We start from the raw sequence: 1,153,433 nt of genomic DNA on the forward strand, positions 1-1,153,433 counted from the left end.
CAAAACAAGTAGGCGGGCTAAATTTAGTGACTAAAGGTTGGCTGATTTATTACAATTAAGTGTTAGGTTACGACGATCAATATGCACTCAGTCTATGATGGCCTGGTCGCGTAATCGATGTGCTTTTAAACGTCTTGTGTGCAGGGTTCATAGTGTTTAAAAAGTGCTGAAAGCATAATCTCGAACACAGCGTATATTGTTTTTCTTCCCATATTTCTTATACGCAGGTGAAGTGCTGGAAAGCGGCATATGGTTGCCAGACTGTGGTGACTACAAAGGAGATAATCCGCCATTTCGATGAGGAAAGTAGACACCACAAAGTTTTCTGCCCCATGTGCTCGGCTTCTGTCCTCTGCACCGACGTGTGCGCCCATCTGCAGTCGGACTGCGCCTTGTCGCCTTCTCCTTCAGAATGCGGCAGCCAGACCAGCTTCAGACACGACTCTATGTCCGTGCGATCGTCTAGCCGAGTCTTTGAAGAACAGGCTTGTGTGGAGCAGCTGGCCAGGAACCTTGCGACACAGAGCGACGCACTCGAGAAGCTCTCTGACACTGTGGACACCTTCAGTCAGGTTCTCGAACGACTACTCGAAGTAACAATCAAGCAAGACCATAACAGAATGGCAGAGAAGGACACAAGAGCTACCACGCCTTATGAGGAAAACACGTAAAATCGTACCGCACAGAGCGACGCAGTTGGCAACCTCTCGAGCAATGCAGAGACATCCGACATTGCACCCAAATATGAACGAGCGAGCGTCGAGAAAGGAAGAAATGGGTCTTTATCCGCTGCCGTCGAGAGACCAGAATCCGGAACGCAAGCAAATAGCCACACTTCGAAGCCCATCTTCCCAGTGGTCCGAGCCGAACAACCACGAATAGCTGTCGTTGAGTCGTCTGTAACGGGGGTCGAATCACTGATAGATAAATACCTGGATAACGGTTATGCTGAGGTTAGGTGCGAGGAGGTACGGCTCCTAGGCTGCTCCGTGTCACCTGTAGCTGTGCTCGCAAGTATCAACCAAACCTGTCTGCTTCAAGTGACTGTGCGGATGCGGTGGAATGATAACCATTGCCTGCCTCCAGCCGTAGGAGCACTTGGGCTGAGTCTCATACATCCATCGGGATTGGAAAAAAGATATGACGGGAGCAAAATATTTATGTCAGTTTCAAGAAGGGATGACGAATTGCGGACCATAGGAGTCTTTTTTCGTTTTCCATCGCTGAGGCTAAGGCAACTCAGAAATGAAGGCTATGTGTGCGAGGACATAATTCGGATGAAACTAAGGTGGCTAATCTGAGTCTAATCCGCTCCAAGCGAGAATTCGGGACTAATCATTTCTCCCAGAAAGCCTCTGGAAGTCCCTGCAGTTTGTTCATGCTTCTAAGCATGGATCGAGAATTGTTCAAAGCGTCTCGACGGTTTCATGCATAAACTTAAACCTCTACTAATGCTTCTGTTTTGTGGATAGCAGTGATGTTCCATTTCATAACCAAAACTTTCCCAAATTAGGCCCGAAAATCGACATTTTTAGCCCTTTCTCCTTTCAGCAGTGTAGCAACGTGACCCAGTCGGTTGGAACGAGAAAATTTCCCGAGAACATGTGAATATTCCTTTTTAGGCATATTTTACTCCCGCAGTTCCCTGAATAACAGGAAATTCTTCATGTGGAACATCACCGCTGTGTGTGTGACTTTTTTTCTGCTTTATGCGTATCATTTAATTGATATGCATACGCATTGAATTGATGTTATGGTTATAAAAGAAGAAAAAAATTGCAACAGCACATTGTTTTTTCATCACTCTTTGCTCAAAGATGGAAGCTACATTGCATTTATAATTTTTTATCAGTGTTTAAATAAATCACTGTTAAACATTAAGTTATTCGTATCGCCCTCCCGCTCCCCCACGATGCAAACGCGGGATGTTGCCAAATTCGCAGTTATAGTCTCCTGGGTCGCATCCTCCGAAAAGCAGACAACCTTCGCTCCCAGAATTGACAAGAGGCTCCCGTGGTATCGCTTGTGCTTATTTAAATATTTATTTGAAATCCTTAGAGGCCCATTGGGCATTGTGTAAATAGTGCGTAAAAATATTATACTCAGCATTCGTAACCAAAGGAAACAGAAGGGAAACACACAGTCATGATAAACAACATATCAACAAATTAGTAGAGAAGAACAAGAGACGCGGAAATAAAAGCAGAAAAAATACCCGACACAAAATAAATACCAATGAGGAGTATTTACTCGTTGACATCCACCCGAGCGCAGCCATACGGCTACGAAGGAAAGCAATTCCCCTAAAACATCCGACCAAAATAAATACCAGCAATAATTAAAGGATATTGTGCTTGCGGAACGTGGTAACAGTGAGTAGCGTAGCGCCACTAACGCAAGCATATAAGAGTGAAAACAGGAAGCATACGTAAGAAAGCATCAAAATGGCACGTCAGTTGCAGGAAAGTAAACAACAAAAAATAAGAGATTAAAAATGATTTGAGTGAAGGCGTGCTAAATGACGTTTTCAGTGAAATGTGTGATGTTTTAGGTATGGAAAGAATCTAGATTAGATGTGGAAGCGATGTTGTCTGTTATGTCATTCCGTAATCTGATGGCTCGTAATAGTGCGGATGAATTGAAACCGAATGTATCAGCATATATCCTTGCGAAACTGGGCTCATTACATAATCTTTTCAACGTGCGGGATGAGACATCGAGGTGAAATGAACTTGCTCTATTCAAGCGTACATATTTGTGAAATAGCGCGTGAGGAGAGTGATGCGGCGTGTCCTTTGTGATTCTGGAGAAAGATCGGGTTTAATCGGAGTGACGCTTGAACGGTCGTTATATTTTCGTGAAATGAATCGCGCTTCCCTCTTTTGGATAGATTCTAACGTGGTGATCATGTCGTTGTGACAGGGAGACCAAATGAAAGAAGCAAATTCAAGTTCTGGACGAACAAAAGAGAGGTATGCTAGTTTTCCAATATGAGATGGTGGATTTCGGAGATTAATGACTTGGAGGCGACGGCGCATATGGATGAGATATGGAATGACCATGAAAGATCTGAAGAGACGCCAAGGTATTTGTAATGTGTTACGTGAGAGAGTAGTTCATTTTGAATACGGTAGAAGTATAGCTAGACTTGTTACTTTTACGGGTGAAGGAGATGACTTTGCACTTTGATACATTAAGAGTCACTAACCATGTGTTGCACCAGTCGTTCATATTAAGAAGGTCTGCTTAGAGTGCCAGGTGGTCATCAATAGATCTAATAAGGTGGTATATAATGCAATCATCCGCGAATATTCGCATACTGGAACTTTTATTGTTAGGTATACTTTATATAAATAAGAAATAATAAGAGAAAAAGCACAATGTCCTGCGGTACACCGCAGCTACCGGGGAAAGGTCAGAGGACGGATTATTAACAAATATCAACTTTTGGCGATGCAAGAGGAAATTGTGAAGCCGTGTTAAAGTTAGCGAGTCTAGACGGAGTGATGGTAATTTCGAAATCATGCGGCAGTAAACTATGCGGTCAAACGCTTTGGCAAAGTCAAGGAACATACGATCAGTTTGAATGTTTTCGTTCATATTAAAACGCAAATCAGCAGTTAGTACGAATAATTGTGTTTCACAGGAGTGACCCTTCCTAAACACGTGTTGATTAGCGTAAAAAATTTATTGTGCTCAAGATGACTGAAAACATGAGACGCAATTATATGTTCCAGCATTTTGCAGCAGATGCACGTGAGAGATATTGGAGGGTATATTTCAGCGGAGTTTCTGTTTCCAGATTTAAATATTGGCACTACTTTAGCTATCTCCCCGTACGGTGGGCGCAGTCGACCAACGCGTGGAGTGCCTTTCACCCAGTCCCGTGGCGGCTTGTCGCTCTGCCATCGGCGGAGTAATACGTAGTAATCCGTAGTAGCAAATAGTCCGTGCGTATTTTTATTTCTGCAGGCTCATTTTGCGGCTATATTATCTTCGAATGAAACTTTATTCATGGAAACCTATTTATTCAGCCTCCACGGAGGTGGCTGTAAGGCACTCCACTCGTTGGTCGACTCCGCCCACCGTACGGGGAGAATTCAAAAAATAAAGGCGGGAGCCGAACGTTAATTCGATTTAATTAGAGAAATCGGCCACACAGGGCAATAAGTCGAAGTTTCTAAGAATGCTCGGAACGTATAGATAGAGTTCCCGCGGCAAAAAGACGAGTTCAGATTCCTCTTCACTGCACCTTTAACTTTTTTATATGGATTGACTGTTCAGCATCCTAATGACCCTTCTGGAATTCAAGGAACGCATAATTCTGTGGTATTCGACATAACGGTGGAAACATTCATGAAATAAATGTACCGCTTTAAATTTGCCAATGTGTACCTGAGCTGAACATTTAACGAACGGACGGTTTCAAGAATGGATGAAGCTAGAGTATCCGCAACGTTCGGCGGGCAGCGCTGTGATTAACCTGATTCCTTTTATCGAATTTCAATCTGTGCGGTTTCTGACAAGTGAGGACCGAGTGAAAATTTTAATTTATTGCGGCAACAAGCAGTAATATTTCTTGTACCTAAGAAGGGCACAGGCAGAGACCCCGAAATTGCACGAGGTAAAAGTTGATTTGGAAAATAAAAGGTAGCAAGGTAACTAAGATTTAAAAATCGTTAGTAAATTTTGAAGGAAAACCCCAGGAGCATGGACAGTAAAACTTGGTAAGATGACATACATTGCCACGAGATGCAAATCAGCCGGGTAAAGATACCACTGCAGAAGTACAACTGTATAAATGAAGTAACAAATAAATAACGGCAGCAATAAAAATGAAATGTGTAATGATAAAAATTGAAAACCATTGCCGTAAACTATTGTCTCTGAACATCCATGCCGAAATTTTCTGCACAGAGTTACAATGATTATAAAGGACCTAAAAAGCGCGGGAATAAGCCACATAAAACTTGGCTGACAAGAGTTCAGGATCTGGATATCGAAGTATAAATGTGCAACAGTGTTGCAGTAGTCCCAAGCAGCACATGACATCGGTCCAATGTAGGATCTGAGTTGGCAAACGACAGCCCTGTGAAGGCCCCGCGTTGCCTCTGTTCTCCCAGCCTTGGCTAAGCCATTTTTAGAAGTTGGCAGTATTGGACCAGTTTCTCGGACGTTCTCCCAGCCTTGGCTCAGCCATTTTTAGAAGTTGGTAGTATTGGACCAATTTCTCGGACGTTTTCCCCGCCTTGGCTCAGCCATTTTTAGAAGTTGGTAGTATTGGACCAATTTCTCGGACGTTTTCCCCGCCTTGGCTCAGCCATTTTTAGAAGTTGGTAGTATTGGACCAATTTCTCGGACGTTTCACCCGCCTTGGCTCAGCCATTTTTAGAAGTTGGCAGTATTGGACCAATTTCTCGAATGTTTCCCCTGCTTTGACTTTGCCATATTTAGAAGCTGGCCAATTCCTGCAATAGGCAACGCAACTTTGAAGTGCCGACTGCTATGGAGCATCATGCAGTTGCTATTGTGACTTCTTAGTTTTCTCAATTGCGGCGTTAGGCGCGATATATATATATATATATATATATAGCTCGCACATTGTTAATTATTTATAAGCATATATAGTTCGGGGCGCAGATAATGATATCTTCGTAAAAACCCGCATAACCTCCTGTGAGATTTTTTAAATCTCAGTTTTTTAAACTAAAATATGCAAAGTTGCATGCATGCATGCGATTATTTCTCCCTTCAAGGTGTGGTCTTCGTTATGTGTAAATGTAAAAAGTCCAGTCGTGCAATGAAAGAATGCGAGTCGGAGAAACATATATATGCAGCACCGATTTATCAGGCCTGAATTTCAAAAACTATAAATAGCATTTTATAAAAATAACTTCTCGATTCTAACGTTAAATCCGCTGTACCTTGATGTGCTTGGGCGTCGCAGTTAATGCGGTATACCTGCAGAACAGCACCAAAACATATATGCATGGCGCAACGTGTCGAGCACTCCATTAAAGCAGGAATGGGTAAACAGTAACGTGCGTTTGCTCCATGATAGGACAGCGCTGACCATGCGCTTATATAAGAGATACATATAGCTTAAGAAAAAAAAAACGTTACATCGTCTGCGGGAACTCGAATTGGAAGAATGCGAAGGCACTGCGCCTCCACGGTACTCGTTCTCTCCCTTTGCCTCGTATGCAGCCCATATGAGTTATATGTGTCAGTATATGTGCCTCATATGAACACATATAGGCTTCATACGAGTTCATATGTGCCTCGTTTGACTCATATGGGCACCATATGAGCCATATGTGTCGACAAATGCGCCTCGTATCAGCACATATACTTCATACGAGTTCATGTGTGTCACAAATTAATGTGTCTCGTATGAACGCGTATAGGCTGCGTACGAGCTCATACGCGTCACAAATGTCACAGATGAACACATCTGCTGCCTATATAGTAGTTCACGCGCTACGGAAAGGTGACTTGTATGGACTTATTACATATGTGGCATACCTTAACTGACACGCGACACTCGTGCGTACACAAGAGCTCCGATATGCACCGTATCAGCTTACATCAATCTCGTGCGAAACACATAGCCGCTGATGAGTGCCTCTTATAGAGTGGGCCTTGCTGTTTGAAACACGCGGAAAAGAAGGGATGAACAAGTGATTAACAAGTGCCCAACCAACGCATAAAAAAAACTCTTGGCCTGTTTCAAATATTTTTCTCCTTGATTCTCTGCTTGTGCCCTCCTGTTGTAAACCGCGCCTATCCAAACAGTATGACGTTAGGCGTTTCCAATGTGATTGGACAAACGTTCAGCCAGAAGGCAAATGTTGCCTTCTGGGCTTAGTTGAGCTAATAACGCCAGGTATTTTCATGCAAGAGCTCCGACTGTAGTTAACAATATGTGCGCAATGAGAGTACTACGATCAATGGTGCAGGCGCTGTGAAAATTAAAATACATACAAATATCAGACCTTTCAGTGCTTATCACAGAGCACATCAAGATCCACAATATCAGTGGAAGTGCAATCGGCTGTAGTTCAGCTCCTTATACCTTAAAAATAAACATTTGTCCTCGCACCTAACCGTCGAATTCTATAGTAGTGGGAAGCATAGCATAAGTCTTGTCATCGAAATGTAAAGCAATTTTTGCCATGCCAGCAGTGGTGTAGTGGGTAGTATAGTGAGCTGAAGATCTCTAGGTCAGTGGTTCGAATCCGGAACGGCGCGTAGTTTTTTTTTTCGCGTCCGAATTTTTTTTTTACTTTCTTTAGTTTACTAACTTCAATGGAAGCTATTTTATTGTTAATTGCCTTATAATTCCACCCCAGCCCTTCCCGTTCCTTTCCCAATAATTGTAAACGTGTCATATGACACATATGTGTCATATGTGTCATATGACACATACGAGATATTCCATAATCTCGTATGAATCAGACACATATGACACATATATACGAGATTTTTCGATAGGGACGTATTAATCGCTATCGGTTAATCGTCTTCATATTGATTACGGTTATAGATTTCAATCACGCGTCTTCAGCGCGCACTTCGCTTCTGCGTCGCGTGGTTGCTTCGGACGGTAGCAAGAGTTGGGGGGTGCGTACGTCGACTGATGTTTCAGAGTGCGATCGTTTCCTGCCGCCTTGATCCAAGCTTGAAGACGTAGATGCGACCGGCCGTTGTGAAATACCGAGATCTTGCAAGATCTCACGGTATTCTTTTTCAACGATACGGTACTTGCGTTGCTTTGCATTCATGGCGAAATGCAGAAGCTTTGCGGTGAAAGACGAGGACCGCAACAGCCGCACAAAGGGACAGCAGACAGGCAGTACGACCAACACCTCCACACCACAAAAGAAAAACAAGCGCGAGCACTCGCGGTACAGCGAATTCCAGCCACTGTACTCGCGGCATGACTCGAGGGCAGGGTTGCCGTTGGGAACATTTTAAAAGGAGCCAAAACTTGAGCTGAAAGTAGTCAAAAGTAGCCATGCCATTCCATCTTTGTTTTGCTCATTAATAAATTGAAGTGTAAAAAAATTGATAAAAATTATTCTTGGCGGTGTTGTCAACACTAAGCTTCAAAGAAATTTTTCGAAACTAAACGTGTATTTATCCACCGCTTTACGCATAAACGTAGGCATCCGCTCTCGTTCCCACGTGCGTTCCAAGCCAATCCCAATCCATAGCTGGTGGTCATTTCGTTTGGATGTTTGGCAGTGGCAGCGCGCGCTTGTGAATTTTTATTTCTTCAAGCTTTTTCAAGTTTGGTGGCGGCACGCGTGAGTCACCGAGGGGAACCAGAAGGCACTGCTTGCGTAAGTATACATTCTGTCCTTTTTTCCCTTTCATGTTAGTTGTCAGCTAATATTTACTTGTGAACTTGTCAAGAGTGAGGACAATGAGCACGCCTCGTGTGTCGCCCCTTTAGCTAACTTGTCTGTAGGCCTCTGTCAGCAGTTGTCTTTTGATTAACTCAGCGGCGCATTGCAAGGTGTAACTGCGTGTAAGGGTTGGGGTAATATGAAGTAACACACACGTACACGAAGGGAAGCGCTTCTAAATGTCGCGTGTGTTTGTGTGTTCCTTCATCAGGGTGAACGCACTATCCCGGCAAATCTTGTTGGCGCATTGCTTCTGAGAGGGTTTGTTTCTCACGGCACATCGTACATTTATGTACGTGTATAGATATTATGATCATGATCGCAATGACAGTCGTCACGTGGTTACGGCGCTCGGCTGCTGACTCGAAATACGCGGGTTCGATCCCGTCTGCGGCGGTCGAATTTCGATGGAAACGAAATTCTGGAGGCCCGTGTACTGTGCGCGATATCGGTGCACTCTAAAGAACCCCAGGTGGTCGAAATTTCCGGAGCCGTTCTCTGCGGCGCCCCCCCATGACCAACCAGTTGCCACGTGCGATGCAGTTGAGTGTTTTTCATCGCCAATTTTTGCTTTTGTGAGGCTAATCGCTTGGTTCAGGCATGCATGTCAGACGTCATAGAGTCGCAGCCTGCATGCCTTGTGCTTGATTGACAAATGCTTCCATGGCAGTGTTGACATTGTTGCGTTGCGAGTCTCCGTGCGATGAGAGAAATGTGACAAGAACAGGATGAATGAACACAGTTCTTCTGTACTGCCAGAAGTAATGCTGCTCCTGCCAGTGATCGGTTACAGAAAAAAAATTGAGAGTACTTTTTATTTATGTGTGTCCCTTCCCGCTACTCAGAGCCTTGTATTACAAAGTCTAGATCAGTGTGACTCTACATATAGCGAGTGCTAGTTTCGAGCTCGCTAATTGAACGCGCTTGTTTTCTCTCTTCCTCATTTGGTCAATCTTGCGTTTTACTGGTTTCTTTTTTCATCACTATGCTCCTGGTAGACTGCACTCAGTTTGATGGTCAATGCAGTGAAGTTGCACGCCACTATTGCTGGATGTTATTTGGTTCACATGACAGCAGGCAAAGAAATATTGTTTAAATAAGTCCCAAATTGCAGGCGCTCGTGACACTTGTAACTCTCAACTCATGAAAGTTCAGAAGTGCGTTGCGAAGTAGAACGAGATGGTTGTAAGAGTACCTGTCAGTTGTCATGGTAGTGTGAAGTTTTCGGCACCCAAACAGGCAAGTGCCAGTAGAGTATGGCACAGACAGTGTCTGGTAAAAATCCTTGTTTCCCCATTAATCTTTTGTCGTGTTTCCTCTGTGCAGCATGTCAAAACCATTCGCTGTGGTGAAGTTTCCTCTTGAGGATGACTGCCTTGCAGTCATTCCTGTCGGATGGCTCACAGAGACAAAATTAAGAGTGCTACTGGCCTGTGGCCAGGAGCTCGGAGGTGACGCGGCTCGCAAAAGCTGAGGCCGAGCCAGCTCTCGGAGGGGAGTGGATGAGTTGCCCAGTGGTCGTCGTTACCACTTGCCGTAAGTAGTCTTATTGCAGACATAATGATGGTAGCTTCATCAGCGATTGTAAAGGCCTCTTTGCTAGATTCTCTGAGTCTGCACCTCTGCATGGCTAAATTACGACTAAGAAGTCATGTTGATAGCCACCGCTTAGCCAGCTGTCAAAAAGAGGAGCAGAATGAACTGTTAGCTATTGCACTTGTAAGCTGATGAACTACTTCTGAAACTCATTAGTGCTTTGTTTTTGAAGACCTGTAGTTCCCAGAATTAGTGCTGAACTCAGTATGCTTAATAATATTTAGTACAGAAAGGTTTAGTATGGTAATTTTTTTTTTGCATTATGAAACATTGTTTTGGCACACAAAAAGCACAGACGAGGAAAGAGCACACAATACAAGTGCCAGACATCAATTGATGCTTTGCGTTGTGTGCTCTTTCCTCATCCATGTTTGTTGTGCACTGAGACAGTGTTTCATAATGCAAATTCAGAACCAACTCATCCAGCTGTTTACATTTAGTTCAGTTTGAATTGTAAGCCTGCCGCAGTGGCTGAGTGGTCCATGCTGCTGAGCCGAGGGCCCAGGTTACATTCTGTCTGTGGTGAAATGGAGCAGTGCAGAATGCGCTTGTGCTCTGTAATATCAGTGCATGTTAAACAACCCCATGTGGTCTAAATTAATCTGGAGTCTTCCGCTACGTCATTCTTCATAGCTTAAAGCTGTTAAATCCTAGAAATCAGAATCACACTTTTAATTGTAAATAAAACAATGCCTCTGCCACATGAGTGTTTCACAGGCTTTCAAACTGATGGTCTGTTGGCCTGAGTGCTGCTATACAGGCAGCTGAACGGGGATCAAGTCAGCAAAGCAGCCCAGAACAGCGTTTACATGCAGTAGTGCTGTGCACTCTCAAATGACAGTGTTGTGGTTAGGTGCTGAGGAATGAAGCCACAGCAGTATTATTAGTGAAATTGGAAAAAAAATCCCGGTGCACTTGAAGGGGCTATGACAGGGTCATTCGACATATTGGTAAATTGGTTTTTGAGGAAAGGCAGTTTTGCGCTTCTGGGAATAATATGAAAGTCTGATTCCACTCCTGGAAGTATTAGTACGTGGGGCGCTTTATTTTTAAAAAAAATGCGATAGAAATCGTGATCGGGAAGCTGTTCCCACTGCGAGTGGCCACCATATTGAACTGCTCATGTGATGTCACAATAGATGGCAGAGCGTTATCTGCAATGCAGGCTACACTGTCAAAGGACATGTCTCCTTCCTTTTGTGCATAAATGAAGTAGTGGTCCTACCTCATGCGGGAGTGTCATGAACGTGTTACTCTGCTAAAATGATAAACTTAATGTATGTTTCTATTGGCATAGTTAAGGCATGGTTGCACTCGGTGGGCTGGGCGGTATAGGCCTTAGCTGATTGATGCACCAATCTTTCACATTATACCGGTGACGATACCAGCGCAACCAGTGATCGCCTAAAGCCTGTGACCGATGAAAGCAACCGGCGGATGGTCACTCGATCTGTCTTCGGCAGACCAGAGGCTGAGTCGGCGCTGCTTGTGGGCAACAAATTTGGAGCCTTTATTTAATGCAAATGGTCACCAAGCATGCTTCTGGATTAAACAATTTAAAATTAAGTACTAGTCATATCGAATAAAGCATGTACATGTAATTAGCGGGAAGCGGAGATCCTCTAATATCCCAATGTTGGAAGTCACATCCTTGACGCTTCTTGCAGCACTGTTACAGTGTGTGAACAAATAAAGCTACGACTGGTGAGAAACAGAAGAGAACATTTTTGGTAATGTGAACTTACCTTGCGTCTCATCCTGTACAAATGAGCAATATACAGCCACTTGTACACTAGCTTTGTAAACAAACACGCTGGGGTGTACATACTTGCAATTTACGAATCGGTGCATTCCTGCAGGAATCTTGAAGCACTCATTAATTGTATACACGAGTGAGTTGCTTAACAAGCACTGAGAAAAGCGAGTGGAACCTCGGGATCCTGTCACTGCCGCACAATCGGCTGTGGGTGAAGTGAAATGGAGACAGCAGTGGCTGTTGGTCAGTGTGGGCAGTGAAGCTTTTGGATCACTTCGGGATCTACCGTGGCAGGACTGGGGTGGCAGCGCCGCGTGCTTTCGTGTGCCGGCCATCATTTCCCATGCTCTGGTAATGGTCACACTGACCATGGTTTTACAAAAGGGCTTTACCAGCCGAAAAAAATTAGTGTGTTTGACTAACATGTGCGCACTCGCATGCAGCTTCTCGAGCATCGGCACAGAAACAGCCTTATTTGGGATCGTAGGAGGTTTTGAGTTATTATTGCAGGTCAGTTGCCTTGTCTTGAAAGGCACTGCCGTTTTAGGTGATTTGCTGTCGCAGTTTGTAGTGCTCTGGGAATACTAATACCGCTGGTGTTTCAGTCTTCTGCAATGCCGAGTATGAAAGTAATGCACTTTAAACCAGACTGACACAATCTTTAAATCATTGTAGAAGCTAAAGTTTGGTACTTGCATTAAAATTTGGGAGGGTAATCTTTGTTCACGTTTTTCTACTGTGAACATATCATGCATGAGAGCATGCTTTGGTGCCGCTCGAAACAATGCTAACAACCTTGTACAATGCTCGAGGGCCCTTGAAATCTCGCTAAAGAGTTCCACACTGCTTTGACTCGATAGACTATATACTCAATGGCCATTAAAACTTCCTTTGTAGCAGCGCTCAGCGTGAGGTGATAGACTATCAGTTTGAGAGCCTTCGAAATGCCCGTCTGACAGGGATGTGAGATGCCTGCGTCATTGCCACACTGCACCTTGGCCTTATATATGCTGTTTGCTACCTGGAAATTACAAATGCCAGAAAGCAAGCATATTTAAACTACGTGCATAATGGCGTGACTTGCAGTGTGACCTGGTTGTCCTGAAATGTGCCAAATAATTGGTTGGAATATAAAACACAGTAAACTGCGATATAAAATGAGCTGGAGCATTTCCTTGTCTATTCTAACAATCAGGCTGCTCTAAGATGTTCATCCTGAAATACCAGCATGATACACTCACATTATTTTTTTGTGTGTGTGTAGTGTGGTGTCAATGGATCCCAGCAATGTGAGAAATGTTGCTTTATTTCATATGAAGTAGAATTTTCATGTAGATTGCTCAAGAGTTTGGTTTTTGATTTGTAATTTTTCATTTTCATTTATTGGTTTTGTTTGGCCAGTACAGAGACTGCAAACAAGGGAGAGCAAGCTAAAGGCGCCTAGTAGCGCCTGACAGAGGCCTGCCCTCCCCATGTAAAAAACAAAAAAACAAAGTGGCACTTGGCAATGATACAAAGTTTCCATAAGTAACAGAAACAAGAAAAACAGTGGATATATTGACAACGAAACAGAGATCAGGCATGCATAGAGCTAAGCACAACAAAACTAAGATCAAAACATAACAGACAAAAACTGATTAGGTAAAAACACACCACAACTAGCTATAACAAAAATATTCATGAACAGTTTTCCTAAATCTGACCTCGGACATATTTTGTAGTGACAATTCTGTTAAATATGGGTAGGCGTTTAATGTATGAGGAATTATGTGAGTTAGTTTTTGGAACCCATAGTTTGTACGGGATTTTGATGCATGGTATTGAGGGTGCCTAAGACTGTATGCTGTTTGGGCAATTAAATATGTGCTCTCGAAAGTCTGCCAGTTTCCTTTCATAAGGTTTCTGATATAAACAGCAAGCTTCTTGTGGTAAGTGGCCGTGATGGTTAGCAGTCTATGGTTGAGGAAGGAAGGACCTGTGCTCTCACTGTAATGTAAGTTATCAATCGCTCGTACAGCTCTTTTTTGTAAAGTACTTTCACAAGATTGGTTGAGGTAGTCGTTCCCCAGATCAACAAACAATATTGTACATGCGAAAAGACTAGAGAGAAATAAATTTGTAGTTTGAATTTTCGAGGCAGTATTGTGCGAAATTTATTTAGGATACCAACAGAGCGAGCCATTTTAGTGCTAACGTAGTTTACATGATCTGTCCAGAGTAAATGTTCTTCAAAAATGACTCCAAGGAACATTGTAGAGCTGACACGAGTTATAGGAGCTTGCTCGAAGTGAATTTGGAAGTTGTTCGGAACTTCCTTATTTTTGGCTCTAAACAGTATGTACTTTGTTTTCCTGACATTAAGTTCTAACCTATTTGATTTTAACCAACTATTGGAGGCTGCTTGCAAAATATTACTATCTTGCCCTGAAAAAAATACGTTAGTATCGTCTGCATAGATTATAATGTTGTCTGCTGGACGAAGGTTGACGATATCATTAATATATAATAAGAACAACGTTGGTCCTAGAACGGAGCCCTGTGGCACACCAGACACAATCTGACCGATCCCAGATGAAATACCGTTAATGATAGTTGTTTGAGATCGGTTGTCAAGGTAGCTAGCAAATAAGGTTAAAGGAACGCCGCGTATTCCATAACACCGCATTTTTTCAAGCAATATCTTATGGTTAACCGAGTCAAACGCTTTCCTCATATCAAGGAATATCCTCCTGAGACCCGTGTATGGCAATTTGTCCAATATATTGGACATTAGCTTTTAAGCCAGTACTCCCGCGCCGAAAGATTCATCTTCATAAAACCCGCTTGTCCAATACATTGGACAACTGGTGGCGCCATCTGTGCACCTTTTTTGAAATTAAACTGCTCACTTTCCCGCCAAAACACTTTGAAAACGGCGGCGTTCAGCGGCGCGGCGTTCTATGGCACCTGCCGCAGAAGTAAGTGTTGTTTCTGCAATTTTACCTACTTTGAACGCGTAAATTTTGTTGGATATCAACAAAAATAGAACAGAAAACATGTAGATATCATAATTGTAACTCTACATGACCTAACTTTTCTGTGCTTTCAATCTGATTTCACGTGTCCAATACGTTGGACGCTGGGACTCAGCCCGGTTATTTTGACCGCGCTTTTGAGATGGCTTTCGCAATAACTGTAAACGAATACTGCTGGTATTTAACGGCTGGGGACGAAATAACGTCTTTATTGTTGTAGGAGACAGGCCTCGCGTTCCTGATGAGACGGCCGAAGCAGTTTTACAAAGAATTGCACAAGCCAACACATCAGTTGGTTGGTTTAGTTGGTTTATGGGGTTTAACGTCCCAAAGCAACTATGGCTATGAGAGACGCCGTAGTGAAGGGCTCCGGAAATTTCGACCACCTGGGGTTCTTTAACGTGCACTGACATCGCACAGTACACGGGCCTCTAGAATTTCTCCTCCAAAGAAATTCCAGCCGCCGCGGCCGGGATCGAACCCGCGTCTTTTGGTTCAGCAGCCGAGCACCTTAACCACTGAGCCACCGCGGCGGCCTCCAACACGTCAGACATTGACCTATCGGACAGCGACGACGACACTATTGTCGATCCAAAAACAGCAAGAAACCCAAGAAACGTCAAGAAGCAAGAAACGTCAAGGAAAAAAAACAGCAAGAAACAGAGTGTGACAGTGAAGTTGAGTGGAGCCCACCATCAAAGCAAGCTCGACGAGGAGAGACCAACAAAAGTGCCTACCACTTCCAAAGGCTGCCTGACGCAGCTAACGCTGCGCGCTGCAGGTTTGAGGGGTGCACCATCAAAAACAAAGTTCTTTTGCACAAAATGTCAGCAGTTCTGCATAACAAAAGACAGAAGATGCTTCGAAAAGGCACACAGCAAGTGAGCACAGCGAAACTTTTTTATTCAGTTGACGTATATTTTGCTACTTTGACTTTTGTGATAATAAAGTATTTTTTTCGCACAACTTTTACAGCTTTATCTGAAGTATTTTATGGCACGCCCACTTGGCGGGAAAATACCGCTAGAGTCCTAGTGTCCAATATATTGGACATCGTGCTGAGCTGAAACTATTAGTTCTGTTGAGAAAATATCTCTCACTTTTCACCTTTGCACTCCTACCAGCTTATTCTGAAACCCTACAAAGTTTTTGTGCACTCAAATTCACTTCGGGTCTCAGGAGGATATGCCAACTGTTAGCAGTTTATTTTCTATGTTTTCAATTAGCTTTTCTTTGATTAAGGCGGCCTCAGTTGTTTTGTTTTTTTGAAATCCGTACTGTTGCTTGGAGATGACATGGTTTTTGTCGAGATATTGAGAATGTTTGCAGGATCCTACAAGAGAAAAGGTGCGGCGCTACGAGTTCACTTCAGCCCTAGAAAGCTCGGCAGTTTCTGGTAATTGAAATTCTCATATTTCTTTATTGATGAGAAATTATTTTGCATACTCAACAAGACGTTCATGTGCAATTATTTTTTAGGAAATAAGGGCCACAACGATGTTGTACAGCTGCCGTCACCACGTACGACATGAATTCTCATTTGTTAAGCCGCCGCGGTGGCTCAGTGGTTACGGCGCTCGGCTGCTGACCCGAAAGACGCGGGTTCGATCCCGGCCAAGGCGGTCGAATTTTGATGGAAGCGAAATTCTAGAGGCCCGTGTACTGTGCGATGTCAGTGCACGTTGAAGAACCCCAGGTGGTCGAAATTTCCGGAGCCCTTCACTATGGCGTCCCTCATAGCCTGAGTCGTCTTTGGATGTTAACCGCCTTAAAACTAAAACACCATTTCTCATTTCTATTTAATGTAAGGTCGACATTGTGTTAGTTTTTATTGGGGATTTATGGTAGTATGCTTGCAAAATCTGGGAAAAAAAACTCCACCGTAGCTAATTGCACTTGCAGAGAAATAGAACGTGTACAGACTTGGCATCAGCTTTTTACATTTGCCATGCTCTCAGATCAGCAGTGAATCTGCCAGTAACCATTTCGTGGCAAACTCTCTTACCCACGTTAACAGTACTGCGAACAGGTTTCTATTCACATGACATATATTCCGCTCTCTGTTTTTGGTTTCGCCATGACAGTTTCTTTTATGTCCTTAAATGTACCGTATTTTCCGGTGTATAAGACGCGCCCGCCATATATGCAGGCTGTAATTGAAAAAGTTGCTATATAAGACGCACCCTTATATAAGACGCACCCCAGTTTACCCAGTTGGGCTAGTGAGGATCAATTAAACACGCTTGCGCGACCATCATGAAATTCACCGTACTTGTGAGAAATTCTTAAGCAACGCTAAGTGGTCGAAAAAGGCAACACTCACACCATTCCTGCCCACGTTTTAGAAAAAAGAAAGAAAAACGAAAAACTCTCCCATATGTCCATAAGAACATTTTATTTCTACTTAAAACCTTGGAAGTCTTCACCTTCGGATGCGCTATCAAAAAGTTCGCCCATTTCTGGTGGCAACGCGACTGAAATATTCTGTTCGCACTACGTACATGGAGCAAACAAAATGGGAAAGGGTGGCTAAAATAAGAACGCCGGCTTGTCCTGGCTTGTCTTGACAATGGTGAGAAGCGTGATTGTTGTCATCTTTTGGCATTTCACATTACTTTTGCTTGGGGCCTCCGAAACGGTGGTGTGTTTGTGATCCCGGAAGTCGTCATCCCCGTCGTTTCATGATAAAGTTCACCTAAAAAAAGTTGCGCACGGTGGTCCCTGTATTGAAGTATTAACCGTGTTACAACCGCATCATTGGTAGTGATATTTTTTCGGTAAAAAAAGCTTGAAAATGAACCTGAGTAATTTCTGAACTCTCTAAAAAAAAACGAAAAATTCGCATATAAGACGCACCCTTGTATAGGACGCACCAGCAAGATTTTGAAAAAAAGCCGCGTTTTATACACCGGAAAATACGGTACCAATGCACCATGCTGGTGCATGAGAAATGTAATTATTGAAGTACTATAGACACATATTTAAAAAATTGAAAACTGATTTTTCAGGAAAGAAAGTGGTGCAGTAATTCTCTCGCATTTCGGTGGACATTCATAAGGGAAGGGATAAAGGAGGGAGTGTGAGAAGAAAGGAAGAAAGAGGTGCCGCAGCGCCCTGGGGTAATTTCAGCCGACTGGGGATCTTTAACATGCACTGACATCGCACAGCACACGGGCGCCTTTTGCATTTCGCCTCCATCGAAACGCGCCGCCGCAGTCGGATCACAACGTTCTTTTGTGTGTCATAGGTATCTGCATGATGTGACATTGTTTGTCACGTCAACTACTTGTCATGGAGGTGTCGGTTTTGGTGGGTTTTGAATTATGAAGTCTTTGTACAGCCTGTGATTGAAACCAAATTAAAATATCTTTTCGGCCAAAGGAAGTGTTACTATTGCCTGGGGGGCATCTCTATATAACCAGGAATTTGTTTCTGAACTTCGTAATTTTGTGTCTATTGTGTTTTAAGATCACCTGTATGCAAAACAGCCTGGCCATGCAACTGTTCTGTCCCTTCTCCAAAAATATCCTGAAGTAGCATTTCTGCATTCAATTAGGATAGAAATGTGACATTGTAGTTGTACACAGTAGTGTGTTCTGTACTTCCTGGATTGCCATCAATGACACATGTTCATCTTCAGCCCCACTGAATCACGCTGGGGAGAGCGTGAGCGAAAACAGTGCGCCACCCAGCGAGCTGGAGGAGTCGACAGCTGGGACTGTTGATGGTGAGATTTTCACTTTGTTTACTTTTGTGCAAAAAGAGAAATGCAAGCCAAACATGGGGACACAGTGAGAGGAGAGGACAAATGCTGCTTGTCCCGTCTTTTCACTGTGTTCCTTTCTTTTAATTACACTCCTATTTTGTCTAGTATCAAGTGACACGACAAGATGTAGAAGCTAGATCTGCTTTGTCTTATAGAAAAACAGAGCAAATTTTAAATTTCTCATTGTACCTGCTGCTGCCGAGCAGCAGTCAACAGGCCCAGAAAGATCTAGAGAATATACTTATTCAGGAAGATATTTGCATGGAGTTCTCGTCAGTGGCTCTTGCAATGGTGCTAGGAGCACATTTCTAGTTTCAAACTATGTGCTTTGAAAGGGGTCACTCTGAAAATCATCACATGTATTTCTCAAAAACGATTGTATTGAACTGAAGTGGTACTGGAATTTACAACCTAGTACTTCCATTGCTTTCTCTTGTGATTCATAGTGGACTGGTTGTTGTGTGCCCTTCCCAAGAGCTGTATGTTGTGCTTTTGTTGGGTTCTTTTGGATCCTGGCATTTCTGTTGCCTCTCTCTGCCTACATCACCACCAGGAAGCCACTCCTACAAATTGCACTCTACACAGTAGTCCCATGTTCTGTGCATTTGTTTCCTTACCAGCATAATTTGGTCGCTTCCAGAGGCACACAGGTCAGCAAGGCCCATATTGTAATTTTTCATTGTCTTTCAAAGTATTTTAAAAGTTTATTGGTTGGAAGTGAGTGCAGTGCCTTGGATGCAGCGAAATGTGCTGAAAAAAATTAATTGCAATATCACAAAGCTCCCATAAAGGGTGCTGAAGGAGATAAGCAGCCAATAATAGTGGCATGCTCTGAAGGAGGACCTCTTGCTTAGGAAAGAACTGAACAGCCTAACTGCCTTGTGGAGCACATCAGCTGGCTCCTAGTCTTGTCTTGCCTGCAGCAAAATGGATGCGTGGTAAGAGATAAATGTGACCTTGTTTTATTTCTCAACGGTTTGGCACCTCCTGTGCCTAGCAAGAAACGTTTGGTCCACCTCTTTGTTGCATTTCGCTTGTCAGCTAAGGGCTATAATTCCATAAGGGCTATCTTTGTTGCAGTTTTAATGCATTGATCCCTGCCAGCACTTGCAGTTAGAACAGATGTCTACCTCCAGCATTTTGGCCAATGTGGGTGTTGCCGTAAGCAATACTTTCCAAATGGTGCAATGCTATATTAAGGGCACAGGCCTGCTCTCCTTTCTGGCTTCTATTAGCACATGCTTCTCATGACACTGGAAGAATCCATTTGCGACTAACTGCTGCCATCTCTGCCATGGTGCAATAGCAGTGGAAATGCCCATGAACCAATGTAAAAATTGGCGAAGCTCATAGACTGAGAAGTCCTTTACACAACAAGGCTGCAGGTTCTGTGCTAGCTATCACACATAGAGCAGCTCCATTTCACCTAGGTGTTTGTCAGTGCATGGTGACATTTATGGCATTTAAATTAGGCTAGCAAGGAATAGAACATGAATTAGAAGTGTCTTGGAGGATAAAATTGGTGGAAGTTTAGGAGCATAGTACAGAGTGTGTTGCTGCCTACTGTTAGCCTCATATTGTTCTTTATTGTACCTCAGTGCGCAAATGATATTATTGCGCCCAGGTTAACCCTGCTCTCACTGAAATTGTTGATTGCTTCAGTTTCAGCTACCCTGCTGAAGCTGATGCGCCTGGTGCTGGAGGTCCGACAGCAGCAGTGCGACTTAATGCAGCGGTTACAAAGGCTGGAGGATCACGTGCTGCTGCGGTCAGACCGGCAGCTGGAGCAGAGGACTCGGCCAGTGTCCCCCTCGCCACCGCCTCCCACCCTTGCACTGCCCGCATTCTCCCCCGAGCAGTTGGACACTGCGGAAGCTGCCGTCCAGGACGACAGCGTGGCTGCTGGACTGGTGATTTAATGTTTCTGATAATTTGTGTCTGGAAAAAATTAATGCCTACTAACGAATTGCATGCATAATGTAATTCCGAGGTTTGTGAAGAAATCTTGAGCTCCAAGAGTATTTGCATGCCGTGCTCTGTGAATAACATGCTCTTCATAGATATAATTCCTACTGTTGTGCTGGAGTGTGCTGTCACAGTGTGTTTTGTTAATGTAAATGTCTTGTTCATGAAAGTTGCTTGCTGATATACACACTGGCTGTTTCAGTGAACATTTTCAGGAATTCCTAAGAATAGGGAGTTCAAAATAGAAGAAATATTTGCAGGTACACACGCACAGTTATGCAGTAAATTATGTCCACCACTGCTGAGAGATCGTTCCTCCAAAAAAAAAAAATTGTTTTCCCATATCGAACTTGCGCTTCTTTAGGAATTTTTGAGAGTGTTCACTGGAACGCCCTGTCGATTCCTTGTGTGGTGAGATTTACTGTTGGAAGCAAAAGTGGTACGCAATGCCCAGCCGGTAGCAGAGCTTGCAAAAACTGCATCACGTGTCGGGACAGCTGTTAGGGGACTCTCTTTATCTGCTCTTTGGCTCCTATCAATTTGTTGGGCTCAGTAGCAGTGCTGAACATGTGGTGCTCGCAATATTGCTTACGGCAAGTGCCAGTTGTCACATCATGTTTCAGCCACGCAATGCAAAGAAAATGCCACCTGCGAGACTGCTGTCGCATCAGAGCGTTTAGGCGAGAAGGAGCGCTAAACAGCAAACAAAGCTACTGATGCTGGTTCTGTGCGAAGCATTGCACCTGTCACATCTTGTAGTAGCTTGGTATTTGGCGGTGCAGTCACAGGCTTTTTTGGGGCAGTTGCTCTCAGATGGTGTCACTCAATGTCATTCGATGTAGTTTTCCAGAGCTCTGCCGGTGGCCGGTCGTTGCATAACAGACTTGGTTCCAACAAATTTTTTTTCTCAGTCAAATATTTCTGTGATTACATTATTGTTTTACATCGATCAACAGCAAAAAAAAATCCCCTATGCTTTTGTTGCCTGTGGCTGCCTTTCTTCGTATGTGTCTCATAACGAGCCCCTCATTTTCCTTACATTTGTCATTTATTGTTGTGCTGTTTTAATTTAGTTCAGCAGTGGACTTTGTAGCTAACATTAAGGATGTTGTAAGGTCTGTTTTACAGGAAGCTGAGCTTTCGGTTAATATACTGTTGCATGAACTGCTGTGAACACAGCTGGAAGTTGGTCCTCTCTCAGCGCGTCTTTAATTTCGGCTAGGTTTCCCAAATAATGGGGCAGCTTTAACCCACCTCTTCCCTGTCTTTTGCTCACATTATGCACATTTCATTACTTAATCTGCTGCCAAAAACAAGCAACATCGTTTAATTAAATGTGGTTGCTAAGCACGCAGCTTTACTCAGGTGCTTGGGGATTTAAATAAGCGCCCTTTGTATAGCATTAATTAGACTGCTCAATTTCAGGGTAGTGAGCCCCGCCATGGTGGCTCAGTGGTTAGGGCACTCGACTGCTGAACCCAAAGACTCAGGTTCAAACCCAGCCGTGATGGCCAGTTTTCCACGGAGGCGAAAAGCAAGGCGCCCGTGTGCAGTGTGATGTCAGTGGCGCATGTTAAAGACCCCAGGTGGTCGAAACTTCCGGAGCCCTCCACTATGGTGTCCCTCATCATAGCCTGAGTCACTTTGGAACTTTAAGTTCTACAAACCAAATCAATTTTAGCGTAACGGCTGTGCAGAGAAAACACATCCAGCACATAGATATCTGCAAAAAGCATTATAGTTATAATATAATAATGTCCAAGATGCAAAGCATAATGGGTAGGTGTTGGCCACCTTTGCTTAATCGCTAAAGTTTCCCTGCTCTTAGTAAACTGGGAAAAAAAAGAATGTCCATATTGGTGGTGGTGCTTTCTGCTGGTAGCAACTAGTCAAGCTATTGTATCATACAGAAATTATGCATTATGATTGTAGGTACTCGCATGGGCTGTTGACAGGTAGTCACACAATTGTCTTAGCTATTCGATTCTGCTAAACTAAATGAAATTATAATTGATGTTTGTGCCTAATAGCTTGTGCACCTGTGGTGTTTCTTTTCAGCGAAAGCAGCTGGTCCGCCTGGGGGGCAAGGGCCTGAGGGAGGTGGGCTCCAACATAATGACCGCCATCATGGGGGTGGCTGTACAGAGGATGTACAGCCTCCATGGCCGCAAGGGCAAGTGGTCATTTATTGCCCTGAAGTTATGCAAGGTGGCAACAGGTATGTTGTTGCAGTAGCTTTTAACTGAATTTTAAAAGATGAGTGGAAGAACATGCACCAGGTTCTGCTGCGCTTTGTTTCCTTTTCTTCTTTTCAGTTGATACTTTACCAGTTTTCTTTTTCATTACAGGTGAATATTTTGTTACTGTTTTTATGGGGGTAGTCATCTGCAGTTTTCTTCCATGTGCATCTGAAGATATATGAGTCAGCAGATGCCTTTCAAAGAAAGCCCTCCCATCAGTCACATCCATCTCTTGTCATGGATCGTAGTCGTGCCTTGTATCTGCCAGCCATTTGTGCTCCCATATGTTAGTAGTGCAAAGTGGTCGACCGTGATGTCGCAGCAGCTTTATACAGTTGGTTAGAAGAGCTTTCAGGTGGATTTTCTCCTCAAGTTGTATTTGGATACTGTAGTCCTTTCATTCTGGCACGCACTTTGAGTTAACATGTACTTGTGGCCTTTTCTGTTTCCTCTGTTGCTGAAATAATCTTGATTTCTGTGAACGAGCAAACTTTTTCTGCTGGCCTAAAATGAACGCTTATCTTATGCAGATGCCATCTGTGAGAAGACGGGGGCGGATGTGGTGGAAGCGCAGGGGTTTATTAGGAAGTGGTTGCCAGGTTCGGTGGACCGTGGCGGCGGACGCAAAAGGCGTTTTGCCGAAGCGTTTCTGCCAAGTACCGCTGCCGGCCTGGCAACCACTGCGAGCCCCTGTGCTTCAGCCCCCAGCACAGTGCCCTCCCTTCCCCAAGCGGCCCCCACCTCCCAGAAATCCTCCTCCTGCGCGGCCCTGGCTCCTTCCCAAGGTCCCGCCTCCTGCGCGGCCCTCGCTGCCTCGCGCAACCGCGCGTCCCCAGCCACGGTGCCTAATTATTTAATAAATTGTTTCTCAGTTGGATTCTTTCGTTGCCTCATTTTGTTGTGCATGTGTATAGAAGAGATGATTGCAGCTTTGCAATGCCAAAACCCATGGCTTTCCCAATGCGAACATTAACTGGCATGTGAATATTCGCTGAACTGGAAATGCAATGGTGGCATAAACTTCGGGCAAGCGTTAGCAGAAAGGCTGAACAGTGGCCTAATTGTGGTATGTCAAGCCGGTGTTGGTAGAGCGGCTGAAAGTGGGTACAATAGCGGCATGAATGTCGGTTCAGTGTTGGTAGAGCGGCTGAACAGTGGTCTGATAGTGGCATGAATGTCGGTTCAGTGTTGGTAGAGCGGCTGAACAGTGGTCTGAGAGTGGCATGAATGTCGGTTCAGTGTTGGTAGAGCGGCTGAACAGTGGTCTGAGAGTGGCATGAATGTCGGTTCAGTGTTGGTAGAGCGGCTGAACAGTGGCATGAATGTCGGTTCAGTGTTGGTCCGAACATCAGGCCAAGGTTGGAAAAAGTAACTTTTTGCCCCAATGCCGACGTCGGTACGACTTTCGAGCCGGTTTTGACCAGCATTATGCCAGCGTCGGTCCATTGTTGGTGTGCTGCTTGGGGTATTCATCAATTCCGACAGTTCTAAACGTGGCTTTTTTCTTGAAACATTTAGAACATCCAGTTTTGTGCGTCTGACTCAGTACACCAAGCAACCCCGAGGGGACAGGGCGGAAGGTACCCCTTTTCTTTGGCGGCAGGTGGGCGTCACACCTGTCGAGTCCCGACACGACTGCCTCCGGGGCAGCGCCGTTTCGGCCCCCTGGATAGTGAGGTATTTTTCCCTCTCAGATGAAGGGGAAAGAGAAGCTAAGATGACAGGGGCGCTGGCGGATCTCTTGTGCACGTGCATCAGCGTCAGCAGAACCCATGGAATGCTTCGCTCTCAAGAATGGTGCCGGCTTCGACGACAAGGACCTTCCAGGAACTAAATGGACCACGAGCAGAGGAATCCCCGAGACGTAGCAACGTAGCAACGAGCGAGTACAGCCCACGGCAAAAAAAAAAAAAGAAAAAAGAAGAGGGTCTCGGAAGACGGTCGCGAGCGGCTCGGAAGGAAGAGGGTTGTTGGAAGCGCACCTGAAGTTTGCTGCCACTGCACCAGCGCCACTTCTCCCCTGCCGGTCATTTTGGCGTTCCTGTCCGGGCACGTCGCGGGCGGAGCGCATTGAGCCAGCAGCCTGTCGACTGGTACGCGCGTGCTGCTCGCGCAGCTGGCACTCTCTCTTTCATTGTGAGCACGTGCCGTCCTGCTCGCGGGCGCACAAAAGTGTTGTTGCCGCTCGCTGTGAATTCCGCGACGTTCTAAGAGTGGAGAAACTTGTTGTGTCTGGGGCTGTCACAATAGTTCTCTGAACATCGGCGGCCAAGGACTGCCGTGGAATTCTACAGATTTCCTGGAGATGTCCTACATTCTTGGGGAAAAAAAATTAATATTGGAAAATTGTAACGTACAGTAACGGAAATATTGAAGGTAATGGTCCACCCTTTCTATATGCAGCAAAATCTTAAATATTTTTCATCGCTCGTATCGAGTAGTTGACGATAGGAAAAACGTTAATACTGAAAAAAATGCAAGCCTATGGATGGGAGATTGCTATAGTGAAATCTTCCAGTATATGAAAAAAAAATGCGTTCATACACTTTTTCCTATTAAAAAATGTTTTTGTCCGGAATTGTTGGGTATGAAATGGATGAGAACGAGAAACGGCAGGTCTCGATAACTGCTATGGGCAGGGTGAAGTAAGCTTTTCCTGTTGCTAAACCCGTTTGGCATGTTGCACGCGTAATATTATTTCTGAGCACTTTTTGCTGTAATTCACTAAGCATGCAGTGTTTAGTAAAGCTCGCGTTAACGAAACTCATTTCTTTTGCCATTTTTTCTTTTGGAGACTGACAACAGCTAGCGGCGTTATGCAGACGCGTGTGAGGCAAGGTCAGTGATCGCCTCAATGTTCCGACTTGTGACGCCTGGCTCAATTTTCGAAGCTGCTTTAAATGTAAAAATTTCTAAAAACAAAAATAATCAAAATGTTTGCTTGCACATGAATGAGCGTTTGCATATGAGCGATGGCTCTGCAAATAAATTGTTTTGGGGATGCGAGTGCGCTGTAATCGGCATTAAAATAAATATACCAACCGCTTATCTCCGTTGTAGCGATTGACCAAACTAGAGCATTTTTTCTCTTTGCCGTACATAGCAAGAAACTGGTAGGCGCATTTCGTGAGTGTTTTCGTTTTTCTCCTCAGCCTCGCGTGTCGCCTTAAGGCCACTTTATTTTAAGTTAAAATAAAAATTATTTCCATTATTATTCAGCGAAACACGTAACAAAATCCTTATTATTTGGCCAACAAACCTGCATGCACCTAACTGCTCAGCCACCCAACGAAATTAAGCATTTTGCGAAGATTCCCGCGCCAAAAAAAATGGTATTTACATCGAATTCCACGTCTTAAATGACCTCGTCATTTGCTTGCGATACACATTTCGCCGTTACGGTACCGGCTTTTTCATCAACAATCTGCTTCACGTAGTGGGCCTGATCCACTAGCAGTTCATTTTTCAAGTTTGCGCAGCGAAAAAAAAATTCATTGTCCACTATTTCTTTTAACCTACATCTCAGAGCGTACTGCCGCGACAAAAAGAAATGCGAACAGCGCAGTGCCTAGGCGCTCCGCTGTGGGAATTTATTTTCGTCACGCTTATACTTGGCTCGCAACACAAATACGCTAGAAACATCCGTGATACAATAATGTACCACTCTAGCGTCTTTTTGTTACTACCGAGATAAAAACGCGTTTAAGATAAATTCCGACTGCGCAGGGCGTGGGCGCCGTGCTGTCCGCATTTTTTCCTAGCGCCCCTGTACATTTTGCTAATCCTCTGAAGCTCGTCAGCGTTCAAGCAGGAGGGAAAAAGCTCGCGACTGCAAAAAGAGATTTGCAGGCTGGTCAACACGTGCTAGTACGTGCAGAACTGGCTTTTTTTCAGGAGAAAGCGCGCTGCTCGCGTAGCTACTGAATGGGAGGGAGACCGGTTTGCCCGGACAGAAGTGGGGAGTCGGTCGGAGAGGGCGCTTTTCAGTGGCGTCCGCAGCGCCCCCCTGCGAAGCTGCGGTCCCTGGCGGCGCGCGCGTCCCTGTCAGGAAGGCGGGGGCAGTCCGAGAAGCGCACCTGAAGTTTGCTGCCACTGCACCAGCGCCACTTCTCCCCTGCCGGTCATTTTGGCGTTTCCGTCCGGGCACGTCGCGGGCGTAGCGCATTGAGCCAGCAGCCTGCCGACTGGTATGAGCGTGCTGCTCGCGCAGCTGTCACTCTCTCTTTCATTGTGAGCACGCGCCGTCCTGCTCGCGGGCGCACAAAAGTGTTGTTGCCGCTCGCTGTGAATTCCGCGACGTTCTAAGAGTGGAGAAACTTGTTGTGTCTGGGGCTGTCACAATAGTTCTCTGAACATCGACGGCCAAGGACTGCCGTGGAATTCTACAGATTTCCTGGAGATGTCCTACATTCTTGGGGGAAAAAATTTAATATTGGAAAATTGTAACGTACAGTAACGGAGATATTGAAGGTAATGGTCCACCCTTTCTATATGCAGCAAAATCTTAAATATTTTTCATCGCTCGTATCGAGCAGTTGACGATAGCAAAAACGTTAAAACGAAAAAAAAATGCAAGCCTATCGATGGGAGATTGCTATAGTGAAATCTTCCAGTATATGAAAAAAAAAAATGCGTTCATACACTTTTTCCTATTAAAAAGTGTTTTTGTCCGGTGTATGAAATGGATGAGAACGAGAAACGGCAGGCCTCGATAACTGCTATGGGCAGGGTGAAGTAAGCTTTTGCCTGTTGCTAAACACGTTTGGCATGTTGCACGCGTAATATTATTTCTGAGCAGTTTTTGTTGTAATTCACTAAGCATGCAGTGTTTAGTAAAGCTCGCGCTAACGAAACTCATTTCTTTTGCCATTTTTTATTTTGGAGACTGACAACAGCTAGCGGCATTATGCAGACGCGTGTGAGGCAAGGTCAGTGATCGCCTCAATGTTCCGACTTGTGACGCCTGGCTCAATTTTCGAAGTTGCTTTACATGTAAAAAATTTCTAAAAACAAAAATAATCAAAATGTTTGCTTGCACATGAATGAGCGTTTGCATATGAGCGATGGCTCTGCAAATAAATTGGGGATGCGCGTGCGCTGTAATCGGCATTAAAATGAATATACCAACCGCTTATCTCCGTTGTAGCGATTGACCAAACTAGAGCATTTTTTCTCTTTGCCGTATATAGCAAGAAGCTGGTAGGCGCATTTCGTGAGTGTTTTCGTTTTTCTCCTCAGTGTCGCCTTAAGGCCTCTTTATTTTAAGTTAAAATAAAAATTATTTCCATTATTTTTCAGCGAAACACGTAACAAATTCCTTATTATTTCGCCAACAAACCTGCATGCATCTAACTGCTCAGCCACCCAACGAAATTAAGCATCTTGCGAAGATGTCTGCGCCAAAAAAAAAAAAGGTATTTACCTCGAATTCCACGTCTTAAATGACCTCGTCATTTACTTGCGATACACATTTCGCCGTTACGGTACCGGCTTTTTCGTCAACAATCTGCTTCACGTAGTGGGCCTGATCCACTAGCAGTTCTATTTTCAAGTTTGCGCAGCGAAAACAAAAATTCACTGTCCACTATCTGAGAGCGTACTGCCGCGACAGAAACAAATGCGAACAGCGCAGTGCCTAGGCGCTCCGCTGTTGGAGTTTATTTTCGTCACGCTTATACTTGGCTCGCAACACAAATACGCTGGAGACATCCGTGATACAATAATGTACCACTCTAGCGTCTTTTTGTTACTACCGAGATAAAAACGCATTGAAGATAAATTCCCACTGCGCAGCGCGTGGGCGCCGTGCAGTCCGCATTTTTTTCTAGCGCCCCTGTACATTTTGCTAATCCTCTGAAGCTCGTCAGCGTTCAAGCACGAGGGAAAAAGCTCGCGACTGCACAAAGAGATTTGCAGGCTGGCCAACACGTGCAAAGTACGTGCAGAACTGGCTTTTTTTCAGGAGAAAGCGCGCTGCTCGCGCAGCTACTCAATGGGAGGGAGACCGGTTTGCCCGGACAATAGTGCGGAGTCGGCCGGAGAGGGCGCTTTTCAGTGGCGTCCGCAGCGCCCCCCTGCGAAGCTGCGGTCCCCTGTCGCGAAGCAGTTGTGCGCCTCCTTTCCGAGCACAAAATGGCACATAACAACAGCAGGACACACTGCTGTGTTGTAGGATGCGATAATACATATATAAGTTCGCCTCGGACAAGGTTTTATGGGTTTCCAACGCGACATTGGAAGACGGCCCACCCTTCGCGACGGGCAACAGGCGCGCACGATTTCTGGTCAAACAATGTCAAACCCGTGTGGAAGACGCTTACTTGCCTCATGCATTACCTCCTAGACAGGTTTTTGACTCATTTCAAATTCAGCAGACTCGGAGGAATGCTAATGCTCTCTTGAAACCCTTTGCTCTTCTTGCAGCCACGATTTCCGGTCATTGACCTGGCTGTCAACAATATGTGCGCTTAAAAAGCCAAGCCGAAACTCGCCCGCAGTCACACCTTTATTAAGGAGCCTAAATTTTGCCCTGTAAAGAATCGTTTACCTTAGTTCCAGCTATGCGAAGAATGCTTGCTCGCTTCCACTGCACCTTGTCGTCCAGCGTCTTTTCGACAGTAAAGGCACGTTTATAGGGGCGACGGCTACGTGCTTCTGATAAATATTTGCCTCCACGTCTGAACGACTGGGTGATAATTTAGTACAATAATCATATATCCTAATGTCGAAGAGTCAGGGCACCTGTACTAAATGCATAGAAATTAAACAAACTTTGCACTGAAATTCCGCTTTTTGAGCACAAAGCTTTCTGCAAGAATTCTGCATGAAATAGCCGGGGTACTCGTTTTTTGCAGAATCCTAGTAAAAAAGTTTTATGTTTTGCGCAGGAGTTTCTGTGCGCACAGGCGCATCGCCGCAGCTTGCATTCTCTTCTGCTTACAAAAGCTCGTTCATTGCATGGGTATCTCACATGACCAAATATACTGTCTGACGCACGTGTTGTAGCGATAATGGACTGGCAGTTGCTGATAAAAAGAGAAAATATGAGTGTCAGATTACGCAATGGGCACATCATTTCATGGCGTAGTTTGAACAGGGTATTCCACATCGAACACCGAAGGTGCGGCAAACGAGAATGTTATGAAGTCAGGTTGGCGCAGTTCGCTCAGAAACTGGAGTTTTCTAATTACCTTCAATGTTATGCCGCCTGGCCGTCTTTGAAAGTTCAGGGTAAGCCTTTCTAAATGCAGGAACACCTCAGGCTTGCGGGTGCCTCGTTTTGGAGAGCGTTTCACACCGCTCCAAAAACACGGTAACGGCAGCAGCGTGTTTACATTTGCCTACCTTGCAACTGCAGCTCGCGGCTTACTGGAAGATAGCTACATAAAAAAAAAAATTGAGTGAGAGTGCAGCGCTGACAGGCATTACATAGAAATATTTCTTAGCGTTAACTTGATCGTTTTCGGTGGCAGACAAGTGATGCTTGTCTGCGCAATGCACCGAGCTGCTACTTCGCTCCCGTCGCACGACACCACCTCTTTCACATTGGCCTGCTTCAAAAAGCTTCGTTCCTTTCCTGACGTTCGCTCCTCGAAAGAATTTTTCAGTCTCATGAATGCATAGGTCGAAATACCCCCTCTACGAACAGCGGCAGCCGCTAGCAGACGCCACCCCTTCGAAGTCGCGGGGCGAGCCTTCCTGACAGGGACAAGGAACTGGCCGCACGGGGGAGCTGAACGCAGCCTCGACGGTGGCGGTGCCTGGCGGGTGCAGGATGTGCAGCTCTTGTGCTGCATGTATCAAGCAGCTTGTTGCGATGGAAACGTAATGCGTGTTTTAAACACGTGACAGCAAGATCGAAAGATAAAACATCACGACTGTCCCAAGTACTTTCTTTGAATTCGGGGCTGAATTCTTGCAGTACAATCATAAGGATATAAACTTCTCTGGTAACCTTTGACTGTCGGCGAACTCTTCGCAGTTCTGCATAATATGCATATTGTGACGCATTTTCATGCGTCTCTTGGCACCTCAATTTTGAACTGACAAAGGGCAAACATTAAGTGCTATGGTATTGGGCTTATACTTTTAGAGCTATAGTGCAGGCATGCATCTAAGAGTTGGGGAAGGGGGGGTGGGGGTGCAGCGGCGTCTTAGCCTAAAATCCTAATCCCCCGTCCCTCACCTTCGATACGAAACGTTAACTTGGGCCCCTCTCGAAAAATACTGCTGGCTACGTGCCTGCCCTAGTCTGCGGAAAACCATCACTTACTCTTGCGGGCAGTAATAGATTCGGATTTTACTTAGCGGTTTCCCTCTTCATTGGATTGCCTTTTCTTTTGGACAACCTTCGCTTTGCTCCTGACTTGTTACTTGGTAACATTAGAGTGCGTCACTTCGCTCATGGAACACCACCGAGTATGGCAAAATACATTTTGGGATGCCTAGCAAGGATTTAAGGTTGTCGATTGTATAAGACCTTAATAGGGCGCTAAAGACGAAGGCACAAAGACGAACACACAAGGCGCTGGTGCGTCCGTCTTTGTGCGTCTCCATCTCCTGAGAGCTTGCACTATCCTATGATACGCAGTCAACTATAGACCAGATTCTTTTACCCTCACATGCAGGCTGCTGGCGCGCCCCTACTCTCGACACCAGTCGCCATCTATCGGCGCGCGCGGACCGATGCACCGCGGGTCGCGCCGGCGCCGCACGTAGAATGCATGTTTACGTGTTCGCTTCTGTCGCTGTTGTGCTCCATCATAACGTATGAGGGTGTGTGCTGTGCGTCACTACTCACATTTTCCCTCTACAGACAGTACTGCGGTTATCTTGCGCGCAGTTAGTCGTTAACGTGACATCTCCGAGTTTTTTTCAGTTCATTTGGATGTGAGTAAGTGCGGCGAGGCAGTGCGCGTCTGTCTCGTTGTTTGTGCCCATCATGATGATATTGATGATTAGCACTCGTGTCCTGTCTTCACCTTTTCTGTATCTCGTTTTTCGCGCTACATTTTTCAATGATATTCTGCTGGCTCAGGATTCTAAACGCTGGCACCGCAGTGGCGACGCTGCTCCACCGAGCCGCTGGTGCGGCGGCGCTGCTCAGGGAAATTCTGGAATAGTATTGCAAACAGCAAGGATTTTTCCCGCGGAGTAGTCGGCCAGGTAGCGTGCGGACTGAAAACCGGCACTTCTAAGCAGATTTCTGCGCTGGCGTGTCGTTTGTTGCCGTCTTTTACGTGCTCTATCATCTATGATAATTTTAGGCGCAGGAATGTGGATTGATTTGAATCAGTGGTATAGTAACTGGATAGGCGAGCTGCAGACTGAAGGTTGTCCCGATGAAGCGCGTGTTTTCGCTCACCTCCTTGCGCTGAGCTTGCTCTAGTTCCCATTAAACACATTTCATGCACAGGATTGTAAGCACGACCGATACCAATTTCAGTTCCTCTTTCCGCACGCAAGTCATAGGGATCAAAGGGGGGGTAAAGGGTTTACCGTAGTGTCTTTCTACTTTTGCTATCTACCTTAATCATGGGAAAATGCGCGATTTTAATACATTCATTCACACTTAGCCAAACGCCTACGCAACGCTGTCACACGCGGCGAGAGCTACCGTATAAAGTGAACGCGACTTCGGACTTCAGAATTCGTGAAAGCTGGATTCGCTGCTAATATCTATTCAAAATTTGATAATTTGAGGAAAAGTACGTTTTTATGCGCCAGGTTGGAGAAACCATGACAAATTTTGTTTTTTGTTGGCGCTGCGACTCAGTTAAGCTCACAGCGGTAATTTGTTTTGATAAAATGGCGCACCACGCATGCGACAGGAAAGCCCTGTTTGTGCGTGGTACTTTATGGCCGAAGGATTAAGAGTGCATGGGAATTGGAACTGCAAGCTAGCCGCACACCAAATACTTGATATTGAACAAATTTTATTTATTTTTTTTTTTTTTGCAGTGGAGCACCAAGACGGTAGCTATATGCAGGAGCGCGTTCTAAGCGTCAGCACAATTCAAGTGAATGTCACACTAAATGTCATTAAAACGCATCAATGTGCTCCCTTTGATAATATGAATACTTCCTGCAACACAGCCACGCTGCGGAAGTATGCTCGGCAATGTTTCTTTAGCGCCCGAAGCGCGGCTATATGCAGGCGCGGCCGCGGAGCTGCCGCAGCCCCTCAGTCCCCAAAGAAACGCCCGCACCGCGGCGCACAAGTCGGCGGAAAATGGCCGCGCCCAGGAGCGACTCTGGATTCTGGTCTATAGGCCTAGCACTGCCGCTGTTGACGATTCGAAGGCTGGAGATGGAGACGCCTCTCGTTCTTTGTGCGAAGGAGAAAGGTAGGTTTAAAAAGCGAGCTTCACTGGCCCAGGCTACACGCATATGCCACAAAATAAGTTGGAAATTAGCACGCAAGCTAAGCTGCTGCAGCCTCTGTTCTTGGTGGTTGAGTCTGCAGTCAACGCAAGCTGCAAATGATTTGATGCGAGGTTTGCTACTTCAGAGCGGCATAGATTCGCCAGGAACTTCACAAATGCACCGTCCTAAATGAAATCATACCTGGGAGCTTAAAAGAAGCTACACTCTTTCTTCCCTTCGCTGTGTCTACCTTCATGATGATAAGTTGTCGCGGCACCTGCTTGCCGTATTCATGCCAGAACCATCGTGCAACATCATGAGGCTAAAAACAATGTTATAGTGACAAGTTAACCGCTAATAAAAGTTGTTCTTGCAAAAAACAACAAGCTACGCAAATAGCAGTCGCATCTGGGAAGCAGAAAAAGAAGCTCCACTGAAAAAGCAGCGTTTGCCACATGCAGGGAATTTGTTTTGACTCTGCCAATTAGGTAACAAAGCTGAAAAGCTGAGGAAGGCTTACAAGGTACCTGAGTCAGCTATTGCCATAAGGCAACTTGAACAGGGTGCCTTACTAACAAAGGATAGTAGGACACGTGTTTATGATAATGACAGGTTGGTTGTTCACTATTCATGTGAATATGGTTTCAGATACCTGCTATGCATACATGCTATTAAAACCTATGTACAGTCGAGGACAAAAGTCTGTGGACCACGTGTTTCTCAAACGAAAGCGGCGGCTGGTTTGAGGAACAGGTGAGATTTAGCCGGCGGTGTGGTCTACAGCTGCCGGCTAATAATAAAGCTATCGGCTTCGTTTGAAGAACCCATGGTTCACAGACTATTGTCCGTGACAGTACTCCCAGTAGGTTTTCCTATATAATGTACACCTCCCCCCTTCCCCTGATCAAAAGTCCCCGGGCGACGGAGTTAGTTTTTAAGCTGGGTACTGGGACGTCTACAACCCCATCCCTGAACCTCGAAATAGGTGTATGTGTTACGAGAGGCATCACTCTCACGTCTGGAAGCCTTGGTAGCTTTACACACATAATAAGTGTCACAATAAACTGCAGGAGACCTGACCATGCGACCTAGAAACTATTGACTCACTCTGTAGACATTCTGCAAAGCGTGATACTATGTTTAGTTTCCTGTTTATTTTCTCCTTAATTATTCAACGCCTTGGATAGGATTTTACCACAGTGTTAACATTAATTACTCAGAAGCTGCGCCCCGTGTTCCGTCTAAGCCTCGCACCTAGCTCTTGGGCGGCGCTCCGACTACCTTCCTCAATGCTTCCTCCTCCGCGCCATGTTTTCAGTGCGCTAGCTCGGCGCTTGACGCATTTTTACCACGTTTTTGCTCTTTTGTGCATTTAGCGCTAAGACGACGAACTCGAGATCCAGTGAGAACCATTGCCGGTCCTCCTCGGATGCGACAACTACAGTTAACTTCCGACGTAGGGTGGCCTGTTTGGGCTGGTCGCAGGCTCGTCGCGATCGACGAACGATGATGGCACGTTGGCCGGTGGTCGCATACACGGCGGTTAGTAGTACAATGAACATTTCCGGTCTTCGTCCGGCCGTCCGGCGACACGTTGCCGGTTGGGGCAGTAATTCCAACTTAACAAACAGAACTGGTTTATTAAGGACTGGAATGAAATAGAAGGCAGTTTAAGAAAAATGTGGTTTAAAAGAAAGGCTAAGATTGAGACTCGGCGCGCTCTTTCAACTTCTTTGTTTTCGGCTGGTTTCAAAACCTTCGGCAGTTGGTCGGAAAATTACTATTCCTGCTCGCGCGTAATTCCAACCAATAAGAGTGCATTGGCAATACACAAACAAGTAGGCGGAGCTCAGGGCTCGCCAGTGCCTTACTCAGTGGACCCCGTACTCCAAAGAAGGTGTAGGGCGAGCAGTTTCGCGTATGCAGCTCGCTACATGTGCAACCGATCGAGGCTCCCCCGCAGTGTTGCCGGTAACGCTTTAATTTTTCGGAAACTTAGTAACGTACTCGTTACCATTTCGGAACTGTAACGGGTAACGTACTTACGTTAACATTTTCCGGCAACGTGAGGTGTCACGTTACTAGCTACTTTTTATTCCAAATGCCCGCCTCCGCCTCTTTTTGAAAAAGAGGCGGAAAGAAAAACGCCGAAAATGATTTTTCAAATAAACAAAATCTACAGGTGTTTTCGACGACCCGTGTTGCGGCTCGCGTGCATGCCAAAAAACACCTGTCCTTGTCGACGCACTCAACAAAAAAAAAAAAAAAAACCACGAACACGCAGTCACACACTTGCCTCCGTCCCAAAACCACTCACGAACTCAGGAATGTCGCCAGTTCACTTCAAGATGGCCCCAAGAGAGTCGTGGAAAGAGTACAATGGTACAGCACAGAAAAGGGGATTGCAGTCAACCGGCTGTTTCTATCTGCAACTGCGGCTACGTTTCTGGTTATTGCGAGCAAAGCTTACCTTGAACACCTTGACATAAACACTCGCATTTTGCGATAATTATGCAGGTTCAAGTAAAAAAAAATTGTTTTCGTGCGCAAATTTATTTTTTCTGGAACTGACATTTAAGCATTTCTTTATTGCTACACGATTTCCGCGTAATTTCGTAAGCAGAAGCACACCAGAATTCCTGTAAATTTGTTGAGTTCAGCTGTTTTCTTTGTGAACATATTTAACAAGGTTTTAGGCGTAAAAAACAGACGAGACACATAGGAAGGTAACAGGACGAAGCGCCATCGTCCTGTTTCGGCGATGGCCCTGCGTCCTATTACCTAATTCCTATGTGTCTCGTCTGTTTTTTGCGCCTAAAACCTATTCAAATATGAACCAAAACCAAATAGCCCAGAAGCAAGTGTTCTTTCTTTGTGAAGTTGGAATTCTATGAAGTATGAGATTTATAAAATTGTTATCTTGAGTTCTTACAGCGAGGACACACTGAATAAAATTTATGGTCATAGAGTAACGGCAAAGTAACGTGCGATACTTTTTTCGGTAACGGTAACGGTAACGCGTTACCTTTTTGGTAGGTAACGTAGGGCGGTAACGCGTTTTTTTTTTTTAGTGTAACGAGTAACGTATTTAGTTACTTTTTTTCCCGTTTTTTTCATGAAAAATTGGAAATTTTTCAAAGCGTGACGAAAACAGATTTCTTTGCAACAGCACAACGATAAATAATAATGCCTCGAAGTTCAGCGGAATATGCAGTCGTAGATGTCATATTGTGAAACGAACTTCTTGTTCTACTGCACCGAGAAGATAAAGAATGATTTGTCATCAGGCGTATATGGAGATATAAATATCAAATTTATGGAACGAACTTCTTGTTTTACTGCACCGAGAAAGGGAAAGACTCAGAGTCAGTGTCGCTACAGTACTACGCGCAGCAGCATGGATTGAAGCTTTGTCCGCAGCTTGGTTCGACTGCACATACACAAGCTTTCGAACGCGTTCCCCTGAAAGCCTGTTGCGAATCCTTGTATGGATGTTTCCGAAACATGACCAGTTTCGTTTGTAGCTGGCGGATGATGGTGGCCGGCAAGCAGTCGGCAAGCCAGACGAGTTAGCGGCTGGTTGGTGCAAAGGCCTTGCCACCAGGTAGATGGGGCCACGTGCTTCGCTGAAGACCTCTCTGTCTTTGACAAAATTCCTGCGGTTGTCCCGTACTCTGCTGCGTTGGAAATCAAGAAGCTAGGCTTGTATTTGCCTAAAACCGCTTACGTTCACAGCAGCCTATGTAATTTATGCCATGTGTGTAGCACAGTAGAATTTGCAGCCATTTTGTTCTACTTAAGGCGTGAGTTCAAGCGGTTGAATTTCTTTGGAGGAGAAATTTCAAAGGCCCGTGTACTGTGCGATGTCAGTGCATGTTAAAGAACCCCACGTGGTCGATATTTTCGGAGCCCTCCACTACGGCGTCTCTCATAGCCTTATACCCGTGCCACACGCTCACAAGAAATGGCAGTAAATGCTTAAGGCCTTAAGTTTGTTAATGCCATTATTTTCGGAGTTGGTGCTACACGTCCACATTTAATGCCATTATCGAAAGTGACGATGACGATAACGCTTGCAAGATAGTTAAAAGTTTCATCTGAATATGAACATTGCTAATGAGCACAATATATGGGAAATGTTATTCAAATGTAATATAAAGCCGCCGCGGTGGCTCAGCGGTTATGGTGCTCGGCTGCTGACCCAAAAGACGCGGGTTCGATCCCGGCCGCGGCGGCTAGAATTTCTTTGGAGGAGAAATTCTAGAGGCCCGTGTACTGTGCGATGTCAGTGCACGTTAAAGAACCCCAGGTGGTCGAAATTTCCGGAGCCCTCCACTACGGCGTCTCTCATAGCCTTAGTCGCTTTGGGACGTTATACCCCATAAACTAAACCAAATGTAATATAAAATCGATTTTTCAGAAAATACGGCGTTTCCTGCTTTACAAGTCGAAAAAGTAGCCATAGACTCGCGTGTCAGCACCGAAGTCGAGAGTACCTGTCAATAAGGCTGATAAAAATGGCGCTCTTCGCATCGAAAATGCAGTATAGTTGCCTCATCTGACTGAAAGTTAAGAATTAACTATTTCCTACTGGTTAGGAAGTTGCTACTAACAGCTGCATACTGTTCTGCGTGTGGAATGGGAACGAGAGTAGGCATTGCACGGGCGAATGACTTGTGGCGAACTCAGTAGGTCGCGAATGGCAGTAAGGCTAATGCCATTAAATTTCTGCGTGTGGCACCGCACGAATGCCATTAAAACTTAAGGCAGTAAGCACTTCATGGCATTAAATCTGTCCGTGTGGCACGGGTATTAGTCGCTTTGGGACGTTAAACCCCATAAACCAAACCAAACCAAACCTGTTTTTAAGTCAAGCCTGGATCTTATATCTGACCTGGCCTCCAACCCGCGTACTCACAGCACGAACGTTTTAAAAGCACTACATCGCACCGGCGATGACGACTGCTCTCCAATCGTTCAACGATGCACGCTGTAATGGTTTTCAAAGCAAAAACAAAAACCTAAACTGAAAGCAAGCAATCATGAAACATTGAAATTCCACTGTAAATTTTTCCATGTCTCTTTCCATTTTTTCTCGTCTGAAAAAAAAACCGCAAAAAACGTTTTTTTTTTTCCAATATTGCACTGTTTTTTTTTGTCAGGCCTTCACACCTGCAGTCCTGATGTCCCCCTACCGTTGTCTTGCCTTGGCGCCGTCGGGGCGACGTCGGCGGTGGCGGCGGTGCCATTCCCCTGCGGTCACGGTGGCCAACAACCTCGTCGGGGCGGCACAGAGCCACCTCTTCATGTCTTTATCCCACCATGGGACACAGCGACACCAACCAGGGGATTATCCCTTTTTTGCCTTGACAAGGAGCGGCGACCCGTCACCTTGTCCGAGGGGTCCGAGGGCGGAACAAAGCCCCTTCCCCGAACTGAGTAATGAACACCACTAACCCCGCTCGTGAAATGCCCGGCCAGGTGCTTTGACCTTCCTGGACACGCCGCAGCGGGATATCTCAGCCGACGACCCTGGTACCGAAATCAGTATCCCTCCCACAACACTCTCTTTCATTTCACTCCTACTCACTGCCTGCTGTCCTTTATTTTTCAGCCGCAAAGCGCACAAACTTTTTTGTACAAATAAAATGTAAATAAAGGGTCCTTATTTCCATTTTTATTCTTGGTTCCTAGAATCCTGGAAATGAAGCCGCCAACCTCATAACCCGAGGTTCCTTAAACAGAGGAGTTTAGAGCACCAAGCGTGCTCTAAACCCCTCTCGTTGTTAAAAAGTTTTTGACCATGATGACGATGATTTCGTTTTGAGCGAAAAATTGTACCTTCAAATCCACTTTTGCTGAGGTGAAAGTCGGATGGCGACCCATGCGCGCGCATGAATTCGATCACAAACGGAAGACCCTAAGCAGAGCGAATGTCCATCTCTAACGACACCGCTGGCCTGTCATGCTTTTTTTGCGCTGTGCACAATGGAATATAACGATCTAGGAAGCCATTCAACGCATATGCCTTTACAAAGAGTCATCAATAACCTCCAATGCTAACATCAGGCACAACCAGCACACTGTTGAGAGTCGACAAGCTATCGCAGCTTCGTTGCTAGCTGAAGCTCCAAACATGTCTCAGCGAGCTTGACTCAACAACCTCATGCAATCATTTTTCGCGTCATGTGCACTGCAGCACCGACATTAAAGCACGCTAGAAAGAGAACAGCTGCAGTTGACCCACATGCGAATGCACAGCTGCACGTAATCCCACATTCCAACACGGCAACGATATCGCCCAGATCATAGACGGTGCTGCATATGCAAGATGGCAGCGCCCCAGTCGGAGTCTCATTCCATGCTAAAATCGAAAGTAACGGCAAAATTAAAACGGAATGAGAAATAGCCTGCACCTGCGTAGCATCAACAGACTTAAACCAATAAAAAATAAAAGAACAGGGCCCATGTGGCCAAAACTCGAATTTGGTGCAGAAACCCAATGAGAAAACTAAAGTAGGGCACGGTGACTTTGTAACCGAAGGGCTCAACGAGCACAGAGGGATGATGAATCCTCGGTGAGCTTCTTTTATTGACGAATATCAATCAGGGTGCCAAGCACGAAAAAAAAGAAAAAAAAAGATGACATGATAATTTACATAAATACAAAAAAAGTGGCTTGATTATTCACAAACTAAAGGAACAGAAAAAGAAAGTAGACCAGAGAAAGATTTTTTTTCTTTATTGCATTTTCACAAAAGGTACAAAGAAGTAAAACTTGTCAGCAACACTTTAACTGACACGGCAGGTTAAAATTTTTTCAGTACAACCAAGTCATCCAACACATTTAACCAAATATGCTGATCAGGTAGTGCCTGATACACTTCCCTCAGACGTATGACACCTTCAATGAAATGCTCGAGTGGAGATCTCACAACTACTTCTGCATTGTTGAATTGCGTCCTTGTTTTCCATGAACTATGGAGGCCAAGGAGCATAATAGTGTCATAAGGGATGTACTGTTTTCCTACCTGTAAGAACCCTGATGCCATGCGGGTGTAGCGGTAAATCTTTCTTTAATGTTCTTTGAAGCACATCCCAGAAAAAAACCGCATCCCAACAATCTAAAAACACGTGATCTACTATTTCAGGTTTTTTACATAGAAAACGATCTGTTGACCGAGGGAACTATGTCGGTCAGAACATGGATGCATGGTAGAGCAGAGAAAGATGCAAGATGGCAGCGCCCGCAGCTTCGCAGGGGGGGCGCTGCGGACGCCAGTGAAATGCGCCCTCTCCGGCCGACTCCGCATTTTTGACCGGGCAAACCGATCACCCCTCCCATTGAGTAGCTGCGCGAGCAGCGTGCTTTCTCCTGAAAAAAAGCCAGTTCTGCGCGTACTTTGCGCGTGTTGGCCAGCCTGCAAATTTCTTTGTGCAGTGGAGAGTTTTGTTGGCTTTTTCCCCTCGTGCTTGAACGCTGACGAGTTTCAGAGGATTAGTAAAATGTACAGGGGCGCGAGAAAGAAACGCGAACAGCACGGCGCCCACGCGCTGCGTAGTGGGAATTTACCTTTAATGCGTTTTTATCTCTGTAGTAACAAAAAGACGCTAGAGTGGTACATTATTGTTTCACGGATGTCTCTGGCGTATTTGTGTTGCGAGCCAAGTATAAGCGTGACGAAAATAAACTCCAACAGCGGAGCGCCTAGGCACCGCGCTATTCGCATTTCTTTCTGTCGCAGCAGTACGCTCTGAGATGTAGGTTAAAAGAAATAGTGGACAGTTAATTATTTTTTTCGCTGCGCAAACTTGAAAAAAAGAACTGCTAGTGGATCAGGCCCACTCCGTGAAGCAGATTGTTGACGAAAAAGCCGGTACCGTAACGCCGAAATGTGTATCGCAAGTAAATGACGAGATCATTTAAGACATGTAATTCGAGGTAAATACCTTTTTTTTTTTTGGCGCAGCCTTCTTCGTAAGATACTTTCACTTCTGTGTTTGTTCCATAAATATGTTCACACCCGTCCTTCGTTGTTACCTCTGGCATCACCTTTCCGCTCTTCACAACGCTTACACAATCAACTCAGCTTCAACCGGATATATGGGAAGACCCTGTCGTTTAATTCCTCTGCATTACCTAGAGCAATAAAACTCTGGAATGATCTTCTTGACAGCATAATCTCTTTCATTGATCCTGGTGAGTTTAAAAAACATCTATGTATACATTTATTGCCATAGTGATGTTCGAAATGTACAACAGTTTCATTTGTTCTTAACGTTGTTTTCCCATTTACCACTTCTGTTACCCCTGGTTGCTTTTTTTTTCTTATGTTCGTGTTTCGCTTTTTTTCCCCCTCTATTTTCGTGTCTGATGTTATTTTCTCCGTTTTGTATAAATTTCGTGTTCCTGTCTTGTATTTGACTTGTACCGCGTTCTTGTACCGATATTACGGTTTTTTCCATCTGTATATACCTTTATTTCGATTTGCCCCCCTCACCCAATGCTCTTCGGGGCCTGTGAGGTACTAATAAATAAATAAATAAATACCTAATTTCGTTGAGTGGCTGAGCAGTTCGCTGCATGCAGGTTTGTTGGCCAAATAATAAGGATTTTGTTACGTGTTTCGCTGAATAATAATGGAAATAATTTTTATTTTAACTTAATATAAAGTGGCCATAAGGCGACACGCGAGGCTGGAGTGAAAAATGAAAACACGCACGAAATGCGCCTACCAGCTGCTTGCTATATACGGCTAAGAGAAAAAAATGCTCTAGTTTGGTCAATCGCTGCAACGGAGATAAGCGGTTGGCATATTTATTTTAATGCCAATTACAGTGCACGCTCATCCCCAAAACAATTAATTTGCATATCCATTGCTCATATGCAAACGCTCATTCATATGCAAGCAAACATTTTGAATATTTTTATTTTTAGAAATTTTTTACATGAAAAGCAACTTCGAAAATTGAGCCAGGCGTTACAAGTCGAAACATTGAGGCGATCACTGACCTTGCCTCACACGCGTCTCCATAACGCAGCTAGCTGTTGTTGTCAGCCTCCAAAATAAGAAATGGCCAAAAAAATTTAGTTTCCTTAGAGCGAGCTTTACTAAACACTGCATACTTAGTGAATTACAGCAAAAACTGCTCAGAAATAATATTACGCGTGCAACATACAAAACATCTTTAGCAACCGAAAAAGCTTACTGCACCCTGCCCACAGCAGTTATCCAGGCCCGCCGTTTCTCGTTCTCATCCATTTCATACCCTACAATTCCGGTCAAAAACATTTTTGGATAGAAAACAATACGACCGCATTTTTTTTTTCATATACTGGAAGATTTCATTGCAGCAATCTCCCATCGATAGGCTTGCATTTTTTTCCCCGTATTAACGTTTTTCCTATCGTCAACTGCTCGATACGAGCGATGAAAAATTTTTAAGATTTAGCTACAAGCTACATATAGAAAGGGTGGACCATTACCTTCAATATTTCCATTACTGTATGTTACAATTTTAAAATAATAATTTTTTTGTCCCCAAGAATGCAGGACATGTCAAGGAAATCTGTAGAATTCCATGGGCATTCCTTGGCCGTTGATGTTCAGAGAACTATTGTGACAGCCCCTGAGACAAGTTTCTCCACTCTTTGAACGTCGCGGAATTCCAGCCATGACTCACAGCGAGCGGCAACAATACTTTTGTGCGCCCGCGAGCATATGGAAGATAAAAGAATGTTTGCTGCCCCCGCATCTGCCATCGCGGCTGGAAGCACCTGAGCTGGGGCAGCCGAGATAAAGGATAGCAGGCAGTGTGTAGAAGTAAAAGGAAAGATGTGAGGGGATAGTAGAAGGGACAGGGGAAAGAGGGGGGAGAGGGTCCAGCTGTCTTCCTTGCAAGCCTCAGTCGGCCTTCAACAGACGAGCATAGGCAAAGGTGGTGCCCTCCAGAAACTGCTGCGAACAACCCCACTTCCCTCAAATCCCTGCGAGCGCCAAACTGACCAAGGACGCACCGTAACTAATCTCTTCCTCCCCCTCACTCTTGACGAGGCCGTGCTTGGAGACTTTCTTTGACATCCACGCGCTTCGTACCCGCCCAGCATTTGTCCCTGTTTCTATGCCACCCCTGCTCAAGCCCCGCTCGGGCTCCTGCTCCTCAGGCACCTTTTTTTTTGCCCTCTTTTGCTACCTCTACCCCATCCCTTTGCTGTTCTTCTGCTTGAGAGGGTGTTTTTTGTGTTCATGCCTTGCGCCCAGCTCTTTCTCCTTTTCAGCATATTCACTCTTTCCCTCGTTCCTTCCTCCTTTTCTTCCGGAATACTGCTGTCACCATAAAAAAAGGTGACGTAGAGGGTGAAGGAGAGCGAGAGTGAAGGGAGGAAGAGTGAACACTTAAGAAGGCATGTCCTGGCCGCCTCGGGTACGGCAGACTCGTTGAGCGCTCGGCACTGAGCGGACGCAGAAAGCATCGCTATGAAAAGTTACGTCCACACGCTGGTCGGATTCTGCGGCCCACGAGATCGAAAACCCTTGAAGTTCGTCGCCCCGATACCCTTAGATCAAGTATGCAGTGCCTGTGGGCTGATTCCCAAGACGCTGTCAATGCTACCCTGCATGCACGTGTTGTGCGGGTCGTGCTACGACCAGTGCGCAGACGTTGCCCGTAGTATCATGTGCCCTCTGGACGGACGCTGGATCCTGGAAATCGACGTCGACTGGCAGGAATCCTCCTTCGATGATATCGCCGAAAGAGAGGTAAGCGAAGATGGCACTGACCCTTGGTTTTAGTGTAGTGAACTAGATTTTAGAGCGCAGCTTTTCGCCGCCCGTTTCTGCGTGTCGCGGCGTCGCCGTCACCGTTGTCCGCTGTGATCAACAGTGGCCACCTTAGGCGCACTTTAAGCTGCGAAACCAATGGAGCGGGAGCTTAGAAAGCAGAGGGATAATAATTGGTAAATTGGTTTTTGAACAAAGCAAACGGCGCAGTATCTGTCTCGCATATCTCGGTGGACACCTGAACAACGCCGTAGGGGAAGGGAGGAAGGTGGGAGTGAAAGAAGAAAGGACGGCGCATAAGTGCCCTCTTGGAACAACGGACACCTCAATCGTGCTTTAAGCTACGTGGCGGTAGTGATATAAAGGAATCGTTAGTAGAGTTTTTCTTGACGAAAGATTATGTGTGAGAAATGACGTTTTTATTTTATATACATGTCTTGCTCCAATTCTTGGCCTCATTCTATCGAAAAGCTGAAATAGCTGATGAGCTGCGCTCAAATTTCGCATAAGGAAGTAACGTAATCGACGGCAATTTTCTTGTAAGAGTTTTTCATTCGATGATTAATACAATTTACCGCCAGGTAAAGAGCAATGCTGTGGGCCCCAATAAGTCATCCAGGAAAACAGGAAAAGGCTGCGAGTATGATGATGATAATAACGATGATTCTATTATAGTCGCCTTGTAGTGGGCAGGCAACGTTTTGGCGTCCCCAAGTGGTAAGAGAAGAAAAAGTGAAAAGCGAGAAAAGAAGACGCACAGAAATAAAAGCAATTGAGAAAGTGGCCCATCCGTGTACGCACGCACATAAACGCACGCACACACACGAACCGTGCCGACCACTCGGTCAGTGTTCTGTAAGGATGAAACCTCCTTGGTCTACTGATGATAATGATAATGTGTGTGTGGCTTTTCTCTTTGTATGGGGTGGGTGCAGGACTGCGCCCGAGCCTGGGAAAATTAAAAAATAAAGGAGGTAAAAAAATTGGCTGGGGCTTAGCTCGGTTAAGCCCGGATATCAGAAGCGAAAAGCCTCGGTGATGGCATGGCTAAACCGGCAGAACCGCGGCGGCATGCGCCTCCTGTGACGTCACGCGGTTGTTGCAGAGTCACGGCAGCGGCGGCTCCGACCACCTGCGCCTCTCCTGTGACGTCACGCAGTTGGCGCAAGCGCACCTGTGGCTTTTTCTGACGACGGGGCCACGCTCGCCTCGGTATTGACTGGCCCAGTGAAGCTTTTCGCTTCAAATCGGTGTATTCCGAAAAGGATATGCGAGCTCCTGTTATCGTCGGAGGAGTGTCCAGCGCATGAAGAGACGAGATTTCGCTGTGTAGACATAGCTTGCACGTGTCGACACCGCCCCCATCAAGCGCTTGCGGCCATGCTGCCGAGCCATTCGGCTTTCTCCGCCCTGCGGTGCCCGACTACTCCTCGGACGCTTTGGATTACTTTCTTATCTTTCGGGCGCGATGCCTACCCCACAGAGGAAAGAACCATTCAGCGCAGGCTACTTCTCTGTACTTATTCCATCGGCGCGCGTACGCTACGCACACAAAGTGAAAATTAGCGACGATATAGGGCCGTACCCGCCGCGACCGGGAGTCGACGCGACGATGGGCGTTGGTGTGTTCCCTGAAGTGGCCCAGGGGGATATTATGTTCTCTTTCCAGCTTTGTGAAATTGGGAGGGATGAAAGCCTTCTAATCAATGGAGGCACTCAACGAGTTCTACAGAAGCCTGTCTGCGATGCGCCTACGAGACGAAAAGCTCGGCCTCGGCACGCCGCTTTCTCTGCCGCCATTGCTCGCTGCGGTCGTGGCGATCCGAACCGGCTTGCCTTGAGCTGTAGTTAGGATGTAGCGACGCGGGTCTCAGTCTAGGTTTGTGTTGTCAGACAAATCGGATGGGGTCAATGAAAACAGCACCGTTCAATTCAGGGTGCAACCGTTGCTTCCCATGGTTTCGCTGACATTTAGTTGACGACACAAGCCTCTTACCTGCACAAAGTGTGCTCCGCAGACAAGGAGATTACAGTTATCGAGGTCCAAATTATCGCGCTTAATGCGAGCCAGCCACAGCTCGCGCAGATTCGTACTGAGTCGATCATGGAGAGCTCGCACTTGCATGCCTACGATTATCTGATGAATGCAGACGAAGTTCGTGTTAATCGGACTCTTGTTTCACCTGGAGATGTCGTTACGGTTGGAGCAGCAAAGGGTTGCGCACAAAACCATACTGAATCTACAGATGGACGAGAACCAAACTATGCGAGTTACCATAGGCAGCGGTAAGCTAGAGGCAGGGCTGACGGTGGTTCGGCAGCATGGCGTAGAAAGAGAATTTTTTTTAATGTCAACAAAAAATACAAAGCAAAACTGCTGAACTCAATGCTCTGATTAGTTAAGTACATGCGCAGTGACAACCTTTGCAGAGCGCCGCCTCTCCCTCTCCTGCGCCCGTCGCCTCTTCCCATTGGTCGAGGGTTTCGCGCGCAAAAGTCCTTTAAACCCGCGCTTTTCGCGGCCGCACACGCCATATCGTCCGCTCCAACCGCGCAGCGTAGGTTCGGCAGGCGTCGTTGCGGACACTGAGCTATTGCTTGCTGTGAAGAACATCGGCTTTTGTTTTGCTCGGAACGTGTGTCAGTCACCTAACTTCAAGCCGTCTATCTGTGCGGCGTGACGGGCTGCTGCGCCTTCGGGTGCAGGAACCGTCACGACGGTGGAAAGCGGTTCTTCGCGATCCCATCATCGAAAACCGACGCGGGCCGGAGGAAGGTTTGGCTACACAGAATTGGCCGGGCGAATTTTAACGCAACGCCATCGAACAGACTTTGCGAAGTAAGGGACGTGCTTTCAATAGGTGCTGAGTTTTCCTTTTTTTTTCAAGCTACTCAGTCCAGTGGTTTGTTCGCGATCGAGCGTATGGCCGCAATAAGCTCGACATAAGGGCGCTTGAGTTGAGCGCATCATGATTGCACGCACGCAAGCGTGTAAGTGACGCGAGGCACACGTCTAACTGTAGAGTGAAGTTCCTTAAATTTGAGCGCATGCCGCAGTTAGACATACATGAGTACTATGAGCGCAGATCAAACTGCGCTCTGAAATCGTAAAGCGCACGCGTTGCATTCTGCAGTCGCGCGCGTGCGCACGTGCGTGCGTGTATATTATATATATATATATATATATTACAGAAAAAGACAAAGAATTATCGCGCCGATATGCATCGTCAAGGCACCGTAGCACCGTTGGTGGAAACACCAGCTAGCGCGCGCTGGCTTGCGTTTACTCTCAAAATATGACCAGTAGCTGTGGGTATGCGTGATAGTGCCCATCGTAAGTGGGTAGCGCGTTTCCTGTCTCATACTTTGTAACAGCACTTCCGCGTTCTCGCTTCCCCTTGACGCCGAACTAATTCGGAGGAGGCTACGAATGCGAGCAAATCTGTGATAACCTCTTTTATTAATGCTAAAACATTTGTTTTTTTTTGTTAACGTTGCCCACAGTGACGCCTCCATTATCTCCATTTTTAAAAGCTTTGTAGCCGCTTCTTTTGTTTTAATGAGATCAGTATAACAAAAGGCTTTGGCTTTGCCGATGTGCATTTAGTACTCGGGCTGTTTCCGAGCCTGAGCCGGGCAAGTCTACCTCGCGGGCCGGGCCGGGTTCGGGCCTATATCGAAAAAATCGGGCCGGGCTGGGGCGCGTAACGAAAAAGGTTCGCGGGCTCGGGGCGCGTGAATAATTAAGGGCCGTGCAGTGCTCTAATACATAGCTTGCACCGACGTCACATCCGGTGGCCGTTGGTTGCGAGTCGGCCATAAAGCCGCATAAAGCCCGGCGCACCCGGACGCGGTGCGCGTGCCGCTCTACCAAAACAATCCATCTATGCGTGCTCATTTTGGCCTTTAGACGATTCAGTGAAGCATGCAAATGTTTCTCCTAAGTCACCGATGTATTTATGCAGCGGAGCGCACGGTTAATGCGGAGACATAGAGAATAACTCGGCAAATACGGGAATTCAGCGCAACCAATTGAAAAGGGGCGTTAGTTCCTTCGGAGCGGGCTAGAGGTCGCCACCGCAGTCACATGAAATCACAAAGAAAACAAAAGTCGTTCGGCCGGCGCGCGGGAGAGGAAGAGACAAGAGGGAGGGTGTCTTGTCGCTACTTTAGTTTCTTTAGGGAATTTAATGCTGCCTGGTACCTGGCACCATCTGGCGCCGTCAAAGCGACATGCGGAAGCGCATTGGCTGCGTGCGGGCTCCCACTACACGCCATGCTAAAGCTGTCTAATATTTAGCACTCAGTCGGCTGAACCCGACTTTCAGTAGAGCAGTAGCTCCATGGTTGTTCAATATGCCAAATTTGAAGGCTCGTCGATCGGACTCCTTGCCAATGCAAAGCATAAAACCTGAACACAAGCCTGGAAAATGCAGTCTCTAAAGCGTTCGCACTTGAGAACTGCCGTATTCAGCGGAGAATCGGCAATGGCATGTCGAGAAAATCGGGATTGGTCGATAGGGTCTTGACGTCAAAAGCAAGCACAACCTCATGCGGGTAATTCAAACCACAGACAACAATGACGCAGTGAAACAGTGATGACGTTGCTAACATTTCCTCATGGGTGTACTGTGTGGTGATGCAATCCCACCACCATTACTTAGTGCCTGGAAGAACGAAAAGCAATTGCGCTGAAAATAAAAAAAAAATGATCGAGATGCGAGTCTGTGACTCGAACTGCTACTCCTCAACCACTGGGACCGGTGAGGAAGGTGTGTTCGACTTGGCTGAAAGGACGCCTTGTGTGTTAAAAAAAAAATAAGATGACATAGACGACAAAATAATGCAATAAAGAAGTTTTCAGATCTGTGGAGTGATCTGGAAAGAGGACCTCAGGCTGCTGAAGAGATTAATGGTACTGCGTCGTGGCCTTACGGTAACTCTTTAGGATGAAAATTAGGGGCGATCAATTTGAGCGTTGCAGAGGAAATGGGGTAAAATTCAACTTATGATTCCTTCTCTTCCAGTCAAGCTTCTGATTGTGAGCACATCTTTTATTAATTTTTTTGCGCCTGTCTTGAGTCATTTTTATATAACTTGAGTCATTTTCAGTTCGGCATCTTCCTGCTGCCGTATACAAGCGTGGAGACGTTTTTGTTTATATTTTAATTTGAATAATCGAAGTCATATACCGGGGCTGACAAGGCCGTCCCATCTTGATGTTTCATGATTCTTCTCGCTTGCACTTTTAGTAATTTCAATAACTAACATTTACCGCTTTAAATGCAGGTCCGCTGCTGGAATGAAGAGAACGGTTGCACTGCTGTAATGGCTGCTTCAGACATCGCCGAACACTTCCAGCACGACTGTGGACACCACTCTGTTCACTGCCCAAAGTGTTCGGCGTCTGTTCTTTGCCGCAAGGTGTGCGAGCACCTCAGATCTGGCTGTTCAGGTCACACAATTCGTCCTCCTTCAGAACACGGTGGGCAGACTGGGCAACATGACGAATCACTTTTGACAGCTCTGAGAAGAGCCCTAGATCAGCACACAGCCGAAATGAGGGCACTTCTGGAGCAATTGCTTAGCGATGGCAATGCACGAGCCGACCAACTGAACAAGACCTCGCAAGATGTAAACGCTGTCAGTAAAGCTATAAAGCAGGAACCCTCTGAGGGAGCCCGAGAAGGCCACGGCACTTTAAACGGAAGCGTTCTCCAAATAACCGCTTCTGAGCAAATAGAAGGATCCTTGATCGCTAGAAGTGAGGCAGCCGACATTCTCTCGAGCAGAATAAGATCATTAGAAGAAGAAATAAAAGGTGAATTTGAAAAAGCGACGGCACAGAGGCACGACTGCTATTCACGGCTTGCTGCAGCCATCAATGAATCTAAGGATAGCGAAAAATGCGAACAGAAGGGCATTGGGCCTATTGAACAGACTCATTCGTCAGACTGAAAACAGAGCTGTAATTTTTTAATCAGAAACATTTAACTGCTCCACAATACAGCTGTGGCGCTAGGATCCGCCGCTTATGACACCAACCAAGTGTACCTGTGTGGCTACCGCGTGTCTCCTGCGGTTGTGTTCAAGAAAAATGACCAGGCTCTGTTGCTTTTTTGGGGGTTGCAGCTACACAAGGGCAGCATGGACGACATAGTTAAATGGCCATTCCAACACAGATTTAGGCTTAGTGTGGTGCACCCGAAAGAACGGACAAAACGGCTGCTCGAATTTAAACCCTCTCCTTTATGCACATATATGCGAAGGCCCACAGGATCATCGAACGAGCCTTGTTATCATACTGAAGGGTCGTTTAATCTGTTCTACCTTGCACGTGACGGCTATGTGCATCAAGACGAGCTTCGGATGACACTGGAGTTGATTTTGTGAGTCGTACTTGCATGTTGGAGTGAGGAGGACATTGTGCAAATGGCCGAAGGCCAGTGGTGTTTGTGGAAGAAATTTCACCTCAGGAAATTTTAAGTGGATCATTTTTTGTATCAACTGACCTCTGCGCATAACTTTTCAGCAGATTTACTGTGAAATAAAATTGTTTTTATGTGTCTCTTGCACTCAGATCTCATCAAGAGCTGTAGGTTTATTAGAACCTGTGTACACAGACATAATGAAGGAAACATTGTGACCGAAAAGTTATGTGCCCTGAGGAGATCTCTTGAAATATTTTTGCATGCTTCCCATGTGGTTTTAGATTTAGAATTAGATTAGAATATTTAGATTCAGGGAGAAGAAAGAGCTACAGCTCTCTGCGGCACTGGGCATAGTAAACCCGTGCTTTGCCTCGTCTTTCTTGCTTATTCTGGTTAGCTTCTTTTACATTACCTTTCAATAAAGCACTCCTATGTAAAACAAAAAGCTCGATACAAATCCGGAAGTAGCACTGAAAACGTCCCTAAACATGATTCTCAAGACGTCCCAAGTATGCGCAACGGACGGACAAATGGACCTCAGTTGGAGTGCTTCAAGACCAGTTTATACAGCCTCAAGATGTCTGAACATACCGACTTGGTCATCCTGAGGTCATACGCAGGATTTCCTTGCGTTGTCTGGCCAAATGGCCTACTTCTACAATTCCAGCTCCTCAAAAGTCGCGAATGTGGCGTTAAACTACCAAAAGCTTCGCAGAGACGAGCGAACTGCTTGTGCTGCTACGCGCACGACAATTAAACACGGCTTCGATTGTTCGATTGCAGCGCAAATACGCAAAATATTACTCCTGCCTATTTCCATGCAAACATGACGCATATGTTGGATTTTCTGCCATGTGCCAAAGCCCGCTCCACGAAAGGTGACTTTCCTTGCTGTGAGCCGTTTTCTCATTAAAGTTGTGAGTGCGCTCCACTGGGCCATCGTCTCCATGGTTCGGCTCACGCTAACCTCGAACCCGCAGTGGTTTAAACTCCATCTACGCGAACTTTAGCGAGAACACAAAGCTGCGGGCTCGGCTCTTGCTTAGTCACCGTGTCTTCCATAAATAGTGTTGGCCCGGAACCAGATCGTTCATGCTTCCAGTTGCTCTCTCATGCATTGCGGTGGAGCATATCTTAATGACCAGGCATGCCGGCCTGGTCGTCGCAGCTCTAGCAGCATATAGGCCTGAAATAGGTTCGACATGTATTTTGCTGCGGTATTGAGGTAGAATAAAATAAAATTAATAACGAAATTTCTATTTGCTTTTTGCGAGCGTTGAATAACCAGCATAACATTTCTTATGGGTTACACACGGAAGGGTGTCTGTGAGACACGTTCTGTGATGGCTGCTAAGAAAGTAACTGCTGCAAGTACGTTACGAGATGTAGTATAGTGTCACCTTTCGGTCGTCTCCAACCTTCAACTCCTAGCACCGTCCAACTCATGCTACCTGCAGGAGTTAGGAGCTATTGATCACGCTACTAGCCAAAAGTATGTAACAGTTTAGCTGTTTGCTCTGCAAACGATGTAAACAGTTGAACGAAACACGTGTAGGTTCCATCACGGCGTAGAAAGCCAATTTGAAATGCTTCTTTATGCGAGTCAAAACAATTCCATTGCATTTGTACCACCATTTTCGATCTCCATCAATGCCTTTCAAGTTCTTCAGGGTAAACTACATCTGCAGGAACAGCCACTCGCCATTTTCACCAGTTGCGTTCACTCTGAGTCTTCCAGATACTGAAGGGCACTGTGGTAACATCTCTCCCTAATGACCAGTGTAGGAAGTGGCCCCGTGAATTCATTTGTCTATGAAGCGCAACGCAGCGGAGGGCTGTGGATTAATTTTAACCACCTCGGGTTTTTTAATCACCAATGCTGCGTGATGTCAGTGCGCATCAAAGACCTCGTTCATCGAAATTAACCTACACTCATCCACTACGATGCTTGTCACAGCCTACGTGTAATTTCTTGGCATTAAATCCCAAACATATAATACAGCATAAATTATCCTGGCATTTACAAGCAATCAATGTTGCTTTCAGATGGGTTGGCTTACTGTACTGCTATCCCCTGCTCGCTTATTTTGGCAAAGATTGCGAATATTAGACAGATTTCTTTTTTAATGACATTTCAGTGCGCTCAGAAAAAGCCTAAGTTGCAATTCTTTTTGGCCTAGGGTTCAAAAAAGGGCTGAGGAATATGCAGTTCCTCGAAGTGTAATGAGAAATAAATTGTGCTATTTATGTAAGGCTAACCGCGTAAAGTATGATAGGTGTACCGTTAAGAGATCAGAAGCGGCGGAGTTGGTGAGAGAACAAACGCGGGTTAATGACATCTTAGTTGAAATCAAGAGGAAGAAGTGGGCTCGGGCAGGGCATGTAACGCGAAGGCAGGATAACCGCTGGTCCTAAAGGGTAACGGAGTGGATTCCAGGAGCAGGCAAGCGAAGCAGCTAGGGAACGGCAGAAAGCTAGGTGGGCGGATGAGATTAAGAAATTTGCGGAAATACGGTGGCCGCAACTGGCGAAGGACAGGGTTAATTGGAGAGACATGGGAGAGGCATTTATTTGCTCAACAGTGGTCGTAGTCAGGCTGATGATGATGATGAACCACGTTATAGCATGAGATGGGCTTCTGCATGGTCAGCTCATCACCTTCTGTGCGCACGGTTTCCAGCCCTAGCAAAATTGCTGCATATGCCATTCTCGGTATGTACAAACCTAGGGTTTATTGGCGAAGGTCATAACATTACATCAGCCGTTGCTGTAAGAAACACGCTTTTAGGGCCCCCTACGTTAATGCAAGCAGTCCTGGGGGTCTCACGCGCACACGTAAGTTACACAAAGGAAGTGTTCCAAAAGTCACACAAAGTATGCGGCCAACTGCGCCATCTTATGCTTGGGCTTGCCCCTGCGTCGACCACAGCCTCGGCCCACGCAATATGCTGTCATTGCCTCCCGATTACTGCTCGGGGTGGCAGTCGTTCGCTCTCCCCTCAGCAGTGTTTCATCCTTTCGCCTTACGTGAGCGGCCAGGGCGCCCACGCGGTGGCCTCCAGGAACGGGAGCACAAGCAGGTGTGCCGTTCCCGGGTGTTTCGCGCGGTTCGCCATGTGGCGTTCGCACGCTCGCCGCTGGCTGGCGGAGGAAATGGGGTACGCGGTTATCCCACAACATGACGGTGTCACGGAACTGCAGTGACGTCTTATTTCTCGCTCCCGTCACCACGCAATCTTTGTTGAAGAAACACGTACCTGCAAAAGAAAAATGAAACAAGGACAAAGACCTTAACAAAGCCCCGGGAATCCCGTCTCTCTTTCCCATTATGGTAAAAATTTCGGCGCTCAACGAACTATCATTTCTGCTCAGCGGCAGATATGCGCATGCCTGCGGGTAGCATTCCGAAGAGTGACTTGAAAGTGTTGACGATTCACCGCGTGGCAAGGAACTGGGACAGGTGTATAGGCGGTGGCTATTCACAGCGATCGGAGCCTTGACGACGGGCAAAAAACAAAATCGAAGGAGAGAGACGGAGAGACAGAGATAGCGGGACAAGCATTCTCGGATGGGCACAGCATTTCCATCGTATTCACCACTAGGACGACAGCAGGACGGGATGCCTCCTGGAAAAGTGCCCTACATGGTGGTCGGGTTCACAGCCGAGCTCGACTGGAGGCCTCTGCGCTTCGTGAAGCCGCCTCTACGAGTCAGAGTGTGCAGTACTTGCGGACTGGTGCGCACAAAGGCGGCAGTCCTTGCCTGCCAGCACGTCCTTTGAAGGTTCTGTTACGAGCAGTGCACGGAGGGCGTCGAGCCCGTGTGTCCCCTGGATGGCCTGCTGTGCCCGGAAAAAGGCGTGAACTGGACGGACTTTCCCGTCGAAGAGCTGCTGAGTAAAGCGGTAAGTGACGAGGGCGAACTGTTCAGGTTTTACGCGTCTGATGCTTGGTGTTTTTAGATACCATAAGGGCTGCAAGTTTCGCGTAAGCGGACGACAGCACGACGCCTTCGCATAACGAAAGGTGAATGTCTCGCCATTCAGGGACGCGATTAAACGGCGAGCGGTGACGCAGTGGCCGTTCGAGTACAGTCGTCTGCATGCTTAACACGAATGACGGAAACCGTGGCCGGGATCGTCTTGGACTGACGCCAGTGCCGCGAAGTGTTGCGCGCTGTTGCCCAGATAATATCTCGGTAAGTTTGCGGTGGCTGACGATAGCTGGAGCGCAGCTCGATTTGACTACTCTCCTTGTTCTTTAGGTTTAGGTTTTACGGGGTTTAACGTCCCAAAGCGACAAAGGCTATGAGAGACGCCGTAGTGGATGCTCCGGAAATTTCGACCACCTGGGGTTCTTTAACATGCACTGACATCACACAGTGCACGGGCCTCTGGAATTTCTCCTCCAAAGAAATTCGACCGCCTGTTCTTTCGCTTCTATCTAGCCGGCGGGGTGCGTGCGCTCACTTGGCTGTCTGGTGACCTTTCTGTACTGGCCACGGCTCACGCGGGCGCAGAAAAATACGTTGTGGTTTGCTTATCTCCAAAAAGCGTTGAAGAGGCGTGGCTTCAGATAGCTCGAACGCTTTTTTGGGTTCTTTTTACTGCCAACAAGCGCTCCATTCTTTATTTTTCGTTGAAACCAGGACTGGTTTGTTCCAATTCTGTGCTTGTGCTCACACTCGGCTCGTTTCGGTTTTCTTGGCGCTTCTCGCTAATAACCAGGCATTAAAATCTTAGTTTGAATGGCATCCACGTGTCTTTCTTGCTCATGACACGAGCAGCTCTTCCGCACCTGCACTGGATCTCCAGTGCAGCGTGGGCGAAACAGGAAGCCAGACACTAACCTGCGAGAGCACAGCGACACCACGCTGTCCTACAATATGAGAAATGAAGAACCTGCGCAACCATGCCACCGTATTTGAAAATTTATTGTCCAATCTTTACAAACGCCACAAACCAACGATTGCTCTGCTTTAACGAATTTTCATTTCTTTCCATCACCGGCTTGGTAAACCTAGAAAAGCGCTCGAGCTGTCTGAAGCCACGCCACTTCAACGCATTTTGGAGATAAGCAAACCGCAACGTTTCTGCGCCCGCGTGAGCCGCGGCCAGTAGAGAAAAGTCGCTAAACTGTCAAGTGAGCTCACTCAACCCGCCGGCTAGATACAAGCGAAAGAACAAGGTGAGTAGTCAAATCGAGCTGCGCTCCAGCTATCGTTGCCACCGCAAACATACCGAGATATTATCTGGGCAACAGCGCGCAACACTTCGCGCCGCTGACGTCAGTCCAAGCCACTCCTGGCCACTCTTTCCCTCATTCGTGTTAAGCGTGCTGACGGCTGTACGTTTCTTGTACTATCGGACTTTAAGCAAGCTTCCTGCCACTCAGAAGGAACTTAATTCTATTTTTAATGGTGGGGGGTGTTCGGCGCTCCTTATCCTCAGTTCAACCGCGAGTCTTGACCGGAATCTGCGAAAGTTTAGCCTATGGATTGCTACGACTACAGCCGGGTAGTCATGGAAAATTGGAAAATAAAAACTTGGCCGGCATCACAGGAAGTTTAATCCGCGGTGCGCCGCGACAGCTGCGAAGACGTAATTGGGCGGCAAACTGAAGGCCATGCATTCGTCCATCATTGCTCTCAGATTTATTTCGCGCGCTCTGCAGAGGAAAACAAATCCCTAGAGGCCGGAACCATTATTCGCTAAATTATTTATTCAGGTAAGCATATACACTCTCAAGCGCCGGAGTGAAGCCTTTAATATCCGCACGGGCAGAATCCGCGTGCCGTAAATACAAATAGCGACGTTAGCTACCGCTGGAAATGAAAAGCGTTTCTTTATCGTAAAATTCCAACACGTCATCGAATCTGCTTTTAGACGTCGATTCCCACGTGATCCATGCACATATTTGTCGGTCTTCAGTGGAATATGAACACTGAGTGATCTAACGGTCGGGTACGAAAATTTATTAGGGCAAGTCGTCTCGTTCAGGATTCGTTCTCAATCGTTTTTGCTATTACATGTCACCTAATTTAGACGTTAAAAATTTCACTGCCACTCTAGCATTCGTCACGCTTTTCTGCAAAGCCAGCACTCTCCGGAACCGAGTACCTGCTAAAAATTGCATTGTTTTTGCTACATCGCGGCGTTCGGTTGCTAAAGAGAATTGCCCTGACCACTGCACGAGATTTCGCTAATCATAACGTGTTTCTACGGATATCAAATATTGTTTTAAAAAACAAGACAAAAAAACTGTGAATAAAGTGTGCTTTCCTGCACAGCAGTGTAAAGTCAAGTGGAAATTGTGTAATGTTTTGGCAGTTCGAAGTGAATTGTCTCGACTGATAATTTTAAAAACCCCCCAGTCCAAATAAAGAGCGCCTAGCACTCGGTGAGACGCCTGACGCCGTCTCATGGCATGCTTCCTACCATTGTACGCATCGCGTGGACCGCTAGTAGTTAGACACCTTTGGCATACCTTGTGCAGTGCACTGGCTCGTGCCGGCCCGAAAGCCCGGGCCCGGCTTTGTTTTGCTGGGTCTGGGCCGGGCCCGGGCCTGAAGTTGCGGGCCCGGGCCGGGCTCGGGCTTAAAGCTGCGGTCCCGAGTTGGGCTTGGCTTTGTACAGAAACGGCTGGTGTCCGACTATTCATTTACTTTTGCAGAGTGAAGTACACAACTGCGGCATTGGAGCAGCGACACGGAAGAGCTATGTGTTTATAGTACGCGCTGAGGAAAAAAACTAAGCTTTACTCATTGACTTATTTATTTCCTTATTTCCACGCCGCGGTGTCTTAGTGGTGAAGGCGCTTGATTACTGAACCGGGGAACCAGGGTTTGCTCCTAGCCTCGGCAGCCGCATTTCTCTTCAGGCGGCAAGCATGACAGCCATAAAATTTGCAGTATAATTGCTCGTTGAAGAAACCCAGCTGGTCCAAATGATCCGGAGCCCTCTGCTTCGGTGTCTCTCACAGCCTGACTCCCCTTGGGCCCTTAAGCCCCAAAAACATAGCTTTTATTTTATAGCTATATTTTTCTCATGTGAGAAAATTCACAAACTAAAGCGCGTTTGGTTTTCTTTTTGATCAGCCGACCGGAACGTCTCGTAAATGAAATAGTCACAAATGTAAATCTCATCTCACAAACATAAACAGCCGCCGCGGTGGCTCAGTGGCTATGGTGCTCGGCTGCTGACCCGAAAGACGCGGGTTCGATCCCGGCTGCGGCGGCTGGAATTTCTTTGGAGGAGAAATTCTAGAGGCCCGTGTACTGTGCGATGTCAGTGCACGTTAAAGAACCCCAGGTGGTCGAAATTTCCGGAGCCCTTCACTACGGCGTCTCTCATAGCCTCAGTCGCTTTGGGACGTTAAACCCCATAAACCAAAACCAAACCAACCATCATCTCATAAACACATCTATCCCTCCTCGCTTCTTCAGCCTGGTTTTCATGACAAGTGTTTTGCCCTGTAAGTTATCACGTGGTTCGCACGTTATCTTCTGCTCCACCAGTACGAGTAAAATTCAAACGGTTTTAATTGGCCATTGGTCGTTCGTCATCCAAAAACACAAACACACACTGTTAGAAATGCATTCGGGAAGAACATATGAGTTTAGGACGCTTATAGTCTTCACTTGGGAGTAGCGGCGACGACCTGGGTGCATCACTTGACGTTGTCCTGCCGTTTTTACGCAGATTGATTCTGCGAAACTACAACGAGTGGCTACGGAAGGATCGGCTGACTACACGTGCGCCTACGCCAATCGGAACGACGCTCAAGCGGATGATAGCGTTGCCGCCAGCAGCGCCTCCTATCGACATCAGAGGCCGTGATTTCACCTGCCTCATGCTGTAAAAAGAAGCGTTCGATGCTGCCGCCCTTCACTTGGCAGTAGCGGCGACGACCTGGGTGCATCATTTGACACTGTTCTGCCGTTTTTACGCAGGTTAGTGCAGTGTATGTTGTACGGTGAATTCTTTTTTCATACTCTACCGTCGCTGCTGCCCAGTGTCTAGGGCCGTTTTTCCTGTATAAAGATATCAAAAGAAATTGCCAAAATCAAAGACGAAATCTACGCGAAGCTCAAAGATGATCTCAGGCAGGAATTTCAAACGGCCCGAGAGGCCTATGAAAGGGACTTGCGTAATGAAATGCGCGATCTGAAGTCTGAGCAGAAAAGCATGACAACGAGTCTCGAGTTTGCTTATGAAGAAATTGAATCACTGAAGAAAAAACTCGATGCGCAATTAGCAAATAATGCTAAACTTGCCGCTGAAAAGCAGGCAACTTTTTAGAGATGTGTGGCTCTTGAAAAAAAAAAATGCTGACCTTGAAAAGCAGCTCGTTCACATTGAACAATACTCCAGGAATGCAAACATTGAGATCCAGGGTGTTTCAAAAACAGAAGATGAAGACATCACTGGATAATGACAAACCGATATATGGAAATGAGCACTTATGCCCCAGTCTGAAGAAGCTTCTAAGTATGGCAATAAAGCTTAAAAAGGAACACAAATGGAATTCAGTGTGGACACAAAACGGAAAAATCCTTGCAAGGCAGTCCGATGGTTCTGAGATTCTACCCATTACCCAAGAAGACGACCTTGCTAAGATATTTTCGGTACCACCTCATAGCCAATCACCCTAAGAAAACAAACAACTCAAAATTAAATATCACAATTCCGTTTTTCCTCAAGCAGTTCCCTCTCCCTCTGCATACATTTCGATTCGAACCATCCCATCCCGCACAAAACGTCTGTCGTTACATCATTACAGAAGAGAGCTGACTCCATATGTTCCTCAAGTGAAGAAAAAAGGAAGGAGAAGAACCGAGTCATTTCTGACCTCCAAAAGAACGGCTACCCAAGCTCATTCATCCGGCGCATTATCATGAAACAAGAAAGGCAAAACAAAATCCGATCTATTATTTCCTCAGGCGGGTGCCAGAAGCGAAAACGTGTTTGCATCCCATACGTGAGAGGCGTGAGCGAGACGCTGGCTCGCATTCTCGGAAAAGAAGGGGTGCTGGCTACGCACAAACCGACCAGCACTATCGGTCACCTTCTCCCCCGCCCAAAAAACCTGTACCCCAGAGAAAAGGCCCAGGGCGTCGTGTACAAAATTCCGTGTTCCGTCTGCGCGGCGTCGTACATAGGGGAAACGAAGAACTTCGCGGAAAGGATGAGCCAACACAAAGCGGACGTCCGTCACATGAATCGTGAACGCAGTGCCGTGGCCGAACACTGCGAAGGGTGTGACCATCCAATTGACTTCGACAGCACCATTGTATTGGAAACGGATGGCACATTCAGCAAACACGAGAGAATGTTATGCCCCTGCTACACGGCAAATTTAATGTCATTCCCATCTAATGACGTTCGTTCAAAATGACATTATTTTGCTGCCACACGAGAAAATGTAATGTCATTCGATGAAAACGACATTAGGTATCGAATGAGTTTACAGAACTCATTCTGCAGCGATCTCCGAGCTAATATGTTATCTCGACACCAGAGACCTGGTCAGAATATACACCGAAAAACACGATTTCAAAAGCGTCACAAGCACTTTAATATTTCCATGTCCGTATAATTGTGCAGGCGTTCATTTATGTACATAAAAATAAATGATAAATAGAATTGGAAAAAATAAAACTCACTCTCGCTACCAGCCTTGCGTGGTTAGTATTCACAACATGGCGACGCCCAGCCCGACCGCTTCGGACCGAATACTGCATCGCCGCTGCATTTTTCGATGCGATAGCTTGCTCTAAACGGTTGTATTTGCTTTTATTTTGTGCATTCTTATCGCTCCGTAACAATATAAATGTGAAATATTAATCGTTTTTGAGGTAAATTTAAGAATTTCTTGATGTTAGGCTTAACTATGTGCGGCATACACTGTCGTCAAAACAACGACCCCGGGCGAAGTATTTCTCCAACTTTGGACTAGAATCTACACTTTCATTTTCTCCAATTGATTTTCGTTTTAAAAAAAAATAAAGCCTTCGAATGCATATATTGCTGCCGTTAATAAAAGGGAAAAACGTTTCTTCGGCACACAGTTCTGGAGGTTTGACTTGCTGTCATCTAGATGGTGCCACAGTATGTTATGCTTCTCGCGCGCTACGCTCACTAGCAACCACCGTGCTCCCAACTAAAACTGTTGTCAGGACGGGCGGCAGTGCGCGCAAGGTGCGCCCGTAGCATGCGCAAAGCTTTTGCGGACGCATAGCTAATACTAATTTCACCATAGAGAGCATTTCACAAAATGACGTCCGCCATTTGCCTGCCGCCGCTGGCTGAGCTTCGGCTTGGCTTGGACTCATGGTGGATAGCAGGGATCAACACGTTATTGAAATTAAGATTAATATTTTCAAATCGGTTTCCATTAGCAAAGCAATACTTTTGGCAACGCATTGAAGCATACATCGCAACTTTTGTATGCTGTACTCCCTTTCCATCGCAATCGCCATCATTTGCGAATGACATTAGTTTTTGCCGTGTAGCAGCGCGCAGAAAAAATGACATTAAGTCGAACAAATGTCATTCGATGAGAATGACATTAAATTTGCCGTGTGGCAGGGGTATTAATCGTTCCCTGGGGACTCCCCCCTCATCCTACGTTCATGGGCTGCGGCCATTGACCCGAAGGTCCTCCACGCAGGGGCTTAAAAGGCCAAGCTGCGCTCGCCCGTAGTCACACCGTGAAGAAGGGGCCGAGCCGGTCCCGAAACGTCGTGTTTTTTCTGTATTTTACTTGTTTGGCGTCACTTACCTTCTCCTAACATTAAATTCCCCCACCAGGCAGACTTCTGTCGAATGTTTTTTTTTTTTGAGTCTGCACATTAATGCACGCTCCGCACCCGGAGAGCATGATAACATATTTTATCTCCTAAGTCAGTTTTCTTTTTCACATTACAGAATAATGTTGAGCGAGACATGGTATTATGATGTGGGCGACATACTTCATTTTGAAAATTATAAGAATTTTGTAATGAATCGTAGTAACCGCAAAGGGGGTGGTGTTGCAATATATGTTGAATCTACTCAGGATTACGCCTGTCATTTAGTATGCAAACCTTGCTCTTGCATAGCATGGCCTGTCATTTTGTATGCATACTGGCTTGAATTTAATTACAAATTTTGGAGCGATAAACTTTTAACACCGGTGTGCTACAACTCTGTCAAATGGCACAGTTTTTTAATGTGGCCACCGCTAAGCCTTCAAAACAAGTAGGCGGGCTAAATTTAGTGACTAAAGGTTGGCTGATTTATTACAATTAAGTGTTAGGTTACGACGATCAATATGCACTCAGTCTATGATGGCCTGGTCGCGTAATCGATGTGCTTTTAAACGTCTTGTGTGCAGGGTTCATAGTGTTTAAAAAGTGCTGAAAGCATAATCTCGAACACAGCGTATATTGTTTTTCTTCCCATATTTCTTATACGCAGGTGAAGTGCTGGAAAGCGGCATATGGTTGCCAGACTGTGGTGACTACAAAGGAGATAATCCGCCATTTCGATGAGGAAAGTAGACACCACAAAGTTTTCTGCCCCATGTGCTCGGCTTCTGTCCTCTGCACCGAAGTGTGCGCCCATCTGCAGTCGGACTGCGCCTTGTCGCCTTCTCCTTCAGAATGCGGCAGCCAGACCAGCTTCAGACACGACTCTATGTCCGTGCGATCGTCTAGCCGAGTCTTTGAAGAACAGGCTTGTGTGGAGCAGCTGGCCAGGAACCTTGCGACACAGAGCGACGCACTCGAGAAGCTCTCTGACACTGTGGACACCTTCAGTCAGGTTCTCGAACGACTACTCGAAGTAACAATCAAGCAAGACCATAACAGAATGGCAGAGAAGGACACAAGAGCTACCACGCCTTATGAGGAAAACACGTAAAATCGTACCGCACAGAGCGACGCAGTTGGCAACCTCTCGAGCAATGCAGAGACATCCGACATTGCACCCAAATATGAACGAGCGAGCGTCGAGAAAGGAAGAAATGGGTCTTTATCCGCTGCCGTCGAGAGACCAGAATCCGGAACGCAAGCAAATAGCCACACTTCGAAGCCCATCTTCCCAGTGGTCCGAGCCGAACAACCACGAATAGCTGTCGTTGAGTCGTCTGTAACGGGGGTCGAATCACTGATAGATAAATACCTGGATAACGGTTATGCTGAGGTTAGGTGCGAGGAGGTACGGCTCCTAGGCTGCTCCGTGTCACCTGTAGCTGTGCTCGCAAGTATCAACCAAACCTGTCTGCTTCAAGTGACTGTGCGGATGCGGTGGAATGATAACCATTGCCTGCCTCCAGCCGTAGGAGCACTTGGGCTGAGTCTCATACATCCATCGGGATTGGAAAAAAGATATGACGGGAGCAAAATATTTATGTCAGTTTCAAGAAGGGATGACGAATTGCGGACCATAGGAGTCTTTTTTCGTTTTCCATCGCTGAGGCTAAGGCAACTCAGAAATGAAGGCTATGTGTGCGAGGACATAATTCGGATGAAACTAAGGTGGCTAATCTGAGTCTAATCCGCTCCAAGCGAGAATTCGGGACTAATCATTTCTCCCAGAAAGCCTCTGGAAGTCCCTGCAGTTTGTTCATGCTTCTAAGCATGGATCGAGAATTGTTCAAAGCGTCTCGACGGTTTCATGCATAAACTTAAACCTCTACTAATGCTTCTGTTTTGCGGATAGCAGTGATGTTCCATTTCATAACCAAAACTTTCCCAAATTAGGCCCGAAAATCGACATTTTTAGCCCTTTCTCCTTTCAGCAGTGTAGCAACGTGACCCAGTCGGTTGGAACGAGAAAATTTCCCGAGAACATGTGAATATTCCTTTTTAGGCATATTTTACTCCCGCAGTTCCCTGAATAACAGGAAATTCTTCATGTGGAACATCACCGCTGTGTGTGTGACTTTTTTTCTGCTTTATGCGTATCATTTAATTGATATGCATACGCATTGAATTGATGTTATGGTTATAAAAGAAGAAAAAAATTGCAACAGCACATTGTTTTTTCATCACTCTTTGCTCAAAGATGGAAGCTACATTGCATTTATAATTTTTTATCAGTGTTTAAATAAATCACTGTTAAACATTAAGTTATTCGTATCGCCCTCCCGCTCCCCCACGATGCAAACGCGGGATGTTGCCAAATTCGCAGTTATAGTCTCCTGGGTCGCATCCTCCGAAAAGCAGACAACCTTCGCTCCCAGAATTGACAAGAGGCTCCCGTGGTATCGCTTGTGCTTATTTAATTATTTATTTGAAATCCTTAGAGGCCCATTGGGCATTGTGTAAATAGTGCGTAAAAATATTATACTCAGCATTCGTAACCAAAGGAAACAGAAGGGAAACACACAGTCATGATAAACAACATATCAACAAATTAGTAGAGAAGAACAAGAGACGCGGAAATAAAAGCAGAAAAAATACCCGACACAAAATAAATACCAATGAGGAGTATTTACTCGTTGACATCCACCCGAGCGCAGCCATACGGCTACGAAGGAAAGCAATTCCCCTAAAACATCCGACCAAAATAAATACCAGCAATAATTAAAGGATATTGTGCTTGCGGAACGTGGTAACAGTGAGTAGCGTAGCGCCACTAACGCAAGCATATAAGAGTGAAAACAGGAAGCATACGTAAGAAAGCATCAAAATGGCACGTCAGTTGCAGGAAAGTAAAGAACAAAAAATAAGAGATTAAAAATGATTTGAGTGAAGGCGTGCTAAATGACGTTTTCAGTGAAATGTGTGATGTTTTAGGTATGGAAAGAATCTAGATTAGATGTGGAAGCGATGTTGTCTGTTATGTCATTCCGTAATCTGATGGCTCGTAATAGTGCGGATGAATTGAAACCGAATGTATCAGCATATATCCTTGCGAAACTGGGCTCATTACATAATCTTTTCAACGTGCGGGATGAGACATCGAGGTGAAATGAACTTGCTCTATTCAAGCGTACATATTTGTGAAATAGTGTGAGGAGAGTGATGCGGCGTGTGCTTTGTGATTGTGGAGAAAGATCGGGTTTAATCGGAGTGACGCTTGAACAGTAGTTGTAGTTTCGTGAAATGAATCGCGCTTCCCTCTTTTGGATAGATTCTAACCTGGTGATCATGTCGTTGTGACAGGGCGACCAAATGAAAGAAGCAAATTCAAGTTCTGGACGAACAAAAGAGAGGTATGCTAGTTTTCCAATATGAGATGGTGGATTTCGGAGATTAATGACTTGGAGGCGACGGCGCATATGGATGAGATATGGAATGACCATGAAAGATCTGAAGAGACGCCAAGGTATTTGTAATGTGTTACGTGAGAGAGTAGTTCATTTTGAATACGGTAGAAGTATAGCTAGACTTGTTACTTTTACGGGTGAAGGAGATGACTTTGCACTTTGATACATTAAGAGTCACTAACCATGTGTTGCACCAGTCGTTCATATTAAGAAGGTCTGCTTAGAGTGCCAGGTGGTCATCAATAGATCTAATAAGGTGGTATATAATGCAATCATCCGCGAATATTCGCATACTGGAACTTTTATTGTTAGGTATAAATAAGAAATAATAAGAGAAAAAGCACAATGTCCTGCGGTACACCGCAGCTACCGGGGAAAGGTCAGAGGACGGATTATTAACAAATATCAACTTTTGGCGATGCAAGAGGAAATTGTGAAGCCGTGTTAAAGTTAGCGAGTCTAGACGGAGTGATGGTAATTTCGAAATCATGCGGCAGTAAACTATGCGGTCAAACGCTTTGGCAAAGTCAAGGAACATACGATCAGTTTGAATGTTTTCGTTCATATTAAAACGCAAATCAGCAGTTAGTACGAATAATTGTGTTTCACAGGAGTGACCCTTCCTAAACACGTGTTGATTAGCGTAAAAAATTTATTGTGCTCAAGATGACTGAAAACATGAGACGCAATTATATGTTCCAGCATTTTGCAGCAGATGCACGTGAGAGATATTGGAGGGTATATTTCAGCGGAGTTTCTGTTTCCAGATTTAAATATTGGCACTACTTTAGCTATCTCCCCGTACGGTGGGCGCAGTCGACCAACGCGTGGAGTGCCTTTCACCCAGTCCCGTGGCGGCTTGTCGCTCTGCCATCGGCGGAGTAATACGTAGTAATCCGTAGTAGCAAATAGTCCGTGCGTATTTTTATTTCTGCAGGCTCATTTTGCGGCTATATTATCTTCGAATGAAACTTTATTCATGGAAACCTATTTATTCAGCCTCCACGGAGGTGGCTGTAAGGCACTCCACTCGTTGGTCGACTCCGCCCACCGTACGGGGAGAATTCAAAAAATAAAGGCGGGAGCCGAACGTTAATTCGATTTAATTAGAGAAATCGGCCACACAGGGCAATAAGTCGAAGTTTCTAAGAATGCTCGGAACGTATAGATAGAGTTCCCGCGGCAAAAAGACGAGTTCAGATTCCTCTTCACTGCACCTTTAACTTTTTTATATGGATTGACTGTTCAGCATCCTAATGACCCTTCTGGAATTCAAGGAACGCATAATTCTGTGGTATTCGACATAACGGTGGAAACATTCATGAAATAAATGTACCGCTTTAAATTTGCCAATGTGTACCTGAGCTGAACATTTAACGAACGGACGGTTTCAAGAATGGATGAAGCTAGAGTATCCGCAACGTTCGGCGGGCAGCGCTGTGATTAACCTGATTCCTTTTATCGAATTTCAATCTGTGCGGTTTCTGACAAGTGAGGACCGAGTGAAAATTTTAATTTATTGCGGCAACAAGCAGTAATATTTCTTGTACCTAAGAAGGGCACAGGCAGAGACCCCGAAATTGCACGAGGTAAAAGTTGATTTGGAAAATAAAAGGTAGCAAGGTAACTAAGATTTAAAAATCGTTAGTAAATTTTGAAGGAAAACCCCAGGAGCATGGACAGTAAAACTTGGTAAGATGACATACATTGCCACGAGATGCAAATCAGCCGGGTAAAGATACCACTGCAGAAGTACAACTGTATAAATGAAGTAACAAATAAATAACGGCAGCAATAAAAATGAAATGTGTAATGATAAAAATTGAAAACCATTGCCGTAAACTATTGTCTCTGAACATCCATGCCGAAATTTTCTGCACAGAGTTACAATGATTATAAAGGACCTAAAAAGCGCGGGAATAAGCCACATAAAACTTGGCTGACAAGAGTTCAGGATCTGGATATCGAAGTATAAATGTGCAACAGTGTTGCAGTAGTATTCATCAATTCCGACAGTTCTAAACGTGGCTTTTTTCTTGAAACATTTAGAACATCCAGTTTTGTGCGTCTGACTCAGTACACCAAGCAACCCCGAGGGGACAGGGCGAAAGGTACCCCTTTTCTTTGGCGGCAGGTGGGCGTCACACCTGTCGAGTCCCGACACGACTGCCTCCGGGGCAGCGCCGTTTCGGCCCCCTGGTTAGTGAGGTATTTTTCCCTCTCAGATGAAGGGGAAAGAGAAGCTAAGATGACAGGGGCACTGGCGGATCTCTTGTGCACGTGCATCAGCGTCAGCAGAACCCATGGAATGCTTCGCTCTCAAGAATGGTGCCGGCTTCGACGACAAGGACCTTCCAGGAACTCAATGGACCACGAGCAGAGGAATCCCCGAGACCTAGCAACGTAGCAACGAGCGAGTACAGCCCACGGCAAAAAAAAAAAAAAAGAAAAAAGAAGAGGGTCTCGGAAGACGGTCGCGAGCGGCTCGGAAGGAAGAGGGTTGTTGGAAGCGCACCTGAAGTTTGCTGCCACTGCACCAGCGCCACTTCTCCCCTGCCGGTCATTTTGGCGTTCCTGTCCGGGCACGTCGCGGGCGGAGCGCATTGAGCCAGCAGCCTGTCGACTGGTACGCGCGTGCTGCTCGCGCAGCTGGCACTCTCTCTTTCATTGTGAGCACGTGCCGTCCTGCTCGCGGGCGCACAAAAGTGTTGTTGCCGCTCGCTGTGAATTCCGCGACGTTCTAAGAGTGGAGAAACTTGTTGTGTCTGGGGCTGTCACAATAGTTCTCTGAACATCGGCGGCCAAGGACTGCCGTGGAATTCTACAGATTTCCTGGAGATGTCCTACATTCTTGGGGAAAAAAAATTAATATTGGAAAATTGTAACGTACAGTAACGGAAATATTGAAGGTAATGGTCCACCCTTTCTATATGCAGCAAAATCTTAAATATTTTTCATCGCTCGTATCGAGTAGTTGACGATAGGAAAAACGTTAATACTGAAAAAAATGCAAGCCTATGGATGGGAGATTGCTATAGTGAAATCTTCCAGTATATGAAAAAAAATGCGTTCATACACTTTTTCCTATTAAAAAATGTTTTTGTCCGGAATTGTTGGGTATGAAATGGATGAGAACGAGAAACGGCAGGTCTCGATAACTGCTATGGGCAGGGTGAAGTAAGCTTTTCCTGTTGCTAAACCCGTTTGGCATGTTGCACGCGTAATATTATTTCTGAGCACTTTTTGCTGTAATTCACTAAGCATGCAGTGTTTAGTAAAGCTCGCGTTAACGAAACTCATTTCTTTTGCCATTTTTTCTTTTGGAGACTGACAACAGCTAGCGGCGTTATGCAGACGCGTGTGAGGCAAGGTCAGTGATCGCCTCAATGTTCCGACTTGTGACGCCTGGCTCAATTTTCGAAGCTGCTTTAAATGTAAAAATTTCTAAAAACAAAAATAATCAAAATGTTTGCTTGCACATGAATGAGCGTTTGCATATGAGCGATGGCTCTGCAAATAAATTGTTTTGGGGATGCGAGTGCGCTGTAATCGGCATTAAAATAAATATACCAACCGCTTATCTCCGTTGTAGCGATTGACCAAACTAGAGCATTTTTTCTCTTTGCCGTACATAGCAAGAAGCTGGCAGGCGCATTTCGTGAGTGTTTTCGTTTTTCTCCTCAGCCTCGCGTGTCGCCTTAAGGCCACTTTATTTTAAGTTAAAATAAAAATTATTTCCATTATTATTCAGCGAAATATGTAACAAAATCCTTATTATTTGGCCAACAAACCTGCATGCACCTAACTGCTCAGCCACCCAACGAAATTAAGCATTTTGCGAAGATTCCCGCGCCAAAAAAAAATGGTATTTACATCGAATTCCACGTCTTAAATGACCTCGTCATTTGCTTGCGATACACATTTCGCCGTTACGGTACCGGCTTTTTCATCAACAATCTGCTTCACGTAGTGGGCCTGATCCACTAGCAGTTCATTTTTCAAGTTTGCGCAGCGAAAAAAAAATTCATTGTCCACTATTTCTTTTAACCTACATCTCAGAGCGTACTGCCGCGACAAAAAGAAATGCGAACAGCGCAGTGCCTAGGCGCTCCGCTGTGGGAATTTATTTTCGTCACGCTTATACTTGGCTCGCAACACAAATACGCTAGAAACATCCGTGATACAATAATGTACCACTCTAGCGTCTTTTTGTTACTACCGAGATAAAAACGCGTTTAAGATAAATTCCGACTGCGCAGGGCGTGGGCGCCGTGCTGTCCGCATTTTTTCCTAGCGCCCCTGTACATTTTGCTAATCCTCTGAAGCTCGTCAGCGTTCAAGCAGGAGGGAAAAAGCTCGCGACTGCAAAAAGAGATTTGCAGGCTGGTCAACACGTGCTAGTACGTGCAGAACTGGCTTTTTTTCAGGAGAAAGCGCGCTGCTCGCGTAGCTACTGAATGGGAGGGAGACCGGTTTGCCCGGACAGAAGTGGGGAGTCGGTCGGAGAGGGCGCTTTTCAGTGGCGTCCGCAGCGCCCCCCTGCGAAGCTGCGGTCCCTGGCGGCGCGCGCGTCCCTGTCAGGAAGGCGGGGGCAGTCCGAGAAGCGCACCTGAAGTTTGCTGCCACTGCACCAGCGCCACTTCTCCCCTGCCGGTCATTTTGGCGTTTCCGTCCGGGCACGTCGCGGGCGTAGCGCATTGAGCCAGCAGCCTGCCGACTGGTATGAGCGTGCTGCTCGCGCAGCTGTCACTCTCTCTTTCATTGTGAGCACGCGCCGTCCTGCTCGCGGGCGCACAAAAGTGTTGTTGCCGCTCGCTGTGAATTCCGCGACGTTCTAAGAGTGGAGAAACTTGTTGTGTCTGGGGCTGTCACAATAGTTCTCTGAACATCGACGGCCAAGGACTGCCCGTGGAATTCTACAGATTTCCTGGAGATGTCCTACATTCTTGGGGGAAAAAATTTAATATTGGAAAATTGTAACGTACAGTAACGGAGATATTGAAGGTAATGGTCCACCCTTTCTATATGCAGCAAAATCTTAAATATTTTTCATCGCTCGTATCGAGCAGTTGACGATAGCAAAAACGTTAAAACGAAAAAAAAATGCAAGCCTATCGATGGGAGATTGCTATAGTGAAATCTTCCAGTATATGAAAAAAAAAATGCGTTCATACACTTTTTCCTATTAAAAAGTGTTTTTGTCCGGTGTATGAAATGGATGAGAACGAGAAACGGCAGGCCTCGATAACTGCTATGGGCAGGGTGAAGTAAGCTTTTGCCTGTTGCTAAACACGTTTGGCATGTTGCACGCGTAATATTATTTCTGAGCAGTTTTTGTTGTAATTCACTAAGCATGCAGTGTTTAGTAAAGCTCGCGCTAACGAAACTCATTTCTTTTGCCATTTTTTATTTTGGAGACTGACAACAGCTAGCGGCATTATGCAGACGCGTGTGAGGCAAGGTCAGTGATCGCCTCAATGTTCCGACTTGTGACGCCTGGCTCAATTTTCGAAGTTGCTTTACATGTAAAAAATTTCTAAAAACAAAAATAATCAAAATGTTTGCTTGCACATGAATGAGCGTTTGCATATGAGCGCTGGCTCTGCAAATAAATTGGGGATGCGCGTGCGCTGTAATCGGCATTAAAATGAATATACCAACCGCTTATCTCCGTTGTAGCGATTGACCAAACTAGAGCATTTTTTCTCTTTGCCGTATATAGCAAGAAGCTGGTAGGCGCATTTCGTGAGTGTTTTCGTTTTTCTCCTCAGTGTCGCCTTAAGGCCTCTTTATTTTAAGTTAAAATAAAAATTATTTCCATTATTTTTCAGCGAGACACGTAACAAATTCCTTATTATTTCGCCAACAAACCTGCATGCATCTAACTGCTCAGCCACCCAACGAAATTAAGCATCTTGCGAAGATGTCTGCGCCAAAAAAAAAAAAGGTATTTACCTCGAATTCCACGTCTTAAATGACCTCGTCATTTACTTGCGATACACATTTCGCCGTTACGGTACCGGCTTTTTCGTCAACAATCTGCTTCACGTAGTGGGCCTGATCCACTAGCAGTTCTATTTTCAAGTTTGCGCAGCGAAAACAAAAATTCACTGTCCACTATCTGAGAGCGTACTGCCGCGACAGAAACAAATGCGAACAGCGCAGTGCCTAGGCGCTCCGCTGTTGGAGTTTATTTTCGTCACGCTTATACTTGGCTCGCAACACAAATACGCTGGAGACATCCGTGATACAATAATGTACCACTCTAGCGTCTTTTTGTTACTACCGAGATAAAAACGCATTGAAGATAAATTCCGACTGCGCAGCGCGTGGGCGCCGTGCAGTCCGCATTTTTTTCTAGCGCCCCTGTACATTTTGCTAATCCTCTGAAGCTCGTCAGCGTTCAAGCACGAGGGAAAAAGCTCGCGACTGCACAAAGAGATTTGCAGGCTGGCCAACACGTGCAAAGTACGTGCAGAACTGGCTTTTTTTCAGGAGAAAGCGCGTTGCTCGCGCAGCTACTCAATGGGAGGGAGACCGGTTTGCCCGGACAATAGTGCGGAGTCGGCCGGAGAGGGCGCTTTTCAGTGGCGTCCGCAGCGCCCCCCTGCGAAGCTGCGGTCCCCTGTCGCGAAGCAGTTGTGCGCCTCCTTTCCGAGCACAAAATGGCACATGACAACAGCAGGACACACTGCTGTGTTGTAGGATGCGATAATACATATATAAGTTCGCCTCGGACAAGGTTTTATGGGTTTCCAACGCGACATTGGAAGACGGCCCACCCTTCGCGACGGGCAACAGGCGCGCACGATTTCTGGTCAAACAATGTCAAACCCGTGTGGAAGACGCTTACTTGCCTCATGCATTACCTCCTAGACAGGTTTTTGACTCATTTCAAATTCAGCAGACTCGGAGGAATGCTAATGGCTCTCTTGAAACCCTTTGCTCTTCTTGCAGCCACGATTTCCGGTCATTGACCTGGCTGTCAACAATATGTGCGCTTAAAAAGCCAAGCCGAAACTCGCCCGCAGTCACACCTTTATTAAGGAGCCTAAATTTTGCCCTGTAAAGAATCGTTTACCTTAGTTCCAGCTATGCGAAGAATGCTTGCTCGCTTCCACTGCACCTTGTCGTCCAGCGTCTTTTCGACAGTAAAGGCACGTTTATAGGGGCGACGCCTACGTGCTTCTGATAAATATTTGCCTCCACGTCTGAACGACTGGGTGATAATTTAGTACAATAATCATATATCCTAATGTCGAAGAGTCAGGGCACCTGTACTAAATGCATAGAAATTAAACAAACTTTGCACTGAAATTCCGCTTTTTGAGCACAAAGCTTTCTGCAAGAATTCTGCATGAAATAGCCGGGGTACTCGTTTTTTGCAGAATCCTAGTAAAAAAGTTTTATGTTTTGCGCAGGAGTTTCTGTGCGCACAGGCGCATCGCCGCAGCTTGCATTCTCTTCTGCTTACAAAAGCTCGTTCATTGCATGGGTATCTCACATGACCAAATATACTGTCTGACGCACGTGTTGTAGCGATAATGGACTGGCAGTTGCTGAAAAAAAGAGAAAATATGAGTGTCAGATTACGCAATGGGCACATCATTTCATGGCGCAGTTTGAACAGGGTATTCCACATCGAACACCGAAGGTGCGGCGAACGAGAATGTTATGAAGTCAGGTTTGCGCAGTTCGCTCAGAAACTGGAGTTTTCTAATTACCTTCAATGTTATGCCGCCTGGCCGTCTTTGAAAGTTCAGGGTAAGCCTTTCTAAATGCAGGAACACCTCAGGCTTGCGGGTGCCTCGTTTTGGAGAGCGTTTCACACCGCTCCAAAAACACGGTAACGGCAGCAGCGTGTTTACATTTGCCTACCTTGCAACTGCAGCTCGCGGCTTACTGGAAGATAGCTACATAAAAAAAAAAATTGAGTGAGAGTGCAGCGCTGACAGGCATTACATAGAAATATTTCTTAGCGTTAACTTGATCGTTTTCGGTGGCAGACAAGTGATGCTTGTCTGCGCAATGCACCGAGCTGCTACTTCGCTCCCGTCGCACGACACCACCTCTTTCACATTGGCCTGCTTCAAAAAGCTTCGTTCCTTTCCTGACGTTCGCTCCTCGAAAGAATTTTTCAGTCTCATGAATGCATAGGTCGAAATACCCCCTCTACGAACAGCGGCAGCCGCTAGCAGACGCCACCCCTTCGAAGTCGCGGGGCGAGCCTTCCTGACAGGGACAAGGAACTGGCCGCACGGGGGAGCTGAACGCAGCCTCGACGGTGGCGGTGCCTGGCGGGTGCAGGATGTGCAGCTCTTGTGCTGCATGTATCAAGCAGCTTGTTGCGATGGAAACGTAATGCGTGTTTTAAACACGTGACAGCAAGATCGAAAGATAAAACATCACGACTGTCCCAAGTACTTTCTTTGAATTCGGGGCTGAATTCTTGCAGTACAATCATAAGGATATAAACTTCTCTGGTAACCTTTGACTGTCGGCGAACTCTTCGCAGTTCTGCATAATATGCATATTGTGACGCATTTTCATGCGTCTCTTGGCACCTCAATTTTGAACTGACAAAGGGCAAACATTAAGTGCTATGGTATTGGGCTTATACTTTTAGAGCTATAGTGCAGGCATGCATCTAAGAGTTGGGGAAGGGGGGGTGGGGGTGCAGCGGCGTCTTAGCCTAAAATCCTAATCCCCCGTCCCTCACCTTCGATACGAAACGTTAACTTGGGCCCCTCTCGAAAAATACTGCTGGCTACGTGCCTGCCCTAGTCTGCGGAAAACCATCACTTACTCTTGCGGGCAGTAATAGATTCGGATTTTACTTAGCGGTTTCCCTCTTCATTGGATTGCCTTTTCTTTTGGACAACCTTCGCTTTGCTCCTGACTTGTTACTTGGTAACATTAGAGTGCGTCACTTCGCTCATGGAACACCACCGAGTATGGCAAAATACATTTTGGGATGCCTAGCAAGGATTTAAGGTTGTCGATTGTATAAGACCTTAATAGGGCGCTAAAGACGAAGGCACAAAGACGAACACACAAGGCGCTGGTGCGTCCGTCTTTGTGCGTCTCCATCTCCTGAGAGCTTGCACTATCCTATGATACGCAGTCAACTATAGACCAGATTCTTTTACCCTCACATGCAGGCTGCTGGCGCGCCCCTACTCTCGACACCAGTCGCCATCTATCGGCGCGCGCGGACCGATGCACCGCGGGTCGCGCCGGCGCCGCGCGTAGAATGCATGTTTACGTGTTCGCTTCTGTCGCTGTTGTGCTCCATCATAACGTATGAGGGTGTGTGCTGTGCGTCACTACTCACATTTTCCCTCTACAGACAGTACTGCGGTTATCTTGCGCGCAGTTAGTCGTTAACGTGACATCTCCGAGTTTTTTTCAGTTCATTTGGATGTGAGTAAGTGCGGCGAGGCAGTGCGCGTCTGTCTCGTTGTTTGTGCCCATCATGATGATATTGATGATTAGCACTCGTGTCCTGTCTTCACCTTTTCTGTATCTCGTTTTTCGCGCTACATTTTTCAATGATATTCTGCTGGCTCAGGATTCTAAACGCTGGCACCGCAGTGGCGACGCTGCTCCACCGAGCCGCTGGTGCGGCGGCGCTGCTCAGGGAAATTCTGGAATAGTATTGCAAACAGCAAGGATTTTTCCCGCGGAGTAGTCGGCCAGGTAGCGTGCGGACTGAAAACCGGCACTTCTAAGCAGATTTCTGCGCTGGCGTGTCGTTTGTTGCCGTCTTTTACGTGCTCTATCATCTATGATAATTTTAGGCGCAGGAATGTGGATTGATTTGAATCAGTGGTATAGTAACTGGATAGGCGAGCTGCAGACTGAAGGTTGTCCCGATGAAGCGCGTGTTTTCGCTCACCTCCTTGCGCTGAGCTTGCTCTAGTTCCCATTAAACACATTTCATGCACAGGATTGTAAGCACGACCGATACCAATTTCAGTTCCTCTTTCCGCACACAAGTCATAGGGATCAAAGGGGGGGTAAAGGGTTTACCGTAGTGTCTTTCTACTTTTGCTATCTACCTTAATCATGGGAAAATGCGCGATTTTAATACATTCATTCACACTTAGCCAAACGCCTACGCAACGCTGTCACACGCGGCGAGAGCTACCGTATAAAGTGAACGCGACTTCGGACTTCAGAATTCGTGAAAGCTGGATTCGCTGCTAATATCTATTCAAAATTTGATAATTTGAGGAAAAGTACGTTTTTATGCGCCAGGTTGAAGAAACCATGACAAATTTTGTTTTTTGTTGGCGCTGCGACTCAGTTAAGCTCACAGCGGTAATTTGTTTTGATAAAATGGCGCACCACGCATGCGACAGGAAAGCCCTGTTTGTGGGTGGTACTTTATGGCCGAAGGATTAAGAGTGCATGGGAATTGGAACTGCAAGCTAGCCGCACACCAAATACTTGATATTGAACAAATTTTATTCATTTTTTTTTTTTGCAGTGGAGCACCAAGACGGTAGCTATATGCAGGAGCGCGTTCTAAGCGTCAGCACAATTCAAGTGAATGTCACACTAAATGTCATTAAAACGCATCAATGTGCTCCCTTTGATAATATGAATACTTCCTGCAACACAGCCACGCTGCGGAAGTATGCTCGGCAATGTTTCTTTAGCGCCCGAAGCGCGGCTATATGCAGGCGCGGCCGCGGAGCTGCCGCAGCCCCTCAGTCCCCAAAGAAACGCCCGCACCGCGGCGCACAAGTCGGCGGAAAATGGCCGCGCCCAGGAGCGACTCTGGATTCTGGTCTATAGGCCTAGCACTGCCGCTGTTGACGATTCGAAGGCTGGAGATGGAGACGCCTCTCGTTCTTTGTGCGAAGGAGAAAGGTAGGTTTAAAAAGCGAGCTTCACTGGCCCAGGCTACACGCATATGCCACAAAATAAGTTGTAAATTAGCACGCAAGCTAAGCTGCTGCAGCCTCTGTTCTTGGTGGTTGAGTCTGCAGTCAACGCAAGCTGCAAATGATTTGATGCGAGGTTTGCTACTTCAGAGCGGCATAGATTCGCCAGGAACTTCACAAATGCACCGTCCTAAATGAAATCATACCTCGGAGCTTAAAAGAAGCTACACTCTTTCTTCCCTTCGCTGTGTCTACCTTCATGATGATAAGTTGTCGCGGCACCTGCTTGCCGTATTCATGCCAGAACCATCGTGCAACATCATGAGGCTAAAAACAATGTTATAGTGACAAGATAACCGCTAATAAAAGTTGTTCTTGCAAAAAACAACAAGCTACGCAAATAGCAGTCGCATCTGGGAAGCAGAAAAAGAAGCTCCACTGAAAAAGCAGCGTTTGCCACATGCAGGGAATTTGTTTTGACTCTGCCAATTAGGTAACAAAGCTGAAAAGCTGAGGAAGGCTTACAAGGTACCTGAGTCAGCTATTGCCATAAGGCAACTTGAACAGGGTGCCTTACTAACAAAGGATAGTAGGACACGTGTTTATGATAATGACAGGTTGGTTGTTCACTATTCATGTGAATATGGTTTCAGATACCTGCTATGCATACATGCTATTAAAACCTATGTACAGTCGAGGACAAAAGTCTGTGGACCACGTGTTTCTCAAACGAAAGCGGCGGCTGGTTTGAGGAACAGGTGAGATTTAGCCGGCGGTGTGGTCTACAGCTGCCGGCTAATAATAAAGCTATCGGCTTCGTTTGAAGAACCCATGGTTCACTGACTATTGTCCGTGACAGTACTCCCAGTAGGTTTTCCTATATAATGTACACCTCCCCCCTTCCCCTGATCAAAAGTCCCCGGGCGACGGAGTTAGTTTTTAAGCTGGGTACTGGGACGTCTACAACCCCATCCCTGAACCTCGAAATAGGTGTATGTGTTACGAGAGGCATCACTCTCACGTCTGGAAGCCTTGGTAGCTTTACACACATAATAAGTGTCACAATAAACTGCAGGAGACCTGACCATGCGACCTAGAAACTATTGACTCACTCTGTAGACATTCTGCAAAGCGTGATACTATGTTTAGTTTCCTGTTTATTTTCTCCTTAATTATTCAACGCCTTGGATAGGATTTTACCACAGTGTTAACATTAATTACTCAGAAGCTGCGCCCCGTGTTCCGTCTAAGCCTCGCACCTAGCTCTTGGGCGGCGCTCCGACTACCTTCCTCAATGCTTCCTCCTCCGCGCCATGTTTTCAGTGCGCTAGCTCGGCGCTTGACGCATTTTTACCACGTTTTTGCTCTTTTGTGCATTTAGCGCTAAGACGACGAACTCGAGATCCAGTGAGAACCATTGCCGGTCCTCCTCGGATGCGACAACTACAGTTAACTTCCGACGTAGGGTGGCCTGTTTGGGCTGGTCGCAGGCTCGTCGCGATCGACGAACGATGATGGCACGTTGGCCGGTGGTCGCATACACGGCGGTTAGTAGTACAATGAACATTTCCGGTCTTCGTCCGGCCGTCCGGCGACACGTTGCCGGTTGGGGCAGTAATTCCAACTTAACAAACAGAACTGGTTTATTAAGGACTGGAATGAAATAGAAGGCAGTTTAAGAAAAATGTGGTTTAAAAGAAAGGCTAAGATTGAGACTCGGCGCGCTCTTTCAACTTCTTTGTTTTCGGCTGGTTTCAAAACCTTCGGCAGTTGGTCGGAAAATTACTATTCCTGCTCGCGCGTAATTCCAACCAATAAGAGTGCATTGGCAATACACAAACAAGTAGGCGGAGCTCAGGGCTCGCCAGTGCCTTACTCAGTGGACCCCGTACTCCAAAGAAGGTGTAGGGCGAGCAGTTTCGCGTATGCAGCTCGCTACATGTGCAACCGATCGAGGCTCCCCCGCAGTGTTGCCGGTAACGCTTTACTTTTTTCGGAAACTTAGTAACGTACTCGTTACCATTTCGGAACTGTAACGGGTAACGTACTTACGTTAACATTTTCCGGCAACGTGAGGTGTCACGTTACTAGCTACTTTTTATTCCAAATGCCCGCCTCCGCCTCTTTTTGAAAAAGAGGCGGAAAGAAAAACGCCGAAAATGATTTTTCAAATAAACAAAATCTACAGGTGTTTTCGACGACCCGTGTTGCGGCTCGCGTGCATGCCAAAAAACACCTGTCCTTGACGACGCACTCAACAAAAAAAAAAAAAAAAAAACCACGAACACGCAGTCACACACTTGCCTCCGTCCCAAAACCACTCACGAACTCAGGAATGTCGCCAGTTCACTTCAAGATGGCCCCAAGAGAGTCGTGGAAAGAGTACAATGGTACAGCACAGAAAAGGGGATTGCAGTCAACCGGCTGTTTCTATCTGCAACTGCGGCTACGTTTCTGGTTATTGCGAGCAAAGCTTACCTTGAACACCTTGACATAAACACTCGCATTTTGCGATAATTATGCAGGTTCAAGTAAAAAAAAATTGTTTTCGTGCGCAAATTTATTTTTTCTGGAACTGACATTTAAGCATTTCTTTATTGCTACACGATTTCCGCGTAATTTCGTAAGCAGAAGCACACCAGAATTCCTGTAAATTTGTTGAGTTCAGCTGTTTTCTTTGTGAACATATTTAACAAGGTTTTAGGCGTAAAAAACAGACGAGACACATAGGAAGGTAACAGGACGAAGCGCCATCGTCCTGTTTCGGCGATGGCCCTGCGTCCTATTACCTAATTCCTATGTGTCTCGTCTGTTTTTTGCGCCTAAAACCTATTCAAATATGAACCAAAACCAAATAGCCCAGAAGCAAGTGTTCTTTCTTTGTGAAGTTGGAATTCTATGAAGTATGAGATTTATAAAATTGTTATCTTGAGTTCTTACAGCGAGGACACACTGAATAAAATTTATGGTCATAGAGTAACGGCAAAGTAACGTGCGATACTTTTTTCGGTAACGGTAACGGTAACGCGTTACCTTTTTGGTAGGTAACGTAGGGCGGTAACGCGTTTTTTTTTTTTTAGTGTAACGAGTAACGTATTTAGTTACTTTTTTTCCCGTTTTTTTCATGAAAAATTGGAAATTTTTCAAAGCGTGACGAAAACAGATTTGTTTGCAACAGCACAACGATAAATAATAATGCTCCGAAGTTCAGCGGAATATGCAGTTGTAGATGTCATATTGTGAAACGAACTTCTTGTTCTACTGCACCGAGAAGATAAAGAATGATTTGTCATCAGGCGTATATGGAGATATAAATATCATATTTATGGAACGAACTTCTTGTTTTACTGCACCGAGAAAGGGAAAGACTCAGAGTCAGTGTCGCTACAGTACTACGCGCAGCAGCATGGATTGAAGCTTTGTCCGCAGCTTGGTTCGACTGCACATACACAAGCTTTTGAACGCGTTCCCCTGAAAGCCTGTTGCGAATCCTTGTATGGATGTTTCCGAAACATGACCAGTTTCGTTTGTAGCTGGCGGATGATGGTGGCCGGCAAGCAGTCGGCAAGCCAGACGAGTTAGCGGCTGGTTGGTGCAAAGGCCTTGCCACCAGGTAGATGGGGCCACGTGCTTCGCTGAAGACCTCTCTGTCTTTGACAAAATTCCTGCGGTTGTCCCGTACTCTGCTGCGTTGGAAATCAAGAAGCTAGGCTTGTATTTGCCTAAAACCGCTTACGTTCACAGCAGCCTATGTAATTTATGCCATGTGTGTAGCACAGTAGAATTTGCAGCCATTTTGTTCTACTTAAGGCGTGAGTTCAAGCGGTTGAATTTCTTTGGAGGAGAAATTTCAAAGGCCCGTGTACTGTGCGATGTCAGTGCATGTTAAAGAACCCCACGTGGTCGATATTTTCGGAGCCCTCCACTACGGCGTCTCTCATAGCCTTATACCCGTGCCACACGCTCACAAGAAATGGCAGTAAATGCTTAAGGCCTTAAGTTTGTTAATGCCATTATTTTCGGAGTTGGTGCTACACGTCCACATTTAATGCCATTATCGAAAGTGACGATGACGATAACGCTTGCAAGGTAGTTAAAAGTTTCATCTGAATATGAACATTGGTAATGAGCACAATATATGGGAAATGTTATTCAAATGTAATATAAAGCCGCCGCGGTGGCTCAGCGGTTATGGTGCTCGGCTGCTGACCCAAAAGACGCGGGTTCGATCCCGGCCGCGGCGGCTAGAATTTCTTTGGAGGAGAAATTCTAGAGGCCCGTGTACTGTGCGATGTCAGTGCACGTTAAAGAACCCCAGGTGGTCGAAATTTCCGGAGCCCTCCACTACGGCGTCTCTCATAGCCTTAGTCGCTTTGGGACGTTATACCCCATAAACTAAACCAAATGTAATATAAAATCGATTTTTCAGAAAATACGGCGTTTCCTGCTTTGCAAGTCGAAAAAGTAGCCATAGACTCGCGTGTCAGCACCGAAGTCGAGAGTACCTGTCAATAAGGCTGATAAAAATGGCGCTCTTCGCATCGAAAATGCAGTATAGTTGCCTCATCTGACTGAAAGTTAAGAATTAACTATTTCCTTCTGGTTAGGAAGTTGCTACTAACAGCTGCATACTGTTCTGCGTGTGGAATGGGAACGAGAGTAGGCATTGCACGGGCGAATGACTTGTGGCGAACTCAGTAGGTCGCGAATGGCAGTAAGGCTAATGCCATTAAATTTCTGCGTGTGGCAACGCACGAATGCCATTAAAACTTAAGGCAGTAAGCACTTCATGGCATTAAATCTGTCCGTGTGGCACGGGTATTAGTCGCTTTGGGACGTTAAACCCCATAAACCAAACCAAACCAAACCTGTTTTTAAGTCAAGCCTGGATCTTATATATGACCTGGCCTCCAACCCGCGTACTCACAGCACGAACGTTTTAAAAGCACTACATCGCACCGGCGATGACGACTGCTCTCCAATCGTTCAACGATGCACGCTGTAATGGTTTTCAAAGCAAAAACAAAAACCTAAACTGAAAGCAAGCAATCATGAAACTTCGAAATTCCACTGTAAATTTTTCCATGTCTCTTTCCATTTTTTCTCGTCTGAAAAAAAAACCGCAAAAAACGTTTTTTTTTCCAATATTGCACTGTTTTTTTTTTGTCAGGCCTTCACACCTGCAGTCCTGATGTCCCCCCACCGTTGTCTTGCCTTGGCGCCGTCGGGGCGACGTCGGCGGTGGCGGCGGTGCCATTCCCCTGCGGTCACGGTGGCCAACAACCTCGTCGGGGCGGCACAGAGCCACCTCTTCATGTCTTTATCCCACTATGGGACACAGCGACGCCAACCAGGGGATTATCCCTTTTTTGCCTTGACAAGGAGCGGCGACCCGTCACCTTGTCCGAGGGGTCCGAGGGCGGAACAAAGCCCCTTCCCCGAACTGAGTAATGAACACCACTAACCCCGCTCGTGAAATGCCCGGCCAGGTGCTTTGACCTTCCTGGACACGCCGCAGCGGGATATCTCAGCCGACGACCCTGGTACCGAAATCAGTATCCCTCCCACAACACTCTCTTTCATTTCACTCCTACTCACTGCCTGCTGTCCTTTATTTTTCAGCCACAAAGCGCACAAACTTTTTTGTACAAATAAAATGTAAATAAAGGGTCCTTATTTCCATTTTTATTCTTGGTTCCTAGAATCCTGGAAATGAAGCCGCCAACCTCATAGCCCGAGGTTCCTTAAACAGAGGAGTTTAGAGCACCAAGCGTGCTCTAAACCCCTCTCGTTGTTAAAAAGTTTTTGACCATGATGACGATGATTTCGTTTTGAGCGAAAATTTGTACCTTCAAATCCACTTTTGCTGAGGTGAAAGTCGGATGGCGACCCATGCGCGCGCATGAATTCGATCACAAACGGAAGACCCTAAGCAGAGCGAATGTCCATCTCTAACGACACCGCTGGCCTGTCATGCTTTTTTTGCGCTGTGCACAATGGAATATAACGATCTAGGAAGCCATTCAACGCATATGCCTTTACAAAGAGTCATCAATAACCTCCAATGCTAACATCACGCACAACCAGCACACTGTTGAGAGTCGACAAGCTATCGCAGCTTCGTTGCTAGCTGAAGCTCCAAACATGTCTCAGCGAGCTTGACTCAACAACCTCATGCAATCATTTTTCGCGTCATGTGCACTGCAGCACCGACATTAAAGCACGCTAGAAAGAGAACAGCTGCAGTTGACCCACATGCGAATGCACAGCTGCACGTAATCCCACATTCCAACACCGCAACGATATCGCCCAGATCATAGACGGTGCTGCATATGCAAGATGGCAGCGCCCCAGTCGGAGTCTCATTCCATGCTAAAATCGAAAGTAACGGCAAAATTAAAACGGAATGAGAAATAGCCTGCACCTGCGTAGCATCAACAGACTTAAACCAATAAAAAATAAAAGAACAGGGCCCATGTGGCCAAAACTCGAATTTGGTGCAGAAACCCAATGAGAAAAATAAAGTAGGGCACGGTAGCTTTGTAACCGAAGGGCTCAACGAGCACAGAGGGATGATGAATCCTCGGTGAGCTTCTTTTATTGACGAATATCAATCAGGGTGCCAAGCACGAAAAAAAAGAAAAAAAAGATGACATGATAATTTACATAAATACAAAAAAAGTGGCTTGAATATTCACAAACTAAAGGAACAGAAAAAGAAAGTAGACCAGAGAAAGATTTTTTTTCTTTATTGCATTTTCACAAAAGGTACAAAGAAGTAAAACTTGTCAGCAACACTTTAACTGACACGGCAGGTTAAAATTTTTTCAGTACAACCAAGTCATCCAACACATTTAACCAAATATGCTGATCAGGTAGTGCCTGATACACTTCCCTGAGACGTATGACACCTTCAATGAAATGCTCGAGTGGAGATCTCACAACTACTTCTGCATTGTTGAATTGCGTCCTTGTTTTCCATGAACTATGGAGGCCAAGGAGCATAATAGTGTCATAAGGGATGTACTGTTTTCCTACCTGTAAGAACCCTGATGCCATGCGGGTGTAGCGGTAAATCTTTCTTTAATGTTCTTTGAAGCACATCCCAGAAAAAAACCGCATCCCAACAATCTAAAAACACGTGATCTACTATTTCAGGTTTTTTACATAGAAAACAATCTGTTGACCGAGGGAACTATGTCGGTCAAAACATGGATGCATGGTAGAGCAGAGAAAGATGCAAGATGGCAGCGCCCGCAGCTTCGCAGGGGGGGCGCTGCGGACGCCAGTGAAATGCGCCCTCTCCGGCCGACTCCGCATTTTTGACCGGGCAAACCGATCACCCCTCCCATTGAGTAGCTGCGCGAGCAGCGTGCTTTCTCCTGAAAAAAAGCCAGTTCTGCGCGTACTTTGCGCGTGTTGGCCAGCCTGCAAATTTCTTTGTGCAGTGGAGAGTTTTGTTGGCTTTTTCCCCTCGTGCTTGAACGCTGACGAGTTTCAGAGGATTAGTAAAATGTACAGGGGCGCGAGAAAGAAACGCGAACAGCACGGCGCCCACGCGCTGCGTAGTGGGAATTTACCTTTAATGCGTTTTTATCTCTGTAGTAACAAAAAGACGCTAGAGTGGTACATTATTGTTTCACGGATGTCTCTGGCGTATTTGTGTTGCGAGCCAAGTATAAGCGTGACGAAAATAAACTCCAACAGCGGAGCGCCTAGGCACCGCGCTATTCGCATTTCTTTCTGTCGCAGCAGTACGCTCTGAGATGTAGGTTAAAAGAAATAGTGGACAGTTAATTATTTTTTTCGCTGCGCAAACTTGAAAAAAAGAACTGCTAGTGGATCAGGCCCACTCCGTGAAGCAGATTGTTGACGAAAAAGCCGGTACCGTAACGCCGAAATGTGTATCGCAAGTAAATGACGAGATCATTTAAGACATGTAATTCGAGGTAAATACCTTTTTTTTTTGGCGCAGCCTTCTTCGTAAGATACTTTCACTTCTGTGTTTGTTCCATAAATATGTTCACACCCGTCCTTCGTTGTTACCTCTGGCATCACCTTTCCGCTCTTCACAACGCTTACACAATCAACTCAGCTTCAACCGGATATATGGGAAGACCCTGTCGTTTAATTCCTCTGCATTACCTAGAGCAATAAAACTCTGGAATGATCTTCTTGACAGCATAATCTCTTTCATTGATCCTGGTGAGTTTAAAAAACATCTATGTATACATTTATTGCCATAGTGATGTTCGAAATGTACAACAGTTTCATTTGTTCTTAACGTTGTTTTCCCATTTACCACTTCTGTTACCCCTGGTTGCTTTTTTTTTCTTATGTTCGTGTTTCGCTTTTTTTCCCCCTCTATTTTCGTGTCTGATGTTATTTTCTCCGTTTTGTATAAATTTCGTGTTCCTGTCTTGTATTTGACTTGTACCGCGTTCTTGTACCGATATTACGGTTTTTTCCATCTGTATATACCTTTATTTCGATTTGCCCCCCTCACCCAATGCTCTTCGGGGCCTGTGAGGTACTAATAAATAAATAAATAAATACCTAATTTCGTTGAGTGGCTGAGCAGTTCGCTGCATGCAGGTTTGTTGGCCAAATAATAAGGATTTTGTTACGTGTTTCGCTGAATAATAATGGAAATAATTTTTATTTTAACTTAATATAAAGTGGCCATAAGGCGACACGCGAGGCTGGAGAGAAAAATGAAAACACGCACGAAATGCGCCTGCCAGCTGCTTGCTATATACGGCTAAGAGAAAAAAATGCTCTAGTTTGGTCAATCGCTGCAACGGAGATAAGCGGTTGGCATATTTATTTTAATGCCAATTACAGTGCACGCTCATCCCCAAAACAATTAATTTGCATATCCATTGCTCATATGCAAACGCTCATTCATATGCAAGCAAACATTTTGAATATTTTTATTTTTAGAAATTTTTTACATGAAAAGCAACTTCGAAAATTGAGCCAGGCGTTACAAGTCGAAACATTGAGGCGATCACTGACCTTGCCTCACACGCGTCTCCATAACGCAGCTAGCTGTTGTTGTCAGCCTCCAAAATAAGAAATGGCCAAAAAAATTTAGTTTCCTTAGAGCGAGCTTTACTAAACACTGTATACTTAGTGAATTACAGCAAAAACTGCTCAGAAATAATATTACGCGTGCAACATACAAAACATCTTTAGCAACCGAAAAAGCTTACTGCACCCTGCCCACAGCAGTTATCCAGGCCTGCCGTTTCTCGTTCTCATCCATTTCATACCCTACAATTCCGGTCAAAAACATTTTTGGATAGAAAACAATACGACCGCATTTTTTTTTCATATACTGGAAGATTTCATTGCAGCAATCTCCCATCGATAGGCTTGCATTTTTTTCCCCGTATTAACGTTTTTCCTATCGTCAACTGCTCGATACGAGCGATGAAAAATTCTTAAGATTTAGCTACAAGCTACATATAGAAAGGGTGGACCATTACCTTCAATATTTCCATTACTGTATGTTACAATTTTAAAATAATAATTTTTTTGTCCCCAAGAATGCAGGACATGTCAAGGAAATCTGTAGAATTCCATGGGCATTCCTTGGCCGTTGATGTTCAGAGAACTATTGTGACAGCCCCTGAGACAAGTTTCTCCACTCTTTGAACGTCGCGGAATTCCAGCCATGACTCACAGCGAGCGGCAACAATACTTTTGTGCGCCCGCGAGCATATGGAAGATAAAAGAATGTTTGCTGCCCCCCATCTGCTATCGCGGCTGGAAGCACCTGAGCTGGGGCAGCCGAGATAAAGGATAGCAGGCAGTGTGTAGAAGTAAAAGGAAAGATGTGAGGGGATAGTAGAAGGGACAGGGGAAAGAGGGGGGAGAGGGTCCAGCTGTCTTCCTTGCAAGCCTCAGTCGGCCTTCAACAGACGAGCATAGGCAAAGGTGGTGCCCTCCAGAAACTGCTGCGAACAACCCCACTTCCCTCAAATCCCTGCGAGCGCCAAACTGACCAAGGACGCACCGTAACTAATCTCTTCCTCCCCCTCACTCTTGACGAGGCCGTGCTTGGAGACTTTCTTTGACATCCACGCGCTTCGTACCCGCCCAGCATTTGTCCCTGTTTCTATGCCACCCCTGCTCAAGCCCCGCTCGGGCTCCTGCTCCTCAGGCACCTTTTTTTTTGCCCTCTTTTGCTACCTCTACCCCATCCCTTTGCTGTTCTTCTGCTTGAGAGGGTGTTTTTTTTTTGTTCATGCCTTGCGCCCAGCTCTTTCTCCTTTTCAGCATATTCACTCTTTCCCTCGTTCCTTCCTCCTTTTCTTCCGGAATACTGCTGTCACCATAAAAAAAGGTGACGTAGAGGGTGAAGGAGAGCGAGAGTGAAGGGAGGAAGAGTGAACACTTAAGAAGGCATGTCCTGGCCGCCTCGGGTAGGGCAGACTCGTTGAGCGCTCGGCACTGAGCGGACGCAGAAAGCATCGCTATGAAAAGTTACGTCCACACGCTGGTCGGATTCTGCGGCCCACGAGATCGAAAACCCTTGAAGTTCGTCGCCCCGATACCCTTAGATCAAGTATGCAGTGCCTGTGGGCTGATTCCCAAGACGCTGTCAATGCTACCCTGCATGCACGTGTTGTGCGGGTCGTGCTACGACCAGTGCGCAGACGTTGCCCGTAGTATCATGTGCCCTCTGGACGGACGCTGGATCCTGGAAATCGACGTCGACTGGCAGGAATCCTCCTTCGATGATATCGCCGAAAGAGAGGTAAGCGAAGATGGCACTGACCCTTGGTTTTAGTGTAGTGAACTAGATTTTAGAGCGCAGCTTTTCGCCGCCCGTTTCTGCGTGTCGCGGCGTCGCCGTCACCGTTGTTTGCTGTGATCAACAGTGGCCACCTTAGGCGCACTTTAAGCTGCGAAACCAATGGAGCGGGAGCTTAGAAAGCAGAGGGATAATAATTGGTAAATTGGTTTTTGAACAAAGCAAACGGCGCAGTATCTGTCTCGCATATCTCGGTGGACACCTGAACAACGCCGTAGGGGAAGGGAGGAAGGTGGGAGTGAAAGAAGAAAGGACGGCGCATAAGTGCCCTCTTGGAACAACGGACACCTCAATCGTGCTTTAAGCTACGTGGCGGTAGTGATATAAAGGAATCGTTAGTAGAGTTTTTCTTGACGAAAGATTATGTGTGAGAAATGACGTTTTTATTTTATATACATGTCTTGCTCCAATTCTTGGCCTCATTCTATCGAAAAGCTGAAATAGCTGATGAGCTGCGCTCAAATTTCGCATAAGGAAGTAACGTAATCGACGGCAATTTTCTTGTAAGAGTTTTTCATTCGATGATTAATACAATTTACCGCCAGGTAAAGAGCAATGCTGTGGGCCCCAATAAGTCATCCAGGAAAACAGGAAAAGGCTGCGAGTATGATGATGATAATAACGATGATTCTATTATAGTCGCCTTGTAGTGGGCAGGCAACGTTTTGGCGTCCCCAAGTGGTAAGAGAAGAAAAAGTGAAAAGCGAGAAAAGAAGACGCACAGAAATAAAAGCAATTGAGAAAGTGGCCCATCCGTGTACGCACGCGCATAAACGCACGCACACACACGAACCGTGCCGACCACTCGGTCAGTGTTCTGTAAGGATGAAACCTCCTTGGTCTACTGATGATAATGATAATGTGTGTGTGGCTTTTCTCTTTGTATGGGGTGGGTGCAGGACTGCGCCCGAGCCTGGGAAAATTAAAAAATAAAGGAGGTAAAAAAATTGGCTGGGGCTTAGCTCGGTTAAGCCCGGATATCAGAAGCGAAAAGCCTCGGTGATGGCATGGCTAAACCGGCAGAACCGCGGCGGCATGCGCCTCCTGTGACGTCACGCGGTTGTTGCAGAGTCACGGCAGCGGCGGCTCCGACCACCTGCGCCTCTCCTGTGACGTCACGCAGTTGGCGCAAGCGCACCTGTGGCTTTTTCTGACGACGGGGCCACGCTCGCCTCGGTATTGACTGGCCCAGTGAAGCTTTTCGCTTCAAATCGGTGTATTCCGAAAAGGATATGCGAGCTCCTGTTATCGTCGGAGGAGTGTCCAGCGCATGAAGAGACGAGATTTCGCTGTGTAGACATAGCTTGCACGTGTCGACACCGCCCCCATCAAGCGCTTGCGGCCATGCTGCCGAGCCATTCGGCTTTCTCCGCCCTGCGGTGCCCGACTACTCCTCGGACGCTTTGGATTACTTTCTTATCTTTCGGGCGCGATGCCTACCCCACAGAGGAAAGAACCATTCAGCGCAGGCTACTTCTCTGTACTTATTCCATCGGCGCGCGTACGCTACGCACACAAAGTGAAAATTAGCGACGATATAGGGCCGTACCCGCCGCGACCGGGAGTCGACGCGACGATGGGCGTTGGTGTGTTCCCTGAAGTGGCCCAGGGGGATATTATGTTCTCTTTCCAGCTTTGTGAAATTGGGAGGGATGAAAGCCTTCTAATCAATGGAGGCACTCAACGAGTTCTACAGAAGCCTGTCTGCGATGCGCCTACGAGACGAAAAGCTCGGCCTCGGCACGCCGCTTTCTCTGCCGCCATTGCTCGCTGCGGTCGTGGCGATCCGAACCGGCTTGCCTTGAGCTGTAGTTAGGATGTAGCGACGCGGGTCTCAGTCTAGGTTTGTGTTGTCAGACAAATCGGATGGGGTCAATGAAAACAGCACCGTTCAATTCAGGGTGCAACCGTTGCTTCCCATGGTTTCGCTGACATTTAGTTGACGACACAAGCCTCTTACCTGCACAAAGTGTGCTCCGCAGACAAGGAGATTACAGTTATCGAGGTCCAAATTATCGCGCTTAATGCGAGCCAGCCACAGCTCGCGCAGATTCGTACTGAGTCGATCATGGAGAGCTCGCACTTGCATGCCTACGATTATCTGATGAATGCAGACGAAGTTCGTGTTAATCGGACTCTTGTTTCACCTGGAGATGTCGTTACGGTTGGAGCAGCAAAGGGTTGCGCACAAAACCATACTGAATCTACAGATGGACGAGAACCAAACTATGCGAGTTACCATAGGCAGCGGTAAGCTAGAGGCAGGGCTGACGGTGGTTCGGCAGCATGGCGTAGAAAGAGAATTTTTTTTAATGTCAACAAAAAATACAAAGCAAAACTGCTGAACTCAATGCTCTGATTAGTTAAGTACATGCGCAGTGACAACCTTTGCAGAGCGCCGCCTCTCCCTCTCCTGCGCCCGTCGCCTCTTCCCATTGGTCGAGGGTTTCGCGCGCAAAAGTCCTTTAAACCCGCGCTTTTCGCGGCCGCACACGCCATATCGTCCGCTCCAACCGCGCAGCGTAGGTTCGGCAGGCGTCGTTGCGGACACTGAGCTATTGCTTGCTGTGAAGAACATCGGCTTTTGTTTTGCTCGGAACGTGTGTCAGTCACCTAACTTCAAGCCGTCTATCTGTGCGGCGTGACGGGCTGCTGCGCCTTCGGGTGCAGGAACCGTCACGACGGTGGAAAGCGGTTCTTCGCGATCCCATCATCGAAAACCGACGCGGGCCGGAGGAAGGTTTGGCTACACAGAATTGGCCGGGCGAATTTTAACGCAACGCCATCGAACAGACTTTGCGAAGTAAGGGACGTGCTTTCAATAGCTGCTGAGTTTTCCTTTTTTTTTCAAGCTACTCAGTCCAGTGGTTTGTTCGCGATCGAGCGTATGGCCGCAATAAGCTCGACATAAGGGCGCTTGAGTTGAGCGCATCATGATTGCACGCACGCAAGCGTGTAAGTGACGCGAGGCACACGTCTAACTGTAGAGTGAAGTTCCTTAAATTTGAGCGCATGCCGCAGTTAGACATACATGAGTACTATGAGCGCAGATCAAACTGCGCTCTGAAATCGTAAAGCGCACGCGTTGCATTCTGCAGTCGCGCGCGTGCGCACGTGCGTGCGTGTATATTATATATATATATATATATATTACAGAAAAAGACAAAGAATTATCGCGCCGATATGCATCGTCAAGGCACCGTAGCACCGTTGGTGGAAACACCAGCTAGCGCGCGCTGGCTTGCGTTTACTCTCAAAATATGACCAGTAGCTGTGGGTATGCGTGATAGTGCCCATCGTAAGTGGGTAGCGCGTTTCCTGTCTCATACTTTGTAACAGCACTTCCGCGTTCTCGCTTCCCCTTGACGCCGAACTAATTCGGAGGAGGCTACGAATGCGAGCAAATCTGTGATAACCTCTTTTATTAATGCTAAAACATTTGTTTTTTTTTGTTAACGTTGCCCACAGTGACGCCTCCATTATCTCCATTTTTAAGCTTTGTAGCCGCTTCTTTTGTTTTAATGAGATCAGTATAACAAAAGGCTTTGGCTTTGCCGATGTGCATTTAGTACTCGGGCTGTTTCCGAGCCTGAGCCGGGCAAGTCTACCTCGCGGGCCGGGCCGGGTTCGGGCCTATATCGAAAAAATCGGGCCGGGCTGGGGCGCGTAACGAAAAAGGTTCACGGGCTCGGGACGCGTGAATAATTAAGGCCCGTGCAGTGCTCTAATACATAGCTTGCACCGACGTCACATCCGGTGGCCGTTGGTTGCGAGTCGGCCATGCTGCCGAACCACCGCCAGACCGCGTCTAGCTTTCCGCTGCCTATGTTAGCTCGCAACGTGTCGATTCTCGTCCATCATTAGTTTCGGTATGGTTTTGTGTGCCACCCTTGGCTGCTACGATCGTAGCGACTGCTCCAGGTGAAAGAAGAAGCCATTTAACACGAACTTCATCGTAAGATAATCGTAGGCATGCAAGTGCGAGCGCTCCATGACTGAGTACGAATCTGCGCGAGCTGCGGCTGGCTCGCATTAAGCGCGACGATTTGGAACCCGTCAACCCAAATTTACTTGTGCGCGGACTGCACTTTGTGACAGGTAAGAGGCTTGTGTCGTCGACTAAATGTTTACGAAAACGTGGGAAGCAATGACTACACTCTTGAATGTTGCTGTTTTGATTGACGCCATGGAATTTGTCTCAACACAAACCGAGACTGGGTCCCGTGTCGCTGCATCTTAGCTACAGCACTAGGCAAGCCGGCTCAGATCGCCACGACCGTAGCGAGCAATGACGGCAGAGAAAGCGGCGTGCCGAGGCCAAGCTTCTCGTCTCGTTGCTTGCGCATCGCAGACAGGCTTCTCACCCACCTGCTGTAGAAATCATTGTGTGCCTCCATTGATTCGAAGGCTTTCATTTCTTCCAACTTCCCAAAGCTGGCAAGAGTACACGACATCCCCCGTGGGCCACTTCAAGGAACACATCAACGCCCGTCTTCGCGTCGACTCCCGGTTGCGGCGTGTGCGGATCTGTATCATCGCAAATTTTCACTTTGTCTGCGTAGCGTACGCGCGCCGATCGAATAAATTCAGACTAGTAGCCTGCACTGAATGGTTCATTCCTCTGTGGAGTAGGCATCGCGCCTGAAAGATAAGAAAATAATCCAAAATGTCCGAGGAGTGGCCAGGCATCGCAGGGCGGACGGGCGGGGACGGCCGAATGGTTCGGCAGCATGGCCGCAAGCGCTTGATGGGGGCGGAAGTGACGACACGTGCAACCTATGTATAGCGACTATACGAATGTGGAAGATTATCGGACAGATGTAAAAGCGAGGTAGGTTTTGCTTCTCACTAAATGACTGATGGCGATGGAACATTTACGTAGAAATTTATTAACCCATTGCTGGCAGGCCAAGGATATTTGCGAGGCAGGTTTTCTCCTTACTAAGTAACTATTCCAAAGAAAATTTTGATGCGGGAGTCTATATCGTTACAGTTCATGCACGCGGGAGAACAGAGGAGGCACAGATAAGTGCACACGTAGCGTGGCCTTCATACCGTATTTCGAGCACTCCCTCAAGCGTCTTACCTGGTCCGCGATACACTGCAGCAGACCAAAACCAAAAGCCACTAGAAGATCGGATGAACTACGGGCATTTAGAATGCCTTTACTTGCAGGTGTCTTTTCGGATGTCGAACCTGTGCATCCGTTGTAGCACGTCCAGCGTTCCGGCGGGGACGGTCGTTCTGTTTGCATACTCCTCTTCACCAAAACAGATCGCAAATTCCTTCTACGGCCTCGTGATTCACGGTCACATTCAATGCACGCCCCACCCTCGATATCAAACTTGGCAAGCCGCATAAAGCCCGGCGCACCCGGACGCGGTGCGCGTGCCGCTCTACCAAAACAATCCATCTATGCGTGCTCATTTTGGCCTTTAGACGATTCAGTGAAGCATGCAAGTGTTTCTCCTAAGTCACCGATGTATTTATGCAGCGGAGCGCACGGTTAATGCGGAGACATAGAGAATAACTCGGCAAATACGGGAATTCAGCGCAACCAATTGAAAAGGGGCGTTAGTTCCTTCGGAGCGGGCTAGAGGTCGCCACCACAGTCACATGAAATCACAAAGAAAACAAAAGTCGAACGGCCGGCGCGCGGGAGAGGAAGAGACAAGAGGGAGGGTGTCTTGTCGCTACTTTAGTTTCTTTAGGGAATTTAATGCTGCCTGGTACCTGGCACCATCTGGCGCCGTCAAAGCGACATGCGGAAGCGCATTGGCTGCGTGCGGGCTCCCACTACACGCCATGCTAAAGCTGTCTAATATTTAGCACTCAGTCGGCTGAACCCGACTTTCAGTAGAGCAGTAGCTCCATGGTTGTTCAATATGCCAAATTTGAATGCTCGTCGATCGGACTCCTTGCCAATGCAAAGCATAAAACCTGAACACAAGCCTGGAAAATGCAGTCTCTAAAGCGTTCGCACTTGAGAACTGCCGTATTCAGCGGAGAACCGGCCATCGGCAATGGCATGTCGAGAAAATCGGGATTGGTCGATAGGGTTTTGACGTCAAAAGCAAGCACAACCTCATGCGGGTAATTCAAACCACAGACAACAATGACGCAGTGAAACAGTGATGACGTTGCTAACATTTCCTCATGGGTGTACTGTGTGGTGATGCAATCCCACCACCATTACTTAGTGCCTGGAAGAACGAAAAGCAATTGCGCTGAAAATAAAAAAAAAATGATCGAGATGCGAGTCTGTGACTCGAACTGCTACTCCTCAACCACTGGGACCGGTGAGGAAGGTGTGTTCGACTTGGCTGAAAGGACGCCTTGTGTGTTAAAAAAAAAATAAGATGACATAGACGACAAAATAATGCAATAAAGAAGTTTTCAGATCTGTGGAGTGATCTGGAAAGAGGACCTCAGGCTGCTGAAGAGATTAATGGTACTGCGTCGTGCCCTTACGGTAACTCTTTAGGATGAAAATTAGGGGCGATCAATTTGAGCGTTGCAGAGGAAATGGGGTAAAATTCAACTTATGATTCCTTCTCTTCCAGTCAAGCTTCTGATTGTGAGCACATCTTTTATTAATTTTTTTGCGCCTGTCTTGAGTCATTTTTATATAACTTGAGTCATTTTCAGTTCGGCATCTTCCTCCTGCCGTATACAAGCGTGGAGACGTTTTTGTTTATATTTTAATTTGAATAATCGAAGTCATGTACCGGGGCTGACAAGGCCGTCCCATCTTGATGTTTCATGATTCTTCTCGCTTGCACTTTTAGTAATTTCAATAACTAACATTTACCGCTTTAAATGCAGGTCCGCTGCTGGAATGAAGAGAACGGTTGCACTGCTGTAATGGCTGCTTCAGACATCGCCGAACACTTCCAGCACGACTGTGGACACCACTCTGTTCACTGCCCAAAGTGCTCGGCGTCTGTTCTTTGCCGCAAGGTGTGCGAGCACCTCAGATCTGGCTGTTCAGGTCACACAATTCGTCCTCCTTCAGAACACGGAGGGCAGACTGGGCAACATGACGAATCACTTTTGACAGCTCTGAGAAGAGCCCTAGATCAGCACACAGCCGAAATGAGGGCACTTCTGGAGCAATTGCTTAGCGATGGCAATGCACGAGCCGACCAACTGAACAAGACCTCGCAAGATGTAAACGCTGTCAGTAAAGCTATAAAGCAGGAACCCTCTGAGGGAGCCCGAGAAGGCCACGGCACTTTAAACGGAAGCGTTCTCCAAATAACCGCTTCTGAGCAAATAGAAGGATCCTTGATCGCTAGAAGTGAGGGAGCCGACACTCTCTCGAGCAGAATAAGATCATTAGAAGAAGAAATAAAAGGTGAATTTGAAAAAGCGACGGCACAGAGGCACGACTGCTATTCACGGCTTGCTGCAGCCATCAATGAAGCTAAGGATAGCGAAAAATGCGAACAGAAGGGCATTGGGCCTATTGAACAGACTCATTCGTCAGACTGAAAACAGAGCTGCAATTTTTTAATCAGAAACATTTAACTGCTCCACAATACAGCTGTGGCGCTAGGATCCGCCGCTTATGACACCAACCAAGTGTACCTGTGTGGCTACCGCGTGTCTCCTGCGGTTGTGTTCAAGAAAAATGACCAGGCTCTGTTGCTTTTTTGGGGGTTGCAGCTACACAAGGGCAGCATGGACGACATAGTTAAATGGCCATTCCAACACAGATTTAGGCTTAGTGTGGTGCACCCGAAAGAACGGACAAAACGGCTGCTCGAATTTAAACCCTCTCCTTTATGCACATATATGCAAAGGCCCACAGGATCATCGAACGAGCCTTGTTATCATACTGAAGGGTCGTTTAATCTGTTCTACCTTGCACGTGACGGCTATGTGCATCAAGACGAGCTTCGGATGACACTGGAGTTGATTTTGTGAGTCGTACTTGCATGTTGGAGTGAGGAGGACATTGTGCAAATGGCCGAAGGCCAGTGGTGTTTGTGGAAGAAATTTCACCTCAGGAAATTTTAAGTGGATCATTGTTTGTATCAACTGACCTCTGCGCATAACTTTTCAGCAGATTTACTGTGAAATAAAATTGTTTTTATGTGTCTCTTGCACTCAGATCTCATCAAGAGCTGTAGGTTTATTAGAACCTGTGTACACAGACATAATGAAGGAAACATTGTGACCGAAAAGTTATGTGCCCTGAGGAGATCTCTTGAAATATTTTTGCATGCTTCCCATGTGGTTTTAGATTTAGAATTAGATTAGAATATTTAGATTCAGGGAGAAGAAAGAGCTACAGCTCTCTGCGGCACTGGGCATAGTAAACCCGTGCTTTGCCTCGTCTTTCTTGCTTATTCTGGTTAGCTTCTTTTACATTAGCTTTCAATAAAGCACTCCTATGTAAAACAAAAAGCTCGATACAAATCCGGAAGTAGCACTGAAAACGTCCCTAAACATGATTCTCAAGACGTCCCAAGTATGCGCAACGGACGGACAAATGGACCTCAGTTGGAGTGCTTCAAGACCAGTTTATACAGCCTCAAGATGTCTGAACATACCGACTTGGACATCCTGAGGTCATACGCAGGATTTCCTTGCGTTGTCTGGCCAAATGGCCTACTTCTACAATTCCAGCTCCTCAAAAGTCGCGAATGTGGCGTTAAACTACCAAAAGCTTCGCAGAGACGAGCGAACTGCTTGTGCTGCTACGCGCACGACAATTAAACACGGCTTCGATTGTTCGATTGCAGCGCAAATACGCAAAATATTACTCCTGCCTATTTCCATGCAAACATGACGCATATGTGGGATTTTCTGCCATGTGCCAAAGCCCGCTCCACGAAAGGTGAGACTTTCCTTGCTGTGAGCCGTTTTCTCATTAAAGTTGTGAGTGCGCTCCACTGGGCCATCGTCTCCATGGTTCGGCTCACGCTAACCTCGAACCCGCAGTGGTTTAAACTCCATCTACGCGAACTTTAGCGAGAACACAAAGCTGCGGGCTCGGCTCTTGCTTAGTCACCGTGTCTTCCATAAATAGTGTTGGCCCGGAACCAGATCGTTCATGCTTCCAGTTGCTCTCTCATGCATTGCGGTGGAGCATATCTTAATGACCAGGCATGCCGGCCTGGTCGTCGCAGCTGTAGCAGCATATAGGCCTGAAATCGGTTCGACATGTATTTTGCTGCGGTATTGAGGTAGAATAAAATAAAATTAATAACGAAATTTCTATTTGCTTTTTGCGAGCGTTGAATAACCAGCATAACATTTCTTATGGGTTACACACGGAAGGGTGTCTGTGAGACACGTTCTGTGATGGCTGCTAAGAAAGTAACTGCTGCAAGTACGTTACGAGATGTAGTATAGTGTCACCTTTCGGTCGTCTCCAACCTTCAACTCCTAGCACCGTCCAACTCATGCTACCTGCAGGAGTTAGGAGCTATTGATCACGCTACTAGCCAAAAGTATGTAACAGTTTAGCTGTTTGCTCTGCAAACGATGTAAACAGTTGAACGAAACACGTGTAGGTTCCATCACGGCGTAGAAAGCCAATTTGAAATGCTTCTTTATGCGAGTCAAAACAATTCCATTCCATTTGTACCACCATTTTCGATCTCCATCAATGCCTTTCAAGTTCTTCAGGGTAAACTACATCTGCAGGAACAGCCACTCGCCATTTTCACCAGTTCCGTTCACTCTGAGTCTTCCAGATACTGAAGGGCACTGTGGTAACATCTCTCCCTAATGACCAGTGTAGGAAGTGGCCCCGTGAATTCATTTGTCTATGAAGCGCAACGCAGCGGAGGGCTGTGGATTAATTTTGACCACCTCGGGTTTTTTTAATCACCAGTGCTGTGTGATGTCAGTGCGCATCAAAGAGCTCGTTCATCGAAATTAACCTACAGTCATCAACTACGATGCTTGTCACAGCCTACGTGTAATTTCTTGTCATTAAATCCCAAACATATAATACAGCATAAATTATCCTGGCATTTACAAGCAATCAATGTTGCTTTCAGATGGGTTGGCTTACTGTACTGCTATCCCCTGCTCGCTTATTTTGGCAAAGATTGCGAATATTAGACAGATTTCTTTTTTAATGACATTTCAGTGCGCTCAGAAAAGGCCTAAGTTGCAATTCTTTTTGGCCTAGGGTTCAAAAAAGGGCTGAGGAATATGCAGTTCCTCGAAGTGTAATGAGAAATAAATTGTGCTATTTATGTAAGGCTAACCGCGTAAAGTATAGCCGCGTTTACATGAATACGACAAAAGTCGACTCAATACCACTTTTTGAGAGAAAGGGCCGGTTTTGAGAAGGAAAGGCGCGACTCGCCCTCTACTCTCTTCATCCAAGTTTTTGCACTTGCCCTCGAAAAGCGGACTGGAGTCGACTTCTGTCGCATTCATGTAAACGCGGCTTATGATAGGTGTAACGTTAAGAGATCAGAAGCGGCGGAGTTGGTGAGAAAACAAACGCGGGTTAATGACATCTTAGTTGAAATCAAGAGGAAGAAGTGGGCTCGGGCAGGGCATGTAATGCGAAGGCAGGATAACCGCTGGTCCTAAAGGGTAACGGAGTGGATTCCAGGAGCAGGCAAGCGAAGCAGCTAGGGAACGGCAGAAAGCTAGGTGGGCGGATGAGATTAAGAAATTTGCGGGAATACGGTGGCCGCAACTGGCGAAGGACAGGGTTAATTGGAGAGACATGGGAGAGGCATTTATTTGCTCAACAGCGGTCGTAGTCAGGCTGATGATGATGATGAACCACGTTATAGCATGGGATGGGCTTCTGCATGGTCAGCTCATCACCTTCTGTGCGCACGGTTTCCAGCCCTAGCAAAATTGCAGCATATGCCATTCTCGGTATGTACAAACCTTGGGTTTATTGGCGAAGGTCATAACATTACATCAGCCGTTGCTCTAAGAAACACGCTTTTAGGGCCCCCTACGTTAATGCAAGCAGTCCTGGGGGTATCACGCGCACACGTAAGTTACACAAAGGAAGTGTTCCAAAAGTCACACAAAGTATGCGGCCAACTGCGCTATCTTATTGCTTGGGCTTGCCCCTCCGTCGACCACGGCCTCGGCCCACGCAATATGCTGTCATTGCCTCCCGATTACTGCTCGGGGTGGCAGTCGTTCGCTCTCCCCTCAGCAGTGTTTCATCCTTTCGCCTTACGTGAGCGGCCAGGGCGCCCACGCGGTGGCCTCCAGGAACGGGAGCACAAGCAGGTGTGCCGTTCCCGGGTGGCTCGCGCGGTTCGCCATGTGGCGTTCGCACGCTCGCCGCTGGCTGGCGGAGGAAATGGGGTACGCGGTTATCCCACAACATGACGGTGTCACGGAACTGCAGTGACGTCTTATTTCTCGCTCCCGTCACCACGCAATCTTTGTTGAAGAAACACGTACCTGCAAAACAAAAATGAAACAAGGAGAAAGACCTTAACAAAGCCCCGGGAATCCCGTCTCTCTTTCCCATTATGGTAAAAATTTCGGCGCTCAACGAACTATCATTTCTGCTCAGCGGCAGATATGCGCATGCCTGCGGGTAGCATTCCGAAGAGTGACTTGAAAGTGTTGACGATTCACCGCGTGGCAAGGAACTGGGACAGGTGTATAGGCGGTGGCTATTGACAGCGATCGGAGGCTTGACGACGGGCAAAAAACAAAATCGAAGGACGGAGAGGGAGAGACAGAGATAGCGGGACAAGCATTCTCGGATGGGCACAGCATTTCCATCGTCTTCAGCACTAGGACGACAGCAGGACGGGATGCCTCCTGGAAAAGTGCCCTACATGGTGATCGGGTTCACAGCAGAGCTCGACTGGAGGCCTCTGCGCTTCGTGAAACCGCCTCTACGAGTCAGAGTGTGCAGTACTTGCGGTCTGGTGCGCACAAAGGCGGCAGTCCTTGCCTGCCAGCACGTCCTTTGAAGGTTCTGTTACGAGCAGTGCACGGAGGGCGTCGAGCCCGTCTGTCCCCTGGATGGCCTGCTGTGCCCGGAAAAAGGCGTGAATTGGACGGACTTTCCCGTCGAAGAGCTGCTGAGTAAAGTGGTAAGTGACGAGGGCGAACTGTTCAGGTTTTACGCGTCTGATGCTTGGTGTTTTTAGATATTATAAGGGCTGCACCTGCACTCGATCTCCAGTGCAGCGTGGGCGAAACAGGAAGCCAGACACTAACCTGCGAGAGCACAGCGACACCACGCTGTCCTAGAATGAGAAATGGTGGAGAACCTGCGCAACCATGCCACCGGATTTGAAAATTTATTGTCCAATCTTTACAAACGCCACAAACCAACGATTGCTCTGCTTTTCCGAATTTTCATTTCTTTCGATAACCGGCTTGGTCAATCTAGAAAAGCTCTCGAGCGGTCTGCAGCCACGCCACTTCAACGCTTTTTGGAGATAAGCAAACCGCAAGTTACTGCGCCCGCGTGAGCCGCGGCCAGCAGAGAAAAGTCGCTAAACAGTCAAAAGAGCGCACTCAACCCGCCGGCTAGATACAAGCGAAAGAACAAGGTGAGTAGTCAAATCGAGCTGCGCTCTAGCTATCGTTGCCACCGCAAACATATCGAGATATTATCTGGGCAACAGCGCGCAACACTTCGCGCCGCTGACGTCAGTCCAAGCCACTCCTGGCCACTCTTTCCCTCATTCGTGTTAAGCGTGCTGACGGCTGTACGTTTCTTGTACTATCGGACTTTAAGCAAGCTTCCTGCCACTCAGAAGTGCTCACGTGAGGAACTTATTTCTATTTCTACTGGTGGGGGGTGTTCGGCGCTCCTTATCCTCAGTCCAACCGCGAGACTTGACCGAAATCTGCGAAAGTTTAGCCTATGGATTGCTACGACTACAGCCGGGTAGTCATGGAAAATTGGAAAATAAAAACTTGGCCGGCATCACAGGAAGTTTAATCCGCGGTGCGCCGCGACAGCTGCGAAGACGTAATTGGGCGGCAAACTGAAGGCCATGCATTCGTCCATCATTGCTCTCAGATTTATTTCGCGCGCTCTGCAGAGGAAAACAAACTCCTAGAGTCCGGAAGCATTATTCGCTAAATTATTTATTCAGGTAAGCATATACACTCTCAAGCGCCGGAGTGAACCCTTTAATATCCGCACGGGCAGAATCCGCGTGCGGTAAATACAAATAGCGACGTTAGCTATCGCTGGAAATGAAAAGCGTTTGTTTATCGTAAAATTACAACACGTCATCGAATCTGCTTTTAGACGTCGATTCCCACGTGATCCATGCACATATTTGTCGGTCTTCAGTGGAATATGAACACTGAGTGATCTGACGGTCGGGTACGAAAATTTATTAGGGCAAGTCGTCTCGTTCAGGATTCGTTCTCAATCGTTTTTGCTATTACATGTCACCTAATTTAGACGTTAAAAATTTCACTGCCACTCTAGCATTCGTCACGCTTTTCTGCAAAGCCAGCACTCTCCGGAACCGAGTACCTGCTAAAAATTGCATTGTTTTTGCTACATCGCGGCGTTCGGTTGCTAAAGAGAATTGCCCTGACCACTGCACGAGATTTCGCTAATCATAACGTGTTTCTACGGATATCAAATAATGTTTTAAAAAACAAGACAAAAAAACTGTGAATAAAGTGTGCTTCCCTGCACAGCAGTGTAAAGTCAAGTGGAAATTGTGTAATGTTTTGGCAGTTCGAAGTGAATTGTCTCGACTGATAATTTTAAAAAACCCCCCAGTCCAAATAAAGAGCGCCTAGCACTCGGTGAGACGCCTGACGCCGTCTCATGGCATGCTTCCTACCATTGTACGCATCGCGTGGACCGCTAGTAGTTAGACACCTTTGGCATACCTTGTGCAGTGCACTGGCTCGTGCCGGCCCGAAAGCCCGGGCCCGGCTTTGTTTTGCTGGGCCTGTTTTGCTGGGCCTGTTTTGCTGGGCCTGTTTTGCTGGGTCTGGGCCGGGCCCGGGCCTGAAGTTGCGGGCCCGGGCCGGGCTCGGGCTTAAAGCTGCGGACCCGAGTCGGGCTTGGCTTCGTACAGAAACGGCTGGTGTCCGACTATTCATTTACTTTTGCAGAGTGAAGTACATAACTGCGGCATTGGAGCAGCGACACGGATGAGCTATGTGTTTATAGTACGCGCTGAGGAAAAAAACTAAGCTTTACTCATTGACTTATTTATTTCCTTATTTCCACGCCGCGGTGTCTTAGTGGTCAAGGCGCTTGATTACTGAGCCGGGGAACCAGGGTTTGCTCCTAGCCTCGGCAGCCGCATTTCTCTTCAGCCGGCAAGCATGACAGCCATGTAATTTGCAGTATAATTGCTCGTTGAAGAAACCCAGCTGGTCCAAATGATCCGGAGCCCTCTGCTTCGGTGTCTCTCACAGCCTGACTCCCCTTGGGCCCTTAAGCCCCAAAAACATAGCTCTTATTTTATAGCTATATTTTTCTCATGTGAGAAAATTCACAAACTAAAGCGCGTTTGGTTTTCTTTTTGATCAGCCGACCGGAACGTCTCGTAAATGAAATAGTCACAAATGTAAATCTCATCTCATAAACATAAACAGCCGCCGCGGTGGCTCAGTGGCTATGGTGCTCGGCTGCTGACCCGAAAGACGCGGGTTCGATACCGGCTGCGGCGGCTGGAATTTCTTTGGAGGAGAAATTCTAGAGGCCCGTGTACTGTGCGATGTCAGTGCACGTCAAAGAACCCCAGGTGGTCGAAATTTCCGGAGCCCTTCACTACGGCGTCTCTCATAGCCTAAGTCGCTTTGGGACGTTAAACCCCATAAACCAAAACCAAACCAACCATCATCTCATAAACACATCTATCCCTCCTCGCTTCTTCAGCCTGGTTTTCATGACAGTGTTTTGCCCTGTAAGTTATCACGTGGTTCGCACGTTATCTTCTGCTCCACCAGTGCGAGTAAAATTCAAACGGTTTTAATTGGCCATTGGTCGTTCGCCATCCCAAAACATACCTACACACTGTTAGAAATGCATTCGGGAAGAACATATGAGTTTAGGACGCTTATAGTCTTCACTTGGGAGTAGCGGCGACGACCTGGGTGCATCACCTGACGTTGTTCTGCCGTTTTTACGCAGATTGACTCTGCGAAACTACAACGAGTGGCTACGGAAGGATCGGCTGACTACACGTGCGCCTACGCCAATCGGAACGACGCTCAAGCGGACGATAGCGTTGCCGCCAGCAGCGCTTCCTATCGACATCAGAGGCCGTGACGTCACCTGCCTCATGCTGTAAAAAAGCGTTCGATGCTGCCGCCCTTCACTTGGCAGTAGCGGCGACGACCTGGGTGCATCATTTGACACTGTTCTGCCGTTTTTACGCAGGTTAGTGCAGTGTATGTTGTACGGTGAATTCTTTTTTCATACTCTACCGTCGCTGCTGCCAAGTGTCTAGGGCCATTTTTCCTGTATAAAAATATGAAAAGAAATTGCCAAAATCAAAGACGAAATCTACGCGAAGCTCAAAGATGATCTCAGGCAGGAATTTAAAACGGCCCGAGAGGCCTATGAAAGGGACTTGCGTAATGAAATGCGCGATCTGAAGTCTGAGCAGAAAAGCATGACAACGAGTCTCGAGTTTGCTTATGAAGAAATTGAATCACTGAAGAAAAAACTCGATGCGCAATTAGGAAATAATGCTAAACTTGCCGCTGAAAAGCAGGCAACTTTTTCGAGATGTGTGGCTCTTGAAAAAAAAAATGCTGACCTTGAAAAGCAGCTCGTTCACATTGAACAATACTCCAGGAATGCAAACATTGAGATCCAGGGTGTTTCAAAAACAGAAGATGAAAACATCACTGGATAATGACAATCCGATATATGGAAATGAGCACTTATGCCCCAGTCTGAAGAAGCTTCTAAGTATGGCAATAAAGCTTAAAAAGGAACACAAATGGAATTCAGTGTGGACACAAAACGGAAAAATCCTTGCAAGGCAGTCCGATGGTTCTGAGATTCTACCCATTACCCAAGAAGACGACCTTGCTAAGATATTTTCGGTACCACCTCATAGCCAATCACCCTAAGAAAACAAACAACTCAAAATTAAATATCACAATTCCGTTTTTCCTCAAGCAGTTCCCTCTCCCTCTGCATACATTTCGATTCGAACCATCCCATCCCGCACAAAACATCTGTCGTTACATCATTACAGAAGAGAGCTGACTCCATATGTTCCTCACGTGAAGAAAAAAGGAAGGAGAAGAACCGAGTCATTTCTGACCTCCAAAAGAACGGCTACCCAAGCTCATTCATCCGGCGCATTATCAGGAAACAAGAAAGGCAAAACAAAATCCGATCTATTATTTCCTCAGACGCGTGCCAGAAGCGAAAACGTGTTTGCATCCCATACGTGAGAGGCATGAGCGAGACGCTGGCTCGCATTCTCGGAAAAGAAGGGGTGCTGGCTACGCACAAACCGACCAGCACTATCGGTCACCTTCTCCCCCGCCCAAAAAACCTGTACCCCAGAGAAAAGGCCCAGGGCGTCGTGTACAAAATTCCGTGTTCCGTCTGCGCGGCGTCGTACATAGGGGAAACGAAGAACTTCGCGGAAAGGATGAGCCAACACAAAGCGGACGTCCGTCACATGAATCGTGAACGCAGCGCCGTGGCCGAACACTGCGAAGGGTGTGACCATCCAATTGACTTCGACAGCACCATTGTATTGGAAACGGATGGCACATTCAGCAAACACGAGAGAATGTTATGCCCCTGCTACACGGCAAATTTAATGTCATTCCCATCTAATGACGTTCGTTCAAAATGACATTATTTTGCTGCCACACGAGAAAATGTAATGTCATTCGATGAAAACGACATTAGGTATCGAATGAGTTTACAGAACTCATTCTGCAGCGATCTCCGAGCTAATATGTTATCTCGACACCAGAGACCTGGTCAGAATATACACCGAAAAACACGATTTCAAAAGCGTCACAAGCACTTTAATATTTCCATGTCCGTATAATTGTGCAGGCGTTCATTTATGTACATAAAAATGATAAATAGAATTGGAAAAAATAAAACTCACTCTCGCTACCAGCCTTGCGTGGTTAGTATTCACAACATGGCGACGCCCAGCCCGACCGCTTCGGACCGAATACTGCATCGCCGCTGCATTTTTCGATGCGATAGCTTGCTCTAAACGGTTGTATTTGCTTTTATTTTGTGCATTCTTATCGCTCCGTAACAATATAAATGTGAAATATTAATCGTTTTTGAGGTAAATTTAAGAATTTCTTGATGTTAGGCTTAACTATGTGCGGCATACACTGTCGTCAAAGCAACGACCCCGGGCGAAGTATTTCTCCAACTTCGCACTAGAATCTACACTTTCATTTCCTCCAATTGATTTTAATTTTAAAAAAAAATAAAGCCTTCGAATGCATTCATTGCTGCCGTTAATAAAAGGGAAAAACGTTTCTTCGGCACACAGTTCTGGAGGTTTGACTTGCTGTCATCTAGATGGTGCCACAGTATGTTATGCTTCTCGCGCGCTACGCTCACTCCCAACCACCGTGCTCCCAACTAAAACTGTTGTGAGGACGGGCGGCAGTGCGCGCAAGGTGCGCCCGTAGCATGCGCAAAGCTTTTGCGGACGCATAGCTAATACTAATTTCACCATAGAGAGCATTTCACAAAATGACGTCCGCCATTTGCCTGCCGCCGCTGGCTGAGCTTTGGCTTGGCTTGTACTCGTGGTGGATAGCAGGGATCAACACGTTATTGAAATGAAGATTAATATTTTCAAATCGGTTTCCATTAGCAAAGCAATACTTTTGGCAACGCATTGAAGCATACATCGCAACTTTTGTATGCTGTACTCTCTTTCCATCGCAATCGCCATCATTTGCGAATGACATTAGTTTTTGCCGTGTAGCAGCGCGCAGAAAAAATGACATTAAGTCGAACAAATGTCATTCGATGAGAATGACATTAAATTTGCCGTGTGGCAGGGGTATTAATCGTTCCCTGGGGACTCCCCCCTCATCCTACGTTCATGGGCTGCGGCCATTGACCCGAAGGTCCTCCACGCAGGGGCTTAAAGGGTCCCTGAAACGGTGTCCATGTAGGCAAAGAGAAGTCTAAGTATTGATAGACACTGAACGATCCATCATCCTACCGCAAAAATTTTTGATCTACCTTGTGTGGAACCAGAGATAATGGCTATTAAAAATGACCACCAGCCTTTTCCCTCTCAACTCGTACACCGGAGCGAACCATAAAAAAATAAAGATTACAGACCGGGACCATGCTCCGCCCACAAATACGTCATCGACGAGATCGGTTTGTTTACTTCCGGTTGACGCGCTCGCTCGCTTTCCCGCTGTCTGCTCACCTGTGTCTCGCAACCGTCGCTGCGGCTTCTGTCGTACTGTGGACCCCGAGCTGAAGGAACGACTTTTGCGGATGAGTGCCGAAATGGGATTTCAGCCTTAAGGCGGGGACATATGTGCGAAAAGTGTGTGCGATTCGCTGCGGCGCGCCGTTGTGAACGGCGTCGTAACGACCGATCGCAGCTCGTCGCCTGCGTCCAACCTGCTGGATGTCAACGACGAGCCGCGCGTGGAAAACGCAACGACGGGAAGCGGGAGCCAATGCGAGCGCGGAGAGCGGCAGCGTCGTGGTGCCGTACAGCACGCTCATCATGGCGCTCGGGGCCGAGCTAGCCGAGCCACGCCAGGCCGGCCTGCCAGCCTTGATGCCGGCCGCCGGCGACTGAAAAACGCGCTAGTATTGTTCGTTCTCGTCCATAGCAAACCCTTGGATAGATGCATGTCAAAAATGCATAATTTCTGACTATCGTTGGCCAATATCGAGTTGCTGGTAAAAGTGATGACTGCGATACAAGCAAATTTCTTCCCACAGCCGCTTTGGTGCTGCTGCTACTAGGTGCGGTTCGCCTGCCATCTTCTAGTTCCATTGCTGAAGGCGTCGTGGAAATCGAACGTATCTTTTTATAATGGGACGAGTTCGCAGTAAAGCGATGTGGAGAGTAGGCCTTTTATTATAGCGTAGGCGACTTCCGAAGCGCCGTCAGCTGTGGCTTCGATCCGAAACCAGCTAGTCCTAGCGACGACTAGGGCAGCCTGGGACCAGCGCGCAGTTCGTCGCGCGGCGTTGCCGCAGGCGGTGTTGTTGCCGAAAGATCCACTTTTGCTCAGGTATATTGTCGTTGCTCGAATCTAGGAAGCATCCCGTCTGGTATCATGGCTGTTTTGTATTTTCTTGTGCGAACGTGAGGTACGCCGAGCATGCCGGCCGGCCAGCTTGGATCCCGTCTGCCGGCGTCATAAAAACGAGCTAAAGTGTGTTCTTGACCTAAAAAATAAACCCTGGGATAAGAAATGTGAAAAATGTGTCATTTTTGAGGATCGCTTACCAATACTGAGCAGCTGGTAAAGGTAACGACTGTGATACGAGCAAATTTCTTGCCACAACCGTCTCGCAGCTGCCGCTGGCCCGACGTGGGGACCGGCTCGCCTGGCGCCCGCTCGCTGCTGAAGGAGTCGCGGAAAGTGACCATACTATTATTTTATTGTGAGATGATGCTTTTGACTGCAAAGCGATGTTTAGAGTAAGCCTTTTATTATAGCTCATGCGACTTCCGAAGCGCCGGCCGCTGCGGCTTCGATGCCAAAGAGGCAATAGGCCTAGCGACGACCACGGCAGCCAGGCAGCAGCAGAGCTCGTCGCCCGGAGCGCCCGCGAGCGGTGCCGTTGCCGAAAGCTCGCAACATAAGCAGGCATGCTTTGTCGCTGCTCAAGCAGTATTTCTGATAACAAGGCGATCTTGCCTTGTGATATTTGTACACCATCCCAAGCAGCGCTCAGGCATTGCTGCACGGCGGCGAAGTGCGACACCGGTTGTGAGCGGAGCTTGGGTAGAGCGGCGCAGCGATGCTCACCGCTCCGTGTGTCCCTGCTTGTAGTGGGGCGGCAGTTCACAAGCGACGATCGATGCGGCGCGTCGGCCAGGTTTTTAAGGACACGCCGTTCAGAAATCCGGCGCTGAATCCTGACGACGACGACAGCTCGCTCACTTCCATCTTTCGGCAGACAGTGCCGAAGGGCAACATCTTGGCTTTGCAACCAACGACACAGCACGGCCGGTCCATTTTGATTGCGCATGCGACGGAGGTCGCGACAGAAATCAGTAGTGCGGTGACTCCAAATCGCACCTCGATTCTCGATTCGGTTCGACGGCGGCGCCGGCGGAGTGACACAAGCGGTACGAGCAGACGAAAACATTGCAAACCGGAAGTGCAGTACTAATTTCTGACACCCAACACGCAATAACCGCGTAAACATGCATAAAAACGACAACTCTCCTTGTTGAAATGCGAAATGGTTCCGCAAAGAGTAAGAATGTGAAGTATCTAGAGCTTTTAGTTTGTTAAATGTGCGATTTCACGTTGCCACCGCGAACCAATGATAGCCCTTCGCTGGTGACGTAAAGAGTACTAAAGTGACGTAATGAGTAGAGATTCGGGCGGAAGTTCCCTTACAAAAATGAACATTGAGATGCAATTAACTGTTTATAGAGTATTTATTGAGTCAATAAAAAGTCTATTAATACTCAAATCCTAATGACTTTGGTCTATAAAAAGTCAATATGTTCTTGACTGGTATGACCCAATATAAATTTAATTGACTACAAGTGAATTAAAACTCAAGCAACAAAAAATCAATTTACATCGATTTCTCACTATGTCATTAAAAAGTCAATAAGTTCTTGACTTATATGACCCAATATAAATTTAATTAACCACAAGTGAATTAAAACTCAAGCAACAAAAAATCAATTTACATCGATTTCTCACTATGTCATTAAAAAGTCAATAAGTTCTTGACTGATATGACCCAATATAAATTTAATTGACTTCAAGTGAATTAAAACTCAAGCAACAAAAATTCCATTTACAGCCCATTTCTCACGACTCATTAAAAAGTCAATATGTTATTGACTGATATGACCCAATATAAATTTAATTGACTACAAGTGAATTAAAACTTTAGCAACAAAAATTAAATTTACACCAGATTTCTCACAAATTTTAGAACCAACCGCAACAACAGCTCAAACGATTCTCATTTCAGCTGAACAGCCTTTATTCATATTATATCTGCTATGGGAGAGGTCATGATGTTGAAGTTGGTTGTAGGTTGTGACTCGGAAAAACACTGCTCATGAGGTCGCTTCGCAGTGTAAAATTTAACGTACAACTGAACACAGTATTCTTTTTTGGTACCAAGTGAGAAATGTGGTATGAAACTATCCTTAGGTTGGAATTAAATTGCACAATGTAAGGGAGAGCTCACTTGAGTTACTGATTCATAAATGTGACAGCATAATGGTGCGGAGGCAGCATTACCTGAATACCGGGCGTTTCAGCAATCACCTTCAAAAATTTTCAAAAATAGGCTTTTTGGGGTAAAAATATGGTTTGTGCTATCACCAGTGTTGGCGGACAACAGAAAGCCGGTAAATTGTCTTCAGTAAGCTGGTTTACTAATTTTTAATAAATAACTTTTTAATCAGTAGAGTTAGGCGCCTAGTTGCAATCAGAGATTTGTAGCTGGTCGTAATAGCCATATCAGATTTTAGAATTTGGAAAATGCGATTACCCTTGGGGCTGCGGCTCGACAAAATTTGGCTTTTTCGACTAGTTACATGCACTGGAGGGCTTGCTTTGCCTGCATGCTTTCGAAACCGAATGTATTTTCGCACGATGCAGCCAAATTTTGTCGAGCCACAGCAGCGAGTGTAATCGCGTTTTAGAAATTCTAAAAACTGATATGGCTACTACTAACGACCGGCTGCAAATCTCTAATTGCAACGAATTGCCTATCTCTGATAGTTAAAAAGTTAGAAATTAGTTTACCAGCTTACTACCTAAGACAATTAACCGGCTTCCCGGTGTCCAGCGATACTGGTAATAATGTGCCGCAAAAGCCATATTTTTACCCCAAAAAGCCTATTTTTAAAAATTTTCGAGTCTTCCCTGAAAAACCTGATATTTATTACGATTGAAGATGTCAATCCAATTGGGGATTTTTACAGGTGTGGGTTATAAGGGGCCGTACACATTTGCTCACAAAGGGAGCATTCACACGTATGTACACGAGGGTAACTAAAGACTATTACAACAAAAAGGAGGCAAACGCATGAAATAAAATGGCATCATCTTGATTGGACCATAGAGTATAAGCATACAGGCTGTTGAAATGCCTCGTGAGACCAGTATTCAACACACCTATTGAGAAACCAATATACAGCATATGTACCTTGCGCCCGCGCCGCGGACTTGCTAACGCCGTTCAAATCGAGCGCGCAGGCTGGCAGGTCACGTGACAAGACGAACACATCCGGGCACCACGCGACCACGTGCGTCGTTCCGGCGTGCTGCCGTTTGTGCTCGCCGCTCGCTCGTTGGGGCATGTTTTGTGTTGTATTTATTTCAAAATCGCTGCTTCAAACTCGTGTTTGGTTTGACTTGTGATCGTAGCTTTTGGCACCGCTGGCAGTACAATTTCCAGCCCTTCGTGTGCTTCGTGAAAAAGCGACCGCGCCGGGAACCCTGCTGGCTTTTCGTCATGACAGCACGTTGGACTTCACAGATGGAAGCTGCTGCGTCTTTTATCTACCGGAACCGCCTTACAAAAGAAGAAAGCGGTTACTGGAAGGCGTCGAGTCTTCGTTTTCAGGTAAGACCTGTAATAATGCGCAGGAATGCGCGCAATTTGCCACCACGCAAATTAACCACCTAGCACTAAGGCGAGAAGAAACGGAAGAGATGAGGCGCTGCCGCCATTGTGCACGGTTATTTCTGCGGTGGCAAAATGCACTCTACATTGAGTCACTATAACTAGCTGGCCTGTCTGTGTTCACAGTGTATCCGTTGCGACGCGAACGCCGTGAAAATAAGCTAAAATCATTGTTCGACGTGGTTGTGCACTGCTGCCTGCACGCATGTTTTTCGTCGCTATACGCTCGCAGCGGTTTGACGATAGTGCACGCAACTTGACCTGTTTAGCGTTGCATTATGTGCTGCGCGTACACGCGTCGATACAATTTCTTGAAGTGGCTTCGTAAGCTTTGAACACACCTATGCGAGACGATTAAACCTGCTGTCGAGCTCTAGGGGTATGCTGTGTTCGCTCTGCATTCGACGCAGCTAACCCATAGCTGCCCGCCTCGGTGGCCCATAGTGCGCGTCATTCGGTCTCTGGCGCTGCATACTGCGCTACGCGAGTACGCGTCAGGGCTCGGCATTTGATATACTCTGCTCGATACGACATCGAGTCGTGTTCGCTGCAGCGGACTGTGCGGCACCAGACCCGCCGCGGTGGCTCAGTGGTTGCGGCGCTCGGCTGCCGGACCCGATAGACGCGGGTTCGATACCGGCCGCGGCGGCCGAATTTTGATGGAGGCGAATTCTAGAGGCCTGTGTACTGTGCGATGTCAGGGCACGTTAAAGACCCCAGGTGGTCGAAATTTCCGGAGCCCTTCACTACGGCGTCCCTTATAGTTCGGGACGTTAAACCCCAATAAACCAAACCAAACGATACGCGCTACTGGCCACTGTGGCGGGCGGTTAATCGCGTTGGAGTCAAAGGCAGACTGAATACGTCGTCCTCCAAGGCTGAACTGTCGGTGCAATCGCCTTGCAGTGGTGTCTTACAAGCTCAAAAAGCCACATCCAGTAACAGGCTGTATGAACGCGTATTCGCGTAAATAGAGGAGTGATGCGGCTTCCCCAATGAGAAAACTGCCTGTTCGATCATTAGTGTAGCCGTAAAGTGCTTTTAGTGGCAGGCGACCGTGAAGAAAAATCATTGTTAGATGTTGAAGAATAACCAGTCCAAAAATAGGCTCGAGCACTTTGCAGCCTTTTCTAACAGCCCTTTCAGATTAATTATTTCTGAAGAACCCTAAACAGTGCAGAGCTTATTGTGGATTCAAGTGTGAGCAAGGTAACTTTTGTCTGTTTAAACTTTGCTTTGTGTTTGTGTGAAACTGGCAGTACGAATTCTTACCCATTAACACAGTCATTGTGGGTACGTCATCTTCCATAGATTGCACAGGTGAAATTCAAATTATGATGTTATGCAGGTGAAGTGCCTGCTGTCCAATGGTGAAGAGGTCTGAAAAGAGCTGTCACTGAAAAGGATGTCTCCGCTGTCCAACTGTGGGGCTGTCTTCCTTGTCTGTGCCCGTTCAACGTGTATTGCAGAACACATGTAAGTACTGAGTTTTCTAAAGTGCGTTTTTCTAGAACTCTGTGTTGAGATCAGTGTGTTGCACCAGTGTGCTTTGAACCAGTGTTGACGGCATATGTTGGCATTTGCCTTTGAAATAGTATATGTGTGTTTCTTCTCAATAAGGCGTCATCCAATACAGCAACTTTGATTCTGGATTTGAAGTGTCGGGCTACAGAGCAGCATTTTAAGGCGATATTACAGCAGGAGGACAGCCTTGTTATCCTTCTACTGTAATACCTGTGTCACATAGCACTCCTCCTAAACAGTTGTAGCCGTAGGATAACTTTCATTCTTCTACTGTAACGCCAGTGTCACATGACACTCCTCAGAGACCCATTGTAAGAGGCTGCGCAAAAGAAACCAGGATGAAAGGGAAGACACGTATACCAAAGGACGAGCGCTGAAGTACCAACTGGTAGTTCAGCACTCGTCCAACTACCAGTTGGTAGTTCAGCGCTCGTCCTGTGGTATATGTGTCTTCCCTTTCATCCTGGTTTCTTTTGCGCTGCCTCTTACAATGATGCTTAACCGACTAGCCCACACAAAGTTATTGATCCTCAGAGACCTTTCCAGCGAAGGCATCTGATTTCACTTGAGGAGCAAAATATGAAAGGCATTAATAGTAATTTAACTGTAAACCTTAAGATTTTTGCCATTTCGGTGAGTATACTTGCTCTAATTCACATATATTTGTCTAGGAGATTGTAGCGACCTGGTTGACTCAGATTTTTGGCTTGCTACCTGATGGCATGGCTAAACAACTCGAAAAGAATAGGATATAAGACATGAATGCATGCTGCACTAACAACTGTTTACATTATCAGTTTTCCACATTATATGGGTTGCACTGTATATACTCAGAAATAGAAAGGAGCCAAGTACAAAGAAAAGCAAACCAAACAACAAAGAGGTAAAATGCGAAATGTTACCCTCTTTTTCTCATGCACTTAGCAGCAATGGTCATAGTGAAAAATAGCATAGCAATAAAGAAGCACTTGGCTTGTAACATGCGCACCTTTTTGGAAATACTAGAGTGTAGTGGTGCTTTTGCCATTCTAAGAAACTGGCTTGTCTGGCATGGCTCTGCATCTTGATGTGACTAATTGCATCATGTTTTGTTATGAAGGCTAGTGCGTTTTAGTGCTGGTTATTGCATTACTATTTCTACTTCCTCTGTCTACTAGTGAGTCGTCAGTGTGTGTTACACTTCCTTCTTTATCACATTTAAATTTTTTAGGTATTGCACATTTCAGTGTTGTGTCAAGGGCATGTGGAAAAGCTGGAATTACAGAATTGCTCTTAGCAAGCCCAGCCTCTTGTGTGATATACAGGCAGTGCTCCTACTGTTGCATACTATTTTTATTTTTGAATATTTGCTATTACACACACTAATCTGTGATTTTCATCAGCATGAAATCATTTTCCTAAATGATTTGTGCAGTTAACGTTATAAAAAGGCAAAGTACACAATTGCCGTTTTCACTTCTTTCTTACATCGGAACCTACTACTATTGCATGACACCATCATTGTGAGGGTGTAAGTTTTGTGTTTATTTTAAACAACTACATGATTTCTGACTTGCATGCTTCAACAGGCATGAAAGCATATTACCATATGACACTATGCAATCAACAAATGCAATTCGATCTTGGCCGCGCCGGTGTAATGTCGATGGAGGCAAAATCTAGAGGCCCGTGTACTCTGCGATGTATGTGCACATTAAAAAACCCGAGGTGGCCAAAATTTCTGGAGCCCTTCACTGCGGTGTTCCTCAAAGCCTGAGTCGCTTTGACGTTAAACCCGCAATTAACGCCTCATTCCTGGCTGTGACTATAGCATAGAAATTTTATTCCTGTGTTCTGTTTCCTGCAGGTGCATTCATTTATTGCTTCGAGATTGAAAAGGCTGTGTACAAACTCTGGACGGAATCCAGAAGGATGCAGTATTTCTGAAGCGGGCCACCACAACTGTGTGGTGAAGAGAAGCAGTGGTACAGTGCAGCTTCATTGGCAGCTGCTCAGGAGAAGGATATTGGAAGGCAAGGAAAAGGCTCTACAGAAGACACTCATGCAAGTGAAAATGGATGCACTCACAGGTGATTACTGGTTTTAGCTGGATTTAGCACAGAAGTATATATTCACTCCGTCAGTGTATTCGAGAATTGCAACTCAGGATTTGTTAGTGGTTTATTAGGAAGCACAAAACAAAGGGTAATAACAAATGTATGGGATGGAAGCTAGTGACCAATTCACTGTAGGTATGTCATGATGTGAAGGTTTGTGTAGAAGAGGTTAATTGATGGGCATAGTTTGTAGCTCATGTGAGGGACAGTATAAATAGCTTAAATGGCGAGGTTCTGAGACCAATGGGGCAGTGCATGAGCAGAAAAACTAGCCAGGAGTTAACAAATTTTCATGAATGCTCAGCTGTCATGCTTTAGAAATAAGGCTGTTGGTATTTGGCAGCCATGTGCTGTGAAGCTCGGTATTTTAAAAGTGTTGAGGCCTAGGAGATCTGATTCAGTGTTGGCATTCATGGGTGCTGTCACATTAGCCATCCTCCTTTAATGCAAATAGCAGCATTTGCTAGTTGTCTTTGCAATGGGATCATTGTAGCAGTGTATATCATAATAAATATATAATTTTTCTCCCTTAATCTTCAGGCACTGTCGCTACACACAAATGGATTCAAGCTGCCATCAAGGCAATGAAAGATATTCGACTTTCTCCGAAAAGATGCACGCTATGACGCGAGGGGCCTCCAGTGCGACTCATTCGCTGCTTTTGTCTACTAATAAAGCTAAGGTTGCTCTTAGGCAAATGTGAGCATTTTTTTTGTTCTTTCAATACATACTTGCTCTTCGTGCTTCTCAAGAACATGAATCATGTAATACTTATTTGCATGCTGCTACGTACATACTACCGTGCTCAAATTTGAGAGACCCCTGTGAGTTCTTGCCGAATTTTACCAAACTGCATGTGGGCGCCGCCTGACGAAGCAATCCTGTTGTCGAGACCGATGCCCATATGCAATATGGCACGTTTCAGCATGCACTTGCATTGGTTTCTTAATTTTGCTCACGATAGTATGTCCAAACATTGAGCATCACTATGAAGACATGTTAGGTAACAAATTTGTTTCTGGATGGTTCACCCTTCCTTTGACATCATCATCCCGGAATGCTACACCAACCGCACCAGGAAACAGTAAACCAAAGCACACCAGAGCTGGTATCAGCCGGCTGAGTCACACCAGATGAGAACACACTATGCCATGTCACAGAACTCATTTCTGAAAATCTGGTCTCGAAACACCAGGAAGGGTAATTCGCCAATTTTCTTTTGTGCGAGTGTATCGCAGTGTTGTGATTTTGAGATCACCACACGCACATAGCAGATGCACTATGTAGCTCGGAACACTGTGGCAAGGTAATAAACAACCAGTAAACTTTCGACTGGATGTATTTAGATCTTTTAATAAACAGTCAGTTAAATGTGAACTGCAGGTCAATTAAATAAAAATGCCAAGTAATAAACTGGCAATTAAATGTGAACTGCAGGTTTATAAACAGTCAGTTAAATATGTATTGCCAGTCAATAAAATCTCTATTTAGATCTATTGAGTTAAATTAATAAACTGCCAATTGGAATACGGTGGCCAATTTTAAATTGAAACTCAACACAAAAAAGTCTATAAACTGTCAATTAAACCACAAAAGAGTTCATAATAAACTGGCAATTAAATGTTAACTTAATATGAATTCAGTGTTAATTGACATGCAATTAAATGTGAACTGCAGGTATATAAACAGTCAGTTAAATATGTATTGCTAGTCAATAAAATCTCAATTTGGATCTATCGAGTTAAGTTAATAAACAGTCAATTGGAATACGGTGGCCAATTTTAAATTGAAACTCGACAAAAAAAGTCTATAAGCTCTCAATTAAACCACAATACAATTTATTGCCGAGAGTCAATAAGTATTTAATTAAAACTGGGTAGAAATTTTTGTAAGGGTTCACCGCCGCTGGTCGCCGCGAGGCTCGGGAGCAGCAGTTTTTGAAAATGTATTATAAATTATCTACTCGCTTTTGATGTATTGTACGCGGCATGAATGTTCAGTGGCCTATGCTCTACGTAATGCAAGTATTTTTTTGCCAACCTCAGACACCCCTTTCTGGGACCCTTTAAGGCGGCGGTACCACGCTAGCGGCGGTCAGCAGCCGTTTTTCGTCATGTTTGTGTGAGCGGTGTGGCTCATCCGTTTGCGCTAGAAAAATGATATTGAGCGCATTGTAAAGATAATTGTATCTTCTTTGCGATGGTATGTGTCGCTAAAAGCTATTCACGTTAGTGTAATAGCAGTGAGCAAAAGAGCGAGGGGCATAAAACGATATTTTTGCTCGACTTGCCTGCGTTTGCTTTGCTGGTTACGAAAACTACTGCTCCGAAAAGAAAACTGCTTCTGCAGCTTTTAGATGAAGTGTGACTCGAGAACCTCACAGGCAAGTTATTGAGTTATATTGGGTAGTTATGTAGAACTGGTGCCATAAATAAGTGTGAAATTTAAAAGAATGACGCATTAATAACTCCTAGTCCAATTCATAAATCACAAACATATTTAGCAGGATTGTAGATAGTACCCATGTTGTTAATTCTTGAAAATTTCATTGAGCTACATGTCATAATTTTTTAGTTTTCATTGTTCAAAGTTGGTCGTAACCTAGAAACTGCGCTTTTTTTATCTGAGTTGTAGAAGCGAGTAAACGTCGTATAGGGAACAAATTCGGCACACGAAATATTCATGAAATATTCCAAATCCTCTCAAGTCGGCATTTCGCTATGACAAACAGAACGGTAGTACTGCGCCATTCAATTGCGCCATTTTTTGTGCGCCGTAACCTCCGCAAAATACATCCAGCGAGAAAGATCGCTGCTATATTCCAGGCTTTTTTGACAGGAACTGAAGTCGCTGGTCTTAATACTACCAGTGATGTAAATTTGGGTATGATAAACGACTCATGTTAGCTCGCACTCGCCCGCTTTGTTGGTCGACGGGGCTGCTGCATTTGAATCTCGCGGGTGTTTTGACTCAACAATGAGTTCCGCCGGTCAACGACAGTGGCGCTGTCAAACATTTTGAAGCAAGGCGGTCGTTTCTTCGGCTGCTCAGCAGGCTGTCATCGGCGTATCGTGCTGTTTTGCTTGTTGGTGTTTTTTTTACTGTGCTTTTGTATTTATGTGCAGCGCCGTTTTTTATCACGTTATCTTGCCAGCTTTTTTGTGTGTAAAAGTGTCAAATGGGGAATCGGCGGCGATACCTTCAGCGCAAAAGGTCGACGATGACAAAGCTTCGTACGCGCATGGCTGATGTCAGGGCCAAACGCAGGTGAGTCATTCGGACCGCAATTTTGTTATTAGTATGTGCATTGAAGTCCCAACTGTACCTGTGTCGCGTGCGTGAGCTACCTCGTAGTGTGTGTTATCGAGTGCGGTTTTTCATGAACGCGTGTGCAAGATTACGAGTGTCACGGCACTGTGACATTTCGTAAGGCGAGAGCAGAAATCTGCTGCATAATTCTTTGTTCCTTAGCTGGGGTCCTGTAGAAGTGGCTCTAAATTGGAGAGTTGAGGGGCTTGTGTTTAGAAATAGGCGATGAGTTTTAAAAGTCACAGAGGGCATTGAGGGATATTTTATGTACCTATATGACGACTCTCGTCCTGAGCATGCGCACGTCGCGGGTTGGATCCCAGATGTGGCAGATGGAATTTTTTTCTTCACTCCGCTCTGAAGTAAGTCTATAAACTGTTGACATTTCTAAAAAATATACTACAGCTTATACAGGGCGATAAAATCACCTGCTGATTCTGTATTGCGCAAAACATTTCGCGTTTGCGTTTTGCATTCCTCCTGAGCTCGTTAGGAGCTCGCTGTGCGTGGAAGCGGCAGTTTACGTTGTGGGGGGATGGACACCTTTCTATGCGAGTGGCATTTGGCAGCACGGGGAGCCTAATTTGACAGGGAGCCTAATTTTTATACGCACCACATCTAGCGCTGGAAAAAATGCTGGTACTGTATTTTCAAAATGGCATGCAATATGTCTGCACTCCCTAAAGACTTGCCGCTGCAGACCATCAGACCTCGCCTAGTCGTTTGCTCTTTTGCAACAATATAGTTTTTCTTTACGCCCTCCTGTTATGGCCTCGTAGGTGAGTATATGTTAGGTAAAATCATTATAGAGGGTATTTTTGCTATAAACTTATCACTTGTTTCATACAAATGCTTGAAAGCTACACAACCGTCTTTGAGTTGGGTGTTTTCCTTAGCTGAAAAGGCGCTGAAGCACATTTGTGGATGAATGCACTCTAAATATGTTTCTAATTGACTTTCAAATATAACCGTTGAGATCGCTGCTATATGAAACATGAAACAGTGTGTTTTCATTTTTTTCCGCTTTATATTTTCAAAAATGTGGGGCTTTTATATGTGCGTTGCAACGGCACTGTTGAGTTGTTTCTTTTTCCCAAGTATAGCTTAGTTGGACATGTTGTACTTCTTATGCCTGCCCATTACTTTCCTTTCTTCTGTTCTATAGCTGCGTCTTTTCTTTTGCTATTAGCCCGCTTGTGGCGTTCACTTTCCTTGGAAGCACAGTATCAATATAAACTTTCAAGGGATATTCAACCTCACAGCTCACATTTTTCTGCTTGTGTGTAATGGATACAGCCTTCTGCTGGTAAGCTTTTTCTTCGTGAACTGCTGGTGACATCAAAACAAGCAGTGTATCATTGTTCCAGCAGCTTTGTATCACCCTGTATGGCGTAAGCAGAATATGTTTCTATCGTGCTCAGCAGGCTTTTATCCTAACATATCTGCTCTCATTGTTACAGTGGCAGCAAATTACTTAGATGTATGTAAGGACTTTTCAGTCCACTTGCTATGTTTAGGCACATATTTTCTTTCCTTTTGCATTACTGCCCTCACATTTTTGTATGACGGGAGGTAAGCATATGTCTTTGTGTGTTACTGAAACACTAAGTCAATGGAAAGTAACTGCAATGGTTGAGCAGTAAAGAACAAGCTAATACCCACTTTTGAGCACTGACATTTCCTGTCACTTCCTGGAAATAGACTCACATATGACATTGGTATGGACTTGTTTGCTTGCAGGCAGCCACCATGATGTGTGGGGGAGTTGTGCAAGGCATCTGAACGTGCTTAGCAGATGTTGCAATAAAATGCTCCTGTTTTTATAAGGGACATGCGTTTGTCTTTTGAAAATGCACATCAATGGAAGTGAATGAAGCCTTCTGCTTCTGCCTCTACCACTGGCGAAGTGCATGTGTGGACAGTGCGATTTCACTAGCATTGTAGTGAATGCAAAGCATGCCCCCAAAATTATATGTCAATCACACAGTGCAAGAAAAAAGAATGCACGGATAACATTCTTGAAAGGTATATGGGAGCGTAGCTGGTGATATGCATGCGCACAATGCAGCAAAAACAATGCCAGCATCTCTTGCCATTGTTTGCACTGCATAAAATACCAGTACTTTTCCTCAGCGGTGTGCAAACCACGGATACCGAAATCGCTAGAAATGCAATCACTTGTCAGTCTCGGCTACAGGGTATTATGATTCAAAACTAGCTCTTGTAAATGGCGCGGTTTCCGGAAGAGCTGCTCCGCAATAGTACAGCGACATTTGCTGCGCATGGCGCTGCACGAATGCGCGTGTAGTGTCTAGATAGGAGTAGGTGAGTTGCATAAATATGGAAGTCTGCTATGGTGGGCTTGCTGCTCGCACCGCTGGCACTTCCTCTATGTGCACGTGCCAATCTGCTCGCGGGTGCTCAAAAGGGGTGGTGTCCCTCATTGTTAGTCATGGCTGGAATTTTCAAGAATGGAGAAAATTGTGCTGCGGGCGTGCGGGGCAGCTTGGTGCATGCGAGTGAGAGGGGGAGCTTGCGGAGCGGGCGAGCATAGTGTCTGTGGTGTGTGTGTGTGTGAGAGAGAGAGAGAGAGAGCGTGCTCGCCCTCTCCCGAAGTGCGCGCCTCACGTGTCAGGTCACCTGCAACGCGAGGCTGCTGAAACCTTTCACGGTCCTCCCCACTGGCTGTATCGCCTCGCGTAATGGAAATACAAGAAGGTGGGAAGGTATTCCCTCTTTCCCTCTCTCTCTACCCTTTGTTTTCCCCTTCACTGTCATCTCGCTTTCCATTTCCATCCCCCAGCCCCAGCTCAGGTGCTTCTAGACATGATAGCAGATGCCGGGGCTGGCAAGAATCCTTTTACCTTCTTTTGCATTTGCAATAAAAGCCATTTACTACTACTACTCAGGATAGTTCCGTGAACACGAGGGGCTGAGAGCTTCCGGTGAAATTTCTTGGAAACCGGTATGAAGTCCTTTGGCTGCGTGGTCTGTGGATGACATTGGTGAAAACATTTCGTCTAAGAGCTATTTTTCGGCAGATTTCGAAGCCCTCTCACCAACACCATCAAGGACTTCAGGATAATTCAGCAAGGTTATGTGGGAAGCAGGTTTTACATCGCAAATTGTTTTTCGACCTGGTTTACAAAGCGGGGAACATAAAATGACGTTAGTGTCGATCCGTATTCACAAATTAGAAGAAAGACCATAAATATTTTCAAAATTGTGCTCGTCTAGCTGATAAACATTTACGACCAGATTTTCATTAGCGTGGTTATGAAAACCTAATTGGAAGGGGCCGGAACTCTACATTTTACCAGATCTGACGAACGCTTCAGCCTCTTGCTCAGGACGGTTCCTCATGCTTGTTTACAAAAAAGCATACAGCAGCAGCATGCTTGCATTGTCTTCGCATTCCGGCCTTGAAATAGCATTTGCCACAGCGGTTGCTTTTGCGTGCATGGTCATGAAACGTGAAAAAAATCTGCCATCATTTACACACACATCTATTTTCCTCAATATTTCATGAAATTCTAAGATATTACGGGAGTAGGCATTGCTCTGGCTGAATGTAACTTCTAAGTCAAAATGTTTGCTTTCACATGAATGAGCACATATAGCTATGGCTCTGCAAATAAAGTGTTTCCGCATGCGTGGTGCCGCCGCGGTGGTTCAGTGGCTATGGTGCTCGGCTACTGACCCGAAAGACGTGGGTTCGATCCCGGCCGCGGCGGCTGGAATTTCTTTGGAGGAGAAATTCTAGAGGCCCGTGTACTGTGCGATGTCAGTGCACGTTAAAGAACCCCAGGTGGTCGAAATTTCCGGAGCCCTCCACTACGGCGTCTCTCATAGCCTTAGTCGCTTTGGGACATTAAACCCCATAAACCAAACCAAACCAGCATGCGTGGTAATCTCTTCAGCTTCGCATATCTGTTTAGAGGCACTTCATTTTATGCTCGCATAAAGATTGTGTTTATTATTATTAGCGCAAAACGTAACAAAACCCCATTGTATTGGCCTCGAATTTCAAGTTGATTCACTTAGGACACACACTTCCCCATTGAGGTAACAGCGTTTCATTGACAATCTGCTCCACTGAGTGCACGTGATCAATTAGCAATTTTCGCTCCTTCAAGTTGGCAGAAAAAAAAATGTTTTCACTATTTTCTGGGATACACATCTTAGGCTCTGCATTTTTCTCACCTGAAAAAGAAAAAAAAACGCGACTGCGCATACAGATTTGCAGGCAGGCCAACACGTGCAAAGAAAACTGACTTCCTTCAAGACACACGTCATCAACGCACGTGTTTCTGGTCCGATGGGCAAAACATGCGCCGTACCGAGAAGGCTCACACTGGGAGAAGAAAGGCTGCCAGGCGTTTCGAATCAGGGAACAAAGCTGGTGGGGGAATGCTCGGCACCTGAAAAACCGGTTCAGAACCGAAAGTCGCCGATTTTGCCCATCGGGACACACCTTTTTGACGTCACACTGTTTACATCAGGGAGAGGTCTATTATGAGGCACCGGCCGGATTCACTGGCGCCTGGAGCGCGCTCCTGCCACCCGCCCTAAGTCATTCAGCGCAAGCGTTTCCCCTTCTATCCTGTGAGGGCAGGCGAGGCGTCTCGAATCGGGGTAGAAAGGCGGCGAAGGAGCCCTCGGGACCAACAACACCTGCTCAGAACCAAAAGTTGTCAGTTCTGCCAACCGGGCCACAACTTTTTGACGTCACGCTGCTTACAATAGGGAGGGGGTTTCACAGTTCTGCGAAGCTGATGTTTTGCAAAGGCGATTGACATGCGGCCGTTCCAATCCAAGGTTCTTCTGCAGCCAAGGCCAGGCTAGAAAGAGGACAGACCTGTGTGCCTCTGCTGAGGGGAGTGGGTACAAGTTGTCAGGGCGCACCCGCCCTGGGCGCAGTGGGGTTTGTAATAAAAATCTTTAGCGCGGCACCCAACCCTTGCTCTCACCGTCCTGGTGAAGCGTTGCGTTGCGCGTTTCTTTCCAGGAACGACGCTTGCTCCGTCAACAACTGCGGGGGGTTGACGCGGAGCACGGTACAGTGGAGCACGGCTGCTGAGACTACACACTCGCTTTGCCGGACCAAGTGTAGTGTCACGGCCGCTCAATGGAAGCCTCCATTGAGCGGCCGTGGTAGTGTGTTCGCCAAACTCACTGCTGGGCAAATGCGTTTTGGTACGAGGCTTTTGTCGCAAGCTTTCTGGCACGGGGTTTTTGACACACGAGGTTTATGTAGTACGGGACATACACTGCAAGGGCGTTTGTCACGCAGGGCTAACAAGGCAGAGCTTTGGAAACGGGTGTTCTCCACTCGAATCAATCATGCTGTATCGTGCACATCGTACAAAAAATGAGGGTGCCAACAGGGGTGCCCTAACAGTGCTCATTTCTTCAGAAGGCATTATCTGGAGGGTACTGACAAACTATGCCCCTCGTGTGCCTCTGGAGTGGATGCCATTATCAAATTTTCTGGGCAAGTGGCTTATCACGCTTTTGTCACCTGAATAACCTTTATAACAACTATACAGTCAGGTGTGGCTGAAGAAGCAGGTTCGACATCCGTGCGCGTGGTTGGTAGATGATATTTTTTCAAAATGTTGATATGATCTGTTTAGACTTATGCCTTCGTTCCACTGTTGTTTCTTTTGGAACAGACATGTTTCTTCAGAAAAATAGTTGTCGCTACGGATATCGAGTATGCTGTTGTGCCGGGCCAAGATGGCTCGCACTTGACATCAGAGACTCCGGCGTACCGCGTGTCGCTGCCAAGGCGCGCGGGTTAGCGCATCAGGTGACTGCAACACTTCGCGAAAAAGCCAAAAAAGAAAACCGTACTGCCAGTTGGCGTATTTATTTCTCGCTTCCTGGGTATTTTTTCGCGCAGTTTTTTGAACACGACCGACGAAATAAGTGTTACTGCAAAATTTGCAGTTGGACCCTTGAGGCCTCTTACTCAAGCGCTTTTTTGAACGTACTATCACGATCAAAAGAAATGCGGTCAGGGTGCAGGTCGAGCTCAGTATTCGAAAGAGCAACTTTTGAGAAGGAAAACCGAGACTCCTCTACTCTCTTCCTCGATTTTTTTTTCACATTCCCTCAAAATGCGGACTGAACTCGACTTCTGTCGGGCTTATGTATCCACGGGACGAATGCCCTGTGTTGGCTGACGCTCTGACAACCGGTGCCGTTGCGCAGTTTCCACAGCTATTCTAAAAGATTTTTTTTTTTTTCAGCGAGAGAGCTACCGGGCGCTCCGTGTTAGAAGGAGCACAGGGAACGCTGTGAGTAGCGAGACAGGAGGCGGCCAGAGATGATTATCCTAGGGCGAAGACACGATCTTGCACCCCTGCCTCGCGCTATGGCTCATCGGTTGAGAAGCGCTGTCTTGAAACGCCGCCATATATTTCGCATCGGCTCCTGGACAATGCAGACCACTGGGAGGCCAGATCTGCGAATTTCCGCTACCTATCGCCGAAATTCACTAATTGTGCAAGGATCGATTCGCCCTAGACCTCAGGGTGAGCACAAAATGTTTTCTTATGCTAGAGCAAACACGAAACAGAGCAAACGAAACAGAGCAGCAGAAGCGATTTCAGTTGAAAAGTGACGTGAAAGCAAAAGTCCACTGATTTTGCGGACATCAGCTAGAGGACTACCACGGTGCGTATAGTTTTGACTTCCCGCATTCCCCGGAATGGAGAAAAAATGAGCCTTTTACTATACAAATTTACTGCACAAACAGTGCCAGTACAAAAAGATGGGAGGGGGGGGGGGGTAGTGCAATATCCACATTCGATCGCTTATTTTCTAGACAGATGCTGCCGCACGCTGACATCCGTGTTCACAAGACAGCAGGGAATTAGAACTGTTGGAATATCACAATTTCGTGCTGATCACTAACGATATCACAAAAGCAGGAACGTTGCCTCGTGTGGCTACAAAATGCAGTTAATGAATGGATGGAAATGCTATGCTAAGGCCACAGTAGGGAGAAACTCGACGCGATTGTAATGAGTACTTATTAGCTCTTTCCAGCTATGTCCCGCAGTGTCCAGTCGAAGTTTCACAGCCAGTGTTTCCTTTTCGTTTTTCGAACCTTGGTGGTGGTAGCAGTTTATTTGACAATAAAAAGTGAACGAAAAGAATGTTGCCGGCTGCGGCCGTAAGCGCTTTCGGGATTTTTGTTATCATGCATGGATGCGCGGACGGAAAAAAAGAAAATCAGCATTACTTGCAACGTATCTTTACGTCACAGACTACCTCTCCCAAGCTATTATCGGGAACGGGTGGGAGATGAAGGGGGCTAACACACTGTGATATTGCTTTCTTTTCCTCTCCGCAGCTACTAACCCAACAACATTAGTACTTGAACGCAATATGTTTGTACCATTCTGATATGCCTTATTCTGCCCAATTTCTCTTATTTACTGTTACCATATCGGCTTTCTCTTAGAATTCTACATAGCACTGGCAGTGTGTGAGTAAACAATAAAAACACTCGCCATGCATCGAAATCTCGGGTTGATGTTTCACTGCAGGTGTTTTTCCTGGAATTGCGAAATAAACGTCTGCATGGCGAACGGTAATCAATAGCACACAAGCTACGCACCACACGCCTTTGACAGCAGAAAAGGCTGTGACAACACACATGGAAACCGCCCTTTGAAACCAAGAGGTCATCTACTATTCCGCTGCATCCATTTCGACATCATCCATATTGTTTTACGAAGGCCATAGCCCATAGATGTCTTGTGGCCCTTTGTTATGGATTCCAGTGGAACCTACGAAGCTTTATTTTGTAATATTGCTTGCCGTGGCTGCCGCTGCTAGTCATCAAATTATTGTTCAGGGTCGTGAGAAAAGAATAACTATAAAACAATGTGTACATCTCTGGAAAAAAGGGAAACAAAATATAATTTCTGTAAATGTCAAAGATATGGAGACTTTCCACATTCGAAATAGTGCCTCCTAAAAAAGAATCGCCAGGCACCATGGCAGGGCCGCCAAGGGGTGCGTAGGGGCGAAAGAAGCAGTACGGGTGTGCCAAACACGTTCGAGCGCGGTCGTCATTGTTGTGGCGTTTATCCCCCCTCCGTGACTAACCGCCTCCTTCTGCCACAACGCGAGGGAGAGGAGGTCAAGGTAGCGCAGAGAGGACCAGACCGTCTCGGAGGAGCGCTTTTTCGCTTTCACGGACAAGTGGAGCCGCCCTGGTGGTTGAACTAACGTCTTGTCCAAGATGGCCGCCGTGGTACCCCCACCTTAAAAGGCCAAGCTGCGCTCGCCCGTAGTCACACCGTGAAGAAGGGGCCGAGCCGGTCCCGAAACCTCGTGTTTTTTTCTGTATTTTACTTGGTTGGCGTCACTTACCTTCTCCTCACATTAAATTCCCCCACCAGGCAGACTTCTGTCCAATGTTTTTTTTTTTTTTGAGTCTGCACATTAATGCACGCTCCGCACCCGGAGAGCATGATAACATATTTTATCTCCTAAGTCAGTTTTCTTTTTCACATAACAGAATAATGTTGAGCGAGACATGGTATTATGATGTGGGCGACATACTTCATTTTGACAATTATAAGAATTTTGTAATGAATCGTAGTAACCGCAAAGGGGGTGGTGTTGCAATATATGTTGAATCTACTCGGGATTACGCCTGTCATTTAGTATGCAAACCTTGCTCTTGCATAGCATGGCCTGTCATTTTGTATGCATACTGGCTTGAATTTAATTACAAATTTTCGAGCGATAAACTTTTAACACCGGTGTGCTACAACTCTGTCAAATGGCACAGTTTTTTAATGTGGCCACCGCTAAGCCTTCAAAACAAGTAGGCGGGCTAAATTTAGTGACTAAAGGTTGGCTGATTTATTACAATTAAGTGTTAGGTTACGACGATCAATATGCACTCAGTCTATGATGGCCTGGTCGCGTAATCGATGTGCTTTTAAACGTCTTGTGTGCAGGGTTCATAGTGTTTAAAAAGTGCTGAAAGCATAATCTCGAACACAGCGTATATTGTTTTTCTTCGCATATTTCTTATACGCAGGTGAAGTGCTGGAATGCGGCATATGGTTGCCAGACTGTGGTGACTACAAAGGAGATAATCCGCCATTTCGATGAGGAAAGTAGACACCACAAAGTTTTCTGCCCCATGTGCTCGGCTTCTGTCCTCTGCACCGACGTGTGCGCCCATCTGCAGTCGGACTGCGCCTTGTCGCCTTCTCCTTCAGAATGCGGCAGCCAGACCAGCTTCAGACACGACTCTATGCCCGTGCGATCGTCTAGCCGAGTCTTTGAAGAACAGGCTTGTGTGGAGCAGCTGGCCAGGAACCTTGCGACACAGAGCGACGCACTCGAGAAGCTCTCTGACACTGTGGACACCTTCAGTCAGGTTCTCGAACGACTACTCGAAGTAACAATCAAGCAAGACCATAACAGAATGGCAGAGAAGGACACAAGAGCTACCACGCCTTATGAGGAAAACACGTAAAATCGTACCGCACAGAGCGACGCAGTTGGCAACCTCTCGAGCAATGCAGAGACATCCGACATTGCACCCAAATATGAACGAGCGAGCGTCGAGAAAGGAAGAAATGGGTCTTTATCCGCTGCCGTCGAGAGACCAGAATCCGGAACGCAAGCAAATAGCCACACTTCGAAGCCCATCTTCCCAGTGGTCCGAGCCGAACAACCACGAATAGCTTCGTTGAGTCGTCTGTAACGGGGGTCGAATCACTGATAGATAAATACCTGGATAACGGTTATGCTGAGGTTAGGTGCGAGGAGGTACGGCTCCTAGGCTGCTCCGTGTCACCTGTAGCTGTGCTCGCAAGTATCAACCAAACCTGTCTGCTTGAAGTGACTGTGCGGATGCGGTGGAATGATAACCATTGCCTGCCTCCAGCCGTAGGAGCACTTGGGCTGAGTCTCATACATCCATCGGGATTGGAAAAAAGATATGACGGGAGCAAAATATTTATGTCAGTTTCAAGAAGGGATGACGAATTGCGGACCATAGGAGTCTTTTTTCGTTTTCCATCGCTGAGGCTAAGGCAACTCAGAAATGAAGGCTATGTGTGCGAGGACATAATTCGGATGAAACTAAGGTGGCTAATCTGAGTCTAATCCGCTCCAAGCGAGAATTCGGGACTAATCATTTCTCCCAGAAAGCCTCTGGAAGTCCCTGCAGTTTGTTCATGCTTCTAAGCATGGATCGAGAATTGTTCAAAGCGTCTCGACGGTTTCATGCATAAACTTAAATCTCTACTAATGCTTCTGTTTTGCGGATAGCAGTGATGTTCCATTTCATAACCAAAACTTTCCCAAATTAGGCCCGAAAATCGACATTTTTAGCCCTTTCTCCTTTCAGCAGTGTAGCAACGTGACCCAGTCGGTTGGAACGAGAAAATTTCCCGAGAACATGTGAAGATTCCTTTTTAGGCATATTTTACTCCCGCAGTTCCCTGAAAAACAGGAAATTCTTCATGTGGAACATCACCGCTGTGTGTGTGACTTTTTTTCTGCTTTATGCGTATCATTTAATTGATATGCATACGCATTGAATTGATGTTATGGTAATAAAAGAAGAAAAAAATTGCAACAGCACATTGTTTTTCATCACTCTTTCCTCAAAGATGGAAGCTACATTGCATTTATAATTTTTTATCAGTGTTTATATAAATCACTGTTAAACATTAAGTTATTCGTATCGCCCTCCCGCTTCTCCACGATGCAAACGCGGGATGTTGCCAAATTCGCAGTTATAGTCTCCTGGGTCGCATCCTCCGAAAAGCAGACAACCTTCGCTCCCAGAATTGGCAAGAGGCTCCCGTGGTATCGCTTGTGCTTATTTAATTATTTATTTGAAATCCTTAGAGGCCCATTGGGCATTGCGTAAATAGTGCGTAAAAATATTATACTCAGCATTCGTAACCAAAGGAAACAGAAGGGAAACACACAGTCATGATAAACAACATATTGCCACGCGCCTAACGCGCCGCGCGGCCTCCGCGCTGAATCGAAGACGACGACGAAGCGGCGGTGGACTCTCGCGGCGCGCTTGTTCTGTTTGGTGTCGTGGAAGCTGGCTCTAGAATTAAAAGAAGGCTCCCGCTCCCAGTCTTGGGTTCTTGCCGACGCCTACCTTCGCGGCTCCTCTGGTCGTGACACTGGTGGAGGTCGCGGAGTTTCTGGCCGACGCCGTGCACATGGAGAAATTGCTGCAGCAGAGATCCCATCAGTACGACCGGCAACTGCGTCAAACTTCGACTCTATCAACGTTGGACCGGTTCGACCATGAACCCAGGCCGAATCCGGACTCCCTTCGCGAACTAATCCGTTCCGTGGTCCGCGAGGAGCTGCAGCACCTTCAAGCCACCTTTGCCCCTCGCGTCGATTCCGTCGCCAGCGTCATCCGCGAGGAAGTCCGGCAGGCACTCAGGGCACAAGACGCTGCAGCTGTGCCGGCGCCGCAACCTACCCCATACGATCCCGCGCCGTACCCGACTCCTTTCCAGCCAGTCACGTACGCGGACGTCGTGCGCCGCGCGGCCCCACCTCCTGGGCCTTCGCCTTACACCGCACCATTGGTCGCGGTGCACTCTGCCCAGCCGACTCCTTACTGGGCGGATCGGCGCCAGGCACCGCGGAAGACTGACCTCTGGCGGACTCCGGATCAGCGCCCGCTCTGCTACCACTGTGGTGAGGCCGGCCATCTCTACCGGCGGTGCCCCTATCGCGAAATGGGACTACGCGGTTTTTCCATCGACAGCCCCCGTCCACGCCCTGGCGAGCGCCCTCAAGACATCGCTGAGTATGTCACCCGCCAGCGTAGTTCACCGTCTCCTCCGCGCCGCGAGTCGCGATCGCCCTCTCCACGCCGGTCTTCGCCCTCTGGGTCCCATTTCGCCCCAGGACAACGTGGTTCCTCGAGCCCTCGTCGGGAAAACTAGCTCCGGCGGCCTTTGGAGGCGAGGCCGCCGAACGCCGTTCCGACGCAAAGCTTCCACCGCCGCAGCAACTGAATCGCCCCGACGTCGCACGCCGCATCGCTGCACAGTTTTCCCCGACGCGCCTTTCGTATCGCCGCGATGCCGCAACCCCGATCGCCGACCCGCTTCCGCCGCCGCACCGACCCAATCGCCCCGACGCCGAACGCCGCATCACCGAAGAGTTTCCCCCAACGCACCGCTTGAATCGCCCCGACAGCGCAACCCCAGTCGCCGACCAGGTTCCGCCGCCGCACCGACTGAGTCCTCCACAACAGCCATCGACGGGCCGTGCTGAAGGCAGGGTCTCCTTGGATATCCCTGTTCTCGTCGACACAAAGGAGGTCAGTGCGTTGGTCGATACGGGCGCAGATTACTCTATCCTTAGCGGACGGCTTGCGACGGCCCTGAAAAAAGTGACGACACCCTGGGACGGCCCCGACATACGCACGGCAGGCGGACATCTTGTCGCACCACTCGGCATGTGTGCGGCCCGGGTTACGGTTCGAGGCTGCAGATTCGTTGCCACTTTTCTCGTTCTCCGCGAATGTTCTCGCGATGTCATCCTTGGCATCGACTTTCTTCGCGAGCACGGTGCTATCATAGACCTGCCGAACCGCTTGGTGACGTTTTCTACCGCAATGGCCACAGAAGAACCTGCGCACCAGGGTTCTCGGTCCGCCCTGCGAGTCGCCGACGATAACGTTACGGTGCCACCACGTGCCAGCATTCTCGCTAGAGTTACCTGCGACGAGCCACATAGGGGACTCCGGGTTGTCGAGCCTAATGTCTCCCTCGTGCTCACTAAGGGGGTTGCGGTGGCACGGGGCCTTGGATCCCTTCATGACGGTTGTACAGAGGTCCTTGTCACCAACTTCTGCAATGAGCATCGACATCTGTTCCGTGGCGCAGCCATCGCTTACGTCGACCATGTTCAGGAAGTGGCCGAATGCTTTGCTTGTGCGGAGGACACACCTGGAGCTGACGCCGAAGCGGTCACCAGCGTAGACATAAATCCTGGCCTTCCACCCACTGAAAAGAGGCAACTCCAGGACCTCTTGCGGGAGTTTGGTGCGTGATTCACGTCGTCGTCTAAAGTGCGCCAAACGTCGATAGTTAAACACCGCATTATCACGCATGAAGGAGCCCGCCCCATCCATCAGCAGCCCTATCGTGTGTCCCCTCGTGAGCGAGATGCTATTCAAACACAGGTCGAAGAGATGCTCACAGACGGCGTCATCCAACCGTCAAGCAGTCCGTGGTCGTCTCCTGTCGTCCTCGTGAAAAAGAAAGACGGGACACTATACGGTTCTGCGTCGACTACAGGAAGCTGAACAGTGTGACCAAGAAAGACGTGTACCCGCTCCCGCGCATCGACGACTCCCTCGACCGACTTCGTCAAGCCAAGTACTTCTCTTCGGTCGACCTCAGAAGTGGTTATTGGCAGATAGAAGTTGATGAGAGGGACCGTGAGAAAACCGCCTTCATTACACCGGACGGGCTGTATGAATTTCGCGTCCTCCCTTTCGGGCTCTGCTGTGCTCCTGCCACGTTCCAAAGAATGATGGACACCGTTCTCACCGGTTTGAAGTGGCAGACCTGTCTTGTTTATCTTGACGATGTCATCATTTTTTCCGCAACGTTCACGGAACATCTGCACCGCCTCAGGACTGTCCTCAAAGCCGTTCGATCCGCCAACCTCTCCCTCAAACCAGAAAAATGCCACTTTGGGTTCACCGAATTGAAGTTCCTCGGGCACGTCATTAGTGCTGACGGAATCCGCGCTGACCCAGAGAAGCTTGCTGCCGTTGCTGCCTTTCCGGTCCCCTGCCACAAAAAAGCAGTCCGACGTTTTCTGGGCCTGTGCTCCTATTATCGCCGCTTCATTAGAAACTTCGCCCAGCTCGCCAGCCCTCTGACGCTCCTAACCCGTGATGACACGTCATTTTCCTGGGGCAACGAACAACAGACTGCCTTCGACGAGTTACGACGCCTACTCCAATCACCGCCCATCCTGGCACATTTCGACGAAGATGCCGACACGGAGGTGCACACGGATGCGAGCAACGTCGGTCTTGGCGCCGTTCTAGTTCAGCGGCAAAACGGTGTCGACAAAGTAATTGCCTACGCCAGCCGCGCACTGTCGCGTGCTGAGTTGAACTACTCTACCACGGAAAAAGAATGTTTAGCGGTAGTCTGGGCCGCCAAGTTCCGCCCATACCTCTATGGCAGACCGTTTTGTATCGTCACCGACCACCACTCGCTGTGCTGGCTGAAAAATTTAAAGGACCCTTGCGGCCGCCTAGCACGTTGGGCATTACGCCTGCAGGAATTCGATTTCACCGTCACCTACAAGTCAGGCCGGAAACACACCGACGCTGATACCTTGTCACGCGCTCCCGTCGAACCTCCTCCGCAAGACACCACCGACGATGATAGCTTCCTTGGAGCGGTCAGCACATCTGAGCTCGTTTCCAGACAGCGTGCCGACACTGAGCTCCGTCTGCTCATCGAACATCTCGAAGGTGGTTGCCCTGAAATACCACGATACCAAGCTCGTGGACTATCGTCGTTTTGCCTGCGGAGAGGGGTGCTTTATAAAAAGAACTCTGCTTCAAGTCCGACAACTTACCTGCTCGTCATACCGTCTGATCTGCGGGATGAAGTCCTCCTTGCCTGCCATGATGAACCGACTTCCGGCCACCTTGGAGTTACCCGCACCCATGGGCGTCCGGAGGGGGGGGGGCAAGGGGGGCGGCTGCACCCCCCTGGAAAATCACTCACTCGAACCGTGAGTGATGGCCGCACGCCAGGGGCGGTGGTGCGCTGAGCCAAAAGGGTAAAAGCAGCCCCGCTTCGACGCTTGGTCACATCTGCGAAATGCCGCGTCCGGGCGCGCGTCGTTCCGCCGTTTTCAAACCACGCCACCGCCAGCTCTGCTGAAGGACGACCTGTTGCAGACATGCAGCGGCACCGGCGAGCATGTGTTTCGAGATGGGTGTCTGTTTCTTTGATCTCTAGAGAGATAGCGACACGGAGGCAGACAGTGCACAGGGCACAGGTCGCTCGCTATAATCATGATACGTTCGTACGCCGGCCACCGATGAATTCTTGAGGGGGGAAGGACAAATCAGCCGTGTCCACCCCCGCTTTGTCGGGCTGCTCAGGGGCAAGCGGGCGACGAGTTGGCGCCGCCGCCGCTAGCTGTCTCCTCCGATCCACGGGAGAGCTCAGTGCGGTAGAAGCGCCGCTTTCAGAACCTTCGGCAAAGGGGATTAGCTGCTTTTCACGGCGACGCAGTCTCCAGAGACGCCCCCACACCAGCGCTCCTTGCGTCTTCTCCGAAAACCAGCGCCTTTGGTCAACGCAGCCCGATGGCGCTTGCCTGGCTCGCCTGTCACCTCTGGCTGGGCCTCAAATCACAACAGCGCCCATGTACTGTGCGTGTCAGTGCATGGTAAAGAGACCCAGGTGGTCGACATTATCCGAAACTCTGTACTGAACCCCATAAAAGCACAAAAACAAATTTTCCGACCGAATTAGTTGCGGGTGTCCCTTCCCCTCGGAAGTCGCGCGGCGTTCCTTACACCCCAAAAGTGCGCATTCGTGGATATTGTGGCAAGTAAGCCCTTGCACGTGTGCGCGCCTCTGTGTCTGTGCTTCGGTGTTTTTAGTGGCGGGTTGTCAACGAAGGTGAGAACAACCAAGACAGCGGACGAGAAAACGACGAGCGGCGAGCAGTGTGTGTGCGGTTGCTCGACTGTGCGGATGCGCGAGCAAGATGGAGCGAGGTGTATGAAGCTGCGAGCGTGCATTTATCTTGTAAACAAGTTTTCGTTGTATATATAGTCATCTTTTGTTTTCAACGTACTCGTTCAACCATTTTTCCAATCAATATATATGATGACTGTGCACTGAGAGCGTGTAATGAAGCACAGAAATGAATTTATCACCCGTGTAACTACGCAATTCGCCCAGAAAAATCCGAGGCGCCTACAGTTGCTGTTCAAGGAACACTGACTCAGTGACTGTAGTTGCGTGTTTGTGAACATATTGCGCTGTGTGCTGGTCATCAATTCGGGTGAGTCGAGAACCCGTATGCAGTAAGACTGAGCACTTCGAGTATTGATAGTATCTTTTTGCATTTTTATTAATTTTAATTGTTTCTTTGTTGATAAACTCCAATGTATCTCTACAATCCGCGCTTTAATTTGCTGCTTGTAATTTTCTTTCATGTGTGTATTTTACTTATTTTTTATTTATATATAAATAAATAAATTTACTCCGCAAATAGAGCCTTTTCGCTACGAATATACCCCCCCCCCCCCTCCGGCGCCAACAACCAATGGGGCCCCCCCCTGCAAAAAATTCTGCGGACGCCCTTGCGCCGCACCTTATCCCGAATCCGGCAGAACTATTACTGGCCCAACCTAACTTCAAGTGTCAAGCATTATGTCCGGACATGCCGGCAATGCCAGCGGCGAAAAAAAACCCGCGCTCAAGCCTCCTGGACTGCTTCAGTGCATCGAGCCGCCACAAATACCATTCGACAAAGTCGGCATGGACCTTCTGGGGCCATTTCCTCTCTCGTCTACCGGCCACAAGTGGATCGTAGTCGCCACAGACTACTTGACCCGCTACGCTGAAACGAAGGCCCTTGCGCGAGGTACTGCCGCCGAAGCTGCCCCCTTCTTTATGCACGACATCGTGCTTAGACACGGCGCCCCATCGGCCATCATTACTGACCGAGGCAAGGCGTTTACAGCCCGACTACTACGTGACATCTTAGCGCTTAGCCATACTGCTCATCGACCAACAACAGCGTATCATCGCCAAACCAATGGTCTAACGGAACGGCTCAACAAAACATTGGCGGACATGATCTCGATGTACGTCGACGTTGAACACAAAACCTGGGATGAGGTCTTGCCGTACGTCACCTTCGCATATAATACCGCGACGCAGGAAACCACCCAGTTCACCCCGTTTCGTCTCGTGTATGGCAGAGAGGTCCGCATGATGCTAGACGCCATGCTGCCGTACGGCGACACAGAGCTTCCCCCTGAAGCTGGCCACTTCGTGGAGCAAGCAGAGCAGGCCCGTCAGCTGGCCCGCTTGCACATCAAGGACCAGCAATCCGCCGATGCCCGACACTATAACCTTCGGCACAGGGACGTGCACTACGAGCCCGGCGACCACGTGTGGGTGTGGACACCCTGCGCCGCAAGGGATTGTGCGAAAAGTTTATAAATAGGTACTTTGGCCCGTACAGAGTCCTGCGCCGTTTGAACAGCGTCAACTACGAAGTTGTACCCCATGGAACTGTGATCGTCGGCCCTCAGCGTCAACGGCCTGAAATTGTGCATGTAGTGCGCTTAAAGCCGTACTTTTCGCGTGACTGAGCGCTGCGTTCACGCTGTGTTTCTTACCTTTTTCCCCTTACCCCACGTGTGACCTTGACTCTCGCCGCATTTCATTTAGCGCAAGTTGTATAGTTCACCTCACCCCTATTCTTCTTGTTTTTGCTCCTCCTCCTCTCACTGTACATACCCCATTCCACATCGAGACGATGTTTCCTTTCGCGGGGGGGGGGGGGGGGGGGGGGGGGAATAATGCCACGCGCCTAACGCGCCCCTCCGCGCTGAATCGAAGACGACGACGAAGCGGCGGTGGACTCTCGCGGCGCGCTTGTTCTGTTTGGTGTCGTGGAAGCTGGCTCTAGAATTAAAAGAAGGCTCCCGCTCCCAGTCTTGGGTTCTTGCCGACGCCTACCTTCGCGGCTCCTCTGGTCGTGACAATATCAACAAATTAGTAGAGAAGAACAAGAGACGCGGAAATAAAAGCAGAAAAAATACCCGACACAAAATAAATACCAATGAGGAGTATTTACTCGTTGACATCCACCTGAGCGCAGCCATACGGCTACGAAGGAAAGCAATTCCCCTAAAACATCCGACCAAAATAAATACCAGCAATAATTAAAGGATATTGTGCTTGCGGAACGTGGTAACAGTGAGTAGCGTAGCGCCACTAACGCAAGCATATAAGAGTGAAAACAGGAAGCATACGTAAGAAAACATCAAAATGGCACGTCAGTTGCAGGAAAGTAAAGAACAAAAAATAAGAGATTAAAAATGATTTGAGTGAAGGCGTGCTAAATGACGTTTTCAGTGAAATGTGTGATGTTTTAGGTATGGAAAGAATCTAGATTAGATGTGGAAGCGATGTTGTCTGTTATGTCATTCCGTAATCTGATGGCTCGTAATAGTGCGGATGAATTGAAACCGAATGTATCAGCATATATCCTTGCGAAACTGGGCTCATTACATAATCTTTTCAACGTGCGGGATGAGACATCGAGGTGAAATGAACTTGCTCTATTCAAGCGTACATATTTGTGAAATAGTGTGAGGAGAGTGATGCGGCGTGTCCTTTGTGATTGTGGAGAAATATCGGGTTTAATCGGAGTGACGCTTGAACAGTAGTTGTTTCGTGAAATGAATCGCGCTTCCCTCTTTTGGATAGATTCTAACGTGGTGATCATGTCGTTGTGACAGGGCGACCTAATGAAAGAAGCAAATTCAAGTTCTGGACGAGCAAAAGAGAGGTATGCTAGTTTTCCAATATGAGATGGTGGATTTCGGAGATTAATGACTTGGACGACGGCGCATATGGATGAGATATGGAATGACCATGAAAGATCTGAAGAAACGCCAAGGTATTTGTAATGTGTTACGTGAGAGAGTAGTTCATTTTGAATACGGTAGAAGTATAGCTAGACTTGTTACTTTTACGGGTGAAGGAGATGACTTTGCACTTTGATATATTAAGAGTCACTAACCATGTGTTGCACCAGTCGTTAATATTAAGAAGGTCTGCTTAGAGTGCCAGGTGGTCATTAGTAGATCTAATAAGGCGGTATATAATGCAATCATCCGCGAATGTTCGCATACTGGAAGTTTTTATTAGGTATACTTTATATAAATAAGAAATAATAAGAGAAAAAGCACAATGTACTGCGGTACACCGCAGCTACCGGGGAAAGGTCAGAGGACAGATTATTAACAAATATCAACTTTTGGTGATGCAAGAGGAAATTGCGAAGCCGTGTTAAGGTTAGTGAGTCTTGACGGAGTGATGGTAATTTCGAAATCATGCGGCAGTAAACTATGCGGTCAAACGCTTTGGCAAAGTCAAGGAACATACGATCAGTTTGAATGTTTTCGTTCATATTAAAACGCAAATCAGCAGTTAGTACTAATAATTGTGTTTCACAGGAGTGACCCTTCCTAAACACGCGTTGATTAGCGTAAAAAAATTTATTCTGCTCAAGATGACTGAAAACATGAGACGCAATTATATGTTCCAGCGTTTTGCAGCAGATGCACGTGAGAGATATTGGAGGGTATATTTCAGCGGAGTTTCTGTTTCCAGATTTAAATATTGGCACTACTTTAGCTATCTCCCCGTACGGTGGGCGGAGTCGACCAACGCGTGGAGTGCCTTTCACCCAGTCCCGTGGCGGCTTGCCGCTCTGCCATCGGCGGAGTAATACGTAGTAATCCGTAGTAGCAAATAGACCGTGCGTATTTTTATTTCTGCGGGCTCATTTTGCGGCTATATTATCTTCGAATGAAACTATTTATTCATGGAAACCTATTTATTCAGCCTCCACGGAGGTGGCTGTAAGGCACTCCACTCGTTGGTCGACTTCGCCCACCGTAAGGGGAGAATTCAAAAAATAAAGGCGGGCGCCGGATGTTAATTCTATTTAATTAGAGAAATCCGCCACACAGGGCAATAAGTCGAAGTTTCTAAAAAGCTCGGAACGTATAGATCGAGTTTCCACGGCAAAATGACGAGTTCAGATTCCTCTTCACTGCACCTTTAACTTTTTTTATATGGATTGACTGTTCAGCATCCTAATGACCCTTCTGGAATTCAAGGAACGCAAAATTCTGTGGTGTTTGACTGAACGGTGGAAACATTCATGAAATAAATGTTCCGCTTTAAGTTTGCCAATGTGAACCTGAGCTGAATATTTAACGAAAGGACGGTTATCAAGAATGGATGAAGCTAGAGTATCCGTGACGTTCGGGGCGCAGCGCTGTGATTAACCTTCCTTTTATCGAATTTCAATCTGTGCGATTTCTGACAAGTGAGGACCGAGTGAAAAATTTAATTTATTGCGGCAACAAGCAGTAATATTTCTTGTACCTAAGAAGGGCACAGGCAGAGACCCCGAAACTGCAAGAGGTAAAAGTTGATGTTGGAAAATAAAAGGTAGCAAGGTAACTAAGACTTAAAAATCGTTAGTAAATTTTGAACGGAAACCACAGGAGCATGGATAGTAACACATGCTAAGCTGACATACATTGCCACGAGATGCAAATCAGCCGGGTAAATATACCACTGCAGAAGTACAACTGTTTAAATGAAGAAACAAATAAATAACGGCAGCGATAAAAATGAAATGTGTCAAATGATAAAAATTGAAAGCCGTTGCCGTAAACTCTTGTCTCTCAACATCCATGCCACAATTTTCTGCATAGAGGTACAGTCATTATGAAGGACCGAAAAAGCGCGGGAATAAGCCACATAAAAATTGGCTGACTAGAGTTCAGGATCAGGATATCGAAATAAAAATATGTAATAGTGTTGCTGCAGTATTCATCGATTCCGACAGCTCCACATGTGGCTTTTTTCTTGAAACATTTAGAACATCCAGTTTTGTGGGTTTGACTGAGCACGCCGAGCGACCCCGAGAGGACAGGGCAGAAGGTACCCCTTTTCTTTAGCACCAGGTGGCCGCCACACCTGTGGAGTCCCGCCACGACTGCCTCCGGGGCAGCGCCGTTTCGGCCCCTCGTTAGTGGGGTATTTTTCCCTCTCAGATGAAGGGGAAGAGAAGCTAAGATGACAGGGGCACTGGCCGATCTCTTGTGCACGTGCATCAGCATCAGCACAACCCAAGGAATGCTTCGCGCTCAAGAATGGTGCCGGCTTCGACGACAAGGACCTTCCAGGAACTCAATGGACCAAGAGCAGACGAATCCCCGAGACGCGGTTTTGAAAAGAAGGGAGGTGGGGGAGGGGGGGGGGGGGGGGGGAGTCCAAGAGAACGTAGCAACGAGCGAGTACAGCACACGACAAAATAAAAAAAAGGAGAGGGTCTCTGAAGACGGTCGCGAGCGGCTCGGAAGGAAGAGCGTTGATTTCCTGTGTAAGAAATGTGCAGCTCTTGTGCTGCATGTATCAAGGAGCTTGTTGCGTTGGAAACGTAATGCGTGTTTTAAACACGTGACAGCAAGATCGAAAGATAAAACATCACGACTGTTCCAAGTAGTTTCTTTGAATTCGGGGCTGAATTCTTGCAGTAAAATCATGAGGATATAGACTTCTCTGGTAACCATTAACTGTCGACGAACTCTTCGCCGTTCTGGATAATATCCATATTGTGACGGATTTTCATGCGTCTCTTGGCACATCAATTTTGAAGTGACAAAGGGCAAACATTAAGTGCTATGGTATTGGGCTTATACCTTTAGAGCCATAGTGCAGGCATGCATCTAAGAGTTGAGGAAGGGGGGGTGGGGGTGGAGCGGCGTCTTAGCCTAAAATCCCCCTCCCCCGTCCCTCACCGTCGATACGAAACGTTAACTTGGGCCCCTCTCGAAAAATACTGCTGGCTACGTGCCTGCCGCTAGTGCAGTGTGTCGCGCGCGCGATTAGTCCGAGACAGGACGCTACGTGCGCGCGGCTATGTACATAGAGTTTACATCTTTTGTGATTGTGCGCAGTGGTCGCTCGCGCGCACTTATTTTCGGACAATGCTTGGACATTAGCGCGCGAGCGGCGCGAACTTGATTACTTTTGTATTTTGTAAATAGTGTACAAAGCTCTCCCCTGTCCTTTCTTGCTGTCGCTTCCGTCTATACTTCTGTCACTATCCTCTCCCTTTCCCTTTCATTTCCGCCGGCTGCAGCTCGGGTTCTTAAAGGGGTGGAGACACCAAATTTTGAAGCTGTAAAAAGCCTGCTACGGGATTCCTATGTATGCAAGGGCACTCACAGCCACGTGTTGGACGCAACAAACGTTTAAAAACTATTTTAATTCGGTTCCAAAGATTACCTAAATGTTCACTCTCACGATATAGACCCATCGCTAGCGCCATCAACGCTGACGTCACAAGGGGGTAAACAAATTAAAGTTTTAGTGACGTCATACCAAAATACAGTGACGTATGATGAGCGGGGCACAGCCGCGTGAGCGCAGTCGACGCACCAGCGAGCCGCATTTGCTGCTAACCGCCACTCGCTCGGTTTGCGGCGCGCCGTTGCGAACAGCGTCGCAGCGTCCGATTGCAGCTCGTCGCTTGCGTCCGGCCTGCTAGATGTCAACGGCGAGCCGCTCGCGACAAACGCAACGACGGGAAGCGGCAGCCAATGCGAGCCCGGAGAGCGGCAGCGTCATGATGAAATAGGGCGCACTCCTTGGAGCCGGGCGGCCTGCGCCAGTCTTCGTGCCGACCACCGGCATCCGAAGAACGCGACAGTATTGTTTGTTCACGTTCATAGGAAACCCTAGGATATATGAATATCAAAAATGCATCGTTTCTGACGATCGTTGGCAAATACCGAGTTCCTGATAGAAGTGATGACTGCGATGCAAGCAAATTACATCCCATAGCCGGTTTTGTGCTGCTGCTACCTGGTGCGGTTCGCCTGCCGTCTGCTAGCTCTGTTGCTGAAGACGTCGTGGAAATCGAACATATCTTTTATTGTGGGACGAGTTCACAGTAAAGGGGTGCCGAGCGGAGCACGTTTCTGAGCGCTGGCCAGTCCCGAAGCGCCCTCAGCTGCGGAGTCGGATGTGAAACCAGCTTAGGCCTAGCGACGCCTAGGGCAGTCTGGGACCAGCGCGCAGGTCGTTGCCGCAGGCAGTGTCGTTGCCGAAAGATCCACTTTTAGTACAGTCATGCTGTCGTATCTCGAATCTAGGAAGCATCCTTACTGGTAGCATGGCTGTTTTGTGCGGACGTGAAGTACGTGCCTGCCAGCCGGTCGGCCAGCCTGGATACCGTCTGCCGACGTCAAGCGAGCTAAGGAGTGTTCTTGACGTAAATAATAAACCATGGTACAAGAAATGTGAAAAAAGTGTCATTTTTGAGGATCGCTGACCAATACTGAGCTGCTGGTAGAGGTAACAACGGTGATATGAGCAATTTTCTTGCCAGAACCGCCTCGCAGCTGCCGCTGGCCCGACGTTGGGGTCCGGCTCGCCTGACGCCCGCAGCTCCGCTGCCGAAGGCGTCGAGGAGATTGACCATACTATTATTTTATTGTGAGATGATGCTGTTGACACTAAAGCTATTTGTGAAAAGTATTCCTTTTATTATAGCGCAGGCGACTTCCGAAGCGCCGGCCGCTTGCGAAACGACCACGGCAGCCAGGCAGCAGCAGAGCTCGTCGCCCGGAGCGCCCGCGAGCGGTGCCGTTGCCGAAAGCTCCCAACATAAGCAGGCATGCTTTGTCGCTGCTCGAGTATAGCTGGCAGTTCTGATAACAAGACGATTTTGTCTTTTCTTGTGATATTTGTACACCATCCCAAGCAGCGCTCAGGTACTGCTGCACGGCGGCGAAGTGTGACACCGGTTGTGGGCGCAGCTTGGGTAGAGCGGCGCAACGATGCTTACTGTCATTTTGCAAAGTGCTTCGCATCCTCACGCGAACTCGCGAAGGCGATATCAGCGTGCGATAAAAAAAAAGTCGATGTCCACACTCATTGGATTCAGATCCGTCAGAATCCGTGCTGCTGGCACTAGACATGCTGTTGTTTTTTTCATGCGCTGGCCAGCACGTGTGTGAGAAAGCAGACGATGCAGCAGTAGGTGCGTCACAACTTTTGTGGACCCACGTGACCAAGCGAAGTAGTTGATCTTCCCCCTCTGTGACGTCACTGTCCAACTCGGCGTTCCGAAACCGAAACCAAAAATCGTTCACCTAAAAATGCGATAATCAATTATTCACTGCGAATATATGAATCTCTGAGTGTGTATCATGCTTCCTGGAGCCATAAGAAACGTTTGAAACTAAGAACGCGCGAACCACAAATTTGGTGTCTCCACCCCTTTAAGATATTAGAAAGCAATTGCCGCGGCCGGCAACACTCTTTTGCTTCACTTTTTTATTTTTTAAATAAACCACTACTACTACTACTGCGTTGCTTCCCTAGTCTGCTGAAAACCATCACTTACTCTTGCGGGCAGTAATAGATTCGGATTTTTCTTAGCGGTTTCCCTCTTCAATGGATTGCCTTTTCTTTTGGACAACCTTCGCTTTGTTCCTGACTTGTTACTTGGTGACATTAGAGTGCATCACTTCGCTCATGGAACACCACCGAGCATGGCAAAATACATTTTGGGATGCCTAGCAAGGATTTAAGGTTGACGATTGTATAAGACCGTAAAAGGGCGCTAAAGACGAAGGCACAAAGACGAACACACAAGGCGCTGGTGCGTCCGTCTTTGTGCGTCTCCATCTTCTGAGAGCTTGCACTATCCTATGATACGCAATCAACTATGGGCCTAGCACTGTCGCTGTTGACGATTCGAAGGCTGGAGATGGAGACGCCTCTCGTTCCTTGTGCGAGGGAGAAAGGTGGGTTTAAAAAGCGAGCTTCACTGCCCAAGGCTACACGCATATGCCACAAAATAAGTTGTAAATTAGCACGCGAGCTAAGCTACTGCAGACTTTGTTTTTGGTGGTTGAGTCTGCAGTCACCGCAAGCTGCAAATGATTTGATGCGAGGTTTGCTACTTCAGAGCGGCATAGATTCGCCAGGAACTTCAAAAATGCACCGTCCTAAATTAAATCATACCTGGGAGCCTAAAAGACGCTACACTCTTTCTCCGCTGTGTCTACCTTCATAATGATAAATTGTCGTTGCACCTGCTTGCCGTATTTATGCCAGAACCGTCGTGCAACATCATGAGGCTAAAAACAATGTTATAGTGACAAGATAACTTGCAAAAAACAACAAGCTACATAAATAGCAATCGCATCTGGGAAGCAGCAAAAGAAGTGCCACTGAAAAAGCAGTGTTTGGAACATGCAGGGAATTTGTTTTCGCTCTGCCAATTAGGTAAAAAAGCAGAAATGCTCAAGAAGGCTTACAAGGTACCTGAGTCAGCTATTGCCATAAGGCAACTTGAACAGGGTGCCTTACTAACAAAGGATAGTAGGACACGTGTTTATGATAATGATAGGTCGGTTGTTCACTATTCATGTGAATATGGTTTCAGATATCTGCTATGCATACGTGCTATTAAAACCTATGTACAGTCGGGGACAAAAGTCTGTGAACCACGTGTTTCTCAAACGATAGCTACGGCTGGTTTGAGGAACAGGTTACATTTAGCCGGCGGCTAAAGAGCCCGCTTGTGGAGGTGAAAGTCAAAGCTGTGTACTTTCATCTCCAGCTGCCGGCTAATAATATAGCTATCGGCTTCGTTTGAGGAACCCATGGTTGACAGACTTTTGTCCCCTACAGTACTCCCAGTAGGTTTTCCTATATAATGTACACCTCCACCCCTCCCCTGATCTAAAGTCCGCGGGCCACGGAGTTTGTTTTTAAGCTGCGTACTGGGACGTCTACAACACCATCCCTGAACCTCGAAATAGGTGTATGTGTTACGAGAGGCATCACTCTCACGTCTGGAAGCCTTGGTAGCTTTACACACGTAATACGTGTCACAATAAACTGCAGAAGACCTGACCATGCGACCTAGAAACTATTGACTCACTCTGTAGATATTCTGCAAAGCGTGATACTTTGTTTAGTTTCCTGTTTACTTTCTCCTTAATTATTCAACGCCTTGGATAGGATTTTACCAGAGTGTTAACATTGATTACTCAGAAGCTGCGCTCCCTGTTCCGTCTAAGCCTCGCACCTAGCTCTTCGGCGGCGCTCCGACTGCCTTCCTCCATGCTTCCTCCTCCGCGCCATGTTTTCAGTGCGCTAGCTCGGCGCTTGACGCATTTTTACCACGTTTTTGCTCTTTTCTGGATTTAGCGCTAAGACGACGAACTCGAGATCCAGTGCGAACCATTGCCGGTCGTCCTCGGATGCGACAACTACAGTTAACTTCCGATGTCGGGTGGCCTGTTTGGGCTGGCCGCAGGCTTGTCGCGATCGACGAACGATGATGGCACGTTGGCCGGTGGTCGCATACACGGCGGTTAGTAGTACAAAGAACATTTCCGGTCTTCGTCCGCCCTGTTATGTATACCCACAACAACATCTCGGCTTACCATCCTGTGGCGCCATCTCTACGTGGCGAACAAGGCTCCACAGCCAGCGCCACCTACGTAACAGCAAACCAAGCTCAAATCCAGAATAAACCTTAGTTCCTGTTCTGTTCACAACTGGGCTGGTCCGTGTCGTCAGTCTCTCCGACAATAACCAAACATAACATGGTGTCAGAATAACCTAGAACCCCGTAAACATGGCCAGTGTGTTTCTGCAACCACCTCCTCACTTCGAGCGCGGCGACAACCCGCACCAGACATGGGAGGATTGCAAAGACGCCTACAACATCTACGAACTCGCATGTGAGTACGCCAGCAAGCCTCCCGCTACTCGCAAGGCCCTACTCCTCCATGTTCTCGGGCCCCGCGGCCGCCGCGTCGCCCAGACATTCCCCCCTCAACCTCCGAGCGCCGACGGCGCGCAGACGCCGGATCAAGTTACGTACCCCCTCGAGCAGTTCGACGCTATGTACAAGCCATACAAAAACGTAATACAGGCGTCGGCTGTCTTCAACAGCATGCAACAAAAAGAAAACCAGCCGTTCGACGACTTTGTAACTGACCTCCGGAGGCAAGCAGAAAAATGCGACTTTGGAGAAAAGGCAGAGAGGCTCATAGGGGACCGCATCGTTGTCGGAATTAGAGACACAGCAATGAGGGAGCAACTTTTCCGTGAACGGGACCTCACGCTTGACAAGATAATTACAACATGCAAAGCAGCGGAGATTTCTAAGAAGCACGTAAAAGACCTGCAAGAGCCCAAGCTTGAAGTGCAAGCCATAAACAATCAGAAAAGATGGAACTCGTCAAAACAAACAGCTTTGAGGACCCCGCATTCGATCCCGAAGCAGAAGCAGCAACGCCAATGCTCGCGCTGTGGAACAGCGCACAAGCCGCGAGCCTGCCCCGCTTACGGTCCCAACTGTTACACCTGCGGCAAATTCGGTCATTTTTCGAGCATGTGTAAACAACGCCAACGAGGCAGCAACTCCTCAGGTCAGCGAATTGGGCTCCTTGAAGGTCCTCAGCAGCAGGATCAGCAACAAGAATTCTTCCTGGAGAGCCTCGACCTCCTCAACGTAAACAGTGCCTCAGAATGGTTCGAAACAGTCTGCGTGAATGGTCGCAGAATCGGGTTCAAGTTAGACACCGGCTCCGACGTGAACATCATGCCCATGCATCAAATCAGAAACTGGCGTATGCAACCAGACATAAAGCCGACGCAGGCACGAGTGACGACGTACAGCGGGCAGGAACTTCCTATATATGCTGAATGCCAACTGCAATGCTCAGCGGGCGAAAACTCCTGCATCTTGAATTTCCTCGTCGTCAACCAGCCGCTAAAGCCAATCTTAGGCGCCGACGCATGCAAGGTATTGCAGCTCATCAAAAGAGTACAGCCGCAGCGAACAACTGTAGCTGCATGCACAGCAACCCACACCATAAGGAAAGTGTTCGACGACTTTTCTGATGTATTTGAAGGCATTGGGAAATTGCCTGGAGTGTACTCCATACAACTGAAAGAAGGAGTGATTCCTACGGTGTCAGCTCCACGCCGAGTACCCTGCGCAATAGAGCACGAAGTGAAGGCCGAGCTGCAACGGATGGAAGAAAACGGCATCATAATGAAGGTGACAGAGCCATCCGAGTGGGTTCACCCAGTTGTCATTATTCACAAAAAAGATGGCAACGTAAGGCTGTGTTTGGACCCTCGCAACCTGAACGCAGCTGTGAAAAGACAGCACTATCAGGTTCCAGTCCCGGAAGAGTTGTTCGCAACGCTGAACGGTGCAAAGATTTTTTCTGTTCTCGATGCTAAAAGTGCATTCTACCAGCTGGTCCTAGACGAGCCAAGCTCGCGCTTGTGCACTTTCACGACGCCCTGGGGACGCTATCGTTTCCTTCGGGTTCCATTCGGCCTTGCAACAGCTCCTGAACTTTTCCAACAAGCCATAGACAGGGTGTTTGAGCAGCAACTAACTGTCAAGCCCTATTTTGACATCCTTGTGGCATCAAGAAACCTTGAAGAACATGCGGCCGACCTGAGACAGGTGCTGACCATCGCCAGAGCCAACAACCTAAAACTTAACAAGGAAAAGCTCCAGCTGGCTTTGACGTCCATTACATACCTTGGACACCAACTGTCATCCCATGGGATTGCTCCAGATCCAGAAAAAGTGGCAGCCGTCGAATTTATGCCACTGCCAACAAACAAGCAAGAACTACAGAGATTTCTTGGAATGGTTACCTACTTGACGAAATTTATTGCCAACTTTTCGGAACTCACAAGCCCTCTTCGTGAACTACTGAAGACGGATGTTCACTGGCACTGGACGCAACAACATACCGACATCGTCAAGCTCGTGAAGTCAAGGTTGATTACAGCACCCGTACTTCGCTATTTTGATCCATCAAAGCCCGTGAGAATTTCTACGGACGCCAGCTCCTACGGAATGGGATCAGTCTTACTGCAAGAAGGCAGACCCGTGGCCTACGCTTCAGCAGCTCTCACAGCCACCCAGCAGCAGTATGCGCAAACCGAGAAAGAACTGCTAGCCGTCGTGTTTGCGTGTGAAAGATTTCATTACTACACGTTCGCACGAGAAGTGACCATACAGTCGGATCACAAACCTCTGATTGGCCTGCAGAATAAGGACCTGAACAAAATGTCACCCCGACTTCAAAGGTTACTACTGCGCCTCCAGCGGTACACCGTGACTCTGACTTACGTTCCCGGAAAACAACTAGCAGTTGCAGATGCCTTGTCAAGAGCTCCCGATGGGTCAACAAGAATGGAAACAGTAGATCACGACCCCGGACTTGACGTTTCAAGTTTGGTTCAAGCAACTCCTGGCAGACTTCGCGAGATCGCTGAGGAGACATCACGAGATTCGACTCTTCAAACAGTAACCAAATACCTCAAAGAAGGGTGGCCTCAAAAACTCGCACAGGTAGACAACAAAGTCAAACCATTCTACCATGTGAGAAGCGAGCTCTACACAACGGAAGGCTTCGTGTGCTACGGCCAACGCTTGGTTATACCAGCCGCATGCCAGGCAAATGTGCTTCGCACGCTCCACCAAGCACACCGCGGAATCGTTGCGTGCAAGGGTTTGGCAAGCCAGAGTGTGTATTGGCCAACTCTAAACCAAGACATCGAGACTTTGGTCAAGAGCTGCTACATATGTCAATCACATCAAATTGGCAATCCACACCAGCCTCTATGGGACCGAGCCCTTCCAGATCAACCTTGGCAACAACTCGCCATGGACTTCTTCCATCTGCAGGGAAATACATACCTGCTGATTGTCGATTATTTTTCCAAGTATGCAGAGGTCCGGCAGATGAGGTCAACCACAGCAAGTTCGCTGATACAGATACTGAAGGAAACATTTGCCAGGTTTGGCATTCCAACGACAATCGTATCTGATCAGGGACCGCCCTTCGACAGCGACGAGCTCAGAAAGTTCTTCCGTGATTGGGATGTGACACACCAGCCGTCTTCTCCCTTGTACCCTCGTAGCAATGGCCAAGCGGAAAGAACAATACAGACCATCAAGGCAATGATGACTAAAGCAGACGAGGAAGGCGAAGACCTAGCAGTAGGGCTCCTCAACTACCGCTCCACACCAATACCAGGGGCAAAATCACCGGCTGAGCTCCTGATGGGTAGAAAGCTTCGCACATTCCTACCAACCCTACCAAGTGCCTTGAAACCAAGCTTTCCAACTGAGGCTCACCAGAATCTTCTGCAGGGAAGGCAGAAACAACAACACAAGCATGCTGACCAGCACACAAGAAACATTCCCCCGCTTGTTCCTGGCCAACCCGTATGGCTCCGAAATAGCCGCAACTGGCAAAAAGCCACCGTGGTAAACGTGGGCCCAGAGCCTAGAAGGTACACTGTGAAAACAGACACCAGAGGCATCTTTGTAAGAAATCGAATCCACCTGCGACCTCGAACGGCGGAACGTCCTACTGCCCAAACTTCGCCAGAAGACTACGAGGTAATCGATTCAAGCACTCCTCAACAGAACCCAGAATATCCGGTCCTTCCTCCCCAACCACTTCAAGTACCTCCTCGCCCACCTCACACTACTCGATCAGGAAGAAGGATCAAGCCTTCTTCACGTTATCCAAGTACAATCAGTGACTTCAGATAACCAGGATATTCCGTGTGCAACCTTCTCAATTTTCATTAAAGGGCGTGTTATATATACCCACAACAACAACTCGGCTTCCCATCCTGTTGCGCCATCTCTACGTGGCGAACAAGGCTCCACAGTCAGCGCCACCTACGTAAGAGCAAACCAAGCTCAAATCCTGAATAAACCTTAGTTCCTTTTCTGTTCACAACTGGGCTGGTCCGTGTCGTCAGTCTCTCCGACAATAACCAAACATAACACGCCCGTCCGGCGACACGTTGCCGGTTGGGGCAGTAATTCCAACTTAACAAACAGAACTGGTTTATTAAGGACTGGAATGAAATAGAAGACAGTTTAAGAATAAGGTGGTTTAAAAGAAAGGCTAAGATTGAGACTCGGCGCGCTCTTTCAACTTCTTTGTTTTCGGCTGGTTTCAAAACCTTCGGTAGTTGGTTGGAACTTTACTATTCCTGCTCGCGCGTAATTCCAACCAATGAGAGTGCATTGGCAATACACAAACAAGTAGGCGGAGCTCAGGGCTCGCCAGTGCCTTACTCAGTGGACCCCGTACTCCAAAGAAGGTGTAGGGCGAGCAGTTTCGCGTATGCAGCTCGCTACATGTGCAACCGATCGAGGCTCCCCCGCAGTGTTGCCGGTAACGCTTTACTTTTTTCGGAAACTTAGTAACCTACTCGTTACCATTTCGGAACTGTAACGGGTAACGTACTTACGCTAACATTTTTCGGTAATGTGAGGTGTCACGTTACTAGTAACTTTTTATTCCAATTGTCCGCCTCCGCCTCTTTTTCAAAAAAAAAACGCCGAAAATGATTTTGCAAATAAACAAAAATCTACAGGTGTTCTCGACGACCCGTGTTGCAGCTCGCATGCATGCCAAAAAACACCTGCCCTTGACGACGCACTCAACTAAAAAAAAAAAACACGAACACGCAGTCACTCACTTGTCTCCGTCCCCAAACCACTCACGCACTCAGGAATGTCGCCAGTTCACTTCAAGATGGCCCCAAGAGAGTCATGGAAAGAGTACAATGGTACAGCACAGAAAAGGGGATTGCAGTCAACCGGCTGTTTCTATCTGCAACTCTACGTTTCTGGTTATTGCGAGCGAAGCTGACCTTGAACACCTTGACGTAAACATTCGCATTTTTGCGACAATTATGCAGGTTCAAGTAAAAAAAAATTGTTTTGGTGCGCAAATTTATATGACATTTAAGCATTTCTTTACTGCTACACGATTTGCGCGTAATTTCGTAAGCAGAAGCACACCAGAATTCCTGTAAATTTGTTGAGTTCAGCTGTTTTCTTTGTGAACATAGTTGACAAGATTTTAGGTGCAAAAAACAGACGAGACACATAGGAAGGTAACAGGACGAAGCGCCATCGTCCTGTTTCGGCGATGGCGCTTCGTCCTGTTACCTTCCTATGTGTCTCGTCTGTTTTTTGCGCCTAAAACCTATTCGAATATGAACCAAAACCAAATAGCCCAGAAGCAAGTGTTCTTTCTTTGTGAAGTTGGAATTATATGAAGTGTGAGATTTATAAAATTGTTATCATGAGTTACAGCGAGGACACACTGAATAAAATTTATGGTCATAGAGTAACGGCAAAGTAACGTGCGATACTTTTTTTCGGTAACGGTAACGGTAACGCGTTACCTTTTTTGTAGGTAACATAGGGCAGTAACGCGTTCTTTTTTTTTTTAGTGTAACGAGTAACGTATTTAGTTACTTTTTTTCCGTTTTCTTCATGAAAAATTGGAAATTTTTCAAAGCGTGACGAAGACAGATTTGTTTGCAACAGCACAACGATCAATAATAATGCTCCGAAGTTCAGTGGAATATGCAGTTGTAGATGTCATATTTTGAAACGAACTTCTTGTTCTACTGCACCGAGAAGATAAACAATGATTTGTCATCAGGCGTATATGGAGATAGATATAAATATCATATTTATGGAACGAACTTGTTTTATTGCACCGAGAAAGGGAAAGACTCAGAGTCACTGTCGCTACAGTTCTACGCGCAGCAGCATGGACTGAAGCTTTGTCCGCAGCTTGGTTCGACTGCACATACACAAGCTTTCGAACGCGTTCCCCTGAAAGCCTGTTGCGAATCCTCGCATGGATGTTTCCGAAACGTGACCAGTTTCGTTTGCAGCTCGCGGATGATGGTGGTATCTGCAGCATTCGGCAAGCCAGACGAGTTAGCGGCTGGCTGGTGCAAAGGACTTGCCACCAGGTAGGTGGGGCCACGTGCTTCGCTGAAGACCTGTCTTGGACCAAATTCCTGCGGTTGTCCTGTACTCTGCTGCGTTGCAAATCAAGAAGCTGGGCTTGTATTTGGCTAAAACCGCTTACGTTCACGGCAGCCTATGTTATTTATGCCATGTCTGTAGCACTGTAGAATATGCAGCCATTTGTTCTACTTCAGGCGTGAGTTCAATTATTAGTGTGTTTTTAAGTCAAGCCTGGATCTTATATGTGACCTGGCCTTCAAGCCGCGTACTCGCAGAACGAACGTTTTAAAAGCACTACCTCGCACCGGCGATGACGAATGCTCTCCAATCGTTCAACGATGCACGCCGTAATGGTTTTCAAAGCAAAAACAAATACCTAAACTGAAAGCAAGCAATCATAAAGCCTTGGAATTCCACTGTGAATGTTTCGATGTTTCTTTCCAATTTTTTCTCGTCTGAAAAAAACGAAAAAAAAAGTTTTCTTTTTTTCCAAAATTGCAGTGTTCTTTTCAGGCCTTCACACCTGCAGTCCTGATGTCCCCCCACCGTTGTCTTGCCTTGGCGCCGTCGGGGCGACGACGGCGGTGGCGGTGCCATTCCCCTGCGGTTAGGGTGCGCAGCAACCTCGTCGGGGCGGCACAGAGCCATCCCTTCATGTCTTCAGAGAGTTTTAGAATAGCGTCGTGGCGAATAGGGTGACCCTATCCGCATGCGCTTAGCGTTAGGAGAACGGGTTCACGTCTTCTGTCTATAGAATAGTAGAGAGTTTTTGTATAGCGTCACCCTATCGCTTTGGGTCATAGGGAATAGCGGGATGCTACTGCGCATGCGCAGAACGCTATCGGCCCTTGGGTGTTTGGGTGAGCGGGCGACGATAACGCTAAATCGGCGAAATAGCGTGCGCCCCCTAAGCCGCTTTACGTTGGGACAACATGGCGGCGCCCGCCGAAGCGGGCCCTCTCGCTTCATCACCGATTCGCCATTGCCGCTACTCTGTGGCTGACGCTCACATCAAACTAAAGGCGCACGAGGCTTTCGCTTTGGCTGAAGTTGCCCGAACAAAATTTTAACGATAAAACACTCCGAATTTTCAGATTGCTCCCGTGTTTACAGAGCTGCTAGGCTTAGCGAGGTCTCGTCGACTGACGTCAGAGAGCGCGGGAGGTTTGAACTACTGATCTCCACAAACAGGTTTGCAATTTTTTACAAGACCTTCACGCGCGTGCGACCTGTATATATTTATATTTATCATGTATATATGTAAATATATTTATTTTCAGTGTACTCCTCTCCCTGTTCTTTCTACTATCCCCTCCCCTCTTTCTTTTCACTTCTACACACTGCCTGCTATCCTTTTTTTTTAAACGTCTTTATTTCTGCATTTAGTAGGCCGATACCTTGCGGCAGAACTAAGGTGCTTCATGGAGGTTGGGGTGGGGGAGTGGTTAAGGGTGGGGGTGAGGATGGGGGTGGGGGTGAAGGTCGGAGTGCGGGTTGGGGACCGGTGTCCGCTTCTTCCTCGAGGTAGTGTCGTCCCGAGGTCGGCTCCGCGAAGTGATGGCCTGGCCCTTCATCTTCCTTGAAGTAGGAAAGAAAAGTTCGCCAGAGCCGGAGTGCGTCTGATGGCCCGATGTGCGATGGCGGATCGACCCATTCCTGCAGGGTTCCAGGTCGAAGCCCGCCCAGGGACTTGAGTGCTCTTTCCCATACTGCGTCAAAGGTAGGGCAGCTCCACAGGAGATGTTCGGCCGTGCCTCTGGCAGGGCACGTCGGGCACTGAGGAGTCGGGCATGAGCGCGGGTTTATGAGGTGTAACTTCGCTGGTGATAGAAGCTGGCCGGTCTGGGCTCGGCGAAGGAGCACTGCCTCCACTCTCCTTAATGCGCTATGTGGACGGCGATATAGTTGCTCAGGGTTGGCCAAGTGCTGGAGTATGCTGCGACGATAGCGTTGTGCGCGATGCCATGTCTCCGCCCTATCCATATGGGGCGACGACGGGTGCGCAACGTCATCAGGGGCCAAGAAGCGGAAACGAATGTGGATCCAGGCAAAGGTGCGGAAAGAGCTGCTGCGCGCGCTGCCTGGTGTGCCTTTTCGTTTCCAGTGATTCCTTCGTGTGCAGGAATCCATTTGATGATGACAGTGTAGCCCTCCTCTCGCAGGCGACGGGCTTCTGTTCGAATAGTGTTGAGAACGGCATAGTCAGCTCCCCCTGCGCGGCAGACGGTGTACGCTGCTTGTGAATCTGTGTAAACATGGAAGGTGCAAGGAGCCGGATCTTGTCTTTCTACTATTCGAGTAATGGCAAGTCGTATGGCCATGAGTTCGAGATTGGTGACGGTGTGTTCCTCGGAAAGCCGTTGAACTACAGAGGTATCTGACACAGAATCGTGGCAAGCTATAGCGGCGCAATGTTGAAGCTGAGCGGCGTCTGTGTATAGTTGGATGGCTCCTTCCTGGGCTAACTTGTATGATGTCTTCTCGTGCCGTTTGGCGGCAGCTTTGCGCCTTTGAGGATTAGCCGAACTCATATTCTTTGGTAATGGCATACCATCTACTAAGTCGATCAATTCCCATGGCAGGGCAGCGGACGAAAGTGGCTCTAAGTTGTCAACGTTGTAGCCTAATGCCCGCAGGATCTGTCGGCCAGCCGCCGTTGTGGAGAGACGGACTCGCTGGGCTAGCGATTGCTGCTCTGCCAGATCCTGTAGGGCAATGATTTTGCTGCATGCGTGTAGGCTCACTACTGGGCAGTACTGCGGCAGACCAGTGGCGCATCGCCTTGCGATTGATTCGTTCAAGCTGAAGGCGCTGGGTTGCGTTAAGCCGCATGTACGAATATGCGTACAGGATTTTTGATGTTATGAGTGCCAGGGTAATCTGACGGAGCCCCACCTCCTTTATTCCCCATACACGCGCAGAGACGCGGCGCATAAGGTGTAAAACCTGATGACAGCTATGCATCGTGTTATGAAGCCAGCTTTTGGCTCCTCCATCCTCGTCAATAAGCATGCCGAGTATACGGATTGTTTGTTTCCGGCAGATTACTGAGTGCCCTAAATGAAGAGAGATAAGTTTGCGTTCGGCCTCGGCTCGTACCCGCGAACCATTTAAGACAACCACATACTCGGTTTTTTCGGGAGAGGTTTCCATTCCACACTTCTTGATGTATTCATGGACGGCATTAAGGCCTGTTTGTAGGGCTAGTTCTTGCTCTGCAGGGGACCCTGAATTAGTCCACAACGTTATATCGTCCGCATACACGGCAAAATTAAGACCGGGTATCGAGGACAGCATTGGCGGGAGACCTGACATAGCAATGTTAAAAAGAGCCGGTGATATGACAGTGCCTTGGGGGACACCTGTTTGGTTATGTTGCCATTCACCCTGAGTATCTCCAACCATTACTGAGAAAGTTCTTTCTGCAAGAAAGGCTTTCACGAAGCGGTAGAGGTTGCCGCCTATCCCCACTGCCTGTAGCCGGCGAAGTATGGTCGAGTGGGGCACGGAATCAAACGCCTTTTTGACGTCTACCCCAACAACCACTCGGAGCTGTGCGCTGCTAGGGTATGCGAGAACGTCGTTATAAAGCCTTCTGAGAATGTCTTGGGCACAGAGCCCTCGACGAAAACCTACTTGCATAGGAGACAGGACGTTGTACTTGTCTAAGTACCATTGAAGTCTTCTTAGAGCCATACGTTCCATGACCTTACAAAGGTTGGACGTCAGCGATATTGGCCTGAGGTCTTGTAATGTTCGACTTGGCGTGCCAGGTTTTGGAATTGGTATTACCGACTTCTTCCAGGCAAGAGGAAGATCACCGTTGGCCCAGTACTTGTTCATCTCTTTCAAGAGGGCAACTTTATGTGACTTGGAAAGGTTCAGAAGTGTTGAGTAGCGTATATCATCCGGCCCTGGGGCGCTATTGTGATTGGAGTCATACAGAGCTGCCTCCAGTTCGTCTAATGTGAAGGGAACGTCGTAATCGTTTGATGTACCTGATACGGGGTCCGCAGGCAAGACATCTGCATTTTCAGGTTGGGGAAAAAATACCTTCCCTGCTTGTATAGCTAACTTCGCCGGGGAGACATTCAATTTCAAGGCCATGCACTGGGCAGGGGAAATTGGCTTCTTGCGTCCAAGGATAGCTCGAAATATGTGCCAGGCCTTCGATAAGTTAGCTGCTCCATTGAGTGAGTGGCACAGCAGCTGCCAGTCTTGGAGAGCGAGCTGCAGAGTATACTTCTCAACTTCTTGACTGATGCGAGTGAGAGCACGCCTCCGATGGGGTGTCCGGCCTGATCGGCGATACGCCTTGAGAGCCCGAAGCCTACGATTCCACAGATTCAAAAGGTGGGAATCTGGCTTTGGGGCATCAACCTTGACTGAAAGCTTCGTTGTAGCTTTCTTCTTGGCATCGCTGATCTGACTAATGAGCTGGTCTAACCCTGTTGGAGCGTTCACCGTACCGAGCATTCTACGAAAATCGTCCCATGAGACGTGCTCCTCTATTCGACGGCGTTGTTGCCGCTGTAATGAATTTCGCCCTCGAGGAGCCCATGAGACCACCACGGGATAATGATCACTGCCAATGACATCATCAGCCCTCGACCATAGGATCTCACTGGGATGAAACACTAGTCTCAAGTCTGGGGAAGTGTCTTGTTGACCTTTGTGCTGGCCAAGGCGAGTAGGTAGCGCGAGGTCGTTGGCTATGGTCAGTTTCGCTCTGACAATTTGCTGCCAAAGGTCCCTTCCCCTAGCATCTCAGTGATGATATCCCCAGCTGCTGTGCATGGCGTTAAAATCACCCCCAACTACAACGCGATCCTGGGGATATATCCTTAAGAAGTGTTCTACAAAAGACATATCTACTCGATATGTCGTAGTACCGAATGATCGCGCATAGATTGAAAAAACTAAGGCTTGTTGGTCGCCATCTAAGCTAAGGCGTACTCCCGCTACCTCCTGCGCCTGCGTGCACCACGCGGAAGTATCTAGTTCAGTGTGGGCCGTGCGCGACAGAACAAGAACGCATGCCTGCCCATTGGCTATTGGAGGCGCAGATCGCGATCCTGGCCCGGGACGCCGGTGCTCTATGGAAGGGGTGCAGTAAGGTTTGTACCCTATTAGATTGGGCTTATTAATGCCAGTCCTGAAGCAGGACAGCTAGAGGAGGCGTTGGCGTGATGGACAGTCTCCTCTGAAGTTCCGCTTGTTTGCGACGGATTCCCCGGCAGTTCCATTGCAAGAACCATATAGGAGAGTCCGAAGCAAAAATGTCATGTGGTTTCGCGCTAATTCCTGCCATTATTAAACTGAAAGGTACGCGGAAGTGAAGATGATGTGTGCCCAATTTCGGGCTCTTGATTCGGAGAAACCTGTGACATTCCCAAGAGTGGGAGCATACGCTTGATCACCTCGGCAGTGACCAGTTCGATAATGCGCGTGAGCTGGTTTTCATCTAAGTGTAGCGTACGCGAACTATATTTTGCAAGATTCGTTTGCGCGCCGCGTTGCGTATCACGGAGTGTTTCAGCGTAAACCCGATGAATGCGCGCTTGCTTTGGTGCCGTCGCGGTATGCTAAAAAACTGCGGCTAGAGATGAGGTGGCATTCCTTTCACTATTGCTCTCAGGTTGTGTGGAGGGCTTGTGCGCGCCGTGCCGTTTAGATTTATGTTCGCTGTCTCGTGTCTTCTGCTTCGGCTGACTTTGTAGTGGAGGGAAGTCCTGATTAACAAGCACAATTGACTCCGAGGCTGATTGCTGTGTACTGACAGGGCTCTTGTGCGCCGTCGTCGACACCGTTTGGTTACCACGTAGAATCTTGGCTTGTTGTTTGCGTTCTTTTCGTCGCGATACTCGGATACGACGGAAAACGCCATTCCTCAAGGTTTTTGTGGCCTGCCGCCGAGCAGGGCACTTTGGGTCCGTGGCTACGTGGGGACCTCTGCAATTGCGGCATAGTGGTTCCGTCGGACAAACCTCGAGGTTTCCATGTGCAAGGCGACCGCAGTACGAGCATCGACGTTGGTCGACTAGTGGACACGAAATTTCCCTGTGTCCGATTTTGTGACAGGTCTCACATATGATAGACTTCGGGTGATAAGGTGTCACCGGAAGGAGTATGCTGTACAGATGAATTTTTCGGGGAAGTCTGGAGCCCTCAAACGTGATTAGAGCTGCTCCGTTCTTGCCCATAGGCCTGGCGGTTATTATCCTGCACGAGTAGCACGTGAGGTTTGCCATGAGCTGTTCGCTTGTTAACCCGTTGGCACGATAAATGACCCCGCGGATCTGGCCGGGGCGTATGGTTTCATAAGCTTGGATAGGTGTCTCCTTTCCAGAAATTAGGAGACTGCAGTCCAATCAGATGGTCTCTGGCATGCATATGCGATATGTCGACAGCAAACTGATTGCTTCGTTCAAGAGGCCGTACTTGAAAGCCAGAGTGAAAATGAATTTTCCGAAGCTCATTAGCAACAGCTTCGTGCAGCCAGTGTGCGGGAGTGTCCCTAGTTGTCCAGGTGAGGTTAGCTTAATTATCACAGTGTATTTAACACTGATTGGATCGGCGGCTGCGGCCTTGTTCTTTCGCCTAACAGGCTGCCAATCATCTTCTTCAGTATGTTCATCAGCCAAGTGATCGATTCTGCCCATAGGGGTGACTACGGACGCTGAGGCACAGCCTAGCGGTCGATAATGCGCATCCGTGAAGCGAGCATTTATAGCTATCCGCGAGTGGGCATGTTTCGCGCCGTGTCGTTTGTTCTCAAAGCGAGTGCTTTCTTGAGCCATCCGCGAGGTGCCTGACCACATCCTAGGTTGCTTGGCAAATTTCGAAAACGGAAAATTGCAAGATCTTACCTCGGAAGGGGCGCTTCCCGGCTTGTTTTCCGTGGAAAGAACAGAGAATGGGTTGGAGACAGGTATCGTCGCAACCACTTGAATGGCTTCGTCATCTGTCATGCTTTCGTCGGTGCCGAGCACGGCGTCAGGTTGGGCCGCGTTATCTGTGCCGCTGCAAAACGATGTTACCGCGGCGTCTTGCCGAGGCTGCTGCGAAGCCATGCTGGCGGCTTCGGCGGTAGGCGTATCCGATGCATCCGGATGGTTTCCTGGGGTAGTCGTTGACGCGGAAGCGTTGAAACCGTCGTCCACAGGTGGCGAGGAACACGATGGGAGTGGCCCATTCTTTTTTGGGAGCCTAGCCCGAAAACGTCCGGGCCAAAAAGCTTCAAAAAGTCGGAGCGATGCGAACGTGCGTCTGTTCGAGACGGCTGCTTGCAGCGCCACCCTGCTATCCTTTATTTCCGCTGCCCCAGCTCAGGTGCTTCCAGCAGCGATAGCAGATGCAGGGGTAGAAAAAAATCTACCTTCCATATTCAATGCAAAATATTAAAAAAAAAACCATTACTTCTACTACTCTTCCTGTGTGAATAGCCTTGGGTCGGATTGAACATGTCCGCATTATAAAAAATATTTGCATAATTTTTCGCTTTTCCTAATTAGTAATTGGCAACTGAAACAGTTTGCGCGTCATTTTATTTACACAGTAAAAGAAGTGCAGCATATATATCAACATATTTGTTCTGAAAGCTTCTCTTTCCCGCCGTCATGGCGCTGCCTTCAAGCAACGCAAAGCGACCATCCGCGACCCTATTCTATAGACAGAAAACGTGAACCCGTTCCCCTAACGCTAAGCGCATGCGGACAAGGTCACCCTATTCGCCACGACGCTATTCTAAAACTCTCTAGGGTCGAATGGTCGCTTTGCGTTGCTTGAAGGCACCGCCATGACGGCGGGAAAGAGAAGCTCTCAGAACAAATAAATTAAAATATATGCTGTACTTTTTTCACTGTGTAAATAAAACGACGCGCAAACTGTTTCAGTTACAAATCACTAATTAGGAAAAGCGAAAAATGATGCAAATATTTTTTATAATGCGGACATGTTCAATCCGAGCCAAGAGTATTCACACAGGAAGAGTAGAAGTATTAATAGTTTTTTTTTAAATATTTTGCATTGAATATGGAAGGTAAAAGAATTTTTTCTACCCCGACATTCTATCGCTGCTGGAAGCACCTGAGCTGGGGCAGCGGAAATAAAGGATAGCAGGCAGTGTGTAGAAGTGAAAAGAAAGAGGGGAGGGGATAGTAGAAAGGACAGGGGGTGGAGTACACTGAAAATAAATCTATTTACATATATACATGATAAATATAAATATATATAGGTCGCACGCGCGTGAAGGTCTGGTACAAAATTGCAAACCTGTTTGTGGAGATCAGTAGTTCGAACCTCCCGCGCTTTCTGCCGTCAGTCGACGCGTACTCGCTAAGCCTAGCACCTCAGTAAACACGGAAGCAATCTGAAAATTCGGCGTGTTTTATCGTTAAAATTTTGTTCGGGCAACTTCAGCCAAAGCGAAAGCCTCGTGCAGCCTTTAGTTTGATGTTAGCGTCAGCCACAGAGTAGCGGCAATGACGAATCGGTGATGAAGCGAGAGGGCCCGCTTCGGCGGGCGCCGCCATGTTGTCCCAACGTAAAGCGGCTTAGGGGGGCGCACGCTATTTCGCCGATTTAGCGTTAGCGTCGCCCGCTCACCCAAACACCCAAGGGCCGATAGCGTTCTGCGCATGCGCAGTAGCATCCCGCTATTCCCTATTACCCAAAGCGATAGGGTGACGCTATACAAAAACTCGCTTTTATCCCACCATGGGACACAGCGATGCCAGGGAAGGGATTATCTTTAAAGGGGCCCAGAAACACAACCTTAGTTGACTGTTTTGCCTGTTGATCACATACAGTGAGTTACAATGGTGCTTTTAGCGTCGGTAATACAGCGTATATACCGTTTTTTAATATTTTAATGTCCTCCCAAAAACAAATTCATGGCTCTGATGGTGTCCCCACACAGTGGCGGGTTTTAGCAGCGGATATGACATCACCTGGCGCGAGCTTGATGATTGGATAAACAGTAAATATACTGCAAATTGTGTGAATAAATAGAGACACATTTTGTCACCTGTCGGTGTTATATTAGATCAACAAAAACAACTTGTTCATCTTAGATAAAAGCTCTGCAAAGCAAGTGAAATAAAAATACACCGCCAGTGGCTCTGACATGGAAACGACGCTGCCAGTCTCAGCAAGAACGAGTTACAGAGAGCAGGCAGCCATGGAGTGCAAACTTCCGCGACGTGCTATGGCAGGCTGTTTTGATTGGTTGCGCCAGGTGCCGTCATTGGGAGAGCGAAAAAGGAGTGGGAAGCCCCGCCGAAATCGAGTTGAGAGCAGCGTTTTGTTTGCTTGTATTTTGAAATTTCTTCATTGAATAACTCCCGTTCTTGTGCATCGATTCCTGTAATTCTTTTTAAGTCAGCCGCCGCGGTGGCTCAGTGGCTATGGTGCTCGGCTGCTGACCCAAAAGACGCGGGTTCGATCCCGGCCGCGGCGGCTGGAATTTCTTTGGAGGAGAAATTCTAGCGGCCCGTGTACTGTGCGATGTCAGTGCACGTTAAAGAACCCCAGGTGGTCGAAATTTCCGGAGCCCTCCACTACGGCGTCTCTCGTAGCCTTAGTCGCTTTGGGACGTTAAACCCCATAAACCAAACCTTTTTAAGTCAGCATCTGTGTGACATTAAGAATCCGCCTGAAGTATAGCCGGTATCCCCCCAAGCAGTGTTTCGCAGCCCCTTTAAGGAACGAAACAGCGCAACTAATACAAAGGACCAAGAAAAGAGACACGAACACGCGTTGACTTACAATCGACTGTTTTAATCGTAAAACCACATATAAAAAATCTCTAATCGCTGCGTCACAGCCTCACGTCGTCATCGCAAACTACTAACATAAGAAGAAAGGAAAAACCCTTGGCGAAAAGTAAGCATCTATAGGCTCCCACGCTTTTCCAACGGATATATCTCACGCTTAGACAAGACCATCGAAGTGCTGCTCACACATGAGTCAATGAGTCAACTTCTGTGCAGATATGATACGCCTCTACTACTTCCCGTACAAGTTGGTCTGTATGGCGATACAGCACAACACTGTTGTCAAAGACCATACAGACCAATTATCAATTATCATATCTGCACAGAAGTTGACTCATGTGTGAGCAGCACTTCGATGGCCTTGTCTAAGCGCGAGATATATCTGTTGGAAAAGCGTGGGAGCCTATAGATGCTTACTTTTCGCCAAGGGTTTTTTCTTTCTTTTTTTGTTAGTAGTTTGCGATGACGACGTGAGGCTGTGACGCAGCGATTAGAGATTATTTATATGTGTTTTTTTTCGATTAAAACAGTCAGTTGTAAGTCAGCGCGTGTTCGTGTCTCTTTTCTTGGTCCTTCGTATTAGTTGCGCGGTTTCGTTCCCTAAAGATGCAATACCAACTCGTCCACTATGCTATGTTGCTACAAGCGATTATCCCTTTTGGTGCCTTGACAAGCAGCGCCCACCAGCTGCCTTGTCGGAGGTGTCGGAGGGCGGAACAAAGCCCCTTCCTCGAACTGAGTAATGAAGGCCAATAACCCCGCTCGTGAAATGCCCGGCCAGGTGCTTTGACCTTCCTGGACACGCCGCAGCGGGATATCTCAGCCGACGACCCTCGTACCGAAATCAGTATCGCTCCCACAACACTCTCTTTCATTTCACTCCTACACACTGCCGGCTGTCCTTTATTTGTGCTGCCCTAGCTCAGGTGCTTCCAGCAGCGGTGGCAGATGCTGGGGCTAGCAACAATCTTTTTCCTTAAATTTATCATCTAGAATTAAAACCACTTACTACTCCCATAACACTCAACATTCACATTATAACATCTATATCGTTCGCCATTTATTTTTCAGCCACAAAGCGCACAAAACTTGTTGTAAAAATAAAATGTAAATAAAAAAAGTCCTTATTTCTATTTTCATTCTTGGTTCCTGGAATCCTGGAAATGAAGCCGCCAACCTCATAGCCCGAGGTTCTTTAAACAGAAGAGTTTAGAGCACCAAGCATTGCTCTAAACCCCTCTCCTTGTTAAAACGTTTTGATGATGATGATGATTTAGTTTCGAGCGAAAAATTGTACCTTGAAATCCACTTTTGCTGAGGTGAAAGTCGGATGGCGACGCATGCGCGCGCACGAACTCGATCACAAACGGAAGACCCCAAGCAGTGGGAACGTCCATCTCTAGAGGCACCGCTGGCCTGTCACGCTTTTTTGCGCTGTGCACAATGGAAAATAACGATCTAGGAAGCCATTGACACTTGCTCAGCGGCGGTGGCGGAAGCAACAGCGGCACAGAGTAACTGCAAATCCTTCACTTTGCAGTTCTTGGCCAGGCTTGCAGCGATACACGTGGTGAACTAAAGTGGCAAGAGCGACGACGATCGGCCCCGCAAGATAACGACACAAGCAGCACCAGCCAGGAGCATATAAAAGGACAAGGCTCACCTGTGCCCCCCACACTTGCTCAGCGGCGGTGGCGGAAGCAACAGCGGCACAGAGTAACTGCAAATCCTTCACTTTGCAGGTTGGTGTGCTTTCACTTATTGAAGTCATAAGAAACCTTCTGCCAAACGCCGCCGCCGCCGCTTGAGTCTGTGCTGTTGCTGTAGTTGTTTTCTACTGTGCCGCATGCTTTTCCATCGCGAGTGCTATGGGTGATCCTGTTTGTGATATATGCCTGGTTTGTAATCAGCCACTTCCAGCAGAGGGCTCGTCCCTTACCTGCTCAGAATGCCGATACGGTTACCACTTAGGCGCTTGTTCTAATACGACGAAAGCTGCCTACAAAGCAATGACAGATATCGATAAAAAAAGTTGGAAGTGTCAAACATGTGTAGTTTCAGCTGCTCGAGGCTCAAACATTGTAACAAAGGTACAGAAGGAGCAGTCTCTGACAGAAAGGATGCTAATGGAAATCAACAGAAAGCTCTGTGAACTACCGGAAATCAAACAGAAGTTAGATATCCTTTTCCAGGTAAAAGAGACAGTGGAAAGTATGGAAAAGTCTGTTCAGCATCTTTCAGATCAGTATGATGAAGTGCTGGCCAAAATGCAGCTTCAGTCCACTGAGATTGTCACTTTATCGAAAAGGGTTGAAAAGATTGAGGCACAGATTCAGTCAGAGAACACTAACACCGAAGTCTGCGAACTACGACAGCAAATAAACAGTCTGGAACAGTACAGCAGGCGGAATAACTTGGAAGTACATGGACTTGCGCAAACCAAAAATGAAAACTTGTTCCAAAAAATCAATGCTATAGCCCAGGACCTAGAGCTTCCTCAGTTGACTGAGCACGACGTTGAAGGCCTTCATAGACTGCCCGCTAAACGTGGCAGAACCCCGGCAGTTCTGGTTCGCTTTTCCTCACGTGTAATGAAGGACCAATGGATGGCAAAGAAGCAAAGTATGCGGGAAGCTGAATCCACAGTGTACTTTCTTGACAATTTAACAGCGCAGAACAAAAAGCTCATGTGGATGATGAGGACAAGGGCCACAGAAAAGCAGTACGAATATGCTTGGCACAGTAATGGAAAGCTTTTTGTACGCAAGTGTCAGGGTGAAACGGCAATACGGATCGCGTGTGTTGCTGACCTGGAAAATATCATCTGAGCAGGCACCGGCTCTACTTCGCCTTACTGATCAGTTTTTTTCATTATTTTTCTTTGATGGCATCACAAACAAAGCCTCTTTACTACAATGCTTTATCTTTTAACTCTGCGGTGCGCAGTTGTCTTGTTCACGAAAATGACAGGATGTCAGTCTTTCATGTGAATATTAGAAGTCTAAAAAATAAGCACTTTGAAATGCAATCAGCTTTGGATTCCCTGAATCACAGATTTGATATAGTAGCGTACACCGAAACATGGTTCACAAATCAAAATGATGTTATCTTCTTTCGTGGCTACAAGTTTGAAGGCGTGTTCAGAGAAAACCGTAGAGGAGGTGGCGTCGCATTGTATGTTAAAGAAAACCTTGACTATGAAGTTTTATCAGATTTTTCTCTTGTCGATACCCACTACGAATCGGTTGCTATAAAATGTCATGGAACACTGATCGCTTGCATTTATCGGCCCCCATCTAGTGAAAGTACCGAATTTATCAAGTTTGTGCGTGATCTTCTTGAATATGCTTGTATCGTAAATATCCCTGTTGTTTTGGTTGGAGACTTTAACATTGATCTTTTGACAAACAGCTCCCCGCGACGTCTTTTTTGTGAAACCATTGATGCATTTCTCTGCACCAATGTTATTCAGTCACCAACAAGAATAACCTTAGAGAGGGACTCATTATTAGATTTATGTGTTACAAATCATGAGTTATCAAGAGTGCTATCAGGTGTGCTTACATTTGATTTGAGCGACCATCTGCCTATATTCTGTTTTTTTCCTCGGGCGATAAAAAAAAGGAAGCAAGTACCAACTCCCCAGATAGTATATCGCAGTTTCAATCAAGAAAACTTAGCTAGGTTTAGATCCATGATGGAAAGCACTGCCTGGAGCGAAGTTTACAATGAGTTAAATCCTAGTATAGCGTACAATATCTTTCTTCAGTTAGTAAAAAGCAAATATGATACCGCATTTCCTTTGACAGTGGGAAAAACTCACAAAAAGTCTCGAAAGCCGTGGGTTACGAGAGAGTTGTATCGACGAATTCAAACCCGTGACAGGCTTTTTGACAAATTCATCCAATCAAAAGACCCAGTCATACTTAAGGAATACAAAAAACTTAGAAATAAGTTAGGCTCTGATATTAAAAAAGCTAAGAAACAGTATTATCAGAATAAATTTTCAGCAGTCTCCAATTGCCCTAAGAAAATATGGCATTGTTTGAGCGACCTCATGGGAAGGGCGACAACCCATATTCCCAGCACATTAACATTCAATGGTGTTGAATACAGTGGCGCTGCTTTGGCAGACAAGTTTAATGCTCATTTCCTATCCTCTGGCGAATCATCTCAGAAGCAGGATAGAAATCATGAAATTGCTCAGTATATTGCCTCTCCAATTGGTAGTTCCATATTCTTGAATCCTTGCAGCGAACATGAAGTATTCACATTTCTTAGAAGCCTAGACAAATCCACTGCGGCAGGCGCAGATGAAATTAAGGCCGAGCCTATTATTGCTGTTGCCGATCTAATTAGCTTGCCCTTGCAGCATATATGTAACAACGCGTTAGTTCAAGGTATTTTTCCAGATGGTATGAAAATTGCCAGAGTGGTTGTTTTACACAAAGGTGGCCCTTATGACAATATAAACAACTACAGACCTATATCTGTACTCCCTTTGTTTTCTAAACTGCTGGAATATTTGATCAAAATCAGACTGTGTAAGTTCTTTGACGACAGACAAATTTTTGTTAACGAACAGTTCGGATTTCGTGAGAAGAAGTCAACAGAAATGGCATTGCTTAGTATAAAGGAAAGAATATTTTCTAATATGGATGACAAACAATTTACAGTTGGACTTTTTTTAGATTTCAGGAAGGCATTTGATTCAGTTAAACATGATATTTTATTTTATAAGCTACCTTTTTACGGCATTCGAGGAGTTGCCTTAAATCTGATCCGTACTTATCTTTCCGGTCGCGTTCAGTACACATGTTTGAATGGTCATCAATCACAACCTGGTCAATTAATATACGGTGTCCCACAAGGGTCTATTTTGGGTCCAGAATTTTTCATTCTTTATATCAACGATATAATAGCCATCCCTCGAACTCCCACAATAATTTTATATGCAGATGATACCAGTGTATTTTTTTCTGGCATGCATCTTAGTAATATTCAGGCTGAGGCAAATGCATGGTTACAAGAATTGTCTTTATGGTTGAATATAAATAAACTAGAGTTAAATGTTAATAAAACAAAGCTTATTGTATTTAAGGCACGTAACAAGCCTGATAACAGTGAAATTAATCTTACATTCAAAAATAGCGTAATTGAGCGTGTTTCTTCCTACAAATTTTTAGGCATAATCTTTGAAGAACACTTGAGTTGGACCCTGCATATTAATAAGATTCATGCCAGCATATCAAGGTCATTATGTGTATTATATAAACTTCGAGACCTTGTTCCGAAATGGCTGAAATGGCAGTTATATTATACCCTAATTCAATCACATCTTCATTATTGTTTACTTGTTTGGGGATCTACAACGAAAACTAACCTCACGAGGCTGATAACATTACAGAAAAAAGCAATACGATATGTCGAAAACCTTGCATACAATGATCATACAGGTTTGTACTTCACTAAGCATTCTATTCTAAAAGTCAATGAATTATTTGAGTTGAAACTGCTTTCTTATGTGTTTAACGATTTCAAACATCATCCCACTAAATATGTTCTATTAAACTCTAGTAGTGACGCGCCTTATAAATTAAGGCACGTCAGTTACAGAGTACCATTTGTAAGGACTAACTATGGAACCGAAATGCTTTCATATTTAATTCCCAGTCTTCTAAATAAACATACACAGGCCATAGAAATTATTCAGAAATCTGTTTCCCAAAAGTCATTCAATAGAAATGCTAAAGCTTACCTCCTTTCTCGCCCGAATGATTAAAATTCTTGATGTCCCTGTTTTTCCGTCAACTCTTTGAATTATCGTGTTTTTCTTGTTGTGATGTTTCTTGTAAATATTTACTTTAATTATGTCATTGCAAAAGTATGCACCTTCCTCCTACTTTTACCTTGTATAATTATGTGTTGTTTTTTCTAATGAGAGTGTATGAAGCTCTTGCTTCTTTTGCCACTTGTCGTGAGCATTGTGTCGGGTGCTTGGGCCCCGTCAGGCAGAGTGCATCTGCCTTTTGCCCCTGCATCCGAGACCTTGTTGTCTAAATAAAGATCTATCTACGACAAAAAAAAAAAAAATACGTTTATAACCAGTCATCACTAACCTCCAATGCTAACCTCAGGCACAACCAGCACACTGTTGAGAGTCGACGTGCTATCGCCGCTTCGTTGCTAGCTGAAGCTCCGGACATGTCTCAGCGAGCTTGATTCAACAACCTCAAGCAATAATTTTTTGCACCATGCGCACTGCAGCACTGATATTAAAGCACGCTAGAAAGCACACTGTTGAGAGTCGACGTGCTATCGCCGCTTCGTTGCTAGCTGAAGCTCCGGACATGTCTCAGCGAGCTTGATTCAACAACCTCAAGCAATAATTTTTTGCACCATGCGCACTGCAGCACTGATATTAAAGCACGCTAGAAAGAAAACAGCTGCAGTTGACCCACATGCGAATGCACAGCTGCACGTAATCCCACATTCCAACACGGCAACGATATCGCCCAGATCATAGACGGTGCTGCATATGCAAGATGGCAGCGCCCCAGTCGGAGTCTCATTCCATGCTAAAATCGAAAGTAACGGGAAAATTAAAACGGAATGAGAAATAGCCTGCACCTGCGTAGCATCAACAGACTTAAACCAATAAAAAATAAAAGAACAGGGCCCATGTGGCCAAAAGTCGAATTTGGTGGAAAAAGCCCTTGAGAAAAATAAAATAGAGCACGGTAGCCTTGTATCCTAAGGGCTTAACGAGCACAGAGGGATGATGAATACTCGCTAAGCTTCTTTTATTGACGGATATTAATGGGGGTGCCAAGCAGGAAAAAAAAAGAAAAAAATAATACTAATAATAATAAATAGAAAAAAATGATACATGCAAAAAAGAAAAAAAGATGACATGACAATTTACTAAAAACAAAAAAGTGACTTGATTATTTACAAACGAAAAGGAAAAGAAAAAAGAAAGTAGAGAAGAGAAAGATGCAAGATGGCAGCGCCCCAGTAATTCATTCCCTTAAATAGGCATCGGCTCACCCCCTGTTTCAACCTGTCCCCTGAAGGTATCATGAGCGTTGCGAGCTCGTACAGAGGTTGAAAGAACGCGAATAGAGAGGCACGTGTGCAGGATGAACCGGCGCATGCCTCTGCACGCAGCTCAGTAGTACGGGTCAATGACCGAAAAAAGATTGGTGGGGAGAGGGTCCATGCAGCCGTCTTGCTTGCAAGTGTCATTTGGCCTTCAGAGGACTGGCATCAGCGAAGGAGGCCTCTTCTGCAAACTACTGCGACAAACCCCTCCTCCCTCTAACTCCCTGCGAGAGCCAAACTGACCAAGGACGCACTGTAACTAATCTCTTCCTCCCCCTCACTCTCGCTGAAGCAATGTTTGAAGACTTTATTTGCCATCTACGCGCCTCGTACCCACCCAGCATTTGTCCCTGTTTCTACGCCACCCCCGCTCAATCCCCGCTCGGGCTCCTGCCGCTCAAGTACTTTTTTTTTGCCCTCTTTTGCTATCTCTACTTCATCCCTTTGCTCTTCTTCTGCTTGAGAGGGGATATTTTTGTGTTCATACTTTGACCCCACCTCTTTCTCCTTTTCAGCATATTCACTCTTTCCCTCCTTCCTTCCTCCTTTTCTTCGGGAATACTGCTGTCACCATAAAAAAAGGTGACGTAGAGGGTGAAGGAGAGCGAGAGTGAAGGGAGGAAGAGGGAACACTTAAGAAGGCATGTCCTGGCCGCCTCGGGTACGGCAGACTCGTTGAGCGCTCGGCACTGAGCGGACGCAGAAAGCATCGCTATGGAAAGTTACGTTTACACGCTGGTCGGATTCTGCGGCCGACGAGAGCGGAAACCCTTGAAGTTCGTCGCCCCGATACCCTTAGATCAAGTATGCAGTGCCTGTGGGCTGATTCCCAAGACGCTGTCAGTGCTTCCCTGCATGCACGAGTTGTGCTGGTCGTGCTACGACCAGTGCGCAGACGTTGCCGGTAGTATCATCTGCCCTCTGGACGGATGCTGGCACCTGGAAATCGACGTCGACTGGGAGGAATCCTCCTTCGATATCGCCGAAAGAGAGGTAAGCGAAGATGGCACTGACCCTTGGTTTTAGTATAGTGAACTAGATTTTAGAGCGCAGCTCTTCGGCGCCCGTTTCTGCGTGTCGCGGCGTCGCCGTCACCGTTGTCCGCTGTGATCAACAGTGGCCACCTTAGTCGCACTTTAAGCTGCGAAACCAATGGAGCGGGAGCTTAGAAAGCAGAGGGATAATAATTGCTAAATTGGTTTTTGAACAAAGCAAACGGCGCAGTATCTGTCTCGCATATCTCGATGGACACCTGAACAACGCCGTAGGGGAAGGGAGAAAGGTGGGAGTGAAAGAAGAAAGGACGGTGCATAAGTGCCCTCTTGGAACAACGGACACCTCAATCGTGCTTTAAGCTACGTGGCGGTAGTGATATAAAGGAATCGTTAGTAGAGTTTTTCTTGAAGAAAGATTATGTGTGAGAAATAACGTTTTTATTTTATATACATGTCTTGCTCCAATTCTTGGCCTCATTCTATCGAAAAGCTGAAATAGCTGATGAGCTGCGCTCAAATTTCGCATAAGGAAGTAACGTAATCGACGGCAATTTTCTTGTAAGAGTTTTTCATTCGATGATTAATACAATTTACCGCCATGTAAAGAGCAATGCTGTGGGCCCCAATAAGTCATCCAGGAAAACAGGAAAAGGCTGCGAGTATGATGATGATAATAACGATGATTCTATTATAGTCGCCTTGTAGTGGGCAGGCAACGTTTTGGCGTCCCCAAGTGGTAAGAGAAGAAAAAGTGAAAAGGGAGAAAAGAAGACGCACAGAAATAAAAGCAATTGAGAAAGTGGCCCATCCGTGTACGCACGCACATAAACGCACGCACACACACGAACCGAGCCGACCACTCGGTCAGTGTTCTGTAAGGATGAAACCTCCTTGGTCTACTGATGATGATGATAATGTGTGTGTGGCTTTTCTCTTTGTATGGGGTGGGTGCAGGACTGCGCCCGAGCCTGGGAAAATTAAAAAATAAAGGAGGTAAAAAAATTGGCTGGGGCTTAGCTCGTTTAAGCCCGGATATCAGAAGCGAAAAGCCTCGGTGAGGCATGGCTAAACCGGCAGAACCGCGGCGGCATGCGCCTCCTGTGACGTCACGCGGTTGTTGCAGAGTCACGGCAGCGGCGGCTCCGACCACCTGCGCCTCTCCTGTGACGTCACGCAGTTGGCGCAAGCGCACCTGTGGCTTTTTCTGACGACGGGGCCACGCTCGCCTCGGTATTGACTGGCCCAGTGAAGCTTTTCGCTTCAAATCGGTGTATTCCGAAAAGGATATGCGAGCTCCTGTTATCGTCGGAGGAGTGTCCACCGCATGAAGAGACGAGATTTCGCTGTGTAGATATAGCTTGCACGTGTCGACAGCGCCCCCATCAAGCGCTTGCGGCCATGCTGCCGAGCCATTCGGCTTTCTCCGCCCTGCGGTGCCCGACCACTCCTCGGACGCTTTGGATTACTTTCTTATCTTTCGGGCGCGATGCCTACCCCACAGAGGAAAGAACCATTCAGCGCAGGCTACTTCTCTGTACTTATTCAATCGGCGCGCGTACGCTACGCACACAAAGTGAAAATTAGCGACGATGGGCGTTGGTGTGTTCCCTGAAGTGGCCCAGGGGGATATCATGTTCTCTTTCCAGCTTTGTGATATTGGGAGGGATGAAAGCCTTCTAATCAATGGAGGCACTCAACGAGTTCTACAGAAGCCTGTCTGCGATGCGCCTACGAGACGAAAAGCTCGGCCTCGGCACGCCGCTTTCTCTGCCGCCATTGCTCGCTGCGGTCGTGGCGATCCGAACCGGCTTGCCTTGAGCTGTAGTTAGGATGTAGCGACGCGGGTCTCAGTCTAGGTTTGTGTTGTCAGACAAATCGGATGGGGTCAATGAAAACAGCAACGTTCAATTCAGGGTGCAACCGTTGCTTCCCATGTTTTCGCTGACATTTAGTTGACGACACAAGCCTCTTACCTGCTCAGTGTGCTCCGCAGACAAGGAGATTACAGTTATCGAGGTCCAAATTATCGCGCTTAATGCGAGCCAGCCACAGCTCGCGCAGATTCGTACTGAGTCGATCATGGAGAGCTCGCACTTGCATGCCTACGATTATCTGATGAATGCAGACGAAGTTCGTGTTAATCGGCCTCTTGTTTCACCTGGAGATGTCGTTACGGTTGGAACAGCAAAGGGTGGCGCACAAAACCATACTGAATCTACAGATGGACGAGAACCAAACTATGCGAGCTACCATAGCCAGCGGTAAGCTAGAGGCAGGGCTGACGGTGGTTCGGCAGCATGGCGTAGAAGGAGACATTTTTTTCTAATGTCAACAAAAAATACAAAGCAAAACTGCTGAACTCAATGCTCTGATTAGTTAAGTACATGCGCAGTGACAACCTTTGCAGAGCGCCGCCTCTCCCTCTCCTGCGCCCGTCGCCTCTTCCCATTGGTCGAGGGTTTCGCGCGCAAAAGTCCTTTAAACCCGCGCTTTTCGCGGCCGCACACGCCATATCGTCCGCTCCAACCGCGCAGCGTAGGTTCGGCAGGCGTCGTTGCGGACACTGAGCTATTGCTTGCTGTGAAGAACATCGGCTTTTGCTTTGCTCGGAACGTGTGTCAGTCACCTAACTTCAAGCCGTCTATCTGTGCGGCGTGACGGGCTGCTGCGCCTTCGGGTGCAGGAACCGTCACGACGGTGGAAAGCGGTTCTTCGCGATCCCATCATCGAAAACCGACGCGGGCCGGAGGAAGGTTTGGTTACACAGAATTGGCCGTCCGAATTTTAACGCAACGCCATCGACCAGACTTTGCGAGTTAAGTGAGGGGCTTTCAATAGCTGCTGAGTTTTCCTTTCTTTTTCAAGCTACGCTGTGCAGTGTTTTGTTCGCGATCGAGCGTATGGCCGCAGTAAGCTCGACATAAGGGCGCTTGAGTTGAGCGCATCGTGATTGCACGCACGCAAGCGTGTAAGTGACGCGAGGCACACGTCTAACTGTAGAGTGAAGTTCCTTAAATTTGAGCGCATGCCGCAGTTAGACATACATGAGTACTATGAGCGCAGATCAAACTGCGCTCTGAAATCGTAAAGCGCACGCGTTGCATTCTGCAGTCGCGCGCGTGCGCACGTGCGTGCGTGTATATTATATATATATATATATATATATATTACAGAAAAAGACAAAGAATTATCGCGCCGATATGCATCGTCAAGGCACCGTAGCACCGTTGGTGGAAACACCAGCTAGCGCGCGCTGGCTTGCGTTTACTCCCGAAGTATGACCAGTAGCTGTGGGTATGCGTGATAGTGCCCATCGTAAGTGGGTAGCGCGTTTCCTGTCACATACTTTGTAACAGCACTTCCGCGTTCTCGCTTCCCCTTGACGCCGAACTAATTCGGAGGAGGCTACGAATGCGAGCAAATCTGTGATAACCTCTTTTATTAATGCTAAAACATTTGTTTTGTTTTTTTGTTAACGTTGCCCACAGTGACGCCTCCATTATCTCCATTTTTAAAAGCTTTGTAGCCGCTTCTTTTGTTTTAATGAGATCAGTATAACAAAAGGCTTTGGCTTTGCCGATGTGCATTTAGTACTCGGGCTGTTTCCGAGCCTGAGCCGGGCAAGTCTACCTCGCGGGCCGGGCCGGGTTCGGGCCTATATCGAAAAAATCGGGCCGGGCTGGGGCGCGTAACGAAAAAGGTTCACGGGCTCGGGACGCGTGAATAATTAAGGCCCGTGCAGTGCTGTAATATACAGCTTGCACCGACGTCACATCCGGTGGCCGTTGGTTGCGAGTCGGCCATGCTGCCGAACCACCGCCAGACCGCCTCTAGCTTTCCGCTGCCTATGTTAGCTCGCAACGTGTCGATTCTCGTCCATCATTAGATTCGGTATGGTTTTGTGTGCCACCCTTGGCTGCTACGATCGTAGCGACTGCTCCAGGTGAAAGAAGCCATTTAACACGAACTTCATCTGCATTCGTAAGATAATCGTAGGCATGCAAGTGCGAGCGCTCCATGACTGAGTACGAATCTGCGCGAGCTGCGGCTGGCTCGCATTATGCGCGACGATTTGGAACCCGTCAACCCAAATTTACTTGTGCGCGGACTGCACTTTGTCGACTAAATGTTTACGAAAACGTGGGAAGCAATGACTACACTCTTGAAAGTTGCTGTTTTGATTGACGCCATCGGATTTGTCTGAACACAAACCGAGACTGGGTCCCGTGTCGCTGCATCTTAGCTAGAGCACTAGGCAAGCCGGCTCAGATCGCCACGACCGTAGCGAGCAATGACGGCAGAGAAAGCGGCGTGCCGAGGCCAAGCTTCTCGTCTCGTTGCTTGCGCATCGCAGACAGGCTTCTCACCCACCTGCTGTAGAAATCATTGTGTGCCTCCATTGATTCGAAGGCTTTCATTTCTTCCAACTTCCCAAAGCTGGCAAGAGTACACGACATCCCCCGTGGGCCACTTCAAGGAACACATCAACGCCCGTCTTCGCGTCGACTCCCGGTTGCAGCGTGTGCGGATCTGTATCATCGCAAATTTTCACTTTGTCTGCGTAGCGTACGCGCGCCGATCGAATAAATTCAGACTAGTAGCCTGCACTGAATGGTTCATTCCTCTGTGGAGTAGGCATCGCGCCTGAAAGATAAGAAAATAATCCAAAATGTCCGAGGAGTGGCCAGGCATCGCAGGGCGGACGGGCGGGGACGGCCGAATGGTTCGGCAGCATGGCCGCAAGCGCTTGATGGGGGCGGAAGTGACGACACGTGCAACCTATGTATAGCGACTATACGAATGTGGAAGATTATCGGACAGATGTAAAAGCGAGGTAGGTTTTGCTTCTCACTAAATGACTGATGGCGATGGAACATTTACGTAGAAATTTATTAACCCATTGCTGGCAGGCCAAGGATATTTGCGAGGTAGGTTTTCTCCTTACTAAGTAACTATTCCAAAGAAAATTTTGATGCGGGAGTCTATATCGTTACAGTTCATGCACGCGGGAGAACAGGGGAGGCACAGATAAGTGCACACGTAGCGTGGCCTTCATACCGTATTTCGAGCACTCCCTCAAGCGTCTTACCTGGTCCGCGATACACTGCAGCAGACTAAAACCAAAAGCCACTAGAAGATCGGATGAACTACGGGCATTTAGAATGCCTTTACTTGCAGGTGTCTTTTCGGATGTCAAACCTGTGCATCCGTTGTAGCACGTCCAGCGTTCCGGCGGGGACGGTCGTTCTGTTTGCATACTCCTCTTCACCAAAACAGATCACCGCAAATTCCTTCTACGGCCTCGTGATTCACGGTCACGTTCAATGCACGCCCCACCCTCGATATCAAACTTGGCACGCCGCATAAAGCCCGGCGCACCCGGACGCGGTGCGCGTGAGGCTCTACCAAAACAATTCATCTATGCGTGCTCATTTTTGCCTTTAGACGATTCAGTGAAGCATGCAAATGTTTCTCCTAAGTCACCGATGTATTTATGCAGCGGAACGCATGGTTAATGCGGAGACATAGAGAAGAACTCGGCAAGTACGGGAATTCAGCGCAACCAATTGAGAAGGGGCTTTAGTTCCTTCGGAGCGGGCTAGAGGTCGCCACCGCAGTCACATGAAATCACAAAGAAAACAAAAGTCGTTCGGCCGGCGCGCGCGGGAGGAAGAGAGAAAAGGGAGGGCGTCCTGTCGCTACTTGAGTTTTTTTAGGGGCTTTAATGCTGCCCGGTACCTGGCGCCGTCAAAGCGACTTGCGGAAGCGCATTGGCTGCGTGCAGGCTCCCACTACACGCCATGCTAAAGCTGTCTAATATTTAGCACTCAGTCGGCTGAACCCGACTATCACTAGAGCAGTAGCTCCATGGTTGCGCAATATGCCAAATTTGAAGGCTCGTCGATCGGACTCCTTGCCAATGCAAAGCATAAAACCTGAACACAAGCCTGAAAAATGCAGTCTCTAAAGCGTTCGCACTTGAGAACTGCCGTATTCAGCGGAGAACCGGCCATCGGCAATGGCATGTCGAGAAAATCGGGATTGGTCGATAGGGTCTTGACGTCAAAAGCAAGCACAACCTCATGCGGGTAATTCAAACCACAGACAACAATGACGCAGTGAAACAGTGATGACGTTGCTAACATTTCCTCATGGGTCTACTTTGTGGTGATGCAATCCCACCACCATTACGTAGTGCCTGGAAGAACGAAAAAATGATCGAGATGCGAGTCCGTGACTCGAACTGCTACTCCTCAACCACTGGGACCGGTGAGGAAGGTTTGTTCCACTTGGCTGAAAGGACGCCTTGTGTGTTAAAAAAAAAAATAAGATGAGATAGACGACAAAATAATGTAATAAAGAAGTTTTCATATCTGTGGAGTGATCTGCAAAGAGGACCTCAGGCTGCTGAAGAGATTAATGGAACCGCGTCGTGCCCCTACGGTAACTCTTTAGGATGAAAATTAGGGGCGATCAATTTTAGCGTTGCAGAGGAAATGTGCTAAAATTCCACTTATGATTCCTTCTCTTCCAGTCAAGATTCTGATTGTGAGCACACATTTTATTAATTTTTTGCGGCTGTCTTGAGTCATTTTTATATAACTTGAGTCATTTTCAGTTCGGCATCTTCCTCCTGCCCTATACAAGCGTGGAGGAGACGTTTTTGTTTATATTTTAATTTGAATAATCGAAGCCATATACCGGGGGTGACAAGGCCATCCCATCTTGATGTTTCATTATTCTTCTCGCTTGCACCTTTAGTAATTTCAATAACTAACATTTACCGCTTTGAATGCAGGTCAGATGCTGGAATGAAGAGAACGGTTGCACTGCTGTAATGGCTGCTTCAGACATCGCCGAACACTTCCAGCACGACTGTGGACACCACTCTGTTCACTGCCCAAAGTGTTCGGCGTCTGTTCTTTGCCGCAAGGTGTGCGCGCACCTCAGATCTGGCTGTTCAGATCACACAATTCGTCCACCTTCAGAACACGGTGGGCAGACTGGGCATCATGACGAATCACTTTTGACAGCTCTGAGCAGAGCCCTAGATCAGCACACAGCCGAAATGAGGGCACTTCTGGAGCAATTGCTTAGCGATGGCAATGCACGAGCCGACCAACTGAACAAGATCTCGCAAAATGTAAACGCTGTCAGTAAAGCTATAAAGCAGGAACCCTCTGAAGGAGCCCGAGAAGGCCACGGCACTATAAACGGAAGCTTTCTCCAAATAACCGCACCAGAGCAAATAGAAGGATCCTTGATCGCTAGAAGTGAGGTAGCCGACACTCTCTCGAGGAGAATAAGATCATTAGGAGAAGAAATAAAAGGTGAATTTGAAAAAGCAACGGCACAGAGGCACGACTGCTATTCAGGGCTTGCTGCAGCCATCAATGAAGCTAAGGATAGCGAAAAATGCGAACAGAAGGGCATTGGGCCAATTGAACAGAGTCATTCGTCAGACTGAAAACAGAGCATCACAGTGCAATTTTTTTATCAGAAACATTCAACTGCTCCACGATACAGCTGTGGCGCTAGGATCCGCCGCCTATTATACCTGTGTGGCTACCGCGTGTCTCCTGCGGTTGTGCTCAGTAAAACAACCAGGATCTGTTGCTTTATTTGGGGCTGCAGCTACACAAGGGCAGCATGGACGACGTAGTTCAATGGCCATTTCAACACAGATTTAGGGTTAGTGTGGTGCACCCGAAGGAATGGACAAAACGGCAGCCCGAATTTAAACCCTCTCCTTTATGCGCATATATACGAAGGCCCATAGGTTCATCGAACGAGCCTTTTTATCATACCGAAGGGTCGTTTAATCTGTGTGACCTTGCACGTGACGGCTATGTGCATCAAGACGAGCTTAGGATAACACTGGAGTTGATTTCGTGCAAATGCCTGAAGGCCAGTGGTGTTTGTGGAAGAAACTTCACCTCAAGAAATTTAAAGTGGATCTTGACTGTTGTTTATATCGACTGACCTGTGCGCATCACTTTTGTTGTGAGCAGATTGAGTGTGAAATAAAACTGTTTTTGTGTTTTGCAGTGAATCATAAAACTCGGACTCTGAGTGATCAAGTAGCATTTTTTGTAAGGCAGAATTTTCTTTGGTTATAAAAGGCGCAGTTATTTTGATGCACTTGCATATTGCAGCAAAGGCTGTTATAGCCTTGTTTTGCCGCACATATATCCCTGCCTTCTACCATGGAATGTACTCATTAGCTATGAAACCTTAATTGCTTCATGAGTTTTTGATCTTAACATAAATAACGTAAGCGAGTTTAAATTATCAACCACCTTCAAACACATTGAATTTTACACCTGCAAACCTAAGCGTGGCAGGTTTCAAAGGGGTCATTCCATGCCAAGCGAACCATAGTTTGCACTCGACGGGCCTCCTCCGATCTTTTCCATAAAATCTGTGGCTCTTAATTGAACCGTCTAAAGTTCCAGTTGACTGATACTTTTTTTTTCGTGAGGCTGGCAACCATGGGTTGCCAATAGGCATAAAACAGCACTTCATGCCCCAACAAGCAAAGTATTGGTGCACGGAGTTTTACACTGATGCCTCCAAGACTTCTTCAGTTGCAAGTGCAGTTTACAGCTGTCAATCTTCCGAAACGAGAACAATGAATAGACACACAAGAATATTTAATCCAGAATGTCATGGTATCCTGTTGGCTGTCAGATCCATCCTACAAAAGAACATCCCAACGTCTGTTATTTATTCAGATCCTTTAAGTGCGGTTATGGCCCTGTCCTCCGGGAGACCCTGTAAAAACCCTGTTATGAATTCCCTCTTGAAATGCCTTATGGCTGCATGCCCACTGAACCTCAATATTACATTATGCTGGGTACTAGGTCACTTTGGCATAGAAGGAAATGAGGAAGCAGATAGCCTTGCTGCGTCAGCTGCCAAACTGAGTCTTATTCATGTAAACCAACTTCCACACCATACTCAGGCCTCATATTAGGAGTGCACTCCGCAAAGAATGCCTGCAGGATTGGGACAAATAGAAAACAAACCACACACGATAAAACCAAGCATTGGAAGATATGCCAGAGATGAACAAAATTGATTCAAAGAAGGTGCTATCTGCAGACTGAGGATAGGATATACATACATCACACATTCACATCTTTTAAACGCTACACCGGCACAACAGTGGGCGAGATGTGGACCTCACATCTCAGTTGTGCACATATCAATCATGTGCCCGAGATCGGAGACAGAAAGACGACACTTCCCAGAACTGTCCACATTCAAAAAACCATTGCACCCTTCTTTATTTTCAGGTGATGACCGCACGTTTTATTGGATAGGGCTTTCGAACGCTTTAGACAAATAGACTTTTGGCAAGATATCTCATTTAAAGTAACCTCAGCCCCTCCTCAATGCTGAGAAGGCTGAGCTGCTAGATGCGTCGCTCTTCTTGCCCAAGCAAGGACCGATGTTTAGGCTACCGTCTTTTATGTATAACTGCTCTTACCACAACTTTAAGTTCTGTACACCACTTTAGGCAATTCCACCTGAATTGTACATCCTCATGGACATGCTAACTGCTCGTAGGCCCTATACACCTGGAGTTGATTTTAGCGTGTCATACTTTAGCCTGAGCTGGCCAACAACCTCGAGTCTGGCGCTCTTTGGCCTTCGATGCCCTTGCGCCAATAAAAATCTAGCATCATCATAAACCGTTTAAAGAAACTAGCTTTAAAGGTGCACTGAAAAGGAATCTGAACTCGCATGTTTAGCGCTGCAACTCGGTCTACATGTTCCAAGCGTTCTTGGAAGCCTCGAATTATTGCCCTGTGCGGCCAGTTCCCTAATTTAAAGCAGATTAACATGGAGCTCAACCCTTCTTTTATTTTTAATTCCCCGCAAATGGTGGGAGGAGTCGACCAACCTTTCATCCAGTCCCGTGGCGGCTTGTTGCCCTGCCATCGGCGGAGTGATACGTAGTGATCGGCGAAAGCAAAGAGTGCACGCGTATTTTCACTTCGGTGGGCCTAATATTCAACTAGGTAGTCTCTGACTAGACCTATTTATTCACGGAAACCTAAAAGAAACAAAATAATTGCGAAAGCAAAGTTGCCACGCGACTGCCTGAAAGGCACCCCATGCGTTGGTAAACTCCTTAAAAAAAAGGTGGGAGATGGGGCATTTAATCGGATTTAAATGAGGGAAATCGGCCGCACAGGGCCATAATTCAAAGTTTCCAAGAACACTCGGAACGTGTAGATGGAGTTCCAGCGGTAAAAAAGAACGAGTTCAGATTCCTCTTCAGTGCACCTTGAAGGCCCTTGGGGAAAAAAAATTCCAGGTCATGTGGCAGCCCTTTGATATTCTCAGATGAGCACAAGATTTGGTCTCGCTATCGAGTGCACGACATAACTTCGTCGTCGCCACATCTATTGAGCGAGAGCCAGAGATATAATCCAGGCAGCACTAATTGTCCTGAGGATGTCCTCAAATGCTCAGAACGTCCTTATTCTGAAGAGGCAATTCTGAGCACCTTTGAAGGGCATCGATGCCTTATCGTCTTGAGCGTGTCCCAGATTGTACTTTGCTGGACAACTGGAGGATGAAAATTCCTCGAATGTCCTACAATCGTCCTATCGCAGGAGAATATTGTGGGACTGAACTGAGATCAAACTAGCTTCATCTCTCGCTCTATGGATCTCTTTAATTAAAATCTCTAGGTTCATTAAAACGTCTGTACAATCACGATGCAAATAAGCGCAAACAGCACGGTGCCTATGTGCACCGCTGTTCGAATTTCTTTTGACGGTGTGTTTACTTGGCTGGTAAGAAAAAGACGTTAGAGTCGTCCTAGAATGCATCACAAACAAATCTGGCATCTTTTTGTTACCACTGAAGTATAAGCGTGTTTAAAAGAAACGCGAACAGCAGAGCGCCTAGGCTCCGCTCTTCTCGTGTTTCTTTCCATCGCGCTTGTACATGCATATAATCAAGTAGACCATTGCGACCCCAAAATTATGTGCCTTGAGGAGATATCCTGCAATAATTTTGCATGCTTTCCATAAGGTTCCGCGGTTTAGATTATCGTCATGAGGATGTCCTCAGATTGTACTTTGCTGGGCTTCTGGAGGATGAAAATTCCTTGAATATCCTACAATCGTCCTATCGCAGAACAACATCGTGGGACTGAGATCAAACCAACTTTACCTCATGCACTCAGGATCTCATTATTAAGAACTGTAGGTTCATTAAAAAGTGTGTACACAGACATATTATGTGCCTGTGAAAATAAGGCGCCTTGAGGAGTTATCTTGAAATATTTTTCGATGCTTGCATGAGGTTACACTGTTTACATTTTTGGACCATTCAACTTTAGATTTAGGGAAAAGAGAGCTATAACTCTCTGTAGCACTGGGCACAGTAAACCCGTGCTGCGCCTTTTTTGCTTATTCTGGTTACCTTCTTTCATATTAGCTTTGACTACAGCACTCCTACGAAAAAAAAAAGCTCTTGGTACAAATTCAGAAGTAGCACTGAAAATGTCCCCAACCTAAATCCTCAAAACGATCTGAGCATGCGACACGGATGGAAAAATGGATCCCAGCTGGACTGCTTCAGGACCAGTTTAGAAAGCCTGAAGATGTCTGAACATTCCGACGTGGAAATCCTGAGTTTATACTCAGGAGGTCATACTCAGGCCATACATTCTGAGGTCATACTCAGGATGTTCTTGCGTTGTCTTGCCAAATGGCCACCTTCTACAATTCCATTTCCTCAAAAGTCGCGAATGTGGCTTTAAACTACAAAAAGCTTCGCAGAGCCGAGCGAACTGCTTGTGCTGCTACGCGCACGACAAACACCACGTCTTCGGTCGTTCGATTGCAGCGCAAAAACGCGAAATATTACTCCAGCGTAATTACATGCTAACATGACACATATGTGGGATTTTCTGCCATGTGCCAAAGCCGGCTCCACGAACGTTGATATTTTCCTTGCTGTGAGCCGTTTTCTCATTAAAGTTGAGAGTGCGCTCCACTCGGCCATCGTCTCCATGGTTCGGCTCACGCTAACCACGAACCCGCAGTGGTTTAAACTCCATGTACGCGAACTTTCGCGAGAAGACAAAGCTGCGGCCTCGGCTCTTGCTTAGAGTCACCGTGTCTTCCATAAATAGTGTTCGCCCGGAACCAGATCGTTCATGCTTCCAGTTGCTCTCTCATGCATTGCGGTGGAGCATATCTTAATGACCAGGCATGCCGGCCTGGTCGTCGCAGCTGAACCAGCATATAGGCCTGACATAGGTTCGACATGTATTTTGCTGCGGCATTGAGGTAGAATAAAATAAAATTAATAACAAAATTCCTATTTGCTTTTTGCGAGCGTTGAATAACCAGCCTAACATTTCTTATGGGTTACACACGGAAGGGTGTCGCTGAGACACGTTCTGTGATGGCTGCTAAGAAAGTTACTGCTGCAAGTACGTTACAAGATTCAGTATAGTGTCACCTTTCAGTCTTCTCCAACTTTCAGCACCTAGCACCTTCCAAGTCCTGCTACCTGCAGGAGTTAGGAGCTATTGCTCACGCTACTAGCCAAAAGTATGTAACAGTTTAGCTGCTTGCTCGGCAAGCGATGTAAACAGTTGAACGAAAAATACATAGGCTCCATCACGACCTAGAAAGCCAATTTGAAATGCTTCTCTATGCGAGTCAAAACGATTCAATTGCATTTGTAGCACCATTTTCGATCTCCATTAGTGCCAAGTTCTTCAGGGTAAACAGTTGAACGAAAAATACATAGGCTCCATCACGACCTAGAAAGCCAATTTGAAATGCTTCTCTATGCGAGTCAAAACGATTCAATTGCATTTGTAGCACCATTTTCGATCTCCATCAGTGCCAAGTTCTTCAGGGTAAACTAACATCTGCAGGAACTCCCACTCGCCAATTACACCAATCGCGTTCACTCTCACTCTTCCAGATACTGAAGGGCACTGTGGTAACATCTCTCCCTAATGACCAGTGTAGGAAGTGGCCCCGTGAATTCATTTGTCTATGAAGCACAACGTAGCGGAGGCCTGTGGATTAATTGTGACCACCTCGGGTTTTTTAATCACCAATGCTGCGTGATATCAGTGCGCATCAAAGACCTCGTTCATCGAAATTAACCAACAGTCATCCACTACGATTCTTGTCATAGCCCACGTGTAACTTCTTGGCATTAAATACCAAAAATAATGCAACATAAAATATCCTGGCATTTAAAAGCAATCCATGCTGCTTTCAGATGAGTTCGCTTAGTGTACTGCTGTCCTCTGCTTGCTTACTTTGGAAAAGATTGCAAATATTAGACAGATTTCTTTACTAATTACATTTCAGTGCGCTGAGAAAAAGCCTAAGTAGCAATTCTTTTTGACCTAGGGTTCAAGAAAGGGCTGAGGAATACGCAGTTCCTAGAAGTGTAATGAGAAATAAATTGTGCTATTTTTGTAAGGCTAACCACGTAACATATGATAGGTGTTACGTTAAGAGATCGGAAGCGGCGGAGTGGATGAGAGAACAAACGCGGGTTAATGACATCCTAGTTGAAATCAAGAGGAAGAAATGGGCTTGGGCAGGGCATGTAATGCGAAGGCAAGATAACCGCTGGTCCTTAAGGGTAACGGAGTCGATTGCTGGAGAAGGCAAGCGAAGCAGGGGGCGGCAGAAAGTTAGGTGCGCGGATGAGATTAAGAAATTTGCGGGAATACGGTGGCCGCAGCTGGCGAAGGACAGGGTTAATTGGAGAGACATGGGAGAGGCTTTTGCCCTGCAGTGGGCGTAGTCAGGCTGATGATGATGATGATGAACCACGTTATAGCATGGAATGGGATTGTGCATGGTCAGCTCATCACCTTCTGTGCATACAGTTTCCAGCCCTAGCAAAATTGTTGCACATGCCGTTCTCGGTATGTACAAACCTTGGGTTTATTGGCGAAGGTCCGAACATTACATCAGCCGTTGCTCTAAGAAACACGCTTCTAGGGCCCCCTACGTTAGTGCAAGCAGTTCCGGGGGTCTCATGCGCACACATAAGTTACACGAAGGAAGTGTTCCAAAAGTCACACAAAGTATGCGGCCAACTGCGCCATCTTATGCTTGGGCTTGCCCCTGCGTCGACCACGGCCCCGGCCCGGGCAATTTGCTGTCATTGCCTGCCGATTACAGCGCGGGGTGGCTGTCGTTCGCTCTCCACTGCGCAGTGTTTCACGCTTTCCCCTTACGTGAGCGGCCACCCCGCGGTGGCCTCCAAGAACGGGAGGACAAGCAGCTGCGGCGTCCTCCGTTCCCGGGTGGCTCGCGCGGTTCGCCATGTGGCGTTCGCACGCTCGCCGCTGGCTGGCGGAGGAAATGGGGTACGCGGTTATCCCACAACATGACGGCGTCACGGAACTGCAGTGACGTCTTATTTCTCGCTCCCGTCACCACGCAATCTTTGTTGAAGAAACACGTACCTGCAAAACAAAAATGAAACAAGGACGAAGACCTTAACAAAGCCCCGGGAATCCTCTCCCTCTTTCCCGTTATGGTCAAAATGTCGGTGATCAACGAATTATCATTTCTGCTCAGCGGCAGATATGCGCATGCCTGCGGGGTAGCAGTCTGAACAGTGACTTGAAAGTGTTGACGATTCACAACGTGGCAAGGAACTGGGACAGGTGTATACGCGGTGGCAATTCACATCGATCGGAGCCTGACGACGGGCAAAAAACAAAATCGATGGAGAGAGACGGAGAGACAGAGATAGCGGGACAAGCATTCTCGGATGGGCACAGCATTTCCATCGTCTTCAGCACTAGGACGACAGCAGGACGGGATGCCTCATGGAAAAGTGTCCTACACGCTGGTCGGTTTCACCTCCGAGCTCGACTGGAGGCCTCTGCGCTTCGTGAAGTCGCCTCTACGAGTCAGAGTGTGCAGTGCTTGCGGACTGGTGCGGTCAAAGGCGGCAGTCCTTGCCTGCGAGCACATCCTTTGCATGTCCTGTTACGAGCAGTGCACGGAGGGCGTCGAGCCCGTGTGTCCCCTGGATGGCCTCCTGTGCCCGGAAAAAGGAGTGAACTGGACGTATTTTCCCGTTGAAGAGCTGGTGAGTAAAGAGGTGAGTGACCAGGGCGAACTGTTCAGGTTTTACGCGTCGGATTCTTGGTGTTTTTAGATGCAATAAGGGCTGCAAGTTTAATGTAAGCAGACGACATGACGACGCCTTCTCATAACGAAAGTTGAATGTCTCCGAATGCGATTAAATGGCGAGCGGTGACGCAGTGGCCGTTTGAGTACGTTTCTTTTACTATCGGACTTTAAGCAAGCTTCCTGTAGCTCAGAAGTGCTCACGTGAGGAACTTAATTCTATTTCTACTGGTGGGGGGTGTTCGGTGCTCCTTATCCTCAGTCCAACCGCGAGATTTGACCGGAATCTCTGAAAGTTCAGCCTACGGATTGCTACGACTACAGCTGGGTAGTCATGGAAAATTGGAAAATAAAAACTTGCCCGGCCTCACAGGAAGTTTTATCCGCGGTACGCCACGACAGCTGCGAAGACGCAATTGGGCGGCAAGTTGAACGCCATGCATTCGTTGATCGTTGCCCTGAGATTTATTTCGCGCGCTCTGCAGAGGAAAACAAATCCCTAGAGGCCGGAACCATTATTCGCTAACTTATTTATTCAGATAAATATATAACCTGTCTAGCGCCGGAGTGGACCATTTAATATCCGCACGGGCAGCATCCGCGTGCGGTAAATACAAATAGCGGCGTTAGCTATCTCTGGAGATTAAAAGCGCTTCGTTATCGTAGAATTACAACACATAATCTAGTCTCCTTTGTGACTTAGATTCCCATGTTGTCCATGCACAAACGTCGGTATACCCTTTGGGATGTAAGCACTGCGAGTAATCTAACGGCTGGGCACGAAAATTTATTAGAGCAAGTCGTCTCGTTGAGTATTCGTTTTCAATCGTTTTTGCTGTTACATGTCACCTAATTTAGTCGTTAAAAATTTCATTGCCACTCTAGCGGTTGTCACGCTTTTCTGCCTGGCTTGTATCAGGCGGCAGAGATCTCCGTGGCACAACGCGACTCTCAAGGCAACTTGGTCTATGCGCCTTCACTCCAGAGCCATCACTCTCCGGAACCGAGTACCTGCTAAAAATTTCACATTGTTTTTGCTACATCGCGGCGTTCGGTTGCTCTAGAGAATTGCTCTGACCACAGTACGAGATTTCGCTCATCATACGTGTTTCTACGGAAATGAAATAATGTATTTAAAAAATAAGAAAAATAAGAGTGAATAGACTGTGCTTTTCTGCACATCAGTGTAAAATCAGGTGGAAATTATGTAAAATTTTGGCAGTTCGAAGTGAATTGTCCGGACTGATAGTTTTAAAAACCCCCAGTCCAAAGCGCCTAGCACTCGGTGAGACGCCTGACGCCGTCTCATGGCATGCTTCCTACCATTGCACGCGTCGCGTGGACCGCTAGTAGTTAGACGCCTTTAGCATGCAATTAGCAGAATATTGGCAGCTCGCCCACCGCCACTGCGCATGCGCAGATCCCCTCGATAACGCTAGAGGGCGCCAGGTGCCTTGCAGCTGCGTGCACGCCTTCAGCATCAGGACCAATCAGCGCGTGCTCACTGGCAGTGGGCGGGATCCCGGTGCTCCGGCAATGGCGACGGTAACACACTACACGGTATGCTAAAGGCGTCTATTAACAGATACCTACGTACCGTGTACCATGTTACCGTTACTGGAGTGCGCGCCCACCGCCGCTGGGCATGCTGCCTAAAGCCCCTGGAAATTTTTAAGGTAAGGACAACCTTTGCAGAGCGCCGCTTTTCCCTCTCCTGCGCCCATCGCCTCTTCCCATTGGTCGGTGGTTTCACGCGCAAAATTCCTTTAAAGCCGCGCTTTTCGCGGCCGCAGACGCCATATTGTCCGCTCCAACCGCGCACCGTAGGTTGTCCAGGCGTCGTTGCTGTTACTGCGTTTTTGCTTGCTGTGATGAACAGCGGCTTTTATTTTGCTCGGAACGTGTGTCAGTCACCCAACTTCAAGCCGTCTATCTGTGCGGCTTGACGGGCTGCCGCGCCTTCGGGTGGAGGAACCGTCACGACGGTGGAAAGCGGTTCTTCGCGATCCATCATCGAAAACCGACGCGGGCCGGAGGAAGGTTTGGTTACACAGAATTGGCCGTCCGAATTTTAACGCAACGCCATCGACCAGACTTTGCGAGTTAAGTGAGGGGCTTTCAATAGCTGCTGAGTTTTCCTTTTTTTTTTTAAGCTACGCTGGGCAGTGGTTTGTTCGCGATCGAGCGTATGGCCGCAGTAAGCTCGATATGACGGCGCTTGCGTTGAGCGCATCGTGATTGCATGCACGCAAACGTGTAAGTGACGCGAGGCACACGTCTAACTGCAGAGTGACGTTCCTTAAATTTGAGCGCATGCCGCAGTTAGACATACATGCGTAGATAAAACTGCGCTCTGACATGGTGAAGCGCACGCGTTAGATTCTTCCAGAAAAAGACAAAAACAGAATTATCGCGCCGATATGCATCGTTACGGCACTGTAGGCATCGCTGATGGAAACACCAGCTAGCGCGCGCTGGCTTGCGTTTACTCTCGAAATATGACCAGTAGCTGTGGGTATGCGAGATAGTGCCCATCGCAAGTGGGTCGCGCGTTTCCTGTCACATCACTTCCGCGTTTTCGCTTCCCCTTGACGCCTAACTAGTTAGGAGGAGGCTACGAATGCGAGCAAATCTCTGATAACCTCTTTTATTAATGCTAAAACGTTTTTTTTTGTTAACGTTGCCATCAGTGATGCCGCCATTATCTCCATTTTTAAAAGTTTTGTAGCCGCTTTTTTCTTTCTAAATGAGATCAGTATAACAAAAGGCTTTGGCTTTGCCGATGTGCATTTAGTACTCGGCCGGTTTCCGAGCCTGAGCCGGGCATGTCTACCTCGCGGGCCGGGCCGGGTTCGGGCCTATATTGAAAAAATCGGGCCGGGCTGGGGCGGGTAACGAAAAAGGTTGACGGGCTCGGGACGCGTGACTAATTAAGGCCCGTGCAATGCTCTTATAGCGACTATACGAATGCGGAAGATTATCGGACAGAAGTGTTAAAAGCCTGGTAGGTTTCGCTCCTCACTAAATGACTGATTCCGATGAAACATTTACGTACAACTTTATTATCCCATTGCTGGCAGGCGAAGGATATTTGCGAGGTAGGTTTTTTTCTTACTAAGTACCTATTCCAAAGAAAATTTTTATGCGGGAGTGTATATCGTTACAGTAAATGCACGCGAGACAACAGGGGAGGCACAGGTAAGTGTACACGTAGCGTGGCCTTCATACCGTATTTCGAGCACTCACTCAAGCGTCTTACCTGGTCCGCGATACACTGCAGCAGACCAAAACCAAAAACCACTAGAAGAGCGGATGAACTACGGGCATTTAAAATGGAGGGCATTTAAAATGGAGGGCTAGTGGAGGGCTCCGGAAATTTCGACCCCCTGGGGTTCTTTAACGTGCACTCACATCGCACAGTACACGGGCCTCAAGAATTTCGCCTCCATCGAAATTCAGCCGCCGCTAGAGTTACTGCATAAGTACCTAGAGTTGCGCATAGATCTGCTTTGTTGCCGCAAAGCATCCAAACTATGAGGGAAATCCGCAACTGTTGAATGCAGGAGGTGGAATACGTGCAGGAGTTGGAGCAAGTGCAGGCTCAATCCGCTTATTTCTGGCAGCCGAACTTGCTTTATTTTTGGTAAATTTCTGTCGCATTGAATCATACAGCTTACTAGCAATGCGCCGGCTGCAACGAGGCCTACCTCAATGATCTGCGAACAAAATACTCGTCTTCTGAATGGGTGACGCCATCTTGTGTAAAAGTCACAAATCACAAACGTTTTTCTGGTGGCCTCCGCGATTATTCTTTTGAACAATTAGAGAGCACTTGTGATAAAATTGCGTGTTAGTGATCAGAAAACATCGTTTTCAGAGAGCACGTGCTCTACGGCTAAAAAAAAAACTGCCACAAAGCACGAGGAAAGATGTTGTACATAATATTTGCCGGTGTACAATGCAAATGAGTTAGCGTCTCCGAAATACATCAATGCTTTTCAACCATGTGATCGCATATAGCTAATAGAGGCGCGTGCGGCCCAGGGAAAAAAACGCGCAACTCTATAAGCCAGTAACTCCAGTGCCAGCGGCAGCATGGGCGCCCTCTCTCGGTGGAGGCGACAGTTGTGAGCAGTATAGTAGGATGTGCCTGCGACAGGCCCTTTACATTGCCGCCTGTACATCGTGCCTCGAACAGCAGTGTGCTGCCGACGCTGCTGTTGTAGAGGGACTCAGTAGAGATCACCCCCTTGTGTGCGTGGCATATCCCAACGGTAGTCTCTCAACGCGCTAGTCGGTGTTGACCAGCGTCATGACCGAAAACTTAGGGCTAACTGACCGGTTCGCGACGTCACAACACCCGTGCTATCACACCCTTGCTTCCCGTATTTTATATTCTGCTCCGTCACAGCGCAGAAAGAGAAAAAAACTTTCATTTAGAATAGATTAATTCCCAGAAGTCAGGTGGTTGGGGCGCCTAGTCCAGGGCCCCAAGCAAAACGGCAGTGGCAGTGGTTCAGGTGAAGTTAAGAGTGAATAAAAGGTGTTTGCAATGGCCAACAAAAGGTGTTTGCAGTGGTTTGAAAAGTAGCTAAGCACTCGTTAGTCTGATCAATTGCTTGCTAGAGCATGCAAACCTTGCTCTTGCAGAGCATGGCCTGTCAATTTATATGCATATCACAAGCGTTTTCTGGTGGCCTCCCCGATCATTCTTTCAACAATTAGCGAACACTTGGGACAAAATTGCGTGTTATTGGCAATAAAACACCATTTTCAGCAGACGTGTGCTCTGCGACAAAAAAAAAAAAAACTGCCGCAAAGCACGAGTACAGTCGGTGTACAAATTTACTGCCAGCAACGGCCGAGTGCAACGGAGTTTCCTTCTCCAAAATTATTTGATACCTTTCAACGATGTGATCGTGTATGGCTAATAGAGGCGCTAGCGGCCCAGGGAAAACAATGCGCAATTCTCGGCACTTATTCAGTAACTCTCGTGCCAGCGGCAGCGATGCGCGCTCTCTCGGCGGAGGCGACAGTTGTGCGCAGTGTAGTAGGATGTGCAGCGCTGCATGTATCCTCTTTGCTCCGGCAAGCCGTGCACATTGCCGCCGGTACCTAAAGTGACTCTGACAGCAGCGTACTGCCGACGCAGTTGTACAACGACGCAGCAGAGGCAGCTACATTGTGTGCGTGGAACAGCGCAACGGCAGTCTCTTAACGCGCGAGCTTTAAAGGCCCCGTGTCGCAGAAAAACCGCGGTTGGCGTTGACTGGCGGTAAGGCCGAAATCTTAGGGCGAACTGACCGGTTCGCGACGTCACAACACCCGTGCTATCGCAACCTTGCTTCCCGTATATTATATTCTGCTCCGTCACGTCGCAGAGAGAGAGACAAAACTTTCATTTAGAATAGATTAATTCCCAGAAGTCGGGTGGCCTGGCCCCTAGTCCAGGGCTCGGAGCAAGGCGGTGGTGGCAGTGGTTCAATCGAAGTTAAGAGTGAATAAAAGATGTTTGCAATGGCCAACAACAGGTTTTTGCAGTGGTTTGAAAAATAGCCAAGCACTCGCTAGTCCCGCTAGTGCATGCAAGAACTCGCTAGCGCATGCAGACCTTGCTCTTGCAGAGCATGGCCTGTCATTTTGTATGCATATTGGCTTGAATTTAATTGCAAATTTTGAAGCGTTAAACTTTTAACACCGGTGTGCTACAATTCTGCCAAATGGCACAGTTTTTTAATGTGGCCACCGCTAAGTCTTGAAAAGAAGTAGACATGCTAAATGTCGTGCTAAAGGTTGGCTGACTTACTTATTACAGTCAAGTGTTAGGTTACGACGACCAATATGCACTCAGTTTATGTCGGCCTGGTCGTCTCGTGTGGTCCTGTGTGGTCCTCTCTTGTGTACGTCTTGATTGCGTTACAGTTCTTTTCTTACAGTATGCAGGGTTCTTAGTGTTTAAAAAGTCCTGAAAGTATAATCTCGAACAAAGCGTATATTGTTCTTTTTCTTCGCACATTTCTTATACGCAGGTGAAGTGCCGGAACGCAGAAAATGGCTGCGAGGCAGTGGTGACTACAAAAGATATCATCCGCCATTTCAATGAGGAGTGCAAGCACCGCTCAGTTTTCTGCCCCAGGTGCACGGCTCGGGTTCGCTGCGCCGAAGTGTGCACGCATCTGAGAACGGACTGCGCCATGTCACATTTTTGTGCAGAATGTGAAGACGAGTCCAGATGCATAGACGAGTCTATGCCTTTGCGGTCTGCCGGCCAAGTCTCAGAAGAGCAGGCGAGTGTGGAGCAGCTGGCCAGGAACCTCGTAACACAGAGCGACGCACTCGAGAAGCTCTCTGACACTATGCATACCTTCAGTCAGGCTCTCGGACTACTTGAAGCAGCAATGAAGCAAGACCATAGCAGAATGACAGAGAACGACACCAGAGCTACCACACCTAATGAGGAAAACACGTCAAATCTGACAGCACAGAGCAACGCAGTTGGCAACCTCTCGAGCACCACAGAGACATCCGACGCAGCACCCAAATATGAACCAGCGAGGGTTGAAAAAGGGAGAAATGGGTCCTTATCCGCTGCCGCCGACGGACCAGAATCCGGAACGCAAGAAAATAACCAGACGTCATCGAAGCGCATCTACCCCGGCCTCCCAGCCGAAGAACGACGAATAGCTGTCAGCGAGTCGTCAATAACGGGGTTCGAATCACTGATAGATAAATACCTGGATAACGGTTATGCTGAGCGTAGGTGCGAGGAGGTACGGCTCCTAGGCTGCTCCGTGTCACCTGTAGCTGTGCTCGAAAATATCGACCAAGCCTGTCTGCTTCAAGTGACTGTGCGGATGCTGTGGAACGATAACCTTTGCCTGCCTCCAGCCGTAGGAGCACTTGGGCTGAGTTTCATACATCCATCGGGATTAGAAAAATATTCGGACGGAAGCAGAATACCTTTGTCAGTTCCAAGAAGGGATGACGAATTGCGGACCATAGGAGTCTTTTTTCCTTTTCCATCGCTTAGGCTGAGGCAAATCTGGAATGAAGGCTTTGTGTGCGAGGACATAATTCGGTTGAAACTAAGGTGGATCTTCTGAGTCTAATCCACTCGAGGCGAGAATCCGGGACTAATTTCTACCAGAGAGCCTCTAGGAATCCCTGCAGTTTGTTCATGCTTCTGTGCATGTATCGAAAATTATTCAAAGTGCTTCGATGGTTCCATACATAAGCTTAGCTCTCTTCTAATGCTTCTGTTTTGCGGTTAGCAGTGGTGTTCCATTTCGTAACCAAAAATTTCCGAAATTAGGCCCGAAAATCGACATTTTTAGCCCTTTCTCCTTTCAGCAGTGTAGCAATGTGACCCAGTCGGTTGGAACGAGAAAATTTCCCGAGAACAAGTGAAGATTCCTTTTTAGGCGTATTTTATTCCCGAAATTCCCTGAAAAACAGGAAATTCCTTATGTGGAACATCACCGCTGTGTGTGTGACTTTTTTTGTGCTTTATGCGTATGATTTAATTGATACGCATACGCATTTAATTCATGTTATGGTAATAAAGAAAGAAAAAAATTCCAACAGCAGATTGTTTTTCCTCACTCTTCGCTCAAGGATGGAAGCTACATTGCATTTATAATTTTTTACCAGTGTTTGAGAAAGTCACTGTTCAACATTACAGATTTAGCTGTGCGTCCGCAAAAGCTGTGCGTACGCTGCGGGCGCACCTTACGCGCAGTGCCACCCGTCCTGGCAACGACAGTTTTAGTTGGGAGTGGCTAGCGTAGCGCCCAAGGTAGATATACCATGGTAGCGAAGGCTCCATAGACGCCCATTGGTCCAAAAAATGGCGACTCATGGGGCACCCCCGCGCCCCCATTTCGGGGGGCAACCTACGTATGAGTGACGTTGAATGAAGTCACGCATACGTATGCCTTTGGCGCGAATTATAAAGTGGTCTTTTTATAGGACCGGCATTTTCGAACCGGTATCTCTAGAAGGTTGCCTTTCAGCGCGCACGAACCTTTGCCAGTCAAATGTGCTCGCGTTCCTGCTAGTTATGGCCTTGTTAATGTGCAATTGGGAACCAAATGAAAGTCACTGGCAAAGAAGGCAGCATAGAAAGGCAGCAACAATTCCAGACGCTGGCTAAGGATGCATGATTCGTAGTGGAAACCTTGGTGAATATACTGGTGCCAGTACTTTTGAGTACATCAAGGTATGATGCACAAAGCACAGGCTCAAGTGCACAGTTTGCAATACAGACTTCTGTCGAATGTTTTCTTTTGAGTGTACGGCAAGTATGGTTTTGATATTTATGGTTTATTACAGCAACCAAACAAATACAGTGATAAAGCACGCCAACAAAAAATGCGCGTCACAGGCAGCTCAAGCAGTAGTTTTTTTAAGCTGGCTATTCATCTCAATGGTCACAGTGCGGATAGGAAAAAGCCCTGAAGTTCCACGAATGTTGCCAAGTAGGAAATTGAAAAGTATAGAACACAATGCTACGACAGCTTCCATTGAGGCAAACATGACATGACATAAGTAGGCGCATCAACACATAGACCATGCAGCACACAAGGATTACTCTTCACACATTTCGTTTCTTCAACTGAAAGAATATAGCATCTATGTTTACACCTGCATGACAATATTGAAAACAAGTTTTAGCATCAACAAATCTGCTCAACGCGACAGCATTACACCATACGTAGGGCCTGCGCACAACCTCGAGACCTGATTCTTGTCGCTAACCGAAGTAATTTGAAGCAATTCTAAACAAACTAAAACATACATGAAGTGCAGTTTAAAGTGAAGTGCAAGGACATTCAATACAGCCACTTTTTCCTCGAGTAGGCACAGCATGGAGACGCAGCCGTCCTGACCGCAGATACACAAACAGTTCGAAGTGCTTGGAAGAAGTCCTCAGGTCTTGCAGCTGGCACGGCGTCTTCTCCAGGCTGAGGTTGCGGCAGAACTGCACCCACGTTTTGCACCTGGACATGATGCAGCGTCCGCGTTATACAACTGCACCCAAATGAATACCATATACTCCAAACGTCAATACGCCAAGACTCCTTTCACCTAAATACAGTACGTTATAACTATGGCAGAAAATGCTCGCGCCAAGCCTCCAAGCCTCAGAGTGCGGTTACGCTCGCCTGATACCACGCGGCAAGCTGCTTTTCTATGCTCAAAGAGTGACGAGAGCGATGCAGCGAAATGAGTTTAAAACTACATTGACGGTCATGTATACGTAAAACGGCAATAACTACTGCTGGCCGAATTGAGTTAAGGCACAGTCAATGCGGCGCACATACACATGGTTGAGTTTCGATACTGTCAGTTGCGAGGAGATCCTCAAATTGGCTTCACGGTGCTGCAAAACCCATTAATGTCATGCTCAGAGCTGTTATGCAGCGCAGTTGGTTTTAAATTGGCCATGCGGCAAGTAGAGGGCACGAGGTTGCTCATGAGAGCCCGGTATCAATTTCATGTTGATGACAGTCGGCTGCACGAAACTAGCTACAAATAAGACAAATGATTTGTGTCTTTTGCACATCTTATGATTGCACGTGCGTGCCCTGCAATTTACTAAAATATCCCGATAACATGAAGCCAAGTGCGCATGAAACGGTTACAGCTACGATAGGCGCGGAAAGCCCGACAAAAGCATATATAGAGCAGACGACAACGGCAAGAGCTCACCTGCGAAAGTCCAGAGGGAAGCGGTGTAGTCTTGGTAAGACACTCACGGTACAACCCATGCTGTCACAATGTGCCACGGAGCAAGGTTTTTTCACATACCGCAAGCTCATCTTGAAATGCAGAGCTAAGCGCTCGAAGCGATGAGCGCGAAGCCTCGGGAAAAGGTTTCGCACTGGCCGTACACCGAAGGAAACGCTGCAGCGGTGCAGCGGGGTGCAGATCTTGCCAAACGGTGACAGAGAGGCGACGGGCAAGGACGACAAAAACTTCTTAAAGGGGCCATTTCGAGACCGGCGAGCTTAATTTGCACGCTTTCCAAGGCGCGCCATAGCAGGCAGCTGGAGATAACAAATCGCTTCGCAAGCTGCCGCAGCCACTGTGGCCGGGTACCGAAACTAGGCCTGCAAAGTCGCGCTGCAAATGCACCGCACACTGATCAACAGAGAGCGCAACAAGAGCGTTGAAAAATATTACAGAATTCGTCGTAACGTTTAGCTGAAATAGTTTACGTAACTTATAAAACGTGGCATTAAAATATTCATTTCTTTTTGTTGTTTTATAGCATTTTTGTTTGTGCTTTTGAATTATATTATATGAGTGTTTCTGCCGCCCAAAGTGGCTGTGCTGCAGTCGCGCTAAACCGTTTTTGGGGCCCAGCCTTCGCCAACATTCTACATCCACCTTGTAGCGCCCGGGGGCCCGATTCTCGATATTCACATTCGCCTGTCGGCGCCATATTGCCTCTCTGATTGGCTGTCAGAAGTGTCAATCGCCGTCAATGGGCGTGTCAGTCAGGGTCGGTTACACGAGCACTTTTCGCGGTGACGTCGATTTGACGTGGCATTGAAAATGCATTTTCGTAGCGCTATTCTTGGTGCGCGGCTGGTACATATATGTGATTGTGAAAGGAAAAGAAGCTACAAGTGGTTCGCTCGAGAGCACTTGCGCTCGACTTGCCAATTTCGAGAAAATAGCTGCACACCGGAAATGGCAACTTCCTAAAATCTGATTGGTTGGAACAATATCACGTAAATCACGTGATAGACACACATGTTGGAGTGATGTCAGAATGACGTTTCATCACGTTTACGTTGTGCCGCCATTGCAAAAAATGGCTGAAATTCGCCGCCATCATTTCGCCCGGCGAAAGGTACCCGAATCATGCAAATGAGTTAGTGAAATGTTGATTTATACGGCGTTAGGTAGCCGCACTTTAACGGGTATTTATTTCAAGACAAAACTAAGCTTACAAAAGTCTTGTTTTGATTGCACAATGTAATGTTCTGGGTTTATAAGAGCACATCTGAAATAAGCAACCCTTGAGAGCGTTAATAACGAAGGCTTAAGCGTACAGCCGCATAGGGGCGTTAGTTGCTCTCCCGTTGCAAATCCTTCGCTCGCAGTGAGAAATCATCCACCGTGCGGTTAGTGAAGCGCAAAAATTGCTCGAATGGCGGTGCCGGCGCTGCGATTTGCTGCTCCTTGCATTCATTCGTCGTTTGTTAAACCCCAGAAGTGGGAAAGGTGAGCGACTTTCGAGGTCACCGCGATGCTTTCGAGTTGTCTCGGACTAGACAGCTCGTCTGTGCAACCATCTGACGAGGCATATGGTGTGGTGGCTATGCAAGGATGCATTGCGGCGAGAAGCAGTGCCGAACTGTCGAGCTCTGAGGGGCGATCGCCAGCTGTGAAACGTCGCAGAATGGATGGGCTTTGCGCGCGTGATGAGCGGATGACACGATAGGTGTTCGCGCGGCCGAGCAACAAACTCCAGGAATCTGTCGGGCTTCTCGACGAGACATCCGTGTGTGTGTAGCATCATTCTCATTCCTTTTGCATGCATGCTGCGAATCCGAAATTTTTATTCGGCATTTCGCGTTGCTTTTTTCATCATACTGTTTTCAGTTTTGCACACGGCTCAAGTTGAGAAAACAAAGTCTAGCATGCTAGACGTTGGTCGATTTCTTTGTTTTTGGTGTTGATGAATGTGAAAGGCAGCATAGGTGAAATCAGCTGGAAGGCGTCGTTTCCTTAAGTGTGGAAAAAAAAAATTGTGTGAAACTCTAAAAGAATACTATACCCTGGCTTAAGCATTATTAGTGAAGCACACAAAAGTGATTTTGCTATTCAAGGTAAAATTTTCATAACAGTGTTACATCATCAGTTACACAGCAGTCACGTGGAAATGACCGTAGGAGGGTGAAAAAAATTATTTCTCTTAGGGCGCGCGAAAAACAAACATGTATGACTCTTGTACATTTTATTTACAGGTGTGTTGTTCCTGCCGGTGAAGGTTCCAGCTCACACGAAGTCTGTGCGGGATCCATCCATGACCTGTTTGTGTGCAATCTCTCTTGATGTGCTGCCCGCATGGAAATCATCAAACTGGTGAGTACGTGCTTAGTGTGTTGGGGCAAGCAGTAAGGGATAACATGTTTGCCTTTAGTAAGATTGCGTATGGCTAATGATATCTGATTGCATTTATATATAGTTTATTCAGCATGCAAGAACAGTGTAAATAGAACCAGATATGAAAATAATGTAAATTAATCATGTCTGCACTTTTCAGGTGACAACAGAGATAGGTGTGCGTGACACGCAGTGTTGTTCTGTGGTTTTGAATTTCTCTCAGTGACCGCAGTGTCCAGGTAGCCCCATTTCGATTGGTGCAAAATGCGAAAGCATGCATATACTGAAAAACTCAAGGTAGTCATAAACAGTTAAACTTGTGCCCTTCCTTGCAGTGCATTCTGTAGCGGTTTTCTTGAGTATAGAAAGACTGTAGTAATTATTTGTGTGCATCAGTTTGGGAAGTCTGCCATCAAGTACCTCTAGCTATATAGAAACAGTTTGTTTTGATACTAATGATTGGTTTTGCAGTGAGTGTATTTTACATTTTTACGTAAAACTAGACTATTTTTGAACACAATGTCTAGTTCGTTGGGAGATTTCAGTGCACAGCATTGATTAGTGTGCAGGTGATGGTCTTATGCAGACGTGGCAGACCACCCTCACCATGGGGTCTCGTGCTCTGGAGCCAGGATACCAGATTCATGTTTGGTCACCTCCCAGCTGGTCTGGTTACCCAGCTGGGTGGCCATACCAGGCTCCTGAGGTGTCTGCAAAGGCCATGGTACAGCATGATCAAGAGTTCTCTACGAAGGTCACCACAGCTTGCATTGTGCAACCCAACATATTCATCCACACTCAGCTGCAGGACCATGACACCTCCGGCAAGTGGTGATAATAGCAGGAGCACCAACATCTACAACAAGGAGGAGGACACAGCACCATTTGGATTCTACCTGACAGACAGGAAGTGCACGATCAGCAGCTGCGTGCAGGAATTGCACTCACTGCTGTGGTTGTCACGTGTAGCTATGCCACAAGTAATCAGCGTACATTTGCTCTGCTTCAAGTTTGATAGCATACTGCTAGGAAGCTGGTGAAGTCTTCATCATTTTGGTGCTGTTCTTTGAATAGGACCATATTGTTGGTATCCATGACAGTAGAAATCATTTTTGTCTGGTGCTGCAGTTTTGTGTGAGTCAGGAAGTGCCCCAAGTGTTTTCAGCCTACCGTCTGCCAACTTGCTGAGTGCGTGCTTCAAAACATGCTTTGATGATTGTGAAGAAGTGCCATCCCTTCGTGTGGTGCCTCCCTATGTGTCCTGCTTGTACACAATGCACATTTTATTTGGTGCTTAAGTTCAGTGAAGCACAGGAAGGCACCAAAATGTTTTCCTTCCAGCACCATTGTGTTGACTGGACATGCTTTCACCAATGCATTTCTGTTTTCTTTGGTGTTTGTTGAGAGCCAGCAGTCCAGAACATGCTCAATATACAGCATGGTCGCTGTGTCTCTAGTTATGTACAACATCTCTTCTTCAGGGTGCAACACGTCTTGTGTGGCACTGTTTGTGTGATAAGATCACAACATGCTTTGCCTCATGGCATTTGGTTTCCTTTGTCTGCTTTCTTTCGACTGCGTCTTTCACATGCTGCACGTAGTTATACAGCAGTGAACTATTTTTCCTGAACGAAAAGTCACGCAGTTGTTTCACGCTCAATTTCCCGGATGAAAATGCAAGGCCTGGCCAGCGTTCTGACACGTGTACCCATTCCCATCTTCTAGCTGAAATTTGTACCCATGACGAAAACCTACAAATTGTACATTAGTTCAGTTGAAGGTAACTGGAAGTATAAATTATGCAGCTGGACATAATTTGTGTTTCAATAATAAAGCTCCAAGCGCTGGTGTTTGTCCTTCTCTTGTGTTGTCTTTCACTGCGCTGTTTTTCCAATTCGTAAAACATGTACCAACCAGCCCGTATTTGCCCTCTTCTGGAACTCCAAATGGCATTTTGTAGCTGGAAGGGCATGATCCGGTTCAATAAGTTAGCTGGAAATGGATCATAATAGTAGTAGTAGTAGTAAACGCTCTTGATCTTTCTGGGTTACGCAGGCGGTTTTTCCAGGTCCGGGATCTTTTTCTGTGCTGGGCTATCAACCTTGAATGCAACCTTGAATGGAAGGTCACTGCCCACCTGTCCTCCCAGTGAAACTGTGTTAGATCCCATTTTCATTGACTCGTCCCCTTGCACTTTGATTCATATAAGTTGGGGTTGCTGTTTGGTCATTTTAAGACAAATCCTAGACAACCTGTTTACCCTCTGCACCCTTAGTGTGATTTGCCCGTATCAGTGTCCGTGCTGCCATTTTTCCGTTTAGAAAGGTGGCTACTTCAGCTGGCTACCTCAGTTTGCAAACTAGGCAACACTAATGTGCATGTACACCACTGTCAAACGTTTATGAAAGACTACTCTGTCCCGAAAAAATTCTTATCTTTGTAGATGAGATATATTCGTCAATATGTATTGTTGCACTAGGTAATGATTCGCAGTTAGGCTGCATAATGAATTCTAGGATGCATGAAGTTCAGTGATGAAAATAAATTATTTTGCCAATAATGGCTTCCACAAACTTTTCACTGCGCATGTAAAAGACACCTCACCTTTTTTAGGCAAATTGCAACACCTAAGAGGCATTGCAACTTGTCTCGCTCCCCAAAAATTTAGAGGCACAATTAAGCTCAGCATTCATGGGTGTGACACAACAGTGTTTATGGCTCCCTGCAGCGGTTTCTCTTCACACACACAGTCACTGTTCTTCATTCGTGTTCACATATTTATCACAGTTGCCTCAACGCAGGTTTCCAATTCTTGCCTTTGAACTCTTCCACACTGCAGTTCACCTACGTAATGGTACTGTAGTTAGTTTCTCACTAATTGGCACATCTCTAGTTCACTGCAGTAATTACATTGCTAGGCTTCAAATTAAGCCAACAGCACCCACACATCACTCCCCCCCCCCCCTTTGTACCTCAGCAAAGTCAATGTGCCTACATGGCCTATAGTTGGTAGTGTGCCTGGCTGGCGATCCAGGGGTCATGGGTTTCAAGGCAGACAGAAATTTAGTAATTTTCTGTACGTAAAGTCTATTATTTTATAACGTGAAGTAGCTTCAGACATGTGCTGACGTTTGATTCAGATTACAAATCCTCTTTTCAGTGACTTTCACTGCGGACATCCACGCCTGAAGCTTGTTTTTTGACGCAATGCCGGCTGGATAACACTGGTTTTTCTGCTGAATCGCAGCCTCTCTCCTTGACAGTGGTGTGTGCAGGCTTTCCGTACCTTTCTTTTCTGGTTGCACATGGCACCCAATATAATTTTTCAGGGGGCTTAAATTTTGTGCACAGGCACTTGCAATGACTCCAATTTCATCAACATTTTACAACCTGTTCTATCATTATATTGGTGATGAATAACTTCTGTTCTGTTCTCCTCTTGGAAACTCTGAGTCAGACTTGCTTAACATTTTTCAAGCTGCCTTAATCATGCTCAAAAAAACAATTTACCCTCCATGTGCACACACCACTAGGCATTTTAAATGTTCTATTTTTTTTCATGCAGTGGAGTGTAATACATACATAGAGGGGAGAAATCTCCAACCTGTCACTTATGCTCGCGCACCAGAGGGGATTTTAAACGCACATATCAGGCTTGCCCAAACAAACTGAAACCTCCTTTCCAAGGGATGGAATCACAGGAGCGATGGGAGGCTGCTCTGCGCTGCTCACAGGCAGAGCTACAGCTTTGCATCATGGCCTGGGCCTTGAAGGTCACCGCAGCCAAACAGTGCCTCGTCACCTAGAGTGGCCTGAGGGCCGTCACCGACCTGTTCAACACCCCTTCACCCACCCTCACCTAGCTGATCCGCTGAAGTGGGACTAATAAAGTTATTACCAACCAAGGGCTGTAATAGCCTTCCTGCCAACGCACTTCACCACGGTAATTTTGAACTGCTTCTTTGAACAAATAATCTCTGAGCTGTATGCAAGTTTTGTTCTCAGTACAGGTCGGCCCTTTGTTATTGGAATGTGGTAATCTACTGTTGCAGAGCAACTTCGATTAGTCCTCAGTGTCCTTTCAGACATTTGCCGACATTTCAGCACCTACATCTGGTATGGTGCCCTTCACTGAACTGTAGATGTCATATTTTGAGTGTACATAGAGGGTTGTCTATTTTAGTTCACAGTAAAGGAAAGTACTTTGAGAGCGAACGCATTTCATTGAGCATTACTCTCCTGTAGTGCACGATAGTGGCATCACAGGGTCTTTATTGCATCAGTGTATAGTGTAAATGTTGCCTAACGGCATTGTGATCCACTGCTTAAAGAGAACCAACAATGGCCCTGATATGTATGTGGTCAGGCGTGTGCACAGAGGGAAAGTCATGCACTTGCACATCAGGCTAGAAACATGACTGAGGCCTCTTGTAGATTGCTCGTGAAGTGCACAGGGCTTGCCAAAACCAATCCACATCACCCAGTGTTATGCTGCATTAATGGACCTTTTGCCAGAACACCACTGCTTGTCTGTGATGCTGCCTCCCTCAAATACTGTGGGCCTTGTTAGCCTTGCATTTCTTGCCCCCTTTGTGTGTTATCTTGCTGCTGTGCATGCTTGTGCTTTTCTTGTTGTGTTGGTGTTCTTCCTTCTTAACTCACCATTGTTTTTATTCTCCTTCAGCTCCTTGACCTCACCCTGAGACATGTTCAGGCTTGATATGACATGTGCACTAGATAATACACGTGTATGTGCATGCTATGATAATAACTTGCATGCCCGTTAAAGGACCCCAGGTGGTCAAAATTTCTGGAGCCCTTCACTACGGCGTCCCTCGTAGCCTGAGTCGCTTTGGGACGTTAAACCCAAATAAACCAAACCAATAACTTCATGAAGCAAATAAAGCAAGTGTCTTACACACTGGATTAGCTGTTTGTAATGTGGCTTCACCCTCCACCTTCACTATACCCCTCTATATTCGTCCCATTCCCCAATGTTGAGAGCATATGTGAAGATATCTTTTTCTTGCCGACTTCACCTCTCTTGACATCACACATTGCCGTCTTACAAGGAATCTTGCTGCATTGAAAGGAGCTGCCTGGTGCTGCTGTGGATGCATTACTGTTGTCCTGCAGCAAAGGAATTATAGGCATGGGTTTGACAAATTTTGTTTCACCTCTCACATTTTGGTGCGTACTTGCATCACACGAGTGGTGTACCTGCCTATAGGCCCTTGGTAAGTGCTGTGTGCTCATTGTTAGACAAAATTAACGATATTGAGGGCCTTTTCAAACATTGAAACATCATTTCAATGTTTGAAAGCCTTTTTTTATTTGAGTGAAATAATGTCCTGTCACTCTACGCCATGCATTCGTGAGGTGCTTTATATAAAGTCCGTGAAGTCTGCTTCCAGGCAGGCTTAGTTAATGTTCACAAAGCAAAAGATGAGATTCAGATTAAGTGAAACGCCAACACTGTGAAATACATGCTTCTGTTAGCTGTGTCTGTTTTTCTTTAAGTACTGGCGGGAAACAATATCTCCCTATTTTGCTTTCGCATTTGACGCTTTTGATAATAAGACGTACGCGCTCATAGCGTTGCGCTTGACGCGATTCGCAGTCGCGTTTCGTGCGCGGCCGCTTGCAAACGCAACCAAGGGTAGCGTTAAGTTCTATGCACCTGAAGAAGTGACACGATGAGGTAAAGCTTTCCAACGCCACTGACGCGTTGAGGTTACGATCGAGAGCCAGCCGTTTCTCCGCCAATTCCTCTCCCCGTGACGCTGATCGCATCTCACAAGTACGGAGACGCGACACGCTGCGCGATGGCTTCGGGCAATAAGCGGTCGCTTCATGCAGTACAATTACCACTAAACTCTTATTTCCGTGACGACCAGCCACAGGGTCTTGTCGCATTCAGCACCATCACTCAGCTAATGTGTGCGGCGAGTACGCCGAGACCGCCGCCGCAACGCATTTCACCGTCCATCTCTACGGCGCTACTGTGCTAACTCACCTTCGCGCCGCAACTCGGCGATAGCCGCCGTGGTGGCTCAGTGGCTATGGTGCTCGGCTGCTGTCCCGAAAGACGCGGGTTCGATCCCGGCCGCGGTGGTTGAATTTCTTTGGAGGAGAAATTCGAGGCCCGTGTACTGTGCGATGACAGTGCACGTTAAAGAACCCCAGGTGGTCGAAATTTCCGGAGCCCTCCACTACGGCGTCTCTCATAGCCTTAGTCGCTTTGGGACGTTAAACCCCATAAACCAACCAACCAGCAACTCGGCGGTGTTTTTTGTACTTGGCGCCAAGTAGCAGACGACACTGTTTATTTTTTGTCATAGTTTTTTCTTTATTCTTCAATGTCGTCATTCTATTCTGCTGTTACGCATTTTCGCACCGCCCCGATTCAAACGTCACGGGTACGCTCCGCTCATGGCGGATTGGCGAATATCGAGAATCGGGCCCCGGGATGATGATGATGATGATGACGATGATGTAGCTTTCCCTTTGTAACGGGTGGGCGCCTACCAAAGGTGCCCTGGCTGGATATACACACACATAAAAACACTACTATCAAACGCGAAGCGGCAAACACACACGCAAATACCGACGAAACAGTACTGGGCCCGTATTACGGAACTGTCAAATCAAAAACTTGTCAAAAACGCGTCAAGAACTCGTCAAAAAGCCACGCCGTAGCCGCGCTCCTATTGGTCGGCCGTGTCCGGCAGCCATGTTCCTTTCTTGCGTCATGGTTGGCTGGCGTTTACGTCACGGACATGACAGAAGTGGTGACGTTGCACGCCTAATTATGCAGGCGCATTTTGACGATTTTTTTTTTGACGGCTTCGAGGCGGTCAAAATTGGACCGTTCCGTTTTTGACAGAAAATGGCGGCGGCGGCAGCGGCGTCGTATGTGGCTGCGGCGGCTGCGGCGACGCGAGCAACGGCGAAGGAGGGCGCACGAAGACGCGTTTGACTTGCCGGACGAGCTGTTCCGACGCCTTTTTCGACTGGAGAGGCAGACTGCGGTGAGGCTATGCGACGAACTCGCCGATGAATTTGGAGGTTTGCGTGCGAATGCGCTGTCGGTGCAGCGGCGGGTGGCAGCGGTGATTTGCGACCGGCGGCTTTCATGCAAGCTTCGGCAGCCGACGACACCTCTGTGCCACAGCTACATACAAATAAAACATGCTTATACTGGCAAAGAACTTTATTTTCCCCTGCAAATCGCACTTCGTGGTCGTCTTCTGTTTACCGATCGAGGAAAAAGAAACAGACGACCACACATCACATACAACGCTTCACGCTTTGACACTTTTTTCATCGATCGTAAGAGCCGAACAACACAGACCTTAACAAGTTGGCTTCGTCGATTTTTTCGCACTTAGAACAACCGCACAGTACCTTGATTTTCGTCGCCACGTAAGAAAACAGTATCAAGGCGTGGAACAGCTGTTCACGTGCAAAGCGGCTTGTTGATGTTTTACCGCCGTCTGCGCATCCCCGCGGCATCAAAAGTTACCCACCAGGAAATTTAATAGCCTAAATTCTTGCGCTTCTTGTTTTTCTTAATATTTTTTAGCTTTAAACATCATTTTTTGGCAAAATAAAATAATAATTATTTTTATCGCTGTGCATTTCTTTACTCTTTTAGCAAAAATTTAGCAGACGGTCCCTCGTCGTGCAGGCAAATGCTTCGGGGCGCCGTTCTGCTGTAATTGGCTGATTCCTCGTTGCGTCAATTTTGCGTCAGGCGTCGACGTCACATCGTTTCGTCATTTTGACGTCACTGTCAATAACTTTTGACAGATTTTTGACAAAGTTCCGTAATACGGGCCCTGTTCTAGTGTCGCACCAGCGTCCACCACTCTGTCAATCGGCGCTTCGTCGCTGCAACCACCGCCTGGTTTGCCGCATCCGCCGTGCAGCCCTCGTTCGCATGGATGGATGGATGGATGGATAGGAGCGCCCCCCGTTGAAACGGGGTGGTGGCAATTGCCACCATGCTCAGCTTTTCTTTCTTTATTATTTTTTTGTTTGTTTACGGTGTTGGCAATTCTCATTAAGATTCTTCATCACCTTTGCCTACGGTTTCCTACAATTCTAACCTTATGCCACATCTCTGCTTTTCAGCCACCAATCCTCCAATCGCTTTTTGCTGACTTCCACTGCAGATTTATTTACATGACCATTGTTATCTTTAAACCCTAGGGCCTCAGAAAGAGTGACTGTGCCTGCATCGACATCCGGATGGATACCATCACATTTGATTATGAGGTGTTCAATTGTTTCCACAGATCTACCACACACTGCACAGCTGCGCGTTCTAAGACACCCTGATCTAGCTTCAAAAAGTAGGGCACTGCCTCTTCAGTTATCATAGAAAAATTTTTTCCTGATCTGCCTTTTCCAGAATCGATATAGTTCTACACTATGTTTCTTTTCCATTGAATTCATCCAATTTTTAACTTCCGCGTTTTTAACCTGTCGTTTAATGCTCTTTCTTTCTCCGTCCTCATGACCGGCATACTTATTGGTTAGTTTTCTAGTTCTCTTCCGCCACTGTGAGTCAACGTTCTTTCTGTATAAATATTTAAATACCTTAGCTGCCCATCTGTTATCGTCCAATAACCTCAGGCGTTCTTCATATAGTATTTTACTCTTAGCTTCCCGTGCCTCGAACGATGCCCAGCCCATATCCCCTTGTACTGCCTCGTTTGTGGTTTTGCCGTGGGCACCTAGTGCTAATCTTCCAACAGCCCTCTGATTTACGTATAATCTCGACTGAACTTCTTCGCAGAACGGGCACAGTGGCGCCATCTAACGACAGGAAGTCAAAGCTTGTGAACTGTGTGCTGAGGAAACTTTTTCCGCTTTTATTAATGGCAGTGGTGGTTGTATTCGAAGGCTTTGTTTCTTTTTTAATGTAAATCAATTGAATCAAATGAAAATATAAATTCTCGCGCAAAGTTGGAGAAGTACTTTACCGCAGGTCGTTGCTATGACGACAGCGTACGCCGTAGATAGTTAGGCTTAACATCAAGAAATTCTTGGATTTATCTAAAAAACGATTACTATTTGTCACATATATCGTTACGGAGGGATGAGAATGCACAAAATAAAAGTGAATACAACCGTTTAGAGCTAGCTATCGCGTCGAAAAATGCACCGGCGATGCAGTATTTGGTCCGAAGCGGGCGTGCAGGGCGCCACCATGTTGCCACGTTAACCACGCAAGCCACGCAAGCAACGCAACGCAAAGTCCGCTGGCTTGCGTACGTACGCAAGACGCACGGATCGCGCTTGCGTTCTGCGCATGCGCACTACGGTCCCCGCAATCTCCTTGCGTACGCTAAGCCCTTGCGGACGCACAGCTAAAACTGTCTATTAAGTTATTCGTATCGCCCTCCCGCTCCCCCACGATGCAAATGCGGGATGTTGCCAAATTCGTAGCTACAGTCTCCTGGGTCGCACCCTCCAAAAAGCAGACAACCTTCGTTCCCAGAATTGACAAGAGGCTCCAGTGGCGTCGCTTGTGCTTATTTGATTATTTATTTGAAATCCTTAGAGGCCCATTGCGCATTGCGCAAGTAGTGCGTGAAAATACTATACTCTGCATTCATAACCAAAGGAAACAAAAGGGAAACATACAGTCATGATAAACATCATATCAACAAATTAGTAGAGAAGAAGAAGAGACGCGGAAATAAAAGAAAAAATGCGCGACCCAAAATAAATACCAAATAGGAGTACTTACTCGTTGACATCCACCCGAGCGCAGCCATACGGCTACAAAGGAAAGCTATTCCCCTAAAACATCCGACCAAAATAAATACCAGCAATAAAGGATATTGTGCTGGCGGAACGTGGTAACAGTGAATAGCGTAGCGCCACTAAGGCAAGCATATAGGAGGGAAAAGAAAAGGAAACATAAGTAAGAAAACATCAAAATGGCACGACAGTGCAGCAAAGTAAAGAACAAAAAATAAGAGATAACAATGATTTGAACGAAGGCGTGCTAAATGACGGTTTCAGTGAAATGTGTGATGAGTTAGGTATGGAAAGAATCTAGATTATATGTGGAAGCGATGTTGTCTGTTATGTCAATCCGTAATCTCATGGCTCGTGGTAGTGCGGATGAATTGACACCGAATGTATCACCTATATCCTTGCGAAACTGAGCTGATTACATAATCTTTTCAACGTGCGGGCTGAGACATCGAGGTGAAATGAACTTGTTCTATTCAAGTGTATGTACATATTTGTGAAATAGCGTTAGGAGAGTGAGGTGGCGGCGTGTGCTTTGTGATTGTGGCCAAAGATCGGTTTTAATCTGAGTGACGCTTGAACAGTAGTTGTAGTATCGTGAAATGAATCGCGCTTCCATGTTTTTGATAGATTCTAACGTGGTGATCATGTTATTGTGACAGGGAGACCAAATGAAAGAAGCAATTTCAAGTTGTGGACGAACAAAAGTGAGCTATGCTAGTTTTCGAATATCAGATGGTGGATTTCGGAGATTAATGACTTGGAGGCGACGGCACATATGGATGAGATATCGAATGACATGAAAGATATGAAGAAACGCCAAGGTATTTGTAATGTGATACGTGAGAGAGTAGATCATTTTGAATACGGTATAAGTATAGCTAGACTTGATACTTTTACGGGTGAAGGAGATGACTGTGGTGTTCGCAGGGTCCCGGCAAGTAAGAAGCGATAAGAACGCTGCGTAGCACTTTATTGGGCAACAGCTGAGATGCGTTCTGCCGCGGCGCTCATGCAGGCGCTCGCTTTTGTAGAGCCACTGCTGACGTCATTTGGCGCGTCATCACGCGTCTCACTCGGTAGACACGAAACGCCGGCACACGTCTCTCTCGGCTCGCACAGAACGCCGGCACGCGTCACTTCCTCCACCGCAATTTGGAGAGTCACGATGGCTGGTATCGGTCAGGCGGCTTCCTGACTCGCTGAGGGTACCGCCTCGTAGGGCTGTTTCCGCTGACCACGGGTGCAGGGCTAGTTGCGGAGAAAGCGGTTGATGAGGGTGGCGGACAATCTGAAATTTCTGGATGACAGATGTCGTTCTCCTCCCCCACCGCAAATGGTGACGGCGTGTTCGCAGCCGAGGCTCGTAGCAAATGGTCCTTGTATCGCCTCCACATGCAGGATCCCTGGGGTGTCTGCACCTTGACCTCGTACGACATTGGCCCGGTGCGCTGCACGATAGTTGCTTTGAGCCACCTTGGTCCGCTCCTGAAATTGCGCACCAAAACCTGTTCATTCATTTGAAACACAGTATGATCAGCACTTCGCAGCATCGTTTGCTGAAACTGGCTTGCTCGGACTGTACGCGACAGGGCAGGCTTTAAAGCGTCCAAACAAGTGCGCAGCTCACGACCAAGGAAAAGATAAGATGGTGTCTGAAGTGTCGTCGCATGCGGTGTGTTCTGATATGCCATCAGGAACTTGGATGATGTTTCTTCAAGGCTTTCTGTGGCTGTGCCTTTGCGTAAGGCGTTTTTATGCGAAGCATACTACTTTAGCTACCACTTCAGCCCTTCACAGTGGTTATGCGCCTCCAAATCACGTGATACATGCGTCACACCACGTCACACGATGACGTCACGGCAGTAGAGAAACGGGGGCCCACCTCGCGCCGTCGCTGTGGTTGTGCGCCTCCAAATTACGTGATACATGACGTCACACCACGTGATACGATGACGTCACGACAGTGGAGAAACGGGGGCCCACCTCGCGCCGTCGCTGTGCGCCTCCAAATCACTAGATAGATGACGTCACACCACGTGACACGATGACGTCACGACAGTGGAGAAACGGGGGCCCACCTCGCGCCGTCGCTGTGGTTGTGCGCCTCCAAATTACGCGACACGATGATGCTTCGCATTCTCCAGGCTTAACCAAGTTAAGCCTCAGCCATTTTTTACCGTCTGCACAAACCTTTCAGCCAGCCCATTGCTTCTCGGGTGATAGGCAGAAGTGAAAACTTGTCGAACGGCGTGCTCTTTCATGCACGCTTGGAGCTCGGATGAGGTGAACTGTGTGCCGTTATCACTTACAACAGTCTCCGGCGCGCCGTATCGAGCGAAGAAATCACGTAATCTTGCTATGGTGGCTTGCGCGGACGCACATGTCATGACGTACACCTCAGTCCGTTTTGAATGCGCGTCCAATTTAATGGATACATACGTGTATTTAAATACTTTGTTGCGAGGTTCTGTGAATACATGCTGTGACTTTGTTTCCAGGGGCACTCTTTTGTCCTTTATAAAGTTGTATCTTCGCATTTATAATACTCGATTTTATCTTCGCATTTCTAATGTATATCTTTCACAACTCGTTTCTTCATTTGCTCGCAGTTGCGACTAAAATTTCGCTGCAATTACTCGCAATACATGACAGGTGACAGCTGCTGCTGCTGCTGCTGCAGTACACTGGAACGAAGGACTGCGACCCTGAGATTTTCCCCTGGCCGTTGCATATGTACAAAAATGTAAAGGTTCTTGAACGACAAAGATTCATTAAAATATTCGTCCTGTACTTGCTGATTTCATGGCCTTTTCGTTTCCCATATCAGCGGCATGCACTGCTTTGCTGCTTTCGGACTGATATAGTTCTAGACATCGTGTGCTATTTTATTTCCTTCGTGAATACGCAAAAACTTGCAAGCATTGGTATTAGTTAAATCTGCCACGAATTTTAAGACATACGGTTATTCTTTTATTTAAAAAAAATGCATATTTCACTCGTCTAGACATTGCGTAGCGTTATCTAATGCACAATGACAATGCAGTTATTGTTCTTGAGTTTGATCCGCCCACAAATTCTCTGTGGTCACGCTGCAACATGAGCCCGCCACCCCCGAACAATAATTCTGGCTATGCCACTGGTGCGGATGGCTTGTCACTCCCTCCAAACGCTGCTGCTACTTCGCTCGCACGAGCGCGTCTCGCCGCCTTGTCCTCTGCTGACCCGCCGTACCTGAGGGGGAGCGTTCTTGCATTGTACCAAGGCTGCCCCGAGGTGGTAGTGGTTTATTTAAAAAAAAAATAAAAAGTGAAGCAAAAGAGTGTTGCCGGCCGCGGCAATTGCTATCTAATATCTTAAGCACCCGAGCTGCAGCCGGCGGAAACAAAAGGGAAAGGGAGAAGATAGTGAGGAGAAGTATAGAGGGGAGCGACAGCGAGAAAGGACAGGGTAGAGCTTTGTACACTATTTACAAAATACAAAAGTAATCAAGTTCGCGCCGCTCGCGCGCTAATGTCCAAGCATTGTCCGAAAATAAGTGCGCGCGAGCGGCCACTGCGCACAATCACTTACACAAGAAGTAAAACTTTATGTACATAGCCGCGCGCACGTAGCGTCCTGTCTCGGATTAATCGCGCGCGCGGCACACTGCACTAGCGGCCGGGGTGGGGCGCCCGGCCGCGTCCCAGGCAGCACAACAACATTGGTCAAACGTCGGGCAACTGTTGGCAAAAATTGGCACGAACATCGGTCCTACACTGGCATTTGGGCCGAGCGCTACCACATCACACATTGGCCCTACTTTCATGCCAGTTTTGGGCCAACGTTCAGCCAATCAAGCGGCCAACGCAAGACCAATGTTCGTTCTGCAGCATGGGCCAGCAAAGGTCTCATACTGGTATCCAACTTTCAAACATTGGTAGCCAGCTTTCAAACATTGGTAGCCAGCTTTCGAATAATGGTTTCCAGCTTTCGAATAATGGCATCCAGCTTTCGAACGATGGCTTCCAGCTTTCGAATAATGGCTTCCAGCTTTCGAATAATGGCATCCAGCTTTCGAATAATGGCTTCCAGCTTTCGAATAATGGCATCCAGCTTTTGAACGCTGGCGCATGCAAACCCAGCCGCTGGCTACTGACCAGCATTTTCGATCGTCTTCGAAAGTAACCAGGCTGCGTGGCTGGCTTCTTGCATGGATTAACAAACATATGTAGGGTAAGAACCCTAGGATCTCCTCACCGTCCAGAACTCATCGTTAGGGAATTAAGGATTCCCTTATACAACTACAATTAAGGATTCCCTTATACGAAAATATGGTACAATTCCACCTACCAACCCACAGGAAGGTAAGCAAGAAATGAGGCAACCAAAAGTATTCACAAAATAAGATCTTTATTTTTTCAACACGAAAGCTAGGCGGGCGAGTTGGTGATACATTTCATAAATAGCAGCGCGAGAAACGGGGACGAGGGGTAGAAAAACAGGACAAGCACTGATCAGGACAGTGCTTGTCCTGTGTTTTTCTACCCTTCATCCCCGTTTTTCGCGCTGTTATTTTTGAAAATCTTTTTGAAACGTGAGGTGCGCTAGGCAGGGAGGGCTAGGGGTTCGGAAGGGGACAGGACTTTGGATGGAGTGCCGGGCTCGTGGTGAAGTGGGGTGCCAGGCTTGCGGTAGGGTGCTGTGCAGGGTTCATGGTGGGGTGCTGGGCAGGGCTAGTGGTGGGGTACTGTGCTTGGGTGCGAGGCAGGGGTGGGGTACGTGGCAGGGCAAGGGTGCGGGGCAGGACTGGTGTGCGGGGCAGGACTGGTGTGCGGGGCAGGGCTTGGGTGGGGGCAAGGACTGGGTGGGAGGCAGGACTTTGGGTGGGATGCTGGATTTGGGGTAGGGTGCCAGGCAGGGCCTGGGGTGGGGTGCAGGGCAGGGCGAGCGAGCAGGGGGAAGAGCCAGCGCTGGGCTGGGTGGCTGCCGAGACGGCAGGTTGGAGGGGTTGCCTAAACTCCTCGGCATACCTCCTCTTCCTGCCGCCTCCTCGGTCAACTGACCCCGGCAGCCACCTTCGAATAAATCCCAGTGCTTCAGCCTGGTCAACCCCCTGCTTCTCAGTAATCGCACCTGTGTAAAACAAGTTTACATTAAATACAACATTTAGGGGCATGCGACAGTATTTTCTCAACATCAAATACAAATAGTTTAGCTAAAAACCAAACTGAAGAGGAATCAAACTAATATTCACTACTTGTTCTAATATTCGTACAAAATGAGAGTCGTGCCAAATATAGCATCAGTGACGGTGCTGTGTTACAATACTAAAGGCTAACCTCCCAGCAGATAAAAGATGCAACCCTAATCTCCTCTAAGTGGCTGTAACATGAAGTCAGCATATTACATCTATAAGCATAACGTTATATGTACGGGCTATTTTTGACTAATGAGAATAAAATAGAGGCTGCACCTGTGAACAAAACATGGGTGCCTGCTACATATGAGCCATAGCCTCAGAGATCTGCCATCAAAGCATGGTTTTCCGAGCTTGCTTGAGCCCCTATGTGCCGTCCAGATTTCAAGGCCATGTACGAGTCCTGTGTATACTGCTACACAAATGGACCATGCTGTGGCACTGAACTCTTCGTCCCATGCATATGAATTGCGTCAGAATGGCTCATGGCATTGGTGTAGGCGCCGTTTTTGAAACAGCTGAAGAAAAATGCAGCAGGTCTTATTTGAACATTGTGCCAATTATTTGAAAGCATTCCAGCAGTTGACAACATTATGAACAATTTTGAACAAACAGATTTGATTCATTTGAATAATCCCACACATAGGAGGGTGCTCATTTCACTATTCAAACTGCTGGAATATTTGCATACTCTTGAAATATGTGGCAGCACGTAGTACTGTCTACAGGCAGCAGAAGAATAGAAAATAAAAATGAAATATACCTGTCGCCACCTTGCACAGCGTCATGTTGATGAATGCCTTCTTTCCCTTCCGTCCGTGAAGGCTAAACTGCTCCTGCACCCTCACACCCATGATGTTTGTCATAATATTCGACCCCACCTCCCGCAAGGACCGTCCACCCAAGCGGACCAGGTTCCTCTGCTACAAAAATATAAGAAATGCGACACGACCTCTTTTTGGTCATAACACTGTATCTTCAACCGTAGTAGCTACCTGTCAGCACCAAACAGAAAACAAAACAGAAAGGAGACGCAGTTCCGCTGAAGCCCCAGCGAAGCTGAAAAAAAAAAAATGCTTCATAACCAAGTAAGTGTTTATAACCAAATCATGACATGCCACTCCCTTTCTTTGCGAGAGGCTAAAGACCTAAACGAACACTGACTCGTGAAGCAGTCAGTGGGGAAAGAACAGTATTGCACACCTTTATTGCGAAGACTTTAAAAAATTTTCTCGCCCCAACCGCTGGCTCGTTTATACTGAAAATGTGCACTGAACTTGGGTATTGCAGGTAACTTTTGACTCGTAGTAAGTTTGTCAACAGTACTTGCCTGGTTCAGCCGCACATGATGCAAACCCGTAATCGTTTGGTTCGAAACTGATGAACTGAAAGCCGGCAACCCTAGGTTTTTGACAAAATGGTGTTCGTGGCGCCATCTGTTGTTTACGGAGGAATGCGCCACGACACAAAGTGTGTCGAGATCAACATCACAAGCTGCGCAGGTCCCTCGACGGCACCACTGCCGCCCTTCGTGGCAATCTGGCGTTGGCGGCGGCTTTCAGTTCGTGGATCTCGGTGCAAACGATTACAGAGTTGCATTATTTGCGGCTGATTCAAGTAAGTATCATTGCAAAGCATGCTATGGGACAAAAGTTACCACAGCACACAAGCTCTGTGCCCAGTTTTACCCCAAACGAGCCAGCGGTTGAGGCGAAAAAATGTTTTGAAGCCTTCACGATAAACATGAACAATACCGTATACCTGACCAGAAAAGGTTAATATGTATATGCACATGCCACATTAAGTAGGGATTATGGGTAAGAAAAGCATCATTACTAACCACTGCATCCAACTAATCTTGGCGGGTGACTTATTTGTTAATAGAACTAGGAAAAACAAGCACAAAACCGACATACATTTGTTACTGGTCACTGCAATCACTGCAAAAAACTAAACAAACAGGAGATTACCACAGCAGCGGCCACGCCCGAATCCCGAACTGCTGCTTCCGCTACCTCCAATTCTTCCAGGGTATAGGCAGGTAGGGTGGGCAGCTCCACACTTGGGGCTGAAGGGGCTGAAGCGGGAGCCTGAGCCCCGTTCGCTGCCTCCAGCGCCGCCAGCTTCTCCAAAATCTTCTCATTCTGCTGAGAATTGTGACGCAGCTGCTGGCGCACCTCCAGGAGAAGGTGCAACACCCGCAGAGTGATCGCTGAAACAAACATTTAAGACAGAGGAGGCTTCTGCACATCAGACAGTGACACATCCACATACAGGATAACCTCAATAATTCGAACTCTGTTGGTTCGAAATCACGGATAATTTGAAGAATTTCTGCAATCCCATTATTTATACTGCAAATTTGATCATATAATTCAAAGCAGCGGCATGCACTAGCCTGGTTATTTGATGATCTGAGATGCCATGCGAGGATGTCCGATCCTGATTTTGCCACAAACTGATGAAGTGACAGCCACTTCCAGCCGCGAGGCAGCGCTGCAAAGCATTGCCGATTAGTAATGCCGATGCTCAATATGCAAAGCACCCCAGTCCCAGTACTCTCAGCAAAAAACGAATCAGCTACGACTTGTGGACCGCTGAAGCATGCGCCTTCAGAGGAAAAGACATGTTATACTGCAACGCAGGCGAGAATACCAGCTTCCACGTGACAGGCTCCCCAACGCTTCGTCAAGACATGGCCAAACTAGAGGCAGTGGTGCACATGCTTGTTGCTCATCTCCAGCCTGGTCGTGGTCAAGACAGCACCTAGAAGAGGTGCTGGCATCAAAGCACCTCCTGCACCTAACATCGTCAGTGTGTGCTTCACAATGCGACCATTCTGATGTGCCCGCGACAGGTTGACTCGCACGCAATGCCACCCTGCGCCGTTTCTTTGAGTAGTGTGCCATGATAGGAGGGTTAGGTCAACCTTCAGATTAGGATCATTCTGAAATTCGGGATCGACCTGCACACAGAGTTAATCTATCTAATGGTGTCTAAGGTTGTTTGGACGAGCAGCAGGTAGTACTCACCCCGTGCTGGTGCCTGTTCACCGGCAGGATGCATGGGGCTCCTTACATAAAAAAAGCTGCTAATTCGCATGCTAATCAGTTCCTCTGACGAAAATTCAAATTGTGCGCTGTTTACCCAGCTCATGTGCGCTGGCGATCACTTCCTTGGACAAGGGGTAGGTAGTACAGGGACACATTTACAACCGTTAATATCCAGGGTGTGCATCGCACCGCAGTATGAAACTACAGAATCGTAGTTTAGTTTGTTGCTTGTCATAGAGGCCACATGAGAGTGTGGAACACCGCTTTTCTGCTTGTTATTTCCAGTGGCTTCAGACTGCTGTCCTTATAATTGCGTAGTTACACATTTGTCGCTTTCAGTTTCGCGTGCGCCGCGATGCCATCCAGTGGGAAACTACAAAACAAAATGCAGCGGTGGGACAAAGCATGCAGGGCTAGGATGTGCAATGACCTTTTTCGGGGGGAGGGCCAGCAAGGGCTACGAGCTGGAGAGTCAACCTTTCGTAGGTAATTATAATGTAATCACAAAGGTAGCATATTCTTGCAACAAAATTTTTGTCTGCGTCCATTTTTTTTTTGCTGCGGTCTGTTAATTCGAAAACCCGGTTAATTAGAATATTTTTTGCAGTCCTGATGACTTCCAATTAAATTAGGTTTCACTGTTTATGCCAGTGATGCTGCGATCATTGTATATGTTGTGCCCTCAAAGTGCTGATATCTAACGCTAATGCTAAGTGCTAATAATTGCCACGTGTATATATGCACGCCTCAACCAGTGCGACCCTCTGATTGCTTAGCTTGCCTCGCATTCGACCAGCGTCAGTGTTGCGCTAATGATGATTATGATGGGATTGTCACGCCCTTTGTAGCGAGCAGGCATTTCACAATGCGCTGATCACTGCCTTGACATGGCAGAACCAGCAAGGACAACGCTGCCACTAAGAAGCTTTGTCTGAGCCAGCTGTAGGCATATTTGTGCCGGAAACAACCTGCGTGTTTCGAATTTTTGTTGTTTGGGCACTCAATTGCGCCAAACACACTTGAAGCACTCTATTTACCGCCACAGTTTCGAATTCATTTACTATAGTCACACTGATGATTTGCCTTGCTCCTGCGGGGTGCCGAAGCAGCAATAATGCATACGTCCTGTCTCTCCTGCACTGAAACCTGCTCTTATCGCCTTACCTTAACGCCACCGAGACAGTGGGCTGCATATCATGCTCTCATGTGCGGAGCAAAGCTCGGGTGCGTCACTGGTGTGTGCCACCCGAGCACGATTTGGCCCACGTACCCATGTGCACCCACTAATCATGAAATGAACCACGAGAGATTCCAGCCAGCAGTTGTAGCTGCTCTGTCCGAGCTAGAGAGCTTAACTGCGATGGGTTATATACAGACATCAGTCTGTTTTACAGTATACATATTGCAACCAAGCACTATCCTGGCGACGCTGGAATGCACTACAACCGGCGCCAGGAGCAGGAGTTTCACCTTATTTTAAGCTCAGCAACTACAGCACGCTCCAGTGCAGGAGCAATGTGCTGCAGGAGGGATGTACAGGGAGCATGCATTGCTGGCTGCATTGGCGCCACGCAAAAACAAGGCAGAAAATAAATGGTAACTATATCAAACCAACCGAAAACTATGGTGACATGTTGAGTGTTTCGAGCATATTTGGTCGACAGAGACACGTGGTCGAGTTCCAGCGGCAACAAAACTTCGAAACACACTGGATATTTGCTGCAGAAACATGCCTACAGCTGTCCCAGATAAAGCAAGGCAGCAGTCTGCACATTCCAAAATGCTCACTCACTACAAAGGGCCCAACCATCAGATCATACTATCAATAGTGCAACACTGACACCGGCCGAAAGCAAGGCAAGCAAAGCAATGGGAGGGTCGCACCGGTTAGGGATGTGCACATGCACCTGGCGATTTTAAGCTTTCGTCTGGCTCAGTGAGGCAGTGCTAATACAGTTTTTTCTTGTGCAGCACGCTCCGTTTACTTCTGTCTGCACCAGTACCGAAGTGGAGAGACCACGCAAACAGACAGAACTACGTGCCAGCACTTTCTCACTGTGCAGCACCTGTTTTCAAGATATGGATATGGTACCCGACCAAATATGTTTGTCTGCCCACACACTCCCTCCAGGCACGCTCTTATACGTAGAAAAATCACAGTCATCGTCACTGGCGTGGTCTCTCCTCTTTTGCCCACAACTGTGAATGCTGTAGGAAAGCCAAGCATGCCAGTGCTGTCAGTTCCCCTCCCAGCTCCCGCCCTCGTTGCAGTACAGAACTGTGTGTGATCGGCTCTATGTGTTCCAAACTCTAAGTCCAAAAAAAAGGGAAAAAAATGCTGCAGCGAGTGTTTGCACCAGCAGCAACTATTCATAATGCACAAATTTTGAAACCTGGCAAATCAAGCTTTAGTACTCCAAAAGGTGACACAGATATATGAGTAATGAAAGTTAAGAGCCTCACGATCAGCGGCGGCCTGGTGGCTGGCGGCCTCAGCTTCTGCAATGTCCCCATGCTCCTCTCCCTCCTTATCCCTTTGGGCATTGCAGAATGAGGCTGAAGGCAAACAAGAAATGCAGCATTAGTGGCAATGCAAACAATGTGAAAAACTGCAATTAACAACAGTGCTACTGGTAAATGGCAGGTGAACTTTCCAAGCTTCCTTTGGCAGAACTGAGCAGGAATAAGTGCAAACTTAAACGGGAGGAAAGCGTCAGCACACTGACCACTGTTTTTGAGATGGAAAACTTGTCCTCATCTGCAATTTGATGAAGGCGCTTAACTACCTCTTGCTAAAGCAGTCAGCACATGGAGTCCTTCCTCCCTCCCTTAGTTCAAATTCACATTTCTCTCCAACACTTGCCAACATAATACATGAGCACACTTCTGACAAGAAAGTGAGTGCCAAAAGGCTGTGTGAAAAGAATTGAACTCTACAATTGAACACAAAAATTAGTGATGGCTTACGGGGCGATGGCAGTTGAACCGGAGGCTCCAAACGGGCAGCCAATTCATCCCCTAAAGAAGACAGAAGGCGGGTAAGCATACACGTTGCACATTACAAGAAAGAGGATCTCGACCAAAATTTGTGAATGAATTCACTTATGAAATCTTAAGGAATACATATGTTTATTGCAGATTCCAAAAATGCCATTTGATTACATGCAAAAATAAGCCTGCCTCCTTATGTAATACAGTAAAAGCTCGTTGTTTCGACCCCCCTGAACTCAGAAACCCGGAAAATTGAAACTGCCAACTTAGACTACCCGCCGCGGTGGCTCAGTGGTAAGGTCTACCGAGCCGGAGTACCCAGGTTCGAATCCGACTGCAGCGGCCACGTTTTGATGGAGCTGAAATGCAAGAGGCGCCCGTGTGCTGTGCGATGTCGGTGCATGTCGAAAATCCCCAGATGGTCGAAGTTATTCCAGAGACCTCCACTACGGCATCTCTTTCTCTCTCTGTTCTTTCACTCCTACCTTCCTCCCTATCCTTACCACACGGTTCAGGTGTGAGATATATAAGGCAGATACTACGCCATTTCCTTTCCTCAAAAACCTATTTACTACTTAGTCCTGGCCAAAGGTGCTTTACCGTATTTACTGAAATGTATCGAGTTTTTTAACCAGAAGTGAAAATACAAAGTCCGCCCTTGCATTATAATCGAGTATAATTAAAAGAAAAATTTACACTATGCCTAATTTATGCAAATGTTTGTTGAAGGTGCAGGACAAGTTAGTCCCAAAGTTCAGGAAACGAAAAAAAAAAAGAACAAGAATGAAGTTAGAATACCGCATTGGCTTACCAACAAAAAGTCTGAGCCACAAGTACTTAGCTGAGGCGGCGGCACGGCACCTCACATATCAGAGTAGCAGCAAAGCAGCGAGAACCTATTCACCAGAGATGGCTCCCTAGCACACTGAGCGCAAATTCCATGCACCTTCCACAGGAAACACAGTACAACACACAAGGTTGTAAAGGCCATTGTTTTGCTCTCTTAAAGTTCAGTGAACACTATAACACCTGCAGCACCACTGATGTCACAAGCTAACGCTAGTGATCAGATTCCGGAGCACGGAAAGCTTAATGCTGCTGTTGCGTCCGAAAAGGTGCCCTCGCTGCTCTTCTCCGTTCCTGACAGACTTTTCGCTAGCATCAAATTCACGAAATTTTACAGCGGCTCGAAGCGTTGGATGATAGCTCTTTTAAATGCTGCCAAGGACGACCACTGGCATTCGGAAGGCTCACCCTCGTGGTTGAGACTGCGAGAAGTTTCAGTTTTGAAAAGAAGTTGACATAGCGACAGCATGGCGGGAATCCTTGATTATCATATTGGTCTTATCTGATCTTTTTCACTACTCTCATGACAAAAGGGGCACGCAAAACTTTCCCGTGGTAACGCTGGTAGTAACTCCTGTACAGGCACGTCCTTAATTTTCTATGAAAATGAGCCACAGGAAAGCCATTTCTTTTTTTTATACTTGCTAGTAAATCTCTGTCGAACTTCAGCCTCGTTTCTCACATCACTATCACACACTCTTTTTTTCCTGTTTTGTGTACACAAAGTCGACCACTGTGTTACTATCGTGGTCGCGTTACATTTGAGTAAATACAGTATGTCTATGGCGCCATACCGATGATTAATTCAGATGCTATGGGTATTGCCCCGGTTTATTTGAACGGGCCCCTGACTGAAGGCAACATACAGGGGTGGTATAATATAATGATTCCCAAACCAATCCCAATCCATTTTTGAATTTCCCCATTTGCTCATTGGTTGTAGAGACGCCACGCCCCTCATTCACTCTTGGTTATTTGTTGAAGTCTAGGGCATGGTGGAATGGCAAAGGATGGGAAAGTCAAAAGTGGAACCAATTCAGGAAGGAATTGTTATATTATATCAAACCGGTATGACTGGCATGGCAAGATGAATTCCATGCTGCAGAGTAGCTTTCGAGAGTAGCTGAAACTGTGCGCTTGTCATGTGCCATTTGCTGTTTGTGCAGTGAAGTCTTCTCACCGCTGACGGTGCCACTTGTGAGGGGTTTGACACAGCAGCAGTGCAGCGCACCGTGTTGAACCGCACAGTATGCCAGGAAGGCCCTTGTGATCTTGAGCAATTCTACTTAAACACTCTCAACAGTTTGCCCAAAATAAATCATTAATGGAAACATGAAAAACTAGTCAGTGCCAAGCTGTTATCTGAAAAGCTGGGAACCCATCACCCAGTCTTACAAAATAAGTTTATTGTCATGGAAGAACTTCTGAAGTTTTTTCAAGGTCATTAGACATTTAAACTATTTATGTTCTTGGTCCATTGAGGTTCAAATTAACAAGCTTTTACAGTATATGCAATGCAATGTTGTTCTCATTGGCTTTAAAGAAATCTTCACTGCAGGCAACTTACAAAATGCATACCACTGCCTTGTAAACAATGCAATACGAGTAATACGTCACGCTGGCTGTCATAAAATTTCTGTCAAGGTTTTCAAGTGGTCAGTTTAGAAATGAGAAAGGAAGTTCTTGGTTCCATTTCCACAAGTTATGCGATTAGCAAGGTGATAAATTTGCCCTTATTACATTCCTTGCTGTCACGACAAATTAATGACATCCATTTAAGCAAGTTTGGAGCAGTAAAATAATCTTAAAAGCTTCAGACAAAAAACTTGCAACATAGTAATCATATGCACAAGGGCTTCTTTTACATAGCATTAAATAGCATAACTGGAATCGGCACACAGAACCACATGTTCCATGAAGATCTCGTAACTGAGACTTCATAAATACCGTATTTACTCGCATAATAGGCGCACCCAGAACTTTGCACTTGATCAATACTGTATTTACACGACTGCAAGCCGACGCCCTCCCGCCTCCCCCATCTCAGGTGAAGAAAAAAGAAGACACTCGTGCACATTCCACAACCCGAGCTTATTTTAACAGCCGGACTGACTACTAGTCCTCACTGGAGCTACTGCCGTCGCAGCTGCTGCGGACCCACAGCACGTACAACGACATCGCATGGAACAGCCACACGCAGTTTACAGGGATGCTCACTTTAAATGTCTGTTTGGAAAGCTTCATCTCCAGCTGGAAACCTTCCCGACTTCAGCCCACGAAAACCACGGCACTTGGAGTCACATACGAAAATTTAGGCACGCCCAGTCGCAACTGATTTCTCAGCCACGTCGATTTCAGGACCGCTGCACACTTCCTGTGTTTGAGAGCAAACTCCCAGCCGTGTACCTATTAAGGTGCTTGCCCATTGTGGAAAAATTGCACCGCTCTGCAGTGGCACACGAAAGCTACAATTACAATAAACTAACACGCTACCACAGATCCCGTGCTACAGTGCCTAGAATTCTAGTTGCTGTACCCGTGCCTTCGACAGCCACAAAAAGCTTTTTTTTTTAATTTAATCTTTCCTTCGGGAGACCATGGTAAGGCCCTTACACGTGTGCGTTTATATGGTACGTTCAGTTTTAAAGTGCGAGAATGCGAGACGAAAAATTTTCTGAAATTTTACCCCGAGTTAGGCGCACCCTGAACTTTGAGCCAGACCTTCTGAAAAAAAAAAAAAGTGCGCCTATTATGCGAGTAAATATGGTCATTCTTTTTCTCTGAGATACTCTTCCTCCATTAATTTATTTATAAATTTAGATCTTTTCAATTACCAGAAACTGCAGAGCTCTCTACTGCAGAGTTGTATTGGTATCGCTTGACTTTTCTCTCTGCGTTCAAGTAGGTGCCTGAAAAAAAGGGAAAATCTCAGGTATGCTGAAAGCGGCATTTTCCACAAAATCAAAGGACATGGCAGTGACACACCGACAGACATGAGGCAGTACTCACATGAGGCAGTACTCGTACAGAACACAAAAGCAAAAGCCTGGGCTCTTGCTAGGTCAACCCCTGATTAAGACACATCTGAGTGCAAGCAAAAGTCAGACTACACTTGGACGTCAAAAAGCATCCAAACGCCTCACAAACACTGATAAAACAAGAAATTACAATGTTAGGAGAAGGTAAGTGACGCCAACCAAGTAAAATACAGGAAAAACACGACGTTTCGGGACCGGCTCGGCCCCTTCTTCACGGTGTGACTACGGGCGAGCGCAGCTTGGCTTTTTAAGCCCCTGTGTGGAGGACCTGCGGGTCAATGGCCGCAGGTCCTCCACACAGGGGCTTAAAAAGCCAAGCTGCGCTCGCCCGTAGTCACACCGTGAAGAAGGGGCCGAGCCGGTCCCGAAACGTCGTGTTTTTCCTGTATTTTACTTGGTTGGCGTCACTTACCTTCTCCTAACATTAAATTTCCCAACCAGACAGACTTCTGTCGAATGTTTTCTTTTAAGAAATTACAACATTTTATAAAATTCTAGACATTAATGCACTGGCACAGATGGTATGCTCTTTCAGGTATCCAGTGCAAAGCCTGAGAGGAATGCATGTTTGTGATTTAAAAGAACAGTACAGCCCTGGGGAGAGTACACACACACACACACGCACGCACACACATGGGCAATGAAGTGCCACATACAAAACAAAAATGAAAATTGTATTTGAGGAAAGGAAACTGCACAGTAACTGTCTCACATATCTCAGTGGACACCCGACGTGCGTAAGGGAAGGGATAAAGGGGGTGAAAGAAGCGAAGAAAGATAATTGCCGTATTCCAAACCACTCCCTAAGCTTAGAGTATTTCTTGTAATCATTGTTTCACAGAGATTTGAGCTGGTTGGGTCATATTTAAAACTTTTACCAGCGCTGCAACTGGGGACAGGCAGCAAGGAGAGACGGAAGGAGAAGCGCTGCTAACTGCTAGTAGCGCCAGTTGTTAGTAGCGCTCGTCCTTCCGTCTCTCCTTGTTCCCTGTCCCCAGTTGCAGCGCTGGTAAAAGTTTCGAAAACAATCATTGCTTGCTCCAGCTACAATACACAAACCAGGAGCTACCAGGAACAGTTATGTGTGGCTTTATTGTCGTTCCCAAAGCTGCACATAAGATGTGAAAGACAGCGTAGTGGAAGGCTCTGAAATAATTTCCACCACCTTTAATGTGCACTGAAATCACATGGTACACACACGGCTTTTGAGTTTGCCCTAAACCAAAGCGTGAAAGAGAAACTTATTGCTGCATGATGCCTGTGACTAACCTCAAGTTCAAAAAAAAGAAAAAGTGCACTACATATTGATGAGTTAAACTATCCACAGGAATCCGGCACATCTATGATCAACTTTTCTAACATTGCTTTTCTAAAAGGGATCCATGATTGGGCTGGTGAACAATAACATCGCTGCAGATTATATGTAGTCCGCATGCTTTCCCCATTTTGCATTCAAGTATCACACAAATACTCCTCAAAGCGACAACTCTACCCAGTTTGTTTCATATTTTAGAACTGATTTTTATTCGGGAGCAAAGAACTTCACTTATTTACAAGGACACCGGATTGAAAAATTTAACTTTTTTCCTCAACAGACCTCATTGGAACTCTTAACATGAAATGCCAAAAAAGGACTGATCACTGTTTGAAAACGAAACACAGTGCAGCCCAGCCCAAAGCATCTGCCACACACTGTTTTGGAATTCAGCTCATCTATTACGCTCAACTCCAACCACTTTTTGAAGAATAAAAACCCAAGAAGGAACTGGCAATGGCCTATACATCACTCGCACATGTTGACAGTTCAGGCTCGCAAAGCAAGCACTTGCTATATTTGAGAACGCCCTAGTCTGGATGCATAGCTGTTTACCACTGTGATGCAGCTTGATGTCTTAATTCAGTTTACTTTAAGCAGTATGACAAAATAAAAGGTGCATGTGCTTGGTCCTTTGTAGCTTGAAAAGCTCACGAGACCAAGTCTACTATGTTTCCAACTGCAAATTGAAATGTGTGATGGCACCGATCCTTACAAACTGCATCTGCCAGAATGCTGCGCTGAATGTGATGCACTCGCATCGCTAAATTGCTTTGTCTTCTCGAGAAATCACTTCACTTTGCAGATGACAAGTCCTTGTACAGCTATGTATAATTACTTTACCAGCAGATGGGTGAATGGCATAGCAACAAAGCAGCTTGCATCAAAGCGTGTCATCATTCTTAGTGAGTTAATTTACAGCCTTTTCATATCTTGCTACTGAAGTAAAACTTTGTATTCGTTCAAACTCACTGCATTCATGCTCATTTTGTTCCTGTAAGACAATGATTGCTTTGTTTTCTTTTGTGCTATGGTTTCACTGCTTACGACAGCTGTACGGGGCTTGCAAAAAGTGAGGTAGTGTTCAGAAAAAGAACTGCATAAATGAGGATATGATCAGCAAAATTTTGGCAACTTTCAAAACTATACAAATGAAAGCTCAAGCTGAATGTTTCCTGGGGCTGCTCTGAACTGCGTTGGAACCTATAGTGCAGCTCAAGCAATGTTCCAGGCTCTGTGGATGGAGCGTGCTCGCTGCAACAGCATCCCACTTGCTATACTGTCAGTAATAAGGGAGTAATTACTCACTGGCATCCACCCACACGCAGCCATACAGCTACAAAGGAAAGCTGTACAGCTTTCTCAGAAACTTCGTATTTAAAGTAGTTTTTCTTTAACTACGAAGTTTCTGAGAAAACTGTATAGCTTTCCTTTGTGGCCGTATGGCTGTGCTTTGGTGGATGCCAATGAGTAATTACTCCCTTATTACAAATTTACTCCACCTTGGGGTATTCCCCTAAACATTTGACCTATACTGTCAGTGTTTACAGCAATGGAAATATGAAGATGTCGAGGCAGTAGCCTACATAGTTGTCCATGACCCGGCATCAAACAGGGTACCCAGTCGAGGTTTGAGTTTATAATCTGCATGTCCCTCCTTGAGAGTGGACATGTGAACATTCACTGCACTGTTGAGCACACAGCTATCGAGAAAAGCTTGCCTGTACATTGCTGTGCAAAACAATCTCGACAGCAGAAGGAAGAAGAGGCTTAAGTGCCTCAGTAAATGTTGTAAACATAGGTATAACTAGAAAATATCCTTTCCTCCGATTATTCATTTTTCAAAGCATTTTTGTTGACGACCTGTATGCACAACAGCCTTATTCCTGTGCACTGGTTCATGATAACTGCAGGCAAACTAGCCTTTTTGCCGTATGGCTATTCCTTCTCTTTAGCAGCAGACCTTTGGATTCTTGCTCTGCAGCCCAAAACACCTCAAACAGCCATGGTAAAGCCAGAGACACATCCACAGACCAGATCTCGCCGTCTTAAACCCTTAAACTATGATCCTTGGGAGCAGCAAGTGTTCTCAAAAAGTGGCGGCTTCCCATCCCCTGGTTCGAGATGCAACATTCATACTGCCCATGTAGAGTTAATGCAAATTAAGTAAAGACAACACTTTATACATGTAGTGGGTGAGAATGCATCCACCCTCTTGCTTTCGCAGATATGTGACAAAGCAGCAGCTGGGAATGAAACTTCTCGGCAGGCAGTGAGCTTTCCACAACAGCAGACTCATCATTTATGCCCTCATTGCATAATGTCTATAATGCAATTACTCACGGCTCCTGGCGACAACAGACACAGGAAACTGTTGCCACTCGCCGTCAGCAGAGGCTGGGTCAGCCTCCTCCTCTGCCAGGCGGAGGACGTCAACTCCTCTTGTGACAGGCCACTGGCATGAACAGTGGTCTTCTGATAGCCACGTCAGGGGGACAGCTGCCACACTGTTTTCCTCTGGAAACCTCACCACAGCAAAGCGCTTAGGCATGCTGCACAGAGAAGACAGGGTTCAAAAAGGACGGCTGGGAAGCATAAATTTCACACACACTCGCAATTCGACATGCCGTTCCATACATTGCGCATGCAACGCTTCAATGTCAGTAGCTGAACACATCCAACTACTCGCCTATCAATGGCGGCGCACGAGGTTCCCAAAGCGACATCGGCGCGGGACGCCGTAATGGAGGGCGCCGGTAATTTCCGATATCTGGGGGCCTTACACGTGCACTGGCATCGGACAACACACGGGAGCATTGCGTTCGCCTCCATCAAAGCGCGGCCGCCACGGCCGGGATCGAATCCGCGTTCTCCGGCTCAGCAGTCGAGCGCCCTAACCACAGAGCCACCGCGGCAAGGCTCGCCTATCAATTAGCAAAGGAAACGTGAACTGCCGCGGAATTATGCCTTAATGCAGCACTGAACATAGGAACTCGGCGACACATCAAGAAAATACTAGAGAGAGAAGCTACGCTACATCTTACGCAATTACTGTCGCGTATAGGAAATCGTGTTAAGAGGTAGGGGAAAAAAACATGCCTAATCGCATTTTAGATCGCTAAATCACACAGATGAAGCAAGAATTCAGCGCCAATGAGAGCAAATACGACCGTGACAAGCTACGCCATTGCACGTGGCAACCAAGTCGCGTGCAAAAATTCGCGTTTGGTGCTAGTGGAGAAAAATAAGCACAAATCGCATTTTTCGGCCGTCTCTAGAAAACGCTCACAGCAGTTCAGTAGAAAGGGCTTGGCATGCATTCACTGTTATCGCTCCAGCGCGCACGGCTGCGCTGAGCGCGTAGCACCTTCTCTTTTTCTTATTAATTCGCCTCTCATTAATTGATCTGCACGGGGAAGCGATAGGGACCCTGTCAGGACCTATTCAACAATCCCGCGCAATTTTCTTCCGAATTTTCTCAGTGAAACTTTGAGCAACTAACCACAGGTATTCGACAGAACACAATCACGGCATTAACCTAACCAAAGCAGGCGACGTAACAGAACAGCAGGTATACTTACGCGAATCGACTTTACGGCTCGCACGATGATTTCAAATGGGGATCTTCCGCTTGAAAAACACGTGCGGGACAATCGAACTCGCACGTGTGGAGCGCGGACAGCACGTTGAGATCGAGGAAGAACACGCGTCATGGAGGTCTTTTTTGAAAAAAAAAAAACACATTGAAGCGTACCGTTGACTAGCGCCACTACCCTCAATTTTTGGCGTATTGAAACTGATGCGTAGGTAAAAAGCCTTACAATTTTTTCCCTCCCAACGAAGCGGCCACAGGCGACAAACAGAAAAATTTTTAATTTTTTGTTTTGCAAGTTCTTTATGAGAAGTTTTAGCGCCACGGTGGTTCAGGTACACTGTGGGCTCAGGTGTATGGTCACAAGTAAAACTCGTTGGAGGGTACACTTCTGAAAAAGATCGTCATGATAGGACAAAAAGGTCACTGGAAGTAAGGTAGCAGATGCATATTTAGTTTCCGCATTTCCCCCGTACCGAGGAGTATGCACCCGGAGTATACTGAATGTTACGAGACACCAAATGAAATGCGAATAAATGTATAACGTACGGCGGAATACGGTGACAGGGACGCGATGACAGCAGTAATCGTGGACAATAAGCTAGGAGTAAGAGCGTGCGCGTCAATTCGAACGAGGCTTCCAAAGGAAGCTGAAGAAACAGCAATGACTCAGCAACTACACGCAGTCAAATATCGAAAGTCGTTGTTCGAATCTTGCAGCAGATTCCCCGAGCCCATAAGGCATATGTAGTAGCTCACGATAAAAACGGTGGGCACGGCACTGCCCGAGGACTTACAGCGCTTTCATCCAAAGTCCCGCAGGAGGGACAGCGAGAAAAGCTAAAAAGTAAATAAGAGGCACCTACCACACTGTTTCTTCCACCGTGACCTACCATAAGAAAATTGATTAAATCTTTTTATTGCTATCACGATTCCTTGATCTGTGACCTATTGGGAGGGGGAGTAGAGCAGAAAAGTTCACATGTGGTGGTCCACGCTGGTGGCGCGCGCAAATGAAGCCCAGAAGGACTGAACACTGAACAGAACAGACGTGTCCTTGGAGCGAGCGGAGTTTCGGAGAATCTTGCACAAGATACACCGCAGTAGATATCAGAATAAATGTCCATTATGTGTTGCATGCATGGGCGTCTCAAGAAATAAACCTACCACTACTACACAAAAGGTTTGGTTCATGGTTTATGGGGGTTTAAAATCCCAAAGCGACTCAGGCTATGAGGGCCGCCGTAGTCAAGGGCCCCGGAAATTTCGTCCACCTGGGGTTCTTTAACATCGCAAGTACACTATACAAAAGGACGCGAAAACATGCAGGCCTGCACGATGACGCGCCTTTGCCAGTGCCATGACTGTTGCCCTAATTCATGACAGCAGCCTTTGACGGTTATTGCAACATTCGTCCCCACGTTCACACTTGGCTATTCGGTGCACAGGAAGCGCGGAACGACAGGACGTACCAACGGCGCATGCAACGGGATTATGTCCAGCGTCACCATATACCGGCGTATATGAGCTGCTAAAACATATTTTCGCCGTAACAACCGAGCACTTGAACATTGGGAGAAAGTGCTGTCCAGCAGACCGAGAGAGCAAGAGATAACTGGCCTGAAGAGCAATTAAAGGAGGTGGCAGAATCAAATGGGGTCTTTTTTAAGCACTCCACCCACGGTCAAAAAACCTCTACAGAGTTTTGATCATGAATTCATTTATTAATCATTTATTGATGAATTCCACCTTCCTCTACGCTGCTAACGTCGCTGACGCTGCTGGCTTTGGCTACTGCTGGCTGCCTCGCTGCTTTGGCTATTGCTGGCGCTCTCCTCTTTTCCTCTTTTGTCGTTTGTTCGTGCACGCGGTCGGTCCTCGTTCGTGGTCATCGTTTGTTCGACATTTGGGACTGCTTGGAACTGCGCAGCTTTATTTCAGCTTCGCGATGCCATCGAAGTGGCAAAAGTACCGCACCGTGAGGAAGCAGTATCAACAAATCTTGGAGGAACTCGGCATCCCTGAAGTCGCAGCCAAGCCTTCCCCTGCACTCCCTCCGATGCGACGAGGTTGCGAAGAAGCCCCCTCGGAAGACTTGTGCGGCATTCCAGGCCCGTCACCCTCAGGATCAGGGGCAAGCAAGCGGCTGAAAATGCAAGTCGGCGCCGACGGTGCTTGCGCCAGCGGCAGCGGACTAGCCGACGAAGTAGACTCTCAAGGAGGACGCTTGCCCACATCACGTTTAGAAGGCGGCGCAGATGAGGGTGATCGTTCAGCGCAGAACAGCCAGTGCAGCGACTCTAGCGAGAGTGACTCAAATGACAGTGAGTCAGATGACAGCGATAGCAGTGAAGTAATGCCTGCTGATGCTGCATCCCCAGTCAACCCAGCGGGCAGCCAGCAAAGTGAAGCTTTCTTTCAAATGCCTGTGGAAGCAGAGCTTTCTCCAGCACAAGAATTAGCCCTAATTGCAAGCAAGCATAATATGACTCACACATGCCTTAATGACGTCCTCAAGTTTTGCCGCCGGCAAGGGATCGCAGGCCTTCCCAAAGACGCAAGGACCTTGATGAAAACCGAAAGAAAAGCCAACCTGGAGCACGATGGGTCTTTTGTGCATTTTGGCCTTGCGGACGGAATTGCACAGGCAGTTGGGCATGGACCTGTGCCACAAAATGTCCAGCTTCATGTGAACATTGATGGATTGCCATTGCATAAAAGCACCCAGACTGCGCTGTGGCCTATTTTGTGCCGTGTTACCAACATTACCGCTTCTGCACCTTTCATGGTCAGCGCATACTGTGGTGCAGGGAAACCGCCGTGCCTTGCAGACTACCTGGCCCCATTCCTCAAGGAAGTTGACCACCTGACCTGTCATGGACTGGTCATCAAAGGAAGTCATGCGAATGTTACTCTCGCTGCTGTAATCTGCGATGCCCCTGCTAGGAGCTTCGTGAAAGCCATTACTGGCCATAGTGGCTATCACGCATGTGAACGCTGCAGTCAGAAAGGGTGCTACCTTGAAGGCAGGCTCACGTTTCCTGAGCTGCATGCACCGCAGCGCACAAATGAATCATTTCGTTCCCAGGCAGACGAGCGGCACCACACTGGCGTTTCGCCATTTACATCTCTAAATATCGACATGGTGGCATGTTTCCCAACGGAATACATGCACCTCGTCTGCCTGGGCGTGATGCGGCGCCTTCTCAGAAACTGGGTCTGCAAAGGACACGCAGCAAGGCTGGGCAGAGTTCAAAGGGCTGAGCTCAATAACAGGTTACGAGAAGCAGCCACAGACTTCCCCAGCTTCTTTCAGCGGAAGCCGAGGGGAACTGAAGAACTGGACAGATGGAAGGCAACGGAATTTCGTTCATTTCTGCTTTACCTGGGGCCAGTTGTGCTGAATTCTATTTTAACAAAAGAGCAGTACGAGCACTTTGTGATTTTTCATGTGGCTGTACGCATACTCGTGTCGCCAGAACATCATGCAGCACTGAACGAGTTTGCTCGGGACTTGCTCATGTATTTTGTGCAGGAGTTCGGCAAGCTGTATGGACCCAAGCAACTTGTCTACAACGTTCATTCGCTTATTCATCTGCCACAGCAATGCCTGGACCATGGGCCTCTGGACAGCTTCAGTGCTTTCCCATTCGAAAGCCATCTTGGGAGAATGAAGAAGCTGCTACGGACGTCCAGCAAGCCTCTAGTGCAGCTAAGCAGAAGAATATCAGAGAAAAGACTGCTGCCACACCATAGCACGCAGCAAATGGAGAGGAGTGTGAAGGTAGGGGAGTGCTACCTTGTAGAAGATCGCCCTGTTGTCATCATCGATGTGTATGAAAATACTGTCAAGGCTGGCATTTTGCCCAATGCCAAGGATTTTTACAAGACCCCACTCCCCTCATCAAGGCTGAACATTTGGCGCTGCCGTGCTCTTGGCGATGAGATAATGACCTGGCCCCTGTCAGACATCAAAGAGAAGGTCCAATGCCTGAAGTTGAGATATAAGCGAGGGCATGTCATTTTGCCACTGCTTCACCTGCACTGAAAGCCAGAATTGGTATTGGCAGAACCTTTGTCATAAGTTCGGTTTGGTTTATTGGGGTTTAACGTCCCAAAGCAACTCAGGCTATGAGGGACGCCGTAGTGAATGGCTCTGGAAATTTCCACCACCTGGGGTTCTTTAACGTGCACTGACATCGCACAGCACACGGGCCTCTAGAATTTTGCCTCCAAAGAAATTCAACCGCCGCGGCCAGGATCGAACCCGTGTCTTTCGGGTCAGCAGCCAAGCGCCGTAACCACTGAGCCACCGCGGCAAGCCTTTGCCATAAGTAATATGTTCCGTATGAAGGGAACAGCTCAAAGTATGCATCATTCATCTTGACTACCTGGGTTTGGTTTATGTGCACTGACATCGCACGGCACACAAGCATTTTTGCATTTCACCTCCATCGAACTATGGCTGCTGCTGTTAGGATCAAACTTGTGTCATTGAGATCAGCACAGGGATGCCAAAGCCACACTGCTTCTGTATTTTGCATCTATCGAAATGCAGCACAGCTTGCATGTGACTTGTAGCTTTGTGCTTAGTAGCAGGATGCCACTGTAGCGCCCGGCGACGCTATAAAGCGCAGGCGCTGAGATCGGCGTTCCCGCGACAAAAGAAAATAAAGAACGACAGCGCGTGCTCGGAGCGCACGCCCGGCACGCGCAGTCCGGAACTAGAAGCCTGCCACGCTGGTCGTCTCTGTCTGGTGCTCCGCTGCGACCCCGCTAATACCTCAACAGTGGTGACCCGGCGAACCGTGCCTTCTATCTCAGCGGCGTTCCAGCATGGCGTACTGGCAGCACCCAAGTTTCGACCCGCCGCTCCCGGCGTTCCGGCCTGCAGGCGTCGGCGGGTGGTTCGCCCAACTGGAGGCTGCGATGTACCTGAACGGCATCACCATCCAGCCGTTCAAACACGAAGTCCTTTGTGACATCCTCCCGGCCGACCTCCTGCGTCGGCTCACCTACTCTGCTTTCGGCGGCCGGCCATACGATGAGCTGCGTGCGGCCGTCTTGGCGTACTTCGGCGCCTACTACGTTCCGCCGCCGCTCTACGACGCAGCGGACCCGTTTTCGCCGCCGCCAGCCTCTGGCCCTGCACCGGCCGCGCTCGCGCCCACGCAGCCTTCATCAGAACCCGGCCTGCCTCAGCAGCCCCTCGCCGCATCGCCGCCACTCCCGTCCAGCGTCTCCAGCCCGGCTGTCTCTTTCGACGCCACACCAGGTGGGATCCGCACGAGCTCCGCCTCGCGTCCTGCTCCCACTACTATCCGACCCGCGTCTCTGGCTCTGCCTCTTTGCGCTTCAGTGGCGTTGTCGCCAGAGCCTCCTGCAGCCAAAGACGACTCTGCGGCAGCAGCCGTGCCGAGGTTTCCGGCATCCCCATCTACCTCGGCACTACCGCCAACAGCTCTGCAGACCTCTGCTGTGAGGGTGCCGCCGCCACCGCAGCATATGCCACATACCAGCCCCACTACCCTGGCGACCACACCGCCTGCCCAAGAGGCCCCACCCCAAGCCCTCAGTACGATCAACTGCTTCTCGGATTCTGACCCTGGCAGCTCGACACCGCTGCAGCAAGCGTCTGCTTTGGTGCCTGACTTGAGCCACCCTCGGCACCGAATGGTCGAGCTACCCACACCGAGTAGTGCAGCAACTGTCCAACCACCAGCTGTGCCTGTTGCTGTCAGCCAGCCGTCTGATGTAGCAGTCTCAGCTCCACGGCATGTCACTGCCACAACCTCCTGGCAGCCACCTACAGCCAACCGTGCCCACACGTGCATCAGCACTGGCCAGTCGCTCCGGACTGTCACTCCCGCTTCGCCCAAGCACCTGGCATTGAGCCCAGCAACTTGCTCCGGCATCGTCACAGCTGTCGCCGCTATGTCGATGGTCAAAACACAGCTGCTGTCAGGCCACGGAGCCGTTTCGCCCACTCCAGCGCTTGTGCCGACGTACTCGGCGCGCCGGATTCCCACCGACACCAGCTCCAACGTCCCCACACCGACGACACTTGTGTCCGCGGGCAGCACTACAGTCGGTGACGGCCCGACCATGGCCTCCCCTGCTCCCATGTCCGTTGTCAGCTCGGCACCCTGCATCATTCGCCCCTTGCGCAGCAGCCAGGCTCGTCCACCTGAGCCGGCGCACTCCACCCGACTGCTCTTCCCGGCCTCTGACCTGAACTTACCGGACCTTGTAGCGACCCCGTGGGGACACTGTTACTCTAGCTGCCTGCTTGCCTGCCGTGGCTACTACATCTCTGCCCCGTCGGCACGTACATTCCGACGTTCCGTCTAGGCGGGGGGCCCTGTAGCGCCCGGCGACGCTATAAAGCGCAGGCGCTGAGATCGGCGTTCCCGCGACAAAAGAAAATAAAGAACGACAGCGCGTGCTCGGAGCGCACGCCCGGCACGCGCAGTCCGGAACTAGAAGCCTGCCACGCTGGTCGTCTCTGTCTGGTGCTCTGCTGCGACTCCGCCAATTCCTCAACACCACTACCATTCAGACAGCTAGCAGTTGTGCTGGCATAAGCCACTGAAGATATATGACACAGCTTTGGAGTCATCCTTTCTGAGGTGCATGCACCAAAATGTGTGTGTATGTACCTTTCTACATCGACATCTCCAGCCCTGAAGCCTTTGAAGAAACCTTGCCTGGCGCTGCTTTCATCTCTGAAGATAACGGCCCTTTTCGGGGCCACCCAAAATCTGCTGGCAGGGCTGCAGCTGCGCCTCTGAAAACCACGTGCTCCTCTCGAAAATCATCTCAACTCAGTAGTGTACTACAGAAAGCAGACTAGTATGGGGTATAACTGCTTGAAAGCAATGTGTAAATGAACTTTATTGCAAAAAGTCACAACTGACTAATGTAGAGCTTGAACATGAGATAGAAGTAGTGTGCTATAAGTAAAGCCTCGGGATGTAATTTTCTAATGTCCTTTTACGTGAGGAACCCATCACTGTTCCCTGCACTCCCCACATGCAAAAATATATTTCTGCCAGCAGTGTGCAGGTCACTGCTGATGTAGAGCAAGGGCAGTTGTTTGTATGCCATGCAGCCCTGCCCTCATGTCGTTAGGCTATGGCTATTTCTTAAGAAGAGGCAACATCCAAAGTGTGCGCTTTTCTCACTGCACCTCTTTCAACAATTCTGTGCGCTGTTGGTCTCGTATAAGGTCACTCCCATTCTTCTATGGTGACATGCTGACATTAATGCACTGGTAGCAAAGTGCGTCAAAGCTTGAGGAGGGACTATTTGAGCGAGTATAATTTTGGAAAAAGTGTTTGCTCCAGGCTCTCGTTATAATATGACATCTTTAAAATCATTCACCTAATCAAGCAAGATATAAAAGTCGGAACTCACTGCATACCTCTCATACTTCACAGCTTCAGGACTGATTGCCTCATAATCATAATCATTTAATGCTTCTGAAAGAAAATCATACCTTCAGGGCTGGTTGCCTCCTTGCCATAATCATTGAATGCTGTTGAGAGAAATTGAGGCCTGTAAATAGTGCGGTTTATTGAAGTCCCTGCTTATGACATAAAACAGACTATTTACCTGATTAAAACTGTTTGACTGCAACGTACAACGACAGCTTTCAGTCGAAAAATATGAAAGTGCTGGTACTTTGTGAACACTATGCTTCAAAGCAGAGGTGCTTGTGCCATCCCATTTTCTAGAAAGAAAATATTACATGATTTTGAATGAATAGAGGAACCCGCTTGATATGCCTGTAAGGGCTAGCGAGTGGTTCGATTCTAGCTTGTAAACTGAATTTTCTGTAGCAGCTGTCAGACTACATGGTGACTGGCCAGCAATGGTTGGTCAGTCTAGCATGGCACATGGCCAGAGCCTCATGACTTAAGACCCCTACTGAAAGAGTGATAACTTGAAAACTTCTTGATAACTCGGCTGTTGTTATGCCCCGTAGTCACCATGCCCCGTACCATGCCCCGTAGTCACGTATTTTGCATGCCCCCTGACAAAGCATATGACAAAATGTGTCTTGGAGCTGGCGTAGTGATGTATATTGCTTCAGTCTTGAACAGCAGGCTGGAGACCAGGCGGTAGGTGACTATGGCATAGGTTCTAGGAATAGCAGGGGAGAGCTATTAGTAGAGTTCGCAGATAGAAACATTTTACGGATCATGAATACCTTCTTCCGCACGAGAGAACAGGAAGCGGACGTGGAAGAGCCCCGATGGTGAGACTAAAAATGAAATAGACTTCATACTGTGCACTCACTCTGGCATCGTAGAGGATGTGGAGGTCCTTGGAAAGGTCCGTTGTAGCGACCACAGAATGGTGAGGTCTCATATTAGCTTTGATTGGAAGAGGGAACGGAGGAAACTAGTGAATCAGAAGGCTATTAACGAGTTAGCATTAAGAGGGAAGGTAGAGGAATTCAGAATATCACTGCAGAACAGACTTTCAGCTTTAAATGAAGAAGACAACCGTAATGTTGAAACAATGAACGGTAGTCTCACAGCTATCGTTACGGAGTGCGCCGCAGAAGTAGGTGGTAGGATGCTTCGACAGGATACCAGAAAGCTACCTTGGGAGACTAAAGATCTGATTAAGAAACGGCAAAGTATGAGGACATCTAACTCCACAGACAACTAGCAGAGCTATCGAAGTTAATAAATAAGCAAGGTAGTCGACATAAGGAAGTTCAACGTGGAGAAAATCGAGCATGCTCTAAAGAATGGAGGTAGCCTAAAAGCAGAGAAGACAAAACTAGGTATAGGTAAAAACCAGATGTATGCGCTAAAAGACTAAGAGGGCAATGTCATTAGCAATATGGATAAGACAGTTAAAGTAGCTGAACAGTTTTACACAAATCTATACAGTAGCGAATGCAATCGGAACATTACTGAGAGAGGCAGTTGAGCACAGCAATGGGACATCCCGCCAGTAATGAAGGAGGAAGTAAAGAAAGCCTTAGGAGCAATGCAAAGGGGGAAATTTAAGCAGCTGTTGAGGATCAGGTAACAGCAGATTTGTTGAAGGACGGAGGAGAGATTGTGCTAGAAAAACTAGCCACCCCGTATACGCAATGCCTTGTGACCTCGAGCGTACCGGAAGCTTGGAAGAACGCTAACATTATCTTAATTCATAAGAAAGGAGACGTCAAGGACTTGAAGAATTACAGACCGATCAGCTTACTGTCCGTTGCCTACAAGGTATTTACTAAGGTAATCACTAATAGAGTCGGGACAACCTTAGACTTCAGTCAACCAAATGATCAGGCAGGCTTTCGTAAAGAATACTCGACAATAGATCACATTCACACTATCAGTCAGGTGATAGAGAAATGCACAGAATTTAACCAAACCCTATATATAGTCTTCATTGATTACGAGCGCAGAATATAACCAAACCCTATATATAGCCTTCATTGATTACGAGAAAGCATTCGACTCAGTGGAAACCTCTGCTGTCATGCAGGCATTGCGGAATCAGGGTGTAGAAGAGTGTTATGTGAAAATGTTGGAAGATATAGCAATTGCACAGCCACCATAGTCCTTCATAAAGTCAGCAATAAAATTGCAATAAGAAAAGGTCTCGGGCAAGGAGACACAATCTCACCAATGCTATTCACCGCCTGTTTACAGGAGGTATTTTGGGGCCTTAAATGGAGAGAGTTGGGGATAAGAGTAATCCACGATTTGCTGATGACATTGCCTTGCTAAGTAACTCAGGACACGAGTTGCAAATCATGATCAGAGTTAGACAAGCAGAGCAGAATGGTGGGGCTAAAAATCAAAATATAGAAAACCAAAGTCATATTCAAATGTCTCACAAGGGAACAACAGTTCACAATTGGCAGTGAGATGCTGAAAATGGTAATTAAGGCAGGTAGGGGCCAATGATCCGGATCATGAGAGAAAAATAACTAGGAAAATAAGAATGGGATGGAGCATATATGACAGGCTCTCTCAGATCATGAATGGCAATTTAAGAATATCTCTCAAGAGAAAACTATATAACAGACAAACGTAATAGGGGACGGCAGTAGGTTAGGTGGGCGGATGAGATTAAGAAGTTTGCGGGGATACAGTGGCGGCAACTGACAAAGGACAGGGTTAATTGGAGAGACACGGGAGAGGCTTTTTCCCTGCAGCGGGTGTAGTCAGGCTGATGATGATGATTGTTAGTGCATGGCAATAGTTGATGTTTTATTTGTGTTTACTATATTTAGGCACACAATTCATGCACTTGTTCTTCAGAAGTTAATGAACATTTAAGCACTATGATTTCTTGCATGGTCTATTAGCAGAAATGTATATTTTGACGAACACAGTAATGGGTTCGTTTATGATGTGAATAAATACAGTATTTTATAGTAAGACTAAAGGTAACCAAGAAAGTTTAGTTCAGTCAGCCTGTTCATCGATACATTGTCCTGCTACAATATAGCTGACCAGGCAAGATTCAATTCTCGGAGCTCAAATGAGTGAATGCATTTCCATCAAATCTTCTTTCATCCTCCTGCAGTGGTTGCAGAGAAATCAGTTACTGTTCTGTGTATGTAACATTGTGTGCTATTTTCATTATTGCTGTGATATCACACTTAAACTAGGTAGATCTGTAAGAGTATTTGCCCTTGGCCATTGATGAGGCAGTAAATTCAACACAAATTAAATCAAAGGTTCGTGGCTATTCAGTCAATAAATTTAGGTGCTGCATAATGGATACTGAAGTGCGAAAAGACTAGTGCACGGAAGAAACGCCATATACTCCAAATTTAGGCCCCTCTACAAGATAGCACCACAGCACCAAGGTCTCTATGGCACAATTTCATGATGATATATTACTGAGCAGTAAATTAGACTGTAGGAAGAGGTGCCTTATAACAGCACTGTTCGTGAATGTCAGTGGTTGTTAAACATGTCACATTTTTCACATGCAGGCTTTGGTTATTGCTGACACTTAAAATGATGTATTGCAGAGTGAAAAAAGGGGTTAAAAATTAAAAATGCTGCTGAATAGGTTGTTTTGTTACCCTTCACACTTCGCTATGCTTCACTCCAGCAGCAACAGCTGTTCTGATCTGGATAATCACATATGCAAGCAAGCCTGGCTGTGTCAGTTAGGTATGAACATATAGGGTGTTTCACTTAAGACTTTACACAATTTTTAAAATAGGCTTTTTGAGTTAGAAGAGTGCTATTTTGGCATACCATTGTCAGCGGTGTAGGGCATCAGAATGCAGGTAAGACGTGCTAACTAGCAGGCTGGTTAACTAATATAGTTATCTTTTTAACTATTAATGTTAGGCTCCTTAATTAACAAATTCTGTCTACATTATGCCAAAATATACGTGCTTTCGAGAAGCTTGCAGGCAAAGCAACCTCTCCATTGTATGCAATTGGTTGAAATGGCCAAAATTTGTTGGGCCACAGTGACGAGAGTAACCGCGTTTTCAAAATTCTAAAAACTTATATGGATATTAATTATGGTGGGCTACACGCCTCTTAAGTATTAAGGTGCCTAAGAATTAAGAAGCCTCTCTTCTGATTAGTTGTGAATTGTTGGTATAGGTGTGGTTGTGAATTTTGAACCACGGAGGTTGGTGGTTCGCGTAAACTGGAACAAAATGCCACAGTTTGTGGCAAGGTACGCTTTGATCTGAATATATGTTGCAACTGTGCACCATTATCCCACTACCTCACTGAGGAACTCACTAGGAATGCATGTGCAAAATGTATTTTAGTGATTTTGTACGCATCTCAGTTAAGCATGCAGTCTTAAAGTTCACCATTTCGTGCCGAGTTTACAGGTTGCTATTCTGCACAGTGAGCCATAGTGCACCTGTAATACAGAATGCTGTGCAATGGGTCAAGTACGTGCTGTAAAAGACCATACACGATAAATTTTGTGGTGCTGCACAAGGCGACTCGTATGCTACCTATACTTGGATGCCTTCTGAATCCCGTCAGAAGTGTGCTGTTGAAATCTTAAAGGTGCTCTGAAATACCTTCTGAGGAAAGCACATCAACTCTCTCAATTGCTGCACTTTGTTGTCATGAACACTGGAGCCAAATAATACACTTCTGCACACAGTCGAGAACCCATAAACACGCTCGAAAGTTGGCGAGCCCTTCCCAGCTACTTTTTCATACTCGCAGCCTCCTCCGTCACTCGCACCTGTGTATACATGTTGACAGGTGGCTATTGGTTAGATTCTTTCGGACAACAGGCAGCCACCATGAGTGCAGCCAATAAGCGGCGTAGCTTCAGCAGGTCTGGAAGCTCTGGCCCCGGAGGTGAGGCCGGAGGAGGTGCATCGACCTTCCAGCACGCATATAGTGATGAGAGAACAAGGAAAGGCACGAAGACACTGAAATTAAAATTTTGACTGTAGATAACTCGGCTTCTACAAAGTGCGTTGAGAAAAATTCTTGCTGGACAATATTCACGAAGTGGCATGCTTTAACAGCCTAGGCATACTGCAACTTTATCAGAGCCCCTTTCAGAGCTCCCTTATGGCACACTGGTGATACATCACACTATATTTTTCATATTCAAATGCGACATGTCTCATGCAATTAGGCAAGGAGAGAAGGTACATTTGCTTACGTCTAACAAAACCTCAAGATCACAAAGGTACAATAGAAATGAAGCACTTGTTTCTTAACAGTGGTTGGATGGACAAATATAGTAATGAGGTATCAGTTTCAATATAGTTTCAAACGACCATCAATATCCATTATCAATATAACTCAAACATCTATGCCTGGATTACCTAGGTGATGTTACAAAAACTGTGCCACCCTCCAAGACAGGTTGCAGATACAAAATGTGCTTTCTATCAAAATACTGAATTACAGGTTAGCAAACAGGCCACAAGGGCAGCTGATAGTGCATTAATGATGTATCCGAGGAAGCTGCAAGAGAACAACAATTACGTGCATCATCTTGAAGAGTGTTGGGATGCGAAGACCAAAAAAAGCGCACTCTATTCCTCCTATGGTACACCTCAGCCTTTGGCACAGTATGTGTGGTCCGCTGTCTGAGATGATCCTATTCCGTGGAATCGCATATATCTGGCGTGTACTCCCGCTGACTTGGCGTAGCACTGTATATATATGCGCTCAACATTAGAGGTGAGTGTAGAGTCACCCCAACTGCCCTCAGCGACATTTAATGCTTTGTAGATACTGCAAATTTTTCCATGACGGCGCATACTGTTGGTGGCTGAGTGAATTAAGGAAGCCAGGCGTGTCTGTGCAGCGATGTGCAAGTGTATAAGCAGTAAACTTGAGGCATACGTAGAAATTTTAAGCACAATTTTATTAGCAGCATGTTTGTATAATACGTGTCGTGTGGCACGCCCACTGCCACGTTCAACGCACCTGTACCTTATATCGCGGCTTATTGCAGCATGCAAGGCGATGGTTTCCACTCTACCAGTGAATGTGTCATTCTCATGCGCTCGCAAGGTCACTTGGGCCTGGAAGCCATCACATCACGTTCATAACACCCAACTGCAAGCTGTGAGATGGAGTAAGTGCAAGCTATCTGATGCACTGAAGGGCTGCAGGCATGTGTTTGAAACTTGTCATTCCAAATTAAAACATTCATATATGCTTATTCTCTTCTGGCTATTTATTACAGATATGCAACATGCATGCTTAGTGAAACAGTTGTCTTTTCCAAATTACATTAAATTCAAATGGATCAATGAAATGAATGGTACCTGCTTTCAGTAACAGCCAGAAATAGCCTAAGCAAGGAGTCATGCATGGCAGACATTGTCAGTGATGAACAAGAGTGAATGACACCAGCTTAGGAGATGGGTAGTCATTATGGCCTTTTACGCTAAATGGTATTTCGTGTGCTTGCCGTGTTCTCCTAGAAACGCGTCCCATGTGTGGAATTAGATGTTTTCATATAGCGCTGCTCGGTCGGCAGGTTGTTAAAGTTTCCCGCCAGCACTGATGATCAGAGCTCTATATATCCTTCAAGTTACTTTGCACAAGAAATGAAGGCTTGTTAATGCAAAACATCGCTGCGCGCAGCGACCGGCAGCGAAATTTCTGCAGCCTTTCACTACGGCGTCCCTCATAGCCTGAGCCGATTCGGGACGTTAAACCCCACAAACCAAACCAAATCGAACACCTTGAGTGAGGCTGAACTCCACGTAGCCGTACATGCACAATATTTCGCGGGAATGCGCGAGAATGGCGAGCGACGGCGCCTTCGTGGGAGTGTTTTGCCGTGTCGCTTGCCTCGTCGCTCGGTTATATGTATTCCTTTTCTCGTGGCTCGGACGGAAGTAAAATTTTAAAGAAGAGAACGATATGTCTTTTGGTATCGGAGGGCTAATAACATTTTGAGCGGGCTACGGGCGGGCTGCGTGCGGGCGCACTGCAAGGCGAGATGCCTGTATACATACAGCTGCAGGTAAGGGCGAGCTGGTGTGCTTCAGCGGTCGATGCAGGATACTCGCGGCGCAGCTGTTTTACAGGCACATATACACACAGATTATGGGAATGTTTACCAAGCCGGAGATGCTCAGGAACCGAATGAAAGCCCATGGCAGTCGGATGCCGCAGCTAGCATGATCGAGGCTTGCGCGTTTGCAAACACAGCCGCGGAGGCCACGGCTTTCCTGAATATGCTGCCACGGCTAAAGCAGCCGCTTCACGCCTCGACGTCCTCGACATGTAATTACGTTCCTCGTGCACAAGAACTTCCTCTGGGCGACGCGATCTGCTGACTTCGGTTTGATAGAGCTTTTTTTTTTTCGTAACTATATTCCTCTATCTCCGACTGTGCAATCGAAAAATACTGGTTGTTTAACCAACTCGTTGTGTGAACGATTGGCGTCAGAAGTGAGTTTTTGATTACGCGAAGGTACAGTGCCGGGCTTTAATTATTAAAAAAAAAAGGCGCACTGGGAATCGAACCTCCTATACCTGTCCTTCGATTAAGGTTCAAATGTCAACAGCAGCGCACAGCGCGTTGCATACACGTAAACAACCACACCTGTATTTCCAGAAGTCACATTTCAACAGCTTAATTCTGATCAAATGCATATATATACGGGTAGCTATAGTGAAATACAGGACTTCGATCGCAATTCTCCTAAACGTATTATTGCTGCTCACAATGCGCAACCTGAGTGCAGCTTTTCCAACGGAATCATGGGTAGCAAATTTGCTCACAAACTGCAAAAGTGTTCGGTTAAAATATAATAATAGATAAAACCAAATCTTTGAACTAGAATGTTTCAGCGCGTTCGAAAATTATGAACTGCCGATATGGTACTCGACAATAAAATTAATTTTGAACCCATTTTAATGGATGACACAATGTTTACCAACGTTTGCCAGTATACTTTGAACACTGGATAAGTGGTGGCAATCCTAGGCCAATATAGCCAGCTCCCGGAAATGGCATAGCCAATTCTGGCAAAGAGTGGAACAACACTGGCTAACATGGCCAATGATAGCCAGGATTCGATGATGGCACAGCCAGCAATGGCAAACAGTGGGAAAATCCTGGCTAACCTGGCCCATGATAGCCAGGATCTAATGATGGCTCAGCCAATACTGGTAAAGCGACGGACAACCAGGGCCATTGTTGGATGTGCTAAGGAGTGGCACAACCAATATTGGAAACTCATTGGGAACTCTGGGCCTACTTAGGGCCATGCTTTGCCAACAGTATTCCAATATTGGCCCTCTGTCATGTGCTACCTGGGGTATACCGTCCGAGGTAGCACCCACGGAGCGTTCGTGTCACGCGTGCACTACCTGGCGTAGAGCAAGCGGGGAGTCAAGTCCGCCTGCTCAATGAACGCACAGAGGCTCACCATTGTTCTGTCACGGGTGCGCGCACTGCCGCGCGGCCACAGGAGCGCTTCGAGACTGTCCGGGATGATTCCCAGCGCCCTGTAGGCCGCGAGCATCTCGCGACGCGGCACTGCAGAAGCGGTACAGCGAAGGAGCATGTGCTCCAATGTCTCCACTGCGCCGCATTCAGCGCACGCGTCGCTCGACGAAAGTCCGTGGCGCACCCGTCTTTCCCCGGGCCACACGCAGCCGACGCGCACTCGGATGATCATCGCCCGCTGGAGGCGCGACAGTGAGCGCGCGCCGACGACAGAAATGCGCTCTCCTCGCGCGATGCGAGGGTCCGGGTGTTGCTGACGGAGGTGGTCGTAGATCACCGCACGCACGTCTTCCAGGGCGAGCGGTTCGTCGCTGGGAGGAAGCTGATGTGCGGCGGTGGCGAGCTCGTCGGCTTGCTCGTTGCCGCGGATGCCGCAGTGACCGGGCACCCACTGCACGCGAATACTGCATCTGCGCTCCGCGAGGCGCTCAATGCGCTCGCGTAACGCGCACAGCAACGGGGTGCCACGGGCGGGAGTCTGCAGGCGGCTGAGGGCGGCACGAGAATCACACAGCAGAGCACACTTGGGTGGCGGCGGAGTAAGGGTGAGCACCAGGTCCAAGCCCAGGCGAAGACCCAGTAGCTCCGCCGTGGTCGAAGAGCCCAGGTAAGCCACTCTTTGCTGGCGGTGCAGCTGCAGGGCGGGGATGGTGGCCGCTGCGGCGAGCGAGCAGTTTTCGCTCACCACGGAGCCGTCAGTGAACACAAGCAGATGGTCGCGCAGTTGCTCGTAGATGACGGCTCCGGCTAGCTGCTGCACTGCACATAGTGGTGTGCTGCGTTGTCCCGCGATGCCGACGATCTCTCGCTGTACCTCCGTCGTGAGGGGCCAGGGGGAGCAGAGGCCGTAGGGGGGCGTAGCGCGCGTCAGCTGGTCATATTCCTGCAGTGCCGCGCCTATTCTTGAGCGCGGGTAGTGACGAAGGCGCTGCAGGAGTTCCGCGCCGTCTGGTGCGCGGTGAAGGCGGTCAATGTGGTGCAGCGAGCGCTGCGTGGCCTGTAGCTGCAGCGGCCACGCGCCCGCCTCGGCCAGTGTCGCCTCGCATTGCGAGTTTCCGGGTAGACCGAGGCAGGTCCGCAGCGCTTTGCGATGCTGCACCTCCAGTGCCTTCCATGATGGTTTGCGCACCGTGACGAGGGGCAGCGCGTAGAGTATCGCCCCTAAGGCTGCGGCGTTGTAGAGGCGCAGCGCAGCCTGCTGAGAAATCCCCTGGCCCCGGGCGGTGAGCTTGTGCACAGAGGCTGTAGTCCTCTTCATCTGCTGGCAGGCCCTGGTCGCCGCGGGGCGGAAGGAGAGGCGCTGGTCGATTTCCAGGCCGAGGTACCGCACGGAGCTCTTCCACGGCAGCGGCGTCCCAGCCAACGTCAGCGGCGCCAGGCGGGCGCATCTGCGAGCTGCGCAGGCCATGGCTGCAGTCTTCTCCGCGCAAAGCGCCAGGCCGAGGCCCCGCAACCGGTCGCCGATAGCGTCAAGGGACCCCTGGAGACAGTCTCTCACGCGGGAAGCCTCGCCCGGAGGTCCCAAGCACCACAGTGCGATGTCGTCCGCGTATATGGAGATGTACACGCGGTGCCGGTTGCCTGTGGGCAGACAGCCCGGCACCGCCGACATCGCCACATTGAAGAGGAACGGGGACAACACCGACCCCTGCGGCACGCCTAGATCCACCGGGCGGGGCTGAGAGAGAGCCGCTCCCACGCGCACGCGAATAGTGCGCGCGTTGAGGAACCCCTGCACATAACGCAACAGACGACCGGCCACGCCCGCCTCTTCCAGCCTCGCGAGAATTACCGCACGGTGGACGTTGTCAAACGCACTCGACACGTCGAGCAGCAAGAGCAGTGCTACCTGCCGCGCCGCCACGGCGTGCTCGAGTGCGGAGACAACGTCCGCGATTGAATCTGCCGCGCAGCGCATCCCGCGAAACCCTGTCTGACGCTCGTCGAACAAGTCTGCCTCCGCGGCCCGCGCATGCAGGCGTTGGAGCGCCATATGCTCCATCAGCTTGCATGCCGCCGACGTTAGCGCCACTGGCCGGTATCCGCTGAGCTCCGTGGGTGGGCGGCCTGGCTTCGGTATCGGGCAGACGACCGCTGTGCGCCACTCCTCAGGTAGCACCCCGCGTTCCCACACCAGGTTGAGCTGCCGCAGGAGGACTTGACGTTGTTCCGCGTCCAGGTTGCGCAGCATCTGGTACGTAACCCCGTCTGGCCCGGGCGATGAGCGGCGGGTGCAGTGGTGCAGCGCGTCGTTCAGTTCCGCCGCTGTGAAGAGCGCGTTGCACGGGCCGTCATCCGGGGCGGGGGAAGAGAACCTGGCGTCAAAACTGGGGCCCGATGTCGTCACTGCACTGCTCGCGGGACGCTGTGGCGCAAATCGGTCAGCGAACTGCTCAGCCAGCTGTTGGTTTGTTTGGCCGCTCGAGATAGCGAGAGCGGCCAGGGGCTGAGGGTTCGCCTGAGGTGTAGTGATGCGCCGCAGGGTGGTGAAGAGCCGCCGCGAGCTGCGATCCTTCTCCATCGTGTTGCAGAGAGAAGCCCACTGCCGTCGATAAAGCTTGTTGGAGTGACGCCTTGCCGCTGCGTCCAGCCGATTGTAGACCGTCCAGTCTTCTGGCTTGTCCGTCAGTCGCGCCCTGCGCTCCGCCTTGTCCCTTTTGTCGCGCAGATCGAGCAGCTTATTGTCGGGTGTTGGCTGACCTGCCCGCACCTCTGCGCGACGCGTGGCTGCGAGGGCGCTCCGGACAAGACTGGTGAAGTAATCGGCGCCGGACGCAGCGGCGGCGTCCACCTCTTGGCGGAAGCGGCCCCAATTCACGATTGCGTACGTACGCATGGGGCGCGCCTCTTTAGCAGTGGGCTCTATGGTGATGGAGAAGTGATCCGAGCCCCAGAGTGATGGTGCACGACGCCAGGTCGCCTCGATGCCGCTGGACGCGAACGCAACGTCGATGCAGGAGCCTGACGATCCACGCCGTCGGAAGGTGGGCTGGCCAGTGTTGAGAGGAGTGAGTCCCAGCTGCGTTGCTGTGTCATGCAGATCGTCGCCGCGCCGGTCGTTGCGCGCACTGCCCCACGCACAATGATGGGCGTTGAAGTCACCAACTATGAGCTGGCGCGGGGCACAACACGACGACACTGCACGAAAACACAGCGCGTTCCACGCCACAGCTGGGCGCACATAAACACTGGCCACTGATGTGTCAACACCCCCGACGCGCACTGTCACTGCCACGCACTCCTGAACGTCACTCGTCGCCGCCGCCGTGCCGACGAGCGCGTGCTGGACGTCGCGTCGCACATAAATGGAGGCCCGCGATTTCCCGGGTCGATGGGCTGGGTCGCCGCAGGGGATCGATGCACATGACTCCTCCTCACACTTCGTTGGTGAATGGTAACCGATGTAGCCGGGCAGCCGCCTTTGGGGCTCCCCATCCCGCAGCCGGACGTAAGTTTCCTGCAGCGCGATCACCTCTGGTTGTTCGGGTGTTATGCGTGAGCGGAGCTCAGCGTATCGCGCTGCAAGGGAGCGGACGTTTCATTGCAGGACTGTGGGAATGCGGGGTACTGCCCGGCGACTAGCCATGTTGTTGGCTGTTTAGTGCAGGAGGGCCTGTCGCTCCCTCACAGATGCGGCGACCCTCGGAGCCCTCTGGCAGGAGCACGCTTAGTGCTCGCAGCGCGGCCTGCAGGCGCTCGATTAAGGCGTCGCGTGCGTCCAGAGGGGAGCCACCGGAGGTAGTCGGTGCGGGCCTCACTGGTGCGGTGCGGGAACCGGCCTGCTGCGTGGGATGCTGCCCCCGCTGCTTCTGAGGCCGGAGCTGCTGAGAAGGCTGCTGCTGCTGCTTGCTGTGGCCCGCAACCTGCGCATAGCTGCGCTTGCTTGGTTGCTGCTGTGCAGCCTGCGAGGCCGTTTCTTCGCGTACAACCGCGCGCACGGCCCGTCGTGAGAGAGGCACCTCTGACGAAGCCAAAATCGTGGCGACATGCCTCTCTCGTTGCCAGTGGGGGCATGAAGGGTCCGTGGCAGGGTGTCGACCGCCGCAATTTGAGCAGCGCAATTTTCCGCTGGTGCACGCTCCAGTGTCGTGTGGCGCACCGCAGCGGGCACAGCGGGCAGCAGCTCTGCAGGCCTCGGTGGCATGGCCCAGGCTGGAACAGCGGGAACACTGCAGTGGGCGCGGGCGGCAGGGCCGGACAGCGAGGCGCCGCCTGTAAATGAACACATGCGGCGGCGGGATCGGCGCCGCAAATCGGAGATGCAGCGTGCTTCCCGACAGCGACGCCGACGTCACTGCCACCGCCGACTCCACTGCGGCAAGCAGCTGGTCCGCTGAGCGGCGCGCGTCCACGCCGAACACGAGCCCACTGGACTGGTTGCGAGGAGCTGGCTCCCTGGCGCACACAGCCAGGCCACGGATGACAGTCGTGGCCAGAAGCGAGCCGAAGGTAGCTGCGCAGCTGGTGTCCACCGCCACGACGTTCCGCCGCGTGTTAACGCGAACCGCCAGCACGCCTGGGCGCGGGCCCAGCTCCTCAGCAATCTCCCAGCCCTGTTCCCTGCTTATGGCCACGCCGCGTTCGGCTGGCCGGAACAGGACTGTCCAGTGGAGCTCCTCATGGACCGCCACAGCAGCAGCAGCTCTCTGCAGGGCAGCCTTACGCCTTCGCTGTGCTCGGGTTGAAGCCTGGCGCCAGGGGATCAGGCTGGCGGTCTCCAGTGAGCATGAGGATGCCAGGGGGGCGTGGCGTTCGTTGCTGTCAGGCACGCTGGCAGCGTGCGCCGCGCTCCGTCTGAGAGCCGCAGCTGCGGCCTCTGGGTCACGTGCTGGGTTTGCTGGCTTCTGCGCCGCGTCAGCCGATGTCGTCACCGGCAGCTGGTCCCTCAGGGTGGGGGCTTGCGTTCCGGCGAGAGCAGGGGGAAAGCAGCCAGCACTGGCAGACACGCCATTGTCGGCTGTCACCTCCCTGGCTCTTTGTCCTGTGGCAGCTTTCTCAGGACGCGGAGGGGGAGGTGAGACAGGTGCAGTTAGCTGCAGTGCTTCGCGCTTAGCAGCAGATTCCTCGCCCCCGCGGCCTTTGTTCCCCTCCCCCTCTTCAGAGTGGGTGGAACGGCGCCGCTTGCGATGGATGCTTTGATCTATGGCGTCGTCCCCCTCTGGCTCTTCTACAGCTGCTTCCACCGCTGCTGGAATGTAGCCGCCGCCCAGTGGTGGCTGCAGGACCGGGCTGGCAATGGCGGCTCCCACGTGTTGGTCCGCGCGCGCCGCCATCGCAGCAGCACGTGGCGGAAGGGCCAAGGTGCGTAGCGTTGCCTTCGCCGTCTCCGGAGTCAGGGCAGCGCGCTGTGTTGCGCGTTGCACGCACTCTATCCATCTCTCTAGCAGCGGAGATGAATCGATAGACCGGTCGCGGCGTGCGCTCTGCGAACGAGGTCCGTCCGGCACAGTCCTAGGCTTGCGCATTCCGCGGCCGCGGGCCTCCTGGTGGGGCTCCATGGCCGGGGGGCCACGGGAGGTGGCTATCCTAGGTCCAGGTCCGTTGCCTGCGGGTCGTACGTGCAGGCGATGCGGGCCCAACCCGGTTGCTGCACGGCGTAGCTAGGCCCGGCCGAAGTCGAAGGAGCGTCAAAAAACACGTCCGACTCGGTCAAAGGTCAGAACCGGTCTCCGGCTGCCCCGAGGAAACCGCCATTTCCGTTCCTCAGGCGACCTAGCTGTAGGCGTTACACATAACAAGAATGCTTTAGTTCACGAGTGGCCCGCCATCTATTCGCTTCGTTATTTTTTGCCTGCACTTTTCCTTGGTAGGACGTCATACAATCAGAAAAAAAAGAATGCGATGTACACAAGCTACTGCAGGTAGCAGTCGATCATGGCCAAATGAACTGATCCAAACGTGTGCGGAAGTTGTAAAAGGAGCTTCAATAAATGAGAAAACTGATGATTCCACTCCAAGGGCGATGTTAAGAGTCCCCGTAGCTTTTTTATATCGATTGACTATTCAGCATCCTAATGAGCCTTCTGGAATTCAAGGAACGCATGATTCTGTGGTATTTGCCTGAACGGTGGAAACATTCATGAAATAAATGTTCCGCTTTAAATTTCTCGATGTGAACCTGAGCTGAACATTTAACGAAAGGACGGTTATCAAGAATGGATGAAGCTAGAGTATCCTCAACGCTCGGTGCGCAGCGCTGTGATTAAACTGATTCCTTTTATTGAATTTTAATCTGTGCGGTTTCTGACAAGCGAGGACCGATTGAAAAATTTAATTTATTGCGGCAACAAACAGTAATATTTCTTGTACATAAGAAAGGCACAGGCAGAGACCCCGCAACTGCACGAGGTAAAAGTTGATGTTGGAAAATAAAAGGTACCAAGGTAACTAAGATTTAAAAATCGTTAGTAAATTTTGAACGAAAACCACAGGAGCACGAACAGTACCACATGCTGAGTTGCCACGAGATGCAAATCAACCGGGTAAAGATACCACTGCAGAAATACAAATGTATAAATGAAGAAACAAATAAATAACGGCAGCAATAAAAATGAAATGTCTCAAATGATAAAAATTGAAAGCCATTGCCGTAAAATATTGTCTCTGAACATCCATGCCACAATTTTCTGCATACCGTTACATATAAATAACGGCAGCAATAAAAATGAAATGTGTCAAATGATAAAAATTGAAAACCATTGCCGTAAACTATTGTCTTGAAACATCCATGCCGGAATTTTCTTCACAGAGTTACAATGATTATGAAGGACCTAAAAAGCGCGGGAATAAGCCACATAAAACTTGGCTGTCCCTTGGTTTCTGTGGCTGTTGGCTTCTCTCATATTTATAACGAGCCCCTCACTCCCCTCCCCTTGTTTGCTTAATTGCTTAGCGAGGGCCTCTGTTCAAGCAGCCTTGACGCCATAGGAAGCATAAGAGGGTTCTCACACAGCTTCCACCCTCGCCGTTCGATGGCTTGACAGCCGTCGCCGAAACTCAACGGTAGAGCACCGGGCGCGTAATTCGGAGGTCGGGGGTTCGGATCCCACCGGCGGCACGTGGTTGTTTTTTCTTCTGCTTTTCTAATCAATTAGCTTTGAGTGATAACATATTCGGTAATATTCTAAATCGAACAACAGCACGAAATAAATAAATTAAAAATCCTCTACGTCCCTTGGTTTCTGTGGCTGTTGGCTTCTCTCATAATTATTTATAACGAGCCTCTCATTCCCCTCCCCTCGTTTGCTTAATTGGCTGACTAGAGTTCAGGATCAGGATATCGAAATATAAATGTGTAATAGTGTTGCAACAGTATTAATCGATTCCGACAGCTCCAAATGTGGCTTTTGTCTTGAAACATTCAGAACATCCAGTTTTGTGCGTCTGACTCTGTACGCCAAGCAACCACGAGAGGACAGGGCGGAAGGTACCCCTTTTCTTTGGCGGCAGGTGGGCGCCACACCTGTCGAGTCACGACACGACTGCCTCCGGGGCAACGTCGTTTCGGCCCCTCTTTAGTGAGGTCCTGTTCCCTTTCAGGTGAAGGGGAGAAAGAGAGGCTAAGATGACAGGGGCACATGGCCGATCTCTTGTGCGCGTGCATCAGGGTCACCAGAGCCAAAGCCCCCTGGTAGAACCCATGGAATGCATCGCACTCAAGAATGTTGCCGGCTTTGACGACAAGGACCTTCCAGGAACTCAATGGACCACGAGCAGAGTAATCCCGGAGACGCGGTTTAGAAAAAAAAGGGAAGTGGGGGAGGGGGGGGGGGAGTCCAAGGGAACGTCACAACGAGCGAGTGCAGCACACGACAAAAAAAAAAAAACGGTCTCGGAAGACGGTCGCGGGCGGCTGGGAAGGAAGAAACGTACAGCTCTTGTGCATACTTGTGCTGCATGTATTAAGCAGCTTGTTGCGTTGGAAACGTAATGCGTGTTTTAAACACGTGACAGCAAGAACGAGAGATAAAACATCACGACTGTCCCAAGTAGTTTCTTTTAATTCGGGGCTGAATTCTTACAGTACAATCATGAGGATACAGACTTCTCTGGTAACATTTGACAGTCGACGAACTCTTCGCCGTTCTGTGTAATATGCATATTGTGACGCATATTCATGCGTCTCATGGGACCTCAATTTTGAAGCGACAAAGGGCAAACATTAAGTGCTATGGTATTGGGCTTATACTTTTAGAGCCATAGTGCAGGCATGCATCTAAGGGTTGAGGGGGGGGGGGGGGGAGCGGCGTCTTAGCCTAAACTCCCCCTCCCCCGTCCCTGACCTTCGATACGAAACGTTAACTTGGGCCCCTCTCGAAAAATACTGCTGGCTACGTGCCTGCCCTAGTCTGCGGAAAACCATCACTTACTCTTGCGGGCAGTAATAGATTCGGATTTTACTTAGCGCTTTCCCTCTTTAAGGGATTGCCTTTTCTTTTGGACAACCTTCGCAGGGGCACTTGGGATAAATGATTATCATCGGATAAGAAATTGATGCACTCATAGCAGCAGATGCGACCTCGAGCTTGTCATTATAGCGTCGTCCAAAGTCGGTGATTCAGTACAGTCGTACGCGATGACGCCAAACCTTTCGATCATGTCTTCGAGGCAGAGTTCCTGCACAAAGACTCGGTCTTTGCTCCTGACTACTTACTTGGTAACATCAGCGCACATGACTTCGCTCATGGAACACCACCGAGTATGGCAAAAGACATTTTGGGATGCCTAGCAAGGGTTTAAGGTTGACGATTTTATAAGGCCGTAAAAGGGCGCTCAAGACGAAGACACAAAGATGAACACACTAGGCGCTGGTGCGTCCATCTTTGCGCGTCTCCATCTTCTGAGAGCCTGCACTATCCTATGATACGCAATCAACTATAGGCCTAGCGCTGCCGCTGTTGACGATTCGAAGGCTGGAGATGGAGACGGCTCTCGTTCTATGTGCGAAGGAGAAAGGTGGGTTTAAAAAGCGAGCTTCCCTGCCCAAGGCTACACGCATATGCCACAAAATAAATTGTAAATTAGCACGCAAGCTAAGCTACTGCAGACTTTGTTTTTGGTGGTTGAGTCTGCAGTCACCGCAAGCTCCAAATGATTTGATGCGAGGTTTGCTACTTCAGAGCGGCATAGATTCGCCAGGAACTTCACAAATGCACCGTCCTAAGTTAAATCATACCTGGGAGCTTAAAAGACGCTACACTCTTTCTCCGTTGTGTCTACCTTCACAATGAAAAATTGTCGCGGCACCTGCTTGCCGCATTTATGCCAGAACCATCGTGCAACATCTTGAGGCTAAAAACAATGTTATAGTGACAAGATAACCGCTAATAAAAGTTGTTCTTGCAAAAAACAACAAGCTACATAAATAGCTATCGCATCTGGGAAGCAGCAAAAGTGCCACTAAAAAAGCAGCGCTTGCCACATGCGGGGAATTTGTTTTCGCTCTGCCAATTAGGAAAAAAAAGCAGAAATGCTCAAGAAGGCTTACAAGGTACCTGAGTCAGCTATTGCCATAAGACAAATTGAACAGCGTGCCTTACTAACAAAGGAGAGTTGGACACGTGTCTATGATAATGACAGGTTGGTTGTTGACTATTCACGTGAATATATCTTCAGATATCTGCTATGCATACATGCTATGAAAGCATATGTACAGTCGGGGAAAAAAGTCTGTGAACCACGTGTTCCTCAAACGAAAGCGGCGGCTGGTTTGAGGAACACGTGACATTTAGCCGGGAGCTAAAGAGCCCGCCTGGGGAGGTGAAAGTCAAAGCTTTGTTCCTTCATCTCCACAAGTGTGGTCTCCAGCTGCTGGCTAACAATAAAGATATAGGCTTCGTTTGAGGGACCCATGGTTCACAGACTTTTGACCCCGATAGTACTCCCAGTAGGCTTTCCTATATAATGTACACCTCCCCCCCTCCCCTGGTCAAAAGTCCCCGGGCTACGGAGTTAGTTTTTAAGCTGCGTACTGGAACGTCTGCAACACCATCCCTGAACCTCGAAATAAGTGTATATGTTAGGAGAGGCATCATTCTCACGTCTGGAAGCCTTGGTAGCTTTACACACGTATTAAGTGTCATAATAAACTGCAGAAAACCTGACAGTGCGACCTAGAAACTATTGACTCACTCTGTACAGATTCTGTAAAGCGTTATACTCTGTTTACTTTCCTGTTTACATTCTCCTTAATTATTCAACGACTTGGATATGATTTTACCAGAGCGTTGACATTAATTACTCAGAATATGCGCACCGTGTTCCGTCTAAGCCTCGCACCTAGCTCTTCGGCGGCGCTCCGACTGCCTTCCTTCATGCTTCCTCCTCTGCGCCATGTTTTCAGTGCGCTAGCTGGGCGCTTGACGCATTTTTACCACGTTTTTGCTCTTTTTTGGATTTAGCGCTAAGACAACGAACTCGAGATCCAGTGGGAACCATTGCGTCCTCCTCGGATGCGACAACTACACTTAACTTCCGACGTCGGGTGGCCTGTTTGGGCTGGTCGCAGGCTCGTCGCGATCGACGAACGATGATGGCACGTTGGCCGGTGGTCGCATACACGGCGTTTAGTAGTACAATGAACATTTCCGGTCTTCGTCCGCCCGTCCGGCGACACGTTGCCGGTTGGGGCAGTAATTCCAACTTAACAAACAGAACTGGTTTATTAAGGACTGGAATGAAATAGAAGGCAGTTTAAGAAAAATGTGGTTTAAAAGAAAGGCTAAGATTGAGACTCGGCGCGCTCTTTCAACTTCTTTGTTTTCGGCTGGTTTCAAAACCTTCGGCAGTTGGTCGGCAGTTTACTATTCCTGCTCGCGCGTAATTCCAACCAATAAGAGTGCATTGGCAATACACAAACAAGTAGGCGGAGCTCAGGGCTCGCCAGTGCCTTACTCAGTGGACCCCGTACTCCACAGAAGGTGTAGGGCGAGCAGTTTCGCGTATGCAGCTCGCTACATGTGCAACCGATCGAGGCTCCCCCGCAGTGTTGCCGGTAACGCTTTACTTTTTTCGGAAAGTGAGTAACGTACTCGTTACCATTTCGGAACTGTAACGGGTAACGTACTTACGTTAACATTTTCCGGCAACGTGAGGTGTCACGTTACTAGCTACTTTTTATTCCAAATGCCCGCCTCCGCCTCTTTTTGAAAAAGAGGCGGAAAGAAAAAAGAAAAACGCCGAAAATGATTTTTCAAATAAACAAAATCTACAGGTGTTTTCGACGACCCGTGTTGCGGCTCGCGTGCATGCCAAAAAACACCTGTCCTTGACGACGCACTCAACTAAAAAAAAAAAAAAAAACCACGAACACGCAGTCACACACTTGTCTCCGTCCCCAAACCACTCACGAACTCAGGAATGTCGCCAGTTCACTTCAAGATGGCCCCAAGAGAGTCGTGGAAAGAGTACAATGGTACAGCACAGAAAAGGGGATTGCAGTCAACCGGCTGTTTCTATCTGCAACTGCGGCTACGTTTCTGGTTATTGCGAGCAAAGCTGATCTTGAACACCTTGACATAAACACTCGCATTTTGCGATAATTATGCAGGTTCAAGTAAAAAAAAATTGTTTTCGTGCGCAAATATATGTTTTCTGGAACTGACATTTAAGCATTTCTTTATTGCTACACGATTTCCGCGTAATTTCGTAAGCAGAAGCACACCAGAATTCCTGTAAATTTGTTGAGTTCAGCTGTTTTCGTTGTGAACATATTTGACAAGGTTTTAGGCGTAAAAAACAGACGAGACACATAGGAAGGTAACAGGACGAAGCGCCATCGTCCTGTTTCGGCGATGGCCCTGCGTCCTATTACCTAATTCCTATGTGTCACGTCTGTTTTTTGCGCCTAAAACCTATTCAAATATGAACCAAAACCAAATAGCCCAGAAGCAAGTGTTCTTTCTTTGTGAAGTTGGAATTCTATGAAGTATGAGATTTATAAAATTGTTATCTTGAGTTCTTACAGCGAGGACACACTGAATAAAATTTATGGTCATAGAGTAACGGCAAAGTAACGTGCGATACTTTTTTCGGTAACGGTAACGGTAACGCGTTACCTTTTTGGTAGGTAACGTAGGGCGGTAACGCGTTTTTTTTTAGTGTAACGAGTAACGTATTTAGTTACTTTTTTTCCCGTTTTTTTTCATGAAAAACTTGAAATTTTTCAAAGCGTGACGAAAACAGATTTGTTTGCAAGAGCACAACGATAAATAATAATGCTCCGAAGTTCAGCGGAATATGCAGTTGTAGATGTCATATTGTGAAACGAACTTCTTGTTCTACTGCACCGAGAAGATAAAGAATGATTTGTCATCAGGCGTATATGGAGATATAAATATCATATTTATGGAACGAACTTCTTGTTTTACTGCACCGAGAAAGGGAAAGACTCAGAGTCAGTGTCGCTAAAGTACTATGCGCAGCAGCACGGATTGAAGCTTTGTCCGCAGCTTGGTTCGACTGCACATACACAAGCTTTCGAACGCGTTCCCCTGAAAGCCTGTTGCGAATCCTTGTATGGATGTTTCCGAAACGTGACCAGTTTCGTTTGCAGCTGGCGGATGATGGTGGGCGGCAAGCAGTCGGCAAGCCAGACGAGTTAGCGGCTGGTTGGTGCAAAGGCCTTGCCACCAGGTAGATGGGGCCACGTGCTTCGCTGAAGACCTCTGTCTTTGACAAAATTCCTGCGGTTGTCCCGTACTCTGCTGCGTTGGAAATCAAGAAGCTAGGCTTGTATTTGCCTAAAACCGCTTACGTTCACAGCAGCCTATGTAATTTATGTCATGTGTGTAGCACAGTACAATTTGCAGCCATTTTGTTCTACTTAAGGCGTGAGTTCAAGCGGTTGAATTTCTTTGGAGGAGAAATTTCAAAGGCCCGTGTACTGTGCGATGTCAGTGCATGTTAAAGAACCCCACGTGGTCGATATTTCCGGAGCCCTCCACTACGGCGTCTCTCATAGCCTTATACCCGTGCCACACGCTCACAAGAAATGGCAGTAAATGCTTAAGGCCTTAAGTTTGTTGATGCCCTTATTTTCGGAGTTGGTGCTACACGTCCACATTTAATGCCATTATCGAAAGTGACGATGACGATAACGCTTGCAAGGTAGTTAAAAGTTTCATCTGAATATGAACATTGCTAATGAGCACAATATATGGGAAATGTTATTGAAATGTAATATAAAATCGATTTTTCAGAAAATACGGCTGTTCCTGCTTTACAAGTCGAAAAAGTAGCCATAGACTCGCATGTCAGCACCGAAGTCGAGAGTACCTGTCAATAAGGCTGATAAAAATGGCGCTCTTCGCATCGAAAATGCAGTATAGTTGCCTCATCTGACTGAAAGTTAAGAATTAACTATTTCCTACTGGTTAGGAAGTTGCTACTAACAGCTGCATACTGTTCTGCGTGTGGAATGGGAACGAGAGTAGGCATTGCACGGGCGAATGAGTTGTGGCGAACTCAGTAGGTCGCGAATGGCAGTAAGGCTAATGCCATTAAATTTGTGCGTGTGGCACTGCACGAATGCCATTAAAACTTAAGGCAGTAAGCACTTAATGGCATTAAATCCGTCCGTGTGGCACGGGTATTAGTCGCTTTGGGACGTTAAACCCCATAAACCAAACCAAACCAAACCTGTTTTTAAGACAAGCCTGGATCTTATATGTGACCTGGCCTCCAACCCGCGTACTCACAGCACGAACGTTTTAAAAGCACTACATCGCACCGGCGATGACGACTGCTCTCCAATCGTTCAACGATGCACGCTGTAATGGTTTTCAAAGCAAAAACAAAAACCTAAACTGAAAGCAAGCAATCATGAAACTTTGAAATTCCACTGTAAATTTTTCCATGTCTCTTTCCATTTTTTCTCGTCTGAAAAGAAAACCGCAAAAAACGTTTTTTTTTCCAATATTGCACTGTTTTTTTCTTCAGGCCTTCACACCTGCAGTCCTGATGTCCCCCCACCGTTGTCTTGCCTTGGCGCCGTCGGGGCGACGTCGGCGGTGGCGGCGGTGCCATTCCCCTGCGGTCACGGTGGCCAACAACCTCGTCGGGGCGGCACAGAGCCAGCTCTTCATGTCTTTATCCCACTATGGGACACAGCGACGCCAACCAGGGGACTATACCTTTTTTGCCTTGAGAAGGAGCACCGACCCGCCACCTTGTGGGAGGTGTCCGAGGGCGGAACAAAGCCCCTTCCCCGAACTGAGTAATGAACACCACTAACGCCGCTCGTGAAATGCCCGGCCAGGTGCTTTGACCTTCCTGGACACGCCGCAGCGGGATATCTCAGCCGACGACCCTGGTACCGAAATCAGTATCCCTCCCACAACACTCTCTTTCATTTCACTCCTACACACTGCCTGCTGTCCTTTATTTTTCAGCCACAAAGCGCACAAAATTTTTTGTACAAATAAAATGTAAATAAAGGGTCCTTATTTCCATTTTTATTCTTGGTTCCTGGAATCCTGGAAATGAAGCCGCCAACCTCATAGCCCGAGGTTCCTTAAACAGAGGAGTTTAGAGCACCAAGCGTGCTCTAAACCCCTCTCGTTGTTAAAAAGTTTTTGACCATGATGACGATGATTTCGTTTTGAGCGAAAAATTGTACCTTCAAATCCACTTTTGCTGAGGTGAAAGTCGGATGGCGACCCATGCGCGCGCATGAATTCGATCACAAACGGAAGACCCTAAGCAGAGCGAATGTCCATCTCTAACGACACCGCTGGCCTGTCATGCTTTTTTTGCGCTGTGCGCAATGGAATATAACGATCTAGGAAGCCATTCAACGCAAATGCCTTTACAAAGAGTCATCAATAACCTCCAATGCTAACATCACGCACAACCAGCACACTGTTGAGAGTCGACGAGCTATCGCAGCTTCGTTGCTAGCTGAAGCTCCAAACATGTCTCAGCGAGCTTGACTCAACAACCTTATGCAATCATTTTTCGCCTCATGTGCACTGCAGCACCGACATTAAAGCACGCTAGAAAGAGAACAGCTGCAGTTGACCCACATGCGAATGCACAGCTGCACGTAATCCCACATTCCAACACGGCAACGATATCGCCCAGATCATAGACGGTGCTGCATATGCAAGATGGCAGCGCCCCAGTCGGAGTCTCATTCCATGCTAAAATCGAAAGTAACGGGAAAATTAAAACGGAATGAGAAATAGCTTGCACCTGCGTAGCATCAACAGACTTAAACCAATAAAAAATAAAAGAACAGGGCCCATGTGGCCAAAACTCGAATTTGGTGCAGAAACCCAATGAGAAAAATAAAGTAGGGCACGGTAGCATTGTAACCGAAGGGCTCAACGAGCACAGAGGGATGATGAATCCTCGGTGAGCTTCTTTTATTGACGAATATCAATCAGGGTGCCAAGCACGAAAAAAAAGAAAAAAAAGATGACATGATAATTTACATAAATACAAAAAAAGTGGCTTGATTATTCACAAACTAAAGGAAAAGAAAAAGAAAGTAGAGCAGAGAAAGATTTTTTTTCTTTATTGCATTTTCACAAAAGGTACAAAGAAGTAAAACTTGTCAGCAACACTTTCACTGACACGGCAGGTTAAAATTTTTTCAGTACAACCAAGTCATCCAACACATTTAACCAAATTGGCTGATCAGGTAGTGCCTGATACACTTCCCTCAGACGTATGACACCTTCAATGAAATGCTCGAGTGGAGATCTCACAACTACTTCTGCATTGTTGAATTGCGTCCTTGTTTTCCATGAACTATGGAGGCCAAGGAGCATAATAGTGTCATAAGGGATGTACTGTTTTCCTACCTGTAAGAACCCTGATGCCATGCGGGTGTAGCGGTAAATCTTTCTTTAATATTCTTTGAAGCACATCCCAGAAAAAAACCGCATCCCAACAATCTAAAAACACGTGATCTACTATTTCAGGTTTTTTACATAGAAAACAATCTGTTGACCGAGGGAACTATGTCGGTCAAAACATGGATGCATGGTAGAGCAGAGAAAGATGCAAGATGGCAGCGCCCGCAGCTTCGCAGGGGGGGGCGCTGCGGACGCCAGTGAAATGCGCCCTCTCCGGCCGACTCCGCATTTTTGACCGGGCAAACCGATCACCCCTCCCATTGAGTAGCTGCGCGAGCAGCGTGCTTTCTCCTGAAAAAAAGCCAGTTCTGCGCGTACTTTGCACGTGTTGGCCAGCCTCCAAATTTCTTTGTGCAGTGGAGAGTTTTGTTGGCTTTTTCCCCTCGTGCTTGAACGCTGACGAGCTTCAGAGGATTAGTAAAATGTACAGGGGCGCGAGAAAGAAACGCGAACAGCACGGCGCCCACGCGCTGCGTAGTGGGAATTTACCTTTAATGCGTTTTTATCTCTGTAGTAACAAAAAGACGCTAGAGTGGTACATTATTGTATCACGGATGTCTCTGGCGTATTTGTGTTGCGAGCCAAGTATAAGCGTGACGAAAATAAACTCCAACAGCGGAGCGCCTAGGCACCGCGCTATTCGCATTTCTTTCTGTCGCAGCAGTACGCTCTGAGATGTAGGTTAAAAGAAATAGTGGACAGTTAATTATTTTTTTCGCTGCGCAAACTTGAAAAAAAGAACTGCTAGTGGATCAGGCCCACTCCGTGAAGCAGATTGTTGACGAAAAAGCCGGTACCGTAACGCCGAAATGTGTATCGCAAGTAAATGACGAGATCATTTAAGACATGTAATTCGAGGTAAATACCTTTTTTTTTGGCGCAGCCTTCTTCGTAAGATACTTTCACTGCTGTGTTTGTTCCATAAATATGTTCACACCCGTCCTTCGTTGTTACCTCTGGCATCACCTTTCCGCTCTTCACAACGCTTACACAATCAACTCAGCTTCAACCGGATATATGGGAAGACCCTGTCGTTTAATTCCTCTGCATTACCTAGAGCAATAAAACTCTGGAATGATCTTCCTGACAACATAATCTCTTTCATTGACCCTGGTGAGTTTAAAAAACATCTATGTATACATTTATTGCCATAGTGATGTTCGAAATGTACAACAGTTTCATTTGTTCTTAACGTTGTTTTCCCATTTACCATTTTGTTACCCCTGGTTGCTTTTTTTTTTTTCTCATGTTCGTGTTTCGCTTTTTTTCCCCCCTCTATTTTCGTGTCTGATGTTATTTTCTCCGTTTTGTATAAATTTCGTGTTCCTGTCTTGTATTTGACTTGTACCGCGTTCTTGTACCGATATTACGGTTTTTTCCATCTGTATATACCTTTTTTTCGATTTGCCCCCCTCACCCAATGCTCTTCGGGGCCTGTGAGGTACTAATAAATAAATAAATAAATAAATACCTAATTTCGTTGAGTGGCTGAGCAGTTCGCTGCATGCAGGTTTGTTGGCCAAATAATAAGGATTTTGTTACGTGTTTCGCTGAATAATAATGGAAATAATTTTTATTTTAACTTAATATAAAGTGGCCTCAAGGCGACACGCGAGGCTGAAGAGAAAAATGAAAACACGCACGAAATGCGCCTACCAGCTGCTTGCTATATACGGCTAAGAGAAAAAAATGCTCTAGTTTGGTCAATCGCTGCAACGGAGATAAGCGGTTGGCATATTTATTTTAATGCCGATTACAGTGCACGCTCATCCCCAAAACAATTAATTTGCATATCCATTGCTCATATGCAAACGCTCATTCATATGCAAGCAAACATTTTGATTATTTTTATTTTTAGAAATTTTTTACATGAAAAGCAACTTCGAAAATTGAGCCAGGCGTTACAAGTCGAAACATTGACGCGATCACTGACCTTGCCTCACACGCGTCTCCATAACGCCGCTAGCTGTTGTTGTCAGCCTCCAAAATAAGAAATGGCAAAAAAAAATTAGTTTCCTTAGAGCGAGCTTTACTAAACACTGCATACTTAGTGAATTACAGCAAAAACTGCTCAGAAATAATATTACGCGTGCAACATACAAAACATCTTTAGCAACAGAAAAAGCTCACTGCACCCTCCCCACAGCAGTTATCCAGGCCTGCCGTTTCTCGTTCTCATCCATTTCATACCCTACAATTCCGGTCAAAAACATTTTTGGATAGAAAACAATACGACCGCATTTTTTTTTCATATACTGGAAGATTTCATTGCAGCAATCTCCCATCGATAGGCTTGCATTTTTTTCCCCGTATTAACGTTTTTCCTTTCGTCAACTGCTCGATACGAGCGATGACAAATTTTTAAGATTTAGCTACATATAGAAAGGGTGGACCATTACCTTCAATATTTCCATTACTGTACCTTACAATTTTAAAATATTAATTTTTTTGTCCCCAAGAATGCAGGACATGTCCAGGAAATCTGTAGAATTCCATGGGCATTCCTTGGCCGTTGATGTTCAGAGAACTATTGTGACAGCCCCTGAGACAAGTTTATCCACTCTTTGAACGTCGCGGAATTCCAGCCATGACTCACAGCGAGCGGCAAAAATACTTTTGTGCGCCCGCGAGCATATGGAAGATAAAAGAATGTTTGCTGCCCCCGCATCTGCTATCGCGGCTTGAAGCACCTGAGCTGGGGCAGCCGAGATAAAGGATAGCAGGCAGTGTGTAGAAGTAAAAGGAAAGATGTGAGAGGATAGAAGAAGGGACAGGGGAAAGAGGGGGGAGAGGGTCCAGCTGTCTTCCTTGCAAGCCTCGGTCGGCCTTCAACAGACGAGCATAGGCGAAGGTGGTGCCCTCCAGAAACTGCTGCGAACAACCCCACTTCCCTCAAATCCCTGCGAGCGCTAAACTGACCAAGGACGCACCGTAACTAATCTCTTCCTCCCCCTCACTCTTGACGAGGCCGTGCTAGAGACTTTCTTTGACATCCACGCGCCCCGTACCCGCCCAGCATTTGTCCCTGTTTCTATGCCACACCTGCTCAATCCCCGCTCGGGCTCCTGCTCCTCAGGCACCTTTTTTTTGCCCTCTTTTGCTACCTCTACCCCATCCCTTTGCTGTTCTTCTGCTTGAGAGGGTGTTTTTTGTGTTCATGCCTTGCGCCCAGCTCTTTCTCCTTTTCAGCATATTCACTCTTTCCCTCGTTCCTTCCTCCTTTTCTTCCGGAATACTGCTGTCACCATAAAAAAAGGTGACGTAGAGGGTGAAGGAGAGCGAGAGTGAAGGGAGGAAGAGTGAACACTTAAGAAGGCATGTCCTGGCCGCCTCGGGTACAGCAGACTCGTTGAGCGCTCGGCACTGAGCGGACGCAGAAAGCATCGCTATGAAAAGTTACGTCCACACGCTGGTCGGATTCTGCGGCCGACGAGATCGGAAACCCTTGAAGTTCGTCGCCCCGATACCCTTAGATCAAGTGTGCAGTGCCTGTGGGCTGATTCCCAAGACGCTGTCAGTGCTTCCCTGCATGCACGTGTTGTGCGGGTCGTGCTACGACCAGTGCGCAGACGTTGCCGGTAGTATCATATGCCCTCTGGACGGACGCTGGATCCTGGAAATCGACGTCGACTGGGAGGAATCCTCCTTCGATGATATCGCCGAAAGAGAGGTAAGCGAGGATGGCACCGACCCTTGGTTTTAGTGTAGTGAACTAGATTTTAGAGCGCAGCTTTTCGCCGCCCGTTTCTGCGTGTCGCGGCGTCGCCGTCACCGTTGTCCGCTGTGATCAACAGTGGCCACCTTAGGCGCACTTTAAGCTGCGAAACCAATGGAGCGGGAGCTTAGAAAGCAGAGGGATAATAATTGGTAAATTGGTTTGAACAAAGCAAACGGCGCAGTATCTGTCTCGCATATCTCGGTGGACACCTGAACAACGCCGTAGGGGAAGGGAGGAAGGTGGGAGTGAAAGAAGAAAGGACGGCGCATAAGTGCCCTCTTGGAACAACGGACACCTCAATCGTGCTTTAAGCTACGTGGCGGTAGTGATATAAAGGAATCGTTAGTAGAGTTTTTCTTGAAGAAAGATTATGTGTGAGAAATAACGTTTTTATTTTATATACATGTCTTGCTCCAATTCTTGGCCTCATTCTATCGAAAAGCTGGAATAGCTGATGAGCTGCGCTCAAATTTCGCATAAGGAAGTAACGTAATCGACGGCAATTTTCTTGTAAGAGTTTTTCATTCGATGATTAATACAATTTACCGCCATGTAAAGAGCAATGCTGTGGGCCCCAATAAGTCATCCAGGAAAACAGGAAAAGGCTGCGAGTATGATGATGATAATAACGATGATTCTATTATAGTCGCCTTGTAGTGGGCAGGCAATGTTTTGGCGTCCCCAAGTGGTAAGAGAAGAAAAAGTGAAAAGGGAGAAAAGAAGACGCACAGAAATAAAAGCAATTGAGAAAGTGGCCCATCCGTGTACGCACGCACATAAACGCACGCACACACACGAACCGAGCCGACCACTCGGTCAGTGTTCTGTAAGGATGAAACCTCCTTGGTCTACTGATGATGATGATAATGTGTGTGTGGCTTTTCTCTTTGTATGGGGTGGGTGCAGGACTGCGCCCGAGCCTGGGAAAATTAAAAAATAAAGGAGGTAAAAAAATTGGCTGGGGCTTAGCTCGTTTAAGCCCGGATATCAGAAGCGAAAAGCCTCGGTGAGGCATGGCTAAACCGGCAGAACCGCGGCGGCATGCGCCTCCTGTGACGTCACGCGGTTGTTGCAGAGTCACGGCAGCGGCGGCTCCGACCACCTGCGCCTCTCCTGTGACGTCACGCAGTTGGCGCAAGCGCACCTGTGGCTTTTTCTGACGACGGGGCCACGCTCGCCTCGGTATTGACTGGCCCAGTGAAGCTTTTCGCTTCAAATCGGTGTATTCCGAAAAGGATATGCGAGCTCCTGTTATCGTCGGAGGAGTGTCCACCGCATGAAGAGACGAGATTTCGCTGTGTAGATATAGCTTGCACGTGTCGACAGCGCCCCCATCAAGCGCTTGCGGCCATGCTGCCGAGCCATTCGGCTTTCTCCGCCCTGCGGTGCCCGACCACTCCTCGGACGCTTTGGATTACTTTCTTATCTTTCGGGCGCGATGCCTACCCCACAGAGGAAAGAACCATTCAGCGCAGGCTACTTCTTTGTACTTATTCCATCGGCGCGCGTACGCTACGCACACAAAGTGAAAATTAGCGACGATGGGCGTTGGTGTGTTCCCTGAAGTGGCCCAGGGGGATATCATGTTCTCTTTCCAGCTTTGTGATATTGGGAGGGATGAAAGCCTTCTAATCAATGGAGGCACTCAACGAGTTCTACAGAAGCCTGTCTGCGATGCGCCTACGAGACGAAAAGCTCGGCCTCGGCACGCCGCTTTCTCTGCCGCCATTGCTCGCTGCGGTCGTGGCGATCCGAACCGGCTTGCCTTGAGCTGTAGTTAGGATGTAGCGACGCGGGTCTCAGTCTAGGTTTGTGTTGTCAGACAAATCGGATGGGGTCAATGAAAACAGCAACGTTCAATTCAGGGTGCAACCGTTGCTTCCCATGTTTTCGCTGACATTTAGTTGACGACACAAGCCTCTTACCTGCTCAGTGTGCTCCGCAGACAAGGAGATTACAGTTATCGAGGTCCAAATTATCGCGCTTAATGCGAGCCAGCCACAGCTCGCGCAGATTCGTACTGAGTCGATCATGGAGAGCTCGCACTTGCATGCCTACGATTATCTGATGAATGCAGACGAAGTTCGTGTTAATCGGCCTCTTGTTTCACCTGGAGATGTCGTTACGGTTGGAGCAGCAAAGGGTGGCGCACAAAACCATACTGAATCTACAGATAGACGAGAACCAAACTATGCGAGCTACCATAGCCAGCGGTAAGCTAGAGGCAGGGCTGACGGTGGTTCGGCAGCATGGCGTAGAAAGAGACATTTTTTTCTAATGTCAACAAAAAATACAAAGCAAAACTGCTGAACTCAATGCTCTGATTAGTTAAGTACATGCGCAGTGACAACCTTTGCAGAGCGCCGCCTCTCCCTCTCCTGCGCCCGTCGCCTCTTCCCATTGGTCGAGGGTTTCGCGCGCAAAAGTCCTTTAAACCCGCGCTTTTCGCGGCCGCACACGCCATATCGTCCGCTCCAACCGCGCAGCGTAGGTTCGGCAGGCGTCGTTGCGGACACTGAGCTATTGCTTGCTGTGAAGAACATCGGCTTTTGTTTTGCTCGGAACGTGTGTCAGTCACCTAACTTCAAGCCGTCTATCTGTGCGGCGTGACGGGCTGCTGCGCCTTCGGGTGCAGGAACCGTCACGACGGTGGAAAGCGGTTCTTCGCGATCCCATCATCGAAAACCGACGCGGGCCGGAGGAAGGTTTGGCTACACAGAATTGGCCGGGCAAATTTTAACGCAACGCCATCGAACAGACTTTGCGAAGTAAGGGACGTGCTTTCAATAGCTGCTGAGTTTTCCTTTCTTTTTCAAGCTACGCTGTGCAGTGTTTTGTTCGCGATCGAGCGTATGGCCGCAGTAAGCTCGACATAAGGGCGCTTGAGTTGAGCGCATCGTGATTGCACGCACGCAAGCGTGTAAGTGACGCGAGGCACACGCCTAACTGTAGAGTGAAGTTCCTTAAATTTGAGCGCATGCCGCAGTTAGACATACATGAGTACTATGAGCGCAGATCAAACTGCGCTCTGAAATCGTAAAGCGCACGCGTTGCATTCTGCAGTCGCGCGCGTGCGCACGTGCGTGCGTGTATATTATATATATATATATATTACAGAAAAAGACAAAGAATTATCGCGCCGATATGCATCGTCAAGGCACCGTAGCACCGTTGGTGGAAACACCAGCTAGCGCGCGCTGGCTTGCGTTTACTCTCGAAATATGACCAGTAGCTGTGGGTATGCGTGATAGTGGCCATCGTAAGTGGGTAGCGCGTTTCCTGTCACATACTTTGTAACAGCACTTCCGCGTTCTCGCTTCCCCTTGACGCCGAACTAATTCGGAGGAGGCTACGAATGCGAGCAAATCTGTGATAACCTCTTTTATTAATGCTAAAACATTTGTTTTTGTTTTTTTGTTAACGTTGCCCACAGTGACGCCTCCATTATCTCCATTTTTAAAAGCTTTGTAGCCGCTTCTTTTGTTTTAATGAGATCAGTATAACAAAAGGCTTTGGCTTTGCCGATGTGCATTTAGTACTCGGGCTGTTTCCGAGCCTGAGCCGGGCAAGTCTACCTCGCGGGCCGGGCCGGGTTCGGGCCTATATCGAAAAAATCGGGCCGGGCTGGGGCGCGTAACGAAAAAGGTTCACGGGCTCGGGACGCGTGAATAATTAAGGCCCGTGCAGTGCTGTAATATACAGCTTGCACCGACGTCACATCCGGTGGCCGTTGGTTGCGAGTCGGCCATGCTGCCGAACCACCGCCAGACCGCCTCTAGCTTTCCGCTGCCTATGTTAGCTCGCAACGTGTCGATTCTCGTCCATCATTAGATTCCGTATGGTTTTGTGTGCCACCCTTGGCTGCTACGATCGTAGCGACTGCTCCAGGTGAAAGAAGCCATTTAACACGAACTTCATCTGCATTCGTAAGATAATCGTAGGCATGCAAGTGCGAGCGCTCCATGACTGAGTACGAATCTGCGCGAGCTGCGGCTGGCTCGCATTATGCGCGACGATTTGGAACCCGTCAACCCAAATTTACTTGTGCGCGGACTGCACTTTGTGACAAGTAAGAGGCTTGTGTCGTCGACTAAATGTTTACGAAAACGTGGGAAGCAATGACTACACTCTTGAAAGTTGCTGTTTTGATTGACGCCATCGGATTTGTCTGAACACAAACCGAGACTGGGTCCCGTGTCGCTGCATCTTAGCTAGAGCACTAGGCAAGCCGGCTCAGATCGCCACGACCGTAGCGAGCAATGACGGCAGAGAAAGCGGCGTGCCGAGGCCAAGCTTCTCGTCTCGTTGCTTGCGCATCGCAGACAGGCTTCTCACCCACCTGCTGTAGAAATCATTGTGTGCCTCCATTGATTCGAAGGCTTTCATTTCTTCCAACTTCCCAAAGCTGGCAAGAGTACACGACATCCCCCGTGGGCCACTTCAAGGAACACATCAACGGCCGTCTTCGCGTCGACTCCCGGTTGCAGCGTGTGCGGATCTGTATCATCGCAAATTTTCACTTTGTCTGCGTAGCGTACGCGCGCCGATCGAATAAATTCAGACTAGTAGCCTGCACTGAATGGTTCATTCCTCTGTGGAGTAGGCATCGCGCCTGAAAGATAAGAAAATAATCCAAAATGTCCGAGGAGTGGCCAGGCATCGCAGGGCGGACGGGCGGGGACGGCCGAATGGTTCGGCAGCATGGCCGCAAGCGCTTGATGGGGGCGGAAGTGACGACACGTGCAACCTATTTATAGCGACTATACGAATGTGGAAGATTATCGGACAGATGTAAAAGCCAGGCAGGTTTTGCTTCTCACTAAATGACTGATGGCGATGGAACATTTACGTAGAAATTTATTAACCCATTGCTGGCAGGCCAAGGATATTTGCGAGGTAGGTTTTCTCCTTACTAAGTAACTATTCCAAAGAAAATTTTGATGCGGGAGTCTATATCGTTACAGTTCATGCACGCGGGAGAACAGGGGAGGCACAGATAAGTGCACACGTAGCGTGGCCTTCATACCGTATTTCGAGCACTCCCTCAAGCGTCTTACCTGGTCCGCGATACACTGCAGCAGACTAAAACCAAAAGCCACTAGAAGATCGGATGAACTACGGGCATTTAGAATGCCTTTGCTTGCAGGTGTCTTTTCGGATGTCAAACCTGTGCATCCGTTGTAGCACGTCCAGCGTTCCGGCGGGGACGGTCGTTCTGTTTGCATACTCCTCTTCACCAAAACAGATCACCGGAAATTCCTTCTACGGCCTCGTGATTCACGGTCACGTTCAATGCACGCCCCACCCTCGATATCAAACTTGGCACGCCGCATAAAGCCCGGCGCACCCGGACGCGGTGCGCGTGAGGCTCTACCAAAACAATTCATCTATGCGTGCTCATTTTTGCCTTTAGACGATTCAGTGAAGCATGCAAATGTTTCTCCTAAGTCACCGATGTATTTATGCAGCGGAACGCATGGTTAATGCGGAGACATAGAGAAGGACTCGGCAAGTACGGGAATTCAGCGCAACCAATTGAAAAGGGGCTTTAGTTCCTTCGGAGCGGGCTAGAGGTCGCCACCGCAGTCACATGAAATCACAAAGAAAACAAAAGTCGTTCGTTCGGCGCGCGCGCGAGGAAGAGAGAAAAGGGAGGGCGTCCTCTCGCTACTTTAGTTTTTTTAGGGGCTTTAATGCTGCCCGGTACCTGGCGCCATCTGGCGCCGTCAAAGCGACTTGCGGAAGCGCATTGGCTGCGTGCGGGCTCCCACTACACGCCATGCTAAAGCTGTCTAATATTTAGCACTCAGTCGGCTGAACCCGACTATCAGTAGAGCAGTAGCTCCATGGTTGCGCAATATGCCAAATTTGAAGGCTCGTCGATCGGACTCCTTGCCAATGCAAAGCATAAAACCTGAACACAAGCCTGAAAAATGCAGTCTCTGAAGCGTTCGCACTTGAGAACTGCCGTATTCAGCGGAGAACCGGCCATCGGCAATGGCATGTCGAGAAAATCGGGATTGGTCGATAGGGTCTTGACGTCAAAAGCAAGCACAACCTCATGCGGGTAATTCAAACCACAGACAACAATGACGCAGTGAAACAGTGATGACGTTGCTAACATTTCCTCATGGGTCTACTTTGTGGTGATGCAATCCCACCACCATTACGTAGTGCCTGGAAGAACGAAAAAATGATCGAGATGCGAGTCCGTGACTCGAACTGCTACTCCTCAACCACTGGGACCGGTGAGGAAGGTTTGTTCCACTTGGCTGAAAGGACGCCTTGTGTGTTAAAAAAAAAATAAGATGAGATAGACGACAAAATAATGTAATAAAGAAGTTTTCATATCTGTGGAGTGATCTGCAAAGAGGACCTCAGGCTGCTGAAGAGATTAATGGAACCGCGTCGTGCCCCTACGGTAACTCTTTAGGATGAAAATTAGGGGCGATCAATTTTAGCGTTGCAGAGGAAATGTGCTAAAATTCCACTTATGATTCCTTCTCTTCCAGTCAAGATTCTGATTGTGAGCACACATTTTATTAATTTTTCGCGGCTGTCTTGAGTCATTTTTATATAACTTGAGTCATTTTCAGTTCGGCATCTTCCTCCTGCCCTATACAAGCGTGGAGGAGACGTTTTTGTTTATATTTTAATTTGAATAATCGAAGCCATATACCGGGGGTGACAAGGCCATCCCATCTTGATGTTTCATTATTCTTCTCGCTTGCACCTTTAGTAATTTCAATAACTAACATTTACCGCTTTGAATGCAGGTCAGATGCTGGAATGAAGAGAACGGTTGCACTGCTGTAATGGCTGCTTCAGACATCGCCGAACACTTCCAGCACGACTGTGGACACCACTCTGTTCACTGCCCAAAGTGTTCGGCGTCTGTTCTTTGCCGCAAGGTGTGCGCGCACCTCAGATCTGGCTGTTCAGATCACACAATTCGTCCACCTTCAGAACACGGTGGGCAGACTGGGCAACATGACGAATCACTTTTGACAGCTCTGAGCAGAGCCCTAGATCAGCACACAGCCGAAATGAGGGCACTTCTGGAGCAATTGCTTAGCGATGGCAATGCACGAGCCGACCAACTGAACAAGATCTCGCAAAATGTAAACGCTGTCAGTAAAGCTATAAAGCAGGAACCCTCTGAAGGAGCCCGAGGAGGCCACGGCACTATAAACGGAAGCTTTCTCCAAATAACCGCACCAGAGCAAATAGAAGGATCCTTGATCGCTAGAAGTGAGGTAGCCGACACTCTCTCGAGGAGAATAAGATCATTAGGAGAAGAAATAAAAGGTGAATTTAAAAAAGCAACGGCACAGAGGCACGACTGCTATTCACGGCTTGCTGCAGCCATCAATGAAGCTAAGGATAGCGAAAAATGCGAACAGAAGGGCATTGGGCCAATTGAACAGACTCATTCGTCAGACTGAAAACAGAGCATCACAGTGCAATTTTTTTTATCAGAAACATTCAACTGCTCCACGATACAGCTGTGGCGCTAGGATCCGCCGCCTATTATACCTGTGTGGCTACCGCGTGTCTCCTGCGGTTGTGCTCAGTAAAACAACCAGGATCTGTTGCTTTATTTGGGGCTGCAGCTACACAAGGGCAGCATGGACGACGTAGTTCAATGGCCATTTCAACACAGATTTAGGGTTAGTGTGGTGCACCCGAAGGAATGGACAAAACGGCAGCCCGAATTTAAACCCTCTCCTTTATGCGCATATATACGAAGGCCCATAGGTTCATCGAACGAGCCTTTTTATCATACCGAAGGGTCGTTTAATCTGTGTGACCTTGCACGTGACGGCTATGTGCATCAAGACGAGCTTAGGATAACACTGGAGTTGGTTTCGTGCAAATGCCTGAAGGCCAGTGGTGTTTGTGGAAGAAACTTCACCTCAAGAAATTTAAAGTGGATCTTGACTGTTGTTTATATCGACTGACCTGTGCGCATCACTTTTGTTGTGAGCAGATTGAGTGTGAAATAAAACTGTTTTTGTGTTTTGCAGTGAATCATAAAACTCGGACTCTGAGTGATCAAGTAGCATTTTTTGTAAGGCAGAATTTTCTTTCGTTATAAAAGGCGCAGTTATTTTGATGCACTTGCATATTGCAGCAAAGGCTGTTAAAGCCTTGTTTTGCCGCACATATATCCCTGCCTTCTACCATGGAATGTACCCATTAACTATGAAACCTTAATTGCTTCATGAGTTTTTGATCTTAACATAGATAACGTAATCGAGTTTAAATTATCAACCACCTTCAAACACATTGAATTTTACACCTGCAAACCTAAGCGTGGCAGGTTTCAAAGGGGTCATTCCATGCCAAGCGAACCATAGTTTGCACTCGACGGGCCTCCTCCGATCTTTTCCATAAAATCTGTGGCTCTTAATTGAACCGTCTAAAGTTCCAGTTGACTGATACTTTTTTTTTCGTGAGGCTGGCAACCATGGGTTGCCAATAGGCATAAAACAGCACTTCATGCCCCAACAAGCAAAGTATTGGTGCACGGAGTTTTACACTGATGCCTCCAAGACTTCTTCAGTTGCAAGTGCAGTTTCCAGCTGTCAATCTTCCGAAACGAGAACAATGAATAGACACACAAGAATATTTAATCCAGAATGTCATGGTATCCTGTTGGCTGTCAGATCCATCCTACAAAAGAACATCCCAACGTCTGTTATTTATTCAGATCCTTTAAGTGCGGTTATGGCCCTGTCCTCCGGGAGACCCATTAAAAACCCTGTTATGAATTCCCTCTTGAAATGCCTTATGGCTGCATGCCCACTGAACCTCAATATTACATTATGCTGGGTACTAGGTCACTTTGGCATAGAAGGAAATGAGGAAGCAGATAGCCTTGCTGCGTCAGCTGCCAAACTGAGTCTTATTCATGTAAACCAACTTCCACACCATACTCAGGCCTCATATTAGGAGTGCACTCCGCAAAGAATGCCTGCAGGATTGGGACAATTAGAAAACAAACCACACACGATAAAACCAAGCATTGGAAGATATGCCAGAGATGAAGAAAATTGATTCAAAGAAGTTGGTATCTGCAGACTGAGGATAGGATATACATACATCACACATTCACATCTTTTAAACGCTACACCGGCACAACAGTGGGCGAGATGTGGACCCCACATCTCAGTTGTGCACATATCAATCATGTGCCCGAGATCGGAGACAGAAAGACGACACTTCCCAGAACTGTCCACATTCAAAAAACCATTGCACCCTTCTTTATTTTCAGGTGATGACCGCACGTTTTATTGGATAGGGCTTTCAAACGCTTTAGACAAATAGACTTTTGGCAAGATATCTCTTATTTAAAGTAACCTCAGCCCCTCCTCAATGCTGAGAAGGCTGAGCTGCTAGATGCGTCGCTCTTCTTGCCCAAGCAAGGACCGATGTTTAGGCTACCGTCTTTTATGTATAACTGCTCTTACCACAACGTTTAGGTGCTATACACCACTTTAGGCCATTCCACCTCAATTATACATCCTCATGACACACCATAATCATGAACATGCTAACTGTTCGTAGGCCCTATACACCTGGAGTTGATTTTAACATGTGCCGTATTTTAGCCTGAGCTGGCCAAAAAACCTCGAGTCTGGCGCTCTTTCGCCTTAGATGCACTGGCACCAATAAAAATCTAGCATCATCATGTACCGTTTAAAGAAACTAGCTTTAAAGGTGCACTGAAAAGGAATCTGAACTCGTATGTTTAGCGCTGCATCTCGGTCTACATGTTCCAAGCGTTCTTGGAAGCCTCGAATTATTGCCCTGTGCGGCCAAGTTCCCTAATTTAAAGCAGATTAACATGGAGCTCAACCCTTCTTTTATTTTTAATTCCCCGCAAATGGTGGGAGGAGTCGACCAACCTTTCATCCAGTCCCGTGGCGGCTTGTTGCCCTGCCATCGGCGGAGTGATACGTAGTGATCGGCGAAAGCAAAGAGTGCACGCGTATTTTCACTTCGGTGGGCCTAATATTCAACTAGGTAGTCTCTGACTAGACCTATTTATTCACGGAAACCTAAAAGAAACAAAATAATTGCGAAAGCAAAGTTGCCACGCGACTGCCTGAAAGGCACCCCATGCGTTGGTAAACTCCTTAAAAAAAAGGTGGGAGATGGGACATTTAATCGGATTTAAATGAGGGAAATCGGCCGCACAGGGCCATAATTCAAAGTTTCCAAGAACACTCGGAACGTGTAGATGGAGTTCCAGCGGTAAAAAAGAACGAGTTCAGATTCCTCTTCAGTGCACCTTGAAGGCCCTTGGGGAAAAAAAATTCCAGGTCATGTGGCAGCCCTTTGATATTCTCAGATGAGCACAAGATTTGGTCTCGCTATCGAGTGCACGACATAACTTCGTCGTCGCCACATCTATTGAGCGAGTGCCAGAGATATAACCCAGGCAGCACTAATTGTTCTGAGGATGTCTTCAAATGCTCAGAACGTCCTTATTCTGAAGAGGCAATTCTGAGCACCTTTGAAGGGCATCGATGCCTTATCGTCTTGAGCGTGTCCCAGATTGTACTTTGCTGGACAACTGGAGGATGAAAATTCCTCGAATGTCCTACAATCGTCCTATCGCAGGAGAATATTGTGGGACTGAACTGAGATCAAACTAGCTTCATCTCTCGCTCCATGGATCTCTTTAATTAAAATCTCTAGGTTCATTAAAACGTCTGTACAATCACGATGCAAATAAGCGCAAACAGCACGGTGCCTATGTGCACCGCTGTTCGAATTTCTTTTGACGGTGTGTTTACTTGGCTGGTAAGAAAAAGACGTTAGAGTCGTCCTAGAATGCATCACAAACAAATCTGGCATCTATTTGTTACCACTGAAGTATAAGCGTGTTTAAAAGAAACGCGAACAGCAGAGCGCCTAGGCTCCGCTCTTCTCGTGTTTCTTTCCATCGCGCTTGTACATGCATATAATCAAGTAGACCATTGCGACCCCAAAATTATGTGCCTTGAGGAGATATCCTGCAATAATTTTGCATGCTTTCCATAAGGTTCCGCGGTTTAGATTATCGTCATGAGGATGTCCTCAGATTGTACTTTGTTGGGCTTCTGGAGGATGAAAATTCCTTGAATATCCTACAATCGTCCTATCGCAGAACAACATCGTGGGACTGAGATCAAACCAACTTTACCTCATGCACTCAGGATCTCATTATTAAGAACTGTAGGTTCATTGAAAAGTGTGTACACAGACATATTATGTGCCTGTGAAAATTAGGCGTCTTGAGGAGTTATCTTGAAATATTTTTCGATGCTTGCATGAGGTTACACTGTTTACATTTTTGGACCATTCAACTTTAGATTTAGGGAAAAGACAGCTATAACTCTCTGTAGCACTGGGCACAGTAAACCCGTGCTGCGCCTTTTTTGCTTATTCTGGTTAGCTTCTTTCATATTAGCTTTGACTACAGCACTCCTACAAAAAAAAAAGCTCTTGGTACAAATTCAGAAGTAGCACTGAAAATGTCCCCAACCTAAATCCTCAAAACGATCTGAGCATGCGACACGGATGGAAAAATGGATCCCAGCTGGACTGCTTCAGGACCAGTTTAGAAAGCCTGAAGATGTCTGTACATTCCGACGTGGAAATCCTGAGTTTATACTCAGGAGGTCATACTCAGGCCATACATTCTGAGGTCATACTCAGGATGTCCTGGCGTTGTCTTGCCAAATGGCCACCTTCTACAATTCCATTTCCTCAAAAGTCGCGAATGTGGCTTTAAACTACCAAAAGCTTCGCAGAGCCGAGCGAACTGCTTGTGCTGCTACGCGCACGACAAACACCACGTCTTCGGTCGTTCGATTGCAGCGCAAAAACGCGAAATATTACTCCAGCGTAATTCCATGCTAACATGACGCATATGTGGGATTTTCTGCCATGTGCCAAAGCCGGCTCCACGGACGTTGATATTTTCCTTGCTGTGAGCCGTTTTCTCATTAAAGTTGAGAGTGCGCTCCACTCGGCCATCGTCTCCATGGTTCGGCTCACGCTAACCACGAACCCGCAGTGGTTTAAACTCCATGTACGCGAACTTTCGCGAGAAGACAAAGCTGCGGCCTCGGCTCTTGCTTAGAGTCACCGTGTCTTCCATAAATAGTGTTCGCCCGGAACCAGATCGTTCATGCTTCCAGTTGCTCTCTCATGCATTGCGGTGGAGCATATCTTAATGACCAGGCATGCCGGCCTGGTCGTCGCAGCTGAACCAGCATATAGGCCTGACATAGGTTCGACATGTATTTTGCTGCGGCATTGAGGTAGAATAAAATAAAATTAATAACAAAATTCCTATTTGCTTTTTGCGAGCGTTGAATAACCAGCCTAACATTTCTTATGGGTTACACACGGAAGGGTGTCGCTGAGACATGTTCTGTGATGGCTGCTAAGAAAGTTACTGCTGCAAGTACGTTACAAGATTCAGTATAGTGTCACCTTTCAGTCTTCTCCAACTTTCAGCACCTAGCACCTTCCAAGTCCTGCTACCTGCAGGAGTTAGGAGCTATTGCTCACGCTACTAGCCAAAAGTATGTAACAGTTTAGCTGCTTGCTCTGCAAGCGATGTAAACAGTTGAACGAAAAATACATAGGCTCCATCACGACCTAGAAAGCCAATTTGAAATGCTTCTCTATGCGAGTCAAAACGATTCAATTGCATTTGTAGCACCATTTTCGATCTCCATTAGTGCCAAGTTCTTCAGGGTAAACAGTTGAACGAAAAATACATAGGCTCCATCACGACCTATAAAGCCAATTTGAAATGCTTCTCTATGCGAGTCAAAACGATTCAATTGCATTTGTAGCACCATTTTCGATCTCCATCAGTGCCAAGTTCTTCAGGGTAAACTAACATCTGCAGGAACTCCCACTCGCCAATTACACCAATCGCGTTCACTCTCACTCTTCCAGATACTGAAGGGCACTGTGACAACATCTCTCCCTAATGACCAGTGTAGGAAGTGGCCCCGTGAATTCATTTGTCTATGAAGCACAACGTAGCGGAGGCCTGTGGATTAATTGTGACCACCTCGGGTTTTTTAATCACCAATGCTGCGTGATATCAGTGCGCATCAAAGACCTCGTTCATCGAAATTAACCAACAGTCATCCACTACGATTCTTGTCATAGCCCACGTGTAACTTCTTGGCATTAAATACCAAAAATAATGCAACATAAAATATCCTGGCATTTAAAAGCAATCCATGCTGCTTTCAGATGAGTTCGCTTAGTGTACTGCTGTCCTCTGCTTGCTTACTTTGGAAAAGATTGCAAATATTAGACAGATTTCTTTACTAATTACATTTCAGTGCGCTGAGAAAAAGCCTAAGTAGCAATTCTTTTTGACCTAGGGTTCAAGAAAGGGCTGAGGAATACGCAGTTCCTAGAAGTGTAATGAGAAATAAATTGTGCTATTTTTGTAAGGCTAACCACGTAACATATGATAGGTGTTACGTTAAGAGATCGGAAGCGGCGGAGTGGATGAGAGAACAAACGCGGGTTGATGACATCCTAGTTGAAATCAAGAGGAAGAAATGGGCTTGGGCAGGGCATGTAATGCGAAGGCAAGATAACCGCTGGTCCTTAAGGGTAACGGAGTCGATTGCTGGAGAAGGCAAGCGAAGCAGGGGGCGGCAGAAAGTTAGGTGGGCGGATGAGATTAAGAAATTTGCGGGAATACGGTGGCCGCAACTGGCGAAGGACAGGGTTAATTGGAGAGACATGGGAGAGGCTTTTGCCCTGCAGTGGGCGTAGTCCGGCTGATGATGATGATGATGAACCACGTTATAGCATGGAATGGGATTGTGCATGGTCAGCTCATCACCTTCTGTGCATACAGTTTCCAGCCCTAGCAAAATTGTTGCACATGCCGTTCTCGGTATGTACAAACCTTGGGTTTATTGGCGAAGGTCCGAACATTACATCAGCCGTTGCTCTAAGAAACACGCTTCTAGGGCCCCCTACGTTAGTGCAAGCAGTTCCGGGGGTCTCATGCGTACACATAAGTTACACGAAGGAAGTGTTCCAAAAGTCACACAAAGCATGCGGCCAACTGCGCCATCTTATCCTTGGGCTTGCCCCTGCGTCGACCACGGCCCCGGCCCGGGCAATTTGCTGTCATTGCCTGCCGATTACAGCTCGGGGTGGCTGTCGTTCGCTCTCCACTGCGCAGTGTTTCACGCTTTCCCCTTACGTGAGCGGCCACCCCGCGGTGGCCTCCAAGAACGGGAGCACAAGCAGCTGCGGCGTCCTCCGTTCCCGGGTGGCTCGCGCGATTCGCCATGTGGCGTTCGCACGCTCGCCGCTGGCTGGCGGAGGAAATGGGGTACGCGGTTATCCCACAACATGACGGTGTCACGGAACTGCAGTGACGTCTTATTTCTCGCTCCCGTCACCACGCAATCTTTGTTGAAGAAACACGTACCTGCAAAACAAAAATGAAACAAGGACGAAGACCTTAACAAAGCCCCGGGAATCCTCTCCCTCTTTCCCGTTATGGTCAAAATTTCGGTGATCAACGAATTATCATTTCTGCTCAGCGGCAGATATGCGCATGCCTGCGGGGTAGCATTCTGAAGAGTGACTTGAAAGTGTTGATGATTCACAACGTGGCAAGGAACTGGGACAGGTGTATACGCGGTGGCTATTCACATCGATCGGAGCCTGACGACGGGCAAAAAACAAAATCGATGGAGAGAGAGGGAGAGACAGAGATAGCGGGACAAGCATTCTCGGATGGGCACAGCATTTCCATCGTCTTCAGCACTAGGACGACAGCAGGACGGGATGCCTCATGGAAAAGTGTCCTACACGCTGGTCGGTTTCACCTCCGAGCTCGACTGGAGGCCTCTGCGCTTCGTGAAGTCGCCTCTACGAGTCAGAGTGTGCAGTGCTTGCGGACTGGTGCGGTCAAAGGCGGCAGTCCTTGCCTACGAGCACATCCTTTGCATGTCCTGTTACGAGCAGTGCACGGAGGGCGTCGAGCCCGTGTGTCCCCTGGATGGCCTCCTGTGCCCGGAAAAAGGAGTGAACTGGAAGTATTTTCCCGTTGAAGAGCTGGTGAGTAAAGAGGTGAGTGACCAGGGCGAACTCTTCAGGTTTTACGCGTCGGATTCTTGGTGTTTTTAGATGCAATAAGGGCTGCAAGTTTGATGTAAGCAGACGACATGACGACGCCTTCTCATAACGAAAGTTGAATGTCTCGGAATGCGATTAAATGGCGAGCGGTGACGCAGTGGCCGTTTGAGTACGTTTCTTTTACTATCGGACTTTAAGCAAGCTTCCTGTAGCTCAGAAGTGCTCACGTGAGGAACTTAATTCTATTTCTACTGGTGGGGGGTGTTCGGTGCTCCTTATCCTCAGTCCAACCGCGAGATTTGACCGGAATCTCTGAAAGTTCAGCCTACGGATTGCTACGACTACAGCTGGGTAGTCATGGAAAATTGGAAAATAAAAACTTGCCCGGCCTCACAGGAAGTTTTATCCGCGGTACGCCACGACAGCTGCGAAGACGCAATTGGGCGGCAAGTTGAACGCCATGCATTCGTTGATCGTTGCCCTGAGATTTATTTCGCGCGCTCTGCAGAGGAAAACAAATCCCTAGAGGCCGGAACCATTATTCGCTAACTTATTTATTCAGATAAGTATATAACCTGTCTAGCGCCGGAGTGGACCATTTAATATCCGCACGGGCAGCATCCGCGTGCGGTAAATACAAATAGCGGCGTTAGCTATCTCTGGAGATTAAAAGCGCTTCGTTATCGTAGAATTACAACACATAATCTAGTCTCCTTTGTGACTTAGATTCCCATGTTGTCCATGCACAAACGTCGGTATACCCTTTGGGATGTAAACACTGCGAGTAATCTAACAGCTTGGCACGAAAATTTATTAGAGCAAGTCGTGTCGTTCAGGATTCGTTTTCAATCGTTTTTGCTATTACATGTCACCTAATTTAGTCGTTAAAAATTTCATTGCCACTCTAGCGGTTGTCACGCTTTTCTGCCTGGCTTGTATCAGGCGGCAGAGATCTCCGTGGCACAACGCGACTCTCAAGGCAACTTGGTCTATGCGCCTTCACTCCAGAGCCATCACTCTCCGGAACCGAGTACCTGCTAAAAATTTCACATTGTTTTTGCTACATCGCGGCGTTCGGTTGCTCTAGAGAATTGCTCTGACCACAGTACGAGATTTCGCTCATCATACCGTGTTTCTACGGAAATGAAATAATGTATTTAAAAAATAAGAAAAATAAGAGTGAATAGACTGTGCTTTTCTGCACATCAGTGTAAAATCAGGTGGAAATTATGTAAAATTTGGCAGTTCGAAGTGAATTGTCCGGACTGATAGTTTTAAAAACCCCCAGTCCAAAGCGCCTAGCACTCGGTGAGACGCCTGACGCCGTCTCATGGCATGCTTCCTACCATTGCACGCGTCGCGTGGACCGCTAGTAGTTAGACGCCTTTAGCATGCAATTAGCAGAATATTGGCAGCTCGCCCACCGCCACTGCGCATGCGCAGATCCCCTCGATAACGCTAGAGGGCGCCAGGTGCCTTGCAGCTGCGTGCACGCCTTCAGCATCAGGACCAATCAGCGCGTGCTCACTGGCAGTGGGCGGGATCCCGGTGCTCCGGCAATGGCGACGGTAACACACTACACGGTATGCTAAAGGCGTCTATACTAACCTAATCACCACGCTCGAAGCAGTCCAAAACCGCGCCGCCAGATTCATTTGCTCAGACTACTCTCATTATACTAGCGTTACAGCACTAAAATCTCAGCTTAATCTCCCAACACTGGCCTGTCGGCGTAAAATCGCCCGTCTTTCGCTGTATCATAAATTTTATCACACTTCCGATCATGAAACTGCCCCGATAACACGCGCTCATCGCTTTTCTCGTCATAGTCACCCTAACGCCGTCTACCCTGAACGGGCCCGCACCGAAACATATAAAATGTCATTTTTTCTTCGAACAGCCAAGGACTGGAATGACTTTCCATCCGAAGTGGCGACCATCATCAATCGTGTTCTATTCAAAACCGCCATTGAAGACCATCTGTGTTCGTATTAACTTTTTTGTTTGCCCACCCCTCATGTAATGTCCCCTGTGGACCCTTGAGGAAACAATAAATAAATAAATAAATAAAATAAATATTAACAGATACCTACGTACCGTGTACTATGTTACCGTTACTGGAGTGCCCGCCCACCGCCGCTGGGCATGCTGCCTAAAGCCCCTGGAAATTTTTAAGGTAAGGACAACCTTTGCAGAGCGCCGCCTTTCCCTCTCCTGCGCCCATCGCCTCTTCCCATTGGTCGGTGGTTTCACGCGCAAAATTCCTTTAAACCCGCGCTTTTCGCGGCCGCAGACGCCATATTGTCCGCTCCAACCGCGCACCGTAGGTTGTCCAGGCGTCGTTGCTGTTACTGCGCTTTTGCTTGCTGTGATGAACAGCGGCTTTTGTTTTGCTCGGAACGTGTGTCAGTCACCCAACTTCAAGCCGTCTATCTGTGCGGCTTGACGGGCTGCCGCGCCTTCGGGTGGAGGAACCGTCACGACGGTGGAAAGCGGTTCTTCGCGATCCATCATCGAAAACCGACGCGGGCCGGAGGAAGGTTTGGTTACACAGAATTGGCCGTCCGAATTTTAACGCAACGCCATCGACCAGACTTTGCGAGTTAAGTGAGGGGCTTTCAATAGCTGCTGAGTTTTCCTTTTTTTTTTAAGCTACGCTGGGCAGTGGTTTGTTCGCGATCGAGCGTATGGCCGCAGTAAGCTCGATATGACGGCGCTTGCGTTGAGCGCATCGTGATTGCATGCACGCAAACGTGTAAGTGACGCAAGGCACACGTCTAACTGCAGAGTGACGTTCCTTAAGTTTGAGCGCATGCCGCCGTTAGACATACATGCGTAGATAAAACTGCGCTCTGACATGGTGAAGCGCACGCGTTAGATTCTTCCAGAAAAAGACAAAAACAGAATTATCGCGCCGATATGCATCGTTACGGCACTGTAGGCATCGCTGATGGAAACACCAGCTAGCGCGCGCTGGCTTGCGTTTACTCTCGAAATATGACCAGTAGCTGTGGGTATGCGAGATAGTGCCCATCGCAAGTGGGTCGCGCGTTTCCTGTCACATCACTTCCGCGTTCTCGCTTCCCCTTGACGCCTAACTAGTTAGGAGGAGGCTACGAATGCGAGCAAATCTCTGATAACCTCTTTTATTAATGCTAAAACGTTTTTTTTTTGTTAACGTTGCCATCAGTGATGCCGCCATTATCTCCATTTTTAAAAGTTTTGTAGCCGCTTTTTTCTTTCTAAATGAGATCAGTATAACAAAAGGCTTTGGCTTTGCCGATGTGCATTTAGTACTCGGGCGGTTTCCGAGCCTGAGCCGGGCATGTCTACCTCGCGGGCCGGGCCGGGTTCGGGCCTATATTGAAAAAATCGGGCCGGGCTGGGGCGGGTAACGAAAAAGGTTGACGGGCTCGGGACGCGTGACTAATTAAGGCCCGTGCAATGCTCTTATAGCGACTATACGAATGCGGAAGATTATCGGACAGAAGTGTTAAAAGCCTGGTAGGTTTCGCTCCTCACTAAATGACTGATTCCGATGAAACATTTACGTACAACTTTATTATCCCATTGCTGGCAGGCGAAGGATATTTGCGAGGTAGGTTTTTTTCTTACTAAGTACCTATTCCAAAGAAAATTTTTATGCGGGAGAGTATATCGTTACAGTAAATGCACGCGAGACAACAGGGGAGGCACAGGTAAGTGTACACGTAGCGTGGCCTTCATACCGTATTTCGAGCACTCACTCAAGCGTCTTACCTGGTCCGCGATACACTGCAGCAGACCAAAACCAAAAACCACTACAAGAGCGGATGAACTACGGGCATTTAAAATGGAGGGCATTTAAAATGGAGGGCTAGTGGAGGGCTCCGGAAATTTCGACCCCCTGGGGTTCTTTAACGTGCACTCACATCGCACAGTACACGGGCCTCAAGAATTTCGCCTCCATCGAAATTCAGCCGCCGCTAGAGTTACTGCATAAGTACCTAGAGTTGCGCATAGATCTGCTTTGTTGCCGCAAAGCATCCAAACTATGAGGGAAATCCGCAACTCTTGAATGCAGGAGGTGGAATACGTGCAGGAGTTGGAGCAAGTGCAGGCTCAATCCGCTTATTTCTGGCAGCCGAACTTGCTTTATTTTAGGTAAATTTCTGTCGCATTGAATCATACAGCTTACTAGCAATGCGCCGGCTGCAACGAGGCCTACCTCAATGATCTGCGAACAAAATACTCGTCTTCTGAATGGGTGACGCCATCTTGTGTAAACGTCACAAATCACAAACGTTTTTCTGGTGGCCTCCGCGATTATTCTTTTGAACAATTAGAGAGCACTTGTGATAAAATTGCGTGTTAGTGATCAGAAAACATCGTTTTCAGAGAGCACGTGCTCTACGGCTAAAAAAAAAACTGCCACAAAGCACGAGGAAAGATGTACATAATATTTGCCGGTGTACAATGCAAAACCATGTGATCGCATATAGCTAATAGAGGCGCGTGCGGCCCAGGGAAAAAAACGCGCAACTCTATAAGCCAGTAACTCCAGTGCCAGCGGCAGCATGGGCGCCCTCTCTCGGTGGAGGCGACAGTTGTGAGCAGTATAGTAGGATGTGCCTGCGACAGGCCCTTTACATTGCCGCCTGTACATCGTGCCTCGAACAGCAGTGTGCTGCCGACGCTGCTGTTGTAGAGGGACTCAGTAGAGATCACCCCCTTGTGTGCGTGGCATATCCCAACGGTAGTCTCTCAACGCGCTAGTCGGTGTTGACCAGCGTCATGACCGAAAACTTAGGGCTAACTGACCGGTTCGCGACGTCACAACACCCGTGCTATCACACCCTTGCTTCCCGTATTTTATATTCTGCTCCGTCACAGCGCAGAGAGAGAAAAAAACTTTCATTTAGAATAATTCCCAGAAGTCAGGTGGTTGGGGCGCCTAGTCCAGGGCTCCAAGCAAAACGGCAGTGGCAGTGGTTCAGGTGAAGTTAAGGGTGAATAAAAGGTGTTTGCAATTGCCAACAAAAGGTGTTTGCAGTGGTTTGAAAAGTAGCTAAGCACTCGTTAGTCTGATCAATTGCTTGCTAGAGCATGCAAACCTTGCTCTTGCAGAGCATGGCCTGTCAATTTATATGCATATCACAAGCGTTTTCTGGTGGCCTCCCCGATCATTCTTTCAACAATTAGCGAACACTTGGGACAAAATTGCGTGTTATTGGCAATAAAACACCATTTTCAGCAGACGTGTGCTCTGCGACAAAAAAAAAAAAACTGCCGCAAAGCACGAGTACAGTCGGTGTACAAATTTACTGCCAGCAACGGCCGAGTGCAACGGAGTTTCCTTCTCCAAAATTATTTGATACCTTTCAACGATGTGATCGTGTATGGCTAATAGAGGCGCTAGCGGCCCAGGGAAAACAATGCGCAATTCTCGGCACTTATTCAGTAACTCTCGTGCCAGCGGCAGCGATGCGCGCTCTCTCGGCGGAGGCGACAGTTGTGCGCAGTGTAGTAGGATGTGCAGCGCTGCATGTATCCTCTTTGCTCCGGCAAGCCGTGCACATTGCCGCCGGTACCTAAAGTGTCTCTGACAGCAGCGTACTGCCGACGCAGTTGTACAACGACGCAGCAGAGGCAGCTACATTGTGTGCGTGGAACAGCGCAACGGCAGTCTCTTAACGCGCGAGCTTTAAAGGCCCCGTGTCGCAGAAAAACCGCGGTTGGCGTTGACTGGCGGTAAGGCCGAAATCTTAGGGCGAACTGACCGGTTCGCGACGTCACAACACCCGTGCTATCGCAACCTTGCTTCCCGTATATTATATTCTGCTCCGTCACGTCGCAGAGAGAGAGACAAAACTTTCATTTAGAATAGATTAATTCCCAGAAGTCGGGTGGCCTGGCCCCTAGTCCAGGGCTCGGAGCAAGGCGGTGGTGGCAGTGGTTCAATCGAAGTTAAGAGTGAATAAAAGATGTTTGCAATGGCCAACAACAGGTTTTTGCAGTGGTTTGAAAAATAGCCAAGCACTCGCTAGTCTCGCTAGTGCATGCAAGAACTCGCTAGCGCATGCAGACCTTGCTCTTGCAGAGCATGGCCTGTCATTTTGTATGCATATTGGCTTGAATTTAATTGCAAATTTTGAAGCGTTAAACTTTTAACACCGGTGTGCTACAATTCTGCCAAATGGCACAGTTTTTTAATGTGGCCACCGCTAAGTCTTGAAAAGAAGTAGACATGCTAAATGTCGTGCTAAAGGTTGGCTGACTTACTTATTACAGTCAAGTGTTAGGTTACGACGACCAATATGCACTCAGTTTATGTCGGCCTGGTCGTCTCGTGTGGTCCTCTGTGGTCCTCTCTTGTGTACGTCTTGATTGCGTTACAGTTCTTTTCTTACAGTATGCAGGGTTCTTAGTGTTTAAAAAGTCCTGAAAGTATAATCTCGAACAAAGCGTATATTGTTCATTTTCTTCGCACATTTCTTATACGCAGGTGAAGTGCCGGAACGCAGAAAATGGCTGCGAGGCAGTGGTGACTACAAAAGATATCATCCGCCATTTCAATGAGGAGTGCAAGCACCGCTCAGTTTTCTGCCCCAGGTGCACGGCTCGGGTTCGCTGCGCCGAAGTGTGCACGCATCTGAGAACGGACTGCGCCATGTCACATTTTTGTGCAGTATGTGAAGACGAGTCCAGATGCATAGACGAGTCTATGCCTTTGCGGTCTGCCGGCCAAGTCTCAGAAGAGCAGGCGTGTGTGGAGCAGCTGGCCAGGAACCTCGTAACACAGAGCGACGCACTCGAGAAGCTCTCTGACACTATGCATACCTTCAGTCAGGCTCTCGGACTACTTGAAGCAGCAATGAAGCAAGACCATAGCAGAATGACAGAGAACGACACCAGAGCTACCACACCTAATGAGGAAAACACGTCAAATCTGACAGCACTGAGCAACGCAGTTGGCAATCTCTCGAGCACCACAGAGACATCCGACGCAACACCCAAATATGAACCAGCGAGGGTTGAAAAAGGGAGAAATGGGTCCTTATCCGCTGCCGCCGACGGACCAGAATCCGGAACGCAAGAAAATAACCAGACGTCATCGAAGCGCATCTACCCCGGGCTCCCAGCCGAAGAACGACGAATAGCTGTCAGCGAGTCGTCAATAACGGGGTTCGAATCACTGATAGATAAATACCTGGATAACGTTTATGCTGAGTTTAGGTGCGAGGAGGTACGGCAACTAGGCTGCTCCGTGTCACCTGTAGCTGTGCTCACAAATATCGACCAAACCTGTCTGCTTCAAGTGACTGTGCGGATGCTGTGGAACGATGACCTTTGGCTGCCTCCAGCCGTAGGAGCACTTGGGCTGAGTTTCATACATCCATCGGGATTAGAAAAATATTCGGACGGAAGCAGAATACATTTGTCAGTTCCAAGAAGGGATGACGAATTGCGGACCATAGGAGTCTTTTTTTTCCTTTTCCATCGCTTAGGCTGAGGCAACTCTGGAATGAAGGCTTTGTGTGCGAGGACATAATTCGGTTGAAACTAAGGTGGATCTTCTGAGTCTAATCCACTCGAGGCGAGAATCCGGGACTAATTTCTACCAGAGAGCCTCTAGGAATCCCTGCAGTTTGTTCATGCTTCTGTGCATGTATCGAAAATTATTCAAAGTGCTTCGATGGTTCCATACATAAGCTTAGCTCTGTTCTAATGCTTCTGTTTTGCGGTTAGCAGTGGTGTTCCATTTCGTAACCAAAAATTTCCGAAATTAGGCCCGAAAATCGACATTTTTAGCCCTTTCTCCTTCCAGCAGTGTACCAATGTGACCCAGTCGGTTGGAACGAGAAACTTTCCCGAGAACAAGTGAAGATTCCTTTTTAGGCGTATTTTATTCCCGAAATTCCCTGAAAAACAGGAAATTCCTCATGTGGAACATCACCGCTGTGTGTGTGACTTTTTTTGTGCTTTATGCGTATGATTTAATTGATACGCATACGCATTTAATTCATGTTATGGTAATAAAGAAAGAAAAAAATTCCAACAGCAGATTGTTTTTCCTCACTCTTCGCTCAAGGATGGAAGCTACATTGCATTTATAATTTTTTATCAGTGTTTGAGAAAGTCACTGTTCAACATTAGACAGTTTTAGCTGTGCGTCCGCAAAAGCTGTGCGTACGCTACGGGCGCACCTTACGCGCAGTGCCACCCGTCCTGGCAACGACAGTTTTAGTTGGGAGTGGCTAGCGTAGCGCCCAAGGTAGATATACCATGGTAGCGAAGGCTCCATAGACGCCCATTGGTCCAAAAAATGGCGACTCATGGGGCACCCCCGCGCCCCCATTTCGGGGGGCAACCTACGTATGAGTGACGTTGAATGACGTCACGCTTACGTATGCCTTTGGCGCGAATTATAAAGTGGTCTTTTTATAGGACCGGCATTTTCGAACCGGTATCTCTAGAAGGTTGCCTTTCAGCGCGCACGAACCTTTGCCAGTCAAATGTGCTCGCGTTCCTGCTAGTTAAGGCCTTGTTAATGTGCAATTGGGAACCAAATGAAAGTCACTGGCAAAGAAGGCAGCATAGAAAGGCAGCAACACTTCCAGACGCTGGCTAAGGCTGCATGATTCGTAGTGGAAACCTTGGTGAATATACTGGTGCCAGTACTTTTGAGTACATCAAGGTATGATGCACAAAGCACAGGCTCAAATGCACAGTTTGGAATACAGTGTACGGCAAGTATGGTTTTGATATTTATGGTTTATTACAGCAACCAAACAAATACAGTGATAAAGCACGCCAACAAAAAATGCGCGTCACAGGCAGCTCAAGCAGCAGCTTTTTTAAGCTGGCTATTCATCTCAATGGTCACAGTGCGGATAGGAAAATGCCCTGAAGTTCCACGAATGTTGCCAAGTAGGAAATTGAAAAGTATAGAAAACAATGCTACGACAGCTTCCATTGAGGCAAACATGACATGACATAAGTAGGCGCATCAACACATAGACCATGCAGCACACAAGGATTACTCTTCACACATTTCGTTTCTTCAACTGAAAGAATATAGCAGCTATGTTTACACCTGCATGACAATATTGAAAACAAGTTTTAGCATCAACAAATCTGCTCAACGCTAGAGCATTACACCATACGTAGGGCCTGCGCACAACCTCGAGACCTGATTCTTGTCGCTAACCGAAGTAATTTGAAGCAATTCTAATCAAACTAAAACATACATGAAGTGCAGTTTAAAATGAAGTGCAAGGACATTCAATACAGCCACTTTTTCCTCGAGTAGGCACAGCATGGAGACGCAGCCGTCCTGACCGCAGATACACAAACAGTTCGAAGTGCTTGGAAGAAGTCCTCAGGTCTCGCAGCTGGCACGGCGTCTTCTCCAGGCTGAGGTTGCGGCAGAACTGCACCCACGTTTTGCACCTGGACATGATGCAGCGTCCACGTTATACAACTGCACCCAAATGAACACCATATACTCCAAACGTCAATACGCCAAGACTCCTTTCACCTAAATACAGTACGTTATAACTATGGCAGAAAATGCTCGCGCCAAGCCTCCAAGCCTCAGAGTGCGGTTACGCTCGCCTGATACCACGCGGCAAGCTCCTTTTCTATGCTCAAAGAGTGACGAGAGCGATGCAGCGCAATGAGTTTAAAACTACATTGACGGTCATGTATACGTAAAACGGCAATAACTACTGCTGGCTGAATTCAGTTAAGGCACAGTCAATGCGGCGCACATGCACATGGTTGAGTTTCGATACTGTCAGTTGCGAGGAGATCCTCAAATTGGCTTCACGGTGCTGCAAAACCATTAATGTCATGCTCAGAGCTGTTATGCAGCGCAGTTGGTTTTAAATTGACCATGCGGCAAGTAGAAGGCACGAGGTTGCTCATGAGAGCCCGGTATCAATTTCATGTTGATGACAGTCGGCTGCACGAAACTAGCTACAAATAAGACAAATGATTTGTGTCTTTTGCACATCTTATGATTGCACGTGCGTGCCCTGCAATTTACTAAAATATCCCGATAACATGAAGCCAAGTGCGCAAGAAACGGTTACAGCTACGATAGGCGCGGAAAGCCCGACAAAAGCATATATAGAGCAGACGACAACGGCAAGAGCTCACCTGCGAAAGTCCAGAGGGAAGCGGTGTAGTAACTTGGTAAGACACTCACGGTACAACCCATGCTGTCACAATGTGCCACGGAGCAAGGTTTTTTCACATGCCGCAAGCTCATCTTGAAATGCAGAGCTAAGCGCTCGAAGCGATGAGCGCGAAGCCTCGGGAATAGGTTTCGCACTGGCCGTACACCGAAGCAAACGCTGCAGCGGTGCAGCGGGGTGCAGATCTTGCCAAACGGTGACAGAGAGGCGACGGGCAAGGACGACAAAAACTTCTTAAAGGGGCCATTTCGAAACCGGCGAGCTTAATTTGCACGCTTTCCAAGGCGTGCCATAGCAGGCAGCTGGAGATAACAAATCGCTTCGCAAGCTGCCGCAGCCACTGTGGCCGGGTACCGAAACTAGGCCTGCAAAGTCGCGCTGCAAATGCACCGCACACTGATCAACAGAGAGCGCAACAAGAGCGTTGAAAAAAATTACAGAATTCGGCGTAACGTTTAGCTGAAATAGTTTACGTAACTTATAAAACGTGGCATTAAAATATTCATTTATTTTTGTTGTTTTATAGCATTTTAATTTGTGCTTTTGAATTTTATTATGTGAGTGTTTCGGCCGCCCAAAGTGGCTGTGCTGCAGTCGCGCTAAACCGATTTTGGGGCCCAGCCTTCGCCACCATTCTACATCCACCTTGGAGCGCCCGGGATGATGATGATGATGATGATGATGATGATTATGATGATGATGATGATGATGATGATGATGATGATGATGATGATGATGATGTAGCCTTCCCTTTGTAACGGGTGGGCGCCTACCAAAGGTGGCTGGATATACACACACATAAAAACACTACTATCAAACGCGAAGCGGCAAACACACACGCAAATACCGACGAAACAGTACTGTTCTAGTGTCGCACCAGCGTCCACCACTCTGTCAATCGGCGCTTCGTCGCTGCAACCGCCGCCTGGTTTGCCGCATCCGCCGTGCAGCCCTCGTTCGCATGGATGGATGGATGGATGGATAGGAGCGCCTTCTTTGAAACGGGGTGGCGGCAATGGCCACCACGCTCAGCTTTTCTTCATTTATTATTATTTTTTTGTTTGTTTACGGTGTTGGCAATTCTCACTAAGATTTTTCATCACCTTTGCCTACGGTTTCCTACAATTCTAACCTTATGCCACATCTCTGCTTTTCAGCCACCAATCCTCCAATCGCTTTTTGCTGACTTCCACTGCAGATTTATTTACATGACCATTGTTATCTTTAAACCCTAGGGCCTCAGAAAGAGTGACTGTGCCTGCATCGACATCCGGATGGATACCATCACATTTGATTATGAGGTGTTCAATTGTTTCCACAGATCTACCACACACTGCACAGCTGCGCGTTCTAAGACACCCTGATCTAGCTTCAAAAAGTAGGGCACTGCCTCTTGAGTTATCATAGAAAAATTCTTTCCTGATCTGCCTTTTCCAGAATCGATATAGTTCTGCACTATGTTTCTTTTCCATTGAATTCATCCCATTTTTAACTTCCGCGTTTTTAACCTGTCGTTTAATGCTCTTTCTTTCTCCGTCCTCATGACCGGCATACTTATTGGTTAGTTTTCTAGTTCTTTTCCGCCACTGTGAGTCAACGTTCTTTCTGCATAAATATTTAAATACCTTAGCTGCCCATCTGTTATCGTCCAATTTCCTCAGGCGTTCTTCATATAGTATTTTACTCTTAGCTTCCCGTGCCTCGAACGATGCCCAGCCCATATCCCCTTGTACTGCCTCGTTTGTGGTTTTGCCGTGGGCACCTAGTGCTAATCTTCCAACAGCTCTCTGATTTACGTCTAATCTCGACTGAAATTCTTCGCAGAACGGGCACAGTGGCGCCATCTAGCGACAGGAAGTCAAAGCTTGTGAACTGTGTGCTGAGGAAACTTTTTCCGCTTTTATTAATGGCAGTGGTGGTTGTATTCGAAGGCTTTGTTTCTTTTTTAATGTAAATCAATTGAATCAAATGAAAATATAAATTCTCGCGCAAAGTTGGAGAAGTACTTTACCGCAGGTCGTGTCTATGACGACAGCGTACGCCGTAGATAGTTAGGCTTAACATCAAGAAATTCTTGGATTTATCTAAAAAACGATTACTATTTGTCACATATATCGTTACGGAGGAATGAGAATGCACAAAATAAAAGTGAATACAACCGTTTAGAGCTAGCTATCGCGTCGAAAAATGCACCGGCGATGCAGTATTTGGTCCGAAGCGGGCGTGCAGGGCGCCACCATGTTGCCACGTTAACCATGCAAGCCACGCAAGCAACGCAACGCAAAGTCCGCTGGCTTGCGTACGTACGCAAGACGCACGGATCGCGCTTGCGTTCTGCGCATGCGCACTACGGTCCCCGCAATCTCCTTGCGTACGCTAAGCCCTTGCGGACGCACAGCTAAAACTGTCTATTAAGTTATTCGCATCGCCCTCCCGCTCCCCCACGATGCAAATGCGGGATGTTGCCAAATTCGCAGTTACAGTCTCCTGGGTCGCACCCTCCAAAAAGCAGACAACCTTCGTTCCCAGAATTGACAAGAGGCTCCAGTGGCGTCGCTTGTGCTTATTTAATTATTTATTTGAAATCCTTAGAGGCCCATTGGGCATTGCGTAAGTAGTGCGTAAAAATAATATACTCTGCATTCATAACCAAAGGAAACAAAAGGGAAACATACAGTCATGATAAACATCATATCAACAAATTAGTAGAGAAGAAGAAGAGACGCGGAAATAAAAGAAAAAATGCGCGACCCAAAATAAATACCAAATAGGAGTACTTAGTCGTTGACATCCACCCGAGCGCAGCCATACGGCTACAAAGGAAAGCTATTCCCCTAAAACATCCGATCAAAATAAATTCCAGCAATAAAGGATATTGTGCTGGCGGAACGTGGTAACAGTGAGTAGCGTAGCGCCACTAAGGCAAGCATATAGGAGTGAAAAGAAAAGGAAACGTTAGTAAGAAAACATCGAAATGGCACGACAGTTGCAGCAAAGTAAAGAACAAAAAATAAGAGATAACAATGATTTGAACGAAGGCGTGCTAAATGACGGTTTCAGTGAAATGTGTGATGAGTTAGGTATGGAAAGAATCTAGATTAGATGTGGAAGCGATGTTGTCTGTTATGTCAATCCGTAATCTCATGGCTCGTGGTAGTACGGATGAATTGACACCGAATGTATCACCTATATCCTTGCGAAACTGAGCTGATTACATAATCTTTTCAACGTGCGGGCTGAGACATCGAGGTGAAACTTGTTCTATTCAAGTGTATGTACATATTTGTGAAATAGCGTTAGGAGAGTGAGGTGGCGGCGTGTGCTTTGTGATTGTGGCCAAAGATCATTTTTAATCTGAGTGACGCTTGAACAGTAGTTGTAGTATCGTGAAATGAATCGCGCTTCCATGTTTTTGATAGATTCTAACGTGGTGATCATGTTATTGTGACAGGGAGACCAAATGAAAGAAGCAAATTCAAGTTGTGGACGAACAAAAGTGAGCTATGCTAGTTTTCGAATATCAGATGGTGGATTTCGGAGATTAATGACTTGGAGGTGACGGCGCATATGGATGAGATATCGAATGACATGAAAGATATGAAGAAACGCCAAGGTATTTGTAATGTGATACGTGAGAGAGTAGATCATTTTGAATACGGTATAAGTATAGCTAGACTTGATACTTTTACGGGTGAAGGAGATGACTGCGGTGTTCGCGGGTCCCGGCAAGTAAGAAGCGATAAGAACGCTGCGTAGCACTTTATTGGGCAACAGCTGAGATGCGTTCTGCCGCGGCGCTCATGCAGGCGCTCGCTTTTGTAGAGCCACTGCTGACGTCATTTGGCGCGTCATCACGCGTCTCACTCGGTAGACACGAAACGCCGGCACACGTCTCTCTCGGCTCGCACAAAACGCCGGCACGCGTCACTTCCTCCACCGCAATTTGGAGAGTCACGATGGCTGGTATCGGTCAGGCGGCTTCCTGACTCGCTGAGGGTACCGCCTCGTAGGGCTGTTTCCGCTGACCACGGGTGCAGGGCTAGTTGCGGAGACAGCGGTTGATGAGGGTGGCGGACAATCTGAAATTTCTGGATGACAGATGTCGGTCTCCTCCCCCACCGCAAATGGTGACGGCGTGTTCGCAGCCGAGGCTCGTAGCAAATGGTCCTTGTGTCGCCTCCACATGCAGGATCCGTGGGGTGTCTGCACCTTGACCTCGTACGACACTGGCCCGGTGCGCTGCACGATAGTTGCTTTGAGCCACCTTGGTCCGCTCCTGAAATTGCGCACCAAAACCTGTTCATTCACTTGAAACACAGTATGATCAGCACTTCGCAGCATCGTTTGCTGAAACTGGCTTCCTCCGACTGTACGCGACAGGGCGGGCTTTAAAGCGTCCAAACAAGTGCGCAGCTCACGACCAAGGAAAAGATAAGATGGTGTCTGAAGTGTCGTCGCATGCGGTGTGTTCCGATATGCCATCAGGAACTTGGATAATGTTTCTTCAAGGCTTTCTGTGGCTGGGCCTTTGCGTAAGGCGTTTTTATGCGAAGCATACTACTTTAGCTACCACTTCAGCCCTTCACCGTGGTTATGCGCCTCCAAATCACGTGATACATGCGTCACACCACGTGACACGATGACGTCACGGCAGTGGAGAAACGGGGGCCCACCTCGCGCCGTCGCTGTGGTTGAGCGCCTCCAAATCACGTGATACATGACGTCACACCACGTGACACGATGACGTCACGACAGTGGTGAAACGGGGGCCCACCTCGCGCCGTCGCTGTGGTTGTGCGCCTCCAAATTACGCGACACGATGATGCTTCGCATTCTCCAGGCTTAACCAAGTTAATCCTCAGCCATTTTTTACCGTCTGCACAAACCTTTCAGCCAGCCCATTGCTGCTCGGGTGATAGGCAGAAGTGAAAACTTGTCGAACGGCGTGCTCTTTCATGCACGCTTGGAGCTCGGATGAGGTGAACTGTGTGCCGTTATCACTTACAACAGTCTCCGGCGCGCCGTATCGAGCGAACAAATCACGTAATCTTGCTATGGTGGCTTGCGCGGACGCACATGTCATGACGTACACCTCAGTCCATTTTGAATGCGCGTCCAATTTAATGGATACATACGTGTATTTAAATACTTTGTTGCGAGGTTCTGTGTATACATGCTGTGACTTTGTTTCCAGGGGCACTTTTTTTTCCTTTACAAAGTTGTATCTTCGCATTTATAATACTCGATTTTATCTTCGCAATTCTAATGTATATCTTTCACAACTCGTTTCTTCATTTGCTCGCAGTTGCGACTAAAATTTCGCTGCAATTACTCGCAATACATGACCGGTGACAGCTGCTGCTGCTGCTGCAGTACACTGGAACGAAGGACTGCGACACAGATTTTCCCCTGGCCGTTGCATATGTACAAAAATGTAAAGGTTTTTGAACGACAAAGATTCATTAAAACATTCGTCCTGTACTTGCTGATTTCATGGCCTTTTCGTTTCCCATATCAGCGGCATGCACTGCTTTGCTGCTTTCGGACTGATATAGTTATAGACATCGTGTGCTATTTTATTTCCTTAGTGAATACGCAAAAACTTGCAAGCATTGGTATTAGTTATATCTGCCACGAATTTTAAGATATACGATTACATTCTTTTATTTAAAATACATATTTCACTTGTCTAGACATTGCGTAGCGTTATCTAATGCACAATGACAATGCAGTTATTGTTCTTGAGTTTGATCCGTCCATAAATTCTATGTGGTCACGCTGCAACATGAGCCCGCCACCCCCGAACAATAATTCTGGCTATGCCACTGGTGCGGATGGCTTGTCACTCCCTCCAAACGCTGCTGCTACTTCGCTCGCACGAGCGCGTCTCGCCGCCTTGTCCTCTGCTGACCCGCCGTACCTGAGGGGGAGCGTTCTTGCATTGTACCAAGGCTGCCCCGAGGAAACCGCCATTTCCGTTCCTCAGGCGACCTAGCTGTAGGCGTTACACATAACAAGAATGCTTTAGTTCACGAGTGGCCCGCCATCTATTCGCTTCGTTATTTTTTGCCTGCACTTTTCCTTGGTAGGACGTCATACAATCCGAAAAAAAAGAATGCGATGTACAAGATACTGCAGCTAGCAGTCGATCATGGCCAAATGAACTGATGCAAACGTGTGCGGAAGTTGCAAAAGGAGCTTCAACAAATGAGAAAACTGATGATTGCACTCCTAGGGCGATGTTAAGAGTCCCCGTAGCTTTTTTATATCGATTGACTATTCAGCATCCTAATGAGCCTTCTGGAATTCAAGGAGCGCATAATTCTGTGGTATTTGCCTGAACGGTGGAAACATTCATGAAATAAATGTTCCGCTTTAAATTTGTCGATGTGAACCTGAGCTGAACATTTAACGAAAGGACGGTTATCAAGAATGGATGAAGCTAGAGTATCCTCAACGCTCGGTGCGCAGCGCTGTGATTAACCTGATTCCTTTTATCGAATTTTAGTCTGTGCGCTTTCTGACAAGTGAGGACCGAGTGAAAAATTTAATTTATTGCGGCAACAAACAGTAATATTTCTTGTACCTGAGAAGGGCACAGACAGAGACCCCGCAACTGCACGAGGTAAAAGTTGATGTTGGAAAATAAAAGGTACCAAGGTAACTAAGATTTAAAAATCGTTAGTAAATTTTGAACGAAAACCACAGGAGCACGAACAGTAACACATGCTGAGTTGCCACGAGATGCAAATCAGCCGGGTAAAGATACCACTGCAGAAATACAAATGTATAAATGAAGAAACAAATAAATAACGGCAGCAATAAAAATGAAATGTCTCAAATGATAATAATTGAAAGCCATTGCCGTAAAATATTGTCTCTGAACATCCATGCCACAATTTTCTGCATACCGTTACATATAAATAACGGCAGCAATAAAAATGAAATGTGTCAAATGATAAAAACTGAAAACCATTGTCGTAAACTATTGTCTCTGAACATCCATGCCGGAATTTTCAGCACAGAGTTACAATGATTATGAAGGACCTAAAAAGCGCGGGAATAAGCCACATAAAACTTGGCTGCCCCTTGGTTTCTGTGGCTGTTGGCTTCTCTCATATTTATAACGAGCCCCTCATCCCCCTCCCCTTGTTTGCTTAATTGCTTAGCGAGGGCCTCTGTTCAAGCAGCCTTGACGCCATAGGAAGCATAAGAGGGTTCTCACACAGCTTCCACCCTCGCCGTTCGATGGCGTTCTACGTCACATCAGCGGTAACTTAGGACGTGCTACGTCCGCCGCTTAAGAACGCCGTTATTTGTAAACATAAATACCCCCGAAAGCAGAAGGTTTGACAGCCGTCGCCGAAGCTCAGCGGTAGAGCACCGGGCGCGTAATTCGGAGGTCGTGGGTTCGGATCCCACCGGCGGCACGTGGTTGTTTTTTCTTCTGTTTTTCTAATCAATTAGCTTTGAGTGATAACATATTCAGTAATATTCTAAATCGAACAACAGCACGAAATAAATAAATTAAAAATCCTCTACGTCCCTTGGTTTCTGTGGCTGTTGGCTTCTCTCATAATTATTTATAACGAGCCTCTCATTCCCCTCCCCTCGTTTGCTTAATTGGCTGATTAGAGTTCAGGATTAGGATATCGAAATATAAATGTGTAATAGTGTTGCAACAGTATTAATCGATTCCGACAGCTCCAAATGTGGCTTTTGTCTTGAAACATTCAGAACATCCAGTTTTGTGCGTCTGACTCAGTACGCCAAGCAACCACGAGAGGACAGGGCGGAAGGTACCCCTTTTCTTTGGCGGCAGGTGGGCGCCACACCTGTCGAGTCACGACACGACTGCCTCCGGGGCAACGTCGTTTCGGCCCCTCTTTAGTGAGGTCCTTTTCCCTTTCAGGTGAAGGGGAGAAAGAGAGGCTAAGATGACAGGGGCACTGGCCGATCTCTTGTGCACGTGCATCAGGGTCACCAGAACCAAAGCCACCTGGCAGAACCCATGGAATGCATCGCGCTCAAGAATGTTGCCGGCTTTGACGACAAGGACCTTCCAGGAACTCAATGGACCACGAGCAGAGTAATCCCGGAGACGTGGTTTAGAAAAAAAAGGGAAGTGGGGGAAGGGGGGGGGGGAGTCCAAGGCAACGTCACAACGAGCGAGTGCAGCACACGACAAAAAAAAAACGGTCTCGGAAGACGGTCGCGGGCGGCTGGGAAGGAAGAAACGTACAGTTCTTGTGCATACTTGTGCTGCATGTATTAAGCAGCTTGTTGCGTTGGAAACGTAATGCGTGTTTTAAACACGTGACAGCAAGAACGAGAGATAAAACATCACGACTGTCCCAAGTAGTTTCTTTTAATTCGGGGCTGAATTCTTACAGTACAATCATGAGGATACAGACTTCTCTGGTAACATTTGACAGTCGACGAACTCTTCGCCGTTCTGTGTAATATGCATATTGTGACGCATATTCATGCGTCTCATGGCACCTCAATTTTGAAGCGACAAAGGGCAAACATTAAGTGCTATGGTATTGGGATTATACTTTTAGAGCCATAGTGTAGGCATGCATCTAAGGGTTGAGGGGGGGGGGGGGGGGGGTGGAGCGGCGTCTTAGCCTAAACTCCCCCGTCCCTGACCTTCGATACGAAACGTTGACTTGGGCCCCTCTCGACAAATACTGCTGGCTACGTGCCTGCCCTAGTCTGCGGAAAACCATCACTTACTCTTGCGGGCAGTAATAGATTCGGATTTTACTTAGCGGTTTCCCTCGTTAAGGGATTGCCTTTTCTTTTGGACAACCTTCGCCGGGGCACTTGGGATAAATGATTATCATCGGATAAGAAATTGATGCACTCATAGCAGCAGATGCGACCTCGAGCTTGTCATTATAGCGTCGTCCAAAGTCGGTGATTCAGTACAGTCGTACGCGATGACGCCAAACCTTTCGATCATGTCTTCGAGGCAGAGTTCCTGCACAAAGACTCGGTCTTTGCTCCTGACTACTTACTTGGTAACATCAGAGCGCATGACTTCGCTCATGGAACACCACCGAGTATGGCAAAAGGCATTTTGGGATGCCTAGCAAGGGTTTAAGGTTGACGATTTTATAAGGCCGTAAAAGGGCGCTCAAGACGAAGACACAAAGATGAACACACTAGGCGCTGGTGCGTCCATCTTTGCGCGTCTCCATCTTCTGAGAGCTTGCACTATCCTATGATACGCAATCAACTATAGGCCTAGCGCTGCCGCGGTTGACGATTCGAAGGCTGGAGATGGAGACGGCTCTCGTTCTATGTGCGAAGGAGAAAGGTGGGTTTAAAAAGCGAGCTTCACTGCCCAAGGCTACACGCATATGCCACAAAATAAGTTGTAAATTAGCACGCAAGCTAAGCTACTGCAGACTTTGTTTTTGGTAGTTGAGTCTGCAGTCACCGCAAGCTCCAAATGATTTGATGCGAGGTTTGCTACTTCAGAGCGGCATAGATTCGCCAGGAACTTCACAAATGCACCGTCCTAAATTAAATCATACCTGGGAGCTTAAAAGACGCTACACTCTTTCTCCGTTGTGTCTGCCTTCACAATGAAAAATTGTCGCGGCACCTGCTTGCCGCATTTATGCCAGAACCATCGTGCAACATCTTGAGGCTAAAAACAATGTTATAGTGACAAGATAACCGCTAATAAAAGTTGTTCTTGCAAAAAATAACAAGCTACATAAATAGCTATCGCATCTGGGAAGCAGCAAAAGAAGTGCCACTGAAAAAGCAGCGCTTGCCACATGCGGGGAATTTGTTTTCGCTCTGCTACTTAGGAAAAAAAAGCAGAAATGCTCAAGAAGGCTTACAAGGTACCTGAGTCAGCTATTGCCATAAGACAACTTGAACAGCGTGCATTACTAACAAAGGAGAGTTGGACACGTGTCTATGATAATGACAGGTTGGTTGTTCACTATTCACGTGAATATATTTTCAGATATCTGCTATGCATACATGCTATTAAAGCATATGTACAGTCGGGGAAAAAAGTCTGTGAACCACGTGTTCCTCAAACGAAAGCGGCGGCTGGTTTGAGGAACAAGTGACATTTAGCCGGGGGCTAAAGAGCCCGCTTGGGGAAGTGAAAGTCAAAGCTTTGTTCCTTCATTTCCACAAGTGTGGTCTCCAGCTGCTGGCTAACAATAAAGCTATATGCTTCGTTTGAGGGACCCATGGTTCACAGACTTTTGACCCCGATAGTACTCCCAGTAGGCTTCCTTATATAATGTACACCTCCCCCCCTCCCCTGGTCAAAGGTCCCCGGGCTACGGAGTTAGTTTTTAAGCTGCGTACTGGAACGTCTACAACACCATCCCTGAACCTCGAAATAAGTGTATGTGTTAGGAGAGGCATCATTCTCACGTCTGGAAGCCTTGGTAGCTTTACACACGTATTAAGTGTCATAATAAACTGCAGAAAACCTGACAGTGCGACCTAGAAACTATTGACTCACTCTGTAGATATTCTGCAAAGCGTTATACTCTGTTTACTTTCCTGTTTACATTCTCCTTAATTATTCAACGACTTGGATATGATTTTACCAGAGCGTTGACATTAATTACTCAGAATATGCGCACCGTGTTCCGTCTAAGCCTCGCACCTAGCTCTTCGGCGGCGCTCCGACTGCCTTCCTTCATGCTTCCTCCTCTGCGCCATGTTTTCAGTGCGCTAGCTGGGCGCTTGACGCATTTTTACCACGTTTTTGCTCTTTTTTGGATTTAGCGCTAAGACAACGAACTCGAGATCCAGTGGGAACCATTGCGTCCTCCTCGGATGCGACAACTACACTTAACTTCCGACGTAGGGTGGCCTGTTTGGCCTGGTCGCAGGCTCGTCGCGATCGACGAACGATGATGGCACGTTGGCCGGTGGTCGCATACACGGCGGTTAGTAGTACAATGAACATTTCCGGTCTTCGTCCGCCCGTCCGGCGACACGTTGCCGGTTGGGGCAGTAATTCCAACTTAACAAACAGAACTGGTTTATTAAGGACTGGAATGAAATAGAAGGCAGTTTAAGAAAAATGTGGTTTAAAAGAAAGGCTAAGATTGAGACTCGGCGCGCTCTTTCAACTTCTTTGTTTTCGGCTGGTTTCAAAACCATCGGCAGTTGGTCGGAAGTTTACTATTCCTGCTCGCGCGTAATTGCAACCAATAAGAGTGCATTGGCAATACACAAACAAGTAGGCGGAGCTCAGGGCTCGCCAGTGCCTTACTCAGTGGACCCCGTACTCCAAAGAAGGTGTAGGGCGAGCAGTTTCGCGTATGCAGCTCGCTACATGTGCAACCGATCGAGGCTCCCCCGCAGTGTTGCCGGTAACGCTTTACTTTTTTCGGAAACTTAGTAACCTACTCGTTACCATTTCGGAACTGTAACGGGTAGCGTACTTACGTTAACATTTTCCGGCAAAGTGAGGTGTCACGTTACTAGCTACTTTTTATTCCCAATGCCCGCCTCCGCCTCTTTTTGAAAAAGAGGCGGAAAGAAAAAAGAAAAACGCCGAAAATGATTTTTCAAATAAACAAAATATACAGGTGTTTTCGACGACCCGTGTTGCGGCTCGCGTGCATGCCAAAAAACACCTGTCCTTGACGACGCACTCAACTAAAAAAAAAAAAAAACCACGAACACGCAGTCACACACTTGCCTCCGTCCCCAAACCACTCACGAACTCAGGAATGTCGCCAGTTCACTTCAAGATGGCCCCAAGAGAGTCGTGGAAAGAGTACAATGGTACAGCACAGAAAAGGGGATTGCAGTCAACCGGCTGTTTCTATCTGCAACTGCGGCTACGTTTCTGGTTATTGCGAGCAAAGCTGACCTTGAACACCTTGACATAAACACTCGCATTTTGCGATAATTATGCAGGTTCAAGTAAAAAAAAATTGTTTTCGTGCGCAAATTTATTTTTTCTGGAACTGACATTTAAGCATTTCTTTATTGCTACACGTTTTCCGCGTAATTTCGTAAGCAGAAGCACACCAGAATTCCTGTAAATTTGTTGAGTTCAGCTGTTTTCTTTGTGAACATATTTGACAAGGTTTTAGGCGTAAAAAACAGACGAGACACATAGGAAGGTAACAGGACGAAGCGCCATCGTCCTGTTTCGGCGATGGCCCTGCGTCCTATTACCTAATTCCTATGTGTCTCGTCTGTTTTTTGCGCCTAAAACCTATTCAAATATGAACCAAAACCAAATAGCCCAGAAGCAAGTGTTCTTTCTTTGTGAAGTTGGAATTCTATGAAGTATGAGATTTATAAAATTGTTATCTTGAGTTCTTACAGCGAGGATACACTGAATAAAATTTATGGTCATAGAGTAACGGCAAAGTAACGTGCGATACTTTTTTCGGTAACGGTAACGGTAACGCGTTACCTTTTTGGTAGGTAACGTAGGGCAGTAACGCGTTTTTTTTTTTTTAGTGTAACGAGTAACGTATTTAGTTACTTTTTTTCCCGTTTTTTTCATGAAAAATTGGAAATTTTTCAAAGCGTGACGAAAACAGATTTGTTTGCAACAGCACAACGATAAATAATAATGCTCCGAAGTTCAGCGGAATATGCAGTTGTTGATGTCATATTGTGAAACGAACTTCTTGTTCTACTGCACCGAGAAGATAAAGAATGATTTGTCATCAGGCGTATATGGAGATATAAATATCATATTTATGGAACGAACTTCTTGTTTTACTGCACCGAGAAAGGGAAAGACTCAGAGTCAGTGTCGCTACAGTACTATGCGCAGCAGCATGGATTGAAGCTTTGTCCGCAGCTTGGTTCGACTGCACATACACAAGCTTTCGAACGCGTTCCCCTGAAAGCCTGTTGCGAATCCTTGTATGGATGTTTCCGAAACGTGACCAGTTTCGTTTGCAGCTGGCGGATGATGGTGGCCGGCAAGCAGTCGGCAAGCCAGACGAGTTAGCGGCTGGTTGGTGCAAAGGCCTTGCCACCAGGTAGATGGGGCCACGTGCTTCGCTGAAGACCTCTGTCTTTGACAAAATTCCTGCGGTTGTCCCGTACTCTGCTGCGTTGGAAATCAAGAAGCTAGGCTTGTATTTGCCTAAAACCGCTTACGTTCACAGCAGCCTATGTAATTTATGTCATGTGTGTAACACAGTAGAATTTGCAGCCATTTTGTTCTACTTAAGGCGTGAGTTCAAGCGGTTGAATTTCTTTGGAGGAGAAATTTCAAAGGCCCGTGTACTGTGCGATGTCAGTGCATATTAAAGAACCCCACGTGGTCGATATTTCCGGAGCCCTCCACTACGGCGTCTCTCATAGCCTTATACCCGTGCCACACGCTCACAAGAAATGGCAGTAAATGCTTAAGGCCTTAAGTTTGTTAATGCCATTATTTTCGGAGTTGGTGCTACACGTCCACATTTAATGCCATTATCGAAAGTGACGATGACGATAACGCTTGCAAGGTAGTTAAAAGTTTCATCTGAATATGAACATTGCTAATGAGCACAATATATGGGAAATGTTATTCAAATGTAATATAAAATCGATTTTTCAGAAAATACGGCTGTTCCTGCTTTACAAGTCGAAAAAGTAGCCATAGACTCGCATGTCAGCACCGAAGTCGAGAGTACCTGTCAATAAGGCTGATAAAAATGGCGCTCTTCGCATCGAAAATGCAGTATAGTTGCCTCATCTGACTGAAAGTTAAGAATTAACTATTTCCTACGGGTTAGGAAGTTGCTACTAACAGCTGCATACTGTTCTGCGTGTGGAATGGGCACGAGAGTAGGCATTGCACGGGCGAATGAGTTGTGGCGAACTCAGTAGGTCGCGAATGGCAGTAAGGCTAATGCCATTAAATTTGTGCGTGTGGCACCGCACGAATGCCATTAAAACTTAAGGCAGTAAGCACTTAATGGCATTAAATCTGTCCGTGTCGCACGGGTATTAGTCGCTTTGGGACGTTAAACCCCATAAACCAAACCAAACCAAACCTGTTTTTAAGTCAAGCCTGGATCTTATATGTGACCTGGCCTCCAACCCGCGTACTCACAGCACGAACGTTTTAAAAGCACTACATCGCACCGGCGATGACGACTGCTCTCCAATCGTTCAACGATGCACGCTGTAATGGTTTTCAAAGCAAAAACAAAAACCTAAACTGAAAGCAAGCAATCATGAAACTTTGAAATTCCACTGTAAATTTTTCCATGTCTCTTTCCATTTTTTCTCGTCTGAAAAAAAAAACGCAAAAAACGTTTTTTTTTTTTGCAATATTGCACTGTTTTTTTTTTCAGGCCTTCACACCTGCAGTCCTGATGTCCCCCCACCGTTGTCTTGCCTTGGCGCCGTCGGGGCGACGTCGGCGGTGGCGGCGGTGCCATTCCCCTGCGGTCACGGTGGCCAACAACCTCGTCGGGGCGGCACAGAGCCACCTCTTCATGTCTTTATCCCACTATGGGACACAGCGACGCCAACCAGGGGATTATCCCTTTTTTGCCTTGACAAGGAGCGCCGACCCGCCACCTTGTGGGAGGTGTCCGAGGGCGGAACAAAGCCCCTTCCCCGAACTGAGTAATGAACACCACTAACCCCGCTCGTGAAATGCCCGGCCAGCTGCTTTGACCTTCCTGGACACGCCGCAGCGGGATATCTCAGCCGACGACCCTGGTACCGAAATCAGTATCCCTCCCACAACACTCTCTTTCATTTCACTCCTACACACTGCCTGCTGTCCTTTATTTTTCAGCCACAAAGCGCACAAAATTTTTTGTACAAATAAAATGTAAATAAAGGGTCCTTATTTCCATTTTTATTCTTGGTTCCTGGAATCCTGGAAATGAAGCCGCCAACCTCATAGCCCGAGGTTCCTTAAACAGAGGAGTTTAGAGCACCAAGCGTGCTCTAAACCCCTCTCGTTGTTAAAAAGTTTTTGACCATGATGACGATCATTTCGTTTCGAGCGAAAAATTGTACCTTCAAATCCACTTTTGCTGAGGTGAAAGTCGGATGGCGACCCATGCGCGCGCATGAATTCGATCACAAACGGAAGACCCTAAGCAGAGCGAATGTCCATCTCTAACGACACCGCTGGCCTGTCATGCTTTTTTTCCCTTATAAAAATTTCTATAGACAGTCCATAGACTGTCTATAGACTTTAGTCTATGAAGTCTATAGACTGTCTATAGACAAATCCTTTAGACTGGTCTATAGACAGTCTATAGATTTATGGCCATACACTTTTAGTAGACTTTTGTCTATAGACAGTCTATAGACAAATGTCTACTGAAAGTCTATGGGTCTATAGGAAGTCTATAGAAATAGGTCTATAGACAGTCTATAGACGATCTATAGACTTATGGTCATACATTTCCTGTAGAGGTGTCTATAGACCGTCTATAGACACTTGTCTATAGACGGACTATAGACGACCTATAGACTTATGGCCATATACTTCCTGTAGATTACCGTCTATAGACAGTCTACAGACAAAAGTCTACTGGTCCAGTAGACATATGTCTATAGACTGTCTATAGACATTCCATAGGTGTGTGGCCTGGCAGTGCTATAGACCTTTGTCTATAGACAGTCTATAGACCTCTGTCTACTAAACTGTTAGTAGACCATTATCTATAGACTGCATATAGACTGTCTACAATCATTGAAAAAGGTCACCAGACAGAGTTCACACATGAAACAATCAACGTACTTACAAATTTAGTTTATTTCCAAGCTATCCAGGCTGGGAATATGCAATACATGCACCATAAGAATGCACCACAGTTACATAAAAGTTGTAAGTAACAGTCCGGCTAGTTTCCTCAGAAGCATTCTTGTGGCGTGTTGTCTGCAGTAAATCGTCCGGGCACGTTTACCTGTACAGCACAAAGGAAAAAATAATATAAGAGGAACTGAAAAAAAAAATTCCCATTCCATCTCTACACATGTGCTTTACAATGCAAGGCATATCCTGGCTATGCCATTCTAGAAAGGCAATCTTGGATCTTTTGGTTTGGTTTTATGGGGTTCAAAAACCCAAGGCGACACAGGCTACGAGACGCTGAAGTGAAAGGCTGGGGAATAATTTCGGCCACCTGTGCAGAGTACACAGGCCTTTAGCATTTTGCCTCTATTAAAATGCGACCGCCTAGGCCGGAATCGAACCTGCATCTTTCAGGTCGCCATACGAACATGATAGCCACTGAGCTATCACGCCGGCTCAGTCACATCAGTAAATACACGAAAGATTATATGCGTCCTCGTAAAACATTGTAACAAAGAACCCTAATCCCTGGAGCACTCTACTCTGAACCCAGTACTGATACTGATTTCTGTATGGCAATACTGTTACAGCCAATACTGACCTCTTTATGGCAATCCTTTTACTTTATTTGTAACAGAAGACTTCGAACAATTGTGCCACATATCTGCATTGACTCGCAAGGAGCTGTAAAGAATGCCACCTCCATAAAATACAGATTCAGTGCACCTCACACAGGGATCCGAAAAGGAGAATATTGCAGCATTTATTCTTATAACCGCTATAGAAGAAGCGCTTCAAAATACCCTGCGTGAAGCCTGGTACACCCGGCCAAATTTTTAACTGGCTCGGGTGTTGCATCGCTAAATGCACCTGGTAAAAAAGGTGTCTTTCGGCTACACTGCTGGCATATTCATGTTGTAATTTAACGAGTGAAATGTCATTTCGTGCTTCCTTTTTGTTCATATAATGTTTGAGTGCAGTACTTGCTTGTTTAGATCAACGTTATCAGAAACATTCGTCTGCCACTACGAACAGCTGAAACAAGCGGCATACGCAGAAATGGATCTGGTCCATATGGCCTCATTCTCTGGGTAAAGTACCACTCCTTTCATGGCGGACAAGTCGTTTAGCCAGAGTAGTGCAAATGCGCCACCAGAACCATTGCTTCGTATTCCGCTTGTTTCAGCTCTTCGTATAGCGGCAGACGATGAATATTTCTGATAACTTTGATCTAAACATGCACGTACTCCACTCAAACATTATATTAACAAAAAGAAACTATGAAATGCCATCTCACGCGTCAAATTACAACATGAATATGCCAGCAGTGTAGCCAAAAGGCACCTTTTTACAAGGTGCATTTAGCGATGCAACACCTGAGCCAGTTAAAGATTTGGCCGAGTGTACGTAAGCTGATACTCAAACGGGCACAAGCTATACAAAACTAGCAGGCAGAAGCAACCAGTTCACCACAGATTTTCGCCTATAACTTGAAGCACTAAGACGGAACAGCATAAGCGGGTTGCAGCGCAGAAACAAGCGGGTTGCAGCGCTTCCATGCCGCGCTCATTATTCAGAATACCAATACAGCACACAGAGGCTGCAGCTGCGCCGTTTCAAAAGCAGTCGCGAGGTTGAGACAGCAAATTACTGTCACGATAAATTACCGTCTGAAATTCACTTAGTTTTTCCTTCAAGTGCGGCTTCAACAGCGCAGTAAAGAGGTGTGTTTATTGCATGGCGGTAGCCTAACTCAACGCTGGTAGAAAAATCAGCGAAAGCATTGAACGTGCTCAAAGTAGGAAGTATTTCAATGAAATAATTACAGGCGCAGCTATAACACGAGAGCTTAATTTAATTTTAGGCGCAAATAAGCGGCGAGTCACATCGGCACTTTCGTAACGTAGAAGTCTTAAATCAGAAACACATACTTTGCCTCTAGCGCAAATGGTATTCGAGAAATCTGTGCACGTGTGAGCGGGAGTCATGAACGAACCACTCGGAGCGAAATGTAAGCCACCTCTTGTCGAGCCGACCTTTACCCAGCTTTCAAAATGAAGTGCCCGCAAGCCAGCGGCGGCGGCCAACGGCTCTGATGACAGACACGGACGAATCCATACGTGTGCAACGAAGGGGAGATGGGATGGAGCTCGTGGGTTCTTCGCGGTGTTTGAGCACGCCGTCCATTCGCGCCGGTAACGAATTTTATTCACCCATCACACTACAAGCATTCCTCCAGCGCCGCTTGACTACAACTTTGACAAACGTCTCGCGCTCCAGTCTATAGCGTTACAAGACAACTTTGCTGAAACGTCGGCGTCCACGACGCGCACCGAGCGAGCGTCCATACGTAGCAAGCAATGCACACCTCCAAAAGAACAGCACTCCATGGTCCAGACAGGCGATAACACAAAGATAAGAAAATAAATGTAATCCACCACTGAACGAGACTGTATGTAAGTACGTTTTCGGAGGTGCAAAGTAAATAGAGCTCACACGGCGCTAACTAACACACAATTCCATTTCGGCCGTCATTCACAGGCTAAACGACATTTCTGGCCGCGCATCTACCTTGAAACACGAAAAATCTAGTAGACAGCTCGCGAGGAGCGGCTTATCATCAAGGACATCGCACAGACTGCCTTTCCGCGCGTTAGTAAAGACAGCGGCACAGAGATAAGCGGCATTAGTCGAGAGCCCGATGGCTTCCGCCTTAGAAACGAAGATAGGACGTTTGTAACTGCGCACGTAATCTGTTCTGCACACACAGCTCTGCTTAGAGTGGTTTAGGAGACCAAATGAATAAAATATAAACGTGTAGACTTACCGTAAGGGGACGATGAAGCTGGATTTTGAAGAAAACGTAAGCCGCGAAAAACACGCCACCGCCATTCATAGAGTTTCTTACTATTACCTAGAGGGAAAGCTGGCAAGCCGTCTATGGGAGTTTGCATGGAGACCCCACGTGACCACCTCAGCCACCATGGGCGCTCAAAGCATCATGGGGCGGTGAGCTACTTGTTGCGGAACTGTAACTTTTGGCCAAAAATTAATAAAAAAATAAAGCTGTTTGATAGCTACAAACGTCCTAACATTCAATATCTTGTCTAATGATTGCAACAAACGAGCAGAAAAGCATTTAAGTGCAAAGTTTGCCTAAAATAAGACATGACTAGCTTTCCTATTGGCCAAGTGATGTACACTAAAAAAACTAATATTTCGTAATTAACAGGCGCACTTTTAAAAGGAAATATGTTTTCAAAAAAAATGTTGTTGTTTAGATACTTTAAGAGGTTTTTTAATGGCATTTCGGAAGAGTAAAACCTTTTATTGGCGTCGTGTGTCGTCGCGTCTTCACTACTATGGCTTTTGCACACTGCGTTCGCGCGAAAGTCGTCTGCGCACACACGAACTACGTTTTCGGAATGAAACGCCTTAGTACTGCCACTCTGTGTTCCCGAAAAACTACGACTGTGCCGCAACAAGTAGCTCACCGCCCCATGATGCTTTGAGCGTCCATGTTGGCTGAAGTGCAGCGCCGCCAGCTTTCCCTCTAGGTAGTAGTAAGAAACTCTATGCCGCCATTGATGCAGCCACGCACAGGGTTGTTTGCAGCCCGAATGATTTTCCGCCGTCTCGCGGTAAAATGGGTAAAACGTGAAACAGAAACCCATTTCACGGTCGTATCTTTATCGCTCGCACTCTTGCCGTGTGCAGCTTGATCTGATATCCAAAACCACAGAAGGCAATCGGTTTATAAGCTTAAATTCTTCGCTTACCCCCTAAAAATTTTATTGTTTTCGTGAAAACACAACCGAAATCTAACTTCTTGTCGGTATACGCGCCGCATCTCCCACCGAATAGTATGTGGTACAATTCTCAAATAATAATTATAAGGTTACATAGCATAACGTCTTTTTTGCGTGTGTTCGTGTTTAGAAAACTGATATGCGCCACATCAGCGTGTCATCGGCTCCGAAGCAACAGGTGCAAGGGTAGGAACGAAAAAATACTGGCTTTGTGATTGTTGCGTCGCAGCACTTATTCACGTGAATACAAACTGCAAAGGTAGAAATGGCAGATGTTAATCGCAGAAAGGACCAGGCTCTTTGAGATTAATCTAAGATGTTTCTAAGGCATGGGCGCTTCCTTGAATTCTCACACCCGTATTTCCCCCTTTATTTTCAGGACGTTCTAAAGAGAAATCTAGATCCGTTGATAAAATGTTTCTGATTTCAGCACGTTGGAAAGTAACGATTGAAAGATGGAATGGAATTTTGTCGAGCGATTCCTTTAAGGGACAGCGTATTCGTTCGATGTAGTACAGTTTGCGGGTGCCCTTACTTCAAGAACGGCTGCTTTTCCTCGGCTTACTTGTTAGCATTAAATATTTAATTGTATTGACAATATACGTCACGGTATAACGAAAAGGAGCTTGTCAAGGCTCCTGAAAACAATATACAGGAGGGTGTTGTAATGCCTTACGCAATACATTTTAATTTCCGTAATAGCGAAGGAGGTGGGGGAATCCCGACATAGTTGCGGTCACTAGATGCAGGTCCCCTCAACATACAGTGCAAAAAGAAATTGACATTGTTCTGGACTTAGTCGAAGGTCAGTGTATCGAACATTGTTAGATAAAATTACGATTGTTATAGACTGGTCTATAGGCAGTAGACTATCTATAGTGTACAGTCTATAGACGAAAGCAAATTGAGGTAGTTGTAGACTGTAGTCTGTAGAGAGTCTATAGACCGTCTATAGACGAAAGGAAATTGAAGCAGCTATAGACCGTAGTCTATAGAGAGTCTATAGACCGTCTATAGACAAAAGGAAATTGAACCAGCTATAGACCGTAGTCTATAGAGAGTCTATAGACCGTCTATAGACGAAAGTAAATTGTGACAGCTATAGACCTTAGTCTATAGACCGTCTATAGACGAAAGAAATTGAAGCAGTTATAGACTTAAGTCTATAGACAGTCTATAGACAAAAGGAAATTGAGGCAGCTATAGACCTTAGTCTATAGCGAGTCTATAGACCGTCTATAGACGAAAGGAAATTGAAGCAGTTATAGACATTAGTCTATAGACAGTCTATAGACAAAAGGAAATTGAGGCAGCTATAGACCCTAGGCTATAGCGAGTCTATAGACCGTCTATAGACAAAAGGAAATAGAGGTAGTTATAGACTTCAGTCTATAGAGAGTCTATAGACCGTCTATAGACGAAAGGAAATTGAGCCAGCTATAGACTTTAGTCTATAAAGTGTCTATAGACAGTCTATAGACGAAAGGAAATTGAGGCAGCTATAGACCTTAGTCTATAGAGAGTCTATAGAGAGTCTATAGACGAAATGAAATTCAGGCAGCTATAGACCTTAGTCTATAGAGGGTCTATAGACAGTCTATAGACTAAAGGAAATTGAGGCGGCTATAGACCTTAGTCTATAGAGGGTCTATAGACAGTCTATAGACGAAAGGAAATTGAGGCGGCTATAGACCTTAGTCTACAGAGAGTCTATAGACCGTCTATAGACAAAAGGAAATTGAAGCAGCTATAGACTTTAGTCCATAGATTTTCTATAGACTGTCTATAGACAAAAGGAAAAGTCTATAGGATGGCTATAGAGTCTATAAAAAGTCTATAGAAAGTCTATAGACCATTTTTATAAGGGTTGCGCTGTGCACAATGGAATATAACGATCTAGGAAGCCATTCAACGCAAATGCCTTTACAAAGAGTCATCAATAACCTCCAATGCTAACATCAGGCACAACCAGCACACTGTTGAGAGTCGACAAGCTATCGCAGCTTCGTTGCTAGCTGAAGCTCCAAACATGTCTCAGCGAGCTTGACTCAACAACCTCATGCAATCATTTTTCGCGTCATGTGCACTGCAGCACCGACATTAAAGCACGCTAGAAAGAGAACAGCTGCAGTTGACCCACATGCGAATGCACAGCTGCACGTAATCCCACATTCCAACACGGCAACGATATCGCCCAGATCATAGACGGTGCTGCGTATGCGAGATGGCAGCGCCCCAGTCGGAGTCTCATTCCATGCTAAAATCGAAAGTAACGGCAAAATTAAAACGGAATGAGAAATAGCCTGCACCTGCGTAGCATCAACAGACTTAAACCAATAAAAGATAAAAGAACAGGGCCCATGTGGCCAAAACTCGAATTTGGTGCAGAAACCCAGTGAGAAAAATAAAGTAGGGCACGGTAGCATTGTAACCGAAGGGCTCAACGAGCACAGAGGGATGATGAATCCTCGGTGAGCTTCTTTTATTGACGAATATCAATCAGGGTGCCAAGCACGAGAAAAAAGAAAAAAAGATGACATGATAATTTACATAAATACAAAAAAAGTGGCTTGATTATTCACAAACTAAAGGAAAAGAAAAAGAAAGTAGAGCAGAGAAAGATTTTTTTTCTTTATTGCATTTTCACAAAAGGTACAAAGAAGTAAAACTTGTCAGCAACACTTTCACTGACACGGCAGGTTAAAATTTTTGCAGTACAACCAAGTCATCCCACACATTTATTCAAGTTGGCTGATCAGGTAGTGCCTGATACACTTCCCTCAGACGTATGACACCTTCAATGAAATGCTCGCGTGGAGATCTCACAACTACTTCTGCATTGTTGAATTGCGTCCTTGTTTTCTATGAACTATGGAGGCCAAGGAGCATAATAGTGTCATAAGGGATGTCCTGTTTTCCTACCTGTAAGAACCCTGATGCCATGCGGGTGTAGCGGTAAATCTTTCTTTAATGTTCTTTGAAGCACATCCCAGAAAAAAACCGCATCCCAACAATCTAAAAACACGTGATCTACTATTTCAGGTTTTTTACATAGAAAACAATCTGTTGACCGAGGGAACTATGTCGGTCAAAACATGGATGCATGGTAGAGCAGAGAAAGATGCAAGATGGCAGCGCCCGCAGCTTCGCAGGGGGGGGGCGCTGCGGACGCCAGTGAAATGCGCCCTCTCCGGCCGACTCCGCATTTTTGACCGGGCAAACCGATCACCCCTCCCATTGAGTAGCTGCGCGAGCAGCGTGCTTTCTCCTGAAAAAAAAGCTAGTTCTGCGCGTACATTGCACGTGTTGGCCAGCCTGCAAATCTCTTTGTGCAGTGGAGAGTTTTGTTGGCTTTTTCCCCTCGTGCTTGAACGCTGACGAGCTTCAGAGGATTAGTAAAATGTACAGGGGCGCGAGAAAGAAACGCGAACAGCACGGCGCCCACGCGCTGCGTAGTGGGAATTTACCTTTAATGCGTTTTTATCTCTGTAGTAACAAAAAGACGCTAGAGTGGTACATTATTGTATCACGGATGTCTCTGGCGTATTTGTGTTGCGAGCCAAGTATAAGCGTGACGAAAATAAACTCCAACAGCGGAGCGCCTAGGCACCGCGCTATTCGCATTTCTTTCTGTCGCAGCAGTACGCTCTGAGATGTAGGTTGAAAGAAATAGTGGACAGTTAATTATTTTTTTCGCTGCGCAAACTTGAAAAAAAGAACTGCTAGTGGATCAGGCCCACTCCGTGAAGCAGATTGTTGAAGAAAAAGCCGGTACCGTAACGCCGAAATGTGTATCGCAAGTAAATGACGAGATCATTTAAGACATGCAATTCGAGGTAAATACCTTTTTTTTTTTTGGCGCAGCCTTCTTCGTAAGATACTTTCACTTCTGTGTTTGTTCCATAAATATGTTCCCACCCGTCCTTCGTTGTTACCTCTGGCATCACCTTTCCGCTCTTCACAACGCTTACACAATCAACTCAGCTTCAACCGGCTTTATGGGAAGACCCTGTCGTTTAATTCCTCTGCATTACCTAGAGCAATAAAACTCTGGAATGATCTTCCTGACAACATAATCTCTTTCATTGATCCTGGTGAGTTTAAAAAACATCTATGTATACATTTATTGCCATAGTGATGTTCGAAATGTACAACAGTTTCATTTGTTCTTAACGTTGTTTTCCCATTTACCACGTCTGTTACCCCTGGTTGCTTTTTTTTTTTCTCATGTTCGTGTTTCGCTTTTTTCCCCCCCTCTATTTTCGTGTCTGATGTTATTTTCTCCGTTTTGTATAAATTTCGTGTTCCTGTCTTGTATTTGACTTGTACCGCGTTCTTGTACCGATATTACGGTTTTTTCCATCTGTATATACCTTTTTTTCGATTTGCCCCCCTCACCCAATGCTCTTCGGGGCCTGTGAGGTACTAATAAATAAATAAATAAATACCTAATTTCGTTGAGTGGCTGAGCAGCTCGCTGCATGCAGGTTTGTTGGCCAAATAATAAGGATTTTGTTACGTGTATCGCTGAATAATAATGGAAATAATTTTTATTTTAACTTAATATAAAGTGGCCTTAAGGCGACACGCGAGGCTGAAGAGAAAAACGAAAACACGCACGAAATGCGCCTACCAGCTGCTTGCTATATACGTCTAAGAGAAAAAAAAATGCTCTAGTTTGGTCAATCGCTGCAACGGAGATAAGCAGTTGGCATATTTATTTTAATGCCGATTACAGTGCACTCTCATCCCCAAAACAATTAATTTGCATACCCATTGCTCATATGCAAACGCTCATTCGTATGCAAGCAAACATTTTGATTATTTTTATTTTTAGAAATTTTTTACATGAAAAGCAACTTCGAAAATTGAGCCAGGCGTTACAAGTCGAAACATTGAGGCGATCACTGACCTTGCCTCACACGCGTCTGCATAACGCCGCTAGCTGTTGTTGTCAGCCTCCAAAATAAGAAATGGCAAAAAAAAATTAGTTTCCTTAGAGCGAGCTTTACTAAACACTGCATACTTAGTGAATTACAGCAAAAACTGCGCAGAAATAATATTACGCGTGCAACATACAAAACATCTTTAGCAACAGAAAAAGCTTACTGCACCCTGCCCACAGCAGTTATCCAGGCCTGCCGTTTCTCGTTCTCATCCATTTCATACCCTACAATTCCGGTCAAAAACATTTTTGGATAGAAAAATATACGACCGCATTTTGTTTTTCCTATACTGGAAGATTTCATTGTAGCAATCTCCCATCGATAGGCTTGCATTTTTTTTCCCCGTATTAACGTTTTTCCTATCGTCAACTGCTCGATACGAGCGATGACAAATTTTTAAGATTTAGCTACATATAGAAACGGTGGACCATTACCTTCAATATTTCCATTACTGTACCTTACAATTTTAAAATATTAATTTTTTTGTCCCCAAGAATGCAGGACATGTCCAGGAAATCTGTAGAATTCCATGGGCATTCCTTGGCCGTTGATGTTCAGAGAACTATTGTGACAGCCCCTGAGACAAGTTTCTCCACTCTTTGAACGTCGCGGAATTCCAGCCATGACTCACAGGGAGCGGCAACAATACTTTTGTGCGCCCGCGAGCATATGCAAGATAAAAGAATGTTTGCTGCCCCCGCATCTGCTATCGGGGCTGGAAGCACCTGAGCTGGGGCAGCCGAGATAAAGGATAGCAGGCAGTGTGTAGAAGTAAAAGGAAAGATGTGAGGGGATAGTAGAAGGGACAGGGGAAAGAGGGGGAGAGGGTCCAGCTGTCTTCCTTGCAAGCCTCGGTCGGCCTTCAACAGACGAGCATAGGCGAAGGTGGTGCCCTCCAGAAACTGCTGCGAACAACCCCACTTCCCTCAAATCCCTGCAAGCGCCAAACTGACCAAGGACGCACCGTAACTAATCTCTTCGTCCCCCTCACTCTTGACGAGGCCGTGCTTGGAGCCTTTCTTTGACATCCACGCGCCCCGTACCCGCCCAGCATATGTCCCTGTTTCTATGCCACCCCTGCTCAAGCCCCGCTCGGGCTCCTGCTCCTCAGGCACCTTTTTTTTTTGCCCTCTTTTGCTACCTCTACCCCATCCCTTTGCTGTTCTTCTGCTTGAGAGGGTGTTTTTTGTGTTCATGCCTTGCGCCCAGCTCTTTCTCCTTTTCAGCATATTCACTCTTTCCCTCCTTCCTTCCTCCTTTTCTTCCTGAATACTGCTGTCACCATAAAAAAAGGTGACGTAGAGGGTGAAGGAGAGCGAGAGTGAAGGGAGGAAGAGGGAACACTTAAGAAGGCATGTCCTGCCCGCCTCGGGTACGGCAGACTCGTTGAGCGCTCGGCACTGAGCGGACGCAGAAAGCATCGCTATGAAAAGTTACGTCCACACGCTGGTCGGATTCTCCGGCCGACTAGATCGGAAACCCTTGAAGTTCGTCGCCCCGATACCCTTAGATCAAGTATGCAGTGCCTGTGGGCTGATTCCCAAGACGCTGTCAATGCTACCCTGCATGCACGTGTTGTGCGGGTCGTGCTACGACCAGTGCGCAGACGTTGCCCGTAGTATCATGTGCCCTCTGGACGGACGCTGGATCCTGGAAATCGACGTCGACTGGGAGGAATCCTCCTTCGATGATATCGCCGAAAGAGAGGTAAGCGAGGATGGCACCGACCCTTGGTTTTAGTGTAGTGAACTAGATTTTAGAGCGCAGCTTTTCGCCGCCCGTTTCTGCGTGTCGCGGCGTCGCCGTCACCGTTGTCCGCTGTGATCAACAGTGGCCACCTTAGGCGCACTTTAAGCTGCGAAACCAATGGAGCGGGAGCTTAGAAAGCAGAGGGATAATAATTGCTAAATTGGTTTTTGAACAAAGCAAACGGCGCAGTATCTGTCTCGCATATCTCGGTGGACACCTGAACAACGCCGTAGGGGAAGGGAGGAAGGTGGGAGTGAAAGAAGAAAGGACGGCGCATAAGTGCCCTCTTGGAACAACGGACACCTCAATCGTGCTTTAAGCTAGGTGGCGGTAGTGATATAAAGGAATCGTTAGTAGAGTTTTTCTTGAAGAAAGATTATGTGTGAGAAATAACGTTTTTATTTTATATACATGTCTTGCTCCAATTCTTGGCCTCATTCTATCGAAAAGCTGAAATAGCTGATGAGCTGCGCTCAAATTTCGCATAAGGAAGTAACGTAATCGACGGCAATTTTCTTGTGAGAGTTTTTCATTCGACGATTAATACAATTTACCGCCAGGTAAAGAGCAATGCTGGGGGCCCCAATAAGTCATCCAGGAAAACAGGAAAAGGCTGCGAGTATGATGATGATAATAACGATGATTCTATTATAGTCGCCTTGTAGTGGGCAGGCAACGTTTTGGCGTCCCGAAGTGGTAAGAGAAGGAAAAGTGAAAAGGGAGAAAAGAAGACGCACAGAAATAAAAGCAATTGAGAAAGTGGCCCATCCGTGTACGCACGCACATAAACGCACGCACACACACGAACCGAGCCGACCACTCGGTCAGTGTTCTGTAAGGGTGAAACCTCCTTGGTCTACTGATGATGATGATAATGTGTGTGTGGCTTTTCTCTTTGTATGGGGTGGGTGCAGGACTGCGCCCGAGCCTGGGAAAATTAAAAAAATAAAGGAGGCAAAAAAATTGGCTGGGGCTTAGCTCGGTTAATCCCGGATATCAGAAGCGAAAAGCCTCGGCGATGGCATGGCTAAACCGGCAGAACCGCGGCGGCATGCGCCTCTCCTGTGACGTCACGCGGTTGTTGCAGAGTCACGGCAGCGGCGGCTCCGACCACCTGCGCCTCTCCTGTGACGTCACGCAGTTCGCGCAAGCGCACCTGTGGCTTTTTCTCACGACGGGGCCCATGCTCGCCTCGGTGTTGACTGGCCTAGTGAAGCTTTTCGCTTCAAAACGGTGTATTCCGAGAAAGAGTGATTGTATACACACGACGTCGTGTTCGCCGACCGGAGGTTTGTACACGCACGTCGTGGGTCGCTTGCACCGTCTAGCGACGAAAATTGGCGTTCGCTCTCGCCGCACGTAGTAGCGTGCTGCGTTTCTTTTTTTTTCTCTCCCCCATCCATGCTCGACGGCCTCGACCAGTTCGCCCATGGCTTAGCCTGGATGATAGGCATTTCGTCGTTGCCGTGATGGAGATCTGCTTAGGGGAGAAGTATGACAGCTTTGCGAACTTCGCGAAACAAGCGTTCAGGATTTTCCGAGTCAGAACGAATACACTGTTCGCGACTAAATACAGCGTTGAGAACGAGCACTTTTTTAAGTCCGGAAATTTCTAACTTGAGTGGTTTTCACGAGTGCAAGACGTCAGAGTTAAAGTTATAACGTTGTTTGAGCCATTCCCCTTCCCTCACCGCCACCTCCCGTCTTTAGGTTCCTTCGAGGAGCGCCTTAGCCGTCGTACACCGCTAGATACCGCGCGGCATTCGGCAGCGCTTTTTGGCAAGCGACCTAGCTATATGTGCCGGTTGGCCGGCCCCCGTGCTGCAGACCTTCGTGCACCTTCTGCTTTTCTAAGCAAGTGGTTTTCCCCCTCGCCACCTTCGTTATAGTGCGCCTGTCCCGCAGCGGAGCTTCGAACCCCTTGCCAACGGCTGCAGCCGCCCTCGGCGTCCCTTTCCGTAGTCCAGCCTGCCATCGACGCGCATCGCCTTTGGGAGCTGCCGCTACACATCTGTAGCGGCAGCATAAGTGCGCGCTTGCTTTCTTTCTGTTTCGTATTTCGCCCATCATTGAAACTTCTAAAACGAAGCAGCGCTCGCGCGCGGGGTGCGGGCGCTCGCGGTCGCGCCCGAGGCGCCTGCGTCTAGGCGGCCAAGAACGATTATTAGCGGCTTTGTTATTCTGGAACGCGCGTGTGTACAGGCGCGCGCGCACGCACGCACACAGACACATTTTGCTCCGGAAGCAGCAAGGCTGTAGCAGCATTGGAAACATTGGACTGACAATTTTGTAAAAGAGACTGACGTAAACAAACAAGTTCAAACGAGCTGTGTAGAAGCGGACGAGTTTTCACCACTCCCTCCGCCTTTCCTCTCGGGGCCGCAGTTAGGAAAAAGAAAAGTAAAAAAAAAACACAAATGCGAGCTAAAGGACTTTACGTAATTGCAGTGTGTGGAGTGTCATTTACAGGCTGGCACGGAGCGGTGGGACCGTGGCCCCCGCGATAGAGCAAAGAGCAGCGGCGCGCCGCCGGAGCCGATCACGGAGAATCCACGGCCGGACTCGAGGGGGGCGCGCGCGCCCCTCGAGACCGGCCGTGGGAAAAACAAAGTTGATATTGGTTTTTCTCGTCAGATGGCGCAAGCGTATCACGTCGTGCGTGTACGAACTTCCGGTCGGCGAACACGACGTCGTGCGTATACAATCACTCGGCTGCTGACCCAAAAGACGCGGGTTCGATCCCGGCCGCGGCGGCTGAATTTCTTTCGAGGAGAAATTCTAGAGGCCCGTGTGCTGTGCGATGTCAGTGCACGTAAAAGAACCCCAGGTGGTCGAAATTTCCGGAGCCCTCCACTACGGCGTCTCTCATAGCCTTAGTTGCTTTGGGACGTTAAACTCCATAAATCCAATCCAATCCAATCACTCATTCCGAAAAGGATATGCGAGCTCCTGTTATCGTCGGACGAGTGTCCACCGCATGAGGAGACGAGTTTTCGCTGTGTAGACATAGCTTGCACGTGTCGTCACTTCCGCCCCCATTAAGCGCTTGCGGCCATGCTGCGGGGCCATTCGGCTTTCTCCGCCCTGCGGTGCCCGACCACTCCTCGGACGCTTTGGATTACTTTCTTATCTTTCGGGCGCGATGCCTGCCCCACAGAGGAGAGAACCATTCAGCGCAGGCTACTTCTCTGTATTTCTTCCATCGGCACGCGTGCGCTACGTACACAAAGTGAAAATTAGCGACGATATAGGGCCGTACCCGCCGCGACCGGGAGTCGACGCGACGATGGGCGTTGGTGTGTTCCCTGAAGTGACCCAGGGGGATATTATGTACTCTTTGCAGCTTTGTGAAATTGGAAGGGACGAAAGCCTTCTAATCAATGGAGGCACTCAACGAGTTCTACAGAAGCCTGTCTGCGATGCGCCTACGAGACGAAAAGCTCGGCCTCGGCACGCCGCTTTCTCTGCCGCCATTGCTCGCTGCGGTCGTGGCGATCCGAACCGGCTTGCCTTGAGCTGTAGTTAGGATGCAGCGACGCGGGTCTCAGTCTAGGTTTGTGTTGCCAGACAAATCGGATGGGGTCAATGAAAACAGCAACGTTCACTTCAGGGTGCAACCGTTGCTTCCCATGGTTTCGCTGACATTTAGTTGACGACACAAGCCTCTTACCTGCACAAAGTGTGCTCCGCAGACAAGGAGATTACAGTTATCGAGGTCCAAATTATCGCGCTTAATGCGAGCCAGCCACAGCTCGCGCAGATTCGTACTGAGTCGAAGATGGAGAGCTCGCACTTGCATGCCTACGATTATCTGATGAATGCAGACGAAGTTCGTGTTAATCGGCCTCTTGTTTCACCTGGAGATGTCGTTACGGTTAGAGCAGCAAAGGGTGGCGCAAAAAACCATACTGAATCTACAGATTTACGAGAACCAACACGATGCGCGCTACCATAGGCAGCGGTAAGCTAGAGGCGGGCTGACGGTGGTTCGGCAGCATGGCCGACTAGAAACCGACGTCCACCGGATGTGATGACGGTGCAAGCTATGTAGACGGCACCGTTGCGTTGATAGTTTTAAAGCCCCTGGAAATTTTTAAAGTAATGACAACCTTTGCAGAGCGCCGCCTCTCCCTCTCCTGCGCCCGTCGCCTCTTCCGATTGGTCGAGGGTTTCGCGCCCAAAAGTCGTTTTAACCCGCGCTTTTCGCGGCCGCAGACGCCATATCGTCCGCTCCAACCGCGCACCGTAGGTTCGGCAGGCGTCGTTGCGGACACTGCGCTATTGCTTGCTGTGAAGAACATCGGCTTTTGTTTTGCTCGGAACGTGTGTCAGTCACCTAACTTCAAGCCGTCTACCTGTGCGGCGTGACGGGCTGCTGCGCCTTCGGGTGCAGGAACCGTCACGACGGTGAAAAGCGGTTCTTCGCGATCCCATCATCGAAAACCGACGAGGGCCGGAGGAAGGTTTGGCTACACAGAATTGGCCGGGCGAATTTTAACGCAACGCCATCGACCAGACTTTGCGAAGTAAGGGACGTGCTTTCAATAGCTGCTGAGTTTTACTTTTTTCAAGCTACGCTGTGCAGTGGTTTGTTCGCGATCGAGCGTATGGCCGCAGTAAGCTCGACATAAGGGCGCTTGCGTTGAGCGCATCGTGATTGCACGCACGCAAGCGTGTAAGTGACGCGAGGCACACGTCTAACTGTAGAGTGAAGTTCCTTAAAGGGGCCCTGCACCATAATCTGAGTGCATTGTTTTGCTTCCTTGTTGTAATTGTTGAGTTATGGCGACGCTATTACCACCGGTTATAACACGCATATTTCTGTATTTAATATTTTAAGTTGCTCGAAAATCAAAATCATGGCACTGACGGCGTCGGCACACAGCGGTGGTCTTTTGCATTTTTGCAGCGGATATGACTTCAGCTGGCGTGCGATTATGATTGGATGAACAACTAATAACAAGCTAATTGTGTTCGTGAGCAAAAATATGTTATGTTTTGTTGTGTCCTTTTATATTAAATTGAAAAATCTAGCATTTCAAAGCTTGTTAGAAAAAAAAGCCCCACCAGAGGCGCTGGCTATCACTTTGCATCAAAGAACTTCGTGGCCTCCTGCTGCGCTGCTCTGCCCAAGCTCCGCCCACAACCGCACTTCGCCGCCGTGCAGCAGTGCCTGAGCGCTGCTTGGCTTGGTATAAAAATATCGCAAGGAAAGACAGGATGGCCTTGTTATCAGAAAGACTGCCAGCTATACTCGAGCAGCGACAAAGCATGCCTGCTTATGTTGCGAGCTTACGGCAACGGCACCGCTGGCGGGCGCTCCGGGCGACGAGCTCTGCTGCTGCCTGGCTGCCGTGGTCGTCGCTAGGCCTATAGCTTGCGTCGAAGCCGCTGCGGCCGGCGCTTCGGAAGGCGCCTGCGCTATAATAAAAGGCCTACTCTTCACACCGCTTTTCTGTCAACAGCATTATCTCGCAATAAAATAATAGCGTGGTCAATTTGCGCTACGCCCTCAGCAGCGGAGCTAGCGGGCGCCAGTCGAGCCGGACCCCGTCGGGTCAGAAGCAGCTGCGAGGCGGTTCTCGCAACAAATTCGCTCGTGCCACAGTTGTCCCTTTTACCAGCAACTCGGTATTGGCCAGTGACCCAGAAAAATGATATATTTCTCATTTTCCTATCCCAGGCTCTATTACTTACTACAAGAACACTCTTTAGCTCGTTTTTATGACGCCGGCAGACGGGATCCCGTCTGCCGGCGTCCAGGCTGGCCGGCCGGCAGGCTCGGCTTACTTCACGTTCGCACAAGAAAATACAAAAACAGCCATGCTACCTGAAAGGATGCTGTCTAGATTCGAGCAACGACCGCATGCCTGTACTAGAGTGGAGCTTTCGGCTCCTTCGCTCCGTCTCAGTCTAGCGCCCACGTGCTTGTAACCATGGAAACGACGCCGTCAGCGTCAGCGGAAACGTGTTACAGCGACCAGGAAACTTGAGAAGCTATCTTCCGGGACGTTGTGGTGACGTGCTCGTGCACGCTGTTTTGATTGGTCTCGCCGCGTGTCGTCATTGGGTGAGTGAAACGGCAAAGAGAAGACCGGGTAAATTTGAGTCGAGGGCAATTTTTTTTGCTTGTATTTTGAAAGTTCATTCCTTAATAACTCCCGTTCTAGTGCAGCGATTCCAGTAATTCTTTTTGATTCGGTATCTGCGTGTCATGAAGAAATCATCTAAAGCATGTGAAAAAAGCGTTGCTGGGCCCCTTTAAACTTGAGCGCATGCCGCAGTTAGACATAGATGAGTACTATAAGCGCAGATCAAACTGCGCTCTGAAATCGTAAAGCGCACGCGTTAGCAGTCGCGCGCGTGCGCACGTGCGTGCATGTATAATATAGATATAGATATATTTATATTACAGAAAAAGACAAAGAATTATCGCGCCGATATGCATCGTCAAGGCACCGTAGCACCGTTGGTGGAAACACCAGCTAGCGCGCGCTGGCTTGCGTTTACTCTCAAAATATGACCAGTAGCTGTGCGATAGTGCCCATCGTAAGTGGGTAGCGCGTTTCCTGTCGCATACTTTGTAACAGCACTTCCACGTTCTCGCTTCCCCTTGACGCCGAACTAATTCGGAGGAGGCTACGAATGCGACCAAATCTGTGATAACCTCTTTTATTAATGCTAAAACATTTGTTTTTTTTGTTAACGTTGCCCACAGTGACGCCTCCATTATCTCCATCTTTAAAAGCTTTGTATCCGCTTCTTTTTTTTTAATGAGATCAGTATAACAAAGGGCTTTGGCTTTGCCGATGTGCATTTAGTACTCGGGTTGTTTCCGCGCCTGAGCCGGGCAAGTCTACCTCGCGGGCCGGGCCGGGTTTGGGCCTATATCGAAAAAATCGGGCCGGGCTAGGGCGGGTAACGAAAAAGGTTCACGGGCTGGGGCGGGTAACGAAAACGGTTCACGGGCTCGGGACGCGTGAATAATTAAGGCCCGTGCAGTGCTCTAATAGCGACTATACGAATGTGGAAGATTATCGGACAGATGTGTTAAAAGCCAGGTAGGTTTTGCTTCTCACTAAATGACTGATGCCGATGAAACATTTACGTATACTTTATTATCCCATTGCTGGCAGGCGAAGGATATTTGCGATGTAGGTTTTCTCCTTACTAAGTAACTATTCCAAAGAAAATTTTGATGCGGGAGTCTATATCGTTACAGTTCATGCACGCGGGAGAACAGGGGAGGTACAGATAAGTGCACACGTAGCGTGGCCTTCATACCGTATTTCGAGCACTCCCTCAAGCGTCTTACCTGGTCTGCGATACACTGCAGCAGACCAAAACCAAAAGCCACTAGAAGATCGGATGAACTACGGGCATTTAGAATGCCTTTACTTGCAGGTTACAAAAGCCAACAGCCACAGAAACCAAGGGGCACAGGGGATATTTTTTTAAAATTTATTTATTGAATTTGTGGTGTTGATCAATTTAGAATATTACTGAATATGTTATCGCTTATTGCTAATTGATTAGAAAAGCAGAAGAAAAAACAACCACATGCCGCCGGTGGGATCCGAACCCACGACCTCCGAATTACGCGTCCGGTGCTCTACCTCTGAGCTATTTCGACGGCTGTCAAATCTTCTGCTTTCGGGGGTATTTATGTTTACAAGTAACCTAACCTTGAGAGTGTTCATCAGCGCCACCCACGTTCATAAGCGGCGGACGTGGAACGTCTTGAGTTACCGCAGGTGTGACGTAGAACGTCATCGAACGAAGAGGGTGGAAGCTGCGTGAGAACCCTCTTATGCTTCCTATGGCGTCAAGGCTGCCAGAACCGAGGCCCTCGCTAAGCAATTAAGCAAACAAGGGAAGGGGAATGAGGGGCTCGTCAAACCTGTGCATCCGTTGTAGTACGTCCAGCGTTCCGGCGGGGACGGTCGTTCTGTTTGCATACTCCTCTTCACCAAAACAGATCGCAAATTCCTTCTACGGCCTCGTGATTCACGGTCACGTTCAATGCACGCCCCACCCTCGATATCAGACTTGGCACACCGCATAAAGCCCGGCGCACCCGGACGCGGTGCGCGTGCCGCTCTACCAAAACAATCCATCTATGCGTGCTCATTTTTGCCTTTAGACGATTCAGTGAAGCATGCAAATGTTTCTCCTAAGTCACCGATGTATTTATGCAGCGGAGCGCACGGTTAATGCGGAGACATAGAGAATAACTCGGCAAATACGGGAATTCAGCGCAACCAATTGAAAAGGGGCGTTAGTTCCTTCGGAGCGGGCTAGAGGTCGCCACCGCAGTCACATGAAATCACAAAGAAAACAAAAGTCGTTCGGCCGGCGCGCGGGAGAGGAAGAGAGAAAAGGGAGGGCGTCTTGTCGCTACTTTACTTTTTTTAGGGTCTTTAATGCTGCCCGGTACCTGGCGCCATCTGGCGCCGTCAAAGCGACTTGCGGAAGCGCATTGGCTGCGTGCGGGCTCCCACTACACGCCATGCTAAAGCTGTCTAATATTTAGCACTCAGTCGGCTGAACCCGACTATCAGTAGAGCAGTAGCTCCATGGTTGCGCAATATGCCAAATTTGAAGGCTCGTCGATCGGACTCCTTGCCAATGCAAAGCAATAAACCTGAACACAAGCCTGAAAAGTGCAGTCTCTGAAGCGTTCGCACTTGAGAACTGCCTTTTTAGGGCAAATTTAACTTGAAAGCATTAAGGTCCCTATTCAGCGGAGAACCGGTCATCGGCAACGGCGTGTCGAGAAAATCGGGATTGGTCGAGAGGGTCATGACGTCAAAACCACGCACAACCTCATGCGGGTAATTCAAACCACAGACAACAATGACGCAATGAAACAGTGATGACGTTGCTAACATTTCCTCATGGGTCTACTGTGTGGTGATGCAATCCCACCACCATTACGTAGTGGCTGGAAGAACGAAAAGCAATTGCGCTGAAAATAAAAAAATGATCGAGATGCGAGTCTGTGACTCGAACTGCTACTCCTCAACCACTGGGACCGGTGAGGAAGGTTTGTTCCACTTGGCTGAAATGACGCCTTGTGTGTTAAAAAAAAAATAAGATGACATAGACGACAAAATAATGCAATAAAGAAGTTTTCATATCTGTGGAGTGATCTGGAAAGAGGACCTCAGGCTGCTGAAGAGATTAATGGTACTGCGTCGTGCCCTTACGGTAACTCTTTAGGATGAAAATTAGGGGCGATCAATTTGAGCGTTGCAGAGGAAATGGGGTAAAATTCCACTTATGATTCCTTCTCTTCCAGTCAAGATTCTGATTGGGAGCACATCTTTTATTAATTCTTTTTCGCCTGTCTTGAGTCATTTTTATATAACTTGAGTCATTTTCAGTTCCGCATCTTCCTCCTGAGCCCTATACAAGCGTGGAGGAGACGTTTTTGTTTATATTTTAATTTGAATAATCGAAGTCATATACCGGGGCTGACAAGGCCGTCCCATCTTGATGTTTCATGATTCTTCTCGCTTGCACCTTTAGTAATTTCAATAACTAACATTTACCGCTTTGAATGCAGGTCCGCTGCTGGAATGAAGAGAACGGTTGCACTGCTGTAATGGCTGCTTCAGACATCGCCGAACACTTCCAGCACGACTGTGGACACCACTCTGTTCACTGCCCAAAGTGTTCGGCGTCTGTTCTTTGCCGCAAGGTGTGCGAGCACCTCAGATCTGGCTGTTCAGGTCACACAACTCTTCCTCCTTCAGAACGCGGAGGGCAGACTGGGCAACATGACGAATCACTTTTGACAGCTCTGAGAAGAGCCCTAGATCAGCACACAGCCGAAATGAGGGCACTTCTGGAGCAGTTGCTTAGCGATGGCAATGCACGAGCCGACCAACTGAACAAGATCTCGCAAGATGTAAACGCTGTCAGTAAAGCTATAAAGCAGGAACCCTCTCAGGGAGCCCGAGAAGGCCACGCCACTTTAAACGGAAGCGTTCTCCAAATAACCGCTTCTGAGCAAATAGAAGGATCCTTGATCGCTAGAAGTGAGGTAGCCGACACTCTCTCAAGCAGGATAAGATCATTAGAAGAAGAAATAAAAGGTGAATTTGAAAAGGCGACGGCACTGAGGCACGACTGCTATTCACGGCTTGCTGCAGCCATCAATGAAGCTAAGGATAGCGAAAAATGCGAACAGAAGGGCATTGGGCCTATTGAACAGACTCATTCGTCAGACTGAAAACTGAGCATCACAGTGCAATTTTTTAATCAGAAACATTTAACTGCTCCACAATACAGCTGTGGCGCTAGGATCCGCCGCTTATGACACCAACCTAGTGTACCTGTGTGGCTACCGCGTGTCTCCTGCGGTTGTGTTCAAGAAAAATGACCAGGCTCTGTTGCTTTTTTGGGGGTTGCAGCTACACAAGGGCAGCATGGACGACGTAGTTAAATGGCCATTCCAACACAGATTTAGGCTTAGTGTGGTGCACCCGAAGGAACGGACAAAACGGCTGATCGAATTTAAACCCTCTCCTTTATGCACATATATGCGAAGGCCCACAGGATCATCGAACGAGCCTTGTTATCGTACTGAAGGGTCGTTTAATCTGTTTGACCTTGCACGTGACGGCTATGTGCATCAAGACGAGCTTCGGATGACACTGGAGTTGATTTCGTGAGGCTCACTTGCATGTTGGGGCGAGGAGGATATCGTGCAAATGCCCGAAGGCCAGTCGTGTTTGTGGAAGAAATTTCACCTCAGGAAATTTTAAGTGGATCATTGTTTGTATCAACTGACCTCTGCGCATAACTTTTCAGCAGATTTACTGTGAAATAAAATTGTTTTTATGTGTCTCTTGCACTCAGATCTCATCAAGAGCTGTAGGTTTATTAGGAACTGTGTACACAGATATAATGAAGGAAACATTGTGACCGAAAAGTTATGTGCCCTGACGAGATCTCTTGAAATATTTTTGCATGCTTCCCATGTGGTTGGAGTGTTTGGATTTTTGGACCACTCAATATTTAGATTCAGGGAGAAGAAAGAGCTACAGCTCTCTGCGGCACTGGGCATAGTAAACCAGTGCTTTGCCTCGTCTTTCTTGCTTATTCTGGTTAGCTTCTTTTACATTAGCTTTCAATAAAGCACTCCTATGTAAAACAAAAAGCTCGATACAAATCCGGAAGTAGCACTGAAAACGTCCCTAAACATGATTCTCAAGACGTCCCAAGTATGCGCAACGGACGGACAAAGTGCTTCAAAGTTGGAGTGCTTCAAGACCAGTTTATACAGCCTCAAGATATCTGAACATACCGACTTGGACATCCTGAGGTGATACGCAGGATTTCCTTGCGTTGTCTGGCCAAATGGCCTACTTCTACAATTCCAGCTCCTCAAAAGTCGCGAATGTGGCGTTAAACTACCAAAAGCTTCGCAGAGACGAGCGAACTGCTTGTGCTGGTACGCGCACGACAATTAAACACGGCTTCGATTGTTCGATTGCAGCGCAAATACGCAAAATATTACTCCTGCCTATTTCCATGCAAACATGACGCATATGTGGGATTTTCTGCCATGTGCCAAAGCCCGCTCCACGAAAGGTGAGACTTTCCTTGCTGTGAGCCGTTTTCTCATTAAAGTTGTGAGTGCGCTCCACTGGGCCATCGTCTCCATGGTTCGGCTCACGCTAACCTCGAACCCGCAGTGGTTTAAACTCAATCTACGCGAACTTTAGCGAGAACACAAAGCTGCGGGCTCGGCTCTTGCTTAGAGTCACCGTGTCTTCCATTAATAGCCTTGGCCCGGAACCAGATCGTTCATGCTTCCAGTTGCTCTCTCGTGCATTGCGGTGGAGCACATCTTAATGACCAGGCTTGCCGGCCTGGTCGTCGCAGCTGTAGCAGCATATAGGCCTGAAATAGGTTCGACATGTATTTTGCTGCGGTATTGAGGTAGAATAAAATAAAATTAATAACGAAATTTCTATTTGCTTTTTGCGAGCGTTGAATAACCAGCATAACATTTCTTATGGGTTACACACGGATGGTTGTCGGTGAGAAACGTTCTGTGATGGCTGCTAAGAAAGTAACTGCTGCAAGTACGTTACGAGATGTAGTATAGTGTCACCTTTCGGTCGTCTCCAACCTTCAACTCCTAGCACCGTCCAACTCATGCTACCTGCAGGAGTTAGGAGCTATTGCTCACGCTACTAGCCAAAAGTATGTAACAGTTTAGCTGTTTGCTCTGCAAACGATGTAAACAGTTGAACGAAACACGTGTAGGTTCCATCACGGCGTAGAAAGCCAATTTGAAATGCTTCTTTATGCGAGTCAAAACAATTCCATTGCATTTGTACCACCATTTTCGATCTCCATCAATGCCTTTCAAGTTCTTCAGGGTAAACTACATCTTTAGGAACAGCCACTCGCCATTTTCACCAGTTCCGTTCACTCTGAGTCTTCCAGATACTGAAGGGCACTGTGGTAACATCTCTCCCTAATGACCAGTGTAGGAAGTGGCCCCGTGAATTCATTTGTCTATGAAGCGCAACGCAGCGGAGGGCTGTGGATTAATTTTAACCACCTCGGGTTTTTTAATCACCAATGCTGCGTGATGTCAGTGCGCATCAAAGACCTCGTTCATCGAAATTAACCTACACTCATCGACTACGATGCTTGTCACAGCCTACGTGTAATTTCTTGTCATTAAATCCCAAACATATAATACAGCATAAATTATCCTGGCATTTACAAGCAATCAATGTTGCTTTCAGATGGGTTGGCTTACTTTACTGCTATCCCCTGCTCGCTTATTTTGGCAAAGATTGCGAATATTAGACAGATTTCTTTTTTAATGACATTTCAGTGCGCTCAGAAAAGGCCTAAGTTGCAATTCTTTTTGGCCTAGGGTTCAAAAAAGGGCTGAGGAATATGCAGTTCCTCGAAGTGTATTGAGAAATAAATTGTGCTATTTATGTAAGGCTAACCGCGTAAAGTATGATAGGTGTAACGTTAAGAGATCAGAAGCGGCGGAGTTGGTGAGAGAACAAACGCGGGTTAATGACATCTTAGTTGAAATCAAGAGGAAGAAGTGGGCTCGGGCAGGGCATGTAATGCGAAGGCAGGATAACCGCTGGTCCTAAAGGGTAACGGAGTGGATTCCAGGAGCAGGCAAGCGAAGCAGCTAGGGAACGGCAGAAAGCTAGGTGGGCGGATGAGATTAAGAAATTTGCGGGAATACGGTGGCCGCAACTGGCGAAGCACAGGGTTAATTGGAGAGACATGGGAGAGGCATTTATTTGCTCAACAGTGGTCGTAGTCAGGCTGATGATGATGATGAACCACGTTATAGCATGGGATGGGCTTCTGCATGGTCAGCTCATCACCTTCTGTGCGCACGGTTTCCAGCCCTAGCAAAATTGCAGCATATGCCATTCTCGGTATGTACAAACCTTGGGTTTATTGGCGAAGGTCATAACATTACATCAGCCGTTGCTCTAAGAAACACGCTTTTAGGGCCCCCTACGTTAATGCAAGCAGTCCTGGGGGTCTCACGCGCACACGTAAGTTACACAAAGGAAGTGTTCCAAAAGTCACACAAAGTATGCGGCCAACTGCGCTATCTTATTGCTTGGGCTTGCCCCTCCGTCGACCACGGCCTCGGCCCACGCAATATGCTGTCATTGCCTCCCGATTACTGCTCGGGGTGGCAGTCGTTCGCTCTCCCCTCAGCAGTGTTTCATCCTTTCGCCTTACGTGAGCGGCCAGGGCGCCCACGCGGTATCCTCCAGGAACGGGAGCACAAGCAGCTGTGCCGTCCTCCGTTCCCGGGTGGCTCGCGCGGTTCGCCATGTGGCGTTCGCACGCTCGCCGCTGGCTGGCGGAGGAAATGGGGTACGCGGTTATCCCACAACATGACGGCGTCACGGAACTGCAGTGACGTCTTATTTCTCGCTCCCGTCACCGCGCAATCTTTGTTGAAGAAACACGTACCTGCAAAACAAAAATGGAACAAGGACGAAGACCTTAACAAAGCCCCGGGAATCCCGTCTCTCTTTCCCATTATGGTAAAAATTTCGGCGCTCAACGAACTATCATTTCTGCTCAGCGGCAGATATGCGCATGCCTGCGGGTAGCATTCCGAAGAGTGACTTGAAAGTGTTGACGATTCACCGCGTGGCAAGGAACTGGGACAGGTGTATAGGCGGTGGCTATTCACAGCGATCGGAGCCTTGACGACGGGCAAAAAACAAAATCGAAGGACGGAGAGGGAGAGACAGAGATAGCGGGACAAGCATTCTCGGATGGGCACAGCATTTCCATTGTCTTCAGCACTAGGACGACAGCAGGACGGGATGCCTCCTGGAAAAGTGCCCTACATGGTGGTCGGGTTCACAGCAGAGCTCGACTGGAGGCCTCTGCGCTTCGTGAAGACGCCTCTACGAGTCAGAGTGTGCAGTACTTGCGGACTGGTGCGCACAAAGGCGGCAGTCCTTGCCTGCCAGCACGTCCTTTGAAGGTTCTGTTACGAGCAGTGCACGGAGGGCGTCGAGCCCGTCTGTCCCCTGGATGGCCTGCTGTGCCCGGAAAAAGGCGTGAACTGGACGGACTTTCCCGTCGAAGAGCTGCTGAGTAAAGCGGTAAGTGACGAGGGCGAACTGTTCAGGTTTTACGCGTCTGATGCTTGGTGTTTTTAGATACCATAAGGGCTGCAAGTTTCGCGTAAGCGGACGACAGCACGACGCCTTCGCATAACGAAAGGTGAATGTCTCGCCATTCAGGGATGCGATTAAACGGCGAGCGGTGACGCAGTGGCCGTTCGAGTACAGTCGTCTGCATGCTTAACACGAATGACGGAAACCGTGGCCGGGATCGTCTTGAACTGACGCCAGCGCAGCGAAGTGTTGCGCGCTGTTGCCCAGATAATATCTCGGTATGTTTGCGGTGGCTGACGATAGCTGGAGCGCAGCTCGATTTGACTACTCTCCTTGTTCTTTAGGTTTAGGTTTTACGGGGTTTAACGTCCCAAAGCGACAAAGGCTATGAGAGACGCCGTAGTGGAGGCTCCGGAAATTTCGACCACCTGGGGTTCTTTAACATGCACTGACATCACACAGTACACGGGCCTCTGGTATTTCTCCTCCAAAGAAATTCGACCGCCTGTTCTTTCGCTTGTATCTAGCCGGCGGGGTGCGTGCGCTCACTTGGCTGTCTGGTGACCTTTCTGTACTGGCCACGGCTCACGCGGGCGCAGAAAAATACGTTGTGGTTTGCTTATCTCCAAAAAGCGTTGAAGTGGCGTGGCTTCAGATAGCTCGAACGCTTTTTTGGGTTCTTTTTACTGCCAACAAGCGCTCCATTCTTTATTTTTCGTTGAAACCATGACTGGTTTGTTCCAATTCTGTGCTTGTGCTCACACTCTGCTCGTTTCGGTTTTCTTGGCGCTTCTCGCGATAAACCAGGCATTAAAATCTTAGTTTGAATGGCATCCACGTGTCTTTCTTGCTCATGACACGAGCAGCTCTTCCGCACCTGCACTGGATCTCCAGTGCAGCGTGGGCGAAACAGGAAGCCAGACTAACCTGCGAGAGCACAGCGACACCACGCTGTCCTACAATATGAGAAATGAAGAACCTGCGCAACCATGCCACCGGATTTGAAAATTTATTGTCCAATCTTTACAAACGCCACAAACCAACGATTGCTCTGCTTTTCCGAATTTTCATTTCTTTCGATCACCGGCTTGGTCAATCTAGAAAAGCGCTCGAGCGGTCTGAAGCCACGCCACTTCAACGCTTTTTGGAGATAACCAAACCGCAACGTTTCTGCGCCCGCGTGAGCCGCGGCCAGTAGAGAAAAGTCGCTAAACTGTCGAGTGAGCTCACTCAACCCGCCGGCTAGATACAAGCGAAAGAACAAGGTGAGTAGTCAAATCGAGGTGCGCTCTAGCTATCGTTGCCACCGCAAACATATCGAGATATTATCTGGGCAACAGCGCGCCACACTTCGCGCCGCTGACGTCAGTCCAAGCCACTCCTCGCCACTCTTTCCCTCATTCGTGTTAAGCGTGCTGACGGCTGTACGTTTCTTGTACTATCGGACTTTAAGCAAGCTTCCTGCCACTCAGAAGTGTTCACATGAGGAACTTATTTCTATTTATACTGGTGGGGGGTGTTCGGCGCTCCTTATCCTCAGTCCAACCGCGAGACTTGACCGGAATCTGCGAAAGTTTAGCCTACGGATTGATACGACTACAGCCGGGTAGTCATGGAAAATTGGAAAATAAAAGCTTGGCCGGCATCACAGGAAGTTTAATCCGCGGTGCGCCACGACAGCTGCGAAGACGTAATTGGGCGGCAAATTGGAGGCCATGCACTCGTTCATCGCTCTCAGAGATTTATTTTGCGCACTCTGCAGAGGAAAACAAACTCCTAGAGTCCGGAAGAATTATTCGCTAAATTATTTATTCAGGTAAGCATATACACTCTCAAGCGCCGGAGTGAACCCTTTAATATCCGCACGGGCAGACTCCGCGTGCGGTAAATACATAAAGCGACGTTAGCTATCTCTGGAAATGAAAAGCGTTTCTTTATCGTAAAATTCCAACACGTCATCGAATCTGCTTTTAGACGTTGATTCCCACGTGATCCATGCACATATTTGTCGGTCTTCAGTGGAATATGAACACTGAGTGATCTAACGGTCGGGAACGAAAATTTATTAGAGGAAGTCGACTCGTTCAGTCTTCATTTTCAATCGTTTTTGCTATTACATGTCACCTAATTTAGACGTTAAAAATTTCACTGGCACTCTAGCATTCGTCACGCTTTTCTGCAAAGCCAGCACTCTCCGGAACTGAGTACCTGCTAAAAATTTCATTGTTTTTGCTACATCGCGGCGTTCGGTTGCTAAAGAGAATTGCCCTGACCACTGCACGAGATTTCGCTAATCATAGCGTGTTTCTACGGATATCAAATAATGTTTTAAAAAACAAGACAAAAAAATTACCGACGATTACGTTACTTCCTAATGCGAAATTTGAGCGCAGCAAATAAGCTGTTTCACCTTTTCGATAGATTGAGGCAAAGAAATCGAGCAACACATGTATGCGCTATCACAGAATTTTTTTTTTATTTTTCGCAGGAAGAGGGGGGAGGGGGGCGGCGTGTACACCCAGCGGCAAACGATGGGGGCAGAAGCGCGCGCAGCAAGCGGACAACACGATAAAGGGAGGAGGGAAGAGATAGCAGCGACTGACTGATGCCGCTGACGCCGATAGTGAGTCAACCCCAGCTGCGGAGTTGGTTTCAGGGACAACGCCGCCGATGCCGACACAAACAAAATGATACCCTCGCTTCCGCAGCGCTAAGAACCAGGTCTAGCCGTGGGAAGGTGGTCACGTATTCGTCGACGTGTCGGGGCCTACGTGAAATAACCGGCGCGTCGGCAACTGAAGAGCACCCTATCCGCCACACAAGAACAGGGGGGGGACCCTTTCCTCCTCTTTCTGCATGGCGGCGACGGTGTTCTATGCAGTCACGTTATCTTGACTCTCTAGCGGCGTCAGCGGCATCCAGCGGTATCAGTCGGTCGCTGCTAGCGCTGGGGGGATGAAAGGGGGGCGGAGCTGGTTACGAGGCCGACGACAACGCCGACGACGACGCGAAACCCAGGAACGGACGCCAAAGAGCTGCGCTCTAAAAAACTGTGAATAAAGTGTGCTTTCCTGCACAGCAGTGTAAAGTCAAGTGGAAATTGTGTAATGTTTTGGCAGTTCGAAGTGAATTGTCTCGACTGATAATTTAAAAAACCCCCCAGTCCAAATAAAGAGCGCCTAGCACTCGGTGAGACGCCTGACGCCGTCTCATGGCATGCTTCCTACCATTGTACGCATCGCGTGGACCGCTAGTGGACCTTTGGCATACCTTGCGCAGTGCACTGGCTCGTGCCGGCCCGAAAGCCCGGACCCGGCTTTGTTCTGCTGGGCCTGTTTTGCTGGGCCTGTTTTGCTGGGTCTGGGCCGGGCCCGGGCCTGAAGTTGCGGGCCCGGGCCGGGCTCGGGCTTAAAGCTGCGGACCCGAGTCGGGCTTGGCTTCGTACAGAAACGGCTGATGTCCGACTATTCATTTACTTTTGCAGAGTGAAGTACACAACTGCGGCATTGGAGCAGCGACACGGATGACCTATGTGTTTATAGTACGCGCTGAGGAAAAAAACTAAGCTTTGCTCATTGACTTATTTATTTCCTTATTTCCACGCCGCGGTGTCTTAGTGGTCAAGGCGCTTGATTACTGAGCCGGGGAACCAGGGTTTGCTCCTAGCCTCGGCAGCCGCATTTCTCTTCAGGCGGCAAGCATGACAGCCATGTAATTTGCAGTATAATTGCTCGTTGAAGAAACCCAGCTGGTCCAAATGATCCGGAGCCCTCTGCTTCGGTGTCTCTCACAGCCTGACTCCCCTTGGGCCCTTAAGCCCCAAAAACATAGCTTTTATTTTATAGCTATATTTTTTTCATGTGAGAAAATTCACAAACTAAAGCGCGTTTGGTTTTCTTTTTGATCAGCCGACCGGAACGTCTCGTAAATGAAATAGTCACAAATGTAAATCTCATCTCATAAACACATCTATCCCTCCTCGCTTCTTCAGCCTGATTTTCATGACAAGTGTTTTGCCCTGTAAGTTATCACGTGGTTCGCACGTCATCTTCTGCTCCACCAGTGCGAGTAAAATTCAAACGGTTTTAATTGGCCATTGGTCGTTCGTCATCCCAAAACATACTTACACACTGTTAGAAATGCATTCGGGAAGAACATATGAGCTTAGGACGCTTATAATCTTCACTTGGGAGTAGCGGCGACGACCTGGGTGCATCACCTGACGTTGTTCTGCCGTTTTTACGCAGATTGACTCTGCGAAACTACAACGAATGGCTACGGAAGGATCGGCTGACTACACGTGCGCCTACGCCCATCGGAACGACGCTCAAGCGGACGATAGCGTTGCCGCCAGCAGCGCTTCCTATCGACATCAGAGGCCGTGACGTCACCTGCCTCATGCTGTAAAAAGAAGCGTTCGATGCTGCCGCCCTTCACTTGGCAGTAGCGGCGACGACCTGGGTGCATCATTTGACACTGTTCTGCCGTTTTTACGCAGGTTAGTGCAGTGTATGTTGTACGGTGAATTCTTTTTTCATACTCTACCGTCGCTGCTGCCAAATGTCTAGGGCCGTTTTTCCTGTATAAAGATATCAAAAGAAATTGCCAAAATCAAAGACGAAATCTACGCGAAGCTCGAAGATGATCTCAGGCAGGAATTTAAAACGGCCCGAGAGGCCTATGAAAGGGACTTGCGTAATGAAATGTGCGATCTGAAGTCTGAGCAGAAAAGCATGACAACGAGTCTCGAGTTTGCTTATGAAGAAATTGAATCACTGAAGAAAAAATTCGATGCGCAATTAGCAAATAATGCTAAACTTGCCGCTGAAAAGCAGGCAACTTTTTAGAGATGTGTGGCTCTTGAAAAAAAAAATGCTGACCTTGAAAAGCAGCTCGTTCACATTGAACAATACTCCAGGAATGCAAAGATTGAGATCAAGGGTGTTTCAAAACCAGAAGATGAAAACATCACTGGATAATGACAATCCGATATATGCAAAATGAGCACTTATGCCCCAGTCTGAACAAGCTTCTAAGTATGGCAATAAGGCTTAAAAAGGAACACAAATGGAATTCAGTGTGGACACAAAACGGAAAAATCCTTGCAAGGCAGTCCGATGGTTCTGAGATTCTACCCATTACCCAAGAAGCCGACCTTGCTAAGATATTTTCGGTACCACCTCATAGCCAATCACCCTAAGAAAACAAACAACTCAAAATTAAATATCACAATTCCGTTTTTCCTCAAGCAGTTCCCTCTCCCTCTGCATACATTTCGATTCGAACCATCCCATCCCGCACAAAACATCTGTCGTTACATCATTACAGATGAGAGCTGACTCCATATGTTCCTCAAGTGAAGAAAAAAGGAAGGAGAAGAACCGAGTCATTTCTGACCTCCAAAAGAACGGCTACCCAAGCTCATTCATCCGGCGCATTATCAGGAAACAAGAAAGGCAAAACAAAATCCGATCTATTATTTCCTCAGACGCTTCCCAGAAGCGAAAACGTGTTTGCATCCCATACGTGAGAGGCGTGAGCGAGACGCTGGCTCGCATTCTCGGAAAAGAAGGGGTGCTGGCTACGCACAAACCGACCAGCACTATCGGTCACCTTCTCCCCCGCCCAAAAAACCTGTACCCCAGAGAAAAGGCCCAGGGCGTCGTGTACAAAATTCTGTGTTCCGTCTGCGCGGCGTCCTACATAGGGGAAACGAAGAACTTCGCGGAAAGGATGAGCCAACACAAAGCGGACGTCCGTCACATGAATCGTGAACGCAGCGCCGTGGCCGAACACTGCGAAGGGTGTGACCATCCAATTGACTTCGACAGCACCATTGTATTGGAAACGGATGGCACATTCAGCAAACACGAGAGAATGTTATACCCCTGCTACACGGCAAATTTAATGTCATTCCCATCTAATGACGTTCGTTCAAAATGACATTATTTTGCTGCCACACGAGAAAATGTAATGTCATTCGATGAAAACGACATTAGGTATCGAATGAGTTTACAGAACTCATTCGCCAGCGATCTCCGAGCTAATATGTTATCTCGACACCAGAGACCTGGTCAGAATATACACCGAAAAACACGATTTCAAAAGCGTCACAAGCACTTTAATATTTCCACGTCCGTATAATTGTGCAGGCGTTCATTTATGTACATAAAAATGATAAATAGAATTGGAAAAAAATAAAACTCACTCTCGCTACCAGCCTTGCGTGGTTAGTATTCACAACATGGCGACGCCCAGCCCGACCGCTTCGGACCGAATACTGCATCGCCGCTGCATTTTTCGATGCGATAGCTTGCTCTAAACGGTTGTATTTGCTTTTATTTTGTGCATTCTTATCGCTCCGTAACAATATAAATGTGAAATATTAATCGTTTTTGAGGTAAATTTAAGAATTTCTTGATGTTAGGCTTAACTATGTGTGGCATACACTGTCGTCAAAGCAACGACCCCGGGCGAAGTATTTCTCCAACTTTGCACTAGAATCTACACTTTCATTTCCTCCAATTGATTTTCATTTAAAAAAAAATAAAGCCTTCGAATGCATTCATTGCTGCCGTTAATAAAAGGGAAAAACGTTTCTTCGGCACACAGTTCTGGAGGTTTGACTTGCTGTCATCTAGATGGTGCCACAGTATGTTATGCTTCTCGCGCGCTACGCTCACTCCCAACCACCGTGCTCCCAACTAAAACTGTTGTGAGGACGGGCGGCAGTGCGCGCAAGGTGCGCCCGTAGCATGCGCAAAGCTTTTGCGGACGCATAGCTAATACTAATTTCACCATAGAGAGCATTTCACAAAATGACGTCCGCCATTTGCCTGCCGCCGCTGGCTGAGCTTTGGCTTGGCTTGGACTCATGGTTGATAGCAGGGATCAACACGTTATTGAAATGAAGATTAATATTTTCAAATCGGTTTCCATTAGCAAAGCAATACTTTTGGCAACGCATTGAAGCATACATCGCAACTTTTGTATGCTGTACTCTCTTTCCATCGCAATCGCCATCATTTGCGAATGACATTAGTTTTTGCCGTGTAGCAGCGCGCAGAAAAAATGACATTAAGTAGAACAAATGTCATTCGATGAGAATGACATTAAATTTGCCGTGTGGCAGGGGTATTAATCGTTTCCTGGGGACTCTCCCCTCATCCTACGTTCATGGGCTGCGGCCATTAACCCGAAGGTTCTCCACGCAGGGGCTTAAAAGGCCAAGCTGCGCTCGCCCGTAGTCACACCGTGAAGAAGGGGCCGAGCCGGTCCCGAAACGTCGTGTTTTTTTCTGTATTTTACTTGGTTGGCGTCACTTACCTTCTCCTAACATTAAATTTCCCCACCAGGCAGACTTCTGTCGAATGTTTTTTTTTTTTTTTTTGAGTCTGCACATTAAGGTGGCGGTCCCACTCTGACGGTGAGCGGGAACCATTTTTGGTAAAGTTTGTACGCCGACTGTACCTCGCTCGTTCGCTTCATAAATATGGTTCAGATATCTCCGCAAAGCTAGTTTTCTCTGCTTTCAAAAGATGCATTTGGTTTAACGATAGCTGCAAATTTGTTTCAACTGTAAAAGAAAACGCAAAGGTGAAAACTGGCAGTTGAGCTCAACTTGTCTCAGGAAATGCAAAATTGTGAAAAACCTCTTGCACCTAGAGAAATATCTTTCGAGATACTTTGAGATGTAATGCTAGTGCGCATATTTAAGCATGTAGAAGTACGTGTATAGATTAGTTTATTAGCCACGCTTGTTTGAAAAGCATAGAAACAGAACAATGTAATCTGCAATAACTTTTGGGATATGCATTGCACTGCGGCGACTTTTTGTACAGTTTGAGATTGTTCAATCGCTCATCCATTCTGAAAATTTCATTTATCTGCCTTGTTTAGTTTAAAAGTTATTCCTGATCAAAGTTAGCGTTTTTTCGAAATAGTTAAAAACGGAATGCAAAACTGTTCAGTTAACCAGCACTTTACAATTCTGAGATTTTGCGTGAAGAAACTTAGTACTGCGCTCTACGCGGCTAAGCATCGCCTTTACTCTACGACTTTTAGGGAACGTGCACTGTCTAGTTGAAAAAATGTTGATTTTAGCTACCTTTTTCGTTGTGCTTATGAAGGGCACAAGCTCTCGGAACGTTCCGCAGCTTCGTTTTTTCAGGTAAATATACTCTTAAAATATCGGGCTCTTATTCTTTTATTCAACTCGTAAAAATTATCGACTACAAAGTCCACAAATTACAAACAATAATAGCAATAACGCAACCACATGCGATAAATGTAGTAACTAGCGCCATCTACATTAGCGCACATGTACTAAATGGTCACAGTTCCGAAAAATGACAAGTGTGGCGCTGCCAAACACCTAAAATCAGGGGGTGTTCACGAGAGGGAATCATTTCTCTACGATATTTGCACGTTCCCTTCCATTTTGCCCTCTGTAGCTTCCGAGCAGATTTACACCATATTGCTTTGCTGGATTGCTTTTTGCGAAAGCAACACTACGCGAGTCGCCTAGCCATTTCGCAGAGCTGAGGAAAGGAGGTACTGCGCATGCGCGAGGAGCAGTGACGTCACAGGCGCACAGCTGGCGCGCCGCCGTCGTCGCTGCGGCGATGACTCAGAGGTGCCACCGCCGCGCTCGCCAGTTGCGCATGCGCAGTAGCGGCGCATAGCTAGCGTGCCGGGGCCGCCGCCGCTGCCGCGCGCTCTCCATCGCCTCTCCCGCCTCTCCCTGACGCTACGAAAAGCATTCTAGGCGTCGTTTTATTTTTCGAGGACAGCTTTGTTCGTTGTTGCGGCTAGCGCTGTGGAGGGGAAGTTGGAGAGCGCTCTATTCGCCTGCACTCGCTGTACCATTTCGGCAAAGCTGTGCGGCGGTGCCCCTGAGTGTGTAGCGCTAGTTCCGGCAGTTTGAGCCACGGTGTAAGAGTATGCTATGTCTTTCACCGTGGTTTGAGCGCAGTTTGGCACTGTCTGCTTCCAAAACAGATGGTCGAGTGCAGGCTTAGTCGTTTGCTAGCCCTGGTGACGCCAGTGAATAGCAGCCAGCTGTTTCTGTTTACACCCCACATCAGCGGCTGCCAACATCTCGTATCTCGTGAAGAAATGTTCAAAGAACACATCACAATAAAATGTTGCCATGAACAAGCCTGGATGCGTGCATGTGCACCTCGTGACAGCTGGCGCGAAACGCCGCGGATGAACTGTGTCGACGTGCATCATGCTGCATGCACGTCTTTGTATTTTACAGTGGTGTCAGTTACGTGTAGCCGTTTTTTTGGAGAACTCGAGCAGTGTTCTAGCTTGTCGACGAGTGGAATTACTTGAGCCTCCGCCGTTTATCACTACGCGCAAACCATCATCTGCCTTCATGGCGGCTGCAGCTGCACTATTTCGGCACTAACCACCGAGAAGGGTTGCAGTTTTCCTGAACTACACTCGCACTACTTTCAAACGAATGCCGTGGTTCAGAGCGCACCGTGTTTCACCGCTGAAATGAAGCCATGTGAGCTGGAGTGCCACGGGAACCAGTTCATGTGGTGCAGGCGAATCGAACGGATCTATAAGTCGGGTACAACCAGTATTGTAGGCGTTATCGAAAAAAAGTAACTAAATACGTTACTCGTTACGCTAAAAAAAAGCGCGTTACCGCCTACGTTCCCTACAAAAAAAGATGACGCGTTACCGTTACCATTGCCGAAAGAAAGGACCGCACGTTACTTTGCCGCTACTCCATGGCCATAATTACACTGCGGCTTCGCTGTAAGAACTGAAAATAACAATTTTATCAAGCTCATTTTTCACATAATTCCGACCTCACAAAGAAAACATAGCTGAACTCAACAAATTTACAGTAATTCTGGTGTGCTCCTGCTTGCGAAATTACGCGGAAATTGTGTAGCAATAAAGGAGTGCTTAGTTCCGGAAAAAAAATGTATTTGCGCACATGAACATTTTTGTCACTTGAACTTGCATAATTATCACAAAAATGTGAGTGTTTATGTCAAGGTGTTCAAGGTCAGCCTCGCTCGCTTAGGAACTCAATAAACAGAAACGTAGCCGCAGTTGCAGATAGAAATAAGCAAATTTTATTTTGAAAACAATGTTGATAAATAACGACAACTTTCTAATAGTTACAACTAGCTGTTACTGCAGCTGCACTGCAAAGCTGTCATCGGACAGCTTGCCTCGCTTCCTAGTGGGGTTGTTAGTGGGGGAGTGGGTTGTTCCTTGTTCTGGATAGGGGAGAAAGGGGGGGGGGGGGGTTGTATGACTATGAAGGGAGAAAGTTGGAGTGATAGTGTTGTTGAGCAGAAAGTTTTTAGAAAGTTTAGTATGAGGTAGCTCACTACTGCCGGCACAGGAACAAAAGCCCATTTCCTTATTTTTTTCTGATACTTCAGTGCTAAAGCCGGTTGACTGCAGTCCCCTTTTCTGTGCTGTACCATTGTACTCTTTCGACGGCTCTCTTGGGGCCATCTTGAAGTAAACTGGCGACATTCCTGAGTTTACTCAGAAGGGGGAACTGCTTCCACCAAGAATGCGAGAGTGTCGCCTGGGAACAAGACCTTTTGGTTGGAAAACAAGCTTACGGAGAAACTGACTTACCGATTCCTGCAAATGGTCTATTGGTGGCTCGTCATGCGTCCACTCTTTAGAGAGTTCCGTGCGTGAGTGGTTTGGGGGCAAGTGTGTGAATGCGTGTTCGTGCTTTTTTTTTCTTGAGTGCGTCGTCAAGGGCAGGTGTTTTCTGGCATGCATGCGAGCCCCAACAAGGGTCGTCGAGAGCACCTGTAGATGTTGTTTATTTGCAACATATATTTTCGGCGTTTTTTTTTTCTGAAAAATAGGCGGAACTGGGCAATTGAAATAAGAAATAGCTAGTAACGTGACACCTCAAGTTACCGAAAAATGTTAACGTAAGTACGTTACCCGTTACAGTTCCGAAATGGTAACCAGTAGGTTACAAAGTTACCGAAACAAAGTAACGCGTTACTGACAACACTGAGTACAACTCAACAGTGTTGTCGGCAACGCGTTACAAGTAACGACGTTACCGGCAACGCGTTACTTTTTTTCGGTAACTTTGTAACGTACTCGTTACCATTTCGGAACTGCAACGGGTAACGTACTTACCAGGGGCGCAGCAAGGGGGGGGGGGGGGGGTGCTTATGGGGCTTCAGAACGCCCCCCCCCCCCCCCCCCCCCCGAAGTTTTTTCGAACTGCCAGCACCGCTGAACAAAACAACCACCGGCGCCGGAAGCCATTCTGGATTTTGTCACATACAATGTCTTTTTCAGACTAGAAAAGACATTTTGGAGCGAACATTGCGAACATTCCGACACGCTGCGGTGGTAACCCTCTCGGTAGCAATTTCACGTCTCTTGTGCAATATCGCTCAGCGGTAAACAGAAATTGACATTTGCCCACTTCTCCAAACCTTGTTCTTCACCAACCCTAGATTCTATGGTTGGACAGGCATCCGTCGAGCGTTGTCTGAAGTTGTCTAGCTGTCTTTGTTACAGTTGTGTTATGATAGATGTAACATTATTTGATAAAAAATATTTTTTTTCAGCGCTCGAGTTGGCAGGTTACACTCTAGACAAGGAGTGTTCCGACTACTACTAATATTACTACGCATCAACAGGGACGAAGTGATTGTACGCGCAAAAGACGAGGGCAGAAAGAAGAACACAAGAAAGGCACCGACTTCAACTACAAGGTTCATTGCAAAAAAAAAAAACGCCAGAAGTATATACCTGGGACATAAAAAAGCATATATAATTTGCATGATGTCACACCTTTCTATTTTTGTCGTCCGCTTTGCCTTTTCGCTTACTGCGTGCTGGGCAGCATTATTTTTCTTTCTTTCTTTTCCTTTGCCAACACTAATATATGTATCGACATTGAAAATAGAAAAGTCTATAGTCGGGTACAACGCAAGAACGAAGCGGCACATACCCTCAAATGAGGCCCTCCAGACAGTAACGTCGACCGCACAGCTCTCTGTGGCTATGCAGCCAAGCCTAAACAAGAGAGGGAGGGAAGCGGTCCTTTGTTCCCGTACCCCGCATCCTTATCCCGAACAAAGATAATCCTCCCTCCGATGCCGTTTGGGCAAAGACGGTACCCTCTTTGTCCCAGCTCTCCAACTTTTCCTTTCACCCTTCCACAACCATAACCCGAACAAAGGAAGCGCCACTCGCGACGGCAAGGCCCTTCTTCCCTCTATGCTTAGCCTTGGCTACATAGCCGCAGAAGGCTACCGCGTGTGGTTGTGGAAAAACCAGCAAGGGGCAGGCAGAGAAAGAAGCATGCCGAATCCCCCCAGCCAACACCTCCCCCCACGCACGACGGGGACAAGCAGCCGAGTTTGCCATGGTTCATCTGTAACCCTCTGAAGGCAGGCGCAGCAACAAAAGAAAAGTCTTCACGCAGCGCGCGGGTCAAGAAAGGACCGGAAACACATCTCAACATCTCAACCAGAACCAGTCTCGGGTCGCTCAGGGGCAAAACGGGTAGACACTTTCCCAGTCATGGATCAGTGTCGTAGCCTGGTGGCAGAATCTGAACTACTCGCAAGATGGCGGCAGTGGAACCGCCACCTTAATGCACGCTCAGCACCCGGAGAGCACGATAACATATTTTATCTCCTAAGTCAGTTTTCTTTTTCACATAACAGAATAATGTTGAGCGAGACATGGTATTATGATGTGGGCGACATACTTCATTTTGACAAGTATAAGAATTTTGTACTGAATCGTACTAACCGCAAAGGGGGTGGTGTTGCAATATATGTTGAATCTACTCGGGATTACGCCTGTCATTTAGTATGCAAACCTTGCTCTTGCATAGCATGGTCTGTCATTTTGTATGCATACTGGCTTGAATTTAATTGCAAATTTTGGAGCGATAAACTTTTAACACCGGTGTGCTACAACTCTGTCAAATGGCACAGTTTTTTAATGTGGCCACAGCTAAGCAATCAAAACAAGTAGACGGGCTAAATTTAGTGACTAAAGGTTGGCTGATTTATTACAATTAAGTGTTAGGTTACGACGATCAATACCACTCAGTCTATTATGGCCTGGTCGCGTAATCGATGTGCTTTTAAACGTCTTGTGTGCACGGTTCATAGTGTTTAAAAAGTGCTGAAAGCATAATCTCGAACACAGGGTATATTGTTTTTCTTCGCATATTTCTTATACGCAGGTGAAGTGCTGGAACGCGGCATATGCTTGCCAGACTGTGGTGACTACAAAGGAGATAGTCCGCCATTTCGATGAGGAAAGTAGACACCACAAAGTTTTCTGCCCCATGTGCTCGGCTTCTGTCCTCTGCACCGACGTGTGCGCCCATCTGCAGTCGGACTGCGCCTTGTCGCCTTCTCCTTCAGAATGCGGCAGCCAGACCAGCTTCAGACACGACTCTATGTCCGTGCGATCGTCTAGCCGAGTCTTTGAAGAACAGGCTTGTGTGGAGCAGCTGGCCAGGAACCTTGCGACACAGAGCGACGCACTCGAGAAGCTCTCTCACACTATGGACACCTTCAGTCAGGTTCTGGAACGACTACTCGAAGTAACAATCAAGCAAGACCATAACAAAATGGCAGAGAAGGACACAAGAGCTACCACGCCTTATGAGGAAAACACGTAAAATCGGACCGCACAGAGCGACGCAGTTGGCAACCTCTCGAGCAATGCAGAGACATCCGACATTGCACCCAAATATGAACGAGCGAGCGTCGAAAAATCGAAAAAGGAAGAAATGGGCCTTTATCCGCTGCCGTCGAGAGACCAGAATCCGGAACGCAAGAAAATAGCCAAACATCGAAGCCCATCTTCCCAGTGGTCCGAGCCGAACAACCACGAATAGCTGTCGTTGAGTCGTCTGTAACGGGGGTCGAATCACTGATAGATAAATACCTGGATAACGGTTATGCTGAGGTTAGGTGCGAGGAGGTACGGCTCCTAGGCTGCTCCGTGTCACCTGTAGCTGTGCTCGCAAGTATCAACCAAACCTGTCTGCTTCAAGTGACTGTGCGGATGCTGTGTAACGATAGCCATTGCCTGCCTCCATCCGTAGCACTTGGGCTGAGTTTCATACATCCGTCGGGATTAGAAAAATATTCGGACGGAAGCAGAATACCTGGGTCAGTTCCAAAAAGGGATGACGAATTGCGGACCATATGAGTCCTTTTTCGTTTTCCATCGCTTAGGCACCTCAGGAATGAAGGCTATGTCAGCGAGGACATAATTCGGATCAAACTAAGGTGGATCTTTGGAGTCTAATCCACTCGAGCCGAGAATCCAGGACGCATCATTTCTACCAGAGAGCCTCTGGAAGTCCCTGCAGTTTGTTCATGCTTCTGAGCATGTTACCAAAATTATTCAAAGTGCTTCGACGGTTCCATACATAAGCTTAGCTCTCTTCTAATGCTTCTGTTTTGCGGTTAGCAGTGGTGTTTCATTTCGTAGCCAAAAGTTTCCGAAATTAGGCCTGAAAATCGACATTTTTAGCCCTTTCTCCTTTCAGCAGTGTAGCAACGTGACCCAGTCGGTTGGAACGAGAAAATTTCCCGAGAACATGTGAAGATTCCTTTTTAGGCATATTTTACTCCCGCAGTTCCCTGAAAAACAGGAAATTCCTCATGTGGAACATCACCGCTGTGTGTGTGACTTTTTTTCTGCTTTATGCGTATCATTTAATTGATATGCATACGCATTTAATTGATGTTATGGTAATAAAAGAAGAAAAAAATTGCAACAGCACATTGTTTTTCATCACTCTTCCCTCAAAGATGGAAGCTACATTGCATTTATAATTTTTTATCAGTGTTTAAATAAATCACTGTTAATGTTGTTATTCGTATCGCCCTCCCGCTCCCCCACGATGCAAACGCGGGATGTTGCCAAATTCGTAGTTATAGTCTCCTGGGTCGAATCCTCCGAAAAGCAGACAACCTTCGCTCCCAGAATTGACAAGAGGCTCCCGTGGTATCGCTTGTGCTTATTTATTTATTTGAAATCCTTATAGGCCCATTGGGCATTGCGTAAATAGTGCGTAAAAATATTATGCTCAGCATTCGTAACTAAACGAAACAGAAGGGAAACACACAGTCATGATAAACAACATATCAACAAATTAGTAGAGAAGAACAAGAGACGCGGAAATAAAAGCAGAAAAAATACCCGACCCAAAATAAATACCAAATAGGAGTACTTAGTCGTTGACATCCACCCGAGTGCAGCCATACTGCTACGAAGGAAAGCAATTCCCCTAAAACATCCGACCAAAATAAATACCAGAAATAATTAAAGGATATTGTGCTGGCGGAACGTGGTAACAGTGAGTAGCGTAGCGCCACTAACGCAAGCATATAAGAGTGAAAACAGGAAGCATACGTAAGAAAACATCAAAATGGCACGTCAGTTGCAGGAAAGTAAAGAACAAAAAATAAGAGATTAAAAATTATTAGAGTGAAGGCGTGCTAAATGACGTTTTCAGTGAAATGTGTGATGAGTTAGGTATGGAAAGAATCTAGATTAGATGTGGAAGCGATGTTGTCTGTTATGTCATTCGTAATCTGATGGCTCGTAATAGTGCGGATGAATTGAAACCGAATGTATCAGCATATATCCTTGCGAAGCTGGGCTCATTACATAATCTTTTCAACGTGCGGGATGAGACATCGAGGTGAAATGAACTTGTTCTATTCAAGTGTATGTACATATTTGTGAAATAGCGTTAGGAGAGTGAGGTGGCGGCGTGTGCTTTGTGATTGTGGCCAAAGATCGGTTTTAATCTGAGTGACGCTTGAACAGTAGTTGTAGTTTCGTGAAATGAATCGCGCTTCCATGTTTTTGATAGATTCTAACGTGGTGATCATGTTATTGTGACAGGGAGACCAAATGAAAGAAGCAAATTCAAGTTGTGGACGAACAAAAGTGAGCTATGCTAGTTTTCGAATATCAGATGGTGGATTTCGGAGATTAATGACTTGGAGGCGACGGCGCATATGGATGAGATATCGAATGACGTGAAAGATCTGAAGAAACGCCAAGGTATTTTTAATGTGATACGTGAGAGAGTAGATCATTTTGAATACGGTATGAGTATAGCTAGACTTGATACTTTTACGGGTGAAGGAGATGACTTTGCACTTTGATACATTAAGAGTCACTAACCATAAGTTGCACCAGTCGTTAATATTAAGAAGGTCTGATTAGAGTGCCAGGTAGTCATTAGTAGATCTAATAAGGCGGTATATAATGCAATCATCCTCGAATATTTGCATGTCGGAAGTTTAACTATTAGGTATCTTTTATATAAATAAGAAATAATAAGAGAAAAAGCACAATGGCCTCCGGTACACTGCAGCTACCGGGGAAAGGTCAGAGGACAGATTATTGAGAAATATCAACTTTTAGCGATGCAAGAGGAAATTGCGAAGCAATGTTAAAGTTAGCGAGTCTTGACGGAGTGATGGTAATTTCGAAATCATGCGGCAGTAAACTATGGGGTCAAACGCTTTGGCAAAGTCAGGGAACATACGATCAGTTTGAATGTTTTCGTTCCTATTAAAATGCAAATCAGCAGTTAGTACGAATAATTGTGTTTCACAGGAGTGCCCCTTCCTAAACACGTGTTGATTAGCGTAAAAAAATTTATTCTGCTCAAGATGACTGAAAACATGAGATGCAATTATATGTTCCAGCATTTTGCAGCAGATGCACGTGAGAGATATTGGATGGTATATTTCAGCGGAGTTTCTGTTTCCAGATTTAAATATTGGCACTATTTTAGCTATCTCCGCGTCCGGTGGGCGGAGTTGAGCAACGCGTGGAGTGCGTTTCACCCAGTCCCGTGGCGGCTTGCCACGCTGCCATCGGCGGAGTAATACGTAGTAATCCGTAGTAGCAAATAGTATGCACGTATTTTTATTTGTGCGTGCTCATTTTGCAGCTATATTATCTGCGAATGAAACTATTTATTCACGGAAACCTGAAAAACAAAATAAAGAGAAAACAAAGCCTCCACGGAGGTGGCTGTAAGGCACTCCACTCGTTGGTCGACTCCGCCCACCGTACAGGGAGAATTCAAACAATAATGCGGGCACCGGACGTTAATTCGATTTAATTAGAGAAATCGGCCACACAGGGCAATAAGTCGACGTTTCTAAGAATGCTCGGAACGTACAGATCGAGTTTCCACGGCAAAAAGACCAGTTCAGATTCCTCTTCACTGCACCTTTAACTTTTTTATATGCATTGACTGTTCAGCATTCTAATGACCCTTCTGGAATTCAAGGAACGCATAATTCTGTGGTATTTGACTGAACGGTGGAAACATTCATGAAATAAGTGTTCCGCTTTAAATTTGCCGATCTCAACCTGAGCTGAACATTTAACTAAAGAACGGTTTCAAGAATGGATGAACCTAAAGTATCCGCAACGCTCGGTGCTCACCGCTGTGATTAACCGGATTCCTTTTATCGAATTTCAATCTGTGCGGTTTCTGACAAGTGAGCACCGAGTGAAAAATTTAATTTATTGCGGCTACAAGCAGTAATAGTTCTTGTACCTAAGAAGGGCACAAGCAGAGACCCCGAAACTCCACGAGGTAAAAGTTGATGTTGGAAAAAAAAGGTAGCAAGGTAACTAAGACTTAAAAATCGTTAGTAAATTTTGAACGGAAACCGCAGGAGCATGGATAGTAACACATGCTAAGCTGACATACATTGCCACGAGATGCAAATCAGCCGGGTAAAGATACCACTGCAGAATTACAACTGTATAAATGAAGAAACAAATAAATAACGGCAGCAATAAGAATGAAATGTGTCAAATTATAAATATTGAAGCCATTGCCGTAAACTATTGTCTCTGAACGTCCATGCCAAAATTTTCTGTTAGAGTTACAGTCGTTATGAAGGACCTAGAAAGCGCGAGAATAAGCCACATAAAACTTGGCTGACTAGACTCGAGTTCAGGATCAGGATATCGAAATATAAATGTATAAAAGTGTTGAAGCAGTATTCATTGATTCCGACAGCTCCAAATGTGTCTTTTGTCTTGAAACATTTAAAACATCCAGTTTTGTGGGTTTGACTGAGTACGCCAAGCGACCCCCGAGAGGACAGGGCGGAAGGTACCCCTTTTTTTGGCAGCAGGTGGCCATCAGACCTCTCGAGTCCCGCCACGAATGCCTCCGGGATAGCGCCGTTTCGGCCCCCTGGTTTAGTGGGGTCCTTTTCACTCTCAGATGAAGGGGAGGGCACTGTCTGATCTCTTGTGCACGTGCGTCAGCGCCAGCAGAACTTATGGCATGCTTCGCGCTCAAGAATGGTTCCGGCTTCGACAACAAGGACCTTCCAGGAACTCACAGGACCACGAGCAGAGGAATCCCCGAGACGTGACTTGGAAAAGAAGGGAGGTGGAGGACGGGGGGGGGGGGGGGGTACGTCTCAACGAGCGAGTACAGGTGGTGTTGGCCTTACACAGTGGACCCCGTCCTCCACAGAAGGTGTAGGGCGAGCAGTTTCGCGTATGCAGCTCGCTACACGTGCAACGGATCGAGGCTCCCCCGCATCGGCTTTACCGTCTCTGCTGACAGTAAGAAAAAGAAAACGAACCATCACTTAGCTGGACAGCCGCGTAGCTCGTCCCCCCACAGCGGAAAAGGTCGTCGGCCCATTGCGACTGAGGCGACGCCGTTTGCCGTCAGCCTCCCCGTTTGGCCCCAAGTCACTGGACAGCTTCCCTCGAAGAGGGAAGCTCTCTACGGAAGAGGGAAACGAGCCACCGGTGCCGTAGGCTTGACTAGTGAAAGCGAAAAAAATTGCAAAATAGAAACATGTGAAGCTTATGACCAGTAGCGATGGACTCTGGTTGCAAGCAAGCTTTTTCAGCTGCATCGATTTACTGCGGACGAAGAGCAGCTACGGATTTAACTTGCAAGCATTAAGAGGAACGACTTCTCGCCTTCGTTGTCATCTCGCGTCTGCTCGGAGCACTTTGTCATCGGTAAACGAACAGGCTTAAAGGTGGTAGTGGTTTATTTCTAAAAATAAAAAAGGTGAAGCAAAAGAGTGTTCCCGGCCGCGGCAATTGCTATCTAATATCTTAAGCACCCGAGCTGCAGCCGGCGGAAATAAAAGGGTAAGGGAGTGGACAGTGAGGAGAGTATAGAGGGGAGCGATAGTAAGAAAGGACAGGGCACAGCTTTGTACACTATTTACAAAATACAAAGTATTCAAGTTCGCGCCGCTCGCGCGCTAATGTCCAAACATTGTCTGAAAATAAGTGCGCGCGAGCGGCCACTGGGCACAATCACTTAGAAAAAGAAGTAAGCTCTATGTACAGTCTGTGTACAGGGCGTTCACTTCCAAGCTTTATATTGGGACTCCAGGAGCATTCATGGAAGTCCTACCTATTGCAGGAGGCGCTACCAGAAATCTCATCGTGTCCAGGAAATTTGGAGCGCTAGAGATCCATTAAGAACGACACATTGTGGCTCAGAAGAAATCCCCCTGGGCTCCAAACTTTTGACAAAGGCTGTACATAGCCGCGCGCACGTAACGTCCTGTCTAGGACTAATCGCCGGCCGGGGTGGGACGCCCGGCTTCGTATACCGTCCGAGGTAGCGCGCACGGAGCGTTCATGTCACGCGTGCACTACCTGGCGAAGAGCAAGCGGGAACTCAAGCCCGCCTGCTCGATGAACGCACAGATGCTCACCATTGTTCTGTCACGGCTTAAACGAAACGACAGTTTTTCATTTGAGTAGGAACGAAAGGGGAGTGACTGTTTCAGTTATGTTAGAGCTCAGTCCCACGTCACCACGTCACCCGGCTTATACAAGCACAGATTATCAATCCCGCCGCTGTTTTGGATGCTCTCCACGGCACCTACACTTCGCCCGGCATACCAACATTCTCTTCTCTCATACACAGGTCAGCCGAACCCCGAACTCAACACTGGCATGACGGAGGCCGAGGACGACGCAGCCCTCTTGACTCTCCGAACTAATTCCGCACCAGCCGCCGGCCAGGTCACGAACACAACGCTGCGTAATCTAGATAATCGATGGATCTCCTGCATTGCGGAGTATCTCAATCAGTGCTGGAATGAGGGCACCCTACCCCAGTCCCGATTCCACGCCAAAATAATCCTGATCCCAAAGCAAAACAAACAACTTACACACCAAAACCTTCACCAAATATCGCTATCTTCATGTCTCGGAAGACTTTTAGAGCATGTGGTATTAGTGAGAATCACACAAAACATGACGTACCATGACTTGCAGCCTCACAGCACGGTGGGATTCCGCCCCCATTGTCCACACAAGACGCAATGCTGCGAGTCACCTATGGCATCTTCGACCCGCTCTTTCTAAGCCATACCTATGACAGTCTTAGCTTTGGATTAATCCAAAGGCTTCGATCGCGTTGAACATCATGCTATCATGACTGCACTCTTCCCACTGAATATGGGCTCACGTACGTGCACTTACATTCGGGCCTTTCTCACAGCACTCACCTACCCCACATACTATCGAAAGAGCGTCGGCAACCCGCAAGGGTCCGTCTTCTCGCCTTTCTTATTCACATTACTCTAATCCCCCTAGACCGACAATTGTCGACCTTTCCTCACCTGAAACATACCCTGTGTGCGGACGACATCACGCCAGCAGTGATGGCACCATAGAGGACACCCTCCATGGAGCCGCCAATCTGGCCGAAAATTGTGCAGTTAGCGTCGGACTTTCTTGTTTCCCGGAGAAGTACGAACTGATCTGCATCTGACCCAAGAACCGCAACTCCCCACCCCGGTCTCCCATCAGTGGCAGTCCTAAGAAGGGAGGGGGGGGGGGGGGAGGGTGTTCTACCCCCCCCCCACCCCCCTAAAAAAAAAACTCCGCTGCACATCTTCCCCGAACGTACATTTTCTGGCTATCATAGGGCGAGATGTGATTTTTGACGTAGAACGTCGAATAGACGTAGAACGGTTTTTCGTCTGTGATGCGACAAGTAGTCCCCTAATTCGTACGCTCACCGTGTTAGCGGCTTATTTCCCACAATTCTACGTTCTACAGATTGGTAGATATAAGAGTACAATTCGTAGTAGTTTTGAATCGCATGAAAAAAGCTGTTTTTTTTCATGAAATGGGAAATTTTGCAAAACGTGATGAAAACAGATTTGTTTGCAACAGCACAACGATCAATAATAATGCTCCGAAATTCAGTCGAATATGCAGTTGTACATGTCATATTGTGAAATGAGCTTCTTGTTCTACTGCACCGAGAAGATAAACAATGATTTGTATATCAGGCGTATATGGAGATATAAATGTCATATTTATGGAACGAACTTCTTGCTTTATTGCACCGAGAAAGGGAAAGACTCAGAGTCACTGTCACTGCAGTAGTACGCGCAGCAGCATGGATTGAAGCTGTGTCCGCAGCTAGGTTCGACTGCACATACACAAGCTTTCGAACGAGTTCCTCTGAAAGCCTGGTCCGAATCCTCGTATGGATGTTTCCGAAACGTGTGTAGTGTTTCGCAGGACTACACATGGATGAAGACTAGTGCGTGGCACTAAAGCAGCAACTTGCAAAACAAAATGCAACAACTATTCAATGTAAGCGGCTCCACGAGTGGCATTCACAAATACCGTACCGTTCCGGCTTTCTTACTTTTCGACCAAAGCGTCTGACATGTTCACCCTGTACCGCAGGCGAAGATGTTTCCGGCGGCGGTTGCAACGGATCACTTGGGAGAGCTTCCGTTCCGTTCTCCTCGGGACCGTCTGGGACAGTTTGTGCAGTAGAAAGAGTTTCCGTTCTCCTCTGTACCATCTAGGCTGGACAGAAATTCATACTCCCCGTCCCTGGAATCCGAGCCTGTGTTTGGCGCCTGCTTGATTAGCGCTCGCCGGTTTCGTTCAATCTGGCCCCCGCTCTCCAAAACCACAATATACGAGCGTGGCCGCTTTGCGCGCTGAAGCACCACACCTTTTCGCCTGTAGTCCTTGACCCAAACAGAATCACCTGGCACCAACGGGAACATATGTCGGGCAGCATGCCGGCGATCATAATGTTGCCGCTGAGTCTCCCTGAAAGCTGCATCTTTTTCCCTTGCTTCTTTGAGATTGGGGGTCTTTGGTGCCAGCTTCTTTGGGTGGAGAGGCAAGGTAGTGCGAAGGCGCCGCCCCATGAGTAGCTCTGCTGGCGTTTTTCCTGGGGGTCCCGGCGTGTCCCTGTATGCTAACAAAGCCAGATGTAGGTCACCAGATTTTAGCAACAGCTCTTTCACCGTTTTTACCATTCTTTCTACTTCCCCATTTGCCTGCGGGTACCTAGGGCTGCACGTCACACGTTTGAATCCATAACAGTTCGCGAACTGGCTGAACTCCTGGCTGACAAATTGAGCCCCGTTATCGGTTACCAGCGTTTCCAGTATACCGTGAGTAGAAAACACCTTCTTGAGATGATAAATAACTTCTGTGCTGCTAAGAGAGGTCAGCGGACACAATTCTGGAAATCGAGATAAGTAATCAACTATGAGCAAGTAGTTACAGCCTTTCACATGGCAGATATCCGCGGCAACCCTTTGCCATGGCCGAAAAGGTGTCTCGGTCGGGATCATTGGCTCGCACGTCTGGAAGCGAAATTGGGAACACGTGCGGCAGTCGGCAATGAATACCGCAAGCTGAGCGCTTAAACCTGGCCACCACACAGACTCCCTTGCCCTTGCTCTACACCTTACAACACCCTGGTGCCCCTCATGAAGCAGTTTTAACATTCTGGTTCTAAGGCAGTGCGGCACAACAATCCGAGTGCCGTGCATGAGGACACCTTTACAAACGCTCAAAACGGCGCGATCTTGCCAATAGGGCCTCAAAACGGCCTCAAAACGGCCGGTAACGAAGGTAGACTAGGCCACCCCTCACGGACGTAGCGACACAACGTACGACAAGTCTCGTCCTTCGCCTGTTCTTCGGCTACTAGCCCGAAGTGTTGCGACTCACTCAACTCAGATAACACGCCGGCAACGTAACAGTTGACTTCATCGACCGAAAGAAAGTTCTTCGTCTTTTGGCCTGCCACTGGTGCTCTGTAGAGTGCATCAGCTATTTCGAGATTTTTGCCCGGGACATACTGCACCTCAAAGCTGAACCGGATTAGCCGCATTCTGAACCTTTGAATGCGAGGCGGAACCAGATCAAGTGGCGTCTTTCCTAGCAAAGTAACCAACGGTTTGTGGTCTGTTTCTACAGTAATCTGCAGTCCACGCACATAGCTTTCGAGACTTTCCGCGGCCCATGTTATAGCTAAAGTCTCCTTTTCAATTTGCGCATAGCGCATCTCAGTTGGTGTAAATGACCTTGAGACGAAAACAACTAGCCGCTTTTCTTTATTCGGTTGTACTTGCAGTAAAACTGCTCCTAGGCCGTACGACGAAGAATCTGCAGAAATAATCGTTGGACGTTGTGCATCAAACTTAGCCATACACTTATCTGAGCAGATAGCACTCTTCACGCTATCGAAAGCTATCTGCTGAGGCGCTGCCCAGACCCACTCAGTGTTCTTTTGCAGCAGTTGACGCAAAGGCGTCGTTTGCTCAGCCAAATCTGGAATGAATCGTCTAAAAATCTGCGCATTTCTGCAACTTTCGATGGCGGCTTTAGATCTGCAATTGCACGAACCTTCGCTGGATCCGGGCGTATGCCATCTTGGCTCACGCGGCACCCAAGAAAACAAAGCTCTTTTACACTGAACTGGCACTTTTCTTTGTTTAGGGTCACACCATTTTCGGCCAAGCGTTCCAAGGTGCGAAACAACCGTTCGTCGTGTTCCTTCTGAGTAGAGCCAAAGACAAGGACGTCGTCCATTAGGTTCACTACGCCCGGAATTCCCTCAAGAATCTTGCACATTTGGTTTTGGAAATACTCCGGAGCCGAAGTTATGCCAAAGGGCAGCCGCTCCAAACAATAACGGCCAAACGGAGCAATGAAGGTTGTCAGCGGCCGACATTCCTTTGCTAACCTCACTTGATGGAAACCAGAGTTTGCGTCGAGTTTGGAAAATTTGACAGCACCGCTGAGCAACCCGAGTGTCTCATCAACAGTGGGGAGCAGAAACCTTTCGCGTTGCACCGATTTGTTTAGTTGAGTCAGGTCAACGCATATTCGCACTTGTCCTGACGGCTTCAAGACGGGCACTATGCCAGCACACCAGTCCGTAGGCCCTTGAACTTTACGAATGACCCCATTCTTTTCCATCTCTTTCAGCTCTTGTTTCACGCCATCTCGCAGCGGGATTGGTATGCGACGAGCAGTGTGAATGGCATAGGGCACGGCATCTGGTTTATGACGAATACAGTATTCGCCTTTCATGGTCCCCAGACCGCGGAACAAGGAACCAAATCGCGTCTGCACTACCTGATGAACTGATGCTTCGTCCACAAATTTAACTATTCCCAGGGCTTCTATTGCGGGTAAGCCAAGAATCGCATTGCTCACTGAATCGACAACGAACACATCCTGTCTAACCGAAGCACGCTTCCACAGAATGTCGGCAGTAAACTTTCCTTTCAAGTTCAGCCTGTCACCGCCTGGTCCCATCAGAATAACATCCGTAGGCTGTAGTACCTTCGGCAGCGCTGGAAACGACCCTGGGACAACATTTACCTCGGCTCCCGTGTCAACTTTCGCCGAAACAATAAACATTAATGCCGAAACATTAATAGCAATCTGAACAAAGCGAGCCTTTGCAGATGACACAGCCAAATCTCCCACGGAAAATGTCACACAGTTCACGTTCGGTTGCACACCTCGAGGACTGCGGATGCCTACCTCTGAAGGCCATGTTTCGGGTTCCGTGGTCCTTTGTGTCCGTGAGCAGACAGCTGCGAAATGTCCCCGGCGCTGGCACACGTAGCACAGTGCTCCTCTGGCAGGGCACGACGACCTCGAATGAGGGCCCCTGCCACAAGCGGCACACGTCTGCTGATCCGGACGTCTCTGGTTCGATGTCCGCCTATAAACAGTGTCGACATCAGCCCTCGTCAGGGATTCATGCACTTCGCGGTCCACAACGCTCCGAAGATCCTGCTGCTGTCGCTGCACCGCTTCTTTCAGGCGTGCCTTGGTGAGAGCACTTTTTAGAGTCAGCGCCGCATCCATTTGAAGAGCTTCCGACAAGTTTGCGTCCCGTAGTCCAACTACAAACCGGTCTAGAATCATCCGCTCTTTCATCTCTCCGTAGTCGCATCTATCACCCAGCGTATGTAACTCAGTAACATACTGATCTACAGACTCGCCTGGTTCTTGGTGGCGGCGATGGAAGCACGCACTTTCGTAGGCTAAGTTCCTTGTGGCGACAAAATGGGTGTCGAACTGTGTCTTCACCACGTCGTATTTCTTCGAGTCTTCCTCGGACAGGTTGAAAGTCTTGAAAATGTTGCGTGCCTGTCGTCCCATCGTGTACAGCAACGTACGCATCTGAGCCTCTTGAGTTCGCTCATTAAGTCCTGAGGCGAATCGGTAGTCATCGAATTCTTGTATCCACCCAGTCCACTCGGACGTCTTGTCGAAGTTGAAGCTTGCTGGCGGCTGTACCAAAAAAGGCTGAGACGAAACCTTCGTTTCTTCCGACATTTTCTGGCTGTTATCCGGCTGGTATACGATGCTCCTGGCGGCCGGCCACAGGCGGTAACCTTACGTCTGCCGTGGGTCCCGTATAACCTGGGCAACCACTTCTGACACCATGTAAGGTTTCGCAAGACGACACAGGGATGAAGACTAGTGCGTGGCCCCCAGGCCCACGCCCAAAGGAAAAAGCCCCGTTTATTGCAACCTGACAAGTATATATACAGACACTGAGTACGTCACGCATGCGCCGAGCATCACAAGAATACACGTGCACTTGCTACGATAGATACTATCACACGAAGATCGATAACGCCACAACGTGACCAGTTTCGTTTGCAGCTGGCGGATGATGGCGGTATCTGCCGCAGTCGGCAAGCCAGACGAGTTAGCGGCTGGCTGGTGCAAAGGCCTTGCCACCAGGTAGATGGGGCCACGCGCTTCGCTGAAGACCTCTGTCTTGGACCAAATTCCTGCGGCTGTCCTGTACTCTGCTGCGTTGGAAATCAAGAAGCTAGGCTTGTATTTGGCTAAAACCGCGTACGTTCACGGCAGCCTGTGTTATTTATGCCATGTCTGTAGAACTTAGAATTTGCAGCCATTTGTTCTACTTCAGGCGTGAGTTCAATTATTAGTGGGTTTTTAAGTCAAGCCTGGATCTGACCTGGCCTTCAAGCCGCGTACTCGCAGAACGAACGTTTTAAAATCACTACCTCGCACCGGCGATGACGACTGCTCTCCAATCGTTCAACGATGCACGCTGTGGTTTTCAAAGCAAAAACAAATACCTAAACTGAAAGCAAGCAATCATAAAACCTTGAAATTGCAGTGTGAATGTTCCGATGTTTCTTTCCATTTTTTCTCGTCGTTTTTATCAGGCCTTCACACCTGCAGACCTGACGTTCCCCCACCGTTGTCTTGCCTTGGCGCCGTCGTGGCGACGGCGGCGGTGGCGGTGCCATTCCCCTGCGGTTAGGGTGGGCAGGAACCGCGTCGGGGCGGCACAGAGCCACCCCTGCATGTCTGTATCCCACTATGGGACACAGCGATGCCAGCGAAGGGATTATCTTTAAAGGGGCCCAGAAACACAACCTTAGTTGACTGTTTTGCCTGTTGATCGCATACAGTGAGTTACAATGGTGCTATTAGCGTCGGTAATACCACGTATATACCATTTTTTTAATATTTTAATGTCCTCCCAAAAACAAATTCATGGCTCTGATGGTGTCCCCACACAGTGGCGGGTTTTAGCAGCGGATATGACATCACCTAGCGCGAGCTTGATGATTGGATAAACAGTAAATATACTGCAAATTGTGTGAATAAATAGAGACACATTTTGTCACCTGTTGGTGTTATATTAGATCAACAAAAACAACTTGTTCGTCTTAGATAAAAGCTCTGCAAAGCAAGTGAAATAAAAATACACCGCCAGGGGCTCTGGCATGGAAACGACGCTGCCAGTCTCAGCAAGAACGAGTTACAGAGAGCAGGCAGCCATGGAGTGCAAACATCCGCAACGCGCTCTGGCAGGATGTTTTGATTGGTTGCGCCAGGTGCCGTCATTGGGAGAGCGAAAAAGGAGTGGGAAGCCCCGCCAAAATCGAGTTGAGAGCAGCGTTTTGTTTGCTTGTATTTTGAAATTTCTTCATTGAATGACTCCCGTTCTTGTGCATCGATTCCTGTCATTCTTTTTAAGTCAGCATCTGTGTGACATTAAGAATCCATGTGAAGTATAGCCGGTATCCCCCCAAGCAGTGTTTCGCAGCCCCTTTAAGGAACGAAACAGCGCAACTAATACGAAGGACCAAGAAGAGAGACACGAACACGCGCTGACTTATAACTGACTGTTTTAATCGGAAAACCACATATAAAAAATCTCTAATCGCTGCGTCACAGCCTCACGTCGTCATCGCAAACTACTAACATAAAAAGAACGAAAAAATGGCTGAGGCTTAACTTGGTTAAGCCTGGAGAATGCGAAGCATCATGACATCGTGTCGCGTAATTGGGAGGCGCACAACCACAGCGACGGCGCGAGATGGGCCCCCGTTTCTCCACTGTCGTGACGTCATCGTGTCACGTGGTGTGACGTCATGTATCACGTGATTTGGAGGCGCGCAACCACAGCGACGGCGCGAGGTGGGCCCCCGTTTCTCCACAGTCGTGACGTCATCGTGTCACGTGGTGTGACGTCATGTATCGCGTGATTTGGAGGCGCGCAACCACAGCGACGGCGCGAGGTGGGCCCTCGTTTCTCCACTGTCGTGACGTCATCGTGTCACGTGGTGTGACGTCATGTATCACGTGATTTGGAGGCGCACAACCACAGCGACGGCGCGAGGTGGCCCCCGTTTCTCTACTGTCGTGACGTCATCGTGTCACGTGGTGTGACGTCATGTATCACGTGATTTCGAGGCGCATATCCACGGTGAAGGGCTGAAGTGGTAGCTAAAGTAGTATGCTTCGCATAAAAACCGTTGGTGAAAAGTAAGCATCTATAGACCAGAATTTTGAGCCTCTCCTGGGCGCGGCCATTTTGCACCGACTGGCGCGCCGCGGTGCGGGCGTTTCTTTGGGGACTGCGGGGCTGCGGCAGTTCCGCGGCCGCGCCTGGATATAGCCGCGCTTCGGGCGCTAAAAAAACATTGTCGAGCATACTTTCGCTGCGTTGCTGTGTTGCAGGAAGTATTTACGTTATCAAAGCGATAACATTGACGCGTTTTAATGACATTTAGTTTGACATTCAAGTTAATTGTGCCGGCGCTTAGAACGCGCTCGTGCTTATATCGAATTCCGTCTTAGTGCTCCACCGCAAAGAAACTTTTTGTTCAATATCAAGCATTAGGTGTGCGGCTAGCATGCAGTTTCAATTCCCATGCACTCTTATTCCTTCCTGCCGGCCGGCCATAAAGCCCCCCCTCCACAAACAGGGCTTTCTTGTCGCCGCGCCAGTTTATCAACAAATTACCGCTGTGAGCTCAACTGAGTCGCAGCGCCAACAGAAAACAATTTTTTTCATGGTTTATGCAACCTGGTGCATAAGAACGTACTTTCGCTTAATTTATCAAAGCTTGAATAGATATGAGCAGCTAATCCAACTTTCACTAATTCTGACGTCCGAAGTCGCGTTATTTTATTCAGGAGCTCTCGCCGCGTGTGAGAGCATTGCGTAGCCGTTTGGCTAAGTGTGGAAAATGTAATGAAATCGCGCATAGTATTTTCCTGTGAATAAGGTAGATGCCGCACCGCTGCGGTGGCTCAGTGGTTACGGCTCTCGGCTCTGGCCCAAAAGACACGGGTTGGATCCCGACCGCGGCGGCCGAATTTCGATGGAGGCGAAATTCTAGAGGCCCGTGTACTGTGCGATGTCAGTGCACGTTAAAGAACCCCAGGTGGCCGAAATTTCCGGAGCCCTTCACTACGGCGTCCCTCATAGCCTGAGTCGCTTTGGGACGTAAAACATTAATAAACCAAACCAAACTAGTGTAGGTATACCAACAGCAGAAAGATACTATAGATAAACCTTTACCCCCCAGATCCCTCTGACATGTGTGCGGAAAAGGCAGCTGAAATCGGTAGCGGTCGTGCTTACAATCTTGTGCATGAAATGTGTTTAATGGGAACAAGAGCAAGCTCAGCGCAAGGATGCCGAACACGTACTGGTGATCGAAAACACGCGCTCCGTCGGGACAACCTTCAGTCTGCAGCTCGCCTATCCAGTTACTACTCCACTGAGTCAAATCAACAGATCTACAATCTTATGCATAAAAGTATCATAGAAGACAAAACGTAAAAGGCGACAACAAACGACATGACAGCGCTGAAATCTGCTTAGAAGTGCCGGTTTCCAGTCCGTACACTACCTGGTCGACTACCCTCGAATGTCACGTTAACGAGTAACTGCGCACAAGATAACGGCAGTACTGTCTGGAAGAGGGAAAATGTGAGTAGTGACGCACATCACACACCCTCATACGTTAGCTGATGGAGCACAACAACGGCAGAAGCGAACATGCAAACATGCGTTCTACGCGCGGCGCCGGCGCGACCCGCAGTCCCTCGGGCTGCGCGCTCCGACAGATGGCGACTGGTGTCGAGAGTAGGAGCGCGCCCGCAGCCTGCGTGCGAGGGTAAAAAAATCTGGTCTATAGGCTCCCACGCTTTTCCAACGGATACATCTCGCGCTTAGACAAGGCCATCGAAGTGCTGCTCACACATGAGTCAACTTCTGTGCAGATATGATACGCCTCTACTACTTCCCGTACTAGTTGGTCTGTATGGCGATACAGCACAACAGTGTTGTCAAAGACCATACAGACCAATTATCAATTATCATATCTGCAGAAAAGTTGACTCATGTGTGAGCAGCACTTCGATGGCCTTGTCTAATCGCGAGATATATCTGTTGGAAAAGCGTGGGAGCCTATAGATGCTTACTTTTCGCCAAGGGTTTTTTCTTTATTTTTATGTTAGTAGTTTGCGATGATGACGTGAGGCTGTGACGCAGAGATTAGAGATTATTTATATGTGGTTTTACGATTAAAACAGTCAATTGTAAGTCAGCGCGTGTTCGTGTCTCTTTTCTTGGTCCTTCGGATTAGTTGCGCTGTTTCGTTCCCTAAAGATGCAATACCAACTCGCCCACTATGCTATGTTGCTACAAGGGATTATCCCAGCGTAAGTCAGCGCCGGTCCTGTTGTACTCTTTTTCGTTGTCCTTTCGTTTAGCGCTGTTTTTTCCAAGAAACATGTACCAACTAGCTCAACTCTCCGTTTTATTGAAGGGATTATCCCTTTTGTTGCCTTGACAAGCAGCGCCCGCCAGCCGCCTTGTCGGAGGTGTCCGAGGGCGGAACAAAGCCCCTTCCCCGAGCTGAGTAATGAAGGCCAATAACCCCGCTCGTGAAATGCCCGGCCAGGTGCTTTGACTTTCCTGGACACGCCGCAGCGGGATATCTCAGCCTGCGACCCTGGTACCGAAATCAGTATCACTCCCACAACACTCTCTTTCATTTCACACCTACACACTGCCTGCTGTCCTTTATTTCTGCTGCCGCAGCTCAGGTGCTTCCAGCAGCGGTGGCAGATGCTGGGGCTAGCAACAATCTTTTTCCTTAAATTTACCATCTATAATTAAAACCACTTACTACTCCCATAACACTCAACATTCACTGCAGAACATCTGTATCGTTCGCCATTTATTTCTCAGCCACAAAGCGCACAAAATTTGTTGTAAAAGTAAAATGTAAATAAAAAAGTCCTTATTTCTATTTTCATTCTTGGTTGCTGGAATCCTGGAAATGAAGCCGCCAACCTCATAGCCCGTGGTTCTTTAAACAGAAGAGTTTAGAGCACCAAACATTGCTCTAAACCCCTCTCCTTGTTAAAAAGTTTTGATGATGATGATTTCATTTCGAGCGAAAAATTGTACCTTGAAATCCACTTTTGCTGAGGTGAAAGTCGGGTGGCGATGCATACGCGCGCACGAACTCGATCACAAACGGAAGACCCCAAGCAGAGCGAATGTCCATCTCTAGAGGCACCGCTGGCCTGTCACGCTTTTTTGCGCTGTGCACAATGGAAAATAAGGATCTAGGAAGCCATTCAAAGCAAATACGTTTATAACGAGTCATCACTAACCTCCAATGCTAACCTCAGGCACAACCAGCACACTGTTCAGAGTCGACGAGCTATCGCCGCTTCGTTGCTAGCTGAAGCTCCGGACATGTCTCAGCGAGCTTGACTCAACAACCTCAAGCAATAATTTTTTGCACCATGCGCACTGCAGCACTGAAATTAAAGCACGCTAGAAAGAAAACAGCAGCAGTTGACCCACATGCGAATGCAAAGCTGTACGTAATCCCACATTGCAACACGGCAACGGTATCGCACAGATCATAGACGGCGCTGCGTATGCAAGATGGCAGCGCCCCAGTCGGAGTCTTATTCCATGCTAAAATCGAAAGTAAGAGCAAAAATAGAGCGGAATGAGAAATAGCCTGCACCTGCGGAGCATCAACAGACTTAAACCAATAAAAAATAAAAGAACAGGGATCATGTGGCCAAAAGTCGAATTTGGTGGAAAAAGCCCATGAGAAAAATGAAATAGGGCACGGTAGCCTTGTATCCTAAGGGCTCAACGAGCACAGAGGGATGATGAATAGTCGGCAAGCTTCTTTTATTGACGGATATTAATGGGGGTGCCAAGCAGGAAAAAAAAGAAAAAAATAATACTAATAATAATAAATAGAAAAAAAATGATACATGCAAAAAAGAAAAAAGATGACATGATAATTTACTAAAAACAAAAAAAGTGACTTGATTATTTACAAACGAAAGGAAAAGAAAAAAGAAAGTAGAGAAGAGAAAGATGCAAGATGGCAGCGCCCCAGTAATTCATTCCCTTAAATAGGCATCGGCTCACCCGATGTTTCAACCTGTCTCCTGAAGGTACCATGAGCGTTGCGAACTCGTACAGAGGTTGAAAGAACGCGAATAGAGAGGCACGTGTGCAGGATGAACCGGCGCATGCCTCTGCACGCAGCTCAGTAGTAGGGGTCAATGACCGAAAAAAGATGGTGGGGAGAGGGTCCATGCAGCCGTCTTGCTTGCAAGTGTCATTTGGCCGTCAGTGGACTGGCATCAGTGAAGGAGGCCTCTTCTGCAAACTACTGCGACAAACCCCTCCTCCCTCTAACTCCCTGCGAGAGCCAAACTGACCAAGGACGCACTGTAACTAATCTCTTCCTCCCCCTCACTCTCGCTGAAGCAATGTTTGAAGACTTTATTTGCCATCTACGCGCCTCGTACCCACCCAGCATTTGTCCCTGTTTCTACGCCACCCCCGCTCAATCCCCGCTCGGGCTCCTGCCGCTCAAGTACTTTTTTTTTGCCCTCCTTGCTCAATCTCTACCCTTTCCCTTTGGTGTTCTTCTGCTTGAGAGGGGATATTTTTGTGTTCATACTTTGCGCCCACCTCTTTCTCCTTTTCAGCATATTCACTCTTTCCCTCCTTCCTTCCTCCTTTTCTTCCGGAATACTGCTGTCACCATAAAAAAAGGTGACGTAGAGGGTGAAGGAGAGCGAGAGTGAAGGGAGGAAGAGTGAACACTTAAGAAGGCATGTGCTGGCCGCCTCGGGTACGGCAGACTCGTTGAGCGCTCGGCACTGAGCGGACGCAGAAAGCATCGCTATGGAAAGTTACGTTTACACGCTGGTCGGATTCTGCGGCCGACTAGATCGGAAACCCTTGAAGTTCGTCGCCCCGATACCCTTAGATCAAGTATGCAGTGCCTGTGGGCTGATTCCCAAGACGCTGTCAATGCTACCCTGCATGCACGTGTTGTGCGGGTCGTGCTACGACCAGTGCGCAGACGTTGCCCGTAGTATCATGTGCCCTCTGGACGGACGCTGGATCCTGGAAATCGACGTCGACTGGGAGGAATCCTCCTTCGATGATATCGCCGAAAGAGAGGTAAGCGAAGATGGCACCGACCCTTGGTTTTAGTGTAGTGAACTAGATTTTAGAGCGCAGCTTTTCGCCGCCCGTTTCTGCGTGTCGCGGCGTCGCCGTCACCGTTTTCCGCTGTGATCAACAGTGGCCACCTTAGGCGCACTTTAAGCTGCGAAACCAATGGAGCGGGAGCTTAGAAAGCAGAGGGATAATAATTGGTAAATTGGTTTTTGAACAAAGCAAACGGCGCAGTATCTGTCTCGCATATCTCGGTGGACACCTGAACAACGCCGTAGGGGAAGGGAGGAAGGTGGGAGTGAAAGAAGAAAGGACGGCGCATAAGTGCCCTCTTGGAACAACGGACACCTGAATCGTGCTTTAAGCTACGTGGCGGTAGTGATATAAAGGAATCGTTAGTAGAGTTTTTCTTGAAGAAAGATTATGTGTGAGAAATAACGTTTTTATTTTATATACATGTCTTGCTCCAATTCTTGGCCTCATTCTATCGAAAAGCTGGAATAGCTGATGAGCTGCGCTCAAATTTCGCATAAGGAAGTAACGTAATCGACGGCAATTTTCTTGTAAGAGTTTTTCATTCGATGATTAATACAATTTACCGCCAGGTAAAGAGCAATGCTGTATGCCCCAATAAGTCATCCAGGAAAACAGGAAAAGGCTGCGAGTATGATGATAATAACGATGATTCTATTATAGTCGCCTTGTAGTGGGCAGGCAACGTTTTGGCGTCCCCAAGTGGTAAGAGAAGGAAAAGTGAAAAGGGAGGAAAGAAGACGCACAGAAATAAAAGCAATTGAGAAAGTGGCCCATCCGTGTACGCACGCGCATAAACGCACGCACACACACGAACCGAGCCGACCGCTCGGTCAGTGTTCTGTAAGGATGAAACCTCCTTGGTCTACTGATGATGATGATAATGTGTGTGTGGCTTTTCTCTTTGTATGGGGTGGGTGCAGGACTGCGCCCGAGCCTGGGAAAATTAAAAAATAAAGGAGGTAAAAAAATTGGCTGGGGCTTAGCTCGGTTAAGCCCGGATATCAGAAGCGAAAAGCCTCGGTGATGGCATGGCTAAACCGGCAGAACCGCGGCGGCATGCGCCTCCTGTGACGTCACGCGGTTGTTGCAGAGTCACGGCAGCGGCGGCTCCGACCACCTGCGCCTCTCCTGTGACGTCACGCAGTTGGCGCAAGCGCACCTGTGGCTTTTTCTGACGACGGGGCCACGCTCGCCTCGGTATTGACTGGCCCAGTGAAGCTTTTCGCTTCAAATCGGTGTATTCCGAAAAGGATATGCGAGCTCCTGTTATCGTCGGAGGAGTGTCCAGCGCATGAAGAGACGAGATTTCGCTGTGTAGACATAGCTTGCACGTGTCGACACCGCCCCCATCAAGCGCTTGCGGCCATGCTGCCGAGCCATTCGGCTTTCTCCGCCCTGCGGTGCCCGGCCACTCCTCGGACGCTTTGGATTACTTTCTTATCTTTCGGGCGCGATGCCTACCCCACAGAGGAAAGAACCATTCAGCGCAGGCTACTTCTTTGTACTTATTCCATCGGCGCGCGTACGCTACGCACACAAAGTGAAAATTAGCGACGATATAGGGCCGTACCCGCCGCGACCGGGAGTCGACGCGACGATGGGCGTTGGTGTGTTCCCTGAAGTGGCCCAGGGGGATATCATGTTCTCTTTCCAGCTTTGTGAAATTGGGAGGGATGAAAGCCTTCTAATCAATGGAGGCACTCAACGAGTTCTACAGAAGCCTGTCTGCGATGCGCCTACGAGACGAAAAGCTCGGCCTCGGCACGCCGCTTTCTCTGCCGCCATTGCTCGCTGCGGTCGTGGCGATCCGAACCGGCTTGCCTTGAGCTGTAGTTAGGATGTAGCGACGCGGGTCTCAGTCTAGATTTGTGTTGTCGGACAAATCGGATGGGGTCAATGAAAACAGCAACGTTCAATTCAGGGTGCAACCGTTGCTTCCCATGTTTTCGCTGACATTTAGTTGACGACTCAAGCCTCTTACCTGCACAGTGTGCTCCGCAGACAAGGAGATTACAGTTATCGAGGTCCAAATTATCGCGCTTAATGCGAGCCAGCCACAGCTCGCGCAGATTCGTTCTGAGTCGATCATGGAGAGCTCGCACTTGCATGCCTACGATTATCTGATGAATGCAGACGAAGTTCGTGTTAATCGGCCTCTTGTTTCACCTGGAGATGTCGTTACGGTTGGAGCAGCAAAGGGTGGCGCACAAAACCATACTGAATCTACAGATGGACGAGAACCAAACTATGCGAGCTACCATAGGCAGCGGTAAGCTAGAGGCAGGGCTGACGGTGGTTCGGCAGCATGGCGTAGAAAGAGAAATTTTTTTCTAATGTCAACAAAAAATACAAAGCAAAACTGCTGAACTCAATGCTCTGATTAGTACATGCGCAGTACATGCGCAGTGACAACCTTTGCAGAGCGCCGCCTCTCCCTCTCCTGCGCCCGTCGCCTCTTCCCATTGGTCGAGGGTTTCGCGCGCAAAAGTCCTTTAAACCCGCGCTTTTTGCGGCCGCACACGCCATATCGTCCGCTCCAACCGCGCAGCGTAGGTTCGGCAGGCGTCGTTGCGGACACTGCGCTATTGCTTGCTGTGAAGAACATCGGCTTTTGTTTTGCTCGGAACGTGTGTCAGTCACCTAACTTCAAGCCGTGTATCTGTGCGGCGTGACGGGCTGCTGCGCCTTCGGGTGCAGGAACCGTCACGACGGTGGAAAGCGGTTCTTCGCGATCCCATCATCGAAAACCGACGCGGGCCGGAGGAAGGTTTGGCTACACAGAATTGGCCGGGCGAATTTTAACGCAACGCCATCGAACAGACTTTGCGAAGTAAGGGACGTGCTTTCAATAGCTGCTGAGTTTTCCTTTTTTTTTCAAGCTACGCTGTGCAGTGTTTTGTTCGCGATCGAGCGTATGGCCGCAGTAAGCTCGACATAAGGGCGCTTGCGTTGAGCGCATCGTGATTGCACGCACGCAAGCGTGTAAGTGACGCGAGGCACACGTCTAACTGTAGAGTGAAGTTCCTTAAATTTGAGCGCATGCCGCAGTTAGACATACATGAGTACTATGAGCGCAGATCAAACTGCGCTCTGAAATCGTAAAGCGCACGCGTTGCATTCTGCAGTCGCGCGCGTGCGCACGTGCGTGCGTGTATATTATTTATATATATATATATATATATATATATATATATATATATATATATATATATATATATATATTACAGAAAAAGACAAAGAATTATCGCGCCGATATGCATCGTCAAGGCACCGTAGCACCGTTGGTGGAAACACCAGCTAGCGCGCGCTGGCTTGCGTTTACTCTCAAAATATGACCAGTAGCTGTGGGTATGCGTGATAGTGCCCATCGTAAGTGGGTAGCGCGTGTTCTGTCGCATACTTTGTAACAGCACTTCCGCGTTCTCGCTTCCCCTTGACGCCGAACTAATTCGGAGGAGGCTACGAATGCGAGCAAATCTGTGATAACCTCTTTTATTAATGCTAAAACATTTGTTTTTTTTTTGTTAACGTTGCCCACAGTGACGCCTCCATTATCTCCATTTTTAAAAGCTTTGTAGCCGCTTTTTTTGTTTTAATGAGATCAGTATAACAAAAGGCTTTGGCTTTGCCGATGTGCATTTAGTACTCGGGCTGTTTCCGAGCCTGAGCCGGGCAAGTCTACCTCGCGGGCCGGGCCGGGTTCGGGCCTATATCGAAAAAATCTGGCCGGGCTGGGGCGCGTAACGAAAAAGGTTCACGGGCTCAGGACGCGTCAATAATTAAGGTCCGTGCAGTGCTCTAATACATAGCTTGCACCGCCGTCACATCCGGTGGCCGTTGGTTGCGAGTCGGCCATGCTGCCGAACCACCGCCAGACCGCCTCTAGCTTTCCGCTGCCTATGTTAGCTCGCAACGTGTCGATTCTCGTCCATCATTAGATTCGGTATGGTTTTGTGTGCCACCCTTGGCTGCTACGATCGTAGCGACTGCTCCAGGTGAAAGAAGAAGCCATTTAACACGAACTTCATCGGCATTCGTAAGATAATCGTAGGCATGCAAGTGCGAGCGCTCCATGACTGAGTACGAATCTGCGCGAGCTGCGGCTGGCTCGCATTATCCGCGACGATTTGGAACCCGTCAACCCAAGTTTACTTGTGCGCGGACTGCACTTTGTGACAAGTAAGAGGCTTGTGTCGTCGACTAAATGTTTACGAAAACGTGGGAAGCAATGACTACACACTTGAATGTTGCTGTTTTGATTGACGCCATCGGATTTGTCTGAACACAAACCCAGACTGGGTCCCGTGTCGCTGCATCTTAGCTAGAGCACTAGGCAAGCCGGCTCAGATCGCCACGACCGTAGCGAGCAATGACGGCAGAGAAAGCGGCGTGCCGAGGCCAAGCTTCTCGTCTCGTTGCTTGCGCATCGCAGACAGGCTTCTCACCCACCTGCTGTAGAAATCATTGTGTGCCTCCATTGATTCGAAGGCTTTCATTTCTTCCAACTTCCCAAAGCTGGCAAGAGTACACGACATCCCCCGTGGGCCACTTCAAGGAACACATCAACGCCTGTCTTCGCGTCGACTCCCGGTTGCAGCGTGTGCGGATCTGTATCATGGCAAATTTTCACTTTGTCTGCGTAGCGTACGCGCACCGATCGAATAAATTCAGACAAGTAGCCTGCACTGAATGGTACATTCCTCTGTGGAGTAGGCATCGCGCCTGAAAGATAAGAAAATAATCCAAAATGTCCGAGGAGTGGCCAGGACGCAGGGCGGACGGGCGGGGACGGCCGAATGGTTCGGCAGCATGGCCGCAAGCGCTTGATGGGGGCGGAAGTGACGACACGTGCAACCTATGTATATCGACTATACGAATGTGGAAGATTATCGGACAGATGTAAAAGCGAGGTAGGTTTTGCTTCTCACTAAATGACTGATGGCGATGGAACATTTACGGAGAAATTTATTAACCCATTGCTGGCAGGCCAAGGATATTTGCGAGGTAGGTTTTCTCCTTACTAAGTAACTATTCCAAAGAAAATTTTGATGCGGGAGTCTATATCGTTACAGTTCATGCACGCGGGAGAACAGGGGAGGCACAGATAAGTGCGCACGTAGCGTGGCCTTCATACCGTATTTCGAGCACTCCCTCAAGCGTCTTACCTGGTCCGCGATACACTGCAGCAGACCAAAACCAAAAGCCACTAGAAGATCGGATGAACTACGGGCATTTAGAATGCCTTTACTTGCAGGTGTCTTTTCGGATGTCAAACCTGTGCATCCGTTGTAGCACGTCCAGCGTTCCGGCGGGGACGGTCGTTCTGTTTGCATACTCCTCTTCACCAAAACAGATCACCGCAAATTTCTTCTACGGCCTCGTGATTCACGGTCACGTTCAATGCACGCCCCACCCTCGATATCAAACTTGGCACGCCGCATAAAGCCCGGCGCACCCGGACGCGGTGCGCGTGAGGCTCTACCAAAACAATTCATCTATGCGTGCTCATTTTTGCCTTTAGACGATTCAGTGAAGCATGCAAATGTTTCTCCTAAGTCACCGATGTATTTATGCAGCGGAACGCATGGTTAATGCGGAGACATAGAGAAGAACTCGGCAAGTACGGGAATTGAGCGCAACGAATTGAAAAGGGGCTTTAGTTCCTTCGGAGCGGGCTAGAGGTCGCCACCGCAGTCACATGAAATCACAAAGAAAACAAAAGTCGTTCGGCCGGCGCGCGCGGGAGGAAGAGAGAAAAGGGAGGGCGTCTTGTCGCTACTTTAGTTTTTTTAGGGGCTTTAATGCTGCCCGGTACCTGGCGCCGTCAAAGCGACTTGCGGAAGCGCATTGGCTGCGTGCGGGCTCCCACTACACGCCATGCTAAAGCTGTCTAATATTTAGCACTCAGTCGGCTGAACCCGACTATCAGTAGAGCAGTAGCTCCATGGTTGCGCAATATGCCAAATTTGAAGGCTCGTCGATCGGACTCCTTGCCAATGCAAAGCATAAAACGTGAACACAAGCCTGAAAAATGCAGTCTCTGAAGCGTTCGCACTTCAGAACTGCCTTTTTAGGGCAAATTTTAACTTTAAAGCATTAAGGGCCCTATTCAGCGGAGAACCGGCCATCGGCAACTTCGTGTCGAGAAAATCGGGATTGGTCGAGAGGGTCATGACGTCAAAACCAAGCACAACCTCATGCGGGTAATTCAAACCACATACAACAATGACGCAGTGAAACAGTGATGACGTTGCTAACATTTCCTCATGGGTCTACTTTGTGGTGATGCAATCCCACCACCATTACGTAGTGCCTGGAAGAACGAAAAAATGATCGAGATGCGAGTCCGTGACTCGAACTGCTACTCCTCAACCACTGGGACCGGTGAGGAAGGTTTGTTCCACTTGGCTGAAAGGACGCCTTGTGTGTTAAATAAAAATAAGATGAGATAGACGACAAAATAATGTAATAAAGAAGTTTTCATATCTGTGGAGTGATCTGCAAAGAGGACCTCAGGCTGCTGAAGAGATTAATGGAACCGCGTCGTGCCCTTACGGTAACTCTTTAGGATGAAAATTAGGGGCGATCAATTTTAGCGTTGCAGAGGAAATGTGCTAAAATTCCACTTATGATTCCTTCTCTTCCAGTCAAGATTCTGATTGTGAGCACACATCTTATTAATTTTTTGCGCCTGTCTTGAGTCATTTTTATATAACTTGAGTCATTTTCAGTTCGGCATCTTCCTCCTGCCCTATACAAGCGTGGAGGAGACGTTTTTGTTTATATTTTAATTTGAATAATCGAAGCCATATACCGGGGGTGACAAGGCCATCCCATGTTGATGTTTCATTATTCTTCTCGCTTGCACCTTTAGAAATTTCAATAACTAACATTTACCGCTTTGAATGCAGGTCAGATGCTGGAATGAAGAGAACGGTTGCACTGCTGTAATGGCTGCTTCAGACATCGCTGAACACTTCCAGCACGACTGTGGACACCACTCTGTTCACTGCCCAAAGTGTTCGGCGTCTGTTCTTTGCCGCAAGGTGTGCGAGCACCTCAGATCGGGCTGTTCAGATCACACAATTCGTCCTCCTTCAGAACACGGTGGGCAGACTGGGCAACATGACGAATCACTTTTGACAGCTCTGAGCAGAGCCCTAGATCAGCACACAGCCGAAATGAGGGCACTTCTGGAGCAATTGCTTAGCGATGGCAATGCACGAGCCGACCAACTGAACAAGATCTCGCAAAATGTAAACGCTGTCAGTAAAGCTATAAAGCAGGAACCCTCTGAGGGAGCCCGAGACGGCCACGGCACTATAAACGGAAGCTTTCTCCAAATAACCGCACCAGAGCAAATAGAAGGATCCTTGATCGCTAGAAGTGAGGTAGCCGACACTCTCTCGAGGAGAATAAGATCATTAGGAGAAGAAATAAAAGGTGAATTTGAAAAAGCAACGGCACAGAGGCACGACTGCTATTCACGGCTTGCTGCAGCCATCAATGAAGCTAAGGATAGCGAAAAATGCGAACAGAAGGGCATTGGGCCAATTGAACAGACTCATTCGTCAGACTGAAAACAGAGCATCACAGTGCAATTTTTTTTATCAGAAACATTCAACTGCTCCACGATACAGCTGTGGCGCTAGGATCCGCCGCCTATTATACCTGTGTGGCTACCGCGTGTCTCCTGCGGTTGTGCTCAGTAAAACAACCAGGCTCTGTTGCTTTATTTGGGGCTGCAGCTACACAAGGGCAGCATGGACGACGTAGTTCAATGGCTATTTCAACACAGATTTAGGGTTAGTGTGGTGCACCCGAAGGAATGGACAAAACGGCAGCCCGAATTTAAACCCTCTCCTTTATGCGCATATATACGAAGGCCCATAGGTTCATCGAACGAGCCTTTTTATCATACCGAAGGGTCGTTTAATCTGTGTGACCTTGCACGTGACGGCTATGTGCATCAAGACGAGCTTAGGATAACACTGGAGTTGATTTCGTGCAAATGCCTGAAGGCCAGTGGTGTTTGTGGAAGAAACTTCACCTCAAGAAATTTAAAGTGGATCTTGACTGTTGTTTATATCGACTGACCTCTGCGCATCACTTTTGTTGTGAGCAGATTGAGTGTGAAATAAAACTGTTTTTGTGTTTTGCAGTGAATCATAAAACTCGGACTCTGAGTGATCAAGTAGCATTTTTTGTAAGGCAGAATTTTCTTTCGTTATAAAAGGCGCAGTTATTTTGATGCACTTGCATATTGGAGCAAAGGCTGTTATAGCCTTGTTTTGCCGCACATATATCCCTGCCTTCTACCATGGAATGTACTCATTAGCTATGAAACCTTAATTGCTTCATGAGTTTTTGATCTTAACATAAATAACGTAATCGAGTTTAAATCATCAACCACCTTCAAACACATTGAATTTTACACCTGCAAACCTAAGCGTGGCAGGTTTCAAAGGGGTCATTCCATGCCGAGCGAACCAGAGTTTGCACTCGACGGGCCTCTTCGGATCTTTTCCATAAAATCTGTGGCTCTTAATTGAACCGTCTACAGTTCCAGTTGACTGCGACACTTTTTTTCGTGAGGCTGGCAAGCATGGGTTGCCAATAGGCATAAAACAGCACTTCAGGAACCTACAAGCAAAGTATTGGTGCACGGAGTTTTACACTGATGCCTCCAAGACTTCTTCAGTTGCAAGTGCAGTTTACAGCTGTCAATCTTCCGAACCGAGAACAATGAATAGACACACAAGAATATTTAATGCAGAATGTCATGGTATCCTGTTGGCTTTCAGATCCATCCTACAAAAGAAAATCCCAACCTCTACGTTATTTATTCAGATCCTTTAAGTGTGGTTATGGCCCTGTCCTCCGGGAAACCCTGTAAAAACCCTGTTATGAATTTCCTCTTGAAATGCCTTATGGCTCATTATATTGGGTACTAGATCACTGTGGCATAGAAGGAAATGAGGAAGCAGATAGCCTTGCTGCGTCAGCTGCCAAACTGAGTCTTATTCATGTAAACCAACTTCCACACCATACTCAGGCCTCATATTAGGAGTGCACTCCGCAAAGAATGCCTGCAGGATTGGGACAAATAGAAAACAAACCACACACGATAAAACCAAGGATTGGAAGATAGGCCAGAGATGAACAAAATTGATTCAAAGAAGTTGCTATCTGCAGACTGAGGATAGGATATACATACATCACACATTCACATCTTTTAAAGGCTACACCGGCACCACAGTGGGCGAGATGTGGACCCCACATCTCAGCTGTGCACATATCAATCACATGCCCGATTTTGGAGACAGAAAGACGACACTTCCCAGAACTGTGCACATTCAAAAAACCATTGCACCCTTCTTTATTTTCAGGTGATGACCGCATGTTTTATTGGATAGGGCTTTCAAACGCTTTAGACAAATAGACTTTTGGCAAGATATCTCTTATTTAAAGTAACCTCAGCCCCTCCTCAATGCTGAGAAGGCTGAGCTGCTAGATGCGTCGCTCTTTTTGCCCAAGCAAGGACCGAGGTTTAGGCTACCGTCTTTTATGTATAACTGCTCTTACCACAACTTTTAGGTGCTATTCACCACTTTAGGCCATTCCACCTCAATTATACATCCTCATGACACACCATAATCATGAACATGCTAACTGTTCGTAGGCCCTATACACCTGGAGTTGATTTTAACATGTGCCATATTTTAGCCTGAGCTGGCCACAAACCTCGAGTCTGGCGCTCTTTCGCCTTAGATGCACTTGCACCCATAAAAATCTAGCATCATCATGTACCGTTTAAAGAAACTAGCTTTAAAGGTGCACTGAAAAGGAATGTTTAGCGCTGCAACTCGGTCTACATGTTCCAAGCGTTCTTGGAAGCCTCGAATTATTGCCCTGTGCGGCCAAGTTCCCTAATTTAAAGCCGATTAACATGGAGCTCAACCCTTCTTTTATTTTTAATTCCCCGCAAATGGTGGGAGGAGTCGACCAACCTTTCATCCAGTCCCGCGGCGGCTTGCTGCCCTGCCATCGGCGGAGTGATACGTAGTGATCGGCGAAAGCAAAGAGTGCACGCGTATTTTCACTTCGGTGGGCCTAATATTCAACTGGGTAGTCCCTGACTAGACCTATTTATTCACGGAAACCTAAAAGAAACAAAATAATTGCGAAAGCAAAGTTGCCACGCGACTGCCTGAAAGGCACCTCATGCGTTGGTAAACTCCTTAAAAAAAAAGGTGGGAGATGGGACATTTAATCGGATTTAAATGAGGGAAATCGGCCGCACAGGGCCATAATTCAAAGTTTCCAAGAACACTCGGAACGTGTAGATGGAGTTCCAGCGGTAAAAAAGTACGAGTTCAGATTCCTCTTCAGTGCACCTTGAAGGCTTTTAGGGAAAAAAATTCCAGGTCATGTGGCAGCCCTTTGATATTCTCAGATGAGCGCAAGATTTGGTCTCGCTATCGAGTGAACGACATAACTTCGTCGTCGCCACATCTATTGAGCGAGAGCCAGAGATATAACCCAGGCAGCACTAATTGTCCTGAGGATGTCCTCAAATGCTCAGAACGTCCTTATTCTGAAGAGGCAATTCTGAGCACCTTTGAAGGGCATCGATGCCTTATCGTCTTGAGCGTGTCCCAGATTGTACTTTGCTGGACAACTGGAGGATGAAAATTCCTCGAATGTCCTACAATCGTCCTATCGCAGGAGAATATTGTGGGACTGAACTGAGATCAAACTAGCTTCATCTCTCGCTCCATGGATCTCTTTAATTAAAATCTCTAGGTTCATTAAAACGTCTGTACAATCACGATGCAAATAAGCGCAAACAGCACGGTGCCTATGTGCACCGCTGTTCGAATTTCTTTTGACGGTGTGTTTACTTGGCTGGTAAGAAAAAGACGTTAGAGTCGTCCTAGAATGCACCACAAACAAATCTGGCATCTTTTTGCTACCACTGAAGTATAAGCGTGTTTAAAAGAAACGCGAACAGCAGAGCGCCTAGGCTCCGCTCTTCTCGTGTTTCTTTCCATCGCGCTTGTACATGCATATAATCAAGTAGACCATTGCGACCCCAAAATTATGTGCCTTGAGGAGATATCCTGCAATAATTTTGCATGCTTTCCATAAGGTTCCGCGGTTTAGATTATCGTCATGAGGATGTCCTCAGATTGTACTTTGCTGGGCTTCTGGAGGATGAAAATTCCTTGAATATCCTACAATCGTCCTATCGCAGAACAACATCGTGGGACTGAGATCAAACCAACTTTACCTCATGCACTCAGGATCTCATTATTAAGAACTGTAGGTTCATTAAAAAGTGTGTACACAGACATATTATGTGCCTGTGAAAATTAGGCGCCTTGAGGAGTTATCTTGAAATATTTTTCGATGCTTGCATGAGGTTACACTGTTTACATTTTTGGACCATTCAACTTTAGATTTAGGGAAGAGAGCTATAGCTCTCTGTGGCACTGGGCACAGTAAACCCGTGCTGCGCCTTTTTTGCTTATTCTGGTTAGCTCCTTTCATATTAGCTTTGACTACAGCACTCCTACGAAAAAAAAAAAGCTCTTGATACAAATTCAGAAGTAGCACTGAAAATGTCCCCAACCTAAATCCTCAAAACGATCTGAGCATGCGACACGGATGGAAAAATGGATCCCAGCTGGACTGCTTCAGGACCAGTTTAGAAAGCCAGAAGATGTCTGAACATTCCGACGTGGACATCCTGAGTTTATACTCAGGAGGTCATACTCAGGTCATACATTCTGAGGTCATACTCAGGATGTCCTTGCGTTGTCTGGCCAAATGGCCACCTTCTACAATTCCATTTCCTCTAAAGTCGCGAATGTGGCGTTAAGCTACCAAAAGCTTCGCACAGCCGAGCGAACTGCTTGTGCTGCTACGCGCACGACAAACACCACGTCTTCGGTCGTTCGATTGCAGCGCAAAAACGCAAAATATTACTCCAGCGTAATTACATGCTAACATGACGCATATGTGGGATTTTCTGCCATGTGTCAAAGCCGGCTCCACGAACGTTGATATTTTCCTTGCTGTGAGCCGTTTTCTCATTAAAGTTGAGAGTGCGCTCCACTCGGCCATCGTCTCTATGGTTCGGCTCACGCTAACCACGAACCCGCAGTGGTTTAAACTCCATGCACGCGAACTTTCGCGAGAACACAAAGCTGCGGGCTCGGCTCTTGCTTAGAGTCACCGTGTCTTCCATAAATGGTGTTCGCCCGGAACCAGATCGTTCATGCTTCCAGTTGCTCTCTCATGCATTGCGGTGGAGCATATCTTAATGACCAGGCATGCCGGCCTGGTCGTCGCAGCTGTACCAGCATATAGGCCTGACATAGGTTCGACATGTATTTTGCTGCGGCATTGAGGTAGAATAAAATAAAATTAATAACAAAATTCCTATTTGCTTTTTGCGAGCGTTGAATAACCAGCCTAACATTTCTCATGGGTTACACACGGAAGGGTGTCGCTGAGACACGTTCTGTGATGGCTGCTAAGAAAGTTACTGCTGCAATTACGTTACAAGATTCAGTATAGTGTCACCTTTCGGTCTTCTCCAACTTTCAGCACCTAGCACCTTCCAAGTCCTGCTACCTGCAGGACTTAGAAGGAGCTATTGCTCACGCTACTAGCCAAAAGTATGTAACAGTTTAGCTGCTTGCTCTGCAAGCGATGTAAACAGTTGAACGAAAAATACATAGGCTCCATCACGACCTAGAATGCCAATTTGAAATGCTTCTATATGCGAGTCAAAACGATTCAGTTGCATTTGCAGCACCATTTTAGATCTCCATCAATGCCTTTCAAGTTCTTCGGGGTGAACTAACATCTGCAGGACCAGCCACTAACCATTTTCACCAATTGCGTTCAGTCTCACTCTTCCAGATACTGAAGGGCACTGCGGTAATATCTCTCCCTAATGACCAGTGTAGGAAGTGGCCCCGTGAATTCATTTGTCTATGAAGCACAACGTAGCGGAGGCCTGTGGATTAATTGTGACCACCTCGGGTTTTTTAATCACCAATGCTGCGTGATATCAGTGCGCATCAAAGACCTCGTTCATCGAAATTAACCAACAGTCATCCACTACGATTCTTGTCATAGCCCACGTGTAACTTCTTGGCATTAAATACCAAAAATAATGCAACATAAAATATCCTGGCATTTGAAAGCAATCCATGCTGCTTTCAGATGAGTTCGCTTAGTGTACTGCTGTCCTCTGCTTGCTTACTTTGGAAAAGATTGCAAATATTAGACAGATTTCTTTACTAATTACATTTCAGTGCGCTGAGAAAAAGCCTAAGTAGCAATTCTTTTTGACCTAGGGTTCAAGAAAGGGCTGAGGAATACGCAGTTCCTAGAAGTGTAATGAGAAATAAATTGTGCTATTTTTGTAAGGGTAACCACGTAACATATGATAGGTGTTACGTTAAGAGATCGGAAGCGGCGGAGTGGGTGAGAGAACAAACGCGGGTTAATGACATCCTAGTTGAAATCAAGAGGAGAAGGCTGGGCATGTAATGCGAAGGCAAGATAACCGCTAGTCCTTAAGGGTAACGGAGTCGATTGCTGGAGAAGGCAAGCGAAGCAGGGGGCGGCAGAAAGTTAGGTGGGCGGATGAGATTAAGAAATTTGCGGGAATACGGTGGCCACAAGTGGCGAAGGACAGGGTTAATTGGAGAGACATGGGAGAGGCTTTTGCCCTGCAGTGGGAGTAGTCCGGCTGATGATGATGATGATGAACCACGTTATAGCATGGAATGGGATTCTGCATGGTCAGCTCATCACCTTCTGTGCATACAGTTTCCAGCCCTAGCAAAATTGTTGCACATGCCGTTCTCGGTATGTACAAACCTTTGGTTTATTGGCGAAGGTCAGAACATTACATCAGCCGCTGCTCTAAGAAACACGCTTCTAGGGCCCCTACGCTAGTGCAAGCAGTTCCGGGGGTCTCATGCGCACACATAAGTTACACGAAGGAAGTGTTCCAAAAGTCACACAAAGTATGCGGCCAACTGCGCCATCTTATGCTTGGGCTTGGCCCTGCGTCGACCACGGCCCCGGCCCGGGCAATTTGCTGTCATTGCCTGCCGATTACAGCTCGGGGTGGCTGTCGTTCGCTCTCCACTGCGCAGTGTTTCACGCTTTCCCCTTACGTGAGCGGCCACCCCGCGGTGGCCTCCAAGAACGGGAGGACAAGCAGCTGCGGCGTCCTCCGTTCCCGGGTGGCTCGCGCGGTTCGCCATGTGGCGTTCGCACGCTCGCCGCTGGCTGGCGGAGGAAATGGGGTACGCGGGTATCCCACAACATGACGGTGTCACGGAACTGCAGTGACGTCTTATTTCTCGCTCTCGTCACCACGCAATCTTTGTTGAAGAAACACGTACCTGCAAAACAAAAATGAAACAAGGACGAAGACCTTAACAAAGCCCCGGGAATCCTCTCCCGCTTTCCCGTTATGGTCAAAATTTCGGTGATCAACGAATTATTATTTCTGCTCAGCGGCAGATATGCGCATGCCTGCGGGGTAGCATTCTGAAGAGTAACTTGAAAGTGTTGACGATTCACAACGTGGCAAGGAACTGGGACAGGTGTATAAGCGGTGGCTATTCACATCGATCGGAGCCTGACGACGGGCAAAAAACAAAATCGATGGAGAGAGAGGGAGAGACAGAGATAGCGGGACAAGCATTCTCGGATGGGCACAGCATTTCCATCGTCTTCGGCACTAGGACGACAGCAGGACGGGATGCCTCATGGAAAAGTGTCCTACACGCTGGTCGGTTTCACCTCCGAGCTCGACTTGAGGCCTCTGCGCTTCGTGAAGTCGCCTCTACGAGTCAGAGTGTGCAGTGCTTGCGGACTGGTGCGGTCAAAGGCGGCAGTCCTTGCCTGCGAGCACGTCCTTTGCATCTCCTGTTACGAGCAGTGCACGGAGGGCGTCGAGCCCGTGTGTCCCCTGGATGGCCTCCTGTGCCCGGAAAAAGGCGTAAACTGGACGGACTTTCCCGTTGAAGAGCTGCTAAGTAAAGATGTGAGTGACGAGGGCGAACTGTTCAGGTTTTACGCGTCTGGTGTTTGGTGTTTTTAGATGCAATAAGGGCTGGAAGTTTCGCGTAAGCGGACGACATGACGACGCCTTCTCATAACGAAAGGTGAACGTCTCGCTATTCAGGGATGCGATTAGCGGTGACGCACTGACTGTTCGAGTACGTTTCTTGTACTATCGGACTTTAAGCAAGCTGTCTGCCACTCAGATGTGCTCACGTGAGGAACTTAATTCTATTTCTACTGGTGGGGGGTGTTCGGAGCTCCTTATCCTCAATCCAACCGCGAGATTTGACCGGAATCTGCGAAAGTTTAGCCTACGGATTGATACGACTACAGCCGGGTAGTCATGGAAAATTGGAAAATAAAAACTTGCCCGGCATCACAGGAAGTTTTATCCGCGGTACGCCACGACAGCTGCGAAGACGTAATTGGGCGGCAAGTTGAACGCCATGCATTCGTTGATCGTTGCTCTGAGATTTATTTCGCGCGCTCTGCAGGGGAAAACAAATTCCTTGAGGCCGTTACCATTACTCGCTAAATTATTTATTCAGATAAGCATATAACCTGTCTAGCACCGGAGTGGACCCTTTAATATCCGCACGGGCAGCATCCGCGTGCGGTAAATACAAATAGCGACGTTAGCTATTTCTGGAGATTAAAAGCGCTTCGTTATCGTAGAATTACAACACATAGGCCCAAACTCTGAAAGCTTCCTTTCCTTCGAAGTCTTCCTAACCTTACGTGAGGCCGCCTTTCCCCGAAGGTTCGATGGAGGAAGCCAGCTTACTCTGAAAGCTCACCTCGCCTCTCCTCAAGTAAGGAACGCGTGTCTGGGTTTGAGGGTTCCTGCACATCGGCCAATAGGACGCCGAGTAGGAAGTTGCATTCCAGCGGCGACAACTAATATGGCGGCGCCCTTCGAAGCTGGGCCCCTCGATTGGGACTGAATTCGTCATTGTTACTGCGTTTTTCAGTGCGTTCGCTGGCCATAAATGGGCCATCGGTCTTTTGATTCCTCTCATCTCGCCTCTAAGGAAAGTATGAGTGATAAATTTGCCTTATTTTTTTATTTAGATTGGCGAATCAGCCGCTTTTAGGCTTAAGACCATCGGTTTGTTGACAGAAGTGGTTTCCGTCCTTACAATCAGATGGCGCCACTAGGCTCAGCTAGGCGGAAAACTCGTCTACCAGATGCAAATGGAATAGCCAGATCAACGTCAATCGTCATGTCATTGCGTCGCTGTTTGCATAAGCTGAATTAAAAGTGGAAATTTGAGAAACGTTGTAACGTCCCGCAGAATACCTGCGTTTAGCGTAGATTTATGCTATTTGCCAGCCATATCTCTCACGCCACGAGCGGCGACGTGGTGGCCAGGGGGTGTGAACGAAGCAACATTTCGGCGGCGGCGGATTTTGCTCGCTCTCGCCGCCGAATGCCCAAGTGTGATAGAGCCGCACCAGTGCGGAATCTGAACGCAAATTCTTCCTTAGAGTGCACTTCCACTGGACTCACCGCGTCGCGAAGCGACCTAGCTGTTCGAGGGTACAGGTACAATTCATCGAATGCGTATTCACAAGCACGGTTAAAAAATTGCGTGTAGTCGCCTTTGTAGCGATCAGTCCACGCTGCCATTTTCTTCCGCTCCGCCTGCTCAACTGCGCTCACGCCGGGCTTGCGTCTCGCCGCCCGCGTGAGTGTGCGGAGTCACTTGTGGCAGCAGTGAGGTGAAGCGCTCCTCCAGGGCCAGGAGCGACGTAAGGACGCATGAAGGCAGCTGGCAGCTGCCTCAACTGTGAGGAGGCACCAAGGACGACCTTACTCAGGGCTCCTTAGTAAGGAAGCTTTCAGATTGACATGAGGGCGCCTCACTGCAGTGAAGGCTTCCTTACTGAGGTAAGGAAGCTTTCAGAGTTTGGGGGATAAGCGAGTCTGCTTTGTGACTTAGATTCCCATGTGGTCCATGCACAAACGTCGGTATACCCTTTGGGATGTAAACACTGCGAGTAATCTAACGGCTGGGCACGAAAATTTATTAGAGCAAGTTGTCTCGTGCAGTATTCGTTTTCAATCGTTTTTGCTGTTACATGTCACCTAATTTAGTCGTTAAAAATTTCATTGCCACTCTAGCGGTCGTCACGCTTTTCTGCCTCGCTTGTATCAGGCAGCAGAGATATCCGTGGCACAACGCGACTGTCAAGGCAACTTGGTCTATGCGTCTCCGGAACCGAGTACCTGCTAAAAAATTCACATTGTTTTTGCTACATCGCGGCTTTCGGTTGCTCTAGAGAATTGCTCTGACCACAGTACGAGATTTCGCTCATCATACCGTGTTTCTACGGAAATGAAATAATGTATTAAAAAAATAAGAAAACTAAGAGTGAATAAAGTGTGCTTTTCTGCACATCAGTGTAAAATCAGGTGGAAATTATGTAAAATTTTGGCAGTTCGAAGTGAATTGTCCGGACTGATAGTTTTAAAAACCCCCCAGTCGAAAGCGCCTAGCACTCGGCGAGACGCCTGACGCCGTCTCATGGCATGCTTCCTACCATTGCATCCATCGCGTGGACCGCTAGTAGTTAGACGCCTTTAGCATGCAATTAGCAGAATATCGGCAGCTCGCCCACCGCCACTGCGCATGCGCAGATCCCCTCGATAACGCTAGAGGGCGCCAGGTGCCTTGCAGCTGCGTGCACGCCTTCAACATCAGGACCAATCAGCGCGTGCTCACTGGCAGTGGGCGGGATCCCGGTGCTCCGGCAATGGCGACGGTAACACACTACACGGTATGCTAAAGGCGTCTATTAACAGATACCAACGTACCGTGTACCATGTTACCGTTACTTGAGTGCCCGCCCACCGCCGCTGGGCATGCTGCCTAAAGCCCCTGGAAATTTTTAAGGTAATGACAACCTTTGCAGAGCGCCGCCTTTCCATCTCCTGCGCCCATCGCCTCTTCCCATTGGTCGATGGTTTCACGCGCAAAAGTCCTTTAAACCCGCGCTTTTCGCGGCCGCAGACGCCATATTGTCCGCTCCAACCGCGCACCGTAGGTTGGGCAGGCGTCGTTGCGGACACTGCGCTTTTGCTTGCTGTGATGAACAGCGGCTTTTGTTTTGCTCGGATCGTGTGTCAGTCACCCAACTTCAAGCCGTCTATCTGTGCGGCTTGACGGGCTGCTGCGCCTTCGGGTGGAGGAACCGTCACGACGGTGGAAAGCGGTTCTTCGCGATCCATCATCAAAAACCGACGCGGGCCGGAGGAAGGTTTGGTTACACAGAATTGGCCGTCCGAATTTTAACGCAACGCCATCGACCAGACATTGCGAGTTAAGTGGGGGGCTTTCAATAGCTGCTGAGTTTTACTTTTTTTTTTCAAGCCACGCGGCGCAGTGGTTTGTTCGTGATCGAGCGTACGGCCGCAGTAAGCTCGATATGAAGGCGCTTGCGTTGAGCGCATCGTGATTGCATGCACGCAAACGTGTAAGTGACGCAAGGCACATGTCTAACTGTAGAGTGACGTTCCTTAAATATGAGCGCATGCCGCAGTTAGACATACATGCGTAGATGAAACTGCGCTCTGACATGGTGAAGCGCACGCTTTAGATTCTTCCAGAAAAAGACAAAAACAGAATTATCGCACCGATATGCATCGTTAAGGCACTGTAGGCATCGCTGGTGGAAACACCAGCTAGCGCGCGCTGGCTTGCGTTTACTCTCGAAATATGACCTGTAGCTGTGGGTATGCGAGATAGTGCCCATCACAAGTGGGTCGCGCGTTTCCTGTCACATCACTTCCGCGTTCTCGCTTCCCCTTGACGCCTAACTAGTTAGGAGGAGGCTACGAATGTGAGAAAATCTGTGATAACCTCTTTTATTAATGGTAAAACGTTTTTTTTTTGTTAACGTTGCCAACAGTGATGCTGCCATTATCTCCATTTTTAAAAGTTTTGTAGCCGCTTTTTTTTTTTAAATTAGATCAGTATAACAAAAGGCTTTGGCTTTGCCGATGTGCATTTAGTACTCGGGCTGTTTCCGAGCCTGAGCCGGGCATGTCTACCTCGCGGGCCGGGCCGGGTTCGGGCCTATATAGAAAAAATCGGGCCGGGTTGGGGCGCGTAACGAAAAAGGTTCACGGGCTCGGGACGCGTGAATAATTAAGGCCCGTGCAGTTCTCTATTAGCGACTATACGAATGTGGAAGATTATCGGACAGTTGTAAAAGCGAGGTAGGTTTTGCTTCTCACTAAATGACTGATGCCGATGAAACATTTACGTAGAAATTTATTATCCCATTGCTGGCAGGACAAGGATATTTGCGAGGTAGGTTTTTTCCTTACTAAGTAACTATTCCAAAGAAAATTTTTATGCGGGAGTCTATATCGTTACAGTTCATGCACGCGAGAGAACAGGGGAGGCACAGCGTCGTGGCCTTCGTACCGTATTTCGAGCACTCCCTCTAGCGTCTTACCTGGTCCACGATACACTGCAGCAGACCAAAACCAAAAGCCACTAGAAGATCGGATGAACTACGGGCATTTAGAATGCCTTCACTTGCTGGTGTCTTTTCGGATGTCAAACCTGTGCATCCGTTGTAGCACGTCCAGCGTTCCGGCGGGGACGGTCGTTCTGTTTGCATACTCCTCTTCACCAAAACAGATCACCGCAAATTCATTGTACGGCCTCGTGATTCACGGTCACGTTCAATGCACGCCCCACCCTCGATATCAAACTTGGCACGCCGCATAAAAGCCCGGCGCACCCGGACACGGTGCGCGTGCGGCTCTACCAAAATAATCTATCTATGCGTGCTCATTTTTGCCTTTAGACGATTCAGTGAAGCATGCAAATGTTTCTCCTAAGTGACCGATGTATTTATGCAGCGTAACGCACGGTTAATGCGGAGACATAGAGGAGAACTGGGCAAGTACGGGAATCCAGCGCAACCAATTGAAAAGGGGCCTTAGTTCCTTCGGAGCGGGCTAGAGGTCGCCACCGCAGTCACATGCAATCCAAAAGAAAACAAAAGTCGTTCGCCCACGAGCCCGAGGGAGGAGGAGAGAACAGGGAGGGCGTCTTGTCGCTACTACAGTTTTTTTAGGGGCTTTAGTTTTCCGCCGGCGCCAATCCCAGCGCCAGCTAGAGTTACTGGTCTGTGGTTTGTGGAGTTCAACGCCCCAAAGCGACTCATGCTATGAGAGACGCCGTAGTGGAGGGCTCCGGAAATTTCGACCCCCTGGGGTTCTTTAGCGTGCACTGACATCGCACAGTACACAGGCCTCTAGAATTTCGACTCCAACAAAATTCAGCCGCCGCTAGAGTTACTGCATAAGTACCTAGAGTTGAGCATAGATCTGCTTTGTTGCCGCAAAGCATCCAAACCATGAGGGAAAGCCGCAACTCTTGAATGCAGGATGTGGGCTAGGTGCAGGGGTTGGAGCAAGTGCAGGCTCAATCCGCTTATTTCTGGCAGCCGAACTTGCTTTATTTTAGGTAAATTACTGTCGCATTGAATCATACAGCTTACTAGTAATGCACCGGCTGCAACGCCTGCCTCAATGAGCTGCGAACAAAATACGCGTCTTGTGGATGGGTGACGCCACCTTTTGTAAACGTCACAAATCACAAACGTTTTTCTGGTGGCCTCCGCGATTTTTCTTTTGAACCATTAGCGAGCACTTGTGATAAAATTGCGTGTTAATGATCAGAAAACATCGTTTTCAGAGAGCACATGCTCTACGGCAAAAAAAAAAAAAACTGCCACAAAGCACGAGGAAAGATGTTGTACATAATATTTGTCGGTGTACAATGCAAATGAGTTAGCGTCTCCGAAATACATCAATGCTTTTCAACCATATGATCGCATATGGCCAATAGAGGCGCGAGCGGCCCAGGGAAAAAAAAACTCGCAACTCTATAAGCCAGTAACTCTAGTGCCAGCGGCAGCATGGGTGCCCTCTAACGGTGGAGGCGACAGTTGTGAGCCGTATAGTAGGATGTGCCTCCGACAGGCCCTTTACATTGCCGCCTGTACCTCGTGCCTCGAAGAGCAGTGTGCTGCCGACGCTGTTGTTGCAGAGGGACTCAGTAGAGATCACCCCCTTGTGTGCGTGGCATAGCCCAACGGTAGTCTCTCAACGCGCTAGTCGGTGTTGACCAGCGTCATGACCGAAAACTTAGGGCTAACTGACCGGTTCGCGACGTCACAACACCCGTGCTATCACACCCTTGCTTCCCGTATTTTATATTCTGCTCCGTCACAGCGCAGAGAAAGAAAAAAAACTTTCATTTAGAATAGATTAATTCCCAGAAGTCAGGTAGTTGGGGCGCCTAGTCCAGGGCTCCAAGCAAGACGGCGGTGGGAGTAGTTCTGGTGAAGTTGAGAGTGAATAAAAGGTGTTTGCAATGGCCAACAAAAGGTGTTTGAAGTTGTTTGAAAAGTAGCTAAGCACTCGTTAGTCTGATCAATTGCTTGCTAGAGCATGCAAACCTTGCTCTTGCAGAGCATGGCCTGTCATTTTATATGCATATCACAAACGTTTTCTGGTGGCCTCCCCGATCATTCTTTCAACAATTAGCGGACACTTGGGAAAAAACTGCGTGTTATTGACAATAAAACACCGTTTTCAGCGGACGTGTGCTCTGCGACAAAAAAAAAAAACTGCCGCAAAGCACGAGTACAGTCGGTGTACAAATTTACTGCCAGCAACGGCCGAGTGCAACGGAGTTTCCTTCTCCAAAATTATTTGATACCTTTCAACGATGTGATCGTGTATGGCTAATAGAGGCGCTAGCGGCCCAGGGAAAACAATGCGCAATTCTCGGCACTTATTCAGTAACTCTCGTGCCAGCGGCAGCGATGCGCCCTCTCTCGGCTGAGGCGACAGTTGTGCGCAGTGTAGTAGGATGTCCAGCGCTGCATGTATCCTCATTGCTCCGGCAAGCCGTGCACATTGCCGCCGGTACCTAAAGTGACTCTGACAGGAGCGTACTGCCGACGCAGTTGTACAACGACGCAGCAGAGGCAGCTACATTGTGTGCGTGGTACAGCGCAACGGCAGTCTCTTAACGCGCGAGCTTTAAAGGCCCCGTGTCGCAGAAAAACCGCGGTTGGCGTTGACTGGCGGTAAGGCCGGAATCTTAAGGCGAACTGACCGGTTCGCGACGTCACACCACCCGTGCTATCGCAACCTTGCTTCCCGTATATTATATTCTGCTCCGTCACGTCGCAGAGAGAGAGACAAAACTTTAATTTAGAATAGATTAATTCCCAGAAGTCGGGTGGCCGAGCCCCTAGTCCAGGGCTCGGAGCAAGGCGGTGGTGGCAGTGCTTCAATCGAAGTTAAGAGTGAATAAAAGATGTTTGCAATGGCCAACAACAGGTTTTTGCAGTGGTTTGAAAAATAGCCAAGCACTTGCTAGTCTCGCTAGTACATGCAAGAACTCGCTAGCGCATGCAGACCTTGCTCTTGCAGAGCATGGCCTGTCATTTTTAATGCATACTGGCTTGAATTTAATTGCAAATTTTGAAGCGTTAAACTTTGAACATCGGTGTGCTACAATTCTGCCAAATGGCACAGTTTTTTAATGTGGCCACCGCTAAGTCTTGAAAAGAAGTAGACATGCTAAATTTCGTGCTGAAGGTTGGCTGACTTACTTATTACAGTCAAGTGTTAGGTTACGACGACCAATATGCACTCAGTTTATGTCGGCCTGGTCGTCTCGTGTGGTCCTGTGTGGTCCTCTCTTGTGTACGTCTTGATTGCGTTACAGTTCTTTTCTTACAGTATGCAGGGTTCTTAGTGTTTAAAAAGTCCTGAAAGTATAATCTCGAACAAAGCGTATATTGTTCATTTTTTTCGCACATTTCTTATACGCAGGTGAAGTGCTGGAACGCAGAAAATGGCTGCGAGGCAGTGGTGACTACAAAAGATATCATCCGCCATTTCAATGAGGAGTGCAAGCACCACTCAGTTTTCTGCCCCAGGTGCACGGCTCGGGTTCGCTGCACCGAAGTGTGCACGCATCTGAGAACGGACTGCGCCATGTCACATTTTTGTGCAGAATGTGAAGACGAGTCCAGATGCATAGACGAGTCTATAGCTCTCTGACACTATGCATACCTCCAGTCAGGCTCTGGGACTACTCGAAGCAGCAATGAAGCAAGACGATAGCAGAATGACAGAGAACGACACCAGAGCTACCACACCTAATGAGGAAAACACGTCAAATCTGACAGCACAGAGCAACGCAGTTGGCAATCTCTCGAGCACCACAGAGACATCCGACGCAGCACCCAAATGTGAACCAGCGAGGGTTGAAAAAGGGAGAAATGGGTCCTTATCCGCTGCCGCCGACGGACCAGAATCCGGAACGCAAGAAAATAACCAGACGTCATCGAAGCGCATCTACCCCGGGCTCGAAGCCGAAGAACGACGAATAGCTGTCAGCGAGTCGTCAATAACGGGGTTCGAATCACTGATAGATAAATACCTGGATAACGTTTATGCTGAGTTTAGGCGCGAGGAGGTACGGCTCCTAGGCTGCTCCGTGTCACCTGTAGCTGTGCTCACAAATATCGACCAAACCTGTGTGCTTCAAGTGACTGTGCGGATGCTGTGGAACGATGACCTGTGGCTGCCTCCAGCCGTAGGAGCACTTGGGCTGAGTTTCATACATCCATCGGGATTAAAAAAATATTCGGACGGAAGCAGAATACCTTTGTCAGTTCCAAGAAGGGATGACGAATTGCGGACGATAGGAGTCTTTTTTCCTTTTCCATCGCTTAGGCTGAGGCAACTCTGGAATGAAGGCTTTGTTTGCGAGGACATAATTCGGTTGAAACTAAGGTGGATCTTCTGAGTCTAATCCACTCGAGGCGAGAATCCAGGACTAATTTCTACCAGAGAGCATCTAGGAATCCCTGCAGTTCATGCTTCTGTGCATGTATCGAAAATTATTCAAAGTGCTTCGATGGTTCCATACATAAGCTCAGCTCTGTTCTAATGCTTGTGTTTTGCGGTTAGCAGTGGTGTTCCATTTCGTAACCAAAAATTTCCGAAATTAGGCCCGAAAATCGACATGTTTAGCCCTTTCTCCTTTCAGCAGTGTAGCAATGTGACCCAGTCGGTTGGAACGAGCAAATTTCCCGAGAACAAGTGAAGATTCCTTTTTAGGCGTATTTTATTCCCGAAATTCCCTGAAAAACAGGAAATTCCTTATGTGGAACATCGCCGCTGTGTGTGTGACTTTTTTTGTGCTTTATGCGTATGATTTAATTGATACGCATACGCATTTAATTCAGGTTATGGCAATAAAGAAAGAAAAAAATTCCAACAGTAGATTGTTTTTCCTCACTCTTCGCTCAAGGATGGAAGCTACATTGCATTTATAATTTTTTATCAGTGTATGAGAAAGTCACTGTTCAACATTAGACAGTTTTAGCTGTGCGTCCGCAAAAGCTGTGCGTACGCTACGGGCGCACCTTACGCGTAGTGCCACCCGTCCTGGCAACGACAGTTTTAGTTGGGAGTGGCTAGCGTAGCGCCCAAGGTAGATATACCATGGTAGCGAAGGCTCCATAGACGCCCATTGGTCCAAAAAATGGCGACTCATGGGGCTCCCCCGCGCCCCCATTTCGGGGGGCAACCTACGTATGAGTGACGTTGTATGACGTCACGCATACGTATGCCTTTGGCGCGAATTATAAAGTGGTCTCTTTATAGGACCCGCATTTTCGAACCGGTATCTCTAGAAGGTTGCCTTTCAGCGCGCACGAACCTTTGCCAGTCAAATGTGCTCGCGTTCCTGCTAGTTAAGGCCTTGTTAATGTGCAATTGGGAACCAAATGAAAGTCACTGGCAAAGAAGGCAGCATAGAAAGGCAGCAACACTTCCAGACGCTGGCTAAGGCTGCATGATTCGTAGTGGAAACCTTGGTGAATATACTGGTGCCAGTACTTTTGAGTACATCAAGGTATGATGCACAAAGCACAGGCTCAAATGCACAGTTTGGAATACAGTGTACGGCAAGTATGGTTTTGATATTTATGGTTTATTACAGCAACCAAACAAATACAGTGATAAAGCACGCCAACAAAAAATGCGCGTCACAGGCAGCTGAAGCAGTAGTTTTTTTAAGCTGGCTATTCATCTCAATGGTCACAGTGCGGATAGGAAAAAGCCCTGAAGTTCCACGAATGTTGCCAAGTAGGAAATTGAAAAGTATAGAAAACAATGCTACGACAGCTTCCATTGAGGCAAACATGACATGACGTAAGTAGGCGCATCAACACATAGACCATGCAGCACACAAGGATTACTCTTCACACATTTCGTTTCTTCAACTGGAAGAATATAGCAGCTATGTTTACACCTGCATGACAATATTGAAAACAAGTTTTAGCATCAACAAATCTGCTCAACGCTAGAGCATTACACCATACGTAGGGCCTGCGCACAACCTCGAGACCTGATTCTTGTTGCTAACCGAAGTAATTTGAAGTAGTTCTAAACAAACTAAAATATACATGAAGTGCAGTTTATAGTGAAGTGCAAGGACATTCAATACAGCCACTTTTTCCTCGAGTAGGCACAGCATGGAGACGCAGCCGTCCTGACCGCAGATACACAAACAGTTCGAAGTGCTTGGAAGAAGTCCTCAGGTCTCGCAGCTGGCACGGCGTCTTCTCCAGGCTGAGGTTGCGGCAGAACTGCACCCACGTTTTGCACCTGGACATGATGCAGCGTCCACGTTATACAACTGCACCCAAATGAATACCATATATTCCAAACATCAATACGCCAAGACTCCTTTCACCTAAATACAGTACGTTATAACTATGGCAGAAAATGCTCGCTCCAAGCCTCCAAGCCTCAGAGCGCGGTTACGCTCGCCTGATACCACGCGGCAAGCTGCTTTTCTATGCTCAAAGAGTGACGAGAGCGATGCAGCGCAATGAGTTTAAAACTACATTGACGGTCATGTATACGTGAAACGGCAATAACTACTGCTGGCCGAATTCAGTTAAGGCACAGTCAATGCGGCGCACATACACATGGTTGAGTTTCGATACTGTCAGTTGCGAGGAGATCCTCAAATTGGCTTCACGGTGCTGCAAAACCCATTAATGTCATGCTCAGAGCTGTTATGCAGCGCAGTTGGTTTTAAATTGACCATGAGGCAAGTAGAGGGCACGAGGTTGCTCATGAGAGCCCGGTATCAATTTCATGTTGATGACAGTCGGCTGCACGAAACTAGCTACAAATAAGACAAATGATTTGTGTCTTTTGGACATCTTATGATTGCACGTGCGTGCCCTGCAATTTACTAAAATATCCCGATAACATGAAGCCAAGTGCGCATGAAACGGTTACAGCTACGATAGGCGCGGAAAGCCCGAAAAAAGCATATATACAGCAGACGACAACGGCAAGAGCTCACCTGCGAAAGTCCAGAGGGAAGCGTGGTAGTCTTGGTAAGACAATCACGGTACAACCCATGCTGTCACAATGTGCCACGGAGCAAGGTTTTTTCACATGCCGCAAGCTCATCTTGAAATGCAGAGCTAAGCGCTCGAAGCGATGAGCGCGAAGCTTCGGGAAAAGGTTTCGCACTGGCCGTACACCGAAGGAAACGCTGCAGCGGTGCAGCGGGGTGCAGATCTTGCCAAACGGTGACAGAGAGGCGACGGGCAAGGACGACAAAAACTTCTTAAAGGGGCCATTTCGAGACTGGCGAGCTTAATTTGCATGCTTTCCAAGGCGCGCCATAGCAGGCAGCTGGAGATAACAAATCGCTTCGCAAGCTGCCGCAGCCACTGTGGCCGGGTACCGAAACTAGGCCTGCAAAGTCGCGCTGCAAATGCACCGCACACTGATCAACAGAGAGCGCAACAAGAGCGTTGAAAAAAATTAGAGAATTCGGCGTAACGTTCACCTGAAATAGTTTACGTAACTTATAAAACGTGGCATTAAAATATTCATTTCTTTTTGTTGTTTTATAGCATTTTTATTTGTGCTTTTGAATTATATTATATGAGTGTTTCGGCCGCCCAAAGTGGCTGTGCTGCAGTCGCGCTAAACCGTTTTTGGGGCCCAGCCTTCGCCACCATTCTACATCCACCTTGTAGCGCCCGGGATGATGATGATGATGATGATGATGATGATGATGATGATGATGATGATGATGATGATGATGATGATGATGATGATGATGATGATGATGATGTAGCCTTCACTTTGTAACGGGTGGGCGCCTACCAAAGGTGCCCTGGCTGGATATACACACACACAAAAACACTACTATCAAACGCGAAGCGGCAAACACACACGCAAATACCGACGAAACAGTACTGTTCTAGTGTCGCACCAGCGTCCACCACTCTGTCAATCGGCGCTTCGTCGCTGCAACCACCGCCTGGTTTGCCGCATCCGCCGTGCAGCCCTCGTTCGCATGGATGGATGGATGGATGGATAGGAGCGTCCCCTTTGAAACCGGGTGGTGGCAATTGCCACCATGCTCAGCTTTTCTTTCTTTCTTATTTTTTTGTTTGTTTACGGTGTTGGCAATTCTCATTAAGATTCTTCATCACCTTTGCCTACGGTTTCCTACAATTCTAACCTTATGCCACATCTCTGCTTTTCAGCCACCAATCCTCCAATCGCTTTTTGCTGACTTCCACTGCAGATTTATTTACATGACCATTGTTATCTTTAAACTCTAGGGCCTCAGAAAGAGTGACTGTGCCTGCATCGACATCCGGATGGATACCATCACATTTGATTATGAGGTGTTCAATTGTTTCCACAGATCTACCACACACTGCACAGCTGCGTGTTCTAAGACACCCTGATCTAGCTTCAAAAAGTAGGGCACTGCCTCTTGAGTTATCATAGAAAAATTCTTTCCTGATCTGCCTTTTCCAGAATCGATATAGTTCTACACTATGTTTCTTTTCCATTGAATTCATCCGATTTCTAACTTCCGCGTTTTTAACCTGTCGTTTAATGCTCTTTCTTTCTCCGTCCTCATGACCGGCATACTTATTGGTTAGTTTTCTAGTTCTTTTCCTCCACTGTGAGTCAACGTTCTTTCTGTATAAATATTTAAATACCTTAGCTGCCCATCTGGTATCGTCCAATTTCCTCAGGCGTTCTTCATATAGTATTTTACTCTTAGCTTCCCGTGCCTCGAACGATGCCCAGCCCATATCCCCTTGTACTGCCTCGTTTGTGGTTTTGCCGTGGGCACCTAGTGCTAATCTTCCAACAGCTCTCTGATTTACGTCTAATCTCGACTGAACTTTTTCGCATGGATGGATGGATGGATGGATAGGAGCGCCCCCTTTGAAACGGGGTGGTGGCAATTGCCACCATGCTCAGCTTTTCTTTATTTATTATTTTTTTTGTTTACTGTGTTGGCAATTCTCATTAAGATTCTCCATCAACTTTGCCTACGGTTTCCTACTATTCTAACCTTATTCCACATCTCTGCTTTTCAGCCACCAATCCTCCAATCGCTTTTTGCTGACTTCCACTGCAGATTTATTTACATGACCATTGTTATCTTTAAACCCTAGGGCCTCAGAAAGAGTGACTGTGCCTGCATCGACATCCGGATGGATACCATCACATTTGATTATGAGGTGTTCAATTGTTTCCACAGATCTACCACACGCTGCACATGTGTCATCTTCTTCGTTAAATTTCTTTTTGTAGCTGCGCGTTCTAAGACACCCTGATCTAGCTTCAAAAAGTAGGGCACTGCCTCTTGAGTTATCATAGAAAAATTCTTTCCTGATCTGCCTTTTCCAGAATCGATATAGTTCTACACTATGTTTCTTTTCCATTGAATTCATCCAATTTTTAACTTCCGCGTTCTTGACCTGTCGTTTAATGCTCTTTCTTTCTCCGTCCTCATGACCGGCATACTTACTGGTTAGTTTTCTAGTTCTTTTCCGCCACTGTGAGTCAACGTTCTTTCTGTATAAATATTTAAATACCTTAGCTGCCCATCTGTTATCGTCCAATTTCCTCAGGCGTTCTTCATATAGTATTTTACTCTTAGCTTCCCGTGCCTCGAACGATGCCCAGCCCATATCCCCTTGTACTGCCTCGTTTGTGGTTTTGCCGTGGGCACCTAGTGCTAATCTTCCAACAGCTCTCTGATTTACGTCTAATCTCGACTGAACTTCTGCCCTTAAGCACAGAACCGCATTGCCGAAAGTAAGTCCCGGCACCATTATTCCTTTCCAAATACCTCTTAGTACTTCATATTTGTTGTACCCCCATAATGCCCTATGTTTCATTATCCCGGCGTCTCTTCGTCCTTTTGCCCTAAGAGCCTGTTCATGCTTTTCCGTGTATATCTGCCCTTCGTTTAGCCATATCCCGAGGTATTTGTATTCGGCCACTTTGGGTATTTCGTGGCCTTGTATTGTAAGCACCTGATCAGTTGTATCGTTAAAAATCATCACACCTGATTTAGTTGCGCTAAAACTGAATCCTAGAGCGTCTCCTTCGTCTCCACAGCAATTAAGCAAAGTTTGTAAATCTTCCTGGCTATCTGCTAACAGTACAATATCGTCCGCATACATTAAACCCGGGAGTCGCTGCTCAACTACATTTCCGCCTATTCTGTACGATAGATTATAACCCAGATTACTTTCGCAGAACTTTCGCAGATTACTTTCGCAGAAGATTACTTTCCCAGAACGGGCACAGTGGCGCCATCTAGCGACAGGAAGTCAAAGCTTGTGAACTGTGTGCTGAGGAAACTTTTTCCGCTTTTATTAATGGCAGTGGTGATTGTATTCGAAGGCTTTGTTTCTTTTTTAATGTAAATCAATTGAATCAAATGAAAATATAAATTCTCGCGCAAAGTTGGAGAAGTACTTTACCGCAGGTCGTTGCTATGACGACAGCGTACGCCGTAGATAGTTAGGCTTAACATCAAGAAATTCTTGGATTTATCTAAAAAACGATTACTATTTGTCACATATATCGTTACGGAGGGATGAGAATGCACAAAATAAAAGTGAATACAACCGTTTAGAGCTAGCTATCGCGTCGAGAAATGCACCGGCGATGCAGTATTTGGTCCGAAGCGGGCGTGCAGGGCGCCACCATGTTGCCACGTTAACCACGCAAGCAACGCAACGCAAAGTCCGCTGGCTTGCGTACGTACGCAAGACGCACGGATCGCGCTTGCGTTCTGCGCATGCGCACTACGGTCCCCGCAATCTCCTTGCGTACGCTAAGCCCTTGCGGACGCACAGCTAAAACTGTCGTGAAACGTTTTCCGAAAATTTTGAACGGCGTGTGTATTAGGAATTCTGACCCTTCATTCTGTAGTATACTTTGGTTCGTTTCATCGTCTGGGTTGATTGAATCGCGAAAAAAACTAAATTTCGGTTTCCTGCAGCGCGCGTCCCCCTCAACTCACAGCAAACGTCATTTTAAGAAGCCAATCAGAGGCTTCTGTCGTCAACACAACATGGCGGCTTAGCGAGGCCTGTTTAGCCATAGTTGACCGAGGTTACAGCACGCATATTGACTCGAATGTGGCAGCGTCGTCTGCTCAGAATGGAGTCTGCTAGCTGTCAAGCCATGGAGGTGTCAAGCTGACACATGTGGGAAAACTTGGACGGCGCGCCGCACCAGTCGCCGCTTGCGAACTGCCGCCTACAGCAAGCAGGGACACGGAGCGGCAAGCATCTTTGCGCCATTAGACTCATGCCCGGCCCACATCCGGTGTAACACTTTGCCACCGCACACCAGCGCCTGCGCGCTGCTACTGAAGTTCGCACCAGAAAAGACAAAATAGCGATGTTATCAGAAAGACTGCCGGCTGTACTCGGGCGGCCACAAAGCATGCCTGCCCACGTAGCGCGCTTTCGGCAACGGCGCTGGACGCGGGCGCGCCGGGCGACGAACTGCACTGCTCTCTGGCTGCCCTGGTCGTCGCTAGGCCTGTTTCGCATTGAAGCCGCGGTGGACAGCGCTTCGGAAGTAGCCTGTGTTATAATAAAATGCCTGCTTTTGGCATCGCTTTACTGTCAACAGCATCGTCTCACAACAAAACATATGGTCATTGTTGCGGTGCGCTCGGCAGCGGAGCTATATAGCGGACGCCAGGCGCGCAAGCCGGACCGCAACGGCCGCGGGCAGCGGCAGCTGAGCGGCGGTTGTGGCAAGAAATTTGCTCGTATTACAGTTGCTGCTTCTACCAGCAACTCGGCATTGTACAACGATCCTCAAAAATGATATATTTTCCACATTTCTTGCTCCCAAAGTTTATTATTTACGTGAAGAAAAATATTTAGCTCATTTTTATGACGCCAGCGGACGGGATCCAGGTTTGCCGGCCGGCCTGCAGACTCGCTGTATTTCACATTCGCACCAGAAAAGACAAAACAACGCCATGCTATCAGAAAGGCTGCCTGTTATATTCGAGCAGTGGCAGCATGCCGAGCTTTCGGCAACGATGCCGCCTGCGGACGCGCCGGGCGATGAAGCTGCGATCGAGGCTTGCCGGCGGCCCTGGTCGTCGCTAAGCCTACCTGGTTTTGCATCGATACTATCGATACCGCAGCTGAGGGAGCTTCGGAACTGGTCAGCGCTGTAAAAGGTACTACTCTCGTCACCCCTTTAACTGTGAGCCTGTCCCATAACAAAATAAAGATATGCTCGATTTCCGCGACGCCAGCGGAGCTAGCAAATGCCAGCTATGCGAGCGGCGACCAGGCAGTAAATAAAGCGGTCATTGGATGAAATTTGCTTGTATCGCCGAATTAAATACTGCCAGCAACTCGGCATCAGCCAGCGATCCTCAAAAATGATTCATTTTTGGCATTCATCTATTCCAGTGCTTGTTATGAGCGTGAACAAATAATACTAGCGTGTTTTTCTGACGCCGGCGGCCGGCATCCAGGCTGACAGGCCGGCTCTGAGAAACGCGCCCCCACGTCATTATGACGCTGGCGCTCTGCGCCCTCGCATTCTACCCGTTGTCAGTGCGACGCGCCGCGTGCGGCCTGTCATTGACATCGGTTGGGCGCAGGCGGCGAGCTGCTGTCAGTCGTTACGCCGCTCAAAACGGCACGTCGCGCGCCCGGCAAGTAGCAGTCATGCCGAGAGACCGCGACACCTCTGCCTGCGGGAGCCCCGCCCGTGAACCTCCGAACCCGGTCGTGGACTCGAGTCTTCATCTCTATCGCAAGGGGTGGGTTGACTCGCAGCCCCACCTGCAATTTATGCCTAACCCTCTTCACGCTTCTGGAATATATTTTTCCGCAGCAAAGAACAGAAGCGCGGAGCCGATGCGCGCCGCGATAGCTGACTCGTTCGTATCGAGTTCATGTAAACAGAGAGTCGTCGAGATGGACTGGCCTTGCTCAGCTCGATTCTCTGACTCAAACCACCGCTGTCAAGGAACACCACCTAGATAGGTTCACGTACGCAAGGCTATGTCGAGCCGCTGATACTGAAGCCAAGGAGGATGGAGAAGCAGAACCGAAACCGAAACTGGTCCCAGGTCAGTGATTGATGTATGACCACGCGCTGCAGTTTAACAGAGTGCAATTACGCGTGCAAATAATCGTAAAACCTTGTCTCACTTTCTGAATTTCCCATAAAGCTATTATTTTAGGGCAAACGAAAGTTGAAGATATCTCTACGTTTCTGAAGTTCTTAAAATGACGTAGTAGAGTAGTGCGTGTGCCAGCCGACGGCGGCGCGTGGTCGTTTCATGAGCTCAAAAAGGCAGCGATTTCGAACGGGCTTTATTAAATGAAGACTCAATATTGAGTCGAAATATTTCGGAATTAGCATGTCTAATGTTTATGGAAGCAGTAAAAATTAAAATCGGGCAGCTTCATTTTCTTTCCACAACCCCTTTAAGTTATTCGTATCGCCCTCCCGCTCCCCCACGATGCAAATGCGGGATGTTGCCAAATTCGTAGTTACAGTCTCCTGGGTCGCACCCTCCAAAAAGCAGACAACCTTCGTTCCCAGAACTGACAAGAGGCTCCAGTGGCGTCGCTTGTGCTTATTTAATTATTTATTTGAAATCCTTAGAGGCCCATTGGGCATTGCGTAAGTAGTGCGTAAAAACACTATACTCTGCATTCATAACCAAAGGAAACAAAAGGGAAACATACAGTCATGATAAACATCATATCAACAAATTAGTAGAGAAGAAGAAGAGACGCGGAAATAAAAAAAAATGCGCGACCCAAAATAAATAACAAATAGGAGTACTTAGTCGTTGACATCCACCCGAGCGCAGCCATACGGCTACAAAGGAAAGCTATTCCCCTAAAACATCCGACCAAAATAAATACCAGCAATAAAGGATATTGTGCTGGCGGAACGTGGTAACAGTGAGTAGCGTAGCGCCACTAAGGCAAGCATATAGGAGTGAAAAGAAAAGGAAACGTAAGTAAGAAAACATCAAAATGGCACGACAGTTGCAGCAAAGTAAAGAACAAAAAATAAGAGATAACAATGATTTGAACGAAGGCGTGCTAAATGACGGTTTCAGTGAAATGTGTGATGAGTTAGGTATGGAAAGAATCTAGATTAGATGTGGAAGCGATGTTGTCTGTTATGTCAATCCGTAATCTCATGGCTCTTGGTAGTGCGGATGAATTGACACCGAATGTATCACCTATATCCTTGCGAAACTGAGCTGATTACATAATCTTTTCAACGTGCGGGCTGAGACATCGAGGTGAAATGAACTTGTTCTATTCAAGTGTATGTACATATTTGTGAAATAGCGTTAGGAGAGTGAGGTGGCGGCGTGTGCTTTGGGATTGTGGCCAAAGATCGGTTTTAATCTGAGTGACGCTTGAACAGTAGTTGTAGTATCGTGAAATGAATCGCGCTTCCATGTTTTTGATAGATTCTAACGTGGTGATCATGTTATTGTGACAGGGAGACCAAATGAAAGAAGCAAATTCAAGTTGTGGACGAACAAAAGTGAGCTATGCTAGTTTTCGAATATCAGATGGTGGATTTCGGAGATTAATGACTTGGAGGCGACGGCGCATATGCATGAGATATCGAATGACATGAAAGATATGAAGAAACGCCAAGGTATTTGTAATGTGATACGTGAGAGAGTAGATCATTTTGAATACGGTATAAGTATAGCTAGACTTGATACTTTTTCGGGTGAAGGAGATGACTGCGGTGTTCGCGGGTCCCGGCAAGTAAGAAGCGATAAGAACGCTGCGTAGCACTTTATTGGGCAACAGCTGAGATGCGTTCTGCCGCGGCGCTCATGCAGGCGCTCGCTTTTGTAGAGCCACTGCTGACGTCATTTGGCGCGTCATCACGCGTCTCACGCGGTAGACACGAAACGCCGGCACACGTCTCTCTCGGCTCGCACAGAACGCCGGCACGCGTCACTTCCTCCACCGCAATTTGGAGAGTCACGATGGCTGGTATCGGTCAGGCGGCTTCCTGACTCGCTGAGGGTACCGCCTCGTAGGGCTGTTTCTGCTGACCACGGGTGCAGGGCTAGTTGCGGAGACAGCGGTTGATGAGGGTGGCGGACAATCTGAAATTTCTGGATGACAGATGTCGGTCTCCTCCCCCACCGCAAATGGTGACGGCGTGTTCGCAGCCGAGGCTCGTAGCAAATGGTCCTTGTGTCGCCTCCACATGCAGGATCCCTGGGGTGTCTGCACCTTGACCTCGTACGACACTGGCCCGGTGCGCTGCACGATAGTTGCTTTGAGCCACCTTGGTCCGCTCCTGAAATTGCGCACCAAAACCTGTTCATTCGCTTGAAACACAGTATGATCAGCACTTCGCAGCATCGTTTGCTGAAACTGGCTTGCTCCGACTGTACGCGACAGGGCGGGCTTTAAAGCGTCCAAACAAGTGCGCAGCTCACGACCAAGGAAAAAATAAGATGGTGTCTGAAGTGTCGTCGCATGCGGTGTGTTCCGATAGGCCATCAGGAACTTGGATAATGTTTCTTCAAGGCTTTCTGTGGCTGGGCCTTTGCGTAAGGCGTTTTTATGCGAAGCATACTACGTTAGCTACCACTTCAGCCCTTCACCGTGGTTATGCGCCTCCAAATCACGTGATACATGCGTCACACCACGTTACACGATCACGTCACGGCAGCGGAGAAACGGGGGCCCACCTCGCGCCGTCGCTGTGGTTGAGCGCCTCCAAATCACGTGATACATGACGTCACACCACGTGACACGATGACGTCACAACAGTGGAGAAACGGGGGCCCACCTCGCGCCGTCGCTGTGGTTGTGCGCCTCCAAATCACTAGATACATGACGTCACACCACGTGACACGATGACGTCACGACAGTGGAGAAACGGGGGCCCACCTCGCGCCGTCGCTGTGGTTGTGCGCCTCCAAATTACGCGACACGATGATGCTTCGCATTCTCCAGGCTTAACCCAAGTTAAGCCTCAGCCATTTTTACCGTCTGCACAAACCTTTCAGCCAGCCCATCGCTGCTCGGGTGATAGGCAGAAGTGAAAACTTGTCGAACGGCGTGCTCTTTCATGCACGCTTGGAGCTCGGATGAGGTGAACTGTGTGCCGTTATCACTTACAACAGTCTCCGGCGCGCCGTATCGAGCGAAGAAATCACGTAATCTTGCTATGGTGGCTTGCGCGGACGCACATGTCATGACGTACACCTCAGTCCATTTTGAATGCGCGTCCAATTTAATGGATACATACGTGTATTTAAATACTTTGTTGTGAGGTTCTGTGTATACATGCTGTGACTTTGTTTCCAGGGGCACTTTTTTGTCCTTTTATAAAGTTGTATCTTCGCATTTGTAATACTCGATTTTATCTTCGCACTTCTAATGTATATCTTTCACAACTCGTTTCTTCATTTGCTCGCAGTTGCGACTAAAATTTCGCTGCAATTACTCGCAATACATGACCGGTGACAGCTGCTGCTGCTGCTGCAGTACACTGGAACGAAGGACTGCGACACTGAGATTTCCCCTGGCCGTTGCATATGTACAAAAATGTAAAGGTTCTTGGGCGACAAAGATTCATAGCGTCACTGAGATTTTCCCCTGGCCGTTGCATGTGTACAAAAATGTAAAGGTTCTTGAACGACAAAGATTCATTAAAATATTCTTCTTGTACTTGCTGATTTCAGGGCCTTTTCGTTTCCCATATCAGCGGCATGCACTGCTTTGCTGCTTTCGGACTGATATAGTTCTAGACATCGTGTGCTACTTTATTTCCTTAGTGAATACGCAAGAACTTCCAAGCATTGGTATTAGTTATATCTGCCACGAATTTTAAGACATACGATTACATTCTTTTATTTAAAAAAATACATATTTCACTTGTCTAGAGATTGCGTAGCGTTATCTAATGCACAATGACAATGCAGTTATTGTTCTTGAGTTTGATCCGTCCACAAATTCTATGTGGTCACGCTGCAACATGAGCCCGCCACCCCCGAACAATAATTCTGGCTATGCCACTGGTGCGGATGGCTTGTCACTCCCTCCAAACGCTGCTGCTACTTCGCTCGCACGAGCGCGTCTCGCCGCCTTGTCCTCTGCTGACCCACCGTACCTGAGGGGGAGCGTTCTTGCATTGTACCAAGGCTGCCCCGAGGAAACCGCCATTTCCGTTCCTCAGGCGACCTAGCTGTAGGCGTTACACATAACAAGAATGCTTTAGTTCACGAGTGGCCCGACATCTATTCGCTTCGTTATTTTTTGCCTGCACTTTTCCTTGGTAGGACGTCATACAATCAGAAAAAAAAAGAATGCGATGTAAATGTCGACACCGTCACAGTATAGACCTTATGCTAAAGTGCTGCCATCTACCGGAAGAAAACCGAAACAAGCAAGCGACGCCATGTTGGGGGCTTGTGGTCATGGAGTGAACGTAGTTGCTTGGTGCGGACCGTGTACGATCGCTTTACTTTAAGTTTTTATTTTTATTTTATTTTAAGAGCTTTTGGTGGCTTTCGTCTTTTCTTCGGGCATGGAGAATGCAGACACGGATGGTACAGCCGTGACAGTTAGCCTCCTGCGCCCACTAGCTACTATGTTCCTCACGAAGTCATTTTCTGTGAAATGCTTTGAGCAGATGCGGGCAGTCGCAATGTTCAACGGGGAATCTCTCTTTATGGCGATTAGCCATGCTTTGCGCATATTCAGCTCATCTGGGATGCAGTGGAAAGACACCTGCAAAATAAAAACGCACAGTAAAATATGCTGCATAACTGCAAATAATTTTTTTTCTGCATTTGGCTCAATGCATGCTTTGCTAAACATCTTGTTTACATTGGAACTAAGAAGAGATTTTGTAGTTATGTTCTTCTGAAAACTGCTGCTTAATGAACAATTGCAAGATAACTGCAAGTGAGGTTAATTATCCGAAATAAGCCAGAACAACAATTAGTCGAGCATTAGGGACGATACGTTGTGAGCTGTTTTCAAATTTACATAAAGCCTAAAATGCCTGGTGACAGCATAGCCACCTAGTGGCTACGGCGTTGTGCTGCTGAGCCGAAGGACGTGGGTTCGATCCCGGCTGCGGCAGCCGTTTTTCTGATGGAGGCGAAAAACGAAAACGCCAGTATATCGAAGTTTCGGCACAGGTTACAGATCCCCAGGCAGTCAACATTAATCCGATGCCCTCCACTACTGCGCGCCTCATAGCCCACGTGTAGCTTCGGCGCGTAAAAATAATAATAATAAAGACAACCTGTACATCTGTGTTGCTCGCATTTATGCTCCCCAGGATTCGTATTCGGCAAAGTGATCGCCCGACCATGACTGGCGACGCTGCACTGTGGGTCATACCTTGGAAAATACGATCTTCACAAAATACGCGACGATCGAGCAGCCGACCACGAACGGTAAATGATCGATTTACGCTGCCTACTACGTGCGCAAGTCACTGACACGGGCTACGCGAATGTCCGTTGCGGATCCGTTCGCCTGTGACACTTCCCAAATTTAAGATTGCATAAGTCTTGCATAAAAGCAAACCGAAGGTTCAGGATAAAAAAAACGGGCACATGAACCCGAGCGGCAGACACAAAACTAATACCGCGTGAGAAACTACTAGCTAACCGACGTAGTGCGCCGTAACTGCTAGCAGGCAGGAGCGCTCCTCGGCAAATACAAGATGAGCAAACATCCGACTTATTAGCCTTTTTAGTTCTGTAAATGCTATTTGTGTTGCGACTTCGTCTACGATCTGATTGTTAACTCTCGAAAAGCACTCGACACCCGCAAGAGGCTTCCCCCTTACAAAAATGGATATCAACTTTCTTTAGAATTTGTATTAACATTCTATTGACTCTAGTAACCTTGTAGTAACTTTTACATTCTATCAACAATTGTTCATACAACGTTGATAGAAGTTACTTCTTTGTATGTACTCCTGTCAATAGAAAGTTACTAGAAAAGCTGGGTGCAGTTTGACACGTTGAGAGAAGTAAATGAACAAACTGCATGGTGTTCGAGGTGATTAACACTATCTTGTTCGCATAATCGTGACGACATCTTACCTGATTGCATGGTGGAATCTGTTGCAGCTAGTCAACAATTTCACTATATCGAAAAGCGACCAACATTATTCGCAGCAAATGCGTTTGGAATGTAATCAGGATATGGGAAAACGTTTTAAAACAAAAGATATATTCCATTTTAATACTTTATGTTCTTTACGGACTGCTGTGAGCAGAAATACTCTAGAAAGTGACAAAACATTTTTGGTCATGCGAATAGATGCCTCAAATCATGTACTGTAGGCGAACACTTCAAAGCTATGAAAACAACCTTGAACACGAAACAAACATTACACTCACATTCTCTTAGCCAAGCATATTCTATTAACATTCGTTGATAGGAAGTTCATAAAATTTCCTTACTGCTTTCTATGTACTGCTGTCACTAGAAACATACTATAGACACCGACAGAACGTTTTATATTGAGAATAAATGCCTAAATTAATTAAGTACTCTAGCCTAACATGTCAATGCAACTAAAGCAACCTTGAACACGAAACAAACATTTGCAGTCACATTTTCTTAGGGCATCAACATTTGTTGATAGAAAGTTCATACAATTTTCTTACTGCTTATATACTGCTGTCAATAGAAATATACTACGAACCGAGAAAGCATTTTGGTGATGCGAATAAACAAATAAAAGCCTAAAATAATCAAGTACTGTAGCCGACAACTTCAAACCGGCAACTTAACTAACCTTGAAGACGAAACAAAAATTTGCAATCACATTCCCATAGCCGAGCACGCTGTGGATTTTTAGAAATTTCAGTTCAATTTTCTCAATACTAGATTTACTGCTTTCGCATTTTCGAGTGCGGGGAAAAGGGCAAAGTTCATAAGAGAACATTTATCCCGAAATTCAGAAACGTGCCTTGAATTGAAGACATTTAGTGACAATTTTTCATTGTATAAAGTCTACGAAAAAAGTTACCAGCAAACGAAATAATTTTGGTACAAAGTGAATGAATTCATAGAATACTCAAGTATTATTGCCTCGCACTTCAAAAAATTAAAAGAACTTTAAGAAAAAATAGGAGCTAGTGACATATTGTGTTACATAAGCGCAATGATAACTTCGTTACAGCGAATCAGTTTCGCTGATGGCTCATTCTACACGAAAACAATGCTTTCTGCTGCGTATTCGTCCTTAAATTCTGTACTCAGGCAGTCATTAAACAGATTTAACATTTCAGAACTAACAAAGAATTTCAGCAGAGCTGTACAACAACTCTGCCAATTCGAAACACGTTGGTGTTGCTATTGTTGTAATTCTTGATAGGTCATATTTTAACGTGCAGTTGAACAGTGATGTACCGTACGACGGTGCTAAAACACACTAGCATTAAGAGCGTTTCGCTCTGAGGTTTCAGAGGGATTATTGTTGCGAGCTACAAAAAAATTCAAGTTTAGCATTGCACCGATGTGTTTCCACACTCATTGAATGACACGTTCTCGCTAGCCCAAATGGCGCCCAAATTATATCACCAGCTTCCTGAACCTGCACCGCAAGCACACTTTCCCTGCACACTGCCCGCCATGCAAAAGTGCCCGGTACACTATGCCACTCCACGTGGGAGCGCCCAATTTAAACCCTCGCACTACCCTCCTCCTCGAGCGACCAGCAATGGCTGATCGCACGGGACTGAAAAGCCCCGCGCGAAAAGGGCCGCACCGCTTCGCGCTCTGAGTAAATTCTGTGTAACGTGTGCAGGCTTACAGCTTCGAGAACTCAAGTTGCTTCGTTCCTCAGCGACTGTACATGCGAAATTTCAGGCAAGGCAATATTAATTTTTATTCATGTTCAGCGGCCGATACTATAAAGAGAAGTATAGAGAAACAAAACAGGTAACAGCGGCCCGCTGTACTCAACTGCGGTAACAAGGGCTTTGCATGAGGAAGGTGCACGGCAATTGGAGCACTATAAGCCCTCATTCTTGACTTGTTACATTTTTCGGTAGTACTGAGCCACGGAGGAGCTTCCAGTATGGAAAAAGCTAGGGTGAGAGCAGCCCCCACTTTGAGCACCGCTAAAGCACAGGCGCAGTGCCTCTTCCGCATCTTCACTTGCATCTCCTTCAACGAAAACACGGTACGAAGCTGTGGCGAGGGAAAACGTGGTGAAAGCTGTATTTTCTATCTTCCCGTAATGCAATCACTAAGGAATCCTGGAATAAAGTGTTGGGTTTTAACGTAGTCATACGGAGTAGACGCGCGAAAGCATGTGTTCATTCTTCGCCTTTTCTTACTGCCATCAGCGGACGTGAGGCCGAGCCGAGGACAGCATAAGGCAGAGGCAAAAAGCAATCAAGGAAGCACACAAAAAGACTACGGTAGCGCGACTGTCGGCGGGGCTCGCTCGAGCAAAGAGCGTGCAAGGTGTCCAATGACGTGATATAAACACACACAAAACAGAGGCGATGCTGCAGCGCAGCCTTGAAAGTTTCTCGCGTCACGCTAGAGCGGCGTGCGAACGCTCGTGTTCCCTAGGTACACACACGTACACTAAATCGCATGAGCCAAGCTGTGTAGAGTACGCTAAGCCACACAATATGCGAAAATAAAAACCGAAACCAGTAGCGTTTGGCAACATCATCATCATTCCTTATTCTGCGACGCAGTTACGGGGAGCTGAGTTATAGCCTTAGAACTAGGCAGACAGTGCAGCCGTGCAGCGGCTGCGGCTTTCCTGGCCCCAGATGCGTCGCCTGTAGCTGCCCGGCATGCTGCCCGGTTTTCCAAGCTTTCGTTCGCAGCGCCGCCAGAAACAGATGGTTGTGAGTAGACGCATTTTTTCACCGCAATCATTCCAATTTGCTGACTTTGTAATTGAAACAAAATATTTTGTCGTTTAATGCAACAAGTTTGTGGCAAAAAGGGCTTTATCAATTCTTTTTTTAACGCGTGTAAAGTTAGGCGACATTAGCGCCACCTTTCCGTTCGCTGGCGGCGGATTGCGAGTCTCATGTTGGCCGCGCGCTACACTATCTTTTTTAGGACGCTGAAACGACTCTGTTGGCGGGGTGCGACGGTTGTGATGTGGGTGCGTTTCTTCAGTTTGTTTGTGTTAAATGTGCGGCCTCGTTAGTGTTGTCGTAGTGTGACTGAACTCGGAAGGTGACAGATGGCTCCAGTGCTGCGGAAGACGTTCTTACGCGCACGCAGTGCTCAAAAACTGCTCTGACGTACTGCACGCAACCACGCCGAGAGCGGCCGGCGCCCGATGCCCGATAGAAGAAACGGCTTGCCGTGAACGTTGACAAATGTAAGTACAGAACTGGAAAGTGACTTCTGCGATGTGTCGGGGGTATGACTGAGGGCTGCGAATGCATTTGGGTTGGTCTTCGCGTCTTGTTCGCAGTGAGGTGCAAAATGCGGGCACCACGCGATCGTTTGCAGAGAGAAGGTGTTCTGACACGCTCGCTTGCCAACTATGCAACTTCTAACCCGCCGCCTCACGCTGTTTGCGTCAGCTCCTCGGCGCAGGAGTTATGTGATGGAATTTGGTTGCACGCCGAGAACTATGGGGTGCTGCTTGATTCGTTATTCCGACTGAACAGGAGCAGCGCGTGAAAAGGAGACCATAAGAACGAAAAGTGCTTGTAGCGGCGTGCGTCTTTTGATTCTGCTGCCTGAGTGTTTACTGGATAAGGAGCATTGCCCGTTCTACGTCGCAGTCACATCAAGTGCTGTGTTTCTTGATAGTTCTGGTCAACGAAACGACGATTAAAAATAGCAGAACCATTCCATTGCAGTGCAGCTGAGGTAATCGCACAATGGAAGGTTTGTTGTCATTTTATTTTTTACGTTCACTACATTTATGTCATTCCCCCATTTTCAGTCTGAAGCGATAAAAGTATAACGTGATTCGCGAATAATAGCTTTAAGAAAAGTATGACAAGCTTTGTAAACCATTTTTTTGCTAACTATTGGAGGCATAGGTAATTAATAATTAGCCTCCACTCATGAACACATTGGACTGAACAGCTAGAGGTTTTAATGGGATGTGGCTTCTGTGATGTTTATGAAAGCATGGCTCTAATGCAGCCTTTCTTCAAATGCACCCGCAGTCAAGCCCTGTACAGCTGCTCCACCGGCATCATCACGCTACTTTTGCACCAGCTTTCATCTGTCATCGAGCCAATGCTACCTCAACCAGAGGCAAATGACATCAAGACCTGCTGGTTCAGCCTATCAGCCATTGATATCAAGCATGTGCCACTTGTAAAAGGATAGGTAGACAAGTGGGTATATTTTCCTTGTCTTTTTTAGCCTGCCAAAAATCTTCTGGTCCAGGCTCCCTCTCTCTTTCATTTTTTTTTCTTTTAAGAGAGGACCAAGAGAAAGGGAAAAGATATTGCGGGCATCATGAAAGCACTCCCCTAGTCAAGTGCATTGTGTTATAGTGTGAAATGCTTTTTGTTTTTTCCCTCATGCCTCTCGTGCTTGGAAATCTTGACCACAGTATAGACCAAATTAAAACAATTATCTGCTTCATGACCTTTATACAGCAGTCTAAAAGCAGCAAATAAATTTTATAGGTTTACTTCAGCAGTACCTACCTCTTACAAGGTATGGCATGTTTGAAGTGAACCAGTGATGTGATAGGCATGGCCTAACGGGCAATGCATAATTGAATATTGGCATTCAAGTGGAGCACTCTGCTTTAGAAGCATATTTGTTGCTAGCATCAATAATTGATACCTTACCAGGTTATCCTTGCATTACATGAAACCCTGCAAAGCTTATATTTTAGCTGTACAGAAGAAAGGTGCTTATTCGATGTCATGAGCATTGCTGAGGTTTTCTTTCACACTCCCTTTGTCACAACTGACTGCACTGTACAGTTGAAATGCATTTGGAATTGAGTATTGGTGCATTGTTTTTTTTTATTCATGCCGACGTTCAGTTACTGATTGCATTACACTAGCTGAGCCTAAGTCAACAAATATTGCTGTGACATTAACAAGACCCCTGGCTTTACTTGAACCGATGCATTTGATGTTCCCTTTCTCCCGTGCCATCAAGGTTTGTAATAAGCTGTGTAAATAACTTATTTTCTTTCTCGAGGTATTTATTGCTGCAATTAGTGACAAGTAATTTCCTAAAGAACAACCTAAGTGCACATTTTTATCTTCTTTGGAACACTTTTTTGCTTGTTTCCCTTGTATTCTTAACTTAAACAGATATGAGCAGGCCTCAGCACTAGAGGGATGTGCTGCGGGACAAATAAAAAACTACCAGTCCAGCTGCTCCCTTAGGGGCACGTTTCTGAGGCTTTTATCGCTTGTAGTTCTATGCAGCTTTACTTACAAGTATTGTATCTGACGCAGTGTGTGCCTTAATATTTTGATTCATTTGCTTTAGAGTGTGCCACTCTTGCCCTGACGAACTTGCTCACCTTTGTACTCTTTGTTCATACATTTTCCCCTAACACCTGGTATAGCTCCAAATGATACATTATCTACAGCAACATGTGCATTATATTGCAATGTCTTTGTGCCATCACTTTTGAAAACAAAATCTGCCTGAATTTTTGTGCAGACAAATCAGAAACACAAAATAATTTTTATATTTTATGGCCTGCATGTTATCTTCATATGACTGGAATGGCTAAATATCTCTTCGTGGTAGCCTAATTTGGTCATCATCATCATCAGCCTGACTACACCCACTGCAGGGCAAAGGCCTCTCCCATGTCTCTCCAATTAACCCTGTCCTTTGTCACTTGCCGCCACTGTATCCCCGCAAACTTCTTAATCTCATCCGACCACCTAACTTTCTGCCGTCCCCTGCTGCGTTTGCTTTCTCTTGGAATCCACTCCGTTACCCTTAAGGACCAGCGGTTATCTTGCCTTCGCATTACATGCCCTGCCCAAGCCCATTTCTTCTTCTTGATTTCAACTAAGATGTCATTAACCCGCGTTTCTTCCCTCACCCACTCCGCCCTCTTCCGATCTCTTAACGTTACACCTATCATTTTCCTTTCCATAGCTCGCTGCGTTGTTATTAACTTAAGCTGAACCCTCTTTGTTAGCCTTCACGTTTCTGCCCCATAGGTGAGTACCGGTAGGATACAGCTGTTGTATACTTTTCTCTACAGGGATATTGGTAAGCTACCATTCATGATCTGAGAGAATCTGCTATATGCGCTCCACCCCATTCTTATTCTTCTAGTTATTTCCCTCTCATGATCCGGATCTGCGGTCACTACCTGCCCTAAGTAGACATATTCTCTTACTACTTCCAGCACCTCGCTACCAATGGCGAACTGCTGTTCCCTTGCTAGGCTGTTGAACATTACTTTGGTTTTCTACATGTTAATTCTTAGCCCCACCGTTCTGCTCTGCCTGTCTAACTGGTTGATCATGCTTTGCAGTTCTTGTCCTGAGTGGCTTAGCAAGGCAATGTCATCAGCGAATAGCAAATTACTCAGGTATTCTCCATTAACTCTTATCCCTAACTGTTCCCATTCCAGTCCCCGGAATACCTCCTGTAAGCAGGCATTGAAGAGCATTGGCGAGATCATGTCTCCCTGCCTGACACCTTTCCGTATTGGAATTTTATTGCTGACTTTATGGAGAACTATAGTAGCTGTGCAATCGTTATAAATATCTTCCAATATTTTCACATAACACTCTTCCACACCCTGATTCCGCAATGCCTGCATGACAGCTGAGGTTTCCACTGAGTCAAATGCTTTCTCGTAATCAATGAAGGCTATATATAGGGGTTGGTTATATTCTGCGCATTTCTCTATCACCTGATTGATAGTGTGAATGTGGTCTATTGTCGAGTATCCTTTACGAAAGCCTGCCTGATCATTTGGTTGACTAAAGTCCAAGGTTGTCCTGACTCTATTAGCGAATACCTTAGTAAATACCTTGTAGGCAACGGACAATAAGCTGATTGGTCTGTAATTCTTCAAGTCCTTGACGTCTCCTTTCTTATGAATTGAGATAATGTTAGCGTTCTTCCAAGCTGCTGGTACTCTCGAGGTCACAAGGCACTGCGTATACAGGGTGGCTAGTTTTTGTAGCACAATCTCTCCTCCGTACTTCAACAAATCTGCTGTTACCTGATCCTCACCAGCTGCTTTCCCTTTTTGCATTGCTCCTAAGGCTTTCTTTACTTCCTCCTTCGTTACTGGCAGGATGTCCCATTGCTGTGCTCGACTGCCTCCCTCAGTAACTTGATGATTACATTCGCTACTGTATAGATTTGTGTAGAATTCTTCGGCTAATTCAACTATCTTATCCATATTGCTGATGACATTGCCCTGTTTGTCTTTTAGCGCATACATCTGGTTTTTACCTATGCCCAGTTTTCTCCTCACTGATTTTAGGCTACCTCCGTTCTTTAGAGCATGCTCGATTTTCTCCACGTTAAACTTTCTTATGTCGGCTACCTTGCGCTTATTTATTAACTTCGATAGATCTGCTAGTTCTATCCTGTCTGTGGAGTTAGAAGTCCTCATGCTTTGGCGTTTCTTAATCAGATCTTTAGTCTCCTGAGATAGCTTGCTGGTATCCTGTCGAACCATCCTACCACCTACTTCTGCGGCGCACTCTGTAACGATAGCTGTAAGATTATCATTCATTGTTTCAACACTGCGGTAGTCTTCTTCAGTTAAAGCGGAAAATCTGTTTTGCAGCGACAGTCTGAATTCCTCTACCTTCCCTCTTAATGCTAACTCGTTAATAGCCTTTTGCTTCACCAGTTTCCTCCGTTCCCTCTTCAAATCTAAGCTAACACGAGACCTTACCATTCTGTGGTCGCTACAACGGACCTTACCGAGGACCTCCACATCCTCTACGATGCCAGGGTGTGCACACAGTATGAAGTCTATTTCATGTTTAGTCTCACCATTGGGGCTCTTCCACGTCCACTTCCTGTTTGCTCGTTTGCGGAAGAAGGTATTCATAATCCGTAAACTATTTCTATCTGCGAACTCTACTAATAACTCTCCCCTACTGTTCCTAGAACCTATGCCATAGTCACCTACCGCCTTGTCTCGAGCCTGCCTAATTAGGTGTAACACGTTAATGTCAGTTCCTGTGAATATCATTCAGTCTTCGAATGTGGGGGCAGAATTGAACACAACAGCATGTTATAGCTTTTTCTTGTTCAAGGACGCATTACATTTAGTTCTAGTCTTGTGACTGCTGCTTATGCTATTACTCAGCAGCCTTATCAAACTCACTCGGAGTGCTGCATTTTAGTGCACATTTAACTGATTGTTGCTGCTCCGTGTTTGATTCTATTAGAAGTTACTATAACTGTATACTTTGAATGTTTTCTTGTGCAGTTCTCTTGCTGCTGCATTCTGCCATGGAGAAGGCTACCTGTTCGTGCACACGTCTCATCACTAGGACGCTACCTCTTCCACTGGTGATGCAGACAAGTAACGACAGGGTTAATGAGAGGCATGGGAGAGGCCTTTGCCCTGCAGTGGGCATAGTCAGGCTGATGATGATGATGAACAACAAGCAGGCTGCCTGATATTGAGGACAAATGTCAGGATAGTGCACCAACAAAGTCGCTTAAGCATTTCTGTGCTGATGCATTTTTATTAAAATCAGCTCATAGCTTAATATCTACATCCATGGGGACATTTAGCATATGTTTGGCATTTGTTTGACTTTTAATTCGCTAGTGTTTGCAGCCTTTAATGTTGGTCTTATGACAGTGTAAGCATTGTTTCACTGTGTGGGATTTTTTAGCTGTTTTGGAGAGATGTGTGTGTGTGCATGCAGTTTTTTTCCACGGGTTTGTTATGTGGCTCATGGAACTTTCATGTTACAGAAGAAATTATTTCGTTTCTGTGTTGTACAGGAAAGTGAGCAGTATTTATATGCACCAGGTGTTTCAGGGAAGAATAAGTAGTTTTCAAAAATATGGCTTTTGCTGCATAATATTACCAGTGTTAGCAGACACCAGAAAGCCGGTGAGGTGTATTTAGTAAGCTGGTTAACTAATTTCTGATAATTAACTTTTTAACTAACACAGGTTTGCAACTGGTTGCAGTTAGAGACTTTTAGCCAGTTGTTCGTAGTAGCCATATCAGTTTCTGGAATGTACAAAACATGATTACTTTCGCCGCTGTGGCTCGACAAAATTTGGCTGCATCGTGCGAAAATACATGCGCTTTTGAAAGCACACAGGGAAAGAAACCCCTCCAGTGCATGTAACTGCTACAAATCTCTAATGGCAACTAGACGCCTAACTCTGATAGTGAAGGAATCATATTCTTAGCAGTAAGAAACACACATAACACCAAGACACACACACACACAGGACACCCGCTAGACTTCAACTATCTTTACTGGACACTTGTACAACATAAATATGTATCACTGAGCACACGCAGGTGCCTCGTCATCCGCAACAGGTCTAACTACGCCCTGCCCTCTCCTGCAAGGCATACGGTTGCGCCGATAAACAATCTCTTTTTCTGCCAACACCAGGGAGGGAGTGCTTACACATGTCACCCGCCTCTTGAATACGAAAGACTTCGATAATTTTTCTTTCTTTTTTCTCGGCTCCCAGGCCTTTCGTATTCAAGAGGCGGGTGACGTGTGTAAGCACTCCCTCCCTGGCATTGGCAGAAAAAGGGATTGTTTATCGGCGCAACCGTATGCCTTGGAGGAGAGGGGAGGGCGTAGTTAGACCTGATGCCGATGACGAGGCACCTGTGTGTGCTCAGTGATACATATTTATGTCGTACAAGTGTCCAGTACAGATAGTTGAAGTCTAGCGGGTGTCCTGTGTGTGTGCGTCTTGGTGTTGTGTGTGTTCTTACCGCTAAGAGTATGATTCCTTCAAGCCGTTACCAACTAGCCCAACTTAATGTTTTAACAAAGTTTCTGATAGTGAAAAGGTTCATTAATAAAAATTAGCTAACCAGCTTATTACGTAAGACTTCACAAGTTTTCTGGTGCCTGCCAACACTGGTAATACTATGATGAAAAAGCCATACATTCATCTCAAAATACCTGTTTTTTGAAAATTACTTAGTCTTCCCTGAAACACCTCGTATATATGTAAGAAAAACCTAACGGGATTTAATTGACGATGTTTTGGTTGGAGGGCCAGTCGTTTTCAAGTGTACTACAGCATTTGAAGCGCACAGCTTTTGTTTCGAATGCTATACTATACTCGAAAAAGGCTGGTCCTCCAGCCGAAACATCGTGAATTAAAACCTGTTATGTTTTTCAATTGCTGTGTGTCAGTCACTGTTACTCAGAGGGAACTGAGGGGAAGCGTGCCGAAGGCAATATTCTGTTCCTCTATTGTTCTCCAGAAAATATTTTGATGCATCATGCATGTGTTGTAGCGCGTATGTACACTTGTGCACAATAAATGTAATAATTTGCATTTTGCTTCTATTATTCTTTAAGCACTCCAGGATAGTGTTCACAAAATGATTTTGAAGTGATAAAACTATGTTGGTAAAAGTGTTGTACTGTGTAGTTAACATACACTTTTCCAAAAGTTGATGTAGGAATTATACTTTCTTCGTACTTGAGTCTTTTGAATAACGGTGGCCAATTGTCGGAAGACCGTTGATAGGGTGTTAGTAGACATTGTCGGTATGTGGTTGATAAGAAGTGCAAAGACTTTCTATGTACTCGAGTCTTTTGGATAACGGTGGCCAATTGTCGGAAGACCGTCAATAGGGTGTTGGTAGACATTGTCGGTATGTGGTTGATAAGAAGTGTAAAGACTTTCTATGTACTTGAGTCTTTTGGATAACGGTGGCCAATTGTCGGAAGACCGTTAATAGGGTGTTGGTAGACATTGTCAGTAAGGGGTCAGTAGGAAGTGTATACAAACTCGATAAGGGGATGATAGGAAGTATAAAGACGTTCTATGTACTTGAATCTTTTGGATAACGGTGGCCAATTGTCGGAAGACCGTTAATAGGGTGTTGGTAGACATTGTCGGTAAGGGGTCAGTAGGAAGTGTATACAAACTCGATAAGGGGATGATAGGAAGTATAAAGACTTTCTATGTACTTGAGTCTTTTGGATATCGGTGGCCAATTGTCGGAAGACGGTTGATAGGTTGTTACTACAATGTACAAAGGCGTTTAAAAGACTTTCTATTCAATGTTGATAGGTTCTATTAACAATTGTCGAAAGCCTTTCTAAAGAATGTTACTAAAAATTTTTGTAAGGGCCTGCTGCCTCGCATCGTGCTCCAGGCGCGAAATAAAAAAAAGTGCACGAAGCTAGCACTCTTACCTTGTTTCCTTGGTTATCCGTGAGTCCTCTTTGTGTACAGCAAGGTACAGAGTAATATTTGGGCATCTTGGACGACGATAAATGCCAGCGTGCGCGTCGCTATTCCCGCACTGCCATATAATGCGGTATCCGTAAGCCCCCAACATGGCGGAAACGCGCGCGGTCAACGCAAGGGGGCGCCAGTTTTTGCATAAGGTCTATAGCGGACACAAGCTACTGCAGCTAGCAGTCGATCATGGCCAAATGAACTGATCCAAACGTGTGCGGAAGTTGCAAAAGGAGCTTCAACAAATGAGAAAACTGATGATTCCACTCCTAGGGCGATGTTAAGAGTCCCCGTAGCTTTTTTATATCGATTGACTATTCAGCATCCTAATGAGCCTTCTGGAATTCAAGGAACACATAATTCTGTGGTATTTGCCTGAACGGTGGAAACATTCATGAAATAAATGTTCCGCTTTAAATTTGTCGATGTGAACCTGAGCTGAACATTTAACGAAAGGACGGTTATCAAGAATGGATGAAGCTAGAGTATCCTCAACGCTCGGTGCGCAGCGCTGTGATTAACCTGATTCCTTTTATCGAATTTTAATCTGTGCGGTTTCTGACAAGCGAGGACCGATTGAAAAATTTAATTCATTGCGGCAACAAACAGTAATATTTCTTGTACCTAAGAAGGGCACAGGCAGAGACCCCGCAACTGCACGAGGTAAAAGTTGATGTTGGAAAATAAAAGGTACCAAGGTAACTAAGATTTAAAAATCGTTAGTAAATTTTGAACGAAAACCACAGGAGCACGAACAGTAACACATGCTGAGTTGCCACGAGATGGAAATCAGCCGGGTAAAGATACCACTGCAGAAATACAAATGTATAAATGAAGAAACAAATAAATAACGGCAGCAATAAAAATGAAATGTCTCAAATGATAAAAATTGAAAGCCATTGCCGTAAAATATTGTCTCTGAACATCCATGCCACAATTTTCTGCATACCGTTACATATAAATAACGGCAGCAATAAAAATGAAATGTGTCAAATGATAAAAATTGAAAACCATTGCCGTAAACTATTGTCTCTGAACATCCATGCCGGAATTTTCTGCACAGAGTTACAATGATTATGAAGGACCTAAAAAGCGCGGGAATAAGCCACATAAAACTTGGCTGTCCCTTGGTTTCTGTGGCTGTTGGCTTCTCTCATATTTATAACGAGCCCCTCATTCCCCTCCCCTTGTTTGCTTAATTGCTTAGCGAGGGCCTCTGTTCAAGCAGCCTTGACGCCATAGGAAGCATAAGAGGGTTCTCACACAGCTTCCACCCTCGCCGTTCGATGGCTTGACAGCCGTCGCCGAAGCTCAGCGGTAGAGCACCGGGCGCGTATTTCGGAGGTCGTGGGTTCGGATCCCACCGGCGGCACGTGGTTGTTTTTTCTTCTGCTTTTCTAATCAATTAGCTTTGAGTGATAACATATTCAGTAATATTCTAAATCGAACAACAGCACGAAATAAATAAATTAAAAATCCTCTACGTCCCTTGGTTTCTGTGGCTGTTGGCTTCTCTCATAATTATTTATAACGAGCCTCTCATTCCCCTCCCCTCGTTTGCTTAATTGGCTGACTAGAGTTCAGGATCAGGATATCGAAATATAAATGTGTAATAGTGTTGCAACAGTATTAATCGATTCCGACAGCTGCAAATGTGGCTTTTGTCTTTAAACATTCAGAACATCCAGTTTTGTGCGTCTGACTCAGTACGCCAAGCAACCACGAGAGGACAGGGCGGAAGGTACCCCTTTTCTTTGGCGGCAGGTGGGCGCCACACCTGTCGAGTCACGACACGACTGCCTCCAGGGCAACGTCGTTTCGGCCCCTCTTTAGTGAGGTCCTTTTCCCTTTCAGGTGAAGGGGAGAAAGAGAGGCTAAGATGACAGGGGCACTGGCCGATCTCTTGTGCACGTGCATCAGGGTCACCAGCACCAAAGCCACCTGGCAGAACCCATGGAATGCATCGCGCTCAAGAATGTTGCCGGCTTTGACGACAAGGACCTTCCAGGAACTCAATGGACCACGAGCAGAGTAATCCCCGAGACATGGTTTAGAAAAAAAAGGGAAGTGGGGGAGGGGGGGGGGAGTCCAAGGGAACGTCACAACGAGCGAGTGCAGCGCACGACAAAAAAAAACGGTCTCGGAAGACGGTCGCGGGCGGCTGGGAAGGAAGAAACGTACAGCTCTTGTGCATACTTGTGCTGCATGTATTAAGCAGGTTGTTGCGTTGGAAACGTAATGCGTGTTTTAAACACGTGACAGCAAGAACGAGAGATAAAACATCACGACTGTCCCAAGTAGTTTCTGTTAATTCGGGGCTGAATTCTTACAGTACAATCATGAGGATACATACTTCTCTGGTAACATTTGACAGTCGACGAACTCTTCGCCGTTCTGTGTAATATGCATATTGTGACGCATATTCATGCGTCTCATGGCACCTCAATTTTGAAGCGACAAAGGGCAAACATTAAGTGCTATGGTATTGGGCTTATACCTTTAGAGCCATAGTGCAGGCATGCATCTAAGGGTTTAGGGGGGGGGGGGGGGGGGGGTGGAGCGGCGTCTTAGCCTAAACTCCCCCTCCCCCGTCCCTGACCTTCGATACGAAACGTTAACTTGTGCCCCTCTCGAAAAATACTGCTGGCTACGTGCCTGCCCTAGTCTGCGGAAGACCATCACTTACTCTTGCGGGCAGTAATAGATTCGGATTTTACTTAGCGGTTTCCCTCTTTAAGGGATTGCCTTTTCTTTTGGACAACCTTCGCCGGGGCACTTGGGATAAATAATTATCATCGGATAAGACATTGATGCACTCATAGCAGCAGATGCGACCTCGAGCTTGTCATTATAGCGTCGTCCAAAGCCGGTGATTCAGTACAGTCGTACGCGATGACGCCAAACCTTTCGATCATGTCTTCGAGGCAGAGTTCCTGCACAAAGACTCGGTCTTTGCTCCTGACTACTTACTTGGTAACATCAGAGCGCATGACTTCGCTCATGGAACGCCACCGAGTATGGCAAAAGACATTTTGGGATGCCTAGCTAGGGTTTAAGGTTGACGATTTTATAAGGCCGTAAAAGGGCGCTCAAGACGAAGACACAAAGATGAACACACTAGGCGCTGGTGCGTCCATCTTTGCGCGTCTCCATCTTCTGAGAGCTTGCACTATCCTATGATACGCAATCAACTATAGGCCTAGCGCTGCCGCTGTTGACGATTCGAAGGCTGGAGATGGAGACGGCTCTCGTTCTATGTGCGAAGGAGAAAGGTGGGTTTAAAAAGCGAGCTTCACTGCCCAAGGCTACACGCATATGCCACAAAATAAGTTGTAAATTAGCACGCAAGCTAAGCTACTGCAGACTTTGTTTTTGGTGGTTGAGTCTGCAGTCACCGCAAGCTCCAAATGATTTGATGCGAGGTTTGCTACTTCAGAGCGGCATAGATTCGCCAGGAACTTCACAAATGCACCGTCCTAAATTAAATCATACCTGGGAGCTTAAAAGACGCCACACTCTTTCTCCGTTGTGGCTACCTTCACAATGAAAAATTGTCGCGGCACCTGCTTGCCGCATTTATGCCAGAACCATCGTGCAACATCTTGAGGGTAAAAACAATGTTATAGTGACAAGATAACCGCTAATAAAAGTTGTTCTTGCAAAAAACAACAAGCTACATAAATAGCTATCGCATCTGGGAAGCAGCAAAAGAAGTGCCACTGAAAAAGCAGCGCTTGCCACATGCGGGGAATTTGTTTTCGCTCTGCCACTTAGGAAAAAAAGCAGAAATGCTCAAGAAGGCTTACAAGGTACATGAGTCAGCTATTGCCATAAGGCAACTTGAACAGCGTGCCTTACTAACAAAGGAGAGTTGGACACGTGTCTATGATAATGACAGGTTGGTTGTTCACTATTCACGTGAATATATTTTCAGATATCTGCTATGCATACATGCTATTAAAGCATATGTACAATCGGGGAAAAAAGTCTGTGAACCACGTGTTCCTCAAACGAAAGCGGCGGCTGGTTTGAGGAACACGTGACATTTAGCCGGGGGCTAAAGAGCCCGCTTGGGGAGGTGAAAGTCAAAGCTTTGTTCCTTCATCTCCACAAGTGTGGTCTCCAGCTGCTGGCTAACAATAAAGCTATAGGCTTCGTTTGACGGACCCATGGTTCACAGACTTTTGACCCCTATAGTACTCCCAGTAGGCTTTCCTATATAATGTACACCTCCCCCCCTCCCCTGGTCAAAAGTCCCCGGGCTAGGGAGTTAGTTTTTAAGCTGCGTACTGGAACGTCTACAACACCATCCCTGAACCTCGAAATAAGTGTATGTGTTAGGAGAGGCATCATTCTCACGTCCGGAAGCCTTGGTAGCTTTACACACGTATTAAGTGTCATAGTAAACTGCAGAAATCCTGACAGTGCGACCTAGAAACTATTGACTCACTCTGTACAGATTCTGTAAAGCGTTATACTCTGTTTACTTTCCTGTTTACATTCTCCTTAATTATTCAACGACTTGGATATGATTTTACCAGAGCGTTGACATTAATTACTCAGAATATGCGCACCGTGTTCCGTCTAAGCCTCGCACCTAGCTCTTCGGCGGCGCTCCGACTGCCTTCCTTCATGCTTCCTCCTCTGCGCCATGTTTTCAGTGCGCTAGCTCGGCGCTTGACGCATTTTTACCACGTTTTTGCTCTTTTTTGGACTTAGCGCTAAGACAACGAACTCGAGATCCAGTGGGAACCATTGCGTCCTCCTCGGATGCGACAACTACACTTAACTTCCGACGTAGGGTGGCCTGTTTGGGCTGGTCGCAGACTTGTCGCGATCGACGAACGATAATGGCGCGTTGGCCGGTGGTCCCATACACGGCGGTTAGCAGTACAATGAACATTTCCGGTCTTCGTCCGCCCGTCCGGCGACACGTTGCCGGTTGGGGCAGTAATTCCAACTTAACAAACAGAACTGGTTTATTAAGGACTGGAATGAAATAGAAGGCAGTTTAAGAAAAATGTGGTTTAACCACTGATCCTGTTAAATATTTTAAACTTATATCTTCAATAACTACTGCTTAACTCTTCGCATACATTGTTATTTTATTTGTTCATGGCTTCCTTTTTTGCAGGGTTTGTTACTAAAAAGATTCATTGTATTAGTGTTCTGTTTGTATAATTTTAATAATGCAGTAATCTTCGTTCTTTGCCGCGCTGCCATTCTTTTGATTCTTTTGCTTACTTATATGTCATGCAAAGTGTCTTATTTGTGCTTTTGATTGATTCTTTTGCTTACTTATTTCATCCAGTGCGTCTTATTTGTGCTTTTGTTGTTTGTTTTATATTTGTGGTTTTTTTTTCTGTTCAATTGCCTGTGCCCCCCCCCCCCCCCCTATGTAATACCCCCTCGAGGGCCTTTAGGGGTATTCTGCATAAATAAATATAAATAAATAAAAAAGAAAGGCTAAGATTGAGACTCGGCGCGCTCTTTCAACTTCTTTGTTTTCGGCTGGTTTCAAAACCATCGGCAGTTGGTCGGAAGTTTACTATTCCTGCTCGCGCGTAATTCCAACCAATAAGAGTGCATTGGCAATACACAAACAAGTAGGAGGAGTTCAGGTCTCGCCAGTGCCTTACTCAGTGGACCCCGTACTCCAAAGAAGGTGTAGGGCGAGCAGTTTCGCGTATGCAGCTCGCTACATGTGCAACCGATCGAGGCTCCCCCGCAGTGTTGCCGGTAACGCTTTACTTTTTTCGGAAACTTAGTAACGTGGTAGTGGTTTATTTAAAAAAGATAAATAAATAAATAAATAAAAAGTGAAGCAAAAGAGTGTTGCCGGCCGCGGCAATTGCTATCTAATATCTTAAGCACCCGAGCTGCAGCCTGCGGAAACGAAAGGGAAAGGGAGAGGATAGTGAGGAGAAGTATAGAGGGGAGCGACAGCGAGAAAGGACAGGGGAGAGCTTTGTACACTATTTACAAAATACAAAAGTAATCAAGTTCGCGCCGCTCGCGCGCTAATGTACTCGTTACCATTTCGGAACTGTAACGGGTAACGTACTTACGTTAACATTTTCCGGCAACGTGAGGTGTCACGTTACTACCTACTTTTTATTCCAAATGCGGAAAGAAAAAAGAAAAACGCCGAAAATGATTTTTCAAATAAACAAAATCTACAGGTGTTTTCGACGACCCGTGTTGCGGCTCGCGTGCATGCCAAAAAACACCTGTCCTTGACGACGCACTCAACAACAAAAAAAAAAACCACGAACACGCAGTCACACACTTGCCTCCGTCCCCAAACCACTCACGAACTCAGGAATGTCGCCAGTTCACTTCAAGATGGCCCCAAGAGAGTCGTGGAAAGAGTACAATGGTACAGCACAGAAAAGGGGATTGCAGTCAACCGGCTGTTTCTATCTGCAACTGCGGCTACGTTTCTGGTTATTGCGAGCAAAGCTGACCTTGAACACCTTGACATAAACACTCGCATTTTGCGATAATTATGCAGGTTCAAGTAAAAAAAAAATTGTTTTCGTGCGCAAATTTATTTTTTCTGGAACTGACATTTAAGCATTTCTTTATTGCTACACGATTTCCGCGTAATTTCGTAAGCAGAAGCACACCAAAATTCCTGTAAATTTGTTGAGTTCAGCTGTTTTCTTTGTGAACATATTTGACAAGGTTTTAGGCGTAAAAAACAGACGAGACACATAGGAAGGTAACAGGACGAAGCGCCATCGTCCTGTTTCGGCGATGGCCCTGCGTCCTATTACCTAATTCCTATGTGTCGTCTGTTTTTTGCGCCTAAAACCTATTCAAATATGAACCAAAACCAAATAGCCCAGAAGCAAGTGTTCTTTCTTAGTGAAGTTGGAATCTTATGAAGTATGAGATTTATAAAATTGTTATCTTGAGTTCTTACAGCGAGGACACACTGAATAAAATTTACGGTCATAGAGTAACGGCAAAGTAACGTGCGATACTTTTTAGAGCGCAGCTCTTTGGCGTCCGTTCCTGGGTTTCGCGTCGTCGTCGGCGTCGGCCTCGTAACCAGCTCCGCCCCCAATGTCATGCTTTTCAATTGGTCGAAATGCTCGTGACGTCACAGTGCGCGAATTTCAAATGGGGCCAATTGTACTTTGGCTAGTAACCATGCAACCAATCAAAGGGATCGTATAGCGATGCTGCAACTAAGTTGGACTGAGTTTAGTTAATTGCTTAATTAATCAATTAGCCTAATTAATATAGAGGAGAATGAAGAGGTCAGAAGAAAAGAAAAGAAAGACGCGCGCCGCAGCGACAACAGCGTCCGCGGAAGGAGACGCTGCTGAAAAAAAAAAAACAGATAAGTACGAAGCCGCGTTCCCACCACCACCACGCACTTCCCCACTCAGTAAGACGTTGCTCGTTTCATATACGTTGTGTCGAACATCCTAGACAGTTCCAACAATTGACAGGTTAATGACAGAACACGATGGATAGAAATGCAATAATGTAAATATGAAATGGCCTAATTAACCTTTCTAGTTAGACCGCATAAATCTATAAAACCGAGAACGAAATTGGTCGAGTTGGGGAATCGAACCAGGGTCTCCGGAGTGCGATACGAGCACGCTAGCCACTCCGTAATGCCAGCTGAATGGTTTGGAATGAACAAAGGCGCGTCTAGCTAATACGGCGTCTTCGTTCACTCCCATCTTCCCCCTTCCCCTTACGGCGAGGTGCAGGTGTCCACCCAGATATGCGAGAGAGATACATTTCCTTTCGTCAAAAAATAAATTTACCGTCCAGCAAGGCGTACAGCCGAATTGGCGATGGCGTTCTGTGGACTCCCTGGCAGCGTTGCAAGACGCTGTCGCGTTCCACTCTTACAGGCGAAGCTTAACATGTTAACCACACATCAGTAACACACGCAGACAGCCAATGGACGCGTCATTCGCTGGCAGCACTTGATTCATCATTCACAACCACATTCTTAACGTACGCTCCCTTGGTGGTGGTGGTAGTGGTTTATTTAAAAAATAAAGTGAAGCAAAAGAGTGTTGCCGGCCGCGGCAATTGCTATCTAATATCTTAAGCACCCGAGCTGCAGCCGGCGGAAACGAAAGGGAAAGGAAGAGGATAGTGAGGAGAAGTATAGAGGGGAGCGACAGCGAGAAAGGACAGGGGGGAGCTTTGTACACTATTTACAAAATACAAAAGTAATCAAGTTCGCGCCGCTCGCGCGCTAATGTCCAAGCATTGTCCGAAAATAAGTGCGCGCGAGCGGCGCACAATCACTTACACAAGAAGTAAACTGTATGTGCATAGCCGCGCGCACGTAGCGTCCTGTCTCGGATTAATCGCGCGCGCGGCACACTGCACTAGCGGCCGGGGTGGGGCGCCCGGCCGCGTATACCGTCCGAGGTAGCACCCACGGAGCGTTCGTGTCACGCGTGCACTACCTGGCGTAGAGCAAGCGGGGAATCAAGTCCGCCTGCTCGATGAACGCACAGAGGCTCACCATTGTTCTGTCACGGGTGCGCGCACTGCCGCGCGGCCACAGGAGCGCTTCGAGACTGTCCGGGATGATTCCCAGCGCCCTGTAGGCCGCGAGCATCTCGCGACGCGGCACTGCAGAAGCGGTACAGCGAAGGAGCATGTGCTCCAATGTCTCCACTGCGCCGCATTCAGCGCACGCGTCGCTCGACGAAAGTCCGTGGCGCACCCGTCTTTCCCCGGGCCACACGCAGCCGACGCGCACTCGGGTGATCATCGCCCGCTGGAGGCGCGACAGTGAGCGCGCGCCGACGAGAGAAATGCGCTCTCCTCGCGCGATGCGAGGGTCCGGGTGTTGCTGACGGAGGTGGTCGTAGATCACCGCACGCACGTCTTCCAGGGCGAGCGGCTCGTCGCTGGGAGGAAGCTGATGTGCGGCGGTGGCGAGCTCGTCGGCTTGCTCGTTGCCGCGGATGCCGCAGTGACCGGGCACCCACTGCACGCGAATACTGCATCTGCGCTCCGCGAGGCGCTCCATGCGCTCGCGTAACGCGCACAGCAACGGGGTGCCACGGGCGGGAGTCTGCAGGCGGCTGAGGGCGGCACGGGAATCACACAGCAGAGCACACCTGGGTGGCGGCGGAGTAAGGGTGAGCACCATGTCCAAGCCCAGGCGAAGACCCAGTAGCTCCGCCGTGGTCGAAGAGCCCAGGTAAGCCACTCTTTGCTGGCGGTGCAGCTGCAGGGCGGGGATGGTGGCCGCTGCGGCGAGCGAGCAGTTTTCGCTCACCACGGAGCCGTCAGTGAACACAAGCAGATGGTCGCGCAGTTGCTCGTAGATGACGGCTCCGGCTAGCTGCTGCACTGCACATAGTGGTGTGCTGCGTTTTCCCGCGATGCCGACGATCTCTCGCTGTACCTCCGTCGTGAGGGGCCAGGGGGAGCAGAGGCCGTATACGCTTCAGGGCACGGTGGAATTCTTCAGGGCGACACCCTCAGCGCTCTCAAAGACGCAGTGTGCGCGTGCCCGGTTCTTGGCAGCAAATTGGACCTGGCGTCATGCTCGTTCCAGGCAAGTGCACGTGTGTTCCTTTGCTTGTTTTCAGCTGCGTTTGATAAGGTGGCGGTGTATGGAGTTTAACGTCCCAAAGCGACCGAGTTTTTGTGAGACTCCATAGTGAAGGGCCGCGGACAATTTCGACCACCTGTGGTTCATTTAACGCGCACTGACATCGCACAGTACACGAGCCTCTAGCATTTCGCCTCCATCGAAATGCGACCTACGCGGCAGAGATCGAGCTCGCGTCTTGTGGGTCAACAGCCGAGTGCAACACTGAGCCATCGCGGTGGCAGCCGATAAGGTAGCGTTACGCGGAAATACTGCCAACTGAGGCTTTTCGGCAAATGTTCGAATCCGGATGGTGTTCACATCGCTAAGAGAGGCATGGCATATTCATGCACGTGAGGACCAGAGCTATACAATTTGCAGTGGAATATATGGTTCGCGCCTGGTTCGCGTCGTGTTCCGCTTGGTAACCGTGCGGGCCGAGCTGTAGCTTTTACATTTGTTTGTGTAAGAGCACATGGCACATTTTGTTCTCTTCCTTTGTGTTCTTTTGCGCTATTCATGTGTAAGGATTACATGCAGCAGTTTTTATTTTTACTATGGCCTTACGAGAACAGGCACTGCTGAACTGTGCTATTATTTCTGGCGATGGTTGAAATAAACAGTAACTGGAGGGGCGCTAAACGTTTCGTTTTTCACAGTCGCGTTTCGGGCTTCGCGGCCGAAACCTATGTGCATGAACCTCAGGGCGACGGCGGCCAGCTACGATACGATGCGGTGCTGTCGAAGCGTTTGGTTCATGTCTCTTGTCTTGTAGCTTATTTTCTGAGTCTTCCAAAATTTCCCTATTCGCCCGGAGATAGTACCCATACGTAGTTTGACTAACCAGGCAGTCACCCTCTGACTGTACACGTTAACCATTTGCCATACTGCTGCTCCCCCTTTGTCTGGCTTTGCCTTAGCAGTCGCGCCATGCAACCTAGCTGTCATCGCCGCTGCCTTGCACAGTCCGCAATGGACATAATATTCGATTTGCCGCGGCTGTGAAGCATAACCGAGAAAAAAAAAAAAATATAACTATGTTTGTCAGTAACAAAAGGCTGAAACACTTCTTGTGGGGCTACGTGCTAGCACACACAAGAGCGAAAGGCATTTCATGCCCAGTACAAGCACTCCATCCACTTTGCTGATTTTTGTAGTGGTCGGTGGAGGATCGCTCACCATGCAAATGCATATTAGTGATTTTGCTCATATCAGAATAAATTTAGTGTACATTACTGGTCTGTTTTCTAATCCGTGTGCATAGCTCTGCTGTTGCACATTTACTTTGTTTTGCTGTACTAGGCAACGGAGGCAGTGACGGCGGTCCTTGCCGCACCAACTTGTCTTGCATGGAGTTTCCTGAGACTCGTGCACAGTATAAAAACCAATTGTTATTTGCCGTTTCCAGATTTTGGACAAGACGTTTGATGAATACGTCAACCTTTCTGCTGAGGACAGTATCCCAGATTTGTCCAAAATTCAGCTACGTGCACATGTCAGTGAGCAGCAGTGTGCATCGACATCTTCAGAGGTATTTGGATTCAGTAGTCGTGTAGTCAGTGAAATCACAACTCAGTTTCGAATTCATGAATGAGCTGTTGGCTTTTTCTTGCAGCCCACTGTGTCTGACAGGACTCTGGCCAGTGGCGGAGATGACCACGAAAACAGGACTGTGGCCAGTGGCAGAGATGACCACGAAAATGGCCTTGATGTGTCCTTCAATCTGTAAGTGCATAGAGCGGTACAGTATGATCTCAATAATGAGCCTCACAGTATCGCAAATTAATATTTGTTTTGCCTGTTAACCATGTAGTAAAGAAAAATTTATTTAGTGTAAAAACAGAGAAGTCGGCCTGATGGTACATATCTATATATCAACCTGCTACTCTGTGCTGGAGCGTGGAAGAGGAAAAGAAGGTTCAGAAACAAATGAACAATACACTGTAGCATGGAAACTGAAACCACACCTATCCGTTATGGCTAACGACATTTGCCTGCTGCTCACTTTATCGGTGCTTGCAGTGTGCACTTTTCAACTAGCAGTCATGGCGGTGCTGATGTCAGGGTAATGCTTATTGCTCACTGTCGTGTTCGCTGCTCCCATGCTTATATTGCCGCCGTTTCAAGTAAAACTTCTCTACACATCAGATTTTAAAATTCATACACAGTACACTTGTGGTACGAAATTTTATGAATTCGAATCATATCGAAATTTGTGACAGACGTGATTGTATCACCGAGATTCTGTTTGGATGTAATTCTGCTTTCCTCATCATAACACTGGCTTTGAACATTAAGATTCTTAAAGTCCAAGCGTCATAAATATTCTGAAGCACAACACGCTTCACATAGGCATCCACTATGGCCTTTTGTTGCATTTAGAATAGAGGCTAACTTCAGAATACTATCCAACAAATCCATGAGAATGTTCATTACTGATCTTATGCATTTCAGTTCCTCCTAATTTATATACTAGACTAGTTCTGGAACCTTGACAGTGAATTTAGTGTTGGAATTGGCTGGCAGAGACATGCTACTCAATCTTACACAGAAGGCGTACAATTAGGGTGCAGTAGTACAGCGGGAGACAATTTCTGAGACCAAGGAGCTTAAGAGTTCAGATAAAGCAGTTCCTTCTTCAAGAGTGATCGAAGGCATGCTGACGGAGGTCTCTCCTCTTGTGTTAATGATGAAAGTTCTATAGATGTTCTGGTTGTTTTCTCTTGATATCTTCTTAAGATGCATATCTGATGAAGCGTCAGTCTGCAGTTTTTATAGCATTTGCAGTGTATAGAAAGATTGCTCCTCCCCAGGCAAAAAGCCTCCCCAGATGAACTGCAAATGCAGGAAAGGATGTCGCTGACTTCCCGCCATAGGATTACCGAGCTTTCAACAAGTACTGTTCAAGAGGCAAAGGAGAAATACCCTTACTTAAGGAACTTTGAAAAGCTAAGTCAACTCTTCCTACTATCTTAGAAGAACTTGTTGTTGGGCTAGTTGGTAGTTATTCATAATTAAATTCAAAGGCGCCAAACCATACGCACACACACACACAGGAGAAGAAAGACGAGACAGAGCGCCAGTCTTCCTACTATATTTGAGAGACAGCATTTACATTATTTTAGGCTACTTCTTAGGTGAGGCAGCATTTGTTGAAAAAGTAATATAGGTTCTGTGACTGGTCGAAAAACAAATTTTTAATGCACACTAAATGCGAGTGATTGAGTAAAACTTGAAAAAATGGAAGAAAAAATGCCAATTTTCGAAGCTGAATTTTCTGCACAGTAGCACCTCACAGTACGCACTATAAAATTTTGTCTAAATGAGCTGTTTGGGAATCAACCATCCACATCGTGGCAATGTCTTTGTAGCAAGCAACTGCTGACATCAGTCATGTGTCGGCTACTCCTGATTCCAACGTTATCTGTGTTGTGAAAAAAAAACTGGTCGCAGTTTGGTAATGTGCACACTGAGCTGCTCTACGGGGGGAATGCATACAAAGCGTTGTGTACCTGTATGCTCTCGAGCCTTAATGCAAGAAAAGGTGCATGAGCATACATTTTTTTTACCCAGCGATGATGTCATAGTGATGCAACAATTTTGTTACTGCTGTAGTTAGACTCTAGTGACTACACTTATACTAGCAGTTCCTGCATTTAGCTGTTGTGTGTTTCTTAAGCCAGGGCTCACTGCTTACCTCCAGCGGGGGGTGCACTATGGGTGATTTATGCTGATGTCGCACATTCAGGCGACTAAGTAGTAATCACTGGGCAGGTACTAACAACATATAAAGCAAGAACCATGCAGGTGGTAATCAGGTTGTAAGCTTGGACAGTAACAGGGGGGGGGAGGGGGTTAGCCCATGAAGGAAGACACACCCTACACACCTTAGCGTGGCAACGTTTTAAGATGCAAAACCAAGTGAAACAAAACGAAGCATATCAATGAAAGCAGCTCGAACTACCACGCTGTTTTGACTTTGCCTAGCCGAAGAAATGATTGCTATTTTTTAATGTGAAAGCATTTATTTCTTGGCTCATGACGCGGTGTTCTGTGCATTGAGTGTGTGAACAGAAAGTGTGCACTCCTAGTTGGAGAGCAACATGGGTCACACCCTATGGGTGCTTGTGGCAAGAAGAGCCACTTGCCAATGCATTGGCGCTTCGCTTAAACGCTGCCCCACTGTGCTGGCAGTGGCATGAGCACTCACCGGCGTCTGTGAACGTTCAGCAGAGAATGACTAATTCTGCATTTAGTATGGGGATTGGCCCATGGAGGAGCTCTGAATGGTGTGCGGTTTGGTGGCCACTGCGAACTAAATTGCACAAATGCACCAACAGAAACAGCAGTAGTGCACATTGCTTTCGCATTTCTCCACTAAAGCAGACTTCAGTGCCCCCGGTATACTCTTTTGATTATCAGATTGAACCTTCTTAAGCAAGTCAAGTCTTTGAAGTACAAGGTAGTGGAGGGCTCCGAATTAATTTAGGTCATCTGGGATTCTTTAACATAATTCACATCCCATAGCAGACGGACGTTTTTCCATTTCGCTTCTATTGAAATACAATCACAGTGGCCAAGGTCGAACTGCCGACCTTGGAATCTGCGGCCGAACGTTAGTCACTGAACCGTCATACCTGGTAGATTGATGCCATGCTTTGCGTCAACTGCATTCTATGCATTGTTACTAACTTTTCCTGAAAACGATTTGCAGCACTTTTGCTCTGATGTCAACAAAATTCTTTACTTATTTCTGATTTTCAAGATAAGTTTGTTGAATGAAAATGTGCTTTATCGTTTTTTCCCCCTAATGTTGCATTCTTCTGGGGAAGAAAACAAAAAATAGCTGTTTTCTAACTTCCAAAATTTCTTGAGATTTCACATCTCTTCTGTGCACTCATGTTCTGTTGTACTACTAGAAAACTCAGCTACTGCTTCCAAAAAATTGATGTGGTGAAAAAGTTAGTGCTCAAATGCATTTGGGCAGAAGACCCATTAGCTGTGCCACGAAGGCTGTGCTTGTGCCAAGGTTAAACTGTCAGCATCATAACTTTTGGTTTTCTTTCGTGTGTGACTCGAAATTTTCAGGCTCAAGTACACCTTCAGAAATAAGGTGGTGTTAGTATTTTGTGAGGTCAGAGTGCTCATTTGAACTGTGCATTCGTCAGTTCCTTGCCTTATATTCAGTAGATGCCATGATAAAGTAAAATCACCGCTTTGTATGCGTTGCTGTTTTGTTGTAAAGCACTTTTACATACTTTTTTTCAGTTTTGCAGTGACTTTCAGAGATTGACGAAGGTCAGCCCTTCAGCTTGCATAGCAGAGGGGATTGACAAGATTATAAAATCAGCCCAAATGCAACTCATTCCTTGCGAAGCAAGCATAATGGATTCTCTCCGACGTGCTGGAGAAATGGCACCAGAGAGGCTGCGAACGCGATGTGAGTAGTGTTACAAAGGCTTTATTGCTATATTTCAGACCTACACTCTGTGTCAAATTATTTTTGCAGGGTTTCATCTTATAGGCATAGCATTAGACTTCATCTGTGTTTAAAGGTTTGGTTCTTTCGAGGTTTGCAACTCGTATCTGGTCCTGCATGGAAAGAATTTGATGGCATGTTGCTTAGTCTGCGGAATAGAAAACTGTTGTAATATAGCACAATTATATGTGTAAATAAGGAATGTTTTTAGCTGTGTCAAGCACTAGACAATATTTGAAGACCCGTTGGAATGGCCATCAAGATAGAGCAGACTTAAATAAGATAATGTTAATCTAGCAGCAATGTTTCATTACTTGTGGGCACAGAAGATTACAAACAACTCACTTTCTAAACAGCCTTTGTCATATAATTAGGGAACTTTAAGAAGATACTAAAAAAGTGCATTCAAACATTCCCTATAAATGTTTTGCTTTTGCAGACATCCTAACAGTCGCAGTTGTGCGGATACTGTCTGCAAGTGTTAAAGAGATGAATGGGCTCTCAGCTTTTTTTGTGCGAGAGAAGGTAAGTTTCTTAATTTTGTGCTGCTAGAATGCGTGGCCTGTCAACCAGCATTGTCTGCAGATTCGATCATTCTACATATATGGACTATACTACATTAAACAGGAGAAGCCTAATATCAACGTAATTACGTTAGTGTAATGGTTTAAATTTTGTTAGCAAATGTGTTATAACTAAATAAAGGTAATAAAGTTGTCATCTAAGAATTGTGAGTGCTGCTGGCTATGGTCCAAAAGTTAACATTGCGTATAAACGAAAATTGCATGTGTAAATATGAGACAAGCCATTTTGTACTGTTAACATTTTTGTATTGTATTGAAAAAATGTATAATGTACAGACAACTTTATGAAGAGGGTGACTTAAGCATGGAGAGATGGAATTGAATTAATCCCTCATGGGCTGTTTCTAATAATGAAATATTTTCTTGCCACAACAGGACTTGAGCGTTCCGGCAACGCCATGTATAATTTTCACTGGACAGCAGATTGAAGAAGCAGACATTCTTCATATTAAGGTGGATCGGGAGAAACTTCATGGTCAAAAGAGCAGAGGAGGGGCTGGCGGCTGTTTTATCGGCCAACTGGCTCTTCAGTGTCCAGTACGAACGCAAGCTCTGCAACACGCCTGTAGTGTTAGAGCGCCTTTTTCTTGGCCTCACACTAAGCACACCAAGAGTAGTGGCTACTAAGTTTCTCAATAAAGTCACAAAAAGTGTGCAGTTAAGTATAGTCAGGGTGATGTGTATTTTTCTGTGATATGTAGACGCATTGTGTGAAGTGTTTTATTAGTGTTTTTAATAAATTTGCTCTGCTATGCCAAAACTATAGCCTCATATGCACTCACTCATGTGCACTCTGATATGCATATATACAAGGCTCCGTGTGCCGCACATGCCTCAAATGAGGAAAATGTGGCCCTGCTGTATGATGGGTTATCTGCCTGTGTTGTCAAGGAAGTGTATGTTACTATTGAAGTGGTCAGCATTGTTTTCCGTAATGAATTTTTCCTTGCAGGCATGTCTGGATGGTGACCAAGCATATCCGGCACATGCATGTGTGCATGGAGGTGCCCTCGATTGGCATGCATGTGATCCAAAAAACTGGGTAGCTATAGGACATTATGCAATGTGTTGCCAGCAGTGGCCTGTCAACCAGCATTGTCTGCAGATTCGATCATTCTACATATATGGACGCATTTGCTGTCTTGCATCAATCCTAGCCTATTGCTTGTTCGGTGAATCAATGCGGAGCACCCTTTCAACACCCATTTTGAAGGGTGTTATGGTTAAAATAGCACCCTTTAGTAAGGGTGCAACCTTTACACCCTTCAAAATTTCATGCTGTGCACCCTTTCTTAAGGGTGCTGATGTCTGCACCCTATCTCAGCACCCTTTTTCGAGCACCCATTTGGGTGCAAAGGGTGTTCGTCTGGGGACAAACTGATTTGCACCCTTAAGGGTGAGAAATTGTTTAGTGTGTAGGTTCGGCAGGCGTCGTTGCGGGCACTGCGCTATTGCTTGCTGTGAAGAACATCGGCTTTTGTTTTGCTCGGAACGTGTGTCAGTCACCTAACTTCAAGCCGTCTATCTGTGCGGCGTGACGGGCTGCTGCGCCTTCGGGTGCAGGAACCGTCACGACGGTGGAAAGCGGTTCTTCGCGATCCCATCATCGAAAACCGACGCGGGCCGGAGGAAGGTTTGGCTACACAGAATTGGCCGGGCGAATTTTAACGCAACGCCATCTAACAGACTTTGCGAAGTAAGGGACGTGCTTTCAATAGCTGCTGAGTTTTCCTTTTTTTTTCAAGCTACGCTGTGCAGTGTTTTGTTCGCGATCGAGCGTATGGCCGCAGTAAGCTCGACATAAGGGCGCTTGAGTTGAGCGCATCGTGATTGCACGCACGCAAGCGTGTAAGTGACGCGAGGCACACGTCTAACTGTAGAGTGAAGTTCCTTAAATTTGAGCTCATGCCGCAGTTAGACATACATGAGTACTATGAGCGCAGATCAAACTGCGCTCTGAAATCGTAAAGCGCACGCGTTGCATTCTGCAGTCGCGCGCGTGCGCACGTGCGTGTGTGTATATTATATATATAGATATATTTATATTACAGAAAAAGACAAAGAATTATCGCGCCGATATGCATCGTCAAGGCACCGTAGCACCGTTGGTGGAAACACCAGCTAGCGCGCGCTGGCTTGCGTTTACTCTCAAAATATGACCAGTAGCTGTGGGTATGCGTGATAGTGCCCATCGTAAGTGGGTAGCGCGTTTCCTGTCACATACTTTGTAACAGCACTTCCGCGTTCTCGCTTCCCCTTGACGCCGAACTAATTCGGAGGAGGCTACGAATGCGAGCAAATCTGTGATAACCTCTTTTATTAATGCTAAAACATTTGTTTTTTTTTTGTTAACGTTGCCCACAGTGACGCCTCCATTATCTCCATTTTTAAAAGCTTTGTAGCCGCTTCTTTTGTTTTAATGAGATCAGTATAACAAAAGGCTTTGGCTTTGCCGATGTGCATTTAGTACTCGGGCTGTTTCCGAGCCTGAGCCGGGCAAGTCTACCTCGCGGGCCGGGCCGGGTTCGGGCCTATATCGAAAAAATCGGGCCGGGCTGGGGCGCGTAACGAAAAAGGTTCACGGGCTCGGGACGCGTGAATAATTAAGGCCCGTGCAGTGCTCTAATACATAGCTTGCACCGACGTCACATCCGGTGGCCGTTGGTTGCGAGTCGGCCATGCTGCCGAACTACCGCCAGACCGCGTCTAGCTTTCCGCTGCATATATGTTAGCTCGCAACGTGTCGATTCTCGTCCATCATTAGATTCGGTATGGTTTTGTGTGCCACCCTTGGCTGCTACGATCGTAGCGACTGCTCCAGGTGAAAGAAGCCATTTAACACGAACTTCATCTGCATTCGTAAGATAATCGTAGGCATGCAAGTGCGAGCGCTCCATGACTGAGCACGAATCTGCGCGAGCTGCGGCTGGCTCGCATTAAGCGCGACGATTTGGAACCCGTCAACCCAAATTTACTTGTGCGCGGACTGCACTTTGTGACAAGTAAGAGGCTTGTGTCGTCGACTAAATGTTTACGAAAACGTGGGAAGCAATGACTACACTCTTGAATGTTGCTGTTTTGATTGACGCCATCGAATTTGTCTGAACACAAACCGAGACTGGGTCCCGTGTCGCTGCATCTTAGCTACAGCACTAGGCAAGCCGGCTCAGATCGCCACGACCGTAGCGAGCAATGACGGCAGAGAAAGTGGCGTGCCGAGGCCAAGCTTCTCGTCTCGTTGCTTGCGCATCGCAGACAGGCTTCTCACCCACCAGCAGTAGAAATCATTGTGTGCCTCCATTGATTCGAAGGCTTTCATTTCTTCCAACTTCCCAAAGCTGGCAAGAGTACACGACATCCCCCGTGGGCCACTTCAAGGAACACATCAACGCCCGTCTTCGCGTCGACTCCCGGTTGCAGCGTGTGCGGATCTGTATCATCGCAAATTTTCACTTTGTCTGCGTAGCGTACGCGCGCCGATCGAATAAATTCAGACTAGTAGCCTGCACTGAATGGTTCATTCCTCTGTGGAGTAGGCATCGCGCCTGAAAGATAAGAAAATAATCCAAAATGTCCGAGGAGTGGCCAGGCATCGCAGGGCGGACGGGCGGGGACGGCCGAATGGTTCGGCAGCATGGCCGCAAGCGCTTGATGGGGGCGGAAGTGACGACACGTGCAACCTATGTATAGCGACTATACGAAAGTGGAAGATTATCGGACAGATGTAAAAGCGAGGTAGGTTTTGCTTCTCACTAAATGACTGATGGCGATGGAACATTTACGTAGAAATTTATTAACCCATTGCTGGCAGGCCAAGGATATTTGCGAGGTAGGTTTTCTCCTTACTAAGTAACTATTCCAAAGAAAATTTTTATGCGGGAGTCTATATCGTTACAGTTCATGCACGCGGGAGAACAGGGGAGGCACAGATAAGTGCACACGTAGCGTGGCCTTCATACCGTATTTCGAGCACTCCCTCAAGCGTCTTACCTGGTCCGCGATACACTGCAGCAGACCAAAACCAAAAGCCACTAGAAGATCGGATGAACTACGGGCATTTAGAATGCCTTTACTTGCAGGTGTCTTTCCGGATGTCAAACCTGTGCATCCGTTGTAGCACGTCCAGCGTTCCGGCGGGGACGGTCGTTATGTTTGCATAATCCTCTTCACCAAAACAGATCACCGCAAATTCCTTCTACGGCCTCGTGATTCACGGTCACGTTCAATGCACGCCCCACCCTCGATATCAAACTTGGCACGCCGCATAAAGCCCGGCGCACCCGGACGCGGTGCGCGTGAGGCTCTACCAAAACAGTTCATCTATGCGTGCTCAGTTTTGCCTTTAAACGATTCAGTGAAGCATGCAAATGTTTCTCCTAAGTCACCGATGTATTTATGCAGCGGAACGCATGGTTAATGCGGAGGCATAGAGAAGAACTCGGCAAGTACGGGAATTCAGCGCAACCAATTGAAAAGGGGCTTTAGTTCCTTCGGAGCGGGCTAGAGGTCGCTACCGCAGTCACATGAAATCACAAAGAAAACATAAGTCGTTCGGCCGGCGCGCGCGGGAGGAAGAGAGAAAAGGGAGGGCGTCTTGTCGCTACTTTAGTTTTTCTAGGGGCTTTAATGCTGCCCGGTACCTGGCGCCATCTGGCGCCGTCAAAGCGACTTGCGGAAGCGCATTGGCTGCGTGCGGGCTCCCACTACACGCCATGCTAAAGCTGTCTAATATTTAGCACTCAGTCGGCTGAACCCGACTATCAGTAGAGCAGTAGCTCCATGGTTGCGCAATATGCCAAATTTGAAGGCTCGTCGATCGGACTCCTTGCCAATGCAAAGCATAAAACCTGAACACAAGCCTGAAAAATGCAGTCTCTGAAGCGTTCGCACTTCAGAACTGCCTTTTTAGGGCAAATTTTAACTTGAAAGCATTAAGGGCCCTATTCAGCGGAGAACCGGCCATCGGCAACTTCGTGTCGAGAAAATCGGGATTGGTCGAGAGGGTCATGACGTCAAAACCAAGCACAACCTCATGCGGGTAATTCAAACCACATACAACAATGACGCAGTGAAACAGTGATGACGTTGCTAACATTTCCTCATAGGTCTACTTTGTGGTGATGCAATCCCACCACCATTACGTAGTGCCTGGAAGAACGAAAAAATGATCGAGATGCGAGTCCGTGACTCGAACTGCTACTCCTCAACCACTGGGACCGGTGAGGAAGGTTTGTTCCACTTGGCTGAAAGGACGCCTTGTGTGTTAAAAAAAAAATAAGATGAGATAGACGACAAAATAATGTAATAAAGAAGTTTTCATATCTGTGGAGTGATCTGCAAAGAGGACCTCAGGCTGCTGAAGAGATTAATGGAACCGCGTCGTGCCCTTACGGTAACTCTTTAGGATGAAAATTAGGGGCGATCAATTTTAGCGTTGCAGAGGAAATGTGCTAAAATTCCACTTATGATTCCTTCTCTTCCAGTCAAGATTCTGATTGTGAGCACACATTTTATTAATTTTGTGCGCCTGTCTTGAGTCATTTTTATATAACTTGAGTCATTTTCAGTTCGGCATCTTCCTCATGCCCTATACAAGCGTGCAGGAGACGTTTTTGTTTATATTTTAATTTGAATAATCGAAGCCATATACCGGGGGTGACAAGGCCATCCCATCTTGATGTTTCATTATTCTTCTCGCTTGCACCTTTAGTAGTTTCAATAACTAATATTTACCGCTTTGAATGCAGGTCAGATGCTGGAATGAAGAGAACGGTTGCACTGCTGTAATGGCTGCTTCAGACATCGCCGAACACTTCCAGCACGACTGTGGACACCACTCTGTTCACTGCCCAAAGTGCTCGGCGTCTGTTCTTTGCCGCAAGTTGTGCGAGCACCTCAGATCTGGCTGTTCAGGTCACACAACTCGTCCTCCTTCAGAACGCGGAGGGCAGACTGGGCAACATGACAAATCACTTTTGACAGCTCTGAGAAGAGCCCTAGATCAGCACACAGGCGAAATGAGGGCACTCCTGGAGCAGTTGCTTAGCGATGGCAATGCACGAGCCGACCAACTGAACAAGATCTCGCAAGATGTAAACGCTGTGAGTAAAGCTATAAAGCAGGAACCCTCTAAGGTAGCCCGAGAAGGCCACGGCACTATAAACGGAAGCTTTCTCCAAGTAACCGCACCAGAGCAAATAGAAGGATCCTTGATCGCTAGAAGTGAGGTAGCCGACACTCTCTCGAGGAGAATAAGATCATTAGGAGAAGAAATAAAAGGTGAATTTGAAAAAGCAACGGCACAGAGGCACGACTGCTATTCACGGCTTGCTGCAGCCATCAATGAAGCTAAGGATAGCGAAAAATGCGAACAGAAGGGCATTGGGCCAATTGAACAGACTCATTCGTCAGACTGAAAACAGAGCATCACTGTGCAATTTTTTTTATCACAAACATTCAACTGCTCCACGATACAGCTGTGGCGCTAGGATCCGCCGCCTATTATACCTGTGTGGCTACCGCGTGTCTCCTGCGGTTGGGCTCAGTAAAACAACCAGGCTCTGTTGCTTTATTTGGGGTTGCAGCTACACAAGGGCAGCATGGACGACGTAGGTCAATGGCCATTCCAACACAGATTTAGGCTTAGTGTGGTGCACCCGAAGGAATGGACAAAACGGGAGCCCGAATTTAAACCCTCTCCTTTATGCGCGTATATACGAAGGCCCATACGTTCATCGAACGAGCCTTTCTATCATACCGAAGGGTCGTTCAATCTGTTTGACCTTGCACGTGACGGCTATGTGCATAAAGACGAGCTTTGGATGACACTGGAGTTGATTTCGTGAGTCGTACTTGCATGTTGGAGTGAGGAGGACATCGTGCAAATGCCTGAAGGCCAGTGGTGTTTGTGGAAGAAACTTCACCTCAAGAAATTTAAAGTGGATCTTGACTGTTGTTTATATCGACTGACCTCTGCGCATCACTTTTGTTGTGAGCAGATTGATTGTGAAATAAAACTGTTTTTATGCTTTGCAGTGAATCATAAAACTCGGACTCTGAGTGATCAAGTAGCATTTTTTGTAAGGCAAAATTTTCTTTCGTTATAAAAGGCGCAATTATTTTGATGCACTTGCATATTGCAGCAAAGGCTGTTATAGCCTTGTTTTGCCGCACATATATCCCTGCCTTCTACCATGGAATGTACTCATTAGCTATGAAACCTTAATTGCTTCATGAATTTTTGATCTTAACATAAATAACGTAATCGAGTTTAAATGATAAACTACCTTCAAAGTACATTGAATTTTACACCTGCAAACCTAAGCGTGGCAGGTTTCAAAGGGGTCATTCCATGCCAAGCGAACCATAGTTTGCACTCGACGGGCCTCCTCCGATCTTTTCCATAAAATCTGTGGCTCTTAATTGAACCGTCTAAAGTTCCAGTTGACTGATACTTTTTTTTTCGTGAGGCTGGCAACCATGGGTTGCCATTAGGCATAAAACAGCACTTCATGCCCCAACAAACAAAGTATTGGTGCAGGGAGTTTTACACTGATGCCTCCAAGACTTCTTCAGTTGCAAGTGCAGTTTACAGCTGTCAATCTTCCGAAACGAGAACAATGAATAGACACACAAGAATATTTAATGCAGAATGTCATGGCATCCAGTTGGCTTTCAGATCCATCCTACAAAAGAAAATGCCAACCTCTGTTATTTATTCAGATCCTTTAAGTGTGGTTATGTCCCTGTCCTCCGGGAAACCCTGTAAAAACCCTGTTTTGAATTCCCTCTTGAAATGCCTTATGTCTCATTATACTGGGTACTAGATCACTGTGGCATAGAAGGAAATGAGGAAGCAGATAGCCTTGCTGCGTCAGCTGCCAAACTGAGTCTTATTCATGTAAACCAACTTCCACACCATACTCAGGCCTCATATTAGGAGTGCACTCCGCAAAGAATGCCTGCAGGATTGGGACAAATAGAAAACAAACCACACACGATAAAACCAAGCATTGGAAGATATGCCAAAGATGAACAAAATTGATTCAAAGAAGTTGCTATCTGCAGACTGAGGATAGGATATACATACATCACACATTCACATCTTTTAAACGCTACACCGGCACCACAGTGGGCGAGATGTGGACCCCACATCTCAGTTGTGCACATATCAATCACGTGCACGAGATTGGAGAAAGAAAGACGACACTTCCCAGAACTGTCCACATTCAAAAAACCATTGCACCCTTCTTTATTTTCAGGTGATGACCGCACGTTTTATTGGATAGGGCTTTCAAACGCTTTAGACAAATAGACTTTTGGCAAGATATCTCTTATTTAAAGTAACCTCAGCCCCTCCTCAATGCTGAGAAGGCTGAGCTGCTAGATGCGTCGCTCTTTTTGCCCAAGCAAGGACCGAGGTTTAGGCTACCGTCTTTTATGTATAACTGTTCTTACCACAACTTTTATGTGCTATACACCACTTTAGGCCATTCCACCTCAATTATACATCCTCATGACACACCATAATCATGAACATGCTAACTGTTCGTAGGCCCTATACACCTGAAGTTGATTTTAACATGTGCCATATTTTAGCCTGAGCTGGCCAAAAACCTCGAGTCTGGCGCTCTTTCGCCTTAGATGCACTTGCACCAATAAAAATCTAGCATCATCATGTACCGTTTAAAGAAACTAGCTTTAAAGGTGCACTGAAAAGGAATCTGAACTCGTATGTTTAGCACTGCAACTCGGTCTACATGTTCCAAGCGTTCTTGGAAGCCTCGAATTATTGCCCTATGCGGCCAAGTTCCCTAATTTAAAGCCGATTAACATGGAGCTCAACCCGTCTTTTATTTTTAATTCCCCGCAAATGGTGGGAGGAGTCGACCAACCTTTCATCCAGTCCCGTGGCGGCTTGTTGCCCTGCCATCGGCGGAGTGATACGTAGTGATCGGCGAAAGCAAAGAGCGCACGCGTATTTTCACTTCGGTGGGCCTAATATTCAACTAGGTAGTCTCTGACTAGACCTATTTATTCACGGAAACCTAAAAGAAACAAAATAATTGCGAAAGCAAAGTTGCCACGCGACTGCCTGAAAGGCACCCCATGCGTTGGTAAACTCCTTAAAAAAAAGGTGGGAGATGGGACATTTAATCGGATTTAAATGAGGGAAATCGGCCGCACAGGGCCATAATTCAAAGTTTCCAAGAACACTCGGAACGTGTAGATGGAGTTCCAGCGGTAAAAAAGTACGAGTTCATATTCCTCTTCAGTGCACCTTGAAGGCCCTTGGGGAAAAAAATTCCAGGTCATGTGGCAGCCCTTTGATATTCTCAGATGAGCACAAGATTTGGTCTCGCTATCGAGTGCACGACATAACTTCGTCGTCGCCACATCTATTGAGCGAGAGCCAGAGATATAACCCAGGCAGCACTAATTGTCCTGAGGATGTCCTCAAATGCTCAGAACGTCCTTATTCTGAAGAGGCAATTCTGAGCACCTTTGAAGGGCATCGATGCCTTATCGTCTTGAGCGTGTCCCAGATTGTACTTTGCTGGACAACTGGAGGATGAAAATTCCTCGAATGTCCTACAATCGTCCTATCGCAGGAGAATATTGTGGGACTGAACTGAGATCAAACTAGCTTCATCTCTCGCTCCATGGATCTCTTTAATTAAAATCTCTAGGTTCATTAAAACGTCTGTACAATCACGATGCAAATAAGCGCAAACAGCACGGTGCCTATGTGCACCGCTGTTCGAATTTCTTTTGACGGTGTGTTTACTTGGCTGGTAAGAAAAAGACGTTAGAGTCGTCCTAGAATGCATCACAAACAAATCTGGCATCTTTTTGTTACCACTGAAGTATAAGCGTGTTTAAAAGAAACGCGAACAGCAGAGCGCCTAGGCTCCGCTCTTCTCGTGTTTCTTTCCATCGCGCTTGTACATGCATATAATCAAGTAGACCATTGCGACCCCAAAATTATGTGCCTTGAGGAGATATCCTGCAATAATTTTGCATGCTTTCCATAAGGTTCCGCGGTTTAGATTATCGTCATGAGGATGTCCTCAGATTGTACTTTGCTGGGCTTCTGGAGGATGAAAATTCCTTGAATATCCTACAATCGTCCTATCGCAGAACAACATCGTGGGACTGAGATCAAACCAACTTTACCTCATGCACTCAGGATCTCATTATTAAGAACTGTAGGTTCATTAAAAAGTGTGTACACAGACATATTATGTGCCTGTGAAAATTAGGCGCCTTGAGGAGTTATCTTGAAATATTTTTCGATGCTTGCATGAGGTTACACTGTTTACATTTTTGGACCATTCAAATTTAGATTTAGGGAAAAGAGAGCTATAGCTCTCTGTGGCACTGGGGCACAGTAAACCCGTGCTGCGCCTTTTTTGCTTATTCTGGTTAGCTTCTTTCATATTAGCTTTGACTACAGCACTCCTACGAAAAAAAAAAAGCTCTTGATACAAATTCAGAAGTAGCACTGAAAATGTCCCCAACCTAAATCCTCAAAACGATCTGAGCATGCGACACGGATGGAAAAATGGATCCCAGCTGGACTGCTTCAGGACCAGTTTAGAAAGCCTGAAGATGTCTGAACATTCCGACGTGGACATCCTGAGTTTATACTCAGGAGGTCATACTCAGGTCATACATTCTGAGGTCATACTCAGGATGTCCGTGCGTTGTCTGGCCAAATGGCCACCTTCTACAATTCCATTTCCTCAAAAGTCGCGAATGTCGCGTTAAACTACCAAAAGCTTCGCAGAGTCGAGCGAACTGCTTGTGCTGCTACGCGCACGACAAACACCACGTCTTCGGTCGTTCGATTGCAGCGCAAAAACGCAAAATATTACTCCAGCGTAATTCCATGCTAACATGACGCATATGTGGGATTTTCTGCCATGTGTCAAAGCCGGCTCCACGAACGTTGATATTTTCCTTGCTGTGAGCCGTTTTCTCATTAAAGGGGTAGAGACACCAAATTTTTGTGTTGTATCTCTGGGTTGTAAATAATGCGTAACGATTCAGTGAGCATGGAACACCATCTTAGAAGCATGAACTCGCATTATATAATTAATAATCGTATTATTTGTACCCAGCAGTTTCGGTTTCGGTTCGTAGTTGCCAGGTTTTGCCAGGCTCTTTCATGACGTCAAAAACCAGACAATGCGTTGTCACGTGGGCCCGGAAAGCCGTGACGTCGTGTAGGCATGTCGTCTGCTTGACACGCACGTGGTGCGCGTAAACACGGAGAGCCGGACGGAGGGCAAGTCGAACAGCTCCGAGTCGGAAAGCAGAGTTTTATTTCGGCGAATACACCGATTATGAGGAATCGCGGGATGACGCAGACGAGGAAGAAGACGCCGCGGTTCGAACCCCGACAACCACTTCATTTTTGATCCGCTGGCCAGCGATTCCGAAGAGGAGGCAGGCGTCAGGCCCGACGCAGCTCAGATTGTGCCAGCGAACGCCGAGCGTGTAGGCAACTTCAAATGGTAAAGGCGCGTTCACACTACGCCGGCGATCGGCCGATTTCAGTCTGGCGATGGTCGGCGGCAGCGATTTTCGTGCCGTCGGCGCGTCTGTCACACTGCGCAGACGCCGACCCAGCACCGGTCGTCGCCTGACGAGCGCATCGCCGTCGCGTCGCCGAGATAGCAGCCGTCGGCCGACCCGTGTGTCACACTCTGCCGACAACAGCGCCGACCTCACGCCGACGTTGTCCCATCCCGACAGCTCGACGCTGCTTCTTCGTGCGCGCTGCTCGTCTGCTAGCTCCGTTGATGAAGGCGTCGTGGAAATCGAACTTATCTTCTATTATGGGACGAGTTCGCACTAAAGCGATGTGAAGAGTAGGCCTTTTATTATAGCACAGTCGACTTCCAAAGCGCCGTCAACTGCGGAAGCGAGACCACGTAGGCCTAGCGACGACTAGGGCAGCCTGGGACCAGCGCGCAGTTCAGGCGCGTTCACACTAGGCCGACGGGACCATGAGGTCGACGCGACAGCGACGCCGACGGTCGCGTCGGCCAACCTGGTCGTTCCCCGACTAACAAGTCACACTGCACCGACGACGACGACGACGCCCCAACGACCAAGCGTCGTCCTAGTGTGACAACGCCGCCGACCAAAACGAGACCCGTTGGCCGACGTGCCTTGGGCATATCGATGGCCGAGCGAAAACATTCGCCGACCAAAAACAAGTAGCGAGCTCAGAGCGCGAAGTGCAATCATTATTTAGACAAATAATGCACGCGCAGCAACATTCATCAAGCCGTATGGCCACTTGGCCGACGCGCCGCACTGATCGTCGCTTGCGAACTGCCGCCCTACTGCAAGCAGGGACACGGAGCGGTGAGCATCGCTGCGCCGCTCTACCCAAGCTCCGCCCGCAACCGGTGTCGCACTTCGCCGCCGTACAGCAGTCCCTCATAAAGACTGCTCGAGCAGCGACAAAGCACGCATGCTTATGTTTCGAGCTTTCGGCAACGGCATCGCTCGCGGGCGCTCCGGGCGACGAGCTCTGCTGCTGCCTGGTTGCCGTGGTCGTCGCTAGGCCTATAGCCTCTTCCGCATCGAAGCCGCAGCGGCCGGCGCTTCGGAAGTCGCCTGCGCTATAATAAACGGCCTACTCTACACATCGCTTTACTGTCAACAGCATCATCTCACAATAAAATAATAGTATGGTAAATCTCCGCGACGCCTTCAGCAGCGAAGCGAGCGGGCGCCAGGCGAAGCGGACCCCGTCGGGCCAGCGGCAGCTGCAAGGCGGTTGTGGCAAGAAGTTTGCTCGTATCACAGTCGTTACCTTTTCCAGCAGCTCAGTATTGGTCAGCGATCCTCAAAAATGACACATTTTTCACATTTCTTATCCCAGGGTTTATTACATACGTCAATAACACACTTTGGCTCGTTTTTATGACGCCGGCAGACGGGATCCAGGCTGGCCGGCCGGCATGATCGGCGTACTTCACATTCGCACAAGAAAATACATAACATCCATGATACCAGAGAATGCTTCCTAGATTAGGGCACCGGCAATATGCCTGTGCAAAAGTGGATCTTTCGGCAACGACATCGCCTGCGGCAACGCCGGGCGTAAAGCACCGTCGCACTCGCGAGCGTGCAGAAAAAAAAAGACTCGTGAGCAATCGTAACCAAGGTTGCTAGGCCGCGAAACCGCAAAACTTGGTCCCGTACGTCAGAAAACTGTGCAATGACGTAGGAAATACTTGCTTGTGTTTGCTTCTCTGTTCCTACGTCACATTGATGCACTAGCGATGGCTCAGACTACAAGAGTGAGCATTTTCACAAACTTTAAAATTAAATTAAAATATGTTCTAGACCTCCCTTAAATTTAATACTTCGCTCTTATGGTCCTCACATACAAAGGAAACGTATGGCAGTCTTTTGTACAACCTTGGAATTTGATGTCTTTACCACTTTAAAGTTGGGAGTGCGCTCCACTCGGCCATCGTCTCTATGGTTCGGCTCACGCTAACCACGAACCCGCAGTGCTTTAAACTCCATGTACGCGAACTTTCGCGAGAACACAAAGCTGCGGGCTCGGCTCTTGCTTAGAGTCACCGTGTTTTCCATAAATAGTGTTCGCCCGGAACCAGATCGTTCATGCTTCCAGTTGCTCTCTCATGCATTGCGGTGGAGCATATCTTAATGACCAGGCATGCCGGCCTGGTCGTCGCAGCTGTACCAGCCTATAGGCCTGACATAGGTTCGACATGTATTTTGCTGCGGCATTGAGGTAGAATAAAATAAAATTAATAACAAAATTCCTATTTGCTTTTTGCGAGCGTTGAATAACCAGCCTAACATTTCTCATGGGTTACACACGGAAGGGTGTCGCTGAGACACGTTCTGTGATGGCTGCTAAGAAAGTTACTGCTGCAAGTACGTTACAAGATGTAGTATAGTGTCACCTTTCGGTCTTCTCCAACTTTCAGCACCTAGCACCTTCCAAGTCCTGCTACCTGCAGGAGTTAGAAGGAGCTATTGCTCACGCTACTAGCCAAAAGTATGTAACAGTTTAGCTGCTTGCTCTGCAAGCGATGTAAACAGTTGAACGAAAAATACATAGGCTCCATCACGACCTAGAAAGCCAATTTGAAATGCTTCTATATGCGAGTCAAAACAATTCAGTTGCATTTGCAGCACCATTTTAGATCTCCATCAATGCCTTTCAACTTCTTCGGGGTGAACTAACATCTGCAGGAACAGCCACTAACCATTTTCACCAATTGCGTTCTCTCTCACTCTTCCAGATACTGAAGGGCACTGCGGTAATATCTCTCCCTAATGACCAGTGTAGGAAGTGGCCCCGTGAATTCATTTGTCTATGAAGCACAACGTAGCGGAGGCCTGTGGATTAATTGTGACCACCTCGGGTTTTTTAATCACCAATGCTGCGTGATATCAGTGCGCATCAAAGACCTCGTTCATCGAAATTAACCAACAGTCATCCACTACGATTCTTGTCATAGCCCACGTGTAACTTCTTGGCATTAAATACCAAAAATAATGCAACATAAAATATCCTGGCATTTAAAAGCAATCCATGCTGCTTTCAGATGAGTTCGCTTAGTGTACTGCTGTCCTCTGCTTGCTTACTTTGGAACAGATTGCAAATATTAGACAAATTTCTTTACTAATTACATTTCAGTGCGCTGAGAAAAAGCCTAAGTAGCAATTCTTTTTGACCTAGGGTTCAAGAAAGGGCTGAGGAATACGCAGTTCCTAGAAGTGTAATGAGAAATAAATTGTGCTATTTTTGTAAGGCTAACCACGTAACATATGATAGGTGTTACGTTAAGAGATCGGAAGCGGCGGAGTGGATGAGAGAACAAACGCGGGTTAATGACATCCTAGTTGAAATCAAGAGGAAGAAATGGGCTTGGGCAGGGCATGTAATGCGAAGGCAAGATAACCGCTGGTCCTTAAGGGTAACGGAGTCGATTGCTGGAGAAGGCAAGCGAAGCAGGGGGCGGCAGAAGGTTAGGTGGGCGGATGAGATTAAGACATTTGCGGGAATACGGTGGCCGCAACTGGCGAAGGACAGGGTTAATTGGAGAGACATGGGAGAGGCTTTTGCCCTGCAGTGGGCGTAGTCCGGCTGATGATGATGATGATGAACCACGTTATAGCATGGAATGGGATTCTGCATGGTCAGCTCATCACCTTCTGTGCATACAGTTTCCAGCCCTAGCAAAATTGTTGCACATGCCGTTCTCGGTATGTACAAACCTTGGGTTTATTGGCGAAGGTCCGAACATTACATCAGCCGTTGCTCTAAGAAACACGCTTCTAGGGCCCCCTACGTTAGTGCAAGCAGTTCCGGGGGTCTCATGCGCACACATAAGTTACACGAAGGAAGTGTTCCAAAAGTCACACAAAGTATGCAGCCAACTGCGCCATCTTATGCTTGGGCTTGCCCCTGCGTCGACCACGGCCCCGGCCCGGGCAATTTGCTGTCATTGCCTGCCGATTACAGCTCGGGGTGGCTGTCGTTCGCTCTCCACTGCGCAGTGTTTCACGCTTTCCCCTTACTTGAGCGGCTACCCCGCGGTGGCCTCCAGGAACGGGAGCACAAGCAGCTGCGGCGTCCTCCGTTCCCGGGTGGCTCGCGCGGTTCGCCATGTGGCGTTCGCACGCTCGCCGCTGGCTGGCGGAGGAAATGGGGTACGCGGGTATCCCACAACATGACGGTGTCACGGAACTGCAGTGACGTCTTATTTCTCGCTCCCATCACCACGCAATCTTTGTTGAAGAAACACGTACCTGCAAAACAAAAATGAAACAAGGCGAAGCCCCGGGAATCCCGTTTCTCTTTCCCATTATGGTCAAAATTTCGGTGATCAACGAATTATCATTTCTGCTCAGCGGCAGATATGCGCATGCCTGCGGGGTAGCATTCTGAAGAGTCACTTGAAAGTGTTGACGATTCACAACGTGGCAAGGAACTGGGACAGGTGTATACGCGGTGGCTATTCACATCGATCGGAGCCTGACGACGGGCAAAAAACAAAATCGATGGAGAGAGAGGGAGAGACAGAGATAGCGGGACAAGCATTCTCGGATGGGCACAGCATTTCCATCGTCTTCGGCACTAGGACGACAGCAGGACGGGATGCCTCATGGAAAAGTGTCCTACACGCTGGTCGGTTTCACCTCCGAGCTCGACTGGAGGCCTCTGCGCTTCGTGAAGTCGCCTCTACGAGTCAGAGTGTGCAGTGCTTGCGGACTGGTGCGGTCAAAGGCGGCAGTCCTTGCCTGCGAGCACGTCTTTTGCATGTCCTGTTACGAGCAGTGCACGGAGGGCGTCGAGCCCGTGTGTCCCCTGGATGGCCTCCTGTGCCCGGAAAAAGGCGTGAACTGGACGGGCTTTCCCGTTGAAGAGCTGCTAAGTAAAGAGGTGAGTGACGAGGGCGAACTGTTCAGGTTTTACGCGTCTGGTGTTTTTAGATGCAATAAGGGCTGGAAGTTTCGCGTAAGCGGACGATATGACGACGCCTTCTCATAACGAAAGGTGAACGTCTCGCTATTCAGGGATGCGATTAGCGGTGACGCACTGACTGTTCGAGTACGTTTCTTGTACTATTGGACTTTAAGCAAGCTTTCTGCCACTCAGATGTGCTCACGTGAGGAACTTAATTCTATTTCTACTGGTGGGGGGTGTTCGGAGCTCCTTATCCTCAATCCAACCGCGAGATTTGACCGGAATCTGCGAAAGTTTAGCCTACGGATTGATACGACTACAGCCGGGTAGTCATGGAAAATTGGAAAATAAAAACTTGCCCGGCATCACAGGAAGTTTTATCCGCGGTACGCCACGACAGCTGCGAAGACGTAATTGGGCGGCAAGTTGAACGCCATGCATTCGTTGATCGTTGCTCTGAGATTTATTTCGCGCGCTCTGCAGAGGAAAACAAATTCCTTGAGGCCGTTACCATTATTCGCTAAATTATTTATTCAGATAAGCATATAACCTGTCTAGCACCGGAGTGGACCCTTTAATATCCGCACGGGCAGCATCCGCGTGCGGTAAATACAAATAGCGACGTTAGCTATTTGTACAAATAGCGACGTTAGTTAATGCGAGCCAGCCACAGCTCGCGCAGATTCGTACTGAGTCGATCATGGAGAGCTCGAACTTTCATGCCTACGATTATCTGATGAATGCAGACGAAGTTCGTGTTAATCGGCCTCTTGTTTCACCTGGAGATGTCGTTACGGTTGGAGCAGCAAAGGGTGGCGCACAAAACCATACTGAATCTACAGATGGACGAGAACCAAACTATGCGAGCTACCATAGGCAGCGGTAAGCTAGAGGCAGGGCTGACGGTGGTTCGGCAGCATGGCGTAGAAAGAGAAATTTTTTTCTAATGTCAACAAAAATTACAAAGCAAAACTGCTGAACTCAATGCTCTGATTAGTTAAGTACATGCGCAGTGACAACCTTTGCAGAGCGCCGCCTCTCTCTCTCCTGCGCCCGTCGCCTCTTCCCATTGGTCGAGGGTTTCGCGCGCAAAAGTCCTTTAAACCCGCGCTTTTCGCGGCCGCACACGCCATATCGTCCGCTCCAACCGCGCAGAGTAGGTTCGGCAGGCGTCGTTGCGGACACTGCGCTATTGCTTGCTGTGAAGAACATCGGCTTTTGTTTTGCTCGGAACGTGTGTCAGTCACCTAACTTCAAGCCGTCTATCTGTGCGGCGTGACGGGCTGCTGCGCCTTCGGGTGCAGGAACCGTCACGACGGTGGAAAGCGGTTCTTCGCGATCCCATCATCGAAAACCGACGCGGGCCGGAGGAAGGTTTGGCTACACAGAATTGGCCGGGCGAATTTTAACGCAACGCCATCGAACAGACTTTGCGAAGTAAGGGACGTGCTTTCAATAGCTGCTGAGTTTTCCTTTTTTTTTCAAGCTACGCTGTGCAGTGTTTTGTTCGCGATCGAGCGTATGGCCGCAGTAAGCTCGACATAAGGGCGCTTGAGTTGAGCGCATCGTGATTGCACGCACGCAAGCGTGTAAGTGACGCGAGGCACACGTCTAACTGTAGAGTGAAGTTCCTTAAATTTGAGCGCACGCCGCAGTTAGACATACATGAGTACTATGAGCGCAGATCAAACTGCGCTCTGAAATCTTAAAGCGCACGCGTTGCATTCTGCAGTCGCGCGCGTGCGCACGTGCGTGCGTGTATATTATATATATAGATATATTTATATTACAGAAAAAGACAAAGAATTATCGCGCCGATATGCATCGTCAAGGCACCGTAGCACCGTTGGTGGAAACACCAGCTAGCGCGCGCTGGCTTGCGTTTACTCTCAAAATATGACCAGTAGCTGTGGGTATGCGTGATAGTGCCCATCGTAAGTGGGTAGCGCGTTTCCTGTCACATACTTTGTAACAGCACTTCCGCGTTCTCGCTTCCCCTTGACGCCGAACTAATTCGGAGGAGGCTACGAATGCGAGCAAATCTGTGATAACCTCTTTTATTAATGCTAAAACATTTGTTTTTTTTTTTTGTTAACGTTGCCCACAGTGACGCCTCCATTATCTCCATTTTTAAAAGCTTTGTAGCCGCTTCTTTTGTTTTAATGAGATCAGTATAACAAAAGGCTTTGGCTTTGCCGATGTGCATTTAGTACTCGGGCTGTTTCCGAGCCTGAGCCGGGCAAGTCTACCGCGCGGGCCGGGCCGGGTTCGGGCCTATATCGAAAAAATCGGGCCGGGCTGGGGCGCGTAACGAAAAAGGTTCACGGGCTCGGGACGCGTGAATAATTAAGGCCCGTGCAGTGCTCTAATACATAGCTTGCACCGACGTCACATCCGGTGGCCGTTGGTTGCGAGTCGGCCATGCTGCCGAACCACCGCCAGACCGCGTCTAGCTTTCCGCTGCCTATGTTAGCTCGCAACGTGTCGATTCTCGTCCATCATTAGATTCGGTATGGTTTTGTGTGCCACCCTTGGCTGCTACGATCGTAGCGACTGCTCCAGGTGAAAGAAGAAGCCATTGAACACGAACTTCATCGTAAGATAATCGTAGGCATGCAAGTGCGAGCGCTCCATGACTGAGTACGAATCTGCGCGAGCTGCGGCTGGCTCGCATTAAGCGCGACGATTTGGAACCCGTCAACCCAAATTTACTTGTGCGCGGGCTGCACTTTGTGACAAGTAAGAGGCTTGTGTCGTCGACTAAATGTTTACGAAAACGTGGGAAGCAATGACTACACTCTTGAATGTTGCTGTTTTGATTGACGCCATCGAATTTGTCTGAACACAAACCGAGACTGGGTCCCGTGTCGCTGCATCTTAGCTACAGCACTAGGCAAGCCGGCTCAGATCGCCACGACTGTAGCGAGCAATGACGGCAGAGAAAGCGGCGTGCCGAGGCCAAGCTTCTCGTCTCGTTGCTTGCGCATCGCAGACAGGCTTCTCACCCACCTGCTGTAGAAATCATTGTGTGCCTCCATTGATTCGAAGGCTTTCATTTCTTCCAACTTCCCAAAGCTGGCAAGAGTACACGACATCCCCCGTGGGCCACTTCAAGGAACACATCAACCCCCGTCTTCGCGTCGACTCCCGGTTGCAGCGTGTGCGGATCTGTATCATCGCAAATTTTCACTTTGTCTGCGTAGCGTACGCGCGCCGATCGAATAAATTCAGACTAGTAGCCTGCACTGAATGGTTCATTCCTCTGTGAAGTAGGCATCGCGCATGAAAGATAAGAAAATAATCGAAAATGTCCGAGGAGTGGCCAGGCATCGCAGGGCGGACGGGCGGGGACGGCCGAATGGTTCGGCAGCATGGCCGCAAGCGCTTGATGGGGGCGGAAGTGACGACACGTGCAACCTATGTATAGCGACTATACGAATGTGGAAGATTATCGGACAGATGTAAAAGCGAGGTAGGTTTTGCTTCTCACTAAATGACTGATGGCGATGGAACATTTACGTAGAAATTTATTAACCCATTGCTGGCAGGCCAAGGATATTTGCGAGGTAGGTTTTCGTCGGCGTCGGCCTCGTAACCAGCTCCGCCCCCCTTTCATCCCCCCAGCGCTATCGGCGTCAGCGGCATCAGTCAGTCGCTGCTATCTCTTCCCTCCTCCCTTTATCGTGTTGTCCGCTTGCTGCGCGCGCTTCTGCCCCCATCGTTTGCCGCTGGGTGTACACGCCGCCCCCCTCGCCCCTCTTCCTGCGAGCCTCCGGCTGTCAAAGCGCCGGCTCGAACTTAATTCCTTTCTTCGCTCCTCCTCCAATGCAACCCCTGTGCGGTGGCAATCAGAGAGCCAGATCGGTGGCGGCGGATCTGTATATGTGCACCGCCCGAGCCGAAATTGCGAATACGTGTGAAAAATAAAAAAATAAAAATTCTGTGATAGCGCATACATGTGTTGCTTGATTTCTTTGCCTCAATCTATCGAAAAGGTGAAACAGCTTATTTGCTGCGCTCAAATTTCGCATTAGGAAGTAACGTAATCGTCGGTAATTTTTTTTGTTAACGTTGCCAACAGTGATGCTGCCATTATCTCCATTTTTAAAAGTTTTGTAGCCGCTTTTTTTTTTAAATTAGATCAGTATAACAAAAGGCTTTGGCTTTGCCGATGTGCATTTAGTACTCGGGCTGTTTCCGAGCCTGAGCCGGGCATGTCTACCTCGCGGGCCGGGCCGGGTTCGGGCCTATATCGAAAAAATCGCCCCGGGTTGGAGCGCGTAACGAAAAGGTTCACGGGCTCGGGACGCGTAACGAAAAAGGTTCACGGGCTCGGGACGCGTGAATAATTAAGGCCCGTGCATTTCTCTAATAGCGACTATACGAATGTGGAAGATTATCGGACAGATGTAAAAGCGAGGTAGGGTTTGCTTCTCACTAAATGACTGATGCCGATGAAACATTTACGTAGAAATTTATTACCCCATTGCTGGCAGGACAAGGATATTTGCGAGGTAGGTTTTTTCCTTACTAAGTAACTATTCCAAAGACAATTTTTATGCGGGAGTCTATATCGTTACAATTCATGCACGCGAGAGAACAGGGGAGGCACAGATAAGTACACACGTAGCGTGGCCTTCGTACCGTATTTCGAGCACTCCCTCTAGCGTCTTACCTGGTCCACGATACACTGCAGCAGACCAAAACCAAAAGCCACTAGAAGATCGGATGAACTACGGGCATTTAGAATGCCTTCACTTGCAGGTGTCTTTTCGGATGTCAAACCTGTGCATCCGTTGTAGCACGTCCAGCGTTCCGGCGGGGACGGTCGTTCTGTTTGCATACTCCTCTTCACCAAAACAGATCACCGCAAATTCATTGTACGGCCTCGTGATTCACGGTCACGTTCAATGCACGCCCCACCCTCGATATCAAACTTGGCACGCCGCATAAAAGCCCGGCGCACCCGGACACGGTGCGCGTGCGGCTCTACCAAAACAATCTATCTATGCGTGCTCATTTTTGCCTTTAGACGATTCAGTGAAGCATGCAAATGTTTCTCCTAAGTGACCGATGTATTTATGCAGCGTAACGCACGGTTAATGCGGAGACATAGAGGAGAACTGGGCAAGTACGGGAATCCAGCGCAACCAATTGAAAAGGGGCCTTAGTTTCTTCGGAGCGGGCTAGAGGTCGCCACCGCAGTCACATGAAATCAAAAAGAAAACAAAAGCCGTTCGCCCACGAGCGGGAGGGAGGAGGAGAGAACAGGGAGGGCGTCTTGTCGCTACTACAGTTTTTTTAGGGGCTTTAGTTTCCCGCCGGCGCCAATCCCAGCGCCAGCTAGAGTTACTGGTCTGTGGTTTGTGGAGTTCAACGCCCCAAAGCGACTCACGCTATGAGAGACGCCGTAGTGGAGGGCTCCGGAAATTTCGACCCCCTGGGGTTCTTTAGCGTGCACTGACATCGCACAGTACACGGGCCTCTAGAATTTCGACTCCAACAAAATTCAGCCGCCGCTAGAGTTACTGCATAAGTACCTAAAGTTGCGCATAGATCTGCTTTGTTGCCGCAAAGCATCCAAACCATGAGGGAAAGCCGCAACTCTTGAATGCAGGATGTGGACTAGGTGCAGGGGTTGGAGCAAGACAGGCTCAATCCGCTTATTTCTGGCAGCCGAACTTGCTTTATTTTAGGTAAATTACTGTCGCATTGAATCATACAGCTTACTAGTAATGCACCGGCTGCAACGAGGCCTGCCTCAATGAGCTGCGAACAAAATACGCGTCTTGTGGTTGGGTGACGCCACCTTTTGTAAACGTCACAAATCACAAACGTTTTTCTGGTGGCCTCCGCGATTATTCTTTTGAACCATTAGCGAGCACTTGTGATAAAATTGCGTGTTAATGATCAGAAAACATCGTTTTCAGAGAGAACGTGCTCTACGGCAAAAAAAAAACTGCCACAAAGCACGAGGAAAGATGTTGTACATAATATTTGTCGGTGTACAATGCAAATGAGTTAGCGTCTCCGAAATACATCAATGCTTTTCAACCATATGATCGCATATGGCCAATAGAGGCGCGAGCGGCCCAGGGGAAAAAAAAAAACGCGCAACTCTATAAGCCAGTAACTCTAGTGCCAGCGGCAGCATGGGTGCCCTCTCTCGGTGGAGGCGACAGTTGTGAGCAGTATAGTAGGATGTGCCTCCGACAGGCCCTTTATATTGCCGCCTGTACCTCGTGCCTCGAAGAGCAGTGTGCTGCCGACGCTGTTGTTGCAGAGGGACTCAGTAGAGATCACCCCCTTGTGTGCGTGGCATAGCCCAACGGTAGTCTCTCAACGCGCTAGTCGGTGTTGACCAGCGTCATGACCGAAAACTTAGGGCTAACTGACCGGTTCGCGACGTCACAACACCCGTGCTATCACACCCTTGCTTCCCGTATTTTATATTCTGCTCCGTCACAGCGCAGAGAGAGAAAAAAACTTTCATTTAGAATGGATTAATTCCCAGAAGTCAGGTGGTTGGGGCGCCTAGTCCAGGGCTCCAAGCAAGACGGCAGTGGGAGTGGTTCAGGTGAAGTTAAGAGTGAATAAAAGGTGTTTGCAATGGCCAACAAAAGGTGTTTGCAGTGGTTTGAAAAGTAGCTAAGCACTTGTTAGTCTGATCAATTGCTTGCTAGAGCATGCAAACCTTGCTCTTGCAGAGCATGGCCTGTCATTTTATATGCATATCACAAACGTTTTCTGGTGGCCTCCCCGATCATTCTTTCAACAATTAGCGGACACTTGGGAAAAAACTGCGTATTATTGACAATAAAACACCGTTTTCAGCGGACGTGTGCTCTGCGACAAAAAAAAACTGCCGCAAAGCACGACTACAGTCGGTGTACAAATTTACTGCCAGCAACGGCCGAGTGCAACGGAGTTTCCTTCTCCAAAATTATTTGATACCTTTCAACGATGTGATCGTGTATGGTTAATAGAGGCGCTAGCGGCCCAGGGAAAACAATGCGCAATTCTCGGCACTTATTCAGTAACTATCGTGCCAGCGGCAGCGATGCGCCCTCTCTCGGCTGAGGCGACAGTTGTGCGCAGTGTAGTAGGATGTGCAGCGCTGCATGTATCCTCTTTGCTCCGGCAAGCCGTGCACATTGCCGCCGGTACCTAAAGTGACTCTGACAGCAGCGTACTGCCGACGCAGTTGTACAACGACGCAGCAGAGGCAGCTACATTGTGTGCGTGGTACAGCGCAACGGCAGTCTCTTAACTCGAGAGCTTTAAAGGCCCCTTGTCGCAGAAAAACCGCGGTTGGCGTTGACTGGCGGTAAGGCCGGAATCTTAGGGCGAACTGACCGGTTCGCGACGTCACACCACCCGTGCTATCGCAACCTTGCTTCCCGTATATTATATTCTGCTCCGTCACGTCGCAGAGAGAGAGACAAAACTTTAATTTAGAATAGATTAATTCCCAGAAGTCGGGTGGCCGGGCCCCTAGTCCAGGGCTCGGAGCAAGGCGGTGGTGGCAGTGGTTCAATCGAAGTTAAGAGTGAATAAAAGATGTTTGCAATGGCCAACAACAGGTTTTTGCAGTGGTTTGAAAAATAGCCAAGCACTCGCTAGTCTCGCTAGTACATGCAAGAACTCGCTAGCGCATGCAGACCTTGCCCTTGCAGAGCATGGCCTGTCATTTTTTATGCATACTGGCTTGAATTTAATTGCAAATTTTGAAGCGTTAAACTTTTAACATCGGTGTGCTACAATTCTGCCAAATGGCACAGTTTTTTAATGTGGCCACCGCTAAGTCTTGAAAAGAAGTAGACATGCTAAATTTCGTGCTGAAGGTTGGCTGACTTACTTATTACAGTCAAGTGTTAGGTTACGACGACCAATATGCACTCAGTTTATGTCGGCCTGGTCGTCTCGTGTGGTCCTGTGTGGTCCTCTCTTGTGTACGTCTTGATTGCGTTACAGTTCTTTTCTTACAGTATGCAGGGTTCTTAGTGTTTAAAAAGTCCTGAAAGTATAATCTCGAACAAAGCGTATATTGTTCATTTTCTTCGCACATTTCTTATACGCAGGTGAAGTGCTGGAACGCAGAAAATGGCTGCGAGGCAGTGGTGACTACAAAAGATATCATCCGCCATTTCAATGAGGAGTGCAAGCACCACTCAGTTTTCTGCCCCAGGTGCACGGCTCGGGTTCGCTGCGCCGAAGTGTGCACGCATCTGAGAACGGACTGCGCCATGTCACATTTTTGTGCAGAATGTGAAGACGAGTCCAGATGCATAAACGAGTCTATGCCTTTGCGGTCTGCCGGCCAAGTCTCAGGCGCAAGCTAGGCTTAGCTCGGCGCTGCTGAGCGAGGCCGCGCTGCGCGCCTGTGGCATGGATTCGGCGTCATTGGTGGCGGCCACGCGGCCGCCTGCTGCCTCCACGTCAGTGCATGACTCGGCGGCTACAGACTTACCCGCTGGAGCGTCTTCCGATTCTGCGACTTGCGACATGGACTGCACCACCGCCCCCGTGTCTCTCGCATTGCCACAAGGAACTGTTCCTGTGGCTGCAGTTTCGTCTCCCCTTCCAAGGTCAACTGTACCGGTTGAGCCCGTGACACCTCGTCAGCTACCGCAAGGAACTGCGCCTGTAGAACCTGTTGCGTATTCCTTACCAAGGCCACCCGTACAGATTGAACCGACTGAGCCCCTGCCACCTCAACTGACACCACCGGTGAGTAGCGCCTCAGGTGCGCTTCTACCGACCCCAAAACTGTTCCGCGTCACCATCAAGCCTACATTGCGGTTTGACATTACTGCCATCCCTCCCCGTTATGTTCAGGCCACTATTGATCACGTTCTCGGCTCGTCTAACTATTGTGGATTTGTTGTGCATCGTTCTTCCAACACTATCACAGTGAACTTACCAACCTTAGCGGCCGCTGAGAAAATGTGCAGTGTGACGCAGGTCCCCTTGGACTCAAGCAAACATGTCCCCGTACAAGTCTATTATGCATCCGGGCCTGACACCCTCCGATGCATCGTCTACCACCTCGACAGCACTAGCCCTCCCCAGGAAGTGAGAACAAACATCCGTTGTTCTACACACACAGTACTCCATGCCCGGCCTATGGGGCGCCGGGGCACGTACCTCCTCACCCTTCAAGGCCTATCCAATCTACCAGACTACATGACCTATTACGGCGCCATTGTCAAGCCGCAGCCCTTCCGTCCACGCCGTATCTTTTGCTACCACTGTCATAAAGAAGGGCATATGCAGACTACCTGCCCCAATCCTGCAGCAGTGGCCGATATGGACCAGACAGCAGGCCTTTGTGCCCTGTGCAAATTACCAGGCCACGACATTCGTTCTCCTAATTGTCCAAAGAAGAAGGCAAAGAAGTCGAACAAGCCGTCCGAGAGCACTGGCATCAGCACAAGCAATCGCTTCGCTGCTCTAGCGTGTGCTGAAGACGACTTCCCTGCACTTCCTACACCTGACTCCCCGACTATCAACGTGCCTGCTCAGCCACTTTCCTACGCACAAGCTGTTCACCGTCGTGGAAGGAAGCCCACATCAACACGTAAAGCCACGGACACCACAGATGAAGACACCGCTCTCGACAATGCCATCGCAGAGGCTCGTCGCCACTTAGAGGATCTCACTAAAGGCCGGGATACATGGAGCGTTTTCTTCGGCGTTTTTCGCCCGACGGCGCGCATTTGACGCCCGGCCTCAAAAAAAACGCCCGCCGCCGCCGATCTGGACCCACCAGATATTTGACGCGCGTCGTCCGACGCTGCCGGAAGCGGCCAGCAGGGACAGCCAATCATGGCTCACTGGCGTGTCGACACTTCCGTCTTCCTCGCCGGCGCATGCCTTTCGCGCGCGCGCTTCTGTTTACTTGCTCAGCTCCGCACTTTTTTAAGCATGGCTCTGTCAACAAAGTCAGCTCGTGTGGAATTCAACGACCGGCTGATTTGCGAGGTGCAGAAGCGTCCCATTTTGTGGGACAGTTCGAGGAGCGACTATAAAGACAGCAAGAGAAAGGCGGAGGCGTGGGCCGAAGTCGTCAGAGAGCTTGGATGCGACCCAGGTATGTTTACATTGCTACGAGTGTACCTTTCAAAGCAGGGCACCCTTCATGCGCCATCTGCGCCTGCTTGAAAGAAAGCTGGCAAATGGTGTTGCGGGCCGTGGTCAATGAGCTTCAACCGCGCCGCTGAGCTCGCAGCATGCACGGCGGTGCCCGTCTCCCGAGCTGCTCGTCGCGTATTCCCTCGCCCGAAAGCACATTGTAGTGGCCTCTAGAATTCTTCCACAGTGCAAGAACGAACAGCGGCGTGCCGTTTCGTGACAGTGCAAAGATTACTTGTTTGGAGAACTACTTTCATAGAGATGCAGCTTTTTACACATACACCTGGGCGCATAGACATACGAGAGACTGAGGTCCGAGCATCGCGGTTCAAAGTGAGCATGCAGGCGGGCAGTATGTCATTTGTGCCACAGCACAGCGGTTGACCGCTCTAGACTGGCTGCTCATTTTTGTAGAGCTGGATTGGCCGCTTGGAGTTCAGGGTAACATTCACGGAAAGTTTTTTATAGCTCAGTAGTCGATTAGCAGTAATCAGCTATTTCCTACTCGAAGAACGGGTTGTAACCACCTTTTGTAACTTTTAGAACCTTGGCGAACACTGGTGCTAGCGAAGAATTCGGTCGCGCTGCCGAAAAGCCGCGCGAACGAGGACGTCCGGAAATGCTATCCTGAGCGGCCTGCATTTTACTAGCGCCATATTCCGCGCTTCGCATTTCTTTTGCGATTGCGAACAACGAAGCGCGACGCTTAGCTGCTTCTCGTGTGGTTTTAAATTCCGAGCTGGTGCATAAAGACGAGAACAGCTTTTATAAGTTGTTTTGTGATGAAAATTAACAGCGTACAAATTGCAACTGGCAACGGATTCTGGAAGCCACACTGGCTCACTCCATGGAGTCCATGTTTTGCGCTGGTAAAAATGGAAATGAGAATAACATAATAGTTATCAATTACTTTTGGGGTGCTGAACTGACCACAGAAATCTGTTACACTTTAGATGAATTGCAATTTCAGGCCTCGCAACCATACCACGGTGAGTCAATAGTCAAATTAGTGGCACGCTAGTGAGGCAACTACTGCTGAAAGTGATACCAGAAATGCTCATGTTGACCTTTGTACAACTGCTGGCACAACTGGCTTGTGCACTGTAGCAGTGGACATTGTAGCGAAGAAAGTTGAATCCAGTTGGTCTCTTATAACAAGCACTCTGCAACTGGCACGGCAAATTTAGTCCCTGTACCTCTTCTCTGCTACAAGCATAGTCTCTAGAGCAGAGTACCTGCCAAAAAATGTCACTGCCTTTGTGTGGCAGGGCAGCGTTCCAGCGCTTTAGGCTGGCATGCTGACAGCTGTGCTAGATAGGATATGTGGTGGTGAACAGAGTTTAATGCTGTGAAACTCTACTTGCAGGCTCTAATGTCCAGGCACGGTGGAAGAGCCTGCGGGACACTTTTACAAAAAAAACACCGTGCCTGGAAGGATGGTGCACCGAGTGGGTCAGGTGCGAGCGATGGCAAACAGGTGCGGTGGCCATATTTCCACCTGCTAATGTTTTTGAAGGACCAGGTGGATGTTGGCAGGTATGTTATCATTGGCCAATGCTCATCTTTCAAAATCATTTATTTTTCTTTTGGAGCCAATGAGAGGTTTAACATGTGTGGGGCAGGGGTCAAAGCACATGGCAAGTGAGACCGGCAGACAATGCAGGAGCAGGTAAAATATGCAAGTTTACAGTAGTAGTTCCAGTACCAGCAAGGCGAAAATGTCAGTCACTTTCAGGTTGTACAATGAAGCTACTTGGGTACCTCATTTTAGGCACAATGAGATCAGAAAAGTTGGGGTGAACAAGTGTTTGCAGAACTGTTGGGATGACAAAGCCACACAAAAGCTGATGACAAGGCCACACAAAAGCTGGTACAGCACAACTTATGTAACTATTTACACTCCCACAACAGTCCTGTGTTTCCAAACATTCAAAAGAAGTGTTTATGAAGATGACATGTGAAAAGCAAAGCAGTGTGTGCTAACCAGCCTGACAATTTTTTTTTTTTTTTCAGCACGATCTCGAACAGCCAGAGTGCAGCTGAAGAAACGGCCGAAACATTATTTAATTTAATTTATAGTGACACAGAAGGTGAAGGTAAGAGTCTGCATTCCAGTTGCAAAAGTGCGTACTATCGGCCAACACTAGAATTAGCCAACAGTGAAGCCTCACACATATGCAAAATGTAGTTCTGCTTTTCATAAGTACCAGCAACAACCATTACAAAAGTGCAAAGTACTGCAGTACTGACTTCTGAACTCTGTGTTAGCCACAGCAGAGTGGCCTCAATTCTGAAATACATGCATGCATTATGAAAAAACATTGCACAGAAAGTTTTCGGAGAGCCATATTGGTCTCCTGAACTGCATTTATACCATAATGTAAAACAGTTCACAGTGCCTCAGCTTTGCTTTTATTTTTCTCTAGACACACTGGTAGAGCCCCCACAAGAGGATGCCCATCCAGTGCAGACCACTTCAAATGGCGTCCAGCAGCCCTCCACCACCGCGGCCGCCCCTCATGCTATGAAACCACCGCAGAAAAGAAGGAAGGAGGCCCAGAGGTCGCGGTGGGAGGAGGATATGGACAGGGTGGATGCCCTCATTGCAGATGATAAGGATCAAGCCTCAGTTTATGGCCAGTTAGTGGCACATAAGCTACGGGCGTGCCCAAAAAGTCTTAAGAAGACAATGGAACTTGAGCTGCTTGCTTTTGTAACCAAATATACGTTTGATGATGCAGATTAAATGTACATTTCCAGCAGCACCCTGTCGAATTGAATACACAGTGTTGGGGGCAAAATAAACCCCTGCCAAAAAGGTGCAAGGAGAACCAGCAGCTAAAGCACGGTCAATGCGCTGCTCAAAAACGACAGGAACCAAGCTTCCTTGCATGAGCAGACAGTGGCCCACAGACAGTGGGCATGTCTAAAGTATGCTATGGAGGCTAACTCTTATATTCATCACAAAATAGACATTTCATGACACACAATAACAGCAAATACATAGCACTGTCTTGTTGCTAAATGCTATGAGTCACAGGTAGACAGGATGAAAGGTAGTAAAGCGCAATTGCAATGCACAACTTTGTTTTTCCTGTCTGCTACAGTACACCAGCTATCCTTTTCTAAGCTCGATTGATAATCTGCAAACGCGCTCTTCAATGCAAATGGCATTGAGGGTGCCGAAAGAAAGAGTGCATATTTTTGTCAACTGCGGCACAAGCACGTGCGCAATGCTTTGCAGTTTGCTAGCACCCGTGAAGGCAAAGGAGAATAAGTTTAAAGAACTCATGGTAACTCTAAGCAGCCACTTTTAAGCCCCGCTCATCCCTGTCGTCATGAAAGGAATGGCAAGGCGTATGGTTTGATGGCTAGGAATAGTAGCTGAAAGAAAAAAGTGCACTTCACAATGCGAACAGTGTTTGCACAACTCTCCAATGTTAAGACAGAACCAGTGTCATGGCCTGAGCCAAGTGAATGCTGGGAGTGTGCACCTAGATTATGCCGCACCATTTGGTGGGAAAATGCTTCTTATACTTGTGGACACCAAATCAGAGACACAGAGATGCTCCCTAAAGACCCGGACTGTGGTGTGCACAGCCACACGCTGGTCGATGCAGCAATGTAGCTAGTATGAATTAAAACCCTTGTTATGTTAAAGAAATGCACCACAGTCGAAGCATCGCAGCACTCAAGGCAACCACAGAACAAGTCGCGAGAATGATAAACAGTCAGCGAACAGGAAGTGCAGCCTGAAGGAAAAAGACATGCTAAGTCTTGTGGATAGCCTAGTAGTCAGCAGGGTGCAATACAGCCTGCTGTATCAGGAACTCTAACGACCAAGGTAAAGCAGGAAGAGACCGTAACACACAGTGTGGACAAAAATGTGCTCAAAATACCACAAAACACCCCCAATGATAAATGAATGGCCCTGGATGTGCACAACACTTTTAAGCAGTTACAAAAACACTATAAGCAGTGCAGAGGCAACGGGTGATGCAAACGAGTACAGGAAGGGCTCTCCTAACCAAACTTGGGATGGGGACAGGAGAAGGCGAATACTATATGAGGAACCTGAAAGATGAACACGTGTCTGCTCAGGGTCATGACTGCGCCCAAGCACATAGACCCGAAGCTCCATAAAGAGAGGAGAACGGCACGAGCAGAGGAACTACAGAGGTTGCATGGGAAAAGCAAAGGCACCGCACACATGGATGCAGCGAGTACCCAAAAGGGGCCTAAGCAGTTGCAGCAGTAGTGAAATACCAAATGCAAGTGCCAAGTGCAACCATCAAGGGAGCCAGCATAACCAAAGCAAAGGAAGTTGCCTCGCAATGGCCATAGTTGACGGCATCAGAAGGGACACTCCTGACGGTACTAATGGACTCCAAGCAAGCATGCTGAACTACCTCAATGGTAGGGTAGGCAGGCAAGCGGGAAGAAATACAGAAATCAGAGAATCAAAATTGAAAACCAGCCATGTGCTGGTATGGATGCCAGGACATGCAGAGGTCAGAGGCAACCAAAGGGCTTATGACACTGCATGAGGATACGCAGCAAGCCGCAACATCTGCAAGACCCGAAGGGCAACCTGAACCCAATGCCGGCAAAATACACAACAGACATTCTGGATTATTACAAAGGGAGCAGGAAAGGTATCTGGAACTTCACAAAAAAAAAAAGACTCCGAGCCGATGCGTACCTGTGCCTAAACAGACGAAGTAAAATGTGCCCAACACAATACAAGGACAAAAGCCCATGGTGCGGGGGCAAACCTACACTCTACCACACCACATGGTAGTGCGCCAAAGTGCCTTTGAACTCTGTGGTGGAACTGAGTGCAGTGCAGTGGAAGCAGATGCTTGCCAGCGAGAACAAGGACCAGTTAGGCTTGGTCTTCGAACCAAGTGGGTACAAAGCAGTGGACTACGGGTACACCCACGAAGCAATCAAGAAGCACCTGACAGGGATCTTTGGTTGCGACTTACAAGAAGTCCAGTACAGTTGACCCTATCTCTCCCGTGTTGTCAAAAATCACATGAATTACACAGAGCAGACATGGAAAGGGAAACGAGCAGCTTGCCATGACATACATATAAAGGAAGCGACATGTCACCGACACACAAGAAAAGTGTTGGGGATTTTGTTTTTAATCAGTCGTGTTGAGCAATAAGGGCCTCCGCAGTGGCTGAGCGGTTTGGTGCTCGGCAGCTGACCCGAAAGAAGCGGGTTCGATTCCGGCCACAGCGGAAACGCAAGGCACCCGTGTACTGTGGGATGTCAGTGCACGTTAAAGAACCCCAGGGGGTCGAAATTATCCGGAGCCCTTCACTACGGCGTCTCTCATAGCCTGAGTCGCTTTGGGATGTTAAACCGCATAAATCATGCTGAGCGAAAGCAATTATTAGTGCAATAATTCTTTTACTGAACAATATTTCATTAGCAAGTTGCAGAAAAGACAGCCAGATGCTGCAAACTGGTTTGGATCACATTGGTGCCATGTGGTCTTTCTTCTGATCTGTAATCAATTACCTTTCAGGTAAAAAAAATATTATGCAGGTACATCTTTAATGATTTACACCACAAATTAAAGAAAAACATTTCCCTATGCTCTGCTTGGTGTCGGTGGCTGTTGGCTTCCTTTATATGTATAAATCACAGCGCATTTCAAGTTCTGTACACACTAGGGTGCTGGAAGTCCAGTGTGTGCCCATTGCCATGGCACAGCCCCTTCACTCATGAAATACTGTGCAAACAGGTTTCTTGCCTGTGCAGCACCTGCCCTGAAATTCCGTGACTGTGTAGACTCCAGGTTAAGCAGACCTCCTGACTCAGCATCAGCCCTCCACTGGCCTGGGGAAATGTTGCCGAAGCTGTCCTCGCTATCTGCATAGCCAGGTGGGCAGTAAGGTGTGCCCTTAGCAGCCGAAAGAAAGTTATGCAAAGCACAACATGCCAGGACGGCATATGATGCATTTTTTGGCAGGAGGTTGATTGGGCCAAATAGGATCCTCCAGCGTGCTGCCAGAATGCCGAAGGCATTTTCCACGATGCGCCTGCAACAAACACACTTAGTAAATCCATGATAATTCTGTTACCCTGCAATAAAATTGCCCACGTTGGTTATTTTGTACAAGTAAAAGTATCATATATGGGAATGTGCACTGGACAAGTAATTAGTACTACATATCACGAAACAAACTGTACAGGCCAGGTGCAGTATATGTGATCTGGTAAAGAGGTTTATCTATACTGGTCTGCTTTGTTTTAGAAGTTTCTTCTCCTCCTTGCCCTTCATGTGCAGCATAAAATAGTAAACAGGATAAATAGCACTCTCGAGGAGCAGTATGAAATAAACAGCACTTGTGTAGTCTTTCAGTGTTCTTTCAGTAACCAATTTTTTTTTCTTTTCTAATAAGAGAGGAAGGCATGCCTAACTTATACCTTGCTCTGCTCAGCCTGTAGTTGAAGACTCTCTGGGTCGGCTGCACGTTTTTTCCAGGGTACGGACGTAGAAAGTCTTCCCTCAGCTGGAAAGCTTCGTCGCCCACAAACACGTGTGGCGCAACTCTCTGGCTTTTGGGGAGCCGTGCTGCAGGCGGCACGTTCGCAACGCCGCTGCTGAGTTTTTTGCCAAACGTCGACGACTTAAAGATGCCCCCATCACTGTGGCGTCCTGGAGCCCCAAAATCTACAACGAGGAATCTATACCTTGCATCGACCACTGCCATTAATACAATGGAAAATGTGCCCTAAAACAGAAAAACACAACATATTCATGAGCAACCTTTGTACATGTATGAAGCTTGGAGCAGTTATTCTAATGAAAAACTGTGCTCAATACCTTGTAGTTGTAAAAACTGCTGCCAGAATGTGGTGGAGCTGTAATTTGCACATGTTTCCCATCAACTGCGCCAATGCAGTTGGGGAAATTCCATCGTGTGCCGAAGTCCCGTGCCGTGGTCTCCCACTGCTCAGGTCCTGGATCCTAGAAAGCAGAAATAAAAAGGCTCACCATGGTGAAGGAATAGTTTTGCATGCGAGTGAAATGCCAAAACTGATTGTGCTTTTTATATTACTTCACCTCAGCCCTTATACTATATAGTTTATATTACTGCACTTTTGGGTTTTTAATATGTATCAAACATACATGCTACCCAATAAGAGGTGAGCAATACTCACAGGCATGTAGAGCGGCTCCAAATTCTTCCAGAGAGCTCGGCAAGTGCCATGTATCACGAGCCTGCATGTTGATGGTGCTACCCGAAACACCATGGCCACTTGCTTTATGGCCATCCCTGAGGAGAGGTACCTGTATACAATAAAAAAAAACGATGATAACTTGTGTGAAAACATTAGTATCGTCACAAGTGTTGCAGTACCTGAGGGTGATCGCCAGCCTTTCTTCTGAGGAAACAGGCTCTCTACACAGATGATGGCGCTCCAAGTCCTCCCGGACAATCTTGAGAAGAACATCAAATTGTTCCGGATACATCCGGTAGTACCGGAAAAACATTGGCGGGTCTTTTCTCATGACTTTGTACTGCAATAATGACAGCAAAACAAACATAAATCTGTTAAGTGCATACCGCTCTTTATGACCATGACACAACTGCTCTCCTATCCTGTCACTGCATCCACGTCAAGGTACAGCACTTTTTAAAATGCAGCTAACAACCAATCGGGGAACAACCAGCGAACAATGCAGTGGTCACTACACTTTGCAGCGTTTCTTTGAGATGTACACAGCCAGTCCCTCCCAGTCTCCAATCAAACTTTTTCACGATTCCTGTCACGCGTCGCGCGGTATCGGGATTGGTATGCAGGAGGATCATGCTCGCTGTTTATAGCAAAATAAACGCCTTTCGGGAGAATGCCGAGCTCCCGACAGCATGTCTCGGCCCATGCGAAGCGTATTCGAAGCTTTAATCATAGGTCAGAAGCAAAGAAGCAATCTTTGAAATAATTCCCATATAAGAAAATGTGCCATGACATCGCACAGTACACGGGCCCCTAGAATTTCGCCTGCACAGAAATTCAACCACCGCGGCCGGAATCGAACCCGCGTCTTTCGGGTCAGCAGTCGAGCGCGTCCACTGGCTGAAGTCAGTGCGAGTACTAGGCGGACGGCGCAACAACAGTGATTTTCAAAAGTAGCATGTAGGAAGACACCCCTACCGAAATGTAAGCGCTTGCGATGACGCGTTGTACGAACTTTTTCATTTTGAGTGCAATTACCGCAGCTCACGTAAAGCCATTCTCGCGTTTTTTTACACTAGTTTGCATCCAGAATGTATCACGAAAAATAAGCCGGAAGACCTGTCTGATGTAAGGTGCTCTCCGAACGGTATAAACTCTGATGGTTATAGAATGTGCAAGCAGGAATAGCGGTGCTACTTTAGGATTTCACTCGTACTGTAGCAGGGTATTACACGGGATGAAGAGCGTACGATCGTTCGCAATCAACCAAAAGGTACTTACCGCGGTGTGGAATTCGCCCTCCTGCTTTCTTGCCTCCCATACTGGATGCACCCAGAACCTCCTCTTCCTTTTCTTCTTTTCTTGGAGCAGCTTCATCAGCAATAACTTTTTCTTTAAAAGCAGCAGACGACGAAGTGCACCCATGAAGGCAGTCGAGGTAGCGCTGTGTACTCGATCCAAAAATCTTCCCTATGCTGCTCGCAGTGCGCCCGAAGTCTAAATTTGCACCGAGCAAGCACAGCTCGAATCAGCCAAGGCAGATAGATGTGCTCCGCGTTGGATCAGCGACTGGAAAGAGACTCAGACGCGTCGCTCACTTCTGTGCCTCGATTTCTGCCGATCACGCACAGCGTGGCCATACCACCAATTTTCCAACGCGCACTCTCCGCTAAACAGGCACAAAACATATTGAGACATTCTCAAAAGCAAGTAAACGAGTTATAGACAATTTGTTAGCAATTATTGTTTGTGTTTAATTGTTAAAAAATACAAAAATGGTCTTTATACTTTATTTGTGCGTTTCGTGTTGAGAAAAGCATTTTTAGCTCGTCTGGCCACACTGAGGCGGCACCCACCGCTTTTTCGCTCCATGTATTCCGACCCGGCGCAAGTTGCGCGTCGCGCCGCCTCAGCGTTTTCTGCTGGGCGAAAAACGCCGTAGAAAACGCTCCATGTATCCCGGCCTTTAGGGACGAACTCTGCTGCAGGAACGCTCCAAAAAGGATATGCGGGTTGCCTGGGCCGTAGGGTATACCGCCGCCGTTAAGAATCCTTGACGAGAGTGACAGGTCTCGGATGCTCCTATTTTGGAGGAGCCCTGATAGGAAGGTTATGGAGGCCTTAGGGTGCACACGGACCTCCAAAGCTATAAGCGTCTTCAAGGTAGTTGTTTGCGCGAGGAGTGGCGCAAGATCGGCAATCAAGTGCGTGCGCAAGTCCACGGACAGGTCGAGCGGTGTCAGTCGTGTCAGGGAAATTATAGTCTCTGCAAGGGCGTCGGAGACAACAACTCTCGGCGACCTCAAGTCCAACGAAAGCCTCTTCAGCTCCAGCGCGTCGCGAATTGCGAGGCACACGATATCTTCATGGCCGGCGATGATTTTGTCGTTGATGGTGACTCCCGCAACGCAGTGGTGCTTAGTCAGCAGATAGTACAGAAGTGTCGCGGCCCGGTGCTTCTCTTCCGTCATGCCGGGGTTTCTCGTGCATGCGCCGTGACTCGCCGGAACGAGGATGAGCTGGGAGGCAGCGTCCTCTTGTAGCTCCAGCCCGACGGCCCAGAAGAAGCTGTTCCAAGCTTTAGTATTGGCTACGATGTGGCACAGATGGCCTTCCCGGCTCGTACATGGTCGACGATGGTCGACATTTAGACCGGCGTACCGGCTGCAGACTCCTTCCATCTCTTCAAGTGGCAGCGACGGGGCCTTGGGCGCCTCAAAGTCTTCGGGCAGCTCCACGTTTTCGGGCGCTTCCTTGTTTACCCGCTCCTCGACGCCTGTGGGTTTCGCAACGCCTGGGAATGCCTCGGCTTCGGCAGGAACCTCCACATCGGCGGGCGCCTGCTCGTCTTCGGGCACTTCTTTGTTTTCGGGAACACCAGCCTCCTCGGGAACTGGCACCTCCACAGGAACCTCTTCGGACTGCTGAACCTTTTTGGGCGCCACAACCTCCGCTTGGTCAGTTTTGACGGCAGCGCTTTCATCTGGGCGCTTCCGCTTTAGCATGGTGGCAGCCCCGTCCGGATGGAACTGACCTGCAAGAAAAGCATTGCGGAATAAATAAAAGGCCCTTGGCGCAGCTCAAATGACGAAACACATTTTCTGCTGATCTCGCCCAGGCTCGTGACTTGAGTAATGTACAGCATCTTGAATTTAAGTTATTCACCATGCATGTTTTACAGCAACGCGTCCCCACTGCCGTGATCTCGTTCATTCGTCTGATAATTCAACCGGGCGTGACCCACAAAGACATAGTTGGCGTGTAAGGTTGCGTGGAGAGCATGTTGGCATGATAATCCTGGGCATGAGACGAGCTAAGAGTTTTCTTAAAATCGCCTTTTGTCCCTACCCTGTGCTACAAGATCTATCCCTGCCGTACAAGCATGCAGTTGATGACGTCACGTGGAAACCATTTATTCATCCAGAGAAGAGATGAAAATACAGCTTGAGAGGATAAGTATCCTTAAAAAGCTGCCACAAGGATGCGTTCTTATGTAAACAAAGGAAGAGAAGACAGGAGAAATTATAAATGAAGCCAAAACACTGGAGTGTCACGGCGTCGTACGGGATGCATAATCATCATGAGCCTACGTCCACTGTAGGACAGACGCATCGCCAATGCATCTCCAATTAACCCAGTCATGTGTGAACTGCGCACAGCTTATCTCCGCAAACTTCTTCATCGCATCCACCCATCCATCTAACTTTCTGCCGCACCCTGCTACGCCTGTCTTCTCTTGGTGTCCAGTCCTTTACCGTTAACGACCATCAGTAATCCTGCCTTCGCATTGCATGGCCTGGCCAAGTCCATTCCTTTTGCCTTCCCATTAGGAGCTGAGCCGGGCTGAAGCCACTCACACCTGGTGTATCCCTATAGCTGAGAAGGGCCAAGTGAGGATCTTTTGCCTTACGGAAGGTATCTTTCACAGTCCGGATCATTCGCTCTGCCTCTCCGTTAGACTGTGGGTAATGGGGCCTACTGGTGATGTGGCCGAAACCATAAGATGCGGCGAGTACGGTAAATTCACGTGAAGAAAATGGCAGACCGTTGTCTGATTTAACCTGTTGCGGTATCCCATGAGTGGCGAACAGGCTTTTGAGCGCCTCAATGACCACCGGAGCTGTTGTACTTTTCAATGTCACCACCTCTGGGAACCGGGAGTAGTAGTCCACTACCATCAAGAAGGTTTGAGAATTGTGGTGAAAGAGGTCCATGCCCAGAACTTCCCAGGGACGACCAGGGAGATTTGTAGGAAGGAGTGGTTCCGCTGAATTCACTCGAGTAAGGGCGCACCTTTCACAGCTGGTCACGAGGGAGGTTATCTCCGCTGTTATGCCAGGCCACCACACAGATTCACGAGCGAGGGCCTTGGTGCGGCCGATGCCCTGATGTCCTTCATGCAGAAGCGTCAAGACTGCTGGCCTCATTGCTGCGGGGGTCAAGAGGCGAGTGCCTTTGATGAGAAGACCATCACAAACAGAAAGTTCATCCTTCACTGATTCATACTTTGAGACGTGAAGAGGTATCTTCGACTTCTTTGGCCAGCCATGCTGGCAGAAAGAGATGAGCGTGGTGCATTCTCCATCACAACTTTTGGCATACCTGATATCCTGCATGTTCAGAGGAAGCACATCTGGAGCAGAAGCCACGACTTCGGTAGCAAAAAGTTCCACTGTGTCTACTGGATGCACTTTGGGAGGGAAGCGAGACAATGCATCCGCTGTAGCCAACAGTTTTCCTGGCACGTACATGATCTGAAACTGGTAAGGTATTGTCTTAAGCCTGAGTCTTTGCACCCTCGGAGGAAGCACGGCAAGTTTCATTTTGCCAGACAATGACACGAGAGGAAGGTGATCAGTTTCTACGGTAAAGGTGATGCCCCTGATGAACTCGGTTTGGTTTTGTGGGGTTTAACGTCCCAACGCGACTAAGGCTATGAGAGACGCCGTAGTGAAGGGCTCCGGAAATTTCGACCACCTGGGGTTCTTTAACGTGCACTGACATCGCACAGTACACGGGCCTCTAGAATTTCTCCTCCAAAGAAATTCTAGCCGCCGCGGCCGGGATCGAACCCGCGTCTTTTGGGTCAGCAGCCGAGCACCATAGCCACTGAGCCACCGCGGCGGCTTCCTGATGAACTCGTCGAACTTCTGGATGGCCGACGGGTTAGCCAAGGCCTCTTTTTCTGTTTGACTGCACCTTTGTTCTGTAGTCGTCATTGCCCTTGAGGCAAAGGCTACTGGCCTCTGCTCACCAGTCAGTTGTGCTTGTAGCAGGACTGCTCCGAGTCCAAAAGAGCTGGCGTCGGCAGAGACTGTTGTGGCATACGATGGGTGGTACTTGGCCAGGCAGGCGTTCAGACGTCAGAAGTTCCTTGACTTTTTTGAATGCAGCTTCCTGTTCATGCTGCCAAGTCCAACTAGCATTCTTATTGAGAAGGGTGCGTATCGGAGCAGTGATTTCCGAAATATGAGGCAAGAACCTGGCAAGATGATTTACCATCCCGAGTAAATGTGTGATACCTGCAACGTTTGTGGGAGGTGGCATTGCATACACTGCATCGATCTTGCCTGGGTCTGGCTTGATGCCTTGTGCTGAGACGACGACACCTAGGAAGGAGACCTCGGAGACCCCAAAACAAGACTTGTCTTTGTTCAAGGTGACACCTGCAGTTGCAAGACGAGTGAACACTTGTTCAAGTCTTGCATCGTGTTCCTGCTTGGTACGTCCAAAAACAATAATATCGTCAATCATGTTGACAACACCCTCCTGACCTTCAAGGATTCTTGCCATTTGCTTTTGAAAATACTCCGGGGCGGAAGTGATGCCGAAGGGCAGTCGGCAAAAACAATAGCGACCGAAAGGTGTGATGAAAGTTGTCAATTCTTGCGAGTCTGCTGACAACTTGGCTTGGTGGAAGCCTGCAGTTGCATCGAGCTTCGATAAAAGGCTGCGTCACCGATGAGCCCAAGAACTTGTTCAACAGTGGGAAAAATGTGTCTTTCCCTGAGAACCACTTTGTTTAGTCGAGTCAGAACTGATCAAAGTCGAGTCAAAGTCTGATACACACACAAACGATACTTTCCATCCTTTTTTGGTTTATCAATACGGCGAATGACGCCGTCGCTTTCCAGTTTTTCAAGTTCTTGGCGAACAACTTCACGCAGCGGGATTGGTAACCGTCGAGGTGCACTGAGTGAGAACGGCACAACATCTTGTTTCAAGCGAATGGTGTACTCATCTCTGAGCGTGCCGAGGCCACGGAACAGTTCCGCATGAAGCGTTGGCTGAGGAGTGTTGACAGTACCCAAAACTTTCACAACTTCAAGAGCTTGGATGGCTGGTAGACCTAGTAAAAGTACTGAAAGTGCCTCAATGACGTAAAGACGCTGGGAGCTGGTCTTCCCTTGCCAAGATAGCTGTGCCAAATATGAGCCCCGTAGACGCAGAGGTTGGCCACCGGGCCCAGTCAAAATAGCGTCTACCTTGGCGAGCTCCGGGGTAGTCACTTGGAACTGCGGAAACCTCAGCACCTGAGTCTGCTTTGGACTGAGTTGTGTAGTTGTCGACTGTGATATCCACATACTTGGATTTAGCTGGCACCTCGAGAGCATGCATTTGGATAGCACTGAGTTTGGCCTGCCTCGACTTCCTGGAGCGGCAAACTTCCATGAGACTTCCATGAAGACGAACTTGCAGGGTTGCAGAAGTCGAACGCGTCTGGCGGCTGCAGAGTGAGGCCTAGCCACTGGGCCTGCTGGGCGCTTTCCGGGAGCATCTTTTTGCCTTTGACGGTCGTTGAGAGCTGCTTTTAAAACTGGTTTTTCATGCTGCTGTCACTTCTGACACTATGTTGCGTGGGTGTTCCCGTGCTGTCGTGCCGGGAGGCAGTGAGAAAGAAAAAGAGAGCCAGGCGACCACTCCGCTCCAGGACCAAACACAAAGTGATTTATTACAAACCCCCTAGCTGCGCTTCAGCTTAGAGGGCGCCACTATTAAGTTCATAGGTGGCGACCCCAACAGAGGAAATTAAGAGACTCTGAGCCCGATGGACTTGCTGATGTTAAGTATGACATTAACCTAACCCTGCCGCTCGAGCAGTGAGACAAAGTGCGGGAACTGCTCCATCGCTACCATGGTGCCTTCACGTCCTCGCCACGCATCGGGCGGACGCATCTTGCGAAACATCGCATTATTACAGATGAAAATGTTCCGCCACTCCGACAGTCTACTTATAGAGTGTCTACCAAAGAAAGTGAGGCTATTAGCGCACAGGTGAAAGAAATGCTCGCAAACGACGTTATTCGCTGCCAACACTAGGCCGTACTTGCTGGTCGTCCCCGTGTACCTACGCAATGAAATTCTTCATGCCTGCCATGACGAACCCGCTTCTGGCCACCTTGGGGTTACTAGAACACTAGCCAGAATTCAAGAGAAGTACTACAGGCCTCGCCTGGGTCATGACGTTGCACACTACGTCCGCACTTGCCGGGATTGCCAGTGCCTTAAGATCCCGCCCGTGAAGCCAGCCGGATTCCTCAAGCCCACTGAGCCACCTTCGCAAGCGTTTCAACAAGTCGGCATGGACTTGCTGAGAGCCCTTCCTACATCAGGCTCCGTAAAAAGGTGGATAATCATAGCCACTGATTATTCAGTGGATAATCATGCCACTGATTAGAGACTGCTTCCCTTCAGAGTACCACTACTAGGCAGTAGTACCCATGTGCCTCCCGTGCTTCTGGCATGCTGTGCCTACTGCCATACACAGCTTTGTATAAAGGCACTTTTTCATGTTCTTTTTGTCAGTTTTCTACATTCCATAAAAATACTCCTGAAATTCATGTCTTCATTCATTGTTTCACTGATGTGCAGTATTGTTTTCTATCTAGAAATATATTGTCGGATAGAACTCGAGAACAAGGCGGCTTTTCCCCATCAAAGGAGGACCCCCTTCCAGTGGCATCGGCCGATTCTCGTGACCCTGCTACCATGACAATGCACAGAGGGTACTATTTTAGACCGTGGAGGGAAAGGACTAAACCCTTTCATGTGCCACTCCCTGCTTTGACATGCTAGCTGGGTTATGAGAATTGGCCAACGCCATTAGCTGGAAGGGGGTCCAATGACGGGGAAAAGCCAATTCGTTCTTGAGTTGTACCCGGTTATAGTGGCGTGAAAAAAAGCTGCGAGTTCAGCAGTGAAATAAACATCTCGAATGCTGTACCCCTTACAGCTGGCTACATTTATTTCAGAAGAGGCGAAATACGGGCTGGTTGGTACATGTTTGAAGAATTGGATAAAACAGCGCAACCGAAGACGAGGCAAGAGAAGGACAGCTGGTGTTTGTCTTTCTCTTGTCTCGTCTTCCGTTGCGATGTTTTATCCAATTCTTCATACATTTATTTTTTCAAAAGTTTTTCGAGAACATCAATGAGCCTGTCTTCCCGACTGGCAGCGCGTTCCTGGAGAGCCAGCTGGCGTTCCTTGAGTACCCTGTCTTTCGCTCTTTCTTGCACCGTGGCACAACGTGGCTGCCGTTGCTCCTCAAGCAGCTGCTGCAGGATCGCTGTTTGTGCTGCCAGCCCCTTTGTTGTAGCTGGCCGCTGCCTCCTGGGTGGATTCGGCGAGCTCGCCGCCTCTGAGGGACCAGACGTGACACAGCCTGGAACTGAAGATGTTGCTGTCACAGCAACATCTTCAGTTTCAGGCTGTGCCACGTCTGGTCCCTCAGACCCCCTTTCATTTCCATCCAGCATGCTGGAGAAAATCTGAAAGGATACATATGTTCTGCGTTAAAGTAGCAGGGATGATTCTACATGCAGTTGCAGGGTACTGTAGTTTGAAAAAATTCAAGACAATGCAAAGTGCGGCATAATGGGATTTTTTCAGTACTGCATGCTGTTCCCTGTTGCTTCAAGTATGTGCTGCATTCAGTAAAATCAATGTCATAAACCGTTTTGTGCACTTACTAGAAACAAAAACAGTCTCCATGACTACACACCTGTTCAGCGGTTACATTCTCATTGCAGCTTGATTCCTCCATCAAGCTGCAGTCATTAACTGGTAGGGAGCCCACGATCCGGTGCAGGTCCCAATAATAGCGCCAGGTGATGCCCCCAGACCCAGTCGTCTTCCCACGACTGAGAAATCTGCAAAGACAAATGCATAAGCTGTGATCAACACTGCTTGACCTCATGGCCTTTACTATAAATAAAGTGTTTCAAAAATATGAAAATGTCGCGAGGTAATGCATGGCCTGTCCTTCAATGACTATTAAAGTCTGAAATGAGGAAATGGGCACGGTGCAACGTAATGGGCAAACAAGGGAATTAAGGAACCTTTGCATGAGACAAACATGAGCACCGAGTGTCGAAAAGTTCCACGCGGCGAGCAAGTTACAAAGGCGTATACAGGTGTATAATTTGACACACGTCCACCTTAAATGAGTTGTGCGTAAATAGCAGGCGTGAAGCACTTGTATTTGCAGCTCTCACTGGACACTGTATCAATTCAAAGCCGCAATCGATGTTGAATATGCCCGAGAGTGAATATGAGCATAGCAGAATACAGAAAATAACTGACAATAGTCTTTAGTTTGCACTTGCAGCGTGCTAGGTGTCATTACGGAAAATATTGCGGCGCAACGACGACACCACAAGAAAAGGACAGCACATGTGGGAGTGTTGCATGCGTTGTCGCCGTTGCGCCGCAGTATTTTTTTCAGTCATGCACCAACTTGCCCCACAGGCCGTCATTGTACGGCATCATTGAGCACGCGGACAAGCTAGCTCAAAACCACACAAAGCGTACACGGAAGCGATGCAAATGCCAATTTACGAGAGCGCCCCAAACATATAACTCACCTATATTTATTGCGCATGTTTTCAATTTTTTTTTTCACTTCCTTGGTGCCCTTCATGATGCCGGCTGCTTGCAGCTTTTCCGCGATGGCTGCGTAAACTTTTGCATTGCGCTTCGTGCGCCGGAGGTCGCCCAGGCTATCCTCCCATAGCCTTATCAAGGCGTACGTCTCGGATTCGGACCAAGACGCCCGCTCTCTTCTTGTATCAGCCGCTGCGCAGAACTCCATGTTGCACACACACACACACACTTCACTAACAAAGAACCTCCTTGGATTGCAAACACTGCAGTGTTGCACCGTCACAAGGGTCCCTAGAAATGTCACACCGAAACGGTTGCATGTGGTTGCTACGGTCGCCATGCTAGCCGCCATAGCCATACCGCTGCGGCTGCCTAAAAAATTATAGCAGCTGAAAACAAGAATGTCGGAATATGTGCAGTATATATTTTTAATGGCAACGCAAATAAGTTTACATGAACAAGAGGGCAAAAAAAATTAGCTGCGTTCAATAAAACGCCATCTTTATTGCCGACGTTGTATTCTAATTTCGAAACGCTGCTACCGAGGCTATACACTTCGCCCCTCGGGAAAAGTGAAGTGAGTTCCCCAAACTCACTTCTTGCCGAGTGCGTTCAGCAGCGAGTGTCATTAAAGTTCATCGTGTGACACGATGCGAATGACACTACAGGCGAGTGTCACTCGTTGAAAATGACACTAAACTTGCTCGTCTGACAGGGGTATAAAGTTCATCGCTGACACGATGCGAGTGTCACTCGTTGCGAGTGTCACACAACAGGCGAGTGTCACTCGTTGATAGTGTCACTAAAGTTGCTCGTCTGACAGGGGTATAAGTCATTTTCTGCGTAAGCTTGTTTTCCAATCAAAAGGTCTCTTTCACAGGCGACACTCACGCATTCTATGTGAAAGCAGTTCCCTCTTCTGAGCAAACTCAGGAATGTCGCCAGTTCACTTCAAGATGGCCCCAAGAGAGTCGTCGAAAGAGTACAATGGTACAGCACAGAAAAGGGGATTGCAGTCAACCGGCTCCCAGGTAGCACACGACGGCGGGCCAATATTGGAAATCCACTGGCAAAGCGTGGCCCTAACTAGGCCCAGAGTTGCCAGTGAGCATCCGATATTGGTTGTGCCACTCCTTAGCACATCCAACAATGGCCCTGGTTGTCCGTCGCTTTACCAGTATTGGCTGAGCCCTCATTAGATCCTGGCTATCATGGGCCAGGTTAGCCAGGATTGCCCCACTGTTTGCCATTGCTGGCTGTGCCATCATCGAATCATGGCTATCATGGGCCATGTTAGCCAGTGTTGTTCCACTCTTTGCCAGAATTGGCTGTGCCATTTCCGGGAGCTGGCTATATTGGCCTAGGATTACCACCGCTTATCCAGTGTTCAAAGTATACTGGCAAACGTTGGTAAACATTGTGTCATCCATTAAAATGGGTTCAAAATTAATTTTATTGTCGAGTACCATATCGGCAGTTCATAATTTTCGAGCGCGCTAAAACATGCGAGTTCAAAGATTTGGTTTTATTTATTATTATATTTTAACCGAACACTTTTGCAGTTTGTGAGCAAAGCTACCCATGATTCCGTTGGAAAAACTGCACTCTGGTTGCGCAGTGAGCAGCAATAATACGTTTAGAATTGCGATCGAAGTCCTGTTGATCAGAATTAACGTTCTGATTACACCCGAGACGCCTTCAACAAAAATTGTGAACAGGTGCCTTCAACAAAAATCAAATAAGTTTCATTTGATTAAATTTTTGGAATAAAAAAATCACTTTTTTTATTCGCTCTAGGAATTCACTGCGGCAGTGCGCAGCTGGTGTCTGCTTCAGGGAGATCGCGATACAAACGTAATAGATTAGCGCAAGTGCATTCGCTAAACCGAAATTGTGCTCAGTTTTGGCAACGTCCAGAAACGAAGCAGTCGCCTCGTAATTTCTAATTATGCGTTGCGCTCGTGAAATATTAGGCGGGTGCTTCATAAACGCACGCGGACACGTGCTAAGCGATTCCTACGCTTCCCTACGTCGTGCCCTGTGATTGCGCCTTTCCCGTGTTTTCTGATTTGCTATTTCCTTCCTTTTCTGCAAATCGTTGTGTTGGAAATTGTTGTTTTTGACCATTTTATTCTTCTGTTGCGTAATTTGCATTGGGGGCAGTATAGCTCTTGCTCACGTCCTTGCATATTTACTCGCAAGTTTTTTTTTTCTTTCGAACAAGACCTTTATTGATGAAAACCGTCGAAAGTAGTTGCGAACCACAATTCAACATGCCTTTGTTTGTTTTTGCTTTTTTTGCGCGAAACTTCCACACCAACAAACAATTTGAGGATTCTTCGACGACCACTGAATAAATGGACTGACAACTGGCGTTAGACGCATGTTAACCCAGCTTGTTTGGCGCATGTACGGTACATGAAACTATGAAAGAGCGCGCATTCTGCTTGGATATTTTTTTTGCTTTATATTTTTGTTATTATGTGTTAACATTTTAAGCTATCTTGAACTAACAGAAGCCACATCATACGGCCCCACAAAATACGCGAGTGTCTCAAGTCGTTTTGGCGAAATGCATCTTGAAGCTCCAAGTTTTTCACTTCAAAATTTTCAGGCTTTTGCTGCAGCTTTGTAGCAATACTTTGACGCTTCCGTGTTTCCCATCCACTTCTCTCTTGTAGATATTCCTTTCTGTACTGCCTGTGGCCATGTGACTCATTCTCCAAAAATTCCAAACCCTTTTCACGTGTTTTGGCCTCTTTCCCTTTCTCTTTCAAGTCTTCAAGTCCAATATCTCCCCACCTGTTCTCCCGGCCGTGCCCTTTTCCAGGTAGCGGGCTAAAACCCCACCCCGCGAAGCGCTATTTTTTCTTTTTGGTTGTCACTTTCTCAAACCTGTTTTCCCTCGCGCGCAGCTACGCGCTTCGCTGTTCCTCCACCTCCCTGTCTCCACCTTTCAGCTCGAGGACTTTTCTCGGAACCGCAAAACCTGTGTAAAGGAAAATTCCTCTCTCCCCTCCAGCCTACCCCCCCCCCCCCCACACACCATCGTCTCCACTGCTCGTCTTGGAACCGCGCGACTCATCACAATAAGACATTCTTGACTGCACGGCGGAGCTCAACCACGTGCAAACCAACGCGACGAAAATGCATGCACACTCGAGCTAGCACCGTTCATAGTCTGCGCACGCGAAAAGCCACACTCATATATTAGGAGAGCTCCGACGCTGTTCGTACCGCCTGCAAGATCTTTTGTAAGTACTAAAACTCTTTTATCTTGATATACGTCTGGAAGTTAAAGTGGTTTTTGTAGTAAATGTTGCTTTGACTACATGCGCCTTTATTTTTTCGGCAGGAGAAGAGAGCGAGCCAAAAAGCACGAGGACGACTTCTGTGTACCCACTCTCATTGCGAAATGGCTTGCTTGACGTCGTGCGCAGTGGAATTGTGGCCGAATGGTGAGAATTTAATTTTTCGTCTTTGGTGAGATGAACTCACTAAAGATTCACTACTTTGGCTAACAGCGGGTTTGAACTCATATGAATTGAGATAGGATGCATTCGGGAATATGTCCTTTACCGCTTATGCACGACGGAAATCAGAACCGCTTAATTAATTTTCCACTGCAGACTAGTTGGTAAGGATATGTGTAATACTTCCGTAGTGTTTCTTTTTGCCTTCTACTCTTGCAGACTCAATAGAAAATCCGCAATTACTGGTTAAAGCTTTTGCCCAAGTTCTCTCGCAATGAAAAAGGGCATTACTCTGGACTATCAGACTAGTATTTTTGTGTGGTTTTCAAGTTGCAGTTTCGAATCCAACTATAGCATGCATGCGAAGCAACTAAGGTAAAACAAAGGTGCCCTGAGTTCCTTGCGTTCAGCGTATTTCGTCAAAAGTCGCAAGCCGCATTTTTGACCCCATTAAATAAAACTAATCAAAAATGTTGTTTTGACGTCCATGTGGAAGAGACGCTACAACCTGTGCATATTTACTGGAATAAAAAATTACCTCGCAATTTAGAGACACAAGTTATGATATTAAAACAAAATAATACATTAATCTCTTTTCAATATCACATTAATTTCCTTATCTCGCATTGAATATATTTACTGGGAGTGCGACACGACGCATTAAACTAAATTAAACCATTTGGTGTAAGGGAAGTTTAGTAAATTAAATTCCACTTTGTGCAACTAATGTGGGGCTGGTTCTTAAGAATAAATTAAAAATTATCCTGTAAAATATGTTGCTAGTGTCTTCACGATTACTGTGTTTCACAAAATTCGGTGTTATCGTTGTTATGTTTGTTATGTTATGTTTGTTTTTGTTCTGTGATGGCCATAATTCAACTTACCACGACATCATGCATCTCTTTGCAGGCTTGGCACTTCGTGAGGCCATCATGCAAGAACTGGACGAGGAATTTGTTTGAATGCAGTCCAGCAGCCCCCTTGCAAGTGGAGTACAACGATTACTTCGGATATGACTGATCAGTTCACTGGAGGACAGCTCCGTTGAGCGCTTTATGGATGCCTTAGCCGTGCCGCAGCAGCTTGCCGAGATGCTTTGTCCAACCTGATCGGCACTCACCAAACTTGAAAATAAATTGCTTTCCCACAGCCTCTGCCACCATGCTCTTGGGCCCCTTTTCTTTACTCCCCAGGGTGGCTGGTGGTAGCGCAAACCATCCTGTGTGCGCTAGAAGCGTGATTCTTGTAACTCAAAGCAATAAACGGGTCTTTTTTCTGGAATTCTTTCGCACCCTGTATGTACATCTATCCACAGTGCCGGTCATTGGCGAGTGGGTTAATTGCATGTGCCAGCGTTCGAAAGCTGGATGCCATTATTCGAAAGCTGGAAACCATTATTCGAAAGCTGGATGCCAATATTCGAAAGCTGGAAACCATTATTCGAAAGCTGGCTACCAATGTTTGAAAGTTGGATGCCAGTATGAGACCTTTGCTGGTCCATGCTGCAGAACGAACATCGGGACTGCGTTGGCCGCTTGATCGGCCGAGCGTTGGCCCAAAACTGGCATGAAAGTAAGGCCAATGTGTGAAGTGGTAGCGCTCGGCCCAAATGCCAGTGTAGGACCGATGTTCGTGCCAAGTTTTGCCAACACTTGCGCGACGTTCGGCCAATGTTGTTGTGCTGCCTGGGCTGTTTCTATCTGCAACTGCGGCTACGTTTCTGGTTATTGCGAGCGAAGCTGACCTTGAACACTTAGACGTAAACACTCGCATTTTTGCGATAATTATGCAGGTTCAAGTAAAAAAAAATTGTTTTGGTGCGCAAATCTCTTTTTTCCGGAACTATGACATTTAAGCATTTCTTTATTGCTAGACGATTTCCGCGTAATTTCGTAAGCAGAAGCACACCAGAATTCCTGTAAATTTGTTGAGTTCAGCTGTTTTCTTTGTGAAGTTGGAATCATATGAAGTATGAGCTTTATAAAATTGTTATCTTGAGTTCTTACAGAGAAGACACACTGATTAAAATTTATAGTCATAGAGTAACGGCAAAGTAACGTGCGATACTTTTTTTCGGTAACGGTAACGCGTTGCCTTTTTTGCAGGTAACGTAGGGCGGTAACGCGTTATTTTTTTTTTTAGTGTAACGAGTAACGTATTTAGTTACGTTTTTTCGGTAACGCCTACAACACTGCGTGGGACAAAGCGGTCGCGCTACGCCAGCTGCAGACACGCAAGAGACGGTTTTGGTCGAGGCAGAACCACGGGATGGGTGCCACGTAGAAGACGACGAAGAGCAGGCAGTGCCACAACTCCATCGAAAAACGAACCGCGTGTCCCAGGAATTCAAGACCAAAAAAAGCACGAGGTCACATCCTTTCATTCAACATATCTATGCAATCATTGGCGGCCGTCCTGGGTTTTTTTAGGATGCACTTCGTCCAAGAATTTTGCAGGTCAACCTAAGATTAAAGTATGAAGCGTTATATCAAAGTCAGGTGTGTAATACAGCTCGGAAATCAACGGCTCCGTGCAGATACGCAGTCCACAGTTATGCAAGGAGCACCGCAGACGCGCCGCAGCTGTCGAGTGGCGCCGAGTCACCGATCACTTCCCCGCGAATGCGCCTGAACTACATGCGGCTCTCCGGTTTCACGGAAGCGCTGCTGTCATTGACTGCTATCCGAGCTTATGTACCGGAATCGAGGGGAACTAAACACGCGACCAAGTTTCGTCGCTGCGCCTGTTTTCTCGGCCGCCTCGAGCAGCGCTAACAAGCAGAGCTTCCCAATCAAATTGGCATTCGTTTACGACGTAGTTTCGCGCGGCTCTATAGCGCTCGGCGACTTACCGGCCCAATTTCCGATGCACGCGGATTCCAAACGGCGTTCTGAACGCGACACGCGAAGGAAACATCTTGACAACAATAGCGCGGTCGGGCACGGACAAGAAAGACTACACAAACACAGGCACTGACTGACAACATGGTTTATTGCCTTGAACTGGCTTATGCAGGCCCAGTTCCGTGACCACACAGAAAAACAATAACTCACTTCCCGTGGCGTAGTTATCTCGTTGGTCCATAACCTTCCCTCCAGCCATTGGCATGCTCATGGGCGCTTAGAAAGATTAGCTTTTTTTTGCTAAGGTGTACGGATGGCTTGCTGACACATTTACCTGAGGATCTTGATATTGCTTGAGCTTCTACTATCACCCTTGTGGCGGTGTCGCGGCACTTGTGTAAAACGGCCGTTCTTTCAAAGGCCGGTGTGCAGTTTTTACATCGGCTGCAGTGTTTGCTTAGCTCAAACATCCTGTAGTCTTTCTTGTCCGTGTTTCGACCGCGCTGTTGTTGTCAAGATCTGTAACCAAGAAGCCAGCAACTATATACTAATGAAGAAAACATGCTTGCGCAGCAGGAGATCGTCTTCTACGTGCACCGCAATCATGGCGGCCGGCGGCTGCGCGGCTGCGTGCCAGTGCATACCACCTATAGACATAAAAAAAGTTTTTTTTTTAATCTTCAATATAGGACGACTCAGTCGACGTGCTTGCAAACGACGGGGGTCTTCTAAGTTCTGAATCTTACTGAATAATTTGAAATAATGTGCAAACAGCAAAACCCTCCTCTTCACGACCTGTAACGACAAATCATTAATAAATACTAAAAATAACTGCTGTCCCAAGTTGGAGCATTGAGGAACTCCCGATGTTATAAACTCGTCGGGTACACAGTGGGATGAAGCAGCTCGCGAAGAGGGGGAAAAAAGAACGCTAAAGTGAGCTGCGGGAACTCACGCATCAACTGAACCTGATTAGAACGCAAACAATGCGATCCCGGTTAAGCGTTTTCAGAAGAGGCGATAATTTCCTGACTTTCCTTGAAAATGTTGAGAGAATCGGCGCTGAGGAGGAGCTGGACCAGGGTTACTGGTCTAAGATGTTGGTGGCCATCCTCCCAGGTGATGTCGGCGGCGTACTAGAGCGCCTGTCCGACGAGGAGGTCGACAATTAGGAGTCCGCGAAAAGAGCACTTTACAGGTACTTTGGCATTCGTGGAGAGGCGGACTCCACGTATGCCAAAGTACCTGAAGTGAAGTGATGGAAGCGGGCAGCGCTACCATCTGTGTGTCAGCGACCAGCCTAGGAACCCCGCTTGGTCAGCTGGGAACACAGCCGTTGCTGAGGGGAGTAACGACAGGACAGGTTCAAGCCCAGACAGGAAGGCCAGTTCGGCAGCTGCAGGGGCAGTATTTGTCGACTTAAAGGCGGTGAAAAAAAGTTGTAACAAGCTCGACGAGGACAAAGGCAAAGCGGCCGTCTCCAGCTCTGAGGCAGAGGCTGTTTGAGGAGTGGGGCCGATGCTTTCCCTCAAGAAGAAAGTAGTGAGCTCGCAGGCCAGTGCAGTCAGGGAATCAAAGGGGACTCCCCTTCAATGCAACTGGCGAACAGTAGTAGCCAAGTATTGGAGGCGTTTGACTGTAATCAGAGTGACAGTGAGTCACGAGAGTGCGCCGCTGAAACCCCAGGCCAGAACGCAGCGTTAACCAAAGTGTGTGGTTCAGGTAGAGTTGCGGGCCAGGTAGCTAGGCTCATGGGGTTGGATAGCAAGCCTCAGGAGAGCGAGTTGCTATAGGTTCAGCGGAAAGTAAAATGCAGTCGAGACAATTCTGGGCTACGACGTGCAGTGACTCATCGAAAGCGCGAGCCGATAGTTCAAGCGAGAAGTGCGGCTCGATGCCGAGTCAAAGAGCGGATGTGAAAGGTAAGGGCACCACGAGAAAGGGGGGTGCGCAAGACAGAACAGCTAGGGCAGTTTCTCGAAAGCGGTCGCGCGCAAGGAGGGCCAAGCGAAGCGGTAGTCCGCAGAGAAAGTACGACAGATGGGCCCAAAACATTGTAAGGAAAGAAGTCTTTCGCATTCATTTGAAGTCCTTCGAAGGCGTTGCCGACGGGCAGCATGACTCATTCAAGGGAAGCTTACACCTGTTTATAGTCCTCTGGCAAAAATACGTGGCTCATGCTAGCATTCTTATACTGTGACAGCAGGTTTGCTGAAGGTTGGCCTCCTTTACCATGCTCTTTTTTTCTTCGTTGGTCTGTGGTATTAGTGGTCTATTTGTGATAAGAACGTCATATCCCTTAAATACAAGCCAACATTTATTTGTCCAAAGTTTTCAGAGGGCTCAAAATTCGACTTCCAACATTTAAAAAAAAAAGATTATTGGGACTGCGTGAGCGCTGTTCACGCACGCAGGCTATGCCACTATAGGCAGGTACAGAGTGAGAGAATAGTTTTCTCCCAAGTTTTTAAATAAAATAAATGATTAACCTTTAAAGGGACCCTGAAAAGCTCTTTGCCAAGGTTAGCAAAAGCCCACGAGAGATCGGTATTCCATCACTTGTCGCCGCACCGCAAAAATTGTTAAGCGAACTCCATCAACACCGAAGATATCGCCGATTAAAAATGATGTTCCTCCTCTCCCCCACATACCACCCTCAACTCACACACGCGGGGCTCGCTCCGAAAAAAAAAAGAAAAGACGGGCCGATGCTCCGCCCATGCATACGTCAGGCAATGGCGCTCTGCTTGTTTACTTCCGGTGGTCGCAGACACATGTGCGAAAGTGAGTGCGATTCACTGAGGTGCGCTGTTGCGAACGGCGTCGCAACGTCCGATCGCAGCTCGTCGCCTGCGTGCAACTTGCTAGATGTCAACGACAAGCCGCGCGCGGCAGACGCAACGACGGGAAGCGGGAGCGAGCACGGAGAGCGGCAGCGTCGTGATGACGTACAGCGCGCTCCTCAGGGCGCTCGGGGCCGAGCCACACCGGGCCGGCCTGCCAGCCTTGACGCCGGCCGCCGGCGAGTGAAAAACGCGCTAGTATTGTTTGTCACGTTTATAGCAAGCCCTGGGATAGATGCATGTCAAAAATGCATCACTTCTGACGGTCGTTGGCCAATACCGAGCTGATCGTACAAGTGATGAATGCGATACTAGCAAATTTTATCCCATAGCCGCTTTGGCGCTGCTGCGGCGCTTCGCCTGCCGCCTGCTAACTCCGTTGCTGAAGGCGTCGTGGAAATCGAATATATATTCTATTATGGGACGAGTTCGCAGTAAAGCGATGTGAAGAGTAGGTCTTTTGATATAGCGCAAGCGACTTCCGAAGCGCCGTCAGCGATGCGAAACCATTAGGCCTAGCGACGACTAGGGCAGCCTGGGACCAGCGCGCAGTTCGTCGCCCGGCGTTGCCGCAGTCGGTGTCGTTGCCGAAAGATCCACTTTTTAACAGACATGTTGTCGTTGCTCGAATCTAGAAAGCATCATCTCTGGTAGAATGGCTGTTTTGTATTTCCTTGTGCGAATGTCAAGTACGCCGAGCATGCCGGCCGGTCGACCGGCCTGGATCAGGTCTGCCGGCGTCATAAAAAAATGAGCTAAAGAGTGTTCTTGACGTAAATAATAAACCCTAGGCCAAGAAATGTGAAAAATGTGTCCTTTTTGAGGATCGCTGACCAATACTGAGCTGCTGGTAAAGGTAACAACTGTGATACGAGCAAATTTCTGGCCACAACCGCCTTGCAGCTGCCGCTGGCCTGACGTTGGGGTCCGGCTCGCCTGGCGCCCGCTCGCTTCGCGGCTGAAGGCGTCGCGGAAAGTGACCATACTATTACTTTATTGTGAGATGATGCTGTTGACTGTAAAGCGATGTGTAGAGTAAGCCTTTTATTATAGCTCAGGCGACTTCCGAAGCGCCGGCCGCTGCCTCTTCGACGCGAAACGAGCTATAGGCCTAGCGACGACCACGACAGCCAGGCAGCAGCAGAGCTCGTCGCTCGGAGAGCCCGCGAGCGGTGCCGTTGCCGAAAGCTCCCAACATAAGCAGGCATGCTTTGTCGCTGCTCGAGTATAGCTGGCAGTCTTTCTGGTGACGATCGGTGCCGCGCCGTCCAAGTTTTCGCACATCTGTCTCCTGATTGCTGCTCGAACAGCATGGATCCGGAGCTCGAAGCGCGGCTGCGTGCAGCCACCGCTGAGATGGGCTTCGAGCCTTTCAGTACACGCCATACCGAGACCCACAGGGCGACCACAGCAGCGATATATATAATTCTAGTACACTATAGCAGCGACTCGTCGGCGCAGCTAGGAAACTCGCAAAGGCGGGCGCCGAGATTTGACGAAAACACATGCTTTTGTGAGCAGACGGATTTCCTTCTTTACCGGAAGTGCCACATTAATTTCAAGAAATGCGCTGGATTCTTACCTCTGTATACGTATGTTTTTAAAAAATAATAAGCAACCAATAAAATAATATTTCAAGGAGCATCAGTGCTCAGTTTCAAATGAAATGTTGCAAAAATTGCGCGTGACGTCAATGGGCAGAGCCAATGAGAAGGGTCGCCCAGTCCATGGCCAAGGCTGCCCAGTTTACGTCAAGTGGTAGGGGCGGGTAAAAACGCGCGGTGAGGTGTCGCCCTGATCGGCTGTGAGCGGCAAGTTTGAAAAATTGTTTGTAAATTATTGGTTCCACGCGCAGCTTTCTGAATCAGACTAGAATACTCGCAGAGACCACCTCTACAGAGTTGTTGCAATAAAATATGATTGAAGAAACCATTTCAGGGTCCCTTTAAAGACACTATGGGTAACGCGCATGTTTGTTGGAATTTTTTAACACCCATGGGTCCCGAGTTTCAATTCAATACCCGTAATCGTACACATACAAAGTGGCGACGACGCGGTTGAAGCTGCGTTGGTCCTATGGCGCTTCTTCCGCCAAACGATGCAGGGCGTCAGGTGAAGTAGATAACGGTTTGCCATCCAATTTCGGGTAAACAAATGGAAGAAATGTTTTCCGGAACCGCTTCACTGCAATACAAAAGTTTCTATTCCACCCTGACTGCCTTGAAGACGCGATAAATAGGATTAAAGAGTCCCTGAAAAGCGCGCTAGAGGTTGCCTACAATGCGCTTGTATTATGCAGAGTACAGGATACCGAGTGCTCTGCCGCATATAGGACCTCAAAAACGAGCCAATCATTTCAGTGTATATTTTAAAACTCTGCCCTCCGCGCCTCGAAGCGACCTGTGGAGCAGAGCTTTCGCCCGAATCCGTGCGCAATGCGTCATGCAGCGTTCGTTGCGTCGCAGCGAAGTGCTGTGATTGGTTCACCGTGGCGTCTCTTTCTGACGTCACGCAGCTCCCGTGGCCGCGGCCGGAAGCTCCGCCCCCTCCCCCCGCGCGCTTCGCAGCCGGCGCAGGAGTCCCGATATTTCAGCGCGCAAAAAGTCACGAGAAAGAGGAAGGCGCGAAGTCGCATTAATTCAAATTTTGACTACAATTGACTCAGCTTCCACAAAACGACGGCCTCAGAGTTTCTAGTAAGCACCTGCAGGCTAGCTGTAATCGATAGAAAGTTTATAAAATATTATTTTATCACTAGGTTAACGGCATTTGTTAACTCACTTTTCCTGTGCCTGATCACATGGATAAGAAGCGAAATACAAAATGGCTTTCCGTAAGCTGCACGTAGTATATCAGATCCAATGCAAAATAGAAGCATTTTACGTTTTAAGTACGGCTCGTTTATTGGCAGGAGAATTGCGCTTTATAGTAATACGTATTGGTTTGATTGTTTTTATTTAGCGTGCGATTTCTTGCGAAACAGTGCCCCCGAAGATATTTGCGGGCGGCAGGAACTGTGTCCAAAACCTTTCCGGACGTGTCAGAATATTACCAGCTAGGGCTGTGGTCCGCTAGGCCCCAAGCGCCACCGCTGCTTGTCCGCCTTTTCCAACAACCGCGCTTAATCAAGGGAGCCCGGCGTCACATACTGACTCTATTAATTGGTCCCCACCACCAGTCGGGGACGTTGCCGTACTCCCAGTGTCCAACGCCTACGGCTGGCCCAGACAACAGCCACAATCCGGACCATATTCAAGATTTTCGAGTGACTGCGATGCTCACATCCTTTATGAATATCCTCCGTGCTCTGCTTTCTAGCCTGCGCACTCCAGTAGCGCACTGCAAGTAGTGGTCGCCCTACATCCAATTCTTGCGGCTCAACTTAACTGCAGCCATCATCCGAGAACCTACACATGAATGGACACTGCGGTATACGAAAGGAAACCGCAGTGTGTAGCTACTTGGGAGCCACTGCCTTAAGGGACAGACTGCAGTCCTTGCCCCTTCTCGTATATTCCTTCCGGTTAGCTTCCCTGCCTTCCCTCTTGAGCTGTCTATGCCTCTGCACAAGCAGCGGTTTTTGTGTTAGTCACCGCACTAATGCATAAAGATGGCGTAGTAGCTAACTGCGGAACGAAACTACGAACTAAATTGTGTCTGCACTGTGCGCCCTTGAAAAACAAAGGCTTTCCTCCGCATCCTGCGACTTACGTAAAGCTCGTCATGCGGCCCTATCGGTTCCCATGAAGTCGGTTAATTTATCGTTGTAAGAATGGCAAGGACGAAGTACTCTGGACTTCACAAGAACTGCCTTTGAAACATAAGCGCGTGGCTTAAACGTTCGGTTTTACGTCCTCTATCACTTTTTGACCCGGGTCCTCCTTATTGCGCTGTTGTGACCACTATGAAAGAGTTCCAAGCCCGGACATTTACTTTAGATAAATGTACAAATGTAATTTCTGGTCATTTAATGTGCACTTGTTTACTCAATATAAATGCATTTATTTATAAGAAAGATTGAGGTTGGGGAACGAAAGAGGCAAATTCTTTTTCCTTCTTTTATTCGTTGTGTAGACATTTGCGATAAGCATGCGTCAACGTGTAGTTTTTTGGCATGCTGAACCGCCCTCGAGATCAAAAGTGCCCATAGTGCCTGCTTGAAATATGGATGAATCGTGCCTTGCCATCTCTCTTGAAGCACCTGAAGCTAGCGGTTAGAAAATGTCAAAAAGACCGACAGCTCTTATTGGTGCTGAAACATATTATTCAGAACAGCTACTTACTGTTATGCGCGTCGCGAGAGAGCAACTAACGAACAGAACGCAGAGTGCGTGAGGTATGTGTAGGCATCACTTTATTGGTATCACAAAATGATCATTATCACAGCAGACACGTTGACGGTTCGTTTATAGTATATGGCCCCGCAAAAAAGACATGTCAAGGGAGAAAACCAGCCAAAAAAGACGGAAACACAAGAAGAGAACGACACAGGACAACGGTTGGACTAACAACTGAATTTTTCATTGAGTACAGACCGCCAAGTAATCACCACGCATGCGCCAAGGCAACACTCAAACATGATCACTCAAATAATCAAATTCTTTTGCCGTTAATGCTATCGAAGGTGAGCTGACGCAAGCATCACCATGTTTGGCAATCTGGAAGGCCTCAAAGATTTCACGAGCCTTCCGTGTTTTTCCGCAGCCCAGGATGGTGACATCTGCGAAACGTGGGGAACATTTTCCGGGACATCTACTGCAATGCAGAGCAAGATTACCATCTTCACCAGCGCCGACTTTTGTTCTGTGCTTGCGCAACCTCTCGTTCACATAGTCCCCTGTCTGACCTATATAAAATTTTCCACAGGTCAGCGGAATCTTGTAGATCACTTATTGAAGAGTCCGGTGAAGTGGCCTTTCAAACAAGATGTGGTATTCAGAGCGAAAGTTTTTTGGAGCTTCTTGCAATGTACCTCTCTTCGACACTGGTTGAGTTTAATAACAAGTTTTATATCCAGAAAAATGGAATTTGTATAGGAGCTTGTGTAGCCCCAGTGCTTTGCAATATTTTCTTAGCAAAGTTTGACCGCTCCCTTGTAAGTTTTTTGGACGACGGGTGTGTTCTGCGAGTTGTCAGATATGTTGATGATTTTGTAGTGCTTTTAAACATCGGACCTATTGACTCCTATAAGATGATGGTTGAACATGTTTTGGGTGCCTTTAGGCGCTGCTCATCCCATTTGAAGTTTACTCACGAACTAGCCACTAACAATTCCATCCGTTTTTTAGACTTGTTGCTAACCTTTTCTGGAAAAGGCCATGTGTGCTGGATGTACTCACCAAGAACAAAAAAGGGGCTGCTACCCTTTGACTCTAACCACTCTGAACTAGTCAAGCGAGGTATTGCCAAGGCTTGTTTCTATAACGCCGTGAAAAAAAGTTGCTGCCACACCGTGTCAACCAGTGTCACTAGGCAAGCCCAACGTCTATCTGATGCAGGCTTCCCAGGAGAAATGTTGAGAGCGGTCGCTGAATCCGTATTAAAGGAGATGAATGGCATGGCCAGGAAGGGAAACAATGATGCACCTGATAAAAGGAAAAAAGTGCAAGTCATGCCTTATTTGCACAAAGTGGCGCACAATGTTAAGAAAGTCGCCGAGCGCCAGGGGGTCAATTTGGTGTTTTCTGCGCCAGTTAAGCTTTCAGGTCTTTGCGCACGAATTATGCCTGGCGGAAATAAGCGTTGCACGATCAAACATAGAACTATGTACACAAAGTGCCGGACCGAAGTGATCTACAAGATTCCGCTGACCTGTGGAAAATTTTATATAGGTCAGACAGGGGACTGTGTGAACGAGAGGTTGCACAAGCACAGAACAAAAGTCGGCGCTGGTGAAGATGGTAATCTTGCTCTGCATTGCAGTAGATGTCCCGGAAAATGTTCCCCACGTTTCGGAGATGTCACCATCCTGGGCTGCTGAAAAACACGGAAGGCTCGTGAAATCTTTGAGGCCTTCCAGATTGCCAAACATGGTGATGCTTGCGTCAGCTCACAATCGATAGCATTAACGGCAAAAGAATTTGATTATTTGAGTGATCATGTTTGAGTGTTGCCTTGGCGCATGCGTGGTGATTACTTGGCGGTCTGTACTCAATGAAAAATTCAGTTGTTAGTCCAGCCGTTGTCCTGTGTCGTTCTCTTCTTGTGTTTCCGTCTTTTTTTGGCTGGTTTTCTCCCTTGACATGCCTTACCAACAGGCCCACCATTCTTCCCTGCTCCGCAAAAAAGAGGCCGCAAAAATTTGTACAACTAATCCAAACGGCAAAGCGCATTAATCATCGAAAGCTGTTACACTTTTGGCTTAGTCATTTCTTACTGCATTTGACCGTTGATTCTATATCCTCAGCCATAAGAGAATGCCTCGGCGCGCCAATGCGAATCAGAGAAATCTGACCAGGCCGCCCGCCGTGTACCACCCTGTCTCAATCATCACTTCTGCACTTCCATCTCCCCTAACACGAAGAGGAGAATTTCCTACTCTTGAATTTATACCTGCCAACCAGGGCAGGTTGTGACCAATGAATTGAATTTAAATTATGAACAATAAATTTAATCACTTAAAACATTGCGTGCATTCAGTTTGCTCAGTAATTAAGGCCTTATGGCTGACGCTGTGATATCAAGGCAGAATGCATGCCTATATGGCAAAACCAACTAAAACAGCTTTCGCCCTGAAAGGTGCACTGAAGAGGAATCTGAACTTGTCTTTTTGCCGCGGGAACTCGATCTACACGTTCCTAGCATTCTTAGAAACAGTGGCTTATTGCCCTGTGTGGCCGCTTTCCCCAATTAAATCGAATTAACGTCCGGCTCCCGCCTTTTTTTTTTTTAATTCTCCCTCGTACGGTGGGCGGAGTCGACCAACGCGTGAAGCGCCTTTCACCCAGTCCCGTGGCGGCTTGACGCTCTGCCATCGGCAGAGTAATACGTAGTAGTCCGTAGTAGCAAATTGTCCGCGCGTATTTATATTTCTTCGGGCTTATTTTTCTGCTATATTATCTGCGAATGAAACTATTTATTCATGGAAACCTAAAAAACAAAATAAAGTGAAAGCAAAGCCTCCACGGGACTGGTGAAAGGCGCTCCACGCGTTGGTCGACTCCGCCCACCGTACGAGGGAGAATTAAAAAAAAAGGCGGGACCCGGACGTTAATTCAATTTAATTGGGGAAATCGGCCACACAGGGCAATAAGTCACGGTTTCTAAGAATGCTAGGAACGTGTAGATCGAGTTCCTGCGGCAAAAAGACAAGTTCAGAATCTTCTTCAGTGCACCTTTAAGGAATAAAAATGTCAGCACATGGGAGAACGAAGTGATTATGATATTTTGGACAATGGATAGACATAACACACATTTTTACGGGACCACGCGTACAACAATCATTACGGCATCATTCTACTCCGCTGAAACGAGCACGTCTCTCAAGAGCAAAAATTGCCGTATGCGACGAAGGCAAGGTTCGGGCACGTCACTCAGTTGCGTCTTCCCGTCATCCCCGGCACTGCACTCTATGCCGTCACGCACTACGCCTGCGAGGCGCATGAACTCTGTGAAGTCTTGCAGTCGGAGCACGCACCGAGCAATCAGCTTCTTAGCTTGAGCTTCGTCGACGAACGCCGTCACCTGAAGCTCGTCTAGCAAGGTCGGAGAGGCGGAGATCTTCTCGAAGGCCTCTGCAGTGTACTTCACACGGGTGCCGGTAACGAAGCGAGCAGCGCGCTTTGCCAAGGATCGGTTCCTAAGTAGGATGTCTTGGATGTACAGGCGCTTTCTAATCACATCAATGCCACCATGAAAACATCTTAGGCTCTGCAAAGCATAGTTATCCGCAAGCTCAGGCTTTAAGAGCTCTGCGATGAACCCGCTGCAAGCTATCAGACTGGGAGTGAGTAATGTGAAACTACGCAGGGCTGGACTACGGAGCAGTAGGCTCGCCAGCGGTGCCATGTCAAAGGAATTCAGCCTCGAGAAGATGAAGCTCATGCTTCTGATGCTCGTATTCCGGCACACGGCGTCGCATATAGCGGGTCCGCACACATTCCAGGACTGGTTACACCACTCCAATTCCAGACACAGCGCCAGGTGTGTGATGCTAGTCGCGCTCTGGATCATCTGAACGATGGGCGTTGCGGCTGGCTCTGTCGCACCGTTAAAGCTGAAAATCGAGTACACTCGTAGCGTGATGTGGGTGAGGTTACTGTACACGGTAGCTCTGTCCACAGCTGTCTGGAGCCGGGCGAGGGGCACTGCGTACGGGGGCCAGCCTCTGTCTGGGTAGTGCACCAAGCAGTGGCCATTGACGACGACTCTGTCTTGCAGGCCACATTCAGAGAGAGTTTTGAAGACTTCCCATCTATGGCGACCGAGGTCTTGGAGAATGATCTTTTTCAGCGACTTGTTCGCGGTCACCGCTCGACAAAATTGCTGGCACTCTAAGAGTCTAAAGCCGCACATTGAGAATGTCAGTTCCGTGATTGAGGTGTCATTCTCTAGCAGAGCGGAGATCCAGGGCTTTACATAGTCATCGTTGTGCAGAATGCGGCACCTTCGGCATTCATGCAGATGGAACCCTTCAACTACTATGTCGTCATCGTCGATGTAGCTGCACACGAAGCTGAAGTGCCTGAGCGTCTTGTTGGTGCGCAGAAGCTTCTTTATTGCAGTGGCGTACTGCAACTTGAGCGTGCTCACCTCTAGCTTGAGTCTAACCAGCCCCTTGTGAGTAGCCAGGGCATCGCAGATAGTCAAGACGTCCATGTCCGGACCATATTTAGGGTCTTTAATAAACACCGATCTCAGGGATGTATTCAGCCTCAGGTACGTTCCGAGAGCGACATGCGGGTTGCCTATGCCGTAGGGTGCACTGCCACTGTTGAGGATCGTTGACGAGAGTGACAGGTCTCGGATGCTCCTGTTTCGGAAAAGCCCTGCTAGGAAGGTGCTGGCGTCCTCAGGGTACACACGGACCGCCAAAGCTATAAGCGTCTCCAAGGAAGCTGTTTCGGCGAGGAGTGGCGCAAGATCGGCAATGAAGTGCCCGTGCAAGCTCACGGACAGGTCGAGCGATTTCAACCGTGTCAAGCAAATTACAGTCGCTGCAAGGGCGCCGGAGATAACGACCCTCGGCGACCTGAAGTCCAACGAAAGCCTCTTCAGCCCCAGCGCGTCGCGAACTGCGGAACAGATAATTTCTTCATGGCCGGTGAGGATATCGTCGTTGATTGTGACTTCCACAACGCACCGGTGCGTAGTTAGGAGGTGGTACAGAAGCGTCGCGGCTTGGCGCCTGTCTTTCGTTATGTTGAGGATGCTCGTGCATGCGCCGTCACTCGCCTGAACGAGGATGACCTTCGAGGCTGCGTCCTCTTGTAGTTCCAGCCCGACGGCCCAGAAGAAGCTGTTCCAAGCTTTCATGTTCGTTACTATGTGACACAGATGACCTTCCCGGCTCGTGCATGGTCGACGATGGTCGACTCTTAGACCGCCGTACCGGCTGCAGACTCCGTCCATCTGTTCCAATGGCAGTGACGGGGCTTTTGTCGCGTGAACGTCCTCGGGTACCTCAACTCTGTCGGGCGCTTCCTCGTTTTCGTGCTTCTCAACTTCGGCAGGCACCTCCTCGTCTTCGGGTACTTCTTTGTGTTTGAGAACATCAGCCTCCACGGGAACCTTTTTTGGCGCCACAACATCCACTTGGTCATCTTTGAGGGCAGCGCTTTCATCCGGGCGCTTCCGGTTGAGCATTATGGCAGCCCCGCCCGGTTGGAACTCGCCTGCACGAAAAGCATCGCAAGATGAATATAAAGCCGTTGGTGCAGCTCAAACCAGTAGACACGTTTACTACTGATATCGCCCAGGCTGTTGACATGAGGAATGTACAGCGCCAGGGCGAAGCGTGCTGAGTGGTGCGTTGTGACGAAAGCCGTGCTGAAGTTATGTGAAACAGACCTGGATACCCGTCTGTACAGTACCTACACGGTTTACGCAGTTTAGTCGGTTTACTGTTTGACTTGCGTGAGAGTGCACATTTGTGTTTTCATGGAGCCCCTACTGCAGTATGTGTTAATGATATGCGTCGGTGTGTGTGTTGAAGACCTGAATTTCACGCTCGTCTAGTCCCCGCGATGCGCATGCCAACCAGTGTGTCTGTGTGTGGACATCACCCGTGAAACTCATTGTTTAATGCCATCATCAACCTTCATTCGCACTTTCCCTTTCCTCCCCTTCCCTTCTGCCCAGTGTGGAGTAGCAGGCCAGGGCCATGTTACCACCGGCCGACCTCTTCTCCTTTCCTCTCATTTAAGTTCCTTTCTCTCTCTCTCCCTGTACAGCATCTTCAAATAAATCATGCAGCATGCATGTTTTACAGTAACGCGGCCGCAATTTCCATGATGTCCTGCATTCATCCGATTACTCAAACTACTGCGTGTCCCACAACGGCCTAGTCGGAGTGTAACGTTGCCTGGAAGAGATTTCATGATGATCCTAAACATGGCGCAAGCTAAGAGTTTTCTTAATTCGTTTAGCGCCTTCTTCCCCTACCCTGTGCAACAAGATCTATGCCTGCAGTACAAGCATGGAACCGACGGTGTCTCGAGCAAGCCATTTATCCATCCAGAGAAGAGATGAGAAAGACGACTTGAGAGGATGCTTAAGGCGGGGGTACCACGGCGGCCATCTTGGACAAGACGTTAGTTGAACCACCAGGGCGGCTCCACTTGTCCGTGGAAGCGAAAAAGCGCTCCTTCGAGACGGTCTGGTCCTCCTCTCTGCGTTACCTTGACCTCCTCTCCCTCGCGTTGTGGCAGAAGGAGGCGGTTAGTCACGGAGGGGGATAAACGCCATGACAATGACGACCGCGCTCGAACGTGTTTGGCACACGGGTACTGCTTCTTTCGTCCCTACCCACCCCTTGGCGGCCCTGCCGTGGTACCTGGCGATTCTTTTTTAGGAGGCACTATTTCGAATGTGACCTTTTGCGGGGCTAGTTGATGTGACATTGTGTTCAGCTGGAGTCAGCGCCCGTCTTTCTGTGTGTTTTGTGTAGAATTTAGCGCTGTTTTTACTTTCCTGAACACGAAGTCTCTATATCTGTGACATTTACAGAAATTATATTTTGTTTCCATTTTTTCCAGAGTTGTACACGTTGTTTTATAGTTATTCTTTTCTCACGACCCTGACAAATATTTTGATGACTAGCAGCGGCAGCCACGGCAAGCAATATTACAAAATAAAGCTTCGTAGGTTCCACTGGCATCCATAACAAAGGGCCACAAGACATCTGTGGGCTATGGCCTTCGTAAAACTATGGATGATGTCGAAATGGATGCAGCGGAATAGTAGATGACCTCTTGGTTTCAAAGGGTTGTTGCCATGCGTGTTGTCACAGCCTTTTCTGCGGTCAAAGGCGCGTGGCGCGTAGCTTGTGTGCTATTGATTCCCGTTCACCATACAAACGTTTATTTCGCAATTACAGGAAAAACACCAGCAGTGAAACATCAACCCGAGATTTCGAAGCATGGCGAGTGTTTTTATTTTTTACTCACACACTGCCAGTGCCATGTAGAATTCTAAGAGACAGCTGATATGGTAACAGTAAATAAGAGAAAATGGGCAGAATAAGGCATATCAGAATGGTACAAACATATTGCGTTCAAGTCGTTGGGTCAGTAGCTGCGGAGAGGTAGTCTGTGACGTTGAGATACGTTGCAAGTAATGCTGATTTTCTTTTTTTCCGCCCGCGCATCCGTGTATGATAACAAAAATCCCGAAAGCGCTTAGGGCCGCAGCCGGAAACATTCTTTTCGTTCACTTTTTATTGTCAAATAAACTGCTACCACCACCAAGGTTCGAAAAACGAAAAGGAAACACTGGCTGCGAAACTTCCACTGGAGACTGCCGGACATAGCTGGCAAGAGCTAATAAGTACTCATTACAATCGCGTCAGGTTTCTCCCTACTGTGGCCTTAGCATAGCATTTCCATCCATTCATTGGAACTGCATTTTGTTGCCACACGAGGCAACGTTCCTGCTTTTGTGATATCGTTTTGTGATATCGGCGAGTGTGTAGTCTCAGCAGCCGTGCTCCGCTGTAAATAAAGTTTTATTTTTTATTCTGGTTCTTAGTGCGAACTTTTTTTTTGGTAATGAGCAACTAAATATAATGTACATACCTGAATAGAGCTACTCTCGCTCTGCCAGTGACGACGACCCCTTTCCGCGATAGGTCTAACGATTCCGCAGGTTTCGTGTGTGCAATTTCCGCAACCGTCGAACGCGAATTCACGTTTTGGGGAATGCAAATGGCCAACAAATGAAGTTTTCACAACGGTGACCTAATATCGACTATTTTCACAGTGCAGGATGCACATGCAATGAAAGGAAAGCTCTGGTCGGACCCAGACTGCCGCGCTCTTGGGCAGCCAGCAGCAGTCACCGGCGTCGCTTGTGGATTAGGAATAAGGACGTTTTATTTCGCCATCGAACGAACGGATAAAGCGATTCAAAATTGAATATCACATAGGAGAAAGCAGGGACAATTAGAAGCGTCGGTCCTACGCGATGTCAGCAATCCGGCCACCGAATGTTTCCGAGGCGCGCGATCACATCGGTGGTTTCTACAAAGTTGTCGCGCTGCATAAACAAGCAAAGGAACAACAGGTACACAAATAGGATTAATAAAACAAAAGCGTAGCTCTCGTTTTACCTCACGCGAACAAACATAGCTGTTTGCATACAGCGCTGTAAAAAGGAGTACTGGTGTGCAGTCGCCCTGTGTTATTGGCGGAGCGAAGGGATGGCGATGTCAGTGCGGGCCGTGTTCGTGACTCGAAGGCATTCCAAAATCTCGAATGCCTTCGCGGACCTCCATTGACTTGATAGTATGTCAGCCAAATGCCATTGAATAGTTCGTGCAGCTGCACAAGGCGACATCCGACTCGAATGACACTCGGTTGGAAGGTATTTGAAACGCCCGTGTAGCAGAGATATTGCTAATCTCAGGCTCGTGATGTTTTCTTAGATAACAGCATGCGATCAGACGCGAAAGCAATTACATCTGCTATGACATATTTTGCAAATATTTGCGAAAACAAACTAATTTTCACAATGTGCTGCAGCACCGATCGTCACTACCTGCAACACCCATCGTCACTATCATCATTTCCAAATAGCACCTCTTTTTGCCATGTGACAACGCAATGAAAGTGCCATTCGTTCATGGGGAGTGCGCTTCGTGAAAGTATCACTAAAGTTGCCGTGTGACAGGGGTATAAATCCCCCCACGCACGCGCACAAACACATTCAAACACGGAAAATGGTACGGTTTCAAAAATATCTTTGCCGTGTACGATCATACACAGTAAACCATTTTTGAAAAGTCACTAAATTGCGTTTGAAAACTATCAAAATGTAGCAGTTACAACTCAAACATGATGCCACTTCATTTTCAGAAATTATAACTTTTTATCGTCACGTGTATACAAGTACGCTGGACGAAGTTCCTACGGTAAACTCAGATTTCTAGATTTCCTGCAGCGCATACAGACCCCCCCACCCCGGCGGCGCAACATGTAGGCTCTCAGCCCTGATTTCTCTTCACTGCTGCCGAAAAAAAAAAATCGACTACACGTCTTTCCGGGTGGACGGTCGCTTTTAGATAATGGGACTCTGTCAGCTAGGGGGATAGGGGAAATGAACAATAACGCCCCTGCACACTGCTTTGTTTTCTTTCTCCACATGGACTCAACAAACGCACTCGCGCAAGGCCTCGCGTATTTGTGTGTGTGTAGCTATTTTCGTCTTGTTATATGTCCGCAGCTGTATCCATGAGCAGGCAGAGAAAAAAAAAAGCTGCTGTGTTGGTACTATCATGTCAGCAGTTCGGATACTCGAGCCAGTACTAACGGCTTACTGTATTGCATTATGCCAAGTTTTTGATTAGCGTACCCTCCTAGCGGCCGCCAGGCGGAGCACGTTTTATGTTAGTGGTCCAACAGCGATACCAGACACTCACAGAGAAAAAGACGACGTACAAGGAGGCTCCTTCTGTGTGTCTCATCTTATTCTGTGTCAGTGTCTGGCAGGGCTGTTGTCCACTCAATCCCTATGTATCAACTCCAAGTAGCCCAATCTGCCGTTCTTCAGAAACGCGTTTGCAGGGTTGCCTGAACGCCCTTGAATGTTTTCTGCGAAAATGCATTTATAATTGTGGGTGCAGGTGGTCTCCAGAGCAGTAACGGGCAGTGCTGGCTTCAATAGGCAGAAATGAAAGGGGTGAGTCATCTGTGGACACGCCTTCCCCGGTGCACTTTACAAGGCTACGCTGGCGAACCTGACCGCGTCTTGTCGCTCGAGTCTGTTGACTGTCAGGACCACGCATGTAACTGCGAGCGCATAAAGGCTACTGGCAGTGTACGTTCCCCCCACCCCCCGCAGTTGTTGACGGAGCAAGCGTCGTTCCTGGAAAGAAACGCGGAACGCACCGCTTCACCACGACGGTGAGAGCAAGGGTTGGGTGCCGCGCTAAAGATTTTTATTACAAACCCCACTGCGCCCAGGGCGGGTGCGCCCTGACAAGTTGTACCCACTCCCCGCAGCAGAGGCACACAGGTCTGTCTCCTCTTTCTAGCCTGGCCTTGGCTGCAGAAGAACCTTGGATTGGAACGGCCGCATGTCAATCGCCTTCGCAAAACATCAGCTTCGCAGAACTGTGAAACCCCCTCCCTATTGTAAACAGCGTGACGTCAAAAAGTTTTGGCCCGGTTGGCAGAACTGACAACTTTTGGTTCTGAGCCGGTGTTGTTGGTCCCGAGGGCTCCTTCGCTGCCTTTTTACCCCGATTCGAGACGCCTCGCCGGCCCTCACAGGATAGAAGAGGGGAAACGCTTGCGCTGAATGACTTAGGCCGGGTGGCAGGAGCGCGCTCCGGGCGCCAGTGTATCCGGCCGGTGCCTCATAATAGACCTCTCCCTGATGTTAACAGTGTGACGTCAAAAAGGTGTGCCCCGATGGGCAAAATCGTCGAATTTCGGTTCTGAACCGGTTTTTCAGGTGCCGAGCACTCCCCCACCAGCTTTGTTCCCTGATTCGAAACGCCTGGCAGCCTTCTTCTCCCAGTGTGAGCCTTCTCGGTACGGCGCATGTTTTGCCCTTCGGGCCAGAAGCACGTGCGTTGATGACGTGTGTCTTGAAGGAAGCCAGTTTTCTTTGCACGTGTTGGCCTGCCTGCAAATCTGTATGCGCAGTCGCGTTTTTTTTCTTTTTCAGGTGAGAAAAATGTAGAGCCTAAGATGTGTGTCCCAGAAAATAGTGAAAACAATTTTTTTTCTGTCAACTTGAAGGAGCGAAAATTGCTAATTGATCACGTGCACTCAGTGGAGCAGATTGTCAATGAAAACTACCTCCATGGGGAAGTGACAGAAAGTGTGTGTCCTGAGTGAATCAACTTGAAATTCGAGGCCAATACAATGGGGTTTTGTTACGTTTTGCGCTAATAATAATAAACACAATCTTTATGCGAACATAAAGTGCCTCTAAACAGATATGCGAAGCTGAAGAGATTACCGCGCATGCGGGAACACTTTATTTGCAGAGCCATCGCTATATGTGCTCATTCATGTGCAAGCAAACATTTTGACTTAGAAGTTACATTCAGCCAGAGCAATGCCTACTCCCGTAATATCTTAGAATGTCATGAAATATTGAGGAAAATAGATGTGTGTGTAAATGATGGCAGATTTTTTTCACGTTTCATGACCATGCACACAAAAGCAACCGCTGTGGCAAATGCTATTTCAAGGCCGGAATGCGAAGACAATGCAAGCATGCTGCTGCTGTATGCTTTTTTGTAAACAAGCATGAGGAACCGTCCTGAGCAAGAGGCTGAAGCGTTCGTCAGATCTGGTAAAATGTAGAGTTCCGGACCCTTCCAATTAGGGTTTTTTCATAACCACGCTAATGAAAATCTGGTCGTAAATGTTTATCAGGTAGACGAGCACCATTTTGAAAATATTTATGGTCTTTCTTCTAATTTGTAAATACGGATCGACACTAACGTCATATTATGTTCCCCGCTTTGTAAACCAGGTCAAAAAACAATTCGCGATGTAAAACCTGCTTCCCACATAACCTTGCTGAATTATCCTGAAGTCCTTGATGGTTTTGCTGAGAGAGCTTCGAAATCTGCTGAAAAATAGCTCTTAGACAAAATGTTTTCACCAATGTCATCCACAGACCACCCAGCCAAAGGACTTCATACCGGTTTCCAATAAATTTCACCAGAAGCTCTCGGCCCCTCGTGTTCACGGAACTATCCTGAGTAGTAGTAGTAAGTGGCTTTTATTGTAAATGAAAAAGAAGGTAAAAAGATTCTTGCCAGCGCCGGCATCTGCTATCATGTCTAGAAGCACCTGAGCTGGGGCTGGGGGATGGAAATGGAAAGCGAGATGACAGTGAAGGGGAAAACAAAGGGTAGAGAGAGAGGGAAAACCTTCCCTCCTGCTTGTATTTCCATTACGCGAGGCGATACAGCCAGTGGGAAGGACCGCGAAAGTTGCCGGCGACCTGACACGTGAGGCGCGCACTTCGGGAGAGGGCGACCGCACTCTCTCTCTCTCTCACACACACATACACTACGCTCGCCCGCTCCGCAAGCTCCCCTCTCACTCGCATACACCAAGCTGCCCCGCACGCCCGCAGCACAATTTTCTCCATTCTTGACCGGAGCGGAATTCCAGCCATGACTAACAATGAGGGACACCACCGCTTTTGAGCACCCGCGAGCAGATTGGCACTTGCACTGGCACGTGGCAAGTGCCAGCGGTGCGAGCAGCAAGCCCACCATAGCAGACTTCCATATTCATGCAACTCACCTACTCCTATCTAGACACTACACGCGCAATCGTGCAGCGCCATGCGCAGCAAATGTCGCTGTACTATTGTGGAGCAGCTCTTCCGGAAACCGCCATTTACAAGAGCTAGTTTTGAATCATAATACCCTGTAGCCGAGACTGACAACTGATTGCATTTCTAACGATTTCGGTATCCGTGGTTTGCACACCGCTGAGGGAAAGTACTGGTATTTCATGCAGTGCAAAAAATGGCAAGAGATGCTGGCATTGTTTTTGCTGCATTGCGCGCATGCATATCACCAGCTCAAGAATGTTATCCGTGCATTCTTTTTTTCTTGCAGTGTGTGATTGACATATAATTTTGGGGGCATGCTTTGCCACTACAATGCTAGTGAAATCGCACTGTCCACACATGCACTTCGCCACTGGTAGAGGCAGAAGCAGAAGGCTTCATTCACTTCCATTAATGTGCATTTTCAAAAGACAAACGCATGTTCCTTATAAAAACAGGACCATTTTATTGCAACATCTGCTAAGCACGTTCAGATGTCTTGCACAACTCCCCCACACATCATGGTGGCAGCCTGCAAGCAAACAAGACCATACCAATGTCATATGTGAGTCTATTTTCAGGAAGTGACAGGAAATGTCAGTGCTCAAAAGTGGGTATTAGCTTGTTCTTTACTGCTCAACCATTGCAGTTACTTTCCATTGACTTAGTGTTTCAGTAACACACAAAGACATATGCTTACCTCCCGTCATACAAAAATGTGAGGGCAGTAACGGAAAAGGAAAGAAAATATGTGCATAAACATAGCAAGTGGACTGAAAAGTCCTTACATACATCTAAGTAATTTGCTGCCACTGTAACAATGAGAGCAGATATGTTAGGATAAAAGCCTGCTGAGCACGATAGAAACATATTCTGCTTATGCCATACAGGGTGATACAAAGCTGCTGGAACAATGATACACTGCTTGTTTTGATGTCACCAGCAGTTCACGAAGAAAAAGCTTACCAGCAGAAGGCTGTATCCATTACACACAAGCAGAAAAATGTGAGCTGTGAGGTTGAATATCCCTTGAAAGTGTATATTGATACTGTGCTTCCAAGGAAAGTGAACGCCACAAGCGGGCTAGTAGCAAAAGAAAAGACGCAGCTATAGAACAGAAGAAAGGAGCAGGCATAAGAAGTACAGCATGTCCAACTAAGCTATACTTGGGAAAAAGAAACAACTCAACAGTGACCTTGCAACGGACATATAAAAGCCCCACATTTTTGAAAATATAAAGCGGAAAGAAATGAAAACACACTGTTTCATGTTTCATATAGCAGGGATCTCAACGGTTACATTTGAAAATCAATTACAAGCATATTTAGAGTGCATTCATCCACAAATGTGCTTCAGCGCCTTTTCAGCTAAGGAAAACACCCAACTCAACGAGGGCTGTGTAGCTTTCAAGCATTTGTATGAAACAAGTGATAAGTTTATAGCAAAAATACCCTCTATAATGATTTTACCTCACATATACTCACCTACGAGGCCATAACAGGAGGGCGGAAAGAAAAACTATATTGTTGCAAAAGAGCAAACGACTAGGCGCCTTACGAAATGTCACAGTGCCGTGACACTGGTAATCTTGCACACGCGTTCATGAAAAACCGCACTCGATAACACACACTACGAGGTAGCTCACGCACGCGACACAGGTACGGTTGGGACTTCAATGCACATACTAATAACAAAATTGCGGTCCGAATGGCTCACCTGCGTTTGGCCCTGACATCAGCCATGCGGGTACGAAGCTTTGTGATCGTCGACCTTTTGCGTTGAAGGTATCGCCGCCGATTCCCCATTTGACACTTTTACACACAAAAAAACTGGCAAGATAACGTGATAAAAAACGGCGCTGCACATAAATACAAAAGCACAGTAAAAAAAAACACCAACAAGCAAAACAGCACGATACACCGATGACAGCCTGCGGAGCAGCCGAAGAAGCGACCGAAAGGCAGGACAGGCTTCAGCGTAGTCAGTCGTCCGTACCGGTACATGCCGGTACAGAATACCGGGGCGAGAGTTGCGGGCGTCACACACACAGGGGAGGCGCTGCGCACACGTTTCAGTAAACCCCAATAGTTACTGTCTCGTACGTCTTGCTTCAAAATGTTTAACAGCGCCACTGTCGTTGACCGGCGGAACTCCATTGTTGAGTCAAATCGCCCGCGAGATTCAAATGCAGCAGCCCCGTCGACCAACAAACGGGGCGAGTGCGAACTAACATGAGTCGTTTATCATACCCAAATTTACATCACTGGTAGTTTAAGACCAGGGACTTCAGTTCCTGTCAAAAAAGCCTGGAATATAACAGTGATCTTTCGCGCTGGATGTATTTTGCGGAGGTTACGGCGCACCAAAAAATAGCGCAATTGAATGGCGCAGTAATACCGTTCTGTTTGTCATAGCGAAATTCGGACTTGAGCAGGTCCTTGAATATTTCCTAAATATTTCGCGTGCAAAATTTGTTCCCTATACGACGTTTACTTCCTTCTAAAACTCAGATCAAGAAAGCGCAGTTTCTAGGTTATGACCAACTTTGAACAATGAAAACTAAAAAATTATGACGTAGCTCAATGAAATTTTCAAGAATTAACAACATGGGTACTATCTACAATCCTGCTAAATATGTTTGTGATTTATGAACTGGACTAGGAGTTATTAATGCGCCATTCTTTTAAATTTCACACTTTTTTATGGCACCAGTTCTAAATAACCACCCAATATAACTCAATAAATTGCCTGTAAGGTCCTCGAGTCACACTTAATCTAAAAGCTGCAGAAGCAGTTTTCTTTTCGGAGCAGTAGTTTTCGTCAACAGCAAATCCAACGCAGCCAAGTCGAGCAAAAATATCGTTTTATGCCCCTCGCTCTTTTGCTCACTGCTATCATACTAACGTGAATAGCTTTTAGCGACACATACCATCGCAAAGAAGATACAATTATCTTTACAATGCGCTCAATATCATTTTTCTAGCGCAAACGGATGAGCCACACCGCTCACACAAACATGACAAAAAACGGCTGCTGACCGCCGCTAGCGTGGTACCGCCGCCTTAAAGATGCGCTGAAGAGGAATCTGAACTGGTATTTTTGCCACTGGAACTCGATCTAAACATTCATAGCATTATTAGAAACTTCGAATTATTGCCCTGCGGGGCCCATTTCACTAATTTAAATGGTATTAACTTCCGGCTCCCGCCTTTATTTTTTAAATTCCCCGCAGGCGATGGGAGGAGTCGACCAACACATGGAGTGCCTTTCAGGCAGTCGCGTAGAGGCTTTCCTTTCGCTTTGGGACGTGAAACCCTCATAAACCAAGCCTTCTGTTACCATAATAGATAGAACTGAGGAACGCAGCGGTTCTCCTGCGCGCTGTTACCCGTTAACGTGACATCAGAAGGTAGTCCACCAGGCAGGGTACGGACTGGAAACCGGCACTTCTAAGCAGATTTATGCGCTGGCGTGTCGTCTGTTGTTACCTTTTACGTGCGCTATCATCAATGATAATTTTATGCGTCAGAATGTAGATTTATTGATTTAACTCAGTGGAGTAGTAACTGGACAGGCGAGCTACAGACTGAAGGTTGTCCTGACGAAGCGCGTGTTTTCGATCACCAGTTCGTGTTCGGCATTCCTGCGCTGATCTTGCTCTTGTTCCAGTTAAACACATTTCATGCACAGGGTTGTAAGTACTACCGCTACCAATCTCAGTTGCTCTTTCCGCACGCATGTCAGAGGGATCGTGGGGGTAAAGGGAGTACCGTAGTATCTCTCTGCTGTTGGTATCTACCTTAATCATAGGAAAATATGAGCTATTTTATTACATTCTTTCACACTTAGCCAAACGGCTACGCAACGCTGTCACACATGCGAGAGCTCCCAAATAAAATAAACGCGACTTTGGACCTCAGAATTCGTGAATGCTGGCTTCGCTGCTAATATCTATTCAAGCTGTGATAAATTAAGCGAAAATACATGTTTATGCACCAGGTTGCATAAACCATGACAAAATTTGTTTTCTGTTGGCGCTGCGACTCAGTTGAGCTGACAGCGGTACTTTGTTGATAAACTGGCGCACCACGGAGGCGACAAGGAAGCCCTGTTTGTGCTTATGGCCGACAGGAACGATTAGGAGTGCATGGGAATTGGAACTGTATGCTAGCCGCACACCTAATGCTTGATAGTCAACAAAAAGTTTTCTCTGCGCTGGAGCACCAAAACTGTAGCGATATAAGCAATTAGCGCGTTTCAAGCGTCGGCACAATTAACGTGAATGTCAAATTAAATGTCATTACAATTCATCAATGTTCTCCCTTTGACAACGTAAATACTTCATGCAACACAGCCACGCTGTGGAAGTATGCTCGACAATGTTTTTTTAGCGACCGAAGCGCGGCTCTATGCGGGCGCGGCCGCGGAGCTGCCGCAGCCCCGCAGTCCCCAAAGAAACGCCCGCACCATGGAGGAAGGAAAAAGAGAGGAGAGGCCCTTTCCACACAACACCATGGGAGAAAAATGTGGAGGAAATCACGTGGTTTTTTTCGCGATCGGGATGCCACCTAGTCCGGGCAGCTTAGCAACGGCGTCGTAGTTGCTCATTGCAAGCCGGGCGGTAGCAGACGACCGCGGCGTAGCAGTTGCGGTGCGGCGTACTTTTCTCAACTGCTCGAGTTTGTTTTTGATCGTGCTCACAAGCTTACGTTGGCGCCGTTCACTCATATCTCAGGCGGAATTCGCTGCAAAACTCTCGTTGTTGCGTGCATTGATTTCAATTCGTGCTCGACCACGATCGCACGGGCATTTCGTCAACTGCGTCACTGCTCAGAGCCGTCGGGAGACCGCCGCTGCTTACTGAGGAGCACTCGCGCTGTTCGTTTACCAGTGATTCAATACGCCGTGCGCTAGAGAGGTCGTCGGCGTATTGCGCGGATGTTTCGCGTCCTGTGCGTGCAGTGTGCGTTTGCCATTCGCGCTCCCGTTTCCATCGGCAGTGAAACCTCGTTGCTATTAGGCGTGCTCTTGCAACGCTCTAGTGATCGTCACTGGTGTTAGTGTAACTATTTTCGTTTTTCGCGATTGCGCTTGTGTGAGCAGCGGGGGCCATGACATCGGTGGAGGGCGATATTTTAAAGGAAGCCGCTGCGCTCGCTTTGCATGCTTGCACGACCCTGTTATACGCCGCCGGTAAAAATGAAAAGAAAGAGACCCTGCGCTTAAACAATACCTTAGAGATTTTTTTTCTTTAATAAAGGCGAAGGGTTAGTTTTGTTCACTGCAATATCTACATAAAGATACGAATGCACACAGGATGCCGAGAACTTCATTTGTAAAAAACATTTATTTTCTCACAAAAAACAACTCGCACGAAAAAACGTGGCTGTTTACAATATCTTCACATCATATACAACAACACAGAAGCTTCTGCTCTATAACAAAGTCATCAACTGCAAACAAATGACATTTGTCAAAACTTCAACCCCATACGCAAACCTGCGCTCGGCTGCAGGTCCTTTTAAAAAAAAGCACTTTTTATTTTCGCGATACCTTCATTTGAGGAGAATGCAAAGGATTAAAAAGTAAACTGACGTAAAAAGGTCTGTTAATAATGGGGTGAACTGTGCCTAGAATTAAAAGGAGTGCCATACGCCGTGCGACGGTGAAGAATAAATGGGCACTCTTATTTTCGTTTCCACATTTCGTTTCCACATTTATTTTCGTTTCCATTATTTTCGTTTCCAATAAATAAATAAAACATGTGCCCCCCTCGAACAAAATTTCTGGCTACACCGCTGCTCGTGTGGAATTCGCGCGGCTAGGGGCCCGCGTTTCTCGCGTGTGCTTAGTTGTCCTTCGCCCACCGCAGTAATTGAAAGCGACGGTCACTTCCCGTGCTTACAAGAGTTGAGGAACAGGGAGGAGATTTTCGATACCGGACGAATGCCCTTCCCGGGCATCGGTGGCCGTCGTGTGGTTTCGCGCGACGAGGGGCCCACGTTTCTCGCGTGTCCTTCACCTCACCCGGCGAAGGCTAATTTCGAGCGCTTGTATTCTTGTATTGCTTGTATTCAAATCCCCTGTGTGGCATCAGCTTGTGTATTCGAATGGCATATGCCACAAAATCTAAATTAACTACAATCCTGGAAGGAGTTCAGACCTGAGGCACTTGTTTTATTCTCTCAGACTATTTTTGAAGCTCCAGTGTAACAGCACTAAAAGTGAATCTGCAAATTTCTGCATGTCGTGCAGAAACTGCAGATTTTTTTAAACTGTTTATTGTCACATAACCAACTAATCTGTTCTGAGTCATGGTTCTTTCTGCACTAGTCGCACAAGCAGTGTTGTGCCTCAGTTAGCTCATGCCGCTGCATTTCAAGATTCATTTTTGTTTTTGCCACAAAATTCTGGAATGGCCTTCCAACTCACAGGGCTTACTAACCTCTTGTCCTTTGAGCTAGTCACTGCAGAAATCCAAGCAGTAAATGATGATGTTCATCCACTGAATTAGGTAAATACCCCAAAGTGAAGATTTGTGATAAGGGAGTAATTACTCATTAGCATCCACTGAAGTGAAGCCATAAGGCTACAAAGAAAACATACAAAGTTTTCCATTGTAGCGGTATGGCTGTACTTGGATGCTAATGGTTAATTACTTATTAGTATAAATTAGTACTGTTCAGGTATAATAAATGTTAAAATAAGTTATTCTAATAAAGTGCTTAGCCACTTGCTCAGCTCAGGAAACCAATACAATGCTATCTTATGTGTAAGAACTATCCTCACAATCTATTTCAAGTAATATTGGCGCATATTTACACAACAGTTTTGTCGGACGGTATACAGTTGCATTTAGGCTAACTTGCACACTGCACAAGCTAGGTCTAGCCAGCTAAACTCGTGCACTGAAAAGCTAAGCATGCATTACTGTGCCTATCTGTGTCAGTCTTTCCTTGGCGCTTCTCTCTTATCGTATCTTCAGCTAAGCAAGACATCGACTTCATAACATGGCTCAGTGAGAATGCTGCAAATGTATACATATGCATGTGACTTTTATATATTCAGGATAGTTTTTACAGGACTGCTGGTTCATCTTAAACACAAAAGCCGTCGACTTCAAGTCGCAGTATAGAGATGCAAGAAACGACAAAAGCCATCACTGCTTTTCTGTTTTTCTTCGGCATTCTTCGGCCTAACTTCATATTGCTATTTTCCAAATTTCGGTTGCCTGTCAATGCCTCAGTTAATTTCTTTTTTTGAAAGCAGGCTGGCAGTGATATAGGTATATTTTGCTGAACATGTTGATAGTCAGCAACTAATAGCACTCTAAAATTCAACATATGTTAAGTGGTATGAACATCACTTAACAGTTAGCAATGTTCACTTTTGCTTGCTACCTTGGAAAGTGGTCATCGTTCCATTCAGCCATTGTACATTTTACTGATCAGTGAAAATAACTTTAGACATTGCTTTAAGGCTGTATCAGAGAACATATGCATATATACCTGTCAAATACTTAAACGGCTTATTTGTAATTTCATTTTATAGCACGACATATCTCCCTTACTGCAAAATCCAATTTTACAAATTCTACTTGAGGTGTTAGTGTTTGCTCGAGATAACCAGATAATATGACCATCGTACCTTGTTCCCCTGACTACACAAGTATTCTTTCTCAGCCTAAGCCGGGAGCCGTGGCCATGTAATGTAAACCCTCCAAATTGGTTCTTGCATTTACTGAACCTGTAATTCAGTTTACTGGCTCCGACATCTCATTATATTTATATTGATGAGAATGGCATGCACACACTTCTATGCAATACGAAGGCACCAACTTTGCTTTGCATTCACAGCGACATTTGAGAATGCTTTGGAGTTGCACAGAGTATATGCCAGCTTGTTTTGTACATGGCAACAATGACATGGCCTTCAGCAGAACTTCCCACAGTTGTTTTCAACACTGCATTCTGGCTTGTGCAACTGCAATATGAGCTCAGGAAGGAATGCTAAACCACAACTTGATGGCCCGCTGCCACTGTGCAGAACAAAGCAATGCCCTTTTAGCCCAGTGATGCACGTCTAAGCCCCTTTGCAGCCACAGAGTGCTATTTCTATGTTGGCTTTAATAATGGCGTGAAAAACATGACAAAAATAAATCATTATTGTTGCATTTTCACTGTTCTGTGAAATGCATAACTGCTTTAATTACAACTGATTTTACCTGTTCAAATTAGCTGGAAACATAACTTCTCATGCCCATTAGCATTTGTGTTTGACAGCAGTGCTGTGCTAAGTTGTGAATGTTAAACGCATGCACAATTAACACACACCCCCACACGCACGCACGCACGCACGCACCTTATATATTGAATAGGTAAGCATGTCTTTTGCAGTAACAGTATAGGGAGCCAAGGAGAAGGCCGTTGACATATTACAGTGACTGTGCAAATTGCTTGGGAAAGGCTGCAAGTGCAATTATTTTTTTTCTCTGTCAGCAATGCAAAAACACTCAAGTGTGCTGTTTTGAATAACTGACTAAAAATTTTAAGTATCCAATCGTAACTATTTTAAAAAGTGGGATTATGCCGATAGTAAGTACGGACGGTTGTTAGCAGCCTGTACTGCAGTGCGGCCCGATCGAGCATTCGCACTAAGAATCGCGTCGTCGCAGCGAAATCGTCAGGGCAGCGTAACTTTCAGAGCAGGCAGCATTCTGTTATTTTGGGGCCGGAAATCACGGTCCGTTGTGAGAACGTATCGTCGAACGGGGACGCGATGTGACGCGTTTTTCAATCTCTTGGGTAGAAATGATCCAAACACGTATCGTTTCCGACAGCATCGCTTCAGATGAGCAGACTCGCCTTCGATCTTGCAAAGTTTTGTCGCGAATTGTATCGCGGCCGTCAGGGTCGTCTGAACCGAGATTCGTGCCGTTCCAGCCCGAATAACAGCCGACCACGAGTCTACCTTCGACGAAAATCCCGCAGCAAAAGAAACGTTGACGCAACGGATATTGTCTTGAATACGCCGCATTTAATATGGGTAATTTCTACCGCAAGATATCTGCGTGTTTCGCTACAAACACATGCCTGTACCGCTGCAGGCGATTAGGCGGCCGGCACTGCCGGGAGCCCCAATCGGAACGTTCGAACCATCCGTCTCGTCCGCCAGCAGCAATAGTGATCGTACAACACCATTCCGTCCCACGCCCGAGCGGAGGCTGAAAAAGAGCGGTTCGCTCGCTGGCGGATCCGCCCGAAAAACGATCGTACAACGGCCTTTAGACGACCTCGTCCAGCCACCGAGCTTATTCTTCCACCGTGTCTGGGACAGACCGCCCTCTCCATTGTGGCGCGGCTGGCTAGTGCAGGGTAATGAGAATCAGCCGAGGCCATTGGCTGAAAGGGGATCCTTTTGGGCGAAAATTCGCTGCGTTCTTAAATTGCATCCCTCTATAGTACTTCCACTTCACGTCCCGTGAGTGCAGAGCTTACGAATCAATAAGCGCTTTCGAAGACTGAACATTCGGCACACAACAGCGAGCTATGTGATCAAACGAATCACATCTACAGCAAATCGGCATAGGTCGGCACACGCACTCATGAGTGCACTCATCCACTCACTCACACTCACGTCTGTGAGTGGTCGTGAGTGTGAGTGGATGCGAGTGTGGTAGTCATGAGTGCGAGTGTGAGTGCAGATGAGTGTGAATGAGTGGATGTGAGCGCGAGTAGAGGTGAGTGGACATGATTTATGAGTGGATGTGAGGATACCCGCTCAGCTATTTTCATGTTGTTGACAGCTGAGGGAAGCAAATATTCACTACTGAGGACGCTCTAGGCAGCATAAGGCATCTGCCGATGTGTTTGGACAACCGAAGCAGAGGATTCCGCTGGCACGGGAACGACAATCTTTCGTTGCTTTGGCAGTTCACCGTTGGCACCGGCGCAGGCCCTTCGCGAACGCAATGACCCGCTACGAGTTTTGTGAGATCCTTTATCGAATTTCGCATTGCCAGCCCTGAAAAAATAGATGTCTCTTGCCGCGCTCCCCGCACGGCTCGATGGCACGCAGTGGACTCTTACTTATGTGCCCAGGTATGCGCATTGCAGAGCTCTGCTCTGGTTGCAATTTGTTGATTGGGCCGGACCCGCGCGAAAACCTGACCTACTCGGGCCAGCTCTTGAACTGCACAAGCTCGGAAACGACGCGAAAGCCCAGTGCGTTTTTCGGTAACGCAAGAGGGTTCTTGTTTCTGCCATGTACTTGAAGGAGCGCAGCGTTGCGAATTAAGCATGTGGTTTTTATTTTTTGTGTGCACAGCATCAGGCATGGTGATACCTTTGACGCCCAAAAGAGATAAGCAAAATGGTAATATTTTATGTTTTAATTTGCGCCAGAACTGGTTCTTTCGTGCCGATGGTGGTAGTGATGTTCTTGGTGCTGTGCATTGTCTACCGCGTCCGGGTTCACGATACAGGAATGTCCATTGAGTTTTTGGTTGTTCTGCCCTCTGGACAACTGCAGAGAAGCGGGTGAGTCACACACGCTGCCCAGTGGGATAAGGGGAGCCGGACAGGGGAGGATTCCGAGAATACTGGAAAGGTCAAATCCCCTGCGGGAACGTACACGTCAGGCCGCATCACACTGTGCACGTTCTTGCGGCAAGGCGGATCAGCGTCGCGTGGCTTTTGTCCCATGTCTATGGCGGCGCGCGTTGACAGCTTGAGGTGCGGTCAACTGGACATTGCCAGGCTAGCTGCAGGCATGCAGACAGTTTGTAAGTGACGGTACTGAAAAGACGGGCCTTGAGATGACTCTCCTCGAACCTGGGTTTACCAGAGATTGAAACAACCTGCACCGTGGTAAAGCGAGAACGCTCGCGAAGCTCGTGGTGGAAGGGAGAATCCTCCGAATTCTTGATGGCGGAAAGTGCACATATTTATACAGTATGTATCGAGATGAGTTATTTTCTTTCCAAAATAAATTATTGGCTGTTGTCCTTTCCCAATTGTTGATGATTTCCATTCCCCAATGATTCATTGGGTGGATATTTGAGCAGTTACCTGATTGGTTACTGCCCCCAACGAGGCAGGAACATAGGGTTTAAAACCAACTGTTTAGGGCGGGACCGATGGCTGGTTTCGTCACGTAAAACTACAAATCAGTCAAATGTCAATAAGTTTTCTCCTTGCTTGTATCTTTCTTTATTTTATTAATTGTTATTAAAATTATACCCTCACCACAAATGCGGGAGCATCCTTCAATAATCGTCATCGACGCAATTTCCCTCTACAAGATGGAGAGGGAAACCCCACTGTGATGAAACGTTGCGGCGATTTTCGGCAGTGGATATGAGGTGGCAACCAAATTGGCCGCACCCTCTTTGATTGGTTGGACGTACAGTTTGAACTTATTTTTATGTACGCGGGAAAGGGATATAAAAGAATGTCTCCGAGTAGTGTCACCGTTTCGCTCGAGAAAAAAAAAAAACTACGAAATAAAGGGCGGCAGTTTTGATTTCGGCTAAAATTATTGTGCTAGCGAGTGCTCCTGTAAACTGCCAATACCGAGATGGCAGCGAAGAAAAAACGTCCCACTGACGCCACAGCCAAAAATGTGACCAGAGGAGAACAGAAAACTCAGGGCTGAAGGGGGGAGAGGGGCAGGAGCTTTTCATAAACAGATCGAAGGGTGCCGGCATGTTCGGCACTGGACTATTCTTGTAGAACAGTAAAGCGTTGAAAATTAAGTACCCCACGCTCCCCCCGGAGTCCAAAAAAAGAAAACTTTTTTTTTTGTCGTCATGAAAAGCTCCCGTCAGCGTCATGCAATGCCTCCTTAGGGGCCTAGGTGAAAGAAGATTGGGGCGGGGAGCACTGCCGTTGAAATGGGCTCATTCTCATGGAGAACAATGCGCATGCCTATGGACACCGTTCAAAAACTTGTCTAAGCATCTTAGCAGACGCTGAACAGGCACTCATCGTCTCAGCAGCGACCGCGGGAGCAGACGTGCGTAGCGTTCGGTGCATGGAATATCCGTGATGAGGGACCACTGTCTTCGAGCATCGAAACTGTGAAAACTGGCCAAATAGCCCGACAGAACCCGGGTGGCTCACCACCACATCCTTGCGACCCAGGCAATGCTAGGGGATCGAGCTACGAGGGCAGTCGGCCGCGGCAGTAAATCTCTCATCCCCTCCGTTGTCAGCAAGCAAGGAAAGAGTGGGTGAATGTGAATGTGAGTGAGTGAACATCAGGGGGGCTGAATGGTTGTGAGCGCGAGTGAGTCATTGTGAGTGCGAGTGGTAATGAGTGCGACTGGTAATGAGTGTTGCATGCAACAACAACAACAAAGTGGAGCAGGTTGACCTCTTAGAGACCTCGGCGTTGCCCCCTTCGGTTTTGCTGGAGGTGTGTGAATCCTTGGGGAAAAAAATGAAAAAGTGTTCAGAAGAGCCCGCACGCCCAGTGGAAGAGGATAGGAGGAAGATCGAAGTGGTCCCCTACTTTCACAACCCGTCACATGGGCCGAAAAATTGGCTAAAAAATTTGGTGTCACTGATGCTTTCTGTCCCGCGAAAGCTATCCGGTTTTTGCGCCCAAATTTCTGGTGGCCAGCAGCAGACTGCCGCTTGCATCAGAAAGCATCAGACGAAGTTACTCCATTCCGTTGCCCTGCGGCGAAATATGTATCGGGCGAACTGGAGCTTGCCTAAATGAGCGTTTAAGGCAGCACTGATCAACTTTGGGCTCGGGCACGGCAAGCAATTTATTCTTGCATGTCAAGGAGTGCTACTGTTCCACTCGGTTCCACCCAGTCAGTATTATCGATCGGGGGAATTCAAGACGTGAGCGTGAGCTGCTGGAAGCATTTTTAATCAGGAAAAACAAGCAGATATGCGTAAGCTACCCTTCAATCATAACCACTGAAAAGGAGGTTTATTTTTTATCTTCATAAAGCTTTCCCTCACATTGTCCAATGTGTGCGCTTGCTTTGCAGGGAGTATGCAGAAATGTGGCTCAATTTCTAACAAAGAGTGTTCAGTTTAAGTTAAGGACAGCGCAGCGGGCTATGGAAAGAAAAATGATAGGTGTAGCGTTAAGAGATCGGAAGAGGGCGGAGTGGGTGAGAGAAGAAACGCGCGTTAATGATATCCTAGTTGGAATCAAGAGGAAGAAGGGGGCTTGGGCAGGGCATGTAATCCGAAGGCATTAACGGTAACGGAGTGGATTCCAAGAGAAGGCAAGCGTAGCAGGGGGCGGCAGAAAGTTAGGTGGGCGGATGAGATTAGGAAATTTGCGGGCATACGGTGGCCGCAACTGGCGAAGGACAGGGTTCATTGGAGATACATGCGTGAGGCCTTTGCCCTGCAGTGGGCGCAGTCAGGCTGATGATGATGATGATGAAGTCCAGCGGTGTTGTTTGTGTGCCTCCTCTTTCTCGTCTTGCGTCTGTTTCGCTGGTTCCATGTTTGCGTATGCAAATCAGTCGTCCTTGTAGTTGTAAGCGACAAACCCCGGGTATATTCTAGCGCATTTTGCGAAACCGACACACCACTGTACACATCTACCACATTCAAACCTGTGGGAACGTGACCTCTCGGCCAGTGCAGGCGAAGTACGAGTTCATTCAGCCGCTCCCGTCTTGAGGGCAGTCTTTTTTGTTATCCAGCTGATAGGATGTACAGCACCGAAGGAAAAGGCCTCAAAACAAGTTTGCATTGACCGCGGAAGTTGCGTTACCTTTTTCTGTCTACACCTGCCTTGTGATGGCATATTTAACCTGGAGGAGTGATGACGTCATTATGAAGGGCCATATTTGTGCCAGGGCTTGTCTGACGAGGGCGAGTTTTTGCTGAACAAGCCAACTAATGGTGTCCGGTCAAAAAAGAAAGCGCAGAAGCCATACGCTGCTGGTTGTTGCTAATAGCTGAGCCTCTATATTTCCGTGTTCGGGAGGAAGGCAGACAGGCACAGGAGGGCGGACGCGGTGGTTGCTGCTCTCGAAACCCAACGCTCCATTTTTTAGCCTTCTGAGGCGACAAAATCGTAGAACCTCGTCCTATTGATGGTGCTCACTGTCTTATCACACAGTATCACGACCGCCCGCTGTGAACTTGCAATCTCCGCAAGCTAATGAAGAACGCGTACTGGAAGCGGTTTAACAGTTTTCAGAATAGCAAAGGAATTGCGCACAGTGATAACTAAAAAATGAGAACACCCTAGTTAAGATACCAGGGTCTTCCAGCGCTCGTCGTCTCTTAACACTCGGAATAGCCCACTTGCTATCAGTTCTACGTGATTCACTGCGCAGATTAGTCGGACTTGGTCTAGTGAGAAGGCATAGCCGATCCCATCACTGGGGCAGTTTTCTGTGGCACTGCAGCCAAAGCTGGGAAAGAGTCCGGCCTTTGTCCCCTCTGCCTGTCAATGCGCCACGTAGCGCTCAGAAAACGGTGGTCGTTTCCGCTGGCTCCCGGCAACGAAGCTTCTGTTTCCGACAGATAGGTCACCGCCACATTTTCCTCACTTGTCTAATCGTACAATTGCAAGGATTTGGTGAGGTACTTCTCTAAGCGGTAGGGAAGGGTTATAATCTCTTCTATAAACGTGTTGGCCTTGTCAACATCTTCACGACTATATTCTGCCGTGGAATGACATTTGCACTTCGATGCTCTAACTCTGACTGCAGTACCCTGCTTAGCCTTAAGACGTATTTGTATGCGGCGAGCTGTACGACGAACTCGCGCTCTTCTCTAATGCGCACACACATAAGAAAGAGCGAACTGAAAAAATAAAAAGAAAACTCTGCTCTGCTACATTATTAAATGGCGGTATTGCTAGAACACACCCCTGCAGAGGGCAACAAAGAACAAACATACCGGACAACGAACCATCGCGTTTTACCAACAAGTCTGATGCTGCAGCCGTATAACCAGCAGAGCAGTCTTAAATAATCAACGCTGAGATAAAACAACAAAACTTTCGCTACGGTAGGATGTCGTGAATCCATACGAAGCGGCAGGCATACCAAACAATTCTCTACAAAAGCATTTTTTCAACGGGCAAGACTTCTTGAACGCAATCTTTGCATACACTGCAAGATTTCAATGAAAAATAATAGGCGGACACCTCAGCTCCGCCTGAAGGGTATGACACGATAGCGTAGTGGGTTAGGCTTACCGCTCTGAGCTGTCTGACACATTTTTCGATCGTTTAAATTAATTGCTCAATTGCAGACCAAATTTCTTCCTCTAATTAGCATCAAGCTTCGCGTTTTAATTCTGGGCATTTTGACACCTTTGAAGCCCGTTTTCCTAATTTTTCGTTTCCTTAATTAAGCGGTTAATTATTATGATTTCATTAACTCGTCCACGCTTATCACACACGTGTCAATCATCAATCACTAGAACCACACACTGCCATGATGCATTTTTTTTTTTTTTTCACAGCGCACGATTATTTTTGACACGCATTGCCTACTACGCGGACGGCTTTTCGACCGAACGAGCTGTATACGCTGTCGCGTTAATACATCCGCAGATCTCCCCCGAGCAGGATTGCTTTTTTTTTTTTTGCTACTAACGTTCTTGCTGTCGTCAAAAACGTCTAAACTTCTCGATGCTAGTTACGGAAAAAACTTTCGGACGGAGCCTGTCGTTTTTCAAGACTGAAGAAACAGCGTTCTTGCTTCTCTTCTTAAAGGATTTGCATCTGTGCAGGTGTCGCACACATGAACCAAAACAACAAGCAAACGGTGCGGGAGAGAAGAACGGCTGAAAAGAAAGAAATATACATAAAAAAACAACTGAAGGTAAAAAAAAAGAAAGAAAACCGGAACTGGAAGGGGGAGAATAGGCGTCGTCGCCCGCCACCCACGTTTGTGATCGCGGGGAGAAAAGACGGGGACAGAAAAGAAAAAAAAAAGAGGACAAAAAGAGAAAGGACGGGAGGGAAGCAGGGACGGTGGTCTCAGTCGCAGCACAACGGCAGCAGCAGCGAGTAAAGTGTATGGAGACAGAGTGGCCGAAGCACAGAATAGATTTGAGATGTACTCGCGTGTTGTGGACATAAACGAGTAAACAAAATACAACAAAACAAATGTGAAAAGGGGGGAGGACTTCAGCGACGTGTAACTCCTTCGGCACGATAAGTGAAGACGGGCACAGTGGAATAGCCACACATATACGATTTACGAACATGCGCTAAAATGGTGCCCCTGCTGCCCGAATTGAGCGCCTCAGTTTACAGTTATGACGCCGCGAACAGTCACTCACCTCCTCGTTTCATCAAAGAACCTTCATCATTTTATTACGAGATTACTGCCGTATCTTCGCTTTTCCAGACCTACACATCGGTGCCGCAATATTGCTGTACTACGGCTCATCTCCTTCGGAGAGTGCAAGCCAGCCAAGAACACGTGCTACACTAGGCTGGCACCCTTGCAAAACGAAGACGGCACGTTGCGCTGGCAAAAGGAATGCGAAGGTGCTGCACTCCCTGAACTGATGCAGAAAGCGCAGCAAAACAGAAGAAACCTTTCATTGCGAGAAGAATGTTTTAGACCGCCCATTTAACGCTATCAGCATAAACACCGGCCGATAGTCAGCACTTGTTTGTGTCACTCTTTCGTCTCGTGTCCCGTTTATGTTGCGCTGTGAGAAAAAAAAAACATTTAGCGCTTCCAACGACACAGCAGCCGCCATTTTACTGCCTATGGAGCAGTGCGAAAAGCCGTCTGCATGTACAAAATACTATCGAGTCCAGCTCCGGCCGGCACTGCCGTTGCTACGCGCTGAACAAAATGCCAAAAAATGTGGCCAAGCGCGAACACCATCTGTTTGTCCAGTACACAAAAATCATTTGTCCGTTAGAAAACCTGGATTCTACAAGACTCAGCGCAACAAAGAACACTTTGGCAGGAACTTGTTTTAGCTCACCGTGGAGGTCTGGCCGGCAAGAAGACGTATGTGGCGCTGTGCCGAAGTCTTCTTCCAGAGTCCACGTGCGTGCGTCACTGCGGGCGGCACTAACAACCGACGGACGTCCGCGCAGAACTGCCGACAACCACTGGGCGTGAAAGCGCGTGTGGAGAGAGGCCTCCATAGACCAAATAAAGGGGAAGGAGAACGAGAAAGATCTGGTGTGCGAGGAGGAACACCCACGTGCAACGCCATCCCGGTATCAGCATGGCTCGTCTAGACGCGCATTCTCCCGCTCTCTCCTTACGGCCTGAGCAGGAGCCGAGAGGACAAAGCTTGGAGGAAGGAAAATTATTCCTTCCTCCATGGGACAAAGCATTTTTTGCTGCGCTGCCCCACCGCTGATCTCCGCGAGAGGGCGCTACGAGCCGACCCTTCCAAACCCTTCCTGCGGCAGCGCGGGAACCCATTTTGCGCATTCGGCGCGCATTTTTTCACGTGTTTGACGGTGTTGGTTTTGTCGCTGTGTTTAGCTCGTGAACGAAAGGTCTGCCATGTGCCTCATGCTTCGCGCGTCTTGCTGACAAGGTCACGTTTCTCAGCAAGTTTTTTGCATCGGACTTTTCATGAATATTCGTCTCACAAACTTGTGTAGTGAAGCTGCGCTTAAACGCGTGAACGAAAGGTTTGCCACGTGAAGTAATCTATGCGGCTGCCTCATGCTCTGCGCGCCTTGCTTACATGCTTGTGAAGACGAACAACACAAGCAGTCCGCTGTAGAAACTTTAGCGTACTCAAGAGAATGGTGAACTTCACTATCCAAAGTCGTTGTTTCTAGCTCTCCTGGAAACGATTTCGGCGTTTTTTGAAAAGGCAGTAAGTATCTCGCACGATCGAAAAAATTGGCGGAGACTTAGCTTTAGTTAAGCCCGGTAGTTTGCGAAAGCAAAACCGCAGCGCCTCCAACTGAAGTAACGCAGTGCGCCGCGTCTACAGGTCACGCGTGGCTACCGGCCGCCGCTGCGCGACGACTCAAAGCGTCTTCGGTAATTTTTTGATATTTTGTTTGATGTTGTTGCGACTGAGCGAAAGAAAACAATCTGCAGCTGGTATGACGTCACAGCGGCAGTAGCGCCACAAGGTGCGCGGCGTAACTGCAGCCGGGCTATCTGAAAGAGCGAGATGGTCGCCCATATTCACTCCGCTAAAGGTGAAACGTAACTGCGGCCGGGTCACGCGAAGGCTTCAAAGTGCGAGTAGTATTGCTTTCGCAATAAAATTCTCGAAGCCTTGCAACTAATCTTTGAACCACATCTTGAAGATTCCCCTCCTGTTTTGTCCGGAAGGTGTTGGCAGAAGTCACGCAAAACGCTCAGCACATCTGATTTCTGAGGAGTTTCTCCGATTTCTTCTCGTCAACTACGGAAGAAATTGACAAACCAAAATTACCCGACTTGCTTTCTCCACAAGCCAACTCGACAACATATTTCAGGCTATAACGGAAAAACATTCGGAACTGTAAGTCGCACGACAGTGATGTTTATGTCATTATACAAGCAGTGCCTGTTACTGTTTTGTGTTCTTTTAAAGGGGCTGCGAAACACTGCCTGGGCGAATACCGGCTATACTTCAGGTGGGTTCTTTATGTCACACAGATGCTGACTTAAAAAGAATTACAGGAATCGATGCACAGGAACGGGAGTTATTCAGTGAAGAAATTTCAAAATACAAGCAAACAAAACGCTGCCCTCAACTCGATTTTGGCGGGGCTTCCCACTCCTATTTCGCTCTCCCAATGACAGCACCTGGCGCAACCAATCAAAACAGCCAGCCAGAGCACGTCGCGGAAGTTTGTACTCCATGGTTGCCTGCTCTCTGTGAGACTGGCAGCGTTGTTTCTATGCCAGAGCGCCCCTGGTGGTGTATTTTTATTTTACTTGCTTTGCAGGGCTTTTATCTAAGACAAAGAAATTGTTTTTGTTGATCTAATATAAAACGCAGACAGGTGACAAAATGTGTCTCTATTTATTCACACAATTTGCAGGATATTTACTGTTTGTCCGGTCATCAAGCTCGCGCCAGGTGATGTCATATCCGCTGCTAAAAACCCGCCACTGTGTGGCGACCATGAAGTTGTTTTTGGGAGGACATTAAAATATTAAAAAACGGAATGTACGCGGTATTACCGACGCTAATAGCACCATTATAACTCACTGTATGCAATCAACAGGCAAAACGGTTAACTAAGATTGTGTTTCTGGGCCCCTTTAAGTATGTGAAACGATGTCGGAGTTTCAAAGATCAAAGTATCCTTCTGATCTGGCGTGTTCCGCGCAGTGAGAACAGATGGCACAGATGCATTTGAATGTTTTCAAGGGGCACGTGCAATTGTTTTCTTCGTACATTTCCAAGTGCCGACAGAGAGCCTTGAAGATGAACATAAATTTTTCATAACCCTGGTTTCTCAGTGAACTATCTTGCCTTACTTTTATTCTTGTTCAGTGTTCGGAGCAGCCGTTGAACAACATGTGCAAAGTATTCGAACCAGCGCGCACCGAAGGGTACATTTCACCGGCTCCCTTCGAGCTGAGAGGGTCGGCTCGCAGCGCCCCCGGAGAGTTGCGGTGATAGGTAGCAACTGCCCCTCAAGCGCAGGCCGTAAGAGAGAGCGAGCGAGCGCGTGGAGACCGGCCGTGGTTAGGCTGACCTTGCTCAACTCGATCCACCGCAGTCGGCAGGATACAATACCGCCCTCTCCCCCTTCCCGCACTTACCCACCCCGACTTCGCCCAAGATGGGGGCGTTGCACCCCTCTGCTGGGAGCAAAGGGTGAAGCGTCATCGTCCAGCCGGACTTGATGCCGTACTTGCAAACAGTAGCGCATTGGATTCGCGAGATACGCTGGGAGCAGTACGCTGCCGGAGATGCGATTCGCTACTGTCATATACATGCAAATGCGTTTTGTGTCTACCTCCCGAGGATTGAACATGTGAGGCCCATTGTATCCGATGAAGACGCATAAATTCGTTTCCCCGGATCGCACCTTTAAAAACCGTGTTTCAGAGTTGAGATCCCTTGTTTGAAGTATGAGCCCGTGCGTTCGTACATTACCATTTCAAAAACTTTCGCAAAATAACAAATCAATGACACAGATCCAAAATTATCCTCATCACAAGCATCGCCAGACTTGAATACGGAAACTACTATTGACAGCTTCAAACGAAAAAAAAACACCAGTTCGCAAGGTTAAGTTCCACATATATGACGAAACAGTATAAAAAATTCCAGCGGATCCATTGATAATGAAGCTGGGATTTTCAAGTAAAGTTGTTGCCGGTGGTGTTGGTCCGGTGGAGAAACGAAGAACTTTTATACAGGCTATTTACAGATGGGTACAAGATTCAGTACGGTCAAACTATCCGCGGCCGGCCTAGCCGACCGCCTTCACAGAGGCGAGGGACACCACGTCCCAACAGTCGAACTGGCGCGCCTTGCACCAGTGTGAAGGACTGTGTACGGGAGGACTAGGCATGGCCCAAAAGAACTCTCTCCATCGACTAACACCAGAGACAGTGTCTTTCTCAAAATTATCGCCCTGCTCCGTCAGCGAAGGCGGTTGTGTGGAATGCAGCGGGCGCAACACAAAGACGTGCGAAATAGCCAGAGGGCAAAAGAGGAGAGGCCGCGCGCGGAGCCCAGCGCGACCACACGCATCCCTGCGGCCCGTTTTGCAGCGCGTCCCCAACTCCCCCCCCCCCCCCCTTTGGCGCTGAGACGGGCACGTTTGTGCGTTTGTGTGTGCGCGCATGCACGCCTGCAGACGGCCTTGTTGCGAGGGACGGTCTGTGGACTCGGAGAAGGCTAGGAGTTTGGTCTTTATTAAGGGAAGTTAACCAAAAAGAAAAGAGGGCCCCAGTTCCTTGGAAAGTACAGACTGGCTCCCCGAGCAGCTGCTCTCTTCCGCTGCTAGAGGAGGAATCTCTTTGTCCGTTGACGGCCAAGTTTTCGAATGCCGTGGCCGCGTGTCCAAGCCGCGGTTCTTGGAAGAGACCACCCCGGGTTCTGATGCGAGAAGAGAGAGGACAGCCGTGACCCTCATAAATATGTCAACTTCGAGAGGAGTGCGTCTTCGGCTGAACATGAGACCCGCGTTCGCGAAGAGGCCGGCACCCTGCGGCGCAGAGGGTAGGCCGGGACGCTCGCGGCAAAGAGTTTCCCGGAGTTCGCGGGCCTACTGGCCTGCATTGTCTTGCAGCGCGACGGCCTTACTAATGGCTGGAGGTGGCGGGGGAGGCCGGCAAGTTAGCACCAAGAGGGCTCCCAGCAGAGGAGGCGAGGAGGACACCGAAGGAAAGAAAGGGAGTCCTCAGAGAGACGCGTTGGAGACAGAAGGGACAAAGGAGAGAACGGGCAGAGACGGGCGAAGTGTGGACGGAAGCAGATCGCGCTGGTCTGTAGTCGGTGAGGCCGGACCCGAGGGCATCCGTTGCAAACTGACCGCCAGCCGAGACGCCCAAGAAGCCGGACGCCACAACCCGTCAGAGTACCGCCAGCCGAGACGCCCAAGAAGCCTGCCGCCACAAACCGTCACAGTCACCGAAACGTGGGACCGCCACCAGGCTGAGCGCCACCCCCGCCAGAGCAGCCGAGAGCGAGGCAGCGGTGACAGCGATGAGCGGAAGACAGCGGTGAGCGGAACTCCCAGTTTCACCTTCAGGCAGAGTGAGAATAAATTAGGTTGATTCGGAGGCGTTGTGCGTTGGCTCATTTCTCCTCGCTTCAGCAGAACCCGTAGATAGCAACAAAACAACTGTGTTGCATTGTGACTGACCCCCGACAGGCGGGAACGTCACACCAGCTCTCAACGGCCGCTACCTCCGCGCTCGGCCCAACCGAGCGCCTGCCAGCTAGGAGTCGCTAGAGCAAAAAGCCCTCGGGCGCGGGTCTCTTCACGAGTTCACCCCGATCCCGCGCCCCTTTCCACACGCCAAATTTGAACTGTGTTACAGCTTCCCGCCTGACATCAGTTTTAACGAATGGGAAAGCTCAGAACTGATGTCAGGGTTTTCCCTCACCCCGAAATTCCTCCCTACGTGGTTGCGCAATCCTCCGCCAAGTGGACCGGATGCGCGCTAGACATCTAGAGCCAACGGACACTTTCGGTTCCTAACCGGGCTGGCCTAGTATACCGCACGTCGCGTAACGCGACGAAACCGAGACCGTTCTCGCTTGTTTATGGCCGGCGTCTTCTCCCCCCGGGAGGCAGGATTCCGGGAAGATGGGGGACAGGAGCCCAAGGTCGATGTCGGCAGAGAGCCCCGCCATCTGGAGTGGCAAGGGAAAACGCAAGAACGAACGGGGAGACCAACCGAAGAGCATGGGCGTTCGAGCCGCTCCTCCCCTTCCAACGGCACGCACTAAAAGAAAACAAAACGAAACAAAACGGGGCGCGCAGCCTACGCCACTCTCCTCTCGCAGAATGTTCGTAACACATGTACAGGGTCCTTCAAAATATGTGCGAACACGGCGAAGCGTGCCCGCGCTCCGCGGAGCGTCAGCGCATCCGGCGCGGTCGCGCATCGAAACAATGTGGCGCATGCGCACAGCAGACTGGAGGCGGTGCTTCGTGTCGTCTGCTACAGCACGGAAGCAGACTGGAGACGGTGCTTCGTGTCGTCTGCTACAGCACGGAAGCAGACTGGAGGCGGTGCTTCGTGTCGTCTGCTACAGCACGGAAGCAGACTGGAGGCGGTGCTTCGTGTCGTCTGCTACAGCACGGAAGCGCCCCGTGCTGTAGCAGACGACACGAAGCACCGCCTCCAGCCTGCTGTGCGCATGCGCCACATTGTTTCGATGCGCGACCGCGCCGGATGCGCTGACGCTCCGCGGAGCGCGGGCACGCTTCGCCGTGTTCGCACATATTTTGAAGGACCCTGTACAAAAAGAGGCGGCAGCGTGCCGAACCCTACATTCATCGACTCCCGTTGAAAGTTTTGACTTAATTAAGCTCATGAACTGCCGAAAGAACATCATGCTCAGCGACGCTGATAATGCCAAGCAGTCAGCGCTGTCTTCAAAAGTGATAACAGCACTTGTGTTATCAGGCCGCACAAAACAAGAGTTCAAGGATCAGCGAAAGCTTGGTATACGTCCTTCTGTTTGAAACAGATTCCATCATGTATCTTTAGCACCGCACCTTATCATTACTTTACTTCCGCACTAAAGCACCAAAACTGTTAGCTTCTGTCTTAGTGTTCTGACCGAGAAGTTTCTGTATTAAGCTTAATCGCGTGCAAATCACTCTTTCACAATTGGTCTGCATAATGAATATATTTGATATAAATACTCACTTTCTAATTTTACAAACAGTATGTAACACCGCTGTTTTTTCTTCAAGTATTGTCTCAAATCGCAAGAAAACCATGAAGGGAATCTAGAATTCCTAGGATGGCTTCTTGGTATTTATTTCTTCACTATCCCCTATACAAGTGATGCCAATAGCTCAACGACTGATTCAACATTCTGGATATCAAAGAATCGAGGCCAGTAGCAATTCTGGTGTTCATTTTACAGCGCACCTAAATTCTTCTGGTAAGCACCTCAGGCACTGGACGAAAAGTCAAAGAATGGCAGATATAAACTTTGAATATTCAGAAATCAATTTTTCCCCCTAGTATCGAAAGAATTATCCGTGAAAACGGCAGGATCCGTATTTGGCACAAAGTAATCCCAGCCGACGAGATAGTGCGAACTGTCACGTGTTGGAACTTCCAACCACAAACATTCTTCGTATATCTCGAGGTCTCGTATTCTAAATGCGCTTAATAAACAGCGGAATCTATCAGAACACCACCCACCCACGTGCGTAACCAGCTCAGAATGCATTCTGCAGGCTTTGAAACCAACCTGCTCGTCAGAGAAACAAGAGGCACTTGCACTCGATGAGTCTATAGCCATGATTCCGTCACGCATATCATGACTCAGATTAGTATGCATTCGCGAAGAGCATTTCCCAAGTTTTAGTTCGGAGCATTCTTCTTTTTATATTAGAACTTAATTTCTTGTGCCATCCTCGGATATGGTTAGACCACCGTTAGGATTACTCAAAGCCGGAAGGAATACAGGTTTCCACCGGAAAGGCGAAATACGCAACGAAATAAGGGCACGCACGCTTGAGGTTTGCTCCCAAGTCCGAACCAATTCCCATCCAGAGAAACATGGAAGGAGCAATACGTATTGTACCTTGTTTTCAGTCTTGTACGCGTAATAACCTTGTCCCCTACTATATCCGCAAAGTTCCTGTATCTCCAACGCTGTTGTATAGCTGGATTCGGGCGAGAAACAAATAGGGTTTTCTTTGCTGGGTAATTTGGGCGCTTCTTTAAGCATCGCTGCCTACTGCTTAGCTGCGCCAAACAACACTCGATGAAGGGAAGGCTGGCTCACCGTTTTTGTCGGATGTGAGGCCTGGAGCGGGGGGTAACTATTCGTGGCAGCGGAGTTTGCCCCCACAACAGACACGTACTAGTTGCGACATTCCAGACAGTCGAAGAGCGAGCACTCAGGCCACTCACAGCATCAGGCAGGAGCGCAAATCTCGGATCGAAGCTGTCGCACCTCAGCGACCAACGCATCCATTCGACTAGCCATTTTTTTTTTTTGCACCATCCGAACAACATTCGATGAAGCACTGACGGAAGCGGTGTCTTGAAGATCACGGAAAGAGCGAATTGCCTCGTGAAGCGTTTCCGCGTCGCCAGTAATGCAGATAAGCTCTGTAGTCGAAGCATCGCGCTGTATCACGCAGGCAACACATTATCACTTGTTGGTCCCGGATTCCATGAGGTGTTCCTCGGCATGTATGTTGATGCAATTGCAGTCAAAATGCTGCTTACAACACGCGCACGACAATAATTGCTGCCTCCCACGAATGGGCTGGGAGCAGCACGCACAAGCGTCCATCTGCGTCGGGCGCCATCTTGTTCAATATGAGCGAGAGCAGTCCTGCCTAGAGCGCGCCGACGGCGCTCTGCGGAGCAAGTCGGCGCGATCTAACGTTAGGCAGTGGGTTTGAGTTATGCGTCCCGTGCGCATGCGAGCCAGGAACAGAGGAATGCCTGCTCATCGCTTCCTTGTTCAGCCCTCGCCTTGCGACATCGTTTCGCACCGCCAGGGCACGCTGCCTGTGCCGCTGTGACGGTGGCGAGGGCGTCAACATGCCGCCGTGGTTCACGAGTGTAACGAGACGGCTCAGCAAGCAATCGCGACTGACAATGGATGATCGCGCGTTTCTCCATGTGCCCCACTCGCCTCGGCCATCATGTATTAAGGCGGAAGCCTTTAATGTCTCATCGTTGTAAGCAGCAGTTGTCGACAGAAAATGTCACGCTTTTCAATTGGTGGAAACGGTCATGACGTCACAGTGCGCGAATTTCAAACGGGGCCAATTGCACTTTGGCTAGTAACCATACAACCAATTGAAGGGATCGTATAGTGATGCTCCAAGTAAGTGGGACTGAGCTTAATAAATTGCTTAACTACCCAATTAGCCCAATTAGCTTTACTAGTCAGGCCATATAAATAAATAAAAGCGATTAAGAAATTGGTCGAGCTCAGGAGTCGAACCCCGGTCTTCGGCGTGAGAGACGAGCATGCTATCCACTCCGCCATGCCAGCTCGATAGTTTGGAATGAACAAAGGCGCATCTAGTGAGTACGGTGTCTTCACTCACTCTCATCCTCCTCCATTTCCCTCCGACGAGGTTTAGGTGTCCACCGACAAATGAGAGACAGATACATTTCCTTTCCTCAAAAACCAATTTACCGACGAGCGAGGCGTAGAACCGAATGGGCGATGGCGTTCTATGGACTCCTTGGCAGCGTCGCAAGACGCTGTCGCTTTCCACTCTTAGGGGCGAAGCTTAACATCTTAACCACACATCAGTGACCACACTAGGTCAAAAAAGTGCCCCTTAATTTTGACGGGTGTCCACCGAGATATGTGAGACAGTTACTGCGTAATTTCCTTTCCTCAAATACAATTTTCATTTTCTTCATTACGGCTCCTCTTTATCTATCTTCTTTCACTCCCATCTCCCTTCCTCTACGGTGCGGTTCAGGTGTCCACCGAGATGACAGAGAATTACTGCGCCATTTCCTTTCTTCAAAAAGCGTTGCGTTCAAAGGGCAAGGCATCGCGCCGAACGGGTGGTGGCGTTCCGTGGACTCCCTGGCAGCGCTACAACACGCTGTCGCGTTCCACTCCTAAAGGCGAAGCTTAAGCGTCATTAATTAGCAGTTAATTAGTATTCAGGCATTAATCAGTAATTAAGAATTAATTAGTGATTTGCCATCACTTAGTAATTAGTACTGAAATATATGTGACGCCACCAGTGCCACAGAAACAGCGAAGGTGGTGCGGAAAACGCTTCCGCCTCTACCCACTTTAGACAATCAAAGTGCCCCCTGAATTTTTTTCGGTCTCTATCTTCGCTACGTATTTATATAAGAGGGACGGTGCACTTCGCGGGTTTCAGAGCTGCCAACTTGCCTGATTCTGAGTCTTAATCTTATGCCGCTGCGAGTGTAGCGGAGTAAAAGACTCCTCAACGATATTTCGATTGGCGTCTGTAACACTCTGAACTCAAGTGCGTTTTCTCTGAAATCAGGAAAAAAAAAGTCCAGAACGTGGTTTGAAGAAAGAATGGCACATTTATTTCAAACAAAACAACCAAATAATCCCAATTCTCGCACTCTTAGCCCCGTACGTGTTTGAAACGCGCGATCACCCGCTATCACTTGCTCTTGCTTGCATACCCGCCTCGAGATTTCAATTTCGCCTCCATCGGAGGTAAAATTTCGATGGAGGGGAAATGCTAGAGGCCTGTGTACTGTGCGATGTCACTGCACGTTAAAGAACCCCAGGAGGTCGAAATTATCCGGAGCCCTTCATTATGGCGTCCCTCATAAGCCGCGTTTACATGAATGCGACAGCAGCGCATCGCATCAACTTTTTAGCGCATCGTGTTCATGTAAACAATGATAATGCGCTAGGAAAGCGCTTCGCATCAGTGCGCCAGATGGGGGTAGATCTAAAATGGCAAGTCGACTTCAGCGGTGAATGGAAAGAGGTTTGGAGGTGTCCCTCCTCCTTCTTGTCGTGTCTATACAATACCCCCCCCCCCCACCCCCCCCCCCCCCCCCCCGCGCCGGATAACAAAACAGACTTGGCTCAAGATGGGGGTCACGGACCCCTCTGCCACGTGCAATGGGCGAAGGGTCACTGTCCCACCGGTCTTGATACTGTGCGTGTAAACAGTAGCGCATCGGCTCCACGGGATACGCTAGGAAATGCGATGCGCTGCTGTCGCATTCATATAAACGCGGCTATAGCCTGAGTCGCTTTGAGACGTTAAATCTCCATAAACCACACCAAACCGCCTCGCGTGAAACGGGATGGTTTTCCGGACGCTGTTGCATATCATCCAGGGCGTCTCTGGCAGAGTGTCTTTTTAAATAAAATAAATGAACAAACTTTAAAGACACTGTGGGTAACGCGCATGTTTGTTAATTTTGTTGGAATTTTTTAACTCTCATGGGTCCCGAGTTTCAATTCAATACCCGTAATCTTACGCATACAAAGCGGCGACGATGCGGTCGAAGCTGTGTCGGTCATATGGCGTTTCTTCCGCCAAACGGTGCAGACCGACACGTGAACTAGATAACGGTTTGCCATCCACTTTCGGGCAAACAAATGGAAGAAATGTTTTACGGAGCAACTTCACTGCAAAATAAAAGTTTCTATTCAACCCTGACTGCCTTGAAGGCGCGGTAAATTGGATTAAAGAGTCTCTGAAAAGGGCGCTCGAGGTTGCCTATAATGCGCGTGCATTATGTAGAGTACAGGCTACCGAGTGGTGTGCCGCGTAGAGGGCCTCAAAAACGAGCCAATCATTTACAGTACATATTTTAAAACTCTCCCTTCCACGCTTCGCAGCGACCTGCGGTGCAGAGCTTTCGCCCGAATCTGTGCGCAATGCGCCACGCAACGATCGTTGCGTCCCAGCGAAGTGCTGTGATTGGTTCGCCGGGGCGTCTCTTTCTGACGTCACGCAGCTCCCATGGCAGCGGCCGGAAGCTCCGCCCCCTCCCCCCGCGCGCTTCGCAGCCGGCGCAGGAGTGCCGATATTTGAGCGCGCAAAAAGTGACGAGAGAGAAGAAGGCGCGAATACTCGTTAATTCAAATTTTGACTACAATTGACTCTGCTTCCACAAAACTACAGCTTCAGAGTTTCCAGTAAACATCTGCACACTAGCTGTGATCGTTTGAAAGTTTATAAATTATTATTTTTTCACTACGTAAATGGCAATTATTAAGTCACTCTTTATCTCCCTGGTCACATTCATAAAAAGCGAAACACAAAATAGCTTTCCGTAAGCTGCACGTAGTACATCAGATGCAATCAAAAGTAGAATCATTTTACGTTTAAATTACGGCTCGTTTATTGCCAGGAAAATTGCGCTGTATAGTAATACGTATTGGTTTGATTGTTTTTTTTTTAGCGTGCTGTTTCTTGCGAAACATTCCCCCGAAAATATTCGCGGGCGCGTGCACACTACACGTGCACACAAGCTGTAATGGTTAGAAAGTTTAAGATTGGTTTATGGTTTATGGGGTTTAACGTCCCAAAGCGACTAAGACGCCGTAGTGAAGGGCTCCGGAAATTTCGACCACCTGGGGTTCTTTAGCGTGCACTGACATCGCACAGTACACGGGCCTCTAGAATTTCTCCTCCAAAGAAATTCTAGCCGCCGCGGCCGGGATCGAACCCGCGTCTTTTGGGTCAGCAGCCGAGCACCATGGCCACTGAGGCACCGCGGCGGCACAAAAGAGAAAGTTTAAGAATCATTTTACTTAATTGCTCGGTGAAAGTCGATTGTCTTCTCGCTTTTTCTGGGCCTGGTCACGTAAAAAGTGTAATAAAGATAGGTTTCGTGTGCTGCATGCAGTGAATCAGATGAAATACAAAAGCAACTACACTAAATCAAGGGAGCCCGGCGTCACCTACTGACTCTATCAATTGGCCACCACCAAGGGCGTCCGCAGAATTTTTTGCAGGGGGGGGGGCCCGTTGGTGCCCCGGGGGGGGGGGGGGGGGGGTATGTTCGTAGCAAAAAGGCGCTATTTGCGGAGTAAATTTATTTATTTATATATAAATAAAAATTAAACAAAATGCACACATGAAAGAAAAATTACAAACAGCAAATTAAAGCGCGGCTAGGAGAGGTACATTGGAGTTTATCAACGAAGAAACAACTAAAATTAATAAAAAATGCAAAAAGATGCTATATCACTTCGTGGAGAAGAGTGCTCAGTCTTCCTGCACACGGGTTCTCGACTCACCCGGATTGATGACCAGCACACAGCACAATATGTTCGCAAACACGCAACTACAGTCACTCAGTCAGTCTTCCTTGAACAGCAACTGTAGGCGCCTCGGATTTTTCTGGGCGAATTGCGTAATTACACGTGTGATAAATTCACTTCTGTGCTTCATTACACGCTCTCGGTGCACACTCATCATACACATTGATTGGAAAAACTGTTGAACGCGTACGTTGAAAACAAAAGATGACTATATATACAACGAAAACTTATTTACAAGATAAATGCACGCTCGCAGCTTCATACACCTCGCTCCATCTTGCTTGCGCATCCGCACAGTCGAGCAACCCCACACACACTGCTCGCCGCTCGTCGTTTTCTCGTCCGCTGTCTTGGTTGTTCTTAGCTTCGCTGACAACCGGCCACTAAAAACACCCAAGCACAAACACAGAGGCGCGCACACGTGCGAGGGCTTACTTGCCGCAGTATCCCCGAATGCGCACTTTGGGGGTGAAAGGAACGCCGCGCAACTTCCGAGGGGAAGGGACACTCGCCACTCCGGTCGGAAAATTTGTTTTTGTGTTTTTATGGGGTTCAGAGCCCCAAACCGACTCAGGCTATGAGGGATGGAGTAGTACAGAGTTCCGGGTAATGTCGACCACCTGGGTCTCTTTACCATGCACTGACACGCACAGTACATGGGCGCTGTTGTGATTTGAGGCCCAGCCAGAGGTGACAGGCGAGCCAGGCAGGCGCCATCGGGCTGCGTTGACCAAAGGCGCTGGTTTTCACAGAAGACGCAAAGAACGCTGGTGTGGGGGCGCCTTGGGAGACTGCGTCGCCGTGAACAAAAGCAGCTAATCCCCTTTGCCGGAGATTCTGAAAGCGGCGCTTCTACCGAACTGCGCTACACGTGGATCGGAGGAGACAGCGAGCGGCGGCGGCGCCAACTCATCGCCCGCTTGCCCCTGAGCAGCCCGACAAAGCGGGGGTGGACACGGCTGATTTGTCCTTCCCTCCTTAAGAATTCATCGGTGACCGGCGTAACGACATAGGCGAAAACAAGATGCCCCGTGCACTGTCTGCCTCCGTGTCGCTATCTCTCTAGAGATCAAAGAAACAGACACCCATCTCAAGGCGGCTCGAAACACATGCTCGCCGGTGCCGCTGTATGTCTGGAACAGGTCGCCCTTCAGTAGAGCTAACATGGCGTGGTTTGAAAACGGCGGAACGACGCACGCCCGGACGCGGCATTTCGCAGATGTGACCATGCGGGGCTGCTTTTACCCTTTTGACTGAGCGCACCACCGGCCCTGGTGTGCGGCCATCACTCACGGTTCGAGTGAGTGATTTTCCAGGGGGGTGCAACCGCCCCCCCTTGCCCCCCCCTCCGGACGCCCATGGCCACCACTACCTGTCAGAGACGTTGCCGCACTATCAATGTGCAACGCCTACGGCTGACCCAGACAACAGCCAAAATCCGGACCATATCCAAGATCTTGAACAGACTGCGATGCTTACTTCTTTATGGATGTCCTCCGTGCTCTGCTTTCTAGCCTGCCCACGACAGCAGAACACAACGGACTGCAAGTAGTGGTCGCGCTGCATCCAATTATTGCGGCTCAACTTAACTGCAGCCATCATCCGAGAACCTACACATGAATGGACACTGCGGAACGGAAGGAAACCGCACTGTTTTCCTACCTAACAGCGACTGCAGTCCTCGCCCCTTCTCTCTTTCCCTTTAAATATACCCTCATCCCTCTTCCCTGTTGCAGGTTAGCCAACCGGAACACCCTAGGCACTTCACAGGACCTGCGTTTGAAATATAAGCGTGTGGTTTAAACGTTCCCTTTTGCGTCCTTTAGCACTTTTTGACCCGCGTCCTCCTTACTGCGCTGTTGCGACCACTATGAAAAAGTTCCAAGCCCGGACATTTATTTTAGATTAATTTCTGCAATTTCTGGCCAGTCAATGTGCACTTATTTACTCAATATAAATGTATTCGTTAATAAAACAGACTGAGAGGCTGGGGCACGCAGCAGGCAAATACTTTTTTTATTCGTTGTTTAGACGTTCGCGATAAGCATGCGTCAACGTGTAGCTGTCTGGCATGCTGGATCACCCTGGGGATCGAAAGTGCCTGCTTGAAAGATGGATGAATCGTGTATTGCGACCTCTTTTGACGCACCTGAAGCCAACGGTTAGAAATTGTCAAAAAGACCGAGCATCACTCTAATTGGTGCTGAAACATTATTCAGAGCAGCTACTTTCTCTTATGAGCGTGGGGAGAGAGCAGTTAACGAAAAGAACACCGATTGCGTGAGGTATATATAGGCATCACTTTATTGGTATCACAAAATGATCATTATCACAGCAGGCATGTTGCCGGTTCCATTCTAGGATATGGTCCCGCAAAAATTTCTACAACTAAGCCTCACGGCAAAGCGCATTAATCATTCATAGCTGTTACAGCTTTGGTTTAGCCATTTCTTACTACATTGGGCCGTTGATTCTATATCGTCAACCGTAAGAGAAAGCCTCGGCGTGCCAATACGAATCAGAGAAATATGACCTGGCCACACGTCGTGTTCCACCCTGTCTCAGTCTTCCCTTGTGTACTCAAATCTCCCCTAACACGGAGAGGGGAATTTAATACTCTCCAATTTTATACCGACCAACTAGGGCAGGTGATGGCCAATGAACTGAACTTAAATTACGAAAATAAATGAAATCACTTAAGTTATGCGAATTCAATTAGCTCAGTAATTAAGGCCTTACGGCTGACGCTGGGATACCATGGCACAATGCATGCCTATATGGGTAAACCAACTGAAACAGCTTTCGCCTTTAAGGAATAAGAATGTAAGCACATGGCAGGACCAAGTGATCATGATATTTAGACAATGCATAGACGTACCACATATTTTTACAGGAACACGTGAACGACACTCAGTACGGCACCATTCTACTCCGGTGAAACAAGCACGTCGCTCAAGCGCTGGAAATGCCTGATGCGACGAAGGCAAAGTTCGGGCAGGTCAGCCAGATGCGTCTTGCCGTCATCCCTGGCGCTGCACTCTACGCCGTCCCGCACTACGCCTGCGAGGCGCATGAACTCTGTGAAGTCTTGCAGTCCGAGCACGCACCGAGCAATCAGCTTCTTAGCTTGAGCTTCGTCGACAAACGCCGTCGCCTGAAGCTCGTCTACCAAGGTCGGAGAGGTGGAGATCTGCTCGAAGGCCTCTGCAGTGTACTTCACATGGGTGCCGGCGACGAAGCGAGCAGCGCGCTTTGCCAAGGCTCGGTTCCTATGTAGGATGTCATGGATGTCCAAGCGCATTCTAATCCCATCAACGCCACCACGAAGACAGCGTAGGTCCTGCAGAGCGTAGTTGTCCGCAAGCTCCGGCTTTGAGAGCTCTGCGATGAACGCGGTGGAAGCTCTGAGACTGGGAGCGCGTAATGTGAAACTACGCAGGGCTCGACTTCGGAGCACGAGGCTGGCGAGCGGTGCCATGTCACAAGAATTCTGCCTCGAGAAAATGAAGCTCATGCTTCTGATGCTCGTATTAAGGCACACGGCGTCGCATATAGCAGGCCCGCACACATTCCAGCAGTGGTTACGGCGCGGCAATTCCAGACACAGCGCCAGGTGTGTCATGCTAGTTGCGCTCTGGATCAGCTGAACGATCGGCGTTGAGGCTGGCTCTGTCGCGCCGTTAAAGCTCGAAATCGAGTACACCCGTAGCGTGATGTGCGTGAGGTTTTTGGACACGGTCGCTGTGTCCACAGCGGTCTGGAGCAGGCCGAGAGGTACTGCGTACGAGGGGCTGCGTGTGTCTGGGTAGTACACCAAGCAGGGGCCCTTGACGACGACTCTGTCTTGCAGGCCACATTCAGAGAGAATTTTGCAGATTTCCCACCTATGGCGACTGAGGACTTCGAGGTTGATCTTCTTCAGCGATTTGTTCGCGGTCACCGCTCGACAAAATTTCTGGCACGCTAAGAGGCTAAAGCCGCACATTGAGAATGTCAGTTCCGTGATGGAGGTGTCATTCTCTAGCAGAGCGGAGATCCAGGGCTTTACACAGTCATCGTTGTGCCGAAAGTGGCGCCATCGGCATTCATTCCAATGGAATCCTTCAACTACTTCGTCATCATGGCTGTAGCTGCACGTGAAGCTGAAGTGCCTGAGTGTCTTGTTGGTGCGCAGAAGCTTCTTTATCACTGTGGCGTACTGCAACCTGAGCGTGCTCACCTCTAGCTTGAGTCTAACGAGCACCTTATGAGTAGCCAGGGCATCGCAAATCGTCAAGACGTCCATGCCCGGGCCAAAATTAGGGTCTTTAATAAACACCGATCTCAGGGACGTATTCAGCCTCAGGTACGTTTCAAGAGCGACATGCTGGTTGCCTATGCCGCAGGGTGTGCTGCCACAGATGAGAATCCTTGACGAGAGTGACAGGTCTCGGATGCTCCTGTTTCGGAAAAGCCCTGCTAGGAAGGTGCTGGCGTCCTCAGGGTACACACGGTCCTCCAAAGCTATGAGCGTCTCCAAGGTAGCTGTTTCCGCGAAAAGAGGCACAAGATCGGCAATCACGGGTCCGTGGAAGCCCACGGACAGCTCGAGCGATTTGAACCGTGTCAAGGAAATTAGAGTCGCTGCAAGCCAGCCGCAGATAACGACTCCCGGCGACATCAAGTCCAACGAAAGCCTCTTCAGCCCCAGCGCGTCGTGAACTGCGGAACACATAATTGTTTCATGGCCGGTGAGGATATCGTCGTTGATTGTGACTTCCGCAACGCACCGGTGCTTAGTCAGCAGATGGTACAGAAGTGTCGCGGCTTGGCGCTTGTCTTTCATCCTTTTGAGGCTTCTCGTGCATGCGCTGTCACTCGCCTGAACGAGGACGAGCTTCGAGGCTGCGTCCTCTTGTAGTTCCAGCCCGACGGCCCAGAAGAAGCTGTTCCAAGCTTTCATGTTGGTTACGATGTGACACAGACGACCTTCCCGGCTCGTACATGGTCGACGATGGTCGACTATTAGGCCGCCGTACCGGCTGCAGACTCCGTCCATCTGTTCTAATGGCAGTGACGAGGCCGTTGTCGCGTGAACGTCTTCGGGTACCTCAACGCTGTCGGGCGCTTCCTCGTTTTCGCACACCTCGATGTCTATGAGTTCCTCGACGTCTATGAGTTCCTCGACGCCTCGGGATGCCCCGACTTCGGCAGGCGCCTCGCCGTCGGCGGGCACCTGCTCGTCTTCGGGTACTTCTATGTGCTTGGGAATATCAGCCACCTCGGGAACCTTTTTGGGCGCCACAACCTCCTCTTGGTCAGTTTTGATGGCAGCGCTTTCATCTGGACGCTTGCGTTTGGGCATGATGGCAGTCCCGTCCGGATGGAACTGACCTGCACGAAAAGCATCACTAAACACTAAAACACTAAACACGTTTACGACTGAACTCGCGCAGGCTGTTGACATGAGGAAACAGGGAAACGTGCTGAGTGGCATGGGTTGTGACGAAGGCCGTGCTCAAGTTTTTATGTGAAACAGACCTGGATACCCGTCTGTGCACTACCTTCACGGTTTACACAGTTTAGTCTGTTTATGGTTTGACATGCATTAGAGTGCACATTTGTGTTACTATGGAGCCCCTACTGCAGTATGTGTTAATGACATACGTCGGTGTGTGTGTTCAAGACATGACTTTCACGCGCGTCTACTCACCGCGATGCGCATGCCAACCAATGTGCGTGTGTGTGTAGACATCACCCATAAAATTCATTCTTTAATATCATCATCAACCTTCATTCGCCCTTTCCCTTTCCTCCCCTTCGCTTTCCCCAGTGTGAAGTAGCAGACCAGGCCCATGTTACCATCGGCTGACCTCTCCACCTTTCCGCATTAAAATTCCTTTCCCCCTCTCTGTACAGCATCTTGAAATAAATCATGCAGCATACATGTTTTGCAGCAACGCGTCCGCAGTTGCCATGATGCCCTGCCTTCATCTGATTATTCAAACAGGCGTGTCCCACAACGGCCTAGTTGGAGTGTAACGCTGCCTGGAAAACATGTTGGCATCATAATCCGAAACATGGGGCAAGCTAAGAGATTTCTCAATTCGTTCAGCGCCTTCTTGCCCTACCCTGTGGAATAAGATCTATCCCTGCAGTACCAGCATAGAAGAGATCAGACAGAGAACTTGAGACGATGCTTAAAGGTGCACTGAAGAGGAATCTGAACTGGTATTTTTGCCGCTGGAACTCAATCTACATGTCCCGAGCGCTCTTAGAAAATGAGAATTGTTGCTCTGCACGGCCGATTTCCGGAATTTCAATCCGATTTAACGTGCCGGCTCCCGCCTTTCTTTTAATTCCCCGCACACGGTGGGGAATTCTTTTAATTCCCCGCAACTTTTCAAACAGAGCCGTGGCCGCTTGCCGCTTTTCCACCGGCGGAGTGATGCGTAGCTATCGGCGAAATCAAAGAGTCCATGCGTATTTTTATTTCCGTGGGCCTAATTTGCAGCTATGTAGTCTCTGACTGGAATTATTTATTTACGCGAAGCGGAAAAACAAAATAAAAGCGAAAGGACAGTCCCCACGCGACTGTCTGAAGGGTACTCCAAGCGTTGGTAGACCCCTCCCAACGTCTGCGGGAAATCAATATATAAAGGCAGCAGTCGGATGTTAATCCAAATTAAATTATAGAAATCGGACGCTCAGGGCAATAATTCGAAGTTTCTAAGAATGCTCGGAATGTGTAGATCGAGTTCCCGCGGTAAAAAGACGAGTTTAGATTCCTCTTCAGTGTACCTTTAAGTATCATCAAAAAAGTGTCACAAGGATGCGTTCTTAAGTAACCAAAGGAACAGAAAAGAGGAGAAATCATAAATGAAGCCAACAACACACGAGTGTCACGGCGTCGCGCAGAATTTATAATCATCATCATGAGACTACGTCCACTGTAGAAGAAAGGCATCTCCGATGCATCTTTAATTTAAATAGTCGTGCGCCAACTGCGCACAGCTTTTTCCTGCAAACTTATTGATCTCTTCGACCCATCTATCTGATTGTCTGCCGTACCGTGCTACGCCTTCATTCGCTTGGTAAACAGTCCGTTACCGGTAAAGACCCTTGGTAATCCTACCTTCGCATTACATGGCCTGGTTAAGTGCACTTCTCTTTCTTGATTTCGACTGGGTTGTCACTGGCCCGCGTTTGTTCCCTGACCCATTCTGCCCTATTTCAGTCTCTTAACGTTCCGCATTTCATTTTCATACCTCGCTCAGTTTGCACAATTTAAGCTGGACCCTTTTCGTAAGCTCCCACGCCCCCGCCCCGTAGGTTAGTACCGGTAAGATATATCCGTTATTGAGTTTTCTCTTACGGGGTATTCACGAACTGAGAGAAGCGACCAAATGCGCCCCACCCCATTCTTATATTTATTTCTCTGTCGTGATCCGTATCCGCGGTCACTACCTGCCCTCAGTAAACGTACTGCCTTACCACTTCCAGAGGCTGAATACTAATTGTAAGCTGTCGCTTTCTTGCGAGACTGTTGAGTATTACTTTGGTTGTTGGCGCACTAATTTTCAGAACCACTATTCTGCTCTGCAGGTCTAAGTGATTGATCATAATTTGCAATTCATCCCTTGTGTGACTTATCAAGGAAATATCAGCGAACCGTAGATTACTAAAGTATTCATAAATTCTTATCCCAACTGTTCTCAATCCAAGCCTCTCAATAGCTCTTGTAAATGGGCGGACAACTTCATGGAGAATCCGGAAATGTTGGGCGATGTTAAGTGTACACTGATCGCAAGATTAAGGATTAGTTTAAATATCACAAATCAACAAAGACTTATTTGAGACCGAAAAAACAATAGCGCGAAATGGAAACAAACACAAGAAAGACCGACGCAGGACATGCACAAACATCATGTGACTTCATTTCGTGCGAAGCCAGCAAATATATAGGAAAATAATGCATGCGCAAAAAATAATAACACAGAGCATCAACAAAACCGTTCAAAATATGACATCTCGGTCTTGAAAAGTATCGCTCACACAATCTATTCCCGTCTTTTTTTATGTCGAAAGCCTCCAAAACCTACCCTGCCTTCGTATCTCTACTCCTGCTCAGAATCATGACCTCCAGAAGTCGTGGTTCACATTTCTTGCAGTGCTTGCATCTTTTTTGCCCCACCGCAAGTTCTGCCGAACGGTTACATACGAAGCATTCGGCACAGTGCTGTGAAATATGTGCACCTCCTGGTTCTTTTAGCGACCGTGCATACTCAGCAGCACGGTGAATAATGCACCGCCGTGTTTGGCCCATATAGGCTTCTCCGCACGTCAATGGGATCTCGTAGGCCACACCTGTGCAGCATAGGTGTGGCATACGAGATACCAGTGACCTGTGTCGTGCGGGTTCACGAGCTGCGTAGCAACGGTAATGAGGGGAAAAAATGAAATAGCAGTGCACAAGAATGTATGCCGTCCTAAAGCACACAAGTTGCAAGGATTGCCACGGTCATGAAGCGTCCACTTGAAATGAAAAGCAATTGCTACAAGTGCCCTTCAGGCAGTGCTGCCAACCCTAGGGACATTTCCCTGGACCTACATAATTTGGACAATGTTTAGTCGAAAAATGATTTTCTGTATAATCTAGGGAAATTTCATTTGTTCGGAGAGTTCTTTTTTTCTAATCTCTGGGAAGACCGCACAAGCTTCTCGTTGCCTTTTCCCTACAAGTGACGGAGGCCCGCACAACACCGCCGCGCGCTCGAGTAAAGCCTGTTTCACATGCAAGGGAATACGCCGTGTTGCTGCGGCGCAAAGGCTGTTTATAGCCATCGCGGCGGCTCTAGAAGTCAGAGCGGCGATGTTCCAACAAGCTGCTATGCGCTGCTCAATTTTCAGTTGCTTGCATGCATGTGAACCAGCCTTTACTCGGACGTAGTCGGACATGTATGGTCTCCGACGTGGCCAGTGGCACCCGCTGCTGTGATCAGGCGCGCCACTGCCTTCCCTCAACACGCGCGTCCCTTCTTCACATTGTGTTTGGAGCTCGCTGCACGACGTGAAATTCTTATATAGGAAGCATATCTCCATGTTTGTTTTGATAACGTCTGGTAATGGGGTAGCTGCATGATAAAAGTTGTACTGAACTACGCATAAATATCCGTTCTTTCACAATTGAACACTATTTCGTATCTAGGGAAATCTAGGGAATTTTTGGTTGCAAATTGTAAAATAAGCGGCTCTGGAGGTTGGCAGCACTGCCCTATAGTACTGCCTGCCACTCACAACAAAAGAATAAAAATTTACGAGGAACTTTAGCGGCTAAAGTGGTGAAAGGCGAAAGCCTGAGAGCCGCATTCGGCAACGCGATTGTTCACTGCACATTTTGTTGGTGCATTAATTAACTGCCAATTAATGACGCTTAAGCTCGCCTTTAGGAGTGGAACGCGACAGCGTGTTGTTGCGCTGCCGCGGAGGCCAAGGAACGCCACCACCCGTTCGGCGCGATGCGTTGCCCTTTGAACGCAGCGCTTTTTGAGGAATGGAAATGGGGCTGCAATTCTCTGTCATCTCGGTGGACACCTCAGCCGCACCGTACAGGAAGGGAGGAATTGTGAGAGAAATAAGAAAGAGGGGCCGTAATGAAGAAAATGAATATTTGTATTTGAGGAAAGGAGATTAGACACTAACTGTCTCACATATTTCGGTGGACACCCGTCAAAATTCGCGCGCGGTGACGTCCCGACAATTTGGACCAATCTGAAACGCGGACAAATACGCCTTGCTCGTTGGTAAATTGTTTTTGAGGAAAGGAAATGTATCTGTCTCTCATATCTCGGTGGACACCTAAACCTCGCCGTAACGGGAAGGGCGGAAGATGGGAGTGAACGAAGACACCGTATTCATTAGACGCACCTTTGTTCATTCCAAACCATCGAGCTGGCATGGCGGAGTGGTAGCGTGCTCGACTCGCACTCCGGAGACCGGGGTTCGATTCCCAAGCTCGGCCAATTTCTTACTAAGTTTTATTTATTTATCTGGTCGACTAGTAAGGTTAATTGCACTAATTGGTTAAGTAAGCAATTAACTAAACTCAGTCAAACTTACTTAGAGCATCACTATACGATCCCTTTAATTGGTTGCATGGTTAGTAGCCAAAGTATAATTGGCCCCGCTTGAAATTCGCGCACTGTGACGTCACGACCGTTTCGGCCAATTGAAAAGCGTGACATTTCTGTCGACAACTGCTGCTTACAACGATGAAACATTAAAGGCTTTTGCCTTAAAAAACTAAAGTGTTGTCGTTGCTACTGTAGCTACGCACTCGGGTAGTCAGTCTTGACTGCTCTATAATCGCTGAATTATCTCAAAAACATGGACTAGTACTTACTTAAACCGCTACGTATGAGTGAGAGTATGCGAATTAAGAGCAAATGTCTTCACTTAGAGCGAGAAATGGCGCCGAAGAATGCGGCGTCGATGCTGTATTTGGTCCGATGCGGCCGTGCAAGGCGCCGCCATGTTTGTGCACAAGCGAACGCTAACTCTGCCTGCAACGTTCAAGGGACAGTGAGGAGAGCTCTATTAATATTTTTTTAATAGCAAAATCTGATAGCTCGGCATTTCATGGCTTTGTTGCCACTTGGCCGGCAGCGAAAAATGCATTTATTTCTAACAAATTTGGATTCGGAGCTGAAAAAGTTTTTTCCCGCCGCTCTGATTCAAACTTGGAACTCTCTTATGATGACACAGCAAACAAGGAAACAGTGACTGAACGTGAATTCTCGAGAGTGAGTGGAGATGAGGGTGACTGGATGGTTGTGAGCGCGAGTGAGTCTTTGTGAGAGCGAGTGTTAATGAGTGTTACATGCAACAACAACAAAGTCTGCTGGAGCAGGTCGACCTCCTAAAGACTTCGGGGTTGGCCCCTTCGGTTTTGCTGGACGTGTGTGAATCCCTGGGGAACAAAGATGGAAAAGTGTTCAGAAAAGCCCGCATGCCCAGTGGAAGAGGATAGGAGGAAGATCGAAGTGGTCCCCTACTTTCACGCGTTGCCGACTACGCCGACGGCTTTTCGACCGAACGAGCTGTGCACGCTATCGCGTAATATGCATCCGCAGATCTCCCCCGAGAAGGATTGCTTTGTTTTTTTTTTGCTGCTAACGTTCTTGCTGTCGTCAAAAACGTCTAAACTTCTCGATGCTAGTCACGGAAAAAACTTTCGGACGTTTCGGACGGAGCCTGTCGTTTTTCCAGGACTGAAGATACTGGGTTCTTGCTCCTCATCTCTGCAGGTGTCGCACACATGAACCAAAACAACAAGCGAACGGTGCGGGAGAGAAGAACGGCCCAAAAGAAAAAAATATATATATAAAAAATAAGATAACAACTAAAGGTAAAAAAAAGAAAGAAAAATGGAACCGGCAGGGGGAGAATAGGCGTTGTCGCCCGCCGCCAACGTTTGCGATCGCGGGAGGAAAGACGGAGGAAGGAAAGAAAAAAAAAGAGGAAAAAAAGAGAAAAGACGGGAGGGAAACAGGGACGGTGGTCTCAGTCGCAGCACAACAGCAGCGAGTGAAGTGTATGGAGACAGAGTGACGGAAGGACAGAATAGATTTGATGCAGTCGCGTGTTGTGGACATAAACGAGTAAACAAAATACAACAAAACAAATGTGAAAAAGGGGGAGGACTGCAGCCACGCGTAAGTCCTTTGGCACGATAAGTCAAGACAGGCACAGTGGAATAGCCACACATATACGATTTACGAACATGCGCTAAAATGGTGCCCATGTTGCTCGAAGTGAGCGCCTCAGTTTACAGTTACGACGCCGCGAACAGTCACTGACCTCCCCGTTTCACCAAAGAACTGACATCATTTTATTACGAGATTACTGCCATATCTTCGCTTTTCCCGACCTACACATGGGCGCCGCCATATTGCTGTACTACGGCTCATCTCCTTCGGAGAGTGCAAGCCAGCCAAGAACTGGTGCTGCTCTAGGTTGGGACCCTTGCAAAACGAAGACGGCACGTTGCACTGGCAAAAAGAATGCGAAGGTGCCCCACTCCCTGAACTGATGCAGAAAGTGCAGCAAAACAGAAGAAACCTTTCATTGCGATAAGAATGTTTTATACCGGCCATTTAACGCTAACAGCATAAAAACCGGTCGATAGCCACCGCTTGTTTGTGTCATTCTTTCGCCTCGTGTCCGGTTCTTCTTGCGCTGTGAGCGAAAACATTGGACGCTTCCAACGACACAGCAGCCACCATTTTACTGTCTGTGGAGCAGTGCGAAAGGCCGCGTGCGTGTATAAAATGGTATCGAGCCCAGCTCCGGCCGGCACTGCCAATGCTACGCGCTTAACAAAATGGCAAAAAAAAATGTGGCCAAGCGCGAACACCATCTGTTTTTCCAGTACACAAACATCATTTGTTCGTGAGAAACCTTGGATGCTACAAGAAAATCTCTTAACCACCCAGCGCAACAAAGAACACTTTGGCAGGAACTTGTTTTCGCTTACCGTGGAGGTTTGGCCGGCAAGAAGACGTATGACGCGCTGTGCCGAAGTCTTCTTCCAGAGTCCACGTGTGAGCGCTGCTGCGATGGCGTTAGCGTCTCTGCCGGCGGCACTGCCAGCGAGCCGACCGTCCCCACAGAAGTACAGACAACAACTGGGCGTGGAAGAGCGTGTGGAGAGAGCCCTCCGAAGAGCGAACCAAGAGGAAGGAGAGGGAGAAAGCTCTGGTGTGCGAGGAGGAAGCCCCACGTGCAAAGCCATCCCGGTATCAGCCTGGCTCAGACAAGAGGGCATGGCCGCCGAGGGGGCGAACTGGTCCGTTCTCCCCCTTCTCGAAAAAAAAAAAAAAAACAGGAGTAGAGAAACACAACCACATGGTACAATGCTTTTCTCTCTTCCAAGGCACGGCTAGTGTCAGCTAGCTAACACAAGCGGTTATCATGGATAGGGATCCCAACCTGGGCCAGGCGGAGCTCCATGCATGAATGGAAGAAGCATACTACATCGATAATGGGAAAGGCAGATCAGAAAGGAAACGTTCTATAATTACTCAAGAGGCAGTGCCCTTCTCTTTGAATCTAGATCAGGGTGTCTTAGAATGCGCAGATACAAAAATAAATTTAACGAAGAAAGTGACACATTTGCTGTGTGCGGCACATTTGTAGAAACAATTGAATATTTCATACTCAAATGTGATGGCATCCATCCGGATGTCGATGAGCGCACAGTCACTCTTCCTGAGGCCCTAGGGTTTAGAGATAACGCTGCTAATGCAAAGAAATCTACGGTGGAAGTTAAGAAAAAGCGTTTGGAAGATTGGTGCCTGAAATGCAGAGAGGTGACAGAAGGTTAGAAGTGTAGGAAAAATTATTTGAAGAAAATGGACAATTGTAGTAATTTACGACACAGATAAGCAAAAATAAATAAGAAAAATAGCCGAGCATGGTGGCAGCTGCCTCCACCGCGTTTCAAAGGGGACGCTCCAACCTTCCATCCATCCATCTGATTAGAGAATCGAAAGCGCTGGTTTTTGCAACGTAGATTACAACGATGAGAGGTAAGTGCCGCGGGACAACGCGCTCGTGCTACGCCAACTGCAGACACGGAAGAGATGGTTTTGGTTGATAGCATCCTCGATCGCCCGCGCCGGTGCGCACCGGGGCGCCTTGGTGCGCACCATCCATCCTCGACGAACTGCACCGGTGCGCACCCGCGGTCCTCGATCACCGGAAGCGCACCCTACCGGGTCAGTTTTTCGTTGCCCCGACTCGCACGCGGAAAATCGGCGGTTCGCAAGGGTGCAATCCCGGCAAGCATTGCGGGACGCGTACTGCGGAAGAGCCGCCTTTAGCCGTACACGGTGGCCCATACTATCCTGCTCGTGTCTGCGCACGGACTCACGTAAAGGAGCAGAGAATGCGGATGGTTACCGCTATTGATAAACTGCTGTCAAGTTCGCCTGATAGCGAAGATAACATGATAATCCACTTGATAGCCTAAACACGGTGATTAACGACAAAAAATTAGTTTATCGGGTCGTCAGGCGCCTCGCCGATACCGGAGTGAGCGTCTGTTTACATTGCACTGCTTGGCATACATAGCTGCAGTGTGCATGGCCTTTGACACGTGAAATATGTGATTTATTTGCAGTTCCGAAAGCACTTTCGGGTGAGCAGGAGCGTGTGACCGGTGTTACCTGGTTTACAATCAAATGCCCGCGCCAGAAGAAAGGCACCCTAAAGGCGGCGCTGCATGCACGAGCCCCTCCGGGGTGCAGCTTGTCCTGGATGTTGACCCTCGCCGGTGCGCCACCGCCGCGGTGCGCAGGGAACCGCGCTGGTTTCGGGGCGCACCTGGAGCGAGGTGATCGAGGACGCTAAAAGAGGGGATGTGAAAGGTGAGGGCACCGCGGGAAAGGGGGTACGTGCGCAAGACAGAACAGCTAGGGCAGTTTCTAGAAAGCGGCCGCGCGCAAGGAGAGCCAAGCGAAGTGGTAGTCCGCACTGGGAAAGTACGACAGATGGGCATAAAACATTGTAAGGGTGAAGGCCGGTCCGAGGCTGACACCGCGGCACTCCAGATGCTATTGGCTCCGCACGAAAGCCAGAATGACTATACTGGTTAGCAAAAAGCGAAAGGCACCTGCCGCATCGTGACGACGTTGTGGAAGTGCTCGCAGGATGAGTAAAACTCGCAGTGGGCCGCAGAGAAGCAAGTGCAGCTGTCACTCGAAAGAACGCAGCAGAACGCGCGCCTGTAAAAAAAAAGGGGGGGGGGGGGGGGGGAGCGAAGGGTATTCAGGAATCGAGACAGGAGCACACGGAGGCATTTCTTTTAAATCCGATCGTCTCCCTCAGGCATTCTTTTGAAGTCCTTCTAAGGCATTGCAGACGGGCAGCATGACTCATTCAAGGGAAGCTAGCATTGTTAGGCCACATTCTCACAGCCGGTTTTTGGCTTGCTCTGTCGCGTCCGTCTCGCCGGCAGCCGACGGAGGGGGCTGGTTATGGACCCGGCAGGACCGCCGGGCAGGGTTGCCAGGTCCTAATCTCTAAAAATAGCCACGAAAATGATAAAAGTATCCAAAAAGTAGCCAATCTATGGCAACGATCTCAAAAGGAGCCAAAATTGGCGCCAAGACACCACAAAAACGTCGCCAGAGGCAGAAAATTTAGTTTAGAGACGGACAGCAACAGATCTTGTAAATAACTTGGAAGCATAAGAGAATCGCTGATCAAATAATATACATTAAGACCACGGAGGACTTGAAAAGTGACCAGAACAAATAATTTTCTCTTCATCAGAGTAAATACTTTGTGTTCCTTTGACGCAGTCATAGTTATTAATGCGTGAACATTAGAGGGGACATGTCGCGATTTCGTGATGAGTAAACAAAGTGAAGCCCTATGTGAGTCCTACGTGAAGGCGTACGTGAAACTCTAGCAGTGAAGCCCTGCCTACGAAATTATGAGTACACTCCCCACCGTGGCTTGTGGAAGTTAAATTACTGGTTGGTTGTGACTGGTTGCCTGAGAAGAGCAACCTGGGTCGCACAAGCCCCACCAATGGCAGCACCTGCCGTCACAGGGCAGTGGCGCATCGCTTAACCGCTGTACCACGGCGCCAGGAGAGGTAGGACTCCCAACGATCAATAAATGTAGAGAATGACCAGTTCCACATATCTGGGCATTAACCCATTGATGCTACCTTGTCACCCTTAAGACGGAGATCAAGTCCGATTAAGTCGCCGACCTTTGTCTGCAGCCTGCTTGACGTGGAAAACCGAGCCTCGAACCGAAATCGAAGTAAAAACCGAAGTGCTTGTACACATAATTCGCATTTGGCTAAAACCCCGCTAAATTGTTCCCCATTTATCGACAACAAGGCAGGTACAACAGGATAATGGTGTTCATAAATAACACTTCAAAAGTAGCCAAGTAGCCAAGCTAAAATTTTGGTCGCCAACAGCTCCCAAAAGTAGCCAATATGGCGCAAAGTAGCCAAACCTGGCAACCCTGCCGCCTGGTCCTGCTCCATTGCTCGGCTTAAGCAGCTGTGACGGTGGCGGCATTGAAATCCAGGACGATGCAGAAGCGTACGCGGACACGACGAGACGCAGGGCTGACAAGAATGTATATTCAGCGCGTTCGAATACTCCGCGAGCGTGTATACATCTACCTGCCAGAGGTGGAAAGGGCTTGAAGGCCAAGTGGCCGGTCTTTTTCATGCATGAGTGTGGGACCGCAGCTCCTTCCTTGGGGAGGGAGCGAAAGTTTTCCGCCGAAAGCCCTTCTCGCCCTCCTTCTCTAAGCGGCCTTCTCTCAAAGCCCCTAACAGATCACGTATGACAACGAAGTGTATTGTGGCATGTTTATGCTTTTTCCATGCGTTATTAAAAATCGGAAATTATAATTCCGTGCATTATCACATGCACAGCTCGACTGATATCTTGATAAACATTGAGAACACACTGGCAGCAGTTATTTTTTGTGACTCGTTTGGAGAGCAACCGGCGCTTGTATGCCGGCCCGTAGGAGGGCTTAGAGAGTCTCGTTGAATCTCGTTAAGTCTCGTACGGTGCCCGGATGTTCTCGTTTCAGAGCCCGGATGAGTGGAAACCAGTGCCCGGATGATGGCTCTCGGACTCGGCGTGACGGCACCATAATGCCGACAACGGGAGCTAGAAGCAGGTGGCGGTTCCACTGCCGCCATCTTGCGAGTAGTTCATATTCTGCCACCAGGCTACGACACTGATCCATCACTGAGAAAGTGTCTACCCGTCTTGCCCCCAGCGACCCGAGACTGGTTTTGGTTGAGATGTTGAGATAGGTGTCCGGTCCTTTCTTGATCCGTGCACCCGTGCTGCGTGAAGGCTTTTCTTTTGTTGCTGCGCCTGCCTTCAGAGGATTACAAACGAACCATGGCAAGCCCGGCTGCTAGTCCCCGTCGTGCGTGGGGGGAGGTGTTGGCTGGGGTGGTTCCGCATGCTTCTTTCTCTGCCTGTCCCTCGCCAAAGCCAAAGAGAGTGGGGCTTCCTTTATTCGGTCTATGGTTCCGGAAGGGTGAAGGGAAAAAGTTGGAGAGCCGGGGCAAAGAGGGTACCGTCTTTGTGCAAACGGCGTCAGAGGTGGGGTGATCCTTGTTCGGGATAAGGATGCCAGCACGGGAACAGAGGACCGTTTCCTTCTCTCTCTTGTTCAGCCTTGGCTAAATAGCCGCAGAAAGCTGTACCGTCGATGTTACTATCTGGAGGGCCTCCTTTGAGGGAATGTGCCGTTTCGTTCTTGAGTTTTACCCGACTACAGACTTTCCTGTTTTCAATGTCGTGACATATATTAGTGGGAGCAAAGAAAACGAAAAAAAAATAATGCTGCCCAGCCCGCATCGCAAAAGGCACAACGTCGACACAGTGGAAACTTAGGAGAGTTAGTGATAATTGTCGACATAATTGCACAGAGCAAATTAGTAAGTAAGCGAAAAGAGGAAGCGGACGCCAAAAATGAGGAAGGTGTGAAATAAAGAAAATTAATTATGTTTATGTCCCATGTATATATTTCTAGCGTTTTTGTTTTGTTTTTTCAATGAACCTTATAGTTGAAATCGGTTCCTTTCTTGTGTCCTTCCTTCTGCCTGCCCTCGTCTTTAGCGCGTGCAATCATGTCGTCACTGTTGATGCATAGTAATATTAGTAGTAGTCGGAACACTCTTAATCTAGAGTGTAACCTGCTAACTATAGCGCTGAAAAAAAAATATTTTTTTATCAAATGATATTGCATCTATGATAAGAAAACTATAACAAAGACAGCTATACAATTTAGTCAACGCTCAGCGTATGCCTGTCCAACCTTATAAACTATGGTTGGTAAAGAAAAAGGCAGAGAGAAGTGGGCAATTGTCAATTTCTGTTTACCCTTGAGATGAATCGACATTGCGCAAGAGACGTGAAATTGCTATTGAGAGGATTAGCACCGCAGGGTGTCGGAATGTGTTTACCTCAGAAGCAAATATTCGTCGTACATGCGGCGGCACCTTGCAACCAATTCCGATCAACTTCGACGGAATTTTGCCAAGGCTCACAAAAATGCAGTATACAGATGCATACCATTCACGAGGCGGACTCGAGACTTTTTTATAGACATTGTACGAAGAAGAACGGGGGGGGGGGGGGGGGGAGAGGTGTGCAGGAATGCTGCCAAAAAAAAGGGGTCGGCTACAAAGCGATAGTTCTGTAGGCACTTAGGGCGACCCCCTCCCCTCTCTCGTTTGGACCCTCAACTGCGTGCTCTTATTCATTTTAGACGTACGTCTTTCTTGTATCCAGTTTGCATTATTAGGTTGATTGTTCCCTCCAGAATTTTCCATCGCGTACTGAAATGTATATCTTCCTTGCCTTGCGTCGATTTGCCTCTATTTGGTTGGATCAAAGATTGAAAAAGTGCGCCCGCGTATGTGTGTGTGTATCCGTGCGTGTCCACGCGCGCGTACCTGGAAACTGTAGGAACAGCTGCTATTTTCACACCGTCTATTGTCAGGTAACTGTTGCCTCGTTTACATGAACCCGACTTCGGCGGGTCGAGCCAGGAGATTGAGTTGAGCAAGGTCAGCCCAACTTGACTGCATGTTTACATGAACTCGATTTTAGCGAGTCGCGACCGGTTCAACAGCAGCGGCACCAAGCGTCGAACGGCGCAGCGGGAAAGGGCAGTGGCAGCCGGGAAGATTGCGGCATGCACGGCTGCCTCGCAGGCGCTACGGCGCAAGCGAATAACAGGTTCGCATTTATCACCTCTCCTTCCACTAACCCGACTCAGACCGGTTCACGTGCTATCTGCTGTTGGGGTCGAGTGAGTCAACCCACCCCCTGCAGCGGAGTTGACTGGACTCGCTCCCTCGACTCCCGGACCCGACTCGTTTACATGAACCCAGTAACCGGTTTTCAGCTCAAATCCTCCACTCAACCCGTCATGTAAACACCGCTTATAACGTGCTTGTAATCATTTTCCGAGAATTCCTTTTCCTGCGGCGCTAGTCTACCCCGCCTGCAGGAGGGGCGCGCAGCAAGGGGAGGGGCGGTCCTTTGTGCCAGTTCCGGAAGAGGGGACCTCACAGCACTATAGTCGGTTACAACTAAAGAACGAAGCGGCACATGCAACTCAGAGGGAGCCCTCCAGCCAGTCACGTCGATTTCTGTGGCTGTGCATGCAGCCAAGCCTGCGAAAGAGAAGGAAGGAGACGGCATTTTGTCCCCGTGTAGCCGAGAGTGGATGTCCTTTGTTCGGGATAAGGCTAAAAGAATAATAACGCAAAAAGAAAGGAAAATATTTTGCTGCCCCGGCATCCGCCATCGTCTCTAGGAGCACCTGAGCTGGAGCAGGGGAAAAGACAGGGAGAAAGGCGAAGGTACTAGTAGGTGTGGTGCCCCCGTTTATTGTCTCAGCTGCACTGGCCACTAAAGGGGGAGGGGGGGGGAGAGGGCTGGGCTGCTCACCTTTCGCATAGATCCGCGCGAGAGCGTCTTTTTCGCAAAATCGCTGAATGTTACAGGTGGGGTCATATTCGCAACAGACGGTCGTGGCAGCTTCAGTCTCCACTGCTGTCGCGGCGCACCTGTGGAGACCGAACAGAAAACTGTTCGGTCGACGCACTTGGCTGGGCGGTCTCCTTTGATGGGCATGTGCTGCTTCGTTCTTGAGTTGTACCCGACTTATATACCACATGGATTCATTTCAGCGGTGGAACGTGGCGCCCTCTGAACCACGGCATTCGTTTGAAAGAAGTGCGAGTCTAGTTCAGGAAAACTGCACCTGCTCCATGGTTAGTGCTGAAATAGTGCAGCTGGAAGCAGATGATGGTTTGCGGGTTGTGATAAACGGCGGAGACTCAAGTAACTTTCAATCGTCGACAAGCTAGAACGCTGCTCGAGTTCTCCAAAGAAACGGATCGAGGCTGGTTCATGGCAACATGTTATTGTGATGTGCGGTTTGCACATTTCTTCATGAGATACGAGAGGTTGGCTGCCGCTGATGTAGGCTGTAAACAGCTGGCTGCAATTCATTGGCATCGCAAAGGCTAGCGACGACCAGGCCTGCACTCGACCATCCGTTTTGGAAGCAGACAGTGCCAAACTGCGCTCAAAGTGCCGGAACTAGCGGTACACACCCGCCGCACCGCCGCTGCCGCAGAACTTTGCCGAACTGGTGCATTGAGTGCAGGCGAATCGAGCGCTCTCCAACTTCCCCTCCACAGCGCTAGCCGGAACAACGAACAACCGGCAGCACGAAGCGAAAGCCTGTCTCTTCCCTTTCCTGTCGCTTTAGCAATGCCAAAGCTGTCCTCGAAAAATAATACGACGCCCAGAATGCGTTTCGTAGCGTCAGGTGAAAAAAATTGGCAGTGGCTTAGCTCTGCTATGCCTGGATATACGTAGCGTAAAGTGATCCGGTGTTTCGGCCGCACGTTTCGCCTTGGCTGCTCGACGGCGAACTGCCAGGCGACAACCTCGGGATCGGAAGAATTGACATTTTCCAGTCTTCTGCGCCGTTTGGCAGCGGCTCGACTCTCCTTAGCTTACCAGAGCTTACATGTTGAGCGCGACCGTCATTTCTCCGCGCACCCTCCTCGCGCATGCGTAGTAGCGCGCGGCGCAACTGTCGTAAACACGAGGTCACGCGTCGGAGAGGAGCGCACGCCGGCGGCGCCGGCAGCGAGGAGCTCGCACCGGCGGACCTGCGCCTCTCGTGACGTCACGCGGTTCTCGCGCATGCGCATAACAGGCGGCGCACACTCGCGCAAAACTCTGCTCTGACCCGCGTAGTGTGGCTTTACTAGCTTTACGCTACAAAACAATCCAGCAAAGCAATATGGCGGAAATCTGCTTGGAAGTTCGACACACACTACATAGGGCAAAATCGAGGGAAACGTGCGAACATCGTAGAGGTATCGTTCCCTCTCGTGAACACCTCCTGATTGTAAATGTTTAGCAGCGCCACACTCGTTATTTTTTTGAACTGTGATTATTTAGTACACGTGCATGTGTGTAGATGGCGCTACTTACTAAATTTATCTACATTTATCGCATGTCGCTGCGTTATTGCTATTATTGTTTGTATTCTGTGGACTTTGTTCTTGGCAATTGTTACAAGTTGATTAAAGGAATGAGAGACCGACATTTTAAGAGTATATTTGCCAGAAAAAAAGAAGCCGCGGAACGTTTCAAGAGCTTGTGTCCTTCATGAGGAGAACAAAAAAGGTAGCTAAAATCAACTAGACATTGCGCATTCCCCAAAAGCCGTAGAGTAAAGGCGATGCTTAGCCGCGTAGAGCGAAGTATTAAGTTTCTTCACGCAAAATCTCAAAACTGCCACGCGCTGGTTACCTGAACAGTTTTGCATTCCGTTTTTGACTATTTCGAAAAAACGGTAACTTTGTTCAGGAATAACTTTTAAACTAAACAAGGCAGACGAATGAAATTTTCAGAATGGAAGTGAGATTAGACGATCTCAAACTGTACAAAAAGGCGCCGCAGTGCAATGCATATCCCAAAAGTTATTGCAGATTACATTGTTCTGTTTTCTATGCTTTTCAAACATGCGTGGCTAATAAACTAATCTATACACGTTCTTCTAAATGCTTAAATATGTTGATTAGCATCCGATCTCAAAGTATCTCGAAAGATATTTCTCTAGGTGCAAGAGGTTTTTCACAATTTTGCATTTCCTGAGACAAGTTGAGCTCAACTGCCAGTTTACACCTTTGCGTTTTCTTTTACAGTTGAAACAAATTTGAAGCTACCGTTAAACAAAATGCATCCTTTGAAAGCAGAGAAAAGTAGCTTTTCGGAGATATCTGAACCATATTTATGAAGCGAACGAGCGAGGTACAGTCGACGTACAAATATCACCAAAAATGGTTCCCGCTCACCGTCAGAGTGGGACCGCCACCTTAAAAGCCTGCTCATTATTTTACTCTCCGTCGGGAGATGCACGTGCCTTGCGCCCCGAAAAGCGCCCGCTGTCGAGGAGCAGAGAGCGGATGACAGTTTTATTTCATATGGCAATATACGAGGTGTTCGAGCCAAAACGGGTCTCCGAATGAACATTTTGTTTTCACTAGGGGTGGGATATACGATAATTTTTTTTTTCTGGGACGCTCAAGTATCACCACTGTTATGTATTTGATTTTCATGCGCTATCTTTTAGAGCTTTAAGAAAAAACTACTCGGACGATACCTTGTTGCGAACACTCTAGCCGGCCGTTTGTCAGTGACCTACAACTTTTAAATTGACACTTTTTTCAAGAAATCAGTCTGAAGAATGAAAAGACAGCACCAAAACCTTTTCCAAGAGAACTTCCTGACATCCATGTTTTTTTTTTTTGGAAAGCAATCATTTTTTTTTACGCGAAATAGCCTTGCGTGTTTGTTGCCTGAATACCGCTAGCGGTATTCGTTCTGTCCAGTGGCGTCTCTGCGCACGCCCGTTTTTTTTTTTTTTGAACCGCTGATGTTCCGACTTTAGAGCTTTCGCGCTATCACCGAACACCAGCCAGCCGCACTGTGGCTAACAACTGAGGTTCACTCTACGCACAGAGAAATACAGAAAACGGCATGCCGGGTCAACACACTCGTTCACATTTAGCCCAGAAGGAAAAGCCTGTTCACAAACAGCGCCGACTGCAGCACTCCGCTTGCATGCTACAAGAAGCTCGAAAACCTAAGACACCCCAAATCAGGAAAAGCCTGGGAGGTTGAAACGGTGAGGAACATGTGGCTCAACAGTTCAGAGGCGAGCCATAAGGTAGAAAAAACCTTGAAAAAAAAAACACGGCCCGTGGGCCATGACGAGCAGAGGAAGTTCGGGAGGGTAATGAAGTGGGGGCGAAAACTGTTGCCAGGTTTAAAGCGAAGTGAAGGGGATGGCTGATGCAAAGGGGAACCATCCAGGTGAAGAAAGGAGAAAGGGGCGAGAGAGGTAACTGCAGAGATAACGAAAAGAGCAGAAAAAACAAAATTCTGTTCACCCGTTGCTAGCTCTTGAGGCCTCATTGTTTTTATTAGCCGTTTGAATTCTTTTGCTAGCTTAATCTCTCAAGCCATTGTTAACAGAGTTCATTACCACCCTACATATGTTCAATTTCGTGCATATCGGCCTGAATACTGTGAGTGCAGCACTCATTTCTGCAGCGGCTTTAAAAGTAGCTTGCTATACTCATATATATTTGTTTTGGTGCTGTACGCGTGGTGTTTCGTTGCAAAAACAGAAGAGTTGCGTAGAGTTAATAAACTAACTCCAAACTTTTTCCACCGCTTCCGAGACCGCATCGTTTTTTTTTTCTGCGATGCCGAAGTAGCGGTGAAAGTCGTCTGCCGTCTGCTTGCGCTTTGGTTCGCTTGGCTCTTATCGCAGAAAAAAAACGATGTGATCTCGCAAGCGGTGCACACAGTTTGAAGTTAGTTTATTAACTCTACGCAACTCCAATGTTTTTGCAACGAAACACCACGTGTACAGCACCAAAACAAATATATATCAGTATAGCAACTACTTTTAAAGCCGCTGCAGAAATGAGTGCTGCAGTCACAGTATTCAGGGCGATATGCACGAAATTGAACATATGTAGGGTGGTAATGAACTCTGTTATCAATAGCTTGGGAGATTGGTCTCTATACAACCATTCAAGAATTAAGCTAGCAAAAGAATTTAAACGGCTAATAAAAACAATGGGGCCTCAAGAGCTAGCAACAGGTGAACAGAATTTTGTTTTTTCTGCTCTTTTCGTTATCTCCGCAGTTACCGCTCTCGCCCCTTTCTCCTTTCTTCACCTGGATGGTTCCCCTTTGCATCATCCATCCCCTTCACTTCGCTTTAAACCTGGCAACAGTCTTTTCGTCCCCCACTTCGTTACCCTCCCGAACTCCCTCTGTTCGTCATGGCCCACGGGCCGTGTTTTTTTTTTAAGGTTTTTTTCTACCTTATGGCTCGCCTCTGAACTGTGGAGCCACATGTTGAGCCACCGTTTCAACCTCCCAGGCTTTTCCTGATTTGGGGTGTCTTGGGTTTGCGAGCTTCTTGTGGCATGCAAGCGGAGTGCTGCAGTCGGCGCTGTTTGTGAACAGGCTTTTCCTTCGGGGCTAAATGTGAACGAGTGTGTTGACCCGGCGTGCCGTTTTCTGCATTTCTCTGTGCGTGGAGTGAACCTCAGTTGTTCGCCACCTCCCGTGTTGTGTCATTCACTCTACGTTTGCCGTGCCGTTTTCCCAAAGTAATATCGCACCAGATATTCCAGCTTCAAAGTATCGCGCGGTGTGCTTCGTTCCCGCTAGCGGTATTCAGGCAACAAACACAGCAATGCTATTTCGCGTCAAAAAATAAAGATTGCTTCCCCCCCCCCCCAAAAAAAAAAAAAACATGGATGTCAGGAAGTCCTCTTGGAAAAGGTTTTGGTGCTGTATTTTCATTCTTCTGACTGATTTCTTGAAAAAAGTGTCAATTTAAAAGTTGTACATCACTTTGACAAACGGCCGGCTAGAGTGTTCGCAACAAGGTATCGTCCGAGTAGTTTTTTCTTAAAGGGCTAAAAGATAGCGCATGAAATTCAAATACATAACAGTGGTGCTACTTGAGCTCACCCCCCCCCCCCCCCCCCGAAAAAAAAAATCATTTATCGTATATCCCACGCCTAGTGCAACCACAATGCTCATTCGGAGACCCGTTTTGGCTCGAACACCTCGCATATTACCATATGAAATAAAACTGTCATCCGCTCTCTGCTCCTCCACAGCGGGCGCTTTTCGGGGCGCAAGGCGCGTGCATCTCCCGACGGAGAGTAAAAAAAATACCGACGATTACGTTACTTCCTAATGCGAAATTTGAGCGCAGCAAATAAGCTGTTTCACCTTTTCGATAGATTGAGGCAAAGAAATCGAGCAACACATGTATGCGCTATCACAGAACGTAAAGTAACGTAATCGTCGGCGCGTCGACAACTGCGCGTCGGCGCTATCACAGAACGTAAAGTAACGTAATCGTCGGCGCGTCGACAACTGCGCGTCGGCAACTGAAGAGCACCCTATCCGCCACGCAAGAACAGGGGGGGGGGGGAACCCTTTCCTCCTCTTTCTGCATGGCGGCGACGGTGTTCTATGCAGTCACGTTATCTTGACTCTCTAGCGGCGTCAGCGGCATCCAGCGGTATCAGTCGGTCGCTGCTAGCGCTGGGGGGATGAAAGGGGAGCGGAGCTGGTTACGAGGCCGACGCCGACGACGACGCGAAACCCAGGAACGGACGCCAAAGAGCTGCGCTCTAAAAATTGAGCAGGCTTTTTGTATTTTCTCCCTGCCCGCGCATCGCCGCCGCCGACGCTCACCAGCGCCATCTCTTGGTCGCAGCAAGTAAGCCGCGGGTGACGTGAAGCGAGCTCGCGCTGTGACTGGCTCGCTCTCCGTGGGGGCGGGCTCCTTCGCCGCCGCTCGACGGAAACGAAGAGCAGGACCCGGCGGCACCGGCCACCCGATTTGGGGGGGAAAACGGTCCAAATGCAGCCCCCTCCGTCAGCGACCGGCGTGACGGATACGACGGAGCAAGCCAAAAACCGGCTGTGAGAATGCGGCCTTATACTGTGACAGCAGGTTTGCTGAAGGTTGGCCTCCTTTACCATGCTCTTTTTTTTTGGTCTGTGGTGTCAGTGGTCTATTTGTGATAAGAACGTCATACCCCTTAACTACAAGCCAACATTTATTTGTCCAAAGTTTGCCTTTCAGAGACTTCCAATTGCCCGTTAGTTTTCAGAGGGCTCAAAATTCGACTTCCAACATTAAAAAAAAAAGATTATTGGGACTGCGTGAGCGCTGTTCACGCACGCAGGCTATGCCACTATAGGCAGGCACAGAGTGAGAGAATAGTTGTCTCTCAACTTTTTAAATAAAATAAATGAATAACCTTTAAAGCCACTGTGGGTAACGCGCATGTTTGTTGGAATTTTTTAACACCCATGGGTCCCGAGTTTCAATTCAATACCCGTAATCGTACACATACAAAGTGGCGACGACGCGGTTGAAGCTGTGTTGGTGATATGGCGCTTCTTCCGCCAAACGGTGCAGAGCGACAGGTGAAGTAGATAACGGTTTGCCACCCAATTTCGGGTAAACAAATGGAAGAAATGTTTTACGGAACCGCTTAACTGCAATATAAAAGTTTCTATTCCACCCTGACTGCCTTGAAGGCGCGGTAAATTGGATTAAAGAGTCTCTGAAAAGCGCGCTCGAGGTTGCCTATAATGCGCTTGTATTATGCAGAGTACAGGATACCGAGTGGTCTGCCGCATAGAGGACCTCAAAAACGAGCCAATCATTTACAGTGTATATTTTAAAACTCTCCCTTCCACGCCTCGTAGCGACCTGTGGAGCAGAGCTTTCGCCCGAATCCGTGCGCAATGCGTCACGCAGCTTTTGTTGCGTCGCAGCGAAGTGCTGTGATTGGTTCACCGTGGCGTCTCTTTCTGACGTCACTCAGCTCCCGTGGCCGCGGCCGGATGCTCCGCCCCATCCCCTCGTGCGCTTCGCAGCCGGCGCAGGAGTGCCGATATTTCAGCGCGCAAAAAGTGACGAGAGAGAGGAAGGCACGAATACACGTTAATTCAGATTTTTGACTACAATTGACTCAGCTTCCACAAAACGACAGTTTCAGAGTTTCCAGTAAACACCTGCAGACTAGCTGTAATCGTTAGAAACTCTATAAATTATTATTTTATCACTAGGTTAACGGCAATTGTTAAAGGGCCACTGCCCAGGGTCCGGACATTTTTGAAAAACAAGCCCACTGCATAGATGAGGCATCGAAGATAACCTCTGCAAAATACTAGAGCCATGCGCGCCCCGAAAAGCTGCGAAAATTCAAATCAAAACCCGCTCGTTCTTTCCTTCAACAAAAACGGGCCCGGCCCACTACTCTGAACCCCGTTGACGTCATGGGGGGTTACTTTCGCTTAAAGGGCCACTGACCAGGGTCCGGACATTTATGAAAAACAAGCCCACTGCATAGATGAGGCATCGAAGATAACCTCTGCAAAATACTAGAGCCATGCGCGCCCCGAAAAGCTGCGAAAATTCAAATCAAAGCCCGTTCGTTCTTTCTTTCCTTCAAAAACGGGCCCGGCCCACTACTCTGCACCCCGCTGACGTCAAGGGGGGCTACTTTCGCTAAAGGCACTCCATTGGTGCATCGTTCTGACTGACGGGAGAAGGTTGGGCGTAGCCTTGGCGTCGCGTCGTCTGCACAACGCTTTCCGCAGCGCCTTCTGTTCTGGCTCATGCCTACAAACCCGCATGAAGGAACAAAAAAAAAAAAACTGCGGAGGGAGCGTGCGGCGACAGCCTTGAACCCTAGCCATAAAAAGTAAAAAAACAGTAAAACTGAGGGAGTTGGCTCGACCCCCCCCCTCCCCCCCCCCCCCCCGCCGTGATCCCGTCACGAGACGCTCTGCGTGCGCGCTCCCTTCTCAGTTTCTTTTCTTCTATGCGAGCCCCCCAAAACAAGGTTTTAATTAGTAGTGCAGCAGAGCCTTTCCCTCGCTCGCCCACTTTACCGCTCCGCACACATACCGCTTATCTTTCGTGCATCTTGCGTACGCCTTGACTCCAATGAATGACATATGCTTTGGAGCGGAGAAAAGACACAAACACACAGAACACAAACACGCATGGAGAAAAGCAAACGGGCGGTTGCCGGGTCCGCGCTTCGCCGTGTGTTTCGAACACAACCGACTTCCGCCCCTCCGCTCGTGAAACGGTGGGGAGGCCTAAAAGAAAATGAAAAGGTGGCTCGTTAACTGGGAATGACAAACAGATGTATGAAAGGATGCGCTCGCTAACAAGTCTAGGTGGTCGAGCCGATCGCGCCTCTCGATCGTTCAGTGTGCGGAGAAAATGCAAAAACCAAGAAAAGAATTCTATTGAAGGCGGGGCCATGACGTCGCCCTGTGACGCACTCCACAGACGCCACGCCTCCGGCTTACACCGGAGAAGGAAGGGGTGATTTTGCCTTGCCGAGCCTACTCGACGAGGAGCGGGAGAGAAAAATTTCGAGGAGGGAATGGAAGGAGAGGAGGCTCGCTCAAAGTGAGGTAGAGAGTGTCTGCTGGCCGCGGGTGGGCAGGGGGCCTTTAAGGCACTCCATTGGTGCATCGTTCTGACTGACGGGAGAAGGTTGGGCGTAGCCTTGGCGTCGCGTCGTCTGCACAACGCTTTCCGCAGCGCCTTCTGTTCTGGCTCATGCCTACAAACCCGCATGAAGGAACAAAAAAAAAAAACTGCGGACGGAGCGTGCGGCGACAGCCTTGAACCCTTGCCATAAAAAGTAAAAAATAGTAAAACTGAGGGAGTTGGTTCGCCCCCCGCCGTGATCACCTCACGAGACGCTCTGCGTACGCGCTCCCTTCTCAGATTTTTTTCTTCTATGCAAGCCCCCCAAAACAAGGTTTTAATTACTAGTGCAGCAGAGCCTTTCCCTCGCTCGCCCACTTGACCGCTCCGCACACACACCGCTTATCTTTCGTGCATCTTGCGTACGCCTTGACTCCAATGAATGACATATGCTTTGGAGCGGAGAAAAGACACAAACACACAGAACACAAACACGCATGGAGAAGAGCAAACAGGCGGTTGCCGGGTCCGCGCTTCGCCGTGTGTTTCGAACACAACCGACTGCCGCCCCTCCGCTCGTGAAACGGTGGGGAGGCCTAAAAGAACATGAAAAGGTGGTTCGTTAACTGGGAATGACAAAGAGATGTATGAAAGGATGCGCTCGCTAACAAGTCTAGGTGGTCGAGCCGATCGCGCCTCTCGATCGTTCAGTGTGCGGAGAAAATGCAAAAACCAAGAAAAGAATTCTATTGAAGGCGGGGCCATGACGTCGCCCTGTGACGCACTCCACAGACACCACGCCTCCGGCTTACACCGGAGAAGGAAGGGGTGATTTTGCCTTGCCGAGCCTACTCGACGATGAGCGGGAGAGAAAAATTTCGAGGAGGGAATGGAAGGAGAGGAGGCTCGCTCAAAGTGAGGTAGAGAGTGTTTGGGACCATGGGGTGGGCAGGGACCCTTTAAAGGGTCCCTGAAAGGGGTGTCTGAGGTTGGCAAAAAAATACTTGCATTATGTAGAGCGTAGGCCACTGAACGTTCATGCCGCGTACAATACATCAAAGGCGAGTAGATAATTTATAATACATTTTCAAAACCTACCTCTCCCGAGCCTCGCGGCGACCAGCGGCGGTGAACTTCCGCCCGAATTCGTACTCATTACGTCAGCTTGTACTCTTTACGTCACAAGTGCTGGGCTATGATTGGTTCGCGGTGCCAACGTGAAATCACGCATTTAACAAACTAGAAGTTCTAGATACTTCACACTCTTACTCTTTTCGGAAACATTTCGCATTTCAGCAAGCAGAGTTGTCGTTTATATGCATGTTTACGCAGTTATTGTATGTTGGGTGTCAGAAATTAGTACTGCACTTCCGGTTTACAATGTTTTCGTCTGCTCGTGCCGTTTGTGTCACTCCGCCGGCGCCGCCGTCGAACCGAATCGAGAACCGAGGTGCGATTTGGAGTCGCCGCACTACTGATTTCTGTCGCGACCTCCGTCGCATGCGCAATAAAAATGGACCGGCCGTGCTGTGTCGTTGGTTGCAAAGCCAGGGTTCGGCAAGATGTTGCCCTTCGGCACTGTCTGCCGAAAGATGGAAGTGAGCGAGCTGTCGTCGTCGTCAGGATTCAGCGCCCGATTTCTGAACGGCGTGTCCTTAAAAACTTGGCCGACGCGCCGCACCAATCGTCGCTTGCGAACTGCCGCCCCACTACAAGCAGGGAGACTCGGAGCGGTGAGCATCGCTGCGCCGCTCTACCCAAGCTCCGCTCACAACCGGTGTCGCACTTCGCCGCCGTGCAGCAATGCCTGAGCGCTGCTTGGGATGGTGTACAAATATCACAAGGCAAGATCGCCTTGTTATCAGAAATACTTCTCGAGCAGCGACAAAGCATACCTGCTTATGTTGCGAGCTTTCGGCAACGGCACCGCTTGCGGGCTCTCCGGGCGACGAGCTCTGCTGCTGCCTGGCTGCCGTGGTCGTCGCTAGGCCTATTGCCTCTTTGGCATCGAAGCTGCAGCGGCCGGCGCTTCGGAAGTCGCCTGAGCTATAATAAAAGGCTTACTCTACACATCGCTTTGCAGTCAACAGCATCATCTCACAATAAAATAATAGTATGGTCACTTTCCGCGACTCCTTCAGGAGCGCAGCGAGCGGGCGCCAGGCGAGCCGGACCCCACGTCGGGCCAGCGGTAGCTGCGAGACGGTTGTGGCAAGAAATTTGCTCGTATTACAGTCGTTACCTTTACCAGCAGCTCAGTATTGGTCAGCGATCTTCAAAAATGACACATTTTTCACATTTCTTATCCCAGGGTTTATTATTTGCGTCAAGAACACACTTTAGCTCGTTTTTATGTCGCCGGCAGACGGAATCCAGGCTGGCCGGCCGGCCGGCCGGCCGGCATGCTCGGCGTACATCACGTTCGCACAAGAAAATGCAAAACAGCCATGATACCAGCGAGGATGCTTCCTAGATTCGAGCAACGAAAATATGACTGTGCAAAAGTCGATCTTTCGGCAACGACACCGCCTGCGGCAACGCCGCGCGACGAACTGCGCGCTGGCCCCAGGCTGCCCTAGTCGTCGCTAGGCCTATCTGGTTTCGCATCGAAACCACAGCTGACGGCGCTTCGGAAGTTGCCTGCGCTATAATAAAAGGCCTACTATTCACATCGCTTTACTGCGAACTCATCCCATAATAAAATGTATGTTCGATTTCCATGATGCCTTCAGCAACGAAGCTAGCAGACGGTAGGCGAATCGCACCAAGTAGCAGCAGCACCAAAGCGGCTGTTGGATGACATTTGCTTGTATCGCAGTCATCACTTTTACCAGCAACTCGGTATTGGTTAACGATCGTCAGAAATTATGCATTTTTGACATGCATCTATCCAAGGGCTTGCTATGGACGAGAACAAACAATACTAGCGCGTTTTTCAGTCGCCGGCGGCCGGCATCAAGGCTGGCAGGCCGGTCCGGCGTGGCTCGGCCCCGAGCGCCCTGAGCAGCGCGCTGTACGGCATCATGACGCTGCCGCTCTCCGCGCTCGTATTGGTTGCCGCTTCCCGTCGTTCCTTCAGGTCGGGGTCCATAGTACGAGAGAAGCCGCAGAGACGGTTGCGAGACACAGGTGAACACAGCAGACAGCGGGAAAGCGAGCGAGCGAGCGAAAGAGCGCGTCAACCGGAAGTAAACAAACCGATCTCGTCGATGACGTATTTGTGGGCGGAGCATGGTCCCGGCCTGTAATCTTTATTTTTTTATCGTTCGCTCCGGTGTACGAGTTGAGAGGGAAAAGGCTGGTGGTCATTTTTAATAGCCATTATCTCTGGTTCCACACAAGCTAGATCAAAAATTTTTGCGGTAGGATGATGGATCGTTCAGTGTCTATCAATGCTTCGACTTCTCTTTGCCTACATGGACACCGTTTCAGGGACCCTTTAAGTAATTTTTTCTGTGCCTGATCACATGGATAAGAAGTGAAATACAAAATGGCTTTCCGTAAGCTGCACGTAGTACATCAGATGCAATGGAAAATAGAAGCATCTTACGTTTAAATGACTCCTCGTTTATTGCCAGGAGAATTCCGCGGTATAGTAATAGGTATTGGCTTAAATGTTTTTTTTAGCGTGCGGTTGCTTGCGAAACAGTACCCCCAAAAATATTTGCGGGCGCCAGGAATTCTGTCCAAAACCTTTCCGGACGTGTAAGAATATTACCAGCTAGTGCTATGGTTTGCTAGGCCCCAAGCGTCACCGCAGCTTGTCCGCCTTTTCCAACAACCGCGCTAAATCAAGGGAGCCCGGCGTCACCTACTGACTCTGTCAATTGGTCACCACTACCTGTCAGAGACGTTGCCGCACTATCAATGTGCAACGCTTACGGCTGACCCAGACAACAGCCACAATCCGGACCATATCCAAGATCTTCAAGTGACTGCGACGCTCACATTATTGATGTATGTCCTCCGTGCTCTGCTTTCTAGCCGGCGCACGCCAGCGGAACACAATGCACTGCAAGTAGTGGTCGCGCTGCATCCAATTATTGCGGCTCAACTTAACTGCAGCCATCATCCGAGAACCTACACATTAATGGACACTGCGGCACGGAAGGAAACCGCAATGTGTAGCTACTTGAGAGCCACTGCCTTAAGGGACAGACTGCAGTCGTCTCCCCTTCTCCATTTTCCTTTGAAAATCCCCTCATCCCTCCTCCCAGTTGCAGGGTAGCCAACCGTAAACCCCTTCCGGTTAGCTTCCCTGCCTTCCCCCTTGAACTGTCTATGCCTCTGCACAAGCATCGGGTTTTGTATTAGTCACCGCACTAATGCACAAAGATGGCGTGGTACCTAACTGCGGAATGAAACTAAATTCTGAGTGCACTGTGCTCCCTTGAAAAACAAAGGCTTTTCTGCGCATCCTGCGACGAACGTACAGCTCCTCATACGGACCTCTCGATTCCCATCAAGCCGGTTAATTTATCGTTGTAAGAATGGCAAGGACGAACTACTAGGGACTTCGCAAGAACTGCCTTTGAAACACCAGCGCGTGGCATAAACGTTCGGTTTTGTGCCCTCTAGCACTTTTTGACCCGTGTCCTCCATATTGCGCTGTTGTGACCACTATGAAAAAGTTCCAAGCCCGGACATTTATTTTAGATTAATTTACAAATGCAATTTCTGGCGAGTCAACATGCTCTTATTTACTGAATACAGATGCATTCTTTCTTTTATTTGTTGCTTAGACATTTGCGATAAGCATGCCTCAACGTGTAGCTGTCAGGCATGCTGGACCACCCTGGGGATCGACAGTGCCTGCTTGAAAGATGAATGAATCGTGTGTTGCGACCTGCTCTGACGCACCTGAAGCCAACGGTTAGAAAATGTCAAAAACCGAACAGCGATTTAGGTGTTGCTGAAACGTTATTGGGAACAGCTACTTACTATTAAGCGCGTGGTGAGAGAGCAAATAGCGAAAAGAACACAGAGTGCGTGAGGTATATATAGGCACCACTTTATTGCCATCTCAAAATGATCGTTATCACAGCAAGCATGTTGCCGGTTCGTTTATAGTATATGGCCCCGCAAAAAAGGGGCAGCAAAAATTTCTACAACTAACCCAAACGACAAAGCGGATTTATCATCGAAAGCTGTTACAGCTTTCCCTTATCCATTTCATACTGCATTCGGCCATTGATTCTATATCATCAGCCGTAAGTGAAAGCCGCGGCTTGAAAATGCGAATCAGGGAAATCTGACCAGGCCCCCCGCCGTGTTCCACCCTGTATCAATCTCACCTTCTGCTCCGGCAAGCCAGAAGAGCTAGTGCACATGCGCAGACCGGCTAAGGCGTACGCCAAGAGCGCCGACGCTGAGCGCGTACGCTCAAGAAGTGTCGTTGAAGTTGGAACTTCTTTAGGCCTGAACGTTTGAGCGTGGTGGGGCGTGCGGGGACCCAGGGGTCCTGGGAGTCCCGAATTCCTCTGAAAAACTTTTTTTCTCTCGCTTACAAAAGCTCCGCGTTCGGTGTCTGTGATTGGAATGCGGTACCCTCTCGATACAAGCTGACTTGTCTGTACAAACTGGCCTGGGAGGAATTCCCCGCAGACAAGAGTCATCGTCAAGCAAAGATGCGGCGAGGACTGGCGACGGCAGCGGTGTCAAGTGGTCGAGTCTTCCCTCGGGCCGCCGGACGGAGTGGTGCTGGGAAAGGTCAAGCTGTTGCTGACATTGGCGCACTGTCAGCACGGCTGACAGCGCCTGAAACGCGTTCGAGGAGGTTCAAGCGTCTAACCAGGCGTAGGCCAGTGTAAGGGAGCTTTCGTTGCTTCTAACTAGATTGAGAAGAGTTCAACCACTGCCAATTTTTTTTAGAGCGCTGTTTTTTTGAGACACAGTGCCCCCGAAGATGTTTGCCGTTCCGAATGAGACAGAATACTGCGTGCACGCGTCGTGTGTCTGCCACAAGCAGAGGTTTTCACATTAGTTGCCGCACAAATGCGTGAACATGCTGCAGTAGTGCATAATCGCGGATTACCACTAAGCACTAAATTCTGTGTGTACCTTCACACCTTTGAAAAAGGAGCTGCTTTTTTTTTCGGAAGCTGCGGCCTAAGTTTGTTACTGCCATTATATTCGGAGTTGGTGCTACACGCCCATTATACAAAGTAACGAAAACGATAATCCTTGCAAGCCGGTCAGAAGTTTCTCCTGAATATAAACAGTGCAAATGGGCAAATGTTTTTGCAATGTTGTTCAAATGTGGTATAAAAGACTTTCAAGATAATTGCGGCAACCTGCATTTGGAGAATGCGAAAGCAGTGACGCCTCCCGGCCCTCTTTGTCTCGCTTTTATACTCTCTGCTCTTAATTAGAATCGCATTGACCTTCATTAGCACATTAATTAGCTATTTAATTGATACTAAATGTAATCGATTGATCATCCTCATTGATTGCGGTTATCAATTGCAATCACTTTGTTTTGCACTTTTCTTCATCACCGTAATCAATCACATTCACTCTGATTACACCCATTTTCATCTGAATCACGAATTTTCATTTTCCAAATTTGGCGCCATTGCTGCTTTCCAGTCCACCTACTATATCTCCGTCCAGCCTATTCGACCGTCCAACGAGTCTTGCTCCTCATTAATTAACTAAATAATCTATGTGAATCAAACTTCAATGTTCGATTAATTATCACTCTTCAAACACATTTCAATCCATTTCAGACTTTATTTTCAATCACTTACCTACTTTCCACTACTCTGCCATCCACGGTCGTTTTCCCGTCCTCTGCACTACAATGATGTCCACGCTATTTCGACGTTTTTTTTATATTTTTGGCTCTAATATCTAAGCATGCTATCGACACCACATTTCTTGCGCCCCATCCTCACATCATTCTCTATCGATTACAACCATTCGTTTGTTCCTACCTCTACTCAGAACGCCCCAACCTCTGCCAACACATTTCTATTACACGACCCCGTCGACACAGCCAAGTAATGTTTTCGCATTAAAACGATTTACCAAATGTGGCTGTTCAAGCTCGTGAAGTCAAAAAAGCAGCCATAAACTCTCATGTCGGCACACAAGTCGAGAGTATCTGTCAGAAATGCTGGTAAAAGTGGCGCCCTTCGCATCGAAAATGCAGTATAGATGCCTGATCTGACAAAGTGACGTGTTAACCATTTGCTACTGGTTAGGAAGTTGTAACTAGAAACAGGTGCATGCTTTTCTGCGTGTGGAATGGGAACGAGAGTACGCGTTGCACGGGCGAATGAGTTGTGAACTCAGTAGGTCGCGAATGGCAGTAAGACTAATGCTAGTAAATTTATTCGTGTGGAACCTCCCTAATATGATTAAAGCACTTAAAGCTGCACTAAAGAGGAGCTTGAAATCGTCTTTTCACCGTAGAAACTCGATTTACTCTCCGAGCATTCTTAGAAACGCGAATCAGTATCCCGTGCGGCAGATTTCCCTATTAAATCGAATTAAACGTCCCGGCTCCCGCCTTTTTTTTTTTACTCCCCTTCGAAAAGAGGAGTCAGCCAACGTGTAGAGATCTTTTCCGCCAGTCGCGTCTCGGCTTCGCTATTGCTTTTATTTTGTTTCGTAGGCTTCCTTGAATAAATAGCTGCAGTCGAAGACACCATAGCCCCAAATTAAGCCCACAGAAATATATAGACGGACTCTTTGCTTTCACGGATAAGTATCACTCCGCCGATAGCAGAGCGGCAAGCCGCCACACGGCTGGCTGAAAGGCACTCCACGCGTTGGCCGACTCCTTTTTTCGGAGGCGAGTTCAAACAAACAAACAAAAAGAGGCGAGATCTGCGACGAGAATTGGCCGCAAAGGAAATTAATTCAAAGTTTCTAAGAATGCTTGGAGCGTGCAGATGGATCTCCCGTGACGAAAATACGAACTGGGAATACTCTCTAGTGCACCTTTAATGGCATTAAATAAGCCCGTGTGGCACGGGTATTAGACACAGCTGTCACACTGCCATTTTAGGTTCCCATCAAGTCGGTTAATTTATTGTTGTAAGAGCAGACAAAGACCAAGGAGGAAGTAGTACAGGACTTTACAAGCACTGCGTCTGAAACATAGGCGTCTGGCTTAAACTTTCGCTCTTGCATCACCTTTTCACCGGGCATCATCACTGCGGTGCTGCAACAACTATGAAAAACTTCCAAGGCCTGACGTTTATTTTGAGATTACTTTACAAAGCAGTTTCTGGTCCCTCAATGTGCATTTATGTAATCAATATAAACGCCTTCGTTTTTAATAAGATCAACAGGCTGAGGCACGCATCTGTTTGTCAATCTGGAACACTATGGGGAAAGAAAGAAAGATAGGGAGAGAGAAAGGAGGACGGAAAGAAAGGAAGAAGGAAAGAAAGAAGGAAAGAAAGAAAGAGAGAAAGGAAGAAAGAGCTGCTGCGATCTGTTCAGATCCACCCTAATTCAACGGTTAGGAAAAGCCACAAACACCGAAGAGACCTCCAATCGGTGTTGAAACATATATTGTTCAGAACAGCTACCTACTGTTATGCGCGGGGGAAGACAGCAACTTATGGAAAGAACACCGAAGGCGTGTAGTGTATGTTTTTTTAGTGATGTTTTATGCAATGCATATGTGCAATATGATATTTTATACAGCAAGTGACATTTTGTAGAGTGCACAAACGCAGCATAAAGTTCCATAGGACACACAAGAATAACTCAGCACGGCACCATTCTACTCCGGTGAAACGAGCACGTCGCTCAAGCGCAAGAAATGCCTGATGTGACGTAGACAAGGATCGGGCAAGTAACACAGGTGCATCTTCCCGTCACCTGTGCTACTACTCTCAATGGAGTCCTGCACAACGCCTGCGAGGCGCATGAACTCTGTGAAGTCTTGAAGTTGGAACACGCACCGGGAAATCAGCTGCTTTGCTTCAGCTTCCTCAACGAACGCCGTCGCCTGAAGCTCGTCTACCAAGGTCGGAGAGGAGGAGACCTTCTCGAAGGCCTCCGCTGTGTACTTCAAACGGGAGCCGGTGACGAAGCGAGCAGCGCGCTTTGCCAAGGCTCGGTTCCTGCGCAAGACGTCCTGCATGTACGGGCGCTCTCTCATTCTCACATGACTGCTATCCAAAATTCTCAAGTACTGCAGAGAGTAGTTATCCGCAAGCTCCGGCTTTGAGAGGTCCGTGATGAGCGCAATGAAGGCTTTGCCGTCGGGAGGTAACAACGAACAGGAACGCAGAGCTCGGCTTCGGCGGAAAAGGCCGGCCAGCGGTGCCAAGTCAAAGCCACACCAATCGGGGAAGAAGACAGCAAGGCTTCTGATGCTCGGATTTCGGCATACGGCTTCGCATATAGCGGGACCACACAGATTCCAGCCGTGGGTACAGCACTCCAGAGATAGCTCCAGATGTTCAATGAAAGTCGCTCCCTGGATAAACTGAACGATGGGCAGTGAGGCTGGCTCTGCTTCACCGACACCGCACAAAAGCGAGTGCACCTGTAGCGTCATGCGCGTGAGGTTGCGAGGCAAGGTCATTGCGTCCGCACCGTTTTGGAGCAGGTCGAACGGCACGCCGGGAGGGGCCCAGCTGTACGGACAGGGGTCTCTACCTGGGTAGTCCACGATGCATTGGCTGTTGACAACGACTCTGTCTTGTAGGCCGCATTCAGAGATGGTTCTGCAGATTTCCAATGTATGGCTGCTGAGGTTTTCAAGGATGACTTTCTTGAGCGACTTGTTGGCGGACACCGCTCGACAAAATTTCTGGCACTCTAACAGACTAAAGCACCACATTGAAAATCTCAGTTCCGTTATGGACATGTCGTTCTCGAGAAGAGCGGAGATCCAGGGCTTTACATGGTCGTCGTCATGGAAGTGGACAATCCCGCACCGAAGGCACTCGCCCTCTGCAAATTCTTTATACATGTTGGGCTCTTCTTCTCCATATTTGCTACCGAATCCGTAGCCATCGTCACTCACGTTGTACGTGAGGCTGAAGTACCTGAGCGTCTTGTTGGTGTACAGGAGCTGTTTTATTGCAGTGTCGTACTCCAACCTGAGTGTGCTCACCTCTAGCTTAAGTCTAACCAGCACCTTATGAGTAGCCAGGGCATCGCAGATAGTCAAGACGTCCATGTATGGACCATATTCAGGGTCTTTAATAAACAGCGATCTCAGGGACGTATTCAATCTCAGGTACGTTCCAAGAGCGACATGCCGGTTGCCTATGCCGCAGGGTGTGCTGTTACCGTTGAGAATCCTCGACGTGATTGACAGGTCGGTGATACTCCTGTTTCGGAACAGCCCTGCCAGGAAGGTGCCGGTGGCACACGCACCCCGCACACGCACCTCCAAAGCTTTAAGCGTCTTCAAGGTGGCAGTTTCCGCGATCAGAGGGGAAAGATCGGCAAGCAAGTGCCCGTTTGTGTGCACAAACAGGTCGAGTGATTCCAGCCGTGTCAAGGAAAGTATAGCCGCTGCAAGGGCGCCGGAGATAACCCCATACGTTGGCACCAATTGCAACGAGATCCTCTTCAGTCCCAGCGCGTCCCGAATTGCGAGGCACACTAGTTCTTCATGGGCGGCGATGATTCTGTCGTTGATGGTGACTTCCGCAACGCAGCGGTGCTTCGTGAGCAGATGGTACAAAAGTGTCGCGGCCTGCCGCTCTTCTTTCAATGTGGCGGGCTGTCTCACGAATGTGTCGTCGCTCGCCGTAAGCAGGGAGAGCTGGGATGCAGCGTCCTCTTCTAGTTCCAGCCCGACGGCCCAGAAGAAACTGTTCCAAGCTTTCAAGTTGGCTACGATGTTGCACAGATGGCCTTCCCGGCTCGTGCATGGTCGACTATGGTCGACTCTTAGACCGCCGTACCCGCTCCAGACTCCGTCTATCTCTTCCAGTGGCAGTGATGGTGCCTTGGGCGCCTCTGTGCCTTTGGGTACCGCCATGTTTTCGCGCACCGCCACGCCTGCTGGATCCTTTACGTCTGAGGGCACGTCGACTTGAGCGGGAACTTTTTCTTCAGGGACCTCAGCCTCCTCGGGAACCTCTACGTTTTCGGGCGCCTCCAGATTTTCGCGCTCCTCGACTCCTGCGAGCTCCTCGTGGTCGGCTGGTACCTCGTGGTCGACTGGTGCCTCGTGGTCGGCGGGTACCTCGACGGCATCTCGCGCTTGCTCGTCTTCGGGAATCACAGCTATCTCAGGAACCTGCACCCCCAGAGGAACCTGAACCTCTTCGGACGCCGCTACCGTTTTGGGCACAACAAGGTCCACCCCATGGTCACCGTTGATGGCACCGCTTTCACGTGCGGGCTTCAGCTTGGGCATCGCGGAAGCGCGGCCACTGCGGGAACTAGCCTGCAAGCAAAGCATCGCGGGATATATATGAGGCCTTTGGTGGAACGCAAATGACGCGACACGCTATCTACTGTTCTAGCCTAGGCAGTGACAGGTGAGCGCACAGCATGATGAATGTAAAGCACGCATGATACTTGCTTCACAGGAAAGCGTCAGCAGTGCCGTTGGAGAAGGTCGCAAGAGAAATACTGCATTCACATGATTATTCAAATGGGCATGACCCACAACGGCGACGTGGGAATGTAGGGCTGCTTGGAAAACATGTTGCAGTGACAATCCGAAACATATGACAAGCTAAGGGTTTTCTTAATCCGCCCAGGGTCTTGTGGCCCTACCCGGAACACTGGCGCTGTCCCTTGCGGTGAAAACATGACATCGATGGTGTCACGTGCAAACCATTTAACTTACCACAGAAGGTACGAAAATAGAAAACTTGAGAGGAGACCTAAAAGGGGTCTGAAATATCTTCTTTTAGGAAAGTAGATTAACTCGCTCAATCACTACGTTTTCTCGTCATGAACCCTTGAGCCAAATAATACACCTCTACACGCAGCAGAAAGCCCACAAAAGCGCGTGAATGTTCGCGAGTCCTTGCAGGCCGCTTTTGCATCCGCGCGCCCTCCTCCATCCCAAGCAGTGGCGTAATTATGTTCACAGATGGGCATTGGTTAGATTTTTTTCAGGAATCACGCAGCCAGCGTGGCCGCTGCCATTAAGCAGCGTCCCGCCGGAGGGTCAGGATCATCGCTCGCCGGGGAATTCGCACCAAGGAGAGCCGACTTTTGGGCGGACAAGAAGTGACGAGAGGAAAGGAAAATGCGCGCGGACGCTGAAATTGAGATTTTGACTGCAAATAACAGAGTCTACAAAACAAAATAAAAAAATTCATGGTGGAGAATATTCGTGAAGCGGCGTCGTTATCATCCAAGAAGTACCGCACTTTTTTTCAGAGCCCGTTTAAGTTGCGCTTACAGGATATGACGCGAGAGCTTTAATGGGTCCTCTCAGCGGCTAGGGCTCCTCCTCGCGTATCACTTCACGCACACGGACTCTGTTTGGTCTTTCAGCATCGTTCACAGCATCAGCCTGACTACGCCTATGCATAGATGCAGCGTTAAGGTGTAATGATAGGTGCACCGTTAAGAGGCCGCAAGCGGGCAGAGTGGGTGAGAGAACAAACGCGGGTTATTGACATCCTAGTCGAAATCAAGAGGAAGAAATGGGTTTGGGCAAAGCATGTAATGCGAAGTCAATATAACCCCTGGTCTTTAAGGGTAACGTGGTGGATTCCAAAAGAATGCAAGCATAGCAGGTGACGTTAGGAAGTTAGGTGGGCGGATGAAATTAAGAAGTTTGTGGGATACGATGGCCGCATCTGGTGAAGGACAGGCTTATTTTGAGCGACATGAGAGAGGCCTTTGCCCAGCTGTGGGATACAGAAGTTTCGTTGTTGAAAAATAACATCGGCCTTACATAACATCACCACTTTAAAACAGCAGACTGAAAAATATGCCGTCTGTAACTGGTAAAACAACGCTTTGGAGAAGGAGGGAAGCAAAGAACAGACAGCGCCGCTCCTTCAGACAGCAATTCTATAGTTGTGTTGTCCTCGTTCCTTAGTTCAGTTTCGGCTTTTTGCTTTGCCATCAATTAGCGGTACAGTACGTACACTTCAAGCCCTGTGGCAGTAGTCAAGACAGCAGCAGGACAAAGTGCAGTTAGCAGTGTGCACATGTATATAGAGGGTGTGGCACGTAAGACATCACACAATTTTTTTTAAAATTGGGTTATAATAGCGCTTTTTTCGGAATAGCATTGTCAGCGGACTAGTACATCAGAATACAACTAAGAAGTGGTAACTAGCAGGCTAGTTGACTAAGCGTCTTCACAGTAATAGTTTAAAAGCTAACTGTTCAATATTTGTTAACCAGCCTATTAGTTAGCACGCCTGATCTTGTTTATGATATGCTGTTGTGCCTAAGAATGTGTTCTCACAAAAAAGACTATTTTTCGCAATTGTGTAAAGTCTTAGGTGAAACACCCTGTATTAAGTGTTTAATGTAAACAGTTTCCCCAGCTCGCCCAAATGAGTCTTCCAGTCATCACAAAGCAACTATTGCTCCATTCCTATGACTTGGGCTCCTAATCGCGCCAAACATCACGTGCTATCACAATGGCAGATTGTTGCGGCCCATTGAATTGTTCCTTCCGAATAGGTACGCTTTTTAAAAAACATTCATGTGACAGCCAAATTTTTATTCTACGTGACATTCACTGGCACCTTGCTGTCTTTGAGAAAGCATGTCATAAAAGCCCCTGTCGTATAATGCCGAAGTGCTCAGGCTTTAACTTGGATCCCACTGTTAAAGGGATACTGAACCAAACTTTTGGAGCTGCTGTTTTGCATGTAAACAAAAGCTTGACTGCTAAAATTGATAATTATGACAAGCATTTTAGCGAAAAAGGCGGATAACACGCTTTTTTTCGCGATTTATTGCCGTATCGTTGCACCCGGTGGCCGCCTGTGGAAGCTGCGCAAGACGTCATAACACCCGCGCGCCCACCGTTCCCGCAGAAGCACGATTGCCATCGCTACTCGCGGCTTTTCCATGTCTGTCGTCTGCTCACGGCGTACACAGATATGTCAAAATGTTAATCGATGCTGTCTACATACCATAACCGTATGCACGCTTACGTCCGCTAAATGCAGCTACTTTTTCCGGACCTGATGCCATTTCTGGCATTCTCGCTTTTAAAACAGAAGCGCGACGATGTTCAGACTAGTGGCGCCATCTGGTGGTTAGGAGGGGAAGCATCGTTGTCAACAAACCGACACCCCTCTTAGCCTAAAGGGGGTGGAATCGTCACTCTAAATAAGAAGTAAAGCAAATTTATTACTCGTGAGTTTTCTTATGTGCAACAGGAGATGAAGCGAAAGACAATGTGGCCCATTTATGGCCTGTGAACGCTCTGAAGAAGCCAGTAACAACGACGCAACCAGTCCGAAGCGAGGTTTCATGCATCGAAGGGCGCCGCCATATTTGTCGCCGTGGGAGGGTGCCATGACGTCACGCTTTCCACCTCGCGCCGACCGTGAGGGCTTGGCGCGCGCTCATGAAACATCGAAAATAAAACCATCCGCTGAAAAATATGCGCAGTGACGACTAGATTTCGGTGTAATCACATTCCGAGAATCTATATTCAGCCTTTTTGTTCAATTTTCAGATTTTGCTTCAGTATCCCTTTAAGAAGTGGATCGAAGATATCCAAGCCAGCTGTCAGCAGTTGGCCCATGCTAACTCTTACTCATCCTGCCTTTGTTTTTTGCAATCCCAGGCAACCCCGAAAGTATTGTCATTGGGCGTTACATTTTAATGTACGAGCACGTGGCCATTACCCGCATTTAACCGTTGTGTTTGTCTTAAGCCGGTTTTGTGGCACGCTGCTTACCTGCCCACCGCGTGAGGTGGTACCTCAATTGATCGTGAAAGGCTGCTCGGGAAGAGCAACCTGAATCGCAACCCAAGTCCCACCAATGGCAGCACCTGCCATAGAAGAGCAGTGGCGCACTGCTCGACCGCTGCACCACTGCGTCACGGGTGCTAGGAAGACTCCCGGGGATCTACGAGTGTAGACGATGACCAATTCCGCATACATGGACATTAAGCAATTATCGCTTCTCGAAGAACTGCCATCCGTGAACACTGGATCTGAACACCGGAATCGAAGTGAACACTGAAATGCTCGCGCACCTAATTATTATTTCGCCTAACTGTGCAAATCAACTGTCATTTCTTCGTTACATTCATTAATGACCTTTCTTTCAGTGCGCCATTTGACTAGACCTCATTGATTACTGTGTGGTCTCAATCCTGCAATCAATACCAGCGTCCCAACCCTTCGAAACAACCTTCTGCATGCTCGAGGATAGCTTATTTGCCAATGTTAATAGGCCTGGACTAATAGTTTTTATGGTCAGCATAACTACATTTTGTCTACTTAGAAGGCCTTGACAAAAGAGGGATACCTGCATATTTGTTAAGATAACCAGCCATCGATGCTGCCATCTAACATGGTCCGGTCATATTAATTCTAGTACAAGATCCCATATTCTAATTGGTACACAAGGATAGGGAATTGAGGGGCTCGTATCAATAAATATATGAAGAACGCAACATTCAGTGAACTCGGGAAGACCACAGGGGAGTATTTGTGTTTTAAAAAAAGTAGAAACATTCTGTGCTTTCCTTGGCTTCAATGGCCGCTGGCTCTTTTTTTTCATACTGTTGGGATCGGGGTAGCGTGATGGGGCCGGAGAAGGGATGAGGAAGTCGGCGAAGAGGTTAAGATGAAAACGAAGAAAACTTTATACAGGCTATTTACATGATTTACAGAAGAGCAACTGAGAGGGACTCTCAGTGGATGAGGACTGCTTCGCTAGCGGGAGTGCACACTGGAGTCCTCAAAACAACTCCCGTTAAATAACGCACGGATTCCCCAGATCCCTGTCTGGGGAATATAGTTCGAAGGATGATGTCCAATAGCATGAGCAGACGTGGACTCCGGAGGTACCACCCACGGCTGGGGCGGCGTCGGGCTGTGGGGTCTCTCGCAGCCCGGTTGATGGGAGAGGGTAGAGGCTCAGTAATCAAACACTGCTGTCTTTCACTAAGCACACCACCACTCTGTTCGTTGACCCGAGGGTCGACTCGGCCACGGAACGCCGCCATCGTCGCCGCATCTTCGGCCTTCGGCGGTCTTTGACTTTCGCCGCTGCGACCATGGTCCCACGGTCACGGAAGGTCGCTGCCTTAATCCACTTAAGGCCGTTGTACAATCGTTTTTGGGCGGATCCGCCAGCGAGCGAACCGCTCGCTTTCGGCCTTCGCTCGGGCGTGGGGCGGAATGGGTGTTGTACGATCATTTTGGAGCTGGCGGACGAGGCGGATTGTTTAAAGCGTTCCGATTGGCGCGCCCGGGATTGCCGTCTGTCCAATAGCATGCTCCTGTTGGCAACCTAGACGGCGCGAAAACGTGGTCTTTTTTTGCTCCTCGGCGACCGGCACTTAGGCTGAACTTCGGCATAGCCATGGCGTGGTTTTTGAAGTTCTTGCTCTTGTACGCGTCTCTCGTCAGCTACCAGATGAGTAGCTCGACTGTAGAGGTTTTGACTGCTTACATGGGCAACACAAACAGGGTGAACTGGCCATTAGTCGCGCAGTTCGTCGCTGCCGACGCAGTCATTCAGCAGCAGCGTAAGCGTAGGCGCAAGCCTATACGACGTTGCGTAGGGTTCTCTGTGCTGCTTAATGATAGCAGTGATGTCGGGTGAATATGACTTATTATTTTCAACTGGCAACCGTCTGTGCAATCAAACACATGCTTTTAGTGAGTTTCCATTGTTTGCAGAAGCAAACCGACATCCTGAGTGGAGTACTTTAACACAGACATTGGCTGCCTACCTACAACATAACTGCAAGTAAAAAAATAATGGTGCATTTCATGACAATGGTTTGCTGGATTTGAGGATGGTGACCTTGTGGAACACACATCAAACATCTGAACAAGATGAAATTGCTGTGACTGAAATTCTATGAATCTGGTTCACATACCGCGTACCTCATGTATAGTAGGATAAAACTTAAAAGAAACAGCAGTTGTTAGCACCCGGTCGTGGCCCGAGGCATCCTGTATTACTCCACTAACCAATAACAGTAAACAAAATAAGTTGTTCGATGTTTGACTTTAATCATCTATCCAGGAATCAGAATTCTAGAGCTTATCATTTTTTCTTGTAATAAGCTTCTTATGGTAGTATACAATAACAGTTTTAACAGCGGACTACTTTTTTTGGCGCGGAAGAATTCTGTGCGGCGGTCCAGATGGCAGAGCTTCACTGCAGACTTAAATTGAATCTGACTATAGTGTTCGGTGATAACATGTTCTGACAGCCAAAAACCAAAACTGAACATTGGTTGTTGGCTGAGCTTAGATGCCAATTCAGTGCAAACAAAAATATTTGTTGTATGAATAGATACGCATAGTTAACATGAAACAAAAAGAGACAACCCGCAACAAACACCTCACTGATACTGCCAACTGTCCAAAGCGATATCACGAACAGTGTATGCTGGACTGTCCTACACAAGAGGTGACGTAGAGCAGATGCCTCTGTGTGCTCTTAGATAAAAGGGAATAGTACCGAGGCTTAGTCCATGCTACTGCTTCTGACGTCAAGGTGACCTTGACAAGATTGGTTGTTGCATCTGTAGAGAGGGCATCTGCTGCTGCTGATGTGGACTGCTTGTTCACAGCCTTTAACAATGCTCTGTCATTGCACGTTAAAGAACCCCAGGTGGTCGAAATTTCCGGAGCCCTCCACTACGGCGTCTCTCATAGCCTTAGTCGCTTTGGGACGTTAAACCCCATAAACCAAACCAAACCAAACCAGATCATTTTTTCCCAGCTTGGTTCTTCAGCTGTGGGAAATCCAGCATCACCTGTATATCATTCTTCTTGTGTCCCTGTTCACTCCCGCCGCACTTCAACTCTATCCACATCATAGTATGTGTGGTCAAATGACATCAAACACGCCACTGTCTCTCATTAAAGAAAAGGTGTATGTGTATATTATGCATGCATGAAAAAATTAGCATATTTTAGCATGTTACCATCAGATATGAATGCATCTATACATGAGGAAATTACAATGTTCCCAACCTTTACTAATATGGAAGATCAGTGTTAACTGCAGGTGTTTACAATATCACAGAAAAATGACGACGCAATAATACTGATTTCTTTTCTGATTTTTTTTCGTCATGTTTTTCACACCAGTACGAAAATCGAAATAGAAATACCACTCAGTGGCTTCAAAGCGGATATGGTGCGCATCACTGTACTAAAGTGCACGCTTTTGTTCTGCAGTGACAGTGGGCAGGCCGCTTCCTTTTACCAGTGCTTCCTGAGGTGACATTGCAGTGAACATTGTGCAAACCAGTATGCAGCATAGTAAACAAGTGTGCAAAAGTTCTGTTGAGAGCCAATCAATGTTGACATGCACAGAAACAAGGTGGCGTATTGTGCGTACAACCACAAAGCATTCTTAACTGTCCCATGAATTTAAAACAAAGTGGTTGCTCCGTATTTCAGAAAAGTATACATGTGCCATCCTCATTAATCCATACATAATTAGATAAGGGAGTAAGTACACTGGCCTAGAGGTTAAGGAAATGCAAGAACCGATTTGGACAGTTTACATAGCAAATATTGGCGGAGACTAGGATAGAATGCTTTGTATAGTCAAGGGAACTGCTTCATATTTTGCAGTTACCTCAAACAAACACAATCATATGAAGCAGAATGCAAAAAAGTTAATTTTCAGAAATAAGAGCTATGATGTCTCAGGACAGAATGAATTGAAAAATAAGCCATTGAAGTATGTGTGGGCCATAGATGCTTAAGTTCTCCAGTAAAGCTCTACAGCAATCTTGAAGGTACGTCCTTTCTGATCAGTAAAAAATAATATGAGAAATTTTAAGGGCAACTCTGATTCCCAAAGCAGCAAGCAAGAGAGAATCTGTATTTGTTAATCGATATCCGCACCACTTGTTACATATAGAATAATGTCGTGCTAGTTACTAATTACCAATTTCTTAGCAAAATATCCTTATTCCACTGCCAGTCTGGGTTGCAAGGAAATGAATTAACTGAGCCATCAGTAGTCATAAGGAAGTTGGAAAAAAACTAAGTTGAAGTCAGGCCCGAAGGATGACGAAGAAAAACAGAAAGGCAGTGATGACTTTTGTCTTTTATTGCTATCTTTTTGCTGCAATCTGATGATGAGAGCTTTTAAGCTGAACCAATTGCCCAGTTAATACTATCCTTAGTACATGTGACTATATACAAGTTACATGCATAAGCATACACATGTAGAATTCTCACTGAGCCACATTATGAAGTCACTGTGTTGCTCAGCTGAGCAGAACAGACAAGCACAAAGAGAAGCCTGGTCAACAACAGGTGGGTGCACTAATGCATGTTTAGCTTTGCAGTGAGCGAATGTAGGTAGCTAGAGCTAGCTTGTGCAAAGTTAGCCCAAATGCTACTATTGTGTAAATCTGCCCCGATATAGTTTGAAATAAATTATGAAGAAAGTTCTCAATGAACACGTTATGCATAAGAGAGCCTTGTACTGGTTTGCCGAGGTGACCGAGTGACTGAGCACTATATCAGATCTATTTGTTTTCATATTTATCACACCTCAGTGGTCCTAAATGACGTTAGTTTAGTAGCGAGCTTTAAAATGGTGTGCCAGGTAGGAGCTCAGTGAGTTCGTAATTTATAGCATGATTTCTGTAGTAACCACTTCGAAGGACAGTAAGATACACAGCCTTGTGGGATGCAAGACCGTTAGAGCCTTCTGTGGCACGAACAAAAACGAATCTTGAAAGTCAGTGGCATATGAGCTAAATGAGGCACAAGAGTGTTAGTGCACCTAGTGCACGAGAGACTACAAGTTGGGACTGATTAGTTGGGGACGTGTTGGTAAGGAGCAAAAAAAACCTGCATAAGATGAAGACATTCAAATATGCACTTTTAGTGCTGTCACACTGGACCTTCAAAAATGGCCTGAGAAAATAAAACAAGCGGCTCAGGACTGAACTAATTCAAGGATTCTAGTTAAATTAGATTTGTGCCATGTGCCATTAGAATACCCAAGTTGATGACACACAGGGGAATTGAATGCAAGTAACTTGGAAGACGGTGATACTAACAACACGTCATGGTGTAAATATCCTAGGTTGTGGGTGGGTGTATGAGGATTATTAGGTATTTGAACCAGTATACAGTGAATATACCTTTATCGGAAGGCCTTATAAGTTGGCAAAATGTAATGCTGACAATAAAAAACAATATTACTGCATTCTTAGTAACATTAGCAAACAGGACAATCCAGGGCATGCTAATTGTTGTTTTGAACAACTGAAATGCTGGTATTGATTGCAATATGGCACACCCCATATGGCTGTCAGTGAAGGCATATGACAAAACACTGAAGGGACGGTAATAATGCAAGTAATGAAAAGCTGAGGCCCAAAGGAGTGCCTTGGCGGACGTCCGAGATTGCAGGAAAAGGCAAGATACATAAGAATTGGCAAGGGAAATCTGCCGAAGGCTGGCTGTTTAAGCTTGGATCCAGTTTAGAGCTATCGGATGCAAGTTAAAGCACGAGAAAACCAGCCTCACATAAATAGGGGAATCGCATGCTTTTTCAAAGCAAAGAACAAAAGCATCATAGGGGGATGTTGCAGTCAAGGTGCATGTCGTGAAGAAAAAGAAAAAGTTGGCTATTGCAGAAATGTCTTCTAAAAGCTTGCCGATTTGAATCAAACAACTTAATGGGCCAAAACAATCTAGCAGGGTCAAGAGTATGAAATGTGTTTGGTGATTTGCAGCACATGCCAATAACACAAATAGGGCCATAGGTGCTGGGTGATGAAGGATTAAAAACAGAGGGGCCAGGCTATAATAAGGCAGGAAGCTATCTGTACAGCATGCACTAGATATGCCTATACAACCTACTTCCTCTCCCGTTGTTGCTTTCTGTAAATTTCACAGAACTTGATCATAGCATACTGTGGGGTGCACCGGTGGCAAGTTGGCATGTCGAAACTGTGCTAAGGGACGACAACAGAGCAAGAATTGCTACCCTGTGCAGTGATGTTGTTACCATCGTCTTTGTTCCTAGCGTAGCTTTACCAGCTCCAGAGGGCTTATATTGCAGTCTGCAAGTAGTCATGTCTGTAGCAGGCAGTCAACAGGCAAATGAAGGTGGTAGCAGACAGACATATGCAAGTGCATCGACGAGATCTTCTCAAAGCTTCGAGAATGGCTTGTTAAACAAAGTGCTGCGGCTGACCCAGGAAGCGCCGCTGAACAACCGCTTAACACCAATAAGGCCGATTTCGCGAGCAGCTCTGCAACAATAGCATTGCGAACACATCCAGTTTCGTACCACTGATCCTCCGAATCGAAAATGACCATGAGCAAAATCAACAACAGACACTGTCATTGCCTATGAGGTGCTTCAAGACCACTGTATTTTTCTGATTGCAGTGGAAACCAACATCCCACTTAAACTGAATACTGCCAAGCATTTGTCAATATTGACTTAACAATGCTAAGCAAAAAGAGAAAAAAAGCAATGGCAAAGGTTTTCTCAATATTTTTTCCTTCTTTTTCATCAAGACTCGTTATGCTCAACTTGCTCTGTGGTCAGTTTTGATTGCATAAGCTGCTGCCACACTTTTTATTTTTTTTCTGCACTACATCAATTGAAATGCTCATGAAAAACAGACTTATGAGTTGGCACATATTAGAGATTTGTACACTGTCAATCAGTCGTGATTCAAAAGCGGCAATGATTCTTGTTTGTAATCGCATAATACCATGTTGTTACAACCTAAACCGAAATGGCTAGCGGAAGTGTTCAGTCACCCATTCATCACGCCGATATGTTTATTGCAGGCAAATGTGCGCACAGCCGGCAGGAAATAAAAATAAATGACGCTCCCGAAGATACATTTGCACTGCACCGATGTTTTCACACAGGTTACACAGTTTCTCCGGCGAGTCGTAAACCGAGCACCCATCATCACAAAACGTACTGAATGGAGCACCAAAGCGCAGAAGGATGGCGACATCGCTGTTGTCGCCGCAAAACAGTCCTACGGCCGTGCAGCCAAGCTCGCGTCGCGTCACGTCGCACACACGGCAATTCTGAAGCACAGTGCCAACACGAATCGCGAACAAAATGGTAACGAATGCGTAGCCAGCAACAACGTCATGTGCACGCTTCGGTCGCGATCACTGCAACCATCGCAACGAATGCGACTAGCTGCACAACGCCACGTTCATTTCAGCATTCGGAAAGCACGGCGTGCGTAGTGAGCTCTCGAAGGCGCACATTTCACTGCCTTGACGTAAAAGCACTCGCTTCGATCGCAATCACTTTCACTACGCGGACACTAGTCACTGTGCTACGCAGCTCATGCACGCACAAAAGTTCACCGTGAGCAGCTGTTGTTCGCCGCTGTGCGTGATGATCCTCGCAGGAATTAGGAACGCTTGCAGCAACCACAAACAGCTCATATAAACACTTCGTGACACCGCCAACGCGTAGGTCTTGCGTCGGTTTGAAGAGGCGCTCTGTCAACTACATCATCGTCGATTTCAACTCGGGAAACGGTCGCTGCTGCACGCGGAGAAGTTCGCAGTCGCTCTGAACACTCGTAATATCAACATGTGGCCAATATAGTATGCCTCGCGGCATAGGTGCCACCACTAGAGCCACGACCTATGCCTCGCTCCCCAGTTCAGTCGACGGACGGCCATCTTGCTCGGCAGGAGCGGATGCCTACGTCACGTAAAAAGCAGCCAATCGCTGCAATTCGGTCGCCGGGCGGTTCGCTCGTCCGCCCCAAAGTTGAAGTTCACCAACTTTCCTTTCGCCTGCCGAACGGGGCGAATGCCTATTGTCTGGTCGTTCGGTCCGCCAGTCCGCCTGCCTGGCGGATCCGCTCAAAAGCGATCGTATAAAGGCCGTTGTACGATCGTTTTTGGGCGGATCCGCCAGCGAGCGAACCGCTCGCTTTCGGCCTTCGCTCGGGCGTGGGGCGGAATGGGTGTTGTACGATCATTTTGGAGCTGGCGGACGAGGCGGATGGTTTAAAGCGTTCCGATTGGCGCGCCCGGGATTGCCGTCTGTCCAATAGCATGCTCCTGTTGGCAACCTAGACGGCGCGAAAACGTGCTCTTTTTTTGCTCCTCGGCGACCGGCACCTATGCTGAACTTCGGCATAGCCATGGCGTGCCGAAGTTCAGCCGGCAACAGGACGAAGAACTTTGCACACGCAAAGGTGACGCCACGCGGCGAACCACGGAGATGCGAACCGGTTTCAAAGTGAATCGTCTCGTGGGTTGATGCCTTGATTCCCCGCTGTGCCCGCGCATTGAGCCGCTGCGAAAGAGCTTCCGTACTACTGGGGCACGTGATGGAGGGCGAAGAAACGGGCGCATGTACAGTATGGTAGCACTCGAAATTAAGGCAGGCTGTGACCTGTACATATCCGCGTGAGCGAATTCGGAAGCACATATTTGCGGAATCTGTAACGCGTACCAATCCCACGGATGCCGGGATGGATGCGCGCAATGTCAAGACCGCATACTAGGGGTATTTAAAATGAAGGATGTCAAATTTTCAGAAAGGAATGCTGCGACGGTCATACAATGACAAAGGATAACAATTTAACTGACAAAAGAGATTATGAAGTCTGCATTTATTGGGAGAAGCCCAAAAAACAACTAAGACAGGCGGAAAATGACATTATGGAGGAACATATGTACCAGTGAACAGCCTCAAGAGGGAACAGTTATTGATGGATGAACTGAGGGGGCTAATTAGAAGCACTGTCCCCATAATGGGACAGAGGTGTGAAAAGGCCCAGGGAAAGTACCTGAAGGCATTCCTGAGGTTATAATTGAAAAGCAGGATTAATGATAGCCATCATGGGTGAACTGATACCTACTGGGAATTCTTGTATGCAGTGCTGTACAGTTGGATACTAATTACCGCACATGCATTTGAGCATTGATCTTGCATAGTGATGGAAATGGGGCAATAGCTGCTGGGTGGTAACTGGCAAAGGCCAGCATTCTGAAGTAAGAAACAGTACGTGCAGCATGCACTCCATACATGCGTATACACAGTGGTTCCTGCACTCTGTCGTTTGTTGCCACAAAATTGTTGCATAGGGTTCTCTGTGCTGCTGAATGATAGCAGTGATGTCGGGTGAATATGACTGTTATTATTTTCAACTGGTAACCGTCTGTGAAATCAAACACATGCTTTTAGTGAGTTTCCATTGTTTGCAGAAGCAAACCGACATCCTGAGTGGAGTACCTTAACACAGACGTATACCTACCTACAACATAACTGCAAGTAAAAAATAATGGTGCATTTCATGACAATGGTTTGCTGGATTTGAGGATGGTGACCTTGTGGAACCCACATCAAACATCTGAGCAAGATGAAATTGCTGTGACTGAAATTTTATGATTCTGGTTCACATACCGCGTACCTCATGTATAGTAGGATAAAACTTAAAAGAAACAGCAGTTGTTAGCACTCGGTCATGGCCCGAGGCATCCTGTATTACTCCACTAACCAATAACAGTAAACAAAATTAGTTGTTCGATGCTTGACTTTATTAATCTATCCAGGTATCAGAATTCTAGAAGTTATCATTTTTTCTTGTAATAAGCTTCTTATGGTAGTATACAATAAAAGTTTTAACAGCGGACTACTTTTCTTGGCGCAGAAGAATTCTGTGCGGCGGTCCAGATGGCAGAGCTTCACTGCAGACTTAAATTGAATCTGACTATAGTGTTCGGTGATAACATGTTCTGACAGCCAAAAACCAAAACTGAACATTGGTTGTTGGCTGAGCTTAGATGCCAATTCAATGCAAACAAAAATATTTGTTGTAGGAATAGATACGCATAGTTAACATGAAACAAAAAGAGACAACCCGCAACAAACACCTCACAGATACTGCCAACTGTCCAAAGCGATATCACGAACAGTGTATGCTGGACTGTCCTACACAAGAGGTGACGTAGAGCAGATGCCTCTGTGTGCTCTTAGATAAAAGGGAATAGTACCGAGGCTTAGTCCATGCTACTGCTTCTGACGTCAAGGTGACCTTGACAAGATTAGTTGTTGCATCTGTACAGAGGGCATCTGCTGCTGCTGATGTGGACTGCTTGTTCACAGCCTTTAACAATGCTCTGTCATAGCACGTTAAAGAACCCCAGGTGGTCGAAATTTCCGGAGCCCTCCACTACGGCGTCTCTCATAGCCTTAGTCGCTTTGGGACGTTAAACCCCATAAACCAAACCAAACCAGATCATTTTTGCCCAGCTTGGTTCTTCAGCTGTGGGAAATCCAGCATCACCTGTATATCATTCTTCTTGTGTCCCTGTTCACTCCCGCCGCACTTCAACTCTATCCACATCATAGTATGTGTGGTCAAATGACATCAAACACGCCACTGTCTCTCATTAAAGAAAAGGTGTATGTGTGTATTATGCATGCATGAAAAAATCAGCATATTTTAGCATGTTACCATCAGATATGAATGCATCTATACATGAGGAAATTACAATGTTCCCAACCTTTACTAATATGGAAGATCAGTGTTAACTGCAGGTGTTTACAATATCACAGAAAAATGACGACACAATAATACTGATTTCTTTTCTGATTTTTTTTCGTCATGTTTTTCACACCATTACGAAAATCGAAATAGAAATACCGCTCAGTGGCTTCAAAGCGGATATGGTGCGCATCACTGTACTAAAGTGCACGCTTTTGTTCTGCAGTGACAGTGGGCAGGCCGCTTCCTTTTACCAGTGCTTCCTGAGGTGACATTGCAGTGAACATTGTGCAAACCAGTATGCAGCATAGTAAACAAGTGTGGAAAGTTCTGTTGAGAGCCAATCAATGTTGACATGCACAGAAACAAGGTGGCGTATTGTGCGTACGACCACAAAGCATTCATAACTGTCCCATGAATTTAAAACAAAGTGGTTGCTTCATATTTCAGAAAAGTATACATGTGCCATCCTCATTAATCCATACATAATTAGATAAGGGAGTAAGTACACTGGCCTAGAGGTTAAGGAAATGCAAGAACCGATTTGGAAAGTTTACATAGCAAATATTGGCGGAGACTAGGATAGAATGCGTTGTATAGTCAAGGGAACGGGAACTGCTTCATATTTTGCAGTTACCTCAAACAAACACAATCATATCAAGCAGAATGCGAAAAAGTTAATTTTCAGAAATAAGAGCTATGATGTCTTAGGACAGAATGAATTGAAAAATAAGCCATTGAAGTATGTGTGGGCCATAGATGCTTAAGTTCTCCAGTAAAGCTCTACAGCAATCTTGAAGGTACGTCCTTTCTGATCAGTAAAAAATAATATGAGAAATTTTAAGGGCAACTATGATTCCCAAAGCAGCAAGCAAAAGAGAGAATCTGTATTTGTTAATCGATATCCGCACCACTTGTTATATATAGAATGATGTCGTACTAGTTACTAATTACCCATTTCTTAGCAAAATATCCTTATTCCACTGCCAGTCTGGGTTGCAAGGAAACGAATTAACTGAGCCATCAGTAGTCATAAGGAAGTTGGAAAAAAACCAAGTTGAAGTCCGGCCGAAGGATGACGAAGAAAAACAGAAAGGCAGTGATGACTTTTGTCTTTTATTGCTATCTCTTTGCTGCAATCTGATGATGAGAGCTTTTAAGCTGAACCAATTGCCCAGTTAATACTATCCTTAGTACATGTGACTATATACAAGTTACATGCATAAGCATACAGATGTAGAATTCTCACTGAGCCACATCATGAAGTCAGTGTGTTGCTCAGCTGAGCAGAACAGACAAGCACAAAGAGAAGCCTGGTCAACAACAGGTGGGTGCACTAATGCATGTTTAGCTTTGCAGTGAGCGAATGTAGGTAGCTAGAGCTAGCTTGCGCAAAGTTAGCCCAAATGCTACTATTGTGTAAATCTGCCCCGATAGTTCTCAATGAACACGTTATGCATAAGAGAGCATTGTACTGGTTTGCCGAGGTGACCGAGTGACTGAGCACTATATCAGATCTATTTGTTTTCATATTTATCACACCTCAATGGTCCTAAATGACGTTACTTTAGTAGCGAGCTTTAAAATGGTGTGCCAGGTAGGAGCTCAGTGAGTTCGTAATTTATAGCATGATTTCTGTAGTAACCACTTCGCAGGACAGTAAGATACACAGCCTTGTGGGATGCAAGACCGTTACAGCCTTCTGTGGCACGACCAAAAACGAATCTTGAAATTCAGTGGCATATGAGCTAAACGAGGCACAAGAGTGTTAGTGCACCTAGTGCACGAGAGACTACAAGTTGGTACTGATTAGTTGGGGACTTGTCGGTAAGGAGCAAAAAAAACCTGCATAAGATGAAGACATTCAAATATGCACTTTTGGTGCTGTCACACTGGACCTTCAAAAATGGCCTGAGAAAATAAAACAAGCGGCTCAGGACTGAAGACTGAACTAATTCAAGGATTCTAGTTAAGTTAGATTTGTGCCATGTGCCATTAGAATACCCAAGTTGATGACACACAGGGGAATTGAATGCAAGTAACTTGGAAGACGGTGATACTAACAACACGTCATGGTGTAAATATCCTAGGTTGTGGGTGGGTGTATGAGGATTATTTGGTATTTGAACCAGTATACAGTGAATATACCTTTATCGGAAGGCCTTATAAGTTGGCAAAATGTAATGCTGACAATAAAAAACAATATTACTGCATTCTTAGTAACATTAGCAAACAGGACAATCCAGGGCATGCTAATTGTTGTTTTGAACAACTGAAATGCTGGTATTGATTGCAATATGGCACACACCATATGGCTGTCAGTGAAGGCATATGACAAAACACTGAAGGGATGGTAATAATGCAAGTAATGAAAAGATGAGGCCCAAAGGAGTGCCTTGGCGGACGTCCGAGATTGCAGGAAAGGCAAGATACATAAGAATTGGCAAGGGAAATTTGCCGAAGGCTGGCTGTTTAAGCTTGGATCCAGTTTAGAACTATTGGATGCAAGTTAAAGCACGAGAAAACCAGCCTCATATAAATAGGGGAAATGCATGCTTTTTCAAAGCAAAGAACAAAAGCATCATAGGGGGATGTTGCAGTCACGGTGCATGTCGTGAAGAACAAGAAAAAGTTGGCTATTGCAGAAATGTCTTCTAAAAGCTTGCCGATTTGAATCAAACAACTTAATGGGCCAAAACAATCTAGCAGGGTCAAGAGTATGAAATGTGTTGGTGATTTGCAGCACATGCCAATAACACAAATAGGGCCATAGGTGCTGGGTGATGAAGGATTATAAACAGAGGGGCCAGGCTATAATAAGGCAGGAAGCTATCTGTACAGCATGCACTAGATATGCCTATACAACCTACTTCTTCTCCCGTTGTTGCTTTCTGTAAATTTCACAGAACTTGATCATAGCGTACTGTGGGGTGCACCGGTGGCAAGTTGGCATGTCGAAACTGTGCTAAGGGACGACGACAGAGCAAGAATTGCTACCCTGTGCAGTGATGTTGTTACCATCGTCTTTGTTCCTAGCGTAGCTTTACCAGCTCCACAGGGCTTATTTTGCAGTCTGCAAGTAGTCATGTCTGTAGCAAGCAGTCACAGGCAAATGAAGGTGGTAGCAGACAGACATATGCAAGTGCATCGACGAGATCTTCTCAAAGCTTTGAGAATGGCTTGTTAAACAAAGTGCTGCGGCTGACCCAGGAAGCACCGCTGAACAACCACCTAACACCAATAAGGCCGATTTCGCAAGCAGCTCTGCAACAACAGCATTGCGAACACATCCAGTTTCGTACCACTGATCCCCGGATCGAAAAGGACCATGAGCAAAATCAACAACAGACACTGTCATTGCCTATGAGGTGATTCAAGACCACTGTATTTTTCTGATTGCAGTGGAAACCAACATCCCACTTGAACTGAATACTGCCAAGCATTTGTCAATATTGACTCAACACTGCTATGCAAAAAGAGAAAAAAAGCAATGGCAAAGGTTTTCTCAATATTTTTTCTTTTTCATCAAGACTCGTTATGCTCAACTTGCTCTGTGGTCAGTTTTGATTGCATAAGCTGCTGCCACACTTTTTTTTTTCTGCGCTACATCAATTGAAATGCTCATGAAAAACAGACTTATGAGTTGGCACATATTAGAGATTTGTACACTGTCAATCAGTCGTGATTCAAAAGCGGCAATGATTCTTGTTTCCATGTTGTTACAACCTAAACCGAAATGGCTAGCGGAAGTGTTCAGTCACCCATTCATCACGCCGATATGTTTATTGCAGGCAAATGTGCGCACAGCCGGCAAGAAATAAAAAGAAATGACGCTCCCGAAGATACATTTGCACTGCACCGATGTTTTAACACAGGTTACACAGTTTCTCCGGCGAGTCGTAACCCGAGCACCCATCATCACAAAACGTACTGAATGGAGCACCAAAGCGCAGAGGATGGCGACATCGCTGTTGTCGCCGCAAAACAGTCCTACGGCCGTGCAGCCAAGCTCGCGTCGCGTCACGTCGCACACACGGCAATTCTCAAGCACAGTGCCAACACGAATCGCCAACAAAATGGTAACGAATGCGTAGCCAGCAACAACGTCGTGTGCACGCTTCGGTCGCGATCACTGCAACCATCGCAACTAATGCGACTAGCTGCACAACGCCACGTTCATTTCAGCATTCGGAAAGCACGGCGTGCGTAGTGAGCTCTCGAAGATGCACATTTCACTGCCTTGACGTAAAAGCACTCGCTTCGATCGCAATCACTTTCACTACGCGGACACTAGTCACTGTGCTAGGCAGCTCATGCACGCACAGAAGTTCACCGTGAGCAGCTTTTGCTCGCCGCTGTGCGTGATGATCCTCGCAGGAATTAGGAACGCTTGCAGCAACCACACACAGCTCCATATAAACACTTCGTGACACCGCCAACGCGTAGGTCTTGCGTCTGTTTGAAGAGGCGCTCTGTCAACTACATCAGCGTCGATTTCAACTCGGGAAACTGTCGCTGCTCGCCGCTGCTGCACGCGGAGAAGTTCGCAGTCGCTCTGAACACTCGTAATATCAACATGTGGTCAATATAGTATGCCTCGCGGCATAGGTGCCATCTCTACAGCCACGACCTATGCCTCGCTCCCCAGTTCAGTCGACGGACGGCCATCTTGCCCCGGCAGGAGCGGATGCCTACGTCACGTAAAAAGCAGCCAATCGCTGCAATTCGGTCGCCGGGCGGTTCGCTCGTCCGCCCCAAAGTTGAAATTCACCAACTTTCCTTTCGCCTGCCGAACGGGGCGAATGCCTATTGTCTGGTCGTTCGGTCCGCCAGTCCGCCTGCCTGGCGGATCCGCTTAAAAGCGATCGTACAACGGCCTTAACGGCCTTTAGGCAGGAGGGGAGGCATCACAAGCGCTACCTGACTTTCGCCGCTGCGACCATGGTCCCACGGTCCTGGAAGGTCGCCCCTTAGGCAGGAGGGGAGGCATCACAGGTCCTACAGCACCCCTCTTTGAGCTTCGCCGCTACAGCCATGTTCCCACGGTCCTCGAAGCTCGCTGCCTAAATCCACAAGGCAGGGGGGGGGGGTGGGGGGGGGGCATCCCAAACCCAACAATACCCAGTTCAGGAGATCTACGCTGTGACATCTCTTGAGCATCCCCTGCTGAGTTTCTCGATTTCAAAACTCTCTGCACAAACCAAGCTGACCTATGCTAATGCCATATATGACTCAAACCTTACTTTGCTGAAGTCCTGGCTTCAGTTCAATACCAAGCTGCTTATTCTTTCTTGAAGCTCCACTGCCACAAATGCACGTAGAAGCTGCAGGTTTTTCTACACTATACAACCCCATAGGCAAATCATCTGTTACAACTATTGGTTTCTCCCACAACAAAAGCACAAACACCACTGCGTCTCAACTCATCCTACTGCGTTTCAACATCAGTTTTTGTTCATACCACTTAAGGCACCTGCTCTTACACCCAGCTTTGTTGCTTACTGGCGTCCTGTTCTTCAAACTGGTCACTGTAGAAACACCTGCGGTAAACGATGAGCCGCCTAGCTCCTACTTGGTACACCGTTTCAGGACTTGCTCCTCTAGTATTGACCAATTAGGGCGGGCAAGATTAAACAAATATTAAAATAAATTTGCCTAATATAACGCTTATTCTTTTGCTCATGACGGCGAACCTACACAATCCTATATGCGTTACGTATCCGTCGAGATTTTTTCGGATAATTTATTTCAAGCAATATCAAAGCAGATTTACTCAACAGTTGCGTTTTGGTTAACTTCCACGTTATGTTCAGGCTATCTCTGCATGGCTTAATTCATGCACTGCATAAACAGGGTGTTTCACCTGTGATTTCACACAATTTTCATAAATAGGCTTTTTGAGTTGAACGATTTTTTCGGCATAGCATTGTTAGTTTTCTAATGCATCAGATTACAGCAAATACGTGCTGACTGTTAGCTGATTAACTAATACTGAATAGTTTCCTCAACTATTACTATTAAGAGACCTTAATTACCAAGAGCCATGTAGCCCGCCGCAAGCAATATCCACATCAGTTTTTAGAATTTCTAAAACGCGGTTACCATAGGTTCTGTGGCCCAACAAATTTTAGCTACATCGCGCCAAAATACATGCGGTTTCGAGAAGCTTGCAGGCAAAGCAACCTGTCCAGGGCACGAAACTCGTCGAAATAGCCAAAATCTGTTGGGCCCCAGCGCCGAGGGTAACCACATTTTTGAAATTCTAAAAACTGATAACATTATTACTTACGGTGAGCTACACGCTTCTCAATAATTAATGAGCCCGGCAGTGATAGTTAAAAAGATAACTTTTCAATATTAGTTCACCAGCCTGCTAGTTAGCACATCTTAGCTGTATTCTGAGGCACCACAACGCTGACAATGCTATACCGAAAAAATCACTTTTCTGACTTAAAAAACCTCCTTTAATTAAGTGTGTAAAGTAAAGTCTTAGGTGAAACAAGCTGTATAGCTGGACATCCATTACGAGCCCGTGTGTGTATTTCCTTTGTGCTTGTCTCCTGCCCTTGGTCGAGTGAAGCAACTCAGACACTTCTATTGTGCGAAATGGTTGAAATGTTAGGTGCGTATGTTTGAACATGTGGCTTTTGTGTGCATGTGTAACTTGGTCTTTGTCCTCATCTCAAATGGCTAGCGAGGTATGTTACGAGGCTATTACTTAGAGCGATTATAAAACAGTGTCTCCGTCTCCTCTATAATGAGACCAAAATCACACATAGTTCCGTCGTCCTGAATGGAGTCCGATTACAGCTGCAGTGATTTTATTGCATCGGCGGCAGTGGAACACATAGAGGATCACAAACCTGTACTCAATATTAAATTATTCATAGAGCTGCTGTCTTCCTTGCGTTAGTAATACGAGTTGATTTCATGTAACGTGCTAAAGTGGATTATCGTTTTGGGGCATAAATTTACAAGAGGAGGCCAAAGAACAAGGTGTTTGTCTGCTTAATCCAAGCAGCCATTTTAGTAGGGTTTAAATTCCCATAGACACTTTGTATGAAACACCAAAGTAGGCATAGCCTAGGCAAAGATCTTCAAACAGTTTAGGTTAAGGACAAAGTCACTTTAACTGAAGGTATGCCTAAAGCCCGAGTCACACTGCGGAAACACAACAACGACATGAACCAAACATGTTCGCAAGCGAGCCGTCAACAAGTCGCCCAACCAACTTGTCCCACAACTTCTTGTCACACTGCACGAACGGCAGGGAAACGAGACAGGTTGCTGGGGTGTTCCCTCGGTATGACAGCTTCCGGGAACCGGAACAACAAACAAACAGCGTTGGTGGACCCGGTTGGCGCTGTTCGCCGGTCGGGCGAATTTCCTGGCGACACCGCACGAACAAACCAAGCACTTTGCGGTGATTCACCGCTTTTGTGCCTTTCGTGCTTGGAAACTTCGTTTGCAAAGTGCAAAAAAGAGCGCTTCCTTTCGTGGAAATGCTGTCTGCTGCGGTACGGCGTCTTGCAGGCGGGTGCATACAGACGGGAAGGCTGCCCTGGCCACCGTCGGCTGGCAGGTGCGGCCGCCGTGGAGAAGCACGTTCGATCCCCGTCGCATTCTTGTGAGCAAGCGCACACTTCTGACGAACGCGGTTCTGTAGGGAGCCAAAAGGAATGTCCTGTTCCAGGGACTGCCCCGGCTGCGAGTTCCAGAAGTTTCTTGACGGGTTTGTGCGCGAGAACCACCCGAGCAGGAGCCGGCATACGAGCGTGCCAGTTGCTCGCGTGAACATGCTGCCGTCGTACTCGTGCCGCCAGGAAAGTGACCTGATCGCGATGTTTGAAGAGAGGCGTTTTCCATGGGATATAACAGCCCAAAATATCAACGGTGTGATCTGAAGGAATCTGTGTTTCAAGAGATCGCTAGCTGGGACTGTATTTCACAGGTGAGCGCGAGTCACCAGTTACCTGTCCTGCTATTTTTGAACTTGAGATGAAGAAGAAAGCAGTGCTGCATTTTTTTTATTTGAGATAGCAATCAGAATAACTTTACTGGGTTCCCATTTGATTGCAAGAATGATGCGTACAATTATATCTTTTTTTTTAGTACTCTCAGAGCGTGGAACAAACTCGATGAATCTGCCGAGATTGTGGCGTGATTTGTAGTGACCGGCCGGGTTGATAATGCATTGTGGAACAGCAGCGCAAAACACAAAATGTGTAGAAGTAGACACAGGGCACAGAAAGTAGACGCATGTAGTCCGTGTTTAATTCTTTCGCATGAAGTTTTCGAAAACGCCTTTCTCAGGCGCCCTTCTCAGCCAGTCGATCATCCAGCGCGGTTTCTCTGCGGTGGCGGCTGGTCGTCCGAGTTAGAATCGAGCAAGGCTGCACCTCAGCCGCCGCGCACGATCATAGTTCGTCCGATATTCTGCAAAACCGCCAGTAGCTACGACAGCGCAAGGTGTCTCCAGTTTCCGCGGTTGTGCGCACGCACGGAGGAGAGCGCGCGAGCAAAGGCAGAGAAGCGCCGGGGAACGCGATTGAGGTGGTTTTTCTGGTGTGAACAGTTTGTGAACAAGCGGCGCACATGTGGCCAACACAGGCTGGCAGGAGACAGCGACATGTTTACCCTCTGTTCGTGTTGACGCGGTGTGACAGGATCGCCAACCCGACGAAAACACTGTTTTGTCGGACGAGTTGGCGGACTGTTTCCGCAGTGTGACTCGGCCTTAAAGAGAAATTTGACAGTTTGAAAACCAAACTGGCAATGAAATAAGCTTTATTTTGCTGAAGATGTTGCTAGTAAGCAATAGAAAGGATGTTCCAAAATTTTATATATAACAAGGTGTGTCGACAATGCTTTTACCTGGTGCTTCGGGAACCAGAATCGCTGTTGCGATCCTTTTTTTTTTGTTTCGTCAGAAAAAAAAGCCTCACACATCACTGCAAGGCTATACAAGTAGGGTCATATCCATGTATGCCCCACACACAATTAAATGCTGGTTTTTTTATTTCACTGTATTTTGAGACATCATAGCTTTCATCCTGTAAACATATTTCTACAAACCTTGCTTGAGATAACCACTATACACAATCAATGTATCCTGTTCCCCTGAATAAAAGAATTATTCTTTCCCAGCCACAACCACGTGGAGTCGTGCTGCATGTCAGTTTACCATCTCCCATCTCATGTTATGGTTATGATGAAGGAGCCATGTATGACTTTTTCTAACATCGCAAAAACTTCCGCAAATACCGCATTTCTGGGCATAATTTGCGCACTTCAAAAAAAAAAAATCCAAGACCGTAGTGAGAACGGTTGCATATATGCGCGGTTTTTAGCCGAAACTAGCCGACTTGCGATCGAGCGAGTTGTACAAAATCGCGGTGCGATGACTTTTTACTCTTCCTGGAATAGAAATAGCGCAAAACGTATACAGTTTCTTACGACGCTAGTTCAGATAAAGCTGGCCTGCGGTGTTGCAAAGTTTTGCTGTAACTTCGCTCACTGACGAGATCCATGGCTAAGACAGCCGATCGCGGTTTTGCCTTCTACGAAAAATCTCGCAGCTAAACATATCTCGAGTGAGGCGCGATCAATGTGGACATTTCTACCGCAAGGTGTCTTCACGTTTTGCTGCGACACGTGTCTGTGACGCCGCACGGACGGCAGTGACGGGCGCAGCAATGAGAACGCTGGAATCGTCCACTCGGTCGCATGCAGCAAATTTGATCGTACAATTCGCAAAGCCGCGTGCGCATGCGCCTCAAAAACGATCGTACTGTGGTTTTAACCGTGTGTGCGTTCTGTTGCTGGGTTCCCCCACCAACCAGAAAGCAGCGCCATTATTTAGCCTCCTGAAGCGATGCAATCGTGTAACCTTGTCCCGTCTGCTGCAGAATATCTTATCACACCGAATCTAATCAGCACGACAACTGCAAGCTGTCAGCTTGCAATCTCGGGAATATAATGAAACTGGGGCAGTGGAGCTGCAAAACTGATGGTATTCGAGCTGGTTAGTGGAAGCGCTTTAAAAGTTCATAGAACAGCCTACGAAATGAGACCGTCGATAACTCAAAAAGGAGGACATCCTAGTCAAGATTTCCGAGTCTCTCAACGACTGTTCTCTCTTAACTCTGGCAATAGTCAGGTCTTATTGTTAACTTGACTGTTGCTATCAATTCGGCGTGAATCATCGCGCAGATGAGTCGGACCACGTGGACCAAAAAAACATGGCCGACACCCTCCTCGCGCTCAGTGTTCTTTGGCACTGCAACCAAAGATATGCACGGAAGTGATAGAGACAGGCCTTTGTTCTCTTGCCTTGTGACTGCGCCATGCAGCGAGGTCAGTAAACGAGGTTTGCGTCCGCCCGCTCCACCTATGTAAAGGGCCATTTTTGGTCAGCAAACTCTCTTTTTGTTTATTAAAAAGTTTTCACCACCACCACCTCCGAGAAACAAAGCATCTGTCGATGATGCAGTGCCTTGACCGCCACTTTCTCCCTTGAAATCTAATCGTGTACTTGCGAGGGATGTCTCCTGGGGTCGCTCTCTCGGTGAGCGGTAAAGGAGGAGTATAATCTTTTATATAAACGTGTTGGCCTCGTCACCACCGTCTACGGGACAACATTCTGCTGTGGAATGACACTTGTCACGCGGGGCTCCAACACTGACTGCGGACCAAAGGATACTATTCTTCCCTTAGCCATAACATGCACTTGGTGTGCGCAATGATAAATAAACACGAAATTAAGAAAAAAAATGATATACGAGCTTCAACGTATTACTTATCGCTAGAAAATTACATGGCAGTATCTCTAGAATACACCCTTGCTTGAGGCGACAAAGAAAAAAAACGCACACACAAAAAAAATAGTCGGCTACCAACAAAGCTACATAGCATTCTTTAATAATCAAGTCTGAGAAACCGTGGAGCCAAGCGAAGCAGCACGCGTGGTAGAGCGTACCCAAGAATTAAAGGCAGTTACACTCACGACTTCAATGAGTGAAAACAATGCTAAGTTTTACACAGCGCTTTGAACGCTTCCAGCGTCATAGAGGCACCACTTTGCTGTCTGCGGAGCAGTGAGAGAGGCCGCCGCCGCTGTGTCTAAAGAGATCCTCGTCTCCCACTGCGGCCTGCACTACTCATGCTACTCGCTGGAGCGAAAAACGTGGCCAAACACGAACATTATCTCTTTGTCAGGTACAAACCCATCGTTTCTACGTAAGAGACCCTGGACGCTATAAGAAAATTTGCGCAACAAATAACACTTTGGTAGGAAGTCATTTGCGCTTACCGTGCAGGTCTGGCAGGCAGGATGAAGTGTGGCGCGCTGTGCCGCAGTCTTCCTCCAGAGTCGACGTGTCAGCGGTGCTGCTATATCTTCACTAACCACGCCGAGCCCACGTCACTGCGGGTGTCACTGTCCACCGACTGACCGTCCCCGGGGAAGTGCTGAATGCGACTGGGAGTGGAAGGGCGTGTGGAGAGAGTCCTCCGAAGACCAAACCAAGGGGGAGGGGAGAAGGCTGTAGTGTGCGAGAAGGAAGCCCCACGTGCAACGTCATCCGGGGAACCCAAGAGCTTCCCTCGGGTCGACACCGTCCCTTCAGGAATCCGCCCGTGGCATCGGGGCGCAGCAAAGACCCCCCCACCAGCTCCCCGAAGGGGCGTTTGCAGAACAGTGACCTTTCCGTTTTACTGCAATGTCCTAAGCGGGGGAAAAGCACGGGAGGTCATGACTGAAGGTGTTCTAGGAAGGCTCCGGGTTGGCACGTGCAGAGAGTGACTTTGGGGTCCGTCTAGTTTTTTTTTTTTTTATCTTGGAAGAGGGTTTTGTGGTGTGCTCTATCAAAGTTGTACTTGTGGGGCGGGACGCGCGATTCGGAGAGCCAGTCGCTTTTGTGGAGATCGCTCTGGGCATCGCATTTTGTAACTAATTTGATGACTTTTTTATTTTGTGTTTTGGGGAAGTGTTATTAATACTGTCAAAGTTGAAGGGGGCAGCACGCAGCAAGGAACCAATCGTGTTGAGGCCTGCTGCTACTTGATGCTTCCTGTATGCGAGATGGACTCTCGAGGGTTTAAAACCGAGCCCGGGAGTCCAATCCGTCGTTCTGCGCTAAGTTTAGATGCCCTGCTTCTCCGGCTACTCCGAGGAGGGAAGATTTCCCTGTTAGCCAATTACGTATTATTTGTCACTGTCTAATACGCTGCACATTTTGGTAGATCTCCTGTATAAAAATTTCAGTTCATTTGTCTCGTTACCTCTCGTTGTTGCAAGTCTTCATTACACCGTCACCCACGGGCCACCCCAGGTGCGAGGAGCCTTCAAGTCAAACCGTACCTGACGACGCACCCCTGTTGTAAGGAAAATAACCGCCGTGGCTTTAATGAACGGTTCCGAGGGGGCGTCTGCTAAACGTGCCATGCGTTGTGCGCGTATTTGGTTTGGTCCCCAGAACAGTAGTTCCGTTGAATTCTATCCTGGACCACATTCCTTGCAGTGCTCGGCCACTGTGAAGTCAGCGTTGTGCGGGTTCATGCTTTCCACGAAATACTTCGCTTCCCCAATGGACAACACTAAGAGCAAGATGTTTTGTACACAACCCCTGGGGCCTTTTTTCTCGGATGACGATTATTCGGGCGAGGGAGGAGCCATTCCGTGTGGCTTGAGTATTCTTCGCACCCTTTCTTTTCAGAGAATAGGAGTCGAGGTTTCCGGGATGCCTTTTACGCATGGAATCCATATGCGTCTTTCCGCAGGCTTATGCAGCTTTGGCTTATGCTTGCGCAGGTGTGGAATTGTTCTGGTTTTTTTTTTTGCTTTCAGCTGATACGTGGAATCAACGAACTGTGCACCCTTTTCGTTGAAGGTCAGCAAAACTATTTGGCTCTCTATTAATAAAATAACAAAGGAAAATATGTTGCTAGCCGTGACATCTGCCATCGAAACCTGAAGTACCTGAGCTTCGACTAGCGTCAGAAAAAGGACAGAGGAAAGGAAAGAAAGGGGTGAGAGTTATACCCCTGTCAAGCGGGCAAGTTAAGTGCACTTAAGGAGAGTGTACTTCGCCGTAAGTACACTTTGGCGCATCTAAACGACGCAAGCGCTGAGTGTGCGTTCACGGACCACACTTTGCTGGTCGAGTGCGTAGCCTCGACGCCAGCGGTTCCAATGGAACAAAATTTATAGTGCATAAAAAGTACTTACAACTTTATTTTATGTGCTATAACAGTGTTTTCAGAAAAAAAGTTCCTTGGTTACAGCTACAAGCGAAGCAACAAAACAAGTAAACGTGATTAACTCTATGATCGCTGCCCGCCGCCATCTTGTTTGTTGTCGAAATTCTGGATCGTCTTGGCTGGTCTTGGCTTTTCTTCTATTTTCATTTTTTTCACCGCTAAAAACTGTTGAACGTAGTTTTATTTGCGCTATCACGTTAACCAATCAAATATTATGAGCCTTTCTTTCTTTTCCATCGTCCTGTGCAGAAATTCCGCTCATTTTCTGTCGCCATTTTTTTTTACGATGAGTGCACTTTGCTTTCCCGTTTAGCACCGCGTAGCCCAAAGTGTCACTCGGGATGACGAAGCGCACTCCCCGGGAGTGCACTTAACTTGCCCGCTTGACAGGGGTATTAGATGGAAGAGATAGCGGTAAGGAGCCAATGTACTGTATATACAAATAAAAATGTTCAAAATTAAGAAATGGTTCCCATAAACGCTTTCACAACACTGCGGAAAGCTGCGATTTGCATTCGGCGCCCTCAGTCTATATATAAGATTCCCTGCAAATTTTATAGCCGTAGTTTTTATTACAATGGCTGTACAACCAACTTTTGAAGCTCAATTTAAAAGTCCCACTCCACCTTAAAGCAAGTATTGATAGTAATGGTAACGCTAACGTGCATCCTTTTTAACCGTAGCTGCCGTGATGGCTCAGTGACCCGAAAGACCGCGAGTTCGATCCCGGCTTCGGCGGTCGCATTTCGATGGAGGCGAAATTTTAGAGGCGCGTGTAGTGCACGTTAAAGAACTCCAGGGGTTCGAAACCATCCGGAGCCCTACACTACGGCGTCCTTCGTAGCCTGACTCGCTTTGGGACGTTAAACCCCATAAAACCAAACCTTTTCGACCTATGTGGAATTTTGTACACGGCATCATTGTGTATGAGACTTTAACGTCCACTAAACGGGTGCACAAATGGCGATGTTGGTGTGATTCATGGGGTAAGCCTCGTACCAATGAACACCTTTGTCGCACGCGAGAAAATGTCGGCGTTTTTGACTGCTTCTTCTAAAGCCGCGATATGAACATTAAGTTGATGACGAGTAGTGTCATCGCTTCAGATTTTTCCTTCGCTTAGTCAGTTTAAGGACCGTGAAAACTAATTCTGACCCTGTGCTGACCAGTATCGTGTGATCATCTGCAGTCGCTCTGCTCAGAAGTCAGAAACCCCGGGCCGTGCATACTAGCTTGCAATGCCATGACAGGTTATGCTCAAAAAGGACGACATGGAGACAGAAGATAAGACAGCATGAGCGCGAACTAACAACAAGTTTAATCAGAAATTGACACCTCTACATATAATACAAGCAGGTGCATGCGCTGCGGATACACCCACAGCATGCCTGGTACCCATGCATGATACATCTTATCTAAGCTTACCCGCTTCTGTACAAGGTAGCGGACGTATCGCTGGCGCAATCGTGTGCATTCTTTATCAAGAAGGATTGCATTATTTCTCGCGCCACGGCGTTGCTGCCCTGGCCAAGAATCTTGATCTCATTCAGTGGCGACCTGCATTGGCATTTTCGGGAATGTTCGGTCAAATTCGTGCCACTCATCATTTAAGGTGTGCTCAAGCTCCCCTGCTCGATCATTAACGCTGCGTCCTGTTTGGCCTATGAAGGCCTTTCCACGTGTTACTGGAATCTCATACACAACGCCTTTCGCGCATTTAACAAAGGGCTTGCCGTGCTTTTTGGCGCGTCCGGTCTGCCTGGTTCTCTCCTTTGCCGTGGTCGAGCAAAGTCGGCCTAACTTGAGAGGTGCTGAAAACACATGGGCACTCCATACCTGTTGGCCACCTTCCTCAAATCGTGTGCCACCTTGTGAATGTAAGGTACTACTACAGTCTTCGTACCTTCCTTTGGGGCCGTTTTGCACGCTTTTTCTTCCATTTTTGGCATGAGTGTTTCACTCACCGCTTTCAGGATAGTGTAGGGGTTGTCCGTATTGTCCAACCGGGACACTTGTTTTATGAAACTGTCACCCATTCTCTGCGGACCCGACCTCGTGAGCGCAGACTCAAGATACATTGCAACAACGCCTCTTTTCACTGTCTTCGATTGTGGTGACCCGCATGGCATAAGATCGTTCGCAGCTCGGGGATGACACATCCAACACTGATGCTTTTCTGAGAGAAACATTTTAATGTCCAAAAACTGTAGACTGTTATCATTTGGTACCTTGTGCGTAAAGGTTAAACCTTTGCCATGTTGTCCAAAAACATTTAAAACATCATTCGTCACGTCAAGGAACATCTCTTGCATTGTAGCTGCCAAAACTTCGGTTGCCTTGCACAGGGGAGGGCAAGGGAACTTTCAGAAGCTATACCGTGTCTAAACGTGGCGCGATTTTCACGGGGCTTGTGGCAGCGTTTACTTGTTTAGTGAATAGAGGAAATGTTGCGGACAGATTTTATTGTTTAGGTTTTATTTTTTTACCAATTAGACGCAAAGTTCCAGAAAAATGGTGCTTTTAGATATGTCGAACTTTCATGCCACCTCGGGAAAAAACTAAGCCAAATATCAAAATTTCGTCCTCAACATTTCCTCCCCTTTTCTTTCTTGATTGTTAAGCCGCAATTTTTATTCATATCGAACCTAGTGTTTGCGTTTTACAGGCTCTGAAAGTTGCGTATGTACTTTCTGCGAGGATTTGAATTTCACGCTAATATTTTACTAGTGCGGCGTGGCTCCACCTGGCGACAAATTATTTTGTCGCTACTGCACTCTACCACCAACTTCTTGCTTGTCTGTGTTTGTGCGGACACTTTTTTCTTAGAACCCGGACGAACTTGATTTCTTTCTTTCCTTTTTTTCTTGCTTGGGCTGTATTTCGAAAGAATTTTTGCTTTTCTTTTTTTCTCGAGCTTGTGGTGCGAAAAGGAAGGGGGATGCAAGGCCACGCCTAAAAGCACCTCACTCTCTCCCCCCCCTGCAGCGCACACAGTAAGGCATTGTTCGCACCAAAGCACACATGTTTGGAGTTATCGGGTCAAAATCCGGTTACTGGGTTTATGTAAACGCGCTGAGTCCAGTCAAGGTGTCGGGACTAGTACACTCCGCCGCAAGGTTGACTCAACTCCACCCTGCCCCGATGTGCTTGTAAACGCTGCCGGGCCGAAAAAACGGAGGGGAGATGATAAATGCAATCTTGTTTTTCACTTGCGCCGTGGCACCTCCGAAGCAGCGGTGGCGTGCCTCAATCTTGGATGCTACCACTGCTCGACGCTTGGTGTCGCTGCTGATGAACCGGTCCCGACTACCTAAAATCGAGTTATGTAAATACGCGTTGGTCGAGTTGGGTTGACTTCGCTCAGCCCGACCCCCAACTCAACCTGGCATTATCGGTTCATGTAAACAGAGCTAAGCATGAACTTGCTAATGCAATACCAAAGTTTGCGTTCAGTCACCATGCATAGCTACAGGACGCTCTCGGTGCTTTTGCAAACCACACTTCTCGTCCTTTTAAGTTTTATCCAACTTTGATCTGCTTGGTGCCTTGTTGGTGCTGAGAAAGCGGAAGATGGGTGTTCGGCGCTGGGAAGGCTCGTACGTGAGTAGGCAAAGTAAGCTACAGGCTGTCACTACAACCAAGGACATGCTTCTGTAGCGATCTAAGGAAGGCTACGCGGAAATGGGAAGAAAACCTGTCATAAGGCCTGCTACTACAAGCTGCTTTCTTTCCTTTTATTTTGAGACTGACTACATAGGTGTTCAACACAAGGAACCTTTTCCGGGTAATGTCCTGGGGATGCACCAAGCCTCTCTTCCGCCATTTTAACCGACCACACCTGTCTGCTCAGGCGAAACCAGTAACCCCACCCTACCATTGTAAAAGAATTTTCGCAGAAAAGACTCAAGGAAGCTTAGGCAACCGGAACCGGAAACGCTAAATTGGTGGGTTACTGGGAAATGGTCTATTGTATGACCGCCACATCCTTCTGTGCTCAATGGCTTGAGAGCTAAGGGCTAACTTTTTTGTGCTTCGGTCCCGGGAACCTTGGCCGCATACCTACAGAAAGTTCTGGGCTCTGCTTTTTGTACGCGGAAGAACGAATACTTTCGTTACAGTGAACTAGAATCTTTCGTGTCGCGGTGTAGTTTACACACCTGGAGGGGCAATAGAACTTCTCTCCTTTTTGGGGTACTCAGGTGCTGCCATCTGTCGACAGAAAAAGTTCAAATCTGAGTTTCCTTGTAACTGGTGAGCTCTCTTAATTTACTACTGAGCGCCTGCCTGAAGGGTGCAAAGCAGGTAGTACATAATAGTAAATACGTCGAAAAGAACGAGCAACTACTGGTATCCATGGCATCCGCCTGAATAGACGCGTTGACAGCAGCCGGACCTTGTCATAGAAAAAGGCAGTGTCGGATGTGGACATCTTTCCCTTTTCCTTTTTCTTTTTCCGAGAAGTGGGGGGCACCAGAATAGTTTTGCACAGGGGGCTTCCTTCTCGCCTCCTAGAGCTTTCTTCCCTCTCCTTCCCCTTGGTTTGGTCTTCAAAGGTCTCTCGATCCACACCTGGTGTGACTGCCAGTCGTTGTCGGCATTTCTGCGCGGATGGTCTATCGGTAGTTAGTGCCGCTCGCAGCGACGCGACATCGCAGCATCGCCCGCACGTGGATGTGGACTCTGAAGACTTCAGCACAGCGCGTCATACTTCCTTTCTGAGAGAGCTGCACGGTAAGCGAATACAGCTTTCTATCAAACTGTTCTTTGGTGAGCAGAGCGGTTAAGAGATTCTCTTGTTGCATCCAGGGTGTCTCGCAGACAAATAATGTTTGTACCGGACGAACGGATAACGCCTGTCTTGGCAGGGGCAGGAGGAGAGAATCTATAAGCACGCCGACGGCCTTTCGTAGAGCTCGACAGCGCTCGCTGTGTGGTTGGTAGCGTTAAAAACCCAGTTTAAAACTCCAGTATTCTGGAGTGTGCTCGAAACGCATTGACCGTACCTACTGCTTCGTTTGTTTTCACTAGCTAAAGATGTGCTGTTCGAACTTATTGACAGATACTGGTCTTATGATTTTAGACCTCCCTATAGGTTATGGAGCTGCAGTATAAAACTAGGGGGTAAAAGGCGATGTTTCCTTGTCAGGTACATTTTTGTCTTTGTCGCCTTCTTCAAGGGTGTGTTCTAGAGATGCTGCCGTTTAATAATGTAACAATGAAAATGAAAATTGGTTTTGAGGAAATAGAAAAGACGCAGTAACTGTCGCCTATCTCGGTGGACACCGGAACTACCCAAACCGCGCCGTAAGGGAAGGGATAAAGAAGGAAGCGAAAGAAGAAAGGAGAAAGGTGGTGCCGTAGTGGAGGTCTCCGGAATAAATTTGAGCGTCTTTATGGTGCACTGACATCGCTGAGCACACGGCCGCCTTTTGCGTTTCGCCTGCAAGGGAATGAGCCGCCGCGGTCGGGTTCGAGCCCGGGAACTCCGGCTCAGTAGACGAGCGCTTAACCACTGTGCCACCACGGCGGGGCAATAATGTAACAATAAGTTACACATTGTATCGCTTAGGTATTTTTTTTTTCAATTCGGTCTTATTAATGTGCGTGTGCGTCAGAGAAGAGCGCGGCTTCGCCACACACCTCGCTGGATACTGAATGCATCTTTTGGATAAGCGGGGACGAATACCCTCCTCTGGTCAGTGTCAGGACTAGGGCCCAGAAGCGCAAGTGTCATTCCACCGCAGAATATAGCACTGAAGACGATGGTGACGAGGCCATTAAGTTTATAGAAAAGATTTCGCCCCTTCTTTACTGCTTAAGCTGGAACCGCATGGAGCGTTTTCCGCGAGCGAAAAACGCGACGCGCGGCAAACGCCCGCGTTGCCGCCGACGCGCGAGCACCCGCACGAGAAAAATGAAGCGGCGCTAGCGGCGCTGTGGATGGATGGATGATAATGGCTTTACCCTTTGTACCGGGCGGTTTTTTCGGGTTGCCAGACCACACAACTGCCAACGAGGTGAATTATCTGTTACCGCATATATAATATGTCATTTAAATTACAGGACACTACAATAAAAACAATCCATGTAATTATACCTCGTTAAAGGTTGTCTTGTGCATGTTGGCCGAACACTGCGCGCGAACGAACACGATGCGTGAATGCACGTGGCTCTTTGGACGTGCTCAACACTAAAGCCAGCTCCTCCGAGGAAAGAGCGAAGTTCCCCAAAAAGGTGCCGCCGAGATGCGCGGGGAGCAGAGCCATCTGTTGGAGAACCGAAAAACCAAAATGACACGTGCCTGCACGCTGATTGGTGGACGCCGGCCGTGACGTCAGTGGACGCGCAGCGCGAGGCGTTTTTTTCTACAAGCGTAGAACCACGCGACGGCGCGATTTCGTGTTGGATTATGCTGGGCACGCGTCAGAATGACGCGCGCGTCCCACCATCCGCGCGGCAGTCGCGCCCAAAAACGCGCCATGCGGTTCCAGCTTTAGCGAGAGAACGAGCCATCCCTCGCAATTAGACGCCGTTACCGCTATCGGTACCGGCAGCCTGCGCGCTCGCCTGCAGCATTGGCACCAATCAGCGTGTGCTGACCGGCGGTGGGTGGCTCCCGGTTTTCCGGTAACGCTAACACGTTAGATGGTGTGCTAAAATTATCTATTATAAGATCAGATGGCAGAGGAGGAAGTGGCGGTCAAGACATAAATGTCGGCGACAGAAGCTTGGGTTACCGAAGCCCTTGTTTACTGACCGCGTTACATGGCACAGTGACAGGGGACAAAGGCCCGTCTCATTCCCTTCCCACCTTTGGCTTGGGTGCCACAGAAAACCGAACTCAAGGAGGGGATCGGCCTTGCTTTCTCGGTGCACCCAGTCCGACTGATTTGCGCTCTGATTCCCGTGGAACAAATAGCAACAGTCGGGTTAACAGTAAGAGCTGGCTATTCCCAAGGCCCGCGTGTTTTAACTGGGGTGTTCTCGTGTTATAGGTATCACCGCTTTGCTTCTTGTATGCTGTTCTGAAAACCGTGAAGAGTTCTTCTGATGCGCGTCCTTCATTAGCTTCCGGAGATTGTATGCTCCCAGCTTGCAGTCCTCGTGATGTTCATTTTCGGTGTGATAAGCTATAGAGCACCAACAAAAGGACGAGTTTACTCGATGGCGTCTCCTGATGAGGTGGTTATAGAGAGGAGCGTTGGCTTTCGAGAGGCAGCAACTACCCCGTGCACACTCCATCGCCTGCCTCCCGACCGCAGAAATATAGTGGCTCCGTTATGAATCTACAGAGAGCAGAGTATGGCTATCAACATTGAATAGGTTGGGGCAACCGAAAAGGAAATAAAAATATGGCTATCAACAGACAGAACTCCATGGTGAGCCGCCGCTGTGGCTCAGTGGTTATGGTGCTCGGCTGCTGACCCGAAAGACGCGGGTTCGATCCCGGCCGCGGCGGTCGAATTTCTTTGGAGGAGAAATTCTAGAGACCCGTGTACTGTGCGATGTCAGTGCATGTTAAAGAACCCCAGGTGGTCGAAATTTCCGGACTACGGCGTCTCTCATAGCCTGAGTCGCTTTGGGACGTTGAACCCCAAAAACCAACCAACCAACCAATGCCATGGTGGCACCAGATGGCGCCACATGCCCGACAGCTGCGTGCGCGCCTGCGCGTCTGGACCAATCAACGCGTACGTAGTTCTGCCTCGCGGAAAAGGATCGCGCATCACGCTCAGCTGCTTCACTTCACTTTATTACCTTACCGATCCCCCTTTGGAGGTATCACATTAGGGGTGGGAGTACAAATATAGATTGAATATGATTGCCTAAAGTGTAAGACTGCCGGGCAGTCTTACACTTTAAGTTGTTAACAAATCTTGACTGGCAGCTAATTTCATTTATTTGCTCTAAGGGCCCTTTCGGGCATTACATGGGGGGGGGGGGGGAGGAACTGTTCAACATTGGTAATATATGCACATAAGAAAAAACGCACTTATAAGGTAACCATAGAATATATAAAATGGAAAAATGTAGCAAGAAAAATTTGGAACCTGTGTATTTATACAATAGATATATAGATATTATGGCATCAATGTTGTGGGGAGTCCATTCCCGTCTTTTGCAGTGCGAAGAAAAAAGGATGCGGAAAAAGTGACGGCGCGAGCGCGTTCTCGTGAAACTTGCAGTGGATGGCCTGTGCGAGGAGATATGCGAGCTGGCGTTGTGATGTAGGGTGCTTGGCCGAGGGAACTGTAAAAAAAAATCTTATGGAACAGATTAAGAGAAGCAGTGCGACGACGATGGGCAAGAGTTGATAAACCTGATTGTCGTTTAAATGACGATACACTATTGCCGTACGAATAGGCAGAATGAATGAACCTCGTGGCACGATTTTAGACAGATTCTAGTGAACTGATGAGATATGCTTCTTGCGCTCTCCAGATAGGAGATGCGTATTCTAGCTTTGGTCGGATGAGTGATTGGTAGGCGAGAAGTTTAATACTTTGAGGGGCGTGCCGTAGATAACTTGTCAAAAAACACAATGACCGGTCAGCTGATGCGACGATGTTCGTTACGTGAGAGCGCCAGGAGAGATCTTGGCGCAAGGTGACGCCTAGGTACTTGTATGAGTATACGGATTCTAATGGAACGTTAGCAACCGAGTAAGTGAAAACGGGGGGGTTACGCCGGCGGTTTACATTTATTAGGATTAAGAGACATTAGCCAGTCATCGCACCAGCCATGCCCTGTGTTAATGTCGTTTTGGAGCTGTGATTGGCCAGAAGTGTTGGAAATTGAGCGGTAAATAACGCAGTCGTCTGCAAACAGACGAACATTGCAAACCAGGTTTGATAGTAAGTCGTTTATATAGATTAAGATAGGAGGCGAGGTAGTACGGAACCTTGGGGTACGCCTGATGTTACTGGAAGAGGTTTGGAACTGTGGTCATTAACGAGAACAAACTGGGAGCGGTTAGAAAGGAATTCTTCGATCCACAATGAGACATTAGGATGCAGTTTTAGCATGGTTAGTTTTAGCATTAAGAGCCTGTGGGGAACTTTGTCAAATGCTTTAGCAAAGTCTAGAAAAATAGCGTCAGTTTGTAAATTTAGGTCGAGGTTGGACAGAACGTCATGAAGAAAGACGGCCAGTTGAGTTTCACATGACACACCCTTGCGAAACCTGTGCTGTGAGGGATGAAAGAAGTTGTTAGCGTCATGAAGGTCCATTATTAAGGCGGAAGCCTTTAATGCCTGATCGTTGTAAGCAGGGGTTGTCGACAGAAATGTCAAGCTTTTCAGTTCGTCGAAACGGTCGTGACGTCACAGTGCGCGAATTTCAAACTGGGCCAATTGTACTTTGGCTAGTAACCATGCAACCAATTAAAGGGATCGTACAGTGATGCTCCAAGTAAGTGGGACTGAGTTTAGTTAATTGCTTACTTAGCCAATTAGCCTAATTAACCTTTATAGCCAGACCAGATAAATAAATAAAACCCCGGTCTCCGGAGTGCGAGGCGAGCACGCTACCACTCCGCCGTGCCAGCTCAATGGTTTGGAATGAACAAAGGCGCGTCTAGTGAGTAGGGAGTCTTCGTTCATTCCCATCTTACTCCCTTCCCGTTACGACGAGGTTTAGGTGTCCACCGAGATATGAGAGACAGATACATTTCCTTTCCTTAAAAACCAATTTACCAACGAGCAAGGCATAGAGCCGAACGGGCGATGGCGTTCAATGGACTCCCTGGCGACGTTGCAAGACGCTGTCGCGTTCCGCTCTTAGAGGCGAAGCTTAACACCTTAACAACACATCAGTGACACAAGCAGCAACACCACGCTTAAGGCTTTCGCCTCACCGCACTTTAGGTCAACAAAGTGCCCCCTGATTTTTGAGAATAGAAGAGAGAGAGGGAGAAAACTTTATTTACACAGGAATTCGGGGCACGCCCCAGGGTCCCCGCACGACCCCACTGCACAAGTGTTTATGTTCCGAAGGTCCATAACACTGGCAGCACGGCCGGTGGCGATGGTCTGCATGGCCGGGTCCATTGAGAATAGAACGTGTTCCAGGATTTTGCAAGGTTGGCTGGTTAGATATCAGACGATAATTTAAAAGGAGTATCTTTGTTACCGGACTTATAGGCGGGAATGACCTTTCCCACTTTCTAGTCATCCGGAATGGATCCTGTAGAAAGCGACTGTGAAAGTACATTGTACATTGCAGAAATGTTCTTAGTATTGCGCAGTATTTTGGAGTTAATTTCGTCGACGCCGGCCGATGATGAAGTTTTAAGGTGTTCATGAGCGAGGAAATTCCGGCTTGAGAAATAGCGATAGCAGGCATGCTGCACTGTGTACTGACGGCGAAAGCTACAGTTCGTGGGTGAATTTCATTAGTGAATACAGATGAAAAGGCATTATTAAAAATGTCAGCGCACTCATTGTCATCAGCTTCTTCGGCAGACTCTTTAGCAAGAGTGATGGTATGTGCCAGGTGCTCACTTATTACCTGCCAAAACCTTGTGGGATTGGATGTCAACAATTTGGGGAGGTTGTTGTGAAGGAAAGAGTATTTTGCGTTGCGGATTGCAGATAGGTACGTGTGTTCGGCTGCATAGTATTTCTGCCACGCGCAATCGTCGTATTGCTTTAATTTTGCCGCACGGAAAAGACGTTTCTTTTTGTTGTCCATGGTTTCTGGCGGTCCGAGTGGAAGCTTATTTTGGGGATGTATGTATCGGTTAGTTCGCTAACTTTGTTCTTAAAAAGAGACCAGTAATCATTTACTGAATAATCCTTCAAAGATGTTTCAAATGTTGTGCGATATTGGCTTAATTCGAGACTAAAGGCTTCATAGTTTCCTTTGTCGTAGAGGCGAAAAGTTTTGTTTTGATTTTGGCGTCGCGATGGGTGGAACTCAAATGGGGCGTGGATCACTTTATGGTCGCTGATTTCGCGTAGATAAGTGATAGATGAGAGGGCTTCCTGGTGGGTAGTTAGGATTAGATCTAGGATGTTTGCACACCCTCCTGCAAAGCGGTGCGTTTCAGATACCACTTGTGTTAGGCAGACCTCGATGAAGTCATTCGCTTCCCTCTTGCCGACTGCTGCCTGTCTGCCGGTTGATTTCTGGAAAACAAATCTCCAAAAAGAATATGTGTTTTTGGGTATTTCCTGGATAACTGGCTGATCACGTCGTTCAAGGGGTAGAGACATCAAATTCCAAGGTTGTACAAACGACTGCCATACGTTTCCTTTGTATGTGAGGACCATAAGAGCGAAGTATTAAATTTAAGGGAGGTCTAGAACATATTTTAATTTCATTTTAAAGTTTGTGAAAATGCTCACTCTTGAAGTCTGAGCCATCGCTAGTGCATCAATGTGACGTAGGAACAGAGAAGAAAACACAAGCAAGTATTTCCTACGTCATTGCACAGTTTTCTGACGTACGGGACCAAGTTTTGCGGTTTCGCGGCCTAGCAACCTTGGTTACGAGTGCTCACGAGTTTGTTTTTTTTTCTGCACGCTCGCGAGCGCGATGGTGCTTTACGCCCGGCGTTGCCGCAGGCGATGTCGTTGCCGAAAGATCCACTTTTGCAGAGGCATATTGCCCGTGCTCTAATGTAGGAAGCATTCTCTAGTATCATGGATGTTATGTATTTTCTTGTGCTAACGTGAAGTACGCCGAGCATGCCGGCCGCCCGGCCAGCCTGGATCCCGTCTGCCGGCGTCATAAAAAGGAGCTAAAGTGTGTTCTTGACGTAAATAATAAACCCTGGGATAAGAAATGTGAAAAATGTGTCATTTTTGAGGATCGCTGACGAATACTGAGCTGCTGGCAAAGGTAACGACTGTGATACGAGCAAACTTTTTGCCACAACCGCCTCGCAGCTGCCGCTGGCCCGACGTTGCGGTCCGGCTCGCCTGGCGCCCGCTCGCTTCGCTGCTGAAGACGTCGTGGAGATTTACCATACTATTATTTGATTGTGAGATGATGCTGTTGACAGTAAAGCGATGTGTAGAGTAGGCCTTTTATTATAGCGCAGGCGACTTCCGAAGCGCCGGCCGCTGCGACTTCGATGCGGAAGAGGCTATAGGCCTAGCGACAACCACGGCAACCAGGCAGCAGAAGAGCTCGTCGCCCGGAGCGCCCGCGAGCGATGCCGTTAGCTCGAAACATAAGCAGGCATGCTTTGTCGCTGCTCGAGCAGTCTTTCTGAGGGACTGCTGTACGACGGCGAAGTGCGACACCGGTTGCGGGCGGAGCTTGGGTAGAGCGGCGCAGCGATGCTCACCGCTCCGTGTCCCTGCTTGCAGTGGGGCGGCAGTTCGCAAGCGACGATCAGTGCGGGGCGTCGGCCAAGTGGCCATATGGCTTGATGAATGTTGCTGCGCGTGCATTATTTGTCTAAATAATGATTCCACTTCCCGCTCTGAGCTCGCTACTTGTTTTTGGTCGGTGAATGTTTTCGCTCGGCCACCGATATGCCCAAGGCACGTCGGCCAACGGGTCTCGTTTTGGTCGGCGGCGTTGTCACACTAGGACGACGCTTGGTCGTTGGGGCATCGTCGTCGGTGCAGTGTGACTGGCTAGTCGGGGAACGACCAGGTTGGCCGACGCGACCGTCGGCGTCGCTGTCGCGTCGACCTCGGGGTCCCGTCGGCCTAGTGTGAACGCGCCTGAACTGCGCGCTGGTCCCAGGCTGCCCTAGTCGTCGCTAGGCCTAGGTGGTCTCGCTTCCGCAGTTGACGGCGCTTTGGAAGTCGACTGTGCTATAATAAAAGGCCTACTCTTCACATCGCTTTAGTGCGAACTCGTCCCATAATAGAACATAAGTTCGATTTCCACGACGCCTTCATCAACGGAGCTAGCAGACGAGCAGCGCGCACGAAGAAGCAGCGTCCAGCTGTCGGGATGGGACAACGTCGGCGTGAGGTCGGCGCTGTTGTCGGCAGAGTGTGACACACGGGTCGGCCGACAGCTGCTATCTCGGCGACGCGACGGCGATGCGCTCGTCAGGCGACGACCGGTGCTCGGTCGGCGTCTGCGCAGTGTGACAGACGCGCCGACGGCACGAAAATCGCTGCCGCCGACCATCGTCAGACTGAAATCGGCCGATCGTCGGCGTAGTGTGAACGCGCCTTTACCATTTGACGTTGCCTACACGCTCGGTGTTCGCTGGCACAATCTGAGCTGCGTCGGGCCTGACGCCTGCCTCCTCTTCGGAATCGCTGGCCAGCGGATCAAAAATGAAGTGGTTGTCGGGGTTCGAACCGCGGCGTCTTCTTCCTCGTCTGCGTCATCCCGCGATTCCTCATAATCGGTGTCTTCGCCGAAATAAAACTCTTCTTTCCGACTCGGAGCTGTTCGACTTGCCCTCCTCCCGGCTCTCCGTGTTTACGCGCACCACGTGCGTGTCAAGCAGACGACATGCCTACACGACGTCACGGCTTTCCGGGCCCACGTGACAACGCATTGTCTGGTTTTTGACGTCATGAAAGAGCCTGGCAAAACCTGGCAACTACGAACCGAAACCGAAACTGCTGGGTACAAATAATACGATTATTAATTATGTAATGCGAGTTCATGCTTCTAAGATGGTGTTCCATGCTCACTGAATCGCTACGCATTATTTACAACCCAGAGATACAACACAAAAATTTGGTGTCTCTACCCCTTTAAGTAGGCTACGGTTATTCCTTCCGCGCGGCGCCACTGCGCGCGCGCTGATTGGTCCCAACGCGGCAAATGTGCACGCAGAAGATTATGATGGAATGGACGGTCGCACCTGGTGTGTCCTAGCCTGACTGTTGCATGAATTCAAAGAAATAAAGGAGCTGGTGTCTCAACAGGCACGGGACAGGCTTCTTTCGCGTTGGTGTCGCCTGCCGTTGCTGAAGCCGAGCCTCCGTTACGAATACTTGTTCGCCATTTTGTGCGCGGAGGCGATTCCCCCAAAGCCGGCCGCTCCCGCGAAGGTGGTGCCCTCTGTACGTTGTGAGTACAGTCGATCGCAGTGCAGCACCAGCTGTTCTGATATAGACCTCCTCCATGTTTGCAAACAAGCGAGGTGGCGCGGCAGTCGCTCCAGGCTCACGGTAGGCAAGAAGACAGGGAGTGGCGTCGAGTTGAGGTGGCGCAGCGCCGGTTTTCAAGGCTTGTAGGCGCGTTTTGGTTTCTGAGAATCATAGCAATGGTTGATGCTTTCAACTTAGTATTCCTCGAAGTACACAGACTCGCATTGGCCATGTACGGCGTATTTCGCCACAGTGTATTGTACCTAGGCATTGAATAAAATGATAAGTTTTTGACACTCTGCACCAGCCAGAATGATTTTTCCTCAGGACAGTAGTGAGGTAAGCACTGGCGTTTTTTCGGCACAGCTGACGTGCGCTCACCATCTGTTGACACACGTGTCGCGCAGTGCGAAAAGTGGGGACAGCGTCGATCGTGTCCCGATCTCATGTCTCGCGTAACCGCTGTTTTTAGCCGTCAGATCAGGCACCAGCCAGGCCGACTTCTCCCCTTCTTAAGCTGGTCGATTTAGTGAAAAGTTTGAATTCCTGAAATTATATTCTTTCCTAGCCCTGGGTCTTTGGTTTTGTGACGAAAAAATATAGCAAAATATTCAGTAGAAATTCATAAAATTACGGTTTTTTGATCTGTGGTCGTAAAAAATTGTGAGGTAAGGGGGTTTCTGATGGTCCTTGCACTTCGCGAATTCTGCGGGTTTCCGACGACGGAGTACCACAATGGTAGCATCACTACGAAGAGGGATCAGAGGTTTCGTTGATTTCAGTGCCGCATTTCTTTGACCAAAGCGAAAGCGTAGAGGCCATAACAAGGGAGTGAACTTAAAGGTTTGTTTTTTGATCTACCACATTTTCAGTGATTGACCAAAGCGAAAGCGTAGAGGCCATAACAAGGGAGTGAACTTAAAGGTTTGTTTTTTGATCTACCACATTTTCAGTGATTGGCATCCCTCCCCCCTTCGTAAATTTGTAAGTAATGGAAATAGAATGATTCTATTTGTCGCGAACGGTTCCGGACACGTAGAGAAGTGCAATAAATGTCCCGATTTTTTTCCTACAGGAGCAGTAGTATGTTAGTTATTTTTATAACAAAAGTTTTCATGTGACTATGCAAGCATAAGTACTGATAATCTAATAAAGAAACCATCATAGAGAACAGGGCTTTGGGGACATGCTGGCATAAAAACTTTCCGCACTTTATACTTAATTATTCAAGACCCGGGGTGACTTGACAAGGGTGTTAATTGTAATTACCGAAGAACAGTACCAGGTATAGCTGAAAATCAAACGCATTACTAAAATTACCAGAGCAATTTCATATTTGCACCAAATTTGGTTACATATATCATGCATCAATAAAGGAAAAACTTTTCATTGCCTCATCCCCTGTAAATCTCGCTACGTGCTCTTTTGGTAGCCCGCCTGCGGTTGCTTCTTTCCAAACAGGCTTCGCGATCATGTACTACTTCATGAAGCAACTTATGACACATGCATGATGCAATGAAAAGGATGTGGTTTTTAGCACACTTAAAGTACGCGGTTCGAAGCATGCCAACGTGACCGCGCAAGATTGTCACAACTTACCAGACTGCTTTCTACTAGAATCAAATGATCATGTCGGTCATGTTAAGAAATAGTTTCAAGAATATATTAAATGCCCTAAAACACGCCATTATATTTTCGTATATCTTCTACACACGTTAAAACATGTGCTATCATCAAAATAACGCACTCGTTGATGGTGAATGACCTTGCCGGCGCCCGTACACACCAGCGCTGGGTGATAAGTACGTGCGCAGCTACATGCTTTCTTTTAATTGCGCAGTTTTAAGCGTACCATGCTGTTGCTCATTTGAATGAGCGCAAAAATTTCCCTGCTATGAAGTACGCTGACTGGCAGCGCCTGTCGACACCCAGACTTCGCGCTTTTACTACCGCGGCCCATTTCCTAATGCGGTATTTATGTGCGAGAAACCTATTAAGGCTAATCTAATTTTTCGTTTTATGATACTACGTGGATAAACAACGACACAGCTGGTACTTCTGCAGTGCGCAGCCACGATGCAGCCGCCGGTAGCTACGGCAGCTGCGGTAGGCACGGGCAGGCGGAACCTGTTTTGCCTACCACGCGAAAGTCGCTACTGACATCAGCGCCACCGCATCTCCGTGACGTCGCGGGGTGAAGGAGGTCTATAGGATACGAAAACTTTTAATGTCCAACAGACAGAGGGTAGCCAGAGGGCTACCCGCCTCGACGACGGCCGAAAGGTCTTGACTCTCGGCGGCGGCTTCGGCCAGTCGGACGAGTTGTAGCTGAGTCGCCGGGTCGGAGCTCAGTAGTAAGGTCTCCCATTGGTCTTTCGGGTTTATACCACGTCCCTCCCGGGGGGATGAGGAGATTCCCATAGTGTGTGGCCCAAGGTGGCCCTAATTTCGCAGTTTGTGCATTTGTCTGAAAATTGCCCTTGGTACATAAGATTCCAGAGGGCCGGGTTTGGAAAGGTTGGCAGTTCCCAGCAGATTCGGAGCAGAGGGGCTGGGTCTGGAGACGCTTGCGTGGCTTGCTACTCAATTACTTGCCGCCGCCGCAAGCGCGGCTTTCAAAGCCGTTCATACCTTCATGTGCGAGCTGAAGGGGGAGCGGGCACGCCTGTAAAGTGCTAGCCGCCCGGTAACAGCCGAGCATGCGCAGATGTCGCTATTCGAGCTCTGTCCGTCATCCGCTTACGCACGGCATCACTAGGATCGCACAAGCACATTTGAGGGCGTCAGATGGCGCCACGTGCCCAGCGTTGTCTCGTCGGAACCAGTCAGCGCATGCCCGCTGGTAGGGCGCGGAGCCGCAGAGTTATAATAGCTGACACCTTTAGCATACCGTGTTAACGGTACCGGAGTACCGCGAACCCCCGCGCAGTTAATGTGCAACCGCTGATCGCCCTGACGGCGCCTGATGGCGCCAGCTACCCGGCAGCTGTGCGTGCTCCTGCAGCATCGGGACCAACCAGCGCGTGCTCACAGGTGGTGGGCAGGCTCCCGGTATTCCGGTAACGACAACACGGTATGCTAGATCTGTGTAGTGCGATCCGCGATACTGTACCTTGGTTCGCTTCTGCGCCCTACCTGCCGGCATGCGCTGATTGTTTCCGATGAGGCAGCGTGCACGCATGATGATGATGATGTCCATGTTGGCAAAACTTTGGAGCGGATAATCACGTTCTTCTGACCTGCCAAAAAACAAACAAAAACGCGCAGCTCCTGGCGCGTGGCGCCATCTGGCGCTCTCGGGGCAATTTGTGCTTGCGTTGTGGCGCCCCGCTATGTATATGTTAAAAGCGGATCGCGGTTTCCGCTATGCTGTAACTATCTAATGTCTTGAAGCGAACCGTCTGGCCCTCCCACCCTATTGACGAAGGAGAGTAAAACATCTTTCCGCATTGTAGTTCAGTGAAGATCAGGGCTGCGTTTAACGACTGCTTCAGCATTAAGTGCGGGATTTGTAGTGCCCCCGAAAGTTCATGTTTGCTTCCTATGAATATTCGTATTGTACGAATGTAATAGAGCTGCGCAAAGCTCTCTGGAAAAGCGGAGACCTGAGCTCGTGTCTCTACCCTGCATAAACGCATAAACCGCACAGCACTAGGCGCCCTTGTGCTGTGCGGTGTCATCATGATCACCAGCCTGACTATGCCCACTGCAGGGCGTAGTAATGCAGTGGGCGTAAGTTCTCTCGTCTCTCCAATCAACCCTGTCTTTTGGGCGCTTTCACGTCCACTTCCTGTTCTTTCGTTTGCGGAAGAAGGTATTCATTATCGGTAAGTTATTTCTCTCTGCGAACTCTACTATAACTCCCTCCTGCTATGCCTACAACCTATCCCACAGTCACCGACCGCCTGGTCTCCAGCCTGCTTCTTGCCTACTTTCGCACTGAAGACGCCCATCAGTATAGTGTACTGTGATTTTACTTTGCTCATCGTCGATTCCACATCTTCATAGAAGTTTTCAAAGATCAGGGCAACATGACTGGATGTAGGCGCGTAGGCCCGCACCACCTACAGTTTGTACCTACTATTGAGCCTAATTACGATAGCTGTCACCATTCACTGAATCCTTGCTTACCATTATCCCCAGGAAGTTAACTAATCGTATTGCATAAGTTTTCCAAGCTTGCAGGAAACTGCCTACTTGCTCAGCGATTGACAGTTAATGTCTAAAACCATTCTATCTCAATTTCAAAAAATTAAAGCCTTCTCCTCTTCCCCCAATAACTTTTCCTCTTATAGTTAATACCCCTGCCCAGGCATTCCTAAGTATTTCGATGGATACCACGGCGCAAAATGACGAGACACGGATAAGGCAAGCGCTTGTCGTGTGTTCATTTCTCACGTGTGTCGTCTTTTTGCGATGTGCTAACTCAAAATAATGAACCTGTACCTACATGCCAAACTTTTCGCCCCTCATCTTTTTAGCATGCCGCATTTTGGTGCCTCATCACTGGCAGCATCGGATTTAAGACATTTTATAGGGTGTGAAAAGGTTTCCGGCACCACTTCAAAAATGTCGCCACTGATAAAGTTGCGACCCCCTCAAAACCACACTTGGATTCTTCATGATCTTGTGACGCGGGTTCGATCCCTGCCGCGGCTGTCGTATTTGGATGGAGGCGAAATGCTAGAGACCCGTGTACTGTGCGTGCGCTGTCAATGCACGTTGAAGGGACCCCAGGTGGTCCAAATTATCCGGAGCCCTCCACTATGGCGTCCCTCTTAGCCTGAGTCGGTTTGGGACGTTAAACCCCTTGAACTATAAACCGACGTAAACTTAACTTCGCCGAATATCTGTTCATCATTCACGCCGCCGAGACACTCATGATGTTGGCATCATTCCGGATTCCTCATTATTTTTCTTCCTTAGTTTATGTAAGAACTCATCTTTAGGACGGTACTTAAACGCGACTGCATGAGGGGTCCCGTTCAGTGGCAACTCCAGCGTCTTTGGCGTGTCGAAAAAAAAACAGGTGGCGCACCTATCGCCTAGGTCACGTGACCTTATGACGTCTTAGTAAGCTGGAAACTGTCTGCATTGGCAGGTAATAGTTCAGTTAATGACTGGTCGCGGGAGGTTGCCCTGGAAGAGTAACATAAGAGGCTTTACGTGTTCGAAAGAGCTTCCTGCCGGGCAGTCTTACCGCTATCTATGAATGTAAAGAACGACCGTTTATGCATGAATGGGCATGTATGCAGAACATCGGCCAAGGAATAGGGGTAGGTTAAGGGTTATGTGATGGCGAAGGAAAGATCAGTGTCCCTGTCTGCCGAGTGATACGCAAAGAGAGCCCCAGGACGCCGAAGGCACCCATAAAGCTGTCGCGCTGAACCATTAAAGGTGCACTAAAGAGGGATCTGAGCTCTTTTTTACCGCGGGAACACGACCTACACGTTCCGAGCATTGTTAGAAATTTCGAATTATTGTCCTGTGCAGCCGATTTCCCTAATTTAAATCGCATTAAACGTCCCGGCTGCCGCCTTTTTTTCGACTCACCGCTGAAGGTGAAGGTTAGAGTCAACCAACGCGTGGAGTGGCTTTCAGGCAATCTCGCGGAGGTTTCGCTTTTAATTTGTGTTTTAGGTTTCTGTGAATAAATGGATCTCGTCAGAGACTACATAGCTGCCAATTAGGCCCACAGAAGTAAAAATAAGCGTGGCCTCTGCTTTCACCGATCGCTACGTATCACTCCGCCGTTGGCAGAGCGGCAAGCCGCCACGGGACTGGCTGAGAGGTTGGTTGACTCCTCCTACCGTCAGCGGTCAGTTAAAAAAAAAGACGGGAGTCGGGACGTTTAATTCGATTTAAATTATGGAAATCGGCCGCAGAGGACATTAATTTGAAGCTTCAAAGGATGCTCTGAATGTGTAGATCGAGTTCCCGTGGCAAAAAGACGAGTTCAAATTCCTCTTTAGGGCGCCTTTAAGGCGGAGCTTCAGTATCCTCTCACGTTTTTATTTTTCGTCCCTTCTATGGATGGACAAATGGCTTGTACGTGACGAGTCGTGTGTCTGCTACATGGCAAATTTCCATGCCCATTGCAATGGTTAGTGTCTTACATCAAGCTTGTGTGGCGAAAAAGTCGCCAATTTCGGATTTGTGCAAATAGAAATATTTTTATAATGTAATCCAAATGTGGGAACGCACTTTCTTGATACCAGGTTTTTAGTGATCATTGAAGACCAGTTGCGTTGTCTTGGAAGACACTGCCGTTTGTACGACTTGCTCTCGCAGTCCTTGAATGCTCTGGCAACACTGATGCCGCTGTCGTTTCCTTCTTCTGCGATAGTTACTATAAAACTAATGCGTTCTAAACCGGGTCTATACACTTTTAAATTATTGTACAGATTAAAATTTTACTGTTTGCATTGAAGTTTGAGAGAATGTTTGTTCATGCTTTTGTACCGTGAACGTATCGTGCGCGAGAGTGCGTGCTGGCGCCGCTCAAAGCAACGCTAGCAACCTTGGGCCTTCAAAGCGCCCATGTGACATTTGTATTACATTCAAGATGCTGTACACTCCTAATGTCACCAACCTCGGCGACATCAGTAGGCAACGTGTAGCGTCATTTGTGTTACGCCGATGGTCTTATATGCATCCCCCGCTGATTTTCTTGCAGGCCAGATTCCGCCTTGGCGGCGCTGCTCCGATGCCCAAGCGGAAGGGCGCAGATGAAAGCGTTGCCTTGAGTGGCGACCACGTGGCTGCCTAAAAGGATGGCCTTGTCCAGAGAGGTTCCGGATACTGTGGAGGTGCAGGTTCCCGCGGAGGCTGCGATCCCTGAAGACTAATTGCCCGAAGACGAGCAAGTGCCCGAAGACGAGCAAGTGCCCGAAGACGAGCAAGTGCCCGAAGACGAGCAGCTGCCCGCTGACGTGGCGGTAACCAACAAAACATGGCGGTAACCAACGGCATAGAGGCACCCGGGGCGCCGTCACGGTCACAGGTGGAAATGTTTGAAGCTTGCGAGCTCAAACCCGACCGCTATCGACCATGCACAAGCCAGGAAGGCCATCTGTGCCACATTGCAGCCAACTTGAAAGCTTGGAACAGCTTCTTCTGGTTCGTCGGGCTGGAACTGAAAGAGGACGCCTCCTCCCAACTCAGCCTCGTTCCTGCGAGCAGCGTCGCGTGCTTGAAGCACGTGGCCACGATGGAAGACAGGCAGGAGGCTGCGACGCTGTTCTACCACCTGCTGGTTAAGCACCGCTGCGTTGCGGAAGTCACCATCAACGACGAACTCGTCGCCGCCCATGAAGAACTTGTGTGTCTTGCAATCCGCGACGCGCTGGGGCTGAAGAAGATCTCGTTGCAATTGATATCACCGAATGTGGTTATCTCCGGCGCCCTTGCAGCGGCTATAGCTTCCTTGAAACGGCTGGAATCGCTCAGCCTGAGCATGCACTTGCATCACTGCGTACTTGCTGGTCTTGAGCCTCTGCTCACGGAAACTGCTGCCTTGAAGACGCTTATAGCTTTGGATGTCCGTGTGCCGGGTGCGGCCGCGGGCACCTTCCTGGCAGGGCTTTTCCGAAACAGGAGCATCACCGACCTGTCCATCAGTTCAGATATTCTTAGTTGCGAAATTGCACCCAACGGCCCAGGCAACCCGTATGTCGCTCTTGAAACTTATCTGAAGCTGAGTACATCCCTGAGATCGGTGCTTGTGACAACCTCTAAATATGGTCCAGATGTGGACGTACGGACTATATGCAATGCACTGACCACTAATACTGTGCTTATCAGACTCAAGCTACACGTGAACACGCTCAAGTCAGAGTACGCCACACCAATAAAGTGGCTTCTGTGCAGGAACAAGACACTCGTGCACTTCAGCTTCACGTGCAGCTACATCGACCAGGACGACGACGTAGATGAAGGATTTCATTGGCATGTATGCCGAAGGTGCCGCGTTGTCCACTTCGGTGACTACGACCACGTAGGACCCTGGATCTCCGCTCTGCTCAGGAACGACACGTCTATCGCAGAACTGACATTCTCAATGCGGGGCTTTAGCCGCTTAGAGTGCCAGAAATTTTGTGTAGCGGTGAAAGCGAACAAGTCGCTCAAGAAGGTAATCCTTGAAGACCTCGGCAGCCATACATTCGAAGTCTGCAGAACCCTGTCTGAATGTGGTCTACAAGACAGAGTCATTGTCAACAGCCAGTGCATGGTGTACTACCCTGACATAGGCATTCGTCCGATGGGCTGCCCCTCGGTCGCCGTGCCTTTCGGCCTGCTCCAAGCCGATGGGGACACAGTGACCGTGCCTCGCAACCTCACGCTGCTAGTGTACTCGCTCATGGGTGTTACCGGTGATGCAGAGCCAGCCTCAACGCCTATTGTTCAGCTGATCCAGAGCGCGACTAGCATCAGACACCTGGTGCTGTCTCTGGAGTCGGAGTGCTCTACCGTGGACTGGAATGTGTGCGGACCGGCTATATGCGAAGCCGTGTGCCGAAATCCGAGTATCGCTAGTCTGGCCGTCATCTTCTCAGAGCGGTATGGCTGCGATATGGCACCGCTGGCCAGCCTTCTACACCGAAGCCGAGCCCTGCGTACTTTCTCATTAAAACCACCGAGTGGCCCAGCTCTCGCCGCGTTTATCGCGGAACTATCTAAGCCGGAACTTTCCAGTAACTACGCTCTGCGGAGCCTGCGCTTTTTTTATGAGGGTCGTGTGAATATGATAGAGCTCCTGGCCATCCAAGACATCGTCCACAGGAACCAAGCCTTGCCAAAGCGCGCTGCTCGCTTCGTCACCGGTACCCGTGTAAAGTACACTGCAGAGGCATTTGAGGAGGTCTCCAAATCTCCAAGCTTAGTAGAAGAGCTTGAGTTGGCGGCACTAGTCGAGAAAAACCAAGCAAAGCAACTGATTGCTCGGTGCGCGCTCGGACTGCAAGACTTCGCAGAGTTCATGCGCCTCGCAGGCGTAGTGCGTGACGGCATAGAGTGCAGTCCCAGAGATGATGGGAAGACGCAACTGGGTGACCTGCCCGAACTTTGTCTACGTCGCATAAGGCATTTCTTGCGCTTGAGCGACGTGCATGTTTCCCCGGAGTTGAACTATGCTGCACTGAATGTTATTCCTCTGTTTCCTTCAAAAATCATTCCTGCGTCTCTGCACGGTGTACAATATCATCATAATCACTTCATCAATTCTGCTATGCGTTTACTTTTTACTTTCTTTGGGGGAGTGAAAGGTGTTATAACTCGTTTCGTCATATGGACCTGCAATCTGCCGTTAAATCTGCACCGCCAGCCGTAAATCCTTCATTACTCAGAGAATTAATTTTCTCTAACTTAATTATTGGATTTCAGTTTATATTTAACGGCTGGTACCTGCCTTGGTTGGCAGGTATAAACGTGGAGAAAGCGAAATCATGCATTCCACCTGAGGGGAGAGGTATGGGAGGGAATAAGGATGTAGGCGACGGTTGGCCAGATCAGATGTCGCTGATTCGCCTTCGTACGCTGAGGGTTTTTCTTGCTGCTGACGATCTGGATTCTATACTCTTATGATGGACTAAATAGCTAAACCACACCTTTAGCAGCTTTCGCTGAATAATGGGCTTAGCCCATAAGCTTAGTCGACTTATTTGAAGAACTAGCAAAAACAGTGCAACGGAAGACGAGACAAGAGAATGACAAACACCAGATGGTGTTTGTCCTTCTCTTGTCTCGTCTTCAGTTGCGCTGTTTTATCCAGTTCTTCAAACTTGTACCAACCAGCCCGTATTTCGCCTCTTCTGGTTAGTCTACTTATTTTTTGCTGCCCGTTTATGCAGGGCTATATACTGGAAAAGAGCCGACGACATCTTCCTGTGATACTGATCATTTTGTGATATCAATAAAGTACTGCCTATACACACCTCACGCACTTGGTGTTCTTTTCCTTAGTCTACCCACAGGCCTAACAGCTGGCAACTGTTCTAATCAACTTGCTTCAGCACCGATGCTTCAGGTCCATCACGGGAGAGCGCATCAGGCGATTCATAAAGCTGTCACAAATGCATTCTTCGGTCCCTAGGGTGGTGCAACTTACCAAGCACCTGTACTTTATATGATAATTTCCTTTGCAGCACTGTCGATGCTAGAGACCTCCTCAGCCAATCGGGAGAGTGCGTTAAACACTGGTCGTCTGCTTGTCAGCTCGTGACGTATGCAGGTGTGATTGGAAATTAGTGTAAATGGAGGCTGTGTACGCACCAAACCCTGAAGGAAAATTAAAGTTTCGGATATGCGTAAGCACACCTACGCGTGCTAAGCGCAAGGATTTTGCAGGAATTTTTGCGGTCACATATGCGAACGGAGACGCAATGACCTTTGACTGGTGGCGCCATCTGGTTAATAGAATAAAAAACATTTTGTCAGAAAACCTTGGGGCTAGTAGGGACAGAACCTTCACTCGATATTTAGAATCGAGCAAATATATCGCTCAAGGATATCTGTCTAAGTGAGATGAGACATAAACAAAACCCGATGCCCCATATTGACCAGCGAACGCACTGAAAAATCTAGTAACGACCATTTCACGCCGAAACGGGGGAATTCTTCGAAGTGCGCCGCCATGTTGTAAAAGCTAATTAGAGTAGGAAAGATTCGATCGCGCGGGTTAAATTCGTCAAATAGTGTGTGTAGCGCGATCGTATGCACCTATGCGCATTTTATACTGGCACTGTATTCCTGTAACGCTAGCTTTGGTAGCGTTGCTAGGAACTACTGAGATGGAGCATGCACGTTGCCACAAGATGATCTTGCTGTGTTCCTGAGTTGTTGCAGACGAATGCGTTTCTATTAAAGTAAATCAGGATATGTTGACTGAACAGAGGTTGCTTTGCAAATTGATCTAAAATAATTTCCGAGCCTGTAAGGCGTTCATAGTGGTCGCAACAGAGCAAAAGGACCTCGTTGAAAAAGTGTTAGACGGCACGATTGCGAAGTTTTAAACCAAACGCTTCCATTTCGAAGACTGCTTGTGAAGACCCGTACTACTATTCTAGCTGCTGTACCAGGCTGCTGTACCGCCATGTTGCTTTCCTGCTCTCTGGCTGGTTCGGAAAGGCGGTTTTCGTGCGTCCAGTGCGTTCTCTGCCGTTCCCCGTGTTTACTGTATTCTTAGCTGTTGTCGCACGATTTGGGTGCATGTGCGATGAAAGCTGCAACGAGGTCTTCGGGAAACCACTGCGCAGTCGTCTGCTGTTCAAACAACTACAGGAAGCGAAGGCGGCTTGAAGCGGAGCAGTGTGAAGAACACAGAGCCACGGCGGCAGTGCGGTTGCGGGCTGTTTAACCTACATGCCTTCCACGCGAGCACCTACTGCTGATGTCGCTAAGATATGTGTCGTCTGTGAGCCTTGCAAAATCAAAACATAAGTAATAATTTGTATATATGATGCAGCAGCACTGCGGGTTACGTGAAACATTTCTGTTATAACTACCGACACTGGCGACTGATTATTAACGACAAGGGCAATGTAAACATAGCTATTTGACAGTACTTGAAAGCCATGATGCATTGCACAAATGCCACAGCTGTTTGCTTGCAGTAAATAGCCGATAAACCAGCAGGACTTAAAAAACTCAAGGCCGCAGCTTTGACGTGTCCACGTTCCATCGTGACACATCATGTTTTGACCAAATACTATTTTCAACTGACGCCATAATGCAAAGTGCCGATTGTTTAGAAAAAAGCAGGCACACAGTGCCGCCCGACCACACGCACGCGCTTTCTCGCTCTTTCGGCATTAATCAGCGCCCGCACCCGAGACGGACCAAGCAGATACGCCCCTCAGGAACAGTCACACAGTCACAGCAGTTGCAGCAGTTTCGAGTATAAATCACATCGCGTTCGAAGGCCAGATGCCTCTCTACTACACCTTTTCCCGAGTTTAGCGCAATTTCAGACGAAGCGAAGCTCCACATCCAGTTTCCTGTGTTCCTGCGACACCTAGCTTCGACGCCCGGCGCCGACGGATGCACTGGCACTCCGAAGAGCGCTGCCACACACTCGCATGTTCACGCTAAGAGTGGACCACCCTACATTTGCACGTTTCACCAGTTATTTTACCGTTAGTACGAAGTAATCAAGAAATTTATGCAAAGCCAAAAGCCGCAACAGAATTCTGTGCGCTTATGCGCTCCAGCGGTGCCTTCTCCATGTAGCACTACAGAAAGTACCGTTCTTTAGGACAGTGCAGAGGGGAAATGTAGTGAAAGACACGGTCGAACGCAGTTTCAATCTGTTCGTGTCACCGGCGCAACGCAGAGCCGCTTGAGCGCTTGACAGCAACTCTGCTGTTAGCTCGGAACGGAGTGGTTTTACTTTTATAATTATAACTACGACATAGAAGCGCTCAGCAAGTTTCATGCTCGCATTAATAAATGTCTTCATTATAGTTAACAGAAAGCCGTTAAACGAATTGCGCACACTTGTGTAGAAGCACACCTCCAATGTCGATTTTCGGCACAACTTGCAGGGAGACATCCGCGTCGCCGCTCGCCGAAGCACGGGCCATTTTGTTCACAGTTGCTCAGTGCATACAGTGCAAGACTTTGCAGGTCAAAATCATGCAAAAATCAACACTCGGATAAGGCTGAACAGCGCGGCGAGTACTCGCTGCCTGTATTGCAGCGGCGGCCACCCAAGCCAACATGGCGGAGAAATCGGCCTGACGCAAGACGGTGCTGCTGTCGAAAGATGACAGCGCGCACCTGAAAAAGGTCTATATCGACTCAGGCTATGAGGGACGCCGTAGTGAAGGGCTCCGGAAATGTCGACCACCTGGGATTCTTTAACGTGCACTGACATCGCACACTACACGGGCCTCTGAATAGTGTTTATTCAAAATTCCGCAAGCAAGCTTTCCCGCATAACTTCGTTGCAAAAGACAAGATGGCCGACTTCTCTATAAAGATACTGCGTGGGATACAGGATAGGCGCTAAGGGTGTGAACAGAATGTAAGAAACGTATTTTGGAAGAGGCAAACAAAAAACTAGCCCTTCTTGCTTTATTTCAGCTGGAAAGGCATGGTCAGCCATCTTGTCTTGGAAAAATTGTTATGCGGGAAAGCGCACTTGCGGAAGTTTTAATATCTCCTATTTCGACTCCATCGGAGTTCGACCGCCACGGCCGGGATCGAACCCGCGTCTTCGGATCAGCAGCCGAGCGCCATAACAATTGAGCCACCGCGGCGGCCGCACGCTATTGCTTATAGGGGGCGCTGCGGACGCCAGTGAAATGCGCCCTCTCCGGCCGCTCCGCATTTTTGACCGGGCATACCGGTCACCCCTCCCATTGAGTAGCTGCGCGAGCAGCGCACTTTCTCCTGAAAAAAAAAGCGAGTTCTGCACGTACTTTGCACGTGTTGGCCAGCCTGCAAATCTCCTTGTGCAGTCGCGAGCTTTTTTGGCTTTTTCCCTCGTGCTTGAACGCTGACGAGCTTCAGAGGATTAGCAAAATGTACTGGGGCGCTAGAAAGAACTGCGAACAGCACGGCGCCCACGCGCCGTGTAGTCGGAATTTATCTTTCATGCGTTTTTATCTCGGTAGTAACAAAAAGACGCTAGAGTGGTACATTTATGTATCACGGTTGTCTCTAGCGTATTTGTGTTGCGAGCCAAGTATAAGCGTGACGAAAATAAATTCCAACAGCGGAGCGCCTAGGCACCGCGCTGTTCGCATTTCTTTCTGTCGCGGCAGTACGCTCTGAGATTTAAGAGAAATAGTGGACAGTGATTTTTTTTTTTTCGCTGCGCAAACTTTAAAACAGGAACTGCTAGTGGATCAGGTCCACTCCGTGAAGCAGATGGTTGACGAAAAAGCCGGTACCGTAATGGCGAAATGTGTATCGCAAGTAAATGACGAGATCTTTTAAGACATGGAATTCGAGGTAAATACCATTTTTTTTTGGCGCAGCCATTTTCGCAAGATACTTTTAATTTCGTTGGGTGGCTGAGCAGTTCGGTGCATGCAGGTTTGTTGGCCAAATAATAAGTATTTTGTTACGTGTTTCATTGAATAATAATGGAAATCATTTTTATTTTAACTTAAAATAAAGTGGCCTTAAGGTGACACGCGAGGCTGAAAAGAAAAACGAAAACACGCACGAAATGCGCCTACCAGCTGCTTGCTATATACGGCTAAGAGAAAAAAAATGCTCTAGTTGGGTCAATCGCTACAACGGAGATAAGCGCAGTTGGTATATTTATTTTAATGCCGATTACAGCGCACGCTCATCTCCAAACCAATTTATTTGCAGAGCCATCGCTCATATGCAAACGCTCATTCATATGCAAGCAAACATTTTGATTATTTTTATTTTTAGAAATTTTTTACATGTAAAGCAACTTCGAAAATTGAACCAGGCGTCACAAGTCGGAACATTGAGGCGATCACTGACCTTGCCTCACACGCGTTTGCATAACGCCGCTAGCTGTTGTTGTCAGCCTCCAAAACAAAAAATGGCAAAAAAATTAGTTTCGTTAGCGCGAGCTTTACAAAACACTGCATGCTTAGTGATTTACAGCAAAAACTGCTCAGAATATTACGCGTCCAACATACCAAACGTGTTTAGCAACAGAAAAACGCTTACTTCACCCTGCCCACAGCAGTTATCGAGGCCTGCCGTTTCTCGTTCTCATCCATTTCATACCCAACAATTACGGACAAACACTTTTGAATAGAAAAGAGTGTCTGGACGCATTTTTTTTTTTCATATAATGGAAGATTTCACTATAGTAATCTCCCATCGAGAGGCTTGTATTCTTTTTTCGTATTAACGTTTTTCCTATCCTAAACTGCTCGATACGAGCATTGAAATTTTTTTAAGATTTTGCTACATATAGAAAGGGTGGACCATTATCTTCAATATTTCCATTAGTGTACGTTACAATTTTCCAATATTAATTTCTTTTTCACCAAGAATGTAGGACATGTCCAGGAAATCTGTAGAATTCCACGGGCAGTCCTTGGCCGTTGATGTTCAGAGAACTACTGTGACAGCCCCTGACACAACAAGTTTCTCCACTCTTAGAACGTCGCGGAATTCCAGCCATGACTCACAGCGAGCGGCAACACCACTTTTGTGCGCCTGCGAGCAGGAGAGCGCGTGCTCACAATGAAAGAGAGAGTGCCAGCGGCGCGAGGCTGCTGGCTCCGGATTTTTTTTTTCTTTATTGCCTGGCTTTTGCAAACAAAATTGGACAAAACAAACAATCAACAAAACACAATAAACGTACATGCGACTCGTGGTCAGCCAGCATGAATCTGCCTTCGTCTAATTAATATTCAGGTAAAGGAAGGGAAATGAGGGGCTCGTTACAAATATGAGAGAAGCCAACAGCCACAGAAACCAAGGCGCAAAGGGGATTTTTAATTAATTTATTTTGTGGTGTAGATCAATTTAGAATATTATTGAATATGTTATCGCTTAAAGCTAACTGATTAGAAAAGCAGAAGAAAAAACAACCACATGCCGCCGGTGGGATCCGAACCCACGACTTCCGAATTACGCGTCCGGTGCTCTATCTCTGAGCTACGGCGACGGCTGTCATATCTTCTGCTTTCGGGGGTATTTATGTTTACAAATAACCTAACCTTGAGAGTGTTCATCAGCGCCACCCACGTTCGTAAGCGGTGGACGTCGAACGTCCTGAGTTACCGCTGGTGTGACGTAGAACGTCATCGAACGGCGTGGGTGGAAGCTGTGTGAGAACCTTCTTATGCTTCCTATGGCGTCAAGGCTGCCAGAACCGAGGCCCTCGCTAAGCAATTAAGCAAACAAGGGAAGGGGAATGAGGGGCTCGTTACAAATATGAGAGAAGCCAACAGCCACAGAAACCAAGGGGCAAAGGGGATTTTTAATGAATTTATTTTGCGGTGTAGATCAATTTAGAATATTAGTGAATATGTTATCGCTTAAAGCTAATTGATTAGAAAAGCAGAAGAAAGAACAGACACATGCCGCCGGTGGGATCCGAACCCACGACCTCCGAATTACGCGTCCGGTGCTCTACCTCTTAGCTATAATATTCTAAATTGATCTACACCACAAAATAAATTAATTAAAAATCCCCTTTGCCCCTTGGTTTCTGTGGCTGTTGGCTTCTCTAATATTCAGGTAAAGTACAGAGCGGCTCTAGTTTTGAGAGCCACTCCGGAGGGTCCGCAGCGGCCTTCTGAATGGCCAGAAACATGTCCATATTTTCGCGAAAGTAAATCCGTCTACGCCTGAACGGTTCGCCAGTGTGCCTTGGACGACGACACCAGATAAGTACTTGGGCGTTCCGCTCGATGCGTACCGTGACAGCGAACAGTATTGGACAGGGCAGGTCAAAGAGATAAGGGAGAGAGCTGATAAGTGGAAAGGGACGACCTTGTCAATTTTTGCCAGAGCCACTGTTTGCAACCTTTTCTTCATCAGCAGGCTCTGGTATGTCATGCAGGTGTTGCACTGTTCACGGTTAAGCATTCAAAAGCTGCACAGAATTTTCGCCGTCTTCATCTGGACGTCTGACTGGGAGCGCTGCAGCCGGACCAACCTGTTCAGACGGGTACAGGAAGGTGGGCTGGGACTGGGCCATTTGTTTCTTCGGCAGCTGGTGAATCGTTTCTTGTTTTTTCGGGACAAAAGAGACGCGTTTTTGCGCACTGTTTGCCAAGTTAGGCCACATTCTCACAGAGGGTTTTTCCCTTGCTCCGTCGCCTCCGTCACGCCGGGAGCCGACGGAGGGGGCTGGTTTTGGACCGTTTTCCGCCCCAAATCGGGTGGCCGGTGCCGCCGGGTCCTGCTCTACGTTTCCGTCGAGCGGCGGCGACGGAGCCCCGCCCCACGGAAAACGTGCCAGTCATAGCGCTAGCTCCCCTCACGTCACCCGCGGCTTGCTTGCTGCGACCAAGAGATGGCGCTGGCGAGCATCGTCGGCGGCGGCGGCGATGCGCGGGTGCGCGGGCAGGGAGAAAATAAAAAAAGCCTGCTCATTTTTGTACTCTCCGTCGGGAGATGCACGCGTCTTGCGAGTCTTGCGCCCGAAAAGCACCCGCTGTCGAGGAACAGAGAGGGGATGAGAGTTTTATTTCATATGGCAGTTTACGAGGTGTTCGAGCCAAAACGGGTCTCCGAATGAGCATTGCGTTTGCACTAGGCGTGGGATATGCGATAAATGATTTGTTTTTTTCTTTTCGGGAGGGTAACGAAGTGGGGTACGAAAAGACTGCTGCCGCGTTTAAAGCGAAGTGAAGGTGATGGCTGATGCAAAGGGTAGCCATCCAGGTGAAGAAAGGAGAAAGGGGCGAGAGAGGTAACTGCGCAGATAACGAAAAAAGCAGGAAAAACAAAATTCCGTTCACCCGTTGCTAGCTCTTGAGGCCCCATTGTTTTTATTAGCCGTTTAAATTGTTTTGCTAGCTTAATTCTTGAATGGTTGTATAAAGACCAATCTCTCAAGCCATTGTTAACAAAGTTCATTACCACCCTACATATGTTCAATTTCGTGCATATTGGCCTGAATACTGTGACTGCAGCCCTCATTTCTGCAGCGGCTTTAAAAGTAGCTTGCTATACTCATACCGCCTGTTCCGTATTTATCTGTCCGTGTTAGAAAAAAATTCTCCTGCGCAAACTACTGGACTGTATGGGCTGAAACGCCGACTACAAGGTAGCTTATGATAGTCTTCGTCTTTCGATATGTAATTTAACATCTAAACTTGCCTACATTTTCAGGAATCGGCGAAAAACTGCATTCGGCTGCGGCAGAACTTTTCGTCTAGGCGAGCAAAGAAGCCAGTCTGACAGACTACGCCATCTGGCGAGCGGTGTTAATTTCAAGGAGCAGACGACACGCACATCCCAAGAAACCGCGCGAGGTGCGCATTCCAGCCCCAAGCCGTGACATCGGTTGCCTCACCGCTCGCCAGATGGCGCAACCTGTCAAAGTGGCTTCTTTGCTCGCTTGGACGAAAAGTTCTGCCGCAGCTGAATGCAGTTTTTCGCCGATTCCAGAAAATGCAGGCAATTTTAGATATTAAATTACTTATCGAAAGACGAAGACCATCATAAGGTACCTTGTAGTCGGCGTTTTGAGGCCATATAGTTCAGTAGATTGCGCAGCGCAATTTTTCGTAACAGGGACAGATAAATACGGAACACGCGGTATATCTATTTGTTTTGGTGCTGTACGCGTGGTGTTTCGCTGCGAAAACAGGGGAGTTGCGTAGAGTTAATAAACTAACTTCAAGCTTTCTCTACCGATAAGAGCCCAGTGAACCAAAGCGCAAGCAGACGACAGACGACTTTCACCGCTACTTGCTAGTCTGGCGTCCGCCGGCTGCGGCGGGGGCTGCTGCTGGATGATCGCAGCGGTGGCGCTGCGAGCAACCGGTGTGCCGTGCCGGCCACGGCGTCTGCAGTAGACGCGCGCATTTCGCCCCGCGAAACGAGCGCGTTATCAGATACTTTGAGCATGCGATTGCGCACTTTCTTTCTATAATTTTAGATTAGTAGTGGTATTTCAATGCACACTTCAGTTAACGACGCAGCGACGCCAATGATTTTTTTTTTTTTTTGCGAACGAATTTTGTGCGCGTACTCATGAGTCGAAGGCGAAACAAACCCGCTCATTTTTATACCCTATTCTCCTCTCTGAATACTGCTACCGTGCCGTATCGTCATACCGTCTTCTGAGGAATTTAATAAATAAAAATACCTTGCATCAAGACATTACCCTAGGATTCTAAACCCCACGGCTGTGTGTTTGCAACAGAGCGCTGTTGAAAGCGGTAATCTGATCTCAACTTGTACGGACTTTGAAGTTAGAACACGGACTGAACACTGAAAACTTCTAGATGCAGGCACAATTAAAGCATGCAAGATGAAAACCCGAGCCCTGTACATCGCAACGTGCTTCAAGCGAACTGCGGGCATGCATTCGTAGTGCTTAGGCAACCGAGTTACCTAAGAAATGAACACAAGCATGCATTCTAAGTAGTTTCTTTGAATTCCGTGCTCGGTAAAATAGCATTATTAGCGCATGCAATGTAGATCAGACGCATTGTCAGTGAAAATATACCTACGAATCACTCACGTATGACACCAAATAAAAACTTTTGTTAAACACATTTATTTCCGTCAATTTTGCACTCAGTGTCAGGCTGATCACATTCTTGTTTGCACTACCTACTGGCATCATCTCATCTTTAAAAGCTTCAGCTGCTCTTTCTTGGTGGCCCTTTGAACATTGATTGACTTCGTGAAGCGCGCGGGTGAACCAGAATGTAGAATTTGATTATGTCATTAGCCATTTCACGTCCATGTTTCACGCTGGCTAGAGACGGAAAACGTACAGAAGGCAAAACATATGTCTAGAACGACTCAGCTGTGTGTTCCGCAGCTCCCAAAGCCGCTGCGATGAGGAAGGCAAAAAATGACGATGAATGAGTTTGACTGCCCATGCTTACATCCAGACCATTTTTAACCAAATGTAATAACTAGATATCGCGTGTTCAACCGGAAACTTACCAAGAACGTGTTCTAGACAAGCGTTTTGCCCTCTGTACATATGTTAAAAAATCATCGAAGTCAACAATTAATGCTCTAATCGGGCAACTTATTAAGGCTAAAATAAGCGCGATGAAGCTGTCTTCAAGGACGGTGATAAATTTTCTTCAAGGGGCCAGAGGGATACAGCAAGGCACCATTATGAAAGTTTGCAGTGAAAGCTGCAGCTTGATCATTTGCTGTAGACGCTGCTTTTTCAGTCGTCAAGGCTGACACAGTCTACACACTGGCTTTTTTTACTGCTTTTCTTGCTATGCAGCCCGAGATATAATAAATTAACACCTCGTGGCTTTTTCCTCTCACACAGGAGCTGGGGTCAGATGTATACGTGGAGCACAAGAGACCAATGCAGTTTCTGCATCCTTGATCGCTACTTTATCAATTAGGCTGTCGAGAATAGCCAACATATTCTAGCTGTATGGCTGTTCCTTAGGCACCAAAACTAATGAAGTGACCACTTCTGGTGCAGTTTCCCGATGGTGTTCGGTTCGTAAGATTGCAAAATCCGAGTGCATTAACAGCAACCGAACATGGTGCGGCATTCGTCATTATAGCTCCCGACGACTACCGAACCATGCTAAATAGGCTTTCAAGCCTGTCTTGGCTCCGGTTTGCCACCAAACACCATTACTGCAGAAAAAAGAAAACAGCATTCCGGGCTCGCCACCAAGAAGCAGCGCGCAACACTTCCGTAGCCACGGCAGGCACAGCGCGGCGGCCGGTGCAGGCACAGCGTTCCAAATGCGTGCAGCGTCCCCTGCGCGTTCATCCGAGGCGCAGCCAACTGGTTTCGCGGGGAGCTCCGCGCGGACGGCAGACTAGCAAGTATTTCTAGGGACCCTACCGCTACTTCGGCATGTCCTACGGACACCACCGAGCAGCGTTTTTTTTTTTTTTTCGCACGGAAGAAAAAAAAAGGCACTCACGTAAAGTCACGTGGGAGCAGCGAGCGCCCGCAATAACTGGTTTACCGGTGTCCGGCGCCTGTTTCGATTAGAACACAAATCCGTTCCGTTTACTGAGGTTTACTGTAGGGTCAGCGGTTTTTACCGGGAAATCGTTGCCAGTGTAAGGTTTCTTTCCGCGCGGTTTTCGAATGACTTTCTGTCCACTGTGAAACGAAAGAAACTGTACCGTGCTTTGTGCGATGTCGTTTTCCCCGTGCCCTTGTACAGGGCCTTGTACAGGGCCTTGTACAGGGCCTAGTACAGTGGAGGCCCAGGCAAAGATGTTTTAAAGAGAGTGAAAAAAATGCAGGTGCCGCCAAGAACAAAAACCTTCTTTTTTAAGCTCCACACCGGAACCTTACCGGTTAAAAAATTTTTAGAGGGAAAATAATTATTTTTACCCTGGGGATCTCACTGTTTGATTTGCAGGAAGCCGGAAACAATAGACCATGTTTTTTACACTGTTGGGAAGGGGTTTATTTTTGGGATGTGTTGCAGCGAACCTTAAAGAAAGAATTTCCGCTAGACCCGTACGGCATTCGGTACTTATCTGTTGAAAATGAGGATGGGGTGCCTTTCTACTTAATAATGCTGACAGGCCTCAACTGTATAAGGCGCTCCAGAATGGCAGGCTACCATTGTGACCGAGACGCAAGACCTGCAGGATTTACTTTCGAGGCTGCTGGCTCCGGCGACATGCCCGGACACAAACGCCAAAATGACCGGCAGGGGAGAAGTGGCGCTGGTGCAGTGGGAGCAAACTTCAGGTGCGCTTCAAGACACAACGAGGTACGTAGCGTTCTGCGCATGCGCATTCGTTACACCCAGAGTCTCTGCGTACGCTCATTTAAAAGCGTCTGTCAGTTGCGGTCTACCAAAACAGCAGTGCTTCAGCACCGATTAGAGCGCTCTTGGCGTTTTCGAACCGTTGGCTTAAGGTGCATCCGAAGAGATCGCAGCAGACGGTTCATACAGCTTTCAAGCGGGCACTATCGATGCCCAGGGCTGCACAGCATGCAGCAGGATGCTTATCGACAAGTTCGCCTGCAGTGTGCCTCGTGCTCTTAAAGGTGCACTGAAGAGGAATATGAACTCGATGTAAAAGCGGAACCTTGGACGAGTTGGTACGACATTTTCCTGAATAACAGCGCGAACTTGGACGAGGACAGAAGAAAGACACTTTCTTGTGGCAAGCTATAGACCTTATGCAAAAACTGGCGCCCGTTTGCGTTGACCACGCGTGTTTCCGCCATGTTGGGGGCTTCCGGATGCCGCAGTATATGGCGGTACGGGAATAGCGACGCGCACGTTGGCATTTATCGTCGTCCAAGATGCCCAAATATTGCTCTGTACCTTGCTGTACACAAAGTGGACTCAATGTTAACCAAGGAAACAAGGTAAGAGTGCTGGCTTCGTGCGCTTTTTTTAATTTCTCGCCTGGGCACGATGCGAGGCAGCGGGAAGCCTCCTGCGGGTGTCAAGTGCTTTTCGAGAGTTAATAATTAGATCGTAGACGAAGTCACAACACAAATAACATTTGCAGAACTAAAAAGCCTAATAAGTGGGCTGTTTGCGTATCTTGTATTTGCCGAGGAGCGCTCTTGTCTGCTAGCCGTTACGGCGCAATGCGTAGGTCAGCTAGTACTTTCTCACGCGGGATTAGTTTGGCGTCTGTCGCTGGCCTTCATGTGCCCGTTTTTTTTCTTAACCTGAACCTTCGGTTTGCTGTTATGCGAGTCTTATGCAATCTTAAATTTGCGAAGTGTCAGATGCGAACGGATCCGCAACGGACCTTCGCGTAGCCCGTGTCAGTAACTAGTGTACGGAGTAGGCAGCGTAAATCGCTCATTTACCGTTCGTGGTTGGCTTTTTGATCGTCGCGTATTTTGTGAAGATCGTTTTTTTGCAAGCGATGGTGTTACCCATAGCGTCGGCAGTCATGGTCGGGCCAGCACTCTGGGGCGCAGAAATGCGAGCAACACAGATGTTCAGGTCGTTTTTTTTTATTTTATTTTAACGCGCCGAAGCTACACCTGGGCTATGAGGCGCGCAGTAGAGGAGGGAATCTTATTATTGTTGAGTACCTGGGGATCTGTAACGTGCGCCGAAACCTCGATGCACTGTCGTTTCCGTTTTTCGCCTCCATAAGAAAAACGGCCGCTGCAGCCGGGATCGAACCCACATCCCTCGGCTCAGCAGCACAACGCCTTAGCCACTGAGCCATCGCAACGGGTTGATCAGGTGGCTGTGCTATCACCAGGCATTTTAGGCTTTACGGAAGTTTGAAAATAGCGCATACCTCCCCTAATGCTCGACTAATTGTTGTTCTGGCTTATTTCAGATAACAAATCTCACTGTTGCATCGCACATGAAGTTATCTTGCAGTTGTACATTAAGCGGCAGTTTTCAGAAGACCATAACTACAAAATCTCTTCTTCGTCCAATGTAAACAAGAAGTTGAGCAAAGCATGGATTGAGCAAAATGCAGAAAAAATTATTTCCAGGTATGCACCATATTTTAGTGTGGGTTTTTCTTTTGCAGCTGTCCTACCTAGAGATGTAAAATTTCAAGAAATTTTGAATGGCGTGAAAAAAACCGTTTTTTTCAGGGTTTTTTTCATGAAAAATTGGAAATTTTGCAAAGCGTGTTAAAAACAGATTTATTTGCAATAGCACAACAATCAATAATAATGCTCCGAAGTTCAGTCGAATATGTAGTTACAGATGTCATATTGGGAAACGAACTTCTTGTTCTATTGCACCGAGAAAATAAATAATGATTTGCACTTCATGCGAATATGGAGGTATAAATATCATATTTGTGGAACGAACTTATTGTTCTATTGCACCGAGAAAGGGAACATGAAAACTGATCTATAAGTCACTCCATATCGGACTCAGAGTCACTGCCGCTGGATGCGGCACTACGCGCAGCAGCATGTATTGAAGCTGTGTCCACAGCTAGGTTCGACTGCTTATACACGAGCTTTCGAACACGTTCCCCTAAAAGCCTGTTGCGAATCCTTGTATGGACGTTTCCGAAACGTAACCAGTTTGTTCGCAGCTGGCGGATGATGGTGGTATCTGCAGCAGTCGGCAAGCCAGACGAGTTAGCGACTGGTTGGGGTAAAGGCCTTGCCACCAGGTATATGGGGTCACGTGCTTCGCTGAAGACCCCTGTCCTGTACCAAATTCCTGCGGATGTCCTGTACTCTGCTACGTTGGAAATCAAGAAGCTAGGCTTGTATTTGGCTAAAAGCGCTTACGTGCACAGCAGCCTATGTTATTTATGCCGTGTGTGTAGCGCTGTAGAATTTGCAACCGTTTTGTTCTACTTCAGCCGGGAGTTCAAGTATTAGTGTGTTTTTAAGTCAATCCTGGATCTTATATGTTACCTGGCCTTCAACCCGCGTACTCGTAGCATGAACGTTTTAAAAAGTACTGCCTGGCACCGGCGATGACGACTGCCCTCCAATCGTTCAATGATGCACGCAGTAATTGTTTTCAAAGCAAAAACTAAAACCTAAACTAAAAGCAAGCAATCCTAAAACCTTGAAATTGCACTGTGAAATTTTCAATGTTTTTTTCCATTTTCCCTCGTCTGAAAAAAACGAAAAAAAAAAACGGTTTTTTTCAAAAATTGCACTGTTTTTTTCAGGCCTTCACATCTCTAGGTATATTCTCTAGGTTCTCTAATTGGATGGATGGATGGATGGAAGATAGGAGCGCCCCTTTTGAAACGGGGGGAGGGGAGGTGGGAAAGGGGGGAGGGGTTTCGGCTTATCTTTCTTTAGTTTTGTTTAAATGTGTTGTATATTATAAAAATTTGCCATTTTCTTAAAATACGTTTTCGAACACTTCTAACCTTATATTTCCTCTCGGCATTTTAGCCACGAGTCTTCCAATCGCTTTTTGCTAACTTCCACCGCTGATTTATTCCCATTGCCATTGTTACCTGTAATCCCTAGGGTCTCAGGTAGAGTGGCTGTGGCTACATCGACATCCGGATGGATGCCATCACATTTGAGTATGAGGTGTTCAATTCTTTCTACGGATTTACCTCACACAGCGCATCTGTAATCTTCTTCGTTAAATTTCTTTTTGTAGCTGCGCGTTCTAAGACACCCTGACCTAGCTTCAAAGAGAAGGGCACTGCCTCCTGAGTTATCATAGAACGATTCCTTTCTGATCTGCCTTTCCCAGTATCGATATGGTATTCTTCTTCCATTCATGCATGGAGCGCCGCCTGGTCCATGGCAGAGAGAAATGCAATGTACAATGGGGATGTCTTTCTTTCCTCCTGTTTCCTGTTCCGAGAAGAGGGAGAACGGACGAGCTCGCTCCCTCGGGGGTCATGCACCCTAGCCATGCTGATACCGGGATGGCGTTGCACGTGGGGATTCCTCCTCGTACACCAGAGCTTTCTGCCCTCTCTTTCCCCTTTGTTTGGTCCTCGGAGGCCTCTCTCCACGCGCGCTTCCACGCCAGTTCTGCGCGGACAGCCAGTCGGTGTTTAGTGCCGCCCGCAGTGACGCGACATCGCAGCATCGCTCGCACGTGGACTCTTGAAGAAGACTTCGGCACAGCGCCACATACGTCTTCTTGCCTGCCAGACCTCCACGGTAAGCGAAAACAAGTTCCGGCCAAAGTGTTCCTTGTTGCGCAGAGTGGATAAGATTTCCTTGTAGCATCCAGGGTTTCTCACGGACAAATGATGTTTGTGTACTGGACAAACAGACGGTGTTCGCGCTTGGCCACATTTTTTGGCATTTTGTTGACCGCGTAGCATCGGCAGTGGCGGCCGCAGCTGGACTCGATAGTATTTTATAGACGCCGGCGGCTTTTCGCACTGCTCCACAGACAGTAAAATGGTGGCTGCTGTGTCGTTGGAAGCGTCCAATGTTTTCGCTCACGTAGCAACAATAGCGGGACACGAGACGAAAGAGTGACACAAACAAGCGGTGGCTATCGACCGGTTTTTATGCTGTTAGCGTTAAATGGCCGGTCTAAAACATTCTTCTCGCAGTGAAAGCTTTCTTCTGTTTTGCTGCGCTTCCTGCATCAGTTCAGGGAGTGCAGCACCTTCGCATTCCGTTTGCCAGCGCAACGTGCCGTCTTCGTTTTGCAAGTGTACCAACCTAGTGTAGCACGTGTTCTTGGCTCGCTTGCACTCTCCGAAGGAGAAGATGAGCCGTAGTGCAGCAATATGGCGGCGGCCTTGTGTAGGTCGGGAAAAGCGAAGATATGGCAGTAATCTCGGAATAAAATGATGAGAGTTCTTTGATGAAACGAGGAGGTTAGTGACTGTTCGCGGCGTCATAACTGTAAACTGAGGCGCTCACTTCGAGCAGCATGGGCACCATTTGAGCGCATATTCGTAAATCCTATATGTGTGGGTATATATATATATATATATATATATATATATAGTAAGGGAGTAATTACTCATTGACGTCCACCAGAGCGCAGCCATACGGCTACAAAGAAAAGCTATACAGCCTTCTCAGAAACTTCTTGGGGGATTCCCCTAAAAAACATTTGGTCAATATATATATATATATATATAATGATGAAGTCACCAGATCTTGAAAAACATAAGATTTAATTCACGACGTTTCGGCTGGAAGACCAGCTTGGTCCTCCAGCCGAAACGTCGTGAATTAAATGTTGTTATGTTTTAAAGATCTGGTGACTTTACCTTATATTAATCAATCAGCTGCGAAGAAATAATTTTATATATACTTTATAATATAATATATAATTTTATATATATATATTTGTGAAAGTGTGTGTGAAGTTTTTTTTCTATAAACCACGCTTTCCTAGGCCTGGTTCATGGCTTTCTCTCCACTGCCATTTGTTGCGTGATTCACGTGGTTCGGGGTTTTGGCGCCCGTTGATGTCGCGAGAACGCAGTTGGCGCTAATTTTGTCGCGATGGGAAGGGTGGAAGACGAGCAGGCCTGCACTCCGGCCATTCGCCTTGCAAGCAGCCATTTCCAAAGCTGCGCATGACCAAACGCTGCGGCACCGTCGCGCAATTAGTGCAGCCAAATCGTAGAGACCTGGAGTCGGGGTCGAAGCACCTTGGCCATACATCCAGCATTCTTGCACACAACTCTTGAATATCGCGCGATCATTCTCTTCAAACTTTTTCCGTAGCTAGCATCGAGCAGTTTAGACGTTTTTGACGATAGCAAGACAGTAGCAAAAAAAAAAAAAAAGGAAGCCTACTCAAGGGAGATCTGCGGATACATATTACGCGACAGCGTGTACAGCTCGTTCGGTCGAAAAGCCGTCGGCGTAGTCGGCAACGCGTGTCGGAAATAATCGTGCGCTGTGTAAAAAAATTGCATCATGGTAATGTGTGGCTGGCTCTAGTGATTGATGATTGACACGTGTGTGATAGGCGATGACGAGTTAATTAAAGCATTGCAATTAACTGCTTAATTAAGAAAACGAAAAATTATTGAAAGGGGCTTCAAAAGTGTCAAAATGCCCAGTATTAAAACATAATGCTTGATGCTATTTAGGAAGAAATTTTGTGTGTAATTGATCAATTAATTAAAACAATAGAAAAAGATGTCAAACTGTCAAAGGGTTAGAGCACCGAAGTGCAAATGTCATTCCGCGGCAGAATATAGTCCTGAAGATGTTGACGAGGCCATCACGTTTGTAGAAAGGATTATATCCCTTCCTTACGGCTTAGAGAACTACCCTCCCAAATCCATGCAAATATAAGATTAGAGTGGTGAGGAGAATGTGGCGCTGAACCCTTTGTGTCGGCAACAGAAGTTTCGTTCCCAGAGCGAGCGGAAACGACCCTCGTTTACTGAGCGCTACGTGGCGCAGTGTCAGGGCAAGAGGACAAAGGCCGGTCTCCTTCCCTTCCCAGCTTTGGCTGCAGTGCCGCAGAAAACTAACCCCAACGAAGGGATCGGCTATGCCTTCTCATGCGACCGAGTCCTACTTATCGACGTGGTGGCTCGCGTAAAATCGATAGCACGTGGGGTAACCATTAGCGCTGACTATTCCGAGTGTTAAGAGTCGACGGGTGCTGGAAGACCCTGGTATCTCAACTAAGGTGTTCTCATTTTTTAGTTATCACTGTGCGCATTTCCATTGATATTGCGAAAAGTGTTAATCTGCTTCCAGTGCGCGTTCTCCATTACTTTGCGGAGATTGCAGGTTGACTGCTTGTGGTCGTGATACTGTGTGATAAGATATTGAGCACCATCAAGAGGACGAGATTACACGATTTTGTCGCCTCAGAAGGCTAAAAAATGGAGCTTTGGTTGGTTGGTTTATGGGGTTTAACGTCCCAAAGCGACTAAGGCTATGAGAGACGCCGTAGTGGAGGGCTCCGGAAATTTCGACCACCTGGGGTTCTTTAACGTGCACTGACATCGCACAGTACACGGGCCTCTAGAATTTCTCCTCCAAAGAAATTCCAGCCGCCGCGGCCGGGATCGAACCCGCGTCTTTTGGGTCAGCAGCCGAGCACCATAGCCACTGCGCCACCGCGGCGGCCAAATGGAGCTTTGGGTTTCGAGAGGCAGCAACCACCCCGTCCGCCCTCCGGTATGGAAATATAGAGGCTTAGCTATAAGCAACAACCAGCAGGGTATGGCTTCTGCGCATTCTTTTTTTGGCCGGACATCATTAGTTGGCTTGTTCAGCAAAAACTCGCCCTCGTCAGACAAGCCCTGGCGCAAACGTGGCCCTTCATAGTGACGTCATCACCCCTCCAGGATAAATATGCCATCAAAAGGCAGGGGTAGATAGATAATAGCAAGGCAACTTCCGCGGTCAATGCAAACTGCTTTTGAGGCCTTTTCCTTCGTTGCTGCACAACACCCTTATCAGCAGGATAACAAAGCAGACTGCCCTCAAGACGGGAGCGGCTGAATGAACTCGTACTTCGCCTGCACTGGCCGAGACTTCCCACAGACTTGGATGCGGTAGATGTGCACAGTGGTGTGTCGGTTCCGCGAAATGCGCTAGAATATACCCGGGGTTTGTCGCTTACAACTACAAGGACGACTGATTTGCATATGCAAAGATGGAACCAGCGAAACAGACGCAAGACGAGAAAGAGAAGGCACACACACAACACCGTTGGACTTCATCAGCCTGACTGCGCCCACTGCAGGGCAAAGGCCTCACCCATGTCTCTCCAATTAACCCTGTCCTTTGCCAGTTGCGGCCACCGTATCCCCGCAAATTTCCTAATCTCATCCGTCAACCTAACTTTCTGCCGCCCCCTGCTACGCTTGCCTTCTCTTGGAATCCACTCCGTTACCCTTAAGGACCGGCGGTTATCTTGCCTTCGCAATACATGCCCTGCCCAAGCCCACTTCTTCCTCTTGATTTCAACTAGGATATCATTAACGCGCGTTTGTTCTCTCATCCGCTCCGCCGCTTCCGATCTCTTAACGTTACATCTATCTTTTTTTTTTCCATAGATCACTGCGTTTAACTTAAACCGAACCCTTTTTGTAAGAAATTGAGCCACATTTCTGCATACTCCGTGCAAAGCAAACGCACACATTGGACAATGTAAGGGAAAGCTTTATGAAGATAAAAATTGAAACTCCTTTTCGGCGATTATGATTGAAGGGTCGCTTACGCTATCTGCTTGTTTTTCCTGATGAAAAAGGCTTCCAGCAGCTCGCGCTCACGTCTTGATTTCCCCGGATCGATAATACTGACTATGTATTTATTTGAAATACCTTACAGGCGCATTGGGCATTGTGTAAGGGGGGCGAAAAAAAATATAATGCAGTGCATTAATAACCAAAAGAAACAAAAGGGAACATACGATCATGATAAAAAAGATGCCCAGGCTTAGCTTGGTTAAGCCAAGAATGCGTTGCATATTGCGCGGTCTTTTTGCGCGAGGTATTGCTTGGCGGCACTCGATTTTCTCAGCAGCTTTTCCTCCGTGACGTATGGATGGATGGATGCATAGGAGCGCCCCCTTTGAAACGGGGCGGTGGCAACCGCCACCATGCTCAGCCGTTCTTTTATTTAATTTTTTTTCCTTTTTTTTAAAGTTGTTTCGTGACGTCACGTCACCAAGAGTGGTAGGAGAGGGATGTCACAACGCGTGCTTAATGATTGTAGAGAAAGGTCGGCTTTAATCTGAGTGAGGCTTTAGCGGTAGTTATAGTTTCCTGAAATGAATCGTGCTGCCCTGTTTTGGATAGATCCTAACGCGATGATCATGTTCTTATGATCGGCAGACCAAATGGGAGAAGCGAATTCAAGTGCAAATTCATTAGGTGGAACCGAGTGGAACACTAGCAGTCCTTGACATGCAAGGATAAATTGCTCCCAGTGCCCGAGCCCAAATTTGCTCTGTGCTGCCTTAAATGTTCATTTAGGCACGCTCCAGTTTGCCCCAATGTCTATTTTGCCGCAGGACAATGGAATGGAGTAAACCATCCCCACTGCGCACTTTGTGAACTTCGTCAGGTGTTTAGTGATGCAAGCGCCAGTGTTCTGCTGGCCCTCTAGAAATTCGGGCGCACAAACGGGATAGCTTTCGCGGGACAGAACACATCAAAGTGACACCAAATTTTTGAGCCACTTTTTAAAAGTAGGGGACCATTTCGATCTTCCTCCTATCCTCTTCCGCTGGGCACGCGGGCTTTTCTGAACACTTTTTCATTTTTTTCCCCAAGGATTCACACACCTCCAGCAAAACCGAAGGGGGCAACCCCGAGGTCTTTAAGAGGTCGACCTGCTCCGGCAGACTTCGTTGTTGTTGTTGCATGTAACACTCATTACCACTCGCGCTCACAACCATTCAGTCACACTGATGTCCACTCACTCTCATTCACGTTCAGTCACTGTTTCCTTGTTTGCTGTGTCGCCATAAGAGGGTCCCAAGTTTGAATCAGAGCGGCGGGAAAAACTTTTTCAACTTCGACTCCAATTTTCTTAGAAATAAATGCATCCTTCGCTGCCGGCCAAGTGGCAACAAAGCCATGAAATGCCCAGCTATCGGATTTCGCTATCAAAAAAATATGAATAGAGCTCTCCTCACTTTCCCTTTAACGTTGCGGAGAGAGTCAGCGTTCGCTTGTAAACAAAAATGGCCGCGCCTTGCACGGCCACTTTAAGGCATTCGCTCTTAATTCGCATACTGTCACTCGTACGTCGAGGTTGAAATTACATCTAGTCCATGTTTTTGAGGTAATTCAGCGATTATAGAGCAGTGAAGCCTAACTACCCAAGTGCGGAGCCAAAGTAGCAACGACAACACTGTAGTTTTCATGCCAGCTTTAACATTTTCCTCCATTTTCATAATTTTGTTCCTTGAAAGACAAAAATATTCTGGCTGTGCTTGTCATATTAACCACTAAATTCAGAAAAAAAGAAAGTTTCTTCAGTCCAGAGTTCAAGCGCTTTGGCTTATTGTCACCAGATGGCGCCACTATGTTTACACACAGCCAGCCAGCCAGGGCACCTTTGTAGGCGGCCACCCGTTACAAAGGGAAGGCTACATCATCATCATCATCAAATCATGCATCCAAACATCCAAAAAAGCGACGTTGTGCGCGGCAAACGGGAGGTGTTGTAGCTGCGTTTTTTAAGGCGTTCGCAACGCAGTAAGCGCAGCGTACGCAAGCTTAGTGCGTTCTGTGCAGTAAACTTGTTTACTGGACAGGGAGGGTATTTTTAAAGCCGCTAAGCCGGCCGTAAGCAGAAAAGTAGTGTGCACGTCTTTATGCGCAGAGAAAAAGGTGATGAAAGATCATGTAGCATCTCATTGCAAAGAAATGCTTGCAATCCATGCGTATTTTGTCTAAATCATGCTGGAGCACCTGCCATCATCATCATTAGTTTTCGCCTTACTGTAACTTGTTACGGAAGAGACGGTATGCTAAAACGTCTTCTAGCGTGCGCAGCGCTAACCGGAAAGTCTGACGTCCGGTAACACGGTAAACGGTAACGTAAACATGGTAACGATATGCTATAACTCTCTATTCTCACTCACCGACCTTACTTTCCGCGGCCCTCTGGTACCCTTGCGTTCTCTTTTGCCTTTGCAATGCATGCTCAGCCCAAGCCCATTTCTTCCTCTTGATTTCGACTTAGATGCCAGTAACCCGCGTTTGTTCCCTCACCAACTCTGCCCGCTTCCGGTCTCTTAACGCCGCACCTCTCATTTTTTTTTCCATACATTGCGGCGTTGTCCACTACGTGAGGTACTAATTTACTATGGTATTATACTTGTATTATGAGTGGCAGGCAGCTACTGAGGGGCACTTGCAGCAATTGCTTTTCATTTCAAGTGTACGCTTAATGACCGTGGCAATCCTTGCAACTTGTGCGCTTCAGGACGGCATACATGCTTGTGCACTGCGATTTCTTTTTTACTCTCATTACCGTTGCTACGCAGCTCTAGAACCCGCACGACACAAGTCACCGGTATCTCGTATGCCATACCTGTGCTGCACAGGTGTGGCATACGAGATACCAGTGACGTGCGCAGAAGCCTATGAGGGCCAAACACGGCGGTGCATTATTGACCGTGCTGCTGAGTATGCACGGTCGCTAAAAGAAGTAGGAGGTGTACATATTTCTCAGCACTGTGCCGAATGCTTCGTGTGTAACCGTGCGGCAGAACATGCGCCGAGGAAAAAAAGATGCAAGCACTGAAGTGTGAACCACAACATCAGGAGATAATGATTCTCGGCAGGAGTAGAGATACGAAGGGCGTTGGTGGACCCCTCCCGCAGCCGTCGGGAGGGGTCCACCAACGCTTCGAGTACCCTTCAGACAGTCCAGTGGGGAGTGTCCTTTCGCTTTTATTTTGTTTTTCCGCTTCCCGTGAATAAATAATTCCAGTCAGAGACTACATAGCTGCAAATTAGGCCCACGAAAATAAAAATACGCATGGAGTCTTTGATTTCGCCGATAGGTAGGCATCACTCCGCCGGTGGAAGAGCGGCAAGCGGCCACGGGTCTGTTTGAAAGGTTGCTCGACCCCCCCCCCCCCCCCCACCGTGTACGGGGAATTTAAAAAAAAGGCGGGAGCCAGTACGTTTAATCGGATTTAAATTAGGGAAATCGGCCGTGCAGAGCAACAATTCGCATTTTCTAAGAACGCTCGGGACATGTAGATCGAGTTCCAGCGGCAAAAATACCAGTTCAGATTCCTCTTCACTGCACCTTTCAGCATCCTCTCAACTTTTCTGTCCCATCTCTTCACTGGATGGATAAATGGCTTGCCCGTGACACCGTCGGTTCTATGCTGGTACTGCAGGGATAGATCTTATTGCACAAAGTAGCGGAAGAAAGCGCTGAACGAATTAAGAAAACTCCCCAAAACTCCAAAGCTTGCCCCATATTTAGGATTATCATGCCAACAGGTTTTCCAGCAACGTTACACGCAGACTAGGCCGTTGTGGGTCACGCCTGTTTGAATAATCAGATGAATGCAAGACATCATGGCAACTGCGGACGCGTTACTGCAAAACATGCATGCTGCATGATTTATTTCAAGATGCTGTACAGAGAGGGAGAAAGGAATTTTACTGAGGAAAGGTGGAGAGGTCGGCGGTGGTAACATGGCCCTGGCCTGCTACTCCCCATTGGCGAAAGCAATGGGGAGGAAAGGGAAAGTGCGCATGAAGGTTGATGATGACATTACAAAATGAGTTTCATGGGCGATCAATCGATACACACACGCACACTGGTTGGCATGCGCATCGCGGTGGTAGACGCGCGTGAAATTCATGTCTTAAACACACACACCGACGCATGTAATTAACACATACTGCCGTAGGGGCTCCATGAAAACACAAATGTGCATCTTCACGCTTGTCAAACCATAAACAGACTAAACTGTGTAAACCGCGTAGGTAGTGCACAGACTGGTATCCAGGTCTGTTTCGCATAAACACTTGAGCACGACCTTCGTCACAACCCCCCACTCAGCACGTTTTCCCTGTTTCCTCATGTCACCAGCCTGGGCGAGTTCAGTCGTAAACGTGTTTAGTGTTTTAGTGTTTAGTGATGCTTTTCCTGCAGGCCAGTTCCATCCGGACGGGACTGCCATCATGCCCAAACGCAAGCGCCCAGATGAAAGCGCTGCCATCAAAACTGACCAAGATGAGGTTGTGGCGCCCAAAAAGGTTCCAGAGACCGAAGAGGTTCGCGTTCCCGTGGAGGTGCAAGTTCCCGAGGTGGCTGATATTCCCAAACACAAAGAAGTAGCCGAAGACGTGCAGGTGCCCGCCGACGGCGAGGCGCCTGCCGAAGTCGAGGCATCCCCAGGTGTCGAGGTATCCCCAGGTGTCGAGGCATCCCCAGGCGTCGAGGAACCCACAGGCGTCGAGGAGCGCGAAAACGAGGAAGCGCCCGACAGCGTTGAGGTACCCGAAGACGTTCACGCGACGAAGGCCCCGTCACTGCCATTGGAACAGATGGACGGAGTCTGCAGCCGGTACGGCGGTCTAAGAGTCGACCATCGTCGACCATGCACGAGCCGGGAAGGCCATGCGTGCCACATCATAACCAAAATGAAAGCTTGGAACAGCTTCTTCTGGGCCGTCGGGCTGGAACTACAAGAGGACGCGGCCTCGAAGCTCATCCTCGTTCAGGCGAGTGACAGCCCATGCACGACAAGCCCCAGCATGATGAAAGACAGGCGCCAAGCCGCGACACTTCTGTACCATCTGCTTACTAAGCACCGGTGCGTTGCGGAAGTCACCATCAATGACCGTATCCTCACCGGCCATGAAAAAATTAGCTGTTTAGCGGTTCGCGACGCGCTGGGGCTGAAGAGGCTTTCGTTGGACTTGAGGTCGCCGGGAGTCGCTGTCTCCGGCTCCCTTGCAGCGACTGTAATTTCCTTGACACAGTTGAAATCGCTCGAGCTGTCCGTGGACTTCCACGGACACGTGATTGCCGATCTTGCGCCTCTTTTCGCGGAAACAGCTACCTTGAAGACGCTCATAGCTTTGGAGGTCCGTGTGTACCCTGAGGACGCCAGCACCTTCCTAGCAGGCCTGTTCCGAAACAGGAGCATCCGAGACCTGTCACTCTCGTCAAGGATTCTCAACTGTGGTAGCACACCCTGCGGCATAGTCAACCCGCATGTCGCTCTTGGAACCTACCTGAGGCTGAATACGTCCCTGAGATCGCTGTTTATTAAAGACCATAATTTTGGCACGGGCATGGACGTCTTGACTATTTGCGATGCCCTGGCTAGTCATAAGGTGCTGGTTAGACTGAAGCTAGAGGTGAGCATGCTCAAGCTGCAGTACGCCACTGCAATAAAGCAGCTTCTGCGCACCAACAAGACACTCAGGCACTTCAGCTTCACGTGCAGCTACAGCCATGATGACGTAGTAGTTGAAGGATTCCATTGGCATGAATGCCGATGGTGCCACTTTCGGCACAACGATGACTTTGTAAAGCCGTGGATCTCCGCTCTGCTAGAGAATGACACCTCCATCACGGAACTAACATTCTCAATGTGCGGCTTTAGCCTCCTAGCGTGCCAGAAATTTTGTCGAGCGGTGACCGCGAACAAATCGCTGAAGAAGATCAACTTCGAAGACCTCAGTCGCCATAGGTGGGAAATCTGCAAAACGCTCTCTGAATGTGGCCTGCAAGACAGAGTCGTCGTCAAGGGCCACTGCTTGGTACACTACACAGACAGAGGCTGCCCCTCGTACGCAGTACCCCTCGGCCTGCTCCAGACCGCTGTGGACACAGCAACCGTGTCCAATAACCTCACGCACATCACGCTACGAGTGTACTCGATTCAGTGCTTTAACGGTGCCACAGAGCCAGCCTCAACGCCCATCGTTCAGCTGATCCGGAGCGTGACTAGCATTACACATCTGGCGCTGAGTCTGGAATTGCAGTGCTCTAAACAGTGCTGGAATGTGTGCGGACCCGCTATATGCGACGCCGTGTGCCGAAATACGAGCATCAGAAGCATGAGCTTCATTTTCTCGAGGGAGAATTCCTGTGACATGGCACCGCTGGCAAGCCTCCTGCTCCGAAGTCGAGCCCTCCGTAGTTTCACATTACACGCTCCCAGTCTCAGAGCTTTCAACGCGTTCATCGCAGAGCTCTCAAAGCCGGAGCTTGCGTATAACTACGCTCTGCAGGACCTACGCTGCCTTCGTAGTGGCCATGATGGGATTAGAGAGCGCCTGGCCATCCAGGACATCCTAAACAGGAACCGAGCCTTGGCAAAGCGCGCTGCTCGCTTCGTTACCGGCACCCGTGTGAAGTACACTGCAGAGGCTTTTGAGCAGATCTCCACCTCTCCGACCTTGGTAGACGAGCTTCAGGCGACGGCGTTTGTCGACGAAGCTCGAGCTAAGAAGCTGATTGCTCGGTGCGTGCTCGGACTGCAAGACTTCACAGAGTTCATGCGCCTCGCAGGCGTAGTGCGTGACGGCATAGAGTGCAGCGCCGGAGATGACGGCAAGACGCAGCTGGGTGACCTGCCCGAACTTTGCCTTCGTCGCATCAGGCATTTCCTGCGCTTGAGCGACGTGCTTGATTCAGCGGAGTAGGATGATGCCGTACTGAATGTTGTACACGTGTTCCTGTAAAATGTGTGAAGCGTGTATGCATTCTCTAAAATATCATAATCACTTCGTTTCTGCCATGTGCTTCCGATTTTATTCCTTAAAGGGATACTGAGGCGGTTTTCGAATCAGCTAACCTTCTAGGGTTTTGAAGTAGTGTAATTGCTGATCACGTCTGTGAAATGATTTTTTCGATTTTGGCTAAAACAGCGGCGCAATCACCAATTAAAAACGCGATGTTCAAAATTCCCGCGCCCCGCGCGAGCGCAGGAGAGGGGAACAGCGGAGAGGGAAACCTCGTCTATGTCGGCCAGCGTGACGTCATGTTGAGGAGCCGGGGATGCTTCGGCGCACCCGAGCGCGCTTTCAGCGCGCGTTGTTTCTCGTGCTGCATGCGTTGTTCCTCGTAGAGCTGTGCACGGGCCGCAAATTTCAGCCCGCGCCCGGCCCGAGCCCTACACTACTGACGGAGGCCCGGCCCGGCCCGACACTGAAGAAACCTAAGCCCGCCCGGGCCCGGCCCGAGTTAAGGCCCGGGCCGGGCCCGGCCCGACCTGCAAAATTGAAATTGAAGTAACGATGAAACAAAGAGCTAGATAATTTAAGGAAAATCAGTTTATTTCAATGTTTTCAAAATGCTCGGCTCTCATGGTCTAGATGAAATTTAGTGAGGATACGCAAACACTGCGCATATAGAGAGTTATCACTCCAAGTTATTATGTAAAAACAACAAATCGTCCATTGATGACGGCTTGAGGCAAATGCGGCGCTCCTGCATAATGAACCCGGCAGCGCTGAAATTTATCTCGCTGCTTGAACTGGTAACCGGAATTGCTAACACTTTCTTGGCAAGAAGAGAAAGCTTGGGGTACGTCGCTGCCTTGCTTCTTCAAAACTGTGATAGCTCAAACTCTGAGCAAAGGGTCGACTCTGTGGCCAAGTACTCGCTCAGCTCGTCTCTTTCGGCACTCCGATTGCTTATTTCGTCGCTCCACTCGCTGAACAAATCCATGCCCGGCTTTTTCGCAGGAGGTAGTTCTTGCATAGTTTCCGGCAACTCCTGGGGTGTCGACGCTACGAGCTCTCGTATGCGCCCGTACACTTGATCGCGCTCCTCGGCGGGAAGCATCCTAAGGTGCCGAAATTGTGGGCAGAACATCGTTGCTATCTGGTGCTCCATGGTCAGGATAACCTTTTCCTTCACCTCACCTTCCTTTGTGCAGTGTCATTTTGGGTCGTGACATCACTCATGTGGAGATTAGTTTCGAACCTTGCAACAGTAGGGCGGCTGGAGCCACGCAGGAGCAATCGCGAAGCCCGGCCGGCCCGTCCGAGACAAATATACCGTGGCCCGAGCCCGGCCCGGGCCCGGGTGAATAGACTTCCGCAAGGCCCGAGCCCACCCCGCGGGCCGGGCCGGGTACGGGCTTTCGGGCCGGCCCGAGCCCGTGCACAGCTCTAGTTCCTCGTACTGCGTGCGTTGCGACGTACAAAACGTGTCAGCCGATCTTGAGAATCAGATTCAACAGGTACTACTCTGCGTTCGTGTCCACGAACAACTACGGCCGCGACTGTGTCGTCTTCCACTGTTTTCCGCAATACTACAAGCTCGCAGCACAACCGCTCGCTGCTGTGACGAAGAATTCAAGCCGACTAAAGCAAGCTTACTCTGCTCGACACACTTTCGTAAGAGCGGCTACAGGCAGAGCTTGTCCTAGTGTGATCTCTGGAGATTTCTGTCGAAAAGGCGCGGCTGAACCATGACACAGTTCCATCGATTTCCTCGCGCATAAGAGGCGTGTCACCATTCCGAAGAAGCGCCTCTTTTAAAAGTAGAAACATGCTCACTTAGCCCCTGAAGAAACCTTATAGAGGCTTAAGCATGTGTCGCTCTCCTCAGCTTAGGTGCGGCCAGACCACCTGAGACGTGCTCAGCAAGGCTCGGTTAGTGATTTTATACTCGGTTCGACGTGTCCAAGCAAGCAAGCAAGCAGAGCAAAGCACAATAAAGCAAAGCAAGCAAGCATCGAAGCTCTTCATATGCGGCATCTCGTTTAATCCTAGCTAAGCAATTAATATGAAAGCGTTCGACGTTGATTTCGGATGCAAATTTATGAGAGAAATGAATGCCAACCGAGTTTTTGCAAAAAAACACCGCAACCTTACTCGGTTTCTTCATCAAGTTGTGGCAGCGGGCGAGTTGCAGCTAGCTTGGCTTTTAAACACACATATAGTTGGCAACTACTTCACTGAACCTAAACTGCAAATCTAGGAAGGGCGAACGTTTCTGAGGCAGCGATTAATATTTTCTGGCATCTGCTGAACGCGCCAGGAGTGAAGCGTATTTGTGCGCGTATTTGGCTTGGTTTCCAGCGCACCATGATTGCGTCACTATCTTGTGGTCACATGCCTCGCAGTGCTTGGCCACTGCGCTTCGCTAATTTTGACACCAACTTTGTGCTCCTTCATCGTTCACTTGAAATACTTTCTTGCCCCAACCTGCAACGCCGGGTATTGAGAACAGGATTTACACAGTGCTTTGGGCCTTTTCTTTAGGATGACACTCTTCCGGGCGAGCCAGGAGGCGTCCGGTGGTGTTAATTGACTTACTTGAGTATTGTTCGCACCCCTTCCTTTCTGAGAATACGAGCCGATGTTGTGCTGGCACCTTTTACGCATGGTCTGTATCGCGTCTTTGACGCTGGCGTATGCTTGTGCTAGGCATAGAATTTTTTGCTTGTGTCTTTTTTGGTTTCAGGCGATACGTGGAATGAGCAAACTATAGTATCTTTTACTTCGGTGGTCAGTAAAAAAAAAATAGTCGCCGTATTCGCTTTTACAACGACATGGAAAGCTGCGATCTGCCCTCAACGCAGCGCCGGATCCGCATCGGCAGCTGCTCCAGTCCTCAAAGTGACGTCACGACCTCTCTTGACCAATCACGGGCGGCGGCGCCTCGCCCGGCGTGCCCCGCGGCACAGGCCGCATATTTCGGCTAAAAAAGGCAATTCGCGCTTGTTTTTGCCTTATTTGGATGCAATATTCCAGTATATAGCATGATAAACTATAGGATGCCGCTGCCAGCCCGATTTTCAGAAAAAGTGCTTCAGTCTCCCTTTAAGAGCGAAAGCTGTTTTAGTTATTTTAGCCATATAGGCATGCATTCTGCCATGTTATCACAGCGTCAGCCGTAATTAAGGTCTTAATTTCTGAGCGAACTGAATGCACGTAACGTTTTAAGTGATTAAATTTAGTTTCATAATTTAGATTTAATTCATTGCTCACCGCCTGCCCTGGTTGGTAGGTATAAAATTGGAGAGGAGGAAATTTCCTTGCCCGTGTTAGGGGAGATTTCAGTCCAGAAGGGAAGATTGAGAAAGGGTGGAACACGGCGGTGGGCCAGGTGAGATTTCCCTGATTCGCATTTTCACGCCGAGCCTTTCTCTTACGGGGGTCCGGAGGGGGCGGTCGCCCCCCCCCCCCCCCCCCCCCCCCCTTCCAAACGCCTTTGCACATTTTGCCGAGCGCCCATTTTCGGGGTCGCATACGGCGAGATGTGATTTTTGACGGAGAAATGGAAAGCTTTTTCGTCTATGATATGTCAAGTAGTCCCCTATTTTGTACGCTCACCATGTCAGCCACTGCCTTATTTCGCACAATCTCCGTTCTACAGATTTATTTATTCATTTATTTATTTCAGTACCTCAAATACCCTAAACAAGGGGCATTACATGAGGGGTGGGTTGTACAGTAATACCAACAAAAAACGAACATATTCTGTATAATGCAACATCACGGCTCAAAATACAAATGAAACAGGCAAACAGCTCAGAAAAACACAACGCAGATCGCTTCACTTCTTCACTTCACTTTATTCACCTTAAAGACCCCCTTCAGGGGGTATTACATAAGGGGTGGGTTAATATATTCAACAATAATAAATACATGTCATTGCACTATAATACAAGTGGTTACAGCGGATAAGAATGAAGATGGGCACGTGATGGCGGCAACATCAGCGGGGAGGGCATTCCAGTCCACAATGGTGCGGGGAAAAAAGGAACCTGAAAAAGTTGCAGTGCGCGATAGAGGCCGGGCGATCTGAAACGGGTGTGCAGTGCGGTGAGATATGCGGGTCGGATGAGAAATGTAAGGTGTTTGATTCAGAGTGGTATGGAAAAATTTGTGGAGCAAACACATGCAGGCGATGCGACGGCGAGTTTCAAGGCTTTCGAGACTGGAATTATTCTTTAGAGATGAAACGCTGATTGTATATGAATATGCAGAATGAACGAAGCGAATGGCGCGGTTTTGAACTGATTCGAGGGCATTTGTTAGGTATATTTGGTGTGGATTCCAGATGGGACTGGCGTACTCGAGTTTAGGTCTAATAAGGGTTTTGTAAGCTAGAAGTTTCACGTGTTGTGGTGCATGACGAAGATGACGGTTTAGGAATCCTAGAGATCTGTTAGCAGATGATATGATTGTAGTAATGTGTGTTCGCCAAGAAAGATCGCTACAGTGTTACACCGAGATACTTGAACGATTGGACGCTTTCTATAGATGAGTTGGCAGCTGTATAGGGGAAAATAAGGGGGTTGCGTTGACGGTGAAATGAGACGAGCTTGCATTTTTTAGCGTTTAGTGTCATTAGCCAGAGGTCACACCATTCATGGACGCGGTTGAGGTCATTTTGAAGATCCACTTGATCAGAAATGTTAGTAACGGTACGATAAATTACACAGTCGTCGGCGAATATGCGGATGTTACACGATACTTGTGGCGCCAGATCGTTAATATATATTAAGAATAAAAGCGGGCCGAGCACAGATCCCTGCGGAACGCCGGATGTTATGGGGAGAGTGCTTGAGTTGTGATTGTTAATAGAAACAAACTGAGAACGGTTAGCTAGGAATTCTTTAATCCAGTCTAGAATATTAGGGTGCAAATTTAAAAAGGATAGTTTAAGTAATAGGCGTTGGTGTGGTACCTTGTCAAAAGCCTTCGCGAAATCTAAAAATAATGCATCGGTCTGTAGGTTACGGTCAAGATTAGCATGCAGATCGAAAGTGAAGATTGCCAATTGGGTCTCGCAGGAGAGTCCCCTACGAAACCCGTGCTGAGCTGGATGAAAAAAGTTGTTAGAATCGAGGAAGTTTATGACATGGGAATAGATGACATGTTCCATGATTTTGCAAGGCACACTGGTTAAGGAGATGGGGCGGTAATTCAGTGGAGAGTCCTTTAGACCTGATTTGTGGACCGGAATGACCCTCCCAACCTTCCAGTCATCCGGTAGCATTCCTGCTGAAAGCGATTGCGAATACAATAAGGAAAGGTATATAGCTGAAATGTGTTTGGTGTTTTTCAGTATTTTGGAGTTGATTTCGTCCACTCCAGCAGCTGATGAAAGTTTTATTCTGTCAATATGGTTAGTTATGCCTCGCACTGTGATGTCAAGGGGTGGCATTGTTGGTAGTGTTACAGTAGGCGGAGTGGGTAGTGATGAGTTTGTTTCGTCTGTGAAGACGGTCGCAAAAGCACGGTTAAATATTTCAGCACCTTCATCATCATTGGCTTCCTCACCCGCGGCGTTTGTAATGGGTGTGTTGCATGTTGCTTGGGGGTTTATTATTTCCCAAAACCTCTTGGGGTTATTGGTTAGGATTTTTGGCAGATCTTTTTGAAAAAAGGCACGTTTGGCGGATCGAACTGCAGCATAATATGTTTCTTCAGCTGTATAGTAGCGTTCCCATGCATCGGCACTTCGATTCCATTTCGCAGTATTATAAAGTCGTTTTTTTTTTCTTTCTAATCTTTTAAGATCGTGTGAGAACCACGGTTTTTGGCGGTTTGCACGAAAGCTGATACAGGGAATGAATTTGTGTGATAGTTCGTTTATCTTGTTTTTGAAGACTGACCAGTTATCAATGAGAGTCCGGTGATGGAATACTGATTGAAAACAAGGCAGAAAAGCTTCTAGTGCGCTGTTGATTGCTTCGTAGTTTCCTTTATCGTATAAGCGGATGGTTTTCGTGAACGTATGGCGGGAGGTGGGGGAAAACTTGAACGTGGCATGAATAACCTTATGATCACTGACTTCGCGCAGGTATGTAATTGATGATAAGCTTTCAGGGTCGTTGGTGAGTATTAAATCTAAAATATTTGAAGATTCGTGCGTAACGCGAGTCGGTTCGAGCACCATTTGCCTCAAGTTAAAATTTAAACAAACATTTACAAAATCTCTAGCTTCAGAGTTACCTGCTGTTAGTGGGCCTACATTTTGCCAATCTATACTCGGGAAGTTAAAGTCTCCAAAGAGAACAACTTGTGCAGTGGGGTATTTCTTTGTAATTTGGTCTAGGGAATCGTTTAGTTTAGGAGCGAATAACGGGTTGGTGTTAGGGGCCCTTTAGCGCACGCCAAGCAGAACGGTTTCCGGTGAAGCGCTGCATTTTATCCATAATATTTCTAGATCTGAAGTTATGTTAACAAGGGAACACGAAATTTGGTTGTTAATAGCAATAAGAACACCTCCTCCGCGTTTGCCCTGACGATCTTTACGATAAACGGTAAAATTCGGTAAGTCATCTAAAACTTCATTATCACTGACGTCGCTTGATAGCCACGTTTCCGTTAGGATTAATATGTTGCTGCCAGAAGATAAAAGGAGATTAGACAAGGCCTCGCGCTTTGGAAGGAAACTGCGTGCATTAGTGTAGATTATAGAAAAGGAAAGATTAACTCGACAGTTAGTCGGCGGCTGCTTGCGCGCTTTCCGACGGCGAAAAGATTCCTATGGGATTTCTTTGACTGTCTGCGTAGCTTGGTCGAAAATATACCGTTTCGGCCCCATGTGCAGCGTTTTGTAACGGAGGGAAAATGGTGCAGACTTGGTCCTAGCAAAGGCCACAAGGTGTTTTCGTGCGTTTCGAACGGGTAGAGAAAAATCTTCGCCAATGCTGAAACCAGTGTCTTTAAGCTTAGTGCCTTTCGAGAGTATGATCTCTTTTGTTTTGTATGATGACAGCTTCACTATTATTGGCTGATATGCTTTCGCTATCGCTGATATGCTTTCGAATACAAAATAAAAGACAAGACCAATAAAAGACAGGAAGAAGCCGTGAACGGTGGGGAAGAATTCATATCAGATTAGAGAACAGCAAACACCGTATAGTAAACGATAGTGCAATAGGTCAACGTTAGAGCGGAAAGGTACACGAAAACATAACATGTGTCTTTGAATGCAAGCGGCATTGGGAAGCCCGTTCCCACTTTTTGCATTAAGATAAACTGCGCAAATGTTTGTGTTTTTGGGCAAGGGCATGACACCTGTTGACGGTTTTTGTGACGAGCTGAAAAGAGGGCGTGTTTTGTGATGTAGACGCTTAACGAAAATGAATAGCAGAAACGATGACGAATGGCTAAACTGGCTAGTTTTCGACGATTCGTTAATAATGGCAAGCTGGATCGGTTCTTCAGATCGGTTACAATTGTGTAGGATTAATAATCGGAATGAAGAAATCTAATTGCGTGATTTTGATAGTTTCTTCCTGCCGGTTCGAAATATCTGCTGCATATTCTAATTTTCGGCTCATTAATGTGGTGTAGGTTAGTAACTTTACATGTGCTGGGGCAAACTTCATTGAGCGTTAAAGATAGCTAAGGGATCGCCTGGATGCAGCAGTGATGTGCGTTGACCACGTAAGATCGTCAGACAGGTGTAATCCAATATATTTGTATGCTTTAGTAGCATGTAAACGAGAACCGCAGATAAAATAGCTATGTGGTATTAAGTTGGAGCGTCTATGAAAATGCATGACCTTACACTTAGCAATATTTAAAGACATTTGCCATTTGTCACACCAGTTTTATGCTGCTAGTAAGTCACATTGTAAGCTACTACTGTCACAACCGTATTAGTTACACAACAGGTTGGTAGTTATACGAGTGCAATTCGTACGTGACTGTCGAGGTATTGTGCTCCTGCCGTGCCCTCACAGTTACTTTTGCGATTCATGACTGGCATGATCATTCAATTCGAAATATTGTGAGATAAATATATCTGTTTTGCTTGTGTTTTGTGGGGCTTTCACGTCCCAAAGCGACTCAAGCTATGAGGGACGCCGTAACAAAGGGCTCCGGAAATTTCGACCACCTGGAGTTCTTTAACGTGCACTGACATCGCATTGTGCACGGGCCTCTAGAATTTCGCCTCTATCGAAATTCGACCGCCGCCTAAATATATACGAATTATATAAGTTAATGGTTACGTGAGCAATATTCATATATAAATCAGATATGAATTGCATATGATATGAATTACATGTGAATATAGATATAAATTACATATCAATATTGTTCACGTAACCGTTAGCATTCAACGCATGAGTTATTGTGCAACATCTTATCGTTCACCATCGATTTTTCAACAACAAAGTGCAAAAAAAAAAATTGTTGTACATATAGGGTGTAAATAAAAAATCGTTTTCTTTCTATCTTTTTTTTCCTTTTTTGGCATACGGAAGACCGTCCCCCCCCCCCCCCCCCCCCCCCTAGAATCAATCGCTGGGACCGCCACTGCCAACGGTATATATGTTTAAAAGCCAAGCTAACTGCAACTCGCCCACTGTCACAACTTGAAGAAGATACCGAATAAGGTTGCGAAACGTGGTGTTTTTTTGCAAAAAATTGGTTGGCATTCTATCAAATTTGCATCCGAAATCAGAACGTCGACCGCTTTCATTTCAATCGCTTCGCTATGATTAAACGTGATGCCACACATGAAGAGCTTCGATGCTTGCTTGCTTTATTGTTCTTAGCTTTGCTTGTTTGCTTGCTTGCTTGCTTGTACACGCCGAACCGAGTATAAAATCACTAACGGAGCCTAGCTGAGCACGCCTCAGGTGGTCTGGCCGCACCTAAGCTGAGGAGAACGACACATGCTTGAGCCTCTATAAGGTTTCTGCAGGGGCTACTTCTACAGGGGCATGTTTCTACTTTTAGAAGAGGCGCTTCTTGTCAATGGTGACACGCCTCTCATGCGCGAGAAAATCTAAGGAACTGTGTCATGGTTCAGCTGCGCCTTTTCGACAGAAATCTCCAGAGATCACATTAGGGACAAGCTTCCCGAGAAGACGGCTGAGGTCCCTATATTCCATCGGTTGGGGACCTCGAGATCCTTGCACAGCCAAGGATGGCTGCTGAGGTTTCCGACCCTCTTTAAAGCTTTTACTAAAATTTTGTCTTTTATTTTTCTAGGTTCCATGAAGTAACTTTTTAGGCCCTTTACACCGCCGTTCATTTAGTCTTTTGTATAACATCCTATATAAAACAATTTTCTTTACCCTGAGCTTGGCGCATGATAGCCTTAGTTGCCTATGCGCCATTAAACACAACACAACACAACCAAGCTCTGCATGTAGCCGCTCTTACGAAAGTGCTTCGAGCAGAGAACGCTTGATTTGGTCGGCTTGAATACTTTGGTCGGCTTGAATACAGCAGCGAGCGCTTGCGCTGCGAGCTTATGGCGGAAAACAGTGGAAGATGACACAGTCGCGGCCGTAGTTGTTCGTGGACACGAACGCAGAGTAGTACCTCTTGTTGAACCTGATTCTCAAGGTCGGCTGACACGCTTTGTACGTCTCAAAGCACGCAGTACGAGGAACAACGCATTCAGCACGAGAAACAACGCGCGCTGAAAGCTCGCTCGGGTGCGCCGAAGTATCCCCGGCTCCTCAAGCTGACGTCACGTTGGCCGACATGGACGAGGTTTTCCTCTCCGCTGTACTCCTCTCCTGCGCTGGCGCGGGGTGTGGGAGATTTAAACATCACGCTTTCAATTGGTGATTGCGCCATTGTTTTAGCCAAAATCGAAAAATAATTTCACAGACGTGATCAGCAATGACACTACTTCAAAACCCTAAAAAATTAGCTGATTTGAAAACCGCCTCAGTATTCCTGTATTATTAAACCACGTACTTATATTTCAAAGGCAGTTCTTGTGAAGTCCCTATTACTTCGTCCTTGCCGTTCCTACAACGATAAATAAACCGGCTTGATGGGAACCGAGAGGGCCGCATGACGAGCTGTACGTAAGTCGCGGGATGCGGAGGAAAGCCTTTGTTTTTCAAGGGCGCACAGTGCACACAGAATTTCGTTCTTAGTTTCACTCCGCAGTTAGGTACTACGCCATCTTTATGCATCAGTGCGGTGACTAATAAAAAGACTGATGCTAGTGCAGAGGCATAGACAGTTCAAGAGGGAAGGCAGGGAAGCTAACCGGAAGGGGATTCCGGTTGGCTACCCTGCAACTAGGAAGAGGGATGAGGGGATTTTCAAAGGGAGGGAGAGAACGGTCAAGGACTGCAGTCTGTCCCGTAAGGCAGTCGCTCTCAAGTAGCTACACATTGCGGTTTCCTTTCGTACCGCAGTGTCCATTCATGTGTAGGTTCTCGGATGATGGAGCCGCAAGAATTGGAGGCAGCGTCACCAGTAGTTGCAATGCGTTGTGTTCTGCTGGCGTGCGCAGGCTAGAAAGCAGAGCACGGAAGATATCCATAAAGAAGTGAGTATCGCAGTCAGTTCAAGATCTTGGATATGGTCCGGATCGTGGCTGTTGTCTGGGTCAGCCGTAGGCGCTGCACATTGATAGTGCGGCAACGTCCCCGACAGGTAGTGGCGACCAATAAATAGTCAGTAGGTGACGCCGGGCTCCCTTGATTTAGCGCCGTTGTTGGAAAAGGCGGACAAGCTGCGGTGGCGCTTGGGGCCTAGCAGACTATAGCGCTAGCTCGTAATATTCTGACACGTCCGGAAAGGTTTTGGACACAATTCCTGGCGCCCGAAAATATTTTCGGGGGCACTGTTTCGCAAGAAACCGCAAGCTAAAAAAAAAAACAATCAAACCAATACGTATCACTATAAAGCGCAATTCTCCTGGCAATAAACGAGCGGTAATTAAAACGTAAAATGCTTCTATTTTGGATTGGATCTGATGTACTACGTGCAGCTTACGGAAAGCCATTTTGTATTTCGCTTCTTATCCATGTGATCAGGCACAGGAAAAGTGAGTTAACAAATGCCGTTAACCTAGTGATACAATAATATTTTAAAAACTTTCTATCGATTGCTGCTAGCTTGCAGGTGTTTACTAGAAACACTGAGGCCGTCGTTTTGTGGAAGCTGAGTCAATTGTAGTCAAAATTTGAATTAACGCGACTTCGCGCCTTCCTCTCTCTCGTGACTTTTTGCGCGCTGAAATATCGGGACTCCTGCGCCGGCTGCGAAGCGCGTGGGGGGCGGGGGCGGAGCTTCCGGCCGCGGCCATGGGAGCTGCGTGACGTCAGAAAGAGACGCCACGATGAACTAATCACAGCACTTCGCTGCGACGCAACGAACGCTGCATGACGCATTGCGCACGGATTCGGCCGAAAGCTCTGCTCCACAGGTCGCTTCGAGGCGCGGAGGGCAGAGTTTTAAAATATACACTGAAATGATTGGCGCGTTTTTGAGGTCCTCTATGCGGCAGACCACTCGGTATCCTGTACTCTGCATAATACAAGCGCATTGTAGGCAACCTCGAGCGCCCTTTTCAGGGACTCTTTAATCCTATTTATCGCGCCTTCAAGGCAGTCAGGGTGGAATAGAAACTTTTGTATTGCAGTGAAGCGGTTCCGGAAAACATTTCTTCCATTTGTTTACCCGAAAGTGGATGGCAATCCGTTATCTACTTCACCTGATGCTCTGCATCGTTTGGCGGAAGAAACGTCATATGACCAACACAGCTTCAACCGCGTCGTCGCCACTTTGTATGTGTACGATTACGGGTATTCAATTGAAACTCGGGACCCATGGGTGTTAAAAAATTCCAACAAACATGCGCGTTACCCATAGTGTCTTTAAAGGTTATTCATTTATTTTATTTAAAAAGTTGGGAGAAAACTTTTCTCTCACTCTGTATCTGCCTATAGTGGCATAGCCTACGTGCGTGAACAGCGCTCACGTAGTCCCAATAATCTTTTTTTTTTTTTAAATGTTGGAAGTCGAATTTTGAGCCCTCTGAAAACTAACGGGCAATTAGAAGTCTCTGAAAGGCACACTTTCGACAAATAAATGTTGGCTTGTATTTAAGGGGTATGACGTTCTGATCACAAATAGACCACTGATACCACAGACCAAAGAAGAAAAAAAGAGCATGGTAAAGGAGGCCAACCTTCAGCAAACCTGCTGTCACAGTATAACAATGCTAGCATGAGCCGCGTATTTTTGCCAGAGGACTGTAAACAGGTATAAGCTTCCCTTGAATGAGTCATGCTGCCCGTCGGCAACGCCTTCGAAGGACTTCAAATGAATGCGAAAGACTTCTTTCCTTACAATGTTTTGGGCCCATCTGTCGTACTTTCTCTGCGGACTACCGCTTCGCTTGGCTCTCCTTGCGCGCGACCGCTTTCGAGAAACTGCCCTAGCTGTTCTGTCTTGCGCACCCCCCTTTCTCGTGGTGCCCTCACCTTTCACATCCGCTCTTTGACTCGGCACCGAGCCGCACTTCTCGCTTGAACTATCGGCTCGCGCTTTCGATGAGTCACTGCACGTCGTAGCCCAGAATTGTCTCGACTGCATTTTACTTTCCGCTGAACCTATAGCAACTCGCTCTCCTGAGGCTTGCTATCCAACCCCATGAGCCTAGCTACCTGGCCCGCAACTCTACTTGAACCACACACTTTGGTTAACGCTGCGTTCTGTCCTGAGGTTTCAGCGGCGCGCTCAGGTGACTTACTGTCACTCTCATTACAGTCAAGCGTCTCCAATACTTGGCTACTATTGTTCGCCAGTCGCATTGAAGGAGAGTCCCCTTTGATTCCCTCACTGCACTGGCCTGCGAGCTCACTACTGTCTTCCTGAGGGAAAGCATCGGCCCCACTCGTCAAAGCAGCCTCTGCCTGAGAGCTGGAGACGGCCGCTTTGCCTTTGTCCTCGTCGAGCTTGTTACAACTTTTTTTCACCGCCTTTAAGCCGACAAATACTGCCCCTGCAGGTGCCGAACTGGCGTTTCTTTCTGGGCTAGAACCTGCCCTATCGTTACTCCCCTCAGCAACTGCTGTGTTCCCAGCTGACCAAGCGGGGTTCCTAGGCTGGTCGCTGACACACAGATGGTAGCGCTGCCCGCTTCCATCACTTCATTTCAGGTGCTTTGGCATACGTGGAGTCCGCCTCTCCACGAATGCCAAAGTACCTGTAAAGTGCTCTTTTCGCGGACTCATAATTGTCGACCTCCTCGTCGGACAGGCGCTCTAGTACGCCGCCGACATCACCTGGGAGGATGGCCACCAACATCGTTGACCAGTAACCTTGGTCTCGAGCCGGCCGAGAAAGCTGGCGCCTCGACGAAAGTTGGTCGCGTGTTTAGGTCCCCTCGATTCCGGGATGTAAGCTCAGATAGCAGTCAACGACAGCAACGCTTCCGTGAAACCGGAGAGCCGCATGTAGTTCAGGCACACTCGAGGGGAAGTGAACGGTGACTGGGCGCCACTCGACAGCTGCGGCGCGTCTGCGGTGCTCCTTGCATAACTGTGGACTGTGTATCTGCGCAGAGCCGCTAATTTCCGAGCTTTATTACATACCCGACCGTGATATAACGTTTCATATTTAAATCTTAGGTTGCCCTGGAAAATTCTGGGACGAAGTGTATCCTAAAGAAACGCAGGGCAGCCACCAAAGTTTGCTTAGATATGTTGAATGAAAGGATGTGACCTCGTGCTTTTTTTGGTCTTGAATTGCTGGGACATGCGCTTCGTTTTTCGATGGAGTCGTGGCACTGCCTGCTGTTCGTCGTCTTCTACGTTTCACTAGTCCCGTGGTTCTGATTCGACCAAAACCGTCTCTTGCGAATCTGAAGCTGGCGTAGCGGGAGCGCTTTGTCCCGCGGCACTTACCGCTCATCGTTGTAGTCAACGTAGCAAAAACCAGCGCTTTCGTTTCTCTAATCAGATGGATGGGTAGAAGATTGGAGCGTCCCCTTCGAAACACGGGGGTGGCAACTGCCACCATGCTCGGCTTTTTTTCTTATTTATTTTTGTTTAACTGTGTCGTAAATTACTAAAATTCTCCAATATTTTCTTCGAAAAATTTTTCCTACACTTATGTCACCTCTCTGCATTTGAGCCACCAATCTTCCAATCGCTTTTTGCTAACTTCCAGCGGAGATTTCATTGCATTACCATTGTTATTTCTAAACCCTAGTGCCTCAGGAATACTGACTGTGCCTGCATCGACATCCGGATGGATGTCATCACATTTGAGTATGAGGTGTCCAATTGTTTCTACAAATTTACCACGCACAGCAAATGTGTCATTTCCTTCGTTGTATTTCTTTTTGCATCTGTGCATTCTAAGACACCCTGACCTATACTCAAAGATAGGGCACTTCCTCTTGAGTTATCATAGAACGATTCCTTTCTGACCTGCCTGATCTGCCTTTCCCAGTATCGATATAGTATGCTTATTCCATTCATGCATGGAGCGCCGCCTGGCTCAGGGTAACCGCTTGTGTTAGCGCGCTGATACCAGCCGTGCCTTGGAAGAGAGAAAACCATTGTACCATGCGGTTGTGTTTCTCTCCTCCTGTTTCTTTTTCCGATGAGGGGGAGAAAGGACGAGCTCGCCCCCTCGACGGCCTTGCGCTCTTGTCGGAGCCTTGCTGATACCCAGATAGCATTGCACGTGGGGCTTCCTCCTCGCACACCAGAGCTTTCTCCCTCTCCTTCCTCTTGGTTCGCTCTTCAGAGGGCTCTCTCCACACGCTCTTCCACGCCCAGTTGTCTGAGCTTCTGTGGGCGCGGTCGGGTCGTTGGCAGTGCCGCCCGGGGAGACGCTAAAGGCGCGCTCACACTGGCGGGAAAACGCGCAACGCAGAACGTTTTCCGCGCGCCGCTTCCCGCACAAGCCAGTTTTTCTCCCGCGGACAGGCTGCTGTGCCGTCCCGCAGAGCGATGGGTCCGGGAGCTATTTTTCCCGTGCCGCTGACGAGAACAGCCAATGGGGGCCGACTGTGAACCGTGATGTCGGTCCCAGTTCAGTGACCCCGTCGGCGGAGGCGGCGCGCGTCCTGCAGGTGGCTTTGGTGCTGCGGGGCACTCGGCAATTGCTTTTCCCTCTCTCAACGCCTCCTCTCTCTACATTCCAAGACAACCGCAGCGAGAAAACGGGCCCAGTGTGAGCTTGATTCCGAGGAGCTGCGACGCAGCGGCGCCGTTGACGCTGCGCCCCTGCGGGAAGTTTACCGCTAGTGTGAGCGCGCCTTAACAGACTCTAGAAGACTTCGGCACAGCGCGTCACACGTCTTCTTGCCGGCCAGACCTCCGCGGTAAGCGAAAACAAGTTCCTGCCAAAGTGTTCTTTGTTGCGCAGAGTGGTTAAGAGATTTTCTTGTAGCATCCAAGGTTTCTCACGGACAAATGATGTTTGTGTACTGGACAAACAGATGATGTTCGCGCTTGGCCACATTTTTTGCCATTTTGTTGAGCGCGTAGCATCGGCAGTGGCGGCCGCAGCTGGACTCGATAGTATTTTACACACGCCGGCGGCCTTTCGCACTGCTCCATAGACAATAAAATGACGGCTGCTGTGTCGTTGGAAGCGTGAAATGTTTTCGCTCACGTAGCAACAATAGCGGGACACGAGACGAAAGAATGACACAAACAAACGCTGGCTATCGACCAGTTTTTATGCTGATAGCGTAAAATGGGCGGCCTAAAACCTTCTTCTCGCAATGAAAGGTTTCTTCTGTTTTGCGAAACTCTCTGCATCAGTTCAGGGAGTGCAGCACCTTCGCATTCCTTTTGCCAGTGCAACGTGCCGTCTTCGTTTTGCAAGAGTGCCAACTTAGTGCAGCACGAGTTCTTGGCTGGTTTGCACTCTCCGAAAGCGAAGAGCAGCCGTAGTGCAGCAATATGGCGGCGCCCATGTGTAGAGAAGCGTTTGCGAGTAGGTAGGCTGGAAACGCTGATTGGTAAAAAAATATGACGTCATACGCGTGACGTCATAGGTCACGTGATATTTAGTGACGTCATGTCCGGTTGGGACAGGCATGTTTTCCCTAGATTTTTCCCCGCCACCGCTCGTCAGCGGACGGGGCTGCTCGCGAGGAGCCGAGAGGCGAGGAGGCAGCGTGCACTGCGGCGTTGCCTCCTCGGCGTGTCCCCGTCATGTCTTTCGACCCGCCGCGGTGGCTGAGTGGCTATGGCGCTCGGCCGCTGATCCGAAAGACGCGGGTTCAATCCCGGTCGGGCTGGTCGAATTTCGATAGAGGCTAAATTCTAGAGGCCCGTGTACTGTGCGATGTCAGCGCACGCTAAAGAACCCCAGGTGGTCGAAATTTCCGAACCCCTTTCACTACGGCGTCCCTCATAGCCTGAGTCGTTTTGCGACGTTAAAACCCCAATAAACCATAAACCCATGTTCTTCAGAGCGCGCGCGAGATTGAAAAGCGCACCTGTCGCGCTGCGCTGTCACACTGCGTGCCTGCTTCTGTGCATTTCTTGCGGACTCCTTTCAGTCATACTTAGCTATACTATTGACCAAAAGGCTTCTTAAACAGTTATTTCAAGTTTTATTGCTATTTATAAAGAATATGTTTGTAGCAGGTGCGTGAGCCCGAACAAAAGAAAACTGTTTTTATTCCCCTTCAGTATTCCTGCTTATCGAGACTTGAGCATTTATATGTTGCAGTACAACTTTTTTCAGGCATCACAACTGATGTTTCGATGTGTTTGGTACATATTCATCTTCAGATATTTCATGTCTGTTGGGTAAAAAAAAATATACGAAATAATACTTGACTGCATCAATTGTGACTGAGGCAACTAGCATCACGTATAGCATGCTCTTGAAAGTCCTCTAGCTGTTGCACAGAAGTCTTTAATTGACTTCATCGTAGCTTCATACTTGCACCATTTAAACTCTTTTCACAAAAGGAAATGTGATTAGGTTTCTGAATAGAGCTGTGCACGGGCCACAATTTCGGACCCGCGCCCGGCCTGGGACCTAACCTACCGACAGGAAGCCCGGCCCGACACTAAAGGACCCTGAGCACGCTCGTGCTCGGCCCGACCTGCAAAGCGGCGACGACACAAAAAGAGAATTTCAAGAAAATTAGTTTATTTCAATGACACTCAAATTTTGACCTCGCATTCGAGATCACAGTTTGGGATTATACACAAGACACAACGCATAAAGGTATAGATTTATCACTCTAAAAATGCAAGTTGTTCATTGATGACGGCTTGATCGAATCAAGAGCTGCGCTCTTTCATTAGGAATCCTGCGGCGCTGAAATTTTTCTCGCTGCTTGAATTGGTGGCCGCAACGGCTAATACTTTCATAGCAAGAAGAGAAACGCTTGAAGTACGAAGGGGAATGACAGACGTGGTGTCGTAAGCCATGGCGTGCCACGACAGGAAGACTTTTTGACTTGTCAGAGGATAAGCGAGCAAATAAGCGACAGGGCGGCGCTATCCTGCGAATGCCGATGTGGCCGCGACGTCCCTATATATTCACGGGAAGGCACGGTGCTGTGTTCACTTCGCTGACAAGCGATTACGGCGAAACACAGCAACCAAGGCTGCGCCAGAATAGTACGAGCTGAGCCGTAGTGGAGGTGGTGGTAGTGGTTTATTTAAAAAATAAAAGTGAAGCAAAAGAGTGTTGCCGGCCGCTGCAATTGCTATCTAATATCTTAAGCACCCGAGCTGCAGCCGGCGGAAAGGGAAAGGGAGAGGATAGTGAGGAGAAGTATAGAGGGGAGCGACAGCAAGAAAGGACAGGGGGTAGTGGAGGCGCCAGTGACATTCTTCTAATGCCATTCATGTGGTGGGGGCCCCCCCTTCGCTCTCGCCCGCGGCTATTGTCCATCTCCCCGGCCGGAACAACACAAGTCAAGGTGGTGTTGCGGGAACCGGAGAGAGTAGCTCCTGCCGGGTAGGCGGACAAGAGAGAAGGCTGCCGGTTCTGCGGTGCGCTGCGAGTGGAGAGTGGAAGAATTTAACCTTTTCCCGATGTGCTGCTGCAGCGCGACTCCGTGACCCCGCGACCTCGCGTGCGCCGTACGCAGCCCGGCCTCCGCTTCCCAGACAGGGTTGCCAGATTGGGCTATTAATAGCCAAATTGGGCTACTTTTTGTCCGAGTTGGCGTCAGAAATTTCGTTTTGGCTATGTGGCTACTTTTGGGCGACATCTTTTTCATGCGTGAAAAAAAAAGTTAAAGTAGTTATGTAATGTGCTCTGTTACAATTATACAGTGACAGAAATAAAAGGCATGCTGGAATCAAAATGCAGGCTATAGACCTTTGCATAAGGGCGCCCTGGGCGCTCCCATACTGTTCACTGGGCTGTCGTGAGCACCACGCACAAGCACGGTGGAGGCTGCGTCGGAACCGGTTTCCGACAGTCGAGAGAGAAGACGTTTTTGCCCGATGCAAAGGTCTATAGCAGGTTAAAGAAATTGAGCGCGTCTGCTACAAAATGACAATTTCTAAACGCTGTGTTCGTGAAAACTTATGCGTTTCAGGCGGTCAAGGATCATGGCATTTCGATTTCTTTTATAAAGAGTGGACACTACATGAAAGTTTCCCCCTGGAACCCGCGCGCGCGTGCCACCGAACATAGACTGTTGCCGTCTGCACATGTGAGCGTTCTCCCATTGACGGTGCACCACGGGATACCATGGTACCAGAATGGAGGGAAAACACTAAGAGAACTTAAGTCTCCCTACGTGGTGCGAACGCGTAAGCATTAAATGCTACTGTTTCGCTTCTGTTGCCTGGTTTCGTGATCCTCACATGTTAACCGTTAACCGTACGTAGACGTGGCCTATAGTGGTTTGGGCGTCCGCTTCGGCTGCGGTAGGTGGCTGGTTGGAAAACCACCGCCAGGCATGTCCTTTTCTTGTATTGTTTATTCTGGTTCTGTGGACACATTCTGCTCAAGATACGCATGAGGCAAGTAATGCTTACGCATTAATAAGGTCTTTTTCTGTTTCTTCTTATTCTCGTGGTGGACACAGCAAGCGCGCCACTCGCAAGAGCCTACGCTTTTTCTGCAGCCTCAAGCGGCACACGTGCAGCCCTCGAGATTCATCGCGAGCGACGCGAGAGCGCCGTGTCCGTTGCGTAATCTGCATGCACTCATGCGGAGCCATGGAGCCATCCTTCGGCGCGGCGCGGAACCCACTGTAACTAACGAAGGCGGCGGAAGTTAGTGGCGTGACATGCCATTAGATCCGTCGCTACGAAAACTTTCAGAATGGGCAAGTGGGCGAAGGACAGCCCCCGTCGAAAGTATACAGCCCAAGGGGTTTGCTTCGAAGCTGTTTAGCGTGGCTCCCTGGTGCACCAAGTAGTCCAAACTTTAGGAGGATTGAGGACTCAATGCCTTTTCTCTTTTGAGAGATCATGGTTGCTGAGGGTGCATACCGAGCTATGCTGCAGGCCTCACAAAACCACTTGGGCTATATACTTTTGACGGGGGGTGTACAACCAGAACTACAAAAAAAAATGGAAAAAGGAGCCGGAATTCAAGGGTAATATGTTTTTCTCAATATTGTGAACGTGCTGTTAGACTGAAGATAAAATCGACATAGATTATCATCTAATGGCACATATCCTTCATTTATTCTGACCTTATGCATATCGTAGAATGTAGCTTCAAGAAGTTGCATGCTAGATGCTTTGAGGTGACGCTCTCAGTGAGAACCTTTCTCTTGAAGCATAAAATTGAAATGGGAGGCTGCGAAAGTATACATTAAGGTATTTTCACTGTCGATGTGTCTAATCTGCGCGCGAACATTTAAAAGGTGAAATATTCCTAAACTAGAGTTGCGATTGCGTTATATAACGCCGCCGTTCTTTCCCGCGAGCAGACTGGCTGTCGTCACCCGCCTCAGGTGATATGGCCTACTGCCGCGCCTGCAAAGTGGAACTGCGGCCCCATCTTTAGGACGTGGTTAGCGCACCTGGTTAGCCGCACTGGTTAGCGCGCATGACGGGTGCAAAACGTGACAACGGAAAGAACACGCCGTGCGCACCCCCTCAGACATCAGAAATCTAATATGTAAGTATTTCTGCCGAAAATTAATTCAATATGCTTAAGAAATGTCGTCACAAAAACAAATATTTTTGGCTACTTTTGGGCTACGCAAAAATTTCGCTTTTGGCTACGTTTTGGCTACTGCGGAGGCCAATTTGGCTACCTGAGGTCGGAGCCATCTGGCAACCCTGTTCCCAGAACCTTCCTTTCTTCTTACAAGGCGCTCAAAACTGGTTGCTTTTCCCCAACGTTGGTACTTGCTAGAACCAAAAATACCTTTCCAGCCCCAGCTAGCTTTTCTTTTTTTTTAGCGTTTGTACTATCCTCCCGTCCTTGTAACTCAGACCCGGTGGTCAACGATCGAGCGCGAGGCATTCACTATAATTTGGGCTCTTAAGAAATTCGACCATTGGGTGTTTGGCGCACAGATTGTGGTCTCCGATCACAATCGTTTGGCTTATCTGACGACGAGCACGCCTCATGGGGCGAAATTAGCAAGGTGGGCGCTGGCCTTGCAGCGCTACAATGTGGTTGTAACGCACAGGAGAGGCGTCTGCAACGGCAACGCGTTCTCTTGCGTCCCCAACATCAGCTGGGGAAAAGAGCAAAGCGATAATTGAGCCATGACCCCTCAAGCAGGCGTGAATGTGCCCGTTCACTCGCCGGACTTTGTGATGTGAACAGTGGTGTGCGACGGATCCCTGTGCAAGGACGCTGGAACGGCGACGCTCGTACTCTCATGAACATTTATGAACAGTTTATGACCAAGTGTGTAGTTCTTGTGTAGTGCTGCGAATCTTTTTCGTTTCGCTAGAACTGGTTATTTCTGGCTGCATGTGCACCCAAGTTTGATTTTCATCTCGCTGCGGCCTTTGTTTGCTAAGCTTAAATGAGCGGACTCCAAGCTCATTTAGCATCTTAGGGGGGACGTGTAAGGCCGCACTTCATTGACGCCCCCATCTTTCTTTACCTCGAGGCCGCTGCGCGCCTCTGGTCTACGCTAAGATTTATCTGTAAAGCCACGTGCTCCGCACCCACGTGTCTCCTGCAAACACACACAAAAGCCCGGAAGTGATGCGCGCTTAGCAGCGTCGCCATGACTGCCGACTGCTAGCATTGTCGACCGCGGGTTTCCACCGGTACCACCGGGGCACCAAGAAAACGTGCCAGCGGATTCCTGTACCATTCCGCAGAAACTTGCGAGACTTGAGTTCCGCGAAGGACCCTTTTGTTCGCTGGCATTACTGCCAGCACCAAGTCATCACGGGGCTCGTTTCCTGCCTTTGGCACGAGTCATTCCCAAGATGATTCATGCAAGTGACTCGCCCTGTTGTTCAGCTAGAACTTGTCATCCCTGGAAAAGCGACACGTTGGTGCGGCGGCGAGAGTGGAAAGTGGAGAGAGTGCGGATAGTGCGAGGAGTCTCGCGTGGAGAGGGTCTCCTGAATGTTCTTTTTATATGTTTCTTTTTTTCGTTCTGCCAAGCCCTGGGTTCGAGGTTGTGCCCAACCTTCCAGGGCTGTGGTTACTGTATGTTAGACTGTCATTGGTTAGGGAAGTCTAGGGCGGGCCTTGAATCTTGACCGCCCTAAGATCTTTGTTTGTAAAGCATATAAAAATGCATGCAAAACCACTGGACAGCAGTACTAGATCAGTCCCAGACTTGTGTAGTCTCGGGAAGGACTCCGTGCTTGGCACGTGCTTCTACAAGCACCTAGGCTTTAACCGGAACCCTCCGGTCGATAAGTAAGGTCAGGTAGAGAGTTTTCTCTGTGTGAGAATTTCCCGTTAAGTTGCAGTGCATTTGTGACTTTACTTCTGTAACCCAGTTTACCTCTGTACATACTTGTAAATATAATCCTTCCTTTGACCTTCTACACCTGGCCATCTTTCTTATTGATCGCCGAATCGTCAACGATTGGAAGGGTCTGAGCCCTTCCGAAGAACTCAACGGACCATCAATAAATTACTTGCACTCTCACGCTTGTCAAACCATAAACAAAATAAACTGTGTAAACCGTGTAGGTAGTGCACAGACGGCTACCCAGGTCTATTTCGCATAAGAACTTGAGCACGGCCTTCGTCACGACCCACCACTCAAGACGTTTCCCTGTTTCCTTATGTGACCAGCCTGGTCGAGATCAGTAGTAATCATGTTTAGTGATTTTAGCTGCGCCAACGGCCTTATATTCATCCTGCGATGCTTTTCATGCAGGTCAGTTCCACCCGGACGGGGCTGAAATCATGCCCAAGCGGAAGCATCCAGATGAAAGCGCTGCCGTCAAACCTGACCAAGAGGAGGTTGTTGCGCCCAAAAAGGTCCCAGAATCCGAAGAGGTTCACGTTCCCGTGGAGGTGAAAGTTCCCGAGGAGGCGGATGTTGCCAAACACGAAGAAGTACCCAAAGACGAGCAGGTGCCCGCCGAAGTCGAGGCATCCCCAGGCGTCGAGGAGCGCGAAAACGAGGAAGCGCCCAAAAGCGTTGAAGTATTCGAAAACGTTCACGCGACAGCGGCCTCGTCCCTGCCATTGGAACAGATGGACGGAGTCTCCAGCCGGTACGGTGGTCTAAGAGTCGACCATCGTCGACCATGCACGAGCCGGGAAGGCCATCTGTGCCACATCGTAACCAACATCAAAGACTGGAACAGCTTCTTCTGGGCCGTCGGGCTGGAACTACAAGAGGACACGGCCTCGAAGCTCAACCTCGTTCAGGCGAGTGACGACGCTTGCACGAGAAGCCTCAGCATGATGAAACACAAACGCCAAGCCGCGACACTTCTGTACCACCTGCTGACTAAGCACCGGTGCGTTGCGGAAGTCGCCATCAACGACGATATCCTCACCGGCCATGAAAAAATTATCTGTTCCGCATTTCGCGAAGCGCTTGGGCTGAAGAGGCTTTCGTTGTACTTGAGGAATCCAGGAGTCATCTCCGGCGCCTTTGCAGCGACTGTAAATTCCTTGACACGGTTGAAATCGCTCGACCTGTCCGTGGACTTGCACGGGCACTTGATTGCCGATCTTGCGGCTCTTCTCACGGAAACAACTACCTTGGGGACGCTTATAGCTTTGGAGGTCCATGTGAACCATGAGGACGCCAGCACCTTCCTGGCAGGGCTGTTCCAAAACAGAAGCATCACAGACCTGTCACTCTCGTCAAGGATTCTCAACAGTGGTAGTGCACCCTACGGCATAGGCAACCCGCATGTCGCTCTTGGAACGTACCTGAGGCTGAATACGTCCTTGAGATCGGTGTTCATTAAAGCCCCTGAATATGGCCCGGACATGGACGTCTTGACTATCTGCGATTCCCTGGCTACTCACAAGGGGCTGGTTAGACTCAAGCTAGAGGTGAGCACGCTCAAGTTGCAGTACGCCACTGCAATAAAGAAGCTTCTGCGCACCAACAAGACGCTCAGGCACTTCAGCTTCACGTGCAGCAACAGGCCTGATGACGAATTAGGTTATAGATCTCATTGGCATGAATGCCGAAGGTGCTACATTCGGCACAACGATGACTTTGTAAAGCCCTGGATCTCCGCTCTGCTAGAGAATGACACCTCAATCACGGAACTGACATTCTCAATGTGCGGCTTTAGACTCTTAGAGTGCCAGCAATTTTGTCGAGCGGTGACCGCGAACAAGTCGCTGAAAAAGATCATCCTTGAAAACCTCGGTGGCCATAGATGGGAAATCTGCAAGACGCTCTCTGAATGTGGCCTGCAAGACAGAGTCGTCGTCAATGGCCACTGCTTGGTGCACTACCCAGAAAGAGGCTGGCCCTCGTACGCAGTGCCCCTCGCCCGGCTCCTGACCGCTGTGGAAACAGCGACCACGTCTAGTAACCTCACGCACATCACGCTACGTGTGTACTCGATTTTGTGCTTTGGCGGTGCGACAGAGCCAGCCTCAACGCCCATCGTTCAGCTGATCCAGCGCGCGACTAGCATCACACATCTGGCGCTGTGTCTGGAATTGCCGTTCGATAACCACTGCTGGAATGTGTGCGGGCCCGTTATATGCGAAGCCGTGTGCCGAAATACGAGCATCAGAAGCATGGCCTTCATTTTCTCGGGGCAGAATTCCTGTGACATGGCACCGCTCGGCAGCCTCCTGCTCCGAAGTCGAGCCCTGCGTAGTTTCACATTACGCGCTCCCAGTCGCGAAGCTTCCACCATGTTCATCGCAGAGCTCTCAAAGCCGGAGCTTGCGGATAACTACGTTCTGCAGGACCTACGCTGTCTTCGTGGTGGCGTTGATGGGATTAGAAAGCGCCTGGACGTCCATGACATCCTACACAGTAACCGAGCCTTGGCAAAGCGCGCTGCTCGCTTCGTCACCGGTACCCGTGTGAAGTACACTGCAGAGGCCTTCGAGAAGATCTCCACCTCTCCGACCTTGGTAGACGAGCTTCAGGCGACGTCGTTTGTCGACGAAGCTCAAGCTAAGAAGCTGATTGCTCGGTGCGTGCTCGGACTGCAAGACTTCACAGAGTTCATGCGCCTCGCAGGCGTAGTGCGTGAGGGCATAGAGTGCAGCGCCAGAGATGACGGGCAGACGCAGCTGGGTGACTTGCCCGAACCCTGTCTACGTCGCATACGGCATTTCTTGCTCTTCAGTGACGTGCGTGTTTCACCGGAGTAAAATAATGCTGCACTGTATGTCGTATACTTGTTCCTGTAAAAATGTGTGCTACGTCTATGCATTGTCTAAAATATAATCACTTCGTTCTGCCATGTGCTTACATTTTCATTTCTTAAGAGCGAAAGCTGTTTCAGTTGATTATTCTGCCATGGTATCACAGCGTCAGCCGTAAGGCCTTCATTACTGAGCGAATCGAATTCGCGTAACCTAAGTGGTTTAAGTTGTTTTCATAATTTAAATTCAGTTCATTGTTCAACGCCTGCCCTGGTTGGTTGGTATAAAATTGGAGAGTGGGAAATTTCCCTGTCCGTGTTAGGGGAGATTTAGGAGCAGAAGGTGAGATTGATACAGGGTGGAACACGGCGGGGGCCAGGTCAGATTTCCCTGATTCGCATTTTCACGCCGAGGCTTTCACTTACAGCTGACGATATAGAATCAATGGCCAAATGCAGTAAGAAATGGATAAGTAAAAGCTGTAACAGCTTTCGATGATTAATCCGCTTTGTCGTTTGGATTAGTTGTACAAAATTTTTGCTGCCGCTTTTTTGCGGGGCCATATACTACCATAAACGAACCGGCAACATGCTTGCTGTGATAATGATTATTTTGTGATGGCAATAAAGTGGTGCCTATATATACCTCACGCACTCTGTGTTCTTTTCGGTAGTTGCTCTCTCACAACGCGCTTAAAGGGCCCCTGCCCACCCCATAATCCCAAACACACCCTACCTCACTTTGAGCGAGCCTCCTCTCCTTCCATTCCCTCCTCGAAATTTTTCTCTCCCGCTCCTCGTCGAGTAGGCTCGGCAAGGCAAAATCACCCCTTCCTTCTCCGGTGTAAGCCGGAGGCGTGGTGTCTGTGGAGTGCGTCACAGGGCGACGTCATGGCCCCGCCTTCAATAGAATTCTTTTCTTGGTTTTTGCATTTTCTCCGCACACTGAACGATCGAGAGGCGCGATCGGCTCGACCACCTAGACTTGTTAGCGAGCGCATCCTTTCATACATCTGTTTGTCATTCCCAGTTAACGAGCCACCTTTTCATTTTCTTTTAGGCCTCCCCACCGTTTCACGAGCGGAGGGGCGGAAGTCGGTTGTGTTCGAAACACACGGCGAAGCGCGGACCCGGCAACCGCCCGTTTGCTTATCTCCATGCGTGTTTGTGTTCTGTGTGTTTGTGTCTTTTCTCCGCTCCAAAGCATATGTCATTCATTGGAGTCAAGGCGTACGCAAGATGCACGAAAGATAAGCGGTGTGTGTGCGGAGCGGTCAAGTGGGCGAGCGAGGGAAAGGCTCTGCTGCACTAGTAATTAAAACCTTGTTTTGGAGGGCTTGCATAGAAGAAAAAAATCTGAGAAGGGAGCGTGTACCCAGAGCGTCTCGTGAGGTGATGACGGCGGGGGGATTGGGGGGGGGGGGCGAACCAACTCCCTCAGTTTTACTATTTTTTACTTTTTATGGCTAGGGTTCAAGGCTGTCGCCGCACGCTCCCTCCGCAGTTTTTTTTTTTTTGTTCCTTCATGCGGGTTTGTAGGCATGAGCCAGAACAAGGCGCTGAGGAAAGCCTTGTGCAGACGACGCGACGCCAAGGCTACGCCCTACCTTCTCCCGTCAGTCAGAACGATGCACCAATGGAGTGCCTTCAGCGAAAGTAGCCCCCTTTGACGTCAGCGGGGTTCAGAGTAGTGGGCCGGGCCCGTTTTTGTTGAAGGAAAGAACGAGCGGGCTTTGATTTGAATTTTCGCTGCTTTTCGGGGCGCGCATGGCTCTAGTATTTTGCAGAGGTTATCTTCGATGCCTCATCTATGCAGTGCGCTTGTTTTTCAAAAATGTCCGGACCCTGGGCAGTGGCCTACTTGACCGAAAGTTTACTTCGGCTAATTTTGCGCTCGATATAGTGTGCATGTTGTGAACAATATTTATATTTAATATTAGGGCTGTGAAGCGTCTAGAATTTTAGTTAGAGGCGTTCAAAAACCTCTGTAGCAGACGACGCAGTCCCCTAGCGGTGAGCTGGACAACTAACAAACCTGACCAGAAATGACTCACCATTGAGACACCGGCATCGCCGGCTCGCCAGTTTCAGGCGTTCTGAAGTGAGCGAGCGTCCCTTGTAAGTCTTTTTCTGGCGCGTTTCTGACTGTTTTCACCGCGAAGCTCGATGGTGTCCGAGAAAAATAAACTGGTGGCATCATGTCGACGAAGTGCGTGGCCGCGGAAAGGAATACTAGGAATGCGGAAAGCGCCATGTGTACCTCTCGGCCACTGCCCTTCACCCCCGATCTCGAAAGCTGGTGTCAGCTGTCTGGAGCTCAGGTTTTAACGTGAATTTCCCTCTCTTCAAAAAAGATAATGGTGGGTGACTGACGCTTCTGTCTCGCGCTAAGCATTTTGGGTTGGGCTTTGTCAATTGACCTCTCCCGGTCTCCATCATGCATCAGAGCACGCATGTGTTTCTGGCCCGATCGACAAAGGATGCCACGAACCGAGATGGTTATAATTGGGAGAAGAAAGGCTTCGAGGCGTCTCTAATCGGGAGAATAAAGAAGACGCGGGACCACTCGGCACAAGCTAGCTTAGCCAGTTCAGAAGCTAAAGTGGACGGCTTTGCTCATCGAGCAGAGAAGGCAGGTCATTTTTTTTTTTTGTATCAAGACAGCAACCATATTGCCCGCACAGCAGAGCGCACATGTGCTGTTGGCACACGCGTGCCCGCTCAAAAAAGCCGACTTGATAATACAAGCACTTCTACTTGGCCTACATTTTGTGGGAATCCTGGCTTTCCGCCGTCGCCTTTGCGCGGCTGTGCCGGCCGCCCGCGTTGTTTCTCCTCTTTCCCTTGCTCCCGCCTCAGGCGGTGGAGAGGCGGCTGGGTGACTAATCACTGTCATTTAGCCACAGCTCCGCCCCGGCTCCCCAAGGGCCTTTGCCATTGGCGCCTTTTGACGGGAATTCGGGACCCCGCTTTGGGCGGCCGCGCGCCGCGCGACCGTCCGAGCGGGGCCCAGAGGGAGAGAGATCCCTCCGAGACAGCGTAAGGTGCGTACGTTACTGTTTGTCCGTGCCGGCCTTTGCCGTTCGGACCAGTGCTTACTCGAGCTCGCCCGCACGTGTCCTCTGACCTGCAGCGGCTCGAGCCTGTCCAGCGGGGTCCAGCGACCTCCGACAGGCGTGCCTTGCGTTTATTGCCCACTCTATCTCGCAACCGGCCCAACGGTCGACACGAGAGGGAGATCACAGCACTGCCGCGGGGACATTCTCCTGCAGCGGCGTGCTAGCGGCGCGCATTGCTCGAGTCGCTTCGTGCGCGCAGCGGAGCCTTGCTCCTCGCGCGCCCCCGGGACGGGGTGACGTTTGAGTGTGTGTGTACTGCTGAAGGACGACGTGAATAAACGTCTCCTTTGTGAACTTGGAGGCCTATTTCTTTGCGGCGAATCGCTCTCCTCCCAGCGGAGGTTGAGTGCACCGCATCGGTGTCCCAGTGTGTGTGTGGTGACGGCTGATCGGGGCCCTTGGCTCGCGCGAAGCTCGAACCCGCGGTGGGTGGTGGCCTGTGTCCACTTAGAAACCCACAATTTGAATATGCTTCTTTCCTCCGCTATGTCCGAACTTTGCACAAGCTGTAATCGAATACTGCCAGGCAAACACCGCTCACTCGCATTGCGGCGCGTTCATTTCGCTGAGGTTGAGCGAGGAGTTTTCTAGTCTTCTACAGCAAATAAAACACGTTTAAAACTTTTTCTAGGGCGTTTCATACGTTTCAGGATGTGTGTTTTCACATATAACCAGTATTTATTGCTCAATGTGCTGCGCGCGCGCTACCGGTACCAGCGCTTTGGACGAGCCGCAACGAGCAGACGCTCCGAACCTGCCCGGACGCGTGTTTATTTTTCAGCGCAAGCCCAGCCAGGCCACTGCTCATTGGCTCGCTGTACTGTTCACGTCACTTCCGCTCCAATTAGTACGCAAGCATTAAAAGTAAATGGCTGTTCTAAAGAACTATCTACACAAACGTTTCATATGCATACAAAATATAATGAATCTTTGAGAAACTAGATTTGAACGTTTAGTTTGGTCACGTGACTAGATTGCAATCACGTGACATGACGTGACTTTTGTCAACAGTCAAAATGGCCGCTTTAAATGTCGTCGCGGCAAGTCACGGTAGAGTGCCATGGTTACAGGTTCTAGAGCACTGTATCACGGTGTTTTCGGGCAGTTGTACGCAAGTGGTTCCAAGACCAGTGCAAGCCGCCTAGCTGGATCCAGGATACTTGCCTCTGAATGGTTAAAGTGCGCCGATTCCAAGGTGCTTTGCAAGCCGCGCGGTTGGATGCTAGATATGCGTATTGCATTCGTAGGACGTACGCGGTGGCGATGTAACGAAGCGTTTGTGGCCGTGTTGCAAGCGTTTATAATTCCTGTGAGGATCACCACGGACAGCGCCGAGTAACAGCTGCTCATGGTGAATTTCCTGTGCGTGCAGCATAAGCTACACAGCACAGTGACAGTGTCCGAGAAGTGAAAGTGGTTGCGGTCGGAGCAAGTACTTCTCCGCCGAGGCAGAGAAGTGCGCACGTGCGAAGGCTCACTACGCATGCAGTGTGTTCCGAATGCTGAAATGAATTTGGCGTTGTGCAGCTAGTCGTACTGGTTGCAGTGATCGCGACCGAAGCGACCGTTGTTATACGCATATCTCTTTTGCAATAACTGTCTGCAGGGAGGAAGCCTGTTTACATATTACAGTGACAACTACTGTGCACTGCTAGGGAAACGCTCGTCCCATCCTGTCTCTTCTCTCGTGATCGTCCTTTTTTGCGCCTTCCCCTGGCCAATTTTTTTTCTATCACAAATGTAAAACCACTGCTGTGTGCTATTTTGAATAACTCACTAATAATTTAAAATATATAACCTTAGCTATTTGAAAAATGTGATTTAGTAATTATGACGGTTGTTAGCAGCTTGTACTGCAGCCTGGCTTGTTCCACTCAGTGTGTTCGACTCGATAGAGGATTCGTGTGCAGTGTGCAAGTTAGCCTGAATGCAACTACTGTGCGCATATATTCATTTATTTGGAACACTGCCAGCCTCTGGTTAAAACTTTAGCAGAGGGGCATTACATGTATCATAGTAAAGGATAACATTTCTAAAAGCAGCTGTGCAAAGGACATATTTATATGCCGTGATATTACCTGAAATAGAGGAAAGTTCTCGATGACCACATTATGCATAATAGAGCATTTTATTCGTTTGCCCGAGTGAACGAGTCAGTAGGCATTTTATTAGATCAATTTATTTTAATATTTATTATACCTCAACGGTCCTAAGTGGCAATACCTGAATGGTGAACTTTGACATGGTGAGGCAAGTAGGAGCTTGATGAGTTTGCAATGTACTAATAAGGGAATAATTACTCATTAGCATCCAAGCGCAGCCATACAGCTGCAAAGAAAAGCTTTGTAGCTCTTTTTGTAGCCGTATGGCCGTGCTTGGGTGGATGCCAATGAGTAATGACTGCCTTATTAGAAATCATTTCAACCTTGAGGGATTCGTCTAAAATATTGGACCAACACCGCTCCCATTTCGAGCTCGCCCCATCATATGCTAGCCATCCCGGTTCGCGCACTTGGTAGGGCAACTGCCCCGGTGAGGCAGTAGTCCCGGGTTCGAACCCCAGACTAGGGTAACTTTTCCTCTAACTACAAAGTTTCTGTGGAACCTGAGTAGCTTTCTTTTGTAGCCGTATGGCTACGCTTGGGTGGGTGATAATGAATTACTCCCTTATTACAAACGTTCTCCACACTGGGGGATTCCTCAAAAATATTGGACTTGCATTGTCATTAACTGCATGGATTTCTACAGTGACCAGTTCGAAGGACAAGAGGTTAGCAAGCATAAGCCTTGCGAGATGGAAGACCATTCTAGCCTTTCGTGGCAAAAACAAAATTGAATCTTGAAATGCAATGGCATAAGCTAAGGAAGGGACAGTGCTTGTGCAGCTAGTGCAGAAGGAACCATGAGCAGGAAAAGATTAGTTGGTTATGTGACAGTAAAGAGCAAAAAAAACCTGCAGTTTCTACATGAGATGAAGAAATTAGAAGATTCATATTTAGTGCTGTGACGCTGGAGCTTCTACAATAGTCTGAGAGAATAAAACAAGCAGCTCAGTTCTGAATTCATCCCAGGATCTGAGAAGAATTAGATTTATGCCATGTGGCATAACAATATTCTGCTGATGCTGCACAGGAGTTTTGAATGCAAGCAACATGGAAGACGGTGACAAGGACATGCTATGGTGTAAATATCCTGGGCTGTGGGTAGTTGTATAAGTTGTATAAGGTAGTTGTATCAGGAATTGCTCCAAAGCGACCTAAACAGGATTGAAAGCCGGTGTTCCACATGGCTAATGACGCTCAATGTAACAAAATGCAAATACATGCAGGTATCACGCAAGTGCACTAATATCGACTACATGTATTCACTCAGTTCAATCATCCTCACTAAAGCCGAATCATACTGGTATCTTGGAACCCATATCACGAGCAACCTCAATTGGTCCGAGCACATCACGAAGATTGCTGCTGATGCATCGAAAACACTCGGCTTTATCAGACGTCACCTCAGTTTCTCCCCTTCTTCCATTCGCAGCCAAGCCTACAAAACTTTCATCCGTAGCAAACTTGAATTTGCATCCCCAATATGGAACCTACATCAAGCCTACTTAATAGCCAGCCTAGAAGCCGTCCAAAACCGTGCAGCCCGCTTTATTTCCTCCAACTATGACACCCGCTCTAGCATTACCAAAATAAAATTATCTGCCAACATCGAGCCTCTCGCACATAGGCGTAAAATTGCCCGCTTATCATTATTGCATAAATTGTACTATTGTTTTCCCTCACTTCGAGACTCCCTTCTGCTCCCTCCCCTCCGAACATCACGCCGTCTTTTCAACTCCATGAGCACCCTAAGACTCCATGGCTCCTCAAACGCATTTAACAAGTCATTTCTGCCTCTTGCCATTGAAGAATGGAATTCACTACTCGAATGTATTGTCACTGAACGCGATGCTCTTAAATTCCACCAATTGCTGTCATTTCACTTGAAATCCCAATGTGGGTAACTGTTGCCTTTGCGTTTTATTTTGATGTTATGATTGTTTGATCTACTACTGCACCTGTCTGCCTGATTTATAAACGTGTATTTCTTTTTTTCTCTTCCCCAAGCAACGAATGTTTCACTGTATTCTTTTTTATCACTGTTTTTTTACTGTTTCACTGTATATTTTTTTTGACCTAATAATGTCATTACTTGTTTCGATGTTGCCCCCCCCCCCCCTATGTTATACCCCTCCAGGGGTCTTTAAGGGTCAATAAATGATGATGATGATGATGAAGGATTGTTAGGTGAGACCATGTTACATTGTCAGCCAGTTCGGGTGTCCACCGAGATATGTAACAGTTACTACGTCATTTCCTTTCCTCAAAAACCAATTTTTTTTTTAGTATGCAGTGAATATGCCTTTCTCAGTAAGGCCTTAAGTAGGCAAGATGTAGTTATCCTGAAAGTAAAAAAACGTTAGTGCATTCTTAATAACATTAGCAAACAGGCTAGTCGAGAGCATCCGAAATATTGTTCTGAGAACTGAAATACTGTTATTGATTGCAGAGGGCAGACTCCATAGTCGTCAATGAAGGCACGTTAGGAAACACTGAAAGGAAGCTCATATTGTATTTAATAAAACCTCGGGCCCAAGGGCAATGCCTTGGGAACACCCGAGATTACAGGAAAAAAGCAGGACGCGTAAGAATTCGTATGGGAATTCTGTTGACGGCTGGCTGTTAAAGCTTGGAATCAGTTTATGGCAACTGGATTCAAGTTATAGCATGAGAAATTACGCCTAATTTATATAAATGAGGGATTTTATCACACGCTCTTTCAAAGCCCAGAAAAAAAAGCATTAAGGGGGATGTTGCCGTTGAGGGAGAATGAGAGCAAGTTGGCTATCGCAGGAATGCTTTCTAAAGCCTTGCCAATTTGGATGAAACAACTTAATTGGCCATAACATTATAGCACCACAAGAGTATAAATTATGTTTACAATTGGGCGCACATGCCAACGGCACAAATTGGGTCATAGGTGCTGGGTGATGATTGGCAAGACACATACAGGGGCTAAGCTATGATGAGACAGGAGGCTATCTTCATGGCATGCACAAGATATATGTGCACACTGTGTCCTGTCCAGCTATTGCATTCTCCAAGTTTCACATGGCTGAAGTGTGCTGTCGGGTAAACTGCTGGAAAGACGGCATGTCGACGATGTACTAAGGAAGAGAATGACAGAACAAGAATGGCTACTGGGTGCGGTGGTGGTGATGTTCTTTCCTGTCGTCTTTGTTCCTTGTAGTTTCACTAGCTCCACAGGCCTTGTTTTCCTATCCGCTGTTTCAAAGTGGTGTCAGGTAAAGCCAATTGTTACTCTACAACCACCAAACTGCTGTGCCATACTTTAATCAGCTTTCATAATTTGCAATGGCAAATTTACTTCATAAGTCGTCTAGGCAAATAACACAGCTGAATAACTTGTGTCATCATCAGGACTAAAAATAACTATAATTTCATTTATACAGTCATGCCTCGTTAATACAGACCCCATTATGGATTCAAATTATGGACAGTATTTCTGGGGGCAAAACTTTTTCAATGCACTCACACCTCAATAACATGAAAACTCGCTCATAACACAGTGGACAGAGTGAAAATAAATACAGCTCTTTGTCGCATAATTGTGCAGAGTGCAAAGACTGTTAAGACTTCTTGAATTTGAGTAGATAAGTCAAGCACAGCCTGAATCATATGCTTTTTTTTACACACCGTAATTGCCATCATACTGCTTGTCGCACTGTGTGCAGAGAGTTTTGTGTTAACCCATGAACTGCCAGGCCCAGCGACTCCTCCTGCTCAAACACTTTCTGGATGCCAAAGCACTTCTTTTTCTGGTGTCAAAAGCATTGTCAGTGCTCGGCGACTCACATCCTGGCTCAGATTACTCATTGCACAAAATAAATTAAGCTGCTTAACAATAAAGAACAGAGTCGCAAGCTTACATTATAGGATCACAGATGCCTCTCCGCAGCCCACAATGCTATAGCACTTTTTAAACGGAGTGCACCATGTCACAACCTAAACCGAGAACTACTCCTCTGGCTCAGCCCACCATCATGCAGAGAAGTTTGTGTTGTCACCAATTCTTCATGCAAATATTTTTGCAGACATAGGTCCACACAGCAGGCAGGAAATAAAAAAAAAAACGACGCTCCACAAGAGACCACTGCACTACACACCGATGTTTTCGCACGTCGTAACCCGAGCATCCATAATCACAAAATGTACTGCATGAAGCAGCAACACGCCGAAGAATGGCGACGCTGTTGTTGTCGCGGAAGAAAACAGTTCGACGGCCGCGCAGCCAGGATCGCGTCACGTCGCACACACAGCAGTTTCGAAGCACAGTACCTACACGAAGCGCGATCAAAATCGGTGATGGATACGTAACAGAAACAACGTCGTATAACAACGCTCGCTTCGGTTGCAATCACTGCAACCAGTACGACTAGCTGCAGAACGCCAAGTTCATTTCAGCATTCGGAAAACACTGCGTGCGTAGTGAGCCTTCGCACGTGCGCACTTCTCTGCCTCGGCGGAGAAGCACTAGCTCCGACCGCAATCACTTTCACTTCTCGGACACTGTCGCTGTGCTGTGTAGCTTATGCACGCACAGGAAATTCACTATGAGCAGCCTCCTTTCTCCAAGCTAGGTGAGCAGCTGTTACTCGTCGCTGTCCGTGGTGATACTCACAGGAATTAGAAACGCTTGCAACACGGCCACAAACGCTTCGTGACATCGCCACTGCGTAGTTCCTACGTCGGTTTGAAGATACGCATATCTAGCATCTAACCGCGCGGCTTACATAGCACTTTGGAATCGACGCACTTTAACCATTCAGAGGCAAGTATCCTGGATTAAACTAGGCGGCTTGCACTAGCCTTGGAACTACTTGCTTACAACTGCCCGAAAACCACGCCGAAAACACCGAGACACCGAGCGGCCATTTTGACTGTTGACAAAAAGTGACGTCATATCACGTGATCGCACTCTTGGGCGTCGTCTGCTCGTGTGCGCCTAGTCACGTGACCAAACTAAACGTTGAAATCTAGTTTCTCAAAGATTTATTATATTTTGTATTCATACGAAACGTTTGTGTAGATAGTTTTGTAGAACAGCCATTTACTTTTAATGCTTGCGTACTGATCGGAGCGGAAGTGACGTGAACAGTACAGCGAGCCAATGAGCAGTGGCCTGGCTGGGCTTGCGCTGAAAAATAAACACGCTGCCCGGACTAAAGTCTCAAAAATGCGTCACTTCCGGCGGGCGGCAATGGCGCCCGTTTTTCCAGTTTCGGTATTGAAAACTGATTTTTACGTGCCGTTGGCACCGTAACTGCTTGAAACTGGAGCGTAATGTTTTGTGGGTAGCATAATACGGGGGTGTACTATGAAAAAACAACCTTTTTACGGTTTGGAAAATTTCTGTCAAGTAGGCCATTAATAGTAAGTAGGTTTTCCCAATAACATTTCAGCAACACCTAGATCGCTGTTCGGTTTTTGACAATTTCTAACCGTTCGCTTCTGGTGCGTCAAAGCAGGTCGCAACACACGATTCATCCATCTTTCAAGCAGGCACTGTCGATCCCCAGGGTGGTCCAGCATGCCTGACAGCTACACGTTGAGGCATGCTTATCGCAAATGTCTAAGCAACAAATAAAAGAAAGAATGTATTTGTATTCAGAAAAAAAAGAGCATGCTGACCCGCCAGAAATTGCATTTGTAAATTAATCTAAACTAAATGTCCGGGCTTGGAACTTTTTCATAGTGGTCACAACAGCACAGTAAGGAAGACAGGGGTCAAAAAGTGCTAGAGGACGCAAATGAGAACTTTTAAGCCACGCGCTTATGTTTCAAAGGCAGTTCTTGCGAAGTCCTGAGTACTTCGTCCTTGCCGTTGCTACAACGATAAATTAACCGGCTTGATGGGAACCGAGAGGGCCGCATGAGGAGCTGTACGTTGGTCGCAGGATGCGGAGAAAAGCCTTTGTTTTTCAAGGGCGCACCGTGCACACAGAATTTAGTACTTAGTTTCACTCCGCAGTTAGTTACTACGCCATCTTTATGCATTAGTGCGGTGACTAATACAAAAACCGATGCTTGTGCAGAGGCATACACAGTTCAAGAGGGAAGGCAGGGAAGCTAACCGGAAGGGGATTCCGGTTGGCTACCCTGCAACTGGGAAGAGGGATGAGGGGATTTTTAAAGGGAGAGAGAGAAGGGTCAAGGACTGCAGTCTGTCCCCTAAGGCAGTCGCTGTCAGGTAGCTACACAGTGCGGTTTCCTTTCGTATACCGCAGTGTCCATTGATGTGTAGGTTCTCGGATGATGTCTGCAGTTAAGTTGAGCCGCAAGAATTGGATGCAGCGCGACCACTACTTGCAATGCGTTGTGTTCTGCTGGCGTGAGGCGGCTAGAAGCAGAGCACGGAGGACATACATCAATAATGTGAGCATCGCAGTCACTTGAAGATCTTGGATATGGTCCGGATTGTGGCTGTTGTCGGGGTCAGCCGTAGGCGTTGCACATTGATAGTGCGGCAACGGCCCCGGCATGTAGTGGTGACTAATTAATAGAGTCAGTAGGTGACGCCGGGCTCCCTTGATCTAGCGCCGTTGTTGGAAAAGGCGGACAAGCTGCGGTGGCGCTTGGGGCCTAGCAGACCATAGCGCTAGCTGGTAATATTCTGACACGTCCGGAAAGGTTTTGGACACAATTCCTGCCGCCCGCAAATATTTTCGGTGGCACCGTTTCGCAAGAAACGGCACGCTAAAAAAAAAACAATCAAACCAATACGTATTACTATAAAGCGCAATTCTCCTGGCAATAAACGAGCCGTAATTAAAACGTAAAATGCTTCTATTTTGGATTGGATCTGATGTACTACGTGCAGCTTACGGAAAGCCATTTTGTATTTCGCTTCTTATCCATGTGATCAGGCACAGGAAAATTGAGTTAACAAATGCCGTTAACCTAGTGATAAAATAATATTTTATAAACTTTCTATCGATTACACACAGCTAGCCTGCAGGTGTTTACTAGAAACTCTGAGGCCGTCGTTTTGTGGAAGCTGAGTCAATTGTAGTCAAAATTTGAATTAATGCGACTTCGCGCCTTCCTCTCTCTCGTGACTTTTTGCGCGCTGAAATATCGGGACTCCTGCGCCGGCTGCGAAGCGCGCGGGGGGAGGGGGCGGAGCTTCCGGCCGCGGCCATTGGAGCTGTGTGACGTCTGAAAGAGACGTCACGGTGAACCAATCACAGCACTTCGCTGGGACGCAGCGCACGCTGCGTGACGCATTGCGCACGGATTCGGGCGAAAGCTCTGCTCCACAGGTCGCTTCGAGGCGCGGAGGGCAGAGTTTTAAAATATACACTGAAAAGATTGGCTCGTTTTTGAGGTCCTCTATGCGGCACAGCACTCGGTATCCTGTACTCTGCATATTACAAGCGCATTATAGGCAACGTCGAGCGCACTTTTCAGAGACTCTTTAATCCTATTTATCGCGCCTTCAAGGCAGTCAGGGTGGAATAGAAACTTTTGTATTGCAGGGAAGCGGTTCCGGAAAACATTTCTTCCATTTGTTTGCCCGAAATTGGATGGCAAACCGTTATCTACTTCACCTGACGCTCTGCATCGTTTGGCGGAAGAAGCGCCATATCACCAACACAGCTTCAACCGTGTCGTCGCCACTTTGTATGCGTACGATTACGGGTATTGAATTGAAACTCGGGACCCATGGGTGTTAAAAAATTCCAACAAACATGCGCGTTACCCAAAGTGTCTTCAAAGGTTGTGGGAATCCTGGCTTTGCCTTTGCGCGGCTGTGCCGGCTTCCTGCGTTGTTTCTCCTCTTTCCCTTGCTCCCGCCTCAGGCGGTGGAGAGGCGGCTAGGTGACTAATCACTGTCATTTGGCCACAGCTCCGCCCCGGCTCCCCAACGGCCTTTGCCATTGGCGCCTTTTGGCGGGAAATCGGGACCCGCTACGGGCGGCCGCGCACGGCGCGACCGTCCGAGCGGGGCCCAGAGAGAGAGATCCCTCCGAGACAGCGTAAGGTGCGTACGCAACTGTTTTGTCCGTGCCGGCCTTTGCCGTTCGGACCAGTGCATACTCGAGCTCGCCCGCACGTGTCCTCTGACCTGCAGCGGCTCGAGCCTGTCCAGCGGGGTCCAGCGACCTCCGACAGGCGTACATTGCGTTGTTTGCCCACTCTCTCTCGCAACCGGCCCAACGGCCGACACGCGAGAGAGATCACAGCACTGCCGCGGGGACATTCTCCTGCAGCGGCGTGCTAGCGGCGCACATTGCTCGAGTCGCTTCGTGCGCGCAGCGGAGCCTTGCTCCTCGCGCGCCCCCGGGACGGGGTGACGATTGAGTGCGTGTCTACTGCTGAAGGACGACGTGAATAAACGTCTCCTTTGTGAACTTGGAGGCCTATTTCTTTGCGGCGAATCGCTCTCCTCCCAGCGGAGGTTGAGTGCACCGCATCGGTGTCCCAGTGTGTGTGTGGTGACGGCTGATCGGGGCCCTTGGCTCGCGCGAAGCTCGAACCCGCGGTGGGTGGTGGCCTGTGTCCACTTAGAAACCCACAACTGGCGCCCAACGTGCTAAGTCATTGGCGCTTACGCCTTTGATGGCACATTAGCCGAGCAGGTCGCCTTGCCGATCACGCTTGCGCACCATGTCTACCACCCCCAGCGGGGCACTCGGCAGCTGCATGTCGGCTCCCTACGGAGTTGTAGCGTCGTTTGATCCGCTGGCTGCTGTTCCTTCGAATAGCTAGACACCGTGGTTAGCCGCGGCCCCCATTGGGGTTTACGGCGACACAACCCAAAATGTCGACCACGCGGCTCCCATTGGAGCTGTATCGGAAGCACCCTGCGGTGCGCCCGCTGGTCGCATGCCTCAGCTGTGCACGCTTTCCGCCCAGTGCGAAAGCAGTTCGTGTCACGCTGCCGCAACCGGCAGTTTCGAACAGCAGCAGCCGTGCCCCGCAAGCAGTCAATTCTGCTCTGGGAACGGCGAGGCGCTGGCCCGGTTCCCTGTGGAAACCACGCAGCTCATCGAACTAGGAGCCTTGCCTCCCTCGTTCGTGCAGCCCGCCCAAGCCTCCACTGAGGCAGGGGCGCATTCGCTGAGGCCGAGGCTCCATTGAGCCAGATGCGGAGAAACTTCGAGCCATACTCGAATTTCCCGCGCCCAAAGACGTACGCGGCCTGCGCCGTGGTGTGGGAATGGCCAACTATTATCGTCCTGTGCCCGCGTGCAGGCACCCTTGACCGAGCTCTTGGGAAAGACTGCCGCGTGGCGATGGGAGCCCGAGCAAGAGCGATCCTTTCGCCTCCTGTCTAGTGCCATTGCCGAGACAGCGCAGCTCAGGCTACCCGACCTGACCAGACAGTTCGTAGTCCAGATTGACGCGAGCGATCTGGGTTTAGGAGCAGTTCTCCTACAGGAATTCGATGGCGTGCTGCAACCGCTGGCCTTTGCCAGCCGCTCCTTGCTGCCCTCGGAGAGGAATTATTCCGTGACCGAGAAGGAGTGCCTCGCCATCGTGTTTGCACTGCGCAAATTCGACGTCTACCTTGATGGTACGCAATTCGTGGTGCAGACAGACCACAGTGCGCTCAGTTGGCTGATGCGGCTCCGCGAGCCTGCGGGTCGGCTGGCGCGCTAGGCTCTCCTGATACAGCATTACGACTTTTCCGTGCAGTGTCGAAAGGGGAGCACAAACGTGGTAGCTGACGCGCTATCCCGTGCCCCACTCGCCAGCGGCGCCTTGACGCCTGTAGGCGGAGGGGGCGAAACAGCGGACGAGCCGCCGGGCGGCAACGAGGGGGCACCCGCAAACGGGTTAACCCATTCCGCTAACCAGGCCAGCAGCGCTTCGCAAAGCGGTCGAGAGGCAAAGCTCTTCGTGAGCGCCTCGGAAGTGCCGACGCGAACGAAAATTTTGGCTGCAAACCTGAGTGGGGACGAGACCATGCTCCCCTCTGGGATGACTGGAATCGTTTTCAGCCGTAAAGAGCTACTGAAAGCCCAGCAAATTGACCCCTTTTGTCGCGAGGTGAGCGACGGTCTCAGGGAGACGGAGCGCCGTGACGCTACTTGTATTGTAGCGGGCGCAGGGGGGCAGAAGCCAGCGTGTGTCGCGGCGAACCCCGGGGATTCATATTTGCTGGACAATGACGGGCTCGTGCTGAAATACATAGCCACCGATGACGAGTCCATCGACCCGTTCAAGGTGGTTATCCCCAAAAGTCTGAGAGGCGCACTGTTGAGATTCTCTCATGACGAACCACTGGCCGGTCATCTGAGTGGCTCCAAAGTTTTTGCAAAACTGAGTCAATCGGTGACGTGGCCCGGCATGAAGCGTGACATTTTCCTCTATTGCCGTTCCTGCCATGTCTGTCAAGCGGTGAAGTCACGGGGCGGCAAGCCGCCTGGAATGATGAAACCAATTGACAGTGTGCGTCCGTGGCAGATGGCCACCTGCGATTTGATGGGGCCTTTCCCCAGGAGCAAGCAGGGGTTCATAGACCTGAAGGCCTACGCGTCACGGTCTGACGAGCTTGCGCCGGTACCCATTGGTATCAAAGGCAAGCGCAAAGGCACAACTGGTGCTGCGGAACGCAAGCGTACCGAGCACCGGTACAATCTGAGGCGACGGTCACCGGTGTGATTGATGCCGGACGGCGGACTTTTCCGCAACCGAAGGCACGCAGCTTCAGCTAGCTGGCGAGCTTTCTCGTCAGGCCCTACCTAGGCGAAGCACGGTGTGTTATTTTTTTTTTGTTTTTGCAGCATGGTCAGTTCCAGCCTTGCGTGTTTATCTATTTATTTATTTGTTTTGTTTGAGTCAGTTTCTAGCCACTTTCGTTTCCCCGCTTGCTCGTCTGTTTTTGTTCTAACGTACCCAGATGTACATAGGCAAACTTCAGCCCGCTCGTGCTTGCTCTTATCTTCTAGAAGGAATAGATTGGATTAGGTGTCGTTTGTACAGCGAGCCTTTTCTCATTTCCGGCCCGACTGTGGGTGGTAGGCTCGTTAAAGGGCCACTGACCAGGGTCCGGACATTTTTGAAAAACAAGCCCACTGCATAGATGAGGCATCGAAGATAACCTCTGCAAAATACTAGAGCCATGCGCGCCCCGAAAAGCTGCGAAAATTCAAATCAAAGCCCGTTCGTTCTTTCCTTCCTTCAAAAACGGGCCCGGCCCACTACTCTGCACCCCGCTGACGTCAAGGGGGGATACTTTCGCTAAAGGCACTCCATTGGTGCATCGTTCTGACTGACGGGAGAAGGTTGGGCGTAGCCTTGGCGTCGCGTCGTCTGCACAAGGCTTTCCGCAGCGCCTTCTGTTCTGGCTCATGCCTACAAACCCGCATGAAGGAACAAAAAAAAAAAACTGCGGAGGGAGCGTGCGGCGACAGCCTTGAACCCTAGCCATAAAAAGTAAAAAAATAGTAAAACTGAGGGAGTTGGTTCGCCCCCACCCCTCCCCCCCCGCCGTGATCACGTCACGAGACGCTCTGCGTGCGCGCTCCCTTCTCAGTTTCTTTTCTTCTATGCGAGCCCCCCAAAACAAGGTTTTAATTAGTAGTGCAGCAGAGCCTTTCCCTCGCTCGCCCACTTCACCGCTCCGCAGACACACCGCTTATCTTTCGTGCATCTTGCGTACGCCTTGACTCCAATGAATGACATATGCTTTGGAGCGGAGAAAAGACACAAACACACAGAACACAAACACGCATGGAGAAAAGCAAACGGGCGGTTGCCGGGTCCGCGCTTCGCCGTGTGTTTCGAACACAACCGACTTCCGCCCCTCCGCTCGTGAAACGGTGGGGAGGCCTAAAAGAAAATGAAAAGGTGGCTCGTTAACTGGGAATGACAAACAGATGTATGAAAGGATGCGCTCGCTAACAAGTCTAGGTGGTCGAGCCGATCGCGCCTCTCGATCGCTCAGTGTGCGGAGAAAATGCAATAACCAAGAAAAGAATTCTATTGAAGGCGGGGCCATGACGTCGCCCTGTGACGCACTCCACAGACACCACGCCTCCGGCTTACACCGGAGAAGGAAGGGGTGATTTTGCCTTGCCGAGCCTACTCGACGAGGAGCGGGAGAGAAGAATTTCGAGGAGGGAATGGAAGGAGAGGAGGCTCGCTCAAAGAGAGGTAGAGAGTGTCTGCTGAGCTGGGGTGGTCAGTTGCGCTTTAAAGGGCCACGGACCACCCCAGCTCAGCAGACACTCTCTACCTCTCTTTCAGCGAGCCTCCTCTCCTTCCACTCCCTCCTCGAAATTTTTCTGTCCCGCTCCTCGTCGAGTAGGCTCGGCAAGGCAAAATCACCCCTTCCTTCTCCGGTGTAAGCCGGAGGCGTGGTGTCTGTGGAGTGCGTCACAGGATGACGTCATGGCCCCGCCTTCAATAGAATTCTTTTCTTGGTTTTTGCATTTTCTCCGCACACTGAACGATCGAGAGGCGCGATCGGCTCGACCACCTAGACTTGTTAGCGAGCGCATCCTTTCATACATCTGTTTGTCATTCCCAGTTAACGAGCCACCTTTTCATTTTCTTTTAGGCCTCCCCACCGTTTCACGAGCGGAGGGGCGGAAGTCGGTTGTGTTCGAAACACACGGCGAAGCGCGGACCCGGCAACCGCCCGTTTGCTTTTCTCCATGCGTGTTTGTGTTCTGTGTGTTTGTGTCTTTTCTCCGCTCCAAAGCATATGTCATTCATTGGAGTCAAGGCGTACGCAAGATGCACGAAAGATAAGCGGTATGTGTGCGGAGCGGTAAAGTGGGCGAGCGAGGGAAAGGCTCTGCTGCACTACTAATTAAAACCTTGTTTTGGGGGGCTCGCATAGAAGAAAAGAAACTGAGAAGGGAGCGCGCACGCAGAGCGTCTCGTGACGGGATCACGGCGGGGGGGGGGGGGGAGGGGGAGGGGGGGGGCGAGCCAACTCCCTCAGTTTTACTGTTTTTTTACTTTTTATGGCTAGGGTTCAAGGCTGTCGCCGCACGCTCCCTCCGCAGTTTTTTTTTTTTGTTCCTTCATGCGGGTTTGTAGGCATGAGCCAGAACAGAAGGCGCTGCGGAAAGCGTTGTGCAGACGACGCGACGCCAAGGCTACGCCCAACCTTCTCCCGTCAGTCAGAACGATGCACCAATGGAGTGCCTTTAGCGAAAGTAGCCCCCCCTGACGTCAGCGGGGTGCAGAGTAGTGGGCCGGGCCCGTTTTTGAAGGAAGGAAAGAACGAACGGGCTTTGATTTGAATTTTCGCAGCTTTTCGGGGCGCGCATGGCTCTAGTATTTTGCAGAGGTTATCTTCGATGCCTCATCTATGCAGTGGGCTTGTTTTTCAAAAATGTCCGGACCCTGGTCAGTGGCCCTTTAAGGAGCCGTGTGTCGCGGTGCGAGTTTTGTGCGGCCCGTATGGAGGGGAAGTTGGCGGGGCGTTTGGGGCGATGGGGGGCGGAAAGTGCACCCTTTGACCCTCGCCGCGGCGCCTCTGGACGCTTCTGATGGGGGGGTCGTTGTCGCCGACCAGCGTCCGCGCACGTGCCGGTGTATGCGTGTTTGTGGCTGTGGCTGTGTGCGCGCGTAACCATGAGCCAAGGCGACGCCTGTGAGTTGTGCCGTTGTGTCCTTCTGCGTGAGCGCGAGGATGAGAAGGACCCCTCGCTGTGGACAAGGTTACACATCTGGACGCCGCCGAACGTCCTCGCCCGTTTCAGCCGGCGTGAAAGGGGTGCACTAACTGTCTTGTGCCCGAACGTGATGTCGTGTCCAAGGGCGCGAGGTCAGTGCTCTGCCGCGGCCCCGTCGTCATCAGCTTAAAGAAGACCGCCATCAGTCGTCGGCCCTCCCAACCCGTTCAACTTCAAGTCTGCGAGCGGTGAGTCGCCGACAGGCCCATTGGGCCGCGCCACCGAACTTTGGGACTGTCACCCACCTGTCACATAGTTGTACAGTTATATTCACATCTTCTTGTGTACCGTGTATATAATCTGCATGGTGTTTTGATTTACTGAAGCGTATGCAAGTCTTGTTTGCCTTGTTTTTCCTTTGTTTGTGTGTGTTGATTTTTTTACTTTGTTCTGGCTGGAACTGAAGTGTAGCTAGTTTTTTTTTGTGTATTCATTTCTTTATTTTGGAACTGAAGTGTAGCTTATTTTTTTTGTGTATTGATTTCTTTATTGTGGCCGCGTGCTTTGCCGATGGGTAGGAGGGCTTTTTAGGAGAGGGGGATGTGGGAATCCTGGCTTTGCCTTTGCGCGGCTGTGCCGGCTTCCTGCGTTGTTTCTCCTCTTTCCCTTGCTCCCGCCTCAGGCGGTGGAGAGGCGGCTAGGTGACTAATCACTGTCATTTGGCCACAGCTCCGCCCCGGCTCCCCAACGGCCTTTGCCATTGGCGCCTTTTGGCGGGAAATCGGGACCCGCTACGGGCGGCCGCGCACGGCGCGACCGTCCGAGCGGGGCCCAGAGAGAGAGATCCCTCCGAGACAGCGTAAGGTGCGTACGCAACTGTTCTGTCCGTGCCGGCCTTTGCCGTTCGGACCAGTGCATACTCGAGCTCGCCCGCACGTGTCCTCTGACCTGCAGCGGCTCGAGCCTGTCCAGCGGGGTCCAGCGACCTCCGACAGGCGTACATTGCGTTGTTTGCCCACTCTCTCTCGCAACCGGCCCAACGGCCGACACGAGAGAGAGATCACAGCACTGCCGCGGGGACATTCTCCTGCAGCGGCGTGCTAGCGGCGCACATTGCTCGAGTCGCTTCGTGCGCGCAGCGGAGCCTTGCTCCTCGCGCGCCCCCGGGACGGGGTGATGATTGAGTGCGTGTGTACTGCTGAAGGACGACGTGAATAAACGTCTCCTTTGTGAACTTGGAGGCTATTTCTTTGCGGCGAATCGCTCTCCTCCCAGCGGAGGTTGAGTGCACCGCATCGGTGTCCCAGTGTGTGTGTGGTGACGGCCTATCGGGGCCCTTGGCTCGCGCGAAGCTCGAACCCGCGGTGGGTGGTGGCCTGTGTCCACTTAGAAACCCACAAGGTTATTCATTTATTTTATTTAAAAAGACGGGAGACAACTATTCTCTCCCTCTGTACCTGCCTATAGTGGCATAGCCTGCGTGCGTGAACAGCGCTCACGTAGTCCCAATAATTTTTTTTTTTTTAAATGTTGGAAGTCGAATTTTGAGCCCTCCGAAATCTAACGGGCAATTTGAAGTCTCTCAAAGGCACACTTTGGACAAATAAATGTTGGCTTGTATTTAAGGTTTGGTTTATTGGGGTTTAACGTCCCAAAGCGACCCAGGCTATGAGGGACGCCGTAGTGACGGTCTCCGGAAATTTCGACCACCTGGGGTTCTTTAACGTCCACTGTCATCGCACAGTACACGGGCCTCTAGAATTTCGCCTCCATCGAAATTCGGCCGCCGCGGCCGGGATCGAACCCGCGTCTTTTGGGCCAGCAGTCGAGCGCCGTAACCACTCAGCCACCGCGGCGGGGCGGCTTGTATTTAAGGGGTATGACGTTCTTATCACAAATATACCACTGATACCACAGACCAAAGAAGAAAAAAGTTGGTAAAGGAGGCCAACCTTCAGCAAACCTGCTGTCAAAATATAACAATGCTAGCATGAGCCACGTATTTTTGCTAGAGGACTGTAAACAGGTATAAGCTTCCCTTGAATGAGTCATGCTGCCCGTCGGCAACGCCTTCGAAGGACTTCAAATGAATGCGAAAGACTTCTTTCCTTACAATGTTTTGGGCCAATCTGTCGTACTTTCTCTGCGGACTACCACTTCGTTTGGCTCTCCTTGCGCGCGACCGCTTTCGAGAAACTGCCCCAGCTGTTCTGTCTTGCGCACCCCCCTTTCTCGTGGTGCCCTCACCTTTCACATCCGCTCTTTGACCCGGCACCGAGCCGCACTTCCCGCTTGAACTATCGGCTCGCGCGTTCGATGAGTCACTGCACGTCATAGCCCCTAATTGTCTCGACTGCATTTTACTTTCTGCTGAACCTAGCAACTCGGTCTCCTGAGGCTTGCTTGCTATCCGACCCCATGATCCTAGCTACCTGGCCCGCAACTCCACCTGAACCACACTCTTTGCCCTTAAGAAAAAATCTAATGACTTTCTTTAGAAAGTGTAGTGACTTTTGACATTAGGATCTTATGCCTTTCTCATGACTTTCTTGTGATTTTCCTAATGAATTCCTAATGGCTTTCTAAAACGAATTGGCCACCGTGGTTCTAGTGTGTTCTTAATGTATGCTTTTCTGATTATTTTGTCTTGACTCTCATGTGTTACCTGCTATTGCAAAACCCGATCCAATTATGGGGATCAGTAATGCAAAATAACAGGCAAAATAAAAAAAGTAGAGCAAAATCAAAAAAAGAAAAAAAAAATTTAAATAACATGCCGGCATGCAGGGGGATTCAAACCGCCGACCATAGACACCCTAGCTTACCACGGTAACCACGCCACCAGACGTTGAGTGATCAACTTATGTGGCCTGATATGTGTAGCTACAGTTGTTTCTTGTTCTTTCCATTGCGTGTAAATGAAGCAGCAGCATCTTACATTCACGGACGGGAAAACAACGCTGTTCAGAGGGATATTTCGGGCCTCTTGGGGGTGCCAACGTATTCCGAGCCTTGACATACAGCGCATTGGCCGTATCAAACCGCTTGGGAAACTATAAGTTTCTGAACGACAGCTGTTCGTTTTACTGTTTTAGCGCTCCTAATCCTTGGTACAGACCACAGTGTTGTGCAAAACTGCACTCCGGGGCAAAAATTACTGGAATAATGCACTAGGTAGCTTCAAAACCTGCGAGCACGGTAGCAACACACATCTTTCTAATCCATCCAAACGTTTGAATAATGTAAACACACATGATGAGGTGACTGAAGATCGAGAGACTGCGCTGTCTTCTTTTTTATCTTGTACACTGGTACATCGCATGCTTGTCACGGGTTTTTTCTTGCTGCGTCCCTTTGTGCACTGTTCGGAGTTATATTGAAAACAGCGCGCTTACGCTTGCAACGTGACGCACTATATGGAGCCTGCGACTGAGCGAGCCTTTAATATTACGTTGTTCGTTGCTGTATCGGTGTCTTCGAGCCTATATTTTACACTCTGCAGACAAAAAAAAGTTCTTCGTTTCACTCTTGCTGGTAGCAGGTTTTTTGGTCACTCATATTAGCGCCATCGCGCGATACGTTCATCGCATTGGATCACGATCAGTGGTAACGACCACTAATCTGGACACTAAAGAACACAAAAAAATCCAATTTTCCGTGTAGTGTTTTAATAGCTAGCTGTCGAGAAGCATACTGTTTTTTTTTTCAAGAAAATCTTCACTGGCCAGTAAACAACCTCTCTCTTTCCAGACGGCCGACACTGTCATAAAAGCGTAAATTATGGCCCCCCCCCCCCCCTCTCCCCAAGTGCCTCCGGCGCTGGTTGCATTTATTTCATGCATGCCTTTGTGCGTACCACACCGGAAATGGCAGGAGAGAATTTCGTGTGAAATAGCATCTGAATATGTTGTGCTATATTTCTGCATGGGGGTTAACGACGAGAAAACTCACTTGAGTGGCTGATGGCCGATGACATAAGGAAATCTTCTGTTTTATCGCCAAAGAGTCTCTGCTGAGTTTTTATTGTCGAAAGACATGAATACCTGCCTTCGTGGTGACTTTCTAATGTGTCACAAGGAATGCATGAACATGACACCAGAAACTCAACGCTCATTTTTGTAAGGGTGGTTAACGCTGCGTTCTGGCCTGAGGTTTCAGCCGCGCGCTCAGGTGACTCACTGTCACTCTGATTACAGTCAAGCGTCTCCAATACTTGGCTACTATTGTTCGCCAGTCGCATTGAAGGAGAGTCTCCTTTGATTCCTTCACTGCACTGGCCTGCGAGCTCGCTACTTTCTTCCTGAGGGAAAGCATCGGCCCCACTCGTGAAAGCAGCCTCTGCCTTAGAGCTGGAGACGGCCGCTCTGCCTTTGTCCTCGTCGAGCTTGTGACAACTTTTTTTCACCACCTTTAAGTCGACAAATACTGCCCCTGCAGCTGCCGAACTGGCCTTCCCGTCTGGGCTTGAACCTGTCCTGTCGTTACTCCCCTCAGCAAAGGCTGTGTTCCCAGCTGACCGAGCGGGGTTCCTAGGCTGGTCGCTGATAGAGTATATGCTCCCTGCGGGAGCATATACAGGAACTCTAGTCGCTGACACACAGATGGGAGCGCTGCCCGCTTCCATCACTTCACTTCAGGTACTTTGGCATACGTGGAGTCCGCCTCTCCACGAATGCCAAAGTACCTTAAGCTAAATAAACTTAAATAAAGAAATAAGTGCTCTTTTCGCGGACTCATAATTGTCGACCTCCTCGTCGGACAGGCGCGCTAGTACGCCGCCGACATCACCTGGGAGGATGGCCACCAACATCTTAGACCAGTAACCCTGGTCCAGCTCCTCCTCAGCGCAGTTTATGCTCAACGTTTTCAAGGGAAGTCAGGAAATTATCGCCTCTTCTGAAAACGCTTAACCGAGATCGAATTGTTTGCGCTCTAATCAGGTTCAGTTGATGCGTGAGTTTCCGCAGCTCACTTTAGCGTTCCTTTTTCCCCCTCTTCGCGAGCTGCTTCATCCCACTGTGTGCCCGACGAGTTTATAACATCGGGAGTTCCTCAAAGCTCCAACTTAGGACAGCAGTTATTTTTAGTATTTATTAATGGTTTGCCGTTACAGCTCGTGAAGACGAGGATTTTGCTTTTTGCACATTATTTCAAATTATTCCGTAAGATTGAGAACTTAGAACACTGCCGCCGTTTGCAAGCTGGCATTAACCACGTCGACTGAGTCGTCCTATATTGAACATTAAGAAAACTTTCTTTATGCCTATAGGTGGTATGCACTGGCACGCAGCCGCGCCGCCGCCGGCCGCCATGTTTGCGGTGCACGTAGAAGACGATCTCCTGCTGCGCAAGCATGTTTTCTTCATTAGTATGTAATTGCTGGCTTGTTGGTTACACATCTTGACAACAACAGCGCGGTCGGAACACGGATGAGAAAGACTACAGGATGTTAACTCGGGGGAGCTAAGCAAACACTGCAGCCAATGTAAAAACTGCACACCGGCCTAGAAAGAACGGCCGTTCTACGCAAGTTCCGTGACACCACCACAGGGCTGATAGTAGGTCAAGCAATATCAAGATTCTCAGATAAATGTGTCAGCAAGCCATCCCTACACCTCAGCAAAAAAGAGCTGATCTTTCTAAGCGCCCAGGAGCATGCCAATGACTGGAGGGAAGGTTATGGACCAACGAGATAACTAAGCCACGGGAAGTGAGTTATTGTTTTCCCGTGTTGTCACTGAACTGGGCCTGCATAAGCCAGTTCAAGGCAATAAACCATGTTGTCAGTCAGCGCCTGTGTTTGTGTAGTCTTTCTTGTCCGTGCCCGACCGCGCTATTGTTGTCAAGATGTTTCCTTCGCGTGTCGCGTTCAGAACGCCGTTTGGAATCCGCGTGCATCGGAAATTCGGCCGGTAAGTCGCCGAGCGCTAGAGCCGCACGAAACTACGAATGCCAGTTTGATTGGGAAGCTGTGCTTGTTAGCGCTGCTCGAGCCGGCCGAGAAAACAGGCGCAGCGACGAAACTTGGTCCCGTGTTTAGTTCCCCTCGATTCCGGTACATCAGCTCGGATAGCAGTAAATGACAGCAGCGCTTCCGTGAAACCGGAGAGCCGCATGTAGTTCAGGCGCATTCGCGGGGAAGTGATCGGTGACTCGGCGCCACTCGACAGCTGCGGTGCGTCTGCGGTGCTCCTTGCATAACTGTGGACTGCGTATTTGCACAGAGCCGTTGATTTCCGAGCTGTATTACAAACCTGACTTTGATATAACGCTTCATACTTTAATCTTAGGTTGACCTGCAAAATTCTTGGACGAAGTGCATCCTAAAAAAACCCAGGACGGCCGCCAATGATTGCATAGATATGTTGAATGAAAGGATGTGACCTCGTGCTTTTTTTGGTCTTGAATTCCTGGGACATGCGCTTCGTTTTTCGATGGAGTTGTGGCACTGCCTGCTCTTCGTCGTCTTCTACGTGGCACCCATCCCGTGGTTCTGCCTCGACCAAAACCGTCTCTTGCGTGTCTGCAGCTGGCGTAGCGCGACCGCTTTGTCCCGCGCAGTGTTGTAGGCGTTACAGAAAAAACGTAACTAAATACGTTACTGGTTACACTAAAAGAAAAAAGAACCGAGTTACCGCCCTACGTTACCTGCAAAAAAGGTAACGCGTTACCGTTTCCGTTACCGAAAAAAAGTATCGCACGTTACTTTGCCGTTACTCTATGACCATAAATTTTAATCAGTGTGTCTTCGCTGTAAGAACTCAAGATAACAATGTTATAAAGCTCATACTTCATATGATTCCAACTTCACAAAGAAAACAGCTGAACTCAACAAATTTACAGGAATTCTGGTGTGCTTCTGCTTACGAAATTACGCGGAAATCGTCTAGCAATAAACAAATGCTTAAATGTCATAGTTCCGGAAAAAATAGATTTGCGCACCAAAACAATTTTTTTTTTAGTTGAACCTGCATAATTATCGCAAAAATGCGAGTGTTTACGTCTAGGTGTTCAAGGTCAGCTTCGCTCGCAATAACCAGAAACGTAGCCCCAGTTGCAGATAGAAACAGCCGGTTGACTGCAATCCCCTTTTATGTGCTGTACCATTGTACTCTTTCGACGACTCTCTTGGGGCCATCTTGAAGTGAACTGGCGACATTCCTGAGTTTGCTCAGAAGAGGGAACTGCTTTCACAAAGAATGCGAGTGTCGCCTGTGAAAGAGACCTTTTGATTGGAAAACAAGCTTACGCAGAAACTGACTTACACATTTCTGCAAATGGTCCACTGGTGGCTCGGCATGCGTCCACTCTTTAGAGAGTAGTGTGCGTGAGTGGTTTGGGGATGGAGACAAGTGTGTGACTGCGTGTTCGTGCTTTTTTTTTTTAGTTGAGTGCGTCGTCAAGGGCAGGTATTTTTTGGCAGGCATGCGAGCCGCAACACGGGTCGTCGAGAACACCTGTAGATTTTGTGTATTTTCAAAATCATTTTCGGCGTTTTTTTTTTTGAAATACAGGCGGAGGCGGACAATTGGAATAAAAAGTAACTAGTAAAGTGACACCTCACGTTACCGAAAAATGTTAACGTAAGTACGTTACCCGTTACAGTTCCGAAATGGTAACGAGTACGTTACTAAGTTACCGGAAAAAGTAACGCGTTACCGGTAACGCCGTTACTTGTAACGCGTTACCGACAACACTGGTCCCGCGGCACTTACCGCTCATCGTTATAATCAACGTAGCAAAAACCAGCGCTTTCGATTCTCTAAGCAGATGGATGGATGGAAGATTAGAGCGTCCCCTTCGAAACGCGGGGGTGGCAGCTGCCACCATGATTGGCCTTTTTTCTTATTTATTTTTGTTTAACTGTGTCGTAGATTACTAAAATTCTCCATTTTATTCAAATAATTTTTCCTACGCTTCTAACCCTCTGTCAGCTCTCTGCATTTGAGCGACCAATCTTCCAATCGCTTTTTGCTTACTTCCACCGCTGATTTCTTTGCATTACCATTGTTATTTCCAAACCCTAGGGCCTCAGGAAAAGTGACTGTGCCTGCATCGACATCCAGATGGATGCCATCACATTTGAGTATGAGGCGTCCAATTCTTTCTACAAATTTACCACACACAGCAAATGTGTCATTTTCTTCGTTGAATTTCTTTTTGTATCTGCGCATTCTAAGACACCCTGACCTATATTCAAAGGTAGGACACTTCCTCTTGAGTTATCATAGAACGATTCCTTTCTGATCTGCCTGCTATGCCTTTCCCGGTATCGATATAGTAGGCCTCTTCCATTCATGCATGGGGCGCCGCCTGGCTCAGGGTAACCCCTTGTGTTAGCGCGCTGACACCAGCCGGACCTCGGAAAAGAGTAAAGCAATGGACCATGCGGTTGTGTTTCTCTCCCCCTGTCTCTTTTTCCGAGAAGGGTGAGAAAAGACGAGTTCGCCTCCTCGGCGGCCATGCGCTCTTGTCTGAGCCATGCTGATACCGGGATGGCTTTGCACGTGGGGATTCCTCCTCGCACACCAGAATTTTCTCCCTCTCCTTCCTTTTGGTTCGCTCTTCAGAGGGCTCTCTCCACACGCTCTTCCACGCCCAGTTGTTGTCTGTACTTCTGTGGTGACGGTCTGCTCGTTGGTAGTGCCGCCCGTAGAGACGCTAACGCCATCGCAGCATCGCTCATACGTGGACTCTAGAAGACTTCGGCACAGCGCGTCACACTTCTTCTTGTCGGCCAGACCTTTACGGTGAGCGAAAACAAGTTCATACCAAGGTGTTCTTTGTTGCGCTGGGTGGTTAAGGCCCAAACTCTGAAAGCTTCCTTTCGGAGTCGCCCAAACCTTACGCGGGCGCCTTACGTTCCGCCTCCATCGATTCGGTCTGAATACTTCGTTGTTAATGCCTTTTTCATTGCGTTCGCTGGCCATAAATGGGGCATGAGTCTTTCGCTTCGTCTGATCTCTCCTTCAAGAAAATGTATACTTAATAAATTTGCCTATTTTTTAAATTTAGATTGACGGTTCTGCCGCTTTTAGGCTTAAGAGGACCGCAGGTTTGTTGACAGACATGGTTCTCGTCCTAACAAAAAGATGGCGCCACTAGGCTGAGCTGGGCGGAAAACATCGGTCACCCGGTGCAAGAAAGGGCATACGTAACGTACAAGATCGTCATGCCATTTCGTCGCTGTTTGCATTCGGGTAACTAAAACTGGGAATGTAAGGAATGGCGCAACCTCCCTCGAAATGCCTGCTTTTAGCGTGCGTTAGCATGCATACGATCCTCAAGAGCGGAGACGTGGTTACCGGGATGTGTGAACGAAGCTACATTTCGGCGGATTTCGCTCGCTATCGCCGCCGAATGCCCAAGCATAGTCATTCAATGCTTTTATGGTCCTGAAACTTCTCCGTAACGCTATGGGAGAGCTTCATATGTTGACCGCGCCTTCCACGAGGCGGCGCTACGAGTCCTGTGGGGGCAACGACGCGAGGGAGCGAGCGTCTCTACGGCCGCGAGACTACGGGTAGAATGGTACTCCGGCAATGCGGCAACAACTATTTTCTCTTTTCACTCTGCTTTCGTTTACAAAATAAGTACAGTGCACGTGACGTGCAAGCCTGCGATGTCGAATACTTGCTGCGTGACGGGTTGCCGCTCCGGCTTCGGAGGTACGCAGGAAAAGGCGTTCTGTCTGCCGAGCGACGCCGAGCAGCGTAAAATATGGAAGCGGGCGATACCCCGACAGGAAAGCGGTGGATTTAGCTTCTACTCCAAGCATGTACGTGTCTGCGAGAGGCATTTTGCCCCACTGATTCGGTCTCACGAGTTTATGATCAACAAAGAAGCAGTGTCGCTGCAATGCGCGAGAAACCGAAACTCAGGCCCGGCGTCGTCCCACGGGTATTCCTACCAGCGTACTTGGGCACGAATCTGTGACGATGTTGCATTTTAGGCAGCTGTGCTCTTCAATGTGCTGATGGCTTTTGGTGCGAAAGCACTACTTCATGGGATGAAACCCAACCAAGAATCTTGTGGCGTCCCTGAATTTAAGGGTTCAGAAATAAAATAAATATTGCTGCGACTAGAAATTTCGTACCCCCGGCGGCGCGAACGGATCAGCTTCGCTGGCCAAGGCACGAGAGCGCTGTGCTATCGCAGCAGCCGGTCACGCCTCGTGTTGTTGTTGTTGTTGCCTCAAAAACGATGGCACATACCCACGGTGGGAGATTGGCCAGGGTTTCGTGCAGATCCAAACAGGAAAAAACTAAACTGTAACACACTCTCGCGCTGCGCGCATTGTACACCGTCGTCTTCATCAACGTCCACCTTCTGAACGAACACATCAGACTAGCTTAACCTCGATCAGAGCTTAACTTCAGTCTAATATCGTCGCCAGACGTGCAACGACCCAGCAAAGCAAAACCATGACGCAAACAGCCTATACACATGCGTTCGCACGTCTGCTGGGTTAACCGAACACACTTTACTTACATTTTGTTTGATGTCGTACTCCGCCACCGTCAATGCTGCACTGTAAGAGGAAGCCAGGACCTCTCAAGCTGTCTATACAGCTTTTTCCCTGGCTGTCCTCGCAACACCCAGTTGCGGAAATAAACCTTCAAACCACGTTGAACACCTAGCGCTTTTTATTTTTTGTACATGTTTCTCCGTGATTTCTATCATTGCTCATTTCTGGCTTATTGCGTCGCCGCTCACAGCTTGTCTCTTATCTTGGTAGCGCGAAGCGAGCACATGAGCAATATTTCCTTGCACTCGTCAGCGCCTCCGTAGTCACAGCGTGAAAAAGTGTAAATAAATGGCTTATGAAGCAAGAGTCTTCAGCAGCTGGCTTTGCCACCTCCGAAAGTGTCAGCAAAAAAAAAATGAGAGCATGATCAAACTACCGGTGCATTCGTCATGTGATCGCTCTTCTAGCGCGCACTCCAGTTCTTAAAATACTGCCATAACTCATGTTTTCAGCATTATTGAGATTGCAGTATTTATCACAAAGTAAACGCCAGCCTTAAAGGGGCACCGCGATGATTTCTTCAGTACCCGTTATTATCATTAAATAGATTCATCATGCTTTCCAGAGACCAGAGCAAAAAGAATTATTGAAATCGGAGCATGCAAACGAAAGTTATTCCACTCTGAAAATTCGAAATGAAATGCTCAGACGAAAACGCATTTCACTCACCCATTTCACTCACCCAGTACCGAGATTGGGCGCTACCAATCAGAACCGCGCCTAGCGCACACGCAGCGGAAGCGTGCATGCAGTTGTTGCTTTGTCGGGGCTGTAGACAGCCGCGCATTTTGACGGCGTCTTCCCCCCGTGTACGCGACGCCGTTGTCAGGGCAGGGGGACTAACGACAAAGGAAGCTCCCCGAAGTTTCTTCTTTACTCGGACTGGAAGGCTGTCAGCGGTAGCCCCCCTCCCCCCCAACCTCGACTCCCGTCTCCTGTCCGGCCTTTCTCTTCACAATTTCGGGCAAGGTGTCTCGACTGGCTTTTTTTTCGCTGCCGTCTTGGTATGGTCACGGCCGGTCCGACGCGCGCGCTTTCTGGTCTGAGCCAACGTTTTTTGAACAGCGCTGGCCGCCACGAAGGTTTGAAGTATAGTGAACTAGAATACTCTCTAGTGGCGCGAGCGGCGAGGCGCAGGCAAGCCATTTTCCAACAGACGCCACCAGATGGCGCCACCGCAACTTTTCCTAGGCACGGGAATTCGCGGAGTGTTGAAAAGTTCGTCTGTTATCTTGCGTTTTTCAGCTCATTTACTAATTAGAATCGCTCATTTATTCTTTCTTGCTGTTCTCCACCTGTTAGTTACAATGACTAGCCTTGTTAAAGATTAAAACGCGTGTCCGAAAACCACGTAATTAAGCGAGGATACAACGTTCCTACTGTCGCGTCGTTCACCAAACTCCAACTTGCAGAGTGATTTTGTGGCGCGAAACGCCATCGCAGAATGCCAAGCGGTTAGCATCACATGCGGAGCAGATTATTTGCGCGACCATTACTGTGGTTTGAAGATCAAAACCCGAAAGCAATGCCATTTAGAGTGTGTACCCGTGCACCGTCATTTATTGCTCACCCACTTTCAGAAGCAAACCGTTTAAGCTAAATTTTATGCGGAATTTTGAGCTCATATATGGTTTAGAGAAGTCAATGCGCTTGTAGATATGATCTATTTACCGCTATGATGTGAGTTTTGGTGGTGGTGTTGATTTAGTAATAATTATTAAATTGATGTATGAACACATGCACAAACACCATATGAAGCTTTTATTTGCAACTGACTTCAGTGCAGAAATGATAAGAAAAAAAAAAACTTGTTTGCGAAAGACGCACACAACACGGGCGCTAACGCGGCGCTTTGACGCGGTATGTGAGTTAGCGCAAAACGGGACAAGGACACACACAACATAGACGCCTGCTATCGCTGGCTCCGTTAATGCTCTTCGTGAAGAAATGCAGACGAGTTGTGAGGTAAAATGCAGTTATTTCTGCAGCTATGGTTTGAGCGTGCTCAGGGCATCCAATTGAGCAACAAGCTTTCGCGCGACGTAACCAGCAATTTAAAAGGTTAGCCTGCCGTCGCTTGATGCCACAACAACGGAAGAATGGTCAGGCACAGCTTTTGTGAGCAGTGCGTCGGCTGCGTTCAAGTTTCCGGCATCGAGAAATATGTCAATCAGTTTCTCCCTCCCAGAGCAATTGTCCTGCTCACCAGCATCTGCATTCAAGAGTGAACTTAGAACAGCGGGCTCGCAGTTTCCTCCTGACACAGAGTGCGCAAGGTTGCTGAAGCTGACACAGTTCACTGTAACAATGAATTGCTGAAGTGTAGGATGAGTACTGCATCCTGATGACTGCCTGACGATGCCAGAAAGATGTTCCACGGGGTCTTGGCTCACCCGGCTTGTAATTACTTGACTACTTAAACAGCGATAAGGTACTGCATAGTGTTACACGCAGTCCAGTTACTGCGGAATGACTTAGAAAGCCTCGATGCCGATTTGTGTGGCGTTCCCACTCTGACAGAAACGACAGAAAAGAATTCAACTTCTCGGCTGATGCAGAAATGCTTCAGCTGGAAAGCGCGTGATGTCATGACTTGAATAACACCATGAATGAACGGTCCTGCAAGAGCAATCTTACAATGAGATGCATGTACAGCTAAGAGCCATTCAAAGTGTTACGTTAATACAAGATTTAGCTAAACAACAAAGTGGCAGTGGTTCTACCGAGATAGATGAGCGATAGCTCGGTTTTGCGTAGTTTATCATTTGTTTTTGGATTCTACTCGTTGAGACCTTTTAAACGATATGAGTTGCCGCTGTATCGCGAATTTGTTTTAGTCATAATTAACTAACGGAACTTAATTAGGACCTGCAATTAGCGTACTTCAATCGTACTCGAAATAAGCTATCCATCGATATATGTCTTGAAACTGCAGCATGAAGTTCAATATCGAATCACAAGTAACTTTTTATTGGCAGCTAATTAAGACTTAAATTTACCAAATGAAATGATACTCAACCGAAGCTATCCGACATATATTGGTGCGGCAAACAACGATGCTTTTGGCGAGCCCGGATAGCCGGTGCGGCAGCCTGGCGCTAAACAGTGGGAATCAGTTCTTCTTATCGCCATAGCTCCGTCAAATTTCCTGTCATTGGTGCAACAAAGTTCCTGCTCACTGCTATCACTACTTAACAGCAAGATACGAACGCTGAAGTGAAATTATCTGCGTAACAGCGCGCGCCCAAAGCGAGCTAAACCACACACCTGCCAACGCGCGCCGGAGGCTAGGAAAAGGCGCAGCAGCGCCCCTGCCGGCCGTCAGTGTCAATTCGCTTCACCCGAGCTGGCCCCAGCAGCCGCCGGTCGCGCCACTAGAAAGTATTCTAGTTCACTATAGTTTGAAGCGGAATGGAAAGTGTCGCCCCTAGCTGAATTCTTGTTAGTTTTCGTTCGCTTTCCCTGCTTCTTTCCAGTTTTTTGTGGCATGCGAAAAGCTTTCAGTACCCAGACACATAATATTTTGGATCAATTTCGTAAATATAAAGGAACAATATGCAAACTGGACGCCCAACCAATGAGAAAGGCAGCGCCCTATCTGGATGCCACCTTTTTTCCGCTGCCGCAAATGGCCGCCGCGTTGCGACACCATCGGCTCGAAACAAGCATTTCTAGCGAAGATTAAGATATCAAATATTATTATTTCGGAGATCTCATTGCGCGTTCAGGACTCACAATATCCCTTACTGTGCATACAAATAATAAAGAACCCATGCATTATGTACGTCGCAGGGTACCTTTAAGCATTCTTGTGCACTTAGATGAAAGCGAGTGCTCGCCCAAGACAGGCGCAACTGATCGCTACGCTAGATCTCCAGAATAACGTTGTGGGCAAGTTGCGGTAAAAATGAATGCCAAGGCTGGAACATTGTACGAAAATCGCTTTTTTGTGAAAATCAACGACAGAAAGTAAGTGCGTTAACTGTTTGCCAGTAAACAGCCGCTAACAAGGTTTACTAGTGGCCGTCGTCGATCGTAGAGGGTTTTTAGTGTCTCGACGTTGCAGCCAAGCTTTCAGGTGATAACTGGTAAAGTAGTGGCCATCGTAAGCCCAAATACCGATCCCCATAAAGCATAACTACCAAGCGAATATGAGCCGGTTGGCCGGAAAACAGCCGCTGCGAGCAGGGCTCGCGCAGCGACTCGTGCCCCCTCGCCGACAGCCGCGCCTCTAGCGGCGCGCGCTGTCCCTATATGAAACTTTGGCCGGAGTTTCGTGACCAGAAAAAAACATTGAAGGACTATGGCCCAAGTGTGACCGAGCCGCACAGCTGCGGAACGTAAATTCTTACTCTGAGCACACTTTCATAGGAGTCGCCGTGTCGCGAAGCAACCTAGCTGTTCGAGGATGCAGGTAAAAAAAAAAAAACTTGTTTTTTCACAAGCACGGTTAAAACATTGCGTGTAGTCGCTCGCGTAGCGGTCAGTCCACGCTGCCATTTCTCCCGCCTGCTCAGCTGCGCTCACGCCTTGCTCGCGTCCTTGCGTCGCGTCTCGCCGCCCGCGTGAGTATGCGGAGTCACTTGTGGCAGTAGTCAGGGGAAGCGTTCCTCCAGGGCCAGGAGCGACTACAGGATGCATGAACGCAGATAGATGCTCGCTGCCTTGACTCTGAGGATGCACCAAAGACTGCGGCCTTACTTGGGACTCCTCAGTAAGAAAGCTTTCAGATTGACATGAGGCGTCCGCACTGCAGTGAAGGCTTCCTTTGTGAGGTACGGAAGCTCTCAGAGTTTGGGGGTAAGAGATTTTCTTGTAGCATCCAGGGTGTTTCACGGACAAATGACGTTTGCGCACTGGACAAACGGATAGCGTTCGTGTTTGGCCACGCTTTTCGCCATTTTGTTAAGCGTTATTAGGATCGGGTGAGCGTGGCCGGGCCGGAGAAGGGACGAGGAAGGCGAGAGACGGGGTTACGAAGAGAAAACAAGGAAAAGGAGAACTTTATACAGGAATATTTACATTATTTACAACAAGGGTAACTGAGAATGAATCTCAGTGAAAGGGCGCTTCTTGAGGAGTCAGCAGGAGTGCACTCGAGTCTAAAAAAAACACCTCGTTAAATAGCCTTCGTATTCCCCAGATCCCTGACTGGGGAATAAACTTCGAAGGAAAACGTCCAATCAGACGAACCGTTGTGGATACTGTTGATACCACCCACGGCAAGGGCGGTGCTGGCTGTCCCACTCCCTCGCAGCTCGGTCGATGGGAAAGGGATTTGTGTACTCTGGGAAATGAAACACTGCTGTCTTTCACTCAGCACACCACCACTTTCGTTGACCCGAGGGTCGACTCGGCCACGGAACGCCGCCATCGTCGCCGCATCTTCGGCCTTCGGCGGTCTTTGACCTTCGCCGCTGCAACCATGGCCCCACGGTCCTGGAAGTTCGCTGCCTTAATCCACTTAGGCAGGAGGGGAGGAATCACAGGGGCTACAGCACCCCTCTTTGACCTTCGCCGCTACCACCATGGTTCCGCTGCTTCTGCCGCTGCTGCCGTCTTTGCCAGCCCCCGCCGCATCTTCGGCCTTCGCCGGTCAGGGTCCGCTGCCTTAATCCACTTAGGCAGGAGGGGACCGCAAGGGGGGGGGGGGGGGGGCATCTTAAACCCAACAGCGTGTAGCTTCAGCGGTGCCGGCCGGAGCTGGAGTCGGTAGGCCTTTATGCGCGCCGGCGGCCTGTCGCACTGCTCCACAGACAGTAAAATGGCTGGTGCTGTTCTTCTCTCAATGAAAATTTTCTTCGATTTGGCTGCATTTTCTCCACCAGTGCAAGGCGCGCAGCACTTTCGCCTGCCTCGTGCCAGTGCAACGCAGTGCAGCCAGTGCAGTTCTGTCTTCGTTCCGCAAAGCCTAGTGCAACACGAGCTCTCGTCTGGCTTGCACTCTCCGAATTGGAAGAGCAGATGTAGTGCAGAAATGTGATGGCGCCCATGTGTAGGTCGGCAAAAGCGAAGATATGACAGTAGTGCCGTAATAAAATGATGAGGGTGCTTTGTTGAAATGAGGTGAGTAACTGTTCGCGGCGTCCTGATTGTTAACTGAACGCTCTAGTCGAGCTCCATGGGCACCACTTTTAGCGCATATTCGAAGTCACTAGAAATTGAAAGACATAACGGGATTTAGTTCACGACGTTTCGGCTGAAGGGCCAACCTTTTTCAAGTGCACCACAGCATTCGAAACATGCAGGCGCGCAGGTTGTAAAGCACGCTGGAGGTACAGGAATAGCGTGAAGCACAAGTGCAAACAATGGGGAAGGCCGAAACGCTGAAAAAAACGGGAAAATGAAAAAGAAAATCGGTGACAACTTGACAAGGGGGGATCCGCTGACGCCGATGCAGGTGTTCAGATGGAGGGAGAGTCAGGAAAATAAAAGAGGGGGGAGCCGATGGGGGGGGGGGGGGGGGGGGGCTAGAAATATTCTTTTCCCCACCTCGTGGCTTCCTTAGAAAAAACAGGGGTGACGCTCGAACATTTCAGTGACAAGCGTGAAGCACTGAACCCCTGTCCACCGAGCAGGTAACATTTCAAGAGAAACTAGTAGGGATGGTGTAAGCAGAAATGCCAAAACGCTCCAACAGACGGGCTTGACGTCCCGGCTGTTCTCCGCCAGGTAGTTACGTGCAGTGACCGAACGCTCCACGTGTGCTACCTTGGACGACGGACAGCTGGACGCCCCCACTCCAGCTGTTTCGTGCTTTGTGTCGTGCGCATTGCTTTGTACTGTGATCTACAAGACCTTCACGCGCGCGCGACCAGTATATATTGTTACGCCCAGTGGTTTATTAAGACCGGGACGGAGGATCGAAAAACAGCTGGGTCCGCTTGCCGAGCACGAGACGCCACCAACGTCGTTCTCCTCATCTTCGGCTTATCCAGCAACGACGACCACGCAGAATGGGTATTGCTCTTTCATGGGCGTCACACTTCCCCCTACGCAGCCGAAGCCCGCTGGGCGAGTTAAAAAGCGCCGCGCGAATGGTAGGGCTTCAGCCGGGCAACGTGAGTGACTTCGGTTCGCGCTGAACGACGGCCGCTTGCCGTGAGACGAGCTATGCGGTAATTGAGCTCGCTAATTTGGTCAATAATGACGTAGGGTCCATCGTAGTGGCACAGCAGCTTCTGAGACAACCCTCGCTTTCTGATAGGCCGCCACAACAAGACTAAATCACCGGCGCTGTAAGTAACGCGACGGCGGTGGGCATCGTAGCGCGCTTTTGACCGATCTTGGGAGGCGAGAACACGAAGGCGAGCAAGGCGCCGGGCTTCTTCGGCGAGACAGAGGGTCTCAGCGATAGAGGGATCTTCATGAAGCTCGTCAGAAAATGGTAGTATGGTGTCCAGGGTGTAGCGTGGGGGGCGAGCATAGAGTAAAAAGAAGGGGCTGTAGCCAGTAGTCTCATGGCGCGCGGTATTGAACGCATACGTAATGAACGGCAGGACGCTATCCCAGTTCTTGTGCCTTGAATCAACATACATTGACAGCATGTTAGTGAGCGTGCGGTTCGTGCGCTCAGTGAGCCCATTCGTCTGGGGGTGGTAAGGCGAGGAATGGCGAAAATGCGATGCGCAGGAACGGAGAAGCTCCTCCACGACGTCAGCGGTGAACTGCCGACCACGGTCACTGATGATAACTTTTGGAGGTCCATGACGGAGAACTATGAATCGGAGCAGAAAAGAGGACACATTTATTTATTTATTTATTATTAGTACCTCAAATGCCCCTTGGTGTGGGGTATTACATGAGGGATGGGCATAATGTTCAAGTGAAGAGTGGTTCGATGGCAGTCTTGAAGGAATGTGGGTCGGAGTGGCGCACAGCGTCGACAGGCAGTTTGTTCCAGTCCCGAGCGGTCTGAACAAAAAACGAACGAAGATGTGCTGTGGTCTGTGCTGGGGGCGGATAGACGGCTTTAGGATGGCTCGGATACGCTGTAGCCGAGGGTAGAGCTGCCGTTTCACAATACCGGGTAAGGTAATCGACGCAAACCACTATCCAGCGGTTCCCATGATAGGACTTTGGAAACGGGCCCAGCAGATCTATGCCCACTTGCTCAAACGGTGCTGCAGACGGTGTCACAGGGTGAAGCTGACCAGATGCAAGGCTAGTAGGTCGCTTGTATCGTTGACACTGAGTGCAGCTGGCGACGTACCGCTCAGTCGTGGCCCGCATTTTCGGCCAATAGAAGCGTGCCTGGGTACGGTGCAGCGTCCGTGCCGAACCAAGATGTCCAGAGGTAGGGTCATCGTGCATGGCTTGCAAGACAGAGGAGTACAGGCTCTTCGGAACTACCAGCAGAAAGCGCTGGCCCGTAGAAGAATAGTTTTTCTTCCACAAAAGGCCATCTCGCACACAAAAGCAGCTGACGTTGGAAGGGTCTTCAGCCTCCGTAAGGAGAGACTGTAGGGTTAAGTCTTTCTGCTGTTCCGCTTTGAACGTTGCGACATCAGAAAAACAGGTGACAATGACGCGACGCAGTGGTCCAAAGTGTCGATGTTAGACTCCGACTCAGGAAGGGGCAGCCTCGAAAGACAGTCTGCGTCAGCGTGACGGCGACCACTCTTGTAGACGACTGTATAGTCGTACTCTTGTAGCCGGAGAGCCCACCGTGCAAGGCGTCCGCACGGGTCACGAAGGTTAACGAGCCAGCAGAGGGCATGATGGTCAGTGACGATGGTGAACGGGCGTCCGTACAGATAGGAACGGAAACGCTGGGTGGCGAAGACGACGGCTAAGCATTCTTGCTCGGTGACTGTATAATTGCGCTCCGGCTTGCTGAGCGAGCGACTCGCATACGCAACAACGTGCTCTTTGTTGTCGCATCGCTGGACGAGAACAGCGCCGAGGCCAACACCGCTGGCGTCGGTGTGAATCTCTGTGGGAGCGGAGGGATCGAAGTGGCGAAGTACAGGGTGAGACGTCAAAAGGAATTTTAGTTGGCGAAAGGCGGAGTCGCACTCAGGTGTCCACTCGTAAGCCACATCTTTCTGAAGGAGACCTGTCAGGGGGTAAGCTACATCCGCAAAGCGATGAATAAAGCGGCGAAAGTAAGAGCATAAGCCCAAGAAACTCCGCAGCTCTTTAACAGACTGTGGTGGCTTGAACGACTCGACAGCTGCAGTCTTGGCTGGATCAGGCCTGACGCCGTCTTTATCAACGAGGTGTCCAAGCACTGACGCTTGACGCGCACCAAAGTGGCACTTTTTAGAGTTAAGCACAAGGCCAGCTTGGCGCATACAGTCGAGGACGAGAGCTAAACGGTCGTTGTGCTCACTGAACGTCTTTCCGAAAATGACAACGTCGTCGAGGTAGCACATGCAGATTTCCCATTTCAAACCGCGGAGTATAGTGTCCATAAATCTCTCGAAGGTGGCGGGCGCATTGCAAAGGCCAAATGGCATCACATTAAACTCATAAAGGCCATCAGGCGTAATAAAAGCTGTTTTTTCTTTATCCGCGGGATGCAAGGGTATTTGCCAATACCCCGACCGAAGATCAATCGAAGAGAAGTAGGACGCTGAAAAAAGACAGTCGATGGCATCGTCGATTCGAGGTAGGGGGTATACATCTTTTCTCGTGACGGCATTCAGACGACGGTAATCCACGCAAAAACGCCATGATCCGTCCTTCTTCCGAACAAGAATTACTGGAGCAGCCCAGGGACTTGAGGACTCTTGTATAACGCCTTTAGTTAGCATCTCCTGCACTTGGTCATTGATAACCTTGCGTTCAGACGGTGACACTCGGTAGGGCTTTTGGCGGATCGGATGTGAGGTACCAGTGTCAACCCTGTGCAGGGTTCGAGACGAGGGGATGGAAGATGGGCCGCCGGGCTGCGAAAAGTCAAACACAGTGGAGTATCGCTTGAGGATGGTCAACAGTGCACGGCGCTCATGCGTGGAAAGCGAGTTGTCGATCATTCGGAGCAACTGCGACTCGTCGTAAAACTCTGGTGCTGCTGTGCCCAAGGCGTCGTCGGTAACCAAGGCAACGGATACCGGCATGTATTGGCTGCATGAGGCAAGCATCAGGCCTTCAGGCAGAACTACAGATTCCGTCGAACTGTTCACTGTCCATAGTTCAGTTCTTCCGTTGATTACGGAAACCATGGCATGAGGAACCAAGATGTTCTTCTTCATGCAATTCAAGTGGTTCGGTTCCACAGCCGCATCAAACACGTCGAGAGCGGTATCGGAGCAGGAAACCGGTACGCACACAGCCGAAGAAGGAGGCACGACAGTATCTCGGGCAACAGAAAAACTCTCTCTCCACTAAACGAGCCTTCTAGAAGACCAGTGGTGGAACATTTGCGACGTTGAGCTCACCTGTGTGACAGTCGATGTTAGCGCCACACACCTGCAAAAAGTCGAGGCCAAGAATAACGTCGTGCGTCGACCGGGGCAGCACGTACCACCATTTCCGTGCTGAAGACTTCACCACCCAAAGAAACCTTTACACTACACACTCCAACTGCTGGCAACGGTTCACCACTCACGCCACAAAACTGGAAATTTTTGTCCCATCGAAACAAAACTTTTCTTCCGAGGAGGCACTTAAACGCAGCACTCATAACCGAAACAGTAGCACCGGTATCCACTAAGGCCATCACAGGTACATCATCCACTAGCACATGTACTTTGTTCTGTAACATAACGACAGGCAGGGGTATCACTTCCGGCGGCAGACTTCCAGCGACCTCACCCCCATCGGTCGCGCCGACTAGTTTTCCGGCGGAGGCGAGGAGGAGCGGCGTCGGGGTGATGGAGATCGACGTGTTCGGAAAGCTGGAGGCGGCGTCACACTTCTATCAGTTGCCGGCGAATGATTCCGCACTTGTGCAGGCCATGAATTGCCGGAATCCGGCGGGCAGGACGGGTATCGAGAACGACCGGGTTGGTAGTCCGGACGCCGAGGATAGGTCGAGGAGCCGTAACGGGACGGTTGTCGGCGGGGACAAAATCGGGAGATGTGTCCGTGTTGACCACAGCGGTAACACACCAGAGAGGGACCGGGAGCAGGCTGCGCCGGCAAGTAGTCACCATACGAAGGACTGGGCCGAAAGTTCTCGTCGTATGTGGCCGGCACATGCCGGTAAAAGCCGGACCGGTGCTCCGGGGGCAATCGCGGTGTATTGTTCGGCCGCAGCCCTCGGGGTACCCGGTGATCCTCAAAGTCCGCTGTGTTAACGTCCGTTGGCGGAGTAGGACGCGTGAGATGCACAGGAGGTAGCTCTGATGAATTTCGAGTGAGTTCTAGTGACCTGGTTAACTCTTCGCGAACGATCTGGCGGATTGTGGAAGCCAGATCGCATGACGATGGTGTGTCTAGAGCTGCCACCGTCGTCACCCCGGCCAAACGTCCAAATTTCGGTGTGATGCGACTCATGTTCAACGTCTCGAACGTCCGGCAGTGCTTGATGACGTCAGACACGGACTCGAGACTTTCTTTTGCGATCAAAAAATTGTAGACGTCTTCGGCGAATCCTTTGAGCAAATGGCCAACTTTATCTTCCTCTGTCATGGCAGGAGAGACGACCTTGCATAGCTTCACGATTTCCTCAATATATTTTGTGCATGTTTCACCGGGAAGCTGAGCCCTTTGCGCAAGTGTTTGTTCAGCCCGCTTCTTCGCGACTGAATCACCGAAGCACGTCTTCAGCTCCTCTACAAAGCGGTCCCAAGTCGTGAGGGAATCCTTGTGGTTGTCAAACCACGTCAGGGCCGTGTCGGTTAGTGAAAACACGACGTTCGCAAGCCGGGCGGAGGAGTTCCACTTGTTGTAGCGACTCACCCGTAGGTAGTGTGTGAGCCATTCATCGACGTCGTCGCTAGAGGAACCCGCGAATGACCGTGGCTCCCGGTAATGCTGCCACGAACTGCTGGGCACAGACCTCGAAGCGTCGCCGTCCAGGGACATCATTGGCGCAGAAGGCGGCAGACCAACAATGCGACGACTGCGACGAATGTGAATCTGGGGATCCGTCTTCGGAGAAACCTCAATACCCCGCACCTCCACCAAGATGTTACGCCCAGTGGTTTATTAAGATCGGGACGGAGGATCGAAAAACAGCTGGGTCCGCTTGCCGAGCACGAGACGCCACCAACTTCGTTCTCCTCATCTTCGGCTTATCCAGCAACGCCGACCACGCAGAATGGGTATTGCTCTTTCATGGGCGTCACAATATGTTATTATTTTAATATTTACATAGTTGTAAACCTGTGTACCACTCCCCCTGTGCTTTCTACTATCCCCCACCTCTTTCATTTCACTTCCACACGCTGCCTACTATCCTGTATTTCCGCTGCCCCAGCTCAGGTACTTCACGCAGCGATGGCAGATGCCGGGGCTAGCCACAATCTTTTTCCTTCCACTTACCGTGTATAATTAAAACCACTTACTACACCTCAGGAAAAAAAGAAAGAAATAACGCTATTGCACAAGGCTGCAAAATCTCACTCAGCGAGGGGTTGTGAGAGCACAACAGGATACAAGACAGGTCATCAGCAACAATCACACGTTTCAAATCAAACCTTACACGAGCACTCCGTGCACGCAGCAAAGAAAAAAAAAAGATTGGTTGGTTTATGGTTGGTTTATGGGGTTTAACGTCCCAAAGCGACTGAGGCTATGAGAGACGCCGTAGTGGAGGGCTCCGGAAATTTCGACCACCTGGGGTTCTTTAACGTCCACTGACATCGCACAGTACACGGGCCTCGAATTTCTCCTCCAAAGAAATTCAACCGCCGCGGCCGGGATCGAACCCGCGTCTTTCGGGCCAGCAGCCGAGCACCATAGCCACTGAGCCACCGCGGCGGCGAAAAAAAAAAAAGAGGGAGAGGGACAAGGTTAACAACCACTCCAACACCATAAACGAACTGCAGTAAGACAAATGGAACTGCAGAACTGTTCAGGGTTAAACAAATGTAATTTGCCCCCGCGAATGAGCGCGCCCAGAACAGTGTGGCAGTTTATCAATGTTTGAACAGCAATGCGTGCGTGTGTTTTGTGAAACGACGCTTTCCTAGTCCTGGTTCACGGCAACTCTCCACTGCGATTTGTTGCGTGATTCACGTGGGTCGTGGTTTTGGCGCCCGTTGATGTCGCCAGAACGCAGGTGGCTGTAATTTGGGGGAGATGGCAAGTGTGGAAGGCGAGCGCGCCTGCCATTCCTTTTGGAGCGCAGCTTGTGCGGCAGTGTCAAACTTTTTCCATAGCTGGCATCGAGCAGTTGAGTCGTTTTTGACGGTAGCTAAAGCGTTAATAGCAAACAAAAAAAAAAAGCCTGCTCGAGGGAGATCTGCGGATACGCGACAGCGTGTGCAGCTCCTTCGGTCGAAAAGCCGTCGGCAACGCGTGTCGGAAATAATCGTGCGCTGTGTAAAAAAATAAAAAAAATTGTATCAGGGTAATTTGTGATTCTCGTGATTGATAATTGACTGGTGTGTGATAGGCGATGACGAGTTAATGAAACCATTGTAATTAAATGCTTAATTAAAGACATGAAAAATGAGAAAATGGGGCTTAGGAGGTTTCAGAATGAAAAGCCAGTGCTTGATGCTAATTAGGTAAAATTAGTGCGCGTAATTGATTATTTGATGCTCAGGATGGAAAGCCTAACGCACTACGCTATCGCGTCATGCCATTAAGGCGGAGCTTAAGTGTGCACCCCTTTTTATTTCATTGCAATCTTTCAATATATGCAAAGATAGCGTTCAAGAAGTCTTTCCCGTTGAAAAATGCTCTTATAGAGAATGTTTTGGTATGGCTGCCGCTTCGTTTAGATTCAGAACTTTCTACCGTAGCGAAAATTTTGCTTTTATATCTGAGCCTTGCTTATTTAAGACTGCTCTGCTGGTTATACGGCTGCCCTATAAGACTTGTCGGTAAAACGCGATGTTTCGTTGTCCGGTACGTTTCGTTCTTTGTTGCCTTCTGCAGGGGTGTGTCCTAGCAATACCGCCAATTAATAATGTAGCAGAGCACGTTTTTTTAATTTTTTTTAGTTCGTTCTTACTTATGTGTGTGCGCAGATTAGAGGACAGCGGGGGATCGCCGCATACCAAATGCATCAAACAGGGTCGATTCTGCACTGCAGTCCGCAGCAAGGGCTACGGCACCAAGAGCAGCGTCATTCCACGGCGGAATATAGTCCTGAAGCCGATGGTGACGAGGCCAACACATTTAAGAACAGATTATAACCCTCCCTTGAAGCTTAGAGAACGACCCCAGCAGATCCTTGGATATATAAAATAAGGCAAGTGAGGAGAATGTGGCGGTGAACCCTTTGTGTCGGCAACAGAAGCTTCGTTTCCAGGAGCGGAAACGACCCTCGTTTACTGAGCGCTACGTGGCCCAGTGTCAGGGTGAGGGGACAAAGGCCGGACTCCTTCCCAGCCTTGGCTGCAGCGCCGCAGAAAACTGACCCCAACGAAGAGATCGGCTATGCCTTTTCACTCGACCCAGTCCGACTAATCAGCGCGGTGATTCACGTAGAATCGATAGCAAGAGGGCTATCAGTAAGAGCTGACTATTCTGCGCGTTAAGAGACGACGAGCGTTGAAAGATCCTGGTATCTTGTCTAGGATGTTTTCATTTTTTGAGTTGTCACCATGCGCATTTCGTTAGCTGTTCCGAAAACGGTTAAACTGCTTCCTATGCGCATTCTTCATTAGCCTGCGGAGATTGCAAGTTCACAGCTTGCGGTCGTGATACTGTTTGATAAGGTATTGTGCACCATCAAGAGTACAAGGTTACACGCTTCTGTCGCCTCAGGAGGATAAACAATGAAGCGTTGGCTTTCGAGAGCAGCAACTAGCGCGTCCGCCATCCGGGGCCTGTCTGCCTCACTCCCGAACATGGAAATATAGAGGCTCAGCTATTAGCAACAACCAGCGGAGTATGGCTTCTGCGCTTTCTACTTTAAAGGGTCAGTCTACTGAATTTTATCGACCATATTTTCTTTGCGGCAACCGATAGCTCTTTACTCAAATCACCGTTTAGCCAGCTGTGGTGCCAAGAAGTGCGGTATAACATTTTACAATAGAATTTATTGATGTGGGAACACATCTGTATGAGATGGTAGTCCCATCTGGCAACCATCTGGATTTCCGCCGCGCGGCGACAAACATGGCGGCGCTCGTCGAAGCCGGACCTCTCGCTTCGGACTGAATTCTCGTTGTTGCTGCCTTTTTCAGTGCGTCACTGGCCATAAATGGGGCGCCGGTCTTTCACTTTGTCTCATCTCGCCTATAAGAAAACATATAAGAGGTAAATTTGCTTTATTTTAATAATTAGAGTGACGATTCTGCTGCTCCTAGGCTTAAGTGGAGAGTCGGTTTGTTTACAGCAATGGTTCCCGTCCTGACAACCAGATGGCGCCCCTATAGGCTGAGTTTATTTTTGCGTCTCTGCTAGCATACGCTGAACTAAAAGTCGGAATGTGCCTGCGTTTTGCGTACGTGTAACTATAAATATTCATGTGATTTACAGAAAAGGCGAGCGGTACGCTTTCTACAGTTTATTAGAACAAAACGTGCGTTTCTCTGACATTGGGGCATACAAACGGTACGTACTATATTCACTTATGCTTCTGCAAAAAAAGACTGCCACTTTCTTGAACAAAATGAACGTTTGGGGTCGCTACCATGCTTTTCTACGCGACTTTTAACGCCGAAATAAAATATAAATTCCTGCCTAAACCGGGCGCAGACCCATCGTTATTGATGTTATAGGGTGCCAAGTACCAGAATATGCCAATATTTATACACTCATCTCGGTGAGTAGACTGACCCTTTAACCCAGCAGTATTATACCTGTGCTACACGGCAACGTTCGAATGACATTCGAGAATTGGAATGACATTCGGACTCGACGGACTCCCGCGGTGCTACACGACACTTTCCAAACGCATTCGAAAGCCTCAGCTCGTTTTCAGTGTAGAACGACGGCGGCGGTCACACTAGTCCGACAACGACACTATATATCACGCTCAACAGCAGCAAGTCATTATAGTGAAATATCTAGTTTATTATAATATCATTGTAATGGGACAGATTTCTCAGGCCAACGACACCGACGAATCCGATCGGCGGACGGTCAGCCTTGTCGGCGGCTGAGCGAAAGCACGATGATGAGGCGGCCGTGTGAATATGTTCGCGCTTCTAAATGAGCGATACGAACGGCTACATTTCACATGTGCACACCTGAACGCTCACCTGCGATAAGCGCTTGAAAAATTAATTTCAGTGACGACGGCTCCCTTCCCTTCCGCGACGACTAGGCCTAGCGAGTCCGCCGGGTTGGATCTGTGATTTCGGTGGTTGTGAAGAGCGAATAACAAGCTTTGGCGAATGCAAATGGTCGCCGAGTGTAGTTTTGGCAACAGCGACCTGAAATCAACTATTGCTTACATCGCAGGGCACGTGTACGATGAACGGCAAACGCCGATGTGACCCAGACTGCCGAGTCGGGCTTTACGGCCAGAAGCAGTCGTCGCCGTCGCTAGCTTGTGAATAACAAGTTAGGCCGTTCCAGTTAAAGCGAATGGTCGCCAAACATACTTCTGCATGAAGTAGCTTGAAATAAAGTACTGGTCACGTCGGAGGAGGCCGGGACAAGAAGAGAGAAGCGCCGGTACTGCTCGATGTCAACAACCCGGCTGTCGTGTGTGTTTCTCAAGCGTGCGATCGCATCATCGCTTCCCACACATTGTCGCAATGCGTAAACAAGCATGGGTACAACTGGTAAAAAAGAAAGCAGGTTGTTTAATAGAACTAAAACACAGATTACGTTTTATGTCATGAAAAGAGCTCTAGCTGTTCCTACGCAGCAATGTAAACAACAGTATGAGTACAGTCGTCCTCATCGGCGCACTCCTGTGGAAATTTCATGCTGACGCAGTTAATGTTCGTTGGTATAATATTATCTCCAAGCAGAAAATACAAACAGCAGAAAATAGCGAGCAGCGGGTATCGAAATGAACAGCCACAGAGCCGAAAGCAGTCGCTCGGCTGTGGGCGGGGCGAAGCGACGGCAGCGGCGACGGCTATTGGTCGGTTCGGGCTCGAAGGCATTCCAAAATCTGGAATGTCTCCGCGTAGCTCCGTCGACTCGAATGTCATCTGAACCGAATGCCGTTGAAAAACTTCGTGTAGCAGCGCTGGTTTGGCATTCGAGTCGGATGACATTCGGTTGGAAGGCATTCGAAACGCCCGTGTAGCAGGGGTATTAGTAGGGTTGTTCAGCGAAAACCCGCCCTCGTCAGGCAAGCCCTGGCACAAACGCGACCCTTCATAATGACGTCAGCACTCCACCAGGATAAATAGTCCATCACAAGGCAGGCGTAGAGAAAGCCAAGGCGACTTCCGCGGTCTATGGAAACTGGTTTGAGGCCTTCTCCCTGGAGTGCTATACAACACCCTATCAGCTGGATAACAAAGCAGACCGCCCTCAAAACGGGAGCGGATGAATGAACTCGTCCTTAGCGTGCACTGGGCGACACGTCACCTTCCCGCACACTCGGATGTGGTAGATGTGTACAGTGGTGTGTCGGTTCCGCGAAATACGCTAGAATATACCTGGGGTTTTTCGCTCACATCCACGACGACGACTGGTTTTCTGTAGATGTGATTCGATTCGATCACATAGCTCGCTGTTGTCTGCCGAATGCTCAGTTTTCAAAAGCGGCCACTCATTCAGCTCTGCATTCATAGGACCTGAAATGGAAGTACTAAAGTCGGATACAATTCAAGAACGCAGCGGCTTTCCCCATAAGATGTCCCCCATGCAGCCAATGGCGTCGGCCGATTCTCATGACCCTCCGATCGCCTCACAATGCAGGGAGCCGCGCCTCAAAGGAGAGGGGGGTCGTACCCGACCATAGAGGGTATGGATCATCGCCTTTCAACTACCACTCCCTGATTTGCCACACTAGCAGAGTAACGAGAATCGGCCGACGCTATTGGCTGGAAGAAGGTTTGTCTTAGGGGGGTTTAACGTCCCAAATCGACTCAGGGTATGAAGGACGCCGTAGTGAAGGGCTCCGGATAATTTCGACCGCCTGGGGTTCTTTAACGTGCACTGACGTCGTACAGTACACGGGCCCATGGGCGTCCGGAAGAACCGGAGGGGGGGCGGGGCTTTGGAATTACGGATATTATTTATGCACTAGTTCCTCTTTGGTGCTAACCGCCGCCCCCCATACCCGGACATCGGGTGCCCCCCCTCTGGAAAAAGTTCTGCGGACGCCCTTGCACGGACCTCTAGATTTTCGCCTCCGTAGAAATTCGACCGCCGCGGGTGGGATCGAACCCGCGTCTTTCGGGTCAGCAGCCTATAACGCCATGACCACTGAGCCACTGCGGCGTCTCAAGTAGTAACAGACGGAGTATACCTCTGAGACTACCACGGATGTTCGAATTGCCCACGGCGCATTCGCTCGCTGCAGGAACGGATGACCTGCAATGCTATTCGTGCTAGAGAAGGTAATCAAGTCATTCGTAGATAGTTTAAATGTATGAGATAGAATAGCATGGAAGGTTGCGCTCTTTTGATCCGTATCGAATTAGCAGCGCGAAATGCGGTGAAATGAGCCACACGCTTTAACGTTGTGTAAGTGTTGCTTCTCCATTATTGTCCTTTGTTTTTTCCCGGAGCTTTCCAATTCGACATGGCACTTAACGCCAGTTTCCCCTTAGGTTACAGGTAGCGCGAGATCATAATAGCGATGCTAGCGATTCCCGGCATTGTCTGCATGCGCTTCGTTCTATTGTTTTTTTTTTTGTAAGCGTTGCAGTAGCAAGCTCGTCTTCAGCTCCATTACAATAATGTGCTACTGTCATCATCATCAGCCTGACTACTCCCACTGCAGGGAAAGGCTTCTCCCGTGTCTCTCCAATTAACCCTGTCCTTTGCCAGCGGCGTCCACCGTATCCCCACAAACCCTTTAAAGGTACAGTGAAGAGGAATCTGAACTCGTCTTTTTGCCGTGGGAACTCGATCTACACGTTCCGAGCATTCTTACAAACTGTGACCTATTGTCCTGTGTGGCCGATTTCCCTAATTAAATCAAATTAACGTCGGGCTCCCGCCTTTATTTTTTAAATCCTCCCCGTACGATGGGCGGAGTCGAAAAACGCGTGGAGTGCCTTTCAGCCAGCTCCGTGGAGGCTTTCCTTTCGCTTTATTTTGTTTTTTAGGTTTCCGTGAATAATTAGTTTCATTATCGGATAATATTGCCGCAAAATAAGCCCGCAGAAATAAAGATACGTGCGGACTATTTGCTACTACGGACTACGACGTATTACTCCGCCGATGGCAGAGCGGCAAGCCGCCACGGGACTGGGTGAAAGGCACGCCGCGCGTTGGTCGACTCCGCCCAACGTACGGAGAGATTTCAAAAAATAAAGGCAGGATCCGGACGTTAATTCGATTTAATTAGGAAAATCGACCACACAGGACAATAAATCAAAGTTTCTATGAATGCTGGGAACGTGTAGATAGATTTCCCGCGGCAAAAAGACGAGTTCAGATTCCTCTTCACTGCACCTTTAATATCCGCTGACTTAACTCTCTGCGGCCCTCTGGTGAGCTTGCCTTCCTGCACTAAATAAACGTAACAGCGCAGGTTAAATTTGAATACAATGTTAAATTACATGCCCTGCCCAAGCCCATTTGTTACTAAGATGTCAGTAAACCACGTTAGTTCCCTCACCCACTCCGCCCGCTTCTTGTCTCTTAACGTCACGCCTGTCATTTTTCTTTCCATAGCTCGCTGCGTTGTCCCCATATATCGATGCATTGTGCACTACGTGGAGTACTAAGTTACTATGGTATTATTCTTGTATTATGAGTTGCAGGCAGCACCTGAGAGGGTCTTGTAGGAATTGCATTTCACATACAGTGGACGCTGAGTGACCGTGGTAATCTGTGCCGCGTGTTTGCTTTACGACTGCATACGTCTTGTGCACTGCGATTTCTTTTTTCCTCTCACTAACGTTGCTACCCACTGCTTGTCCTTTATGAAATGGAGTAAAACAATGCAGTTCATGAACCCGCACAACCCGCGTCAGGTTCTGATTGACCAGCAATTGTAAAATTCAGGTACTATGGGAAATAACACTGCATGATTTTGCCGATACCTTAGCGACGTTTAATTGCTTTCTAGGGTAGGTGGTGAAAAAACGTACAAGTTGAAGCTAATGGAAGCTAAAATAGAGAAAAAACTACGCGTCGTATATTCCTACTACCGGACTACAGTGCGTCGCGCTTAGTAACCCGATGGATGCTGAAGGCGACTGACAGCAGCCGCTTTTTCTTTTCTTTTTTAGCGCGAAGAGATGCCCGAGACGTAGTCCGGGTGATTGCCACCTGAAAACGGTCCCCTGAGTTCAATTTACGGTCACGCCCACATGGATTGTCGCATCCACACTTCTCATAATGAGAGCCCGACAGAACGCGAACAAGCTGCAGACGTTGATTCTTGCACTGTTCGCCGCGCGACTGAAGGGCAAACTTGCGGATTACGAGACGCAAAATATATTTCGATGGAGAAATGCAATACTAGCCGCGCAGCCGATCCTTCGCCGAACTTTGCCCGCTCCACGACCGCTGCGCACCTCTTTGGCCCATATCTAAATGCGATAAACTTGTGGAAACTTGTGCCGCTGCCTTTCTTCAGTACTGCAGTTCAACCACCCACACCAAAACTCGCCGGAATATTGCAAAATGTGTTCAAAAACGCTCAAGCGTGGCATATCCAAGGCACACGCTACCGGCTTTTGCCTGCACAACGAAAGTCACTGCCGACTCCAGCGCCGCCGCATCTCCGTGACGTCACGGCCTGAGGCAGCGCACACTTTCAAAAATTTTCAAAAAAAGGTTTTTAGGAGTAAAACTATGGCTTTTCTAGCGTGGTATTGCCAGGCCTCGCGCACACCAGAAAACCGGTGAATCATTTAGGTAGTAAGCTGATTAAATAATTTCAAATAGTTAACTTGTTAACTATTAGAGTTAGGCGCCTGGTTGCAATTGGAGATCTGTAGCCGGTCGTTAGTAATAGCCATATCAGTTTTTAGACTTAAAAAAAACGCGATTATCCTTGGCGCTGTGGCTCGACAAAATTTGGCTTTTTCGACTATAGTCGGACACAACTAAAGTCTGCACTGAAGCTCCCACATTCAGCTTCTGCACAGAAAATTCCTCCACGACGAAAAAGTAGTCGGCTGCTTAAACGTTTCCTGTTAACTAAACAAGAAGCTATTACAAGAAAAAGATTATGAGTTCTAGAATTTTGATACATGGATTGTTTGATATACTGAAACATTAAAAGGCTGATTTTGTTCACTGTTGCTATTAGCCAGCGGAGTAATACAAGACGTCGCAGACCGCGGCCCAGTGTTATCAACTGCAGTTTTTTTTTTAAGTTGTATCCTACTTAGTTATGTGCACTGGAGGGGTTGCGTCTCCTGCCTGCTTTCGAAAGTGCACGTATTTTCCCACGATGCAACCAAACTTTGCCGAGTCACACTGGCGAGGGTAATGGCGTTTTCGAAACTCTAAAAAGTGATATGGCTATTACTAACGACCGGCTACAAATCTCTAATTAGAACTAGGCGCGTAACTGTAATAGTTGAAATGTTAATTTTTAAAATTGGGTTAACCAGCTTACTACCTAATACGAATCTCCGGTTTTGTTGCGTCCCCGAACACTGGCAATACTATGCCGCAAAGCCATATTTTTACCCCAAAGAGCCTATTTCTAAAAATTTTTGAAAGTGTTCTCTGAAACACCCGGTATGTAACCGTGCAGAAGCACATGTGCCAGGGTCAAAAAGACGCAAGCACTGCAAGAAGGATGAACCACGAGTTCAGGAGATAATGATTCTTGGCAGGAATACACACACGAATGCACGGGAGGTTTTGGAAGCGTTCCACATAAAAAAAAGTGGGGAATAGATTGTGAGCCATATTTTTCAAGACCCAGATGTCATATCTTGAACGGTTTCGTTGATGCCCTGTTCTCGTTTTTTGCGCATGCCTTATACCCCTGTCACACGGACGCTTTCGATGCACATTGAACTCGATCTGCATTGAGATTTTCGAGCACGCTCGAAACACTGGTGCTACACGGGCATTTTCAATGCTCCTTGAGAAGTTTCCCTCATGTGCGTTAGGTGGCGCCAAATGTTTCTCCAACCGCCATAACAAGGTGATGTCCGGCAACACTGTGCAGTCGGGGGCAGCGGCAGCCAAATCCGTAGCCAGACGTGCGACGCACCTCTGTGCCTGTGCTGTTGTGCGATGGAACCCGAGGGTCCGTAACGCCTCCGCGATTTCTGCGTAGACTACGGCGTTTCTCTTCTGGTGCCGCAAATTATCTAAGCGGTCTAGCCAGCAGTCGATGAGAGCGGCTGTCTCGCGCTCGCTACACAGTGTGCGCGTCGAACGTCACTGGAGGACGCCATCTTTGTTGTTTACACTGACGGCGAAGCTTGTAGCGTGGTGCCGAGATTACATATAAATATGTTTGCATATAAGCAGGCATAGTGCCTGAAAATGTTCTGTCTTGCATTTTAATCAATTACAACAACAACAGTTGTAGTTTTGTTTTGTTAACTAGTGTTTATATTTATAGCTTCGTGAGAGAGAGAGTGCTTTCGATTGTGCCTGGAACCTCAAGCACTCTTGAGGGGCCGGCATCCAGTCAAGCAGGATCGAGCTCGATTAAGCTTGAAAGTAGCCGTGTGACAACCGTCGATCTGCATTGAGTTCGATGAGCATTGACTCAATGAGGATCGAAAGTGCCCGTGTGACAGCGGTATTAATTTTTCTGTATATTTCCTGGCTTGGCAGCGGGTTAAATCCGATGCAATTAGCGCATGTCCTGCGTCGGTCTGTCTTGCGTTTGTCTCCCTTCAGCGCTATTGTTTTTGTCTCAAATTACTCTTTGGTCATTTATCACATTTAACCTAATCCGTAATCTTGCGGTAAGTGTACTAAACTCCGCCGAACACTTATGGATCCTTCATAAAGTTATCCGCCTATCTGCAATAGGTATTCAGAGGCTTGGATTAAGAACAGTTGGGATAAGAGTTTAGGAATACTTTAGTAATATAGATTCGCTGCTGGCATTTCCTTGTTAAGTCACTCAGACGATGAATTGCAAAGTATGATCAATGACTTAGACAGGCAGACAAGAACGGTGGGCCTGAAACTTTGGCACGAAAACAAGTTTACAATTAAAATTAAGGCTCTGGAAGTGGTAAGGAAGTACTTTTACATAGGGCAGGTAGTGACCGCGGATCCGGATCATGAGAGAGAAATAACTAGAAGAATAAAAACGGATTTGAGCGCATTTGGCCGCTTCTCTCAGATCGTGAATATCCCATAAGGGAAAACTATATGCCGGCTGTATCTTAGCGGGGCTAACCTATGGGGCAGGGATGTGGAAGTTAACGAAAAGGGTTCAACTTAAATTGAGGACAAGAGAGCGAGCTATGGAGATGAGGATGAAATGCGTAACGTTAAGTAACGGGAAGAGGGCAGGGTGGGTCAGAGTGCAATCGCGGGGTGATGACGTCCCAGTCGAAATCACGAAAAAGAAATGGACTTGGCCAGGCAATGCAGTGCGAAGTCAGGATTACCGATGGTCGTTAACGGTAAAGGACTGGACACCAAGAGAAGACAGGCGTAGCAGGGTGCGGCAGAAAGTTAGATGGGTGGATGAGATAAAGTTTGCGGGGATAAGCGGTGCGCAGTTGCCACATGACTGGGTTAATTGGAGATGCATTGCCGATGCGTTTGTCCTACAGTGGACGTAGGCTCATTATGATTATACATCCCGCACGACGCCGTGACACTCGAGTGTTTTTGCCTTCATTTATAATTTCTCCTGTTTTCTCTTCCTTTGTTTACGTAAGAACGCATCCTTGTAGCAGCTTTTAAGGTTACTTATCCTCTCAAGCTCTATTTTCATCTCCTCTCTGGATGGATAAATGGTTTGCACGTGACCTCATCAATTCCGTGCTTGTTTGGCAGGGATATAGATCTTGCAGCACAGGGTAGGGACAGAAGGCGATTTTAAGAAAACTCTTAGCTCGTCTCATGCCCAGGATTATCTTGCCAACATGTTCTCCACGCAACCTTACACGCCAACTATGCCGTTGTGGGTCACGCCCGGTTGAATTATCAGACGAATGAACGAGACCACGGCAGTGCGGACACGTTGCTGTAAAACATGCATGGTGAATGATTTAAATTCAGCATGCTGTCCATTCCTCAAGTCACGAGCCTGGGCGAGATCAGCAGGAAATTGAGCTGTGCCAAGGGCCTTTTATTTATTCCGCGATGCTTTTCTTGCAGGTCAGTTCCACCCGCACGGGGCTGCCACCATGCAAAAGCGGAAGCGCCAAGATGAAAGCGCTGCCGTCAGAACTGACCAAGCGGAGGTTGTGTTGCCCAAAAAGGTTCCGCAGTCAGAAGCGGTTCCTGTGGAGGTGCCAGTTCCCGAGGAGGCTGGTGTTCCCTTAAACAAAGTAGTACCCGAAGACGAGCAGGGGCCCGCCGCTGTGGAGGTGCCTGCCGAAGCCGAGGCATCACCAGGCGTAGAGGAACCCACAGGCGTCGAGGAGCGCGTAAACGAGGAAGCCCCCGAATACGTGGAGGTGCCCGAAGACTTTGAGGCGCCGAAGGATCCGTCGTTGCCACTTGAAGAGATGGACGGAGTCTGCAGCCAGCACGCCGGTCTGAGAGTCGACCATCGACGACCATGCACGAGCCGGGAAGGCCATCTGTGCCACATCGTAGCCAATATTAAAGCTTGGAACAGCTTCTTCTGGGCCGTCGGGCTGGAGCTACAAGAGGACGCTGCCTCCCAGCTCATCCTCGTTCCGGCGAGTGGCTGCGCGCGCACGCAGTGTTTTTCCTTCCTGTTTCGTCCTTTTTTTAGCGTACGACATTCTTTCGAGAGAAATACCAATATGACGGAAGAGAAGCACCGAGCCGCGACACTTCTGTACTATCTGCTGACTAAGCACCGGTGCGTTGCGGAAGTCACCATCAACGATGAAATCCTCGCTGGCCATGAAGATATCGTGTGCCTCGCAATTCGCGACGCGCTGGAGCTGAAGAGGCTTTCGTTGGACTTGATGTCGCCGAGATTCGTTGTCACCAGCGCCCTTGCAGCGACTATAATTTCTCTGACACGACTGACATCGCTCAACCTGTCCGTGGAGTTGCACAGGCACTTGATTGCCGATCTTGCGCCACTCCTCGCGCAAACAACTACCTTGAAGAAGCTTATAGCTTTGGAGGTCAGTGTGCACCCTGAGGCCTCCAACACCTTCCTATCAAGGCTCTTCCAAAATAGGAGCATCCGAGACCTGTCACTCTCGTCAAGGATTCTTAACGGCGGCGGTATACCCTACGGCCCAGGCAACCCGCATATCGTTCTTGGGGCGTTCCTGCAGCAGAGTTCGTCCCTAAGATCGTTGTTTATAAAAGAGGCTAAGTACGGTCCAAAAGTGGACGTCTTGACTATCTGCGATGCCCTGGCTACTCACAAGGGGCTGGTTAGACTTAAGCTGGAGGTTAACACACTCAGGATGAAGTACGCGACGGCAGTAAAGCAGCTTCTGCGCACCAACAAGACGCTCAGGCACTTCAGCTTCACGTGCAGCTACACCGACGATGACGACGAAGTAGTTGAAGGATTTCATAGGCATGTATGCCAAAGGTGGCACATTCTGCACTACAGTGACGATGACCGAGTAAAGCACTGGATCTCTGCTGTGCTCGAGAATGACACCTCCATCACGGAGTTGACATTCTCAATGTGCGGCTTTAGCCTCAAAGAGTGCCAGCAATTTTGTCGAGGGGTGACCGCGAACAAGTCGCTGAAGAAGATCATCCTTAAAGACCTCGGTCACCATAGATGGGGAATCTGCAGAACGCTCTCTGAATGTAGCCTGCAAGACAGAGTGGTTGTCAGTGGCCACTGCGCGGTGTACTACACAGGCAGAGACACCCGTCCTCTGGGCTGCCCCTCGTTCGCAGTGCCCCTCGCCCGGCTCCAGACCGCTGTGGACAGAACGACCGTGTCTATTAACCTCACGCACATCACCCTAAGTGTGTACTCGATTTTGTGCTTTAACGGTGCGACAGAGCCAGCCTCAACGCCCATCGTTCAGATGATCCAGAGCGCGACTAGCATCACACACCTGGCGCTGTGTCTGGAATTTCCGTGCTGTCACCAGTGCTGGAATGTGTGCGGACCCGCTATATGTGAGGCCGTGTGCCGAAATCCGAGCATCCGCAGCATGACCTTCATTTTCTCTACGCACAATTCCTGTGACATGGCACCGCTCGCCAGCCTCCTGCTCCGAAGTCGAGCCCTCCGTAGTTTCGCATTACACTCTCCCAGTCGCGAAGATTTCACTTCGTTCTTTACGGAGCTGTCAAAGCCGGAGCTTGCGGATAACTACTCTCTGCAGGACCTAAGCTGTGCTTATTATGATCATGAGTTGATGGGAGAGTGCCTGGCCATCCATGACATCATACACAGGAACCGAGCCTTGGTAAAGCGGGCTGTTCGCTTCGTCACCGGCGCCCGTCTGAAGTACACCGCGGAGGCCTTCGAGAGGGTCTCCACCTCTCCGACCTTGCTAGACGAGCTTCAGGCGACGGCGTTCGTCGACGAATCTCAAGCTAAGAAGCTGATTGCTCGGTGCGTGCTCGGACTGCAAGACTTTACACAGTTCATGCGCCTCGCAGGCGTAGTGCGTGAAGCCATCGAGTGCAGCGCCAGAGATGACGGGAAGACGCAACTGAGTGACTTGCCCGAACCCTGTCTACGTCACATACGGCAGTTCTTGCTCTTGAGCGACGTGGTTGTTTCACCGGAGTAGGATGATGGCGTACTAACTGTAAAAATGCGTGTTCCTGTAAATATGCGTGTTGCGTCTACCCATTGTCAAAAATATCATGATCGCTTCGTTGTGCCATGTGCTTCCAGTTTTATTCCTTAAGAGCGAAGCCTGTTTTAGTTATATTAGCCAGATAGGCATGCATTCTACCATGGAATCGCAGCGTCAGCCACAAGGAATTAGTTACTGAGCGAACTGAATGCCAATAACGTTGTAAGTGATTAAATTTATTTTCATAATTTAAACTCAGTTCATTGGTCACAACCTGCCCTAGTTGGCAGGTATAAATTGAAGAGTAGGGAATTCCCCTCTCCGTGTTAGGGGAGATGGAAGTGCGGAAGTGAAGATTGAGACTGAGTGGAACACGGCGGGGGGCCAGATCAGATTTCCCTGATTCGCATCGGCACGCTGAGGCTTTCTCTTACGGCTGACGATGATAGAATCAACGGCCAAATGGAGTAAGCAATTGCTAAACCAAAACTGTAACAGCTTGTAATGATTGATGCGCTTTGCCGTTTATCTAAGTTGTTCAATTTTTTGCGGGGCCATATACTATAAAGGAACCGGCATCACGCATGCTGTGATAATAATCATTCTGTGATACCAATAAAGTGGTGCCTGTATATACCTCACGCACTCGGTGTTCTTTTCGTTAGTTGCTCACTCCCCACGCGCATAACAGTAAGTAGCTGCCCAAGCATATACCCTTCTGAAGTAAGCAGCTGTTCTGAATAATACAGTTAGAGCGCTGCTCGGTCTTTTTGACATTTTCTAACTGCTGGCTTCAGGTGCGTGAAAAGAGGTCGCAAGGCACGATTCATTAATCTTTCAAGCAGGCACTTCAGACACTCTTGATCTCGAGGGCAGTCCAGCATGCCAAACCGCTACACGTTGACGCTTGCTTATCGGAAATGTGTAAGCAACAAATATAAGAAAAAGAATTTGCCTGCAGCGTGCCCCAACCTCTCAATCTTTCTTATAAATGATGCATTGATATTGAGTAAATAAGTGCACATTGACTGGCCAGATATTGTTTTTGTGAATTAATCTAAAATGAATATCCGGGCTTGGAACTTTTTCGTAGTTATCGCAACAGCGCAATAAGGAGGACCCGTGTCAAAAAGTGCAAGAGGACACAAAAGCGAATGTTTAAGCCACGCGCTTATGTTTCAAAGGCAGTTCTTGCGAAGTCCTTAGTACTTCGTAGTTTCCGTTACTACAACGATAAATTAACCGACTTGATGGGAACCGAAAGGGCCGTATGACAAGCTGTACGTAAGTCGCAGGTTGCGAAGAAAACCCTTTGTTTTTCAAGGGTGCAAAGTGCGGACAGAATTTCATTCTTATTTTCATTCCACAATTCAGAAAGCTGTCTAGCTTTCCTTTGTAGCCGTTTACTTGCGCTCAGGTGGATGTCAATGAGTAATTAATACCTTATCGCAATTAGACACTACGCCATCTTTATGCATTAGGGCAGTGAATAATACTTAACCCGCAACCTGTGAAAAGGCATAGACAGATAAAGAAGGAAGGCAGGGATGCTAACCGGAAGAGAGTTCCGGTTGGGTGCCCTGCTCGAGGGAGAGGAGGGTATTTAAAAGGGAGAGAGAGAAATGCGGTTTCCCTTCGTACCGCAGTGTCCATTCATGCGTAGGTTCTCGGATGATGGCTGCAGTTAAGTTGAGCCACAAGAATTGGATGCAGCGCGTCCAGTAGTTGCAGTGCGTTGTGTTCTGCTGGCGTGCGCAGGCTAGAAAGCAGAGCACGGAGGACATCCATAAAGGATGTGAGTATCGCAGTCACTCTAAGGTCTTGGATATGGTCCGGATCGTGGCTGTTGTCGGGGTCAGCCGTAGGCTTTGCACATTGAGAGTGCGGCAACGTCCCCGACAGGTAGTGAGGACCAATTGATAGAGTCAGTAGGCGACGCCGGGCTTCCTTCATTTAGCGCAGTTGTTTTTGTATTGCATCTGTTATACTGCGTGCAGCACACGAAACCTATCTTTATTACACTTTTTATGTGACCAGGCACAGAAAAAGCGAGAAGGCAATTGACGTTAATCTTGCAGTTAGTTAAAATGATTCTTATACTTTCTAACCATTACAGCTAGTGGGCACGTGTTTACTCGAAACTCTGAGTCGGTTGCACTCCTCGACTGCTACTGATGGCAGAACAACAACATACGCGTGTTCCTAGGTAATCTCGTCCTGTGTATCAATTTAACTGAAAGGGGGTCCGAATAAAGTTGCAATATGCCTAGGATGATAAACGACGCCGATTCACAAATATACTCCAGCAAGAATTTTTTTAATCCGTTTGGTAGAAACTGAGTTATTTGTAGTCATAATGTGAATTGACAGGTCTTCGCGCCTCTCTCCTCCTCACTTTTTGCGCGCTCTAATGTCGGCGCTCCTCCACCGCCGGCGCCACCCACTCGGTCCCCCCGCCGGCCGCCAAGCGAGCGGGAGGAAGGGGCGGAGCTTCCGGCTGCGGCCAAGCAAGGCCTCTCCGCTTGCTCCGTGACGTCACGCTAGTTGCCCGTCCTCCGCTCGCCGCTGCGGGGGTTTGCCGGCAGTTTTCAGCGCATTAGTTTACTATCCGAGCTCCAATTGCTATAGTAATGAGACAATAAACATGAGTTAGCGACTGAAGAACAGCTTTTTAACCGCGTGCTTAATTTCGTTTTATATCTACCGTGTTAACGTATTATAATTTGTTTTCTTTCGTGACCCTCGCGATACACTTCGTGCTGCAGCTAAGTGATTCGATTTTATAGTTTCATGGTAATACTTGTGACAAAGCACTGCATTGCTACAGTTCCTTCTCTTCACTTCATCGCAGTTAGTTCATATTAAGACCAAAATATTATTTCCGAGGCAGCATAGCAGTGAATTGCAGTAGAATGCACGAAATGCAGTATCTAGCGGAATCTCATGTATTGTACAGCTTTTTGAAAAAACCGCAAGTTTTTTTGCCATTTCCGAAGGCGGATGACGTGCTAAACATTGAAATAAACAAAAACAATTAAGTCATGGAAAAGAGTAACCTGACGACTATGTGAACATTTTATTGCTCTCGGTGCCTAGCATTAAGATATTTCGATTGCTAAATTTTTTTAAGCTGCCTGGCAGCTAACTTCCGATTGCTGGCCTAAATGGCATCATTCTTCAATTTCAGTGCTAGTTAGTGCAGCCTCACCATGCCTATAGTCAAAGATACTGTCAGATCTGGAAGGTCTGTGACAGCAGATTTCACATATGGAGGCGGCTCAGTTTCTTAACTAAGAAACATTGAGGACTTTTCGTTCGCAGTGACTGTCCGAAACTTGGTGTCGCAAAAGTTGACTAGCTTGATTTGCAATACTTCAAACGAAGACACTGAATTTATAGACACTGAATTTATAGGACACAATCTGCCAAGCAGTGTCTTTACCGCAGCCGGTTTGCCTTCTTTTGACAATCTTTTTAAACAAATTGTAGTACTGAAATATTTTTGGAATAGCGCATACAGACACATATATACGAAACCGGTACCGTTGAGACATGTTCCTCGCTATCATAAACCGAGAGTGCGCACTCACTACGGCAAAGCAACTAGAAAATATTACGTGCCAGCTATCTTTAACGAATTACCGGATGATTTATTTTCTTTAACCACCCGTAAAAACTGCGTGTTGCTGTTCAAGCGTTAGAGAATCTTTAACATGTACTAAAATCTTATCAGTGCTTTTTCATTCTTTCCGTGCCAAAATTTTTGTGTTTTTCATGTTTACGTCTTTTAATTTTCTTTTGCCTCTGATGGAGCTCTGATGTAGCGCGAAGATTGCCGCGGCTGCCGGTTGTCGCCGCACAAGCCCACTTGTGGCTTCGGCGCTTCCGTTTCTTTGTATGTTCAGATTATGCTGAATAAAGATTATTATTATTATTATTGTTTAGTGTTGGGCTTTTTAGAACATAAGATAAGCAATCAAAAGCGGTTAAATTGCAGTTACTTATCTTGGAACGCATGGTTGGCGTAAAATCCTTTCTAAAAAGTTTTCTGCGTAAAAGTTTTCTGCGAGCTTCATTCTTGGGAAAATTAAAGACCCCAACTTTTTGGCCACCGTCGTAATTTCCGTGGCGCCCATGCACACAGCACCGGCCTATGTTGGTGCGGTTATAAAATGAGTGTGTTTTGCTTCAGCACCAGATCATGGTTTAAACGCGCACAAGTTAAGAGAAAACAGTCTGATGACCTGCAGCTCGAAAACTGAGAAGCCGGAAAAGAGAAATGTCAGTACGTTGGCTACCTAACCTAACCACAGGGGCACGATCCACCCGCGTCGCCACCCAGGTGCCATGCTCCTGTGCTGCATCCGCCTGCGTTTCACAGAAGTCTCCCCATCGTTCGCGGCAAAGCCTTTCGCGGTCGGGCAGGTCGGGCAACTAGTGTGACGTAGGCCCCTGTGGAAAGGAGGAGTGAACAGGCCTTGTCCATGTCAGCTGCGTGACGTCAGAAATGGACGTCACGGCGAACCAATCACGGCACTTCGCCGCCGATGCAAGGATCGCTGCGTTACGCATTGCGAACGGATTTGGGCGAAAGCTCTACACCGCAGGTCGCCGCGAAGCGTGGAAGCGCGAATTTTTACAAAATATACTGTAAATGCTTGGTTCGCTTTTGAGGTCCTGTACACGGCATGACCACTCGGTGGTCAGTATAGGTTTTTCAGGGACCCTTTAACCCAATTTACCGCGCCTTCAAGGCGCCTTCCGTGAAACATTTCTTCCATTTCGTTGGCCGAAAGCGGATGGCGAACCGTTGTCCACTTCACCTGTCGCTGCGATATGATCAACACAGCTTCTACCGCATCGTCGCCCCTTTGTATGTGTACGATTACGGGTATTGAACTGAATCTTGTAAAGGCAGATATCTCGGGATCCATGGATGTTAAAGAATTCCAACAAAATTAACAAACATGCGCGTCACCCACAGTGTCTTTACAGTTTATTCATTTATTTTATTTAAAAATACGGGAGACAACTATTACCCCACTCCGTGTCTGCATATAATGGCACAGCCTGTGTGCGTGAAGAGCGCTCACGTAGTCCCAATAACCTTTTCTTTAAAGGTTGCAAGCCGAATTTTGAGCACTCTGAACCCTAACGGGCAATTAGAAGTCTCTGAAAGGCACACTTTTGGAGAAATAAATGTTGGCTTGTATTGAGAGGGTACGACGTTCTTATCACAAATAGACCAAAGAAAAAAAAAGAGCATGGTAAAGGAGGCCAACCTTCAGTAAACCTGCTCTTACAGTATAACAATGCTAGCATGTGCCACGTATTTTTGCCAGAGGAACGTAAACAGGTACGAGCATCACTGGAATGAGTCATACAAAGCTACTGAGGTAGATAACAGAGCTCAGCACAGACGACTCGCTATAGGGGATATTCAAAATTCCGCAAGTGCGCTTTCCCGCATAACAATGTTGCCCCTAACAAGATGGCCGACTTCGCTATAAAGGAACTACATGGGCTTCAGGACAGGCGCTAAAGGTGTGGATAAATGTGAGAAACGTATTTTGGAAGAATCAAACAAAAAAACAGTCTCTCTTGCTTTGTTTCAGCTGGAAACGCATGGTCCGCCATCTTGTTGGGGGAAACATTGTTATGCGGGAAAACGCACTTGCGGAATTTTGAATATCCCCTATTGCTGCGCGCAATACTTACTTGCCCATGACACGCATAGTTTCTCCATGTATGCGCCTTTCACTTCAACTTGACATAGGCGTTACGCTTTTGTGAAAGCTGTATTAGCATTTCCTCGAGGTTTTCCCCAAGAAGAAGCTATGCAGAGTCCACGTTTTATGCGAACAATACGCGAGCCAAACACGAAACCTAACCTTCCCGGCATTCCTGAACCGTTTCGTGATGAATGAAGTGCGATGGCGAATGCCCTCCCTGTTGGTAGTGTTGAGAAACTTACACAATAGTTTTTAGGTGCGTGAAAGGGTTAATGCAGCCCTACATCACTTGGATGCCAGAAAACGCTTTGCATCAAATGTGAGCTGAGTCGTTTTAACCCACATCCTTCGCAGTTCGGTTTAAAGGCGGAGGTGAGCATGCGCAATATCAGTCCGCGGCGCCGTGCAGATAAAACCAACGCAGCTCTTCGTGCTTCAGCAGCGACGTACGAAATTAACAGCGTAAACACTGTTCTCCCTAAAAATGCACGGTAGTCACTCGAGAGGCTGATGCAGCGAATGGCAGTCTCGTATTTTCTGGTTTCATACCCTGGTTAGCGTTGCCGATCTTGGATTTGTTTATACGATTAATCTCTTCGCTATTGGTTCTTTTCGGTGTTTTGCGGCTCGCAAGTGGCAGAGAATTACAGCCCCATTTCCTTCCTCAAAAAGCGTTGCATTCAAAGGGCAACGCATCGCGCCGAACGGGTGGTGCCGTTCCATGGACTCCGTGGCAGCGCTACAAGACGCTGTCGCGTTCCACTCCTAAAGGCGAAGCTTAAGCGTCATTAATTGGCAGTTAATTAATGCCCCAACAAAAATGCGCAGTGAAAAATCGCGTAGCAGAATGAAGCACTAAGGCTTTCGCCTTTCACCACTTTAGCCGCTAAAGTTCCTTGTAATTTTTTTATAACTAGTAAAGAACAAGGCCATCATTTTTGTTTGAGGAAGGGGAGCCTTGCTGGAAATCTTCAGCAGTCTAACTAGGAGAACAATTCCCAGTTCGCCGCCGCGGGGGCTCAGTGGTTATGGTGCTCGGCTGCTTTCCCGAAAGACGCGGGTTCGATCCCGACCTCGGCGGTCGAATTTCAATGGAGGCGAAATTCTAGAGGCCCGTGTACTGTGCGATGTGAGTGCACGTCGAAGAACACCAGTTGGTCGAAATTTCCTAAGCCCTTCACTATTTCATCCCTCAAAGCCTGGGTCGCTTTGGGACGATAGACGCCCCAAAACCATAAACCACAATTCCCAGTTCCACCACGACGAACAAAGTGAGTTGAGGTCACATGAGGCGTACAAAAGCTGTAACAGTCACTGCTTCATTGTTTTAATTGACTCAAACTGTTACGTCGGCCACCCCGCAAGCGACCTCCAGTCGTTTTGCCCGTGGTATCCTAACCGAAACAATATGAGGGTAAAAAATTCAGTTTATTCCACATGCCGATGCATATTTACTAATATCTTGCGTACAGGGAAAAAAAAAGACACGCACGATATATGGCCGTTAATTTGTAATTTCCAAAGAGCGCTACACGGCTTATCTTGTAGCTCCATTTAGAAGCTCTTCATTTTTGATGCTTCATTTCCAATTTACACCTGATTTGCTTGTCCAATCTGGTAATAGGGTAGGTGCATGCCAAATATGGCTGCTGAACTACGCATAAATTGTCATTTTTTCACAATAGAACGCCATTTTTCGTAACTAGGGAATTTTTTATTGCAAATGGGGGAGAAGCGGCATTTGGAGGTTGGCAGCACTGCTGCTCGGTTACTTCTGGCAATTACGGTACGTGATAATGTGCGATCTACAGCCTATATCCGTGACAACGCTTGAGGCTTGAGTAGGCGCGTAGACACCAGCCGGACCTTGGCAGAGAGGAAGGCACTGTGTGTGGAGGGGCGTACCCGCCCTTGCCAAAGCCATGCTGATACCCGGATGACGTTGCACGTGGGGCTTCCTTCTCGCACACTACAGCCTTCTCCCCTTCCCGTTGGTTTGGTCTTCGGAGGACTCTCTCCACACGCGATTCCACTCCCAGTCGCATTCAGCACTTCCCCGGGGACGGTCAGTCGGTGGACAGTGACACCCGCATTGACGTGGACTGGCCGTGGTTAAAAAAGATCTCGCAGCATCACTGACACGTCGACTCTGGAAGAAGACTTCGGCACAGCGCGTCACACTTCATCCTGCCTGCCAGACCTGCACGGTAAGCGCAAATGACTTCCTACCAAAGTGTCATTTGTTGCGCAGAGCGGTTCTAAAGATTTTCTTATAGCGTCCAGGGTCTTTCACGTAGAAATGATGGGTGTGTGCCGGAAAAAGAGATGATGTTCGTGTTTGGCCACGTTTTTCGCTTCAGCGCGTAACATGAGCAGTGCAGGCCGCAGTGGGAGACGAGGATCTCTTTAGACACAGCGGCGGCGGCCTTTCTCACTGCTCCGCAGACAGCAAAGTGGTGCCTCTATGACGCTGGAAGCGTTAACAGCGCTGTGTAAAACTTCACAATGTTTTCACTCATTGAAGTCGTGAGTGTAACTGCCTTTAATTGTTGGGTGCGCTTGACCACGTGTGCTACTTCGCTTGGCTCCACGGGTTCTCAGACTTGGTTAATAAAGAATGCTATGCAGTTTTGTTGGTAGCAGACTATGTTTTCTTGTCTTGTGCGTTTTTTTTCTTTGTCGCCTTAAGCAAGGGTGTACCCTAGAGATGCTGCCATGTAAGATTCTAGCGACAAGTAATACGTTGAAGCTCATATATAATATTTTTTCTTGAGTTCGTGCTTATGAGTGCGCACAAAATAGTAGAGGATGGGTTCGCCATACAGCGCCGAAAACCAAATTGCATGGCTAAGGGAAGAATACTATCCTGCGATGTTGGAGCCCCGCAGCGCAAGTGTCATTCCGCAGCAGAATATTGTCCCGAAGACGATAGTGACGAGGCCAACACGTTTATATAAAAGATTATACTCCTCCTTTACCGCTCAGCGAGAGAGCGACCCCAGGAGACATCCCTCGCAAGTACACGATTAGATTTCAGGGGAGAAAGTGGCGGTCAAGGCATTGCATCATCGACAGATGCTTTGTTTCTCGGAGCGTGCGGACACAAACCTCGTTTACTCACCTCGCTGCATGGCGCAGTCACAAGGCAAGAGAACAAAGGCCTGTCTCTTTCGCTTCCGTGCATAGCTTTGGTTGCAGTGCCAGAGAAGAATGACCTTGAGGGTCTCAACCATGCTTTCTCAGTCCACGTGGTCCGACTCATCTGCGCAATGATTCACGTCGAATTGATAGCAACGGTCAAGTTAACAATAAGGCCTGACTGTTCCGAGTGTTAAGAGACAACAGGCGTTGAAAGACCCCGCTATCTTAACTAGGGTGTTCTGATTTCTGAGTTATCAACGGCCTCATTTCGTAGGCTATTCCGGCAACTTTTAAACCGCTTACACCAACCAGCTCGGATACGATCAGTTTTGCAGTTCCACTGCCCCAGTTTCCTTATATTCCTGAGATTGCAAGCTCACAGCTTGCAGTTACCGTGCTGATTAGATTTAGTGTGATAAGATATTCGGCACCAGAGTGGCCATGGTTACACGATTGTATCGCTTCAGGACGCTAAAGAATGGCGCTGCTTTCTGGTTGGTGGAGGAACCCAGCACCAGAACGCACACATGGTTAAAACCACAGTAGGATCGTTACTGAAGCGCATGTGGACGCGGCTTTGCGTGTTGCACGATCAGATTTGCTGCATGCGACAGAGCGGACGATTCCAGTGTTCTAATTGCTGCGCCCGTCACTACCGTCCGTTCCGCGTCACAGACATGTGTCGCAGCAAAACATGAAGATACCTTGCGGTAGAAATACACATACTGATTGTGCAGAAACGCGGCGGATTAGGTGGGATATCGACACAGTTGTCTGCTTGAGTTTCCGTATGGTGAGTTTTTTTTTCCGTTGTTCTGGATGTGGAGGCCAAGTACCCGGAGTGTGTTTACCTCCGGTATGGGCCGGTTTTCCAGTGTCACAGTGATGGGGGCTGTGGGGCAGTTTCGTGTTGTGGGGCGGATTATGAGGAGCTCCGACTTCTCCGGTCAGCAGGAGAGTCCGATGCTCCGCGCATGTGTTTAGGTGAGGGTAGGTGCGGACTGTAGGGTGTTCTCTATGTCTCCATCACTGCCATGGGTGGTTCATAGCATGATATCACCGGCATAGAGTGTATGCCGTATGTGAGGGATGGTTTGCAGGTTGCGGGCAAGGGGAATGAGAGTGACATTGAAGAGGAAAGGGGAGAGGAAAGACCCCTGGGGGGTTCCGACCCCACTAAGGGTGTATGGGGGGGATATGTTTGAATATAGGTGTACATACGTTCACCTATGTTCAAGGGGGAGATAGCCGCCATGATCGCTTGATGGTCCAGGCGATCAAAGGCCTTGGAGAGATCCAAGGCTAGGACAGCTTTTGTGTGACCCGGAATGAGGGGGTCGAAAATGTCCTGCGTGAGTTGGCGCATGGCGTCCTGTGCAAACGGCGGCACGTTTGTGCGGATAAACGCGCACAAACTCCATGAAGAAGCCTACGTCACCCGCCGCTTCTTTCGTTCGAGAAACGTGCAGATGGTGGCCGACAGCCGTTGCCGCATCGTCGATGTCGCATGGTGGCTGGGCGGCAGTGACGGATCGGAGATGCTGGCGCACAGTCGCGCGTCCCTTCGCATCGACAGTGTTGTTTGCGCCGGTGTGCTGCTCGAGGACAGGGACTACGCACGCAAGCCCTGGCTGATGACGCCGTTCCGGAGTACGCACACGACAGGGGAAAAGAAGAGGCAGGACAACGCTGCACACGGCACAACATCGGACGATCGTTGAGGCTGAAGTCTTGGCGCTCCTGTCGAAAGGAAGCACGGGTTAGTGTAGTTGGTTCAAAGGTTAATTTCAAATCTAGAAACTGCAAGGATCCCTGTTGAGGCACTTCATGCGTAAGCTCTAGTCTAGTCCTGAAACCGTTGCTCGAGTATAGTTGGTTTTGCACTGTAGCATACGCCGTGTCAAGACGTGAGCAATGCATGAAAACATGAGGAGCACAGAACTCTATGTACGCGGCTTAGTTCTCGTGCCAGTGTGTGAATACAAGTTAAGAGTGTACAAAGCTCTCCCCTGTCCTTTCTTGCTGTCGCTTACCTCTACACTTCTCCTCTCTATCCTTTCCCTTTCATTTGCGCCGGCTGCAGCTCGGGTGCTTAAGATATTAGATAGCAATTGCCGCGGCCGGCAACACTCTTTTGCTTCAAATTGTCTTCTTGTTTTTTTCTTTTAAAGTAAACCACTACCACCACCACCATGGAGAAAACAATACTTCTGCATTACTGGTCAGTTTTTTTGTTTATACATTCTCACTGTTGTGCTCAAATATTGGAGCATTAAAACAGACTTAAGGAACTTCTTCGTTAGCCCGCAGACTACTGTGGTCTGCACCAGCCTTATTTTGTGCATGGTATGATATTCAATATATCAGGACAAGTGATTATATTTTGCTACGCTTATGTAAGCGTTGAGGTTCTGTTTGTGCTTTGTGATTAGTCCTGCTCTGCTAGATGCCTGGTTGTAGAAACGTTTGCGTGGCTCTGCGATTATTCGTACTGTATGAGTTTGCTGGAGGAAATAAGCAAAAGTAAGGGTCAGCTTCATTTCGTGTGAACTCTCGTGTGCATTAACACTCTCCTAGAATTCCTGTTTGATACAGTTATTAGACAATAATATCCACTGGCTAAATTCCCACCTTTTTTCTCTTTTTTTGTGTCCCATTTTCCCTCATTAAGGCTGTCTGCTGCCAGAACTACTTAACAGTTGAAAATCTACTTGGGAAAAAGAATTGGTGTGGTGTCGTGGACGTGGTAGGATGAAGTCGGCTTTCCTAGTGTTGCTGGCAATCAAGCAGTCCGTGGCTAGGGGGGTGTCCCTGGCCGTATTTTTACTGAGGGGCTAGGAGCTTGGGAATAATTGCAATTGGTGATCACTGTAAGAAGAATATGCAGGGTGTTTCACCTAAGACATTGCGCAAGTTTTAAAAATAGGCTGTTTGAGTTAGTTGGTTAGTTGCCCCGCCTCGTTTTTAGCGTGTGTTTCTACCGAATGAACAGCACGGTGTTGTTATTGTAGTGTTCTAGGGGCGGCTAATGGGTCAGTTTGTGGATTGGCTGTGCACCTCTAGTGAGGTGCACTCCTCATGACACTTATTAGGGCTTCAATTCCTGGGCTGCCCTGGTCGTGGCGAAAGTTAAGCGGTGACTCATATTCGGAGGCAGGAGATTACTGGAGAAGTATTGACATTGATAAGATCACACAGATCAGACCCCGCGATGGGATGGAAAAACAACTTCAGCGCTTGGCTGCGCCCGCATGAGTCTCGTTTATCACTTAACCTCTGTACTAATCGTCGGGCAACTCATCAGCGCTACAATTATTCGCGTGCGGACATGCTGTTGAGAAGAGCCCTCTGTTGTGTCGGAGTTCATGGTGGCTCTGCGAGATGCTTTCCCGCATGGCACGCGTCTGACATGCTGACGGAGCCCCTCTGTGTCGCTCTCCTCAGCACAGGCGCGGCCAGTACTCATGGGGCGTGCTAAACAAGGTTCAGTTCAAAGCGCCAAAGCAAGCAACCATCGAAACTGCTATCTTGCTTTTGCACCTGTTGCTGCCTGCTCATTGTCTGGTTTGGGATGCATTGAACACCAACACGACGTTTCGAAACCTTACTCGGTTTCTTCATCACGGTGTGACCAGGAGCAAGTTACAGCTTGGCTTTGAACTCAAACTGCGGATCTAGGAAGAAGGAAGGTGTAAAAGCCGAGGGGTCAGCTTGAGGCGCGTTGGACGGTGGGGGATATACAGACAGGAACCACAGTGGGGCTGGCTCTCAGCGGTTCATCAGAAGGCCTGGGTCATTACCTTGGTGCATGCAAACCCAAGAGCTTCCTTCGAACCGACACCGTCCCTTTAGGAAACCATCCGTGGCATCGGGGCGCAGCAAAGACCCCCCACCCCAGCTCCCCGAAGGGGAGTTTGCAGAACAGTAACCTTTCCGGTTTACTGCAACGTCCTAAGCGCCTGAAAAGCACGGGGGTCATAACTGAAAGTGTTCTAGGAAGGCTCCGGGTTGGCACGTGCAGGAAGGGGCTCTGGGGTCCTTCTATTTTTTTTTTTTTTTTACTTCGGAAGAGGGTTTTGTGGTGTGCGCTATCAAAGTTATAGGCCGGGACGCGCGATTCGGAGAGCCTGTCGCTTTTGTGGAGTTTGCTCTGGGCATCTCATTTTGTAACTAATTTGAAGACTTTTTTTATTTTGTGTTTTGGGAAGTGTTATTAATATTGTGAAAGTTGAAGGGGGCAGCACGCAGCAAGGAACCAATCGTGTTGAGGCCTGCTGCTATTTGATGCTTCCTGAATGCGAGATGGACTCCCGAGGGTTTAAAACCATGCCCGGGAGTCCAATCCGTTGTTCTGTGCTAAGTTTAGATGCCCTGCATCTTCGGCTACGCCGAGGAGGGAAAATTTCCCTGCCAGTTACGTATTATTTGTCACTGTCTAATGTGCTGCACATTTTGGTAGATCTCCTGTATAAAAATTTCAGTTCATTTGTCTCGTTACCTCTCGTTGTTGCAAGTCGTCATTGCACCGTCACCCACGGGCCACCTCAGGGGCGAGGAGCCTTCAAGTCAAACCGTCCCTGACGACGCACCCCTGTTGTAAGGAAAATAACCGCCGTGGCTTTACTGAACGGTTCGAAGGGGGCGTCTGCTGAACGTGCCGTGCCTTGTGCGCGTATTTGGTTTGGTGCCCAGAACAGTAGTTCCCTTGAAGTCTATCCTGGAGGCACATTCCTTTCAGTGCTCGGCCACTGTGAAGTCAGCGTTGTGCGGGTTCATGCTTTCCACGAAATACTTCGCTTCCCCAATGGACAACACTAAGAGCAGGATGTTTTGTACACAACCGCTCGGACCTTTTTTCTGGGATGTCGATTATTCCGGCGGGGGAGGAGCCATTCCGTGTGGCTTGAGTATTCTTCGCACCCCTTCTTTTCAGAGAACAGGAGTCGAGGTTTCCGAGGTGCCTTTTACGCATGGAATCCATACGTGTCTTTCCCCAGGCTTATGCAGCTTTGGCTTATGCTTGCGCAGGTGTGGAATTTTTTTTTTTTTTGCTTTCAGCTGATATGTGGAATCAACGGACTGGGCACCTTTTTCTTTGGAGGTCAGCAAAACTATTTGGCTCTCTATTAATAAAATAACAAAGGAAAATATGTTGCTAGCAGTGACATCTGCCATCGAAACCTGAAGTACCTGAGCTTCGACTAGCGTCAGAAAAAGTGCAGAGGAAGGGAAAGAAATGGGTGAGATAGATGGAAGAGATAGCGGTATGGAGCCAATGTACTCTATATACAAATAAAAATGTTCAAAATGAAAGAATGGTTCCCATAATCGGTTTCACAACACTGCGGAAAGCTGCGATTTGCATTCGGTGCCCTCGGTCTATATGTAAGATTCCTTGCAATTTTTATAGCCGTAGTTTTTATTACAATGGCTGTACAACCAACTTTTGAAGCTCAATTTAAAAGTCCCACTCCACCTTAAAGCAAGTATTGATAGTAATGGTAACGCTAACGTGCATCCTTTTTAAACCTAGCTGCCGTGATGTCTCAGTGACCCGAAAGACCGCGAGTTCGATCCCGGCTTCGGCGGTCGCATTTCTATGGAGGCGAAATTCTAGAGGCGCGTGTATTGCACGTTAAAGAACTCCAGGGGTTCGAAACCACCCGGAGCCCTACACTACGGCGTCCTTCGTAGCCAGACTCGCTTTGGGAAGTCAAACCCCATAAAACCAAACCTTTTCGACCGCGGTGAAAGTTTGTACACGGCATCATTGTGCATGAGACTTTAACGTCCGCCAAACGGGAGCGGTAATGGCGATGTTGGTGTGATTCATGGGCTAAGCCTCGTACCCATAAACACCTTTGTCGCACGCGAGCAAATGTCGGCGCTTTTGACCGCGTCTTTTAGAACCGCGATATGAACGTGAAGTTGATTGCAGAAAGTGTCATCCCTTCAGATTTCTGTGTCGCTTCGTCAGTTTAAGGAACGTTAAAGCTAATTTTGAACCTGTGCTGAGCAGTATCGTGTGATCATCTGCAGTCGCCCTGCTCAGAAGTCAGAAACCCCGGGCCGTGAATTTTAGCTTGTAAGGCCATGACAGGTCATTGGTAAGACCCAAACTAGAATACGCATCCCCCATTTGGAGCCCCCATTAAGCATATCTAATCGATGCACTTGAAGCCGTGCAAAATCGCGCCGCCCGTTTCATTCACTCCCGATATTCATACGAAGTCAGTGTGTCATCCCTGAAATCACTGTCCAACTTACGAAGTCTTTCTTGCCGTCGTCGCGTCGCAACCCTATCTCTTTTTCATAAATTTTATTACAGCTCACTCGGCCATGAACCATACATCTGCGCACCTCCGCCGCGCATATCACATCGCACTGGTCACCCCCTTCAAGTTACTCGTCCACGTGCCCGTACTGTAACCTTTTCCACCTCCTTCTTTCCACGAGCCGCGTCAGACTGGAACGGCCTCCCCGACTCCGCTGCGGCTATCCACTGCCCATCACTCTTCAACGTCAACATTGAACTTCATATTTCATCTTGAACAAATGTAACAATTTTTCATTACCCCACCCCTTATGTAATACCCCGAAAGGGGCCTTTAAGGTAAATAAATGAAATGAAATGAAATGCGCAAAAAGGACGACATGAAGACAGAAGATACGACAGCACGAGCGCGAACAAACAACTAGTTTAATCAGAAATTGACACCTCTGGTTGGTTTGGTTTATGGGGTTTAACGTCCCAAAGCGACTAAGGCTATGAGAGACGCCGTAGTGGAGGGCTCCGGAAATTTCGACCACCTGGGGTTCTTTAACGTGCACTGACATCGCACAGTACACGGGCCTCGAATTTCTCCTCCAAAGAAATTCAGCCGCCGCGGCCGGGGACACCTATACGTATAAGATAAGCAAATGCGTGCGCTGCGGATGCACGCACAGCATGCCTGGTAAAGGTGATAACACCATCATACCCATGCAAGACACATCTTATCTAAGCTGACTCGTTTCTATACAAGGTAATGGACGTATCTCTGATGCAATTGTGTGCCTTCTTTATTAAGAAGGATTCCATTATTTCTCGCGCCACGGCATTGCTGCCCTGGCCAGGAGTTTTGATCTCCTTCAGTCGCGACCTGCATTGGCATTTTCGGCAATGTTCAGTCAAATTCGTGCCACTTATCACTTAAAGTGTCATCATGCTCCCCTGCTCGATCTTTAACGCCGCGTCCTGTTTGGCCTATGAAGGCCTTTACACATGTTACTGGAATCTCATACACAACGCCTTTCGCGCATTTAAGTGAGGCTAACAGCATAGGCATGGCACGTTAATTTACTACTGAGCGTCTGCCTGAAGGGTGCAAAGCAGGTAGTAGGTAATAGTAAATACGTCGAAAAGAACGAGCAACTGCTGGCATCCATGGCATCCGCTTGAATAGACGCGTTGACAGCAGCCGGACCTCGGCAGAGAGAAAGGCAGTGTGGGATGTGGACATCTTTACCCTTTCCTCTTTCTTTTTCCCAGAAGTGGGGGACACCAGAATAGTTTTGCACAGGGCGCTTCCTTCTCGCCTCCTAGAGCTTTCTTTCCTCTCCTTCCCCTTGGTTTGGTCTTCGAAGGTTTCTCGATCCACACCTGCTTTGACTGCCAGTCGTTGCCGGCATTTCTGCGCGGACGGTCTATCGGTAGTTAGTGCCACCCGCAGCGACGCTCGCACGTGGACGTGGACTCTGGAAGACTTCGGCACAGCGCGTCATACATCCTTCCTGAGAGAGCTGCACGGTAAGCGAATAGAGCTTTCTATCAAACTGTTCTTTGGTGAGCAGAGCGGTTAAGAGATTCTCTTGTTGCATCCAGGGTGTCTCGCAGACAAAGAATGTTTGTACCGGACGAACGGATAACGCCTGTGTCGGCAGGGGCAGGAGGAGAGAATCTGTAAACACGCCGACGGCCTTTCGCAGAGCTCCACAGCGCCCGCTGTGTGGTTGGTAGCGTTAAAAACCCAGTTTAAAACTCCAGTATTCTGGAGTGTGCTCGAAACGCATTGACCGTACCTACTGCTTCGTTAGTTTTCATATAGCTAAAGATGTGTTGTTCGAACTTATTGACAGATACTGATCTTATTATTTTAGACCTGCCTATAGGTTATGGGGTACATTATAAAACTTGGCGGTAAAAGGCGATGTTTCCTTGTCCGGTACATTTTTGTCTTTGTCGCCTTCTTGAAGGGTGTGTTCTAGAGATGCTGCCGTTTAATAATGTAACAATGAAAATGAAAATTGGTTTTGAGGAAATGGAAAAGACGCAGTAACATTCGCCTATCTCGGTGGACACCGGAACTACCCGAACCGCGCCGTAAGGGAAGGGATAAAGAAGGAAGTGAAGGAAGATAGGAGAAAAGTGGTGCCTTAGTGGAGGTCTCCAGAATAAATTCGACCACCTTCATTGTGCGCTGCAATCGCTCAGCACACGGCCGCCTTTTGCGTTTCGCCTGCAAAGGGATGAGCCGCCGCGGTCGGGTTAGAGCCCGGGAACTCCGGCTCAGTAGACGAGCGCTGAACCACTGAGCCACCACGGCGGGGCAATAATGTATCAATAAGTTATACATTGTATCGCTTAGGTACTTTTTTTTCAATTCGGTCTTATTAATGGACGTGTGCGTCAGAGAAGATCGCGGGTTCGCCATACACCTCGCTGGATACTGAATGCATCTTCTGGCTAAGCAGAAACGAATACCCTCCTCTGGTCCATGTCAGGACTGGGGCCCAGAAGCGCAAGTGCAATTCCTCCGCGGAATATAGTACTGAAGACGATGGTGACGAGGCCATTACGTTTATAGAAAAGATTTCGCAACTTCTTTACTCCTTAGCGAGAGAACGAGCCATTCCTCGCAATTAGACGCCTTAATCATAACGCGCTACTGCTATCGGTACCGGCAGCCTGCGCGCAGCCAATGCGCATGCGCAAATCGCCTTGACGGCGCCAGATGGCGCCACGTACCCGGCAGCTGCGCGCTCGCCTGCAGCATTGGCATCAATCAGCGTGTGCTCACCGGCGGTGGGCACTGGGCGGGCTCCGGGTTCTCCGCTAACGGTAACACGTTACATGGTGTGCTAAAATTATCTATTATAAGATGAGATTGCTGGGGAGGAAGTGGCGGTCAAGACATTAATGTCGGCGACCGAAGCTTGGGTTACCGAAGCCCTTGTTTACTCACCGCGTTATATGGCGCAGGGACAGGGGACAAAGGCCCGTCTCCTTCCCTTCCCATCTATCTTTGGCTAGAATGCCACAGAAAAACTCGAGGGGTCGGCCTTGCTTTCTCGGTGGACCCAGTCCGACTGATTTGCGCTCTGATTCCCGTGGAACCAGTAGCAACAATAAAAGCTGGCCATTCCTAAGGCCCGCGTGTTTTAACTCGGGTGTTCTCGTGTTTTAGTTATCACCGCTTTGCTTCTTGTATGCTGTTCTGAAAGCCGTTTAAAAGTTCTTCTGATGCGCGTCCCTCATTAGCTTCCGGAGATTGTATGTTCGCAGCTTGCAGTCGTCGTGATGTTTATTTTCGGTGTGATAAGCTATAGAGCACCAACAAGAGGACGAGGTTACCCGATGGTGTCTCCTGATGAGGTGGTTAAAGAGAGGAGCGTTGGCTTTCGAGAGGCAGCAACTACCCCGTGCACACTCCATCGCCTGCCTCCCGACCGTAGAAATATAGTGGCCGCGTTATGAATCTACAGAAAGCAGAGTATGGCTCCAGTGTTTTCTTTTTTTTTCGGGGGGGGGGGGGATATTGCAATGGTGCAACAGCCAGAACGCCATGGTGAGCCGCCGCGGTGGCTCAGTGGTTATGGTGCTCGGCTGCTGACCCGAAAGAGGCGGGATCTATCCCGGCCGCGGCGGTCGAATTTCATTGGAGGAGAAATTCTAGAGGCCCGTGCACTGTGCGATGTCAGTGCACGTTAAAGGGTCAGTCTACTCACCGAGATGAGTGTATAAATAATGGCATATTCTGGTAGTTGGCACCCTATAACATCAATAACGAGGGGTCTGCGCCCGGTTTAGGCAGGAATTTATATTTTATTTCGGCGTTAAAAGTCGCGTAAAAAAGCATGGTAGCGACCCCAAACGTTCATTTTGTTCAAGAAAGTGGTAGTCTTTTTTTGTAGAAGCATAAGTGAATATACTACGTACCATTTGTATGCCCCAATGTCAGAGAAACGCACGTTTTGTTCTAGTTAACTGTTGAAGGCGTACCGCTCGCTTTTTCTGTAAATCACATGAATATTTATAGTTACACGTACGCAAAACGCAGGCACATTCCTACTTTTAGTTCAGCGTATGCCAGCAGAGACGCAAAAATAAACTCAGCCTATAGTGGCGCCATCTGGTCGTCAGGACGGGAACCACTGCTGTAAACAAACCGACTCTCCACTTAAGCCTAGGAGTGGCAGAATCGTCACTCTAATTATTAAAATAAAGCAAATTTATCTCTGATATGTTTTCTTATAGGCGAGATGAGACGGAGCGATAGACAGGCGCCCCATTTATGGCCAGTGAACGCACGGAAAAAGGCAGCAACAACCAGAATTCAGTCCGAAGCGAGAGGTCTGGCTTCGACGGGCGCCGCCATGTTTGTCGCCGCGCGGCGGAAATCCAGATGGTTGCCAGATGAGACTACCATCTCATACAGATGTGTTCCCACATTAATAAATTCTATTTTAAAATGTTCTACCGCACTCCTTGGCACCACAGATGTCTAAACGGTAATTTGAGTAAAGAGCTATCGGTTGCCGCAAAGAAAATATGGTCGATAAAATTCAGTAGACTGACCCTTTAAGGAACCCCATGTGGTCTAAATTTCCGGAGCCCTCCACTACGGCGTCTCTCATAGCCTTAAGGCCGGTTCACATGCAAGCGACTGATAGATTGAGCGGCGCGTCGCAGCGAAAATTTCACACTTGTTCAAACGTCGCTCGTCGCAGCGAAGACTCAAAACAGGTTTTTCCGCTGTGGCGACAGGATTCGCTAGCATTTTCGCTTGCATGTGGAACAGGCTTTAGTCGCTTTGGGACGTTAAACCCCAAAAAACAACCAACCAACGCCATGGTGGCACAACATGGCGCCACATTCCCGGCAGTTGCGTGCGCGTCTGCGCGTCTGGACCAATTAACGCGTACGTAGTTTTGCCTCGCGGAAAAGGATCGCGCGTCACACTCAGCTGCTTCACTTCACTTTATTACCTTACCGATCCCCCTTCGGGGCTATCACATTGGGGGTGGGAGTACAGATATAGATTGAATATGATTGCCTACACGATATTTATGAAATGCATTTTTAAATTGTTAACAAATCTTGACTGGCAGGTAATTTAATTTATTTGCTCTAAGGGCCCTTTCGGGCATTACATAGGGGGCGAATACAAGTGTTCAACATTGTTTATATATGCACATAAGAAAGAACGCACTTATAAGGTAACCATAGAATATATAAAAGGAAGAAATGTAGAAAGAAAAATTTGGAACCTGTGTATTTATACAATAGATATATAGATATCGATATGATGGCATCAGTGTCGTGGGGAAGTCCATTCCAGTCTTTTGCAGTGCGATGAAAAAGCATGCGGAAAAAGTAACGCTGCGGGCGCGTTGGCATGAGACTTGTAGTGGATGGCCGGTGCGATGAGATCTGAGAGCTGGCGGTGTGATGTAAGGTGGCTCGTGGAGGAAGTTGTAAAAAAAAACTTATCGAACAGACTAAGAGAAGGAATGCGACGACGATGGGAAAGAGTTGATAAACCTGATTGTCGTTTAAGTGACGATACACTGATGTCGTACGAATAGGCAGCAGGAATGAACCTCATGGCGCGATTTTAGACAGATTCTAGGGAACTGATGAGATATTGTTGCGGGTTCCAGATAGCAGATGCGTATTCTAGCTTTGGTCGGATGAGTGATTGGTAGGCGAGAAGTTTAATACTTTGAGGGGCGTGCCGTAGATGCCGTTTCAAAAAACCCAATGACCGGTTAGCTGATGCGACGATGTTCGTTACGTGAGAGCGCCAGGAGAGACCCTGGCACAAGGTGACGACGAGGTACTTGTATGAGTATACGGATTCAAGTGGAACGTTAGCAGCCGAGTAAGTGAAAACGTGGGGGTTACGCCGGCGGGGAAAAGATACGTGTTTACATTTATTAGGATTAAGTGACATTAGCCAGTCGGATGGATGGATGGATGATAATGGCTTTACCCTTTGTACCGGGCGGTAGCTTTCGCCTCCTAGCCTATACTTCCCCCATTGTTAATTTATTTTTATTTTCCCTTTCTTTCCCTTTCGCTCTTACAATGTCTAATCTGTCTATTTTTTTCCCCTCGAAATTCACCCATCCCTTGATTTCCGCCACCAATCCTCCAACCTCCCCTTCGTCAATGTCACGCTTTTCCCATCCACTCGCCTGTCCTCCCCAGTAAATCCCAGCGCTATCTCTATGGCCGTTGCTGCCCCCTCTGGGAGGGTTGGGCGGAGTTCTGCGCACCTCAGAACCAAGTGTTCTATGGTCTCCGTTTCCGTTTTGCAAGCAGAGCACAAAATATCCACTTCTTCAAATTTGGACCTATACGTTTTTGTTCTCAGAGTCCCTGTCCTAGCCTCAAAAAGCAGTGAACTGCCCCGCGAATTATCGAATAATCATTCTTTTTTAATGTCCTGTTTTCGTGTCCTATATATGCTTAGCGCCGATTTTTCCTGCATTCTTTCTTTCCACATCTTTCCTTCCGTCTCCTTTACCTCCGCTTTCACGTTAGTATTTTGTTGCGTCCCATCCCTCACCCGTAAATCGCACCAGCCATGCACTGTGTTAATGTCGTTTTGTAGCTGTGATTGGTCAGAGGTGTTGGAAATTGTGCGGTAAAGAACGCAGTCGTCTCCAAACAGATGAACATTGCAAACCAGTTTGGATAGTAAGTCGTTTAATAGATTAAGAGGCGAGCTAGTACGGAACCTTGGGGTACGCCTGATGTTACTGGAAGAGGGTTGGAACTGTGGTCATTAACGAGAACAAACTGGGAGCGGTTAGAAAGGAATTCTTCGATCCACAATAAGACGTTAGGATGCAGTTTTGGCATGGATAGTTGTAGCAGTAAACGCCTATGGGGAACTTTGTCAAATGCTTTAGCAAAGTCGAGAAAATTAGCGTCAGTTTGTTAATTTAGGTCGTGGTTGGAGCGAACGTCATGAAGACAGACGGCCATTTGAGTTTCACATGACAAACCCTTGCGAAACCCGTGCTGTGAGAACTTGTTAGCGTCAATAAAGTCCATGATTTGAGTATAGATGAAGTGTTCCATGATTTTGCGAGGTATGCTGGTTAATAATATCGGACGGTAATTTAAAGGAGTATCTTTGTTACCGGACTTATAGGCGTGAATGACCTTTCCCACTTTACAGTCATCCGGAATGGATCCTTTAGAAAGCGACTGTGAAAACAATAAAAATAAGTACATTGCAGAAATGTTGTTTGTATTGCGCAGTATTTTGGGGTTAATTTCGTCGACGCCGGCCCCCCATCACCAACCGGTTCCCGCGTACACTGTGGAAGCTAGCCACAGTATCCAAAGATAGCGCCCGTGACGTCACGTGAAAACTATCTATTGAGCCTAATTACGATAGCTGTCACCATTTTATTGCATACTTCACTCTTAAGTCTTCCAAGTTTGCAGCAAACTGCCTACTTGCTCAGCGATTGACAGTTAATGCCTAAAACCATTCTCTCAAAGAATTAAAGCCTTCTTCTCTTGCGCCTATATTTTTTTTTCTTATAGCTACTTGCGTTGTCCGGGTATTCCTATGTATTTTGATGGATATCACGGCGCTGTAAGACGAGAAAGGGAACAAAGGCACATAGGGCAAGCGCTTGTCGTGTGTGCATCCCTCATGTGTGTCGTCTTTTTGCGCTGTGCTTACGGCAAATATTAAGCCGTACCTGCATGCCCAACTTTTCGCCCTCATCATCTTCTCACTGGCAGCATCAGGGATATGGATTTGATAGGGCGTGAAAAGGTTTCCGGCACCACTTCAGAAATGTCGCTGCTGATAGTCAGTTTCCACCCTCTCAAAACCACACTTGGATTCCGCATGATATTGTGACGCGGGTTCGACCCCTGTCGCGGCGGTCCTATTTGGAAGGAGGCGAAATGGTAGAGACCAGTGTACGGTGCGCTGCCAATGCACGTTGATGGAACCCCAGGTGGTCTAAATTATCCGGAGCCCTCCACTATGGCGTCCCTTTTAGACTGAGTCGGTTTGAAATGTTAAACCTCACGAACCATAAACCGACGTACACTTAACTTTGCCGAACATCTATTCATTGTTCACGACGCCGAGACAGTCATATGTTGTTCGCTTCATTTCTGATTTCTCCTTCCCTGTCTGCGGAGTGACGTCGACAGAGTACCCCAAGCCACCGAAGGCGATCATTGAAGCTCTCGTGTCGAACCATTGAGGGTGCACTAAAGTGGAATCTGAACACATCTTTTACCGCGGGGACTCGATCTGCACGTTCCGCGCATTCTTATAAACTTCGAATTATTGTCCTGTGTTGCCCATTTCCATTATTTAAATTGGATTCAACGTCCCGGCTCCCACCACTTTTTGGACTCATTGCTGACGGGAGGAGTCGAGCAACGCGTGGAGTGCCTTTCAGGCAATCGCGTGACGGCTTCGCTTCCGCTTTTGCTTTCTTTCCTTGGTTTCCGTGAATAAATAGATCCAGTCAGAGACACCATAGCTGCAAATTAGGCCCACGGAAATAAAAAAATACTCGTGGACTGTTTGCTTTCGCCGATCGCTATGTACCACTCCGCCGACGGCAGAGCGGCATGCCGGCACGGACTGGCTGAAAGATCAGACTCCTCCCACCGTCAGCCGTGAGTTCAAAAAAAAAAAAAGTGCGGGAGTCGGGACGTAATACGATTTAAATTATGGAAATCGGCCGCACAGGACAATAACTGGTTGTTTCTAAGAATGCTCGGAACGTGTAGGTCGAGTTCCCGCGCTAAAAAGATGAGTTCAGATTCCTCTTTAGTGCACCTTTAAGGAACTTCACTATCCTCTATCCTTTTATTTTTTTCATTCCAACTGTGGATGAACAAATGGCTTCCACGTGACGTCATTAGTTTCATGTTTGTACGGCACTGATCGCTTCTAGTGTACAGGGCAGTGGGCACTGCGCGAAATACGAGAAATCTTAGTTCGTCTCATGTTCAGGATAACCATGCCAACATGTTTTACAGGCAACCTTACACTCCCACGAGGCCGTTGTGAGTCATGCCCATTTGAATAATCAGATCGCTTGCGATGTGCAACAACAGTGATGCGGACGCGTTGCTGTAAAACATGCATGATGCATGCTTAATACCCTGTCACACGGCCAGTGTCAGTGGCCATCGAGTCGAAATCCTTCGTGATTTTCAATGTCATCGAACTCTCTTCATGGCAAATTTTAATGCCCATTGAAATGGTTCTCGCGATTCACTCCAAGCTTGTGTGGCGCCGCAATCGCTACTTTCGGTTTGGCTGAAATAAATATTTTTATACATGTAATCTTAGTGTGGAAATTTTTTGTTGTGATGCGAGATTTTTTTTTATTCATACCAGCAGCGAAGAATCACAAACACAAAGAGTAGGGACATGCTTCGTTCGTGCTCGTGCTTGCTCGCTGCCTGTATGAATCCAGAATGTTGCCAACTTGCCCAAAAACGGGTTCTACGAGGTTTTTAGTTATTATCAAAGTCCAGTTGCATTGTCTTGGAAGACACTGCCTTTTCTAGGATTTGCTCTCACAGTTTTCGAATTCTGTGGCTACACTGGCACCTTTGACGTTTCTAGTTTCTGCGATGGGCAATATAAAATTAAAGCATGCGCTCTAAACCAGGTCTATAAACTTTTAAAATTATTTTACAGATTTATATTTTGCTGCTTGCATTGAAGTTTGAAAGAATTTTTGTTCGTTCTTTTGCATTGTGAACGCATCGTGCCCGAGAGTGCGGGTTGGTGCCGCTCAAAGAAACGCTAGCAACCTTGGGCAACGCTCGAAGGCCCTCGAAATCTCCGCTCTGCTACGTTGACTAGATAAACTGTTGACTCGACGGCCATTGAAACTGCCCGTGTAGCAGCGTTCAATGCCCTATGAGTCGATTGATCATCTGTTCGAGGGCCTTCAAAGCGCCCTTCGAACCGGGGTATTACATTCAAGATGCTGTACACTCCTGATGTCACCAACCTCGGCGACATCAGTCGGCAACGTGTAGCGTCATTTGGGTTACGCCGATGGTCTTATTCCCCCGCTGATTTTCTTGCAGGCCAGATTCCGCCTTGGCGGCGCTGCCCGATGCCCAAGCGCAAGGGCGCAGATGAAAGCGTTGCTCTGAGTGGCGACCACGTGGCTGCCTAAAAGGGTGGCGTTGTCCAGAGAGGTTCCGGATCCTGTGTAGGTGCAGGTTCCCGCGGAGGCCGCGGTGCCTGAAGAATAATTGCCCGGAGACGAGATGGTGCCCGAAGACGAGCAACTGCCCGAAGGCGAGCAACTGCTGGCTGACGTCGAGGTGCCCACTGACGTCGAGATGCCCGCTGACGTCGAGATGCCCGCTGACGTCGAGATGCCCGCTGACGTCGAGATGACCGCTGACGTCGAGGTGCCCGCTGACGTCGAGGTGCCCGCTGACGTCCAGGAGCCAGTAGGAGTGGAGGTGCGCGAAAACATGGCGGTAAGCAACGGCACAGAGGCGCCCAAGGCACCATCACTGCCACTGGAAGAGATGGACGGAGTTTGCAGCCGGTACGCCGGTCTAAGAGTCGACCATCGTCGACCATGCACGAGCCGGGAAGGCCATCTGTGCCACATCGTAGCCAACTTGAAAGCTTGGAACAGTTTCTTCTGGGCCGTCGCGCTGGAACTACAAGAGGACGCTGCATCCCAGCTCTCCCTGCTTACGGCGAGCGACGACACATTCATAAACGAGCCGGCCACATTGAAAGACAAGCGGCAGGCCGCGACACTTTTGTACCATCTGCTCACGAAGCACCACTGCGTTGCGGAAGTCACCATCAACGACGAAATCATCGCCGCCCAGGAAGAACTCGTGTGCCTCGCAATTCGCGACGCGCAGGGGCTCAAGAGGATCTCGTTGCAATTGATATCACCGTATGTGGTTATCTCCGGCGCCCTTGCAGCGGCTATACTTTCCATGACACGGCTGCAATCACTCGACCTGTTTGTGGACACAAACGGGCACTTGCTTGCCGATCTTGCGCCTCTGCTCGCGGAAACTGCTACCTTGAAGACATTTATAGCTTTGGAGGTGCGTGTGCGGGGTGCTGCCACCGGCACCTTCCTGGCAGGGCTGTTCCGAAATAGAAGCATCAGAGACCTGTCAATCACGTCGAGGATTCTCAACGGTGGCAGCACACCCTACGGCATAGGCAACCTGCATGTCGCTCTTGGAGCGTTTCTGAGGCTGAATACAGCTCTGAGATCGGTGTTTATAAAAGACGCCAAATATGGTCCAGACATGGACGTCTTGACTATCTGCTATGCCCTGGCTACTCACAAGGTGCTGGTTAGACTTAAGCTAGAGGTGAGCACACTCAGGTTGGAGTACGCCACGGCAATAGAACAGCTTCTGTACACCAACAAGACGCTGAGGTACTTCAGCCTCACGTGCACCGTGAATGACGACGACGACGAAGTCTGTAGCGAATGTGGAGAACAAGGAGGAGAGGCCAACAACATTGAAGAATTTGCAGAGGAGAAGTGCCTTCGGTGCGGGATTGTCCACTTGGATGACGACGAGCATCTAAAGCCCTGGATCTCTGCTCTGCTCGACAACGAGACGTCCATCACGGAACTGAGATTTTCAATGTGGTGCTTTAGTCTGTTACAGTGCCAGATATTTTGTCGAGCGGTGTCCGCCAACAGGTCGCTCAAGAAGGTCATCCTTGAAGACCTCGGCAGCCATACATTGGAAATCTGCAGAACCATCTCTGAATGCGGCCTACAAGACAGAGTCGTTGTCAACAGTCCATGCATTGTGGAGTACCCAGGCAGAGGCCCCTGTCTGTACAGCTGGGCCTCTCCCGCCGTGCCGTTCAACCTGCTCCAAACCGGTGCGGACACAATGGCCTTGCCTCGCAACCTCACGCACCTCACGCTACGAGTGTACTCGCTTTTGTGCGGTGAAGCAGAGCCAGCATCACTGCCCATTGTTCAACTGATCCAGGGAGCGACTTTCATCACACACCTGGTGCTTTCTCTGCAAAGGGAGTGCTGTAGCCAGGGCTGGAATCTGTGTGCTCCCGCTATATGCGAAGCCGTGTGCCGAAATCCGAGCATCAGAAGCCTTGCTGTCTTCTTCCCCGATAGGTGTGGCTATGACTTGGCACCGCTGGCCAGTCTTTACCACCGAAGCCGAGCTCTGCGTTCCTGTTCGTTGTCAAGTCCCGACGGCAAAGCCTTCACTGCGCTCATCACGGACCTCTCAAAGCTGGAGCTTGTGAATAACTACTCTCTGCAGTGCCTTAGATTTTTCTATACCGATGATGAAAGGATGGCAGAGCGCCTGGACATCCAAGATATATTGAACAGGAACCGAGCCTTGGCAAAGCGCGCTGCTCGCTTCGTCACCGGCTCCCGCGTGAAGTACACTGCAGAGGCCTTCGAGAGGGTCTCCGCCTCTCCGTCCTTGGTAGACGAGCTTCAGTTGGCGGAGTTCGTTGAGGAAGCTCAAGCTAAGAAGCTGATTTCCCGGTGCGCGCTCCGTCTGCAAGATTTCACAGAGTTCATGCGCCTCGCAGGCGTTGTGCAGGACTCCATGGAGTGTAGTTGCTTAGATGACGGGAAGATGCACCTGTGTGACTTGCCCGATCCTTGTCTACGTCGCATCAGGCATTTCCTGCGCTTGAGCGACGTGCTCGTTTCACCGGAGTAGAATGGTGCCGTGCTGGATGTTATTCTTGTGTGTCCTGTGGAACTTTTTCGTGCGTTTTTGCACTGTATAAAATATCACTAGCTGCATAAAATATTGTTTGCATATATGCATTGTATAAAATATCACTCACAAAAAAATGTAGACTACACGCACTCTGTGTTCTTTCCATAAGTACTGTCTTCCCGCGCGCATAACAGTAGGTAGCTGTTCTGAACAATATGTTTTCAACACCTATTAGAGGTCTCCTCGGTGTTTGTGGTATTTCCTAACCGTTGGCTTCGTGTGCATCCGAAAAGATCGCAGCAGCTTTTCCTTTCTTTCTTTCTTTCTTTCTTTCTTTCTTTCTTTCTTTCTTTCTTTCTTTCTTTCTTTCTTTCTTTCTTTCTTTCTTTCTTTCTTTCTTTCTTTCTTTCTCTCTTTCTTTCTTTCTTTCTTTCTTCCTTTCTTTCTTTCTTTCTTTCTTTCTTTGTTCCTTTCGTTCTTTCCTTCTTTCTTTCTTTTTTCTTTCTTTCGTTCGTTCTCTCTTCCTTTCTCTCTTTTTCTTTCCTTCCTTCCTTCCTTTCTTTCTTGCTTCCTTCCTGTCTTTCTTTCTCTCTTAATTTCTTTCTTTCTTTCTTTATGCTTTCTTTCCCCACGGCTGTCTAGCTTGACAAACAGCTGCGTGCCTCAGCCTATTGATCGTTTTAAAAACGAATGCATTTATATTGAATAAATAAGGGCACATTGACAGACCAGCAACTGCTTTGTATATTAATCTCAAAATAAATGTCAGGACTTGGAAGTTTTTCATTGTTTAAGCAGTGCAGTGATGACCTCAGTGAAAAAGTGCAAGCTGATGCAAGAGCGAAAGTAAGCCAGACGCCTATGTTTAGGAGGCAGTGCTTGTGAAGTCCCTTACTACTTCGTCCTTGGTCTTTGTGTGCTGAGAAATTAACTGACTTGATGGGAACCCAAAATGGCTGTGCGACAGCTGTGCCGAATACCCGTGCCACACGGGCTGATTTAATGTTATTAAATGTACACTAAAGAGTATTCTGAGCACGTCTTTTCCGCACGGGAGCTCTATCTGCACGCTCCAGTCTTTTCTCAGAAACTTTGAATGAATGTCTTGTGCGGCCAATTTCCGTCCCAGATGTCGCCTTTCTTTTTTTTTTCTGAACTCACATCCGAAAGAGGGAGGAGGCAGCCAACTCGTGGAGTGGAAATAGTGGGAAAATAGGCAAAGAATTGAAAATAACGTTCGAGATGGATTGAAATGTGTTTTGATGAGTGATAATCGATCAAAAAGCTTGATTGACCTGGAATAATTAGTTAATTAATCAAAAGCAAAGGTCTTTGGATGGTCGAATAGGCTGGACGGGGATACAGTAGGTGGACGGGAAAGCAGCAATGGCGCCGAAATTGAAAAACCAAAACGCGTGATTGAGATGAAGCGGGTGTAATCAAAATGAATGTGATTAATTAAGGTTACTAATTTTAAAAATGTAAAACAAAGTGATATCAATCGATAACCTCAATCAATGAGGATGATTAATCGATAACAATTAATACAAATTAAATAGCTCATTAATGTACTAGTGAAGGCTAATGCGATGGTACTTAAGAGCAAATAGGCGCAAGAGTATCAGAAAGATTGGCAAAGGGAGACAACGAGGGCAGTGGAAGTGTCAATGCTTTCGCACTCTCCCGATGTAGGCTGCTGCAATGATCTCTAACGTTTTTTTACTTAGAGGATGTGGGAATCCTGGCTTTCCGCCGTCGCCTTTGCGCGGCTGTGCCGGCCTCCCGCGTTGTTTCTCCTCTTTCCCTTGCTCCCGCCTCAGGCGGTGGAGAGGCGGCTGGGTGACTAATCACTGTCATTTAGCCACAGCTCCGCCCCGGCTCCCCAAGGGCCTTTTCCATTGGCGCCTTTTGGCGTGAATTCGGGACCGGCTTTGGGCGGCCGCGCACCGCGCGACCGTCCGAGCGGGGCCCACAGAAAGAGATCCCTCCGAGACAGCGTAAGGTGCGTACGTTACTGTTTGTCCGTGCCGGCCTTTGCCGTTCGGACCAGTGCTTACTCGAGCTCGCCCGCACGTGTCCTCTGACCTGCAGCGGCTCGAGCCTGTCCAGCGGGGTCCAGCGACCTCCGACAGGCGTACCTTGCGTTGATTGCCCACTCTCTCTCGCAACCGGCCCAACGGCCGACACGAGAGAGAGATCACAGCACTGCCGCGGGGACGTTCTCCTGCAGCGGCGTGCTAGCGGCGCGCATTGCTCGAGTCGCTTCGTGCGCGCAGGGGAGCCTTGCTCCTCGCGCGCCCCCGGGACGGGGTGACGATTGAGTGTGTGTGTACTGCTGAAGGACGACGTGAATAAACGTCTCCTTTGTGAACTTGGAGGCCTATTTCTTTGCGGCGAATCGCTCTCCTCCCAGCGGAGGTTGAGTGCACTGCATCGGTGTCCCAGTGTGCGTGTGGTGACGGCTGATCGGGGCCCTTGGCTCGCGCGAAGCTCGAACCCGCGGTGGGTGGTGGCCTGTGTCCACGTAGAAACCCACAAGGACAACAACAACTGTTTTTACTTCACATTTGAACAGAATTTCATAGATATTTGTTCGTTAGCATGTTTATATTCAGGAGAAACTTCTGACCACCTTGCAAGCGTTGTCTTCCCTTTCTATAGTGTATGTGTAGCACCAACTCCGAAAATAATAGCATTAACAAACTTAGGCTTTAAACATTTACTGCTTTTCTGGTATGGCGCGGGCATAGGCCGCAGCTTCCGCAAAAAAGCAGCTCGTTCTTCAAAGGGTGCAAGGCACAAAAACAATTTAGGGCTCAGTGGTATTCCGCGATTATGCACTGCAGCATCTTCACGCATTTGTGCGGTATTAATACGAAAACCCCTACTTGTGGATGATACATAGCGCGTGCACGCACTAGCCTCTAATATTCTGTCTCATTCGGAAAGGCAAATGTCTTCGGCGGCACTGTGTCTCCAGAACCGCGCTCTAAACAAAATTGGCAGTGGTTTAACTCTTCAAAATCTAATTACACATTGTCACGCGGCCCGACGTCACAGCTACGCCTCCGGTGCTCCTCCAGCTGAAGGACCGGCTGCAACACCCGATGACCTTGGAGACACATGCATGGCTTAGTGAAGCTGTCGCTCCAAAAAAACACACATAAAGCGCGATTCTCCTGCAACGTCTTCTCTTCGGCGGACGCGGTTGTTACGACGCGCGTCTGTTCTTTCACTCTTTCCCCTCGTATCTTTCAACTCTCGCCAATCTGCACGTGGCACCGGTTGTGGCTAAGCTCGAGCCAGTCGGCAGGCCCATGGAATTTCCTTTTCATCCTTCTTTCAGTCGCAACGACAACAAGCCAGCCATCGTTTTTACGTACAGTGCTTCTATTTTGTATTACATCCCACCGGCGGCAGTGGTTGTTTTTTCTTCTGCTTTTCTAATCAATTAGCTTTAAGCGATAACATGTTCAGTAATATTCTAAATTGATCAACACCACAAAATAAATAAATAAATTAAAAAGTCCCCTGTGCCCCTTGGTTTCTGTGGCTGTTGGCTTCATTCATATTTATAACGAGCCCCTCATTCCACTTCCCTTGTTTGCTTAATTGCTTAGCGAGGGCCTCGGTTCTGGCAGCCTTGACTCCATAGGAAGCATAAGAGGGTTCTCACGCAGCTTCCACCCTCTCCGTTCGATGACGTTCCACGTCACTACCCGCGGTAACTCAGGACGTTCTACGTCCGCCGCTTATGAACGCGGGTGGCGCTGATGAACACTCTCAAGGTTAGGTTACTTGTAAACATAAATACCCCCGAGAGCAGAAGACTTGACAGCCGTCGCCGTAGCTCGGAGGTAGAGCACCGGACGCGTAATTCGGAGGTCGTGGGTTCGGATCCCACCGGCGGCGGTGGTTGTTTTTTCTTCTGCTTTAAAATCAATTAGCTTTAAGCGATAACATGTTCAGTAATATTCTAAATTGATCAACACCACAAAATAAATAAATAAATAAAAAAATCCCCTGTGCCCCTTGGTTTCTGTGGCTGTTGGCTTCATTCATATTTATAACGAGCCCCTCATTCCACTTCCCTTGTTTGCTTAATTGCTTAGCGAGGGCCTCGGTTCTGGCAGCCTTGACTCCATAGGAAGCATAAGAGGGTCTCACGCAGCTTCCACTCTCTCCGTTCGATGACATTCCACGTCACTACCTGCGGTAACTCAGGACGTTCTACGTCCGCGGCTTATGAACGCGGGTGGCGCTGATGAACACTCTCAAGGTTAGGTTACTTGTAAACATAAATACCCCCGAGAGCAGAAGATTTGACAGCCGTCGCCGTAGCTCAGAGGTAGAGCACCGGACGCGTAATTCGGAGGTCGTGGGTTCGGATCCCACCGGCGGCAGTGGTTGTTTTTTCTTCTGCTTTTCTAATCAATTAGCTTTAAGCGATAACATGTTCAGTAATATTCTAAATTGATCAACACCACAAAATAAATAAATAAATTAAAAAATCCCCTGTGCCCCTTGGTTTCTGTGGCTGTTGGCTTCATTCATATTTATAACGAGCCCCTCATTCCACTTCCCTTGTTTGCTTAATCTGATGTAAAGGGTGTTCAGATTTCGACTTTAAGGACTTTCATAGACTAAACTAAGCGCAGCGCATGAAAGCTATTTATTACGCATGTTATGTGATCAGGCACAGAAAAAGTGAGAACAACTTCAGACAACCTAACAATTAAATACAAATAATTTGTGCTTTCCGCCCATCAGAGCTAGTGTGCACGGGTTTACCTGGAAACTGAGGCGGTCGCACAGCTAGACTGCTTCTCCTGGCAGAATAATACGCGCGTGTTCCAGAGATACTCCCCACTGGAGTGTCAACTTAATCCAATTTACGACGCCTTCAAGGCAGTGAAGGTTGAAGAGAAGCTCTTCTATAGTGCAATGAAACAGTTCCTCAAAATATCGCTTCCATTTCATTGGCCTAAAGTCGAAGGGAAACCGTTATCTACTTCCCCGGTCGCTGAGCGCCGTTAGCAGAAGAAACATGTATGTTCAACCACACCGTCCCCGCATTTTATGTATGATTACGCGGATTCAGTTGAAATTTTCAAGCCTGATTTCTGTGGATGCGCGGGTGTTGAAGAATTCTACAAAAATTAATGGTGCAGCAACGCAACCGCGTCTAAGTTTCCAGTACAAATATGCGCGTTACGCGCAATGTCTTCGAATTTTCCTCATTAATTCATTCAGTTATTTCCTAACTTCGTGCCCCCCTAATCGAACAACTTCTGTGTAGAAGCAGCTTTCATGTACTGCTCATCGTCTCTTCTTTAAAAAATGCTGCAAGTCGAATTTTAGCACGCTTTACAGTGATGACCATGCGCGAACTCACGGGCAGTTAGCAGTTTCTTAAAGGCACTGTCGGAGACGGAGGGGGGCCCTTGGGTTGTCTCACTCCTTCAGCCCCGCAGGTCCCAGCTCCGAAGGACGGTGTCGAACTCCGTTAAGGAGGAAACAGTACAGTAGGTGTGTTTGTACATGTTTACAGTCGAGATAGGAGTGTCTCGGTAACAAAGCAACATCCCGTTAAATACCCTTCGTGTTCCCCAGATCCCTGGCTGGGAAAGAAGTTCGGGGAATGATGTCCAATCAGGTGGGAAGCTGTGCAGGCCGGTGGTTCCCCCCACGGCAGGGGCCGGCGCTGATGCTCCGGTACTCCGGCTCAGTCCAGTATTATTGGCGTCTTGTAATCTTCCGTAGCCGATGAGTCACTTGCACGAGAAAAAAAAGCGACACAAAATATACTTGAATAAAGCTGGCACCAAAGCTATTATAGGCATTTTTAAGCAAATCTTGTCCAGTGTTATCCAACATGGCTGCCTCGCGTTTGGTCCACCTCGAGATGATGGCCGAGCACCGGTAGCGCCGTGAACGTGAAATTACCGTCAGGATGAACCATTTGGTCACGTTCAGCGAGGAGCAGCTGTAGCGGCCTTTACACGTAGGTTGAGATGACATACTTATCTCGCCGAGCTACCTGGCTCCGAGATCAAGCACCCGAACCGTCGGATATGCGTTCGCAGCACCTAGCTGCTAGTCATGCTGGCTGTGGTATTTTTTACCCCCCGGCTGTTTTTCGGTGACAGCCGGAGATAAGATCGGAGCCCACGAATAAGCGATAAGCCGCACAGTACTGTTGCGACCCGGGTAGCATGGCCGGGGACCGGTGATGGCACTTGGAGGATGGGAGACTGGGTTCGGAGGAAGGTAGCGAAAAACTTTATACAGTTATTTACATTATTTACGCAGGGTGACTGAGAATGACTCTCAGTAGAAGGGAACTTCGCTAGCAGCAGGCTTTTCTCGGCCACCTCACAGACGAGTTATATAGGGTTCGGATTCCCCAGATCCCTGGCTGGGGAATAAAGTTCGAAGAGCACTGTCCAATCGGATGGACGGAAGGGGACGCTGCTGTTACCAACCACTGCAGGGGCGGTGCGGGCTGTTCCTCTCTCTCGCAGCTGGGTCGATGGGAAGGGGGAGATGCTGACTAATCCAGCCGGGCTGGAAAGGAATCTCCGGCAGTCTTCCAGCAGGTGAATGAACGTGCTTCCCCGCCGGATGTCCAGAACACGAGTCGGGGACACAGCCGTCTTCAATTAACAGCCAGCGTGACTGGCGCCGCCACGTCGCTTCCGCTGTGGTTGCCGCTGACAATGCCTCCTGCCTCCTGCCTCCTGCCTTCGCCGCTGCTGCCGCGGTCCCCTCCGCTCAAGGAGGTCCGCTGCACTAATCCACTTAGGTTCGGAGGGGGGGTTGAACACTGAGGAAACGCGTGCCCGCTCCGCTCCACGAAGCTCCGCCGCTGACAGCCAGATAGAATAGAATAAATGCGCAATAAGCACGGCCAGCGGCTCTTCGTGCGCGTGCGTCTGATGCCGCCCATTTTCGCCGTCTGTCGGCGGCAGCGGTGCTCGAAGCGCCGTTTGCCTTTAAGCATGAAACAGCCCGTGTATGTGCCTCCTTTAATATGTGGTTGTGCGAGTGTGTGCAAGCGCGGGTGTGACATCGGCGTCGAACTTAAGATGGCTACCCTGGTTTTCTTCCTACCTAGCCGTCGCCTAGCGAGCTGCTAGAAGTCAAGGGCGGCTTTTACGCTGTCGCCGGGTTTCCGCGCCTCGCGAGTGCAAACGACGGCACGTTTGTGCGGAAAACGCTCCCGGAAGGCATGAAGAAGCCTACGTCACCAGTTGCTTCTATCGTTCGAGAAAGATGGTGGCTGACAACCGCTGCCGCATCATCGATGTCGCACGGTGGCCGCGCGGCAATGACGGATCGCGGATGCTGGCGCGCAGTAGCGCGTCCCTTCGCATCGACAGTGGTGTCTGGGGCGGTGCGCTGCTCGAGGACAGGGACTACGCATGCAAGCCCTGGCTGATGACGCCGTTCCGGAGTACGCACACGACCGGGAAAAGAAGAGGCAGGACAGCGCTGCACACGGCACAACGAAGACGGTCGTGGAGGGGCAAGTATTGACGCTCCGTTCGAAAGCAAGGCCAGGAGACGATAGTTGGTTTCGCACTGCAATGCATGAAAAGGTCAGGGGCACACAACTAAATGTACGAGGCATAGCTGTCGTGCTAGTGTGTGAATACTCGTTTATTCCATCATGGAGAAAACAATAGGTGTGCATTGTTAGTCAGTTTTTTTGTTTACATTCTCATTGTAGTTCGCAAATATTGGAGCATTAAAAGAGACTAAATGAACCTCATCGTTGGCCCGCAGACTACTGTTGCCCGCACCAGCCTTATTTTGTGCATGGCATGATATTCAATATATCGGGGCAGGTGCTTATACGTTGCTCCGCTTATGTAAGCGTTGGGGTAGTGTTTGTGTTCTCTGATGAGGCCTGCTGTTCTAGATGCCTGGTTGTAGAAACATTCGCGTGGTTCTGCGATTACTCGCACTGAAGCAAAAGTAAGGGCCAGCTTCATTTCGTGTGAACTCTGTGTGCATTAACACTGCACTAAAATTCTTGTTGGAAACAGTTATTACAAAATAATCTCCATTGGCTAAACGTGCCCCTCGTTTCGCATTCCTTCCCACCTTGATTCTCCTCTATTTTGTGTCCCATTTTCCCTCATTAAGGCTGACAGCTGCCGGAACTACTTAAAGGTGCCCTGCGACGTAGATAAAGCATGAGGTCTTTATTCTTTGTATGGAGAGTAAGGGACATTGTGAGCCCTGAACGCGCAATGGGGTCGCCGAAATCGTTATATATGATATTTTAACCTTCGCCAGAAATGCTTGTTTCGAGCCGATGGTGTCGCAACGCGCTGCAGCGCGGACGGACGTCGCCTTCGGGGGCCGCAGTGACTGCGTTTTTGTGGATGGACTGCAGCCGCGCTTCCCGGTTGACTGTATGTTTATTCACCTTCTGACTTTTGATCGACTTTATCTAATTGGCCTCTCACTTGTTTTCTGACCTGTGTAGAAATATTCAATGTATAACTTAATTCAGTGTGTTTACTGTTATGTGATTTCCGCAATTGCTTTGTAGAATGTAAATTATGTGTCTGTAAAAGCTGCCGCATTGTTCAATCGAAACTATAAACGTTGTTTTGTTGCTGTTACCTCTTAAACACGCCTCGGTCTCAGTCACTGCGTTTGCTTACCGGCTACGCCGGGCATCAAACGGCCACCCCCTCATTGTCCGGACTCAGTGATGATGTCGACTAGTCGCCGAACCCGTGACAGAAAGTAACTCCCATGACGTCAAAGGGGTTCAGAGTAGTGGGGCAGGAACATTTTTGTTGAAGGAAAGAACGAGCGGGCTTTGATTTGAATTTTCGCAGCTTTTCGGGGCGCGCATGGCTCGAGTGTTTTGCAGAGGTTATATTCGATGCCTCATCTATTCTGTGGGCTTGTTTTTCAAAATTGTCCGGACCGTGGGCAGGTACCTACCCTTTAAAGCTAAAGCTCTTAGAACGAAAGCTTACATACGAAAACATCGCTTGTCTGTTAAAGTTAGGCTGGGAGAAAAACTATTAACATCTGTGCCCAACAAGGATTTTGGTAGAAAAACTCGTTCAGCTTACCGTGGAGGCTTGGAAGGCAGGACGGAGTTTGACGTCGTTTAGGGAGCCTCGTCCGCTGTAGCCGACGTGCTCCACCTCAGTGCGGCACTAACTTAGCGGCACTACGAGAGACTGAGAGCTTCGTAGAAGAGGAAACTTTCTGGCGGCGAGGTAAATGAAGCCACGCGCCGGGCGTCGCCTCATAAGCCGCGTTTACATGAATGCGACAGCAGCGCATCGTATTCATGTAAACGGTGATAATGCGCTAGGAAAGCGCATTGCATCAATGCGCCAGATGGGGGTAGATCTAGAATCGACTTCAGGGGTGAATAGAAACAGGTTTGGAAGTGTCCCTCCTCCTTCTTGTCGTGCCTATACAATGTCCCCCCCCCCGCCGGATAACAAAGCAGACTTGGCTCAAGATGGGGGTCACGCCGGACTCACGGGTTTAGGAAGGGCTATTCTACTGTAACGCAACTAACATCGGTTGTTCATAGTTTCGCATCTGTACTTGATAAAACCGGCCAGGCTGATATTATTTTCATGGATTTTAATAAAGCATTTGACCTCGTCTCCCATTTTAAATTAATTGACAAGCTTAAACAAGTTGGTCTTCCTAACTTTATAGTTAACTGGGTTTCAGCTTACTTATCTAACCGACAGCAGTTTGTTAGTATTGACGACCATTATTCACACAGCCTGCCTGTCTCTTCTGGTGTTCCCCAAGGAAGTGTCCTCGGTCCCCTGTTATTTTTAATATATGTGAATGACATTGTAAAAGTAGTTACTCATCCCGTTCAAATCCGGCTGTTTGCAGATGACTGTGTTTTGTTTAATGTATTTACATGTCGTGAAGACCAACTATTACTCAATTTAAACCTAAACAATATTCTGGATTGGTGCAACCAGTGGGACATGAAACTTAACGCTCAGAAAACCGTATTTATGAGATTAACCAAGAAAAAAAAACAGCCTTTTATACCCTTACGCTCTTCCATCATTTCCACTTTCGGAGGTAACTGAATATAAATATCTTGGCGTGACGATAACTAATAATCTAAGCTGGAACAAACACATAAGTAACGTATGCGCGTCAGGGTTTCGTAAACTTTGTGTCCTCAAGCACAAACTGAAGAATGCTCCTGCGGACTTGAAATTTTTAGCCTATTCATCATTAATCAGACCCAAGTTAGAATACGCTTGCATTGTCTGGGACCCATTTACTAAAACTAACATTCAAGCGCTTGAAATGATCCAGCGCAAGGCCATTCGATTCATCTTTTCAAAATACCGTTCAACCGACTCACCTACTGCCATAATGCGAGAAAACCGAATTCAAACATTGCAGGTAAGACGTAAAATACTCAGATTAAAATTTCTTTTCCTTCTCAAACATAACAAGTTGTCAATGTGCCCGGATCCCTACGTCAAGCCATTTTCCGCTCCACGACCAACAAGACATCGCCACTCTGATTCACTAACTCCATTCACCGCCAGAACTAACCTATTTAAATACTCCTTCTTCCCCCGCACCGTAACTGAATGGAATGCTTTACCTTTAACAGCACTATGTGACATTGACTCCATTGAAGAAATAGAAGATTGACGCCATCTAACTTATTTGCTTTGTGTTTCGAATTTTCTTTCAGTGTTTTATTTTGTATATTCATTTTGCACTGTATTGCCCCTCCTGCTAGGGCCCAGAAGGGCCTGCAGTATTCTGTAAATAAATAAATAAATAAATAAAGAGCGACAATCGTTTTCTTATTGTGGCGTTGTGCCCCAGTGAGTGGTCTGTTGCTTTCATGAACTGTGAGAAGTTTGTAAAAAACCTGCTGTGTAGAATTTTATTGCTTCTGTCAGGGGATGTTGAATCGAATCCTGGCCCTGGAACGGAAGAAGTTCCAGCAACTGTCTTGGAAACTGTGCAAAGAATTGAATTAGGCCAGGATGATATCCGCAACGACTTTCGCGCTTTAAAGAATTGGCAGGCGGCCGTTGATGTCGAACTGAGAAAGCTGTCAGCTCGAATTAGGGTGCTAGAGGTGGACACTGCTGCTCTAAAAAACAGTAGTGCTTCACCAGTTCAGGCACCCGAGGTTGCTCTCGAAATCTCGGACAAGTTAAAGTCTATTGAATCACGCTGCGATGACGCCGAAAACCGTCTACGCCGTTCCAATCTCCTTTTCTTCGGCCTACCTGACAACTCTGACGAAACCTGGTCATCTGCTGAGACAAAAGTAATAAACTTATGCTCGGAAACCCTCGGTGTAACAGTCGAGCGTCTCAAATAGAGCGCGCACATCGCCTCGGGAAGTACTAGGAAGGCAAATGCAGACCGGTCATTTCTAAATTTGCACTTTTCGAACACAAACAGCACGTTCTGGAAAAGGGGCCCAAATTCAAGAATACAAATTATGCTGTACGAGAAGATATTTCGTTAAAAACACGAATATCAAGGAAACACCTACTTGATTTTGCGAGGTCACAAAGCGCCACGTACAAGCTTAGCGTAGACAGACTGCACATCGGTGACGCCACCTTCATATTTGATGCTGCATCTGGGAGTGTCATTCGATCTACAAGAGAGCTCACACGGGAAAAGATAGCTGGTACAATCGATCATTCAAACTCTACATGTCGTAAACACACGCCGTCGCGATTACACTTATCAAAGTTATCATGCACTAATATGCGTAGTTTGCTACCCAAACGTGTTGAACTATGTTCATACCTGGAGAACAGTGAGTTAACTGAAACGTGGCTTAATCCTGATATTTCTGACACTGAGGTACTGCCCGATACCAACGAGTACATAATCTTCCGCAAAGATAGAGAAAACAACAGGGGAGAAGGTGTCCTAATAGCCGTCAGGAAGCGTATAGCATCTCATCTTGTTAATTTACCCAGTACCCTTGAGATCATATGGATCTGCATTACGTCATCATTCGTTAATTCAATAATAGGTGCATGTTACAGACCACCAGATAGCTCCGCTGCTTTCATATCTCAGTTGCGCGATAACCTCAGTGCCATAAGGACCAAGTTTCCGAAAGCTAATATATTTCTGATGGGGGACTTCAATTTCCCTGACATTGACTGGTCTAACCTCACCTCTGACTCTCGCTGTTCTAAAGACTTCATCGACTTATTTTAGATTTTTCTTTAACTCAGTTAGGAAACCAACCTACACGCGGAACGAATATTCTTGACCTTGTTTCGACTTCATGCCCCGACAATTCAAGCACCGTCTCTACTAGTGAGGGATTCAGTGACCATCTGATTCTTAATTTTGCAGTTAGCGTCCCATCACATACGCGGCATCTCACGTCTAAGCTCATCTTCAACTATATAAAAGCTGATTGCAATGCTCGTAACGTTGGTCTGCGAGAATTTTGCTCCTCGTACCTTTCCACTTTCTATTCCCGAACCGTCAATGAAAACTGGACCTTATTTAAAGAAAAGTTGCTGTCATTAATGGCTGCTCACGTACCACAAATTTCATTTCGGGTAAACATTTCTAAGCCATGGTATCATAGGTCACTTCGCACAATTAAGAATAAAAAGAAGCGCTTATTTAAAGCAATGAAAAAATCTGGATCCCCCTCTCTGAAACTGCAAGAGAAAGACTGCGAAAAACAATACTGCCGTGCCGTTCGTAAAGCGAGACATAAATTTAATCTCATGATCTTCAATCCCTTATGCGCAACAACCCTAAAATATTCTGGCGCACAATATCCTCAGCTAACACTCATGCCCAAATCGCTCTACAGGACAATACCGGAAATTTCATTACTGACGAAGAAAGTGCGACAATCTTTAACAATTAATTTACTTCAGTGTTAACCCATTAAGATCTTTCTAACATTCCTGCCACCGCCGAAGTCGACTACAGATATATGACCCCTATTGAATTAACTGTTGAAGGCATCACGTCCCTAACCAAAAACCTTAAAATGTCCACTAGCTCTGGTGTTGACGGAATCAACGCCAAAATTCTTAAACTCACTATAAACTCGAGCAGCTTAATCTTGTATCACATTTTTCAGCAGTCATTATCTACAGGTGAACTTCCGTTTGATTGGAAAATAGGCAAAGTCATCCCCGTGTTCAAATCTGGAGACAGAAGTAACATCAGTAACTACCGACCTATATCTTTAACCAGTGCTGCATGTAAGCTTCTAGAACATATCATTGCTTCAAATGTTGCGCAGCACCGTGAGCAAAACCGCTTTTTTTACCCTCATCAGCACGGTTTTAGAAAAGGACTGTCGTCCGATACACAACTCATGGAATTTACGCACGAAGTTCTGACTAACATGAATGATAACCAACAGACTGATTGTATTTTCATCGACTTTTCTAAGGCACTTGATCGGGTAGCACATTGTCGTTTCATTGCCTAATTCTCTGCTTTAAATATCGACTAATTAACGCTATCATGGATTAGAAATTTCCTCTCATTTCGCAAACAATTTGCCAGTATAAATAAGTGCTCATCCTCTCTCTCTGAAGTATCGTCCGGTGTTCCCCAGGGCAGTGTCCTGGGCCCGTTACTATTTTTAATATATCTTAACGATTTGCCAACCGACATTACCTCTAACATCCGTTTGTTTGCTGGCGACTGTATTATTTACCGCAAAATTTCTAATCCAGCCGATCATATCGCTTTACAGAAAGATCTAGACCGTATAACAAACTGGTGTTCCATGTGGCTAATGCCGGTCAACACTGATAAGTGTAAATTAATGACTTTCAGCCGTAAACTTTCAACCTCTTCTTTCACCTACTCGCTCAGCAGTAATCATGTGACAACAGCTTCCTCATATAAATATGTCGGCGTTCACCTAAATCAAAACCTTTCCTGGTCAACACACATTAATAAAATTACAGCTAAGGCTTCACGAACCCTTGGGTACTTAAAGCGTAATCTTCATGGTGCACCATCTGACATTCGAAAACTAGCCTACTAGAAGTTTGTCCGCCCACAACTAGAATTTGCATCACCCATCTGGTCACCTCACCAAGCGTATCTAACACGTAATCTCGAATCTATACAGAACCGTGCTGCACGCTTCATCGCTCGCGATTATAACCGGCATTTCAGAGTCACTAAGATCAAGTTATCGCTATCACTTGAGTCTTTAGAATCACGTCGTACAGTAGCACTTCTTTGCTTATTTCATAAAATGGTTTTCAGTCTTCACAGTCACACATTATATTCACGGTCATGTCGCACATCTCATCGCCTCCATAATCATAGCAGCTTTACGCCTTTTTTTTGTCATACAAAATCAACATGTCTGCTCTCCCACATGCCATAAACTATTGGAACAGCCTTCCTGACGATGCCACTAACACCAGAAATCCTGCTACGTTTCGTGATAAAATAAGCGCAATCCTCGCCTAGTGTCTGAGTTCTCTGTGTTCTTGCGAAAGATCTCTTTTATTGCTGCTTAGTGTGAACTAACTGGTGCACTTTTTAGCCTCATTGTCAAATCGTGTTCCATTTCCATGTTGCCACATTTTGAAACTTATCTAATTATTGTGTATTGTATTACTTTATTTGTATTCTACTGAGTGCCTCTTGCTAACTATTGTATAACGTTTCTCTTTTGTCGTTGTTTTTTTTGCGCTGTTCTGTAACCTCTATGTACTGCCCCACTCACACAATGCTCCAATGTAAAGGAGCCTGTGAGTAACTTGAATAAATAAATAAAGTAATAATGATGACTACTGGTAGTGATAACTTCAGCTACCGATGGGGATCAGTGCTAGTGACGATGCTAGCGATAGTGATAGTTGGTGACGGTAATGCTGATGATAGCAATTATTACAATTCGCGATAGTGATAGCTGGTGAGAGCGATGATGACAGTGATACTAATAGTGGGTATAGCGATGATGATGACAGTGGTGATGATAGCGATATCGAAAAGGTCTAGAGTTCGAGTCATTGAAGGTCACGGGTTCGAATCCCGCAATGCCGAGGGTTCGAAACCCGTGAAGGTCGGGGGTTCGAGTTCCGCGAAGGTCTTTAGGACGTCACGATATCCATGAACGTCGACATAGTTTGCCCGTCTCGGAAACGGGCGTACAATAGCCGTGGACGTCGACATAGTTAAGCCTAATCCCCATGATAAAATTGAAAAAGGGAGGAATAAAGGGAGGAAAGGGAAAGGCTTCGCATTTACCCTCTTACTCTGTGAATGCGCTGTAGAAAATAAGCAAAAGTTAGGACCAGTTTCATTTTCTGGGAACTCCGCGTGGATTAATTTAGCTTTCTCAGTGTTGTTGGCATTCAAGTAGTGCATCGTTAGAGAGGGCGTCACTCGTCTCTTTTCACTCAAGGGTTAACAGCATGGGAAGGGCTGCAAGCGGTGATCCCCGTAAAAAGAATATATGAAAGCAGCAGCCAGCACTGCCAAAATACTCAAACAGGCATGTTTTGCCGCAAGGCGCACCCACGATTGCTTCAGATCCTTCCTTTGTCGTCCTTCTGGCTTTTAGTGTCCGTTTGTACCAAGCGAACAAGCTTATGCATTTGACGCAATGTCTGAATTATTACGGCTTTCTCTCTTTCGTGTTATCTTTCTAGTTAATCGAAAATTCCCTCTGGCTCTAAGGGTAGGTTCACCCTGGTCCAGAAATGCGGCGAACGAACCGGATCGCTTGCCGGAAAAACTAGAATCGGTTCTGTTACACTCGGTCGAGACGGAACCGCCACGCAGCTGCTGTTTCTCGCTTTTTGGTTACCACCGGCGGCATGTGGTTGTTTTTAGTTCTTACGATTTGCTAATCAATCATCTTTAAGCGGTAACATAATCAGTAATATTCTCTATTGATCAACACCAGAAAATAAATAAATGTAAAAAAAAACTCCCCTGTGTTCCTTGGTTTCTGTGGCTGTTGGCTTCTCTCATATGAGACACTACTTGGAGAAAAACCAGCAGCAACTAAGCGCAAAATCAGTGATTATTGGTAACAGATATACTCATATGCAGGCGATTTTAGGAAACATTGACTGCCCCAGATGAATCTGAATACCACAAACTTTCCGAAGGGCGCCGCGGTGGCTCAGTGGTTATGGCACTCGCCTGCAGACCCGAAAGACGCGGGTTCGATCCCGGCCGCGGCGGTCAAATTTTGATGGAGGCTTGTAAGCGTGGACGCCGGCCGCCGTCCTAGCATGTTTTGGCCTCCTCTCGTCTTGGCCATAAAAGAGTGAAATTCTTTGCCATTCTGTATTGTGGCTTGCCGATTCCATGCTTGGCAGTACGTTTTTTCTAATGCTATTTTGTCGTTTCTGTTGCCAGCTTCGAGCACACCAAGCCAAGCAGCGCTGAAGCACTACTGCACAGTGGCCAAGTGTGGCACTGGCTGTGGGCGGAGCCAGGCGGAGCTCGAGTTGCCGTTGTCAGAAGGGAAGCGGACTTGGCACCCGAAAACGCCTTGTCACAGTCACACGTAACCCATCAGCCCTTCATCATTCCTACAACACCCGCGGCAACCGCCCCCCCCCCCCCCCCCCCCCCCGTCCTCTGCCTTGAACCAAGGGGGAACAGGGGAGATTTTCTAGGGATGTTTGCCGCACCGTGTCATCACCCTCTGGACCATGTGTCCAGGCACGGCCGCTTGATGCAAAGCGCAAAGCGCTTTGTATCTAGCGGCCGTGGTCCAGGTTTGCAGTGGACTGGCAGTTCGCAAGTGCCGACCGCCGCGCGTTTTCGCTCATGTGACAACCGCCGACAAGCGCCAGCCGGACCTTGCTTCTTCTGCTTTTCTAATAAATTAGCTTTAAGCGACAACATATTCAGTAATATTCTAAATTGATCAACACCACAAAATAAATAAATTAATTAAAAAAAATCCCCTGTGCCCCTTGGTTTCTGTGGCTGTTGGCTTCTGTCATATTTATAACGAGCCCCTCATGCCCCTTCCCTTGTTTGCTTAATTGGCAGAGAGAAAGGCATTGTAGGATGCGGGTGGCTTTCTTCCCTCCTTTTCCTTATTCCTAGAAGTGGGCGAAAGCGGGGGCTCGCTCCCTCGCCGGTCATTCACCCTTGTCAAAAAGCCATGCTGATACAGGGGTGGCTTTGCACGTGGGGCTTCCTTCTCTCCACCGAGAACATTCCCAACTCCTTCCCCTTAGTGTTGGTCTCCCGTCGTCTCTCTCTCTCCGCACCGAATCCACTTCTTGTCAGAAGTTCTGCGCGGACTGTCGTCCGGTGGTCAGTGCCGGCCGTCGTGATTAGAACGCGCCGTGGCATCGATGCATCGCTAATGCGACGTTTTTTTCGACAACATTCGCGCGGCAGAAAACGTCGCGGCGGCGCGACGCTCGGCTGGAGATACATGGAGCGTTGAAGCGGCGGCGCGCCGCCGCGTATCCCTCGACGCGAAAGTAAATGTGACCAACAAGTGGCAAACACCACTGTGCAAGGAGGTCTGTGAGAACAGCGACGCTGAACATTCTGTTAAAATCAGGAAAGTTTCATCACTTCGACACCACTGCACAAATTTTAGCACGCGCGCTTAAGTATCTATAAAGATTTGCGTGCTCGAATGCATGCCGTCGCGTACCTTTGGACGCCCGCTCAGCCGCGCACGCCAGCGGCTGCTGTTTTCTTCGACACATTCGCTTCAGGGAGGGAGCGCAGGTATTCCGATCCAAGAATCGGCCGTGTTCTCCAAAAAAAGCGACATTTCAAGTCTGATGAAGCGTTTATTTTCACGAAAATAACATTTCCGTGCCAAAAACACCGCGTCGCTCGTCGGCCATGGCGGCCATATTGGCGGCGGCAGGGAGAGGACCGGAAGAGCGGGCTCACTGCGCTGCTATTGGCTCGCTTCAGCCGCCGCTTCCGGTCTCACCGGACGCCGCGCGTCAAAATCTAGCCAGCCCTGATCGGCGGCGGCGGGCGTTTTTCTCGACGCCGGGCGTCAAAACTGCGCCGTGGGGCGAAAATCGACGACTCGCCGCGGTAAAAACGCTCCATGTATTCCGGCCTTAAGCGTCGAGAACAGCGGCGCTCACAGCCATCTCGAAGAAACATAGCGAACGAGCTACCTCCTCACGACTCATCTCCAAACAGCACTGAGCCACATAACGGCGCCGAGGTCCCATCTAATGTGCACTCCCCGGCAGTGGAGAAAATAATGGCACTCATGCAGCAGTTGACCACCCTGATCGTTGAAGCTCTTCGGCCTCGCCATGGCTAGTGCATCATCTCTGGTGGTGCAATGGAACTGCCGTGGCTTTGCCAATAAGTCATCTGAAGTGAACATCCGCCTGCGTGACGGCAAACTCAAGGCCTGGGCCTTCCTTCTTCAAGAGCACAATTCCCTTCCTCGCCTCTCTGGTTTCTGCGCGTACCATTCTCCTTCCATCCCTGATCGCCGCTGCATCGCTTCCTCCCTCCATCCCGGTAAATCTGCAATTTATGTTCATCGTTCGGTTCCCCATACGCCGATCGATCTTTCACGGTGGTGCAACACTCGCCAGGAGGTCGTTGGCCTTCTCGTAAAACCTGCACATACACCACTGATACTCGTATCTTTCTATGGTCGTCCGGGAACAGTGTCTCCCAACCTAGGTTGGATTCGTTTTCTCCGTAGTAACTACTCGGGCACCCCTATTTTAGTTGGCGGAGATTTCAACGGCGCTCACACATCGTGGGGCTACCCTTTGGATTCCTCCCGGGGTGCTCACATTCATGGCACCTTTCTAGATCATTCATTTCAACTACTAAATCAACCGCAAACTTCAACGCGCCCTCGGGGTGGTCCGTATTCGCCTGATTTGTCTTGGTGGTTAGGGCCTGGCTACCCTCGTTGGAATGTTGAACCAGACACTTGGGGCAGTGATCACAGCCCTATTTTAATCTCCATCACAACTTCGCGTCTCCGTAAAATACGCCGCAGCGTGCGCTTTACATCATGGGATTCCGTACGCGCAGATAATAGGTTGTCTACGCTGAACCCATCTACTGTTCTGTCTACCCTCTCAGCTGTTTTGTCGACTCATACATTCGCCACTACTGTAAATGAGGATGATCCGAACCCGGACATGCATCTCCTTAATATCTGGGCTCTTCGTCGCAGGGCGGATCATTATGCTTCTCGTAATCCCGACGACCCTTCAGCTCTTCCAGCTCTTCATCGGGCTACTGCACGTGCGCGGCGCTACTCAAAGCGACTTAGCAGACAACGCTGGGCTGCATGGTGTGCCCGCCTCTCCTCTACACAGGGTAATAGACATCTTTGGCGGGTATTTCACGCCATGGAACGCACTTCTCAAGTAGCTGATTATACCGAGAGCATTCGCTTGGCTCTGAATGTGGATGAAACTTCATTTGCACAACAAGCAGACCGTCAGTTTTTCCCACATCATGACTGCCTCCCTACCCCTACTCCCATATTATCGATTTCGGAGCCCCCTGATGAGGTTACTTCAGATTTTACCATGGCAGAATTGCTGGCCTCCATAGATCGCCTCAAAACAAGCACTGCTCCCGGGCATGACGGTGTACCTAACTCGTTGTTTCGCAACTTGGAAGGACCTGCTCTACATTCCCTCCTTGATACATTCAATGAGGTGTGGGATACTGGAGTTATTCCTGCAGAGTGGAAACATTCCATCGTTGTCCCAATCCCCAAATCAGGTCAGCCGCCGGTTTCTCTTTCGGCCCTCCGCCCTATTTCACTTACGCCTACTATCTGCAAGCTTTATGAACACATTCTAGCAGCTCGCTTGTCGTGGTGGCTGGAATCGAATGATTGTTATCCAGAATCTCAAATTGGGTTCCGCCCTCACATTGGAACAGAAGACGGCCTGGCTGTTTTGACTGAGGACGTACTAAACCATTCTCCCCATAGTCATCTTGTTCGTACGGTGATCGCGACTGACATCACAAAGGCATATGACAACGTCCTACACTCTTCTATTCTTGGCACCCTTCAAGATCTCGGTCTCCCGCATCGCTTTCTCCTTTCAATTCACTCATTTTTAACAAACAGAACCTTCAGTGTACGTATCCATGGGAAGCCTTTTGGTCACTTTACCTCCAACCGCGGTGTACATCAGGGCTCCGTCCTCGCCCCCACATTATTTAATGTAACTTTTATACCTCTTGTCCGAGCCCTAGAGAAAATTCCTTCTGTGCGCGTCCTTGCGTACCGACGACATAACCTTGTGGTCCTGTAATCCAGATGCGTCTGTGCAACAGTCGGCGCTTCAGCAAGCGCTGGATGCCTTAACATCACGACTACCCCCTTTGGGTCTGACCCTCTCGTGTAATAAATCTTGTTTTATTCGCATTGGCAACAGAAGTGACTTACGGAAAGCAGCACCTTTTAGCTTTAAGGTAGACAATTCTCCAATTCCTCAAGTTGAAAGTGTGCGTGTGCTAGGTCTTCTACTTCATACATCTGGGACTGGGACTCCGTGGCTAAACGCGACCCGTAAATCGGCTCACGCTACTCTTGGTCTGATTCGACGCATAGCTATGCGCTCTGGCGGAGCGCGTTTTGATACTGCCCGTCAGCTCGTGCGCTCCATCCTTCAGCCGCGGATAGTGTACCAAGCGCAATTTCATCGCCTCACCCGACGACAGTGGGACTCCCTTGAATCAATCAATCGGGAGGCTATGCGCGCCATAACTTATCTTCCGCGTATCACACCCATACCCATTCTGCAAGAGTACGCTCAACTTAATACATTGAGTGAACTTATCGACCAGCGTGAGGCAAACAGAGCACGCAAGATGTCGCTTCAGCTTCATCGTTTACAGACTCTTCCCCCATGGTCATACTGTCAGCTCACAGACAATCGCCCCTCTGCTTCGACGCCGATATCAGCCGCCCATCTTTCTTCAGGGTGCATAATATACACCGATGCATCACACACAGCAGTGCAGGGAGTTACTGCAGTTTACAGTCCCTCACATCCTCATCTCAACTCCCGCGCTACATATAGCGCGGATACTTGCTCCCCCCTGGCCTTGGAGCTTCAGGCGATACACAATGCCATTGCTTCCCTTCCACTCGTACCTACTTTCGATATTGTACACATTTACACCGACTCCCTTGCCGCCCTTAAGCAGCTTAAGGCTGTCCGGCGCACATTCCAAGTTACACAATCCATTCACCAACTTTGCACAAAATACCCCTGTCCTGTGCGTATACACTGGATTCGCGGGCATGCCCAGGATCCGCATAATATTCATGTGGATGCAATGACACACCTTGACACATCCGATATCCCGCCACCTTCCCCTCTTCCCTCAGATTCGTTCCTGTCCCATGTTTCCGAGAAACAGTCTTTGCGTCAGCGAACACGCGCTCTAATTCCTCCGTGTTCGTACCCTCTCCCCCGGAGTCTCACTCGGGAGGAGGAGGTATCTGTGCGCCGGATTCGGGCAGGAGCGGCTCTGACTCCTTGTGTGCGTCATCGGTGGCGTGACAAACGTTACGAAGTGACAGACAAGTGTCCCCATTGTGGTGCTGCGCCCGACCAGTGTGATGAAAAACACTTGCTGTGGACTTGCCCGGCTACAGCTTCTGTGAGACGACGTTTACTAAGAAAGGTTGGCCTGCGATGGGACGTTGCAGACGACTATACCAAGTGGACTCTAGATAATCGCTATATCACGAACTTGTGCGGCTTTTTAAGCGAGGCTTGTTTGCACTCGTTTTTATAACTTTCTTTCCTTTTTCATTATGCCTGATGGCAAACAGCTCGAATAATAAAAAAAAAGTCTCAGAAGAGCAGGCGTGTGTGGAGCAGCTGGCCAGGAACCTCGTAACACAGAGCGACGCACTCGAGAAGCTCTCTGACACTATGCATACCTTCAGTCAGGCTCTGGGACTACTCGAAGCAGCAATGAAGCAAGACCATAGCAGAATGACAGAGAACGACACCAGAGCTACCACACCTAATGAGGAAAACACGTCAAATCTGACAGCACAGAGCAACGCAGTTGGCAATCTCTCGAGCACCACAGAGACATCCGACGCAGCACCCAAATATGAACCAGCGAGGGTTGAAAAAGGGAGAAATGGGTCCTTATCCGCTGCCGCCGACGGACCAGAATCCGGAACGCAAGAAAATAACCAGACGTCATCGAAGCGCATCTACCCCGGGCTCCCAGCCGAAGAACGACGAATAGCTGTCAGCGAGTCGTCAATAACGGGGTTCGAATCACTGATAGATAAATACCTGGATAACGTTTATGCTGAGTTTAGGTGCGAGGAGGTACGGCGTACGAACAGCTACTGCTCGTTTTCATGAAATTAAACGCAATCTGCGCTTTATTTCTATTAAGCAATCGCTTCTCTTTTGTACTGGTTGTACCCGTGCTTGTTTAGGGAGTGCGAGAATCTGTGGGAAGCGCCGATGTGATCGCTCGCCTGAAAAACACATGACAGCCGGGTTGTTGCCATCGCGTAGGATCGGCACTTCTCGCTAATTGTCCCTGCTTCTTCCGAAGTGAGCAGTACTCTGTTTTAAACTACTTTATCCAGAAGTATGTTTGGTGATCGTTCGCGTTAACTGAAATGGCCTAACTAGTTATCCAGAAGCTAGCGTCGGCGACGACTGCTCCTGCTCGGCCGTCTGGGTCAAATCGGCGCTTCCCTTTCATGATATGTGCGCCCAGCGATGTAAGCAATGGTGGACTTCAGGTCACTGCTGTCGTAACTACACTCGCGGACCATTTGCATTTGGTTGTGAATTCGCTATTCACAACCGCCGCAGTCACAGACCGAACCCTGCGGACTAGCTAGGCCTAGTTGTCGCGAAAGGGAAGAGAGTCGTCGACTGAAATTTCGCCAGCGCTTATCGTTGGTGATTGTTCACTTGTGCAAATTTGAAATATAGCCGTTCATTTCGCTCATTTCTAACACGGATAATGTAGAAGCGCGAATATATTTCACAGCGTCGCCTCATCAGGGTGTTTTCGCTCAGCCGCCGACCTGCCGAGAACACGAAGGCTGACTGTCCGCCGATCGAATTCGTCGGTGTCATTCGCCTAAGGAACTTTTCCCACCACAATCATATTATAGTGCATTAGATAGTTCACTATAATCACACGCTGCTGTTGACCACGACAGTGTCGTTGTCCGACTAGTGTGACTGCCGCCGTCGTCTTCGTTCTGCTCTTAAAACAAGCTGAGGCTTATTCGAATGCGTTTGGAAAGTGTCATACAGCACCGTGGGGGTCCGTCGAGTCCGAATGCCATTCCAAGTCACGAATGCCATTCGACTAGGATCTCATTCTAACGTATCCGTGTAGCACAGGTAAAATTAACCACGACAATCAATTATATTTCAGTTGGAACCATTTTAATTGTAATCGGTTTGCTATTTTCTGTAAGGTGTACAAGACTGATTTATAACCGAGCTGTGTCAGCTGTGTCCTCATTTTCTGAGTAAGGAATGCGGTTTGTATCACTGTTCATAGTTTTCCTATGTACGAAAGAGGTGGGGGAAAAGGGTAAAAAAAAATTTTTTGTATTCATCTGTCTTTCCTCGGCTGTTCTGGGGGGAAACGGAAACGGTAGAGGTGAAATACCAAGAAAGCAAACACGAGGGACACGCGGAAACCGGTTCAGAGAAGGAAAAGAAGAGAAGCAAGAATCTGCCTGCAGGAGGAGGAAATAGTGAAGGTGGCGGTCCCACTCTGACGGTGAGCGGGAACCATTTTTGGTGATATTTGTACGTCGACTGTACCTCGCTCGTTCGCTTCATAAATATGGTTCAGATATCTCCGAAAAGCTACTTTTCTCTGCTTTCAAAAGATGCATTTTGCTTAACGGTAGCTGCAAATTTGTTTCAACTGTAAATGAAAACGCAAAGATGAAAACTGGCAGTTGAGCTCAACTTGTCTCAGGAAATGCAAAATTGTGAAAAACCTCTTGCACCTAGAGAAATATCTTTCGAGATACTTTTAGATCGGATGCTAATGAACATATTTAAGCATTTAGAAGTACGTGTATAGATTAGTTTATTAGCCACGCAAGTTTGAAAAGCATAGAAAACAGAACAATGTAATCTGCAATAACTTTTGGGATATGCATTGCACTGCGGCGCCTTTTTGTACAGTTTGAGATCGTCTAATCGCCCTTCCATTCTGAAAATTTCATCCGTCTGCCTTGTTTAGTTTAAAAGTTATTCCTGATCAAAGTTAGCGTTTTTTCGAAATAGTTAAAAACGGAATGCAATACTGTTCATGTAACCAGCGCGTGGCAGTTTTGAGATTTTGCGTGAAGAAACTTATTACTTCGCTCTACGCGGCTAAGCATCGCCTTTGCTCTACGGCTTTTGGGGAATGCGCAATGTCTAGTTGATTTTAGCTACATTTTTTGTTCTCGTCATGAAGGACACAAGCTCTTGAAACGTTCCGCGGCTTCTTTTTTTCTGGCAAATATACTCTTAAAATGTCGGTCTCTCATTCTTTTAATCAACTTGTAACAATTGTCAAGAACAAAGTCCACAGAATACAAACAATAATAGCAATAACGCAGCGACATGCGATAAATGTAGATAAATGAAGTAAGTAGCGCCATCTACACACATGCACGTGTACTAAATAATCACAGTTCAAAAAAATAACGAGTGTGGCGCTGCTAAACATTTGCAATCAGGAGGTGTTCACGAGAGGGACCGATACCTCTACGATGTTTGCACGTTTCCCTCGATTTTGCCCTATGTAGTGTGTGTCGAACTTCCAAGCAGATTTCCGCCATATTGCTTTGCTGGATTGTTTTGTAGCGTAAAGCTAGTAAAGCCACACTACGCGGGTCAGAGCCGAGTTTTGCGCGAGTGTGCGCCGCCTGTTATGCTCATGCGCGAGAACCGCGTGACGTCACGAGAGGCGCAGGTCCGCAGGTGCGTCGCCTCCTCGCCACAGCCGGTGCGAGCTTCTCGCTGCCGGCGCCCCCGGCGTGCGCTCCTCTCCGACGCGTGACCTCGTGTTTACGACAGTTGCGCCGCGCGCTACTGCGCATGCGCGAGGAGGGTGCGCGGAGAAATGACGGTCGCGCTCAACATGTAAGCTCTGGTAAGCTAAGGAGAGTCGAGCCGCTGCCAAATGGCGCAGAAGACTGGAAAATGTAAATTCTTCCGATCCCGAGGTTGTCGCCTGGCAGTTCGCCGTCGAGCAGCCAAGGCGAAACGTGCGGCCGAAACACCGGAGCACTTTACGCTACGTATATCCAGGCATAGCAGAGCTAAGCCACTGCCAATTTTTTTCGCCTGACGCTACGAAACGCATTCTGGGCGTCGTATTATTTTTCGAGGACAGGCATTACTAAAGCGACAGGAAAGGGAAGAGACAGGCTTTCGCTTCGTGCTGCCGGTTGTTCGTTGTTCCGGCTAGCGCTGTGGAGGGGAAGTTGGAGAGCGCTCGATTCGCCTGCACTCAATGCACCAGTTCGGCAAAGTTCTGCGGCAGCGGCGGTGCGGCGGGTGTGTACCGCTAGTTCCGGCACTCTGAGCGCAGTTTGGCACTGTCTGCTTCCAAAACGGATGGTCGAGTGCAGGCCTGGTCGTCGCTAGCCTTTGCGATGCCAATGAATTGCAGCCAGCTGTTTACAGCCTACATCGGCGGCAGCCAACCTTTCGTATCTCATGAAGAAATGTGCAAACAGCACATCACAATAACATGTTGCCATGAACCAGCCTCGATCCGTTTCTTTGGAGAACTCGAGCAGCGTTCTAGCTTGTCGACGAGTGAAAGTTACTTGAGTCTCCGCCGTTTATCACAACCCGCAAACCATCATCTGCTTCCATGGCGGCTGCAGCTGCACTATTTCAGCACTAACCATGGAGCAGGTGCAGTTTTCCTGAACTAGACTCGCACTTCTTTCAAACGAATGCCGTGGTTCAGAGGGCGCCATGTTCCACCGCTCAAATGAATCCATGTGGTATAAAGTCGGGTACAACTCAAGAACGAAGCAGCACATGCCCATCAAAGGAGACCGCCCAGCCAAGCGCGTCGACCGAACAGGTTTCTGTTCGGTCTCCACAGGTGCGCCGCGACAGCAGTGGAGACTGAAGCTGCCACGACCGTCTGTTGCCGAATATGACCCCACCTGTAACATTCAGCGCTTTTGCGAAAAAGACGCTCTCGCGCGGATCTATGCGAAAGGTAAGCAGCCCAGCCCTCCCCCCCCCTCCCCCTTTAGTGGCCAGTGCAGCTGAGACAATAAACGGGGGCACCACACCTACTAGTACCTTCGCCTTTCTCCCTGTCTTTTCCCCTGCTCCAACTCAGGTGCTCCTAGAGACGATGGCGGATGCCGGGGCAGCAAAATCTTTTCCTTTCTTTTTGCGTTATTATTCTTTTAGCCTTATCCCGAACAAAGGACATCTACTCTCGGCTACACGGGGACAAAACGCCGTCTCCTTCCTTCTCTTTCGCAGGCTTGGCTGCATGCACAGCCACAGAAATCGACGTGACTGGCTGGAGGGCTCCCTCTGAGTTGCATGTGCCGCTTCGTTCTTTAGTTGTAACCGACTATAGTGCTGTGAGGTCCCCTCTTCCGGAACTGGCACAAAGGACCGCCCCCTCCCCTTGCTGCGCGCCCCTCCTGCAGGCGGGGTAGACTAGCGCCGCAGGAAAAGGAATTCTCGGAAAATGATTACAAGCACGTTATAAGCGGTGTTTACATGACGGGTTGAGCGGAGGATTTGAGCTGAAAACCGGTTACTGGGTTCATGTAAACGAGTCGGGTCCGGGAGTCGAGGGAGCGAGTCCAGTCAACTCCGCTGCAGGGGGTGGGTTGACTCACTCGACCCCAACAGCAGATAGCACGTAAACCGGTCTGAGTCGGGTTAGTGGAAGGAGAGGTGATAAATGCGAACCTGTTATTCGCTTGCGCCGTAGCGCCTGCGAGGCAGCCGTGCATGCCGCAATCTTCCCGGCTGCCACTGCCCTTTCCCGCTGCGCCGTTCGACGCTTGGTGCCGCTGCATGTTGAACCGGTCGCGACTCGCTAAAATCGAGTTCATGTAAACATGCAGTCAAGTTGGGCTGACCTTGCTCAACTCGATCTCCTGGCTCGACCCGCCGAAGTCGGGTTCATGTAAACGAGGCTACAGTTTCCTGACAATAGACGGTGTGAAAATAGCAGCTGTTCCTACAGTTTCCAGGTACGCGCGCGTGGACACGCACGCATACACACACACATACGCGGGCGCACTTTTTCAATCTTTGATCCAACCAAATCGAGGCAAATCGACGCAAGGCAAGAAAGATGTACATTTCAGCACGCGATGGAAAATTCTGGAGGGAATAAGCAACCTAATGATGCAAACTGGATACAAGAAAGACGTACGTCTAAAATGAATAAGAGCACGCAGTTGAGGGTCCAAACGAGAGAGGGGAGGGGGTCGCCCTAAGTGCCTACACAACTATCGCTTTGTAGCCGACCCCTTTTTTTTGGCAGCATTCCTGCACACCTCGCCCCCCCCCCCCCCCGTTCTTCTTCGTACAATGTCTATAAAAAAGTCTCGAGTCCCCCTCGTGAATGGTATGCATCTGTATACTGCATTTTTGTGAGCCTTGGCAACATTCCGTCGAAGTTGATCGGAATTGGTTGCAAGGTGCCGCCGCATGTACGACGAATATTTGCTTCTGAGGTAAACACATTCTGACACCCTGCGGTGCTAACCCTCTCAATAGCAATTTCACGTCTCTTGCGCAATGTCGATTCATCTCAAGGGTAAACAGAAATTGACAATTGCCCACTTCTCTCTGCCTTTTTCTTTACCAACCATAGTTTATAAGGTTGGACAGGCATACGCTTAGCGTTGACTAAATTGTATAGCTGTCTTTGTTATAGTTTTCTTATCATAGATGCAATATCATTTGATAAAAAGTATTTTTTTTTCAGCGCTGTAGTTAGCAGGTTACACTGTAGACCAGGAGTGTTCCGACTACTACTAATATTACTATGCATCAACAGTGACGAAGTGATTGAACGCGCAAAAGACGAGGGCACAAGGAAGGACACAAGAAAGGCACCGATTTCAACTATAAGGTTCATTGAAAAAATAACGCTAGAAATATATACATGGGACATAAACATAATTAATTTTCTTTATTTCACGCCTTCCTTATTTTTGGCGTCCGCTTCCTCTTTTCGCTTACTTACTAATTTGCTCTGTGCAATTATATCGACAATTATCACTAACTCTCCCAAGTTTCCACTGTGTCGACGTTGTGCCTTTTGCGATGCGGGCTGGGCAGCATTATTTTTTTCTTTTTCTTTGCTCCCACTAATATATGTCACGACATTGAAAACAGGAAAGTCTGTAGTCGGGTAAAACTCAAGAACGAAACGGCACATTCCCTCAAAGGAGGCCCTCCAGATAGTAACATCGATGGTACAGCTTTCTGCGGCTATTTAGCCAAGGGTAAACAAGAGAGAGAAGGAAACGGTCCTCTGTTCCCGTGCTGGCATCCTTATCCCGAACAAGGATCACCCCACCTCTGACGCCGTTTGGACAAAGACGGTACCCTCTTTGCCCCGGCTCTCCAACTTTTTCCCTTCACCCTTCTGGAACCATAGACCCAATAAATGAAGCCCCACTCTCTTTGGCTTTGGCGAGGGACAGGCAGAGAAAGAAGCATGCGGAACCACCCCAGCCAACACCTCCCCCCACGCACGACGGGGACTAGCAGCCGGGCTTGCCATGGTTCGTTTGTAATCCTCTGAAGGCAGGCGCAGCAACAAAAGAAAAGCCTTCACGCAGCACGGGTGCACGGGTCAAGAAAGGACCGGACACGTATCTCAACATCTCAACCAAAACCAGTTTCGGGTCGCTGGGGGCAAGACGTGTAGACACTTTCTCAGTGATGGATCAGTGTCGTAGCCTGGTGGCAGAATATGAACTACTCGCAAGATGGCGGCAGTGGAACCGCCACCTGAAGGGCATGAAGAAAGGTTGCAAGGGACACGTGGGTTCGCTCATTTGTCCTTCCGCGAATAGAGCGCGACCCGTCATTGTACTGCGTGTTACTGGCAGCTGCTGCCGGATGTGGTTTGCACTTGGCGCCTCTGGACCGTGCTTCTCATGTTGTCTGCTATGCGAACTCTGTGGTGTGCAGTCGCCGAGGGAATAACGCGTTTCGATAGCCTGCCAACAGGCTTACTTCGCGACGACGTCATCAATCCTGGTAAGTACTGTCGAACGTTTATCTGCTTGTATTCTGTAGAAGGGTGAAGAATTACTTGTGCTCATGTACACTTTCACTAAAATAATTCAATTTCGTCACCGTCTTTCCATGCATCTTAGAATAAATATATGCAGACTAATCGTAATGGTGAAAATTGCTCAGTGCACCCTTATATCTCCAGCAATAAGTTTTGGACGCTCAGCTTTTACATGTTTTCGACGCAGTCGCCTTTCATGAGCTCTTGACGGCGGATGTATGTTGTAAAATGCATGCAACTTCCAGCATGAGTCAAGCTATTAGGCCATTTAAGCTTCAGAGGTTGAGTCCTACTTTCATTTATGAACCTTGATGATTTCTCTGAATGGTTGAAATTAAAAAGAAAATAATTGAACTGGAGACCAACACTTTTTTATTATGCGGCCCAGAGCCATTTGGCAATCTTTGTTCCAGACGCACGCGGATCGGGTGGTCACCGATATGTGTGAGACACTTACTGCCTCATTCATTTCCTTTCCTCAAAACCAATTTTCAGTTCTTTCTCCAAGTCGCTATAGCCGTGCTCAAGCTTCACCCGCAAACATTTTTCTGTCGCTATTTCACGTCAATAAACCCTCACAACAGTTCACAACTTGCAAAATTGCCGCTGACTTAGAAGATATTTTTTAACACAGCAGATTTTTTCCCCCGACTGCATTATCACTTCCTGCTCGGCCCACAAAAGGGGAAATGCGTCAGTCGATCCCGAAATAGATTAGGGGCTTCTCCCATCTTCCTTTTCTAGAAAGAATGCGAGACTGTTCTCTGTGAATGAGTGCTTTTGGTCGGAAACCATCCTTCTTGAGGAGCTGACTTATATAATTTTGCAAGTTGTTGCAGAAAGAAACGCAAGATCTCAGTGCGCATGCGCTTTTGTGGAGGCTCTGTGGAGGCTTTGCTTTCGCTTTATTTTGTTTTTTTAGGTTTCCGTGAATAAATAGTTTCATTCGCAGATGATACATCCGCAAAATAATCCCGCAGAAATAAAAATACGGGCGGACTGTTTGCTTCTACGGATTACTACGTATTACTCCGCCGATGGCAGAGCGGCAAGCCGCCACGGGACTGGGTGAAAGGCACTCCACGCGTTGGTCGACTCCGCCCACCGTACGGGGGAGAATTAAAAAAAAGGCGGGAGCCGGACGTTAATTCGATTTAATTAGGGAAATCGGCCACAAAGGGCAATAAATCGAAGTTTCTAAGAATGCTCAGAACATGTAGATTGAGTTCCCGTGGCAAAAAGACGAGTTCAGATTCCTCTTCACTGCAACTTTAAATATGTGTACTTACCGGCATATTTCAACGATCTTTTTTTTTCTCACACAGGTTCGCTTGGAGAATGGATGCCATCACGACGTTGACAGAAGACTGCTGAGAATTATTTTGTTATTTTAAACTCAATATGAAATAAACCCTGTCGTGCGTACTGGTGTACTGTCACTGGAGTGCAAAACTGCCCTGTGATGTGCTGCACGGCAGGCCACAAACTTATCGCACTAACACAAACATAACCAGGATTGTGGAAGAGAAAAACGTCTGTGAACTGCACGTAAATGAGGTAGTTATCATGTCTTTTCAGCAAGCAGCTTTGCTCTGTAGGTGTATGATAACATACACACTTGATACGGTGCAAAGTTGCGCTTCGGGAGCGTCGTTATGAACTCATTAGGTAGGTTTAACTATAACCCTTGTGAGGGTAAGTTTACACTCTAAGAAAAAAAACAGCCCAGAGGGGAGTAAAGACAATTTTAGTCCTCAAAAGGGCCCGCTAGTCCCTAAATTTTCACACGACACTCTTCTAGCCACAAATGCGCGCCGTGCGCAAACTTAGACTAACTACCGAGAAAGAGACTAACGGGGGGCGAACCGCAGCATAGCAACACGCGAAAATCGCGCGAGAAGACTCCGACTGCAATAGTACTCGATTTTTTAAGCGCAGGGCGTGGTCTAAGGCCAGTGAGAGCACCGCCGTTGCCTGTGACGAAGCGGATAGCCTTTCGCGTGAGAAAAAGGCTTCGTGCAACCGAAACGGCTGGCAGCTGTGCAAGTGCATAAACAAATACTACGGGCTTCAATACGTGTCGAATGTGAGTAGTAAAGGTTAGGGTTTGGTAAGTACACGTAGTTTCATATCGTTGCCGTTTGTTTACGAGCTTATGTGATACTGTGCAAGTATCGGCGACACTTAGCGAACCGGAGAGTGGCAAGCAGTCAATTCCCTGTTACCGCTGTCCGCCAGTAACAAAAAACGAGGTGAACAATCGCCTTCTATATTTGTTTTCAACAGGCTGTAATGTGCAGCTGCCAATTGCTAGAAGTAAGACCACCTTATGAGCAAAAAAAGAAACGAAAAGAAAACAACTGTTGTGGTTGTGAAGTACCGGCCGTAATGTACACACAGTTCAGCACCTCTTCTTAGGCCAAAACACGGTTTAGACAGTTGTGCGTGCGCATTAAAGCTTACCGCAGGTTGTTCCAAAAGCATATGACACAAAAATCACCATACTGTGCTCTAAACAGCAATATGTTTGATAACAGTTTGAGCGGTAAAGACAGACAATGTGTGTGTTTCGCATATAAGCCTTTTATTTTCTGCCTCAGACCGTCTGTTGTGGTGGTGTAGTCGTATCCGAGCTCGGCTCGTAATCCAAAGGTTGTCGGTTCGAATCCTGGTGTTTTCATGTATGTTTATTTCTGTTTCCTTTATCCTTGTTATGTGTGTTAAGCTCCGTCGGAAACTCTCCCCCTCTTAATTACGCTGGAAATCACGTGTAGTTTGCTTTCATTAAACGTCTGCTCCCGGGGACTAACTGTTGCACCCTTTCCAGGGGACCAACAGTTACACCCTTTTTTTCTAAGAGTGTACGCGTAACATTACCCTTTCTAACACGGTGTACCCTTACAAAAATGACTTTTGAGCTTCAGTTGACGCCTTGTTGAGCTCCTGTTGAATCAACTGGAAACCAACATGAACTCAATGTATGTTGAGCCTACCCAACACCTGCTACACGAAATTTTTGTTGAGCGTAGTCAAGAGATTTACTGTTGAGCAATTTCTGTTGGATTTAAGTTGAATCATCTCAAGGCAGCCGTTTCTAAGCCTAACTAAATGAAATCATTTCGACATCCATCGTGCAAACAGAACCTGATCACATTACACATATTAAGAACGCATGCAGCACCCGTTAAAACTCTCATAAACCGCTCAAAGTCATTTTCTTGCATAGAAAAAAGTGCACTATGCTCATTCAGGCATACCTACTTTGGAGGATTCGTATGTGCTCTCATAAAAAAGGGCGCTTAATTAATGCTTTCATTAAGTTGTTTACGAATAAATCAAGGTCGTCAAATAATAGACCGTTGCATATGAACTTCATTACTTCTACTACACATAAAATAAATAAATATTAAGAGTAATAACTGACATAACTTTGCTGATCGGCAGGCCATAACCTGCGCAGGTCCGGACACCCCTGAGTAGGACTATATAAGGGCGAAGCCGAGGTTGCACTAAAGATCAAGATGAACTCTGTCAGTTCTTTCTATAGCCTCGTGTGCAGTACTGTCCCATGCTCTTTATCTGATGGATGTGTAGGATGTGTATGTATATGTATGGATGTGTATGTATGTATATATATTTATATACATACGTGTTTGTGCGTATGTGTGGAGCGTTACGTCACAGGGGGTGATGGCTTCACGTTAACGAGAAATCGCAGCAATATGAATATACCGCCGAAAATTGCATTGGTAGTCGGTCCATCTGGTGCAATACGAATGCATTCCCAGGATTTTTTGCTTTTTTACCCCAGCCAAGATTCAGAATGGCGTGTTGATTCACTCCCGTAATTCCAACATGAATTCAACATGAACGCAAAGCAGAAATTTCATTGAGAATGCTCAACTCTAGCACAGTGGCCACTTTTCCAATGAGTTTCAACTCGGCCTCAACAATTCACCAACAGTAGCCCATCCTGGTCACAACAAAAATTCAACATGGCGTGTTGAGTCTGCTCATGAGAACTTCAACACTGTCTCAAGAAGCATTTTTGTAAGGGTAAATGTGCACCTGAAAAGATCAAAACCATATGCTCTTGCAGAGCAATGTTACGCCCATTGATAAGGTGTAAAGTTGCACTTCAGGAGCGTTGTAGTAAGCTCATTTGATAGGCTTAATTGTAGCCCTTGCGAGGATAAGTTTACGCTTTGGGATAGAGCATAAGCTTATTCCGAGTGGGTGCAAACATGCACCAGAAAGTAAAGCATATGTTTGCACTTTCATGGCGTAAGCGTTGGTCTTTCTTAGGAAGGGTAACGTTAGTCATCAAGGGCTTATACTAACACTTGTCCAAACGGAATAACATTAGTCCTATTGCAGCCTAAACATTACACCGTACGCACTTAGTCCCCCGACGAGGGTGCAAATTTGCACCAAAAGGGGCTCGCCACAGCGTCAGTGGATTCACCCCCTTAAAGGACTAAGATCACACCTTTTTTTCTAAGAGTGAAGGTATGATGCACAAAGCACAGGCTCAAATGCACAGTTTGGAATACAGTGTACGGCAAGTATGGTTTTGATATTTATGGTTTATTACAGCAACCAAACAAATACAGTGATAAAGCACGCCAACAAAAAATGCGCGTCACAGGCAGCTCAAGCGGTAGTTTTTTTAAGCTGGCTATTCATCTCAATGGTCACAGTGCGGATAGGAAAAAGCCCTGAAGTTCCACGAATGTTGCCAAGTAGGAAATTGAAAAGTATAGAAAACAATGCTACGACAGCTTCCATTGAGGCAAACATGACATGACATAAGTAGGCGCATCAACACATAGACCATGCAGCACACAAGGATTACTCTTCACACATTTCGTTTCTTCAACTGAAAGAATATAGCAGCTATGTTTACACCTGCATGACAATATTGAAAACAAGTTTTAGCATCAACAAATCTGCTCAACGCTAGAGCATTACACCATACGTAGGGCCTGCGCACAACCTCGAGACCTGATTCTTGTCGCTAACCGAAGTAATTTGAAGCAGTTCTAATCGAACTAAAACATACATGAAGTGCAGTTTAAAGTGAAGTGCAAGGACATTCAATACAGCCACTTTTTCCTCGAGTAGGCACAGCATGGAGACGCAGCCGTCCTGACCGCAGATACACAAACAGTTCGAAGTGCTTGGAAGAAGTCCTCGGGTCTCGCAGCTGGCACGGCGTCTTCTCCAGGCTGAGGTTGCGGCAGAACTGCACCCACGTTTTGCACCTGGACATGATGCAGCGTCCACGTTATACAACTGATCCCAAATGAATACCATATACTCCAAACGTCAATACGCCAAGACTCCTTTCACCTAAATACAGTACGTTATAACTATGGCAGAAAATGCTCGCGCCAATCCTCCAAGCCTCAGAGCCTCAGAGTGCGGTTACGCTCGCCTGATACCACGCGGCAAGCTGCTTTTCTATGCTCAAAGAGTGACGAGAGCGATGCAGCGCAATGAGTTTAAAACTACATTGACGGTCATGTATACGTAAAACGGCAATAACTACTGCTGGCCGACTTCAGTTAAGGCACAGTCAATGCGGCGCACATACACATGGTTGAGTTTCGATACTGTCAGTTGCAATAAAACGGAGAGTTGAGCTAGTTGGTACATGTTTCTTGGAAAAAACAGCGCTAAACGAAAGGACAACGAAAAAGAGTACAACAGGACCGGCGCTGCTTCGAAGAAACATGTACCAACTAGCTCAACTCTCCGTTTTATTGAAGTTTATTTCTTGTACATTGAGCCCTATTCCTTGTGTTAACCCCGCTCCTCTTAACAAAAAAAAAAAAAACAGCGCCGGTCCTGTTGTACTCTTTTTCGTTGTCCTTTCGTTTAGCGCTGTTTTTTCCAAGAAACTGTCAGTTGAGAGGAGATCCTCAAATTGGCTGCACGGTGCTGCAAAACCCATTAATGTCATGCTCAGAGCTGTTATGCAGCGCAGTTGGTTTTAAATTGACCATGCGGCAAGTAGAGGGCACGAGGTTGCTCATGAGAGCCCGGTATCAATTTCATGTTGATGACAGTCGGCTGCACGAAACTAGCTACAAATAAGACAAATGATTTGTGTCTTTTGGACATCTTATGATTGCACGTGCGTGCCCTGCAATTTACTAAAATATCCCGCTAACATGAAGCCAAGTGCGTATGAAACGGTTACAGCTACGATAGGCGAGGAAAGCCCGAAAAAAGCATATATACAGCAGACGACAACGGCAAGAGCTCACCTGCGAAAGTCCAGAGGGAAGCGTGGTAGTCTTGGTAAGACACTCACGGTACAACCCATGCTGTCACAATGTGCCACGGAGCAAGGTTTTTTCACATGCCGCAAGCTCATCTTGAAATGCAGAGCTAAGCGCTCGAAGCGATGAGCGCGAAGCTTCGGGAAAAGGTTTCGCACTGGCCGTACACCGAAGGAAACGCTGCAGCGGTGCAGCGGGGTGCAGATCTTGCCAAACGGTGACAGAGAGGCGACGGGCAAGGACGACAAAAACTTCTTAAAGGGGCCATTTCGAGACCGGCGAGCTTAATTTGCACGCTTTCCAAGGCGCGCCATAGCTGCCAGCTGGAGATAACAAATCGCTTCGCAAGCTGCCGCAGCCACTGTGGCCGGGTACCGAAACTAGGCCTGCAAAGTCGCGCTGCAAATGCACCGCACACTGATCAACAGAGAGCGCAACAAGAGCGTTGAAAAAAATTACAGAATTCGGCGTAACGTTTAGCTGAAATAGTTTACGTAACTTATAAAACGTGGCATTAAAATATTCATTTCTTTTTGTTGTTTTATAGCATTTTTATTTGTGCTTTTGAATTATATTATATGAGTGTTTCGGCCGCCCAAAGTGGCTGTGCTGCAGTCGCGCTAAACCGTTTTTGGGGCCCAGCCTTCGCCACCATTCTACATCCACCTCGTAGCGCCCGGGATGATGATGATGATGATGATGATGTAGCCTTCCCTTTGTAACGGGTGGGCGCCCTGGCTGGATATACACACACACAAAAACACTACTATCAAACGCGAAGCGGCAAACACACACGCAAATACCGACGAAACAGTACTGTTCTAGTGTCGCACCAGCGTCCACCACTCTGTCAATCAGCGCTTCGTCGCTGCAACCACCGCCTGGTTTGCCGCATCCGAAGTGCAGCCCTCGTTCGCATGGATGGATGGATGGATGGATAGGAGCGCCCCCTTTGAAACGGGGTGGTGGCAATTGCCACCATGCTCAGCTTTTCTTTCTTTACTATTTTTTTTGTTTGTTTACGGTGTTGGCAATTCTCATTAAGATTCTTCTTCACCTTTGCCTACGGTTTCCTACAATTCTAACCTTATGCCACATCTCTGCTTTTCAGCCACCAATCCTCCAATCGCTTTTTGCTGACTTCCACTGCAGATTTATTTACATGACCATTGTTATCTTTAAACCCTAGGGCCTCAGAAAGAGTGACTGTGCCTGCATCGACATCCGGATGGATACCATCACATTTGATTATGAGGTGTTCAATTGTTTCCACAGATCTACCACACACTGCACAGCTGCGCGTTCTAAGACACCCTGATCTAGCTTCAAAAAGTAGGGCACTGCCTCTTGAGTTATCATAGAAAAATTCTTTCCTGATCTGCCTTTTCCAGAATCGATATAGTTCTACACTATGTTTCTTTTCCATTGAATTCATCCAATTTTTAACTTCCGCGTTTTTAACCTGTCGTTTAATGCTCTTTCTTTCTCCGTCCTCATGACCGGCATACTTATTGGTTAGTTTTCTAGTTCTTTTCCGCCACTGTGAGTCAACGTTCTTTCTGCATAAATATTTAAATACTTTAGCTGCCCATCTGTTATCGTCCAATTTCCTCAGGCGTTCTTCATAGAGTATTTTACTCTTAGCTTCCCGTGCCTCGAACGATGCCCAGCCCATATCCCCTTGTACTGCCTCGTTTGTGGTTTTGCCGTGGGCACCTAGTGCTAATCTTCCAACAGCTCTCTGATTTACGTCTAATCTCGGCTGAACTTCTTCGCAGAACGGGCACAGTGGCGCCATCTAGCGACAGGAAGTCAAAGCTTGTGAACTGTGTGCTGAGGAAACTTTTTCCGCTTTTATTAATGGCAGTGGTGGTTGCATTCGAAGGCTTTGTTTCTTTTTTAATGTAAATCAATTGAATCAAATGAAAATATAAATTCTCGCGCAAAGTTGGAGAAGTACTTTACCGCAGGTCGTTGCTATGACGACAGCGTACGCCGTAGATAGTTAGGCTTAACATCAAGAAATTCTTGGATTTATCTAAAAAACGATTACTATTTGTCACATATATCGTTACGGAGGGATGAGAATGCACAAAATAAAAGTGAATACAACCGTTTAGAGCTAGCTATCGCGTCGAAAAATGCACCGGCGATGCAGTATTTGGTCCGAAGCGGGCGTGCAGGGCGCCACCATGTTGCCACGTTAACCACGCAAGCCACGCAACGCAAAGTCCGCTGGCTTGCGTACGTACGCAAGACGCACGGATCGCGCTTGCGTTCGGCGCATGCGCACTACGGTCCCCGCAATCTCCTTGCGTACGCTAAGCCCTTGCGGACGCACAGCTAAAACTAGACAGTTTTAGTATAGCGTATGCAAAACCTTTGCGTACGCAACAAAATAGCACATGTAGAATGCGCATGCGCAGAACGCTAAAAGAAGCTTAGCGTTTAGTGTACGCACGCAATTAGAGAGATATAGCATATCGTTACCGTGTTTACGTTACGGTTTACCGGGCTCAGTTACCGTTTACCGGGCTCGGCTGTCGACATCTGCGCATGCGCGCCCATTACCCAAACGGGGCTGAACCTGGATGTTGTATGTCTACTTAGCGCCTATTGCGGAACGGTCCGCAAACGCTCAACTAAAGGTGTTGTTCGCGCTTTGAATTTAGCGTACGCAAACATCTTGCGTGTTGCGTACGCAAAAAACGCAAACGCTATACTAAAACTATCTACTGTCTATTAAGTTATTCGTATCTCCCTCCCGCTCCCCCACGATGCAAATGCGGGATGTTGCCAAATTCGTAGTTACAGTCTCCTGGGTCGCACCGTCCAAAAAGCAGACAACCTTCGTTCCCAGAATTGACAAGAGGCTCCAGTGGCGTCGCTTGTGCTTATTTAATTATTTATTTGAAATCCTTAGAGGCCCATTGGGCATTGCGTAAGTAGTGCGTAAAAATACTATACTCTGCATTCATAACCAAAGGAAACAAAAGGGAAACATACAGTCATGATAAACATCATATCAACAAATTAGTAGAGAAGAAGAAGAGACGCGGAAATAAAAGAAAAAATGCGCGACCCAAAATAAATACCTAATAGGAGTACTTAGTCGTTGACATCCACCCGAGCGCAGCCATACGGCTACAAAGGAAAGCTATTCCCCTAAAACATCCGACCAAAATAAATACCAGCAATAAAGGATATTGTGCTGGCGGAACGTGGTAACAGTGAGTAGCGTAGCGCCACTAAGGCAAGCATATAGGAGTGAAAAGAAAAGGAAACGTAAGTAAGAAAACATCAAAATGGCACGACAGTTGCAGCAAAGTAAAGAACAAAAACAAGAGATAAAAATGATTTGAACGAAGGCGTGCTAAATGACGGTTTCAGTGAAATGTGTGATGAGTTAGGTATGGAAAGAATCTAGATTAGATGTGGAAGCGATGTTGTCTGTTATGTCAATCCGTAATCTCATGGCTCGTGGTAGTGCGGATGAATTGACACCGAATGTATCACCTATATCCTTGCGAAACTGAGCTGATTACATAATCTTTTCAACGTGCGGGCTGAGACATCGAGGTGAAATGAACTTGTTCTATTCAAGTGTATGTACACATTTGTGAAATAGCGTTAGGAGAGTGAGGTGGCGGCGTGTGCTTTGTGATTGTGGCCAAAGATCGGTTTTAATCTGAGTGACGCTTGAACAGTAGTTGTACTATCATGAAATGAATCGCGCTTCCATGTTTTAGATAGATTCTAACGTGGTGATCATGTTATTGTGACAGGGAGACCAAATGAAAGAAGCAAATTCAAGTTGTGGACGAACAAAAGTGAGCTATGCTATTTTTCGAATATCTGATGGTGGATTTCGGAGATTAATGACTTGGAGGTGACGGCGCATATGGATGAGATATCGAATGACATGAAAGATCTGAAGAAACGCCAAGGTATTTGTAATGTGATACGTGAGAGACTAGATCATTTTGAATACGGTATAAGTATAGCTAGACTTGATACTTTTACGGGTGAAGGAGATGACTGTGGTGTTCGCGGGTCCCGGCAAGTAAGAAGCGATAAGAACGCAGCGTAGCACTTTATTGGGCAACCTCTGAGATGCGTTCTGCCGCGGCGCTCATGCAGGCGCTCGCTTTTGTAGAGCCACTGCTGACGTCATTTGGCGCGTCATCACGCGTCTCACTCGGTAGACACGAAACGCCGGCACACGTCTCTCTCGGCTCGCACAGAACGCCGGCACGCGTCACTTCCTCCACCGCAATTTGGAGAGTCACGATGGCTGGTATCGGTCAGGCGGCTTCCTGACTCGCTGAGGGTACCGTCTCGTAGGGCTGTTTCCGCTGACCACGGGTGCAGGGCTAGTTGCGGAGACAGCGGTTGATGAGGGTGGCGGACAATCTGAAATTTCTGGATGACAGATGTCGGTCTCCTCCCCCACCGCAAATGGTGACGGCGTGTTCGCAGCCGAGGCTCGTAGCAAATGGTCCTTGTGTCGCCTCCACATGCAGGATCCCTGGGGTGTCTGCACCTTGACCTCGTACGACACTGGCCCGGTGCGCTGCACGATAGTTGCTTTGAGCCACCTTGGTGCGCTCCTGAAATTGCGCACCAAAACCTGTTCATTCACTTGAAACGCAGTATGATCAGCACTTCGCAGCATCGTTTGCTGAAACTGGCTTGCTCCGACTGTACGCGACAGGGCGGGCTTTAAAGCGTCCAAACAAGTGCACAGCTCACTACCAAGGAAAACATAAGATGGTGTCTGAAGTGTCGTCGCATGCGGTGTGTTCCGATATGCCATCAGGAACTTGGGTAATGCTTCTTCAAGGCTTTCTGTGGCTGGGCCTTTGCGTAAGGCGTTTTTATGCGAAGCATACTACTTTAGCTACCACTTCAGCCCTTCACCGTGGTTATGCGCCTGCAAATCACGTGATACATGCGTCACACCACGTGACACGATGACGTCACGGCAGTGTAAATACGGGGGCCCACCTCGCGCCGTCGCTGTGGTTGTGCGCCTCCAAATCGCGTGATACATGACGTCACGACAGTGGAGAAACGGGGGCCCACCTCGCGCCGTCGCTGTGGTTGTGCGCCTCCAAATCACTAGATACATGACGTCACACCACGTGACACGATGACGTCACGACAGTGGAGAAACGGGGGCCCACCTCGCGCCGTCGCTGTGGTTGTGCGCCTCCAAATTACGCGACACGATGATGCTTCGCATTCTCCAGGCTTAACCAAGTTAAGCCTCAGCCATTTTTTACCGTCTGCACAAACCTTTCAGCCAGCCCATTGCTGGTCGGGTGATAGGCAGAAGTGAAAACTTGTCGAACGGCGTGCTCTTTCATGCACGCTTTGAGCTCGGATGAGGTGAACTGTGTGCCGTTATCACTTACAACAGTCTCCGGCGCGCCGTATCGAGCGAACAAATCACGTAATCTTGCTATGGTGGCTTGCGCGGACGCACATGTCATGACGTACACCTCAGTCCATTTTGAATGCGCGTCCAATTTAATGGATACATACGTGTATTTAAATACTTTGTTGCGAGGTTCTGTGTGTACATGCTGTGACTTTGCTTCCAGGGGCACTTTTTTGTCCTTTATAAAGTTGTATCTTCGCATTTATAACACTCGATTTTATCTTCGCACTTCTAATGTATATCTTTCACAACTCGTTTCTTCATTTGCTCGCAGTTGCGACTAAAATTTCGCTGCAATTACTCGCAATACATGACCGGTGACAGCTGCTGCTGCTGCTGCAGTACACTGGAACGAAGGACTGCGACACTGAGATTTTCCCCTGGCCGTTGCATATGTACAAAAATGTAAAGGTTCTTGAACGACAAAGATTCATTAAAATATTCGTCCTGTACTTGCTGATTTCATGGCCTTTTCGTTTCCCATATCAGCGGCATGCACTGCTTTGCTGCTTTCGGACTGATATAGTTCTAGACATCGTGTGCTATTTTATTTCCTTAGTGAATACGCAAGAACTTGCAAGCATTGGTATTAGTTATATCTGCCACGAATTTTAAGACATATGATTACATTCTTTTATTTAAAAAAATACATATTTCACTTGTCTAGACATTGCGTAGCGTTATCTAATGCACAATGACAATGCAGTTATTGTTCTTGAGTTTGATCCGTCCACAAATTCTATGTGGTCACGCTGCAACATGAGCCCGCCACCCCCGAACAATAATTCTGGCTATGCCACTGGTGCGGATGGCTTGTCACTCCCTCCAAACGCTGCTGCTACTTCGCTCGCACGAGCGCGTCTCGCCGCCTTGTCCTCTGCTGACCCGCCGTACCTGAGGGGGAGCGTTCTTGCATTGTACCAAGGCTGCCCCGAGGAAACCGCCATTTCCGTTCCTCAGGCGACCTAGCTGTAGGCGTTACACATAACAAGAATGCTTTAGTTCACGAGTGGCCCGCCATCTATTCGCTTCGTTATTTTTTGCCTGCACTTTTCCTTGGTAGGACGTCATACAATCAGAAAAAAAAGAATGCGATGCAAATGTCGACACCGTCACAGTATAGACCTTATGCAAAAGTGCTGCCATCTACCGGAAGAAAACCGAAACAAGCAAGCGACGCCATGTTGGGGGCTTGTGGTCATGGGGTGAACGTAGTTGCTTGGCGCGGACCGTGTACGATCGCTTTACTTTAAGTTTTTATTTTTATTTTATTTTAAATTTTTTATTTTAAGAGTTTTTGTGGCTTTTGTCTTTTCTTCGGGCATGGAGAATGCAGACACGGATGGTACAGCCGTGACAGTTAGCCTCCTGCGCCCACTAGCTACTATGTTCCTCAGGAAGTCATTTTCTGTGAAATGCTTTGAGCAGATGCGGGCAGTCGCAATGTTGAACGGGGAATCTCTCTTTATGGCGATTAGCCATGCTTTGCGCATGTTCAGCTCATCTGGGATGCAGTGGAAAGACACCTGCAAAAGAAAAACGCACAGTAAAATATGCTGCATAACTGCAAATAATTTTTTTCTGCATTTGGCTCAATGCATGCTTTGCTAAACATCTTGTTTACATTGGAACTAAGAAGAGATTTTGTAGTTATGTTCTTCTGAAAACTGCTGCTTAATGGACAATTGCAAGATAACTGCAAGTGAGGTTAACTATCCGAAATAAGTCAAAACAACAATTAGTCGAGCGTTAGGGACGATACGTTATGAGCTGTTTTCAAATTTACATAAAGCCTAAAATGCCTGGTGACAGCATAGCCACCTAGTGGCTACGGCGTTGTGCTGCTGAGCCGAAGGACGTGGGTTCGATCCCGGCTGCGGCAGCCGTTTTTCTGATGGAGGCGAAAAACGAAAACGCCAGTATATCGAAGTTTCGGCACAGGTTACAGATCCCCAGGCAGTCAACATTAATCCGATGCCATCCACTACTGCGCGCCTCATAGCCCAGGTGTAGCTTCGGCGCGTAGAAATAATAATAATAAAGACGACCTGTACACCTGTGTTGCTCGCATTTATGCTCCCCAGGATTCGTATTCGGCAAAGTGATCGCCCGACCATGACTGGCGACGCTGCACTGTGGGTCATACCTTGGAAAATACGATCTTCACAAAATACGCGACGATCGAGCAGCCGACCACGAACGGTAAATGATCGATTTACGCTGCCTACTACGTGCGCAAGTCACTGACACGGGCTACGCGGATGTCCGTTGCGGATCCGTTCGCCTGTGACACTTCCCAAATTTAAGATTGGATAAGTCTTGCATAAAAGCAAACCGAAGGTTCAGGATAAAAAAAAACGGGCACATGAACCTGAGCGGCAAACACAAAACTAATACCACGTGAGAAACTACTAGCTGACCGACGCAGTGCGCCGTAACTGCTAGCAGGCAGGAGCGCTCCTCGGCAAATACAAGATGAGCAAACATCCGACTTATTAGCCTTTTTAGTTCTGTAAATGTTATTTGTGTTGCGACTTCGTCTACGATCTGATTGTTAACTCTCGAAAAGCACTCGACACCCGCAAGAGGCTTCCTGCTGCCTCGCATCGTGCTCCAGGCACGAAAAAAAAAAAGTGCACGAAGCTAGCACTCTTACCTTGTTTCCTTGGTTATCCGTGAGTCCTCTTTGTGTACAGCAAGGTACAGAGTAATATTTGGGCATCTTGGACGACGATAAATGCCCGCGTGCGCGTCGCTATTCCCGCACTGCCATATAATGCGGTATCCGTAAGCCCCCAACATGGCGGAAACGCGCGCGGTCAACGCAAGGGGGCGCCAGTTTTTGCATAAGGTCTATACAAGCTACTCCAGCTAGCAGTCGATCATGGCCAAATGAACTGATCCAAACGTGTGCGGAAGTTGCAAAAGGAGCTTCAACAAATGAGAAAACTGATGATTCCACTCCTAGGGCGATGTTAAGAGCCCCCTAGCTTTTTTATATCGATTGACTATTCAGCATCCTAATGAGCCTTCTGGAATTCAAGGAACGCATAATTCTGTTGTATTTGCCTGAACGGTGGAAACATTCATGAAATAAATGTTCCGCTTTAAATTTGTCGATGTGCACCTGAGCTGAACATTTAACGAAAGGACGGTTATCAAGAATGGATGAAGCTAGAGTATCCTCAACGCTCGGTGCGCAGCGCTGTGATTAACCTGATTCCTTTTATCGAATTTTAATCTGTGCGGTTTCTGACAAGTGAGGACCGATTGAAAAATTTAATTTATTGCGGCAACAAACAGTAATATTTCTTGTACCTAAGAAGGGCACAGGCAGAGACCCCGCAACTGCACGAGGTAAAAGTTGATGTTGGAAAATAAAAGGTACCAAGGTAACTAAGATTTAAAAATCGTTAGTAAATTTTGAACGAAAACCACAGGAGCACGAACAGTAACACATGCTGAGTTGCCACGAGATGCAAATCAGCCGGGTAAAGATACCACTGCAGAAATACAAATGTATAAATGAAGAAACAAATAAATAACGGCAGCAATAAAAATGAAATGTCTCAAATGATAAAAATTGAAAGCCATTGCCGTAAAATATTGTCTCTGAACATCCATGCCACAATTTTCTGCATACCGTTACATATAAATAACGGCAGCAATAAAAATGAAATGTGTCAAATGATAAAAATTGAAAACCATTGCCGTAAAGTATTGTCTCTGAACATCCATGCCGGAATTTTCTGCACAGAGTTACAATGATTATGAAGGACCTAAAAAGCGCGGGAATAAGCCACATAAAACTTGGCTGTCCCTTGGTTTCTGTGGCTGTTGGCTTCTCTCATATTTATAACGAGCCCCTCATTCCCCTCCCCTTGTTTGCTTAATTGCTTAGCGAGGGCCTCTGTTCAAGCAGCCTTGACGCCATAGGAAGCATAAGAGGGTTCTCACACAGCTTCCACCCTCGCCGTTCGATGGCTTGACAGCCGTAGCCGAAGCTCAGCGGTAGAGCACCGGGCGCGTAATTCGGAGGTCGTGGGTTCGGATCCCACCGGCGGCACGTGGTTGTTTTTTCTTCTGCTTTTCTAATCAATTAGCTTTGAGTGATAACATATTCAGTAATACTCTAAATCGAACAACAGCACGAAATAAATAAATTAAAAATCCTCTACGTCCCTTGGTTTCTGTGGCTGTTGTCTTCTCTCATAATTATTTATAACGAGCCTCTCATTCCCCTCCCCTCGTTTGCTTAATTGGCTGACTAGAGTTCAGGATCAGGATATCGAAATATAAATGTGTAATAGTGTTGCAACAGTATTAATCGATTCCGACAGCTCCAAATGTGGCTTTTGTCTTGAAACATTCAGAACATCCAGTTTTGTGCGTCTGACTCAGTACGCCAAGCAACCACGAGAGGACAGGGCGGAAGGTACCCCTTTTCTTTGGCGGCAGGTGGGCGCCACACCTGTCGAGTCACGACACGACTGCCTCCGGGGCAACGTCGTTTCGGCCCCTCTTTAGTGAGGTCCTTTTTCCTTTCAGGTGAAGGGGAGAATGACAGGCTAAGATGACAGGGGCACTGGCCGATCTCTTGTGCACATGCATCAGGGTCACCAGAACCAAAGCCACCTGGCAGAACCCATGGAATGCATCGCGCTCAAGAATGTTGCCGGCTTTGACGACAAGGACCTTCCAGGAACTCAATGGACCACGAGCAGAGTAATCCCGGAGACGTGGTTTAGAAAAAAAAGGGAAGTGGGGGAGGGGGGGGGGGGGGGAGGAGTCCAAGGGAACGTCACAACGAGCGAGTGCAGCACACGACAAAAAAAAAAAAAAACGGTCTCGGAAGACGGTCGCGGGCGGCTGGGAAGGAAGAAACGTACAGCTCTTGTGCATGCTTGTGCTGCATGTATTAAGCAGCTTGTTGCGTTGGAAACGTAATGCGTGTTTTAAACACGTGACAGCAAGAACGAGAGATAAAACACCACGACTGTCCCAAGTAGTTTCTTTTAATTCGGGGCTGAATTCTTACAGTACAATCATGAGGATACAGACTTCTCTGGTAACATTTGACAGTCGACGAACTCTTCGCCGTTCTGTGTAATATGCATATTGTGACGCATATTCATGCGTCTCATGGCACCTCAATTTTGAAGCGACAAAGGGCAAACATTAAGTGCTATGGTATTGGGCTTATACTTTTAGAGCCATAGTGCAGGCATGCATCTAAGGGTTGAGGGGGGGGGGGGGGGGGGTGGAGCGGCGTCTTAGCCTAAACTCCCCCGTCCCTGACCTTCGATACGAAACGTTAACTTGGGCCCCTCTCGAAAAATACTGCTGGCTACGTGCCTGCCCTAGTCTGCGGAAAACCATCACTTACTCTTGCGGGCAGTAATAGATTCAGATTTTACTTAGCGGTTTCCCTCTTTAAGGGATTGCCTTTTCTTTTGGACAACCTTCGCCGGGGCACTTGGGATAAATGATTATCATCGGATAAGAAATTGATGCACTCATAGCAGCAGATGCGACCTCCAGCTTGTCATTATAGCGTCGTCCAAAGTCGGTGATTCAGTACAGTCGTACGCGATGACGCCAAACCTTTCGATCATGTCTTCGAGGCAGAGTTCCTGCACAAAGACTCTGTCTTTGCTCCTGACTACTTACTTGGTAACATCAGAGCGCATGACTTCGCTCATGGAACACCACCGAGTATGGCAAAAGACATTTTGGGATGCCTAGCAAGGGTTTAAGGTTGACGATTTTATAAGGCCGTAAAAGGGCGCTCAGACGAAGACACAAAGATCAACACACTAGGCGCTGGTGCGTCCATCTTTGCGCGTCTCCATCTTCTGAGAGCCTGCACTATCCTATGATACGCAATCAACTATAGGCCTAGCGCTGCCGCTGTTGACGATTCGAAGGCTGGAGATGGAGACGGCTCTCGTTCTATGTGCGAAGGAGAAAGGTGGGTTGAAAAAGCGACCTTCACTGCCCAAGGCTACACGCATATGCCACAAAATAAGTTGTAAATTAGCACGCAAGCTAAGCTGCTGCAGACTTTGTTTTTGGTGGTTGAGTCTGCAGTCACCGCAAGCTCCAAATGATTTCATGCGAGGTTTGCTACTTCCGAGCGGCATAGATTCGCCAGGAACTTCACAAATGCACCGTCCTAAATTAAATCATACCTGGGAGCTTAAAAGACGCTACACTCTTTCTCCGTTGTGTCTACCTTCACAATGAAAAATTGTCGCGGCACCTGCTTGCCGCATTTATGCCAGAACCATCGTGCAACATCTTGAGGCTAAAAACAATGTTATAGTGACAAGATAACCGCTAATAAAAGTTGTTCTTGCAAAAAACAACAAGCTACATGAATAGCTATCGCATCTGGGAAGCAGCAAAAGAAGTGCCACCGAAAAAGCAGCGCTTGCCACATGCGGAGAATTTGTTTTCGCTCTGCCAATTAGGAAAAAAAGCAGAAATGCTCAAGAAGGCTTACAAGCTACCTGAGTCAGCTATTGCCATAAGACAACTTGAACAGCGTGCCTTACTAACAAAGGAGAGTTGGACACGTGTCTATGATAATGACAGGTTGGTTGTTCACTATTCACGTGAATATATTTTCAGATATCTGCTATGCATACATGCTATTAAAGCATATGTACAGTCGGGGAAAAAAGTCTGTGAACCACGTGTTCCTCAAACGAATGCGGCGGCTGGTTTGAGGAACACGTGACATTTAGCCGGGGGCTAAAGAGTCCGCTTGGGGAGGTGAAAGTCAAAGCTTTGTTCCTTCATCTCCACAAGTGTGGTCTCCAGGTGCTGGCTAACAATAAAGCTATAGACCTCCTTCACCCCGCGACGTCACGGAGATGCGGTGGCGCTGATGTCAGTAGCGACTTTCGCGTGGTAGGCAAAACAGGTTCCGCATGCCCGTGCCTACCGCAGCTGCCGCAGCTACCGGCGGCTGCATCGTGGCTGCGCACTGCAGAAGTAGCATGTACTGACCAGCTGTGTCGTTGTTTATTCACGTAGTATCATAAAACGGAAAATTAGATTAGCCTTAATAGGTTTCTTGCATATAAATACCGCATTAGGAAATGGGCCGCGGTAGTAAAAGCGCGAAGTCTGGGTGTCGACAGGCGCTGCCAGTCAACGTTGATAGCACATCATGTTTTAACGTGTGTAGAAGTTATACGAAAATATAATGGCGCGTTTTAGGGCATTTAATATATTCTTGAAATTATTTCTTAACATGACCGACATGATCATTTGATTCTAGTAGAAAGCAGTCTGGTAAGTTGTGACAATCTTGCGCGGTCACGTTGGCATGCTTCGAACCGCGTACTTTAAGTGTGATAAAAACCACATCCCTTTCATTGCGTCATGAATGTATCATAAGTTGCTTCATGAAGTAGTACATGATCGCGAAGCCTGTTTGGAAAGAAGCAACCGCAGGCGGGCTACCAAAATAGCACGAAGCGAGATTTACAGGGGATGAGGCAATGAAAAGTTTTTTCTTTATTGATGCATGATATATGTAACCAAATTTGGTGCAAGTATGAAATTGCTCTGGTAATTTTAGTAATGCGTTTTATTTTCAGCTATACCTGGTACAGTTCTTCGGTAATTACAATTAACACCCTCGTCAACTCACCCCGGGTCTTGAATAATTAAGTATAAATTGCAGAAAGTTTTTATGCCAGCATGTCCCCAAAGCCCTGTTCTCTATGATGGCGGTATTACTTCTTTTTTTATTAGATTATCAGTACTGATGCTTGCATAGTCACATGAAAACTTTTGTTATAAAAATAACTAACATACTACTGCTCCTGTAGGGAAAAAATCGGGACATTTATTGCACTTCTCTACGTATCCGGAACCGTTCGCGACAAACAGAATCATTCTATTTCCATTATTTACAAATTTACGAAGGGGGGAGGGATGCCAATCACTGAAAATGTGGTAGATCCAAAACAAACCTTAAGTTCACTCCCTTGTTATGGCCTCTACGCTTTCGCTTTGGTCAAAGAAATGCGGCACTGAAATCAACGAAACCTCTGATCCCTCTTCGTAGTGATGCTACCATTGTGGTGCTCCGTCGTCGGAAACCCGCAGAATTCGCGACGTGCAAGGACCATCAGAAACCCCCTTACCTCACAATTTTTTACGACCACAGATCAAAAAACCGTAATTTTATGAATTTCTACTAAATATTTTGCTATATTTTTTCGTCACAAAACCAAAGACCCAGGGCTAGGAAAGAATATAATTTCAGGAATTCAAACTTTTCACTAAATCGACCAGTTTAAGAAGGGGAGAAGTCGGCCTGGCTGGTGCCTGATCTGACGGCTAAAAACAGCGGTTACGCGAGACATATGAGATCGAGACACGATCGACGCTGTCCCCACTTTTCGCACTGCGCGACACGTGTGTCAACAGATGGTGAGCGCACGTCGGCTCTGCCGAAAAAACGCGAGTGCTTACCTCACTACTGTCCTGAGGTAAAATCATTCTGGCTGGTGCAGAGTGTCAAAAACTTATCATTTTATTCAATGCCTAGGTACAATACACTGTGGCAAAATACGCCGTACATGGCCAATGCGAGTCTGTGTACTTCGAGGAATACTAAGTTGAAAGCATCAACCAATGCTATGATTCTCAGAAACTCAAAACGCGCCTACAAGCCTTGAAAACCGGCGCTGTGCCACCTCAACTCGACGCTACTCCCTGGCCTCTTGCCTACCGCGAGCCTGCAGCGACTGCAGCGCCACCTCGCTTGTTTGCAAACATGGAGGAGGTCTATAGGCTTCGTTTGAGGGACCCATGGTTCACAGACTTTTGACCCCGATAGTACTCCCAGTAGGCTTTCCTATATAATGTACACCTCCGCCCCTCCCCTGGTCAAAAGTCCCCGGGCTACGGAGTTAGTTTTTAAGCTGCCTACTGGAACGTCTACAACACCATCCCTGAACCTCGAAATAAGTGTATGTGTTAGGAGAGGCATCATTCTCACGTCTGGAAGCCTTGGTAGCTTTACACACGTATTAAGTGTCATAATAAACTGCAGAAAACCTGACAGTCCGACCTAGAAACTATTGACTCACTCTGTACAGATTCTGTAAAGCGTTATACTCTGTTTACTTTTCTGTTTACATTCTCCTTAATTATTCAACGACTTGGATATGATTTTACCAGAGCGTTGACATTAATTACTCAGAATATGCGCACCGTGTTCCGTCTAAGCCTCGCACCTAGCTCTTCGGCGGCGCTCCGACTGCCTTCCTTCATGCTTCCTCCTCTGCGCCATGTTTTCAGTGCGCTAGCTGGGCGCTTGACGCATTTTTACCATGTTTTTGCTCTTTTTTGGATTTAGCGCTAAGACAACGAACTCGAGATCCAGTGGGAACCATTGCGTCCTCCTCGGATGCGACAACTACACTTAACTTCCGACGTAGGGTGGCCTGTTTGGGCTGGTCGCAGGCTCGTCGCGATCGACGAACGATGATGGCACGTTGGCCGGTGGTCGCATACACGGCGGTTAGTAGGACAATGAACATTTCCGGTCTTCGTCCGCCCGTCGGGCGACGCGTTGCCGGTTGGGGCAGTAATTCCAATTTAACAAACAGAACTGGTTTATTAAGGACTGGAATGAAATAGAAGGCAGTTTAAGAAAAATGTGGTTTAAAAGAAAGCCTAAGATTGAGACTCAGCGCTCTTTCAACTTCTTTGTTTTCGGCTAGTTTCAAAACCTTCGGCAGTTGGTCGGAAGTTTACTATTCCTGCTCGCGCGTAATTCCAACCAATAAAAGTGCATAGGCAATACACAAACAAGTAGGCGGAGCTCAGGGCTCGCCAGTGCCTTACTCAGTGGACCCCGTACTCCAAAGAAGGTGTAGGGCGAGCAGTTTCGCGTATGCAGCTCGCTACATGTGCAACCGATGGAGGCTCCCCCGCAGTGTTGCCGGTAACGCTTTACTTTTTTCGGAAACTTAGTAACGTACTCGTTACCATTTCGGAACTGTAACGGGTAAGGTACTTACGTTAACATTTTCCGGCAACGTGAGGTGTCACGTTACTAGCTACTTTTTATTCCAAATGCCCGCCTCCGCCTCTTTTTGAAAAAGAGGCGGAAAGAAAAAAGAAAAACGCCGAAAATGATTTTTCAAATAGACAAAATCTACAGGTGTTTTCGACGACCCGTGTTGCGGCTCGCGTGCATGCCAAAAAACACCTGTCCTTGACGACGCACTCAACAACAACAAAAAAAAAAACACGAACACGCAGTCACACACTTGTCTCCGTCCCCAAACCACTCACGAACTCAGGAATGTCGCCAGTTCACTTCAAGATGGCCCCAAGAGAGTCGTGGAAAGAGTACAATGGTACAGCACAGAAAAGGGGATTGCAGTCAACCGGCTGTTTCTATCTGCAACTGCGGCTACGTTTCTGGTTATTGCGAGCAAAGCTGACCTTGAACACCTTGACATAAACACTCGCATTTTGCGATAATTATGCAGGTTCAAGTAAAAAAAAATTGTTTTCGTGCGCAAATTTATTTTTTCTGGAACTGACATTTAAGCATTTCTTTATTGCTACACGATTTCCACGTAATTTCGTAAGCAGAAGCACACCAGAATTCCTGTAAATTTGTTGAGTTCAGCTGTTTTCTTTGTGAACATATTCGACAAGGTTTTAGGCGTAAAAAACAGACGAGACACATAGGAAGGTAACAGGACGAAGCGCCATCGTCCTGTTTCGGCGATGGCCCTGCGTCCTTTTACCTAATTCCTATGTGTCTCGTCTGTTTTTTGCGCCTAAAACCTATTCAAATATGAACCAAAACCAAATAGCCCAGAAGCAAGTGTTCTTTCTTTGTGAAGTTGGAATTCTATAAAGTATGACATTTATAAAATTGTTATCTTGAGTTCTTACAGCGAGGACACACTGAATAAAATTTATGGTCATAGAGTAACGGCAAAGTAACGTGCGATACTTTTTGGTAGGTAACGTAGGGCGGTAACGCGTTTTTTTTTTAGTGTAACGAGTAACGTATTTAGTTACTTTTTTCCCGTTTTTTTCATGAAAAATTGGAAATTTTTCAAAGCGTGACGAAAACAGATTTGTTTACAACAGCACAACGATAAATAATAATGCTCCGAAGTTCAGCGGAATATGCAGTTGTAGATGTCATATTGTGAAACGAACTTCTTGTTCTACTGCACCGAGAAGATAAAGAATGATTTGTCATCAGGCGTATATGGAGATATAAATATCATATTTATGGAACGAACTTCTTGTTTTACTGCACCGAGAAAGGGAAAGACTCAGAGACAGTGTCGCTACAGTACTACGCGCAGCAGCATGGATTGAAGCTTTGTCCGCAGCTTGGTTCGACTGCACATACACAAGCTTTCGAACGCGTTCCCCTGAAAGCCTGTTGCGAATCCTTGTATGGATGTTTCCGAAACGTGACCAGTTTCGTTTGCAGCTGGCGGATGATGGTGGCCGGCAAGCAGTCGGCAAGCCAGACGAGTTAGCGGCTGGTTGGTACAAAGGCCTTGCCACCAGGTAGATGGGGCCACGTGCTTCGCTGAAGACCACTGTCTTTGACAAAATTCCTGCGGCTGTCCCGTACTCTGCTGCGTTGGAAATCAAGAAGCTAGGCTTGTATTTGCCTAAAACCGCTTACGTTCACAGCAGCCTATGTAATTTATGCCATGTGTGTAGCACAGTAGAATTTGCAGCCATTTTGTTCTACTTAAGGCGTGAGTTCAAGCGGTTGAATTTCTTTGGAGGAGAAATTTCAAAGGCCCGTGTACTGTGCGATGTCAGTGCATGTTAAAGAACCCCACGTGATCGATATTTCCGGAGCCCTCCACTACGGCGTCTCTCATAGCCTTATACCCGTGCCACACGCTCACAAGAAATGGCAGTAAATGCTTAAGGCCTTAAGTTTGTTAATGCCATTATTTTCGGAGTTGGTGCTACACGTCCACATTTAATGCCCTTATCGAAAGTGACGATGACGATAACGCTTGCAAGGTAGTTAAAAGTTTCATCTGAATATGAACATTGCTAATGAGCACAATATATAGGAAATGTTATTCAAATGTAATATAATATCGATTTTTCAGAAAATACGGCTGTTCCTGCTTTACAAGTCGAAAAAGTAGCCATAGACTCGCATGTCAGCACCGAAGTCGAGAGTACCTGTCAATAAGGCTGATAAAAATGGCGCTCTTCGCATCGAAAATGCAGTATAGTTGCCTCATCTGACTGAAAGTTAAGAATTAACTATTTCCTACTGGTTAGGAAGTTGCTACTAACAGCTGCGTACTGTTCTGCGTGTGGAATGGGAACGAGAGTAGGCATTGCACGGGCGAATGAGTTGTGGCGAACTCAGTAGGTCGCGAATGGCAGTAAGGCTAATGCCATTAAATTTGTGCGTGTGGCACCGCACGAATGCCATTAAAACTTAAGGCAGTAAGCACTTAATGGCATTAAATCTGTCCGTGTGGCACGGGTATTAGTCGCTTTGGGACGTTAAACCCCATAAACCAAACCAAACCAAACCTGTTTTTAAGTCAAGCCTGGATCTTATATGTGACCTGGCCTCCAACCCGCGTACTCACAGCACGAACGTTTTAAAAGCACTACATCGCACCGGCGATGACGACTGCTCTCCAATCGTTCAACGATGCACGCTGTAATGGTTTTCAAAGCAAAAACAAAAACCTAAACTGTAATCAAGCAATCATGAAACTTTGAAATTCCACTGTAAATTTTTCCATGTCTCTTTCCATTTTTTCTCGTCTGAAAAAAAAACCCGCAAAAGAAACGTTTTTTTTTCCAATATTGCACTGTTTTTTTTTTCAGGCCTTCACACCTGCAGTCCTGATGTCCCCCCACCGTTGTCTTGCCTTGGCGCCGTCGGGGCGACGTCGGCGGTGGCGGCGGTGCCATTCCCCTGCGGTCACGGTGGCCAACAACCTCGTCGGGGCGGCACAGAGCCACCTCTTCATGTCTTTATCCCACTATGGGACACAGCGACGCCAACCAGGGGATTATCCCTTTTTTGCCTTGACAAGGAGCGCCGACCCGCCACCTTGTGGGCGGTGTCCGAGGGCGGAACAAAGCCCCTTCCCCGAACTGAGTATGGAACACCACTAACCCCGCTCGTGAAATGCCCGGCCAGGTGCTTTGACCTTCCTGGACACGCCGCAGCGGGATATCTCAGCCGACGACCCTGGTACCGAAATCAGTATCCCTCCCACAACACTCTCTTTCATTTCACTCCTACACACTGCCTGCTGTCCTTTATTTTTCAGCCACAAAGCGCACAAAATTTTTTGTACAAATAAAATGTAAATAAAGGGTCCTTAGTTCCATTTTTATTCTTGGTTCCTGGAATCCTGGAAATGAAGCCGCCAACCTCATAGCCCGAGGTTCCTTAAACAGAGGAGTTTAGAGCACCAAGCGTGCTCTAATCCCCTCTCGTTGTTAAAAAGTTTTTGACCATGATGACGATGATTTCGTTTTGAGCGAAAAATTGTACCTTCAAATTCACTTTTGCTGACGTGAAAGTCGGATGGCGACCCATGCGCGCGCATGAATTCGATCACAAACGGAAGACCCTAAGCAGAGCGAATGTCCATCTCTAAGGACACCGCTGGCCTGTCATGCTTTTTTTGCGCTGTGCACAATGGAGTATAACGATCTAGGAAGCCATTCAACGCAAATGCCTTTATAAAGAGTCATCACTAACCTCCAATGCTAACATCAGGCACAACCAGCACACTGTTGAGAGTCGACGAGCTATCGCAGCTTCGTTGCTAGCTGAAGCTCCAAACATGTCTCAGCGAGCTTGACTCAACAACCTCATGCAATCATTTTTCGCGTCATGTGCACTGCAGCACCGACATTAAAGCACGCTAGAAAGAGAACAGCTGCAGTTGACCCACATACGAATGCACAGCTGCAGGTAATCCCACATTCCAACACGGCAACGATATCGCCCAGATCATAGACGGTGCTGCATATGCAAGATGGCAGCGCCCCAGTCGGAGTCTCATTCCATGCTAAAATCGAAAGTAACGGCAAAATTAAAACGGAATGAGAAATAGCCTGCACCTGCGTAGCATCAACAGACTTAAACCAATAAAAAATAAAAGAACAGGGCCCATGTGGCCAAAACTCGAATTTGGTGCAGAAACCCAATGAGAAAAATAAAGTAGGGCACGGTAGCATTGTAACCGAAGGGCTCAACGAGCACAGAGGGACGATGAATCCTCGGTGAGCTTCTTTTATTTACGAATATCAATCAGGGTGCCAAGCACGAAAAAAAAGAAAAAAGATGACATGATAATTTACATAAATACAAAAAAAGTGGCTTGATTATTCACAAACTAAAGGAAAAGAAAAAGAAAGTAGAGCAGAGAAAGAATTTTTTTCTTTATTGCATTTTCACAAAAGGTACAAAGAAGTAAAACTTGTCAGCAACACTTTCATTGACACGGCAGGTTAAAATTTTTTCAGTACAACCAAGTCATCCAACACATTTAACCAAGTTGGCTGATCAGGTAGTGCCTGATACACTTCCCTCACACGTATGACACCTTCAATGAAATGCTCGCGTGGAGATCTCACAACTACTTCTGCATTGTTGAATTGCGTCCTTGTTTTCCATGAACTATGGAGGCCAAGGAGCATAATAGTGTCATAAGGGATGTCCTGTTTTCCTACCTGTAAGAACCCTGATGCCATGCGGGTGTAGCGGTAAATCTTTCTTTAATGTTCTTTGAAGCACATCCCAGAAAAAAACCGCATCCCAACAATCTAAAGACACGTGATCTACTATTTCAGGTTTTTTTACATAGAAAACAATCTGTTGACCGAGGGAACTATGTCGGTCAAAACATGGATGCATGGTAGAGCAGAGAAAGATGCAAGATGGCAGCGCCCGCAGCTTCGCAGGGGGGCGCTGCGGACGCCAGTGAAATGCGCCCTCTCCGGCCGACTCCGCATTTTTGACCGGGCAAACCGATCACCCCTCCCATTGAGTAGCTGCGCGAGCAGCGTGCTTTCTCCTGAAAAAAAGCCAGTTCTGCGCGTACTTTGCACGTGTTGGCCAGCCTGCAAATCTCTTTGTGCAGTGGAGAGTTTTGTTGGCTTTTTCCCCTCGTGCTTGAACGCTGACGAGCTTCAGAGGATTAGTAAAATGTACAGGGGCGCGAGAAAGAAACGCGAACAGCACGGCGCCCACGCGCTGCGTAGTGGGAATTTACCTTTAATGCGTTTTTATCTCTGTAGTAACAAAAAGACGCTAGAGTGGTACATTATTGTATCACGGATGTCTCTAGCGTATTTTTGTTGCGAGCCAAGTATAAGCGTGACGAAAATAAACTCCAACAGCGGAGCGCCTAGGCACCGCGCTATTCGCATTTCTTTCTGTCGCAGCAGTACGCTCTGAGATGTAGGTTAAAAGAAATAGTGGACAGTTAATTATTTTTTTCGCTGCGCAAACTTGAAAAAAAGAACTGCTAGTGGATCAGGCCCACTCCGTGAAGCAGATTGTTGACGAAAAAGCCGGTACCGTAACGCCGAAATGTGTATCGCAAGTAAATGACGAGATCATTTAAGACATGTAATTCGAGGTAAATACCTTTTTTTTTGGCGCAGCCTTCTTCGTAAGATACTTTCACTTCTGTGTTTGTTCCATAAATATGTTCACACCCGTCCTTCGTTGTTACCTCTGGCATCACCTTTCCGCTCTTCACAACGCTTACACAATCAACTCAGCTTCAACCGGATATATGGGAAGACCCTGTCGTTTAATTCCTCTGCATTACCTAGAGCAATAAAACTCTGGAATGATCTTCCTGACAACATAATCTCTTTCATTGATCCTGGTGAGTTTAAAAAACATCTATGTATACATTTATTGCAATAGTGATGTTCGAAATGTACAACAGTTTCATTTGTTCTTAACGTTGTTTTCCCATTTACCACTTCTGTTACCCCTGGTTGCTTTTTTTTTCTCATGTTCGTGTTTCGCTTTCCCCCCCCCTCTATTTTCGTGTCTGATGTTATTTTCTCCGTTTTGTATAAATTTCGTGTTCCTGTCTTGTATTTGACTTGTACCGCGTTCTTGTACCGATATTACGGTTTTTTCCATCTGTATATACCTTTTTTCGATTTGCCCCCCTCACCCAATGCTCTTCGGGGCCTGTGAGGTACTAATAAATAAATAAATAAATACCTAATTTCGTTGAGTGGCTGAGCAGTTCGCTGCATGCAGGTTTGTTGGCCAAATAATAAGGATTTTGTTACGTGTATCGCTGAATAATAATGGAAATAATTTTTATTTTAACTTAATAAAAGTGGCCTTAAGGCGACACGCGAGGCTGAAGAGAAAAACGAAAACACGCACGAAATGCGCCTACCAGCTGCTTGCTATATACGGCTAAGAGAAAAAATGCTCTAGTTTGGTCAATCGCTGCAACGGAGATAAGCGGTTGGCATATTTATTTTAATCCCGATTACAGTGCACGCTCATCCCCAAAACAATTAATTTGCATATCCATTGCTCATATGCAAACGCTCATTCATATGCAAGCAAACATTTTGATTACTTTTCTTTTTAGAAATTTTTTACATGAAAAGCAACTTCGAAAATTGAGCCAGGCGTTACAAGTCGAAACATTGAGGCGATCACTGACCTTGCCTCACACGCGTCTGCATAACGCCGCTAGCTGTTGTTGTCAGCCTCCAAAATAAGAAATGGCAAAAAAAAGTTAGTTTCCTTAGAGCGAGCTTTACTAAACACTGCATACTTAGTGAATTACAGCAAAAACTGCTCAGAAATAATATTACGCGTGCAACATACAAAACATCTTTAGCAACACAAAAAGCTTACTGCACCCTGTCCACAGCAGTTATCCAGGCCTGCCGTTTCTCGTTCTCATCCATTTCATACCCTACAATTCCGGTCAAAAACATTTTTGGATAGAAAACAATACGACCGCATTTTTTTTTCATATACTGGAAGATTTCATTGTAGCAATCTCCCATCGATAGGCTTGCATTTTTTTTCCCCGTATTAACGTTTTTCCTATCGTCAACTGCTCGATACGAGCGATGACAAATTTTTAAGATTTAGCTACATATAGAAAGGGTGGACCATTACCTTCAATATTTCCATTACTGTACATTACAATTTTAAAATATTAATTTTTTTTCCCCCAAGAATGCAGGACATGTCCAGGAAATCTGTAGAATTCCATGGGCATTCCATGGCCGTTGATATTCAGAGAACTATTGTGACAGCCCCTGAGACAAGTTTCTCCACTCTTTGAACGTCGCAGAATTCCAGCCATGACTCACAGCGAGCGGCAACAATACTTTTGTGCGCCCGCGAGCATATGCAAGATAAAAGAATGTTTGCTGCCCCCGCATCTGCTATCGGGGCTGGAAGCACCTGAGCTGGGGCAGCCGAGATAAAGGATAGCAGGCAGTGTGTAGAAGTAAAAGGAAAGATGTGAGGGGATAGTAGAAGGGACAGGGGAAAGAGGGGGGAGAGGGTCCAGCTGTCTTCCTTGCAAGCCTCCGTCGGCCTTCAACAGACGAGCATAGGCGAAGGTGGTGCCCTCCAGAAACTGCTGCGAACAACCCCACTTCCCTCAAATCCCTGCGAGCGCCAAACTGACCAAGGACGCACCGTAACTAATCTCTTCCTCCCCCTCACTCTTGACGAGGCCGTGCTTGGAGACTTTCTTTGACATCCAGGCGCACTGTACCCGCCCAGCATTTGTCCCTGTTTCTATGCCACCCCTGCTCAATCCCCGCTCGGGCTCCTGCTCCTCAGGCACCTTTTTTTTTGCCCTCTTTTGCTACCTCTACCCCATCCCTTTGCTGTTCTTCTGCTTGAGAGGGTGTTTTTTGTGTTCATGCCTTGCGCCCAGCTCTTTCTCCTTTTCAGCATATTCACTCTTTCCCTCCTTCCTTCCTCCTTTTCTTCGGGAATACTGCTGTCACCATAAAAAAAGGTGACGTAGAGGGTGAAGGAGAGCGAGAGTGAAGGGAGGAAGAGGGAACACTTAAGAAGGCATGTCCTGGCCGCCTCGGGTACGGCAGACTCGTTGAGCGCTCGGCACTGAGCGGACGCAGAAAGCATCGCTATGGAAAGTTACGTTTACACGCTGGTCGGATTCTGCGGCCGACGAGAGCGGAAACCCTTGAAGTTCGTCGCCCCGATACCCTTAGATCAAGTATGCAGTGCCTGTGGGCTGATTCCCAAGACGCTGTCAGTGCTTCCCTGCATGCACGTGTTGTGCTGGTCGTGCTGCGACCAGTGCGCAGACGTTGCCGGTAGTATCATGTGCCCTCTGGACGGATGCTGGCACCTGGAAATCGACGTCGACTGGGAGGAATCCTCCTTCGATATCGCCAAAAGAGAGGTAAGCGAAGATGGCACTGACCCTTGGTTTTAGTATAGTGAACTAGATTTTAGAGCGCAGCTCTTCGGCGCCCGTTTCTGCGTGTCGCGGCGTCGCCGTCACCGTTGTCCGCTGTGATCAACAGTGGCCACCTTAGTCGCACTTTAAGCTGCGAAACCAATGGAGCGGGAGCTTAGAAAGCAGAGGGATAATAATTGCTAAATTGGTTTTTGAACAAAGCAAACGGCGCAGTATCTGTCTCGCATATCTCGGTGGACACCTGAACAACGCCGTAGGGGAAGGGAGAAAGGTGGGAGTGAAAGAAGAAAGGACGGTGCATAAGTGCCCTCTTGGAACAACGGACACCTCAATCGTGCTTTAAGCTACGTGGCGGTAGTGATATAAAGGAATCGTTAGTGGAGTTTTTCTTGAAGAAAGATTATGTGTGAGAAATAACGTTTTTATTTTATATACATGTCTTGCTCCAATTCTTGGCCTCATTCTATCGAAACGCTGAAATAGCTGATGAGCTGCGCTCAAATTTCGCATAAGGAAGTAACGTAATCGACGGCAATTTTCTTGTGAGAGTTTTTCATTCGACGATTAATACAATTTACCGCCAGGTAAAGAGCAATGCTGGGGGCCCCAATAAGTCATCCAGGAAAACAGGAAAAGGCTGCGAGTATGATGATGATAATAACGATGATTCTATTATAGTCGCCTTGTAGTGGGCAGGCAACATTTTGGCGTCCCCAAGTGGTAAAGAAGGAAAAGTGAAAAGGGAGAAAAGAAGACGCACAGAAATAAAAGCAATTGAGAAAGTGGCCCATCCGTGTACGCACGCACATAAACGCACACACACGAACCGAGCCGACCACTCGGTCAGTGTTCTGTAAGGATGAAACCTCCTTGGTCTACTGATGATGATCATAATGTGTGTGTGGCTTTTCTCTTTGTATGGGGTGGGTGCAGGACTACGCCCGAGCCTGGGAAAATTAAAAAAATAAAGGAGGCAAAAAAATTGGCTGGGGCTTAGCTCGGTTAAGCCCCGATATCAGAAGCGAAAAGCCTCGGTGATGGCATGGCTAAACCGGCAGAACCGCGGCGGCATGCGCCTCCTGTGACGTCACGCGGTTGTTGCAGAGTCACGGCAGCGGCGGCTCCGACCACCTGCGCCTCTCCTGTGACGTCACACAGTTCGCGCAAGCGCACCTGTGGCTTTTTCTCACGACGGGGCCCATGCTCGCCTCGGTGTTGACTGGCCTAGTGAAGCTTTTCGCTTCAAAACGGTGTATTCCGAGAAATATTGATTGTATACGCACGACGTCGTGTTCGCCGACCGGAGGTTTGTACACGCACGTCGTGGGTCGCTTGCGCCGTCTAGCGACGAAAATTGGCGTTCGCTCTCGCCGCACGTAGTCGCGTGCTGCGTTTTTTTTTTTCTCTCCCCCATCCATGCTCGACGGCCTCGACCAGTTCGCCCATGGCTTAGCGTGGATGATAGGCATTTCGTCGTTGCCGTGATGGAGATCTGCTTAGGGGAGAAGTATGACAGCTTTGCGAACTTCGCGAAACAAGCGTTCAGGATTTTCCGAGTCAGAACGAATACACTGTTCGCGACTAAATACAGCGTTGAGAACGAGCACTTTTTTCAGTCCGGAAATTTCTAACTTGAGTGCTTTTCACGAGTGCAAGACGTCAGAGTTAAAGTTATAACGTTGTTCGAACCATTCCCCTTCCCTCACCGCCACCTCCCGTCTTTAGGTTCCTTCGAGGAGCGCCTTAGCCGTCGTACACCGCTAGATACCGCGCGGCATTCGGCAGCGCTTTTTGGCAAGCGACCTAGCTATATGTGCCGGTTGGCCGGCCCCCGTGCTGCAGACCTTCGTGCACCTTCTGCTTTTCTAAGCAAGTGGTTTTCCCCCTCGCCACCTTCGTTATAGTGCGCCTGTCCCGCAGCGGAGCTTCGAACCCCTTGCCAACGGCTGCAGCCGCCCTCGGCGTCCCTTTCCGTAGTCCAGCCTGCCATCGACGCGCATCGCCTTTGGGAGCTGCCGCTACACATGTGTAGCGGCAGCATAAGTGCGCGCTTGCTTTCTTTCTGTTTCGTATTTCGCCCATCATTGAAACTTCTAAAACGAAGCAGCGCTCGCGCGCGGGGTGCGGGCGCTCGCGGTCGCGCCCGAGGCGCCTGCGTCTAGGCGGCCAAGAACGATTGTTAGCGGCTTTGTTATTCTGGAACGCGCGTGTGTACAGGCGCGCGCGCACGCACGCACACAGACACATTTTGCTCCGGAAGCAGCAAGGCTGTAGCAGCATTGGAAACATTGGACTGACAATTTTGTAAAAGAGACTGACGTAAACAAACAAGTTCAAACGAGCTGTGTAGAAGCGGACGAGTTTTCACCACTCCCTCCGCCTTTCCTCTCGGGCCCGCAGTTAGGAAAAAGAAAAGTAAAAAAAAAACACAAATGCGAGCTAAAGGACTTTACGTAATTGCAGTGTGTGGAGTGTCATTTACAGGCTGGGACGGAGCGGTGGGACCGTGGCCCCCGCGATAGAGCAAAGTGCAGCGGCGCGCCGCCGGAGCCGATCACGGAGAATCCACGGCTGGACTCGAGGGGGGCGCGCGCCCCCCTCGAGACCGGCCGTGGGAAAAACAAAGTTGATATTGGTTTTTCTCGTCAGATGGCGCAAGCGTATCACGTCGTGCGTGTACGAACTTCCGGTCGGCGAACACGACGTCGTGCGTATACAATCACTCATTCCGAAAAGGATATGCGAGCTCCTGTTATCGTCGGACGAGTGTCCACCGCATGAGGAGACGAGTTTTCGCTGTGTAGACATAGCTTGCACGTGTCGTCACTTCCGCACCATCAAGCGCTTGCGGCCATGCTGCGGGGCCATCCGGCTTTCTCCGCCCTGCGGTGCCCGACCACTCCTCGGACGCTTTGGATTACTTTCTTATCTTTCGGGCGCGATGCCTGCCCCACAGCGGAAAGAACCATTCAGCGCAGGCTACTTCTCTGTATTTGTTCCATCGGCGCGCGTACGCTACGTACACAAAGTGAAAATTAGCGACGATATAGGGCCGTACCCGCCGCGACCGGGAGTCGACGCGACGATGGGCGTTGGTGTGTTCCCTGAAGTGATCCAGGGGGATATTATGTACTCTTTGCAGCTTTGTGAAATTGGAAGGGACGAAAGCCTTCTAATCAATGGAGGCACTCAACGAGTTCTACAGAAGCCTGTCTGCGATGCGCCTACGGGACGAAAAGCTCGGCCTCGGCACGCCGCTTTCTCTGCCGCCATTGCTCGCTGCGGTCGTGGCGATCCGAACCGGCTTGCCTTGAGCTGTAGTTAGGATGCAGCGACGCGGGTCTCAGTCTAGGTTTGTGTTGTCAGACAAATCGGATGGGGTCAATGAAAACAGCAACGTTCACTTCAGGGTGCAACCGTTGCTTCCCATGGTTTCGCTGACATTTAGTTGACGACACAAGCCTCTTACCTGCACAAAGTGTGCTCCGCAGACAAGGAGATTACAGTTATCGAGGTCCAAATTATCGCGCTTAATGCGAGCCAGCCACAGCTCGCGCAGATTCGTACTGAGTCGAAGATGGAGAGCTCGTACTTGCGTGCCTACGATTATCTGATGAATGCAGACGAAGTTCGTGTTAATCGGCCTCTTGTTTCACCTGGAGATGTCGTTACGGTTGGAGCAGCAAAGGGTGGCGCAAAAAACCACACTGAATCTACAGATGGACGAGAACCAACACGATGCGAGCTACCATAGGCAGCGGTAAGCTAGAGGCGGGCTGACGGTGGTTCGGCAGCATGGCCGACTAGAAACCGACGTCCACCGGATGTGATGACGGTGCAAGCTATGTAGACGGCGCCGTTGCGTTGATAGTTTTGAAGCCGCTGGAAATTTTTAAAGTAATTACAACGTTTGCAGAGCGCCGCCTCTCCCTCTCCTGCGCCCGTCGCCTCCTCCGATTGGTCGAGGGTTTCGCGCGCAAAAGTCCTTTCAACCCGCGCTTTTCGCGGCCGCAGACGCCATATCGTCCGCTCCAACCGCGCACCGTAGGTTCGGCAGGCGTCGTTGCGGACACTGCGCTATTGCTTGCTGTGAAGAACATCGGCTTTTGTTTTGCTCGGAACGTGTGTCAGTCACCTAAATTCAAGCCGTCTATCTGTGCGGCGTGACGGGCTGCTGCGCGTTCGGGTGCAGGAACCGTCACGACGGTGGAAAGCGGTTCTTCGCGATCCCATCATCGAAAACCGACGCGGGCCGGAGGAAGGTTTGGCTACACAGAATTGGCCGGGCGAATTTTAACGCAACGTCATCGACCAGACTTTGCGAAGTAAGGGACGTGCTTTCAATAGCTGCTGAGTTTTCCTTTTTTTTTTCAAGCTACTCTGTCCAGTGGTTTGTTCGCGATCGAGCGTATGGCCGCAGTAAGCTCGACATAAGGGCGCTTGCGTTGAGCGCATCGTGATTGCACGCACGCAAGCGTGTAAGTGACGCGAGGCACACGTCTAACTGTAGAGTGAAGTTCCTTAAATTTGAGCGCATGCTCCAGTTAGACATACATGAGTACTATAAGCGCAGATCAAACTGCACTCTGAAATCGTAAATCGCACGCGTTACATTCTGCAGTCGCGCGCGTGCGCACGTGCGTGCGTGTATATTATATATATAGATATATATATATATATTACAGACAAAGACAAAGAATTATCGCGCCGATATGCATCGTCAAGGCACCGTAGCACCGTTGGTGGAAACACCAGCTAGCGCGCGCTGGCTTGCGTTTACTCTCAAAATATGACCAGTAGCTGTGGGTATGCGTGATAGTGCCCATCGTAAGTGGGTAGTGCGTTTCCTGTCACATACTTTGTAACAGCACTTCCACGTTCTCGCTTCCCCTTGACGCCGAACTAATTTGGAGGAGGCTACGAATGCGAGCAAATCTGTGATAACCTCTTTTATTAATGCTAAAACATTTGTTTGTTTGTTTTTGTTAACGTTGCAGACAGTGACGCCCCCATTATCTCCATTTTTAAAAGCTTTGTAGCCGCTTCTTTTTTTTTTAATTAGATCAGTATAAGAAAAGGCTTTGGCTTTGCCGATGTGCATTTAGTACTCGGGCTGTTTCCGAGCCTGAGCCGGGCAAGTCAACCTCGCGGGCCGGGTTCGGGCCTATATCGAAAAAATCGGGCCGGGTTGGGGCGCGTAACGAAAAAGGTTGACGGGCTCGGGACGCGTGAATAATTAAGGCCCGTGCAGTGCTCTAATAGCGACTATACGAATGTGGAAGATTATCGGACAGATGTGTTAAAAGCCAGGTAGGTTTTGCTTCTCACTAAATGACTGATGCCGATGAAACATTTACGTATACTTTATTATCCCATTGCTGGCAGGCGAAGGTTATTTGCGAGGTAGGTTTTCTCCTTACTAAGTAAGTATTCCAAAGAAAATTTTTATGCGGGAGTCTATATCGTTACAGTTCATGCACGCGGTAGAACAGGGGAGGCACAGATAAGTGTACACGTAGCGTGGCCTTCATACCGTATTTCGAGCACTCCCTCAAGCGTCTTACCTGGTCCGCGATACACTGCAGCAGACCAAAACCAAAAGCCACTAGAAGATCGGTTGAACTACGGGCATTTAGAATGCCTTTACTTGCAGGTGTCTTTTCGGATGTCAAACCTGTGCATCCGTTGTAGCACGTCCAGCGATCCGGCGGCGACGGTCGTTCTGTTTGCATACTCCTCTTCACCAAAACAGATCACCGCAAATTCCTTCTACGGCCTCGTGATTCACGGTCACGTTCAATGCATGCCCCACCCTCGATATCAAACTTGGCACGCCGCATAAAGCTCGGCGCACCCGGACGCGATGCGCGCGCCGCTCTACCAAAACAATCCATTTATGCGTGCTCATTTTTGCCTTTAAACGATTCAGTGAAGCATGCAAATGTTTCTCCTAAGTCACCGATGTATTTATGCAGCGGAACGCACGGTTAATGCGGAGACATAGAGAACTCGGCAAATACGGGAATTCAGCGCAACCAATTGAAAAGGGGCGTTAGTGCCTTCGGAGCGGGCTAGAGGCGGCCACCGCAGTCACATGAAATCACAAAGAAAACAAAAGTCGTTCGGCCGCGCGCGGGGGAGGAAGAGAGAAGAGGGAGGGCGTATTGACGCTACTTTAGTTTCTTTAGGGGCTTTAATGCTGCCTGGTACCTGGCGCCATCTGGCGCCGTCAAAGCGACTTGCGGAAGCGCATTGGCTGCGTGCGGGCTCCGACTACACGTCATGCTAAAGCTGTCTAATATTTAGCACTCAGTGGGCTCAACCCGACTTTCAGTAGAGCAGTAGCTCCAAGGTTGCGCAATATGCCAAATTTGAAGGCTCGTCGATCGGACTCCTTGCCAATGCACAGCATAAAACCTGAACACAAGCCTGAAAAATGCAGTTTCTGAAGCGTTCACACTTGAGAACTGCCTTTTTAGGGCAAATTTTAACTTGAAAGCATTAAGGGCCGTATTCAGCGGAGAACCGGCCATCGGCAATGGCATGTCGAGAAAATCGGGATTGATCGAGAGGGTCATGACGTCAAAACCAAGCACAGACTCATGCGGGTAATTCAAACAACAGACAACAATGACGCAGTGAAACAGTGATGACTTTGCTAACATTTCCTCATGGGTCTACTGTGTGGTGATGCAATCCCACCACCATTACGTAGTGCCTGGAAGAACGAAAAGCAATTGCGCTGAAAATAAAAAAATGATCGAGATGCGAGTCTGTGACTCGAACTGCTACTCCTCAAAAACTGGGACCGGTGAGGAAGGTTTGTTCGACTTGGCTGAAATGACGCCTTGTGTGTTAAAAAAAAAATAAGATGACATAGACGTCAAAATAATGCAATAAAGAAGTTTTCATATCTGTGGAGTGATCTGCAAAGAGGACCTCAGGCTGCTGAAGAGATTAATGGAACCGCGTCGTGCCCTTACGGTAACTCTTTAGGATGAAAATTAGGGGCGATCAATTTGTGCGTTGCAGAGGAAATGGGGTAAAATTCCACTTATGATTCCTTCTCTTCCAGTCAAGATTCTGATTGTGAGCACATCTTTTATTAATTCTTTTTGCGCCTGTCTTCAGTCATTTTTATATAACTTGAGTCATTTTCAGTTCGGCATCTTCCTCCTGCCCTATACAAGCGTGGAGGAGACGTTTTTGTTTATATTTTAATTTGAATAATCGAAGTCATATACCGGGGCTGACAAGGCCGTCCCATCTTGATGTTTCATGATTCTTCTCGCTTGCACTTTTAGTAATTTCAATAACTAACATTTACCGCTTTGAATGCAGGTCAGATGCTGGAATGAAGAGAACGGTTGCACTGCTGTAATGGCTGCTTCAGACATCGCCGAACACTTCCAGCACGACTGTGGACACCACTCTGTTCACTGCCCAAAGTGCTCGGCGTCTGTTCTTTGCCGCAAGGTGTGCGAGCACCTCAGATCTGGCTGTTCAGGTCACACAACTCGTCCTCCTTCAGAACGCGGAGGGCAGACTGGGCAACATGACGAATCACTTTTGACAGCTCTGAGCAAAGCCCTAGATCAGCACACAGGCGAAATGAGGGCACTCCTGGAGCAGTTGCTCAGCGATGGCAATGCACGAGCCGACCAACTGAACAAGATCTCGCAAGATGTAAACGCTGTCAGGAAAGCTATAAAGCAGGAACCCTCTGAGGGAGCCCGAGAAGGCCACGGCACTTTAAACGGAAGCGTTCTCCAAATAACCGCTTCTGAGCAAATAGAAGGATCCTTGATCGCTAGAAGTGAGGTAGCCGACACTCTCTCGAGCAGAATAAGATCATTAGAAGAAGAAATAAAAGGTGAATTTGAAAAAGCGACGGCACAGGGGCACGACTGCTATTCACGGCTTGCTGCAGCCGTCAATGAAGCTAAGGATAGCGAAAAGGCAAACTGAAGGGCATTGGGCCAATTGAACAGACTCATTCGTCAGACTGAAAACGGAGCATCACTGTGCAATTTTTTTTATCAGAAACATTCAACTGCTACACGATACAGCTGTGGCGCTAGGATCCGCCGCCTATGACACCAAGCAAGTGTACCTGTGTGGCTACCGCGTGTCTCCTGCGGTTGTGTTCAAGAAAAATGACCAGGCTCTGTTGATTTTTTGGAGGTTGCAGCTACACAAGGGCAGCATGGACGACGTAGTTAAATGGCCATTCCAACACAGATTTAGGCTTAGTGTGGTGCACCCGAAGGAACGGACAAAACGGCTGCTCGAATTTAAACCCTCTCCTTTATGCACATATATGCGAAGGCCCACAGGATCATCGAACGAGCCTTGTTATCATACTGAAGGGTCGTTTAATCTGTTCTACCTTGCACGTGACGGCTATGTGCATCAAGACGAGCTTCGGATGACACTGGAGTTGATTTTGTGAGTCGTACTTGCATGTTGGAGTGAGGAGGACATTGTGCAAATGCCCGAACGCCAGTGGTGTTTGTGGAAGAAATTTCACCTCAGGAAATTTTAAGTGGATCATTGTTTGTATCAACTGACCTCTGCGCATAACTTTTCAGCAGATTTACTGTGAAATAAAATTGTTTTTATGTGTCTCTTGCACTCAGATCTCATCAAGAGCTGTAGGTTTATTAGAACCTGTGTACACAGACATAATGAAGGAAACATTGTGACCGAAAAGTTATGCGCCCTGAGGAGATCTCTTGAAATATTTTTGCATGCTTCCCATGTGGTTGGAGTGTTTAGATTTTTGGACCACTCAATATTTAGATTCAGGGAGAAGAAAGAGCCACAACTCTCTGCGGCACTGGGCATAGTAAACCCGTGCTTTGCCTCGTCTTTCTTGTTTATTCTGGTTAGCTTCTTTTACATTAGCTTTCAATAAAGCACTCCTATGTAAAACAAAAAGCTCGATACAAACCCGGAAGTAGCACTGAAAACGTCCCTAAACATGATTCTCAAGACGTCCCAAGTATGCGCAACGGACGGACAAATGGACCTCAGTTGGAGTGCTTCAAGACCAGTTTATACAGCCTCAAGATGTCTGAACATACCGACTTGGACATCCTGAGGTCATACGCAGGATTTCCTTGCGTTGTCTGGCCAAATGGCCTACTTCTACAATTCCAGCTCCTCAAAAGTCGCGAATGTGGCGTTAAACTACCAAAAGCTTCGCAGAGACGAGCGAACTGCTTGTGCTGCTACGCGCACAACAATTAAACACGGCTTGGATTGTTCGATTGCAGCGCAAATACGCAAAATATTACTCCTGCCTATTTCCATGCAAACATGACGCATATGTGGGATTTTCTGCCATGTGCCAAAGCCCGCTCCACGAAAGGTGAGACTTTCCTTGCTGTGAGCCGTTTTCTCATTAAAGTTGTGAGTGCGCTACACTGGGCCATCGTCTCCATGGTTCGGCTCACGCTAACCTCGAACCCGCAGTGGTTTAAACTCCATCTACGCGAACTTTCGCGAGAACACAAAGCTGCGGGCTCGGCTCTTGCTTAGAGTCACCGTGTCTTCCATTAATAGCCTTGGCCCGGAACCAGATCGTTCATGCTTCCAGTTGCTCTCTCGTGCATTGCGGTGGAGCACATCTTAATGACCAGGCTTGCCGGCCTGGTCGTCGCAGCTGTACCAGCATATAGGCCTGAAATAGGTTCGACATGTATTTTGCTGCGGTATTGAGGTAGAATAAAATAAAATTAATAACGAAATTTCTATTTGCTTTTTGCGAGCGTTGAATAACCAGCATAACATTTCTTATGGGTTACACACGGAAGGGTGTCGGTGAGACACGTTCTGTGATGGCTGCTAAGAAAGTTACTGCTGCAAGTACGTTACGAGATGTAGTATAGTGTCACCTTTCGGTCGTCTCCAACCTTCAACTCCTAGCACCGTCCAACTCATGCTACCTGCAGGAGTTAGAAGGAGCTATTGCTCACGCTACTAGCCAAAAGTATGTAACAGTTTAGCTGTTTGCTCTGCAAACGATGTAAACAGTTGAACGAAACACGTGTAGGTTCCATCTCGGCGTAGAAAGCCAATTTGAAATGCTTCTTTATGCGAGTCAAAACAATTCCATTGCATTTGTACCACCATTTTCGATCTCCATCAATGCCTTTCAAGTTCTTCAGGGTAAACTACATCTGCAGGAACAGCCACTCGCCATTTTCACCAGTTGCGTTCACTCTGAGTGTTCCAGATACTGAAGGGCACTGTGGTAACATCTCTCCCTAATGACCAGTGTAGGAAGTGGCCCCGTGAATTCATTTGTCTATGAAGCGCAACGCAGCGGAGGGCTGTGGATTAATTTTAACCACCTCGGGTTTTTTAATCACCAATGCTGCGTGATGTCAGTGCGCATCAAAGACCTCGTTCATCGAAATTAACCTACACTCATCCACTACGATGCTTGCCACAGCCTACGTGTAATTTCTTGGCATTAAATCCCAAACATATAATACAGCATAAATTATCCTGGCATTTACAAGCAATCAATGTTGCTTTCAGATGGGTTGGCTTACTGTACGCTATCCCCTGCTCGCTTATTTTGGCAAAGATTGCGAATATTAGACAGATTTCTTTTTTAATGACATTTCAGTGCGCTCAGAAAAAGCCTAAGTTGCAATTCTTTTTCGCCTAGGGTTCAAGAAAGGGCTGAGGAATATGCAGTTCCTCGAAGTGTAATGAGAAATAAATTGTGCTATTTATGTAAGGCTAACCGCGTAAAGTATGATAGGTGTAACGTTAAGAGATCAGAAGCGGCGGAGTTGGTGAGAGAACAAACGCGGGTTAATGACATCTTAGTTGAAATCAAGAGGAAGAAGTGGGCTCGGGCAGGGCATGTAATGCGAAGGCAGGATAACCGCTGGTCCTAAAGGGTAACGAAGTGGATTCCAGGAGCAGGCAAGCGAAGCAGCTAGGGAACGGCAGAAAGCTAGGTGGGCGGATGAGATTAAGAAATTTGCGGGAATACGGTGGCCGCAACTGGCGAAGGACAGGGTTAATTGGAGAGACATCGGAGAGGCATTTATTTGCTCAGCAGTGGTCGTAGTCAGGCTGATGATGATGATGAACCACGTGATAGCATGGGATGGGCTTCTGCATGGTCAGCTCATCACCTTCTGTGCGCACGGTTTCCAGCCCTAGCAAAATTGCTGCATATGCCATTCTCGGTATGTACAAACCTTGGGTTTATTGGCGAAGGTCATAACATTACATCAGCCGTTGCTCTAAGAAACACGCTTTTAGGGCCCCCTACGTTAATGCAAGCAGTCCTGGGGGTCTCACGCGCAAACGTAAGTTACACAAAGGAAGTGTTCCAAAAGTCACGCAAAGTATGCGGCCAACTGCGCCATCTTATGCTTGGGCTTGCCCCTGCGTCGACCACGGCCTCGGCCCACGCAATATGCTGTCATTGCCTCCCGATTACTGCTCGGGGTGGCAGTCGTTCGCTCTCCCCTCAGCAGTGTTTCATCCTTTCGCCTTACGTGAGCGGCCAGGGCGCCCACGCGGTGGCCTCCAGGAACGGGAGCACAAGCAGGTGTGCCGTTCCCGGGTGGCTCGCGCGGTTCGCCATGTGGCGTTCGCACGCTCGCCGCTGGCTGGCGGAGGAAATGGGGTACGCGGTTATCCCACAACATGACGGTGTCACGGTACTGCAGTGACGTCTTATTTCTCGCTCCCGTCACCACGCAATCTTTGTTGAAGAAACACGTACCTGCAAAACAAAAATGAAACAAGGACAAAGACCTTAACAAAGCCCCGGGAATCCCGTCTCTCTTTCCCATTATGGTAAAAATTTCGGCGCTCAACGAACTATCATTTCTGCTCAGCGGCAGATATGCGCATGCCTGCGGGTAGCATTCCGAAGAGTGACTTGAAAGTGTTGACGATTCACAGCGTGGCAAGGAACTGGGACAGGTGTATAGGCGGTGGCTATTCACAGCGATCGGAGCCTTGACGACGGGCAAAAAACAAAATCGAAGGACGGAGAGGGAGAGACAGAGATAGCGGGACAAGCATTCTCGGATGGGCACAGCATTTCCATCGTGTTCAGCACTAGGACGACAGCAGGACGGGATGCCTCCTGGAAAAGTGCCCTACATGGTGGTCGGGTTCACAGCAGAGCTCGACTGGAGGCCTCTGCGCTTCGTGAAGCCGCCTCTACGAGTCAGAGTGTGCAGTACTTGCGGACTGGTGCGCACAAAGGCGGCAGTCCTTGCCTGCCAGCACGTCCTTTGAAGGTTCTGTTACGAGCAGTGCACGGAGGGCGTCGAGCCCGTGTGTCCCCTGGATGGCCTGCTGTGCCCGGAAAAAGGCGTGAACTGGACGGACTTTCCCGTCGAAGAGCTGCTGAGTAAAGCGGTAAGTGACGAGGGCGAACTGTTCAGGTTTTACGCGTCTGATGCTTGGTGTTTTTAGATACCATAAGGGCTGCAAGTTTCGCGTAAGCGGACGACAGCACGACGCCTTCGCATAACGAAAGGTGAATGTCTCGCCATTCAGGGATGCGATTAAACGGCGAGCGGTGACGCAGTGGCCGTTCGAGTACAGTCGTCTGCATGCTTAACACGAATGACGGAAACCGTGGCCGGGATCGTCTTGAACTGACGCCAGCGCCGCGAAGTGTTGCGCGCTGTTGCCCAGATAATATCTCGGTATGTTTGCGGTGGCTGACGATAGCTGGAGCGCAGCTCGATTTGACTACTCTCCTTGTTCTTTAGGTTTTGGTTTTACGGGGTTTAACGTCCCAAAGCGACAAAGGCTATGAGAGACGCCGTAGTGCAGGCTCCGGAAATTTCGACCACCTGGGGTTCTTTAACATGCACTGACATCACACAGTACATGGGCCTCTGGAATTTCTCCTCCAAAGAAATTCGACCGCCTGTTCTTTCGCTTGTATCTAGCTGGCGGGGTGCGTGCGCTCACTTGGCTGTCTGGTGACCTTTCTGTACTGGCCACGGCTCACGCGGGCGCAGAAAAATACGTTGTGGTTTGCTTATCTCCAAAAAGCGTTGAAGTGGCGTGGCTTCAGATAGCTCGAACGCTTTTTTGGGTTCTTTTTACTGCCAACAAGCGCTCCATTCTTTATTTTTCGTTGAAACCAGGACTGGTTTGTTCCAATTCTGTGCTGGTGCTCACACTCTGCTCGTTTCGGTTTTCTTGGCGCTTCTCGCTAATAAGCAGGCATTAAAATCTTAGTTTGAATGGCATCCACGTGTCTTTCTTGCTCATGACACGAGCAGCTCTTCCGCACCTGCACTGGATCTCCAGTGCAGCGTGGGCGATACAGGAAGCCAGACACTAACCTGCGAGAGCACAGCGACACCACGCTGTCCTACAATATGAGAAATGAAGAACCTGCGCAACCATGCCACCGGATTTGAAAATTTATTGTCCAATCTTTACAAACGCCACAAACCAACGATTGCTCTGCTTTTCCGAATTTTCATTTCTTTCGATCACCGGCTTGGTCAACCTAGAAAAGCGCTCGAGCGGTCTGAAGCCACGCCACTTCAACGCTTTTTGGAGATAAGCAAACCGCAACGTTTCTGCGCCCGCGTGAGCCGCGGCCAGTAGAGAAAAGTCGCTAAACTGTCAAGTGAGCTCACTCAACCCGCCGGCTAGATACAAGTGAAAGAACAAGGTGAGTAGTCAAATCGAGCTGCGCTCCAGCTATCGTTGCCACCGCAAACATATCGAGATATTATCTGGGCAACAGCGCGGAACACTTCGCGCCGCTGACGTCAGTCCAAGCCACTCCTCGCCACTCTTTCCCTCATTCGTGTTAAGCGTGCTGACGGCTGTACGTTTCTTGTACTATCGGACTTTAAGCAAGCTTCCTGCCACTCAGAAGTGCTCACGTGAGGAACTTAATTCTGTTTTTAATGGTGGGGGGTGTTCGGCGCTCCTTATCCTGAGTTCAACCGCGAGTCTTGACCGGAATCTGCGAAAGTTTAGCCTATGGATTGCTACGACTACAGCCGGGTAGTCATGGAAAATTGGAAAATAAAAACTTTGCCGGCATCACAGGAAGTTTAATCCGCGGTGCGCCCCGACAGCTGCGAAGACGTAATTGGGCGGCAAACTGAAGGCCATGCATTCGTCCATCATTGCTCTCATTTTTATTTCGCGCGCTCTGCAGAGGAAAACAAATCCCTAGAGGCCGGAACCATTATTCGCTAAATTATTTATTCAGGTAAGCATATACACTCTCAAGCGCCTGAGTGAACCCTTTAATATCCGCACGGGCAGACTCCGCGTGCGGTAAATACATAAAGCGACGTTAGCTATCGCAGGAGATAAAAAGCGTTTCTTTATCGTAAAATTCCAACACGTCATCGAATCTGCTTTTAGACGTTGATTCCCACGTGATCCATGCACATATTTGTCGGTCTTCAGTGGAATATGAACACTGAGTGATCTAACGGTCGGGTACGAATATTTATTAGGGCAAGTCGTCTCGTTCAGGATTCGTTCTCAATCGTTTTTGCTATTACATGTCACCTAATTTAGACGTTAAAAATTTCACTGCCACTCTAGCGTTCGTCACGCTTTTCTGCAAAGCCAGCACTCTCCGGAACCGAGTACCTGCTAAAAATTTCATTCTTTTTGCTTCATCGCGGCGTTCGGTTGCTAAAGTGAATTGCCCTGACCACTGCACGAGATTTCGCTAATCATAACGTGTTTCTACGGATATCAAATAATGTTTTAAAAAACAAGACAAAAAAACTGTGAATAAAGTGTGCTTTCCTGCACAGCAGTGTAAAGTCAAGTGGAAATTGTGTAATGTTTTGGCAGTTCGAAGTGAATTGTCTCGACTGATAATTTTAAAAACCCCCCGGTCCAAATAAAGAGCGCCTAGCACTCGGTGAGACGCCTGACGCCGTCTCATGGCATGCTTCCTACCATTGTACGCATCGCGTGGACCGCTAGTAGTTAGACACCTTTGGCATACCTTGTGCACTGCACTGGCTCGTGCCGGCCCGAAAGCCCGGGCCCGGCTTTGTTTTGCTGGGCCTGTTTGCTGGGTCTGGGCCGGGCCTGAAGTTGCGGGCCCGGGCCGGGCTCGGGCTTAAATCTGCGGTCCCGAGTCGGGCTTGGCTTCGTACAGAAACGGCTGGTGTCCGACTATTCATTTACTTTTGCAGAGTGAAGTACACAACTGCGGCATTGGAGCAGCGACACGGATGAGCTATGTGTTTATAGTACGCGCTGATTAAAAAAACTAAGCTTTACTCATTGACTTATTTATTTCCTTATTTCCACGCCGCGGTGTCTTAGTGGTGAAGGCGCTTGATTACTGAGCCGGGGAACCAGGGTTTGCTCCTAGCCTCGGCAGCCGCATTTCTCTTCAGGCGGCAAGCATGACAGCCATGTAATTTGCAGTATAATTGCTCGTTGAAGAAACCCAGCTGGTCCAAATGATCCGGAGCCCTCTGCTTCGGTGTCTCTCACAGCCTGACTCCCCTTGGGCCCTTAAGCCCCAAAAACATAGCTTTTATTTTATAGCTATATTTTTCTCATGTGAGAAAATTCACAAACTAAAGCGCGTTTGGTTTTCTTTTTGATCAGCCGACCGGAACGTCTCGTAAATGAAATAGTCACAAATGTAAATCTCATCTCATAAACATAAACAGCCGCCGCGGTGGCTCAGTGGCTATGGTGCTCGGCTGCTGACCCGAAAGACGCGGGTTCGATCCCGGCTGCGGCGGCTGGAATTTCTTTGGAGGAGAAATTCTAGAGGCCCGTGTACTGTGCGATGTCAGTGCACGTTAAAGAACCCCAGGTGGTCGAAATTTCCGGAGCCCTTCACTACGGCGTCTCTCATAGCCTCAGTCGCTTTGGGACGTTAAACCCCATAAACCAAAACCAAACCAACCATCTCATAAACACATCTATCCCTCCTCGCTTCTTCAGCCTGGTTTTCATGACAAGTGTTTTGCCCTGTAAGTTATCACGTGGTTCGCACGTTATCTTCTGCTCCACCAGTGCGAGTAAAATTCAAACGGTTTTAATTGGCCATTGGTCGTTCGTCATCCCAAAACATACCTACACACTGTTAGAAATGCATTCGGGAAGAACATATGAGTTTAGGATGCTTATACTCTTCACTTGGGAGTAGCGGCGACGACCTGGGTGCATCACCTGACGTTGTTCTGCCGTTTTTACGCAGATTGATTCTGAGAAACTACAACGAGTGGCTACGGAAGGATCGGCTGACTACACGTGCGCCTACGCCCATCGGAACGACGCTCAAGCGGACGACAGCGTTGCCGCCAGCAGCGCTTCCTATCGACATCAGAGGCCGTGACGTCACCTGCCTCATGCTGTAAAAAGAAGCGTTCGATGCTGCCGCCCTTCACTTGGCAGTAGCGGCGACGACCTGGGTGCATCATTTGACACTGTTCTGCCGTTTTTACGCAGGTTAGTGCAGTGTATGTTGTACGGTGAATTCTTTTTTCATACTATACCGTCGCTGCTGCCAAGTGTCTAGGGCCGTTTTTCCTGTAAAAAGATATCAAAAGAAATTGCCAAAATCAAAGACGAAATCTACGCGAAGCTCAAATATGATCTCAGGCAGGAATTTAAAACGGCCCGAGAGGCCTATGAAAGGGACTTGCGTAATGAAATGCGCGATCTGAAGTCTGAGCAGAAAAGCATGACAACGAGTCTCGAGTTTGCTTATGAAGAAATTGAATCACTGAAGAAAAAACTAGATGCGCAATTAGCAAATAATGCTAAACTTGCCGCTGAAAAGCAGGCAACTTTTTAGATATGTGTGGGTCTTGAAAAAAAAAAATGCTGACCTTGAAAAGCAGCTCGTTCACATTGAACAATACTCCAGGAATGCAAACATTGAGATCCAGGGTGTTTCAAAAACAGAAGATGAAGACATCACTGGATAATGACAATCCGATATAGGGAAATGAGCACTTATTCCCCAGTCTGAAGAAGCTTCTAAGTATGGCAATAAAGCTTAAAAAGGAACACAAATGGAATTCAGTGTGGACACAAAACGGAAAAATCCTTGCAAGGCAGTCCGATGGTTCTGAGATTCTACCCATTACCCAAGAAGACGACCTTGCTAAGATATTTTCGGTACCACCTCATAGCCAATCACCCTAAGAAAACAAACAACTCAAAATTAAATATCACAATTCCGTTTTTCCTCAAGCAGTTCCCTCTCCCTCTGCATACATTTCGATTCGAACCATCCCATCCCGCACAAAACATCTGTCGTTACATCATTACAGAAGAGAGCTGACTCCATATGTTCGTCACGTGAAGAAAAAAGGAAGGAGAAGAACCGAGTCATTTCTGACCTCCAAACGAACGGCTACCCAAGCTCATTCATCCGGCGCATTATCATGAAACAAGAGAGGCAAAACAAAATCCGATCTATTATTTCCTCAGACGCGTGCCAGAAGCGAAAACGTGTTTGCATCCCATACGTGAGAGGCGTGAGCGAGACGCTGGCTCGCATTCTCGGAAAAGAAGGGGTGCTGGCTACGCACAAACCGACCAGCACTATCGGTCACCTTCTCCCCCGCCCAAAAAACCTGTACCCCAGAGAAAAGGCCCAGGGCGTCGTGTACAAAATTCCGTGTTCCGTCTGCGCGGCGTCGTACATAGGGGAAACGAAGAACTTCGCGGAAAGGATGAGCCAACACAAAGCGGACGTCCATCACATGAATCGTGAACGCACCGCCGTGGCCGAACACTGCGAAGGGTGTGACCATCCAATTGACTTCGACAGCACCATTGTATTGGAAACGGATGGCACATTCAGCAAACACGAGAGAATGTTATACCCCTGCTACACGGCAAATTTAATGTCATTCCCATCTAATGAAGTTCGTTCAAAATGACATTATTTTGCTGCCACACGAGAAAATGTAATGTCATTCGATGAAAACGACATTAGGTATCGAATGAGTTTACAGAACTCATTCGCCAGCGATCTCCGAGCTAATATGTTATCTCGTCACCAGAGACCTGGTCAGAATATACACCGAAAAACACGATTTCAAAAGCGTCACAAGCACTTTAATATTTCCACGTCCGTATAATTGTGCAGGCGTTCATTTATGTGCATAAAAATGATAAATAGAATTGGAAAAAAATAAAACTCACTCTCGCTACCAGCCTTGCGTGGTTAGTATTCACAACATGGCGACGCCCAGCCCGACCGCTTCGGACCGAATACTGCATCGCCGCTGCATTTTTCGATGCGATAGCTTGCTCTAAACGGTTGTATTTGCTTTTATTTTGTGCATTCTTACCGCTCCGTAACAATATAAATGTGAAATATTAATCGTTTTTGAGGTAAATATAAGAATTTCTTGATGTTAGGCTTAACTATGTGCGGCATACACTGTCGTCAAAGCAACGACCCCGGGCGAAGTATTTCTCCAACTTTGCACTAGACTCTACACTTTCATTTCCTCCAATTGATTTTCATTTTAAAAAAATAAAGCCTTCGAATGCATTCATTGCTGCCGTTAATAAAAGGGAAAAACGTTTCTTCGGCACACAGTTCTGGAGGTTTGACTTGCTGTCATCTAGATGGTGCCACAGTATGTTATGCTTCTCGCGCGCTACGCTCACTCCCAACCACCGTGCTCCCAACTAAAACTGTTGTGAGGACAGGCGGCAGTGCGCGCAAGGTGCGCCCGTAGCATGCGCAAAGCTTTTGCGGACGCATAGCTAATACTAATTTCACCATAGAGAGCATTTCACAAAATGACGTCCGCCATTTGCCTGCCGCCGCTGGCTGAGCTTTGGCTTGGCTTGGACTCGTGGTGGATAGCAGGGATCAACACGTTATTGAAATGAAGATTAATATTTTCAAATCGGTTTCCATTAGCAAAGCAATACTTTTGGCAACGCATTGAAGCATACATCGCAACTTTTGTATGCTGTACTCCCTTTCCATCGCAATCGCCATCATTTGCGAATGACATTAGTTTTTGCCGTGTAGCAGCGCGCAGAAAAAATGACATTAAGTCGAACAAATGTCATTCGATGAGAATGACATTAAATTTGCCGTGTGGCAGGGGTATTAACCGTTCCCTGGGGACTCCCCCCTCATCCTACGTTCATGGGCTGCGGCCATTGACCCGAAGGTCCTCCACGCAGGGGCTTGAAAGGCCAAGCTGCGCTCGCCTGCAGTCACACCGTGAAGAAGGGGCCGAGCCGGTCCCGAAACGTCGTGTTTTTTCTGTATTTTACTTGGTTGGCGTCACTTACCTTCTCCTAACATTAAATTCCCCCACCAGGCAGACTTCTGTCGAATGTTTTTTTTTTTTTGAGTCTGCACATTAATGCACGCTCCGCACCCGGAGAGCATGATAACATATTTTATCTCCTAAGTCAGTTTTCTTTTTCACATAACAGAATAATGTTGAGCGAGACATGGTATTATGATGTGGGCGACATACTTCATTTGACAATTATAAGAATTTTGTAATGAATCGTAGTAACCGCAAAGGGGGTGGTGTTGCAATATATGTTGAATCTACTCGGGATTACGCCTGTCATTTAGTATGCAAACCTTGCTCTTGCATAGCATGGCCTGTCATTTTGTATGCATACTGGCTTGAATTTAATTACAAATTTTAGAGCGATAAACTTTTAACACCGGTGTGCTACAACTCTGTCAAATGGCACAGTTTTTTAATGTGGCCACCGCTAAGCCTTCAAAACAAGTAGGCGGGCTAAATTTAGTGACTAAAGGTTGGCTGATTTATTACAATTAAGTGTTAGGTTACGACGATCAATATGCACTCAGTCTATGATGGCCTGGTCGCGTAATCGATGTGCTTTTAAACGTCTTGTGTGCAGGGTTCATAGTGTTTAAAAAGTGCTGAAAGCATAATCTCGAACACAGCGTATATTGTTTTTCTTCGCATATTTCTTATACGCAGGTGAAGTGCTGGAAAGCTGCATATGGTTGCCAGACTGTGGTGACTACAAAGGAGATAATCCGCCATTTCGATGAGGAAAGTAGACACCACAAAGTTTTCTGCCCCATGTGCTCGGCTTCTGTCCTCTGCACCGACGTGTGCGCCCATCTGCAGTCGGACTGCGCCTTGTCGCCTTCTCCTTCAGAATGCGGCAGCCAGACCAGCTTCAGACACGACTCTATGTCCGTGCGATCGTCTAGCCGAGTCTTTGAAGAACAGGCTTGTGTGGAGCAGCTGGCCAGGAACCTTGCGACACAGAGCGACGCACTCGAGAAGCTCTCTGACACTGTGGACACCTTCAGTCAGGTTCTGGAACGACTACTCGAAGTAACAATCAAGCAAGACCATAACAGAATGGCAGAGAAGGACACAAGAGCTACCACGCCTTATGAGGAAAACACGTAAAATCGGACCGCACAGAGCGACGCCGTTGGCAACCTCTCGAGCAATGCAGAGACATCCGACATTGCACCCAAATATGAACGAGCGAGCGTCGAGAAAGGAAGAAATGGGTCTTTATCCGCTGCCGTCGAGAGACCAGAATCCGGAACGCAAGCAAATAGCCACACTTCGAAGCCCATCTTCCCAGTGGTCCGAGCCGAACAACCACGAATAGCTGTCGTTGAGTCGTCTGTAACGGGGGTCGAATCACTGATAGATAAATACCTGGATAACGATTATGCTGAGGTTAGGTGCGAGGAGGTACGGCTCCTAGGCTCCTCCGTGTCACCTGTAGCTGTGCTCGCAAGTATCAACCAAACCTGTCTGCTTCAAGTGACTGTGCGGATGCGGTGGAATGATAACCACTGCCTGCCTCCAGCCGTAGGAGCACTTGGGCTGAGTCTCATACATCCATCGGGATTGGAAAAAAGATATGACGGGAGCAAAATATTTATGTCAGTTTCAAGAAGGGATGACGAATTGTGGACCATAGGAGTCTTTTTTCGTTTTCCATCGCTGAGGCTAAGGCAACTCAGAAATGAAGGCTATGTGTGCGAGGACAAAATTCGGATGAAACTAAGGTGGCTAATCTGAGTCTGATCCGCTCCAAGCGAGAATTCGGGACTAATCATTTCTCCCAGAAAGCCTCTGGAAGTCCCTGCAGTTTGTTCATGCTTCTAAGCATGGATCGAGAATTGTTCAAAGCGTCTCGACGGTTTCATGCATAAACTTAAATCTCTACTAATGCTTCTGTTTTGCGGATAGCAGTGATGTTCCATTTCATAACCAAAACTTTCCCAAATTAGGCCCGAAAATCGACATTTTTAGCCCTTTCTCCTTTCAGCAGTTTAGCAACGTGACCCAGTCGGTTGGAACGAGAAAATTTCCCGAGAACATGTGAAGATTCCTTTTTAGGCATATTTTACTCCCGCAGTTCCCTGAAAAACAGGAAATTCTTCATGTGGAACATCACCGCTGTGTGTGTGACTTTTTTTCTGCTTTATGCGTATCATTTAATTGATATGCATACGCATTGAATTGATGTTATGGTAATAAAAGAAGAAAAAAATTGTAACAGCACATTGTTTTTCATCACTCTTTCCTCAAAGATGGAAGCTACATTGCATTTATAATTTTTTATCAGTGTTTAAATAAATCACTGTTAAACATTAAGATATTCGTATCGCCCTCCCGCTCCCCCACGATGCAAACGCGGGATGTTGCCAAATTCGCAGTTATAGTCTCCTGGGTCGCATCCTCCGAAAAGCAGACAACCTTCGCTCCCAGAATTGAGAAGAGGCTCCCGTGGTATCGCTTGTGCTTATTTAATTATTCATTTGAAATCCTTAGAGGCCCATTGGGCATTGCGTAAATAGTGCGTAAAAATATTATACTCAGCATTCGTAACCAAAGGAAACAGAAGGGAAACATACAGTCATGATAAACAACATATCAACAAATTAGTAGAGAAGAACAAGAGACGCGGAAATAAAAGCAGAAAAAATACCCGACACAAAATAAATACCAATGAGGAGTATTTACTCGTTGACATCCACCCGAGCGCAGCCATACGGCTACGAAGGAAAGCAATTCCCCTAAAACATCCGACCAAAATAAATACCAGCAATAATTAAAGGATATTGTGCTGGCGGAACGTGGTAACAGTGAGTAGCGTAGCGCCACTAACGCAAGCATATAAGAGTGAAAACAGGAAGCATACGGAAGAAAACATCAAAATGGCACGTCAGTTGCAGGAAAGTAAAGAACAAAAAATAAGAGATTAAAAATGATTTGAGTGAAGGCGTGCTAAATGACGTTTTCAGTGAAATGTGTGATGTTTTAGGTATGGAAAGAATCTAGATTAGATGTGGAAGCGATGTTGTCTGTTATGTCATTCCGTAATCTGATGGCTCGTGATAGTGCGGATGAATTGAAACCGAATGTATCAGCATATATCCTTGCGAAACTGGGCTCATTACATAATCTTTTCAACGTGCGGGATGAGACATCGAGGTGAAATGAACTTGCTCTATTCAAGCGTACATATTTGTGAAATAGTGTGAGGAGAGTGATGCGGCGTGTCCTTTGTGATTGTGGAGAAAGATCGGGTTTAATCGGAGTGACGCCTAAACAGTAGTTGTAGTTTCGTGAAATGAATCGCGCTTCCCTCTTTTGGATAGATTCTACGTGGTGATCATGTCGTTGTGACAGGGCGACCAAATGAAAGAAGCAAATTCAAGTTCTGGACGAACAAAAGAGACGTATGCTAGTTTTCCAATATGAGATGGTGGATTTCGGAGATTAATGACTTGGAGGCGACGGCGCATATGAATGAGATATGGAATGACCATGAAAGATCTGAAAAAACGCCAAGGTATTTGTAATGTGTTACGTGAGAGAGTAGTTCATTTTGAATACGGTAGAAGTATAGCTAGACTTGTTACTTTTACGGGTGAAGGAGATGACTTTGCACTTTGATATATTAAGAGTCACTAACCATGTGTTGCACCAGTCGTTAATATTAAGAAGGTCTGCTTAGAGTGCCAGGTGGTCATTAGTAGATCTAATAAGGCGGTATATAATGCAATCATCCGCGAATGTTCGCATACTGGAAGTTTTATTATTAGGTATACTTTATATAAATAAGAAATAATAAGAGAAAAAGCACAATGCACTGCGGTACACCGCAGCTACCGGGGAAAGGTCAGAGGACAGATTATTAACAAATATCAACTTTTGGTGATGCAAGAGGAAATTGCGAAGCCGTGTTAAGGTTAGTGAGTCTTGACGGAGTGATGGTAATTTCGAAATCATGCGGCAGTAAACTATGCGGTCAAACGCTTTGGCAAAGTCAAGGAACATACGATCAGTTTGAATGTTTTCGTTCATATTAAAACGCAAATCAGCAGTTAGTACGAATAATTGTGTTTCACAGGAGTGACCCTTCCTAAACACGCGTTGATTAGCGTAAAAAAATTTATTCTGCTCAAGATGACTGAAAACATGAGACGCAATTATATGTTCCAGCGTTTTGCAGCAGATGCACGTGAGAGATATTGGAGGGTATATTTCAGCGGAGTTTCTGTTTCCAGATTTAAATATTGGCACTACTTTAGCTATCTCCCCGTACGGTGGGCGGAGTCGACCAACGCGTGGAGTGCCTTTCACCCAGTCCCGTGGCGGCTTGCCGCTCTGCCATCGGCGGAGTAATACGTAGTAATCCGTAGTAGCAAATAGACCGTGCGTATTTTTATTTCTGCGGGCTCATTTTGCGGCTATATTATCTTCGAATGAAACTATTTATTCATGGAAACCTATTTATTCAGCCTCCACGGAGGTGGCTGTAAGGCACTCCACACGTTGGTCGACTTCGCTCACCGTAAGGGTAGAATTCAAAAAATAAAGACGGGCGCCGGATGTTAATTCTATTTAATTAGAGAAATCCGCCACACAGGGCAATAAGTCGAAGTTTCTAAGAAAGCTCGGAACGTATAGATCGAGTTTCCACGGCAAAATGACGAGTTCAGATTCCTCTTCACTGCACCTTTAACTTTTTAAAAAAAGAATGCGATGTACACAAGCTACTGCAGCTAGCAGTCGATCATGGCCAAATGAACTGATCCAAACGTGTGCGGAAGTTGCAAAAGGAGCTTCAACAAATGAGAAAACTGATGATTCCACTCCTAGGGCGATGTTAAGAGTCCCCGTAGCTTTTTTATATCGATTGACTATTCAGCATCCTAATGAGCCTTCTGGAATTCAAGGAACGCATGATTCTGTGGTATTTGCCTGAACGGTGGAAACATTCATGAAATAAATTTTCCGCTTTAAATTTGTGGATGTGAACCTGAGCTGAACATTTAACGAAAGGACGGTTATCAAGAATGGATGAAGCTAGAGTATCCGTGACGTTCGGGGCGCAGCGCTGTGATTAACCTTCCTTTTATCGAATTTCAATCTGTGCGATTTCTGACAAGTGAGGACCGAGTGAAAAATTTAATTTATTGCGGCAACAAGCAGTAATATTTCTTGTACCTAAGAAGGGCACAGGCAGAGACCCCGAAACTGCAAGAGGTAAAAGTTGATGTTGGAAAATAAAAGGTAGCAAGGTAACTAAGACTTAAAAATCGTTAGTAAATTTTGAACGGAAACCACAGGAGCATGGATAGTAACACATGCTAAGCTGACATACATTGCCACGAGATGCAAATCAGCCGGGTAAATATACCACTGCAGAAGTACAACTGTTTAAATGAAGAAACAAATAAATAACGGCAGCAATAAAAATGAAATGTGTCAAATGATAAAAATTGAAAGCCGTTGCCGTAAACTATTGTCTCTCAACATCCATGCCACAATTTTCTGCATAGAGGTACAGTCATTATTAAGGACCGAAAAAGCGCGGGAATAAGCCACATAAAAATTGGCTGACTAGAGTTCAGGATCAGGATATCGAAATAAAAATATGTAATAGTGTTGCTGCAGTATTCATCGATTCCGACAGCTCCACATGTGGCTTTTTTCTTGAAACATTTAGAACATCCAGTTTTGTGGGTTTGACTGAGCACGCCGAGCGACCCCGAGAGGACAGGGCAGAAGGTACCCCTTTTCTTTAGCACCAGGTGGCCGCCACACCTGTGGAGTCCCGCCACGACTGCCTCCGGGGCAGGGCCGTTTCGGCCCCTCGTTAGTGGGGTATTTTTCCCTCTCAGATGAAGGGGAAAGAGAAGCTAAGATGACAGGGGCACTGGCCGATCTCTTGTGCACGTGCATCAGCGTCAGCACAACCCATGGAATGCTTCGCGCTCAAGAATGGTGCCGGCTTCGACGACAAGGACCTTCCAGGAACTCAATGGACCAAGAGCAGACGAATCCCCGAGACGCGGTTTTGAAAAGAAGGGAGGTGGGGGAGGGGGGGGGGGGGGGGAGTTCAAGAGAACGTAGCAACGAGCGAGTACAGCACACGACAAAAAAAAAAAAAGGAGAGGGTCTCTGAAGACGGTCGCGAGCGGCTCGGAAGGAAGAGCGTTGATTTCCTGTGTAAGAAATGTGCAGCTCTTGTGCTGCATGTATCAAGGAGCTTGTTGCGTTGGAAACGTAATGCGTGTTTTAAACTCGTGACAGCAAGATCGAAAGATAAAACATCACGACTGTTCCAAGTAGTTTCTTTGAATTCGGGGCTGAATTCTTGCAGTAAAATCATGAGGATATAGACTTCTCTGGTAACCATTAACTGTCGACGAACTCTTCGCCGTTCTGGATAATATCCATATTGTGACGGATTTTCATGCGTCTCTTGGCACATCAATTTTGAAGTGACAAAGGGCAAACATTAAGTGCTATGGTATTGGGCTTATACCTTTAGAGCCATAGTGCAGGCATGCATCTAAGAGTTGGGGAAGGGGGGGTGGGGGTGGAGCGGCGTCTTAGCCTAAAATCCCCCTCCCCCGTCCCTCACCGTCGATACGAAACGTTAACTTGGGCCCCTCTCGAAAAATACTGCTGGCTACGTGCCTGCCGCTAGTGCAGTGTGTCGCGCGCGCGATTAGTCCGAGACAGGACGCTACGTGCGCGCGGCTATGTACATAGAGTTTACATCTTTTGTGATTGTGCGCAGTGGTCGCTCGCGCGCACTTATTTTCGGACAATGCTTGGACATTAGCGCGCGAGCGGCGCGAACTTGATTACTTTTGTATTTTGTAAATAGTGTACAAAGCTCTCCCCTGTCCTTTCTTGCTGTCGCTTCCGTCTATACTTCTGTCACTATCCTCTCCCTTTCCCTTTCATTTCCGCCGGCTGCAGCTCGGGTTCTTAAAGGGGTGGAGACACCAAATTTTGAAGCTGTAAAAAGCCTGCTACGGGATTCCTATGTATGCAAGGGCACTCACAGCCAGGTGTTGGACGCAACAAACGTTTAAAAACTATTTTAATTCGGTTCCAAAGATTACCTAAATGCTCACTCTCACGATATAGACCCATCGCTAGCGCCATCAACGCTGACGTCACAAGGGGGTAAACAAATTAAAGTTTTAGTGACGTCATACCAAAATACAGTGACGTATTATGACCGGGGCACAGCCGCGTGAGCGCAGTCGACGCACCAGCGAGCCGCATTTGCTGCTATAACCGCCACTCGCTCGGTTTGCGGCGCGCCGTTGCGAACAGCGTCGCAGCGTCCGATTGCAGCTCGTCGCTTGCGTCCGGCCTGCTAGATGTCAACGGCGAGCCGCTCGCGACAAACGCAACGACGGGAAGCGGCAGCCAATGCGAGCCCGGAGAGCGGCAGCGTCATGATGAAATAGGGCGCACTCCTTGGAGCCGGACGGCCTGCGCCAGTCTTCGTGGCGACCACCGGCATCCGAAGAACGCGACAGTATTGTTTGTTCACGTTCATAGGAAACCCTAGGATATATGAATATCAAAAATGCATCGTTTCTGACGATCGTTGGCAAATACCGAGTTCCTGATAGAAGTGATGACTGCGATGCAAGCAAATTACATCCCATAGCCGGTTTTGTGCTGCTGCTACCTGGTGCGGTTCGCCTGCCGTCTGCTAGCTCTGTTGCTGAAGACGTCGTGGAAATCGAACATATCTTTTATTGTGGGACGAGTTCACAGTAAAGGGGTGCCGAGCGGAGCACGTTTCTGAGCGCTGGCCAGTCCCGAAGCGCCCTCAGCTGCGGAGTCGGATGTGAAACCAGCTTAGGCCTAGCGACGACTAGGGCAGTCTGGGACCAGCGCGCAGGTCGTTGCCGCAGGCAGTGTCGTTGCCGAAAGATCCACTTTTAGTGCAGTCATGCTGTCGTATCTCGAATCTAGGAAGCATCCTTACTGGTAGCATGGCTGTTTTGTGCGGACGTGAAGTACGCCGTGCCTGCCAGCCGGTCGGCCAGCCTGGATACCGTCTGCCGACGTCAAGCGAGCTAAGGAGTGTTCTTGACGTAAATAATAAACCATGGTACAAGAAATGTGAAAAAAGCGTCACTTTTGAGGATCGCTGACCAATACTGAGCTGCTGGTAGAGGTAACAACGGTGATAAGAGCAATTTTCTTGCCAGAACCGCCTCGCAGCTGCCGCTGGCCCGACGTTGGGGTCCGGCTCGCCTGACGCCCGCAGCTCCGCTGCCGAAGGCGTCGAGGAGATTGACCATACTATTATTTTATTGTGAGATGATGCTGTTGACACTAAAGCTATTTGTGAAAAGTATTCCTTTTATTATAGCGCAGGCGACTTCCGAAGCGCCGGCCGCTTGCGAAACGACCACGGCAGCCAGGCAGCAGCAGAGCTCGTCGCCCGGAGCGCCCGCGAGCGGTGCCGTTGCCGAAAGCTCCCAACATAAGCAGCCATGCTTTGTCGCTGCTCGAGTATATCTGGCAGTTCTGATAACAAGACGATTTTGTCTTTTCTTGTGATATTTGTACACCATCCCAAGCAGCGCTCAGGTACTGCTGCACGGCGGCGAAGTGTGACACCGGTTGTGGGCGCAGCTTGGGTAGAGCGGCGCAACGATGCTTACTGTCATTTTGCAAAGTGCTTCGCATCCTCACGCGAACTCGCGAAGGCGATATTAGCGTGCGTTAAAAAAAAAGTCGATGTCCACACTCATTGAATTCAGATCCGTCAGAATCCGTGCTGCTGGCACTAGACATGCTGTTGTTTTTTTCATGCGCTGGCCAGCACGTGTGTGAGAAAGCAGACGATGCAGCAGTAGGTGCGTCACAACTTTTGTGGACCCACGTGACCAAGCGAAGTAGTTGATCTTCCCCCTCTGTGACGTCACTGTCCAACTCGGCGTTCCGAAACCGAAACCAAAAATCGTTCACCTAAAAATGCGATAATCAATTATTCACTGCGAATATATGAATCTCTGAGTGTGTATCATGCTTCCTGGAGCCATAAGAAACGTTTGAAACTAAGAACGCGCGAACCACAAATTTGGTGTCTCCACCCCTTTAAGATATTAGATAGCAATTGCCGCGGCCGGCAACACTCTTTTGCTTCACTTTTTTATTTTTTAAATAAACCACTACTACTACTACTGCGTTGCTTCCCTAGTCTGCTGAAAACCATCACTTACTCTTGCGGGCAGTAATAGATTCGGATTTTTCTTAGCGGTTTCCCTCTTCAATGGATTGCCTTTTCTTTTGGACAACCTTCGCTTTGTTCCTGACTTGTTACTTGGTGACATTAGAGTGCATCACTTCGCTCATGGAACACCACCGAGCATGGCAAAATACATTTTGGGATGCCTAGCAAGGATTTAAGGTTGACGATTGTATAAGACCGTAAAAGGGCGCTAAATACGAAGGCACAAAGACGAACACACAAGGCGCTGGTGCGTCCGTCTTTGTGCGTCTCCATCTTCTGAGAGCTTGCACTATCCTATGATACGCAATCAACTATGGGCCTAGCACTGTCGCTGTTGACGATTCGAAGGCTGGAGATGGAGACGCCTCTCGTTCCTTGTGCGAGGGAGAAAGGTGGGTTTAAAAAGCGAGCTTCACTGCCCAAGGCTACACGCATATGCCACAAAATAAGTTGTAAATTAGCACGCGAGCTAAGCTACTGCAGACTTTGTTTTTGGTGGTTGAGTCTGCAGTCACCGCAAGCTGCAAATGATTTGATGCGAGGTTTGCTACTTCAGAGCGGCATAGATTCGCCAGGAACTTCAAAAATGCACCGTCCTAAATTAAATCATACCTGGGAGCCTAAAAGACGCTACACTCTTTCTCCGCTGTGTCTACCTTCATAATGATAAATTGTCGTTGCACCTGCTTGCCGTATTTATGCCAGAACCGTCGTGCAACATCATGAGGCTAAAAACAATGTTATAGTGACAAGATAACCGCTAATACAAGTTGTTCTTGCAAAAAACAACAAGCTACATAAATAGCAATCGCATCTGGGAAGCAGCAAAAGAAGTGCCACTGAAAAAGCAGTGTTTGGAACATGCAGGGAATTTGTTTTCGCTCTGCCAATTAGGTAAAAAAGCAGAAATGCTCAAGAAGGCTTACAAGGTACCTGAGTCAGCTATTGCCATAAGGCAACTTGAACAGGGTGCCTTACTAACAAAGGATAGTAGGACACGTGTTTATGATAATGATAGGTCGGTTGTTCACTATTCATGTGAATATGGTTTCAGATATCTGCTATGCATACGTGCTATTCAAACCTATGTACAGTCGGGGACAAAAGTCTGTGAACCACGTGTTTCTCAAACGATAGCTACGGCTGGTTTGAGGAACAGGTGACATTTAGCCGGCGGCTAAAGAGCCCGCTTGTGGAGGTGAAAGTCAAATCTTTGTACTTTCATCTCCAGCTGCCGGCTAATAATATAGCTATCGGCTTCGTTTGAGGAACCCATGGTTGACAGACTTTTGTCCCCTACAGTACTCCCAGTAGGTTTTCCTATATAATGTACACCTCCACCCCTCCCCTGATCTAAAGTCCGCGGGCCACGGAGTTTGTTTTTAAGCTGCGTACTGGGACGTCTACAACACCATCCCTGAACCTCGAAATAGGTGTATGTGTTACGAGAGGCATCACTCTCACGTCTGGAAGCCTTGGTAGCTTTACACACGTAATACGTGTCACAATAAACTGCAGAAGACCTGACCATGCGACCTAGAAACTATTGACTCACTCTGTAGATATTCTGCAAAGCGTGATACTCTGTTTAGTTTCCTGTTTACTTTCTCCTTAATTATTCAACGCCTTGGATAGGATTTTACCAGAGTGTTAACATTAATTACTCAGAAGCTGCGCTCCCTGTTCCGTCTAAGCCTCGCACCTAGCTCTTCGGCGGCGCTCCGACTGCCTTCCTCCATGCTTCCTCCTCCGCGCCATGTTTTCAGTGCGCTAGCTCGGCGCTTGACGCATTTTTACCACGTTTTTGCTCTTTTGTGGATTTAGCGCTAAGACGACGAACTCGAGATCCAGTGCGAACCATTGCTGGTCGTCCTCGGATGCGACAACTACAGTTAACTTCCGACGTCGGGTGGCCTGTTTGGGCTGGCCGCAGGCTTGTCGCGATCGACGAACGATGATGGCACGTTGGCCGGTGGTCGGATACACGGCGGTTAGTAGTACAAAGAACATTTCTGGTCTTCGTCCGCCCTGTTATGTATACCCACAACAACATCTCGGCTTCCCATCCTGTGGCGCCATCTCTACGTGGCGAACAAGGCTCCACAGCCAGCGCCACCTACGTAACAGCAAACCAAGCTCAAATCCAGAATAAACCTTAGTTCCTGTTCTGTTCACAACTGGGCTGGTCCGTGTCGTCAGTCTCTCCGACAATAACCAAACATAACATGGTGTCAGAATAACCTAGAACCCCGTAAACATGGCCAGTGTGTTTCTGCAACCACCTCCTCACTTCGAGCGCGGCGACAACCCGCACCAGACATGGGAGGATTGCAAAGACGCCTACAACATCTACGAACTCGCATGTGAGTACGCCAGCAAGCCTCCCGCTACTCGCAAGGCCCTACTCCTCCATGTTCTCGGGCCCCGCGGCCGCCGCGTCGCCCAGACATTCCCCCCTCAACCTCCGAGCGCCGACGGCGCGCAGACGCCGGATCAAGTTACGTACCCCCTCGAGCAGTTCGACGCTATGTACAAGCCATACAAAAACGTAATACAGGCGTCGGCTGTCTTCAACAGCATGCAACAAAAAGAAAACCAGCCGTTCGACGACTTTGTAACTGACCTCCGGAGGCAAGCAGAAAAATGCGACTTTGGAGAAAAGGCAGAGAGGCTCATAGGGGACCGCATCGTTGTCGGAATTAGAGACACAGCAATGAGGGAGCAACTTTTTCGTGAACGGGACCTCACGCTTGACAAGATAATTACAACATGCAAAGCAGCGGAGATTTCTAAGAAGCACGTAAAAGACCTGCAAGAGCCCAAGCTTGAAGTGCAAGCCATAAACAATCAGAAAAGATGGAACTCGTCAAAACAAACAGCTTTGAGGACCCCGCATTCGATCCCGAAGCAGAAGCAGCAACGCCAATGCTCGCGCTGTGGAACAGCGCACAAGCCGCGAGCCTGCCCCGCTTACGGTCCCAACTGTTACACCTGCGGCAAATTCGGTCATTTTTCGAGCATGTGTAAACAACGCCAACGAGGCAGCAACTCCTCAGGTCAGCGGATTGGGCTCCTTGAAGGTCCTCAGCAGCAGGATCAGCAACAAGAATTCTTCCTGGAGAGCCTCGACCTCCTCAACGTAAACAGTGCCTCAGAATGGTTCGAAACAGTCTGCGTGAATGGTCGCAGAATCGGGTTCAAGTTAGACACCGGCTCCGACGTGAACATCATGCCCATGCATCAAATCAGAAACTGGCGTATGCAACCAGACATAAAGCCGACGCAGGCACGAGTGACGACGTACAGCGGGCAGGAACTTCCTATATATGCTGAATGCCAACTGCAATGCTCAGCGGGCGAAAACTCCTGCATCTTGAATTTCCTCGTCGTCAACCAGCCGCTAAAGCCAATCTTAGGCGCCGACGCATGCAAGGTATTGCAGCTCATCAAAAGAGTACAGCCGCAGCGAACAACTGTAGCTGCATGCACAGCAACCCACACCATAAGGAAAGTGTTCGACGACTTTTCTGATGTATTTGAAGGCATTGGGAAATTGCCTGGAGTGTACTCCATACAACTGAAAGAAGGAGTGATTCCTACGGTGTCAGCTCCACGCCGAGTACCCTGCGCAATAGAGCACGAAGTGAAGGCCGAGCTGCAACGGATGGAAGAAAACGGCATCATAATGAAGGTGACAGAGCCATCCGAGTGGGTTCACCCAGTTGTCATTATTCACAAAAAAGATGGCAACGTAAGGCTGTGTTTGGACCCTCGCAACCTGAACGCAGCTGTGAAAAGACAGCACTATCAGGTTCCAGTCCCGGAAGAGTTGTTCGCAACGCTGAACGGTGCAAAGATTTTTTCTGTTCTCGATGCTAAAAGTGCATTCTACCAGCTGGTCCTAGACGAGCCAAGCTCGCGCTTGTGCACTTTCACGACGCCCTGGGGACGCTATCGTTTCCTTCGGGTTCCATTCGGCCTTGCAACAGCTCCTGACCTTTTCCAACAAGCCATAGACAGGGTGTTTGAGCAGCAACTAACTGTCAAGCCCTATTTTGACGACATCCTTGTGGCATCAAGAAACCTTGAAGAACATGCGGCCGACCTGAGACAGGTGCTGACCATCGCCAGAGCCAACAACCTAAAACTTAACAAGGAAAAGCTCCAGCTGGCTTTGACGTCCATTACATACCTTGGACACCAACTGTCATCCCATGGGATTGCTCCAGATCCAGAAAAAGTGACAGCCGTCGAATCTATGCCACTGCCAACAAACAAGCAAGAACTACAGAGATTTCTTGGAGTGGTTACCTACTTGACGAAATTTATTGCCAACTTTTCGGAACTCACAAGCCCTCTTCGTGAACTACTGAAGACGGATGTTCACTGGCACTGGACGCAACAACATACCGACATCGTCAAGCTCGTGAAGTCAAGGTTGATTACAGCACCCGTACTTCGCTATTTTGATCCATCAAAGCCCGTGAGAATTTCTACGGACGCCAGCTCCTACGGAATGGGATCAGTCTTACTGCAAGAAGGCAGACCCGTGGCCTACGCTTCAGCAGCTCTCACAGCCACCCAGCAGCAGTATGCGCAAACCGAGAAAGAACTGCTAGCCGTCGTGTTTGCGTGTGAAAGATTTCATTACTACACGTTCGCACGAGAAGTGACCATACAGTCGGATCACAAACCTCTGATTGGCCTGCAGAATAAGGACCTGAACAAAATGTCACCCCGACTTCAAAGGTTACTACTGCGCCTCCAGCGGTACACCGTGACTCTGACTTACGTTCCCGGAAAACAACTAGCAGTTGCAGATGCCTTGTCAAGAGCTCCCGATGGGTCAACAAGAATGGAAACAGTAGATCACGACCCCGGACTTGACGTTTCAAGTTTGGTTCAAGCAACTCCTGGCAGACTTCGCGAGATCGCTGAGGAGACATCACGAGATTCGACTCTTCAAACAGTAACCAAATACCTCAAAGAAGGGTGGCCTCAAAAACTCGCACAGGTAGACAACAAAGTCAAACCATTCTACCATGTGAGAAGCGAGCTCTACACAACGGAAGGCTTCGTGTGCTACGGCCAACGCTTGGTTATACCAGCCGCATGCCAGGCAAATGTGCTTCGCACGCTCCACCAAGCACACCGCGGAATCGTTGCGTGCAAGGGTTTGGCAAGCCAGAGTGTGTATTGGCCAACTCTAAACCAAGACATCGAGACTTTGGTCAAGAGCTGCTACATCCCAGGTAGCACACGACGGCGGGCCAATATTGGAAATCCACTGGCAAAGCGTGGCCCTAACTAGGCCCAGAGTTGCCAGTGAGTATCCGATATTGGTTGTGCCACTCCTTAGCACATCCAACAATGGCCCTGGTTGTCCGTCGCTTTACCAGTATTGGCTGAGCCCTCATTAGATCCTGGCTATCATGGGCCAGGTTAGCCAGGATTGCCCCACTGTTTGCCATTGCTGGCTGTGCCATCATCGAATCATGGCTATCATGGGCCATGTTAGCCAGTGTTGTTCCACTCTTTGCCAGAATTGGCTATGCCATTTCCGGGAGCTGGCTATATTGGCCTAGGATTACCACCGCTTATCCAGTGTTCAAAGTATACTGGCAAACGTTGGTAAACATTGTGTCATCCATTAAAATGGGTTCAAAATTAATTTTATTGTCGAGTACCATATCGGCAGTTCATAATTTTCGAACGCGCTAAAACATGCGAGTTCAAAGATTTAGTTTTATTTTTTATTATATTTTAAGCGAACACTTTTGCAGTTTGTGAGCAAAGCTACCCATGATTCCGTTGGAAAAACTGCACTCTGGTTGCGCAGTGAGCAGCAATAATACGTTTAGAATTGCGATCGAAGTCCTGTTGATCAGAATTAACGTTCTGATTACACCCGAGACGCCTTCAACAAAAATTGTGAACAGGTGCCTTCAACAAAAATCAAATAAGTTTCATTTTATTAAATTTTTGGAATAAAAAATCACTTTTTTTTATTCGCTCTAGGAATTCACTGCCGCAGTGCGCAGCTGGTGTCTGCTTCAGGGAGATCGCGATACAAACGTAATAGATTAGCGCAAGTGCATTCGCTAAACCGAAATTGTGCTCAGTTTTGGCAACGTCCAGAAACGAAGCAGTCGCCTCGTAATTTTGAATTATGCGTTGCGCTCGTGAAATATTAGGCGGGTGCTTCATAAACGCACGCGGACACGTGCTAAGCGATTCCTACGCTTCCCTACGTCGTGCCCTGTGATTGCGCCTTTCCCGTGTTTTCTGATTTGCTATTTCCTTCCTTTTCTGCAAATCGTTGTGTTGGAAATTGTTGTTTTTGACCATTTTATTCTTCTGTTGCGTAATTTGCATTGGGGGCAATATAGCTCTTGCTCACGTCCTTGCATATTTACTCGCAAGTTTTTTTTTTCTTTCGAACATGACCTTTATTGATGAAAACCGTCGAAAGTAGTTGCGAACCACAATTCAACATGCCTTTGTTTGTTTTTGCTTTTTTGCGCGAAACTTCCACACCAACAAACAATTTGAGGATTCTTCGACGACCACTGAATAAATGGACTGACAACTGGCGTTAGACGCATGTTAACCTAGCTTGTTTGGCGCATGTACGGTACATGAAACTATGAAAGAGCGCGCATTCTGCTTGGATATTTTTTTTTTTGCTTTATATTTTTGTTATTATGTGGTAACATTTTAAGCTATCTTGAACTAACAGAAGCCACATCATACGGCCCCACAAAATACGCGAGTGTCTCAAGTCGTTTTGGCGACATGCATCTTGAAGCTCCAAGTTTTTCACTTCAAAATTTTCAGGCTTTTGCTGCAGCTTTGTAGCAATACTTTGACGCTTCCGTGTTTCCCATCCACTTCTCTCTTGTAGATATTCCTTTCTGTACTGCCTGTGGCCATGTGACTCATTCTCCAAAAATTCCAAACCCTTTTCACGTGTTTTGGCCTCTTTCCCTTTCTCTTTCAAGTCTTCAAGTCCAATATCTCCCCACCTGTTCTCCCGGCCGTGCCCTTTTCCAGGTAGCGGGCTAACACCCCACCCCGCGAAGCGCTTTTTTTTCTTTCTGGTTGTCACTTTCTCAAACCTGTTTTCCCTCGCGCGCAGCTACGCGCTTCGCTGTTCCTCCACCTCCCTGTCTCCACCTTTCAGCTCGAGGACTTTTCTCGGAACCGCAAAACCTGTGTAAAGGAAAATTCCTCTCTCCCCTCCAGCCAACCCCCCACCCCCCCACACCATCGTCTCCACTGCTCGTCTTGGAACCGCGCGACTCATCACAATAAGACATTCTTGACTGCACGGCGGAGCTCAACCACGTGCAAACCAACGCGACGAAAATGCATGCACACTCGAGCTAGCACCGTTCATAGTCTGCGCACGCGAAAAGCCACACTCATATATTAGGAGAGCCCCGACGCTGTTCGTACCGCCTGCAAGATCTTTTGTAAGTACTAAAACTCTTTTATCTTGATATACGTCTGGAAGTTAAAGTGGTTTTTGTAGTAAATGTTGCTTTGACTACATGCGCCTTTATTTTTTCGGCAGGAGAAGAGATCGAGCCAAAAAGCACGAGGACGACTTCTGTGTACCCACTCTCATTGCGAAATGGCTTGCTTGACGTCGTGCGCAGTGGAATTGTGGCCGAATGGTGAGAATTTAATTTTTCTTCTTTGGTGAGATGAACTCACTAAAGATTCACTACTTTGGCTAACAGCGGGTTTGAACTCATATGAATTGAGATAGGATGCATTCGGGAATATGTCCTTTACCGCTTATGCACGACGGAAATCAGAACCGCTTAATTAATTTTCCACTGCAGACTAGTTGGTAAGGATATGTGTAATACTTCCGTAGTGTTTCTTTTTGCCTTCTACTCTTGCAGACTCAATAGAAAATCCGCAATTACTGGTTAAAGCTTTTGCCCAAGTTCTCTCGCAATGAAAAAGGGCATTACTCTGGACTATCAGACTAGTATTTTTGTGTGGTTTTCAAGCTGCAGTTTCGAATCCAACTATAGCATGCATGCGAAGCAACTAAGGTAAAACAAAGGTGCCCTGAGTTCCTTGCGTTCAGCGTATTTCGTCAAAAGTCGCAAGCCGCATTTTTGACCCCATTAAATAAAACTAATCAAAAATGTTGTTTTGACGTCCATGTGGAAGAGACGCTACAACCTGTGCATATTTACTGGAATAAAAAATTACCTCGCAATTTAGAGACACAAGTTATGATATTAAAACAAAATAATACATTAATCTGTTTTCAATATCACATTAATTTCCTTATCTCGCATTGAATATATTTACTGGGAGTGCGACACGACGCATTAAACTAAATTAAACCATTTGGTGTAAGGGAAGTTTAGTAAATTAAATTCCACTTTGTGCAACTAATGTGGGGCTGGTTCTTAAGAATAAATTAAAAATTATCCTGTAAAATATGTTGCTAGTGTCTTCACGATTACTGTGTTTCACAAAATTCGGTGTTATCTTTGTTATGTTTGTTTTTGTTCTGTGATGGCCATAATTCAACTTACCATGACATCATGCATCTCTTTGCAGGCTTGGCGCTTCGTGCGGCCATCGTGCAAGAACTGGACGAGGAATTTGTTTGAATGCAGTCCAGCAGCCCCCTTGCAAGTGGAGTGCAACGATTACTTCGGATATGACTGATCAGTTCACTGGAGGACAGCTCCGTTGAGCGCTTTTTGGATGCCTTAGCCGTGCCGCAGCAGCTTGCCGAGATGCTTTGTCCAACCTGATCGGCACTCACCAAACTTGAAAATAAATTGTTTTCCCACAGCCTCTGCCACCATGCTCTTGGGCCCCTTTTCTTTACTCCCCAGGGTGGCTGGTGGTAGCGCAAACCATCCTGTGTGCGCTAGAAGCGTGATTCTTGTAACTCAAAGCAATAAACGGGTCTTTTTTCTGGAATTCTTTCGCACCCTCATTTATGAATATTTGCTAGGTAGAATGTTATGTATGTACATCTATCCACAGTGCCGGTCATTGGCGAGTGGGTTAATTGCATGTGCCAGCGTTCGAAAGCTGGATGCCATTATTCGAAAGCTGGAAACCATTATTCGAAAGCTGGATGCCAATATTCGAAAGCTGGAAACCATTATTCGAAAGCTGGCTACCAATGTTTGAAACTTGGCTACCAATGTTTCAAAGTTGGATGCCAGTATGAGACCTTTGCTGGTCCATGCTGCAGAACGAACATCGGGACTGCGTTGGCTGCTTGATCGGCCGAGCGTTGGCCCAAAACTGGCATGAAAGTAAGGCCAATGTGTGAAGTGGTAGCGCTCGGCCCAAATGCCAGTGTAGGACCGATGTTCGTGCCAAGTTTTGCCAACACTTGCGCGACGTTCGGCCAATGTTGTTGTGCTGCCTGGGATATGTCAATCACATCAAATTGGCAATCCACACCAGCCTCTATGGGACCGAGCCCTTCCAGATCAACCTTGGCAACAACTCGCCATGGACTTCTTCCATCTGCAGGGAAATACATACCTGCTGATTGTCGATTATTTTTCCAAGTATGCAGAGGTCCGGCAGATGAGGTCAACCACAGCAAGTTCGCTGATACAGATTCTGAAGGAAACATTTGCAAGGTTTGGCATTCCAACGACAATCGTATCTGATCAGGGACCGCCCTTCGACAGCGACGAGCTCAGAAAGTTCTTCCGTGATTGGGACGTGACACACCAGCCGTCTTCTCCCTTGTACCCTCGTAGCAATGGCCAAGCGGAAAGAACAATACAGACCATCAAGGCAATGATGACTAAACCAGCCGAGGAAGGCGAAGACCTAGCAGTAGGGCTCCTCAACTACCGCTCCACACCAATACCAGGAGCAAAATCACCGGCTGAGCTCCTGATGGGTAGAAAGCTTCGCACATTCCTACCAACCCTACCAAGTGCCTTGAAACCAAGCTTTCCAACTGAGGCTCACCAGAATCTTCTGCAGGGAAGGCAGAAACAACAACACAAGCATGCTGACCAGCACACAAGAAACCTTCCCCCGCTTGTTCCTGGCCAACCCGTATGGCTCCGAAATAGCCGCAACTGGCAAAAAGCCACCGTGGTAAACGTGGGCCCAGAGCCTAGAAGGTACACTGTGAAAACAGACACCAGAGGCATCTTTGTAAGAAATCGAATCCACCTGCGACCTCGAACGGCGGAACGTCCTACTGCCCAAACTTCGCCAGAAGACTACGAGGTAATCGATTCAAGCACTCCTCAACAGAACCCAGAATATCCGGTCCTTCCTCCCCAACCACTTCAAGTACCTCCTCGCCCACCTCATACTACTCGATCAGGAAGAAGGATCAAGCCTTCTTCACGTTATCCAAGTACAATCAGTGACTTCAGATAACCAGGATATTCCGTGTGCAACCTTCTCAATTTTCATTAAAGAAGGGCGTGTTATATATACCCACAACAACAACTCGGCTTCCCATCCTGTTGCGCCATCTCTACGTGGCGAACAAGGCTCCACAGTCAGCGCCACCTACGTAAGAGCAAACCAAGCTCAAATCCTGAATAAACCTTAGTTCCTTTTCTGTTCACAACTGGGCTGGTCCGTGTCGTCAGTCTCTCCGACAATAACCAAACATAACACGCCCGTCCGGCGACACGTTGCCGGTTGGGGCAGTAATTCCAACTTAACAAACAGAACTGGTTTATTAAGGACTGGAATGAAATAGAAGACAGTTTAAGAATAAGGTGGTTTAAAAGAAAGGCTAAGATTGAGACTCGGCGCGCTCTTTCAACTTCTTTGTTTTCGGCTGGTTTCAAAACCTTCGGTAGTTGGTTGGAACTTTACTATTCCTGCTCGCGCGTAATTCCAACCAATAAGAGTGCATTGGCAATACACAAACAAGTAGGCGGAGCTCAGGGCTCGCCAGTGCCTTACTCAGTGGACCCCGTACTCCAAAGAAGGTGTAGGGCGAGCAGTTTCGCGTATGCAGCTCGCTACATGTGCAACCGATCGAGGCTCCCCCGCAGTGTTGCCGGTAACGCTTTACTTTTTTCGGAAACTTAGTAACCTACTCGTTACCATTTCGGAACTGTAACGGGTAACGTACTTACGCTAACATTTTTCGGTAATGTGAGGTGTCACGTTACTAGTAACTTTTTATTCCAATTGTCCGCCTCCGCCTCTTTTTCAAAAAAAAAAACGCCGAAAATGATTTTGCAAATAAACAAAAATCTACAGGTGTTCTCGACGACCCGTGTTGCAGCTCGCATGCATGCCAAAAAACACCTGCCCTTGACGACGCACTCAACTAAAAAAAAAAACACGAACACGCAGTCACACACTTGTCTCCGTCCCCAAACCACTCACGCACTCAGGAATGTCGCCAGTTCACTTCAAGATGGCCCCAAGAGAGTCATGGAAAGAGTACAATGGTACAGCACAGAAAAGGGGATTGCAGTCAACCGGCTGTTTCTATCTGCAACTCTACGTTTCTGGTTATTGCGAGCGAAGCTGACCTTGAACACCTTGACGTAAACATTCGCATTTTTGCGACAATTATGCAGGTTCAAGTAAAAAAAAATTGTTTTGGTGCGCAAATTTATATCACATTTAAGCATTTCTTTACTGCTACACGATTTGCGCGTAATTTCGTAAGCAGAAGCACACCAGAATTCCTGTAAATTTGTTGAGTTCAGCTGTTTTCTTTGTGAACATAGTTGACAAGGTTTTAGGTGCAAAAAACAGACGAGACACATAGGAAGGTAACAGGACGAAGCGCCATCGTCCTGTTTCGGCGATGGCGCTTCGTCCTGTTACCTTCCTATGTGTCTCGTCTGTTTTTTGCGCCTAAAACCTATTCGAATATGAACCAAAACCAAATAGCCCAGAAGCAAGTGTTCTTTCTTTGTGAAGTTGGAATTATATGAAGTGTGAGATTTATAAAATTGTTATCATGAGTTACAGCGAGGACACACTGAATAAAATTTATGGTCATAGAGTAACGGCAAAGTAACGTGCGATACTTTTTTTCGGTAACGGTAACGGTAACGCGTTACCTTTTTTGTAGGTAACATAGGGCAGTAACGCGTTCTTTTTTTTTTTAGTGTAACGAGTAACGTATTTAGTTACTTTTTTTCCGTTTTTTTCATGAAAAATTGGAAATTTTTCAAAGCGTGACGAAGACAGATTTGTTTGCAACAGCACAACGATCAATAATAATGCTCCGAAGTTCAGTGGAATATGCAGTTGTAGATGTCATATTTTGAAACGAACTTCTTGTTCTACTGCACCGAGAAGATAAACAATGATTTGTCATCAGGCGTATATGGAGATATAAATATCATATTTATGGAACGAACTTGTTTTATTGCACCGAGAAAGGGAAAGACTCAGAGTCACTGTCGCTACAGTTCTACGCGCAGCAGCATGGACTGAAGCTTTGTCCGCAGCTTGGTTCGACTGCACATACACAAGCTTTCGAACGCGTTCCCCTGAAAGCCTGTTGCGAATCCTCGCATGGATGTTTCCGAAACGTGACCAGTTTCGTTTGCAGCTCGCGGATGATGGTGGTATCTGCAGCATTCGGCAAGCCAGACGAGTTAGCGGCTGGCTGGTGCAAAGGACTTGCCACCAGGTAGGTGGGGCCACGTGCTTCGCTGAAGACCTGTCTTGGACCAAATTCCTGCGGTTGTCCTGTACTCTGCTGCGTTGCAAATCAAGAAGCTGGGCTTGTATTTGGCTAAAACCGCTTACGTTCACGGCAGCCTATGTTATTTATGCCATGTCTGTAGCACTGTAGAATATGCAGCCATTTGTTCTACTTCAGGCGTGAGTTCAATTATTAGTGTGTTTTTAAGTCAAGCCTGGATCTTATATGTGACCTGGCCTTCAAGCCGCGTACTCGCAGAACGAACGTTTTAAAAGCACTACCTCGCACCGGCGATGACGAATGCTCTCCAATCGTTCAACGATGCACGCCGTAATGGTTTTCAAAGCAAAAACAAATACCTAAACTGAAAGCAAGCAATCATAAAGCCTTGGAATTCCACTGTGAATGTTTCGATGTTTCTTTCCAATTTTTTCTCGTCTGAAAAAAACGAAAAAAAAAAGTTTTCTTTTTTTCCAAAATTGCAGTGTTCTTTTCAGGCCTTCACACCTGCAGTCCTGATGTCCCCCCACCGTTGTCTTGCATTGGCGCCGTCGGGGCGACGACGGCGGTGGCGGTGCCATTCCCCTGCGGTTAGGGTGCGCAGCAACCTCGTCGGGGCGGCACAGAGCCATCCCTTCATGTCTTCAGAGAGTTTTCGAATAGCGTCGTGGCGAATAGGGTGACCCTATCCGCATGCGCTTAGCGTTAGGAGAACGGGTTCACGTCTTCTGTCTATAGAATAGTAGAGAGTTTTTGTATAGCGTCACCCTATCGCTTTGGGTCATAGGGAATAGCGGGATGCTACTGCGCATGCGCAGAACGCTATCGGCCCTTGGGTGTTTGGGTGAGCGGGCGACGATAACGCTAAATCGGCGAAATAGCGTGCGCCCCCTAAGCCGCTTTACGTTGGGACAACATGGCGGCGCCCGCCGAAGCGGGCCCTCTCGCTTCATCACCGATTCGCCATTGCCGCTACTCTGTGGCTGACGCTCACATCAAACTAAAGGCGCACGAGGCTTTCGCTTTGGCTGAAGTTGCCCGAACAAAATTTTAACGATAAAACACTCCGAATTTTCAGATTGCTCCCGTGTTTACAGAGCTGCTAGGCTTAGCGAGGTCTCGTCGACTGACGTCAGAGAGCGCGGGAGGTTTGAACTACTGATCTCCACAAACAGGTTTGCAATTTTTTACAAGACCTTCACGCGCGTGCGACCTGTATATATTTATATTTATCATGTATATATGTAAATATATTTATTTTCAGTGTACTCCTCTCCCTGTTCTTTCTACTATCCCCTCCCCTCTTTCTTTTCACTTCTACACACTGCCTGCTATCCTTTTTTTTAAACGTCTTTATTTCTGCATTTAGTAGGCCGATACCTTGCGGCAGAACTAAGGTGCTTCATGGAGGTTGGGGTGGGGGAGTGGTTAAGGGTGGGGGTGAGGATGGGGGTGGGGGTGAAGGTCGGAGTGCGGGTTGGGGACCGGTGTCCGCTTCTTCCTCGAGGTAGTGTCGTCCCGAGGTCGGCTCCGCGAAGTGATGGCCTGGCCCTTCATCTTCCTTGAAGTAGGAAAGAAAAGTTCGCCAGAGCCGGAGTGCGTCTGATGGCCCGATGTGCGATGGCGGATCGACCCATTCCTGCAGGGTTCCAGGTCGAAGCCCGCCCAGGGACTTGAGTGCTCTTTCCCATACTGCGTCAAAGGTAGGGCAGCTCCACAGGAGATGTTCGGCCGTGCCTCTGGCAGGGCACGTCGGGCACTGAGGAGTCGGGCATGAGCGCGGGTTTATGAGGTGTAACTTCGCTGGTGATAGAAGCTGGCCGGTCTGGGCTCGGCGAAGGAGCACTGCCTCCACTCTCCTTAATGCGCTATGTGGACGGCGATATAGTTGCTCAGGGTTGGCCAAGTGCTGGAGTATGCTGCGACGATAGCGTTGTGCGCGATGCCATGTCTCCGCCCTATCCATATGGGGCGACGACGGGTGCGCAACGTCATCAGGGGCCAAGAAGCGGAAACGAATGTGGATCCAGGCAAAGGTGCGGAAAGAGCTGCTGCGCGCGCTGCCTGGTGTGCCTTTTCGTTTCCAGTGATTCCTTCGTGTGCAGGAATCCATTTGATGATGACAGTGTAGCCCTCCTCTCGCAGGCGACGGGCTTCTGTTCGAATAGTGTTGAGAACGGCATAGTCAGCTCCCCCTGCGCGGCAGGCGGTGTACGCTGCTTGTGAATCTGTGTAAACATGGAAGGTGCAAGGAGCCGGATCTTGTCTTTCTACTATTCGAGTAATGGCAAGTCGTATGGCCATGAGTTCGAGATTGGTGACGGTGTGTTCCTCGGAAAGCCGTTGAACTACAGAGGTATCTGACACAGAATCGTGGCAAGCTATAGCGGCGCAATGTTGAAGCTGAGCGGCGTCTGTGTATAGTTGGATGGCTCCTTCCTGGGCTAACTTGTATGATGTCTTCTCGTGCCGTTTGGCGGCAGCTTTGCGCCTTTGAGGATTAGCCGAACTCATATTCTTTGGTAATGGCATACCATCTACTAAGTCGATCAATTCCCATGGCAGGGCAGCGGACGAAAGTGGCTCTAAGTTGTCAACGTTGTAGCCTAATGCCCGCAGGATCTGTCGGCCAGCCGCCGTTGTGGAGAGACGGACTCGCTGGGCTAGCGATTGCTGCTCTGCCAGATCCTGTAGGGCAATGATTTTGCTGCATGCGTGTAGGCTCACTACTGGGCAGTACTGCGGCAGACCAGTGGCGCATCGCCTTGCGATTGATTCGTTCAAGCTGAAGGCGCTGGGTTGCGTTAAGCCGCATGTACGAATATGCGTACAGGATTTTTGATGTTATGAGTGCCAGGGTAATCTGACGGAGCCCCACCTCCTTTATTCCCCATACACGCGCAGAGACGCGGCGCATAAGGTGTAAAACCTGATGACAGCTATGCATCGCGTGTTATGAAGCCAGCTTTTGGCTCCTCCATCCTCGTCAATAAGCATGCCGAGTATACGGATTGTTTGTTTCCGGCAGATTACTGAGTGCCCTAAATGAAGAGAGATAAGTTTGCGTTCGGCCTCGGCTCGTACCCGCGAACCATTTAAGACAACCACATACTCGGTTTTTTCGGGAGAGGTTTCCATTCCACACTTCTTGATGTATTCATGGACGGCATTAAGGCCTGTTTGTAGGGCTAGTTCTTGCTCTGCAGGGGACCCTGAATTAGTCCACAACGTTATATCGTCCGCATACACGGCAAAATTAAGACCGGGTATCGAGGACAGCATTGGCGGGAGACCTGACATAGCAATGTTAAAAAGAGCCGGTGATATGACAGTGCCTTGGGGGACACCTGTTTGGTTATGTTGCCATTCACCCTGAGTATCTCCAACCATTACTGAGAAAGTTCTTTCTGCAAGAAAGGCTTTCACGAAGCGGTAGAGGTTGCCGCCTATCCCCACTGCCTGTAGCCGGCGAAGTATGGTCGAGTGGGGCACGGAATCAAACGCCTTTTTGACGTCTACTCCAACAACCACTCGGAGCTGTGCGCTGCTAGGGTATGCGAGAACGTCGTTATAAAGCCTTCTGAGAATGTCTTGGGCACAGAGCCCTCGACGAAAACCTACTTGCATAGGAGACAGGACGTTGTACTTGTCTAAGTACCATTGAAGTCTTCTTAGAGCCATACGTTCCATGACCTTACAAAGGTTGGACGTCAGCGATATTGGCCTGAGGTCTTGTAATGTTCGACTTGGCGTGCCAGATTTTGGAATTGGTATTACCAATTGACTTCTTCCAGGCAAGAGGAAGATCACCGTTGGCCCAGTACTTGTTCATCTCTTTCAAGAGGGCAACTTTATGTGACTTGGAAAGGTTCAGAAGTGTTGAGTAGCGTATATCATCCGGCCCTGGGGCGCTATTGTGATTGGAGTCATACAGAGCTGCCTCCAGTTCGTCTAATGTGAAGGGAACGTCGTAATCGTTTGATGTACCTGATACGTTGTCCGCAGGCAAGACATCTGCATTTTCAGGTTGGGGAAAAAATACCTTCCCTGCTTGTATAGCTAACTTCGCCGGGGAGACATTCAATTTCAAGGCCATGCACTGGGCAGGGGAAATTGGCTTCTTGCGTCCAAGGATAGCTCGAAATATGTGCCAGGCCTTCGATAAGTTAGCTGCTCCATTGAGTGAGTGGCACAGCAGCTGCCAGTCTTGGAGAGCGAGCTGCAGAGTATACTTCTCAACTTCTTGACTGATGCGAGTGAGAGCACGCCTCCGATGGGGTGTCCGGCCTGATCGGCGATACGCCTTGAGAGCCCGAAGCCTACGATTCCACAGATTCAAAAGGTGGGAATCTGGCTTTGGGGCATCAAACTTGACTGAAAGCTTCGTTGTAGCTTTCTTCTTGGCATCGCTGATCTGACTAATGAGCTGGTCTAACCCTGTTGGAGCGTTCACCGTACCGAGCATTCTACGAAAATCGTCCCATGAGACGTGCTCCTCTATTCGACGGCGTTGTTGCCGCTGTAATGAATTTCGCCCTCGAGGAGCCCATGAGACCACCACGGGATAATGATCACTGCCAATGACATCATCAGCCCTCGACCATAGGATCTCACTGAGATGAAACACTAGTCTCAAGTCTGGGGAAGTGTCTTGTTGACCTTTGTGCTGGCCAAGGCGAGTAGGTAGCGCGAGGTCGTTGGCTATGGTCAGTTTCGCTCTGACAATTTGCTGCCAAAGGTCCCTTCCCCTAGCATCTCAGTGATGATATCCCCAGCTGCTGTGCATGGCGTTAAAATCACCCCCAACTACAACGCGATCCTGGGGATATATCCTTAAGAAGTGTTCTACAAAAGACATATCTACTCGATATGTCGTAGTACCGAATGATCGCGCATAGATTGAAAAAACTAAGGCTTGTTGGTCGCCATCTAAGCTAAGGCGTACTCCCGCTACCTCCTGCGCCTGCGTGCACCACGCGGAAGTATCTAGTTCAGTGTGGGCCGTGCGCGACAGAACAAGAACGCATGCCTGCCCATTGGCTATTGGAGGCGCAGATCGCGATCCTGGCCCGGGACGCCGGTGCTCTATGGAAGGGGTGCAGTAAGGTTTGTACCCTATTAGATTGGGCTTATTAATGCCAGTCTCCTGAAGCAGGACAGCTAGAGGAGGCGTTGGCGTGATGGACAGTCTCCTCTGAAGTTCCGCTTGTTTGCGACGGATTCCCCGGCAGTTCCATTGCAAGAACCATATAGGAGAGTCCGAAGCAAAAATGTCATGTGGTTTCGCGCTAATTCCTGCCATTATTAAACTGAAAGGTACGCGGAAGTGAAGATGATGTGTGCCCAATTTCGGGCTCTTGATTCGGAGAAACCTGTGACATTCCCAAGAGTGGGAGCATACGCTTGATCACCTCGGCAGTGACCAGTTCGATAATGCGCGTGAGCTGGTTTTCATCTAAGTGTAGCGTACGCGAACTATATTTTGCAAGATTCGTTTGCGCGCCGCGTTGCGTATCACGGAGTGTTTCAGCGTAAACCCGATGAATGCGCGCTTGCTTTGGTGCCGTCGCGGTATGCTAAAAAACTGCGGCTAGAGATGAGGTGGCATTCCTTTCACTATTGCTCTCAGATTGTGTGGAGGGCTTGTGCGCGCCGTGCCGTTTAGATTTATGTTCGCTGTCTCGTGTCTTCTGCTTCGGCTGACTTTGTAGTGGAGGGAAGTCCTGATTAACAAGCACAATTGACTCCGAGGCTGATTGCTGTGTACTGACAGGGCTCTTGTGCGCCGTCGTCGACACCGTTTGGTTACCACGTAGAATCTTGGCTTGTTGTTTGCGTTCTTTTCGTCGCGATACTCGGATACGACGGAAAACGCCATTCCTCAAGGTTTTTGTGGCCTGCCGCCGAGCAGGGCACTTTGGGTCCGTGGCTACGTGGGGACCTCTGCAATTGCGGCATAGTGGTTCCGTCGGACAAACCTCGAGGTTTCCATGTGCAAGGCGACCGCAGTACGAGCATCGACGTTGGTCGACTAGTGGACACGAAATTTCCCTGTGTCCGATTTTGTGACAGGTCTCACATATGATAGACTTCGGGTGATAAGGTGTCACCGGAAGGAGTATGCTGTACAGATGAATTTTTCGGGGAAGTCTGGAGCCCTCAAACGTGATTAGAGCTGCTCCGTTCTTGCCCATAGGCCTGGCGGTTATTATCCTGCACGAGTAGCACGTGAGGTTTGCCATGAGCTGTTCGCTTGTTAACCCGTTGGCACGATAAATGACCCCGCGGATCTGGCCGGGGCGTATGGTTTCATAAGCTTGGATAGGTGTCTCCTTTCCAGAAATTAGGAGACTGCAGTCCAATCAGATGGTCTCTGGCATGCATATGCGATATGTCGACAGCAAACTGATTGCTTCGTTCAAGAGGCCGTACTTGAAAGCCAGAGTGAAAATGAATTTTCCGAAGCTCATTAGCAACAGCTTCGTGCAGCCAGTGTGCGGGAGTGTCCCTAGTTGTCCAGGTGAGGTTAGCTTAATTATCACAGTGTATTTAACACTGATTGGATCGGCGGCTGCGGCCTTGTTCTTTCGCCTAACAGGCTGCCAATCATCTTCTTCAGTATGTTCATCAGCCAAGTGATCGATTCTGCCCATAGGGGTGACTACGGACGCTGAGGCACAGCCTAGCGGTCGATAATGCGCATCCGTGAAGCGAGCATTTATAGCTATCCGCGAGTGGGCATGTTTCGCGCCGTGTCGTTTGTTCTCAAAGCGAGTGCTTTCTTGAGCCATCCGCGAGGTGCCTGACCACATCCTAGGTTGCTTGGCAAATTTCGAAAACGGAAAATTGCAAGATCTTACCTCGGAAGGGGCGCTTCCCGGCTTGTTTTCCGTGGAAAGAACAGAGAATGGGTTGGAGACAGGTATCGTCGCAACCACTTGAATGGCTTCGTCATCTGTCATGCTTTCGTCGGTGCCGAGCACGGCGTCAGGTTGGGCCGCGTTATCTGTGCCGCTGCAAAACGATGTTACCGCGGCGTCTTGCCGAGGCTGCTGCGAAGCCATGCTGGCGGCTTCGGCGGTAGGCGTATCCGATGCATCCGGATGGTTTCCTGGGGTAGTCGTTGACGCGGAAGCGTTGAAACCGTCGTCCACAGGTGGCGAGGAACACGATGGGAGTGGCCCATTCTTTTTTGGGAGCCTAGCCCGAAAACGTCCGGGCCAAAAAGCTTCAAAAAGTCGGAGCGATGCGAACGTGCGTCTGTTCGAGACGGCTGCTTGCAGCGCCACCCTGCTATCCTTTATTTCCGCTGCCCCAGCTCAGGTGCTTCCAGCAGCGATAGCAGATGCAGGGGTAGAAAAAAATCTACCTTCCATATTCAATGCAAAATATTAAAAAAAAACCATTACTTCTACTACTCTTCCTGTGTGAATAGCCTTGGGTCGGATTGAACATGTCCGCATTATAAAAAATATTTGCATAATTTTTCGCTTTTCCTAATTAGTAATTGGCAACTGAAACAGTTTGCGCGTCATTTTATTTACACAGTAAAAGAAGTGCAGCATATATATCAACATATTTGTTCTGAAAGCTTCTCTTTCCCGCCGTCATGGCGCTGCCTTCAAGCAACGCAAAGCGACCATCTGCGACCCTATTCTATAGACAGAAAACGTGAACCCGTTCCCCTAACGCTAAGCGCATGCGGACAAGGTCACCCTATTCGCCACGACGCTATTCTAAAACTCTCTAGGGTCGAATGGTCGCTTTGCGTTGCTTGAAGGCACCGCCATGACGGCGGGAAAGAGAAGCTCTCAGAACAAATAAATTAAAATATATGCTGTACTTTTTTCACTGTGTAAATAAAACGACGCGCAAACTGTTTCAGTTACAAATCACTAATTAGGAAAAGCGAAAAATGATGCAAATATTTTTTATAATGCGGACATGTTCAATCCGAGCCAAGAGTATTCACACAGGAAGAGTAGAAGTATTAATAGTTTTTTTTTAAATATTTTGCATTGAATATGGAAGGTAAAAGAATTTTTTCTACCCCGACATTCTATCGCTGCTGGAAGCACCTGAGCTGGGGCAGCGGAAATAAAGGATAGCAGGCAGTGTGTAGAAGTGAAAAGAAAGAGGGGAGGGGATAGTAGAAAGGACAGGGGGTGGAGTACACTGAAAATAAATCTATTTACATATATACATGATAAATATAAATATATACAGGTCGCACGCGCGTGAAGGTCTGGTACAAAATTGCAAACCTGTTTGTGGAGATCAGTAGTTCGAACCTCCCGCGCTTTCTGCCGTCAGTCGACGCGTACTCGCTAAGCCTAGCACCTCAGTAAACACGGAAGCAATCTGAAAATTCGGCGTGTTTTATCGTTAAAATTTTGTTCGGGCAACTTCAGCCAAAGCGAAAGCCTCGTGCAGCCTTTAGTTTGATGTTAGCGTCAGCCACAGAGTAGCGGCAATGACGAATCGGTGATGAAGCGAGAGGGCCCGCTTCGGCGGGCGCCGCCATGTTGTCCCAACGTAAAGCGGCTTAGGGGGGCGCACGCTATTTCGCCGATTTAGCGTTAGCGTCGCCCGCTCACCCAAACACCCAAGGGCCGATAGCGTTCTGCGCATGCGCAGTAGCATCCCGCTATTCCCTATGACCCAAAGCGATAGGGTGACGCTATACAAAAACTCGCTTTTATCCCACCATGGGACACAGCGATGCCAGGGAAGGGATTATCTTTAAAGGGGCCCAGAAACACAACCTTAGTTGACTGTTTTGCCTGTTGATCACATACAGTGAGTTACAATGGTGCTTTTAGCGTCGGTAATACAGCGTATATACCGTTTTTTAATATTTTAATGTCCTCCCAAAAACAAATTCATGGCTCTGATGGTGTCCCCACACAGTGGCGGGTTTTAGCAGCGGATATGACATCACCTGGCGCGAGCTTGATGATTGGATAAACAGTAAATATACTGCAAATTGTGTGAATAAATAGAGACACATTTTGTCACCTGTCGGTGTTATATTAGATCAACAAAAACAACTTGTTCATCTTAGATAAAAGCTCTGCAAAGCAAGTGAAATAAAAATACACCGCCAGTGGCTCTGACATGGAAACGACGCTGCCAGTCTCAGCAAGAACGAGTTACAGAGAGCAGGCAGCCATGGAGTGCAAACTTCCGCGACGTGCTATGGCAGGCTGTTTTGATTGGTTGCGCCAGGTGCCGTCATTGGGAGAGCGAAAAAGGAGTGGGAAGCCCCGCCGAAATCGAGTTGAGAGCAGCGTTTTGTTTGCTTGTATTTTGAAATTTCTTCATTGAATAACTCCCGTTCTTGTGCATCGATTCCTGTAATTCTTTTTAAGTCAGCCGCCGCGGTGGCTCAGTGGCTATGGTGCTCGGCTGCTGACCCAAAAGACGCGGGTTCGATCCCGGCCGCGGCGGCTGGAATTTCTTTGGAGGAGAAATTCTAGCGGCCCGTGTACTGTGCGATGTCAGTGCACGTTAAAGAACCCCAGGTGGTCGAAATTTCCGGAGCCCTCCACTACGGCGTCTCTCGTAGCCTTAGTCGCTTTGGGACGTTAAACCCCATAAACCAAACCTTTTTAAGTCAGCATCTGTGTGACATTAAGAATCCGCCTGAAGTATAGCCGGTATCCCCCCAAGCAGTGTTTCGCAGCCCCTTTAAGGAACGAAACAGCGCAACTAATACAAAGGACCAAGAAAAGAGACACGAACACGCGTTGACTTACAATCGACTGTTTTAATCGTAAAACCACATATAAAAAATCTCTAATCGCTGCGTCACAGCCTCACGTCGTCATCGCAAACTACTAACATAAGAAGAAAGGAAAAACCCTTGGCGAAAAGTAAGCATCTATAGGCTCCCACGCTTTTCCAACGGATATATCTCACGCTTAGACAAGACCATCGAAGTGCTGCTCACACATGAGTCAATGAGTCAACTTCTGTGCAGATATGATACGCCTCTACTACTTCCCGTACAAGTTGGTCTGTATGGCGATACAGCACAACACTGTTGTCAAAGACCATACAGACCAATTATCAATTATCATATCTGCACAGAAGTTGACTCATGTGTGAGCAGCACTTCGATGGCCTTGTCTAAGCGCGAGATATATCTGTTGGAAAAGCGTGGGAGCCTATAGATGCTTACTTTTCGCCAAGGGTTTTTTCTTTCTTTTTTTGTTAGTAGTTTGCGATGACGACGTGAGGCTGTGACGCAGCGATTAGAGATTATTTATATGTGTTTTTTTTCGATTAAAACAGTCAGTTGTAAGTCAGCGCGTGTTCGTGTCTCTTTTCTTGGTCCTTCGTATTAGTTGCGCGGTTTCGTTCCCTAAAGATGCAATACCAACTCGTCCACTATGCTATGTTGCTACAAGCGATTATCCCTTTTGGTGCCTTGACAAGCAGCGCCCACCAGCTGCCTTGTCGGAGGTGTCGGAGGGCGGAACAAAGCCCCTTCCTCGAACTGAGTAATGAAGGCCAATAACCCCGCTCGTGAAATGCCCGGCCAGGTGCTTTGACCTTCCTGGACACGCCGCAGCGGGATATCTCAGCCGACGACCCTCGTACCGAAATCAGTATCGCTCCCACAACACTCTCTTTCATTTCACTCCTACACACTGCCGGCTGTCCTTTATTTGTGCTGCCCTAGCTCAGGTGCTTCCAGCAGCGGTGGCAGATGCTGGGGCTAGCAACAATCTTTTTCCTTAAATTTATCATCTAGAATTAAAACCACTTACTACTCCCATAACACTCAACATTCACAGTATAACATCTATATCGTTCGCCATTTATTTTTCAGCCACAAAGCGCACAAAACTTGTTGTAAAAATAAAATGTAAATAAAAAAAGTCCTTATTTCTATTTTCATTCTTGGTTCCTGGAATCCTGGAAATGAAGCCGCCAACCTCATAGCCCGAGGTTCTTTAAACAGAAGAGTTTAGAGCACCAAGCATTGCTCTAAACCCCTCTCCTTGTTAAAACGTTTTGATGATGATGATGATTTAGTTTCGAGCGAAAAATTGTACCTTGAAATCCACTTTTGCTGAGGTGAAAGTCGGATGGCGACGCATGCGCGCGCACGAACTCGATCACAAACGGAAGACCCCAAGCAGTGGGAACGTCCATCTCTAGAGGCACCGCTGGCCTGTCACGCTTTTTTGCGCTGTGCACAATGGAAAATAACGATCTAGGAAGCCATTGACACTTGCTCAGCGGCGGTGGCGGAAGCAACAGCGGCACAGAGTAACTGCAAATCCTTCACTTTGCAGTTCTTGGCCAGGCTTGCAGCGATACACGTGGTGAACTAAAGTGGCAAGAGCGACGACGATCGGCCCCGCAAGATAACGACACAAGCAGCACCAGCCAGGAGCATATAAAAGGACAAGGCTCACCTGTGCCCCCCACACTTGCTCAGCGGCGGTGGCGGAAGCAACAGCGGCACAGAGTAACTGCAAATCCTTCACTTTGCAGGTTGGTGTGCTTTCACTTATTGAAGTCATAAGAAACCTTCTGCCAAACGCCGCCGCCGCCGCTTGAGTCTGTGCTGTTGCTGTAGTTGTTTTCTACTGTGCCGCATGCTTTTCCATCGCGAGTGCTATGGGTGATCCTGTTTGTGATATATGCCTGGTTTGTAATCAGCCACTTCCAGCAGAGGGCTCGTCCCTTACCTGCTCAGAATGCCGATACGGTTACCACTTAGGCGCTTGTTCTAATACGACGAAAGCTGCCTACAAAGCAATGACAGATATCGATAAAAAAAGTTGGAAGTGTCAAACATGTGTAGTTTCAGCTGCTCGAGGCTCAAACATTGTAACAAAGGTACAGAAGGAGCAGTCTCTGACAGAAAGGATGCTAATGGAAATCAACAGAAAGCTCTGTGAACTACCGGAAATCAAACAGAAGTTAGATATCCTTTTCCAGGTAAAAGAGACAGTGGAAAGTATGGAAAAGTCTGTTCAGCATCTTTCAGATCAGTATGATGAAGTGCTGGCCAAAATGCAGCTTCAGTCCACTGAGATTGTCACTTTATCGAAAAGGGTTGAAAAGATTGAGGCACAGATTCAGTCAGAGAACACTAACACCGAAGTCTGCGAACTACGACAGCAAATAAACAGTCTGGAACAGTACAGCAGGCGGAATAACTTGGAAGTACATGGACTTGCGCAAACCAAAAATGAAAACTTGTTCCAAAAAATCAATGCTATAGCCCAAGACCTAGAGCTTCCTCAGTTGACTGAGCACGACGTTGAAGGCCTTCATAGACTGCCCGCTAAACGTGGCAAAACCCCGGCAGTTCTGGTTCGCTTTTCCTCACGTGTAATGAAGGACCAATGGATGGCAAAGAAGCAAAGTATGCGGGAAGCTGAATCCACAGTGTACTTTCTTGACAATTTAACAGCGCAGAACAAAAAGCTCATGTGGATGATGAGGACAAGGGCCACAGAAAAGCAGTACGAATATGCTTGGCACAGTAATGGAAAGCTTTTTGTACGCAAGTGCCAGGGTGAAACGGCAATACGGATCGCGTGTGTTGCTGACCTGGAAAATATCATCTGAGCAGGCACCGGCTCTACTTCGCCTTACTGATCAGTTTTTTTCATTATTTTTCTTTGATGGCATCACAAACAAAGCCTCTTTACTACAATGCTTTATCTTTTAACTCTGCGGTGCGCAGTTGTCTTGTTCACGAAAATGACAGGATGTCAGTCTTTCATGTGAATATTAGAAGTCTAAAAAATAAGCACTTTGAAATGCAATCAGCTTTGGATTCCCTGAATCACAGATTTGATATAGTAGCGTACACCGAAACATGGTTCACAAATCAAAATGATGTTATCTTCTTTCGTGGCTACAAGTTTGAAGGCGTGTTCAGAGAAAACCGTAGAGGAGGTGGCGTCGCATTGTATGTTAAAGAAAACCTTGACTATGAAGTTTTATCAGATTTTTCTCTTGTCGATACCCACTACGAATCGGTTGCTATAAAATGTCATGGAACACTGATCGCTTGCATTTATCGGCCCCCATCTAGTGAAAGTACCGAATTTATCAAGTTTGTGCGTGATCTTCTTGAATATGCTTGTATCGTAAATATCCCTGTTGTTTTGGTTGGAGACTTTAACATTGATCTTTTGACAAACAGCTCCCCGCGACGTCTTTTTTGTGAAACCATTGATGCATTTCTCTGCACCAATGTTATTCAGTCACCAACAAGAATAACCTTAGAGAGGGACTCATTATTAGATTTATGTGTTACAAATCATGAGTTATCAAGAGTGCTATCAGGTGTGCTTACATTTGATTTGAGCGACCATCTGCCTATATTCTGTTTTTTTCCTCGGGCGATAAAAAAAAGGAAGCAAGTACCAACTCCCCAGATAGTATATCGCAGTTTCAATCAAGAAAACTTAGCTAGGTTTAGATCCATGATGGAAAGCACTGCCTGGAGCGAAGTTTACAATGAGTTAAATCCTAGTATAGCGTACAATATCTTTCTTCAGTTAGTAAAAAGCAAATATGATACCGCATTTCCTTTGACAGTGGGAAAAACTCACAAAAAGTCTCGAAAGCCGTGGGTTACGAGAGAGTTGTATCGACGAATTCAAACCCGTGACAGGCTTTTTGACAAATTCATCCAATCAAAAGACCCAGTCATACTTAAGGAATACAAAAAACTTAGAAATAAGTTAGGCTCTGATATTAAAAAAGCTAAGAAACAGTATTATCAGAATAAATTTTCAGCAGTCTCCAATTGCCCTAAGAAAATATGGCATTGTTTGAGCGACCTCATGGGAAGGGCGACAACCCATATTCCCAGCACATTAACATTCAATGGTGTTGAATACAGTGGCGCTGCTTTGGCAGACAAGTTTAATGCTCATTTCCTATCCTCTGGCGAATCATCTCAGAAGCAGGATAGAAATCATGAAATTGCTCAGTATATTGCCTCTCCAATTGGTAGTTCCATATTCTTGAATCCTTGCAGCGAACATGAAGTATTCACATTTCTTAGAAGCCTAGACAAATCCACTGCGGCAGGCGCAGATGAAATTAAGGCCGAGCCTATTATTGCTGTTGCCGATCTAATTAGCTTGCCCTTGCAGCATATATGTAACAACGCGTTAGTTCAAGGTATTTTTCCAGATGGTATGAAAATTGCCAGAGTGGTTGTTTTACACAAAGGTGGCCCTTATGACAATATAAACAACTACAGACCTATATCTGTACTCCCTTTGTTTTCTAAACTGCTGGAATATTTGATCAAAATCAGACTGTGTAAGTTCTTTGACGACAGACAAATTTTTGTTAACGAACAGTTCGGATTTCGTGAGAAGAAGTCAACAGAAATGGCATTGCTTAGTATAAAGGAAAGAATATTTTCTAATATGGATGACAAACAATTTACAGTTGGACTTTTTTTAGATTTCAGGAAGGCATTTGATTCAGTTAAACATGATATTTTATTTTATAAGCTACCTTTTTACGGCATTCGAGGAGTTGCCTTAAATCTGATCCGTACTTATCTTTCCGGTCGCGTTCAGTACACATGTTTGAATGGTCATCAATCACAACCTGGTCAATTAATATACGGTGTCCCACAAGGGTCTATTTTGGGTCCAGTATTTTTCATTCTTTATATCAACGATATAATAGCCATCCCTCGAACTCCCACAATAATTTTATATGCAGATGATACCAGTGTATTTTTTTCTGGCATGCATCTTAGTAATATTCAGGCTGAGGCAAATGCATGGTTACAAGAATTGTCTTTATGGTTGAATATAAATAAACTAGAGTTAAATGTTAATAAAACAAAGCTTATTGTATTTAAGGCACGCAACAAGCCTGATAACAGTGAAATTAATCTTACATTCAAAAATAGCGTAATTGAGCGTGTTTCTTCCTACAAATTTTTAGGCATAATCTTTGAAGAACACTTGAGTTGGACCCTGCATATTAATAAGATTCATGCCAGCATATCAAGGTCATTATGTGTATTATATAAACTTCGAGACCTTGTTCCGAAATGGCTGAAATGGCAGTTATATTATACCCTAATTCAATCACATCTTCATTATTGTTTACTTGTTTGGGGATCTACAACGAAAACTAACCTCACGAGGCTGATAACATTACAGAAAAAAGCAATACGATATGTCGAAAACCTTGCATACAATGATCATACAGGTTTGTACTTCACTAAGCATTCTATTCTAAAAGTCAATGAATTATTTGAGTTGAAACTGCTTTCTTATGTGTTTAACGATTTCAAACATCATCCCACTAAATATGTTCTATTAAACTCTAGTAGTGACGCGCCTTATAAATTAAGGCACGTCAGTTACAGAGTACCATTTGTAAGGACTAACTATGGAACCGAAATGCTTTCATATTTAATTCCCAGTCTTCTAAATAAACATACACAGGCCATAGAAATTATTCAGAAATCTGTTTCCCAAAAGTCATTCAATAGAAATGCTAAAGCTTACCTCCTTTCTCGCCCGAATGATTAAAATTCTTGATGTCCCTGTTTTTCCGTCAACTCTTTGAATTATCGTGTTTTTCTTGTTGTGATGTTTCTTGTAAATATTTACTTTAATTATGTCATTGCAAAAGTATGCACCTTCCTCCTACTTTTACCTTGTATAATTATGTGTTGTTTTTTCTAATGAGAGTGTATGAAGCTCTTGCTTCTTTTGCCACTTGTCGTGAGCATTGTGTCGGGTGCTTGGGCCCCGTCAGGCAGAGTGCATCTGCCTTTTGCCCCTGCATCCGAGACCTTGTTGTCTAAATAAAGATCTATCTACGACAAAAAAAAAAATACGTTTATAACCAGTCATCACTAACCTCCAATGCTAACCTCAGGCACAACCAGCACACTGTTGAGAGTCGACGTGCTATCGCCGCTTCGTTGCTAGCTGAAGCTCCGGACATGTCTCAGCGAGCTTGATTCAACAACCTCAAGCAATAATTTTTTGCACCATGCGCACTGCAGCACTGATATTAAAGCACGCTAGAAAGCACACTGTTGAGAGTCGACGTGCTATCGCCGCTTCGTTGCTAGCTGAAGCTCCGGACATGTCTCAGCGAGCTTGATTCAACAACCTCAAGCAATAATTTTTTGCACCATGCGCACTGCAGCACTGATATTAAAGCACGCTAGAAAGCACACTGTTGAGAGTCGACGTGCTATCGCCGCTTCGTTGCTAGCTGAAGCTCCGGACATGTCTCAGCGAGCTTGATTCAACAACCTCAAGCAATAATTTTTTGCACCATGCGCACTGCAGCACTGATATTAAAGCACGCTAGAAAGAAAACAGCTGCAGTTGACCCACATGCGAATGCACAGCTGCACGTAATCCCACATTCCAACACGGCAACGATATCGCCCAGATCATAGACGGTGCTGCATATGCAAGATGGCAGCGCCCCAGTCGGAGTCTCATTCCATGCTAAAATCGAAAGTAACGGGAAAATTAAAACGGAATGAGAAATAGCCTGCACCTGCGTAGCATCAACAGACTTAAACCAATAAAAAATAAAAGAACAGGGCCCATGTGGCCAAAAGTCGAATTTGGTGGAAAAAGCCCTTGAGAAAAATAAAATAGAGCACGGTAGCCTTGTATCCTAAGGGCTCAACGAGCACAGAGGGATGATGAATACTCGCTAAGCTTCTTTTATTGACGGATATTAATGGGGGTGCCAAGCAGGAAAAAAAAAAAGAAAAAAATAATACTAATAATAATAAATAGAAAAAAAATGATACATGCAAAAAAGAAAAAAAGATGACATGACAATTTACTAAAAACAAAAAAGTGACTTGATTATTTACAAACGAAAAGGAAAAGAAAAAAGAAAGTAGAGAAGAGAAAGATGCAAGATGGCAGCGCCCCAGTAATTCATTCCCTTAAATAGGCATCGGCTCACCCCCTGTTTCAACCTGTCTCCTGAAGGTATCATGAGCGTTGCGAGCTCGTACAGAGGTTGAAAGAACGCGAATAGAGAGGCACGTGTGCAGGATGAACCGGCGCATGCCTCTGCACACAGCTCAGTAGTACGGGTCAATGACCGAAAAAAGATTGGTGGGGAGAGGGTCCATGCAGCCGTCTTGCTTGCAAGTGTCATTTGGCCTTCAGAGGACTGGCATCAGCGAAGGAGGCCTCTTCTGCAAACTACTGCGACAAACCCCTCCTCCCTCTAACTCCCTGCGAGAGCCAAACTGACCAAGGACGCACTGTAACTAATCTCTTCCTCCCCCTCACTCTCGCTGAAGCAATGTTTGAAGACTTTATTTGCCATCTACGCGCCTCGTACCCACCCAGCATTTGTCCCTGTTTCTACGCCACCCCCGCTCAATCCCCGCTCGGGCTCCTGCCGCTCAAGTACTTTTTTTTTGCCCTCTTTTGCTATCTCTACTTCATCCCTTTGCTCTTCTTCTGCTTGAGAGGGGATATTTTTATGTTCATACTTTGCGCCCACCTCTTTCTCCTTTTCAGCATATTCACTCTTTCCCTCCTTCCTTCCTCCTTTTCTTCGGGAATACTGCTGTCACCATAAAAAAAGGTGACGTAGAGGGTGAAGGAGAGCGAGAGTGAAGGGAGGAAGAGGGAACACTTAAGAAGGCATGTCCTGGCCGCCTCGGGTACGGCAGACTCGTTGAGCGCTCGGCACTGAGCGGACGCAGAAAGCATCGCTATGGAAAGTTACGTTTACACGCTGGTCGGATTCTGCGGCCGACGAGAGCGGAAACCCTTGAAGTTCGTCGCCCCGATACCCTTAGATCAAGTATGCAGTGCCTGTGGGCTGATTCCCAAGACGCTGTCAGTGCTTCCCTGCATGCACGAGTTGTGCTGGTCGTGCTACGACCAGTGCGCAGACGTTGCCGGTAGTATCATCTGCCCTCTGGACGGATGCTGGCACCTGGAAATCGACGTCGACTGGGAGGAATCCTCCTTCGATATCGCCGAAAGAGAGGTAAGCGAAGATGGCACTGACCCTTGGTTTTAGTATAGTGAACTAGATTTTAGAGCGCAGCTCTTCGGCGCCCGTTTCTGCGTGTCGCGGCGTCGCCGTCACCGTTGTCCGCTGTGATCAACAGTGGCCACCTTAGTCGCACTTTAAGCTGCGAAACCAATGGAGCGGGAGCTTAGAAAGCAGAGGGATAATAATTGCTAAATTGGTTTTTGAACAAAGCAAACGGCGCAGTATCTGTCTCGCATATCTCGATGGACACCTGAACAACGCCGTAGGGGAAGGGAGAAAGGTGGGAGTGAAAGAAGAAAGGACGGTGCATAAGTGCCCTCTTGGAACAACGGACACCTCAATCGTGCTTTAAGCTACGTGGCGGTAGTGATATAAAGGAATCGTTAGTAGAGTTTTTCTTGAAGAAAGATTATGTGTGAGAAATAACGTTTTTATTTTATATACATGTCTTGCTCCAATTCTTGGCCTCATTCTATCGAAAAGCTGAAATAGCTGATGAGCTGCGCTCAAATTTCGCATAAGGAAGTAACGTAATCGACGGCAATTTTCTTGTAAGAGTTTTTCATTCGATGATTAATACAATTTACCGCCATGTAAAGAGCAATGCTGTGGGCCCCAATAAGTCATCCAGGAAAACAGGAAAAGGCTGCGAGTATGATGATGATAATAACGATGATTCTATTATAGTCGCCTTGTAGTGGGCAGGCAACGTTTTGGCGTCCCCAAGTGGTAAGAGAAGAAAAAGTGAAAAGGGAGAAAAGAAGACGCACAGAAATAAAAGCAATTGAGAAAGTGGCCCATCCGTGTACGCACGCACATAAACGCACGCACACACACGAACCGAGCCGACCACTCGGTCAGTGTTCTGTAAGGATGAAACCTCCTTGGTCTACTGATGATGATGATAATGTGTGTGTGGCTTTTCTCTTTGTATGGGGTGGGTGCAGGACTGCGCCCGAGCCTGGGAAAATTAAAAAATAAAGGAGGTAAAAAAATTGGCTGGGGCTTAGCTCGTTTAAGCCCGGATATCAGAAGCGAAAAGCCTCGGTGAGGCATGGCTAAACCGGCAGAACCGCGGCGGCATGCGCCTCCTGTGACGTCACGCGGTTGTTGCAGAGTCACGGCAGCGGCGGCTCCGACCACCTGCGCCTCTCCTGTGACGTCACGCAGTTGGCGCAAGCGCACCTGTGGCTTTTTCTGACGACGGGGCCACGCTCGCCTCGGTATTGACTGGCCCAGTGAAGCTTTTCGCTTCAAATCGGTGTATTCCGAAAAGGATATGCGAGCTCCTGTTATCGTCGGAGGAGTGTCCACCGCATGAAGAGACGAGATTTCGCTGTGTAGATATAGCTTGCACGTGTCGACAGCGCCCCCATCAAGCGCTTGCGGCCATGCTGCCGAGCCATTCGGCTTTCTCCGCCCTGCGGTGCCCGACCACTCCTCGGACGCTTTGGATTACTTTCTTATCTTTCGGGCGCGATGCCTACCCCACAGAGGAAAGAACCATTCAGCGCAGGCTACTTCTCTGTACTTATTCAATCGGCGCGCGTACGCTACGCACACAAAGTGAAAATTAGCGACGATGGGCGTTGGTGTGTTCCCTGAAGTGGCCCAGGGGGATATCATGTTCTCTTTCCAGCTTTGTGATATTGGGAGGGATGAAAGCCTTCTAATCAATGGAGGCACTCAACGAGTTCTACAGAAGCCTGTCTGCGATGCGCCTACGAGACGAAAAGCTCGGCCTCGGCACGCCGCTTTCTCTGCCGCCATTGCTCGCTGCGGTCGTGGCGATCCGAACCGGCTTGCCTTGAGCTGTAGTTAGGATGTAGCGACGCGGGTCTCAGTCTAGGTTTGTGTTGTCAGACAAATCGGATGGGGTCAATGAAAACAGCAACGTTCAATTCAGGGTGCAACCGTTGCTTCTCATGTTTTCGCTGACATTTAGTTGACGACACAAGCCTCTTACCTGCTCAGTGTGCTCCGCAGACAAGGAGATTACAGTTATCGAGGTCCAAATTATCGCGCTTAATGCGAGCCAGCCACAGCCCGCGCAGATTCGTACTGAGTCGATCATGGAGAGCTCGCACTTGCATGCCTACGATTATCTGATGAATGCAGACGAAGTTCGTGTTAATCGGCCTCTTGTTTCACCTGGAGATGTCGTTACGGTTGGAGCAGCAAAGGGTGGCGCACAAAACCATACTGAATCTACAGATGGACGAGAACCAAACTATGCGAGCTACCATAGCCAGCGGTAAGCTAGAGGCAGGGCTGACGGTGGTTCGGCAGCATGGCGTAGAAGGAGACATTTTTTTCTAATGTCAACAAAAAATACAAAGCAAAACTGCTGAACTCAATGCTCTGATTAGTTAAGTACATGCGCAGTGGCAACCTTTGCAGAGCGCCGCCTCTCCCTCTCCTGCGCCCGTCGCCTCTTCCCATTGGTCGAGGGTTTCGCGCGCAAAAGTCCTTTAAACCCGCGCTTTTCGCGGCCGCACACGCCATATCGTCCGCTCCAACCGCGCAGCGTAGGTTCGGCAGGCGTCGTTGCGGACACTGAGCTATTGCTTGCTGTGAAGAACATCGGCTTTTGTTTTGCTCGGAACGTGTGTCAGTCACCTAACTTCAAGCCGTCTATCTGTGCGGCGTGACGGGCTGCTGCGCCTTCGGGTGCAGGAACCGTCACGACGGTGGAAAGCGGTTCTTCGCGATCCCATCATCGAAAACCGACGCGGGCCGGAGGAAGGTTTGGTTACACAGAATTGGCCGTCCGAATTTTAACGCAACGCCATCGACCAGACTTTGCGAGTTAAGTGAGGGGCTTTCAATAGCTGCTGAGTTTTCCTTTCTTTTTCAAGCTACGCTGTGCAGTGTTTTGTTCGCGATCGAGCGTATGGCCGCAGTAAGCTCGACATAAGGGCGCTTGAGTTGAGGGCATCGTGATTGCACGCACGCAAGCGTGTAAGTGATGCGAGGCACACGTCTAACTGTAGAGTGAAGTTCCTTAAATTTGAGCGCATGCCGCAGTTAGACATACATGAGTACTATGAGCGCAGATCAAACTGCGCTCTGAAATCGTAAAGCGCACGCGTTGCATTCTGCAGTCGCGCGCGTGCGCACGTGCGTGCGTGTATATTATATTATATTATATATATATATATATATATATATATATATATATATATATATATATATATATATATATTACAGAAAAAGACAAAGAATTATCGCGCCGATATGCATCGTCAAGGCACCGTAGCACCGTTGGTAGAAACACCAGCTAGCGCGCGCTGGCTTGCGTTTACTCTCGAAGTATGACCAGTAGCTGTGGGCATGCGTGATAGTGGCCATCGTAAGTGGGTAGCGCGTTTCCTGTCACATACTTTGTAACAGCACTTCCGCGTTCTCGCTTCCCCTTGACGCCGAACTAATTCGGAGGAGGCTACGAATGCGAGCAAATCTGTGATAACCTCTTTTATTAATGCTAAAACATTTGTTTTTTTTTTTGTTAACGTTGCCCACAGTGACGCCTCCATTATCTCCATTTTTAAAAGCTTTGTAGCCGCTTCTTTTGTTTTAATGAGATCAGTATAACAAAAGGCTTTGGCTTTGCCGATGTGCATTTAGTACTCGGGCTGTTTCCGAGCCTGAGCCGGGCAAGTCTACCTCGCGGGCCGGGCCGGGTTCGGGCCTATATCGAAAAAATCGGGCCGGGCTGGGGCGCGTAACGAAAAAGGTTCACGGGCTCGGGACGCGTGAATAATTAAGGCCCGTGCAGTGCTGTAATATACAGCTTGCACCGACGTCACATCCGGTGGCCGTTGGTTGCGAGTCGGCCATGCTGCCGAACCACCGCCAGACCGCCTCTAGCTTTCCGCTGCCTATGTTAGCTCGCAACGTGTCGATTCTCGTCCATCATTAGATTCGGTATGGTCTTGTGTGCCACCCTTGGCTGCTACGATCGTAGCGACTGCTCCAGGTGAAAGAAGCCATTTAACACGAACTTCATCTGCATTCGTAAGATAATCGTAGGCATGCAAGTGCGAGCGCTCCATGACTGAGTACGAATCTGCGCGAGCTGCCGCTGGCTCGCATTATGCGCGACGATTTGGAACCCGTCAACCCAAATTTACTTGTGCGCGGACTGCACTTTGTGACAAGTAAGAGGCTTGTGTCGTCGACTAAATGTTTACGAAAACGTGGGAAGCAATGACTACACTCTTGAAAGTTGCTGTTTTGATTGACGCCATCGGATTTGTCTGAACACAAACCGAGACTGGGTCCCGTGTCGCTGCATCTTAGCTAGAGCACTAGGCAAGCCGGCTCAGATCGCCACGACCGTAGCGAGCAATGACGGCAGAGAAAGCGGCGTGCCGAGGCCAAGCTTCTCGTCTCGTTGCTTGCGCATCGCAGACAGGCTTCTCACCCACCTGCTGTAGAAATCATTGTGTGCCTCCATTGATTCGAAGGCTTTCATTTCTTCCAACTTCCCAAAGCTGGCAAGAGTACACGACATCCCCCGTGGGCCACTTCAAGGAACACATCAACGCCCGTCTTCGCTACGACTCCCGGTTGCAGCGTGTGCGGATCTGTATCATCGCAAATTTTCACTTTGTCTGCGTAGCGTACGCGCGCCGATCGAATAAATTCAGACTAGTAGCCTGCACTGAATGGTTCATTCCTCTGTGGAGTAGGCATCGCGCCTGAAAGATAAGAAAATAATCCAAAATGTCCGAGGAGTGGCCAGGCATCGCAGGGCGGACGGGCGGGGACGGCCGAATGGTTCGGCAGCATGGCCGCAAGCGCTTGATGGGGGCGGAAGTGACGACACGTGCAACCTATGTATAGCGACTATACGAATGTGGAAGATTATCGGACAGATGTAAAAGCGAGGCAGGTTTTGCTTCTCACTAAATGACTGATGGCGATGGAACATTTACGTAGAAATTTATTAACCCATTGCTGGCAGGCCAAGGATATTTGCGAGGTAGGTTTTCTCCTTACTAAGTAACTATTCCAAAGAAAATTTTGATGCGGGAGTCTATATCGTTACAGTTCATGCACGCGGGAGAACAGGGGAGGCACAGATAAGTGCACACGTAGCGTGGCCTTCATACCGTATTTCGAGCACTCCCTCAAGCGTCTTACCTGGTCCGCGATACACTGCAGCAGACTAAAACCAAAAGCCACTAGAAGATCGGATGAACTACGGGCATTTAGAATGCCTTTACTTGCAGGTGTCTTTTCGGATGTCAAACCTGTGCATCCGTTGTAGCACGTCCAGCGTTCCGGCGGGGACGGTCGTTCTGTTTGCATACTCCTCTTCACCAAAACAGATCACCGCAAATTCCTTCTACGGCCTCGTGATTCACGGTCACGTTCAATGCACGCCCCACCCTCGATATCAAACTTGGCACGCCGCATAAAGCCCGGCGCACCCGGACGCGGTGCGCGTGAGGCTCTACCAAAACAATTCATCTATGCGTGCTCATTTTTGCCTTTAGACGATTCAGTGAAGCATGCAAATGTTTCTCCTAAGTCACCGATGTATTTATGCAGCGGAACGCATGGTTAATGCGGAGACATAGAGAAGAACTCGGCAAGTACGGGAATTCAGCGCAACCAATTGAAAAGGGGCTTTAGTTCCTTCGGAGCGGGCTAGAGGTCGCCACCGCAGTCACATGAAATCACAAAGAAAACAAAAGTCGTTCGGCCGGCGCGCGCGGGAGGAAGAGAGAAAAGGGAGGGCGTCCTGTCGCTACTTTAGTTTTTTTAGGGGCTTTAATGCTGCCCGGTACCTGGCGCCATCTGGCGCCGTCAAAGCGACTTGCGGAAGCGCATTGGCTGCGTGCGGGCTCCCACTACACGCCATGCTAAAGCTGTCTAATATTTAGCACTCAGTCGGCTGAACCCGACTATCAGTAGAGCAGTAGCTCCATGGTTGCGCAATATGCCAAATTTGAAGGCTCGTCGATCGGACTCCTTGCCAATGCAAAGCATAAAACCTGAACACAAGCCTGAAAAATGCAGTCTCTAAAGCGTTCGCACTTGAGAACTGCCGTATTCAGCGGAGAACCGGCCATCGGCAATGGCATGTCGAGAAAATCGGGATTGGTCGATAGGGTCTTGACGTCAAAAGCAAGCACAACCTCATGCGGGTAATTCAAACCACAGACAACAATGACGCAGTGAAACAGTGATGACGTTGCTAACATTTCCTCATGGGTCTACTTTGTGGTGATGCAATCCCACCACCATTACGTAGTGCCTGGAAGAACGAAAAAATGATCGAGATGCGAGTCCGTGACTCGAACTGCTACTCCTCAACCACTGGGACCGGTGAGGAAGGTTTGTTCCACTTGGCTGAAAGGACGCCTTGTGTGTTAAAAAAAAATAAGATGAGATAGACGACAAAATAATGTAATAAAGAAGTTTTCATATCTGTGGAGTGATCTGCAAAGAGGACCTCAGGCTGCTGAAGAGATTAATGGAACCGCGTCGTGCCCCTACGGTAACTCTTTAGGATGAAAATTAGGGGCGATCAATTTTAGCGTTGCAGAGGAAATGTGCTAAAATTCCACTTATGATTCCTTCTCTTCCAGTCAAGATTCTGATTGTGAGCACACATTTTATTAATTTTTTGCGGCTGTCTTGAGTCATTTTTATATAACTTGAGTCATTTTCAGTTCGGCATCTTCCTCCTGCCCTATACAAGCGTGGAGGAGACGTTTTTGTTTATATTTTAATTTGAATAATCGAAGCCATATACCGGGGGTGACAAGGCCATCCCATCTTGATGTTTCATTATTCTTCTCGCTTGCACCTTTAGTAATTTCAATAACTAACATTTACCGCTTTGAATGCAGGTCAGATGCTGGAATGAAGAGAACGGTTGCACTGCTGTAATGGCTGCTTCAGACATCGCCGAACACTTCCAGCACGACTGTGGACACCACTCTGTTCACTGCCCAAAGTGTTCGGCGTCTGTTCTTTGCCGCAAGGTGTGCGCGCACCTCAGATCTGGCTGTTCAGATCACACAATTCGTCCACCTTCAGAACACGGTGGGCAGACTGGGCATCATGACGAATCACTTTTGACAGCTCTGAGCAGAGCCCTAGATCAGCACACAGCCGAAATGAGGCCACTTCTGGAGCAATTGCTTAGCGATGGCAATGCACGAGCCGACCAACTGAACAAGATCTCGCAAAATGTAAACGCTGTCAGTAAAGCTATAAAGCAGGAACCCTCTGAAGGAGCCCGAGAAGGCCACGGCACTATAAACGGAAGCTTTCTCCAAATAACCGCACCAGAGCAAATAGAAGGATCCTTGATCGCTAGAAGTGAGGTAGCCGACACTCTCTCGAGGAGAATAAGATCATTAGGAGAAGAAATAAAAGGTGAATTTGAAAAAGCAACGGCACAGAGGCACGACTGCTATTCAGGGCTTGCTGCAGCCATCAATGAAGCTAAGGATAGCGAAAAATGCGAACAGAAGGGCATTGGGCCAATTGAACAGAGTCATTCGTCAGACTGAAAACAGAGCATCACAGTGCAATTTTTTTATCAGAAACATTCAACTGCTCCACGATACAGCTGTGGCGCTAGGATCCGCCGCCTGTTATACCTGTGTGGCTACCGCGTGTCTCCTGCGGTTGTGCTCAGTAAAACAACCAGGATCTGTTGCTTTATTTGGGGCTGCAGCTACACAAGGGCAGCATGGACGACGTAGTTCAATGGCCATTTCAACACAGATTTAGGGTTAGTGTGGTGCACCCGAAGGAATGGACAAAACGGCAGCCCGAATTTAAACCCTCTCCTTTATGCGCATATATACGAAGGCCCATAGGTTCATCGAACGAGCCTTTTTATCATACCGAAGGGTCGTTTAATCTGTGTGACCTTGCACGTGACGGCTATGTGCATCAAGACGAGTTAGGATAACACTGGAGTTGATTTCGTGCAAATGCCTGAAGGCCAGTGGTGTTTGTGGAAGAAACTTCACCTCAAGAAATTTAAAGTGGATCTTGACTGTTGTTTATATCGACTGACCTCTGCGCATCACTTTTGTTGTGAGCAGATTGAGTGTGAAATAAAACTGTTTTTGTGTTTTGCAGTGAATCATAAAACTCGGACTCTGAGTGATCAAGTAGCATTTTTTGTAAGGCAGAATTTTCTTTCGTTATAAAAGGCGCAGTTATTTTGATGCACTTGCATATTGCAGCAAAGGCTGTTATAGCCTTGTTTTGCCGCACATATATCCCTGCCTTCTACCATGGAATGTACTCATTAGCTATGAAACCTTAATTGCTTCATGAGTTTTTGATCTTAACATAAATAACGTAAGCGAGTTTAAATTATCAACCACCTTCAAACACATTGAATTTTACACCTGCAAACCTAAGCGTGGCAGGTTTCAAAGGGGTCATTCCATGCCAAGCGAACCATAGTTTGCACTCGACGGGCCTCCTCCGATCTTTTCCATAAAATCTGTGGCTCTTAATTGAACCGTCTAAAGTTCCAGTTGACTGATACTTTTTTTTTCGTGAGGCTGGCAACCATGGGTTGCCAATAGGCATAAAACAGCACTTCATGCCCCAACAAGCAAAGTATTGGTGCACGGAGTTTTACACTGATGCCTCCAAGACTTCTTCAGTTGCAAGTGCAGTTTACAGCTGTCAATCTTCCGAAACGAGAACAATGAATAGACACACAAGAATATTTAATCCAGAATGTCATGGTATCCTGTTGGCTGTCAGATCCATCCTACAAAAGAACATCCCAACGTCTGTTATTTATTCAGATCCTTTAAGTGCGGTTATGGCCCTGTCCTCCGGGAGACCCTGTAAAAACCCTGTTATGAATTCCCTCTTGAAATGCCTTATGGCTGCATGCCCACTGAACCTCAATATTACATTATGCTGGGTACTAGGTCACTTTGGCATAGAAGGAAATGAGGAAGCAGATAGCCTTGCTGCGTCAGCTGCCAAACTGAGTCTTATTCATGTAAACCAACTTCCACACCATACTCAGGCCTCATATTAGGAGTGCACTCCGCAAAGAATGCCTGCAGGATTGGGACAAATAGAAAACAAACCACACACGATAAAACCAAGCATTGGAAGATATGCCAGAGATGAACAAAATTGATTCAAAGAAGGTGCTATCTGCAGACTGAGGATAGGATATACATACATCACACATTCACATCTTTTAAACGCTACACCGGCACAACAGTGGGCGAGATGTGGATCTCACATCTCAGTTGTGCACATATCAATCATGTGCCCGAGATCGGAGACAGAAAGACGACACTTCCCAGAACTGTCCACATTCAAAAAACCATTGCACCCTTCTTTATTATCAGGTGATGACCGCACGTTTTATTGGATAGGGCTTTCAAACGCTTTAGACAAATAGACTTTTGGCAAGATATCTCTTATTTAAAGTAACCTCAGCCCCTCCTCAATGCTGAGAAGGCTGAGCTGCTAGATGCGTCGCTCTTCTTGCCCAAGCAAGGACCGATGTTTAGGCTACCGTCTTTTATGTATAACTGCTCTTACCACAACTTTAAGTTCTGTACACCACTTTAGGCAATTCCACCTGAATTGTACATCCTCATGGACATGCTAACTGCTCGTAGGCCCTATACACCTGGAGTTGATTTTAGCGTGTCATACTTTAGCCTGAGCTGGCCAACAACCTCGAGTCTGGCGCTCTTTGGCCTTCGATGCCCTTGCGCCAATAAAAATCTAGCATCATCATAAACCGTTTAAAGAAACTAGCTTTAAAGGTGCACTGAAAAGGAATCTGAACTCGCATGTTTAGCGCTGCAACTCGGTCTACATGTTCCAAGCGTTCTTGGAAGCCTCGAATTATTGCCCTGTGCGGCCAGTTCCCTAATTTAAAGCAGATTAACATGGAGCTCAACCCTTCTTTTATTTTTAATTCCCCGCAAATGGTGGGAGGAGTCGACCAACCTTTCATCCAGTCCCGTGGCGGCTTGTTGCCCTGCCATCGGCGGAGTGATACGTAGTGATCGGCGAAAGCAAAGAGTGCACGCGTATTTTCACTTCGGTGGGCCTAATATTCAACTAGGTAGTCTCTGACTAGACCTATTTATTCACGGAAACCTAAAAGAAACAAAATAATTGCGAAAGCAAAGTTGCCACGCGACTGCCTGAAAGGCACCCCATGCGTTGGTAAACTCCTTAAAAAAAAGGTGGGAGATGGGGCATTTAATCGGATTTAAATGAGGGAAATCGGCCGCACAGGGCCATAATTCAAAGTTTCCAAGAACACTCGGAACGTGTAGATGGAGTTCCAGCGGTAAAAAAGAACGAGTTCAGATTCCTCTTCAGTGCACCTTGAAGGCCCTTGGGGAAAAAAAATTCCAGGTCATGTGGCAGCCCTTTGATATTCTCAGATGAGCACAAGATTTGGTCTCGCTATCGAGTGCACGACATAACTTCGTCGTCGCCACATCTATTGAGCGAGAGCCAGAGATATAATCCAGGCAGCACTAATTGTCCTGAGGATGTCCTCAAATGCTCAGAACGTCCTTATTCTGAAGAGGCAATTCTGAGCACCTTTGAAGGGCATCGATGCCTTATCGTCTTGAGCGTGTCCCAGATTGTACTTTGCTGGACAACTGGAGGATGAAAATTCCTCGAATGTCCTACAATCGTCCTATCGCAGGAGAATATTGTGGGACTGAACTGAGATCAAACTAGCTTCATCTCTCGCTCCATGGATCTCTTTAATTAAAATCTCTAGGTTCATTAAAACGTCTGTACAATCACGATGCAAATAAGCGCAAACAGCACGGTGCCTATGTGCACCGCTGTTCGAATTTCTTTTGACGGTGTGTTTACTTGGCTGGTAAGAAAAAGACGTTAGAGTCGTCCTAGAATGCATCACAAACAAATCTGGCATCTTTTTGTTACCACTGAAGTATAAGCGTGTTTAAAAGAAACGCGAACAGCAGAGCGCCTAGGCTCCGCTCTTCTCGTGTTTCTTTCCATCGCGCTTGTACATGCATATAATCAAGTAGACCATTGCGACCCCAAAATTATGTGCCTTGAGGAGATATCCTGCAATAATTTTGCATGCTTTCCATAAGGTTCCGCGGTTTAGATTATCGTCATGAGGATGTCCTCAGATTGTACTTTGCTGGGCTTCTGGAGGATGAAAATTCCTTGAATATCCTACAATCGTCCTATCGCAGAACAACATCGTGGGACTGAGATCAAACCAACTTTACCTCATGCACTCAGGATCTCATTATTAAGAACTGTAGGTTCATTAAAAAGTGTGTACACAGACATATTATGTGCCTGTGAAAATTAGGCGCCTTGAGGAGTTATCTTGAAATATTTTTCGATGCTTGCATGAGGTTACACTGTTTACATTTTTGGACCATTCAACTTTAGATTTAGGGAAAAGAGAGCTATAACTCTCTGTAGCACTGGGCACAGTAAACCCGTGCTGCGCCTTTTTTGCTTATTCTGGTTAGCTTCTTTCATATTAGCTTTGACTACAGCACTCCTACGAAAAAAAAAAGCTCTTGGTACAAATTCAGAAGTAGCACTGAAAATGTCCCCAACCTAAATCCTCAAAACGATCTGAGCATGCGACACGGATGGAAAAATGGATCCCAGCTGGACTGCTTCAGGACCAGTTTAGAAAGCCTGAAGATGTCTGAACATTCCGACGTGGAAATCCTGAGTTTATACTCAGGAGGTCATACTCAGGCCATACATTCTGAGGTCATACTCAGGATGTTCTTGCGTTGTCTTGCCAAATGGCCACCTTCTACAATTCCATTTCCTCAAAAGTCGCGAATGTGGCTTTAAACTACAAAAAGCTTCGCAGAGCCGAGCGAACTGCTTGTGCTGCTACGCGCACGACAAACACCACGTCTTCGGTCGTTCGATTGCAGCGCAAAAACGCGAAATATTACTCCACCGTAATTCCATGCTAACATGACACATATGTGGGATTTTCTGCCATGTGCCAAAGCCGGCTCCACGAACGTTGATATTTTCCTTGCTGTGAGCCGTTTTCTCATTAAAGTTGAGAGTGCGCTCCACTCGGCCATCGTCTCCATGGTTCGGCTCACGCTAACCACGAACCCGCAGTGGTTTAAACTCCATGTACGCGAACTTTCGCGAGAAGACAAAGCTGCGGCCTCGGCTCTTGCTTAGAGTCACCGTGTCTTCCATAAATAGTGTTCGCCCGGAACCAGATCGTTCATGCTTCCAGTTGCTCTCTCATGCATTGCGGTGGAGCATATCTTAATGACCAGGCATGCCGGCCTGGTCGTCGCAGCTGAACCAGCATATAGGCCTGACATAGGTTCGACATGTATTTTGCTGCGGCATTGAGGTAGAATAAAATAAAATTAATAACAAAATTCCTATTTGCTTTTTGCGAGCGTTGAATAACCAGCCTAACATTTCTTATGGGTTACACACGGAAGGGTGTCGCTGAGACACGTTCTGTGATGGCTGCTAAGAAAGTTACTGCTGCAAGTACGTTACAAGATTCAGTATAGTGTCACCTTTCAGTCTTCTCCAACTTTCAGCACCTAGCACCTTCCAAGTCCTGCTACCTGCAGGAGTTAGGAGCTATTGCTCACGCTACTAGCCAAAAGTATGTAACAGTTTAGCTGCTTGCTCGGCAAGCGATGTAAACAGTTGAACGAAAAATACATAGGCTCCATCACGACCTAGAAAGCCAATTTGAAATGCTTCTCTATGCGAGTCAAAACGATTCAATTGCATTTGTAGCACCATTTTCGATCTCCATTAGTGCCAAGTTCTTCAGGGTAAACAGTTGAACGAAAAATACATAGGCTCCATCACGACCTAGAAAGCCAATTTGAAATGCTTCTCTATGCGAGTCAAAACGATTCAATTGCATTTGTAGCACCATTTTCGATCTCCATCAGTGCCAAGTTCTTCAGGGTAAACTAACATCTGCAGGAACTCCCACTCGCCAATTACACCAATCGCGTTCACTCTCACTCTTCCAGATACTGAAGGGCACTGTGGTAACATCTCTCCCTAATGACCAGTGTAGGAAGTGGCCCCGTGAATTCATTTGTCTATGAAGCACAACGTAGCGGAGGCCTGTGGATTAATTGTGACCACCTCGGGTTTTTTAATCACCAATGCTGCGTGATATCAGTGCGCATCAAAGACCTCGTTCATCGAAATTAACCAACAGTCATCCACTACGATTCTTGTCATAGCCCACGTGTAACTTCTTGGCATTAAATACCAAAAATAATGCAACATAAAATATCCTGGCATTTAAAAGCAATCCATGCTGCTTTCAGATGAGTTCGCTTAGTGTACTGCTGTCCTCTGCTTGCTTACTTTGGAAAAGATTGCAAATATTAGACAGATTTCTTTACTAATTACATTTCAGTGCGCTGAGAAAAAGCCTAAGTAGCAATTCTTTTTGACCTAGGGTTCAAGAAAGGGCTGAGGAATACGCAGTTCCTAGAAGTGTAATGAGAAATAAATTGTGCTATTTTTGTAAGGCTAACCACGTAACATATGATAGGTGTTACGTTAAGAGATCGGAAGCGGCGGAGTGGATGAGAGAACAAACGCGGGTTACTGACATCCTAGTTGAAATCAAGAGGAAGAAATGGGCTTGGGCAGGGCATGTAATGCGAAGGCAAGATAACCGCTGGTCCTTAAGGGTAACGGAGTCGATTGCTGGAGAAGGCAAGCGAAGCAGGGGGCGGCAGAAAGTTAGGTGCGCGGATGAGATTAAGAAATTTGCGGGAATACGGTGGCCGCAACTGGCGAAGGACAGGGTTAATTGGAGAGACATGGGAGAGGCTTTTGCCCTGCAGTGGGCGTAGTCAGGCTGATGATGATGATGATGAACCACGTTATAGCATGGAATGGGATTGTGCATGGTCAGCTCATCACCTTCTGTGCATACAGTTTCCAGCCCTAGCAAAATTGTTGCACATGCCGTTCTCGGTATGTACAAACCTTGGGTTTATTGGCGAAGGTCCGAACATTACATCAGCCGTTGCTCTAAGAAACACGCTTCTAGGGCCCCCTACGTTAGTGCAAGCAGTTCCGGGGGTCTCATGCGCACACATAAGTTACACGAAGGAAGTGTTCCAAAAGTCACACAAAGTATGCGGCCAACTGCGCCATCTTATGCTTGGGCTTGCCCCTGCGTCGACCACGGCCCCGGCCCGGGCAATTTGCTGTCATTGCCTGCCGATTACAGCGCGGGGTGGCTGTCGTTCGCTCTCCACTGCGCAGTGTTTCACGCTTTCCCCTTACGTGAGCGGCCACCCCGCGGTGGCCTCCAAGAACGGGAGGACAAGCAGCTGCGGCGTCCTCCGTTCCCGGGTGGCTCGCGCGGTTCGCCATGTGGCGTTCGCACGCTCGCCGCTGGCTGGCGGAGGAAATGGGGTACGCGGTTATCCCACAACATGACGGCGTCACGGAACTGCAGTGACGTCTTATTTCTCGCTCCCGTCACCACGCAATCTTTGTTGAAGAAACACGTACCTGCAAAACAAAAATGAAACAAGGACGAAGACCTTAACAAAGCCCCGGGAATCCTCTCCCTCTTTCCCGTTATGGTCAAAATGTCGGTGATCAACGAATTATCATTTCTGCTCAGCGGCAGATATGCGCATGCCTGCGGGGTAGCAGTCTGAACAGTGACTTGAAAGTGTTGACGATTCACAACGTGGCAAGGAACTGGGACAGGTGTATACGCGGTGGCAATTCACATCGATCGGAGCCTGACGACGGGCAAAAAACAAAATCGATGGAGAGAGACGGAGAGACAGAGATAGCGGGACAAGCATTCTCGGATGGGCACAGCATTTCCATCGTCTTCAGCACTAGGACGACAGCAGGACGGGATGCCTCATGGAAAAGTGTCCTACACGCTGGTCGGTTTCACCTCCGAGCTCGACTGGAGGCCTCTGCGCTTCGTGAAGTCGCCTCTACGAATCAGAGTGTGCAGTGCTTGCGGACTGGTGCGGTCAAAGGCGGCAGTCCTTGCCTGCGAGCACATCCTTTGCATGTCCTGTTACGAGCAGTGCACGGAGGGCGTCGAGCCCGTGTGTCCCCTGGATGGCCTCCTGTGCCCGGAAAAAGGAGTGAACTGGACGTATTTTCCCGTTGAAGAGCTGGTGAGTAAAGAGGTGAGTGACCAGGGCGAACTGTTCAGGTTTTACGCGTCGGATTCTTGGTGTTTTTAGATGCAATAAGGGCTGCAAGTTTAATGTAAGCAGACGACATGACGACGCCTTCTCATAACGAAAGTTGAATGTCTCCGAATGCGATTAAATGGCGAGCGGTGACGCAGTGGCCGTTTGAGTACGTTTCTTTTACTATCGGACTTTAAGCAAGCTTCCTGTAGCTCAGAAGTGCTCACGTGAGGAACTTAATTCTATTTCTACTGGTGGGGGGTGTTCGGTGCTCCTTATCCTCAGTCCAACCGCGAGATTTGACCGGAATCTCTGAAAGTTCAGCCTACGGATTGCTACGACTACAGCTGGGTAGTCATGGAAAATTGGAAAATAAAAACTTGCCCGGCCTCACAGGAAGTTTTATCCGCGGTACGCCACGACAGCTGCGAAGACGCAATTGGGCGGCAAGTTGAACGCCATGCATTCGTTGATCGTTGCCCTGAGATTTATTTCGCGCGCTCTGCAGAGGAAAACAAATCCCTAGAGGCCGGAACCATTATTCGCTAACTTATTTATTCAGATAAATATATAACCTGTCTAGCGCCGGAGTGGACCATTTAATATCCGCACGGGCAGCATCCGCGTGCGGTAAATACAAATAGCGGCGTTAGCTATCTCTGGAGATTAAAAGCGCTTCGTTATCGTAGAATTACAACACATAATCTAGTCTCCTTTGTGACTTAGATTCCCATGTTGTCCATGCACAAACGTCGGTATACCCTTTGGGATGTAAGCACTGCGAGTAATCTAACGGCTGGGCACGAAAATTTATTAGAGCAAGTCGTCTCGTTGAGTATTCGTTTTCAATCGTTTTTGCTGTTACATGTCACCTAATTTAGTCGTTAAAAATTTCATTGCCACTCTAGCGGTTGTCACGCTTTTCTGCCTGGCTTGTATCAGGCGGCAGAGATCTCCGTGGCACAACGCGACTCTCAAGGCAACTTGGTCTATGCGCCTTCACTCCAGAGCCATCACTCTCCGGAACCGAGTACCTGCTAAAAATTTCACATTGTTTTTGCTACATCGCGGCGTTCGGTTGCTCTAGAGAATTGCTCTGACCACAGTACGAGATTTCGCTCATCATACGTGTTTCTACGGAAATGAAATAATGTATTTAAAAAATAAGAAAAATAAGAGTGAATAGACTGTGCTTTTCTGCACATCAGTGTAAAATCAGGTGGAAATTATGTAAAATTTTGGCAGTTCGAAGTGAATTGTCCGGACTGATAGTTTTAAAAACCCCCAGTCCAAAGCGCCTAGCACTCGGTGAGACGCCTGACGCCGTCTCATGGCATGCTTCCTACCATTGCACGCGTCGCGTGGACCGCTAGTAGTTAGACGCCTTTAGCATGCAATTAGCAGAATATTGGCAGCTCGCCCACCGCCACTGCGCATGCGCAGATCCCCTCGATAACGCTAGAGGGCGCCAGGTGCCTTGCAGCTGCGTGCACGCCTTCAGCATCAGGACCAATCAGCGCGTGCTCACTGGCAGTGGGCGGGATCCCGGTGCTCCGGCAATGGCGACGGTAACACACTACACGGTATGCTAAAGGCGTCTATTAACAGATACCTACGTACCGTGTACCATGTTACCGTTACTGGAGTGCGCGCCCACCGCCGCTGGGCATGCTGCCTAAAGCCCCTGGAAATTTTTAAGGTAAGGACAACCTTTGCAGAGCGCCGCTTTTCCCTCTCCTGCGCCCATCGCCTCTTCCCATTGGTCGGTGGTTTCACGCGCAAAATTCCTTTAAAGCCGCGCTTTTCGCGGCCGCAGACGCCATATTGTCCGCTCCAACCGCGCACCGTAGGTTGTCCAGGCGTCGTTGCTGTTACTGCGTTTTTGCTTGCTGTGATGAACAGCGGCTTTTGTTTTGCTCGGAACGTGTGTCAGTCACCCAACTTCAAGCCGTCTATCTGTGCGGCTTGACGGGCTGCCGCGCCTTCGGGTGGAGGAACCGTCACGACGGTGGAAAGCGGTTCTTCGCGATCCATCATCGAAAACCGACGCGGGCCGGAGGAAGGTTTGGTTACACAGAATTGGCCGTCCGAATTTTAACGCAACGCCATCGACCAGACTTTGCGAGTTAAGTGAGGGGCTTTCAATAGCTGCTGAGTTTTCCTTTTTTTTTTTAAGCTACGCTGGGCAGTGGTTTGTTCGCGATCGAGCGTATGGCCGCAGTAAGCTCGATATGACGGCGCTTGCGTTGAGCGCATCGTGATTGCATGCACGCAAACGTGTAAGTGACGCAAGGCACACGTCTAACTGTAGAGTGAAGTTCCTTAAATTTGAGCGCATGCCGCAGTTAGACATACATGCGTAGATAAAACTGCGCTCTGACATGGTGAAGCGCACGCGTTAGATTCTTCCAGAAAAAGACAAAAACAGAATTATCGCGCCGATATGCATCGTTACGGCACTGTAGGCATCGCTGATGGAAACACCAGCTAGCGCGCGCTGGCTTGCGTTTACTCTCGAAATATGACCAGTAGCTGTGGGTATGCGAGATAGTGCCCATCGCAAGTGGGTCGCGCGTTTCCTGTCACATCACTTCCGCGTTTTCGCTTCCCCTTGACGCCTAACTAGTTAGGAGGAGGCTACGAATGCGAGCAAATCTCTGATAACCTCTTTTATTAATGCTAAAACGTTTTTTTTTTGTTAACGTTGCCATCAGTGATGCCGCCATTATCTCCATTTTTAAAAGTTTTGTAGCCGCTTTTTTCTTTCTAAATGAGATCAGTATAACAAAAGGCTTTGGCTTTGCCGATGTGCATTTAGTACTCGGCCGGTTTCCGAGCCTGAGCCGGGCATGTCTACCTCGCGGGCCGGGCCGGGTTCGGGCCTATATTGAAAAAATCGGGCCGGGCTGGGGCGGGTAACGAAAAAGGTTGACGGGCTCGGGACGCGTGACTAATTAAGGCCCGTGCAATGCTCTTATAGCGACTATACGAATGCGGAAGATTATCGGACAGAAGTGTTAAAAGCCTGGTAGGTTTCGCTCCTCACTAAATGACTGATTCCGATGAAACATTTACGTACAACTTGCTGGCCCATTGCTGGCAGGCGAAGGATATTTGCAAGGTAGGTTTTTTTCTTACTAAGTACCTATTCCAAAGAAAATTTTTATGCGGGAGTGTATATCGTTACAGTAAATGCACGCGAGACAACAGGGGAGGCACAGGTAAGTGTACACGTAGCGTGGCCTTCATACCGTATTTCGAGCACTCACTCAAGCGTCTTACCTGGTCCGCGATACACTGCAGCAGACCAAAACCAAAAACCACTAGAAGAGCGGATGAACTACGGGCATTTAAAATGGAGGGCATTTAAAATGGAGGGCTAGTGGAGGGCTCCGGAAATTTCGACCCCCTGGGGTTCTTTAACGTGCACTCACATCGCACAGTACACGGGCCTCAAGAATTTCGCCTCCATCGAAATTCAGCCGCCGCTAGAGTTACTGCATAAGTACCTAGAGTTGCGCATAGATCTGCTTTGTTGCCGCAAAGCATCCAAACTATGAGGGAAATCCGCAACTCTTGAATGCAGGAGGTGGAATACGTGCAGGAGTTGGAGCAAGTGCAGGCTCAATCCGCTTATTTCTGGCAGCCGAACTTGCTTTATTTTAGGTAAATTTCTGTCGCATTGAATCATACAGCTTACTAGCAATGCGCCGGCTGCAACGACGCCTACCTCAATGATCTGCGAACAAAATACTCGTCTTCTGAATGGGTGACGCCATCTTGTGTAAACGTCACAAATCACAAACGTTTTTCTGGTGGCTTCCGCGATTATTCTTTTGAACAATTAGAGAGCACTTGTGATAAAATTGCGTGTTAGTGATCAGAAAACATCGTTTTCAGAGAGCACGTGCTCTACGGCTAAAAAAAAAACTGCCACAAAGCACGAGGAAAGATGTTGTACATAATATTTGCCGGTGTACAATGAAAATGAGTTAGCGTCTCCGAAATACATCAATGCTTTTCAACCATGTGATCGCATATAGCTAATAGAGGCGCGTGCGGCCCAGGGAAAAAAACGCGCAACTCTATAAGCCAGTAACTCCAGTGCCAGCGGCAGCATGGGCGCCCTCTCTCGGTGGAGGCGACAGTTGTGAGCAGTATAGTAGGATGTGCCTGCGACAGGCCCTTTACATTGCCGCCTGTACATCGTGCCTCGAACAGCAGTGTGCTGCCGACGCTGCTGTTGTAGAGGGACTCAGTAGAGATCACCCCCTTGTGTGCGTGGCATATCCCAACGGTAGTCTCTCAACGCGCTAGTCGGTGTTGACCAGCGTCATGACCGAAAACTTAGGGCTAACTGACCGGTTCGCGACGTCACAACACCCGTGCTATCACACCCTTGCTTCCCGTATTTTATATTCTGCTCCGTCACAGCGCAGAGAGAGAAAAAAACTTTCATTTAGAATAGATTAATTCCCAGAAGTCAGGTGGTTGGGGCGCCTAGTCCAGGGCCCCAAGCAAAACGGCAGTGGCAGTGGTTCAGGTGAAGTTAAGAGTGAATAAAAGGTGTTTGCAATGGCCAACAAAAGGTGTTTGCAGTGGTTTGAAAAGTAGCTAAGCACTCGTTAGTCTGATCAATTGCTTGCTAGAGCATGCAAACCTTGCTCTTGCAGAGCATGGCCTGTCAATTTATATGCATATCACAAGCGTTTTCTGGTGGCCTCCCCGATCATTCTTTCAACAATTAGCGAACACTTGGGACAAAATTGCGTGTTATTGGCAATAAAACACCATTTTCAGCAGACGTGTGCTCTGCGACAAAAAAAAAAAAAAACTGCCGCAAAGCACGAGTACAGTCGGTGTACAAATTTACTGCCAGCAACGGCCGAGTGCAACGGAGTTTCCTTCTCCAAAATTATTTGATACCTTTCAACGATGTGATCGTGTATGGCTAATAGAGGCGCTAGCGGCCCAGGGAAAACAATGCGCAATTCTCGGCACTTATTCAGTAACTCTCGTGCCAGCGGCAGCGATGCGCGCGCTCTCGGCGGAGGCGACAGTTGTGCGCAGTGTAGTAGGATGTGCAGCGCTGCATGTATCCTCTTTGCTCCGGCAAGCCGTGCACATTGCCGCCGGTACCTAAAGTGACTCTGACAGCAGCGTACTGCCGACGCAGTTGTACAACGACGCAGCAGAGGCAGCTACATTGTGTGCGTGGAACAGCGCAACGGCAGTCTCTTAACGCGCGAGCTTTAAAGGCCCCGTGTCGCAGAAAAACCGCGGTTGGCGTTGACTGGCGGTAAGGCCGAAATCTTAGGGCGAACTGACCGGTTCGCGACGTCACAACACCCGTGCTATCGCAACCTTGCTTCCCGTATATTATATTCTGCTCCGTCACGTCGCAGAGAGAGAGACAAAACTTTCATTTAGAATAGATTAATTCCCAGAAGTCGGGTGGCCTGGCCCCTAGTCCAGGGCTCGGAGCAAGGCGGTGGTGGCAGTGGTTCAATCGAAGTTAAGAGTGAATAAAAGATGTTTGCAATGGCCAACAACAGGTTTTTGCAGTGGTTTGAAAAATAGCCAAGCACTCGCTAGTCTCGCTAGTGCATGCAAGAACTCGCTAGCGCATGCAGACCTTGCTCTTGCAGAGCATGGCCTGTCATTTTGTATGCATATTGGCTTGAATTTAATTGCAAATTTTGAAGCGTTAAACTTTTAACACCGGTGTGCTACAATTTTGCCAAATGGCACAGTTTTTTAATGTGGCCACCGCTAAGTCTTGAAAAGAAGTAGACATGCTAAATGTCGTGCTAAAGGTTGGCTGACTTACTTATTACAGTCAAGTGTTAGGTTACGACGACCAATATGCACTCAGTTTATGTCGGCCTGGTCGTCTCGTGTGGTCCTGTGTGGTCCTCTCTTGTGTACGTCTTGATTGCGTTACAGTTCTTTTCTTACAGTATGCAGGGTTCTTAGTGTTTAAAAAGTCCTGAAAGTATAATCTCGAACAAAGCGTATATTGTTCATTTTCTTCGCACATTTCTTATACGCAGGTGAAGTGCCGGAACGCAGAAAATGGCTGCGAGGCAGTGGTGACTACAAAAGATATCATCCGCCATTTCAATGAGGAGTGCAAGCACCGCTCAGTTTTCTGCCCCAGGTGCACGGCTCGGGTTCGCTGCGCCGAAGTGTGCACGCATCTGAGAACGGACTGCGCCATGTCACATTTTTGTGCAGAATGTGAAGACGAGTCCAGATGCATAGACGAGTCTATGCCTTTGCGGTCTGCCGGCCAAGTCTCAGAAGAGCAGGCGTGTGTGGAGCAGCTGGCCAGGAACCTCGTAACACAGAGCGACGCACTCGAGAAGCTCTCTGACACTATGCATACCTTCAGTCAGGCTCTCGGACTACTTGAAGCAGCAATGAAGCAAGACCATAGCAGAATGACAGAGAACGACACCAGAGCTACCACACCTAATGAGGAAAACACGTCAAATCTGACAGCACTGAGCAACGCAGTTGGCAATCTCTCGAGCACCACAGAGACATCCGACGCAACACCCAAATATGAACCAGCGAGGGTTGAAAAAGGGAGAAATGGGTCCTTATCCGCTGCCGCCGACGGACCAGAATCCGGAACGCAAGAAAATAAGCAGACGTCATCGAAGCGCATCTACCCCGGGCTCCCAGCCGAAGAACGACGAATAGCTGTCAGCGAGTCGTCAATAACGGGGTTCGAATCACTGATAGATAAATACCTTTATAACGTTTATGCTGAGTTTAGGTGCGAGGAGGTACGGCAACTAGGCTGCTCCGTGTCACCTGTAGCTGTGCTCACAAATATCGACCAAACCTGTCTGCTTCAAGTGACTGTGCAGATGCTGTGGAACGATGACCTTTGGCTGCCTCCAGCCGTAGGAGCACTTGGGCTGAGTTTCATACATCCATCGGGATTAGAAAAATATTCGGACGGAAGCAGAATACATTTGTCAGTTCCAAGAAGGGATGACGAATTGCGGACCATAGGAGTCTTTTTTTTCCTTTTCCATCGCTTAGGCTGAGGCAACTCTGGAATGAAGGCTTTGTGTGCGAGGACATAATTCGGTTGAAACTAAGGTGGATCTTCTGAGTCTAATCCACTCGAGGCGAGAATCCGGGACTAATTTCTACCAGAGAGCCTCTAGGAATCCCTGCAGTTTGTTCATGCTTCTGTGCATGTATCGAAAATTATTCAAAGTGCTTCGATGGTTCCATACATAAGCTTAGTTCTGTTCTAATGCTTCTGTTTTGCGGTTAGCAGTGGTGTTCCATTTCGTAACCAAAAATTTCCGAAATTAGGCCCGAAAATCGACATTTTTAGCCCTTTCTCCTTCCAGCAGTGTACCAATGTGACCCAGTCGGTTGGAACGAGAAACTTTCCCGAGAACAAGTGAAGATTCCTTTTTAGGCGTATTTTATTCCCGAAATTCCCTGAAAAACAGGAAATTCCTCATGTGGAACATCACCGCTGTGTGTGTGACTTTTTTTGTGCTTTATGCGTATGATTTAATTGATACGCATACGCATTTAATTCATGTTATGGTAATAAAGAAAGAAAAAAATTCCAACAGCAGATTGTTTTTCCTCACTCTTCGCTCAAGGATGGAAGCTACATTGCATTTATAATTTTTTATCAGTGTTTGAGAAAGTCACTGTTCAACATTAGACAGTTTTAGCTGTGCGTCCGCAAAAGCTGTGCGTACGCTACGGGCGCACCTTACGCGCAGTGCCACCCGTCCTGGCAACGACAGTTTTAGTTGGGAGTGGCTAGCGTAGCGCCCAAGGTAGATATACCATGGTAGCGAAGGCTCCATAGACGCCCATTGGTCCAAAAAATGGCGACTCATGGGGCACCCCCGCGCCCCCATTTCGGGGGGCAACCTACGTATGAGTGACGTTGAATGACGTCACGCTTACGTATGCCTTTGGCGCGAATTATAAAGTGGTCTTTTTATAGGACCGGCATTTTCGAACCGGTATCTCTAGAAGGTTGCCTTTCAGCGCGCACGAACCTTTGCCAGTCAAATGTGCTCGCGTTCCTGCTAGTTATGGCCTTGTTAATGTGCAATTGGGAACCAAATGAAAGTCACTGGCAAAGAAGGCAGCATAGAAAGGCAGCAACACTTCCAGACGCTGGCTAAGGATGCATGATTCGTAGTGGAAACCTTGGTGAATATACTGGTGCCAGTACTTTTGAGTACATCAAGGTATGATGCACAAAGCACAGGCTCAAATGCACAGTTTGGAATACAGTGTACGGCAAGTATGGTTTTGATATTTATGGTTTATTACAGCAACCAAACAAATACAGTGATAAAGTACGCCAACAAAAAATGCGCGTCACAGGCAGCTCAAGCAGCAGCTTTTTTAAGCTGGCTGTTCATCTCAATGGTCACAGTGCGGATAGGAAAAAGCCCTGAAGTTCCACGAATGTTGCCAAGTAGGAAATTGAAAAGTATAGAAAACAATGCTAGGACAGCTTCCATTGAGGCAAACATGACATGACATAAGTAGGCGCATCAACACATAGACCATGCAGCACACAAGGATTACTCTTCACACATTTCGTTTCTTCAACTGAAAGAATATAGCAGCTATGTTTACACCTGCATGACAATATTGAAAACAAGTTTTAGCATCAACAAATCTGCTCAACGCTAGAGCATTACACCATACGTAGGGCCTGCGCACAACCTCGAGACCTGATTCTTGTCGCTAACCGAAGTAATTTGAAGCAATTCTAATCAAACTAAAACATACATGAAGTGCAGTTTAAAGTGAAGTGCAAGGACATTCAATACAGCCACTTTTTCCTCGAGTAGGCACAGCATGGAGACGCAGCCGTCCTGACCGCAGATACACAAACAGTTCGAAGTGCTTGGAAAAAGTCCTCAGGTCTCTCAGCTGGCACGGCGTCTTCTCCAGGCTGAGGTTGCGGCAGAACTGCACCCGCGATTTGCACCTGGACATGATGCAGCGTCCACGTTATACAACTGCACCCAAATGAATACCATATACTCTAAACGTCAATACGCCAAGACTCCTTTCACCTAAATACAGTACGTTATAACTATGGCAGAAAATGCTCGCGCCAAGCCTCCAAGCCTCAGAGTGCGGTTACGCTCGCCTGATACCACGCGGCAAGCTGCTTTTCTATGCTCAAAGAGTGACGAGAGCGATGCAGCGCAATGAGTTTAAAACTACATTGACGGTCATGTATACGTAAAACGGCAATAACTACTGCTGGCTGAATTCAGTTAAGGCACAGTCAATGCGGCGCACATGCACATGGTTGAGTTTCGATACTGTCAGTTGCGAGGAGATCCTCAAATTGGCTTCACGGTGCTGCAAAACCATTAATGTCATGCTCAGAGCTGTTATGCAGCGCAGTTGGTTTTAAATTGACCATGCGGCAAGTAGAGGGCACGAGGTTGCTCATGAGAGCCCGGTATCAATTTCATGTTGATGACAGTCGGCTGCACGAAACTAGCTACAAATAAGACAAATGATTTGTGTCTTTTGCACATCTTATGATTGCACGTGCGTGCCCTGCAATTTACTAAAATATCCCGATAACATGAAGCCAAGTGCGCAAGAAACGGTTACAGCTACGATAGGCGCGGAAAGCCCGACAAAAGCATATATAGAGCAGACGACAACGGCAAGAGCTCACCTGCGAAAGTCCAGAGGGAAGCGGTGTAGTAACTTGGTAAGACACTCACGGTACAACCCATGCTGTCACAATGTGCCACGGAGCAAGGTTTTTTCACATGCCGCAAGCTCACCTTGAAATGCAGAGCTAAGCGCTCGAAGCGATGAGCGCGAAGCCTCGGGAATAGGTTTCGCACTGGCCGTACACCGAAGCAAACGCTGCAGCGGTGCAGCGGGGTGCAGATCTTGCCAAACGGTGACAGAGAGGCGACGGGCAAGGACGACAAAAACTTCTTAAAGGGGCCATTTCGAAACCGGCGAGCTTAATTTGCACGCTTTCCAAGGCGTGCCATCGCAGGCAGCTGGAGATAACAAATCGCTTCGCAAGCTGCCGCAGCCACTGTGGCCGGGTACCGAAACTAGGCCTGCAAAGTCGCGCTGCAAATGCACCGCACACTGATCAACAGAGAGCGCAACAAGAGCGTTGAAAAAAATTACAGAATTCGGCGTAACGTTTAGCTGAAATAGTTTACGTAACTTATAAAACGTGGCATTAAAATATTCATTTATTTTTGTTGTTTTATAGCATTTTAATTTGTGCTTTTGAATTTTATTATGTGAGTGTTTCGGCCGCCCAAAGTGGCTGTGCTGCAGTCGCGCTAAACCGATTTTGGGGCCCAGCCTTCGCCACCATTCTACATCCACCATGGAGCGCCCGGGATGATGATGATGATGATGATGATGATGATGATGATGATGATGATGATGATGATGATGATGATGATGATGATGATGATGATGATGATGATGATGATGATGATGATGATGTAGCCTTCCCTTTGTAACGGGTGGGCGCCTACCAAAGGTGGCTGGATATACACACACATAAAAACACTACTATCAAACGCGAAGCGGCAAACACACACGCAAATACCGACGAAACAGTACTGTTCTAGTGTCGCACCAGCGTCCACCACTCTGTCAATCGGCGCTTCGTCGCTGCAACCGCCGCCTGGTTTGCCGCATCCGCCGTGCAGCCCTCGTTCGCATGGATGGATGGATGGATGGATAGGAGCGCCCCCTTTGAAACGGGGTGGCGGCAATGGCCACCACGCTCAGCTTTTCTTTATTTATTATTATTTTTTTGTTTGTTTACGGTGTTGGCAATTCTCACTAAGATTCTTCATCACCTTTGCCTACGGTTTCCTACAATTCTAACCTTATGCCACATCTCTGCTTTTCAGCCGCCAATCCTCCAATCGCTTTTTGCTGACTTCCACTGCAGATTTATTTACATGACCATTGTTATCTTTAAACCCTAGGGCCTCAGAAAGAGTGACTGTGCCTGCATCGACATCCGGATGGATACCATCACATTTGATTATGAGGTGTTCAATTGTTTCCACAGATCTACCACACACTGCACAGCTGCGCGTTCTAAGACACCCTGATCTAGCTTCAAAAAGTAGGGCACTGCCTCTTGAGTTATCATAGAAAAATTCTTTCCTGATCTGCCTTTTCCAGAATCGATATAGTTCTGCACTATGTTTCTTTTCCATTGAATTCATCCCATTTTTAACTTCCGCGTTTTTAACCTGTCGTTTAATGCTCTTTCTTTCTCCGTCCTCATGACCGGCATACTTATTGGTTAGTTTTCTAGTTCTTTTCCGCCACTGTGAGTCAACGTTCTTTCTGCATAAATATTTAAATACCTTAGCTGCCCATCTGTTATCGTCCAATTTCCTCAGGCGTTCTTCATATAGTATTTTACTCTTAGCTTCCCGTGCCTCGAACGATGCCCAGCCCATATCCCCTTGTACTGCCTCGTTTGTGGTTTTGCCGTGGGCACCTAGTGCTAATCTTCCAACAGCTCTCTGATTTACGTCTAATCTCGACTGAAATTCTTCGCAGAACGGGCACAGTGGCGCCATCTAGCGACAGGAAGTCAAAGCTTGTGAACTGTGTGCTGAGGAAACTTTTTCCGCTTTTATTAATGGCAGTGGTGGTTGTATTCGAAGGCTTTGTTTCTTTTTTAATGTAAATCAATTGAATCAAATGAAAATATAAATTCTCGCGCAAAGTTGGAGAAGTACTTTACCGCAGGTCGTGTCTATCACGACAGCGTACGCCGTAGATAGTCAGGCTTAACATCAAGAAATTCTTGGATTTATCTAAAAAACGATTACTATTTGTCACATATATCGTTACGGAGGGATGAGAATGCACAAAATAAAAGTGAATACAACCGTTTAGAGCTAGCTATCGCGTCGAAAAATGCACCGGCGATGCAGTATTTGGTCCGAAGCGGGCGTGCAGGGCGCCACCATGTTGCCACGTTAACCACGCAAGCCACGCAAGCAACGCAACGCAAAGTCCGCTGGTTTGCGTACGTACGCAAGACGCACGGATCGCGCTTGCGTTCTGCGCATGCGCACTACGGTCCCCGCAATCTCCTTGCGTACGCTAAGCCCTTGCGGACGCACAGCTAAAACTGTCTATTAAGTTATTCGCATCGCCCTCCCGCTCCCCCACGATGCAAATGCGGGATGTTGCCAAATTCGCAGTTACAGTCTCCTGGGTCGCACCCTCCAAAAAGCAGACAACCTTCGTTCCCAGAATTGACAAGAGGCTCCAGTGGCGTCGCTTGTGCTTATTTAATTATTTATTTGAAATCCTTAGAGGCCCATTGGGCATTGCGTAAGTAGTGCGTAAAAATAATATACTCTGCATTCATAACCAAAGGAAACAAAAGGGAAACATACAGTCATGATAAACATCATATCAACAAATTAGTAGAGAAGAAGAAGAGACGCGGAAATAAAAGAAAAAATGCGCGACCCAAAATAAATACCAAATAGGAGTACTTAGTCGTTGACATCCACCCGAGCGCAGCCATACGGCTACAAAGGAAAGCTATTCCCTTAAAACATCCGATCAAAATAAATACCAGCAATAAAGGATATTGTGCTGGCGGAACGTGGTAACAGTGAGTAGCGTAGCGCCACTAAGGCAAGCATATAGGAGTGAAAAGAAAAGGAAACGTTAGTAAGAAAACATCAAAATGGCACGACAGTTGCAGCAAAGTAAAGAACAAAAAATAAGAGATAACAATGATTTGAACGAAGGCGTGCTAAATGACGGTTTCAGTGAAATGTGTGATGAGTTAGGTATGGAAAGAATCTAGATTAGATGTGGAAGCGATGTTGTCTGTTATGTCAATCCGTAATCTCATGGCTCGTGGTAGTACGGATGAATTGACACCGAATGTATCACCTATATCCTTGCGAAACTGAGCTGATTACATAATCTTTTCAACGTGCGGGCTGAGACATCGAGGTGAAACTTGTTCTATTCAAGTGTATGTACATATTTGTGAAATAGCGTTAGGAGAGTGAGGTGGCGGCGTGTGCTTTGTGATTGTGGCCAAAGATCGTTTTTAATCTGAGTGACGCTTGAACAGTAGTTGTAGTATCGTGAAATGAATCGCGCTTCCATGTTTTTGATAGATTCTAACGTGGTGATCATGTTATTGTGACAGGGAGACCAAATGAAAGAAGCAAATTCAAGTTGTGGACGAACAAAAGTGAGCTATGCTAGTTTTCGAATATCAGATGGTGGATTTCGGAGATTAATGACTTGGAGGTGACGGCGCATATGGATGAGATATCGAATGACATGAAAGATATGAAGAAACGCCAAGGTATTTGTAATGTGATACGTGAGAGAGTAGATCATTTTGAATACGGTATAAGTATAGCTAGACTTGATACTTTTACGGGTGAAGGAGATGACTGCGGTGTTCGCGGGTCCCGGCAAGTAAGAAGCGATAAGAACGCTGCGGAGCACTTTATTGGGCAACAGCTGAGATGCGTTCTGCCGCGGCGCTCATGCAGGCGCTCGCTTTTGTAGAGCCACTGCTGACGTCATTTGGCGCGTCATCACGCGTCTCACTCGGTAGACACGAAACGCCGGCACACGTCTCTCTCGGCTCGCACAGAACGCCGGCACGCGTCACTTCCTCCACCGCAATTTGGAGAGTCACGATGGCTGGTATCGGTCAGGCGGCTTCCTGACTCGCTGAGGGTACCGCCTCGTAGGGCTGTTTCCGCTGACCACGGGTGCAGGGCTAGTTGCGGAGACAGCGGTTGATGAGGGTGGCGGACAATCTGAAATTTCTGGATGACAGATGTCGGTCTCCTCCCCCACCGCAAATGGTGACGGCGTGTTCGCAGCCGGGGCTCGTAGCAAATGGTCCTTGTGTCGCCTCCACATGCAGGATCCGTGGGGTGTCTGCACCTTGACCTCGTACGACACTGGCCCGGTGCGCTGCACGATAGTTGCTTTGAGCCACCTTGGTCCGCTCCTGAAATTGCGCACCAAAACCTGTTCATTCACTTGAAACACAGTATGATCAGCACTTCGCAGCATCGTTTGCTGAAACTGGCTTCCTCCGACTGTACGCGACAGGGCGGGCTTTAAAGCGTCCAAACAAGTGCGCAGCTCACGACCAAGGAAAAGATAAGATGGTGTCTGAAGTGTCGTCGCATGCGGTGTGTTCCGATATGCCATCAGGAACTTGGATAATGTTTCTTCAAGGCTTTCTGTGGCTGGGCCTTTGCGTAAGGCGTTTTTATGCGAAGCATACTACTTTAGCTACCACTTCAGCCCTTAACCGTGGTTATGCGCCTCCAAATCACGTGATACATGCGTCACACCACGTGACACGGTGACGTCACGGCAGTGGAGAAACGGGGGCCCACCTCGCGCCGTCGCTGTGGTTGAGCGCCTCCAAATCACGTGATACATGACGTCACACCACGTGACACGATGACGTCACGACAGTGGTGAAACGGGGGCCCACCTCGCGCCGTCGCTGTGGTTGTGCGCCTCCAAATTACGCGACACGATGATGCTTCGCATTCTCCAGGCTTAACCAAGTTAATCCTCAGCCATTTTTTACCGTCTGCACAAACCTTTCAGCCAGCCCATTGCTGCTCGGGTGATAGGCAGAAGTGAAAACTTGTCGAACGGCGTGCTCTTTCATGCACGCTTGGAGCTCGGATGAGGTGAACTGTGTGCCGTTATCACTTACAACAGTCTCCGGCGCGCCGTATCGAGCGAACAAATCACGTAATCTTGCTATGGTGGCTTGCGCGGACGCACATGTCATGACGTACACCTCAGTCCATTTTGAATGCGCGTCCAATTTAATGGATACATACGTGTATTTAAATACTTTGTTGCGAGGTTCTGTGTATACATGCTGTGACTTTGTTTCCAGGGGCACTTTTCTGTCCTTTATAAAGTTGTATCTTCGCATTTATAATACTCGATTTTATCTTCGCAATTCTAATGTATATCTTTCACAACTCGTTTCTTCATTTGCTCGCAGTTGCGACTAAAATTTCGCTGCAATTACTCGCAATACATGACCGGTGACAGCTGCTGCTGCTGCTGCAGTACACTGGAACGAAGGACTGCGACACTGAGATTTTCCCCTGGCCGTTGCATATGTACAAAAATGTAAAGGGGCTTGAACGACAAAGATTCATAGCGTCACTGAGATTTTCCCCTGGCCGTTGCATGTGTACAAAAATGTAAAGGTTCTTGAACGACAAAGATTCATTATAATATTCGTCCTGTAGGCCCGTGTACTGTGCGATGTCAGTGTACGTTAAAGAACCCCAGGTGGTCGAAATTTCCGGAGCCCTTCACTACGGCGTCTCTCATAGCCTCAGTCGCTTTGGGACGTTAAACCCCATAAACCAAACCAACCAAACCAACCACTTGCTGATTTCATGGCCTTTTCGTTTCCCATATCAGCGGCATGCACTGCTTTGCTGCTTTCGGACTGATATAGTTCTAGACATCGTGTGCGATTTTATTTCCTTAGTGAATACGCAAAAACTTGCAAGCATTGGTATTAGTTATATCTGCCACGAATTTTAAGACATACGATTACATTCTTTTATTTAAAAAAATACATATTTCACTTGTCTAGACATTGCGTAGCGTTATCTAATGCACAATGACAATGCAGTTATTGTTCTTGAGTTTGATCCGTCCACAAATTCCCTCCAGACGCTGCTGCTACTTCGCTCGCACGAGCGCGTCTCGCCGCCTTGTCCTCCGCTGACCCGCCGTACCTGAGGGGGAGCGTTCTTGCATTGTACCAAGGCTGCCCCGAGGAAACCGCCATTTCCGTTCCTCAGGCGACCTAGCTGTAGGCGTTACACATAACAAGAATGCTTTAGTTCACGAGTGGCCCGCCATCTATTCGCTTCGTTATTTTTTGCCTGCACTTTTCCTTGGTAGGACGTCATACAATCAGAAAAAAAAGAATGCGATGTACACAAGCTACTGCAGCTAGCAGTCGATCATGGCCAAATGAACTGATCCAAACGTGTGCGGAAGTTGCAAAAGGAGCTTCAACAAATGAGAAAACTGATGATTCCACTCCTAGGGCGATGTTAAGAGTCCCCGTAGCTTTTTTATATCGATTGACTATTCAGCATCCTAATGAGCCTTCTGGAATTCAAGGAACGCATAATTCTGTGGTATTTGCCTGAACGGTGGAAACATTCATGAAATAAATGTTCCGCTTTAAATTTGTCGATGTGAACCTGAGCTGAACATTTAACGAAAGGACGGTTATCAAGAATGGATGAAGCTAGAGTATCCTCAACGCTCGGTGAGCAGCGCTGTGATTAACCTGATTCCTTTTATCGAATTTTAATCTGTGCGGTTTCTGACAAGTGAGGACCGATTGAAAAATTTAATTTATTGCGGCAACAAACAGTAATATTTCTTGTACCTAAGAAGGGCACAGGCAGAGACCCCGCAACTGCACGTGGTAAAAGTTGATGTTGGAAAATAAAAGGTACAAAGGTAACTAAGATTTAAAAATCGTTAGTAAATTTTGAACGAAAACCACAGGAGCACGAACAGTAACACATGCTGAGTTGCCACGAGATGCAAATCAGCCGGGTAAAGATACCACTGCAGAAATACAAATGTATAAATGAAGAAACAAATAAATAACGGCAGCAATAAAAATGAAATGTCTCAAATGATAAAAATTGAAAGCCATTGCCGTAAAATATTGTCTCTGAACATCCATGCCACAATTTTCTGCATACCGTTACATATAAATAACGGCAGCAATAAAAATGAAATGTGTCAAATGATAAAAATTGAAAACCATTGTCGTAAACTATTGTCTCTGAACATCCATGCCGGAATTTTCAGCACAGAGTTACAATGATTATGAAGGACCTAAAAAGCGCGGGAATAAGCCACATAAAACTTGGCTGCCCCTTGGTTTCTGTGGCTGTTGGCTTCTCTCATATTTATAACGAGCCCCTCATTCCCCTCCCCTTGTTTGCTTAATTGCTTAGCGAGGGCCTCTGTTCAAGCAGCCTTGACGCCATAGGAAGCATAAGAGGGTTCTCACACAGCTTCCACCCTCGCCGTTCGATGGCGTTCTACGTCACATCAGCGGTAACTTAGGACGTGCTACGTCCGCCGCTTAAGAACGCCGTTATTTGTAAACATAAATACCCCCGAAAGCAGAAGGTTTGACAGCCGTCGCCGAAGCTCAGCGGTAGAGCACCGGGCGCGTAATTCGGAGGTCGTGGGTTCGGATCCCACCGGCGGCACGTGGTTGTTTTTTCTTCTGCTTTTCTAATCAATTAGCTTTGAGTGATAACATATTCAGTAATATTCTAAATCGAACAACAGCACGAAATAAATAAATTAAAAATCCTCTACGTCCCTTGGTTTCTGTGGCTGTTGGCTTCTCTCATAATTATTTATAACGAGCCTCTCATTCCCCTCCCCTCGTTTGCTTAATTGGCTGATTAGAGTTCAGGATCAGGATATCGAAATATAAATGTGTAATAGTGTTGCAACAGTATTAATCGATTCCGACAGCTCCAAATGTGGCTTTTGTCTTGAAACATTCAGAACATCCAGTTTTGTGCGTCTGACTCAGTACGCCAAGCAACCACGAGAGGACAGGGCGGAAGGTACCCGTTTTCTTTGGCGGCAGGTGGGCGCCACACCTGTCGAGTCACGACACGACTGCCTCCGGGGCAACGTCGTTTCGGCCCCTCTTTAGTGAGGTCCTTTTCCCTTTCAGGTGAAGGGGAGAAAGAGAGGCTAAGATGACAGGGGCACTGGCCGATCTCTTGTGCACGTGCATCAGGGTCACCAGAACCAAAGCCACCTGGCAGAACCCATGGAATGCATCGCGCTCAAGAATGTGGCCGGCTTTGACGACAAGGACCTTCCAGGAACTCAATGGACCACGAGCAGAGTAATCCCGGAGACGTGGTTTAGAAAAAAAAGGGAAGTGGGGGAAGTGGGGGAAGGGGGGGGGGGAGTCCAAGGCAACGTCACAACGAGCGAGTGCAGCACACGACAAAAAAAAAAACGGTCTCGGAACGGAAGACGGTCGCGGGCGGCTGGGAAGGAAGAAACGTACAGCTCTTGTGCATACTTGTGCTGCATGTATTAAGCAGCTTGTTGCGTTGGAAACGTAATGCGTGTTTTAAACACGTGACAGCAAGAACGAGAGATAAAACATCGCGACTGTCCCAAGTAGTTTCTTTTAATTCGGGGCTGAATTCTTACAGTACAATCATGAGGATACAGACTTCTCTGGTAACATTTGACAGTGGACGAACTCTTCGCCGTTCTGTGTAATATGCATATTGTGACGCATATTCATGCGTCTCATGGCACCTCAATTTTGAAGCGACAAAGGGCAAACATTAAGTGCTATGGTATTGGGATTATACTTTTAGAGCCATAGTGTAGGCATGCATCTAAGGGTTGAGGGGGGGGGGGGGGGTGGAGCGGCGTCTTAGCCTAAACTCCCCCGTCCCTGACCTTCGATACGAAACGTTGACTTGGGCCCCTCTCGACAAATACTGCTGGCTACGTGCCTGCCCTAGTCTGCGGAAAACCATCACTTACTCTTGCGGGCAGTAATAGATTCGGATTTTACTTAGCGGTTTCCCTCGTTAAGGGATTGCCTTTTCTTTTGGACAACCTTCGCCGGGGCACTTGGGATAAATGATTATCATCGGATAAGAAATTGATGCACTCATAGCAGCAGATGCGACCTCGAGCTTGTCATTATAGCGTCGTCCAAAGTCGGTGATTCAGTACAGTCGTACGCGATGACGCCACACCTTTCGATCATGTCTTCGAGGCAGAGTTCCTGCACAAAGACTCGGTCTTTGCTCCTGACTACTTACTTGGTAACATCAGAGCGCATGACTTCGCTCATGGAACACCACCGAGTATGGCAAAAGAAATTTTGGGATGCCTAGCAAGGGTTTAAGGTTGACGATTTTATAAGGCCGTAAAAGGGCGCTCAAGACGAAGACACAAAGATGAACACACTAGGCGCTGGTGCGTCCATCTTTGCGCGTCTCCATCTTCTGAGAGCCTGCACTATCCTATGATACGCAATCAACTATAGGCCTAGCGCTGCCGCTGTTGACGATTCGAAGGCTGGAGATGGAGACGGCTCTCGTTCTATGTGCGAAGGAGAAAGGTGGGTTTAAAAAGCGAGCTTCACTGCCCAAGGCTACACGCATATGCCACAAAATAAGTTGTAAATTAGCACGCAAGCTAAGCTACTGCAGACTTTGTTTTTGGTGGTTGAGTCTGCAGTCACCGCAAGCTCCAAATGATTTGATGCGAGGTTTGCTACTTCAGAGCGGCATAGATTCGCCAGGAACTTCACAAATGCACCGTCCTAAATTAAATCATACCTGGGAACTTAAAAGACGCTACACTCTTTCTCCGTTGTGTCTACCTTCACAATGAAAAATTGTCGCGGCACCTGCTTGCCGCATTTATGCCAGAACCATCGTGCAACATCTTGAGGCTAAAAAAAATGTTATAGTGACAAGATAACCGCTAATAAAAGTTGTTCTTGCAAAAAACAACAAGCTACATAAATAGCTATCGCATCTGGGAAGCAGCAAAAGAAGTGCCACTGAAAAAGCAGCGCTTGCCACATGCGGGGAATTTGTTTTCGCTCTGCCAATTAGGAAAAAAAAGCAGAAATGCTCAAGAAGGCTTACAAGGTACCTGAGTCAGCTATTGCCATAAGACAAATTGAACAGCGTGCCTTACTAACAAAGGAGAGTTGGACACGTGTCTATGATAATGACAGGTTGGTTGTTCACTATTCACGTGAATATATTTTCAGATATCTGCTATGCATACATGCTATGAAAGCATATGTACAGTCGGGGAAAAAAGTCTGTGAACCACGTGTTCCTCAAACGAAAGCGGCAAATGGTTTGAGGAACACGTGACATTTAGCCGGGGGCTAAAGAGCCCGCTTGGGGAGGTGAAAGTCAAAGCTTTGTTCATTCATCTCCACAAGTGTGGTCTCCAGCTGCTGGCTAACAATAAAGCTATAGGCTTCGTTTGAGGGACGCATGGTTCACAGACTTTTGACCCAATAGTACTCCCAGTAGGCTTTCCTATACAATGTACACCTCCCCCCTTCCCCTGGTCAAAAGTCCCCAGGCTACGGAGTTAGTTTTTAAGCTGCGTACTGGAACGTCTACAACACCATCCCTGAACCTCGAAATAAGTGTATGTGTTAGGAGAGGCATCATTCTCACGTCTGGAAGCCTTGGTAGCTTTACACACGTATTAAGTGTCATAATAAACTGCAGAAAACCTGACAGTGCGACCTAGAAACTATTGACTCACTCTGTACAGATTCTGTAAAGCGTTATACTCTGTTTACTTTCCTGTTTACATTCTCCTTAATTATTCAACGACTTGGATATGATTTTACCAGAGCGTTGACATTAATTACTCAGAATATGCGCACCGTGTTCCGTCTAAGCCTCGCACCTCGCTCTTCGGCGGCGCTCCGACTGCCTTCCTTCATGCTTCCTCCTCTGCGCCATGTTTTCAGTGCGCTAGCTGGGCGCTTGACGCATTTTAAGCATGAAATGCTTTTAGCCCCCGTTGTCGGCAGTGTGGTGACGTCACGCCGAGACCGAGAGCCATCATCCGGGCACTGAAATCCACTCATCCGGGCACTGAAATCCACTCATCCGGGCACTGAAATCGAGTCATCCGGGCACTGAAATCGAGTCATCCGGGCACTGAAATCGAGTCATCCGGGCACTGAAATCGAGTCATCCGGGCACTGAATTCCAGTCATCCGGGCTCTGAAACGAGAACATCCGGGCACCGTACGAGACTTAACGAGATTTAACGAGACTCTCTAAGCCCTCCTACGCGACCGGCATGCAAGCAACGGTTGGTCTCCAAACGAGTCACAAAAAATAACTGCTGCCAGTGCCTTCTCAATGTTTATCAAGATATCAGTCGCGCTGTGCGTATGATAATGCACGCAATTATAATTTCCGATTTCTAATAACGCCTGCAAAAAGCACATAAATGCCACGTACACTTCGTTGTCGTACGTGATCTCTTAGGGGATTCGCGCATCGAAGCAAAGCTGCGCAGGTGCACAGGGGCCCCGGGGAGAAGCGCTGCGTTCAAAGGGCAAGGCATCGCGCCGAACGGGTGGTGGCGTTCCTCCCTTGCTTTACGGTGCGGTTCGGGTGTCCACCGAGATGGCAGAGAATTACTGCGCCATTTCCTTTCCTCAAAAAACCAAATGGCAAGGCATCGCGCTGAACGGGTGGTGGCGTTCCTCCCTTCCTGTACGGTGCGGTTCGGGTGTCCACCGAGATGACATTAGGCCCGTAAACATTTCATGCTTACTCTACTCTCGGTTACGGGAGAGGCAGAGATTTTTTACCATGTTTTTGCTCTTTTTTGGATTTAGCGCTAAGACAACGAACTCGAGATCCAGTGGGAACCATTGCGTCCTCCTCGGATGCGACAACTACACTTAACTTCCGACGTAGGGTGGCCTGTTTGGGCTGGTCGCAGGCTCGTCGCGATCGACGAACGATGATGGCACGTTGGCCGGTGGTCGCATACACGGCGGTTAGTAGTACAATGAACATTTCCGGTCTTCGTCCGCCCGTCCGGCGACACGTTGCCGGTTGGGGCAGTAATTCCAACTTAACAAACAGAACTGGTTTATTAAGGACTGGAATGAAATAGAAGGCAGTTTAAGAAAAATGTGGTTTAAAAGAAAGGCTAAGATTGAGACTCGGCGCGCTCTTTCAACTTCTTTGTTTTCGGCTGGTTTCAAAACCTTCGGCAGTTGGTCGGCAGTTTACTATTCCTGCTCGCGCGTAATTCCAACCAATAAGAGTGCATTGGCAATACACAAACAAGTAGGCGGAGCTCAGGGCTCGCCAGTGCCTTACTCAGTGGACCCCGTACTCCACAGAAGGTGTAGGGCGAGCAGTTTCGCGTATGCAGCTCGCTACATGTGCAACCGATCGAGGCTCCCCCACAGTGTTGCCGGTAACGCTTTACTTTTTTCGGAAACTGAGTAACGTACTCGTTACCATTTCGGAACTGTAACGGGTAACGTACTTACGTTAACATTTTCCGGCAACGTGAGGTGTCACGTTACTAGCTACTTTTTATTCCAAATGCCCGCCTCCGCCTCTTTTTGAAAAAGAGGCGGAAAGAAAAAAGAAAAACGCCGAAAATGATTTTTCAAATAAACAAAATCTACAGGTGTTTTCGACGACCCGTGTTGCGGCTAGCGTGCATGCCAAAAAACACCTGTCCTTGACGACGCACTCAACTAAAAAAAAAAAAAAAACCACGAACACGCAGTCACACACTTGCCTCCGTCCCCAAACCACTCACCAACTCAGGAATGTCGCCAGTTCATTTCAAGATGGCCCCAAGAGAGTCGTGGAAAGAGTACAATGGTACAGCACAGAAAAGGGGATTGCAGTCAACCGGCTGTTTCTATCTGCAACTGCGGCTACGTTTCTGGTTATTGCGAGCAAAGCTGACCTTGAACACCTTGACATAAACACTCGCATTTTGCGATAATTATGCAGGTTCAAGTAAAAAAAAATTGTTTTCGTGCGCAAATATATTTTTTCTGGAACTGACATTTAAGCATTTCTTTATTGCTACACGATTTCCGCGTAATTTCGTAAGCAGAAGCACACCAGAATTCCTGTAAATTTGTTGAGTTCGGCTGTTTTCGTTGTGAACATATTTGACAAGGTTTTAGGCGTAAAAAACAGACGAGACACATAGGAAGGTAACAGGACGAAGCGCCATCGTCCTGTTTCGGCGATGGCCCTGCGTCCTATTACCTAATTCCTATGTGTCTCGTCTGTTTTTTGCGCCTAAAACCTATTCAAATATCAACCAAAACCAAATAGCCCAGAAGCAAGTGTTCTTTCTTTGTGAAGTTGGAATTCTATGAAGTATGAGATTTATAAAATTGTTATCTTGAGTTCTTACAGCGAGGACACACTGAATAAAATTTATGGTCATAGAGTAACGGCAAAGTAACGTGCGATACTTTTTTCGGTAACGGTAACGGTAACGCGTTACCTTTTTGGTAGGTAACGTAGGGCGGTAACGCGTTTTTTTTTTTAGTGTAACGAGTAACGTATTTAGTTACTTTTTTTCCCGTTTTTTTCATGAAAAACTGGAAATTTTTCAAAGCGTGACGAAAACAGATTTGTTTGCAAGAGCACAACGATAAATAATAATGCTCCGAAGTTCAGCGGAATATTCAGTTGTAGATGTCATATTGTGAAACGAACTTCTTGTTCTACTGCACCGAGAAGATAAAGAATGATTTGTCATCAGGCGTATATGGAGATATAAATATCATATTTCTGGAACGAACTTCTTGTTTTACCGCACCGAGAAAGGGAAAGACTCATAGTCAGTGTCGCTACAGTACTATGCGCAGCAGCACGGATTGAAGCTTTGTCCGCAGCTTGGTTCGACTGCACATACACAAGCTTTCGAACGCGTTCCCCTGAAAGCCTGTTGCGAATCCTTGTATGGATGTTTCCGAAACGTGACCAGTTTCGTTTGCAGCTGGCGGATGATGGTGGCCGGCAAGCAGTCGGCAAGCCAGACGAGTTAGCGGCTGGTTGGTGCAAAGGCCTTGCCACCAGGTAGATGGGGCCACGTGCTTCGCTGAAGACCTCTGTCTTTGACAAAATTCCTGCGGTTGTCCCGTACTCTGCTGCGTTGGAAATCAAGAAGCTAGGCTTGTATTTGCCTAAAACCGCTTACGTTCACAGCAGCCTATGTAATTTATGTCATGTGTGTAGCACAGTAGAATTTGCAGCCATTTTGTTCTACTTAAGGCGTGAGTTCAAGCGGTTGAATTTCTTTGGAGGAGAAATTTCAAAGGCCCGTGTACTGTGCGATGTCAGTGCATATTAAAGAACCCCACGTGGTCGATATTTCCGGAGCCCTCCACTACGGCGTCTCTCATAGCCTTATACCCGTGCCACACGCTCACAAGAAATGGCAGTAAATGCTTAAGGCCTTAAGTTTGTTAATGCCATTATTTTCGGAGTTGGTGCTACACGTCCACATTTAATGCCATTATCGAAAGTGACGATGACGATAACGCTTGCAAGGTAGTTAAAAGTTTCATCTGAATATGAACATTGCTAATGAGCACAATATATGGGAAATGTTATTCAAATGTAATATAAAATCGATTTTCAGAAAATACGGCTGTTCCTGCTTTACAAGTCGAAAAAGTAGCCATAGACTCGCATGTCAGCCCCGAAGTCGAGAGTACCTGTCAATAAGGCTGATAAAAATGGCGCTCTTCGCATCGAAAATGCAGTATAGTTGCCTCATCTGACTGAAAGTTAAGAATTAACTATTTCCTACTGGTTAGGAAGTTGCTACTAACAGCTGCATACTGTTCTGCGTGTGGAATGGGCACGAGAGTAGGCATTGCACGGGCGAATGAGTTGTGGCGAACTCAGTAGGTCGCGAATGGCAGTAAGGCTAATGCCATTAAATTTGTGCGTGTGGCACCGCACGAATGCCATTAAAACTTAAGGCAGTAAGCACTTAATGGCATTAAATCTGTCCGTGTCGCACGGGTATTAGTCGCTTTGGGACGTTAAACCCCATAAACCAAACCAAACCAAACCTGTTTTTAAGTCAAGCCTGGATCTTATATGTGACCTGGCCTCCAACCCGCGTACTCACAGCACGAACGTTTTAAAAGCACTACATCGCACCGGCGATGACGACTGCTCTCCAATCGTTCAACGATGCACGCTGTAATGGTTTTCAAAGCAAAAACAAAAACCTAAACTGAAAGCAAGCAATCATGAAACTTTGAAATTCCACTGTAAATTTTTCCATGTCTCTTTCCATTTTTTCTCGTCTGAAAAAAAAAACCGCAAAAAACGTTTTTTTTTTGCAATATTGCACTGTTTTTTTTTTCAGGCCTTCACACCTGCAGTCCTGATGTCCCCCCACCGTTGTCTTGCCTTAGCGCCGTCGGGGCGACGTCGGCGGTGGCGGCGGTGCCATTCCCCTGCGGTCACGGTGGCCAACAACCTCGTCGGGGCGGCACAGAGCCACCTCTTCATGTCTTTATCCCACTATGGGACACAGCGACGCCAACCAGGCGATTATCCCTTTTTTGCCTTGACAAGGAGCGCCGACCCGCCACCTTGTGGGAGGTGTCCGAGGGCGGAACAAAGCCCCTTCCCCGAACTGAGTAATAAACACCACTAACCCCGCTCGTGAAATGCCCGGCCAGCTGCTTTGACCTTCCTGGACACGCCGCAGCGGGATATCTCAGCCGACGACCCTGGTACCGAAATCAGTATCCCTCCCACAACACTCTCTTTCATTTCACTCCTACACACTGCCTGCTGTCCTTTATTTTTCAGCCACAAAGCGCACAAAATTTTTTGTACAAATAAAATGTAAATAAAGGGTCCTTATTTCCATTTTTATTCTTGGTTCCTGGAATCCTGGAAATGAAGCCGCCAACCTCATAGCCCGAGGTTCCTTAAACAGAGGAGTTTAGAGCACCAAGCGTGCTCTAAACCCCTCTCGTTGTTAAAAAGTTTTTGACCATGATGACGATCATTTCGTTTCGAGCGAAAAATTGTACCTTCAAATCCACTTTTGCTGAGGTGAAAGTCGGATGGCGACCCATGCGCGCGCATGAATTCGATCACAAACGGAAGACCCTAAGCAGAGCGAATGTCCATCTCTAACGACACCGCTGGCCTGTCATGCTTTTTTTGCGCTGTGCACAATGGAATATAACGATCTAGGAAGCCATTCAACGCAAATGCCTTTACAAAGAGTCATCAATAACCTCCAATGCTAACATCAGGCACAACCAGCACACTGTTGAGAGTCGACAAGCTATCGCAGCTTCGTTGCTAGCTGAAGCTCCAAACATGTCTCAGCGAGCTTGACTCAACAACCTCATGCAATCATTTTTCGCGTCATGTGCACTGCAGCACCGACATTAAAGCACGCTAGAAAGAGAACAGCTGCAGTTGACCCACATGCGAATGCACAGCTGCACGTAATCCCACATTCCAACACGGCAACGATATCGCCCAGATCATAGACGGTGCTGCGTATGCAAGATGGCAGCGCCCCAGTCGGAGTCTCATTCCATGCTAAAATCGAAAGTAACGGGAAAATTAAAACGGAATGAGAAATAGCTTGCACCTGCGTAGCATCAACAGACTTAAACCAATAAAAAATAAAAGAACAGGGCCCATGTGGCCAAAACTCGAATTTGGTGCAGAAACCCAATGAGAAAAATAAAGTAGGGCACGGTAGCATTGTAACCGAAGGGCTCAACGAGCACAGAGGGATGATGAATCCTCGGTGAGCTTCTTTTATTGACGAATATCAATGAGGGTGCCAAGCACGAAAAAAAAGAAAAAAAAGATGACATGATAATTTACATAAATACAAAAAAAGTGGCTTGATTATTCACAAACTAAAGGAAAAGAAAAAGAAAGTAGAGCAGAGAAAGATTTTTTTTCTTTATTGCATTTTCACAAAAGGTACAAAGAAGTAAAACTTGTCAGCAACACTTTCACTGACACGGCAGGTTAAAATTTTTTCAGTACAACCAAGTCATCCAACACATTTAACCAAATTGGCTGATCAGGTAGTGCCTGATACACTTCCCTCAGACGTATGACACCTTCAATGAAATGCTCGAGTGGAGATCTCACAACTACTTCTGCATTGTTGAATTGCGTCCTTGTTTTCCATGAACTATGGAGGCCAAGGAGCATAATAGTGTCATAAGGGATGTCCTGTTTTCCTACCTGTAAGAACTCTGATGCCATGCGGGTGTAGCGGTAAATCTTTCTTTAATGTTCTTTGAAGCACATCCCAGAAAAAAACCGCATCCCAACAATCTAAAAACACGTGATCTACTATTTCAGGTTTTTTACATAGAAAACAATCTGTTGACCGAGGAAACTATGTCGGTCAAAACATGGATGCATGGTAGAGCAGAGAAAGATGCAAGATGGCAGCGCCCGCAGCTTCGCAGGGGGGGGCGCTGCGGACGCCAGTGAAATGCGCCCTCTCCGGCCGACTCCGCATTTTTGACCGGGTAAACCGATCACCCCTCCCATTGAGTAGCTGCGCGAGCAGCGTGCTTTCTCCTGAAAAAAAGCCAGTTCTGCGCGTACTTTGCACGTGTTGGCCAGCCTCCAAATTTCTTTGTGCAGTGGAGAGTTTTGTTGGCTTTTTCCCCTCGTGCTTGAACGCTGACGAGCTTCAGAGGATTAGTAAAATGTACAGGGGCGCGAGAAAGAAACGCGAACAGCACGGCGCCCACGCGCTGCGTAGTGGGAATTTACCTTTAATGCGTTTTTATCTCTGTAGTAACAAAAAGACGCTAGAGTGGTACATTATTGTATCACGGATGTCTCTGGCGTATTTGTGTTGCGAGCCAAGTATAAGCGTGACGAAAATAAACTCCAACAGCGGAGCGCCTAGGCACCGCGCTATTCGCATTTCTTTCTGTCGCAGCAGTACGCTCTGAGATGTAGGTTAAAAGAAATAGTGGACAGTTAATTATTTTTTTCGCTGCGCAAACTTGAAAAAAAGAACTGCTAGTGGATCAGGCCCACTCCGTGAAGCAGATTGTTGACGAAAAAGCCGGTACCGTAACGCCGAAATGTGTATCGCAAGTAAATGACGAGATCATTTAAGACATGTAATTCGAGGTAAATACCTTTTTTTTTGGCGCAGCCTTCTTCGTAAGATACTTTCACTGCTGTGTTTGTTCCATAAATATGTTCACACCCGTCCTTCGTTGTTACCTCTGGCATCACCTTTCCGCTCTTCACAACGCTTACACAATCAACTCAGCTTCAACCGGATATATGGGAAGACCCTGTCGTTTAATTCCTCTGCATTACCTAGAGCAATAAAACTCTGGAATGATCTTCCTGACAACATAATCTCTTTCATTGACCCTGGTGAGTTTAAAAAACATCTATGTATACATTTATTGCCATAGTGATGTTCGAAATGTACAACAGTTTCATTTGTTCTTAACGTTGTTTTCCCATTTACCATTCTGTTACCCCTGGTTGCTTTTTTTTTTCTCATGTTCGTGTTTCGCTTTTTTTCCCCCCTCTATATTCGTGTCTGATGTTATTTTCTCCGTTTTGTATAAATTTCGTGTTCCTGTCTTGTATTTGACTTGTACCGCGTTCTTGTAGCGATATTACGGTTTTTTCCATCTGTATATACCTTTTTTTCGATTTGCCCCCCTCACCCAATACTCTTCGGGGCCTGTGAGGTACTAATAAATAAATAAATAAATAAATACCTAATTTCGTTGAGTGGCTGAGCAGTTCGCTGCATGCAGGTTTGTTGGCCAAATAATAAGGATTTTGTTACGTGTTTCGCTGAATAATAATGGAAATAATTTTTATTTTAACTTAATATAAAGTGGCCTTAAGGCGACACGCGAGGCTGAAGAGAAAAATGAAAACACGCACGAAATGCGCCTACCAGCTGCTTGCTATATACGGCTAAGAGAAAAAAATGCTCTAGTTTGGTCAATCGCTGCAACGGAGATAAGCGGTTGGCATATTTATTTTAATGCCGATTACAGTGCACGCTCATCCCCAAAACAATTAATTTGCATATCCATTGCTCATATGCAAACGCTCATTCATATGCAAGCAAACATTTTGATTATTTTTATTTTTAGAAATTTTTTACATGAAAAGCAACTTCGAAAATTGAGCCAGGCGTTACAAGTCGAAACATTGACGCGATCACTGACCTTGCCTCACACGCGTCTCCATAACGCCGCTAGCTGTTGTTGTCAGCCTCCAAAATAAGAAATGGCAAAAAAAAATTAGTTTCCTTAGAGCGAGCTTTACTAAACACTGCATACTTAGTGAATTACAGCAAAAACTGCTCAGAAATAATATTACGCGTGCAACATACAAAACATCTTTAGCAACAGAAAAAGCTTACTGCACCCTCCCCACAGCAGTTATCCAGGCCTGCCGTTTCTCGTTCTCATCCATTTCATACCCTACAATTCCGGTCAAAAACATTTTTGGATAGAAAACAATACGACCGCATTTTTTTTTTCATATACTGGAAGATTTCATTGCAGCAATCTCCCATCGATAGGCTTGCATTTTTTTCCCCGTATTAACGTTTTTCCTATCGTCAACTGCTCGATACGAGCGATGACAAATTTTTAAGATTTAGCTACATATAGAAAGGGTGGACCATTACCTTCAATATTTCCATTACTGTACGTTACAATTTTAAAATATTAATTTTTTTGTCCCCAAGAATGCAGCACATGTCCAGGAAATCTGTAGAATTCCATGGGCATTCCTTGGCCGTTGATGTTCAGAGAACTATTGTGACAGCCCCTGAGACAAGTTTATCCACTCTTTGAACGTCGCGGAATTCCAGCCATGACTCACAGCGAGCGGCAACAATACTTTTGTGCGCCCGCGAGCATATGGAAGATAAAAGAATGTTTGCTGCCCCCGCATCTGCTATCGCGGCTGGAAGCACCTGAGCTGGGGCAGCCGAGATAAAGGATAGCAGGCAGTGTGTAGAAGTAAAAGGAAAGATGTGAGAGGATAGAAGAAGGGACAGGGGAAAGAGGGGGGAGAGGGTCCAGCTGTCTTCCTTGCAAGCCTCGGTCGGCCTTCAACAGACGAGCATAGGCGAAGGTGGTGCCCTCCAGAAACTGCTGCGAACAACCCCACTTCCCTCAAATCCCTGCGAGCGCTAAACTGACCAAGGACGCACCGTAACTAATCTCTTCCTCCCCCTCACTCTTGACGAGGCCGTGCTAGAGACTTTCTTTGACATCCACGCGCCCGGTACCCGCCCAGCATTTGTCCCTGTTTCTATGCCACCCCTGCTCAATCCCTGCTCGGGCTGCTGCTCCTCAGGCACCTTTTTTTTGCCCTCTTTTGCTACCTCTACCCCATCCCTTTGCTGTTCTTCTGCTTGAGAGGGTGTTTTTTGTGTTCATGCCTTGCGCCCAGCTCTTTCTCCTTTTCAGCATATTCACTCTTTCCCTCGTTCCTTCCTCCTTTTCTTCCTGAATACTGCTGTCACCATAAAAAAAGGTGACGTAGAGGGTGAAGGAGAGCGAGAGTGAAGGGAGGAAGAGTGAACACTTAAGAAGGCATGTCCTGCCGCCTCGGGTACAGCAGACTCGTTGAGCGCTCGGCACTGAGCGGACGCAGAAAGCATCGCTATGAAAAGTTACGTCCACACGCTGGTCGGATTCTGCGGCCGACGAGATCGGAAACCCTTGAAGTTCGTCGCCCCGATACCCTTAGATCAAGTGTGCAGTGCCTGTGGGCTGATTCCCAAGACGCTGTCAATGCTTCCCTGCATGCACGTGTTGTGCGGGTCGTGCTACGACCAGTGCGCAGACGTTGCCGGTAGTATCATATGCCCTCTGGACGGACGCTGGATCCTGGAAATCGACGTCGACTGGGAGGAATCCTCCTTCGATGATATCGCCGAAAGAGAGGTAAGCGAGGATGGCACCGACCCTTGGTTTTAGTGTAGTGAACTAGATTTTAGAGCGCAGCTTTTCGCCGCCCGTTTCTGCGTGTCGCGGCGTCGCCGTCACCGTTGTCCGCTGTGATCAACAGTGGCCACCTTAGGCGCACTTTAAGCTCAGAAACCAATGGAGCGGGAGCTTAGAAAGCAGAGGGATAATAATTGGTAAATTGGTTTGAACAAAGCAAACGGCGCAGTATCTGTCTCGCATATCTCGGTGGACACCTGAACAACGCCGTAGGGGAAGGGAGGAAGGTGGGAGTGAAAGAAGAAAGGACGGCGCATAAGTGCCCTCTTGGAACAACGGACACCTCAATCGTGCTTTAAGCTACGTGGCGGTAGTGATATAAAGGAATCGTTAGTAGAGTTTTTCTTGAAGAAAGATTATGTGTGAGAAATAACGTTTTTATTTTATATACATGTCTTGCTCCAATTCTTGGCCTCATTCTATCGAAAAGCTGAAATAGCTGATGAGCTGCGCTCAAATTTCGCATAAGGAAGTAACGTAATCGACGGCAATTTTCTTGTAAGAGTTTTTCATTCGATGATTAATACAATTTACCGCCATGTAAAGAGCAATGCTGTGGGCCCCAATAAGTCATCCAGGAAAACAGGAAAAGGCTGCGAGTATGATGATGATAATAACGATGATTCTATTATAGTCGCCTTGTAGTGGGCAGGCAACGTTTTGGCGTCCCCAAGTGGTAAGAGAAGAAAAAGTGAAAAGGGAGAAAAGAAGACGCACAGAAATAAAAGCAATTGAGAAAGTGGCCCATCCGTGTACGCACGCACATAAACGCACGCACACACACGAACCGAGCCGACCACTCGGTCAGTGTTCTGTAAGGATGAAACCTCCTTGGTCTACTGATGATGATGATAATGTGTGTGTGGCTTTTCTCTTTGTATGGGGTGGGTGCAGGACTGCGCCCGAGCCTGGGAAAATTAAAAAATAAAGGAGGTAAAAAAATTGGCTGGGGCTTAGCTCGTTTAAGCCCGGATATCAGAAGCGAAAAGCCTCGGTGAGGCATGGCTAAACCGGCAGAACCGCGGCGGCATGCGCCTCCTGTGACGTCACGCGGTTGTTGCAGAGTCACGGCAGCGGCGGCTCCGACCACCTGCGCCTCTCCTGTGACGTCACGCAGTTGGCGCAAGCGCACCTGTGGCTTTTTCTGACGACGGGGCCACGCTCGCCTCGGTATTGACTGGCCCAGTGAAGCTTTTCGCTTCAAATCGGTGTATTCCGAAAAGGATATGCGAGCTCCTGTTATCGTCGGAGGAGTGTCCACCGCATGAAGAGACGAGATTTCGCTGTGTAGATATAGCTTGCACGTGTCGACAGCGCCCCCATCAAGCGCTTGCGGCCATGCTGCCGAGCCATTCGGCTTTTTCCGCCCTGCGGTGCCCGACCACTCCTCGGACGCTTTGGATTACTTTCTTATCTTTCGGGCGCGATGCCTACCCCACAGAGGAAAGAACCATTCAGCGCAGGCTACTTCTCTGTACTTATTCAATCGGCGCGCGTACGCTACGCACACAAAGTGAAAATTAGCGACGATGGGCGTTGGTGTGTTCCCTGAAGTGGCCCAGGGGGATATCATGTTCTCTTTCCAGCTTTGTGATATTGGGAGGGATGAAAGCCTTCTAATCAATGGAGGCACTCAACGAGTTCTACAGAAGCCTGTCTGTGATGCGCCTACGAGACGAAAAGCTCGGCCTCGGCACGCCGCTTTCTCTGCCGCCATTGCTCGCTGCGGTCGTGGCGATCCGAACCGGCTTGCCTTGAGCTGTAGTTAGGATGTAGCGACGCGGGTCTCAGTCTAGGTTTGTGTTGTCAGACAAATCGGATGGGGTCAATGAAAACAGCAACGTTCAATTCAGGGTGCAACCGTTGCTTCCCATGTTTTCGCTGACATTTAGTTGACGACACAAGCCTCTTACCTGCTCAGTGTGCTCCGCAGAAAAGGAGATTACAGTTATCGAGGTCCAAATTATCGCGCTTAATGCGAGCCAGCCACAGCTCGCGCAGATTCGTACTGAGTCGATCATGGAGAGCTCGCACTTGCATGCCTACGATTACCTGATGAATGCAGACGAAGTTCGTGTTAATCGGCCTCTTGTTTCACCTGGAGATGTCGTTACGGTTGGAGCAGCAAAGGGTGGCGCACAAAACCATACTGAATCTACAGATGGACGAGAACCAAACTATGCGAGCTACCATAGCCAGCGGTAAGCTAGAGGCAGGGCTGACGGTGGTTCGGCAGCATGGCGTAGAAAGAGACATTTTTTTCTAATGTCAACAAAAAATACAAAGCAAAACTGCTGAACTCAATGCTCTGATTAGTTAAGTACATGCGCAGTGACAACCTTTGCAGAGCGCCGCCTCTCCCTCTCCTGCGCCCGTCGCCTCTTCCCATTGGTCGAGGGTTTCGCGCGCAAAAGTCCTTTAAACCCGCGCTTTTCGCGGCCGCACACGCCATATCGTCCGCTCCAACCGCGCAGCGTAGGTTCGGCAGGCGTCGTTGCGGACACTGAGCTATTGCTTGCTGTGAAGAACATCGGCTTTTGTTTTGCTCGGAACGTGTGTCAGTCACCTAACTTCAAGCCGTCTATCTGTGCGGCGTGACGGGCTGCTGCGCCTTCGGGTGCAGGAACCGTCACGACGGTGGAAAGCGGTTCTTCGCGATCCCATCATCGAAAACCGACGCGGGCCGGAGGAAGGTTTGGTTACACAGAATTGGCCGTCCGAATTTTAACGCAACGCCATCGACCAGACTTTGCGAGTTAAGTGAGGGGCTTTCAATAGCTGCTGAGTTTTCCTTTCTTTTTCAAGCTACGCTGTGCAGTGTTTTGTTCGCGATCGAGCGTATGGCCGCAGTAAGCTCGACATAAGGGCGCTGGAGTTGAGCGCATCGTGATTGCACGCACGCAAGCGTGTAAGTGACGCGAGGCACACGTCTAACTGTAGAGTGAAGTTCCTTAAATTTGAGCGCATGCCGCAGTTAGACATACATGAGTACTATGAGCGCAGATCAAACTGCGCTCTGAAATCGTAAAGCGCACGCGTTGCATTCTGCAGTCGCGCGCGTGCGCACGTGCGTGCGTGTATATTATATATATATATATATATATATATATATATATATATATATATATATATATATATATATATATATATATATATATATATATATGTATATATATATTACAGAAAAAGACAAAGAATTATCGCGCCGATATGCATCGTCAAGGCACCGTAGCACCGTTGGTGGAAACACCAGCTAGCGCGCGCTGGATTGCGTTTACTCTCGAAATATGACCAGTAGCTGTGGGTATGCGTGATAGTGGCCATCGTAAGTGGGTAGCGCGTTTCCTGTCACATACTTTGTAACAGCACTTCCGCGTTCTCGCTTCCCCTTGACGCCGAACTAATTCGGAGGAGGCTACGAATGCGAGCAAATCTGTGATAACCTCTTTTATTAATGCTAAAACATTTGTTTTTTTTTTTTTGTTAACGTTGCCCACAGTGACGCCTCCATTATCTCCATTTTTAAAAGCTTTGTAGCCGCTTCTTTTGTTTTAATGAGATCAGTATAACAAAAGGCTTTGGCTTTGCCGATGTCCATTTAGTACTCGGGCTGTTTCCGAGCCTGAGCCGGGCAAGTCTACCTCGCGGGCCGGGCCGGGTTCGGGCCTATATCGAAAAAATCGGGCCGGGCTGGGGCGCGTAACGAAAAAGGTTCACGGGCTCGGGACGCGTGAATAATTAAGGCCCGTGCAGTGCTGTAATATACAGCTTGCACCGACGTCACATCCGGTGGCCGTTGGTTGCGAGTCGGCCATGCTGCCGAACCACCGCCAGACCGCCTCTAGCTTTCCGCTGCCTATGTTAGCTCGCAACGTGTCGATTCTCGTCCATCATTAGATTCGGTATGGTTTTGTGTGCCACCCTTGGCTGCTACGATCGTAGCGACTGCTCCAGGTGAAAGAAGCCATTTAACACGAACTTCATCTGCATTCGTAAGATAATCGTAGGCATGCAAGTGCGAGCGCTCCATGACTGAGTACGAATCTGCGCGAGCTGCGGCTGGCTCGCATTATGCGCGACGATTTGGAACCCGTCAACCCAAATTTACTTGTGCGCGGACTGCACTTTGTGACAAGTAAGAGGCTTGTGTCGTCGACTAAATGTTTACGAAAACGTGGGAAGCAATGACTACACTCTTGAAAGTTGCTGTTTTGATTGACGCCATCGGATTTGTCTGAACACAAACCGAGACTGGGTCCCGTGTCGCTGCATCTTAGCTAGAGCACTAGGCAAGCCGGCTCAGATCGCCACGACCGTAGCGAGCAATGACGGCAGAGAAAGCGGCGTGCCGAGGCCAAGCTTCTCGTCTCGTTGCTTGCGCATCGCAGACAGGCTTCTCACCCACCTGCTGTAGAAATCATTGTGTGCCTCCATTGATTCGAAGGCTTTCATTTCTTCCAACTTCCCAAAGCTGGCAAGAGTACACGACATCCCCCGTGGGCCACTTCAAGGAACACATCAACGCCCGTCTTCGCGTCGACTCCCGGTTGCAGCGTGTGCGGATCTGTATCATCGCAAATTTTCACTTTGTCTGCGTAGCGTACGCGCGCCGATCGAATAAATTCAGACTAGTAGCCTGCACTGAATGGTTCATTCCTCTGTGGAGTAGGCATCGCGCCTGAAAGATAAGAAAATAATCCAAAATGTCCGAGGAGTGGCCAGGCATCGCAGGGCGGACGGGCGGGGACGGCCGAATGGTTCGGCAGCATGGCCGCAAGCGCTTGATGTGGGCGGAAGTGACGACACGTGCAACCTATGTATAGCGACTATACGAATGTGGAAGATTATCGGACAGATGTAAAAGCGAGGCAGGTTTTGCTTCTCACTAAATGACTGATGGCGATGGAACATTTACGTAGAAATTTATTAACCCATTGCTGGCAGGCCAAGGATATTTGCGAGGTAGGTTTTCTCCTTACTAAGTAACTATTCCAAAGAAAATTTTGATGCGGGAGTCTATATCGTTACAGTTCATGCACGCGGGAGAACAGGGGAGGCACAGATAAGTGCACACGTAGCGTGGCCTTCATACCGTATTTCGAGCACTCCCTCAAGCGTCTTACCTGGTCCGCGATACACTGCAGCAGACTAAAACCAAAAGCCACTAGAAGATCGGATGAACTACGGGCATTTAGAATGCCTTTACTTGCAGGTGTCTTTTCGGATGTCAAACCTGTGCATCCGTTGTAGCACGTCCAGCGTTCCGGCGGGGACGGTCGTTCTGTTTGCATACTCCTCTTCACCAAAACAGATCACCGCAAATTCCTTCTACGGCCTCGTGATTCACGGTCACGTTCAATGCACGCCCCACCCTCGATATCAAACTTGGCACGCCGCATAAAGCCCGGCGCACCCGGACGCGGTGCGCGTGAGGCTCTACCAAAACAATTCATCTATGCGTGCTCATTTTTGCCTTTAGACGATTCAGTGAAGCATGCAAATGTTTCTCCTAAGTCACCGATGTATTTATGCAGCGGAACGCATGGTTAATGCGGAGACATAGAGAAGAACTCGGCAAGTACGGGAATTCAGCGCAACCAATTGAAAAGGGGCTTTAGTTCCTTCGGAGCGGGCTAGAGGTCGCCACCGCAGTCACATGAAATCACAAAGAAAACAAAAGTCGTTCGGCCGGCGCGCGCGGGAGGAAGAGAGAAAAGGGAGGGCGTCCTGTCGCTACTTTAGTTTTTTTAGGGGCTTTAATGCTGCCCGGTACCTGGCGCCATCTGGCGCCGTCAAAGCGACTTGCGGAAGCGCATTGGCTGCGTGCGGGCTCCCACTACACGCCATGCTAAAGCTGTCTAATATTTAGCACTCAGTCGGCTGAACCCGACTATCAGTAGAGCAGTAGCTCCATGGTTGCGCAATATGCCAAATTTGAAGGCTCGTCGATCGGACTCCTTGCCAATGCAAAGCATAAAACCTGAACACAAGCCTGAAAAATGCAGTCTCTAAAGCGTTCGCACTTGAGAACTGCCGTATTCAGCGGAGAACCGGCCATCGGCAATGGCATGTCGAGAAAATCGGGATTGGTCGATAGGGTCTTGACGTCAAAAGCAAGCACAACCTCATGCGGGTAATTCAAACCACAGACAACAATGACGCAGTGAAACAGTGATGACGTTGCTAACATTTCCTCATGGGTCTACTTTGTGGTGATGCAATCCCACCACCATTACGTAGTGCCTGGAAGAACGAAAAAATGATCGAGATGCGAGTCCGTGACTCGAACTGCTACTCCTCAACCACTGGGACCGGTGAGGAAGGTTTGTTCCACTTGGCTGAAAGGACGCCTTGTGTGTTAAAAAAAAAATAAGATGAGATAGACGACAAAATAATGTAATAAAGAAGTTTTCATATCTGTGGAGTGATCTGCAAAGAGGACCTCAGGCTGCTGAAGAGATTAATGGAACCGCGTCGTGCCCCTACGGTAACTCTTTAGGATGAAAATTAGGGGCGATCAATTTTAGCGTTGCAGAGGAAATGTGCTAAAATTCCACTTATGATTCCTTCTCTTCCAGTCAAGATTCTGATTGTGAGCCCACATTTTATTAATTTTTTGCGGCTGTCTTGAGTCATTTTTATATAACTTGAGTCATTTTCAGTTCGGCATCTTCCTCCTGCCCTATACAAGCGTGGAGGAGACGTTTTTGTTTATATTTTAATTTGAATAATCGAAGCCATATACCGGGGGTGACAAGGCCATCCCATCTTGATGTTTCATTATTCTTCTCGCTTGCACCTTTAGTAATTTCAATAACTAACATTTACCGCTTTGAATGCAGGTCAGATGCTGGAATGAAGAGAACGGTTGCACTGCTGTAATGGCTGCTTCAGACATCGCCGAACACTTCCAGCACGACTGTGGACACCACTCTGTTCACTGCCCAAAGTGTTCGGCGTCTGTTCTTTGCCGCAAGGTGTGCGCGCACCTCAGATCTGGCTGTTCAGATCACACAATTCGTCCACCTTCAGAACACGGTGGGCAGACTGGGCATCATGACGAATCACTTTTGACAGCTCTGAGCAGAGCCCTAGATCAGCACACAGCCGAAATGAGGCCACTTCTGGAGCAATTGCTTAGCGATGGCAATGCACGAGCCGACCAACTGAACAAGATCTCGCAAAATGTAAACGCTGTCAGTAAAGCTATAAAGCAGGAACCCTCTGAAGGAGCCCGAGAAGGCCACGGCACTATAAACGGAAGCTTTCTCCAAATAACCGCACCAGAGCAAATAGAAGGATCCTTGATCGCTAGAAGTGAGGTAGCCGACACTCTCTCGAGGAGAATAAGATCATTAGGAGAAGAAATAAAAGGTGAATTTGAAAAAGCAACGGCACAGAGGCACGACTGCTATTCAGGGCTTGCTACAGCCATCAATGAAGCTAAGGATAGCGAAAAATGCGAACAGAAGGGCATTGGGCCAATTGAACAGACTCATTCGTCAGACTGAAAACAGAGCATCACAGTGCAATTTTTTTTATCAGAAACATTCAACTGCTCCACGATACAGCTGTGGCGCTAGGATCCGCCGCCTATTATACCTGTGTGGCTACCGCGTGTCTCCTGCGGTTGTGCTCAGTAAAACAACCAGGATCTGTTGCTTTATTTGGGGCTGCAGCTACACAAGGGCAGCATGGACGACGTAGTTCAATGGCCATTTCAACACAGATTTAGGGTTAGTGTGGTGCACCCGAAGGAATGGACAAAACGGCAGCCCGAATTTAAACCCTCTCCTTTATGCGCATATATACGAAGGCCCATAGGTTCATCGAACGAGCCTTTTTATCATACCGAAGGGTCGTTTAATCTGTGTGACCTTGCACGTGACGGCTATGTGCATCAAGACGAGCTTAGGATAACACTGGAGTTGATTTCGTGCAAATGCCTGAAGGCCAGTGGTGTTTGTGGAAGAAACTTCACCTCAAGAAATTTAAAGTGGATCTTGACTGTTGTTTATATCGACTGACCTGTGCGCATCACTTTTGTTGTGAGCAGATTGAGTGTGAAATAAAACTGTTTTTGTGTTTTGCAGTGAATCATAAAACTCGGACTCTGAGTGATCAAGTAGCATTTTTTGTAAGGCAGAATTTTCTTTCGTTATAAAAGGCGCAGTTATTTTGATGCACTTGCATATTGCAGCAAAGGCTGTTATAGCCTTGTTTTGCCGCACATATATCCCTGCCTTCTACCATGGAATGTACTCATTAGCTATGAAACCTTAATTGCTTCATGAGTTTTTGATCTTAACATAAATAACGTAAGCGAGTTTAAATTATCAACCACCTTCAAACACATTGAATTTTACACCTGCAAACCTAAGCGTGGCAGGTTTCAAAGGGGTCATTCCATGCCAAGCGAACCATAGTTTGCACTCGACGGGCCTCCTCCGATCTTTTCCATAAAATCTGTGGCTCTTAATTGAACCGTCTAAAGTTCCAGTTGACTGATACTTTTTTTTTCGTGAGGCTGGCAACCATGGGTTGCCAATAGGCATAAAACAGCACTTCATGCCCCAACAAGCAAAGTATTGGTGCACGGAGTTTTACACTGATGCCTCCAAGACTTCTTCAGTTGCAAGTGCAGTTTACAGCTGTCAATCTTCCGAAACGAGAACAATGAATAGACACACAAGAATATTTAATCCAGAATGTCATGGTATCCTGTTGGCTGTCAGATCCATCCTACAAAAGAACATCCCAACGTCTGTTATTTATTCAGATCCTTTAAGTGCGGTTATGGCCCTGTCCTCCGGGAGACCCTGTAAAAACCCTGTTATGAATTCCCTCTTGAAATGCCTTATGGCTGCATGCCCACTGAACCTCAATATTACATTATGCTGGGTACTAGGTCACTTTGGCATAGAAGGAAATGAGGAAGCAGATAGCCTTGCTGCGTCAGCTGCCAAACTGAGTCTTATTCATGTAAACCAACTTCCACACCATACTCAGGCCTCATATTAGGAGTGCACTCCGCAAAGAATGCCTGCAGGATTGGGACAAATAGAAAACAAACCACACACGATAAAACCAAGCATTGGAAGATATGCCAGAGATGAACAAAATTGATTCAAAGAAGGTGCTATCTGCAGACTGAGGATAGGATATACATACATCACACATTCACATCTTTTAAACGCTACACCGGCACAACAGTGGGCGAGATGTGGATCTCACATCTCAGTTGTGCACATATCAATCATGTGCCCGAGATCGGAGACAGAAAGACGACACTTCCCAGAACTGTCCACATTCAAAAAACCATTGCACCCTTCTTTATTATCAGGTGATGACCGCACGTTTTATTGGATAGGGCTTTCAAACGCTTTAGACAAATAGACTTTTGGCAAGATATCTCTTATTTAAAGTAACCTCAGCCCCTCCTCAATGCTGAGAAGGCTGAGCTGCTAGATGCGTCGCTCTTCTTGCCCAAGCAAGGACCGATGTTTAGGCTACCGTCTTTTATGTATAACTGCTCTTGCCACAACTTTTAGGTGCTATAGACCTTTCCAAAAAGGGCTCCCTGGGCGCTGCCATATTGTTCCCTGGACTGCAGTGGGCACCTCGCGCTAGCACGGTGGAAGCGGCGAAATCCCTCCTCTCTGGACTGCTGGAAACCGGTTCCGCCGCCGGAAACAATATGGCAGCGCCCAGGTTGGAAAGGTGTATACACCACTTTAGGCCATTCCACCTCAATTATACATCCTCATGACACACCATAATCATGAACATGCTAACTGTTCGTAGGCCCTATACACCTGGAGTTGATTTTAACATGTGCCGTATTTTAGCCTGAGCTGGCCAAAAACCTCGAGTCGCCTTAGATGCACTTGCACCAATAAAAATCTAGCATCATCATGTACCGTTTAAAGAAACTAGCTTTAAAGGTGCACTGAAAAGGAATCTGAACTCGTATGTTTAGCGCTGCAACTCGGTCTACATGTTCCAAGCGTTCTTGGAAGCCTCGAATTATTGCCCTGTGCGGCCAAGTTCCCTAATTTAAAGCAGATTAACATGGAGCTCAACCCTTCTTTTATTTTTAATTCCCCGCAAATGGTGGGAGGAGTCGACCAACCTTTCATCCAGTCCCGTGGCGGCTTGTTGCCCTGCCATCGGCGGAGTGATACGTAGTGATCGGCGAAAGCAAAGAGTGCACGCGTATTTTCACTTCGGTGGGCCTAATATTCAACTAGGTAGTCTCTGACTTGACCTATTTATTCACGGAAACCTAAAAGAAACAAAATAATTGCGAAAGCAAAGTTGCCACGCGACTGCCTGAAAGGCACCCCATACGTTGGTAAACTCCTTAAAAAAAAAGGTGGGAGATGGGGCATTTAATCGGATTTAAATGAGGGAAATCGGCCGCACAGGGCCATAATTCAAAGTTTCCAAGAACACTCGGAACGTGTAGATGGAGTTCCAGCGGTAAAAAAGAACGAGTTCAGATTCCTCTTCAGTGCACCTTGAAGGCCCTTGGGGAAAAAAAATTCCAGGTCATGTGGCAGCCCTTTGATATTCTCAGATGAGCACAAGATTTGGTCTCGCTATCGAGTGCACGACATAACTTCGTCGTCGCCACATCTATTGAGCGAGAGCCAGAGATATAATCCAGGCAGCACTAATTGTCCTGAGGATGTCCTCAAATGCTCAGAACGTCCTTATTCTGAAGAGGCAATTCTGAGCACCTTTGAAGGGCATCGATGCCTTATCGTCTTGAGCGTGTCCCAGATTGTACTTTGCTGGACAACTGGAGGATGAAAATTCCTCGAATGTCCTACAATCGTCCTATCGCAGGAGAATATTGTGGGACTGAACTGAGATCAAACTAGCTTCATCTCTCGCTCCATGGATCTCTTTAATTAAAATCTCTAGGTTCATTAAAACGTCTGTACAATCACGATGCAAATAAGCGCAAACAGCACGGTGCCTATGTGCACCGCTGTTCGAATTTCTTTTGACGGTGTGTTTACTTGGCTGGTAAGAAAAAGACGTTAGAGTCGTCCTAGAATGCATCACAAACAAATCTGGCATCTTTTTGTTACCACTGAAGTATAAGCGTGTTTAAAAGAAACGCGAACAGCAGAGCGCCTAGGCTCCGCTCTTCTCGTGTTTCTTTCCATCCCGCTTGTACATGCATATAATCAAGTAGACCATTGCGACCCCAAAATTATGTGCCTTGAGGAGATATCCTGCAATAATTTTGCATGCTTTCCATAAGGTTCCGCGGTTTAGATTATCGTCATGAGGATGTCCTCAGATTGTACTTTGCTGGGCTTCTGGAGGATGAAAATTCCTTGAATATCCTACAATCGTCCTATCGCAGAACAACATCGTGGGACTGAGATCAAACCAACTTTACCTCATGCACTCAGGATCTCATTATTAAGAACTGTAGGTTCATTAAAAAGTGTGTACACAGACATATTATGTGCCTGTGAAAATTAGGCGCCTTGAGGAGTTATCTTGAAATATTTTTCGATGCTTGCATGAGGTTACACTGTTTACATTTTTGGACCATTCAACTTTAGATTTAGGGAAAAGAGAGCTATAACTCTCTGTAGCACTGGGCACAGTAAACCCGTGCTGCGCCTTTTTTGCTTATTCTGGTTAGCTTCTTTCATATTAGCTTTGACTACAGCACTCCTACGAAAAAAAAAAGCTCTTGGTACAAATTCAGAAGTAGCACTGAAAATGTCCCCAACCTAAATCCTCAAAACGATCTGAGCATGCGACACGGATGGAAAAATGGATCCCAGCTGGACTGCTTCAGGACCAGTTTAGAAAGCCTGAAGATGTCTGAACATTCCGACGTGGAAATCCTGAGTTTATACTCAGGAGGTCATACTCAGGCCATACATTCTGAGGTCATACTCAGGATGTCCTTGCGTTGTCTTGCCAAATGGCCACCTTCTACAATTCCATTTCCTCAAAAGTCGCGAATGTGGCTTTAAACTACCAAAAGCTTCGCAGAGCCGAGCGAACTGCTTGTGCTGCTACGCGCACGAAAAACACCACGTCTTCGGTCGTTCGATTCCAGCGCAAAAACGCGAAATATTACTCCAGCGTAATTCCATGCTAACATGACGCATATGTGGGATTTTCTGCCATGTGCCAAAGCCGGCTCCACGAACGTTGATATTTTCCTTGCTGTGAGCCGTTTTCTCATTAAAGTTGAGAGTGCGCTCCACTCGGCCATCGTCTCCATGGTTCGGCTCACGCTAACCACGAACCCGCAGTGGTTTAAACTCCATGTACGCGAACTTTCGCGAGAAGACAAAGCTGCGGCCTCGGCTCTTGCTTAGAGTCACTGTGTCTTCCATAAATAGTGTTCGCCCGGAACCAGATCGTTCATGCTTCCAGTTGCTCTCTCATGCATTGCGGTGGAGCATATCTTAATGACCAGGCATGCCGGCCTGGTCGTCGCAGCTGAACCAGCATATAGGCCTGACATAGGTTCGACATGTATTTTGCTGCGGCATTGAGGTAGAATAAAATAAAATTAATAACAAAATTCCTATTTGCTTTTTGCGAGCGTTGAATAACCAGCCTAACATTTCTTATGGGTTACACACGGAAGGGTGTCGCTGAGACACGTTCTGTGATGGCTGCTAAGAAAGTTACTGCTGCAAGTACGTTACAAGATTCAGTATAGTGTCACCTTTCAGTCTTCTCCAACTTTCAGCACCTAGATCCTTCCAAGTCCTGCTACCTGCAGGAGTTAGGAGCTATTGCTCACGCTACTAGCCAAAAGTATGTAACAGTTTAGCTGCTTGCTCGGCAAGCGATGTAAACAGTTGAACGAAAAATACATCGGCTCCATCACGACCTAGAAAGCCAATTTGAAATGCTTCTCTATGCGAGTCAAAACGATTCAATTGCATTTGTAGCACCATTTTCGATCTCCATTAGTGCCAAGTTCTTCAGGGTAAACAGTTGAACGAAAAATACGTAGGCTCCATCACGACCTAGAAAGCCAATTTGAAATGCTTCTCTATGCGAGTCAAAACGATTCAATTGCATTTGTAGCACCATTTTCGATCTCCATCAGTGCCAAGTTCTTCAGGGTAAACTAACATCTGCAGGAACTCCCACTCGCCAATTACACCAATCGCGTTCACTCTCACTCTTCCAGATACTGAAGGGCACTGTGACAACATCTCTCCCTAATGACCAGTGTAGGAAGTGGCCCCGTGAATTCATTTGTCTATGAAGCACAACGTAGCGGAGGCCTGTGGATTAATTGTGACCACCTCGGGTTTTTTAATCACCAATGCTGCGTGATATCAGTGCGCATCAAAGACCTCGTTCATCGAAATTAACCAACAGTCATCCACTACGATTCTTGTCATAGCCCACGTGTAACTTCTTGGCATTAAATACCAAAAATAATGCAACATAAAATATCCTGGCATTTAAAAGCAATCCATGCTGCTTTCAGATGAGTTCGCTTAGTGTACTGCTGTCCTCTGCTTGCTTACTTTGGAAAAGATTGCAAATATTAGACAGATTTCTTTACTAATTACATTTCAGTGCGCTGAGAAAAAGCCTAAGTAGCAATTCTTTTTGACCTAGGGTTCAAGAAAGGGCTGAGGAATACGCAGTTCCTAGAAGTGTAATGAGAAATAAATTGTGCTATTTTTGTAAGGCTAACCACGTAACATATGATAGCTGTTACGTTAAGAGATCGGAAGCGGCGGAGTGGATGAGAGAACAAACGCGGGTTAATGACATCCTAGTTGAAATCAAGAGGAAGAAATGGGCTTGGGCAGGGCATGTAATGCGAAGGCAAGATAACCGCTGGTCCTTAAGGGTAACGGAGTCTATTGCTGGAGAAGGCAAGCGAAGCAGGGGGCGGCAGAAAGTTAGGTGGGTGGATGAGATTAAGAAATTTGCGGGAATACGGTGGCCGCAACTGGCGAAGGCCAGGGTTAATTGAAGAGACATGGGAGAGGCTTTTGCCCTGCAGTGGGCGTAGTCAGGCTGATGATGATGATGATGAACCACGTTATAGCATGGAATGGGATTGTGCATGGTCAGCTCATCACCTTCTGTGCATACAGTTTCCAGCCCTAGCAAAATTGTTGCACATGCCGTTCTCGGTATGTACAAACCTTGGGTTTATTGGCGAAGGTCCGAACATTACATCAGCCGTTGCTCTAAGAAACACGCTTCTAGGGCCCCCTACGTTAGTGCAAGCAGTTCCGGGGGTCTCATGCGCACACATAAGTTACACGAAGGAAGTGTTCCAAAAGTCACACAAAGTATGCGGCCAACTGCGCCATCTTATGCTTGGGCTTGCCCCTGCGTCGACCACGGCCCCGGCCCGGGCAATTTGCTGTCATTGCCTGCCGATTACAGCGCGGGGTGGCTGTCGTTCGCTCTCCACTGCGCAGTGTTTCACGCTTTCCCCTTACGTGAGCGGCCACCCCGCGGTGGCCTCCAAGAACGGGAGCACAAGCAGCTGCGGCGTCCTCCGTTCCCGGGTGGCTCGCGCGGTTCGCCATGTGGCGTTCGCACGCTCGCCGCTGGCTGGCGGAGGAAATGGGGTACGCGGTTATCCCACAACATGACGGCGTCACGGAACTGCAGTGACGTCTTATTTCTCGCTCTCGTCACCACGCAATCTTTGTTGAAGAAACACGTACCTGCAAAACAAAAATGAAACAAGGACGAAGACCTTAACAAAGCCCCGGGAATCCTCTCCCTCTTTCCCGTTATGGTCAAAATGTCGGTGATCAACGAATTATCATTTCTGCTCAGCGGCAGATATGCGCATGCCTGCGGGGTAGCAGTCTGAAGAGTGACTTGAAAGTGTTGACGATTCACAACGTGGCAAGGAACTGGGACAGGTGTATACGCGGTGGCTATTCACATCGATCGGAGCCTGACGACGGGCAAAAAACAAAATCGATGGAGAGAGACGGAGAGACAGAGATAGCGGGACAAGCATTCTCGGATGGGCACAGCATTTCCATCGTCTTCAGCACTAGGACGACAGCAGGACGGGATGCCTCATGGAAAAGTGTCCTACACGCTGGTCGGTTTCACCTCCGAGCTCGACTGGAGACCTCTGCGCTTCGTGAAGTCGCCTCTACGAGTCAGAGTGTGCAGTGCTTGCGGACTGGTGCGGTCAAAGGCGGCAGTCCTTGCCTGCGAGCACATCCTTTGCATGTCCTGTTACGAGCAGTGCACGGAGGGCGTCGAGCCCGTGTGTCCCCTGGATGGCCTCCTGTGCCCGGAAAAAGGAGTGAACTGGACGTATTTTCCCGTTGAAGAGCTGGTGAGTAAAGAGGTGAGTGACCAGGGCGAACTGTTCAGGTTTTACGCGTCGGATTCTTGGTGTTTTTAGATGCAATAAGGGCTGCAAGTTTAATGTAAGCAGACGACATGACGACGCCTTCTCATAACGAAAGTTGAATGTCTCGGAATGCGATTAAATGGCGAGCGGTGACGCAGTGGCCGTTTGAGTACGTTTCTTTTACTATCGGACTTTAAGCAAGCTTCCTGTAGCTCAGAAGTGCTCACGTGAGGAACTTAATTCTATTTCTACTGGTGGGGGGTGTTCGGTGCTCCTTATCCTCAGTCCAACCGCGAGATTTGACCGGAATCTCTGAAAGTTCAGCCTACGGATTGCTACGACTACAGCTGGGTAGTCATGGAAAATTGGAAAATAAAAACTTGCCCGGCCTCACAAGAAGTTTTATCCGCGGTACGCCACGACAGCTGCGAAGACGCAATTGGGCGGCAAGTTGAACGCCATGCATTCGTTGATCGTTGCCCTGAGATTTATTTCGCGCGCTCTGCAGAGGAAAACAAATCCCTAGAGGCCGGAACCATTATTCGCTAACTTATTTATTCAGATAAGTATATAACCTGTCTAGCGCCGGAGTGGACCATTTAATATCCGCACGGGCAGCATCCGCGTGCGGTAAATACAAATAGCGGCGTTAGCTATCTCTGGAGATTAAAAGCGCTTCGTTATCGTAGAATTACAACACATAATCTAGTCTCCTTTGTGACTTAGATTCCCATGTTGTCCATGCACAAACGTCGGTATACCCTTTGGGATGTAAACACTGCGAGTAATCTAACAGCTTGGCACGAAAATTTATTAGAGCAAGTCGTGTCGTTCAGGATTCGTTTTCAATCGTTTTTGCTATTACATGTCACCTAATTTAGTCGTTAAAAATTTCATTGCCACTCTAGCGGTTGTCACGCTTTTCTGCCTGGCTTGTATCAGGCGGCAGAGATCTCCGTGGCACAACGCGACTCTCAAGGCAACTTGGTCTATGCGCCTTCACTCCAGAGCCATCACTCTCCGGAACCGAGTACCTGCTAAAAATTTCACATTGTTTTTGCTACATCGCGGCGTTCGGTTGCTCTAGAGAATTGCTCTGACCACAGTACGAGATTTCGCTCATCATACGTGTTTCTACGGAAATGAAATGATGTATTTAAAAAATAAGAAAAATAAGAGTGAATAGACTGTGCTTTTCTGCACATCAGTGTAAAATCAGGTGGAAATTATGTAAAATTTTGGCAGTTCGAAGTGAATTGTCCGGACTGATAGCTTTAAAAACCCCCAGTCCAAAGCGCCTAGCACTCGGTGAGACGCCTGACGCCGTCTCATGGCATGCTTCCTACCATTGCACGCGTCGCGTGGACCGCTAGTAGTTAGACGCCTTTAGCATGCAATTAGCAGAATATTGGCAGCTCGCCCACCGCCACTGCGCATGCGCAGATCCCCTCGATAACGCTAGAGGGCGCCAGGTGCCTTGCAGCTGCGTGCACGCCTTCAGCATCAGGACCAATCAGCGCGTGCTCACTGGCAGTGGGCGGGATCCCGGTGCTCCGGCAATGGCGACGGTAACACACTACACGGTATGCTAAAGGCGTCTATTAACAGATACCTACGTACCGTGTACCATGTTACCGTTACTGGAGTGCCCGCCCACCGCCGCTGGGCATGCTGCCTAAAGCCCCTGGAAATTTTTAAGGTAAGGACAACCTTTGCAGAGCGCCGCTTTTCCCTCTCCTGCGCCCATCGCCTCTTCCCATTGGTCGGTGGTTTCACGCGCAAAATTCCTTTAAAGCCGCGCTTTTCGCGGCCGCAGACGCCATATTGTCCGCTCCAACCGCGCACCGTAGGTTGTCCAGGCGTCGTTGCTGTTACTGCGCTTTTGCTTGCTGTGATGAACAGCGGCTTTTGTTTTGCTCGGAACGTGTGTCAGTCACCCAACTTCAAGCCGTCTATCTGCGCAGCGTGACGGGCTGCCGCGCCTTCGGGTGGAGGAACCGTCACGACGGTGGAAAGCGGTTCTTCGCGATCCATCATCGAAAACCGACGCGGGCCGGAGGAAGGTTTGGTTACACAGAATTGGCCGTCCGAATTTTAACGCAACGCCATCGACCAGACTTTGCGAGTTAAGTGAGGGGCTTTCAATAGCTGCTGAGTTTTCCTTTTTTTTTTTAAGCTACGCTGGGCAGTGGTTTGTTCGCGATCGAGCGTATGGCCGCAGTAAGCTCGATATGACGGCGCTTGCGTTGAGCGCATCGTGATTGCATGCACGCAAACGTGTAAGTGACGCAAGGCACACGTCTAACTGCAGAGTGACGTTCCTTAAATTTGAGCGCATGCCGCAGTTAGACATACATGCGTAGATAAAACTGCGCTCTGACATGGTGAAGCGCACGCGTTAGATTCTTCCAGAAAAAGACAAAAACAGAATTATCGCGCCGATATGCATCGTTACGGCACTGTAGGCATCGCTGATGGAAACACCAGCTAGCGCGCGCTGGCTTGCGTTTACTCTCGAAATATGACCAGTAGCTGTGGGTATGCGAGATAGTGCCCATCGCAAGTGGGTCGCGCGTTTCCTGTCACATCACTTCCGCGTTCTCGCTTCCCCTTGACGCCTAACTAGTTAGGAGGAGGCTACGAATGCGAGCAAATCTCTGATAACCTCTTTTATTAATGCTAAAACGTTTTTTTTTGTTAACGTTGCCATCAGTGATGCCTCCATTATCTCCATTTTTAAAAGTTTTGTAGCCGCTTTTTTCTTTCTAAATGAGATCAGTATAACAAAAGGCTTTGGCTTTGCCGATGTGCATTTAGTACTCGGGCGGTTTCCGAGCCTGAGCCGGGCATGTCTACCTCGCGGGCCGGGCCGGGTTCGGGCCTATATTGAAAAAATCGGGCCGGGCTGGGGCGGGTAACGAAAAAGGTTGACGGGCTCGGGACGCGTGACTAATTAAGGCCCGTGCAATGCTCTTATAGCGACTATACGAATGCGGAAGATTATCGGACAGAAGTGTTAAAAGCCTGGTAGGTTTCGCTCCTCACTAAATGACTGCTTCCGATGAAACATTTACGTACAACTTTATTATCCCATTGCTGGCAGGCGAAGGATATTTGCGAGGTAGGTTTTTTTCTTACTAAGTACCTATTCCAAAGAAAATTTTTATGCGGGAGTGTATATCGTTACAGTAAATGCACGCGAGACAACAGGGGAGGCACAGGTAAGTGTACACGTAGCGTGGCCTTCATACCGTATTTCGAGCACTCACTCAAGCGTCTTACCTGGTCCGCGATACACTGCAGCAGACCAAAACCAAAAACCACTAGAAGAGCGGATGAACTACGGGCATTTAAAATGGAGGGCATTTAAAATGGAGGGCTAGTGGAGGGCTCCGGAAATTTCGACCCCCTGGGGTTCTTTAACGTGCACTCACATCGCACAGTACACGGGCCTCAAGAATTTCGCCTCCATCGAAATTCAGCCGCCGCTAGATTTACTGCATAAGTACCTAGAGTTGCGCATAGATCTGCTTTGTTGCCGCAAAGCATCCAAACTATGAGGGAAATCCGCAACTCTTGAATGCAGGAGGTGGAATACGTGCAGGAGTTGGAGCAAGTGCAGGCTCAATCCGCTTATTTCTGGCAGCCGAACTTGCTTTATTTTAGGTAAATTTCTGTCGCATTGAATCATACAGCTTACTAGCAATGCGCCGGCTGCAACGAGGCCTACCTCAATGATCTGCGAACAAAATACTCGTCTTCTGAATGGGTGACGCCATCTTGTGTAAACGTCACAAATCACAAACGTTTTTCTGGTGGCCTCCGCGATTATTCTTTTGAACAATTAGAGAGCACTTGTGATAAAATTGCGTGTTAGTGATCAGAAAACATCGTTTTCAGAGAGCACGTGCTCTACGGCTAAAAAAAAAACTGCCACAAAGCACGAGGAAAGATGTTGTACATAATATTTGCCGGTGTACAATGCAAATGAGTTAGCGTCTCCGAAATACATCAATGCTTTTCAACCATGTGATCGCATATAGCTAATAGAGGCGCGTGCGGCCCAGGGAAAAAAACGCGCAACTCTATAAGCCAGTAACTCCAGTGCCAGCGGCAGCATGGGCGCCCTCTCTCGGTGGAGGCGACAGTTGTGAGCAGTATAGTAGGATGTGCCTGCGACAGGCCCTTTACATTGCCGCCTGTACATCGTGCCTCGAACAGCAGTGTGCTGCCGACGCTGCTGCTGTAGAGGGACTCAGTAGAGATCACCCCCTTGTGTGCGTGGCATATCCCAACGGTAGTCTCTCAACGCGCTAGTCGGTGTTGACCAGCGTCATGACCGAAAACTTAGGGCTAACTGACCGGTTCGCGACGTCACAACACCCGTGCTATCACACCCTTGCTTCCCGTATTTTATATTCTGCTCCGTCACAGCGCAGAGAGAGAAAAAAACTTTCATTTAGAATAGATTAATTCCCAGAAGTCAGGTGGTTGGGGCGCCTAGTCCAGGGCTCCAAGCAAAACGGCAGTGGCAGTGGTTCAGGTGAAGTTAAGAGTGAATAAAAGGTGTTTGCAATGGCCAACAAAAGGTGTTTGCAGTGGTTTGAAAAGTAGCTAAGCACTCGTTAGTCTGATCAATTGCTTGCTAGAGCATGCAAACCTTGCTCTTGCAGAGCATGGCCTGTCAATTTATATGCATATCACAAGCGTTTTCTGGTGGCCTCCCCGATCATTCTTTCAACAATTAGCGAACACTTGGGACAAAATTGCGTGTTATTGGCAATAAAACACCATTTTCAGCAGACGTGTGCTCTGCGACAAAAAAAAAAAAACTGCCGCAAAGCACGAGTACAGTCGGTGTACAAATTTACTGCCAGCAACGGCCGAGTGCAACGGAGTTTCCTTCTCCAAAATTATTTCATACCTTTCAACGATGTGATCGTGTATGGCTAATAGAGGCGCTAGCGGCCCAGGGAAAACAATGCGCAATTCTCGGCACTTATTCAGTAACTCTCGTGCCAGCTAGGGTGCCTGGATGCTCGCCCTCGCCCCCGCTCCGTTCAGGGTGGGGACATTCTTTGAAGGACCTGTTGCCGCCTCGACCGGTTTTCGTAGCCGCTGTCCGCCATTGCCTAGCCCACTCTCCGCGGAGCCAGCACGTGTGAACTTCGCGCGGCCGCCTGGCCGTGGTGTTCGGCACGGAATGCCTGGCTGCTGTGTGCCGCTGTGCTATCACTTTCCGACGGAGCCGAAGAGAAGACTTCTGTGGATCGCAAAAGTCAACCGTGATAAGTGGCAGCCGACGAAGGGATCTGAACAAAATGTTGAGACCCAATCTCCAAACTTGCGAACAGCACAAGGAAGCCGTCCAGAAGATGCTCATCTCAACACGGCTGCGGCTGCGCATACACCTTCGTAAGGTTGGAGCAAGAACAGTCAGTCGAAACGCAATTAAGACATGTGCAAGGGCAAGCCTGCCGTGAACTCTGAAATTGTCCTGCAGTGCCCTGTACATCGCCGCAGCATATCCCCATTCATATTACATTAGTAACAGTGGTATTTTTTTTTGCTCCTTTCTTCAATACCATCTCGTCCTGCATTTTTAATTGTTTTTTGTAGTGTATTACCTTGCATTTTTACGCTGCACAGCTCATTTTCCCCTTCAAACTATAACAGCATCCGAATAAAATCCTTCAAAAGTTTGCTCGGTGTGTTCAATATGCCTGTTTTAAACTGTGCATTCGAAGCTAGTGTGAAATTCGCTGCTTAAATTTATTCCCCAAGTCTGACATAAATGCCAGAGTTTTCGTTCATTAGGTTACTTCCATTCATTCTTTCAGCAATTGAAGTTCATATCTTAATGTCCCATAATGACAGTTTAGAAAAATAAAATTTTGTCAGCTCGCATAGGCTAAAGAGAAGCTCACACCACGCCAGTAAAAATCAGTGAACTACGGCATCTGTCATACCGCGAGAATAGAGCGATTCACATTGCATACTTTCTAAGCGAACAATTACTGCACTGTGTTTCGAAGCAAAACACGCTGCATTCGTGAACGATATCATGTCGCAGCATGGGTTGAGCAAAACTGTACCATTAAAAAGTTAGCTTCCTTGGTCTATTATTTTGTCCTGCCCCCTCTTCAAGTAATTTTATTAGCGCGAAACGCGCACGCGGACGAGAAACTAGGGCCATAGTCGTATGCTTGCAGCGCGCTCCCTGAGAGAGGGCTATGCAATGGCGGACGCCGTAGCAGACGACGCGGTTGTCCTCACCCTGAACGGAGTGGGGGCGAGGGCGCGCATCCAGGCACCCTAGTGCCAGCGATGCGCGCTCTCTCGGCGGAGGCGACAGTTGTGCGCAGTGTAGTAGGATGTGCAGCGCTGCATGTATCCTCTTTGCTCCGGCAAGCCGTGCACATTGCCGCCGGTACCTAAAGTGTCTCTGACAGCAGCGTACTGCCGACGCAGTTGTACAACGACGCAGCAGAGGCAGCTACATTCTGTGCGTGGAACAGCGCAACGGCAGTCTCTTAACGCGCGAGCTTTAAAGGCCCCGTGTCGCAGAAAAACCGCGGTTGGCGTTGACTGGCGATAAGGCCGAAATCTTAGGGCGAACTGACCGGTTCGCGACGTCACAACACCCGTGCTATCGCAACCTTGCTTCCCGTATATTATATTCTGCTCCGTCACGTCGCAGAGAGAGAGACAAAACTTTCATTTAGAATAGATTAATTCCCAGAAGTCGGGTGGCCTGGCCCCTAGTCCAGGGCTCGGAGCAAGGCGGTGGTGGCAGTGGTTCAATCGAAGTTAAGAGTGAATAAAAGATGTTTGCAATGGCCAACAACAGGTTTTTGCAGTGGTTTGAAAAATAGCCAAGCACTCGCTAGTCTCGCTAGTGCATGCAAGAACTCGCTAGCGCATGCAGACCTTGCTCTTGCAGAGCATGGCCTGTCATTTTGTATGCATATTGGCTTGAATTTAATTGCAAATTTTGAAGCGTTAAACTTTTAACACCGGTGTGCTACAATTCTGCCAAATGGCACAGTTTTTTAATGTGGCCACCGCTAAGTCTTGAAAAGAAGTAGACATGCTAAATGTCGTGCTAAAGGTTGGCTGACTTACTTATTACAGTCAAGTGTTAGGTTACGACGACCAATATGCACTCAGTTTATGTCGGCCTGGTCGTCTCGTGTGGTCCTGTGTGGTCCTCTCTTGTGTACGTCTTGATTGCGTTACAGTTCTTTTCTTACAGTATGCAGGGTTCTTAGTGTTTAAAAAGTCCTGAAAGTATAATCTCGAACAAAGCGTATATTGTTCATTTTCTTCGCACATTTCTTATACGCAGGTGAAGTGCCGGAACGCAGAAAATGGCTGCGAGGCAGTGGTGACTACAAAAGATATCATCCGCCATTTCAATGAGGAGTGCAAGCACCGCTCAGTTTTCTGCCCCAGGTGCACGGCTCGGGTTCGCTGCGCCGAAGTGTGCACGCATCTGAGAACGGACTGCGCCATGTCACATTTTTGTGCAGAATGTGAAGACGAGTCCAGATGCATAGACGAGTCTATGCCTTTGCGGTCTGCCGGCCAAGTCTCAGAAGAGCAGGCGTGTGTGGAGCAGCTGGCCAGGAACCTCGTAACACAGAGCGACGCACTCGAGAAGCTCTCTGACACTATGCATACCTTCAGTCAGGCTCTCGGACTACTTGAAGCAGCAATGAAGCAAGACCATAGCAGAATGACAGAGAACGACACCAGAGCTACCACACCTAATGAGGAAAACACGTCAAATCTGACAGCACTGAGCAACGCAGTTGGCAATCTCTCGAGCACCACAGAGACATCCGACGCAACACCCAAATATGAACCAGCGAGGGTTGAAAAAGGGAGAAATGGGTCCTTATCCGCTGCCGCCGACGGACCAGAATCCGGAACGCAAGAAAATAACCAGACGTCATCGAAGCGCATCTACCCCGGGCTCCCAGCCGAAGAACGACGAATAGCTGTCAGCGAGTCGTCAATAACGGGGTTCGAATCACTGATAGATAAATACCTGGATAACGTTTATGCTGAGTTTAGGTGCGAGGAGGTACGGCAACTAGGCTGCTCCGTGTCACCTGTAGCTGTGCTCACAAATATCGACCAAACCTGTCTGCTTCAAGTGACTGTGCGGATGCTGTGGAACGATGACCTTTGGCTGCCTCCAGCCGTAGGAGCACTTGGGCTGAGTTTCATACATCCATCGGGATTAGAAAAATATTCGGACGGACGCAGAATACATTTGTCAGTTCCAAGAAGGGATGACGAATTGCGGACCATAGGAGTCTTTTTTTTCCTTTTCCATCGCTTAGGCTGAGGCAACTCTGGAATGAAGGCTTTGTGTGCGAGGACATAATTCGGTTGAAACTAAGGTGGATCTTCTGAGTCTAATCCACTCGAGGCGAGAATCCGGGACTAATTTCTACCAGAGAGCCTCTAGGAATCCCTGCAGTTTGTTCATGCTTCTGTGCATGTATCGAAAATTATTCAAAGTGCTTCGATGGTTCCATACATAAGCGTAGCTCTGTTCTAATGCTTCTGTTTTGCGGTTAGCAGTGGTGTTCCATTTCGTAACCAAAAATTTCCGAAATTAGGCCCGAAAATCGACATTTTTAGCCCTTTCTCCTTCCAGCAGTGTACCAATGTGACCCAGTCGGTTGGAACGAGAAACTTTCCCGAGAACAAGTGAAGATTCCTTTTTAGGCGTATTTTATTTACGAAATTCCCTGAAAAACAGGAAATTCCTCATGTGGAACATCACCGCTGTGTGTGTGACTTTTTTTGTGCTTCATGCGTATGATTTAATTGATACGCATACGCATTTAATTCATGTTATGGTAATAAAGAAAGAAAAAAATTCCAACAGCAGATTGTTTTTCCTCACTCTTCGCTCAAGGATGGAAGCTACATTGCATTTATAATTTTTTATCAGTGTTTGAGAAAGTCACTGTTCAACATTAGACAGTTTTAGCTGTGCGTCCGCAAAAGCTGTGCGTACGCTACGGGCGCACCTTACGCGCAGTGCCACCCGTCCTGGCAACGACAGTTTTAGTTGGGAGTGGCTAGCGTAGCGCCCAAGGTACATATACCATGGTAGCGAAGGCTCCATAGACGCCCATTGGTCCAAAAAATGGCGACTCATGGGGCACCCCCGCGCCCCCATTTCGGGGGGCAACCTACGTATGAGTGACGTTGAATGACGTCACGCTTACGTATGCCTTTGGCGCGAATTATAAAGTGGTCTTTTTATAGGACCGGCATTTTCGAACCGGTATCTCTAGAAGGTTGCCTTTCAGCGCGCACGAACCTTTGCCAGTCAAATGTGCTCGCGTTCCTGCTAGTTATGGCCTTGTTAATGTGCAATTGGGAACCAAATGAAAGTCACTGGCAAAGAAGGCAGCATAGAAAGGCAGCAACACTTCCAGACGCTGGCTAAGGATGCATGATTCGTAGTGGAAACCTTGGTGAATATACTGGTGCCAGTACTTTTGAGTACATCAAGGTATGATGCACAAAGCACAGGCTCAAATGCACAGTTTGGAATACAGTGTACGGCAAGTATGGTTTTGATATTTATGGTTTATTACAGCAACCAAACAAATACAGTGATAAACACGCCAACAAAAAATGCGCGTCACAGGCAGCTCAAGCAGCAGCTTTTTTAAGCTGGCTATTCATCTCAATGGTCACAGTGCGGATAGGAAAATGCCCTGAAGTTCCACGAATGTTGCCAAGTAGGAAATTGAAAAGTATAGAAAACAATGCTACGACAGCTTCCATTGAGGCAAACATGACATGACATAAGTAGGCGCATCAACACATAGACCATGCAGCACACAAGGATTACTCTTCACACATTTCGTTTCTTCAACTGAAAGAATATAGCAGCTATGTTTACACCTGCATGACAATAATGAAAACAAGTTTTAGCATCAACAAATCTGCTCAACGCTAGAGCATTACACCATACGTAGGGCCTGCGCACAACCTCGAGACCTGATTCTTGTCGCTAACCGAAGTAATTTGAAGCAATTCTAATCAAACTAAAACATACATGAAGTGCAGTTTAAAATGAAGTGCAAGGACATTCAATACAGCCACTTTTTCCTCGAGTAGGCACAGCATGGAGACGCAGCCGTCCTGACCGCAGATACACAAACAGTTCGAAGTGCTTGGAAAAAGTCCTCAGGTCTCGCAGCTGGCACGGCGTCTTCTCCAGGCTGAGGTTGCGGCAGAACTGCACCCGCGATTTGCACCTGGACATGATGCAGCGTCCACGTTATACAACTGCACCCAAATGAATACCATATACTCCAAACGTCAATACGCCAAGACTCCTTTCACCTAAATACAGTACGTTATAACTATGGCAGAAAATGCTCGCGCCAAGCCTCCAAGCCTCAGAGTGCGGTTACGCTCGCCTGATACCACGCGGCAAGCTCCTTTTCTATGCTCAAAGAGTGACGAGAGCGATGCAGCGCAATGAGTTTAAAACTACATTGACGGTCATGTATACGTAAAACGGCAATAACTACTGCTGGCTGAATTCAGTTAAGGCACAGTCAATGCGGCGCACATGCACATGGTTGAGTTTCGATACTGTCAGTTGCGAGGAGATCCTCAAATTGGCTTCACGGTGCTGCAAAACCATTAATGTCATGCTCAGAGCTGTTATGCAGCGCAGTTGGTTTTAAATTGACCATGCGGCAAGTAGAAGGCACGAGGTTGCTCATGAGAGCCCGGTATCAATTTCATGTTGATGACAGTCGGCTGCACGAAACTAGCTACAAATAAGACAAATGATTTGTGTCTTTTGCACATCTTATGATTGCACGTGCGTGCCCTGCAATTTACTAAAATATCCCGATAACATGAAGCCAAGTGCGCAAGAAACGGTTACAGCTACGATAGGCGCGGAAAGCCCGACAAAAGCATATATAGAGCAGACGACAACGGCAAGAGCTCACCTGCGAAAGTCCAGAGGGAAGCGGTGTAGTAACTTGGTAAGACACTCACGGTACAACCCATGCTGTCACAATGTGCCACGGAGCAAGGTTTTTTCACATGCCGCAAGCTCATCTTGAAATGCAGAGCTAAGCGCTCGAAGCGATGAGCGCGAAGCCTCGGGAATAGGTTTCGCACTGGCCGTACACCGAAGCAAACGCTGCAGCGGTGCAGCGGGGTGCAGATCTTGCCAAACGGTGACAGAGAGGCGACGGGCAAGGACGACAAAAACTTCTTAAAGGGGTCATTTCGAAACCGGCGAGCTTAATTTGCACGCTTTCCAAGGCGTGCCATAGCAGGCAGCTGGAGATAACAAATCGCTTCGCAAGCTGCCGCAGCCACTGTGGCCGGGTACCGAAACTAGGCCTGCAAAGTCGCGCTGCAAATGCACCGCACACTGATCAACAGAGAGCGCAACAAGAGCGTTGAAAAAAATTACAGAATTCGGCGTAACGTTTAGCTGAAATAGTTTACGTAACTTATAAAACGTGGCATTAAAATATTCATTTATTTTTGTTGTTTTATAGCATTTTAATTTGTGCTTTTGAATTTTATTATGTGAGTGTTTCGGCCGCCCAAAGTGGCTGTGCTGCAGTCGCGCTAAACCGATTTTGGGGCCCAGCCTTCGCCACCATTCTACATCCACCTTGGAGCGCCCGGGATGATGATGATGATGATGATGATTATGATGATGATGATGATGATGATGATGTAGCCTTCCCTTTGTAACGGGTGGGCGCCTACCAAAGGTGGCTGGATATACACACACATAAAAACACTACTATCAAACGCGAAGCGGCAAACACACACGCAAATACCGACGAAACAGTACTGTTCTAGTGTCGCACCAGCGTCCACCACTCTGTCAATCGGCGCTTCGTCGCTGCAACCGCCGCCTGGTTTGCCGCATCCGCCGTGCAGCCCTCGTTCGCATGGATGGATGGATGGATGGATGGATAGGAGCGCCTTCTTTGAAACGGGGTGGCGGCAATGGCCACCACGCTCAGCTTTTCTTTATTTATTATTATTTTTTTGTTTGTTTACGGTGTTGGCAATTCTCACTAAGATTCTTCATCACCTTTGCCTACGGTTTCCTACAATTCTAACCTTATGCCACATCTCTGCTTTTCAGCCACCAATCCTCCAATCGCTTTTTGCTGACTTCCACTGCAGATTTATTTACATGACCATTGTTATCTTTAAACCCTAGGGCCTCAGAAAGAGTGACTGTGCCTGCATCGACATCCGGATGGATACCATCACATTTGATTATGAGGTGTTCAATTGTTTCCACAGATCTACCACACACTGCACAGCTGCGCGTTCTAAGACACCCTGATCTAGCTTCAAAAAGTAGGGCACTGCCTCTTGAGTTATCATAGAAAAATTCTTTCCTGATCTGCCTTTTCCAGAATCGATATAGTTCTGCACTATGTTTCTTTTCCATTGAATTCATCCCATTTTTAACTTCCGCGTTTTTAACCTGTCGTTTAATGCTCTTTCTTTCTCCGTCCTCATGACCGGCATACTTATTGGTTAGTTTTCTAGTTCTTTTCCGCCACTGTGAGTCAACGTTCTTTCTGCATAAATATTTAAATACCTTAGCTGCCCATCTGTTATCGTCCAATTTCCTCAGGCATTCTTCATATAGTATTTTACTCTTAGCTTCCCGTGCCTCGAACGATGCCCAGCCCATATCCCCTTGTACTGCCTCGTTTGTGGTTTTGCCGTGGGCACCTAGTGCTAATCTTCCAACAGCTCTCTGATTTACGCCTAATCTCGACTGAAATTCTTCGCAGAACGGGCACAGTGGCGCCATCTAGCGACAGGAAGTCAAAGCTTGTGAACTGTGTGCTGAGGAAACTTTTTCCGCTTTTATTAATGGCAGTGGTGGTTGTATTCGAAGGCTTTGTTTCTTTTTTAATGTAAATCAATTGAATCAAATGAAAATATAAATTCTCGCGCAAAGTTGGAGAAGTACTTTACCGCAGGTCGTGTCTATGACGACAGCGTACGCCGTAGATAGTTAGGCTTAACATCAAGAAATTCTTGGATTTATCTAAAAAACGATTACTATTTGTCACATATATCGTTACGGAGGGATGAGAATGCACAAAATAAAAGTGAATACAACCGTTTAGAGCTAGCTATCGCGTCGAAAAATGCACCGGCGATGCAGTATTTGGTCCGAAGCGGGCGTGCAGGGCGCCACCATGTTGCCACGTTAACCACGCAAGCCACGCAAGCAACGCAACGCAAAGTCCGCTGGCTTGCGTACGTACGCAAGACGCACGGATCGCGCTTGCGTTCTGCGCATGCGCACTACGGTCCCCGCAATCTCCTTGCGTACGCTAAGCCCTTGCGGACGCACAGCTAAAACTGTCTATTAAGTTATTCGCATCGCCCTCCCGCTCCCCCACGATGCAAATGCGGGATGTTGCCAAATTCGCAGTTACAGTCTCCTGGGTCGCACCCTCCAAAAAGCAGACAACCTTCGTTCCCAGAATTGACAAGAGGCTCCAGTGGCGTCGCTTGTGCTTATTTAATTATTTATTTGAAATCCTTAGAGGCCCATTGGGCATTGCGTAAGTAGTGCGTAAAAATAATATACTCTGCATTCATAACCAAAGGAAACAAAAGGGAAACATACAGTCATGATAAACATCATATCAACAAATTAGTAGAGAAGAAGAAGAGACGCGGAAATAAAAGAAAAAATGCGCGACCCAAAATAAATACCAAATAGGAGTACTTAGTCGTTGACATCCACCCGAGCGCAGCCATACGGCTACAAAGGAAAGCTATTCCCCTAAAACATCTGATCAAAATAAATACCAGCAATAAAGGATATTGTGCTGGCGGAACGTGGTAACAGTGAGTAGCGTAGCGCCACTAAGGCAAGCATATAGGAGTGAAAAGAAAAGGAAACGTTAGTAAGAAAACATCAAAATGGCACGACAGTTGCAGCAAAGTAAAGAACAAAAAATAAGAGATAACAATGATTTGAACGAAGGCGTGCTAAATGACGGTTTCAGTGAAATGTGTGATGAGTTAGGTATGGAAAGAATCTAGATTAGATGTGGAAGCGATGTTGTCTGTTATGTCAATCCGTAATCTCATGGCTCGTGGTAGTACGGATGAATTGACACCGAATGTATCACCTATATCCTTGCGAAACTGAGCTAATTACATAATCTTTTCAACGTGCGGGCTGAGACATCGAGGTGAAACTTGTTCTATTCAAGTGTATGTACATATTTGTGAAATAGCGTTAGGAGAGTGAGGTGGCGGCGTGTGCTTTGTGATTGTGGCCAAAGATCATTTTTAATCTGAGTGACGCTTGAACAGTAGTTGTAGTATCGTGAAATGAATCGCGCTTCCATGTTTTTGATAGATTCTAACGTGGTGATCATGTTATTGTGACAGGGAGACCAAATGAAAGAAGCAAATTCAAGTTGTGGACGAACAAAAGTGAGCTATGCTAGTTTTCGAATATCAGATGGTGGATTTCGGAGATTAATGACTTGGAGGTGACGGCGCATATGGATGAGATATCGAATGACATGAAAGATATGAAGAAACGCCAAGGTATTTGTAATGTGATACGTGAGAGAGTAGATCATTTTGAATACGGTATAAGTATAGCTAGACTTGATACTTTTACGGGTGAAGGAGATGACTGCGGTGTTCGCGGGTCCCGGCAAGTAAGAAGCGATAAGAACGCTGCGTAGCACTTTATTGGGCAACAGCTGAGATGCGTTCTGCCGCGGCGCTCATGCAGGCGCTCGCTTTTGTAGAGCCACTGCTGACGTCATTTGGCGCGTCATCACGCGTCTCACTCGGTAGACACAAAACGCCGGCACACGTCTCTCTCGGCTCGCACAGAACGCCGGCACGCGTCACTTCCTCCACCGCAATTTGGAGAGTCACGATGGCTGGTATCGGTCAGGCGGCTTCCTGACTCGCTGAGGGTACCGCCTCGTAGGGCTGTTTCCGCTGACCACGGGTGCAGGGCTAGTTGCGGAGACAGCGGTTGATGAGGGTGGCGGACAATCTGAAATTTCTGGATGACAGATGTCGGTCTCCTCCCCCACCGCAAATGGTGACGGCGTGTTCGCAGCCGAGGCTCGTAGCAAATGGTCCTTGTGTCGCCTCCACATGCAGGATCCGTGGGGTGTCTGCACCTTGACCTCGTACGACACTGGCCCGGTGCGCTGCACGATAGTTGCTTTGAGCCACCTTGGTCCGCTCCTGAAATTGCGCACCAAAACCTGTTCATTCACTTGAAACACAGTATGATCAGCACTTCGCAGCATCGTTTGCTGAAACTGGCTTCCTCCGACTGTACGCGACAGGGCGGGCTTTAAAGCGTCCAAACAAGTGCGCAGCTCACGACCAAGGAAAAGATAAGATGGTGTCTGAAGTGTCGTCGCATGCGGTGTGTTCCGATATGCCATCAGGAACTTGGATAATGTTTCTTCAAGGCTTTCTGTGGCTGGGCCTTTGCGTAAGGCGTTTTTATGCGAAGCATACTACTTTAGCTACCACTTCAGCCCTTCACCGTGGTTATGCGCCTCCAAATCACGTGATACATGCGTCACACCACGTGACACGATGACGTCACGGCAGTGGAGAAACGGGGGCCCACCTCGCGCCGTCGCTGTGGTTGAGCGCCTCCAAATCACGTGATACATGACGTCACACCACGTGACACGATGACGTCACGACAGTGGTGAAACGGGGGCCCACCTCGCGCCGTCGCTGTGGTTGTGCGCCTCCAAATTACGCGACACGATGATGCTTCGCATTCTCCAGGCTTAACCAAGTTAATCCTCAGCCATTTTTTACCGTCTGCACAAACCTTTCAGCCAGCCCATTGCTGCTCGGGTGATAGGCAGAAGTGAAAACTTGTCGAACGGCGTGCTCTTTCATGCACGCTTGGAGCTCGGATGAGGTGAACTGTGTGCCGTTATCACTTACAACAGTCTCCGGCGCGCCGTATCGAGCGAACAAATCACGTAATCTTGCTATGGTGGCTTGCGCGGACGCACATGTCATGACGTACACCTCAGTCCATTTTGAATGCGCGTCCAATTTAATGGATACATACGTGTATTTAAATACTTTGTTGCGAGGTTCTGTGTATACATGCTGTGACTTTGTTTCCAGGGGCACTTTTTTTTCCTTTACAAAGTTGTATCTTAGCATTTATAATACTCGATTTTATCTTCGCAATTCTAATGTATATCTTTCACAACTCGTTTCTTCATTTGCTCGCAGTTGCGACTAAAATTTCGCTGCAATTACTCGCAATACATGACCGGTGACAGCTGCTGCTGCTGCTGCAGTACACTGGAACGAAGGACTGCGACACAGATTTTCCCCTGGCCGTTGCATATGTACAAAAATGTAAAGGTTTTTGAACGACAAAGATTCATTAAAACATTCGTCCTGTACTTGCTGATTTCATGGCCTTTTCGTTTCCCATATCAGCGGCATGCACTGCTTTGCTGCTTTCGGACTGATATAGTTATAGACATCGTGTGCTATTTTATTTCCTTAGTGAATACGCAAAAACTTGCAAGCATTGGTATTAGTTATATCTGCCACGAATTTTAAGACATACGATTACATTCTTTTATTTAAAAAAAATACATATTTCACTTGTCTAGACATTGCGTAGCGTTATCTAATGCACAATGACAATGCAGTTATTGTTCTTGAGTTTATCCGTCCACAAATTCTGTGTGGTCACGCTGCAACATGAGGCCGCCACCCCCGAACAATAATTCTGGCTATGCCACTGGTGCGGATGGCTTGTCACTCCCTCCAAACGCTGCTGCTACTTCGCTCGCACGAGCGCGTCTCGCCGCCTTGTCCTCTGCTGACCCGCCGTACCTGAGGGGGAGCGTTCTTGCATTGTACCAAGGCTGCCCCGAGGAAACCGCCATTTCCATTCCTCAGGCGACCTAGCTGTAGGCGTTACACATAACAAGAATGCTTTAGTTCACGAGTGGCCCGCCATCTATTCGCTTCGTTATTTTTTGCCTGCACTTTTCCTTGGTAGGACGTCATACAATCAGAAAAAAAAGAATGCGATGTACAAGCTACTGCAGCTAGCAGTCGATCATGGCCAAATGAACTGATCCAAACGTGTGCGGAAGTTGCAAAAGGAGCTTCAACAAATGACAAAACTGATGATTCCACTCCTAGGGCGATGTTAAGAGTCCCCGTAGCTTTTTTATATCGATTGACTATTCAGCATCCTAATGAGCCTTCTGGAATTCAAGGAACGCATAATTCTGTGGTATTTGCCTGAACGGTGGAAACATTCATGAAATAAATGTTCCGCTTTAAATTTGTCGATGTGAACCTGAGCTGAACATTTAACGAAAGGACGGTTATCAAGAATGGATCAAGAATGGTTATCAAGAGCTAGAGTATCCTGAACGCTCGGTGCGCAGCGCTGTGATTAACCTGATTCCTTTTATCGAATTTTAGTCTGTGCGGTTTCTGACAAGTGAGGACCGAGTGAAAAATTTAATTTATTGCGGCAACAAACAGTAATATTTCTTGTACCTAAGAAGGGCACAGGTAGAGACCCCGCAACTGCACGAGGTAAAAGTTGATGTTGGAAAATAAAAGGTACCAAGGTAACTAAGATTTAAAAATCGTTAGTAAATTTTGAACGAAAACCACAGGAGCACGAACAGTAACACATGCTGAGTTGCCACGAGATGCAAATCAGCCGGGTAAAGATACCACTGCAGAAATACAAATGTATAAATGCAGAAACAAATAAATAACGGCGGCAATAAAAATGAAATGTCTCAAATGATAAAAATTGAAAGCCATTGCCGTAAAATATTGTCTCTGAACATCCATGCCACAATTTTCTGCATACCGTTACATATAAATAACGGCAGCAATAAAAATGAAATGTGTCAAATGATAAAAATTGAAAACCATTGCCGTAAACTATTGTCTCTGAACATCCATGCCGGAATTTTCAGCACAGAGTTACAATGATTATGAAGGACCTAAAAAGCGCGGGAATAAGCCACATAAAACTTGGCTGCCCCTTGGTTTCTGTGGCTGTTGGCTTCTCTCATATTTATAACGAGCCCCTCATTCCCCTCCCCTTGTTTGCTTAACTGCTTAGCGAGGGCCTCTGTTCAAGCAGCCTTGACGCCATAGGAAGCATAAGAGGGTTCTCACACAGCTTCCACCCTCGCCGTTCGATGGCGTTCTACGTCACATCAGCGGTAACTTAGGACGTGCTACGTCCGCCGCTTAAGAACGCCGTTATTTGTAAACATAAATACCCCCGAAAGCAGAAGGTTTGACAGCCGTCGCCGAAGCTCAGCGGTAGAGCACCGGGCGCGTAATTCGGAGGTCGTGGGTTCGGATCCCACCGGCGGCACGTGGTTGTTTTTTCTTCTGTTTTTCTAATCATTAGCTTTGAGTGATAACATATTCAGTAATATTCTAAATCGAACAACAGCACGAAATAAATAAATTAAAAATCCTCTACGTCCCTTGGTTTCTGTGGCTGTTGGCTTCTCTCATAATTATTTATAACGAGCCTCTCATTCCCCTCCCCTCGTTTGCTTAATTGGCTGACTAGAGTTCAGGATCAGGATATCGAAATATAAATGTGTAATATTGTTGCAACCGTATTAATCGATTCCGACAGCTCCAAATGTGGCTTTTGTCTTGAAACATTCAGAACATCCAGTTTTGTGCGTCTGACTCAGTACGCCAAGCAACCACGAGAGGACAGGGCGGAAGGTACCCCTTTTCTTTGGCGGCAGGTGGGCGCCACACCTGTCGAGTCACGACACGACTGCCTCTGGGGCAACGTCGTTTCGGCCCCTCTTTAGTGAGGTCCTTTTCCCTTTCAGGTGAAGGGGAGAAAGAGAGGCTAAGATGGCAGGGGCACTGGCCGATCTCTTGTGCACGTGCATCAGGGTCACCAGAACCAAAGCCACCTGGCAGAACCCATGGAATGCATCGCGCTCAAGAATGTTGCCGGCTTTGACGACAAGGACCTTCCAGGAACTCAATGGACCACGAGCAGAGTAATCCCGGAGACGTGGTTTAGAAAAAAAAGGGAAGTGGGGGAGGGGGGGGGAGTCCAAGGGAACGTCACAACGAGCGAGTGCAGCACACGACAAAAAAAAAACGGTCTCGGAAGACGGTCGCGGGCGGCTGGGAAGGAAGAAACGTACAGCTCTTCTGCATACTTGTGCTGCATGTATTAAGCAGCTTGTTGCGTTGGAAACGTAATGCGTGTTATAAACACGTGACAGCAAGAACGAGAGATAAAACATCACGACTGTCCCAAGTAGTTTCTTTTAATTCGGGGCTGAATTCTTACAGTACAATCATGAGGATACAGACTTCTCTGGTAAAATTTGACAGTCGACGAACTCTTCGCCGTTCTGTGTAATATGCATATTGTGACGCATATTCATGCGTCTCATGGCACCTCAATTTTGAAGCGACAAAGGGCAAACATTAAGTGCTATGGTATTGGGCTTATACCTTTAGAGCCATAGTGCAGGCATGCATCTAAGGGTTGAGGGGGGGGGGGGGGGGGCAGCGGCGTCTTAGCCTAAACTCCCCCTCCCCCGTCCCTGACCTTCGATACGAAACGTTAACTTGGGCCCCTCTCGAAAAATACTGCTGGCTACGTGCCTGCCCTAGTCTGCAGAAAACCATCACTTACTCTTGCGGGCAGTAATAGATTCGGATTTTACTTAGCGGTTTCCCTCTTTAAGGGATTGCCTTTTCTTATGGACAACCTTCGCCGGGGCACTTGGGATAAATGATTATCATCGGATAAGAAATTGATGCACTCATAGCAGCAGATGCGACCTCGAGCTTGTCATTATAGCGTCGTCCAAAGTCGGTGATTCAGTACAGTCGTACGCGATGACGCCAAACCTTTCGATCATGTCTTCGAGGCAGAGTTCCTGCACAAAGACTCGGTCTTTGCTCCTGACTACTTACTTGGTAACATCAGAGCGCATGACTTCGCTCATGGAACACCACCGAGTATGGCAAAAGGCATTTTGGGATGCCTAGCAAGGGTTTAAGGTTGACGATTTTATAAGGCCGTAAAAGGGCGCTCAAGACGAAGACACAAAGATGAACACACTAGGCGCTGGTGCGTCCATCTTTGCGCGTCTCCATCTTCTGAGAGCCTGCACTATCCTATGATACGCAATCAACTATAGGCCTAGCGCTGCCGCTGTTGACGATTCGAAGGCTGGAGACGGCTCTCGTTCTATGTGCGAAGGAGAAAGGTGGGTTTAAAAAGCGAGCTTCACTGCCCAAGGCTACACCCATATGCCACAAAATAAGTTGTAAATTAGCACGCAAGCTAAGCTACTGCAGACTTTGTTTTTGGTGGTTGAGTCTGCAGTCACCGCAAGCTCCAAATGATTTGATGCGAGGTTTGCTACTTCAGAGCGGCATAGATTCGCCAGGAACTTCACAAATGCACCGTCCTAAATTAAATCATACCTGGGAGCATAAAAGACGCTACACTCTTTCTCCGTTGTGTCTACCTTCACAATGAAAAATTGTCGCGGCACCTGCTTGCCGCATTTATGCCAGAACCATCGTGCAACATCTTGAGGCTAAAAACAATGTTATAGTGACAAGATAACCGCTAATAAAAGTTGTTCTTGCAAAAAACAACAAGCTACATAAATAGCTATCGCATCTGGGAAGCAGCAAAAGAAGTGCCACTGAAAAAGCAGCGCTTGCCACATGCGGGGAATTTGTTTTCGCTCTGCCAATTAGGAAAAAAAGCAGAAATGCTGAAGAAGGCTTACAAGGTACCTGAGTCAGCTATTGCCATAAGACAACTTGAACAGCGTGCCTTACTAACAAAGGAGAGTTGGACACGTGTCTATGATAATGACAAGTTGGTTGTTCACTATTCACGTGAATATATTTTCAGATATCTGCTATGCATACATGCTACTAAAGCATATGTACAGTCGGGGAAAAAAGTCTGTGAACCACGTGTTCCTCAAACGAAAGCGGCGGCTGGTTTGAGGACGACGTGACATTTAGCCGGGGGCTAAAGAGCCCGCTTGGGGAGGTGAAAGTCAAAGCTTTGTTCCTTCATCTCCACAAGTGTGGTCTCCAGCTGCTGGCTAACAATAAAGCTATAGGCTTCGTTTGAGCGACCCATGGTTCACAGACTTTTGACCCCGATAGTACTCCCAGTAGGCTTTCACGAAGTAGTCAATCACGAAAGCGTGATTGACCACTACCACTACTTAGAACAGGATTTTGACTCCTTTCTTGAAAAACACAAGCTGGTAAACTTTAGCGTCAACGATTTATGGAAGCATTTTAAACATTCAGTACATGAATGCACTAAGAATTTCGTTCCCATGAAGTGTAAGAAAGCACCTCGCCACAGTCCATGGATTACTCGGGACATACTGCACCTAAAGCGTCGACTAAAACGCTGTTCACGCCTCAATTCTTGCACCACTCGCTCAAGGCTACAGTCATTGCGCACTGAACTTAAAAATAAAATTAAATTATCTAAATACCACTTTTTTAACGTTAAGATGCACCATTTTCTTACAAACGCGCCAAGAAAGTTTTGGATGCATTTAACAAACAAAAAAGCTCCGGTGACCAAAGTCAGACTGAACGGTACCGAGACCACTGATACTCAGTGTATTGCCGAGGCTTTCAACGCGTATTTTGCTTCCGTATTTTTACAAGCTGACAATCTTAGTCCTGAATATGTATGCCCAAAATATGAGCTGCCGAACCTCTTTATTACGGAACAAGGCATTTTTTCGTCACTGTTAAACTTAGACACAAAAAAATCTGCCGGACCAGACGAAATATCCAACAACTTTCTATTTAGGTACGCAGAATGGTGCTCGAAATACCTGCTCATAATATTCAACGAGAGTTTGAATCAAGCTACCATTCCCGATGATTGGAAAATGGCTAAGGTCATCCCTATTCACAAATCTGGAGATAAGGCTAGTGTCAACAATTACAGGCCTGTTTCGCTCCTGTGCACCGCTAGCAAGGTAATGGAGCACTTTATTTTTAAGCATATAAGCAGTTTTCTGGAAAATAATAATTTCTTTTCTGAGGGACAGCACGGTTTTCGACGTGGCCTATCCACGGTTACGCAACTACTACACACTACTAATGATCTCATGGTAGCTTTGGATCGGGGTGGGCAAATTGATATACTGTTCCTCGACTTCGAAAAGGCGTTTGACCGAGTCTGTCACAAAAGGTTATTACTTAAGCTAAAAAGTGTATTGCAAAATGAACAAATTTTGAATTGGCTTGATTGTTACTTATCCAATCGACAACAGTATGTATGCATTGAAAACTCACTTTCTTCATCTGCCCCTGTATTATCCGGTGTACCACAAGGTTCTGTCCTTGGACCTCTTCTTTTTCTGATCTATTTAAATGACCTGTCTTTGGATTCCTCTGTACAATGCCGGTTCTTTGCCGATGACTACATCGTGTACCAGGTCATCGAATCTGTGCAAGATCAAATTGAGCTACGTGATTACCTCTCTGCAATTACCAGTTGGTGTCAATCCTGGCCTATGAACCTAAATGTCTCTAAATGTGCCCACATGATGGTCACAATACAGAACAAACCGTTAATATATACTTACAAAATTAACAATGCTGATGTCAAGCGGGTTGACAACTTCAAATATCTTGGTGTTATAATTGACTCCAAATTAACGTGGAACGCACATGTTGAATATGTTGTGTCGGCGTCACTAAAAAAGCTGTGGTTATTAAAGCACCGCATGAGGCACTGCACTAGTGCAACAAAACTTGCAGCATTCACGACACTCGTTAGGCCAATTCTTGATTACGCTGACACTGTTTGGGACCCTCATACTAAGAAAAACATCAATCACATTGAAGGGGTACAAAAGAAAGCACTTCGATTCATTTTTAACGCTTACCATAGAAGTATCTCTGTTTCAGACCTGAGAACACGAGCTGGGCTCCCGTCGCTAGAAATGCGCCGCAAACTACACCGCCTACAAATGATGTACAGTATCGTCAACCACCATGTCAAAATAAATTTTCATAATTACATGCACTTCAACGAATCCAGGAAAACGAGAGGCAAGCACAGCAAAACAATTGTAATGCCGCAGGTTAAAACTAACGCCTACCGTTCATCATTCTTTCCTCGAACCACAGCTGAGTGGAACGCCTTACCCTATGAAGTAGCTGACATGCCCTCAGTTGAATCTTTTGTTACAGCCGTGTCATCTTATCTATGATGCTGCAAGTATTTCTTTACAACGCTTCTTGCTTTGCCGTCCGCCTTTCAAAGTGTATTCCTTCTTTCTTTTTTTGTGTTTTTTTTATTGTGCACATTCCTTCATGGCTGATTGTCAATAGCATGTTTTCTTTCTTTGCCGCTGTTAAACTCACCTTAGCAATTGTTCAAGAACAATGTATCCACTCCTGCTTTGACTGCCAAGAGGCAGTTGGCAGTATTTGATAAATAAATAAATAAATAAATAATGTCAAAATCTTAGTGGGGAGGGGTCGAACTCTGACAGCGCGTCTCCAGAGTTCGGGCACTCGGACCCGCTCCTGAATGTGGAAATCGTGTTGTATGTGAAGCCGGGCTAGCAAGTCCCGGCCCGACTTCGTTTCGGCTAGCCTCGTGTGTTGATTTGTGAGATGGGCTTCCTTGAGCTCCTGAAAGGTGTTCACCACTCCCAACGCAAGCAGTCTAGCATTGGAGGTGGAGACAGGAAGGTCAAGTGCCCTCTTCATCATTTTACGGAGTATTACCTCAACTTTCTCTTCGTCGTGCTTCCGCAAGTGTAGATAAGGGACCGAATAGAGAATTCGGCTGATTACGAAAGCATGGGCCAGCCGAACTGCATCCCTGCTTCGCAAACCCCCTCTCTTACTGGAGACGCGACGGACCATACGGCCCACCTGGTCTCCAATTTTGCGGAGCTTGTGCAATGTTGTGTCTACTCTTCTTTGGTTATTGATGAAGAGTTCGAGTATTCGAATTTTTTTGACCTCATGTATGGGGCCCGTGGTCAAAAGTCTCCGGGCTACGGAGTTAGTTTTTAAGCTGCGTACTGGAACGTCTACAACACCATCCCTGAACCTCGAAATAAGTGTATGTGTTAGGAGAGGCATCATTCTCACGTCTGGAAGCCTTGGTAGCTTTACACACGTATTAAGTGTCATAATAAACTGCAGAAAACCTGACAGTGCGACCTAGAAACTATTGACTCACTTTGTACAGATTCTGTAAAGCGTTATACTCTGTTTACTTTCCTGTTTACATTCTCCTTAATTATTCAACGACTTGTATATGATTTTACCAGATCGTTGACATTAATTACTCACAATATGCGCACCGTGTTCCGAATAAGCCTCGCACCTAGCTCTTCGGCGGCGCTCCGACTGCCTTCCTTCATGCTTCCTCCTCTGCGCCATGTTTTCAGTGCGCTAGCTGGGCGCTTGACGCATTTTTACCACGTTTTTGCTCTTTTTTGGATTTAGCGCTAAGACAACGAACTCGAGATCCAGTGGGAACCATTGCGTCCTCCTCGGATGCGACAACTACACTTAACTTCCGACGTAGGGTGGCCTGTTTGGGCTGGTCGCATGCTCGTCGCGATCGACGAACGATGATGGCACGTTGGCCGGTGGTCGCATACACGGCGGTTAGTAGTACAATGAACATTTCCGGTCTTCGTCCGCCCGTCCGGCGACACGTTGCCGGTTGGGGCAGTAATTCCAACTTAACAAACAGAACTGGTTTATTAAGGACTGGAATGAAATAGAAGGCAGTTTAAGAAAAATGTGGTTTAAAAGAAAGGCTAAGATTGAGACTCGGCGCGCTCTTTCAACTTCTTTGTTTTCGGCTGGTTTCAAAACCTTCGGCAGTTGGTCGGAAGTTTACTATTCCTGCTCGCGCGTAATTCCAACCAATAAGAGTGCATTGGCAATACACAAACAAGTAGGCGGAGCTCAGGGCTCGCCAGTGCCTTACTCAGTGGACCCCGTACTCCAAAGAAGGTGTAGGGCGAGCAGTTTCGCGTATGCAGCTCGCTACATGTGCAACCGATCGAGGCTCCCCCGCAGTGTTGCCGGTAACGCTTTACTTTTTTCGGAAACTTAGTAACGTACTCGTTACCATTTCGGAACTGTAACGGGTAACGTACATACGTTAACATTTTCCGGCAACGTGAGGTGTCACGTTACTAGCTACTTTTTATTCCAAATGCCCGCCTCCGCCTCTTTTTGAAAAAGAGGCGGAAAGAAAAAAGAAAAACGCCGAAAATGATTTTTCAAATAAACAAAATCTACAGGTGTTTTCGACGACCCGTGTTGCGGCTCGCGTGCATGCCAAAAAACACCTGTCCTTGACGACGCACTCAACTAAAAAAAAAAAAACCACGAACACGCCGTCACACACTTGTCTCCGTCCCCAAACCACTCACGAACTCAGGAATGTCGCCAGTTCATTCAAGATGGCCCCAAGAGAGTCCTGGAAAGAGTACAATGGTACAGCACAGAAAAGGGGATTGCAGTCAACCGGCTGTTTCTATCTGCAACTGCGGCTACGTTTCTGGTTATTGCGAGCAAAGCTGACCTTGAACGCCTTGACATAAACACTCGCATTTTGCGATAATTATGCAGGTTCAAGTAAAAAAAAATTGTTTTCGTGCGCAAATTTATTTTTTCTGGAACTGACATTTAAGCATTTCTTTATTGCTACACGATTTCCGCGTAATTTCGTAAGCAGAAGCACACCAGAATTCCTGTAAATTTGTTGAGTTCAGCTGTTTTCTTTGTGAACATATTTGACAAGGTTTTAGGCGTAAAAAACAGACGAGACACATAGGAAGGTAACAGGACGAAGCGCCATCGTCCTGTTTCGGCGATGGCGCTGTGTCCTATTACCTAATTCCTATGTGTCTCGTCTGTTTTTTGCGCCTAAAACCTATTCAAATATGAACCAAAACCAAATAGCCCAGAAGCAAGTGTTCTTTCTTTGTGAAGTTGGAATTCTATGAAGTATGAGATTTATAAAATTGTTATCTTGAGTTCTTACAGCGAGGACACACTGAATAAAATTTATGGTCATAGAGTAACGGCAAAGTAACGTGCGATACTTTTTTCGGTAACGGTAACGGTAACGCGTTACCTTTTTGGTAGGTAACGTAGGGCGGTAACGCGTTTTTTTTTAGTGTAACGAGTAACGTATTTAGTTACTTTTTTTCCCGTTTTTTTCATGAAAAATTGGAAATTTTTCAAAGCGTGACGAAAACAGATTTGTTTGCAACAGCACAACGATAAATAATAATGCTCCGAAGTTCAGCGGAATATGCGGTTGTAGATGTCATATTGTGAAACGAACTTCTTGTTCTACTGCACCGAGAAGATAAAGAATGATTTGTCATCAGGCGTATATGGAGACATAAATATCATATTTATGGAACGAACTTCTTGTTTTACTGCACCGAGAAAGGGAAAGACTCAGAGTTAGTGTCGCTACAGTACTACGCGCAGCAGCATGGATTGAAGCTTTGTCCGCAGCTTGGTTCGACTGCACATACACAAGCTTTCGAACGCGTTCCCCTGAGAGCCTCTTGCGAATCCTTGTATGGATGTTTCCGAAACGTGACCAGTTTCGTTTGCAGCTGGCGGATGATGGTGGCCGGCAAGCAGTCGGCAAGCCAGACGAGTTAGCGGCTGGTTGGTACAAAGGCCTTGCCACCAGGTAGATGGGGCCACGTGCTTCGCTGAAGACCTCTGTCTTTGACAAAATTCCTGCGGTTGTCCCGTACTCTGCTGCGTTGGAAATCAAGAAGCTAGGCTTGTATTTGCCTAAAACCGCTTACGTTCACAGCAGCCTATGTAATTTATGCCATGTGTGTAGCACAGTAGAATTTGCAGCCATTTTGTTCTACTTAAGGCGTGAGTTCAAGCGGTTGAATTTCTTTGGAGGAGAAATTTCAAAGGCCCGTGTACTGTGCGATGTCAGTGCATGTTAAAGAACCCCACGTGGTCGATATTTCCGGAGCCCTCCACTACGGCGTCTCTCATAGCCTTATAGGCCCCCTGCAATAGCCAGGCGGCGCCGCGGTCGCGCTGCTTACAGCGCCGCCACCATATGTTTTTTTTTGACACTGGGTAGGCGGACGCTCTTTGCGGCGTGCGCGCCCAGTACGAATTTGAATATGTCTGTTGTTTTATATTGCGGATTCAAGCCTATTTGATGCCATCGATGTGTATTTTCGGCGACCGGAGCTCGAAAAAGGACGTCGCCTTTACGAGAGTAATCATGTGCAGTCAGTGAAGGAAACGGACGGCGCTGAAATTTCGGCCGACGCAAAGCTTACAGAAAATCCGCAACGCTGCACAACCTAGCCATTCTCCCAGACTCCCTCGCAACGCTTTTGTGGCCGCACGGCAGTGCGCGCACCCGTGAGCGAACAATGGTGAGCCTCTGTGCATTCCTCGAACAGGCGGGCTTGACGTCCCGCCTGTTCTCCGCCAGGTAGTTACGTGCAGTGACCGAACGCTCCGCGTGTGCTACCTCGGACGATGAACAGCTGGACGCCCCTACTCCAGCTGTTTCTGTGCTTTGTGTCGTGCGCGTGTGATTGTACTGTGATCTTCCAGATCTTCACGCGCGTGCGACCTGTATATATGTTTATATTTACCATGTAGATATGTAAATAGATTTATTGACAGTGTACCCCTTCCGCTGTCCTTTCTACTATCCCTTCACCCCTTTCCTTTCACTTCTACACACTGCCTTACATTTCAACCCTTACATTTCAAGTACGGCAATGCAGAACACATACTGGAAGGTGTCCACGAATTCAGGTACCTTGGCGTAGTATTCTCCCCGAACCTAAAATGGCATAAGCATGTTGATAATATATGCGCAAAATCATTACAAAACTTAGGCTACCTAAGAAGAACTTTAAAGGGCGCTACTAAAGAATGCAAACTAACAGCTTATAAATCCCTGGTCATGCCGCTTCTTGAATACGCGTCAGTCGTGTGGTCCCCTCACCTTGTGCATGATAAAGATAAACTTGAGTCGATACAGAAAAAAGCGATTAGATTCATTTTTAACCGGTACGATCGCAACTTTACCCCTTCACTACATTACCATGTTTTATCACTGAATTCCCTCGAGCATCAACGAAAATGTGACTGGCTTGTAATGCTACACAAAATAGTGCACAAATCCGTTTCTATAGCTGCCCCCATTTCATTCCCTGGTCGCACTGCACGTGTGGCCCGCCGCACAGATCCCATGAACATCACACCATTCAGATCTTTCCTTGATTGCCACAAATTTTCTTTTTTTTCCGCACACAGTTGAGATGTGGAATTCTCTTGATGGTGCGTTGCGACAGCTTCCACCGGCGCAATTTCTAAAACAAGTGCCTTTTCATGTATTATGATTTTCTTCTTTATGCAACCACTCCTGCTATGTCTCGAACCTGAGACAGCAGTATCTGTAAATAATAAATAATAATAATAATTTCGCTGCCCCAGCTCAGGTGCTTCCAGCTGCGATAGCAGATGCCGGGGCAGAAAACATTCTTTTACCTTCCATATTAAATGTACCAATAAATAACCACTAATACTACTACAACCTAGCTGTTTGCGCCTTTCTCGGGAAGCGGAGCCGGTCTGGGCGCGCCGACCCAGGCAGCACAACAACATTGGCCGAAGGTCGGTCAACTGTTGGCAAAAATTGGCACGAACATCGGTCCTACACTGGCATTTGGGCCGAGCGCTACCACTTCACACATTGGACCTACTTTCATGCCAGTTTTGGGCCAATGTTCGGACGATCAAGTGGCCAACGCAGTACCGACGTTCGTTCTGCAGCATGGGCCAGCAAAGGTCGCATACTGGTATCCAACTTTCAAACATTGGTAGCCAGCTTTCAAACATTGGTAGCCAACTTTCAAACATTGGTAGCCAGCTTTCGAATAATGGTTTCCAGCTTTCGAATAATGGCATCCAGCTTTCGAATAATGGTTTCCAGCTTTCGAATAATGGCATCCAGCTTTCGAACGCTGGCACATGCAATTAACCCACTCGCCAATGACCGGCACTGTGGATGGATGTACATACCATTCTACCTAGCAAATGTTCATAATAGAGGGTGCGAAAGAATTCCAGAAAAAAGACCCGTTTATTGCTTTGAGTTACAAGAATCACGCTTTTAGTCCGCACAGGATGGTTTGCGCTACCACCAGCCACCCTGGGGAGTAAAGAAAGGGGGCCCAAGAGCATGGTGGCAGAGGCTGTGGGAAAACAATTTATTTTCAAGTTTGGTGCGTGCCGATCAGGTTGGGCAAAGCATCTGGGCAAGCTGATGCGGCACGGCTAAGGCATCCATAAAATGCTCAACGGAGCTGTCCTCCAGTGAACTGATCAGTCATATCCGAAGTAATCGTTGCACTCCACTTGCAAGAGGGCTGCTGGACTGCATTCAAACAAATTCCTCGTCCAGCTCTTGCACGATGGCCTCACGAAGCGCCAAGCCTGCAACGATCGAGATGCATGATGTCATGGTAAGTTGAATTATGGCCATCACAGAACAAAAACAAAAATGATTAAATAACACCGAATTTTGTGAAACACAGTCATCGTGAAGACACTAGCAACATATTTTACAGGATAATTTTAAATTTATTCTTAAGAACCAGCACCACATTAGTTGCACAAAGTGGAATTTAATTTACTAAACTTCTCTTATACCAAATGGTTTAATTTAGTCCAATGCGTCGTGTCGCACTCCCAGTAAATATATTCAATGCGAGATAAGCAAATTAATGTGATATTGAAAACAGATTAATGTATTATTTTGTTTTAATATCATAACTCGTATCTCTAAATTGCGAGCTAATTTTTTATTCAAGTAAATATGCACAGGTTGTAGCGTCTCTTGCACAGGGACGTCAAAACAACATTTTTGATTAGTTTTCTTTAATAGGGTACGTTAAAAATACGGCTTGCGATTTTTTGCGAAATACGCTGAACGCAAGGAACTCAGGGCACCTTTGTTTTACCTTACTCGCTTCGCATGCATGCTATAATTGGATTCGAAACTGCGACTTGCAAACCACACAAAAATACTAGTCTGATAGTCCAGAGCAATGCCCTTTTTCATTGCGAGAGAACTTGGGCAAAAGCTTTAACCAGAAATTGCGGATTTTCTATTGAGTCTGCAAGTGTAGAAGGCAAAAAGAAACAGTACGGAAGTATTACACATATTCTTACCACACCGCGATGATTTCCTCCATACCACTTAATATCGTTAAATAGATTCATCATGCTTTCCAGAGACCAGAGCAAAAAGAATTATTGAAATCGGAGCATGCAAACGAAAGTTATTCCACTCTGAAAATTCGAAATGAAAAGCTCAGACGAAAACGCATTTCACTCGCCCATTTCACTCACCCAGTACCAAGATTGGGCGCTACCAATCAGAACCGCGCCTAGCGCACACGCAGCGGAAGCGTGCATGCAGTTGTTGCTTTGCCGGGGTGACGGCGTCTTTCCCCCGTGTACGCGACGCCGTAGTCAAGGCAGGGGCGACTAACAACAAAGGAAGCTCCCCGAAGTTTCTTTTTTAGTCGGACTGGAAGGCTGTCGGCAGTAGCTCCCCTCCCCCCCAAACTCGACTCCCGACTCCTGTCGGGCCTTTCTCTTCACAATTTTGGGCAAGGTGTGTCGACTGGTTTTTTTTTTTTTTCGCTGCCGTCTTGGTATGGTCACGGCCGGTTTCGACGCGCGCGCTTCATGGTTTGAGCCAACGTTTTTTGAACAGCGCTGGCCGCCACGAAGGTTTGAAGCGGAATGGAAAGTGCCGCCCCTAGCTTTATTTTTGTTAGTTTTCGTTCGCTTTCCTTGCTTCTTTCCAGTTTTTGTGGCATGCGAAAAGCTTTCAGTACTCAGAGACATAACATTTTGGATCCATTTCGCAAGTATAACGGAACAATATGCAAACTGGACGCCCAACCAATGAGAAAGGCAGCGCCCTATCTGGATGCCAGCTCATTTCCGCTGCCGCAAATGGCCGCCGCGTTGCGCCACCATCGGCTCGAAACAACCATTTCTAGCGAAGATTAAAATATTAATTATTATGATTTCGGTGATCTCATTGCGCGTTCAGGACTCACAATGTCCCTTACTCTGCATACAAAGAATAAAGACCCCATGCTTTATCTACGTGGCAGGGCACCTTTACCAACTGGTCTGCAGTGGAAAATTAATTAAGCGGTTCTGAGTTCCGTCGTGCATAAGCGGTAAAGGACATATTCCCGAATGCATCCCATCTCAGGTCATATGAGTTCAAACCCGCTGTTAGCCAAAGTAGTGAATCTTCAGTGAGTTCATCTCACCAAAGACGAAAAATTAAATTCTCACCATTCGGCCACAATTCCACGGCGCACGACGTCAAGCAAGCCATTTCGCAATGAGAGTGGGTACACAGAAGTCGTCCTCGTGCTTTTTGGCTCACTCTGTTTTCCTGCCGAAAAAATAAAGGCGCATGTAGTCAAAGCAACGTTTACTACAAAAACCACTTTAACTTCCAGACATATATCAAGATAAAAGAGTTTTAGTACTTACAAATAAGATCTTGCAGGCGGTACGAACAGCGTCGGAGCTCTCTTAATATATGAGCGTGGCTTTTCGCGTGCACAGACTATGAACGGTGCTAGCTCGAGTGTGCATGCATTTTCGTCGTGTTGATTGTGCACGTGGTTGGGCTCCGCCATGGAGTCAAGAATGTCTTATTGTGATGCGTCGCGCGGTTCCAAGACGAGCAGTGGAGACGATGGTGGGGAGGGGGTTGGCTGGAGGGGATAGAGTCATTTTCCTTTACACAGGTTTTGTGGTTCCGAGAAAAGTCCTCGAGCTGAAAGGTGGAGACAGGGAGATCGTGGAAGGGTGCACGAACAGCGAAGCGCGTAGCTGCCCGCGAGGGAAAATAGCTTTGAGGAAGTGACAACCAAAAAGAAAAAAAAGCGCTTCGCGGGGTGGGGGGTTAGCCCGCTACCTAAAAAAAGGGCGCGGCCGGGAGAACAGGTGGGGAGATATGGGAAGACTTGAAAGAGAGAGGGAAAGGGGCCAAAACACGTGAAAAGGGTTTGGAATTTTTGGAGAACGAGTCACATGGCCACAGGCAGTACGGAAAGCAATACCTACAAGGAACAAGTGGATGGGAAACACGGAAGCGTCAAAGTATTGCTACAAAGCTGCAGCAAAAGCCCGAAAATTTTGAAGTGAAAAACTTGGAGCTTCAAGATGAATTTTGCCAAAACGACTTCAGACACTCGCGTATTTTGTGCGGCCGTATGATGTGGCTTCTGTTAGTTCAAGATAGCTTAAAATGTTACCACATAACAACAAAAATATAAAGCAAAAAAATATCCAAGCAGAATGCGCGCTCTTTTATAGTTTCATGTACCGTACATACGCCAAACAAGCTAGGTTAACATGCGTCTAACGCCAGTTGTCAGTCCATTTATTCAGTGGTCGTCGAAGAATCCTCAAATTGTTTGTTGTGTGGAAGTTTCGCGCAAAAAGCAAAAACAAACAAAGGCATGTTGAATTGTGGTTCGCAACTACTTTCGATGGTTTTCATCAATAAAGGTCATGTTCGAAAGAAAAAAAAACTTGCGAGTAAATATGCAAGGACGTGAGCAAGAGCTATATTGAACCCAATGCAAATTACGCAACAGAAGAATAAAATGGTCGAAAACAACAATTTCCAACACTACGATTTGCAGAAAAGGAAGGAAATAGCAAATCAGAAAACACGGGAAAGTCGCGATCACAGGGCACGAGGTAGGGAAGCGTAGGAATCGCTTAGCACGTGTCCGCGTGCGTTTATGAAGCACCCGCCTAATATTTCACGAGCGCAACGCATAATTCGAAATTACGAGGCGACTGCTTCGTTTCTGGACGTTGCCAAAACTGAGCACAATTTCGGTTCAGCGAATGCACTTGCGCTAATCTATTACGTTTGTATCGCGATCTCCATGAAGCAGACACCAGCTGCGCACTGCGGCAGTGAATTCCTAGAGCGAATAAAAAAAAGTGATTTTTTATTCCAAAAATTTAATCAAATCAAACTTATTTGATTTTTGTTGAAGGCGCCTGTTGACAATTTTTGTTGAAGGCGTCTCGGGTGTAATCAGAACGTTAATTCTGATCAACAGGACTTCGATCGCAATTCTCCTAAACGTATTATTGCTGCTCACTGCGCAACCGGAGTGCAGCTTTTCCAACGGAATCATGGGTAGCTTTGCTCACAAACTGTAAAAGTGTTCGGTTAAAATATAATAATCAATAAAACCAAATCTTTGAACTCGCATGTTTTAGCGCGTTCGACAATTATGAACTGCCGATATGGTACTCGACAATAAAAATAATTTTGAACCCATTTTAATGGATGACACAATGTTTACCAACGTTTGCCAGTATACTTTGAACACTGGATAAGCGGTGGCAATCCTAGGCCAATATAGCCAGCTCCCGGAAATGGCATAGCCAATTCTGGCAAAGAGTGGAACAACACTGGCTAACATGGTCCATGATAGCCAGGATTCGATGATGGCACAGCCAGCAATGGCAAACAGTGGGGCAATCCTGGCTAACCTGGCCCATGATAGCCAGGATCTAATTACGGCTCAGCCAATACTGGTAAAGCGACGGACAACCAGGGCCATTGTTGGATGTGCTAAGGAGGGGCACAACCAATATCGGATGCTCACTGGCAACTCTGGGCCTAGTTAGGGCCACGCTTTGCCAGTGGATTTTCAATATTGGCCCGCTGCCGTGTGCTACCTGGGGAGCTGCCTACTCAGTGCTTGTCTCTTCGTCCGCGAGACGGCGCCACATGTACCGGCAAACTACACTGCAGGTTGCCTATTAGGAATTCTGACCCTTCATTCTATAGTATACTTTGGTTCGTTTCATCGTCTGGGTTGATTGAATAGCGAAAAAAACTAAATTTCGGTTTCCCAGCGCGCGTCCCCCTCAACTCACAGCAAACGTCATTTTAAGAAGCCAATCAGAGGCTTCTGTCGTCAACACAACATGGCTTAGCGAGGCCTGTTTAGCCATAGTTGACCGAGGTTACAGCACGCATATTGACTCGAATGTGGCAGCGTCGTCTGCTCAGAATGGAGTCTGCTAGCTGTCAAGCCATGGAGGTGTCAAGCTGACACATGTGCGAAAACTTGGACGGCGCGCCGCACCAGTCGCCGCTTGCGAACTGCCGCCTACAGCAAGCAGGGACACGGAGCGGCAAGCATCTTTGCGCCATTAGACTCATGCCCGGCCCACATCCGGTGTAACACTTTGCCACCGCACACCAGCGCCTGCGCGCTGCTACTGAAGTTCGCACCAGAAAAGACAAAATAGCGATGTTATCAGAAAGACTGCCGGCTGTACTCGGGCGGCCACAAAGCATGCCTGCCCACGTAGCGCGCTTTCGGCAACGGCGCTGGACGCGGGCGCGCCGGGCGACGAACTGCACTGCTCTCTGGCTGCCCTGGTCGTCGCTAGGCCTGTTTCGCATTGAAGCCGCGGTGGACAGCGCTTCGGAAGTAGCCTGTGTTATAATAAAATGCCTGCTTTTGGCATCGCTTTACTGTCAACAGCATCGTCTCACAACAAAACATATGGTCATTGTTGCGGTGCGCTCGGCAGCGGAGCTATATAGCGGACGCCAGGCGCGCAAGCCGGACCGCAACGGCCGCGGGCAGCGGCGGTTGTGACAAGAAATTTGCTCGTATTACAGTTGCTGCTTCTACCAGCAACTCGGCATTGTACAACGATCCTCAAAAATGATCTATTTTCCACACTTCTTGCTCCCAAAGTTTATTATTTACGTGAAGAAAAATATTTAGCTCATTTTTATGACGCCAGCGGACGGGATCCAGGTTTGCCGGCCGGCCTGCAGACTCGCTGTATTTCACATTCGCACCAGAAAAGACAAAACAACGCCATGCTATCAGAAAGGCTGCCTGTTATATTCGAGCAGTGGCAGCATGCCGAGCTTTCGGCAACGATGCCGCCTGCGGACGCGCCGGGCGATGAAGCTGCGATCGAGGCTTGCCGGCGGCCCTGGTCGTCGCTAAGCCTACCTGGTTTTGCATCGATACTATCGATACCGCAGCTGAGGGAGCTTCGGAACTGGTCAGCGCTGTAAAAGGTACTACTCTCGTCACCCCTTTAACTGTGAGCCTGTCCCATAACAAAATAAAGATATGCTCGATTTCCGCGACGCCAGCGGAGCTAGCAAATGCATGCCAGCTATGCGAGCGGCGACCAGGCCGTAAATAAAGCGGTCATTGGATGAAATTTGCTTGTATCGCCGAATTAAATACTGCCAGCAACTCGGCATCAGCCAGCGATCCTCAAAAATGATTCATTTTTGGCATTCATCTATTCCAGTGCTTGTTATGAGCGTGAACAAATAATACTAGCGTGTTTTTCTGACGCCGGCGGCCGGCATCCAGGCTGACAGGCCGGCTCTGAGAAACGCGCCCCCACGTCATTATGACGCTGGCGCTCTGCGCCCTCGCATTCTACCCGTTGTCAGTGCGACGCGCCGCGCGCGGCCTGTCATTGACATCGGTTGGGCGCAGGCGGCGAGCTGCTGTCAGTCGTTACGCCGCTCAAAACGGCACGTCGCGCGCCCGGCAAGTAGCAGTCATGCCGAGAGACCGCGACACCTCTGCCTGCGGGAGCCCCGCCCGTGAACCTCCGAACCCGGTCGTGGACTCGAGTCTTCATCTCTATCGCAAGGGGTGGGTTGACTCGCAGCCCCACCTGCAATTTATGCCTAACCCTCTTCACGCTTCTGGAATATATTTTTCCGCAGCAAAGAACAGAAGCGCGGAGCCGATGCGCGCCGCGATAGCTGACTCGTTCGTATCGAGTTCATGTAAACAGAGAGTCGTCGAGATGGACTGGCCTTGCTCAGCTCGATTCTCTGACTCAAACCACCGCTGTCAAGGAACACCACCTAGATAGGTTCACGTACGCAAGGCTATGTCGAGCCGCTGATACTGAAGCCAAGGAGGATGGAGAAGCAGAACCGAAACCGAAACTGGTCCCAGGTCAGTGATTGATGTATGACCACGCGCTGCAGTTTAACAGAGTGCAATTACGCGTGCAAATAATCGTAAAACCTTGTCTCACTTTCTGAATTTCCCATAAAGCTATTATTTTAGGGCAAACGAAAGTTGAAGATATCTCTACGTTTCTGAAGTTCTTAAAATGACGTAGTCGAGTAGTGCGTGTGCCAGCCGACGGCGGCGCGTGGTCGTTTCATGAGCTCAAAAAGGCAGCGATTTCGAACGGGCTTTATTAAATGAAGACTCAATATTGAGTCGAAATATTTCGGAATTAGCATGTCTAATGTTTATGGAAGCAGTAAAAATTAAAATCGGGCAGCTTCATTTTCTTTTCACAACCCCTTTAAGTTATTCGTATCGCCCTCCCGCTCCCCCACGATGCAAATGCGGGATGTTGCCAAATTCGTAGTTACAGTCTCCTGGGTCGCACCCTCCAAAAAGCAGAAAACCTTCGTTCCCAGAATTGACAAGAGGCTCCAGTGGCGTCGCTTGTGCTTATTTAATTATTTATTTGAAATCCTTAGAGGCCCATTGGGCAATGCGTAAGTAGTGCGTAAAAATACTATACTCTGCATTCATAACCAAAGGAAACAAAAGGGAAACATACAGTCATGATAAACATCATATCAACAAATTAGTAGAGAAGAAGAAGAGACGCGGAAATAAAATGAGAAAAAATGCGCGACCCAAAATAAATACCAAATAGGAGTACTTAGTCGTTGACATCCACCCGAGCGCAGCCATACGGCTACAAAGGAAAGCTATTCCCCTAAAACATCCGACCAAAATAAATACCAGCAATAAAGGATATTGTGCTGGCGGAACGTGGTAACAGTGAGTAGCGTCCCAGGCAGCACAACAACATTGGCCGAAGGTCGGTCAACTGTTGGCAAAAATTGGCACGAACATCGGTCCTACACTGGCATTTGGGCCGAGCGCTACCACATCACACATTGGACCTACTTTCATGCCAGTTTTGGGCCAATGTTCGGACGATCAAGCGGCCAACGCAGTACCAATGTTCGTTCTGCAGCATGGGCCAGCAAGGGTCTCATACTGGTATCCAACTTTCAAACATTGGTAGCCAGCTTTCAAACATTGGTAGCCAACTTTTAAACATTGGTAGCCAGCTTTCGAATAATGGTTTCCAGCTTTCGAATAATGGCATCCAGCTTTCGAATAATGGTTTCCAGCTTTCGAATAATGGCATCCAGCTTTCGAACGCTGGCACATGCAATTAACCCACTAGCCAATGACCGGCACTGTGGATGGATGTACATACCATTCTACCTAGCAAATATTCATAGTAGAGGGTGCGAAAGAATTCCAGAAAAAAGACCCGTTTATTGCTTTGAGTTACAAGAATCACGCTTTTAGCCCGCACAGGATGGTTTGCGCTACCACCAGCCACCCTGGGGAGCAAAGAAAGGGGGTGCAAGAGCATGGTGGTAGAGGCTGTGGGAAAACAATTTATTTTCAAGTTTGGTGCGTGCCGATCAGGTTGGGCAAAGCATCTGGGCAAGCTGCTGCAGCACGGCTAAGGCATCCATAAAATGCTCAATGGAGCTGTCCTCCAGTGAACTGATCAGTCATATCCGAAGTAATCGTTGCACTCCGCTTGCAAGAGGGCTGCTGGACTGCATTCAAACAAATTCCTCGTCCAGCTCTTGCACGATGGCCTCACGATGCGCCAAGCCTGTAACGATCGAGATGCATGATGTCATGGTAAGCTGAATTATGGCCATCACAGAAAAAAAACAAAAATGATTAAATAACACCGAATTTTGTGAAACACAGTCATCGTGAAGACACTAGCAACATATTTTACAGGATAATTTTAAATTTATTCTTAAGAACCAGCACCACATTAGTTGCACAAAGTGGAATTTAATTTACTAAACTTCCGTTATACCAAATGGTTTAATTTAGTCCAATGCGTCGTGTCGCACTCCCAGTAAATATATTCAATGCGAGATAAGCAAATTAATGTGATATTGAAAACAGATTAATGTATTATTTTGTTTTAATATCATAACTCGTATCTAAATTGCGAGCTAATTTTTTATTCAAGTAAATATGCACAGGTTGTAGCGTCTCTTCCACATGGACGTGAAAACAACATTTTTGATTAGTTTTTTTTAATAGGGTTAAAAATACGGCTTGCGATTTTTTGCGAAATACGCTGAACGCAAGGAACTCAGGGCACCTTTGTTTTACCTTAGTCGCTTCGCATGCATGCTATAATTGGATTCGAAACTGCGACTTGCAAACCACACAAAAATACTAGTCTGATAGTCCAGAGTAATGCCCTTTTTCATTGCGAGAGAACTTGGGCAAAAGCTTTAACCAGAAATTGCGGATTTTCTATTTTGTCTGCAAGTGTAGAAGGCAAAAAAAAAAAAAACAGTACGGAAGTATTACACATATTCTTACCAACTGGTCTGCAGTGAAAAATTAATTAAACGGTTCTGATTTCCGTCGTGCATAAGCGGTAAAGGACATATTCCCGAATGCATCCCATATCAGGTCATATGAGTTCAAACCCGCTGTTAGCCAAAGTAGTGAATCTTTAGTGAGTTCATCTCACCAAAGACGAAAAATTAAATTCTCACCATTCGGCCACAATTCCACTGCGCACAACGTCAAGCAAGCCATTTCGCAATGAGAGTGGGTACACAGAAGTCGTCCTCGTGCTTATTGGCTCGCTCTCTTTTCCTGCCGAAAAAATAAAGGCACATGTAATCAAAGCAACGTTTACTACAAAAACCACTTTAACTTCCAGACGTATATCAAGATAAAAGAGTTTTAGTACTTACAAATAAGATCTTGCAGGCGGTACGAACAGCGTCGGAGCTCTCCTAATATATGAGCGTGGCTTTTCGCGTGCACAGACTATGAACGGTGCTAGATCGAGTGTGCATGCATTTTCGTCGTGTTGGTTGTGCACGTGGTTGGGCTCCGCCGTGGAGTCAAGAATGTTTTGTGATGCGTCGCGCGGTTCCAAGACGAGCAGTGGAGACGATGGTGGGGGGAGGGGGGGGGTTGGGGGTTGGCTGGAGGGGAGAGAGTCGTTTTCCTTTACACAGGTTTTGTGGTTCCGAGAAAAGTTCTCGAGCTGAAAGGTGGAGACAGGGAGATCGTGGAAGGGTGCACAAACAGCGAAGCGGGTAGCTGCGCGCGAGGGAAAATAGCTTTGAGGAAGTGACAATCAAAAAGAAAAAAAAGCGCTTCGCGGGGTGGGGGGGTTAGCCCGCTACCTAAAAAAAGGGCGCGGCCGGGAGAACAGGTAGGGAGATATGGGAAGACTTGAAAGAGAGAGGGAAAGGGGCCAAAACACGTGAAAAGGGTTTGGAATTTTTGGAGAATGAGTCACATGGCCACAGGCAGTACGGAAAGCAATACCTACAAGAAACAAGTGGATGGGAAACACGGAAGCGTCAAAGTATTGCTACAAAGCTGCAGCAAAAGCCCGAAAATTTTGAAGTGAAAAACTTGGAGCTTCAAGATGAATTTCGCCAAAACGAGTTCAGACACTCGCGTATTTTGTGGGGCCGTATGATGTGGCTTCTGTTAGTTCAAGATAGCTTAAAATGTTACCACATAATAACAAAAATATAAAGCAAAAAAAATATCCAAGCAGAATGCGTGCTCTTTCATAGTTTCATGTACCGTACATACGCCAAACAAGCTAGGTTAACATGCGTCTAACGCCAGTTGTCAGTCCATTTATTCAGTGGTCGTCGAGGAATCCTCAAATTGTTTGTTGGTGTGGAAGTTTCGCGCAAAAAAGCAAAAATAAACAAAGGCATGTTGAATTGTGGTTCGCAACTACTTTCGATGGTTTTCATCAATAAAGGTCATGTTCGAAAGAAAAAAAAAACTTGCGAGTAAATATGCCAGGACGTGAGCAAGAGCTATATTGCCCCCAATGCAAATTACGCAACAGAAGAATAAAATGGTCAAAAACAACAATTTCCAACACTACGATTTGCAGAAAAGGAAGGAAATAGCAAATCAGAAAACACGGGAAAGGCGCGATCACAGGGCACTAGGTAGGGAAGCGTAGGAATCGCTTAGCACGTGTCCGCGTGCGTTTATGAAGCACCCGCCTAATATTTCACGAGCGCAACGCATAATTCGAAATTACGAGGCGACTGCTTCGTTTCTGGACGTTGCCAAAACTGAGCACAATTTCGGTTTAGCGAATGCACTTGCGCTAATCTATTACGTTTGTATCGCGATCTCCAAGAAGCAGACACCAGCTGCGCACTGCGGCAGTGAATTCCTAGAGCGAATAAAAAAAAGTTTTTTTTTATTCCAAAAATTTAATCAAATCAAACTTATTTGATTTTTGTTGAAGGCGCCTGTTGACAATTTTTGTTGAAGGCGTCTCGGGTGTAATCAGAATGTTAATTCTGATCAACAGGACTTCGATCGCAATTCTCCTAAACGTATTATTGCTGCTCACTGCGCAACCAGAGTGCAGCTCTTCCAACGGAATCATGGGTAGCTTTGCTCACAAACTGCAAGTGTTCGGTTAAAATATAATAATAAATAAAACCAAATCTTTGAACTCGCATGTTTTAGCGCGTTCGAAAATTATGAACTGCCGATCTGGTACTCGACAATAAAAATAATTTTGAAAACCCATTTTAATGGATGACACAATGTTTACCAACGTTTGCCAGTATACTTTGAACACTGGATAAGCGGTGGCAATCCTAGGCCAATATAGCCAGCTCCCGGAAATGGCATAGCCAATTCTGGCAAAGAGTGGAACAACACTGGCTAACATGGCCCATGATAGCCAGGATTCGATGATGGCACAGCCAGCAATGGCAAACAGTGGGGCAATCCTGGCTAACCTGGCCCATGATAGCCAGGATCTAATTACGGCTCAGCCAATACTGGTAAAGCGACGGACAACCAGGGCCATTGTTGGATGTGCTAAGGAGTGGCACAACCAATATCGGATGCTCACTGGCAACTCTGGGCCTAGTTAGGGCCACGCTTTGCCAGTGGATTTCCAATATTGGCCCGCTGCCGTGTGCTACCTGGGGTAGCGCCACTAAGGCAAGCATATAGGAGTGAAAAGAAAAGGAAACGTAAGTAAGAAAACATCAAAATGGCACGACAGTTGCAGCAAAGTAAAGAACAAAAAATAAGAGATAACAATGATTTGAACGAAGGCGTGCTAAATGACGGTTTAAGTGAAATGTGTGATGAGTTAGGTATGGAAAGAATCTAGATTAGATGTGGAAGCGATGTTGTCTGTTATGTCAATCCGTAATCTCATGGCTCTTGGTAGTGCGGATGAATTGACACCGAATGTATCACCTATATCCTTGCGAAACTGAGCTGATTACTTAATCTTTTCAACGTGCGGGCTGAGACATCGAGGTGAAATGAACTTGTTCTATTCAAGTGTATGTACATATTTGTGAAATAGCGTTAGGAGAGTGAGGTGGCGGCGTGTGCTTTGTGATTGTGGCCAAAGATTGGTTTTAATCTGAGTGACGCTTGAACAGTAGTTGTAGTATCGTGAAATGAATCGCGCTTCCATGTTTTTGATAGATTCTAACGTGGTGATCATGTTATTGTGACAGGGAGACCAAATGAAAGAAGCAAATTCAAGTTGTGGACGAACAAAAGTGAGCTATGCTAGTTTTCGAATATCAGATGGTGGATTTCGGAGATTAATGACTTGGAGGCGACGGCGCATATGGATGAGATATCGAATGACATGAAAGATATGAAGAAACGCCAAGGTATTTGTAATGTGATACGTGAGAGAGTAGATCATTTTGAATACGGTATAAGTATAGCTAGACTTGATACTTTTACGGGTGAAGGAGATGACTGCGGTGTTCGCGGGTCCCGGCAAGTAAGAAGCGATAAGAACGCTGCGTAGCACTTTATTGGGCAACAGCTGAGATGCGTTCTGCCGCGGCGCTCATGCAGGCGCTCGCTTTTGTAGAGCCACTGCTGACGTCATTTGGCGCGTCATCACGCGTCTCACGCGGTAGACACGAAACGCCGGCACACGTCTCTCTCGGCTCGCACAAAACGCCGGCACGCGTCACTTCCTCCACCGCAATTTGGAGAGTCACGATGGCTGGTATCGGTCAGGCGGCTTCCTGACTCGCTGAGGGTACCGCCTCGTAGAGCTGTTTCCGCTGACCACGGGTGCAGGGCTAGTTGCGGAGACAGCGGTTGATGAGGGTGGCGGACAATCTGAAATTTCTGGATGACAGATGTCGGTCTCCTCCCCCACCGCAAATGGTGACGGCGTGTTCGCAGCCGAGGCTCGTAGCAAATGGTCCTTGTGTCGCCTCCACATGCAGGATCCCTGGGGTGTCTGCACCTTGACCTCGTACGACACTGGCCCGGTGCGCTGCACGATAGTTGCTTTGAGCCACCTTGGTCCGCTCCTGAAATTGCGCACCAAAACCTGTTCATTCACTTGAAACACAGTATGATCAGCACTTCGCAGCATCGTTTACTGAAACTGGCTTGCTCCGACTGTACGCGACAGGGCGGACTTTAAAGCGTCCAAACAAGTGCGCAGCTCACGACCAAGGAAAAGATAAGATGGTGTCTGAAGTGTCGCGCATGCGGTGTGTTCCGATATGCCATCAGGAACTTGGATAATGTGTCTTCAAGGCTTTCTGTGGCTGGGCCTTTGCGTAAGGCGTTTTTATGCGAAGCATACTACGTTAGCTACCACTTCAGCCCTTCACCGTGGTTATGCGCCTCCAAATCACGTGATACATGCGTCACACCACGTGACACGATGACGTCACGGCAGCGGAGAAACGGGGGCCCACCTCGCGCCGTCGCTGTGGTTGAGCGCCTCCAAATCACGTGATACATGACGTCACACCACGTGACACGATGACGTCACGACAGTGGAGAAACGGGGGCCCACCTCGCGCCGTCGCTGTGGTTGTGCGCCTCCAAATCACTAGATACATGACGTCACACCACGTGACACGATGACGTCACGACAGTGGAGAAACGGGGGCCCACCTCGCGCCGTCGCTGTGGTTGTGCGCCTCCAAATTACGCGACACGATGATGCTTCGCATTCTCCAGGCTTAACCAAGTTAAGCCTCAGCCATTTTTTACCGTCTGCACAAACCTTTCAGCCAGCCCATCGCTGCTCGGGTGATAGGCAGAAGTGAAAACTTGTCGAACGGCGTGCTCTTTCGTGCACGCTTGGAGCTCGGATGATGTGAACTGTGTGCCGTTATCACTTAAAACAGTCTCCGGCGCGCCGTATCGAGCGAAGAAATCACGTAATCTTGCTATGGTGGCTTGCGCGGACGCACATGTCATGACGTACACCTCAGTCCATTTTGAATGCGCGTCCAATTTAATGGATACATACGTGTATTTAAATACTTTGTTGCGAGGTTCTGTGTATACATGCTGTGACTTTGTTTCCAGGGGCACTTTTTTGTCCTTTTATAAAGTTGTATCTTCGCATTTATAATACTCGATTTTATCTTCGCACTTCTAATGTATATCTTTCACAACTCGTTTCTTCATTTGCTCGCAGTTGCGACTAAAATTTCGCTGCAATTACTCGCAATACATGACCGGTGACAGCTGCTGCTGCTGCTGCAGTACACTGGAACGAAAGACTGCGACACTGAGATTTCCCCTGGCCGTTGCATATGTACAAAAATGTAAAGGTTCTTGAACGACAAAGATTCATAGCGTCACTGAGATTTTCCCCTGGCCGTTGCATGTGTACAAAAATGTAAAGGTTCTTGAACGACAAAGATTCATTAAAATATTCGTCCTGTACTTGCTGATTTCAGGGCCTTTTCGTTTCCCATATCAGCGGCATGCACTGCTTTGCTGCTTTCGGACTGATATAGTTCTAGACATCGTGTGCTATTTTATTTCCTTAGTGAATACGCAAAAACTTGCAAGCATTGGTATTAGTTATATCTGCCACGAATTTTAAGACATACGATTACATTCTTTTATTTAAAAAAATACATATTTCACTTGTCTAGACATTGCGTAGCGTTATCTAATGCACAATGACAATGCAGTTATTGTTCTTGAGTTTGATCCGTCCACAAATTGTATGTGGTCACGCTGCAACATGAGCCCGCCACCCCCGAACAATAATTCTGGCTATGCCACTGGTGCGGATGGCTTGTCACTCCCTCCAAACGCTGCTGCTACTTCGCTCGCACGAGCGCGTCTCGCCGCCTTGTCCTCTGCTGACCCGCCGTACCTGAGGGGGAGCGTTCTTGCATTGTACCAAGGCTGCCCCGAGGAAACCGCCATTTCCGTTCCTCAGGCGACCTAGCTGTAGGCGTTACACATAACAAGAATGCTTTAGTTCACGAGTGGCCCGACATCTATTCGCTTCGTTATTTTTTGCCTGCACTTTTCCTTGGTAGGACGTCATACAATCAGAAAAAAAAGAATGCGATGTAAATGTCGACACCGTCACAGTATAGACCTTATGCTAAAGTGCTGCCATCTACCGGAAGAAAACCGAAACAAGCAAGCGACGCCATGTTGGGGGCTTGTGGTCATGGAGTGAACGTAGTTGCTTGGTGCGGACCGTGTACGATCGCTTTACTTTAAGTTTTTATTTTTATTTTATTTTAAGAGCTTTTGGTGGCTTTCGTCTTTTCTTCGGGCATGGAGAATGCAGACAGGGATGGTACAGCCGTGACAGTTAGCCTCCTGCGCCCACTAGCTACTATGTTCCTCACGAAGTCATTTTCTGTGAAATGCTTTGAGCAGATGCGGGCAGTCGCAATGTTCAACGGGGAATCTCTCTGTATGGCGATTAGCCATGCTTTGCGCATGTTCAGCTCATCTGGGATGCAGTGGAAAGACACCTGCAAAAGAAAAACGCACAGTAAAATATGCTGCATAACTGCAAATAATTTTTTTCTGCATTTGGCTCAATGCATGCTTTGCTAAACATCTTGTTTACATTGGAACTAAGAAGAGATTTTGAAGTTATGTTCTTCTGAAAACTGCTGCTTAATGAACAATTGCAAGATACCTGCAAGTGAGGTTAATTATCCGAAATAAGTCAGAACAACAATTAGTCGAGCATTAGGGACGATACGTTATGAGCTGTTTTCAAATTTACATAAAGCCTAAAATGCCTGGTCCCAAGCAGCACACCAACAATGGACCGACGCTGGCATAATGCTGGTCAAAACCGGCTCGAAAGTCGTACCGACGTCGGCATTGGGGCAAAAAGTTACTTTTTCCAACCTTGGCCTGATGTTCGGGCCAAGACTGGACCTATCTAACTACCAACACTGAACCGACATTCATGCCACTATCAGACCACTGTTCAGCCGCTCTACCAACACTGAACCGACATTCATGCCACTATCAGACCACTGTTCAGCCGCTCTACCAACACTGAACCGACATTCACGCCGCTATTGTACCCACTTTCAGCCGCTCTACCAACACTGAACCGACATTCACGCCGCTATTGTACCCACTTTCAGCCGCTCTACCAACACTGAACCGACATTCATGCCGCTATTGTACCCACTTTCAGCCGCTCTACCAACACTGAACCGACATTCATGCCGCTATTGAACCCACTTTCAGCCGCTCTACCAACACCGGCTTGACATACCACAATTAGGCCACTGTTCAGCCTTTCTGCTAACACTTGCCCGAAGTTTATGTCATTGCATTTCCAGTTCAGCGAATATTCACATTCCAGTAAATGTTCGCATTGGGAAAGCCATGAGTTTTGGCATTGCAAAGCTGCAATCATCTCTTCTATACACATGCACAACAAAATGAGGCAACGAAAGAATCCAACTGAGAAACAATTTATTAAATACAGTAGACTTGCGATAATTCAAACAAAAATCAAATTTTTGGTTGGTTCGCCATGTTTTCAATCTATTTACGGCCGCTTAATTCAAACACCACAATTCGGTTAATTCGTACTTTTTGCTTGTTCATACCGGAAAATTATTGGCTATCGTTGCCTCCACTGGTGAAAAATCCGAGTTCTTATATGACTTCAACAGTGGAAAATGTGAAAATAAGCGCACTATGACATTAAAAAGACAAAAAAGCAAAGAAGAGCCTAACAAACAAACGTTAAAAATGAAACAAAAACCTCCCGAAGGGTGCATTGCTGCTCAAATTTCTGTGGCTTGCTAGCCAGTTCAATGGAGGAAATTCGAAATAAAACAACACATAACCATCAAAACTTGTGGAAAGAAACAACTGTCCACCTTCGCTTGTCAAAACGCTCAAAACTACGGCCACTGACGTAAAAACAAAGAGCAGGAGAAAAAAAAAAGAAAGGGTGCGAAAGTGACACGAGTAGCATCGGCCGATTCCGAATCACGTGACCGCCCGTGCTTTTCTTTCCCTCATCAGTATCACCATGTCTCCGCGAGGGAAGTATCGGACGCTCTCTGTAAAAGAAAAACTGGCAGCCATAGAAGAAGTTGAGGCTGGAGTGAAGAAGACTTCTGTGGCATTGAAATATGGGATCACCAAAAGTACGTTGACAACGATTGTGAAAGCGAAAGACAAGCTGCGAAACAACGCAAGCCGTTTCGCTCCGGACAGAAAAAGGCTTAGGGAGGCGGCGCATCCGGAGCTTGAGAAGGCGGTTCTCCTTTGGCTTAAGCGCACTCGGAGCTGTAATCTACCTGTAAGTGGACCGATCCTGCGAGAGAAGGCCGAACAACTGTCTCTGCGCTTTGGAATTGAAGATTTCGAGTATAGTGACGGATGGGTGTCGCGATTCAAAGAGCGACATGGCCTCACTTTCAAAACTTTCATAGTGGAGAAGCGGCAGCGGTCAATGAGGCGGTTACTACCGACTGGCAGCAGACGCGTCTTCAGAGCCTACTTCTTGAATACTCCCCAGCTGACATTTATAATGCTGACGAAATGGGACTTTTCTTCAAGTGCCTGCCTCAGCAAACATTGTGTCGCAAGGGGGAGCGTTGCACCGGCGGAAAGCTGAGCCAGGAGCGACTCACTGTCATGGTTTGTGCCAATATGGATGGTAGCCACAAGCCTGAACTTTTCGCTGTGGGCAAATCAAAACGTCCGAGGTGCTTCAAGGGCGTCCGAACTCTACCTGTTTCCTATGCAGCAAATACACGTGCGTGGATGACGCAATCTTTGTTTGAAGATTAGCTGCGGAAACTTGACGTGCTATTCAAGCGCGATAAAAGAAAACTGCTGATGATTGTTGATAATTGTCCCGCTCACGGTGACGTGGAGGGGCTGGAGGCAATTCGTCTTGAATTCCTCCCTCCAAACACAACTGCTGTCCTCCAGCCCTTGGATCAGGGGGCAATCAAATGTCTTAAGACAAACTACAGGAAGCTACTCCTCAAGAGGATGCTAATATGCGTGGACAATTCCATGTCGTACAGCGTAACACTGCTGTCTTCTGTGGGAATGCTAGCTGACGCATGGAGTGCAGTAACGTCAGTAACGATACGGAACTGCTTCCAGCATTCCTTCCGCATACCAGGCCACAGCAGTAATACTTTGCCTGACTGCGCTCGAAATGAAGACTGCCTCCAAATGGACAGCGAGGATGCAAGGCTAGTGCTTTCTGCACTCCAAGCACACAATGTAGCTGCTGACGATAACCTCTGCGTGTGCAGGGAAGACACTCTGGATGACTTGGTAGCTGAGGTGCTGCCAGCACACTACAGCAGTGAAAGTGAAGAGGAATCAGGAGAGTAATCCTCTTTGACAGCAGCACAGGCCTTCCACCGCACTGCCGAGGTCCGCAAATTTCTCACTGCAGCAGAAAATGCTCAAAAAGAACTGGCTGCTCTTACTGGAGTCGAGAACTTTGTTCTTAATGTACATGTAAAGAAGAAGCAATCAACAATTCATGATTTCTTCAAACCGTCTAGTCAGCCATAGATTTCCAATAAACTTGTTCTGGATCCTTCACCTCTGCTGTTTTTATTGTATCCTGGGGTCCCTTCGAGTTTGAATTAACTCTATAAATGGTGGTCAGCAACGCTGACCACCATGCCTGAATTTTTTTTTTTGCACAGCCACCTGGTGTTCATTGCAAAAATTATATGTTGGCTTTTTTTCTTTAGTGTTCTCTGACCACCCACCAGATGGCGGGAGTTGTCTGTGAAGAATGTAGTGTTATGAAAAACGCGCCTTTGTACCCGCCATATCAATTCCCGCGATGGACCCCAAAATGTTTTACAAGCGTAAAGGTAAGGTACTTTATATAGAACTTTTTTTTAGCGCAATATGTAGTGCATGAGCATATGTTTGTTCTTGCGAGGCAAAAATAGTCTTTGCAGCAGATAGGTGTCATGTGGCAATGTTTTTTTCACCATGCATGAATGGCGTTATAGGTAGGACTCTAAATTTTATCAACCAAATTCAACATGAATGTAAATTTCGCTTTCAAACCTGCCTTTCAGGTGTTCAATATGAGGATATTCCATCCGAGGATGACAGCTTCACTGGAGGCGACACCTCGAGCGAAACCGACTATGACGCGGAAGCAGATATCAGAGATGACGTCCCAGATAATGAAGGTGCAACGCTAAACGACATCCAAAGCGATAGCGATGCATCTGATATGGAAATGGAAGAAGCTCCAGTGACAACTCACAAGGTTCCTGTGTGGAGTACTAAATATCGAATGTCTCCCCCTCTGTTATTTTCATCTGATAGTGGACTGCTGGATGATATTCTCGCTATCAACAATGTCACCCCATTTAGTATTTTCGACCTGTTGTGGACGCCTGAGTGGAGTGAAGATGTTGTGTTTCATACAAATCTATATGCACAACAAGAAAGCAAGCCTTACACTCCTACGACGAACAAGGAAATGCGAGCATTCCTCGGTCTCAATTTGTTGATGGGGCTCAAAAGGAGTCCGAGCTACCGCGATTATTGGTGCAGTGCACCTGACATGAATGACCCGTTCATTTCCAAAGTCATGACAGTGAATCTATTCGGCTGGCTCCTTTCCCACCTCCACCTAAATGATAAAGCGCTGCAACCAGACAGAGGCAATACCAACTTTGACAAGTTGTACAAAGTATGCCCACTTTTGTCAGAACTTTCGCTAAGCGCTACCAGCCCACAGAGTGCTTGGCCATTGATGAATCAATGATAAAATTCAAAGGAAGAAGTTCTTTGAAACAGTACATGCCGAAGAAACCAATAAAACGCGGCTACAAAGTTTGGATGCTATGCGCCAGCAATGGCTACAATCTCAAATTTGAGATTTACACTGGCAGGTCTAACGACGGTGTCCAGAAAGAGCTAGGTGTGCGTGTTGTGAAGTCGCTGTGTGAAGACTTGGCTGGGAAGCAGCACCGCATATTTTTCGATAACTATTTTACTAGTTGCAACCTGCTGAATGATCTTGCAGAAGCCGGGATATACGCTTGTGGCACCGTGAATGCTAACAGGAAGCACCTGCCAAAGCTAACTCCTGACAAATGAATGAAAAGGGGAGAAACTGATTATTCAGTCAGTGACAACCTATGCTGCATGAAATGGAAAGACAAGCGGACTGTTCACTTGTTGTCAAATTTCCACGACCCCTCTAAAGAAGTTGAAGTAAATCGGAAAGAGAAAGATGGGACAATCACTAAAGTCAGCTGCCATGGCGCACTCCAAGATTACAACAAGAATATGAACTTTGTGGACAAATTCGACCAAATGAAAGGGCAATATGCACTGGATCGCAAATCACGCAAGTGGTGGCACAGGATCTTTTTTCACCTTCTTGACTGTTGTGTAGTGAACGCACACATAATTTTTCGCGAACACGATGGGTCGGAAAAGATGTCATTGAAAGACTTTAGGAGGAGCCTGGTCTCACACATGACTGCTGAAGCCCACATGAACCCTAAAGCAAAGCGGAAGTCATCCAACAACCAAGTTGTTCAACTAAAGAGGTCGAAACCATTTGTGGAGTTGGCTATCAGTACAGCGGAATCCAGGCACCAGCCGACAAGGTGCTCACAGCGCAGATACGCAAACTGCAGCACGAAGGCACAGCCATTGAGAACAATTTGGATGTGCCAAACATGGAATGTGCCATTGTGCCTCCGTAAGGGAAAGAACTGCTTTGCCGAGTACCACAAAAAGTGATTTTGCAAGTAGAAAGTGAAAAGCGTGCCGTTACTTTGAGCGATAAACAGTGATAAAGGTATGTGTGCCATAAAGAGACCCTTCCAGCATGAAAAGAGACCCTTCCAGCAGAGACCCTTCCACTTCTGTGCTTGAAAGAGTTAATGAAAGTCTACTGTATTGGGCACCGTGGCTGGGGACGCGTGGTTGCGCGAGTCCTGCGAGGCAGCCAGGGCCGCGCAGGAGGCGGGACCTTGGGAGGCAGCCAGGGCCGCGCAGGAGGCGGGACCTTGGGAGGCAGCCAGGGCCGCGCAGGAGGCGGGACCTTGGGAGGCAGCCAGGGCCGCGCGGGAGGCGGGACCTTGGGAGGCAGCCAGGGCATTCTGGGAGGTGGGGGCCGCTTGGGGAAGAGAGGGCACTGAGCCGGGGGCTGTAGCACAGGGGCTCGCAGTGGTTGCCAGGCCGGCAGCGGTACTTGGCAGAAACGCTTCGGCAAAACGCCTTTTGCGTCCGCCGCCACGGTCCACCGACCCTGGCAACCACTTCCTAATAAACCCCTGCGCTTCCACCACATCCGCCCCCGTCTTCTCGCAGATGGCATCTGCATAAGATAAGCATTCATTTTAGGCCACCAGAAAAAGTTTGCTCATTCACAGAAATCAAGATTATTTCAGCAACAGAGAAAACAGAAAACGCCACAAGTACATGTTATTACTCAAAGTGCGTGCCAAAATAAAAGGACTACAGTATCCAAATACAACTTGCGGAGAAAATCCACCTGAAAGCTCTTCTAACCAACTGTATAAAGCTGGTGCGACATCACGGTCGACCACTTTGCACTACTAACATATGGGAGCACAAATGGCTGGCAGATACAAGGCACGACTACGATCCATGACATGACAGGCACGACTACGATCCATGGATGTGACTGGTGGGAGGGCTTTCTTTGAAAGGCATCTGCTGACTCATATATCTTCAGATGCACATGGATGAAAACTGCAGATGACTACCCCCATAAAAACAGTAACAAAATATTCACCTGTAATGAAAAAGAAAACTGGTAAAGTATCAAATGAAAAGAAGAAAAGAAAACAAAGCACAGCAGAACCTGGTGCATGTTCTTCCACTCATCTTTTAAAATTCAATTAAAAGTTACTGCAACAACATACCTGTTGCCACCTTGCATAGCTTGAGGGCAATAAATGACCGCTTGCCCTTGCGGCCATGGAGGCTGTATATCCTTTGCACAGCCACCCCCATGATGGCGGTCATTACGTTTGACCCCACCTCCCTCAGGCCCTTGCCCCCCAGGCGGACCAGCTGCTTTCGCTGAAAAGAAACACCACAGGTGCACAAGCTATTAGGCACAAACATCAATTATAATTTCATTTAGTTTAGCAGAATCGAATAGCTAAGACAATTGTGCGACTACCTGTCAACAGCCCATGCGAGTACCTACAATCATAATGCATAATTTCTGTATGATACAATAGCTTGACTAGTTGCTACCAGCAGAAAGCACCACCACCAATATGGACATTTTTTTTTTCCCCAGTTTACTAAGAGCAGGGAAACTTTAGCGATTAAGCAAAGGTGGCCAACTCCTTCCCATTATGCTTTGCATCTTGGACATTATTGTATTATAACTATAATGCTTTTTGCAGATATATGTGCTGGATGTGTTTTCTCTGCACAGCCATTACGCTAAAATTGATTTGGTTTGTAGAACTTAAAGTTCCAAAGTGACTCAGGCTATGATGAGGGACCCCATAGTGGAGGGCTCCGGAAGTTTCGACCACCTGGGGTCTTTAACATGCGCCACTGACATCACACTGCGCACGGGAGCCCTGCTTTTCGCCTCCATGGAAAACTGGCCATCACGGCTGGGTTTGAACCTGAGTCTTTGGGTTCAGCAGTCGAGTGCCCTAACCACTGAGCCACCATGGCAGGGCTCACTACCCTGAAATTGAGCAGTCTAATTAATGCTATACAAAGGGCGCTTATTTAAATCCCCAAGTACCTGAGTAAAGCTGCGTGCTTAGCAACCACATTTAATTAAACGATGTTGCTTGTTTTTGGCAGCAGATTAAGTAATGAAATGTGCATAATGTGAGCAAAAGACAGGGAAGAGGTGGGTTAAAGCTGCCCCATTATTTGGGAAACCTAGCCCAAATTAAAGACGCGCTGAGAGAGGACCAACTTCCAGCTGTGTTCACAGTAGTTCATGCAACACTATATTAACCGAAAGCTCAGCTTCCTGTAAAACAGACCTTACAACATCTCTAATGTTAGCTACAAAGTCCACTGCTGAACTAAATTAAAACAGCACAACAATAAATGACAAATGTAAGGAAAATGAGGGGCTCGTTATGAAACACATACGAAGAAAGGCAGCCACTGGCAACAAAAGCATAGGGGATTTTTTTTTGCTGTTGATCGATGTAAAACAATAATGTAATCACAGAAATATTTGACTGAGAAAAAAAATTTGTTGGAACCAAGTCTGTTATGCAACGACCGGCCACCGGCAGAGCTCTGGAAAACTAATCGAATGACATTGAGTGACACCATCTGAGAGCAACTGCCCCAAAAAAGCCTGTGACTGCACCGCCAAATAGCAAGCTACTACAAGATGTGACAGGTGCAATGCTTCGCACAGAACCAGCATCAGTAGCTTGCTTTGCTGTTTAGCGCTCCTTCTCGCCTAAACGCTCTGATGCGACATCAGTCTCGCAGGTGGCATTTTCTTTGCACTGCGTGGCTGAAACATGACGTGACAACTGGCACTTGCCGTAAGCAATATTGCGAGCGCCACATGTTCAGCACTGCTACTGAGCCCAACAAATTGATAGGAGCCAAAGAGCAGATAAAGAGAGTCCCCTAACAGCTGTCCCGACACGTGATGCAGTTTTTGCAAGCTCTGCCACCGGCTGGGCATTGCATACCACTTTTGCTTGCAACAGTAAATCTCACCACACAAGGAATCGACAGGGCGTTCCAGTGAACACTCTCAAAAATTCCTAAAGAAGCGCAAGTTCGATATGGGAAAACAATTTTTTTTTTTTGGAGGAACGATCTCTCAGCAGTGGTGGACATAATTTACTGCATCCTAATTATACAGCTAGTTAAAACTCGCCTATTAACTTTTTAATTAACACAGTTCAATGGTTACTGCCAAAGGGGAGTTCGAAGTGACATACAAGGCAATGGAATGTCAGCCTTTGAAACAAAAAACTGATTTCCAGAAGCCCTGCAACCTGAGAAATTCTAGTTTTTCCAAGCAAAATTGAAATTGAGCGCAGATGACGCGCTGCAGTGGCTACGGTGCCCAGTTCGCACTGCAAGCGGTATTGTGCCATCTCATATACATGGTTTCACACCACATCTTGGTGTAAAGAAAAGGATAGTCATTGCCAAGTGCAGGGTTATTTTTTAGAGCAATGGAGCGAAATAAGGTGCACAACACACCAAAGTAGAGCACACAGTTAAAGTCTGGTACCGTAGGCCCTGCAACACGTCATCAGCAGACGTCGCCATCTTCACTGAACTTCATGTGCGCCTCTTGCGCTAAATTTCGGTTTCGTGTGGAAAAAATGTCTCAATTCCTGAATTTCTACAAAAAATGCGTTTTATTTTAAAAAAAAGATATGACTACGTTTATGGCTTCGTACTCCCCACTGGCACTAACCACTGAACTGCGTCAATTAAAAAGTTAATAAGTGGGTTTCAGTTAATTGTACAATTAGAAAAAGTTTGCAGTACAGTGTCTGCTATAACTGTACGTGTGTGCCTGCAAATATTTCTTCTATTTTGAACTCCCTATTCTAAGGAATTCCTGAAAATGTTCACTGAAACAGCCAGTGTGTATATCAGCAAGCAACTTTCATGAACAAGACATTTACATTAACAAAACAAACTGTGACAGCACACTCCAGCACAACAGTAGGAATTATATCTATGAAGAGCATGTTATTCACAGAGCACGGCATGCAAATACTCTTGGAGCTCAAGATTTCTTCACAAACCTCGGAATTACATTATGCATGCAATTCGTTAGTAGGCATTCATTTTTTCCAGACACGAATTATCAGAAACATTAAATCACCAGTCCAGCAGCCACGCTGTCATCCTGGACGGCAGCTTCCGCATTTTCCAAATCCTCGGGGGAGAATGCGGGCAGTGCAAGGGTGGGAGGCGGTGGCGAGGGGGACACTGGCCGAGTCCTTTGCTCCAGCTGGAGGTCCGACCGCAGCAGCACGTGATCTTCCAGCCTTTGTAGCCTCTGCATTATGTCGCGCTGCTGCTGTCGGACCTCCAGCACCAGGCGCATGATTCGCAGCAATGTAGCTGCAACTGAAGCAATCAACAATTTCAGTGAGAGCAGGGTTAACCGGGGCGCAATAATATCATTTGCGCACTGAGGTACAATAAAGAACAATATGAGCCTAACAGTAGGCAGCAACACACTCTGTACTATGCTCCTAAACTTCCACCAATTTTCATCCTCCCAGGCACTTCTAATTCATGTTCTATTCCTTGCTAGCCTAACTTAAATGCCATAAATGTCACCATGCACTGAAAAACACCTAGGTGAAATGGAGCCGCTCTATGAGTGATAGCTAGCACAGAACCTGCAGCCTTGTTGTGTAAAGGACTTCTCAGTCTATGAGCTTCGCCAATTTTTACATTGCTTCCTAGGCATTTCCACTGCTATTGCGCCATGGCAGAGATGGCAGCAGTTAGTCGCAAATGGATTCTTCCAGTGTCATGAGAAGCATGTGCTAATAGAAGCGAGAAAGCAGAGCAGGCCTGTGCCCTTAATATAGCATTGCACCATTTGGAAAGTATTGCTTACGGCAACACCCACATTGGCCAAAATGCTGGAGGTAGACATCTGTTCTAACTGCAAGTGCCGGCAGGAATCAATGCATTAAAAGTGCAACAAAGATAGCCCTTATGGAATTATAGCCCTTAGCTGACAAGCGGAATGCAACCAAGAGGTGGACCAAACGTTTCTTGCTAGGCACAGGAGGTGCCAAACCGTTGAGAAATATAACAAGGTCACATTTATCTCTTACCACGCATCCATTTTGCTGCAGGCAAGACAAGACTAGGAGCCAGCTGATGTGCTCCACAAGGCAGTTAGGCTGTTCAGTTCTTTCCTAAGCAAGAGGTCCTCCTTCAGAGCATGCCACTATTATTGGCTGCTTATCTCCTTCAGCACCCTTTATGGGAGCTTTGTGATATTGCAATTAATTTTTTTCAGCACATTTCGCTGCATCCAAGGCACTGCATTGACTTCCAACCAATAAACTTTCAAAATACTTTGGAAGACAATGAAAAATTACAATATGGGCCTTGCTGACCTGTGTGCCTCTGGAAGCGACCAAATTATGCTGGTAAGGAAACACATGCACAGAACATGGGACTACTGTGTAGAGTGCAATTCGTAGGAGTGGCTTCCTGGTGGTGATGTAGGCAGAGAGAGGCAACAGGATCCAAAGGAACCAAACAAAAGCACAACATACAGCTCTTGGGAAGGGCACACAACAACCAGTCCACTATGAATCACAAGAGGAGAAAGCAATGGAAGTACTAGGTTGTAAATTTCAGTACCACTTCAGTTCAATACAATCGTTTTTGAGAAATACACGTGATGATTTTCAGAGTGACCCCTTTCAAAGCACATAGTTTGAAACAAGAAATGTGCTCCTAGCACCATTGCAAGAGCCACTGAGGAGAACTCCGTGCAAATATCTTCCTAAATAAGTATATTCTCTAGATCTTTCTGGGCCTGTTGACTGCTGCTCGGCAGCAGCAGGTACAATGAGAAATTTAAAATTTGCTCTGTTTTTCTTTAAGGCAAAGCAGATCTAGCTTCTACATCTTGTCGTGTCACTTGATACTAGACAAAATAGGGGTGTAATTAAAAGAAAGGAACACAGTGAAAAGACGGGACAAGCAGCATTTGTCCTGTCCTTTCACTGTGTCCCCATGTTTGGCTTGCATTTCTCCTTTTGCACAAAAGTAAACAAAGTGAAAATCTCACCATCAACAGTCCCAGCTGTTGACTCCTCCAGCTCACTGGGTGGTGCACTATTTTCGCGCACGCTCTCCCCAGCGTGATTCGGTGGGGCTGAAGATGAACATGCGTCATTGATGGCAATCCAGGAAGTACAGAACACACTACTGTGTACAACCACAATGTCACATTTCTATCCTAATTGAATGCAGAAATGCTACTTCAGGATATTTTTGGAGAAGGGACAGAACAGTTGCATGGCCAGGCTGTTTTGCATACAGGTGATCTTTTTAAAACACAATAGACACAAAATTACGAAGTACAGAAACAAATTACTGGTTATATAGAGATGCCCCCCAGGCAATAGTAACACTTCCTTTGGCCGAAAAGATATTTTAATTTGGTTTCAATCACAGGCTGTACAAAGACTTCATAATTCAAAACCCATCAAAACCGACACCTCCATGACCTCCATGACAAGTAGTTGACGTGACAAACAATGTCATATCATGCAGATACCTATGACACATAAAAGAACAATGTGAACCGACTGCGGCGGCGCGTTTCGATGGAGGCGAAATGCAAAAGGCGCCCGTGTGGTGTGCGATGTCAGTACATGTTAAAGATCCCCAGTCGGCTGAAATTACCCCAGGGCGCTGCGGCACCTCTTTCTTCCTTTCTTCTCACACTCCCTCCTTTATCCCTTCTCTTATGAATGTCCACCGAAATGCGAGAGAATTACTGCACCAATTTCTTTCCTGAAAAATCAGTTTTCAATTTTTTAAATATGTGTCTATAGTACTTCAATAATTCCATTTCTCATGCACCAGCATGGTGCATTGGTACGTTTAAGGACACAAAAGAAACTGTCATGGCGAAACCAAAAACAGAGAACGGAATGTGAATAGAAACCTGTTCGCAGTACTGTTAACGTGGGTAAGAGAGTTTGCCACGAAATGGTTACTGGCAGATTCACTGCTGATCTGAGAGCATGGCAAATGTAAAAAGCTGATGCCAAGTCTGAGCACGTTCTATTTCTCTGCAAGTGCCATTAGCTACGGTGGAGTTTTTTTCCCAGATTTTGCAAGCATACTACCATAAATCCCCAATCAAAACTAACACAATGTCGACCTTACATTAAATAGAAATGAGAAATGGTGTTTTAGTTTTAAGGCGGTTAACATCCAAAGGCGGCTCAGGCTGTGAGGGACGCCGTAGTGAAGGGCTCCCGAAATTTCGACCACCTGGGGTTCTTTAACGTGCACTGACATCGCACAGTACACGGGCCTCTAGAATTTCTCCTCCAAAGAAATTCGACCGCCGCGGTCGGGATCAAACCCGCGTCTTTCAGGTCAGCAGCCGAGCGCCGTAACCACTGAGCCACCGCAGCGGCTTAACAAATGAGAATTCGCGGCTTAACAAATGAGAATGCATGTCTTACGCGGTGACGGCAGCTGTACATCGTTGTGGCCCTCATTTCCTAAAAAAGAATTGCACATGAATGTCTTGTTGAGTATGCAAAATAATTTCTCATTAATAAAGAAATATGAGAATTTTAATTACCAGAAACTGCCGAGCTTTCTAGGGCCGAAGTCAATTCGTAGCGCCGAACCTTTTTCTCGGCGCTCTTGTAGGATCCTGCAAAGATTACAAACCAAAAACCAAACTCTTGAGCAATCTACATGAAAATTCTACTTCATATGAAATAAAACAACATTTCTCACATTGCTGGGATCCACTGACACCACACTACACACACACAGGAAAATACTGTGAGTGTATCGTGCTGGTAGTTCAGGATGAACATCTTAGAGCAGCCCGATTGTTAGGATAGACAAGGAAATGCTCCAGCTCATTTTATATCGCAGTTCACTGTGTTTTGTATTCCAACCAATTATTTGGCACATTCCAGGACAACCAGGTCACACTGCAAGTCACGCCATTATGCACGTAGTTTAAATATGCTTGCTTTCTGGCATTTGCAATTTCCAGGTAGCAAACAGCATATATAAGGCCAAGGTGCAGTGTGGCAATGACACAGGCAACTTACATCCCTGTCAGACGGGCATTTCGAAGGCTCTCAAATTGATAGTCTATCACCTCACGCTGCTACAAAGGCAGTTTTAATGGGCATTGAGTATACAGTCTATCGAGTCAAAGCAGTGTGGAACTCTTTAGCGAGATTTCAAGGGCCCTCGAGCATTGTACAAGGTTGCTAGCATTGTCTCGAGCGGCACCAAAGCATGCTCTCATGCATGATATGTTCACAGTAGAAAAACGTGAACAAAGATTACCCTCCCAAATTTTAATGCAAGTACCAAACTTTAGCTTCTACAATGATTTAAAAATTGTGTCAGTCTGGTTTAAAGTGCATTACTTTCATACTCGGCATTGCAGAAGACAAACACCAGCGGTATTAGTATTGCCAGAGCACTACAAACTGCGACAGCAAATCACCTAGAACATGATATTGTACACAGCGCCACAAGAACGGGAAGAAACGAAAGACGAAAGAGTAACACAAACAAGCGCTGTGTTACTCTTTCGTCTTTCGTTTTTCCCGTTCTTGTGGCGCTGTGTACAATATCATGAATACTTACCAACTCGCCCAAATTTCCGCCTTGCTGAATCACCTAAAATGGCAGTGCCTTTCAAGACAATGCAACTGACCTGCAATAATAACTCAAAACCTCCTACGATCCCAAATAAGGCTGTTTCAGTGCCGATGCTCGAGAAGCTGCATGTGTGTGCGCACATGTTAGTCAAACACACTAATTTTTTTCGGCTGGTAAAGCCCTTTTGTAAAACCATGGTCAGTGTGGCCATTACCAGAGCATGGGAAATGATGGCCGGCACACGAAAGCACGCGGCGCTGCCACCCCAGTCCTGCCACGGTAGACCCCGAAGCGATCCAAAAGCTTCACTGCCCACACTGACCAACAGCCACTGCTGTCTCCATTTCACTTCACTCACGGCCGATTGTGCGGCAGTGACAGGCTCCCGAGGTTCCACTCGCTTTTCTCAGTGCTTGTTAAGCAAATCACTCGTGTATACAATTAATGAGCGCTTCAAGATTCCTGCAGGAATGCACCGATTCGTAAATTGCAAGTACGTACACCCCATCGTGTTTGTTTACAAAGCTAGCGTACAAGTGGCTGTATATTGCTCATTTGTACAGGATGAGACGCAAGGTAAGTTCACATTACCAAAAATGTTCCCTTCGGTTTCTCACCAGTTGTAGCTTTATTTGTTCACACACTGTCACAGTGCTGCAAGAAGCGTCAAGGATGTGACTTCCCACATTGGGATATTAGAGGATCTCCACTTCCCGCTAATTACATGTGCATGCTTTATTCGACATGACCAGTACTTAATTTTAAATTGTTTAATCCAGAAGCATGCTTGGTGACCATTTGCATTAAATAAAGGCTCCAAATTTGTTGTCCACAAGCAGCGCCGACAGCTGCCTTCAGCATTAATCACCAGACAAAGTCACATTGTCGCTACTTGCTCAATGTGCATGCGTCCTGTGATGTAAGCTGTCGTCGATTTGGGGGTAGTATTGCAGGAACCATACTAGACGGCCACATGCGACTGCCAAAAATTGTGAATGTGCTCTCCACTATAGCTGAAATTGCAGGCCTGAAACCTGCAGACTCGCTAGGCATACTCATCGCGGGAACGGGCCAGCGGGCCGGTGTTGGCTGAAATTTCTGACAAAGCTGATAGCTGATCAGTGTTGAAGTATGAACATATAAAGTATAGCCGCTTGTTTTGTTTCAGGTACAGACAAGTGCACCTATTCAGGTCATTGCCTCATTGAACGTGAAGCTTCGGCTCAGCCTCTGGTCTGCCGAAGACAGATCGAGTGACCATCCGCCGGATGGTTTCATCGGTCGCAGGCTTTAGGCGATCACTGGTTGCGCTGGTATCGTCACTGGTATAATGTGAAAGATTGGTGCATCAATCAGCTAAGGCCTATACCGCCCAGCCCACCGAGTGCAACCATGCCTTAACTATGCCAATAAAAACATACATTAAGTTTATCATTTTAGCAGAGTAACACGTTCATGACACTCCCGCATGAGGGAGGACCACTACTTCATTTATGCACAAAAGGAAGGAGACATGTCCTTTGACAGTGTAGCCTGCATTGCAGATGACACTCTGCCATCCATTGTGACATCACATGAGCAGTTCAGTATGGTGGCCACTCTCAGTGGGAACAGCTTCCCGATCACGATTTCTATCGCATTTTTTAAAAAATAAAGCGCCCCACGTACTAATACTTCCAGGAGTAGAATCAGACTTTCATATTATTCCCAGAAGCGCAAAACTGCCTTTCCTCAAAAACCAATTTACCAATATCTCGAATGACCCTGTCATAGCCCCTTCAAGTGCACCGGGATTTTTTTTCCAATTTCACTAATAATACTGCTGTGGCTTCATTCCTCAGCACCTAACCACAACACTGCCATTTGAGAGTGCACAGCACTACTGCATGTAAACGCTGTTCTGGGCTGCTTTGCTGACTTGATGCCCGTTCAGCTGCCTGTATAGCAGCACTCAGGCCAACAGACCATCAGTTTGAAAGCCTGTGAAACACTCATGTGGCAGAGGCATTGTTTTATTTGCAATTAAAAGTGTGATTCTGATTTCTAAGATTTAACACCTTTAAGCTATGAAGAATGACGTAGAAGAAGACTCCAGATTAATTTAGACCACATGGGGTTGTTTAACATGCACTGATATTATTACAGAGCACAAGCGCATTCTGCACTGCTCCATTTCACCACAGACAGGATGTAACCTGGGCCCTCAGCTCAGCAGCATGGACCACTCAGCCACTGCGACAGGCTTACAATTCAAACTGAACTAAATGTAAACAGCTGGATGAGTTGGTTCTGAATTTGCATTATGAAACACTGTCTCAGTGCACAAAAAACATGGATGAGGAAAGAGCACACAACGCAAAGCATCAATTGATGTCTGGCATTTGTATTGTGTACTCTTTCCTCGTCTGTGCTTTTTGTGTGCCGAAACAATGTTTCATAGTGCAAAAAAAAAAATTACCATACTAAACCTTTCTGTACTAAATCTTATTAAGCATAATGAGTGCAGCACTAATTCTGGGAACTACAGGTCTTCAAAAACAAGGCACTAATGAGTTTCAGAAGTAGTTCATCAGCTTACAAGTGCAATAGCTAACAGTTCATTCTGCTCCTCTTTTTGACAGCTGCCTAAGCGGTGCCTATCAACATGACTTCTTAGTCGTAATTTAGCCATGCAGAGGTGCAGACTCACAGAATCTAGCAAAGAGGCCTTTACAATCGCTGATGAAGTTACCATCATTATGTCTGCAATAAGACTACTTACGGCAAGTGGTAACAACGACCACTGGGCAGCGCATCCACTCCCCTCCGAGAGCTGGCTCGGCCTCAGCTTTCGCGAGCCGCGTTACTTCCGAGCTCCTGGCCACAGGCCAGTAGCATTCCTCTTTTGTTTCTGTCAGCCATTTGACAGGAATGACTGCACAGCAGTCATCCTCAAGTGGAAATTTAACCACGGCGAATGGTTTTGCCATGCTGCACAGAGGAAACACGACAAAAAATTACTGGGGAAACAAGGATTTTTACCAGACACTGTCTGTGCCATACTCTACTGGCACTTGCCTGTTTGGGTGCCGAAAACTTCACACTACCATGACAACTGACACGTACACTTACAACCATCTCGTTCTACTTCGCAACTGAAATGAACTGAAAGTTGAGAGTTACAAGTGTCACGAGCGCCTGCAATTTGGGACTTATTTAAACAATATTTCTGTGCCTGCTGTCAGGTGAACCAAGTAACAGCCAGCAATAGTGGCGTGCAACTTCACTGCATTGAACATCAAACTGAGTGCAGTCTACCAGGATGATGAAAAAAGAAACCAGTAAAACGCAAGAAATGACCAAATGTGGAAGAGAGAAAACAAGCGCGTTCAATTAGCGAGCTCGAAACTAGCACTCGCTATATGTAGAGTCACACTGATCTTAGACTTTGTAATACAAGGCTCTCAGTAGCGGGAAGGGACACACATAAATAAAAAGTACTCTCAATTTTTTTTCTGTAACCGATCACTGGCAGGAGCAGCATTACTTCTGGCAGTACAGAAGAATTGTGTTCATTCATCCTGTTCTTGTCACATTTCTCTCATCGCACGGAGACTCGCAACGCAACAATGTCAACACTGCCATGGAAGCATTTGTCAATCAAGCACAAGGCATGCAGGCTGCGACTCTATGACGTCTGACATGCATGCCTGAACCAAGCGATTAGCCTCACAAAAGCAAAAATTGGCGATGAAAAACACTCAACTGCATCGCACGTGGCAACTGGTTGGTCATGGGGGGCGCCGCAGAGAACGGCTCCGGAAATTTCGACCACCTGGGGTTCTTTAACGTGCACTGACATCGCACAGTACACGGGCCTCTAGAATTTCGCCTCCATCGAAATTCGACCGCCGCAGCCGGGATCGAACCCGCGTATTTCGAGTCGGCAGCCAAGCGCCGTAACCACGTGACGACTGTCATTGCGATCATGATCATAATATCTATACACGTACATAAATGTACGATGTGCCGTGAGAAACAAACCCTCTAAGAAGCAATGCGCCAACAAGATTTGCTGGGATAGTGCGTTCACCCTGATGAAGGAACACACAAACACACACGACATTTAAAAGCGCTTCCTTTCGTGTACGTGTGTGTTACTTCATATTACCCCAACCCTTACAAGCAGGTATACACCTTGCAATGCGCCGCTGAGTTAATCAAAAGACAACTGCTGACAGATGCCTACAGACAAGTTAGATAAAGGGCCGACACACGAGGCGTGCTCATTGTCCTCACTCATGACAAGTTCACAAGTAAATATTAGCTGACAACTAACATGAAAGGGAAAAAAGGACAAAATGTATACTTACGCAAGCAGTGCCTTCTGGTTCCCCTCGGTGACAAGATTTGCCGGGATAGTGCGTTCACCCTGATGAAGGAACACACAAACACACACGACAGTTAAAAGCGCTTCCCTTCGTGTACGTGTGTGTTACTTCATATTACCTCAACCCTTACACGCAGTTACACCTTGCAATGCGCCGCTGAGTTAATCAAAAGACAACTGCTGACAGATGCCTACAGACAAGTTAGATAAAGGGCCGACACACGAGGCGTGCTCATTGTCCTCACTCTTGACAAGTTCACAAGTAAATATTAGCTGACAACTAACACGAAAGGGAAAAAAGGACAGAATGTATACTTACGCAAGCAGTGCCTTCTGGTTCCCCACGGAGACTCACGCGTGCCGCCACCAAACTTGAAAAAGCTTGAAGAAATAAAAATTCACAAGCGCGCGCTTTGCTGCCAAACGTCTATGGTGGCTAGAAGGGTAGAAGGGACCAGAAAACGTCCCACGACCGGCTTTATACTTCCAAGCATGGAGGGAAAAAAGAAAAAAAAGTTTTTTTTCCTCCATGCTCCCCATGGACATGATGCTTCCAAACGAAATGACCACAAGCTATGGATTGGGATTGGCTTGGAACGCACGTGGGAGCGAGAGCGGATGTCTACGTTTATGCGTAAAGCGGTGGATAAATACACGTTTAGTTTCGGAAAATTTCTTTGAAGCTTAGTTTTGACAACACCGCCAAGAATAATTTTTATTAACTTTGTTACACTTCAATTTATTAATAAGCTAAACATCTTATTTTACAATGGCATGGCTACTTTTGACTACTTTCAGCTCAAGTTTTGGCTCCTTTTAAAATGTTCCCAACGGCAACCCTGCCCGCGAGCCAAGCCGCGAGTGCTCGCCGTTTTTCTTTTGTGGTGTGGAGGTGTTGGTCGTACTGCCTGTCTGCTGTCCCTTTGTGCAGCTGTTGCGGTCCTCGTCTTTCACCGCAAAGCTTCTGCATTTCGCCATGCATGCAAAGCAACGCAAGTACCGTATCGTTGAAAAAGAATACCGTGAGATCTTGCAAGATCTCGGTATTTCACAACGGCCGGTCGCATCTGCGTCTTCAAGCTTGGATCAAGGCGGCAGGAAACGATCGCACACCGAAACATCAGTCGACGTACGCACCCCCCAACTCTTGCTACCGTCTGAAGCAACCACGCGACGCAGAAGCGAAGTGTGCGCTGAAGACGCGTGCTCCAGTGGAAGCGGGCGAGTTGTTCCGTCGCCACCTGCTGACCCGCCGTTACCGTTTGTGCACGAGTCTGATCGTGCGTCACCAGGGAGCAGCTCATCGTGCACAGGCAGCAGGTTAAGTGATGCTGCAGCCTCAGATCATTCGAGTCATGATGCAGTTTCAGACCGTTCAAGTAATGCCACAAGCTCAGAAGAATCAGATGATGAGAATGTGTCACCCACAGTGGCTCAGAACGTGGGTGAGCCTCGTGAGCATTTTACTCACAGTCTCTCGGCGACTGAGGAGTTGGCGCTCATAGCTAGCAAGCACAACATGACGCATGCTTGCCTCAATGATATGCTTGACTTCTGTCGTCGTCGTGGGATTGAGGAGCTCCCAAAAGACGCGAGGACAGTAATGCGGACACAGCGAAAAGCGCTACTTGAGCACAGCGGCACTTTTGCTCATTTCGGCCTTGCTGAAGGCATTCAGCAAGCAGTCGGGCAAGGGCCTGTGCCCGAGAACATTAGGCTGCAAGCCAACATTGATGGCCTGCCTTTGCACAAGAGTAGCCAAACTGGTTTGTGGCCAATACTTTGCCGAGTTACGAACCTCAGAAATTCGGCACCATTTATGGTGAGCGTGTACTGCGGCACAGGGAAGCCACCGTGCCTCCAGGAATTTCTTTCCCCCTTTTTAAAAGAAGTACACAGCCTCAGCAGTAACGGTTTGGTATTAAAGGGAACTTGCGTTGCTGTCACACTGACTGCTGTGATCTGCGATGCCCCGGCAAGAAGTTTCGTGAAAGCAATAACTGGGCATGCAGGCTATCATGCTTGTGAAAGGTGCAGCCAAAAGGGCCGCTATGTGGAGAACAGACTCACATTTCCAGACCTCCACGCGCCTCAACGAAGTGATCAATCATTCCGCTCTCAGGAAGATCAGCGGCACCACACTGGTGTTTCACCATTCACTAACTTGGATATTGACATGGTGGCATGCTTTCCCACCGAATACATGCACCTGGTCTGCCTGGGAGTAATGCGGCGGCTACTGAGAAACTGGGTCTCCCCGGGCCATGCTGCTCGACTTAGCAGACAGGAACGGGGCCAGCTCAACAACAGGCTGCGAGAAGCGGCCACAGCTTTTCCCAGTTGTTTCCAGCGAAAACCCAGAGGAACTGAGGAACTGGACCGTTGGAAAGCAACCGAGTTTCGGACGTTTTTATTGTATCTGGGGCCTGTAGTTCTGAAGTCTCTCCTGACTGAAGAAAAGTATAAGCATTTTCTTCAGCTCCACGTGGCTTTAAGAATACTTGCCTCCCCTGAGCACCATGTAGCTTGGAACAGTTTTGCCCGGGACCTGCTCAGGTATTTTGTTCAGGAGTTTGGCAGGTTGTATGGCGCAAAACAGCTGGTGTACAACGTTCACAGCTTGGTGCACCTGGCGGAGCAGTGCCTAGACCATGGCCCTGTTGACCAATTCAGCGCATTTCCCTTTGAAAGCTATTTGGGAAAGGTAAAAAAAATGCTCCGCACTACCAACAAGCCACTAGCACAGCTGAGCCGCAGGATGTCGGAAGCAAGGCAGTGTACAATGATCAGTGCAAGAGTTGAGCAACACGTGAAAGTGGGAGACTGCTTTTTAGTAGACAACTCTGCTGTTGTCATTGTTGCTGTCTACAAAGAAAGTGTCAAGGCTGGCATCTTGCCAAATGGCAGAGATTTCTTTAAGACACCAATCGAGAGCTCAAGGCTCAATATAAGGCGTTACAGTGGTCTTGGGGAAGAAGCTAAGATGTGGCCTCTCTCAAGTATGAAAGACCAAGTTCGATGCCTGAAGCTTAATTACAAGCGAGGGCACGTTATTTTTCCTCTACTCCACTGTGAGTGAAATCTGAGTGCTGTTGGTCTGGTTTAACATTGGAAAGCAACTCGGGCTAAGAGGGACGTCGCTGCAAGGCTTCAGAAATTTCGACCTCCTGGGGATCTTTAATGTGCACTGACATCGCACAGTAGATGGCCGCCTTGCTTTTCACCTCCATCAAAAAGCAACCAGGATTGGACTCATGTCCTTGGCCACCTGAGCCACTGTGACAGATCAGATTGCTATTTCAGCATGAAGAAATATGTGCCTGTATGAAGAGGGAGCAACCTGATATAATGATACAGCTTAGAAGTGGACGAAGAAGAAGTGCTCCGCCAGCTCGCTGGTGACGAGGAAGAAGAAGTGCTTCGCCTGCTTGCTGGTGACCGCTCCGCAGACTGGACCAGTTCTTGTGTATCTAACGGTGTGCCGTCTAATATTCGTGACAAATCTGGTGGAGGTGCGGGTTACGCTTCCAGACCCGCGTAGGCTACCGACCAATACGGATCTCACCCCAGTTCACCAGCGCCGCGGCCGCCGCCTCCGTGGAGCGTCCCCTGAATTCGGACTCCTTCCGGCTACAACCAGGGCGACGCAACCCCGGCCTTCGGAGGCACCAGCTGCCATGGCAACTGAGACCACGCTCCCGGCGCACATCCTCTGTCATCAGCCACGAACACCCCCGTTGTTTCATGGCGACGTGTTCGAGGACGCCGAGGATTGGCTCGAGATCTTCGAACGGGTTGCCCGTTACAACGGCTGGAGTGACAATCGTAAGCTCCACAATGTCTATTTTGCACTTGAAGAGTCGGCTCGGACATGGTTCGAAAACCATGAAGCTTCGTTTACGTCCAGGGAAGCTTTCTGCCGCAATCTTAAAGCCACCTTTCCGAATGCAGACCGTCGAGAGTGAGCAGAAGCTGCATTACACTCACGCAACCAGCGCCACAACGAGAGTGTACGCATGTACTGCGAGGACATGACTCGCCTTTTTAAGCGCGCGGATCCCAACATGACAGAAGACAAGAAGCTTCGCCACCTCATGCGGGGTGTCAAGCAAGAGCTCTTCGCAGGACTCGTGCGCAGCCCACCAAGCACTGTGGCAGAGTTCCTCACCGAGGCGGCAACTATGGAGAAGACGCTGGAACAGCGAGCGCATGATGGACACTGTCTTATCTGGGCTCAAGTGGCAGACGTGCCTCGTATACCCGGATTATGTCGTCATTTTCTCGCCCACCTTCGGGCAACACTTGGAGCGGCTGCGCACAGTGCTCCGGGCGCTCCAATGTGCGCAACTTACGATCAAGCCTGAGAAATGCTATTTCGGTTTTGAGAAGCTTCATTTCCTTGGCTATGTTGTCAGCGCGCGCGGTGTACTCCCAGATCCCGACAAGACCGCTGCTGTCTCCAGTTTCCTGCGTCCCACTGACAAAAAGACTCTTCGACGTTTTTTGGGACTGTGCTCTTACTATCGACGATTCGTCCAAGATTTTTCCAAAATAGCTGAACCCTTAACAGCGCTGACCAGAGACGACACACCCTTCTTGTGGGGAAGCGACCAAGAGGATGCTTTCGTGGAGCTCCGACAACGCCTGCAACGTCCACCGATACTCGCCCATTTCGATGACGCCGCAGCAACCGACATACACACTGATGCTAGCAACGTAGGCCTTGGGGCGGTCCTGGTACAGTGGCAGGATGGCGCCGAACGAGTCATCGCTTACGCAAGCCGTACACTTTCGCGCTCGGAATGCAACTATTCAACGACTGAGAAAGAATGTCTTGCGGTAGTTTGGGCCATCAGTAAGTTCCGCCCATACCTTTACGGAAGACCCTTTCGCGTTGTCAGCGATCACCACTCGTTATGCTGGCTGGCCAGCCTAAAAGATCCATCTGGGCGGTTGGCGAGGTGGAGCCTCCGTTTGCAGGAGTACGACGTAACGGTCGTGTACAAGTCGGGGCGGAAGCACCAAGATGCGGATTGTTTAACACGCGCGCCAGTGGACCTGGCTTCCCCGGAAATCACTGAAGACTTCTCTTTCCTTGGTGCTGTTAGCGCAACCGATATGGCGCAGCTTCAAAGGGAGGACCCAGAGTTAGCACCGCTCATCGCGTACCTGGAAGGCGCCGATGGTCCCCGCGTTCCTCGTGTTTTTCTTCGTGGGCTCAAATCTTTCACTCTGCAGAACGGCGTCCTCTACAAGCGCAACTTTGAGAGCAACACCGCAACATTTCTGCTCGTAGTCCCGTCCCAGTTGTGACCTGATATCTTGAGCGCTTGCTACGACGAACCATCTGCCGGCCACCTGGGGGTCAGTCGTACCTTAGCGAGGATTCGGCAGAGGTACTACTGGCCCAGATTACTTCCATCAGTGCGGACATACGTCAAAACCTGTCGCGACTGCCAGCGCCGTAAGTCTCCTCCCTTAAAACCCGCAGGATTTCTTCATCCCATAGCGCCTCCGAAGACACCTTTCCAACAAGTGGGAATGGACCTACTCGGCCCTTTCCCGAAGTCATCCACTGGAAAACGTTGGATTGCTGTCGCGACGGATTATTTGACGCGGTACGCTGAGACAACGGCGCTTGCAAACGGAACAGCTGTCGAAGTAGCTACGTTTTTTGTACACAACATCGTGCTGCGTCATGGGGCTCTGGCGGTTATCATTACTGACCGTGGAGCTGCTTTCACGGCCCGCTTGACTAAGGCAGTCCTAGATCTGACCCACACCAGCCATAGGCGTACAACAGCGTACCACCCACAGACAAATGGTTTGGTGGAGCGCCTTAACAGAACCCTGGCCGACATGCTCTCCATGTATGTGGATGTGGAGCATAAAACGTGGGACCAAATTCTCCCATACGTAACGTTCGCTTACAATACGGCCCTGCAGGAGACAACGCGGCTCACGCCCTTCCAGCTTGTCTTCGGTCGTCCAGTTGTTACTTCTTTGGATGCCATGTTGCCCGTCGACCCTCAGTGTGACCTAGAGCCAGATCTTGACGTCGCCACTTTCGTTCAGCGGGCTGAAGAAGCACGTCAACTGGCCAGGCAGCGAATACACCGTCAACAGCACGTCGACGCTGACCGCTACAATCTCGGACGGCGATTTGTTACGTACAAACCAGGCGACCATGTGTGGGTTTGGACACCAGTTCGTCGCCGTGGGTTGTCCGAAAAATTACTGCGCCGATACTTCGGACCTTACCGAGTTCTTCGCCGCATTAGCGACGTGACGTACGAAGTTTCACCGACAACCCCAGGCCGCCCATCGCGCAGACCACCGCATCCGGATGTAGTGCACGTCGTTCGTATGAAGCCGTACTACGACTGTCCTGCTGATTGTACTTTGAGTGCCACCGGTTCTGTGTCGTGATAGCTGTGTTTAACTTTCCGTGTCCAACCCATTTTCCCCTCTATGAAAGCAGCCCGCATCGAGGCGATGCTGCAGAGGAGGGAGCAATGATACAGCTTAGAAGTAGACGAAGAAGAAGGGCTCCGCCAGCTCGCTTGTGACGAGGAAGAAGAAGTGCTTCGCCTGCTTGCTGGTGACCGCTCGGCAGACTGGAACAGTTCTTGTGTATCTAACGGTGTGCCGTGTAATATTCGTGACAATATCTCCATCTATTGTGCTTCCATTGAAATAAGCAGAGAATGGACCTCCAGCCTTGTGTTCAGCTGCACAACACTGCAGCCATTGGTGTTGAGTGCATCATCTCCTACAACCTCACCTGTGGAAAGCGTCAGCTTTGAAGATAACGGCCCTTTTCAGGGCCACACAAATGATGCTGGCAGGGCCGCAGCTGCGCCTCCAAAGACCCTCCCGTTCCCATCAAAGTTGTTTACTATTTGACAGTCTAAAACAGACAGTCTAAAACAGACAGTCTAAAACAGAATGCAGACATTATAGTATTGAGCACACGAAGCTGCATTAAAATGAATTGATGTTAATATTAGGTTTGCAGCATAACTACTTGAAGTGATGCGCAATTGACATGATTCCAAAGAATTATGTAATAGGAGAATGTAAATTGATAGACCTCGCACCTATATACTCCGTTTCATACATCTTGTGCAACGCTGCCAAAGCTAGAGCTTATATTTGCACTCTCTACATCCGCAATCGAAAAGTGTTGTGTTCCTTGTGGGGAGCGAAAAGTAATAAATGCTTTGCCTTCAGGCATGATACATGACAAATTCGTCATGAACCTGATTAAGTGCACTCTTACTGCTGACGAAATGCTGCCTCTTTCTCGTGTCTTAGACCCCTCAGGCTCAGAAGAAGCGTGGAGTAACATGGCTCTATTTTTTCATGTGGACTAATTCCGTACCTTTCACAGCGTTGCACCTCATATATGAAATGGAGTATCACTTCGGGACGTTGAACCCCAGAAATCACAAAAATTTAAGTTTTCCTGTTTGCTTTCACTGAAAATAGCGCTTTTTATATGCTAGAAAACAGAAATCAAATGGTATTGGTATTTCTGGCGGTGGCCGCTTTCATAACCAAAGTGAGGCTATATGATGCACTGCAACTTATTCTTAAACAGTGAGAAAAACGGTGTAAAATAATACTGTGGCTTCTTGAAATACAGGAAAGTTACACGGTCATAAGAACTACATAATGATCTCAAAAAATGGAGGTGCTTATCATTTATGATGATATTAAAGCACTCACCAAATAAGGCTAGTGCTCAAACATCAGTGCCAGTTTGGGCAATGCAAAATGGGCTGCACAAAGCATACTGCACACAAAAGATAGGTGAAGTTCAGTGGTCACTGACGGTGGTCAAAAAGAAATGTCAGCTCTCTTCATGGTTGGGAAGAGCTGTAGCGCTCCCGAATCGTCATTTGTTTTTGACCATGATCATGGACCGGTGAACTTCATTAACCATAATTCCTGACCGGACAGTGGGCTATCAAACCATCGACTACTCACAAAAGGACACTTTAGGCTTCTGTTTTGACTGCTTTTTTGCTGCAATGGGAGTGCAGTTACGTGTCCGAGTGTGTTTTTTTCAGTATTTTTGTCATGCTTAAAGTGTTCAGGGGTCACACATCTTGTCTCCTGTACCATACATACTGATGTTGCAAAAAATGACAAGTGTTGTTTGAGTTATGGTAGTCGTGTAAATTATACTTTGGCCAGAAGTTTTCAGTCGGGAAAAGTTCAGCAATGCCATTGGCAGTAGTGTTTAAGGTGTCCAGAAAAACACACCTAAACTACTGTAATGACAGACATGTAGGTCATGCAACACTTCAATTTATAATAGTACTTTTCATTTGATTACATATTTATTGCAGTTTTTTGTTCGAGAAAGTAGGTTGTTCAAGGATATTTTCCAATTTTCATATACGCAATACTAAAAATTACATTTGGGTAACAAAAACCTCCAAAACTAGGTTAATACAGGAGTCTTCAATTATTTTAGCAGTGAGGAACACGTGTGCACAGGAAAACAACCATGGGCGGCAAAATAGTGGTAAAATAGGCAAAGGAGCGAAAATATAGTTTGAAATGGATTGAAATGTGTTTGATGAGTGATAGTCAATCGAACAAAAAGTTTGATTCACATAGATTAAGTAATAGTTAGTTAATTATAAGCAGAAGTCGTTGGATGGTCGAATACGCTGGACGAAGACATATGTGGGCGGGAAAGCAGCATTGGCCCCAAATTAAAAAAAAAAAATGCGTGAGAGGCGGAAATGGGTGTAATCAGAGTGAAAGCGATTAATTAAGGAAATTATACAAGAAAAATGTAAAACAGTGATTGAAATCTATAACCGTAATCAATATGAAGACGATTAACCGATATTAATACGTGAAGCCAATGCAATGCTAATTGAGAGCAAAACAGCGGCAGAGCATCAAAGAGAGCTAGGCAAAGGGAGAGAACTAGTACCGTGGAGGCGCAGTGCCTTCTTCCAATGCGAGTTGCCGCAGACAATGTAACGTTGTTTTCTTAAGCTATATGTATCTCTTATATAAGCGCATGGTCAGCGCTGTCCTATCATGGAGCAAACGCACGTTACTGTTTACCCATTCCTGCTTTAATGGAGTGCTCGACACGTTGCGCCATGCATATATGTTTTGGTGCTGTTCTGCAGGTATACCGCATTAACTAACGTTAGAATCGAGAAGTTATCTTTATAAAATGCTATTTATAGTTTTTGAAATTCAGGCCTGAAAATCGGTGCTGCATATATGTTTCTCCGACTCGCATTCTTTCATTGCACGACTGGACTTTTTACATTTACACAGAACGAAGACCACAACCTTAAAGGGGGAAATAATCGCATGCATGCATGCAACTTTGCATATTTTAGTTTAAAAAACTGAGATTTAAAAATCTCACAGGAGCTAGTTATGCGGGTTTTTACGAAGATATTATTATCTACGCCCCGAACTAGCTTATAAATAATTAACAATGTGCGAGCTATATATATATATCGCACCTATCGCCGCAATTGAGAAAACTAAGAAGTCACGATAGCAACTGAAAAAAAAAAAATCAGATCCGTATCAAAAAATCTCATATATATGTGTCATATGTGTCTGGTTCATACGAGATTATGGAATATGTGTCATATGTGGGATATGTGTCTGGTTTACAATTATTGGGAAAGGGAAGGGCTGGGGTGGAATTATAAGCCAATTAACAATAAAATAGCTTCCATTGAAGTTAGTGAACTAAAGAAAGTAAAAAAAAAATTTCGGACCCGAAAAAAAAAAAAAAAAAACTACAGATCGGTCTGGATTCGAACCACTGACCTAGAGATCTACAACTCGCTACACTAACCACTACACCACGGCTGACACGGGAAGCTGTTGCGTTATATTAGGATGACAAGACTTACGCTGACACTGGAACTGTTGCGTTATATTAGGATGACAAGACTTACGCTATGCTTATGTGCGAGGTCAAATGTTTATTTGTAAGGTTTAAGGAGCTGACCTACAGCCGATTGCACTTCCACTGATATTGCGAATCTTGATGAGCTCTGTGATAAGCACTGAAAGATCTGATATTTGTATGTATTTTAATTTTCACAGCGCCTGCACCATTCATCGTAGTACTCTCATTGCGCACCTATTGTTAACTACAGTCGGAGCTCTTGCATGAAAATACCTGGCGTTATTCGCTCAACAGCTCAACTAGGCCCAGAAGGCAATATTTGCCTTCTAGCTGAACGTTTATCCAAACACATTGGAAACGCCTAACGTCATACTGTTTGGATAAGCGCTGTTTACAAGAGGGCACAAGCAGAGAATCAGGGAGAAAAATATTTGAAACAGGCCAAGAGTTTTTTTTATGCGTTGGTTGGGCACTTGTTAATCGCTTGTTCATCCCTTCTTTTCCCCGTGTTTCAAACAACAAGGCCCACTCTATAAGAGGCACTCATCAGCGGCTATCGGTTTCGCACGAGATTGATGTAAGCTGATACGACGCATATCGGAGCTCTTGTGTACGCACGAGTGTCGCGTGTCAGTTGAGGTATGCCACATATGTAATAAATGCATACAAGTTACATTTCCGTAGCGCGTGAACTACTATATATGCAGCACATGTGTTCATCTGTGACATTTGTGACGCGTATGAGCTCGTACGTGACACATATGAACTCGTATGAAGCATATGTGCTGATACGAGGCGCATTTGTCGACACATATGGCACATATGATGCCCATATGAGTCCATACGAGGCACATATGTGGCACATATGAACTCGTATGAAGCCTATATGTGTTCATATGAGGCACATATACTGACACATATAACTCATATGGGCTGCATACGAGACACATATCTGACACATATAGCTCGTATGTAACACATATGGAATCATACGAGACACATATGAATTCATATGAGATTTTTCGATAGGTATAGCGCAAGAGAAGGGCGAGCGCGGCTTCGGCCGCATATGTTTTTTGAGCAGCGTCCGCTCCGGCGGACGCAGTTGTTGCTGCGACGCGCGTCTTTCTTTCCTTTTTCTCTTTCCTCTGATGATTCAACTCTCCTCTATCTGCACGTGGCAGCGGTGGTGGCTTGGCTCGAGCCCTGTGTAATTTCCTTTTCATCCTTCTCACAGTCACAACAACAACAGCAACTGCATATGATGCTCCACAGCAGTCGGCACTTCAAAGTTGCGTTGCCTATTGCAGGAATTGGCCAACTTCTAAATATGGCAAAGTCAATGCAGGGCAAACATTCGAGAAAGTGGTCCAATACTGCCAACTTCTAAAAATGGCTGAGCCAAGGCGGGGAAAACGTCTGAGAAATTGGTCCATTACTGCCAACTTCTAAAAATGGCTGAGCCAAGGCTGGGAGAACGTCTGAGAAACTGGTCCATTACTGCCAACTTCTAAAGATGGCTGAGCCAAGGCTGGGAGAACGTCTGAGAAATTGGTCCATTACTGCCAACTTCTAAAGATGGCTGAGCCAAGGCTGGGAGAACGTCTGAGAAATTGGTCCAATACTGCCAACTTCTAAAAATGGCTGAGCCAAGGCTGGGAGAACAGAGGCAACGCGGGGCCTTCACAGGGCTGTCGTTTGCCAACTCAGATCCTACATTGGACCGATGTCATGTGCTGCTTGGGGTGACAGCATAGCCACATAGTGGCTACGGCGTTGTGCTGCTGAGCCGAAGGACGTGGGTTCGATCCCGGCTGCGGCAGCCGTTTTTCTGATGGAGGCGAAAAACGAAAACGCCAGTATATCGAAGTTTCGGCGCAGGTTACAGATCCCCAGGCAGTCAACATTAATCCGATGCCCTCCACTACTGCGCGCCTCATAGCCCACGTGTAGCTTCGGCGCGTAAAAATAATAATAATAAAGACGACCTGTACATCTGTGTTGCTCGCATTTATGCTCCCCAGGATTCGTATTCGGCAAAGTGATCGCCCGACCATGACTGGCGACGCTGCACTGTGGGTCATACCTTGGAAAATACGATCTTCACAAAATACGCGACGATCGAGCAGCCGACCACGAACGGTAAATGATCGATTTACGCTGCCTACTACGTGCGCAAGTCACTGACACGGGCTACGCGAATGTCCGTTGCGGATCCGTTCGCCTGTGACACTTCCCAAATTTAAGATTGCATAAGTCTTGCATAAAAGCAAACCGAAGGTTCAGGATAAAAAAAAACGGGCACATGAACCCGAGCGGCAGACAGAAAACTAATACCGCGTGAGAAACTACTAGCTGACCGACGCAGTGCGCCGTAACTGCTAGCAGGCAGGAGCGCTCCTCGGCAAATACAAGATGAGCAAACATCCGACTTATTAGCCTTTTTAGTTCTGTAAATGCTATTTGTGTTGCGACTTCGTCTACGATCTGATTGTTAACTCTCGAAAAGCACTCGACACCCGCAAGAGGCTTCCTGCTGCCTCGCATCGTGCTCCAGGCGCGAAATAAAAAAAAGTGCACGAAGCTAGCACTCTTACCTTGTTTCCTTGGTTATCCGTGAGTCCTCTTTGTGTACAGCAAGGTACAGAGTAATATTTGGGCATCTTGCACGACGATAAATGCCAGAGTGCGCGTCGCTATTCCCGCACTGCCATATAATGCGGTATCCGTAAGCCCCCAACATGGCGGAAACGCGCGCGGTCAACGCAAGGGGGCGCCAGTTTTTGCATAAGGTCTATAGCGGACACAAGCTACTGCAGCTAGCAGTCGATCATGGCCAAATGAACTGATCCAAACGTGTGCGGAAGTTGCAAAAGGAGCTTCAACAAATGAGAAAACTGATGATTCCACTCCTAGGGCGATGTTAAGAGTCCCCGTAGCTTTTTTATATCGATTGACTATTCAGCATCCTAATGAGCCTTCTGGAATTCAAGGAACGCATAATTCTGTGGTATTTGCCTGAACGGTGGAAACATTCATGAAATAAATGTTCCGCTTTAAATTTGTCCATGTGAACCTGAGCTGAACATTTAACGAAAGGACGGTTATCAAGAATGGATGAAGCTAGAGTATCCTCAACGCTCGGTGCGCAGCGCTGTGATTAACCTGATTCCTTTTATCGAATTTTAATCTGTGCGGTTTCTGACAAGCGAGGACCGATTGAAAAATTTAATTCATTGCGGCAACAAACAGTAATATTTCTTGTACCTAAGAAGGGCACAGGCAGAGACCCCGCAACTGCACAAGGTAAAAGTTGATGTTGGAAAATAAAAGGTACCAAGGTAACTAAGATTTAAAAATCGTTAGTAAATTTTGAACGAAAACCACAGGAGCACGAACAGTAACACATGCTGAGTTGCCACGAGATGGAAATCAGCCGGGTAAAGATACCACTGCAGAAATACAAATGTATAAATGAAGAAACAAATAAATAACGGCCGCAATAAAAATGAAATGTCTCAAATGATAAAAATTGAAAGCCATCCGTAAAATATTGTCTCTGAACATCCATGCCACAATTTTCTGCATACCGTTACATATAAATAACGGCAGCAATAAAAATGAAATGTGTCAAATGATAAAAATTGAAAACCATTGCCGTAAACTATTGTCTCTGAACATCCATGCCGGAATTTTCTACACAGAGTTACAATGATTATGAAGGACCTAAAAAGCGCGGGAATAAGCCACATAAAACTTGGCTGTCCCTTGGTTTCTGTGGCTGTTGGCTTCTCTCATATTTATAACGAGCCCCTCATTCCCCTCCCCTTGTTTGCTTAATTGCTTAGCGAGGGCCTCTGTTCAAGCAGCCTTGACGCCATAGGAAGCATAAGAGGGTTCTCACACAGCTTCCACCCTCGCCGTTCGATGGCTTGACAGCCGTCGCCGAAGCTCAGCGGTCGAGCACCGGGCGCGTATTTCGGAGGTCGTGGGTTCGGATCCCACCGGCGGCACGTGGTTGTTTTTTCTTCTGCTTTTCTAATCAATTAGCTTTGAGTGATAACATATTCAGTAATATTCTAAATCGAACAACAGCACGAAATAAATAAATTAAAAATCCTCTACGTCCCTTGGTTTCTGGGGCTGTTGGCTTCTCTCATAATTATTTATAACGAGCCTCTCATTCCCCTCCCCTCGTTTGCTTAATTGGCTGACTAGAGTTCAGGATCAGGATATCGAAATATAAATGTGTAATAGTGTTGCAACAGTATTAATCGATTCCGACAGCTCCAAATGTGGCTTTTGTCTTGAAACATTCAGAACATCCAGTTTTGTGCGTCTGACTCAGTACGCCAAGCAACCACGAGAGGACAGGGCGGAAGGTACCCCTTTTCTTTGGCGGCAAGTGGGCGCCACACCTGTCGAGGCACGACACGACTGTCTCCGGGGCAACGTCGTTTCGGCCCCTCTTTAGTGAGGTCCTTTTCCCTTTCAGGTGAAGGGGAGAAAGAGAGGCTAAGATGACAGGGGCACTGGCCGATCTCTTGTGCACGTGCATCAGGGTCACCAGAACCAAAGCCACCTGGCAGAACCCATGGAATGCATCGCGCTCAAGAATGTTGCCCGCTTTGACGACAAGGACCTTCCAGGAACTCAATGAACCACGAGCAGAGTAATCCCGGAGACGTGGTTTAGAAAAAAAAGGGAAGTGTGGGAGGGGGGGGGGGGGGGAGTCCAAGGGAACGTCACAACGAGCGAGTGCAGCGCACGACAAAAAAAAAACGGTCTCGGAAGACAATCGCGGGCGGCTGGGAAGGAAGAAACGTACAGCTCTTGTGCATACTTGTGCTGCATGTATTAAGCAGGTTGTTGCGTTGGAAACGTAATGCGTGTTTTAAACACGTGACAGCAAGAACGAGAGATAAAACATCACGACTGTCCCAAGTAGTTTCTGTTAATTCGGGGCTGAATTCTTACAGTACAATCATGAGGATACATACTTCTCTGGTAACATTTGACAGTCGACGAACTCTTCGCCGTTCTGTGTAATATGCATAATGTGACGCATATTCATGCGTCTCATGTCACCTCAATTTTGAAGCGACAAAGGGCAAACATTAAGTGCTATGGTATTGGGCTTATACTTTTAGAGCCATAGTGCAGGCATGCATCTAAGGGTTGAGGGGGGGGGGGGGGAGGTGGAGCGGCGTCTTAGCCTAAACTCCCCCTCCCCCGTCCCTGACCTTCGATACGAAACGTTAACTTGGGCCCCTCTCGAAAAATACTGCTGGCTACATGCCTGCCCTAGTCTGCGGAAAACCATCGCTTACTCTTGCGGGCAGTAATAAATTCGGATTTTACTTAGCGGTTTCCCTCTCTAAGGGATTGCCTTTTCTTTTGGACAACCTTCGCCGGGGCACTTGGGATAAATGATTATCATCGGATAAGAAATTGATGCACTCATAGCAGCAGATGCGACCTCGAGCTTGTCATTATAGCGTCGTCCAAAGTCGGTGATTCAGTACAGTCGTACGCGATGACGCCAAACCTTTCGATCATGTCTTCGAGGCAGAGTTCCTGCACAAAGACTCGGTCTTTGCTCCTGACTACTTACTTGGTAACATCAGTGCACATGACTTCGCTCATGGAACACCACCGAGTATGGCAAAAGACATTTTGGGATGCCTAGCAAGGGTTTAAGGTTGACGATTTTATAAGGCCGTAAAAGGGCGCTCAAGACGAAGACACAAAGATGAACACACTAGGCGCTGGCGCGTCCATCTTTGCGCGTCTCCATCTTCTGAGAGCCTGCACTATCCTATGATACGCAATCAACTATAGGCCTAGCGCTGCCGCTGTTGACGATTCGAAGGCTGGAGATGGAGACGGCTCTCGTTCTATGTGCGAAGGAGAAAGGTGGGTTTAAAAAGCGAGCTTCACTGCCCAAGGCTACACGCATATGCCACAAAATAAGTTGTAAATTAGCACGCAAGCTAAGCTACTGCAGACTTTGTTTTTGGTGGTTGAGTCTGCAGTCACCGCAAGCTCCAAATGATTTGTTGCGAGGTTTGCTACTTCAGAGCGGCATAGATTCGCCAGGAACTTCACAAATGCACCGTCCTAAATTAAATCATACCTGGGAGCTTAAAAGACGCTACACTCTTTCTCCGTTGTGTCTACCTTCGCAATGAAAAATTGTCGCGGCACCTGCTTGCCGCATTTATGCCAGAACCATCGTGCAACATCTTGAGGCTAAAAACAATGTTATAGTGACAAGATAACCGCTAATAAAAGTTGTTCTTGCAAAAAACAACAAGCTACATAAATAGCTATCGCATCTGGGAAGCAGCAAAAGAAGTGCCACTGAAAAAGCAGCGCTTGCCACATGCGGGGAATTTGTTTTCGCTCTGCCAATTAGGAAAAAAAAGCAGAAATGCTCAAAAAGACTTACAAGGTACCTGAGTCAGCTATTGCCATAAGACAACTTGAACAGCGTGCCTTACTAAAAAAGGAGAGTTGGACACGTGTCTATGATAATGACAGGTTGGTTGTTGACTATTCACGTGAATATATTTTCAGATATCTGCTATGCATACATGCTATGAAAGCATATGTACAGTCGGGGAAAAAAGTTTGTGAACCACGTGTTCCTCAAACGAAAGCGGCGGCTGGTTTGAGGAACACGTGACATTTAGCCGGGGGCTAAAGAGTCCGCCTGGGGAGGTGAAAGTCAAAGCTTTGTTCCTTCATCTCCACAAGTGTGGTCTCCAGCTGCTGGCTAACAATAAAGATATAGGCTTCGTTTGAGGGACCCATGGTTCACAGACTTTTTACCCCGATAGTACTCCCAGTAGGCTTTCCTATATAATGTACACCTCCCCCCCTCCCTTGGTCAAAAGTCCCCGGGCTACGGAGTTAGTTTTTAAGCTGCGTACTGGAACGTCTGCAACACCATCCCTGAACCTCGAAATAAGTGTATGTGTTAGGAGAGGCATCATTCTCACGTCTGGAAGCCTTGGTAGCTTTACACACGTATTAAGTGTCATAATAAACTGCAGAAAACCTGACAGTGCGACCTAGAAACTATTGACTCACTCTGTACAGATTCTGTAAAGCGTTATACTCTGTTTACTTTCCTGTTTACATTCTCCTTAATTATTCAACGACTTGGATATGATTTTACCAGAGCGTTGACATTAATTACTCAGGGTATGCGCACCGTGTTCCGTCTAAGCCTCGCACCTAGCTCTTCGGCGGCGCTCCGACTGCCTTCCTTCATGCTTCCTCCTCTGCGCCATGTTTTCAGTGCGCTAGCTGGGCGCTTGACGCATTTTTACCACGTTTTTGCTCTTTTTTGGATTTAGCGCTAAGACAACGAACTCGAGATCCAGTGGGAACCATTGCGTCCTCCTCGGATGCGACAACTACACTTAACTTCCGACGTAGGGTGGCCTGTTTGGGCTGGTCGCAGGCTCGTCGCGATCGACGAACGATGATGGCACGTTGGCCGGTGGTCGCATACACGGCGGTTAGTAGTACAATGAACATTTCCGGTCTTCGTCCGCCCGTCCGGCGACACGTTGCCGGTTGGGGCAGTAATTCCAACTTAACAAACAGAACTGGTTTATTAAGGTCTGGAATGAAATAGAAGGCAGTTTAAGAAAAATGTGGTTTAACCACTGATCCTGATAAATATTTTGAACTTATATCTTCAATAACTACTGCTTAACTCTTCGCATACATTGTTATTTTATTTGTTCATGGCTTCCTTTTTTGAAGGGTTTGTTACTAAAAAGATTCATTGTATTAGTGTTCTGTTTGTATAATTTTAATAATGCAGTATGCAGTAATCTTCGTTCTTTGCCGCGCTGCCATTCTTTTTATTCTTTTGCTTACTTATATGTCATGCAAAGTGTCTTATTTGTGCTTTTGATTGATTCTTTTGCTTACTTATTTCATCCAGTGCGTCTTATTTGTGCTTTTGTTGTTTGTTTTATATTTGTGGGTTTTTTTCTGTTCCATTGCCTGTGCCCCCACCCCCCCTATGTAATACCCTCTCGAGGGCCTTTAGGGGTATTCTGTATAAATAAATATAAATAAATAAAAAAGAAAGGCTAAGATTGAGACTCGGCGCGCTCTTTCAACTTCTTTGTTTTCGGCTGGTTTCAAAACCATCGGCAGTTGGTCGGAAGTTTACTATTCCTGCTCGCGCGTAATTCCAACCAATAAGAGTGCATTGGCAATACACAAACAAGTAGGCGGAGCTCAGGGCTCGCCAGTGCCTTACTCAGTGGACCCCGTACTCCAAAGAAGGTGTAGGGCGAGCAGTTTCGCGTATGCAGCTCGCTACATGTGCAACCGATCGAGGCTCCCCCGCAGTGTTGCCGGTAACGCTTTACTTTTTTCGGAAACTTAGTAACGTACTCGTTACCTTTTCGGAACTGTAACGGGTAACGTACTTACGTTAACATTTTCCGGCAACGTGAGGTGTCACGTTACTAGCTACTTTTTATTCCAAATGCCCGCCTCCGCCTCTTTTTGAAAAAGAGGCGGAAAGAAAAAAGAAAAACGCCGAAAATGATTTTTCAAATAAACAAAATCTACAGGTGTTTTCGACGACCCGTGTTGCGGCTCGCGTGCATGCCAAAAAACACCTGTCCTTGACAACGCACTCAACAAAAAAAAAAAAAAACACGAACACGCAGTCACACACTTGCCTCCGTCCCCAAACCACTCACGAACTCAGGAATGTCGCCAGTTCACTTCAAGATGGCCCCAAGAGAGTCGTGGAAAGAGTACAATGGTACAGCACAGAAAAGGGGATTGCAGTCAACCGGCTGTTTCTATCTGCAACTGCGGCTACGTTTCTGGTTATTGCGAGCAAAGCTGACCTTGAACACCTTGACATAAACACTCGCATTTAGCGATAATTATGCAGGTTCAAGTAAAAAAAAAATTGTTTTCGTGCGCAAATTTATTTTTTCTGGAACTGACATTTAAGCATTTCTTTATTGCTACACGATTTCCGCGTAATTTCGTAAGCAGAAGCACACCAGAATTCCTGTAAATTTGTTGAGTTCAGCTGTTTTCTTTGTGAACATATTTGACAAGGTTTTAGGCGTAAAAAACAGACGAGACACATAGGAAGGTAACAGGACGAAGCGGTAGTGGTTTATTTAAAAAAAAAAAAAAAAGTGAAGCAAAAGAGTGTTGCCGGCCGCGGCAATTGCTATCTAATATCTTAAGCACCCGAGCTGCAGCCGGCGGAAATGAAAGGGAAAGGGAGAGGATAGTGAGGAGAAGTATAGAGGGGAGCGACAGCAAGAAAGGACAGGGGAGAGCTTTGTACACTATTTACAAAATACAAAAGTAATCAGGTTCGCGCCGCTCGCGCGCTAATGTCCAAGCATTGTCCGACAGGACGAAGCCCCATCGTTCTGTTTCGGCGATGGCCCTGCGTCCTATTACCTAATTCCTATGTGTCTCGTCTGTTTTTTGCGCCTAAAACCTATTCAAATATGAACCAAAACCAAATAGCCCAGAAGCAATTGTGACCGGTTCTGACCTTTGACCGAGTCGGACGTGTTTTTTGACGCTCCTTCGACTTCGGCCGGGCCTAGCTACGCCGTGCAGCAACCGGGTTGGGCCCGCATCGCCTGCACGTACGACCCGCAGGCAACGGACCTGGACCTAGGATAGCCACCTCCCGTGGCCCCCCGGCCATGGAGCCCCACCAGGAGGCCCGCGGCCGCGGAATGCGCAAGCCTAGGACTGTGCCGGACGGACCTCGTTCGCAGAGCGCACGCCGCGACCGGTCTATCGATTCATCTCCGCTGCTAGAGAGATGGATAGAGTGCGTGCAACGCGCAACACAGCGCGCTGCCCTGACTCCGGAGACGGCGAAGGCAACGCTACGCACCTTGGCCCTTCCGCCACGAGCTGTTGCGATGGCGGCGCGCGCGGACCAACACGTGGGAGCCGCCATTGCCAGCCCGGTCCTGCAGCCACCACTCGGCGGCGGCTACATTCCAGCAGCGGTGGAAGCAGCTGTAGAAGAGCCAGAGGGGGACGACGCCATGGATCTAAGCATCCATCGCAAGCGGCGCCGTTCCACCCACTCTGAAGAGGGGGAGGGGAACAAAGGCAGCGGGGCCGAGGAATCCGCTGCTAAGCGCGAAGCGCTGCAGCTAACTGCACCTGTCTCACCTCCCCCTCCGCGTCCTGAGGGAGCGACCACAGGACAAAGAGCCAGGGAGGTGACAGCCGACAATGGCGTGTCTGCCAGTGCTGGCTGCTTTCCCCCTGCTCTCGCTGGAACGCAAGCCCCCACCCTGAGGGACCAGCTGCCGGTGACGACATCGGCTGACGCGGCGCAGAAGCCAGCAAACCCAGCACGTGACCCAGAGGCCGCAGCTGCGGCTCTCAGACGGAGCGCGGCGCACGCTGCCAGCGTGCCTGACAGCAACGAACGCCACGCCCCCCTGGCATCCTCATGCTCACTGGAGACCGCCAGCCTGATCCCCTGGCGCCAGGCTCCAACCCGAGCACAGCGAAGGCGTAAGGCTGCCCTGCAGAGAGCTGCTGCTGCTGTGGCGGTCCATGAGGAGCTCCACTGGACAGTCCTGTTCCGGCCAGCGGAACGCGGCGTGGCCATAAGCAGGGAACAGGGCTGGGAGATTGCTGAGGAGCTGGGCCCGCGCCCTGGCGTGCTGGCGGTTCGCGTTAACACGCGGCGGAACGTCGTGGCGGTGGACACCGGCTGCGCAGCTACCTTCGGCTCGCTTCTGGCCACGACTGTCATCCGTGGCCTGGCTGTGTGCGCCAGGGAGCCAGCTCCTCGCAACCAGTCCAGTGGGCTCGTGTTCGGCGTGGACGCGCGCCGCTCAGCGGATCAGCTGCTTGCCGCAGTGGAGTCGGCGGTGGCAGTGACGTCGGCGTCGCTGTCGGGAAGCACGCTGCATCTCCGATTTGCGGCGCCGATCCCGCCGCCGCATGTGTTCATTTACAGGCGGCGCCTCGCTGTCCGGCCCTGCCGCCCGCGCCCACTGCAGTGTTCCCGCTGTTCCAGCCTGGGCCATGCCACCGAGGCCTGCAGAGCTGCTGCCCGCTGTGCCCGCTGCGGTGCGCCACACGACACTGGAGCGTGCACCAGCGGAAAATCGCGCTGCTCAAATTGCGGCGGTCGACACCCTGCCACGGACCCTTCATGCCCCCACTGGCAACGAGAGAGGCATGTCGCCACGATTTTGGCTTCGTCAGAGGTGCCTCTCTCACGATGGGCCGTGCGCGCGGTTGTACGCGAAGAAACGGCTCCGCAGGCTGCACAGCAGCAACCAAGCAAGCGCAGCTATGCGCAGGTTGCGGGCCACAGCAAGCAGCAGCAGCAGCCTTCTCAGCAGCTCCGGCCTCAGAAGCAGCGGGGGCAGCATCCCAAGCAGCAGGCCGGTTCCCGCACCGCACCAGTGAGGCCCGCACCGACTACCTCCGGTGGCTCCCCTCTGGACGCACGCGACGCCTTAATCGAGCGCCTGCAGGCCGCGCTGCGAGCACTAAGCGTGCTCCTGCCAGAGGGCTCCGAGGGTCGCCGCATCTGTGAGGAAGCGACAGGCCCTCCTGCACTAAACAGCCAACAACATGGCTAGTCGCCGGGCAGTACCCCGCATTCCCACAGTCCTGCAATGGAACGTCCGCTCCCTTGCAGCGCGATACGCTGAGCTCCGCTCACGCATAACATCCGAACAACCAGAGGTGATCGCGCTGCAGGAAACTTACGTCCGGCTGCGGGATGGGGAGCCCCAAAGGCGGCTGCCCGGCTACATCGGCTACCATTCACCAACGAAGTGTGAGGAGGGGTCATGTGCATCAATCCCTTGCGGCGACCCAGCCCATCGACCCGGAAAATCGCGGGCCTCCATCTATGTGCGGCGCGACGTCCAGCACGCGCTCGTCGGCACGGCGGCGGCGACGAGTGACGTTCAGGAGTGCGTGGCAGTGACAGTGCGCGTCGGGGGTGTTGACACATCAGTGGCCAGTGTTTATGTGCGCCCAGCTGTGGCGTGGAACGCGCTGTGTTTTCGTGCTGTGTCGTCGTGTTGTGCCCCGCGCCAGCTCATAGTTGGTGACTTCAATGCCCATCATTGTGCGTGGGGCAGTGCGCGCAACGACCGGCGCGGCGACGACCTGCATGACACAGCAACGCAGCTGGGACTCACTCCCCTCAACACTGGCCAGCCCACCTTCCGACGGCGTGGATCGTCAGGCTCCTGCATCGACGTTGCGTTCGCGTCCAGCGGCATCGAGGCGACCTGGCGTCGTGCACCATCCCTCTGGGGCTCGGATCACTTCTCCATCACCATAGAGCCCACTGCTAAAGAGGCGCGCCCCATGCGTACGTACGCTATCGTGAATTGGGGCCGCTTCCGCCAAGAGGTGGACGCCGCCGCTGCGTCCGGCGCCGATTACTTCACCAGTCTTGTCCGGAGCGCCCTCGCAGCCACGCGTCGCGCAGAGGTGCGGGCAGGTCAGCCAACACCCGACAATAAGCTGCTCGATCTGCGCGACAAAAGGGACAAGGCGGAGCGCAGGGCACGACGGACGGACAAGCCAGAAGACTGGACGGTCTACAATCGGCTAGACGCAGCGGCAAGACGTCACTCCAACAAGCTATATCGACGGCAGTGGGCTTCTCTCTGCAACACAATGGAGAAGGATCGCAGCTCGCGACGGCTCTTCACCACACTGCGGCGCATCACTACACCTCAGGCGAACCCTCAGCCACTGGCCGCTCTCGCCATCTCGAGCGGCCAAACAAACCAACAGCTGGCTGAGCAGTTCGCTGACCGATTCGCGCCACAGTGCCCCGCGAGCAGTGCAGTGACGACATCGGGCCCCAGTTTCGACGCCAGTGCCTCTTCCCCCGCCCCGGATGACGGCCCGTGCAACGCGCTCTTCACTGCGGCGGAACTGAACGACGCGCTGCGCCACTGCACCCGCCGCTCAGCGCCCGGGCCGGACGGGGTTACCTACCAGATGCTGCGCAACCTGGACGCGGAGCAACGTCAAGTCCTCCTGCGGCAGCTCAACCTGGTGTGGGAACGCGGGGTGCTACCTGAGGAGTGGCGCACAGCGGTCGTCTGCCCGATACCGAAGCCAGGCCGCCCACCCACGGAGCTCAGCGGATACCGTCCAGTGGCGCTGACGTCGGCGGCGTGCAAGCTGATGGAGCATATGGCGCTCCAACGCCTGCATACGCGGGCCGCGGAGGCGGACTTGTTCGACGAGCGTCAGACAGGGTTTCGCGGGATGCGCTGCGCGGCAGATTCAATCGCGGACGTTGTCTCCGCACTCGAGCACGCCGTGGCGGCGCGGCAGGTAGCACTGCTCTTGCTGCTCGACGTCTCGAGTGCGTTTGACAACGTCCACCGTGCGGTAATTCTCGCGAGGCTGGAAGAGGCGGGCGTGGCCGGTCGTCTGTTGCGTTATGTGCAGGGGTTCCTTAACGCTCGCACTATTCGCGTGCGCGTGGGAGCGGCTCTCTCTCAGCCCCGCCCGGTGGATCTAGGCGTGCCGCAGGGGTCGGTGTTGTCCCCGTTCCTGTTCAATGTGGCGATGTCGGCGGTGCCGGGCTGTCTGCCCACAGGCAACCGGCACCGCGTGTACATCTCCATATACGCGGACGACATCGCTCTGTGGTGCTTGGGACCTCCGGGCGAGGCTTCCCGCGTGAGAGACTGCCTCCAGGGTTCCCTTGACGCTATCGGCGACCGGTTGCGGGGCCTCGGTCTGGCGCTTTGCGCGCAGAAGTCTGCAGCCATGGCCTGCGGAGCTCGCAGATGCGCCCGCCTGGCGCCGCTGACGTTGGCTGGGACGCCGCTGCCGTGGAAGAGCTCCGTGCGGTACCTCGGCCTGGACATCGACCAGCGCCTCTCCTTTCGCCCCGCGGCGACCAGGGCCTGCCAGCAGATGAAGAGGACTACAGCCGCCGTGCACAAGCTCACCGCCCGGGGCCAGGGGATTTCTCAGCAGGCTGCGCTGCGCCTCTACAACGCCGCAGCCTTAGGGGCGATACTCTACGCGCTGCCCCTCGTCACGGTGCGCAAACCATCATGGAAGGCACTGGAGGTGCAGCATCGCAAAGCGCTGCGGACCTGCCTCGGCCTACCCGGCAACTCGCAATGCGAGGCCACACTGGCCGAGGCGGGCGCGTGGCCGCTGCAGCTACAGGCCACGCAGCGCTCGCTGCACCACATCGACCGCCTTCACCGCGCTCCGGACGGCGCGGAACTCCTGCAGCGCCTTCGTCAATACCCGCGCTCAAGAATGGGCGCGGCACTGCAGGAATATGACCAGCTGACGCGCGCCACGCCCCCCTACGGCCTCTGCTCCCCCTGGCCCCTCACGACGGAGGTACAGCGAGAGATCGTCGGCATCGCGGGAAAACGCAGCACACCACTATGTGCGGTGCAGCAGCTAGCCGGAGCCGTCATCTACGAGCAACTGCGCGACCATCTGCTTGTGTTCACTGACGGCTCCGTGGTGAGCGAAAACTGCTCGCTCGCTGCAGCGGCCACCATCCCCGCCCTGCAGCTGCACCGCCAGCAAAGAGTGGTTTACCTGGGCTCTTCGACCACGGCGGAGCTCCTGGGTCTTCGCCTGGGCTTGGACCTGGTGCTCACCCTTACTCCGCCGCCACCCAGGTGTGCTCTGCTGTGTGATTCCCGTGCCGCCCTCAGCCGCCTGCAGACTCCCGGCCGTGGCACCCCGTTGCTGTGCGCGTTACGCGAGCGCATTGAGCGCCTCGCGGAGCGCAGATGCAGTATTCGCGTGCAGTGGGTGCCCGGTCACTGCGGCATCCGCGGCAACGAGCAAGCCGACGAGCTCGCCACCGCCGCACATCAGCTTCCTCCCAGCGACGAACCGCTCGCCCTGGAAGACGTGCGTGCGGTGATCCACGACCACCTCCGTCAGCAACACCCGGACCCTCGCATCGCGCGAGGAGAGCGCATTTCTCTCGTCGGCGCGCGCTCACTGTCGCGCCTCCAGCGGGCGATGATCATCCGAGTGCGCGTCGGCTGCGTGTGGCCCGGGGTAAGACGGGTGCGCCACGGACTTTCGTCGAGCGACGCGTGCGCTGACTGCGGCGCAGTGGAAACATTGGAGCACATGCTCCTTCGCTGTACCGCGTCTGCAGTGCCGCGTCGCGAGATGCTCGCGGCCTACAGGGCGCTGGGAATCATCCCGGACAGTCTCGAAGCGCTCCTGTGGCCGCGCGGCAGTGCGCGCACCCGCGACAGAACAATGGTGAGCCTCTGTGTGTTCATCGAGCAGGCAGGCTTGACTTCCCGCTTGCTCTTCGCCAGGTAGTGCACGCGTGACAGGAACGCTCCGTTGGTGCTACCTCGGACGGTATACGCGGCCGGGCGCCCCACCCCGGCCGCTAGTGCAGTGTGTCGCGCGCGCGATTAGTCCGTGACAGGACGCTATATGTGCGCGCGGCTATGTACATTGTGTTTACATCTTTTGTGATTGTGCGCAGTGGTCGCTCGCGCGCACTTATTTTCGGACAATGTTTGGACATTAGCGCGCGAGCGGCGCGAACTTGATTACTTTTGTATTTTGTAAATAGTGTACAAAGCTCTCCCCTATCCTTTCTTGCTGTCGCTCCCGTCTATACTTCTCCTCACTATCCTCTCCCTTTCCCTTTCATTTCCGCCGGCTGCAGCTCGGGTGCTTAAGATATTAGATAGCAATTGCCGCGGCCGGCAACACTCTTTTGCTTCACTTTTTATTTATTTATTTATTTATGTTTTTTTTTAATAAACCACTACCACCACCACCACCAGAAGCAATTGTTCTTTCTTTGTGAAGTTGGAATTCTATGAAGTATGAGATTTATAAAATTGTTATCTTGAGTTCTTACAGCGAGGACACACTGAATAAAATTTATGGTCATAGAGTAACGGCAAAGTAACGTGCGATACTTTTTTCGGTAACGGTAACGCGTTACCTTTTTGGTAGTAACGTAGGGCGGTAACGCGTTTTTTTTTAGTGTAACGAGTAACGTATTTAGTTACTTTTTTTCCCGTTTTTTTCATGAAAAATTGGAAATTTTTCAAAGTGTGACGAAAACAGATTTGTTTGCAACAGCACAACGATAAATAATAATGCTCCGAAGTTCAGCGGAATATGCAGTTGTAGATGTCATATTGTGAAACGAACTTCTTGTTCTACTGCACCGAGAAGATAAAGAATGATTTGTCATCAGGCGTATATGGAGATATAAATATCATATTTATGGAACGAACTTCTTGTTTTACTGCACCGAGAAAGGGAAAGACTCAGAGTCAGTGTCGCTACACTACTATGCGCAGCAGCACGGATTGAAGCTTTGTCCGCAGCTTGGTTCGACTGCACATACACAAGCTTTCGAACGCGTTCCCCTGAAAGCCTGTTGCGAATCCTTGTATGGATGTTTCCGAAACGTGACCAGTTTCGTTTGCAGCTGGCGGATGATGGTGGCCGGCAAGCAGTCAGCAAGCCAGACGAGTTAGCGGCTGGTTGGTACAAAAGCCTTGCCACCAGGTAGATGGGGCCACGTGCTTCGCTGAAGACCTCTGTCTTTGACAAAATTCCTGCGGTTGTCCCGTACTCTGCTGCGTTGGAAATCAAGAAGCTAGGCTTGTATTTGCCTAAAACCGCTTACGTTCACAGCAGCCTATGTAATTTTTGCCATGTGTGTAGCACAGTAGAATTTGCAGCCATTTTGTTCTACTTAAGGCGTGAGTTCAAGCGGTTGAATTTCTTTGGAGGAGAACTTTCAAAGGCCCGTGTACTGTGCGATGTCAGTGCATGTTAAAGAACCCCACGTGCTCGATATTTCCGGAGCCCTCCACTACGGCGTCTCTCATAGCCTTATACCCGTGCCACACGCTCACAAGAAATGGCAGTAAATGCTTAAGGCCTTAAGTTTGTTAATGCCATTATTTTCGGAGTTGATGCTACACGTCCACATTTAATGCCATTATCGAAAGTGACGATGACGATAACGCTTGCAAGGTAGTTAAAAGTTTCATCTGAATATGAACATTGCTAATGAGCACAATATATGGGAAATGTTATTCAAATGTAATATAAAATCGATTTTTCAGAAAATACGGCTGTTCCTGCTTTACAAGTCGAAAAAATAGCCATAGACTCGCATGTCAGCACCGAAGTCGAGAGTACCTGTCAATAAGGCTGATAAAAATGGCGCTCTTCGCATCGAAAATGCAGTATAGTTGCCTCATCTGACTGAAAGTTAAGAATTAACTATTTCCTACTGGTTAGGAAGTTGCTACTAACAGCTGCATACTGTTCTGCGTGTGGAATGGGAACGAGAGTAGGCATTGCACGGGCGAATGAGTTGTGGCGAACTCAGTAGGTCGCGAATGGCAGTAAGGCTAATGCCATTAAATTTGTGCGTGTGGCACCGCACGAATGCCATTAAAACTTAAGACAGTAAGCACTTAATGGCATTTAATCTGTCCGTGTGGCACGGGTATTAGTCGCTTTGGGACGTTAAACCCCATAAACCAAACCAAACCAAACCTGTTTTTAAGTCAAGCCTGGATCTTATATGTGACCTGGCCTCCAACCCGCGTACTCACAGCACGAACGTTTTAAAAGCACTACCTCGCACCGGCGATGACGACTGCTCTCCAATCGTTCAACGATGCACGCTGTAATGGTTTTCAAAGCAAAAACAAAAACCTAAACTGAAAGCAAGCAATCATGAAACTTTGAAATTCCACTGTAAATTTTTCCATGTCTCTTTCCATTTTTTCTCGTCTGAAAAAAAAACCCGCAAAAAAACGTTTTTTTTTTCCAATATTGCACTGTTTTTTTTTTCAGGCCTTCACACCTGCAGTCCTGATGTCCCCACACTGTTGTCTTGCCTTGGCGCCGTCGGGGCGACATCGGTGGTGGCGGCGGTGCCATTCCCCTGCGGTCACGGTGGCCAACAACCTCGTCGGGGCAGCACAGAGCCACCTCTTCATGTCTTTATCCCACTATGGGACACAGCGACGCCAACCAGGGGATTATCCCTTTCTTGCCTTGACAAGGAGCTCCGACCCGCCACCTTGTGGGAGGTGTCCGAGGGCGGAACAAAGCCCCTTCCCCGAACTGAGTAATGAACACCACTAACCCCGCTCGTGAAATGCCCGGCCAGGTGCTTTGACCTTCCTGGACACGCCGCAGCGGGATATCTCAGCCGACGACCCTGGTACCGAAATCAGTATCCCTCCCACAACACTTTCTTTCATTTCACTCCTACACACTGCCTGCTGTCCTTTATTTTTCAGCCACAAAGCGCACAAAATTTTTTGTACAAATAAAATGTAAATAAAGGGTCCTTATTTCCATTTTTATTCTTGGTTCCTGGAATCCTGGAAATGAAGCCGCCAACCTCATAGCCCGAGGTTCCTTAAACAGAGGAGTTTAGAGCACCAAGCGTGCTCCAAACCCCTCTCGTTGTTAAAAAGTTTTTGACCATGATGACGATGATTTCGTTTTGGGCGAAAAATTGTACCTTGAAATCCACTTTTGGTGAGGTGAAAGTCGGATGGCGACCCATGCGCGCGCATGAATTCGATCACAAACGGAAGACCCTAAGCAGAGCGAATGTCCATCTCTAAGGACACCGCTGGCCTGTCATGCTTTTTTTGCGCTGTGCACAATGGAATATAACGATCTAGGAAGCCATTCAACGCAAATGCCTTTATAAAGAGTCATCACTAACCTCCGATGCTAACATCAGGCACAACCAGCACACTGTTGAGAGTCGACGAGCTATCGCAGCTTCGTTGCTAGCTGAAGCTCCAAACATGTCTCAGCGAGCTTGACTCAACAACCTCATGCAATCATTTTTCGCGTCATGTGCACTGCAGCACCGACATTAAAGCACGCTAGAAAGAGAACAGCTGCAGTTGACAAACATGCGAATGCACAGCTGCACGTAATCCCACATTCCAACACGGCAACGATATCGCCCAGATCATAGACGGTGCTGCATATGCAAGATGGCAGCGCCCCAGTCGGAGTCTCATTCCATGCTAAAATCGAAAGTAACGGCAAAATTAAAACGGAATGAGAAATAGCCTGCACCTGCGTAGCATCAACAGACTTAAACCAATAAAAAATAAAAGAACAGGGCCCATGTGGCCAAAACTCGAATTTGGTGCAGAAACCCAATGAGAAAAATAAAGTAGGGCACGGTAGCATTGTAACCGAAGGGCTCAACGAGCACAGAGGGATGATGAATCCTCGGTGAGCTTCTTTTATTGACGAATATCAATCAGGGTGCCAAGCACGAGAAAAAAGATGACATGATACTTTACATAAATACAAAAAAGTGGCTTGATTATTCACAAACTAAAGGAAAAGAAAAAGGAAGTAGAGCAGAGAAAGATTTTTTTCTTTATTGCATTTTCACAAAAGGTACAAAGAAGTAAAACTTGTCAGCAACACTTTCACTGACACGGCAGGTTAAAATTTTTTTAGTACAACCAAGTCATCCAACACATTTAACCAAGTTGGCTGATCAGGTAGTGCCTGATACACTTCCCTCAGACGTATGACACCTTCAATGAAATGCTCGCGTGGAGATCTCACAACTACTTCTGCATTGTTGAATTGCGTCCTTGTTTTCCATGAACTATGGAGGCCAAGGAGCATAATAGTGTCATAAGGGATGTCCTGTTTTCCTACCTGTAAGAACCCTGATGCCATGCGGGTGTAGCGGTAAATCTTTCTTTAATGTTCTTTGAAGCACATCCCAGAAAAAAACCGCATCCCAACAATCTAAAAACACGTGATCTACTATTTCAGGTTTTTTACATAGAAAACAATCTGTTGACCGAGGGAACTATGTCGGTCAATACATGGATGCATGGTAGAACAGAGAAAGATGCAAGATGGCAGCGCCCGCAGCTTCGCAGGGGGGCGCTGCGGACGCCAGTGAAATGCGCCCTCTCCGGCCGACTCCGCATTTTTGACCGGGCAAACCGATCACCCCTCCCATTGAGTAGCTGCGCGAGCAGCGTGCTTTCTCCTGAAAAAAAGCCAGTTCTGCGCGTACTTTGCACGTGTTGGCAGCCTGCAAATCTCTTTGTGCAGTGGAGAGTTTTGTTGGCTTTTTCCCCTCGTGCTTGAACGCTGACGAGCTTCAGAGGATTAGTAAAAGGTACAGGGGCGCGAGAAAGAAACGCGAACAGCACGGCGCCCACGCGCTGCGTAGTGGGAATTTACCTTTAATGCGTTTTTATCTCTGTTGTAACAAAAAGACGCTATAGTGGTACATTATTGTATCACAGATGTCTCTAGCGTATTTGTGTTGCGAGCCAAGTATAAGCGTGACGAAAATAAACTCCAACAGCGGAGCGCCTAAGCACCGCGCTATGCGCATTTCTTTCTGTCGCAGCAGTACGCTCTGAGATGTAGGTTAAAAGAAATAGTGGACAGTTAATTATTTTTTTCGCTGCGCAAACTTGAAAAAAAGAACTGCTAGTGGATCAGGCCCACTCCGTGAAGCAGATTGTTGACGAAAAAGCCGGTACCGTAACGCCGAAATGTGTATCGCAAGTAAATGACGAGATCATTTAAGACATGCAATTCGAGGCAAATACCTTTTTTTTTTCGCGCAGCCTTCTTCGTAAGATACTTTCACTTCTCTGTTTGTTCCATAAATATGTTCACACCCGTCCTTCGTTGTTACCTCTGGCATCACCTTTCCGCTCTTCACAACGCTTACACAATCAACTCAGCTTCAACCGGATATATGGGAAGACCCTGTCGTTTAATTCCTCTGCATTACCTAGAGCAATAAAACTCTGGAATGATCTTCCTGACAACATAATCTCTTTCATTGATCCTGGTGAGTTTAAAAAACATCTATGTATACATTTATTGCCATAGTGATGTTCGAAATGTACAACAGTTTCATTTGTTCTTAACGTTGTTTTCCCATTTACCACTTCCGTTACCCCTGGTTGCTTTTTTTTTTCTCATGTTCGTGTTTCGCTTTTTTTCCCCCCTCTATTTTCGTGTCTGATGTTATTTTCTCCGTTTTGTATAAATTTCGTGTTCCTGTCTTGTATTTGACTTGTACCGCGTTCTTGTACCGATATTACGGTTTTTTCCATCTGTATATACCTTTTTTTCGATTTGCCCCCCTCACCCAATGCTCTTCGGGGCCTGTGAGGTACTAATAAATAAATAAATAAATACCTAATTTCGTTGAGTGGCTGAGCAGTTCGCTGCATGCAGGTTTGTTGGCCAAATAATAAGGATTTTGTTACGTGTTTCGCTGAATAATAATGGAAATAATTTTTATTTTAACTTAATATAAAGTGGCCTTAAGGCGACACGCGAGGCTGAAGAGAAAAACGAAAACACGCACGAAATGCGTCTACCAGCTGCTTGCTATATACGGCTAAGAGAAAAACTGCTCTAGTTTGGTCAATCGCTGCAACGGAGATAAGCGGTTGGCATATTTATTTTAATGCCGATTACAGTGCACGCTCATCCCCAAAACAATTAATTTGCATATCCATTGCTCATATGCAAACGCTCATTCATATGCAAGCAAACATTTTGATTATTTTTATTTTTAGAAATTTTTTACATGAAAAGCAACTTCGAAAATTGAGCCAGGCGTTACAAGTCGAAACATTGAGGCGATCACTGACCTTGCCTCACACGCGTCTGCATAACGCCGCTAGCTGTTGTTGTCAGCCTCCTAATAAGAAATGGCAAAAAAAATTAGTTTCCTTAGAGCGAGCTTTACTAAACACTGCATACTTAGTGAATTACAGCAAAAACTGCTCAGAAATAATATTACGCGTGCAACATACAAAACATCTTTAGCAACAGAAAAAGATTACTGCACCCTGCCCACACCAGTTATCCAGGCCTGCCGTTTCTCGTTCTCATCCATTTCATACCCTACAATTCCGGTCAAAAACATTTTTGGATAGAAAACAATACGACCGCATTTTTTTTTCATATACTGGAAGATTTCATTGTAGCAATCTCCCATCGATAGGCTTGCATTTTTTTTTCCCCGTATTAACGTTTTTCCTATCGTCAACTGCTCGATACGAGCGATGACAAATTTTTAAGATTTAGCTACATATAGAAAGGGTGGACCATTACCTTCAATATTTCCATTACTGTACGTTACAATTTTAAAATATTAATTTTTTTTCCCCAAGAATGCAGGACATGTCCAGGAAATCTGTAGAATTCCATGGGCATTCCTTGGCGGTTGATGTTCAGAGAACTATTGTGACAGCCCCTGAGACAAGTTTCTCCACTCTTTGAACGTCGCGGAATTCCAGCCATGACTCACAGCGAGCGGCAACAATACTTTTGTGCGCCCGCGAGCATATGGAAGATAAAAGAATGTTTGCTGCCCCCGCATCTGCTGTCGCGGCTGGAAGCACCTGAGCTGGGGCAGCCGAGATAAGGGATAGCAGGCAGTGTGTAGAAGTAAAAGTAAAGATGTGAGGGGATAGTAGAAGGGACAGGGGAAAGAGGGTGGAGAGGGTCCAGCTGTCTTCCTTGCAAGCCTCGGTCGGCCTTCAACAGACGAGCATTGGGGAAGGTGGTGCCCTCCAGAAACTGCTGCGAACAACCTCACTTCCCTCAAATCCCTGCGAGCGCCAAACTGACCAAGGATGCACCGTAACTAATCTCTTCCTCCCCCTCACTCTTGACGAGGCCGTGCTTGGAGACTTTCTTTGACATCCACGCGCCCCGTACCCGCCCAGCATATGTCCCTGTTTCTATGCCACCCCTGCTCAAGCCCCGCTCGGGCTCCTGCTCCTCAGGCACCTTTTTTTTTGCCCTCTTTTGCTACCTCTACCCCATCCCTTTGCTGTTCTTCTGCTTGAGAGGGTGTTTTTTGTGTTCATGCCTTGCGCCCAGCTCTTTCTCCTTTTCAGCATATTCACTCTTTCCCTCCTTCCTTCCTCCTTTTCTTCCTGAATACTGCTGTCACCATAAAAAAAGGTGACGTAGAGGGTGAAGGAGAGCGAGAGTGAAGGGAGGAAGAGGGAACACTTAAGAAGGCATGTCCTGCCCGCCTCGGGTACGGCAGACTCGTTGAGCGCTCGGCACTGAGCGGACGCAGAAAGCATCGCTATGAAAAGTTACGTCCACACGCTGGTCGGATTCTGCGGCCGACTAGATCGGAAACCCTTGAAGTTCGTCGCCCCGATACCCTTAGATCAAGTATGCAGTGCCTGTGGGCTGATTCCCAAGACGCTGTCAATGCTACCCTGCATGCACGTGTTGTGCGGGTCGTGCTACGACCAGTGCGCAGACGTTGCCCGTAGTATCATGTGCCCTCTGGACGGACGCTGGATCCTGGAAATCGACGTCGACTGGGAGGAATCCTCCTTCGATGATATCGCCGAAAGAGAGGTAAGCGAGGATGGCACCGACCCTTGGTTTTAGTGTAGTGAACTAGATTTTAGAGCGCAGCTTTTCGCCGCCCGTTTCTGCGTGTCGCGGCGTCGCCGTCACCGTTGTCCGCTGTGATCAACAGTGGCCACCTTAGGCGCACTTTAAGCTGCGAAACCAATGGAGCGGGAGCTTAGAAAGCAGAGGGATAATAATTGGTAAATTGGTTTTTGAACAAAGCAAACGGCGCAGTATCTGTCTCGCATATCTCGGTGGACACCTGAACAACGCCGTAGGGGAAGGGAGGAAGGTGGGAGTGAAAGAAGAAAGGACGGCGCATAAGTGCCCTCTTGGAACAACGGACACCTCAATCGTGCTTTAAGCTAGGTGGCGGTAGTGATATAAAGGAATCGTTAGTAGAGTTTTTCTTGAAGAAAGATTATGTGTGAGAAATAACGTTTTTATTTTATATACATGTCTTGCTCCAATTCTTGGCCTCATTCTATCGAAAAGCTGAAATAGCTGATGAGCTGCGCTCAAATTTCGCATAAGGAAGTAACGTAATCGACGGCAATTTTCTTGTGAGAGTTTTTCATTCGACGATTAATACAATTTACCGCCAGGTAAAGAGCAATGCTGGGGGCCCCAAAAGTCATCCAGGAAAACAGGAAAAGGCTGCGAGTATGATGATGATAATAACGATGATTCTATTATAGTCGCCTTGTAGTGGGCAGGCAACGTTTTGGCGTCCCGAAGTGGTAAGAGAAGGAAAAGTGAAAAGGGAGAAAAGAAGACGCACAGAAATAAAAGCAATTGAGAAAGTGGCCCATCCGTGTACGCACGCACATAAACGCACGCACACACACGAACCGAGCCGACCACTCGGTCAGTGTTCTGTAAGGATGAAACCTCCTTGGTCTACTGATGATGATGATAATGTGTGTGTGGCTTTTCTCTTTGTATGGGGTGGGTGCAGGACTGCGCCCGAGCCTGGGAAAATTAAAAAAATAAAGGAGGCAAAAAAATTGGCTGGGGCTTAGCTCGGTTAAGCCCGGATATCAGAAGCGAAAAGCCTCGGCGATGGCATGGCTAAACCGGCAGAACCGCGGCGGCATGCGCCTCTCCTGTGACGTCACGCGGTTGTTGCAGAGTCACGGCAGCGGCGGCTCCGACCACCTGCGCCTCTCCTGTGACGTCACGCAGTTCGCGCAAGCGCACCTGTGGCTTTTTCTCACGACGGGGCCCTTGCTCGCCTCGGTGTTGACTGGCCTAGTGAAGCTTTTCGCTTCAAAACGGTGTATTCCGAGAAAGAGTGATTGTATACACACGACGTCGTGTTCGCCGACCGGAGGTTTGTACACGCACGATGGATGGATGGATGGATAGGAGCGCCCCCTTTGAAACGGGGTGGTGACAATTGCCACCATGCTCAGCTTTTCTTTATTATTTTTTTTGTTTACTGTGTTGGCAATTCTCATTAAGATTCTCCATCAACTTTGCCTACGGTTTCCTACTATTCTAACCGTATGCCACATCTCTGCTTTTCAGCCACCAATCCTCCAATCGCTTTTTGCTGACTTCCACTGCAGATTTATTTACATGACCATTGTTATCTTTAAACCCTAGGGCCTCAGAAAGAGTGACTGTGCCTGCATCGACATCCGGATGGATACCATCACATTTGATTATGAGGTGTTCAATTGTTTCCACAGATCTACCACACACTGCACATGTGTCATCTTCTTCGTTAAATTTCTTTTTGTAGCTGCGCGTTCTAAGACACCCTGATCTAGCTTCAAAAAGTAGGGCACTGCCTCTTGAGTTATCATAGAAAAATTCTTTCCTGATCTGCCTTTTCCAGAATCGATATAGTTCTACACTATGTTTCTTTTCCATTGAATTCATCCAATTTTTAACTTCCGCGTTTTTAACCTGTCGTTTAATGCTCTTTCTTTCTCCGTCCTCATGACCGGCATACTTACTGGTTAGTTTTCTAGTTCTTTTTCGCCACTGTGAGTCAACGTTCTTTCTGTATAAATATTTAAATACCTTAGCTGCCCATCTGTTATCGTCCAATTTTCTCAGGCGTTCTTCATATAGTATTTTACTCTTAGCTTCCCGTGCCTCGAACGATGCCCAGCCCATATCCCCTTGTACTGCCTCGTTTGTGGTTTTGCCGTGGGCACCTAGTGCTAATCTTCCAACAGCTCTCTGATTTACGTCTAATCTCGACTGAACTTCTGCCCTTAAGCACAGAACCGCATTGCCGAAAGTAAGTCCCGGCACCATTATTCCTTTCCAAATACCTCTTAGTACTTCATATTTGTTGTACCCCCATAATGCCCTATGTTTCATTATCCCGGCGTCTCTTCGTCCTTTTGCCCTAAGAGCCTGTTCATGCTTTTCCGTGTATATCTGCCCTTCGTTTAGCCATATCCCGAGGTATTTGTATTCGGCCACTTTGGGTATTTCGTGGCCTTGTATTGTAAGCACCTGATCAGTTGTATCGTTAAAAATCATCACACCTGATTTAGTTGCGCTAAAACTGAATCCTAGAGCGTCTCCTTCGTCTCCACAGCAATTAACCAAAGTTTGTAAATCTTCCTGGCTATCTGCTAACAGTACAATATCGTCCGCATACATTAAACCCGGGAGTCGCTGCTCAACTACATTTCCGCCTAATCTGTACGATAGATTATAACCCAGATTACTTTCTTCTAGCCTTCTTTCCATATTTATCACGATAAAGCATGAACAGCAGCGGTGATAGAGGGCAACCTTGCCTTAATCCTTTGTGCACCCCTACAGTTGTGGTCCTTTTTTTCCCTTCCCATGTAATTTCAACTTCATTATCTCGGTAGATTTCCTGTAGAAAATCAATTACCTCATCACCAATACCTAAATCTTTCAATATGCTCCACAGGAGTTCCCTGTTCACGTTATCGTATGCACCGCTTATGTCTAGAAAGGCTATAAACAGAGGTCTATTTTCCGCCTTAGCTATTTCTATGCATTGGGTAAGCACGAACAGGCTATCATCTAACCGCCTACCCCTTCTGAACCCGTTCTGAAGTTCTCCGAGTATCCTATTCCCTTCTACCCATGACTGCATTTTTAATTTCACCGCCTGCATTGCCAGCCTGTACATAACAGATGTTATCGTAATCGGACGGAAGGATTTTATGTTCATCTTATCTCCTTTCCCTTTATAAATCAAATTCATTTTACTCTGTCTCCAGCTGTGCGGAATTTGCTGATTTGTTATGACTGCCTCCAATGCTTTTATCAGCGCGTCCTTGCTTCTTGGGCCAAGTTCATTAATCAGCTTAATTGGAATTTCGTCTATCCCTGCGGATGTGGTTTTAGGAATATTCGCTTCCGCCTTTTCCCAGTTAAGACTAGTCAGTTCTAAGCTGTTCTCTTTTGTGCTGTCCTGTGTTGCCGCCTCACTTGGGGAGATTACCCCATTGGCGTCGCTAAAAGACGCAGCTATAAATGACGTAATGTAGTCCACAGCATCGTCTCCCTCCAAACATTTTCCCTCAGCATCTATAATCTGTTCCTGCTTTCTTTGATTTGTTTTTCCCAACCAGCTTATATGGTTCCAGAATTTTCTTGGCCCCCCTTTATTTGCCTCGCGAACTTCAGCCAGCCATTTATCAGAGGACTGCTTTATTTTAGCCTGGACTAGGACCTGAACTTGCTGTTTCTTTTGTCGATAAGATTCCCATTTTTTTCCTATTTCCTCTACAGATAACTGCGCCCTCTTTGCTTCTCTGTGTTCCCTTGAAGCCACCCGTCGTTGTTCGATGGCCTCCTTAATTTCCATATTCCACCAGCTTCGTGGCTTCCTCTTTCCTCTCCAGCGGTTAACTCCTTTCACTTGTTTCATTTTTGTAGCGAAGAGCAGTTCCAACTGATTATAATCCCAATTTTCCATGTGGCGTTTCTCAATTATTTCTTCTATATCGGCTGATATTAGCGCTATTTGTTCATCATTTAATTTTGCGTTGTCTTTTGGACTTCGTTGCATTTCTCTTTTGACTAGGGCTCCCAACTGTAGACTAATACGTTTATGATCACTTCCTAGGCTGTCCTTCCCCTCTTCGTCTATTTCCATTATTGCGAGCTTGCTATAGATGCCCTGCGACATTAGACAGTAGTCAATGGTTGTTTGCCTGTTACGGGATTCCCACGTGATTTGTCCCTCACATTTAGTTTCTCTATTGACAATAACTAAGTTGTGCCGCTCACACAAGTCTAGCATTAACTTCCCGTTACAATCTGTGTATCCATCCAGATCCTCGATGTGGCCGTTCATGTCTCCAAGCAAAATAATATCGACACCGTCTCCAATCTGCTTTATATCGTCATTGAGGCACTTAACTAGATCCTTGTTTTCTTGCCTGCATTTGTCCCCGGTCCCTAAATAAACTACCCCTAGCCATGTCCTTTTGCCAGCAATTGTACCTGATACCCAGACATAATCTTTGCAAGCTGATTTTATTCTTTGCCAATTTGTTCCTTGATGTATCAGCATACCTACTCCTCCTCCCTTCTTCTCCGTTGTTGTTCTGTTGCACCCTTCCCAGACATAGCCATCGATGAAAGGTGGATCTTCTAGATCCCTCAGATGTGTCTCGCATAGAGCGTACACACCTACTGCTTCGTCCTTTAACTGCTGTTCTATTTCTAGCCATTTCGCTCTCTTTCTACCCCCTTGCATGTTTATGTAACTGATCCTGGCGTTAAATTTCTTCTTCGTAGTTTTCTTTCTGGGCCTCCTAGTGGCCATTTTGTTGGTATCAGCCGCCATTGTTACATTTACATCGCTTCTACCTACACCTACGCCCTGAGCCACCGTGGACCCCCTAAAAAAGCTACCGCTCGGCCTCCCAGGCGCCTGCCTATCTCTTCTCCTACCCTTCCACTGAAATGGATGCCATCTCGTCCAAAGTCTCTGCCCGAACCTGCCCTGTGCACTTCCTTGTTTATTTCTACCACCTCAAAGCCTTTCTCGAGGCCTAACTGCCTTATCTCGCGATTAAGATTCACAACGTCTTTAGCAACCTCTGCATTCCTTCCTTGTACCTCAGGCACTGTACACACCACGATCTGCGCTTGCTGTGCTATCGCCCTTATACCGTCAACTCCCTCAGCTAATGTTTTCCCTACTTGTGCGGCGTTACCATTCAGGACATCATTTAGCCCCGCCGCTACCACTACCAAGTTACGCCTTGCAGCCTTCTCGGAAAGTTCACTTTTAGTCGCTGTCAGGACATCGTCCATTGTCTTTCCTGGAAACACCCCGACTGCTACCCGCCTATCACCCTTCACCCGGTCCAGAATAGCTCTTTTGCAGCGCCCCATGTTTGAGTCACCAGCGATAAGCACTAGGGTACTCTGCCACTCCCTCCTAACTTCCGGATCTCGCTGCCTCTTATCAGCGACTGTGCCCTCATTTCCTGGAAGTAGCCCGGACCCCTTCTCAGTACCGCCTCTCGAATTCCCAGCTGCCACCTGTGCATAGCTGTTCCTGCCTGAACATGTCTGACCTACTGGTCCCTCGCTGTCCATGCCAGTGCAAGCCCCATCCACGTGGCTGGCGCTGGAATGCCCGCCATTGTGGCTTCCAATGGCGGTGTCAGCCGTTTTTGACTCGATCTGAGATAGCTGTACTTGAAGCTTACGCTTCTCTGCCCTCTCTATCTGTAACTCTGTTTCTAGAGCATCCATCCTTAGCACTAGTTCGGTGTTCGCCTGTTCAGCCCTGTCCAGGCGTGCACCTAATACGCAGAATTTGCACATAAAATCTGCGCCTTCGGCCTCCTCCACTGAATCGAACCGCGTTTCTTTTAAATTCACTGATTCCTCACACTCCATACATCTAACCTTCAGTAACTTAACCATCGTAGCAACACTCGATTATTGCTTGCACCAAATGCCCAGATATCTACACGCTCAAGACGAAAACACTTGAAAACACGTGCAAAATCAAATAAAAGTCTGGCTACCGCAAATGCCGATCAATCACTTGGAAAAAAATAGCTATCTCTCTAAAAGTTAACGCACAAAAAAAAACACTGAGACAACTGTCGGCCAAATAGTCCCGGCCGAAATTAGGTCACTGACCTAAATTCTATTCCTTAACCTGCACTTCCCCTAACAGCCTAAAAAACTAAACGCACTTTTAAAACTATTAAAGGAAAGTACTCATCTATTTTACGCAGACGCTCTCGCAGTCTGTCCGGTCCCGGTCTCCACGCGTGATCCGAAGAGCACCAAAAACGCACGTCCGCACAGCACGGCTGTCAACTGTCAAACGCACGTCGTGGGTCGCTTGCGCCGTCTAGCGACGAAAATTGGCGTTCGCTCTCGCCGCACGTAGTAGCGTGCTGCGTTTTTTTTTTTTTTCTCTCCCCCATCCATGCTCGACGGCCTCCACCAGTTCGCCCATGGCTTAGCCTGGATGATAGGCATTTCGTCGTTGCCGTGATGGAGATCTGCTTAGGGGAGAAGTATGACAGCTTTGCGAACTTCGCGAAACAAGCGTTCAGGATTTTCCGAGTCAGAACGAATACACTGTTCGCGACTAAATACAGCGTTGAGAACGAGCACTTTTTTAAGTCCGGAAATTTCTAACTTGAGTGGTTTTCACGAGTGCAAGACGTCAGAGTTAAAGTTATAACGTTGTTTGAGCCATTCCCCTTCCCTCACCGCCACCTCCCGTCTTTAGGTTCCTTCGAGGAGCGCCTTAGCCGTCGTACACCGCTAGATACCGCGCGGCATTCGGCAGCGCTTTTTGGCAAGCGACCTAGCTATATGTGCCGGTTGGCCGGCCCCCGTGCTGCAGACCTTCGTGCACCTTCTGCTTTTCTAAGCAAGTGGTTTTCCCCCTCGCCACCTTCGTTATAGTGCGCCTGTCCCGCAGCGGAGCTTCGAACCCCTTGCCAACGGCTGCAGCCGCCCTCGGCGTCCCTTTCCGTAGTCCAGCCTGCCATCGACGCGCATCGCCTTTGGGAGCTGCCACTACACATGTGTAGCGGCAGCATAAGTGCGCGCTTGCTTTCTTTCTGTTTCGTATTTCGCCCATCATTGAAACTTCTAAAACGAAGCAGCGCGCGGGGTGCGGGCGCTCGCGGTCGCGCCCGAGGCGCCTGCGTCTAGGCGGCCAAGAACGATTATTAGCGGCTTTGTTATTCTGGAACGCGCGTGTGTACAGGCGCGCGCGCACGCACGCACTCAGACACATTTTGCTCCGGAAGCAGCAAGGCTGTAGCAGCATTGGAAACATTGGACTGACAATTTTGTAAAAGAGACTGACGTAAACAAACAAGTTCAAACGAGCTGTGTAGAAGCGGACGAGTTTTCACCACTCCCTCCGCCTTTCCTCTCGGGGCCGCAGTTAGGAAAAAGAAAAGTAAAAAAAAAACACAAATGCGAGCTAAAGGACTTTACGTAATTGCAGTGTGTGGAGTGTCATTTACAGGCTGGCACGGAGCGGTGGGACCGTGGCCCCCGCGATAGAGCAAAGAGCAGCGGCGCGCCGCCGGAGCCGACCACGGAGAATCCACGGCCGGACTCGAGGGGGGCGCGCGCCCCCCTCGAGACCGGTCGTGGGAAAAACAAAGTTGATATTGGTTTTTCTCGTCAGATGGCGCAAGCGTATCACGTCGTGCGTGTACGAACTTCCGGTCGGCGAACACGACGTCGTGCGTATACAATCACTCGGCTGCTGACCCAAAAGACGCGGGTTCGATCCCGGCCGCGGCGGCTGAATTTCTTTGGAGGAGAAATTCTAGAGGCCCGTGTGCTGTGCGATGTCAGTGCACGTAAAAGAACCCCAGGTGGTCGAAATTTCCGGAGCCCTCCACTACGGCGTCTCTCATAGCCTTAGTTGCTTTGGGACGTTAAACTCCATAAATCCAATCCAATCACTCATTCCGAAAAGGATATGCGAGCTCCTGTTATCGTCGGACGAGTGTCCACCGCATGAGGAGACGAGTTTTCGCTGTGTAGACATAGCTTGCACGTGTCGTCACTTCCGCCCCCATTAAGCGCTTGCGGCCATGCTGCGGGGCCATTCGGCTTTCTCCGCCCTGCGGTGCCCGACCACTCCTCGGACGCTTTGGATTACTTTCTTATCTTTCGGGCGCGATGCCTGCCCCACAGAGGAGAGAACCATTCAGCGCAGGCTACTTCTCTGTATTTCTTCCATCGGCACGCGTGCGCTACGTACACAAAGTGAAAATTAGCGACGATATAGGGCCGTACCCGCCGCGACCGGGAGTCGACGCGACGATGGGCGTTGGTGTGTTCCCTGAAGTGACCCAGGGGGATATTATGTACTCTTTGCAGCTTTGTGAAATTGGAAGGGACGAAAGCCTTCTAATCAATGGAGGCACTCAACGAGTTCTACAGAAGCCTGTCTGCGATGCGCCTACTAGACGAAAAGCTCGGCCTCGGCACGCCGCTTTCTCTGCCGCCATTGCTCGCTGCGGTCGTGGCGATCCGAACCGGCTTGCCTTGAGCTGTAGTTAGGATGCAGCGACGCGGGTCTCAGTCTAGGTTTGTGTTGTCAGACAAATCGGATGGGGTCAATGAAAACAGCAACGTTCACTTCAGGGTGCAACCGTTGCTTCCCATGGTTTCGCTGACATTTAGTTGACGACACAAGCCTCTTACCTGCACAAAGTGTGCTCCGCAGACAAGGAGATTACAGTTATCGAGGTCCAAATTATCGCGCTTAATGCGAGCCAGCCACAGCTCGCGCAGATTCGTACTGAGTCGAAGATGGAGAGCTCGCACTTGCATGCCTACGATTATCTGATGAATGCAGACGAAGTTCGTGTTAATCGGCCTCTTGTTTCACCTGGAGATGTCGTTACGGTTAGAGCAGCAAAGGGTGGCGCAAAAAACCATACTGAATCTACAGATGGACGAGAACCAACACGATGCGAGCTACCATAGGCAGCGGTAAGCTAGAGGCGGGCTGACGGTGGTTCGGCAGCATGGCCGACTAGAAACCGACGTCCACCGGATGTGATGACGGTGCAAGCTATGTAGACGGCACCGTTGCGTTGATAGTTTTAAAGCCCCTGGAAATTTTTAAAGTAATGACAACCTTTGCAGAGCGCCGCCTCTCCCTCTCCTGCGCCCGTCGCCTCTTCCGATTGGTCGAGGGTTTGGCGCGCAAAAGTCGTTTCAACCCGCGCTTTTCGCGGCCGCAGACGCCATATCGTCCGCTCCAACCGCGCACCGTAGGTTCGGCAGGCGTCGTTGCGGACACTGCGCTATTGCTTGCTGGGAAGAACATCGGCTTTTGTTTTGCTCGGAACGTGTGTCAGTCACCTAACTTCAAGCCGTCTACCTGTGCGGCGTGACGGGCTGCTGCGCCTTCGGGTGCAGGAACCGTCACGACGGTGAAAAGCGGTTCTTCGCGATCCCATCATCGAAAACCGACGCGGGCCGGAGGAAGGTTTGGCTACACAGAATTGGCCGGGCGAATTTTAACGCAACGCCATCGAACAGACTTTGCGAAGTAAGGGACGTGCTTTCAATAGCTGCTGAGTTTTACTTTTTTCAAGCTACGCTGTGCAGTGGTTTGTTCGCGATCGAGCGTATGGCCGCAGTAAGCTCGACATAAGGGCGCTTGCGTTGAGCGCATCGTGATTGCACGCACGCAAGCGTGTAAGTGACGCGAGGCACACGTCTAACTGTAGAGTGAAGTTCCTTAAAGGGGCCCTGCACCATAATCTGAGTGCATTGTTTTGCTTCCTTGTTGTAATTGTTGAGTTATGGCGACGCTATTACCACCGGTTATAACACGCATATTTCTGTATTTAATATTTTAAGTTGCTCGAAAATCAAAATCATGGCACTGACGGCGTCGGCACACAGCGGTGGTCTTTTGCATTTTTGCAGCGGATATGACTTCAGCTGGCGTGCGATTATGATTGGATGAACAACTAATAACAAGCTAATTGTGTTCGTGAGCAAAAATATGTTATGTTTTGTTGTGTCCTTTTATATTAAATTGAAAAATCTAGCATTTCAAAGCTCGTTAGAAAAAAAAGCCCCACCAGAGGCGCTGGCTATCACTTTGCATCAAAGAACTTCGTGGCCTCCTGCTGCGCTGCTCTGCCCAAGCTCCGCCCACAACCGCACTTCGCCGCCGTGCAGCAGTGCCTGAGCGCTGCTTGGCTTGGTATAAAAATATCGCAAGGAAAGACAAGATGGCCTTGTTATCAGAAAGACTGCCAGCTATACTCGAGCAGCGACAAAGCATGCCTGCTTATGTTGCGAGCTTACGGCAACGGCACCGCTGGCGGGCGCTCCGGGCGACGAGCTCTGCTGCTGCCTGGCTGCCGTGGTCGTCGCTAGGCCTATAGCTTGCGTCGAAGCCGCTGCGGCCGGCGCTTCGGAAGGCGCCTGCGCTATAATAAAAGGCCTACTCTTCACACCGCTTTTCTGTCAACAGCATTATCTCGCAATAAAATAATAGCGTGGTCAATTTGCGCTACGCCCTCAGCAGCGGAGCTAGCGGGCGCCAGTCGAGCCGGACCCCGTCGGGTCAGAAGCAGCTGCGAGGCGGTTCTCGCAACAAATTCGCTCGTGCCACAGTTGTCCCTTTTACCAGCAACTCTGTATTGGCCAGTGACCCAGAAAAATGATATATTTCTCATTTTCCTATCCGAGGCTATATTACTTACTACAAGAACACTCTTTAGCTCGTTTTTATGACGCCGGCAGACGGGATCCCGTCTGCCGGCGTCCAGGCTGGCCGGCCGGCAGGCTCGGCTTACTTCACGTTCGCACAAGAAAATACTAAAACAGCCATGCTACCTGAAAGGATGCTGTCTAGATTCGAGCAACGACCGCATGCCTGTACTAGAGTGGAGCTTTCGGCTCCTTCGCTCCGTCTCAGTCTAGCGCCCACGTGCTTGTAACCATGGAAACGACGCCGTCAGCGGAAACGTGTTACAGCGCCCAGGAAACTTGAGAAGCTATCTTCCGGGACGTTGTGGTGACGTGCTCGTGCACGCTGTTTTGATTGGTCTCGCCGCGTGTCGTCATTGGGTGAGTGAAATGGCAAAGAGAAGACCCGGTAAATTTGAGTCGAGGGCAATTTTTTTTGCTTGTATTTTGAAAATTCATTCCTTAATAACTCCCGTTATAGTGCACCGATTCCAGTAATTCTTTTTTATTCGGTATCTGCGTGTCATGAAGAAATCATCTAAAGCATGTGAAAAAAGCGTTGCTGGGCCCCTTTAAACTTGAGCGCATGCCGCAGTTAGACATACATGAGTACTATAAGCGCAGATCAAACTGCGCTCTGAAATCGTAAAGCGCACGCGTTACATTCTGCAGTCGCGCGCGTGCACTCGTGCGTGCGTGTATATTATATATATAGATATATTTATATTACAGAAAAAGACAAAGAATTATCGCGCCGATATGCATCGTCAAGGCACCGTAGCACCGTTGGTGGAAACACCAGCTAGCGCGCGCTGGCTTGCGTTTACTCTCAAAATATGACCAGTAGCTGTGGGTATGCGTGATAGTGCCCATCGTAAATGGGTAGCGCGTTTCCTGTCTCATACTTTGTAACAGCACTTCCGCGTTCTCGCTTCCCCTTGACGCCGAACTAATTCGGAGGAGGCTACGAATGCGAGCAAATCTGTGATAACCTCTTTTATTAATGCTAAAACATTTGTTTTTTTTTTTGTTAACGTTGCCCACAGTGACGCCTCCATTATCTCCATCTTTAAAAGCTTTGTAGCCGCTTCTTTTTTTTAAATGAGATCAGTATAACAAAGGGCTTTGGCTTTGCCGATGTGCATTTAGTATTCGGGCTGTTTCCGAGCCTGAGCCGGGCAAGTCTACCTCGCGGGCCGGGCCGGGTTTGGGCCTATATCGAAAAAATCGGGCCGGGCTGGGGCGGGTAACGAAAAAGGTTCACGGGCTGGGGCGGGTAACGAAAACGGTTCACGGGCTCGGGACGCCTGAATAATTAAGGACCGTGCAGTGCTCTAATAGCGACTATACGAATGTGGAAGATTATGGGACAGATGTGTTAAAAGCCAGGTAGGTTTTGCTTCTCACTAAATGACTGATGCCGATGAAACATTTACGTATACTTTATTGTCCCATTGCTGGCAGGCGAAGGATATTTGCGATGTAGTTTTCTCCTTACTAAGTAACTATTCCAAAGAAAATTTTGATGCGGGAGTCTATATCGTTACAGTTCATGCACGCGGGAGAACAGGGTAGGTACAGATAGGTGCACACGTAGCGTGGCCTTCATACCGTATTTCGAGCACTCCCTCAAGCGTCTTACCTGGTCCGCGATACACTGCAGCAGACCAAAACCAAAACCCACTAGAAGATCGGATGAACTACGGGCATTTAGAATGCCTTTACTTGCAGGTGACAGAAGCCAACAGCCACAGAAACCAAGGGGCACAGGGGATATTTTTTTAAAATTTATTTATTGAATTTGTGGTGTTGATCAATTTAGAATATTACTGAATATGTTATCGCTTATTGCTAATTGATTAGAAAAGGAGAAGAAAAAACAACCACATGCCGCCGGTGGGATCCGAACCCACTACCTCCGAATTACGCGTCCGGTGCTCTACCTCTGAGCTACGGCGACGGCTGTCAAATCTTCTGCTTTCGGGGGTATTTATGTTTACAAGTAACCTAACCTTGAGAGTGTTCATCAGCGCCACCCACGTTCATAAGCGGCGGACGTGACACGTCCTGAGTTACCGCAGGTGTGACGTAGAACGTCATCGAACGAAGAGGGTGGAAGCTGCGTGAGAACCCTCTTATGCTTCCTATGGCGTCAAGGCTGCCAGAACCGAGGCCCTCGCTAAGCAATTAAGCAAACAAGGGAAGGGGAATGAGGGGCTCGTCAAACCTGTGCATCCGTTGTAGTACGTCCAGCGTTCCGGCGGGGACGGTCGTTCTGTTTGCATGCTCCTCTTCACCAAAACAGATCGCAAATTCCTTCTACGGCCTCGTGATTCTCGGTCACATTCAATGCACGCCCCACCCTCGATATCAAACTTGGCACGCCGCATAAAGCCCGGCGCACCCGGACGCGGTGCGCGTGCCGCTCTACCAAAACAATCCATCTATGCGTGCTCATTTTTGCCTTTAGACGATTCAGTGAAGCATGCAAATGTTTCTCCTAAGTCACCGATGTATTTATGCAGCGGAGCGCACGGTTAATGCGGAGACATAGAGAATAACTCGGCAAATACGGGAATTCAGCGCAACCAATTGAAAAGGGGCGTTAGTTCCTTCGGAGCGGGCTAGAGGTCGCCACCGCAGTCACATGAAATCACAAAGAAACCAAAAGTCGTTCGGCCGGCGCGCGGGAGAGGAAGAGACAAGAGGGAGGGTGTCTTGTCGCTACTTTAGTTTCTTTAGGGAATTTAATGCTGCCTGGTACCTGGCACCATCTGGCGCCGTCAAAGCAACTTGCGGAAGCGCATTGGCTGCGTGCGGGCTCCCACTACACGCCATGCTAAAGCTGTCTAATATTTAGCACTCAGTCGGCTGAACCCGACTTTCAGTAGAGCAGTAGCTCCATGGTTGTTCAATATGCCAAATTTGAAGGCTCGTCGATCGGACTCCTTGCCAATGCAAAGCATAAAACCTGAACACAAGCCTGAAAAATGCAGTCTCTAAAGCGTTCGCACTTGAGAACGGCCTTTTTAGGGCAAATTTAACTTGAAAGCATTAAGGGCCCTATTCAGCGGAGAACCGGTCGTCGGCAATGGCATGTCGAGAAAATCGGGATTGGTCGATAGGGTCTTGACGTCAAAAGCAAGCACAACCTCATGCGGGTAATTCAAACCACAGACAACAATGACGCAGTGAAACAGTGATTACGTTGCTAACATTTCCTCATGGGTGTACTGTGTGGTGATGCAATCCCACCACCATTACGTAGTGCCTGGAAGAACGAAAAGCAATTGCGCTGAAAATAAAAAAATGATCGAGATGCGAGTCTGTGACTCGAACTGCTACTCCTCAACCACTGGGACCAGTGAGGAAGGTGTGTTCGACTTGGCTGAAAGGACGCCTTGTGTGTTAAAAAAAAAATAAGATGACATAGACGACAAAATCATGCAATAAAGTTTTCAGATCTGTGGAGTGATCTGGAAAGATGACCTCAGGCTGCTGAAGAGATTAATGGTACTGCGTCGTGCCCTTACGGTAACTCTTTAGGATGAAAATTAGGGGCGATCAATTTGAGCGTTGCAGAGGAAATGGGGAAAATTCCACTTATGATTCCTTCTCTTCCAGTCAAGCTTCTGATTGTGAGCACATCTTTTATTAATTTTTTTGCGCCTGTCTTGAGTCATTTTCATATAACTTGAGTCATTTTCAGTTCGGCATCTTCCTCCTGCCGTATACAAGCGTGGAGGAGACGTTTTTGTTTATATTTTAATTTGAATAATCGAAGTCATATACCGGGGCTGACAAGGCCGTCCCATCTTGATGTTTCATGATTCTTCTCGCTTGCACTTTTAGTAATTTCAATAACTAACATTTACCGCTTTGAATGCAGGTCCGCTGCTGGAATGAAGAGAACGGTTGCACTGCTGTAATGGCTGCTTCAGACATCGCCGAACACTTCCAGCACGACTGTGGACACCACTCTGTTCACTGCCCAAAGTGCTCGGCGTCTGTTCTTTGCCGCAAGGTGTGCGAGCACCTCAGATCTGGCTGTTCAGGTCACACAACTCGTCCTCCTTCAGAACACGGTGGGCAGACTGGGCAACATGACGAATCACTTTTGACAGCTCTGAGCAGAGCCATAGATCAGCACACAGCCGAAATGAGGGCACTCCTGGAGCAGTTGCTTAGCGATGGCAATGCACGAGCCGACCAACTGAACAAGATCTCGCAAGATGTAAACGCTGTGAGTAAAGCTATAAAGCAGGAACCCTCTAAGGTAGCCCGAGAAGGCCACGGCACTATAAACGGAAGCTTTCTCCAAATAACCGCACCAGAGCAAATAGAAGGATCCTTGATCGCTAGAAGTGAGGTAGCCGACACTCTCTCGAGGAGAATAAGATCATTAGAAGAAGAAATAAAAGGTGAATTTGAAAAAGCAACGGCACAGGGGCACGACTGCTATTCACGGCTTGCTGCAGCCATCAATGAAGCTAAGGATAGCGAAAAGGCAAACTGAAGGGCATTGGGCCAATTGAACAGGCTCATTCGTCAGACTGAAAACAGAGCATCACTGTGCAATTTTTTTTATCACAAACATTCAACTGCTCCACGATACAGCTGTGGCGCTAGGATCCGCCGCCTATTATACCTGTGTGGCTACCGCGTGTCTCCTGTGGTTGGGTTAAGTAAAACAACCAGGCTCTGTTGCTTTATTTGGGGTTGCAGCTACACAAGGGCAGCATGGACGACGTAGGTAAATGGCCATTCCAACACAGATTTAGGCTTAGTGTGGTGCACCCGAAGGAATGGACAAAACGGGAGCCCGAATTTAAACCCTCTCCTTTATGCGCATATATACGAAGGCCCATAGGTTCATCGAACGAGCCTTTCTATCATACCGAAGGGTCGTTTAATCTGTTTGACCTTGCACGTGACGGCTATGTGCATAAAGACGAGCTTCGGATGACACTGGAGTTGATTTCGTGAGTCGTACTTGCATGTTGGAGTGAGGAGGACATCGTGCAAATGCCTGAAGGCCAGTGGTGTTTGTGGAAGAAACTTCACCTCAAGAAATTTAAAGTGGATCTTGACTGTTGTTTATATCGACTGACCTCTGCGCATCACTTTTGTTGTGAGCAGATTGATTGTGAAATAAAACTGTTTTTATGCTTTGCAGTGAATCATAAAACTCGGACTCTGAGTGATCAAGTAGCATTTTTTGTAAGGCAGAATTTTCTTTCGTTATAAAAGGCGCAATTATTTTGATGCACTTGCATATTGCAGCAAAGGCTGTTATAGCCTTGTTTTGCCGCACATATATCCCTGCCTTCTACCATGGAATGTACTCATTAGCTATGAAACCTTAATTGCTTCATGAATTTTTGATCTTAACATAAATAACGTAATCGAGTTTAAATGATCAACTACCTTCAAAGTACATTGAATTTTACACCTGCAAACCTAAGCGTGGCAGGTTTCAAAGGGGTCATTCCATGCCAAGCGAACCATAGTTTGCACTCGACGGGCCTCCTCCGATCTTTTCCATAAAATCTGTGGCTCTTAATTGAACCGTCTAAAGTTCCAGTTGACCGATACTTTTTTTTTCGTGAGGCTGGCAACCATGGATTGCCATTAGGCATAAAACAGCACTTCATGCCCCAACAAACAAAGTATTGGTGCAGGGAGTTTTACACTGATGCCTCCAAGACTTCTTCAGTTGCAAGTGAAGTTTACAGCTGTCAATCTTACCGAAACGAGAACAATGAATAGACACACAAGAATATTTAATGCAGAATGTCATGGTATCCAGTTGGCTTTCAGATCCATCCTACAAAAGAAAATGCCAACCTCTGTTATTTATTCAGATCCTTTAAGTGTGGTTATGTCCCTGTCCTCAGGGAAACCCTGTAAAAACCCTCTTATGAATTCCCTCTTGAAATGCCTTGTGTCTCATTATACTGGGTACTAGATCACTGTGGCATAGAAGGAAATGAGGAAGCAGATAGCCTTGCTGCGTCAGCTGCCAAACTGAGTCTTATTCATGTAAACCAACTTCCACACCATACTCAGGCCTCATATTAGGAGTGCACTCCGCAAATAATGCCTGCAGGATTGGGACAAATAGAAAACAAACCACACACGATAAAACCAAGCATTGGAAGATATGCCAAAGATGAACAAAATTGATTCAAAGAAGTTGCTATCTGCAGACTGAGGATAGGATATACATACATCACACATTCACATCTTTTAAACGCTACACCGGCACCACAGTGGGCGAGATGTGGACCCCACATCTCAGTTGTGCACATATCAATCACGTGCCCGAGATTGGAGACAGAAAGACGACACTTGCCAGAACTGTCCACATTCAAAAAACCATTGCACCCTTCTTTATTTTCAGGTGATGACCGCACGTTTTATTGGATAGGGCTTTCAAACGCTTTAGACAAATAGACTTTTGGCAAGATATCTCTTATTTAAAGTAACCTCAGCCCCTCCTCAATGCTGAGAAGGCTGAGCTGCTAGATGCGTCGCTCTTTTTGCCCAAGCAAGGACCGAGGTTTAGGCTACCGTCTTTTATGTATAACTGCTCTTACCACAACTTTTAGGTGCTATACACCACCAGTGATGGAAGTGCTGCGCCAATTGCGCCAAACTGCGCCAAAAGAAAAATGCTGCTACATGTTGCGCCAAACAGGCATTTTTATTAGTAATTGCGCCGCATCTGCGCCGAAACGGCGCTGCGAAAACGAAGGCAAAAAAACGTCAAGCGTCAAGCCACACAGAAACCGAAAACATGTCTAATATCATCATTATTGAAAATCCAGGGAAGCCTGTTGTAGCCTTGGCCGTAGCCGGGTCAAGCCGCGCCCGCCTCCATGTTTACACGGCGCACGTTGGCAAGCTGTTCGTCGTGTTTCCAGTGTTAGAACACTGTAGTCGTGTTCTTTGTGGGCTGCCTTCAGGTTCGCTACCGGGTACATGGCGCTTTCAACGATCAGAGGTAAGTTTCGACTATTTTTCAGGGTGATTTATGTACCCTTTTGTAAGATCGACACCGCGTTTAAACGTTCTTGAGTTCCTGGCGCAAGTCAGATGGCGATATGACTGAAATTGCGTCACCTTTTCCCGGGCGCGCGTCTCGCCAGTTCTTTCAGTCACGGTAGCGGTGTTTATCGTTATGCGGCTGGAGTCGGCACTGTGCACGCGGAAACGTCCTCAGTCACGACGTTGTTGCGCGACGTCGAAGGCTCGGTACTTCGCTGTTGTTGTCCATCGCGTACTGTGGCAACGCGGTGTTGGCAGCATGAACAGCATAACGAGCACGCTTTGCACCCGGACTCATTTTCCGTTTCTGACCGAAATAACGCAGAGACCTAGACTTTTTCGCACCAGTGGGCACGGAGAACTACTCGACGACATTAGGGTTAGCACGCTTCAGGTGGCAGGCGCGGGCCTTTATTTTAGCCGATCGAAAACAACCGCATTGGTCACTTGGTTTAAATCGCAATAGAATCGCACGTTGCGTATAATTTTTGTACAATTTTTCATGTTGCGTGTTGCTCGCGGTTGCTTAAAAGAAAGTAAAAATAAAAGCGCGGGCTTTCAAACGAGGCCAAATAGGCGCTGACGGAGCGCGTAGTTCGCTAGTAGCAGGCGGCTGAAACAGTGTGACTTCAGATTCAGACATCAATTTAAAGGTCTTTGGCGCGTATTGGATTGACATGAAGTAAGCTTATATGTGTATATCTATTTGTATTTTACAATCCGAGCCAGCAGTTTTCAATTGTCAGTAGTCTGAAAAAAAAAATTTTTTTTTTCATTATTTCAGGGCGGAAAAGCAAGTTTAAGGCCCAGGTGCTAAATGAAGAGGATGCCAATGGTGACTGTATTGCTGTGTGGTGCAGAGCAGGACCAAAAGAGGAGGAGGCCACTTGCATTATCTGCAACAAAGTTATAAACTGCTCACAACATGGTGTAAATGCTGTGAAACGGCATGCTTCTAATAAGCAACACGTTGAAGCTTGCAAGCAACACAGAAATGAGCTGGGAGTTCTGAAGAAGCCTGCTGCTGCTCAAGCTCTGTTGACATCATGCCTTCTCGCAAGACCGGATGTATCTGAAGCAGATCGTGTCACATTGGCAGAGACTTACTTTGTTCTTGGTGTGGCTGTTTCTGGGATACCATATTCATGGGGGGACACCGCAACCTCGCTCTTCCCTCTGATGTTTCCAGATTCAAAGGTTGCAAAAGAATTTCAGTGTGGCAGAAAAAAAGTCTCGTATATAGTGTCGGATGGCCTTGGGCCATATTTTAAGAGAGCAGTTGTTGATGAACTTAACAAGGCGGGTGTGTACTACAACATCCAAATCGACGAAACTCCTCTTCCGGAACAACGGTGCCAACAGCTGGACATTGTAGTTAGGTACTTTTCTGAAGTTTGCAAGCAGGTTGTGGTGGAGCACTTGTGTTCATTTCACTTAGGGAGTGCAACCTCAGATGTTTTACTTGCACACGTGAAGGAAGGCATCCAAGACCTTCCTCAAAGGAATATGTTGAGCTTCTACAGTGATGGCCCAAATGTTATGAAGAGTTTGAAAAGAAAGCTTAAGGAAGATGTAAATCCTGCACTGCTAGACACAGGAGAGTGTAGTTTGCACAAAGTTCACAACAGTTTTGCAAAAGGAATTGAAGCGTTTGGCAGTGAAGTGGAATCAACTTTGTTAGATGTGTACTACTACCTGAAAAACTCTGCTGTTCAAAGTGCTGTGCTCAAAACACACCAAAAGTGTCTTGGCCTGCCAGAAAGTGTCTTCCTTCGGCATGTAAATTCACGTTGGCTCACCCTAGGTCCTGCCCTTGAGCGCTTTATTGAGCAGTATCCGGCACTTAAGTCCATGCTATTAGACGTGAAGCAAACGGCTCACTCTTCTGGCACAATGTACAAGCGCCTCCGACAAAGTCTCAGCAGGAAAGACCTCTTCCCAAAGGCAGTTTTTCTGAGGAATGTCGCAGATCTTTTTGTTGGATTCTTGAAACTTTTCCAGCGCTCTGAACCTCTACTCCACATTCTGTACGAAGAAATGGTACAGCTGACCAAGAAAGTTCTCAGCCGTTTCGTGCGAAGTGATGTGTACCGTGACCTGACAGGGGAACAGCTGAAATCTCTTGACGTTGAATGTCCAGGAAACTGGAAGGAAGTTGTTGAGATAGGTGTGGACACAGAGGGCTCCATCACGAACTGGTCAGCAGAAGAAAAAAAATTGTTTAGGCTGGGGGCACGTACTTTCTTTATGAAGTCTGCGGGTTACCTACTTTCAAGGTTGCCCTTTGACAATGGTGTGTTAAAAGATCTTAGGTGTCTTGACCTAAGCAGTGCACAAGAAGAAAGCTCAGCTGTGGCATTTCGAAACTTGGCCCAGCAAGTTCCAGAGGTGATTGCTCCCAAGGAAGTCTCAGCCCTGATGGATGAATTTTCACTGATTTCATCTGAAGCGCTGTGCGTTGATTCATGTGAACGACTTGACAGCACATGGCAACATGTCTTCAGCCTACAGAACAAAAATGGTGGCATTAAATATCCTCTGGTAGGAAAGCTTGTAAAAGCCCTGCTTTCTCTTTCACATGGCAACGCTGATGTGGAGAGGGGTTTTAGTGAAAATCGCCGGATCCTACAGGAGCGCAGCAAACTGTCTATTGAAAGCGTGAATGGATTGCGAGCCATACAGTCATTTGCGAAAAGGCATGACAAGAACGTCTCTACCATTCCAGTCAAACGTGACATGCTCACTGCTGTGAAACAGTCATATAAACGCTACCAAGAAAGACTGACTGCTGAGTGTGAGCCAGCTGCCAAAAGAAGCAAACTTGACCATGGCCAAAATTCAACAAAAGGATGTCAAAAGCAGGACCTGCAAATGGAGATTCAGTCAGCAAAAAAGATGCTTTGCAATGCAGAAGCATTGATTGCAAAAGGAATGAAGGCAAAAACTTTTGATGACATTGAAAGTGGCCAGGAACTACTTAAGAAAGGACAGGAAAGGCTTGCGGGTGCTCTCTGCAAGCTTGAAGCTTCAAAAGAAAAAGTGCGGGCTCGTAGAGTGTAACGTGCAGACTATTGTGAAATGTGTTGAGTGACTGACTACTTCAGGCTCGGATTGATTCTGAACTTCTACTTCTTTTGTGGCAAGTGTCATTAGTGACTGTGGTTTCTTCTAGTTCACATCATGTTGCTCCCCTTTTTTGGCTTTGATCTATTTCTGCCACAAGAACTGGTGCTTTAAATATTTAACTTGTTTTATCACACCATCTGTAACTATTCACATTCTTAATTGTTCATTTCTTGTCATTCGTGTTGACTGTTGTGTGAAATGTACAGTGTGTTTCATAATAAATAGCTGTAATTGTCAGTCGCTTCAGTGATGCTTTCAACACGGGAGGTACACTGGCGTAATTTATTCGCCATCTGCTCCAAAAACAACAATGGTTGCTCCAAACTGGTATTTTTTCTGCTCCGAAAACACCAATGGCTGCTCCAAACTGGTATTTTTTCTGCTCCGAAAACACCAATGGCTGCTCCAAACTGGCATTTTTACTGCTCCGAAATCTGCTCCAAAAAGTAAAATGCTGCTTCCATCACTGCACCACTTTAGGCCATTCCACCTCAATTATACATCCTCATGACACACCGTAATCATGAACATGCTAACTGTTCGTAGGCCCTATACACCTGAAGTTGATTTTAACATGTGCCATATTTTAGCCTGAGCTGGCCAAAAACCTCGAGTCTGGCGCTCTTTCGCCTTAGATGCACTTGCACCAATAAAAATCTAGCATCATCATGTACCGTTTAAAGAAACTAGCTTTAAAGGTGCACTGAAAAGGTATCTGAACTCGTATGTTTAGCGCTGCAACTCGGTCTACATGTTCCAAGCGTTCTTGGAAGCCTCGAATTATTGCCCTATGCGGCCATGTTCCCTAATTTAAAGCCGACTAACATGGAGCTCAACCCTTCTTTTATTTTTAATTCCCCGCAAATGGTGGGAGGAGTCGACCAACCTTTCATCCAGTCCCGTGGCGGCTTGTTGCCCTGCCATCGGCGGAGTGATACGTAGTGATCGGCGAAAGCAAAGAGTGCACGCGTATTTTCACTTCGGTGGGCCTAATATTCAACTAGGTAGTCTCTGACTAGACCTCTTTATTCACGGAAACCTAAAAGAAACAAAATAATTGCGAAAGCAAAGTTGCCACGCGACTGCCTGAAAGGCACCCCATGCGTTGGTAAACTCCTTAAAAAAAAAGGTGGGAGATGGGACATTTAATCGGATTTAAATGAGGGAAATCGGCCGCACAGGGCCATAATTCAAAGTTTCCAAGAACACTCGGAACGTGTAGATGGAGTTCCAGCGGTAAAAAAGTACGAGTTCAGATTCCTCTTCAGTGCACCTTGAAGGCCCTTGGGGAAAAAAATTCCAGGTCATGTGGCAGCCCTTTGATATTCTCAGATGAGCACAAGATTTGGTCTCGCAATCGAGTGCACGACATAACTTCGTCGTCGCCACATCTATTGAGCGAGAGCCAGATATATAACCCAGGCAGCACTAATTGTCCTGAGGATGTCCTCAAATGCTCAGAACGTCCTTATTCTGAAGAGGCAATTCTGAGCACCTTTGAAGGGCATCGATGCCTTATCGTCTTGAGCGTGTCCCAGATTGTACTTTGCTGGACAACTGGAGGATGAAAATTCCTCGAATGTCCTACAATCGTCCTATCGCAGGAGAATATTGTGGGACTGAACTGAGATCAAACTAGCTTCATCTCTCGCTCCATGGATCTCTTTAATTAAAATCTCTAGGTTCATTAAAACGTCTGTACAATCACGATGCAAATAAGCGCAAACAGCACGGTGCCTATGTGCACCGCTGTTCGAATTTCTTTTGACGGTGTGTTTACTTGGCTGGTAAGAAAAAGACGTTAGAGTCGTCCTAGAATGCATCACAAACAAATCTGGCATCTTTTTGTTACCACTGAAGTATAAGCGTGTTTAAAAGAAACGCGAACAGCAGAGCCCCTAGGCTCCGCTCTTCTCGTGTTTTTTTCCATCGCGCTTGTACATGCATATAATCAAGTAGACCATTGCGACCCCAAAATTATGTGCCTTGAGGAGATATCCTGCAATAATTTTGCATGCTTTCCATAAGGTTCCGCGGTTTAGATTATCGTCATGAGGATGTCCCCAGATTGTACTTTGCTGGGCTTCTGGAGGATGAAAATTCCTTGAATATCCTACAATCGTCCTATCGCAGAACAACATCGTGGGACTGAGATCAAACCAACTTTACCTCATGCACTCAGGATCTCATTATTAAGAACTGTAGGTTCATTAAAAAGTGTGTACACAGACATATTATGTGCCTGTGAAAATTAGGCGCCTTGAGGAGTTATCTTGAAATATTTTTCGATGCTTGCATGAGGTTACACTGTTTACATTTTTGGACCATTCAACTTTAGATTTAGGGAAAAGAGAGCTATAGCTCTCTGTGGCACTGGGCACAGTAAACCCGTGCTGCGCCTTTTTTGCTTATTCTGATTAGCTTCTTTCATATTAGCTTTGACTACAGCACTCCTACGAAAAAAAAAAAAAACCTCTTGATACAAATTCAGAAGTAGCACTGAAAATGTCCCCAACCTAAATCCTCAAAACGATCTGAGCATGCGACACGGATGGAAAAATGGATCCCAGCTGGACTGCTTCAGGACCAGTTTAGAAAGCCTGAAGATGTCTGAACATTCCGACGTGGACATCCTGAGTTTATACTCAGGAGGTCATACTCAGGTCATACATTCTGAGGTCATACTCAGGATGTCCGTGCGTTGTCTGGCCAAATGGCCATCTTCTACAATTCCATTTCCTCAAAAGTCGCGAATGTGGCGTTAAACTACCAAAAGCTTCGCAGAGCCGAGCGAACTGCTTGTGCTGCTACGCGCACGACAAACACCACGTCTTCGGTCGTTCGATTTCAGCGCAAAAACGCAAAATATTACTCCAGCGTAATTCCATGCTAACATGACGCATATGTGGGATTTTCTGCCATGTGTCAAAGCCGGCTCCACGAACGTTGATATTTTCCTTGCTGTGAGCCGTTTTCTCATTAAAGTTGAGAGTGCGCTCCACTCGGCCATCGTCTCCATGGTTCGGCTCACGCTAACCACGAACCCGCAGTGGTTTAAACTCCATGCACGCGAACTTTCGCGAGAACACAAAGCTGCGGGCTCGGCTCTTGCTTAGAGTCACCGTGTCTTCCATAAATAGTGTTCGCCCGGAACCAGATCGTTCATGCTTCCAGTTGCTCTCTCATGCATTGCGGTGGAGCATATCTTAATGACCAGGCATGCCGGCCTGGTCGTCGCAGCTGTACCAGCATATAGGCCTGACATAGGTTCGACATGTATTTTGCTGCGGCATTGAGGTAGAATAAAATAAAATTAATAACAAAATTCCTATTTGCTTTTTGCGAGCGTTGAATAACCAGCCTAACATTTCTCATGGGTTACACACGGAAGGGTGTCGCAGAGACACGTTCTGTGATGGCTGCTAAGAAAGTTACTGCTGCAAGTACGTTACAAGATTCAGTATAGTGTCACCTTTCGGTCTTCTCCAACTTTCAGCACCTAGCACCTTCCAAGTCCTGCTACTTGCAGGAGTTAGAAGGAGCTATTGCTCACGCTACTAGCCAAAAGTATGTAACAGTTTAGCTGCTTGCTCTGCAAGCGATGTAAACAGTTGAACGAAAAATACATAGGCTCCATCACGACCTAGAAAGCCAATTTGAAATGCTTCTATATGCGAGTCAAAACAATTCAGTTGCATTTGCAGCACCATTTTAGATCTCCATCAATGCCTTTCAACTTCTTCGGGGTGAACTAACATCTGCAGGAACAGCCACTAACCATTTTCACCAATTGCGTTCACTCTCACTCTTCCAGATACTGAAGGGCACTGCGGTAATATCTCTCCCTAATGACCAGTGTAGGAAGTGGTCCCGTGAATTCATTTGTCTATGAAGCACAACGTAGCGGAGGCCTGTGGATTAATTGTGACCACCTCGGGTTTTTTAATCACCAATGCTGCGTGATATCAGTGCGCATCAAAGACCTCGTTCATCGAAATTAACCAACAGTCATCCACTACGATTCTTGTCATAGCCGACGTGTAACGTCTTGGCATTAAATACCAAAAATAATGCAACATAAAATATCCTGGCATTTAAAAGCAATCCATGCTGCTTTCAGATGAGTTTGCTTAGTGTACTGCTGTCCTCTGCTTGCTTACTTTGGAAAAGATTGCAAATATTAGACAAATTTCTTTACTAATTACATTTCAGTGCGCTGAGAAAAAGCCTAAGTAGCAATTCTTTTTGACCTAGGGTTCAAGAAAGGGCTGAGGAATACGCAGTTCCTCGAAGTGTAATGAGAAATAAATTGTGCTATTTTTTTAAGGCTAACCACGTAACATATGATAGGTGTTACGTTAAGAGATCGGAAGCGGCGGAGTGGATGAGAGAACAAACGCGGGTTAATGACATCCTAGTTGAAATCAAGAGGAAGAAATGGGCTTGGGCAGGGCATGTAATGCGAACGCAAGATAACCGCTGGTCCTTAAAGGGGGACTGAAGCACTTTTTCTGAAAATCGGGCTGGCAGCGGCATCCTATAGATTTCCTTCCTGTATTCTGGAATATTGCATCCAAATAAGGCAAAAACAAGCGCGAATTGCCTTTTTTAGCCGAAATATGCGGCCTGTGCCGCGGGGTACGCCGCGCGGCGCGCCGCCGCCCGTGATTGGTCAAGAGAGGTCGTGACGTCACTTTGAGGACTGGAGCAGCTGCCGATGCGGATCCGGCGCTGCGTTGAGGGCAGATCGCAGCTTTCCGTGTCGTTGTAAAAGCGAATACGGCGACTATTTTTTTTTTTTACTGACCACCGAAGTAAAAGATACTACAGTTTGCTCATTCCACGTATCGCCTGAAACCAAAAAAGACACAAGCAAAAAATTCTATGCCTAGCACAAGCATACGCCAGCGTCAAAGACGCGATACAGACCATGCGTAAAAGGTGCCAGCACAACATCGGCTCGTATTCTCGGAAAGGAAGGGGTGCGAACAATACTCAAGTAAGTCAATTACCACCACCGGACGCCTCCTGGCTCGCCCGGAAGAGCGTCATCCTAAAGAAAAGGCCCAAAGCACTGTGTAAATCCTGTTCTCAATACCCGGCGTTGCAGGTTGGGGCAAGAAAGTATTTCAACTGAACGATGAAGGAGCACAAAGTTGGTGTCACAATTAGCGAAGCACAGTGGCCAAGCACTGCGAGGCATGTGACCACAAGATAGTGACGCAATCATGGTGCGCTGGAAACCAAGCCAAATACGCGCACAAATACGCTTCACTCCTGGCGCGTTCAGCAGATGCCAGAAAATATTAATCGCTGCATCGGAAACGTTCGCCCTTCCTAGATTTGCAGTTTAGGTTCAGTGAAGTAGTTGCCAACTATATGTGTGTTTAAAAGCCAAGCTAGCTGCAACTCGCCCGCTGCCACAACTTGATGAAGAAACCGAGTAAGGTTGCGGTGTTTTTTTGCAAAAACTCGGTTGGCATTCATTTCTCTCATAAATTTGCATCCGAAATCAACGTCGAACGCTTTCATATTAATTGCTTAGCTAGGATTAAACGAGATGCCGCATATGAAGAGCTTCGATGCTTGCTTGCTTTGCTTTATTGTGCTTTGCTCTGCTTGCTTGCTTGCTTGCTTGGACACGTCGAACCGAGTATAAAATCACTAACCGAGCCTTGCTGAGCACGTCTCAGGTGGTCTGGCCGCACCTAAGCTGAGGAGAGCGACACATGCTTAAGCCTCTATAAGGTTTCTTCAGGGGCTAAGTGAGCATGTTTCTACTTTTAAAAGAGGCGCTTCTTCGGAATGGTGACACGCCTCTTATGCGCGAGGAAATCGATGGAACTGTGTCATGGTTCAGCCGCGCCTTTTCGACAGAAATCTCCAGAGATCACACTAGGACAAGCTCTGCCTGTAGCCGCTCTTACGAAAGTGTTTCGAGCAGAGTAAGCTTGCTTTAGTCGGCTTGAATTCTTCGTCACAGCAGCGAGCGGTTGTGCTGCGAGCTTGTGGTATTGCGGAAGACAGTGGAAGACGACACAGTCGCGGCCGTAGTTGTTCGTGGACACGAACGCAGAGTAGTACCTGTTGAATCTGATTCTCAAGATCGGCTGACACGTTTTGTACGTCGCAACGCACGCAGTACGAGGAACAACGCATGCAGCACGAGAAACAACGCGCGCTGAAAGCGCGCTCGGGTGCGCCGAGCATCCCCGGCTCCTCAACATGACGTCACGCTGGCCGACATGGACGAGGTTTCCCTCGCCGCTGTTCCCCTCTCCTGCGCTCGCGCGGGGCGCGGGAATTTTGAACATCGCGTTTTTAATTGGTGATTGCGCCGCTGTTTTAGCCAAAATCGAAAAAATAATTTACCAGACGTGATCAGCAATGACACTACTTCAAAACCCTAGAAGGTTAGCTTATTCGAAAACCGCCTCAGTATCCCTTTAAGGGTAACGGAGTCGATTGCTGGAGAAGGCAAGCGAAGCAGGGGGCGGCAGATAGTTAGGTGGGCGGATGAGATTAAGAAATTTGCGGGAATACGGTGGCCGCAACTGGCGAAGGACAGGGTTAATTGGAGAGACATGGGAGAGGTTTTTGCCCTGCAGTGGGCGTAGTCCGGCTGATGATGATGATGATGATGAACCACGTTATAGCATGGAATGGGATTCTGCATGGTTAGATCACCTTCTGTGCATACAGTTTCCAGCCCTAGCAAAATTGTTGCACATGCCCTTCTCGGTATGTACAAACTTTGGGTTTATTGGCGAAGGTCCGAACATTACATCAGCCGTTGCTCTAAGAAACACGCTTCTAGGGCCCCCTACGTTAGTGCAAGCAGTTCCGGGGGTCTCATGCGCACACATAAGTTACACGAAGGAAGTATTCCAAAAGTCACACAAAGTATGCAGCCAACTGCGCCATCTTATGCTTGGGCTTGCCCCTGCGTCGACCACGGCCCCGGCCCGGGCAATTTGCTGTCATTGCCTGCCGATTACAGCTCGGGGTGGCTGTCGTTCGCTCTCCACTGCGCAGTGTTTCACGCTTTCCCCTTACGTGAGCGGCTACCCCGCGGTGGCCTCCAGGAACGGGAGCACAAGCATCTGCGCCGTCCTCCGTTCCCGGGTGGCTCGCGCGGTTCGCCATGTGGCGTTCGCACGCTCGCCGCTGGCTGGCGGAGGAAATGGGGTACGCGGTTATCCCACAACATGACGGCGTCACGGAACTGCAGTGACGTCTTATTTCTCGCTCCCGTCACCACGCAATCTTTGTTGAAGAAACACGCACCTGCAAAACAAAAATGAAACAAGGACGAAGACCTTAACAAAGCCCCGGGAATCCTCTCCCGCTTTCCCGTTATGGTCAAAATTTCGGTGATCAACGAATCATCATTTCTGCTCAGCGGCAGATATGCGCATGCCTGCGGGGTAGCATTCCGAAGAGTGACTTGAAAGTGTTGACGATTCACAACGTGGCAAGGAACTGGGACAGGTGTATACGCGGTGGCTATTCACATCGATCGGAGCTTTGACGACGGGCAAAAAACAAAACCGAAGGATAGAGGGAGAGAGCGGTGCAAGCATTCTTGGATGGGCACAGCATTTCCATCATCTTTAGCGCTAGGACGACAGCAGGACGGGATGCCTCATGAAAAGTGTCCTACACGCTGGTCGGTTTCACCTCCGAGCTCGACTGGAGGCCTCTGCGCTTCGTGAAGTCGCCTCTACGAGTCAGAGTGTGCAGTGCTTGCGGACTGGTGCGGTCAAAGGCGGCAGTCCTTGCCTGCGAGCACGTCCTTTGCATGTCCTGTTACGAGCAGTGCACGGAGGGCGTCGAGCCCGTGTGTCCCCTGGATGGCCTCCTGTGCCCGGAAAAAGGCGTGAACTGGACGGACTTTCCCGTTGAAGAGCTGCTAAGTAAAGAGGTGAGTGACGAGGGCGAACTGTTCAGGTTTTACGCGTCTGGTGTTTGGTGTTCTTAGATGCAATAAGGGCTGGAAGTTTCGCATAAGCGGACGACATGACGACGCCTTCTCATAACGAAAGGTGAACGTCTCGCTATTCAGGGATGCGATTAGCGGTGACGCACTGACTGTTCGAGTACGTTTCTTGTACTATCGGACTTTAAGCAAGCTTTCTGCCACTCAGATGTGCTCACGTGAGGAACTTAATTCTATTTCTACTGGTGGGGGGTGTTCGGAGCTCCTTATCCTCAATCCAACCGCGAGATTTGACCGGAATCTGCGAAAGTTTAGCCTACGGATTGATACGACTACAGCCGGGTAGTCATGGAAAATTGGAAAATAAAAACTTGCCCGGCATCACAGGAAGTTTTATCCGCGGTACGCCACGACAGCTGCGAAGACGTAATTGGGCGGCAAGTTGAACGCCGTGCATTCGTTGATCGTTGCTCTGAGATTTATTTCGCGCGCTCTGCAGAGGAAAACAAATTCCTTGAGGCCGTTACCATTATTCGCTAAATTATTTATTCAGATAAGCATATAACCTGTCTAGCGCCGGAGTGGACCCTTTAATATCCGCACGGGCAGCATCCGCGTGCGGTAAATACAAATAGCAACGTTAACTATTTCTGGAGATTAAAAGCGCTTCGTTATCGTAGAATTACAACACATAGGCCCAAACTCTGAAAGTTTCCTTTCCTTCGAAGTCTTCCTAACCTTACGTGAGGCCGCCTTTCCCCGAAGGTTCGATGGAGGAAGCCAGCTTACTATGAAAGCTCTCCTCGCCTTTCCTCAAGTAAGGAACGCATGCCGCGTGTCTGGGTTTGAGGGTTCCTGCACATCGGCCAATAGGACGCCGATTAGGAAGTTGCATTCCAGCGGCGACAACAAATATGGCGGCGCCCTTCGAAGCTGGGCCCCTCGATTCGTACTGAATTCGTCGTTGTTACTGCGTTTTTCAGTGCGTTCGCTGGCCATAAATGGGCCATCGGTCTTTCGATTCCGCTCATCTCGCCTCTAAGGAAAGTATGAGTGATAAATTTGCCTTATTTTTTTATTTAGATTGGCGATTCAGCCGCTTTTAGGCTTAAGACCATCGGTTTGTTGACAGAAATGGTTTCCGTCCTAACAATCAGATGGCGCCACTAGGCTCAGCTAGGCGGAAAACTCGTCTACCAGATGCAAATGGAATAGCCAGATCAACGTCAATCGTCATGTCATTGCGTCGCTGTTTGCATAAGCTGAATTAAAAGTGGAAATTTGAGAAAAGTTGTAACGTCCCGCAGAATACCTGCGTTTAGCGTAGATTTATGTTATTTGCCAGCCATATCTCTCACGCCACGAGCGGCGACGTGGTGGCCAGGAGGTGTGAACGAAGCAACATTTCGGCGGCGGCGGATTTTGCTCGCTCTCGCCGCCGAATGCCCAAGTGTGATAGAGCCGCACCAGTGCGGAATCTGAACGCAAATTCTTCCTTGGAGTGCACTTCCACTGGACTCACCGCGTCGCGAAGCGACCTAGCTGTTCGAGGATACAGGTACAATTCATCGAATGTGTATTCACAAGCACGGTTAAAAAATTGCGTGTAGTCGCCTGCCATTTTCTTCCGCTCCGCCTGCTCAACTGCGCTCACGCCGGGCTCGCGTCTCGCCGCCCGCGTGAGTGTGCGGAGTCACTTGTGGCAGCAGTCAGGTGAAGCGCTCCTCCAGGGCCAGGAGCGACGTAAGGACGCATGAAGGCAGCTGGCAGCTGCCTCAACTGTGAGGAGGCACCAAGGACGACCTTACTCAGGGCTCCTAAGTAAGGAAGCTTTCAGATTGACATGAGGGCGCCTCACTGCAGTGAAGGCTTCCTTACTGAGGTCCATGTGGTCCATGCACAAACGTCGGTATACCCTTTGGGATGTAAACACTGCGAGTAATCTAACGGCTGGGCACGAAAATTTATTAGAGCAAGTTGTCTCGTGCAGTATTCGTTTTCAATCGTTCTTGCTGTTACATGTCACCTAATTTAGTCGTTAAAAATTTCATTGCCACTCTAGCGGTCGTCACGCTTTTCTGCCTCGCTTGTATCAGGCAGCAGAGATATCCGTGGCACAACGCGACTGTCAAGGCAACTTGGTCTATGCGTCTCAGGAACCGAGTACCTGCTAAAAATTTCACATTGTTTTTGCTACATCGCGGCTTTCGGTTGCTCTAGAGAATTGCTCTGACCACAGTACGAGATTTCGCTCATCATACCGTGTTTCTACGGAAATGAAATAATGTATTAAAAAAATAAGAAAAATAAGAGTGAATAAAGTGTGCTTTTCTGCACATCAGTGTAAAATCAGGTGGAAATTATGTAAAATTTTGGCAGTTCGAAGTGAATTGTCCGGACTGATAGTTTTAAAAACCCCCCAGTCGAAAGCGCCTAGCACTCGGCGAGACGCCTGACGCCGTCTCATGGCATGCTTCCTACCATTGCACGCATCGCGTGGACCGCTAGTAGTTAGACGCCTTTAGCATACCATTAGCAGAATATTGGCAGCTCGCCCACCGCCGCTGCGCATGCGCAGATCCCCTCGATAACGCTAGAGGGCGCCAGGTGCCCGGCAGCTGCGTGCACGCCTTCAGCATCAGGACCAATCAGCGCGTGCTCACTGGCAGTGGGCGGGATCCCGGTGCTCCGGCAATGGCGACGGTAACACACTACACGGTATGCTAAAGGCGTCTATTAACAGATACCTACGTACCGTGTACCATGTTACCGTTACTTGAGTGTCCGCTGTTGTGAACGTGAATTTCTAACATCGGAACGCTCCCAGTGTTGCGCGTTCGGCCGGTGAGCTACAGAGACGCTCCCCAAGGACGGCGTCGAAGCCGGCGTCTCTCCGAGCCCGCGCGTCGTCATCGTGGAGCGCGTTGTGCGTTCGGGCCGGACAGCTATCGGAACGCTACCGGGGTTGGCGTTCAAGCCTGCCAGGCCAATCAGCCACCAGGACGCTCCTGATTGGACGAAAAGAGGCTGGAGTCTGTGCCGAGTCTATTTAAGGGCTCCCGTCTTCTTTGTGGGTGTCTTTTTCCTGTTCAGATACATCGTGCCATGTATCGTGCTTCTCGCTACTTGTAAATATGTAAATACATATACCTTTTTTTTCACGCTGCTCCTTAACCCCCCGTCTCTTCATTGCTCCGGCTGGTCGGCGACAGCGGACCCGCGTCCCGACGGCAACTGAGAGCCCGCGTCTCAACAAATGGATGGCAGTGCTGGGATCGAAGTCAGCTCTTCGCATCGCCTAGCAGCGTTCGCAGTTGAAAGAGCTCCCACGTTGGTGGACCCCATGATCGTGGCTCTGTGAGTGTCCGACCTTTCTTCCCTGAGGTATTATGCCAGGCTTTTGAATTTAGCGTCAATGCTGGCAGGCTTTCTTTGGCAGTGCTGTGAGTACTGATTGTTGTACGCATTGCTAAGAAGAGATAGGGGACCGGTCGAGTGTCTGAGCGCATCATGGACCTTGAAATCTTTGCAAAAGCCGGATCTAATTTTGATCAGCAAAGAATTAGGGGTTGAACTTGGGAAGGCCGTGCGGAAACCGCAAATCATAGAGGCAATAATATCTTGCGGTGCGGACGATGAAGAGCTTATCGAGACATGGGAATTGATCAAGGAAAGGGAAGCGGCTGAGAAAGAACAGCGCGGGCTAGAACAGAAGCAACGCGATCGCGAGCTCCAGCTTCGAGAGAAGGAGCTCGAGTTAGCACGCCGACAGCAGGAAATTGACCTAAAGAAACTGGAAGCGGAGTCGAAGAGAGCCGAAGCCGGCGTCGCTCAGCCACCATCCCCCAGCCCAGGAGGAAGGGAAACAATCAAAATTAAAGATTTCATGCAACCCTTCCAGCTAGGCGAGGACATTGGTATTTTTTTGGTGAACTTTGAAAGGACATGCCAAAAAAACAATCTTGGGAAAGATGGGTGGCCACAGCAACTATTGAGCCTGTTGCCGTGTGAGGTAGCGGACGCGATCGGGAGACTGAGTGCGGAAGAATCGGAGGACTATGAGACCGTGAAGGCAAGCCTCCTAAAGAAGTACCGCCTGTCTGCCGAGGCTTTTCGCCAGCGTTTCAGAAACGCCACTAACCCCCAAACTCTGAAAGCTTCCTTACCTCAGTAAGGGAGCCTTCACTGCATTGAGGAGCCCTCATGTCATTCTGAAAGCTTCCTTACTGAGGAGCCCTAAGTAAGGTCGTCCTTGGTGCCTCCTCACAGTTGAGGCAGCTGCCAGCTGCCTTCATGCGTCCTTACGTCGCTCCTGGCCCTGGAGGAGCGCTTCACCTCACTGCTGCCACAAGTGACTCCCCACACTCACGCGAGCGGCGAGACGCGGCGCAAGGACGCGAGCCCGGCATGAGCGCAGTTGAGCAGGCGGGAGAAAATGGTAGCGTGGAGTGACCGCAACGCGGGCGACTGCACGCAATTTTTTAACCGTGCTTGTGAATACGCATTCGATGAAGTGTATCTGTATCCTCGAACGGCTAGGTTGCTTCGCGACGCGGTGAATCCAGTGGAAGTGCACTAAGAGGAAGAATTTGCGTTCATATTCCGCAGCGGTGCGGCTCTGTCACACTTGGGCATTCGGCGGCGAGAGCGAGCGAAATCCGCCGCCGCCGAAATGTTGCCTCGTTCACACCTCCCGGCCACCACGTCGCCGCTCCATAGAGAAACATACTTACGTAAAGAGCGGACACTCCCATAGGGCCCTGCGGCCGAGCTTCTACACTGCCGCCAGCGCCCCGAGCGGGTGGTCAGACCGCTGATTTCGTCCTCCGAGATTTTAGGCGACCGCGTCCAACGTTGCCGCGGCTCGATTTCAGTCAACGTTGGTTTCAGTTTCGTCGGGGGGGGGGGGGGGGGGGGGGGGGGGGGTCAGACTGCTATGTTCGTCCTCCGAGATGTTAAGCCCGCGCGTCAACTTTGCTTCAGTTCCGGTTTCGATAGCAATGCTTTCGATTCTGATTTACGTTTGGCTATTGAAATATTCAACTACATCTTCTAGGTGCAGCCCCAGGGCTTTAATATTTCATTTCTAACCATGCCATACATATAAACGTGATGAACACTCGCATCGCAAACTTTCACTTGAAATACACCAAGCTTCTCGACGAACCTACACAAGCTGAATTAGTTTATGCAGGTTGAAATAATGCAATCAGAGCTGTTCTTAATTTTGTGCCGTCATTGAGTCGCCTCTTTCAGTTGCAGACATAGAAGGGAATGGTTTCACACAGAGTTTATTTTTTCGCGTTACAATTTTGAACAGTACAGAAAAAAAAATACTTGATAACACACACATTTTATAGAATACATCATGATACAAAGAGCAACAAGAAAGAAGTTATCGTAAAGCCGATGGCACCACGTCACGAACAAAAAACTATTGCACATACGCTCTACGGGTTTCTCATCCAAAACGTCACCTGTGCGAACAGGAGTTGTGTCATGTGCTTCTTTGCAGCAGAGAGAACCAAGCAAAGATAATTCGCGCACCAACTTAGCACAGCTGCCGCCGGTGACAGAAAAACGAAAGCAGACGACGCGAAACGAAGTTGTAAACGCTTTATTGCGACAGACAAAAACCGAACTCGTTGAAATTACGGAAACTTTGTGCAAAGAATGTTTTCTATGTATAACAGTAATAACGTGGTCAAGAAAGTTCTTTTAAATAAACTGCGCTGCCCCCTACACTCCTCGGTAGAGGGCTCGTTTCTCCGGTGGGTGCTAGATGGCGCCACGAGTAACATTGCAGCGAATCTTTCCGTTTTGGTTCTCCGTCGCTGCAGACGATGGAGATTTTCAAATAATTCTGACCGAATCAGGCGAGTACCCCACCTAAATGTAATAAAAAACTAAACTGATCACTCAATGCAACCTCTGTGCAAAATTTGAGCCCGAACAAACGTGCGGTTACGCCGAGAGATTTTTTTTCGATGTTCTCTGATTTACGCAACACGCGATATATGGATACGGACCGCTTAGATACAACCCAATGGACGTGTGATAAGCTGTCGACCTTTGAAGCAGAGTGGAAGCAACATAGGCCGCCTGGCGGGTGGTCAGACCCTTTTTTGCTCGGCCGCGAAACAGCTTGAGTGTCCGCTCTTTACGTAAGTATGTTTCTCTATGGCCGCTCGTGGCGTGAGAGATATGGCTAGCAAATAGCATAAATCGACGCTGTCAATGTATCATAAGCGTGTGCATGCTTACGTACGCTAAACGCAGGTATTTTGCGGGACGTTACAACATTTCTCAAATTTCCACTTTTATTTCAGCTTATGCAAACAGCGACGCAATGACATGACGATTGACGTTTATGTGGCTATTCCCTTTGCATCTGGTGTACGAGTTTTCCGCCTAGCTCAGCCTAGTGGCGCCATCTGGTTGTTAGGACGGAAACCATTTCTGTCAACAAACCGATGGTCCTAAGCCTAAAAGCGGCTGAATCGCCAATCTAAATAAAAAAGTAAGGCAAATTTATCACTCATACTTTCCTTAGAGGCGAGATGAGAGGAAGCGAAAGACCGATGGCCCATTTATGGCCAGCGAACGCACTGAAAAACGCAGTAACGACGACGAATTCAGTTCGAATCGAGGGGCCCAGCTTCGAAGGGCGCCGCCATGTTTGTTGTCGCCGCGGGAATGCAACTTCCTACTCGGCGTCCTATTGGCCGATGTGAAGGAACCCTCGAACCCAGACACGCGGCATGCGTTCCTTACTTGAGGAGAGGCGAGATAGGTAGGTAGGTAGGAAAGACTTTTATTGCTCTAGAAAGGTGCTAGTAGCAGACGAGAAAGAAGAGGTCCATCTTCCTTCTTCTCACAGGGTCGATGCCCCTATTCCAGGGCACCGCTGAGCTTCGCTGCTCGTTGGGCGTGCTGGATCAGGCGGCCTCACGTAAGGTTAGGGAGACTTCTAAGGAAAGGAAGCTTTCAGAGTTTGGGCCAAAGTCTAAAGAAGAATCTTACCTCGAGCTTGGTTATGACTTGAAAACAAACTTAGTGGAATGGTTAAAGAGCGCAGGTGTTCACGCGGACGCAGGGAAGATCATGGAATGCATGTGTCTAGAGCAGTTTTATGACACAATTCCGGATCGAATGCGTTGGTGGATTCTCGGCAGGGCCGAGGTAAACACTGTTGAGAAGGCTGCTGAACTCGCGGAAGAGTATGCGTCACGCCGCGTGTTGATTGAAAGTCGTGGTACAAGCAACAGGTACAAGCAACGGTACCCCGCTAGGCATAGAGCAGACAAAACAGGCGCGAAGCCAGTTTTTAAGAATGCCGGAGCAGTAAAAGGGGACGACCGTCCAAAAGGAGAGGCGGACGCTAAAGTCCGAAGTGATAAAAGGGGGCAGCGCTCCCATCTGTGTGTCAGCGACCAGCCTAGGAACCCCGCTTGGTCAGCTGAGGACACAACCGCTGCTCAAGGAAGTAACGGCAGGGAAGGTTTAAACCCAGAAGTAGATGTTGCTTTTATAAGTGAGTCAGTTGTTATCTCTCAGGAAGAGAGTAGTGAGCTCACAGGCCAGCGCAGTGAAGGATTCAAAGGAGACGCTCCTTCGATGTGGCTGGTGAGCAACAGTAGCCAATTATTGGAGGCGCTTTGCTGTAATCAGAGTGACTGTGAGTCACCTGAGTGCGTCGCTGAAACGCCTGGCCAGAACGCAACGTTACCCAAAGGGAGTGGTTCAGATAGAGTTGCGGGCCAGGTACTTAGTTTCATGGGGTCGGATAGCAATCCTCAGGAGAGCAGGTTGCTAGACTCAGCGGGAAGTAAAGTGCAGTCGGAACAATTTGAGGTTACGACGTGCCGTGATTCATCGAAAGCGCGAGCCGATAGTTTAAATTCAGATGGGAAAGGCGGCTCGATGCTTAGTCAAAAAGCAGATATGGAGGATGAAGGCACCACGATAACGGGAGGTGTGCAAGAAAGAACATCTAGAGCAGTTTCCGGAAAGCGGCCTCGCGCAAGGAGAGCCAAGCCAAGGGGTAGTCCACAGAGAAAGGACAAAGGACGGGCCAAAAACGTCATAAGGGTGAAGGCACGTCGACAATGTAATCGTGCAAGACTTTCACCACGGCACTCCAGATGCGATAGGCACCACACGCAGGCCAAATTGACTAGATGGTTTCAAAGAACGCGAAAGCCACCTGCCCCATTGTGGCGACACTGCAGAAGTTTTTGCACGAGGAGTGGAACGCGCAGTGGGCCACTAACAAGCGCGCACTGCCACCGCGTGAAAGAACGCAGCAGAACGCGCGCCTGGGAAAAAAAGGAAAGGAAGGGTGTTCAGGAACTGAGAAAGGAAGGCACCCTGGCATTTTTTTCGTATTCGATCTTTCCCCCTTCGCATTCAACTTTTAAAGTACTGCTCAGGTGTCGGAGACGCGCGGCCGAGGGCGGTACGAATCATTGTTGCGCGGCGTCTGGAGCTCGCAGGGGTCAACGCGCACTTAAGACCTTCGGTTTTGCTAAAGCTACTGTCGGTCTGCGACCGCGCAGGCCGCGGCTGAAGAGTGTCACGCTGCTAAAAAGAAAGGGGCTGTTGTTTTGTCGCTATCAGGACAAGCATAGGTATCGCGATAGAAAGCCCCGAGCTAAGATAGCTCCATTTAGTAGACGCAAAATCAAAAGACCGGATCGGTGCGAACCTCACACCGAGCGAAAAGGAAGGGTGCGCAAGAAATTAAACACTTCTGAAAGGTGTCACTTGCCACCACGAACAAAGAAAAAGAAAGGACGGTTCCACCGGAAGCGTTACGCACGCGAAATGGAAAGTCGCGTCTGGCGCGCAAGGCGTAAGGAAAGGGACAAGACAGCAAGAGAAAGCAAATCGTTCTCGTCTTGTTCCTCCCATAGAAATTGGAGAGACAATCGGAGGGAGACAGACATGCGTAGCTCTGAGGTAAATCTGCTCGCCATTTCAACGTGCCCTCCACCGAAAACAAAGGATGATGTGAGAGCCTTTCTCAGTCTTGTAGGGTGCTACACGCAATACATCCCGCGGTACTCGGACATCGCTAGCGCTCTCACCAACGCTTTGCGCAAAAGTGAACCAGAGCGCGTCGCCTGGAACCCCGCGAAAGAAAAGTCCTTTCTAACTCTAAAGGAATCCCTGATGAAGGATCCCGTGTTAAAGTCCCCGGATTATACAAAACAGTTTATTATCCAGTGTGACACGAGCAACAGGGGAATGGGTGCTGTGCTTTGCCAGACCGATGATCAAGGGAACGAACACCCAATCCTTTATGTAAGCAGGAAGCTCACTGCCAGGGAAGAAGCATACAGCGCTTCTGAAAAGGAATGCGCGTGCCTGGTGTGGGCGATACAAAAACTTGCCTGCTACGTGTCTGGTACGAAGTTCATCGTACAAACGGACCACTGTCCTCTAACCTGGCTAGAACGCATGTCGGGCAAAAATGGTCGCCTCCTGCACTGGAGCCTTGCTCTGCAGCAATTCAGCTTCGAGGTTCAGTACAAAAAAGGAAAGGCAAACGCCAACGCAGATGGCTTAAGCCGATGCTTCTGAAAAGGGAAAAGATAAAGGAAGGAATTTGGACGGGCTGTTACTTTTTTTTTCTGTTTTGTAGTCTTCTTTTTTTCTACTCGCGAAGAAGTCTGTGATGCGACGGTGCACTCGCGATTGAACCTGTCGCCTGTCAGCGAAATTGTTGGTAAGATAGAAGCCTGGCAGATTCCAGGGGAGATGGAAGGGCATTTGCTGGCTGCTGTTGTGTCCGGTCCAGACCACCTCCCTTCCAGACCTGAAGAGACCGGTTCGCGAGCACCTCGGCACTTCGCGAGGTGGCTGCGAACCTCTTCCCTTCGTGCACGATTTTCAGGGCGGGGGCGAGCTGTTGTGAACGTGAATTTCTAACACCGGAACGCTCCCAGTGTTGCGCGTTCGGCCGGTGAGCTACAGAGACGCTCCCCAAGGACGGCGTCGAAGCCGGCGTCTCTCCGAGCCCGCGCGTCGTCATCGTGGAGCGCGTTGTGCGTTCGGGCCGGACAGCTACCGGAACGCTACCGGGGTTGGCGTTCAAGCCTGCCAGGCCAATCAGCCACCAGGACGCTCCTGATTGGACGAAAAGAGGCTGGAGTCTGTGCCGAGTCTATTTAAGGGCTCCCGTCTTCTTTGTGGGTGTCTTTTTCCTGTTCAGATACATCGTGCCATGTATCGTGCTTCTCGCTACTTGTAAATATGTAAATACATATACCTTTTTTTTCACGCTGCTCCTTAACCCCCCGTCTCTTCATTGCTCCGGCTGGTCGGCGACAGCGGACCCGCGTCCCGACGGCAACTGAGAGCCCGCGTCTCAACACCGCCCACCGCCGCTGGGCATGCTGCCTAAAGCCCCTGGAAATTTTTAAGGTAATGACAACCTTTGCAGAGCGCCGCCTTTCCATCTCCTGCGCCCATCGCCTCTTCCCATTGGTCGATGGTTTCACGCGCAAAAGTCCTTTAAACCCGCGCTTTTCGCGGCCGCAGACGCCATATTGTCCGCTCCAACCGCGCACCGTAGGTTGGGCAGCCGTCGTTGCGGATACTGCGCTTTTGCTTGCTGTGATGAACAGCGGCTTTTGTTTTGCTCGGAACGTGTGTCAGTCACCCAACTTCAAGCCGTCTATCTGTGCGGCGTGACGGGCTGCTGCGCCTTCGGGTGGAGGAACCGTCACGACGGTGGAAAGCGGTTCTTCGCGATCCATCATCGAAAACCGACGCGGGCCGGAGGAATGTTCGGTTACACAGAATTGGCCGTCCGAATTTTAACGCAACGCCATCGACCAGACATTGCGAGTTAAGTGAGGGGCTTTCAATAGCTGCTGAGTTTTACTTTTTTTTTTTTCAAGCCACGCGGCGCAGTGGTTTGTTCGCGATCGAGCGTACGGCCGCAGTAAGCTCGATATGAAGGCGCTTGCGTTGAGCGCATCGTGATTGCATGCACGCAAACGTGTAAGTGACGCAAGGCACATGTCTAACTGTAGAGTGACGTTCCTTAAATATGAGCGCATACCGCAGTTAGACATACATGCGTAGATGAAACTGCGCTCTGACATGGTGAAGCGCACGCGTTAGATTCTTCCAGAAAAAGACAAAAACAGAATTATCGCACCGATATGCATCGTTAAGGCACTGTAGGCATCGCTGGTGGAAACACCAGCTAGCGCGCGCTGGCTTGCGTTTACTCTCGAAATATCACCAGTAGCTGTGGGTATGCGAGATAGTGCCCATCGCAAGTGGGTCGCGCGTTTCCTGTCACATCACTTCCGCGTTCTCGCTTCCCCTTGACGCCTAACTAGTTAAGAGGAGGCTACGAATGTGAGAAAATCTGTGATAACCTCTTTTATTAATGGTAAAACGGTTTTTTTTGTTAACGTTGCCAACAGTGATGCTGCCATTATCTCCATTTTTAAAAGTTTTGTAGCCGCTTTTTTTTTTAATTAGATCAGTATAAGAAAAGGCTTTGGCTTTGCCGATGTGCATTTAGTACTCGGGCTGTTTCCGAGCCTGAGCCGGGCATGTCTACCTCGCGGGCGGGGCCGGGTTCGGGCCTATATCGAAAAAATCGGGCCGGGTTGGGGCGCGTAACGAAAAAGGTTCACGGGCTCGGGACGCGTGAATAATTAAGGCCCGTGCAGTTCTCTAATAGCGACTATACGAATGTGGAAGATTATCGGACAGATGTAAAAGCGAGGTAGGTTTTGCTTCTCACTAAATGACTGATGCCGATGACATTTACGTAGAAATTTATTATCCCATTGCGGGCAGGACAAGCATATTTGCGAGGTAGGTTTTTTCCTTACTAAGTAACTATTCCAAAGAAAATTTTTATGCGGGAGTCTATATGGTTACAGTTCATGCACGCGAGAGAACAGGGGAGGCACAGCGTACACACACACGTAGCGTGGCCTTCGTACCGCATTTCGAGCACTCCCTCTAGCGTCTTACCTGGTCCACGATACACTGCAGCAGACCAAAACCAAAAGCCACTAGAAGATCGGATGAACTACGGGCATTTAGAATGCCTTCACTTGCAGGTGTCTTTTCGGATGTCAAACCTGTGCATCCGTTGTAGCACGTCCAGCGTTCCGGCGGGGACGGTCGTTCTGTTTGCATACTCCTCTTCACCAAAACAGATCACCGCAAATTCATTGTACGGCCTCGTGATTCACGGTCACGTTCAATGCACGCCCCACCCTCGATATCAAACTTGGCACGCCGCATAAAAGCCCGGCGCACCCGGACACGGTGCGCGTGCGGCTCTACCAAAAGAATCTATCTATGCGTGCTCATTTTTGCCTTTAGACGATTCAGCGAAGCATGCAAATGTTTCTCCTAAGTGACCGATGTATTTATGCAGCGTAACGCACGGTTAATGCGGAGACATAGAGGAGAACTGGGCAAGTACGGGAATCCAGCGCAACCAATTGAAAAGGGGCCTTAGTTCCTTCGGAGCGGGCTAGAGGTCGCCACCGCAGTCACATGAAATCCAAAAAAAAACCAAAGTCGTTCGCCCACGAGCGCGAGGGAGGAGGAGAGAACAGGGAGGGCGTCTTGTCGCTACTACAGTTTCTTTAGGGGCTTTAGTTTTCCGCCGGCGCCAATCCCAGCGCCAGCTAGAGTTACTGGTCTCTGGTTTGTGGAGTTCAACGCCCCAAAGCGACTCAGGCTATGAGAGACGCCGTAGTGGAGGGCTCCGGAAATTTCGACCCCCTGGGGTTCTTTAGCGTGCACTGACATCGCACAGTACACGGGCCTCTAGAATTTCGACTCCAACAAAATTCAGCCGCCGCTAGAGTTACTGCATAAGTACCTAGAGTTGCGCATAGATCTGCTTTGTTGCCGCAAAGCATCCAAACCATGAGGGAAAGCCGCTACTCTTGAATGCAGGATGTGGACTAGGTGCAGGGGTTGGAGCAAGTGCAGGCTCAATCCGCTTATTTCTGGCAGCCGAACTTGCTTTATTTTAGGTAAATTACTGTCGCATTGAATCATACAGCTTACTAGTAATGCACCGGCTGCAACGAGGCCTGCCTCAATGAGCTGCGAACAAAATACGCGTCTTGTGGGTGGGTGACGCCACCTTTTGTAAACGTCACAAATCACAAACGTTTTTCTGGTGGCCTCCGCGATTATTCTTTTGAACCATTAGCGAGCACTTGTGATAAAATTGCGTGTTAAAGATCAGGAAACATCGTTTTCAGAGAGCACGTGCTCTACGGCAAAAAAAAACTGCCACAAAGCACGAGGAAAGATGTTGTACATAATATTTGTCGGTGTACAATGCAAATGAGTTAGCGTCTCCGAAATACATCAATGCTTTTTAACCATGTTATCGCATATTTCTAATAGAGGCGCGAGCGGCCCAGGGAAAAAAAAACGCGCAACTCTATAAGCCAGTAACTCTAGTGCCAGCGGCAGCATGGGTGCCCTCTCTCGGTGGAGGCGACAGTTCCTCCGACAGGCCCTTTACATTGCCGCCTGTACCTCGTGCCTCGAAGAGCAGTGTGATGCCGACGCTGTTGTTGTAGAGGGACTCAGTAGAGATCACCCCCTTGTGTGCGTGGCATAGCCCAACGGTAGTCTCTCAACGCGCTAATCGGTGTTGACCAGCGTCATGACCGAAAACTTAGGGCTAACTGACCGGTTCGCGACGTCACAACACCCTTGCTATCACACCCTTGCTTCCCGTATTTTATATTCTGCTCCGTCACAGCGCAGAGAGAAAAAAAACTTTCATTTAGAATAGATTAATTCCCAGAAGTCAGGTGGTTGGGGCGCCTAGTGCAGGGCTCCAAGCAAAACGGCAGTGGCAGTGGTTCAGGTGAAGTTAAGAGTGAATAAAAGGTGTTTGCAATGGCCAACAAAAGGTGTTTGCAGTGGTTTGAAAAGTAGCTAAGCACTCGTTAGTCTGATCAATTGCTTGCTAGAGCATGCAAACCTTGCTCTTGCAGAGCATGGCCTGTCATTTTATAGGCATATCACAAACGTTTTCTGGTGGCCTCCCCGATCATTCTTTCAACAATTAGCGGACACTTGGGAAAACACTGCGTGTTATAGACAATAAAACACCGTTTTCAGTGGACGTGTGCTCTGCGACAAAAAAAAAAACTGCCGCAAAGCACGAGTACAGTCGGTGTACAAATTTACTGCCAGCAACGGCCGAGTGCAACGGAGTTTCCTTCTCCAAAATTATTTGATACCTTTCAACGATGTGATCGTGTATGGCTAATAGAGGCGCTAGCGGCCCAGGGAAAACAAAGCGCAATTCTCGGCACTTATTCAGTAACTGTCGTGCCAGCGGCAGCGATGTGCCCTCTCGCGGTTGAGGCGACAGTTCTGCGCAGTGTAGTAGGATGTGCAGCGCTGCATGTATCCTCTTTGCTCCGGCAAGCCGTGCACATTGCCGCCGGTACCTAAAGTGACTCTGACAGCAGCGTACTGCCGACGCAGTTGTACAACGACGCAGCAGAGGCAGCTACATTGTGTGCGTGGTACAGCGCAACGGCAGTCTCTTAACTCGCGAGCTTTAAAGGCCCCGTGTCGCAGAAAAACCGCGGTTGGCGTTGACTGGCGGTAAGGCCGGAATCTTAGGGCGAACTGACCGGTTCGCGACGTCACAACACCCGTGCTATCGCAACCTTGCTTCCCGTATATTATATTCTGCTCCGTCACGTCGCAGAGAGAGAGACAAAACTTTCATTTAGAATAGATTAATTCCCAGAAGTCGGGTGGCCTGGCCCCTAGTCCAGGGCTCGGAGCAAGGCGGTGGTGGCAGTGGTTCAATCGAAGTTAAGAGTGAATAAAAGATGTTTGCAATGGCCAACAACAGGTTTTTGCAGTGGTTTCAAAAATAGCCAAGCACTCGCTAGTCTCGCTAGTACATGCAAGAACTCGCTAGCGCATGCAGACCTTGCTCTTGCAGAGCATGGCCTGTCATTTTTTACGCATACTGGCTTGAATTTAATTGCAAATTTTGAAGCGTTAAACTGTTAACATCGGTGTGCTACAATTCTGCCAAATGGCACAGTTTTTTAATGTGGCCACCGCTAAGTCTTGAAAAGAAGTAGACATGCTAAATTTCGTGCTGAAGGTTGGCTGACTTACTTATTACAGTCAAGTGTTAGGTTACGACGACCAATATGCACTCAGTTTATGTCGGCCTGGTCGTCTCGTGTGGTCCTGTGTGGTCCTCTCTTGTGTACGTCTTGATTGCGTTACAGTTCTTTTCTTACAGTATGCAGGGTTCTTAGTGTTTAAAAAGTCCTGAAAGTATAATCTCGAACAAAGCGTATATTGTTCATTTTCTTCGCACATTTCTTATACGCAGGTGAAGTGCTGGAACGCAGAAAATGGCTGCGAGGCAGTGGTGACTACAAAAGATATCATCCGCCATTTCAATGAGGAGTGCAAGCACCACTCAGTTTTCTGCCCCAGGTGCACGGCTCGGGTTCGCTGCACCGAAGTGTGCACGCATCTGAGAACGGACTGCGCCATGTCACATTTTTGTGGAGAATGTGAAGACGAGTCCAGATGCAGAGACGAGTCTATGCCTTTGCGGTCTGCCGGCCAAGTCTCAGAAGAGCAGGCGTGTGTGGAGCAGCTGGCCAGGAACCTCGTAACACAGAGCGACGCACTCGAGAAGCTCTCTGACACTATGCATACCTTCAGTCAGGCTCTGGGACTACTCGAAGCAGCAATGAAGCAAGACCATAGCAGAATGACAGAGAACGAGACCAGAGCTACCACACCTAATGAGGAAAACACGTCAAATCTGACAGCACAGAGCAACGCAGTTGGCAACCTCTCGAGCACCACAGAGACATCCGACGCGGAACCCGAATATGAACCAGCGAGGGTTGAAAAAGGGAGAAATGGGTCCTTATCCGCTGCCATCGACGGACCAGAATCCGGAACGCAAGAAAATAACCAGACGTCATCGAAGCGCATCTACCCCGGGCTCCCAGCCGAAGAACGACGAATAGCTGTCAGCGAGTCGTCAATAACGGGGTTCGAATCACTGATAGATAAATACCTGGATAACGATTATGCTGAGTTTAGGTGCGAGGAGGTACGGCTCCTAGGCTGCTCCGTGTCACCTGTAGCTGTGTTCGAAAATATCGACCAAGCCTGTCAGCTTCAAGTGACTGTGCGGATGCGGTGAACTGATAACCTTTGCCTGCCTCCAGCCGTAGGAGCACTTGGGCTGAGTTTCATACATCCATCGGGATTAGAAAAATATTCGGACGGAAGCAGAATACCTTTGTCAGTTCCAAGAAGGGATGACGAATTGCGGACCATAGGAGTCTTTTTTCCTTTTCCATCGCTTAGGCTGAGGCAACTCTGGAATGAAGGCTTTGTGTGCGGGGACATAGTTCGGTTGAAACTAAGTTGGATCTTCTGAGTCTAATCCACTCGAGGCGAGAATCCGGGACTAATTTCTACCAGAGAGCCTCTAGGAATCCCTGCAGTTTGTTCATGCTTCTGTGCATGTATCGAAAATTATTCAAAGTGCTTCGATGGTTCCATACATCAGCTTAGCTCTGTTCTAATGCTTCTGTTTTGCGGTTAGCAGTGGTGTTCCATTTCGTAACCAAAAATTTCCGAAATTAGGCCCGAAAATCGACATTTTTAGCCCTTTCTCCTTTCAGCAGTGTAGCAATGTGACCCAGTCGGTTGGAACGAGAAAATTTCCCGAGAACAAGTGAAGATTCCTTTTTAGGCGTATTTTATTCCCGAAATTCCCTGAAAAACAGGAAATTCCTCATGTGGAACATCACCGCTGTGTGTGTGACTTTTTTGTGCTTTATGCGTATGATTTAATTGATACGCATACGCATTTAATTCATGTTATGGTAATAAAGAAAGAAAAAATTCCAACAGCAGATTGTTTTTCCTCACTCTTCGCTCAAGGATGGAAGCTACATTGCATTTATAATTTTTTATCAGTGTTTGAGAAAGTCACTGTTCAACATTAGACAGTTTTAGCTGTGCGTCCGTAAAAGCTGTGCGTACGCTACGGGCGCACCTTACGCGCAGTGCCACCCGTCCTGGCAACGACAGTTTTAGTTGGGAGTGGCTAGCGTAGCGCCCAAGGTAGATATACCATGGTAGCGAAGGCTCCATAGACGCCCATTGGTCCAAAAAATGCCGACTCATGGGGCACCCCCGCGCCCCCATTTCGGGGGGCAACCTACGTATGAGTGACGTTGAATGACGTCACGCATATGTATGCCTTTGGCGCGAATTATAAAGTGGTCTTTTTATAGGACCCGCATTTTCGAACCGGTATCTCTAGAAGGTTGCCTTTCAGCGTGCACGAACCTTTGCCAGTCAAATGTGCTCGCGTTGCTGCTAGTTATGGCCTTGTTAATGTGCAATTGGGAACCAAATGAAAGTCACTGGCAAAGAAGGCAGCATAGAAAGGCAGCAACACTTCCAGACGCTGGCTAAGGATGCATGATTCGTAGTGGAAACCTTGGTGAATATACTGGTGCCAGTACTTTTGAGTACATCAAGGTATGATGCACAAAGGACAGGCTCAAGTGCACAGTTTGCAATACAGTGTACGGCAAGTATGGTTTTGATATTTATGGTTTATTACAGCAACCAAACAAATACAGTGATAAAGCACGCCAACAAAAAATGCGCGTCACAGGCAGCTCAAGCAGTAGTTTTTTTAAGCTGGCTATTCATCTCAATGGTCACAGTGCGGATAGGAAAAAGCCCTGAAGTTCCACGAATGTTGCCAAGTAGGAAATTGAAAAGTATAGAAAACAATGCTACGACAGCTTGCATTGAGGCAAACATGACATGACATAAGTAGGCGCATCAACACATAGACCATGCAGCACACAAGGATTACTCTTCACACATTTCGTTTCTTCAACTGAAAGAATATAGCAGCTATGTTTACACCTGCATGGCAATATTGAAAACAAGTTTTAGCATCAACAAATCTGCTCAACGCTAGAGCATTACACCAAACGTAGGGCCTGCGCACAACCTCGAGACCTGATTCTTGTCGCTAACCGAAGTAATTTGAAGCAATTCTAATCAAACTAAAACATACATGAAGTGCAGTTTAAAGTGAAGTGCAAGGACATTCAATACAGCCACTTTTTCCTCGAGTAGGCACAGCATGGAGACGCAGCCGTCCTGACCGCAGATACACAAACAGTTCGAAGTGCTTGGAAGAAGTCCTCAGGTCTCGCAGCTGGCACGGCGTCTTCTCCAGGCTGAGGTTGCGGCAAAACTGCACCCACGTTTTGCACCTGGACATGGTGCAGCGTCCACGTTATACAACTGCACCCAAATGAATACCATATACTCCAAACGTCAATACGCCAAGACTCCTTTCACCTAAATACAGTACGTTATAACTATGGCAGAAAATGCTCGCGCCAAGCCTCCAAGCCTCAGAGTGCGGTTACGCTCGCCTGATACCACGCGGCAAGCTGCTTTTCTATGCTCAAAGAGTGACGAGAGCGATGCAGCGCAATGAGTTTAAAACTACATTGACGGTCATGTATATGTAAAACGGCAATAGCTACTGCTGGCCGAATTCAGTTAAGGCACAGTCAATGCGGCGCACATACACATGGTTGAGTTTCGATACTGTCAGTTGCGAGGAGATCCTCAAATTGGCTTCACGGTGCTGCAAAACCCATTAATGTCATGCTCAGAGCTGTTATGCAGCGCAGTTGGTTTTAAATTGACCATGCGGCAAGTAGAGGGCACGAGGTTGCTCATGAGAGCCCGGTATCAATTTCATGTTGATGACAGTCGGCTGCACGAAACTAGCTACAAATAAGACAAATGATTTGTGTCTTTTGGACATCTTATGATTGCACGTGCGTGGCCTGCAATTTACTAAAATATCCCGATAACATGAAGCCAAGTGCGCATGAAACGGTTACAGCTACGATAGGCGCGGAAAGCCCGACAAAAGCATATATAGAGCAGACGACAACGGCAAGAGCTCACCTGCGAAAGTCCAGAGGGAAGCGGTGTAGTCTTGGTAAGACACTAACGGTACAACCCATGCTGTCACAATGTGCCACGGAGCAAGGTTTTTTCACATGCCGCAAGCTCATCTTGAAATGCAGAGCTAAGCGCTCGAAGCGATGAGCGCGAAGCCTTGGGAAAAGGTTTCGCACTGGCCGTACACCGAAGGAAACGCTGCAGCGGTGCAGCGGGGTGCAGATCTTGCCAAACGGTGACAGAGAGGCGACGGGCGAGGACGACAAAAACTTCTTAAAGGGGCCATTTCGAGACCGGCGAGCTTAATTTGCACGCTTTCCAAGGCGCGCCATAGCAGGCAGCTGGAGATAACAAATCGCTTCGCAAGCTGCCGCAGCCACTGTGGCCTGGTACCGAAACTAGGCCTGCAAAGTCGCGCTGCAAATGCACCGCACACTGATCAACAGAGAGCGCAACAAGAGCGTTGAAAAATATTACAGAATTCGGCGTAACGTTTAGCTGAAATAGTTTACGTAACTTATAAAACGTGGCATTAAAATATTCATTTCTTTTTGTTGTTTTATAGCATTTTTGTTTGTGCTTTTGAATTATATTATATGAGTGTTTCGGCCGCCCAAAGTGGCTGTGCTGCAGTCGCGCTAAACCGTTTTTGGGGCCCAGCCTTCGCCACCATTCTACATCCACCTTGTAGCGCCCGGGATGATGATGATGATGATGATGGTGATGATGGTGATGATGATGATGATGATGATGATGTAGCCTTCCCTTTGTAACGGGTGGGCGCCTACCAAAGGTGCCCTGGCTGGATATACACACACATAAAAACACTACTATCAAACGCGAAGCGGCAAACACACACGCAAATACCGACGAAACAGTACTGGGCCCGTATTACGGAACTGTCAAATCAAAAACTTGTCAAAAACGCGTCAAAAACTCGTCAAAAAGCCCCGCCGTAGCCGCGCTCCTATTGGTCGGCCGTGTCCGGCGGCCATGCTGCTTTCTTGCGTCATGGGTGGCTGGCGTTTACGTCACGGACATGACAGAAGTGGTGACGTTGCACGCCTAATTATGCAGGCGCATTTTGACGATTTTTTTTTTGACGGGTTCGAGGCGGTCAAAATTGGACCGTTCCGTTTTTGACAGAAAATGGCGGCGGCGGCAGCGGCGTCGTATGTGGCTGAGGCGGCTGCGGCGACGCGAGCAACGGCGAAGGAGGGCGCACGAAGACGCGTTTGACTTGCCGGACGAGCTGTTCCGACGCCTTTTTCGACTGGAGAGCCAGACTGCGGTGAGGCTATGCGACGAACTCGCCGATGAATTTGGAGGTTTGCGTGCGAATGCGCTGTCGGTGCAGCGGCGGGTGGCAGCGGTTATTTGCGACCGGCGGCTTTCATGCAAGCTTCGGCAGGCGACGACACCTCTGTGCCACAGCTACATACAAATAAAACATGCTTATGCTGGCAAAGAACTTTATTTTCCCCTGCAAATCGCACTTCGTGGTCGTCTTCTGTTTACCGGTCGAGGAAAAAGAAACAGATGACCACACATCACATACAACGCTTCACGCTTTGACACTTTTTTCATCGATCGTAAGAGCCGAACAACACAGACCTTAACAAGTTGGCTTCGTCGATTTTTTCGCACTTAGAACAACCGCACAGTACCTTGATTTTCGTCGCCACGTAAGAAAACAGTATCAAGGCGTGGAACAGCTGTTCACGTGCAAAGCGGCTTGTTGATGTTTTACCGCCGTCTGCGCACCCCCGCGGCAGCAAAAGTTACCCACCAGGAAATTTAATAGCCTAAATCCTTGCGCTTCTTGTTTTTCTTAATATTTTTTAGCTTTAGACATCATTTTTTGGCAAAATAAAATAATAATTATTTTTATCGTTGTGCATTTCTTTACTCTTTTAGCAAAAATTTAGCAGACGGTCCCTCGTCGTGCAGGCAAATGCTTCGGGGCGCCGCTCAGCTGTAATTGGCTGATTCCTCGTTGCGTCAATTTTGCGTCAGGCGTCGACGTCACATCGTTTCGTCATTTTGACGTCACTGTCAATAACCATACTCTTGTATGCAGTTGATACAAATGCTTTTTTTTCCGGATCAAAATTGAAAGAAATAGAAGAAGCAGCCAACACTTGGCTATGTAACTTATCGAACTGGCTTATTAGCAATGATTTGCAGTTAAACATCAAGAAAACAAAATATATCCTATTCAGAGCAAGAAACACACCTATTGACTACGAAATTAATCTCACCTTCCACACTGAAAGTTTGCAGCAAACAAAAACCATTAAATTCCTCGGTGTCCACTTTGAAGAGTTTCTGAGCTGGAATGAACATGTAAATCATTTGAAATTAAAAATGTCGAAAGTAGTTGGAGCATTATGGAGGGTGAAGAACCTGATTCCAACTAGGTACAGATTAAATACATATTATGCAATCATCCAATCCCACTTAACTTACTGTCTTTTGATTTGGGGGAAAACAACTAGAGGTAACTTGCAAACGTTAACAATCATGCAAAAGAAAGCCATTAGGGCTCTGGAAAGCTTAAATTATAATGAGAGCACAAGGCCTTTTTTCAAGAAATATGGGATTTTTTATCTTGAACAGCTCTACTTATACAAACTTGCACTCTACATATACACCCAAAGGAAACAAAATTCCCACAGCTTTGATAATACATATCTGATGAAAAATGACAGCTTTTGTTTCAGGAAAATAAATTGCATATTACCACGTTTACGAACAAATTATGGATTACAAAGTATGAAATACCTTATTCCCAACGCTTTAAACGAGAACGCGGTGTTAACTGAAGCTATCAATTATCCTTCTATTAATGCATTGAAAAGATTTTTGCGCGAAATTTTCATTGTGTGGTTGTAGTTGGGTTCACGGTTTTTGTGAATTTCTATAATGTGTACTTTCTTTTCGAGTGACTGCTTTTGAGTGGAATGGACTGTATTTGATTTATGTTTATCATACTTATTTGTTGTACATTATTGATTATAAGTGTCTCTCCTGATGGATTCTGTATTTTTCTGATGGTTTCTGCACAAGGTTTTGCTAAAACAGTTTTTATTTTGTTTGAATGTTGGCACGAGTGTTGTGCACAATTTCAAATATCATGCTAAATTGTTTTCGCTCAAAGTGCTTTGTTCGTTTTTCTTCGTTAGTTTATGATTTGTTTATTCGGAGTGCATCGCTACCAACTTTGTTGTGGGGTCAGGGGACCCAGCCAGGTACAGGTATTGTACCTTTTGTCCCCGGCCCTTAGTTTTCTGTACTGAGAACTAAAATGTTAATAAACTCAATAAACTCAGGACGGATTATTAACAAATATCAACTTTTGGCGATGCAAGAGGAAACTGCGAAGCCGTGTTAAAGTTAGCGAGTCTAGACGGAGTGATGGTAATTTCGAAATCATGCGGCAGTAAACTATGCGGTCAAACGCTTTGGCAAAGTCAAGGAACATACGATCAGTTTGAATGTTTTCGTTCATATTAAAAAGCAAATCACCAGTTAGTACGAATAATCGTGTTTCACACGAGTGACCGTTCCTAAACACGTGTTGATTAGCGTAAAAAATTTATTCTGCTCAAGATGACTGAAAACATGAGACGGAATTATATGTTCCAGCATTTTGCAGCAGATGCACGTGAGAGATATTGGAGGGTATATTTCAGCGGAGTTTCTGTTGCCAGATTTAAATATTGGCCGTACTTTAGCTATCTCCCCGTACGGTGGGCGGAATCGACCAACGCGTGGAGTGCCTTTCACCCAGTCCCGTGGCGGCTTGTCGCTCTGCCATCGGCGGAGTAATACGTAGTAATCCGTAGTAGCAAATAGTCCGTGCGTATTTTTATTTCTGCAGGCTCATTTTGCGGCTATATTATCTTCGAATGAAACTTTATTCATGGAAACCTATTTATTCAGCCTCCACGGAGGTGGCTGTAAGGCACTCCACTCGTTGGTCGACTCCGCCCACCGTACGGGGAGAATTCAAAAAATAAAGGCGGGAGCCGAACGTTAATTCGATTTAATTAGAGAAATCGGCCACACAGGGCAATAAGTCGAAGTTTCTAAGAATGCTCGGAACGTATAGATCGAGTTCCCGCGGCAAAAAGACGAGTTCAGATTCCTCTTCACTGCACCTTTAACTTTTTTATATGGATTGACTGTTCAGCATCCTAATGACCCTTCTGGAATTCAAGGAACGCATAATTCTGTGGTATTCGACTGAACGGTGGAAACATTCATGAAATAAATGTACCGCTTTAAATTTCCCAATGTGAACCTGAGCTGAACATTTAACGAAAGGATGGTTTCAATAATTGATGAAGCTAGAGTATCCGCAACGTTCGGGGCGCAGCGCTGTGATTAACCTGATTCCTTTTATCGAATTTCAATCTGTGCGGTTTCTCACAAGTGAGGACCGAGTTAAAAATTTAATTTATTGCGGCAACAAGCAGTAATATTTCTCGTACCTAAGAAGGGCACAAGCAGAGACCGCGCAACTGCACGAGGTAAAAGTTGATGTTGGAAAATAAAAGGTAGCAGGGTAACTAAGAGTTAAAAATCGTTAGTAAATTTTGAACGGAAACCACAGGAGCATGGATAGTAACACATGCTAAGTTGACATGCATTGAGACGAGATGAAAATCAGCCGGGTAAAGATACCACTGCAGAAGTACAGGTGTATAAATGAAGAAACAAATAAATAACGGTAAAAGGAAAAATGAAATATGTCAAATGATAAAAATTGGGAACCATCAGTATCTGCGCACATTGCCGTAAACTATTTTCTCTGAACATCCATCCCACAATTTTCTGTGTTGTGTTGCCTTGGGTTTAATGGCACATAGGCATCTAAGGCCATCATGCGCCAAACACGAGGTATAGGAAATGTTTTCGTAGGATTTAATAAAAATGTGGAAAGTGATCAGTGGTGTAAAGGGCCTAAAAAGTTTAACTACCTAGTAATAGCAGACAAAACGAGAGTTAAGAATGGCTAATGGTAAAAGCTTCTAAAAAAAAAGGTCAGGCAGCCTCAGTAGCCATCATAATTTTCTGCACAGAGTTACGGTCATTATGAAGGACCTAAAAAGCGCGGTAATAAGCCACATAAAACTTGGCTGACTAGAGTTCAGGATCAGGATATCGAAATAAAAATATGTAATAGTGTTGCTGCAGTATTCATCGATTCCGACAGCTCCAAATGTGGCTTTTTTCTTGAAACATTTAGAACATCCAGTTTTGTGGGTTTGACTGAGTACGCCGAGCGACCCCGAGAGGACAGGGCAGAAGGTACCCCTTTTCTTTAGCACCAGGTGGCCGCCACACCTGTAGAGTCCCGACACGCCTGCCTCCGGGGCAGCGCCGTTTCGGCCCCTCGTTAGTGGGGTATTTTTCCCTCTCAGACGAAGGGGAAAGAAAAGCTAAGATGACAGGGGCACTGGCCGATCTCTTGTGCACGTGCATCAGCGTCAGCACAACCCATGGAATGCTTCGCGCTCAAGAATGGTGCCGGCTTCGACGACAGGGACCTTCCTGGAACTCAATGGACCACGTAGAGGAATCCCCGAGACGTGGTTTAGAAAAGAAGAGAAGTGGCAGAGGGGGGGGGGGGGGGGGGGGGGGAGTCCGAGGGAACGTAGCAACGAGTGAGTACAGCACACGACAAAAAAAAAAAAAGAAGACGGTCGCGAGCGGCTCGGAAGGAAGAGGGTTGTTTTCCTGCGCATCTAACTCCAGCGCGACGCGCGCCGTTGCGCGCGCCGACAGGCGGCGGCGCGCGCGTCCCGGTCAGGAAGGCGGGAGAAGCCGACAGCTCCCGCTGCGCTGCGCGCGCCGTCCCGAAGCAGTTTTGGGCGTCCTCACCGAGCAAAAAATGGCACATAACAACAGCAGGACACACTGCTGTGTTACAGGATGCAATAATGCGTATATAAATTCGCCTGGGACAAGGTTTTGTGGATTTCCGACGCGACATTGGGAGACTGCCCGCCCTTCGCGACGGGCAACACGCACGCGCGGTTTCTGGTCTAGCAGTGGTCAAACCCTTGCAGAAGCTTACTTGACTCATGCATGGCTGTAAACAATATGTGGACTCAAAAAGCCACACCGAAACTCGCCCGCAGTCAAACGTTAGGAAGAAGCCCAAATTTTGTGCTGCAAAGAATCGTTTACATTAGTTTCAGCTATGCGCGGAATCCTTGCTCACTTCCACTGCGCCTTGTCGTCCAGCGTCTTTTTCGACAGTAAAGGCACGTTTTCAGTGGCAACGGCAACATGCTCCAGATAAATCTTTGCCTCCACGTTTGAACGACTGGGTGATAATTTTGTACAATCATAAATCCTAATGTCGAAGAATCAGGGCACTTGTACTAAATGCGTAGAAATTAAACAAACCTTGCAATGAAATTCTGCTTTTTGAGCACAAACGTTCTGCAAGAATCCTGCATGATATAGCCAGGATACCCCCTTTTTTGCAGAATCCCAGTAAAAAAGCTTTGTTTCCCGCAGGAGTTTCAGTGCGCGCAGGCGCTTCGACGCAGCTTGCATTCTCTTCTGCTTGCAAAAGATCGTTCATTGGACATTTCATATAACCAAAATACTGACGCACATGTTGTAGCGATAATGGCCTGGCAGTTGCTGAAAAAAGAGAAAATATGAGTGGCAGATTACGCAATTGGTACATCATTTCAAGGCGTAGTTTGGACAGGGTATTCCACATCGAACACCGGAGGTGCGGCAAACGAGAATGTTATGAAGTCAGGTTTGTGCCGTTCGCTCAGAAACTGGAGTTTTCTAACTACCTTTAATGCTATGCCGCCTGGTCGTCTTTGAAAGTTCAGGGTAAGCCTTTCTAAATGCAGGAACACCCCAGGCTTGCAGGTGGCTCGTTTTGCAGAGCGTTTTACACCGCTCCAAAAGCACGGCAACGGCAGCAGCGTGTTTAAATTTGCCTGCCTTGCAACTGAAGCCGGCGGCTACACGCTGTCTACGGGAAGAGAGCTACATGATAGGTGAAAGGTATTAGATAGAAATATTTCTTAGCGTTGATCTGATCGTTTTCAGTGGCGCAGTGATGCTTGTCAGCGCAATGCACCGGGGAGCTAGATACGCTCCCGTCGCACGACACCACCTGTTTCACATTGTGTACATGGCCTGCTTCAAAAAGCTTCGTTCCTTTCCTGACGTTCGCTCTTCGAAAGAATTTTTCAGCCTCATGAATGAATAGGTCGGAATCCCGCCTCCACGAACAGCGGCAGCCGCTAGCAGACGCCATCCCTTCGCAGTCGCGGGGCGAGCCTTCCTGACAGGGACGAGGAACTGGCCGCGCGGGGGAGCTGAACGCAGCCTCGACGGTGGCGGTGCCTGGCGAGTGCAGGGTGCGTGCAGCTCTTGTGCTGCATGTTTCAAGGAGCTTGTTGCGTTGGAAACGTAATGCGTGTTTTAAACACGTGACAGCAAGATCGAAAGATAAAGCATCACGACTGTCCCAAGTAGTTTCTTTGAATTCGGGGCTGAATTCTTGCAGTACAATCAAGAGGATATAGACTTCTCTGGTAACCTTTAACGGTCGACGAACTCTTCGCCGTTCTGTATAATATCCATATTGGGACGCATTTTCATGCGTCTCTTGGCACCTCAATTTTGAAGTGACAAAGGGCAAACATTAAGTGCTATGGTATTGGGCTTATACATTTAGTGCCATAGTGCAGGCATGCATCAAAGGGTTGGGGGGGGGGGGGGGGGGTGCAGCGGCGTCTTAGCCTAAAATCCTTCTCCCCCGTCCCTCACCTTCGATACGAAATGTTAACTTGGGCCCCTCTCGAAAAATACTGCTGGCTACGTGCCTGCCCTAGTCTGCGGAAAACCATTACTTACTCTTGCTGGCAGTAATAGATTCCGATTTTACTTCGCGGTTTCCCTCTTCAAAGGATTGCCTTTTCTTTTGGACAACCTTCGCCGCCGGGGAACTTGAGATAAAAGAATATCATCGGATAAGAAATTGATGCACTCATAGCAGCAGAAGCGACCTCGAGCTTGTCATTAGCGTCGTCCAAAGTCTGTGATTCAGTACAGTCGAACGCGATGACGCCAAACCTTTCGATCATGTCTTCGAGGCAGAGTTCCTGCACAAAGACTCGCACTTTGCTCCTGACTGCTTACTTGGTAACATTAGTGTGCATCACTTCGCTCATGGAACACCACCGAGTATGGCAAAAGACATTTTGGGATGCCCAGCAAGGGTTTATGGTTGACGATTTTATAAGACCGTAAAAGGGCGGTAAAGACGAAGCCACAAAGATGAACACACAAGGCGCTGGTGCGTCCATCTTTGTGCGTCTCCATCTTCTGAGAGCTTGCACTATCCTATGATACGCAATCAACTATGGGCCTAGCGCTGCCGCTGTTGACGAATCGAACGCTGGAGATGGAGACGGCTCTCGTTCTTTGTGCGAAGGAGAAAGGTAGGTTTAAAAAGCGAGCTTCACTGCCCAAGGCTACACGCATATGCCACAAAATAAGTTGTAAATTAGCACGCAGGCTAAGCTGCTGCAGACTTTGTTTTTGGTGGTTGAGTCTGCAGTCACCGCAAGCTCCAAATGATTTGATGCGAGGTTTGCTACTTCAGAGCGGCATAGATTCGCCAGGAACTTCACAAATGCACCGTCCTAAACTAAATCATACCTGGGAGCTTAAAAGAGGCTACACTCTTTCTCCGCTGTGTCTACCTTCATAATGATAAATTGCCGCGGCACCTGCTTGCCGTATTTATGCCAGAACCATCGTGCAACATCATGAGGCTAAAAACAATGTTATAGTGACAAGATAACCACGAATAATAGTTGTTCTTGCAAAAAACCACAAACTACACAAACAGCAATCGGATCTGGGAAGCAGAAAAAGAAGTCCCACTGAAAAAGCAGCGTTTGCCACATCCAGGGAATTTGTTTTCGCTCTGCCAATTAGGTAAAAAAGCAGAAATGCTCATGAAGGCTTACAAGGTACCTGAGTCAGCTATTGCCATAAGGCAACTTGAGCAGGGTGCCTTACTAACAAAGGATAGTAGGAAACGTGTTTATGATTATGACACGTCGGTTGTTCACTATTCATGTGAATATGGTTTCAGATATCTGCTATGCATACATGCTATTAAAACATATGTACAGTCGGGGACAAAAGTCTGTGAACCACGTGTTCCTCAAACAAAAGCGGCGGCTGGTTTCAGGAACACGTGACATTTAGCCGGCGGCTAAAGAGCCCGCTTGTGGAGGTGAAAGTCAAAGCTTTGTTCTTTCATCTCCAGCTGCCGGCTAATAATAAAGTTATCGGCTTCCTTTGATGAACCCATGGTTCACAGACTTTTGTAACCTACTGAACTCCCAGTAGGTTTTCCTATATAATGTACACCTCCCCCCTTCCCCTGATCAAAAGTCCCCGGGCCACGGAGTTTGTTTTTAAGCTGCGTACTGGGACGTCTACAACACCATCCCTGAACCTCGAAATAGGTGTATGTATTAGGAGAGGCATCATTCCCATTCTGGAAGCCTTGGTAGCTTTACACACGTATTAAGTGTCATAATAAACTGCAGAAAACCTGACCATGCGACCTAGAAACTATTGACTCACACTGTACAGATTCTGTAAAGCGTGATACTCTGTTTACTTTCCTGTTTACTTTTTTCTTAATTATTCAACGCCTTGGATAGGATTTTACCAGAGTGTTAACATTAATTACTCAGAAGCTGCGCCCCGTGTTCCGTCTAAGCTTCGCACCTAGCTCTTCGTCGGCGCTCCGACTGCCTTCCTTCATGCTTCCTCCTCTGCGCCAGTAATTCCAACTTAACAAACAGAACTGATTTATTTAGGGCGGGTCTAAAATAGAAGGCAGTTTAAGAAAAATGTGGTTTAAAAGAAAGGCTAAGATTGAGACTCGGCGCGCTCTTTCAAATTTTGTTTTCGGCTGGTTTGAAAACCTTCGGTAATTGGTTGGCACTTTACTATTCCTGCTCGCGCGTAATTCTACCGATAAGAGTGCATTGGCAATACACAAACAAGTAGGCGGAGCTCAGGGCTCGCCAGTGCCCTACTCAGTGGACCCCGTACTCCACAGAAGGTGTAGGGCGAGCAGTTTCGCGTATGTAGCTCGCTACATGTGCAACCCATCGAGGCTCCCCCGCAGTGTTGTCGGTAACGCGTTACTTTTTTCGGTAACTTAGTAACGTACTCGTTACCATTTCGGAACTGTAACGGGTAACGTACTTACGTTAACATTTTTCGGTAACGTGAGGTGTCACGTTACTAGTTACTTTTTATTGCAATTGTTCCGCCTCCGCCTCTTTTTAAAAAAAAAACGCCGAAAATGATTTTGCAAATAAAGAAAAATCTCCAGGTGTTCTCGACGACCCGTGTTTCGGCTCGCATGCATGCCAAAAAACACCTGCCCTTGACGACGCACTCAACTAAAAAAAAAGCACGAACACACAGTCACACACTTGTCTCCGTCCCCAAACCACTCACGCACACTAATCTCTAAAGAGTGGACGCATGCCGAGCCACCAATGGACCATTTCCAACCTAAAGGTCTCACTCTCGCATTCTTTGTGAAAGCAGCTCCCTCTTCTGAGCAAACTCAGGAATGTCGCCATTTCAGTTCAAGATGGCCCCAAGAGAGTCGTGGAAAGAGTACAATGGTACAGCACAGAAAAGGGGATTGCAGTCAACCGGCTGTTTCTATCTGCAACTGCGGCTGGTGGTGGTAGTGGTTTATTTAAAAAATAAAAAGTGAAGCAAAAGAGTGTTGCCGGCCGCGGCAATTGCTATCTAATATCTTAAGCACCCGAGCTGCAGCCGGCGGAAACGAAAGGGAAAGGGAGAGGATAGAGAGGAGAAGTATAGAGGGGAGCGACAGCAAGAAAGGACAGGGGAGAGCTTTGTACACTATTTACAAAATACAAAAGTAATCAAGCTCGCGCCGCTCGCGCGCTAATGTCCAAGCATTGTCCGAAAATAAGTGCGCGCGAGCGGCCACTGCGCACAATCACTTACACAAGAAGTAAACTGTATGTACATAGCCGCGAAGCACGCAAGAAAATAGCCAGACGTCATCGAAGCGCATCTACCCCGTGCTCCCAGCCGAAGAGCCACGAATAGCTGTCGTTGAGTCGTCTTTAACGGGGGTCGAATCACTGATAGATAAATACCTGGATAACGGTTATGCTGAGTTTAGGTGCGAGGAGGTACGGCTCCTAGGCTGCTCCGTGTCACCTGTAGCTGTGCTCGCAAGTATCGACCAAACCTGTCTGCTTCAAGTGACTGTGCGGATGCGGTGGAATGATAACCATTGCCTGCCTCCAGCCGTAGGAGCACTTGGGCTGAGTCTCATACATCCATCGGGATTGCAAAAAAGATATGACGGGAGCAAAATATTTATGTCAGTTTCAAGAAGGGATGACGAATTGCGGACCATAGGAGTGAGCCATTCCCGGAGCGACTCTCTGAGCGATTCCCTCAACGTTTCCGAGCAACCGGGTTGGGCCCGCATCGCCTGCACGTACGACCCGCAGGCAACGGACCTGGACCTAGGATAACGACCTCCCGTGGCCCCCCGGCCATGGAGCCCCACCAGGAGGCCCGCAGCCGCGGAATGCGCAAGCCTAGGACTGTGCCGGACGGACCTCGTTCGCAGAGCGCACGCCGCGACCGGTCTATCGATTCATCTCCGCTGCTAGAGAGATGGATAGAGTGCGTGCAACGCGCAACACAGCGCGCTGCCCTGACTCCGGAGACGGCGAAGGCAACGCTACGCACCTTGGCCCTTCCGCCACGTGCTGCTGCGATGGCGGCGCGCGCGGACCAACACGTGGGAGCCGCCATTGCCAGCCCGGTCCTGCAGCCACCACTCGGCGGCGGCTACATTCCAGAAGGGGTGGAAGCAGCTGTAGAAGAGCCAGAGGGGGACGACGCCATGGATCAAAGCACCCATCGCAAGCGGCGCCGTTCCACCCACTCTGAAGAGGGGGAGGGGAACAAAGGCAGCGGGGGCGAGGAATCTGCTGCTAAGCGCGAAGCGCTGCAGCTAACTGCACCTGTCTCACCTCCCCCTCCGCGTCCTGAGGGAGCGACCACAGGACAAAGAGCCAGGGAGGTGACAGCCGACAATGGCGTGTCTGCCAGTGCTGGCTGCTTTCCCCCTGCTCTCGCCGGAACGCAAGCCCCCACCCTGAGGGACCAGCTGCCGGTGACGACATCGGCTGACGCGGCGCAGAAGCCAGCAAACCCAGCACGTGACCCAGAGGCCGCAGCTGCGGCTCTCAGACGGAGCGCGGCGCACGCTGCCAGCGTGCCTGACAGCAACGAACGCCACGCCCCCCTGGCATCCTCATGCTCACTGGAGACCGCCAGCCTGATTCCCTGGTGCCAGGCTTCAACCCGAGCACAGCGAAGGCGTAAGGCTGCCCTGCAGAGAGCTGCTGCTGCTGTGGCGGTCCATGAGGAGCTCCACTGGACAGTCCTGTTCCGGCCAGCGGAACGCGGCGTGGCCATAAGCAGGGAACAGGGCTGGGAGATTGCTGAGGAGCTGGGCCCGCGCCCTGGCGTGCTGGCGGTTCGCGTTAACACGCGGCGGAACGTCGTGGCGGTGGACACCGGCTGCGCAGCTACCTTCGGCTCGCTTCTGGCCACGACTGTCATCCGTGGCCTGGCTGTGTGCGCCAGGGAGCCAGCTCCTCGCAACCAGTCCAGTGGGCTCGTGTTCGGCGTGGACGCGCGCCGCTCAGCGGACCAGCTGCTTGCCGCAGTGGAGTCGGCGGTGGCAGTGACGTCGGCGTCGCTGTCGGGAAGCACGCTGCTTCTCCGATTTGCGGCGCCGATCCCGCCGCCGCATGTGTTCATTTACAGGCGGCGCCTCGCTGTCCGGCCCTGCCGCCCGCGCCCACTGCAGTGTTCCCGCTGTTCCAGCCTGGGCCATGCCACCGAGGCCTGCAGAGCTGCTGCCCTCTGTGCCCGCTGCGGTGCGCCACACGACACTGGAGCGTGCACCAGTGGAAAATCGCGCTGCTCAAATTGCGGCGGTCGACACCCTGCCACGGACCCTTCGTGCCCCCACTGGCAACGAGAGAGGCATGTCGCCACGATTTTGGCTTCGTCAGAGGTGCCTCTCTCACGACGGACCGTGCGCGCGGTTGTACGCGAAGAAACGGCTCCGCAGGCTGCACAGCAGCAACCAAGCAAGCGCAGCTATGCGCAGGTTGCGGGCCACAGCAAGCAGCAGCAGCAGCCTTCTCAGCAGCTCCGGCCTCAGAAGCAGCGGGGGCAGCATCCCAAGCAGCAGGCCGGTTCCCGCACCGCACCAGTGAGGCCCGCACCGACTACCTCCGGTGGCTCCCCTCTGGATGCACGCGACGCCTTAATCGAGCGCCTGCAGGCCGCGCTGCGAGCACTAAGCGTGCTCCTGCCAGAGGGCTCCGAGGGTCGCCGCATCTGTGAGGAAGCGACAGGCCCTCCTGCACTAAACAGCCAACAACATGGCTAGTCGCCGGGCAGTACCCCGCATTCCCACAGTCCTGCAATGGAACGTCCGCTCCCTTGCAGCGCGATACGCTGAGCTCCGCTCACGCATAACATCCGAACAACCAGAGGTGATCGCGCTGCAGGAAACTTATGTCCGGCTGCGGGATGGGGAGCCCCAAAGGCGGCTGCCCGGCTACATCGGTTACCATTCACCAACGAAGTGTGAGGAGGAGTCATGTGCATCGATCCCCTGCGGCGACCCAGCCCATCGACCCGGGAAATCGCGGGCCTCCATTTATGTGCGACGCGACGTCCAGCACGCGCTCGTCGGCACGGCGGCGGCGACGAGTGACGTTCAGGAGTGCGTGGCAGTGACAGTGCGCGTCGGGGGTGTTGACACATCAGTGGCCAGTGTTTATGTGCGCCCAGCTGTGGCGTGGAACGCGCTGTGTTTTCGTGCAGTGTCGTCGTGTTGTGCCCCGCGCCAGCTCATAGTTGGAGACTTCAACGCCCATCATTGTGCGTGGGGCAGTGCGCGCAACGACCGGCGCGGCGACGACCTGCATGACACAGCAACGCAGCTGGGACTCACTCCTCTCAACACTGGCCAGCCCACCTTCCGACGGCGTGGATCGTCAGGCTCCTGCATCGACGTTGCGTTCGCGTCCAGCGGCATCGAGGCGACCTGGCGTCGTGCACCATCACTCTGGGGCTCGGATCACTTCTCCATCACCATAGAGCCCACTGCTAAAGAGGCGCGCCCCATGCGTACGTACGCAATCGTGAATTGGGGCCGCTTCCGCCAAGAGGTGGACGCCGCCGCTGCGTCCGGCGCCGATTACTTCACCAGTCTTGTCCGGAGCGCCCTCGCAGCCACGCGTCGCGCAGAGGTGCGGGCAGGTCAGCCAACACCCGACAATAAGCTGCTCGATCTGCGCGACAAAAGGGACAAGGCGGAGCGCAGGGCGCGACGGACGGACAAGCCAGAAGACTGGACGGTCTACAATCGGCTGGACGCAGCGGCAAGGCGTCACTCCAACAAGCTTTATCGACGGCAGTGGGCTTCTCTCTGCAACACGATGGAGAAGGATCGCAGCTCGCGGCGGCTCTTCACCACCCTGCGGCGCATCACTACACCTCAGGCGAACCCTCAGCCCCTGGCCGCTCTCGCCATCTCGAGCGGCCAAACAAACCAACAGCTGGCTGAGCAGTTCGCTGACCGATTTGCGCCACAGAGTCCCGCGAGCAGTGCAGTGACGACATCGGGCCCCAGTTTTGACGCCAGGTACTCTTCCCCCGCCCCGGATGACGGCCCGTGCAACGCGCTCTTCACAGCGGCGGAACTGAACGACGCGCTGCACCACTGCACCCGCCGCTCATCGCCCGGGCCAGACGGGGTTACGTACCAGATGCTGCGCAACCTGGACGCGGAACAACGTCAAGTCCTCCTGCGGCAGCTCAACCTGGTGTGGGAACGCGGGGTGCTACCTGAGGAGTGGCGCACAGCGGTCGTCTGCCCGATACCGAAGCCAGGCCGCCCACCCACGGAGCTCAGCGGATACCGGCCAGTGGCGCTAACGTCGGCGGCATGCAAGCTGATGGAGCATATGGCGCTCCAACGCCTGCATGCGCGGGCCGCGGAGGCAGACTTGTTCGACGAGCGTCAGACAGGGTTTCGCGGGATGCGCTGCGCGGCAGATTCAATCGCGGACGTTGTCTCCGCACTCGAGCACGCCGTGGCGGCGCGGCAGGTAGCACTGCTCTTGCTGCTCGACGTGTCGAGTGCGTTTGACAACGTCCACCGTGCGGTAATTCTCGCGAGGCTGGAAGAGGCGGGCGTGGCCGGTCGTCTGTTGCGTTATGTGCAGGGGTTCCTCAACGCGCGCACTATTCGCGTGCGCGTGGGAGCGGCTCTCTCTCAGCCCCGCCCGGTGGATCTAGGCGTGCCGCAGGGGTCGGTGTTGTCCCCGTTCCTCTTCAATGTGGCGATGTCGGCGGTGCCGGGCTGTCTGCCCACAGGCAACCGGCACCGCGTGTCCATCTCCATATACGCGGACGACATCGCTCTGTGGTGCTTGGGACCTCCGGGCGAGGCTTCCCGCGTGAGAGACTGCCTCCAGGGGTCCCTTGACGCTATCGGCGACCGGTTGCGGGGCCTCGGCCTGGCGCTTTGCGCGGAGAAGACTGCAGCCATGGCCTGCGCAGCTCGCAGATGCGCCCGCCTGGCGCCGCTGACGTTGGCTGGGACGCCGCTGCCGTGGAAGAGCTCCGTGCGGTACCTCGGCCTGGAAATCGACCAGCGCCTCTCCTTCCGCCCCGCGGCGACCAGGGCCTGCCAGCAGATGAAGAGGACTACAGCCGCTGTGCACAAGCTCACCGCCCGGGGCCAGGGGATTTCTCAGCAGGCTGCGCTGCGCCTCTACAACGCCGCAGCCTTAGGGGCGATACTCTACGCGCTGCCCCTCGTCACGGTGCGCAAACCATCATGGAAGGCACTGGAGGTGCAGCATCGCAAAGCGCTGCGGACCAGCCTCGGTCTACCCGGAAACTCGCAATGCGAGGCGACACTGGCCGAGGCGGGCGCGTGGCCGCTGCAGCTACAGGCCACGCAGCGCTCGCTGCACCACATTGACCGCCTTCACCGCGCACCAGACGGCGCGGAACTCCTGCAGCGCCTTCGTCACTACCCGCGCTCAAGAATGGGCGCGGCACTGCAGGAATATGACCAGCTGACGCGCGCCACGCCCCCCTACGGCCTCTGCTCCCCCTGGCCCCTCACGACGGAGGTACAGCGAGAGATCGTCGGCATCGCGGGAAAACGCAGCACACCACTATGTGCAGTGCAGCAGCTAGCCGGAGCCGTCATCTACGAGCAACTGCGCGACCATCTGCTTGTGTTCACTGACGGCTCCGTGGTGAGCGAAAACTGCTCGCTCGCCGCAGCGGCCACCATCCCCGCCCTGCAGCTGCACCGCCAGCAAAGAGTGGCTTACCTGGGCTCTTCGACCACGGCGGAGCTACTGGGTCTTCGCCTGGGCTTGGACCTGGTGCTCACCCTTACTCCGCCGCCACCCAGGTGTGCTCTGCTGTGTGATTCCCGTGCCGCCCTCAGCCGCCTGCAGACTCCCGCCCGTGGCACCCCGTTGCTGTGCGCGTTACGCGAGCGCATTGAGCGCCTCGCGGAGCGCAGATGCAGTATTCGCGTGCAGTGGGTGCCCGGTCACTGCGGCATCCGCGGCAACGAGCAAGCCGACGAGCTCGCCACCGCCGCACATCAGCTTCCTCCCAGCGACGAGCCGCTCGCCCTGGAAGACGTGCGTGCGGTGATCTACGACCACCTCCGTCAGCAACACCCGGACCCTCGCATCGCGAGAGGAGAGCGCATTTCTCTCGTCGGCGCGCGCTCACTGTCGCGCCTCCAGCGGGCGATGATCATCCGAGTGCGCGTCGGCTGCGTGTGGCCCGGGGAAAGACGGGTGCGCCACGGACTTTCGTCGAGCGACGCGTGCGCTGAATGCGGCGAAGTGGAGACATTGGAGCACATGCTCCTTCGCTGTACCGCTTCTGCAGTGCCGCCGCGCGAGATGCTCGCGGCCTACAGGGCGCTGGGAATCATCCCGGACAGTCTCGAAGCGCTCCTGTGGCCGCGCGGCAGTGCGCGCACCCGTGACAGAACAATGGTGAGCCTCTGTGCGTTCATCGAGCAGGCGGACTTGACTCCCCGCTTGCTCTACGCCAGGTAGTGCACGCGTGACACGAACGCTCCGTGGGTGCTACCTCGGACGGTATACGCGGCCGGGCGCCCCACCCCGGCCGCTAGTGCAGTGTGCCGCGCGCGCGATTAATCCGAGACAGGACGCTACGTGCGCGCGGCTATGTATATACAGTTTACTTCTTGTGTAAGTGGTTGTGCGCAGTGGCCGCTCGCGCGCACTTATTTTCGGACAATGCTTGGACATTAGCGCGCGAGCGGCGCGAACTTGATTACTTTTGTATTTTGTAAATAGTGTACATAGCTCTACCCTGTCCTTTCTCGCTGTCGCTCCCCGCTATACTTCTCCTCACTATCCTCTTCCTTTCCCTTTCGTTTCCGCCGGCTGCAGCTCGGGTGCTTAAGATATTAGATAGCAATTGCCGCGGCCGGCAACACTCTTTTGCTTCACTTTTTATTTTTTTAAATAAACCACTACCACTACCACCACCATAGGAGTCTTTTTTCGTTTTCCATCGCTGAGGCTAAGACAACTCAGAAATGAAGACTATGTGTGCGAGGACATAATTCGGAAGAAACTAAGGTGGCTAATCTGAGTCTAATCTGCTCCAAGCGAGAATTCGGGACTAATCATTTCTCCCAGAAAGCCTCTGGAAGTCCCTGCAGTTTGTTCATGCTTCTAAGCATGGATCGAGAATTGTTCAAAGCGTCTCGACAGTTTCATGCATAAACTTAAATCTCTACTAATGCTTCTGTTTTGCGGTTAGCAGTGATGTTCCATTTCATAACCAAAACTTTCCCAAATTAGGCCCGAAAATCGACATTTCTGCCCCTTCATCCGCGTAGCAGTTTAGCAACGTCAACAAGTCGGTTGGAACGAGAAAATTTCCCGAGAACATACGAAGATTCCCTTTTCGGCATATTTTGATCCCGAAATTCCCTGAAAAGCAGTAAATTCCCCATGTGGAACATAACCGCTGTGTGTCTTTTTTTTGTATTTCATGCGGATCATGTAGCTGCTGTTACGGTAATAAAAGAAGAAAAAAATGCCAGCAGCAATTTGTTTTTCATCACTTTTCACGCGAAGGAGGCTCCATTGCATTTAGAATTTTGTACGAGTCTTTGAGAAACTCCCTGTTTAACATTAAAGGGATACTGAACCAAACTTTTGGAGCTGCTCTTTTACATGTAAACAAAAGCTTGACTGCTAAAATTGATAAACGCGACAAGCATTTTAGCGAAAAAGGCGGACAACACGTTTTCTTTCGCGATTTATTGCCGTATCGTTGCACCTGGCGGCCGCCTGTGGAAGCTGGGACTCGACGTCATTACACCCGCGCGCCCACCGTTCCCGCAGAAGCACGATTGTCATCGCATCGGCCGCTCGTCGTCTGTCTGTCGTTTGCTCACAGCGTACACAGATATGTCAAGATGTTAATCGATGCTGTCTACATACCATAACCGTATGCACGCTTACGTACGCTAAATGCAGCTATTTTTCCCGGACCTTACACCATATCTAACATTGTCACTTTTAAAACAGAAGCCCAAAGATGTTCAGACTAGTGGCGCCATCTGGTGGTTAAGATGGGAACCAGTATTGTCTGCGATCTTGCGATCCTGTAAAAGATCGCAGTATCAATAAGTAAAGAAATAAAAAAAACAAACCGACGCCCCTCTTCGCCTAAAGGGGCAGAATCGTCCCTCTAAATAACAAAAGAAAGCAAATTTATTACTCGTACGTTTTCTTGTGGGCGACAGGAGACGAAGCGAAAGACTGGTGGCCCATTTATGGCCACTTAACGCCCTGAAGAAGGCAGTAACAACGACGAAACCAGTCCGAAGCGAGGCTTCATGCATCGAAGGACGTCGCCATATCTGTCGCCGCGGGAGTGTGCCATGACGTCACACAGTTCACCTCGCGCCTTCCAGGAGGGCGTGGCGCGCGCTCATGAAACATCGAAAATAAAACCATCCGCTGAAAAATATGCGCACTGACGACTAGATTTCGGTGTAATCACATCCTGAGAAACTATTTTCAGCGTTTTTGTTCAATTTTCAGATTATGCTTCAGTATCCATTCTCTCAATAGACAAGAGGCTCCCTCTGGCTTCAGTATCCATTCTCTGAATAGACAAGAGGCTCCCTCTGGCGTCACTTCACCCAGACAGGTGCTACCCTTTTGCTCTTTTTTCGGGGAAAGGGGTGGTTAGTACGAAAATCTGAAACTAAAGAACCGCTATTTAAGCAAGAGCAGGTATTTAGCTGTTACTTTTCCGCCGCATTAACGCGCTTTTGTGGCGGCGAGCTGAGGCAATGCAGTTGTCAGCTTCCCACAGCTGTGCACCCATCCTGCTGAGCCTTGCAGATGAGGTCAGGTGAATGATCTCTGTAGAAGAAACCATCGTTGAATACACAGCTTAAAAGGGCTAAACGTAAAAACAGCCCCAGTACACTTAAAAGCGTGAAAACACACCTGACCGAACTATATGAACAGGTCTGCAGTGCCGCTCTGTAGTGTGCAATTGACAAGCGTTCTAGTACATCCCGTGATGCTGACTGGCCAAACCATTCTTTTTTTTTCAGATCGAAAAAAGCAGACACTAATATACGCGTCCTAATTGGGGCGCCTCCTACATTCGTTGTTCTGCTTTTTAGTCTGGTTGGCTGAAACAGTACAGTCAGTTAACACGATGAGCAGTGTATAAATCAGTTACTTTTTCCTCGCACTCGTCTGTAGTGAACTCTGACGGCACAGCCATCGTCTGTGACGCATCAATACAAGAAAAAAAGCATGTAACTAAGTATACGGTGTCGACACTAATGGTTTACAGCAAGCGAGGGACACAAGGAGACCGCTCGGGAGCAACGGAAGAGGTCGACTCAGTAAATATTTTCGTACGCATCGCCTTCTCTTAGCAGCTATAAGCACAAAAAAAGAGTGATCCGACTGCGCATATCTGACGCAGAGTTTCAATGACATGCGGAAGCGCCATCTCCTTTTAGTGCTCCATACCACGTGCAAGACCAAGCAGTTGAAGCGAGCTCACACTGACGCGAGCTTATTTTGTAGCTCTGACTTCTCGCAGTTGGCAAATTGCACGTATTTTTCTTCCAAAAGTTCTCACGACGGTTTGCACTTATTTTAGGTGAAATGCGTCGCCATCGGTGTAGTCGGCTGTAAGGGAAGACTAATGGAACCAAGTAACGGCCACTGATAGTATAATCGTGATCGATACTCTGATCGACAGCATGTAGAATTTTTGTTTTGTGTGTTTTTTTTTCTTTCTCTTTTTTTTTCTTTGCTGTCAGTACCTGTGTCCACCCAGTGTGAATATTGTGTTAGTATTGTATAATGTTCTTTCGTTTTCTCTTGTACCTGCTCATTATTGTATACATGTTATCACGCTTTGCAACTGCCTTTGTATTAAAAGCCTTGCTGTCAAGCTGCTGCCAAGCGAAAGGGGGCTGCGGCTTAGTCAAGCTGTCTCTCACAGCTTTTTCTGCGCCTCCGCTGTCTGTATCTTTACAAGGCAGAAATAAAGAATTTGAAATTTGAATGGTAGCATTGAAAATCATGGTCGAAGCGCTCAGGCGCTCAGTGAGCGGGCTCTCTTGCAATAATTTTCACGCAGTGGGAACTACTTTTTGGGCGCGGATTGAGTAGGAGTGATTCGCCCTACCAACCGCGTATCATACCGCCACGTGTACTTTTTTCTTTTCGATGTCTCGAAAGGTCGCATTACGAAAATGTGGCACGAGGTAAAGAGAAGTCCAGGAGGTCGCGGTACGTGATTTGTCGTAACGAAATATGCTTGTGTTCGCTTTGGTTTTATGGCGAACTACTTTTCGCGCGCGCACTTAGCCTGCGCGAACAGTCGCGCTAGCTTTAGCAGCGTTGCCTAGCGGCTCGCGCGGTTCGCCATGTGGCGTTCGCACGCTTGCCGTTGGCTAGCGAAGAAAATGGGGTACGCGGTTATCCCACAACATGACGGTGTCACGGAACTGCAGTAACGTCTTATTTCTCGCTCCCGCCACCACGTAATCTTTGTCGAAGGAACACGTACCTGCAAAACAAAAATGAAACACTGGACGAAGACTTTAACAAAGCCCCGGGAATCCTCTCTCTCTTTCCCATTATGGTCAAAATTTCGGTGATCAACGAGCTATCATTTCAGCTCAGCGGCAGACATGCGCATGCCTGCGGGGTAGCATTCCGAAGAGTGACTTGAAAGTGTTGACGATTCACCACGTGGCAAGGAACCGGAACAGGTGGCTATTCACAGCGATCAGAGCCTTGACGACGGGCAAAAAACAAAACCGAAGGATAGAGGGGGAGAGACAGAGATAGCGGGACAAGCATTCTCGGATGGGCACAGCATTTCCATCGTCTTTAGCACTAGGACGACAGCAGGACGGAATGCCTCCTGGAAAAGTGCCCTACACGCTGGTCGGCTTCACAGCCGAGCTCGACTGGAGGCCTCTGCACTTCGTGAAGCCGCCTCCACGCATCAGAGCGTGCAGTGCTTGCGGACTGGTGCGCACAAAGGCGGCAGTCCTTGCCTGCCAGCACGTCCTCTGCATATCCTGTTACGAGCATTGCACGGAGGGCGTCGAGCCCGTCTGTCCCCTGGATGGCCTGCTGTGCCCGGAAAAAGGCGTGAACTGGACGTACTTTCCCGTCCAAGAGCTGCTAAGTAAAGAGGTGAGTGAAGAGGGCGAACTGTTCAGGTTTTACGCGTCTGATGCTTGGTGTTTTTAAATGCAATAAAGGCTGGACGTTTCGCGTAAGCGGACGACATGACGACGCCTTCTCATAACGAAAGGTGAATGTCTCGCTATTCAGGGATGCGATTAGCGGTGACGCAGTGACCGTTCGAGTACGTTTCTTGTACTATCGGACTTTAAGCAATCTTCCTGCCACTCAGAAGTGCTCACGTGAGGAACTTAACTGTATTTCTACTGATGGGGGGGTGTTCGGCGCTCCTTATCCTCAATCCAACCGCGAGACTTGACCGGAATCTGCGAAAGTTTAGCCTACGGATTGATACGACTACAGCCGGGTAGTCATGGAAAATTGGAAAATAAAAACTTGGCAGGCATGACAGGAAGTTTAATCCACGGTGCGCCACGACAGCTGCGAAGACGTAATTGGGCGGCAAACTGAAGGCCATGCTTTCGTTTAGTGTTGCTCTCAGAGATTTATTTCGTGCGCTCTGTAGAGGAAGACATATCCCTCGAGTCCGGCAGCATTATTCGCTAAATTATTCCTTCCGATAGGCATATACCCTCGCAAGCGCCGGAGTGGACCCTTTAATATCCGCACGGGAAACATCCGTGTGCGGCACATAATCGAGTCTGCTCTGTGACTTAGATTACCATGTGGTCCACGCACAAACGTCGATATACGCTTTGGGATGTAAACACTTCGAGTGATCTAACGGCTGGGCACGAAAATTTATTAGGGCAAGTCGTCTCGTTCAGCATTCGTTTTCAATCGTTTTTGCTATTACAAGTCACCTAATTTAGTCGTTAATAATTTCATTGCCACTCTCGCGTTCGTCACGCTTTTTTGCCCGGCTTGTATCAGGCGGCAGAGATATCCGTGGCACAACGCGACTGTCAAGGCAACTTGGTCTATGCGTCTCCGGAACAGAGTACCTGCTAAAAATTTCACATTGTTTTTGCTACATCGCGGCTTTCGTTTGCTCTAGAGAATTGCTCTGACCACTGTACGTGATTTCGCTCATCATACCGTGTTTCTACAGAAATGAAATCATGTTTTAAAAAAAATAAGAAAAAAAAACAATTAATAAAGTATGCTTTTCTGCACAGGAGTGTAAAGTCAAGTGGAAATTATGTAAATTTTTGGCACTTCTTAAGTGAATTGTCTGGGCTGATAATTTTAAAAACCCCTAGTTCAAGTAAAGAGTGCCTAGCACTCGGTGAGACGCCTGATGCGGTCTCATGGCACGCTTCCTACCACTGTACGAATAAGACACCTTTAGGATACCGTGTACTGTTACCAGAATACCTGCCGGGAGCCGGCCCTATGTCAGTGCGTATGTGCAGATCGCCTCGAGGACGCCAGGTGGCGCCAGGTACCCAGCAGCTGCGAGATGAACATAAAGATAAGATGAACATGAAATCCTTCCGGCCGATTACGATAACATCTGGTATGTACAGGCTGGCAATGCAGGCGGTGAAATTAAAAATGCAGTCATGGGTAGAAGGTAATCGCATACTCGGGGAACTTCAGAATGGGTTCAGAAGGGGTAGGCGCTTAGATGATAGCCTGTTCGTGCTTACCCAATGCATAGAAATTGCTAAGGCGGGAAACAGACCTCTGTATTTAGCATTTCTCGACATAAGCGGTGCATACGATAACGTGAACAGGGAACTCCTGTGGAGCATATTACAAGATTTAGGTATTGGTCATGAGGTAATTTATTTTTTACAGGAAATCTACCGAGATAATAAAGTGGAAATTACATGGGAAGAGAAAAAAAAGTACCACAACTGTGGGGGTGCACAAAGGATTAAGGCAAGGTTGTCCTCTATCACCGCTGCTGTTCACGTTTTAAGTGGTAAATATGGAAACAAGACCAGAAGAAAGTAATCTAGGTTATAATCTGTAGTACAGATTAGGCGGAAATGCAGTTGAGCAGCGACTGCCGGGTTTAATGTATGCGGACGATATTGTACTGATAGCAGATAGCCAGGAAGAATTACTAACTTTGGTTAATTGTTGTGGAGACAAAGGAGACGCTCTAGGATTCAGTTTTAGCGCAACTAAGTCAGGTGTGATGATTTTCAACCATACAACTGATCAGTTGCTTGTAATACAATGCCACGAAATACCCAAAGTGGCCGAATAAAAATACCTCGGGACATGGCTAAACGAAGGGCAGATATACACGGAAAAGCATGAACAGTCTCTTAGGGCAAAATGACGAAGAGATGCCGGGATAATGAAACATAGGGCATTATGGGGGTACCACTATTACCACTTTGAGTGCACCTGTCAATTTTGCTGTCATTTATTTTCTCCTCCCTGTGTTTGCCTTTATAGGCTCTTTGATCTAATGTAGTTCTTCTTTCTTTTATAAGCACAATGTACTACGTATTGAACGTACATGTCTCATTCTCTGTTCCGAACATACTTTACTTACATTTTGTTTGATGTCGTACTCCGCCACCGTCAATGCTGCACTGTAAGAGGAAGCCAGGACCTCTCAAGCTGTCTATACAGCTTTTTCCCTGGCTGTCCTCGCAACACCCAGTTGCGGAAATAAACCTTCAACCTACAACAAATATGAAGTGTTAAGAGGTGTTTGGAAAGGAATAATGGTGAGGGGCTTACTTTCGGCAATGCGGTTCTGTGCTTAAGGGCAGAAGTTCTGTCGAGATTAGACGTAAATCAGAGAGCTGTTGGAAGATTAGCACTAGGTGACCACGGCAAAACCACAAACGAGGCAGTGCAAGGAGATATCGGCTGGGCATCTTTCGAAGCACGGGAAGCTAAGAGTAAAATACTATATGAAGAAAGCCTGAGGAAATTGGACGACAGCAGGTGGACAGCTAAGGTATTTAAATATTTATACAGGAAGAGCGTTGACTCGCAGTGGCGGAAGAGAACTAGAAAACTAACCAATAAGCATGCCGGTCATGAGGACGGAGAAAGAAAGAACATTAAACGACAGGTTAAAAACGCCGAATTTAAAAATTGGATTAATTCAATGGAAAAGAAACATAGTGTAGAACTATATCGATACTGGAAAAGGCAGATCAGGAAAGAATTTTTCTATGATAACCCTACCCTTTGACGCTAGGTCAGGGTGCCTTAGAACGCGCAGCTACAAAAATAAATTTGACGAAGAAGCTGACACATGTGCAGTGTGTGGTTGATCTGTGGAAACAATTGAACACCTCATACTCAAATGTGATGGTATCCATCCGGATGTCGATGCAGGCACAGTCACTCTTCCGGAGGCCCAAGGGATTAAAGATAACAATGGTCATGTAAATAAATATGCCGTAGAAGTTAGCAAAAAATTACCGACGAGTACGTTACTTCCTAATGCGAAATTTGCGCGCAGCAAATAAGCTGTTTCACCTTTTCGATAGATTGAGGCAAAGAAATCGAGCAACACATATATGCGCTATCACAGAATTTTTTTTTTTATTTTTCACACGTATTCGCAATGTCGGCTCGGGCGATGCACATATACAGATCCGCCGCCACCGATCTGGCTCTCTGATTGCCACCGCACAGGGGTTGCATTGGAGGAGGAGCGAAGAAAGGAATTAAGTTCGAGCCGGCGCTTTGACAACCGGAGACTCGCAGGAAGAGGGGGGAGGGTAGCGGCGTGTACACCCAGCGGCAAACGATGGGGGCAGAAGCGCGCGCAGCAAGCGGACAACATGATAAAGGGAGGAGGGAAGAGATAGCAGCGACTTACTGATGCCGCTGACGCCGATAGCGCTGGGGGGATGAAAGGGGGGCGGAGCTGGTTACGAGGCCGACGACGACGCGAAACCCAGGAACGGACGCCAAAGAGCTGCGCTCTAAAAGTTATTGGAGGATTGGTGGCTGAAAACCAGAGATGTGGCATAAGGTTAGAACTGTAGGCAACCGTAGGTAAAGATGATGGCGATTCTTAATGAGAATTGCCAACACAGTAAACAAAAAAATAATAAAGAAAGAAAAGCAGAGCATGGTGGCAATTGCCACCACCCCGTTTCAAAGGGGGCGCTCCTATCCATCCATCCATCCATACTGCGCAAATGCCTGCAGCATCAGGACCAGTCAGCGCATGCTCACTGGCAGTGGGTGGGATCCCGGTGCTCCGGAAAATGGCAACGCTAACACAGTACATTATGCTAAAGGCGTCTATATTAATAGACATCTACATACCGCGTACCATGCAACCGTTGCCATTACCGGAGTACCGGGAGCCCGCCTACTGCCAGTGAGCATGCGCTGATTGGTCCGGATGCTGCAGGCATGCGCGCAGCTGCCTGGTACCTGGCGCCGTCAAATTGACTTGCGCATTGGCTGCGCGCAGACTACCGGTACACGGTATGCTAAAGGTGTCTAATATTTAGCACTCAGTCGGCTGATAGCAGCTGAACCCGACTTTCAGTAGAGCAGTAACTGCAGGGTTGCGCAATACGCCAATTTAAAGGCTCGTCGATCGGGCCCCCTGCCAATGCAAAGTATAAAACCTCAGTGCAAGCCTGAAAAATGCAGTCTCTGGAGCGTACGCACTTGAGAACTGCCTTTTTAGGGCAAATTTTAACGTGAAAGCATTAAGGGCCCTATTCAGCGGAGAACCGGGTATCGGCAACAGCGTGTCGAGAAAAAAATCTGGATTGGTCGACAGGGTGATGACGTCAAAACAAAGCACATAACCACACGCGGGTAATTCAATCCACGGACAAGGATGACAGAATGAAAGAGTGATGACGTTGCTAACATTTCCTCACGGGTCTACTGTGTGGTGACGCAATCCCACCACCATTACGTAGTGCCTTGGAAGAACGAACAGCAATTGCGCTGAAAAGAAAAATTATCGAGATGCGAGTCTGTGACTCGGACTGCTACTCCTCAACCACTGAGACCGTTGAGGAAGGTTTGTTCGACTTGGCTGAAAGGAGGCCTTGTGTGGTTAAAAAAAATGACATAAACAACAAAATAAGGCAATAAAGAACAGTTTTCATATCTGTGGAGTGATCTGCAACGAGGACCTCAGGCTGCTGAAGAGACCTATTAACGCAACCGCATCGCACCCTTAAGGTAACTTTTTAGGATGAAAATTAGGGGCGATCAATTAGAGCATTGTAGATGTAATGCGGTAACATTGCACTTATAATTCCCTTTCTTGCAGTCAAGATTCTGATTGTGAGCACATCTTTTATCAATTTTTTTGCACCTGCCTTCAGTGATATTTATATAGCTTGAGTCATTTTCAGTTTAGCGGCTTCCTCCTACCCTATACAAGCGTGGATGAGATGTTTTTTTATATTTTAATTTGAATAATCGAAGCCATATACCGGGGATGACAAGGGCACCTCATCTTGATGTTGTATTATTCTTGTCGCTTGCACCTTTAGTAATTTCAATAACTAACATTTACCGCTTTCAATGCAGGTCAACTGCTGGAACGAAGAGAACGGTTGCACTGCTGTAATGGCTGCTTCAGACATCGCCCAACACTTCCAGCACGACTGTGGACACCACTCTGTTCACTGCCCAGAGTGCTCGGCGTCTGTTCTTTGCCGCAACGTGTGCGAGCACCTCGGATCTGGCTGTTCAGGTCTCCCAACTCGTCCTCCTTCAGAACACGGAGGGCAGACTGGGCAACATGACGAGTCACTTTTGACAGCTCTGAGAAGAGCCCTAGATCAGCACACAGGCGAAATGAGGGCAATCCTGGAGCAGTTGCTTAGCGATGGCAATACACGAGCCGACCATTTGAACAGGACGTCGCAACATATAAACGCTGACAGTAAAGCTATAAAGCAGGAACCCTCTCAGGAAGCCCGAGAAGGCCACGACACTTTAAACGGAAGGGCTCTCCATATAACCACATCTGAACAAATAGAAGGATCCTTGATCGCTAGAAGTGAGGCAGCCGACACTCTCCCGAGCAGAATAAGTTCATTAGAAGAAAAAATGAGAGGTGAATTTCAAAAGGCGTCGGCACAAAGGCACAACTGCTATTCACGGCTTGCTGCAGCCATCAATGAAGCTAAGGATAGAGAAAATGCAAACAGAAAGGTATTGGGCCAATTGAACAGACACATTCGTCAGAGTGAACACGGAGTATCACAGTGCCATTTCTTTATCAGAAACATTCAACTGCTCCACGATACAGCTGTGGCGCTAGGATCCGCCGCCTATGACACCCAGCGAGTGTACCTGTGTGGCTACAGCGTGTCTCCTGCGGTTGTGTTCAAGACAAATGGTCAGGCTCTGTTGCTTTATTTGGGGTTGCAGCTACACAAGGGCGACTTGGATGACGTAGTTCAATGGCCATTTCAACACAGATTTAGGCTTAGTGTGGTGCACCCGAACGAATGGACAAAACGGCAGCTCGAATTTAAACCCTGGCCTTTATGCACATATATACGAAGGCCCACAGGATTATCGAACGAGCCTTTTTATCATACCGAAGGGTCGTTTAATCTGTTTGACCTTGCACGTGACGGTTATGTGTGTCTAGACCATCTTCGGATGACACTGGAGTTGATTTCGTGAGCCGTACTTGCATGTTGGAGTGAGGAGGACATCTTGCAAATGCCTGAAGGCCAGTGGTGGTTGTGGAAGAAATTTCACCTCAAGAAATTTTAAGTGGATCTTGACTGTTGTTTATATCGACTGACCTCTGCGCATCACTTTTGTTGTGAGCAGATTGATTGTGAAATAAAACTGTTTTTATGTTTTGCAGTGAATAATAAAACTCAGACTCTGAGTGATCAAGTAGCATTTTTTGTAAGGCAGAATTTTCTTTCGTTATAAAAGGCGCAATTACTTTGATGCAATTACATATTGCAGCAAAGGCTGTTATAGCCTTGTTTTGCCACACATATATCCCTGCCTTCTACCATGGGATGTACTCATTAGCTATGAAGCCTTAATTGCTTCATGAATTTTTGATCTTAACATAAATAACGGAATTGAGTTCAACTCATCAACCGCCTTCAAAGTAAATTGAATTTTACGCCTGCAAACCTAAACGTGGCAGGTTTCAAAGGGGTCATTCCATGCCAAGCGAACCAGAGTTTGCACTCGACGGGCCTCTTCCGATCTTTTCCATAAAATCTGTGGCTCTTAATTGAACCGTCGACAGTTCCAGTTGACTGCGACACTTTTTTTCGTGAGGCTGGCAAGCATGGGTTGCCAATAGGCATAAAACAGCACTTCATGCCCCTACAAGCAAAGTATTCGTTCAGGGAGTTTTACACTGATGCCTCCAAGACTTCTTCAGTTGCAAGTGCAGTTTACAGCTGTCAATCTTCCGAAACGAGAACAATGAATAGACACACAAGAATATTTAATGCAGAATGTCATGGTATCCTGTTGGCTTTCAGATCCATCCTACAAAAGAAAATCCCAACCTCTGTTATTTATTCCGATCCTTTAAGTGTGGTTATGGCCCTGTCCTCCGGGAAACCCTGTAAAAACCATGTTATGAATTCCCTCTTGAAATGCTTTACGGCTCATTATACTGGGCACTAGATCACTGTGGGATAGAACGAAATGAGGAAGGAGATAGCCTTGCTGCGTCGGCTGCCAAACCGCGTCTTATTCATGTAAACCAACTTCCACACCATACTCAGGCCTCATATTAGGAGTGCACTCCGCAAAGAATGCCTGCAGGATTGGGACAAATAGAAAACAAACCACACACGACAAAACCAAGGATTGGAAGATATGCCAGAGATGAACAAAATTGATTCAAAGAAGTTGCTATCTGCAGACTGAGGATAAGATATACATACATCACACATTCACATCTTTTAAACGCTACACCGGCACACAGTGGGCGAGATGTGGACCCCACATCTCAGTTGTGCACATATCAATCACGTGCCCGAGATTGGAGACAGAAAGACGACACGTTCCAGAACTGTGCACATTCAAAAAACCATTGCACCCTTCTTTATTTTCAGGTGATGACCGCATGCTTTATTGGATAGGGCTTTCAAACACTTTACACATATAGACTTTTGGCAAGATATCTCTTATTTAAAGTAACCTCAGCCCCTCCTCAATGCTGAGAAGGCTGAGCTGCTAGATGCGTCGCTCTTTTTGTCCAAGCAAGGACCGAGGTTTAGGCTATCGTCTTTTATGTATAACTCCTCGTACCACAACTTTTAGGTTCTGTACACCACCTTAAGCAATTCCACCTGAATTGTACACCCTCATGGACATGCTAACTGCTCGTAGGCCCTATACACCTGGAGTTGATTTTAATGTGTCATACTTTAGCCTGAGCTGGCCAACAACCTCGAGTCTGGCGCTCTTTGGCCTTCGATGCCCTTGCGCCAATAAAAAGCTAGCATCATCATAAACCGTTTAAAGCAACTAGCTTTAAAGGTGCACTGAAAAGGAATCTGAACTCGTATGTTTAGCGCTGCAACTCGGTCTACATGTTCCAAGCGTTCTTGGAAGCCTCGAATTATTGCCCTGTGCGGCCAAGTTCCCTAATTTAGAGCAGATTAACATGGAGCTCAACCCTTCTTTTATTTTTAATTCCCCGCAAATGGTGGGAGGAGTCGACCAACCTTTCATCCAGTCCCGTGGCGGCTTGTTGCTCTGCCATCGGCGGAGTGATACGTAGTGATCGGCGAAAGCAAAGAGTGCACGCGTATTTTCACTTCGGTGGGCCTAATATTCAACTAGGTAGTCTCTGACTAGACCTATTTATTCACGGAAACCTAAAAGAAACAAAATAATTGCGAAAGCAAAGTTGCCACGCGACTGCCTGAAAGGCACCCCATGCGTTGGTAAACTCCTTAAAGAAAAGGTGGGAGATGGGACATTTAATCGGATTTAAATGAGGGAAATCGGCCGCACAGGGCCATAATTCAAAGTTTCCAAGAACACTCGGAACGTGTAGATGGAGTTCCAGCGGTAAAAAAGTACGAGTTCAGATTCCTCTTCAGTGCACCTTGAAGGCCCTTGGGGAAAAAAATTCCAGGTCATGTGGCAGCCCTTTGATATTCTCAGATGAGCACAAGATTTGGTCTCGCTATCGAGTGCACGACATAACTTCGTCGTCGCCACATCTATTCAGCGAGAGCCAGAGATATAACCCAGGCAGCACTAATTGTACTGAGGATGTCCTCAAATGCTCAGAACGTCCTTATTCTGAAGAGGCAATTCTGAGCACCTTTGAAGGGCATCGATGCCTTATCGTCTTGAGCGTGTCCCAGATTGTACTTTGCTGGACAACTGGAGGATGAAAATTCCTCGAATGTCCTACAATCGTCCTATCGCAGGAGAATATTGTGGGATTGAACTGAGATCAAACTAGCTTCATCTCTCGCTCTATGGATCTCTTTAATTAAAATCTGTAGGTTCATTAAAACGTCTGTACAATCACGATGCAAATAAGCGCGAACAGCACGGTGCCTATGTGCACCGCTGTTCGAATTTCTTTTGACGGTGTGTTTACTTCGCTGGTAAGAAAAAGACGTTAGAGTCGTCCTAGAATGCATCACAAACAAATCTGGCATCTTTTTGTTACCACTGAAGTATAAGCGTGTTTAAAAGAAACGCGAACAGCAGAGAGCCTAGGCTCCGCTCTTCTCGTGTTTCTTTCCATCGCGCTTGTACATGCATATAATCAAGTAGATCATTGCGACCCCAAAATTATGTGCCTTGAGGAGATATCCTGCAATAATTTTGCATGCTTTCCATAAGGTTCCACGGTTTAGATTATCTTCATGAGGATGTCCTCAGATTGTACTTTTCTGGGCTTCTGGAGGATGAAAATTCCTTGAATATCCTACAATCGTCCTGTCGCAGAACAATATCGTGGGACTGAGATCAAACCAACTTTACCTCATGCACTCAGGATCTCATTATTAAGAACTGTAGGTTCATTAAAAAGTGTGTACACAGACATATTATGTGCCTGTGAAAATTAGGCGCCTTGAGGAGTTATCTTGAAATATTTTTCGATGCTTGCATGAGGTTACACTGTTTACATTTTTGGACCATTCAACTTTAGATTTAGGGAAAAGAGAGTTATAGCTCTCTGTGGCACTGGGCACAGTAAACCCGTGCTGCGCCTTTTTTGCTCATTCTGGTTAGCTTCTTTCATATTAGCTTTGACTACAGCACTCCTACGAAAAAAAAAAATCTCTTGATACAAATTCAGAAGTAGCTCTGAAAATGTCCCCAACCTAAATCCTCAAAACGATCTGAGCATGCGACACGGATGGAAAAATGGATCCCAGCTGGACTGCTTCAGGACCAGTATAGAAAGCCTGAAGATGTCTGAACATTCCGACGTGGACATCCTGAGTTTATACTCAGGAGGTCATACTCAGGTCATACATTCTGAGGTCATACTCAGGATGTCCTTGCGTTGTCTGGCCAAATGGCCACCTTCTACAATTCCATTTCCTCAAAAGTCCCGAATGTGGCGTTAAACTACCAAAAGCTTCGCAGAGCCGAGCGAACTGCTAGTGCTGCTACGCGCACGACAAACACCACGTCTTCGGTCGTTCGATTGCAGCGCAAAAACGCAAAATATTACTCCAGCGTAATTCCATGCTAACATGACGCATATGGGGGATTTTCTGCCATGTGCCAAAGCCGGCTCCACGAACGTTGATATTTTCCTTGCTGTGAGCCTTTTCTCATTAAAGTTGAGAGTGCGCTCCACTCGGCCATCGTCTCCATGGTTCGGCTCACGCTAACCACGAACCCGCAGTGGTTTAAACTCCATGTACGCGAACTTTCGCGAGAACAGAAAGCTGCGGGCTCGGCTCTTGCTTAGAGTCACCGTGTCTTCCATAAATAGTGTTCGCCCGGAACCAGATCGTTCATGCTTCCAGTTGCTCTCTCATGCATTGCGGTGGAGCATATCTTAATGACCAGGCATGCCGGCCTGGTCGTCGCAGCTGTACCAGCATATAGGCCTGACATAGGTTCGACATGTATTTTGCTGCGGCATTGAGGTAGAATAAAATAAAATTAATAACAACATTCCTATTTGCTTTTTGCGAGTGTTGAATAACGAGCCTAACATTTCTTATGGGTTACACACGGAAGGGTGTCGCTGAGACACGTTCTGTGATGGCTGCTAAGAAAGTTACTGCTGCAAGTACGTTACAAGATTCAGTATAGTGTCACCTTTCGGTCTTCTCCAACTTTCAGCACCTAGCACCTTCCAAGTCCTGCTGCCTGCAAGAGTTAGAAGGAGCTATTGCTCACGCTACTAGCCAAAAGTATGTAACAGTTTAGCTGCTTGCTCTGCAAGCGATGTAAACAGTTGAACGAAAAATACATAGGCTCCATCACGACCTAGAAAGCCAATTTGAAATGCTTCTCTATGCGAGTCAACACGATTCAGTTGCATTTGCAGCACCATTTTAGATCTCCATCAATGCCTTTCAAGTTCTTCGGGATGAACTAACATCTGCAGGAACAGCCACTAACCATTTTCACCAATTGCGTTCACTCTCACTCTTCCAGATACTGAAGGGCACTGCGGTAACATCTCTCCCTAATGACCTAATGACCAGTGTAGGAAGTGGCCCCGTGAATTCATTTGTCTATGAAGCACAACGTAGCGAAGGCCTGTGGATTAATTGTGACCACCTCGGGTTTTTTAATCATCAATGCTGCCTGATATCAGTGCGCATCAAAGACCTCGTTCATCGAAATTAACCAACAGTCATCCACTACGATTCTTGTCATAGCCCACGTGTAACTTCTTGGCGTTAAATACCAAAAATAATGCAACATAAAATATCCTGGCATTTAAAAGCAATCCATGCTGCTTTCAGATGAGTTCGCTTAGTGTACTGCTGTCCTCTGCTTGCTTACTTTGGAAAAGATTGCAAATATTAGACAGACTTCTTTACTAATTACATTTCAGTGCGCTGAGAAAAAGCCTATGTAGCAATTCTTTTTTACCTAAGGTTCAAGAAAGGGCTGAGGAATACGCAGTTCCTCGAAGTGTAATGAGAAATAAATTGTGCTATTTTTGTAAGGCTAACCACGTAACATATGATAGGTGTTACGTTAAGAGATCGGAAGCGGCGGAGTGGGTGAGAGAACAAACGCCGGTTAATGACATCCTAGTTGAAATCAAGAGGAAGAAATGGGCTTGGGCAGGCCATGTAATGCGAAGGCAAGATAACCGCTGGTCCTTAAGGGTAACGGAGTCGATTGCTGGAGAAGGCAAGCGAAGCAGGGGGCGGCAGAAAGTTAGGTGGGGGGATGAGATTAAGAAATTTGCGGGAATACGGTGGCCGCAACTGGCGAAGGCCAGGGTTAATTGAAGAGACATGGGAGAGGCTGTTGCCCTGCAGTGGGCGTAGTCAGGCTGATCATGATGATGAACCACGTTATAGCATGGGATGGGCTTCTGCATGGTCACCTCATCACCTTCTGTGCACACGGTTTCCAGCCCTAGCAAAATTGCTGCATATGCCGTTCTCGGTATGTACAAACCTTGGGTTTATTGGCGAGGGTCAGAACATTACATCAGCCGTTGCTCTAAGAAACACGCTTCTAGGGCCCCCTACGTTAGTGCAAGCAGTTCCGGGGGTCTCATGCGCACACATAAGTTACACGAAGGAAGTGTTCCAAAAGTCACAAAAAGTATGCGTCCAACTGCGCCATCTTATGCTTGGGCTTCCCCTGCGTCGACCACGGCCCCGGCCACGGCCCGCGCAATTTGCTGTCATTGCCTCCCGATTACTGCTCCGGGTGGCAGTCGTTCGCTCTCCCTTGAGCAGTGTTTCATCCTTTCCCCTTACGTAAGCGGCCACCCGCGGTATCCTCCAGGAACGGGAGCACAAGCAGCTGCGCTGTCCTCCGTTCCCGGGTGGCTCGCGCGGTTCGCCATGTGGCGTTCGCACGCTCGCCGCTGGCTGGCGGAGGAAATGGGGTACGCGGTTATCCCACAACATGACGGTGTCACGGAACTGCAGTGACGTCTTATTTCTCGCTCCCGTCACCACGCAATCTTTGTTGAAGAAACACGTACCTGCAAAACAAAAATGAAACAAGGACCAAGACCTTAACAAAGCTCCGGGAATCCCGTCTCTCTTTCCCATTATGGTCAAAATTTCGGTTCTCAACGAATTATCATTTCAGCTAAGCGGCAGACATGCGCATGCCTGCGGGGTAGCATTCCGAAGAATGACTTGAAAATGTTGACGATTCACCACGTGGCAAGGAACTGGTACAGGTGTATACGCGGTGGCTATTCACAGCGATCGGAGCCTCGACGACGGGCAAAAAACAAAACTGAAGGAGAGGGGGAGAGACAGAGATAGCGGGGACAAGCATTCTCGGATGGGCACAGCATTTCCATCATCGTTTAGCACGAGGACGACAGCAGGGCGGGATGTCTCCTGGAAAAGTGTCCTACACGCTGGTCGGGTTCACAGCCGAGCTCGACTGGAGGCCTCTGCGCTTCGTGAAGCCGCCTCCACGCATAAGACCGTGCAGTGCTTGCGGACTGGTGCGCACAAAGGCGGCAGTTCTTGCCTGCCAGCACGTCCTTTGCATGTCCTGTTACAAGCAGTGCACGGAGGGCGTCGATCCCGTCTGTCCCCTGGATGGCCTGCTCTGTCCGGAAACAGGCGTGAACTGGACGTACTTTCCCGTCGAAGAGCTGCTAAGTAAAGAGGTGAGTGACGAGGGCGAACTGTTCAGGTTTTACGCGTCTGGTGCTTGGTGTTTCTAGATGCAATAAGGGCTGGAAGTTTCGCTTAAGCAGACGACATGACGACGCCTTCTCATAACGAAAGGTGAATGTCTCGCTATTCAGGGATGCGATTAGCGGTGACGCACTGACTGTTCGGGTATGTTTCTTGTACTATCGGACTTTAAGCAAGCTTCCTGCAGCTCAGAAGTGCTCACGTGATGACCTTAATTCTATTAATACTGGTGGGGGGTGTTCGGCGCTCCTTATCCTCAGTCCAACCGCGAGACTTGACCGGAATCTGCGAAAGCTTAGCCTATGGATTGCTACGACTACAGCCGGGTAGTCATGGAAAACTGGAAAACAAAAACTTGGCCGGCATGACAGGAAGTTTAATCCGCGGTGCGCCACGACAGCTGCGAAGACGCAATTGGGCGGCAAACTGAAGGCCATGCTTTCGTTTATTGTTGCTCTCAGAAATTTATTTCGTGCGCTCTGTAGAGGAAGACATATCCCTAGAGTCCGGAAGCACTATTCGCTAAATTATTCCTTCCGATAGGCATATACCCTCGCAAGCGCCGGAGCGGACCCTTTAATATCCGCACGGGAAACATCCGCGTGCGGCACTTTCCAAGCAGCGACATTTAATTGCTATCTCTGGAGATTAAAAGCGCTTCGTTATCGTTGAATTACAACACATAATCGAGTCTGCTTTGTGACTTAGATTCCCATGTAGTCCATGCACAAACGTCGGTATACGCTTTGGGATGTAAACACTGCGAGTGATCTAACGGCTGGGCACGAAAACTTATTAGGGCAAGTCGTCTCATTCAGCATTCGTTTTCAATCGTTTTTGCTATTACAAGTCACCTAATTTAGTCGTTAAAAATTTCATTGCCACTCTAGCGTTCGTCACGCTTTTCTGCCTGGCTTGTATCAGGCGGCAGAGATATCCGTGGCACAACGCAACTGTCAAGGCAACTTGGTCTATGCGTCTCCGGAACCGAGTACCTGCTAAAAATTTCATTGTTTTTGCTACATCGCGGCTTTCGTTTGCTGTAGAGAATTGCTCTGACCACTGTACGAGATTTCGCTCATCATACCGTGTTTCTACGGATATGAAATGTTTTAAAGAAGTCAAGTAGAAATGGTGTAAATTTTAAGGACTTAAAGTGAATTGTCTGGACTGATAATTTTAAAAACCCCTAGTCCAAATAAAAAGTGCCTAGCACTCGGTGAGGCGCCTGATGCGGTCTCATGGCACGCTTCCTACCACTGTACGAATAAGACACCTTTAGAATACGGTGTACCGTTGCCACAATACCTGCCGGGAGCCGGCCCTACGTCAGTGCGTATGTGCAGATCGCCTCGGGGACTCCAGGTGGCGCCAGGTACCCAGCAGCTGCGGGATGAACATAAAGATAAGATCATAAAATTCTTCCGGCCGATTACGATAACATCTGGTGTGTACAGGCTGGCAATGCAGGCGGTGAAATTAAAAATGCATTCATGGGTAGAAGGTAAGCGCATGCTCGGGGAACTTCAGAATGGGTTCAGAAGGGGTAGGCGCTTAGATAGCCTTTTCGTGCTTACCCAATGCATAGAAATAGCTAAGGCGGGAAACAGACCTCTGTATTTGGCCTTTCTGGACATAAGCGGTGCATACGATAACGTGAACAGGGAACTCCTGTGGAGCATATTGCCACTTATCATTGTTGTGTTTGTTCGTTCACGCTCAAGGCTGCAGGAAAGGGTTGCTATCACTTGTGTTCGTGACGCGAGAAGCGACCAGACTAATCTCGAATTATCGCAGCCATGAAAGGCTGCATCTAGGTTTTTCCAGATTACTGTAGATCATATTGCCCTGTTATCTGGAAGTTTCCTTGCCGGCTTTAAATTGAGCGATGCCGCGAGCGGCGGACATTCGTAGTTCGACGACCGCCGAGCACGCGTGTTGCTTACGCCGCCGCCGAGTGATTCAGTTCTTTTGCGGGCGCAAGTCAGCCCAAATAAAGATCTTCGTTCGCAAGTCTTTCTGGTGTCTTCGTGACCGCTGGACTGCCGTCACTACAACGTGACAATATTACAAGATTTAGGTACCGGTCATGAGGTAATTGATTTTCTACAGGAATTCTACCGAGATAATAAAGTGGAAATTACATGGGAAGGGAAAAAAAAGTACCACAACTGTGGGGATGCACAAAGCATTAAGGCAAGGTTGTCCTCTATCACCGCTGCTGTTCATGCTTTAAGTGGTAAATATGGAAACAAGGCCAGAAGAGAGTAATCTTTGATTATAATCTGTCGTACAGATTAGGCGGACATGTAGTTGAGCAGCGACTCCCGGGTTTAATGTATGCGGACGATATTGTACTGATAGCAGATAGCCAGGAAGAATTACAAACTTTGGTTAATTGTTGTGGAGGCGAAGGAGACGCTCTAGGATTCAGTTTTAGCGCAACTAAGTCAGGTGTGATGATTTTCATCCATACAATTGATCAGGTGTTTATAATACAAGGCCACGAAATACCCAAAGTGGCCGAATACAAATACCTCGGGACATGGCTAAACGAAGGGCAGATATACACGGAAAAGCATGAACAGTCTCTTAGGGCAAAATGACGAAGAGATGCCGGGATAATGAAACATAGGGCATTATGGGGGTACAACAAATATGAAGTGTTAAGAGGTGTTTGAAAAGGAATAATGGTGCCGGGGCTTACTTTCGGCAATGCGGTTCTGTGCTTAAAGGTGCACTGAAGAGGAATTTGAACTTGTCTTTTTGCCACGGGAACTCGATCTACACGTTCCGAGCTTTCTTAGAAACTGCGATTTACTGCCCTGTGTGGCCGATTTCCCCAATTGAATCGAATTAACGTCCGGCTCCCGCCTTTTTTTTAATTCTGCCTCGTACGGTGGGCGGAGTCGACCAACGCGTGGAGCGCCTTTCACCTAGTCCCGTGGCGGCTTGCCGCTCTGCCATCGGCGTAGTAATACGTAGTAGCCCGTAGTAGCAAATAGTCCGCGTGTATTTTTATTTCTTCGGGCTTATTTTGCAGCTATATTAGCTGCGAATGAAACTATTTATTCACGGAAACCTAAAAAACAAAATAAAGCGAAAGCAAAGCCTCCACGGGACTGGGTGAAAGGCGCTCCACGCGTTGGTCGACTCCGCCCACCGTACGAGGCAGAATTTAAAAAAAAAAGGCGGGAGCCGGACGTTAATTCATTTTAATTGGGGAAATCGGCCACACAGGGCAATAAGTCAATGTTTCTAAGAATGCTAGGAACGTGTAGATCAAGTTCCCGCAGTAAAAAGATAAGTTCAGATTCCTCTTCAGTGCACCTTTAAGGGCAGAAATTCAGTCGAGATTAGACGTAAATCAAAGAGCTGTTGGAAGATTAGCACTAGGTGTCCACGGCAAAACCACAAACGAGGCAGTGCAAGGAGATATGGTCTGGGCATCTTTCGAAGCACGGGAAGCTAAGAGTAAAATACTATATCAAGAACGCCTGAGGAAATTGGACGACAGCAGGTTGCCAGCTAATTTATTTAAATATTTATACCAGAAGAGCGTTGACTCGCAATTGCGGAAGAGAACTAGAAAACTAAGCAGTAAGCATGCCGGTCGTGAGGACGGAGAAAGAAAGAACATTAAACGACAGGTTAAAAACGCCGAATTTAAAAATTGGATTAATTCAATGGAAAAGAAACATAGTGTAGAACTATATCGATACTGGAAAAGGCAGATCAGGAAAGAATTTTTCTATGATAACCCTACCCTTTCACGCTAGGTCAGGGTGCCTTAGAACGCCCAGCTACAAAAAGAAATTTGACGAAGAAGCTGACACATGTGCAGTGTGTGGTTGATCTGTGGAAACAATTAAACACCTCATACTCAAATGTGATGGTATCCATCCGGATGTCGATGCAGGCACAGTCACTCTTCCGGAGGCCCTAGGGTTTAAAGATAACAATGGTCATGTAAATAAATCTGCAGTAGAAGTTAGCTAAAAGCGATTGGAGGATTGGTGGCTGAAAAGCAGAGATGTGGCATAAGGTTAGAATTGTATGAAACCGTAGGTAAAGATGATGGCAATTCTTAATGAGAACTGCCAACACAGTAAACAAAAAAAAAACTAAGAAAGAAAAGCAGAGCATGGTGGCAATTGCCACCACCCCGTTTCAAAGGGGGCGCTCCTATCCATCCATCCATCCATACTGCGCAAATGCCTGCAGCATCAGGACCAGTCAGCGCATGCTCACTGGCTGTGGGAGGGATTCCGGTGCTCCGGAAAATGGCAACGCTAACACAGTACATTATGCTAAAGGCGTCTATATTAAGACATCTACATACCGCGTACCATGCAACCGTTGCCATTACCGGAGTACCGGGAGCCCGCCCACTGCCAGTCAGCATGCGCTGATTGGTCCGGATGCTGCAGGCATGCGCGCAGCTGCCTGGTACCAGGCGCCGTCAAAGTGACTTGCGCATTGGCTGCGCGCGGACTCCCGGTACACGGTATGCTAAAGGTGTCTAATGTTTAGCACTCAGTCGGCTGATAGCAGCTGAACCCGACTTTTAGTACAGCAGTAACTGCAGGGTTGCGCAATATGCCAAATTTAAAGGCTCGTCGATCGGACCCCTTGCCAATGCAAAGTATAAAACCTCAATGCAAGCCTGAAAATGCAGTCTCTGAAGCGTACGCACTTCAGAACTGCCTTTTTAGGGCAAATTTTAACGCGAAAGCATAAGGGCCCTATTCAGAGGAGAACCGGTCAACGGCAACAGCGTGTCGGAAAAATCTTAATTGGTCGAGAGGGTCATGACGTCAAAACCAAGCACATAACCTCACGCGGGTAATTCAAACCAGGGACAACGATGAAAGAATGAAACAGTGATGACGTTGCTAACATTTCCTCACGGGTCTACTGTGTGGTGACGCAACCCCACCACCATTACGTAGTGCCTTGGAAGAGCGAAAAGCAATTGCGCTGAAAATAAAAATTATCGAGATGCGAGTCTGTGACTCGAACCACTACTCCTCAACCACTGGGACCGTTGAGGAAGGTTTGTTCGACTTGGCTGAAAGGAGGCATTGTGTGTTAAAAAAAAATAAGATGACAGAAACAACAAAATAATGCGATAAAGAACAGTTTTCATATCTGTGGAGTGATCTGCGAAGAGGACTTCAGGCTTCTGAAGAGACCTATTAACGCAACCGCATCGCACCCTTACGGTAACTTTTTACGACGAACATTAGGGGCGGTCAATTAGAGCGTTGCAGATGAAATGCGGTAACATTCCACTTAAAATTCCTTTTCTTGCAGTCAAGATTCTGATTGTGAGCACATCTTTTATCAATTTTTTTGCACCTGCCTTCAGTGATATTTATATAGCTTGAGTCATTTTCAGTTTAGCGGCTTCCTCCTACCCTATACAAGCGTGGAGGAGATGTTTTTTTATATTTTAATTTGAATAATCGAAGCCATATACCGGGGATGACAAGGGCACCTCATCTTGATGTTGTATTATTCTTGTCGCTTGCACCTTTAGTAATTTCAATAACTGACATTTACCGCTTTCAATGCAGGTCAACTGCTGGAACGAAGAGAACGGTTGCACTGCTGTAATGGCTGCTTCAGACATCGCCCAACACTTCCAGCACGACTGTGGACACCACTCTGTTCACTGCCCAGAGTGTTCGGCGTCTGTTCTTTGCCGCAACGTGTGCGAGCACCTCCGATCTTGCTGTTCAGGTCTCCCAACTCGTCCTCCTTCAGAACACGGAGGGCAGACTGGGCAACATGACGACTCACTTTTGACAGCTCTGAGAAGAGCCCTAGATCAGCACACAGGCGAAATGATGGCACTCCTGGAGCAGTTGCTTAGCGATGGCAATGCACGAGCCGACCAACTGAACAGGATCTCGCAAGATGTAAACGCTGACAGTAAAGCTATAGAGCAGGAACCCTCTCAGGGAGCCCGAGAAGACCACGACAATTTAAATGGAAGTGCTCTCCAAATAACCACATCTGAGCAAATAGAAGGATCCTTGAACGCTAGAAGTGATTCAGCCAACACTCTCTCGAGCAGAATAAGCTCATTAGAAGAAAAAATGAAAGGTGAGTTTGAAAAGGCGTCGCTACAAAGGCACAACTGCTTTTCACGGCTTGCTGCAGCCATCAATGAAGCTAAGGATCGAGAAAGTGCAAACAGAAAGGTATTGGGCCAATTGAACAGACTCATTCGTCAGAATCAAAACGGAGCATCACAGTGCAATTTCTTTATCAGAAACATTCAACTGCTCCACGATACAGCTGTGGCGCTAGGAGCCGCCGCCTATGACACCCAGCGAGTGTACCTGTGTGGCTACAGCGTGTCTCCTGCGGTTGTGTTCAAGACAAATGGTCAAGCTCTGTTGCTTTATTTGGGGTTGCAGCTACACAAGGGCAGCATGGACCACGTAGTCCAATGGCCATTTCAACACAGATTTAGGCTTAGTGTCGTGCACCCGAACGAATGGACAAAACGGCAGCTCGAATTTAAACCCTGGCCTTTATGCACTTATATACGAAGGCCCACAGGAACATCGAACGAGGCTTTTTATCATACCGAAGGGTCGTTTAATATGTTTGACCTTGCACGTGACGGTTATGTGCATCTAGACCAGCTTCGGATGACACTGGAGTTGATTTCGTGAGTCGTGCTTGCATGTTGGGGCGAGGAGGACATTGTGAAAATCCATAAAGGCCAGTGGTGTTTGTGGAACAAATTTTGACATCAAGAAATTTTAAGTGGATCTTGACTGTTCTTTATATCGACTGACCTTTGCACATCGCATTTGTTGTGAGCAGGTTTATTGTGAAATAAACAGTTTTTATGTGTTGCAGTGAATCATAAAACTCGGACTCTGAGTGATCAAGTAGCGTTTTTTGTAAGGCAGAATTTTCTTTCGTTATAAAAGGCGCATTTATTTTGATGCACATCCATATTGCAGTAAAGGCTGTTATAGCCTTGGTTTTGCCACACATATATCCCTGCCTTCTATCATGGAATGTACTCATTAGCTATGAGCCGCCGCGGTGGCTCAGTGGTTATGGTACTCGGCTGCCGACCCGAAAGACGCGGGTTCGATCCCGGCCGCGCCGGCTGAATTTGTTTGGAGGAAAAATTCTAGAGGCCCGTGTACTGTGCGATGTCAATGCACGTTAAAGAACTCCAGGTGGTCGAAATTTCCGGAGCCCTCCACTACGGCGTGTCTCATAGCCTTAGTCGCTTTGGGACGTTAAACCCCATAAACCAAACCAAGCCATCATTAGCTATGAGACCTTAATTGCTTCATGAATTTTTGATCTTAACTTAAATAACAGAATTGAGTTTAAATCAGCAACCACCTTCAAAGTGAATTGAATTTGACACCTGCAAACCTAAGCGTGGCATGTTTCAAAGGGGTCATTCCATGCCAAGCAAACCAGAGTTTGCACTCGACAGGGCCCCTCCGATCTTGACAATAAAATATGTGGCTCTTAATTGAACAGTCTACAGATCCAGTTGACTGCGACACTTTTTTTCGTGAGGCTGGCAAGCATGGGTCGCCAATTGGCACAAAACAGTACTTCACATCGATACAAGCCAAGTATTCGTGCACGGAGTTTTACACTGATGCCTCCAAGACTTCTTCAGTTGCAAGTGCAGTTTACAGCTGTCAATCTTCCGAAACGAGAACAATGAATAGATACACAAGCATATTTAATTCAGAATGTCATGGTATCCTGTTGGCTGTCAGATCCATCCTATAAAAGAAAATCCCAGTCTTTGTTATTTATTCAGATCCTTTAAGTGTGGTTATGGCCCCGTACTCCGGGAAACCCTGTAAAAACCCTGTTATGAATTCCCTCCTGAAATGCCTTATGGCTGCATGCACACTGACCCTCAATATTACATTATGCTGGGTACTAGGTCGCTGTGGCATAGAAGGAAATGAGGAAGCAGATAGGTTTGCTGCGTCAGCTGCCAAACTGAGTCTTATTCATGTATACCATCTTCCACACCATACTCAGGCCAGATATTAGGACTGCACTCCGCAAAGAATGGCAGCAGGATTGGGACAAATAGAAAACAAACTACACACAATACGACCAAGGATTGGAAGATATGCCAGAGATGAACAAAACTGATTCAAAGAAGTTGCTCTCTTGCAAACTGAGGATATGATATACATACATCACACATTCACATCTTTTAAAATCTACACCGGCACCACAGTGGGTGAGATGTGGAGCCCACATCTCAGCTGTGCACATATCAATCACGTGCGCGAGATTGGAGACAGAAAGACGACACGTTCCAGAACTGTCCACATTCAAAAAACCATTGCACCCTTCTTTATTTTCAGGTGATGACCGCATGTTTTATTGGATAGGGATTTCAAACATTTTACACATATAGACTTTTGGCAAGATATCTCTTATTTAAAGTAACCTCTGCCCCTCCTAAATGCTGAGAAGGCTGAGCTGCTAGATGCGTCGCTCTTTTTGTCCAAGCAAGGACCGAGGTTTAGGCTACCGTCTTTTATGTATAACTCCTCTTACCACAACTTTTAGGTGCTATACACCACCTTAGGCAATTACACCTGAATTATACATCCTCATGAACATGCTAACTGCTCGTAGGCCCTATACACCTGGAGTTGATTTTAACTTGTGCCATATTTCAGCTTGAGCTGGCCAACAACCTCGAGTCCGGCGCTCTTTGGCCTTAGATGCCCTTGCGCCAAAACAAAAAAATCTAGCATCATCATAAACCGTTTAAAGGATCTACCTTTAAAGGTGCACTGAAGAGGAATCTGAACTCGTATTTTTAGCACTGGAACACGATCTAAATGTTCCAAGCGTTCTTGGAAGCTTCGAATTGTTGCCGAGCGAACTGCTTGTGCTGCTACGCGCACGACAATTAAACACCACGTCTTCGGTTGTTCGATTGCAGCGCAAAAACGCAAAAATATTACTCCTTCCTATTTCCATGCTAACATGACGCATATGTGGGATTTTCTGCCGTGTCCCAAAGCCCGCTCCACGAACGTTGAGACTTTCCTTGCTGTGAGCCGTTTTCTCATTAAAGTTGAGAGTGCGCTCCACTCGGCCATCGTCTCCGTGGTTCGGCTCACGCTAACCTCGAACCCTTAGTGGTTTAAAATCCATGTACGCGAACTTTCGCGAGGACACAAAGCTGCGGGCTCGGCTCTTGCTTAGAGTCACCGTGTCTTCCATAAATAGTGTTGGCCCGGAACCAGATCGTTCACGCTTCCGGTTGCTCTCTCGTGCATTGCGGTGGAGCACATCTTAATGACCAGGCTTGCCGGCCTGGTCGTCGCAGCTGTACCAGCATATAGGCCTGAAAGAGCGTCGACATCTATTCTGCTGCGGTATTGCGGTAGAACAAAAAAAAAATTAATAACGAACTTCCTATTTGCTGTTTGCTAGCGTTGAATAACCAGCATAGGATTTCTTACGGGTTACACACGGAAGGGTGTCAGTGAGACGCGTTCTGTGATGGCTGCTAAGAAAGTTACTTCTGCAAGTACGTTACGAGATGTAGTGTAGTGTCACCTTTCGGTCTTCTCCAACTTTCAACTCCTAGCACCGTCCAACTCCTGCTACCTTCAGGAGTAAGAAGGAGCTATTGCTCACGCTACTAGCAAAAAGTTTAGTTTGCTCTGCAAGCAATGTAAACAGTTGAACGACACACGTGCAGGTTCCATTACGGCCTAGAAAGCCAATTGGAAATGCTTCTCTATGCGACTCAAAACGATTCAATTGCATTTGCAGCACCATTTTCGATCTCCATCAATGCCTTTCAAGTTCTTCAGGGTAAACTAACATCTGCAGGAACAGCCACTCGCCGTTTACACCAATTGCGTTCACTCTCCCTCTTCCAGATACTCAAGGGCACTGTGACAATATCTCTCCCTAATGACCAGTGTAGGAAGTGGCCCCGTGAATTAATTTGTCTCTGAAACACAACGTAGCGGAGGGCTGTGGATTAATTTTGACCACCTCGGGTTTTTTTAATCACCAGTGCTGTGTGATGTCAGTGCGCATCAAGAGCTCGTTCATCGAAATTAACCTACAGTCATCAACTACGATGCTTGTCACAGCCCACGTGTAACTTCTTGGCATTAAATCCCAAACATATAATGCACCATTAGATATCCTGGCATTTACAAGCAATCAATGCTGCTTTCAGATGAGTTGGCTTACTGTGCTGCTGTCCTCTGCTTGATTACTTTGGCAAAGATTGCCATTTCTTTTCTAATGACATTTCAGTGCGCTCAGAAAGAGCCTAAGTAGCAATTCTTTTTGACCTAGGGTTCAAGAAAGGGCTGAGGAATACGCAGTTCCTCGAACTGTAATGAGAAATAAATCCTGCTATTTATGTAAGGCTAACCAGGTAACATATGACAGGTGTAACGTTAAGAGATCGGAAGCGGCGGAGGGGGTGAGAGAGCAAACGCGGGTTAATGACATCCATAGTTGAAATCAAGAGGAAGAAATGGGCTTGGGCAGGCCATGTAATGCGAAGGCAAGATAACCGTTGGTCCTTAAAGGTGCACTGAAGAGGATTCTGAACTTGTCTTTTTGCCGCGGGAACTCGATCTACACCTTCCTAGCATTCTTAGAAACTGCAACTTATTGCCCTGTATGGCCGATTTCCCTAATTAAATCGGATTAACGTCCGGCTCCCACCCTTTTTATTTCTGCCTCGTACGTTGGGCGGAGTCGACAACGCGTGAAGTTCCTTTCAGCCAGCTCCGAGGAGGCTTTGCTTTCTATTTATTTTGTTTTTTAGGTTTCCATGAATAAATAGTTTCATTCGCAGATAATATAGCCGCAAAATAAGCCCGCAGAAATAAAAATACGCATGGGCTATTTGCTACTACGGACTACTACGTATTACTATTCCGATGGCAGAGCGGCACGCCGCCACGGGACTGGGTGAAAGGCACTCCACGCGTTGGTCGACTCCGCCCACCGTACGAGGCAGAATTAAAAAAAAAAAGGGCGGGAGCCGGCTGTTAATTCGATTTAATTTGGGAAATCGGCCATACAGGGCAATAAGTCGCAGTTTCTAAGAATGCTGGGAAAGTGTAGATCGAGTTCCCGCGGCAAAAAGACAAGTTCAGATTCCTCTTCAGTGCACCTTTAAGAGTAACGGAGTGGATTCTAGGAGAAGGCGAGCGAAGCAGGGGGCGGCAGAAAGTTAGGTGGGCGAATGAGATTAGGAAATTTGCGGGAATACGGTGGCCGCAACTGGCGAAGGACAGGGTTAATTGGAGAGACATGGGAGAGGCATTTATTTGCTCAGCAGTGGTCGTAGTCAGGCTGATGATGATGACGAACCACGTTATAGCATGGGATGGGCTTCTCCATGGTCAGCTCATCACCTTCTGTGCACACGGTTTCCAGCCCTAGCAAAGTTGTTGCACATGTCATTCTCGGGATGTACAAACCTTGGGTTTATTGGCGGAGGTCAGAACATTACATCAGCCGCTGCTCTAAGAAACACGCTTCTAGGGCCCCCTACGTTAGTGCAAGCAGTTCCGGGGGTCTCATGCGCACACATAAGTTACACGAAGGAAGTTTTCCAAAAGTCACAAAAAGTATGCGGCCAACTGCACCATCTTATCCTTGAGCTTGCCCCTGCGTCGACCACGGCCACGGCCTGCGCAATTTGCTGTCATTGCCTCCCGATTACTGCTCGGGGTGGCAGTCGTTCGCTGGGCAGTGTTTCACCCTTTCCCTTTACATGAGCGGCCGCGGGAACGGGAGGACAAGCAGCTGTGCCGTCCTCCGTTCCCGGGTGGCTCGCGCGGTTCGCAATGTGGCGTTCGCACGCTCGCCGTTGGCTGGCGGAGGAAATGGGGTACGCGGGTATCCCACAACATGACGGTGTCACGGAACTGCAGTGACGTCTTATTTCTCGCTCCCGCCACCACGCAATCTTTGTTGAAGAAACCCGTACCTGCAAAACAAAAATGAAACAAGGACCAAGACCTTAACAAAGCCCCGGGAATCCCCTCTCTCTTTCCCGTTATGGTCAAAATTTCGGTGATCAACGAATTATCATTTCACCTAAGCGGCAGACATGCGCATGCCTGCGGGGTAGCATTCCGAAGAATGACTTGAAAATGTTGACGATTCACCACGTGGCAAGGATCTGGGACAGGTGTATACGCGGCGGCTATTCACAGCGATCGGAGCCTCGACGACGGGCAAAAAACAAAACCGAAGGAGAGGGGGAGAGACAGAGATAGCGGGGACAAGCATTCTCGGATGGGCACAGCATTTCCATCATCGTTTAGCACGAGGACGACAGCAGGGCGGGATGTCTCCTGGAAAAGTGTCCTACACGCTGGTCGGGTTGACAGCCGAGCTCGACTGGAGGCCTCTGCGCTTCGTGAAGCCGCCTCCACGCATAAGACCGTGCAGTGCTTGCGGACTGGTGCGCAGAAAGGCGGCAGTTCTTGCCTGCCAGCACGTCCTTTGCATGTCCTGTTACGAGCAGTGCACGGAGGGCGTCGAGCCCGTCTGTCCGCTGGATGGCCTGCTGTGTCCGGAAACAGGCGTGAACTGGACGTACTTTCCCGTCGAAGAGCTGCTAAGTAAAGAGGTGAGTGACGAGGGCGAACTGTTCAGGTTTTACGCGTCTGGTGCTTGGTGTTTTTAGATGCAATAAGGGCTGGAAGTTTCGCTTAAGCAGACGACATAACGACGCCTTCTCATAACGAAAGGTGAATGTCTCGCTATTCAGGGATGCGATTACCGGTGACGCACTGACTGTTCGGGTATGTTTCTTGTACTATCGGACTTTAAGCAAGCTTCCTGCAGCTCAGAAGTGCTCACGTGATGAACTTAATTCTATTTCTACTGGTGGGGGGGTGTTCGGCGCTCCTTATCCTCAGTCCAACCGCGAGACTTGACCGGAATCTGCGAAAGCTTAGCCTACGGACTGCTACGACTACAGCCGGGTAGTCATGGAAAACTGGAAAACAAAAACTTGGCCGGCATGACAGGAAGTTTAATCCGCGGTACGCCACGACAGCTGCGAAGACGCAATTGGGCGGCAAACTGAAGGCCATGCTTTCGTTTATTGTTGCTCTCAGAAATTTATTTCGTGCGCTCTGTAGAGGAAGACATATCCCTAGAGTCCGGAAGCACTATTCGCTAAATTATTCCTTCCGATAGCCATATACCCTCGCAAGCGCCGGAGCGGACCCTTTAATATCCGCACGGGAAACATCCGCGTGCGGCACTTTCCAAGCAGCGACATTTAATTGCTATCTCTGGAGATTAAAAGCGCTTCGTTATCGTAGAATTACAACACATAATCGAGTCTGCTTTGTGACTTAGATTCCCATGTAGTCCATGCACAAACGTCGGTATACGCTTTGGGATGTAAACACTGCGAGTGATCTAACGGCTGGGCACGAAAACTTATTAGGGCAAGTCGTCTCATTCAGCATTCGTTTTCAATCGTTTTTTCTATTACATTTCACCTAATTTAGTCGTTAAAAATTTCATTGCCACTCTAGCGTTCGTCACGCTTTTCTGCCTGGCTTGTATCAGGCGGCAGAGATATCCGTGGCACAACGCAACTGTCAAGGCAACTTGGTCTATGCGTCTCCGGAACCGAGTACCTGCTAAAAATTTCACATTGTATTTGCTACATCGCGGCTTTCGTTTGCTGTAGAGAATTGCTCTGACCACTGTACGAGATTTCGCTCATCATACCGTGTTTCTATGGATATGAAATGTTTTAAAGAAGTCAAGTGGAAATGGTGCAAATTTTTGGCACTTAAAGTGAATTGTCTGGACTGATAATTTTAAAAACCCCTAGTCCAAATAAAAAGTGCCTAGCACTCGGTGAGACGCCTGATGCGGTCTCATGGCACGCTTCCTACCACTGTACGAATAAGACACCTTTAGAATACCGTGTACCGTTGCCAGAATACCTGCCGGGAGCCGGCCCTACGTCAGTGCGTATGTGCAGATCCCCTCGGGGACTCCAGGTGGCGCCAGGTACCCAGCAGCTGCGGGATGAACATAAAGATAAGATGAACATAAAATTCTTCCGTCCGATTACGATAACGTCTGGTGTGTACAGGCTGGCAATGCAGGCGGTGAAATTAAAAATGCAGTCATGGGTAGAAGGTAAGCGCATACTCGGGGAACTTCAGAATGGGTTCAGAAGGGGTAGGCGCTTAGATAGCCTTTTCGTGCTTACCCAATGCATAGAAATAGCTAAGGCGGGAAACAGACCTCTGTATTTGGCCTTTCTGGACATAAGCGGTGCATACGATAACGTGAACAGGGAACTCCTGTGGAGCATATTGCCACTTATCATTGTTGTGTTTGTTCGTTCACGCTCAAGGCTGCAGGAAAGGGTTGCTATCACTTTTGTTCGTGACGCGAGAAGCGACCAGACTAATCTCGAATTATCGCAGCCATGAAAGGCTGCATCTAGGTTTTTCGAGATTACTGTAGATCATCTTGCCCTGTTATCTGGAAGTTTCCTTGCCGGCTTTAAATTGAGCGATGCCGCGAGCGGCGGACATTCGTAGTTCGACGACCGCCGAGCACGCGTGTTGCTTACGCCGCCGCCGAGTGATTCAGTTCTTTTGCGGGCGCAAGTCAGCCCAAATAAAGATCTTCGTTCGCAAGTCTTTCTGGTGTCTTCCTGACCGCTGGACTGCCGTCACTACAACGTGACAATATTACAAGATTTAGGTACCGGTCATGAGGTAATTGATTTTCTACAGGAATTCTACCGAGATAATAAAGTGGAAATTACATGGGAAGGGAAAAAAAAGTACCACAACTGTGGGGGTGCACAAAGCATTAAGGCAAGGTTGTCCTCTATCACCGCTGCTGTTCATGCTTTAAGTGGTAAATATGGAAACAAGGCCAGAAGAGAGTAATCTTTGATTATAATCTGTCATACAGATTAGGCGGACATGTAGTTGAGCAGCGACTCCCTGGTTTAATGTATGCGGACGATATTGTACTCATAGCAGATAGCCAGGAAGAATTACAAACTTTGGTTAATTGTTGTGGAGACGAAGGAGACGCTCTAGGATTCAGTTTTAGCGCAACTAAGTCAGGTGTGATGATTTTCATCCATACAACTGATCAGGTGTTTATAATACAAGGCCACGAAATACCCAAAGTGGCCGAATACAAATACCTCGGGACATGGCTAAACGAAGGGCAGATATACACGGAAAAGCATGAACAGTCTCTTAGGGCAAAATGACGAAGAGATGCAGGGATAATGAAACATAGGGCATTATGGGGGTACACGGGAAGCTAAGAGTAAAATACTATATCAAGAACGCCTGAGGAAATTGGACGACAGCAGGTTGCCAGCTAATTTATTTAAATATTTATACCAGAAGAGCGTTGACTCGCAATTGCGGAAGAGAACTAGAAAACTAAGCAGTAAGCATGCCGGTCGTGAGGACGGAGAAAGAAAGAACATTAAACGACAGGTTAAAAACGCCGAATTTAAAAATTGGATTAATTCAATGGAAAAGAAACATAGTGTAGAACTATATCGATACTGGAAAAGGCAGATCAGGAAAGAATTTTTCTATGATAACTCAAAAGGCAGTGCCCTACTCTTTGACGCTAGGTCAGGGTGCCTTAGAACGCGCAGCTACAAAAAGAAATTTGACGAAGAAGCTGACACATGTGCAGTGTGTGGTTGATCTGTGGAAACAATTGAACACCTCATACTCAAGTGTGATGGTATCCATCCGGATGTCGATGCAGGCACAGTCACTCTTCCGGAGGCCCTAGGGTTTAAAGATAACAATGGTCATGTAAATAAATCTGCAGTAGAAGTTAGCAAAAAGCGATTGGAGGATTGGTGGCTGAAAAGCAGAGATGTGGCATAAGGTTAGAATTGTATGAAACCGTAGGTAAAGATGATGGCGATTCTTAATGAGAATTGCCAACACAGTAAACAAAAAAAAAACCAAGAAAGAAAAGCAGAGCATGGTGGCAATTGCCACCACCCCGTTTCAAAGGGGGCGCTCCTATCCATCCATCCATCCATACTGCGCAAATGCCTGCAGCATCAGGACCAGTCAGCGCATGCTCACTGGCTGTGGGAGGGATCCCGGTGCTCCGGAAAATGGCAACGCTAACACAGTACATTATGCTAAAGGCGTCTATATTAAGACATCTACATACCGCGTACCATGCAAGCGTTGCCATTACCGGAGTACCGGGAGCCCGCCCACTGCCAGTGTGCATGCGCTGATTGGTCCGTATGCTGCAGGCATGCGCGCAGCTGCATGGTACCTGGCGCCGTCAAACTGACTTGCGCATTGGCTGCGCACGGACTCGCGGTACACGGTATGCTAAAGGTGTCTAATGTTTAGCACTCAGTCGGCTGATAGCAGCTGAACCCGACTTTTAGTACAACAGTAACTGCAGGGTTGCGCAATATGCCAAATTTAAAGGCTCGTCGATCGGGCCCCTTGCCAATGCAAAGTATAAAACCTCAATGCAAGCCTGAAAATGCAGTCTCTGAAGCGTACGCACTTCAGAACTGCCTTTTTAGGGCAAATTTTAACGCGAAAGCATAAGGGCCCTATTCAGCGGAGAACCGGTCATCGGCAACAGCGTGTCGGAAAAATCTTAATTGGTCGAGAGGGTCATGACGTCCAAACCAAGCACATAACCTCACGCGGGTAATTCAAACCAGGGACAACGATGAAAGAATGAAACAGTGATGACGTTGCTAACATTTCCTCACGGGTCTACTGTGTGGTGACGCAACCCCACCACCATTACGTAGTGCCTTGGAAGAGCGAAAAGCAATTGCGCTGAAAAGAAAAATTATCATGATGCGAGTCTGTGACTCGAACCACTACTCCTCAACCACTGGGACCGTTGAGGAAGGTTTGTTCGACTTGGCTGAAAGGAGGCCTTGTGTGTTAAAAAGAAAATAAGATGACAGAAACAACAAAATAATGCGATAAAGAACAGTTTTCATATCTGTGGAGTTATCTGCAAAGAGGACTTCAGGCTTCTGAAGAGACCTATTAACGCAACCGCATCGCACCCTTACGGTAACTTTTTACGATGAACATTAGGGGCGATCAATTAGAGCGTTGCAGATGAAATGCGGTAACATTCCACTTATAATTCCTTTTCTTGCAGTCAAGATTCTGATTGTGAGCACATGTTTTATTAATTTTTTTGCACCTGCCTTCAGTCATTTCTATATAACTTGAGTCATTTTCAGTTTGGCGTCTTCCTCCTGCCCCCTATAAGCGTGGAGGAGATCGTTTTATTTATAATTTGATTTGGATAATCGAAGCCATATACCGGGGATGACAAGGCCATCCCATCTAGATGTTTTATTATTCTTCTCGCTTGCACTTTTAGTAATTTCAATAACTAACATTTACCGCTTTGAATGCAGGTCAGCTGCTGGAACGAAGAGAACGGTTGCACTGCTGTAATGGCTGCTTCAGACATCGCCCAACACTTCCAGCACGACTGTGGACACCACTCTGTTCACTGCCCAGAGTGTTCGGCGTCTGTTCTTTGCCGCAACGTGTGCGAGCACCTCCGATCTGGCTGTTCAGGTCTCCCAACTCGTCCTCCTTCAGAACACGGAGGGCAGACTGGGCAACATGACGAGTCACTGTTGATAGCTCTGAGAAGAGCCCTAGATCAGCACACAGGCGAAATGAGGGCACTCCTGGAGCAGTTGCTTAGCGATGGCAATGCACGAGCCGACCAACTGAACAGGATCTCGCAAGATGTAAACGCTGACAGTAAAGCTATAGAGCAGGAACCCTCTCAGGGAGCCCGAGAAGACCACGACAATTTAAATGGAAGTGCTCTCCAAATAACCACATCTGAGCAAATAGAAGGATCCTTGAACGCTAGAAGTGATTCAGCCAACACTCTCTCGAGAAGAATAAGCTCATTAGAAGAAAAAATGAAAGGTGAGTTTGAAAAGGCGTCGCTACAAAGGCACAACTGCTTTTCACGGCTTGCTGCAGCCATCAATGAAGCTAAGGATCGAGAAAGTGCAAACAGAAAGGTATTGGGCCAATTGAACAGACTCATTCGTCAGAATCAAAACGGAGCATCACAGTGCAATTTCTTTATCAGAAACATTCAACTGCTCCACGATACAGCTGTGGCGCTAGGAGCCGCCGCCTATGACACCCAGCGAGTGTACCTGTGTGGCTACAGCGTGTCTCCTGCGGTTGTGTTCAAGACAAATGGTCAGGCTCTGTTGCTTTATTTGGGGTTGCAGCTACACAAGGGCAGCATGGACCACGTAGTCCAATGGCCATTTCAACACAGATTTAGGCTTAGTGTCGTGCACCCGAACGAATGGACAAAACGGCAGCTCGAATTTAAACCCTGGCCTTTATGCACTTATATACGAAGGCCCACAGGAACATCGAACGAGGCTTTTTTTCATACCGAAGGGTCGTTTAATATGTTTGACCTTGCACGTGACGGTTATGTGCATCTAGACCAGCTTCGGATGACACTGGAGTTGATTTCGTGAGTCGTGCTTGCATGTTGGGGCGAGGAGGACATTGTGAAAATCCATAAAGGCCAGTGGTGTTTGTGGAACAAATTTTGACATCAAGAAATTTTAAGTGGATCTTGACTGTTGTTTATATCGACTGACCTTTGCACATCACATTTGTTGTGAGCAGGTTTATTGTGAAATAAACAGTTTTTATGTGTTGCAGTGAATCATAAAACTCGGACTCTGAGTGATCAAGTAGCGTTTTTTGTAAGGCAGAATTTTCTTTCGTTATAAAAGGCGCATTTATTTTGATGCACATCCATATTGCAGTAAAGGCTGTTATAGCCTTGGTTTTGCCACACATATATCCCTGCCTTCTATCATGGAATGTACTCATTAGCTATGAGCCGCCGCGGTGGCTCAGTGGTTATGGTACTCTGCTGCCGACCCGAAAGACGCGGGTTCGATCCCGGCCGCGCCGGCTGAATTTCTTTGGAGGAAAAATTCTAGAGGCCCGTGTACTGTGCGATGTCAGTGCACGTTAAAGAACTCCAGGTGGTCGAAATTTCCGGAGCCCTCCACTACGGCGTGTCTCATAGCCTTAGTCGCTTTGGGACGTTAAACCCCATAAACCAAACCAAGCCATCATTAGCTATGAGACCTTAATTGCTTCATGAATTTTTGATCTTAACTTAAATAACAGAATTGAGTTTAAATCAGCAACCACCTTCAAAGTGAATTGAATTTGACACCTGCAAACCTAAGCGTGCCATGTTTCAAAGGGGTCATTCCATGCCAAGCAAACCAGAGTTTGCACTCGACAGGGCCCCTCCGATCTTGACAATAAAATATGTGGCTCTTAATTGAACAGTCTAGAGATCCAGTTGACTGCGACACTTTTTTTCGTGAGGCTGGCAAGCATGGGTCGCCAATTGGCATAAAACAGTACTTCACATCGATACAAGCCAAGTATTCGTGCACGGAGTTTTACACTGATGCCTCCAAGACTTCTTCAGTTGCAAGTGCAGTTTACAGCTGTCAATCTTCCGAAACGAGAACAATGAATAGATACACCAGCATATTTTATTCAGAATGTCATGGTATCCTGTTGGCTGTCAGATCCATCCTACAAAAGAAAATCCCAGTCTTTGTTATTTATTCAGATCCTTTAAGTGTGGTTATGGCTCTGTACTCCGGGAAACCCTGTAAAAACCCTGTTATGAATTCCCTCCTGAAATGCCTTATGGCTGCATGCACACTGACCCCCAATATTACATTATGCTGGGTACTAGGTCGCTGTGGCATAGAAGGAAATGAGGAAGCAGATAGGCTTGCTGCGTCAGCTGCCAAACTGAGTCTTATTCATGTATACCAACTTCCACACCATACTCAGGCCAGATTTAGGACTGCACTCCGCAAAGAATGGCAGCAGGATTGGGACAAATAGAAAACAAACTACACACAATACGACCAAGGATTGGAAGATATGCCAGAGATGAACAAAACTGATTCAAAGAAGGTGCTCTCTTGCAAACTGAGGATATGATATACATACATCACACATTCACATCTTTTAAAATCTACACCGGCACCACAGTGGGTGAGATGTGGAGCCCACATCTCAGCTGTGCACATATCAATCACGTGCGCGAGATTGGAGACAGAAAGACGACACGTTCCAGAACTGTCCACATTCAAAAAACCATTGCACCCTTCTTTATTTTCAGATGATGACTGCACGTTTTATTGGATAGGGCTTTCAAACGCTTTAGACAAATAGACTTTTGGCAAGATATCTCTTATTTAAAGTAACCTCAGCCCCTCCTCAATGCTGAGAAGGCTGAGCTGCTAGATGCGTCGCTCTTTTTGTCCAGCAAGGACCGAGGTTTAGGCTACCGTCTTTTATGTATAACTCCTCTTACCACAACTTTTAGGTGCCGTACACCACCTTAGGCAATTCCACCTGAATTGTACATCCTCATGGACATGCTAACTGCTCGTAGGCCCTATACACCTGGAGTTGATTTTAACATGTGCCATATTTTAGCCTGAGCTGGCCAACAACCTCGAGTCTGGCGCTCTTTGGCCTTAGATGCTCTTACGCCAATAAAAATCTAGCATCATCATAAACCGTTTCAAGCAACTGCCTTTAAAGGTGCACTGAAGAGGAATCTGAACTCGTATTTTTAGCGCTGGAACACGATCTACATGTTCCAAGCGTTCTTGGAAGCTTCGAATTATTGCCGACCGAACTGCTTGTGCTGCTACCCGCACGACAATTAAACACCACGTCTTCGATTCGATTGCAGCGCAAAAACGCAAAAGATTACTCCTGCCTATTCCATGCTAACATGACGCATATGTGGGATTTTCTGCCATGTGCCAAAGCCCGCTCCACGAACGTTGAGACTTTCCTTGTAGTGAGCCGTTTTCTCATTAAAGTTGAAAGTGCGCTCTACTCGGCCATCGCCTCCATGGTTCGGCTCACGCTAACCTCGAACCGCAGTGGTTTAAACTCCATGTACGCGAACTTTCGCGAGCACACAAAGCTGCGGGCTCGGCTCTTGCTTAGAGTCACCGTGTCTTCCATAAATAGTGTTGGCCCGGAACCAGATCGTTCACGCTTCCGGTTGCTCTCTCGTGCATTGCGGTGGAGCACATCTTAATGACCAGGCTTGCCGGCCTGGTCGTCGCAGCTGTACCAGCATATAGGCCTGAAATAGCGTCGACATCTATTCTGCTGCGGTATTGCGGTAGAACAAAAAAAAATTAATAACGAACTTCCTATTTGCTGTTTGCTAGCGTTGAATAACCAGCATAGTATTTCTTACGGGTTACACACGGAAGGGTGTCGGTGAGACGCGTTCTGTGATGACTGCTAAGAAAGTTACTTCTGCAAGTACGTTACGAGATGTAGTGTAGTGTCACCTTTCGGTCTTCTCCAACTTTCAACTCCTACATTAAAACTTCCTGTTGGGCGAGTTGGTAGTTCATATTGAATTAGAAATATTGTTTTACGTGCTTAGCACGCACGGGGGGTTATTCACAGAGGGGATCGGTCGGAGCAGGATGGAAGCAGGAAGCCTACCAGCGTCCTTCAGCTCTTTCTCTTCCTTTCTCTCTGCTGGTCCTTCATCTTCTGCTTCTTCCGTCGAGGTTCTATGGAAGCACGTGACATTTCCCTCATCGCAGACGAAGCCCGTCGGGCGAGTTAAATAGACCGTCTGGGATGGAATCGCTTGAGGCGGGCTACATGCACCACCTGAGACTGGCGTGACCGTCGACCACTAGCAGTTAGTCGTGATGTAACGTAATTAACGTCACTAATGCACTCCAACACAGCAAACGGTCCAGTGTAGTGGGATAGCAGTTTCTGACACAGACCACGCTTGCGTAGAGGGGTCCACAACCACACAATGTCACCAGGAGCATAAGAAACTTCTTGGTGTTGGACGTCGTAGCGGTTCTTGGAACGCTCTTGCGAAGATAAAATTCGAACGCGGGCAAGCTGGCGAGCTTCTTCAGCTCTGCAGAGTGTGGTCGCAAGAGAAGGTTCGTCGTGGATGAAAAATGGTAGAATGGTGTCAAGGCCACAGCGAGGCGAGCGAGCATAGAGCAGGTAAAAGGGGCTGTAGCCAGTTGTCTCATGTTGCGCTGTGTTGTATGCATGAGTAATGAACGGGAGGACGCCATCCCAGTCCTTATGATCTGCAGCGACGTACATAGCAAGCATGGTGGTGAGCGTCCGATTAGTGCGTTCTACCACACCGTTCGTTTGGGGATGATATGGCGTGGAGTGGCGAAAACTGCAGCTGCTGAGGCGGAGAAGTTCTTCAACAACGTCCGCTGTAAATTGGCGTCCACGGTCGCTAATGAGAACTGCAGGAGGGCCGTGCCGAAGAATGACGAAACGAAGAAGTTAGATACTTCAGACGCAGTAGCAGCTGGTATCGCGGCTGTCTCACAATAACGGGTTAAGTGGTCTACGCACACAAGAATCCATCGATTTCCTTTCGAGGACCGTGGGAAAGGTCCAAGGAGGTCAATGCCAACTTGCTCAAACGGGGCTGTTGGAGGTGTGATTGGCCGCAGTTTGCCAGGTGGACTTGAAGTCGGCAGCTTAAAGCGCTGGCATTGCACACAGCTGGCTACATAGTGCTGGATGGTTGAACGCATGTTAGGCCAGTAAAATCGTTGCTGTGTGCGGTGGAGTGTGCGTGTCACTCCCAAGTGCCCAGACGTGGCGTCGTCGTGCATCATTTCAAGAACTGTGATGCGTAGGTTTTCGGGTACGACAAGAAGCATGCGTGCTCCTCCAGAAGCGAAATTCTTCTTATAAAGCAAACCGTCACGAATGCAAAAAGTATTCTTTACAGAATCTTGAGCGGCATCAAACAAAGAGGTTAATGTTTGGTCTTTGCGTTGCTCAGTTCGGAAAACTTGAAGATCGGGGAAGGCTTGTGAAAGTGACGCCAAGTATTCATCAAAGTTGTCTGCGTCGTCATCAGTCGTTTGAAGCGGCAAACGGGAAAGACAATCGGCATCTGAGTGTTTACGGCCGCTTTTATGCACCACCGCTTTTATGCACCACAGTGAAATTAAATTCTTGTAGGCGCAAAGCCCATCGAGCAAGCCGGCCACAGGGGTCACGAAGACTCACTAGCCAGCAAAGCGAGTGGTGGTCGGTCACGACGGTGAAAGCATTCCCGTACAGATAGGAGCGGAAGCGCTGTACAGCGAAAACAACGGCGAGACATTCTTGCTCAGTAACCGTGTAATTTCTTTCGCTCTTACTCAATGACCGGCTGGCATATGCTACCACGTGCTGATCGTGACCATAGCGTTGTATAAGTACAGCGCCGATACCGATACCACTTGCATCAGTATGCACTTCAATTGGTGCAGATGGGCAGAAGTGGCGTAGGATGGGGCCCGAGGTCAAAAGAAATTTCAGATGTCGGAAAGCTGCGTCACATTCGCTGGTCCAATTGAACGGTGCATCTTTATGCAGCAAACACGTCAGTGGGTAAGCGATGTCCGCAAACCTAGCTATAAAGCGTCGAAAGTACGAGCAGAGCCCTAAAAAACTCTGCAGCTCTTTCACTGATTGAGGCACCGTAAAACTTTTGACAGCTTCAATTTTCTTTGGATCTGGTCGAACACGTTATTTATCAACTAAATGACCAAGAACAATTGTTTCACGGTTTCCAAAATGACATTTCTTGGAATTGAGGATAAGGCCAGCTCGTTCCATGCAATCAAGCACAATATCCAGGCGGCTGTTGTGCTCACTAAACGTTTTGCCAAAAATTACAACGTCGTCCAAATAACATAAACAAATTTGCCACTTAAGGTCTCGCAGGATTGTATCCATGAACCGCTCGAATGTTGCAGGTGCGTTACATAATCCGAAAGGCATAACGTTAAACTCATAAAGTCCGTCTGGTGTTATGAATGCCGTTTTTTCCCTATCTGCAGCGTGCATGGGGATTTGCCAGTAGCCGGATCTCAAATCAATAGAGGAAAAGTATGAAGCGGAGTGCAGACAATCAATTGCGTCATCTATACGTGGAAGCGGGTAGACGTCCTTCTTCGTGGCCGTATTTAAGCGACGGTAGTCAACACAGAACCTCCATGTGCCATCTTTTTTCTTCACAAGGATAACTGGAGCTGCCCAAGGACTTGAAGACTCTCGAATTATGCCTCGCTTTAGCATCTCTTGAACTTGGTCATCTAATAACTTACGTTCAGTGGCTGAGACTCGATAGGGCTTCTGGCGTATAGGAGGTGCGGAGCCGGTGTTGATCGTGTGATGAATACGACTGGTAGGCGGTGGTGTAGAATCGTCTTTGGCAAAGTCGAACACGAACACGTGCTTCAGAAGGAGTTCCACTAGAGTGCGACGCTCGGTTGTGGGAAGAGCCTGATTAATCATAGCCTTAACTTGGGTCTCCATATCTCTTTTCACGTGCTGCTCACTGACAGAGTTGGTTAACGTCGCGACGGAACCTGACACACCTTCCTCGAAACGGGCGAGTTTGAGGCCCCGGGGCAACACAGCTGGCTTTTCAGAGTGGTTCACTGTCCACAGCTCAGTACGGCCTCTCACCACGGGAACGACGCAACGAGGCACGACGATACTCTTCTTAGAGCAGGCGAGTGTCGTAGGCTCTACCACAGCTTCAAAAGGTTCGCACTGATTGTGAATAGAGGAAACCCGCACGAATGCTGCGCAGAAAGCTGGTACAATAGTGTCTTCTTCCACCGCAAATGCTCCAAAATCCGGTGTCGAGTTATCCACAAGAGCTGAAAGTAGTGAAGAATTCAAAGCAATTTCTCCCGTACGAAAGTCTAAAGTTGCACCACACTCTTGCAGAAAATCAATTCCAAGAATCACATCATGCGTTGACCGTGGTAGCACTGCGAATTCTGTTCTAAACGTTACACCACCAATAACAACATCCGAAGCACACACACCAAGTGGAACCAAAGGTTCACCACCGACACCACGGAATAACGCTGCACGGTCACCACTAAACATCACTTTCCTACCTAAACGGTTCGTAAACCTCAAACTCATAACGGATACGGTAGCACCAGTGTCCACAAGAGCCATTGTTTTCACACCATCAATAAACACTTCCAGTTTGTTCTTCAACATAAACACGGGCAGAGGTATATTGGACGTCATCGACTCGCCGGCGGCCTCACCTCCATTGGCCGCGCCTCCTAGTTTCCCGGAGGCGGAGGGGATGCACGACGTCGAGGAGAAGGTGACCGCCGTTGGCGCTGAGGTGGCGGCGTCACACTGCGGTCAGATGCAGGTGATGAACTCCGCAAAGTGCTCGGACTGTATGGGTCCCAAGCGGACGTTGAGGGTCGCTGCTGCGCGGTGTGCACTTGTCCGTAAGTAGGCGCCGGGGGTTGGCAGTCTTGAGAAGTCGGGAAACGACGGCGGCAATATCTAGCGATATGCCCTGCAATGCCACACCGGTAGCACAAAGGTTGAGAGCGCCAGCGACCGGCATAAAAGTCCTGGCGAACAAAGTCGCGACGTTGGCTGGAGCCAGGATCTCGCTGCTGACGAACAACGTCTTCTGGGTAGGTGGGCCTCCTTACCGCCGGCTGGTGGCCATAACGTTGGGCAATGTTCCGATCGTCCATGGGCAAAGTGCTGTTAGGTTGAGCCCACGGAGTCGACAGGGCGGCAAGATTTTCCTCCGGTGCAGAACTGTGCCGCAGATATTCTGTGCGGCAGACAGTGTCCCGGGATCTGGACAATTCCTCGCGCACAATCTCTCGAATCATATCAGCCATAGAATTTGGAGGACAGGCTTCAACACTGGCTATAGAGGTTACATTGGCCAATCTTCCGAATTTAGGGGTAATTCGACGCAGCTTAAGAGCTTCAAATGTTCTGCAATGTTTTATAACGTCAGCGGTGGTGCTCAGGCTCTCTTTACTAATCAGGAAATTGTAAACATCTTCCGCAATTCCTTTCAGAAGGTGGCCGACTTTGTCTTCTTCAAGCATACTGGAGTTAACTAGCTTGCATAACTTTAAGATGGCTTCGATGTATGCCGTGCAAGTTTCTCCGGGTACTTGCGCGCGGTGAAGCAATGTCTGTTCCGCACGCTTCTTTGTTGCCGATTCATCCCCAAAATTTTTCTTGATTTCGGTCGTAAAGGTTGCCCATGAACTCAGTGTATCCTCATGATTGTCGAACCAGTCAAGGGCAGTGGCGGCAAGGAAAAACACCACGTTAGCCAGTTTGGTAGCAGTGTTCCAGCGATTGTATTTGCTCACCCGCTCGTAGTGTTTCAGCCACTCGTCAACGTCCTCTTCAGGTTTTCCAAAAAATGTGCGGGGCTCTCGGTAATGTGGCCAGTTGTTCGCTGTGGATGTCCCGGGTTGCTCGGCATTGTCGTCTCCAGGCATGTCCGATGACAGTGGTGGGAAGCCTGCCAGTCTACGGCTCCTTCGGTAGATGGAATGCTCCGTGGTCGATACCCGGCACCTCTCACCAAACTGTTACGTGCTTAGCACGCACGGGGGGTTATTCACAGAGGGGATCGGTCGGAGCAGGATGGAAGCAGGAAGCCTACCAGCGTCCTTCAGCTCTTTCTCTTCCTTTCTCTCTGCTGGTCCTTCATCTTCTGCTTCTTCCGTCGAGGTTCTATGGAAGCACGTGACAATATTATAGCGCAAACAAAGACACGGACAAAAAAGAGAGGAAACACACACACAAGCGCTAACTGTCAACTGAATTTATTCGGTGAAAGCCACACCTTTTATAGGCCGAAGGATCGTGAGAAAAAATGACAAAAAAACAAAACAAAGGTTGAGTCAGAGCCATCAAATCGCGAGCGCATGCGCGGGTAGACAAGGGCATCACACTTCGGTTTATCTTCCATCTAAGTAGCTGCATTAAAATAGTCAATCTCAGCCTGGAACAGAGATAAAGAAGGTTCGCTGATGCACACGCTGCCAAGTTTCTGTATGTGGTAGCCTTCTAGGCTTATCCGTGCAGTCCTGTCTATACTTTTGCCAAGAACCTTTGTCTCCTCAAACCGGGCCACGCATGCTCCACACTTACTTACATGTGCAACAAGATGCTTGTATTTATCGCTTTTATTTTCTAAATTTAGGGCGTGTTCCCCTAGACGGTCTAGGGGAACACCGAAAGGTGCACCGATCACAGTCCATTGATATCTATCTCGAAGAAAGGACTCGAAGACATCCCACCTCGACTTCAAAGGCTCTTCCTGCGACTGCTGAAATACGACTACCGGTTGCAATTTGTTCCTGGAAAGAAACTGGTTATTGCTGACACTCTTTCCAGGATGCAAGGGAAACGCTTGTCAGATAACTTCTCAGATGACGTGGAAGTACACGCCATAAGTGTCTTGGAGGACCGGGTGAGCAAGAGAACAATGGACAAATTGAAAGATGCCACGGCTAGGGACCCGGAGCTGCAGCAAATCATGGCAAAACTGCAGGCGTCACAGTCTTTGAACGGGGAGTGGAAAACGCACACCAGTGAACTGTCAGTGGTGGAAGGTGTGTTGTTGAAAGGTACCAAAGTTGTCATTCCTTCCGAGCTTCGAAAGGAAATGCTTTGTCGGTTGCATCGAGGGCATCTGGGCATAGCGAAATGCACATCACGAGCACGCAGACTCATGTACTGGCCCAGGATGGCAGCTGAAATAAGAGAAATGGCTGAGCGGTGTCCGACTTGTCAGATACATGCTTACAAACAGCCTGCTGAACCTCTGCTGTTACGGGATACGCCCAGTCGCCCTTGGTACAGGGTGGGAGCTGACTTGTGCGAGCATCCTGGGAAGCATTACCTTGTTGTGTACGATGCCTACTCTAATACCCCTGCCACACGGTAAATTTAATGTCATTCTCATCGAATGACATTTGTTCGACTTAATGTCATTTTTTCTGCGCGCTGCTACACGGCAAAAACTAATGTCATTTGCAAATGATGGCGATTGCGATGGAAAGAGAGTACAGTGAGTACAGCATACAAGAATTTCGATGTATGCTTCAATACGTTGCAAAAAGTATTGCTTTGCTAATGGAAACCGATTCTAAAATCTTCATCCTCATTTTAATCAATGTATTTAGATAGGCGCGCTGTGCGAGGGATCTAAAAACGTTGATTTCAATAACGTGTTGATCACTGCTATCCACCACAAGTCCAAGCCAAGCCAAACCTCAGCCAGCGGCGGCAGGCAAATGGCGGACGTCATATTGTGAAATGCTCTCTATGGTGAAATTAGACAGTATTAGCTGTGCGTCCGCAAAAGCTTTGCGCATGCTACAGGCGCACCTTGCGCGCACTGCCGCCCCTCCTCACAACAGTTTTAGTAGGGAGCACGGTGGTTGGGTGTGACTAGCGTAGCGCGCGAGAAGCATAACATACTGTGGCGCCATCTAGACGATAGCGAGTCAAACCTCCTGAACTCAGTGCCGAAAAAACGTTTTTCTCTTTTATTAACGGCAGTAATGAATGCATTCGAAGGCTTTGTTTTTTTTTAATGAAAATCAATTGGATGAAATGAAAATGTAGATTCTAGTGCAAAGTTGGAGAAATACTTCGCTCGGGGTCGTTGCTATGACGACAGTGTACGCCGTGCATAGTTAAGCCTAGCATCAAGAAATTCTGAAATTTATCTCAAAAGCGGCTGATATTTCAAACCTATATTGTTACGGAGGGATGAGAATGCACAAAATAAAAGCGAATACAACCGTTTAGAGCAAGCTATCGCGTCGAAAAATGCAGCGGCGACGCAGTATTCGGTACGAAGCGGGTGAGCTGGGCGTCGCCATGTTGTGAATGTTAACCACGCAAGGCTGGTAGCGAGAGTGAGTTTTATTTTTTTCCAATTCTATTTGTCATCTTTATATACATAAATGAACGACAGCACAATCGTAGGGACGCGGAAATATTACAGTGCTTGTGACGTTTTTGTAATCGTGTTTTTCGGTGTATATTCTCACCAAGCCTCTGGTGTCGAGGGAACACATTAGCTCGGACGTCGCAGGCGAATGTGTTCAGGGAACTCATTCGATACCTAATGTCGTTTTCATCGAATGACATTAGATTTTCTCGTGTGGCAGCAAACTAATGTCGTTTTGAACGAATGTCATTCGATGGGAATGACATTAAATTTGCCGTGTGGCAGGGGTATAACTATCCCGAGGTGGAGGAGTTGAACGGCACCACAACTACTGAGGTCATAAACAAACTATCTCGGATATTTGTTAGGAGAAGGTAAGTGACGCCAACCAAGTAAAATACAGGAAAAACACGACGTTTCGGGACCGGCTCGGCCCCTTCTTCACGGTGTGACTACGGGCGAGCGCAGCTTGGCTTTTTAAGCCCCTGTGTGGAGGACCTGCGGGTCAATGGCCGCAGCCCATGGACGTAGGATGAGGGGAGAGTCCCCAGGGAACGATTAACATTCTCTCGTGTTTGCTGTATGTGCCACGACTCGAGTAGAAGCCTCCTGCGTGGGTTAGCTTCCGTTTCCAATACAATGGTGCTGTCGAAGTCAATTGGGTGGTCACACCCTTCACAGTGTTCGGCCACGGCGCTGCGTTGACGATTCATGTGACGGACGTCCGCTTTGTGTTGGTTCATCCTTTCCGCGAAGTTCTTCGTTTCCCCTATGTACGACGCCGGGCAGACGGAACACGGAATTTTGTACACGACGCCCTGGGCCTTTTCTCTGGGCTGCCGGTTTTTTGGGCGGGGGAGAAGGCGACCGATAGTGCTGGTCGGTTTGTGCGTTGTCAGCACCCCTTCTTTTCCGAGAATGCGACCGAGCGTCTCGCTCACGCCTCTCACGTAGGGGACGCAAACACGTTTCCGCTTCTGGCATGCGTCTGAGGAAATAATAGACCGGATTTTGTTTTGCCTTTCTTGTTTCCTGATAATGCGCCGGATGAATGAGCTTGGGTAGCCGTTCTTTTGGAGGTCAGAAATGACTCGGTTCTTCTCCTTCCTTTTTTCTTCACTTGAGGAACATATGGAGTCGGCTCTCTTCAGTAATGACGTCACGACAGATGCTTTGTGCGGGATGGGATGGTTCGAATCGAAATGTAGGTACCGTCCTGTGTGGGTTGGCTTCCTGTGCACCGAGGACTGCAGGCCTTTGTCGTGCCTTGTAAGTAGGACATCCAGAAAAGGCAGGCTGCCCTGCTGTTCATGCTCAACAGTAAATTGTATGGCCGGTTCAACTGAATTTAGATGACTCTGGAGGTTTTCTATCTCTGAGGTTTTCACCACACAAAAGCAGTCGTCTACATAACGGAGGAATAACTTTGGCTTGGGATTAAAGGAGGAGAGGGCCCGGCTTTCGACGTCTTCCATGGTTAGGTTAGCCACTGTGACTGAAATTGATGCCCCCATAGCAGTTCCGGTTGTTTGCTTGAAAAATTCTCCGTTGTAGGTGAAAAAGGTACTGCGCAGACAGAGGTCGAGAAGGCGACATACCTCATCGACGTTGAGTGGAGTTCTCTCGTGCAGCGTTTGGTCGTTTTCGAGTGCGCGGCGAGCAACGGACACAGCAAGGGGAACCGGTACGCAGGTAAATAGCGACACCACGTCAAACGAGACTAGGCTTTCGTCTTCCTCCACGGTAAGGTTCGAGACAAGTTGGACGAAATGCCGCGAATTCTGTACATGCGTGGGTGTTCTGCCGGCGAGCGGCGCCAGTACCTTGTGCAGGTAGTCAGAGAGACGTCGCAGAGGAGACAGGGTGAAGTCTACAATTGGCCGAAGGGGGACGCCAGGTTTGTGAGTTTTAGGTAGCCCGTAAAAACCTGGAGCTGAGCCGTTTCTGGAGATGAGGCGGAGGTAAAGCCATTTGAAATCAGGATGCCGCTTGAACATCTCTGCCAGGGTTTTGTTGAGTGTTGCCTGAGTGTTTGAAGTCGGATCCTTGCGAACCTTCTCATACGCCCCACTGCTCAAAAGGCCTGACGCCTTCTCCTCGTAGTCGCGTCGGTCCATCACCACTGTAGAGTGGTCCTCCACACAGGGGCTTAAAAAGCCAAGCTGCGCTCGCCCGTAGTCACACCGTGAAGAAGGGGCCGAGCCGGTCCCGAAACGTCGTGTTTTTCCTGTATTTTACTTGGTTGGCGTCACTTACCTTCTCCTAACATTAAATTTCCCAACCAGACAGACTTCTGTCGAATGTTTTCTTTTGAGTCTCGGATATTTGCACGTTATGGCATCCCCCACGAGGTCTGCACTGATGGAGGTCCCCAATTCACAGCTAAGGAATTTAAAGACTTTGCAGTGATGTTTGACTTTGAACACATCATTTCCAGCCCTTATTATCCGAAATCGAATGGACTCGCGGAGAAAGGCGCACAAATAATCAAGAGGCTACTCAAGAAGAGTTGATTTTAACATGTGCCATATTTTAGCCTGAGCTGGCCAAAAACCTCGAGTCTGGCGCTCTTTCGCCTTAGATGCACTTGCACCAATAAAAATCTAGCATCATCATGTACCGTTTAAAGAAACTAGCTTTAAAGGTGCACTGAAAAGGAATCTGAACTCGTATGTTTAGCGCTGCAACTCGGTCTACGTTTTCCAAGCGTTCTTGGAAGCCTCGAATTATTACCCTGTGCGGCCAAGTTCCCTAATTTAAAACCGATTAACATGGAGCTCAACCCTTCTTTTATTTTTAATTCCCCGCAAATGGTGGGAGGAGTCGACCAACCTTTCATCCAGTCCCGTGGCGGCTTGTTGCCCTGCCATCAGCGGAGTGATACGTAGTGATCGGCGAAAGCAAAGAGTGCACGCGTATTTTCACTTCGGTGGGCCTAATATTCAACTAGGTAGTCTCTGACTAGACCTATTTATTCACGGAAACCTAAAAGAAACAAAATAATTGCGAAAACAAAGTTGCCACGCGACTGCCTGAAAGGCACCCCATGCGTTGGTAAACTCCTTAAAAAAAAGGTGGGAGATGGGACATTTAATCGGATTTAAATGAGGGAAATCGGACGCACAGGGCCATAATTCAAAGTTTCCAAGAACACTCGGAACGTGTAGATGGAGTTCCAGCGGTAAAAAAGTACGAGTTCAGATTCCTCTTCAGTGCACCTTGAAGGCCCTTGGGGAAAAACATTCCAGGTCATGTGGCAGCCCTTTGATATTCTCAGATGAGCACAAGATTTGGTCTCGCTATCGAGTGCACGACATAACTTCGTCGTCGCCACATCTATTGAGCGAGAGCCAGAGATATAACCCAGGCTGCACTAATTGTCCTGAGGATGTCCTCAAATGCTCAGAACGTCCTTATTCTGAAGAGGCAATTCTGAGCACCTTTGAAGGGCATCGATGCCTTATCGTCTTGAGCGTGTCCCAGATTGTACTTTGCTGGACAACTGGAGGATGAAAATTTTTCGAATGTCCTAGAATCCTCCTATCGCAGGAGAATATTGTGGGACTGAACTGAGATCAAACTAGCTTCATCTCTCGCTCCATGGATCTCTTTAATTAAAATCTCTAGGTTCATTAAAACGTCTGTACAATCACGATGCAAATAAGCGCAAACAGCACGGTGCCTATGTGCACCGCTGTTCGAATTTCTTTTGACGGTGTGTTTACTTGGCTGGAAGAAAAAGACGTTAGAGTCGTCCTAGAATGCATCACAAACAAATCTGGCATCTTTTTGTTACCACTGAAGTATAAGCGTGTTTAAAAGAAACGCGAACAGCAGAGCGCCTAGGCCCCGCTCTTCTCGAGTTTCTTTCCATCGCGCTTGTACATGCATATAATCAAGTAGACCATTGCGACCTCAAAATTATGTGCCTTGAGGAGATATCCTGCAATAATTTTGCATGCTTTCCATAAGGTTCCGCGGTTTAGATTATCGTCATGAGGATGTCCTCAGATTGTACTTTGCTGGGCTTCTGGAGGATGAAAATTCCTTGAATATCCTACAATCGTCCTATCGCAGAACAACATCGTGGGACTGAGATCAAACCAACTTTACCTCATGCACTCAGGATCTCATTATTAAGAACTGTAGGTTTATTATAAAGTGTGTACACAGACATATTATGTGCCTGTGAAAATTAGGCGCCTTGAGGAGTTATCATGAAATATTTTTCGATGCTTGCATGAGGTTACACTGTTTACATTTTTGGACCATTCAACTTTAGATTTAGGGAAAAGAGAGCTATAGCTCTCTTTGGCACTGGGCACAGTAAACCCGTGCTGCGCCTTTTTTGCTTATTCTGGTTAGCTTGTTTCATATTAGCTTTGACTACAGCACTCCTACGAAAAAAAAAAGCTATTGATACAAATTCAGAAGTAGCACTGAAAATGTCCCCAATCTAAATCCTCAAAACGATCTGAGCATGCGACACGGATGGAAAAATGGATCCCAGCTGGACTGCTTCAGGACCAGTTTAGAAAGCCTGAAGATGTCCGAACATTCCGACGTGGACATCCTGAGTTTATACTCAGGAGGTCATACTCAGGTCATACATTCTGAGGTCATACTCAGGATGTCCTTGCGTTGTCTGGCCAAATGGCCACCTTCTACAATTCCATTTCCTCAAAAGTCGCGAATGTGGCGTTAAACTACCAAAAGCTTCGCAGAGCCGAGCGAACTGCTTGTGCTGCTACGCGCACGACAAACACCACGTCTTCGGTCGTTCGATTGCAGCGCAAAAACGCAAAATATTACTCCAGCGTAATTCCATGCTAACATGACGCATATGTGGGATTTTCTGCCATGTGTCAAAGCCGGCTCCACGAACGTTGATATTTTCCTTTCTGTGAGCTGTTTTCTCATTAAAGTTGAGAGTGCGCTCCACTCGGCCATCGTCTCCATGGTTCGGCTCACGCTAACCACGAACCCGCAGTGGTTTAAACTCCATGTACGCGAACTTTCGCGAGAACACAAAGCTGCGGGCTCGGCTCTTGCTTAGAGTCACCGTGTCTTCCATAAATAGTGTTCGCCCGGAACCAGATCGTTCATGCTTCCAGTTGCTCTCTCATGCATTGCGGTGGAGCATATCTTAATGACCAGGCATGCCGGCCTGGTCGTCGCAGCTGTAACAGCATATAGGCCTGACATACGTTCGACATGTATTTTGCTGCGGCATTGAGGTAGAATAAAATAAAATTAATAACAACATTCCTATTTGCTTTTTGCGAGCGTTGAATAACCAGCCTAACATTTCTCATGGGTTACACACGGAAGGGTGTCGCTGAGACACGTTCTGTGATGGCTGCTAAGAAAGTTACTGCTGCAAGTACGTTACAAGATTCAGTATAGTGTCACCTTTCGGTCTTCTCCAACTTTCAGCACCTAGCACCTTCCAAGTCCTGCTACCTGCAGGAGTTAGAAGGAGCTATTGCTCACGCTACTAGCCAAAAGTATGTAACAGTTTAGCTGCTTGCTCTGCAAGCGATGTAAACAGTTGAACGAAAAATACGTAGGCTCCATCACGACCTAGAAAGCCAATTTGAAATGCTTCTCTATGCGAGTCAAAACGACTCAGTTGCATTTACAGCACCATTTTAGATCTCCATCAATGCCTTTCAAGTTCTTCGGGGTGAACTAACATCTGCAGGAACAGCCACTAACCATTTTCACCAATAGCGTTCACTCTCACTCTTCCAGATACTGAAGGCCACTGCGGTAATATCTCTCCCTAATGACCAGTGTAGGAAGTGGCCCCGTGAATTAATTTGTCTATGAAGCACAACGTAGCGGAGGCCTGTGGATTAATTGTGACCACCTCGGGTTTTTTAATCACCAATGCTGCGTGATATCAGTGCGCATCAAAGACCTCGTTCATCGAAATTAACCAACAGTCATCCACTACGATTCTTGTCATAGCCCACGTGTAACTTCTTGGCATTAAATACCAAAAATAATGCAACATAAAATATCCTGGCATTTAAAACCAATCCATGCTGCTTTCAGATGAGTTCGCTTAGTGTACTGCTGTCCTCTGCTTGCTTACTTTGGAAAAGATTGCAAATATTAGACAGATTTCTTTACTAATTACATTTCAGTGCGCTGAGAAAAAGCCTAAGTAGCAATTCTTTTTGACCTAGGGTTCAAGAAAGGGCTGAGGAATACGCAGTTCCTCGAAGTGTAATGAGAAATAAATTGTGCTATTTTTGTAAGGCTAACCACGTAACATATGATAGGTGTTACGTTAAGAGATCGGAAGCGGCGGAGTGGGTGAGAGAACAATCGCGGGTAATGACATCCTAGTTGAAATCAAGAGGAAGAAATGGCTTGGGCAGGGCATGTAATGCGAAGGCAAGATAACCGCTGGTCCTTAAGGGTAACGGAGTCGATTGCTGGAGAAGGCAAGCGAAGCAGGGGGCGGCAGAAAGTTAGGTGGGCGGATGAGATTAAGAAATTTGCGGGAATACGGTGGCCGCAACTGGCGAAGGACAGGGTTAATTGGAGAGACATGGGAGAGGCTTTTGCCCTGCAGTGGGCGTAGTCCGGCTGATGATGATGATGATGAACCACGTTATAGCATGGAATGGGATTCTGCATGGTCAGCTCATCACCTTCTGTGCATACAGTTTCCAGCCCTAGCAAAATTGTTGCACATGCCGTTCTCGGTATGTACAAACCTTGGGTTTATTGGCGAAGGTCCGAACATTACATCAGCCGTTGCTCTAAGAAACACGCTTCTAGGGCCCCCTACGTTAGTGCAAGCAGTTCCGGGGGTCTCATGCGCACACATAAGTTACACGAAGGAAGTGTTCCAAAAGTCACACAAAGTATGCGGCCCACTGCGCCATCTTATGCTTGGGCTTGCCCCAGCGTCGACCACGGCCCCGGCCCGGGCAATTTGCTGTCATTGCCTGCCGATTACAGCTCGGGGTGGCTGTCGTTCGCTCTCCACTGCGCAGTGTTTCACGCTTTCCCCTTACGTGAGCGGCTACCCCGCGGTGGCCTCCAGGAACGGGAGCACAAGCAGCTGCGCCGTCCTCCGTTCCCGGGTGGCTCGCGCGGTTCGCCATGTGGCGTTCGCACGCTCGCCGCTGGCTGGCGGAGGAAATGGGGTACGCGGTTATCCCACAACCGCGTGGTGATTCCGTCACCACGCAATCTTTGTTGAAGAAACACGTACCTGCAAAACAAAAATGAAACAAGGCGAAGCTCCGGGAATCCCGTCTCTCTTTCCCATTATGGTCAAAATTTCGGTGATCAACGAATTATAATTTCTGCTCAGCGGCAGATATGCGCATGCCTGCGGGGTAGCATTCTGAAGAGTGACTTGAAAGTGTTGACGATTCACAACGTGGCAAGGAACTGGGACAGGTGTATACGCGGTGGCTATTCACATCGATCGGAGCCTGACGACGGGCAAAAAACAAAATCGATGGAGAGAGAGGGAGAGACAGAGATAGCGGGACAAGCATTCTCGGATGGGCACAGCATTTCCATCGTCTTCAGCACTAGGACGACAGCAGGACGGGATGCCTCATGGAAAAGTGTCCTACACGCTGGTCGGTTTCACCTCCGAGCTCCACTGGAGGCCTCTGCGCTTCGTGAAGTCGCCTCTACGAGTCAGAGTGTGCAGTGCTTGCGGACTGGTGCGGTCAAAGGCGGCAGTCCTTGCCTGCGAGCACGTCCTTTGCATGTCCTGTTACGAGCAGTGCACGGAGGGCGTCGAGCCCGTGCGTCCCCTGGATGGCCTCCTGTGCCCGGAAAAAGGCGTGAACTGGACGGACTTTCCCGTTGAAGAGCTGCTAAGTAAAGAGGTGAGTGACGAGGGCTTACTGTTCAGGTTTTACGCGTCTGGTGTTTGGTGTTTTTAGATGCAATAAGGGCTGGAAGTTTCGCGTAAGCGGACGACATGACGACGCCTTCTCATAACGAAAGGTGAACGTCTCGCTATTCAGGGATGCGATTAGCGGTGACGCACTGACTGTTCCCTTACAAAAATTTTTAGTAACATTCTTTAGAAAGTCTTTCGACAATTGTTAATAGAACCTATCAACATTGAATAGAAAGTCTTTTAAACGCCTTTGTACATTGTAGTAACAACCTATCGACCGTCTTCCGACAATTGGCCACCGATATCCAAAAGACTCAAGTACATAGAAAGTCTTTATACTTCCTATCATCCCCTTATCGAGTTTGTATACACTTCCTACTGACCCCTTACCGACAATGTCTACCAACACCCTATTAACGGTCTTCCGACAATTGGCCACCGTTATCCAAAAGACTCAAGTACATAGAAAGTCTTTATACTTCCTATCATCCCCTTATCGAGTTTGTATACACTTCCTACTGACCCCTTACCGACAATGTCTACCAACACCCTATTAACGGTCTTCCGACAATTGGCCACCGTTATCCAAAAGACTCAAGTACATAGAAAGTCTTTACACTTCTTATCAACCACATACCGACAATGTCTACCAACACCCTATCAACGGTCTTCCGACAATTGGCCACCGTTATTCAAAAGACTCAAGTACGAAGAAAGTATAATTCCTACATCAACTTTTGGAAAAGTGTATGTTAACTACACAGTACAACACTTTTACCAACATAGTTTTATCACTTAAAAATCATTTTGTGAACACTATCCTGGAGTGCTTAAAGAATAATAGAAGCAAAATGCAAATTATTACATTTATTGTGCACAAGTGTACATACGCGCTACAACACATGCATGATGCATCAAAATATTTTATGGAGAACAATAGAGGAACAGAATATTGCCTTCGGCACGCTTCCCCTCAGTTCCCTCTGAGTAACAATGACTGACACACAGCAATTGAAAAACATAACAGGTTTTAATTCACGATATTTCGGCTGGAGGACCAGCCTTTTTCGAGTATAGTATAGCATTCGAAACAAAAGCTGTGCGCTTCAAATGCTGTAGTACACTTGAAAACGACTGGCCCTCCAACCAAAACATCGTCAATTAAATCCCGTTAGGTTTTTCTTACATATATACGAGGTGTTTCAGTGAAGACTAAGTAATTTTCAAAAAACAGGTATTTTGAGATGAATGTATGGCTTTTTCAGCATAGTATTACCAGTGTTGGCAGGCACCAGAAAACTTGTGAAGAGTCTTACGTAATAAGCTGGTTAGCTAATTTTTATTAATGAACCTTTTCACTATCAGAAACTTTGTTAAAACATTAAGTTGGGCTAGTTGGTAACGGCTTGAAGGAATCATACTCTTAGCGGTAAGAACACACACAACACCAAGACACACACACACACACACAGGACACCCGCTAGACTTCAACTATCTTTACTGGACACTTGTACGACATAAATATGTATCACTGAGCACACGCAGGTGCCTCGTCATCGGCATCAGGTCTAACTACGCCCTCCCCTCTCCTCCAAGGCATACGGTTGCGCCGATAAACAATCCCTTTTTCTGCCAATGCCAGGGAGGGAGTGCTTACACACATGTCACCCGCCTCTTGAATACGAAAGGCCTGGGAGCCGAGAAAAAAGAAAGAAAAATTATCGAAGCCTTTCGTATTCAGGAGGCGGGTGACATGTGTAAGCACTCCCTCCCTGGTGTTGGCAGAAAAAGAGATTGTTTATCGGCGCAACCGTATGCCTTGCAGGAGAGGGCAGGACGTAGTTAGACCTGTTGCGGATGACGAGGCACCTGCGTGTGCTCAGTGATACATATTTATGTTGTACAAGTGTCCAGTAAAGATAGTTGAAGTCTAGCGGGTGTCCTGTGTGTGTGTGTGTCTTGGTGTTGTGTGTGTTTCTTACTGCTAAGAATATGATTCCTTCACTATCAGAGTTAGGCGTCTAGTTGCCATTAGAGATTTGTAGCAGTTACATGCACTGGAGGGGTTTCTTTCCCTGTGTGCTTTCAAAAGCGCATGTATTTTCGCACGATGCAGCCAAATTTTGTCGAGCCACAGCGGCGAAAGTAATCATGTTTTGTACATTCCAGAAACTGATATGGCTACTACGAACAACTGGCTAAAAGTCTCGAACTGCAACCAGTTGCAAACCTGTGTTAGTTAAAAAGTTAATTATCAGAAATTAGTTAACCAGCTTACTAAATACACCTCACCGGCTTTCTGGTGTCTGCTAACACTGGTAATATTATGCAGCAAAAGCCATATTTTTGAAAACTACTTATTCTTCCCTGAAACACCTGGTGCATATAAATACTGCTCACTTTCCTGTACAACACAGAAACGAAATAATTTCTTCTGTAACATGAAAGTTCCATGAGCCACATAACAAACCCGTGGAAAAAAACTGCATGCATACACACACATCTCTCCAAAACAGCTAAAAAATCCCACATAGTGAAACAATGCCTACACTGTCTTAAGACCAACATTAAAGGCTGCAAACACTAGCGAATTAAAAGTCAAACAAATGCCAAACATATGCTAAATGTCCCCATGGATGTAGATATTAAGCTATGAGCTGATTTTAATAAAAATGCATCAGCACAGAAATGCTTAAGCGACTTTGTTGGTGCACTATCCTGACACTTGTCCTCAATATCAGGCAGCCTGCTTGTTGTTCATCATCATCATCAGCCTGACTATGCCCACTGCAGGGCAAAGGCCTCTCCCATGCCTCTCCAATTAACCCTGTCGTTACTTGTCTGCATCACCAGTGGAAGAGGTAGCGTCCTAGTGATGAGACGTGTGCACGAACAGGTAGCCTTCTCCATGGCAGAATGCAGCAGCAAGAGAACTGCACAAGAAAACATTCAAAGTATACAGTTATAGTAACTTCTAATAGAATCAAACACGGAGCAGCAACAATCAGTTAAATGTGCACTAAAATGCAGCACTCCGAGCGAGTTTGATAAGGCTGCTGAGTAATAGCATAAGCAGCAGTCACAAGACTAGAACTAAATGTAATGCGTCCTTGAACAAGAAAAAGCTATAACATACTGTTGTGTTCAATTCTGCCCCCACATTCGAAGACTGAATGATATTCACAGGAACTGACATTAACGTGTTACACCTAATTAGGCAGGCTCGAGACAAGGCGGTAGGTGACTATGGCATAGGTTCTAGGAACAGTAGGGGAGAGTTATTAGTAGAGTTCGCAGATAGAAATAGTTTACGTATTATGAATACCTTCTTCCGCAAACGAGCAAACAGGAAGTGGACGTGGAAGAGCCCCAATGGTGAGACTAAACATGAAATAGACTTCATACTGTGTGCACACCCTGGCATCGTAGAGGATGTGGAGGTCCTCGGTAAGGTCCGTTGTAGCGACCACAGAATGGTAAGGTCTCGTGTTAGCTTAGATTTGAAGAGGGAACGGAGGAAACTGGTGAAGCGAAAGGCTATTAACGAGTTAGCATTAAGAGGGAAGGTAGAGGAATTCAGACTGTCGCTGCAAAACAGATTTTCCGCTTTAACTGAAGAAGACAACTGCAGTGTTGAAACAATGAATGATAATCTTACAGCTATCGTTACAGAGTGCGCCGCAGAAGTAGGTGGTAGGATGGTTCGACAGGATACCAGCAAGCTATCTCAGGAGACTAAAGATCTGATTAAGAAACGCCAAAGCATGAGGACTTCTAACTCCACAGACAGGATAGAACTAGCAGATCTATCGAAGTTAATAAATAAGCGCAAGGTAGCCGACATAAGAAAGTTTAACGTGGAGAAAATCGAGCATGCTCTAAGGAACAGAGGTAGCCTAAAATCAGTGAGGAGAAAACTGGGCATAGGTAAAAACCAGATGTATGCGCTAAAAGACAAACAGGGCAATGTCATCAGCAATATGGATAAGATAGTTGAATTAGCCGAAGAATTCTACACAAATCTATACAGTAGCGAATGTAATCATCAAGTTACTGAGGGAGGCAGTCGAGCACAGCAATGGGACATCCTGCCAGTAACGAAGGAGGAAGTAAAGAAAGCCTTAGGAGCAATGCAAAGAGGGAAAGCAGCTGGTGAGGATCAGGTAACAGCAGATTTGTTGAAGTACGGAGGAGAGATTGTGCTACAAAAACTAGCCACCCTGTATACGCAGTGCCTTGTGACCTCGAGAGTACCAGAAGCTTGGAAGAACGCTAACATTATCTTAATTCATAAGAAAGGAGACGTCAAGGACTTGAAGAATTACAGACCAATCAGCTTATTGTCCATTGCCTACAAGGTATTTACTAAGGTAATCGCTAATAGAGTCAGGACAACCTTGGACTTTAGTCAACCAAATGATCAGGCAGGCTTTCGTAAAGGATACTCGACAATAGACCACATTCACACTATCAATCAGGTGATAGAGAAATGCGCAGAATATAACCAACCCCTATATATAGCCTTCATTGATTACGAGAAAGCATTTGACTCAGTGGAAACCTCAGCTGTCATGCAGACATTGCGGAATCAGGGTGTGGAAGAGTGTTATGTGAAAATATTGGAAGATATTTATAACGATTGCACAGCTACTATAGTTCTCCATAAAGTCAGCAATAAAATTCCAATACGGAAAGGTGTCAGGCAGGGAGACATGATCTCGCCAATGCTCTTCAATGCCTGCTTACAGGAGGTACTCTGGGGACTGGAATGGGAACAGTTAGGGATAAGAGTTAATGGAGAATACCTGAGTAATTTGCGATTCGCTGATGACATTGCCTTGCTAAGCCACTCAGGACAAGAACTGCAAAGCATGATCAACCAGTTAGACAGGCAGAGCAGAACGGTGGGGCTAAGAATTAACATGCAGCAAACCAAAGTAATGTTCAACAGCCTAGCAAGGGAACAGCAGTTCGCAATTGGTAGCGAGGTGCTGGAAGTAGTAAGAGAATATGTCTACTTAGGGCAGGTAGTGACCGCAGATCCGGATCATGAGAGGGAAATAACTAGAAGAATAAGAATGGGGTGGAGCGCATATAGCAGATTCTCTCAGATCATGATTGGTAGCTTACCAATATCCCTGAAGAGAAAAGTATACAACAGCTGTATCCTACCGGTACTCACCTATGGGGCAGAAACGTGAAGGCTAACAAAGAGGGTTCAGCTTAAGTTAAGAACAACGCAGCGAGCTATGGAAAGGAAAATGATAGGTGTAACGTTAAGAGATCGGAAGAGGGCGGAGTTGGTGAGGGAACAAACGCGGGTTAATGACATCTTAGTTGAAATCAAGAAGAAGAAATGGGGTTGGGCAGGGCATGTAATACGAAGGCAAGATAACCGCTGGTCCTTAAGGGTAACGGAGTGGATTCCAAGAGAAAGCAAACGCAGCAGGGGACGGCAGAAAGTTAGGTGGTCGGATGAGATTAAGAAGTTTGCGGGGATACAGTGGCGGCAAGTGACAAAGGACAGGGTTAATTGGAGAGACATGGGAGAGGCCTTTGCCCTGCAGTGGGTGTAGTCAGGCTGATGATGATGATGACCAAATTAGGCTACCACGAAGAGATATTTAGCCATTCCAGTCATATGAAGATAACATGCAGGCCATAAAATATAAAAATTATGTTGTGTTTCTGATTTGTCTGCACAAAAATTCAGGCAGCTTTTGTTTTCAAAAGTGATGGCACAAAGACATTGCAATATAATGCACATGTTGCTGTAGATAATATATCATTTGGAGCTATACCAGGTGTTAGGGGAAAATGTATGAACAAAGAGTACAAAGGTGAGCAAGTTCGTCAGGGCAAGAGTGGCACACTCTAAAGCAAATGAATCAAAATATTAAGGCACACACTGCATCAGATACAATACTTGTAAGTAAAGCTGCATAGAACTACAAGCGATAAAAGCCTCAGAAACGTGCCCCTAAGGGAGCAGCTGGACTGGTAGTTTTTTATTTGTCCCGCAGCACATCCCTCTAGTGCTGAGGCCTGCTCATATCTGTTTAAGTTAAGAATACAAGGGAAACAAGCAAACAAGTGTTCCAAAGAAGATAAAAATGTGCACTTAGGTTGTTCTTTAGGAAATTACCTGTCACTAATTGCAGCAATAAATACCTCAAGAAAGAAAATAAGTTATTTACACAGCTTATTACAAACCTTGATGGCACGGGAGAAAGGCAACATCAAATGCATCGGTTCAAGTAAAGCCAGGGGTCTTGTTAAGGTCACAGCAATATTTGTTGACTTAGGCTCAGCTAGTGTAATGCAATCAGTAACTGAACGTCGGCATGAATAAAAAAAACAATGCACCAATACTCAATTCCAAATGCATTTCAACTGTACAGTGCAGTCAGTTGTGACAAAGGGAGTGTGAAAGAAAACCTCAGCAATGCTCATGACATCGAATAAGCACCTTTCTTCTGTACAGCTAAAATATAAGCTTTGCAGGGTTTCATGTAATGCAAGGATAACCTGGTAAGGTATCAATTATTGATGCTAGCAACAAATATGCTTCTAAAGCAGAGTGCTCCACTTGAACGCCAATATTCAATTATGCATTGCCCGTTAGGCCATGCCTATCACATCACTGGTTCACTTCAAACATGCCATACCTTGTAAGAGGTAGGTACTGCTGAAGTAAACCTATAAAATTTATTTGCTGCTTTTAGACTGCTGTATAAAGGTCATGAAGCAGATAATTGTTTTAATTTGGTCTATACAGTGGTCAAGATTTCCAAGCACGAGAGGCATGAGGGAAAAAACTATAGAAAGCATTTCACACTATAACACAATGCACTTGACTAGGGGAGTGCTTTCATGACGCCCGCAATATCTTTTCCCTTTCTC

At 47.8% G+C, this 1,153,433-nt stretch overlaps 14 protein-coding genes, 4 long non-coding RNA genes and 13 pseudogenes across 18 annotated transcripts in view; 22 read left to right on the forward strand and 9 right to left on the reverse strand.

Annotated features, from left to right (window-relative positions):
* Positions 1-8,228: 8,228 nt before the first annotated feature.
* Positions 8,229-24,616, forward strand: LOC149329156 (uncharacterized). The gene is made up of 8 exons (XM_089559190.1): positions 8,229-8,345; positions 9,738-9,947; positions 16,107-16,173; positions 18,418-18,504; positions 20,206-20,453; positions 22,567-22,726; positions 23,279-23,589; positions 24,542-24,616. The coding sequence occupies exons 5-8, from the start codon at positions 20,229-20,231 to the stop codon at positions 24,614-24,616; spliced, it is 771 nt and encodes a 256-aa protein (XP_089415316.1). The 5' UTR covers positions 8,229-8,345; positions 9,738-9,947; positions 16,107-16,173; positions 18,418-18,504; positions 20,206-20,228.
* A 24,579-nt stretch (positions 24,617-49,195) lies between these two features.
* LOC149329157 (uncharacterized) lies at positions 49,196-50,287 on the forward strand (annotated as a pseudogene).
* Positions 50,288-93,158: 42,871 nt separating this feature from the next.
* On the forward strand, positions 93,159-94,223 carry LOC149329158 (uncharacterized; annotated as a pseudogene).
* Positions 94,224-98,062: 3,839 nt separating this feature from the next.
* Positions 98,063-174,582, forward strand: LOC149329159 (TNF receptor-associated factor 5-like; annotated as a pseudogene).
* On the forward strand, positions 108,705-113,392 carry LOC149329160 (uncharacterized). Its single transcript, XR_016285548.1, has 4 exons — positions 108,705-109,014; positions 110,423-110,550; positions 112,445-112,667; positions 113,235-113,392. It is a non-coding gene; the product is annotated as an uncharacterized LOC149329160 (long non-coding RNA).
* A 33,973-nt stretch (positions 174,583-208,555) lies between the features above and the next one.
* On the reverse strand, positions 208,556-222,546 carry LOC149329161 (uncharacterized; the record flags this gene model as incomplete). The annotated part of the gene is made up of 5 exons (XM_089559191.1): positions 208,556-209,747; positions 210,795-211,036; positions 214,845-214,895; positions 218,549-218,623; positions 222,411-222,546. Coding segments are annotated over 5 exons (705 nt in total), but the record flags the coding sequence as incomplete, so codon positions are not given.
* Positions 222,547-225,532: 2,986 nt separating this feature from the next.
* On the forward strand, positions 225,533-227,707 carry LOC149329162 (uncharacterized). Its single transcript, XM_089560127.1, has one exon. It carries the CDS (start codon positions 225,608-225,610, stop codon positions 227,705-227,707), a length of 2,100 nt encoding a protein of 699 aa, XP_089416253.1. The 5' UTR covers positions 225,533-225,607.
* Positions 227,708-266,012: 38,305 nt separating this feature from the next.
* LOC149329163 (uncharacterized) lies at positions 266,013-267,158 on the forward strand (annotated as a pseudogene).
* A 6,880-nt stretch (positions 267,159-274,038) lies between these two features.
* Positions 274,039-321,474, forward strand: LOC149329164 (TNF receptor-associated factor 5-like; annotated as a pseudogene).
* Positions 314,221-317,534, reverse strand: LOC149329165 (uncharacterized; annotated as a pseudogene).
* A 3,675-nt stretch (positions 321,475-325,149) lies between the features above and the next one.
* LOC149329166 (uncharacterized) lies at positions 325,150-366,204 on the forward strand (annotated as a pseudogene).
* LOC149329167 (uncharacterized) lies at positions 347,232-351,123 on the reverse strand. Its single transcript, XM_089561164.1, has 2 exons — positions 350,298-351,123; positions 347,232-347,998 (listed from the first exon to the last, which is right to left on the reverse strand). Exons 1-2 carry the CDS (start codon positions 351,121-351,123, stop codon positions 347,232-347,234), a joined length of 1,593 nt encoding a protein of 530 aa, XP_089417290.1.
* A 7,217-nt stretch (positions 366,205-373,421) lies between the features above and the next one.
* Positions 373,422-431,084, forward strand: LOC149329168 (uncharacterized; annotated as a pseudogene).
* On the forward strand, positions 400,275-406,549 carry LOC149329169 (uncharacterized). The gene is made up of 3 exons (XR_016285549.1): positions 400,275-400,526; positions 401,332-401,505; positions 405,570-406,549. It is a non-coding gene; the product is annotated as an uncharacterized LOC149329169 (long non-coding RNA).
* On the forward strand, positions 410,507-423,485 carry LOC149329170 (uncharacterized). Its single transcript, XM_089561169.1, has 5 exons — positions 410,507-410,584; positions 417,912-418,109; positions 419,554-419,676; positions 419,761-419,870; positions 420,959-423,485. Exons 1-5 carry the CDS (start codon positions 410,507-410,509, stop codon positions 421,119-421,121), a joined length of 672 nt encoding a protein of 223 aa, XP_089417295.1. The 3' UTR covers positions 421,122-423,485.
* Positions 431,085-440,373: 9,289 nt separating the features above from the next.
* LOC149329171 (uncharacterized) lies at positions 440,374-817,389 on the forward strand (annotated as a pseudogene).
* Positions 611,343-640,627, forward strand: LOC149329172 (uncharacterized). Its single transcript, XM_089561178.1, has 2 exons — positions 611,343-613,005; positions 637,998-640,627. Exons 1-2 carry the CDS (start codon positions 611,343-611,345, stop codon positions 640,502-640,504), a joined length of 4,170 nt encoding a protein of 1,389 aa, XP_089417304.1. The 3' UTR covers positions 640,505-640,627.
* Positions 705,371-706,570, reverse strand: LOC149329173 (uncharacterized). The gene has a single exon (XM_089560053.1). It carries the CDS (start codon positions 706,568-706,570, stop codon positions 705,371-705,373), a length of 1,200 nt encoding a protein of 399 aa, XP_089416179.1.
* Positions 708,545-721,583, forward strand: LOC149329174 (uncharacterized). Its single transcript, XM_089561179.1, has 4 exons — positions 708,545-708,559; positions 708,951-709,014; positions 719,012-719,564; positions 719,619-721,583. The coding sequence occupies exons 1-4, from the start codon at positions 708,545-708,547 to the stop codon at positions 721,552-721,554; spliced, it is 2,568 nt and encodes an 855-aa protein (XP_089417305.1). The 3' UTR covers positions 721,555-721,583.
* On the reverse strand, positions 812,162-815,221 carry LOC149329175 (uncharacterized; annotated as a pseudogene).
* A 65,672-nt stretch (positions 817,390-883,061) lies between the features above and the next one.
* LOC149329176 (uncharacterized) lies at positions 883,062-922,097 on the forward strand (annotated as a pseudogene).
* A 7,037-nt stretch (positions 922,098-929,134) lies between these two features.
* On the forward strand, positions 929,135-1,041,845 carry LOC149329177 (uncharacterized; annotated as a pseudogene).
* On the reverse strand, positions 967,132-968,650 carry LOC149329178 (uncharacterized). Its single transcript, XR_016285841.1, has 3 exons — positions 968,499-968,650; positions 968,295-968,397; positions 967,132-967,378 (listed from the first exon to the last, which is right to left on the reverse strand). It is a non-coding gene; the product is annotated as an uncharacterized LOC149329178 (long non-coding RNA).
* LOC149329179 (uncharacterized) lies at positions 971,613-993,362 on the reverse strand. The gene is made up of 10 exons (XM_089560129.1): positions 993,129-993,362; positions 992,793-992,851; positions 991,202-991,410; positions 987,389-987,463; positions 987,267-987,305; positions 985,853-985,939; positions 983,909-984,156; positions 980,973-981,132; positions 979,989-980,401; positions 971,613-972,113 (listed from the first exon to the last, which is right to left on the reverse strand). Exons 3-10 carry the CDS (start codon positions 991,407-991,409, stop codon positions 971,877-971,879), a joined length of 1,467 nt encoding a protein of 488 aa, XP_089416255.1. The 5' UTR covers position 991,410; positions 992,793-992,851; positions 993,129-993,362; the 3' UTR covers positions 971,613-971,876.
* Positions 993,693-996,188, forward strand: LOC149329180 (uncharacterized). Its single transcript, XM_089560130.1, has one exon. It carries the CDS (start codon positions 993,786-993,788, stop codon positions 995,886-995,888), a length of 2,103 nt encoding a protein of 700 aa, XP_089416256.1. The 5' UTR covers positions 993,693-993,785; the 3' UTR covers positions 995,889-996,188.
* Positions 1,034,605-1,037,926, reverse strand: LOC149329181 (uncharacterized; annotated as a pseudogene).
* A 3,079-nt stretch (positions 1,041,846-1,044,924) lies between the features above and the next one.
* On the forward strand, positions 1,044,925-1,047,272 carry LOC149329182 (uncharacterized). The gene has a single exon (XM_089560131.1). It carries the CDS (start codon positions 1,045,089-1,045,091, stop codon positions 1,046,967-1,046,969), a length of 1,881 nt encoding a protein of 626 aa, XP_089416257.1. The 5' UTR covers positions 1,044,925-1,045,088; the 3' UTR covers positions 1,046,970-1,047,272.
* Positions 1,047,273-1,095,680: 48,408 nt separating this feature from the next.
* LOC149329183 (TNF receptor-associated factor 5-like) lies at positions 1,095,681-1,102,523 on the forward strand. Its single transcript, XM_089559192.1, has 2 exons — positions 1,095,681-1,095,965; positions 1,101,414-1,102,523. Exons 1-2 carry the CDS (start codon positions 1,095,681-1,095,683, stop codon positions 1,102,521-1,102,523), a joined length of 1,395 nt encoding a protein of 464 aa, XP_089415318.1.
* A 6,838-nt stretch (positions 1,102,524-1,109,361) lies between these two features.
* Positions 1,109,362-1,116,420, forward strand: LOC149329184 (uncharacterized). The gene is made up of 2 exons (XM_089558905.1): positions 1,109,362-1,109,646; positions 1,115,257-1,116,420. Exons 1-2 carry the CDS (start codon positions 1,109,362-1,109,364, stop codon positions 1,116,364-1,116,366), a joined length of 1,395 nt encoding a protein of 464 aa, XP_089415031.1. The 3' UTR covers positions 1,116,367-1,116,420.
* A 5,630-nt stretch (positions 1,116,421-1,122,050) lies between these two features.
* Positions 1,122,051-1,128,425, forward strand: LOC149329185 (TNF receptor-associated factor 5-like). The gene is made up of 2 exons (XM_089562146.1): positions 1,122,051-1,122,335; positions 1,127,160-1,128,425. The coding sequence occupies exons 1-2, from the start codon at positions 1,122,051-1,122,053 to the stop codon at positions 1,128,267-1,128,269; spliced, it is 1,395 nt and encodes a 464-aa protein (XP_089418272.1). The 3' UTR covers positions 1,128,270-1,128,425.
* Positions 1,128,426-1,148,436: 20,011 nt separating this feature from the next.
* Positions 1,148,437-1,153,433, reverse strand: part of LOC149329186 (uncharacterized) — a 6,336-nt gene continuing 1,339 nt past the window's right edge. The window contains exon 3 of the long non-coding RNA XR_016285550.1: positions 1,148,437-1,149,463. This is a non-coding gene — a long non-coding RNA (uncharacterized LOC149329186). The remainder of the gene's footprint in view (positions 1,149,464-1,153,433) is intronic.

Source organism: Amblyomma mixtum, chromosome 9 (assembly GCF_055824585.1).
Source record: "Amblyomma mixtum isolate Tamu chromosome 9, ASM5582458v1, whole genome shotgun sequence".
In the NCBI taxonomy this organism is placed as follows: Eukaryota; Metazoa; Arthropoda; class Arachnida; order Ixodida; family Ixodidae; genus Amblyomma; species Amblyomma mixtum.

Coding starts and splice junctions, on each gene's coding strand:
- LOC149329156 (XM_089559190.1), top strand. CDS start 20,229: ATGCGCCTGGTGCTGGAGGTCCGACAGCAGCAGTGCGACTTAATGCAG. Junction 20,454..22,566: donor ACAGCGTGGCTGCTGGACTG/GTGATTTAATGT, acceptor GTTTCTTTTCAG/CGAAAGCAGCTGGTCCGCCT. Junction 22,727..23,278: donor GTTATGCAAGGTGGCAACAG/GTATGTTGTTGC, acceptor TATCTTATGCAG/ATGCCATCTGTGAGAAGACG.
- LOC149329162 (XM_089560127.1), top strand. CDS start 225,608: ATGCCATCGAAGTGGCAAAAGTACCGCACCGTGAGGAAGCAGTATCAA.
- LOC149329167 (XM_089561164.1), bottom strand. CDS start 351,123: ATGTCGGAAGAAACGAAGGTTTCGTCTCAGCCTTTTTTGGTACAGCCG. Junction 347,999..350,297: donor AGGCATCCGCAGTCCTCGAG/GTGTGCAACCGA, acceptor CTCGATTTCCAG/AATTGTGTCCGCTGACCTCT.
- LOC149329170 (XM_089561169.1), top strand. CDS start 410,507: ATGGAATGCATCGCGCTCAAGAATGTTGCCGGCTTTGACGACAAGGAC. Junction 418,110..419,553: donor TGGCGTCATGCTCGTTCCAG/GCAAGTGCACGT, acceptor TGCCGTTTCCAG/ATTTTGGACAAGACGTTTGA. Junction 419,677..419,760: donor GTGCATCGACATCTTCAGAG/GTATTTGGATTC, acceptor TTTTTCTTGCAG/CCCACTGTGTCTGACAGGAC.
- LOC149329172 (XM_089561178.1), top strand. CDS start 611,343: ATGGCGGTAACCAACGGCATAGAGGCACCCGGGGCGCCGTCACGGTCA. Junction 613,006..637,997: donor ACACCGAAGCCGAGCCCTGC/GTACTTTCTCAT, acceptor CTTTTCCTGCAG/GCCAGTTCCATCCGGACGGG.
- LOC149329173 (XM_089560053.1), bottom strand. CDS start 706,570: ATGATGTCCCTGGACGGCGACGCTTCGAGGTCTGTGCCCAGCAGTTCG.
- LOC149329174 (XM_089561179.1), top strand. Junction 709,015..719,011: donor CTACGTGGCCCAGTGTCAGG/GTGAGGGGACAA, acceptor CTTTTCTTGCAG/GTCAGTTCCACCCGCACGGG. Junction 719,565..719,618: donor AGTGGCTGCGCGCGCACGCA/GTGTTTTTCCTT, acceptor TTCTTTCGAGAG/AAATACCAATATGACGGAAG.
- LOC149329179 (XM_089560129.1), bottom strand. CDS start 991,409: ATGGCAAAACCATTCGCCGTGGTTAAATTTCCACTTGAGGATGACTGC. Junction 980,402..980,972: donor GCTATGCAAGGTGGCAACAG/GTATGTTGTTGC, acceptor TATCTTATGCAG/ATGCCATCTGCGAGAAGACG. Junction 972,114..979,988: donor ACCACGCGTCCCCAGCCACG/GTGCCCAATACA, acceptor GCGCAATTTCAG/GAGCGGACCAAGGTGGCTCA.
- LOC149329180 (XM_089560130.1), top strand. CDS start 993,786: ATGCATGCAAAGCAACGCAAGTACCGTATCGTTGAAAAAGAATACCGT.
- LOC149329182 (XM_089560131.1), top strand. CDS start 1,045,089: ATGTTTCCAGATTCAAAGGTTGCAAAAGAATTTCAGTGTGGCAGAAAA.
- LOC149329183 (XM_089559192.1), top strand. CDS start 1,095,681: ATGCCTCCTGGAAAAGTGCCCTACACGCTGGTCGGCTTCACAGCCGAG. Junction 1,095,966..1,101,413: donor AAGAGCTGCTAAGTAAAGAG/GTGAGTGAAGAG, acceptor CTTTCAATGCAG/GTCAACTGCTGGAACGAAGA.
- LOC149329184 (XM_089558905.1), top strand. CDS start 1,109,362: ATGTCTCCTGGAAAAGTGTCCTACACGCTGGTCGGGTTCACAGCCGAG. Junction 1,109,647..1,115,256: donor AAGAGCTGCTAAGTAAAGAG/GTGAGTGACGAG, acceptor CTTTCAATGCAG/GTCAACTGCTGGAACGAAGA.
- LOC149329185 (XM_089562146.1), top strand. CDS start 1,122,051: ATGTCTCCTGGAAAAGTGTCCTACACGCTGGTCGGGTTGACAGCCGAG. Junction 1,122,336..1,127,159: donor AAGAGCTGCTAAGTAAAGAG/GTGAGTGACGAG, acceptor CTTTGAATGCAG/GTCAGCTGCTGGAACGAAGA.